This window comes from Lissotriton vulgaris, chromosome 6, assembly GCF_964263255.1.
Source record: "Lissotriton vulgaris chromosome 6, aLisVul1.2, whole genome shotgun sequence".
Classification (NCBI taxonomy): domain Eukaryota; kingdom Metazoa; phylum Chordata; class Amphibia; order Caudata; family Salamandridae; genus Lissotriton; species Lissotriton vulgaris.
The window spans coordinates 1,269,064,942-1,270,218,374 of NC_141694.1; the positions used below are offsets into that span (position 1 = coordinate 1,269,064,942).

The 1,153,433-nt window shown below is 45.6% G+C and overlaps 2 protein-coding genes and 1 pseudogene across 5 annotated transcripts in view; 1 reads left to right on the top strand and 2 right to left on the bottom strand.

Moving 5' to 3' along the window:
- The window catches only part of SLC22A3 (solute carrier family 22 member 3), an 821,636-nt gene extending 618,020 nt beyond the window's left edge, over nt 1-203,616 (top strand). The window contains exons 7-11 of the mRNA XM_086927388.1: nt 1-88; nt 133,856-133,964; nt 175,507-175,619; nt 180,643-180,742; nt 202,841-203,616. The exon at nt 1-88 is cut by the window's left edge and continues 127 nt beyond it. Coding sequence (XP_086783514.1) covers nt 1-88; nt 133,856-133,964; nt 175,507-175,619; nt 180,643-180,742; nt 202,841-202,895 — 465 coding nt within the window. The 3' untranslated portion in view covers nt 202,896-203,616. The remainder of the gene's footprint in view (nt 89-133,855; nt 133,965-175,506; nt 175,620-180,642; nt 180,743-202,840) is intronic.
- Nucleotides 203,617-260,935: 57,319 nt separating this feature from the next.
- On the bottom strand, nt 260,936-261,594 carry LOC147708750 (DCN1-like protein 4 pseudogene; annotated as a pseudogene).
- Nucleotides 261,595-363,839: 102,245 nt separating this feature from the next.
- On the bottom strand, nt 363,840-875,778 carry IPCEF1 (interaction protein for cytohesin exchange factors 1). 4 transcript variants are annotated; one of them, XM_086927393.1, is made up of 11 exons: nt 875,762-875,778; nt 739,611-739,652; nt 690,798-690,834; nt 689,205-689,377; nt 579,066-579,139; nt 512,461-512,532; nt 493,161-493,222; nt 466,356-466,432; nt 454,590-454,938; nt 382,650-382,843; nt 363,840-365,171 (listed from the first exon to the last, which is right to left on the bottom strand). In XM_086927393.1, the coding sequence occupies exons 2-11, from the start codon at nt 739,632-739,634 to the stop codon at nt 364,968-364,970; spliced, it is 1,266 nt and encodes a 421-aa protein (XP_086783519.1). In that variant the 5' UTR covers nt 739,635-739,652; nt 875,762-875,778; the 3' UTR covers nt 363,840-364,967. The 4 variants fall into 4 exon arrangements, with proteins under 4 accessions (XP_086783519.1, XP_086783517.1, XP_086783518.1 ...); XM_086927391.1 differs by lacking the exon at nt 875,762-875,778 and adding an exon at nt 875,263-875,507; XM_086927392.1 differs by lacking the exon at nt 875,762-875,778 and adding an exon at nt 776,468-776,611.
- Between the last annotated feature and the right edge of the window lie 277,655 nt (nt 875,779-1,153,433).

Below are 1,153,433 nucleotides of genomic sequence, written 5' to 3' on the forward strand. Positions count from 1 at the left end.
ATAGACCGCATTGGAAGGCGCCTTCCCTTCGCGCTGAGCAATCTAGTCGCAGCGGTGGCTTGCCTGGTCACAGCAGTCTTACCAGAAGGTAAGTGCATGCATTTGACTGCGGGTGCCCTAGCTAAAGTGGACCCCTGATATACGTGTATTGGGTGGTAGGGTAGACCAGGTCCATTGCACATCCGAATAAACTACACAATAACTGCAAGATTTTCATATCGAGGGTAAAGCTGTGGAGTTCGCAGGAAGAGAGAAATATGAAGAATACCGTAGGAGTGAACCATATTGGAGTGTTACCCACAAGTTCATAAATAGTCTAGCCTCAAGATTTTCCCATGTTTCAATTCACAGTGTTTGTTTAAATAATTTGTATTAGCTTCATTAAATTGACCTTAGTGCAATAGGGACAGGCATATAAGACAGATCATAAATGACGTGCACTACATATACAGTTATTTGCTTTAAAAAGGTACACAGATAATTATAATAAATAGATTCAAGTATAGGTTAAAAGGGAGAAATACCCAGATTACTATAGTTTACAGATTAAAAGTGATAATCAATATATCTCATATGACATGCATCCACAAGCATTCAAGCATATTCCAACTACTGTAAATTTCATAGATATCTTAGATCTACTAAAATTACTACAATACAACTATAACATCAATCCCTCCACCCAGAGTTACCCTTAATCAAGAAAAGCATTAATAAATAAAGTGTCAAATATTCCACAGTGTTGTTTGGCACTGAAATATTACAACAATTGGCCATACCATACCGCATCACCCCTCCCCATTTAACAGCCTCCACAACTTCCTACAAACACTTCTCATCCATATTTAATATCCACATTCCACTGGTATGTAACTTTATTATACAGTACGCATCAACACTTCAATTACACCAAAATGCATCACCTTACATCACTCCACACTCCCATACCACCATTTCCTCAAGCATTCAAAACCAAACGTACTGCATATCACCACTGATCATTCACACAATACCAAAAAGATATCCAGCAGGAAAACAACTGGCAAAACACTCTGTTATCAGCATCACTGATGATTTCAGGGTCCCCTGATCATTTTTCTGCAGCTGGCATCTTGCAAATCGATGTCAGATCAGTTTGCCCTGGTGAGGAAATCTACATCTCCAGACACAGGCCTGTATCATCCAGCTACTTGTTGACTGATAGCACAGAAGAACCTGATTTCAACCATGCAACCATCAAGGTATCCATGATGGGGTCTTTAATGGGCGCTAGGTGCTCGGATGTCACCAGCCCAGTTTGTAGACTCTCCTTCAGATTATTTGTCTTAGTCTAGGGAAACTGCAATTCCAGTATTTTAGCTGCTCGCCCAACCACCAACACAAATGAAATACTTTCTTCCATTGGTGGTCCAAGCACTGAGTCGAGCTCAGTTCCAGGGGATGTGCCAAGCACACCGTCAATTTGTAAGTCAAGATATACAGCATCAGCACTGTTCTGGTGCAGGATCAGAGCCAAATTTAGACTGGAGTCTCTGCTGCTGATAGTTGCATTACAGAAAAGACGTCCAGTTAGAATTAGGCAGCGTTACTAATTGCACTTTAGTAATGTTATAGCGCAGCATTGGACAAGCTCAAGTTTGTGGTCTGACATGGGTGCCATGGAGCCAGCATCGATGCGTCAGAAACCATCATGGACTTCGGGGCTGTCATGCAAGCTTGTTCCAGCGTTGGTACAGGCCTCGTAACAGGTCCCAGGGAAAAAAACTGTGTTTGGTGAGGATGTTGTCTCAAATGTAGGGCAATTGCAGTTCTAGTAACTCAGCTGCCTTTCGAACCACCATCGAAAATTAAGCTCTTCCCTCCATTGGTAGCACAAGTAGAGATGTTGCTACAGGTCCAATAACAGGTCCCAAGGGACTGTGTTGGGGGATAACTCACTAAGTGGTAACCCAACTAGAGGTCCCTGCAGCTCTGGGGGGCCCAAAGACACACCAGGGTGAGCCCAAAGTATATTAAAAAATTTGCAGCATAGCGTTCTTGAATGCCTTCACTGCTACAAGGTCGACAATGCCCCAGGAAACTGGGCATGTCACGTCTAGATGAGGAACCAGGTCTGAAGGCACAGAGTTGGAAGGAGTGCAGCTTAGCTCTTCAGACCCTCATGTCTTCTCTTTGAAACAAAAGTGGGAGGATGGGGTCAAGTCCCTCTTCACTGTCTTGTACTTGTGTTTTGACTGACGATTTTGAACAGGAAATGCAGCACTTGTGGTACAGCCTCCTGACCAAGAACTGGGCTAAAAGACCTTTAAGATATCTGTGACTACTACTTAAACTTATCTATGTACAGCTTGATCTCCTGGTCTTGAATCACTTTTGGGGGCATTAGAGCGCATTGGTCACACAACTGGAGCTTTGACCGGAGCCAAAGCCCAAAGACACACCTCTGTGTATGACTGACATCTGCTTGCGGCAGCCACGGCACAAGTTAAAGTCTGGTATCAGTGGGGGCAATGTACCCTAGCACAGTGTCTTGAGAATTTTGAAATGGTTAAAATACTGATAAAGTTGTGAGTAGAGCTCTGGATCCACATCAGAAGGAAAGGAACTGACATCAGTGTGCAGGGTTGGTGCTTATATGTGGCTTTACTGTATTAGTTCATCTGAGGTACAGAACCAACACACTACACTACTGCCCTGTGCACAGCAGCACTGGTGGAAACCTCTACTGCTCTAGTCTGGTGCCTGGGGATAGTCAAAAGGTGAGAAATCTGCAGTTACGAACATCCATCAGAAGACGCGTTTTGCATCCTCGCAACAGGCCACTTTAGCTCTTGCAGACAGCACTGTAATAAATATGGAGATGTTATTGCAGAAGAATCTTGCCTCCAAGTCGTCATGTGTAACAAAAATATATAATATTTGCACACAATAAAAAATGAGATTGAATCAGTGTTAAAGTGTAAAAATCATTGTAATGTACAAGTGGAAATGACATGTTACCAGCAAAAATTAATGGTGTGAGAAATTTGCACGATGTGTATTGCACAAAAAGTTCTAATAAATGACATGAAACTATGCTAAGTTGGAATCTGGCATGCAGCACTTTCGTTTTATGTGAATTGCTAAAATAAATATGTTTTAGTTTAACAGCACGCACTTTTTGGTCACTCAAAAAATGTTTGTTTTACGTCATGCACGTTATACACAGCATAATTGGCACAGTGAAAGATGTTTGTTGTACATTCATGTTATGGATTGCATGTTTCACATGGTTTAATGGAACACTTTAGGTTTCTGTTTTATGAGATTTTCTATGATCTTGATGGGCTTATATTTACATGTTAGTTACCCCTGAAGAAGGACACACTGTGAATTCTATTGTGCTATAAGATAAAACCTAGCTAGGCATATCATTAGAATTCAAAGGTTGGAATCACGTCGCCTCCATTGTGAATTTGAGAATTATTGAACGTTATGGAATGAACATGGAATATTTGGACTAAAATCCAGTCTGTGTTTGTTGACCTGTGAGACTTATACCTGTATTGCTGTGCAGCTTGAGATAGTTGCGTGCCGTTGCACCAGTCAGTTTTAGAATTTCATTTGTGCCACCGGGGCAGAACAAGCATCAAGTCTGCACACGGAACATTTGTCTTTGAGCACCCTTTAATCTGTTGACATTGAGGACATTTGGAGTGCATTCCATCATGTATCTGTGGGATATCCCCATCTTTTTGGCACATACAAAAATCAGGAGAAGCACCCCCTGTCCTTCACTGCCTCAATGCTTGTGCACAAAGGGCACTTGCTACTAACTAAAGGCACCAAACTGTGAGTCTCAATCAGATGAAGTCTGTACAAAGCAGGCGGGACAAGAGGGTGGTAGGGTTCAATGTGAAGGGGAGGGCATCACCTTGTTGAATGATCAACAGCAACCAGCTTGCCAGCCGGGCAGGAAAAAAAAATATTCTGCTCTCTACCAGTTGTACATACCATGGGAGAGATGAAAGGGCTCTGTTGCAGCTGTGTCAGGATAGGAGGAAGAAGAGGACTACTGTCCCTTGTGGTGCCCATGGCCACTGCCACCACAGCTACACCCTGTTGAGACACAAAAGGGTTGTGTTGGCTGTTGTAAGGAGTTTAAAGACCGCCTCTGGTGATAACGAGACACAAAGGGGCATATTCTCAAGAACATGTGATAACCATCGCAAAAGTAACTTAACGCAACTCTCAACATCACAGTCTATAACCGAAAAATTACACTATGTTGACAAAGCATTCTGAACATGGCGGTACCATCTGATAGTCTCCAGGTAATGCGCCAAATGTCCGCGTTAAAACCAATGCCACTCCGCAAAAATGCGAAATGCAAACACAAAAAAATCCTGCGATGAGGCCAATCGCGGTACAAAATGCAGCGAAAATCAGTGACAGGCCTGCAAATCCGACGCATCTGGTGGGAAGATGCACAATAATAACAACAGAAACAACACACCTGAAACAATCCAAAGCGCGTAGCAACATGGATGCAACCTGACCAAACCCCACAACCACCACAGACCACCAGCAAGGAGCTACGGGGACGTGGACGGTCAAGGAGAAGAGGGACAGGAAGACGGGGTGCAGTCTGCAGCAAAACCATATCAGCATCACGGAGGTAACAGAACACAACCATCAAGTAACCCACAAGCAGTCCACTGGGAACGCAGTCGGAGTGTCGAGGAGGCCTAGAGGCGCATGAATGAAGTGAATAACTAAACCAGACACAAACCCACTGCCAACAGGAAGGCATCAATGGCGACAGGAGGTGGGAGTCCTGCGCCACAGGAGGAGGGAGTCCTGTGCCACAGGAGGAGCTGGAGGAAATGGTGGCCACAGTCAACAGTGTGGAGACGGTGCAAGGAGTAGGGAGTATGGACACAGCTCGAGAGGACCTGACACAACATCAACAGAGTGAGTAATGACCAGGGACTGGGTTTACAAGGGCAGATGTGCACAATTACACACATGTACAATGATGTGTAGCACACTGCACACCCACAATGACCCTGGATCATGTCCCTGATCCCTATGGCACACTTCAGCACACACACATTGCAAGAACAGCACACCCGCATTGACAACAATGTGGTACAATGCACAATCCCGACACTGCAGAACAGAGGAAAAAACAGGCTCTGCACACGCACAGAATCAGGCTCACTACATCTGACAGATCTGGAAACTGTGAAATGGAAATGTACGCGTACAACCTCACATCCGCCATGTAGTCCAAATGTACACAGTCCCGCATCCAAATCCTGCAACTCCCAAACAGTCATATTGTACATTGTCAACATGCATCTCCCCTTCACATTGCAGAGGGACACACAACACCTCCAGCAGAGCACAGAAGACCACACATCAGTGATGCTGGAGAGGACCACCACACCTTTGGCACCGACGCCCTACAACAGCCCATGGAAATACCACGAAACCCACCAACAGGACCAGGGCAGCCAAGCTACTTAGAGGAGAACACAGACCCTGCATCAGATCACACAGCAGGAAGCACCCGCAAGCATGGCTCTCACAACACTTCACCGACCCACACATGGCACCCCAATGCCAGGTGTCAGAACGCCAAAAGTAGGTGGCCGAACAGGTGCGGGTGGGGTCCGAACCAATGGAAGACGAACTAGATCACATACGTGGGTGTCTAATACCCTTCAGGGACCACCTACCCCGCACAAAGGAGACCCACAATGCATGCCATAGAGACACATGCAGATACACATTCCCAGTACAGAACCACCCCCAGGGGCACGCAAATATCAGTCAAACACCCATGTTGGATCTGTGTACGACGGCCCAGGCCACTCCCCTTATGAATTGAGTGGGTGACGACAAAGCTACATGTCCAAGGTCTTACCCGCTGCCTGCGGTGACATGTCTGCACCCGCTGTACACTGCACGATGTAATGTCGTAGGTCCCAGGGCCCTCATGCATACAACAAGACCAAAGGGACACACACAGATATTATGTTGAACTGGCTACGGGCACGTGCGCCCGGCCCCTTTATTGGCAGGTGCACATGTACAGTGACACCTGTGCTGGATGTGTGTGGGGTGAGTGTAAGCCAGCACGCACAGAGTGCTTGGTGCTGGCTACAACTTGAACATCATTAAAATGGAAACTGAAAACATCAGCATAACAGAAACAACTCCTGAGCAATAGGGAGGGAGCCGGAGCAAGTACAGAGGGCACCCAACATGTAACAGAAGTGCCCTTCAGTTGCAGTGCACTGAGGTTAGGGCACTAGAGCTGAGCGCGCACATGTGATGAGAATGAACAGGATTGTGTCAATTCGGGAGATCCCTGATGCTGATGCAGTGGGGTGTGTAAGACCGGCATCATCTTCCTCATCCAAGTCCCAGGTCTCCCACACAGCCTGAGGTGACATTGCCGCACAACCTCTCCACAGCACAAAACTCAATCAGCAACAGTCCATGGGTTGTGGTAGCACTCAGTCAGTGGCACCTGGAGTGCTGAACAGGGGATCAGGCAGATGATGGCATCCATCTTGACAGGTGTGAGCAACTCCTTCTGCCAGTACCACCGTTTCGACTCTGGCAGATGGCGGTTGGAGGTGGTCCTGACGATGGTGGCATGTGCCTCCTGCAGTGATGCAATGTCCGGGCCGGTCTGGACTTGATTTGATGTGTGAGCCCTGGTGGGCCGCATTTGTGGCCGGAGGCAGCGGACAGCGCAGGGCCACAGACACATGGCGTTGATGACACCAAGACCATTGCCTCGGAGGCCATCCAATATCTCAGAAGAAGGGGTCCCGGACCTGACCAGCACAGAGTAAGTGGCCCCGGATGCACAGCGGCCGGCACAGGCACCATGGGATGGTGACTTGCGGTCCACTTAAGTAGGCTATGCGGACTGAGCGGGTACTCGTTGAGGTCCAAGGGGAATGTGGCGGTGGGTTGCGGGGCAGAGTGAAAGTTGTCCTCCAGGGCATGATGCAGAGGTCTGATCTTATCCGGAAACAGCAAATAGGGGAGAGTAAGGCAACAGCCTCATTGCCACCACCAATTCGGTGTCAGCTGCATGAGGATGAAAACTACCCCCTGGTCCATAGACTCAGACTCCACAAATGTTCGACCAGTGAGTGTCCATGAATTTCGGGTAACAGACTTAGTGGCACCGGGACTGAGAGGGGATGCAGTCTGTGAGGATGCCAGCCAGTACACTGATGTGAACTCCGCCATTGCTAAATCAGGACTCTGTGACCTACTGGACTGTAGTATAGGCCGGAGGCAGGGGTCAGCAGTGGCCCACAGCCACGTGTCATAGGTTCGAGATGCACAGAGTTAGTGACACCAGAACAGTTGTTGGTAGTGTTCGATTACCTCAGTAACGATGATCCTTTTTTCCTCCCAAATGCAACGCGTCATCCTCGTACTCTGCCTTTGAATAATAGAAGTCCAGTTCCAATTCTGCGCCCTACTCAAGTGCAATATAGCCTGCGGGCAGTAGTCCGCGTGGGCCCACAGAATCTTGCGGTTATGATGTACGACTAAGTCCTGGTGGTACCACGTTGAAGGGCGCATAGTGACATACACGCAGCCATAATTAATGTGCTCTGCCATGGTGTAAACAAGACTCAGTTCCAAATGTGTGACCTACTCCAGAGCAGCGTGGGCCGCTGCCAGTAGTCCGCATGGGCTCACATGCATGTGTGGTTGTGATGCTGAGCACAGACTTGGTGGCACCACATCGAAGGGAGTATAGTGATTTCAAGTAAGCCGTGAAAATCGTCCTCTGCCATAGTTTATTCAAGACTCAGTTCCAAATGTGTGACCTACTAGTCTGCTGTGTATGCCGGTGGAGTTCGTCAACAAGAATGGAGTTCTGTGCGCCTTGCTTTCGGAGGCCGTGAGGGTCATATCAGGTTGCCTGGGTCAAGGGCATTCGTCTTGGAGCGTGCACCGGCACGTGGTAGGCCCTCTTCGACCCACGCCAGTGTCGGCAGGTGGGCATTGAGGCCTGGGTGCGCAGGGGCGGGTGAGACAGGTTGGGGACTATCGTCCCAGGGTGCAGCAGGCACACAGGATCCAAAATGCATCCAAAATGACAAAGGACACCACCCTTCTTTATGAAAGAGGACCTAACAAAAAATTCTTGTAGACCTTCAAGACAATTGTGGGAAATCTGAAGGGCCTGTGTAGTTTGACAGAGGAACAAAAACAAAGAATGAAGGAATTTCATAGTGACATGAGATCAATGAACCAGAGACTTGAGACATGAAAGTGCAGGCAGAACTCAAGGGTTGCCACCGACCAAACACTCCATACGACACTGGCCTCACTGGAAATAAAAACTCAAGTACTGAAAGGTAAGTGCAAAACGGTTCACGGAGGGAGACCATTCGTTTTCGCCATTTGGGAGAAGAAACAGAATGCAAGGATGTCAGTTCCTATTCTGACTTCCCTGTTTTGCTCAATTTCACCATAAGCAGGACCACCAACTATACCAATAGACAGAGCTCACAGAGTTAGGCAAAAAACAGCAGGGGAAACTCAAGTCAGACCTAGAGAAAATGGTGCAAAAATGACAGACTAGACTATGGAGGATGCCATCATCACCCAGGCTCGAAAGACGAACCTCCACAAGAGTAGGCAAAATGGCACTGTACCTAGATCAGGCGCCAAGCATGCTGCAAAAGTAAAAATAATTTTAACAGTTGACGGAGCAGAAAATTACAAAGCTAATCACCCATGCCTGTTTGCTCCAAAGAGGCATACTGTTTCTGTGGAACTGCTACTAAAGAGCCCTAGAAAAGCTTAGGACAACTACAGGATGACTTCATGAGTGAACCGGGAGATAACGGCAGACCAAGGAACATAATCTGATTGCGACAAGCTGAGACTCTGTAGCCCAATACTGGCAAACCCCAAAGAGACAAATCGGCAAGTAAGGAATCATAAACCTGCAGGAAATGTAATTATGCATAAAATATGCAGAAGTAGTGAGTTCTGATGCCCTACTGAAATGAAGCCAAATGCGAGTTTAGGTAGATGCGGAGTTTAATGTGACCAGTCGTAGAAACTCCCCGGCAGCAACTGCTGATGTTTGAACAAACACTGTTCCACGCAGGGAACGTCATGCATGGCTAAGTCCCAACCAGTTCGCAACACACCTCCCTCTCTACACAATAAAGAAAAAGTTTCTTAGCCTCAACCATTCTTCTGGACATCCCCTCCTTATTAACCACATCCGCGCTCAGAGAATTCTCCTCCTGTGCTCAGATTTACAAAATCCCACGTTTCATGACGAGCTGGGCTCGGCATCAGCGTGCGAGGAGGCTACGCCATGAAAGGCCCAGCTCGTCATGAGCCTGGAAGGGGTTAAGTTTGGAACCCGCCACCCTTCCCCGAAGCAAAGTAAATGGGGCAACTCCAGTACTGATATGAGGAGTGGTTCCCACCACCCACAACATATCGCACACAGCCTTGCGCCAAAACACCCATTCACCAACGCAAGTTGCATGTGTTCTTTGACAACCCAGTTGAAACGTTCAACCAGACCGTTGCTACAGGGGTGGTAAAGGGACGTAAGAATATGTTTGATGTCAGCCTTCTTGAGAAAATTTTGCATTTGGGGGTAAGAGACAGGATGATATTCAACGCTCCTTGCTCATTCCATCCTCGTCGCCAGTGAAATGAAGCCAAATGCGAGTTTAGGTAGGAGCGGAGTTTAATGTGACCAGTCGTGGAAACTCCCCGGCAGCAACTGCCGATGTTTGAACAAACACTGTCCCACGCAGGGAACGTCATGCATGGCTAAGTTCCAACCAGTTCTCAACACCTACATTGTCCTTCACTCTAACCAATGCATAGCCATCGAGGATGAAAGGCATGACCTTGATTACTTTGAATATATCTGCAGCCTGGTTGTAGGTGAGGATGAATAACCAAGAAGCTTGAACCATGTCTTTGGTTGGAATGGCCTTTTCCAGCAATCCATATCCAGTTAAATACACTCATGACAGCTCAGGAGATGAGTTCCAATTTGTTAAATACAAGGAGAAAGTGGGGAAGAGAGTAGATCCAGGTGAAAGTAGTCCATAAATTGAATACCAAAAGATCCAACACACAGAGAATCGTAGTACAAACAAACAGTAAGGCAAACTTTCAACTCCATTAGCACATGTGATTGTTCAAGCTACCATCAATGAATTTTAAGGGCTTAATAATCAAGTCAAGTCAAATGATTTATATAGCGCGCTATATACCCAGAGGGTCTCAAGGCGCTTGAAAAAAGGTGGGGAATTACTTGTCGAATATCCAAGTTTTAAGTTGTTTTCTGAATGCTAGGTGGTGAAGTAGTGTGGCTCACTGGTTAGAGGCGGCAGACCCGAGAGCAGAGGACGGCCCGGGACCAGGGTTCGATTCCCGACGCGGCAGGTTTCTGGACCAGGGTGAGCGGACTCGATAATTCTCTCGCCTCGGTGCCCACTCTGATCAGCGATCACACTCGGCAACTCTGGGCACTAGCTTGCCTCATCTTCACTAACGGCCCCACCAGACCGCCGGGGATGCCTGGTCTCACCCTGGAGATACCCATTAAGGGACCATCTCTCAGGGAAGCCAGGAAGGGTTTCGCAGCGGTCGAAGTGCGGAGGTACCCCTTCGGGAGTGATTCCAGCGCTATATAAGCACACAATTAATTAATTTAAAAAAAGTTCTGAGTGAGGCGAAGGTGAGTGGGAAGTGAGTTTCAGGTTTTAGCTGCCAGGTAGGAGAAGGATCTACCTCCCATGGTGGTTTTGTTGATGCGAGGTACAGTAGCAAGGGCTTGGTTGGAGGATCATAGCTGGCGAGAGGGGGTGTAGAAGGAAAGTCGTGTGTTGAGGCATTCGGGTCCAAGTTCGTAAAGTGCTTTGTGCGCGTGGGTTAGGAGGCGGAAAGTAATCCTCTTATTGACGGGGAGCCAGTGGAGGTTTTTCAGGTGACCAGAGATGTGGTCTTTACGCGGGATGTCTAGTATGAGTCTGGCTGAAGCGTTCTGGATGCTTTGGAGTTTTTTCTGGAGTTTTGCGGTGGTACCGGCGTATAGGGTGTTTCCGTAGTCCAGGCGACTCGTGACCAGTGCGTGGGTGATCGTTTTTCTAGTTTCGGTGGGGATCCAGCGAAATGTTTTTTTGAGCATGCGAAGAATGTTGAAGCAAGATGATGAAACGGCGTTGACTTGTCTGTTCATAGAGAGTGAGGAGTCCAGGATGACGCCCAGGTTACGTGCGTGGTCCGTCGGGATGGGTGCTTTTCCAAGGGCCTCTGGCCACCAAGAGTCATCCCAGGCGGAGGGGGAGGTACCCAGGATAAGGACTTCTGTTTTGTCTGAGTTCAGTTTCAGACGGCTGTGCTTCATCCAATCGGCTACTTCTTTCATTCCTTCATGTTGGTTGGTTTTGGCAGTGTTAGGGTCTCTGGTGAGTGATAGGATCAGTTGAGTGTCATCAGCGTAGGAGATGATGTTGAGGTTATGTTGGCGTGCGATGACCGCGAGGGGGCTCATGTATACGTTGAAGAGGGTGGGGCTGAGTAAAGATCCTTGTGGCACGCCGCAGATGACTTCAGTGGCCTCTGACTTGAATGGTGGGAGGCGGACTCTCTGGGTTCTTCCGGTGAGGAACGATGTGATCCATTTCAGTGCTTTTCCTTGGATTCCGATGTTATTGAGGCGCTGTAATAGGGTGCTATGACAGACTGTGTCGAAGGCTGCGGAGAGGTTGAGGAGGATGAGGGCGACTGTGTCTCCATTGTCCAGTAGAGTTCGAATGTCGTCTGTTGCTGCGATGAGGGCGGTCTCAGTGCTGTGTTTGGCTCGGAAGCCGGACTGTGAGGAGTCAAGGGATTTGTTGGTTTCAAGGAAGGCGGCGAGCTGGTTGTTGATAGCTTTCTCGATGACTTTGGCCGGGAATGGAAGGAGCGAGATGGGGCAGTAGTTTTTGAGTTCGGTGGGGTCAGCTGTGGGTTTTTTCAGAAGGGCGCTGAGTTCTGCGTGTTTCCAGCTTTCCGGGAAGGTGGCGGAGTTGAGGGAGCAGTTGATGACGTCTCGGAGGTGTGGTGCTATGATGGAGTCTGCTTTGTTGAAGATGTGGTGAGGGCATGGGTCTGTGGGGGATCCTGAGTGGATGGAGTTCATCAGGCGGATGGTGTCCTCAGTGGAGATTGTATTCCAGTCATTAAGGATGTTCAAGGGGGGGTGAAGGTGTGGCAGAAGGATGGGTGGGTTGGTCTCCGGGTTGGTTGTCGAAGCTGTTATGGATGTCTGCGATTTTGTTGTGGAAGAATGAAGCTAGGGAGTCGCAGAGGGCTTGAGAGGGGGTGATGTCGTTGGAGTTTGCTGAGGGGTTGGTAAATTCTTTGACGATATTGAATAATTCCTTGCTGTTGTGGGCGTTGTTGTCTAGTCGGTCTTTGAATGCGGCTTTCTTGGCAGACCGGATAAGTTGGTGGTGTATGCGGGTGGCGTTTTTGAAGGCGTCCCTGGTGCTGGTGTTTGGGTCTTTTTTCCAGGCCTTCTCGAGGGAGCGACAGAGTTTCTTGGATTTCTTAAGATCATCGTTGAACCCGGGGGCGTTTTTGCTGCCTAGTTTGATTTGACGTTTTTTCAACGGTGCTAGGATGTCGGCGCTGTTGGATAGCCATTGGGTGAGGTTAATGGCTGCTTGGTCGGGGTTTGAGGAGTGGGCAGGGGGGTTTTGGAGAAGCGATGAGGAGATCTGGTCGATGGTGATTTTGTTCCAGTTTCTTCGCAGAGTAGGTTGAGGATGGTTGTGGGTTGTGGTCTTATTGTAGATAAAGTGAACGCAGCTGTGGTCCGTCCAATGGAGAGCTGTGGTGTGACTGAAGGAGACATGTTTGCTGGAGGTGAAGATAGGGTCGAGTGTGTGACCTGCAATGTGGGTGGGGGTAGTGACAAGTTGTTTGAGTCCGAGGTTAGCGAGATTGTCCAGAAGGGTGGCGGCGTTGCTGTCATTGCTCTTTTCCAGGTGAAAGTTGAGGTCTCCCAATAGAATGTATTCCTCGGAGGGGAGGGCGTGTGGGGTGATAAAATCAGTGATGTCGTCACTGAATTGTGCACGGGGTCCTGGAGGCCGGTAGAGGAGGGTGCCTCTGAGTAAAAGATGCAAAATATGACACTACATTATGCAGCATGATTCGGATGTCCTACTATTACAAGATATCCACCAGCTCACACCCCACCAGTTCAGGATGATTCACAAGTCAAACTCTAAACAATCCTGGGTTTCAGCTGACTCAAAAATGGCAGGGTTGGCAATCATTTCAAGCATAAATTCAGGGAAGATGATGTGGTTAAAGACAAAAAAGGACGATATTTCTGCATCCAGGCACGAATAAACTGAGTACTTTTAACACTTTTAGCATATACGCACCCAATATACAGCAGGATATATTCCTCATTATGTTAACAAGAAAGAGGGCCACATCCGGGAAAAGCAATTGTAGCTGGAGAGTTGAATGTGGTATAGGATCCATAGATGGACAGCAGCAAGTTCAACCTTATAGGAACGAATTGGGAGCATCTGGAAATCTGCAAACAAAGCCAGTTCTACATTAATCACTTTCCAGTGAGTGGCACAATCACCGACTATCTAGATTCAATGAAGTTGGGAACCAGATGGTATTCATCTACAAAGTAATGTCCATACCTCACATAGGGTGAAATTTAGACAGAAAACGGGATTGTCACTGGAACTTATTCTGAGGCATTGGAAGAAAAAGGATGTCATGATTGTCTCAGTAGTTTTACAATTAGGGCATTTCTAGTCCTAGAAAAACTGGCATTAGACAGGAATTAAAACTAAATTCAAATTAATTCGAATTAAAATTTTGAATTTGAATTTGGGATTACATTAAGTAAATGATTCATTATACATTATGAATAAAATTCATAACATACAATGACAGCTTCCGTAAAAAGTATGTCTTAAAATTCATTAGGCATTACTCCAAGACTCCAAACAAAAATGTTTAAATGTAAAAGTGTCATACAAAAGTATTAAAATATTACTTTTAGTAAAATACAGAAATTGTTTGGATGAAAGAAGACCTTGCATACTCTTTGAGATTTTGATCTACTCTTATTAAAAGTTCAGTGAATCGGCAGTTCAAGATCGTTTCCGGAGAGTTAAAGCAAGTGATGACAAAAGGTGTGCAAGATCAAATAACCCGATTATTAAAGGGAACTCTTAAGAGGGTTCTCCTTTCTCTCAGGAGTTTAGAGCAAATGCACAGTAAATGAACAATGTCCTCCACAGCCGACCTACATAGCCAACAGGAGATTGAGTCTTTCTTCCGAAGCCGAGGCAAGGTGTGCAAAAGAGCAGGAAAATTACCAAAACGAAACCGCATACATTTTTTTAATGTACAACGACCATCCTGTCTCCAGATAATACTGTAGTTTGAGGGTTTTGTTTTGTAATCATTTAGCAGCACTCAGCCATGAGATCTATTTGCCAGAGCCGCCTTGTCCTCTGCTGCCGTGAGTTTTTTCATTAAGTGTTTGGTTGATTTTTTTTAGTGAACCTTTAAGAGGCTATCAGGCACATGCATCATTGTAGTCATTTGCGATTTCTTAATTGCGATTTTTAAGGAATAGCAATTAAGCAATCGCAAATGCCTATGCATGTAGAAATCGCTGAAAAATGTGCGATTTCTAACCATTCCTTAATTGCGACTCGCAAATTGCGAGTGGCAATTAAGGAATCCCTCCCCATTCATTCCTATGGGCCTTTGATGCTTTTTTTTAAAAAATCGCAATTTACCATCACCTTACATGTGATGGTAAATTGTGATTCTTAATTGCAAAATCGCAAATCTTTTTACTTTCTTGCATTGCATTTAAGGAATCGCAAATTGCGATTCCTTAAATGCAATCGCAATTTAAGAAATCGCAAATTTTGCGATTTCTTAAATTGCGAGGGGCTACTTGTTTCATGCATTCCAAAAGCAATTTTTGCGATCGCAACGGACGATTTTTGCGATTTGCACTGTTTGCGATCGCAAAATGCTTTGATGCATGTGCCTGTAAGAGCTCCAGAAAGAAAGAAACAATGTTTTGAAAAAGGAGTCATTTTTACAAAGCTATCTAAAGAGGATTACATTTCTAAATTATGTGCCAACAAGACAACAAACACTCCATCTATTTGAAGATTAGAACCCAAAATCAAGACATATTATCTGGGACTATCCTGTATAAAAGATAGATAGTTTGATCAAAATTAATACAGCGTGCCTTGCAATGATTTTGCTTTAGTTTTTTTGGGTTGTCCATTAATGTGTGACAACAGACACTCAGGATGGCTGAGACGGAAATAGAGGATGTTTTATCATTATAATGAAGCCATGTTCTTCATAATTACTCCCAATGTACTGTACATACGTTTCTCCACTATTGAAAATTCAGTCAAAAGACAAAGGCTAAAAAAATCATGTTTAATGTTGACTGTTTTACAGTCTGCTAAACCAAAATTCAAAATGGCAAACCAAATCAGTTTAAAATGTAAAGTTTTACTTTTAAAAACAACCTTGCTGATGTGAACAGGTAAAAAGAGAAGAAGTTTAAAGACATTTCCTACTGGAAGCTAACAGAGAGTTCTTCTCGGATTTAGAGGAGGTGATTTCTCCCAGCACTAGAGAAGACTGACAGGGGTCACAAGGACTCTGGAATGTGGAGACTCATTGTCTGAGCAGATTTGAAGGGGTGGAGAGAAACCATTGTAACATTGTAAACTATGTACAATTCAATGCAAGAAGCTGAAGCTTCAATGTAAAACCCATTCAAACTAAGTGGTTTGTTCTTTCGCTGGTTAACAATCTCCAAATAATATGCACTGAGCATACTAAAATTAAGTACCTGCATATGCAAATCAGTAAGTGATGGTTAGAAACAGAATTTTATGTATATAAACATATAAACTGTGATTGTGCTGTGGTAAACTTGGGAACCAGGTTTGCCTGAGAACCATGACTTCATGCATGCAAATTAGCAATTGCTTTCAAATCAACCATAACACATACAAACAGGTACCTTACACAAATGAATCAATTTATTATGTTTATAAACCATAGAATTATGCATGTAAACCACTACAGAAAGCATGCACATCAATGTGGTATTCGTGCAAACCAGTAGCACGTACATGCAAACCAGTGTATCACACATGCAAACCAGCATGTAATGCTTTGACACTTGTGGGTTGTACATTACAACTAATATATTACATATACAAATCATTACATTACTAGAGTGAGCTAACATAGCATGTATTTGCACTAGTACATTAAACATCTGCACCCATGTATTCCTCTTGTAAACCATTACAATATGAATGTGTATTAATAGGCTGTGCATACAACCAGGATGCCACATTGCAGAGTACAAAAATGTGATGGATGGCAATCTCAGCCACTGGTAATTACTTAGGCTGGATCGCATTCCTCTGTTTTTTGTCCACCATTTCACTTTAGATTGGACCCATCCATATGCAAATCAGCCTTAGTCCTGCTCCAGTTGAAACAGTCAAGCCTGAACTGCCAAGGCTTGCCCTTTCTGAACCAAACACAGGCAACTTAAGACCGGTTTCGGCCTAATTGGGCTATTTCAGTCCGGTGCAGCTTGGTTCCAGTGGAACAGGGTCTATGGGACCCCATTCTGGGTATACTCACTTCACTTAGGGCATTACACTCAGGATGCAAAAAGGTAATGGATTAAATGCTTGATTTAATCTCAGCTCCTGGTAATTACTAGAGTGGATTCCAGTCCATTCCTACCCCCCCCCCCCCGCCCCCCCCCCATGCCACCTCAGAAAAGACCCAGTCATGTGCAAATAAACCTTGGTCTTGCTTCTAAAGTAACTGTCCAGTCAGAACTGCCAAGCCAGGTCCTCTCTGAGCCTGAATATAAGCAACCAAAGGCCGGTTTCGGCCAAATTTGACTTCTTCAGTTTTCATACTGTGAGGAAACTAATGCATGAAGCAAAGGCGTAAATGTAACACCCATTCAAACCAAGGTGATTGTTATTGTGCTAATCACACCAGTAAACAAACACCAAATAATATGCACTCAGCGTGTCAACATTATGTACCTGAACATTGTGTACACAAATTGGTAAGTGATGTTTATAAAACAGAATATTATCCATACAAATATATAATCAGTATTTGTAAACCAAAATGTTTTTCATGGGAACCATATAATTGTGAATGCCCACTAGTACTTTGTGCATGCAAATCATTGTGGCAAACAAAAACCAGCAGGCTATCCAAGAGAACCAGTGCACAAGGCAGGGAAATCCGCAAGTAATGCTTTCAAACCAATGAGTTATACATTCAAATTAATATATTACAAAAGCTAACCAGTGCATTAAAGGAATGAAGAAATGTATTCAATATAAGAACCATACAACTCTGCATGTTAACCAGTACAGTGTGAATGTAAATTCAATGTGGTATTCAAGCAAACCAATAGGAAATGCAGGTGAACCAGTGCATCACACATGCAAATCAGCATGTAATGGGTTATACACTACAACCAATCTATTACACATACGACCCAGTACATTAAAAGAGTGAACCATTACATTATGTAAAGGAACCTAGTAAATATGTATGTCTACTAGTACATTAAGAATGCAGACCAGCATATAATCAAACCAATAGGTTGCACATTTCAACCAATATATTAGGCAAACAAGCCAGTACATTACTAGAGTGAGCCAATATAATATACAAATGAACTAGTATACTAAACATCTGCAGCTATATGTTACTCTTGTTAATCAGTACAATACACACGTGAATCAGTGTGCTTTGCATACTACCAGTACATCGTGAGGACAAACCATTATATTATGCATCTCTTCTTATGCATGTTAGATGTTTGGACCAGTTTATTATGCATGCACAGCAGCAGGATATGCTTGAGAACCCTTATGTTATGCACATAAACCAATTCATTATGAGAGCAAAAAGATCACGTATGCCTACAAACCAATACACTGTGAAAGTATGTCATTGCTGTTCTACATACACCAGTATTTATTGTGCATACACCAATGCACTAAATAGACACAGCTGTTGTCTAGTGTATTGGAATATAAACTGGCATGTTGTGTTTAGAAATCGCACACTTTAAAATGAATGCTTACTTCATGTAAACCAGTGTACCGTATTGGTGATCCAGTAGTTTCGCTTTGCATTAACCAATGTATTATTATCTCAAATCAATATTATTCAAGGCAAGTCAAAGTGTTACTATATACGAGCTAGTATAGTGCAAGCAAACCAATACAACTAGTGTGAACCACTACATTCGGCACTAAGACACATCCAACATGTTTCATATTTAAAAGAATATAGTTGCTGTGTGAACCACTCCAATTGTTATTAAACCTACATGTGTCACATACACATTAGTTGAATGTTGGCCTTTTTGGCACGTCATATCCGAGTGTCCAGAGACCCAGTAGAAAGCAGACACCAACTGACAGCCTCTAAAACACAGTGTAGTGTAAAATTGAGTGTAAGAGCTGGTGTGATGTGGTTTGTTATCCCTCTTGTTCAGACAGAAACTCACCACTTTTTTTTCAATGCTTTGAAATTTACAACTGTTTTGGATACTGGACCAGTCTGAAAGTTATGAATCTCTTACTTTACAGAATAATTGGATGTGTCCCAAGCAAAAAATGAGAAATTCATGTGTTGTTTATTGCACAAGAAAATCACAGTTAACACCTCTATTATGCTGTTTGATTTTGCAGAAGGCAGACTTGGTGAGGGGTAAATCCCAGCTGTTTTCACAACTGCTGTAAACAACTATTTGATGATCTGTTTGATTTGGCTCACACTGGATACATTGGAAGCCAATCTATTGTGACACAGTGAATATTTACAAGTTGTGCAGCTGTTTGCCCACTAGGTTGTTCCTGCAAACCTCATGCTGATTTACAGCACTTGAGCTCATTCGCTCGTGTATAATTTGGAACGAAAATACTTGACATGGAAGTCAGAAATGCTACTGGAGAGTTTGGAGGCCACAATGAAAACCATTCTTAGCACCATTACAGAAGCAGGCAGAGATGGCAAGCCTTCACTGCGAAGGTTTGGAAAATTGCTTTAGGAGGATGTGCAATGCAAAATTCGAGGGCTACTCAATAGGCAGTCCAGAAAATGAAGAGAAGCATTTTGTTTATTCCATACACCTCAGCACACCTACTGCCAATTCCTGAGCATGCAGTCTCCTCACTCTACATTCTAGAACTTTGTGACTGCAGGGTTCCACTGTTCTAATCCATTTTAAAATGTTCTGGCATCATAGAAGATATTTTCCTAAGATTACTAAAAAGCATGGACACGCATAATAGTGAATATCACATTTGAAACAGACAACCAAAATATAAAGATAAGTTAAGAAAAGATATTTATTCAAGGCTTCACCGAGTTAAAATAAGACATGAGTATCGCATTACATTTCCAATGATAAGGGGAAGTTAGCAATGTAAAAACTTTCCCTGTATAACTTGACTAAGTAATCTTTTTTAAAAAGTCGGGGGCAAGTCACCCATCCATTTGATCTGAATCAAACCACAGTGTTTTCCTCCTTCTATGTCACAGGACATTCATTCTTATGTCCACTTTCTGACATTGCTTCACTGTTGTTGTCATGTACCTGCCCAGTGTGTCCAGGCAAGAAATGCTTCACCGCCCTACCTAGTTTGCATATTCTACTATCCTGTGTCTTGACCGCATTGTAAAAGAGTTTTATGACTGTCATAATGAAAGCAATGAGCTCATGAGAGTTGGGGTGTAGGCGGATCTGGTAATAGGCAGTTGTAAGGTCTAATGTTGAGAAGAGTTTTGCTCCAGCTACAGTTGTGACTATCTCTGGTATGTTTGGCAAAAGGAACTTGTCAACAACTACCTGTTTGTTGAGGGCCCTGAGGTCAGCACACAGGTGAATCTTGGCATCTGCTTTTCACGCCAATACAATGAGTGCCAACCATTAAGTTGTTTCCATAGGTTCTATTACATCCAGCTTGCACAATTTTTCTAACTCTTCTCCAACTGCATTCTATACTCTTTAGGGAAGAATGCATACTTTAGCTGACACCGGAACTGCTTTCTGTTTTAAATTTTAACTTTTGCACATATTGGTTGAGACATCCTAAACTTTTTGTGAATACTTCAACATATTCATTCTCTAAATCAGATCCCATGTCTATATCCTAGTTAACATTCTAAATCAGTATTTGAGGTTCAGCATTGTGATTCAGATAAACTTCTATGCCTTTTTGTGCTGGCCATCCTAAAATGTTATCTCCTTTGCATACTGTATATCTGCTTTTGTTCTCGACCTTTCCCACAAAGTATCCTATCATCTTTATTGGCTGGATACCATACCCTCTGGGTGTTTGTCCAATTTGTGTAGCTGTATCTGTTTCTTGAACAGTCTATTAAGTACCTTCTCTAACATTGTTGTTAATCTAGAGCATGAATCAAACATGATCTCAATATCGAGATCTTCTATCCTTATTACGTTTCCGGGGTTGATAGCGCCTCCCATCAGTCATCTGCAGTACAATTTCTTTGCACACCTCAGGCACACCTCGTTTCTCAGGTTTCTTTCTACCAGTGCTAATTCTACAGAATGCCATAAAATGTCCTTTCCTCCCACACTTATTACATATGACTTTCATTGCTAAGCATTCCTTATTGTTTGCGATATAGCCACCCCTCACACACCTGTAGCTGACACTCCTCCTGCCCTTTGTAACAGGAGTGCCATTTACTACTTGCCTCGCATTTTTCTCATCCTCAGCCATTTGTACATTTTCCTTACTATTTGTGTCTTTCTTAAATCCTTTCACAAATCTCAACATATGCTCTATACTCGTTTTGCCACAATCAACACATCCCCCACGGGAGAATCTCTTTTAGCCAAAGTTCCTCCCATATTCTTTCAATTTTGCAACTCAACAAAATTGTGTTCATGATGAGTTCATCATTTGTTCCTTCAAACATTTAGGCCCTGGATTCATCAGTATTCAGATCAGGTAGATGCTCTATGATCCTTTGTCCCCTGCTCCGAGAAAATGTTGCAATAGTGCAGTCTCCCTCTCTAGATCCAAAGTGAGCCCACAAACAATGGAATAATTGTGAAATACTTTTTTCCATTTGTTCCACATCATTGGTGGTTCCCTAGGTGCATTAAAAAGAATGGGGGAGAAGTAACACTCCTCATACTCATTTCTTATGTCTGATGTCACATAAAATACCCCTCACCCCACTTTCTTAAACCCCTATACCCTAATAACCAAGGATTGGATATGGTCTCGCAGTATATGGTAAAGCACAATGTATTGACACACAGAGTTACTGCTCTCTTTTTATCACTGTCAACATCAGTGTGGTGTCCCTCAACTGCCTCCAGGAGACGCTGACTCCATTTAGACAGAAGAGGGCTCTGAAGCCCCAAATCAATGAGCGAGTGTTCCTTGCAGACTTAGGACACAGACAGCAACCCCCGGGCAGTAGGTGGCATACCACAGAAAGTCTTCTTCAGACTCATTGCAGATTCTCCGGGCCAATTGCACCCAAGAAGGCAGAATTTAAGGAACGTGAGTGGTCGTACTGGAGTGAGACCCTACTTCGGGTTCTTGGGCACTGAATTCTCCTCATTGTGTTGTGATTGAAACGATTTAACAGCGGTGTACCTTTCACATATACATCAGTTCGTAGCCACTTGTGTGACTGATTCTCATGTTCAGCACAAACCTCCAACAAGTGAGGAATGTTAACGGTGGTGAGTTCTTGGGCTCAGAGAGCACCCCTCACACTCACAACAGTTTGTTGCTGTATGTACGCGGCATCAGACACACTCCCAAAAGTTAATAGCCACTTAAGTGCGGCGGTACAACAGGAGAGGATTCCTCATGTACAGTGAGCCCCCTCGTCAGAAAGCTGCAGGCCCCTTTACGCTGACATTGGGAGCAGAGAGAAAGGTCAGACACTTATCTCACTCACAAAATGTCAACACTCTCAACAGAGGTTAAAATCACCACATCTCTCTGGCACACAGTTTTCTCCCAAGTCAATACCTCAAGTGATGAACAGGGGTCACGACTGGATGACCGTTAAAATCATCACAGCGAGTGCCACCAGTAGCCACTTATTCACTGCTCAGGCTCACAGCCAGTTACCATTTGCAAATGTACTCACTGCATACCAGAATCCATTTGAGACAATGATCCTGGACTCAGTCGTGTAAACAGGGTACTTCCTTGAATACCCTTCAGTTCCTGAGAGTGGTCCCAATTAATTTTCCTGCTTCATCGAGTTTGTGTGGAGGTATACCTGGATGTATCCGTCCTCGTAGCCAGTGTCCAATGCAAGATAAGAAGCTTACTCATTAAGCAGACCAGAAAGTGATGAGAAGCAGGTTTATTCCATGCATCTCAGCCACAGCATGCCAACTGCCAATTCTTGAGGACGCAGGCTCCACAATCTGACACAAGTGATTGGTAAAAAGTAACAGTAGGCTTCCTCCCTTAAGATCTCATGCGAGCTGCCCTTCTATGAGTCATGAAATTATCTTTAATAGACAGTTTGGTGAGTGCAGTTACCAATGGGGGGTAAGACCTAATTGGCATCTTAAACAGACAGCTGAAGATGGAATTAATGTAGCCTAGTCAGGGAGTACACAATGCTTTAACCACGGTCAGGCAGTCTAAGATGATTGACTTGGCAAAAATAGTCTCGCCTTTGACCCAAATGGAGCGCCAGAGCAGCAAGGGGTAAAGTATGAATAAGTCTGCTAAATACTGTAACCATGCCTTCCTGTGTGTTATCTCTGTGGAGGCAGAAGCAGGTAAGCATAAAAAGCCCTTGAGGAAACAGTTTTCCTCAGTTTGAAGAGCTTTGCTGTTATAAAAACCCTACACAGAAAAAAAAAAACCAAAGGTGGTCATGGACGGAGCGTTGACAATACAAACACTCACCCCCAGTCAACTGGTCTGGGTTTAATCCATCACCGTTCTTTAGCTCACTCCGCCACCCCAGTTCAGACATGGCCATATGCAAATCAGTCTGACCCTGTGCCTCATGGGAACAGTCCAGCCCAAACTGCCAAGCCATGTCTTCCCTGGACCGGAATCAAGCTTCCCAGGACAGGTTTCTGATGAGGATTATGAATCCGAAACCAGTCCCAGGATGCTTGTTCAGGTCCAGGGAAGACATGGCTTGGCAGGTGAGGGTTTGATTTGCTCAAACGCTCCGCCCATCACCCCTTTTGTTTCGTTTTGTTCGCCCTAAGTTGGCAGGGTATGCTCAGACGTGAGTCCCTTGCTCACTTGGCCATTGGATTCAAGATAGCCTGGCTGATGAGGATTATGAATCTGAAACCGGTCCCTGAAGATCCTGTGGGCACTTCTTTTCATCTGGGCCCTAAGATTTGTGATTTTGTGTAACCATGACCCATTATCTGCTAAAGTAATACCCAAGTAACAGAAGGTGTCGACGGTAGCTACTGGGCTATTATCAGTATAAAAGTTCTACATTTCTTTGACTTGGCCCCACAAATCATTGCATAGGTTTTGGTTTTATTAACCTCCAATTTTCTTGCAGAAATAAAATCCCTAAAGGTGCTCATTAAATGCTATAAACCCTCTGGTGTCCTTGCCAGCAAAACAGCATCATCTGCATATAATAGCACAGGAATCCAGGCAGCTCATTGGTCATCTGTTTGAACCACTTGAAGAGCCTTGTCCACCCTTAATAAACAGGTTGAACAGTAGGGGGACAAGGTACCAGCCTTGACAATGCCTCTTTTCACATTGAAATTTGTAGTGCATTCGGCCAGGGGACCAATACATACTTTACTTGATAATTTGTCATACAACCTTGTGAGAAAGCAGATGATCGATCTAGGTGCCCCAAGGATAAGCAAGGATGGCCAGAGGATAGAGTGATCAACTAGATCAAAGGCACTACTCAGGTCTTCAAAGCAGAGATACAATCTACCTTCTTTAGCACAAGTATATTTACCTATTAGCAGATCCAAATTCACACATTGCTCTATGGTCCCTACTCCTTATCTAAAACCAAACTGTACCAGGGAAAGTAGTGAATATTCGCATGCTCACTCTTCTAATCTCTTTAGTAACACTTTACTCATCACTTTTGCCCAGGAGTTTAAAAGTGATAGTAGGTGGTTTGGATTTATTGCCATTTTTGTAAATGGGTATAATAATAAATGTCCCCCATGATGGAGGGATCACATTGGCCACAGCCAAATTAAACACTCTCGTTAAGATTGGGACCCACAGATCAACAACTGCTTAATAAACATCCACTGGTACCCCATCAGGTCCTGGGGCATTACCTCCTATGCTTTCTTTCATCTCAAACAGGATCTCTTCAATCATAATATTCAATGTTAGGAGAGGCCAGGGACGATGTTTCTCTCTTAATATACCCCCCCACCCGGGCAAATTAGAAGTTTCTGTAATATGGGCCACCCAGGCATCACACGTAACCTGCGATAATACCTCAGGGAAGGAGTCGCTCTTTAGAAATGGTGAACTAACTGTGTCCCAGAAAAGTTTATTATCTTATGTATCTGTAGCTCGAGACAATTTAGACCATGCTGCCTCTTGTAGCTCCTTTTTCCTGGCACAAAGGACCTCTTTAAAGTTAGATCGGAGTGTCCTAATCGGCGTGTTTTCTGTGGGTTAACAGTGAAGGGCGAGTTTCAGTTGTTGGGAGGCCATAATACATGCATGGTTAAACAATCCCATACGTTGACCTTGTCCTGGATTACAGGGGCGGATAAATAGATCATTAGTTATATTAGTGATGTGTATAAAACTGGAGAGTAACTGATTGGAAGTAACTTCATCCTCAAGACAACAACAAATATCTGTAAGGCTCCTAAAAATAATATCATGTAGAAACTTAAGAGGGTTGAATCCTTCCTGCTTAATGCGTACCCCGTTGGGTCTTATAGGGGCAATATTAGCAATAGTGCTTGACAGGACTTAGCTAATTCTACCCCAAAAAAGGACTGTCAGTATGATACAATTGTGATTGTCAAAGAAGGGGCAGCTCCTGCAGTTTATACATTAGTTCCTGCAATAACTTCTCCAAATTCACACGTCAATGTATTATTGGGCATATGGCCTCGGACCTTAGAGACACCCGCTTCTCTCATTTGACTCACAGGACCAGGAAGAATACACATTAAGACATATGCCTTGAGAAAGCCCATGGCGGGATAGCCAGATGGGCGAAACACACTTTGGCTGTTCATTTTCTATACTTTTTTACTCCTAATTCCCATAACCAATAAAATGATGAATCAGTAATACATTGATGTTAGAATTTGGAGAATGTATTCCAGGAACTAATGTATAAACTGCAGGAGCTGCCCCTTCTTTGACAATCATTCTCCATTTTGGTGGACTTTGTAGTGTGAGCACCGGACAGGCTTTTCTGCATTATGACTTATGGTCCTGTCTAGTTTGACGTAACACCCCTACAGCTGCAAACCCCTACTTTTCTAGTAGCATGGTACTATTTTGCTCGCTGAAAGTCATCTGGGCAACCCTGGGTGTATTACACCAATTGCTTGCATTGACTGAGATCAAAATATGGTCAAGAATGGTTGAGGCATTTCTTGCTATAACGGTTGGTATCGGATCTCCATAATTGTTGCAAGCACATTTTAGTAACTGTAAATCCGGCTTGCTGATCCTTGAATTCAATATATCCCCATAATCATGATTGGGAAAATGTAAATAACCATCCCCATCCTGATTATTTACCCCACAAACCGGCGTAGGGGATGAAGGACAAGGTTGAATATTAAAATCCCCTGCCCATATAAGTACTTAACTATTATTAATAGAACAAAGTAGTGTGTCCAAACCACCATTCAGTGTTGAAACCACATTGCTACGGGTAGAATCAAATACATTATTATAAAAATTAACCAGAACCATGTCCCATCCTCCTTTAAAAGTTAGCAATAATATTAGTGAGTGTGGACCAATTATAACTTTTTTCTTGATATTTACAGGGAGCTCATTCAATATAAGGATCATGAGCACCCCTTTGGCCCTACCAGCAGGGTTCAACCTCAAGCTAATGTGATGAAAAACTCTCGAAATAAATGAGAGCTTTAAACCATGTTTCTGAATACATATTATATTAGGATCACTTATGAAGTCAGACCTTCTTAGTAAGCCTTGTTTATTTGTTAATTCTCCTACATTCCATGATGCCATTTTGTATCCTCCCTCCAGACCAGGGCCAAGATTAATAGGTGATGACCTATTTTGCTGTGTCACTGAAGCAGGTGTTATCCACATTATTATTCCTTGGAGGCATCGGTATGATGATTAAAGTATTACCAAGCTGAGGTTCTTCTGTACGGTTGAAACATTGATAAACGTGCCAGTAACTGCTTTCCTATCACTCAAAGTAAAGACCTCATTCACAGCGGTGTGCCCCAAATCATGTAAAACGTTGTCCTGGAGGGCGATCAATACTTGGAACCTATTAGATACTATCAGAGGCAGTCTAGGTGGGAATTCTAAGCCTATGTTCTTGAGTATATTACAAACCTCCCTCTCTAGATATTCCGTAGGTGTCTATAAAAGAATCCCAGGGGCTGGAGTGGTATATTCAGCTACATCTGAAGTGGTGGTATTACCTTCACCAGAACTTCCCCTTTAAAGTGCTTCCTCAGGGGGCCAACCCAAATCTGTCTCCTATTATATAAAATGTGTTGTGTGCCCCCCAGTGGGAATTGGCCGTTCCTATCAAGCCAATCTACCACTCTGTTCTTCAGAGATTCATGGGGTTCTATTTGATCAGACCGTGGGGTAATTGACTAGAACTGCCATATATGGGCAACATTATGGAGGCCAATTACTCATAACATCGGCTCCTGTGCTATTTGCACAACTATCCCTCTCTAATTTTTGGATTGTGGGCTGCAACTCAGGGATAGCTATATCACTTTGAATCAGATGTATCTTATGGGGAACAGCCATGACAACGCGGGGATTACCCCGCAATGCCATTACAACGCAGGGATTACAACGAAAGTCGTTACAACGACTTTCGCTGGAGGGCGCTGTTGGATAGGGAATAGTTTAATTTCCTATCCAACACCTTCCCTACTGTCAACGAGGGCTGGAGTTGGAATAGAAAATTAAACTATTCCACTATCCAGCGCCCTCCAGCGAAAGTCGTTGTAACGACTTTCGTTGTAATCCCCGCGTTGTAATGGCATGCGGGGTAAAAGCCTGTGTTGTAATGCCATACAACCTTCCCTATTCGCAGTGGATTTCTGCAACATAGACCTCTTATAATCAGTATGAACAGATACTCGTTCATGGTCCCTATGGGTTGGCTCGGTAACAGTGCTGACCCCCTGTAACCTCTCAGAGTGGCATTTAGTTATCCAGGTATTGGACCCTCACAAGGTAGATGCTACAGTTAGTTGTGATCATTTGTCTCCCCCCCTCATATTCCCTGAGGAGTGATTATGACAAAGGGATCTGATCTTATCCACTTCCGCAATCAGATGTTCTTACCTTTCTCTGATGGGTGTTAACAGGTCCTCCTTCCTAGTTGTTATTCTAGCTACTAGTGATGCCCAGTGTGACTCAGCAAAGGAACTTGACATAATAACAGCCTCTGGGAGCATTTAGGTGGCAGGGGCGTGGGCATGTGATCCATCGGCTATCATTGGGACCTTCTTGCACTTTCTTTTTCTCTTAGGTGTGGGGGTGCAAGCAGTAGAGATAGGGTTTATGGCTGAAAAAACTAGTGCCGGCTCTGGGATGGGGTGAGTAACCCAGCCTTCTGCGGCACTAGGACTGTGGTGCTCCCTTGCTGCAACTTGCATGCTGAAGACAACATAACATCAACCATGGGCATCTCAGCCCTCCTCCTACTCCCAATGAAAGGTGTTGTTTTCCCATATCAATTTCTTTAAAGATGACAATACCTGCCCGCACTAAAAAAGAGTCAATTGTCATGCGGGGCGCATCTGATACTGGGGGAGCATTTGTGGCCTCACGCTTGCCCATGTTAGCTTATGGTAACCATGCTAACAAGTATGGAGTAATATGGCCCACTTTGGCAAAATTGTCAACTAGTCAAATAAACAACCCGACTCCCAATGCAATTCAGTTAAATCTGTTAATATTCAGAGCTGAGCGATCATATCAAGTAATGGCCTAAAAGTTCCTCTACACAATTCTGTGTAGGATCACGGCTCCTGTTTTAAAATGTATTCCACCCAAAGCTGAATCCAGCCCCTACTTATTAACAAGGAATATCAAAATCACATCTGATGGAAAACACAGTACCTTCCTCACAGAGATCCCGGTGGTAAATGTTCGGGAGGGGGCCCAGGCCCACCTCTTCCGGGCATTAAGGGCTAGGATGGCCTCGCCCTTAGCCCGGACTTCGCGTTCCATGCCGCAAGAGTGAAGGAGGTGCATTATAGTGCAAAGACGTCACCCAGGTGTGAATTGTTGCAGTCTCACCTCCTGGAGCCCTGAGAAAGCTCATAGTTTGAGTCCTATTCAAAACCGGCTGATTGGCGTCCTGCGCCGCTAGCGAGAAGGAGGCGCATCATAGCGCAACAACGCCATCCAGGTGTGAATTGTTGCAGGGCCACCTCCTGGCACCTGAGAATGCTGGGAATTTGAGTCCAGTTCAAAGCCAGCTGATTGTCATCCTGCAGGCATGTCATATATCAGGCATGATAGAAATAAAAAAAAGTTGCAATTTTGACCACTTTCAGGTAATTAAGTCCAACTTTGCAAAGAATCTCCCATCCACTTAGTCATATGTGCACTGGTCATTACATGCTGAAGTAACAGTGTATATTCATCAATGTTACCCATTAAAGACTTGCGTTCTGATTCATGGCCCCCAAATTCTTTGATACTTTTTTGGACACCCACATGCTTTATAAACTGCTGCTTTCTCTACTGCCACACAGCTATCCATGCCTCTTTCCTAAACACTCAGAGTGCAGGGGGGCAAGGGATACTGCTCTTCCAGTAGCTAGCTATATAACGCTTTGCCAGCAGAAAACCATTGTCTTCCAAGATCTGGAAACTAGTTGTGCCAAGCCAGTTGTCCCCAAGACTGCAATTTGTGGATCTAGTGCAACTTAATGACCAACTACAGTCATTATACCTCTGGGGAACCACTGCCAATAGCCAGAGATTATTGGGCAACTTCATGTTACATGTAAAAAGGGTACAAAAAACACAAGAGTGTCAAAGGGTCTAAGAAGGCTATGTGTGGTTCATTAAACTAACAAAGAACAGTGTCAGCTCATCTAACAATTGTAGAAAAGCATTGATGGATACCAGTGATCACTAGCAGGATACCCATCAGTCACCACTCGGAACCGCCCTTCATCATTTGGCATTCCTGTTGACCACAAGATCGGTACACTACTGGTTTAGATGGAAGGTCAGATGGGATAACCTCTTGAGAACCTAGTAGTGGCCAACAGTGGTAGAGTGTCACAAACTACCCATCAATAGAAAATATGGGTGACTGATTTGCAGTGCTGTGAAAAAGTGTGATTAGTGAGTGAAAAATAAAATTGGGTGAGGGAGCAGAAATAAGACTAACTTTATTCTGTTCTATGCTCGCTCCACCAACATTAAAAGAGCAGCATAAGTAGATTTACCAAATATCTACCTAGATGGAAAAATGGTCGACATGTTTCAGCAATTTACAAGGGACTGTAGAGTCCATTGCTTTCATCAGGACCGGAATATAACAAAATGCTACTGCAAACAGTGAAGTGAAAGGTTTAAAAAGTGACAACATATTAACATTGCTGCAACATGAAAAAAGATCACCTGATTTCGTAGGTGTGTTCTTTGTTTGCAGAAGTTTTGTATGTCACTATGAAACAAAGAAAAGACCCGGACTAATACAAGTAAAATGACCACATACATATAGATAAAACAACATGTGGTTAATCCACATTGAGCTATAAACCAATACTTTTGGTTTGATCACACATTGGTTCTATATTTTATCAACATGAAGATACGTGAATGTAATATTCTCATGTAACATATTATACTTCATCTTACCATTATAGTTGAAGCAAATAGCTCCACCCCGCCTGGCAACGGCTCAAGACACGAGGGAAGCACCGCTCTAGTAAAAAGAAGCAGAAAACATGGGTATGTCATCGCTTCCTGGTCAAACGAAAATAAAGCACATTGAAAAGTACCTGAGAAAATGACTCAAATGGAGTTTGTGTTGTTTGAAAAAGTACAGTATCGTTCAGGCCATTGATGTTTTTGTAGTGACTGATTCAGAGCAGAGATCTACGCTGACACGTCAGCTGACATGCCGAGTGTCTAGAACTCTTAAACAGTAGGAGTGTGTCACCATTTTATGCAGGACTTATTAGCAACCTATTCTTCTTCGTGGCTCAGTTATAACAAAATCACGGGGAAATAATACCGGCTATCAGCAAAGTCCGTCATCGTATCCTACAGATAACGACTGTTCAATCTACTCGATTAGATGCACAGAGAAATTATGCCAATACTCTCAATAGTCGGACAGTTTAAAAAAAACGAGCGAGAGAGTCGGTTTCGTGCTCAAACCAAAAGGGCACAGCTTGCTCGAAAAAGGTACACCTAGCGTGTAGCTCACCTCTCTGTCGGTACTCCTTCGCCACCATCTGAGACGGTTGGGGAGGTACCGACTCGAAGTAGAAACCTCGTAAAAAAGCAGTGCGTTGATTGGTTGAACCTAGGTCATGTGACCGGGTCCACCAATCAAAGTTGTTGTTGCAGCGCATTATTACATGGACCAGTCCAGTTTATTCATTGGCCCAGTGATGGTCATGTGATCGGACCCGGTCTTTGTTAGAAAATAGTTTATTGGTCACAAAGAGTGATAGTTTTAGTGGTTGCTTAGTCGGACAGTTTAAAAAAACGAGTGAGAGAGTTGGTTTCGCGCTCAAACCAAAAGGGCACAGCTTGCTCGAAAAAGGTACACCTAGCGTGTAGCTCACCTCTCCGTCGGTACTCCTTCGCCACCATCTGAGCCGGTTGGGGAGGTACCGACTCGAAGTGGAAACCTCGTAAAAAAGCCGTGCGTTGATTGGTTGAACCTAGGTCATGTGACCGGGTCCACCAATCAAAGTTGTTGTTGCAGCGCATTATTACATGGACCAGTCCAGTTTATTCATTGGCCCAGTGATGGTCATGTGATCGGACCCGGTCTTTGTTAGAAAATAGTTTATTGGTCACAAAGAGTGATAGTGTTAGTGGTTGCTTAGTCGGACAGTTTAAAAAAACGAGTGAGAGAGTTGGTTTCGCGCTCAAACCAAAAGGGCACAGCTTGCTCGAAAAAGGTACACCTAGCGTGTCGCTCACCTCTCCGTCGGTACTCCTTCGCCACCATCTGAGCCGGTTGGGGAGGTACCGACTCGAAGTGGAAACCTCGTAAAAAAGCTGTGCGTTGATTGGTCGAACCTAGGTCATGTGACCGGGTCCACCAATCAAAGTTGTTGTTGCAGCGCGATATTACATGGACCAGTCCAGTTTATTCATTGGCCCAGTGATGGTCATGTGATCGGACCCGGTCTTTGTTAGAAAATAGTTTATTGGTCACAAAGAGTGATAGTGTTAGTGGTTGCTTAGAAACCAAGACCGGAATCACAGAAAGAAAACACAGTTTCCGATGATTGCATAGAAACATTGCCTAACTATACTTTACGAGGTTTCCACTTCAAGTCGGTACCTCCCCAACCGGCTCAGATGGTGGCGAAGGAGTACCGACGGAGAGGTGAGCTACACGCTAGGTGTACCTTTTTGGAGCAAGCTGTGCCCTTTTGGTTTGAGTGCAAAACCGACTCTCTCACTCGTTTTTTTTAAACTGTCCGACTATTGAGAGTATTGGCATAATTTCTCTGTGCATCTAATCGAGTAGATTGAACAGTCGTTATCTGTAGGATACGATGACGGACTTTGCTGATAGCCGGTATTCTTTCCCCGTGATTTTGTTATAACTGAGCCACGAAGAAGAATAGGTTGCTAATAAGTCCTGCATAAAATGGTGACACACTCCTACTGTTTAAGAGTTCTAGACACTCGGCATGTCAGCTGACGTGTCAGCGTAGATCTCTGCTCTGAATCAGTCACTACAAAAACATCAATGGCCTGAACGATACTGTACTTTTTCAAACAACATGAACTCCATTTGAGTCATTTTCTCAGGGTACTTTTCAATGTGCTTTATTTTCGTTTGACCAGGAAGCGATGACATACCCCTGTTTTCTGCTTCTTTTTACTAGAGCGGTGCTTCCCTCGTGTCCTGAGCCGTTGCCAGGCGGGGTGGAGCTATTTGCTTCAACTATAATGGTAAAATGAAGTATAATATGTTACATGAGAATATTGCATTCACGTATCTTCATGTTGATAAAATATAGAACCAATGTGTGATCAAACCAAAGGTATTGGTTTATAGCTCAATGTGGATTAACCACATGTTGTTTTGTCTATATGTATGTGGTCATTTTACTTGTATTAGTCCATGTTTTTTCTTTGTTTCATAGTGACATACAAAACTTCTGCAAACAAAGAACACACCTACGAAATCAGGTGATCTTTTTTCATGTTGCCGCAATGTTAATATTTTGTCACTTTTTAAACCTTTCACTTCACTGTTTGCAGTAGCATTTTGTTACATTCCGGTCCTGATGAAAGCAATGGACTCTACAGTCCCTTGTAAATTGCTGAAACATGTCGACCATTTTTCCATCTAGGTAGATATTTGGTAAATCTACTTATGCTGCTCTTTTAATGTTGGTGGAGCGAGCATAGAACAGAATAAAGTAAGTCTTATTTCTGCTCCCTCACTCAATTTTATTTTTCACTCACTAATCACACTTTTTCACAGCACTGCAAATCAGTCACCCATATTTTCTATTGATGGGTAGTTTGTGACACTCTACCACCGTTAGCCACTACTAGGTTCTCAAGAGGTTATACCATCTGACCTTCCATCTGAACCAGTAGTGTACCAATCTTGTGGTCAACACAAATGCCAAATGATGAAGGGCGGTTCCGAGTGGTGACTGATGGGTATCCTGCTAGTGATCACTGGTATCCATCAATGCTTTTCTACAATTGTTAGATGAGCTGACACTGTTCTTTGTTAGTTTAATGAACCACACATAGACTTCTTAGACCCTTTGACAGTCTTGTGTTTTTTGTATTCAGTTAGGGAATGTGTCTCTGTCTGGTCTATAAACTCCCTTAGGCCCTCCCTCACCATATTGTTTCTTCCACATGTAAAAAGGGGCCACAGACTAGCCATATAAGGGAGGGTCCATACATGTGCACCTCAATGTAGTTGGATGATAGTGTACTCTCTGCAAGTATTTGAATTGCATGAGTCTTAGTCACCTCTGACCACTCCTCCTCATCATTAATCAGACCACATTTCTCATCTATATCTCTCTGAGTGCCAGAAAGGAATCGGGAGGTTGAGTAATAGGGACCCATATGCTCTGGAAATCCCTCCTTTACCCATATGCTCCACAATTACCTTAACTTCGAGTGGGTTGAATTCTGGGATCACTAACAATCTAGAAATGCAACATAGGTGAGGGTGGGGGTCCTACACTCTGTATAGAGGTGTGCACATTTTTATTCGGACCTGACGTGGTCCTGTTCTTCAATTCATCATTGTTCAATCAAAATCCATCAAAAACAATTCTTCTGAAACATCTTCCAATGCAATATCTTTTATTTAATATTTTCTCTCAATAAACTCATATTTCCAAAATATTATCAGATTTCATTATTTTCAGCATTTCACATCAACCCAATGCATTTCGGGTACTAACGGACCCTTCCTCGGGGGTCTCTATGGAAAAACACAAAGAAACAATTTTTGAGCCCACAGCTATGTTCTCTGATGTGTGAACAACTAAATAATTACCTGGTAACCCACATTGTACAATTTTAAATAAACAGTCTCAAGATTACTTCAGCGTGCAAATATATGCTAAACAAACGTGATTCTCTCACAATGATTACATAATCTCCGTGGTGGATTACAACTTGTTGCATACATTCGATACGAGGTATTAGGTGTCTTGCGCTAATCGTATATAGATAACGATCCCTGCCTGGCTTGGTCACTCTCACAAACAAACTTACATTTCCCAGATCTAAAAAACGTTTTAACCATTATTTTACGGCTTCTCCTGCATTTTAAAGCGGAACGACTCGCGTTCCGTGTCAATTACTTACTGAAATGCTCGCTCGCGTTCCGCTTCTTACTGCCACCAATGCCGGTTTAGCTTAGATATCGAACCCTGTTCTAAGCTCTTATTTACACTCTCATTGGCTAATGATGCGGTCACGTGACCGCAATTGTTCAAGATATATCAAAATAGTGCAAGCGAGATGGTAAACTTATCTAATTTTCACCAGCAGTAAATAACGTTAAACTTTTGCGAATGTAATTCGAGAAACCTTAAAAACATGACATATATAAACTTAGTGTGACCAATAGATATTCTCACAGTCAAAACGTACCGGCCATGTTGGAATGGGATATAACTCAGGTACACAATGCATATTATCATGATGTTTAACAAAATGTTCAGTGTACTAATCAAATGTAACCACAGGTCAACACTGTCAACCGAGGTCAATACAGGGTCAACAAAATACCTTTCTGTTAATTTATAAAAAAACATGCTAATTCCAATCTGTCATTGAGCCCAAACGGTTGGAGGCTCCCCATCTTTTTTATCCAAAAGTATTCCGCCCTTAGTCTCATTTTATGTGTGTCCATGTCTGGGCGTGCTTCAATCACCTCAAGTATGGTGAAGCGTAACTGGGAAATGTTGTGTCCTGTTTCTGCCCAGTGTGCTGCCACTGTAGATTTCAAATTTTTTAGCCGGATATTACTCTTATGTTCTGTTATCCTTATCTTGATTTTTCGTTCTGTTTGCCCAACGTATAATTTACCACAAGGGCATTTGATGCCATAAATCACTCCTTTGGTGTCACAAGTGCTTGAGTGTTTTAATGGAATTGTTTGCCCAGTTCTGGGATGTGTGAATGAAGATCCTGTTATTACGTTGTTACAATGTGTGCAGTTTTCACACTTTTGCATTCCTTTGTGGGTTGACCTGTTTTGATTCATTTCTTTCTTCTTTAGCAATTCTTTCAAATTTTTTGATCTGTTGTAGGCAAATGTTATACGTTCTGCGAACAGAGGTTGAAGATCAGGTTCTTGAGTGATAATCGGCCAATGCTTTCTCATGATGTTAGTGATTTGCGCTGACTGCATGGAATGTTTTAGAACACATACTATGAGTTTTTGGTCGGATTTGTGTTTTTTGGTCAGTAAAGATTCTCTTGTCATGGCCATGACTTTAGTTTTTGACTCTTGTAGTAGTTTATTTGGGTATCCTCGTTTTTCCAGTCTTTTGATCTGTCTGTCAATAGTGTCTGAAACCTCATTAGAATCCGATGTGATCCTTTTATAGCGGATAAATTGGGATGTAGGTAAATGTTTCTTGAGAGCAGGATGATGAAAGCTCAAGTAGTGTAATCCGCTATTGCCGTCCGTCTCTTTCCTGTGTACATTTGTACGTATTTGACCCTCTTGTATAGAAACTTTTACATCCAAGAAGGATAGTTGATGTTGATCAATTTCATGTGTGAACTTAATTCTTTCGTGTGTCAGATTCAATATTTCAATGTTTGCTTCCAGTTCTTCCTTCTTGCCTCTCCACATGATGAATATGTCATCTATAAAACGTTTATAGATTAATAGTCCTGACTTCCAATCTGGGTTATCCAGTATATGTTCACTCTCAAATTTGGACATAAAAATGTTCGCGTACGACGGTGCTCCAGCAAAGCCCATGCTGGTCCCACTACATTGTGCATAGTACTCTTGTTCCCATTCCAGGTAACTGTGGAAAAGTGCAAAGTGTAAGATTTCCATCAAAAAAAAAATTTTTGGACCCTCAATGTCATTCTGTAGCAAACACCACTCCATTGCTTCTAATCCCTCGTTATGAGGGATCGAGGTATACAATGCTGTTACATCTATTGAGCTAAGCCATACTTCTTCATTTTTTGGAACCTCAACGCTCTGTAAGAAGTTTAAGAATGCGGTAGTGTCTTTTATGTGGGTGCACCAATTCTGAACTAATGGTTGTAAAAACCAATCCAAATATTGTCCAATTGGTTCTGAAAGAGAACCGCAGGCTGATACAATGGGCCTAAATAGTGGTCATGGTGGGTGCTTATGCAGCTTGGGCAACATATAGAACTGTGGCCTCCTTGGATATTTTATATTGAGAAATTGATGAGCTTTTTTGGAGATCCATTTCATCTCTAAAGCTTTATCTAGTATCTCCTTGAGTGTAGCTGCAAAAATTTCTGTAGGGTCTTGTTCAAGTTTGTGGTAGATATTTGTATCCTGCAAATGCTGTTTGACACTCTCCTTGTAAAAAGTCGAATTCATTACCACTAGGGCTCCCCCTTTATCTGCTTTCTGAATAGTTATTTCAGTCATTTCTTTCAAAGATTTAAGTGTATTCCATTCTTTCTTTGAAAAATTGCTTTTGGTACCGCTTTTGTAGTTGATATTCTTAATTTCTGTGGTGATCACTCGTTCGTAAGCATCTATTGTTTTATGTGATATAGGGGCACAGAATGTGCTTTTCAGTTTAAATTCTTTACTTGTGCTGTCTATTTTTTCCGTAGGTGGAAGCGTGTTGAAGAAGTTTTTTAACCTCAATGTGCGTAGAAATTTAAATATGGCTATTTCAGTCTCTTCAGGGTTAGATTTATAAACAGGGACAAATGTGATGCCTTTGTTTAGTAAGTTCATTTGAGCCTTAGACAGAGATATATCTGAAATATTGATTACAAGTTCATTTTCTTTTTCTTGGATCTCAGTTCCTGTTCTGCTTCCGACTCCTTTACTTTTTCTTTTTCCCCTCCTGGTTTTGTAGGTTCGGAAATTGCGGATGTTGTAGGAACATTGTTGGCCGCAAGGCTTATCTCTATAAAAGCTTTGTCTAGTTGGGCTTTCTGTCCTGCTTGTGCATTCTTTTCCATTGGTTTTCTGTTTTGTGTTGTGTCTGACTCCGATACAACGCTCTCCTGAGAGGAACTGATGTTTGTAGTTGGTTTTTGCCATTTTCTTTGATTATAAACCTCTGCCCAACTGTACACTTCCTCCAATTTATAATCTACTGTGTCTCTTCTGTATTTCTTGATTTTTCTATCTTCTATTTCTTTTGCATACTTATCCAATGTTTTGTTGATATCTTCCAGTATTAGTGTTAAATCATCATATTTATTGAGCTCTCTTTTGATGCTTTCTAGTTCTTCTTCAACTTCTTTGAGTTCCTTTGATAGTTCCTCCACTATCAGCAAGATCAAATCTAAACTGCATTTGTTGAGTATTTGATACCATTTATTGAGAAAGGATTTGTTGTTTCTGCATAACATCGGCTTGAGTGCAATCCTTAAACCTCTCGGTATGCGCTTATTCCGATGATAATGTATTAGTGTGGTAGCATGTAACCGTTTACTAATTTCACGTTTGCTCATGTACTCTAGTTGTTTCCGTAATTGAGTTGCGGTGTTTAATTGTGGGCTGAAGGCTCTAGTTTCTTTGATTAGTCCATAGATTTGTTCTGCTTCTTCTGAAGTGTATGCTAAGGTCTCCGCCTTATTTGTAGTAATCTGAGCAATGTCCTCCAAATTCATCTTTGTTCGGGGTTGGTGCTAACTGAGGGGGGTAGACACTCACTGAATAAATCTTAATATGTCCATCAGTTGCACTCTTCTAATTTCACTCTTAACTAGTGTTTAGAAATCTTCTTAACGTTGTGCTACTCCCTCTTTAAGTGTTTTGTCTCAGAACACAATCTAGAAATGCAACATAGGTGAGGGTAGGGGTCATACACTCTGTATAGAGGTGTGCACATTTTTGTTCGGACCTGACGTGGTCCTGTTCTTCAATTCATCATTGTTCAATCAAAATCCATCAAAAACAATTCTTCTGAAACATCTTCCAATGCAATATCTTTTATTTGATATTTTCTCTCAATAAACTCATATTTCCAAAATATTATCAGATTTCATTATTTTCAGCATTTCACATCAACCCAATGCATTTCGGGTACTAACGGACCCTTCCTCGGGGGTCTCTATGGAAAAACACAAAGAAACAATTTTTGAGCCCACAGCTATGTTCTCTGATGTGTGAACAACTAAATAATTACCTGGTACCCCACATTGTACAATTTTAAATAAACAGTCTCAAGATTACTTCAGCGTGCAAATATATGCTAAACAAACGTGATTCTCTCACAATGATTACATAATCTCCGTGGTGGATTACAACTTGTTGCATACATTCGATACGAGGTATTAGGTGTCTTGTGGAAAGGGGCGACCATTCGGTCCCCCCGAACGTATGGCGGAGTACCACGATCCCCCCGGGAAGCCATCTTGGGCGGGAGGCGAGTCTCGGCTGGTATGCCCGAAGCGGTGTAGCCGGGGCGCGCCTTTTTCCCACCCTGGAGTGGGCTGGCCTAGACACTGACGCGGCCGGGCCACGCCCTCGGGGCAGGCCGGGGCGGGTTTACGCCCGCCCTGAAGACGGATAAAAGGAGCAACAAGCCAAGGAAGCATCCTCTTGTTCCTGTGCTCTGAAGCTGCACCACCTCGCTGCACGTGAGCTCGAGACGGAACGAAGAGCCAATTTTGAGCGTTGTAATCTTTCTTGTTTGTTTTGCAGATACTCTGTCGGAGAATGCCTAAGAAGGCGGGAAAGCGAATGACTACCGACCAGATGCTGCGTGTTCTCATGAAGGAGGTGACCGACCTAAAGAAGCGAATGGCGGAGAAAGACGAGGAAGGGGGGCCGAAACGTCCTCTGGCAGGAGCAGCTCCAGGAGGAAAAGGCAAGAGGCCCAGAAGGGGAGCAGCTGGGGGAGACGTCCCAGTTCCCTGTACCCCACTCGAAGCACCCACTCCTGTGCCGGAGGAAGGGAATCCGATTCCCGTAGTGGTCACCCCCGTGTCCGGGGAGGATATGCCGCCCGAGCTGGCAGCACAATTAGCAGCGTGGTTGGGTAAAGGTAGCAAGGGCGCCACGGCTGACGACGCGCAGGTGTTGATGAGGCAGCTGCGGGAAACAAGGGAAGCGACGAAGGCACCATCGCCATCAGTTCCAGTCGCAGATACAGCTTCCGGTTCAGGTAAGCGGCCATTGCCGATTGCGAGGGATGAGTCGGCACCCTCTCGAAGGGAGAAATTGGGTCAACATGTCCCTCTGGCTATCAAAGAGAAGATATGGGCAGGGGAATATATAAACATCTTCTCGTTGCTTACCGACCATTATGAAATGGAGCATGTTAAGAGCCAGAAGGAGCTCATGCATCCGAGTGTTTGGCGCGCAAAGATGGCCGCCTTTAAGGTAAATGAAAACATTGGTAATTGGGGCAAGGCATGGGGGGTTTTTACATCCATCTTGGGGGAACGTAGGCCCGAATTGCTGCCCGAATTGCCGATTTATCAGTCACGGATCATGGGGTATTCAGTATCTCACGAGGGCAATCATTGGTTTTGTTACGATAATATTTTCAGAAAAGCGAAAGAGCATGATAAGAACTTAACTTGGGATTGTTATGATTCTGTGTCCTGGTCCAAAATGGAGGACTCTGGTATGTTGAAGGTGCCATTGGTAGGGAGTAACGTTGGTGAATCCTCCCGCCAATATGCGGGGACGCCCTTTCGATCAGGTACGAGTAACGACAATCACTCGAGGCCAACCGGCAACACAGGTAAAAGGGGGGTCTGTTGGAACTTTAACAGGGGGAAATGTACTAGGCCCCAGGGGTCATGCAAATTTAGGCACGAATGTGGGGGGTGTGGGCAATCATCCCATCCTGAGTCCATGTGCAGAGCCAAAACGGGTGATAACGGGGGTAGAGGAGGCGCCAAACAGGTCTGACATAGTCCGAGGGGCGCCTTTACCTACCCCGATTGATACCATGGCAATGATTCCCTGGCTCAGCGAATACCCGGATCACGCTTCCGCTGGGGTGTTGCGGAACGGATTTTCATATGGTTTCCGCATCCCAGTGGGAGAGTTTCAGGGTATAGCAAAATGTAAAAACCAGATATCGGTCTTACAGCATACGACCGTGGTACAGGAAAAGATCGGGAAGGAGGTGGCTCGAGGTCGAGTCGCCGGTCCAGTTAATGTGCCACCAGTTGCTAACTTTGTTTGTTCCCCTTTAGGGGTGGTCCCCAAGAAGGACCCGGGGGAGTTTCGGCTGATACATCATTTATCTGCCCCACGTGGTCTTTCAGTAAACGATGCGATAGACCCGGAAGTGTGTTCGGTGCGGTACGCATCCTTCGATGAGGCCGTAGCCATATTGAATCGCCTGGGGCCCGGTGCGCTGATGGCAAAATCTGATATCGAGTCAGCGTTCCGGTTGCTCCCGGTACATCCAGACGATCAGCGTCTCCTTGGTTTCATGTTTCAGGGTCATTATTACATGGATAGGTGTATGCCGATGGGGTGCTCTATATCTTGTGCCTATTTCGAAAAGTTCAGTTGCTTCCTGCAATGGGTCTTCACGAGGAAAACGGGGTTTCAACATGTGATGCATTATCTCGATGACTTTTTGTTTCTGGGGGCAGCCGGGGATCCCGAATGTGGACAGGCTTTGACTGCATTTTGTGTTTTGATGAATCAGTTTGGCGTGCCATTGGCACCAGGTAAGACTGTGGGTCCCTCGACTTGCCTCGAGTTTCTGGGGATCGAGCTTGATTCCGAGGAAGGTTGTTTTCGTCTACCAGGTGACAAAGTGTTAAGATTCAGGGCATCCCTGCAAATGTGTATAAGTGAGTCTAAGGTTAGGCTACATCAATTACAGCAATTGGTGGGACAGTTGAATTTTGCCCTAAGAGTTATACCGATGGCCCGCCCCTTTTTCTCGCTCGATCGCTCAAGCCATGGTCGGCCTGAAGGAGGGTCATCATCGCACAAGGCTCTCGGCAGAGGTTCGCCAGGACATGCGCATTTGGTTGGCATTTCTGGCGGATTTCAATGGCCGAATTGTCTGGAACAAACCGGCCGTGTCCTCTGAGGAGCTGGGGCTGTGGACGGATTCGGCAGGGAGCATTGGTTTTGGTGCCATATTCGGCACTCAGTGGTCGGCACAAAAATGGCCGTCATGGTGGCATGAGAGTGGTCTGACAAGTAACATTGCTTTTCTAGAACTTTTTCCCATTCTGGTGGCCCTGAGAACTTGGCCCGAGGGGTTCAGAGATCACTCTGTGGTATTCTGGTCTGATAACATGACCGTTGTTGAGTGTATCAATAGCCAGGCAGCACGATGCAAGTGGATTCTGAGATTGCTCAAGGAAATTGTGTTATTGTGTATGCAATTGAATGTACTATTTAAGGCAAGACATGTCCCGGGGGTGATGAACCAGGCGGCTGATGCGCTTTCTCGTTTTCGTATGCAGGCCTTCTGGGGTTTTCTGCCCACAGCGGACCCGGTGGCAGCACCCTTTCCCGAAGCTCTCTGGTCTCTCGGTGCCCCGAACTACAGAACCTCGTGGGAGAGAGTTTAGCACCCAGGACGAGGAAGGCATATGAAGGGGCGTTCCGTTCCTATTGGGCCTTTTTGGGGGCAGCTAGAGGGGAGCTTTGGGGCCAGGAGGAGTTGGTAGTGAAATTCCTGCTGTCTTTACGTCAGGCAGGCAAATCAGTGGCTACGGCCCAGAGGCATCGGGCCGCCATTTCCTTTGTGGCTAGGGCTCATGGGATCCAGGACCCGACAGCGTCTTTCGTTGTGCAAAAAGCGCTACGTGGGTGGCAACGCCTTGAGGGTCGCAGAGTAGATGAAAGGCACCCGATAGGTCTGGATAGGTTGGCTTTGTTGTTATCTGTACTTCCTGCAACATGTTCATCCCAGTATGAAGCAGTGTTATTCCGAGCCGCTTTTGTGCTAGCATTCCATGGGGCTATGCGGGTAAGCGAACTAGTGGCAAGGAGCAAGCAGGATACCATGGGGGGACTGTGCCGAGAGCACGTCCAAGTCAGGGGGGAGACAATGACTGTCTCATTTGTCAAGTCTAAGACCGATCAGGGTTTGATGGGGGACTGCATAATGATACGAAGGATCCCCGGGTCCTCAATGTGCCCGGTGAGTTGTGTAGAGGAGTATTTAGCACAAAGGGTGGCATCATGGGGGGGGGCCTTGTTGAGACACGCTGACGCCACCCCACTGACGAGGTTTCAGTTTCAGCGGGTGCTTGCGATGTCGATTACTGCTGCGGGCTTGAACCCGGGCGAGTTTGGGACCCATTCCTTTCGGATAGGGGCTGCTACAGAGGCTACGGCCAGGGGTCTGAATGTTGAACAAATTAAACGTGTGGGGCGTTGGTCCTCCAATTGTTATAAGAGGTATGTGCGGTTGCACATGTTGTGAAGCCGTAACGATGTACTCACGCTTCTTGTTTTTTGTTTGGTTTCAGTTGCGCAAGCCTACGAGGCGGGGCGGACTATGCAGTCGACCCAACACCGGGCCAGCGGTCACACTTCACCGGCTGTGAAAAAGGAGGTGTGGGTCGTGGGCCACTCATACGTGAGGCGTGCCGCGGACGTATTCAAAGCAGGTGACATGAATCACGTGGCTGGGGAATACGGGTACAGTGTGTCCTTCTACGGAAAGGGCGGACTCTGTATTGACCAGTTTCAATCATTTTTTGAGGGTGTGCTAGGGCGGACGAGGTCACCGCCGTCTATAGTCATAGTACATCTTGGGGGCAATGATTTGGTCACCACTGGTAGACGACTTCTTCTTGAGGCGATGCTTTCCACTGTAAGTTGGTTGGCGAGGAGAGTTCCAGGGTGCACGATTGCATGGTCACATATGATCCCACGAAAAGTATGGCGGGGGGCTATTTCTGTTTCTGCTCTGAATCATTCAGTAAGAAAACTTAATAATAAAGTGAGTAGATTGTTCCGTTCCAATACACTGCATTCTATTTCGCATGGTTGTATTACTGGTGACAGTATGTATTTGGGGGATGGTGTTCATTTGTCCCGGGTGGGGAACGAGTTACTCATAGGAGACTGTATAGCTTGGCTAAAGACTTTAAGACATGACCTTTAGGTAGGAGTGTTGTGGGGGGTCCGGATAGCCGGTCAACTATCCGGCCTGTGGCGGTAAGGTCATGATCGGTGAGCACTAATTGGAAGATCCCTATGAGTGGGCGTCACCCATTACGGATGGGAGCGCTCGAAGGAGGTGGCCATTGGCCCCTCAACGGGGAAGGCGGTCCCTTCTAAGGATGGGACGCCGAAAGGAAAGGAAAGGCGGTCAAGGCCCCTTCCTGGGTAGGAGGGGCTACAGCCCCCTCCCGGAGAATTTCCCGGGGCCAGGACATCTGCGACGGCAGATGTGGTAAGTTGTGTGGGGTTTGGGGGGGGGGTCTACGCTACCTTCTAGATTCCTCACACGAGTCCTCGGACGACCTTTAAGTGGCGTCGAGTTTATTTGGGCCCCCGTCAAGTCAAGGGAAATTGGTAGTTGCACTCGAGGTACACCTCTGTGCGGTCGCCCCTCACAAGTGAGGGGGATATTTCTGGTTAGGGATCTTGACACCGGTTACGACCTTGCCGTTGGCCCTTAAACGTTAGGATGTACAATTTCAAAATTTCAAGTTAGATGTTTTGTAGGATGTTAGTTCGGCTAGGAGAACCTTTGTATTAGAGAATATGTTAAGGTTAGCCAAACATCGCAATGTGGTAATGAAATTGTACATAATATGAAACTGTTATTTTAATGTTTTAATTTTGTTTCATATTTTAATAAATACGGCCGGGAGGGTCACTCCCTCCCGTCTTCCAAAAGTTCAGAACTGTTTCCGGTTTCCCATCCTTGGGGATTGTGTTGAGAGGGGGTGGCGGGTATCTCAGCCATATGGAAAGGGGCGACCATTCGGTCCCCCCGAACGTATGGCGGAGTACCACGATCCCCCCGGGAAGCCATCTTGGGCGGGAGGCGAGTCTCGGCTGGTATGCCCGAAGCGGCGTAGCCGGGGCACGCCTTTTTCCCGCCCTGGAGTGGGCTGGCCTAGACACTGACGCGGCCGGGCCACGCCCTCGGGGCAGGCCGGGGCGGGTTTACGCCCGCCCTGAAGACGGATAAAAGGAGCAACAAGCCAAGGAAGCATCCTCTTGTTCCTGTGCTCTGAAGCTGCACCACCTCGCTGCACGTGAGCTCGAGACGGAACGAAGAGCCAATTTTGACCCACCCACCAGCCCCTGAGGACAGCAAGTAGTTTTGAATAAAGTTTGATGTGGTAACTCTTTCGTTTGCAGGTCCGGATTATTATCGTGATAACCTTGAATATGCAATAAAGAAATGGTCAATTTGTGGTATGTTTTGCAAATAAAGTAATCCTGCTCTAGTGTTGATCAGTAGCATGTTTTTAATAAAATTGTTGCTTTTAACTGTCTTTTAAGTAATTTAGTCATTTAGTTTAGAACTCATCTAGTTTAGAACTGTCGTATTTATTTTGGTCGGGCGGTAAGGTCATGATCGGTGAGCACTAATTGGAAGATCCCTATGAGTGGGCGTCACCCATTACGGATGGGAGCGCTCGAAGGAGGTGGCCATTGGCCCCTCAACGGGGAAGGCGGTCCCTTCTAAGGATGGGACGCCGAAAGGAAAGGAAAGGCGGTCAAGGCCCCTTCCTGGGTAGGAGGGGCTACAGCCCCCTCCCGGAGAATTTCCCGGGGCCAGGACATCTGCGACGGCAGATGTGGTAAGTTGTGTGGGGTTTGGGGGGGGTCTACGCTACCTTCTAGATTCCTCACACGAGTCCTCGGACGACCTTTAAGTGGCGTCGAGTTTATTGGGGCCCCCGTCAAGTCAAGGGAAATTGGTAGTTGCACTCGAGGTACACCTCTGTGCGGTCGCCCCTCACAAGTGAGGGGGATATTTCTGGTTAGGGATCTTGACACCGGTTACGACCTTGCCGTTGGCCCTTAAACGTTAGGATGTACAATTTCAAAATTTCAAGTTAGATGTTTTGTAGGATGTTAGTTCGGCTAGGAGAACCTTTGTATTAGAGAATATGTTAAGGTTAGCCAAACATCGCAATGTGGTAATGAAATTGTACATAATATGAAACTGTTATTTTAATGTTTTAATTTTGTTTCATATTTTAATAAATACGGCCGGGAGGGTCACTCCCTCCCGTCTTCCAAAAGTTCAGAACTGTTTCCGGTTTCCCATCCTTGGAGATTGTGTTGAGAGGGGGTGGCGGGTATCTCAGCCATACGCTAATCGTATATAGATAACGATCCCTGCCTGGCTTGGTCACTCTCACAAACAAACTTACATTTCCCAGATCTAAAAAACGTTTTAACCATTATTTTACGGCTTCTCCTGCATTTTAAAGCGGAACGACTCGCGTTCCGTGTCAATTACTTACTGAAATGCTCGCTCGCGTTCCGTTTCTTACTGCCACCAATGCCGGTTTAGCTTAGATATCGAACCCTGTTCTAAGCTCTTATTTACACTCTCATTGGCTAATGATGCGGTCACGTGACCGCAATTGTTCAAGATATATCAAAATAGTGCAAGCGAGATGGTAAACTTATCTAATTTTCACCAGCAGTAAATAACGTTAAACTTTTGCGAATGTAATTCGAGAAACCTTAAAAGCATGACATATATAAACTTAGTGTGACCAATAGATATTCTCACAGTCAAAACGTGCCGGCCATGTTGGAATGGGATATAACTCAGGTACACAATGCATATTATCATGATGTTTAACAAAATGTTCAGTGTACTAATCAAATCTAACCACAGGTCAACACTGTCAACCTAGGTCAATACAGGGTCAACAAAATACCTTTCTGTTAATTTATAAAAAACATGCTAATTCCAATCTGTCATTGAGCCCAAACGGTTGGAGGCTCCCCATCTTTTTTATCCAAATGTATTCCGCCCTTAGTCTCATTTTATGTGTGTCCATGTCTGGGCGTGCTTCAATCACCTCAAGTATGGTGAAGCGTAACTGGGAAATGTTGTGTCCTGTTTCTGCCCAGTGTGCTGCCACTGTAGATTTCAAATTTTTTAGCCGGATATTACTCTTATGTTCTGTTATCCTTATCTTGATTTTTCGTTCTGTTTGCCCAACGTATAATTTACCACAAGGGCATTTGATGCCATAAATCACTCCTTTGGTGTCACAAGTGCTTGAGTGTTTTAATGGAATTGTTTGCCCAGTTCTGGGATGTGTGAATGAAGATCCTGTTATTACGTTGTTACAATGTGTGCAGTTTTCACACTTTCGCATTCCTTTGTGGGTTGACCTGTTTTGATTCATTTCTTTCTTCTTTAGCAATTCTTTCAAATTTTTTGATCTGTTGTAGGCAAATGTTATACGTTCTGCGAACAGAGGTTGAAGATCAGGTTCTTGAGTGATAATCGGCCAATGCTTTCTCATGATGTTAGTGATTTGCGCTGACTGCATGGAATGTTTTAGAACACATACTGTGAGTTTTTGGTCGGATTTGTGTTTTTTGGTCAGTAAAGATTCTCTTGTCATGGCCATGACTTTAGTTTTTGACTCTTGTAGTAGTTTATTTGGGTATCCTCGTTTTTCCAGTCTTTTGATCTGTCTGTCGATAGTGTCTGAAACCTCATTAGAATCCGATGTGATCCTTTTATAGCGGATAAATTGGGATGTAGGTAAATGTTTCTTGAGAGCAGGATGATGAAAGCTCAAGTAGTGTAATCCGCTATTGCCGTCCGTCTCTTTCCTGTGTACATTTGTACGTATTTGACCCTCTTGTATAGAAACTTTTCCATCCAAGAAGGATAGTTGATGTTGATCAATTTCATGTGTGAACTTAATTCTTTCGTGTGTCAGATTCAATCTTTCAATGTTTGCTTCCAGTTCTTCCTTCTTGCCTCTCCACATGATGAATATGTCATCTATAAAACGTTTATAGATCAATAGTCCTGACTTCCCATCTGGGTTATCCAGTATATGTTCACTCTCAAATTTGGACATAAAAATGTTCGCGTACGACGGTGCTCCAGCAAAGCCCATGCTGGTCCCACTACATTGTGCATAGTACTCTTGTTCCCATTCCAGGTAACTGTGGAAAAGTGCAAAGTGTAAGATTTCCATCAAAAAAAAAATTTCTGGACCCTCAATGTCCTTCTGTAGCAAACACCACTCCATTGCTTCTAATCCCTCGTTATGAGGGATCGAGGTATACAATGCTGTTACATCTATTGAGCTAAGCCATACTTCTTCATTTTTTGGAACCTCAACGCTCTGTAAGATGTTTAAGAATGCGGTAGTGTCTTTTATGTGGGTGCACCAATTCTGAACTAATGGTTGTAAAAACCAATCCAAATATTGTCCAATTGGTTCTGAAAGAGAACCGCAGGCTGATACAATGGGCCTAAATAGTGGTCGTGTTGGGTGCTTATGCAGCTTGGGCAACATATAGAACTGTGGCCTCCTTGGATATTTTATATTGAGAAATTGATGAGTTTTTTGGGAGATCCATTTCATCTCTAAAGCTTTATCTAGTATCTCCTTGAGTGTAGCTGCAAACATTTCTGTAGGGTCTTGTTCAAGTTTGTGGTAGATATTTGTATCCTGTAAATGCTGTTTGACACTCTCCTTGTAAAAAGTCGAATTCATTACCACTAGGGCTCCCCCTTTATCTGCTTTCTGAATAGTTATTTCAGTCATTTCTTTCAAAGATTTAAGTGTATTCCATTCTTTCTTTGAAAAATTGCTTTTGGTACCGCTTTTGTAGTTGATATTCTTAATTTCTGTGGTGATCACTCGTTCGTAAGCATCTATTGTTTTATGTGATATAGGGGCACAGAATGTGCTTTTCAGTTTAAATTCTTTACTTGTGCTGTCTATTTTTTCCGTAGGTGGAAGCGTGTTGAAGAAGTTTTTTAACCTCAATGTGCGTAGAAATTTAAATATGGCTATTTCAGTCTCTTCAGGGTTAGATTTATAAACAGGGACAAATGTGATGCCTTTGTTTAGTAAGTTCATTTGAGCCTTAGACAGAGATATATCTGAAATATTGATTACAAGTTCATTTTCTTTTTCTTGGATCTCAGTTCCTGTTCTGCTTCCGACTCCTTTACTTTTTCTTTTTCCCCTCCTGGTTTTGTAGGTTCGGAAATTGCGGATGTTGTAGGAACATTGTTGGCCGCAAGGCTTATCTCTATAAAAGCTTTGTCTAGTTGGGCTTTCTGTCCTGCTTGTGCATTCTTTTCCATTGGTTTTCTGTTTTGTGTTGTGTCTGACTCCGATACAACGCTCTCCTGAGAGGAACTGATGTTTGTAGTTGGTTTTTGCCATTTTCTTTGATTATAAACCTCTGCCCAACTGTACACTTCCTCCAATTTATAATCTACTGTGTCTCTTCTGTATTTCTTGATTTTTCTATCTTCTATTTCTTTTGCATACTTATCCAATGTTTTGTTGATATCTTCCAGTATTAGTGTTAAATCATCATATTTATTGAGCTCTCTTTTGATGCTTTCTAGTTCTTCTTCAACTTCTTTGAGTTCCTTTGATAGTTCCTCCACTATCAGCAAGATCAAATCTAAACTGCATTTGTTGAGTATTTGATACCATTTATTGAGAAAGGATTTGTTGTTTCTGCATAACATCGGCTTGAGTGCAATCCTTAAACCTCTCGGTATGCGCTTATTCCGATGATAATGTATTAGTGTGGTAGCATGTAACCGTTTACTAATTTCACGTTTGCTCATGTACTCTAGTTGTTTCCGTAATTGATTTGCGGTGTTTAATTGTGGGCTGAAGGCTCTAGTTTCTTTGATTAGTCCATAGATTTGTTCTGCTTCTTCTGAAGTGTATGCTAAGGTCTCCGCCTTATTTGTAGTAATCTGAGCAATGTCCTCCAAATTCATCTTTGTTCGGGGTTGGTGCTAACTGAGGGGGGTAGACACTCACTGAATAAATCTTAATATGTCCATCAGTTGCACTCTTCTAATTTCACTCTTAACTAGTGTTTAGAAATCTTCTTAACGTTGCGCTGACTGCATGGAATGTTTTAGAACACATACTGTGAGTTTTTGGTCGGATTTGTCTTTTTTGGTCAGTAAAGATTCTCTTGTCATGGCCATGACTTTAGTTTTTGACTCTTGTAGTAGTTTATTTGGGTATCCTCGTTTTTCCAGTCTTTTGATCTGTCTGTGAATGATGAATTGAAGAACAGGACCACGTCAGGTCCGAATAAAAATGTGCACACCTCTATACAGAGTGTAGGACCCCTACCCTCACCTATGTTGCATTTCTAGATAGTGTTCAGAGACAAAACACTTAAAGAGGGAGTAGCACAACGTTAAGAAGATTTCTAAACACTAGTTAAGAGTGAAATTAGAAGAGTGCAACTGATGGACATATTAAGATTTATTCAGTGAGTGTCTACCCCCCTCAGTTAGCACCAACCCCGAACAAAGATGAATTTGGAGGACATTGCTCAGATTACTACAAATAAGGCGGAGACCTTAGCATACACTTCAGAAGAAGCAGAACAAACCTATGGACTAATCAAAGAAACTAGAGCCTTCAGCCCACAATTAAACACCGCAAATCAATTACTGAAACAACTAGAGTACATGAGCAAACGTGAAATTAGTAAACGGTTACATGCTACCACACTAATACATTATCATCGGAATAAGCGCATACCGAGAGGTTTAAGGATTGCACTCAAGCCGGTGTTATGCAGAAACAACAAATCCTTTCTCAATAAATGGTATCAAATACTCAACAAATGCAGTTTAGATTTGATCTTGCTGATAGTGGAGGAACTATCAAAGGAACTCAAAGAAGTTGAAGAAGAACTAGAAAGCATCAAAAGAGAGCTCAATAAATATGATGATTTAACACTAATACTGGAAGATATCAACAAAAAATTGGATAAGTATGCAAAAGAAATAGAAGATAGAAAAATCAAGAAATACAGAAGAGACACAGTAGATTATAAATTGGAGGAAGTGTACAGTTGGGCAGAGGTTTATAATCAAAGAAAATGGCAAAAACCAACTACAAACATCAGTTCCTCTCAGGAGAGCGTTGTATCGGAGTCAGACACAACACAAAACAGAAAACCAATGGAAAAGAATGCACAAGCAGGACAGAAAGCCCAACTAGACAAAGCTTTTTTAGAGATAAGCCTTGCGGCCAACAATGTTCCTACAACATCTGCAATTTCCGAACCTACAAAACCAGGAGGGGAAAAAGAAAAAGTAAAGGAGTCGGAAGCAGAACGGGAACTGAGATCCAAGAAAAAGAAAATGAACTTGTAATCAATATTTCAGATATATCTCTGTCTAAGGCTCAAATGAACTTACTAAACAAAGGCATCACATTTGTCCCTGTATATAAATATAACCCTGAAGAGACTGAAATAGCCATATTTAAATTTCTACGCACATTGAGGCTAAAAAACTTCTTCAACACGCTTCCACCTACGGAAAAAATAGACAGCACAAGTAAAGAATTTAAAGTGAAAAGCACATTCTGTGCCCCTATATCACATAAAACAATAGATGCTTACGAACGAGTGATCACCACAGAAATTAAGAATATCAACTACAAAAGCGGTACCAAAAGCAATTTTTCAAAGAAAGAATGGAATACACTTAAATCTTTGAAAGAAATGACTGAAATAACTATTCAGAAAGCAGATAAAGGGGGAGCCCTAGTGGTAATGAATTCGACTTTTTACAAGGAGAGTGTCAAACAGCATTTGCAGGATACAAATATCTACCACAAACTTGAACAAGACCCTACAGAAATTTTTGCAGCTACACTCAAGGAGATACTAGATAAAGCTTTAGAGATGAAATGGATCTCCAAAAAAGCTCATCAATTTCTCAATATAAAATATCCAAGGAGGCCACAGTTCTATATGTTGCCCAAGCTGCATAAGCACCCACCATGACCACTATTTAGGCCCATTGTATCAGCCTGCGGTTCTCTTTCAGAACCAATTGGACAATATTTGGATTGGTTTTTACAACCATTAGTTCAGAATTGGTGCACCCACATAAAAGACACTACCGCATTCTTAAACTTCTTACAGAGCGTTGAGGTTCCAAAAAATGAAGAAGTATGGCTTAGCTCAATAGATGTAACAGCATTGTATACCTCGATCCCTCATAACGAGGGATTAGAAGCAATGGAGTGGTGTTTGCTACAGAATGACATTGAGGGTCCAGAAAATTTTTTTTTGATGGAAATCTTACACTTTGCACTTTTCCACAGTTACCTGGAATGGGAACAAGAGTACTATGCACAATGTAGTGGGGCTAGCATGGGCTTTGCTGGAGCACCGTCGTACGCGAACATTTTTATGTCCAAATTTGAGAGTGAACATATACTCGATAACCCAGATTGGAAGTCAGGACTATTGATCTATAAACGTTTTATAGATGACATCTTCATCATGTGGAGAGGCAAGAAGGAAGAACTGGAAGCAAACATTGAAGGATTGAATCTGACACACGAAAGAATTAAGTTCACACATGAAATTGATCAACATCAACTATCCTTCTTGGATGTAAAAGTTTCCATACAAGAGGGTCAAATACGTACAAATGTACGCAGGAAAGAGACGGACCGCAATAGCGGATTACACTACTTGAGCTTTCATCATCCTGCACTCAAGAAACATTTACCTACATCCCAATTTATCCGCTATAAAAGGATCACATCGGATTCCAATGAGGTTTCAGACACTATCGACAGACAGATCAAAAGACTGGAAAAACGAGGATACCCAAATAAACTACTACAAGAGTCAAAAACTAAAGTCATGGCCATGACAAGAGAATCTTTACTGACCAAAAAAGACAAATCCGACCAAAAACTCACAGTATGTGTTCTAAAACATTCCATGCAGTCAGCGCAAATCGCTAACATCATGAGAAAGCATTGGCCGATTATCACTCAAGAACCTGATCTTCAACCTCTTTTCGCAGAACGTATAACATTTGCCTACAACAGATCAAAAAATTTGAAAGAATTGCTAAAGAAGAAAGAAATGAATCAAAACAGGTCAACCCACAAAGGAATGCGAAAGTGTGAAAACTGCACACATTGTAACAACGTAATAACAGGATCTTCATTCACACATCCCAGAACTGGGCAAACAATTCCATTAAAACACTCAAGCACTTGTGACACCAAAGGAGTGATTTATGGCATCAAATGCCCTTGTGGTAATTTATACGTTGGGCAAACAGAACGAAAAATCAAGATAAGGATAACAGAACATAAGAGTAATATCCGGCTAAAAAATTTGAAATCTACAGTGGCAGCACACTGGGCAGAAACAGGACACAACATTTCCCAGTTACGCTTCACCATACTTGAGGTGATTGAAGCACGCCCAGACATGGACACACATAAAATGAGACTAAGGGCGGAATACTTTTGGATAAAAAAGATGGGGAGCCTCCAACCGTTTGGGCTCAATGACAGATTGGAATTAGCATGTTTTTTTTATAAATTAACAGAAAGGTATTTTGTTGACCCTGTATTGACCTCGGTTGACAGTGTTGACCTGTGGTTACATTTGATTAGTACACTGAACATTTTGTTAAACATCATGATAATATGCATTGTGTACCTGAGTTATATCCTATTCCAACATGGCCGGCACGTTTTGACTGTGAGAATATCTATTGGTCACACTAAGTTTATATATGTCATGTTTTTAAGGTTTCTCGAATTACATTCGCAAAAGTTTAACGTTATTTACTGCTGGTGAAAATTAGATAAGTTTACCATCTCGCTTGCACTATTTTGATATATCTTGAACAATTGCGGTCACGTGACCGCATCATTAGCCAATGAGAGTGTAAATAAGAGCTTAGAACAGGGTTCGATATCTAAGCTAAACCGGCATTGGTGGCAGTAAGAAGCGGAACGCGAGCGAGCATTTCAGTAAGTAATTGACACGGAACGCGAGTCGTTCCGCTTTAAAATGCAGGAGAAGCCGTAAAATAATGGTTAAAACGTTTTTTAGATCTGGGAAATGTAAGTTTGTTTGTGAGAGTGACCAAGCCAGGCAGGGATCGTTATCTATATACGATTAGCGCAAGACACCTAATACCTCGTATCGAATGTATGCAACAAGTTGTAATCCACCACGGAGATTATGTAATCATTGTGAGAGAATCACGTTTGTTTAGCATATATTTGCACGCTGAAGTAATCTTGAGACTGTTTATTTAAAATTGTACAATGTGGGGTACCAGCTAATTATTTAGTTGTTCACACATCAGAGAACATAGCTGTGGGCTCAAAAATTGTTTCTTTGTGTTTTTCCATAGATCCCCCCGCGGAAGGGTCCGTTAGTACCCGAAATGCATTGGGTTGATGTGAAATGCTGAAAATAATGAAATCTGATAATATTTTGGAAATATGAGTTTATTGAGAGAAAATATCAAATAAAAGATATTGCATTGGAAGATGTTTCAGAAGAATTGTTTTTGATGGATTTTGATTGAACAATGATGAATTGAAGAACAGGACCACGTCAGGTCCGAATAAAAATGTGCACACCTCTATACAGAGTGTATGACCCCTACCCTCACCTATGTTGCATTTCTAGATAGTGTTCTGAGACAAAACACTTAAAGAGGGAGTAGCACAACGTTAAGAAGATTTCTAAACACTAGTTAAGAGTGAAATTAGAAGAGTGCAACTGATGGACATATTAAGATTTAATCACAAACAATCTGTCTTTATATGATTCCAGTGCATGCCTAAGTTGTATCCCTTTAGAAACAATTGTGTGGTATAAAGTGCAAATTCAGGAGTCAATTGTTCACACAATTCCATATGAGTGGTAGACAACACATTGAGTGTGAAGGCGTCTATGAAGCTCGAAGACTGGAAACCCTTTAGGACCTATGGAAGGCATGTTCCATGCCACAAGGGGTTTTCCATTTGAGTCCATTGTGTCATTTAACCCTTTCAGTGTGCCCGTCGGCCAACGGCCGTCGCGAGTACTACCTCGGTAGTGCTGCGCACGTCCATTGGCCGAAGTAGCCCTGCCCACTCAATGGAACGCCCCACACTTCAGCGGAAATGCTGCCGTGGTAAACAGGTTAATACTATGAGGCCCAGAACTACTTATTTATATCTGTATTCCCATTCCACCTTCAAGGACTTTGAATTGAGCAATTACTTTACGCTTTCAACCCCCAACCAATCAGTTGCTCATGCTGAAGTGGTGGATCAGTGTATAGCACCATTGGGTGTTGGAACTGTGGGGGACGTGGGGGACATATCCTGCCCAGATTTCGGAGTGGGGGGGACACGGGGGACAAGGGTGGGGGGGACGAGGGGACAAAAGAATTTCCCCTCTCCCTTCTGTTATGCACAGGGCCATTAGCGAGCAAAAGCGATACCTAATGGCCCTGTACTTAAAATGTGATTCACCTGCCTGCAGTCAAAAGAGGCCACCCGCCCTCTGCCCTTTGTTATTCTGCAGTAAGGCTTGGCCAGTCTGGGAAGGGCAGAGAAAGGAAAAAACTCTTGTCTCTTTTCCGTCATTCCCAGAGATGGCAAGGACAGTGTCTGCTTCTCCTGCTCAGCCTCTGGTAGCTTCCCTCCTCCCCTCTCTTTCTCTCCTTATTCCTCCATCTCTTTGTGTCGCTGTCTCGCTTATCTTTATGTGTGGATTTCAAAAGACAGCTGTTACATACTCTCTCTTGCCTCTCATTTTCTTTATTTGTTCCCCCGTGAAATGGATCCAAAAATGAGCAGAACACTTTAGTTGGAAATGTCCGAATTTTCTGACAGGGTTCTATTCCATAGTACAACCTCGGGACGGAGAGAACAAAGTATCAAAATAAGAAAAATTATTAAATAACCAAATAAAGTAATACAGAGTGGTCAGCATACAGGACAGATTGTTATTTACACCCATGCACCTTAGCGCTGCTTTACTGAGTTTTCCAGTGAAGCGCTACTTTCTTTTTATCTTCCTTCTTTGAACAACATTGTTTTCCCAGGGTGGGGAAGTGCACCATTCATAAAGGGACTGCAATACCTGGTTGAGGGGTGGATAAAGGAGGCAGGAGATGAAATCAGATAAACAGCCTTGGTATTCAACAACCCAGCTCCGTCACAGATTCACTCACTACCACCCTTTAATAGTGCTGCCCAAGTCTCCATACCTACTCTCTCAGAAGCATTCAATTAGTTATATAGCGCCACTCATACCAGTGCAGGGTGTCAACACTTTACATCATTCATACTACACAGAGGCAGTCAATCATAGGTATGTAAATCTGCGTATAGGAAATGTTAAATAAAAATACAGGGTGTAGGAGTCACATGTCATCCATACTTGTAGACAGTATTGTTTAAGAGTGCTTGGTCTGGATGTTGGAAAGTGGGTTAATAGTAGGGGCAAATGTATATCTGTCCCCGGCAATAAGGACACTATCTCAATATATAGCTCCATACCAGTCTTTGAAAATTATTCTCATGCTGGACCTGCTCAAAGTCAAAGTTTCAGGCCGACCACGATGAAGCCCTGCAGGGGCTACTCCTTGCGGTAGGTCTCGGTCAAAGTTTTTACCTTCTGACTTAGAAACTTTTCTGGAGCTTTTCTTCATGGGGTCCGTCGAAGCTCTCAGCCACCCCTGATTCTGTGAGGGTTCGCCAGCTTGTCTTGCAACAAACTCCTAGTCAAACTTAAGGAAGTTCCAACCTGCGGAGCTTTCCAGCGGTACGAGCTAGGGATGCAGGCTGGCACACAGTTGATTGTGGGTGGCTTGGCTCTCATGGTTGGCCCGGTCACCTTTTCTAAGTTCAGAATTAGAAATGTTTGCAGAGCTTTTTCTTGCAGGGTCCCTCAATGCTTTTCACTAGGCCGTATTCGGTGAGGGTTCGCCAGCTTGGGTTTATACCTATGCCCGATCAAACTCTGGAAGTCGGACACCTGGAGCTTTTCAGCCGGAAGAACCTGGGAGGCAGGCCAACTATGGTTGATGGTTGTCGGCTTGGCTGGCCAGAGTGAGTTGGTCCACTTATAGAGCTTTTTACCAAAGTTGCTCCAAACTTCTCCAAACCTCTGGAACTTCTTCCTAAAGTTTTCCAAAGGGTCTCAAAGTGTCCAAAACTTACTCCACGGGTCTGGAATCTCCAAGATGGTCCTTGAAATGGACTTCAGTTACCAAAATTCACTTGGACAAAACCCTTTCAAATTCACTGGTAGTTCTCCGGGCTGGGGATTCTTGGTGGGCCAGGTTAGCTCTGTTAACCTTCAGCTTGCAGGGAGTCCACTCTTTAGTCATTTTGAAGCAAGGTAGTCCATAGGACTGTAATTCCAGATTGTGTACCAGGCACAATCTTCAGTCCAGAGCCTGGTTGGTTCAAATCAAACCCCTCAGCAGGGACCCTTCTTCTCCCAAGTTTGAAGCAGCATCATCTGAGAGGCTTTGTCCCTTTCAGATACTTATTCCAAGTTCTCTGGGTCAAGAAGGAGGACACTCCTGCCCAATGAGGTGCAGGGCAATGCTCCAGGGTATGACCAGATCCTCTAAAGTGGGGCATTATTTTCCCAAAGAGAGCATCATTTCTCCAAAATTCATCATGGCTGATTTTCCAGCAGAGGGAGCAGAACTAACTCAACCAGCCTACAGGAGGCTTCATATACCTAGGTCCACTTCCCATACATCTGGTAATTCATCCTTAATCCCCCCATCCAGCTGTGGGAGAGGTGTAAATGAAAGGGATTTTTCCAGCGTGTCTCCTTCTCTTGAATAGCATTGTTTACTACCACTCCCCCTGGCTCTGGCGTTCCTATGCCCATCAACCTCTACTCTCAGACAGGCCACCTAACTCCAGGGTTCATTTATCACCTCTTGAAACAGCCAGTCCAATCCATTTACCTCTTACAAATCAAGGCAGGGCACTAAGGGCTGAATTGTGGCTTGCAGACAAGAAAATCTTATAACTTCTTGTCTGTACATTTTAAAATAAATTCAACAATACCACATTGTTGCATTTATCATTAACATTCTTCTGAGTCCTTTCATCCTAGTTGTATGGCTTTCCTTTCTCCAGTTATTAATTAATAACCTATTGCAATGTTAACCTATGGGCTGGGGATCTGCAATGGAAAAATTAACTGGCCAATTTCTCCAATACCAGGGCCTGTATAAGGATCCTCCTTATACCTACAGGACCCCCACCCCTAGAATACATAGGAAAGACTTTAGGGGTTCTGATTATATCAAAATATTGCAGATCCTCACTTCACAGTGCTCCTAGCACAAAAGCCGATTTTGGGAAGCACTATACTACAATATAGGCAGTGAAATGTGCAATTTCACTAAACCCAGGGCATATAACACTCATTTTATAAGGGCCCTCCTTGTAGATACCTGACCTCTAACCCCTAAGCCACCTAGGGGAACCCCTGGGGATACCTAATATGCCCCAACATTGTAGTTTATCAATTTGTAAGTGCCCTAAACCCAAAAGTCAAGATTGGGCACAATTTGCATTTTAAAAGCAGTCCTCCAACACGGGTCTGCTTTAAAACTGACCTAAGGCTTCAGCAGTGCACACATGCAAGAGCAGGAAGGGGTTCTGGTCTCTAAACCACTATGCCCTAATATATACTAGGGACTTAAAGGTAGTTTCAATCCCCATGCCCTATTATGTACTAGGGCCGTATAGGAGAGGTCATGTCAATCATGGAGGTACCCTAACCCATAGTGCACCCTAGTGTATGTAGGTGTTTTTACTGTATTTGTAAGTGTCTCTTTCAACATAGCACTGGCCCTGGGCCTGGTTAGTCAGAGACCAGGGTCAGTCAGAGTCAGGTACCACCAGTACCAGTCAGCAAAAAGTTGGGGAGTGCCCAGGGCACAGATGGCTTTGCAACACTAGAGAAGCACAAACCCAGAATTTAAAACATAACACCATGGTTGGGGGTTCTCTTTAATAATCGGAATTGATTTCCATCCTAATGAACCCATTTTCAAACTTTAGGATAATGAAAGACTGGGTAAAAATCATAACGTTCTAATCTATACCTTGCAGTTTTCATGCAGCTCTTTGATGACGGTTAATAGCTCACTGTTCAGTGTTAGGATTTGAACTTATAAACTGCAAATAGCAAAAGAATCTCTCAGACAAAAGCAGTAACTCACTGACCTATTTACATTATATGCATTTTGTGATCTGTGTGGTAAATGATCTTTGTAGTGGGCATATTACCCCACTGTGGCTAGCTTACCGTGAGTCAAAACTTCCAATACTCAGATCTCTGATCTCTCTTAATAAAGATCATTAATCACCGAAGTTATCTTCACATTTTTATTGTTGCCTGAAAATTTCTGGAGACCAGGGATGCAGCAGCAGGTACTTTTCAAGCCATAACGCACTTACAACCATGACGCCCTCACCCGAAGTCAGCATCCTTTTTTGCTTGGTGCATGAAGATGCAAGATTCATATACATTTTTTTTTAACATTTGGTCTGATTGCTATGTGAATGTAAACAACAATAAAGCATACATGCAAACTGTGACTACATGCCTGCTTTTCTCAATATTTCACTTCAAAACGATGCGAATGTATTTGTTTAACGGGTGGTGATTTGTATAGGGTCAATGGAAAATCCACAAGGTTGTCCCTGTCCCCCCCAGAATTTTTGTGTCTCCTACGCCCCTGTATAGCACTATCTCACATGCATGTGGTCCCTGACGTCCGCCCACCTTTGTAGCACCGGCGATGCACAGAGGTGCAGGGAAGAGCAGCGCAGCAGTTAGAGACACACCAGCTGTTTACAGCATCCCCTCAGGTGAGAGTGCGCGGCCAAAGACCCGAGACTGTACCGGCAGCCTCCGCTGGAGACATGCGACCTACAGGGCAAGGAAGGCTGATACTGCGAAAGAGTGGCTGCAGTACCACCTGGTGGCAGCTCTATGAATTACATCCAAATGAGAGGATGATTCGAATGTGCCCGATAGGAGATGAGCTGCACACATGAGCCCTTGTGATCTCGCCAGAGAGCACGCTGCTGCAACGTTTAACATGAGCCTAACTCTCGGCCACATGCCTCATGTGGACTGTTTGTCAGTCGAGGAGAAAGAGTGCTAAACCCCAGCCCCCCAGAAAAGCACCTAAAGACACTGCCAACAGTTGTAGAACCAAGGCAGAGCCACAGAGGAGGAGAAGGTGTTTGGCGGCCAAGACACAAAGAGCATAGAGAGAGGATGTGCCTGTGAGGAGCAGCACAACGCACAGCATACAGTGGGCCAAGACTGAATGCACAGACTGACCACCCCGAACGTGCAGCATTGACCAGAGAACCAGCAAGCAACTGTCTACCTCCCTGGAGGGGGAGGAGAGCTTTGTAAGCAGAGCATCGCAAGGCCCTAGTGACAAGAGACCACCACTGCAAGAAGAGCAACCAGACAGCAAAGTCTTGAAGTAGCAATCCCCACCTAAAGCACAACAAAGGTGATACAGAGCACCTAACCCCTAGTGGCTGTCTGACACCACCGCCAGCTAGAATAAGGGAACGCCAACTGTCAGAAGAGGGTGCCCACAAAGAGAACCTAGTGCACAAGGTCAGAGGTGCGCAGAAGGCTGTACCAGGGAAACTGACAGCACAGGCAGGCGCCTAGGAGAGTAAAATCTCTCCTCAGAAAAGAAGCAATGCTAAAGGCAACAGGCACCAGCTCCACATCTCCACTGTACCAGCAAAGCCGTGCAGTGAACCAAAGACAGCACAGAGTGTCATCCCTCACACTGCCTCAAGACGGAGTCACCAGTGGCCCAAGACAGGCAAGAGGAGAGCCGCACACACCCCGTGGCAAGTAGCCACCGCAACATGTGCTCCAAAGACATGCGACACGTGGCCAAGCTCCACATTGCACCGCAAGCAAGGGGCACATCACGCAAAGTGACCAACCCCACCAAGCATGCCTGAACACTCACAGGGGTAAGTGCCACAACGGCGCAGGCTCGAGACACAATCATGATGCCTGCAAGTAAAGAAGGTAACCAGCCGTCCTGGCAGAGGAGCACCGCAAAAATCCCTTAGGAGGGGATGGGGCCTACGAGAGATCCACAAGGAGTAGAAGCAAGTCCTACTGACAGGACAGACCGGCATCAGGTCCACAACAAAGATAAGACAAAGTCCTAAGAACAGGATGCGACCAGTGAGATGTCCAGGTGCCGCGAACATGAGACATGTGGCAGGACGCCACATCAGAGTGAGGAACCTGACGGGGCGTGGCTTGGACGCCGATCGGGATGGCGGCGTGAGCTTGCAGCTCCGCGCAGGGTCCCGCTAATTCTCCTGAAATCTGCACCCGGAGCGACCCCTGGTTGATGTGACTGGCCTACGAAGAGTTGGGGAGCCACTTGGGAGCGGCGGAAAGCACTTTGGGGTTCGCTGGCCCCGTGGAGACCTCGTAAGACGACGGCCGAGGTGTTGCCTGGAGTGTGAAGAAAATGGCGACGGCGCGGGTCGATGGCCTCGGAAACCGAAACTGAGCGGAATTGGCATCGACTGGCGGGGTGGCCCGCTTCTGCGAGATCGGAGTCGTGGGAGCTGTAGATGCGGTCCTGAAAGGCGGGGAGTTTGGTGCCCGGCATTGGATCGGGGTATTGGGGGCGACTGCTCGTCTCTACCCCTTCTCTCCCTCCCCCTCCCCCTGGATCTGGCGGCAGTGAGGTAGACGGTGCTGGTCTCTCTGATCCTTGGAGTTGCGGGCATTGTGGAGGCACTCTGTTGCGATCATTGCTGAGACGCACGTCCCACTGGACAGTGGTCGTTGGGACTTGGCGAGGCCCTCTGCCCGTGTAGAGGCGACGGAGACACCTAAGATGGCGGCTGCGGGAAGAGCGACCAACATGGAGCAGGGCCGGGAGGACGCGGCCGCACTATCCCAGGTTGGCGAGGCCTCCCCGCCGATGATGGACCAGGAGCAGAGGCTACATCGGAGGTTGGATGCCATACTGGATGCTATCACCTCGACCAAGGAGGCATTGCAGCAGGACATTGCGCAGGTCGCTACGGGGCTGGGGCTCCTGCGAGCGGATCATGCTAAGTTGGCGGATAAGGTGAAGGACCATGAGCAGCTCCTATTGGACCTGAAACCGGCGGTGGTGACCGCGGAACACAAGATAACGGACATCCTGACCCGGCTGGACATGTTGGAGCGGAGGATGCCGAAAGCCGCAACAGAAGGAACAACGTGCGGGTCGTAGGCCTGCCGGAACGAATTGAGGGGGAGGATGCGGTGGCCTACATGGAGGAATGGTTCCGGACTGTGGTGGCACCGGAGGGACTTACTTCCTTCTTTACGTTGGAGCGAGCTCACAGGGTGCCGGCTCGCCCGCCAGCGCTCGGCCAACCCCCCCAGACCGATGGTGGTGAGGCTCCTTCACTATAAGGACCGGGACCTCCTAATCCAGAGAGCTCGGGCTTCGGGCCCATATGAGGTGGAAAACAGCAGGGTCACGATCTTCCCGGACTACACGCAGGCGGTCCAGAAGAATAGGGCATCATTTCTGGCAGTGAAAAAGGAACTGAGAGAGGAGGGCATCCAGTACTCCTTGCTCTTCCCGGCCAAGCTGCGGGTAATCCTGGATGGGGCCACGCACTTTTTTCAGACACCGGATGAAGCATGGCCGTGGTTGGAATCGTACCGAGCTGGCACGGACAGGAATCACAAAAGTCGGCGAGATCGGCCTAAACCGCCTCAGGTCAGGCAGTCCCAAAGGATTCGCTCCCGCACTAGGCGCCAGCGAGAGAAACGGGAGGCCCAAATGGCTGCAGACAAGAGAGAGGCGCTTGCAGCGACGGCGGCCATTACGAGATCGCAGCCGGAGAGTGAACTGGCGGCGACGGACTCTGGCGACGACGGTGGCAGGACCGGAGAGGAACTTTCGGAGGCGGAGAGCTCGAAGGGGCCGGTGGTCACCCCCCAGACGTCTGATGAGATTTTTCATGGCTGATTCTTCATTGGGACTTGGACACGGTTCTTGGTAGGGTGGCATCCTGTTGGAGCTGGTTGGGTCGCCGGGCAGGGTGCCGCGTTGGCATGGCGGGATGGAGAGCGCGGGGCGCGGGCTCCGCTTGCCGGGGTCGGCGATAACTCACCCCCCCAGGGCCCTTAAGGCCTTCTGTGGTGGCGACCACAGGTTAGTCGGATGTGTGTTTGGTTTCAGGTTTGGATCAGGGCTGACACCAGGTTTGTTGGCTCTGTCCTGGGGAGTGGGGTTCGGGGAGTTTTCTTTTCTATAGTTTGTTTCGGGGGGGGGGGGCAACTGCTATGGTGTGGGTATTGACTGGCTGCATTTGAACTGGATCGCTCTATGCTGGTATGGGGACGTTACCTAACTTGAAATGCCTAACGTGGAATGTCCGAGGACTGCGAACTATGGTCAAACGCCACAAAGTGCATGCGTATTTGGTGAGGAGGGGGGTTCAGGTTGCCATGTTGCAGGAGACTCATTTAACGAAACAGGAATGCACCGCACTACAGAAGAAGTGGCGGGGTCAGGTTTTTGGCACCACTTACTCAGCGTTTGCTAGAGGGGTACTGATATGGGTGAGAGCGGGGATACCGTTTCAGGTGCTGAATCAATTGGTGGATCCCGAGGGCAGATATGTGGCAGTGGAGGGGAGGTTATATGGTCGGGATGTGGTTCTCAGCTGTGTATATGCTCCAAATGTTGATCAGGCCCGCTTTTTCGATGGTTTATCCGGATCCTTGGCCTCCTTCCTAGCGGGTCCTGTGATACTGGGGGGGGACTTTAATTCGATCACGGATGTGGCCTTAGACAGATCTCACCCTCCCCTTGTTGACTCCCCGGTACGTAAGCTGGCCATGCATAGGAAGGATTGGCAGGAAAGGTGGGGGCTGTTGGATGTATGGCGGGAACAACACAGGGAGGCTAGGGACTACTCCTTTTTCTCGGCACTCCATGCTCTACATGTTAGAATTGATTCGGTACTGTGTAGCGGGTCCCTGGTCCCATTGGTCTCTCACACGGAGTATCTGGCCAGAACCATCTCGGATCACAATCCTCTGCTGGTGCATGTCCAATGGCAGCGGGAGCGTTCCACGATTCCAACATGGCGGCTCCGGCCCGACACCCTGGAGGATTCGGTGTTCAGTGATGCAGTCCAACAGGGCATTGATCAGTATTTTAATGAGAATGAGGGTACAGCTACGTGTAGGTCCACTGAATGGGATGCGATGAAAGTGGCGGTGAGAGGTGTATGCTTGGGTAGGTTTTCGAATGCTCGATTGTCGGTGCTGAATGCGCTTGCCAGTGCGGAGGAGAAACTGAGGGAACTGGAGCGGCGTAGGCCGGACCGGCCGGAATTGCAGGCCCGGTTGCTGGAGGCAAAGGAGGTGGTGGCCACCGAAACGGAACGGTTACGGAGCTATGACTACAGACAATACGCCATTAGAGCGCATGCCGAAAGGGATAAGGTGGGTACCCTCCTGGCCAGGCTTGCTAATCCTGAACTTAGAGGCTGCCCGGTCCTAAGCATCAAAAATGCACTAGGAGAAACGGTGTATTCCCAATCGGCGGTGCTGGAGTGCTTTCGGGCCTATTATGCGGAGTTGTACGAGAGTCAGTTGGGAGTAGAGGCCTGCGACATCGCGGCGTATCTGGAATCAAGGCAGCTTCCGGTCCTTGACGATGACGATGCAAAAGACTTAGGTGGGCCTATCACGCTGGCCGAGATCAGGACGGCCATTAAGCACATGGCGAGGAATAAAACGCCCGGTGTGGATGGCCTACCGATAGAGTTCTACCAGAAGTACGTAGATAGTTTGGCACCCAGACTGCTGGAGGTGTATACGGAGGCTTACAGGTTGGGGGATCTGCCCGGATCAATGAGGGAAGCACTGATAGTGCCGTTGCTAAAACCTGGCAGGGAAGCGACTGATGTGAGGTCCTACAGGCCATTGTCCATGCTGACGGTAGACTACAAGATATTGAGCCGGATCTTGGCCACCAGGTTGGCCCCACACATGACTGGCCTGGTGCACAGGGACCAGGCGGGGTTTATCCCCACGAGGAGCACGGCGTTAAATATTCGTCGCCTGGTTGGGATACTGGATGGTACGGTGGATACGGACGGTGCCCAGGCGGTGTTGTCTGTAGACATTGAGAAGGCTTTTGATAGTTTGGAATGGGTCTATCTGGAGGAAGTGCTAGTGAGGTTTGGTATTGGTGAAGGGTTCCGCAGGTGGACGAAGGTGCTGTATTCATCGGCAATGGCGCGAGTACGCCTGGGCAGTCTGGTGTCAGCGGCTTATCCAGTTGGCAGGGGTACGAGACAGGGGTGCTCCCTTTCCCCTCTTTTGTTCGCACTAGCGATGGAACCCTTGGCGGTGCGTGCCAGGTCGGGAGACATGTATGCAGGGATTGCAAGTGAAGGGCAGCTGCACCACATCTCACTGTATGCGAATGATCTGCTGTTATATATGGAGGACATGGAACGGGCTCTGGAAGGGGCGATGGAAATGCTGTCTGAGTTTGGCCGGTTGTCGGGCCTCAGGGTTAACTGGGCGAAGACCTGTGTCTTTCCGCTTTGAGCGGATGCGCCCTGCCCTGCACGTGACATGGGGGTGGTCTGGGAGCCATCTTGCTTCACTTATTTGGGAGTCCGTATCTACCACGAGGCCGCTGACCTATTAGAGGGCAATATTGGACGGTGCGTACGGGCGCTGAGAGGTTGTATGTCCTTTTGGGCATCCCTTCCCCTGACGGTGCTAGGTAGGATTGCTCTGTTGAAAATGGTAGCGCTCCCACGGCTCTTGTATTATTTTCGAACGCTGCCCATTTGGATTCCACAGAGGATCTTTAGGGACTTGCGAACGATGGTTATTGACTTCCTATGGGGGCATGGCCGCCGTAGAGTGGCACTGAACACGTTGCTTCGCCCCAAGCTTGAGGGGGGGATGGCCGTCCCTGACTTTGAGTTGTATTACTTGGCAGCGCAGCTTCAGGTCCTTACGCAGCATGTGGCTAGGGTGTTCAGAGGGCCGGAGTGTGACCGAGAGTTGGGGGATACAACACCATGTCCTGGCCTATATCGTTATGCAGCAGAAACTGGAGTTGCGAGGCCTCACTATGGAGGAGCGGACGCTCAGGTTATGCTGGCAGAGGAGTCTGAGGAGGGCGAAGGCGACCCGACCGTATGCACCGGAGATACCGATAGGCATGCTGACAGCACTGCCGCATGGGGGCGATTGGTCCCCATTATTGGAATGGGAGGAGTTGGGACTGCAAGTGGTAGGGGACCTGTATATTGATGGGACCTTGGTGCCCTTCGGGGTACTACAGGAACAGTTTGGGCTGCCGGAGGGGAGCTTCCTCTTGCATGCGGCCGTGGTGGCGGCCATTCAGAAGCATTGGAGAGGGGGGCTCATTGAGCCGGACACGACTATGGCATGCCAGTACGTAGTGATGGCCGCCGGCACCTTTAAGGCGGTGACCTGCCTCCATAATAGGATGCTGCATGAGGGGCTGGAACCGCTCCTGGGGCTGAAAGCGAAATGGGAGGCGAGCATAGGTAGGCCCATTCCGGACACGGTGTGGGGCCATATTCTTAAGCGCACGTGGAAGGGCACGAGGAACGCGCGCTTCCAGCAGGTGCATTTCTTTGTATTACATAGGGCCTACTTGACTCCGGAGAAGATCAAACGGTACTTCCAGGTGCAGGAGGCGCGGTGTCCGCGGTGCTTGGCGTCGGAGGCGGATATGGATCACCTGTTCTGGGGCTATCCAAAATTAGAGGCTTACTGGGCGGAGGTAGGGGAACTTCTCAATGCAGTGACCGACAGGGAGGTGGAGTTTGATATGGCGGCGTGCTTGTTGCTCTGGTTCCCACACACCAAACACACTAAGGTGACAAGTAAGTTTATTGACCTAGGGCTGATACTGGCGCAGAGAGAGATTACCTGGCACTGGAAGTCCAGGGAGGGACCGTCTGTGAGGAGGTGGACGAATGACTTGCTAAGGTGGTCCGAGTGCGAGAGTGTGCTCCGTATGCGGCAGGCTGTCAAGCTTGATAATGAAAAGAACTTAGAATCAGCGCGTGCATGGGAATTGATAGTGCAGGCTTTGCGTGACTCATTGGTGGAGGATGAGGACTGAAGGGATAGGACTCGAGGACACTGCGAGGCTTACGAGTATGGAGGTATCAGCGGATCTGTAGCGGGACCCATGCAAGAGTCAGGAACATGGCACACACCATTAGCGGTTGCTGGGGTGGTGGGACTAGGGGTTGTTCTGGGGCTGTTGAGGGGTGGGCTAGGAGCCGGGAGGCAGATGGGATACGGCAGCGATTCCGGATTGGGACTGCTTACTGGGTCTGTGGAGCGTGAATGGATAGCGGAGAAGCGGCAGGGGCCCATGGGACGGACATGATGAGGCCCTAGCAGGGACCGGGGAACGGGATTGCAGCGTCTTCGTAGCATTGGAATGTTAGTCTAGGATGGCTGGTGTTGGGGACAGGTTAGGGGTTGGGGGGGTAAAATGCAGATACGTAAAGAGATTTCGACCACTGTCCCGCAGGGACGCTCACCATGATGTCTTGCTACTAACTGGGACGCTGTGCCGCCCCGCCTCCGGGATGCGGGCTGAATGGCTGTGTATGATCTACGCTCTTACTATTGATGCGGGGGGACACCATGAGTGTACTGGTTGAGCAATTGTATGCAATGGTTTCTAATTCTGCAATAAAAACAAATTTAAAAAAAAATAAAAAATCAGAGTGAGGAACCTGGTTGGAAGTAAGGAAGAGCGTGGCATAATGCCACATTGCGAAGGAGGAGAAGAGCATGGAAGAATGCCACATCATCATAGAGGAGAAGAGCGTGGCAGGAAGCCACATCGCGAAGGAGGAGAATAGAGCAGCATGATGCCACAGGGCAAACAACCACCACTGGTGCACAAGGGAAAAGGGAGAAGGGCGATAAGACAGAAGACTCGTGCCAGCACTGGAGAAGATGTTCATCAGCACAGGCCAGCCACCTGGGTACAGGAATGTCACTGGAAACAGCTTCGCGGGAGGACCAACCGTAAGCCACTAGCAAGCGCCATCTGTGTCCAGGCCCCACGCTTCACTGTGCGACCGCCCAGTCACCTGTCACAGGCTGCTTGGCATTCATGGCATCACGCCTGGCAAGTGCAACTGCCGGAAGATAACCATAAGTGGCCAAGAAGTACCTCCAGCCCTCCTCACTCCAAGATATCACCTCAAGCAAAATATTGCCACCTGTCGCCCAAGTGCAAGAAGTTTATCGTACTCCTTACCCAGGTGCATCACCAGAAACACCTAAGGAGCATCGTACCACCAGAGTGGATCCAAGTGCCTGAAACATCCAGAGACCAATGAGACATTCCTGGTGCCGTGGAAGGCTAGCCACCCAGAAACCTTCAGTTTACCCCCATGAAAATGAGGCTTACTGAAGAGATCATACTTGACCATTGGACTATCTACACTTGGGGTTGCACTAGTCTTGGCCGTGGGCCTGTTGGGACCCCTCAGCACGCCCCATGAAAGGCCCTGCACATCCTATGCAGTCATGTGGCAATCCCTGCGCAAGGGCCTCAAGGGAATTCCGGTGAGAGGAGAATCCCAATAAAAAGAGATGCGTCTGCAGCAGCTCCTCTGCAGGCACTTGGAAGCATGGAGGTCGCAGATGGGGACTGGGCACCCATAGACCATCGGATGAAGGCATGTGCACCTGAGGCCCGACGGCCCAAGCACACAGACCCTGAGACATCACCCTTGCAGTTGCAGGAGTGATTTGGCTATGGTCCTGTTGGCAGTTCCTCAGCGACACCTTTGAGCGGCATACTAGAGGCCCGGCACAGTCCACAAGATCCCATAGCAGCCCGGCAAAAAGGGCCTCAAGGAGACTCCATGAGAGGGGAGTCCAGGCAGGAGAGGAAAGTCTGAAGTTGCACTGCCAGCGGGCACTGGGAAGCATCAACGCTTCAAAGAAGGAAATCATCCACCAAGGTCACCTCCCCTCCTCCCCCCCAGTCTTTGCAGGTTTGCTGACCACCAGAGCCGGAGTGCCGTCAAGAAGATCTCCTTAGAGGACACCACCACCGCTCCAGGTGCACCCATGTTTGAACAGTGTAAATAGCCTCCAACACTGTGAGACTAGGCCGGTCTGAATTATATTGCTGAGGTGAACTAAAACCTCCTGACAGTGCGGTCCAGAGATCCACCACTGCCGGCAGATGGCCTGAAGAGACTCAATGTTGCTGTGTTTTGTTGTTTGTTTTTCCCATAGGTTGGACTTTTGTTTGTTTTCTTTCAAATACATTTTGGAGGGGATGTAGTGGCCTGCTGTACACGTTCTAGTGTTCAGCCTTGTGCTGCAACCCTTCTTTACACCAACCCATCACAGGCGTCACCGGTCAGGTGACCCTGCTAATAAAAGGGGCCGTGCGCACGTGACCTGGGCCAGTTACAGCTCCTTACTCAGTGTGTCTGTGCAGTCATTTATTCAGCATGTGGGCCTAGTGCCGAAGACACCACACAGATTAGTGCCAATAGAGGGCAGTAGAATCAAGAGCGGGTATCTGTCGAAAACATGGAAGGAAGGCATTTCAAACATACAGCCAGGGATGCTGACTTTGGACCTGGGGAACCGGGTTTGAGTCCAGGAGCCAGCTCAACAGCCTGTGATTCTGAGCAAATCATATAATAACCCTATGCATAAACATGCATCTGACCTTGTGTAATGTAGCCAGTGTTTGTGTGAAGCGGTACTCAAATGCCCATGGCCCTAAGTCCTGCTATTAAAAAAACTGCAAAAATAAACACTAGAATATACAGCATTACATAATCCATGAGAAGAAAGGGATTTTAAATACAGTTTTCTAATTTTGATTTACCATCACTGTGCTCGCACTCATGTCAGGAATGTCTTCCTTGCACTGGCGATTTCTGGAGCATTGTATCATTGGTGCTACCACACTAGCTGGTATTTGTGCGACAAAGGCTCTCAAACTGCAGACAGCACGGCTGGTGAAGTAACCAGCCACTGTACACATAAAAATACTCACCTAAAACTGGGGGCATGAATCTGAAGGCACTCCATACTGTGCCTCTACTCACCTAGGATAGACAAGCTTGAAAGGGAAGGAAGGTGGTTGACCTCCTGCACTCAAATCCAACCAATCCTGGAGCTGCTCTCATGCTGTTTCAGAGCAGGCTAACCTAGCACTCATAATGAGGCTAGGAGCCTGTATCCTGTTTTACAGCGCTAGGATTACTTCTGTAGACAGCTGGCGAATCCGACATGCGCACTAAGCACTGGAAGTGGTAGAAGATATCCTGAAATCCACAAGAATCTGCCCTGGCACGACACACAATATAATAAAACCGTAATGACAGTTTTATTAATCTGTGTTTACTGCTGCACTTGCAGCAGGCGGGACTACATTCCTCCGCTCTTTATGAGGAATCTCCACTGCCTCCAAATCATCTACTAATCCCAACAACCCACCTGCATTAACTCACATACCCCAATCCCGTCACCCATTAATAATCAAACCTCAATCCTGGTAAGTTAATTCACCACCGGAGTGATATCCTTGAGATCACAAGACTGATTAACCGCTAACCTTGGGTCCAGAGCAGAGTGCTGCCAGGGGTGAAGTACTTCAATGTCTCGTAAAGGGTAGTAAGCACTATATAAATGCAATTACAGTACAGTGGAATATATATTTTGTGTACATTTGACAAAGGTGGCCCCTGTGTAGCTCAGCCCACAGGAAGCTAGTAAGCATTGAGTAAAATAACCAGAAGAATTGTGTACTGAGTGTGCATGGGTAATTCTGCTCAATTTAGAGAATGTGAGTAAGTAATATCATCTTCAATAATGAGCCTTCGCCCTTTATAGATAGTGTGTGTGTGTGTGGGGGGGGGGTGGGGGGGGTGGGGGGGTCTTCTAGTTTGTCATGTCTCATGTCAATGGAGCCAAGCTAAGACCCCAACTTCTTGTTTCACTTTTTGCGATCATTGCACTAAGGTATCTGAATTGATCAATGGTTGCACAGAGACCAGTCTTTGTGATTCTTTTGTGGGATCTCACCAGTCGCTGGAAAATAGGTGGGTTTCCCAACTTTTCTTCAGAGCCCAGAGGAATCGCCAAATACCTGGAGCATGTGCATCATATGCAGAATGGACATGACCAGTCACTCAGTGTAAACTAAAAGATCATCTGCAAACTATGACACTGTCCTAAACACCATTTAGCCACTGAAAACCACTATCTGTGCCTCAGGCCACATCCACTCAGCCAAAGGATATATTACTATCGCGAAAGGTAGCAGTGACAATTAGCAACCTTGTCTCATGCCACAGGTAAGGGCTCTGACAGTACTCCATTTCACGTACTTGGGCCCACAGATCTGTGTACTATAGTGTCAGTTATCGTGGGAAGCGGTGGCCAAAAGCTCTTTTTGACTATGTTTGAAACATGAAGGGCCAATGAACCATGTGAAAAGCTTTTTCAGAGTTGATTTACACAAGTGCCACAGTATCCATATGTTTATGAGAATGTGCCAGAACCACCTGCAGCTACCGCAGGCAGCATCTAGTACCCATCCCTGGGATAAATCCATTCTAGTCCATGTGGATTATATTGGTATTATTTTGGCTAGCCGATAAGTGAGAATTTTGGCAAGGAGGTTTGTTTTGACAATAATAAATGATTGTTGGAAGGCGGGGACCCCAGGGGTCAAGATTGCTCTCTTAACCACCCGAGACCCTCCTCTCCCACAGTTCCTGCCGAGTCTTATCGAGGGGGAGTCCTCGCCAGGGAGGACTGATCGTACACACTGTCGACACACCACACTTACGAACGGACACCACACCGTGAATCTTTATCAAGTATGAACTTTAAAAGTAAAAGTAAGAAGCAATACACAGCGATCGAGGGATCGCAAAAGTCTCGTAACAAGGGAACGGGGAAGCGGGACAGTCTTAGAGGGCCGGTAGGCACGACAGGCACCCTGTGCACAGTTCTCAATCCTCGAACTGGGGGGTACGGGGGCTGGCGATGGTACTTGCTGTCCGACTCACCCCTAGTCAAGATTGTCGTGAGGGTAGCGTCGATGGTCCAGTCGGACCAGAGGGTTCTTTAAGCCGTGACGAGGTCAGCAGGACTTGATCAGGAGTACTCCGTAGTACTCGTAGGCAGGTGGAGCCGCAACAGCGTCCACAGGGCTCAGGATGGTAGCAAGAGTCTCTCGTTCTCAAGAGTGGGCCACGACGAGGTCAGCAGGGCTCCGATGGTTCAGGTCTTACTCTCTTGAGAGGGAGCCGCGACAGCGCCAGCAGGGCTCGGTGGTTCGGTTTCGTAGCTTCAAGGATGAGCCGCGACGACGTCAGCAGGGCTCGGCGGATCAGAGTCTGTTCTCCTCAAGGTCAGCCGCGATCAGATCAGCAGGGCTTTCTTGTCCAAGGTAAAACTGCCGGCTAGATGGGAGGCAGGCTGTCTTATAGTCCGGGAGCCCTTTGATGTCCGGACTCTCAGAGGCAGGAGGCCGGAGGTCCGAGGGCCAGGCGGTCGATTGTCTGGGCGGCTGAGTCTTTGATGCTTTTGGATCATGCGTCCAGGGGATCCCAGACGCCCATCAAGGCCTGGAGCCAGCTCACTAGGAGGCCAAGGGTGCGATCGAAACCAGCCCCCAGGGATGGTTCAGAGGTGTGAGGGAAACCAGTTCCTCGGGAGGGGGCCGGAGGTGTGATGGAAGTCTTGGTTTCGGGTACTTGGTGAGTCGTTCACCCCACGGGCGGCTGCAGCCAGGAGCGGCCGTAGGCTGCCGAAAGGGAAGAAGGCGACCGGCTGGCCGGGGTGGCCAACATGGAGTCTGAGGGTCACGTGCACGGGGGCAGGCACGCGGTCTGGAGGTCGTCTCAGGTCCGGTGTAGGAGTCTCATGTATAAGTCTGGGTGGACAGGAATCAGTTCCATCCGTCGTTCTGGGGTTATGGGGATCAGCGAGGGCCAAGCCACGAGGCCGGGTCCAACATGCATCCCCTCCAGCTGAAAGACGAGGAGAACTACCCATCCTTTAAGGGGTTCTCTTCGCTGAGGCGGAAGAAGCGGGACAGGCCGTCGGCGTTGGCGTGGTCGGCACCAGGCCTGTGTTCCACAGTAAAATCCATCCCTTGGAGAGAGATGGACCAGCGGAGCAGTTTAGGGTTCTCTCCTCTCATCTGCATGAGCCACCGGAGAGGACGGTGATCGGTCTGGACCCGGAAGTGGGTGCCGAACAGGTAGGGCAGCAGCTTCTTCAAGGCCCAGACTACTGCGAAGGCCTCTCGCTCGATGGTGCTCCATCTCTGCTCCCGGGGTAGTAGCCTCCGGCTGATAAAGGCTACTGGGTGATCACTCCCCTGGTCGTCCACCTGGGAGAGCACGGCTCCAATGCCATGTTCAGAGGCGTCGGTCTGGACCACGAACTCTCTGGAGTAATCAGGGGCCTGTAGTACTGGAGAGGTGCACATGGCCTTTTTCAGTTCCTTGAACGCCTTCTGACAGGCGAGGGTCCAACTAACCTTCTTGGGGTTTGCCTTGGCTGTTAACTCTGTGAGGGGGCCTACAATACTCCCGTAACCCTTGATGAATCTACGGTAGTACCCTGTGAGTCCTAGGAAGGCCCGCACCTCGGTCTGGGTCGTAGGGGTCTCCCAGGCATTGATAGCGTCTATCTTGGGTTGGAGGGGGGCTACGAGGCCGCTTCCGACCTGGTGCCCGAGGTATACCACAGAGCTTTGTCCTATCTGGCACTTGCTAGCCTTAATGGTGAGCCCTGCGCGGCGCAGGGCGTCCAACACCTCCCAGAGGTGGTGCAGGTGCTCGGGCCAGTTGGCACTGAACACGGCAATGTCGTCGAGATACGCCGCGCTGAAACCTTCCAACCCGGCCAGGATCTGGTTGACCAGTCGCTGGAAGGTGGCAGGGACGTTTTTCATGCCGAAGGGCATTACTCTGAAGTGGAAGTGGCCATCCTGAGTGGAGAAAGCAGACCTTTCTCGGGCCCTCTCCGTGAGGCCGATCTGCCACTAGCCACAGGTGAGATCGAAGGTACTGAGGTACTGAGCCAACCCTAGGCGGTCAATGAGTTCGTCGGCTCGGGGGATGGGGTGTGCGTCAGTTCGGGTGACTGCGTTGAGTCCGCGGTAGTCTACGCAGAACCTCAGCTCAGGAACGGTGCTGGGGGCGGCCGCCTTCGGAACCAGGACCACGGGGCTAGCCCATGGGCTGTCGGAGGCTTCTACCACTCCCAGGGCCAACATCTTGTCAACTTCGGCCTTGATGCAGGCTCGAACTTGGTCAGGGACTCGGTACGCTCTGTGCCGTACCGGAGGGCTGTCCCCGGTGTCCACGTCGTGGACGCACCAACTGGTGACGCTGTGGGTGAGGGAGAAGAGGTCTGAGAACTGTCCCAACAACCGGTGACATTCTTCACGCTGCACGGGGGTGAGGGAGGAGGAGAGACTCACTCCCTCTACGGAGCCATCGTGGTCCTTCGCACACAGGAGATCCGGTAGAGGGTCCGTTTCCTCTTCCTCTCCGTCGTCGGTGGCAAGGAGTAATCCCAAATCAGAACGCACAAAGTGGGGTTTGAGCCGGTTCACGTGTAGAACCTTCAGGGCATTCCTGGCCGATTTCGTATTGACGAGGGAGGTGACCTGGCTCTTGCGCTCTATCCTATCTAAACAACTCGTAAGAGAGGGTCCGAGGGAGGTGTTTAACGACCAAACAGGCTAATACCCCCTGTGTAACTACCTGAATAACAACAAAGCCTGTAAGTCGAGTGGTGCTGAGGTATAACAATTAACACTGGTATGTTTGCACACAAGTGAATCAAACAAAAGACTATCAACTGTAGCTGATTAAGTCCTATCAGCCCACCTGATGGCGGAGCCTCATCATGTAGGACTACCGAACCAAGGTAAGTGTGCAGTCGCCCGGTTGTAGTTTAGCGACGCATCACAAAACCATGGTATGGTCACCACAGTTGTTAGACCAAAAGGTGAGGCTGATATGTGCAGTGCAAGAAATTAAAATAAAGTGAAGTGTGTTAAAATGGCTATCAAAGCAAACAAAGACCTTTATTAGCGTTTGCCTGGACGTCAGATTAAAAAATAGTGAAATGACAGTGTGAAAAAATCACTGTCTAACTTGCTTGCTAGAAAACAAAAAAAGATATATAAAGGGCCAACATGTTTCTGCCTTACTGTGAAGAGTCACTGGCATTTGTCAGGGCCAAGCTAATATTTGCTACTGCAAGGGCACTATCATATGTGCTGAACCTAAGAAAATTAACATCAAAGTGAACATTACAGAACCATCCTACCACATCTTCTCAGTATTGTTCTGGTGATGCAATAGGTCTTTCCTGTATAAGAACAAGAAGAAGGAAAAGAACAATGTGGACATTGCATATATATAATGCTCAAAATTACATCTACACCAAACATTATGTAGTGGATGATATAACTGTGCAAACCCAGTGAAAATTCAAAATACTCTCAGACTGGACCATCACTTCTTAGTAATAGTCAGGAACAGAGTGCATTGTATTCCGTCACCCAATGGTTAATTAATATACAAAAGTTTAACACTTACCCAACAGTGTGTGGGAAGTGAACCTCACCTCACCCGGCAACTGCTCGGACGGATAAGGCACCGCTCTAAACATATAAAGACAATCTCTGTAAAAGATGCATGTCTAGAGGATACGGCCTCAGTGTATTGTTATAAAACCCACCTATTCTCTCATCTGTCTATCACATGTACCCCACTGGTGTCTATGGTGGCCACATCTAGCGACTACGGCATCTAACCCCCTTCAGTGTGTTCAAGGAGGTGCTCATCAATTGTACCAAGGCACCAACAGATGCCCATCTAAACAGCTGAGTGATGATGTTTAATGCTGTTCTAAAACTAGTGGAAAAATGTCCCCCTATTCTTGTCTATTCCTCAAGTGGAGGAGTGAAACCATAAACCTATTGACCTCTTCAGTCTACAACACCCGGTCCCATCTTACCTGTCCGTCGGTACCTTGCGGCAGAATAACGAGCCGAAGGGGAGGCACCGATCGGCAGGTCGGGCGTCTATTTATAGCGCCACTGCGTCTGTAATTGGGCTCAGCTGGGCCACTCTGTTAATGCGCTGCAGTTGCGCGATGCGGGACAACTATCCCCCGCGCATGCGCACACTCAAGCTGCCATCGGGCGCGCATGCGCGAGAGCGAGTACGCCTAGTAACGCGTACAGCGCATGTCCGTTGGAAATGCGCTTACTCGGCCTCTCTCGCCGAGTGGCGGGACGCTGTCTGCAGCTCCATCGCGCTTGCGTATTAAAGCCACAATACAGCACTGTTTATCGCGTATGGGTAAATAGTGAGGACGTGATTATTGGCCAAGCAGCGCCGCGACCTGATTGCTATAAAAACGGACAGGAGCCATTTTAAGGCAATCCCAGTTAGCGGCCTTATAAGTTGGTAGAACCCAATGGTTCATCACCAGACAAAAGGAGCGTAGATAAGCGCTATATGGCCAAAGCTGCAGTGACTCGATGTAAACTGAGGGAATAGACAAAATCCTGGAAAAAAAGCTTCCATGGAACCCTAAAACCCATCTATGGATATTGATTCATGGTAGTGGGTGTAGATCAATAATGAATATCTGATAAAGGTGCCTACTATAAAAGTGAAAGGTAGGCCAGTAGACTGCATTTTACTTTGGAACCTGAAAAAAGTTATGCAAAGAGCCTGGTGTGATCAGCGCCACAGTTATGTAGCGGACTCGGTCAGTAAATACAACTCGTTGTAATAACAAAGAGCACCCAATGGCAAGTGAACCACTCAGATAGATAACCAAGGGATATTATCATTCAATCCATTGACATCAGATTGCAATCTATAAATCCACCGTTGCTCCTTAACAAAGAGGAAGTGGGAGACATTGGTGATATGTGGCAGGATGTATGGCTGTTCCAGCACTACCCAGAACAAATCCTCAGCTTTGTGTTTCGCTTCCAGAAAGTGATTAGTGAGGCCTGTAGATTGCTTCCTACATCGGATTGTGCTTTTATGTTCACTGATGCGAGACTTGATCATCCGCGTTGTATGGCCCACATACTGTTTTTTGCAAGGGCAGGTGATCAAATAAATCAATTTTTCTGAATTGCAATTTGTGTGTCTTGTCAATCTCCAGGGTCTATTAGTGCCAATGTCTATTGTTAAGGTCTTACGTGTCTGTGGACAAGCAGCACAATTCCCACAAGGGTAATGGCCTTGAACTGGATTGCTGTTCCAGAGGGTATGAGTAATTTGTCTCATCTCGGTGCGAGGTCTGGTATGCACCAGATTATCCCGAATAGATGGTCCTCTTTTAAATGCAAACAAAGGGCGAGGTATTTTACCTGTTGCTGTATTTAGGATCTTCCAGTGCTTAAGTATTATTTTCTTCACTTGATTGGAAGATGTGGTAAAGGTTTGGACCATAGTCATCTGGTCTCTTGTAGTCTCTGGCCTCTTGTGTTGCAGAAGTGCCTCCCGATTGTTGTTGAAGGCTCTCTTCCGCGCTCGGCGTATTAGATGGTTAGGATAATGCCGATCTTTCAGGTTGAGCGCCAGTTCTTTAGCATGTTGTTCGTATAAGGTGTTGGACGAACAATTCCTTCTCACCCTCAGAAATTGACCAACGGGTAAATTCTTGCGAAGGGATTGAGGGTGAAAACTCTGGAATGACAAAAGCGAGTTGCGTGCCATCGGTTTCTTGAAAAGTTCACTTTGTATACCTCTTTCTGCTGGAAAGATCTGGAGATCCAGGTACGCCAATTTCTCTTTGCTGCTCTCCATGGTAAACTTAAGGAACTGATTCCTAGAGTTTAACCATGTGTGAAAGGACAATACCTCCGTTAACGTCCCTCTCCAAATCACCAGGATGTCGTCGATGTATCGTTTCCAAAGTACCACCTGATGGATAAAGGGGTTACTGTGGTTCAATACATGATCTTGTTCGAATTGGTGCATGTATAGATTTGCCAAGCTAGGCGCAAAGACACTACCCATTGAGGTCCCTGAGACCTGGAGGTAGAGATCGTTTTGGTACAGAATTTTTTTTTCCATCATGGCGATCCTCGCACACTCCATAATGAAAGCAACGGGTGTAATAGTGTCCATTTGTTTAGCCTCTAGGAGGCTCCTAATGCAGTCCAATGCTTTTTGTTGAGGGATTGATGTGTACAACGATTCAACGTCGAAGCTCACCAGTAGGTCTGTCTCAACGTTGAACTCCGCATCGGCCAAAAGTCTTAGCACATCACCAGTGTCTTGGAGGTACGTTGGTGTTTCCTTCACAATGGGTTTTAGGAAGAAATCTACAAAAGTAGATAGAGGCTCGAGTAACGAACCTATGCCCGAGATAATGGGCCTACCAGGAGGCGGTCTTTGGGCCTTATGTATTTTAGGAAGGCAGTAGAAGTAAGGAGTGACTGGATGTGTTGTGATTAGATATCTTGCTTCGTGGGAAGTAATCCAGCCTTCTGCCATTCCTTCTTCAATCAGACTCTTGATGTCATTCGAGATTCTAGGAGTTGGATCTTCATTGAGGAGACGGTACGATTTAGTGTCATTTAGTTGTCTTTGACATTCTTGTTGGTAAACTATAGTATCCTGTAGCACTATAGCTCCGCCCTTATCAGCCAGCTTGATAGTAAGAGATCTATCATTTGACAGAGTAGCAAGTGCTGATTTCTCCAGATTGGACATGTTGTGGAAAGTCTTTCGTCGTTGTTCGGTATTCATGACATCATGCGTCACTGCTTGTTCAAAGGCTAGGACATTTGCTGGTACTTGTTGGTTTAGAGGAGTAAATGTCGATTTAGGTCTAAGGCCGGTGTTCTGTTCACCTTGGTCGATCATGTTAGACTCGTTCATGTTGGAACTGGATGACTTGAAAAAGAAATGCAGGCGTATTTTCCTATAAAAGCTTTCAAGCTCGCACCTCAATTTAAACAAGTCACCTGTGTTGGTAGGGACAAAGCCCAGCCCTTTGTTGAGAACAATGTTTTCAGTTGGTGTAATGGTCCTCGAACTCAGGTTCACTACTAAGTCACAGCTCCAGTTGTTGGGCCTGTCTTGTTGGGCTGTGGAGCCCAATTCACAGTCTGTTGGCCTCTCCTCTTGCCGCAGTTCCTGCCTCGGCCCTGCCATAAAAAAGACTGGTCATAGTAGAATGACGGGTTTGGAGGATACATAGGCATTGGGTGACCCATCGGTGGGGGGCCCATTGCCCCAGGATGATAGTTCCATGGGCCTGGAGGCCACCACTGTCCCAGGTTGGGGTACTGTTGTCCACCCCGGCCTCTGTAGGGTCTGCCTTGGAAACCTCCGCCTCGTAACCCGGTATTAGGGCCTGTGTTGGAATTCCCTTGGTCACTAGAGCCCGAGTCCGAGCCCGAAGAAGAGTAATTTGACCCATATCTTCTCCCTTTAGAGTTGGTAGAAGGAGCTACATAGGAATCACTCAAATAGGGGTAAGCCAATTCCATGGAAAAGCGTGCCAAGTCTTTTTTAAACTTCTCCACTTTATTCAGCAAAATGTTGTCATAATATTCTTTGTTTGTTTTATTGGCATCTTCCAAGTTCTTTTTATAGATCAAGGGCCGCACAGCTGCATTGATTTGACCCTCCAGGACTTGGATCTCTACCAATAAGGCATCAGTTGTTTTTTTTAGCTGTTTTGATAATTAAAACCAGCCAGTCGCGGGTGCACCGCCATCCAATCAATGCCCAATTTTTCAGGAATTCTTTGTCTTTTAGAAAGAGTCTGGGCGCCGTAGTGACGATCAAGCCTGATGGTGCACACTTGCCATGTAAGTACTCATTCATAATCACACGGTGTAATGAAATACGAGAGTGATTCTTTTTCAGGTTCAAAAGTTTAACCCAATCATCCTCTGTCGTGAGAGTAGAGGTGGAGGGTAAATCATCTAATATACTGGGGTTGTTACTTAAGATGGTATTCAGATCCTCATCGTCAAATGCTAATCCACCAAAGTCCTCCATAGTGAGGAACTGCAACAGACAGACAGCTGAATAAATAAAGTGGGTGAGCTAAATTGCACTACGAACATTTGCTGTGTGGTGCTAAATAGAAAACCAAAGACCCGCAGCCTAGGCTGCTCTATACACTATCTAAACAACTCGTAAGAGAGGGTCCGAGGGATGTGTTTAACGACCAAACAGGCTAATACCCCCTGTGTAACTACCTGAATAACAACAAAGCCTGTAAGTCGAGTGGTGCTGAGGTATAACAATTAACACTGGTATGTTTGCACACAAGTGAATCAAACAAAAGACTATCAACTGTAGCTGATTAAGTCCTATCAGCCCACCTGATGGCGGAGCCTCATCATGTAGGACTACCGAACCAAGGTAAGTGTGCAGTCGCCCGGTTGTAGTTTAGCGACGCATCACAAAACCATGGTATGGTCACCACAGTTGTTAGACCAAAAGGTGAGGCTGATATGTGCAGTGCAAGAAATTAAAATAAAGTGAAGTGTGTTAAAATGGCTATCAAAGCAAACAAAGACATTTATTAGCGTTTGCCTGGATGTCAGATTAAAAAATAGTGAAATGACAGTGTGAAAAAATCACTGTCTAACTTGCTTGGTAGAAAACAAAAAAAGATATATAAAGGGCCAACATGTGTCTGCCTTACTGTGAAGAGTCACTGGCATTCGTCAGGGCCAAGCTAATATTTGCTACTGCAAGGGCACTATCATATGTGCTGAACCTAAGAAAATTAACATCAAAGTGAACATTACAGAACCATCCTACCACATCTTCTCAGTATTGTTCTGGTGATGCAATAGGTCTTTCCTGTATAAGAACAAGAAGAAGGAAAAGAACAATGTGGACATTGCATATATATAATGCTCAAAATTACATCTACACCAAACATTATGTAGTGGATGATATAACTGTGCAAACCCAGTGAAAATTCAAAATACTCTCAGACTGGACCATCACTTCTTAGTAATAGTCAGGAACAGAGTGCATTGTATTCCGTCACCCAATGGTTAATTAATATACAAAAGTTTAACACTTACCCAACAGTGTGTGGGAAGTGAACCTCACCTCACCCGGCAACTGCTCGGACGGATAAGGCACCGCTCTAAACATATAAAGACAATCTCTGTAAAAGATGCATGTCTAGAGGATACGGCCTCAGTGTATTGTTATAAAACCCACCTATTCTCTCATCTGTCTATCACATGTACCCCACTGGTGTCTATGGTGGCCACATCTAGCGACTACGGCATCTAACCCCCTTCAGTGTGTTCAAGGAGGTGCTCATCAATTGTACCAAGGCACCAACAGATGCCCATCTAAACAGCTGAGTGATGATGTTTAATGCTGTTCTAAAACTAGTGGAAAAATGTCCCCCTATTCTTGTCTATTCCTCAAGTGGAGGAGTGAAACCATAAACCTATTGACCTCTTCAGTCTACAACACCCGGTCCCATCTTACCTGTCCGTCGGTACCTTGCGGCAGAATAACGAGCCGAAGGGGAGGCACCGATCGGCAGGTCGGGCGTCTATTTATAGCGCCACTGCGTCTGTAATTGGGCTCAGCTGGGCCACTCTGTTAATGCGCTGCAGTTGCGCGATGCGGGACAACTATCCCCCGCGCATGCGCACACTCAAGCTGCCATCGGGCGCGCATGCGCGAGAGCGAGTACGCCTAGTAACGCGTACAGCGCATGTCCGTTGGAAATGCGCTTACTCGGCCTCTCTCGCCGAGTGGCGGGACGCTGTCTGCAGCTCCATCGCGCTTGCGTATTAAAGCCACAATACAGCACTGTTTATCGCGTATGGGTAAATAGTGAGGACGTGATTATTGGCCAAGCAGCGCCGCGACCTGATTGCTATAAAAACGGACAGGAGCCATTTTAAGGCAATCCCAGTTAGCGGCCTTATAAGTTGGTAGAACCCAATGGTTCATCACCAGACAAAAGGAGCGTAGATAAGCGCTATATGGCCAAAGCTGCAGTGACTCGATGTAAACTGAGGGAATAGACAAAATCTTGGAAAAAAAGCTTCCATGGAACCCTAAAACCCATCTATGGATATTGATTCATGGTAGTGGGTGTAGATCAATAATGAATATCTGATAAAGGTGCCTACTATAAAAGTGAAAGGTAGGCCAGTAGACTGCATTTTACTTTGGAACCTGAAAAAAGTTATGCAAAGAGCCTGGTGTGATCAGCGCCACAGTTATGTAGCGGACTCGGTCAGTAAATACAACTCGTTGTAATAACAAAGAGCACCCAATGGCAAGTGAACCACTCAGATAGATAACCAAGGGATATTATCATTCAATCCATTGACATCAGATTGCAATCTATAAATCCACCGTTGCTCCTTAACAAAGAGGAAGTGGGAGACATTGGTGATATGTGGCAGGATGTATGGCTGTTCCAGCACTACCCAGAACAAATCCTCAGCTTTGTGTTTCGCTTCCAGAAAGTGATTAGTGAGGCCTGTAGATTGCTTCCTACATCGGATTGTGCTTTTATGTTCACTGATGCGAGACTTGATCATCCGCGTTGTATGGCCCACATACTGTTTTTTGCAAGGGCAGGTGATCAAATAAATCAATTTTTCTGAATTGCAATTTGTGTGTCTTGTCAATCTCCAGGGTCTATTAGTGCCAATGTCTATTGTTAAGGTCTTACGTGTCTGTGGACAAGCAGCACAATTCCCACAAGGGTAATGGCCTTGAACTGGATTGCTGTTCCAGAGGGTATGAGTAATTTGTCTCATCTCGGTGCGAGGTCTGGTATGCACCAGATTATCCCGAATAGATGGTCCTCTTTTAAATGCAAACAAAGGGCGAGGTATTTTACCTGTTGCTGTATTTAGGATCTTCCAGTGCTTAAGTATTATTTTCTTCACTTGATTGGAAGATGTGGTAAAGGTTTGGACCATAGTCATCTGGTCTCTTGTAGTCTCTGGCCTCTTGTGTTGCAGAAGTGCCTCCCGATTGTTGTTGAAGGCTCTCTTCCGCGCTCGGCGTATTAGATGGTTAGGATAATGCCGATCTTTCAGGTTGAGCGCCAGTTCTTTAGCATGTTGTTCGTATAAGGTGTTGGACGAACAATTCCTTCTCACCCTCAGAAATTGACCAACGGGTAAATTCTTGCGAAGGGATTGAGGGTGAAAACTCTGGAATGACAAAAGCGAGTTGCGTGCCATCGGTTTCTTGAAAAGTTCACTTTGTATACCTCTTTCTGCTGGAAAGATCTGGAGATCCAGGTACGCCAATTTCTCTTTGCTGCTCTCCATGGTAAACTTAAGGAACTGATTCCTAGAGTTTAACCATGTGTGAAAGGACAATACCTCCGTTAACGTCCCTCTCCAAATCACCAGGATGTCGTCGATGTATCGTTTCCAAAGTACCACCTGATGGATAAAGGGGTTACTGTGGTTCAATACATGATCTTGTTCGAATTGGTGCATGTATAGATTTGCCAAGCTAGGCGCAAAGACACTACCCATTGAGGTCCCTGAGACCTGGAGGTAGAGATCGTTTTGGTACAGAATTTTTTTTTCCATCATGGCGATCCTCGCACACTCCATAATGAAAGCAACGGGTGTAATAGTGTCCATTTGTTTAGCCTCTAGGAGGCTCCTAATGCAGTCCAATGCTTTTTGTTGAGGGATTGATGTGTACAACGATTCAACGTCGAAGCTCACCAGTAGGTCTGTCTCAACGTTGAACTCCGCATCGGCCAAAAGTCTTAGCACATCACCAGTGTCTTGGAGGTACGTTGGTGTTTCCTTCAAAATGGGTTTTAGGAAGAAATCTACAAAAGTAGATAGAGGCTCGAGTAACGAACCTATGCCCGAGATAATGGGCCTACCAGGAGGCGGTCTTTGGGCCTTATGTATTTTAGGAAGGCAGTAGAAGTAAGGAGTGACTGGATGTGTTGTGATTAGATATCTTGCTTCGTGGGAAGTAATCCAGCCTTCTGCCATTCCTTCTTCAATCAGACTCTTGATGTCATTCGAGATTCTAGGAGTTGGATCTTCATTGAGGAGACGGTACGATTTAGTGTCATTTAGTTGTCTTTGACATTCTTGTTGGTAAACTATAGTATCCTGTAGCACTATAGCTCCGCCCTTATCAGCCAGCTTGATAGTAAGAGATCTATCATTTGACAGAGTAGCAAGTGCTGATTTCTCCAGATTGGACATGTTGTGGAAAGTCTTTCGTCGTTGTTCGGTATTCATGACATCATGCGTCACTGCTTGTTCAAAGGCTAGGACATTTGCTGGTACTTGTTGGTTTAGAGGAGTAAATGTCGATTTAGGTCTAAGGCCGGTGTTCTGTTCACCTTGGTCGATCATGTTAGACTCGTTCATGTTGGAACTGGATGACTTGAAAAAGAAATGCAGGCGTATTTTCCTATAAAAGCTTTCAAGCTCGCACCTCAATTTAAACAAGTCACCTGTGTTGGTAGGGACAAAGCCCAGCCCTTTGTTGAGAACAATGTTTTCAGTTGGTGTAATGGTCCTCGAACTCAGGTTCACTACTAAGTCACAGCTCCAGTTGTTGGGCCTGTCTTGTTGGGCTGTGGAGCCCAATTCACAGTCTGTTGGCCTCTCCTCTTGCCGCGGTTCCTGCCTCGGCCCTGCCATAAAAAAGACTGGTCATAGTAGAATGACGGGTTTGGAGGATACATAGGCATTGGGTGACCCATCGGTGGGGGGCCCATTGCCCCAGGATGATAGTTCCATGGGCCTGGAGGCCACCACTGTCCCGGGTTGGGGTACTGTTGTCCACCCCGGCCTCTGTAGGGTCTGCCTTGGAAACCTCCGCCTCGTAACCCGGTATTAGGGCCTGTGTTGGAATTCCCTTGGTCACTAGAGCCCGAGTCCGAGCCCGAAGAAGAGTAATTTGACCCATATCTTCTCCCTTTAGAGTTGGTAGAAGGAGCTACATAGGAATCACTCAAATAGGGGTAAGCCAATTCCATGGAAAAGCGTGCCAAGTCTTTTTTAAACTTCTCCACTTTATTCAGCAAAATGTTGTCATAATATTCTTTGTTTGTTTTATTGGCATCTTCCAAGTTCTTTTTATAGATCAAGGGCCGCACAGCTGCATTGATTTGACCCTCCAGGACTTGGATCTCTACCAATAAGGCATCAGTTGTTTTTTTTAGCTGTTTTGATAATTAAAACCAGCCAGTCGCGGGTGCACCGCCATCCAATCAATGCCCAATTTTTCAGGAATTCTTTGTCTTTTAGAAAGAGTCTGGGCGCCGTAGTGACGATCAAGCCTGATGGTGCACACTTGCCATGTAAGTACTCATTCATAATCACACGGTGTAATGAAATACGAGAGTGATTCTTTTTCAGGTTCAAAAGTTTAACCCAATCATCCTCTGTCGTGAGAGTAGAGGTGGAGGGTAAATCATCTAATATACTGGGGTTGTTACTTAAGATGGTATTCAGATCCTCATCGTCAAATGCTAATCCACCAAAGTCCTCCATAGTGAGGAACTGCAACAGACAGACAGCTGAATAAATAAAGTGGGTGAGCTAAATTGCACTACGAACATTTGCTGTGTGGTGCTAAATAGAAAACCAAAGACCCGCAGCCTAGGCTGCTCTATACACTATCTAAACAACTCGTAAGAGAGGGTCCGAGGGAGGTGTTTAACGACCAAACAGGCTAATACCCCCTGTGTAACTACCTGAATAACAACAAAGCCTGTAAGTCGAGTGGTGCTGAGGTATAACAATTAACACTGGTATGTTTGCACACAAGTGAATCAAACAAAAGACTATCAACTGTAGCTGATTAAGTCCTATCAGCCCACCTGATGGCGGAGCCTCATCATGTAGGACTACCGAACCAAGGTAAGTGTGCAGTCGCCCGGTTGTAGTTTAGCGACGCATCACAAAACCATGGTATGGTCACCACAGTTGTTAGACCAAAAGGTGAGGCTGATATGTGCAGTGCAAGAAATTAAAATAAAGTGAAGTGTGTTAAAATGGCTATCAAAGCAAACAAAGACATTTATTAGCGTTTGCCTGGATGTCAGATTAAAAAATAGTGAAATGACAGTGTGAAAAAATCACTGTCTAACTTGCTTGGTAGAAAACAAAAAAAGATATATAAAGGGCCAACATGTGTCTGCCTTACTGTGAAGAGTCACTGGCATTCGTCAGGGCCAAGCTAATATTTGCTACTGCAAGGGCACTATCATATGTGCTGAACCTAAGAAAATTAACATCAAAGTGAACATTACAGAACCATCCTACCACATCTTCTCAGTATTGTTCTGGTGATGCAATAGGTCTTTCCTGTATAAGAACAAGAAGAAGGAAAAGAACAATGTGGACATTGCATATATATAATGCTCAAAATTACATCTACACCAAACATTATGTAGTGGATGATATAACTGTGCAAACCCAGTGAAAATTCAAAATACTCTCAGACTGGACCATCACTTCTTAGTAATAGTCAGGAACAGAGTGCATTGTATTCCGTCACCCAATGGTTAATTAATATACAAAAGTTTAACACTTACCCAACAGTGTGTGGGAAGTGAACCTCACCTCACCCGGCAACTGCTCGGACGGATAAGGCACCGCTCTAAACATATAAAGACAATCTCTGTAAAAGATGCATGTCTAGAGGATACGGCCTCAGTGTATTGTTATAAAACCCACCTATTCTCTCATCTGTCTATCACATGTACCCCACTGGTGTCTATGGTGGCCACATCTAGCGACTACGGCATCTAACCCCCTTCAGTGTGTTCAAGGAGGTGCTCATCAATTGTACCAAGGCACCAACAGATGCCCATCTAAACAGCTGAGTGATGATGTTTAATGCTGTTCTAAAACTAGTGGAAAAATGTCCCCCTATTCTTGTCTATTCCTCAAGTGGAGGAGTCAAACCATAAACCTATTGACCTCTTCTGTCTACAACACCCGGTCCCATCTTACCTGTCCGTCGGTACCTTGCGGCAGAATAACGAGCCGAAGGGGAGGCACCGATCGGCAGGTGGGGCGTCTATTTATAGCGCCACTGCGTCTGTAATTGGGCTCAGCTGGGCCACTCTGTTAATGCGCTGCAGTTGCGCGATGCGGGACAACTATCCCCCGCGCATGCGCACACTCAAGCTGCCATCGGGCGCGCATGCGCGAGAGCGAGTACGCCTAGTAACGCGTACAGCGCATGTCCGTTGGAAATGCGCTTACTCGGCCTCTCTCGCCGAGTGGCGGGACGCTGTCTGCAGCTCCATCGCGCTTGCGTATTAAAGCCACAATGCAGCACTGTTTATCGCGTATGGGTAAATAGTGAGGACGTGATTATTGGCCAAGCAGCGCCGCAACCTGATTGCTATAAAAACGGACAGGAGCCATTTTAAGGCAATCCCAGTTAGCGGCCTTATAAGTTGGTAGAACCCAATGGTTGATCACCAGACAAAGGGAGCGTAGATAAGCGCTATATGGCCAAAACTGCAGTGACTCGATGTAAACTGAGGGAATAGACAAAATCCTGGAAAAAAAGCTTCCATGGAACCCTAAAACCCATCTATGGATATTGATTCATGGTAGTGGGTGTAGATCAATAATGAATATCTGATAAAGGTGCCTACTATAAAAGTGAAAGGTAGGCCAGTAGACTGCATTTTACTTTGGAACCTGAAAAAAGTTATGCAAAGAGCCTGGTGTGATCAGCGCCACAGTTATGTAGCGGACTCGGTCAGTAAATACAACTCGTTGTAATAACAAAGAGCACCCAATGGCAAGTGAACCACTCAGATAGATAACCAAGGGATATTATCATTCAATCCATTGACATCAGATTGCAATCTATAAATCCACCGTTGCTCCTTAACAAAGAGGAAGTGGGAGACATTGGTGATATGTGGCGGGATGTATGGCTGTTCCAGCACTACCCAGAACAAATCCTCAGCTTTGTGTTTCGCTTCCAGAAAGTGATTAGTGAGGCCTGTAGATTGCTTCCTACATCGGATTGTGCTTTTATGTTCACTGATGCGAGACTTGATCATCCGCGTTGTATGGTCCACATACTGTTTTTTGCAAGGGCAGGTGATCAAATAAATCAATTTTTCTGAATTGCAATTTGTGTGTCTTGTCAATCTCCAGGGTCTATTAGTGCCAATGTCTATTGTTAAGGTCATACGTGTCTGTGGACAAGCAGCACAATTCCCACAAGGGTAATGGCCTTGAACTGGATTGCTGTTCCAGAGGGTATTAGTAATTTGTCTCATCTCGGTGCGAGGTCTGGTATGCACCAGATTATCCCGAATAGATGGTCCTCTTTTAAATGCAAACAAAGGGCGAGGTATTTTACCTGTTGCTGTATTTAGGATCTTCCAGTGCTTAAGTATTATTTTCTTCACTTGATTGGAAGATGTGGTAAAGGTTTGGACCATAGTCATCTGGTCTCTTGTAGTCTCTGGCCTCTTGTGTTGCAGAAGTGCCTCCCGATTGTTGTTGAAGGCTCTCTTCCGCGCTCGGCGTATTAGATGGTTAGGATAATGCCGATCTTTCAGGTTGAGCGCCAGTTCTTTAGCATGTTGTTCGTATAAGGTGTTGGACGAACAATTCCTTCTCACCCTCAGAAATTGACCAACGGGTAAATTCTCGCGAAGGGATTGAGGGTGAAAACTCTGGAATGACAAAAGCGAGTTGCGTGCCATCGGTTTCTTGAAAAGTTCACTTTGTAGACCTCCTTCTGCCTGAAAGATCTGGAGATCCAGGTACGCCAATTTCTCTTTGCTGCTCTCCATGGTAAACTTAAGGAACTGATTCCTAGAGTTTAACCATGTGTGAAAGGACGATACCTCCGTTAACGTCCCTCTCCAAATCACCAGGATGTCGTCGATGTATCGTTTCCACAGTACCACCTGATGGATAAAGGGGTTACTGTGGTTCAATACATGATCTTGTTCGAATTGGTGCATGTATAGGTTTGCCAAGCTAGGCGCAAAGACACTACCCATTGAAGTCCCTGAGACCTGGAGGTAGAGATCGTTTTGGTACTGAAATTTTTTTTCCATCATGGCGATCATCGCACACTCCATAATGAAAGCAATGGGTGTAATAGTGTCCATTTGTTTAGCCTCTAGGAGGCTCCTAATGCAGTCCAATGTTTTTTGTTGAGGGATTGATGTGTACAACGATTCAACGTCGAAGCTCACCAGTAGGTCTGTCTCAACGTTGAACTCCGCATCGGCCAAAAGTCTTAGCACATCACCAGTGTCTTGGAGGTACGTTGGTGTTTCCTTCACAATGGGTTTTAGGAAGAAATCTACAAAAGTAGATAGAGGCTCGAGTAACGAACCTATGCCCGAGATAATGGGCCTACCAGGAGGCGGTCTTTGGGCCTTATGTATTTTAGGAAGGCAGTAGAAGTAAGGAGTGACTGGATGTGTTGTGATTAGATATCTTGCTTCGTGGGAAGTAATCCAGCCTTCTGCCATTCCTTCTTCAATCAGACTCTTGATGTCATTCGAGATTCTGGGAGTTGGATCTTCATTGAGGAGACGGTACGATTTAGTGTCATTTAGTTGTCTTTGACATTCTTGTTGGTAAACTATAGTATCCTGTAGCACTATAGCTCCGCCCTTATCAGCCAGCTTGATAGTAAGAGATCTATCATTTGACAGAGTAGCAAGTGCTGATTTCTCCAGATTGGACATGTTGTGGAAAGTCTTTTGTCGTTGTTCGGTATTCATGACATCATGCGTCACTGCTTGTTCAAAGGCTAGGACATTTGCTGGTACTTGTTGGTTCAGAGGAGTAAATGTCGATTTAGGTCTAAGGCCGGTGTTCTGTTCACCTTGGTCGATCATGTTAGACTCGTTCATGTTGGAACTGGATGACTTGAAAAAGAAATGCAGGCGTATTTTCCTATAAAAGCTTTCAAGCTCGCACCTCAATTTAAACAAGTCACCTGTGTTGGTAGGGACAAAGCCCAGCCCTTTGTTGAGAACAATGTTTTCAGTTGGTGTAATGGTCCTCGAACTCAGGTTCACTACTAAGTCGCAGCTCCTGTTGTTGGGCCTGTCTTGTTGGGCTGTGGAGCCCAATTCACAGTCTCTTGGCCTCTCCTCTTGCCGCGGTTCCTGCCTCGGCCCTGCCATAAAAAAGACTGGTCATAGTAGAATGACGGGTTTGAAGGATACATAGGCATTGGGTGACCCATCGGTGGGGGGCCCATTGCCCCAGGATGATAGTTCCATGGGCCTGGAGGCCACCACTGTCCCGGGTTGGGGTACTGTTGTCCACCCCGGCCTCTGTAGGGTCTGCCTTGGAAACCTCCGCCTCGTAACCCGGTATTAGGGCCTGTGTTGGAATTCCCTTGGTCACTAGAGCCCGAGTCCGAGCCCGAAGAAGAGTAATTTGACCCATATCTTCTCCCTTTAGAGTTGGTAGAAGGAGCTACATAGGAATCACTCAAATAGGGGTAAGCCAATTCCATGGAAAAGCGTGCCAAGTCTTTTTTAAACTTCTCCACTTTATTCAGCAAAATGTTGTCATAATATTCTTTGTTTGTTTTATTGGCATCTTCCAAGTTCTTTTTATAGATCAAGGGCCGCACAGCTGCATTGATTTGACCCTCCAGGACTTGGATCTCTACCAATAAGGCATCAGCTGTTTTTTTTAGCTGTTTTGATATTTAAAACCAGCCAGTCGCGGGTGCACCGCCATCCAATCAATGCCCAATTTTTCAGGAATTCTTTGTCTTTTAGAAAGAGTCTGGGCGCCGTAGTGACGATCAAGCCTGATGGTGCACACTTGCCATGTAAGTACTCATTCATAATCACACCGTGTAATGAAATACGAGAGTGATTCTTTTTCAGGTTCAAAAGTTTAACCCAATCATCCTCTGTCGTGAGAGTAGAGGTGGAGGGTAAATCATCTAATATACTGGGGTTGTTACTTAAGATGGTATTCAGATCCTCATCGTCAAATGCTAATCCACCAAAGTCCTCCATAGTGAGGAACTGCAACAGACAGACAGCTGAATAAATGAAGTGGGTGAGCTAAATTGCACTACGAACATTTGCTGTGTGGTGCTAAATAGAAAACCAAAGACCCGCAGCCTAGGCTGCTCTATACACTATCTAAACAACTCGTAAGAGAGGGTCCGAGGGAGGTGTTTAACGACCAAACAGGCTAATACCCCCTATGTAACTACCTGAATAACAACAAAGCCTGTAAGTCGAGTGGTGCTGAGGTATAACAATTAACACTGGTATGTTTGCACACAAGTGAATCAAACAAAAGACTATCAACTGTAGCTGATTAAGTCCTAACAGCCCACCTGATGGCGGAGCCTCATCATGTAGGACTACCGAACCAAGGTAAGTGTGCAGTCGCCCGGTTGTAGTTTAGCGACGCATCACAAAACCATGGTATGGTCACCACAGTTGTTAGACCAAAAGGTGAGGCTGATATGTGCAGTGCAAGAAATTAAAATAAAGTGAAGTGTGTTAAAATGGCTATCAAAGCAAACAAAGACATTTATTAGCGTTTGCCTGGACGTCAGATTAAAAAATAGTGAAATGACAGTGTGAAAAAATCACTGTCTAACTTGCTTGGTAGAAAACAAAAAAAGATATATAAAGGGCCAACATGTTTCTGCCTTACTGTGAAGAGTCACTGGCATTCGTCAGGGCCAAGCTAATATTTGCTACTGCAAGGGCACTATCATATGTGCAGCTGAACCTAAGAAAATTAACATCAAAGTGAACATTACAGAACCATCCTACCACATCTTCTCAGTATTGTTCTGGTGATGCAATAGGTCTTTCCTGTATAAGAACAAGAAGAAGGAAAAGAACAATGTGGACATTGCAAATATATAATGCTCAAAATTACATCTACACCAAACATTATGTAGTGGATGATATAACTGTGCAAACCCAGTGAAAATTCAAAATACTCTCAGACTGGACCATCACTTCTTAGTAATAGTCAGGAACAGAGTGCATTGTATTCCGTCACCCAATGGTTAATTAATATACAAAAGTTTAACACTTACCCAACAGTGTGTGGGAAGTGAACCTCACCTCACCCGGCAACTGCTCGGACGGATAAGGCACCGCTCTAAACATATAAAGACAATCTCTGTAAAAGATGCATGTCTAGAGGATACGGCCTCAGTGTATTGTTATAAAACCCACATATTCTCTCATCTGTCTATCACATGTACCCCACTGGTGTCTATGGTGGCCACATCTAGCGACTACGGCATCTAACCCCCTTCAGTGTGTTCAAGGAGGTGCTCATCAATTGTACCAAGGCACCAACAGATGCCCATCTAAACAGCTGAGTGATGATGTTTAATGCTGTTCTAAAACTAGTGGAAAAATGTCCCCCTATTCTTGTCTATTCCACAAGTGGAGGAGTCAAACCATAAACCTATTGACCTCTTCAGTCTACAACACCCGGTCCCATCTTACCTGTCCGTCAGTACCTTGCGGCAGAATAACAAGCCGAAGGGGAGGCACCGATCGGCAGGTCGGGCGTCTATTTATAGCGCCACTGCGTCTGTAATTGGGCTCAGCTGGGCCACTCTGTTAATGCGCTGCAGTTGCGCGATGCGGGACAACTATCCCCCGCGCATGCGCACACTCAAGCTGCCATCGGGCGCGCATGCGCGAGAGCGAGTACGCCTAGTAACGCGTACAGCGCATGTCCGTTGGAAATGCGCTTACTCGGCCTCTCTCGCCGAGTGGCGGGACGCTGTCTGCAGCTTCATCGCGCTTGCGTATTAAAGCCACAATACAGCACTGTTTATCGCGTATGGGTAAATAGTGAGGACGTGATTATTGGCCAAGCAGCGCCGTGACCTGATTGCTATAAAAACGGACAGGAGCCATTTTAAGGCAATCCCAGTTAGCGGCCTTATAAGTTGGTAGAACCCAATGGTTGATCACCAGACAAAGGGAGCGTAGATAAGCGCTATATGGCCAAAACTGCAGTGACTCGATGTAAACTGAGGGAATAGACAAAATCCTGGAAAAAAAGCTTCCATGGAACCCTAAAACGCATCTATGGATATTTATTCATGGTAGTGGGTGTAGATCAATAATGAATATCTGAAAAAGGTGCCTACTATAAAAGTGAAAGGTAGGCCAGTAGACTGCATTTTACTTTGGAACCTGAAAAAAGTTATGCAAAGAGCCTGGTGTGATCAGCGCCACAGTTATGTAGCGGACTCGGTCAGTAAATACAACTCGTTGTAATAACAAAGAGCACCCAATGGCAAGTGAACCACTCAGATAGATAACCAAGGGATATTATCATTCAATCCATTGACATCAGATTGCAATCTATAAATCCACCGTTGCTCCTTAACAAAGAGGAAGTGGGAGACATTGGTGATATGTGGCGGGATGTATGGCTGTTCCAGCACTACCCAGAACAAATCCTCAGCTTTGTGTTTCGCTTCCAGAAAGTGATTAGTGAGGCCTGTAGATTGCTTCCTACATCGGATTGTGCTTTTATGTTCACTGATGCGAGACTTGATCATCCGCGTTGTATGGTCCACATACTGTTTTTTGCAAGGGCAGGTGATCAAATAAATCAATTTTTCTGAATTGCAATTTGTGTGTCTTGTCAATCTCCAGGGTCTATTAGTGCCAATGTCTATTGTTAAGGTCTTACGTGTCTGTGGACAAGCAGCACAATTCCCACAAGGGTAATGGCCTTGAACTGGATTGCTGTTCCAGAGGGTATTAGTAATTTGTCTCATCTCGGTGCGAGGTCTGGTATGCACCAGATTATCCCGAATAGATGGTCCTCTTTTAAATGCAAACAAAGGGCAAGGTATTTTACCTGTTGCTGTATTTAGGATCTTCCAGTGCTTAAGTATTATTTTCTTCACTTGATTGGAAGATGTGGTAAAGGTTTGGACCATAGTCATCTGGTCTCTTGTAGTCTCTGGCCTCTTGTGTTGCAGAAGTGCCTCCCGATTGTTGTTGAAGGCTCTCTTCCGCGCTCGGCGTATTAGATGGTTAGGATAATTCCGATCTTTCAGGTTGAGCGCCAGTTCTTTAGCATGTTGTTCGTATAAGGTGTTGGACGAACAATTCCTTCTCACCCTCAGAAATTGACCAACGGGTAAATTCTCGCGAAGGGATTGAGGGTGAAAACTCTGGAATGACAAAAGCGAGTTGCGTGCCATCGGTTTCTTGAAAAGTTCACTTTGTAGACCTACTTCTGCCGGAAATATCTGGAGATCCAGGTACGCCAATTTCTCTTTGCTGCTCTCCATCGTAAACTTAAGGAACTGATTCCTAGAGTTTAACCATGTGTGAAAGGACGATACCTCCATTAACGTCCCTCTCCAAATCACCAGGATGTCGTCGATGTATCGTTTCCACAGTACCACCTGATGGATAAAGGGGTTACTGTGGTTCAATACATGATCTTGTTCGAATTGGTGCATGTATAGGTTTGCCAAGCTAGGCGCAAAGACACTACCCATTGAGGTCCCTGAGACCTGGAGGTAGAGATCGTTTTGGTACTGAATTTTTTTTTCCATCATGGCGATCCTCGCACACTCCATAATGAAAGCAACGGGTGTAATAGTGTCCATTTGTTTAGCCTCTAGGAGACTTCTAATGCAGTCCAATGTTTCTTGTTGAGGGATTGATGTGTACAACGATTCAACGTCGAAGCTCACCAGTAGGTCTGTCTCAACGTTGAACTCCGCATCGGCCAAAAGTCTTAGCACATCACCAGTGTCTTGGAGGTACGTTGGTGTTTCCTTCACAATGGGTTTTAGGAAGAAATCTACAAAAGTAGATAGAGGCTCGAGTAACGAACCTATGCCCGAGATAATGGGCCTACCAGGAGGCGGTCTTTGGGCCTTATGTATTTTAGGAAGGCAGTAGAAGTAAGGAGTGACTGGATGTGTTGTGATTAGATGTCTTGCTTCGTGGGAAGTAATCCAGCCTTCTGCCATTCCTTCTTCAATCAGACTCTTGATGTCATTCGAGATTCTGGGAGTTGGATCTTCATTGAGGAGACGGTACGATTTAGTGTCATTTAGTTGTCTTTGACATTCTTGTTGGTAAACTATAGTATCCTGTAGCACTATAGCTCCGCCCTTATCGGCCGGCTTGATAGTAAGAGATCTATCATTTGACAGAGTAGCAAGTGCTGATTTCTCCAGATTGGACATGTTGTGGAAAGTCTTTCGTCGTTGTTCGGTATTCATGACATCATGCGTCACTGCTTGTTCAAAGGCTAGGACATTTGCTGGTACTTGTTGGTTCAGAGGAGTAAATGTCGATTTAGGTCTAAGGCCGGTGTTCTGTTCACCTTGGTCGATCATGTTAGACTCGTTCATGTTGGAACTGGATGACTTGAAAAAGAAATGCAGGCGTATTTTCCTATAAAAGCTTTCAAGCTCGCACCTCAATTTAAACAAGTCACCTGTGTTGGTAGGGACAAAGCCCAGCCCTTTGTTGAGAACAATGTTTTCAGTTGGTGTAATGGTCCTCGAACTCAGGTTCACTACTAAGTCGCAGCTCCTGTTGTTGGGCCTGTCTTGTTGGGCTGTGGAGCCCAATTCACAGTCTGTTGGCCTCTCCTCTTGCCGCGGTTCCTGCCTCGGCCCTGCCATAAAAAAGACTGGTCATAGTAGAATGACGGGTTTGGAGGATACATAGGCATTGGGTGACCCATCGGTGGGGGGCCCATTGCCCCAGGATGATAGTTCCATGGGCCTGGAGGCCACCACTGTCCCGGGTTGGGGTACTGTTGTCCACCCCGGCCTCTGTAGGGTCTGCGTTGGAAACCTCCGCCTCGTAACCCGGTATTAGGGCCTGTGTTGGAATTCCCTTGGTCACTAGAGCCCGAGTCCGAGCCCGAAGAAGAGTAATTTGACCCATATCTTCTCCCTTTAGAGTTGGTAGAAGGAGCTACATAGGAATCACTCAAATAGGGGTAAGCCAATTCCATGGAAAAGCGTGCCAAGTCTTTTTTAAACTTCTCCACTTTATTCAGCAAAATGTTGTCATAATATTCTTTGTTTGTTTTATTGGCATCTTCCAAGTTCTTTTTATAGATCAAGGGCCGCACAGCTGCATTGATTTGACCCTCCAGGACTTGGATCTCTACCAATAAGGCATCAGCTGTTTTTTTTAGCTGTTTTGATAATTAAAACCAGCCAGTCGCGGGTGCACCGCCATCCAATCAATGCCCAATTTTTCAGGAATTATTTGTCTTTTAGAAAGAGTCTGGGCGCCGTAGTGACGACCAAGCCTGATGGTGCACACTTGCCATGTAAGTACTCATTCATAATCACACCGTGTAATGAAATACGAGAGTGATTCTTTTTCAGGTTCAAAAGTTTAACCCAATCATCCTCTGTCGTGAGAGTAGAGGTGGAGGGTAAATCATCTAATATACTGGGGTTGTTACTTAAGATGGTATTCAGATCCTCATCGTCAAATGCTAATCCACCAAAGTCCTCCATAGTGAGGAACCGCAACAGACAGACAGCTGAATAAATAAAGTGGGTGAGCTAAATTGCACTACGAACATTTGCTGTGTGGTGCTAAATAGAAAACCAAAGACCCGCAGCCTAGGCTGCTCTATACACTATCTAAACAACTCGTAAGAGAGGGTCCGAGGGAGGTGTTTAACGACCAAACAGGCTAATACCCCCTGTGTAACTACCTGAATAACAACAAAGCCTGTAAGTCGAGTGGTGCTGAGGTATAACAATTAACACTGGTATGTTTGCACACAAGTGAATCAAACAAAAGACTATCAACTGTAGCTGATTAAGTCCTATCAGCCCACCTGATGGCGGAGCCTCATCATGTAGGACTACCGAACCAAGGTAAGTGTGCAGTCGCCCGGTTGTAGTTTAGCGACGCATCACAAAACCATGGTATGGTCACCACAGTTGTTAGACCAAAAGGTGAGGCTGATATGTGCAGTGCAAGAAATTAAAATAAAGTGAAGTGTGTTAAAATGGCTATCAAAGCAAACAAAGACCTTTATTAGCGTTTGCCTGGACGTCAGATTAAAAAATAGTGAAATGACAGTGTGAAAAAGATCACTGTCTAACTTGCTTGGTAGAAAACAAAAAAAGATATATAAAGGGCCAACATGTTTCTGCCTTACTGTGAAGAGTCACTGGCATTCGTCAGGGCCAAGCTAATATTTGCTACTGCAAGGGCACTATCATATGTGCTGAACCTAAGAAAATTAACATCAAAGTGAACATTACAGAACCATCCTACCACATCTTCTCAGTATTGTTCTGGTGATGCAATAGGTCTTTCCTGTATAAGAACAAGAAGAAGGAAAAGAACAATGTGGACATTGCATATATATAATGCTCAAAATTACATCTACACCAAACATTATGTAGTGGATGATATAACTGTGCAAACCCAGTGAAAATTCAAAATACTCTCAGACTGGACCATCACTTCTTAGTAATAGTCAGGAACAGAGTGCATTGTATTCCGTCACCCAATGGTTAATTAATATACAAAAGTTTAACACTTACCCAATAGTGTGTGGGAAGTGAACCTCACCTCACCCGGCAACTGCTCGGACGGATAAGGCACCGCTCTAAACATATAAAGACAATCTCTGTAAAAGATGCATGTCTAGAGGATACGGCCTCAGTGTATTGTTATAAAACCCACCTATTCTCTCATCTGTCTATCACATGTACCCCACTGGTGTCTATGGTGGCCACATCTAGCGACTACGGCATCTAACCCCCTTCAGTGTGTTCAAGGAGGTGCTCATCAATTGTACCAAGGCACCAACAGATGCCCATCTAAACAGCTGAGTGATGATGTTTAATGCTGTTCTAAAACTAGTGGAAAAATGTCCCCCTATTCTTGTCTATTCCTCAAGTGGAGGAGTCAAACCATAAACCTATTGACCTCTTCAGTCTACAACACCCGGTCCCATCTTACCTGTCCGTCAGTACCTTGCGGCAGAATAACGAGCCGAAGGGGAGGCACCGATCGGCAGGTCGGGCGTCTATTTATAGCACCACTGCGTCTGTAATTGGGCTCAGCTGGGCCACTCTGTTAATGCGCTGCAGTTGCGCGATGCGGGACAACTATCCCCTGCGCATGCGCACACTCAAGCTGCCATCGGGCGCGCATGCGCGAGAGCGAGTACGCCTAGTAACGCGTACAGCGCATGTCCGTTGGAAATGCGCTTACTCGGCCTCTCTCGCCGAGTGGCGGGACGCTGTCTGCAGCTCCATCGCGCTTGCGTATTAAAGCCACAATACAGCACTGTTTATCGCGTATGGGTAAATAGTGAGGACGTGATTATTGGCCAAGCAGCGCCGTGACCTGATTGCTATAAAAACGGACAGGAGCCATTTTAAGGCAATCCCAGTTAGCGGCCTTATAAGTTGGTAGAACCCAATGGTTGATCACCAGACAAAGGGAGCGTAGATAAGCGCTATATGGCCAAAACTGCAGTGACTCGATGTAAACTGAGGGAATAGACAAAATCCTGGAAAAAAAGCTTCCATGGAACCCTAAAACCCATCTATGGATATTTATTCATGGTAGTGGGTGTAGATCAATAATGAATATCTGATAAAGGTGCCTACTATAAAAGTGAAAGGTAGGCCAGTAGACTGCATTTTACTTTGGAACCTGAAAAAAGTTATGCAAAGAGCCTGGTGTGATCAGCGCCACAGTTATGTAGCGGACTCAGTCAGTAAATACAACTCGTTGTAATAACAAAGAGCACCCAATGGCAAGTGAACCACTCAGATAGATAACCAAGGGATATTATCATTCAATCCATTGACATCAGATTGCAATCTATAAATCCACCGTTGCTCCTTAACAAAGAGGAAGTGGGAGACATTGGTGATATGTGGCGGGATGTATGGCTGTTCCAGCACTACCCAGAACAAATCCTCAGCTTTGTGTTTCGCTTCCAGAAAGTGATTAGTGAGGCCTGTAGATTGCTTCCTACATCGGATTGTGCTTTTATGTTCACTGATGCGAGACTTGATCATCCGCGTTGTATGGCCCACATACTGTTTTTTGCAAGGGCAGGTGATCAAATAAATCAATTTTTCTGAATTGCAATTTGTGTGTCTTGTCAATCTCCAGGGTCTATTAGTGCCAATGTCTATTGTTAAGGTCTTACGTGTCTGTGGACAAGCAGCACAATTCCCACAAGGGTAATGGCCTTGAACTGGATTGCTGTTCCAGAGGGTATTAGTAATTTGTCTCATCTCGGTGCGAGGTCTGGTATGCACCAGATTATCCTGAATAGATGGTCCTCTTTTAAATGCAAACAAAGGGCGAGGTATTTTACCTGTTGCTGTATTTAGGATCTTCCAGTGCTTAAGTATTATTTTCTTCACTTGATTGGAAGATGTGGTAAAGGTTTGGACCATAGTCATCTGGTCTCTTGTAGTCTCTGGCCTCTTGTGTTGCAGAAGTGCCTCCCGATTGTTGTTGAAGGCTCTCTTCCGCGCTCGGCGTATTAGATGGTTAGGATAATGCCGATCTTTCAGGTTGAGCGCCAGTTCTTTAGCATGTTGTTCGTATAAGGTGTTGGACGAACAATTCCTTCTCACCCTCAGAAATTGACCAACGGGTAAATTCGCGCGAAGGGATTGAGGGTGAAAACTCTGGAATGACAAAAGCGAGTTGCGTGCCATCGGTTTCTTGAAAAGTTCACTTTGTAGACCTCCTTCTGCCGGAAATATCTGGAGATCCAGGTACGCCAATTTCTCTTTGCTGCTCTCCATCGTAAACTTAAGGAACTGATTCCTAGAGTTTAACCATGTGTGAAAGGACGATACCTCCGTTAACGTCCCTCTCCAAATCACCAGGATGTCGTCGATGTATCGTTTCCACAGTACCACCTGATGGATAAAGGGGTTACTGTGGTTCAATACATGATCTTGTTCGAATTGGTGCATGTATAGGTTTGCCAAGCTAGGCGCAAAGACACTACCCATTGAGGTCCCTGAGACCTGGAGGTAGAGATCGTTTTGGTACTGAAATTTTTTTTCCATCATGGCGATCCTCGCACACTCCATAATGAAAGCAACGGGTGTAATAGTGTCCATTTGTTTAGCCTCTAGGAGACTCCTAATGCAGTCCAATGTTTCTTGTTGAGGGATTGATGTGTACAACGATTCAACGTCGAAGCTCACCAGTAGGTCTGTCTCAACGTTGAACTCCGCATCGGCCAAAAGTCTTAGCACATCACCAGTGTCTTGGAGGTACGTTGGTGTTTCCTTCACAATGGGTTTTAGGAAGAAATCTACAAAAGTAGATAGAGGCTCGAGTAACGAACCTATGCCCGAGATAATGGGCCTACCAGGAGGCGGTCTTTGGGCCTTATGTATTTTAGGAAGGCAGTAGAAGTAAGGAGTGACTGGATGTGTTGTGATTAGATATCTTGCTTCGTGGGAAGTAATCCAGCCTTCTGCCATTCCTTCTTCAATCAGACTCTTGATGTCATTCGAGATTCTGGGAGTTGGATCTTCATTGAGGAGACGGTACGATTTAGTGTCATTTAGTTGTCTTTGACATTCTTGTTGGTAAACTATAGTATCCTGTAGCACTATAGCTCCGCCCTTATCAGCCGGCTTGATAGTAAGAGATCTATCATTTGACAGAGTAGCAAGTGCTGATTTCTCCAGATTGGACATGTTGTGGAAAGTCTTTCGTCGTTGTTCGGTATTCATGACATCATGCGTCACTGCTTGTTCAAAGGCTAGGACATTTGCTGGTACTTGTTGGTTCAGAGGAGTAAATGTCGATTTAGGTCTAAGGCCGGTGTTCTGTTCACCTTGGTCGATCATGTTAGACTCGTCCATGTTGGAACTGGATGACTTGAAAAAGAAATGCAGGCGTATTTTCCTATAAAAGCTTTCAAGCTCGCACCTCAATTTAAACAAGTCACCTGTGTTGGTAGGGACAAAGCCCAGCCCTTTGTTGAGAACAATGTTTTCAGTTGGTGTAATGGTCCTCGAACTTAGGTTCACTACTAGGTCGCAGCTCCTGTTGTTGGGCCTGTCTTGTTGGGCTGTGGAGCCCAATTCACAGTCTGTTGGCCTCTCCTCTTGCCGCGGTTCCTGCCTCAGCCCTGCCATAAAAAAGACTGGTCATAGTAGAATGACGGGTTTGGAGGATACATAGGCATTGGGTGACCCATCGGTGGGGGGCCCATTGCCCCCGGATGATAGTTCCATGGGCCTGGAGGCCGCCACTGTCCCGGGTTGGGGTACTGTTGTCCACCCCGGCCTCTGTAGGGTCTGCGTTGGAAACCTCCGCCTCGTAACCCGGTATTATGGCCTATGTTGGAATTCCCTTGGTCACTAGAGCCCGAGTCCGAGCCCGAAGAAGAGTAATTTGACCCATATCTTCTCCCTTTAGAGTTGGTAGAAGGAGCTACATAGGAATCACTCAAATAGGGGTAAGTTAATTCCATGGAAAAGCGTGCCAAGTCTTTTTTAAACTTCTCCACTTTATTCAGCAAAATGTTGTCATAATATTCTTTGTTTGTTTTATTGGCATCTTCCAAGTTCTTTTTATAGATCAAGGGCCGCACAGCTGCATTGATTTGACCCTCCAGGACTTGGATCTCTACCAATAAGGCATCAGCTGTTTTTTTTAGCTGTTTTGATAATTAAAACCAGCCAGTCGCGGGTGCACCGCCATCCAATCAATGCCCAATTTTTCAGGAATTCTTTGTCTTTTAGAAAGAGTCTGGGCGCTGTAGTGACGACCAAGCCTGATGGTGCACACTTGCCATGTAAGTACTCATTCATAATCACACCGTGTAATGAAATACGAGAGTGATTCTTTTTCAGGTTCAAAAGTTTAACCCAATCATCCTCTGTCGTGAGAGTAGAGGTGGAAGGTAAATCATCTAATATACTGGGGTTGTTACTTAAGATGGTATTCAGATCCTCATCGTCAAATGCTAATCCACCAAAGTCCTCCATAGTGAGGAACTGCAACAGACAGACAGCTGAATGAATAAAGTGGGTGAGCTAAATTGCACTACGAACATTTGCTGTGTGGTGCTAAATAGAAAACCAAAGACCCGCAGCCTAGGCTGCTCTATACACTATCTAAACAACTCGTAAGAGAGGGTCCGAGGGAGGTGTTTAACGACCAAACAGGCTAATACCCCCTGTGTAACTACCTGAATAACAACAAAGCCTGTAAGTCGAGTGGTGCTGAGGTATAACAATTAACACTGGTATGTTTGCACACAAGTGAATCAAACAAAAGACTATCAACTGTAGCTGATTAAGTCCTATCAGCCCACCTGATGGCGGAGCCTCATCATGTAGGACTACCGAACCAAGGTAAGTGTGCAGTCGCCCGGTTGTAGTTTAGCGACGCATCACAAAACCATGGTATGGTCACCACAGTTGTTAGACCAAAAGGTGAGGCTGATATGTGCAGTGCAAGAAATTAAAATAAAGTGAAGTGTGTTAAAATGGCTATCAAAGCAAACAAAGACCTTTATTAGCGTTTGCCTGGACGTCAGATTAAAAAATAGTGAAATGACAGTGTGAAAAAATCACTGTCTAACTTGCTTGGTAGAAAACAAAAAAAAGATATATAAAGAGCCAACATGTTTCTGCCTTACTGTGAAGAGTCACTAGCATTCGTCAGGGCCAACCTAATATTTGCTACTGCAAGGGCACTATCATATGTGCTGAACCTAAGAAAATTAACATCAAAGTGAACATTACAGAACCATCCTACCACATCTTCTCAGTATTGTTCTGGTGATGCAATAGGTCTTTCCTGTATAAGAACAAGAAGAAGGAAAAGAACAATGTGGACATTGCATATATATAATGCTCAAAATTACATCTACACCAAACATTATGTAGTGGATGATATAACTGTGCAAACCCAGTGAAAATTCAAAATACTCTCAGACTGGACCATCACTTCTTAGTAATAGTCAGGAACAGAGTGCATTGTATTCCGTCACCCAATGGTTAATTAATATACAAAAGTTTAACACTTACCCAACAGTGTGTGGGAAGTGAACCTCACCTCACCCGGCAACTGCTCGGACGGATAAGGCACCGCTCTAAACATATAAAGACAATCTCTGTAAAAGATGCATGTCTAGAGGATACGGCCTCAGTGTATTGTTATAAAACCCACCTATTCTCTCATCTGTCTATCACATGTACCCCACTGGTGTCTATGGTGGCCACATCTAGCGACTACGGCATCTAACCCCCTTCAGTGTGTTCAAGGAGGTGCTCATCAATTGTACCAAGGCACCAACAGATGCCCATCTAAACAGCTGAGTGATGATGTTTAATGCTGTTCTAAAACTAGTGGAAAAATGTCCCCCTATTCTTGTCTATTCCTCAAGTGGAGGAGTCAAACCATAAATTTATTGACCTCTTCAGTCTACAACACCCGGTCCCATCTTACCTGTCCGTCAGTACCTTGCGGCAGAATAACGAGCCGAAGGGGAGGCACCGATCGGCAGGTCGGGCGTCTATTTATAGCGCCACTGCGTCTGTAATTGGGCTCAGCTGGGCCACTCTGTTAATGCGCTGCAGTTGCGCGATGCAGGACAACTATCCCCCGCGCATGCGCACACTCAAGCTGCCATCGGGCGCGCATGCGCGAGAGCGAGTACGCCTAGTAACGCGTACAGCGCATGTCCGTTGGAAATGCGCTTACTCGGCCTCTCTCGCCGAGTGGCGGGACGCTGTCTGCAGCTCCATCGTGCTTGCGGTGTAAAGCCACAATACAGCACTGTTTATCGCGTATGGGTAAATAGTGAGGACGTGATTATTGGCCAAGCAGCGCCGCGACCTGATTGCTATAAAAATGGACAGGAGCCATTTTAAGGCAATCCCAGTTAGCGGCCTTATAAGTTGGTAGAACCCAATGGTTGATCACCAGACAAAGGGAGCGTAGATAAGTGCTATATGGCCAAAACTGCAGTGACTCGATGTAAACTGAGGGAATAGACAAAATCCTGGAAAAAAAGCTTCCATGGAACCCTAAAACCCATCTATGGATATTGATTCATGGTAGTGGGTGTAGATCAATAATGAATATCTGATAAAGGTGCCTACTATAAAAGTGAAAGGTAGGCCAGTAGACTGCATTTTACTTTGGAACCTGAAAAAAGTTATGCAAAGAGCCTGGTGTGATCAGCGCCACAGTTATGTAGCGGACTCGGTCAGTAAATACAACTCGTTGTAATAACAAAGAGCACCCAATGGCAAGTGAACCACTCAGATAGATAACCAAGGGATATTATCATTCAATCCATTGACATCAGATTGCAATCTATAAATCCACCGTTGCTCCTTAACAAAGAGGAAGTGGGAGACATTGGTGATATGTGGCGGGATGTATGGCTGTTCCAGCACTACCCAGAACAAATCCTCAGCTTTGTGTTTCGCTTCCAGAAAGTGATTAGTGAGGCCTGTAGATTGCTTCCTACATCGGATTGTGCTTTTATGTTCACTGATGCGAGACTTGATCATCAGCGTTGTATGGCCCACATACTGTTTTTTGCAAGGGCAGGTGATCAAATAAATCAATTTTTCTGAATTGCAATTTGTGTGTCTTGTCAATCTCCAGGGTCTATTAGTGCCAGTGTCTATTGTTAAGGTCTTACGTGTCTGTGGACAAGCAGCACAATTCCCACAAGGGTAATGGCCTTGAACTGGATTGCTGTTCCAGAGGGTATTAGTAATTTGTCTCATCTCGGTGCGAGGTCTGGTATGCACCAGATTATCCCGAATAGATGGTCCTCTTGTAAATGCAAACAAAGGGCGAGGTATTTTACCTGTTGCTGTATTTAGGATCTTCCAGTGCTTAAGTATTATTTTCTTCACTTGATTGGAAGATGTGGTAAAGGTTTGGACCATAGTCATCTGGTCTCTTGTAGTCTCTGGCCTCTTGTGTTGCAGAAGTGCCTTAATCAGCTACAGTTGATAGTCTTTTGTTTGATTCACTTGTGTGCAAACATACCAGTGTTAATTGTTATACCTCAGCACCACTCGACTTACAGGCTTTGTTGTTATTCTGGTAGTTACACAGGGGGTATTAGCCTGTTTGGTCGTTAAACACCTCCCTCGGACCCTCTCTTACGATTTGTTTAGATAGTGTATAGAGCAGCCTAGGCTGCGGGTCTTTGGTTTTCTATTTAGCACCACACAGCAAATGTTCGTAGTGCAATTTAGCTCACCCACTTTATTTATTCAGCTGTCTGTCTGTTGCAGTTCCTCACTATGGAGGACTTTGGTGGATTAGCATTTGACGATGAGGATCTGAATACCATCTTAAGTAACAACCCCAGTATATTAGATGATTTACCCTCCACCTCTACTCTCAAGACAGAGGATGATTGGGTTAAACTTTTGAACCTGAAAAAGAATCACTCTCGTATTTCATTACACGGTGTGATTATGAATGAGTACTTACATGGCAAGTGTGCACCATCAGGCTTGATCGTCACTATGGCGCCCAGACTCTTTCTAAAAGACAAAGAATTCCTGAAAAATTGGGCATTGATTGGATGGCGGTGCACCCGCGACTGGCTGGTTTTAATTATCAAAACAGCTAAAAAACAGCTGATGCCTTATTGGTAGAGATCCAAGTCCTGGAGGGTCAAATCAATGCAGCTGTGCGGCCCTTGATCTATAAAAAGAACTTGGAAGATGCCAATAAAACAAACAAAGAATATTATGACAACATTTTGCTGAATAAAGTGGAGAAGTTTAAAAAAGACTTGGCACGCTTTTCCATGGAATTGGCTTACCCCTATTTGAGTGATTTCTATGTAGCTCCTTCTACCAACTCTAAAGGGAGAAGATATGGGTCAAATTACTCTTCTTCGGGCTCGGACTCGGGCTCTAGTGACCAAGGGAATTCCAACACAGGCCCTAATACCAGGTTACGAGGCGGAGGTTTCCAACGCAGACCCTACAGAGGCCGGGGTGGACAACAGTACCCCAACCCGGGACAGTGGTGGCCTCCAGGCCCATGGAACTATCATCCTGGGGCAATGGGCCCCCCACCGATGGGTCACCCAATGCCTATGTATCCTCCAAACCCGTCATTCTACTATGACCAGTCTTTTTTATGGCAGGGCCGAGGCAGGAACCGCGGCAAGAGGAGAGGCCAACAGACTGTGAATTGGGCTCCACAGCCCAATAAGACAGGCCCAACAACAGGAGCTGCGACTTAGTAGTGAACCTGAGTTCGAGGACCATTACACCAACTGAAAACATTGTTCTCAACAAAGGGCTGGGCTTTGTCCCTACCAACACAGGTGACTTGTTTAAATTGAGGTGCGAGCTTGAAAGCTTTTATAGGAAAATACGCCTGCATTTCTTTTTCAAGTCATCCAGTTCCAACATGAACGAATCTAACATGATCGACCAAGGTGAACAGAACACCGGCCTTAGACCTAAATTGACATTTACTCCTCTGAACCAACAAGTACCAGCAAATGTCCTAGCCTTTGAACAAGCAGTGACGCATGATGTCATGAATACCGAACAACGACGAAAGACTTTCCACAACATGTCCAATCTGGAGAAATCAGCACTTGCTACTCTGTCAAATGATAGATCTCTTACTATCAAGCCGGCTGATAAGGGCGGAGCTATAGTGCTACAGGATACTATAGTTTACCAACAAGAATGTCAAAGACAACTAAATGACACTAAATCGTACCGTCTCCTCAATGAAGATCCAACTCCCAGAATCTCGAATGACATCAAGAGTCTGATTGAAGGGGGGGGCGTGGCCGAGCGCGAAGCGAGATGGCCGCTTAGGCTGGGAGCTCCGCTCGCCACGGAATCAATCCTGAAATTCTCCTGCCTTCCCCCGCTCGCATTGGCTTGGTGCTGATCTTCTGCGGCGTCGGAAGATCCGGGGAGTTACTGGCCGAAATCCTGGGGCTTGAAGTGACCGGCATCCCCCTTTTCTGCTCCTTGCTGTTCGGGCCGCTGCGGAGACGGGCAGCTGGCCGAGGGTCCGGAGGTTGACGCCGGCTGCTGGAGGCACTAGAGACCGCGGCTGTGCAGGCCGGGACGTCCGGAGGTCCGTATTGCGGCGGGTGGCACTGGGGACGCACGGGTGAGCGTGGCGACCGGCGCAACCCCGAGAGCGGGCGCACATATTGCGAAGCCCGCCACACCGGCTTGTTGAGTTGTCCCTTTGTTCTCGGAGAGGCTGGTGGGGCGCCATTTTGGAGCGGACTATCCGGTGTGGACCTCATCTGTCGGAGTGAGCCCTGAGCTATAAGTGCCTGGACTTCAGTGGCTCGGGGATCGACCCTCCTGTGCTGTTTACCCTGTATATTGCGACCCCATACCGTGAATAGCGGATACCTCCGGGGAACCCCATGGACTGCTTGCTGACTAAAACTCCCTGCCCGCGGCCGTGGTCAGCGTGATGACTCGTACCCCACGAATGTGTGCTTTGCCGGCTCCCGTATGCTGATTCCATCAGGGGCTCTTGGCTGGGAGACACAGTGTCAACTTCCGACGCTGTCTTGCGAGGGCGTCTCTTTGTGGGGGCATTTGCTCGGACCGGCGTCGCAAGATGGAGCCCTCACTTCGACAAGTCCTGAATGCATTGGACTCTCTCCGTGTCGCCTGGGTGAGGGAAGCTGAAGACCTTGGCAAACGGCTGGATGCCATTATAGTTTCGCCGTTGGATGATAGCCCTGAGGATCGGGCGGAGAGTGGGGTCACGGACAGCTCTGTGCAAGAGGTGGGGGCACCGACTATGACTTCGCGGTTGACCCTGTGGGAGACCCGGACCAGTGATGGTGGTGGCTTTGGGCAGCCTGACTGTGTGAGTGTGGCCTTGGGACTTGCAGCAGCGCCGCAGGTGGATCTCGTTCACGACCCTGCTTCTGGGACCACCAACTTCGATTTGCCCTTATCGTGTTGTGACTTGGCAAGATGGCCTGGTACTTTGCTGCGATCCCTACATATCTGGATCGATCGTTTTCCTGGCCTCTGGGTGGCGAGATCGCTCGTGCGGTTGGTCCTGCCTTGCTTGCCCGACCACCCTGATTTTCTAATGTACTGCACTGCTACCTTTCAGCTACTGCGCCTCGATGGCAGGGACAAAACGGGCCAGGGGTGACCCCTCCATCGGTGTAACCAGGACTGCTCCCCGGATGACTAGTGTGAAGACCTTGATTATTGTTTTGTGTGGTGACGCCGCTGCTTTCTGTTCAAGAGCTGGCTTATTTAAGATCGACACTGAGCTAATTAGTGCGGGCGGGGGGGGGGGGGTTTACTTGTTGTGTCTTTCCCCCCCCGTTTTCTTTCCCTTTCTTTGGGACCATCTGGGGTGACGGGCACGCTAGTCGGGGGTGGGCCATAGCCTCGTTAGACGTGCAGGGTGGGGGGTTGGGGACCTGTGGGTTAGTTCTTCTTATGTTCTATGGCCCGTTTCTTGGCTAAGCCTTTCTTCTGTATTCCCTCTTGTGGGTTTTCTGGGGTACCAAGCATGCCTATGGGGGGGGGGGGTGGGCCGTGGCCTTCCGCTGCATGCAGGGTGGGGGGTTGGGGTATAACGTGTTTTTTGTGCTTCTTTGTCTCTATGGCCCTACGTTTCTTCTTTCTAGTCTTTTTCTTCTCTGTCTTCTTCTCCAGTGGGACTGGGTTTCGCGTAATCTGGGAGGGTGTCCACCGTGAGTCATTGCGGACTGGTGTATATGTTGCCACTTGTAGGTAGACCATTGTGTTTTAGAGTATTACTTGTGGTTCACTTGGCTTCCTGATTTGTGCCCTTCCCAGGACGATTCCTAACTGTGGCGGGTAGTGGTTCCGGCGACATACTGCATTGCATACTGTTTAATCCTGTTTACACGTACACGGACCGATGGTTTGTTCTTGATATCCTGATACCAATTTTCCTTCAGACTTTAAATTTGAAAATTAGACCTCAATGATCCTGTAATTGATCCTGACGGACCTGCCTTGTTGACCTGTATTGTATTTCAATGCCTTCGGGCTGCGCTCCTGGATGTATGTGTAATCCCTTCTTTTTTGTCAATAAAGGTCTTCCAAAAAAAAAAAAAAAAAAAAAAAGAGTCTGATTGAAGAAGGAATGGCAGAAGGCTGGATTACTTCCCATGAAGCAAGATATCTAATCACAACACATCCAGTCACTCCTTACTTCTACTGCCTTCCTAAAATACATAAGGCCCAAAGACCGCCTCCTGGTAGGCCCATTATCTCGGGAATAGGTTCGTTACTCGAGCCTCTATCTACTTTTGTAGATTTCTTCCTAAAACCCATTGTGAAGGAAACACCAACGTACCTCCAAGACACTGGTGATGTGCTAAGACTTTTGGCCGATGCGGAGTTCAACGTTGAGACAGACCTACTGGTGAGCTTCGACGTTGAATCGTTGTACACATCAATCCCTCAACAAGAAACATTGGACTGCATTAGGAGCCTCCTAGAGGCTAAACAAATGGACACTATTACACCCGTTGCTTTCATTATGGAGTGTGCGAGGATCGCCATGATGAAAAAAAAATTTCAGTACCAAAACGATCTCTACCTCCAGGTCTCAGGGACCTCAATGGGTAGTGTCTTTGCGCCTAGCTTGGCAAACCTATACATGCACCAATTCGAACAAGATCATGTATTGAACCACAGTAACCCCTTTATCCATCAGGTGGTACTGTGGAAACGATACATCGACGACATCCTGGTGATTTGGAGAGGGACGTTAACGGAGGTATCGTCCTTTCACACATGGTTAAACTCTAGGAATCAGTTCCTTAAGTTTACCATGGAGAGCAGCAAAGAGAAATTGGCGTATCTGAATCTCCAGATCTTTTCGGCAGAAGGAGGTTTACAAAGTGAGCTTTTCAAGAAACCGATGGCACGCAACTCGCTTTTGTCATTCCAGAGTTTTCACCCTCAATCCCTTCGCGAGAATTTACCCGTTGGTCAATTTCTGAGGGTGAGAAGGAATTGTTCGTCCAACACCTTATACGAACAACATGCTAAAGAACTGGCACTCAACCTGAAAGATCGGCATTATCCTAACCATCTAATACGCCGAGCGCGGAAGAGAGCCTTCAACAACAATCGGGAGGCACTTCTGCAACACAAGAGGCCAGAGACTACAAGAGACCAGATGACTATGGTCCAAACCTTTACCACATCTTCCAATCAAGTGAAGAAAATAATACTTAAGCACTGGAAGATCCTAAATACAGCAACAGGTAAAATACCTCGCCCTTTGTTTGCATTTAAAAGAGGACCATCTGTTTGGGATAATCTGGTGCATACCAGACCTCGCACCGAGATGAGACAAATTACTAATACCCTCTGGAACAGCAATCCAGTTCAAGTCCATTACCCTTGTGGGAATTGTGCTGCTTGTCCACAGACACGTAAGACCTTAACAATAGACATTGGTACTAATAGACCCTGGAGATTGACAAGACACACAAATTGCAATTCAGAAAAATTGATTTATTTGATCACCTGCCCTTGCAAAAAACAGTATGTGGGCCATACAACGCGGATGATCAAGTCTCGCATCAGTGAACATAAAAGCACAATCCGATGTAGGAAGCAATCTACAGGCCTCACTAATCACTTTCTGGAAGCGAAACACAAAGCTGAGGATTTGTTCTGGGTAGTGCTGGAACAGCCATACATCCCGCCACATATCACCAATGTCTCCCACTTCCTCTTTGTTAAGGAGCAACGGTGGATTTATTGATTGCAATCTGATGTCAATGGATTAAATGATAATATCCCTTGGTTATCTATCTGAGTGGTTCACTTGCCATTGGGTGCTCTTTGTTATTACAACGAGTTGTATTTACTGACCGAGTCCGCTACATAACTGTGGCGCTGATCACACCAGGCTCTTTGCATAACTTTTTTCAGGTTCCAAAGTAAAATGCAGTCTACTGGCCTACCTTTCACTTTTATAGTAGGCACCTTTATCAGATATTCATTATTGATCTACACCCACTACCATGAATCAATATCCATAGATGGGTTTTAGGGTTCCATGGAAGCTTTTTTTCCAGGATTTTGTCTATTCCCTCAGTTTACATCGAGTCACTGCAGTTTTGGCCATATAGCACTTATCTACGCTCCCTTTGTCTGGTGATCAACCATTGGGTTCTACCAACTTATAAGGCCGCTAACTGGGATTGCCTTAAAATGGCTCCTGTCCATTTTTATAGCAATCAGGTCACGGCGCTGCTTGGCCAATAATCACGTCCTCACTATTTACCCATACGCGATAAACAGTGCTGTATTGTGGCTTTAATACGCAAGCACGATGGAGCTGCAGACAGCGTCCCGCCACTCGGCGAGAGAGGCCGAGTAAGCGCATTTCCAACGGACATGCGCTGTACGCGTTACTAGGCGTACTCGCTCTCGCGCATGCGCGCCCGATGGCAGCTTCAGTGTGCGCATGCGCGGGGGATAGTTGTCCCGCATCGCGCAACTGCAGCGCATTAACAGAGTGGCCCAGCTGAGCCCAATTACAGACGCAGTGGCGCTATAAATAGACGCCCGACCTGCCAATCGGTGCCTCCCCTTCGGCTCGTTATTCTGCCGCAAGGTACCGACGGACAGGTAAGATGGGACCGGGTGTTGTAGACTGAAGAGGTCAATAAATTTATGGTTTGACTCCTCCACTTGAGGAATAGACAAGAATAGGGGGACATTTTTCCACTAGTTTTAGAACAGCATTAAACATCATCACTCAGCTGTTTAGATGGGCATCTGTTGGTGCCTTGGTACAATTGATGAGCACCTCCTTGAACACACTGAAGGGGGTTAGATGCCGTAGTCGCTAGATGTGGCCACCATAGACACCAGTGGGGTACATGTGATAGACAGATGAGAGAATAGGTGGGTTTTATAACAATACACTGAGGCCGTATCCTCTAGACATGCATCTTTTACAGAGATTGTCTTTATATGTTTAGAGCGGTGCCTTATCCGTCCGAGCAGTTGCCGGGTGAGGTGAGGTTCACTTCCCACACACTGTTGGGTAAGTGTTAAACTTTTGTATATTAATTAACCATTGGGTGACGGAATACAATGCACTCTGTTCCTGACTATTACTAAGAAGTGATGGTCCAGTCTGAGAGTATTTTGAATTTTCACTGGGTTTGCACAGTTATATCATCCACTACATAATGTTTGGTGTAGATGTAATTTTGAGCATTATATATATGCAATGTCCACATTGTTCTTTTCCTTCTTCTTGTTCTTATACAGGAAAGACCTATTGCATCACCAGAACAATACTGAGAAGATGTGGTAGGATGGTTCTGTAATGTTCACTTTGATGTTAATTTTCTTAGGTTCAGCACATATGATAGTGCCCTTGCAGTAGCAAATATTAGCTTGGCCCTGACGAATGCCAGTGACTCTTCACAGTAAGGCAGATACATGTTGGCCCTTTATATATCTTTTTTTGTTTTCTACCAAGCAAGTTAGACAGTGATTTTTTCACACTGTCATTTCACTATTTTTTAATCTGACGTCCAGGCAAACGCTAATAAAGGTCTTTGTTTGCTTTGATAGCCATTTTAACACACTTCACTTTATTTTAATTTCTTGCACTGCACATATCAGCCTCACCTTTTGGTCTAACAACTGTGGTGACCATACCATGGTTTTGTGATGCGTCGCTAAACTACAACCGGGCGACTGCACACTTACCTTGGTTCGGTAGTCCTACATGATGAGGCTCCGCCATCAGGTGGGCTGATAGGACTTAATCAGCTACAGTTGATAGTCTTTTGTTTGATTCACTTGTGTGCAAACATACCAGTGTTAATTGTTATACCTCAGCACCACTCGACTTACAGGCTTTGTTGTTATTCAGGTCTTGCGCTCTATCACCTTAAAGGGTCCAGTCCATTTGTCCTGAAGGGCACAAGGTTCTACTGGGGACATGACCGAAACCTGTTGGCCGGGCTGAAACTCGACCAGAGTGGCATTCTGGTCGTACCAGCGTTTCATCTCCTCCTGGCTGGCCTCCAGGTTGGCCTCGGCCAGCTTGCGAAATTACCGCGTCTGGTTCCGGAGCGCCAGGACGTAGGAGAACACATCGGGGGTGTGCTCGGGGGGGCTGTCTCCCAGCCTTCCTTGACCAGGCTGAGGGGACCCCGGACGGGGTGCCCATAGAGCAGCTCGAAAGGGCTGAACCCCAAGGATTTCTGGGGAACTTCTCGGTATGCGAACAGGAGGCAGGGCAGGAGGACGCCCCACTTGCGTCGCAAGAGCTCCTCGAGACCCATGATCATTCCTTTCAGGGTGCGGTTGAACCGCTCAACCAGGCCGTTACCCTGGGGATGGTATGAGGTGGTGAACCTGTACGACATCCCACACTGTTGCCAAAGAGACTTCATGTACCGGGAAATAAAGTTTGTGCCTCGGTCGCTTACCACTTCCCGCGGGAATCCCACCCGGGAGAAGATCCCCATGAGGGCCCGGCCCACGACCGGGGCTGTACTGTCCGGAGGGGGATGGTTTCGGGGTATCGGGTGGCGTGATCGACCAAGACAAGAATGAACCTGTGACCTAAGGAGGTCCGGGGGTCCAGAGGTCCGACAATGTCGATTCCCACCCTCTCAAAGGGGGTACTGACAACTGGAAAGGGTTGGAGGGGAGCCTTGCTCTTACCTCCGCTTTTGCCGCTAGCCTGACACGTGGGGCAGGACTTACAGTGGTGTTCCACATCGGCCCGCATGCGGGGCCAGTAGAAATGGGTCACTAGTCATTGGTAGGTTTTATCTTGGCCCAAGTGTCCCGCCAGGGGCACATCGTGGGCCAGGTTGAGGAGGAGGCCGCGGAAACGTAGGGGTACCACCAGCACTCGGGCTGACCCTAGTTCGGCGGTCTTCTGTTCGCTGTAAAGTAGGCCGTTTTCCCAGTAAAGGTAGTGGGAGCCGGACTGGTCTCCGGCGGCCTGGGCTGCGGCCTGTTACCGAAGCCCCTCAAGGGCAGGGCAGGAGGTCTGCTCCTGGCAGAACTCTTCTCGGGACGGTCCTCCTTCTAGGCGCCCCTGGGCCAACTCGGGGATATCTGTTAGGGTGGGGACCGGCTCGACGGCGGGTCCGAGGGGACCTTCGTCGGATTCGCTTCCTTCGTTGGAGGGCTGGTCGAGGACCGTGGGGCACTCGCCTCCCTCTGGGGCATCAGGGGCTGCACTGGGGAACTCGGACCCTTCGATCCCGGGGTTGGTCATTCTGGCGGTCATGGCTCGGGTGCTCACACAGGCCCAGTGGGGCTGATAAGCGTGGCTCAAATCCACCCGAGTGACTTACCACACTCACCTATAGTCACTATACAGGAAGTCAGCCGGACAGTGGAGAAGAATAAGCAAAAGTCTTTATTAGGCCAAATAACACTCATATGAGAGGGCCCTGTCCGACCTCACTCCTAGGAGTGCGAACGAGAGGACTGACTCTCCGCATTACAGCAATACATTATAATGCAGTACAGTTCCTTTAGGGTACGCCCCTTCTGGAAAATTACTGAAACCCAGACCAGTGAACAATGCCATCATACAGCAGGCATCTGCACCTGCAAAAGAAACATCGCTATCTTTACTCAAGGCCATGGAGCTAGGCTTCAGCGTCTCTGGGGCATGAGAACATTACTGATAACGAGACTTGTTAGTTTCGGCCACAGTAAGCCGAGAAACGAAAACTGCTGTCTTAGTGAAATTCTCTATTCCTGCGGGAGGGGTAGATGAGCGAGTGAGGCTTGCGGACACAGAGGAATACACAAAATGGCGGCACACAGGCTAAGCTAAGGAACTAATACATTCACACAAGCATTTGAATAATAAGGTAGCAAATAGAATAATTCAACATAGGTACATATACGAACTTCATTAGTTAGCCATATGATGCTTACTTACATATGAGAAAGGATGATTGGGGCATCGAGAAGTGAATTCTATCAGACCCTCCTTTTAGCATCATTGGCTAACTATGGCCACATTTATTTGCCAAAAGGTAGTGCCGGTATATCCAGTCTAGGGGCAGAACATTTCTTCTTGTCATTACCATTATCTTTTAGTCTAGAACATCCTCTGCAATAAACATCAACCAACTTGCATCAGCAGGAATTTCAGTAATCATAGAAGTAGTATATTGACCTGGTAACTTCTTTTTCTGACGTAAATTAGTAGCACACATTGAGCAACATGGAGGGAGGCAATATACACAAAGGCAGCAAGTCAGTATTACGCTCACTACTCCAACCAAACCCATCAATATTTTCCAACCCCAGGAAGAAAGGCACCCCAGAGCCATCCCTGTAAGGACCATGTTCCATTATCCTGATGCAGTTCAGTCGCTAATCTATGTAATTTCTGTACTGCCAAGTTAACAGTCGGAGCTGAGTCAGGAATATACACGCAACAAGATGTCCCGATGACGCGACAGGCCCCGCCCCTATCTGCCAGGATGACGTCAAGCACCATCCTATTTTGAATCGTAAATAATCTCATAGCCTGAATCTCAACGGACATGTTAGTTGAAATGTCAGCTTCAGTAAGAACTACCTTCTCCATTACCCTGGACAGTCGTCGGATGGCTCTACTATTAAATATCGGACCCCAGAAAGGTAACAAGCCCTTAGAAAAGTCAGTCCATTGCTGGTACGAGGTGTCTGTCTGGTCAACGTCATCTACCTGAAGCTCCCTCCTTTTGCGCTGCTCTTGTGGACTAGGGAATCGAAGATGAGTTTTGTGGTAATCAGAAGGAGCTACATACACAGGAGGAATCATGTAGGCTAGGTAACACACCCCACCCCAACCCTCGGGCAACCATAAGTATCCATTATCTCCACACACGAAATAGATGCTGGGCGGGGCAATCAAAGAGGGGCTGAGAGGCAAACGTATCGATGCAGTCACATTACAGGAGCTATTACCAACTTTGATGGGACCCCTTCCTTCTATACAGAAAAATGGAGGAGGACCTACCACAGCCAGGGGTATCAGAGACTTGGCACTGTTGTTACCCTTCGGGGGGTGTCTGTAAGACAGAGAAGCATTCAATTTCAGGAAACTGTCCCTAACTTTGTCAGTATCATTTGGTATCAAAAACCGGCCCAACTTTTTCTCACACGTCTCTATAAAGGTCTGGTCAAAACGTCCGTCAGTGTATATTCGTCCAAGGGAAGATGGAGGCAGAGGGCGTACTCGCATTGTCATTGTCCACCCCCTATTCTGCAGTCGAGGAGTCAGGAAATCTGGCTGCTGGAAATATTTAACAAGACCTATGAGAGTATACCACCCCACACAACTATTCACAGGCGTCAAAGGGAGTGCTAGAAATCTATCTTTCTTATAGGCAGCAGAAGGCAGAAGCCCACAAACCCAACAATCTGTCAAATTGGTGGTGGCATGTGCATGGTGCAAAGTCTTAATAAAAACATTTTCTTTGTAACTCTTTCTCAACATTCTTTCACCATAATCTACAGTAATCATATTATGTTCAGGAATGGCAGTGGGTGTGGGTGCAAACACATGAACGGGGTAAGCTTTATCCAGAAAAAACAATATTCCAAGAGTCACTATAAAAGCAATTAGGACAATGATGATGACCACTATTTTTCCCTTTCGGGGAAGGGCCAGCCAGGGGGAGTCAGGTACAGGTCTCGGAGGAGCCGCAAAGGGCTGCTCCTCATCAGGGATGGGACGGCCAAAGGGATACATTTTCAAGAGCGTCCAAAATATATCAAAAATGAAGAAAAGAAAAAAACACTTCTACTAAAAAATAGTCCCAGACAATCCTCAACCGGCCAGAGGGGTTCTTCAACCCTTTAAAAGGGATCTTCTCCCTGTGTCCTTCAAAGCCTCCCAGGCAGGCTTTTACCGTCCATACCTTATTCCAACGTCGCATTTAACAATTGAAAACAGAGGAGCACTTAATCCGGGCCCCGCACCACTCTATAGTCTCATAGAACGCAATCTTCGGCTAAACACCAGGGCTCTTACAAGTCCATCCCTATCACTAAATCTTCGTATTCAGAAAGTTCACTAAGCCCTTCTTCCAGTGTTTAGTCCATCATATTTGTTACTGTTACTTATTTTCTTCGGGGCCGCAAATTATATCGAGTGCTCCCTGGCACTTCGGGGTCAGTGAACAAAGCAGGTGTATCTGTGGCAAATGCTGGACTCTCTGGTGTCTCTTCACTAGTAGCAACAGGAGTAGTAAAGCTCACTGAATTCTCTATTCCGCTTCGCTCTTCTCCAATCAGTGAAGCATCCGAGAAGGGAACATATCTGGGTATGTTCTCATGTTCCTCGTCAGCAATGCCGTCCTTTACCCACTGGTCATAGGGCAATGGGAGCGGGACCCTCTTCACGTGTGAGGCGTGGGTCCACGCCTTCCTTCCTTCCACCCGAAGCGCCGTACACGTAGTGAGGAGCACCTGACGCGGCTCCGACCACCTTGGCTCCAGACAGGACTTCCGCTGATATCTTCGGACGACGACCCAGTCCCCTGGGTTGATGGAGTGTCCTGGCCCCTCCGGCAACGGCTTCAGAGTGTCTGCTACCTGCTGATGAATAGAACGAAGATCTTTAGTCAAAGCATACAGATAGTCTATCAACAAAGGGTATGGTACTTCTGAAAAACACTTGGGTCTGGGCACTCCCCAGATATTGGCCGGGCGGCCGAATACCACTTCATGGGGGGAGAGGCCCGTTTTCGAATTCACTGTTACTCTCGTTGAAAGCAAGGCTAAAGGAAGGGCATCTGGCCAACGGAGACCTGTACTCTCATGTATTTTGGCCATTTTCAATTTGAGCGTTCCGTTAAACCGCTCCACAAGTCCTGCTGCCTGAGGGTGTAAGGCCGAATGACATTTTTGGGAAATCTGTAAGCCTTTACATATTTGCTTGACTAGTTCTGCATTAAAGGACGTGCCATTATCACTCCAGATCACCCTAGGTAATCCGAAGCGAGAAAAATACTCCTTTATCAACATTTTTGCAGTAGAAATGGCCGTGCAATCTTTTGTTGGATACGCCTCCACCCACCTACTAAAGGCACATACAACTACAAGGACGTACTTTAAGTTGTTGACCCTTTCCATTTCGATGTATTCCATCACCTCAAAAGGGAAAGAAGGAGGTGCAAAGTTTCCAGCTGGGACAGGGGTACCCTTTCCAGGATTGTGCCTCAAACACACCATGCACTGTCGAACCAAGTGAGTCGCCACCTTAGAGATATTCTTATTGCTCCACAATGGGTCCAACAGTTTGCATATGCCTTTCGCGCTAACATGTGCGGGCCCATGAGCCATCGTCACTACTGGAAGAACATATGCATTTGGAAGTAACCATCGTCTCTTATCGGTCACATCTGTCCAACATTCATCCGCATCCAATCGCCCCTGCCCATCCTTCCATGCCCTCAATTCATCTTCAGTCACTTTGCCTTGTATATTTTTCACGCTCTGTACAGTATCCGAAAACATATTAATATCTGGGACCCATCTAGCTGGTCCTGCCACAAACATTCGTGGTAATTTTTCCCGAGCAGTCTCTTTTGCTGTTTCGTCGGCGAAGGCATTGCCTCGCCCTACATCATCCACTATTGTCTTATGTGCACTACACTTTATCACAGCCAATCTTTTGGGTAGTGTCAGTGCCGCTAGCAGTCGTAATATCAGTGGGCCATGTTGTATGCGTTGTCCATGAGAAGTCAGAAATCCCCGTTCTGCCTAAAATCGCCCATAATTATGAGCCACGCCAAAGGCGTATTGGCTGTCAGTATAAATGTTCACGTCTAGCCCCTCACTCAATTCACATGCTCTCAGTAAGGCTATAATCTCAGCAGCTTGGGCCGAATTGTAAGGTATCCTAGAGGTCTCTACTACCGTCTGTAATGTCGTTATTGCATATGCTGCTGTCGATGTACCATCTGGTAGTTTAAAACAGGACCCATCCACATACAACTCCCCGTCTGATTCGTCCAAGGGCCTGTCTGTCAGATCCACCCTCCCCTTTGTCTCCTCTTCTGTCCTAAACAGACAGTCATGTATGTCATCGTCCTTTGTATCTGTGGGGATAGGTAACAATGTGGCAGGATTCAATGTAGCACACCTTTTGATCGTAACATGGGGTGCAAAAAGAGTCATCTCATAACCCGTAAGACGAGCACTAGTTAAGTGCTGCGTCTGTGTTCTATTCAACAAGATGTCCACAGCATGCGGTACCATGACTGTGAGATCTGATCCCAATACGAGCCCTGCCGATTGTCTTATGGAGACCGCAGCAGCCGCCGTGGCTCTCAGACAACTCGGCAGCGCTCTTGCCACATTGTCGAGCATTGCAGAAAAATAAGCGCAGGGTCTCTGTTTCCCCCCGTAACACTGAGTTAAAACAGACAACGCGCAACCTTCCGCCTCATGTACGTAAAGAACAAAAGGCTTCTGGTAATCAGGTGTTCCAAGAACAGGCGCAGAACATAAAGCCGTTTTTAGTGACTCAAACGCTTCTTGACATGCGGGGGTCCAGGGTAGGGGTTCGCACACTTCTTTGGTAGTCAGATACAATAGGGGTTTTGTTAGTAACGCATAGTTAGGTATCCACTGGCGACAGTACGATGTTATGCCCAAAAATGCGCGCACCTCTCGCTGCGTGTTAGGTACCTTCATGTTATTGATAGCTTTTATGCGCTCTGGCGTCAATCTCCTCCCCACTTTCGAAAGGAGGTGACCGAGGTAGGTTACCTCCGTTCGACAATATTGAAACTTTGGAAGGGATACTTTATGCCCCCTTTTTGCCAAATGGTGCAGTAATTTCACAGTAGCATCCCGACAACCCTTCTCGTCGTCCGACGCTATCAGGATATCATCCACATACTGCAACATGACGTTGCCAGGTGGAAGTTCCAGTTCATCCAATTGTGCCTTTAGAGCCTGACTATATATGCTCGGACTTTCAGTGTATCCCTGGGGAATTCTCTTAATGCGGAAGCTTCGGCCAGCCAATGAGAATCCGAAGAGATAACGGCTTTCCTCATGTACTGGAATACTGAAGAAAGCATTTTTCAAATCCAGGACAGAGAAATATTTAGCAGAAGGGGGAATCATTGTCAATATTGTAGTGATGTCCGAGACCACCGGGTATTGTGGCTCCACTACTCTATTTACGTGGCGCAAATCAATCACAAACCTATAAACATCAGGAGTATTATCAGTAGCTTCAGGTGACCGTCTTTTAAGGATAGGTAAAATAGGGCTGTTACATATGTTCGAATCCGTCTCTTCCACTACACCAGACCGTATTAAATCTTGTATTATTTGTAACAGGGCCTTCTCTCCCTCCCTAGGAATCCTGTACTGTGGAACCCTGGGTAATTTTGCCCCCACCTTCACCCTTATGGTCACCGGGGCAATATCCATTTTACCTACATCTGTATCATTGACAGCCCACAAGCTGTCGGGTAAGCCTTGAAATTCAAGTGGTAATGGGTCATCTTTCGAAAAACACTGTAATGGGCGGGCGACATCCGGGCCCAAAGTAAGGTACACGCCATCTGGGGAACAACAGATGGTGGCGTGCAACCTTTTCAATAGATCTAAGCCCAGCAAATTTTCTCCACAATTCGATGTCAATAGAAACGGTGAATCAACAGTGAAAGGGCCAATCGTCAACGTGAGAGGTTTAGAAATGGGGCTAATCACCGGGGTACCTGCGAAACCCACAGAGATGTTATTCTTGCCAGACAGAGCCGCCCCTGGGACCCGAGAATGAGCCACTGAACTTTTCATTGCACCCGTATCCACTAGAAATTTTTGTTGAGACCCCAATAAGTCTGCCTCGACATAGGGTCCCCTCTGATCAACTTCCACAGGTACTGGTCCCATGCTCTGTCCTACGCTGTCCTAGTTGTGGGAGAACCCCGTCAGATCGTCCGCTGAGTAATCATCGTTATAGTACTGACCACCGCCCCTCTGCAACTGTTGTCTGTCTGCACCATTGTCAAAGTAATTTCCTCCCGGTCTCCCGCCTCCTTCCGACCGTGCAGCCTGTCTCCCAAAATCACCACTACCTCTTCCTCGTCCTCGCCCTGGACCAGCGTTCGACTGAAGCAGTGGGCAATCCCTCCACCAATGCCCCTCCTGCTTGCACCTCTCACACTGATTCGGTCCCAATCTTTCCCTACTCTCACCTCCTCCAAAACCGCCACCACGACCCGGCGCTGCACCTCTCCCTCTACCTCTAGCCACTTGCTGCAACAAAACTCTTGTCTTTAAATCCTTAGCCTTCTTTTCCTGCTTGTCCTTACTCTCATTTTCTCTGTGCTCATAATACTGCGCCATACTAAGGATACCGGAAGGAGAGGACATTGTCCACGTGCTCTCCGACGCTTGCAATCTCGCTGAAATTTCGGGCAATAAGTTCATGACAAACCTATTAACAAAAAGCCGCTGCCCTCCATCCTGTGACACATCTTGCCCACTAAAGTCAATGAACGTTTCCTCAAACCTCGTAAAGAAGTCAGAGACTGCCTTATCCTTTTTCTGCTTACATGCCGTCAACTTGTCCCAATCTACCTTTTTCGGGGGAATGAGAGAATGCATGTATTTTATTATGCGCCCCGGTAAAGCTAAAATCTCAGCCTTCGGCTTCTCCCCTGGCTTACGTTCCTTATCCCAGTCCTGCAACTCCTGCCACGTACCTCCTAACTCTTCCGCATGGTCAGTACCTTTCACTTGCCGCCACACATCAACTGGGACCAAGAGCCCGAAAAACAATTCAACATCAGCCAAAGTCATTACAGTGGAAGACGCAGCTTCTGTTAACTCTTTGTAGTAGGCAGTCGGGTTCTTTCTAGAATCTGGTAGCTGAGCCTTCAATGATAATATCTCACTTCTCTTCCATGGCGTATACACCCATTGCTCCTGGAAATGCGCATCTATCCTGTTCCTGGTGACAGCCCTCGTGACTCGATCTACCAACTCGGGGATCTCGGGATGAAAAATAGGGTGCACCTTGCGATTAGGATGTAGACCTGGAAAATGGGGTGTGCCTGCAGAGGGCAATTCATTTCTGTATTGTAATAGGGCACGTAAACTACTCATCACTTCTTTCACCCCGGTATTCGTTCTATAGGCTCCGGCCTGTATGTCTCGTAAAACCGCTGGAGCCACACCTCCATACCCCTGTTCCCATAGCGGTATCAGTACATTTGACATATGCCACAAAGCGTGCTGTTGCATCAAGGGCTCAAAATCCTTCATAGTGGACCAAATGTCCTCAAACGAATAAATATTGTTCCGAGCCCACTGACATGCCTGATTAGCCACCATACTCTTCTCATCTAAACCGACTGTAGAACGCGTAAGCAACTTCCGTACCTGTGAGAGCAATGCACTACCTGCGCCTCGACTCGGCGTTAACATCTCCTGACTTGGGGTAGTACTAGCTGAAACAGTAGGGAGTGCCAAGGAAAATTGGGAGGGTGTGGGTGAAGTGGTCTGGAGTAAAGAAACGAGGGGTGTCAAGGGCGGGGGTTGTTGGGGAGCACTCGCTGAAGGACCCGGAACTCCACTAATGGGGGCCGGAACTGGCAAGGAGGGGTACAAGGGCTGTGGGGCATAAGGGGGAGGGGGTCGGGTATTCAAAATGTCTTCCATCTCATCTGGGTCGTCCTCTCGCACTACATAACTTTTATTTTCTTTCAACCTACAAAGTCTATCTGAGCGCTCCATGCGTAGCGCATTCTCATTTCCAACCTGTTCTCTCGCCTTCTGCGCCATAGTCTGAGTGGACTTTTTATAAGCCTCTTTCTCGTCTCTCAACTTGCGTTTCCTGGCCTCTTTCTGCCACACTCGCAAAAAATCAAACATACTCTGACGGCTACGCCTAGCAAACAATTTGTCCTGTAAATAATCCAATTTAGCTTCATCGAAGGAACCCGTTAAAGGCCATTGTAAATCCACATTATCAGCAGTGTACCGGTGCCACAAAGTACCAAACAAAAGCGGGACCAATCCATGCTTGACATACATATCAAAACTTGGAGTGCCTTCAGGGGGTGCAGGTTGGCTCTCGGCCAGTCTAGTATCTGAGGGTCGACAACAACATCCAAAACATCGTAACTTACTAAAACACGGCATCTCTACTTCGGTGTGAAAGAAGCACTTCTCCACAGACTGCGTTACCTTGAGTCGCTAGCTCGAGCTCGTTTATACACACATATAGACATACATTAGGAAACCACACACGCACGTATACAATACCTCCAAACACGTATTACCAAATGGGACAAGGCCCGTCGACCAAGTCCTGGGGAACCTGGACTCTACCGCAGACCGAACAGTACACTAACTGTTCTGAGGATGGGGAAACAAATCCGCTCCCCGTGCGGCACTACGGATCACTGCGCACTTTACCACGGGAGACCCAGGACTCACCTCCACTGAACCGCCACTCTAGGAGTTCAGGGCAAGCACCGGAGTCCACCCGCGATGAGCCACGCCTTCTCCACAGTACCACCCGGTCGGATCGCTAATATTCCCCCAACCTCGTCAAGTCTGTCAGAGCGCTTACTCGCACTCTGAGTTCCCCGGAGCACACTAGCCCCAGGAGCACACCAGCTCCTCAAACCACTGGAGACACCCTAGTCTCCCGGAACACTCCGGTTCCTGAAACAATCACAGGTGGACCACTCACCTTCCGTAGGCGGCACCGACCTCTACCGTTCTCCACCTCCGGCTGCCAGGACCAACACGGTCAGCTTCGAGTTCCGCCTTCTGGACCCCGGCGTAAGATCCAAACCGGGACCTCTCCCGATCAGCAGGGTGGGGCAGCGCTGCGAGAACCAAGCTCGGCATCAGATGGGTACCCGGGCCCACCGTGCCGACCAGCGGGTCCCCGGTCTTCTGCTACCCACTTACGGGTGAGAAAGATCCTTATCGCGGGGTCCCTATTCGGGCGCCATCTGATAAGCGTGGCTCAAATCCACCCGAGTGACTTACCACACTCACCTATAGTCACTATACAGGAAGTCAGCCGGACAGTGGAGAAGAATAAGCAAAAGTCTTTATTAGGCCAAATAACACTCATATGAGAGGGCCCTGTCCGACCTCACTCCTAGGAGTGCGAACGAGAGGACTGACTCTCCGCATTACAGCAATACATTATAATGCAGTACAGTTCCTTTAGGGTACACCCCTTCTGGAAAATTACTGAAACCCAGACCAGTGAACAATGCCATCATACAGCAGGCATCTGCACCTGCAAAAGAAACATCGCTATCTTTACTCAAGGCCATGGAGCTAGGCTTCAGCGTCTCTGGGGCATGAGAACATTACTGATAACGAGACTTGTTAGTTTCGGCCACAGTAAGCCGAGAAACGAAAACTGCTGTCTTAGTGAAATTCTCTATTCCTGCGGGAGGGGTAGATGAGCGAGTGAGGCTCGCGGACACAGAGGAATACACAAAATGGCGGCACACAGGCTAAGCTAAGGAACTAATACATTCGCACAAGCATTTGAATAATAAGGTAGCAAATGGAATAATTCAACATAGGTACATATACGAACTTCATTAGTTAGCCATATGATGCTAACTTACATATGAGAAAGGATGATTGGGGCATCGAGAAGTGAATTCTATCAGGGCAGACCCAACATCTCTAGATGGGTCCTTTTTTCTACATCTTTCCACTTCGAACTCTCTAGGTCATTTCCCAGGAGGCAGTCTACAGGCATGTCCGTGTGGACGGCTACCCGTAGATCGCCCGAAACTCCCTCCCACTCAAACGGGACATGTGCTATCCTGCTGGTGCGGACGGAATTGTCAGCGGCTATCACTCTGCAAGAGGTGTGGGGGATGATCATGGACTCCGGGACTAGCGTGTATCTAACGGACGTGATGCTGGCTCCTGTGTCTCTAAGGGCTCCTATGCTGCACCCGTTAACCTTAAGTGTCTGACGATACTTTTCTGTGTTGTCGGGCAGGTAATCTCCCGGGACCATCTCGCTATTCCCCAGGGAGGCTAAGACCATGGCTGCAGGCTCCCACTCCCCCTGCTCTTCATTTTTCTTCCTCTTCTAGGGCTACCGAGGATATCTGTCTGGTGGAGGGGCCAATGGGAGTGGACTTCTGGAACATGGGGCATCGGGGATCACCGGGGGACAAGCGCTGCTGCCTCCACGGGCAGGGCCCGAGCACACTCCATCACTCCTTCACAGCAATCCCCGTCGGGGCTTAGTCGCACATCCCGCTGCCTCTCCGGGCGAGCACCCCAGAGTACCTTCTTTCTCTGGGCACTGGGTCGTCACTCTGGGGCCAGATTTTGTGGCCTCGAGAACTCCAGCCCACTTCCCAGATCACTGCCTCATGACTCTTGGCTCGTTTCCCTGGCATCACTGTTCTCCTATGAGGCGCAATTTTCCTTCGGTTTAACGCAGCTCCGTCGGTCGGCTGTACCCTAGGGATCTCGGTGCGTGTGTTGGATTACCAAATATCCGTCAGATTCAGGTCAGATGGCAGGATTTGTCACAGTAAAATGCGGAGCTCAGAAGAGCACAGCCATCTTTGCTCGCGGCCAAGCCACTCCCCCAAAAGTGCAAAATTTTCTAGGAAAACACATTTGCAAATCATGCCTTTAGCAGGTCCACACCGGAACTTCCAGTGGAAGTCATTCAACATGATATATATAGGGAACATGAAAAAAAAGTTTCATTCACAATACATTCTTTATAACAGCTCAAGGCATACTTGCTATGGTCTGTGGAAATTTTGAGGAGAGGTGGTTTGCAGTGGGTCTCTGGGAAGGGAATCTTGCAGGAGCAGGTTAATGAGAAAGCAGAAAACAACATTCATTTCTAATAAAATGGTGTTTCACTCAAAAAATATGATGTGTCTAAATTAGGCTTTAAAACACTTCTGAACCAACTTTATTTGCCACTTAAAGTGCAACATCATCAGTTCACTTGATACGACTACGTGCAACTTAAAAAATAGGAATTCACAAAAACTATTTGTCATGTAAAATATGCACATAAATTTTTTTTCACAACCTTAAATGAACCTCTGCTACTGGGACGAATGCATAGTCAATGCATGAGTGGGAATGATGCACGTTGGAATAATAAGTAAATTTTGTATATATGCCATGCTAGCATCTCCACGTGTCAACAAAAATCAGTGAATCGACCCACGGACTCCGAGTTAATGGCCCTTTGTGACAGCAGTGCTGTGAATATCTATAGTGGGGATCATCACTAAGTTGAAGTCTCTACCTATAAGCCTCATACCCGGTGGTACATCAAGTAGATGTTTAGTCAAAATCATCAAGGTACTTTCCTATAGATGTGGAAGGTAGAGTTCATATGCATCCCTCCAGCCCCCCCGCACTATGATGTATGTGTGCAATGAGCCCATCTGTGCGTCAGTTATTACAAGCGCAAATTTCTTAAGAAGGACAATAGCTACCCCTCAGCTGCGGACAAATCCCAAACAAAAAAACAAATGTGGAACCATGACTGCTAAACAGCTGCAGTTAGAGCCCAATAGATGTGTTTCTTGAAGCAAAAGGATATCCAAAGTATGTTTTTTTCATAATCCATTACTGACCCCAGAGGTGTAAAATAGGTCCCCGCAGTGCGGGGGACCAAGCTTCAAGGGGCCCCCTCAGCACAGTACTCTTGCCTGAGACCTCCTGGCTGACTCCGGAGTGGGCCCTGTCACATTTCATTACGCCACTGTCTGACCCCCACTTGAGTTTATCATGTAACCCAATTACATTCCAGGACAGGATGTGAATTAGCCATTAGGTGTGCCTAACACAATTATTGGTTAAAGTGAAAGTTTTAATTAAAAATACAACAAGCCAGAAATTGGTCAGCCCTGCTCCATAGTCCAGGGAGCTTGTTGGTGTGTCAAACACAGCTGGGTATCATCTTGAGATCATAGGGGCATATTTACAAGGGCTTTATCTCCACTTTTTTGGCTTAAAAAGCCAAAAAAGTAGAGATAAAACTATCGCCCTATTTACAAAAGGGTGCTAACATGCATAATCGCATGTTAGCACCCTTTTTCCCAGCGCCTCCCTTTGCATCTCTAATGAGATGCAAAGTGGGCGTCACTGGGCGTTCCCCGGATGGACTACCTTTCAAATTTTGCTGATGTTCACATCGCAATATTTACAAGACTGCCCCAGCATTTTAGTACACGTTAGTTTTTGGAGAAAAACGCTGTTTTCTCCAAAATCTAATGCCTGCTAAAATGCAGACTTACCTATCCCCTAACATTGGGGTGGATTATACTGATACGACCCTGTGGGTCTCATCAGTAAGGTTATCGCCGTTTTGCAGGGAACATCGCTGGAAAACCATGTTCCTTGCAAAACGGCGATAACCTCGCTATCTCTGGAATTTTTATCGCCCTGGAGAAACGCGTTGTTAATAATGTGCTACCAGTTCGATAAATTCCAGATATAGCCTGCGATAACAAAATTATCGCTAAGCACGGCCAGTGATAATTATCACTGGCCGTTGATAATATGCCCCTTAGTTAGTTCTTTCATAGAGTTAATCAGTTAAAGGTGTTCCTAGATTGCTTTTCTTTTTGCAAACATAACAGGCCTAACCCTATATGCTGCGATCATGGATTCAAGCAAACATTACATTCCAACGATGGCCATGAAGCGTAACTGTTAGAGAATGTTTTACTGATTCTGAATGGACCAGACCTGATCTCATTTTAATTTACTCAGTCTACACTATAGAGTAAATGTGCTATGGTAGGGATAGCCAAACGTGGCTGTATCCCTCACACATCATCCTGCTTCACCTCATTCTTGAATAGGCTACATGTCCCTTGCAGCAAGTTTGAAGCACACTTCCAATCCTCATGTATAATGTGAACATTCCTCCCACATACACCATTCTAAAAATAATTCTCTACCACACATGCACAAAGATTGTAGTAACCTCTTCAGCTACAACATGAAAGTCCTGTGAGATCCTGAAAGTGAGAGGAAACTGTAGACAAATGCTACAGTACAAATTGTGCATGGTTGTCTCATGAAATAAGAATATGGATTTTGTTGACAAGCAAAAAATAAATCAGATAAATTCCTTTAGCAAAAAAATCTCGTACGAAAAATCCAGGGCAAAATATGAGGAGAATCTGAATTACTGGAAATATTTAGGCCAAATGGAAACTGTAACCATTGATTAACTATTGTTCAAGTTTGCTAACTATTAAACTGTTTTTAAAAGTTTTGGAGAATTCATGATTTTTTACATCATATTATTATGATTGGGTGCACACATACATACGTGTATCATACATGTGCGTATCACCTTTATCTACTCTTTGTTTGGTAGGGTTATTCACAACACAAAGAATCAGCTTTAAAGACCTTTTGATGTCAGACATCTGATGTAGTTGCATGAATGACCGATTATGTGATATGTATTTAAAATACTGAAGAAGACTGTGAGGATCGCCTTCGAGAGCACTGTGGAGGAATAAGCTTCAGGATGCCTTCCTCTGCAACTGTCCAAGACCAACATGAAATGCTTCGTTATTTCAAAGAGATTGCCTTCTTAGAAATTACAAAAGCTTCTTAGAACTTTGTGGAACTAACAAACTCGCTAAAGCTGAGGAAAATTTTAAAATACAACATTTTGTGCAGAATTTTCATGTGGAAAGTTTTAATTTCTATATTTTTTGCCTGCAAAGTAATTGGCAACAGTGCACTAAACGGTATGTTTAAAAGGAAAATTGAAGGCCTACTAGAATTAATTAATATTTGAATACTTATGAATAAACTGTTCTCCAGAATATAAAGTTACTCTCAACCACGCTATTTTGTTTAGGATTACAAATATGCCCTCCTATTGTAAAATAAACTTTCAATGTATCTCCGTCCCTTGAATTTTCTTTTTGATTTTCTTTGTTCTGCCTCCTACTCATCTGCTTTTAACGTATTAACACTTCTCTGCTCCTAACCTCTCTCGATTTACATTCCTTCACCTTTTGTCTACCGTTTTCCTTTTTCACTCCACCGCCTTACTTATTTCCTTTTGCTTTTCTTCTCAAGCTTATTTTTTTCATTAGTATGTCTTTTTTCGCTCGCTCTTTCCTCAATTGGTTTCATTAGTGTTTCTTTCTTCTATTTTGTCCTGATCTTTTCCCCATCCCTTTTTCCCCTCTGTGTCTATTTGCTCTTCCTCCACTCATTACTTTATTGTTACTCAATTTGACTCTCCCATTTTCATTATTTTCCTTTCTCTTTGTCAGTATTTGATTAACTCTTTTGCCTCCACTCTGACCTCATCCTTCTTCCTCATCCTGCTATTATTACCTCTCGCAGTTTGACATTCTGGGCAGGTTAAAGTTAAGGGAGCCCATAGAAACATTTTAGGGGCTCATCATGATGGCAGACGGACTTATGTCCGTCCGCCATAGAAGCGGGGACTGGGACCGGCCGCCTGTAAGCCGGCGGTCCCGCACGTCCGATTACAATACGACCGCCACCGTGGTGGTTGCATCTTGCATGGTTACCATTGCGGCGGGTGCATCAGCCAGCAGCACCCGCCGCAATGCTAAAAATGCATGTTGCGTGTTTTCCTGCACTACGTGGCAGGCACCACATAGTGCCTGCATCTGGTGCATGGAAATGGTACCCTCCAGTGCACACCCATCTCCCCCTACACAAGGAGGGCTCACAACGGGTCCCCAAATGCAATCCCTGCCAGCCTTTCCATGGCGGTTTCACCGCCATGGAAAGGCTGGCGATCACATAGCATGGTAATTTGGCGGACGGTGCCTACTAGGCACCACCACCATTTTAGAGAGGCTTGGTGGGTCCGCCAGGCAATCATAACGATTGCCTGTGGTTGGACCCAAGGCAGTCGGACTTTGTGCCCACCAACACACCACCCGCCATCATAATATGGCGGCGGACAAGTCCTTCAAGATGGTGGTAAAACAGACAGCGGCAGGCTGCCAGTGGCGGTTTCACTGCCATCGTAATGATCCCCTTAGTGTCTGTATAAAGCAGAAGTGTTATATTTTGGGAAGAGTTGAATCTGTAGCACCAATTACCTCTGGCAGTATCCTCAACTACATGCCTAAAGGCCGAGGGTATTGTGCTTGCAGGATTGTTCTCATTTCCCTCTTTGCAGGTCCCTATCCTTGGGGACCACTTGGTCGGACCACTTCACTATCCCTTTTAACCTAAAACTCGCCACTACTGTGACCCCAGTCTGTAGGTTGGAGAGGACGGGTAGAAAGTGGTTTAAAGTAACGCTTGAGGAGCTTGAGCCTGCTTTAGCCAAGCTCAAATGGCAGCCCTCCGCGAATATAAATGAGGATGTTGCTAATCTAAATCAATACATCACTACGGCCATTGAAAACATTGCCCCCCTCACTACCCTTTCTTCAGCCAGAACCAAGCCGTCTGCTCCCTGGTTCTCCCAGTTGCTGCGGGAAGAAAAAAGTAAATGTAAAAAGCTAGAACGCCTCTGGCGTCGTACCTACAACCCAGCCGCCAAAATAAGGTACAGAGGGGCACTAAAAAATTTCCACAAACTCAAACAGACTGCCATGAGGGAATACTTCGCCAGTAAAATTAAATCTGCAGATAATAGTGCCAAGGCACTCTTCCAAGTAGTAAAAGATTTCACCAACCCTTCTGCCCTTCTGCACAAGACAGAGCCCTGTCAAGAACTCTGCGACAAATTATCCAATTTCTTTCATGAGAAAATTACTCTCATCTATGCCTCTTTTAATACAGTGCATAACCCTGATACAGATGACACACCTCTTATCGATCTCAGGCCCAAGGATAAGAGGCTCAGGACGTTCAAATCCATCACCTTAGACACTGCACTGAAAAAACTTCAACTATGTAAATCAGGCTCTCCCTTAGATCCGATGCCTGCTCAAGTTTTCTCCACAGTTGCTCCGGCGATTGTGCAACCTCTGCTATCAATATGGAACTCCTCTCTTATATCAGGACAGTTTCCGGAGACTTGGAAGCAGGCAATCCTCATCCCCCTTTTAAAGAAACCCGACGCGGACCCTGCTGTTCTCAGTAACTACCGCCCGATATCCCTGTTACCAAAACCTGCCAAAATTTTGGAAAAAATAGTACAGGAACAACTATCGGACTATATTGAAAGCCATGACCTGTTACATGACTCGCAATCCGGCTTTAGGACCGGCTATAGCACGGAGACTGCACTTCTAGAGGTGGTGGAGACCGTGCGGGAGACTGTGGACAGGGGAGAGGTTGCCATGCTTGTGCTCCTCGACCTGTCTGCGGCCTTCGATACGGTCTCCCATGCCATCCTCCTGAATAGACTCCGTGAGATGGGGATCTGCGGCACTCCTCTGGCCTGGATTACTTCCTTTCTTACAGACCGCACACAACAAGTCTGGTGCCGTCCTTTCTGGTCCAAAGACAGGAAGCCTCTTGGCTGCGGGGTGCCCCAAGGATCTGCTCTAAGCCCCCTCTTTTTAACATTTATGTTGCACCCCTAGCAAAGGTAATTGAGTCTCTGGGGGTAAGAGTGATATCGTATGCTGACGATACTCAGCTTATTTTTTCTCTTAAAGATCACTCGCCCTCTGGTTTTGACAATTTCAGAATCTGTCTTTCCAATATCGTGGCTTGGATGACTTCAAACACGTTAAAACTTAACACGGACAAGACTGAGGTGTTATTTTTTAATCTAACGATTCCCTTATCCCCCTCCGCCTGGTGGCCTGTGGAACTCAACCCACCACCTTCCCCGGTGACGGTGGCCCGCAATCTTGGAGTTCAATTTGATAATGATTTATCTTTTAAAACCCAGATTCAGAAAGTCACCTCAGCATGCTTTGGGAAACTTCATATGATAAGAAAAATCTCCCCTTCCTTCCCAAGGAAGCATTGAAGACAGTGACACATGCCCTAATCACGTCGCACTTAGATTACGCGAATAGTCTATATGTGGGACTACCTGCCTATCTGCTTCACAGACTGCAAATAGTGCAGAACGCCGCTGCCAGGCTAATCTGCAAAGTCCCCTATCGACACTCAATCTCCCCCCACTTGAAGAAATTGCACTGGTTACCGATCACGGCTCGTGTTAAATTCAAGGCCCTGGTACTAGCTTTTAGAGCTCTCAATGGAAAAGGCCCTAAATACCTGAGTCACAGACTAAAACCAGTCCACTCCGCTCTCAATCTCAGATCGAACCACCTTCACCTTCTGTCAACCCCTCGTTTTCGTTATGCGAGAAAGGGAGGCAGAGCTTTCACAGTGGCAGTATCCAAGCTGTGGAACTCTCTGCCCATCAGTCTTAGGACTATTGACACTGAAGCTCAGTTCAGGGGCAAATTGAAAACCTTCCTATTTTCAGGCCACTAAGTCCTGCCCCGTTGTTCCGCATTCCTCAGCGCCGGGACACCCCCGTTGGGGGTAGCTGTGCGCTCAATAAATGTCAATAATAAATAAATAAATAAATATCCCACATTTTTACCCAACAGACCTTCTGAGACCCAGGCATGGTACACCTACCCCATACAAAGCCTGCAACCAGACTGAGTGGAAAACCATCACACACTGGGGGAGGCCAGTGGCGGCCAGAACAGGTATGCACGGTGAGTCAGGAGCGGGGCAGGATGGGAGCGGGGGAAGTCAAACAGGCAACAGAATAGGTATAATTAAATAAATAAATAACAGTTATTCTGCCGTCCGTTGGCTTCCCCCCATGCTGCACCCTGCCCCACCCCACTGCGCTTACCTCTGCCGGCCGCCACAGCGGGAGCCATGCATTTCTTTCCCCTATTCCCTGCCCCACTAATCAAAACACCTGCCTGAGCCAGTGACCCCAAACAAGGAGCCTCATTATCATCTGCTTTCCTACCAACCATCCACATAGCCGTACAGTTTTTTGCAAACTGTAAACTATCCAATGGCACATTCTCAACATCAGAAAGCTCGAACTCTTGAGAGGGCAGGGACCATAAGTTCTGGACCTGTCCAAGAATCACAATCAGATGGTTCTTTTTAGCAGCATGAAAGCGTAGAGGGGAGAACGTTTTTATTAATGCCAATCAATTCAACAGGAATTTCTCTTAATACATAGTAACCAAAGACAACTACGTAGAATTAGTTAGTTCATTACAAAGCCAAAAATAACTGACCATAAAGACACCTCAAAATGAGAGTTTAAACATACATGGGAATCAGCATAAAGCCAAATCTGTGAATAAAATGGAGGTGATGCAACATGCACAAAACAATTAACTCAAGAAGCAGGATGCCAAGGATCAGAAAGCAGGAGTTCAAATTCCCCTGCATCGATGGTTGATGAAACTAAAGCATCTATCTATCCCTTCATTAACACTAACAGGACATCCCTACTTAAGCACTCTCAGGAAAAGGAATAAGAAGGTGTCTGCATGTGTAGTCTTCATATGAAGTCTCTCCATCATTGATGGATCGGATAGCATAAAGGTATCAAGACAAAGATTGTTCTAAGGTGCTCTCTATCCAAAGGCAGAGAAGAAACAGGCACTTTCCCTACTTTAGCATTACATTATTATAGGTATTTTTCCCAAGAGTCCTTGCAGGTCTCGCTATCTGCTCTGAACACGAGATCTCATAGGTAACTTTCCATGGGATAGCGGTGTTCCTGAACTGTAGCATGTTGACCTAGATTTCCAGGCCTTCTCCGGTGTTAAAACACAACAATTTCCCTTAATGGCTTAAGCTTACGATGTATCTCCTTCTCTCCTTGCCTGACCAATAAATTGAAGACATTATTCTATATAACAAGGGCTCTTCTTCCACCAGCAACACAAAACATGAGAAAGAACGAAATCCACAGCACACATGGAAATCAAACTGTTAATTCTAAAGCGAGAGCTTCCAGGGAAATTGTATTTCAGGCCTACAATATTTTGCTCACATAAGAAAATGGCATATGAGCTTTACAGAATTGCATAAGAGATTGAAACACGTTCAGTTACTACTCCTACTTACATGAAAAATGACACATAATACACTCATTCAATAAATGAAGGATTGTCAGTTGCACCACATGAGTTCTTCACGTTAATGTTTTCAGTTAATTACATTTACATTCTACGTTAATTCTTCAGGTTACTATTAAATGACCTAAATACATCACATTTCACGTTACGACATTTAAAAATTCTAACACTCCATGTTAACTCGGCAAATGATTATATGCGGGTGCGCTGTATATGTGTGATTATAATACACCCCTACAAATAAAAAGCAGTTTCCGCTACATCACTCTTATAACCCATTAAAGGTAAAGGCTTTGAAATTTAATCCACATCACTGTCAGGCATATGTGCACTTGGATTTCACTGTGTTCTAACATATTTCATGCATTGTTTCCTGACTGGACTTAATTTACTTTCTTACAGACATAATATGGTTAAAGATAACCATTGCTACGATAGGACGTTTGGGGATCACCATGGCATTTGAAATTGTGTATTTTGTAAATACTGAAATATATCCAACATCGTTAAGGTAATTCAATTTCTCCTCTATGCGACTTTAATTTGTATTGCATACTGACTGAGGTTTATCGCCTCCTTTCCAGCTGCAGTGCTGCCCGACATTTCTCAGCAATAATCTCACTTACTTTTACATCATTGGAAGATTTCATTATGTACACCTTGAAAAATTCTGGAATTTTATTTCCGTGCGCCAGGCCTCTCCAAGAAAGCCTGGGTGCAAACGGGTATTTTAGCACAATTTGTCTAAAAATTGGCTAAAATTCATATGTTTAATAGACATTTCAAGATAACAGTGTATGCAGTTACACAGGTCCTACTCCCATGCCCCAAAGAGAATCGGATTTATATGTTAAGACTTGCCATGAGAAAGGCATTTGGGTTCAATTTCGAGGAAGATGCTTGGGACACTAGACTTTTTGGTGAAAGGTGCACTAGAAAAAACCTCAGGTTACCCAGGGCAGGTCTGTGTCCTCTGGGTTTTTTTCCCCTCACAGTAAGTACACGTTCCCGCCCAATGCCATTGAAGAAAAGCCAGGGTTCCACAACTGATCAAGATTGCTGAAGGACTTCAGTAAACATGTTTGATTTGGCTCTGCCAATAGTAGAATCAAGTCCAAGGCTTCTGCTGCTTTTTGTACCACCATGATGAAGAAAGAGACTTCTTCTGAATAAGGGCCAGATGGGTAAGGGATAGAGGTGGTCTGGATAGGTCTTCACCAGGAGATATCCTGATTTAAGAAATACAAACCAGCATCAGTATTGTAAGGGTTAGAAGGAAGACTACTTCTGAATGGATGTAAACCCTTACCAGGAATGCCCAGGGCCTCAGAGTTGGGCGCTTCCTTCTTGTCTTTTTCCTTAACCACTTAGATGATTTCTTCCTACTTGGAGCTGGTGGTGCCTTAGGAGGCATTGATTTCTTCTTAGAAGCTGGAATATGAGGAGGCATCTGGGTTAGAGGCCTTAGGGGGTCAGAGCCATTGGGGATAGAGGCACTTATGTCCCCAAATCTGTAGAAGAGGCTTACCATAGTGGGGAGTGGCTCAAAGGGTACAGGAGACATCCTGAATACATGTAGCGTAGCCAGCTGGACTTGGGCTGCACAAAGACGGCGATGGAGAAGGGAACTCTGGCTTTATTGCTTCATCTTATTTAATGTCAGGAATTTCTCTGACAAAAAGAGGCAGCATCTTATATAAAGGCTCCTGCATTAGACTCTTCATCTGTTATGGCCTCTGCTTGCATCTGATGTGAATTTCACTGCAAACCAACTTCAGGTTCAGGTCTTTGCTGCAAGTCCTACATCAATTTTGGGTACTTTAGTTCCCTCTTAACACAGTGATTCTTGAACCACCGCTCTAATGAAGTGTCCATCAGTCCATTCATAAGCCAGCAGGCAAAAGTGCTCTTGGTTGCATAACTTTGTCAAATAAATGGCCAATGTGCCTGCCTTAGTTGAAAATATAAGACCTTCAGTCCAGTTCTCTGGTTCCATACCTGAATAGCTAAAGCTAAATGAAAACAAATGTTCTTACGATGCCTTTGGTGCCATCAGTAATGGGTAAGGCATTCTATTTCGTTTAGACTATTAAATACACCTATGTAAGTGTGTGAGCACCCTCTTATAAAGTCATAATCAGAGTAGTCAATGCTACATTAAAATTAGTCTCAACAAACCAATATTGGGTAGAAGCTTCATTGAGTATCCTTTCTATATTTCTAGATGCCTGTTGTTATTATGGAAAAGTAGTATGTGTTTCGGCCCTGTGCCTCTAAGGCTGGGGATTTTTCAATTCTGCAAATGTGCACAATCAAATAATAGGTCAAAAAATGTATGAACAAGTGTGGAAAATAAAATTAAAAAACAGATGGAGAATTCAGTGTTGCAGATACCTAACCTCACTTTCTTGCACTTGGTTTGCATTATGAGTGCCATGCCTCACAATTGTTATGCGCATTCAGAATTTGGACAACAATGTGCTTTCTTCTGAGTCAAACTACGTTAAGACATAATTGTATAAACATTAACATATGACAAGTTAGGTTAAGAGCCATTCTTCAAGAATCTCTGAGAGAATATATCATCATCTTAGGCCTGGCCTATTACTTGCGTAAGTACAAAGATGTTTCAGAGGAAGGCCAACATACTATTCATATCTTGTTTACAGAAGACATAAGACCAAGTGCAGCACTTGATAGCACATTTTAACCAGCAGAAAGAGATGGGGGGCCAGCTGTATCAAAGGCTTTTGCCCATTCTGTGTCTATGGGAAAATGTGTTCATACATAAGGCTAGGGAGTCCAATCTGGCACAGTAGCTTATGGTGCAGTCTGTATTAATGTCTCCTCACAGTCCTGAAGAAAGGTGCATCACGTTTGTGGAGCTGTACCGAAAGTAGCATCTGTTTCTGTTTAACCATAGAAATGTAGGTGTATAATCGAATTCCTTATCAGCATTGAACACATTTCAAGCACTAGAAAAGGCATTCAAAATAGAAACCGGCAAGTGGTGAGGAGCTACACCCTTGAAGAAAATATCCTGGGGGCAGACAGGATCGCAGGTCTGAGCATCTCTATCTTTCTACCTGGAGAAACAAGAGACTTGGCAAAAATTGAAAAATGGGAAACAAATCTACGCATAGCTTCAAAGAAACCCAACTGCTTATACATATTACAGCAGAGCAATTTGTGCTAGATTGTCCCATTCAATTAATACTGTTCAAAGCACTGAATACAACAACTTGAGGAGATTAGTATTTTTTTTCACAACTCAATTTTATTGTTGTAAGCCGATATAGATCCGACGTCATATTGAGCGCCATATTTTCCATAATAAAATATCTGTGTTGGTGTAAGAAACACATTACAGATAAAGGAGAAAATAAAATTTTAACAACAAACAATAGTGCCATAACAATATCGCTGGAGGCCTCCAATGATCCAAGGCATGTAGGTCGATGCAATTTAATACAAAAATATATTAGGTCAACATCCATAGCGTAGCAAAATATCATTAACTCAACAATTCTTTGATTGCAGACACCGAAGGAGGAGGATATAAGTCTAGTCCCCTGTAATCCGCCCACCCCTGCCATATCTTATAGTGTTTCTGGGGGCAACCTCCTGCTGCCATAAACGGGAATTCTAGACCCGTACAAAAGTCGGGTCCTTTCTTACAGGTCACAACCAACGGGGGAGACTCACACTTCCACACCCTAGTCAGATCGCGCTTGGCTAGCGTGAGGCCGAGAAACAGTAAGTGGAGCTTATATCTATTGGCACATATTCCCTCAGTTATATGGAGCCTGAGTAGTCGAGGTGTGGGTTGAATGTCCCAACCTAGGAACTCCATAAAGGCACGCAGCAACCCCCCCTCCAAAACCGCAACAAGGAAGTACACTGCCGTATTGTGTGGAAGAAGTTGCGCTCATCTAGGGGACGCAATCAGCCCCGCCCGCCACAGCTTTAATCTGGTGAAGTACACCCGATTCAGGTACTTGAATTGGATCAGCCGCAGACAGGCAGCTATCGCTGCGCCACGTGGGGATTCGAGCGCCTCCACCCAATCATCCTAGTCAAGGGGCCCTAGGTCTAGCTGCCAGGCCTCCCGTATTTTGTGTAGTGGGATGGGGGTATTATTTATAAGTGAGTGGTAGATCTTTGTGATTTTGTGATCCCCCAGATCACCCATGAAGACTTTGGCCTTGATGGGGTTAAATTCAGGTATAGTATATAGCTGTGCCATATATGGCGAGAGGGCATGTCTCACTTGTAAGTACTAGTAGATTTGTGTGTGGGGCATATTAAATCCTGTCTGTAGTTCTTGGAAAGATTTCAAGCAAGCTCCACGTATAACTGCCCCTACTGTATTAAGCACAATGGCCTCCCAACCACGAAAACCAGATAGCTGCATCACTTGGGATAGCTCACGATTGCGCCATAACGGGGTTTCCTTCAATAGTTTACCCCACCAGTCCATCGCACGCAGCGCTTGTTTCCAGACAGCAAATACTGTCTTGGTTGCTGGCGGTAATGCCTTAAGCTGCGAGTTGTAATACAGGTTCTGGTGTAGCGACGTGGCCCCCATTCGCCAAATCTCCTCTGCATATGCTGGGTCTCTACGATCTCCATACCACCAGTCATTAAGGACCAATATGTGTGAGGCTGAATAATAGGTCTGAACATCCGGAGTGGCAATACCACCACCGTAGGCAGATTGACAGCAGGTTCTCACAGGGCGGCGCGCCGCTCCTCCCTCCCAGAGAAAGCGAGCAAGGATCGCGTTTATCTGCCAGAACCAGGTCGGCTGTATGTAATAAGGGTGGTTCTGAAGCTGATAAAGTAGGCGGGCAGGGACACCATTTTGAATAGTAATAAGTAATGAGATCGGCAAATGAGACCACACTCAAAACGAGTCCACGGTTTCGCCCACAGGGGACCCAAAAATTCCTATCTCTTGAAATACATTGGAACGTGGATAAAAATACCCCCCAGATATTTAAAACTACCCCAAAATATGGTTACTGCTTGAGACCAGGTGCCCAGCTGATCTCCACCGTGCAACAGCCACAGATACGATTTGCTACTATTCATGTAAAGGCCAGAGGTCTCCCTGAATATCTGCATGACTCAAATAAGACACAGGCCGGTCACCTCCGGTCGGGTGAGGCAGAACAGAACTTCACCCTAGAATAACGCAATAAGGTCAGACACCTCTCTCGACCACTCAAAGCCCCAGATATGGGCATCGATCCTCACCCACGCCCCCAATGATTCCATGGCCAAGGCAAACAAATATGGAGATAGGGGGCAGATCTGACGCGTGCCAGTGCGATAGTAAAGGTGCCTGAGATGGAATCTGCGATCCTAACAGACGCCGATAAGTCAGTGTATAGCAATTGTATGACTTTTAGCAGGTGAGGGCCAATATTTAAGCGACTGAGCAGGGTGAAAAGATAGACCCAACTAAGCGAGTCAAAGGCTTTGTCTATATCAGCCAGAAGTAATGCCACAGGCTCCCCTAAGTCGTCCACTGCCACAATAGTATTCTGCGCTCTTGTATATTGTGGTGTGTAGCCCGGCCGGGCATGAATCCAGATTGATCAGGATGTATAAGATCTGAAACGTATGGAACAAGGCGATTTACAATTACCTTCGGCAATAGCTTGGCTACCACGTTTAGAATCGAGATCGGATGATAGGCTGAATGAAGTCCCGGTGGGCGACCTGGTTTGAGGAAGACTACTATTTCGGCATGCCTCCAGTCCTGCGGGAGGCAACCATCTTCGGCTGCTGCTTTAAGGGCTGCGAGGAATGGTACCATTAACTGTGACTGATTATATTTCAGAAATTTGCTGGGTAAAACCGTTAGGGCCCTGCGCCTTGCCTGAGTTCATGCTAGCTAAGGCTGTCTGTATCTCATCTATAGACAATGGGTCATCTAAGACGTCCTCTGCCGTGTCTGAGAGGGACCGTGGGGGAAGATCATCAATGAATTTATATATACTGTCAGCAGACAACATCTCCCGGGAAGCATATAGGGGGGTAAAATATGAAGCAAAACTAGTCGCTATTAGCTGTGGATCTGTAAGAGTCACTCCCTCATAGTCCTGTATCGTTGGGAGTGCCAGGGGCTGCACTGATCGCTGACACAAGGGATGTAACATAGCACTCGACTTATCTCCCCACTAGTATATCCGGCGACGCGTTGAAAGCCAATAAAGCTGTGCCTCGTCCAGGAGCTCACTAGCATATGTTTGTTGAGCACTGAGCAGCTGTCGTGCAGTACCCCCGAACCTCTGACTGCTACATTCCAGGTCTATCAGTATGGCCTCGGCCTGATTTAATGTATCCCGACATTGTCTACGTCTAGCTGTACAAAAGGCGATGTTTATCCCTCTATGTGTAGGCTTCATAGCCTCCCATAGTGTCATAGTGGAGGAAACCATCCCGGCATTGAGGGAAAGATAGTTGTTAATGGATGTGTGGATCTGCAGCATATACTGCTTATCCTGAAGGAGCCAGGGGGAGAGCCGCCATCGGAACGAGGATAGCCTCTGACCCAAGGTCAGTTTAATAGATACAGGTGAGTGATCCGATAGACCTTGTGGCAATATCTTGGCAGATTTTGGTCAAGGAACATGAATTTGTGACATAAACATTTAATCGATGCAAGAAAATGACTTGTGTACGCTGGAAAAATATGTGTATTCAAGTGCAGTCGAGTGCATAGCCCACCAGGTGTCCGTCCAGTCCATGCCCTGAATCATGGTCAGCAATTTAGATTCCTGTGTTGATGATTGCCTCCCACCGCTACGCCATCTATCCAGCACCGGACACATCACATCATTCCTATCACCTTCCACCACCGTGAATTCAGACGGATCTCGGATGCCAATCTCTCTATCAAAATCCATGCCAATGGGGGTGGGGGGGAGGCATACACGCTAACAAGGACCAGAGGTTCCCCATACAGCGATCCGGAGACCACTATGTACCGCCCCTGCAGATCAGATCATGACTTACTGTGGACAAAGGGAATGTTGTAATGAACAAGGATCGCTACACCTCGGGAGCCTCTGGTAAACCTGGAATTAAATTTCTGTACAAATACGAAGTGCGCTAGGCATGGCGTCTTGGTGCCCAATAGGCAGGTCTCCTGCAGTAGCAGGACATCACTCTGTATCGCTTTGCTTGTCGCAGCACCGCCCCCCCTTAATTTTGTCTTGGAGACCAAGGATATTCCAACTGATGATTTTGAGCTCCCGGCCCTCTGGCATCCCCTGAATACATGACAGGCCTGGCATGGGAATCCCACAGGAAAGTATGAGCTATAGATGTTGTTGACCTGTATAAGACTATGCAGAAGCGGATTGAAATGGCACGAACCCAAAGTAATCTCAACAAAAACTCCCAAAGAAAACCCAGACCCCTCCTCCCCCACCCCAATGCCTCATAAACATAGAGGTTTCTATCAGTAGATTAGTATTTTGAAGATTTTTCTGATAAAGTTATTCATTAATTCAAAGAGGCTATCATCAGATATAAATTCAGTTGATACTTCCTCAATTTCAGTTCTACCAGGCAGTACGGGCTCATACGTTCTTTAAAAAATATGAAAACATACTTAAAATTGCAAGCACTTGACCTGTTATCTTTCATCTCAGCCTCAGAACAGATTCGCTTAGAAATATTGCAAAAGAAGCTACCTCCTCTTGACTGGAAGTTTTTTTATTATCAAGATGTGAGAAGACACAGATTGAGATGATTTTTTGACAGGTGTATTTCTTGTTTTTCAGTTTTTTGTTTCTTAAGTGTTTGGGAGCAACAATCAGATGCTTCCATGAGGAACATTTCTTAATCAGTTGGTCTGTGGTGTGTCTCATTTCCCTGGTTAGTTGAATTCCACTTGAAATTATCAATATTGCTGTTTTATTATGCCCCACACACACTGGGATCTTGTGCAACCCAAAATAGGCTTATTAATTCAAAATAAAACTAAAGTTACGCTTATGCTTCCAAGACAAACAACCAAGAAGTGCTTCTGCATGTAGAATCACCACCATTGGAGCGATGACCTTGATGAAGACCTTTGGGAATGATTTCAAGCTCAAGGAGATAACAGTAAAATGGTAGTAAATATCTGCAACAGCAAACCTAAGGGAATTTTGATAGCATTTTCTGATGGCATTTGAAAGGAGACATCTTGCAGGTCTGTAGAGGTCATGAAGTCTACTGGCCGGGCTGATAGAATCAAGTCTTGGAGAGTCTCCATTTGATAATTTATAGTACTTACGTATGTCTTGACATTTCTCAAATCCATGGTGGATCAATAATCCCCTGAAAGTTTGGAGATAAAAGATAGGAATTACACAAAAACCCAGTCCTTTCTCCTTTAAAGAAACAGGACACAGAGGAAGGAGAGTTATATAAAGGTTAGGAAGAAGAGTTTCTCGAAAAACTCAATTGAGTAGTCTTTTTTAACCACCTCTAGTACTCATTTTTTCCCATATGCCTTTTTTCCCAGATTTTGTAGAACTCCTTTAAACATTCCCCACCTGATTCGGAAGAGGAACTGCTTAGGCAGAAAGTTGGACTTATTGGCGTAATTCAGCAGGACATCCCTTTGAATCAGACGCAGGATTTCTTCCTCTGACTGTTTAGCCTCTACCATCAGCGGATTGTAAATGGAATGTACTTTTGGGATGGTAGGAAGAAAATGATAGTCAATCAATCAATCAATCAATTCTTTCTTCATTCGACCATGCGAAGCAACGTCATGAAAGATACACATAATAACAAACAACATTAAAATCGAACTTATTGAGGAAATTGCAATCACATTGCCATTTAAAATAAGTAAAACCGCAGGCAAAGACAATGTAGCTAAAGTGGCAGTGCAGCTAAACTGAATCCATAAATAGAAGCAAGTATTAGCCAATAGCATTAGATAATATAATCAATCTTATAAAAGTAGTAAAAAGTTAGCAGCAACAATAAGCGTTTTAGCAACAATGCAAATACAATAAAAACAGGAGCTACTAAAGTGCATTGGTTGCTTCTCTTCGCTAAAGTGGCCTTCAAAACGTTTGCAAGTAAACATAACAGTCATTAAGTTGCAGGAGGAAATACAGAGTCACTTTGCACTTAGAGAATTTATATCTGAACAAAAGCAGTATTAACATTTTCCTAGTGTATGGGAGATAAAATTAGCAAAAGAAAACAAAGTGTAAAATGGTTTGGCTCGAATGTTCATCACAAGGGCAAACAGTAATAATTTCAGGCAAATACTGGCCCAAAGGGAAACATCAACCAGCGAAATGACCCCAACCTAAATCTAGTCAGCAAATTCCTTTTGTACACATTAGCTACGTATGAAAGATAAGGAGCAATTGAGGGAGGTGCTTGAATAAGGCAGTAATCTCTGACAGTGGCTTTGGATACTTCTGATAATTCCCTAAAGGATTCTTTATGTTTTCTAGGAAGAAAATGATAGTCAAAAATAAAAGGAAGATAATAACTTTGTGTCTTCGGAAACTTGTTTTACAACTTTTTCTAAGCAAGAAACAAAAGGTTGACCCTCAAAACATAAAGAGTTTTTAGTGTCTCTCTTCCACGACCTTAGCTAGTAATTTCCTCCTGCTGCTACCCGGGTAACTATACCTAGAGCAGAAGCCTTGATTAAGCACAGGAAAATGTTGAAAGCAGTTTTAGATCCTTCTCAATAGCGTAGCAGAATAGGAGCAATTTGATCCCTCTTCCAAGGCTGAAATTAGGCTTTGAAAATCTTTCAAAGAATGAACAAATAGGCTGAGTAAGATTGAGCTCTGAAAGTAAAACAAGAACAGCTTGTTGGCACTTCAATTCTAATTCAGTTTTCTTGTCAACATTACCTGAAAGCGCCGAACCCACAGGAGCTGCAAATGAACGACCCGGCAAGGCAAAGTTTAGAGAAAGTAGGCACTACTGGTAAAAAATCGAAGTGGCTAGATCATGGGTACTCACAAACTTTCTGTCAGGGGCCAAATTTACAGTGTGGTTTGTGGACGAGGGGTGGGGTCAGTGGGGGTGGGATCAGTGGAGGGCGGAGCTAGAGTAAAAAAAATCAACCTGTTTCAAAACATTAGACAATGTGACAATGCTGTATTTCAAAAAGAGATGTAACTACAAAGAGCACATTTTGATAATACATTTTTATTAGCAGACAATAGCAATCTTAGGAGGCATTCCATAGCTTCATACACACTTTGACCCCCAATTCCATCACAGTCTCTCTCTCTCTGTTATTCAGTCTCTCTCTCAGTTAGTCTCTCTCTCACTCAGTCAGTCTCTCTCTGTCAGTCATTCTGTCAGTCAGTCAGTCAGTCTCTCTTTGTCAGTCAGTTAGTCAGTCTCTCTGTCAACAAGTCTCTCTGTCAGTCTGTGTTTCTCTGTCAGTCTCGCAGTCAGTCTCTCTGTCAGTCAGTCACTCTCTCTCTCTGTCAGTCAGTCAGTCTATCTGTCTCTCTCTCTCTCTCGCTCTCTCTCTCTCTCTCAGTTAGTCTCTATTTATCAGTCTCTATCTTTCAGTCTGTTTCTCAGTCAGTCTCATTCTCTCTACTCTCTCTCTCTCTAATCTCTCTCTCCACTCTATCTCCACTGTCTTTCTCCACTCTCTCCCTCTCCACTCTCTCTCTCCACTTTCTATCTCTCACTGGGGGGCCATGGGTACATTACCTGCAAAGTCTGCGGGTCACCAAAGAAGGACTGCCTGCTGCTGGCGGCCCCCGGGCCGCACTATGAGTACCACTGGGTTAGAGTGTAGGCCAATACCAAGAAATTGAGGCCTTCCGAATATTACTGTAAGAATCTTCCATTATACCAATATAAACAAAGGATCAGAGACTCTGCAAGAAGCTATCTTGAGAAGACAGACTGCTGTGATGTTGAGGGCTCAGAAGCGTCAACAAAACACAGACTAGCCAGGAGGTGAATAATCATTTCCTCAATCACCTCCTTGTTAGGAAAGCATCCCATATAATCAATTTCTGGAGTATCATCACTGTCCTGAATGAGTTCCAGTATCTCATCCTTTGCCTCCCTTTGGCATGCCATAGAAGGATTATTAACCCCTTTGCCGCGCGGCAAATTCCACCACGGTGCGAGCTGGAGCGGAGCTGGGCGTGGTGCTCAGGTACCCAGGACGGCTCCCGGCCGTCATAAATCACGGTGGGCTGGTGCTCATGATGGCCGGGAGCCATCCAAACTGTGCCCACCAATTAATTCACCCGCACGGGTGGGGAATTAACCTGGCGTGGGCGGAGCGGCAACGGTCGGAAGGCTCCCGGCCGTCAGTGGGCACACGACTACCGTAACTCATGACTGCCGGAAGCCGTCCTGACCATCGATGAGGTTAAGTGAAGGCAAGGTTAGAAGACTCTTTTCCATAGCCGAAGCAACAGCTTCATCGATCATGGGTCTGAATATAGCCACATCTATGCCTGGTTCAGAAGCCTTTGAAGAAGTTGCGTCTGATGAACCTTTTTGGTCAGGGCTGCAGTGTTGCTTTTTTGAAGTGCATTTTTGAGAAACAAGTGCTCAGAGTCCAACATATTTGCAAAATAAAATTTACAAGATTACATACTTAACAAGTGTAGTCTTGCATGCTGTATTTGTAGATGTTTTTACTGAACTCCAAGTACGCGAAAAAGTGAAATAACCTCATTAACAAGGGCCACCCTAGCTCAAGCAATCCCATACAGATACAAAGCCATTGAATGCCATTGTCTTTCAGTAGGATTCTTCCTAAATGTACTCCTACAGAGGAGAGGCATGCATATCTTACATAATATCAAGGAGGAGGGAAGTTGAACAATCTTTAAGAATATAGGTTTGCTTTAAGAGCAAACTGTTGTAAAGGTTGAAAACTCTCAAGATTTAAGGATGGGAAAACCTATCCGCCAGACAAACGGATTAGTAAACAGGTTCATTCTCAAAGCTCTGGCACTATATCTAACCCCTGCACTTGGTGCACCTCAGTCACAGAGATCTCCTATTGTCTACTAGAAACACGGTGAACGTGCTTTGGTTAACCCTGGAGCCATGCATTTTGCTTACTATTTCACCAGTATACGTATGTAAGGACCTCACATAACCATGTTAATATTCATAATTTACATTGTTAAATTAGCTTAGAAACTATATGCAATCTGCTTTTAATGAATACTGATGTTTCTGTGAAATGGGCCCTGAAATATGAGCAAATTATCTGGGTTGTCCATTTTTAGAGCATGATTTTAGAGCGTGATTTTGTTCTATCTTTCTGAAAAATTATAATTCAAGCTTCTGCAACGGGGGTTACGTAGAGAGCTTCTGCCATGCTCAGTGGTGGAGACTGCTTCGAGGTGACCAGGGGCAAGATGGCATGTGCGTGAAGCTCATCGCACCACAGAACTGCTTCTCTGATACTACAATGACACAATAATGCCGAGGCATTAGGCATCACCAGGTTTCGTCATCCGTATAAAAAGCCCTTTGGACATATTCTCAGGTTGCCATGAATCTCACACTGACTCCGCGCCGAGTATAGTTCACGCCACCGCTTATCTTCAGTGTGGTACAACGCATTTCGGCATTTTTCTGATCCTGCTCCTGCCTTTGCCCCGATTGGCACTACAAGGGAAGCTGAAGACGGCAGAAGAGTGCAGGACCTTACAAGCAGCCATTGGTATCATGATGAGTAATGCTACAAGGGAAGACGAAGATGGCGGAAGAGTGCAGGACCTCATGAGCAGCCATTGGCATTGTGGTGAATCATGTATTAGTTGAAGTTGAAGTACGAAGCACAAGTCACAGTGTTTCACCAGGGGTCTGATTTCCACTCTGACAGATGGTGCAGGTCTAAAGTAACTAATGGTAGACTTTATGCTAAGCAGAAGTGGCAGCTGCATCGAGCGAAGCGGGGAGAGGCGGGGAAGGCACATAAGGTATCTAGGCCATCAAGGCACCAAGGAACCTTCAACCGATCTGTTCCGGAAGCTTGCAACTCAGCAAACTGCCCTGTGGCCTTTCACTATACGCTGGGTCCTAGAGTATTTTGTCTTTTTCTCTTTTTGGCGATACAATCTTAAAGAGTGACCTGTTAGGAGTCATTAGGAATCCTTTCAGGAAGCGCGGGTAACCCTGGTTGTGTTGTGTAGGATGTCAACACAGCAATGGATGCAGCTTGTGACCTCCAGGGGTACCCTTGTATACTCTTCAATCCTATCTCTCACATACTTGTTTCAATTGCACGAAGTCATCTCAAAATTTCTCTGAAATCTGCCAACAAGTGCACTACTCACTTTCCTGGCGCCAAAGAAGCATCTCTCTTGGACATTTCCATAAAAGCTTGTCCGCTGAGCTAAGCCGCATGGAGGCTAGGCTCCTCACCTGCACAATTTCTATCTCGATGCAGGGACCCAATAGTTTCGAAAATGAATGGCAGGTCATTTGCCTGAATAAATCGCTTAAAAAAGCAAGAGCCAAAGACCTATTGGGCGTGGGTCTCTCTTGGCTTCCGAGGCCAGACACAACGTAATCAGGCCAACTAGTCCATCAACGCCAGAACTGTCTCTGGATATTCTTGGCATGAAGGGGATACAAGTAAAGGACCCATCCAATAAGCTGTCTGCTGACTCATCGAAGTTCTCTGTAACAAGTTTTATAAATATTGTTCTTCATCATACTCTGGATCTGGTCCTTTTGACCTTGCCCACCCACTATGCCAAAAAAGCTACCAAGGTACCCTATGTTTACTGTCCTGGGTACCAAGGGAGCATTGAGGGTGTCACCTTGTGATTGCTTTGAATTTGATGTAGGATGTAGGTGGAGCTATGGAGAACCCCGTCGACTCATGCCCAAGACTAACTGCAACAGTCTTAGTAAACCTTTTGGAGGATGCAGCCCCTTAAGGCAGCAGAAACTCTACATGCCACTAGAGATAATTTAGCCTTGAACTTCAACTCCCTGCAGGCTTAGCCTACTGCCCCTGGCCAAATGCTTTCGCCACATCTGGCCCAATCCCCTTTAACAGAAACAATTTATCTGCAACTATTAGGCAAAATTAGAGAGATGTAAATCTCACAGGAAAAGGCAGATCAAGAGAAAACCGACCAACTAGGCCAGATTAACATCAACCCTCAGCTCCTCATCTCACAGGCCACACAGGTGGAATAAACACTGTCTGATCTAGAAGACTACAAGAACAACGAAGACCCTATAACTTTACAACTTCAATCAGAACTAACAGAATTACAGTTGAAAGATGTCGATCACAGGTCCCGCCATTCCAACTTGTAATTTGTTGGGATCCCAAGGGCCAAGAAAATGGCCAGACGGTTACTAAACTAGTCTCAGATCTAATCAACAAGTACGTGACACCAGGGACACCATGTTCCAGTGTTCCAGTCCCCCAACTCTAAGTATCCACAAACTATTCTAGTGAACTTTGGTGACTTTCATATGAAAGAACTGAACTTGGCCAACGTAATAAGGGATAAAACATATCAAACCTCAGACAGTTACTCGTTTTAAAACTTTTAGGATATGTCTTTTTCCACAGCACGGTGCCGCAAAGAGTTCAAATTAATGATACATAGTTTCAAGTGACAAGGGGTGCCAGCCGGGATTGTTTAACAATAATAATTGAAAGCCCTGTACAAGGGGAAATCTCAATTTTTCACTCTGTAGAACAGGCCACGGTGTTTTTACAATGTATTAAAAAGCCTGACATGGGAGGAGGGGGTGAGAATAAGTGATCCTAGCAGTGGTAAAGGTGCAACTCTTTTTTGAATGCCATTCTGGTATGTCATTAGGGTGATACAGTAGACAGGATTGCCTCCGATCGTCCGCAGTTTCAATCACCTGAGTTCCATGTCATGGCACTCATGTAGGGGAAGGATGATTAAGGAGAGGGGAGGTGGGCACCCATGGGTGGGTTGAGAACTGCTCCAGAGGGAGGCTGTGGCAGATGGGACTCCTGCGGTAGAGAGAATTGGCCGGGGAGAACCAGCGTCATTGCAGGTCACAAAAATGTAGGTGGAATAGTCCAAAAGTTTTTTTTTTCTCAACAAGATCACCTTCGAAGTGCTGATGTAGCCAGTTCTTTTTGCCATGTGGGGCCACTGGAGGGTGATAGGCCAAGCTTTAGATGAGTTCAGCAACTATGAACTCTAGGTTTTTGAGGATTGTATCTTGCAACGCTAATGGCATCAATAACCGGACCATATTGAGGTCCTTTAAGGCATGGCTCAAGATTTCTTCAAGAGACCCATCTCAAAGCCTCAGCAAAACACCCAAGTGTCCATGGATTAATCTCATGCGCTTATTATGCATCTACTAGCCCCATAGTCAGGAAGTTGGAAGTGGTGGTCTCACCAGATCTTTCGTGCGAGGTGCAAAAGGTGCACATTTATCCTAGGGCAAGGTGTATTGTGGTGAGCCTGAGGAGCCATGATCAGCTCATCCACCTTATTAGTTAGTATGGTCCCTTCGAAGATGATACTTTCTCTCAAAGCGAAGTTTACAATCTCATGCTATCACTTGAGGGTCTCGTAGTTTTAGAGGGGGTTTCATATGTCTTCCAGGATGTCAGACTGGACTGATCATGCACTAACAAGTAGCAAAATAAGATGACTCCACTACGTTTGTTCACTAAGCTATGCAGCAAGTTTTCTTTAATGGTTCTTTGGCGAGAGAATTTTCTTGTTTCTGAAACGCTATAACTCACCTCTAGAACTGATTTATTTTTGCTCTCCTATAAGTGGCACAGAATTAGCTCAGGCATATTATCGAATCTCTTTTCTGACCATTCAATTCGTTTTTTAGAGGTATCATTGAGGGAACAGAAGGACGCACTGGTAAATCGACAAATCATTACTAACATATGAAAGATGGGTTATGACTATGCGGTCATCTATAGATTAATTTTTTGAAAGACATATAGGCTTAGCTTTATCTATTCAGTATGGGGGGCTTTTAAAGCATTCATATGGGGAGAGACAATTTCTTTCAGGACACAAATTAAAATTTGGAGGGAGCCAGCTGTGGCATTACAGCACAAACTCGATCTGGTTACTCTCACACTCACACACTCCACAGCACATCCATAGACCACTAAACCAAGCTCTTACAAGCACGTCAAAACTGAAAGATGTTTATATGTCCAGCGAAATTGTCAATCAAAATATTTGATTTCAAAATTAGTATGAGGAGAGTGAGCATGCAGGGTGCTTTCTTGCATGGCCAGTGAAGAAAAGAAGAAACAACGAGGATGTCAAAGCAATTTCTGTTTTTCTTTTTAAATGTTTCTTTTGCATCATACAGCATGTACGGGTAAAGACTTTGTTAATTCAACACAAAACAAGGTGACAATCATGAGGCCACAGTAAGTATAGCATTTCACAATGTTTTAAAATATCACATTCACCTACCACGGAATCAACTTAAACTAAACAATCACATGCCCCACACTTTGCCCCTTGTAACCCCCTGCCCTCTCTGGTCTCCAAAATCCCCTAAACGCACTCCAAGCCCCACATATTTTTCCCATTTATTTGGGCATCCCCTTCCCTGGTACACCACCTTATCTGCTCTCTGACACCAGTCAATATCAGACATCCATTACTGTATGGTCGATTTACTCTTGCGTCAAACTAATCTTTGGCAAAGGGGAGAGCTAAATGGTAACCCAACCTGATTTGATAGGCAATGTTTTTCTTGACCACTATACAAAGCTATAGGCTCCAACTAATAGTGCTATTGATGAATTTTTGCGTTCCATTCAGCTATCAGCATTATCTGGTGAGCTGGAAGTAACTGCCACAGCTCCCATTTTATTGGCGGAAGCTCAAGATGCAATAAAATCTTCTCCCAATATTAAAGCTTGTGAGAGCGATGGCCTACCAGTCAAAACATATAAGGCATTCAAAGCCCAAGTGGCTACGTTTTTCAGTAATCCTCCTCAATGAGATTCTAGAAGGGGGGGATTTATCCGGTTCTTTCACGGAAGCAGTGTCTATTAGCTTCCTGAAAGAAAGATAAGCCTCCTGATCAACCAGCCTCTTATCACCCAATTAGCCTGCTGATCAGTGACTTCAAAATCTTTACCAAAATGATCATACCTATGTTAGCCCCTCTTCCACAAACTCTGGTCCATCCAGACCAAATAGTTTTTTTGCCTATTAGGTCGATTTTATCCAACACTAATGTCTTGCCCCAGACCATTGACTATTACGCAAGTAATACTACAAAGGCAGGCATTGTCAGCTCAAAGCTGAAAGGCACTTGACCTTGTACAATGGGAGGTTCGGTTCACCATATTAGTGAACTAGTTTTGACCTTTATTTGACTTTTAGACCCAATGGACCATAACCACAGTATTCCGACACATCAGATGATAAAACCTACGGGTCATTAAAACCTTGAGATCAGTCATTAGCCTCCGTTTTGGTAAAGAAGAAAGTCTAGCTAGACTGCGACTCTTACACCAAATGGCGGGATGACTACCTCTTGATTTTTTTAAAATTTGTTTTTATTGCAGAATTAGAAACCACAGAATACACAGCCATTCAGCCCGCATCCCGGAGGCCGGGCGGCATAGTACCTTAAATAGCAGGAAGGCATCACGGTGAGTGTCCCTTAGGGACCATGGTCGAAAGAACGTTTTTCGTATCTGCATTTTACCCCCCCCACCCGCAACAAATAACAGCGTCAGCCATCCCACGTGTGCAGGTCAATACTATTAGCCGCTTCTAGACCCGTCCCGCGCTCTGTGGGGCCTACCATGCCTGACCCGCTCCCCTCTGCCACCTCCCGCTCATCCCTACGCCCCACTGGCCCTACACAGCTCGAAGTCAAGATCGCGGTCAACCAATCCCCTGGCTTCCGACCCCCCCCTGAACTCCCCCTAACAACCCCCCAATGTCCCCTTCCCGGCAACTGCTAATGGTGTGTGTCCTGTATATTAGTGTAGTATGGATCTCCGCTACAGTGTCAATGACATCTCTGAGTTGGAATGCCTCACGGTGTCCACAGGTCCCATCCACTCAATCCTCGTCTTCCACTAACGAGTCACGCAAGGCTTGCACCACCAATTCCCACGCACGCGCTGCATCCAAGGCCTTCTCATTACCAAGCTTGACAGCCTGCTTCATTCTGAGCACACTCTCACAGTCAGACCACCGCAACAATTCATTCTTCCACCTCCTCACTGACGGCCCGCCCCTGGACTTCCAATGCCATGTGATCTCTCTTTGTGCCAGTATTAAACCCAGGTCAATAAATTTGCTCGTCACCTTAGTGTGTTTGGTGTGCGGGAACCAGAGCAACAGACACGCCGCCATGTCGAAGTCTACTTCCCTGTCGGTCACGTCGTTTAGGAGGTCCCCCACCTCTGCCCAATAGGCCTCCAAATGTGAACAACCCCAAAACAAATGGTCCATGTCCGCCTCCGGAGACGAACATCTCGGGCACCGCGCGTCCTGCACCTGGAAGTACCGCTGTATTTTTTCCGGGGTCAGATAGGCCCTATGTAGCACAAAGAAATGCACCTGTTGGAAACGCGCATTCCTCGTGCCTTTCCATGTGCGCCGTAAAATATGGCTCCATACCGTGTCTGGAATAGGCCTGCCCACACTCTCCCCCCATTTAACTTTGAGCCCCTGGAGCGGTTCCAGTCCCTCGTGCAACATCCTGTTATGGAGGCAGGTCACAGCCTTAAAGGTGCCCGCTGCCATCACCACGTATTGGCACGCCATTGTGGTGTCCGGTTCTATGAGCCCTCCCTTCCAGTGCTTCTGTATAGCCGCTACCACCGCCGCATGCAGGAGAAAGCCCCCATCAGACAGCCCGAACTGTTCCTGAAGGACTCCGAAGGGCACCAAAGTCCCATCGACATATAGGTCTCCCACCACCTGAAGTCCCGCCTCCTCCCATTCCAACAAAGGGGACCAATCGCCCCCGTGTGGAAGGGCCGTCAGCATGCCAATCGGTATTTCCGGCGCGTAAGGCCGAGTTGCCCTCGCCCTCCTAAGACTTCTCTGCTGAGCGTCCGTTCCTCCAGTGTGAGGCCCCGCAGCTCCAGCCTCTGCTGCATAACGATATAGGACAGCACATGGCGCTGTATCCCCAACTCCCGATCACACTCCGGTCCCCTAAACACCCGGGCCACATGTTGCGTGAGAACCTGGAGTTGCGCCGCCAAATAATATAGTTCAAAATCAGGAACAGCCATCCCCCCCTCAGTCTTGGGGCGTAGCAAAGTGCTCAGAGCCACTCTACGGCGGCCATGTCCCCATAGGAAACCAATTATCATCGTCCTCAGGTCCTTAAAGATCTTCTGAGGAATCCAAATGGGAAGCGTCCGGAAGTAGTACAGGAGTCAGGGGAGCGCCACCATTTTCAAAAGAGCAATTCTTCCCAGAACCGTCAGCGGGAGGGTCGACCAAAAGGACATGCTGCCCCTCAGCGCCCGCACGCACCGACCAATATTGCCTTCTAATAGGTCCGTGGCCACATGGTAGATACGGACTCCCAGATAAGTGAAACAAGATGGCTCCCAGACCACCCCCAAGTCACGCGCAGGGCAGGGTGACTCCGCTCTCAGCGGGAACACACAGGTCTTCGCCCAGTTAACCTTAAGGCCCGACAACTGGCCAAACTCCGACAACAGGTCCATCGCTCCCTCCAGGGCCCGCTCCGTATCGTCTAAATACAGCAGCAGGTCATCCGCATATAGCGAGATGTGATGTAGCCGCCCGCCGCTACGTATCCCCGCGTATCTGTCACCCGACCTAGCATGGACCGCCAAGGGTTCCATCGCCAGGGCGAACAGGAGGGGGGAAAGGAAGCACCCCTGTCTCATGCCCCTACCCACCGGGTACGCCGCATACACCAAACCACCCAAACGCACCCGCGCCGTCGCTGAGGAGTACAAGACCTTCGTCCACCGGCGGAACCCCTCGCCTATGCCAAACCTCTCCAGCACTCCATCCAGAAAGACCCACTCCAAACTATCGAATGCCTTCTCTATGTCCACTGATAAGACCGCTTGAGACCCATCCTCGTCCAGGACGGCGTCCATTATCCCAACCAGGCGACGGATATTCAACGCCGTGCTCCTCGTGGGGATAAACCCTGCCTGATCCCTGTGTACCAGGCCCGTCATGTGTGGAGCCAGCCTGGCGGCCAGAATCCGGCTCAGGATTTTGTAGTCCACCGTCAACATGGACAACGGGCGATAGGACCTCACATCCGTGGCATCCCTGCCGGTCTTTAGGAGCGGCACAATCAAAGCCTCCCTCATGGATCCAGGCAAACCCCCTAACTCATAAGCCTCCGTGTAGACCACCAGCAGTCTGGGCGCCAGGCAGTCTGCAAACTGCTGGTAGAATTCGATCGGCAGCCCGTCCACCCCGGGCGTTTTATTCCGAGCCATAGTTTTTAATGGCCGCCCGTATTTCAGTAAGCGTAATCGGACCGCCCAACTCTTTCGCGTCCTCCTCGTCAAGGACCGGAAGCTGCCTCGCCCCTAGGTACTCCGTAATTTCCTGGGCCTCCACTCCCAACTGGCTCTGGTATAATTCCTCGTAATACACACGAAAGCACTCCAATACCGCTGCCTGAGAGTATACCGTCTCTCCCAGTGCGTTGTTGATGCTAAGGACCGGGCAGCCCCTAAGTTCGGGGTTAGCGAGTCTGGCCAAGAGTGTACCCACCTTATCCCGTTCAGCATGCGCTCTGATGGCGTATTGCCTGTAGTCGTAGCATCGCAATCGCTCCGTCTCGGTGGCGACCACCTCCTTCGCTTCCAACAGCCGTGCCTGCAAGTCCGGCCTTGACGGCCTGCGCCGTTCCAAGTCCCTCAGACTCTCCTCCGCTTTCGCAAGTGCATTCAACACAGTCGTACGAGCATTCGAAAACCGACCCAGGCATACCCCTCTCACCACCACTTTCATTGCATCCCATTCAGTGGACCTACACGTGGCCGTACCCTCGTTCTCGCCAAAGTAATGATCGATGCCCTGCTGGACAGCCTCTCTAAACACTGAGTCCTCCAACGTGTCAGGCCGGAGCCGCCATGTTGGGATCGCCGAGCGCTCCCGTTGCCACTGGATATGTACCAATAGGGGATTATGGTCCGAAATGGTCCTAGCCAAGTATTCCGTGTGTGAGATCAATGGGGCCAGGGATCCGCCACAGAGCACTGAGTCTATCCTCACGTGTAGCGCATGGAGAGCCGAGTAAAAGGAATAGTCCCTGGTGTCCCTGTGCTGCTCCCGCCATACATCCAGCAACCCCCACCTGTCCTGCCAATCCTTCCTATGCATGGCCAACTTGCGCACCGGGGAATCAACAAGGGGGGGGTGAGATCTATCCAAGACCACATCCGTAATCGAGTTAAAATCCCCCCCAAGTACCACCGGACCCGCCAGGAAAGAGGCCAAGGACCCGGAAAGGCCATCGAAGAATCGGGCCTGATCAGTATTTGGCGCATACACACAACAGAGAACCACATCCCTACCGTACAGCCGCCCCTCCACCGCCACAAACCTGCCATCAGGGTCCACCACTTGGTTCAGCACCTGGAACGGTATCCCCGCCCTCACCCAAATCAACACCCCCCTGTGGAGTTCTGGACTTTTTGGTTCCGTCCAGAGGTGTCAGGGATAACACCCGAAGACCCCGGAGTTCCACCTGTCTCGGTGCACAAATAAACAGAAACACGGGCTTCTCGATGGTGGCGTCAAAGACCAAAGGTTTATTACTGCAGGGACACAGAAGTCACAGAAACTACACACGGGCAGAATCTAGGAGCCTGTTCGATTTGTACAAAAAGGTTTGCTCCTTATATACTAAAATTTGAGCTCGAGGCAAATTCTTTACATGCAATATATTCCCAAACCTTTGTGTCCTAAACAATAAATATTTGGCGTATGCACAGGAATCGTCGACAATATCTGATGTCCAAACTTTACAAACGAGGGGTTCCCACTTTTCCATCATAATCTCATGTCAACTTTTCATTCAAGACCCGGACCGCCTCATCATAAATTTCGTTACCTCCCCCTAATAAAGGCCCAGAAGGAAAGGAGCAGAGCCAGGTGCAGAAGATAGAAAAGCAGGATAAGGGATGTTTGTGGGTTGTAAATGGGCAAGGCTACCAGCTTCGGCCGCCTAATCATGATCAGGCCAACGAACACGAGAACCAGTATAGCAGGACTGGCCTCGGGCAGAGGAGGCAGCCTCTGTCGAGTCATGCAGCTACAGCATGTTCTGTTCTAAGGTGCACGTGTCACTAAAGAGGTGAATCGCCGGCTAAGCCTACGTGTCCTTAATCGAAATGAAGTAATCAGAGGTCATTGCGTATGTGAGGGCAAGAAACACAAAATGGCTGCCATGATCTAAGATGGATGCCATGGGTAGATTGGAAATGTGTTCGTAACAGGAGTACTCTTGCTCGTAGCATAGCGAAAACACCAGGATATGCTAAATGGATCATTTGCGGTTCGCTGATACCAATATTATGTATTTACGACAATGTTGAAAACACGGGTTCAAATCGTCACGGAACCTCAGACACTCCTTTTGCCCTTACATAGGCAATTACTCAGTCTATGTCAGAGTCTAACTCTATGCTCATCAGGTCAGTGACATGCTGTTGTATCATCATCCTTTCTCGTGCCTTTTCTCCAAACGCAGGTGGTTTTCTAAAACAGGTTGCAGCACAGAGACTACACAAAGCAGGACCACACTGGATAATCAGGCAGCATGAGAATAGGAATACTAAGATGACACCAATGACCATCAGAACCTTCCATCCCCACGCTGATATCAGAGTCCAAAACCACTCCATGAAGGACCAGTTTCCCTTGTCTACATGTATAGAGTCGGAAATCTTGTGTAGCTTAGAGATCGCCTCATAGACTGTTGGAGCATTATTGGGAATAAAGACACAGCAGCTCGATTGGATCATTCTGCATACCCCACCTCGATCTGCAAGTATTACGTCTAGAACCATACGGTTCTGCAACGTCATGAGTCTATCCGCCCGAAGCTCAGCTGTCAAGTTGCTAAGGGCACCAGCAGTTTCGGTAATAGTAGATTCAACTACCCGTGTTAGCTGACGTATGTTTCTACTATTGGCCATAGGCCCCCAGAACGGAAGGAAACCTTTGAAGAAGTCTCCAGCTTCCTGACCAGCGGTGTCTTCCTTGCTGAAAACACCTCTTGCTACTCTGGTCTTGTGATAGTTCGAAGAAGCTGTGTACGTTGGAGGCAACAATCGAGCAACATAACATGAACCTGCAAAGTCGGCAGGCAACCATGTATACGCTCTGTCTCGACAGATGAAGTAGGTACCCCTAGCAGTAAGGAAGGCAGGGGAAGAGTTAGACGGAAACACATAAGTCTCAACGCACTCACTCCTCCCCAGCTGGGCTCTCGGATTTCTCCCATTACCTTGCAAACAGACCTGACCTCGGTGAGGCACGACCCAGATTGGAGTGGAGCTTTTACGCTTGCTTTCTCCCAAACTAAGGCGATACTCTGAAGAATTCCAACTCAAATATACTCGTAATTCGTCTCTAGGGTAAGATGGAGTATTATTGACGTCCTTGATCATGTCAATAATTCCCTGGACTAAAGCTTTGTTGGCAGAGTTATATTTAGTGGAACGTGGTGGACGCGGAGGATAGGTTTCAAGAGCATAGGCAAAAATGGTCTGAAAGGCCTGAAATGATCCATTATAGCTAAAAGGCAAAACCAGATAGGGAATACCTGTATCCATAGTGTGGGGTATCAAGCCACACACCCAGCAGTCTGTAGTGTTGACCACCAGTTGGTGTTGGTGCAAGAGTTGTACGAAAGAGTTATTGATAAATTCTGAGCGTCGAGCTTGCTCATGTTCAGGAAACGAATGAAAAGAGTGCATAGAAGAAACAGTAGAGGTAGCAGGATCAAGGGGAGGTACTGTAGTTACTGGCACAAAAATTAATTTTATACCAAAAACGATTCCACCCACCAACGTTATCAAAACAATTAAAAATGTAATAGCACATTGCATCAGAAAACATTTGCTATGAAGAATTCTGTAAAGTCTGTTTCTGCGAACATAAATCACATTTTCTCGTTGCAGCACAGGAAGCTCCATCTTCTACAATCCGCTCGCGACCACTGATGATGTGTACGTAGATGAAAATGCCTCTATCAGCCCTGGGAGTTCCCAGAACCAACAGAAAGATCGACCTTGTGTCTGACCCCCGCAGATTCAACTAGGCACACAGCCACGACCCTACGGCTACCCAGACGGCAAGGCAATTTTAAAAACAAAAAAACAACAGCAAACTTCCTGGCTGGAGGCAAAGTGTTAAAATTTCAAATGTGTAAAGTAGGCAGTTTCCTGCTTTATTTGTCCAAATTGCGAGATCGTAAATTGTATCTCAGTTTTGCAGGAACTGTTTGATCAGGAAATAGTATGTTATCAGCAGAGGTTGCAATGTTCAAGTTCGCAGATGGCAAAGTTTCTTCTGATGCAGAAGGCAAATGTTCAGGAGTCAAAGAAGTAGTTCCAGGAGGAGAGTCAGTGTTCGAAGTGTCAGTTATCAGTTCGGCATCGCTGAAAGGGACAAACTTGGGTGTTCGCTCGAACTCAGAGGCACCAATTCCCTTCTTAATCCAGTTGTCATAAGGAAGTGGCAGGGGCACACGTTTGACATGTGTCGCATGGATCCAGTGCTTGCGTCCGGCCACACGAACAGCAGTTCTTGTTGCTAGCAGTACTTGGTAGGGGCCAACAAATCTGGGTTGAAGGTTCTTCGTCCTCGCAAAGTTGCGCACCACAACGTGGTCACCTGGTTTCAGCTGATGACCTGGACTCTCCGGTGGCTTTGGTAATGCATCGAAAACCTGTTGGTGAATAAGACTCAATTTAGCAGTCAAGTCGTAAAGGTAATCAATCAACATTGGATATTCCAGAGAACAAAATTCCTTTGGCCTTGGCACTCCCCAAATATTAGCGGGACGGCCAAAGACAATTTCATACGGACTAAGCCCTACTCTAGAATGTACAGTCGCTCTCGTGGATAATAAAGCCAATGGAAGAGCGTCTGGCCAGGATAAACCCGTGGATGCCTGTATTTTAGCGAGTTTTAGTTTGAGGGTGCCGTTGTAACCCTCAACTAAACCAGCAGACTGGGGATGGTTTGCACTGTGAAACTTTTGCTTTATACCTAAACCGACACACACACTCTGCATAACTTTCCCTATAAACTCACTTCCGTTATCTGACCATACAATCCGTGGCATTCCGTACCTAGGGAAATATTCTTTGAGAAGAATTTTAGCAGTTGATAGGGCAGTGTTGTCCTTTAGTGGATATGCTTCGATCCATCTGGAGAAAGCACAAACTACCACCAGGACGTACTTTAAGTTATTGCACCGATCCATGTGAATGAAGTCTAACTGAATCACTTCAAAGGGGCAAGAGGGAGGAGCGAAGTGACCAGCAGGAGTAGGGATTCCCTTGCCAGGATTATGCATCAGGCATACCATACAATTTTTCACCACTCTCTCTGCACATTTACTAATCCCATCATTCTTCCAGACTGGAGCCAACATCTTACAAATTCCTTTAGAACTTATATGCGCTACTCCATGTGCCATTGTCACCACTGCAAGCACATACGCATCAGGCAACATCCAACGCTGTTGTTCCGACAAATCAATCCAACACCCACTCGAGTCCAATTTACCCGTACTTTCTTTCCATGCACGCTTTTCCTCCTCAGTCGCCTCTTTCTGAATCTCTTTCACACTTTCCAATGTGTCTTCACACATTCCTGACTCAGAAATCCATCTCGCAGATGTAGCCACATACATTCCACTCATCATATTCCTGGCTGTCTGTTTAGCGGTCTCATCAGCAAACGCATTTCCACGACCAACATCATCCGTGATTGCTTTATGCGCACTGCATTTCACAATCGCAACCTCAGTCGGCAAGGTTAGAGATTCCAACAAGTCGTTAACTAACTGACCATGTTGAATCTTAGTCCCATGGGACGTAATGAAACCTCTTTCTTTCCACAAACGGCCAAAATTATGGGCCACTCCAAATGCGTACTGACTATCTGTGAACACATTCACTTTCTTTCCCTTTGCTAAAACACACGCTCTTGTTAGAGCGATTAATTCTGCAGCTTGGGCAGAATTCTGACTCACTCTTGCAGTCTCCACAATCGTCCTCAAAGTCGTTACTGCATAAGCAGCAGTCACATCACCATTCTCCAATTTAAAGCATGACCCATCAACATACAACGTGCCATCTGGATCTGACAAGGGAGTGTCTTTTAAATCAATTCGTCCTTTTGTTTCCTCCTCGGTTCTGAAACAACAATCAGGGGGTTCGGAATCACTCGACTCTTGATTAGTCGGCAACAGTGTTGCTGGATTCAATACATTGCATCTTTTGATCTGAATATGACTCGCTAGCAGTGTCAGCTCGTAGCCAGATAATCTAGCACTGGTAAGGTGTTGCGTCTTGGTTCTGTTCATGAGTGTATCCACAGCATGAGGAACCATGACCACTAGCATGTTATTCATCACCAAACCAGCAGATTGTCGAATGGAAGCCGCAGCTGCCGCTGTAGCTCTCAAACAACTAGGCAACGCTCTAGCTACCGGATCTAATGTTGATGAAAAGTACGCACAAGGGCGTTGTTTATCACCGAATCTCTGTGTCAGAACACTCAACGCGCAACCTTCTCTCTCGTGAACATAGAGCGTGAATGGCTTGCTGTAATCGGGTGTACCCAATACAGGAGCTGAACATAGTGCATTTCGTAACTCAGAAAAACTCTCCTGACATTCAGCAGACCATGGCACCGGACTCGGAACATTTTTCCCAGTTAAAGCTACCAATGGTTTTGCTAAAAGAGAAAAATTTGGGATCCACTGCCTACAGTAAGAGGAAATACCTAAAAAGGTACGTACTTCTCTCTGTGTGCGAGGAACACTCATCTGCGTAATTGCTTTTATTCTCTCTGGGGTCAACTTCCTTCCCTCCTTTGACAAGAGATGACCTAGGTAGGTCCCTTCTTGGCAGCAGTATTGCATTTTCGAAGGTGACACCTTGTGATTCAAATTAGACAAATGATGCAATAACGAAATCGTAGCTGCTTTGCAAGTTTCCTTGTCATCGGCAGCCACTAGAAGGTCATCTACATACTGCACTAGAGCAGAACCTGGAGGAAGTACAAAAGAATCTAACTGACTTTTTAATGCTTGGCTTTAAATGGATGGGCTCTCACAATAGCCTTGTGGGGCGCGTTTAAACCTGAAGCTTCGACCTCCTAGACAGAAGCCGAAAATATCTCTGCTTTCCTCGGCTATCGGAATGCTGAAAAAGGCATTCTTCAAGTCGATGACTGAGAACCATGTAGCTGTTGCAGGAATCAATGTTAACAATGCAGTAATATCTGGAACCACAGGAAACTGCGGAACTACAATTTTATTAACCTCTCTGAGATCGATAACAAATCTATATACTGGAGGCTTTGAAGGATCAGTACGTTTCAAAATTGGCAATACAGGACTATTACAGACATTTCCTCTAGTTTCTTCAATCACCCCTTTCTTAATCAAATCTTGCACAATCAATAAAAGTGCACGTTCACCTTCAGTAGAAATCTTGTATTGAGGAATTCGTGGAAATTTGATATTTGCTTTCAGAGTGACTACATATGGTGGTATTTCTAAAAGGCCTACATCGTTAGGACCAGTCGCCCAAAGAGTATCAGGGAGTGAACGCAGCTCTGGCGGGAGTGCATCCATTGACAAGTACATCGGAGAGGTGATCCGTTTACCCAACGTAAGCTGTGCTCCTTCCGGAGAACAGTACAATGTCGCATATAGGCGTTTTAACAAGTCTAAACTAAGCAGGTTTTCATTACAACCTGTCGTCAAAATCAAGGGTGCTTTCAATTGACGAGGTCCAACAGAAATAGCTAAAGGACCAGATACGGGGTTGTGAACAGGGGCGCCTGAAAAACCTACAGAAACATTTGTTAAGCCGGACAAAGGTGCGCCAGGGAGTTTCGCATAAATGATAGAACTTTTTGCGGCACCAGTATCCAACAGAAACGGTTCGACTACACCTGATGTTGCTACTGCGACATAAGGCCCACTCTGATCCACTGGAACTGATACTACTCCCTCTCTCTGTCCATGGCTGTCCTAGTACTCATTTTGTTGAAATCCCTCATTGTTTTCACAATAGTCTTCAACATGATACTGTTGCGACCTATTCTGTTGAGCAGACTGTCCATTTCGCTGATCAAAGTGATTGGAAGGGCGATCGTTCGTTTGTGGAGACATAGCACCTCGTCCTCGACCTCTAGAATTTTGTACGAATCCACCACGACCTCTCTGAGCTGCTGCACGTTATTTTGCGCTAGGACTGGACACTCGTTCTTATAATGACCTTCTTTCTTACAATATGCACATTGATTCCACTGGTATTGCGGTCTCTGGGAACCATAATCTGTCCTTTGATATGACCCTTGCTGTGTATTATTCTGATTCATGCGAGGAGGATATGCCTGTTGCAAAAGAACTTTAGTCTTTAAATCTTTCGTTTTCTTATCCGATTTCTCTTTCTCCTCTTTATCCCTATTTTCATAATACTGTGCAGTCGCAAGTATTTGCGCAGTTGTAGAGACAGCCCACGCACTCTCGGAATCTTTCAATTTATTACAGAGCTCGGGTAGTAGATTGTGTACGAATTTATCGACGAATAGTCTCTGTCCTCCTTCTGTGCTCATATCCTGACCACTGTGATCTACAAAAGTCTCTTCGAACCTTGTGAAAAAGTCGGAGACACTTTCGTCTTTCTTCTGCCTGCATGCGGACAACTTGTCCCAATTAACGCGCAATGCTGGCATCAGAGTTTTCATTAAGTCAATTATCCTACCTGGAAGATTAGCAATTAGAGGTTCGGGTTTGGAACCACCTATTTGCTGACCATCCGCTGCAATGATAGCTGCCCAATCACCACCTAGAGCAACTGGATGATTCTCTTTACGAGTTTTAGCCCAAATTGGTTGTGGAACTACATTCCCAAATAACATGTCAATGTCCGCTAGATTCATTACACAAGCCTCAACTGTCTGTGCTAACTCCTTATAGTATCCGGCAGGATTCTTACGCGGATCTGGCAAGGCCTGTTTCACTGCTAACACTTCAACTCGCTTCCACGGAATGTGTATCCACACTCTCTGGAATTGTGCCGGAGCGGCTGCAATACCATGGGCTACATCAGCTTGTATAGCTTCGCGCCAAATTGGAGGAACCTCCCTCATTGGATATTGGCGATTCTGCTTCGTACTACTTTTCTCTAAGTCCCTCAGTGAACGAAGTGATGGATCATTCCTATAACTTAAAATTAGTTCCATCGCTTCTTTTATATTTTGACCTACTATCATACCTGCAGCAAACTCTTTCTGAACCCTAATTAAGTCTTCTAAATTCGATTCAGAGTCATCTTCTTCTAGTTCCTCACGTAAAAGAGAGCACATCTCGTCGAATACATATCGTTGTGTTGGTTCATTCCATTGCATAAATGTATCTAATACATCTCTAGTACTATATCTTCTACTCTTCAAAATCCATCTGAGAGCCGTGGAATCTAATATTCCTCGTTCCTCAGTACTTGGGAGCTGACTACGTCTTTGTACAGAGTCAGAAGTAGGAGTCTTAATTAAAGATTTATAGAAAGGAGACAGAATGTTAGAGACAGAATCAGTGATTCTTCGACGAACAGAAAGCGGAGTCATAATACTAGCAGATGTAGAAAACACAGTAGCAGTTGGAACAGATAGTACAGGGACAGTAGGAGTATCAAGTAAGGTAGCTTGTGAAGAAGTAGGTGTAAGCAATATAGGTATAGGCAAAGAAGTCGGCAACCCAGGAAGAGGGGGTGCTGAAGGAACATTTACATTAACCACAGGGAGTACAGGAGCTTGATTCTGAGCGGCAGGAGCAGGAATACCAGGTTGTCCAGCAACCGACAATTGAATATTCGGTACAGGCGGAGCCGTAGCACCTTGTGCATACGGTGGGGGTGACTGTAACAAATAAGATAACAGAGGATCGTTTTCGGGGTCCTCTACTATCTTAGTTGTACTCGATGGCAAGGCAGGATAGCACTTGTCGATTGCTAAATTACGTTCTCTAATAGCCACCTCTATAGCCTTCTCAGACTCGTTGACTTGCAGCTGCTTAGCCGCCTGTTCTAAAGTTAACTCTTGCTCTTTCTGTTCTTTTTTCAACCTTTTAATTTCTCTCTGTTTAGATTCTTTTCGCCAATAACGGAAAGAATCAAACATTGCCGGCCGGGCTTTCTTCTTAAACAATTTCACTTCCAAATTATCAAGGATTTCAGGTTCAAAACTACCATGCAGTGGCCAACTAAGGACACCGTCTTTTTCAGTGTAGCGGACCCATACCTCATTATAAGATATAGGACCCACACCATGCTTACAGTAAAGATCATAAAGGGGAGTCCCAATCGGAGGAACCAGACATGAGTCCTCCAAGCGGGAATCACTGTTGCAACCGAAACACAACAACATACAATTTTTCCGACTTACCATTTTGTAATCCGGAACACAGAACAAACAAACACAAACAGGGATGTGCACTCGAACCAAGAACTTAGGCCTACCAAAAGCGAACTAATGTATCGATACCCAAAACTGAACCAATAGATTATCGTAACCAGAACAACCAGTGATAATCTTACGAAACCAAACCAAACCAAGAACCAAAAGGATTTTAACAACCCTTACGAAGTAACCAACTAGCAACCACTAAATACTTAACTGAGGCACTGAAGACGTCACCAAGGAGAAAACCCGTCACGTTTCGCCGTACTAAGGACTGCACCTCGGGTCCAAGACAGGGCGACGGTCAAGGCAACGGCCCACTGCAGCCGTCCTGAACGGGAACCCTCGTGGAAGAGAACGTCGGGCCACTTTTGCGATATGCCGGGATCGATGAAGTGGGGCGCCTCCCTCAGGAATCTTCACACGAAGCTTCTCGAACTCTTGAGGCTTTTGGACCGGTACCGAATGACGTCGCCCCACGTTGGGCGCCAATTGGAGTTCTGGACTTTTTGGTTCCGTCCAGAGGTGTCAGGGATAACACCCGAAGACCCCGGAGTTCCACCTGTCTCGGTGCACAAATAAACAGAAACACGGGCTTCTCGATGGTGGCGTCAAAGACCAAAGGTTTATTACTGCAGGGACACAGAAGTCACAGAAACTACACACGGGCAGAATCTAGGAGCCTGTTCGATTTGTACAAAAAGGTTTGCTCCTTATATACTAAAATTTGAGCTCGAGGCAAATTCTTTACATGCAATATATTCCCAAACCTTTGTGTCCTAAACAATAAATATTTGGCGTATGCACAGGAATCGTCGACAATATCTGATGTCCAAACTTTACAAACGAGGGGTTCCCACTTTTCCATCATAATCTCATGTCAACTTTTCATTCAAGACCCGGACCGCCTCATCATAAATTTCGTTACCTCCCCCTAATAAAGGCCCAGAAGGAAAGGAGCAGAGCCAGGTGCAGAAGATAGAAAAGCAGGATAAGGGATGTTTGTGGGTTGTAAATGGGCAAGGCTACCAGCTTCGCCGCCTAATCATGATCAGGCCAACGAACACGAGAACCAGTATAGCAGGACTGGCCTCGGGCAGAGGAGGCAGCCTCTGTCGAGTCATGCAGCTACAGCATGTTCTGTTCTAAGGTGCACGTGTCACTAAAGAGGTGAATCGCCGGCTAAGCCTACGTGTCCTTAATCAAAATGAAGTAATCAGAGGTCATTGCGTATGTGAGGGCAAGAAACACAAAATGGCTGCCATGATCTAAGATGGATGCCATGGGTAGATTGGAAATGTGTTCGTAACAGGAGTACTCTTGCTCGTAGCATAGCGAAAACACCAGGATATGCTAAATGGATCATTTGCGGTTCGCTGATACCAATATTATGTATTTACGACAATGTTGAAAACACGGGTTCAAATCGTCACGGAACCTCACCTGGCATAAGCTGAATAAGTGGTGCCGAACACCTGGCCCCACCATCTTTTCTGCAACGCAGCACATTCCTTTTTTGTCAGATAGGTCTCTTGTAGCATTGCAATCTGGATCCCCCTGCGCACCAGATATGCGTGCACCTTGTGGCGCTTGACCATGGTTCGTAGCCCCCGGACATTCCATGTTAGGCATTTTAAACTAGGTAACGTCCCCATACCAGCAGCAAACAGTCCAGGTCAAAGAGCGCCAGTTCACATCCCCACCAAAGCAGTTGCCCCCCCGGAAACAAACTCTAAAAAGAAAAACACCCCAAACCCCACTCCCCAGGACAGAGCCCACAAACCCAGTGTCAGCCCCGATCCAGACCTCAAACCAACCACACATTCTCCTAACCTGTGGTCTCCACCACAGAAGGCCTTAAGGGCCCTGGGGGGGTGAGTTATCGCCGACCCCAGCTAGCAGAGCCCGCGCCTCGCGCTCCCATCCCGTCCTGCCCCCGTGGCACCCTACCCGGCAACCCACCCATCTCCAACAGGATACCGCCCTACCATCAGATCTTGTCCAAGTCCCAACACAGCCTTAACCGTGAAATATCCCATCAGAAGTCTGGGGGGTCACCACCGGCCCCTTCGAGCTTTCCGCTTCCGAAAGGTCCTCTCCTGTCCTGCTGCCCTCGCCGCCAGAGTCCGTCTCCGCCAGTTCACTTTCCTGCTGCGACCCCGTAATGGCCGCCGTCGCTGCGAGCGCATCTCTCTTCTCCGCAGCCATTTGGGCCTCCCGTTTCTCCCGCTGGCGCCTATTGCGGGACCGAATGCGTTGCGATTGTCTGATCTGAGGCAGTTTAGGCCGATCTCGCCTACTTTTGTGCGACCTATCCGTCCCCGCTCTGTACGACTCAAGCCACTGCCAAGCCTCATCCGGAGTCTGAAAGAAGTGCGTGGTCTCATCCAGGATGACCCGCAGCTTGGCCGGGAAGAGCAAGGAGTATTGAATGCCCTCCTCTCGCAGCTCCTTCTTCACCGCCAGGAACGATGCTCTATTTCGTTGGACCGCATGGGTGTAGTCCGGGAAGATTGTGACCCTGCTGTTCTCCACCTCAAACGGGCCCGACGTCCGAGCCCTCTGGATGAGGAGGTCCCGGTCCTTGTAATGGAGGAGCCGCACCACCATCGGTCGGGGGGGGCGGCCAAGACCCGGCGGGCGAGCAGGCACTCTATGGGCTCGTTCCAGGGTAAAGAAAGGAGTAAGCCCCTCCGGCGCCACCACCGTCCAAAACCAGTCCTCCATGTAGGCCACCGCATCCTCCCCCTCAATTCGTTCCGGCAGGCCTACGACCCGCACGTTATTCCTCCTATTGCGGCCTTCAGCATCCTCCGCACGGCGCTCCAGCGAGTCCAGCCGGGCCAGGATGTCCGTGATTTTATGCTCCGCGGTCACCACCGACGGTTTCAGATCCAACAGCAGCTGATCATGGTCCTTGACCTTATCTGCCAGCTTCGCATGGTCCGCTCGCAAGAGCCCCAGCCCCGTGGCCACTTGCGCGATGCCCTGCTGCAACGCCTCCTTGGTCGAGGCGATCGCATCCAGTATGGCATCCAAGCGTCGATTCAGTCGCTGTTCTTGGTCCAGCTCCGGCGGGGGGGTTTCGCCCACCTGGGACAGCGCCGCCCGGTCCCCCTGTCCATGCTCCACGGCCACCGGCCCTCCCGTAGCCACCATCTTAGGGTACTGCGTCACAGGCCAGGAAACCCGTCCAGTCCTGGCCCTCGTGGGTCGGTGCCAACTTCCCAATATCGAGCAGGATCAGGCGCCACCGCCGATGTCCGCTGCTCCAAGGGCCTAGTGGGCGAGCACTGTCCGATCTGCCCCCTCGTGAACCTAGAGGAGGAAGGGAAGAGGGAGGGATAGCGGCCAGCAAGTGTCCACAAAAGTCCAAGCGGAGCCGGGTCCCCTGACCCCGATCCTCAGGACTGTCGCCCCAGTCCCTACCGCATCGATCTCTCGGCTGTAGGGCCCTCCACCAGTCAGCACCAAGGCCGCTCAGTTTCGACGTCCGGAGCCGCCCGACTGCTCCGCCGCCATTTTCTTCTCACTCTCGGCGATACCTCATCCGTCGCTCATCAGGGTCTCCTCGGGGCCAACAGTCCCCCAGCAACTTTCTGCCGACGCCCACTGGTCCCCCTATACTTCATAGGGCAGGAGTGTCGACCACGGGTCGCCCAGGGTGCAGAAATCAGGAGAATTAGCGGGATTCCGCGCGGAGCTGCGAGCTCACGCCGCCATCCCGATCGGCGTCCAAGCCACGCCCCCCGGGATGACTACCTCTTGATGTCACCATGTCTATAAAGGTACATATTCCTCTGCGGCTTCTTGTTAAAATTGCCACTTCCAATACCATCTCCACAGAAAGTACACAGCTTGATTGCCTTTCCTTGAAGCTGTTAGGAGCTGCAACCACATTCTGCAGGATACGCTGCCTGAACACAACAGACTTCTCTCCTCTGGTTCGGCCTGTTGCTTACCAGTGCGCAGTATTTACCATGATCCTATCTGTCTCCTTGCGATAACAGAATTGCTACTCTTCGTATCAAGTTTCTTGGGGATATGAGCCATCAAGAGCTCTACCTTTGAGTTGAACTCCACTCACCTGATTTTTTCTTACACAATAACTATTTCTCTCATTTCCCTCAACTACAACGTTCAATTAGGGCCATCCGCAACACACACTGGTACATTTTAATTTTCTTAGCTCCGCGGCCTATCTACATTTGCTCACTTTTAACAATGTTCACGCTAAACAAGATATGTATAGTATTTTTGCCCTCCATGGAAGTATCTTTGTATCTACAGTGATTACATACTGTAGACCGGGCATAAAATTAGGACATGGATGCATCATGTCAAAGATTGAAGTCTGAGATGCCCTTGGTTTGGGCAGAAGCACCCATGGCCCATGTACACAAATGCCAACTGGATGTGCCTTCTTGGCCAAAGCGCAACATGTATGAATAGATAGAGTGACCCTTGGAGAAACAGTCCACTATTACTGCTTTGTTGGTTTGCTAGGACCAAGAAGGGGAAACAGCTTGTTGTCCAGTCGATGTTATCTTGCCCAATTGACGTGATAGGAAACAGTTTGTCTCAGATTCAGCCTGCAGAACTCTATGACCTCCTTGGAAGCACGAGAAGGGGGTAAAAAAATGCATGAGTGATAGATTGGCCCATATGGAAGGGGGCAGCACTTCTGCAGCAGTGAGGGGCAAGTATGCAGGACTGGTGTGTCTGGGGAGAGCACCGTAAATGGTGGCAGGATCCACTGACAGGAAGAATTGAAAGTTGCAGGTTCTAAGTATTAACCAGCAGAAAGATCTGTGGGTCAAACAATGAACAGAACTGTGCATCGTTTCAAATGTCAATGCTCTGGAGGAAATCAGGATAACAAAAGGTTTCGGTTGATGAAAATATAAAAAACCTTTTTGGTTTTTTTAACTTCCTATGGTAATCTGCACATGGACAGCTAGTCAGGGAGACACCAGAAGGCTGACAATCCTACCAGACAGCCTTTCACGCTACACATAAACAAACTTAGTTGGGCAAGGGAAAGTGCACAGCATTTGCTAAGCCGTCTACAAAAGGGTTCAAGCTTTAATAAATGTCATCCATTTCGTTGAAGTACATTTCTTTTTCCCGGGTTTCCTGTACAAAAGAAATACCTTATTTTTGAATGGATATCAGACCTTTTTTCCACAAATGTAATCAGTATCAGGAAGTCAGTGGGAGTCTTATATTATTACCCTTTAAGCGGATTGCTCAAGCTATTGATTGCCAGGCAGGCTTTTGCAACTGAAGATGCATTGTCAAATAGAAATCGCTTTTCTTTTTCCATTATAAAAGACTGTAGCATTTTTGGTACCTTCAAGCCACATGTATCGATGGAACTTGATTCTTCCTGTGATAGTCTTTGACCTTTGGGATCTGGCACGTGTACTAAATTCTGTTTTCTTCTGACTGGTGGAGATTTGAATGCCAGGCATGGGATGGACCCTTAGTCGGAAGGGCTGAACCCCTTTGAGGAACTCTCACTTGGTGTCACTAAAATGATTGCTAGTGACATCAGAATTGATTGGCAATGAATGTATGTAATGCAGCTCCTAGTCTATCAGAATGGATATATGATGTTACAACGCGGACTTTTACTCCGCATACCGTTACAACGCGGTTTTTACAACGCGGATACTGTAACAACGCATGTATTTACAACGCATTTTTTTACAACGCAGGTACCTTTACAACGCATACCATTACAACGTAAGTATTGGTAAGTATATGTTAATATTAATAATATAATAGTAACTTAATTTTAAAAATATAATTTAATGTAATTTTAAATAATTTAATTTCCGTTTATTATTTTAAATTTAAATTAATATTACTTTATTTTTACCATGTACCCCTGTACCCCAGAAACTGAAAACTGACCCTAAACCCCAAAAATAAATTAAAGTAATGTTATGAAATATAATTTAAATTAATTATTGAAAATTAAAACAAATATAACATTATTTTTACCCTGTACCCCTGTACCCCAAAAACTCAAAACTGACCCTCAACCCCAAAAATAATGCAATGTAATTTAATTTAATTTATTTACTATTAAATAATTTAATTTAAAATTAAATTTAATTTATTTTTACCCTGTACCCCAAAAACTGAAAACTGACCCTGAACCCTAAAAATACCCCTTTACCCAAAAACTAAAAACTGACCCTGAACCCTAAAAATACCCCTTTACCCAAAAAATGAAAACTGACCCTGAACCCTAAAAATACCCCTTTACCCAAAAACTGAAAACTGACCCTGAACCCTAAAAATACCCCTTTACCCAAAAACTAAAAACTGACCCTGAACCCTAAAAATACCCCTTTACCCAAAAACTAAAAACTGACCCTGAACCCTAAAAATACCCCTTTACCCAAAAACTGAAAACTGACCCTGAACCCTAAAAATACCCCTTTACCCAAAAACTGAAAACTGACCCTGAACCCTAAAAATACCCCTTTACCCAAAAACTGAAAACTGACCCTGAACCCTAAAAATACCCCTTTACCCAAAAACTGAAAACTGACCCTGAACCCTAAAAATGCCCCTTTACCCAAAAACTGAAAACTGACCCTGAACCCTAAAAATACCCCTTTACCCACAAACTGAAAACTGACCCTGAACCCTAAAAATACCCCTTTACCCAAAAACCCTAAACTGACCCTAACCCCTAAAAATACCCCTTTACCCCAAACATATAACATTTAAAAAATAACTATATACTTACCAATACTTACGTTGTAATGGTATGCGTTGTAAAGGTACCTGCGTTGTAAAAAAATGCGTTGTAAAAACATGAGTTGTAACAGTATCCGCGTTGTAATGGATGCGTTGTAACAGTAGTGCGTTGTAAAAAATGCGTTGTAACAGGTGCACACCATCAGAATGTATGAGCCCACATCAGAGCCTGCTTCCCATAGGTTAACTTACACCTGTCTAAGTTTACAGTTTTTGGGGATTCCCAAAGAGTTTATTTTTACTAATATTAAATTCAGGACTGTGGAAATTCTGCAATCATTGCGGAGAACTCGGCATATAATAAGATAGGACAGGCTTATCTTTTTATTAGTGCCGTAACCGCCAGGAGTGCGAGGTCTTCACAGTCATAAAATTACTTTTGGTAAAATTAAACTCGCAGTTTTTGAATACCAAAATACCAAAAAAATAGTAAACTTATACAATTGTAAGTTTTCTTTTGTGAAGCAGGCCCTCCATGTTCCCATAAGGAGCAGGGTCAGGACTGTTTTGCATATGGCTGGGGTTTAAACTGGGGTGGCATGATGAGCAAATGAAAGTTGGATTTAACCCAAATCTCTTGATTGGGGGTGAATGTTTGATTTGTTCAGCATTCCGTCCATCATTTGTTTGTACAGCGATCTTCTAAATTGGACCATGGATTGGATGTGGGGACGCTCTAGAGTCATCTAACTCCCCACACTTCAGTGAAAAACCATGGTCTGCTTCATGGAGCAGAGATCCTTGGTTTTCTTTAAAGCAATCTTACCAAAAATACCAGCGTTTCTAAAGCATGCAGCTACCTTAGGCGAGGAGTCCCAGTGCTGAGGGCCGTCGGGAAGATTAAGCGAGCTATTGCCCAGAGTAACAAGGTGCTGGGCTAACCTGCTGCTGGCGATCAAACCGTGAGCCCCCGTGTTCCGGAGTCAGCTGCCCTGGCCGCTGCACCGCATCTCTTCCCACATACTTTACATCATTATGTTTACATGTGTGTTTAAATCTTAACAAAACATTCCCCCTTTTTCTTACACTCCCTCCTGTGTGGAAAGTTCAGTGGTTGAGAAGTAACAGAAGCATTTTCATAGCAATGAATTTCTCGTACATTATGGTACAGCAACAATCAATTGTCTTATTTCAGCTACGACATTTCACCGACCCCTTCATAGTTATATGGAATGAAAATGTATGTGTCAATTTATCCTAATCAGGTGTATGCTCTTAGACAGATGTGTTTTCCTGGTCTTTTATGTCCAATAACATCTGCCTCCAATCTCTCAGATCATCTTCTAATTTTTCATCTCTTCTGACATGTTTCATTCTAACTTCTTCAGCAGTGGCCCATTCCATCATATCCTGTAACCATTCCCCATGACTTAGTGGGACTGAATTTAAACATTTAATGACAATATGGGGCTTAGCCAGTACTAGTCCTAAACTCATGAACTTACGACTACGTTTTTATTGGCTAAGGGCGGAAGTAGGCTCAATAGTATCTCGTGAAGAGTACCCTCATTTTCCCATTCGGTTGCTTGCTTGAGTAGTTTAAGTACCTCTTTCCAGTACCATTTTATACATGCACAACCCCATATCACATGCAATAAGTCTACCTCAGTAGCCCTGCACTGTGTGCATTCATCTAATCTGGTAGAGTAGATGTTATGTAGAGTTTTGGGGTTAAGGTATAGTTGATGAACAACACTGAATTGATTTAATTTAAATCGGACAATTGAATTATTTTAAATCGGGCGTTTGAGCTAACTGTGCGTGTCTCCTCGTGAATTTTCTGTCAGGCTCGCGGAGTGATGTTCTCCCCAGGATATTACTCCCATCTGGAGTGTGCCTTTGGAGTAATCCCTGGAGCATCCTTCTGTATAGCCCTGTATGGATGGGTAATACGTTTCCGATCCCCTGTCATATCTAGTAGCCTAGTTAATGTCTGAGAAGGAGTGGGCTCTTCTGGGAAGTTTAGCCAAAGTTTGCGTACTGTGGCTGACATTTTATTGTATCGTAGGTATTGCCCTGTGCCCAGAGTAAATGAGTCGATAGCGTCATGGAGCAGAGATACTTGTATATCAATACTTTAATAAAGTCATCAAACGGGACTCTCCTCTGGTTGTTTGGACCATTCATAGTGAACTTGAAGTGTAAGAAAGGAGCTAAGATTAGTAATACATTTCAATTACAGTGAAACCAGTGTGGTTCCACAGAAACAACAGAAAGGATATTGTCCAAACCTTAAGGTTTTTTTTAAACAAATTAATCAACATTACAAGTTTTAATCAATTAGCAAACTTGTATGCAGTTTATTGTCAGAGCATATATATTATAATGATCATGCAAACTTAATTTGTATAATATGAGGAAAAAGATTCTAGATATGACTACGTAGATCAGGCAAACTATCGGATACACAGGTTCCAAAAAGTCACTTCCCTATTCTAAATAAACCATCATCAGTAGCAAGGGGATTTCAGCTCTGAAGGTGTCAGCATCAGATGAGCCAAATTTACGGTTTAGGGGAAAAGTATAGGAGTTCAAGCATAAAGCCCAACACTTTGGCTGGGGAAATCAGCAGAGTTGAGCAAAGGTCTTCTCTCATGGGGGAACAGCCACTACAAAGCGGCTGTTTACACGCTTAACTTAACCACGCATGCATTACAACGCATTCGTGGTTAAAATGACAGCCTTTACCACACAAACTTTTACTACGAAATAGGTAGTAAAGGCATGCGTGGTAAAGGCTACAAACAAAAAAGGGGAGTTTGGGGGGTTTCCCCCCCAAAAAATAAAACGTGAAAAAAACAGGGGGCTTGGGGGTCCCCCCCCCCAAAAAAATCGCACCTTTTGCAATTTCTATGTGGAGGCAGTCCATGTCGTTAGAGGCACTGTTTCTTCTTAACAATGTGCGACGTAAACAGGAAGAAGAATGAGAAGAGCCGAGAACAAGATGTAAAGGGAATATGAGATTAAAGAAAGAAAAAAAAATGGGTCCGAATTAAGGGTTAAGGGGAGGGGAGGGGTATTAGTAAGAAGGGTTTAGGGGTGGGAGCATAACCTTTACCAAAAGTATGCCCTTACTATGCATGAATTTACAACGAAAATCGTTGTAAAAGTATGCGTGGTAAAGGAATATTCGTGGGAAAGGTTATACGTGGGAAAGGCATTCTGTTGTAATGCATGCGTGGAAAAGGCATGCGTTGCAACGGAATGCGTTGTAAAAAAAAAATGTAAAAATTGATACTTGTATAGCGCACTACTCACCCGTAAGGGTCTGAAGGCGCTTGTACGAATACCGCTGTGGAACCCATCCTGGCTTTCCCTGTGAGGCATCCACTCCTGGGCACCCCCAAGGTGGAGGCCAGGCATCCTTAGCGTTGTGGGGGCCGTTGTGGAGATTAAGCAAGCTATTGCCCAGAGTTGCAGAGTGGGACTCCATGATTGGAATAGGCACCGAGGCGAGAATTATCAGGTTAATGGAATTTTACAGTTAATACAAGAAAGAAATTGCTAGAAGCCTCTTCATATCAGTCCTTACCAAATGATCCAATCATGAAAAACCATGCTCTGGGAGCAGCTAAACCCCCAAATTTCCTAACGCTGTATAAAGGGATACACATCTGTGCGACTTTGGATGTGTCATTGGTCCTGTCTGCCTGGTACAGAAGACTCTCTCGCACCATCACTATCTTCATGTCCGCAGTTAAATTCGAATTACGTTCAACTACGTATCAGTTTGGTACAATAACAATAGGCCTATGCTACCTAAGGAGTATGTAGATAAGGCATCACCAGAGAAGAGAAAAGAACAAGAAACTTGCAAACATTTATAAACATGAAAGTCATGTTACTCGCGCCTGGTTGCAAGTTAGGCTAACTTTAAATCAATATGGCTTCCAAGCCAATACAATTAGTATGAGTAAAGGGAATTGGTTACATTTCAGGAACGTTATTCTCTTTAATATAAATACAATTATTATAATCAGCGTATTATATGGGTAGCTCTCATTAAAGTAAATGTAGCCATTTACTGCATCTGGGTAATATGTTCACATGGGTTAAAATGTTAAATACACATTGTATAATTTGCATTTAAATGTATGGAGCACTAAATGATGCTGCTCCATTCTTTAGCCTTTCGTTTGCACTAATGCAACACTATATAGATTTGGAGTTTTATTAAATCCTTTGTGTGATGCAGGCATAAAAATACAAAAGGGCAAACTTGGGGGTGTTTTACACCCATCCCCCCCTTTTTGAACAGTCCTAAATGAGTATGCAAAACTGGAACTCAGACCAATCAATTTGATTTGAAAGCATTCCAATCAAAACGGTGGGAGGCACTAATTAACTAAGGGAAAATAACTGGGCCCAACCAGGTTAGGAATAATTCCTGGGCTCCAGAGTGTCCCTTCTAGTCTTGAGCACAATGGACTGGATGGATGGCTCATTATTGTATCCTGTATTCAGAAAGATAGAGTAATGCACCGTAATGAACATAAACAGCAAGTATCTCAATTTGTGAAAAATAATGCTGACTGAATGTCCAGTACTAATATACCTTAATCAAACTAACAACAGAACTTTCATTTTCCCTTGCAGAAACTTTGGTGTTTCAATGTGCTCAGGTATGTGCGATTTAGGAGGAATCATAGCACCGTTCCTGCTTTATCGACTTGCAGCAATATGGTTAGAACTACCGCTTATTATATTTGGTAAGGATTTGTTTTGCTCTGTATTTTTCTTTAAATTGTGGGTAATGCATCTAACAATGAAAAAGTGTTTTCAGGAAAAGATACATATCTTCTATATAGTCAAATGTCTGAGATGTCAAGAAATGTATGTTAGTAGGATAACCTGAATTCAAAAAAATTGAAGTGATAGTTGATGCTGGAAGAGATGGAACAAATGATTAGTTGGAAAAAAACTCATAGAGAAGCCAGTAAAAGCAACATTATTCCACTCTACAGCACTCCACTCTGTGCCACTTCAAAGTACACCACTACACCAGTGTAGGTCACTCCATTCTACACTAGTCCAGCCTATGCCACTCAACTCCACCCATTCCAGTGTACGTGATTCAACTGTATTCCACTCCACAGTACCTCACTCCACACTACACCAGTCCATTCTACCCCACTAAACTCTACGCCATTCCACTCTATGCCATTCCACTCCAAGCTGTTCCACTACATGCCGGTCCTTCTACCACACTCCACTCTTCGCCATTGCACTATACATTCCACAGTACCCTATTCCACTGTATGCCGCTCCACTGTATGACACTCTAGTCTACACCACTACACTGTACGCAACTGCACTCTATGCCATTCCACTGTTCATAACTCCACTGTACAACATTTCACTCTATGCCATCCAACTCCATTTCACTCCACTGTACGCCACCCCCCCCTGTACGCCACTCTACTCTACAACGCTCGACTATATGTTATTTCATTGTACACCAAACCACTGTTCGTCAACCCACTCTACACCTATCTCCTGTGCCCCACTTCACTGAACTATATAGTACTCCACTGTATGCAACTACACTCTACGCCACTCAACACTACCCTATTTGACTCTATGCAGTCCACTCTACCCCACTTCATTGTCTGCCACTCCACTACACTACTCCACCGTGCCCTACTGGACTCTATACCACTCCACTGAACGCTATTCCAATCTATGCCACTTCAGTGTACAACACTCACCTGTATGCTTTTCAGTGTATGGGAGTCTACTGTACACTAATTCACTGTAAACCACACCCTCCTACCCCACTCCCATGTTGGCCCTACACTTTACAACCCTCCACTCTACACCACTCCACAGTATGCTATTATACTGTAAACCAATACAGTCTACCCCACTTAACTCTACCCCGCTCCACTCTAAGGTATTCCACTCTACAATACTCCACTATGCACCTCCACTGTACATCACTCCATTCTAAGCTATTCCACTGTATGCCACTACACTGAAGCTCAACTCACTCCACTTTATGGTAGTCTACTCCATTTTATGCATTTTATGCAAATCAACTCGAAGCCACTCCACTCCACTCCACCCCATTCCAGTGTCCAGTATTCCACTGTATGCCACTCCACTGTACGTTATTAAACTTTATGCCACTGCACTCTATGCTATTCCACTGTACGCCACTACACTGTACCTCACTCCACTCTGCACCACTACCCTCAACACCTCTACACTATTTCACTGTATGCCAGTCCATTCTACAGTGCTCCACTCTACGCCACTGCATTGTACACCACTTAACTCTATGCTATTCCACTATATGCCCCTCCACTCTATGATATAAAGTCTACACCACTAAATTATATGCCAATCAACTCTACACTGTTCCTCTGCACGGAAATCTACTGTATGACACTGCACTCTATGCTATCTCACTGTACGCCACTCCACTGTACGCCACTCCACTGTACGCCACTCCACTTTACACCACTCCACTGTATTGAACTATAATCTATGCCACTCAGCCCTATCCTAATTGACTTTATGCAACTCCACTATACCCCACTCCACTGTTTTCCGCTCCACTGTATGGTATTATACTTTATGCTGCTCTTCTGTACCACACCACATTCTGTGCCACTCCACTGTACGCTATTCCAATCTACGACACTCCAGTGTACGCCACTCCACTTTATGCCCTCAACTGTATGCTATTTCAGTGCATGGTAGTCTACCATCGACTAGTCCACTGTATGCAATTCTACTGTGTACCACTCCCCTACACACCACTCCAGTGTACGCTATTCCACTATATGCCACTCCACTCTACTCTATGTAACTCCACTCTGCGCCGCTTTTGTTATTCCAGTGTTCGCCACTCTACGCCACTCCACAAGACCTTAATTCACTGTACAACACTTCAGTCTATGAACCTCAACGTTACCCTACTCCAAACCAATCTGCTCTAAGCTATTCTACTCTATGCAACTTCACTCTGCGCCACTCCACTCTATGCTATTTCACTCTAACCTCCTTTCTTGTACGCCACTCCAATGTATGCCGCCGTAATCTAGCCACTTGACTGTTTGTTACTCCACTCTACAGCAGTACACTGTAAGCCACTCCAATATATGCTATTCCATTGTATTTCACTCCACTCTATGCCATTGCACGTTATTGGACTCAACTGTACGCTAGTCCACTCTACTCCACTCTAAACTATTTCACTCTACCCCACTCCACTGTATGGCAATATACTCAATGAAACTCGACTATACACAACTACACTGTATGCTACTCCTCTGTGTGCCACTCCAGCATATGCCACTCCACTCTAAGCCACTCCACTCCACTCTACACTATTCCAATGCTCTCCACTTTTACACTTCACTCTATAGTGTTTCACTCTATGCCGCACCACTGTATGCCGCACCACTCAACTGCACTGTATACCACTATAGTCTACAACACTATATGCCACTCCACTGTAGCACACTGTACCACAATCTAGTCTGCTCTACCTCACTCCACTGTACAACACTGTACTCCACTCTATGCCACTACATTGTACTCCACTCTATGACATCTTCACACACGCTACAATATGGCATACAACTCCACTGTACAATGCACCACTCCACTCTTTAACACTTTACTCTACTGCATGATACGCCACTACAGTGCACTACACTTCACAGCACTGTCCAATACGAGAGGCAACTCCATTATATGTCACTTTAGGCCACTCTACACTATGCCACTCCATTCGACTACACTGTACGACAGTTTAGCCCACTGCACTCTACTGTATGTATGCCGTTCCACTCTACAACACTGTACTGTACTCTATAAAACTACGCTCCATGCCAGTGAATGGTTCTCTATTACACTGTGTGCCACTACACAGTACTGTATTCTACTCCAATGTATGCCATTCCATGACACTACTCAAATCTATCCCACTCGACATCACTCAACTCCAGTCCACGACACTCAACTTCATGATGCTACAGTTGACGATACTCCACTGTACGACACTCAGCTGTACTGTACGACACGCCACTTCACTGTACAACACGCCTCTACACTCTACAATACCCCACTCCACTATACAATAAACCACACCACTCCACTATATAATTCTTTACTCCACTATGCGCCTTCATTTAAACACAATGCTATCTATTTAAGCTTTTGACTTTTTTAGTTCATATCTGTGCAGGTACATTCTTTTGACTTTTCTGTCCTTAACATCTTCCAAAATGTTCTTTTGCTAAAGCAATGTAATAAAAAATGCTCCAGTTAGTGCAGAGTATCATTTAAATGTATTTCCAATATAAGGCTTACAAAGGGTCCTGTTAAACATGGAATAAGAAAGGCCAATTACACCATTCTAAGGACATAAATTAACTAACAATAGACTTTTGTGTAACCATGATTACAATATGGCATTGATAACTACATCAAAGTAGTAACATTTTGCTTAGTGCCAAAATAATAAAAGAACACAGTGGTGTTACACTCGCACTCTAGGTTCCTTATGTTTATAAAGTTGTTGCATGCTCCAGGGTGTACCCTCCGTAGAATACTTAATATTGACAAACATACGCGTACCCCTAATTGGGGAACGTCCCCTGGTCACAGCGTATTTCCCTCCTGGGGTTGTAGGTTTCCAAAGTTGAACTTATCACCAATCCCTATAACTTACATTCCTATCTCGGTGTTGTTAGCACACACGAGGAAGAGCAGAGCATATCGGACGCTGATCGTTTTTCCAGTAAGTTCCACTATGCGCTTGCTTTTAATACCTTATTTTGAGATAAGAATAGTTTAAATCGAGTATTTCATGCGGAACTACATGGGGGTAGCCCCGTTAAATATTACGGAGTGGTATAAACGTAACTCCGTTTAATTTTGCGAAGTGGCGAAACTCGGCTTTAATATGGCGGAGTTTATTATTGTTCAACTGATGTTTACACCTAACAATAGCCACATTATTTAAACTCTTATCAAAAACGAGCAGGCGCTCATTAAATGACTCTTGTTTTAAGTCGAATAAGCACATTATGAATATCTCAATGAATGCGATTTTCGTTGTATCTCCGCATAGTTTGTTGTTGTTTACAACATCAAGTAGTAACAACTCATCTGAACACCATAACTTAAAACGTTAAAAGCACAAAAAAGTATTATTATATACATGTTTATAGCACATGTGACAATTTTCTGTATTGGTATTTAGTATATTTAGGTCATTAGTATTTCGTTTGTTTATCATTACATACCGTATTATGAATTTTTGCATGTCCTCAGTATCTAAATACATGATTTAATTTTCAGACCTCAGTTATCCCTGATGAAGGCTGCCAGTTTAGCCGAAATGCATTGTAATAATGACTGGAAATAATGGTTGGAAAACTGTGATTATCAAATTAATTATTACAGTGAAATATTGAAATAATGAAGAAATAATAATGAATGAAATAAAGAACAATTCTGAATAAGATAGTTTTGTTTTAAGTTCAACTTTGGAAACCTACAACCCCAGGAGGGAAATACCCTGTGACCGGGGGACATTCCCCAATTAGGGGTACGGGTATGTTTGTCAAAATAATAAAAGAGACATCTACCGGTTTAGCAATTTATTAACATGGCTACCAAGTATTATCTATGAGAAACCTGTGCAATCTCACACCACCTTGTGTATAATTTAGTGAAATCTTCCTATCTTTCTCAATGAACTTTGTGTTTCCATAGGTGTACTTGCCTTGGTATGTGGGTGTCTCGTCTTTCTGTTACCGGAGACCATGGGAATTCCTTTACCAGAAACAATCCAGGATGTTGAAAACCTTTCACGGTATTGTCTATAATACAGTCCTTTAATTTCTTTTATGGAATTTATGGAATATTGACAAAGTCAAATAGTTTTGTCATACCAAGAATGAAAGTGACAAAATCTGAGTATTGTTGGTGCCATACAGCATGCTGGTGTCATGTCAAAGGTGCTTTAGCTGAGCCTAATCGAAGAGTGCAGAGAGGAAAGAAGAAAGCATCAACAACAGCAGCATTCACTGCCAATGATATGTTTGGTAATTACCCAAGGAGGCTGCCCCCACAGCCCAATCAGAGCAATACTTTCCTGGGAGGTGTGCTTGGGCAGTAACATTCATAAGATGAGGTCTGGGAGACAATGGATCCATCAGAAATAAAAGATCATTACAGAAGGTAAGTACACTTCTTGCGGATACATAATTTTCCTGTATATTCCACACATCCTCTCCCCTCCCTTAAAGCATTAGTGCCATGATTAATAAGAACCCAAGGTATGCAAAGTATCAGTCACAGCGTGCTTGTGTTGTGAGGTAGGAATGCTTAGCAAAGAGCCAAAGATGGCCACTTGATTGCCCGGCTGAAGTCAACCATCAGAACGCCTCTAGTGAGGACAGCGCAGAAATAGCCATGGTCCAAGGGCAGTGAGCTGGAATGGCCTCTGGAGGATCTTTTTTGGCTAACGCATAGCAGATTACAAGGAGGATGAAACAATGTAAAATTGTGTATTTTTTCACTCCTGTAGATTTCTTCAGCTCCAGCAAAGCTATAAAGATTTTAGGAAGACAAGACTGTTTAATGGTGCAAGTTAGAAGCCATGGACCCTTGTCAAACTTGTTCCAGTGGCCCACATAAATGGAAGCCTGGAAACCTGCTTCAAAAACCAGGATGACATCCATAGCTTTAGCAGGAAGACATATGCACATTACCTGGCACTGCTCAATAACCACACATGCTGATGAAGCATTTGAGGGTTGGGCTGAGGACCAGATATGCTGCTGCGAGAACATGTCCTGTGCAGGAGAGGAATAGTGACGGAATGCTGAGTGCCAACAGATCCTTCTACCCCAGTTTGGGGTAATTGTTGGACAGGCCCCATGAAGGGCTCGCTCCCTCCCCGCATTACAGGGCCCGGACACCGGCTCTCCAGGTGCTATCCACAGAAGCAACCCGCAACCCGTCCCCTACGGGACGCCTGCTCCCGGATATCTCTGTATCACTGGCCCGGGCCACCGTCAGCACCATTGCCCGGCCCAGCCGCCATCTTGGACACTGCACCACGAGGCCGCGTGGCCTCAGCTCGACCCCAACCCTGGGCCTGGCCAGGCCCCGACATCCCGGCACCACCATCCACCCAGGAGGTGAACGGACCACTTGGCAGGTCAATGGGAGAAAGAAGTGTCGATGGCTCTCCCCCGCCAGGTGCCGATCGCCCCCAGCCTCCCCGGGCGCTGGCTCCACCCCCCTGCTGGGTGTCTGGACTCCCTCATCCCAGACCTCCCGACCTCCAAGTGCGAGGGTCCGGACATCAAAGGGCGCCAGACCTATAACTGACGCAGCTCCAGAGCAGGAAGGCAGTTGTATCCTGGAGTCGAGAGACCCGTGAAGAACTCATCCTTGACGGACTGCTGGCGCTGCAGCAGCCCTGCATTGTGAACTGTCGTCCTGCCTGCTGGTGCTGCCGCGGCCTTCTGCAACCTTCATCCTCGTGGGACCTGCTGGCGCTGCCGCGGCCCTTTGCAACCTTCATCCTCGTGGGGACCTGCTGGCGCTGCCGCGGCCTCTTGCAACCACCATCTTCGTCGGGACCTGCTGGCGCTGCCGCGGCCCGTTGCTACCTACGACCTCCTCGGGACCTGCTGGCGCTGCCGCAGCCCGACCTTCCCGAACGCCGAGCTCGAGGATTGTGAGCTACCCATCGTTTCATCTCAATACCAGATTGGTAACAAGACTGTCCCGCTACCCCCTTTCCCTTCCAGAGACTAGAATTGAGAGGATCCTCGTGTCCTGATCTCATTGTACCGTACTACCTTACTTCAAGAACTGCATATAAAGAGCGTTAACCTTATCTTTGTGTGGTGTCCATCTGTGGGGGGGAAGTTACTTGTCTGTACGATCGCTGGAGACGGCCCTCACCGGAGGCCTCTCCCCTTGTCCTCGGCCGACCCTCCAGGTCCCCGTCTAACATTGGTGGCCAGCGGCGCGATCCGAACCAACGCGTAATCGTACAGAGAGTAACTCACCCCACGACTAAACCACAATGACGACCAAAGAGAGCGGATCTACAGAGAAATTCCAGATGGAAAAACTAGAAGAGTACAGCCATCGAGAGCTAAAACAATTTTGTATAGAACTAGGCATTGCTACCACCGGTCTGAGCACGAAAGATGACTTCAAACACGCCCTCGAATCTTGGGCAGAAACAAATGCCGCCGGACCCCGGGACCAAAACATCGAAGCACCAGAGACAAACACCACTCTGACGGAAGAAAGGAGAGCGGGTCTCTCCCGGGAAGAGATCCAAGAACAAGAAAAAAGCAGACACACGAATTAGAGTTGGCACGGCTCAAGTTGGACGGAGAGCTGAAACTGGCGGAACAAAAGATAAACTTAGAACACTTACGGCTCCGAGAAGAGCGGGAAGAAAAGCAAAGACAGAGAGAACTCGAAGAAAAAAGACTGGCATACGAACACGAGCGCAAGCTAGCAGAGATAGAAATGCGGAAACAGAACAAAGACCTAGGGGTGCCCGAGCAAGCGCGCACCCCAGGCGCTACCGAACAAAAGGTCCACATCCCCAAAGATGTGGTCTGTGAATATTATCGGAACGACGACATACAGCAGTGGTTCAAGGCCTACGAGATCGCCATGACCTCCCACCGGATCGATCGAAGTGACTGGGGAGCCGGTCTATGGGGGAGGTTCGTCAATGAAGGCCGCGATGCCCTGCTACAGCTCCCGGACCATCAAATGACGTCCTATGACCACATGAAGGCCGCCCTCCTCACTCGATATGGGCTTACGCCCGAAATGTACCGCCAGAGGTTCCGCGACTGCACCCGGATCCCGGGTACAACTTGGGTTGAATATGTGAACTATTTCAGCCGAGCCTTCGAGGGATGGATCAAGGGTAGCCACGTAACAACCTACGAGCAGCTCTTCAACCTAATTGTGTGGGAGCACCTCTCCAACAACTGCTTCGTCGAGCTCAGGCAGCACCTCCTCGACAGTAAATTGACTGAACCACGGCAGCTCGCCGCTGAGGCTGACCGATGGGAAAGCACCCGAGTGGCCCGGAGTGGGCCAAACGAGCAGAACAGAACCAACCAAGGTCATCATCGTCCCCGAGGAGGAGGAGGAGGCCAGGGCCGGGGCAGAGACGCCGTCCCGGCCGCTCCCGCTAACAACACCCCGCCCCCGGCCAGCCGGGGCAACCCCCCGATGCGCCCAGGGTTCCGAGCCAATGTTACTTGTCACCGATGCCAGCGAGTCGGCCACTATGCCAGTGACCCGAACTGCCCAAAGAACCAGACTCTCGGGCCCCGCCAGGTAGCTGCCGCCGCCCTAGGAGAAGAGCAAATCTCCGAAGAGCATGAAGAGTACGAGCAGGAGCAGCCCGAGTGGGAACCTGCCGCCATCGTCCTGGCTTGCCTAGGGGGAAGAGACATGATCCCGCGGGCTCCCCTACCCGCCAACACCAGGAAATACAGCCAGTGGGTGAACATAAATGGGCGCAAGGCCGAAGCCCTGCGTGACACGGGGGCCAGTGTGACAGCCGTCCGCTGTCACCTGGTGACCCCAGAACAAATCCTGCCAAACGTTCTTTGCCCCGTCCGATCGGCCGACAATTCTGAGAGCCTGTGTCGGATGGCCTGCGTCCCCTTCGAATGGGGAGGAGTGTCCGGTATGCTAAAAGTGACTGTCCGCGATGATGCCCCCGTGGACTGCCTCCTGGGAAACGATCTCGAGAGTTCCCCGTGGGCGGCCGTTGAAAGAAGAGAGCACCTGGGGATGTTTGGCCTCCCGGACTGGGCATGCGTGACAACCCGGTCCATGGCCGCCCGCACCATCCCCAGACCTGAAGAACCCGAATGGCCAGCACCTCCTCCCCCGATCGCTCCAGAGGAAGACACCGTCCATACCGACCCCACGGAACAAACCCAAGAAGGGCCCGCTCAGCCCCAAGACCTTCCAGACCTGGCTCAGTGGCGTCAAGAAGGGGGACCCACCCAGGAGCAATTCCGGCAAGAGCAAAAGACCTGTCCCTCCCTCGAGGGACTGCAACAGCAAGCACTCGCCCAGAGCGCGGGAGACACCGCAGGGGCCCACTGGATCTATTGGGACAATGACCTACTGTACAGCGAACAAAGAATCGCGGAGTTGGGGGCCAGTCGAGTGCTGGTGGTGCCCCTCCGCTACAGAGACTTCCTTTTGAACTTGGCACATGATGTCCCCCTGGCTGGACACTTGGGGCAAGACAAAACATACAACCGCCTAGTAACCCACTTTTACTGGCCAAAAATGAGAAATGACGTCTCCAACCACTGCCGGTCCTGCCCCACCTGCCAGGCCAGCGGGAAGAACGGCCGCAAACTCAAGGCACCCCTGCAACCATTCCCCGTTGTTACCACCCCGTTCGAAAGGGTGGGAATAGACATTGTGGGGCCCCTGGACCCCCGAACAGCACAAGGGCATCGATTCATCCTGGTCCTGGTGGACCACGCCACCCGCTATCCCGAGGCCGTTCCCCTTCGAACTGTAACAGCACCAGTGGTAGGCCGAGCCTTAATGGGGATCTTCTCTCGAGTGGGCTTCCCCCGGGAGGTCGTCAGCGACAGGGGCACGAACTTTATTTCAAAGTATATGAAATCCCTCTGGCAGCAGTGCGGAGTCACCTACCGATTCACAACCCCCTATCACCCGCAAGGAAACGGACTGGTCGAGCGGTTCAACCGCACTCTCAAGGGGATGATCATGGGGCTGGAAGAACCCCTACGCCGCCAGTGGGACGTGCTACTCACGTGCCTCCTCTTCGCCTACCGAGAAGTCCCCCAGCAGTCCCTCGGCTTCAGCCCCTTCGAACTACTGTACGGACACCCCGTTCGAGGGCCCCTCAGCCTAGTTAAAGAAGAATGGGAAATGGCCCCCCTGAAGACCCCTCCAGACGTCTACAAGTACCTCCTGACCCTCCGCAATCAGACCAGGCGATTCAGAGAGATCGCCAAAGCCAATCTTGAGGCCAGTCAGGAGGACATGAAGAAATGGTACGATCAACATGCCTCCTCCATCGAGTTCGAGCCTGGTCAGCAGGTATGGGTGATGTCCCCCATCGAACCTTGTGCCTTGCAGGACAAATGGACGGGGCCCTTCAAGGTGGTCGAGCGCAAGAGGCCCGTCACCTATCTCATCGACATGGAATCCCCCCGGAACCCCTTCCGGGTCCTCCACGCCAACAGACTCAAACCACACTTCGTGCGCTCGGAGCTCAGCCTGCTGATGGCTACAGACAGTGGAGCGGAAGAGGACTCCGAGCCCCTCCCTGACCTACTGAGGACCCGTGAAAAAGATGGTTCGGTGGACGGGGTCCGACTCTCCGATGCCCTGACCCCGGAGCAGCGCCAAGACTGTCGGGCCCTCCTGCTGCAATTTGCAAACCTATTTTCCCTCACCCCCGGGGTCACCCCCTGGTGCCTGCACGACGTGGACACTGGGGACAGTCCCCCATCCGACACCGGGCGTACCGAGTACCAGATCGGGTGCGCGCCTGCATCCAAGAAGAAGTCTCCAAAATGCTTGCACTCGGAGTCATCGAACCCTCTGACAGCCCCTGGGCCAGCCCAGTCGTACTGGTCCCCAAAGCTGCTGCCCCGGGCACCACCCCCGAGCTCCGATTCTGCGTCGACTATCGGGGTCTGAACGCTGTCACCCGAACCGACGCTCACCCCATCCCCCGAGCAGATGAACTGGTCGACCGCATGGGGGCTGCCCGCTACCTAAGCATCTTCGACCTGACAGCGGGCTACTGGCAGATCAGCCTCACCCCCAGGGCCCAAGAACGATCCACTTTCTCCACCCCGGATGGACACTACCATTTCAAAGTGATGCCATTCGGCATGAAAAACGCTCCAGCCACTTTTCAACGACTTGTGAACCAGGTATTGGCGGGCCTCGAAGAGTTCAGCGCCGCCTACCTGGACGATATCGCGGTATACAGTCGCCACTGGTCAGACCACCTCCGCCACCTCCGAGAGGTCCTGCAGGCCCTCCAACAGGCCGGCCTCACAATCAAGGCCAGCAAGTGCCAAATTGGCCAGGGGTCCGTGACCTACCTCGGACACCAAGTGGGGAGCGGTCTGGTGGCCCCCCTCCAGCTCAAGATCGCTGCCATCCAGTCCTGGCAGCCCCCCGTAACCCAAACCGAGGTCCGAGCCTTCTTGGGGCTCACCGGATACTACCGGCGGTTTGTGAAGGACTATGGCAGCATTGTGGGGCCCCTCACGGAACTCACATCCAAGAAACACCCAAAAACAGTCAACTGGACTCCAGACTGTCAAGCGGCCTTCGAGAAGCTGAAGGCCGCCATGTGCACCGCCCCTGTGCTCCAGGCCCCCGACTACAGCCGTGAGTTCATCGTCCAGACTGATGCCTCAGACCATGGCATTGGGGCCGTCCTCTCCCAACTGAACCCCGAGGGAGTCGACCAACCAGTGGCCTTCATCAGCAGATGCCTGCTGGCCCGAGAACAGCGCTGGAGCACCATCGCAGTAGTGTGGGCCCTTAAGAAGCTCCGGCCCTACCTCTTCGGTACCCACTTTCGGGTGCAAACAGATCATCGCCTCCTGCAATGGTTAATGCAGATGCGGGGGGAGAATCTCAAACTATTGCGATGGTCCATCTCCCTGCAGGGGATGGACTTCACTGTGGAGCATCGCCCTGGCCAGGACCACGCCAACGCGGATGGCCTGTCACGCTTTTTCCGCCTCGACGAGGAGAGTCCCCAAGAGGATGGGTGACTCTCCCCGCCTTCAGCTGGGGGGGAAGCATGTTGGACAGGCCCCATGAAGGGCTCGCTCCCTCCCCGCATGACAGGGCCCGGACACCGGCTCTCCAGGTGCTACCCACAGAAGCAACCCGCAACCCGTCCCCTACGGGACGCCTGCTCCCGGATATCTCTGTATCACTGGCCCGGGCCACCGTCAGCACCATTGCCCGGCCCAGCCGCCATCTTGGACACTGCACCACGAGGCCGCGTGGCCTCAGCTCGACCCCAACCCTGGGCCTGGCCAGGCTCCGACATCCGGGCACCACCATCCACCCAGGAGGTGAACGGACCACTTGGCAGGTCAATGGGAGAAAGAAGTGTCGATGGCTCTCCCCCGCCAGGTGCCGATCGCCCCCAGCCTCCCCGGGCGCTGGCTCCACCCCCCTGCTGGGTGTCTGGACTCCCTCATCCCAGACCTCCCGACCTCCAAGTGCGAGGGTCCGGACATCAAAGGGCGCCAAACCTATAACTGAGGCAGCTCCGGAGCAGGAAGGCAGTTGTATCCTGGAGTCGAGAGAACCGTGAAGAACTCATCGTTGACGGACTGCTGGCGCTGCCGCAGCCCTGCCTTGTGAACTGTCGTCCTGCCTGCTGGCGCTGCCGCGGCCTTCTGCAACCTTCATCCTCGTGGGACCTGCTGGCGCTGCCGCGGCCCTTTGCAACCTTCATCCTCGTGGGGACCTGCTGGCGCTGCCGCGGCCTCTTGCAACCACCATCTTCGTCGGGACCTGCTGGCGCTGCCGCGGCCCGTTGCTACCTACGACCTCCTCAGGACCTGCTGGCGCTGCCGCGGCCCGACCTTCCCGAACGCCGAGCTCGAGGATTGTGAGCTACCCATTGTTTCATCTCAATACCAGATTGGTAACAAGACTGTCCCGCTACCCCCTTTCCCTTCCAGAGACTAGAATTGAGAGGATCCTCGTGTCCTGATCTCATTGTACCGTACTACCTTACTTCAAGAACTGCATATAAAGAGCGTTAACCTTATCTTTGTGTGGTGTCCATCTGTGGGGGGGAAGTTACTTGTCTGTACGATCGCTGGAGACGACCCTCACTGGAGGCCTCTCCCCTTGTCCTCGGCCGACCCTCCAGGTCCCCGTCTAACAGTAATCATCATCAGTTGCACTAGATCCTCCTTAAGCACCATAAATATACGTGGAATTGGTAGAAATGTGTATAGCAAGTCCCAAGTCCTAATGAAATTGAAGGTTCACCCTTCCATGTCAGAGAGAAGTGTATGGCACAAAACTGAGGACACTTCTTGTTCTATGACATAGCAAAGAGATGTATACAAAGCACCCATGTTTAGAGAAGCTGACCTCCACCACTTTTGGGTGTAGTTCCCACTTGTGTGTCTAAAGCGATAAGTGATTTAGAACATCCACAATTACATTGAGAAAGCCTGCAAGGTGAGTCTGTCTCTGCAGGGAAGATTCCCAGTCACTGTCCCCACTACCAGAGGTGAATCCCCACCCAACACAGGGCTATGTGGGGTCATGGACCCTGTGATTATATAATGAATGGTGAGGGTATTGTTGGACAGAATGAATGGTGGTCCCTGAGATAGAGAGGAAGAAGGTTTTAAAGGCAAGGTAGACCACCTGCAGCTCCAGCAGGTTTATCTGCTCCACTAAGGACCACTGTCATGACGCCCAGATTGGCAACCTAGCACTGAGGCATCCATAACCCCAGTACTGTGTGCCTAAGGAGGACTGAATGAAAAACCCAACCAAAATTTGGATGGGTCCAACCAATAATGCAGATACGGATGAACTGACTCCAGATGCTGTCACAGCAAATCTAAACTGGCCAATGGGAATTGGTTCCCCTCTGTGTTTCTCCAGGATGTCCATTTCTACCTACCAACCCTACCCACCGATTGGGAACTACCTGAGATTCACAGTGGAGTTCCAGTTCCATCAGAAAACACTCCTACACTAGGCATTTTATTTATTTTCTTTTTAGGCATAAGTGCTGTCAGTTGTAGCAGCTTTAGTATGATGGGCAGGAGCTCATGTTTTTCCAAAGTTTGATAATTATCTGGTGAATGGGTTGAAGCACACCTTCAGCAAAAAGTGAATCTCCTCCACCACTAGGGCTTTCCAATTAACATACAGAAATCACCTCTAAATCCCTTGCAGAGGCTAATATTCCTAAGGGCTGTGTCAAGCACTGCTCCTATGAAGGTGTTTCCTCCTCCTAAGTGGAGAGATATTTTAGGCGTTTATAACTCCAACACTCTCTGTTCTGAACTTCTAATGCCTTCTCATCCTAATTGATTTGATCTGCCATGTGGAACCTACAGGATGCATGCAGGCCCTCAGTGGGGCCTGAAAAAACAGTGGTTCACAAATCAAGGGAGGCTATCAGCTCGGGTACTTAATGGAACTAGTCCTGCCACATGGACACCTTAGAGAGCCAAAGGTTGAGGATGGTTATCAGACCAGTCTCCTTTTTGGTGGCCGAAAGTAAGGGGAATAAAATCCTCTTTCTTCCAGATGAAATAAAAAAAGCAATGGACAGGGCTGCAGCCTGAGTAATTACAGGTAGCTGAGATTAATTTGAGCATTCCTTTCATAACATTGTTTATCTCTCTTCCAAAGGCACTACCTCTTTAGCCCCTTTGTTCAATAGGATAATGACCTTTCCCTCTAAAATCTTATTGTGTGCAGGAGAGCATGCCCTAATGGAGACAACAATCCAGAAAGGAGGAAAGAAAGGATAGGTCAAGGCCCTTGCACGTTAGCTGGGTGACCCAGGGGTTGTTTGTGATAGTCTCTGAATTGGTGTAAAAATGGGTAGCACAACATAATCGTCCAGTTGGGAGTGGTAGAGGGGTGGACAGGTTGAGACAGCGGAACCAGCAAAGGACTGAATCAACTGCTCTAGTTGAAAGCACCCGTGGTCCAGGGAGGACAAATCAGGTGGTCTGAGACTGCTTAAGAAATTAAATAATATTAACAGATGAAAAATATATAAATAAAAGAGCAAAATGTTAAACCGAATATTGTATAATATTCTGCAAATGTGAAATTAAAGGATATAACTTAAGGTGGTATCCTCAGATTGATTCGTGGAATTGTGCAAGTGCATCAACCAGACAATAGTATGGACAATGGGTGACCTCATTGAATTTGCATAGGCTGGGGTCCCTAGATTTCAATAGTTACTCAGTGGGGGGTCCCCAGATTACAATAATGATTTAGTGTGGGTCCCTGGATTCCAGTAAGAATTAAATGGGGTCCACAGAAGTCAAAAGAATAAGAACCACTGACCTATATGCACCAATCCCAAAAGAAGTTCATCTTTTGAGGTGTTTTGTAAGGTTGACACTGCTGTGAGACTGTGATCTGTGGCAGCTTCAAAAACATCTGTATTGTGATGGAACTGCCTCACTGGTGAGGCTAGGCCTAGAGAGTGAGCTGTAGCTCTGATGTTTGTAAGTCATTTCAAGAAGGCGTTGGTCTTTTCTCAGAACGGCTGCTTGCCATAGAACTGCATGTTTATGGGGCTTGCTTCAACATCTCCAAAGATAGTGGAACTCATCCAAGCATGGCAGTATTTCATGCTTTGGAACACATTGTTTTTGGAATCTAGGCCACCCTTCAGGATCAGTATGGACGCTCCAAAACCATTTCTGATCAAGTCATAAATGTTTTTTTTGTGTGGTCTGGAAGCAGATAAGTTTTGCCAATTCACACAGGTCATGCAAATAGCAGCCCAGAGGGCATGTGGCATTCCCCTCTGGCAGACTTGCCCTTTCTATGGTGATATCACATTTGTGCCTAGGCTGAACCCTAGACTCCGCACCTCCATTAGATTAATGGAAAGAAGTTGCATAATTACTTCAGTTCAGCACATCGTTACATGCCATACCATATCACAGGCAGAGCTGTTGGATCAACGCAGTCTCTTTCGAGTTTCCACATCTACAATAGTCCAGGGGGGTCTCAGGCATGCAGCGGTTGGCATGAGGTGCAGGTGTCATGACTCAAAGATATGGCATTGTACGCAGAATATCAAAGTTTGCTTCTTTGTGGTAACAACCCTGATTAGTTCCCAGTTGTGGTAGAATTTGGCTTTAAAAACTGACAAATTCTATATGATGGTCACTCTACTGGAAGCTATGGAAACTTCCCAATCCAAGTTGCAGCCAAGTCTATTCCTAAGAGATCAGTTCCCGCTCAGGAACATGCAAGGCAATGTTAGTAGGGGGCATTCAGTCCATGTTTATTAAGCTGGCTTTTTGTCCTTTTTGCCATACATTTATCCCCTATATTTTGCTATGCAGAGTGGATCATTATCAGAGAAAAAGTACAACAAAACTAGCACACTTTCCAAAGCAGATTTACATCCACACATGTTCATAATTTGTTTGTGGATTTCCACGATCCGCGGCGTAGCGGAATTTTTTCCTTGTTAGCGCTTTCAAAATGCATGTTCGCACGCGTGGAAGCGACTTACCGGGATCCCTGTGTTCGCCAACGAGTTTTCCTATCCATTCGCATGCGCCACGAGAATTTGGTAGCCAGTCGCGCGATCCCACGAGAGTGTGCGATCGCGAACACATTATTCAGACGCACCATCGGACATCCGCAGTCGCAAACAGGAAACACGCATTGCGAGCGGGCGGGACAAGTGAAACAAGGTGGCCACGCCAATTGGCAACCGCATGGGCAAGTTCACCAGATATTTCCCCCCGAACACGCAAACAGCATCCCCCTACACAAAAAATGCATCGCGAACGGCCGGAATAAGCAATTCCACATGCTCGCAGAATTCTACATAGCTCGCAGAGATTTTTTACTGTTTCACGGAACTTTGCATAACGCGAGTACACAATTTCCACCCACCTCTACCTTAGTGTCAGCGTCTACAGATATCCCAGTAGTCTGATCAATTGAATTTTAGTTTTCAGTGGATCCAGTTAGGCTTTAATATGTTTTAGATTCTCTTATGGTACATTTTGCTTTGTGCCCTGGACAGTTTAACCCAAAATCATACCAAGGTGGATGATTTGATTAACTGCCTTCTGGTCCTGCCTTGTCTTGCACATATCCATGAGTAACCAAGAACTGATGTCTATTTGCAGTCTTATGATGGTTTTCTGCCTTTTTTCGGATGATGTTTGAATATCCCGTCCTCGAGTATTCCATTGAGGTGTGTGCTATTCGTTAAGGAAGAATTAATGTTTGAACATATGTGACTCGTTTTCACCAATTGGCTCCTAAAACAAACAGTTGAAAGAACTCAGATGACTGTTTTGCTGCGGGATAAGAGATGAGATACAGAACAAGTTAATTTTGATCCAAGCATCCAACTTCTTTCCATTTGACTTTGTGGGCTGAAAATCCATTACAAGAATGTTAAATCAGTGTTAAGTCAATGAAATAACATTTTGAGTATGTTACTTAAAAGTGCTATTGAGATTTCAGATTTTCCAGGTGACAAAGAAGGTGTAGCTTGGTCAGTAAGATTAGGGGGGGTGAGCTTCAGGTTTTCCAACAACCATGCTAGCATATCATGTCAAAATACGTTACAATAGAAGCAGTGCAAAAGGGGAGTTTAAGTGATGGTGGAAATGGAAGCGGAGTGTAGACTGTAAAGGGCACTTAAAATACAATATTCTTTCAAATAAGTAATCCTTTTAAGACCTATAAAACATAGACGAGAAACAGTGAATGTGTGCAAGTATTTTTGTATGTGTTTGTATATAAAATTAATGGGTGAAATCCGACAGACTCCCCACCATGTCTGACTGAAAAAACCTTTAGCCAACTATTTTACTGGAGAATACAATTATTAGGGGTGGGATAGCACCCCAAACACCTCCCCTGAAGCTACTCCCCATTACACAAAGCCTTTGGAAAATGCTGCCTTGTAAATCGCCTACACAAGTATGGTCTGTGAGCCACCCTGTAGGAAGGTTCAACTTCACCATGGAATACTATCACAAACTCCAAAGATGGTCCTTGGATTCACACTAATAAATTCTTAGCTCAGTCCTGATAGAGTGGCAAAGAGCAGTCAGGCTTTAGTAGAGAAACATATGTTAAGCATTTCAGAGTACCAACATGGACAATAAGTAATTGACACAACTCAATAGAAATCCGTCACCAATTTCTAAAACTAAAGTGTTATTTTACCTTAATTTAGACACCTAAATGAACAAAACAGCATACATATAACCGGAGCTATGGATTTTAGAAGAAACAATAAATAACAGCAATTCAATACTGCAGAACTTTTGCATTCTGTCAATGAGAAAAAGTGGTAGTGACTATCAGTCACTTGCGGGTAGAGTTGCGTGGAACCCACTGGAGGTAAAGGTGATGCAGACCAGGCCATGACAGTCACTTTAATTTTACCTGGCCCGTAGTCCCTGGGTGCACAGTTGTCCTGGCTGTCCTTGGTGCTGAACTGGTGCCGCAGGGGTGTTGCTTTTACCTCTTACATGGTGCAGGGGGGAAACGGATGCAAAATCTTGACAACAGAGGTAAGTTGAAAGTGTTGCGGAGTTCCCTCTTGATGCAGAGTCAAGTGCAGGGGTCTGTTGCTGTACTGGCAACCAACAAGCCTTGGCAGTGGTAAACAGAGTAGATGGATACTTCAACGTCTAGTTGTCCTAGGGAAACACGGTAGCGACCTGAAACGTCATGGAAGGCAGGACCACAGTTCCCACAATCCACTAAATCATCTGAATTTGGGCGATCCCTCTGAGGGCCTGATGGTCAGTGATTTTTCTGATGCAAAGCTTTGTTTGACTTGCAAGTTGCAGGGACTAGTACCACTAGTCCAGGTGAGGCTGAGGGTGCTTCAGGCTCTCACAGGCGTTCCTCTGTTTTGGGGAACTGAGAGTTAGCCTAAGAAGAGACTTGAACAAGCAGTTCAAGGAGTATTGCCACAGAGACAGAGTATTCCTCTTTTGGTTTGTGCAAGTCCTGGTGTCGCAGGCACAGGTCTCTTCTTTGTCCTCTTCGATGCAAGTTGATTCAGAACTGAGGCTCTGGTGTTGTGGGTGGCCCTTAAATCCTAGATTTAGGGGCATTAGGGATGTGGGTGCAAGAAGCCAATAGGCCTCTTACCCCAGTGCATAATCTGTCCCTAAATTGAACTCATCCGGGGTGTAGGTCACCTTTTCTACCAAGAATCCACTATTTCAATGATTTTTTAAAATGGCAGAAATCTTCTTTAGCTGTACAGACCATGCAGCCCACCCTAAAGGCGTGGCTAGCCTTTTGGGAGCACACACGTCCTGCATACCAATTTTCTTGCATGTTGGGAGCAAATGTGCCTGGGGCAGAGGGAGGACTGTTTCCACCTGGGGGAGACAACCTTGATGTATATCAGAGGCGTTCAGTCATTGAAGCTCACTGCCTTAGTCTGTCACTTCACTAGCCATCCTGAGAGGTAGGAGGTGTGACCTCCTTCCTTCTCAGGCTTTTGTTACTGGCTCCTGGGACTGATCACACTGCCTGCAGGAGGTCAAAATCCTGTCTTGATGGCAGCAAGTGTAGGCCGTCAGTCAGAGCACAGAGAATCTGGGGCAACCGGGTGGGCAACCTCTAAAATAGCCACCTGGTTGCATGCTACATCGTCCTCAACACCAGATTTGTGTCAGAGGTGATGAGGCACGTTGTTTGACACCAAACTCAAGATATGTAGGTGGTACCGTAATGGAGATAGTGACCTGGGTCTGTCTGGCTGCTAGCCCATGTTATCCTATAGACCACCTATCACTTATAATGTACTTTAATAGTAACAGCCACTAGAGGGATATATAAGCTTGTACTCACGTGCCCACATCTTTAATATAAGGCATCCGGCCTTGTGGGCTCATGAGGCCTTCCTTAGGCATGTTTGACATATATCAAGAGTAGTCCATTGGCTTTGCCCCACATGGTGGGGGCAAAGTCGAAATGGAGCAGTTTACACTGTTCCTGCAATCCGCAATGACAGGCCTGTTCTCATTAATTTACTTGGGTCACTCAGGGTGGCACAACCAGTGCAGGAAGCCCTGGGGACCCCTTTCCTACCCATGCCCTGGGTAACACTGGTACCATATACTAGGGGCTTATGAGGGGGATAAAGCACTTGTCCATTGGGGTTGTAGAGTTACATATCAGTCAGTCAGTCAGAACAAGCTTTATTCGATTGCATTTAAAATCATAAAAGCAACAGGACAGCATAAATTTAAAAATTGATTACAATGTAACAAAGTTCATAAAGTTAAAAGACATTCGAAGGTCCAAATCTGTGACGATGTCCAATGTACATAGATATAAAAGTTCACACCAATATAATTCATATACAGTATAAAAAGGTTAAAAATAGTTAAAAAACAATAGCAGCAAATACAAGATAGTGGGGTCACCCTTCCAGTTGCCTCGGGGATAGCATCCTGGTCCTCGTACGCATGGCTGCGACCAGGAAGCTAGCAACCCCGAGGATTGTCCTGGTACTACCTAATAACTGCAGATAAAGTAGAGCAGGGCGTACCTGGACAAAACCTGCGTCTCTTAAAATGGGTGCCAAAAACCTCATTCTACTCTCTTTGTAGTGGCTACAAAACATGACAAAATGCATGAGGGTCTGCTCAGAAAAGTTATCGCAGCTACACGGGGTAGACTCATCATGAACACCCCACACAGGGAAATCTCCCAGGGAATATTGGATTATATTGAACCTAAATCTAATGAGCAAATGACAATGGAATGGTCTGCTCACGATTTTTAGATAAGGTTCAATCTGGGGCGTAGTCAGAAGGAGGAAGTTGGCTCTAGCTCTGGGTTTAATTAGTTCTTTCTCCTCCCGTGTTTGGGTTGCCCTCCTCATAAAGTTTTCTTTAATCCATTTCAGGTCTTCCCTGAGTATAGTGTTTGGGTGACTAAAAAGGTCAGGCCTGCCAAGTCTGCCCATCTCATCTAACAGTGTTAGGGAGACAGTATTGGCACTGTGGTGGGTTAGCTGGCTTCGGTGTACTGTTAGAGTCGAAAACCAGCATCTAGTAGTCCAAATGGGGCTCAAATTGGGGTACGGACATCCACAAAGACCCTTATTTGAAAAGGAAAATGAGCACACGCCAAAGGCTGATTTATGCTCATGGTTTTAGAGGGCACCAGTTAACTGCCTGTCTAAAAAGATCTTTGAAGAACCTTCTCGATGCCTGGGTAGAAAAGGACCTAGACTTGCTGCATGAGGGCCAAGTTCTTTGCCTAATTTAAATAGCTGAAATGAAGATGGGAGAGTATTGGCTTCCTTTTCAATGAAAAGTACAGATGATAATCAGCTCTTTTTACCAATCATGATAAGAACAGAAAGAAGTAGGGTAATTAATACATCTGCCTTGTGGGCTAGTGGGACAACTGGACTGTGCAAGTTCTTTAGAATGTCTTTCCTCAAGGCCCGATTTCGAACAATAAAGAAGAATTCTGAAGTGATTTGAACTGTTGAAGGTTCATCTTTGTTGTCTTGACCAATATGTGAATATGCTTAGTTTTTACAAGAGTCATTTGAAGACCATAATAAGGTGTATTGATTTGATGGCTTCTGCCAATTATTCTGTGAATTTTGTAATCACTTGAATGAGGATACATAATCTTTATGCCAATTAGTTGTTGCCTGTCAAGAGTCAACTGTGGGAGGAGAGAGGGCCATTTAAAGGTCTCTTTATAGGCCAGAGCCAACAATAACTGTGCCTCCAATCATCCAAAGGCCATTGAGGAATGGGAAGCTTAGTAGTCTTACATCTGCTGACCTTGATCAGGCCTGTGACACACCATTCATATGTAATGGGGCATCAGACATAGACGTCTGTTTGCAATCACATTAACAAAAGGAACACCTATTCCTAAAAATCTGATATTTGGATGAATCTACTGAACAAAGCTTATTAGAATTTTAAAGAATTTGGTGAACACAGTAGATGAGCTTTAGACAAGCATCCATATGGTTCAGAAAAACAGTAACACCATCATGCCAGGCAACACATTATAGAGTCAAGTGTCATGCCTAACTGAGAGGGTGAAGTTCTGTGGCATCACCTAGTGACCCTGGAGTGATATTGTAGTGTAGTTCCTATATTCCCAATAGGCTCTGCGCATTGGAATAATATATTCAGCAGTGTAGACGTAGGACTGAGGTTGACTAGGTCTCTACTGACTATATTAGACTTAAGGTTTGCCAGCTAGCTCGGAGGTCACTAGAAACTTTCTCGAATAACGAGGAGGAGTTTAACCTCCCTGGATAGACAAGAAGGGATTAGCTTCCGACAACCATATAACATGACAACTTTGCTCCCTCAGAATAAGAGTGTATCTCTAGAGTCGTGTGAAAACAATAGACCGCTATTTCACTCAGTCAAATGTGCGTACTTAGTTTCACCAGAGTGCGGAGAAAAGAGAGACGGGCGTTTTCAATAAAAAGTGTAATTTATTGAGCAGTCTTCTTTCTCATGCAAGAGAAATGAATTGCCATAATTGCAATACTTAATGTAAAGTAAAGTGCGTACAGTAAAAAGAGTATTATGAAATAATACTGTAAAAGCATTGCTATGGTTTCTTAGTCATAAGATACTTTAAAATGGATAAAATATATACATACATATATACATTGACTAACGTACTCAACTGGTGCTTCTAAATACGCCTACTCCGGTGTACCTGACCTAAGCCTAATACGTGGGAAGGAGTAAGTAAGTAGCAGTTTAAGTTAAGTTGGTTTTGCCAAGAATCCTACTCAAGAATTCTCTTTAAGGATTTAGTCAGCTCCGTACCTTGGTAATAGAATGGCCGGAGGTCTGGTATCTCTCTTTCAGGACTCGATATCCCAGCAGCCCGCGAAGGCGTCTGAGCACACCGGAGCTGGATTTCTCGGCAGGAGAAAATATAGCGTCTCTCTCAGTGCGTCAAAGAGGAGGGGCCGCGTCCGTGGGCTCTCGCATCAGCTGGGCTCTCGGGAAAGTAGATAGCTGCTCGGCTCCAAAACCACCACTGTGTGTTTGCTTAAGGCAACGTTGGTATATTTATACCTGAAAGGTGCTGAGTTTGACGTAAGGTTTGGATATAAGACGTCAATAAAGATGTCACTAAGAACTGACTTTTCCTTTAGTGTTTGCAGGAGTTTAACACCTTAGCTGCTTTGCAAATATCCCTCCCCAGTGCTGCGCTGTCCATTGGAACTAGTGCTGAATGGACGTCCAATGGTCGTGCGCAGAACTGGGGAGGTAGCGCTCGTGACGACCGTTGGCCGTCAGCAGCGCTTAAGAGGTTAATGACAAATCAAAACAAAAGCAAATGGGGATTTCCCAGGTTGCTGGAGGTTTGGTGTGTCGAAAGAACTCGTTGTGCTTTCTAGGAATCCAAGGAAGTAGCTTCTGCCGTGCTTTGGACTGCAAGGGCTCTTTACTTAAATATGGATCTGATTCTTATGCCATTATAGGGATATTATTGATTATAGTCGTACAAGGGCATAAAATAGCAATATTGATTCAGGTTCCTAGATAAAAACACAACAATATTGCCAGAAAACGTTTCCTTGTCCAGTCTGGTGCCTGGCTGTATTCATAAAATGAGGAATCTGCAGGAATAAGTATGTATCAGAAAATGGCTCAGTCTTCAAAAATTAGCTTAGGTTTGTAACCGACTTGTTCTATGTACCATGAATTCTAAACCTTACCAGTCACCTCAGCTGTAGCCCGTAAGAAGTCCCTATTGCTAGCCCCACTAGGTTTCAACCCTCCAACTGTACACCATAGACGGTGTATTGCTTAGTTTCCTCCAAGCCTTAAAACTAACTAGCACTAAGTGCCAATTATAGCCTATGGAAGCAGTAGTCCGTGACCTAAGCACGACGTCAGGCTGAGCATGATGGAGCATGGGTTCGATACACCAAGCAGGTTTGTCTCGTTCAAAGATTTTACCTTCTGACTTAGACTTATAGAGCTCAAAATCCTCCAGCGGGGCAAGCCTGCTGCTGTTTTTGAGGAAGATACATTGAAATTCGGCACCTTTCCTGCAAAGTTCCCCTGAATAACACTGGAAGTTTAGAAAGTCCAAAAATGTTCTATGTCCACAGTTTCTAGACGTAGCTCCTATAGGGCACTTCTAAGGATTCCAGGGTCAGCACTTAAGGCAGAGGACCCACTCCATTTGAGGCTACCAGCAATGTTCAGTACAGGTCCAGTTAATAATGATCAAACCAGTCAGTTCAGGAAAAATGCCTCTTGCAACTTGTTGTGTCCCTGTATCCACATGGGATGTCAGCCAACTGTCCATGTCTTTGTCCTGGTTACAAGAGGGAGCTGGTACAGTCCTTCGCTATTAGCTCACAGGCAGAAAGTACTATCCTCTTCTAATTTTCCACAGGTCCAGAAAGTATCCTGAGGAAGGTTCCTTGGGGTGTCACATCTATGGTTGGCACTAGTCAGTGCAGGGGTGACTCCTGGACACTCGCTAACCAATGGGAGAAAGGTTTCAAGGGCAACCTTACCCGCTTTGCCGAGCTTTTGTGTACACCCTTAGGCATGGCCAGGAAAATGAGCAGTCCCTCTCCCATGTCCACTCATAAGCAGTTGTGGGAGTAACTTCCCTCTTACTGAGTTTGGTGCCAGCCTGACTACTATGGGCTTAAATGACAAAAGTTTTCCCTTCTTCAGGTCTCATCTTAAACTAAACTATAGATGGGTAGGCTAAACCTCAGTCCCTTTCAAGTTACAAAAAAATCCCTGGGCCACTGAGCTGTACCACCTGACCTGATAGGGATCAAATGGCCCAAACCCAGTCCATACTGTTACCAGGCCTAAGCAATTGTTACCCTTTGGAGCAGTTTCACACCTCATTAAGGTCAAACACTGGCTGTGCATGTGCTAACAGAGAAATTAGTCTGGAAGCTTCAGGGAGGGAAAAGGTAACTTTCTAAAAGCTGTTATCCCTAAATATTTTTTTTAAATTACAACTTCACCAATGATTTGGACTTTTCATAAATATGAAAAATATTAATTGAATTACAGTTTTAGCAATTTCGTGTTAAAAGCTTCAGATTCAAGTTTATCTGTACTTTGATATTTTCTAGGATCCTGTTATCGCCCTGACAGTGAAAGTAGCTTTTGTTGTTGAGTCATTGGAGGCCAAGGTCAACTTGGATTTTACACATTTTCCACTTTTAAATATCAGGCAAGCCACCTAGTAGGTATCAAGGTGTGCTTTGAGGTGACTTCATATTCAAAAGAAGGATTTCCCACCTGTAAAAAGGGTTATCATGACAGGCTTGACTGCAGATTTTTAGACTGCTGCACTCAGGCTAAACATGATAGAACGGAAGCCATAGTTTACAGTCCAACCTTGGCGCTGGCAAAATGGGTTCTGCAGTCTACAGGTAGCATTTACTTCCAGGCCCTGAGTGCATTTCCTACACATATACTTAGGGCTTATTGGCAAGGTAAATATGTCAATCAGGGGTAGGCCAATTTACCCATGTTTATAGGGGGAGCACAGGTACTTCACTCCTATTTAGCAGGGGTAAAGTGCACAGAGTTACAAAAACCTCAAAAATAGGGTTTGAACGATGGTAAAAACAAATCTGGGGTGGCCATGCAGAAAAGGAAGATTTGCTTCATAGATAAGTTACACTAAATCTCTGCCAATCAAAATAGTCAGCTTGAAACATGAAAAACCAACAAGTGATGATGGACATTTGGACTACTAGTAATTACTGTGGGCAGTATTCTTCACTTGCATTTTGTTTGGCAGTACTGTTATATAGGAGGACTAACCATAGTCAAATCAGCCTTGACCCAACACAACTGGAGCAGCCTACCCTGAAATGCCAGATCACGCCCTCTGCACAGGAATACAAGTACCCTAAATGGGTTTCATCTTTCGACTGTGCCAGACCGTTGAGCTCCACTGTGTACTTTCTAACAGAAAGCATGTTGCAGTGTCAGGGAATATCTATAACACATGGGGCTTACTTTTCCCTTCAGGTGGACTGCTACTTTTGGGCCAGGGCAAGACTGATTTGAACCAATCTGAACAATACATTTAGAAATATTCCATGCTAGTGTATCTGTTCCATTTCATTACAGATGGGTACCAAATAGTATCATTGCACATGAGGATAATGGGTCTGGCTTATAAGTGCAGCAAGGGTACAATGCGATCAAACGGTATGACCTTCTCACTGTCAGAAACTAGCATTCAAGGACAGCATTATGTCACGGATGTAGTGAATTGTCGAGTGCATATATTACCCCCACCACGACATTATGCGTACCTCACTGAATAACATAGAGGTCCTTCTTACTATGAGGCCCGGAAAGCCTCTGACCGCAGGTCGGAGGCTTTTCCAAGCCTCATCGCAGTTTCCGTTCCGACCGCCTAAATACAATCTAGATGGTTGGAATTGAAACCAGCTGGTCATTCCGGCTGGATTCCGACATGCTCAAGGAGCCCGACGGCCAGTCAGAGACCACCCGTAATCCCGATGGACGGCGTTTCTGCCATTGGGATTGCGATGTTCAGTTTCGGAAAGGCTTTTCATGTAAAGCCTGTCAGAAAGCGAGTGTGGGGGCCCCTATCAAGGCCCTCTTCTCCTTGCTGCCTCCTTGAGGTGCCTGCCATGCGGTCCAGGAATGAACAGAACCTCCCATTTCTCCATGGGTGTGGCAAGTTTACAACCGCAGCACAAGCTCCCATGGAGAAATGGGAGTATACCACGGCAACACGTGTGGTCGTATTGTAATTGTGGTGTCGGGACCGTCGACCAGAAGTCAGTAGATCCCGAGACCGCGGTGGTGTCGGTTGGAGGCAACTCCGACTGACATCGTAATTGAGTCCAGAGTCTTAACTGCTCTGAGTAACACAGAACCTTAACTGCAAAGCAAGCCACCATGATTCTGATGCTAGGCTCCTAGCAAGGTATACATTAGAGTAAAATGGAAAATGGATGCTCTTAGGCTGACTTCTCTTCTTGTCTTCCATTAATATTTGTGTATTTAAGCTCGTATTTGTAAAAAACTGATGAACATTATGGAACACAAATCTTATGAAAAAAGAACATATGACTAACAATTTTTTCTTGTTTCAGACCACTGAATTGGCAACATCTGAAGAAGACAAAAGCAGTTTCCACAGGCCCTTGATTTCTTAGACAGAAAACTAAAGAGGGACATTCAGTTGCTGTCTATCCGGGGCTCCACTAGGCGCATTGTGTTGCCACTGAAAGAGCCATTGAAACATTCACACAATTAAGAAAAAAACATGTTAATGGAAGAATATGTCACAAAGACCCACATAAAGACAGCAAAAACATTTTGGACTTTTTAACATTATATGGGGAACATGGAACATCATTCAGATATAAAAATATTGTAACAAATATGTTTTATGGCAAGAATGAGTGAGGGATAGAGTAGCCTGGTAACTGTGCTGCACCAGTGGAAGTCATCTTGGCTGACATTGTATTAGATTGAAAGAAAAAAACTGCTTTGGCATTTGTAGAGTGAAAAAGTTTTCACCAACACTACTACCATACAGAGAAGGTACAGTAAGCAGCACAGACAGCATGCAAACGGGTACAGCACAGTCAGAAGCAGGTGCAATGTAGAAACACACAGAGCCGGAACAGGTCAAAGAAATGAAATATTCCTTTGCGGCAATATGTGTTCCTCCCAAAGAATGGGTCTAATCTAAAAAGAAGGCATTCCGGTTCCCTGCACTGCCACTACGTAGGCTGGACTTACTTTGTACAGTAAAAAATGCATTTTAAGACATGCTATGGGTGAACAAAAAAAACGGTAATCTTTATGCATATTTTGCTTCAAAATATATATGTAAAAATAAATGTAAGGTATTATGCATGTCCTCCTGCTCAATGTATTTTCTTTAAAACGTTTAAAGTCACGTGGTGCATGCACATTGCTAGCGCAACGCCTGCGTTTTTTTTCAGTCTTCTGTGGTCGAAAATTAGGTGAAAAAGCTTAAGCAAAATTCAAGATGTGAAATGTGCGAAACCCAATAGTTGACAGTTGTTGAAGATCACACTTCCGTATTTCGCTCCTGCACAGTGCGCAGAACAGCGCGATGCTGCCTTGCGCAAAATACATGCGCAGCATCGGTGTTTTTCCCTCTAAAACAAAGTTCACTGCCTGCCTCAGCATCAATGCAAGTGTCCTTCACACAAAACGCAGGTACTGTGTTCACAACACCAGGAAAAGCGTTCCTCGAAAACATCATAGACAGCAACCTACCAGCGCATAGGCTGCTGCCTCCTCTTTTCCTTATGCTCCCCTGAAACCATCCCAGCAGCTTCATGGCAACCTACCTACATGCTGCTGCCGAACCCCTGCGTTGGGCACCGACACACTGCTCTGCACTCACCCCTCATCCCTGTGCCTTCTACCTGCTCCGCCCATTGACGAGCTCCAGCTGTGTTGCACCTGACAGCTGTACTCACCCCTCATCCCTGTGCCTTCTACCTGCTCCGCCCATTGACGAGCTCCAGCTGTGTTGCACCTGACAGCTGTACTCACCCCTCATCCCTGTGCCTTCTACCTGCTCCGCCCATTGACGAGCTCCAGCTGTGTTGCACCTGACAGCTGTACTCACCCCTCATCCCTGTGCCTTCTACCTGCTCCGCCCATTGACGAGCTCCAGCTGTGTTGCACCTGACAGCTGTACTCACCCCTCATCCCTGTGCCTTCTACCTGCTGCCCACACTGACGAGCTCCAGCTGTGTTGTACCTGACAGCAGCTGGTGCTTTCCTCGTGTTACTGCAGTTTGACCTAGAATGGAGGACCACACATTGACACTGACACACTGAGCAATACCACCTTCTGTGGATACAGGGTTAACAAATATGCAGCTTGGGTAGGCTGACCAGACGTCCCGGATTTCCCCGGACAATCCCGGTTTTCTAAGGACTGTCCCTGTGTCACGATGCTTTTCCTAATTTTAAGCTTATGTCCCATTTAGTGGTTCACAGATCGTCATCCTGAAAGGAGAACTGAAAGGTGGGCTCTCATTAAGTAAATTGTTTCTTTCAGGCAGCGCAGTAGGTCAGCTGCCTGTAGCACATGGGGAGATGGAGTGGGGATGGAAGGCGGGGAAGGGGGGGCAGGGGATTCAGGGTATAGGTTGTGGCATAGCTAATGTTATATATGTGTTTATATATGCAGGGCGCATGTCCTATTAAAAAGAAGTGGGGGGACTGACCAAGGAAGACAATATGCAAATGATCTCATGACGTCACGACGTAGCACTATAAAAGAAATAAAATAGTGCTATTTTAATTATTTGTGTAAATACTGGAACAGACTAACCCATCTTACAGTCTTACAGTGTCTGCCTTTATATACAGGGACAGAACAATGGCACAAGCTGCCTCTCTTAAGTACCTGTGAAGAGAAGGCAAGCTGTGTGCCTTTGTTTCCCTCTGTGGCATTTACATTTAAATGTGAGGTTCCAGGCGGCCCCCAGTCAGCATGTACAAACAAAAGGAGGCCGGATGGCCCCTTAACTTCGGCCCAGCTGGAGGTGAAAAAAGGCTCCCTCCTGCCTGCACATTGCTGCTGGGAATGGAAAGCAGGCAATGTGCAGGTGCTGCTGAACGTGTCACTGTGTCTGAAAATGACACCGGGACAAGTTCAGCATATTTCTGTGAGGCCCAACGTCTTGGCAGGGAGGACGGCATCCACCCTGTGGAAAGATCTGGGGGATGCCGTGTACCTGCGTGTACCCCCAACTCGAGCCCTGTATATATGTATGTGTCTACATTTGCAAAATCGAGACAGGCTAGACATAAAAGTAAGGCGTAAGGCTTTAGTCCTTCTTTTATGTCTGGCCTGTCCCAGTTTAGTCAGTTACTACAATCTTGCACTTGTGCTCATGCGGCACAAAGCTGTACAAAATTGAAAAAGTTGCTCGAGCGTCTGTGGAACTCTAGCATATCTCGGCCCGGATGGCTTCTTAAACCAATATGTACTACAATTTATCTTCAAATTTTTATTAGTAAATTTGATTATTGAGAGAGAGAGAAATCAGCGATCAAAGTTGTTTCGTCCTTAATCATTTCAGCATTTGATGTTTGACCTAATGGCAAGGGCTAGGGTCAGACGCAAGGTTAGGCTTAAATTTAAGGTTACAATTTGATGAAGTTTAGTTAACAGTTAATGGTGTGGTTAGGTTTAGAGACTGGATTAAGATTATACTTTCGGCTAGAGAGAGAGAGTTTAAATAAATGTTATGTTTAAAATTGGGGTTCATTTTACTGTAAAGTATTTGGTCAGAATGGGTAAATGATAGGGTTTGGCAAAGGGTTAGTGTTAAGCAAAGAGTTAAGGTGGCATGAGGGTTATGCTTAGCGTTAAGTTTATTGTTATGGTTGGGGTTGGTGCTAGGGATAAAATTAGGGTGATATCTAGATTGGGTATTGTTTAGGAATAAGGAGCGCACTGACTATATGGGTAGAAGAAAATGAGAATAATGCTCATAATTACGGAACTTCTCGAAGTATTAAACAGTACCTTAGAGATTTGCGAAATGATTAAAGTGTGTCGGATAGTGTAGAAAGGTTTGCAAATGAACATTTTAATCTCTTCATTGAGCACAGGTGTCTATTTCCCTATTGTTTTGACATTTATGCCCAGTAATTTAGAAGCGGTACAGTGGAAATTGAAACAAATTACCTTATTATGAAAATTAATTTGAAAGATAAAAAAGGATACATTTAATGAATTCAAAGTAGTTACTATTGATGATTCCCTTTGTTGTGTTATGTTAACCCCTTAACTACTGAGGCTTTTCCATTCCAGTGCTTAGCCTGTTTCTGGCTATTTGAGGGTACTTGGCATGTACTACTCCACAACTTTTTTTCACATAATGTATACATGCACAATTTGCATCCCTTTTTTCCCCAACATTATGGGGATTCTAATGGTTCCCAGAGTTTATGATATCCCCTGGAAGGGACCAAGGAAAAAGTCAAAATATAGCACATTTATTATTATTTTTTGTGTGCAAAAAATGAGGAAAAAGTGCAGCTCAAAAAGTATTTTTTTCTCCTAAAAATAACATAAAAGAAAGGTTTGCTGTGCGTGGACCCTCAACTTTCCAGCTTTCAGAAACAAACATGGTTGTATCAAAACCCTTCTTTTAGCCAAAGTTATCCTACTTGCACCTTGTGGTGGAAACAGACGCAAAACCCATGGGTGATCCCAGAGAGAAATACATTTGTTTTTTAAAAAGAGGAAATTCTGAAGTCAACAAAAAGTCAAAATATAGCAAATTTATTATTATTTTTTGTGTGCAAAAAATGGGGAAAAAGTACTGCTCAAAAAGTATTTTTTTCTCCTAAAAATAACATAAAAGAAAGGTTTGCTGTGCGTGGACCCTCAACTTTCCAGCTTTCAGAAAGAAACATGGTTGTATCAAAAAACTTCTTTTAACCATAGTTATCCTACTTGCACCTTGTGGTGGAAACAGACGCAAAACCCATGGGTGATCCCAGAGAGAAATACATATGTTTTTTAAAAAGAGGAAATTCTGAAGTCAACAAGAGATCATTTGTGTAGATACCTCAAGGTTTTCCCACATAAACTGTTGAATTAAAAAAAAAATGAAAATAAGCATAAAAAATCAGCCATTTATGTCAACCTTTTCATCTGTATCTTCCTGTAAAGATGACAGATTTTCAATAGCAATATGCAATTACATCTAAAAAACCATTCGGTTTGCAGAGATATAAAGGATTTTTAGGTTTTCCAAAAAGTTTCCATACCCAGAACCAACAACGGAACTGAACCTGACAATGACATTTCATTCTGTTCCAACTATAGAGCAACTCATTTGGTAAAATGTAAAGAATGAAAATGAGTATGAAGGAAACCTACGTATTTATGAAATGTACACAAGTTACTGATTTTTGGAACAGTGGTTATTTCTACACCTCTGAATTTGTGGTTGCCCATACTGTCATGGGATTCAAAGGACATTTTACAAAGTGTCTTCTTTCTTGCAAACTTGCTTTTATTAGGAAGGCACACATTCAGAGAAATTGAATTAGTAATAGCAAATGTTCTACTATTCTGTGCTCCTACATGTTCCCCCAGAAAAATGGTAATCCTGCTTGTGTGGATGGGTGTTAGAAATTAAGCTACTGGTTGACTAGGTTTTGAGCCCTGGTCAAGCAGCAATCACAATCCTAGTCAGGGTAAGGCAGAAAGCAAACCCCAAATGAACATCTGCTCAACCCTCTAGTAGCTTGGCACAGAGAAGTCAGGCTCAAATTTAGGCCAAGTGTAAAGTATTTGTACAACCATTTAAACAGTAAAACAGTGAAAACACCAGACAAAAAATCTTACACCCAGTTAAAAAGATAGGGCTTAATTCAATAAATAAAACAAGATCAAAACAACATAAATCCAATTAGTAGAAGAGAAGATATTGAATTTTAACGTTTTCAGATGAAACAGCGCCAAAAAGCACAAAGCTCCAACTGTGGATATCTGGTCATGCCAGACCGGGACAAAGTCACAAGTTCAGAATGACCTCTGGTCTGTCCAGGGCCTACCCTAGGGGTGACTTCTGTGTATTAAAAAGGAAGGTTTGGGCCTGGCAAAAGGTTTAATTCACGATAAGGTAATTCACCTGCAGGTTTACTAGACCCATGAACACACAACTGTGTGCCCTAGGGCTTCAAAATAAAACAATGCTTATTCACATTTTAACAATATTCAAAAACTTCTAAACAAAGTATTGATGGTGCTGTTTTTCACAGATTATTCAAAATAAGTTGACTTGAAACTTTCAATGCAGATACAAATGTTGCTCCACAAGAAGGTTAGGGGGGTATCATGGTCGAAGATTGTAGATTAACATGTTTGGTAAAGAGTCCCAATGCACTTTCAGGTAAGCAGCAGTATTCAACGAGAACTTCAGTAGATGGTGAAAAAGAAGAAAAAGCAGAAAGAGAAAACGAAAAACAAGAAAGTTAATGCAAAAGTGGTGCTCAAAATCGCAACCTTTGAAAGTGAACTGTGTCAATATATAGCCAAAAAGCAAGTCAGTAACACGGGTACCCATATAAAATATCACCAGTGAAGCACACAATGGTCCTTGTTGGACATGCCCTTTTTCCAGGTTTATCCCCAATTTACCTTTTGCTTCCTATTTGTCTGACCCTCTTTTTGTTGGTTTTAGGACTCTGGGCACTTTACCACTGCCGATCAGTGCTAAAGTGAAATTGTGATTCTGATTGGTTATCCATGATTGGCATATTTGATTTACTGGTAAGTCCCTAGTAAGGTGCACCATGTGTGCCCTGGGGCTGTAAATCAAATGCTACTAGTGGGTCTGTAGCACTGATTGTGCCACCCACATGAGTAGCCCTGTAAACGTGTATCAGGCCTATCATTGCAGTGCCTGTGAGTGCAGTAAACTGCCATGTCGATCTGTCAAGTGCACTTACTTGCCAGGCCCAAATCTTCCCTTTTACTACATTTAAGGCACCCCTAAGGTAGGCCCAAGGTGCCCCCCTTGTGGTTCCGTAGTTCGAGGGTCCGTGGTTCATAGGTTCCGAACCCGTTCAATAAAGGTCGTCGGATATAGACGATTTTGGTATCAGCGGACCGCGAATCACGAGTGTGGTGTGTACGAGTGTTTTCGTCTTAATCGACCAATGAGAACACTATGTATTCAGGGATTTCGTTTGAACCCTCGGGTTCCATTTTGTGTACGGCAGCCATTTTGTGTGGTTGCCCTCACATAGGCCGATGACTATGGCCGAGCGAGTCCTTGGGACACGTACACCCTAGCTGACTCCTGAGTGCCCTGGCCGAACTGACTCCCTTGCCCGAGGCTGACCTTGCTGAGCCAGTTCCTTGGTAAGCAGCTGGTCAGATAAAGATCAAAGAGCAGGACATTGCTGAGTTTACAGTACACTGCACCCACCCTTCTATCTTGCTTTTCATCTGTTTCTGCTCCTTCCTTTACGACATAATCACTGATTTGGGTTGAGGTTTTATGATGGGTTTGTCCAGCCTGATCAAACAGGATATTGGAATGTGCTTGGTCATTTCTGGTGGGCTGGACAACGGAAAGTGGGATTGTCGTCATGCGCTACTTTTAAAATGTCACCCTGTGATTGGTTCGTTTGTATGTAATCGATGCTAGCCTGGAATGTGATTTTTGGCATAAAAGAGCATGCTCCGCTCATTGAATTTGTGCAGTCTCTAGCGAACCACCTGTGTTGTGCTTCGTAGACCTCTGTTCCTGGTTGCAGCCAATAAACTTTGGTCTTTGACGTCATCAAGAAGTGTCCTGTGTCTCTGTTTGCCGAGGCAGGGGAATCCGAAGACTTAGAGTGTTATCCCTGGCGCTGCTGGGTTCTTAAACCCGGTTCTTCAGTTGGCGCCCTCGTGGGGCGACTTTAGCGGTACCGGTCCAAGCCCGAAGATCGTGAGGAGCTTCGTGTGGAAATTCTGGAGGAAGGCCTGCCACTTCATCGACCCCTGTATGTCGTCGTGGTTCGAAAGTCTTTGCTGCGAGGTTCCCCGCTTTCCGACGGCTACGAAGGACTGCTGCCCTGACTGTTGCCCTGTCTCGGAGCCATAGACGATTTGTAGAGCGAGACGATAGACGGGTGGTAGACGGGAAACCTGAGGGTCGGCCGAGCAAGGGGGAGAGACCTCCTGGCGAGGGTCCTCTCCTCAGATCGTACGGACGAGCAACTACCCCCCCCCACAAAATGGACGCCACACAAAGATAGGTTCTCAACCCTTTTATCAGTATTCTTAGGCAGGTTATCGTAACGATACAGAAGGAACAGGATACTGGGATCCCTTCAATTCTAGTCTCTGTGGGAAGGGGTTAGCGGGACAGTCTTGGTACCGGTCCGGTACAGGGGTATCGGGCGGACAGCTCTCAATCCTCGAGCTGGAGAGTTCTCTGGTAGGGGCCGTGGCAGCGCCAGCAGGCCTTCGAGGGTGGTTCACGAAGATGAGCCGCGGCAGCGCCAGCAGGCCTTCAAGGATAGTTCACGAAGATGAGCCGCGGCAGCGCCAGCAGGCCTTCAAGGATAGTTCACGGAGATGAGCCGTGGCAGCGCCAGCAGGCCTTCAAGGATAGTTCACGAAGATGATCCGCGGCAGCGCCAGCAGGCCTTCAAGGATGGTTCACGAAGATGAGCCACGGCAGCGCCAGCAGGCCTTCAAGGATGGTTCACGAAGATGAGCCGCATGTTGGACAGGCCTCGTGAAAGGGCCGCTCCCTCCCCGCATGATAAGGCCCGAACGCCGGCTCTCCCTGTGTCCCCAGAAGAACCATCCCGGCAACCCACTGAAGCAACCCGCAAACCGTCCCCAACGGGACGCCTGCTCCCGAACATCCCAGCATCGGCTGTCCCGGGCCCCCGTCAGCACCATTGCCCCGGCTCAGCCGCCATCTTGGACACTGCACCACGAGGCCGCGTGGCCTCAGCTCGACCCCAACCCTGGGCCTGGCCAGGCCCCGACATCGAGGCACCACCATCCACCCAGGAGGTGAAGAGACCACTTGGCAGGTCAATGGGAGAGAGGAGTGTCGATGGCTCTCCCCCGCCAGGTGCCGATCGCCCCCGGTCTCCCCGGGCGCTGGCTCCACCCCCCTGCTGGGTGTCTGGACTCCCTCATCCCGGACCTCCCGACCTCCAAGCGCGAGGGTCCGGACATCAAAGGAGACCCGACCTATAACTGGGGCAGCTCCAGAGCAGGAAGGAGTTGTATCCTGGAGTCGAGAGACACCTTGAAGAACTCATCCCTGACCGACTGCTGGCGCTGCCGCAGCCTTGCCTTGTGAACTATCTCTGAAGCCTGCTGGCGCTGCCACGGCCCTCTGCAACGTGCATCTTCGTCTGGACCTGCTGGCGCTGCCGCGGCCCCTCTGCAAAGAAGTCATCATCGTAGCCTGCTGGCGCTGCCGTGGCCCTCCGTACCGAGAACGATCATCCTAGCCTGCTGGCGCTGCCGCGGCCCTCCTTGCCGAGAACATCATCCTAGCCTGCTGGCACTGCCGCGGCCCAACCTTTCAGACCTCCGAGCTCGAGGATTGTGAGCTCCTTCTGGCCGCCCTGGTACCGGACCGGTACACAAGACTGTCCCGCTACCCCTTACCCTACAGAGACTAGAATTGGGAGGATCCTCGTGTCCTGCCCCCACTGTATCGTTGATAACCTTGCCTCAAGAATCCTATATAAAGTGTGCAGATCGTATCCTTGTGTGGTGTCCATTTGTGGGGGGGGGAGTTACTTGTCTGTACGATCGCTGGAGACGGTCCTCACCGGAGGCCTCTCCCCCTGTGCTCGGCCGACCCTCCAGGTCCCCGTCTAACACCGCGGCAGCGCCAGCAGGCCTTCAAGGATGGTTCACGAAAAGGAGCCGCTGCAGGGCCAGCAGGCCTCCAAGGATGAGTTTGTCTCGGGGTCTCTCGACTCCAGGATACAACTCCCCTCCTGCTCTGGAGTTGCCCCAGTTATAGGTCTGGCGCCCTTTGATGTCCGGACCCTCGCACTTGGAGGTCGGGGGGTCCGGGATGAGTGAGCCCAGACACCCAGCAGGGGGGTGGAGCCAGCGCCCAGGGAGGCCGGGGGCGATCGAAAGCAGGCGGATGAGGGGCCATCGAAACTCCTTCTCCCATTGCCTCGCCAAGTGGTCTCTTTACCCCCTGGGGGGATGGTGGTGCCTCGATGTCGGGGCTTGGCTGGGCCTGAGGCTGAGGTCGACCCAATGCCACGAGGCCTGGTCGTGGAGGGTCCAAAATGGCGGCTGGGCCGGGGACGGTGGTCCGGGAAAGGGGTCCGGGCCAGCCGAGAAGGTTGCGGATATGAGTTTGAGTTCCGTCGGGGAAGAGCTGGGGGCGGCCCAGAGGGGCGGAAGGTGCGGCTCTTGTCCGGGGAACAGGGGTAACGGTAGTCCAGGACCCGTCATGCGGGAGGGGTCGGGCCACGCCACGAGGCCGGGTCCAACATGCGTCCCCCCCAGCTGAAGGCAGGGAGAGTCACCCATCTTCTTGGGTATTCTCCTCGCCGAGGCGGAAGAAGCGGGACAGGCCGTCTGCGTTGGCGTGGTCGTTGCCTGGGTGATGCTCCACAGTGAAGTTCATTCCCTGCAGGGAGATGGACCAACGCAACAGCTTCGGATTCTCTCCTCGCATCTGCATCAGCCATTGCAGAGGTCGGTGGTCCGTTTGCACCCGGAAGTGGGTACCGAAGAGATAGGGTCGGAGCTTCTTGAGGGCCGACACCACGGTGAAAGCCTCTCGCTCTATGATGCTCCAGCGCTGTTCTCGGGCCAGCAGACGTCGGCTGATGAAGGCTACTGGCTGGTCAACTCCCTCTGCATTGATCTGGGAGAGAACGGCTCCAACGCCGTGATCGGAGGCATCGGTCTGTACTATGAATTCCCGGCTGTAGTCGGGGGCTTGGAGCACGGGTGCGGTGCACATGGCTGTCTTGAGGGTCTCAAAGGCGGCCTGACACTCAGGGGTCCAGCGTACCTTCGGTGGGTGTTTCTTTGACGTGAGTTCTGTGAGGGGGCCCACAATACTGCCATAGTCTTTCACGAAGCGCCGGTAGTATCCGGTGAGTTCCAGGAAGGCTCGGACCTCTGTTTGAGTGACCGGAGGTTCCCAGGCCCGGATGGCGGCGATCTTGGGTTGAAGGGGGGCCACCTGGCCACTTCCCACCTGGTGCCCCAGGTAGGTCACGGACCCTTGGGCGATTTGGCACTTGCTGGCCTTGATTGTTAGTCCTGCCAGCCGGAGGGCGGCCAAGACCTCCCGGAGGTGTTGGAGGTGTTCGGCCCAGTGGAGACTGTACACGGCAATATCGTCCAGATAGGTGGCGCTGAATTCCTCGAGCCCCACCAGTACCTTGTTCACGAGTCTCTGGAACGTGGCGGGGGCGTTTTTCATCCCGAAAGGCATCACCGTGAAGTGGTAGTGGCCATCCGGGGTGGAGAAGGCGGATCGCTCCTGGGCGCCTGGGGTGAGGCCGATCTGCCAGTAGCCCGCAGTCAGGTCAAAGGTGCTCAGGTAGCGGGCGGCCCCCAGGCGGTCGATCAGCTCATCAGCCCGAGGGATGGGGTGAGCGTCTGTTCGGGTGACGGCGTTCAAGCCCCGGTAGTCCACACAAAATCTGAGTGCGGGGGCGACGCCAGGGTCGGCGGCCTTGGGGACCAGCACGACCGGGCTGGCCCAGGGGCCGTCGGAGGGCTCAATCACTCCTAGAGCCAGCATTTTGGACACTTCCGACTGGATGCAGGCGCGTACCCGATCAGGAACTCGGTAGGCCCTGTGCCGGATAGGGGGGCTATCCCCGGTGTCGACATCGTGGAGGCACCAGGGAGTGACCCCGGGGGTGAGGGAGAATAGATCGGCAAATTGCTGTAACAAGTCTTGTGCTGGGGTCAGGGCGGAAGAGAGGATGACTCCTTCCACGGAGCCGTCTTTTTCTAGGGTCTTCAGGAGGTCGGGTAGGGGCTCGGAGTCCTCTTCGGCTCCACTGTCGGTAGCCATCAGGAGGCTAAGTTCTGAGCGCACAAAGTGAGGCTTAAGTCTGTGTGCATGGAGGACCCGGAGGGGGTTCCTGGGGGACTCCAGGTCCACCAGGTAGGTGACGGGGCCCTTGCGCTCCACCACCTTGAAGGGTCCTGTCCATTTGTCCTGGAGGGCGCAAGGTTCGACCGGGGACATGACCCAGACCTGTTGTCCCGGCTCGAACTCAATGGATGAGGCGTTTTGATCGTACCGACGCTTCATGTCCTCTTGGCTGGCTTCGAGGTTGGCTTTGGCAAGTTCCCTGAACCGCCGAGTCTGGTTCCGGAGGGTCAAGAGGTACCGGTACACATCAGGAGGAGCACTCTGGGGGGTCACCTCCCATCCCTCTTTGACCAGACTTAGGGGACCCCGGACGGGTTGCCCATACAATATTTCGAAGGGGCTGAATCCCAGGGACTTCTGTGGGACCTCCCGGTAGGCAAATAGGAGGCAGGGCAGCAATATGTCCCATTGGCGTCGTAAGGGCTCCTCCAGGTCCATGATCATACCCTTGAGGGTGCGATTGAAGCGTTCCACTAGTCCGTTCCCTTGCGGGTGGTAGGGGGTCGTAAATTTGTAGGTGACCCCGCACTGTTGCCATAGGGACTTCATGTATCGGGAGATGAAGTTCGTGCACCGATCACTGACGACTTCTCGGGGGAAGCCCACCCACGAGAAGATCCCCATCAGGGCTCGGCCCACCACGGGCGCTGTCACGAGAGGTATGGCTTCAGGATAGCGGGTGGCATGGTCCACCAGGACGAGTATGAACCGGTGACCTTGCGATGTCTGGGGCTCCAGGGGCCCCACAATGTCAATCCCCACCCGTTCAAAAGGAGTGTTGACGATTGGAAAGGGTTGCAGGGGGACCTTTAGTTTCTGGCCGCTCTTCCCGCTGGCCTGGCAGGTGGGGCAGGCTCGGCAGTGGTTGATCACATCGTTCCTCATTTTGGGCCAGTAGAAATGGGTCACCAGGGGGCTGTAAGTTTTGTCCTGCCCCAGGTGCCCGGCGAGAGGTACATCATGAGCTAGGTTCAGGAGGAAGTCTCTGAATCGGAGGGGGACTACCAGCACCCGGCTGGCCCCTAGTTCGGCAATCTTCTGTTCACTGTAGAGGAGCTCATTGTCCCAATAGACCCAGTGGGCCCCCGAGGCATCCCCTGCGCTCTGGGCTGCGGCTTGCTGTCGGATCCCCTCGAGGGAGGGACACGTTTTCTGTTCATGGCGGAACTGTTCTTGAGTGGGGCCACCCTCCTGTCGCTACTGGGCCAGCTCCGGGAGGTCGCGGAGTGGCTCCGATGCTTCGTCGCTGGGCCCCGGTGGACCGGCCTCGGGGGTGGTGTCTTCAGTGCTGATGGGCGGTGGAGGTTCAGGCCACTCGGGTTCTTCAGTGGAGGGGATGGCGCGGGCGGCCATGGATCGGGTCGTCGCACAGACCCATTCAGGAAGGCCAAGCATCCCCAGGTGCTCCCTTCGTTCAACGGCCACCCAGGGGGAGCTCTCCAGGTCGATCCCCAGGAGGCAGTCTATGGGGGCATCGTCTCGGACGGTCACTTTCAGCATGCCCGACACTCCCCCCCACTCGAAGGGGACGTGGGCCATCTGGCACAGGCTCTCAGAGTTGTCCGCAGACCGTACGGGGCATAGTACGTTGGGCAAGATCTGATCTGGGGTCACCAGATGGCAACGGACGGCTGTCACACTGGCTCCCGTGTCGCGGAGGGCTTCGGCCCGGTGTCCATTAATGGTGACCCACTGGCCATACTTCTGCGTGTTGGCCGGGATGGGGGCCCGTGGGACCATGTCTCTTTCGCCTAGACACACCAGGGACATGGCTGCGGGTTCCCACTCGGTCTGGTATTGTTCACCGTCTGTGGCTTCTTCTTCGCCTTGTTCCTTCCCTAGGGCGACGGCGGTGAACTGGTGGTTTAGCGGACCCGTGGCATGGGAGGGTTGGTTTTTTGAACAGTTGGGGTCATTGGCGTAATGACCGGGTTGCTGGCATTTGTGGCAGGTAACGTTGGAGCGGAATCCCGGCCGTGTCGGAGGGCTTCCTCTTCCGGCCGGGGACGGGGGAGTGCTGGTGGGGGGCACCGTGGCGGTGTCCCTGCCCCGACCCTGGCCTCCTCCTCCTCCTCGCGGACGGTGGGACCCCTGGGAGGCTCGGCCTTGGTCGCCCGCCCAGTTCCGGGGGACCCGGGTGCTTTCCCATCGATCTGCTTCACTGGCGAGTTTCCGGGGCTCGGTCAGTTTGCTGTCGAGGAGATGCTGCCTTAGTTCAACGAAACAGTTATTGGAGAGGTGTTCCCACACGATGAGATTGACCAGTTGTTCGAAGGTGGTGACCTGGCTGCCTTTGATCCACCCCTCTAAGGCTCTGCTAAAAAAGTTCACATATTCCACCCAGGTGGTACCGGGGATCCTTTTGCAGTCTCGGAATCGCTGCAGGTACATCTCGGGGGTGAGCCCATAGCGAGTGAGGAGGGCAGCTTTCATATGCTCGTAGGAGGTCATCTCAGCGTCGGGGAGCTGTAGCAGGGCATCTCTTCCTTCGTTGACGAATCTCCCCCACAACCCGGCCCCCCAGTCTTTTCGCGGGACACAGTGGGAGGTCATGGCTACCTCGTAAGCCTTAAACCATTGCTGGATGTCGTCATTCCGGTAGTACTCTCGAACGACATCTTTGGGAATGTGGACCTTGGTGTCCGTAGAGGGAGTGGAGCTCTGGTTCTTGGAGACGCCGAAGTCCCGGTTTTGTTTTCTAATTTCTAGTTCTTTTAAACCGCGTTCGTGTTCGTAAGCGAGCTTATTCTCCTCCAACTCTCTCTGTTTTTTTTTCTCTTCCCGTTCTCCCTGCAATCGTAAGTGTTCAAGGGCTATCTTTTTTTCCGCTAGTTTCAGTTCCCCATCTAAGCGGAGTCTAGCCAGTTCCAACTCGTGGAGCCGGCTCCTTTCTCGTTCTCGGGCCTCCTCGGGAGAGAGGCCCGCGCTTCTCTCCTCCTCGGGGTTGCAAGGGTTTCTGTGGTCGCGATGTTTTCGTTTTGGGGTGGTGATGCTCCCGTCTCCACCCAAGTCTGCAACGCGTGCTTGAGATCGTCTTTGGTACTTAGTCCCGTGGTAGCGATACCCAAGTCTATGCAGAATTGCTTCAATTCCTTGTGACTGTACTCTTCCAGCCGTTCCATCTGGAATTTTGTGGTTGTTCTGGTTTCTTTTGTTGACATGGTCGCTGTGTGTTTTTCGTTTGTAGTGGGGCGAGTTACTCTCCGTACGATTTGCGTCGGCTCGAATCCCACCGCTGCCACCAATGTTAGACGGGAAACCTGAGGGTCGGCCGAGCAAGGGGGAGAGACCTCCTGGCGAGGGTCCTCTCCTCAGATCGTACGGATGAGCAACTACCCCCCCCCCCACAAATGGACGCCACACAAAGATAGGTTCTCAACCCTTTTATCAGTATTCTTAGGCAGGTTATCGTAACGATACAGAAGGAACAGGATACTGGGATCCCTTCAATTCTAGTCTCTGTGGGAAGGGGGTAGCGGAACAGTCTTGGTACCGGTCTGGTACAGGGGTATCGGGTGGACAGCTCTCAATCCTCGAGCTGGAGGGTTCTCTGGTAGGGGCCGCGGCAGCGCCAGCAGGCCTTCGAGGGTGGTTCACGAAGATGAGCCGCGGCAGCGCCAGCAGGCCTTCAAGGATAGTTCACGAAGATGAGCCGCGGCAGCACCAGCAGGCCTTCAAGGATAGTTCACGAAGATGAGCCGCGGCAGTGCCAGAAGGCCTTCAAGGATAGTTCACGAAGATGAGCCGCAGCAGCGCCAGCAGGCCTTCAAGGATGGTTCACGAAGATGAGCCGCGGCAGCGCCAGCAGGCCTTCAAGGATGGTTCATGAAGATGAGCCGCGGCAGCGCCAGCAGGCCTTCAAGGATGGTTCATGAAGAGGAGCCGTGGCAGCGCCAGCAGGCCTCCAAGGATGAGTTCGTCTCGGGGTCTCTCAACTCCCCTCCTGCTCTGGATCTGCCCCAGTTATAGGTCTGGTGCCCTTTGATGTCCGGACCCTCGCACTTGGAGGTCGGGGGGTCCGGGATGAGTGAGTCCAGACACCCAGCAGGGGGGTGGAGCCAGCGCCCAGGGAGACCGGGGGCGATCGAAACCAGGCGGATGAGGGGCCATCGAAACTCCTTCTCCCATTGACTCGCCAAGTGGTCTCTTTACCCCCTGGGGGGATGGTGGTGCCTCGATGTCGGGGCTTGGCTGGGCCTGAGGCTGAGGTCGACCCAATGCCACGAGGCCTGATCAGAGATGTGGGCACCAAGATGTTTTATCTCCACCACTTGCTGACCTAGGTGTTCAGCAATCAAAAAAAAGTCTAATTTAGATTTATGCCGTAATTTCTTATTGTGGAAAGTAAATTCTCTTTTTGTGCCATTTTTTGTCGCCAGATATCTTTCCATCCAAACTGGATAATCGCATTAGATAGGACAGCTCTAGTTTTGGAATTATGTGTGAACCTTACAGTGGTAGATTTATCTAGCTGTGGATCAAGTACTAGGTTAAAATCTCCTGCAAGAACCACCGGATCCTCATAATCCAAAAGTTCAACAAAGAGGTCTTTAAGAGGAAGGGTTTCATCCAGATTAGGACCGTAGTATCCCGCGATCGTAAACTTAAACGCTTGTTGCTTTATTTTTGCTATAACCCACCTTCCCTTTTTATCAGACTTGGATTGTAACAAGGTTATCTCTGAATTAGATTTAATCAGTATAGCCACCCCTTTGGTAGCAGTTGGTTGCGAGGTGGTTATCACCTGCTGAATCAATTTTTTTCCCTTAAAAATATCTCTTAATTCTTGTTCGGTAGAGTGGGTCTCTTGTAAAATAAACATTTTTTCAGGTGCATCCTTTAAGTACTGAAGAATTCTCTCTCTTCTATGCTTGACCCGTAACCCATTAACGTTCCATGAAAGAATCTTAAGGTATGATGAATGAGTTACCCTATCCTGTATTATTTCTCCTAACGAATGTGTTTAAAATCAAACTTTGAATATGGCGATTTGGACATTTTTTTTGTTTTTTTTCCCCAGATGCTCCCCACCCAGTGCCTTCCCCTCCTTTCCCCCCCACCCTAGCCCTCCCGTGCTCCCCTGGAGAACCCCCCTCCTTTTTCCTGGCCTGCTTGGGCCATTGAGACTCTTCCTCCCGGGTGTCTACTCTATATACATTGAGAGCATTGAAAATATATAGCTGAATTTTAATGATAATTGATGCATGAGGTAAAATTCTCAGTACCTTGACTGTTTGTTGTCTTGCTTCCTTAGATTGTCGTCTGTGAGTAATTGCAGGCATTCTTCTGCCTCATCCAACCTTTTTAGGACTTTCATTTTATTTTTATACATCACTTTCAGTGATGCCGGAAATTTGAGCTGGGCGGTAGCGCCAAGTTGTTTAAAGGGTTCTAGCAGCTTACCAAGCTCCCACTGTCTAGATGCTGTAATGGAAGACACATCTGATCTGATCTGATAAGAGAAGCCGTCTATCAAAAGCTCGCTGGTTCTTAATGCCCTATTGAGGATCTCTTCTTTTAGAGTGTAGGTCAGAAAATGTACTAGGATCTTCCTAGGCCTGCTCTTGTTTGGGTTCTGCCTCAATGGGTCCCTGTGAACTCGTTGAATATCTTGTATTATTTCTTCTTCAGATATCTCTAGTTCTATTGTTTGTTTAATCAATCTGGCCACAAAAGCTTTGATATTTCCCCCTTCTGCCCCTTCTGGAACTTTTAACAGGCGCAAGTTATTTCGCCTTTGTGCGTTTTCTAAGGACTCCATTTTTTCTTGGAGTCCTTGCTCCTTCAATCTGAGATCCTCAAGCTTTTTAGTATGCTGAGTAGCAAACTTTTTTTTAGCTCTGCTACTGAGGATTCTAAATCAGTAGTTCTAGCAGCTAAAGCATCAAATTTCTCTTTAATCTCCTGCTGATTAATTAGTGTTGCTTCAAAACCACTTTTAACCTCATGGCTCAGGGCTTTTAGCATTACTATCACCGACTGATCCATTTCTGAAATATTTGTGGGGGCTGCAGATAAACTGTCATCGCTGTTAGAATTCATTTTATGTGTTAGAACTTCTTCTCCAGATTCAAAATCCTTATCCTCAGAACTGTGTATAGTGTTTTGTTTCGAGGTTTCTGCAGGGTCAGAGGCTTCCTCGAGCTCCAAGTCCATCTCTAGCCCCTCCAAAACTTGGTATTTATTAGTAGTTTCCAAACTGCTTATAGCTACCCCACCTAAAGCCTCTTCTGACAATTTAAGTTCTAATACTGAAGGCACGGCTTTAAAATATGCCTTCAAGGAAGGAGGTGGTTTCGTCTTTTCGGCTATTTTCGGAGCTTTAGCACCTTTTTTCCCAGCTTTCTTTAGAGATTTTATCTTGGATTTAGATATAGCAGTAGGAGGAGTGTCTAGAGGGGCATTTAGATTGAGTTGCTTACCCCCCTTGCTCCTAAGGGTATATCCCGAAGCCTGGGAGCCTTGAGTCTCTCTTTCTGACATATGCAAGTTTGGGGTTAATAGGGCTAGATCCTTCAAAGTCTCACTTAGCCCGTTGCATTGTGGATTTGGTGGTTTTAAATTCCATTTTATAGTTTCAATTTTTCCCCCTGGGTAATAAAAACTATATCTGTATCCAGCTCTTCTCCCCTTCTTAAGCTCGTATGCAGCCTTGAACCATCGTATTAACCCCTGTTTTGAGGCATCATATGTTCCTACCTCTAAAATGCAGGTAGCAGAACGTGGCAGAAGAGGAGTCACGGCCCCTGCCGTGTCAGTATGAGTGAGCCTCTCCAGACTGTTTGTTTTTAAAGCTCTGACACGAAGAAAACACGAAGAAAACAATGAAAACGGAAAAAAACCACCAAATATCACCAAATCCGTTCCCCTTCTGTGACCGGCTCTGTCTTTTCAAGCCGCTCCCGCTGCCACCGCCATTCAGTGCTCAAAAAGCTCAAAAAAGCCGGTGCAAGCACCCTGTGCCCCGGGCTCCGCTTTCCGCCAGCCAGCCAGCCTGAGTCGTTTTGTTTGTTTAATTTTGTTTTGGCGGCTGCTCGAAAAGCCGATGAAGACGGAGAAAACGCCAAAGCTCTGACGCAAAGGAAACTGCTCCCGCTGTCAACGCCGTTCAACGCCGTTCAGCGGCCGAAAAGCTCGAAGCCGATGCAAGCACCCTGTGGCTCGGGCTACGGCTCCGCCCGCTCACCTCCGCTCTCCGCCAGCCAGCCAGCCTGGGTTGTTGTTTGTTTTAGTTCTAGTTTGGCGGCTGCTGTATTGCTGTTGCAGTTACCGCTTGCGGCGAGGATACCAAGAAGAGAAAGCACGTCTTGTCCACAAGGAAAGTTTAGAGCGGCATTTTACCGTTCGCTGCCCCGCTCATACTCCGCACTGCACAGACACCTGAGGCTCCAGAGTCTCCCGACTAGCCACGCCTGCTAGCCGCCATGTTCTCCCTGATTTGGCTATTGTTGTATTGAATTATTGAATGAAGCAAGTGGTGGAGATAAAACATCTTGGTGCCCACATCTCTGATCACTCAGCGGTCACTCTAACTCTAAAATTGTCAGGTCCACAGTTGGTTAAGAGATGCACAATAGACAGAAGTATTCTCTTGGAAGATGAAATAATAGATAAGCTACTTAAGGAATCTAACGAGTTCTTTACTTTTAATTTAGGTACAGCTACACTCTCGGTTGTCTGGGACACATATAAAGCCTTTTTGAGAGAGCGCCTATTAGCAGTTCAGATTGCAAAACATTCAGCATACAAGGCACAAATTTCACAGATTGAAGCAAGGATTAAAGCTCTTGAACAGGATGCACTAGATCCCAGCCTGACAGATCAAGAGAATAATAAGAAAGATTTGCTAACATGTAAATTACAGTTGGAACAGTTATTAGATGGAAGGCTGAGGAAACGTTGGCAGGCTAGCTCATTAGCACATTTTGAATATGGTGAGGCCAGCGGAAAACTTTTGGCTTGGAAAACAAAAAAAAGATATCAAGAAGAACTCTATTAAGGAAGTACAGATATCAAATACGGATGTGGACCACAGATGAGCGGGGAGGAGCCAAGATGGCGACCTGAGCGGACGTGCAGCCTTCGGCTCCGCCGGCCCCGGAATCCCGCACCACGATCCTGCTAGCCCGGCTACCCAGTTTTTGCTCAGAAAGGTGCGGGTGACGGAGCTGCTGCTGCCGGTGTTCCGCCGGCCTCTCCATCCGCCCGGGTTCCGACGCTGCGGACAGACGCGCCCTGGCCCGAGACCCAGCTGGCTCCGTAGCGCCCCGATGCCCTCGCGCCCCCTCCCGTAGTTGGACTGCAGCGGGAGTGGTGCTACTTGACGGCGCTTCCTTGGTGGACCTCGACCAACGCACTGCCTGCCGACGGGGTCCGCTGCATACTCCCTGGACTGCCTGGTGACGGGCGGCTGTGGCGCCTTGCCAGCGGGTCCTTTGTTATTGGCCGCCATACTGTTGCTCCGTTCCTCGAGACCCGCTGGCTTGCGACGGCGCACCCTGCCCGGATCTGTGTGCTCCCTCCTACGCTTGTCGGCCCTCGGGATACCCATTGAGGCGGATAGATCATTGCTAGCCTGGGGGTCGTGGATAGCCGCCCGATCGAGACTCGCTGCCTTCTTCCTGTTTATCGTGCTGGTCAGAAGTCGAGATGGTGGGGCAGTCGGCTTGCCACTAAAGGACATTCTACGCAGCCCTCCTACAAAGCAGCAAGCTCCCCAGCGCGAAAGGGATCGGAGCACCTCCTCCCCACGGGACTGCGAAAATGGGGTCTCTATCGCCTGCATTCACCCTTGCAGACGTGGTGGTAGCCCTGAGGGAGTTACAACGGGAGATGAGGAGCAGCTGTAGTGCGCTGGGGGCACGACTCGATGCCTGTGCCCAAGCCTCCAGCTTGGAGCAGGGGCATTGCCTTCTACGAAAATCCGGACGGGAGGTGGTACAGCCTAACACCGCAACATTGTCTCGAGGGGACGCAGTGGATGACACTGTAACTATCGTTGGGGCTGGTAGAGGACTGTTGCCACTTATTGAAACAATCACCGAAACAGTGTTTCCCCCTTGCTCCATGCTAGACTGTGTGCAGTTACTCAAGAGGTCGTGGATCTGGCTACCAGTGTTTTGCTATCCTGCTTCATCACCAGCATGCTCGCCTTGGATTTGGGTTGCTCCGATTTGGGACTTCAACGGCTGGACCATGCCAGAGAGGACCGAGACCGAGGTGGATTCCTTTCCTGGGACCGGACGCCATTCTTCCCTCGGCAGTGCACCTCCCCCCTCCCCCGAGCGGCCATTTTCCTTTGTCTTCCTGCACTACACCGGACTACCGAGCGGAGGGGGTGTGAGACTGACTCCCAGGTCTGGCCAGGGATAGGGGACTTTCTTTGTTTTACACCCGGGCGGGTGGGTGGAGGTAGGATGGACTTCGAACTTGGCTTGTTTAATCGCTGATTGTGCATAGACTCTCTCCCCAACTGCTTGCTTACTGTTGCTTTCTCGGATGTCACTGTTGGGGTGGGGAATGATTACTGGGCCGGCGGAGTTCGTGCATATGTTTAACTGACCCTCCTCCCGGACCTTTTCTTAGGGGCGTTCAGGGACGGGTTCTCTGTTCTTATTCCCTATGTCATTGGATTATATTCTTTATTTTACTTTCACTTTCGCTTTCTCTTCTTCCTTTCTTCTCTTCTCTTACTATATTTCGGGTTTATGGGGCGACAGACACTCTGCTAGGGGGGGGGGGCAGGCCATAGCCTCTGCATGTGTGTAGGGTGGGGGGTTAAATATTAGTTCGGGTTTTTTTCTATGGTGCCTTTTTTTTTTTTGCTCTTTTATGATTTTTCCCTTTTTCTTAGGCCCTTGTTAGGTATGCTGGGGGATGGGTGGCGGCGCAAATGCAGGTGGTTGTTGAGACAGCTTCTTGTGGATTGACTATTATGTGGCCATCCTCTGGTCGGGACTTGTATGTTGTGTATTGCTCAGCCAGAAATTGATGTCTCTTGTCAAGTCCCCCCCTACAAGGACCTTGCTTGTTTCCTTTTTCGTTGTTCAAGTACGGAGTAGCATGACCTGACTTTAATATTCGCACAAAGAAAAATTTTGAAAATTAACCTACACTGCTCCTGTGCCTGGGTATGGCGGCGTTCCCCAGTCTGTTCTTGCACCGTATCATTGCCGTGCCGAATCACCTAGGCGCTGTATTGCATGCACTTGTGCTACATGAGAGATCGTGGCCGGCCGGATGGTTGTAGGCCCGTATTTGTATTGTCTTTGTGCACAATAAAGGTTTTCAAAAATTTAAAAAAAAAAAAAAAATACGGATGTGATCTCAGATAAAAGTACAGATATTGCTCAGGCTTTCTACCATCATTTTGATGAAGTATATAGAGAAGACCTCCTACCACAACAGCAATTAATACAGTCATGGCTAGATCAATATCAGGTTAAAACTCTAGATGATCAGGCTTCTAACAATCTTAACAGAGAAATTAGCTCCACTGAAATAGCTTCGGCAATAGATTCCGCTAAAAAAAGTAAGGCTCCAGGCCCTGATGGGCTACCGTCCGAGATCTATAAAGTGCTAGCACCTGTAATAATACCAGTTTTGAAATTGCTTTTAACCTCTATATATGAGGAAGGAGGTAAAATTCCTGTCTCTTGGAATGATGCCATAGTGGTCCTTATTTTAAAACCAATGAAGAGACCATTCCAGTGTGATTCATATAGGCCGATTTCCCTCCTTAATACGGACTATAAGCTTATGGCAAAAATATTAGCAGAGAGACTAAACGGGGTAGCAGGTCAACTATTACATCTAGACCAAAAGGGCTTTGTCAGAGGCCGCTCTATACAAGATCTTACACAAGCTTTGGTGGGTGCAATAGATGTTGCCTCTCAATTTAAAGTCCCACTAGCGGTTATCACATTAGACGCCGCCAAGGCTTTCGACCGCGTTAATTGGGTATTCTTGGCTAAAGTATTAGAAAAAGTTAATTTAGGCAGAAATTTTTGTGGGGCAATAGCAGCATTCTACCAGGATCCGACAGCGAGATTACTAATAAATGGAAGCTTATCCTCTCCTATAAAAATTCAGAGAGGAACGAGACAGGGGTGTCCGCTTTCCCCCCTGCTTTTTGACCTATATATGGAATCGTTCGCAGAAAAGATTAGACAAGATCAAGATATTATACCCTTTGAATATAACAACTGGGTGAAAAAAGTCGCTTTATATGCGGACGATCTCATGTTGTACACTATTGACCCTATCAAATCAATTCCTTATATATATAAAGCAGCAGAGAACTTTGGTCAAGTTTCTGGATACCTGATTAATCAATCCAAATCAGAATGTATGTGTTGGAATATAGCCTATGCTAACTCCATTCCAATTTTGAAACATCAAATCAGATATCTGGGAATTCAAATTTCACAGGACATAAATCAACTTGCAGAAAAAAATCTTTTTAAAATTCAGAAAGAAATCGAGGAATCCTTAAAAAGCTGGTCACTCCTTCCTCTGACCCTAATTGGAAGAATCAATGTAGTAAAAATTATGCTGCTACCTAAATTAATATACATATTCCAGAACATTCCACTTGCCTTCAATGAAGCCAAACTAAGCAAGATTCAAGCCAAATGGAACTCCTTTATTTGGGCCTCTAAAGGCATAAGGATTTCATGGAAAAAGCTTCGCAGAAAGAAAAGCAAGGGTGGATTATGCGCACCGGATCTGAGAGTATATGCTTGGACCCTATTATTGAAAGCAGGAATAAGGTTATTTGACACCCTAGGGGAGACAGAAACAGACTTTATGTTTCAAAACATGTTATCCGAGATCCAGGGAGGATCTAATGCATTTTTGTTTAAGTTTGGAGACATGCGGTACTTTAAAAAAGTGCGACTAAAGGTTTTTAGAGACATGGCATATGTGTGGGCCAGAGCTAGAAGAGCGCTGAATATTCCATATTACTCCGCCCTCGCCCCAATATGGGACTCTCCTGGCTCTCCTGAATGGACTAAAGATTTATTATCTATCGCTTTGCAGAATGCAAATATCAGAACATGGGGCCAGTTATTGCCTGGAGGGAACCTTTTGAGTTGGGAAGACATTTCTGTTCTTACAGATAAGAATCTATCCAAATTCAAGTATTTTCAAATTAAAAGCTGGACCCAGGCTGTTACAGGGGATAAAGGTGTCAAGACTGTTTTTGATGAGCTCCTAATGAAGAAACCTAGAACACTTAAAACATCAGTCCTTTATTGGACAATACTCGAGGAAGAAGATGGAGAATTCGCCCTCCCAGATCAGCTATGGAGGGATCAAGTACTGGACGCCGACTTGCAGAATTTATGGCAAGTATCCTTTGATTTATTACATCTCACGGTTTCACCTGCCAATTTAAAGCGGAACCACTGTTTTCTCTCCATAGAGTATATTGGTCTCCAGCTAGGCTTGCCAAATTTTCGAAGGGGCCTACTCCCTGTTGTCCAAAGTGCAATCTGGAAAAAGCAGATGACCTGCATATGTGCATGACCTCCCGCACTTAGAGAATTTTGGTTTGAAATACAAGAAGGTATGAAAGCTCTTTTTGGGTATGAAATACAGGTTAGTACGCAACAAGTTTTTTTTTGGAATTCCTTCTAATCATGAGAATGTATCAAGAGATAATAATAAGTTATTTTTTTATCTAATTGTCTTAGCCCGCAGGGAAATATGTAAACTGTGGGTGAGCACCATTGTTCCGACATATGTAAATTGGATTAGGGCAATCAGGCATACTCTCAGTTTGGATAGTATGGTATGGAAGAGAAGGAAGCATGTTTGGACTCCCTGCATTATTTGGCTCGATAGTTTATAACAACTTTGTCCAATGATTAGCCCTTTTTGCAGAATGATCCACCCGAAGATCAGTCTAAGGGTCTGGTAAAGTGAGAGACTGAGCTGACTGTCCACATGGTGGCACTGTGAGATTTTTACTGGGTGTCTGCACAAAGAGCTCCCATAAAGATTCTTGGCACAATCAATACTGAAAATATCTTTATTGGCGTATGAGGACAAAAAAAAAAATGCCACGAGGCCTGGTCGTGGAGGGTCCAAAATGGCGGCTGGGCCGGGGACGGTGGTCCGGGAAAGGGGTCCGGGCCAGCCGAGAAGGTTGCGGATATGAGTTTGAGTTCCGTCGGGGAAGAGCTGGGGGCGGCCCGGAGGGGCGGAAGGTGCGGCTCTTGTCCGGGGAACAGGGGTAACGGTAGTCCGGGACCCGTCATACGGGAGGGGTCGGACCACGCCACGAGGCTGGGTCCAACAACGGGTCTTCTGGTGACGCCATCGACATTTCAGTTAAGTATGAGTGGAGCGTCTTCCAGTCCTTTGTTTGTTTTGGTATCCCTTCGAGGATCGCTTTGATTTGGTACCTGCAGGCCCCAAAGCCGAGGGACTCGTGTATTCACAAGACTATCGTTTTGAGATTTCCCTTGAAGTTTGAAGCTAGACTAGTGAGCGAAGATGCCTGGTCTTAGCAGACTTGGAAAGATATTTGGTTTTGGTTGTTCTAGGGATTCCCGATTGGAGGATTCGTGTCCGGTTCCTCCGATTGGAACTCCGACCTATGAGCTCTATGTAAAACATGGTGTGGGCCCCATCGGATATAATGACATCTGGGTTAAATACACAAGAAAAGACGGTGTCCTACAGTGGCCCCGTTATGGTAGCTTTGAAACAGAGATTTTAGACAATCTCGAAGTTAAACTGTTCAAGAAGAAAGCCCGGCCGGCAATGTTTGACTCTTTCCGCATATGGCGAAAAGAAGCCAAACAGAAAGAAATTAAGTTAGCGAAGAAGAATAAACGAGAACGAGGTTTGTCAATGGTGCAAGCTGCTATACAGTTTAGGGATAATGAGGAAGAGCAAGAGAGCAAACAAATGCTTAGGATCCGGAAGTTAGCGGTAGATAAGTGCTACCCAGCTTTGCCACCTAAAGAGCAGGAAGAGAAGAAAAATCTTGTGAAAGATCCTTTAATGTCGCATCTATTGAGTTGGCCACCCCTTTATGCACAGAATGCTACGGCACCACCGCCACCAGTTGTAGTTGCGCAACCTCCGGTTGCTTTGCCACCTGCGATTCCTTCACAGCCAGCTCCTCTTCCGTTGGCTACTATTCCTTTGGTGCAGCCTTCTAAAGGGCCGCTGACTTTGCTACCTCCTTCGTCTGCTACTCCTACGCCTGTCTTGTATACTCCTTCTGCTCCGACTTTGGCTTCCTCTAATGTTGTTCCGTCTTCTCTTATTTTGTCACCTTCTCCTTCTGCTAGACAAAGAATGACTGCTGCAGTTACTAGTATCTTTTCTCCTCTGTTGGGATCATTGGGTATGTCTCCTGTTGAGGAGCGTAGACAATCGCGTAGTCAGTTGCCTGATGCTAATGAACGGACAGTATTGGATCACATGGCGCGTAAATGGGTTACATATTCTACGCAGTATGATCTTGAGGGTTTTATGGATGTTTTCCATCAATGGGAAGCACCAAAGCAACGGTAAGTCTTTGATATGATGTGTGCGTTCCTTTTTGAACAATGGGTAGAAGAAGTAGGACAAGCTCCGTCTGAGTTGTACCGAATACGTTCCGAGTTTATGAAAGGGACCGTTGTGGGTCTCGAGATTGAAAAAGCAGTTGCGACGTTGTTGTCATTCCGGAGTGCAATTCCTTCTGAGCGACTGTTTGAGCCTGATTCGTCAGTAGGGAGAAAAGCGCGTCAGTATCCGATGCGTGGGGTTCCTCCAGTTTGGAGACCCGCTGATGCAACTGTTAATCCGCCTATTCCTGCACACTTTCAGCGTGTTTGGGTACATGTTCCTTGGAAGCATCCTGAAGTCTTAGCGCTTAAGCAGACTTTGCCTGATCCGCGCAAAAATCCGGCAGGATACTATAAGGAGCTGACTCAGACTGTAGGTTTGTGTATCATGAATTTGGCAGATATAGATATGTTGTTTGGGAATGTTGTTCCACAGCCTATTTGGAGTAAGATTCGTCATACGGATCATGCGGAGGAATTAGGTGAGACATGGGTTAATCTTAGAGATGCCGATAATAGACAAGTAGGTGGTGCTAAGCCTGAGGATTTGATTACTGAACTTCCTGGTAAAATTATTGCTTATATGAAGACTTTGATGCCTGAAGTGTTTGTCAATTGGGACAAGTTGTCTGCGTGCAAGCAGAAGAAAGATGAAACTATGTCCGACTTTTTCACGCGGTTTGAAGAGACCTTGGTAGACCACAGTGTTCAGGACATGGCTACCGAAGGTGGTCAGAGATTGTTCGTCGACAAATTCGTTCATAATTTGCTTCCCGAATTGTGCAATAGACTGGAGGATTCTGAGAGTGCTTTGGGCCGTTTCCACGTCAGCGCAGATTTTAGCTACTGCCCAGTACTATGAAAATAGGAACAAAGATGAGGTAGAGAAAGCGGATAAGAAGACTAAGGAATTGAAGACTAAAGTTCTTCTACAACAAGCTTATCCACCCCGTACTAATATTCAACGCGATTATCAGCAGAATCAGCAAAATTCGAGAAACTCGCAAAGGAACGAGTCTTCTCAACAACGTTTTCCGTATGGGCCTAATCAGTGTGCGTATTGAAAAGAAGAGGGCCATTTCAAGAGTAGTTGTCCGGTTTTGTTACAGCGCACAAATGGTGCATCTGGTGTGAGTGGTCGAGGTGCTCAACAAGCACCTAGAGGTAGAGGTCGTGGTCAGAACGCGCGTTCTTTGCCTCCACAGAATTCTATGAATAGTTTTGATCAACAACAGGGTGCGTCTGGTAGGACAGCTCAGTACTATACGGACGATTACTACGTTGAAGGTAAGGAAGTGGATGGTAATGATTGCTAGGACAGCCATAGACAAAGAGTGAGAGTTGTTTCAGTTCCAGTAGATCAGAGTGGACCCTATGTTGAAGTGAGTGCATCAGGTGTGTCAGAGCCTTTTCTGTTGGATACTGGTGCTGCGAAGAGTTCTATTATGCACTCTAAACTCCCTGGCGCACCTTTGTCTGGCTTAAAGAATGTTTCAGTAGGTTTTTCTGGCGGTCGGGTTACGAATCCGATTTCTAGTCCGTTGTCTCTTTCTGTTGGACCTCGTAAATTTGAAGCACCCCTCATTTTGATGACCGGTTGTGGTGAGAACTTGTTGGGATTGGACTTTTTAAAAAGATTGTATGCGACGCTATATTGTTCTCCGTCAGGAGTACATCTTACATTGGGTGAGAGAGTGATCTCTCCGATGGATATATATCTAAAGATCGACTTCCACCTGAATTGTCTTCTCTCCCTGATTCTCTTTGGGCTACTGGTCCGAATGATGTAGGCCTCTTGGAGATTCCGCCATATGTTGTGACATTGAAAGCGAATGCTAGGTTACCGCGTATTCCACAGTATCGTATCTCGAGTGATGGTAAGCGAGCACTTTTAGCTATCATCTATGATCTGATTGAAAAGGGTGTGATCGAGGAAACGAGAGGTAATGTGTGAAATAGTCCGTTTTTCCCTGTTCTGAAGAGGACAGATTCTTCACAGCCTCCTGTATATAGGTTTGTGATCGATCTTCGCGAGGTGAATAAGATCGTTGCCCCGCAATTTCCTGTTGTACCTGATATCACCGCTTTGTTAACTTTGATCCCGGCTACAGCCACGGGGTTTTCGGTGATTGACTTGAAGAATGCTTTCTTCAGCATCCCGATTGCCGTGGAGAGTAGAGATATTTTTGGATTCTCTTTAGGAGAACAAAGTTTCCGCTTCAAGCGCGCTCCTCAAGGCTACTGTGAGAGTCCATCGATCTATAGCCAAGCTTTGAAAACGCAACTTGATCTGTTGGTTTTACCTGATGGTGCTGCTCTTATTCAATATGTGGACGATTTGTTAGTTGCTGCTGGCAATGAAGAGATTTGTAGAGAGGCTACTTTGTCATTGTTACACCACTTGTCTGATTTTCATCACAAAGTTTCTCTTTCGAAGTTGCAATATTGTCGACAAGAAGTTACCTATTTAGGTCACCTCTTATCGAAGGAGGGAAGGAAACTGACCCCAGAAAGAATTCAAGCTATTGCGAAAATGAGTGACCCTACGACACAGAGAGAAGTACGTGCGTTTTTGGGTATTACGTCGTACTGTAGACAGTGGATCCCTAATTTCTCGTTGTTAGCGAAGCCTTTGATAGCTCTTACTGTTAAGGATACTCCAAATCCTATTCCTTGGACTGACGAATGTCAGAAGAGCTTTTCAGAATTACGCAATGCATTGTGTTCGGCTCCTGTGTTGGGTACCCCCGACTACAGTAAGCCTTTCACATTGTATGTCCACGAGTGAGAGGGATGTGCATTGTCAGTGTTGACTCAACAGTTTGGCGATAAGCAGCATCCATGTGCTTATTTTTCGTCAACCTTAGATCCGGTAGCTAGAGCGTTGCCGAGTTGTTTGAGAGCTACAGCAGCAGCGGCTGTTTCGATTCGACAGTCTGCTGGTTTTGGTTATGGACAATACACTGATTATGATGGTTCAACATGCAGTGGATACCTTTTGAATCGTACCAAGACACAGTACTTAACTAGTGCTCGGTTGTCAGGTTACGAATTGACCTTGTTAGCGAGTCATGTGCACATTAAAAGATGCAACACGTTGAATCCAGCCACGTTGTTGCCGATTTCAGCTGAGACAGATAATGTTGAAGAACAGCATGATTGTTTCCTTAGAACTGAGGAAGAAACGAAAGGGAGGATAGACCTTAGGGATACTCCTCTTCCAGAATGTGATGGTACTTTGTGGGTTGATGGTTCGTGCTTCAAGCTTCCGAATGGTGATACGACTGAGGCATATGCTGTTACGACTTTGCATACGATTGTTGAAGCTGCACGTATCCCACATAATTCAGCGCAAGCAGCAGAATTGATTGCATTAACGAGAGCGTGTGTGTTGGCGAAAGGAAAACGAGTGAATGTGTACACTGACAGCCAGTATGCGTTTGGTGTTGCTCATAGTTTTGGACGTTTGTGGCGAGAGCGTGGGTTCCTGACTTCGCATGGGACGAAAATCCAGCATGGCCAGTTGGTGAATGAACTCCTTGAATCACTTACCTTGCCATTGCAAGTAGCAATTGTGAAATGCAGTGTGCATAAGAAAGTTACGGATGATATTGGTTGCGGAAATGCGTTTGCAGATGAGGAGAAATATGATGAACCGAATGTATGTTGCAGGTCCGCGAGATGGGTTCCAGATAGAAGCATGTGTGAAGATACGATTGAGAGTGTGAAATCCATCCAAGCTGAAGCTACAGAGAAAGAGTTGAATGAATGGAGAGAGAGTAAGGGTAGATTGGATTCGAATGATTGATTTGTCTGAGCATCAAAGATGGTTGTTACCTGATGCGTATGTGCTTCCAGTTGTTACAATGGCTCATGGAATGGCACGTATCAGCGTGAAAGGGATTTGCAAGTTGTTGGCCCCAGTTTGGCAGAATGCAGGAATTCCCAAATGTGCAGAGAATTTGGTTAAGAACTGTATGGTGTGTTTGATGTACAATCCTGGTAAGGCAACTCCAACTCCAGCTGGTCATTTTGCTCCTCCAACGTATCCGTTTGAGGCTTTGCAGCTAGATTTCATCCACATGGAGAGGTGCAACAACATGAAATATCTGTTAGTGGTTGTTTGCTCTTTTTCTAGATGGGTGGAAGCTTACCCTTTGAAGGACAATACTGCCTTGTCCACAGCGAAAGCCCTTATCAAAGAGTTCTTCCCTAGATTTGGATTGCCGAGAATGATCTGGAGTGACAATGGGAGTGAATTTGTGGGTCAAGTGATGAAGAGAGTATGTGAGGGATTAGGAATAAGGCAGAAATTCCACACTGCAAATCACGCCCAATCAGCTGGTTTAGTCGAGTGCTATAATGGCACCTTGAAATTAAAATTAGCCAAAATTCAAGCAAGCTCTGGTTTGCAATGGCCAGATGCTTTGCCCCTAGCCCTTCTGTCCACGAGAATGACTGTGCATTCGCGAATGGGTTTGAGTCCGTATGAGGTCGTGTTTGGCCGCCCTGGGAATATTTGGGGCATGCCAAGACAGACGAAGTTTAGTGAGATTGAACATCCTGTGTTACTTGATTATTTGTACGAACTGACGGCTAAACTGCGTGTCTTACACCAACAGGTTCATGACAGTTTACCACAGCTTTCTGAAGATTCCAGGTCACGCCATTGAACCCGGCTCCTGGGTGTTTGTCAAGAACTTTCAGCGGAGCAAGAACGAGCAGCCCCGCTGGACAGGACCCCACTTTGTTTTATTATCTACACGTTCCGCAGTTCGAGTGCACGGGAAGAAGAATTGGATCCACGGCGTACACTGCAAACGGGCTCCGTTGCCCTTGCTGTACGACCGGTGGGTCCAGAAGGGACTTCCAGACTTTGAGACTGAGACCGTGCCTCGTTTTCTGCCATTCAGAGATGCCCGTTTGATTGGAACAAACACTGAGAAAGAAAGTGACGATCTTCTTCAAGAAGCTGTGCCTCCTTTGAATCGTTTGAACACTACTGAGCCTGAACTCCTGTTCCGCGAACAAACATTGCCTAACAAAGACCGTTATAATTTGCGACCGAGAGTCGCTGGACAAATAAACAAATAAAGTTTTTATGATTTTTCTGTTTGCAGGTTAACTCTCCTCCGAGGAACTACTTTGATTTTTGTTTTTCGAACCGCCATCCGGGTTCAGCTGTAGGGTCGCGGTTGACAAGTCTTTGGAGTGCAAGCCTGAGACAATAGGTTGACGGTTCTGGTTGGCCTAAGGGAGTTGCCCTGGGCTGAAAGAGGCATTCCTTAGCATAGAACACCCTACCACCGCGAGCAGCATATTTAGTGAGGATGGAGTTCTTCGAGTTCGAGAGACCTGTTGGGACAATAAGCTTTAAGAGCAAAATTTACAAACTAATGACACGAAAAAGATTTTTAATATTGTGTTTACTCATGTTACTGAGCTTAATGATATTTTTAATTGGTTATGTGACATTTTCTTTTAAAGTGATGTTTATGCCCACTGTGCAACCTACACCTCCTCCTACCATTTCTTCTCATTCTTTTCACCCTCTGCCCAAACATGAAGTAGTTAGAAGATTGGAATTTGCCAACAATTCCTTTATTCAACTTTTGCACCAACACCAGCTAGTTATGAACACGACAAATTGTTGGATTTGTGGCCTAATGCCCCATACGACCGGTAAAGGTATTCCGTACTTGGTTTTGCCTTTCAGCCTAAATGGTTCTATTTGGGCATAAAGAACGATGTTCATTTATGCTCATAGTGTCTATCCCCAACGTTCACCGAAAGATAATCCGAAGAATAGTGCTCTGGCTAGAGGTATAGTCCACATGGTGAAAGGGACTAATGCGGTTGAGACTATTCCGAAAGATGAGAAACAACCATATAGTGGTTGGGACGTTACTGGATATGGAGTTAGTCTGAGTGTTAACCAGGGAGCAAAAAGTTCTCCACCGATTTGGATAGTGCCCCATCAGGGTCGCTATTGTCTGCTGGGTAATGGCAAGAATCCGAAAGCTCAGTTAGGGAAGAGTGTCTGCACTGAGACTTATGTATTTACGTCTCAGACTTCCCCAGCGTTTCTAGCAGCTAAGGGTACCAATTTCATCTGCTACGACAAAGCGTATACATGGTTGCCCCCTGACTTTTCGGGCACATGTTTTGTTTCTTTCCTGTTGCCTCCCACTTTTACAGCTGCGGCAGATTACCACAAGACGAGAGTTGCTAGAGGTGTCTTCAGTAAGGAAGATACCGCAGGGCAAGAGTTGGGAGATTTCTTTAAGGGTTTTCTGCCGTTCTGGGGACCGATGGCTAACAGCAGGAACATTCGCCAGTTGACAAGAGTGGTTGAGTCCACCATAGTCGAAACTGCCGGTGCCCTTAGTAACTTGACTGCTGAGCTCCAGTCAGATCGACTTATGACACTTCAGAATAGAGTTGCTCTTGATGTCATACTTGCAGACCGAGGTGGAGTGTGTAAACTGATTCAATCGAGCTGCTGCGTTTTCATTCCAGACAACGCTACGTCAGTCTTCCAGGCCATTTCCAGACTACATAAGATCTCCGACTCTGTACATATAGATAAGGGAGATTGGTCGTTGATGGGATGGTTTTGGGGATTGATATCCACGTGGGGATGGAAGATTCTGATGGTCATTGGGATGATCTTAGCTATCCTTTTCCTGTTCTGTCTCTGTGTACAGTGTGCTCCTGCTATTTGTGGCCTCTGTGTTACTTCGTGTGCGAGGAGACCTGTCCAGAGAGAGGTACTAAGTACTAGGATGATGCTACAGCAACATATCGATGATCTGATAAATATAGACCTAGATTCAGCATGACATGGGTTTGGGTTTATTTCCTATGTAAGGGCAAAAGGAGTGTCTGTGGTTCCGTAGTTTGAGGGTCTGTGGTTCATAGGTTCCGAACCCGTTCAATAAAGGTCGTCGATATAGATGATTTTGGTATCAGCGGACCGCAAATCACGAGTGCGGTGTGTACGAGTGTTTTCGTCTTAATCGATCAATGAGAACACTATGTATTCAGGGATTTCGTTTGAACCCTCGAGTTCCATTTTGTGTACGGCAGACATTTAGTGTGGTTGCCCTCACATAGGCCGATGACTATGGCCGAGCGAGTCCTTGGGACACGTACACCTTAGCTGACTCCTGAGTGACCTGGCCGAACTGACTCCCTTACCCGAGGCTGACCTCGCTGAGCCAGTTCCTTGTTAAGCAGCTGGTCAGATAAAGATCAAAGAGCAGGACATTGCTGAGTTTACAGTACACTGCACCCACCCTTCTATCTTGCTTTTCATCTGTTTCTGCTCCTTCCTTTACGACATAATCACTAATTTGGGTTGAGGTTTTATGATGGGTTTGTCCGGCCTGATCAAACAGGATATTGGAATGTGCTTGGTCATTTCTGGTGGGCTGGACAACGGAAAGTGGGATTGTCGTCATGCGCTACTTTTAAAATGTCACCCTGTGATTGGTTAGTTTGTATGTAATCGATGCTAGCCTGGAATGTGATTTTTGGCATAAAAGACCATGTTCTGCTCATTGAATTTGTGCAGTCTCTAGCGAACCACCTGTGCTGTGCTTCGTAGACCTCTGTTCCTGGTTGCAGCCGATAAACTTTGGTCTTTGACGTCATCAAGAAGTGTCCCGTGTCTCTGTTTACCGAGGCAGGGTAATCCGAAGACTTCGAGCGTTATCCCTGGCGCTGCTGGGTTCTAAAACCCGGTTCTTCACCCTGGGCAGGGTGCAGTGTATGTGAAAGCTAGGACATGTACTGGTGTGTTCACATGTCCTGATAGTGAAATGCTGCCAATTTTGTGTTTCACTATTGCAAGGACTATCTGTCCCATCACTGGAGCTGCCTTGTAACATCTTACAAGTGTAACTTCCAATTGGAAAGAAATAGAGATTTTGAGTTTGGGCTCCCTGAGCTCAGTATTTAAAAATACATCTTTTAGTGAAGTTGTTTTGTAAATCCTGTGTTTGAAAATGCAGCTTTTAGAAAGTGGACGTTTTCTTGCTTTAACCCTTCTGAGTCTCTGCCAGCCTGTTGAATCAACATCTGGTTTAGACTGACAGCGGCTGATTTGTGCATTCACTCGGGACATTCATACAAAGGGAGCATAGGTGTGCCCTGCATATCCGGAATGCACATCACCAGGCTGATGGGTATTCCTGAGCTACAGTGGTGGGCGGAGTTGTCACTGGCACCTGAATAGGGATGTGCCTGTCCTCTCACAATACTGTCTCCACTCTCTTGGATTGTGCCTGGAGACAAGGTAGGGCAAGGCAGGATCTTGCAGACAACAAAGACGTTCCTTTGAAGTCTGCCTACTTCAAAGGTGAAAGGGGTTTAAGTATTGGACCTGTAACCCCACATCTTGAGAACACATCTGGATTAAGAGGAGACTCTGCCAAGGAGAAGAGCAGAAGAGCTGTGAGGAGTAATATGGCCCCTTTGCTGTGTGTGGCTTTGCTGAGTTGGCCTGAAGTTTCCCCTTCCGCCTTGGAGAGAAAAAGGCCTGGACTTTGCTGTGTATCCCACTTGTGAAGTTTCCCCAAGGGCTTGTGTGTGCTTACCTCCTGTTAAGAAGTATTAGGGCCATCAAAGATTTAATCTGCAGCATCCCTGAACTCCACTGTTGGGAGTTCTGCCCAGCCTTGTGGTGTCAATTCCAGTTCTAGGCCACTCAGGTGTTTGCTGGGCTGCAAACCTCAAGAGAAAGATTCACAACAGCTGCCTGCACCAACACTATTGGCCCCACTCGTGGAGCACACAGAACATCGCCATGATGCCTGGTTCATGCCAGTGCCACCCACGCACTTTCACGGAGTTGACAACCGAACGTGGGTGACTTCCAGAAATCATCAACGCCGAACCGTTGTATGGAGCCAACGCTTCACCACCGATGCCACACCACCAATGCCACCTCAACCCCCCTGCACTGTGAGCACTCAATGCCTTGCCTCCCTTGTGGTAATAGGGACTCGACACCACGCCTCCCCTGTGGCAGTAAGGAGCCAATTTGATGAAAAGGGGTGAATTGTGGCTACTGGCACTCCTTGTTAGTTTTTCTCATAAACTTCTTTATGTCAAGCTTTGTTCAAGTTTTCCTACTTCGGCGTGCTGTTTGGTATCAAAGGGCTGCCTGTCCTTAGGTTAATAATAGTCTTATAAGCATGTGGTTAGTGATGATATATCACAACCCAACCGAGCGCACAGTGCTCGGTTGGGTTGTGATATATCATCACTAACCACATGCTTATAAGTAAGGAACCAATGCCACCTCGGCCCATCAACGCCTCACCTCCCTGACGCTGTGCAAAGCCTGTTGATTTTAGCTTTTTTCCAAAGTACTGTTTGTCTGGGGGTCTGTGTAGCTTTGTGGCCGGCTGTTGAACTTTGTGGTCAGCTGCGTACTATTGGATTTGTACTTGTCACGACGTCGAGATAGCCTCAGTTGGAGCTATTGTTTTCGGGGAACTGCGGGGCATATTATCAAGAATTAGCGATATTTATCGCTAAATAGGCTTAGCGACATTCTTTTTATCTCAGAGCATCACCGGATTTAACATGCTATTAGCAACGTTTATCTCTGAAGCGATAAAATTTCCGGCGATAGCGGCAAAATGTGTGAATATCGCTGTAAATCCAGCGATATTCAGGCATTATAGCTAGCAGGGACTTAGCCTGAATATCCACCTCCCATTGGATATACAGGCTAAGAACTGGTCTGAGCAGGCGTTAGATTTTGGAGATATTCACGCTTAGTGCGAATATTTCCATCGCTATGCCTGCGTTGATAATAGGTGATAGCGATGTTAGCGACTGCTTTCAGTCGCTAACAAGTTGGGTACGCCCACTTTGCATGTCATTAGCGATAAATATTGCTGACATGCAAAGCGGGTCCCAAACCGCTCTCTATCGCCTACAAGCTGTCGCTAACTGCTGTCAGCGACAGCTTGCTAATAGGGCGATAGAATTATCGCCGCTGCCGCTAAAGCGGCGATAATCTATTATCGCCCGCCTTGATAATATGCCCCCATATTTTTGGAAAGAAACCTTCTAAAGTGATATTTTAAGTAGTGTGTGATGTGTTTTTGTCGTTTTGGTCTTGTTTGTTTTAGATAATACTTTATTTTCCCAAACTGATGTGGTGTCCGTTTTGAGTATTTTCACTGTATTCCTGTGTCTATTATGTACAATGCCTTTACACATTGCCTCTGAGATAAGCTGGACTGCTCATGGCAAACTACCAAGGGGGTAAACAGGGGTGATCTGGGTGAGTAACTCCCTTACCCTGACTCGAAGGGAGGGTCCCTTCTTGGACAGGGTTCATACCACTGCCAACTAGAGACCCCCAATTCTAACAGTCCTTACATTATAATGCCTACGAATTGTACCTTTTACACCAAACGTGCAAGCATTGAGATGCCACACACAATGTGAAACAAGGGGTTTACAGCGAGGGCATCTCAATGAAGCTAAGTATCTGACAGTGGTCATACTATCAACACCTAAACTAGGATCATGACCTCCTTCAATGCAGAGTGCCATAGTTAAACTCGGGCCACGGGCCTGAAATAATAAGATAGTGCCTTACAAAACTAGGTGATACTCGTGATGCCATAAAACTTCAAGTCTGGCAGGTAGGCATGAGAACCGGTACCTCTAGGAGCGACTCGTAGCATGTTATACACTACACCCAGATCTGTGTGACAGTGGAGACTAGGACACTACTAGGAACAATAGACCAGCTTGCAAATCGCTCAATGCTGACTACAAAAAACAAACACAAAGTCAATGCTTAACCTCTTAAGTGCTGCGTCGGGGCGTTGGCCGACGGCAGCACTACCTTCCCAGTGCTGCGCACGTCCATTGGACGTCCATTCAGCACTAGTTCCAATGGACGGCGCAGCACTGGGGAGGGATATTTGCGCCGCTTCTAAGGTGTTAATTATGCCCGGTGTGCGGAACACTGCCTCCAGATTAGAACCCAAGTGTACATGCTGCATGTTACCTGGAAAAAGAAGTCAAGGGTATAACCTTGTTCTACCTCATAATGCAATGAAGTGGAAAACAGTGTGTAGACCCAACCGGAAATAAATAGACTCAAGCATGCATGTCGTGTTTACACGTGACAATAGAAATGAAAAAAAAAGAAAAACAGTCTATACCATTGAAAACTTACAACAGACGACTAGTGACCACAAGTACATCTTCACATTTAACATGAAATTATGGGTAAAAATTGCCGACAAATATACGAAGATGGACGATTGAACATTTGATGGGAATTCGTTAACAGTGGTATTTAAAATGTACATGTAATGCACCTGCAAACATAACAACATAGTCATACAATAGTTGTACCATACTGTTACAATGATACTTTATTGAGTTGATATCATGTTGCAAAAATTGCGGTAATTATAACAGCATTGGAAAATAAAAAAACAATATGTGCTTTGTTAGGAAACATGGGTATGTATTACACCTGCAACCTTGCTTGGGTGTTTTTACATATAGTACACCTGTAAACATAGCAACATGATAGTATAATGAATATGCAGCACCAGGTTAATAGCCCTTTATTGGATTAGTGTCTTGTTACAGAAGGTTGCTATAATCATGTCAGCATTAAACAAGGTAAAAATCTTCTAGCATGTACATTGCTGAGAGAAATGTGAATATAATGCACATAGAATCATACGTAGGTGATACAATAATTGTGCTAAACTTAAACAATCCTTCATTATTAAATGTGATGTGACAAAAATTCCAGTAATCATACAGTAAATGGGAAAATACACCATAATGTACGTGTCATGAGACTTCAAGAGAAGAATAACAAGAAACACTGCAGACTCCATAAAAAAACGCCATTGTTAGTTTATCATTGAGACTGTTAGGTAGAAGACTGTCAAAATGTCTTATCCAGAATGTCTCCTTTTGGGACAAAACTTTTTGTGTGTTAATTTTAGGGTTCACCATGATAGTTTCCAAAATTTTTAAATGTAGCTACAATTACTTTATCCATATCATTTGGATTATTTTGTCAAATTTCAGATAATAGAGAGCATTATAACAATAATTTCAAAAGGTTTACTTTGCCAGGGCGAAATGGCAGTTTAAAATGGCACACATTGGATCTACAATGGCAGACCTGAGACATATTTAACAGGCATTGGCAAAGCCAACAGGTCTCGCTTTTTTGAAAGTTACAGCTATTGGCATTGTAAATAACAATGTCTTTTACCCATATGCTTTGGAGTGTAGTTGATTTATGTGGTGCGGGTTGGAATTATGTGGGTTGGATTGGAAGTGCTAGTTGTGCAATAGTGTGGTGTGGAGTGGATTTGTGTAGTGAGAGTATGTGGCATGGTGTGCAGTGGAAATATGTGGATAGTAAGTATGTGGTATTGGGTGTACTGGAAATATGTGAAATGGAATTGTGTGTCATGGAGAGTATTATGTGGAATGGTGTTTTTTGCTATGACGTGTTATATAGTGGAGTTTAATTATGTGGTGTGCTGTTGAATTTTGTGGTATGATGTGGAATTCTGTGGTGTGGATTGGATGTATGTGGGGTGTTGTGTAATTTTGTTGTGTTGAATTATGTGGTTTGGTCTTGAATTATGTGGTGTGGAACAGAAATTTATGAAGTTAAATTGTGTGGCATGGAACTGAGTGGTGTTGAGTGAAATTATGTTGGCAGGAATTATGTGGCATGGTGTGGAGTGTATTTCTGTGGATTGCTACTATGTGGCATAGAGTGATTTTATGTGGGGTGTATATAGATGATATTTAGTAAAAAAGTGTAATTATGTGGTGTTGAACCATGTTGCACTGAGTGGTTATTATGTGGAGTGTAATCATGTTTGGCAGTGTTCAATTGAGTGGCAATGAATTGTGAGGTGTGGTATTTTGTTGTGTGGTATTATCCAGGTATGCTACACAGAATTGAAAGCTCAGGATCAACCTACGGAAAAATAGATAATAAGCAATCACAGAGAATTACAAAAATAAAATAAAGATCTGGCTGTTCCCTAAAACAAACATGTTGATGGGCCTTAGCTGAAAATAATGAATGATCTGTTTATATAGACAGCTGGCCCGTCTCCCACACTCTTTTGAGCCTCCCCTCATGCAATAAGCGCTGCTACATGCCTGTGGTAACTTGAACGGCGCACTCATCCAAAACTCATACTGCCTAACGTGGCAACTTATAGTTCACACCTCACACAACATTCTTCCAATCATGCATGACATGGTAGCTATTTACTTGTCGAATCGGAAAGCGCTTAGGTGCTTAGAAGAGGTATGAAAGCGCAGTATAAATGTCAATCCAATACTGCTTGCACTCCAGTGCTGACCCATCAGTGTGTGCCTCTAAGCATTGCCTTGCTATAAATACTTGGCCACCATCTGTGCGTGGGGCCCGCCAAACACAAAAAATCTTATGACAACATTTAGACAGGTTAAAAATAAACTGTAAAATGTTGCCTTAGCGATGCACATCCAAAGCTTTAATCTCTTTTAAACACCAAGGGCCATATGTAGGTAGCCCACTTGCGATCGCAAATGCAGAAATTCGCAGAATTTCAGCGTTTGCGATCGCAATTTGGACAGTGTGCTATGTAGCACATAAAAAGCCACACGCATAATAAGGAATCGCAAAATTTGCGATTCCTTATTTTGCAATTGCATTTAAGGAATTGCAAGTTGCGATTCCTTAAATGCAATGTAGGAAGCATCCAAGTTGTGCTAATTGTGGCTTAAGGCATCGCAAAATACCACCAACTTCAGGTTGGTGGTAAATTGCGATTTCTGTGAAAAATGCACTTTGTGGCATTTTTCAAGTGCTACGTGGGTCACATACATGCCCTTAGGGCATGTATGTGGGCCACATGTGCACACGTTAATTTCAGGGGTGCAATAGGGTGTCCTATTGACACCCTTGTAACCCTGAAATTGCATTCTCAATTTGCGATTCTCTAATTGAGAATCGCAAATTGAAAATGTCTTCCAATTCATTCCTATGGGCCTTCCAGCGCATAGGAATGAATGAGAAGGTATTCCTTATTTGCGAATCTCAATTTGAGATTCGCGAATAAGGAATAATTGGGATTTGCAAAAAAAATTGCTAATCCTACCTACATTGCGTGTTGCGACTCTCTAATTGCGATTCCCAACAAATCGCAATTTGAGAGTTGCAAAACAAAAATTACCTACTTATGGCCCCAAAACATTTAATGGTTATTCACAATTTTAAAGCTGTCATTTATCAATGATGTTTCAAATATTGACATTTGTTTGAGATTTTCCCTTTAAGTAACCAACTGTGCAAAAGTCACCGTAAACTGTGAAATTACCTTAACCGGGGACACTAAATGAAATGTAATAAGGAGGCAACCCATGCAGGTGAAAGTCAAAATTAAAGATCAGGAAAGATGTTGGAATAGGATATGATTGATAATAACAACTTAATTGGAAAGCTTTTGGTATTAAAGATTTAGATCGTTTTCAAGAAGATAATGCAATGGAAGGTGTTAACCCTGATAAAAGTTATATTCTTATTTTGCACAAGCGGTGCAAGTTATAGTTTGGCAAGTGAGGGCTGAACGCAGCCGCTCGAGAATCCAAAACAACCTCTCCCTGGGTGGTGTATGCTATCCCAGACCTACATATCTCATAATGCTGGGACAAGTGACATCATCAACCACATCACATGTAGTAAGCTGAAGGAGCCATGGTTAATTCAATTTACCTGTACAATACACTTTTTCTGTTTAGCAATCTAAATGTTGCAGACAAAAAGCGAGATGCATGAGTTGCGAACTACTATGCCAAATGGAAATGCTTCATTAGCGACACTCTTATTATACTGAGTGACTCTGTTGACATCATGGCGCTAGCACAAAGATCAAGTGGTTCGTGTTATCTGGAGAATCATGAGATGGGCGTTTGACCTGTGAATCAGTATAGTCCATGGCATAAGAGCTTACCCCACAAAGTCAAGCCTGCCAGGGACAAGGTGTGCTAGGCAAGCATTCTCAGCTGAGGGGTTGCGGTGACAATTATTTAACGGAGGTGACAAGCAGCAATGATGGAGGGGGTTGGGGCATGGAACAGGCACATGGTGAAAACAGCATCTGACATTTGATCTTGGTCTTTGAATGCTCAGCAAATGTGATGAGATAAGAACATGTTTAACAGCCATGTTTACAACTGTGCTGTAGCAAATAAAAACACAAGCACTCCTAACGAGAAACCCACCAAAAAAGGAAGCTTTGCCAAACACGAGCAGGAAATAAAGAAAAAAATTGTGCAGTAACCGAACAGAGAAGCACCAAAGTGTAATGATACCAATAATTGGGCCATGCTCAATGGGAGGGAACAAAACACAAAAAAGTGAGACAACACGCAAAGATTAACCACTAGCAAGCAAGCCTTTTTAATGGACAATCAAATGAATGAATAAAAAGGCAATGGGCGAGCTGTAAGCCCAAAAAGTGTATACAAAACGTCTTGAAGAGATAGTGCAAGTGCTGCTAGGTTTGTCCTAAAAAGGGCAACTTGAGTGGGTGACACAACCAGTGTTGCAGGCCCACTAGCAGCATGTAATTTACAGGCCCTGGGCACATGTTTGCACTTTACTAGGGACTTATAAGTAAATTAAATATGCTTATTGGGTATATAAGCCAATTCTACCATGTTTAATGGAGGAAGCACAAGCACTTTAGCACTGGTTAGCAGTGGTAAAATGCACAGCATCCTAAGGCCAACAAAAACAGATGTCAGCAAAAAAGTGTATGGTGAAGGAAAAAAGTTTGGGGATGACCCAGCAGAAACAGCCATGTCAAGCATTTGGTCTACCATCAGTGAGAAAAAGCCCTCAAACGCTACCTGAAACAATCATAGTTCACCCAACAAAAACCATTTAACAAAAAGGTGGGTAGCTGCAGATTTAGGGCCTTAACTCTGTGCCAGCCAGGAAAACCTGCCATTCACAGACATTTTTTAAAATAGACACCCAGGGGTGTCCAGGGTCGTGCAACTTGTAATGTTCTAACTAGGCCTTCTTACCCAGAAGCCCTTGCAAGCCTCAAACTTTGGCTGAAAGCATCCATTTTTTCACATTTCTCCCTATTAAAATGGTACCTCACTTTAATGGATGGACTTAAAGCCCTCGACAAAAAATGGCCCAAAATGCAACATGGACAGGTCTAATTTTTCCACTCAAAACTGACCCTTATTTTGCAATTTGGGTAGCTGTGGATTATGGACCCTAGCTTAGCCAGAACAAGAACAACCTACCAAACCCACAAATTCTGAAAACTAGACACCTGAAAGAGTCCAGGATGGCATGACTTGTGTGAGTCTCACGAGGTGTTGTTACGCAGAAGCCTTTGGAAACCTCAACCTTTGGCTAAAAAAACACATTTTCCTCACATATCTGTGATGGAAAGTTCTGGAATCTGCGGGGAGCCACAATTGTCCTACCACTCAGCATTCCCACAAGTCTCCAAATAAAAATGTTATCTCGCTTTTGTGGGTGGCCCTAGTGCCCACAACAGGAAACTACCATAAAGGCAACATGGACAGGTCAATTTTCCGCTCAAAACCATCCCTTTTTTTGTAATATGGGTAACTGTGTATTTTGGGCCATAGCTCAGCCGGTACCCAGGGAACCCTGCCAAAACCACAAATGTCTGATAACTAGAAACCCAGGAGAGTCCAGGGTGGTGTGACTTTTGTGGCTCTTACGAGGTGTTGTTATCCAGAACCCCTTGCAAACTTTGGCTAAAAAAACTAATTTCCCTCATATTTCTATTAGGGAAAGTTTAGAAATTTTAAGGAGCCACAAATTTCATATCACCCAGAATGCATCTATGTCTCCTGATAAAAGTTGCACCCCACTAGTGTGGGCGGGCCCAGTGCCCGCAACAGAATGAAGCCAAAAAGCAACATGGACAGGTCAGATTTTTCCACACAAAACGATCCCTTTTTTGCAATTTGGGTAACTGAATTTTGGTCCCTAGCTCAGTCGGTGCCAAGGAAAACCTACCAAACGTATGCATTTCTGAAAACTAGACACCCGGGAGAGTCCATAGTGGCATGACTTGTGTGGCTTTCACGAGCTGTTGGTACCCAGAAACCCTTGCAAACCGCAAACATTGGCTAAAAAACATATTTTCCTCACATTTCTTTAAGGGAAAGTACTAGAAACTGCAGATACCACAATTTTGGTTCTACCCAGAATGCCCCCACTGCTGAGTCCCGATAAAAATGGTACTTCACTTTTGTGGCTGGTGCCTAGTGCCCGTGACAGGGATGGATCTACCCAGGGTCAATGGGAGTCTCCTTGAGAGAACTCTTATTGACCCTGGATTGAGAGCCATTTCTGTTGCAGGCGCTAGGCCCAGCCACATAAGTGGGGTAGCTTTTTTAACTGGGCAAGTAGGGGAATGCTGGATAGTAGCAATTTTTGTGGTTGCCTGCCAATTCCGAAAGTATACATCACATAATTGCAAGGAAAATGCACAATTTTCTGCATAGTTTAAAGTTTGCAGGGCATTGTGGGTAAGAAAGCATTGTGGTATCCACACAAGACAACCCTCCGGGAATCTAGTTTTCAGAATTGCCCCTGTGTGGTAAGTTTGCCTAGGTGGCCACCAAACCCAGGCCCAAATACCACAGCTACCCCTATTGCTGATTTCTCCATGTTGTATTTCAGAATCTTTTGTGTTGTGAGTACAAGGTCCACCCATACCAATCGGGTGGCATTTTCATTGGGCCGAGAGGAGACACACTGGGTGATTTGAATATTGCAGATCCATATGGATTCCAGAGGTTTACGTCACAGATATTAAAGGAAACAGTTGTGAGATCCATGCAAGGGACACCACCCTGGACTCTCCTCAGTGTCTAGTTTTGAGAAATGTCTAGGTTTGGTAGGTTTTCATAGGTGGCTGCCAACCCGAGCCCGAAAGGTGCAGACATACACCTTGGAAAGTGGGACGATATTGGGATCTGCCTGCTCTCTGCTGGCCCATATGTAAAACTGTGCCCAAAGAAATATCATATTGTCCCTTCTCTTGCTTTAGAGATGGGGATGCTTTAGTCCCCAGAGCAACAGAAATACTGTTGAGGCTTTGAGGCTTCAGAACTGCAGTGGGACTTAATGTCAGGATCAGCCAGAACTCGTCCATTATTTTATAAAAAATATTCCCGGTGAGATTTCTTCCTCCATGACCCCTGTTGGGATAAACCATATTTCTTCCCCCAGGAGAGAGGAATGAGGGCAGAAAAGACTGGTTTGTCCTGCATGGAGTGGGTTAAGGCCCAATCCACAGCGGAACACCTGCCATCTTTTGGTTTGTCCAAATGTTAACTCCCTGTTGCACAGTACGCTTTGAAGGCCCCCCGGGTGGCACATTACAGGCAACTTCCCTAATGGAACAACCTCCCCGTGGAGAAATAGACTTTTCTGCCCCTTCTGCTGTAGGGATATGGCTCGATGCCAAGGTAGGCCTCACCAATCCTTTTGTTTGTTTTGACACCATGTTGAAATCCCTGGTGCCTAGAGCCCTTTCTGTAGCCCGCGGGCAGATTATGGGTAACCACCCAACTCCACCCCCGCGAGGCAGAAAGACTGATGCATCCTTTCTGGGGTGGAGGCAGAGCGCAATGACTGGGTGACTTGCCCCACTACCATTTTTGTTGGGTCAAATTTTCCCTTTGTGACTATTGGCCTTCTGTCCATCGGGTCAGATTTAGAGTAAATACCCCCAATTCATCCAGGGTGGCATATCGGGTGTAAACACCTCCCATCGGTTCCACAGGTGTGGGGGGCAGTAAGTCTACTGCACCCGGGAGGAGGATGAGTACTAGTCCATTGACTTGGGGAGAGTGGCTCCACCACCCCTTTATCTGGCACATACATTTCCCTTGTGTCTAGTGGCCTTTGTGCTCAGACTGGAGGTAAAAAGAAGACCCATTGGACAGAACAAACTGGAGTTTGTTTTTGTGGGCTCAGCCAGATGCCTGGACAGGCAGCCCCCACCAATTTTTATAAGGAAAAGACCTACCCGGTGTCTTCTGGACTTTTTGTCTGCCGGTAGGCATATTGGAGGTAAAACTCTCCCATCTGCACCCCAGGTGTGCAAAAAGAGTGTTGAGGTGCTTGTTGGGGATGGGGGCTTGGCCCAATGTCTGGGTGGGCCATCCTCACCTCTTTTCTTGTAAGAAAAGGGGCATAAAGATTATTGGATGTTTTTTGGGGGTGGGGCTTAGCCAGAGGGTTTAGCGAGCTGCCCCTTGCCTTTTTTATTTTTTAAAACACATGCCTGGTGTCCAGTGGGCTTTCTGGCAATAAGCTCTTGTCTTCCCCCAGGGGAGGTGTGGCGTGCTAAGCCATTGCCATGGGGGCCATCACCCCATAAGTAATCCCTGATGCCTAGTGGGTGGATCTTTGCTTGGGAAACTTTCTCCAGGCATGATCCCCAAGCAGGGATTCACTACTGATACCGCTGGAAAGGGGAGATTCCCTCCTTTCCAACGGTTCTTCCCCCACGAAAATCAGCACCCAGAAGGGTAGGATATCCCCCAGAGCACCGATGCAATGAAAGTAACACCACTGTTAGCCCCTTTAGCATTTCTCTAGCAACCCAACTAAAGACTGCATAATAATCCATGAAAAATATTGTCTTAACCAGGATAAAATAGTCAATAAGCGTGCATGCTATGATATTGTTTAAGATTGCAGAGAAAGGGGAAACCCATGTGAATTCCTTTCTTTTTTATTTAGCACTCAGCTTTTTTTCGACAATGGTACAGACATAGAATTTTGCCTCGGCATCCCAAAAAAGTGGTCATATGATAATTGACTTGAAGGGATGGATGCCGTATTAAAAAGGGGGTAAAGTATTGAATCCATTTACTATGAACAAATTACCCTGGTTTGAATACACGACCTATATAAAATATCAGGTAACCAATTCAGAACCTCGTAGGCAGTACCCCTGGTCGAAACGATCTGAGCATTCTCACAGAGGAATATAAAAATCTTCAGATAGTTAGATCATGTTAACTTGAGTGTCTGCATTTGGGTTTACATATAAGGTGACAATAAGTCCCTCCAATTTTAAGCCATTCCAGTTGTTAATGAACTCCAAAAACAGTCAGCTTGCTTGCAAGTCACATATATTTAAGGAATGCACACAAAAGCATGTAGCTATTAGAATGACCTGTTACAAACCAAACACCTCATGTTGCAGGAGAAACGTGATTAACCTACAGGTGAAGGGCTTCACAAATCAACCACTTACCAGGGAAAGAGAATTGACTTTTATTATAAAACGTTTGAATGATTTTAAAATGCCAAGTTATATTAATTTTTAAATGCTTATCCTAGACTGCAGATAAGTATTTCATGAATAACTGACCATATAAAGTATATTTATGCAATTTAGGGCCAGATGTAGGAAGCCCATTTGCGATCGCAAACGCTGAAATTCACAGAATTTTGCGATTCCCTATTTTGCGATTGCATTTAAGGAATCGCAAATTGCGATTCCTTAAATGCAATGTAAGAAGCACAAAAGAAAGTACGATTACACCTTAAGGAATCGCAAATTACCACCAACTTCTAGTTGGTGGTAATTTGCGATTTCCTTAAAAAAAACGTTTTTGCTTTTTTAAAAGTTCCATGTGGCATACATTCATGCCTTTAGGGCATGTATGTGTGCCACATGTGCACACATGCACATTTCAGGGGTGCAACAGAGTGTCCCTCTGGAACCCTTCCACCCTTGAAATTGCGCACGCAATTTGTGAGTACCTATTGGGTACTCGCAAATTGCATGCGCAATTCCTTTTTATTCCTATGGGCCTCTAGGCCTATAGGAATGAATGGGAAGGTATTCCTTGATTGCGAATCGCAATTTGCAATTCGCAATTAAGGATATTAAGGAATCGGAAAAAATTGTGCGAGTCCTTAATAGCGATTATCTGAAAATCGCTATTAAGGGCTTGCAAAACTGCTCTTACCTACATCTGGCCTTTAGATTTCTAAATGTCCGTAATGACAAACTTCTTGAAGTGACTTTTCTGAGCGGTGATAATTATTGCCATTGATTTATATCACAGGCGTAGAATTATGTTCAAACCAGATCCTGCCATTCTGCAAAATACAAATTGGTAGCTTCAATTACCTTAAAATGAAAACGTCTGAATTTCACTCAGTCATGTCCTAGTGACACAGCCACTGCTTTTCCTTAGTTGAAGCATTCGGCTCTCTTATTGGAAGAACAATTTGTTTACCATCGGTATTGTTCTTTCTGTTGGCTACTATATTTAAATGCAGATTCCTCACCTTGGGAATATCCACATGTACCTGAATGGATCCAGAGATAATTTTTGCAATGCTCCAGCACAAAGATTGGTGGTGCCATGTGGCCGCATGGTGACTGTATTTCTCTCTAGAAGTTATTCTGCACAGAAGTGCAGTGCTGTCATCATTTGCCTAATATTTCTCCTTTTGCACCCTCATATGTGGTGGTGGAAGGACTGAGGAGGTGACTCAGACTAGGGAGTCTTGGAGAATCAAGGCGGCAAAATGACCCTCCCACCAAACCTGACTGTCACGGCAGTAGTGTTTTGGGAACGTGTACGCCATCATCAACGTAGCCGTTTGGTCGATGTTCAGATCTGCCCCCCCCTTGCCTATGCGTTTGTAGTGGCTTTGACTAGCCCATAGCAGATTTTGATGCAGAGGACTATCCATCTTGGCCAGGTCCTTTTCTGCACCACCTTCCCATTCTTCCCTCCAGATAACCTCCCAAAGTGCTAATCGTTCATACTATAGGCTATTGTGCAGTCAATGTAGAAACACAATGGCTGTTTAGGGTCCAGCTGATGGAGCGTCTCATCCTCTTCGAAGGATGTAGTTGCACAAAAACATTGGTAGGGTGTTAGATTGGCCAATGTGGAAAGGTGTCAAACCCTGGGTAAGAAAGCTGCCTGGCTCACAAATTTGTCCAAGAAGAAAGTGCTGTAGTGTGGTTGCACCACGAGTGCCTGCCGCACAGTAGTGCGCGGCAACAAGGTGATGGTAATCAGGAAAACTGTTACAAACCTCAGCGGTCTCAATGAGCAGCTGTGCATTGGCTCAAGAAGCATGCATGTAAAACATGTCGGCACTAATTTCAAAACCCATTGTGCCATGCCATACTCCTTCAGGAGAAAACATACAAGTCAGACCTTTCATAAAACTCATCGCAACAGGTGACTTAACAAAAAGGGTTGATCAGATTAACTCAAAAAGGTTGAAATTGGGGACATATACCCCTCAACTGTTCCCTCTGCAAGCACTTGCAGGGCCAAGAACAGAACAAACAGCAATACACCTGTACATTTGCCCTGCTGAAGGTCAGTGTGAAGAGAACCACACCAGGCAACAAATTTCTCCCATTGCCCAGTACAGACAAACTTTGTTGAATGGTGTCAGGTTGCAAGAATGACATGGACTACTGTAGGAGGCAAATCAGACACATTTAACCATCACAGCTTAATCTCCATGCATGGGGATGTAGGCTGAGGACACCCTGGTGCAGAACCTTTCTCTGTAGCTGAGGCAGGAGGTACCTTCTGAAGTGGTAGCTGGATTGGAGGACAAATCCGGATGTATGTCACTACCACGCACACTGTTACAACGCGTACCATTACAACGCGGTTGTAACAACGCAAGTCGTTACAACGACTTGCGTGGGGGGGGGGCGCAAATTTAAAAAATATAATTTACTATTCCAACACCAGTCCCCGTGGATAGTAGGGAAGGTGTTGGGATAGTAAATTAAATGATTTATTATCCTTTAGCGCCACCCAGCGCAATTCGTTGTAACAACTTTCGTTGTTATAACCGCGTGGTAATGGTACTTCGTTGTAACGCGCGCGTTGTAAACGTTGTATACCGACAAATCCTCATGCTCAGAAGCACAAGGAACTATACCTGTCTGGCTAGGTCTGGGGCAGTAAGATTATTCAATCCCAGTCTGTCCTGATGTCCCTCAGAAGAGGTAGTGGCAGGAACACGTACAGGAGATCCATTTCGCATTGCAGTAGGAAGGCATCTCCCAGTGACATTCCTGTAGAAGTCATCAGTGCACAGTAATTGGGAGACTGTGCTATCTGAGCCATAGTGAACACATCTAATCAAGGCATTCTCGACTGATTGAAGAGGTCTTTTGCCCCCCTGGGATGGAGATGCTGCTCAAGGTCCACCAACCAACATCTGCTCACATCATCTGCTCTGGCATTCGGAGAGCTCGCAAGAGGTTTGGCTACCAGAAAGACGTTCTGTTCGGCTGCCTCCAGAGATGTATGTCCTCCTGTCACAGGATCCAGGACTCTACTCTGCCATGTTTATTGCAGTACCACATGGACATTGTGTTGTCCTTGAGGACGCACACCAGCTGTGGCATTAATGGATGACAGGAAGGATTTACGAGCTAAATGACTCACCTTAACCCTTCAAAGACTGGTATCTGGCACAGTGCCAGCTCCATATTAGAGACCTCTCATCTTCACATCCACCAGATGATGCCTACTAACCCTGAAATTATGTATATGTCACAAAATTCACATTTGGGTGGGGGAGAGCAGCCTTCTGGAGGTCAGGTTGGCACTCGACTGCCACAGAAAATCCTCATCCGACTCCAGATCTGGATGGGGTCTTCGAGGAAGCACTGAAGCTGGGCACACTGAGGCTTGAGTTTCCACTGCACGGCCCACATGTCATCCAGTATTCAGGATTAAGGTCGTCCAAGATGCTTCAGAGCTGTTGCTACTGAGACCCAGGATTAAGCCTAAAACATCAGGCTCATATCCTGAATGTCTAAACTTGCAGTGGAAAAGGATAGGCCTTGAATACCACCGTGTCTATGACAGCCCTAGTGAAGGGAATACTCTGTGAGGGGCTAAGGTGGAACTTCAGTTCTTTGATAGAAAACCTGAGAGAAGTAACCATGAGTTCAACCATCTTCTGGAGGGGGTCTACGGCTGACTGCAGTGAGTCCACTTTGTGCTTCCAGTCATTAAGGTAAAGGGACACATTAATCCTCAACATCCAAAGATGGGCAGCAACCACCGCTTATAAACACCCGAGGGGCAGAGGGTAAGTTGAAGGGGAGCACGGCAAACTGGAAGTGCTCTGACCCCATCTTGAAACACAGATAGCCCCTGTGGGAAATAGTTAGAAGAGAGCTATCCCTGCTGGTGCGAACAACCTTGGTCACTGCCAGAACTATTTCAATATAGTCTTCTGGTATGTTTAGTGTAGATTGTAGATATTTATTCTTGTTTTTGTCAAATTTCAACTTATTGGCTTCATGAGGACTATGACAAATTGGGTTACTGGCTGTGGGGGGGTGAAATCTTCCTCAAGCAGCAACCACAATCTTTGGGTGAGGCACAAGCAGACCCCAAACTAACCTCTGCTCAACCCTCTGGTAGCTGGGCCCTGAGCAATAAGTTAGAGGCAACGAGTAAAGTATTTATGCAGCACTTCAAACTGTAATAAAGTGAAAACACAACACGAGTAAAATCCTACACCACTTTAGAAAAATAGAGCACAATGTAATAACTAAATCAAGAGCAAAATGTCATAATTCTAATCAGTAGAACCATAGATATCCAATTTTAAACATTTAAGTGAAAATAGCACCAAAAATGCCAAAGCACCAATCATAGCTATCTGGTTGTACAAGACCAGGAGAAAATCACAAGTTCAGGCCGACCGTGATGATGCACATGTTAAATCCCGGCGCTGGATTAGCATTATCAAATTCATTCATAACTGTGCTTAGTGATTCAAGTCATTAATACTGTGCAATTAACGCGCCATATTTTGTACGATAATTATGCTCTTCCTTTCAAAATGTCCGCTCTTGTATATGCTACAAAGTGAAGGGTACAGGGATCACACCTGTGCCCACACAGTATATTAAACTATCCTGTCAGTGCTCTGTACTACTGATCAGCATGCAATGCCAAACAGCACTACAAGTCCTCGGTGCATTGATTAAGCTTTAGCTACTCCAGTTCTATCATTACCGTCAGTGTTTGCAGCATGTGTGCATACTCAAGTTTTCCAAGCCACATTCACAGCGTTGCACTGAATGAAGTTTGCAACCTAAAAGTGACACAATCATATATGAAGTCAGTATGTGTCCCTACTTACTAAAGTAGATGCTTTTTGCATTGTAGAGCATGCTCTTCAGTTCAGAGTCTTAAAAAGTATTTGCCTAGTATAATTTGAAATGGACGAATATCTGTATGAACTAATAGTTTACACAAAAAAATGCCCATTACTAGTGAGTGAGCACACAACAGACAGTTGAAGGAGACTTTGTAAAATAAGGATCTGGTAGTAGTGTTTGTCAGTACTCGCTGCATCTCTCATTGGAATAATTATTAATCACAGCATTGGCAATATTAAAATGATTATAAAGCAACAGGTTGCATTATCAAGACCTGGGTCTAGTTCACGGAGGTCTGCAAAGTGCCAAAAAAACTCTGCTGCGCTCCGCGGAGTTCCACAAGCAACAGAGTGAGGTAAGTTGCGCTGTTCATGCTGATTTCTAGAGCCAGGAGTTTGTCCCGCGCTGGAAAATCTGCATGAACGGCACCACACACAATGCAAGAGGGCTCAGCTTCTTTCTGCCACTTGAGTAGATGTAGATACTCGAGCGGCAGCTTCATCAACGCGAGCAGCAGGTTTCTCAACGAGAGCGGTATCGACCAGCAGCGACCGTGCGTGTTGAGAAATCTCACTGGGAGTCTATCTAGTGTAAGATTTTCCTCTCCCGCTCTCACCAACTTAACGCTGGCAAGCCCAGAGAGAGAAAAACTTCACTCCATGCAGCTACGTGGAGTCTTTTGGAACTTCGCACTCTACGTGGAATGGGAAAAACTCCACAAACTCCGCAAGCAGAGCAGAATTTCAGCCCAGGCCTAGCATTATCATGGCAGTAGTGGTTAAAGGTAATGACTGTACATGACTCAGAGCACCCACTTAAACCAAGACAGAAAAACCCACACAAGCAAACACGTTTCACTAAGATAGGGTTGGCTCTCCTTTGGTAGCCCTGAGTAATAATGCACTCCCCAGAAAAACTGCAGTTTTTGTTTAACAAAACCAAATAACATGACAATTAAAGAAATGAAGTGCTTAAACGTATAAACCAAGTTTAATTAAAAATATAAAGTATGGATCATTTTTCTTCAAATATGTGAATTCTTTTGTGAAATATTTATCAGCATTTAGAATGACTTCCTATGCATCAAAGGAAAAAGACATTCTACTCTAGTCTAAAGAACAATCAAGAAATTGTGAAAAGTATGAATGTTCCTTTCTGGAAGTCGCATCAGAGGTGGAGACTTTTTGACACCAATGTATGATATTATGCAGGTGGATGATTGACCCTGATTGGAATTTTCCAGTTTGGAAAGAGAAGTGTTCTTGGAGTAAAAATGAATCCAGCAAAAGCAAAGGATTGGCCAATATGGCCTCCAAAGGCATTCATCAGGTGTTAAAAGCTCCTCCTTTACTCCAGCAAGTAGAGGAAAGGTGACATGGAGAATAAGCTTCCCATGCCTAATGGCAGCGGCCTACCATAAGAGGCCAGCAACTAACTACAAATGATTTTTATCCTGCCGCCTGCTAAGGCGATGCAGATGGTAATGACGGTGATGACGATATTGGTGGTGTTTAGGTTGAGGCTATGCAGCGCGCATGTGCTGTCTGCAAGACCTGTTGTTATCTCCTCTATCGGCTATTGGCATGCCCACGAATTGCAGGTTGTTAATTGTTGTGCCATTTAGAAATGTCCGGGATTTTATTGGTGTATTGGGTCTGATTCTCTCGCCTTTGCATGCTTGGGTCAGGCCCAGGCGATTTCACTTATTGTTTGCTTGCGTCGGCCATCCCAATTCGTCCGCTGTTCCTCCTGGTCATCCTGATCAGCCTTTTTATTTTGTAGCAGATCAACATTTTTGTTGGTTTTCAGGCCGTTTCACTGAGCAATGTTCTGTTTTGCACCTGCAAATTGTCAATTTCTGTCTGGAGCTGTTGCGCTATGCCAATAGCTCTAACTCAAAAAATGCGAGACCTATTGCATTTCTAATGCTTGTTATGATTGTAACAGTGGTCTATGAGTGGCTTCTTCTAATATGAGCATCAGTGGTACCGATCACTGACATGAGATGCCTTGCTATATCATTGTAACCATATACTGATGTAAAGCGCTCTGATACCCTCGGGTTCTGCTAGCGCAATATAAAACTCTTAAATAAATAAATGAGACTAGTGGTGGTTAGGATACTACTGATCCACCTACATCTGGTTGTGGCCACTTGGAGTGAGATAAATAACCACCATTTCTACTGGATATTTCTTAGCTGTAAATTGATGGTGCTATGCAGTAGGTACATGTGGCTGTTAAGGTTGGAAGTAGTGCTGCTAATGAAGTAAAAAGGACAGTGCCCAGGCTCTGATTGCCTCAGATCACTCTTTCGACCACTGGTTATTGGTAGCCGTGCAAACACGTCCATCACCTCCTGATTGTCCTTAACCCCTTCCATGCTCATGACGAGCTCAGCTCGTCATGAGGCACAGTGGAGCTGTGCTTATGATGAGCTGAACAATGGGGTTCGATGAGGATCAGCACAGGAGGGGAAAACCATTAGCAGCCAAGGTGTTAATGTAAAACTGAGGAACTTCTTGATACTGGGCTCTAAACGGGCTGTTTTTAGCCCTTCAGTCTCTAACTGAACAATCCTGCCATTTCCCTCGACTTAGAGATCCGAGATAAATTAAGCAGAGGCGGGAATCAGCGGACAAAATACAGATACTTAAAAAACAACGGGTCATATTTACAAAGAAAGTAGCAGAGCGTGTTGTTAAGCCTAGAAGGCTAACGCCACGCTCCATCACTTTAGAAACACAGGGCTGCACTATATTCACAAGAATATGGTGCAGCTCTGCATTTCCCCCTGCGCAGGCGCTAAGTTTAGCTGCCTAATGCCAATGCAGGCACCCTTGCACTAAGGTGCCAGCCTTGAGGGGAGTGATTGTTTATGTGCAGGAAGGTGTTGCTTCCTGCACATAAACAAACTTTAAATGGCGTTGCAAAACGTCATTTAAAAAAAAATTATTGTTTATGTGGAGGAAGGGACACCTTCCTGCACATTAACAATCATTGCACTTTTGCTGTTTCCATGTGTGCTGCACAACGCAGCACACATGAAAACAGCAAAAACAAGGAGAAATTAAACATTCCTCCTCGTTGCGTCAGGGTAAGACCAGGTTTTCCCTGTTCTTAATTTTGGTGCTGCCTCCTATTTTCGCCACCCTTGTAAATAGGGGGCAGCGTCAAAATCAATGGGTGTAGCGGTGGAACGCCCACTGCAAAACCCATTGCCCTTCCCTATCACGCTAAGTACAGCGTGAAAGGGTGCCTTATTTACAAGGCTGCGTTAAGCCACGTCAAGTGGCTTAACTCTGCCTTGTAAATAAGGCAAAGTCCCTATCGCCATCACAACGTCACTGAAAGTGATAGGGGCTTGTAAATATGCCCCAACGATTGAGCGATATATACAGAGGCCTGAAGACTAATAGGAAGAGCGGCTATGTCAGAACTTGGGCGAACTCAGCACACAAAGAAAGAGAACACATATCGCTCAGGTTTCCTAGGTCAATGTGCGAATGGCGTATCACATGTTGTTTACAGTAAATTCTGTGTAGTCCTGCTTATCCCATCCTTAAAACCAGATGACAGGTCTAATAATGTGAAGGAAACATTGTGATATGGAATAGATACTCACACAACACTAATGCTTTGGAAACCATTGCAGAGAAAAGCAAAAGAAAGCTTGAAGGAGAAAATTAACAACAAAACGGTCTAAGAGTAAAGGTTGAGGTAAGAAAATCAAAAAGAAAGAAAGACACAAACAAACAAACAAACAAAGCAGGAGATAGTGAAAGAAAAGGTTTGGCTTTTCTACTGTGGAATGCTTACAATTTTAATTTGCAGACAATAGATGGTTAAAGCATAGCATTAGTGCAAACTCTGCCTAGATTCACAGAACAGGTGTGTAACTGTGATCTGTGCTCCATATCTTTTGAGCCACCTGCCAGTTCTCTCTTCTGACGTAAAGCAAGTTGCATTTTGTGACTTAAAGTTTTTCTTTTCGCATTGAAAGCAAAGATTGCAAAATAAGCAACTTGCAAACTGCTGTTGACTAAAAAAGTTGTGACTGGTTGAAGTGTCACACATTTCATGAAGTTAACACCGCTAGTACTTCTATTATGGCACACCTTTTTTCATCCAAAACCTCTTTCATAAATATTGCTTCTTATGTTGTTGGCATGCACCTGTGAGATACTTTTAGCCAAAACCTCGTGTAAATTGTGCAAGCTAAATTTCTGGGGATTTCCAGGGAAAAACCTCAATGCACCACCCTGTAGCTCAATGGAAACCATTGTAAATGTGTTGTTCATTTTGAAAATTAAAATAAAAAAACACTAATCCTAAAATTGGCACCGGGCTGCTGATGTAATAGACTGCCTAAAGCACGAGTTGTTGGCAGCTAGTCTGGTGCCACCCATAGTTACAGCACAGGCAGCAGGAAGGCAAGCTTCCCTTGTCCTAGGAGATTTTGTGTTCCTCATAGGTGCTGCCTTGGACCTAACCCCATACTCACCTTAAATTCAGGAGATTAAACTCGTAAACTGCTGTACAGTGCCTGAATTCCGTACCTATTTTTCCTCCCATTGGATAACATTACAGCTTTCGAAAAATACACTGTCGACTTTTTAAATGCAAACGTATTTCTCTTGAAAAATCGTATTGATTCTGGTGCCTAAAGATATATAAAGATACGTGTTATTTTTATAAATTGGTGTGGATCTCCTTATTTGGTTTGTGCATTATTTATTGACTATTGTGTGTATTTGCAGATGTCTAACATCACTCTCTGATAGGGCTAAGGCTGCTCAACCACACTATCTCCCTAAAAGAGCACCTTAGGATTGTGAGAGCAAGCCCCTGTCCACTAGTCAGGGAATACCTGGACTCTTTGCATGGTATACTTCTTTTTGGTATGCCATAGATAGAACCGTCTTCCTACAGATGGTTAACGGGAGCACACAGATGGTGCAGAGGATTGGTGGAAGAGTTGACCTTTGTAGGAAAAGCAAGGTCAATGTTAGTTATTGTTGAAAGGTGGGAACAAAGCTTGGCTAGGCGGGAGGGATTGACTAAAAAGGATGTGAACGGGTATCGGATTTTGGTTTCTCAGTGTAATGAGAGTTTTTTGGGGACCGCTGTTTTCAATGCTCTTCAATAAAAGGATGATCTGAGATGGACTGATAGTTGGACGTGATGGTTCTATCAGATGGCATGTATTGTCTTAAGTGATGATGTGTTTGAGACTGCGCTGCGCATCATTAAAGTAAAGGAAGGTATCTGTAAATTTGGTGATGATGGGGCCAACTTCTAGCACGTGAAGTCATGCATTGCTGCAGCTCCTCGTTATGGCCTTAATGCTGCAATGGAATTAGCCAATGGGCATCTGACTGTACCACCGTTGGATGTGCAGTCTGGATGCTGGCTGTAAGTTGTTCTCCTGCTTCTGTTTTAGGCTTTGGTGGAAGTGGAGGACATATGCTGCAGCTCTGACTATATGTGGCCATTTTGCAAAGGTCAAGTATGGGTGGCTAGGAGGTGGAATGGACAGCTGTCAGACACCATTGGGACATAAATTGAAGTCAGGGATCGATGGCCTGGGACGCTGGACTTGGTGAGAGTCAAGCTGCGACACCTAAACCTCGGAAGCCCTGGCACAGTCACCCTACATTGGAGCTGCAGAATACTGGGGGCGCACTGCTGTAAGAGACCCACCACCTACTGAGGTGGACAGCTGAGTCTGGCCTCCACCTGGCACAGTCACTCGACATTGGAGCTGCAGAATATTGCAGATTGCCTTGGTGAGGTGATGGGATGCAAACTAGGATATTGGCGGTTCTGGAGCATGCTGAAGAAGTGCTATTGTGTGGCCAGGCTCGTGGTCTGTGCCCCTCATATGTTGCTTCTAGGGTGAGCAGTGGCACCCGTCACGGATCCGGGGTGGCAGGGGACGTGGGGGGAAGCAGGTGTAAATAAAAAAAGCAAAAATAAATGTACTTTCTCACCGTTTCCTCAAACCGTCTCTCCTCCCTAGTCTTTCGTTCCATGCCAGAACAGGAAGCACACCTAGGATCTCCATAGCCGCTGCAATGCAGTGTAGTGATTGGTCTGAGGGTTGTGGGTCGGTGCTCAGACAGGCATGTTCTCCACCCAGGCTCAATACAGCGTGGGTGGAAAACATGCAAAGTGTGCATGAATGTTTGGCCGGCCCAAGATGGCCCGGCAAATATTCATGCGCACTTACAAAGTGTGCTCACGACTCCCCATGCTCCTGTCGTCAGATCAGCCCGGCCCGCCCCGCAAAGCTGCTGCAGCAGGACAAAATAATATGATCATAACGTTGAGTTATTATAATTTTATTTTTCCTTTATTTCACTGCTAAAAAGCAGTGGGGCGACACTCCTCGGCCTTAGCGGAGGCGCCGCCAATAAGGATGATCACAGAAACATAGAATAGTGGAGTCCGTTGAACTGTATTGTACGGTTATAAGATGAGGTACACTACATCCACTATACTTGGAAAAAGGGCCAATAATTTTGGACTACCTTTTATCCTTGCTTTTTAAAGAACGAGGAGAAGGGAAACAACTGTAGTAAAAAGAGTATGTTTGTCATATAGTATCTTATTCATATATTTAAAACATGATATCATGATGTACATGGTAATCAACTAATTTATGAATACTATATTTGAAAAAACACATTCATCTTCTATTGATGTCTATCTAGGCTGCATTGGTACTTTTCTTGTGCAAAGTCAAATGTATATCTATAAATAAGTTTGAAATTTGCAGGCTCGTTCACTAAAGCTCTGAGGTAATGCAGTGACTCTCTTAGTTTCTCTGTTGAGTGAAACTGTAGTGAAGCCATTCCTCTCAACCACTCTTGCAACGTAAATATATTTTGTGCATCTGATTTTCAGGCTAGGACAAGGATTACTATATTTTCAGTAGCAACTTCAGTATACTCCCAAACTTTCTCCATTGCACCGGGTTCCACCACATTTTCTGTACCTGTATATTCTTCCAACCAATCTAAGTATCTTTTTGTTTGAAGATATTCTTCTTTCGATTTAAGTCTACTGGAGTCATACTTTCGATATAATAAATCTTGTCTACTTTTCTTAGCCAGATTATCTGTTGGTATTTTTTTCCTTGGTGGCATAGCTTTGCTACAGTACCCTGTGGAAGTGCAAGAGTGCACACCTGGTTGGTGATTGTCTTGGCCAATGTCTTCAGTCAAATTCATTCTGTTGAGAGTGCGTAGATTTTGGGAATATTTACCAGTGTTGATAGATGAGAGTTCAACTCAAAATTGATGGCAGCATCCGAGTGCATCTTCCCTACGTAGATGTCCCAGAATCTGTCCTCAATCTCATCTTCTTGTAAATATAAACATTTAAGGCCATCAAAAAATGTTGTCAGGACAAATGATTCTGGTTGCACAGTGCAGAGGTGAGTGTTATGAGTCAAAACGGCGAGCGCTGAAAGTGTCAATAAAGTGCCCAAGCCTAATCTAAACTGAGAATATTGAGAATATTTGTCAGTCTTCTTAGCCTCCTGCTAGGAATATCCATATGTATTCAGTCAGGTGGGGTAATTATTGTTGACGTTTGCCAATTGTGACTCTCAGACCTTTGATCTCACTAGGACAAGACATGGAGGGAGAAACTCAGATTAGATCCATCAGGTCAAAAAATCATGCGGCTAGGATCTGGGCTAGGATGAGATGAGAATAATTATGTTATCTTTCCAGGAGAGCCAAGTAATCGTACTAGTGCGCCTCAGCGGAGGTGACAGAGGTCCTCATGGGCAGTAATGTCTGCTTTGTTTCTGTATTGATAATCCAAATGGGAACCTGGGCTTAAATGGTATCTATTTTAGGTCTTATCTAGACAGTGCTGCCTGTCTCTTCAAGTCCTTTTGTTTTCTATCAGTGTCCTTAGAGACCGTGCATTGCTTACCATTTGTTGGTTTCACTGTCACTTTCATTTGCTTTGCTTCTCATTGGTCAGCTGATGCGGACTCCCTTCCCCTTCCTGGGTTTATCCCTCCCCTGTAGTATGGATGCATTACTTGTGCCTTCCACCACTCATTTTTGTAGGCGCTACTTTTCTTTGTGTTTTAGCATTCTAGCAGCCTGTGTCTCTTTCAGCTGGCTCACGCGTGTCCCTCTACTTCCCCTTCATCCCTCAGTTGTTGTCCATGTTGCTTGACCCCACCTGCTGCCCTTCACTTCGTTGTTGTCCATGTTGCTTGCCCCCGATTGCTGCCCATGTTATTTGCCCCCACCTGCACTTCCTCCCTTGTTGTTTGTGTTGCTGGACCCTACCCGCCCTCTCATCTTCTGTGGTTGCCCTTGTTGCTTGCCCTCACCTACCCCAGCCCCTCCTTCTGTTGTTGCCTGTGTTGCTTGCCTCCACCCACACGCTCCTTCCGTAGTGTCGCTTGTTGCTTGCACCTACCTGCCCTCCTTCCCTCCGTTGTTGTCAGTGCTGCTTGCCTATCCCACCTGTCTGACCTCCCTCTGTTGTCCATGATGCCCCCTCACCCACTGTAGCAAAAAAAAAGGATAGGACGCAGACACCATTGGCCCTTATTAGCCATTTTATTATTTATTTTCTGACCTGCCACACAGAAACCTAAAACATTGACAAAGGCATAACATCACATCGTCGAGACTTATTGGCTTTGCCAATGCTTGTTCATATGCTTCTAGATTGAGGGCAGACAGAACTTGTGCACAGGAGGTCATCTTATGAGATGCCCTCTCGCTTAAGGTAATACATGCTGGAATGGGGAACCTCCCTCCCTCCCCCCCATTTTCTAATGACTGCTGGATTGCCCTGGAGCAGTTGAACATTGTCTGCAGGAGGTACCACTCAGCTCTGCACCTGTGGTGCGTTCGTCCCCCTGACCAAATGCTGGGACATGATTCAGTGAAAAAGGGACACAACAAAGACTTGTTAAAGAAAATCTATCCACAGGCAAATGTAAAGCCTGAAAATGTTAATTTAAAAAAAAATAGAAAAATATAACTCTAGCTCATTGAAAGGAGCGAAAGTGGATATCCCACCATCACCGTTGACCATCTGGGGCACCTCCTCCATAATGGCAGAGGAGTGTCGCCCCACAGCCCAGCGCCAGCAGACGATAAATAAAATGATACTAACACAATGTTATTATCATTTTGTTTCTGTTGTCAGAGCCGCACAAAGTGAATTGGACGGGGCCAGGCATGGCAGGGAGGAGGAGTAGTGTGCACTTATAAGTGAGCATGTCGGTTTGGTGGGCTATTTTAGGCTGACCAAACAGACATGCACACTTATGGTTCTTCAACCCAGATGTGGGACTGCCAGATTGGAGAAATGCATCAGGCTCCAATGCACTGTCTGAGTGGCAAAAAAGAATGCTCAGACTAACTCTGGCACCTCTCTCATGGCATGAGAGCAGCATCTGGATTGGGTGGTTAGCCTGTGCTTTGAGGGCCCCAGCATGACAAGAGGAGCAGCGAGGCAGCATCAGCAGGAGTGGAGTGGCAGGTAAGTCTTTTTTATTTTTATATTATTTCTCCCCCCAACACCTCCGCCCCCTCCCACACAGTCGACCTACCACTTTAGGTAGGCGGTAGGCGGCCGCTGCCACTGATGACCATACGCTGCACAATTAAGGCACAAGGATTTCCGATACAGGTTTCCCATGGGTGATGAGGCTGAAACAGAGGAGATATACAGATGCATGTTCTTGAAGTCACGAGAAATAACATGAACGAAATTCAAATCGATACAGAAATGTAAACTCATGCCGCTAAGCAAGCTAATAAAAAATGTCTTTGATTTAAGAGCCTGGCGTTATGTGTCATACACAGCTACAACTTTAAGGTCCAGTTGCATTGAGCAAAAAGATGGCTGCAGCACTTACAGTTTCACTAAGGTAAAAAATGTTAATATCTCATTCCCTCCCTTTTTAGGTCGAACATTCGAGAACTCTTGTACATACTTTAGTATATGCTTATATGTGTCTGTATTTTGTGGGCTCTGGAGATCAGCCCCAGGACTTGTCTGCTTCCGCTTAGGGACTTTTTTTTCTGTTCAACTGCCTCTATTTTACGGTCTTGATAAAAAACGACCAGTAGAGGTCAGTAAAATACCAGAATTGCTTTCTGCTGAGGGACTTTCTGTTTTTAATTTTTCTGGCAACTGCCTCTATTTAACTTTCTTGATAGAAATCGACCAGCAGAGGTCAGTAAAATACCAGAAATACCTTTAGCATTCTCTAGATTCCAGTCCATAGAAATTGTCTTCCACGAGCACCTGTAGACAATAATATTTTTTTCAAATCTTGTATTTTCTTTTTTAAGATTGTAACCTTGAAAGTAACACATGCCTACTGCTTTTCTGTTTTCTGTATTAAAATCAATAAAAATATATATTTTTTTAAAAATCTTGTATTTTCAGTGATATGACCACCGAAAGCCCTGATTTCATATTGAAAACAGAGCATTGGGCAATACCATTTCCCACTGAAAGGTAATACTTCTCCACATGTATTCCCATACCTGTCATGTCACACAGTTTGGTGCTTACTTTCCCTCCATGTTAGAGAACAGTAGATGTTTCAGCACCCAGACTAATGTGCTGCATAGCTAAATACATATAAGGTCCCAAAGGCGAGACCGATTGCATTGCAAATGCTTGTTTACTATTGTGCAGCTCTTAAAGCACACAAATTGTCATCAACAGATTCACCTCATGGGGAAATCTTCACTAACATACGTTGTTGATACATAATGATATTTTTAATCTAGGTCTAAGTCATCCTTAGGCTTGGGTATCTTGAAGGGAAAAGAAGAGGGATGGCCATTACAAGCAAGCCCACTACGTGTCGAGGACAAGACCATCATGCTGTTCTCTGACTACATGCACACTGTTCAGTGCCAGTGCTCCTTCTTCTTAGAGATCAAATGCTGCCTCCTCCAGTTGGGGATCAAGTACTCATTGCTATTCCCAGCCCGCCATAAGGTCATTTCGAATTGGACCTCAACAATCTTCACGGACCCTTAAGATGACTGGGACTTGGAAGGACCAACACAATGGAGACCTCCCACCAAAGCGAACCATGCTCCCCGGACCTGCCCAGGCAGTGCCATCGGCAGACACTGTTTTGCTGTAGCCTGCACTACATACCCTTGCATCATTGTTAGACATTTATACCAGTTTGTATGTCATGCCTAACAGGGTGTATGAGTCACCAACACAATCCCAGGTGCTTTCTGACTCCGACACAGCCGAATCCCCCCAGTGTTTTCCTCCACACCTGCAACACCCAGACATGACACGCTTATGTGGACCCACTGCTGAATCTACCCTTACTTACTCAAGCCACTCATAAAGCAGGGACCCGGGCGACCCCCTGGCCCCGCTGGGTCCAACATGCCTCAGTCCTTGATACACTGGGCACATTGGACAACACGCTACATCTTTGGATTAGGCCACACACCGATGTTAAACTACAGTTTGCCTTTTGATTATGCTCAGTTTGGGTGTACAACCGGTTGTGGTACGCTCCACATATTGCTCTCCCACATTTTGTTAAGTTTACTTGCCCCTCATCCCTCCCCCACGTTTAACTGCGATAGGCAGACCTTGCACACCTTGCATAGCTTGGGCTGGGTGACATGCGGGGCGGGTATCTCCCAAGTGATTTCCTACCACACGTCCTAGATGCAGCTTACTACAAATGGTATGGCCCCCCATATCTGCTATTCAATTCCTCACCCTGAATATGCGTGGAATGCACATGGCTAGGAAATGACACGCAGTCTACTCCTATGCCAAAAGCCAACAGGCACACATAGTCCTTCTACAGGAATCACATAGAGGATCGAGGAACTTGGGCTACTGTAAGCGATGGCGGGACACCATACATGCCCCCACCTACTCAGTCTATGCAGGAGACACCCTGTTATGGATCAGACCTGGTGTCCCCTTTTAGGAAACTGGTGGTGTCATAGAAAAAGATGACCTGAACGGCTGACCCATACACATAGGTAGCATCTATGTCCCCAACGTGAAGCAAGGTACCTTCTGGGATGTTCTCTCTACCGAACTGCCCCATAAAACCCAGTACTGTGGATCTTCAAGATGACTATAACTGTGTATTAGGGCCATATGTATCATCAAACTATTTTGCATTTCCTAAACAGCAAATTTTAAGGAATCGCTATTTAGGAAATGCAAAATGGTATGTATGAACAAAATCGCTTTTTATTTGCGATTCCTTAAGCTTCCTTATTTGCGAATTCACATTTTGCAATTAAGGAATAATTTCCAAAGCATTCCTATGGGCCAAGAGGCCCATAGGAATGAATGCAAAATAATTCTCAAATTGTGAATTCGCAATTAGCTAATCGCAATTTGAGAATTATTGCAAGGGTGGAGGGGTGTCTCAAAGACCCTGCTGCACCCCTGAAAAGAACATGTGTGTGCATATGGCGCACATACATGCCCTATGGGCATGTGTGTGCATCATATGCCACCTTTAAAAATGCCAATTTGTGCATTTCTGGAAGAATTCGCAAGTTACCATCAACTGAAAGTTGGTGGTAATTTGCGAATTCTTAAATAAAATTTGCAAGCTAAAATTGCTACATACATAGCATTTAAGGAATCGCTATGGTAAAATAAGGAATCGCACAAGTTTGCAATTCCTTATTTTGGGAATGTTTCATACATTCCAAAAAGTGCAAAACGGCCGTTTGCGAGTCGCTAAGGCCGAAATTCTGCGAATTTCGGCCTTTGCGATTCAAAAATGGCTTGATACATATGGCCCTTAGACCCAGACTTGGACAGGTCCCACCCCCATTGTCGCTCTCCCTGGCTGTGCACAGGCCAACAGTCTCCAGAACTAAGCACTCCATTCCCCATAATCTCTATGTCTTGATCGCTTCCTCTGCTCCATATGCTTGGCACTCCTCCTACGCCACTCAGACGATCTAGGATGCATCATCTCAGACCTTGAAGCACATGTGGTGGACATTAGATGGCTACCACCGCTGTCTCCGATGCCAGCATTGCAACTACACTGCGGCTGTCTGGAACATCCTGTCTTCAGTGCAATGCAGGAGACTCATATCCGGCAATATTTTGCCGAAAACCATAATACAGTCACCACCAGAACCCTGAAGTGGGACGCCTTCACGGTAATAATGAGGAGTACCTGTATACAGTAGATAGTAGGAGTCCATAGGACACTGGACAAGGAAATGTAATGATGATACTTGTAAAGCGCACTGTTACCCCATCTCGGGGTGTCCTGGCGCTGAAGACCGCTGGGGAACCCGTCCTGGCTTTACCTGTGAGATGGTCCCTTCTGGGTATCTCCAAGGTGAAACCAGGCATTCCCGGCGTCTGTGGGGGGCCGTTGTAGAGATGAGGCAAGCTTAATGCCCAGAGTTGCCGAGTGTGATCCCTGGTTAGAGTAGGCACTGAGGCGAGAATTATCGAGTCCGTTGACCCTAGGAAAGATGTCAGACCATGACCCAACAGTTGCCATGCCCTATATAGAAGCAAAAACGAACTATGCTGCCCTTCTCGAGAGGTTGCGGAGATTTAATTTTACTGCCCATGTGGCCAAAGTGCACAGAGAAAGGGATACATCCCGACAGCTTCTAGCCTGCCTAATCAGACAGGAAACCACTGCTAGCCCCATTACAAAAATTAACTTATGCTCAGGCACCATATTAGGCTCCCAGGGTGAGATACTGCAGGAATTCCACAACTTTTACTCCTCTATTTACTAATTCCCATCAGACGACTCAGCAGGAGCAAAGTGTGCCTTTTTGGAAGGTGTGACCCTCCGGTGCATCCCACCACCTGTAGAGCTACCTTGGAAGCCCCAATCACAACTCCCGAGATAGTGAAAGCAATCCATGATCTAGCTCATAACAAAACCCCCAGCCTAGATGAACTCCCATTGAAGTATTATGCCGCCACTCTCACATCCCTCTTAGCACCCTGTATACAGGAGATGTTTGAAGCAGCCCTCCATGTCAGCGAGCTTCCACAGCCTCTTCAGGAGTCCTTCCTGAGTGATTTCTATCCCCAAACCATACCTGGATTCCACACACCTAGGGTCCTACAGACTCATTGCCATTCTTGGGCTGACTATAAAATCCTGGGAAAGATCCTTGCCTTTAGATACTCCCAGGCCGTCCCGAAGTTAATACACATGTACAGGAACTGGTTTGTCCTGGGCTGGAGCACCTCTCAGAAGATACGGCGTCTCTTTCACATGCAAGGTTGGGTCTAAGGCTGTTTTCCAAATGCTGCCTCCCATACATTGGACTTGGAGAAGGCATTTAATGCACTGGCGAGGGATTATCTTTTTCTAGTACTCGCCCGTATGGGTTTTTGGAAGCGACTACTAGGCTATACCTGGTTACTCTACACAACCCCATCTTCTCGGATCCACCTGGGCTGTCTCATCTTCGTCCCCTTTCCAATGAGTCGGGGTACCCAAAAGGGATATGCACTCTCCCCCCTGCTCTTTCAATGGCAATAGAGCCCTTAACTATTCGACCACGCAAAGAGAGGCCGGGAATGGGGTACACCCCCCTAGGACAGAACGCATGCTGTTTCGTTTTATGTGGATGATCCACTCCTGTACCTCCAGGATGTAACATCTGACCTCTCCCAACTCCATGATTCCTTGTCTAACTTTTTCTGAGGCTACAGGAATGTGGGTCAACTGGACCAAATAGATCATTTACTCACTCTGTCCCAACTAATCACCGCAAACCATAAACCTTGGGGAAGTGATCCACTATCTGGGGATTCATCTATACCATACTCCTCTTGATATGTATGAAGGGAATTTCTACAAAGCCCTGGCGGACATTAGGTCACAGGTGTACTTCAGGGAGTTCTACCCCTAGCCTCAATTGGAAAGATTGCATTGGCAAAGATGGTCATATTGCCTCGGCTCCTGTAATATTTTGCTACCCTCCCTGTCATCCAGACGAAGTCATTCTTCACTGAACTCAACTCCCTCCTGCGCACACTTATTTGGGGTAACAAATGAATAGCACTCGTTTCTTAGCATGCATTTAGTATGCATATCATTACAACGCGGTCGTTAGTACGATCGCGTTGATAGTTCGCATACCTTTACTACGCAATTCGGAACAACGAATTGCATTAGGGGGCGCTGGATGTTGGAATAGTATAATTTAGTACTCCAACTCCAGTCTGTGCAGACACTAGGAAAGGTGTTGGATTTTAAATCCAACACCTTTTCTCCCCTAACGCAAGTCGTTGTTCCGACTTGCATAGTAAAGGTATGCGAACTAACAACGCGGTCGTTATAACGACCGTGTTGTAATGGCATGTGAAGTATCGCATGTGAACTAAACGCTGTTCACCTAACAAATGCCACCATGTAACCCTTGAAAACTACAACTCCTGGTGGGCAAGGGGAGACTCAGTGCCCCCTCCTTGGAAGAGTATTATCTGGCAGCACACTGCAATGGTTATCACGGTGGACTGCAGGATGATATATGGGTGAAAGAAGTGACGACGGAGGGATCATGCCGAAATCCACAGCACAGAATTTACTCCTCCCAAAGGTTCTGCCCTCGTCTCTTTGGCCCTCGCAGGTAGCAGTTGCCCGCACCTGTATGCTCTGCATACACCGCCTCAAATAGGGGATACCGGCATATGCCCCTCCTCTCCCCGTAGTCGGCCTCCCCCGCTTCCCTGGTTTCTTTGCACCGAAAGACATGAGAACCTGGACAACACGAGCACTGCACACAGTGGGTATTCTGTTCTCTGAGTGCCAACCCCTATCCTATGACCAGCTGGCCACAGGGCACACCCTCCTACCGGGTTAGTTTCTTATTCAATGGCAACTCCGCAACATCTATCATACCCTTTGGGGCGCACTGGAGGTGGAGGCCGCTACCCACCCGGTCCTCCAAGCTGTATTCGCAATGGATAAAGGTCGCTATCTTATCAAGTGGCTGTATAAGGACATACACAAACTCATTAATATTCCTCTCAGAACACTGAGGAGTAGATGGGATGATGACTTTGGGAGGGTACTTCATGACAAGGAATGGGAGCAGGTCTTAGAATCCCCCCAGCAGGTCTCCAGGAACTCCTGGTTCAAAAACAGTCAGGGGCATATTTACAAAGGAATTGCGGAGCGTGCGTTAAGCACAAAATGCTAACGCCGTGCTCCGCCATTCCCAAAATGCAGGGATGAGCCTTTACAAAGATATAGTACATCTCTGTGTTTCTGCTGGCTCTGATGCTAAATTAAGCTGCCTAGCACTAATGTAGGCACCTTTGCACCATAGTGCAAAGGTGCCTGCTTTGAAGGAATAATTTCTTATGTGCAGGAAGGTGTCCCTGCCTTCACATTGACAATCACAAGGACGATTTGAAACGTCTTTGTGTTCTGCTTTGTGCGGCATACATAGAAGTAGGAAATCGTCATTGTTTTAATGATTGTTTATGTGCAGGCAGGGACACCTTCCTACACATAAACAATCATTCATGGGGGTTTGCTGCTTCTGTGTGTGCCTTACAAGGCAGCACACGTAGAAACAGCAAAAACAAGGAGAAATAAAGCATTTCTCCTCGTTTCACCATGTGAAGACCATGTTTTCCATGAGTCTTAATCTTGGAGCTGCCTCCTATTCAACCCACCCTTGTAAATATAGATCAGCGTCAAAATGAATGCGTGTTGTGGCGGAACACTCACCGCAAAACCCATTGCCCATCCTTTTCACGCTAAGTATAGCGTGAAAGGGTGCCTTATTTACAAGGCAACGTTAACCCGCGTTAAGTGGCCTAAGGCCCCCTTGTAAATAAGGTGAAGCCCCTATCTCCACAGGAACGTCATTAAAAGTGACATTCCTGTGGCGATAGGGGCTTGTAAATTTGCCCCTCAGTACTTTATGTTGCACAAGGCATACCTTACACCCCCCAAATTGACCTTTATTACCCTGATGCACACATTTGTTGCCCCCACTATCACACCCCTGATGGACATGGGCGTCCGCAGGGGGGGCAAGGAGGGGCGCTTGCCCCCCCTGGAGCGACCCTCCATGACCCCCCTGCGGACGCCCATGAAAACCGTGACTCCAAGACGGGGTTTTCATTCTCTTTCCTCTTACTTACTTTTATTTGCTTCCCAGTGAAATGGATTCAAAAAAGAAAGATGCTTTTGCTGGAAATGTCATATTTTTCTAACATTTTAATTCTAAAGTGCAGCATTGGGAATAAAAAGCTAAAAATATGAAAAATAGATAAATAACTAAATAAAATAAGACAGAGTGGTAGCAAACTGGCCAAACTGATTTTATTCACACTGAAACACATTAGCGCCACTTTTACAGAGTTTGCCAGTGAAGCGCTATTTTTGGTTTTTTGTCTTTGTTTTCCTTGGACTTGGAACTAGTGCACCAATCCTGGAGGTACTGCAATGTGTGGATTGGAAAACAAAATGTGTGCTGCGGCTCTGCGTCCAGGGATGTGGTCTTTTTACCATACTTCTTACCTTTTGTAAGGGTATAAGCAATGGATATTGAAATGGGTCCATTCAGGGCCCTGTAGTCGTGTCCTTAACTTTTCAGGCAAAAGCACTCACTGATTTCTGAGTGTAAAAGCATTAAGGTAACCATGCTGTTCCTGCTTACATTTCCCATGGTTTGCTAAATTTTTCATTCCCTATAAGTTTTTGCTTTTTCCAGGATGTTGTAACTTTTTTTTTGTAGGCCGCATATTGCTCTTGTCTAGTGCGTAATTTAAATTGAGCCTCAATCCAGGTGTTTATAGCGGGCAACAATTGGGTTGTAGTTGAAGACAGTGGGAGTTTTTCTCAGTGGGGCAGTACGGTGTTCAGTGGGGGAGAGGATGTGGCACTATGGTCAGAGCTGCTGAAGTGGGAATTGGGAACCAGGTTCAGCCTTAATAATCAGTCCATCGGACCTGCTCCTGCGAGAGCACAATCACATGCTAGACATTAGAAGGCTTCGCAACACCTTAGAAGTCCTAGTGTCTTCGCACCAGCAGGTGGTCCCTAGCATGACAAGTGTAGGTTAACCTTCAAGGCTTGTCCACCACTAACCATACTGAAGTTCACCTACAGTCTTGCGGGCAGGCCTATGAAGCAGCACGCCCTAGAACAACAGTCACTGAGGTCACAGGACCCTTGAGAAGGGACAGCTCTAGGGCGGTGCAACCAGTGTGACCGCACCGGGTGCTGACTTTAGGTGGAGGCATCATGTTTGCAAGTATATTATGGGTTTAAAAACGCTTGCTGCCTCCTTCCTGGCCTCCAGCAATTTTCGGCAACAATAGAAATGTCATGATGACTCCGGTGATTAATGTTCTTCATAGAGAGAGATCAGAATTTTGTCTAGTGGAAGTTTTGACTCATGGAAAGGTAGCTCAGAGGGTTAATGTACCGGCTGCAAAGAGCATGCGCCATGCAGATCACAAAGTGCACATAATGTAAATAGGTCAGTGGGCTACTGCTTTTGTCAGAGAGATCCTTTTGTTACTTGCAGTTTATGAGTTAAAATCCTAGCTTACAACAGTGAGCTATTAACTGTCAACTAAGAGCTGCATACAAACTGCAAGGTATAAATTCGAGCGTATGTTCCACTCCCCCCTAGCCCCTCCCACCCCAGTGTTTGATTATCCTAATGTCCCAAAAAGTGTTCTTTTGGACAGAAATCAATTCTGATTATTAAGGAGAGCCCCCAACCATGGTATTACGTTTTAAATTCCGGGTATTGTGTTTCTCCAGACCAATCACTATAAAACTATACTGGCTACTAGTTTGGTTGTCATGTGACTCCTACACCTTGTAGTCCTTAGTCTTATGTAACATTTTCTATACAGTGATTTACACACATATTGATTGTCTCTGTGTAATGTGTGTGATGTAAAGTGCTCTGACACCCTACAATGGTATGAGTGGCGCTGTAAACCAAATTAAATGCCTCTGAGAGACAGTAGTTATGGAAACTTGGGGGCACAGTTAAAGGGTGGTAGTGAGCGAATCCATGGAAGAGGTGGTCATTTGGGGGCACTAACAAACATTAATGCACAGGACACTACCAGTGCTATGGCTGGCCCTGCCCTTGAGGCCAGTCTGCCTCACCCATAGGTACCTCCATTGGCCTTGTTTCAGCAGTAGTAGCTGCAACTCACCAGGGATTGGCAATGCAAGACTTGCACGCACACAAAACTAAGTTCGCAAACTTACAGTCACCCAGCTTCATTCACAAGCACTTTTAACATGTGTTGCTTGCTGTGGGGCCACTGGAATTAATTATGCAGCAAAGGATGACAACATTATGCCGTAGTATGACTAAATTATGCATTAAAAAAAGGCTGCAGCGTAATGCAGTATATTTTCAGAAATGTATTTATTTTGACGTGTGTACACATGCTAACAGTCTCTGGAAAGATTTTGCCTTATTAGTACTAGTGTAACATACAAACGCAGCAGTGAGAAAGGTGACCAGTCAACCTTTACAATAGGTCATCCATCCACTCCGCAGCAACACAAGTCACATTTTATATTAACTTTTGATATGTTTGAGTTGTCATGAATTCTAGCACCAAGAAGCCAATATTGGTAAATATGTGTGCTACAGATAATCCCTAACACACACTGTGCATACAGTATATTCAATCTGGTGCTTTAATCATAGGCTGTTTCAAAGTATTCTGCTAAAAATCGAATCATGCTGAAGACAGCCTTGATTGGTGTTGGATCGAGGACCCAGAAGTCTGCACACCTAGCAGACAGAGATAAAGCACCTTGTCAGAAAGTTTAGCGTTTTCCCTACAGGTGGTGTGTGGTGGCCTGTGGCAGGGTCAGTCACATGTCCTGGATTCCTGGCATTTAATTGAGTCTATCCCAGTTCTGCGCCCCAGTGTTTCTTGTGCCCCACCTGGCACACATCATGTCGGAGGATGGTGATGATGTTAACATTTTGCCCCCCCCCCCCCCCCCCCCGGAAAAATGTCTGCGGACGCCCATGCTGATGGATATCCCAAGCATATACTATGGTCTTGCAGAGCTTTATGTAGTTACTGGCAATAGGTGCATACCACCCTTCAAGATGTCTCAGAACTCTCTGACGTGCACACGTGGGAGGCATGTGCCTTGGGCTCCTTTATACGCAGGAAGAACTGCAAAGTACGAAACTGTCGTGCAGCCCTGGCCCTCCTCCTCGTCAGGTGCGCTCACATTCAATGGCGCTCACCGACAGCTCCGCCGGTTGCGGCTTGGCAAGGGTCGATTTTCCAATGGGGGAACGCAGAGAAAGAAGCCCTCCATTATGAGGAGCTACGACACCTCTGTGAGTGACCTATTTCCCCCTCAATGGGCCTTACCCCCCCTTATAGAATCCCTGCAGGTAATAAGCAAGGATGATCTCACTCCATGAGATAAGCCAACAGGCACGTGGGCCGCCATCTACCATGCTCAACGGAGTGGCCCCCTCACTTCTGCAACTTCACTGATAGGCTGCCTGCCGTACCCCCCCCCCCCCACACACTTATGAGGCATGAAAGATCACCCCTCTCTTTCCTAAGCAGGTCCCTTCACCCAACCCCTGCTCCAACGGCCTGCCTCCGCACAACTGGCACCCATAACTTATTATAACAACAAATTTACATACACAACTATCCAAGCCTTCGCACTTCACCCAATAGTCTCAACCTGCCCTATCACTTCGCTACTCCTCCCAGTTTATATTCTTCCCTCAGTTAGCGCCATTTTGAAAGGGCAGAGGCGGAATCCTTCAGCCTAGAGCATCTTATACCATATACTCTTTATGGAAGTCCTAGTACATTTTAAGGACCACTGTATGCTGATGTTATATCTATGATTGCCTACATAACGTGATTATCATACCTGAGAACAACATGCCCTATCACAACTGTTGTATATGTTATAAAACCTAATAAAAAAACATTTTAAAACAGGAGGGAGGGATGTTTATTTTGTCCGGGTAGTGCCCATCTGAGTACAAGTCTAGACATTGTTCCTCTTCACCAAAGAACTTCACATCAGTCATCAGTGGGCAATTAGGCAAAGCTCCAGCAAGAAGAAAGGTGAAGATTGTATCAATATTGTTCCAGAAAATGCACAAATGCATTTTCACTTTACAAAGATTGTCGCTCTAAAAGGTAGGTGGTAGGCAGGTTAGTCTTGATTTCTGGGAGCCTGCCATCCGGTCCTTCGAAGAAGAGCCACGTAGTGTGTCACAAAACAAGACATGCAGTAAAGACAAATGATGCCACTCATCAGGGAATAAGTTGTTTTGCAAAACTGAAGCGTGGCTTAATCATTCAAGTGCAAATGGAGCACTCACGGAAGCAATATTGTCCACCTCATCACTATTGTGCAAGCACTTAGCTTAGTCATTTGACTAGGAGTAGCTCAGATTAACCAAAGCGCAAAGTTTAGCACACCGGGCCGCTTGAACCCTGTTTCTGCGCATATTTTAGCTAATTTGTATTTCAAGGTAGAGTTGAAACACTTCACCTTTCTAAAGGACTTGGGGTGGTACATCCAGATGGAACTGTTGTTTAGTCACTAGGGGCCAGATGTAGGTAGGCAAATACCGGTCGGTAACGGCCAAAAATCGGTAATTTCGACCGTTACCGACAGGTATTTGGAAAATGAGATGTAGGTGGGTATTTTACTGATTCAGTAATTTACTGATCAGTAAATTACTGATTTTGCTATGTAGGGAGCACTCAAATGAGTGATTTTCCCCTTTTAGGATTCGTTATTTACCACCAACTACAAGTTGGTGGTAAATAATGAAAACCTTGGAAAAAGCATTTTTTTTGCTTTTCCAACAGTGCCATGGGGCCTCAATTTCCCGAGCGGTTGCCGGGCGAGGAGAGGCCGTCACTCACATAATGCTGGGTAGAAGAATTTTTACTGTCTCCAATGGACATTGGGGCTCCAACTTCCTGGTAGATATAACAGTATGCAAAAAGCAACTTCACTTATTTAATTTCCTTGTAGCTTTTGCACTTTCCAATTTGCAGTAGCATATTATTTTCTGTAGGTCCTGACGAAAGCCGGAGCAATGCTCTTCTCGGCTGAAACATGTTGACCATCTTCATATCGCCATAACGTTGTCCCACATTTTGATGACTAGGCAGGTTTTTATTTTTGACACCTAGACTTTCCTTACCAACCCCATTGATCTAGGCAACCCCATAGATCTAGGTAGCCAATTTTATTTAAGTATTATTATTTGAGCACTGCACTACATGAGCACTATTCTTTTGAGCACTACTTTGGCTAAGATAAGCGACATTCACCTCCGCACCGATACTGCTGGGTCTGGATGGTGTCTAAGTCGGGTACAACTCCCTTACAATTCCCACATGATGATATTCCGCCACAAGGGTGGTCAGATGGGAATTCCTATAGCCAGCAGTGACTCTTTCACACATGCTACTCTGAGCTTCTCAGTCATCATCACGACAGCACACCTCCCTTGACCTGGTCACCTTTTCTTGGTTTTTGTAAGCTTAATATTAGGGGCATAAGGTGACAGGTCGATAAATAACCCCTCTTGATCCTCTGTACACCATTTGTTGATTATTATTCCATCTAAGCCACCAGTGGCTCGAACCTTGCAGCCCTTGAAGTCACTTTCCATTGTGTTCTCTAAGAAAGTTACCACTGTCCGAATCCAGGTATCAAGCTATCCCTGGAACATCTTTCCCCCAAAAAGGCTTCATTCATCTCCAGATTTGTCTGTTTCTTAAAAGAAAGCAAAGTACAATCTCCTCCAGCAAAGAAATGCATATACTTTGTGGTGCTTGACTGGAGCATGTATGTCACTAATATTCAGGGCCATCAGGTCACAAATCAATGCTTCTGCCTGTTACCCATACGAAATGCACACTACCGACCGGATAAAAGTATCCTATAGTTTCAGACAAAGTCCTCACTGTCATTGGTATGACTGACCCTTCCAGGATCACACTCCATACAAACCTACTCTGAGGCTGAATTCTCCCCAGTCACTGAGGCATCCACACCTCTCTCTACGTAGGCTCACAGGGTGGCACCCTTGGAGGTTTGCCACTTATGTGATAGCTTCAGTCCTGCCTGTGAAAAGTGAGGCACCAACTGCCTTAGAAATAGGCTCCTGTATCTCAGTCACCATGACTTGTTTCTGTGTTTCAGTGCTTGTCAAAGCCATCAGCAGGATCCTTCCTTCCCTCAGCCAGGTTGACGACAGCATTGGCTTCAAGAAGAATTTAGCTTTATCATTATTTGGTATGTAACTGTTACCACGCATCTATTAGCACGAAATACTTTTACAACGAAACTATTACAACGCAGGACCCTTTACAACGAATACCTTTACAACGCATTACATTACAATGCAGATACTATTACAACGCATACCATTACAACGTAAGTATAGGTAAGTTTATCTTTTTTTTAAAACATTTATTAGGGGTATTGGGTTTGGGTTTGGGGGTACAGGGGTATTTTTAGGTTTCAGGGTTGGGTTTGGGTTTTAGGGTACAGGGGTATTTTTAAGTTTTAGGGTTGGGTTTGGGTTTTGGGGTACAGGGGTATTTTTAGGTTTCAGGGCTGGGTTTGGGTTTTGGGGTACAGGGGTATTTTAACGTTTTAGGGTTGGGTTTGGGTTTTGGGGTACAGGGGTATTTTTAGGTTTCAGGGCTGGGTTTGGGTTTTGGGGTACAGGGGTATTTTTAGGTTTCAGGGTTGGGTTTGGGTTTTGGGGTACAGGGGTATTTTTAGGTTTCAGGGCTGGGTTTGTGTTTTGGGGTACAGGGGTATTTTTAGGTTTCAGGGTTGGGTTTGTGATTTGGGGTACAGGGGTATTTTTAGGTTTCAGGGTTGGGTTTGGGTTTGGGGGTACAGAGGTATTTTTAAGTTTCGGGGCTGGGTTTGGATTTTGGGGTACAGGGGTATTTTTAGGTTTCAGGGTTGGGTTTGGGTTTTGGGGTACAGGGGTATTTTTAGGTTTCAGGGCTGGGATTGGATTTTGGGGTACAGGGGTATTTTTAGGTTTCAGGGTTGGGTTTGGGTTTTGGGGTACAGGGGTATTTTTAGGTTTCAGGGCTGGGTTTGGGTTTTGGGGTACAGGGGTATTTTTAGGTTTCAGGGTTGGGTTTGGGTTTTGGGGTACAGGGGTATTTTTAGGTTTCAGGGCTGGGTTTGGGTTTTGGGGTACAGGGGTAATTTTAGGTTGCAGGGTTGGGTTTGGGTTTTGGGGTACAGGGGTATTTTTAGGTTTCAGGGCTGGGTTTGGGTTTTGGGGTACAGGGGTATTTTTAAGTTTCAGGGTTGGGTTTGGGTTTTGGGGTACAGGGGTATTTTTATGTTTCAGGGTTGGGTTTGGGTTTTGGGGTACAGGGGTATTTTTAGGTTTCAGGGTTGGGTTTGGGTTTTGGGGTACAGGGGTATTTTTAGATTTCAATCAATCAATCAATCAGTGACACTTATAGAGCGCGCTACATACCCGTAGAGTCTCAAGGCGCTGGGGGGGGGTGGGGGGGGGGGGGGGGGGTGCCGCTACTGCTCGAACAGCCAGGTCTTCAGCTTCTTCCTGAAGGAGAGGTGGTCTTGGGTCAGGCGCAGGTCGGTCGGGAGGGAGTTCCAGGTCTTAGCGGCCAGGTAGGAGAAGGACCTTCCTCCTGTAGTCGCTCTTCGGATGCGGGGGACGGCGGCGAGGGCGTGGTTGGCTGATCGGAGGTGGCGTTTGGGAGCGTAGAAGTTGATCCGGCTGTTGAGGTAGCTCGGGCCTTGGTCGTGTAGGGCTTTGTGTGCGTGGGTGAGGAGGCGGAAGGTGATTCTTTTGTTGACGGGGAGCCAGTGAAGGTCTCTCAGATGTCCGGTGATGTGGCTGGTTCGTGGGATGTCGAGGATGAGTCTGGCTGAGGCGTTCTGGATCCGCTGGAGTCCCTTCTGGAGCTTGGCGGTGGTACCGGCGTAGAGGGCGTTGCTGTAGTCCAGTCGGCTGGTGACGAGGGCCTGGGTGACGGTCTTCCTGGTCTCGGTGGGGATCCACCGGAAGATCTTCCGTAGCATGCGTAGGATGTTGAAGCACGCCGAGGAGACGTTGTTGACTTGCCTGGTCATGGAGAGGGAGGAGTCCAGGATGAAGCCCAGGTTGCGTGCATGGTCTGTCGGTTTGGGTGCGGTGCCCAGGGCGGGAGGCCACCAGGAGTCGTCCCAGGCGGAGGGGGAAGAGCCCAGGATGAGGACCTCCGTCTTGGCAGAGTTCAGTTTCAGGCGGCTGGTCGTCATCCACTCGGCTACCTCTTTCATCCCTTCGTGCAGGTTGGCTCTGGCGGAGGCGGGGTCGTTGGTCAGGGAGAGGATCCGCTGGGTGTCGTCGGCGTAGGAGATTATGCTGAGGTTGTGTTTGCGTACGATGGCCGCGAGGGGGCTCATGTAGACGTTGAAGAGGGTGGGGCTCAGAGATGATCCTTGAGGGACGCCGCAGATGACTTCGGAGGCCTCTGATTTGTACGGTGGTAGGCGGACTCTCTGTGTTCTTCCGTCGAGGAAGGAGATGATCCATTCCAGCGCCTTGTCCTGGATTCCGATGTTGCTGAGGCGCTGTACTAGGGTGCGGTGGGAGGTCTAGGAGGATGAGGGCCGCTGTTTCTCCATTGTCCATCAGGGCTCGGATGTCATCGGTGGCGGCGATGAGGGCGGTCTCGGTGCTGTGATTGGCTCGGAAGCCGGACTGTGAGGGGTCGAGGGATCCGTTCGTCTCGAGGAAGGCGGCCATCTGCTTGTTGACGGTCTTCTCGATGACTTTGGCTGGAAACGGGAGGAGCGAGATGGGGCGGTAGTTCTTGAGTTCGGTGGGGTCCGCTGTTGGCTTCTTGAGTAGGGCGCTGAGTTCGGCGTGTTTCCAGCTCTCAGGGAAGGTGGCGGTGTCGAATGATGTGTTGATGATGTCTCGCAGGTGGGGTGCGATGACAGCGTCGGCCTTGTTGAAGATGTGGTGAGGGCAGGGGTCGGTCGGTGATCCGGAGTGGATGGAGTTCATCGTGCGGATGGTGTCTTCGGTGCTGATCGGGGTCCAGGCGTGGAGGGTGGTGGTGGGGGGTGATTGTTTGGTCATGGTGTGCGTTGGTTGGTTGTTGAAGCTGTTGTGTATGTCCGCGATCTTGTTGTGGAAGTATGAAGCGAGGGAGTTGCAGAGGTCTTGCGATGGGGTGATGTCGTTGTTTCCTGCGCTGGGGTTGGAAAGCTCTTTCACGATGTTGAAGAGTTCCTTGCAGTTGTGTGCGTTGTTGTCCAACCGTTCCTTGAATGCTGTTTTCTTGGCGGCGCGGATCAGCTGGTGGTGCTTCCGGGTGGCAAGCTTGAAGGAGGTCCTGTTGTCCGGTGTAGGTTCCCTTCTCCAGACTTTCTCGAGGGCTCGGCAGTTCTTCTTGGAGCTCTTGAGTTCGTCGGTGAACCACGGGGCTTTCTTGCTGCCGGGTCTGCTGGGCGGGGTCCTCAGCGGGGCGAGCTCGTCCGCGCAGATGCTGATCCACTTCGTGAGGTTGTCGGCGGCCTGGCTGGGGTTCGCTGAGCTGGCAGGAGGGTGCTGGCTCAGGGAGGTGGCGAGCCGGTCTGCTGTGATCTTGTTCCAGCTTCTGCGGGCGGCCTGTTGCTGGTGGTGGTGGGTCGTCGTTCTCTTGAAGGTGAAGTGGACGCAGCTGTAGTCCGTCCATTGAAGCTCTGTGGCGTGGCTGAAGTCGATGTCTGTGCTGGAGGAGAAGACTGCGTCGAGTGTGTGTCCGGCGAGGTGGGTGGGGGTGGACACCAGTTGCTTGAGTCCCAGGTTGGCGAGGTTGTCCAGCAGGGTGGTGGTGTTGCGGTCGTTGTTGTTCTCCAGGTGGAAGTTGAGGTCCCCCAGGAGGATGTAGTCAGAGGAGGGGAGGGCATGCGGGCTGACGAAGTCGGCGATGTCCTCGCTCAATTGTGTGCGTGGTCCAGGGGGTCGGTAGATCAGGGTGCCTCTGAGGGTGGTGTTCGGGTTGGTGTGGATCTGGAAATGCAGGTGTTCGGCGGTGGTCAGGGTGTTGTCGGTGCTGGTCGTGAGACGGATGGTGTTCTTGTGGATGATGGCGATGCCTCCTCCCATCTGGTTGGCGTTGCGGTCCCTCCGGACGATCTTGTAGCCCTCTGGGATAGCGATGGCGATGTCGGGAGCTGAAGAGGCGTTCATCCAGGTCTCCGTGAGGAAGGCAACGTCAGGGGCTGTGGCGTCTAGGAGGTTCCAGAGTTCGATGGCGTGTCTGTGGACGGAGCGGGTGTTGAGCAGGATGCACTTGAGGTGGGTGCTGCTGGTGTTCGACTTGGCGGGTGCTGGTGTGAGGCAGGTCCGGATGCAGGTGAATTTGCAGGCGTGGCAGCTGAAAGGTCCGTGGGTGCGTCGTGGTGTGGCTTGATGGCATTCTGGGAGTCGGCCGGAGTTGAGAGCGATGAGGGTGGCGGCGGAGTACGTCAGGCGGGTAGGTCGGGGTCTGCGTGGGCCAGGGATCCTGGCGCTGGTCGCGATCCGGTCGCGGACGGGCGCAGACGGGCTTACCTTTGGCGCGCCTTCGGCGCTCAATCGGCGCGCCCGCTGCGCGTGACCGCTGCGCGTTCGTACGGTTGCCATATAAAGGCCAAGTGCGCGGGTGGGCGGAGCAGCTGGGAGGCGGGAGCGGGGAGGGAACAGAAGGAAAAAAGGGGCGGGGTCTGCGGTGGTGGCGGGAAGCGGGGAGCGGGGAGGGAAGACGGAGGGCGGCGAGGTAGGCGGGCAAACAGGAAGGACACAAGCTGAAAAATACAGGCACTAATGGATTTCAGGGTTGGGTTTGGGTTTTGGGGTACAGGGGTATTTTTAGGTTTCAGGGTGGGGTTTGGGTTTTGGGGTACAGGGGTATTTTTAGGTTTCAGGGTTGGGTTTGGGTTTTGGGGTACAGGGGTATTTTTAGGGTTAAGGGCTGGGTTTGGGTTTTGGGGTAGAGGGGTATTTTTTACATACATATTTACAAATTCTTTAATTAAATTTAATTTAAATAATTCAATTATTTAAAAAAATTATTAATTACATTATTTTACAAAATTATATACTTACCTATACTTACGTTGTAATGGTATGCGTTGTAATAGTATCTGCGATGTAATGTCATGCGTTGTAAAGGTATGCGTTGTAAGGGATTTTGCGTTGTAAAAATTGCATGCTAATGGTATGCGTGGTAATAGTATGCGTGGTATCAACATATATCCTCATTATTTAGAAACTAACATTTTGTCCAGAAGAACAACATTTACTTGAGTTCCACAGTCCTCAGTTGCCTATGGGCCCGGATGCCCGCCACCCCTCCCAACACCAATTCCCTATGGGAGGAGACAGACGCAGATTTGAACTTTTGGAAGGCGGGGGGGCCTCACGACCCCCCCCGGCCGTATTTATTAAAATATGAAACAAAATTTAAAACTTTAAATTAAAACGTTTCATGAATCATGTACAAATTCAACTTCAATTACATCTTGATGAAGACAGGTGTTTCAGGCTAACCTTAACAAATCTCTAATACAAAGGTTTCCTAGCCGAGTCTAGCATCCTGATAAAAGCATTACATTTGAATTTGTACAACCTAACATTAAGGGCCAACGGCAAGGTCTTAACCGGTGTCAGATCCCTATCACCAACTTCCCGCCCTCACGGTGTGAGTGGCGCATGCGCAGAGAACATTACCCTTGCCGCCAATTGTAACTTCCCTTGTCGTGGGGGCCCCCTTTCACTCGACGCCATCTTAAGGTCGTCTGAGTTCGTGTGCGAGGTATCCATAAGAAGGACAGCGTGGACTCCCCCCCTTCCCCACACTCTCTTCCGCCGGAGCGGATATCCGGCCCCCGGGAAATTCTAGGAGGGGCATATAGCCGTCTCCTCCTGGGAGGGGCCTATGGCCGTCTCCCCCTGGGCGACCCATCCGTAGTGGGTGCCGCCCCCCCGTGGGAGGGGCCAATGGCTGCCTCCCCTCGGGCGCTCCCATCCATAATGGGTGGCGCCCCCCCTAGGGACCTTGAAATCACTGCTCACCGATCATGACCTTACCGACGGACCAAAATATAAATACAACAGTTGTTTTACCTACTAAGGAAAGAAAACTATGACTAAACTTGCAACAGCTCGATAAATTCACCGACTTTAACATTGCTACAAAGGAAAAAAGGTCCTAAAGCACAGCTCAATCTTTATTAAATCCATTCCTGTACATCTCTCCAAAGGAAAAAATGGCCTACAGGCAAGTATCTAATTATATGCATACCATCGTCATACATTTATGATGCACCGAAGATATCTCTTTATTTCAGAAACTCTGCAACAAGGGGCTGGTGGGTGGGTCAAAAAGTGCAGCTTGTTCCCTTGAGGGCTCACGAGCGATGAGTGGTGCAGCCTTCAGAGCACAGGAACAAGAAGAAGCTTCGTTGGATTCTCGCACTATTTATCCAGCTGTGGGAGGGCGGGGACCCGCCTCAAGCACGCCCATCAGTGCACGGACTTCCGGGAGGGTGTTTAGGACAACCTCTTCTTGGGCGGGAGGAGCGTGTTCCGGCCACGCCGCTTCGGGCACACCAGCCGGGACACGCCCCCCGCCCACAATGGTTTCCCGGGGGATCGGGGCACCCATCCATACGTTCGGGGGGACCGAGTGGTCTCCCCTTTCCATTTTTGCTTTCGGAAAAAGTTCAGTTTCTGCTGCACCGCCAAAGTATGGTCTGGTAGAATTAAGGCTGAAGTGGCTGAAGTGTCCTCAAACAGAATGGGACCAAAGTAGCGTGCACGTGGAAGGATATGATCCTAGTCTCTGTAATGCGTCACTTTCAGTATAGGTGAAAAGGGATGCACAAGTGGCACAAGGGGCTTGTAAATAAAACCCAAATGTTTAGTAGTGACCACAGAGGGTCTGGCCTTGTGTGTCCGTTCTGAGCAAAAAAGCTTAATGAAGACTTAGGAATCACATGCTCGATAAACCTCCTCACAAGCAAACCACTTTGATTGGGCCCCTGGCTTTCCAGGAAGACCTACAATAAGAATACTATTTTGCTTGGAGTGACCAGAGCATGCTTAGCTCTGTTCTCCAAATAATAGCATCTCTCTCCTTGAGATCCTCAACCTAGCAGGAGTGTAATCACTGTTACAGTGATTCATTCAGTTCACAGTGGGTTTCAATATACAACATCACTTCTTCTGAGGCATGAGGCAGCCATCTTTCTGCTTGGTGCTAACCATGCCTTCAAGTTGTGTCTAGCTATGATGTTTAATTCCTTCTTTCCATGACCGGCCCTAAAAGAGAGAAATGTCTGATTAGCTTCCTCCAGGAGAACAGACCGGAAAGAGCTGTTAGTCCCACCCTTACCTTCTCACACTTCTCCACCATGAACTCCATGGGATGAGCTATGGCACAAGGACAGCAGACACCCTCATATTGTCCTGGTCTTAGATGTTGGACTCCAAAGAAACCAATGAGAGACTGGAATACAAGATTATCCACTTGATGGTCATAGTTAGGACTTGTATCTCTACTGCTTTGCCTTCTCCATATCCATCTCCTCGAATTACACCAAATAAATCAGTCAGCAGAAGAAAAATAGGAAGCATAGTAGACTCTTGGAGTTTACCCATGCCAGCAGGTGATGCCTTGAGGGGTGGGGGTTAAACGTGAAAACAGCACTGACAGTATTTTAGGCAGTGCAGTGGAAGGGGCACCAGCAAATACTGTGCATTCATGTGCTGCAAGCCTAGCAAGCGCTTGCGCTGTACACAGAAAAGCAGGAGATAATAGTGCAGCACGTGCAAAACAAGAGCCTGACTCAACAACAACACACTCCTTCTCTGAAGCCTCTACTCACTCAACCCTTTACTGTTCTGAAGCTCAGCATCAAAGTGGTAGGGCACACCACCTGACTTTAACAGATAGTCTGAGGCATTCGGTTGGGCGATGAGCAGGAGAACTTGAAAGAACCCCCTGAAAGTTTATGTGCCCCTTCATCTAGTGATCTAGAAATTGACAATTCCCTAGATGCCACACTCACCCCTCCTCTCTGCTGCTCTGTGAGAATACTCAGGCCATGGGGCAGGGGGCTGTGTCACCATTCATATCCCTTGGTCCCCAGCTGACTTAGTGAAAATCAAACATAGTATGCAAACTGTATTTGAATGTTATAATCCATATTAAGCTGATATGAATCAATTAATCCATATTAAGCTGATATGAATCAATTAATCCATACTAAGCTGATATGAATCAATTAATCCATATTAAGCTGATATGAATCAATTAATCCATACTAAGCTGATATGAATCAATTAATCCATACTAAGCTGATATGAATCAATTAATCCATATTAAGCTGATATGAATCAATTAATCCATACTAAGCTGATATGAATCAATTAATCCATATTAAGCTGATATGAATCAATTAATCCATACTAAGCTGATATGAATCAATTAATCCATATTAGGCTGATATGAATCAATTATTGCATCTTATGGTGGCAAGTGAAGTCAAAGATCATGAGAGTACTTGGCCTCCAACAAACATTGCTGAGACCTTTTCACTGCTGTGAAGAAAGCTTCATTAAATACTGTTATGGGCGTGAGTCCAGCCCAGCTTGACTGGATCAAATGTATTATTTGGAAACAGACTAAGGGTGAATGCCCTGTTCATGACCTGCTCCTTTTTAAGAGGTGGTGGAACATTATTCTGGTATTGGCTGATTTGCTGATATGGCTCAGGAAGCTGTTGGTGCTGCCTGTGTTTAAGGTTTGCTGTCCAAGGTGCAAGGACACCTTTGTACCATTTGCACCCTGTGGCAAACCAGGGTTCTTTCTGACTTAAGGGCATATTTACACATATTTATTTGATGTAGGGCAATGCCACACGCCTTCTAGCGGCGCTGTACGCCGTCAAAAGAAGAGGCAGGAATGCACCATATTTACAAGATATGGTGCATTCCTGTCCTTTCTGCTGGCACACAAACTGCAGCCGTGCGCCAATGCCGGCAGTGTCTGTGTTGTTGGCATGATTGTTTTTGTGCAGGAAGGGCCACCTTCCTGCACAAAAACAATCAAAGGAGATGTTTTCCTCATTCTATGTGCGCTGCAGGATGCAGCGCAAGTGGAAAGAGGAAACAACAAGGAGAAATGTAAACATTTCTCCTCGTTACGGCTGCTTTGCAAAGGCGTTAGGTTTGGTGCTGCACCATATTTATGCTATGTTGTGAATCTGGGGCAGTGCCTTTGACCATGGTGTTGCACAGAAACACCCACAGCGACACTCATGGAACACCCATACTTCATATTTACAAAGCCATGAAAAGCCATGCATGGTGGCTTTGCATGGCCTTGTAAATATGGGCTGGCACACTGCGCCTCCGGAGCATCACAAAAGTGATGCAACAGTGGCGTGAAAGTGCTGCCGGGGCATTGTAAATATGCCCCTTCGTTTCTGTTGCTAATCACTATATTACTGTACAAGAAAGGACAAATGAAGCAAACAAACAAGGTTGATGCATCATTTACAAATGCAATTGTCTCAACAAACAGCCATAAGGAGGGGCCGGTGAGGGTTGGGAGACAGCATGGTCACGGTGGTTAGAGATTTTGGAGGTCTGCTAGAGTCAGGGAAGGGTTGTGGAGTCAGCCACACCTGGTGGTTCATTAGAAACAGGATAGTCCAAATTTACTCAAAAGAGCATACCACCAACCCGAGCAACCTGAATGTACCCAGTTTTTACCAAAACCGATAGCCTACGCTTTCGGGCAGCTCTAGGGGAGCTGACCGCTCTATAAACAGTTCAATCCCATTAGATCAAAACTGACTGTATGTATGATGTGTTATTAACAGAAAACCCACCTCATGCCTTATTGACAGTTTCTTTCCTTGCCCCCTCAGGATTGTCTCTTACTATGGTTGGCATTTCAAACACAGCTTCCCTAACTGCATCACTGATCCCTTATTCAAAACCCTCTGCCCCATTACAGAGCAGCAAGCCTTTTGTTAAGCTGCACATTTCTTGCCAACCTATTGAGACAGACCTATGTTTAAACCGAACTGTACGGAATACTATACTAATGATAGTGTGCATTGGAATGTACCAAATACATTGAAAATGAAGCTTGAGCTACACAATGTGGCACCGAAGAATGTACTGATGATGTTGACTGTAGAAAATGTAATGCTAAAATCTGTCTCTGATATATGCAAGTAGCTTCTACGTTCTGGTCTGAACATGCACATGAAGTGAATTGTGTCTTAGCTGCTGAATCGGAAGAGACCAAGGAAACTTCCTTGAATCCCATCAGTACCTGGTATGGCCTGAGGCGATGTAGGAATCCGGCCTGATATTAGTGCACTGGTAAAGCAAGGGATCCCTGAGTGCGTACAGCACCCTAATTTTGCATACCAAATCAGTATTTGCCATTGATTCCTATGAGCCTTGAAGCCCATAGGATTCAATAGCAAATACCGGTTCAGTAATGACCAAATCTGTAAAAATACAGAATTTCCAAGGGGGACAGGGTGTCACTTTGACACTCTGTTACACCCCTGTTTCTGGCTTGTGTGCCATGTGACACACATACATGCCCTTAGGGCATGTATGTGTGCCACATGGCACAGGTGTACATGCACAGATGTGCATGTACACAGAAATTCGTAATTTACCACCCAATAGTCAGCACGGTGCAGCAAGCCATTTTGCTGCGCCGTGCTGCGTTAGTTTGGAAAGCACAGAGATGCGCCATATTTACAAGAATATGTCGCATCTCTGTGCTTCCCCTGCGCTGGCGCACAAACTGCAGCCATGACCCGGCGCAGGCACCCTTGCACCATGGTGCAAGGATGCCTGCGTCGTGAGGAGATTGTTTTTGTGCAGGAAGGGGCACCTTCCTGCACAAAAACAATCACAAGAGTCTTTTTCCTCTTTCAATTCGTACTGTAGAATGCAGCACGCATTGAAAGAGGAAAAAACAAGGAGAAATGGAGACATTTCTCCTCGTTGCGCCTCGCTACGCCACCTCTAGGGTGGCGCAGCATTCCCATGCATCTCCAGATTTACGATTTCTCGTAAATCTGGAGATGTGTCTTGTTCCATGGGTGCTGCGAGGGAACATCCACAGCAACACCCATGGAACGCCCCTTCCACGAACAGTGCTGCGTGTGAAGGGGCCATATTTACGAAGAGAGGAAAAGTCACGCAGGGTGTCTTTTCCTCTCCCTGTAAATATGGAGGAGCCCCCTGCACCACCAGTACCTCCCTAAAAGTGACGTAGTGGTGGCGCAGGGGGCTTGTAAATCTGCCCCTAAGTGCATAAGCATCGACTTTCAGCCATGTGGTTGTGGGCTGTAAGGAGCAGCGAGATGGGGTATAGGACAGGCCATCGGACATGGGTGAAATGAGAGACGGACAGCAAAATATTTTTGTGCTGTGACAGCATTTCTTTGGATAGGTGTTGGCTTTCAGTAGTCAGCAACAAGGCAACTACAGGATGGGACAGGGCAACTGTAAAGGAGGAGCTAAGATCTATGGGGCATATTACCAAGATTAAGCTATAATTATCGCTTAACACGGTTAGCGGCAATATTATTATCGCTGCGCTCCGCCGATTTTTATTGCAGATAAACCTTGCTATTATCAAGGTTTATCTCAAAAGCTATAAAAATCGTCCGAAATGCATGAATATCGCTGAAAAGTCAGCAATATTCATGCATTACCGAGCTAATGCTCTTAGCCATGTTATCCACCTTCCATTGGACAACATGGCTAAGAACTGCTCTGGGCAGGCGTTAGCTTTTGGAGATATTCGCGCTTAGCGTGAATATTTCCAAAAGTACGCCATTGTAGGTGATAGGAGATAGCGATGTTAGCGACTGTTTACAGTCGCTAACATCTTGGCACATCCATTTTGCATGTCATTAGCGATAAATATCGCTGACATGCAAAGCGGGCCCCAAGATGATCGCTATCTCCTACTAGCTGTCGCTAACTGGTGTTAGCGACAGCTAGGTAATAGGGCGATAAAATTATCGCCGCTTTAGCGTGAAAAATTCCTGCTAAAGCGGCGATAAGGCCCTTGGTAATATGCCCCTATATTAGTTTAAGAGTCCATGAGGTGGGAAGCAGCTATCCTAGCTTCAAGACTGGCAGACGTCCTGCTGCTACAACTGCATCAAAGGCAAAAGAACAGCAGGCTCTGCTACCTTGCACCAACACAAGGGGTTTGGGGCGTCCTTCTTTACAAAACCTTAGACAGGTTGTAGAATGTTCTAATTAATAATTAATATCCACTGTCTGGAATAAACTGGCCTCCCCAATATTATGTGTACCTGTCAGAACACTAATAAATTGCGTGAAAACGATCTATAGAAAGGTGGGTCTCACCTTCTGAGATGGCATGCCCTAGATAAGTGAAGATTGAGATGACAGAATTGCAGTTTTTCTTAAAAAGCTCATGTACATTCTTCGAGAGCTCAGTGAAGAGATACAGGGAGTCAAGCTTACACTGGTTCAAAGAGTCAGAAACAGCCCCAGGTCATCTATATATTGAACTAAAGTTGGAATCACAAGGGTGTCCAGATCTTACTTGAGTGTTTGGAAGAAGGTGGAAGGTGATTCAGTCAAGACTTGGGGCAAATGGGACCACGTCAGCTGCCCCTTAAAATAAAAACATGAAGAGCTATTGACTATCTGGGTGTATAGGAACCCAGAAGAAAGCAGAACAAAGGTCAAACACCATGAACCATTTGCCTGTGAGTGGGATACAAGACAATATGGTCGCAGGGTTTGGAACAACTGGAAGACTAGCTAATACAGCAGCATTGATATTACATAAATCTTGCACAAACCTATACTTATCTTTACCTGGATTTTTGATTTGCAAAATTAGGGTGCTGTACGCACTCAGGGATCCCTTGCTTTACCAGTGCACTAATATCAGGCCGGATTCCTACATCGCCTCAGGCCATACCAGGTACTGATGGGATTCAAGGAAGCTACCTTGGTCTCTTCCGATTCAGCAGCTAAGACACAATTCACTTCATGTGCATGTTCAGACCAGAACGTAGAAGCTACTTGCATATATCAGAGACAGATTTTAGCATTACATTTTCTACAGTCAACATCATCAGTACATTCTTCGGTGCCACATTGTGTAGCTCAAGCTTCATTTTCAATGTATTTGGTACATTCCAATGCACACTATCATTAGTATAGTATTCCGTACAGTTCGGTTTAAACATAGGTCTGTCTCAATAGGTTGGCAAGAAATGTGCAGCTTAATAAAAGGCTTGCTGCTCTGTAATGGGGCAGAGGGTTTTGAATAAGGGATCAGTGATGCAGTTAGGGAAGCTGTGTTTGAAATGCCAACCATAGTAACAGACATACCTGAGGGAGGCAAGGAAAGAAACTGCCAATAAGGCACGAGGTGGGTTTTCTGTTAATAACACATCATACATACAGTCAGTTTTGATCTAATGGGATTGAACTGTTTATAGAGCAGTCAGCTCCCCTAGAGCTGCCCGAAAGCGTAGGCTATCGGTTTTGGTAAAAACTGGGGGGCATATTACCAAGCAATAGTGATAATTATCGCTATGCATAGTTAGCGGCTAAAATAATATCGCCGCGCCCCGACGATTTTTACCACTGAGATACCTTGATATTATCAAGGTTACTCTCAAAAGTGGTAAAAATCCTGCAAAATGCATGAATATCGCTAAAAAATCAGCAATATTCATGCATTACCGAGCTAATGCTCTTAGCCATGTTATCCACCTACCATTGGACAACATGGCTAAGAACTGCTCTGGCCAGGCGTTAGCTTTTAGAGATATTCGCGCTTAGCGCGAATATTTTCAAAAGTAAGGCTTTGATGATAATTGGAGATAGCGATATTAGCGACTGTTTCCAGGCGCTAACATCTTGGCACGCCCACTTTGCACGTCATTAGCGATAAATATCGCTGACATGCAAAGTGGGCCCCAAGATGATCGCTATCTCCTACTAGCTGTCGCTTACTGGTGTTAGCGACAGCTAGGTAATAGGGCGATAAAATTATCGCCGCTTTAGGGGGAAAAGTCCCGCTAAGGCGGCGATAATGGCCCTTAGTAATATGCCCCTGGGTACATTCAGATTGCTCGGGTTGGTGGTATGCTCTTATGAGTAAATTAGGACTATCCTGTTACTAATGGACCACCAGGTGTGGCTGACTCCACAACCCTTCCCTGACTCTAACAGACCTCCAAAATCTCTAACCACCGTGACCATGCTGTCTCCCAACCCTCACCGGCCCCTCCTTATGGCTGTTTATTGAGACAATTGCATTTGTAAATGATGCATCAATCTTGATTTGTTTGCTTCATTTTTCCTTTCTCGTACAGTAATACAGTGATTAGCAACCAAAACGAAGGGGCATATTTACAATGCCCCGGCAGCACTTTTACGCCACTGTTGCATCACTTTTGTGATGCTCCGAAGGCGCAGTGTGCCTGCCCATATTTACAAGGCCACGCAAAGCCACCATGCATGGCTTTTCATGGCTTTGTAAATATGAAGTATGGGTGTTCCATGGGTGTCGCTGTAGGTGTTCCTGTGCAGCACCCATGGTCAAAGGCACTGCACCAGATTTACAACATAGCGTAAATCTGGTGCAGCGCCAAAACTGACGCCTTCTTGTAAATATGGTGCATTCCTGCCCTCTTCTTTTGACGGTGTACAGCACTGCTAGAAGGCGTGTGGCATTGCCTTACATCAAAATATTGTAAATATGCCCTTAAGTCAGAAAGAACCCTGGTTTGCCACAGGATGCAAATGGTACAAAGGTGTCCCTGCACCTTGGACAGCAAACCTTAAACACAGGCAGCACCAACAGCTTCCTGAACCATATCAGCAAATCAGCCAATACCAGAATAGTGTTCCACCACCTCTTAAAAATGATCAGGCCATGAACAGGGCATTCACCCTTAGTCTGTTTCCAATTAATACATTTGATCTAGTCAAGCTGGGCTGGACTCACGCCCATAACAGTATTTAATGAAGCTTTCTTCACAGCAGTGAAAAGGTCTCAGCAATGTGTTTTTGGAGGCCAAGTACTCTCATGATCTTTGACTTCACTTGCCACCATAAGATGCAATAATTGATTCACATCAGCTTAATATGGATTATAACATTCAAATACAGTTTGCATACTATGTTTGATTTTCACTAAGTCAGCTGGGGACCAAGGGATATGAATGGTGACACAGCCCCCTGCCCCATGGCCTGAGTATTCTCACAGAGCAGCAGAGAGGAGGGGTGAGTGTGGCATTTAGGGAATTGTCAATTTCTAGATCACTAGATGAAGGGGCACATAAACTTTCAGGGGGTTCTTTCAAGTTCTCCTGTTCTTCGCCCAACCGAAAGCCTCAGACTATCTGTTAAAGTCAGGTGGTGTGCCCTACCACTTTGATGCTGACCTTCAGAACAGTAAAGGGTAGTAAGTGAGTACAGGCTTCAGAGAAGGAGTGTGTTGTTGTTGATTCAGCCTCTTGTTTTGCATGTGCTGCACTATTATCTCCTGCTTTTCTGTGTATAGCGCAAGCGCTTGCTAGGCTTGCAGCACATGCATGCACAGTATTTGCTGGTGCCCCTTCCACTGCACTGTCTAAATTACTGTCAGTGCAGTTTTCACGTGTAACCCCCACCCCTCAAGGCATCACCTGCTGGCATGGGTAAACTCCAAGCGTCTACTATGCCTTCCTACTTTTCTTCTGCTGACAGATTTATTTGGTGCAATTCTTACCTACAGCTATTCTGTGCTCAAAAAGTCTGTTAAACACTCTCTTGTTTTTCTTACCCCTTGTTTTTGTAAAGCGCTCTGAGATCTGCAAAGATCTTGTTCGCGCTATATAAAACTTTCAAAATAAATAAATAAAGAAATAAAGATATGGAGAAGGCAAAGCAGTAGAGATACAAGTCCTAACTATGACCTTCAAGTGGATAATCTTGTATTACAGTCTCTCATTGGTTTCTTTGGAGTCCAACATCTAAGACCAGGAAAATAAGAGGGTGTCTGCTGTCCTTAGCTCATCCCATGGAGTTCATGGTTGGAGAAGTATGAGAAGGTAAGGGTGGGACTAACAGCTCTTCCCGGTCTGTTCTCCTGGAGGAAGCTAGTCAGAAATGTCTCTCTTTTAGGGCCGGTCATGGAAAGAAGGAATTAAACATCATAGCTAGACACAACTTGAAGGCATGGTAAGCACCAAGCAGAAAGATGGCTGCCTCATGCCTCAGAAGAAGTGATGTTGTATATTGAAACCCACTGTGAACTGAATGAATCACTGTAACAGTGATTACACTCCTGCTAGGTTGAGGATCTCAAGGAGAGAGATGCTATTATTTGGAGAACAGAGCTAAGCATGCTCTGGTCACTCCAAGCAAACCAGTATTCTTATTGTAGGTCTTCCTGGAAAGCCAGGGCCCCAATCAAAGTGGTTTCCTTGTGAGGAGATTTATCGAGCATGTGATTCCTAAGTCTTCATTAAGCTTTTTTGCACAGAACGGACACACAAGGCCAGACCCTCTGCGGTCACTGCTAAACATTTGGGTTTTATTTACAAGCCCCTTGTGCCACTTGTGCGTCCCTTTTTCCCTATACTGAAAGTGACGCATTACAGAGACTAGGATCATATCCTTCCACGTGCACGCTACTTTGGTCCCATTCTGTTTGAGGAGACTTCAGCCTTAATTCTACCAGACCATACTTTAGCGGAGCAGCAGAAACTGAACTTTTTCCGAAAGCAAAAAGGGAACTGAGGACTGTGGAACTCAAGTAAATGTTGTTCTTCTGGACAAAACTTTAGTTTCTAAATAATGATAAAGCTAAGTTCTTCTTGAAGCCAATGCAGTCATCAACTGGGTTGAGGGAAGGAAGGATCCTGTTGATGGCTTTGACAAGCACTGAAACACAGAGACAAGTCATGGTGACTGAGATACAGGAGCCAATTTCTAAGGCAGTTGGTGCCTCAGTTTTCACAGGCAGGACTGAAGCTATCACATAAGTGGAAAACCTCAAGGTTGTCCCCCTTTGAGCCTGCGTAGAGAGAGATGTGGATGCCTCAGTGACTGGGGAGAACTCAGCCTCAGAGTAGGTTTGTATGGAGTGTGATGCTGGGAGGGTCAGTCACACCAATGACAGTGAGGACTTTGTCTGAAACTATAGGATGCTTGTATCCGGTCTGTAGTGTGCATTTCGTATGGGTAACAGGCAGAAGTATTGATTTGTGACCTGGTGGCCCTGAATATTAGTGCCATACATGCTCCAGTCAAGCACCACAAAGTATATGCATTTCTTTGCTGGAGGAGAATGTACTTTGCTTTCTTCTAAGAAACAGACAAATCTGGAGATGAATGAAGCCTTTTTGGGGGAAAGATGTTCCAGGGATACCTTGATACCTGGATTTGGACAGTGGTAACTTTCATGGAGAACACAATGCAAAGTGACTTTAAGGGCTGCAAGGTTCGAGCCACTGGTGGCTTAGATAGAATATCCTTGCGACTGGTGTGTATTACATTTCTTAGTGTTTTGCTTGTGCAGTTCCTAGATAAGTTGGTCACTACATTGTGGGTTGCGCAATCCATCCCCTCGATTTGGATTGGTGGATAGAACTGTACATCTGACATTACATTGGATAGGTTAGGCAGATCCTTTGGGGTGGCAGCCGCTAAATTATGGAACAGCCTGCCCGGGGATATCAGGGAACTGAGAGAGCTTCTTCCTTTTAGAAAAATGGTAAAGACCTGGCTGTTTCCTAGAACGCAGTAGGCGCCCCCTTGTTCCTTCAGAATTTTGCGCCCCCTGAGCCACGTTTTCCCAGCGCCAGGATGCCTGCTAGGTGATAGCGCGCTTTATAAGTTGAATAAATAAATAGGGAAAACTGAGAAGGCAAAGGGTACTTCTGAATGGATGAGCAGCTGGAATTTGTGTAACTTGTGGTGTGGTGTGGAGTGGGTTATACATTCTTTTGAGTGTCTTTTCATTTTACTCTCAGCCAATGACCGCCACACTAGACTGGATAGATTTAGTAGTTTACATCACCAGGAAGGATCCACTCAGCACACATCAGACCACAACCCGCTTCTACTGACCATCAACTGGTGTAAACCCATAACATGCAGTCCCATATGGCGGTTATGAATGGAAACCTCAAGAGACGCTGCCGGTCATGGCAAGGATAGGAAGCCATCTATGATTATTTCACTCACAGTGAGGGCTCAGTAGGTGGGGCGGGGACTTAAAGAAGGCTTTGAAAGTGGTGTTGAGGGTTTCTTGCATAAAGACTGCTAATAGGGCTGCTAAGCGGCTGTCCTATGAGACGTTGTACATTTATAACCTGAACTGCATAGTCTATATGGAAAGTTGATGGCAGACCCAAACAGTGGCTTGTATTGACATTACTGATGGCCAACAAAACCTAATATCATGGGGCATTAGGAAGGTTGCCTTGTCAGGACTAAGGTGTGGGGGGGGGGTACTCCCAGCAGGCAGAAGGTGATAAATCAGGCAGGCTGACACAACTTTTACAATGAGGTAGATATGATATATGACATAGATCACAGCCGATGATCACATTGTGAGGGGAAATTATATTGATTTGTAACAAACAATTGGAGAGCAATTAAATATTGGCTGAATACGCTCTTGCCAATATATGCGAGACCTAGAAGAATATGTGATAAAAACCATGGAGTTTCTGACAGATATGACACTTCTTTGCTCAACAGATGGACAAAGGCCCCTTTTAGGTGCTTCGCTCTGACCATAAGCAATCTGGGCTGCTATTGCTATGAGGGCCAAGAGTAAAATGCCAAGTTTTAAATCTATGACACATATCAGAACCGTTTACACCCTGACTCATATCACTATATAATGCTCCTAGCTTACCAAAGAAGCAGATTAACACCAGGCAGAAGAACCATACAAAGTAAGAAACCAGGCTGATAAAATAAGGAACTGTAAGGCTGGTATTGCATTTTCCAACAAATGATTGAGTGATTAATTGGTGCTACTCTACCTCTTCCTTCGTGTACTCTGTTTTGAGCCAGGACATTGCAGTTGACTCATGGGGAACAGCATTTATAACGCAACTTTTACAACGAAGTACCTTTACGATGCAACCATTACAACGCAAGTCATTACAACGACTTGCGCTGGGGGCGCTCTAGGATAGGGAATAGTTTTAATTTACTATCCAACACCTTCCCTACTATCCACGGGGACTGGAGTTGGAATAGTAAATTAAACTATTCACTATCCAGCGCCCTCCAATGCAAGTCGTTGTAACGACATGCGTTGTAAAAGTTGCGTCGTAAAGGCATGCGCTGTAAAAGCATGCGTTGTAACGACGTACATCCTGACTCATAAGACAGGATGTTTGGGATAGAGATGTCAGGGAACCATGTTTCTGCAATAGCCAGAAAGTAGAGTTTTCTATGATCAGGTCAAGGATGTTAGATGAATACTTTATGACAGACCTTGTACCCGGAGAGTAATCCTATAAAATATGCTTTATTTTCGTGCAACAAAACGCATCAACTAAATTTACTGTGCTGTGTTCCACAAGGTAGAAACCAGTGAGCAGAGCCTTCTCTACCAAGATTGGCCTGATCCTGCTGTCAACCCCTGTACTGCGTCTCTAACAAGCTTACCTTGCACAGCACAACACCTTGCACCATGCTGCAGCGGTGAGCATGTGCTGTCTAGCACAGGATTTCCACTGGAAGCATACCATCCCAATAGAATTGCTATGTCTAGACAGATTCAGACGAACCGACACATTGGATGCTTGTTTTGCTCTGCAATACACATGCAGGGGCATATTTATGAGCCCCTTGTGCCACCGGTGCATCACTTTTTGTGACACTACTGCAGCGCAAATTGCAAAATCCTATCTGTCAGATGACGCAAAGCGACTTTACGTGGCTTTGAATGGCCTCATAAATATGGCGTAAGGCAAGGCATTGCAAATCTGCTCTGGAGGTGTTCCATGAAGATGGCTGATAGCCAGAAACCGGTCCCAGGATGCTTGATTCCGGTCCAGGAAAGACATGGCTTGGCAGTTCGGCCTGGACTGTTCCCATGAGACACAGGGTCAAGGCTGATTTGCATATGGCCATGTCTGAACTGGGGTGGTGTGGAGTGCATGAAAACGATGGATTTAGGCCCAGATCTCTGTACTGGGGTGAATGTATGGCATTGTTCTGCATTCTGTCCATCAACTGTTGTTTTGCACTGGAGGTGTTCCATGGGCATTGCGGTGGGAGTTCTTAATCAAAACCCATGGAATTTGATGCTTCCACAGATTCACAAGACCATGTAAACCCGGAGAAGTGCAAAAACCTCACACTGCCCGAGGTGAGGCATAATAATAAGAAGTAACTTTATTTCTCCTCGTTTATTTCTTTGCGTCAAAAACTTTAGGTTTAGGTGTTTGCCTGAATCTTCGGCATGATGACAAAAAATGATGCAAAATAGAACAGTGTATTTTTTGCACTGTGAAAATGTCCGCTTTCCAGCACTTACACCTTTCGAACTGGACAGTACATTCCATATGCTGCTCTGCATCACTTTGCATTGGAACAAGGATTTAGTAATACTGGGCCAAAGCTGGCATTTGCTATAGTGCAGGCGCCGGGCGGTCGTGTGACACAACAAATAACATCATATTACCCACAATTTCGAAGACAGTGAACACAGAGCTAAATTGTGTTGTGTCACACAAGCACAATCTTTAGTAAATGTGGACCTAAATACTATGGGGTCTATTTCCCTGCCTGTCTGCGTCGTTATTGCATCATGCAACTAGTGCAAGCGGACACAAACCTTACATGTGATTTATGAAGCCACGCAAGGCCACTCTTTCCATGCCCGAGTGGCTCATCAAACCTGGAGTAAGGCAACGCAGCACAAATCACTACATTGCCTTACTCTGCCTTGAGCAGGCTTTCCACGCAACTCACAAGGTTTTTGATGCATTTTGTCAGTCAGTCAATTAGACTTTATTTCGGTTGAAAGCCATAAAAGCACAGCAAGGATAAAACAATTATCAAATACAGAGCTATAGTAATCTCGACAGGATATTTGCGGTAAAAAAAAAAACAATGTGACAGCTTCAAAAACTAAACAATCCTGGGCGGAAACAAGATAATTGGGCGGAGCAAAGGCTAACTCTTGTGTTTAGAAACAGACTAATATGCACGTATAAAATCGATATAAAAGTTCCAGTAAATAGATTAAAAGATCCATTTGAGAAAGGTTAAAAAAGAATTGATAAAATTAAAATAATGAATAATGGGTTAATACAGACAAGGAGAACAGTTTTGTCTCTATATAAGAGGAGCAGCATACACATTGTCTTAGCTCCTAGATGGTTACAGCTTTCTGGGTCTCAATGATGGCTCTGCGGATATGCCACATCCCTAGCAGAAATTTCGAGGTTACAAATACAGGCAGTTTACTAGTGTCGTATTTCAGTACCCTGTAAACCTCAGTATAATCTCTTATTCCCGTGTTTTTACAGAACTGGAGTACCCACTTGGCCCTAGGTCTGCTGTAGGCTGGGCAGAAAAGTAGGACATGTAAGTCCGTTTCCTCGCTTAGCCCACACCCTGGACAGGCCAACTTAGTGATTTGAGATTTGAGATTTACCAGAACAGCTAGATACGGGAATGCGTCAAAAAGGTAATCCTTCTCAAGTGAGGAGAAACGAGGAGATATATCTTTATTTCTCCTTGTTACTTCCTTCTTCAATGTCTGCTGCATGCTGCAGCACACATAGAAAGATGTATATGCCTCTAAGGATTGTTTTGGTGCAGGAAGGTGTCCCTTTCTGCCCAAAAACAATACTCCATGAAACAGAGGCACCCTTGCACCATTGTGCAAGGGTGCATGCATTGGCGCTAGGCTGCAAAAAGGGCACCAGCACAGGTGAAAAGGCAAGAATGTTTTGTATTGCCTTAAATACAACACATTCCTGCACATTTCCTGTCCTGCAGTGCAGCGCAGCGCAGCCCAGGGCAGTGACTTGCTATGCTGCACTGCATGCCATTCTTGTAAATAGGCCTTTATGACTGTAAGAACCAGTGACGTTCAGCTGGAAATGTTGGTCCTCATTTACAAGAGGCCATCGGAGCATCACTTTTGTGGCAATCCGGTGGCTCAGGCCTCTCTATCATATCTATGACACAATGCAAAGTCATCCTGCATGGCTTTGCATGGCTTTATAGATATGGAGTAAGACAAGCAGCACAAAGCACTGCCTTGCCTTAACCCCTTAGCTGCGGCGGCTATTCCGCCGCAGTGCTAAGGGGGAGGGGGGCCGCGCGGCGCTCCCGTACTCGTGACGTAACCGCTCCGTCACGAGCCTCGGGTGGGCTGTGCTTGTGACGGAACGGTTCCGTCACGGCCCGCCCGTTCAATAGAACGCTCAGCGCTGGCGCAGAATTCTTCTCGCCGCGCAGGCGCAGCGAGCGGGCCGTGACGGAACCGTTCCGTCACCAGCACAGCCCACCCGAGGCTCGTGTTGGAACGGTTCCGTCACGAGCACGCAAGGGGTTAATCTACATCAAGCAGGCGTTCCATAGGCGTTGCTTTGGGTGTTCCCACTCAACACCACATAGGGCATATTTGCAAGGGGATAGCGCCACCAGAACGTCACTAAAGTGTCGTTCTGGTGGTGATATGCCCTTCTCCATATTTACAATGCGGTGTGAAGCCAGTTTTTGTGGCTTAACGCCGCCTTGTAAACAAGGCCCTTCTACACGCATCACTTAGCGTGAAAGGGGAGTGCGATGGGTGTTGCTGTTGGCATTCCACTGCAACATTCATTGCTTTTGACGCTGCTCCAGATTTACAAGGAGATGTAAATCTGAGGCAGCGCCAAAAACGAATGCAATGAAAGAGCAGGCGTTAGAATGGTGAAACCGGGAAAAATGCTTTTATTTCTCCTCGTTTTTGCTTTTTCCTTGTGTGCTGCAGGACGAAAGAGCAAAATGCCATTAGTGATTATTTTTTTAATTAATTTTATTGATTTTCCTAGAACATACAACTACGATACTCAGCGTTGCAGTATCACATTACACTTTGCACTCATATTCAGCATGTGACAATTAGCATCAATTGATGACAATACAAGTGACCAATAGACACCTTTAAAAATATAACTTCCCCACTCGTGTTCGTCCATTTTGGATGGCTTGCTGGGGATCCAGCGTGTTGGGTTTATTACTAGCAGAAAACAGAGAATAGTCTGAACAACAAAGTGACCCTCTGTCGTGAGTACTCTAACTTTGTGTTTGGATGGGTGAATCGTTAATACCACTAGCAGAGATGAGCTGGTAAATCTATACTACTATTATAAAGGAAGAACTTTGAGGCTTTGAGGCGGGTAAACTCGGGAACCACAGCACCAATCCACACACCCGATACATCGTTGGAATCCTCAGGGTGTGCAGATGGACATAGGCTATATAAATTTAAAAAATACGTTATATTTAAAAAATGTACATTTAAAAAAAAAGTAGTCCCCTCGAAGTAGCGCCGGCCGCGACCTGCGTGCTGACGTCATCCAGGAGCGCGAGGAGGAGCGGCGTCCAGGAACGCGAGGAGGAGCGGCAGACATGGCGTGGGGGAGGAGCACTGATGAGCGGCACACAGGCGGTGAGCAGCAGCAGACCGGCGGAGTGGCGAGGAGCACTGAACTGAGGAGCGGCGGCTGAGCGGCAGACATGGCGCGGGGGAGGAGCCCTGACGAGCGGCACACAGGCAATGAGCAGCAGCGGACCGGCGGAGCGGCGAGGAGCACTGAACTGAGAAGTGGCGGCTGAGGTAAGGCTCCGGGGGACAATGTCGGGGCAGGTGGGGGTCAGGGCACGCGGGGGACGGGGAGTTACAACAAAAAAGCTCCGGGGGACAATGTCGGGAGAAGCGGGGGTCGGGACAGGCGGGGGACCCTCTGGCATAATTGTGCTCAAGCTCCCGACTCCCGCCGGCCGCTCCATACTCTGTGAACTCCTACTCTTATCCCTGCAACCTCTGCTCATCCTCGCCTCCCTGCAAACAGAGCGCCAGAGCCCCACTTACCCAGTAAGCTCCCCAGTGCCTCAGGCACTGCTGCTGGCCACCACTGCAACACTGGGCCTCTGGCATAATTGTTTGAGGTAAGCCTCCGGAGGACAATGTCAGGGCAGGCGGGGGTCGGGGCAGCCGGGGGACGGGGCGGACGGGGCCCCGGGCTGCTGGCCAATGTCGGGGCAGGCGGGGGTCGGGGAAGCCTGATTGCTCCCGGACAAGGTCGGGACAGGCTGCTAGTATTATATAATTCCCTGAAGTTTTTAGGCCTATTACGTGGGGGGAGAAGCTCACTGAAAATCTCTGTCTGCGTACTGCAGAATGTCATGTCATTCTTCCATTGGGTGAGCGTAGAGAGTGGACCATTAGTGATTGTTTATGTGCAGGAAGGTGCCCCTTCCTGCACATAAACAATCATTCACTGCAACACAGGCACCCTTGCACTATCATGCAAGGGTGCCTGCATTAGGGCCAGGCAGCTAAATTTAGTGCCAGAGCAAGGGAAAATACATTGTGAATATGGCACATTCCAGCACTTTGAAAACTGTCAGAGCGCGGCGTCGCCAAATTTGGTGCAGCTCCACGCTCTGAACTTTTCTTGTAAATATGCCCCATAGAATGAGGAAAGCTCCTCGTGAGATGTGGTAACTCCATTCTTGGGTGAAATGGATGTAGACCTTGTTGCTGCAAGCGCTGGAAAGTCAACTTGCTATAAAATGTGGTTTCTGGATTTGCAACGCGTTCCTCGGAAGGTATGTCGTGATTTTTATTAGTTTAGATTTTTCTTTTTTGCTAATAATACCACGAGTACAATATACTTGTTTACATATGTACTTTTCATTAAGATAGTTCGGGAATCGGCCATCGAGATGTACCCGAATCCTGAATGCACTTTCATTGAAAAGAAAATTACTGCAATATTTAAAAAGTAAATAAAAAAATAATTGAATGAAACAATTGGCAAATGATATTGATGGTGAATGATCAAAAGGGTATGGAACACAACACATTTCCGAAGTTCAAATAATTGTCCACTTGATGGCAGTATAACATCACAGAAAGCTGGGGCAGAACGTTGACGAGCTACAACTCCAGATAAAGTTTGGAAAGATTAAACATATCTTGGTTCACTTCAGGATAAAGTCATGGCACACTAGAAGAATGTAGAGTGGCTTGCTTTTTATTCTTTGAAGCCGCAAACTTGCACTTCTACCTGAGATCGCTCACGCTCAGCACTTTCGTTCTTTTGTATCCCCTCCAAACAGCCGAGTTATTTCACGTGGAAGGACTCCAGTGCAGATAAGCACAGCCAGCTATTTCAACTATTTGTATGTACAAGTTCTGTACTTGACAAGCACATGAGCCAGTGGCGTGGCTATAAGTGATTTTTAAAGAGGCATACAATGGGCCACAGATAAAACAGGTGTGCCCACTTGTATAGATCAATCAGGAAGAATGTGTGTGTGTGTCTGCACGTGTGTGAGTGTATGTGTATGTTTGCTCGAAATTTTTAAATCAAACACTGTGGGGTATATTTACAACAAAATGTCGGAGCGCGGTGTTGTTCCAAAATTGGTAACACATGCTCCAACTGTTTTAAACCATCGACGCTTATGGTTTCCCCCCCTGTGCTGAAAATCTGGAATTCCTACTAATCATGACGAGCTCAGCTCGGCATCAGTGTAAGAGATGTGTACCTCATGACGAGCTGAGCTCGTCATGAGCGTCGAAGGTGTTAACCCTTTCGGTGCTCATGACGGAGCGGTTCCGTCATGAACGCCGGTTGGGCTGTGCTAATGACGGAACCGCTCCGTCATGGCCCAGCCTGCTCAATAGAACCTTCAGCGCAGCACAAACATTTGCGCCGCGCTGAAGGGGTTAAAACGCAGGGATACACCATATTTACAAAAATACGGCACACTCCTGTGTTTCCCCTAGCTCTGGTGCTTAAAAAGCTGCCTAGCGCTAGCGCAGGCACTTTTGCGCCATGTTCCAAGGGTGCCTGCGTGGCAGGGGTAATTGTTTATGTGCAGGAAGGGAGACTTTCCTGAACATAAGCAATATTGAAAGGCGATATGCTCTTTCCATGTGTGCATTCTGCCGCAAACATGGAAAGAGCAAAAAACTAGGTTTCTCCTAGCATCGCCACTCTAACATCAGGTATTCCCTATTCTTAGTTTTTGACACTGCCCAGGCCTTGTAAATAGGGGGCAGTGTCAACAAGCAATGGGTGTTGCGGAGGAACGCCCACTGCAAAAAACATTGCAGGCACCTTTCACGCTGAGCGAAGTGTGAAAAGGGGCCTTGTTTACAAGGTGGCATTAAGATTAAGCCATGTTAAGCGGTTTAACGCTGCTTTGTAAATAGCGAGAAGGGGATATCGCCACCAGAACATCACTAACCACTAAAATATGCCCCTGTAAGTATGTATGTGTCTTTATATAGGTATATATAGTTATATATTTATAAACACATGCATGGAAAACACTGCCTCTTATAGAGAGAGAGGTATGATAACATAAATATGGTATGAAGGGTTCTGTGGGTGAGCCAGAGTGAAAAAGCTTAAAAGTATGACTTTGTAGTACTTAACATTAGAAACCCCAGGTGTTGGAGAAGATATTGTTCAACTTGAATGGCCCCAGGATGGATCCTAGTCACTATGATTTTGAAATAAGCCTCAGGATTATGTTTGTGTTCCTAATTTAACCACTGTATCCACATTTGTCACCTTGCTGGCTATAACATTGAAAGATCTAAGGATTTTCTTCCACAAGGCACCACAAGACATATAGAATGACTTGTTCCCAAATGTGTTGTTTCCCAGGAACTATCTCTAGAAATCCCTGAGGTTGGCTACCCCTCAGTCTCCGTAACTCTAATTCTACACTCTTTAGAGATGCTCAAACAGGGGATTGTTCTAACTGTTCAAAGGCTGTATATTCCCCTAAGTTCTCTGGGGCCTCCAAGCAGAGGACAGTATGAACAGTAATAAGGTTGTGCACCCACATTGGGAAACAACACTTACAATGCAACTTTTACAACTCACTACCTTTACAACAAAACTTTTACAATGCAACATCCATTACAACGCATGCCATTACAACACAACCATTACAACGCATGTCACTACAACGCATACCACTACAACGCATGTCATTACAACGCAGTCATTACAACGCATACCATTACTACGCATACCTACACTATCCAACACTTACCCTACTGTTGCACCCTCTGGAGTTAGAATAGTAATTTTTACCCCTACACTATCCAATACTTACCATACATGCAATGTAATGGTATGCGTTGTAATGGTATGTGTTGTAAATGTAGTATGCGTTGTAGTGGAATGCGTTGTAAAGGTAGTTCAAAGAATTCGTTGTAATGGCATGCGTTGTAATGGATGTTGCGGTGTGAAAAATAAGTTGTAACGGTATGCGTTGTAAAAGTATGTGTTGTAACGACATACATCCCCCACATTTAATCAGGCCTGGACTGTTTTTAAATAATATCACCTGTAACTAGCCAGTTTAAGAGGGAAATGAATATTCAGGAATGGTTAACCTTTGGAAATGGAATTGTTATTCTTGGTTTTCAGGAAACCTGGGTTACTGATGTCCTATATATTAATGGTTATATCACTTATGACACACCTGCAGTCCTGTCTAGGGCAGGAAGAGCCAAAGGAGATCTTTTCACATTTATTTCAAATCTGATCCCCGTTAAATTTAGTGTTAAGTGTTTAAATTACCCTTTTTATCAGATATTAGGCCAAAGTGATTTTTTTTAATGATTGTTACCTTCTGTAGTAATGTCTTTGATTCAAGAAGATAAGACATAATTTATTCGTTAGACAAGTACCTAGACTCAATATGCCAGAAGCGGGGTTCAGGGCCTTATATCTTCTGGGTAGGGAATTTTAATGACCATTTGGGTCTACTTTCATGCACGGTTGTTCGTGGCATTGTTGACTTGGAGGATAACAGTCAAGGATCACTGACAATATATCGATGTATGCTATGTAGAAATACAAATGTATCAGAAAATAAATATTTTTAACAAGACTAATGCCTTCCTAAACGTAACTAATAAAACCACAAATATTGTTGCTTGGAAATATCAACTTTTACTTAGAATAAAAACACCAAAATCTGAAACAAACATATTTTTACTTTTAAAAAACATTTAATATCTCAAAATATTGCCTCTCAATATATCGACTACAATATTCTAAACAAAATATTCACATTGTCATCAATACACATTTAAAAAACTAAAACTATGTTTACATTAAACAAGTAATTACACTAAACATTACATAACATATACAAAAGTTTGAATTGAAAAAAATTATATTACATCACCAAAATAATTATAATTCACGCCCCAAAAATATATAACTAAATACATAACAATATAAGCAAAAAGGTAGTTATATTTAGTACCTGGTTTCGATAGGATGACTGTTTCTTTTTTTGCCAATAACTTTAGCCCCACTTGACAAAACCTCTCCAAATTTTCAAAACTAGTTTGACACTCACTTTAGTTGCTCTCTTTAAAGTGTCATGGTGAACTGTCCAGTGGGGGGGTCCCAAGACGCATTTTCCCCATGTTAGTTCCCACAGGAACTTTAGACACGGTTACAGCCCCAACTGCTGAACGGAATAACACCAAATTTGACAGAAAGGTAGTCATTGGTCGAGGAAAGTGTCTTATTTTATTTGGTGTAAATCCATTGAGTAGTTGCAGATTTATTAAAATAAATTCAAATTTGTATATATACTGATGCGGATCCTCCGAGGATCCAGAAGTCGACGTGCTCAAACCTGATTGGCTGCCAGCCCTTCCACCCAGAACATGTTGGCAGCCATCTTGATACTCAGCTTCAGGTGAGTCCCCAAAAAAATGTTAAAAAAAGAGAAGGGGGCAAGGTAAGATTGCCCGGACCACTTGGCTTCTTGGGGGGTCCCAGCGAGACCCTGCCAAGGAAAAAACATGTTTATTAAATAATACATTTCAGCGGGTGCCACACTAGAGCCATGGCTTCAGCTGAAAAATAATATTTAATATATATAATAATATCCACGCTCCCCAATTATTAAGCCCTTGGGTGGGCCAGGTCCCAGGTGCATGAGACTATGAATATTTAAAATTAATGGGGGTGTCTCAATGACCCCCATGTGCCCTGGAGACCAACAACTTCCTTGGGCAATTGCAATGTAAATCGGGGGGCCTTGTTGACCTCCCCATGGCCAGGGACCAGCAACTCCCTGGGGCTATTTAATGTGGAATAGGGGGCCTCATGGATTGCGGTGGGCCTCAGGGACCACCAGCTCCCTGGGGCCAAATGTTATTTTTTTAAATGGGGACCGACAGCTCCCCGGGGCAGGCCCTACTACAACAAAGTAGGGGGGCTGCATCCCTCAAGGAGCCATGGAGGGGCCTTGGGACGGCCAACCCTCAGTGATGGCTCCTGCTATATCCTGAGGTGCCAACCCCAGGGACATAGCTGTTTACTTGGGCTTGGCAGGAGCTTTAACCACTGCTGCCAAACCCCAAAAAACACTAGACTTCCAGCAAGCGGGAGCAGTGAAAATGCTCTCGCTTGCTGGAAGCCGAGCATTGGTCTGCATCTCTGCCCGCTGTCAAGTGAGCAGGAGAACAGACAAATTGCTTTCAGACACAGGGAGCTGCATGTTTAGCAGCTCTTAGTTTCTAAAAGCAATGCCGGGTCCCGCAGGAGGAGGGGAGCTGGCAGGGACCACAGGGGCCTTGAGGCTCCCACCGGGGTACAAAATGGCTAGGCCCCGGGGAATGGGATCACTGGAGCCAAAATCAGCACGGGAAGGAAGGCCGCACACCCCCTCCCCCTTTCCAAATGGCCGGGTCCTGGGGTTGGGGTCACTGGGGCTGGAATCGGCCTGGGAGGGGAGCAGCATGGTCCCTCCCATATTATAAATATATTTTTTAAAAGGTATACACCTGTTACAACGCCACTTTTACAACTACCTACTATTACAACGCAACTTTTACAACGCATACCATTACAACGCATTGCGCTGGGGGGCGCTCTAGGATAGGGAATAAGTATAATTTACTATCCAACACCTTCCCTAGTGTCCACGGGGACTGGAGTTAGAATAGTAAATTATACTTACCACTATCCAGCACCTCAAAGCGCTATGCGTTGTAATGGTATGCGTTGTAATGGTCGCGTTGTAATAGTAGGTAGTTGTAATGGTATGCGTTGTAACATGGTACATCCTTTTAAAAAAGGTCGGTCCTGGTGGATGAGATCCCCGGGGCTGAAATCGGCCGAGGGAGGGGGGCCGCATGCCCCCCTCATTCCTAAAAGGCTGGGTCCAAGGGAATGCTGAACCCAGGGGCCAAAATATACCTGGGCAGGGGGCGGTGCGGCCCTCCTCCCCTAATAATTGTTTTTTTTTTCTAAATAGCCAGCCCCGGGGGAAGCCTTCAGAGGCCCCTCCCTCTTTCTGGGCCACTCTGCAAAGGGGCCTCCTGGCGCAAAACCTGTTGGGGGTTGAAGTCCCCTTGGATGCTGAGGGTCCTTGGGGGCCAACAAACCCTCCTGTTACCTCCAGTAAGTCCCACACAGCAGGATTGCTGGGAGGTGTTTATATGCCCATGCCCTTTCTTGACCACTCTGCAAATGGGCCTCCTGGCGCACTACTGGTTGGATATGAAGTTCCCTTGGATCCTTGGGACCAAGAACCCCTCCTGTTGCCTCCAGTAAGTCCAATGCAGCAGGAATTCCTAGAGATCATCAGTGGCATGCCCCTTTTTAGACAGTCACCCCACTCATTATTAGATCTGGGTTAAATCCACTACTGTTCTTCTGCTCACTTCGCTACCCCAGTTCAGACCCAGCCATATGGAGATCAGTCTTGTGATTGCTTTGTGCACCCTAAGTGGACAGGGCATGCCCAAATTTGGGCCCCTTACTCACTTTGCCACTGGATTCAAGCTAGCCTGGCTGATGAGGGGTGTTAGCTCAAAACCGGTCACAGGATGCTTGTTTCTGGTCCAGGGACGGCCTGGCTTGGCAGTTTGGGCTAAGTTGTTCCCATGATGAACAGGGTCAAGACTGACCTGCATATGGCTGGGTCTGAACTGGGGTGGTGAAGTGAGCTACATAACGATGATGGATGATTCAACCCAGATCTAATAGTGACTGGGGGTGAGTGTCTGAAGCGTTTCAGTGCTCCGTTCATCATCTCCTCGTGTTTGCTTTGTTCGTCCTAAGTTGGCAGGATATGCCCAGACTTGGGTCCCTTGTTCACTTTCCCACAGGATTCATGCTAGCCTGGCTGATAAGCGGTGTTACCCAGAAACCAGCACTAGGATGCTTGTTTCCTAGAGAATGATGATGGATTCAACCCGCATCTAAAAGTGAGTGGGGTGAGTGTCTGAAACGTTTCAGCGCTCCGTCCATCATCTTCTTGTGTTTGCTTTGTTCACTCTAAGTTGGCAGGGTTTGCCCAGATTTGTGTCCCTTGCTCACTTTGCCACTGGATTCAAGCTATCCTGGCTAATGAGGGGTGTTACCCGGAACCCGGCACCAGGATGCTTGTTTCCTAAAGAATGATGATGGATTCAACCCAGATCTAACAGTGACTGGGGGTGAGTGTCTGAAAAGTTTCAGCTCTCTGCCCATCATCTCCTTGTGTTTGCTTTGTTTGCCCTAAGTTGGCAGGGTATTCCCAGACAGAGGTCCCTTGCTCACTTTTCCACTGGATTCAAGCTAGCCTGGCTGAAGAGGGGTGTTACTCTGAAATCGGTCCCAGGATGCTTGTTTACTGCCCAGGGAAGACATGGCTTGGCTGTTTAGGCTGGACTGTTTACATGAGGAACATGGTCAAGACTGATTTGCATATGGCTGGGTCTGAACTGGGGTGGTGAAGTGAGCTAAAGAACGATGATGGATTCAACCCCCCAGATCTAATAGTGACAGAGGGTGAGTGTCTGAAACGTTTCAGTGCTCCCTCCATCATCACCTTGTGTTTGCTTTGTTCGCCCTAAGTTGGCAGGGTATGCCCAGACTTGGGTCCCTTGCTCACTTTGTCATTGGATTCAAGCTACCGTGGCTGATGAGGGGTGTTACCCCGAAACCGGTCCCAGGATGCTTGTTTCCGGTCCAGGAAAGACCTGGCTTGGCAGTTCGGCTTGACTGTTCCCATGAGGAACAGTGTCAAGACAGATTTGCATATGTCTGGGTCTCAACTGGGGTGGCGAAGTGAGCTAAAGAACGATAATGGATTCAACCCAGATCTAACAGGGACGGGTGGTAAGTGAAACGTTTCAGCGCTCTGTCCATCATCTCTTGTGTTCAGTTTTAGAAAGTTGGCATTTACCTGCCTTAGCCATTTAGTGCCTGCAGCCTGTCTCTGGGTCACATGACTGGGTGCAGTTGGTAGTTGGGATTTGTGTATTTCCTCTAGAGTTTAGGTGTCTCTAGTTAGGCCATCACTGGCAGGAAGGGACGGGAGGAGCTAGGCACAGGACTACTTACACTTGAATTGGCTGTGTCCTGCCTCCACACAAATGGCTGCATACATCCTGTAGTTAGTCTGAATCCAGGGAGAGCAGGGAACTTGTGCTCTTCAAAGGAATGCCTCTAGAAGCTTCTCCCCACTTTAAAGGCACAACTGGGTATAAATACTGGACCTCAGACATCAACTCTTCAGTACACATCTGGACCTGAGGATACTGTGCCAGGAAGAAGGACTAATGTACTGCTGAAAGGACTTCCAGTCTGCTGGACTGCTGCTCTGAAGGACTGCTCCCCTGCCTTTTTTGACTTGTTGCCCTCTTGCATGAGTGCGAAGGGCTGGACCTGCAACTCTGAACCCAGGACCCCAGAATGAATCCAAGGGCTTGTTGGCTGGCCTCCAGATCAGAAGCCTTAGGGACCTCAGTGCCACCTCAGTACTGGACCCTTAGAGGCGGGCTGGAAGGTGCTCTACCAAGCCCAGCTGTGGTCCCCATGGGAACCAACGCGAAGCGAGACAAAGCCTCACACAGCCTTGCCACACAGCTACCAGCCTCATGGAATCATCGCAGAGTGATGCAAAGCCTCAGGACACAGCTGCCAGCTCATTGGATTCAACACAAAATGAGTCAAGCCCCGCCAAGCTCCACTGCACCACTCCCGGGAACTGACACAAAGGCCCACAAAGCCTCACCACATAGCTTCATCAGACCCGAAGCAGGACATTGCGAAGTCTCGCACTGCAATGCCATGCAGACCACGCACCACGATTTAAGGTACTGTGTTCAGCAAACCTAGGTGGGTCCTTGTAGCCGGACCATGCTCCATCACGGTCGGCCTGAACTTGTGACTTTGTTCCCGTTCAGCGTAACCAGATATTCACAGTTGCCACTTTATGCTTGTTGGTACTATTTTCACAAAAAACTTTACAATTGCATTTCTCCAGTTCTACTGATTGGGTTTTGTCATTTTAGTGTTGTTTTGTTTATTAAAATGCATTCATTTCTTCTAACTTGGAATGAGATTCTTTTTGTGCGGGGTTTTTCACGTTCTTACTGTTTGAAGAGTTGCACAAATACTGTGCACATTGCCTCTAGGTTAAACCTTACTGCTCTGTGCCAAGCTTCCAAAGGGTTAGGCACAGGTTAATTTTGGGTTGACTTGTGCCTCACCCTGACAAAGATTGTGATTACTGCCTAACCAGGACTCACACCCCAGTCAATCAACAACCCAATTTCTTACATTGGTGATCAGCGGTTAGGACTAGGACTTGTGTTTGTGCAATGCCATACAGTAATTTTGTGTACACTACCATCCCATATCTGACACCAATTTGGGTGTTAAATTCTCCCAGATTGGCCTTTTTGTTTTCCCAAATTCACCATGACCCTATCTGACTGTTCGTGTCTGTGGCTTCATTTGCAAAGATGGAAGTTGAGCTCCTCAACCTGGAGAGGGACACTCTGACAGCCCAAGGAGTTTTGGAAGGAAGGGGGCTACCGGCCAAAAGCAGCACCAAGAAAGCAGAGCTCCAAAAAGCTTGGAGAGCATGGGTAGAGGCCCATCAGTTGCCAGCCACTACAGGGGACCAGGATGGAGAAAGTGATGTGGAGGACCAAGAGATGCAGCAATCTGCTGAGAGAGATGTATTGACCCCCAAGTTGGAACTCCCTACAAGGGCAGAGAGCAGTGTGCCTTCGCAAGGCCTGTCTCCAGATGAGCCGGCGGACAGGAAGGCTGACAGGGTGTTCAGGCTACAGATGGCCCAGTTGAGAATGGAGGGAATGGAACTAGCCATGGAGGCAGAACATAAGTAGGCTGAGGCTGCGAGGGCTTGGCAAAGGGTCTGTCTCTGACATGAAGTAATGCAAAGCCACACTAAGCGTCGCCACATACTTGCCACTTCATCGGAATCGACACCGAGCAACACAAAGCTCCACAAAACCGCGCTGCAAAGCTGGCAGCTCATTGGAACCAACACAAAGTGACGCAAGGCCCCACCAAGCTACACTGCACTGCTTCCCAGAACTGAAGCGAGGCGACGCAAAGCCTCACTGCACATCTTCAATGGAACAGACGTATCACGATGCAAAGGCTCACAAAGGTACCCTGCGCAGAGAATGCACCAGGATTTAGGATACTGTGTTAAGTGGACATAGGTGGACACCTGTAACCGGCCCGTGCGCCATTACGGTCAGTCTGGACTTCTGACGTTGTCCCAGTCTGGCACGACAAGATATACACAGTTGGCACTTTGTGCTTTATGGCGCTATTTTATCTATAATATTTAAAACTGCATATCTCCGGTTTTACTGATTTGATTTTTTTCACTTTAGTCTTGTTTTATTTATTTTAAAAAAGACTCTATTTGTCTAACTTGGTCTGAGATCCTATTTGTGTGCGGTTTTCCACTTTATTAGTGTTTGAGGTTTTGCACAAATTCTTTACACATTGCCTCACTGCTCTGTGCTACGCTACCAGAGGGTTGGGCACAATTTAATTTAGGGTTGGCTTAAGGAATGTGGTTTCTGCTTGACCAGGACTCACACCGCACTCAACCGACAACTCAATTTCTTACAGCCCTGAACTATTGTGGGTGCCTCAGGAATAGGTATGACAGACTCTTGATAAACAGTCACCTTAAAAGAGAGGAGGAAACCAGGTCAGGAGACCACCAGAGAAGGACAGGGGGATATGTTTGGGCCCCTACAATTGGCCTACTGCCATGAAGGAGAAAGCAGCAGTGATAATAGCTGGTTGGTACAAAGTAGCTGGAATTCCACATCAAAAATAAATTCTAGATGGCAGGTGGTCCTAGAAGAATACCCCTGGTGGTATTCATGCATTGCTTTGTGAGTGCTTCTGCTCTTCTGTGGGAGGAGAGGAGCCAGGGAAGCCCTCAACTACAAGAAAGACCCCATCATGATGGCTAAAGACAACTGAGAAAGTCCAAGTGGAACTGGTTCCCTTTGGGGACTGAGACACAAGTCCAGGTTATTTTAACAACACCCCTTTTAGCTGTGAACCAAGGTTCATTCTTTGCTCTTGGGAAGCCTCCGAAGCTTGTGCAATGGCTCTCTGAGGAGAAAGCTTCACTGGTACAAGGAGCAACAACTGGGCTCTGTGCCAAGTGGTAGAAGGGCAGGGAAGCCAGAGGTAGCCTTCTCCGTCTGGCATCACATTGCGAACTGCAAGGCAGTAGGGGAAGCCACGAAACCACATGGCTTCGAGACAAGGACATAGTCCCAAAAGCTAAGTGTGTAAGCGCACAACTATAATACACTATAATAAAAAAGAAAACGCAAAGCTTTCCCATTCGCTGTGTATTTGCAGAGGGTGCAGTTACCAAAAGGTATTCTGGAAATCAGAAGAAGGACCGTAAAGACAATAACATAGAGCTAGTTAATTTGCAACTAGTCAAGTGGATTTCTAAATGCAACAGATTGGTTTTAGCTCTCAGTGGAAGAGAATTTTAGATTAAAGCTGACCGCAAAGGACCTGCCTACGTGACAAGATTTCTTCATTTTTGTAGTCTGCTGCAGATGATGAAGGAAGAACTGTAGTTGGCAATTACCAAGAAAAAAGATATGTCATGAAGTCTGGGCCACACCCATTTGAAAATGTAAAGCAAATGCAAAAGCTTTCAAGGATGGTGCATTTCTCAACATCAAGGCAGCGTAGAGAGCAGACGAGACAGGATACAAGAGTATATCATGGAAAGTAGAGGGTTAATCCAGCAGCACAACTTTCATGTCAAAGGCCTTGTAATTGATAGGTTAGGACCCCTAAACACAGGACATTTGTACAGTCCAACTGTGAACCTTTTCGGTTTGAGTCACAAAGAGTTGGGTTGAGTTTGACTATCCAACTCGAACCAGGATTTGCATTGGAAAGTTCCCCAAATTAACACAAAGTTGTGCTATGTACTACTTTGTTCTACTTTGCATTAACGGTGCGTCCAATGAGTGGTACATGGGCTTTCCCATGCACCCACCCATGGTTGATGCAAAGCCCTAGCTACTAATATTCACAGACAGGGATTTGCACTAAAACCATACGTCTCCTTGGGGCAGGCGTAACAAGGAGATATGTACCCATTTCTCCTTATTTTTCCAGCTTTGCAAGTGTGTTGAATGATACAGCACATATACAAAGTGGGAAAAGTCTTAAAGAATCGTTTTTGTAGTGGAAGGGCTCCCTTCTAGTATAAAACTTATTCTTTAGATAACCCAAACACCCATGGAGCAAGGGTGTGTACATTGGTGCATGGCAGCCAAAACTGTGCCTTTATTTAGGATAAGAAAAAATGCACTAATCTTAAAAGATATGGTTATTTTTTTCTCTCCCTTTGACGCAAGGCATTGCAACAGCTATGGTTGCTGCACTGCGTTGCTTCAAATATTAATCAACCTGGGCCTAACTACTCAACGAGAAGCAGGATTTGCATTGGAACAATTCCCAAAGTAATGCAAAGTTGCTCTACATGCTACTATATGCTACTTTGCGTCAAGGAGGTATTTCATGGGTGGTACATGGGTGCTCCTAAGCAACCCCCCCATGGGGTTTGTCACAAATTCCTAGCTTCTAGTAACACGGATTAGCACAGAAATTAAATGTTTTAATTTCTCCTTACATTTCCCACTTTGCATGTGTTGTGTTCTACAATGCACAGCACACATATAAAGTGGAAAGAATCTTAAAGGATAGTTTTTTTACTGGAAGGGTCACCTTTCATTACAAATCATAAGCTTTAGAGAGCCCACGCACCCTTGCACTATAGCGCAAGGGTGTGTGCATTGGCGCATGGCAGCCAAAGGTTTCATAAGCAGCTAGTCTGTTAAGAAGCAACAAATGACAAATACATTGTAACAGGGCCAGGGAGCAACCCATAAACCCTTGCCAGCAAAAATGTGCATACTTATGTTGTTGCTCATCAGGGGACAAGCGACACCCACATTGTTTCTGCAAGTCTTTACGCCCTCGGAAATAGGGAGAAAAAGTGCGTATCAAAGACCTAGAAGATGCTGAGTGCCTGATCTAACAACTCCTGGTAATGAGCTTTGTTAAAGATTCTGGGTATATTGAACCTTGTCTATTGAGGGACCTCGAAGGTTGCTAGGCAACCTGGTATTTGAAATGTTCATTTTGTGATTATGAAAAGGTGTGTCAAATCTAATAGGTTTGGGTGGGGCGTGGCCAGCAGCATGGCGGACTAGACGTGTCTGACCGGAGCTCCAATTGCCATAATTGATCCTGCTAAAATCCTTCTCTCAACGTGGTGATCCTGTCGTGCAACATACAGGATGAATGCGGGAAGACGGCGCCCATGACCTGATTGGTTTGCCTCGACGAACCTGGCAACTAATTGCTTGAAATGCGATGAGGAATGGCAACCCAACTAGAGGTAAGATAGCGGAGGCCTGAGTCCTGAGGGAAGAAGGAGGCATTGCCGTGGAGTTGAGGGCTGGCCTCAAGCCAGAGTGGCTGGGAGTGGTAGGGAGCGGACGCCGGTGCGGTCCTGTCAGTGGACCCTCCCCCACCTCCCTCCCACTCACCTTCTTTTGTATTTGTATTTAGGTATTAAGGTATTTTTTAGGCGTGTGTATCACCCGTAGGTCTCGCAGCGCCAGCAGATACTCAGAGGCCCATGGTAGGTGTCTCATCAGAACTGGTAGAGCAGGGTTTAAGAGTTTTGCGAAACCTCTTGTGATCTTGTACTGTTCGGAATATAGAGGTCGGGCATTCCAGGTTTCAGGGCCTATATTGTAGAAGGCTCTCCCTCCGTTCCTTATTGTATGCGCTTTAGGTACTGCTAGGAATTGTTTAGTGGTTGAGCGCAGAAGTCTGGTTGGTTGGTACTTTATTAGTTTTGTGGCCAGATATTTTAGTCCTTTGCCATTTAGGGTCTTGTGAACCAAGCAGCATATTTTGAAATTGATCCTCTTTTTTATGGGGAGCCAATGGAGGGTCTTCAGGCTGGGCGCAGAAGGGGTGCGGGGAGGGAGGTTTAAATCCAGTCTGGTCCCAGTGTTTTGTAGGGCTTGAAGTTTTGACAACTGCTCCTCATTAATGGAAGCCAGTAGCGCATTTCCGTAATCTAAACGGCTAATGATAAGTCCCTTACTAGGGGCATACGGGACGATAAGGGAACCCACTTAAAGATGTTTCTATGGATTCTCATTAGTCCGTAGCTGGTCTGTACCAAGTTGTTTATGTGGGCTGCCATGGAGAGTTTATCATCTAATATTATACCCAGATTTCGCGCTATGGATTTGGGTGGAGGGCAGGGTCCCAAGGACGGCGGACACCAGTTGTCTGTCCATATTTTCTGAGCGTTGCCAAAAAGCAGGATTTTAGTTTTGCTTGCGTTGAGTAATAAGTGGTTACTTGCCATCCATTCGTTATTGGACGACATGCACTGTTTGAATCTGGTTTTGGTGTCATTGAGATCTGATCAAGTGTGATCAATAACTACGTGTCATCTGCGTATGACACTGTGTCGAACCCATGTGCTCGAATTATCTTTACCAGTGGTGACACATACAAATTAAAGAGTGTGGGGCTCAATATAGAACCTTGGGGGACTCCTTTGTCAATTTTTTGCTTTTAGGAGGAGAAGACACCTATTTGAACCTTGAAGGACTTATCTGTCAGGTAGCTCTTGATTCAGCTTAAAGCTGGGTTCTCGACACCAAACTCCAATAGGCGCTCCAGAAGGATGTCATGAGAGATGGGATCGAAGGCCGCTGATAAATCAAGCAAGATCAAGATAGCAGATTGTCTTGCGTCGAGAGAGAGCCTGATGTTATCGACTATCTCGAGCAAGGAAGTTTTGGTGCTGTGAAACGCCCGGAAACCCGACTGAGGTGGGTCCAGCAGATGATTGTTTTACAGATATTTATATAGCTGGCCATTAATCTGTGATTCCATGACCTTGCCAAATAAGGGTGGGAGGGAGATTAGTGGATTATTGGCAAGTTGTTTGGGGTCGGCTATTGATTTATTCAGGATTGGTCGAATTATGGCTTCCTTCCAGTGTGAGGGAACGATGGATTGTGATAGTGGGATAAGAACTGGTGCAATTTTAGATAAGATCTGAGAGGATGCCAGGTCAGCTGGAGATCCAGATTTGATTTTGTTTAGGGTGATGGCTACTTCTTCCTCTGTAATAGTGCAGAATTGTTTGAAGGAGGGGGTATGTGAGGGTAAAACTGTATTGCACTCCTGTTTAGATGGGGTGTCTGTTGGAAATTGTCTGTAGATATCATCTATTTTATCTACAAAAAAAACTGAGAGGGAGTCAACCCACTCTTGGGAAGCAGTGAGCGGTTGTTGGCACGAGGAGCGACTGGTAAATTATTTTACTATTTTGTAAGAGTTCTTTATGAGAGTTGGAGGCCTGATTTATTCTGTCTCCTAAATATATTTTTTGGGCCGTAGCTATATGGTCCATATAGAGCCGATTTGTAGTTTTATAATGCTCCTTTCTACCTTAGCTGAGCCGGAGACTGTGGTTGTGCAGGGACAGGTCCCGAAATTGGACCCCGGGACGCACAGAGAGGGGATACGCAGGAGACCAGTGAGCTGTGAGGCACCCAGTGGCGAGGCGGCAGAAGAGGTGTCCTGGACGGCTGGTTATGTAAAGAGTGTGTTGTGAACGTATCTAGGACCCTAATTAAAAATTTCCGATTTATGCCCTTATGTGGTTATAACAAATCATATCCTTATAATGCATAAGAATTATATCCATATTTAGTCATAGCCAATGCAGTCCAAATACGGCAAGGCTACTTCCCTAAGACTCCTAGAAAGTACAACGCGTTCTTTAAACAAACCAAACCTCCAGCAGCCCGGGAATTCCCCCTGCTTTTGTTTTGATTTGTCCTAGAACTCCTGCGAGTCCTGAAAGAACTGGCAGTTCTTAGTGACAGTTCTTAGTGACGTCTTATGTCCAACCTTACGTCAAACTCGGCACCTTCCAGGTATAAATATACCAGCATTTGCCTTAAGCAACACACAGTGGTTTGGAGCAGAGCGACTATCTACTTACCCAAAGCCCAGCTGATGCGAGTGCCGAAGGAAGCCGACCCTCCCATTTGACGCACTGAGAGAGACGCTGTCTTTTCTCCCGTTGAGAAATCCAGCTCCAGTGTTTCCAGTCACCCTTGCGGGTTCCTGGGAGATCGAGTCCTGAGAACGAGATACAAGACCTCCTTCATTCCAAAACCAAGGTACGGAGCTGATTAGACCCTTAGAGAATTCTAGATTCAGATTCTTGGCAAAACTAACTTAACTTAAACTGCAGCTCACTTACTCCTTCCCACGTACTAGGCTTAGGTTAGGTACACCGGGGTAGGCGTATTTTAGAAGCACCAGTTGAGTACGTTTAGTCAACTTTTATCACTGTATGTACCTGTATATATTTTATCAGTTTTAAGTATCATATGGCTCAGAAACCATAGAAATGCTTTTACAGTATTATTTCATAATACTCCTTTTACTGTAAGCACTTTACTTTATGACAAGTATTGCACTTGTGGCAATTCATTTCTCTTACATGAGAAAGAAGACTGCTCAATAAATAACAACTTTTACTGAAAACGCCCGTCTCTCTATTTCTCTGCACTCTGGTGAAACTAAGCATGCACGATTGACTGAGTGAAATAGCTATCTATTGTTTTCACACGACTCTGGAGATATACTCCTTATTCTGGAGGGAGCAAAGTTGTCATGTTTATGCGGTTGTCAGAAACTAATCCCTTCTTGTCTAATCAGGAAAGTTAACTCCTTCCTGTTAATTCGAGAAAGTTTCTAGTGAACTCTGAGCTAGCTGGCATACCTAATTAAGTCTAACATATTAAGTAGAGACCTAGTCGACCTCAGTCCTACGTCTAAACTACCGTTTATGTTATTCCAATGCGCAGAGCCTATTGGGAATATAGGAACTACACTACAAGTGCACATCGCCCGAGGCCAGGGGGCCGGTCCGCACTGTGAAGAGGACCTCGATCTAAGTGATTGAAGTTGCCGGAAAAGACTGTGAAGAGGCGAGGCCCAGCAGTATACGGAATGCGAGAGACAGGCGGACCCAGATTTGGAGAGGTGACTTGCCAAGACCGGGTAAGGGGTTGAGTTGGTGGGAGAGGCCCGGGGGACTGAGCGGTGCTGTCTGAGCTGACTCCAGGGCTCTGTGAAACACGCCAGAGGCACCGAGCAGATCCGGACTCGTCTGTGCCCTCTCACTCCCCCCCTCCAGAACTTTGTTGGGACATATGCACTCAGGAGTGGGCCCGAGCAGTCTTGTGCCTGGTTAGGGACACTCAGAGAGGAGTTCACCAGCAGGAGGACTGGGGGGGTTCCACATTCAGTTTTGAGGAGAAAGATCTCACTGGCCTGGGCAAATGGACAAGCACCTAAATATGCACATACAGCATTAGATACTCTGCCTACTTCTAGCTGCCTTTCATAGGCCCACTAGGACGTGCCCCGGGGGTGCCCTCTTGATACTTGAATAATAATAATAATAATAATAATAAAAACATTTATTAAGCGCATGAATACACTAGAACAGTGCGTCTCCGCGCTAGGATGCATTCCCACTTAAAATAAGCATAGAGATCACCACCTACACTGGGGAAAGGAGACAAGGGGAGGGGGAACGCTAGGAAGATATTAGGCTACAGGGAACAGATGGGTCTTGAGTTTCTGTCGGAACCTCGTTTCCGACGCTTCCATACGGAGCTCACTGGAAGATCATTCCACTGCTTACTTGCCAAGAACCTGGAAGAGCGCCTACCCATCCGTGATTTGTATATGCGCGGGACTGAGAACTGCATGCTGCCCATAGATCTCAAAAGACGTTTCGGGCGGTATATGGTAAGTAGCCTATGAAGATGCATCGGGCCCTTGCCATGTGCAATCCGATGACTTATGCACATGGCCTTAAAGCGAATGCGTTCTCTCACAGGGAGCCAGTGCAAGGTCTGTAACGCACATTTCCCCGAGGACTTCCTAGGCAGCTTTAAAACCAACCTGGCCGCCGCGTTTTGCACATATTGTAGCTGGTTCAGGCCCTTATTGCTAAGGCCACACAGCAGGGAATTCTCGTAGTCAAGATGGGACGTGACCAAGGCATGCACTAATGTTTTCCTAGCTGTAATAGGTAGGAGATCCAAGATTTTGCGTAGGACCTTCAATATGCCATAACATTTCCCTGCTATCTTGGCAATATGTTGGGAGTATGAAAGATTGGTGTCCAGCAGAACACCCAAGTTCTTCACTGTGTTAGAGGGGGCAGGTGTCGGACCCAATTCCGTGGGCCACCATGCGGATGACCAAATGGATGGAGAAGAGCCAATCACCAGTAGTTCAGTCTTATTGCCATTAAGGCGAAGGCAATTGCTCTTCATCCAAGCTGCAAGAGATACCAGACATGCAGTAAAATTGTCCGCCGTCTCAACTGGGTTGTGAGATAAAGTAAGATACCAGTTGCGTATCATCCGCATAGGATACCATGTCCACCCCATAGGACTCCACCATCCTGGCCAGGGGTTCAATATAGAGATTAAACAGCGTAGGGCTCAAAATAGAGCCCTGCGGGACCCCTTGTTTTAGGGTACGGGAAGTGGACCTAAAGGGGGGACAGTGTATTTGGAATTTTCTGTCCACCAAAAAAGAGACCATCCATTCATAGGCTGGCCCCTCAACCCCCAGCTCGCTCAAACTGGTCAGAAGTTTAACGTGCGACACAGTATCAAATGCCGCACTTAAGTCCAGCAATATTAGAGCGGCAGTCTGTCCTTCATCCACTCTCTGACGAAGCATCTCTGTTGAGGAAAGGAGGGCAGTTTCAGTAGAATGCTTGGCCCTAAAACCAAACTGGGAAACATGTAGAAGATGATTGTCCTCCACAAATTTAACGAGCTGGTTATTCACCAATTTTTCCACCACCTTGGCACAGAAAGGAAGAAGAGAAATGGGCCGGAGGTTATCCAATTGGGAAATATTCAAGTTAGCCTTTTTTTTTAATGGGAACTACCTGTGCCAGTTTCCATTCCTCAGGCACATATCTTTCTTGAAACAAGAGGGTCGCCAAATTGCCTATATAGTTCCACAGGAGATGAACCTGCTCACTAAGAATTTTAGGCTGAGCCACATCTAAAGGGAATCCTGACTGGATACTCATGATAAGATTTATCAGTTCCTCCCTTGGGGGCACCATGAATTCCTTAAGATGGACTTTCTTAATAGGTGCAAGGCAGGTATCCCCCACAGAGTTTCCATCGCCTGGGTCCTGCTGAAAGGACATATAGATCTGTTCCACTTTATTCACAAAATGATCTGCGATAGATTCGCATATCTTTGTGGAATAGAGATCTTTAGTCTCTACCCTTGTAGGCATCGTGAGTTCTTTATAAATTAGAAAGAGCTCTTTGGAGGAATTTTCCAAGGAATCAATCCTCCCTTAGATAAATTCTCTCTTGGCCTTGTTAATCCCTCCATGGTACTCCTTCAGACTGATCCTATATGCCTCTTTCCGTGCTGTGTCATAATCCTTGCGCCACAGACGTTCCGATCTTTTACATCTGGCTTTAACCGCGCGCAATTCATCGGTATACCAAGAGGCCGACCTACTCTTACGTACTGGTGCTTTTAGGGTCCATGGGGCCACCTTGTCTAGCGCCTTCGATATCCATTGTTCATACTCCATCCGTGCCTTTTTGAGGGTATTACTAAGCAGGGGCTTATCCTGCAATAGCATATATTCAAATGCCGTCTGGGTAACATTTTTCCAGTTCCTGCGTTTAAAATGGGTAGGTATCTTACATGTTTCTCCTACAGACATATCTGTTATTATGAATGGAATAAGGTAATGATCAGACCACAAGATCTTTATGGGAGTTAACACCCTTACCACATTCCAATTAGCAAATATGGGATCTAAAAGATGACCCGCCTGGTGGGTTGGCAGCTCACCTAAGAGAGTAAGCATCAGTGATTTTAGTGAGACAGTCAAAAATTGTGCCTCAGCACAATTAACATCCTCAAAATGTATATTGAGGTCACCTAATATAAGGAATTTCTTGAAGCGCAGGGCTGGTTGAACAACTGATTCCAATAGGCTTTCCGCAAACAGCTTGATGCTCCCGGGGGGGGGCGGTATAGGAGATAACCCATGATTGTGCATTCGGGGGATACCTTGATGGAAAAGAAGCCGGCTTCACAATTACTAACTTTTACTTACTGTAGTGAGCACACAAGCTTAGTATTGTACACCATAGCAATGCCCCCCCCCCTCTTTGGGTGACCCTATCAATTCTCAGCAAGCTGTAAGCTGATGGAAGGGCTTCAAGAATCTCCAGCGCCGATGCCTCATCCAACCATGTCGCTGTAAGAAACAACAGGTCAGGCTGGAGATCAGTAAGGACATCAAAGCTAATGATGGATCGAAATGACATATTCTACATTTCTGCGCCACAACCTCAGGTAGCAAGCTGTGAGTGCATGCGATGTTAGCTGTAGGACGAAGGTTGATCAGTTGATCTCTTGTATATATTCTACTTACTACTGTCTCATTAGGAGCAGGAACAGGGCCCCTGGCCGCGTTCGGTCGCGGACGGGCGCTGACGGGCTTGCCTTGTGCGCCTTCGGCGTGCACTCGGCGCGCCCGCTGCGCGCGTCTGCTGCGCGGTTGCAGGCTTGCCGTCATGAAATAGGAAGCGAGAGGGAAGGCTAGAGCGCTAACCCGAGCGCAGAGGAGACAGGAAGTGGTGGACTCCTCACCCTCCGCGCAAACGCCCACAATGGACGCGGCGGACCGGGGCGGGACCAAGCAGGAAAGCACAAGAATCTTAAAAGAGCAAAACAAACGGTATTTTGTATTTTTAAAACAGGTTATACAATTTTGAGCCACAAAGTAGTAACAAGCAACTTATTCAGTTCATTAAAATTGGGGCCCAAGTAACAGCATGCACCTCCCCTTTGTGTCCCCACGCGACAATGATCTACAGGTAGTCAAGTGAAGGGTAACTGTCACTGCCACTGACAGTTTAGCATCCACGAGCGAGGGCTCCCTCCTTCCGCCCTAAATAACATTAAGGGTGGAGGCAGCGACATACGGGAGTGGAATAGCCTCCGGACAGACGTGCAATCTTGCACGGAGTATAACGCTCCGAGCGCAGGAACGAGGCATAATCACTTCAGTGCACGTCCACCCACCCCCTGTGGGGGAACGCCAATGGACAGATTGGTAGTCATACTAGTCTCATGTTAGCCCCAGTTACCATCTGCCTCATTTTACGCTCGATTGCACATACGACAACTCAAATTTATGCTGCGCAAAGGATACAATAGGGAAGTCAGATGGCAAGAGATAAAGATCCTAAAGGGCAGAGACAGGGGAGGCTGGACAAGTTTGCCAAAGTTATGACTGCCCCTGGGGCACAGGCTGAAAAGACTATGGAAGTGCCCGACAACACTGTCATACTCCAGGCTATCCAAGTATCGAGGAAAGCACTAGAGGGCAAAATTGATGAAATACGGACTGATGTAACTCCGTTGCGCCAGGATCTGCGTAACATCTCTGAAATGGTTACACAAGCTGAGCAAAGAATATCAGAGGGAGAGGACACCTCACAAACCCTCAGGAGGGAGGTCACGGCCATGACAGCGGCCATGAAGCAGGTGACATGGAGAGTCGATGACGCGGAAAATCACCCCTGAAGGAACAACCTGCTCTTTATCTGCTTTTTGGAGGTGATTGAGGGATCGGATGTCTGTGCCTCCCAGGGGCATGTTTCTCCCCCTGTTTCGTAATTGAAAGGGCTCACAGAAAACCGAGAGCAAGACCACCACCTGGGGCATCCCCGCGGCCTCTGATAGCTGGCTTCCTCAGCTATCAGGATAAAGATCTCATCCTTAGGGAAATGAGGAATAAGGGAGAAATAAAGATTGATTACACCAAAATCATGGTGTTCCCTGGTTACTCCAGAGACGTGCAGAAGTAACGTAAGACCTTTGACTCGGTCAAAGAAAAGTTGAGGAGCCTCCAGGTCCAGCATATGCTGCTCTTTCTGGCCAAACTAAAAGTGATCTATAGAGACAAAACGCTTTTTTTCCATTCTCCGAATGACACCTGGCAATGTATAGAAGAATGTCCCCCAAAGAAAGTGATGGGAAACCCAGAATTACCCACCAGGAGAGGTCGTACTCTGAGAAGTAAACTCAAATCGCAGAGGTTGAAACAGAAGGGCAGGGCCAATCCATTGGCGACCAGGTCAGAGCGATGCCCTACAGAACCAGGAGAACTACTAAAGTGGTGTCCAAGGCCTCAGACTCTGAGAGTGCATTCCCAGACGGCAAACCAATGGAAGACACTTTGAACATAGAGGCGGAACAGCAACATTTCTCTGATCATACGGAACATGAACTTTCTTCAGGCTCTGATAGCGTTCACACCCTTCTGCAGAACATAACCCGCCTCGAAGAGCTAAATACAGACAATCAGGTGGCAGAGACATCGCCTCAGACCTGACAACCTGAAACTGAAGACCAATGAGTGGTAGTGTGCCATTCCGGTGCCGATGGGACAGTGAGTTTACAAGGAACTTTCTCCTCTCTCTCCCCCGTGCCTTTTTCACACAGCTGTTTTCTTTGTCTTTTTGTTGCATGTTTATTTGTTTGGGTTTGTAAGGCCACATTAAGCGGGCAGTGGGTGGGTGGGCAACAGACCTCTACAACCCATTCACGACAAAGTTGGTCATGTTGACCCAGGAGGTGGTCATATGGGTGGTAGGGGAGTGTGGGGGGGACAGGAGGAGGTGGGTGTTGGGGAACAGGGGGTATATAGTTTTCATTAGAGTAGGATTCGGCAGCAGTCATTTTGGATATCAATCAGGGAAACAGGGACAGACCAAAGGGCATTTGCAGCAGTGACACTTTCCATCTACAACCACACCATGGCAATACATAACAATGAGATATACTCAGTCCTCTCCTGGATCGTTTGGGGACAAAGTATAAAGAGGCTTAGTCTCGGCGTACATTAAAAGGTTGAAGCCTGAGATAATTTTCCTTCAGGAAACTCATCTGAAAGGTACGCAGTGTAGATTTCTGGGTACAGGAGCTTACAAGACACTGGCGCATGCCAGTTTTTCCACCAGGGCAAGGGGGTTGACATCGTAATAAAGAAAACCCAGCCATTTAGAATTGAACGCACATGGACGGACCCAAACGGGACATAGGTGGCAGTAAAAGGTGTATGGAATAGGAGGGACATTACTTGATACTGACTTTCAAGAGTTTTTGTGCTGTGCTCTGTTAATTAATGTATTACTTCATATATATAGAGGTTTCCTCTATATGTAGATTAGCATTGTGGATGGCACAGTGTTAGACATTGAGCATGCTGGAGGACATTTGGTTGCCTTATACTCTTTTTGCAAACTGTACGGAGGTGCTGGCTGTTGTTGTTAACCACTGCCATCAATCTTTTCTTTAGCTTACGGACTTATGGCGAAGGCAGTACCTTGACACCAGGGCATATTCCTTTTACTCCGGAGCCCATAAAACCTTTTCAAGAATAGATTATATCCTGGCCCCGGCGGGAGAAGTGACGGAGATCCAAAAGGCAGAAAATTTATCAAGAGGCCTTTCAGACCACTCGCCTCTCTGGCCAACAGTGGGAAGAGATAGGAAACGCTCAGGCAACAAATGGAGGCGCAGTGCCTGAGAACTTAAGGATCCCAAGGTAGCTCTAGAAATCGGAGTGGATACGGAGCTCTACTTCGGGGAAAATGTGGGTTCTGTAGAATCGGCTGTAACACTCTGGGAAACCTATAAGACGATCCTAAGAAATAGGGTCTAAAATATAATAGCCCAAAAAAAGGTCAGGCACTGAAAGATATTGCTGAGATCGAAACTAGGCTCCTCCATTTTGAAACGCAGGCCCTCACAAGCGAACATCCCTTATTGCTACGGAAAATGAGGACTCCGGTAGGAATACCTGGCAATAGCCAGGAACGATGTGCAACAGGAGATACAGGCCATGCGTCAGCGTCTTTACGATGTGGGAGATAAGGCAGGTAGGCCACTGGCATGGCTCAGCAGGAACGAATAATACAGCAGGTGGGTGACCCAGATAGATATTTATGATGGCCAGAGGCACGTCACCCCCAGTGAGATAGCCAATGCCTTTGTTCATTATTACGAGGCTTTCTACACCAAGCTTCCCCTTACGGGACAGTCACAGATTGAAAGATATTTAGATGCGATAGAGGTCCCCAGACTAGACAAAGAGGACGCTCGAGCTTTGGAAGAAGAGATATCACTTGAGGAAGTAGGAGCAGCTATCAAATACCTGAAGTCCGGGAAAGCCCCGGGTCCCAACGGACTACGACCAGAACTCTTTAAACAAAATGCTGCATTATTGAGCCCCCATCTTCTGAACTCATACCTAGAGGCACAAACAGTGGGCAGCCTACCGAAAGACCTCTGAACTGCCACAATAGTGGTAATACATAAGAAAGATAGACCACCACAGAAGTGCAGCTCGTATCGCCCCATTTCCTTCTGAATATAGAAACAAAGATACTGGTGCGTATTCTCACTGGCAGGCTCACAACAGTTATATCTAGCCTAATTCACCATGAACAATCTGGCTTTATGCCAAGGAGGTCCACGAGATTAAACCTGCAGAGAGTACATAATTGGCTCGAGGTAGCTAACAATAGGACAGACTCACATTTTATACTATCACTTTATGCAGGAAAAGCATTCAATGCTGTTCACTGGCCCTATCTCATGTCTACATTGGAAAAGTTTGGTTTTGGTCCCAAATTTAGGCAATAGATAACTCTTTCATACAAGAAGGCAATGTCCACGGTACGGGTGAATGGAGCGATCCCTTGTGAATTTTCAATAGAGCGTGGGACAAGACAAGGATGTGCCCTGTCCCCCCGCCTTTTTGCTCTCATACTGGAGCTCCTTGTGTGCGTTATTAGAGCGCATCCGGATATGACTGGTTTTTAGTGTAATAAAACTGAGACCATGGATAAACGAATATCATGAGATGAGATTCTTCTCTATGTCATGAACCCCGGTACAACACTCCCACACATATAGGATAGTTTCAACTGCTACAGTAGACATGCCAGATATAAAATTAACTGGGAGAAATCCTGTCTATATTCAGTGAATCGGGATGGGGACACCTCCAATGTGTGAGCCTGGCCAGGTGGAAAAAAATGGGATGCGATATTTGGGCATTTATGTTACTACTGACCGACAGGAGGCCCTAAATTGTAATCTCCACAGAGTCCTTAGAGAATTCAAAATAGAAATTGAGAGGTGAAAAACATTGCCTCTGACACTCCTGAGCAGGGCTGCACTATATAAAATGGTATTACTGGCCAAATTCCTTTACATCCTGAAGGACTGGGTTCTTTGGACCCAGCGGTGCCAGGGCACAACACCTGAAACCTTCGTGGGTAACCTGCTCCGGCGTACAAGTCACAGAGACACGGGACACTTCCTTCGGCGTCAAAGAGTCAAGGTTTATTTACTGCAGGGAACACAGAAGTCACAGGAAGTACATCGAGTGTAGTTCGGGGAGACTGCTTCAAATTGTATTTGTGGATCGCTCCTTTTATACAGTTTTTACCCATAGGATAACATGATACACAATAGTTTACAACCTGGTTCCCACAAGTCGCTCTCAGAGGGGTCGCTTAGATCACTTTGAAACACACAAGATCCGGAACATAAGTGCGGAAACATTTGGCGGTTCCCAACTGTAAAAACCCATCTTCCCACCATTAGCAAATTCCAATCAGCAGTAAAGTAGATCGAAATAGGAACGAAGACAGGTGCAGAGGAAGACGGAGACAGTAGGGAGATCGGAAAGGGTGTAAAAGGGGAGTGTCGAGAAGCACGAGATACAGGCATCAAAGGGACGTGCCTAATGAGATGCACGACTGAGACAATAAGCCCGTGCGGCAAGATGAGCCTCGAGCGGCGCCATCTGCCTTACAGTAGCATCCCCCTCGTCATAAAGACACTTACAAAGAACATGCGTCTTCCGCCATATCTTGGGAGTCCCAGGGTCGCGAAGCGGACAGCGTCCGTTCGCTGGCTACTTGAGGGCAAGAGACAAAATGGATGCCGTATCTAAGATGGAACCCGTGGGTACAGATGACAAACCCACGTAACAAACGAACGGTTTAAGTTAGCACAGCGAAACTGCACACACTTACAAAACTCGTCATTTGCGGTTCATAGATACTAGACTCGACCATATTCGTGCGAGTTAAAAACACCACTTACAATTGTCACGGAACCTCAGACGCTCCTTTTGCCCTCATGTAGGCAAGCACTAGTCGGAATCATACTCGATATTCATCAGACCATCAAGATGTCGTTGTAGCATAGCTCTGTCCGATCGAGTCCCCTTGGTAACAGATGGTTGTCTCATACACGTTGTAGCACAGAGGCCACATAAGGCAGGACCACACTGCACACAAAGGCAACACGTGAACAGGAACACTACCACAACCCCGATGATCATCAGAATCTTCCAACCCCAAGTTGACATCAGGCCCCAAAACCAACCAAGTAGCGTCCAATCCCCTACATCCACGTGTATGGATTCGGAGATCTTGTGCAACTTCGAGATGGCTTGATAGACAGTAGGAGCATTATCTGGAATGAAAATGCAACAGCTCGAATGGATCACTTTACATACCCCACCGCGATCTGCTAAGACAACATCTAAAACCATACGGTTTTGTAATGTCATAAGTCTCTCCGCCTGAAGTTCTGTGGTGATATTACCAAGGGCACTGGCAGTAATGTTAGCTGTCGATTCTACCACTCGAGTCAAATGTCTCAGGTTCCTACTATTAACCATAGGTCCCCAAAACGGGAGGAAACCCTTGAAAAAGTCTCCTGCCTCTTGACCGGCAGTATCCTCTTCGCTAATTACGCCTCGTACAACTCTAGTCTTATGATAATCGGCATCTACAGTAAACGTCGGAGGCAACAGATTTGCAACAAAACATGAGCCCATGAAGTCTGCGGGCAACCATGTGTATGCACGATCATGACAGATAAAGTATGTACCCTTGGCAGCCAGAAACACAGGGGACGGGGACATTGGCAAAACGTAACTTTCAGTGCAAGCACTTACTCCAAGTGAGGCTTGCGAGCCACGACCCACAAGACAAAGATTACCAGTGTGGGGTACGACCCATATTGGAGACGAGCTTTTAAGCTGCTTTTCATTAGCGAACATACTATATTCCCCTCTACTTAGGACCCTATAGGCTTGTACCTCTTCTTTAGGGATGAGAAAAGCATCATGGATCTCATCTTCCATGTCCGCTATTGCCATCGATAGCACCCACTGATACGAGGTAGGACCAGCGTTGGGGGAACGTTGTTCTGGAGTGGGGTGGAAACCCAGTGCGCTTCGAAGCATTGTTTGGAATGCTCGAGCTGACCCTTGGGAACTATACGGTAGCACCAGATATGGAATTCCCTTACCCGTAGTATGTGGCATCAACCCACACACCCAACAATTAGTAGTGTTAACCACTAACTGATGCTGATGGAGGAGCTGGATAAAGGAATTGTTGCGGAATTCTACACGTCTAGCCTGTTCGTGTTCTGGTAACATATGAAAGGAATGAGGAGAAGCAGTAGAAGTAATGTTAGGGTAAGGAGTAGGAGTAGGGGTAGGAAGTAAGAAGTAAGACATAGTGTAATACACCCCACCCGCCAAAAATGCAGAAGCAGTTAAAAACAAAACAAACAACTGGGATACAAAACATTTCGTACGACTAAGTTTCTGCAGCTTGACTCTATATGCCTGAGCTCCTTCCAAATCATTCAGCTTCGAAAATGCCATTTCCCTACGACCGTCCGCAACGTTTCTTGACGCACTTCGTTCTGTGCAGCAATAGTCAATCCCCAGGAGTTCCTAGGAACCGACGGTCTTTAACCTAGTGTCAAGACCTACTGTCCAGAAGGAAGTACGCGCGCGGCCCTACGGCCCTCAATACACAATATGTATATATTAGCACAATATTTCTCAGCTGTGGACAAGGAAGAAGCTTGATATATATATATATACAAAACAATTTTCAATGATACGAATGTTCAAAGTTGATCATGGGAAACGAAGATATTGCAGTTATCAATTTCAGCAAAGCAAGCAAATTTTTATTTGTCCTTAGTGTGAGATCGCAAAGAATATCGATGTTTCCCGGGACGTGTCTGCACGTCGAACAAAGGATCTGTCGAAGAGACAGCGTCCTGCTGATCAGTTCGTTGGTCTGGTCTTGAGTCTCTTGCTGACAAATGTTCAACAGTGGCTTTCTGCTGCGCTGAGGGTTCTCCAACAAGCTGTGCGTCGCTAAAGGGTACAAACGCCGGCAATGTTTCTGTTTCTGTTGACGCAATGCCTTTCCTTACCCACGGGTCTGCCGACAAAGGAATAGGGACTCGCTTACAATGGGTAGCATGTACCCAATTTTTCCGCCCCTCAAGACGAACGGCAGTCCTCGTGGCCAGGAGCACCTGGTAAGGTCCGGTGAAGCGAGGGTCCAGATTGTTTTTTCGTGAAAAATTTCGGGTAACCACCCAATCTCCGGGCTGGAGCTGGTGGCCTGGACCCTCCGTCTGCGTCGGCAAGGCGTCGTAAACCTGTTGATGAATTAACCTCAGTTTAGCAGTCAAGTCATGTAAGTAATCAATCAACATCGGGAACTCAAGATCAGAGAATATTCCTGGCCTAGGAACCCCCCACACATTCGCAGGACGGCCGAACACTATTTCATAGGGACTGAGCCCTATTCGGGAGTGTACAGTCGCCCTAGTTGACAGTAATGCTAGAGGCAAAGCATCAGGCCACGAAAGTCCAGTCGTAGCTTGAATCTTCGCTAATTTTAGTTTAAGGGTGCCATTGTACCCTTCAACCAATCCAGCTGACTGGGGATGATTGGCGCTATGGAATTTCTGATTTATTCCAAGGCCCTTACACACACTCTTCATCACACTTCCAACAAACTCACTTCCGTTATCTGACCACACGACTCTAGGCATTCCATACCGAGGAAAGTATTCCTTCAGTAGGATTTTCGCAGTAGACAACGCAGTATTATCTTTGAGGGGATAGGCCTCGATCCATCGGGAGAATGCGCAAACCACAACCAAAACGTATTTCATGTTATTGCATCGCTCCATATGGATGAAGTCCAATTGGATCACCTCAAAGGGATACAAAGGAGGAGCAAAACTGCCAGGGGGAGTTGGGGTTCCTTTGCCAGGATTGTACATTATACACACCATACAATTCTTCACCAAACGTTCAGCACACTTAGTAATTCCATCATTCTTCCACACATCAGCCAACAACTTGCAAATACCTTTCGCGCTAATATGTGCTAACCCATGTGCCATTTGCACAACGGCCAGTACATACGCATCAGGCAACATCCATCTTTTCTGATCTGACAAATCAATCCAGCAACCATTCACATCCAACCTTCCCGTACTTTCTTTCCACTTCATCTTTTCAGTGTCGGTGGCCTCATTCTGAATTGCTTTCACACTCTCTATAGTATTCTCACACATACTTGATTCTGTAGGCCACCTAACCGAATTCGTCACATACATTCGAGTGCTAAGGTTCCGGGCAGTCTCCTTAGCAATCTCATCTGCAAACGCATTACCACGACCAACATCATCCGTCACTTTACGATGCGCACTACATTTAACAATTGCAACTTGAGCAGGCAAAGTCAATGCATCCAAAAGATCGTTCACAAGCTGGCCATGCTGTATTTTCGTGCCATGTGACGTCAAGAAACCACGTTCTCGCCACAATCGTCCGAAACTATGCGCTACACCGAAAGCATACTGACTATCGGTGTACACATTCACACGTTTACCTTTTGCTAATACACATGCTCTAGTAAGAGCGATCAGCTCTGCAGCTTGGGCAGAATTCTGATTCAATCTCGCAGTCTCAACAACAGTATTCAATGTCACCACAGCATAAGCAGTAGTCACATCACCATTCGGCAATTTAAAACATGACCCATCCACATACAGGATGCCATCCGGGTCTTCCAATGGGGTGTTTTTAAGGTCCACACGACCTTTTGTTTCCTCCTCTGTCCGCAAGTAACAGTCATGTTCTGTTACTGCATCTGACTCTGCACTAATTGGTAACAAAGTTGCCGGATTTAGGACATTACAACGTTTTATCTGAATGTGGCTTGCCAAGAGCGTCAATTCGTACCCAGATAACCTCGCACTCGTCAAGTGCTGAGTTTTCGTACGGTTCAAAAGAGTATCGACTGCATGCGGAACCATCACCGTAAGCATATTATCCATGACCAATCCTGCTGATTGTCGGATGGAGACCGCAGCTGCCGCAGTTGCTCTCAAACAACTCGGCAATGCTCTAGCTACTGGGTCTAAGGTCGAGGAAAAATATGCACATGGACGTTGCTTACCACCAAAAGGTTGCGTTAAGACGCTTAAAGCACAACCTTCCCTCTCGTGAACATATAACGTGAACGGTTTACTGTAATCAGGGGTACCTAACACAGGAGCCGAACACAATGAATCACGTAATTCAAAAAAACTTTTCTGACATTCTTCCGTCCATGGTAAAGGAGTCGAAACATCCTTGCACGTAAGAGCCACCAATGGTTTCGCTAGCAATGAAAAATTAGGAATCCACTGCCTGCAGTACGATGTGATACCTAGAAAGGCACGCACATCTCTTTGGGTTTGTGGCACAGCCATGCGCGCAATCGCTGCAATTCTCTCTGGGGTCAATCTCCTTCCCTCCTTTGACAATAAGTGACCTAGGTAGGTTACTTCTTGACAACAATATTGGAGTTTAGAAGGTGACACCTTGTGATTTAACTCACAGAGATGTTGCAGCAACGACACTGTAGCAATTTTGCAAATGTCCTGAGTATCAGCAGCCACCAATAAGTCGTCGACGTATTGGATTAAAGCCGCACCAACCGGCAACCGAAACGCATCTAGTTGACCCTTCAAAGCTTGACTGTAAATCGATGGACTTTCACAGTAGCCCTGAGGAGCGCGTTTGAACCGGAAGCTACGTCCACCAAGAGAGAAACCGAAAAGGTCCCTGCTCTCTTCGGCAATCGGGATGCTGAAAAACGCATTTTTCAAATCAATCACCGAAAACCATGAAGCTGTAGCTGGAATCAGAGTCAGTAGCGCCGTAATGTCAGGCACAACAGGGAATTGAGGAACCACAATTTTATTCACCTCCCGTAAATCGATAACAAAACGATAAACAGGCGGTTTGGTAGGATCAGTACGTTTAAGAATGGGCAGTACAGGACTATTGCACACGTTTCCCCGAGTCTCTTCAATGACATCTTTCTCGATCAAATCATAGATGATCGCTAACAAAGCTCGTTCACCATCAAGGGAGATACGATATTGGGGAATACGTGGCAATCGCACATTCGATTTCAACTGAACAACATAAGGGGAGATATCAAGTAGGCCCACGTCATTTGGACCCGTCGCCCACAAAGATGCAGGAAGAGAACTCAATTCCGGTGGAAGCTTATCGAGGGACAAGTACATGGGAGAGACTACCCTCTCTCCTAACGTAAGCTTTACACCCGCAGGAGAACAATACAAAGTCGCATACAAGCGTTTAAGCAAATCCAGACCCAAAAGATTTTCGCCACAACCAGTAGACAAAATCAATGGAGCTTCGAGTTCACGTGGCCCAATTTTAAGGGGCAAAGGGCGCGAAACTGGATTGCTAACGGGGGCGCCAGAGAATCCAACGGAAACATTTGTTAAGCCAGACAAAGGTGCGCCAGGGAGTTTCGAATGCATGATAGAACTTTTCGCTGCACCAGTGTCCAACAGAAAAGGCTCAACGACGCCCGATGTAGCAACTGCGACGTAAGGCCCTCTCTGATCAACCGGAACTGATACCACTCCCTCTCCTTGTCTTTGGCTGTCCTAGTAATTACTATCGTCAGGTCCCTGATCGACGTAATAATCGTCTACATTGTACTGCGCAGATCGTCCTTGCGATGATCCACGTTGGTCGAAACAATTATTAGAATTTGACGAGTTATCAGAACGGTCGTTCTGAGCACCACGACCTCTACCACGTGATGCATTCTGTGAACCACCACGGCCTCCTCTAGACGAATTACCACTATTACGATCATTTAAAGCAGGACAATCAAATTTAATGTGTCCCTCCTGTCTACAATAAGCACATTGATTGTACCCCAACGAAGATCTGTTGAAAGATGAATCATTACGCGGCTGCGATCGATTCGATTGCGACTGCGATCTATTCTGCTGAGGCGCATTCTGATTAGAACGCGGCGGATATGCTTGTTGTAACAACACTTTAGTTTTCAGCTCTTTCGTCTTTTTATCGGCACGGTCATTTTCCTCTTTTTCTCTATTTTCGTAATATTGTGCCGTAGCCAATATCTGAGCTGAGGTAGAAACGGCCCATGAACTTTCTGAATTTTTCAATTTATGGCTCAAGTCGGGCAATAAGTTCGATACGAATTTATCCACAAACAACCTCTGTCCACCCTCAGTACCCATATCCTGCCCACTATGATCGACGAATGTTTCCTCGAACCTCGTAAAGAAGTCTGAAACACTCTCATCTTTCTTCTGCTTACAGGCTGACAACTTGTCCCAATTTACCCTCATAGCTGGCATAAGCGTTTTCATTAATGTAATGATTCGCTGGGGAAGAAGTTCAATCAACTGATCGGGTTTAGTAGCAGCCACTTGTCCAGCGTCTGCCGCTGTAATGGCAGCCCAATCACCACCTAATTCATTCGCGTGATCTTGGTGACGAATCTTGGCCCATACCGGTTGCGGTACGACATTGCCAAACAACATGTCGATATCGGCCAGATTCATTATCGTAGCGTCTACGAGCTGCGATAATTCTTTGTAATACCCCGCAGGATTTTTGCGAGGATCAGGCAAAGTTTGTTTCACCTGAAGCACTTCCGATCGTTTCCAAGGGAGGTGTATCCACACTCTCTGGAAATGTGCTGGTATTGGAGCATTAGCATTAGTATTATCAGCGGGTACCCAAACTGGCGGAACTTCACGCATAGGATATTGGCCAGACCCATCTCGTTGTTCAATGTCCTCAACGAACAATGCATGAGGAATAGGAGCGGGACGAAGAGATAGCAACCGCTCAATAGCGCGTCGGACATTAGTGTCGACTATCAGTCCAGTTGCGAACTGAAGCCGGAGTTCAGACAGGGCGGTCAGCACCTCGTCAGGCGCATTGGCCGCTATCTGATCATGTAAGAACTTGCACATTTCATCAAACACATATCTCTGAGTAGGTATGTTGAATTGATCAAACGTTTCGAGGACAACACGAGGTGGATTTCTAACAGGGTTTATCATCCAACCCATCGCCATATTGTATAGCGCAACACGTTCTCTATTACCAGGAAGCTGGCTACGTCTCTGTGGACCATCAGAACCTGCAGACCCAAAAACAGGTCCGAGCGACTGAAAGAAGTTTGTCGCAAGGGGAGAATCACGATTACGAGTAGAGGGAGAAGAGTAAGACACAGGACTAACAAGAGAAGGAGTAGAGACGTTAGCAGCAACAGGGGTTAACAACACAGGAGCAGTAGCGTGAGCAGTAGCGGGAACAGGAGTATGTGGAAGCGGAGGAGCAGTAGGAATAGAAATAGGCAAAGGAGCAGGAACAGTCGGAAGAGCAGGTGCAGGTTGAGGAACTGGTGGAGGAATAACAGGTGGAAGAACGGGTACGGCAGGGACCACAGGAGCTGCGGTACCCTGTACGTACGGAGGTGGCGACTTCATAAGATAGGACATTAAAGAATCCTCAACTGCCTCTTCCTTCTTATCCGACTCCGTAGGCAAAACAGGATAGCATTTGTCTATGGACATACGCTGTAATCTCTCAAACACTTCCTTATCCTTATCCTCCTTATCACGCTGAAACTGCTCAGCTTTCTTCACTATAGTAGCAACAGTATCTCGCTGACTACGTTTATTTTGTCTGATCTCTTTCTGTCGGGCTTCTTTGCGCCAGAACCGAAAGGCATCAAACATGGCCGGCCTTGATTTACGTTCGAACAACTTTATTTCCAAATTATCTAAGATCGACGCTTCGAAGCTACCGTGAGGTGGCCAACGAAGATCGCCGTCTTTCTTTGTATATTTGATCCAATAATCGTTAAAAGCAATCGGGCCTAGCCCATGTTTGCTATATAAGTCATATGTAGGAGTTCCAACCGGAGGTATCGGACACGAGTCCTCCAGCAGGGAATCCGCACCACAAGGTCTAAAGCAACTGAACAAAGTACTGCGACCAGGCATCTTGCACACTAGCCGAGTTTCACAAACTTCAAGGGTTACGGGATTTCGGGATTTACCAAGTCCCAGCAAAGAACTAAACCCTCGGTCTTTGGCGGCTGCAGTCGTCAAACAAATACAACAACAACAAAGTACGCTAGCAAAGTGTCACCGACAAAAACACTCACACAGCGTGTACAACAAAGACACCCGCTAAAGTGTCTACAACAAAAACACTCGCTAAAGTGTTTACAACAAAGACACTCGCTAAAGTGTCTACAACCAAGAACTCTGGGAGCGACCCACAAATACTTAACTCAAAGATCAATGGCGTCCTCAGGAAGGCCCGTCAATCGTCTCGCTATACCAAGGTCTACGCCAGGCGCCAAAACAGGTCTACAGTCAGGGCAGCAGTCCGTCGCAGCCGTTAGGAGGCGGGAATCTTCGCGGGAAAAGTCTTCGGGCCACTTATTTCGACAACAGGATCGATGAAGCGGGGTGCACCTTCCCTCGGAGATTTCACACGAAGTTCCTCACGATCGTCGGGCTTGGACCGGTACCACTGATGCAGCCCCACGTTGGGCGCCAACTGAAGGACTGGGTTCTTTGGACCCAGCGGTGCCAGGGCACAACACCTGAAACCTTCGTGGGTAACCTGCTCCGGCGTACAAGTCACAGAGACACGGGACACTTCCTTCGGCGTCAAAGAGTCAAGGTTTATTTACTGCAGGGAACACAGAAGTCACAGGAAGTACATCGAGTGTAGTTCGGGGAGACTGCTTCAAATTGTATTTGTGGATCGCTCCTTTTATACAGTTTTTACCCATAGGATAACATGATACACAATAGTTTACAACCTGGTTCCCACAAGTCGCTCTCAGAGGGGTCGCTTAGATCACTTTGAAACACACAAGATCCGGAACATAAGTGCGGAAACATTTGGCGGTTCCCAACTGTAAAAACCCATCTTCCCACCATTAGCAAATTCCAATCAGCAGTAAAGTAGATCGAAATAGGAACGAAGACAGGTGCAGAGGAAGACGGAGACAGTAGGGAGATCGGAAAGGGTGTAAAAGGGGAGTGTCGAGAAGCACGAGATACAGGCATCAAAGGGACGTGCCTAATGAGATGCACGACTGAGACAATAAGCCCGTGCGGCAAGATGAGCCTCGAGCGGCGCCATCTGCCTTACAGTAGCATCCCCCTCGTCATAAAGACACTTACAAAGAACATGCGTCTTCCGCCATATCTTGGGAGTCCCAGGGTCGCGAAGCGGACAGCGTCCGTTCGCTGGCTACTTGAGGGCAAGAGACAAAATGGATGCCGTATCTAAGATGGAACCCGTGGGTACAGATGACAAACCCACGTAACAAACGAACGGTTTAAGTTAGCACAGCGAAACTGCACACACTTACAAAACTCGTCATTTGCGGTTCATAGATACTAGACTCGACCATATTCGTGCGAGTTAAAAACACCACTTACAATTGTCACGGAACCTCAATCCTCCAGAATACATATTATCCAATACCAGAGGACGTTTTTGTTAAAATAGACGATGCTTTACGTACATTCCTCTGGGAGGGAAGGCCTCCCAGAGTGGCCTTAGCCACGCTACAACGTAATCAGTACAATTGTGGAATATCGCTACCAGACATTAGAGCCTATTATTGGGCATCCCATCTGATAGTGATTAACAAAGGGGAACATTTGCCCGGTGATCATCCTACGTATGCGTTGGAGCGCACGCAATTTCAAAAACATCTACACACCCACTACTTTTATGGAGGGCAGGGAGTTGCGAAATTATTAGTAGCTTCACAGGTAGTGATTGCCGCCTGGAAAAAAGCTGAAAGACAAATTAAATGAACCAATATAATTAACAGAGAAACCCCTCTATGTGTGGGAGGGAGACTCAAATAATTCACAAAATTGACTGGTTGTAAAAAAATGGGATCTGCTGGCTATTTCCCAAATCAAAGACATACTAGACCACAACGAACTTGCTACCTTTCCGGTCCTCCAGAAGGAACATGAACTTCATCAGACACAACACTATAAATACCTGCAGTTGGCCCATGCGTGGGAGGCGCAACGTATAGACATGGAGAATCTCCCTGACTATACTGTTAGGGGGCAGGCTCCTCATGGTTGAAATTGCAGAAAAAGCAGTTTCCTGGATGTATCGGACAATTATAAATAATCAGCCAGACACACTCCTGAAACTTAGAGCTAAATGAGAAACTGAGCTGGGGGTCCTTGAATATGTAGACAGGGAGACTTTGCTGATGCATCCACGGGAAGTGGCTATCAAATCCCGGCTTAGACTTATTCAATTCAAATACCTGCACAGGGCTGATTATGACAGATCGCGTTTACATAGAATAGGGAGGGCAGAAACCCCTACTTGCCTCAGATGTAAAGAGGATTCTGGGACCTATTTTCATACAATATGGGAGTGTCGGGAAATGCGGGATTATTGGGAGAACATACTGACTGAGATTGAGGCTGTGTTGGGCGATACGATACCTAGAGACCCCAAATTTGTTCTACTGGGTATACATACAGACGTAGACCTCCAGAAGCCAAAGTTATTATTAACCAACCTTGGCCTGGCGATTGTCTAGAGAGATTTTGCTCGTAAATGGGGGTCGAAGCAGGGACCCGCATTGGTTGAATGGAAGAGGGGGATGGATATGTATATGACGGCGACCAGGGGATGCCCAAAAAAGTTCCAGAAAATATGGAGTCCGTGGATGCAATATTATGGCCTTGAGATGGAAATTTCGCAAGTGGTCACCCACACCGTAGAATAGAAGGTTTCCAGGGGTGGGGGGTTGGGAACTGAGACGAGGGGGATTTGAGAAGTATAAAACTCTGACGCATGGATCTCTGCTGCAATTATCAATGGCTCTAGATGAAAATGCTATCAAGAATTTGCTTTCATTGCTTGCAAATGTCAATTGTATTAATGTTGAATGAAAGAAAAAGCCAATAAAGAAATGCATTTAAAAAAGAAAAAGCTAATAGGTTTGGTTTTTTAACATTGTGTACATCAGTAGTTCTGGCTTTTTAATTGTGTATACCCTTGTACATTTTATAATGGGAACTTGGTATTACTGTTTTGGAGGATAGGACTTGCTGGTGTACAAATACTTAAAAGTTCTTCAAATCTAACAGCTCTAGTCTAGATTTAGGGGGTTAGTTGCATAGCTGCACACTGAGACCTTTCCTTAGGAAACTTAATTTACTCCCTGATTAGTTTGCAAGGTCTCTTTTGGAGAGGCTCCCGTTGGTATTGATTGGGAGCTATTTTATATATTGCTGATGTATAGTTTTTTAGCCCACAACACCTCCTCAAGTCAGCGTAGACTGCTCTGCCTCTCTACCCTGAGAGTCGAGTGCTAAAAAAGGAGCTTGGTCCTCAGTTTGAAGGTATATGGTGTGAAGGCCTCAGGGCATTAGCGTTGAAAGATGCCATTTGATACAATTGAGGCCCAGCAATTTCTTATTGCTTGGAAACTCCTGAATCGGATTTCCCATGGAGCAGATTGCTTAGGAAGCTATGGTTGAGAGAGTACTTACTGTAATCTACTACAGAAGCTTCACAAACTCCAAACCATGACGACTAACCCTTTTACGTCAGGTCAACTCTGGACCACCAACATCTTTGACTAACACAGCTTGTTAATGGTATCACAAGTAAAAGTATTTTCTAGCATTCACTTTGGGTTACCCTCTGCTTCTGACTTTGGCTCTCATAGAACACAAAATAATGGATCAATGCCTCTTGCTCCACTTCCTTGCAATCCCAGTTTGACCCTTTCCCTGATTCCTTAGTCACAGGCTAGTGTATCACTATCATGACAAAATCAGAGCGGGGGGGCGAGGAGCTACATAAAGGTCCATTGACCCGTGCTCCTGAAAAGTACTCTATATCCCACGAGAGTCAATGTTCCTATAAGAGATATGCAGAAAAAGAAACAATGGTCGTTCTAATACTGTTCTTGGTGCTCTCACACACCCCGAATTATGTAATGCTTTATCATTGGGCTATTGCTCCTCGTCGGGCCGGCACTGCAATGCCCTACGGGTCCCCTGAAGGGTCACTTTGTTGGAGATCCTTTCAGGATAAAGCAGTAAGAGCGCATGGGGGTGAGTGGCCGTGGTGTCCTAACATGTAGTTAAAAAATGACTGGAAGGGTGCCTAGAGAATTTATTGAGAAAAAGAGTCCCTCTGTCATTAGTAAAAACCAAAAAGGTGGTGCTGCTGTGAGGGAGATAATGGCCCTCTGTAGCTAGGTTTACAACACATCCTTAGTGGGTATGTCTTTTTAGGTCATGTCACTCTCATGGTCAGTGGACCAGAAGAAAGGCTGTGGCGGGTACCATTCACCCCTAAGTAAGTGCACAATGATTGTGGCAGAGGACATACAACTTACTGAGAAACATGTTGAGGCAAAATAATTGGTGAGTGTTGCTGGATCCCAAAGAGGCCTATGTCATTGCTCCTATGTGGGAGCCTTATTGTCAATTTATACATTTTCATTAAGGCCTATGTCATTGCTCCTATGTGGGAGCCTTATTGTTAATTTATACATTTTCATTAGGACCAGTCTAAAGTGGGGGCTTACCACTCTGCCATACAGACTCTCTTTATCCATCTAGTGCTTACAAAGGTATTAAAGTAAGTGACCACCTTCCTGCAGTCCAGGGGGATTAATGTAATACTGTATCTCAACAACTTGATTTTCAGGATCCAAAAGAAAAGATTAATCATTCAGCCGGTCAATATGGTTGTGACATTGATGCAAGATTTAGGATTTCCCATTAGTTGGAACATGTCTGTTCTGACTCCAGTGTAAACAATCAAAATCGTAGGTTTCACAGTGGACTCAGTGGTGGTAATGTTGAGGCTCCCCACACAGAGGAACATAAAAAGTAAATTCAGAGATTCTTAAAAAAGTCAAATATATGCTTGAGAAATTTGGTCAGAAGAATTGGGCAGCAGGAGGTCCATTTTTAGCACAACACCATATATAGTGATTGAATGCAACAACAGTCAGTTGATTTGGGGAGCTTATTAAAGAAACATTGCAACCAAAGAAGCAGGAGAAGTTAGCAGCGCAGGAGAAGTGAGCAGCGCAGGAGAAGTGAGCAGCGCACGGCAAGTCAGAGCTATTCGGGAGCAAGATGGCCGCTACACGGTCGTGGTGAGCAGTCGCATCTACTCCCTCTCCTGACCGGGATGTGGATAATCGAATAATGCTGGAATGCTGTGGCTAATGCAAGGGCAAGCTACTGTGGCCATACCCACTGAATGGCGGATACAGGCGGTATTAGCAGCAGGTCTGAAATTTCTCAAAACAAAGCTGAGGGACCTGCATAGACACTTAAGCGGACGCAAGCCACCCATCACGATGTCGCAGCGAACCAGGCAAGAAAAGGTGAAGACCCTACCTGATCCTGTCAGCGCGACGAAAGGGGTGGCCGGCCTGAAGAGCACCCCACCAACGTGGCCCACCCAGAGAGTACCTGGCATAGGCAAGAGACCAGCCCCCGCTGCCATCGTAGTGTCAAAATCCCAGCAGCGGAAGGTCTAGAAGGAGAAGAAACTGGAGGCAAAATCTAAGTCCACTGATATGAACGCGGTGGGGGACGCGCATGGATTGATAGAGCAAAGAGCACAGCGTGTTACCAAGGGAAACATAATCACAAAAGATAGCTCAATCAGTCAGCCTACCTTGACACAAGTTTTAGCGTGAAACCCCTGGACCCCTCCGCAGCAGCAGCGGCAGTACCCAAACCTCGCTCACACAAGGAACTGAAGGAGCACGTCGACCCGGGGACGCTAACAACGCGGTTGCCAGGCAACAGCTGGGATCCGAGGCAGCCTCAGTGTACGAAGCAGCCGTGCAGCCGGTGAATGGAAGGCAGAGTGAGAAGGCGCAAGAGGTGAGCCGGGGAGTAGTGCTGGAGGAAATTGTGGAAGGGGGCAATGGGAGGCAGAATAATTCAGACATGTTGGAAGCCCTCCTGCAAGTAGAGGCAGGGCTGTGCAATCCCCAGTCTGGGACAGGGAAATGGGGCAGTATGGCAAGCTTGGACTCACAAGCAGATTCCAGAGTGCCCGGCCCTCAGGATAAAGGAGACGGAGGCTCCCCGGACGGGGATCGTTTCTTCTCAGTAAACGAGGAAGAGGAGACAGACTCCATGGTCTCCAGTGAAGCTGAAGGCTTCATAGGGGACAGTTCAGAGACTGACCTAACTTCTAGTGGCTCAGAGGACAAAAGTACCCAAAAGAAAAGGAAATCTAGGGCAAAAAGACATGTGGTAGGCTCCCCCTCTAGCACGAATAAAAAGCTACTTTGGGACTATTCTGCCACTTCCAAAGTATACCAGGAAAGTAACTCAATGGCAGCAGGAATGGCGGGAAGTGCCTGGGAGGTACCCACTCAGCACAACACAATGGATTTGATGTTCAATACACTAAAGCAAATGCAGGGGGAAGCGAGAGTGGAAAGCCGGAGAGCCAGGCAGGCCACTAAAAAGATCCAAGCATCACTAAGGAAGATGAATAAATTGTATGAAGAAGTGGCGGGTGGGTAACGCACGTGGAGGAGAGAACCGGCAGGCTTGAGGATGATATGGTGGATTGGCAGGTCTTCAAATCGGATCAAGAGAAAGCGGTAGAAGACCTCCAATGGAAGAATGAGGATTTTGAAAACCGCCAAAGGCGGAATAATGTTAGACTTCTTGGACTTGCAGTGGGGTTGGAAGGGCAGGACCCGAGAGGGTATGTGACTAAGCTATTAAAAGGAGCACTCCCTGAGTCACAGTGGCAATGGGAAACCTAGAACCAGAGGGCGCATAGGTTTCCACTCATGCAAAAAAAACAGAAGGGATGGCACTCAAGATAGTCTTCCAAGGGCTATGCTGGTTTTTGTGGGGAATTTCTTGGCAAGACAGGAAATTATGGATAAGGCCAGACCAGACTCCAAAAAAACACAATGGCGTCACCTTTTTTACGAGAACTGATTTTTGTCATGTCACGGTGGAAAGGTGGAAACTCAGGTAATTAATTGCTCCCTTCCAAGGTCAAGGTTCAGAAGCATACCTTATGTTTCCTGCAAGGCTGAAAGTTGTTACTAGAGGACAAGTAAGGATGTTCTTTTCAGAAATCAAGGCAAGGCTGTTCCTAGAGGAACTAAAAGAGCAGGCAGGGGTGCAGCCGAACAGAGGAAAAGGGCCACCAGCAGTGAGAGAGAGAATATAGGGAAGCCACAGCAAATTTGTATAGGATAAAGGAAGGAGAGGGACGCGACAACTACGACCCATAGCAGTCACACATAGGTCATGCTTGACCTATTTGCTCGTAGTAGGGGTGGAGGGGTGCTAGAGGGAGGGTGAGGGTGCAGGGGGGTAGTAGGGCGGGGGAGGAGGGGGGGTGACAGCACAGTAGGTACAGCACAAATCAACAGGTCACTACATCACACTTTGGTACTAGGCACATTAGGAAGGTCAAAGGGACACCGAGGTTTAAGGAGGGAACCATTTAGCAAATACAGATGGCGTTAAAGATTGCCTCTATTAATATTTGTGGCCTTAACAATGGAGGGAAAAGGCAGACGGTTGCTACCATGCTGAGAATGCTTAAACTAGACATATTATGTCTCCAGGAAACTCACATTGAGGGAAACAACAAATACTTGCTGGAGCAGCTAGGCTTTGAGGTACTCGCACACACGAGGCAGGGGACTAAAACAAAGAGGGGTGGCCACACTAGCCAGGAAAGGGGGGGTTAAGGTGAAAAGAAAAAAAGAAGGCCAATGGGGTAGGTGGGCAATGGTGGAGTGGGAGACGATGGGTGGGATCTGAATAATTGTTTCTGTATATGGCTCCACGGTTGATGAGCCAGATATTTTTGAATTTCTAGATACTGAGCTACCACTAGGGCCGGAACCTGTGATCTTCTGCGGGTATTTTAATATTAATGGGTTGGTGGGCTTAGGCACAATGGTAGGGAGACCATATGGGGGACGGAAGAAAAGGACATGCCAGGCTATATGTAACCTAGCGAGGCATAATGCATTGGTGGATATGTGTGCTCAAGCTAACCCGGTAGGCTTGGGCAGCACCTACTACTCAGCCCCACATAGACGGTAGTCAGGTTGGATTATTTCTTTATATCTAGCTCTCTGGTGGGTAGTGGCCAGTTGGAAAGACTACCAAGGATCCTGTCAGATCATAGCCCGTTAGTTTTAACACTATCACTGGGAGATAGAAGGAGGAAGGAGAGGACCTGGACTTTTGAAAGAGGTCTTCTAAGGGACGAGGAATATGTCAAGCATATGCACTGATGGATAGCCTCTTTCTGGGAGACTAATAAGGGAACAGCTCCCCCAGGCATTATTTGGGATGCTTTTAAGGCAGGAATTAGGGGGGAAACCCTGAGCTACACGTTGTATAAAAATAAGCAGGAAAGGCTTAAGATCGAAGGAATGATTAAGGAAATGGTAGCATTAGAAGAACTTTTGATTACGGCTATAGCCAGGCAAGACCCCCCTGTGCGACATACTACTTAAAATCGAAATTACTAAAGCACAGACGGGCGAGAGCATAGCCAGGAAAGCGGCTAGTAATTATCTGATTAAAAAAGAAAAATGCTATGAGTATAGTGAGCGGGTAGGTCACTTTCTGGCAATCCGTACAAGACAAAATCTCGCAGCAGGAGACATAAAGGAAATCACCAATAGCTTGGGAGGGGTAGTGAACAACTTAAAAGATGTGAGGGAGGTTTTTAGGGGGTTCTATGCAACGCTGTATGATCAGACCCTTCTGAATCTGGATTTAGAGACGACGGAATATCTTGAGGGAATACCACACCCAAAATTAGAAGAGGAAGAGAAAGAGGAGCTAGATCTTCCCTTTACTCTGCAAGAAATAGGATTGGCTTTGAACAAACTACCTTCGGGGAAAGCTGCAGGCCCAGACCAAATTCCTGTGGAATTTTATAAAACCTTTTGGACTACACTGGGCAAGGATCTACATGAGACACTAAGACAAGCACAACTAGGATTCTCGGGTCCTCATTCATGGGCGGGGGCCGACATTATAGTTATTCTAAAGAAGGATAAACCTCCCCTAGAACCAGGTTCTTATAGGCCAATTACGTTAATGAACGCAGATGCAAAACATTTTTCAAAGGCACTGGTGCATAGATTAGGCAGAGTTATTGAGAGCCTGGTTAGCCATATACAGCATGGGTTTATCCCAGGGAAAGGGACTTTGCAGCATACGAGGCAAATGATAACCCTTTTGGATGCGGCAGAGGCTTCAGGAGACCCTGTCGCGGCTGTATTCTTGGATGCAGAAAAGGCTTTTGACAGGGTCTCCTGGAGATATCTGTGGCAGCTCATGAAATGGTTTGGCATTGGAAAGGGTTTTATTAGAGCAATCCAAGTCCTATATACCGAGCCCACTGCAAGGTTTAAAATTAACCAAGGATACACGGACACAGTGGAGATTAGGAGGGGGACGAGGCAGGGCTGCCTCGCTTCACCTTTGTTGTTTGCTCTGTATCTAGATCCATTATTAAGAAAGCTGGCCAGCAATAATAACATCCTCCCAGGTAAGATGCATAATAGGGAATATAAACTGTTCGCTTACACAGACAATGTTGCTATCATCACTCCTGACCCAGGCAGAGCCATTGTGGAAATCTAAAGAGAGGCAAAGGAATTTGGCGCAATCTCGGGATATTCAATTAACAGGGGGAAGACGCAAATTGTACAAAACAATTTCACAGTGCATCAGGATCCGAGGGTGGTTTCGGAGGCAGTGTACTTAGGGATTAGAGTAACGTCAGACCTGGATAGATTGGTAGAGGTAAATATGGGGCCACTGCTAACAAAAGTTAAGAAGAACACAGAAAGGATACATAATTTGCATCTAACTCTTGTGGGGCGTATAAATGTCATCAAAATGATTACCTTGCCTAAGTTTCTGTACATCTTTAGAGCCATCCCACTATTATTTGAACATGCATGGTTAATAAACTTGAAAGGATAATCAATAGGCTAATCTGGGCACAAGGGAAAACCAGGAAGGTGTACCGGCATATCACCCTCCCCAGAGAAAAAGGTGGTTGGGGGGCCCCAGACTTTAGGCTTTATTATTGGGCAGCAGCCTTACAGTATTTCCAGGGACTGATAGGGGGCGGAGACAATGAGCACGTAGCAGATAGACATTCACGTACAAATGTATATAAGGCACTGTTGGGTGGGGATGCACAGGATTGCTTTTTTAAATGCAATTGATTTCAGTTATTTTAAACACACAAGATTAAAGACGTTAAAAGCTGCATATACTATCTGGAAGGCATCCACGAAAAAATTGGGGATAGGGAGATACAACAGGTATACCCGATTGTCTACAAATATCTCATTGCCAGGGGATATTTTTAGGGATCCTGTTATGTTGGAATGGGGAAACGAAGGTATTAAGAAAGTAGGAGATCTGTGCGATCAGGAGGGCTTATTACAGTTTCAAGAGCTTGTAACAAAATGTAACCTAAGTAGTAGGAGTTTCTTTAAGTATCTACAGTTAAGAAGCTTCTTTGCTAAGAAACAAGTGGGGCCATTGGGATTTGGCCAATGTCAAATACTGGAATACGTAGAGAGCAGCGGGAATTGTACAATTCGACGTCTATACGCGGAATTGTGTGCACTTAAAACTGATGATAGGGGAAAGTACGCCACAAAGTGGGTGGTGAAAATAGGTGCAGATCAGGAGGGATTCCAGGTTTACCTGGACTTGGCTCGCACTGTCTTATGCTCAGCGACTTTGCAAGCACAACATTACAAAACAGTGTTCTCTGTGTATTAAACGCCCGCTAGAATCGCGCAATGGGGGGCACTTCGGGCATAACCTGCTCACGTTGTGACTCAAAAGAGGCAGATATTGTTCATGTTTTTGCAGGATGCCCACAACTGTACTCCTTGATCACGGCAATTGAGAAATTCTTGGATGTCTCGCTGGGGGTTAGAGTGACACTATCACCGGAATTAATAATACTGGGGGTGTCGGGAGGGGCTGCGGGGGATCATAAAGAGTTTCGCTTGATGGCTATGGCAGTATACCGCATTCGCATAGCAAAGGCATGGTTAGTCAAAGCTCCCCCGACCTTTCAAACATGGATTGCCAGGCTGCTCTCTTCGTATAACCTAGAGAAAGCGATATATGAAGGGCGTAGAGCTAAAGCCTTGGGCGGGATAATCTGGAACCCCATAGCTCAATGGAAAAGAGGGTTGAACCCTGGTATCCTGCCCGTATCTTTTTCTACATAAGTGGGATAATTTTATCGCAATAGTCCTTTAATAACTCTTTATTATAGTTAAGCACCTAAGACTACTGATGTACTTTTATGTTTAAGATTTCTTTGTTTTTGCTTTTTGTTTTCTCTTTTCCTGCCCTCTTGTGCCAAAAGGTGGGTTTTTGGTTTTTGATGTAATGTAAATGTGGTAATTTGGTGGGTTTAAAGTGTGCTGTGACACTTTTTGGAATATGTGGAAAAATCTTTTAAATAAAAAATATTAAAATAAAAAAATAATTTTTTTTTAAAAAAGCAACCAAAGAAACAGTCATATCAAAAACTGCATCTTTACATCAGATGTTGAGAGTTGTTGAGGTTTAAATAATTTAGGAGGTTATCAGTACTATCAGATCAGGATGAAAAATATTGGCGTTTTTGCCTATCACGTGAGATCTCGATGATAGTGGAACCTGGTAAAGCCCCTTCCACAAAGAAACACAAGCAACACCAGGCAGGTTTTGTTCTATTTGGGACTTCTAGAAGAAAAAGTGTTTATAGTGAGGCACACTGATGGTTTCGAATTAGGTCTGTTAAACTGAAAATTTGAACTCCTTGGGTGCTAACGGGGTATCTCCCTCTGCCCAGTGGGGAGTAAATTCACAATGTATGTAGCATTGAGTGAAAGTACTTAGTGCCCCCCTGTTGCCCTCCCTTGAATGGTCCAGGTGGACCTTAAACAGACTCCACAATCAAATTTCTCTTTATTTTTCCAAAAATCATCCGGATTTATTAATCATTATAATTCATCCTCATGATACATCTCATTGATGAATGAACATGTTCAACTTAACAAAGCATTTCCAATTTCAGCATTTTGTTGATTTATCCCTTCAATAGTCCCAATGCATTAGGATTCGTGAGACTCTTCATCAGGGGATAATTTACCTACAAATGCAATAAGCATAATCAAGATGTAGGCAAGGAGCCTTCAGGCCAGAACAGCGTTTAAACATAACATGTTTTAAAAATACAGAATAAGGGGTTTCATGCACTTAAGACTGTAGTGTGAATCGTGTTTAAATAAACAAACCAGTGCACGTTGGTACAGCGAGTTTAGAACGGCTGTGAAAATAGCAAGAATAAAGACCAATGCGTGCCGTTTGAAAAGTGAAGCTGGGGATTTAGTGGGAGGTGCCGGGAAAAGTTCTGCAGAGTGTGAACGGTGTTGGACGGTACAGACTAATAAAACGAGTATACGAGCAAAGTTGAATATGTGAACGTTCAACGGCCTAGAGCGGTGAAAAAAGTGCCGGAGATAGATGAACTCGCAAGGCTCTTACCTCAAGTAGACAACGTAAAAATAAACGCGTTCAGGGAAAATCAACACAGTGGCAGTTCTATAATAAAAGATAAAGTATGCAAATAAACAAATGATGCGGGTTAAAAGAACACGTAAAATGAAAGTTAACGTGAAGCGCTCCATAAGTGCCTACCTGTACTCGAGTGACATGGCCTCAAATGTGAAATGACCAGCAGGAGACAATGGTGAACTACGATGCCGAACGCCGGTGATATAAACATGTTGAGTGTAAGTGAACAGCGCAAACGGCTGTGTAAAACTTGTTTTACAACTGGTGTAGGTCATTGCTAATTGATGAGACACTCGAAATAACTGTCTGTATGTTTACTATATATCTGCAATAAAAATACAGTTTACAAAAAAAAAAAAGTGAACAGCGCAAACGGACTAAAGAAAGCGCTGTGTGCTTATAGAGACTTTGAAAGAGGACTGCGAGGAGTGCCATAAATTCCAAAGAAAAAGGGGGTGCGTAGACCTGAAAAATAACCAGCTGTATTATGTCAGTGAACTCCGAGACCGTATCTGCTAAACAGTAAAAGAACCTGAAGGAGAGCGGGGGTGCGTCCTCAATAAATGTTCTTTGGACTTAATATTACACATTTTTGACGAATTAGCTAAAGTTCTGGAGGAACTAGACAAAGAAATTCAACAACTAAAAAGGGACCTCAGCTCAAAAATGACGACCGATGAGCTAGACACCATGTTAAACGACATCAACAAACAACTAGATAACTAGGCAAAGGAAATTAATGAGAGGAAGATCAGGAAATATAAATGTGACAACTGATTATAAGCTTGGGGAGGTATATAACTGGGCGGAGATACACGCCCAACGAAGACAACAGCGTTCCTTTTCTAACAGATCAACCAATGGAGATAGTTCTACATCCAATGAATCTATGGAAAGAGCCAGACCAAGTAAAAGCTACCCTACCAAAGATACTCACAAACACACAGAAACTGACACGACTCCAACAACCAGCACATCTTCCAACCAGCCTTTTTTAGAGGTAGGCCAACAGCCGAACGCAGACCCAGGAGGGGTAAATGCAAAGTCAAAGGATCTCCCTGTAGCGAAGTCAACCAGGAGTCATCGTTGATTATTAACATTTCCAGCACCACGTTGTCGAAACATTAAACAAACACACTTCAAAAGGGGACATCATTCATATCTACCTATCACTCCAATGAACTGGAAACTGAAGTTGCGGTATTTAAGTTTATGAGAACTTTCCGCCTTAAACACTTTTTTACCAACGTCGTTCCTTACCAACCTGCATCCATCCAGGATACTACCACGGGTTTGAAGCAACATAGCACGTTCATGGCTCCCACCAGCCTTAAAATTCTTGATTCATATGAAATATTAGTTCTGAAGGAACTCAAAAATGTACATATCAAAATTAACCAAAGAACATCTAACTTAACCATCAAAGAAAGACAAACCATACCAAACTTAGCTAACAATCTAGACATAATGTTTTGTAAAGTGGATAAAGGGGGAGCCCTTGTCGTCTTGGACACTTCTTTCTATTACCAGAAAGTCACTGAACATGTATCAGACGAGTCCATATACATGAAACTACCACAGGACCCTACCTGCGCTTTCCAAGAAGGTCTCACAGTTATTGTCGGAAACGCAAGAGATCAAGGAATCATCACCGTCAAAGATTCTAAATACCTCTTGGTACAATATCCCAGTAGCCCAACACTGCATATGCTACCTAAAGTGCATAAAGACTTAAAAAATCCTTCTTTCAGACCAATTGTCTCTACCATTAACACCATCCATGAACCGACTGGAAAATACATTGACCATACAACCTGTTGTCCAAAGTATGACCACTTACATACATGACACCACCGATTTTCTCAATAAAATCAGCACTGTGGAACTGGAAGAAAATGATTCAATCACGTTATGCACCATCTACGTGTGTGCACTGTACACCTCCATCCCACATCTTGAAGGAATAGAGGCCATTGAGTCTTTCTTGATTAACCATCCGATTGAAGATAACCTAAAGGTGTTTTTACTTGAACTACTGCAGTTTACCTTACACTATAGTTACTTCCGATGGAACAACACATTTTTTCAACAACTATCGGGTACTTCAATGGGTAACTGTGCAGCACCTTGTTATGCTAATCTCTATATGCACAAACTTGAATGCGACCATATTCTATCAAAATATTCCACAAAAAGTGCACAGATCAAAAAAGTTATGTTAAAATATTGGCCTATGATTCAAAACGAAAGTGATTTTAACGGTATCTCCAAATCTCAACCTCTGTTTGCGTACTCACGCTCAAGAAATTTGAAAGAATTATTATCACGACCACAGAACATCAAACAATACAATTACAGAGGAACACTTCCCTGCACAAATTGCAGGCAATGTAATAATATCATCAAAGGCTCAAGCATCCCCCACCCCACTAAAGGAACACCTATTTGTCTGCACACCACTGCTACCTGTGATTCAAAAAATGTGGTATATCTACTTAAATGTCCTGGTGGACTAACTTATGTTGGAAAAACTGAACGAAAACTGAAAGTGCGATTAACAGAACACAGGAGTAACATCAGGAGACACAACATCAGTCAGTTACAATTTCTGGTACTGGAGGTCGTCAACATGACGGAAGGAGTGGACAACAAAAAAAGACTGCTACAGAAAGAACTGTTCTGGATAAAAAAACTGGACTGCTGCCAACCTAAAGGTCTCAATGACCATTTAGAATACAGTTGTTTTTTGTAATCTATGTATCTCGGTACTGTCACTATTTTTTGACCCATGCTTAACAGTTGCTGCTATGCTTTTCCTTGTACATGTATGTTTTCTTTTGCACACATCATGTTACTTCTTTGATAATTCTCAGGGTATCCCCATTATATTCAGGGCTTCTACCAGCAATTTCGAGGAGTTTCTTTCCACCTTTACCCGACGGTCGCACCCCCGCTCTCCTTCAGGTTCTTTTACTGTTTAGCACATACGGTCTCAGAGTTCACCAATATAATACGGCGGGTTATTTTTCAGGTCTACGCGCCCCCTTTTTCTTTGGAATTTATGGCGCTCCTCGCAGTCCTCTTTCAATGTCTCAAAAAGCACACAGCGCTTTCCTTAGTCCATTTGCGCTGTTCACTTACACTCAACATGTTTATATTCCCGGCATTCGGCAACGTAGTTCCCCATCGTTTCCTGCTGGTCATTTCACAGTTGAGGCAATGCCACTCGAGTATTGGAAGGTACTTATAGAGCGCTTCATGTTAACTTACTTTTACGTGTTCTTTTAACCCGCAGCATTTGTTTATTTGCATACTTTATCTTTTATTCTACTTGAGGTAAGAGCCTCCCGAGTTCATCTATCTCCGGCACTTTTTCCACCGCTCTAGTCCGTTGAACGTTCACATATTCACCTAAACATTGCTCGTATACTCGTTTTATTGGTCTGTACCGTCCAACACTGTACACACTCTACAGAACTTACCCGGCACCTCCCACTAAATCCCTAGCTTCACTTTTCATTCTTAGCATTCTTGCTATTTTCACAGCCGTTTTAAACTGGCTGTACCAACGTGCACTGGTTTGTTTATTTAAACACGATTCACACTACAGTCGTACGTGCATGAAAACCCTTATTCTGCTATATTTTGAAAACATGTTATGTTTAAACGCTGTTCTAGCCTGAAGGCTCCTTGCCTATATCTTGATTATGTTTATTGCATTTGTAGGTAAATTATCCCCTGATGAAGAGTCTTACGACTCGAAATGCATTGGGACTATTGAAGGGATAAATCAACAAAATGCTGAAATTGGAAATGCTTGGTTAAGATGAACATGTTCATTCATTTATGAGATGTATCATGAGAATAAATTATAATGATTAATAAATCCGGTTGATTTTTTGAAAAATAAAGAGAAATTTGAGTGTGGAATCTGTTTAAGGTCCGCCTGGACCATTCAAGGGAGTGCAACAGTGGGACACCAAGTACTTTCTCTTCTAGAAGAAGCCATGCCTGGCAGTTCAGAATAGGCAGATTCCTTGAGGAGCAGACACAGTACTGATTTGCATAAGAAACTGTACGTCACATATTCCTTGATTCAGCAAAATCACTAGGATTAACACTAGACAACAATCTCTCCATGCTTAATCACATCAGCTCCCCAACCAAAAGGGCCAATTTCCATCTCCACGTCTTAAGAAAACTAAAGCCCTTCCTGCCCAATGCAGATAGCAAGATGGCAGTTCAGGCTCTCGTGATCTCCAGACTTGACTATGGGAATGTTACCTTCGTTGGCCTACCGAAAATAAAACTAGCTCCACTGAGGGCTACCTTCAATGCGGCTGCACGGCTCATCACAGGCATTAAAAAAAATGATTACATCACCCCACCCCTCCACTCTCTAAACGGCTACCCTTTGAATCTAGGATCCACCTACTAATAGCATTCAGTACGTACAAAGCCATCCACCACAACACTCCTTGCTACATGGTGCAGAAACTAGTTTGATTTGGAAGGAATAGAGCTTGTCGTAGTACATGCTCCCTACTGCTGAAACCCCAAAAATTTCACAAAAAGAAAACCTATAAGAAAACTTCCACTAGAATTGCCCAAAGAGTTTGGAACTCTCTTCCCCCAGAGATCAGGACAATCCCTTAATTAGGTATTTTGAAAAACGAATAAAAAATGAGACTACTGAATAATCTCCTTCCTATCTGAGGCGACTATCCATGCCAATTTGATTTCATTGCTGGTGTTTTCACTATGTCTCTGTGTATTATCTTTTCATGCTGTATATTCCATACTTTGCCCCTTGTATATTTGATTATATTTGTTAGGTTGTACAGTGCTCTGACACCAAAATGTTGGTCTTGTTTACGCTTTATAAAACTTCATAAATAAAATTAATAAAGACTGGCCTCTGTCTAGAGTGGCATGGAGAGCTAATAATGATGTCCAAAATAACCTCTGATCAATTGCCAGTGACTGAGATTAAATAAAACATTCCATTCATCACTTTCTGTTTGTTGAAGTTAGACAGACAGCACACTTCTCCCCAGCAGTGATATTCATCCCTTTCAGATAATAATGAAGTATTTCAGCAATTTTGGAAATGCCTGACAATGGCTGTACATTAAAGTGTTGTCTAGAAGTATATCATTTTGTCTAATATCCTGTTTTAGGGTTTCTGATGTCTGAGCCCTGGACGTGGATGAGTGATCACTTTCTGCAGAGGGTGTTGGCAATACCATTTATAAGAGAACTGAGATTCACACCAGGACAGCTTTACATTCTTGTATTTGCAACCAAAGTTCTGTGTGATCAGATGTCTTAAGAAATATGAGAAAAGGGCTGTGAGCCCAACAGACTTATAGTGACAATGACAAAACCTGCCTTTCAGGCAGTAGCCTCTGCCACCTTGGTGCAATGGGTAACGCAACATTTAAACGTAGAGGAAATTCTATTACAGGAGCTATAGCATCTAAAGCATTTGAATTATGTGGGCCCTTGGGTAATACTATGTAAGCCTCTCATTGGTCGTGGGATTCTGTGCTCTTTGAAAGGAATGGCCTTGCAAGTATTGTCAAAACTTTGAAATAGCATATTAGGAGCTTCCTGGTTTTGGTTCTTGTTATAGAATACAAACTCATCTTAGTATTAAAGTGGAAGCACAGATGTGAGCCACTAGAGTTTCATTTTTAAACAAATACTCACAATCGAAAACACTAATGCACTCCCTTGTTTGAATAATGGAAGTATGCTTAAAATGAAGCTGGTGTAAATCTTTTTATGAAAGAGTCAGGCTACAGTCAAAAGATCCAAAAATTAATAAGGCAAAGGGCAGATGGGATATTTTCTAGGATTCTGAGGAGCACAGAGAGATAGTGTAGGAGCACTCCTTTTGAGCAGCCAGTCATACGTCAACATTATAGGCTGGCCCGTGAATACTTGTGTGAGCTCCAGTATGAACAAGTGATTAAACCTGCAATAAAGTATTCCTGGAAACTACCACAAAAAATACTGCAATACTAAAGACATAAGTCAAAAGATGACATAGGATTAGTTTATTGACGCACATGTAGGACTTTGTATCCATCATGTGGTCTTCTGAATATACACAGGAAATTACACTCTGTGACTGAATAGCAATTAAATGCAGTTAGTGAGATGCTGAATGGCTATTGTATTGTGTCACTGATTATATTTCTCATACTGCCATGTTCATAAAAAGTGGTGATAATCTGCACTTCTTACACACTGAATGGTCTTGTCCTAATTAAGCTTGATTCTATTTGCAGGTTTTTCCAATACAATATAAGGTGATTGAGCTGTAGATCTTGGGCCTACACAGGCCCAGTTCAGCATTGTTGATGATATGGAGTTGACCTTATAAACTAAAAAACAACTTGTCAATGTGTTGGTTGTCACATAGTATATATTGAACAGCATTGGATGGCCTGGAATCGAGCAACCCTAACACAGTTTATTTGTGGGATTGACACAAATATGATATTCCAAAAAAGCTGTTTACAGCTAGGAGTACCTTCAGAAGATAGTGACAATACACAGCCAATAAATAGTGCAAGCACTTAAAAGCTTGAAATTCCGCAGATGGAACTTTTGGTGTGTAGTATATATGATGGCACGCATGTGATATTTGTATGGTGCAAACCTAGCCAAAGGCAGAGGAGCTCTGTACAGGACAAAGGCAAGGATACAGTCAACAAATGATTTGAGAGGTAGCTGGTTTGTGGCTGTTGCTGTGTTATGCTGTTGTGTTCTTTAAAGAAGTGTGCCTTCAGCTCCTTCCAAAATTATTGCTACATTAGGTGGTCCTGGTGGATATGGAGGTGTCATTCAAGATCCTTGGTGGAGATAGATAAGGCCTTTTGCCTTCTTTTTTTCTTTTTTCTTCCTTAGTTCCAGGCTGATGGCGTTCTAGTTACATTTTTGCCCAGAACCAGCAGAGATGGTGAGCTTGTCGGACAGATAAGTGGGGGTGATGGTTGTGATGGCTTTGTAAATGATGCTCTTGGGTCTGAAAGATGGTGCAGGCTGGCAAGATGAGCCAGTGGAGGTCCATCAGGATGGGGGTTTATGTGATCCTATTTCTTCAGGCCATGATTTTTTTTTTGTAACATCGTTTTTATTGCAGTACCAAAATAATTGCATAGACAACATATTGATGAATAGCAGAGCAACATAGCAGTAAGGCACATAATCATTCCACCCCCCCCTAACATGCTATTCACGTCTCCAGGTAGAAGACTGAGCAACAAATATAATGAGTCCATTTCCTGCTTCATTGTCCAATGTCCATAGCCATAAACACAGGAAGACGTGGACTGCTTTTAAATTTTCGCCCCTCCCCCACCCCCTATTGACCACCCCCCCCCAACTCCCCACACTCCCGAACACCCCCCCCCCCCTCCCGTGGCGGCGCTATAGTAGAATCCTAGAGAAAAATAAGGTCTGGTGTGTGCAAGGAGGAGTTAAACATTCGCTAAAGGTGTGCTCCTAGGTGCGCTAATGGGGTCGGCCGCTTCAGAGTCCGCATCCTCGCCTTCCTCCTCATCATTATCATCCCGGAGTGCCTGTACCATCACTTCCCATGCTGTTGCCCTCTCCATGGCTTTCTCATCATCGGTCCTCCTAGCCATCTGGTATCGTAAAGTGCTTTCACAGGCTGCCCACCTCAGACATTCACCATACCAGCGCTTGTATGTGGGCCCCACTTTCGATTTCCCTCTTCGCCAATATCAGCCCCATATCTATGAATCTGCTGGTTGTCTTATTTTTGGGTGTGTGTGGAAACCAGTGCAGCACCCCCACTGCTTTGGTGTACTGTATCTCCCTATCCGTGGCGTTATTTAAAGCCCTCCCAACCTCCTGCCAGTATTCTCCCAAGGTAGGGCAATCCCACAGCATGTGTCCCAGATCCGCCCCTAGTGTGTTGCACCTAGGACAGGCCGCCTGTTCCACTCCAAAGTACTGCCGTAGTTTCCCTGGCGTGAGGTATGCCCGGTGAATAATATAGAAATGCATGAGTTGGAATCTAGCGTTCCTCGTGCTCTTCCGCGCTCTCCGCAATAGCTGACCCCAAGTGGCGTCAGGAATCTCCATTTGGAGGTCCAGTTCCCACTTAGCTTTTAGAGCTGTGAGCGGCTGCAAGGCCTCCCGCAACATTCTGGAATACAGACAGGTTACCGCTCTAAAGGTTCCAGCCGCCATCATCGCATATTGGCACGCCATGGAGGTCGCAGGTTCCTGCAATCCCTCTCCTCAATGGTCTTGCATGGCGCCTGTTATCGCCGCATGCAACAAATAATCGCCTCGTGGAAGGTCGAACCGCTCCTGTAGCTCTTGAAACGGAAGCAATGCACCGTCTTCATACAAATCGCCCAGCATCTGAACCCCAGCTTCTTCCCAACCTAGCAGTCGCGACCAGTCTCCACCATGAGGCAGGGCTGTGACCATTCCCAGCGGGATCTCCGGAGCATACATGCGGCAGATTCCCGCTCGTTTGCGCGCCCGGTTCCAGCAAAGTCGGAACGTCTGCTCTTCCACTGTCTGATCTTTGAGCAATAACTTCTGATGCAGCGTGATATACGCCAGCACATGCCGCGGAGTGCCCTCATCTCTAGAATGCTCCGGACCTCGATACACCCTCGCGACCTCCTGCGTGAAAGTCTGCAGTTGAGCCGCCAGGTAATAGCATTCGAAATCAGGCACCGCCATGCCTCCCTCATCTTTGGGTCGCAAGAGGGTATCCAGTGCTATTCGCCGCCGACCCGTGCCCCATAAAAACGCTATGATCAGCGATCTCAGGCGCCGAAAGACTGAGCCCGGCACCCATATCGGGAGAGTTCTAAAATAATATAGTAGCCTAGGCAGTGCCACCATCTTAAGCAAGGAGACCCGACCCGCCAGTGAGAGCGGGAGAGTAGCCCAGAAATCCATACATCCTTTCAAGGCATTAATACAACGAGTGATATTACCATCCAGCATATCTGCTGGAGTCTGGTATACATAAACGCCGAGGTAGAGCAGGCAATGAGGTTCCCAACGGAGTTCCTGCGCCGTGAGGGGGCACGGCTCTCCCCGTCTCAGCGGGTACAGACAAGATTTGGGCCAATTGACCTTCAGGCCCGACATCCGCCCGAATAGTTCCAGCAATCGTCTCGCTCCCAGCAACTCCTCCTCCGCATCGGCCAAGAACATCAACAAGTCGTCCGCATACAACGAGATGACATGCGGCCTGGCCCTGTAGACCAACCCCTTATAGTAGCGGCCGGACCTGGCCTCCGCCGCAAAAGGCTCCATTGCCAACGCGAACAAAAGGGGGGAAAGGGAGCACCCCTGCCTAGTGCCGCGTCGTACCGGATAGTGATTCGAGATCAGTGAACCCACTCTAACTCTAGCCGTGGCTGCCGTATAAAGGACTTTGGTCCAGTTAATATAGCCCTCCCCTAGTCCGAAACGCCTCATCACTTCATATAGATATTCCCACTCAAGACTATCGAAGGCTTTCTCGATGTCTATGGAGAGCACGAATGGAGTAGTCCCCTCCGATAACCGAGCCCCCAACAGCCTAGTCAGCCTGCGAATATTGTGGGTAGTATTTCGCGTTGGGATGAAGTTGCACTGATCTTTATGAATCAGGCCCGTCATGTGAGTCAACAATCTATTCGCCAGGATTTTGCTCAGTATCTTGTAATCCGTCGTGAGCATAGATATTGGACGGTAAGATGAGAGGGCATCACTCGCTCTACCAGGTTTTAGCAACGGGATCATAAGGGCCTCGCACATTGATCGCGGGAGTCTACCTCGTGACTGCGCCTCGTTGTAGACCAGTTGCAGTTGCGGGCCAGGTACTCCAAGTATTTGCTATAAAACTCTATCGGCAGACCGTCAAGCCCTGGGGTTTTATTCCTGGCCATCTGTTTTACCGCACTCCCTATCTCTCCGACCGTTATAGGCCGACCCAGCTCCTCTGCTTCCGATTTCTCTAGCTGTGGTAGCTGCAACCCTCCAAGGAAGGTTTCCAATTCTTCCGCCCCGCCCGTCAGCCCGCTCTCATACAGACCCTCATAATATGCTCTGAACCTATCCAGGATCCCGGTTTGGGTGTGGCAAAGCCCGCCCCCCTCCTCCTGAACCGCCATGATTGGAGCACCCCGCCTGATCGGGTTGGCAAGCCAAGCCAGCATCGACCCTGCTTTATCACCCTCCGCATGCGCTCTCGTCAGATATATCTTGTGGTCGAAGCTACGCAACAGCTCTAACTCCACCACCAGCGCTTCTCTGGCGTCACTAACCCCCTCTTGGAGCTCAGGATGATTCGGGCGCTCTCTCTCCTTCTCCCTCAACCGCCGCTCCGCTCTTTCAAGATCATCCAACAAAGTCTTACGAGCACCTGCAGCGCTCCCGATACAGTGACCCCTGATCACCACCTTAAACGCATCCCACTCCACAGCCCTAGTGGAGGCAGAACCACTATTCTCCTCAAAATAACGTGTCACTCGCTCCCCCAGGGCCTCCCTAAAAAGCAAATCATCCAATGTATCAGGTTGCAGCCGCCATGTTGGGACACAGTTGACTTCCACCATCCAATTCAGGGACAACAACAGAGGGTTGTTGTCCGACAACGTGCGGGCCAAATATTCCGCGCTTCCCACTGCTGAGAGCATATGCGAAGAGCACAGAAACACATCCAACCTAACATGTAGGTCATGTAAAGTAGAATGAAAGGAGTAGTCCCTCGTGTTTGGGTGTAGTGCCCTCCAGGCGTCCCCCAGGTCCCAGCTCTCCTGCCAATCTAGTCGGCGTTTCGCTACCCTGTGTACTGGGGAGGCGTGCAATGGGGGATGGGATCTATCCAAATCAGTATCCACCACCGAATTGAAATCTCCTCCCATGACCATCGGCCCTGCCAAATAACTCGCCAGTTTGCCCGAAAGCGATGTCAGGAAAGCGGGCAAATCTACATTCGGAGCATACACACTACAAAGAGACACTATCCGGCCCCTAAGTCTTCCCTCCACAGCCACAAATCTACCCTCTGGATCTACTACTTTTTTAGTGACCTGGAAGGGAACCCCTGCCCGTATCCAAATCAATGCCCCCCTCGCAAAGGCCGAATACGTTGTGTTGAATAGCTGCCCCCTCCACCGCCTCTGTAACGCTATTCCCTCCTGCTTGGTGAGGTGCGTCTCTTGAAGAAAAGCTATATGCACACCCCTACGTTTCAGATATGCATGGACCTTGTGTCTACCATGGAGACCCCGCACATTCCAGGTCACACATTTCAAAGCCCCCGTATTAGCCATACCCCCCTGCTCCCGCAGACAGAACAATAACAGCCATCGACCATGCGCTTGCGCCAACATAATGCTGCCCCCCTCCCACTCCAAACAAATGAACCCCACAACCCCCCGAAACCAACCTGAGCGTCCCCAACTACTCTCGGTTCCCACCCCCCAGGACAGGCCCCCCCGCAATTGGAAGTGAACCCATCCAAACTGTCACAACTAAATATCCCCTCAAAGAAAGGCACTAATACTCGCAGTCTCCACTGCGATGACCGTAAGGGCCAGTGGGGCGCGGGCCGATGCCGAAGGAGTTCGTCAAAGCAAATCAGTCCTGCATATCCCGCCCCAAGATCCCCCCATGATAGACTCACGAAGTCCCATAACGTGGTAAACTGCGCACACGGGCACAACGCCCCAGTGTCTGACCATCAGGTCGCTCCTCAAGTCCAGCGTTTCATGCCTCGAGTATCTCCCCAGATGTTTGAGGCGTGACGATGGGGCCCTTGGCACCTCCGAATTCCGAAAGTTCCATCTCCGATCCCGTGCCCTGCTCCTCCGAGCCTGTGCCCTTCCCGGACTGGCTCCTTGCCGTGCCAAAGAGCTCCACCACCGCCTGTAGGGCTGCCTTCCTCTCTGTCTCCGTCTGTGACACCGATGGTTTCCCAGTTCTCCGCCGATTTTTGCGAATACGTTGCGACTTCCTGATCGGCTGTTTCTCTCTAGCCTCCTCCACCCTGGCCCTAGCTCCGTCCGTACAAGCCTTGTACGTGTCCCACCAGGCCAAAACGTTCGCCGAGGTAGTAAAGAAAAGCGACTTGTCGTCCACCACTACTCTCAACTTTGCTGGAAAGAGAAGGGAGTATTTTATGCCCTCCCCACGGAGCTCACGCTTGAGCGACAGGAAATTGGCCCTGAGTCTTTGGGTCTCAAAGGTGTAGTCCGGGAACAGGGTGACTCTGTTATTGTCAACTTAAAAGGGTCCTGCTTCCCTCGCCCTCTGTAGTAGCCAGTCTCGATCTCTGTAGTGAAGTAGCTTAATCACCACCGGGCGAAGCGGCAGGCCCGGGGCCGGAGGTCGGGCTGGAACCCTGTGGGCCCGCTCCAAGGAAAAGAAAGAAGATAGTCCCTCTGGCGCCACTTCGGTGCGTAGCCAATTATCGAGGTAGCCCACCATGTCATCGCCCTCAATTTTTTCCGGAAGGCCCACGAGGCGAACATTGTTGCGCCTACTCCTATTTTCCACATCCTCGGCCCTCCTCTCCAACACCTTCAGCCTGTCCAAAGCATCCGCCATCTGTGCTTTCACCGCTGCGTGGTCCGGGGCCAAGTCCTGAATAGATATCTCCATATTCTTGACTCTGTCTTTAAGCTTGTCATGGTCCGCTTTCAGGAGACCTAAGCCCGTCGCCACCTGGGCGATGTCCTGTTGCAGGGCGTCTTTCGTGGTCGTGATGGCCTCTAGTATACGGTCCTGCATGCGCTGGAGAGCAGAGTGGTCTCGATCCGCTCCATCCATTGTTTCCGATTCAGCCGCTCCGTCCCCCTTCCCTTTTGGTTTCACCATCCTGGCTGCGGTAGGCACTGGCTCCCAGGACCCCTTTTGTTCTCCTCGTCGTCTCCGCACAGCAGGACCTCGCCCCCGGATAGCCCCCCGGGCGATAGGATCAGGGATCTATGACACCTGTAGGGCACTGGGCGCTGCTATGATCGCACCCGTGGGGTCAGGTCCCGGAAGTCCTCTGCCACAACGGGGTCTCGAGGTGCCAGTCTATGCGCAGAGAGTCGGGGACGTCGTCACAAAGCCGCCGCCATTTTGGGGTCTCCTCAAAGAATAAGCTTGCGGTCGTGTGTCCCCGTAACTCGCCACCAGAGCGAGGAGAGGTCACCTGTGACTGCCGATAAGGTTAGGGGAGGCCCTCCGGTCTGGTAATCACCGCTAGTATCGGATCAACAGGAGAATCAGGCCTCAAGCCACCTCCGCCGACTGCGACAATTGTCCAGGCCTCAGGACGCCATCTTAGATCGATGGCTATCACACCCGATGCATTTATCCGAGGTCGATTTTCAGGACGAGGAACAGCTCCAGGTCGTCTACTCTGAACGCCGCTGCCTCCGTGATGTCTTTAAATCACGGATTTTCCAATTTCTACTGGAAATCGCGTGGATAATCAGGATGATATCTGGGATCGGGCGCGGAGCTCCGGGCTCATGCAGCCTACCTCCTCGGCATCCAAGCCACGCCCCCCTTTCTTCAGGCCATGATGACACATGCTGTGGCATTTATGATGCTCTTAAGGGGAGCCAGTGTGGAACTTGGGACTTCAGGGAGCAGGGTGTTTCCAACAACCTGCTGTGAGATCATCAGGGCTTGAGCAACAGTTATTAAGCCTCTCTCTAGGAGAACGGTTTAACTTTCTTTGGGACAAAGAACTGATACAAGGCCATATTTGTGTTTTTTGGCAATGTGTTCCTTGGGAATGGTGTCCAGGGTGAATCCAAATAACTTGGCATTGAGTGACCTTGGAGTTTGAAGCCATCAAGATTCATGTAATTGAGCCAGCTTTGTACTGGCTCTACCTTGTTGTTCTTTACTAGTAACAATAGACATGTCATGCTGGTGTTGAGCCACAGGTAGGTGCAGGACACCCAGGCCAGAGGGGACCTTCAAGCAAAATTGTGTATCTGCATACTAATAAATATGTACAGTACAGTATTGGCCCCTAGGGGACTCCACAAGTCAATTGATCAATTATAAAGTTGAATTTGCGAAAGCCATACTTGATGATGGTACTAGGGAAGTGGCATAGCTAGGCCTTAGGCAGCCAGGACGGCCCCTGCATTCGCCGCCAGCAGCGACCGAATCTAAGAGAGGGGGGTTGCTGGCAATTCCTCCACTCGCCACCCCGGCCACAGGTTAGTGCATGGAGGGGGCTGCCACCCTCAAAACGCATATCTTCTGGGGCGGACCACCACCCCTGCCCCCTTGCTATGCCACTGTAGTAGGGTGCTATGAAGGCAGTCATAAGGAGCAGTGTTGTCTTTAATGCAAAAGTTGATGCATCTTAAAAAACTCCATACTTACGAGTAGAGAATTTATCAGGAGTGATCATTATTGCCTATTACAAATTTACTCTCCTACTGCACCAAAATCTGAATGTCCAGGTATTTAACAGGCATTTTTCCCTCTTTAAGTTCCAGATGATTTGAGCTGCTGAAATTTAATGGGGGTTGGGAGGGAAGCGATCAGTATAGGTCTTTGGGATAAAGATTGCAACACTTGTATCTCTTGCAATGAGGGTCTAATTGCTGAAATTCTGTACCATACCTAAGCATAAGAAAAAAAACAATGACTTTTCCACTGCCCTGTAACCAATGACTCAAAAAGAGAGATATATTAAGGAGGGTTGTCTAAGGAAAAATAACACACAATACTATAGTGATACCAATGGAACAAGCAATGATATTAACACACACATTCTGAATGAATATGATAAACAAGAGAAAACAAGATCACACATTTGAGGAATTTAATGATGACCAATCAATGAGGAGCATTTTTGATGGTAACCTTCAGAAGACACTCTTCTGCTGTAAAAGCACAACGGAAAGCTACAAGCTTAATATAAAATAAAAATATTAATACATGAAGTGAGGGGTAGAATAATTAGTGTGGCTATTACAAGTTGAGTTCTTTTTGCTCTTGGCGATGCTGCTGCCTCTTATAAACTCTAGCCAGCCAACCCCATATTACTAGGCACAGCATTACAACCTATAAAAAATGTAGATGACTCCAATGTTGGCAATCCGCATGTTGTTAGCAAAAAGAAATAGACGGTTAAAGCATAAATATTGGGGCCAGCACAACTTTCCAGTGTCTGCGAGCCTGGTTTGGTGGAAAGCCCCGACTCCTGCTCTTTTGACCATCCAAAAAGAAGGACTAACTAAAATCTGTTCTCTGACCTAGATTCACATAAAAAGATGTTAAAGAAACTCCTTGATAGCGATACTGTCTCTGGACTAAGCCTTGTTCTCTGCTGCTTTATATTATTGAGTACCCCAAACCGACCTGTAACAAGGTCTAGAAGAACATCTCCCATAGAGAGATTGTGTGATGAAATCACTAGTTTCAAAGAAGATTCCTATTAAAATTGAGCCACACCGATCCAGCATGCCAATGTTTTCTGACAAAGGTCTGTGATAAAGTGTTATCTTATTATATAAGTTATTTCAACCTTACAATTACAAATGCAAATGTTCTGCATAACCCTGAGCAACAGGTCCTTCAAGTTCTCTAAGATGTGTGAGAATTACATCCCTTTTGGTTTAAATCCACATTATGGAGTGCCTTCGTCAAATGTGGATCATCGCTTGAATGTTCATTCTGCAAAGACACCACCAATTGGTTACACATCAATGAAAGTTCCACTAGTTTCACAAGTGTTGTGCTTCAGCAAGCAGATCATTGCAGATTTACGGTAGATCCAATGGTGTCATCTCAACAACTTGTCATTGGTATCAGGGAGACTGAAGGTCGGAAAAGTAGCACACAACACGGTTGAATCCCAGCTGAAGCAACGCTTCCCTCAAGGCTTGGGCATGCTACCATACAGGAACATTCAGTAAAGTACCAAGTTCTGGTTGTTATGTATTAATTTCTGTCTGATGATGTGGCCTTGTTTTACTTGGCGCCATGCTACTCCCCTCACAACAGTCCTGGGGATTTTGTGGCTGGTGGATATCCTGAAACAGCATTATATTTGTATCTTTCCAGTCTCTGTACTTCTTTGCCGTGAGCTTGTGGTCCTCCAGCAGCTGGTTAATCATTGCCAGATCATGTTCTTTGCACTGTTAAATCAACAACAAAAATACAATGAACATAATGTAAATTGCAGCTGACAATTTAGTTATGTTTCTACAAAAAGAAATCCAGACATTTATAATGTGAAAGATACATTGTTATATATGCTATAATGTGTGATTTAAAATGAGAGAATTCCATGTTTTTCCTCTAAGGAGAGAAATTATCTATTTGAAAAAGCCTACAAATAAAAAAAACAATAGGGCAAAAGACACAAAAATTAAGCCATCGGCAAGGTGCCAATTGCATTCTTTCTTCCATGTCACATTAAGAGACACAAAGCATTGATCCATCAAGTTCTAACATTGTTATTAAAACTTTGTGTATTGAAGGCCGAGTCCTTTTATGGTGCCGAAGCTCCTCTACGCGAAACAATGAAAAATGGCTCAGCGACCAACATAAGAGTAGCAAGGCAGAAGATGAACAGTGGTAGGGAGTGCTCTGGGAAATTTTAAGGAGAGATAAGGACACAGCACCAGTAGAAGACAACACATGGGTGTGGAGGAGACATGCACAAAAGCATAGCAAATAAAAGGGGACATGATGACAAAGCAGTGGAAGGAGGTGGATGGGAGAGGGGATGAAAGAGAGCCGGATGGGCTAAGTTGATTTTCTTGGTGAAATTTAGGATAAAAAATGAAAAAGGTCAAACAAAATTTCCAAAACAATGTTTATGATTAACAGATTGAGCCACATACCCATTTTAATATAAATTATGAGCATGTTTCTCTCCTTTGCCAAGCACATAGGCTATCGAAATATGCCCCCTTTTTAGTGGTTTCTGGTTGTCTTTTGCAAATGATCAGTTCTTATGGTAATTGTTGCATTTATGTATGTGAGGGGGAATTGTGGTATGAGGTGCCTGTCTATGCAGGTAGGTCTGGCTTGTTAATATTGAGAAATGCTTCGATCGGAGAGAGAGTATGAAGTATGGCATGCAGTGGAGCCTGTCAGAGGGTCAAGGGGCAGTCACTGATTAAGACACCATATTGTTGTGGGTAGAATTGTTTACCCCTAATGCCTCTTGACCTCTAGCACTGATGCTCTCCAGTTGCATAACCACATGCCTCCCTTTCTGCATTTGACTTTCCAATGGTAGCAAGGTCAGGCTACCTTTAGGATGTAGACTGGCACACAGATAAAACATGACAAGTGATAACATACAAGAAACTCAATGATCAGTCAATAAGAATCCTTTACAAAGGGGACTAGAGTCTGGTTATGTATGTAGTACATGCATCTAGCTATGATTAAGTATTTCTGTAACCGCTATTGGAATTCAGCCCCAGCCCCCGATAATCAGCGACAGTGGTCCTCTCACTCAAATTAAGCGCTGATGCTTCTCATATGAAGGATTAGTCATTGACCAGGGCAGGCTGATGTGGCTTAAGGTTTTGATCATTCAGTATCAGGATGTAAACATCTCCTTTACCGTCCCTGGTTAACCCATCCATCACTGGCTTGCGGCATTGTTTCCCCCCTTTATTGATGCATCTGTTTTACTACAACAACATGGAGGAAGTCGTCACCAGTGTGCCATATTAAGGTTGCTATGACAAAGCCACAGTCCGTTGCTAATAGCGGTCAGTCCACTTTTTCTATATAAAAACATCTTTAAAGTTATTTTAACTTTCCTTATTCACCTTAAATTATTTGTCCCACGGGCTTGTGCTCCTGGAAAGTCATTTAGCCACGCATAATCAGAATTGAAAGAGGTCTTATCTAGAGTTGTGTGTGTGTGTGTGTGTGTGTGTGTGGGTGTGTGTGTGTGTGTGTGTGTGTGTGTGTGTGTGTGTGTGTGAGTGAGTGCATGCGTGTCTGTGTGTGTATATATGAGAGAATGTGAGTATTTCTGTTGTGTGTTAATATGGTGTGTGTGTGTGTGTGTGTGTGTATGTGTGCGTGTGTGTGTGTAGCCTGTGCGTTCCTTGTAAGGTAGAATGAACAATCTTCTAGTGGAATGCATATTTTGACTGCTATTGTTCCAGTGTTGTTACTTAGGGCCATATGTTTGACCCGCTTTGTGCCGCTCTTGCACAACGCAATGTGATGCAAGAGAAACGTAGCCTTAAGTCAAATTTTTTAAGCTATGCAAAGCCACTTTGCGTGCCTTGAGTAGCTCCAAAAATCTGGAGTAACGCAACACATCGCAAATAGCTGTGTTGTATTTCTGTGCTCTGAGAAGGCATTCTATAGGCATTGTGTGGGCATTATGTGGGTGTGCCAATGCAACTCCCACGGTTTTTGTAACATTCCCAGATTTTAAAAATCTTGTAAACCTAGGAATGCTCCAAAAAGATACGCCTCACCTGGAGAGGCGTAATGAGGTGACATATATTTATTTATCTTCTTTTTTACTCTTTCTATGTCTGCTGCATTCTGCAACACACATAGAAAGAGGAAAACGCCTCTCAGGATTGTTTTTGTGCAGGAATGTGACCCTTCCTGCACAAAAACAATCCTGCCTACAATACAGGCAACTTTGCAACATGGTGCAAGGGTGCCTGCATTGGTACTAGGCTGCCAAATCAGCACCAGCGCAAAGGAAAAGGACAGGAATGCGCCATTTTGGATAAATATGGCGCATTCCTGCCCTTTCCCTGTGATGCAGGGCAGCGCAGCAAGGTGACTTGCTGCACTGCCCAGCGCCACAAAAAACATAAATAAGCCCCTCAGTGCATAAAGCGATTGATGTTAACCTGACAATGTCGGTTCAGGCACAGTTTTTAGACTTTTACTCACTGAAAGATGCATCAGTCGCATGCTTTGTGTGGGGGTCGTCCTTCCATAAATTACAAGGATAAAAGAAAGCTCCATATTTAACAATTTAGCATTTCTGACATAGTAGAAGGGATATAGCTTGGTCACTTTTAATTGTGAAATTTTGCTATATCTGCGCAACTAACATTGCAGTGATTCTGTAGACACAGAACTCAGATGAGGACAGTTTAACCAGACTTGAACCACAGTCTACAAGGAAGTGTCTTCAACTAAACACTGTGCATTATGCTGCATATGAAGATTATATTACTTCTAGTATTGTGGGGCAGCAAAGTACAAGTGATACATTACCTTTGTCTAGTCAGCAGTTGTTTAGTGTTTGCACAGGTGAGGTGAGAACAGGTACTGGAATACAATTATTTGACAATAAACAGTCACTGACATGTCCCATTGCACTTAATGATTGATTGAGACTAAACAAGCACACACTGTAAGCATTATACCACCATGAAGCTAATGGCCAGGTTCAAAGGTTCACCTGTATCTTAACATAATGTGTACCAGTGGGGTCAGTCTTCATTCTAGTGCTCAGAATTTAAAGGTAGTGTAAATCTCTTCATGTAAGGTAGGCATTAGTTCCCATTAGTTCTACCTACTAGTTAATTCTTATTTCCATTCAGGCCACTTTTATACTTTAACCTGGTCCAGGAAGTTGAAGATGTAATCTTTGATATAACTTCACAATACATGGAGAAGCATTTATCTCTACATTCGGATATGAACTGCAGATATTGTGGGGCAATTTGTGCCAGGAAGGAGAATGACATATTTAATTTACCCTGGTCAACACAGGACCCAGTATTAAGCCAGAACAAAGGAAACAAATGTGAAAGCTGTTTGAAAAATCTGAGATGCATCTTTGGAGGTCCTAAACAAATGTCGTGGGCAAGTGCCCAGTTGAATCTTCTTTCTTAGATTACTCTTTCATGATTGGAGAATATTGTGGGAGAGCCACGGCATTCCCCATCATACAAAAGCTGTAAAGTGACAATGAGGTAATCTAAAGATGGAGTGTCATATGGTTACTGCGTTTCTATATATTGTGTTAAGTTAGCATGAGTTTATTAAATGTTTAAACAACATATTTTCCTTCGGCTTCAGTTTGCACACGACACCTAATTGTTATTGTAGCTTTCAACCTAAATGTGATTTATTTGAGAATAATACGTTATTGCTCTGATATCAGTCGTGCTTGGTACAACCGTCTGCACACTGAGAACTGCACCCTCTAAGAATAACCTAACACAAGGTTGCTGAAAGCCTGATCCTCGCACTACATTAGGCATAACACAAATAATGTTGCTGCCAACATTGGGCTCTACGCGGGTTTAAGATAGAGTTACAGGGAATGAATCAACAAACTTGATGCTTCGCATGCAGAGAGCTGGTAGCTGTTGATGTGATCTACTCCTACTGAGAATTAGAGGTATGGGCCCGCCCTGCTAGAACCCAAATGAGACCTTCTTAGATATAATATAATATGCTAAATAGGGTCGCGAAATATAGGTGATACAGATTTCTATAGATTTTGCATTATAATATGCTATCACCGTTCGCTTATTAAGGACTAGTGACTATGCTGCTAACTCTGGTTTTTATAATATGTATGTTGATATTATATAAGATACTGCGTTTGAGAACTTTGCATTGAAAAATAAACATTTCAAACTTGCACGTGTGTTCTTTGCCTCCCAGTTTCGGTTTGTAATGATTATATAACAAAAGAGTGTTCATGTGTTCCACGATACCTGAGGTACCCTATGTTCATGTTCTGCATTGTCTAAGTCATTGGGAAGTTATTACTACCGATGAGACACTGTAGCTAGCTTGGTAAGGGGATTTCTGAAACTAAGGTGAGTTTTGGATCACCCTAACTCACCCAGGTTCTAGATCTCTGTGCACAGTTCTGTGGGAGAACGGAAACCCTGCTACATGGCGTCCATACGTTGTTGGCCTTATATCATGACACTCGAGTAGTATAACATTCAAACCTTAACACCTTCATTCCCGTTACCGGAAAACGGTGGTGTTGGACAAACCTACCTATTTTTGAAATAGGTCTTTTCAAGCTTGAATCTTACTGTAACGGTTTCTTTGAATTACTACCCAGTTGTGCTACAAAGTAGTCTTTGTTTTTTTTCATCTTCCGGTGCTATCATGGCACAAGCCGTGGACATCCCGCAGCATAGTCGCATTGCGGTGTGAGACCACTTGCGGGCTTATAATGTCCCTGTGGATGGCTTGGCTGTTGTTCTGGTGGTGAGTGCGGAACATGCTTACCCGTACGAACTGTTTTATTCGTGGGTGACATTTCCGGCGGTGGACGCTAATTCTGGAGTGTTCCATTCATACACTGCTTCAGCTGTACCGGTTGCGTATGCTCCGTAAAGGGCACTGGAAGTTCCTATTGATGCTTGGCAGCATGGAGTTTGGTTTGGTGGCGCCCTACCACACGCTTTAACCGCTCCGAGGTTAGGTCCTTTGTCCATTCCGGGCACACCTTGGCCCGCTTTGGCTGGATTCACTCCTCACCCTAATCGCGCCACTTGTAACGTGGCCGATCTGCGGCGGCTTCATGAAGTTGCAGTGGAAGTGATTAGAGCGCTTGTTCAATACACTAGCCGTAATGTTCAAGACGTAGCCCCTAGGGGTGCACAGCTTCGTGCAGAACAGGCTGGTTTGAAAATCAATCCTGTCATGGTGAATTCCGTCATGGGCAAAAAGCCCCAGGACAAGGATGATTTTCCATTCTGGCTTGCTGAGAAATTCGGCCAGCTGGAAGCTGTGTTTCCCAACACGAGTCCTGGTGATAAGCACAGGATTCTTACACTAAGTTTACCGAAAGATTTAGCACCTGAACTTGTTGACTGTGAGACCTGGGGTAAGACTTTTGCAGCGGTCTATTCGAGGTGTTATGGTACCACGTCTGTGACCAATCTGGGTGCGGTCCTTAAACGTGTTCAGGACGAACACGGACCGGAGTCGGCGGGCGAATTGGGTATGCGCCTGTGTGGCACCTTTGATGTAGTTTGCGATCTGATCCTTGCGAATGTCAAGGGGGATGCAGTGAACTTTCAGGTTGCTAACGCATTGGCGTTGGTTTCCGAGGCCGAGAGACCCCGTCGGTTGGCAAGGATTATTGTGGCTGCTTATAAAACGGTTGGCCGCAATGCGAAGGGGCTTAAGGTTTTTCCTGATAAGGAGAAAAAGCCCCAGGGTCAATCTTCGGATACTAGTGGTCAGCCAAAGTTTAAGAAACAAAATTGGCCTAAAAAGCAGAATCAGGGTAAGCAACAACAACAACAAACACAGGTTTCTGCTCCTGCGTCTCCGTTGCCTGCGCAGTCAGATCGGGTTTATGATTTGCGCGATCGTGCGATGATTAAGTCACCTGAAAGATTTCAGGCTTCTGACCAACGCTCTCCTCGTTCCTTTCAGGACTCATCGGCTCCGTCAACCGGTGATGGAGGGGGCGGCAGGGGCCGGGGTGGCCAGCAAGGACGTGGTCAGCCCCGCCCGCGTGCCGGTGGAGATCAGCAGGAAGGCGCTACGCCCAAGAGACCACAGTTTGCCACGAAGAAAGTCGCCGCCCTGACAGCGCATCGTTATGCCCCAGATAGTGAGAACGCGGCTTCGGAATCTGACGTGGGCTCTGACCTTGCTGGACAGCGCATCAGAGATTACCATAGTGAGAGAGGCCCTCCGTCCACTGTTGAAGGTGACAGCGACTGACACTTATGTTGTGATTGAGACTGCTGATACGCATGTTGCTCCCCCTGAACGTCTTTTTGAAATTGTCCTGTTAATAGAAGGTGACATGCAGCGAACTGTAAAAGGGGTATTTTGGGAAAATCTCTCGTCTACGTATGACATTTTGCTTTCGGAGGCTGACTGGCCCCCACCTTTTGTTCTCGCAGCTCCGCGAGGGGAGGAGGTGATCCTCCCCAGTTTCGCGCACACTGTATCGAGAGTGGAAGCGCTGCATTTTGCAGAAAAGTGGGCTCTGGTGCTTGCGCCGGCTGTGTACCGCAATCAGTGTGGCTGGGATAAATTGTCTCCAAGCCACGAGATTCGGTTACGGTCTCAGCCGCAGCCTCAACCTCAATATCCCATACGGCGTGAAGCCAAAGCTTCAGTCGCGGCTGTCCTTGAACAATTGGAATATCAAGGTGTAATTGAAACGTGTGTGTCACTGATGAATAACCCCCTTTTTACTGTAAACAAGCCGGACGGCTCATATCGTTTGGTTTTGGATTATAGGCATTTAAACTCGCATTGCCGTAACTGCGCAGTACAGAATACTCATGGCTCTGCTTTAGTGAATAGTCTTGAGCGTAAACGGTTCAAAACCACGCTTGACATTTCCAATGGTTTTTATGCCCACAGATTAGACTGTCTAAGTTCCCAATGGACCAGCTTCACATGCGGCGGTGTGCAAAAAATGTTTCGGCGTCTCCCAATGGGCTATAAGAATAGTCCTGGAGTATTCTCCGCACTCATAGTCTCTCTTTTGGAGGGCTTCGACCCAGTTGCTTGTTCGTATGTGGATGACATTTATCTCACAGACGACAATCTTTGGGAGCACCTGTGTCGAGTGAATAGCATAATTTGTAACCTTGCAGACATTGGTTACAAGTTTAACTTTGCAAAGTCGCACATTGCAGAGTACACGGTGTTGTTTCTCGGCTACGAGCTAAACAACGAGGGAAAGTGGTTAGCACCTCACTTCCTAGAGAAATGCGCACAGCTGCGCTCTCCGACAACACTGAAAAAATTACAATCTTTACTGGGCTTTTTGAATTTCGGGAGGACTTACATTCCGGAATATGCCCAGCGTATCAAGCCTTTGTATGCTTTGATACAACCATCTTTCTCCAAATCATGCTGGCTGCCTGAGCATTCAGCCATTCTGCAGTCTTTGCAGGCTGATTTGCTCGCTTCTGAATATTTACAGACTCGTGATAACCAGACCAACCTGGTGATAAGAATTATCCCTGGGGAGGTGGGTTTCACGTACCTGACTTTTAATGAGGGAGATACAGTACCTATTGCTTACAAGTCACACTTGTACACTTCGGCTGAATTGCGTTTTTCCACTGTGGAGAAAGTTTTAACTGCTGTACAGATGGCAATTCTTAAAGAACGTGCCCTGTCACAAGGAAAACGCATGTTGGTTGTTACCCCGTGTCCTGCCTTAGAGGCAGTTACGAAAGCCAGTGTACCCATTTCCAAAGTTTGGCACCTTCGGTGGATTCAATGGGCTGCATCCTTGTCATCCCAGGATGTCACGTTTATTTTTGACGCCACTTTACGGTCTCAGGAGTATTTACAGTATGAATTTGTTCATCCTGCTCCTTTAGCAATGCGGCCGTTGGAGGATTTCCATTGCATCATTTACACTGATGGTTCGGCGCAGGTTACGCATGGCTCTAAACATGCCTACGTTTCCACATGCGCCATTGTGGTCGGTGCCATGGTGAACGATGAGTTCAAGTCCAGTGTCGTGCACACGCAGACGTTTGGGGACTGCACCGCACAATTAGCAGAGGTTCCTTATGTGAAAATTCCTGATGTTGGCGAACGTCTAGTTCCCAACTCGGATCGCAGGGCTACTTTGATTACAGCGGCTCATGAAGGTGTGGCGTCTGCGCATGCGGGTGTCTCAGCCACTGTAACTCAGCTACAACAGAGGTTCTGGTGGCGGGGACTGTACAAACAGACGCGCGATTATGTCCTTCAATGTGACATTTGCCAGCAGATTAAACCTTCAACTGCTGCGCATCCGCCTCCGACACAGTTGTACATCTCTAATAAACCGCTTGGTTGCGTTTATTTGGATCACTGTGGTCCTTTTTCTTCTGATACTGCATACAAGTACATCTTAGTAGCAGTTGATTCATGCACACGCTTTGTGTGGGTATGGCCACATCGGAGCGCTGATTCACGGACTGTCATCAAAGATTTGCGTGTCTTTATAGGGATTTTTGCCTGTGGTACCTTCCATTCGGATCAGGGTCCGGCTTTCGCCTCTAAGGCGTATAAGGATGCTATGGTTTCGTTGGGGGTCCAAGTCAAGTTTTCAAATCCGTACAGACCCGAGGGTAATAGTGTAGTGGAACGAATGAACCGTGACTTAAAGCAATCTTTGACAGCCCGAGTTATAGGCACTGGCAGAAACTGGTTAGCCCACCTCAATGGTGTGCAGCGTGCGCTTAATAATCTCCCTAGAAGGTCTCTGGGTGGACGGACCCCGTACGAAATGCTCTTTGGTATCAAGATGTACGTCCCTGACCTCGATGGTTTAGACTGCAAGGCCCAGGCCTCGGCCTTTGACGTAGATGAACATTGCAATGTTTTACAGGATCTACAAAAGACCAGAGACAGTCTAGCAAAGGAACATTTGCCCTCCACATCGGATGATGCGTTGCAGATCCCGGTAGTTGGCTGGCTACCCCAAGTTGGAGAACTGGTTCGAGAGAAGATCGACAACAAGAAAGAGTTTGGTCCCTCATATCGAGCACCGGTTCGAGTTCTTGGAGTGAAGGGCACAAGAACAGTCATATTACCACCACTTCCAGGTCGTAAGGAAAACAGATTTATTTCTATTGACAATGTCAAGTCAAGTCAAGTCAAGTCAAGTCAGAAAATTTATATAGCGCACTACATACCCGGAGGGTTTCAAGGCGCTTAGGAAGGGGAGGAGGATTACTTGTCGAATATCCATGTTTTGAGTTGCTTTCTGAATGCTAGGTGGTTCTGGGTAAGGCGAAGGTCAGCGGGGAGTGAGTTCCATGTTTTGGCAGCCAGGTATGAGAAGGATCTGCCTCCCATGGTGGTCTTATTGATGCGAGGTACAGTGGCGAGGGCTTGGCTGGAAGAGCGTAGTTGGCGGGGGGGGGGTGTAGAAGGACAGTCGTGAGTTGAGGCATTCTGGTCCGATGTCGTAGAGTGATTTGTGTGCGTGGGTAAGCAGTCGGAAAGTGATTCTCTTATTGACGGGTAGCCAGTGGAGGTCTTTCAGGTGACCAGAGATATGTTCGTTGCGCGGGATGTCTAATATGATCCTGGCTGAGGCGTTTTGGATCCGTTGGAGTTTTTTCTGGAGTTTAGCGGTAGTACCTGCGTGGAGGGTGTTTCCATAGTCCAGTCGGCTCGTGACCAGGGCGTGGGTGACTGTTTTTCTGGTTTCGGTGGGGATCCAGCGAAATGTTTTTTTGAGCATGCGAAGAACGTTGAAGCAGGATGAGGAGACGGCGTTGACTTGTCTGTTCATTGAGAGTGAAGAGTCCAGGATGACGCCTAGGTTCCGTGCGTGGTCTGTCGGGATGGGTGCTTTTCCAAGGGCTTCCGGCCACCAAGAGTCGTCCCATGCAGAGGGGGGATGTACCTAAGATGAGGACTTCTGTTTTGTCTGAGTTCAGTTTCAGACGGCTTTGTTTCATCCATTCGGCAACTTCTTTCATTCCTTCGTGTAGGTTAGTTTTGGCGGTGCTGGGGTCATTGGTGAGGGAAAAGATTAGTTGAGTGTCATCCGCGTAAGATATGATGTTGAGGTTGTGTTGGCGGGCAATGGCCGCGAGGGGGCTCATGTATACGTTGAAGAGGGTGGGGCTGAGTGAGGATCCTTGTGGAACTCCACAAATGACTTCAGTGGCCTCGGACTTGAATGGTGGAAGGCGGACTCTCTGGGTTCTTCCGGTAAGGAACGAGGTGATCCATTCAAGTGCTTTTCCTTGTATTCCGATGTTATTGAGGCGTTGTAAAAGGGTGCTGTGGCAGACTGTGTCGAAAGCTGCCGAGAGGTCGAGGAGGATGAGGGCGACTGTGTCTCCATTGTCCAGTAGAGTTCGAATGTCGTCTGTTGCTGCGATGAGGGCGGTCTCAGTGCTGTGTTTTGCTCGGAAGCCAGATTGTGAGGAGTCGAGTGATTTGTTGGCTTCGATGAAAGCGGCGAGTTGGTTGTTGACAGCTTTCTCGATGACTTTGGCCGGGAATGGAAGGAGTGAAATGGGGCGGTAATTTTTGAGTTCGGTGGGGTCCGCTGTGGTTTTTTTTAGAAGGGCGGTGAGTTCGGCGTGTTTCCAGTCTTCCGGGAAGGTGGCGGAGTTGAAGGAGCAGTTGATGACGTCTCGGAGGTGCGGTGCTATGACGGAGTCTGCTTTGTTGAAGATGTGGTGAGGACATGGGTCTGTGGGGGATCCTGAGTGGATGGAATTCATCAGGCGGATTGTGTCCTCAGTGGAGATTGGGTTCCAGTCGTTGAGGGTGTTCACGGGGGGAGAATGTTCAGCAAATGGTTGGGTGGGTTGGTCTCCGGGTTGGTTGTCGAAGCTGTTGTGGATGTCTGCAATCTTGTTGTGGAAGAAAGAGGCTAGGGAGTCGCAGAGGGCTTGAGAGGGGGTGATGTCGTTGGAGTTGGCCGAGGGATTGGAAAATTCCTTGACGATGTTGAAAAGTTCCTTGCTGTTGTGGGCGTTGTTGTCAAGTCGATCCTTGAATGCTGCTTTCTTGGCCTTTCGGATTAGTTGGTGGTGTATGCGGGTGGCGTTTTTGAAGGCGTCCTTGGTGCTGGTGGTTGGGTCTTTTTTCCAGGCCTTTTCAAGGGAGCGGCAGAGTTTCTTGGACTTCTTAAGATCCTCGTTGAACCATGAGGCCTTCTTGCTGCCCGGTTTGCTTTGACGTATTTTCAGTGGTGCTAAGGTGTCGGCGGTGTTGGATAACCATCGGGTGAGGTTGGCGGCGGCTTGGTTTGGGTTAGAAGACTGAGCTGGGGTGTTGAGAAGGAGCGATGAGGAGATCTGGTCGATGGTGATTTTGTTCCAGTATCTTTGCAGAGTTGGTTGGAGGTGGTTGGTGGGTTTCGGCTTGTTGTAGGTGAAGTGAACGCAGCTGTGGTCAGTCCAGAGGAGATTCGTAGTGTGGCTGAAGGAGACATGATTGCTGGAGGTGAAGATGGGGTCGAGTGTGTGACCTGCGATGTGGGTGGGGGAAGTGACTAGTTGTTTAAGTCCGAGGTTGGCGAGGTTGTCCAAGAGGGTGGTGGTGTTGCGGTCGTTGATCTTTTCAAGGTGGAAGTTGAGGTCTCCCAGAAGGATGTAGTCTTTGGAGGGGAGCGCGTGTGGAGTGATGAAGTCCGTGATGTCCTCACTGAATTTTGCGCGGGGACCTGGTGGTCTGTAGAGGAGGGTGCCTCTGAGTGTGGTCTTGGGGTCGATGTGGATTTGGAAGTGGAGGTGTTCGGAGTTGGCGAGGTTGGCGTCAGAACTGGTTGAGATGCGGATTGATTTCTTATGGACACACAGGGTGGCCGATTCTTCATAGCATGACACCGGCTGTATCCTGTCCTTCCATGGTGAGGCACTCTGTGCTAGCAATAACATCTGGTGCAGAACAAGATGTGTCCCTTGAGATGCCTGCCATATCCAGTCCTTTATTAAATACTATTCCTGTTACTAACATTGATGAGCTGAACTACACCTATCCTGCTGATTTATCGATGCCTGATTTACAGACCCGTTTGGCCGACCAGTCCAGATTCTCTTCTGACTCTGTTTCGGAACTTTCAAAGAAACCCTCAACTATTGCAAAATATGCCACGTTGTTTAAAAAACATTTTTTAATTCCCCCTTGGACATACATTTGGTTGATCCTATTTTCATTTTACCTTTTTATGTCAATTGGTTTTGTGTTTTATTTTTTCCGCCTGATCGATGGTCACTATGTTAAAGAAAGAACAGGAATTCGGTACCTAAATGGAACATTGGCCCCTCTTTCCTCTTCACATTCAGCGCACAGACTGAAACGAAACTTGAATACAGTCAACATTACTGCTTGGCCTGTCCTTGATGGGATTGTGTGGGATGCGGTTAGATTTCAAATACATGGGCCCACTGAAGTGATTAATGTTCTGAATGTGCTTAGAGTAAACATGGGAGATGTGATTAAACAAAATATACGTTCTGATGATTGGGATATTCAGGCCGTAGAAGCATTGTTCTCTGATTTGAAATACTATGCTGCCTTCGATGCTGAGGATCTGTATTTAGATTCTATTAATTATGGTGATTTGTTTTGTTTTCAGCATTATGGTAATCATTTTTTGCATAAGACAAATTCCAGGAGGGCTGCTGTAAATTATACACAATGGGAACATTGCCCTGCTCCATTAGGAGGCAGCTCCAATACGTTTCTGAAAAAATACACTTATTTCACAGATTTTAATCAATCAAATCCTGAGTCATTTTATTTTAAAATGACACAAAAGTCCATGTCCAAAGTTAGACTTACCGATACAAAATTGCTGTATTCGAAGTCCTTTCTAGACAGGTTGGCTGTAGATGGCTACGAGTTTTGGAAAGGAACAATTGACCTTAAATCGGTTTGGGGTACCAAAGATTGGCAGTACAAGGCACTGAGGCTTTGCACCGTGCATGTCTCATACCGAATCACATGTTGTTTCTAAATTCATCCATTTTCCAAACAACATGCTTTGGATTGGCTACTTCAAAAAAATTAAATACACCAACCATCCCAGATTTAGAGGAATATTCAGGTTGGGGTAATTATACGGAATTGTCCATTCATGAGTTGCAAGCTCTATTGCACAATTCATCCTTTAACGTTTCCAGTTTGGATTCCAAGGGTTGGCTGATGTGGCATAGGAGTGCTGATTCTTGCCAACGTCGTTTTCTGGGTTTGGCTGAAGGGTTCACAGAATTCAGACCTGTTCCCCGTTTTGAAGAAGATTATACTGTCACAACTTATTCTGTGGGGAAGCTGTGTCAGAATTGGTTACAACATTTTATTAACTGCAGTTAAACTACATCTGTCTCAATTAACTGATAATGTGGATTTGAACGATTTTATAAAAGGCCCAGTTAAAGGTAGATCTAAACGGTGGATTTATGCGATTTACAATGAAATTTGGAAAGTTTTTCAAATTGAGGCTGCTAAGCGCCTGAGAGCAATTGATCAAGCAAATTTAGATAAAATGCTTGCAGTTGTCGATAACAGTATTAACACGCTTTCTTCCCGAATTTACACGTTGAACAATATTGTGTCTTCTGTTGTTGACATTGTACATGATGAAGTGTCCGTGTTATATCATGGTCAAAATCAATTGCGTTCTGTAATGCAGTTTGCTTGGACACTACAGACTCTGAAGGCTGGTCGAGTGCCTTGGAGTTATATGAACGTCTCATCACTATTTGCCGCATTTAATTTGACTGAAAAACAGCGCATGCTTTCCATGCGAGATGCATCATTTTCTATGTTACACATTGAAAAATTAGAATCCTTGCCCTTTTCTGTGGCTGAGGTAACTGCTGCTACATGGCTTATCCATGGTATTATTACCTTACCTTTTGCTCTGTATAAATTTACAAATTGTATGAGATATATTGCTATAGGGCGATATGAACCATTGGGTAGTGCTTTTCTCCATGAGACATGGTCTTTACCATACACATACAGATGTCTAAAGGAGGGGAATGAAGTGAATCTGAATGGTGAAGAATGTACACAGTCGCCTGACCGCTCACTAATATGCAGACACATCCAGTTGCATGGTTCTTGCAATCAGGGCAAGCCTAATTTAGCCTGTGTTTTGAAAGGGACACCGGTTCCTGCAATAGTTCCCACTTTCACTTTATTGTCTAACGGTAGTTATTTACTTTTGAATAACGAAATGTGTTGTGGGTTAATGGTCGGTATCGCCTATGTGGTTACTGTATCAGAACGTGTGGTGTGTTGCAAAAATGTGTTATATCCACCCACGCATGGGAATTCAGATGTTTCCATTTGGCCACGAATACCAACCTTGAGAGCCGAGTTCAATGGTTTGAGCCGAATAAGAGCCCTATTGTCTCAGAAAGAAGTGGCCCTGAGCTCGGCCCGCGAAACTTATGTCCTTCACATAGCTAACACACGCACAGAGGTGCAGGCACTTTTAAATACTGATTTGCCGTTTCATTTCTGCGAGCTGGTTCATCAAATCTTCAATGCCTCCTCCACAACCGGCCTAGCACATTTTTTTAAATTGGTTAGCAGTGGTCTCGTAACTACGTTTGAAAAAGTATTTGGTATTATACCTGCATTCTTTCATTCTATATTCGCAAGCTTGTTTGGCGGATTCCCTGTTTTGCTGGCTTTGGCTGCAGGCGTTCTGGTGATATTTTGCTTTATAAAACATGGATGCCCATCCTGCGCAAAGAAACGCTCAGCCCCTACTGATGCAGTTTCGCAACCGGATGCTTGATTACTATGGCTCCTTGCCGCTTGGATTATCGTTCCGATTTTCCTATTTCACATGTGTCCAGCCTGTGTTTCATTGCCTGAGCTGTGATTTCGACTGGGCCATGGATTTGTGTCTCTGCTTACCGACTTCTCCTGATGTCGATTTTGATCAGCTAATGAGCCCCGTAGTTGCTCACGAGTTGGTTTGTTCTGGCGAAAGGGTTATGGCCGTGGCAGCGATGCATGGACTAATGGGTCAGTGGGACATATCCGCAGCAGCGCATGACTTTCTGGCGCATAGTATTCGCGAGAACCCACTGAGTTGTCCTCTGATGTTGCTAGAGGATTCAGTGCTGGAGGAGCACGTATGTTCTTTCCCATTGCTTAATTGGATGGCTGAACTGTTTTCGGATGATGACAGTGATTTCATGTTGGAAGCTGTAGCTACCTATTTTGCATATTCATTCAACCCATGAGTGACTTTGAAGACTTTCATTATTATGGCACGTGACTTTTTAGTAATTCTGAATGGTGCCTTTTCTATTACGAACATTCGACTTTCATTTGTTCTAGGCCTGTGTACTGGTAGTTGGCCTTAAGTTCGAATTTTTATATTTTTGTGTGGCCACTATAGGCATTCATAAAAAATTTTATTCTTGAAAACATATATACATTTACATACATTTAGCTTGGCTCAATATTGTTGAACTCTGCTTTCATGTTTTGCCTCTCATATAGTATTGGCTTATATTTTCTTCCTTTTTTAACCGTCCTCGGATCATTGGGGGGGTGTCATATGGTTACTGCGTTTCTATATATTGTGTTAAGTTAGCATAAGTTTATTAAATGTTTAAACGACATATTTTCCTTCGGCTTCAGTTTGCACACGACACCTAATTGTTATTGTAGCTTTCAACCTAGACGAAAGATGTGATTTATTTGAGAATAATATGTTATTGCTCTGATATCAGTCGTGCTTGGTACAACTGTCTGCACACTGAGAACTGCACCCTCTAAGAATAACCTAACACAAGGTTGCTGAAAGCCTGATCCTCGCACTACATTAGACATAACACAAATAATGTTGCTGCCAACATTGGGCTCTACGCGGGTTTAAGATAGAGTTACAGGGAATGAATCAACACACTTGATGCTTCGCATGCAGAGAGCTGGTAGCTGTTGATGTGATCTACTCCTACTGAGAATTAGAGGTATGGGCCCGCCCTGCTAGAACCCAAATGAGACCTTCTTAGATATAATATAATATGCTAAATAGGGTGCGCGAAATATAGGTGATACAGATTTCGATAGATTTTGCATTATAATATGCTATCACCGTTCGCTTATTATGGACTAGTGACTATGCTGCTAACTCTGGTTTTTATAATATGTATGTTGATATCATATAAGATACTGCGTTTGAGAACTTTGCATTGAAAAATAAACATTTCAAACTTGCACGTGTGTTCTTTGCCTCCAAGTTTCGGTTTGTAATGATTATATAACGAAAGAGTGTTCATGTGTTCCACGATACCTGAGGTACCCTAAGTTCATGTTCTGGATTGTCTAAGTCATTGGGAAGTTATTACTACCGATGAGACACTGTAGCTAGCTTGGTAAGGGAATTTCTGAAACTAAGGTGAGTTTTGGGTCACCCTAACTCACCCAGGTTCTAGATCTCTGTGCACAGTTCTGTGGGAGAACGGAAACCCTGCTAGAGGAGAGATCAGATCATGGCCTGCACTACCCTCAAGGACGGTCCACCAAGGTATAAATGTTGCCATAAACTTGACAGCCCAGGCTGAAAGAAAATAACCCACGCTTTGTAGTTTGCTAAAAACATAATCAGCGCAGGTAAGTGTGGTGGGGCGAGAAAGGGGGAAGTCGACACATGACAGAATAGGGAAAATTAAATAAATAAGTCCATTATGTCATCTGTCAACATCCGCCCGCCCCACCGCGCTTACCTGCACTGACCACCGCTGCCCATAATATGAGACAGGAACAGGTATTTGTATTTTTGTACATTATCTTGGAAAGAAAATGGGTTATTTACTAATGTACATTCTCATGCTCTATCTTTCCTCGTAACTGGACTTTGGTGCTGGGTACAGAAGGGAGGTGGTTTCTTTCGCCAAAAGCAGTGGGTGGCAATAGTGAAAGAATTAGGCGGTGGAAGTGGGAATCGGCAGAAGTGGGAGGAGCCTCTCAAAACCTTCAGGGCCTTTATCAGAAATTAAGTAATGTCAAAGGCATAAAATAATGAAAAGGTGAACAAGTACATAACACAAGAAATTCAACTTGTTGTGTGGCCAAAGTTCACTACTTCAGTGCTAAAATATGAATTGTTCAGTTAGCTTTTCTTCCACATTATGATACATCAGGATTATTTCCCAATTTTATTGTACATCCATTGTTTTTTTATACCTCACACAGAATCACACTCTTACCTTCAACGTGCTGTTGAGCGTTCTTATTTTATGTAACTTATCATTTATTGAGGGGTTTTTGCTGCGTTTGATGAATGATTTTCTCAGCTCCCGCTTTGTGGATGGCCTTCGGTCGCCAATGGGGGATAGACTTGCTTGTTCCAGAGACTTGAAAAGTCTCTGCATCTCATCGTTCTCTGGGCCCATACTTTGTGCTTGAAAAGAAAAACAAAAGCATTAAATATGGATCAAAGCAGGTACAGAACAGTAGACATTTAAGTTTCCCCTCCTTCGGTTCTCAATCCGATGTAACAAGAGTTCAATGTGAAAATCACCTTTTGCAGAATCTTGGGGGGGTTATTTACATGCCCCTTGCACCGCCAGTGCGTCACTTTTAATTTGGGGGAAAAGTGAAATACCGGTGGCGCAAGGGGATTATAAATAAGCCTCTTAAATTCCAAAACATAAACTGCCAAAATTCTCGTGTTTGCATTAAAATCTCCCTACAAAAAAAACCAACCTATTTTTAATTCCTAAATCCAGCCAAAGCCACTTTCCATATATTTCAGACTCAGCCGCGGCCCGTGCAGGTAGAAGCGGTGAGGTGGTGGGGCGGTGGGGCCGGGTGAGGGAGGATTTTGACAGACGATGACCAGTCACAATTAAATAAATAATTAATTTGCCCTGGTCATCGTCTGTCGGAATCCCCCCTCACAGGGCCCTACCGCTCTTCCCTGAACGGGCCGCGGCTGTTTAGACTGATTTAATGTATTATTGTAACTGCTGTCCTAGAATATATGCCAGCCGAAATGTTTACTAATTATGTAATGTCGGGGGTTTTGTAGTCTAGGTTTTGGAACATTTGCTTTTAAGAAAATATGTTTTTTAAAGTTTATGTTTCAACGTACTATTGCTAAAATGATTCACATTGGATTATTACAAAGCCGTCTGCCTCATTTATAGTAGGGTTACGGGCCATTTGTGGTCTTCACATTACCCTCGAGTAACGCAGTAACATGCCTTACAATGCAGTAATACAGTATTATTGCGCGGGATAACATATAGCAGATCACCACCAACCACAGCATTAGCTGGACATGAATATAAAACCTGCACTAAAGTTATTATCACAAGTTTTGTGGTTGAAGTACAAAGGGTGAAAATTAATAGATGCCTATTTATTTAATGCTCAACATTATAAATATATTATTCAAATAAGAGGCATTGAGATGCCAAGGAAAAAAAGATTCATATAGTCACTCGAGATCAAAAACATTTAAATAAAGCCAATAATATAACATTTTAAGATACTTTCTCAAAAGGTTACATTTCATAATAATAAATTATGAAGGCCATCATTTGACATTTATGTTTCCCAATATCATCTTGCATCCATTGATCTACAGTAGGTGGCTGAATTTCTGACCCCTCCCTACTCTGGGCACTAAAAGAAGTGTAGGATAGTGTAAGATAGAGGGCTGATGAGGTGTCAAGTGAAATCCAGACCAGGTAGCCTTGCTTTTGAGAAACTCGGCATTCAGCCATGCCTACAGCAGGCTCCTCCGAAAAACTTACGCCCGCTACACTTTGTTAAGTTCTGTGTGATTCCACTCATCATAGCCCAAAAGAATTAGGAGCAGATTTACAATAACTGGCACAGCAGTGATGCACTATTTATTTTACCTGATGTTAGGAACGCCTTGCGCCACCATGTGCGGCGCACCGTGGTGCAAGAAGAGACAGATGCGTGACCCATCTGTCAGAGTATAGGTGACGAGGTGCTGGAGACGTGTCGCAAGCACAACGGAACTCCAGCACTGCTCAGGGGCATCCTATACTTGCAATGCTGCGTCACTCCTTACGCCTGCTACAAGAAGGCGTATGGTATTGACGCAGCATAGACGTAAAAGTGACTCAGTGAAATCTTGTAGAATTCACTGCGTCACTTTTATGGGGCTTCCTTGCGACAGAACGCCCACCCTGCATACATTATACCTGGTGCAGGTATAATGTATTGCAGGGCTTTACAACTTGACGTATCTCACTAGATGTGTCACGTTGTAAATTTGTCACATAGTAGCGCATGGTTTACGATGCCGCTGCATCACAGAAGTGATGCAACAGTGTCGTAAAGATTACACAAGGGGCTTGTATATCTGCCGCTAAGTCTAGAGAAGGAAAGCAGGGACAGTAGATCCAAACTTTTAATCTTTTCAAAACTATTGTTACAGAACCAATGCACCTTGCAAATATGTGAATTGGGTCTGACTTGAGGGGTGTACTTGTATTTCCTTGGATTCTGGTCATTTGCCAAAAACTGGGAGATGTCAAGACCTTTTGTCTTCTATGACTGGGCTTAGAGACCGCCCATTGCTTACTATTGGTTGGCTTCCTTGTTACTCTCATTTACTTGCCTTTTATTGGTCAGCTGCTCTAGGCTTCCTTCCACTTTGTGTGCTTGTCCCTCTGCTGAAGAATAGACGTCATACTCATGTCCTCCCTGTGCTTATTTCTTTAGGCGCTGCTTTTTTCTTTGTGTTTAAGCACTTTACCACAGGGCATTTTTCAGCTGGATTGTGGTGTGACCTTGTATTATAAGGAATAAAATACCCTCTGATGTACATTAAAAGGATATTGAAAGTCACCTCATTGATTTATGCCCTTCTGCCTTGTTAACCTATATATTCCTGGAACTCCTTGGTTATTTGTAATATCCTTATATTGTACGCAAGCTGTACTTTAACATGCAGCTCCCTTTGTCCAAAAGCAATCTGCTTCACTTCATGGAAGCGGGAGCAGGTTTTCTGCTCTCGCTTCCATGAAGCAAAGCATAGTTTGAAATGACAGGGCGGGAGCCGTGCTCCCGTCCTGCCATTGCAAACTGAAATGTCCTGGGGGTGGGCACCCTGGGACATTGTCGGAGCGAGCCCTGGGGGTGGCGGTCCCCAGGGCCATAGAGGGTTCCGCGTGGCCCCCCCTCCATTCGTGATAATAGCCCCGGGGAGGTGATGGTCCCCTGGGCTGAGGGTCCGTAACGGACCCCCGTATTTCAATACTAAGGGCCCCAGGGAGGTGGTGGTCCCCGGGGCAGTGTGGAGGACTCAAGCCCCCCCACACAATTTTTTACAGTAGCCCCGGGGAGGTGGCGGTCCACGGGGCCTGGGGAGCCCGTGAGGACCCCCACCCCATTTAAATTGAAGCCCCAGAGAGGTGGTACTCCCAAGGGCTGTGGGGGGGCCGCGTTCCCCCAAACATTATTTATAAAGCCCTGGGGAGGTGGAAATGGTCCTTGGAGCTGCAGATTGCCCCCGGGACCTTGCCCACCAGGGGGCTTAAAACAAAAAAAGTGCATGAGACCACGATTTTTGCTGATTTCTTTTATTTAAATGCTTTTTTGGGGACCCCCTGAGCAGGCCTAGGGGGTCAGGGTGTTTCTACCCTGCCCCCTTCTCTTGTTTTTATTCTTTTTTGTTACTGTTTTCTTGTGACTCGGCTGCCAACACTTTTTGGTTTTGAGTGTTGGCAGCCAATCAAAATGACGCTCATGCTCGGGAGGGTTCGTAAATCCACTGTGGTCAACGGATATCGATATTTTTTACTTTTAAATTTCCCAGGAACTACTGAATGGATTTACATCATTTACAGCACAGAGTGCACTCTGGACCAAGAGCTACCTCTCTGCCAAATTTGGTGTAATTCCGTTCAGCAGTTCGGACTGTTTGCCACGACAAAAGTTCCTACGGAAACTAACATTGAGAAAACATGTTTTGGGACCCCCTTTTTTTTCGGCCTCTGCTTGAAGAATCACCCTGAAACTTTCAAGACAGGAGCTGACCTGAGCAGGCCCTTCATTTTGAAAAATTCATGAAGATTCATCAAACGGCGCCATAGATATTGGCAAATCAAAAAACGCTTTGCCTATGGAAACTAGGTCCTAACTGTAACTACCTACTGGTGACTGCAAGTAGGTTATATATATATATATATATTTTCACTGAAAAAAAACAAAGGGTACAGAGACGTTATAGTCAGGCTCAGGTTTCAGCCTGGCCCCCCCACCTCAGACCGATATTGCCCTGGGGATCCCATCCCCCGGGCATGGCCAACTTGTTGTGGAACACAGGGAGAGCCTGAAGGTCCCTGTGGTTCCTGACGGCTCGCTGCCTCCTGCAGGAGCCACAGTGCTGTTGGACAGAGGGACCTGCAAACATGCAGTTCCCTCTGTCCAAAAGCAATTCTGCTATGCTTCGTAGAAGCTAGAGCATTTTTAATGGTTTCGCTTCCACAAATCGGAGCAGAGAATGCGTCACAGAGCTTTCTCCGGCTCTGACCTGAAGATCTAGAACTCTCTCCCATTGGAAGTACACAGAATCTCCTCCACGGTTGCTTTCAAATTATAAGTAAAAAGATTCATTATGAACAAGTTCTTACCTGAAATGGGTTTGGATTGTCTGCTTTAAGATATTGGACCTACACCTTTCAGTTCGCTATTTATTAACTATTGTGATGTTCTTTGTTGCACCCTTTTGTAACTGTTTCGTTTGATATGGTTATTTTACTCCTGTACTTCCATGATTAACTTCCCTCCCGCCAAATGTGAAGCACTCTGATATTCTTCGGGATCATGTTTGCGTAATATAAAACTTTATAAATAAATAAAATACAATTAAAATAAATGGCATGGCGGGAGCGGTGTCAAACCATAGCAAACTTCAATGTCGCAGGGGTGGGCACCCCGGGGAATTGCTGGAGCTGGCCCTGGGGGATGTTGCATCACAATATTATTTCTTCATTTTCCGTAAATTCAAACTTCAATTCCCATTTTCTTCAGCGATTCTCCTTTCCCTTCACCTGTGGGTTAAGGTTCTTAAATTAGCTTTCCCACATTAGTCCAGTGGCATTCTTCTTTCAGATTAAATTTACATCAGCCCATACTTAATTTGCAGATTATCCCCAGATGAAGGCTTCATAGCCGACATGCAGTTGGATTCATGAAGTATACATACCAATTACATTGCATTCCGGGAATTGAAGTTTGAATTTACGGAAAATGAAGAAATAATATTGTGATCCAACAATATCAATAAACATTGAAATCTATGGACATTGAATGGTGTTTTTATGAATAAGGCAACTAAAAATGTAAACCTTTTCGAAGGACCTTTCAACCAGTGCCCGGGGGACATACCCCACTTGCATGGAGATGCAACTCTATTGATATTCACCATACTCCGGATCAGAGAGTGATACCCTGTAGCACCGTGCACCTTTGCAACCACAAGCTGAATTTAAGGCAGTGCACATACTGATGTCTTATATCAAAGACATCTCAAATTACATCACTGATGACATCATCCAGTGAATGTGTGTTTCTTTAAAGTTTGAATATATATATATATATATATATATATATATATATATATATATATATATATATATATATATATATATATATATATATATATATATATATATATATATATATATATATATATCAAACACTCAGAGTCACCTCACAGATGGAGCCCACACGGGTGAAACTTTCTGCATGATTTACTGGAGACTTTGCACAATGGAATGCTCCGCCAATGTTGGGACCGTCAATTGGGACGAGGTGCTGCTTATGGTGACTGTTTACGTGCACACAGGAAGTGCACCGTGCAGTGAGCGACCCACTGGGGTTTTACCGTGTTTTTACGAACTTCACTGACGCCACCTCACATGAGGAACACTTCAATCGCACCACCAGTACCAGAAGCCTGCGGGAGCAGCCACGCCCACTGGGGCCAGTACTTATTGAATCAGGTGCGTTTGGTTGGTGTTAGTGCAAGTTTACAAGTCAGCCTGGGACGAAGGGCAGGAGCCCGAAACGCGTCGGCGTTTGACTTTTGACATACCTTTGCTGCTGGCGGAGCATTCCATTGTGCAAAGTCTCCATTAAATCATGCAGAAAGTTTCACCCGTGTGAGCTCCATCTGTGAGGTGACTGAGTGTTTGATATACATACATATATATATATATATAAATATATATATATATATATATATATATATATATATATATATATATATACCAAGGTGTATTGAAGAATGAGTGGGTGTATAAGTGTCTGAATGGATGATTTAGTATGTGCGTGACTGATTGTATAAGTGATGGATTAAGCGTATCTTACTGAAAGCATGGGTTAGTGAGTAAACTGTGTCAGTCTGTCAGTTGGTGTATAAGCGGATGCATGGGTTGGTGAGTACCTACATGACTGTCTATATGGGTTATTGATTGGTTGTCTGAGTATCTGTATGGGTGCCTGAGTGTCTGTGTGAGTGAGTGGGGGGTGGGTGGGTGGGTGGGTGACTGTGCATGGATTTGTTAGTGGGTGATTCCCTGGGTATATGGGTTCAAGAGTACATCTGTGAAGGGCTGTATGGGTGGGTGAGTGTGTGTATGGGTGTGTTGGTGAGTGAATGGATGTCTCAGTGGTATATGTGTGAGTAACTACATATGTTAAAGGCAGTATATGTGAGTGTTGGGGTATATAAATGACTATGGGCCAGATGTAGGTAGCTAAATACTGGTCGGTAACGGCCGAAAATCGCTGATTTTCCCGTTACCGACCGGTATATAGCCCTTTCTAATGTAGGAGGCTGGTTTTAAGGATTCGGTAATTTACCGATTCCTTATTTTAAGAAATCGGTAAAATAACAATTCCTTATTTTAAGGAATCTGTAAATTACCGAATCCTTAAAACCTATGTAGGTAGCACTCAAGTGAGTGCATTTTTGCTTTAAGGATTCGTTATTTACCACCAACTACAAGTTGTTGGTAAATACCGAATACCTTTAAAAAAGCAATAATTTGCTTTTTTCAAGGTGCCATGTGGCAGACATATTTATGTGCGCCACATGTGCACACATGCAATGCACGATTCAGGGGTGCAACAGGGGGTCAATGTGACACCCTGCCGCCCTTGAATATGCTCCTGCTATTACCGATTCGGTAAATACCGAATCGGTAATAGTGAATAGCTTCCTATTCATTCCTATGGGCCTCCAGGCCCATAGGAATGAATGGGAAGGTATTTCCTATTACCGAATCGGTATTACTGAATCGGTAATAAGAAATATTACAGAATCTGTACATTTAACCGATTTATTAACTACATCATATTTACCGATTCCTAAATACCGAATCGGTAAAATTCGGTATTTAGGAATCGGTAAAATGAGATTACCTACATCTGGCCCTATATGCGAGAGTGGGTGATTGTGAGAGTGGCTGTATGGATGAGTGTGTGCTTGTATCAGTTGTTGTATAAGAGAGCAAGTATGTGTTAGTATTTGGATAAATAAGTGAAGTGGTCTGTGTATAACTGTATAGGTGAGTAAATGGGTGTGATTGATTCTTTGCATGACTGAGTAGGTGTGCAAGTCTATGGATGAGTGGCAGTGTGTGAGTGTATGTATAGGTGTATGAGTGTATATGATAGTGCTGTATTGATGAGTGACTGCATGTATAAGTTACTGTATGAGTGAATGAGTGGATGTGTGTGTGTGTAGACCTAGGAATCACGGAGCGGGTATGTACTAACTGCTATTGGTCTGTCTATGGTTTCGACATTGGTAGTTTGGATTTCAGAGTGGGTGTATAAAAGGTTTTATTAGGGTGCATTAGATTATCACATGGATGATGTCATGAGTGATGTCATCAGTATTGTCTTTTGCGATGTCATGAGTGATGTCATCAGTGATGTCACTGACCGTGCCATGAGTGATGTAATATGTGACTGTGACGTCATCAGCAGTGCATTGCGAGTTATAGTTATCTCTACTAACTATAATGGCCGAATTTCTCTGGTTTTGTACGAGTGAAATGTCCAACTAACTATAACGTCCCTGAAACCTTTGGTTTTTTCAGTGAATTTCTAAGGTTTTTTAAATGCTAATTTCTAACTATAATGTCCCTGAAACCTATGTTATTTTCAGTGAATTTCTAAGGTTTTTTAAATGCTAATTTCTAACTATAACGTCCTCAAAACCTATAGTTTTTCCAGTGAATTTCTAAGGTTTTTTTAAATGCTAATTTCGAACTATAAAGTCCCTATTAAGTTCCCTTGAATCCTGAGGGTCCCTGGGGGCCAATTAGCCCACCAGGTACCGCCAGTAAGCAACACAGAGCTGCTTTGTAGAGAGGTGTTCCGAGGCCACTTCCCTTTTTGCACCACGCTGCACCTTCCGGTGCACTGCTTCTCGGGGGATTAAGTCCACTTGTGTCCTGAGGTCCTCATGGCCTCACCAGCAGTGCCCCAGAAGCCGCATTTGCAGAGTGGTGTGAAAAGGGGCGTGGCCTCCGACTATCTCTCTGCAACACAGCTCTGTGGTGCTTACTGGAGGTACTTGGTGGGTTAGTTGGCCCCCAGGGACCCTCGGGATTGAAGGGGACTTAATCCCCCAATTTACCACATGCCAGGGGGCGGTTTGCACACTTGTTATATCAGGCCCCGCCCCCTCCCTGCACCACTGTGCAAACGTGCCCCCTGGCATGTTGTAACTTGGGGGATTAAGTCCCTTTCAATCCTCAGGGTCCCTGGGGGTCAGCTAGCCCACCAGGTACTTTCAGTAAGTACCACAGAGCTGCGTTGCAGAGAGGTGTTTCGAGGCCACCCCCTTTTTTACACCACACTGCAAATGCGCCTTCTGGCGCACTGCTGCTCAGGGGATGAAGTCCATACGTGTCCTGAGGTCCTCAGCTGACTGAATAAAGTAATTTTGGTCAGAACACGGCGTCAATCAATCAATCAATCAATCAATCACAGACATTTATAGAGCGCATTACTTACCCGGAGGGTCTCAAGGCGCTTGGGGGGGGGGGGGTGCTGCTACTGCTCGAATAGCCAGGTCTTGAGCTTCTTCCTGAAGGAGAGGTGGTCTTGGGTCAGGCGCAGGTCGGGAGGGAGGGAGTTCCAGGTCTTGGCGGCCAGGTAGGAGAAGGACCTTCCTCCTGTTGTCGTTCTTCGGATGCGGAGGACGGCGGCGAGGGCGTGGCTGGCTGATCGGAGATGACGTTTGGGAGCGTAGAAGTTGATGCGGTTGTTGAGGTAGCTCGGGGCTTGATCGTGTAGGGCTTTGTGTGCGTGGGTGAGGAGACGGAAGGTGATTCTTTTGTTGACGGGGAGCCAATGCAGGTCTTTCAGATGTCCGGAGATGTGGCTGTGTCGTGGGATGTCGAGGATGAGTCTGGCTGAGGCGTTCTGGATCAGCTGGAGTCTCTTCTGGAGCTTGGCGGTGGTTCCGGCGTAGAGGGCGTTGCCGTAGTCCAGTCGGCTGGTGACGAGGGCCTGGGTGACGGTCTTCCTGGTCTCGGTGGGGATCCACCGGAAGATCTTCCGTAGCATGCGCAGGATGTTGAAGCATGACGAGGAGACGGCGTTGACTTGTCTGGTCATGGTGAGGGAGGAGTCCAAGATGAAGCTCAGGTTGCGTGCGTGGTCTGTCGGTTTGGGTGCGGTGCCCAGGGCGGGGGGCCACCAGGAGTCGTCCCAGGTGGAGGGCGAGGAACCCAGGATGAGGACTTCCGTCTTGTCTGAGTTCAGTTTCAGGCGGCTGGTCGTCATCCACTCGGCTACGTCTTTCATCCCTTCGTGAAGGTTGGCTCTGGCGGCGGCAGGGTCGTTGGTCAGGGAGAGGATCAGCTGGGTGTCGTCAGCGTAGGAGATGATGTTGAGGTTGTGTTGCCGTGCGATGGCCGCGAGGGGGCTCATGTAGACGTTGAAGAGGGTGGGGCTCAGCGAGGATCCTTGAGGGACGCCGCAGATGACTTCGGTGGCCTCTGACTTGTACGGTGGTAGACGGACTCTCTGTGTTCTTCCGTCGAGGAAGGAGATGATTCATTCCAGTGCCTTCTCCTGGATTCCGACGTTGCTGAGGCGCTGCACTAGGGTGCGGTGGCAAACAGTGTTGAATGCCGCGGAGAGGTCTAGGAGGATCAGGGCAGCTGTTTCTCCGTTGTCCATCAGGGCTCGGATGTCATCGGTGGCAGTGATGAGGGCGGTCTCGGTGCTGTGGTTGGCTCGGAAGCCAGACTGTGAGGGGTCGAGGGATCCATTCGTCTCGAGGAAGGCGGTCAGCTGTTTGTTGACGGTCTTCTCGATGACTTTGGCTGGGAACGGGAGGAGCGAGATGGGGCGGTAATTCTTGAGTTCGGTGGGGTCCGCTGTAGGTTTCTTGAGTAGGGCGTCGTCATTCCTTGCTTTGCAAGGTTTTTGCAGATCACTGATGAAATCACTGATAACATCATCCAGTGAATTTGGTTTGGTTTGTTTTTTAAATATGTATTATATATATATATACCAATCTGCATTGAATAATCAGTGGATATATAAATATCTGGATGGAGAATTTAGTAGCAGTGTGATTGACTGTTTACTTGACTAATTTATAGTGTCTCACTAAATATATTGGATAGTGACTAAATAGTGTGAATGTCTGTATTACTGCTGCACCAGTTGCTTACTAGCTAAGTGAAAGTCTATATTAGTTATTGATTAGTTAACTGACTATTTGTATGGGAGAGTGAATGTGTGTGTGGTTCGGTGGGGGATCTGTGACTGCCCAAAGATATGTGAATAGTTAATTCAGTAGGTATATGACGTTAATATTACATGTTATAATAGTTGTTTAGGTGAATAAATATCTTTATGGGTGTGGTGATGAGCAAATATATTTCTCAATGGTATATGTCCAACAAAGTAGAAAAAATAAAAAGCAGTGTATGTGACAGTTGATGTATATAAATAACTATACATAAAACTCATTCATTGCATGAGTGACTATATAGATAACGGTATACTTGTAATAGTGATTTCATAACACACTAAGTATGAGTAAGTATCTATATGAATAAATAAAGTGCTATTTATATAAGTGTGTAGCTAAGTAAATGTAAATATAATACATTGTTTGAAAAAGTGAGTAGGATGACTGCATAAGCGAATAGGATGTGTGCTGGTGTGTAATGACAATATAGGTGTATAAGTATATTTGATAGTGTTCTGTTGATCATTGACAACATGTATGAGTACATCTATGGGTAATTGATCAGATGTGTGTGTAGATCTAGGAATCATCGAGTGGGTTTTTAGATACTTGTATTGCTGTGTCAATGGATTCAAATATGGCACTCTGTATTTTACAGTGAGTGATAAAAGGTGATAGTACTGTATGATGAGGTGTATCTGATTGTCAGGTGGAAGATGTCATCAGTGATGTCATTTGAGATGTCATCACTGAAGTCATCAGTGATGTCACTGACCATGTCATGAATATGTGACATCATCACCAGAGGATTGCGGGCGCAAGAGTTACAGTTAGTACAACTAATTATAACGGAGGAATTTCAATGGTTTTGTATGAGTGAAATGTCCAGCTAACTATAACACCCCTGAAACCTATGGTTTTTCAATGAATTTCTAAGGTTTTTTAAATGCTAATTCCTAACTATAACCTGCCTGTAACCTGTGGTTTTTTAGGGAATTTCAAAAGTTTTTTTAAATGATAATTCTTAATTATAATGTTCATTAAGCATATGTTTTTTTTCTATCTTTTTTAATTATCATCCCAATCTCAACCTAGTAAAAACTGCAAATATCACCACTCTTCAATTGATTCCTTCCACCAACAAAATCACCACAAACCACTAAAAAAACAGGCGATAGCTCCACTTACCAGTAACAAATTATCATCAACATATACTGGTGTAAGGAGGTCGACTATCTACTGGGTAAATTACACCCAACTCACACCCATATTTAAAGATGAATATGTGATAGAGGTACTAATCATGCACATCTGACAATCAACAAAATCACAACACCCAGCGCCACCACCACTACAACGACCCCCTCCGGATCCCTCCCCCTACTACCTCAGACGCAGCACAAAACAGGACAATAGACGTTCCCAAGATACCATATCCTCTCAAACGTACAATAGCTGAATGTTCAGAAATGTGGCAACCAACTATGTGTAAGGCAATAAATTTGCACATCAACAATAATTTACAGAATCCTAAGTATACCGGTGATATGCTATACACAACTCACTATCAAAACAGAAAACTTTTCCATGTGAAAATATAGTATTGATACCTGTGGTGTACTGCACAGTGGACGCAGCCATATTATCTCAGACTCTGGAGAATATCTCGGTCATGTAGCTGTGTTGTCTCCCCACGCCCCTTAAAGCAGAAGCGGAGTGGGCTGGTCCAACATACACAACTCCAGCGTAAGAGTATAAATAATTAGCCTACGCTTTGGGCATGGTTCACTTCTGCAAAGAGAAAAGACTCTGCCACAGTGAAGGTCCTCACCCTGCCACGTGACTGCCACCATGACCACGTGCCTCCTCGATACAGGCCCATTCCGAAATCAGCGCCACAGCACCGCAGACTTATGTCTGTATCAACTACTACCTTCGATATACATTGCAGACAGCAGGGTTCACAACTTGAATTCAGCTTTGGATCTACACTACGCACAGCATTGAAGTTATCCTTGATTTATGTAAGGCAGAGACAATTCTATTGTATGTCCTCAGACTTTGTTAAAATAAGTGATAAAAATTCTGCGTCGATATTTGTGCTGACTACTGCCTTCGATCTACAGTGCGGCCAGTAGAGTTTACAACTTGATACCAGTGGCGCATCAGCACTACAGACAACATTGAATTTAGTCTGGATTTATTTAAGGCAGAGACAATTGTACTGTGTCCTCAGATTTTGTTAAAGTATGTGACAAAAAAAGCATTCCTCGATGTCTATGTCAACTACTGCCTTCGATCTACACTGCGGACAGCAGGGTTCACAACTTGAATTCAGCTTTGCATCTACACTACGGACAGCATTGAAGTTAGCCTTGATTTATGTAAGGCAGAGACAATTTTGTTAAATGATGCGGCAAAAAACATTCCTCAATCTCTATACTGATTACCGCCATCAAATGTACACTGCGATCAACAGAGTTCACCACTTGATACCAGTTCATGCAATCCCGTATGCAACAGTCAATCTATGGAGTACATTACAGATAATGCAGTGCAGCCTATGATCTACACTGCGGACAGCAGGGCTCACAACTTTAATTCAGCTTTGCATGTACACTACAGACAGTAAGGAATTCAACCTTGATTTATTTAATGCAGAGACAATTGTACTGTATGTGTTCTGATTTTGTTAAAATAAGTGTCAAAAATCATTTGTCGATATCTTTGCTGACTACTGCCTTTGATCTACAGTGCGGCCAGCAGGGTTCACAACTTCAATTCAGCTTTGAATCTTTACTCTAGCCATATTGACTCAAATGTCTTATTTAAAGAAAAACATATCATAGTTTTTGGAGATCTACTGCACCTTAGTCCCGTAAATGGACAAAAAGTCTTTATAAGAAAACTTGATTTTATTAACATTGTTGCTTCAGGTGCCACTAACTCTGTGTACCACTTATCGTTGCTGGTTGCACAAATGCAAAATTACCAATACTGTATAGCTCTACTTAACGCCAAGTGGCCGTGGGCTCTTGCTAACCGCTGCCTCCTGCCTACACTGCGGTCATCAGAACTCACAATTAGAAAGACTATTGATTCATTATTTGCAGAGTACAATACCAAACTAAGCATAAGACCTATCAAACCTATACAATATCCCTTTAGTATGCATCCTTTAAAAACTTCTTTTATATCAGTTATAGATTTAGTTGAATAATAAATTCACGCTGCAAGTGCAAAGGCACACTTAATGGCAATCTACACTGCTGACAGCACAGATCACAATTTGAACCTCACTTTTTCTTCATTGGAAACCCGAATTTCTTTTTTGGGGACAAAAACAGCTACCCCACTGGAAGAATCATCTGATTCTGACCATTTTGTTGCTGAAGAATTGATAATCATCGATGGTACTTTTTTTTCCCCTTCAAAGTACATGCAGTCCAGTATGCAACAGTCAAAGCTTTGAGTGCAGCCCGTTCAGACCACCCATCATCGCAGGGTGAGTACATGCTAAACAGCAGACGTACCACTATCTCATTACACCATAAATAATCACCACAAGGCTTTATTAAGGCAAAATTCAGGAGTCAAAAAACATTACCCCCAGTGCGGCCTGCCCGGACCACGCATCATCACAGGTTATGTACACGCTCAGTCCCAAAGGTACTACTAACTCAGTGCACCATATTTCATCGCCACATGACATTCAAGCAGAATTCAACTGACTCTTCATTCATTATTTATAGAGTGCAGTACCAAAGAAGGTATAACGTCCCTCAGACCTACACAATATCCCTCTAGTAGCCATCCTTCAAAAACTTCTTTTATATCAGTCCTAGGTGTAGTTGAAAAACAAAATTCACGCTGCAAGTACAAAGACACACTCAATGGTAGTCTACACTGTGCACACCACAGGTCACAGCTTGAACTATAATGTCCCTGAAACATAATTATTTCGACAATGTATTCCATACATGTTTCATCTTTTATTTTAATCGTAATTACAAATGATGCAGTTCAGTAGGCAACACACTGAGCACCATACGTACCACTAACTCAGTGCACCATAAATAATCGCCACGTAGCCTTATTAAGGCAAAATTGTGTTGCCAAAAGACATTCTTACCAGTGTACTCAGCCTGAACCACGCATCATCGCAGGCTCCACACAAACCGCCCCTACCTCAATGTACCACAACTCATGAACCCTTTACAATAGAATCTTCTGTGCATAATTTCACATATAGTGCTCCTACCTTTGTACAGCAGAAGTCATAAACCATTTATGATTGAATGAATATCTGTGTATGATATCATGATTACTATTCTACTTGTTATTAACAGTAAAGTAATAAAATGGAGTCGAGCACACGTGCCCGTACCCACTTCAACTATCTATCTGTGTCTGTGTACTAATTGTGTTCGTAAAATGCTGCTCCTGCACCCTACCGCATTATATTGTGCTGTAAATAGCATAAGCAACCATCTTACCTCTGCCAAAAACACAAACTTTGATTATATAACTTTCTTTTGCTCATTCTACAAATATGAACGTACAAAGTGGATCATTACAATACTGCAAAGAAACTGTATAGGCAATTTATAAATGTGTACTATTTCTTTTTTTTTTAGCATATTTATATAGCGCGAAGTCGACCTAAAACTATATCAACAATTTACATGACCACTTTATTTACAGTACATTTTCAGGCACACGTTGATTACGTCATTACTCTACAATAACAGGATGTGAACGCGACTCTGAGCCTTGAACAATGATTTCCAGCACCAAGTTCAACAGTACACCTGAATGACCACATACGTATATAAATTATCTGTCCTTCATGTGCCAAAAACTGCAACCTAAACCTTTCACAGCCCTGTATTACTACAGCTACAACACTCCACTGAATGTACAACAAATATTCATATTCGCAGAAATGCGTCATGTCCACCATCTTTTATGTGTGCATCTATGGATGAATATAGGGTCAGTGATACCCAGTACCTTCCATGTTAACCATATTGTGGGACTTTACAGACATAATGACATATTTGCGTGTAAGACCCGGGTGACGGCAGCACTACAACACGGACACCGAAATCAGTAGATTTTTCATATAGCTCACGACGGAACCAGGCCCATAGCTTCGGAGTCATCGCTCACAGCCGCGCGCAGCACTGGCATACGTCAGTCCAGCCTACTCCGCTTACGCTTCCAGGAAAACACAACAACGGTACGTACATGGCCCAGATTTCCTTTGTAGTGATTTCTTACTTCCTGGTCTAGTTGTCAGAACAGCACACACACACTACCTCATGGCTGGTATACACCCACACCACACCCATCCAGCACATACAACACTAAACATGTGACCCTACCAATAAAAAAGACGGGCGCACGTGCTCTACGGCATTTTAGAGTTGCTCCCAACGCAAGCGCTGTGATAGCCCGTCCTAGTGGTTCGAACACCTCAAAGTTAGGTTTCTTGTTATTTATTATATTGTTATCTTAAAGTTACGTTTCTAGTTATTTATTGTTGTTTTAATAAAAGTTAATTTTAAAAGTATATACGTCTTCTTTTTCTGACAACATTTCACTATTATTTAGTGTGATAATCATATGCTTAGAAAACATTAAACAATTTTTACCAGAGTCTGTAGCTGCGATTAACGGTTCCTATGGAAAATTTTAAAAACTCCAGCACAGTAACTGTTCGGATTAGCAACATTGTGTGGTGAACTTGTAACCTGTGTGCTCACTTAAGTGTTCCATGAACTGTTACTATGGTAACAGGCAGTAAGCAGTTTGGGGGTAGGGTTGAAAGGTACTTGCTGTACAGAAACCGTTATATTTACCCAGGATCTTCTACATGACAGATAGGAAAGCAAACTAAGATAGAACACTGTGTAGAAGATTTACAAGCCCCTTGCACCACTTTCGCGTCACTTTTCCCATGTTAAAAGTAATGCAATAGTGACGCGAGGGACTTGTAAATCTGCCCCTTTGTACATTACGAGCAAAAGAAGTACACAACTCTTCAAATTCTTTATTGATCACAATTAGACAGTGTTGCTTCACGATTCACAGTGCACTTCACTAAATACTTCGTGCCTATTTAAATGGGAGACAGGATTGTCAACATTACAAAACTTAGGGGCATATTTACAAGGACAGCGTTAAAATTGTCGCGGCTCTAACGGCAGCAAAATACAACTAAAACGGCGATAATGGACTTCAAAATCCTTTGTTATCTTACCGGCAGATTTTTTCAACATTAGTGTTTGCTATGCAAGCATGAGAGCCGAGGCTCTCGCCCTGCCATAGCAAACTTGGGGGCATATTATCAAGGACAGTGTTAACATGTTCTGGTGTAAACCTGGGCTTCTATTGGAATTCTCACAAATTCTCAAAAGCCTATTATTAAGCCATTATGTGCGCTTTAACAACACTTTCCTAAGTCTAAAGCGACAATAATTTTAACGCTGTAAGTAGGCCCCAATATCGCGAGGAATACAACGATAATTTATGTTCGCAAGTGAAAAGCTTATTAATTTAAGACTGTGGCCTCAACATATCAATCCACCTCACATATTAAACATGCTTAAGTCTACTTCAGAACAGATGTTAGGATCTGACATAAACCGCAATTAGCGAGAGTTTTCCTATCGGTCCTCAAATCCAAGGCCGCCTTGTAAATACAACGCTATTGTCATACCTCCCTCTTCCTTTTTATATTCTCATAGAAACACCTACCTTGCCACTGACAACACCTACATTGCAACTCATTGAAGATACGAGGTGAGCCATTAGCAAACCGGCGGCTAACATGCATTATTGCATCTTAGCGTCACCTAGTAAATAGGGCGATATAATTTTCACAGCATTTTTGGCTTTTTTTTTAAATTAAGGCGAATTGGCTCTTGTTAATATGCCCTCAAGTTTGCTATGACACAACGGGAACCTCGACTCCCGCCCTGCCAAACCAAACAGTAGTATCCCGGGGGTAGACACCCCGAGACACAGCAGGAGTCTCTCTTGGGGGGTGGTGTTCCCCAAGGCTTTTGATTGCTCCAGAATGGAGACCACGCGGCTCCCCTCTCAAAACATAAAAAGCCCCAGAAGGTGGTAATCCTCGGGGCTCAGACGAACCTTTGAGCTCCCTCACCCATTTATTTTGTAGCACGGGGAATGGCAATCCCCGGCCTACAGGGCCCCTTGGAGCCCCCATCAAATGTAATATTTTAGACCCCGGGATTTGGCCCTCCTAGGTAGCTAATTTTTAAACAAGCAGAGGAGCCCCGCTTAGTTTTTATTTTTATTACGGCAGATCCATGCACCCACCGCACATTTCTCAGTTTCCCCCCCCCCAAAAAAAAATTGGGGGGACCCTTGGGGGTCCTTGTGGGACTCCCTAAGCAGGTCTAGATGATCAAAATATTTCTCACTTGCCCCCTTTATACGTTTTCAACACTTGTCCTACTATTTTCTAGATCCTCGCTTCTACCGAGGCACAAAATGGCTGCCAACAATTCCTGGTTTCGAAAGTTAACAACCACTTGACAGCCAATTAGCATTCAGCGTGTGATTCGGACAGTGCGCTTAGAGTGCGTGCAAGATGCGCAGATCCACCGAGGTCATAGATATATATGTATTTTTAATTGTAATTTTCTCAGGATCTACTGAACAGATTTACACCATTTAAGCAAAAGGCATGAGTCTGAACCAAGGACTACCACTTTGCCAAATTTGGTGTAATTCCGTTCAGCGGTTCGGGCTGTAGCAGTGATGAACAGTTCCTATGGAAAATTGCATGGGGAAAACATGTTTGGGACCCCCCCTTTTTTCTCGGCCCCTGCTACAAATGCAATATTTTAGAACCCGGGATTCCTCCTTCCCACGTAGCTAATTTTTTAACAAGCACAGGTGCCCGCGCTTCGTTTGTAATTCTTTTTACAGCAGATCCAGGCACCCAGCACACATTTCTCAGTTTCTCAAAAAAATCTAATTATTTTTTGGGCCCTAAGCAGGTCTAGAGGGTTAAAATATTTCTTACCTGCCTCCTTTATACGTTTTAAACACTTGTTTTACTAATTTCTAGATCCTCGCTTATACTGAGGCACAAAATGGCTGCCAACACTTCCTGGTTTCGAATGTTGATAACCACTTCACAGCCTATCAGCTTTCTGCGCGTGATCGGGACGGTGTGCTTATAATCCGAGCCAGATGCGCGGATCCACCGAGGCCATAGATATATATGTACTTTTAATTGTAATTTTCTCAGGAAATAATAAACAGATTTATCTATACTACTATTATAAAGGAAGAACTTTGAACCTTTGAGGTGAGTAAACTCGGGAACCACAGCGCCAATCCACACACCCGATACATCGTTGTAATTGTCAGGGTGTGCAGATGGACATAGGCTATATAAATACAAAAAATATAAGTTATTTAAAAAATTTCCGAGAAAAAAAAAAGTAGTCCCATGGAAGTAGCGCCGGCCGTGACGTGCGTGCTGACATCAGGAGCACAGGGAGGAGCGGCGTCCAGGAGCGCGAGGAGGAGCGGCAGACATGAGCGCTGTGGTAAATAAAATTACCTGGTCAGTTTTTCCGTATAATTATCATTACAAGACAGCTCATACAAATGAGAGGCAGAGTCCGTGGTACCTGAGTTTTACGGGGTTTATTAGAAAAACCTCGAGGTTGGAGATCATGTTCCGTCACCACTAGGGTTCGGGAAGGGACAGTCAACGTTTTATTAACATTTCACATTATATATAGTAAAGTAACATAATTGAATCCAATACAGTAGGCGTAACAGGTGAAAAAGAGCGAGATAAGAACACATGTGCGTAATAGGAGGCGTGAAAATAGGCGTACACGAAGGTGTGCACTGTACATGTCAGAGGGACGTCACAAGAATCGTCACATGTGGGTGGGTGCATAGAGAAAGTTGCAGAATCAGCAGTAAGTGCGGATGCGCGCGCAGCTAGCATGACGTGACATAGATGTGGTAACTGGGGAGAACTTTAACACTAGTAGAGGAGACAGAAGTCTGGGATGTCAGAACGACCTGGACCTATAACATATCTGGTATCTTATGTTTGGAGGATGTATTATCTGGAGTAAGAGGTCTCTCGGGCAGAGGCTATTCTATACTGAATGCTAGTGCGTGCATATGTGTCTACGTGCAGGGCCATGGGCCTACTATGGCAACGGGAACTGTGAATTACTTGCATGGAGGCAGGAAGGCTTGCTCTTTGCTCTGCAGCCGGGGAGGTGTTTACCTAAATCACTAGACAGGAATGTATTTTCGAGGAGGCTGAACAGATAACTTGAAGGCAAAATACGATTTTGGCAGGCAGGCCAGGTTGAGCCAGGCACCGCTTCGCTTGGCAGGAAGTAAGGCAGGGGTCAGGGATACGTGTCCATGCTGCAGCTTTCAGAGGCAGAAGGCAGAAAGGGCTCGGAGACAGAAATCAGGGCCTAGCTCGGCAGAGCCAGGAAAAACGTAAAAGTGTACCATGTAAAGACGTTGGCATGGTATGATTAGGAACTGAATTATCGATCCATTCATGGAGGATCTGAAAGAGGACATGTTAACGTTGGACGCAAATGTATTTGCGTCTTCATATTCGGTCATGGAGGGAAATTACATGTACTTTAAGCACGTACATGGAGACATTGGGGTACACGATAGGGGACATACTTGACCATAAAAATTTCAATTACCTCATTCCCTCCTTGTCCCCTACGGACCCTTCAGGATATATCTATTTTCATGAGTCCATCTATCTGTTCATATAACATCATTTGCTCATCTTTTTTCATTTGAGCACGAGAACGTGAACTTGGACGGGGAATACATGATGTGGCGCACAAGCCGCAAATCGCTGGCCCACATTGGAGACATAGACAACAACTGAATATTATGAGTAGGGCTATTCCAAGGAAGGATAGGACTTTCCATCCCCAGGCGGACAACACGCTCCAGAGCCAACCGGACCAGGTCCAGGTGCCTGGATTCTGGTGTATCTGACTAGCAATCTTGTGGAGCCGAGTTATGGCTCTGTATACTGACGGTGCATTATTTGGAATGAAAACACAACAACTGGATCCGATGACTCTACAAGCCCCGCCCCTATCTGCCAGGATGACGTCAAGGACGAGACGATTTTGAAGAACGACAAGTCTCATAGCAGACTGCTCTTCTGTTAAGTTACCTAGGGCAAAAGTAGTTTCATTCACTACAGCTTCAAGGGTTCTGGTCAATCTACGTATCAGTTTACTGTTTTGAGACAGTTCCTAAATAGGGAAAGAATCCTTTATTGAAATCTGTGTATTGTTCCCATGTTGTTTCAGTATAATCGACAATTGGGAGATCTCTCTCGGGTCTAACATGAATGAGATGGGAATTTCTATGGTAATCAGGTGGGGCTAGAAAAATAGGTGGCAATAGGAATGCAATATAACAAGTACCATCCCAGTCTGGAGGTAAACGTATGTAAGCTGTATGGCCACAAATGAAATAGGAATGTCGGGAAGCTTTGAATGTAGACTTGCCTTTATCACTGAATTCAATAACTGTGTTACAATCGCTGTGTCCTAAATGTACTGAACCATTCTTTCTAACGCATAGGTCACCTTTCACTGGCAAGACTGTAATTGAAGGTGAGTTCGAACTAGTTTCTGACTGGACATTCAAAATCATGAGGTTAAGTGTAAAATTACCTAATCCATATACTTCGTTTTCTAGATCAGTACCTGTCATTTGGGGAAGACCCTCCTTGTCAGGGAAACATGCCTTATTCATAACTGTGTTCAGGTCTCCCCATATCCAATTACCTTGGGAAACATCTGACTTACTGTCTAACGAGGACATTAATATAAACCACGCACCACATGAACCATTATGTGTAAACGGATAAGGAAAAAGAGGCAAGGCTCCCGTCATTTTCTGGTAGGGAGGGAGTCGGCCACATATCCAGCAATTAGTAGCATTGCTGGTCTGGTGAGAATGATGTAACATATGGATGAAAGAATTGTTACGCAGTGCAAGTCGGTAAGAAAGTTCGTGCGGGGGCAGATCACTAAAGGTGTGGTCTGCAGTGTCATTGAAAGAAGAGTGTGCTTGTATAGGAAAATATACATGTAACATATAGCTTAGGCATATAATCGTAAGACTCAGAAAGAACATGATAAGTAAAGTAATGATACATCTGCTTCGCAGATTCTTGCAATATTTCTGTTTCTTGATCTCCTGTCTATCTCTCTCATTATGGGGGTCTAGCTTGTACATGTCAGGAACCCGTCTAACCGCTTCACCCAGGGGGGACTTAAACAATTAAACTGTCTGACTTACTAGACCTCAACTTTAATTTGTACTCCTGGGACGGAGTTTTCTCTACCAGGGGGAGTTTAGTATCAGTCTCTGGAATGTGAAAGTCCTGGGAATCAGTTTTTGGCGGAAGTCCATAACACTTCTTGACGTGGCTCGAGTGGAGCCAATTTTTTCTTCCTTCTAGTTTTACAGCAGTCCTCGTTGTCATCAGAACGATCTTGGGCTCCTTCCAACGGGGCTCCAGGGGGCTTGATCTTTCAAAATTACGGACGTACACGAAGTCACCAGGGACGATCTTGTGTGGCTTCACCTCGGTGTTGTCTGGAAAGGCTGCTGCGACCTGTGAACGACATGATTGTAGTGCAGACATCAAGGAAGCAAGGTAATCTGTCAGCATATTACTGTCAACATTGGTTAATTTACGAGGCAGAGGCGTCCCCCACATATTCGGTGGCCGGCCAAAAACCACCTCATACGGGGATAGCCCTGTTCTAGAATGGGCTACCATTCGCATATAGAAGAGGGCAACTGGAAGGGCTACTATCCAGTCTACTCCTTTTTCTGAGCAGACCTTGGCAAGACGCGTTTTAAGAGTCTGATTGTGTCTCTCAACTAATCCAGCTGCTTCGGGATGCCGAACACAGTGGAACTTCCACTGGTATCCTAACAAAAGGGAAACTTGCTTCATGAGCTCGGACGAGAATGGCTGTCCGTTATCTGAATACACGACACGAGGCAAACCAAACCTCGGGAAAAATTCGCGAACCAACTGCTTGGCAGTGGTCACAGCAGTGTAATCTGGGACTGGATATGCTTCTGTCCATCGGGAAAGTGCACATACAACTACGAGGACATATTTGAATCCTCGACAACGGTCCATCTGGATATAATCCATCTGAAGGACTTCAAAAGGGTGATCAGGAGGATGAAATCCACCTTGCTCTACGGGAATGCCTTTACCTGGGTTGAACTGACAACAGATCATGCAGGTACGCACTTTCTGTTTTGCTGCTGCTCGTAAATGCTTATTGAACCAAAGGGTTTGAATACTGTCTAACATAGCTTTTTCTCCTAAATGTGCAGGACTATGTGCTGTGTTAATGATAACTTGAACCATAGAGTCGGGGAGAAACCAAGTGGATTTTCCCTTCGTCATCCATCCCTGTTCTGTCTGGATCCCTCCTAGTTCTGTCCATTTCTTGATTTCGTCTGGGGTAGCATGTGTCTGTATGTCAATTACATCTAGGGCGGGATCCCTAACTGTCATACAATATGTTGGAACTACTGTCTTTGTCATATCAGCCGTACGAGTATGAGTCTGTGCTGTATGTTTGGCTGTTCGATCTGCCAGGTCATTACCCTGGGAAATGGTATCTGTGACTTTCGTATGTGCCTTTCACTTCATGATGACTATGGCTGTAGGCAAATGTATTGCTTCTAACAGAGCTTGAATGAGGGGACCGTGCTGTATCTTGGCACCGTGGGAAGTTAAAAAACCTCTCTCTTGCCAAAGGACTCCGAAGTCGTGTACAACTCCGAATGCATAACGGGAATCTGTGTATATGTTAACTTTCTTGTTCTTGGCTCGAATACAGGCTTGGGTCAGAGCGATGAGCTCTGCTGCTTGGGCAGACAGGGTGTCAATACGATGTGTTTCTATGACTTCGGTTTCAGTGGTCACTGCATATGCGGCCACTAACTCTCCTGTACTGGTTCTCATACATGAACCATCCACATAAAGTGTCAGGTCCGGATCTGGTAATGCGATATCTGTCAGATCTTGTCTGGGTTTCGTCATAGTGTTAATGACTTCCACACAGTCATGTGCCAAAGGGTCTATTGTGCTTACCGGTAAAAGTGTAGCAGGATTCAGTGTGTTGCAGCGTCTGATTTCTATGTGTGGCTGGAATAACGTCAATTCATAACCTGTCAGTCGTGCTATAGTCAAGTGCTTAGTCTGTGTTCGGTTTAAAAGATCTTCCACGGAATGTGGAACCTGTACTGTCAATTTGGTGTCCCAATACTATGGAATCACTTTGTCTGATTGCTAGAGCTGTTGCTGCTACAGATTTCAAGCATGCAGGCAGAGCCTGGGCTACTGGGTCTAATGTACTAGAAAAATAAGCACATGGCTTGTGTGAACCTGCTTGATCTTGGGTGAGTACTGACAATGCAGTACCTTCGCGCTCTGTGACAAAAAGTGTAAAAGGCTTGCTGTAACATGGTGTCGCTAGAACAGGTGCTTGACATAGGGCTTTCTTCAAGTCGTCAAAAGCTTGTGTATGTTCCTGAGTCCAAGGGAGGACAGTCGATGTCGCTGCCTCCTGGTTTGTCAACTGTATAAGTGGCTTGGCTAGATATGCGTACTGAGAGATCCATTGTCTACAGTAAGAGGTGAGGCATATGAAGGCCCGTACCTCCTTCTGTGTCTTGGGTTGTGGCATATGTACAATTAACTGGATGCGGTCAGGTGTAAGCTGTCTCCCCCTCTTGGACAGCAAGTGGCCAAGGTACACAACTTGCTGAACACAGAATTGCAGCTTCGAAGGAGACACTTTGTGTCCCTTGTCGGCCAGGAAAAATAGGACGGTCAGAGATGCTTGTTCACATTCTTGTTCACTTCGAGCGGTGATCAATAGATCATCGACATACTGAAGTAGGGCAGTGTTAGCAGGCATGTGGATACTGTCAAGTTGTCTTTTCAGTGCTTGGCTATAGATACTCAGACTTTCCGTGAACCCTTGAGGTGCACGTGCAAATTTAAAGCTACGGCCATTTAAACTGAATCCGAAAAGGTACTGGCTTTCCGGATCAATGGGAACACTAAAGAAGGCATTCTTAAGATCAATTACAGTGAAGAACACCGCTTCGGGATCAATAGCAGTCAGTAGGGATGAAATATCTGGGACCACTGGGAACTGAGGTATGATACATTTGTTAAGCTCTCTAAGGTCAATCACTAGACGATATACAGAAGGTTCATTTGGATCAGTACGTTAGAGAATCGGAATGATTGGAGAATTACAGATATTGGAGTCAGTTTCTACAACTACTCCGTGAGCAATGAGCTCGTCAATGATTTTCAATAAGGCTGCTACAGCCTCGGGTGGCAATTTGTATTGTCGAATTCTGGGCAGAACAACTCCTGGCTTGAGTGTGACACGATATGGTGTGATATGCACCATACAACCTACATCAGTCGGACCTTGTGCCCATAAATGCTGTGGTACATTCTGTAATCGGGGATCAAAATCTCTCAACACATAGTGACCCTTGAAGTCACGTAAAAACAATCTCACTCCTTCCGGAGAACAACATATTACAGCTCCTAGAGCTTTCAGTGTTTTAATACCTAACAAGTTTTCTGGACATGACTTCGTAAGCAATAAACCTGTAGTACGGGACAATGGACCAACTGCAAGGGGAACTGGTTTTGATACTTCATTAACAATAGGCTTTCCTGAAAATCCAAGGGAAACATTCTGTGAGCCTGAGAGGGGTGCCCCTGGAACCTCGTCATGACTAATGGTAGTTCTGCTTGCCCCTGTGTCAATCAAAAACTTTCTGTCTTTTCCTAATACCTGACTATGTACATAAGGACCGTCTTGATCTACAGGAATCTCGATGAGAGTCAAACCCACTTCCCTCTCTAGGCTGTTTCATGAATACTGTTGGTAATCTGGATACTCTGACTGTGCATACTGGTACATCTGCTGTGTAACGTGTTGTGTTGCGGCAATGGGCTGGGGCTGTGGTACCGCTACGGTCTGTTGCTCAACATGCTGTGGAGCAGGTTGCGGATTCTGTTGAATATTCTGTTGAACATGTTCTGGCCTAGGTTGGCGTGGTCTTTCTTTCGTTTTGCCTGTAGCAATATTATGTTTCAGAACGGCACAATCACTAATAAAATGACCTGGCTGTTTGCAATAATTGCAATTTCCTTTAACGGGACCTGTAGGGTGACTAGTCTGTGTGTTCTGCATGTTACCCCTCTTCTGACCATCTGCTGGAACAGACTGGGTGACTAATACTTTCATTTTAGTGTCTTTCATACGCCTTTGTTCATGATCGTGTTCCTCTCTGATTCTATTCTGGTGGTACTGTAACATTTGTAACATTTGGGAAGGCGTATTTGCTTGCCATGTACTTTTGACTTTCAATACTCTGTTCTTAACCTGGGGTAAGGAATTCTCAACTAATTTGGTTACGAAAAGATGTGGGAATGACTCGCTACTTGTTTTTAGGCCACTGTTAATAATAAAACATTTCTCGAATCTAGAATAAAAATCACTAGTATCTTCGTCTGGTTTCTGTTTGCAGGCTGAAATTGCATCCCAAACTTCCTTCTTAACTGTCAATAATCTAGGCAAAACCTGTACTAACAATCCTGGTAATGCTTTGGTTTTATCCCCAAGACCTAAACCTGGGGTACGTCCTTTATCTTCATCTTCTAATTCGGTCCAATTAATCTTTTTATCTCCCACCTCCCAATCCTTCTCTTTCAGTTTTCCGTAAATCCCTGCTGGCAATAATACTTTTAACATCTTAAGGATGTCTGAATATGTGTAATCGCCCATAAGTAACATATCTTTCAATTCACGGTGGAATCCTGCAGGGTCTTTATCGTGACAAGGTACTATTTTCTTCATTTCCAGTAATTCCATTTTAGTCAAAGGAGTGTATACAAATACACGTTCAAGCGTATTATCTGGCTTACGAATTGGATGTACTTCTCGTAAAGGATTCTGTCTTTCTAGGTGATATGGCTGTCTAACTGGGGGTGGAACTGAAACAAGACGTGGAGTCAGGAACGTACTGTATTTGTGACGTTGTTCTAAAATGATATCAATTAAATCGGTACCTAGGCCTCTCCACCTTCTCAGGAGTAAGTCTTGTAATAGATTATACAGGGGACCTGGATCAGACTGTTGGTTTTCATACTGGGTGATGAGATGTTGAGTCATGTATATACCAGCTAATCGCTGTTCTTCTGGAGTAAGGCTTAAAAACGTTTGCGCTACTAGTTCATCTTTATATACATTGTCATCCCCGGCCCATTGAACTGCTGACCGGGCTAGTTCCTGATCACGTAAGGTAGTGAGTTCATGATAACCTACTCTTTCTTTCAGGATTTTGTCAGTAACTTGGAATATATGTTCAAGAGAACATTGCTCTGGTATCGGGGAAAGGTATCGTTTCTTGTTTTCTAGACGAATGGGTCTGTCAAAAGGATTACCTAAAGGGTACTGTTTAGGAGGTTTCGCTCTACCTACATACGCTACCACATCTTGAGTTACTGTAGTATTCTCTGGTTCTTCCTCCTCTGAGGATTCTTTATCGTCTGACTCGGCTGTCCTTTCGGCATTTTGTCGGATATGTATAGCTTCTATTGCTTTACGGATTTTCCTGGACATGGCCTCTATACATTTCTCTCTGTCATGTTTGCAATCTGCAATATTCTGACTCCATTTAGTCAATACATTCATCTCTTCTTGATCAAAACCTGGTCTATCTCGTTCTCTTATCAAACAATTAATCAAGAACCGTAATATTAAAGCTTGTGTATCAACTTTCTGATATGCCATGGCTTCACGAACACATTCAGGGCCTTCTCCTGTTTGAATAAAATGATATATCCTATCTAATTGTTCGGGCATTCCTGGTAGTGTAACCAAAAAATCTGCAACACGTCTTAAACGTAACGAGGCTAACATCATGGGTCCTGTCTTGCCAGGTACTGAATCATATCTACAATCTGTGAGATATTGTTTAAGCGTTTCGGCTGGGGTCGCTTTCGGGGTACGCAGTGTAGCTAATTCTCTCATTGTCAGTCGCTGTATTTGCGGCGGGGTATGATAGGGACCTCCTGTGGCACCTCCTGAGGCGGAGGCATGGGCATAACCTGGCTGTAGCGGGGTTGAACCTTGGGCTGCATCTGTCGAAAAAGGATTAGGAGGGGGAACAGTAGGGGAAGTGATACCAGGTGCGGGAAAATGCTGACGTGGTGGGGTCGTGGCTTGTGGTAATTGATCAGCAGGAATAAGCTGTGGCGGATTGTTATTAGCAGGTTGTACGGGTACGTTGGTATATGCGGGAGCTACATCATCTAGATAGGAAGAAAGGAAAATATCTGCTGCAGTCTTATGGTGACGTGCTTTAGTCGGAATCAATGGTGGTGGCAAGTTACTGGATACTTGCGCGTGGGCCTTAGGCAGGCCCTCGGCAACAACTGGATACATGCCTGTAATGAGTGCATTTCTTTTACGGTCTAATTGTTCTGATCTGACCTGTTCTCCTTCTTCTATTAACTCTTTTTCCTTGGTTTTCTCGGATTCTTCTCTACTTCTCTCTGTTTTTCTGAATTATTTTTCTGTTCTTCTATGCGATTCTTTACGCTACAACTCTATGGCATCTTTTTGAGATTGTCTGGCTTTCTTTTTCCATAATGCTTCTTCTACTCTCATGATGCACTCGGCATCCCATGTCCCTGAGACAGGCCATCTAAACTGCTCTTCTAAATGCTTGGTGTAGTCCACCCACAAATCTAAATACAACACAGCGTCTAAGCCGTGCTTGTGGTACATAAAATATCCTGGAGTGTCCCTAGGCGGGACAGGCACTGCTTCTTCTAGTATCCCTTTCCTAGTTCCTATCTGACGTAATTTCGAAAATAACGGCATCTTTACTTTGACTCGAACACAGTAAACACGGCAATGAAAAGCAAACAGTCATTCATACCACGACATGAAACACATTAAAACATTCCGAATATATACTGTCTAGTACATAAAACACAATACTTAGAATCACGTGAGAATAATGCTAGAAGGCTTGAATACTTGAATCACTGAATTACTGAATTACTAGATGCACTGCTAAACAGTACAGACCGGTCCCATAAAGAGACACGTCATACCGCGCTCACCTAAGTGAACACGTACGGACCAGGACTGTGTACCCAGACCTGTCTTGACCGGACACAAACTAATGCACCCGTCTAGATGCGTCCCTAGCAACGGTACTCACCGGGAGCAATACTTGAACTTGAACTTGAAGGCCTCGGACTGGACTGGACGTCTACTGGTACTGCTACTACGCATGCGCCTTGTCACATCGGAACAGGTGGGCCTCTGGGTACCTCGGACACTGCTACTCTCGGCTGGGCTCTGGTCGGGATCCTCCGCACTCCTCACCGCCTCGTCTGGATGTCGACCGCAGTCTCAGTCACCTCCGTAGGCCTGAGGGAGATACAGGAAAAGCTGCAGATGCGCATAGGTGTCCGTCACGGCTGTGGCAGGGGGCAAAGCCTGCGACGCATCACCGGCGCGTGGGGTGGGGGAGGGGTCCCTTTTCGGTCGCCAAATTATGTGGTAAATAAAATTACCTGGTCAGTTTCTCCGTATAATTATCATTACAAGACAGCTCATACAAATGAGAGGCAGAGTCCGTGGTACCTGAGTTTTACAGGGTTTATTAGAAAAACCTCGAGGTTGGAGATCATGTTCCGTCACCACTAGGGTTCGGGAAGGGACAGTCAACGTTTTATTAACATTTCACATTATATATAGTAAAGTAACATAATTGAATCCAATACAGTAGGCGTAACAGGTGAAAAAGAGCGAGATAAGAACACATGTGCGTATTAGGAGGCGTGAAAATAGGCGTACACGAAGGCGTGCACTGTACATGTCAGAGGGACGTCACAAGAATCGTCACATGTGGGTGGGTGCATAGAGAAAGTTGCAGAATCAGCAGTAAGTGCGGATGCGCGCGCAGCTAGCATGACGTGACATAGATGTGGTAACTGGGGAGAACTTTAACACTAGTGGAGGAGACAGAAGTCTGGGATGTCAGAACGACCTGGACCTATAACATATCTGGTATCTTATGTTTGGAGGATGTATTATCTGGAGTAAGAGGTCTCTCGGGCAGAGGCTATTCTATACTGAATGCTAGTGCGTGCATATGTGTCTACGTGTCTACGTGCAGGGCCATGGGCCTACTATGGCAACGGGAACTGTGAATTACTTGCATGGAGGCAGGAAGGCTTGCTCTTTGCTCTGCAGCCGGGGAGGTGTTTACCTAAATCACTAGACAGGAATGTATTTTCGAGGAGGCTGAACAGATAACTTGAAGGCAAAATACGGTTTTGGCAGGCAGGCCAGGTTGAGCCAGGCACCGCTTCGCTTGGCAGGAAGTAAGGCAGGGGTCAGGGATACGTGTCCATGCTGCAGCTTTCAGAGGCCGAAGGCAGAGAGGGCTCGGAGACAGAAATCAGGGCCTAGCTCGTCAGAGCCAGGAAAAACGTAAAAGTGTACCATGTAAAGACGTTGGCATGGTATGATTAGGAACTGAATTATCGATCCATTCATGGAGGATCTGAAAGAGGACATGTTAACGTTGGACGCAAATGTATTTGCGTCTTCATATTCGGTCATGGAGGGAAATTACATGTACTTTAAGCACGTACATGGAGACGTTGGGGTACACGATAGGGGACATACTTGACCATAAAAATTTCAATTACCTCAGCGCGGGGAGAAGCGGCGGACAGGCTGGGAGGAGCGGCGGACCGGTGAACTCAGGAGCGCGGGGAGGTGCGGCGGATGAGGTATGGCTCCGGGGGACCCACGGACAATGTCGAGGCGGGCGGGGGCCCTGAAGTCAAGGTCGGGACGGGCTGCTACTCTTGGGGACCCACGGACAATGTAGGGGCAGGCGGGGGCCCTGAAGCCTGATTGCTCCCGGACAAGGTCGGGACGGGCTGCTAGTACCATATAAGCAAAAGGCACGAGTCTAAATAGAGGACTACAACTTTGTCAAAATTGTGTAATTCCGTTCAGCCGTTCGGGCTGTACCTATGGAAAATTGCATGGGGAAAACACGTTTTGGGACCCCCCTTTTTTCTCAGCCCCCGCTTCACGAATCACCCCAAGACTTTCAGGATAGGAGTGTACCAGAGCGCCCCATCAGTTTTGAAAATTTCGCGAAGATTCGTCGACCGGCGCTAAAGTTATTTCAAATAGAATGTTGCGGATTTCCTAACTATAACTACCTAGGCGACCGTATGTATGGATGTATATATATATATATATATATATATATATATATATGTATATTTATACAAATACACCTCATACAATCCATGACATGTGTGACATTCTCTCCCTGTTCAGGCTTTTAGCCAACAGTGCTTTGCATGTTGGAATATTTGTTAAGAGCGAAGACACTCCCAGAAGGCAATGTGCTCTTGTCTCAAAGTCAAGGCAAAATTGAAGGTGCCAGAGGTAACATACAGGGCCATTAGGTGCCTCTCTTTTGGTAATGTACCACAAAACACACAGCACATTTGGTGCTTTCACAAGCTTGAAACTAAACACTCAACATTGTGGTCCTGATTGACAAAGGTCCTCCGCACTTGTAGCAGAGATCCCACAGTTGTGGGCGAGTCTCTGCAGTCGGGGTAGAATCTCCGCAATGAGAGTTCTCATTGCGGAGATAAAGCCCCAAGGGCCAGATGTAGGTAGCGGGGAGAAGCGGCGGACAGGCTGGGAGGAGCGGCGGACCGGTGAACTCAGGAGCGCGGGGAGGTGCGGCGGATGAGGTATGGCTCCGGGGGACCCACGGACAATGTCGGGGAGGGCGGGGGCCCTGAAGTCAAGGTCGGGACGGGCTGCTACTCTTGGGGACCCACGGACAATGTAGGGGCAGGCGGGGGCCCTGAAGCCTGATTGCTCCCGGACAAGGTCGGGACGGGCTGCTAGTACCATATAAGCAAAAGGCACGAGTCTAAATAGAGGACTACAACTTTGTCAAAATTGTGTAATTCCGTTCAGCCGTTCGGGCTGTACCTATGGAAAATTGCATGGGGAAAACACGTTTTGGGACCCCCCTTTTTTCTCAGCCCCCGCTTCACGAATCACCCCAAGACTTTCAGGATAGGAGTGTACCAGAGCGCCCCATCAGTTTAGAAAATTTCGCGAAGATTCGTCGACCGGCGCTAAAGTTATTTCAAATAGAATGTTGCGGATTTCCTAACTATAACTACCTAGGCGACCGTATGTATGGATGTATATATATATATATATATATATATATATATATATATATATATATATATATATATATATATATATATTACCTACTGGCGGTCGCCAGTAGGTATATATAGTTAGGATTTTTTCTCTATGGGATTTTTGAAAATTCTATGTCTAATAACTTTGGCGTTTGTGGACGGAATTGGCTGAAATTTTCAGGAAAATGGAACATTTTGTTTCTGAGCAGCCCCTGACAATTTGGGGGGGTTTCATCAAGGGGGGGCCGAGAAAAAAGGGGGGTCCCAAAACGCATTTTTCCCATGTTAATTTCCATAGGGCGGTTGGCCTCACTTTTAGCTCGAACGGCTGAATGGATTTGCACGAAACTTGGCAAAATTGTAGGGACTGTTAGCCTGATGTGCCTTTGCTAGGTCTCAATATATGTGCTCCAGTGGATTTTGAGTAATTTAGGTTCAAAAGAATATATATATCTGGGCGGAGCCTAACCACACATCTGATCTGATTGGCTGTCAGCACTTCATCCAAGAAGTGTTGGCAGCCATCTTGGGACCAATATACATGATAGCACCTCATTAAAAAGCATTGTAGTTAATAGAGGGTTTTAGGACTTTAGTTACATAATAAATCATTTGTTGATGGTACCATACTCGTTTTAGGAATTGTGGTGGGTTCTAAGGTGATTTTACCATGTGAAAAAACCTTCTGCTGTGATATCATGAATATTGTTTGAAAGAAAACTAATATCTCATGATTTTCCCACAGTGGTTTGGAAGGGGATCTATAAGCTAAACTGAAAGCATATTTTCTGTAAATTCACATTATCTTTCTCAGTCATGTGAAAATGAAGTCTGACATTCTCAGTAAAACATGTACATCCAACAAGGACAGAGACTGTCAGTTGATTCCTTTGTGTTCTACTGCAGCCTCCTAGAGTGTTCTAAAGAACAACTAGAGCGCTAACAGTCCTACTTATTACAGAGGTATGGCACACCTGAAGCCATCTTGATTGGAATAAAGTGGTAACTCTTAAAACATTTAATTTAAAAAGAAACAACATGAGGGGGTATATTTTTGCCATAGAAAGTATGATTAGTGCTGCAGAATGAAAAATTAGGGCACATTTTGAGTGACTTCTCAAATCCTTTTCTATTTCATTAAAACATTCTGACATGCAGTCTCCCAAAATGGCCACCAGAGACAAAAGAGCCCAAATGTAGCCCAAATATCACCCAGATGTAGCCCAAGTATAGCCCAATGACAGAATGTCCCAGAGTGTTCTAAAGAACAACTAGAGCGCTAACAGTCCTACTTATTACAAAGGTATGGCACACCTGAAGCCATCTTGATTGGAATAAAGTGGTAACTCTTAAAACATTTAATTTAAAAAGAAACAACATGAGGGGGTATATTTTGCCATAGAAAGTATGATTAGTGCTGCAGAATGAAAAATTAGGGCACATTTTGAGTGACTTCTCAAATCCTTTTCTATTTCATTAAAACATTCTGACATGCAGTCTCCCAAAATGGCCACCAGAGACAAAAGAGCCCAAATGTAGCCCAAATATCACCCAGATGTAGCCCAAGTATAGCCCAATGACAGAATGTCCCAGAGTGTTCTAAAGAACAACTAGAGCGCTAACAGTCCTACTTATTACAAAGGTATAGCACACCTGGAGCCATCGTGATGGGAATAAAGTGGTAACTCTTAAGACATTTAATTTAAAAAGGAACAAAATGAGGGGGTATATTATGCAATAGAAGGTATTATTAGTGCTGCAGAAAGAAAAATTAGGGCACATTTTGAGTGACTTTTCAAATCCTCTTCTATTTCATTAAAAAATTCTGACATGCAGTCTCCCAAAATGGCCACCAGAGACAAAAGAGCCCAAATGTAGCCCAAATATCACCCAGATGTAGCCCAAGTATAGCCCAATGACAGAATGTCCCAGAGTGTTCTAAAGAACAACTAGAGCGCTAACAGTCCTACTTATTACAAAGGTATGGCACACCTGAAGCCATCTTGATTGGAATAAAGTGGTAACTCTTAAAACATTTAATTTAAAAAGGAACAAAATGAGGGGGTATATTTTGCCATATGAATTATGATTAGTGCTGCAGAAAGAAAAATTAGGGCACATTTTGAGTGACTTCTCAAACCCTCTTCAATTTCATTAAAAAACTTCTGACATAGTCTCGCAAGATGGCCACCAGAGACAAAAGAGCCTAAATGTAGCCCAAATATCACCCAGATGTACCCCAAGTATAGCCCAATGACAGAATGTCCCAGAGTGTTCTAAAGAACAACTAGAGCGCTAACAGTCTTACTTATGACAAAAGTATGGCACACCAGAAGCCATCTTGATTGGAATGAAGTGGTAAGTCTGAAAACACTCAATTTAAAAAGGAACAACATGAGGGGGTTAATTTTGCCATAGAAAGTATGATTAGTGCTTCAGAAAGAAAAATTAGGGATCATTTTGAGTGACTTCTCAAATCCTCTTCTATTTCATTAAAAAAATTCTGACATGCAGACTGAAACATGCACTTTGAATACCAGCAGCAGACGTCCCTGGTGAGCAGTAGCTTTACTACAGTGATCTAATGTGCAACTAGAGTGCTAACATTCAGAATTTATGGCAAATGTGTGACACATCTGAATGCCTTCTTGATGGAACCAAAGTAAACAAGCATTGAAAATGCAATAGATCTCGCCCTCGTTTAAGTTAAAGCCATTCTGTTTGTAATGAGGTGGCTTTTTAGCTTTGCTTTTATTAGTGTTTTTTCAACTTTCATGTAAATAACGCACCGTTTTCACCAAATCGACTTTGCCCAAGCACACCCTTCCCTTCGGCCAACAAATCCCAAAAATTCGGCACACCTGCCGATCGACTCTCCCTACAGCTCACCCAAGCCCCGTCCCTCTAGCGCAACTGGAACACCCCAAATTCACCTTCTCCATGCGCACCAAAAACTCCCATTGAATAACATGACAATTCGCTACTCCGCACAAAAATTGCTCTTTAAAGCACTTCCACTGCTCCGATCCGCTTCAAACTTGGCTGGACACTAGGTCCAGCGATTCCCTAACATCTCACCAAAATTCAGCCCAATCCATCCACTGGAACGGGGACGAATTTCAACCCGAATACGCGCCCCCGCAAACACAAAAAAAAGCCATATAACGGCCAAATCTCGACCAAAAACCGCCAAAATCCCTCAAAACCTTGCCAACACCAATACGCACGAAACTGAACCGGCCCCTCAGCCCTAGGCTCCGGGAACCCTACTTAATTGACCCAAAAGCCCTAAAAAAGCAACATAATACACACGAAAACGCCCTAACAACCCTAAAATGCATATAAGTATATGTATGCATGCATTTATGTTTGTATTTATATAGATATACAGATGATATATGTTTATATATGTATGTATATATATATATTCACTGAAAAAACCATAGGCTATAGACCATATATAGTTAGGAATTAGCATTTACAAAACCTTGAAAATTCACTGAAAAAACCATAGGTTATAGACCATATATAGTTAGGAATTAGCATTTACAAAACCTTGAAAATTCACTGAAAAAACCATAGGTTATAGACCATATATAGTTAGGAATTCGCATTTACAAAACCTTATTTTACTCACACAAAACCATTGAAATTCCATATATAGTTAGTTGCACTAACTATATATCGCGCACCCGCAATCCACTGCTGATGATGTCACATATTACATCATTCATGACATGGTCAGTGACATCACTGATGACATCACTGATGACATCTCAAATGACATCACTGATGACATCACTGATGACAACATCCAGTGACTGTATGTTTCTGTAAAGTTAAAATATGTCTTACATATTGAAGAATGAGTGGATGTATAAGTGTCTGGATGAAGGATTTAGTAGGTGCATGACTGACTGTATGAGTGAGTGATTAAATGTGTCTCACTGAGTGCATGGGTTAGTGACTAAACTGTCTTAATTTGTGCATCATTATGTCTGTTGTTCTGTAAACTGTTGCATGTGTTGATAAGTAGCTATATGAGTAACTATATGGGTTATTGATTGGTTGCCCAAGTATTTGTATGGGAGACTGAGTGTGTGTGTGGGTGGCTTGGAGGTGTATGACTCTGTGCATAGATGTGTGAGCAGTTGATTCACTAGATGTATGGTTTCAAAAGTGCATGTGGAAACAGCTGTATGGGCGGTTGACTGTGTGCATGAGTGTATTGGTGAGTGAATGGATATCTCAGTGCTACATGTCAAAGTAAGTACATATGTAAAACACAGTACATGTGAGAGTTGACATATATAAATAACTGTGCATAAGAGCCAGTGAATGTGTGAGTGGCTGTATGGATCATTGTGAACTTGTATCAGGGATTGTATAAGAGAGTTAATATGTGTTAGTATATGTTTGAATAAGTAAAGTTTGTATAACTGTATAGTTGAGGAAATGGAAGTGTGATTGATTCTTTGATTGACTGACTAGGTGTGTGAGTAACTCCATGGATGAGTGACAGTCTGTGAGTGTCTGTTTACACTGATTGTATCTAAGGTTATATTAGAGTCTGAAGAGGTTCATCGTATTATCACATGAATGATATCATCAGTGATGTGATCAGTAATGTCAAATGAGATGTCATCAGTGATGTCATCAGTGATGTCATTTGAGATGTCATCAGTGATGTCATTTGAGATGTCATCAGTGATGTCATCAGTGATGTCACTGACCATGTCATGAATGATGTAATATGTGACATCATCAGCAGTGGATTGCGGGTGCGCGATATATAGTTAGTGCAACTAACTATATATGGAATTTCAATGGTTTTGTGTGAGTAAAATAAGGTTTTGTAAATGCGAATTCCTAACTATATATGGTCTATAACCTATGGTTTTTTCAGTGAATATATATATATATATATATATATATATATATATATATATATATATATATATATATATATATGTATATATATACAAATACACCTCATACAATCCATGACATGTGTGACATTCTCTCCCTGTTCAGGCTTTTAGCCAACAGTGCTTTGCATGTTGGAATATTTGTTAAAAGCGAAGACACTCCCAGAAGGCAATGTGCTCTTGTCTCAAAGTCAAGGCAAAATTGAAGGTGCCAGAGGTAACATACAGGGCCATTAGGTGCCTCTCTTTTGGTAATGTACCACAAAACACACAGCACATTTGGTGCTTTCACAAGCTTGAAACTAAACACTCAACATTGTGGTCCTGATTGACAAAGGTCCTCCGCACTTGTAGCAGAGATCCCACAGTTGTGGGCGAGTCTCTGCAGTCGGGGTAGAATCTCCGCAATGAGAGTTCTCATTGCGGAGATAAAGCCCCAAGGGCCAGATGTAGGTAATCTCGATTGACCTACTCTTAAATACCGAATCATACAGATTCGGTATTAAAGAGTAGGTAAACGGGATATAGGTAATTTCACTTTTGAAAATACCGAATCGGAATGATTCGGTAATTACCGAATCGGTATTTACCGATTTGGTAATTGCCATTGATTCCTATAGGCCTTAGCGATCCGGTAAATACCGATTCGGTAAAATTACCGAATTTGCAAGGGGGACAGGGTGTCACTTTGACACCCTGTTGCACCCCGCAATTGTGCATGGGTGCACATGTTGCTGACATACATGCCCTTAGGGCATGTATGTCTGCAACATGGCACGTTTTTTAAGGCAACAAAAATGCTTTTTGAAGGGTTTTCATTATTTACCACCAACTTCTAGTTGGTGGTAAATAACGAATTCTTAAACCCTTTTAGCACTGATTACAGTGCTACCTACATGTTGAATTACAGAATCAGTAATTTTACCAATTCAGTATTTTACCGAATCGGAAAAATTACAAATTCGGTAAAATTACCGATTCTGTAATTTAACATGCCCCTACATCTCAATATCCAAATACCGGTCGGAAATGGCCAAAAATCTGTATTTTCGGCCGTTTCCGACCTGTATTTGGATACCTACATCTGGCCACAAGTGTGGAGACTCCGCCATGAGTGCGGAGGACCTTTGTGAATCAGCCCTTAGTGATTTTATCACAGACCAGCACTTAACAACAGCTCTGTTTCTGACTAACAGAAAGGGTAGAGGTGTACACTGCTAGTGTGGAAACTTTGACGGAAATGTGCGTTGTAATTGTTTTAAAGAGCACAGACACAGCAGCTTCTATCACCTTAATGAGGTCTATAATTAGGAGGTTGAACTCTGAACAGGAAACAGGAAAATAACAAGGCACTGCTGTTTGCTGTTTAAAAGAATCTAGTCATGTGTGCTAATTTCCTGTCAGCTGAATGGTCCATCACAAAGTATCTCTTAAAGCCACGATCAGTCTTTGGTTAGCGCCTGACTACTATTTTCTGAATTTTTAAGCAAAGGGGAAAGTAACATGTTATTTCTACATTATAATTTTCCTATTTTTTGTGGTTGTGGAGCTATTTAGATCAGTGGAATGTCTTAACAGACTTCTCCAACGAGTAGCTCGCTTTTGCTTGATTAATATACGTATGCCAAAATTGAAAAGTGTGTATTTGAGACAAAATTGTGTGTATTTTCAGAACTCATGAGCTGATGCTTGGGGAAACCTATTACTAATATTACCTTGGTGCCAGGGGGAGCTGTAGGCCAATGTTCCAGACTACAAGCGTTCAGAGGCAGTGATAGATAGTGTAGGTAAGGTAGGCGAGTAAAAATAGCATTGGCAAAGCTAATAGCTATGGTATTGGCCTTCAGCCTTTTGACTGTTAATGCCGGTTTTGTTTTGGTATTCTTTTTACAAAACGTGTCAATATAAAACAAGTGACTAAGAGCAAAAACGTTTTATCAGTTTCAAAATGCATATATTGAAATAGTAGTCCCAGGCACTGAAAGGACCTAATTTGTTTGCCGGTGTGCATCTTATGAAAGGGTAACATAATGTCACTCTAGTGATGTTAGCCAATGGCTGAAATAGGTTGAGCCTTTGTTCCAGGCAGTATGCTGTAGTGTGAGCTGGAAAAATGTGAGTGATACAATAACAGACTAGTGAATGAAGAGGGCTGGCTGAAAGCTTCTATATGTAAGTCTACTATACCTATACTTTTAGCAGCATCTAAATGTATTGGCTAACTCCAGACTTAAAAAGAATCTGTTACTGTGAGGTGGGCCAGGTTTTATTTTGTGTTTGTGTGCATGTTTGTCTATATGCGTTTGCACATATCATGCGTGTGTGCATATGTGTATACTGGGTGTATATATGAATTCATGTATGTGCCAGTTAGTGCCAGAGAGTACATCCATATCTGTGTGACTGTTTCTTGTTGCCCTTAGCCTGGCAGCCTTTTTTATGAGCTACCTACGGCATCTTGAGCCCGGCCCCTAAGTTGGGTCATCTCTAGCTGGATGCGGGTCCCCTTGGTATAAGGGCATCCTGGGCATACATTTGGTATTCATTCCTGGAGTTATTAAGTATGAGGATACCCAACTCTGACCTTTGCAATATGGTGGTAATTCTTGGTTTATTGTGAGCACCAATTGCACGATGGTGCTCATCTCGAGAATAATGATGAGCTTTACCTAATGGTGTTAATTATTGACATTGTGCATTCACTGTATCATAGTGCCCAACCCTGGCTTTGGCCTAATGGTTTTAATTCTTGTCACATTTAGGCATGGATATTTCTGTTTAATCATGACTTGTGCGTCTGTGTTTCATCATCTCTTTGGTTGAAGATTTTTACGACGCAAGTACTACTAAGTGAAAAGCAATCACCATTTTTAGGAAATTTAAATCCACAGTTCTCAACGTGTTGAAGTGTAACAAATTGTCCACATTCCATGTGTTAAGATTGCATAAATTCTATATTTCCTAATATCACAATAATCCATGTTCATAGGAGAGGGAATACTGTGTTCTCAAAACTAAAGGTCCACCTGTCCTGTTTAGGGATCAACAGCCCCTATGTGGCACAATGGAGTAGGGGACGTTCAGAGAAAAGCCACTTATTTAAAGTGTACGGTCTGTTGGGGGGGGGGGAGGGGGGGGGGCGTGTAAAAATAATGACCCCATTCCAGACCCAGGGAGAAAATTACCTGAGTGTGAGGTCATTTTAAGTTTTTCTTTTGCAGGGGGGGGGATTATAGCAAACTCCTACGTTGGAAAAAACAAAAAAGCTTAGTGAGACCTGAGAATTCAAGTAAGGTGTAAGCTTGCTACCATCTGAAACTAAAATCATCTTCTCTATGAACCTATAAAATATGCCCACTTCAGAAGTCTAATGCATGAGATTGTACATTTTATGTAACTTTCACATGTTCTACTATGCCCCTTCTCAGTCATAAAATGTGACTTAGAATGTACTTGAAGGGGCAGGATGGAAAAAGTAAGGTGGAACATCTAAGTGAAGAAAGATATTATATACATTTCACAAACTGACAGGCTAAGTGAAATTTCATACTTGTGTACCATAAACTGCCTTCAATATCTATGACTTTATTGCAAATTTTGGGGAAATTTTGCTGAAAAAATGCTCCATTTTGCATCAGTTCCCTGATATTTATTTTAGTTTGATTGAAGCATGGACGCCTTGTATCCCTTGATACGAAGTGTCACATTGATTTTACACTATACCAGTGTCATCTTCAGAATTTTAGTGGCCCTGGGCAATACATATTTTCGAGTCCCTATTCAGATGAACATTGAATTGTATTAAAATGTTTCTAGTAATTCAAAATGCATGATGCAAACCATAATTGGATTATATGCCAAAGGATGACATAGAGAAATAGAATCAGTAGAGAGAAAAAATCAATTTCACAGTGACCCCTTAGAGAGTAGGGACCCTGGGCAATTGCCCACTATGTCATCTGTCTTCCTCCAGACCAAAGTTTTTAATCAATTTATGTGAAAATTGGACTGTAAAATGTGTCCTATTTTTTCAAAACGTTATCAAAGGTTGGGACCACTTTGTCCTTGCTTTAAAAAGATTGTGATTCCTTGATTAGTTTGCCTACTCACAGCAAGTATTCACAACCATGACTCGCACGGTTACAACACTGTTGACCTCCTGCTTGGAACCTCTGAATCAAAAATGGAGATGCTCTCCACTTTGATCCTGCATACCTACACCTTCTACCTATGCCAAGCACCTCCATCTGGAGGAAGTACTTTGTGAAAAGACTAAATGAGACTGTGTGGTGTGTTAATATTCATGCAAAATGATTTTTTTTCTCTTGAAGCATTCTAAAGTAATCTGTTTAGTTCTGGCTACAGAAAAATTTAGCTATTTCGTAAGCTATCATGTCAGTCAGTCAGTCAATTCACTTTATTCGATACTTATAAGAACACAAAAGTACAGATACGCACAGTAAATATTCAAAACGTTAAAAATCAATAAAAAATACATCCATTAAAAGAATTCAATACAATCATGATTACAAAAGCGGTCAGTAAAACCCAACTGATAAAACAAAATTACAGTTCATTCCTGGGTGTTATACAATCACCTGGTCTTCCATGATAGAATTAAAAAAGACGCCACAGAGTAACAAACTAGAAGATTGGGTAATGATTGTAAAAACTACATTCCTACACGGCCTTGTTTAAAATGTTATTTACGCATCAGTGGCAATATAAATCTTTTGCGGTGTTCCAAACAAAATTTGCAAAAGAAAAAGATGTGCAAATTTGATTGTGCAGAGACACCGTCACAAGGACAGAACGGTAAATCATGTATAGAAACAATTCCCGCTGGTTGGGCCAGCATACAAGGAATAAAATTCAATTGACATTTCATTAAAAAGAATTTGTGAAGTGAATTTGTCACAGTGGAAAGGCATGAGGATATACCTTCCTGTACCATCGGACCGTCTAAATAAGATTTAACTGATACTTTTGTGTAAATGATTTTCAATCTTTCGTTTGCGCTTTGATTAAGGAAACAGGATTTCATCTCCCGCTTTTAGATATTAGAGCAATTACTGCGGGAAACGAATAGATACTCTAAACCAAGAAAAAGAGAGTGTTTTTAATATAGGTAATCCATGGGATCCTATGAGCATGTTCCAGAGATAGACAATATTTAATTAGCTTTTGGGTGACGTGAATGGGTTCCCCTTCTCCAGATAGAATGCCACAGAATTATCTGAGTCAGGCTAATTATATAAGTAAGGTATTGAACATATTTTTCTGCATGGCAAGTAAAATTGGAGCAACTTACAGGGAGGCCTACTAATTTTTTCCAGAAAGTGTCGTCTATGGTCTGGAGAGCTGAGGAGTTGGAATAATCCCAGATACCTGCCCCATAAGTTGCTACCGAGACAGATTTGGCAGTGTAAACTTTTTTAAGCATATTGATCGGTTTTGCAACCTGTATTTTAATAAAAGAGTGTAGAGCAATAATGCTTTTTTCTAGTAGTAAGCCCCTTTTGGTAATCATATTAGACCATGTTAGTTGCCTGTCAAAAGTCACACTTAGGTAGGAAAAGGCATCAGTGTGGGTATTTTCTGGCCAGCTATGTAAGAGTTTGCGACCTTCCTATCTTTACGACCAGTAATTAAGATGAAGGACTTTGCCTCATTAGTTTTAGCTCTAATTTATGCCTGTAATTCACATAAATATCTAGTAACTTTTGCAGGGCTAGGCCTGTGAGGGCAATTAACACCACATCATCTGCATACAGGAGGATTGGAGTATGAACATTATTAATCTTAGTGATGTCTGGTGTTGAGTCCGACAGGGGAGCTTCCACCCCATTGGTATCGATGAAATAAAGAAATGGGGCAAGTATGCAGCTCTGTTGGACACCCTTGTTGATTGGAAATGCCCTGGTGCACTGCCCCTGCCTCCCATTTCGGACACTGGCCAAGGCAGAGGAATAAAGCTACCTGTTGAAAACTATAATTGCCTCATCAACACCCATTTCTTTCATTATCCTCCAAAGGTGTTTGTGTGCAATGCAGTCAAATGCTGCTGATAGGTCCATTAATGGCAAGTATATCTTACCAGGCTTTGCTTGGGTATACTTGGCAATTAGGCAACTTAAATTAAGGCACTGATCCTGGGTGCCCATTCTCTTTTTGAAGCCATATTGGACCGGGATCAAAACGTTGTTAAAAGCAGCCCACGCCTCTAGTATGTTCAGTAAGTCCCTGCTCATGAGCTTAGCTGTGCTACCCAGCAATGAGAATGGCCTATAGTTTTTGGCCTCTGATTTGTCTGCTTTCTTAGGTATCGGGATTAAAATAGATTTCTTCCATGAAACTGGTGGACCCACCTTGAGGACTACATTAAAAACGTTTGTCAGCTCCGGTCCCCATAAATCCAGCTGGTCAGTGAAAACATCTATGGGAGTGCCATCCAGGCCAGGGGCTTTATTGCTGGAGCACTGCTTAAGAGCCTTTCTGGTCTCATGGAGATTGAAAATCAGAAGGGTTTTAGTGGGAGGGGATATTGGTGCCTGTTGTGTTGTCACCCCCTCAGCTTTTGGATCAAATATTTAGGAGAAGTATATAATCCATAATTCCTCATCTACATAACAATCCAAACTTGGGACTGTTATTGGTTTGAGGAAAGGGGCATTATGGTACTCCAAAAGTCCCTAGCATTTTTTTGAGATGGCGGCTAGATACAGTTGTTCTCATGCTTCTTCCTTTAGGGCCAGATGTACGGCTCCTCTCACAGGCTTCTCTTCCCTGCCTGAGGAATGCGGTGATGTTGATTCAGCTACCATGTCAGCACAGGAACCACACCACACCAAACGTATAACATTCAGAAAGTGGGTTCGGGTCAGCCTTCTTCAGTCATTGCCTTATTTAGGTAGGCCCTCTTCAGGCTTTGGTTTGCTAGGCTGGTGTTATGTTTTTGGATGTACACATTTTCTTTTGTTCTTGTAGCTTGAATTGTTGATGATGAATTGTAGCCCTTCAACCATTGGAGATTGATGTGTAGGGGTGCAGGGTCCTCAAATTAAACACTGTCAGGGCTTGATTTATCCCCTGGCAGGCGAGCACCCTCTGTCAGGGTGGCGGAGGACTTAATGTCTGCCACCCTGATGGTCGGTAGTCCATCCTATTTAGAGATGGCCGCGGGCCCAGTGGTCATCTTTGTACATTGAAAGGAAACCACTCTCGTGACACTCCCCTTCAAGACACAAAAAGTTTAGCGGATGGTCGCCATTGATTTTGACAGCTGTCCATCAAACTGTTAACATTTTATGTTTTTCCCAAAGTGGGAGTTTGTTATTAAAAACAAAAACAATGAATGACCTTCACACCCTAGGAGTTTTCTTCCATAGTCTAGGGGTGGGATCAATATTTTTGTATGTCCCTCGGTGATGGACAGAAAAAAAAGGCATCCAACCGTATACTTTAAATAGATGGCTTTACTCTGACTAGCCCCTACTCCATTGGGACACTTGGGTACTGACGGTCCCTAAACAGGACAGGTTTAGACAGTTTTGAGAACACAGTATTCCATCTCGTATATCATTTACACAGGAAAATGGCTTATTGTACTATTAGCAAATATAGAGTTTTTGCTATCTTAAGACATGGAATGTGGATAATTTGTTACACTTCAACATGTTGAGAACTGTGGGTTTCCATCTCCTAAAAATGGTGATTGCTTGCTGTGTAAACACAGCTGATGTTTCACGCACGTTTGCCTTTTAAAAGGCACACATCTGGCAAAGAAAAGCTGTTTCTGCAGTTGAAATTAGCCTAATTAACCAAAAAATTAAAATTATTTTTGGTAAATCAATATCATGTGCAGCGCCATTCAAACTGTTTCGCTTTCAAAATGCAATTGCTTTAAGGCTCTATAGTAGTTGGTCCTGCACCATTGCTCTGTCTGTCACATACTGGAAGCATTATATGCATGCAATATATGGCCATCCCTCGCACACCAGTTGCAAATGAAAATCTTGTCACAACAAATTAGTTGCGAAACCATGCTGCTTCCTCTAAAGTGCATATGAAAATGTGTGCTTTGGAGCAGTATAAGAGAGAAAATCATTGTGCTAGCCTTAAGGCAAGGGTGTGTACACTGAATGCCTCTGGGTCAGAAGGAACCATCTTTTTTTGCGAAACCAGTAACAAGCAGGGCTCAGCATGCTTGCTGGCATCTGAACAATGCAAACGTCCAAAAAAGTACCTTCCCCTGAGCCAATGGGCCAGTGCTACTAAAGGCGGGTTGGAGAGCGGCAGAAGAAGCGGGGCTTTGGGGCATTACAAACCTCAGGAAAGTGGAAACTGGCCCGGCTGTGGTGTGCTCATACGGGGCAATTGTGAAAGCAGGCATATCCGTACTGCTTTACAAAAGCAGGCAGCAAAGACACATGATATGCTATTGGTGTTTTACATTGGCATAATAAGGAAACTGGCATATGCACTGTGCATTAGATGGTGGGGAAATGTGGGCACAGGCATACCTGTAGCACATGTACCAAGTAGGATAGTCCTACTGTTTTATGGCTGTGTCGAGAAGATCAGTAAATTGAGTGGAATGAGTAAACTACACCATCTGTAGCAACCCAAGCAACAGACCCGACACTTTGGGCAGACTGCTGGCACAGTGAGCAGCACCCTGGCACAATGTGCCTCGACTTGACGGTCATTACCATTAGGGCTCCCAGTTTTATGGTATTTATTTATTTAACATTTCCTTTTGTATTGATCCATCTTTATTTTTTGGGCATCTTATTGGTATTTATCCATGTTTTTTATTTTAGAACAAATAGAGTTGTAAAGTGATGTATTTCCACATTTATTTAACTCTTGGACGTGCACTCATACATGGATGCCTGTCGAGTTTGCGCAAATTAAGCTGCCACAAATAACAAAACACTACACCCACAGGTACATATTAGCATTGTACTACAACTATATGTTAACTAATGCCTGTATTTAAAGATATCTCATCCTGTTTTTAAACTCCCCATGCTGTCTATCTGCTCAGCTTTGGCCTGTAATTTATGAAAGGCAGAATGGACAGTCTCTCACAAGAAGCACCATTTTCAGTATTTTTCCGCCTTCAAAAATTGATACCGGCAGCAAGCACATCGTTTTCTGTCTGAATTTATCTGTAAAACATCTGTAAAAACTGGAAATTGGGAGCCTTAATTACCATTGACAGGCTACCTTACTGAGCACACTGGCTAGTTGGGGCAGCAATTCTGGTGGGCGGCACCCTGAGAATTACATTAACAGCACCACCCTAGAAAGCTTTAGCACCAGCCCAAACAAATGGGACGCAGCCTGTCCATCATATGCCTGGGTATTTCCCATAAAAACCCGATTATTACTTAATTATTCCTGACACAATTTTACGGTGAAGATTACCAATCTACATTTTTCACCCAGCGCTTTAAGCATGCAGTGGGTGGTAGATTACTTATTATATGATAAGGATGGATCTAGAAGTCCCAGCATGATTAGGGGTAAAGTGACTAAAGTTTGTCCAGGTGCTCAGGTGGCGCATCATTATTTTGCTCTGCACTTGCGGCCATTTTTAATGTAGAATGAATAGGTGCTGATTGTGGGTCCCCTTGCACCACACAAACGCAAGAGCAAATCTTTAGTGAAACTACCTCTTAGTGCTTTTAGCTGAAAGATCATCGGTAGCTGAAAGTCACCCTATACTATGGAACCAGCTGACAGCTGTGGCCTACTCAGGATGCATACTGCACTTCTGTAGGTGCCTTCTTACTGCCTAGGTTACTATTTGGTCTATGTATATGTGGGTTTACCCTTTCAAAGATAACTCAAGCGGACAATATGCAATATAGTTGGTAAATATACCACGAACAAGCAGAGCACTGAAAATACTCCAATGGGCTAATGTATCAAACGGCAGGTCACACACGCCACATTCAATAGGCTGAGCGAGGGCCTGCTTTACAGTTTGGTGGTTAAGGGAAGTCCACCAGAAAGCAGTGCTTAATTTGAGCCAGGTGGTTTCCAGGACTCGGCACTGGCACCTAATGGTCAACACCAGCACTTGTGACAGTCTGCCACAAGGTGACGCTGCCTGGCTAATTTAGAGAAATCACAGCAACAGTTAATCATTAGTTTAATTTACATTAAAAATGACTATTATCTGCCGACCAAGCCATTCTTACAGCTTTGGGTGCCTGATATAGGCCGAATTGTCACACTTGGAGGAGTGTGATGGTTAGAAGCTGTGTTGTTACTATCATTGGCAGCGCTGGCAGGGACAATGGATGGCGCAAACTGCTGTGGACTCCTGACGAGCGCCCTGGCACTTATGTTTTCACAAGTTAAGCACTGCCAAAAAGAGGTGACGTCCTATCGATCCTATCTAGCGCATATACGTCTATACACTCTAAATAGGGCGGTCCAAACATCCGCCCTTTTTGGCGAATGTCGCATATCCGCCACACTCTAATTGAGCCCCTTAATCTTGCAATAATAATTGAAAACGATTTGGTTAATACTGCAACCTGTAAGTCACAGAATTAAGACAGATGAAAGCAACAAGTATGGGAAAAAAGCTATTATCACTGGAACTTTTAAACTGTGAATTACAAAATTCTTATTAAATGCAAACGGTGATTCTACTCCCAGGAAGAAACCATACGCAGCTTCAAGCTCCCCTCTCGCTTCCTGAAAATGCTGTGGGCATTACGCCGACGAACCGTCCATACAGCAATGCCCTTACCTCAACCATGTAGTTCCTCTTTATCCTTACTTTCCCTTCTAGGAGGTATCTTCTTTAAGACTACTACAATTTCTATAACATTACAATTTTTCTATAAAGCTGCAGGGACCCACAACAATGAACGGGAAGTTGTGGGTATGAGCAGTGAAATCTAGTGATTTGTACGAACTTATTTTGGATAGCTTTACCCTTTGTCCCTAAACATTGAGACGTTCAGTAGGCTTGTTATTAGCCCTTTAAAGACCTGCCTACATTGACTATTTGCTAATCGCACGCTTCCTGTGACAGTTTCCAGCCGCCCCCTTTCAGACACCCGCGCCCTCGTTTTTCGTCACAATTCTCCTTTGCCCAAGACTTATCTGGGTCCCTATCAAAAACGGAGCTAGCTAACCGCGTCACCCGCTGGGTTACACCATCTGTTCCTTTTAAAGACGGAAGAGGATCAGTTCTCAAGAGCAAGCTATCGGCCTGCAGGGCTCTACCACAAACACGGGCATATTTTTATCCTGATGTTCAAGCATGTTTTTATTTCAACCAAACACAGTTCCGAAGGTCATAAAATCATGTATTTCCGTCTCTTTACAGGAGTGTATGTCAGAGAGTGAGGAGGGTCCCAAATAATTCTTGCTGGGGACAAGTGACATCCTTCCTAGAACAAGTGATAAAGCGGTGGGAGTTAACCTGGAAGTGCTCGAGAGTGCTCGCCAACAGGTCCCAAACATTTGCGCCTCACCACTTTCAAATGTCACCAGCCGCCACTGCTCGAGTGGCAGTTTGTCTTTGGAGTGATTTTTGAATGGTCTGTGTAAATGTTTGAAATGTCTGTCTGCCTGTGGATGATTTGTTGTTGATGATGAGGTACAACAGGCACCACAGGGTGAACAGCGTTGCGGGTTCTCAATAAATACATGCTAATGCTCATGCATGTCTAAAAGGTGAACAGAGCTTCACTAGGCATGCTCTGAGATGCCCTGATTGGTCTATCTGGCCCTACAAAGGATTTTCTGAGGAGGCGATGAGAAGTTGTAGAGTCTAGTGTTGTATTCACATTGATGAGCAAGTAGGAACCACCAAGGGCAAAGTGATTCTATGGCTCCCGGGCCGTCATGAGTCACAGTAGGCGTGTGCTCATGATGGCCAGGAGCCTTCCGAACGTTGCTGCTCCGCCCACGTGGTATTAATTCCCCGCCTGTGCGAGGGGATTAGTCACTGGGCGGAGTTCGGACGGCTCCCGACCGTCATGAGCACACGCCCACCGTGATTTATGATGGCCGGGGCCGTCCTCAGTACAGTAGCACCACTGCCTACCCCCACCCCACCCTGCACCACCGCGGAATTTGCCCAGCAGCGAAGGGGTTAAGTGTGACAAGTATGCCCAGACGATGGTCCTCTAAACACTGCCACTGGACTCAAGCTGCACCTCATTGATAAAGCCCAAATGGCTGAACAAGACTGTGTTTGTTTGTGTTCCCATCTGGCGTGAACCAGACTGGCAGTTTGGGCTGGACAGTTCCTGATTTATGAATATATATGATATGAAAATATTATATTGAACATCAGGGTAATTAGTTGTACCTTGTATGCAAATAAATGTTGAATTAATCCCTTTGTACTACTTTTTGTTTATACACATCGTTTGATGTCCCTTGCTCATGTATAGGAGGGTGATTTGGGCATAACCCCTGTTTTTTCCAGAGGACAGTTCCTATTGGAGATGGACCAAGACTGATTTATATATGACTGGTCTCTGTCCAGTGTCATAGTGAGCAAAAGCAATGGCTTGGAATGCAACACCAAATAATTACCAGTGGCTAAGATTAATTCCAGTAATCCATCCATCACTTTTTTGTCAGGGCAAGCCGGGCTTTTGTAGTGGTTCTTAGATTTGGACCAGGGCTGGACCGGGAACCGAAAGCATCCCTGCCAAATTTTCTCAGACCAGCCCCCATACAGTGCATAGCGAGCAGGCGTACCGAGCGAGCCTGACCACTAAAAGGGGGGTTAGGATGCTCCCGCCCCAATAAAAAAGCAAAAATTATGCATTCTACAACACATTTTTCATTAGATATTGAATTGTATTCGTTTTTAAAGCATAGTAAATGCTGACCTTATAGTACACCAAGATACAATAATCTTTGTTGGGTGTCTTCAATAGTTCCCTCACTTTCACCCTCCAACGGTGCCCGTCATCTCTCAAAAGCCTTTCTCTCACATGTATTTTATACGTTTTATAGGGCCTCTCATACCAGTTTAGGGAATCAGAGCATTTTAAATTGCATACACATAAAGACAATGAATCATACGTGTAGGATTCACATGTCATCCATACTGATAGTATTGCCTAATTTGAGCTGGTGGTTTCTGGTGCTTAGCACCAGCACTTAATTGTCAACACCAGAGGTTATGACAGTCTGCCACATGGTGGCGCTGCCTGTCTAATTCACAGATTAGCACAAAAACAGTTGTTTATTAATTTAATATCGTTATAAATGGCTAATACCTATTGCCCAAGCCATTCATATAACTTTAGGTGCCTGGAAAAGTCTGAATTTGCTCACTTTTAGGAGTGTGACCTTTACGAGTTGTTTTGGTACAGTCATTACCAGTGCTGGCAGGGGCAATGGGTGGTGCAAGCTGCAGAGGGCTCCTGATTAGGGCCCTGGCACTTATATTTTTACAAACTAAGCACTGACTGATAGGCATTTTATAAGAGTGCTTTCTTCTGGGGAAGCACAAACTCAGGATTCAGAATGTAACAGTGGTTAGAGTTTACTTCAATAATAACATTTATTTCTACTCAAACAAACCCTTTTTTATCAAAATTAAGATTGGGAAAAAAACATAACTTTCTAACCTAGATTACGATTGTAATTTATGAACTACACAATAACAAAAGGATCTCTGTGACAAAAGCAGTAACCCACTGAGCTATGCACATAAAATACTGTCCTGTGATCTGCATAGTGCACACTATTTCCGGAAGACATATTAACCCTCTGCGCTACCTTAGATAAGTCAAAACTGCCACTAGAGGGGGGCGGAGCCAGACCGGCGGCCAAGATGGTCGCCCGGGCTCCCGGCTCCGCCGGCTCTCCTCTCCCGCCGTCTGATTCCATCGCCCACCCCGCACAGCTCCGGTGCTCCAGTGTGTCGGAAGGGGCGCTAAGCAGATGCGTCCGACTCCGAGGGATTTCCGTGCCCTGAAAGCGAAGCTACGGACCTCCGTGATTTTGGCCTGCACGAGCCCTAAAGCCGGGACCCCGCGTGATCTTACAGCCGCCTGAGAGTGCAACAACAACGGCCGCACGGCCCCAGAAGGTACCGGTGAACCGCAATGCAGGTCAGCCCGCCCCCGAGATCTTGGCTTTAGCGCTGCCCCGTGGAACGTGAGGGCAAGACACATGCTGTCCTTCAGCGCTGGTTTGGTGTCCCCCCCCTTTCCTCCCCCCGATGGAACCGGTCGTTTACCAACTGCTTTTTGCTACTCTGCTGGAACTTTGCTTGGCCCGCAATGTGCTGCCTACACTCCGCATCACAGTTAATTGGAGCTGGTTGCGGTGCTTCACCACTGTTGCACCATCCTGACTGCGGGGGGCCGTATGTGCTCGCACGCCACAAAATGGGGGCGATGCCTCTATTGTGTACCAACGTTGGGGAACTGTTGACACCATCCCCCTTTCTTCAAACCTAGGGCGGGCGGCCCTGACACTGGTCGATGCGGCGTTTTGTTGGGGGTCCCTCCTGTGAGTAGTGTTGTAATGTGGTGTGTCCGCAAATGGCGTTGGCAGCGCGCACAATAGATCGAGGGGAGAGGGATCATATGCCTCCCGTGCGCTGGAAGGGCGGAATTGGATCTGGATTGCTACAGGGGTGAGCCCGGTATCACTGGAATGGGGAAAACAACCTGCCGCCGGTATCCTTGTTGCGAGACATTGTTTATGGGGCTCCTGCTCGGCCTTGTTGTGCAGGCACTGTGGTTAGACCTTGCTTTGACTCTATCGGCGGCGAGAGGGGTGGTTCGCTCATAGAAGACTCCCTGTTTGTTTTTAATTGATTGCTTCATGGACATCCGATTCCAGGGGTACATCGTCTAATTGGAGCGACCACCGGCTATGTTTTATTATTCTCCCTCTCGCGCGCATCTCCTGGTGACGAGTCTTGCTGTGGGTGCCGGACACTACAAAATGGCTGTCCTTGTTGTGCTACACATTGTTCTCCGGATCGTGGACGGCTACAATGGTGGCGGATGAACTTTGACGGCGCAGTTACCTGGAACATTGCAAGGCTTCCTATTCTTTTCTGATCTGGCCTGCCCGTTCAATGCGATATTCTACTTGCCTTATCCCGCTTCCTAATATATGCGGCATACTTCTGCTTAGGGCTACATGAGTCATGTGCATCAATGACACTCTGTTCCTTTGTATCAGCATGGGGAGATTTCCATCTTGCTCGGGTAGCTTGAGGGGCTGGGCTGCAATTGTGATTCTGAACCTGTTGCTCCTTGACGCTTTATTATCCATTCTGGTATCATTGTAACGACATGGGGCGGCGGGGGAGGGGGGGGCCGGGGGCCTGTACTGGGGACCCTCCATGTTTTCATCTTCCCCTATCGTGGGGTTTTAGTTCATTTTCCCTTTTTTTTTTTTTCCTTTCCTTCTCTTACCTTCGTGTGGAATATTGTCTCTTTCTCTCTTCTTTATCTCTCTTCTCTATATTTCGGGTTTAGACACGGGGCGACAGGCACGCTGCTAGGGGGTAGGCCGTAGCCGTATGCAGGGGTGCAGGGTGGGGGGATGGGGGTGGGGTATTTTTGTTTTTCATTTTTCCCTTCTGTTCTATGGCCTTATTTTTCTTCTTAAACTTTTGCTTTCCTTCCTTTCTTCTTTTTCTTCTTCTTTGTGGGTCTGACTAGAGGTGATTCTCAGTGCGTTTTACTGGTTCAGATAAAGGGTGTATGTTTTTAATGCTTTATTACACGGCGGGCGGACACTGTCTCGGTGGGGACATGTAATTTTATTGAATATTCTGTTTCTACGTCCTGACATGAATATCCTGCCTACGGTGGTCCTGCTGTGAATATCCTATTTCATGTGTAACCCTGGCTTTGGTAAGGTCTAATTGTGCGGCGTCAGATCCTGCTCTTCTTTAATTTAAAAAACAAACCTTCCCTAATCCTGTGGCCATATTGGTACTAAGTTCTCCTGAGTTACAGAATAGATTTGTGAGGTGTACCTTTGCATTGCTCCTGTTTTACATTGTTTGTTTACTCTACCTCTATACCTATGTTCAACCGTGACGGTTGGTAGACTCTGAATGTAACCGATTAATGCTAATAAAGGTTTACCAAAAAAAAAAAAAAAAAAAAAAAACTGCCACTAGACAAAACTCCTATCAGCAGGTACATTAATCGCCAGTGTTAACTTGGTACTTTTATTGTTGCCCGAAAAGTGTTGGATATACAAGGAAATCTGCAGTGCTTTTATAAAATTGCTGCACTGCTACAAAACTGGCCCACAGTAACAAAAGTGGCCCCCACCCTTCCAGCCTTCCAGGGAAATGCCTGGTGCCCAGTATGGTGAGCCTAACTGTAATTAGGACTACAAGATGGCAGCCAGACACTCTGGGTAAAAAAGTCCAATCCAATTTAGAATTTATGCAGCATTTAAAAAGGGAGTGACTAAGGAGAAATATCTACATATAAAAGTATTAAAGTCTTTTTGAAAGACAGAATGTGTTGGATGTCCTTGAGATCTTTTGCTAAAGAATTTAACAGTGGGCTGGCTGTAGTGAAAAAAGACCTTCCTCCTCCTTTTTTCTTCCATTCTTACGGGGCACTAGAAGATGTTTAGCTGCTGACATAAGAAATCCTTTGAGGCAGTAGAATGTAAGAACTTGCTATAAGTAGGTCAGAGCAGTGCCAAAGAGTATTTTACAGGGCAATGTTTGGATCTTAAATTGTATGCGAACAGCAACTGGAAACCAGTGTATATTCCTTCATTCCTCAGTTTCAGTCAAATTGTGGACTTTCCTGACTTCAGAATGTATTTTGCCAAGCTTGATTTCATTTGCAATTTGCTTTGCATGAATGTAATTTGTATATTCTTTCATAAACTCCGTAAAAAACGTTATAAACTGAACTGAACACCTGTTACTCCATATCATTAATGTAATTTTCAAGTAAAATCAAAAGATACATCTTTGTGATGCTGTGATACCAAATGAATAAAAGTCACTGGACAGGAGGAGAGCAATTATCTACATAAACTTACTTTTAAATGGACCTTCACTACACAACCAGAAACCATTCCAAAATCTCCAAACTTAGCGTCAAAGTTCACTTTCACACAATAAGACTTTGTATAGTCTAGTCTTGGCAAGCCCAAAGTACATAATGTTCTTTTATGGAGTTCTTAATTCTTCCATAAGTATCCAAACGGTCTTGATAGATTTCAGTTGCCAACACGTGTTTCGTTGTTGTGGTTACAATCACCACCCACTTCCTCAGAGCTACAAATAAACAGAAAAGACCACCTATGATCAAGTCATTGCATGATAATGTGGACACCCTTCACCATATCCTTGGTGTTAGAGCAGTGACACCGTGCCGTTTTCATACATCGCTGAATGCCCAAACGGCAGGAGGAGCCTGTGACAAAAGAAAACAATCATGCAAACCAAAATCGAGTTTCTATAAATGTGGCCATTGCAGCACGTGCAGGTTGACGATAGATGGTACAACCAAGTTTAGCTTCTACAACTCATGTGATAGCATTATTCAAATGCATATTGACTGAGAAAATACATGTAGGGAGTACGATTAGGCCCTTATAGTAAAGAATTAGTGAACACTTCAGAGCATTCAAGCAACAAGATGTCAGCTACCCCATAGCATTGCATGCAAAAGATTGTAAGGCTCAGTACGCAAAACTTAGCTTCAGATTTCATAGAATTGATGCTGTTCAGAGTGATGCTAGGGGGGCAACCGTGAACTAAAATTACAGCAATGTGAAGCAAGATGGATTATGCATTTACATTCTGTAGAAATGGGACTCAATATAGACAATGAGAGGCAATATTTCCTTGGTACTTGATGCCTTAAAATGCTGGCCGAATGTTCCCTTACTGTCATTTACATATTGAGTATCTTTATGTTTTTTCTTTTCCTTTTCATCTATTTTCATTACTCACGGGTGACCTCACTATATATATTCTGACCGAAATGGCGTGGCAAACGTGAGAAATATTAGGGAGTAGAATCACCTAAACGACACTAGGGATTTCCAGTAAGAAACTGTGATACACACATATATTATATGTCGGACATATAATCAGTGTTTGTGATCTTTGGTAGAGTGTGCTTTTTTGATAGCAGAGCAGATGAATTCAGAAGTAGTATTAGGATCATGAAGTAGATGTGTATATGATTGGACCATGAAGGGACTATAACTTAGATTGATGGGAACACAGGCCATTGATTGATTGAGTTTAGCATTAAAAAAATAATGTCATGCTTTACATTGTCATGCCTCCTCGAAAGCCCATGGTTCAAAATAGCCACCATGTTTGCATCAGGACTCTAATTAAGTGCTTAGCATGTGGGGTTTGAGTTGGACAGTACACAATTGAAAAATAAGAGTTTTTTTCGACTAACTAATTTGGGGTGGTTTACAGGACTGAGCGAATGTCCCAAGATTAATGTATATGGCTTTTCTGGTGGTATTATGTCAAGGGTTTACTGTTTGAACTTTCCAAGATGGCCGCTACGATCATGGCTTCAGTGACTGGAGTGGTTACTATGCACAATATGATCTGGAAACTGAGGGGTTGTGAAATAAGGCTCTTTAAATAAAATTATACTGGTGACATGTACTTAATCAGTGAGCAACTAAAATGTTCCCACTACTTTGGTAACAACAAAGATGTGTACCTTTACTGTTTGTCAGCTTACGAATATTTGTGGCACTGAAAATCAGTGTCATTCACATGTATCTTTTAAGATGGCTGCAACATCTTACACATAACCAGTCACAATGCCCCCAACTTACCTGAGATGAACTAGATTGGTCAGTTGACTGGTAGCTTAGTTGAATACAGGGGGTATATATAGAGCATTCAGCATGGTGATTGTGTTAGGTGATGTTAAACACATGTGCAGGTTGGAGTACTCTACTTTTAAACTTATTAACAGTGAGGAAGTCCTGGACTTTTATCAATAGATAATAACGACGGAGGCTTTGATTGTGCAATTTTGTTGAATTTTGCAATATACGATACTGCAGATAAGTTTGGACAACTGGGAGGGGTTTGATTTAGGTTATTGTGTTGATTATTTTATTTCTTGTGTGGCACAGAGGGCAATATCTTGCCAGCAGGTATACTGCTGACATTTCCATAGTATTCAAGATGGAATATTGGATGAGGTTTACACAGACTATGCACTGGACTTTCGCTACAACAGGCGGAGCGGAGTTGCCACATGCAAACGTGCCCCAAATATTTTGGTGCGAACCTTGGTCTACACCTACCCTTCTGTCTCTGCTTTCCCCTGTATTGGGGCCCATCTCAGGTCAACTCCGCGCCACCTGATGTAGCAAAAGCAATTTAGCTCTAGGTTGGACCTTGAACCGCACAGACAGTAGGTTGCACTTTAGGGGCACCATTATCTGGGGGGAAGTTTTTCATTATAGATACCTTTGTCCTGACGAATCACAATGGATCGTTCAGGCCTATAGCATAGGCACGAAACATGTCGATGAATCACTGAGTGAGAGACCAACATGAGGCCTCTACCTCACGACTATAGGGTACTTCCCTCACATAGTTGCCATACACTGGCTACCTGGGATCCTTTTAAATCCCTAGGGTAGCATTGGTCTTTTATAAGATATTTATCTCTGACAGGGCGTTCTATTCATAAAAAGATAGTTTGTGGCCTCCCCTATCAGTTTTAACCCACTACCACGTTTCACTACTCCACCACACTAGTAACCTCACCTCACCTGCACACATCATACAGCATTTCTTAAAACGATCTCTGCCAAAGTGACCTTTCGGTGGACCCGTAGGGCATTGCAGCGCGGGCCCAACGAGGAGCACCATCCTATGATGAAGCATGACATCCCCTTGGGGATGTGTGAGGGCAACATGAGACAGTCATGATGACTATCCTCATGATATAAGTCCAGTTACACCTGTTAGTAACACTTATTCTTCTCCTGTAGGAACAGAGGCCCCCTTTTTGATTCTTTGATCTACCCATAGGAGCACGGGCTCTGGACCTTCTAAACTAGCTCCAATTAACCCCTTCCCCTTTGTCTGACATAGGAGAAAGTTATTGAAACTGAATTTGGAATTATGGCCGTATGAAATAAAGTTGTTTTATGTGGGATTGAATAAGTCATCTGTTAAAGTACACCAGAAATTAATAAGGATCTGTTCACGCCCACAAATAGGGCTATCAGTGTGCTGTCCACCATGGCACCCTGCCCAGAACTAGTCAGTGCACACTGACATCGGCATGATCACTCCGAGGCTGAAAGGAGAACAAGTGTCTGCATGCCTTCAAAATGTTTATGTGTGTAAATGTAGAGTTTATCAGACGCTTGCAACATTGGATCCCATTTATAGACTGTTGGCGCAGGGCCACGTCTGATTTGCAATATGGCTGGTATCTAGAGTGGCGCAGTGGGCAAGAAAAGTATTATGGACCAAAATGTGATCTGAGTGATTACTAGTGGTTGAGATTATAGAAGTATTTAACAATTCACTTTTTTGTATTAAAAAAATGGGAATAGCACATGTAATATTATTTGCACTCATACTGTGTGCATTTTTTGCATTTTTTTGCCTTCAGTGTATGCTCAGTTTAGAACCTGGCCAAAGCTGGTGTCAACAGTGAGTGCAAAACTAGAGCATGAAGCACTCGCCACAAACCTAAAATGGCACTAATGCAAAAACATGTTTTTTAATTAGCACTATGGTCTATTTAAGGCCCTGGCAGACCTTAGCATGTGCTGTTTAACCCCATTTGTCCTTGTCGATCCATGATTTATTTGCAGAATTTCCATAGCACCAAAGCGCTTTATAAAACCTATACAAGGTGGCACAATAATTTTATGAACAAGTGAAAAAGGAATACAAATAACAGAAGAAGGTAAATAAGGCGAAACGATGAAAAGAATTCAGCACGTAACATTTATAACATGAAGCGGTCACTATCTTTAACCCTTTCGATGCTGATGACGAGCTCAGCTCGTCATCACCCACGGGTGTCGTGTGCTGATGACGAGCTGAGCTCGTCATGGAAACAGCAAAATGGCAATTACATATTCATGTCTCATTCTCTCCCTCCTCGAAGAAATTAAGAGGGTAGATTAGTCCACAGCTCAGAAGCAAGGAATAACATAAACAACATCAGCCATCCAAGCTATTAAGGGAGTGTTGTTAAGGGTGCTCAGACATGTCTGCAGTAAAGTTGTTTAGAGTTGCCAGGGCGAGGATGATCCAGGCTAGGGAGTCCAGGTAGTAGACACACAGTCAAGTCCCTCAAAGCCTTCGCCCCAAGCTAACAAATGACCCATGACCTGGGTATGAGACCAAGCCACATGCTTAATCTTAAAACAAAACGTGGAGGTGACACCAATGAGATGCAACCTGTAGCGGCCTTACCATCAACACATGAGTCCTAGCAGCCATTCGGATCCCGGTACTACGACCCAAAGCAAACTCATGAGATCCAGCAACTCCACTCGCCATAAGGCTACAAAATACTCATCTGGTCCACAGACTGGCACAGACTCGAGGCCTGTGGGGTGATGAAACTTCCTGAAGGCAAGTACGCCAGGGACCGTAAGTTCATCAACTCGAATTGCACCCTGCCATCCACCAATACATAGGGTTAGGACTGCATTGCTGAGTATTTGCCAAAAGCACAGAAGGAGCAGCATGCCACCCGCAGCAGCACACCACACGCCCACTCATGCAAGGCGAGGCAACGCATAGCTGAGCAAACGCTGGCGAAGCCAACCAATCTGGCATAGACTACAGAACTACTGGATTTGCTATTACTTATTTTCTTTGGTCTAATTTAGTATAACTGTATCTTTCCAAGAATAATGACACATTTGGAAACAACTTATTGGCCAACATGATATGCAGTAAACAATGATAAAAAATGTCAAAAGCATTTCTAGGTGGTGAACTGAAGGTGGGCATGCAAGTGCAAGCATGCTTACTGAAGGGTGGCTATCTGGGAAGGCTTTATTATAAAGTAGAATAAAAACCTTCAAGATGGCTGCTTGTGCAGCTGTATGCATGGTCATGCAGGCTCACATGCGGGAATTAGCTTTGAATAGTTTGTGTAATACTTCAGCTAATAATATAGAATAGAGAACCACATTTTAAGGTTATCAGCATATTAAAAATCTTGTGCGATACAGGGCAGCACTGCCCATTTCAGAGAGTGGTCTGGTTGCAGTGTGTGATTAGCTGCATGAACCTGGCCAAAGGTTAAAAACAATTTTTTATAAATGTAATAAAATGTTTATTGGACTGGGATGACCAATTGTCCACTTTTGTTTGCTGTGATGTGTGGGACCTAAACGTGAATGACTCTATAAAATACCAATGGATGAAGAAGGTTCACTTAAAGCTTTCGATGTAAATATGTGTGTACGCGTGTGCCTATGTAGGGGGGGTGTACGTGCATGTATGTTTGTGTGTGTGTGTTTTTAAACAAAAGGTCTTGGCTAACGGCAGATCTTAAAAGAAGATGGGAGCAGGTTCTTCAACACCCTGGTACAAGGGTGAAGCAAAAGCCAGGAACTACACCAGAAAAACACACACAGAGGTAGAATCAGAAACCACCCAACACCACACTAGCCATGGACAGAAATCTTGCCCAAGGACTGTCTTCACTCCTGATGTTCTCCTTGGAGCTCACCCACATCAGTACCACCAGGTCTCACGGCCAACATCCTCCATCACAGTTATCGCAGACACAGCAACATTACTGTGGCGTACCCCTAACCTAAAGGACATCTTGAGATACATTGTGTTCCACCATTAGGGTTAACAATGTAATGCCGATAGCTTTGCGTTACACAATGGCCAAAAAATATATGCGTCCTCACAGGGCGGACAGTGTGGCCTCAATTTACTTTAGCAGAGCGCTGGCTGGCGCTTGCACGACTCAAAAGCTATAGTGGTTGGTGCTCAAGGCCGTTCCATCACCTCAGCAGGGGAAAAGGTGGGGGGATTTAATCTTGAGTTTCCATACCGGGAGGCGGACGCAAAGGGAACTGGAAAACTTGAGTCACTGGGGTCATAGTAGCTTGACTAAGGGATGAGAAAGTTTACATCTGCACTGAAGTGTCCAAGTTTCACAGCCCTGTGCTGCACTGTGATAGGCTTTTTACTGCCTACTCTTTAAACAAATTTGGAAAGTTTAAATGCCAATGTCTGCTCCCCCACACAGAAGAAGTCTACGTATAATTATGAACCCAAAAAATGTAGGTGGTAGCTATTTATAGCTAATTATCCAGTGGATGGATATTAAACTTACTCTGTTTACCCCACCACCGGCTCAATACCAGAGATGATGTACAATTGGGCTAGCAGACAAGAAAATAGCAAAGAAACGTCACTATTTACCTGGCTGCGTGCACAGTTTATGTAGATAGTATTGCGCCAGCGACGGACATGCACAATTGTCATTCATCAAGAATACCAGGCACAGGAGCCTAGAGGGTCTGCTTCAATTTACATTAAAGCTACTGAAATTATGCAGTTTTGCAGCTGTGGCGTTGTATGCACAATTATGGATTTGCCACATTTGCCACATAATAATCTGCTGCATCATTTTCAGATTAAGAAATATATATTGCTTCACATTCAAAGAAATTGAAAGTTACTTAAAATTCAATGACACATGTTTGCCTTGCAAAGATTGACTGGTCACCTTCCAATTGCTTATTGCTGTATTTGGAAGGTAAAGTGGCACGGATGGGGTGAACATTTTGTCCATACAGTGTTAACGTGTAAAAATGACAAAATAATTAACTAATACTATCTGTGATGCATCATGCCACATAATTTGGCCTTCCTTGCTGCATAATTTAACCAACTCTGCCACATAATTTGGTCGTGTTCGCCACATTATTCCAGTGACCCTGACTGCTCTTTTAATTTTCACTTCCGTGTTTACTGCTCATGACGTGTCCCGGACAGTCCTTTTCGATTAAGCCTATTGGGACCATAAGAGTGGGATTGGACAGGGGGGGGGGAGCTGGTGTTCCCACAACATGGAACAGGTTAACGGTCAGTGACAGAAATTCGACACGAAGAAAGAGTTATTATGGGGTTTGTTTCTTGTTCCCATGTCAGACAACATTTTGGCAGCGCTTAAATATCTTTCCGCACTTGACCCTTTAAAGCAGACACAGCTGCTTAGCTTCGGGTCGTATAAACATCCATGGAATGTCCCCAGGGTTTCTGAAAACCACTAATACGATTTTCTGGCACCGACTACCAAAATGCCTCCTTCACGCTTGTGGCCGAACCCTATTGCGCGCATATTTCTCATCGAACAAAAACAATACGGGTGCAGGCTTCCAGGGAAAAGCGTTCTCTTTCTAATGCACGGTACTCTGAGAGACTTGGAAAAAAACGAAGACTGGAGCTGAAAAAAAGTCAATAGAAAAACCTCTAACTCGCAGGCAAATCAGAGGGAAACGAAAAAAAAGAAGGGAAAGAAAAAAAAGAAGGGAAAGACGGGTGTTGAAAATATAATGGCGAACTCCTTTTGTGCACAGTAAGCCATGATAAATAAGGGACAAATATTTGCTTCCCTTTTGCTCTTATAACGGATCTGGAGATACATTTCCTCTCCTCCTCTGATGTGACGTCACGTTTCAGTGGTGGAAAGCAACATGGAGGACAGAATAGGACAGCTGTTCCTAAACCGGTTCAACGTATCACTGCTCCTCTATAATCCACCCAGTTACTGTGTGAATCCCCCTCTTCCAGCTAAAGTGGGTTGTGACGCTACGCAATGGGTGAGGGCTGCCCCGGGTGTCATCATTGACGGGGGTGACAAAATGGAAAAATATGTGTTTTAAACACATATTTTTGCCATTTTGTCAAGCCGGAGGGGACAAGAAATTTTCCGCACCAGGTACCACCTGACCTTGCAACGCCACTGATGAAGAGAGGTTAAAAGGAAGAGGGTGAGAGGAAGCTGGGTAAGTAAGTAAACTGAGCTTGTAAAGCGCCTGGTTACACTGACCAGTGTGTCCCCACGCTAAAGTATCGGCCCTCAGTCTCCTACGCCATCATACCCTACCACACCCATATCCTCTCTAAACCTGTCCCCTGGGAAATAAATGGGTTTTCAGCTCTTTGCGAAAAACCACCTTCAAGGTTTCCAAACGGAGCCTCAGGGGTAGGCTATTCCACAGTCGGGCTGCCAGAAACCGGAACGACCGCCCTCCCATTCTTGCTCTTCTGATTTTGGTATCCTGCACTAGACCCGCCCCACTAGTTCTAAGTTGTCAAGTCGGAATATGGGGTGTTAGAAGATTGAGAAGAAAGCGGGGTCCTTTCCCCTGTGTAATCCGATGACTAACACAGAGGGCTTTAAACTGCACCCGCTCTGTGACTGGCAGCCAATGTAGCATCTCCAACGCTGTTTTTGAAGGAGCTCTCTTAGGCAGCATCAGCACCTGCCGGACTGTAGCATTCTGAATACGCTGCAGCCTCTGGAGGCATCTCACGTTGGCTCCCAGATAGAGGGCATTACCAAAGTCCAGTCTTGAGGTAACCAAGGCATGGACTAATGATTTCCTAGCTGTTATAGGAAGTAGGTCCAAAGTCTTTCTGTGGTCGCGCAGAATGCCAAAACAGGTGCCCACAACACGTCTAGTATGATAGTCATATGAGATTTTGGAATCAATCCAGATCCCAGGTTCCTAACTTGTTCACTGGGTGTGGGAAGTGGCCCAAGCGTCTGAGGCCACCATGCTGAGGTCCAGACTGATGGCGCCTTTCCCACAATCAGCACCTCAGTTTTATCGCCGTTTAATCTGAGGCAATTACTGGCCATCCAGACCGCGAGATCTTGTAAGTAGGAGGTCAAATTACTGGCTGCACTCTCAGTTGGCTGCGCTAAGGCCACAACCAGCTGAGTGTCATCAGCATATGTCACAACTTCCACCCCATATTTCTCAGTTATCGCAGCCGCAGGCGCCACATACAGGTTGAAAATGGTCGGGCTGAGGCTAGACCCTTGAGGGACCCCTCGTTTCAGGCTTATGGCTTCAGACCTATAGGGTCCCTGTGCTACTTGGAAGCTGCGGTCTTGGAGAAATGATTCCAGCCATTCCCACGCCGTACCTACCACTCCTCCCATACTTAGACACTGCAGCAGAGTGTGATGCGCCACAGTGTCAAAGGCGGCACTTAAATCGAGAAGAATCAGTGCCGCAGTATGACCTTCATCCACGTGTCTGCGAAGAGTCTCCGTAGAGAAAAGCAGAGCTGACGCCCTAGAATGAAGTGCGCGGAAGCCAGATTGCGAGGGATGAAGCAACTTATGGGTTTCAATGTGGACAGTCAGTTGTTGATGGACCACCTTCTCAGCAATCTTGGCAAAGTAGGGAAGGAGTGAAATGGGACGCAGGTTGTTTAACTGCTCCATGCTTATATTCTGCTTTTTTTTCAGAGGGAGCACTACTGCCTTCTTCCAGATTTTCGGCACCCTACCTGAACTAAAGGAGAGTTCTAGCAGATGTCTAATGAATGGCTCCAGAGTCACACTGTTCCCTCTCAAGATTTTAGCAGGCGCAGGATCTTTGGGTGAGCCGGACTTGATGCTGATAGCTATCTTACTCCGCATATCTCCGGCTGGGACCCTAAACGTAGTCAGGCAGTCGGTCTCGATTAGCCCACTACTAGGCACCGCCTCTCTCCCAGGCCTATCCCTAGCTTCCACAGGAAAGATAGAGAAAATCGTCTCCACCTTATTGGCAAAAACGCTGCTACCTGATTACAGGATGCCACAGATCCTGCCACAGGTGCCTCTATTGCCGAGAGCGAGGAAATCTCTTTGTAAACCCGGAACAGCTCCTTAACTGAGCTGCTCGCCTTTTCTATCCTCTCTGTATAAAAGGATGTTCGTACTTTCCTAATCAGGGCGTGATAACCTTTAAGGCTGGATTTATATTCCATTCCATGAATTGTCTGGTAGCCTCTTCTCCAGCATCTCTCAAGGCGCTTACATGCTGTCTTTGCTTCCCTCAGCTCAGCATTAAACCAAGGGGCAGATTTCATTAGTCTCTCAGATCCTTTACTAGACTATGGCGCCGTGCTATCAAGGGCCTCCAGGATGCGCCTATCCAGAGCCTCACAGGCTGAGTCTATCTCCAGCCCCCCGGAGGTCCTCCATGCACCAGGGCCATGTGGAATTTCTAGGGGAGAAACCCGCCCATTTCCTTTGTCTCCTCTTTGCTCCCACCTTCACCCGTATTTTATCAACTGTGCCAGTTACCCGAAAGGGGATCAAAAAATGTTCAGTCCAGATAACAGGTACCGGGAGATCAATTTCGAGTGTTTCCCAGTTGCCAAAGATTGAGTCCAATAAACGTCCCAACTGGTGCCAGGGAGCTCAGATTTTAGTGATAGCTGTAAAGTTATCAGCTCTTGTCAGAGCTCCTGGGCTACATGTTGGAGGTGTCGTCCAAATGCAAATTGAATGGTGGAATGAAAGAAAGAACTGTAGAAGGTCAAGTAAAAGTAAAGAACGATGGATGAATGGATGGAAAGGTGAAGATGGATAGATGGGTGAAAGCAAGGACAGATGGGCAAAAGGATGCATGGCTCAAAGGACAGGAGAGTTAAAGAATCTCTTATAGGCAGGAGAAAGTTCTAGGCAGTGATATTAGTGGTATGGTTGTAAGTGGGACAGTTGTTTTCATTTCCTTTCTCCTCCCTTGTTTCAAACTCCTTGTCACTAAGTCAGTGCTTAATTTGAGCCTGTGGTTTCCTATGTGCAGCACCAGAACTTACCCATGACAGTCTGACACAAGGTGGCGCTGGTTGTTAAATTTGCTTTGTTATAATGTCAAAACATCCATAATACGTGAATGCGCAAGATGCGAATTCAGAACAAATTTCCTGATGTAAGCATAGAAGGTGTGTTCAATTAAATATGTATACAAATCAGGCAAGAAAAAATGAAAATCAAAGTCCTTAAGAACAGCATAGGAGTGTCAAGATACCTCGACTTCAACATAGTGTATAAACATCACAAACTCCTTGATTTCTTCATTCTCGGCTCCACCCCATCCGCATGGTATGACACCTGGCGGCCCCCGCCCCTGGAACCCCCCCACCTGACACCCGACAGACCATGCAAAGAACCTCTGCATGATACTTGACTCATCGCTCATGATGAACCACCAGATCAACACCGCATCCTCAGCCTGCTTCAACACCCTCCGCATACTCCGGAAAACGTTCGGATGGATCCCACCAAATCCAGAAAAACAATTACACATACCCTCATCACTAGCAGATAAGACTACGGCAACGCCTCCTAAGCTGGAATCAACAAGGAACTCCTCTGCAAATTCCAGACCATCCAGAACACCGCAGCAAGACTGATCCTAGACATCCCCCATCACAACCACATCACCCAACACCTCCGCGATCTCCACTGGCTCCCCATGGAGAGAATAATCTTCAAGCTCCTCATCCACGCAAACAAGGCCCTCCACAATATCAGACCAGTATATCTAAACAACCCCCTCTCGTTCCATGCACTCAAGAGACACAGCCGATCAGCTGACCTCTCTCAGGCCACCATCCCACGCATCTACAAGGCCAGAACAGGAGGAAAGTCCTTCTCCTACCTCGCAGCCAAGGCCTGGATAGACCTCCACCTCCACCCCAGTGTGTGCCTACACTACCCCAGTTTAGGAAGGACCTCAAGACCAGGCTCTTTGGATGATCCCATCACTCAACGGTGTCAAACATTGGAAGCCAAAAGGGGTGATTCAGCTTACAGCATGCCCCATATGAGAAAATCCTTGTGCTCAATGGGTTTTGTAGGGCACACAAAAAAGAAGTCTCCTTCAGCAAGTGGTAATTTACTTTTAGCCAAATGCTTCAGATTGATCATCCAAGTTAATTTTTATTGGAAAATATTTATACAATGAGTAAAATGCAATTTATGACTATTTTTGAGAGATTGGAGGTGCAGCATGACCTACCCGAGGCTTAAATACATACATTACATGATTATCTGCTTTAATTTCACGGTGGTAGAAAACGCATAATTCACAGGACCCCAAACATATAGAAAATATTTCACAGGTCCCCCAAAACGATGGTTTTCATTATCATGATCACATCCTCCAAACTAATTTGCAGAGTGTTAACACCTTCTGGGTCACTAGGATTATATAGCATTGGAGAACCAAATTATGCAGCAGGGTCATCCAAATTATGCAGAACAAAAAATGCAAACAATTAGCCATTCCATTACGTGGACATTCTCTGGCAAGATTATTTTGAGCTACATGAGCGAGGAACACGGTTTTTGTTTAAATCAGCAAATTAGGTCTCAAATTAAGGGGCAAGGAATATATAAACAATCCTTCAAATCAAATCAAAATCACTTTATTCAGTTTCATGTGATAAAACCATAAAAGCACAAGTAGAAAATAATGCATAGAATCCAGACGGGAACATACCCAGTTTAAGCATAGTATATACAATGTAAAAACAATATATACAGTTTAAAAATATATAATTACCAAATCTCCACAAACACACATAAAATACCTGCTAAACAATACTCTAAATGGTGCAGTAAGATCTTGCACTTCATAAATTGTTAGTTGAACAGCTAGTGGAGCAAGGTAAAGTGCATAGTGCCCGGGATAGTGACAAGGGTCAGGCGAGTTAATCACAGCTCGCCCTAAGCCTAATCGCGGATTTTAAAAAGTTAAGCCCATAATAAACAGTATTACCCATCAACGTTTGTAGAAATATAAATGCGGGCCGTACTTGTCTAAAATTGGCATGTTTCAGAAAAGGAATTGAAAAGGATTTTCTGGGCTTATCATAAAATGGGAAAAACATCGTGAAATAAACCATGTCCCACGGAGATGTTCCATTGCAGCCGCAGGACAAAAGAGCATGCACTTTATTATGACCCCTGGGATTGGCAAGAAGAAGATGGAAAAGATCAAACCGAAAACTGGTCAGAAGAAAACAGTTGTATGAGTTTGTGAACCACAACCAGTACGGCTCCACCAATCCTTCAATATTTAATGAGGACCACTCAGACCACCAAAATATACCACAAAATATGATCTAGTGGCTCCTCTGAAGTGTTCATACTTAATGCCTTGTTCACTTGATCGTGAACAAGGCATAACAAGGACTTCGCACCCCAGCCAGCAGTGCGCCAGGAGGCGTGTTTGCAGAGTGGTGGAAAAAGGGGGCGTGGTCTCTGAAGACCTCTCAGCAGTCCCGCTGTGTGGGCCTTACTGGAGGTAAAAGTAGGGGTTGTTGGCCTCCAAGGACCCTCTGGAGCAGAGAGGACTTCATTCCTCAACAATCAGTGCTCCAGAAGGTGAGTTTGCAGAGTGGTGGAGAAAGGGGGGAACCTGAGTGCCCAGAGGACCAGTGAAATGCAACATTTATAGTTAGCTGAGCTAACTATAACTTGCGCCCCCCGCAATGCCCTGCTTTTGACCTCACATACTATTTCACTCATGAGATGGTCGGTGAATTCACTCATGACATCACTGATGACATCACCGGGCCATATCCGACCCCGGAAACCCACCTTCCAAGAGCCAGCCCATGAAAAATAAATGAAGGAGAAGGGCTGTGCGGCCACCCTCCTGGAGCAAATTATGGATTTGGCGACCGCCACCCCCCAGGGCTGAGTCCTGCTATGTCCAGGGTGCCCACCCCGGGACCTAGCAGTTTGCTTTTGCTTGATGGGAGCTGACAGCTACTGCCAAGTGAAAGCAGCTCCCTACATGTGGGATAGCAGCTCCCAACATGTGGGACCAATGCTGGCTTTCACAAGAGGAAGGGAGCCCTCAGGGATCCCTGGGTCACTCAGGCTCCCCTGTGGTCCCCAACAGTGCAGACTGTGTGCGTGGGTGGGCACCAGAATGACAAGGCTGGGCCCTGGGAGATGGGGTCGCCGGGGCCAAAATCGGCTCAGGTGGGTGGCCACATTTCGACGTGGTGCATTACACAGCTATAGTGTAGAATACACATTGAACATTTACCCAATGATGTAGCACTGACTAAGTAACCAGTAGAAAGTACTCCAATTGGGTAGACATTTTGTGCAAAATGTGAAGTCTTGATGGGTAAACTGGCAGGTGAGCTTCTGTTCTGGCCATGATGCTTATTTCACAGAAATTAAACCTCGACAGGAAGCACTTACAAACATAAACATAGCAGGTGCCCGAGTTGAGGCTCCACTTCGGTAATGGACTAATGATCCTAATTTAGGCTTGGTGAAGCCAATGCAAGTGTGTTTTCGCTGCAATTTTACATTGAATAACGATGTGAAATCCTTTGTGGCGGTAAATGCATTGTTGATCTATAGGAGCGCAATCTGTATGTGTCTTTGACAAGTGGGATCTTTCTTGTCCTCTCCTGGTGAGAGCAGAGTCCACGGCTCTCCCTTTATAATTAGGAGTGTGCAAAGGTCTTCCCACCTTTTGCCAGGATGATGGACAGCCTACTAAGAGGCCACTCCTGTATGTTTCCTCTGATTTTGGTGGCACGCTCCTAATGCAGAGGAATATGAGGCCATATCCACCAGAGAAAGAAGAACTTCACATAGTTAAGAAGAAGGTCCCTTGTTTGGTGGAGACTTACTTCTTTTTTTTGTTGTTGTCTACTCTATAGGAAGATACATACTAACACAAATTTCTGGATGAAGAAGCATGAGGAAAAATCCCATTGCCAAAACACACACAAGGTCACTTGTGACATTTTGTCATGCTCCCTTACGCAGCTGTGGTGTAGAACACGTAATGGGCATTTACCCAAAGAGGTAGTACTTAGTAAGTAACTAGTAAAAAGTACTCCACTAGATATTTTGTGATAAACAATTGACTGTTTTTGGATAAAGGGGCAGGCACGGTTTGTTCTGGTTCAGTCAGTGACACAGCTTCTGAAACACCCACACAGACACTCACAACCTCAGGCACTCACAACACCCTCTCACAGACCTACTCAGACACTCACACACCCACTCACAAACCCACTCATAAAACTACTCTGTCACTCTCACATGCACTCATAGACCCACTCAAACACTCATGCACCCACTCAGAGATACACTCAGACACTCTCAGGCCCTCTCACAAATTAACTCAGGCACTCTTGCACCCATACACAGAACCATTCAGGCACTCTCACAGCCACTCAAATACGAATTCACATACTTTTACACCCACTCACAGACCTACTCCGACAGATACACCCGCTCACAAACCCACTCAAATACTCATGTGTCCTGCTTACAGACCACTCACACTTTCTCACACCCGCTTACAGACCTACTCAGAGACCCACACACTGACTCACAGACCCACTCAGAGACTCACACACCCACTCACAGACTCATTCCCCCACTCACAGACCCACTGGGATACTCATGCATTCACAGACTGACACAGGCTCATGGAGGCACTCAGAAACCTACTCAGACACTATCACACTCACTCACAGACCCATTCAGACCCTTACACACCCACTCACACACCCAGTGACTCTGATGCAGCCACTCCCAGTCCCACACAAACCCTCAAACCCCCACTCACACACCTATTGAGAAACTCATGCACTTACTCACACACCCACTGAGACACTCATGCACTCACTCACACAGTCACTCTCAAAGGTTACAGGTTACAATTAGGAAATAAAATGAACGCCTTAACTGCAGACATTATTTCGGCGCAGTGCAGGCGTTCTAAAATGTGGGCGGGGCCGCGTCAGCCGTTGGCCGACGGCAGTACGCAACGGGTTAAAGAAACCTTAGAAATTCACTTAAAAAAACAAAGATTATAGGGACATTATAGTTAGGAAAAAGAATTAAAAGAACCTTAGAAATTCACTGAAAAAAAACAAAGGTTATAGGAACGTTATAGTTAGGCTCAGATTTCACTCATACCAAACCAGTGAAATTCAGCAGTTATAGTTACCTGAGCTAACTATAACCTATACCTCCGCAATGTACTGTTTATGACCTCACATATTACTTCACTCATGACATGGTCAGTGATATCACTCATGACAACACCGATGACATCATCCAGTGAATGTAAGTATTTTGTAGGAGTTTATGATTGTTAAACATATTCACTAAGCTACGACAAAAGTTAAATTAGTATACTAGGTTTCCTACTAATGAGTGATGCTCAGAGGTGCCGCTTAATTCAGCGCCTCCGCAGTCACAATACTATATACACATATGTTTATGGCATTAAGGAAGAAGTCAATGTACTTTGATTTGTTCTCAAAGTTGCTTTCATGAGCTGCTCTGATTTGGCACCCAGGACTTATGCACTTTTGGAATAAAGTAAAATGTAACCTGGGGTGTTTGTGTCTTAGAAAATTGATTTCATCCCAATTCAAAAGTTCTTTTTCATGACAATTTTTCAGTAGATCTGCCCAATCCTTATTTACCTTTTGGGATTCTAGAGTAGTGATCATGCGGTAACATGATGTATCATTGAGATGTTTATAAGCTTCTCTGAAATATAGATATCTATCCCACAACATTACATTGCCACCTTTATCAGAAGGTTTTACAATTACATTAGTCATAGCCTGAAGTTTTACCACTGTTTGTCGTATTTCCATATTCCATATATACATACATCTAATCTCCTAATATGAACAGGAAAGTGATACTCCAGGCTGAGTTCTCAAGTGATTATATATATATATATACCTGGGTTTGCCTCGTCTTCCCCTGTGGAATGAATATATATATATATATATATATATATATATATATATATATATATTCCACGTTTCCTGCCTGCCCTCCAGGGCACAGAAAAAGGTCGGGACACTCCGAGATATTGAAGGTGTTTATTTACCACAAAGGTTCAACAAAGCCGACGCGTTTCGCCGTTAGGCTTGCTCACGGTCCGTGAGCAAGCCTAACGGCGAAACGCGTCGGCTTTGTTGAACCTTTGTGGTAAATAAACACCTTCAATATCTCGGAGTGTCCCGACCTTTTTCTGTGCCCTGGAGGGCAGGCAGGAAACGTGGAATATTTTCTCAAAAACGCCGGTTTTGAGGAAGGGACCGCTGTGCAGTTTGAGCCCAGGATTACCGGCAACTTTGTGCAAAAAAAAAAAAAAAAAATATATATATATATATATATATATATATATATATATATATATATATATATATACATACGTCTCATCTCCCCATATAAACTCGAAAGTGCTACTCCAGGCTGAGTTTTCAAGGGATCAGTTTATTTCAAGGCACAAGAAAAACCTACGTGCTTTGGTTGCCAGCTCAACCTTGGTCACGATCACACGCCATATTGTTTTTACAACATAAAAAGTCATACCCAGAATGCATTGTGTGGGCATCACAAAGTTTCATATATTTGGCCCATCACATGGGCGCCATCTTATAAAAATGCAAATAGTTACATGTAAACACACATTCTCTGCGTAATATAACATGCTAAAAATTGTATGTAAACAATACTATATAATTTCTTTTCCTTTGAAATTACCAATTTGTGTCAACAAAATTTGTGTCATCAAAATATTCATTTTTACATCTTAAGTCATAAACGGTTTGAAATAAAATTTAAAAAAACTACAGAGTATGGGAAATATGATAATACGACAAACAGTGTAGAACTTCAGGCTATGATTAATGTAATAGTAAACCTTCTGATAAAGGTGGCAATGTAGAAAAAACGTGTTTATTTGCACAAGTTACACTGGACGCGTTTTGGCTGACGCCTTTTTCAACGATTAGCCGACATGCGCCATTCAATTCATTATAATCATAGCTGATTAGTGAAAGTAAAACCAATTTTCTAGAATTAGAACACAAACCCCCTTTTGTTATAAGTAGAAATCATCAAATTATGGTATCTTGATTACTAACAGCTGAGCTAAAGATGTAAATGTGGCAAGTCTGTTACCTATATAACAGCATAAGTGAAAAAGTAGACTATAGACCTCTCATAGACAATTGTGAACTATGTGAATCAAGACCTCTTACCTTGTGCTTCTTCTGATGCTGGCTCTTCAGTAGTGTTCAGCGTATCCATGCCGCCACTGCGTGCTGCTGCGACTGTACTGTATACCGTGTTCTGGGCTTTGCAGTCTGAATTCACCAACCTACTTTCTATTACTGTCTCACTATTCTGCATTGAAAGTTCTTTACTGGATATTGAAGACCCAACCATATCTTTGGCAGAAGAACAGCTCACAGTGTCAATTGAATGTTTTTTGTCCAGGTCAACCAGCCTGGATAACGAATTGGAACTCCCAATCACCAGACTGTCCAAGGAAGAGGAAGAACACGATGCTTGGCTTGAAATAGTTAGGGAGGATGTTAATTGGTGTTCCTGTGGTGCAGAACAAAATAAGGAAAGCAAATCACTCACAAACATTTGCTAGATTGAGGTATCATCAGAGATATTCTTTGAGGAGCACCAGTTCATGTCATGACACATTCCATGCGTGGTCTTCTCTTGGCTTTACAGCTATGCAAAACTAGCACTAAAACAACAACCAGCAACACTCTTGAACGACAGACGTGACAAGGGCATTAGATACCTTATTATCTCTAATTGGATATTTGCCAGTTTTTGGACAGTAACAGAAATACCAAATTTGCTTAACAATTACTAAACTGGTAATGGCATACATTATCTATCAAATTTTTTGCTCTGTGGGTGGTTATTGTCACCAAATATTTACTTCAAATTATTTTTCAATTATCTCTTGATGTACCTGAAAAAACATTTGGGGCCCTATTTACAAGGAAGTAACGCAACTTGATGCCACAAGTCATTTGGCTGTGCCGCGTTGCATTATTTCCGAAGCAAAGGAATGCGTCGTATTTACAACAATATGACGTAACTCTGAGCTCTCCCCTGCGCAGGAGCACAATTGGCTGCAATGCGCTATGGTGCAAGGGTACCTGCTTTGCGGGGATGATTGTTTCTGAGGAGGAAGGGACACCTTCCCGCACAAAAACAATCATGAGAGGTGTTTTCCTCGTTCTATGAGTGCTGCAGAAGGCAGCACACTTAGAAAGAGGAGAACTAAAATTATTTTTCCTTGTTGCGCCTCCTTACGCCACCTCTGAGGAGGCATAGGTTTCTGACGCATTCCCAGGTTTACGAAACGTTGTAAATTTGAGGATGCGGCAGAATCCATGGGTGTTGCGTGTAACCACCCACAGCAACACTCATGTAAAGTTGCGTGAAAAAAGGCCATATTTACAAGGACACGAAAAGCCAGGCAAGGTGGCTTTACGTGTCTTTGCAAATATGGAGTTCCACACTGTGCCGCTGGTGCGTCACAAAAAGTGGAGCACCGTCAGCTCAAGGCGCTTGTAGTTATGCCCCTTAATTCTGCAGGTTTAAAAAGGATGCCTTAACAGCTTGCTAGGCAGAGGCAGCAATTTAAATGTTATTGTTTTGTAACTTCATTACCGCTGCATGTTTTAAGCACTGTAGGCACTTCATAAGCAGATGGTCTGTTTTAGATTAGCCCCATCAAAATAGATGCCCATGATTTGCAGCTCCACGTTCTTAAGATTGATACTTTACCCAACCTATAGATTTTGTAACCTTCCACCACACCTCATCAAACTCCTCCTCCAATAGCGTTTGAAAATGCCTCATGCAGCAGAAACACAATGAATAAATACTTTAACTATTTTGGAGAAATATTTACTAATGAAATGTTAATGATAATGTTTGAGGAAAGGATTGCAATGTATGATCTTACCACATCATTAAAAATAAGTTGTTTTAGTCCGGTTACAAAACTTTGAATATCAAAAGAGATGGGCGATATTCCTACCTCTGTCTGTGTCTACCTGTCTTTGCCTAATAGTTTTTCCTATCTTTTTCTGAGTGTGTGTTTGTCTTTATATAGCAGTGTGTCTAAGTTTGTGTTTGAGTTTGTGTCAGTCTTTGATTCTGTTCTTTGGCACTCTCCACTTATCTCCATCTCACTCTAAAATAGAACTGTTGGAAAGTTGTTATTTTAAGGACTTGTCTGCTCCTGTTCTTGCTATAGATTACTGCAAATGGGCCATCACTGAGTATGTTTTATAACATTGTCCATACTATCTGAGCAAATACAGGATTTGGACTAGTGGTGAAAACATTTAAAATAATTAAAGGACTGAAAAGCCCCTCTTGGGAGTAGCTGTTGTGTATTATAAATCACTTATCATATCATATCAAAAGTGTAATTAAATAAAATAGCGAAAATGTAAACGCATAATCCTTACAGTTACTACTAAATTTGGAAAATCATCCTGGAAATAAATTTTTCAGAAAATCATTCTTCAATTTACAGCCCGATTCCGATCCCATTTGGAAAGCATTTGGACCGAATCGTATCTGGAATGCTTTCCAGACGACTCGGATTGAAGGAGTCCAACAGGACAAGTATGATGCATTTGAATACTTCTGGATTGGGTCAGACTCCCATTGACTTCAATGGGAGCCTGTTTACTGAACGCGTACACAGGCTCGCATTGTCAAACGGGGTGGTTGGTGATACTTGTGCACCTTGTGACGGACACCCCATGGTGCCTCCCTCAGCGTGCATGGCTCGGAAGAGGGGATCCATTGGTACCCCCGCAGGCCTGATTCGGAGGGCACCAAACGAAGGGGGACCTGCTACGGGTCCCCAAAGACCGATTCCGGCAGCTTTTTTGATCCGGGCAAACCGAATCGGAAAGGCTGTCCGAAACGTTCATCGTACTTGCTCGCTCGGAAAACCTAGTCCATAGAGCTGCATGATTCGGCTCCGGAAGGCTCTATCTCTCTGAATGCCTTTCAGAACTGATTCAGTCTGCGCTAAGGCTTTCAAGGCATCGTACTTGGTCGTTCAGAACTGTGAACGATTCGGTCCGAAACAAGGGCTCCAGATCGGTTTAGGTAATTCCAAATCCGATTCGGAGCCCTTTCCAACAAGATCGGAATTGGCCCCTAAGTCGTTTATTGAATTAGATTTTAACTTGGGTATGTATTTATTTAACATCTGGTACAGTATTATTGCTTTGTCGCCCTAAGTGGGTATGGTATGCCCAGATGTGGGTCCCGTGCTCAATATGCCACTGGGACTGTTCCCTAAGGAAGCTGGGTCAGGACTGATTTGCATATGGCTGGGTCCGAACTGGAGCGGTGTGGTGAGCTCAAAAACAACAAATTTAACCCAGATATGTGATTGGGAGTGAATGTTTGCTTTGTTCTGCATTCCGTCCATCATTTGTATTTTTTTGCTTTGTCACCCTAAATGGGAAGGTTCTGCCCAGAAGTGGGTCCTGTGCTCACTATGTTATATGTTATAAATGTTATAAATTGTTTTATAACACGCTCTGTTACTGACTAGTATCCTGGCGCGAGGGAGGGATGTGCAGTGAGCAGAAGTGGAGAGGGGGAAACAAGCAGATTTAAGAAGTCACATTGAATAAATGGGTTTTTAGACCTTTCTTGAAGCAGGTAATAGACTGGGCTGCACGAAGGTGGAAAGGAAGTGCATTCCAGGCTCTGGCCACCCTCACAGAGATATGCCACTGGATTCAAGCTATCCTAGCTGATATGGGGTGGTACCCCAAAACCGGTCCCAGGCTTCTTTTTTTCCGGTCAAGGGTGGTCCTGGCCTGTCAGTTCTGGCTGGACCATTCCCATTGGGAGCAGAGTCAAGACTGATTTGGCTTTGTCCAAATTGGGGTAGTGAGGTGAGCAAAGAAACAATGGATTTAACTTAGATCTGTGACTTGGATGAATGTTTGATTTTTCTGCATTCTGTCCATTATTTGTGTGTTTTTTACAGTATTATTAGAGTCAAGGTCAATCAAGTCAAATGCCTGAATTGGTTCTAAAACTGTAGTTATTTTGAGGTAAAAACTAGATTTCTATGGAATAGCTGAACTTTCAGACACAAATTCTGTTTACTATTCAATAAATTTCCTTTTGCAAGGTGTTCGCATATCCTTTTGAATTACTTATTGTGAGGATCAATTTTTCCCCAACAAAATCTCTTTTGCAAAACGCTTATGCAACATAAACATGGATATGGTACTCTGTTTATTGAACACCTAACTGGTTTCAAGTTTCAAACTTGCTTATGCATGCATGGCTGTGTTTTATTAAGTAGCTTGAAGTTAAACTTGGGAAATGCTTCTTACACAGCTTTTCAAGGCCTGTTTCATCTCTTAATTAGACACAACATATATCTTGTCGTACTCATGATCTAGGAGAAATTCCTCATCCGATTAGAAAAACTCCTGCTCATTTTTAATTTCTCCAGCGTCTCAGTTAGTAAATTGGTGTGACCATGTTTTCATTCCATTTATATTGAATCGTCACATTGCTCATAAGAAGGATGAACCCTAGATACTAAAGATCCGGAAATACCGGCACTTACTCCTAGATGCTAAAGATCGCTAAAATGCTAATACGTACTCCTATAATTCTAGCTCCTGGCCTAGCAAACTTTGATTTTGATCAGCTACCCTATACTAAGTGACCAATAGATTGTTTCTTTCAATTATATTATGAATCATTATCTGTTGTAAATTACCTTGCTTCTCTATAGTTAAACTGGCCATATTTATAGCGTTCTCTTTTCTCATATAATTATTCTCTAAGGTCTTTGAAGCAAGAGGTCCAGAGATTTGAATGAGCCTGGATCTCTTGTGACAATTACATTAATCTACTTAGAGTTAAAACACACTGCAAATAGTAAGCATCGAATCCCCTTCAAGGTAAGCCCAATATGTATCTCGACAGCTAAAGTGAGTTGGTAATTGTCCACAAGCTATTTTCTCTCTGCTGCATCCTTGAAAAATCCCATGGCCACTTCTCCTGTTAGTGCATCCGCCCAGAGATATATCAAAGTTGCACACTGTATGCTGTGGTGCAAAGTATGTTAGGGTGTTTTGGGGAGTATTTTTTGCAAAGTTTAACCATTTTTATGGTGTGGTGTTAGTGCAAATGGTGCTGTGAGTAGTGAAGAAGTGTGCAATGAGTGATGTTTCAGTTTGTGCTGCGCAGGGTGGGGACTTGCCATTTGTGGTAATGTACTGTGGTGGAGGGGGCTTATTGTTGAAAGTGTGTTTTAGTGCAAACAGTGAGTGATATGCATAAGGTTAAATTGTCTGATGTTCTACACTGGAAACAGAGGATGAAACAGACCAATCACAACACAGCAAAGTGGTCATTTTAGAGCATTGATAGGCTCTCTGTCCAGAAAGATGCTTCACAAATATCTTCAACTAAAGAACAGTGTCCATTTCTGTGTAAGCAATATAAAACCACAGCACATGCATGCAATTGTTTTAGCGGCAGGAAAAACACTTTGAAAAACACAGTCTTGAACATATACGCGCCAAAATAAATTTCAACTACTAAAGACTTTAGCAGAGCAAAATACAATAACCTTACAAATGATAATATTTTGCAATGAAAACAAGGTATTCGGGGTCAATTTAAAAATATAACACAACCATGATTATTTATGGCAGCATGGGTGTGGGAAAATGGAGTAGGGGAGTCAGGGTTGCAACAAGGACTAAAATGCAATACTTGTAACACTGGTGCAGTTTAGCCAGTCATTACACAGCATCATGGTCATTTTAGAAAACTGCATTTCTCAGTCCAGAAAGGTTCATTCCCGAGGAACAATGCTTACTTTGTGCAGGTGTTTGTTGGTGCTCATCACTGGGACATATTTCTTAACACCATCACTTATGACTCTGACTCTAACTAAAGCTGCTTTTCCCTCCTGAGGCGGAAGCCGGGAGGTCTCCCTCTTTACTTTATGCTAATTGCATCTTTTTAGACTTCTGCTATTACGTTCTGCAGACTTGATTTTAATAAGTGTGTGGGACTTCCTTAGCGCTCCCTGGCGCTCTGTGTTCATTCCCCCCCCTCCCTTCGCCTTCCACCAGCTCTCCGCTGAGTAATGATGCCGAGGGCTGTGTTCTTCGGTTTTGGCCGCCATATTGGGTGTGGGTCGGGCTGGTGACGCGCTCTAGCAGCACTTTAAAAGGGACTGTCAGGTTACAGCGAGTGATACTCTGACTAAAGCTGCTTTTCCCTCCTGAGGCGGAAGCCGGGAGGTCTCCCTCTTTACTTTATGCTAATTGCATCTTTTTAGACTTCTGCTATTACGTTCTGCAGACTTGATTTTAATAAGTTTGTGGGACTTCCTTAGCGCTCCCTGGCGCTCTGTGTTCATTCCCCCCCCTCCCTTCGCCTTCCACCAGCTCTCGGCTGAGTATTGACGCCGAGGGCTGTGTTCTTCGGTTTTGGCCGCCATATTGGGTGTGGGTAGGGCTGGTGATGTGCTCTAGCAGCGCTTTAAAAACAGACATCGATGTCTCCGTGCAGCGGACGCGTACAGCGGATGCGCCGGGCCTGCGCCGGAGTCGGGCCAGAGTCCTGCCCATCTGCGCCCGTCCGCGTCACGGCAGCGGACGGCGCGGCAGGGGGCGCTGGCTCTAGGCTCACATATACCGCAGCTGAACTACTGTCTCACAGGAAAAGTGTAGACAATTGTCGGTGTGTCTTTCCAGGGCGTTACAAAGGTAAATGTTGTTGTCCCAGCTGTGGGTGGTACCCAAATATTTTCCAGGTACCCGAAGTATCTCGCCCTCTCCCCGCTGACAACTATAAGTGCCTGTTACTTAATACCCGCTCTTTGTGTAGACATGCTCTGGACATCTTCGAGTTGTTGGCAACGGAAAAACCATTATGTTTAATACTCACCGAAACTTGGCTAAGTGAGTCCTCCAACCCGGATATTGCCACAGCTATCCCGCCGGATTATGTACTCTATAGACAGGACAGATCTATAGGTAGAAGTGGAGGGGTTGCAATTTTGGTCCAAAGATCTGCCACCTGTGTGATCGTACCATCGATGTCCATTTCAGGTTGTGAATCCCTTGTTTTTTTCCATTGTTTTGTCCCCCCATCAATCTTTCTCAGGGCTCTTGATTTACAGACCTCCCGGCCTACGTGGTCCCTTTTTTGATGAGTTACAGTCAGTAATTACAACACTTTGCTTGAAGGTAGAACACTGCATAGTGCTAGGGGATTTCAATATACATATGGACACTGTGATGGACGGTGATGCAATCAAAATCAATGACAACACCGCCCCTCTAGGTCTTACTCCCTATCTGTCGGGCGCGACTCATGATAGGGGCCACACTCTTGATCAAGTGTTTTCCACCATTCCTCTTGTCATGAGCTGTCCCATACCTGTTCTTTGGTCGGACCATTTTTTGATCTGTTTTCAAATTCAGGGTACGAGTAAATCATCTTGTATAAACTCTAACCATCTCAGGCACCCCAGTAGGCCATACCATCGGGTCACTCCTGAAAGTTTGGCCCAAGCCTGTCTGGAACACCCCTGCATTCTATCAGGTGATTTAGATAGCGACCTCGACACGCTACAGAAATGGCAGACTGAGCGGCTAGATGAACTTGCTCCACTCTCCACGCCCCGTTCATCTATCAAGCGGAGCTCGGCGCCATGGTTTTCGAAGTCTTTGGCTCTGTCCCGGCGTAACTGTAAGTTAGCCGAGAGACTATGGCGCAAGCAATATGATGCGGAAGCCAAGGCCGCTTACAAGGCCTCTATTAAGCTATATCATGCTGATATTCTGTCTGCAAAAAAGAGTTATTTCTCCACCAGAATTGAGTCAGCGTCCAACTCCTGTAGGGAAATTTTCACTATTGTCAAGGAGTTTGTCTCTCCCAAGGCTAGTGCAGTTCAGCACGAGTTCTCTGAGCCATGGGTCTCCTCGCTGGCAAACTTCTTCACAACAAAAATCAAACAGATCCAAGACTCCTTTCCCCCCTCTGGCCTCAGCACAGTTTCCAACTTTAGTAACCCATCAACTTTATCTATTGAGTCCAGTCCTGTTCTCTCGGATTTTCCAGCTATGTCTGCTTCCACCTCTCTGGATCTCCTTCTCAAGATCAAGTCAGGCTCCCCTTTGGACCCTTGTCCTGCTACCCTTTTGGCCAGTACCGCCAAGATTTTGAACCCTCTGATCAATCCTGTTCTCAATCTATCGGTGGCGTGTGGCACTGTCCCTCTGGCCTGGAAACAGGCAATGGTTGTCCCACTTCTTAAGAAGCCTTGCCTTGATCCTGAGAATCATGAAAATTATAGGCCGATATCTCTTTTACCGGGTTTGGCAAAGATTGTGGAAAAGCATGTCCACTCTGTGCTCTCCACTTTTCTTGAAAGTCATGATCTGCTTCACCCCACCCAGTCAGGCTTTCGCTCCAGTCTGAGCACTGAGACCGCTCTCCTGGAGGTAAATGAAGCCATCAAGGAAGTACTTGACTCAGGTGGAAGAGCTATACTGGAGATGTTAGATCTGTCGGCGGCTTTTGACACCGTCCCTCATGAAGGTCTCCTCAGCAGACTCTATGAGATCGGTCTAAGAGGGACGGTGTTGAGCTGGCTCAGATCTTATCTAGCGGGTCGTCAACAGGTGGTCTGGGCCCCCCCGTACTCTGCCGAAGTACTGCCTTTGGAGGTCGGAGTTCCTCAAGTGTCGGTGCTTAGCTCGACCCTTTTTAACATCTTTATGACTCCCTTGGCGGTGCTGGCAGAGTCTTTTGGAGCCCAGATCATATCATACGCTGATGACACCCAGCTTCTCTTCACCTGTAAAAAGGGTGCTGAGTTCGACGGAGAGAGCATCCGTGGCTTTCTTGTGGCTGTTTTCGACTGGTTTCAGCAAAACAGCCTCAAGTGCAACCCTGATAAATCAGAGGAGCTTTTCTTTGGGTGTCAGGCAGACCCGCCATGGCAGGATTGGTGGCCGGTGAATATGTTTCCTCCCTCATCTTCCTCCTCGGTGGGTGCGGAGTTAGACGGAGAGAGCATCCGTGGCTGTCTTGGGGCTGTTTTCGACTGGTTTCAGCTAAACAGCCTCAAGTGCAACCCTGATAAATCAGAGGAGCTTTTCTTTGGGTGTCAGGCAGACCCCGCCTTGGCAGGATTGGTGGCCGGTGAATATGTTTCCTCCCTCATCTTCCTCCTCGGTGGCTAAAAACCTTGGGGTTAAAATTGATAATAATTTATCATTGAAGTCCCAGATCATAGGCCTCACTGGCACCTGTTTTGGTCTCCTGAAAATGTTACATAAGTTATTTTATTTATTTATTTAAAACACTTGTAAAGCGCAGCTGTCACCTGGCAGGCATCCTGGCGCTGGGAGGCTTACTCCTGAATTGGAAGCTGTGGGAGTTGATTTAAGGAAGTAGAAGTGGAAGGGGGATCTAGGGGAAAAGCCAAGTCTTTATTAGTTTCCGAAAAGGCAAGAGCCGTGAGGTATGATGAATGTCAGCGGGCAGACTGTTCCAGAGCTTTGCAGCCGCCACTCGGAACGATCTTCCCCCGATCCTGGCTCTCTTGAATCTGGGTACTATTACAAGTCGGGCAGTCGCGGATCGCAAAGCTCCGGTTGGTGTATACCAAGTAAACATCCGTTGTAGAGGTCTAGGTCCTAACCCGTGTAATGCCTTGAAGACCAGGCAGAGAGACTTAAAGGCAATACGTTGCTTCAAGGGAAGCCAGTGTAGCTCGGCTAAGGCAGCCGTGGTTGAGGATCTCCTGGTCCATCCAAGGGCCAGTTTGGCTGCTGCTGACTGGACACGTTGGAGTCTGTCCAGCAGTACCAAGGGGGAGTCGAGCAGGAGGGCATTGCAATAGTCAAGGCGACTAAGAATAGTGCACCTGACTATCTGTGCTCTTGCGGGTGGTGGAAGTAGTGGCAGGATTTTACGTAGTGAGCGCATAAGGGCCGAGCAGGTGGCGACTGTTCTTGAAACCTGTGTTTCCATGCTCAGTTTGTTATTCAGCATGACGCCCAAGTTGCGAACACTGGCCACCGGTTGCGGATTATCTGAATTTTCCGGGGGCCAGAACTCAGCAGGTAGAAGGCGAGGTATGCGGCTTGCTGGACAGAACAGAACCTCGGTTTTAGAGGAATTGAATTGGAGGGAGTTATGGTGTAACCAGCCAGCAGTATCTCTCAGGCAGTTGTGGAAGGCTTCTAAGGTAATAGAGTCTTCACCCTCCCAGGAAAAAATAAGCTGGGTATCGTCCGCGTAGTTTACTGTAGTCATCTTGTGGGATTTGATAAGAGTGACCAGTTCCTCCCTTTGCTTCCTCTGGTCCATAGGAAGTTGACGGTTCAGGCCTTAATTTGTTCCAGGCTCAACTACTCTAACGTTTTATATTTGGGTCTTCCGGACTACCTATTGCAAAAACTTCAAGTGGTCCAAAACTCTGCTGCGAGGGCCATTTTTGGCCTTCCCCGCCATGCCAGTGCCTCGGATCTGTTACTCTCCCTTCACTGGCTTCCTGCCAGAAAGTGGATTATTTTTAAGGCACTTACATTGGCCCACAAGGCACTTCATGCTGTTGGGGCTAATTACATCCAGAAACGTCTTACCTTTTATAAGCCCACAAGATCCCTCAGATCAGAATCCCTTGGTCTGGCAACTGTCCCCATTATCAAGAAAGCTAGGATAGGGGGACGTTCTTTTAGACATCTTGCTCCCAAGCTGTGGAACACCCTCCCCCTGGCACTCCGTTGTACTCCAAACCTGCTGGCCTTTAGAAAAGGTTTGAAAACGTGGCTCTATAGTCAATGATAGGTCTGCTTCCTTTTCCTCTTCTTTTTCTGTTTTCAGCTATGGGTCAGAAAGCGCCGGGACACTCCCAGGAGTAGCCGAGCGCTATATAAGACACCCATAACATTAACATTAACATTAATTTATTTCTGACACACCTGTAGGCTCTTTCTATCCATGAGAGCATATCAGCAACAGAGTGTGGAAATGTAATACACTTTAAAAAAAACATAAGAATACCAGCTCACCTAGGCCATTCAAACAACTTTGGGTGACATGGAATTGTCCAAATTGTCACATTTGTTAGTGTGGTGGCTAGTAGGTATCATTAGCACTGGTTTGGCACCGATGGCTGGGGCAGCGGGTGGTCAAGCTGAAGTGGTCACAAGTTAAACAATTGGGTCCTGGCACTTTTTGTTTTATTTCAACTTAAGTCCTGCCACAGAACATGTCCTAAATAACCATGGCTACCTCTGTGCAAGCAAGTGAAAACACATGCAAGGAAAGGTTTTAGCAACAGAGAAAACACTTTATACAACACAATCTGAATTGTTTGTGTCTCTAAATATTGATGTGATCAGTACCACTTGTGAAATGGCGTAGTTACAAAGACCGTTTCAGCAATATTTTGTTAAAATACGTAGAAAATGTAAAACTGAGCATCTGGAACTATGAAAGAAGAAAATGTAGTACTGAGTATCTGGAACAATAAAAAAAGAACCTGCGATTATAAGTAACATCCCTTTGGGTTAGAGTTATAACAATTAAATGAAAACCTTTCTGCAAGGATTGACCTTTGACTGTACTCGCTCTTGACTTTGATTCTAACCAATTCAGCTTTACATTTTATGATCGTATTTGTACAATTTGTGTCTGTATAATTTCTAGGATCTAATCTCTAATTGCCAGCTTCTGAAAATGATGTTCTTCGTTTGTTCACATTTTTTAAATGTGTGCTCGATTTAAATTACACCATTTGTACATTGCATGAATACACAAGTTGACACCGCTTTGAAACCAGAAGCAATGACACTACCAAGAAAGAGGAAAAGTAACTGGGACATCAGTCCTTTCCATAAAAAGAACGCGTGGCAGCCGTTGAACGGGATAATTACTATAATACCAACCAGCTGATAGAGGTTGGAAAGGGGCGGACCCTCCGCGGATATTTCTGGCTCGTCCTGTTCACTCTCACTCCAGCATTCTGTGGGAGAAAGGCGGGGCCACAATTAGTCCAGCAATTAAGCACAGGCCGGGGGTTGCATCTCAACTATCGTGTTTGATAACAATTACAGATATTCCGCAATAAATGTTTTCAAGCCAAGCCAGTGGAAATAAACGTGGCTAATAAAGCATGATACATAGGACAACTGTACAAAATAACAGGCCTTTCACTCATGTATTGCTACAGTGCACAGGTCAAATACAATGTTATTTACTACAGAAAAGCTTAACTCCATACAGCACTGGAAGATACATGTTACAATTGCTTTACAGGGAATAACAGTCATCTGGGCGCACTTTGGGGAAAACTGGATTTGCTTATAAAGAAATATATACCACCACCAGATTCCCGGTTGGACTGGGAACAGAAACCAGTCCTGGCAATTCCGCTCGACCGGCCCGGTGGGGTGCTAGTGTCAAGCGCTGCGGCCACTTTTGTTACAGGGGTCGATATTGTAGCACTGCTGCAAAACCGGCCCCCTGTAACAAAACTACCCCCCACAGGCCAAACACGGCCCCCTCCCTTCCAATCCACCGGGAAAATTCCCGGTGTCCACTACAGCCAGTCCGGCTATGACAAGATTAAATATATACCTCATTTACTCATTTGATCATCCAATCTATAATCCCATTGCCTGTTGGTAGTAGAATTTTTCTGGAATGCACCTTGAGTATCGAATCCAGAATATCGAGGCATGCAAATATTGAGGACAAAATATCGAATCCAAATATATATTTCAATACCTCTCCACATACATGTGCCTTGGTGATATCTATATCTTCAAGGCACGTAGATGTGGACTCAGGAATAGTAAACCTATGATTCCCTATATGTACTTACCTTTGTATATTATGCCCCTTGATATTCTGTCTACAATATTCTTGTATGTTGATTTTCTCTGGCTCGATATTCAGTAATACAACTGAACTTACTCACTCATACATACTCATACATACCTCCTATTCATGCCAGCAATATTGTCAGTGTTTAATTTATAATAGCATCAGTGCTGGCACCCAAAGCTCTGCTCAGAAACCTCCTGCTGGTGCTTTTAAATGTTGGAGTACCGAGTACTGTGAGAAAATGGTTTTCTGTTGCAGTACCCCCACACACTTTTTGCCTGGCTTATGAAGCAAATTTATGTACTAGGCCCCTGTGTCCAGGTTCCCTTTACCAGTGTTCTTTCCCTTAAACAGATCTTCTGGCCCCCTATAAGTCCCTGGTAAAAGGTACATGGGTACCTTGGGCATTGAGACTGAAGAGGGTCCCCAAGGGACCTCTCACCAAGGTCATGCAGACTGCCACTGCAGCATGCATGGCCTGGTGCAGACAAAACAACAAAGTCGATAGGGCACATTGCCTGTGTGCCATGCCAACTAGCACTGCCAAAGATGTAGGTAAGCCATAGCAGGCCCTACCAGATCTAAGGCAGGGTGCACTATATCAAAGGTGTGGGTATATCTGCATGAGCAGATATGCCCATACAGTATTAGGGTATATTCCCTAATATTGTAAGTGCCAGGGAAGCCATAGAGAGTACATGGGATGGGAACTTGAAAACTTGAGTTCCACAGCACTATGATGGCTTCACTAAACCCAGGAGTGTTGATACCAAATTACTCCTTTAAAAAAACACACTGATGCCAGTGTGGGATTAATTAAACCATGTACCCTGATGGCCCCTCAGAGGTACACCCTGGAGACCCACTGACCGTGGTGTGGTCACTGACTGGCTTTAGGCAGCCTGCCACTAAAAAAAACATATTTCTGGACACCTGGGTGGAAAGCCTCTTCTATCTGGGACCAGAAACAATGCAAATCCTGGGTGGATGTGTCACACCTCCTCCCCCAGGATGGGTCCAGTGCTGAAGGGGAAGCTTCAAAGGCCTGTTGCCTTAGTAATGCACCCCCCCCAGCCTCGGCTGCTAGCAGCAGATGGAAGCCCCAGGTTTACACCCCCACTTTGGGTAGGGAAACTTAGGGAGACTAGGAGATGTTCCCACCTTTGCCAACTCCACTCCCCAGGTGGAGGAGGGAAAGTCAAGCACACTATTCAGTCCCCTCCATCTTGAAGATGAGTGGATCGTCAAATCAGGGCTAGGACTATGCCCACTCCCACAGGAGGGTGACATATTAAAGGGTGTAGTCACCCCATGTGAGGTGTCCATTGGCCCTACCTGTTACTCCCTTAAACTGCACCCTAAATCTAGTTTTATAAGGCTCCCTGAGACTTGAGGTACGTTACCTATGACCTAAGAAGAAGGATTAAGAAGACACCGTGCAGTGAAGCCTGAAGACGACTACTGACTTGGCTCCAGCTCAACTGGTCTGTATCCAGTTTCCAAGACCCTGCGAGAAGAAGATGCCTATCCTGCAGCCAGCAACTTCCAGAAACCAGAGGAAGACTGCCTGAACTTTGAAAAAGACCTGAACTCCAGAGGACAGTTGTTCTGTCCCCAAGAACCCAACACGCAGGGGGTCCACGAGTACTGGCTACTCTGAACCAGACACCTTCGACCCATGTCCAGGTAGACCACCGACCCAGAACAGGTTCCCCAGCTATCCAGACCTCAGTTCCAGTGTTGGCAGACCCCTCCTGGACTCCACGATGATGCCTGCAGCCTGAATCCAGAGGTTTCCCCTGACTGCGACCGGCTCCAGTAAGAAGATTCAAATGTCTAAAGGCACCCCTTTACTCAAAGCCCTTGAACCTCAGTGAGCTCAACCGATGGTGCCCCTGCGACCCCCTGCATCTCTACTTACCGCTGCTGTCTTTGATATTCCTCCTACAACCTCCGGTTCAACGCATGCTGCCTGTTTGTTCAAAGCAAAGTCTCCATTGAAAAGCAAAGGACGATCAATGCTGAAATTGCACCCTGCACCCGGCCGCCCCTGTGCTGCTGGTGGTGTATGTTTGGTGCTGCTTTATGCAGCCCCCCTGTTCCTGTCCTAACCCCCAAAGCTTGGCCACTGCAACCAGTTTACCTACCAGCAAACAGTGTGGCTTCGAGCACCCCCAGTCTCCATTGAAACGCATTGGGCTAAACTTTGATCTTAACCTCTGCAACCAGCCGTCCGATGGCCACTGATGGAGCAGTTTTGGTATTCACCTGGCCCTTGCTGACTTTTGGTCCTGCAGATTGTAAATTTAAGGTGCGCACTTACCTGTATAACCACATTATTGTTTTTCTCCATAAGATAACACTGAACTGATCAGAAATTGCACTGACGACTTTTGAAAGTGAAAAGTATTTTTATTTAAAAGCATATTTACCTTATTATGAAGATCTTGGTCTTAAAATAAAACATAAGCAAAGCTTATTTTTATAAAATTGGTGTGGATCTTCTTTTTGAGTCATGTGTCAATTATTGGTCTTGTTTGTGCAATAAATGTCTTACACTTCGCTGTGCTAGGCCTAAGACTGCTCGACAACACTGCCACTAATAGAGAATCTTGGGGTCTGCATTGAGCCCTGTACACTTTTGGGGAATCTCTGGTCTCTGTGCATAGTATAACCACCTAGCGGCATACCCTATACAGAGCCAAATACCAAGGCTGCGGTGTCTTGAATCCAACTCATGCCTTTTTAATAGACTATTGGACACTACCTGCCACTTTATCTCACTCATCCAGACCCCTGCTTTCTCCCTTTGTGCTCATTTTTCTGCCTCTCTATGTTCACGTCTTTCCCTTTTCTGTGTTTTTCTCTCTCTTGCATTCCCCAAAATTGAGTGTGGTGGCCCCCACCAGCAACCACCGGCTCTATTAAGCACAGAATTGCATCTTTCTGTATAGTTCTTTTGTTATTAAGACTTTCTTTGCTTTTTCTGTGGCTTTTTATTTATTTATTTATGTTTTGATCACAACTCATAGTATTGAGATATAATCGTGCATTGTACCATTGCTATATGCTAAAGGTGCATACTTTGCGACAAACTCCGCGTGTCCAAGTTACTATACGACTATGAGGTTTGTGCACCTATAGTGTCTTTTGTTAATTAATCTCTCTCACTCTCTCTCTCCCCTCCCACACTGCTGTAAGAATGAGTACCAAAGTAGGAGGATACTGGAAAATGAAAGGATGGTCTGATTTCTGTATGTCCTCCACTATGACAACCCTAAATTCTTTGTGTGCATGCTGTGCCCTCTTTCCAGGCCAAGCAAGCATGCAAAGGCAATCCAGGAGCCCTGAAATTCACCATCATTGAGAAGCAGAAAATGTGTGATTTATAGCATTGCATGCTATGGTTTTTATGATGGTGGAGCCAAAAGCAGCACTGGTTTTGAACACACAGTCACAGCAGACCAGGCACCGGTAGAAGTGCCTTCAGGGAGCTGCCCAATTTATCACGCTCTTTCTGTTGGCATTCCTGGGGGTGTTTTTTTATGTATGAGCCCACCATCTAAATAAAGGTGTCATTGAAGAAGACCATAATGTCCTCCCTGCACTGGGATACAAATCTAAGCACAGGCCAGGGAACATTAGTTATGTCATGTCGGGGGTCAGGGGTAATCTTTACTTTTGTGGTTTATCTTAAGGGAAAATAGAAGCGATACAGGACTACTATACCACGTGCCATGGCAGATGTGTTGCCACTATTTTTCTCCCACAAAGCAGTTCTTCCCCAGGATGTATGAGCCATTTGAGGGGAAAATGTCCGTCCACAAGGTGGACAAGTCTAAAATAGACTGGCCAGATGTGTCCTGTGTTGTGGAGTTGCCTGCCTCCCCAAACTCTAATAATGCAGCAGCCCCATCAAAGTTTCAATGTCCCTATTATTTTACTGACACATAGATGATGCTGTGTCAGGTTAGTTTTGGAATAGGGACCTTTCCTATTTGGAGGGCCGAGCACTAATTTCTGCTAAAACATTGGGCATTTTCCTTCCCTGGGAATCTACGTTCAAATTGGCCAAGGATTTCAATGTCAGAGAATACTTGCTAAAACTTTGAACAGTTTTAAAAAATGTCCAGAGGCAGGGACGGCTCCTCTATTAGGGTGGAGGACCATCGCCCCACTGCTTTCTCGCAGTGCGAGAAGCAGAAACATAAAAATGGTATTTTACATACCATTTTATGTGTCCGCTTATCGTGCTGCAAGAAGGCAGAAGGCAGGGTATGGTATGCCTGGTAGGGGGTGGGCGGGAGGGGATGCCTGGTTGGGAGCGGGTGAGTCGGGGAGGAATTGCTTGCCCACTGTTGTGGGCCCTGACTGTTTGGTCGCCCCTCTGAGGCCGACCAAACCAGTCATATGCACTCTTAATTTTCTGGATGTAGGCTGCATGCACCCTACATAGAGAAAATGGCCTCCCTACAGGCGCCCGGCTGGGCGCTGTCCGCACCAATCACATTGCTGGCATTCCAGCGTTGTGATTGGCTTAGGGGAGAGGAGGGAGGATGCATGCTTCCTCTTCCAGGAAAACACGGGCGCCGGACCCGGCCAGGAGCGGAGACAGCGCCAGACCTGGTAAGGTAAGTTTTTCCTTAATTTTTTAACCCCCCTGCACGAACTCTCACACAACCCCCCGCCAACCCTCCCACCCTCAAGTCATGCGAGCCACGAGCCAAAGAGTAATGTGGAGTGTGCTGCTTTGTCCTTAATCCGAGATGTAAAAAAGAAATTCAAATGGTTATTGTTTCCTTTACAAATTCTATTCAAGAAAGTGAAATAAAATGAAGATACAAGCTGTCCAGTGTTCCACGCCTCACTCCAAAATCCATTCTCTACACATTGTTGCTATTTTGGGAAATTCTAACATTTTTGAAGTTTGGGGTTAGTATCAGAATTAAACTAAAAGACCTACGGAGCCAGACTGAGTTGTTTTATACATACTTAATTCGTGGGAGTTCTTCCAAACTCTAAAGGAATTATTGAAGAATCAATCTGTGCTACTGGTTACAAAAAGTAGTCACAAATTGTGCACCAACTTTTTGCGACGAGTAAATTATTTTTCGACCCAACCTATGCACTAATAGGCTGGTTTGAAAAATACCTTTTCGAGGGGGGGGTTCCAAGATGACCTTCCTAATGAATATTCATGAGGGAGATAGTAAACTGTGACTTCCTCCACTGGCTACCATAACAGGGACAGTTTCCTGCAAGGGACAGCATGCCACCATCCCTTTGAATGTGTTTCAAATGGAAGTATTTTTTTAAGCATGCCTCAGGAAATGGGACTGCTTTAAAAAAGATTTTCTATTTCAGTGAGAGAGTTGGCAGTTGTCCTCTGGAACACTGCCTAGTCCCCTAGAAGCAGCCCTCATCATTCACAAAGTGGAGGGGTCAAAAGGGAAAGCCCTTAAACTCTGGAAAGTAGTTACAACCCTCAATTGCTGTCTGGAACTTTTCAGTGCTTTGCAACTCGAATTACAGTCGCAAACCATTGATACATAGGGTATCGATTTGCAATTTCGAAGGGAAGCTGATAACATGCATCCATTTTTAATCCGACACAACTATTCAGAAAAACGTTTTCCGAATTTTTAAATGGGTTTGGTATATTCCAAAAACGTTTTTAGCAGTCAAAGACTATGTTTTAATGAATAAGAAGTTTTGCCACTGTTAAAAATATTAGTACTTTTGTCCCTTGATCACTACCAGTGCCAGTTTGCACTGTGCAATAGCTCAGTTGCCAATAGTCCCACTGTACTACCGTACAGGCAATTTGCACCGCTATAATGAAAATATAAACAACTGTCACCATCAACGTCATCACAGTTCGTAAGTCATAACACTGAGTTGTACCACTGGGGGGGGGGGTGAGGATAGTGGAATGAGCCAGGCATGGAATGTTATTTTATACTTCCTCCTACATTTTGGTTTCATGGACTGCCATTTCTCTCTCAAATGAACTCTCACAGGCATGTCACCCATTCACTCATTTACTTATGCCGAAAATGAATGCTTTGTTTCTCCTAAATGTCCCCTCTGCTGTAAACAGGGTGAGTATTCCTCACTCACTCACTCACTCATTCACTTACTCACACAATCACTCATTCACTCACTGGCTCGCCCACTCACACTGCTGTCCTATTTTAACACTACAGTAATGTCTAAAGGAGCTCCAATCTAGCCATAGAAGACACCACATCTTCAGTGATGTTGCTGATCCCTAAATGTGTGCACAAGGATGCTAAAAGCTGCCCTCATGCTCAGAGCTTTGCACTCAAGGCACTGAAAGTCTGCAGTCACTCTTTTAGGAGTGTCGCTATTTCCATCGAGCAAACATCTGCACACAACATGGGCCTTAGCAAGGTGTTTGGGGTTCAGGTGCTTTAAGGATGGGGTGTAAATCACGCCTTTTTTGCCCATGGCCAAAGCCCCAGTTCACCTTCTTTGTCCCAAGGCAAAGAAGACTTGAATCAGGATTTGGCAAGGAAAGGTATGCATTGTATGCATACAAATCTCTCCCCTAATTGCTCCACACATGCACATTCATTCTCCCATATGCACATCTCTCTACTTCAGTCACATATATAATCACCTTTGTTGTAATATACCTGCCTCTTCTTGTTCCTTATCTATGCACCTAACTCACTGCTTCCCTGGACAACTCTTTCCTTCCCTGTCCTATGCATACAAACCTCTCTATTGAACCTCACAGCCCCTAATGTATCTACAAATGGAATGTTTCTCCTCCCCTCACTCCCTGCCTTATCTGCCCCACCCAATACCTCCCTCCTTAGAAGATACCTTCAGCATCTACCTCAGTCTTGCCTCCTGAGGCTCAGGACTCTCTGGTCAGTGGAAGCATGATGCAAAAGGGGTGCCATCCTGTGCTCCTTTACCTGGGCCAAGGCCAAGAAGAAATTAAAACAAGTAAAATATTTGTTAGAGCTGAAGTCTTTTTTCACTTTCATTGCACAAATGCACTTTTAGCACGCCCTTTGTCCTCACGCTTTTACGTGCCCACGCTGTTTCACATCGCGGCTCACTAACACCGACTTCGACGCATTCCGGTTTGTTGATTACACTAGGGTGAGTTGAGATAACTGCTGTCACTGTGACATATTTTTAATTACTAATGCTCGGCGTTTCACTCATTCTGATGTTATTTCTTCTGGCAGATACACAGTTTGCGGCCACTCTGATTTCTAGATTTTCCCGCACAGTGAGACAGTTTCTCCGGTATAGCAGGTTTGTCGATTGGAGGTGAGAGAGCGCAAAACAGAGATACAATTGTAGGGGTGCATCATATTCACGAGTAGTCAGCACCCACATATATAGAGGACTTACTAATCATGTTCAAATGTAATGTAGGGTTGAGAACTAATGTAGTTGATATTAGAAATACACAGAGCTAATGTAAAGTGCTTCAAAAATCAATAATGCTGTTTTAACATAGAGATGCCGTTTGATGTGAAGTATTTCACTAATAAGAGGTGTGTTTAATAAATCACCATTGTGTCTTTAGATCTGCTTTATTAAAACTCACAGTTGTACCTTTTAACGTGATTGAATGGCTTAGGTAGAGAATTGTATTTTGCATTAAAGATTGATGTTAAAGAACAAAAATGTATTGCTTATGTTAGGATGTTGGCGCACATAAACGTGCAGAGGCCCATTTCATGGAAATCGTGTAGGCCTGATTGAAATGCCTTGCTTAGCATTAAATCGTAAAAACGTTTTTGGAGAAAGCTGCTTCAGCTAAAGTCAATTGCAACATTTAGAAATTGTGAGCCGATTCACATGCGTTCCTTTGCAGGTGCAGGACCAAGTAGATAGTGGAGTAGAAGGGCCCATTGTGTATGAGAGTTAGGATACTAGGCTCAGACGTGGAGGAGTAGCCGAGGAATTCAAGGAAGCAACTTGAAGCGAAGGGGAGCCTGGGACCCAAGGACGTTTTAACGGACGAGGATGGAGAGGTGCCATAATGGAAAAATCTGAAAACCAACACCTTCTAGAGGTGCGTACCTGAAGGCGTGTCTTCCGCATTGTGGGGTTTTGTATTAGGGACAGCACCCCGAGGGTGGAGGTAGAGCAGATGGGCTGAGGAGTCGGAGAGAGCGGTTGGTCAGGCAGAGAGCTTAGCTATGACTGAGTAGTCTGAAGATTGAGATCGAAGGAAAGTGAGTGAACTCCTTTGAGAGTCACCACTGCTGACACCTTTTCAGGAATGGGCTATTGTTGACTAGGGATGTCATTTAGAATAGTGTAGGGACAGAGTAACCTGAATTTTATTCCTTTTATAAATGCATACTAAAACTCAGGTTATAGCAATTCTTGTTAGCCTGATGATTCTTGAATTGATTCTCGTATTATTTCTGAGTCGTCTGAGATTCTTCCGTAGGATTATGTTTGTATTAGTGCCTGTTTATCTTTTGAACCTTTTGCTGAGATGTTTATACATCCAGTTGTTTTTGGCTTTGTAATAAAACTTTGAACTTAGTTCCTAGTCAGTGGTTCTTTAGGGGTACAAGTGGAATTGGTTGAAATTGTCTAATCATTGTTTAAATAGATTTCCTAATTCACTCTATGACAGGTAAAAAGGTCTAGTCAACCTGAGTCTGGGATTCTGGAGAATGGTAGACCGACTCTAGAGGTAAAATCCCGCCCTTTCAGAGGTATTACTAGTTTTACAGTTTCTTGGAAATCGGGTCAGCTGCACAACTTTCACACAATTGTCGTGGCATGTTTTCATTACTCGTGTTTTTTCATTTCACCTTTTCTGGTGCAGTCATTCGCAACACGCTTTGTTTAATCTTGTTATATTCTATAGTCTTGTGCTGAATTTCCTGCTCCTGGTTATTGTTCCTACTATCACCTCTCACTGGATCAATTAGGGACTTTGTCGTGCACTGTCAGAATCACTTTTCTGCATTTGTACTTTATGGGCATGTTCCCTTTGGTGGTTGGTGTGTTACAAATAACCTGCCCACTTGAAGGCTGTCCATTTGTTCAGATTAGTTAACATGTTAAGTTGGTAATATATTTATTGGTTATGTTTTGAATTGGAGATCCCCTGATGAAGGGCAACAATGTCAGCCCAAAATGCATTGGCATTAGCCACACAGCCAGTTACTTATGTGTTGAAGTCAATCTGTTTTCATATGGAACATCTCGAGACTCTTGTCATAGCAAAATAAATCGACTTGAGCAAGATGAAGCCCTCAAGCCATTTCATTGATTGATGGACAAGGTCACAAAATGTATTTTGTATATGCACTGTTAAATTGCTGCTTGAACTGTCACAAGTATCTACACTGTTACGTTTAAAATTGTTTCCACTCTTGTAGTGGAGCCCTGTAGTGCAAACTGTGTCTAGAGCGTGAGCTCTTGTTATTGTTTTTAAATTTGTAAAAGTGGTATTTTCAAAATTGTAATTTAAAACCCAACTTCACCATAAATTAGGTTTTTTAATACAATTCCAAAGACACCAAACATGAATAAGTTACCTGTTCCCAATTTGAAATTACAGCTTATTAAATGTAATTGGCGAGAGGTAGACCTTGCAGTAATGAAAAATGAATTTAAGAGTTGTCCAATACCAGGACTTAGAGAACTAAAAAATGCATATCTTGATTTTTAAATACATTGCATCCAGCCATCTGAGCTGTTCCCAGCCTACCCTAGGGATGACTCTTCTGTAGTGAAAAGATATCATTCTGAACCAGCAAGTAATCCAACACCTAAAAAGTCATTCCAAGGTACAACACAAGAGAAAAACACCCTGCCTTCTCCCTTTGTGAAAATCATTCCTATCCAAGCCTATATAATTCTGGTATTATGCACTTGCGATATCAAGTGGATCCAACATATGTCCCTGGGTGAAGATGAAAGAATAGAAATATCAGACTTTGTAATCATTAATGATAAAGAGCACATAGATCTTTTTTATGGCCAAATAGAGGAAATGTGAAGTATCCCCACAATCCACCACTGTTCCATGTGGGTCTACCATTGGTATGAAAATCACTGAATACACAGTTTTGTAATGTTTTAGTATAGCCAAAGGACATAACTATGGTGAAGAGAGGGTAGATATATACCTGAATGTATGTTTGAAAATTATTTGTTTTCTAAAATAAACATTTATTCATGTTTATATATAAACATGTTCTCTCATGCCTCAATGCACGTGGGATACCAACCATTATTTAACCCCTCCCCTGCTGATGACGGAACCGCTCCGTCATCAGCTACGGTTGGGCTGTGCTGATGACGGAGCGGTTCCGTCATGGCCCAGCCGCGGCGCCTGCGCGGCGCTGATTTCGCGCCTGCTCGGCCGTTGTATTGAGCGGGGCGGGTCACGATGGAACCGCTCCGTCACCAGCACAGCTCAACCGCGGCTGGTGACGGAGCGGTTCTGACACCAGCATGCGGCCACCGCGCGGCCCCCCCCCCGCCCCGTTAGCGCTGCGGCGGAATAGCCGCCGCAGCAAAAGGGTTAAACAAGTCTAGTATCATTATCTAGTCTTTTCACCCTCAATGACATATGTCTGTGGGAGAGATGCAGAATACGGTTGACAATTATTATCTAAATAAAATAGAAAAACAAGCTTGATATGTATCAGGCCCTTCAGGAAAGTAGAAGCCTCGTACCCACTTTCTTTTGCCTGCACATTCAGAAGACATTTTGTTAGGTCCGGGTTTGAACAGCACAGCTTTCAAACATACCTGTTGTTAACAATATAAATAGAGGGAGCCTTCAGTCTGTGTGTTTCAACCATTGGCTGCCTTCAACTATTAGTGTGCAACTTTGTCTTGGATCAGCCCAGTTCAGTATTCATATCTCACCTAATAATATTGGATGTTTGACTGTATCCTTCCACCTTTACTAGGCTTCATTAAAATGCACGAAGGACTATAGCCCTCTCTGTCACTTCTTTCTGGCTCCCTCCCATGTATCTTGTTTTAATATTCTAAAACTGCAAGCGTTAGCACATTAAACCATGACCTATTGGCTTTGCCAATGCTTGCTTTAGAACGTCACCCACTTCAGGTTTTTATTTCTGTCAATTATCGAAGAATGCATTACACTGGTACCTCTGCAATAATCTTCCTACTAGGCCACAGTATTTCAGATGAAGTTGACAACGCCGGTTTTCCGAGTGAGATTTGCAGTTTAGGAACCCTCCCAAATATCCTGTTGCTTTGGGTAGAAAGCTATTGTACTGCAGAATGTAATGTGCTGTCATACATATATCATGCATTGGAATACACCAGAATGAGGCAAGAGACTATTAATTCTTTTAAGTCAAATGGCTTTATTTTAACTGGCATATTACTAAAATTGCCTCCACTTCAATGCAAATCAATGGGAAAATAAGTGCCCTCAATTTATTTTCAAAATCTCTCTATTTCTGTTTACAAATGTGGACATCTAGAGTATCTTCAGAGATGAGCCATACTCAGTTCACCTTCACAATGGCCAATCTCTCTTTAAAGTCATCCAATCTAACAAGGGATTCACACACCTCGAAGGCACTGACCTCAATCATAGTTCCGAGGTTCCCCAAACGTTGGGTCTTACCAACTTTAAAGGGAGATTAACCATTTACATTACGAAAAGGACCCGCTCTTTACATTTGAAAGGTGGGGGTGTGTGGTTGCCCTATTGATTGTTAAGGGTGAATTTGAACTGTTTTGGAGATATGACTAAAGTTTCCTTCTCATACTCATAGTGGATCCCATGTAAGTCTTGTGTTTGTTCAGATGAATCAAAGCAAGTAAATGTACGGTAAACTATTTTGACAGTTTCTACTTGAAATATAAAATAGACTTTTTAGTGACTACATGCAGATACACCAACGATAAAGGTTTTTGTGTGTAGGAGTTCTGACATTTTTTTAACATGAGGCTATTTCTTTCACCATCATCATAAACTTTATTTGCATCACTTAAAATGTATACAGGTACATATATGTTAAAAAAGCTCTTAAAATCATCTCTTGCTTTACATAATGGGTCATGATAATCAAAATTGCTATTATCCACAGACAATTATCCACACAATAATACAATCTCCCAAAAATCCAAATCTTTAGGCTTAAAAATACATTATGCAATTCATATCAAGACTCTTCTTTATCAGTTAATCACGTATTATCTAAAACTCTAAAATTCCTGCTCACAGTTAGCTTATTTATATTATAAAACCTATCTTAAAACTAACCGTGAAGACTCTTGATTCTTTACAACTGCCCATAAAAATGATGCAATCACATAACATACATACAGGGTTTCCAATTGTTGGATAAATGATAAAGGCTACAAGATGATGTTTCAAATAGAATTTGCGCAATAGCGGAACAATAAAATGTTTTCGCCCGGGCATAAAAAGAACAAAAAAATAAAAAGTGCAAAGTTGTCTGTGTGAGCTGTTTGACGCATGGGCATGAGGGGAGATGAGTAATTGAACAGAATTTTGCGGGATGGCCCAACATAAGTGGAATGTAATTTTATCGAAACCTTGTGAGAATAAAACGATGTTGCAGGTTCTCAACAAATCACAAATAAGACATGGATCCATACATCACAGGGGCATTTCCAGGTATGCCGTTAAGGTGCTTTTCCCTTTGTTTCTCTCCCTCCTTTCACTTGTACTTTTTGGCCAAAAAACTCTTTGAGCTTTTATTTTGAGAAGCTACCACATAAGCTTGGGGTGTCATAGAATTTACCTAAACATAGGGAGATTAGGGTCGAGCTTACATCCTGCACCCATGGGGTTCTAAATGCATGCTCTAATTTCATTATGTCTTTAACCACTAATTGATTTAGTTCAACTGAATTTCTTTTCCATATTGAGAACCACAGCAACAGGGAGTCCAGTTTGATAGTTTGACTAATATAAGGCAGTCCCAATTCTGTATGAAAAACAGAATTAGAGCAAGCACGTGACACAGAAATGTACTTTTACAAATTGCATCATCCACACGTAGCTATACAGCAACGTCTGCCATACCCCAAATCGCTGCCCCATAGGTTGCAATCGATGTAGCTTTTGCTAGATAGATTTTTACCATTTCTTGGACTCGTTTAGAGCCTAGTTTTTTTTGAAAAACTAAATATAGCAGCTATACTTTTCTCCATAAGATTTACTATATTTAGTACCATATCCTTCCAATTTCATCTAGAATCGAAGAGCACTCCTAAATACATAAACTTTTCTATCATTTCTATTCTTTTTTCCCCTATTGAGAATTTCACCCACTTCTTTGAATCATCCCCTACGACCACTACAAAGGTTTTTGCTTTGTTTACATGTAAATCCGGTTCAGCCATCAATGAGGTAAAATTCCCTATGAGAGTCTGCAAATCCATTGATGTTCTCTTTCAGTAGAGGGATCCAGTGGGCACCTCACTAGTCGTAATGATGACCTTATGTAGGGTCCAGAATATAAGGCTATGGCACCTCCCGGCACTGGTTAGGTAGGCCAGAGCTAGGAGTTAGGGTGGATGAAAGATAAAAAACATGGGTAGTCATAAGGATTGATTTTACCAGTTCCAGTTGATGCTACTTCTGAGAAGCGTACTATATATTTTTTGTTTTCAGTGCCCTGTGTTGGTTTTGTTAGTAGTTTAAAAGTGTAGATTGAGTCAAGTTTGAAACACTTATATATTTAGGTAACGTTTTATGTATGGATCGCACATTGTTGTCCACTTTAGATTTTTTTTGGTGAATTTGTTTGTAGATTCAAAGGACAACAAGGAATAAAATGTATCCAGTTAATTTGTAAAAATTACTTCTAACATGTTAAGTTTAATTTAGTACCTACCAGACCACAAACTCTATTCAAACATACACAGATCTGGTGTTATCAGAAACAGTAGGCCCGGACAATATAACTGTGGACTACTTCCAAGGATTTATGTTTGCTTGTGTGAGAAACCCAACACAACATTGGACAATTTTCTAAATAGAGATGAAAAAGAATTCACATTTAGAGAATGTTTCATAGTGCAACAGGATATATATTTGGGGGGTGCAGCAATACAACCCATGGCTGTGCTAAATATTCTTTAATAGCACAGTCTGAGTTTACAACAAGACACAGAATTAGTATGCCTGAACAACAATTTGGCCCTGAAGTATTGACACTCAGGCACTGAAGGGACTAACGAACTAACAAAATCCATCATTTTGCCCATAAGACTGGTTACATTCAGTAGTGTTTTTTAAGAATTGAAGATTTTTCCCTGCTCCTGTTGCTATTTTAGGGGTCTATGTACTATGTGGTAATACAGGCAACTTCAATATGCCAGTTTTGATGCCCAGTGGAAATATTATAACAAGAGTGATCCATTCGGTGCTTAATTATTCAGGGGAGGTATGAGGAGGTGGCGTTACCTCTAATGTATCATTTTACATTTCACCTCTAAAGTTAGAGGATTTTAGCATTGCTTTCCCATCATGCTACATCTTGTTATAGAAGGTGAACAAAAAGACCCTCAAACATATTCTAGTATCAGCACATATTTTTCAGACTTCCTTTTTAGTACATATGCATTATCAACATAAACTCTAAATGTATTATATTCAACACTGTGCTTTTAATCAAAGAATAAATACAAAAGATACAAAATATAATAAACGTTTGTGGGAACTATTTCAGGATTAAACACAAGGAGATGATGGACGGAGAGCTGAAACTTTTCAGACACTCACCCCCAGTCACAGATCTGGGTTGAATCCGGTCCCAGGATGCTTGTTTCTGATCTAGAGTAGACCTGGCTTGGCAGTACCGACTGGACTGTTCCCATAAGGAACAGGGACAAGACTGATTTGCATATGACTGGGGTGGCGAAGTGAGCTAAATAACGATGATGGATTCAACCCAGATCTGTGACTGGGGGTGAGCGTCTGAAAAGTTTCAGCGCTCCGTTCATCCTCTCCTTCTGTTTACTATTTTGGGATTCCCAGGGCAGGCAGGAGTTACTGGGTGATGGACACTGCTGTCTTTTACTTGCATGTTCCTCACTCTAATGTGCTAATTCAGCATGCGGTAGCACGTTAGACCCAGACTTGTTGGTTTTGCCACTGCTTGTTTTTGTAATGTCCTTCCTTTTGGCACCTAAACAGATTACTACCTTGGGCATGGAGTAGTTCTGCTTCCATCCCTTCTCTTTGTGGTTCGCACAATGAACCGAGTTTCTGTTTTGCTTCTGTTCCAACCGGAGCCAACGTGAACCCTTTTGAACCGTCCCTTCTGGTTTTGAACTATTCTGCTAGAGCTCTATTGCCCTTTAGGTTTATAACCATGTTGATTCAGCCCCTTGTTCACCAGGTTAGCTAACCAATTGTCACCCAACTCATCAATTTTTTCTGGATCTCTACCTCACATATCAGACAACTACAGTCTGAGTTGGGTGAAGCACTTCACCTCGAGTCGCTCTGCCACCATCAACTGAAGAGGGACTAACAGTTCTTGAATTCCATCCCGCTCACCCACTCAGTTTAATCACACACTCTATCATGGAACCAGTTCTCAAATGAAACCGGATCTGTCCTCTTGTTCTCCCATGACCTCTGTAAGTACTGGAATGGCATCAGGCCAAACCATCTAATTATAGCTTCCTTCCTGCACTCAACTATTCGATTGTCATTCTCAGGCATCCTTCCAATGATCTCAGTCACTAACAAGGGATTTACCATCGAAACACTGTGTCTTACATGCAATCTCAGATATGGACTTATTAATTATTATTTGTATTTACTGGAACTGAAATGTAGTGCTCCATCATGACTTGTCACCAATTTATGGTAACTATTCAGGAGAACGTTCAACATTGCGCCATTTTAATAAAATAGATACAAAATGTAACAAGCTGTAGCAGCATTACTGGTGTCACCTTTTGTAAGAGCTTTTTCAGGATTCCCAGGGCGAACAGGGACTTCTGGGCCTAAATTCCAACAATCAGAGCCTTTTACCACTGTTGTCCTGAGTTTTACCATACTTATGAGTCCACAACTGAGCACCGAGTAGATCCCTTCAGCAATTGTCTACCAGGTTATCAAGTTGAGCAGTCGAAGGCTTACTCAGGAGGGCAGTGCAGGGTAGACACTCAGACTCAATGATATAGTCAAGAACAACTAGTAAACAAGGATCCAGTCAGCACTTTCCTTATGACACACAACACAATACTGTACATAATCATCTTATCATTCAATTGTCACACAGTTATCAGGTAACAATTACTTGTGGTTTGGGAGAAGCCCTGGTCTGCTGTTTGAGGACAAGTATCCAGTGGTAGTGAAATGCAAGAGAAGCAGTTGCAATCCTGGGGTAAATTACTGGGTGATGTTCAGCGGTTGTCCCTCTGCTTTATGCAGACCCCTCTCCAGAGATGTAATTAAATCAGCCTCAATGCATGTTTCCTCCACCATTCCTCCCCATTTACCCTTGCAGATTCCCTGTCTGTCCTGGGTTATATCTGATAGCAGGCCAGACCTTTGAGTGTTGGTTGGGGTGGAGTAGCTTCACTCCAGGTGGAGTGTGTCCTCACACAGTCCACCGAACTAGATCACACAAGAACCTGCACTGGTCTAGCCAACATTGCAGTAGTTGTTACCTGATGCGCATGCACACATGCTTATTAGTTGACCATGAGTAGCTTCAGTACCAATCGTGAAGAGGCTCGGCTCATGTTGAGATGTTCATGGTCCTGTGAGTCTTCCCTGGTGAATGTTCCTCATGCTCAAACACAAGCTCACCATCCAAACACAACAAAGAGCCCACCACTGGCCATAGCAGTGATGTAGAGTTGTTTGTTGATGCCCCTGTTCACTATGGGGAGTGATTCCCTGCATGATGCAACACCTCTCAGGTGAGACCGCTGAATGTGGTCAAGGTCTTTCAGAGGCAAGTAGCCATGCGCAATATGACTTTGTTGGCAGGAAACCCACAAGGTATGTTTCTGGTTTCTGCATACATGCCTTGGTCCCAGGCACTTCCTCTTCTGAGTATTCTATAGAGACATTCAGGTCTCACTGCCTCAGCCTAAGGTCTGGCTAAACCAAGGGTTTGGAGGTCCAGGTACTCTGTTGCATTTGCGATGGAGTACTCTGTGCACTAAACTCTAAATTAGCCCCGAAGTTCACAAAAAGAGGTGTGATTCCAAAAGTCTTTGTCTTGAGGTGGGGGTCTTCTGACCCACAACAAACCAAAGTCACAAAAGGGAGAGGCTTTCCACCTAATTGCCACTTATACTGGTGTGGGTAACACTTTTAGGAAAAAAATATGCAGGAAATATATGTTCCCTATACTACAAAGGAACCCTCTGTATGCAACACTTCACACCTTTATATCTGGCTTATATCGAAACACCAAAAAACAAGAGGAGAGAAAGGGTATGACGGAACTACTCGTAGTCCCCTTGAGATTAACACAGTTTACAATGAAGGAGTGATACCAGATGGATCCCTGCTTGGAAGGGAGAAACAAAAGGAAAAAGATTCCCTTTTTAAGAAGAACCCTCATTCACGAACCTAGTTAGTGGCATGCTTCATCATTGGGTTCCCACCCAAGAGGCTGAAAGCCTCCCGGGTGTGCTTCGCGCCTGAATTACAGTGGAGCAGGTTTTTTTCGTGGACAGTGCAAAGTGAGTGACAAGTGAGAATGATTAAAATTGCCTCTATGCCACCTAGAAATGTATTGGTGGGGTCATCGGGCAAGGTTTAAAAGCACGGGGATGTTCTCTGTGACTTAATTGGTCATAAACATCCGTGGTAAGGTTGTGATTTGGTCTACATGTTTCAGCCTCTAGTTGCTTAATAGCTAGGCTTTCTTCAGGAGCAGTGAGAAAATAAGTGCGCTCGCTAAGGTGCACTCATTCGGTGAGAAGTGAACCGCAAACTTACGGTTCTGCTACCAATGACTTATTTTGTAAGAAAAAACACATGAGGTTTATAATCCTTCATTCAATAAAATCATGTATCCCAAAGCAGTAATGTGCACATTAGGTTCACCAGGTGCAATAACTCATAATCCACATGCCTGGTTCTTCACTAGTATTCTACCACCCGTGACCCAATGCAAGGGATGTATGTCATTACAACGCATGCTTTTTCCATGCATGCCTTTACAACGCAGGTTTTACAACGCAAGTCATTACAACGACTTGCGTTGGGGGGCGCTGGATAGTGAATAGTTTAATTTACTATTCCAACTCCAGTCCCCGTGGATAGTAGGGAAGGTTTTGGATAGTAAATTAAACTATTCCCTATCCTACAGCGCCCTCCAGCGCAAATCGTTGTAACGACTTGCGTTGTAAATCCTGCGTTGTAAAGGTACTGCGTGGAAAAAGTTTCGTTGTAAAGGATGTTTCCCAATGCAAGTAGTGGACACAAATGTGTCTAAGTGGCAACCAATGTTTTCCATCATACGCATGCTTTCAAACACACTTGTGACGCTAGTGATGTGATCCATTTATAAGGAAATTCTTGTGCCAATTGCCGAAATTGTTTATGTAAGATTGAACACTGGGGTGAGAGTGCTGTAATTTTGCCAATGCGAGAAAAGCCCACACCCTTAGTACTCCTTTTATCACCTTCTGCCTCCTTCAGCGTTGTAATAAACAACTGAGTTACACAATTGGCTGTTGCCAGCCTGGCACCAGGACAAGGTGAGCTCAGCTCTCTTCACTCAGTGCATTTCACCCAGGGGAATGATTATCCCACTGTACACTTGAGGACACGAGGTACTCGTGTAAAATTGTTCTGAAGAGTTGACAGGAATAAAAAGGACTTATTTCATGTAATAATGTACTGTTTAGTTTGTCACAATTCTCAAGGATCTTTGATTTGTAAGTCCTTGGGTGGTGTGTGACCCTGAGAATAACATAACAAGGTGATTTAAAGCTAGGCAGACATCCTCCATGCTCGCCCTATTATAAGATCCCTGCCTGTAAGGGATTCATTGCATTTGAAGCAACCCACTGTGTAATGATACCACTCTGAAGGCAGAAAAAGTTGCTGAATGAACGCCTTGTTCTTTGGCTCCGCACAGCAAACGTTTTTGTTTTTCAAATACTAGCTCTAAAAACAGTAGTCTGTTTTTGAAAAACAAAAAAGCAATGGCCCTGGCGCAGCAGAGGATTCTTCCTCCTGCATGTTGAGGTCATTATTTATTTCCCATCCCTAGGACACTATGTAGGCCACTCTGGTGGTGGTCACATGCCACCCTATAGTGGATGAGGGTTCAACACTACTATTCTGTATTTCTTTCTATATATGCAACCAGTTGGTCTCTTTTAGCTTTGTACTTTACCCAGGTCCTCATTACAAGTGGAACGGTAAATTGTCATATGTGCTGTAATTGCGGTTACCCAGCCAAAGTAATGGAGAAATGCACAAACAAGCAACTCGCCCACCAGCCTCGACCCACCAACTCCTAGATACCATTCACTCAGGCTTCAGACCCAAACACAGCACCGAAACTGCCCTCAGTGAAGTCATTTACAACATAAGAATGATCCTCGACAAAGGAGAAACAGCAGCCCTCATCCTGCTCGACCTCTCAGCAGGCTTTGAAGCAGCCTCTCACTCCACCCTAATCAAAAGACTTCACGAAGTGGACATCGAAGTACTGATCTTTAACTGGATCTCCTCATTCCTTACAAGAATAACACAAAGTCAGCATGTCACCCTACGCATCAGAAGCAAATAACCTCATCTGTGCAGTCCCCCAAGGATTATTGCTCAGACCAACCCTGTTTAACATCTACATGACCCAACTGGCCGGCCTCATCAGATCACACAGCATTAACAATCTTTCTTATGCAGACTACACTCAACTGATACTCTCCATAGCAGACTAAACTCCAGCCCCAAAATTCAACTTCGTCACCTGTATGACTGCAGTAGCCACCTGGATGAGATCCAATGCCTTAAAGCTCAACTCAGACAAGAGTGAAGTGTGATCTTTGAAAGGAACACCTCTACGTGGGACTCCATCTGGTAGCCAGCTGACATCAGTCCGACACCAGCCCTCAGCCCACGCCAGAAACCTAGGAATTCAATTCAATTCAATTCAGTGATTTATATAGCGCACTACATACCCAGAGGGTCTCAAGGCGCTTGGAGAAGGGTGGGGAGCTACTTGTCGAATATCCAGGTTTTAAGTTGCTTTCTGAATGCTAGGTGGTTCTGAGTGAGGCGAAGGTGAGTGGGGAGTGAGTTCCAGGTTTTAGCCGCCAGGTAGGAGAAGGATCTTCCTCCCATGGTGGTTTTGTTGATGCGAGGTACAGCAGCAAGGGCTTGGTGGGAGGAGCGTAGCTGGCGGGAGGGGGTGTAGAAGGAAAGTCGTGTGTTGAGGCATTCGGGTCCAAGTTCGTAAAGTGCTTTGTGTGCGTGGGTTAGAAGGCGGAATGTTATCCTCTTCTTGATGGGGAGCCAGTGGAGGTTTTTCAGGTGACCAGAAATGTGATCTTTACGTGGAATGTCTAGAATGAGTCTGGCTGATGCGTTCTGGATGCGTTGGAGTTTTTTCTGAAGTTTTGCGGTGGTACCGGCGTATAGGGTGTTTCGGTAGTCCAGGCGGCTTGTAACCAGTGCGTGGGTGACCGTTTTTCTAGTTTCAGTGGGGATCCAGCGAAATGTTTTTTTGAGCATGCGAAGAATGTTGAAGCAAGATGATGAAACTGCGTTGACTTGTCTGGTCATCGAGAGTGAGGAGTCCAGAATGACGCCCAGGTTTTGTGCGTGGTCTGTTGGGATGGGTGCTTTTCCAAGGGATTCTGGCCACCACGAGTCGTCCCAGGCGGAGCGGGAGGTACCTAAGATAAGGACTTCTGTTTTGTCAGAATTCAGTTTCAGACGGCTGTGCTTCATCCATTCGGCTACTTCTCTCATTCCTTTATGTAGGTTGGTTTTGGCGGTGTTAGGGTCTTTGGTGAGTGAGAGGATCAGTTGAGTGTCATCAGCGTAGGAGATGATGTTGAGGTTGTGTTGACGTGCGATGGCCGCGAGGGGGCTCATGTATACGTTGAAGAGGGTGGGGCTGAGTGAAGATCCTTGTGGCGCTGCAAATGACTTCAGTGGCTTCTGATATGAATGGTGGGAGGCGGACTCTCTGAGTTCTTCCAGCAAGGAACGAGGTGATCCACTCTAGTGCTTTTCCTTGAATTCCGATGTTACTGAGGCGTTGTAACAGGGTGCTATGACAGACTGTGTCGAAGGCTGCGGAGAGGTCGAGGAGGATGAGGGCGACGGTGTCACCATTGTCCAGTAGAGTTCGAATGTCGTCTGTTGCTGCGATGAGTGCAGTCTCAGTGCTGTGTTTGGCTCGGAAGCCGGACTGTGAGGAGTCGAGGGATTTGTTGGTTTCGAGGAAGGCCGCGAGCTGGTTGTTAACAGCTTTCTCGATGACTTTGGCCAGGAATGGAAGGAGTGATATGGGGCGGTAGTTTTTGAGTTCGGTGGGGTCAGCTGTGGGTTTTTTCTCAGAAGGGCGCTGAGTTCGGCGTGTTTCCAGCTATCTGGGAAGGTGGCGGAGGTGAGGGAGCAGTTGATGACATCTCGGAGGTGGGGTGCGATGATGGAATCTGCTTTGTTGAAGATGTGGTGAGGGCATGGGTCAGAGGGGGATCCTGAGTGGATGGAGTTCATCAAGCGGATGGTATCATCCGTGGAGATTGGGTTCCAGTCATGAAGGATGTTCAAAGGGGGTGAAGGTGTGGCAGAAGGTTGGGTGGGTTGGTCTCCGGGTTGGTTGTCGAAGCTGTTGTGGATGTCTGCGATTTTGTCGTGGAAGAACAAAGCTAGGGAGTTGCAGAGGTCTTGAGAGGGAGTGTTGTCGTTGGAGTTGGCAGTGGGGTTGGTGAATTCTTTGACGATGTTGAATAATTCCTTGCTGTTGTGGACTTTGTTGTCAAGTCGGTCTTTGAAAGCGGCTTTCTTGGCAGTTCGGATCAGTTGGTGGTGTATGCGGGTGGCGTTTTTGAAGGCGTCTCTGGTGCTGGTGTTTGGGTCTTTTTTCCAGGCCTTCTCAAGGGAGCGACAAAGTTTCTTGGATTTCTTAAGATCATCGTTGAACCAGGGGGCGTTTTTGTTGCCTTGTTTGATTTGACGTTTTTTCAGGGGTGCTAGGTTGTCGGCGCTGTTGGTTAGCCATTGAGTGAGGTTAGTGGCTGCTTGGTTGGCGTTCGATGAGTGGGCAGGGGGTTTTGAAGAAGCGATGAGGAGATGTGGTCGATGGTGATTTTGTTCCAGTTTCTTCGCAGAGTAGGTTGAGGATGGTTGTGGGTTGTGGTCTTTTTGTAGATAAAGTGAACGCAGCTGTGGTCCGTCCAATGGAGAGCTGTGGTGTGACTGAAGGAGATATGTTTGCTGGAGGTGAAGATAGGGTCGAGTGTGTGACCTGCGAGGTGAGTGGGGGTATTAACAAGTTGTTTGAGTCCGAGGTTGGTGAGATTTTCCAGAAGGGCGGTGGTGTTGCTGTCGTTAATTTTTTCCAGATGAAAATTGAGGTCTCCCAATAGGATGTAGTCCTCGGAGGGGAGGGCGTGTGGGGTGATAAAGTCAGTGATGTCTTCACTGAATTGTGCCCGAGGTCCTGGTGGCCTGTAGAGGAGGGTGCCTCTGAGTGTGGTCTTGGGGTCGGTGTGGATCTGGAAGTGAAGGTGTTCGGCGCTAGCGAGGTTGACGTCTGAGCTGGTTGAGATTCGGATGGAATTCTTGTGGACGATAGCGATGCCTCCTCCTGTTTGCTTGTTGCGGTCTTTTCGGATGATCTTGTAGCCTTCCGGGATGGCAATGGTGATGTCTGGGGCTGAGGAGGCGTTCATCCATGTTTCAGTTAGGAAGGCGACGTCCGGAGAGATGGTGTCTAGTAGATTCCAGAGGTCGATGGCGTGTTTGTGGACCGAGCGGGTGTTGAGCAGGATGCATTTTAGGTGGTTGGTGTCAGGTCTCTGTTTGGTGTTAGTGGATATGGAGTTGGTCTTGGTGCCGTCAAACTTGCAGGAGTTGCACGTGAAGGGTCCATGGGTGTGTCCGGGGGCGGCTTGAGCGCAGTCGGAGAGTCGGCCGGGGTTAAGGGCTAGGAGGGTGGAGGCGGCGTAAGTAATGCGGGAGGGGTGGGTTGGACGAGGATCAGGGGGTCTGGCGCTGGGCGCGGTCCAGGCGCGGACGGGCGTAGACGGGCTTACCTTTGGCACACCTTCGGCGCGGATGGGTCACGACCGCTGCGCGTGGATGCTGCGCGTCAGAAGCTCTACCATAAGTAGTTAGTGGAGGGGGCGGGGCGAGGGGTGGTCAGCTGGGAGGCGGGATGCGGGGTGGAGCTGCAGGCTGGGACAATAACAACAACAACAAGATGGCAGCCAAAGCGGAAGCAAGGACGACGGGGTTGGGGTGGGCAGAGTCGCCGGTTCAGTCAGGCAGAAGTGATCTGGTCTAAATACACACAAGGCAGCAAATATGCAACTGGCGTAACGTTTGTCAATGCAAGCGCACCAAACGAGGATACGATACTAGCGCACAAACAATAGTACAAATCAAGTGCATGCACAACAGCGCTAGCATTAGGCTGGATAGCAAAGTGCAGGCAAGCGTAGGTACAAGCGTAGGCACAAGCTACGATACCGCAGGAGGCTTGGTGAAAAGCGATGGAGCGTGGTGGGAGCGATCTCTGCAGATGAAGGCAGGACGGTCACAGCGCTTCCTAGGGGGATACGATCCTATACTCTGTTGTGGGAGGGGTGGTCAGCTGGGAGGTGGGATGCGGGGTGGAGCTGCAGGCTGGGACAATAACAACAACAACAAGATGGCAGCCAAAGCGGAAGCAAGGACGACTGGGTTGGGGTGGGCAGAGTCGCCGGTTCAGTCAGGCAGAAGTGATCTGGTCTAAATACACACAAGGCAGCAAATATGCAACTGGCGTGACGTTTGTCAATGCAAGCGCACCAAACGAGGATACGATACTAGCGCACAAACAATAGTACAAATCAAGCGCAGGCCCAATAGCGCTAGCGTTAGCGTTAGGCTGGATAGCAAAGTGCAGGCAAGCGTAGGCACAAGCGTAGGCAGAAGCTACGATACCGCAGGAGGCTTGGTGAAAAGCGATGGAGCGTGGTGGGAGCGTGGTGGGAGCGTGGTGGGAGCGACCTCTGCAGAGGTGTCAGTCCAGGTAAACGCTGTGACCTCCAACTGTTACCACATCCTGACGACGCAGCGAAAAATCTTCAAGTGTCTATCAGTGAACACCGGGAAGACCAGTCACAAATGCCCTGATAACCAGCAGACTCTACTACGGCAACGCAATCTACGCAGGAATCACCGAAAACCTCCTGAACAGGTTTGAACAGTACAAAAAGCTGCAGCCAACTCATCCTCCACCTATCTTGTCACATCCTCACCACTCCACACCTAGCAGAACTTCACTCGCTCCCCATACACACGCACAATTAATTCGAGCTACTCACACACACACATACAAAGCATTACACAACGTAGACCCAGCCGACCTCAATAGCCACAGACTTCCACCATCCTCTAGACACCTCTGATCAGCCAAACACTCATTTCAACATATACCCCGCATATATCTACAGCAGGACTGGATGTCCCGCCTTCTCTCACACCTCCCTCAAGGCCTAGAGCGGCCTACCACAGAGGCTCCTCTTGCTTCTCGAGGTCCACAAGAAGCGAAGCGCTAGCTCTTCAAGTAATCTCACCTTAGGAGTCCTCAGCCTACCTACCTGTGAAATGCCCTGATACCCTCACGGGTGATGAGTGTACTATACAAATAGGCATAACATCACATACCGCAAATAAGAGTTTTGTAATAAATATCGTCAGGTCAAACCTACCGATATTTATTGGTGACAAAATGCCCAGTCAAGAACATGCACATTTTGCAGTAGGCACCAAAATCCGCATATTAGTCCACAGAAACATATAATGTTGTGTTATTTATGACACTCGACATATTCCAATTCAGCGGAGTTGATCAGATGCGATAAATATCACACCAATTACTTGGCCACACGTAATAAGGATATTAGTTTGGATTTCTGTTTCCATGGGTACATTTTGATGGTCTTCAGGGAGGGTGTACTGTAGGATGCTATTTCCGCTCTCCTCTTGTGTGTTTTTCACAATCGCCACTCATACAGCTTAAGATTTAGACATAAGACAAAGAGGCGATATTAGTAGTTAAGAGTGTGAAATATCACGTCATTTCGTTTGCAGTTGGAAACGAAGGGCGTTTTATGCATCTGTACACAGGCGGGTAACTACTGCCAAATTTCAGGGGGGGGGGGTAGCTGAAGAAAGATTTGGGGGCGCTAATTCTTCCAGACGTAACCAGAGCGGCTGTAAAAAGGGATGAAAACACAACAAAAGTCTCAATCACAAGTACACGGTCTTTTAAAGACCTGTGAAGTACTCGGGTGCGGCTGCAATTTGACGTCCCCAGTCCTCGAAGCTGTGTCTGCCCGGGCCGACACAAACGACCGTTGTGGGGGGGTTCGGGCTGAAGCCCGGTGAGCCCAATGGGCGTTGAGCGCCTGTGTGTACATGTATGCGTACTTGTAAAGCATGCTCACATCTGGAGCCCCTGTGAGCTCTGCACGTGGACGTGGCTTGTGGCGGGATTCAGGGTCGTTTACACCGAGGCAGGATGTTCGTGGGCGGTGAGAGTTGCGTTGTGGAGAGGGCTGCTTGAAGGGCCTTCACATTTGTCGAGTTGGGATCCCACTGATTCCCACCGCCCACGTGCAAAAGGCGCTTCATGCAAATGAGCAAGGATGCTTTAATCACATACCGTCTTCGTTCTTTCCAAGCGAGGGGCGAGTGATGACGGCGATCCCCAGTTTATTCAGCCACCTGTAAGTTGTATGAAAAAGATGATTAGGTCTATCTCGTTTAAGAAGCAGGAGGGCACAATACTTTGTCACGCCACGTTGAAGGTGACATGTCATCAGTCACCCAGGCAATCAAGGCGAATGTATTGTAGGAAAGTTGGAACGTGGGTCATTTTTTTCTGTACTACAAAAAGCATTCAAAACACAGGCCAATGTTTTAACATTTGAAATAGAAAAATTGTGTTTTTGGATCACAGCTAATGACTTTCATGTTCGTCTCTTTTCGAATCTCCTAGGATGAACTGTGTGCTTACACTTTACAATTACATATATATGTACACCAACATTTTCTTGGATTTCTACACAAGAGTGACATGTGGCAAGGTGAATTCTAGTGAACAATGCATTAAAAGACAGATTTTTGTAAACAATCGCTTTACCATATCAGGAAGCATAGTCTATCGTATCTCTTTTTTTACCTGCGATATTTTTAAGCCGTTTTACAATATCGTAAAGCGATTTTTTTAGATGGCATGCCATATTACATAGTATATCGGTATGTTCCTATGTGAACATCATTCACTTGCTAGGAGAGCTCAGTGACTTATGACAGTGCTTAGTTTGTGTTCGAGACTGCAGTTGGTGGGCACCAGCTCTAATTTTTGGAGACCAGAGCTTTTTTTTCATCATAAGACTGACCAAGTGCAAGACCAAGTAAGGCAAAACAGGCAGGAAGATTGAGGAAGATAAAGATAGGAAACCAGTGACAATATAGACATCAAAGATCAAAAATAAACGATCAGAGTTAGATAAGGAGAAACGAAATGCAGTGTGAGGGAATAAAGAGGCAAGAGAAGGCATCAAGATTAGACACTCTAGATATTAGGCAACCCTGGCATTCAGCAGTGCTGGCTGCGGGTTCCAAAGAGCAATTTTGCACCCAGGAATTAAGTACCATTCATTAGTGTCTAGCAGTAAATGATTGCTACTTGCATATGAAAGGGTGTTGAATGACAATATTCAAGTAAAAAAACAGTAAGCCAAGGTCAGGGGGTTTAGCTTTAAGAGAAAAAGGAGGTATCAGGATATTGTCAATGCCCAACCACGACCAGGCAATGATAAAAAGACACAGTACATACTGGAAGAGATGACTCTTAAGAACCTTATCATTCCCTTCAGCACCTTTGGATTTTGACCTCTGCTAGGACCCAAGGCCTACTAAGCAGGTCTCACGTGACATATGCATGGGCGCTGTGCTAAATTTGAACAAATAATAAGTGCCAAGGCCCTCGAGAGGACGTCACTGCCGCTTGCACAGCCCATTGGTGCTCCTAAAAGTGTAACAATTCCCATTATTGCAAGTCCCCAAATTTATAAGAATGGTTTTGGCGGCTGGTATTAGTCCTTTTTAATGCTTATTGAACTAATAAACAGTTTTTGTGTTCCCCTCTAAATTGGACAAACAGCACCACCATGTGACAGACTGTCATAAGTGCCGGTGCTGACAATTAAGTGCCGGGGCCAAGCAGCGGAAATCATCAGCTCAAATTAAGCACTGTGTATGAGTGCATGGTATTGCAAAAACTAGTTCTTCAAACTTTGTAATCTTTCCAACTTTTGCAAACACTGCATAGTTTACTTTTCAGAAACAGGCTTTGCACAATCATACCTTTAAAAGGAGAAATCACATGCGAAGAGGTTTTGCAAGTAAATTGTTCTGCTGTGTCCTCCTTTTTCTTCAAGAATTTCACCACCAAGCAAATTTTGCAGTTTACACAACTTTGAAACCTTCGCACAAAGTTCCAAAGGTTCTTAAAACCCTAGTCACATGGTTATTTAAAATGGTTTTCCCCTTCCCCCCAATGCAGCTCGAGATAAAACTGGTCTGTCCCTAAGCTGGAAGTGGACAATGTTAATTATTAATAACCTGAGCACAGTAAATCAAATTTTCCTGTTAGGGCTCACCCATATCTGGTTATTACTACACTTGTATTTTCAGCCATGGGGCACAGCTGAAAACTGTCTTGAAGCACCAATAGCTCTCTTCAAATATTCTAACTTTTGAAATTTGGCAACTACAGATATAGTTTTTGGAAGCAATGTGGATTTTGGAATACACTTCCATAATGTGAAATCTGAATCAAATTAACTTAAAAACAAATATACATTTAATCTCATCTTATTAAACTAAATCAGTGCCTCAATGGGTTCCACAGGACTCTTTCTTTTGCCGACTTTGTTTAATATCTATATCATTCCCCTGGCCCACCATAGCAAGCCATATGGTTTTACCTTTATTATTTATGTAGCTGACACACAATTGATCATGCACCTACACGATAAGGCAGGAAAGGGTAAAAAACAATTTCAAATTTGTCTTTCAACTCTGGCTTAACAGATGAAAAACAGTGCCTTAAAACTAACCCTGAGAGGAGTTCGCACAGTTGCACTACACGAAACGCCGCAAAGTGGAAAAAAACCTCTGACGTGCTACGTGGAGCTCCGCAAGTGGCGGAGTGCAATAGAAAAATGCTGTTCGGGTTGATTTTCAGTGCCGGATGCTTCTCCGCACTGTGCAATTATCGCTAATGGCACCATGCACAGCGCAAGCGGGTGCTGCTTTCCTTTCAGCCGCTTGAGCAGATTTTTACTCAAGCGGTAGCTTACTCAACGCAAACAGGCAGTTTCTCAACGCGAGCGGTCAAGAGCATATGTGACCGCTTGCAATGAGAACCCTGACCCCCCCTGCATTGAGAAATCTCGCAGGGAGGTTTATTTTCTACACTCGCGCTCGCCAATTTGATGTTGATGATCACGAACAAGGAAAAATCTCGCCGGGAGGTGGATTTTCCTCACTCACACTCTCCAACTTGACATTGAAGAACGTGAACGAGGAAAAAAACTCTGCTCCACTATGCGGAGCGGAGTTTTTTTGGAACAACACAAGCTCTGCAGAAAACTCCACCAGTAGAGCGGAGTTCAGCGCCTAGGCTACTTAAAACTCAGTACAGGTAAGACTGAGGTCCAGATCTTGAGGGGCCCTAATGAGATCTGGTCAGATTCTTTGTTAGACTTGCTATCTTTGGCATGGTTTCCCCTGACTTTTTGCCTCTACCTCCTGTATTTTTGATGCTGTGCTGGATTTCATTTTTGGTCTGGTAAGGCCCTATTAAAGTGCACTGGGTGTGCCAGGGCCTGAAAATCAAATGCTACTAATGAGCCTGCAGCACTGATTGTGCCACCCACATGAGTAGCCCTGAAAAGGTATCTCCGACCTGCCACTGCAGTGTCTGTGTGTAGTTTTAAACTGCCATGTTGACTTGGCATGGGCAACCACTTGCCAGGCCCTAACCTTTCCTTTTCTTACATGTAACACACCCCTCAGGTGGCTCCAAGGTACCTCAATGGACAGGGTGCAGTGAATGTGAAAGGTAGGACATGTATTGGTGTGTGTGACATGTCCTGATAGTGAAATACTGCCAATTACGTTTTACTCTATTGAAAAGCCATCTGTCCCATAGGATAGTATGGGAGATACTTTGTAACATCTTACACGTATAACTTCCCATGGGGACAAGATAGAGGAATAACATTTAGGCTCTTTGAACTCAGAATTTGCTAACACATCTTTAAGCAAAGATGGTTTTTAAATTGTGTGTTTGAAAATGCCACTTTTAGAAATTAAGTTTCAAGAATGGTGAATGTACTCCTTCCCGTCCATATTTTAATGATGTCGCTGTGACTGCCAAAATGAATGAGTGCAAGCAGCGCTGTGATACATCCCCTCACAGCATGTCAAAAGACACTGAAAAAAGTGATGCTGGTTGCGACCCTAGCTGTTGCACTGCTACAAAGGAAAAAAGTCTTCCATGTATTCCAATTTTTTTTATATTTAAACCAGGTAATCCATAATAAACCAATCAAATTTAACCTGTTGTACTCATCATTATCTTGATACATATGTAAAGTCAATTCGGAGACAGTTAAAATTCACTTGATGTTTTATTTATGCATTTTCAGACGTTTTCTGCAGCTCATCCAAGCTTTTACATAAACGTGTGCAGTTTGACAACATTCCATATGACCCAATGCATTTCGAACCAGTTAGGTTCTTCGTCAGGGGTTGCTGTAAAAAGATTAATAGCATGCACCTTAGCCATCCACTCCAACGTAACAGACTTAGTGATTTCAAAAAACAGAAATTGTCATTCCTTTAAAACTACGAAAATCCCCACCCTTTGCCACCCTCACAGTGTCCCAGTGTAAAAACAACAATGTTATGTTAACCCTTTGTTGAAGCGCAAACAGCTGCCCCAGCAACGGAGAGTCCCGGCGCTGACCTAACCAGAACCTGAGGAGTGGGAGGGATAGCCAACAGAAGACTAGATGACAGAAAAGAGATGGGTTTTGAGTTCCTTTCGGAAGGCAGTCAGATTGGTTAGGGTGCGGATGTGTAGAGGCAGGGAGTTCCAGAGTTTTGCCCCTAAGACTTTGAAGGAACGTCCACCCGTTCTACAGAGCTTAGTTCGGGGGACCATCACGAGGTGTTGTCCCAGTGAGCGCAAGGTACACTGGGGAGTGTAGGGTACCAGGAGCGGGCGTAGGAGTTCGGGACAGTCAGAGTTGAGAATTTTGAATGCCATGGTAAGGGTTTTGAAATGAATGCGGGATTCAATTGGAAGCCAGTGCAAGTTACGGATGGTGGCTCTGGCAGAGCACCTGCGTGGGAGGCCAACCACAGCTCTGGCGGCCGAGTTTTGAATACGTTGCAGCCTTGCCAGTTCTGCTTTGTTTGCCCCCAAGAATAAAACATTGGCATAGTCCAGCCGGGCGAGGATCATAGATTGAATAATAAGTTGGCGGGTTCTGGAGTCAAAGAAGCCGAGAATCGGGCTAAGGCTCCTCATTAGACCCACACACGTAGCTGCCACTTTCTTTGTGTGGGACTGAAAGTTAAGTGAGGAGTCGAGCCAGACACCTAGGTTCTTGACAACATTTTTTGGCACGGGGGTGGGGCCAAGCACAGAGGGCCACCAATGATCGCTCCAATGGCTGGGGTTTTTGCCAAGGAGAAGCACCTCCGTTTTCCCGGCATTTAGCTGCAATAAAAACAATAAAACTCTGCAAAGTCTCCTCTCGTAAATAAAACGAATACTTGATTTATCAAATGTGCCCTCTAAAGTACCCCCATTATGTTCACACATAACATGCAGAAAATGAACTAAAGATGACCTATCCCATTACATAAAACAGATTATCCCAAATTAGCTAGTGAAAGACAAATACGGCATTCTGATCACTTCATGCCTTCCTTCATTCTCAACGGAATCAATGACATTACTTGCTCCTTCCTGAGTTGCTCTTTTAACCGCTCACACCGGTGAGCTTGATAAAAACACATGATTATCCCGTTCCACTAAAGACGTGATACTTACTACTTCAAGTCCCATAATGCATTGCCCCGCTCTACATACCCAAAAACAAAAACCTGTACCTAATGTTCCATTAATGAAAACCTAATTGTGCCACAATACATAAAACAAACAAACCGTGATGACTGAACAAAATATTGCCTCATAATTATATTGCCTAAGAATTACATTAAACATAGACCTAACTAACACAGTCCTTAAAGTATGTGACGTGGGTAGAGTGATTGAATCCACTATGCTTCCATTCTGTGGAATTTGCTGTTCGTTCAATTAGTCCTGGTGAATTTTAATCAAAGTTCACTGTCTCCAGAGTGACGCTCACTTAATTATAAATCATGTATTCTTCTCCTTAAACCGGTGGGGTGCAAACACGTTTTCGGACAACAATATATTTGCAAAGCAAGATTCAAGAATGGTGAATGCACTCCTTCCCGTCAATATTTTAATGATGTCGCTGTGACTGCCAAAATGAATGTGTGCAAGCAGCGCTGTGATACGTCATCTCACAGCATGTCAAAAGACTCTGAAAAAAGTGACGCTGGTTGCGACCCTAGCTGTTGCACGGCTACAAAGGAAAAAAAGTCTCCCACGTTATCCAATTTTTCTTATTTAAAGCAGGTAATCCACAGTAAAACAATCAAATTTAACCAGTTGTACTCATCATCATCTTGATACATATGTAAAGTCAATCCGGAGACAGTTAAAATTCACTTGGGGGCATATGTAGGTAATTCACATTTTGCGAATCTCAAATAGCGATTTTTAAGGAATCGCTATTTGAGAATTGCAAAATGGAATGTAGGTAAAAATACGCAATTTTTTTGCGAATATCAAAAATTCCTTAAATGTCTGTGCGCCACATGGCACTTTGAATAAAAAATAAAAAAAAACATTTTGAAAGGAAATCGCAAAATACCATCTACTTGGAGTAGGTGGTATTTTGCGATTTCTTAAGCCCAAATCGCTATTTTAAAGGCACCCCTACATAGCATTTAAGGAATCGCAAAATTGCGATTCCTTAAATGCTTGAGCAAAATAAGGAATCACAATTTTTGCAATTCCTCATTTTGCTCTTTGGCACCTTCATACCAAATCGCTGTTTGCGATTCGCAAACGCCTACCTACATATGCCCCTTGATGTTTTATTTATGCATTTTCAGATGTTTTCTGCGGCTCATCCAAGCTTTTACATAAACATGTGCAGTTTGACAACATTCCATATGACCCAAAGCAATTCACTGTACTGGATTCAACACGTCGCAAACTTGCAGACACGATGCATAGCCTATTGTGGCAGCCAGGGAGCCGACCTTGATCTCGGCACCGACGCCTCAACTCTACGACGTCGTACATAACCATAGACTTTCTTTTCCAAGGTACTGTTTATTTGGGAGTCAGTGTGACTCCGTGCCCAATGCAGCACACCTTGTGGTCGGCATCATACGTGAGATTTATTGCTGTCACGACATCGTAAAAATTGTAAATTGATACTTGTATATCGCACTACTCACCCGCAAGGGTCTCAAGGCGCTTGTACGAATACCCCTGTGGAACCCATCCTGGCTTTCCCTGTGAGAAGTCCACTCCTGGGCACCCCCAAGGTGGAGGCCAGGCATCCTTAGCGTTGTGGGGGCCGTTGTGGAGATTAAGCAAGCTATTGCCCAGAGTTGCAGAGTGGGACTCCATGATTGGAAAAGGCACCGAGGCGAGAATTATCAGGCCCGTGGAATTTTGAGCCCAAGACCCGCCGAGGCGGGGAATTGAACCCTGGTCCTGGGCTAGACCTCTGCATCAGGGTCTGCCGCTCTAATCATTGAGCCACACTTCTCCAGGTGGAGCTATTTGCTTTCTACAAGCTTTATTTTGGAAATAACTGTTTTGAAGTGCTATTTTACTACATGTATGCTGGATTTGTGTTGTTTTGGTCTTGTTAAGTTTAGATAAAAATACTTTATTTTTTTAAACTGGTGTGGTGTCCATTTGTGGTGTTATCACTGTATTACTGTGTGTTTTGTGTACAAAGACTTTACACATTGCCTTTGGGATAAGCCTGTCTGCTGGTGCCAAGCTACCAAGAGGGTGAGCAGGGGTTATCTAAAGTATGTATCCCCCCTTACCCTGACTAGAAGCAAGAGTACCTACTTGGACAAAGGTGCATACATCTGGCATTTGGAGACCCCCAGTTCTAACGTTGGTGGTCAGTGGTAGGATTGAACTTGTATTTGTACTTGACCCACAGTGATTGGTGTATATCAGTAGTTTAGTGCAGACCACTACGCAACTACATACTGTGTTTTTGGTTCTATTTTTTATCTGACCCTTGAAGTATCCATGCACCATGTCTCTAATTGGTAAACCAGCTGAGGACGCAGAATTGGAGTTTAGTACTGAAATGTTGCATACCTACAAAGTAGATCAGCTGAAGCAATTTTGCAAAAACGTTAGATCCCTCATTAAAAGCACCTCTAGGAAAGAGGAGCTGCAGAAGGCCTTGAATGCCTGGTTGGAGGCCAAAGAAGCTGTGGAGGCAGATGATGCAGATGTGGATGGGGGTGTACCAGAGGGCGGCTTCATATTTCAGGATTTGCCTGTTGGGAGTGCAGTCTCTGTGGCTGGCAGCAATAATTCTTCCAAGAATTCTTCCTCCATTTCATCTTCCAGATGAAATGGAGGAAATGCATAGGGCCAGGGATCATGAGCTGGAGGTCATGAGGCTCCAGGCAAATGTAGAGAAGAGCAAGAACACTCGTACCTTGGAAAATAAGAAATTGCTTTTGGCACATAAATTAAGTATGAGAGAACTGGACATCAAGGCCAAAAAGGCATAGTCCAGTACAAATGATAACAGCGTAAAGCCAGTGCAAGGGGGAAGGTATACATTCTCATAGACCTAGTGCAGAATTTGCAGAAGCGGTAGGATATTTATGCTAGGTTTGCATCCTATGATGCAGCACTGTATATGAATAAGGTCTCCTAAGATCATTGGAAGGGGCCTGTGAAAACACTTGAAGGCCAATAGGAGGAACACCTGGACACCTTTCGAGGAGGCGGATGCTCTGACCTACCCCAATATGAAGGAGGCTTTATGCCTTAGGTATGGGCTCACACCTGAGTAGTAGAGGGAAAAGTTGGGGTCTTTTAAAAAGCTTGACTCAAATACATGGGGGAAATGTGTGAATATTTATTGCAGAGCACTGGATGGTTGGATACAGGGCAGCAGGATAACTGATTACCAGGGGTTGTACAATCTGATCATAGTGGTCACTAGCTTCTCTTTAGAGCTTAGCTGTTTTAATTATACCTTGCTAGCCTTCTACTTTGCACCTGCATTGTTTTGTACGGTTTATTTATTTTATGCCCTCATTTTTAATTTAATACTTTTAACTTACTAGACAAATTGCGGTGTCGCTCTCCAGTCCACCACAGCTTATTGTTTGAAGTAGAGAGAACGTCACTCCCATTCTCACTTCCGTGTCTTGACTTCCGGATAGGCGGAGCGGGTTAGCAGGCTAGTGGCATGATACCACTATTTAATCCGATGCTTGCACGGGCCCGCAGCCTAGACCGGGCTTGCGGTCACATCTCTTTAGGGCTTAGCTTTTTTTATTATTCCTTGATAGCCTTCTACTTTGCACCTCCATTGTTTTGTATAGTTATTTATTTATTTTATAGTTTATTTATTTTATGCCCTCATTTTTAATTTAATATTTTGAACTTTCTGGACAAACTGTGGCATCGCGTGTTGCCATTTGAAGTGAAGAGAGCGTCGCTCCCATTCTCACTTCCAGGCTTGACTCATGGATAGACGGAGGGAGCTAGCAGGCTCGTGGCGTGATACCACTATTTAATCCAATGCTGGGACGGATGCGCAGCAGACGTGCTGCTGACGCGCCAAAGAATCACCAAAGGCAAGCCCATCTGAGCTTTCCACGCCTGGACCAGGCCCAGGTCCAGTCCCCATGGTCAGCAAAATAGGGATTTGGGGAGCTGGAAGCCTTACTCTAGAGAGGATCTTATAATTCTAAACACTCTCAGTAATTCTGATATTTTGTCTTGAATGTGCATCACTATTACCGGACCTTTTAAAGGTGAAATGTTGCAAGTGTGAGAGATTTTCTATCTTTGGTGATGATATGGGGGGTTTTGGTGCCTGCACCTGTAGGTTCTGGTCAGGTGGCCACTCTCTCGGATTTAGGCCCTAAGGATAAATCTGCCTTAATTAATACCAGATCTGTAGTTAGGCATCATCTGGAATTGGCCGCATGATTGATACCCATCAGCTGGACTTAGTTAGTTTTTGTAACGGAAACCTGGGCAGATCAGTCCTCTGGACCGGACATAAATGCATTAGGCTTGCCCAATTACGGGATACATAGACAGGATAGGAAAGAAAGTGTTACATTCCATATAGGTACCCTATATAGGCGCAGGTAACACTGCAACCCTTCACCTATAGCCTTGCCTACATTTCATACATAACGGTTCATAGGGACTGACCTTTTACCTAGATACAACACTACATTCAGAATGCTGGCTTTTCCCTGGTTCGATACTCATACATTATGCATGAGGCTTCTTGGTAGCACAGCAGGACTCACAGCAGGATGAACATCTCCTGTATAATATCTATGTTAAATTTCAAGCCCGACATCATCCTTTAGGCCGACACAGTAGTAAGAAACTAGAATCTCGAGATTCTAGTCTCTTAAAAGATAGCTGGTTTAACTTGAGCTGTCGCATCTGATAGCAGAGGCATTCTCATATCGTGTAACACGCTTAGAAAATCCATGGAGTAGGAGCTATTACCGACTTGGGTGAAAAGTATTTTTGTGAACCTTCTTATGTATGTGTAGATTTGAACTAGTAATCTCTTGTTTTGCCGCTTCGCATTTGTTAGCGATATGGACATTGGATCCAACGTCTGCCTTTTAAGAAAAGCGATGTTTTGTTGCTGCTTTTAGAATTAGATGGGCCGGGTAACCTTTCCTTTAACATACGGAAGGAGTAACATAGATAATAGTGCACAGTACAGCATGCCAGCGGGTCCTAGGTAATAGTATGCATTGACAGAATGCCCCATTTTCACTCTCTCCTTTAATCACGATGTTATGCTTAGAACACATTTATGGGTGGTAGTAATGAGAAGTCTCTGCCCATCTTGTGTTCTCAGTTTCTGCTCCCTTTATTATGCTAAAAGTTGCCTATTTAGGATGAAATGAGGAGATACTAGAATGTTAGTAGATAAGGTTATCATTAAACATGATATAGGGATTAGATCTAATTTTGAGAATCAATTATAAAATAAATGAGTTCTCTCTTTGGTTTGAACGTATTCTCGTGATATATAAATAAAGTGAATAACTATTATATAAGAGGCTTATCTTGTTTCATTATTTTTTTTCTGTATAGCTTATCAGGGAATAAGGACAGTTGATTTGGACTGATCCACTAGGGCTAAAAATTCTTCAATCATATTATTAATATATATTGAAAAAAACATCCTTCAAGGAATTGATAATTAAATATGGATCGATTTGAAAATCATCTATTTTTATATATTTTTATATTCTCTGTACATATTGTAAATAAAATCCGCATTTAAAATTTTCTTATATTAGATATATTTGAGTCATATCAAGTCCTACTAAGGAGACACTATATGAAAATATTGTACAGACCACAAGAAAATGTGTTATCTGGTAAGAAATGCTAACTTTCTTTTGAGGTTATCTTTTGAGGAACCTTATTAATTCACTTATGTGCTAGCCCACCTGAATCTTAAATTGATAAAGAACTGACTAAGCAAAAAGTCCTAACGTTGGACTAATAGATCTCATGGGTTAAGTAGACTAAATAAACACATACAAGATAGTATCAGAGGAAAGGTAAAAAAAGTATTATGAAACTTAATTTGTCCCTATAAAGGAGAAAGGGGGCCACAATTCAGTGCTGTGTAATGTTGAATGTTTTATACATATTGTACAGATTTTGTGAAATGTAATAAGATCTAATGCAAATCACTGTTATGTATTGTAAAGTTTAGATTGTTTGTATGGTTTGTGTAATAATTTTTGTATATATATGTTACTTGTAGCCCTGAAGAAGTCCGAGAGGACGAAACGCGTTGGCTATGGTCTTTTACTCTACTGGAAGAAAATTTATGAATAAAGAATATACTTCAAACAACTCCACTGAACTACCATTATTTTCATGAAACAAGTTCTGCAAACGTTAATGTAAAAATGTGTTATTTTTATTGTGAATTACAACTGCAATCAGAGTGCTGGACCATTGTATGTTGCCTTTGAAAGTGAGACAATTGTGTCTTAGGAGATTTAGGGGCTTGGAATCTCTGGTCTATAGCACCTAACTGTTTAGATAAAGGATTTACTGAGGATAGGTGCAATTGTGCTTGGCTCCAGACCCCGTTCCCCTTGCATTGCAAACTCGAATAGCAACTGTTCAATAAATCTTTATTGAAATGCCCAGACTGTTTATTCTGTGCATCTCTGAGACAAACTAGTTAGTATACTGTTTCCACGATCCTGGGGGATCAGGGTTGTCATGTTCTGAGGTTGGCAGAAACTATTCTCTCCCCGATAAGAAGAGATTCTAGTGGCACTGTGAGCTAGCCAAAACAAACAGGTTACATATCCGGTGGGGGTGTTCGGAACCATTCTGCCACCAAACCCACAGTTTATGTTATCCAAACGCGCAGATCCTGTAAAAGGTATATAGGAGCTACACGACAAAAGGAAGGGTGGGGGTTTGCTGCAATTCATCGTGATTGGTTTCAAGCAACTTTCTCCCTCATTCACAATTCACAGTTTGAAGGTCTGATTTTTAATGTAGAACTCTCAAAGACTCAGTCATTTAACGGGCTTCTGCTATATCGACCTGCAGGTGCTAAATATAATTTTTTTGATGCTATTGGTCAGCCATTAGAATCCTCTTTATTTATTTGGATGCCATTTCTCTGTTAGACGTTATGTCTGGTTTCAGCCTAGAGTAATGGGTGGTGGGGCCAAAACCTTAGCGCTGTCCATACCCTAGACGGTATCTTTTCTAATTGTAGCAATCTGGTGAATTTGGCGATATTACCAGTCATGTGGTTCAATCACTGTACAGTGACCTGGGATATTCTTTGGCCCATAGGACTGTTCAGGAAAAGGCTTTTAATAAGTTAATTAATTTTTGGACCTGGACTAAGATTTTATGGCAAGATCTGAAGTTAATTCTATCTAATTCTCAACCTGCTTTGTCTGATGATCCAGACAAAATTGAATCTAATTATTCTGCTTGGTTGGCAGGAGCAGTGAAAAGGTTGGCTCCAGTCAAACATATGGTTCCTAGAAGAAGCACACCTACAGCTCCATGGTTTGGGAAATCAGTGATGGCTGCCAAAATAGGTGTTGTAAACAAGAACAAAGGTGGGGGGGGGAAGTATGATAATACAGAAAGAGGTAATTATAAATCCTTACTAGTGGAATAAAAAAAGCTCATTTTGAAGGAAAAATCTCTATATTTTATTAATTCTATAGAAAACACTAGTTTTACCAACAAAGTCCTTTTTTAAGCTGTCTCCAAACTTTCATCTTCGTCAGTTACAAACACGGATAATATTAACAAGGAATTTTGTGACGCGCTAGCCTCATTCTTTCTGAATAAAGTAGAGTTGATTTTTGACAAGTTTTCTTCAAATATAATAGCTCCTCCCAGTAGGGGTGAAATTCATCTTAGGGACCGGGAGAAGGTCTCCTTTGCTGAGTTTAACTCTATTTCAGTAGATCAAGTTAGACAGATGATTGTTTCCACTAAATCAGGCTCACCTTATGATCCCTGCTCTCCCAGAATCGTACAGCTTACTCTGACCAGGTTGCTGTCAATCTAACCCCGATTTTTAATGCTGCCCTCAGCACTGGTCTCTTTCCTAACGTTTGAAAATTTGCCTTAATTCTCCCGCTGCTTAAAAAAGCAAACCTGAACATGCTCAAACCCAATAGTTACAGACCTATCTCCAGCCTGACCTTTCCAGCAAAAATACTGGAGAAAGAAATTAATCGTCAATTATCTGCCCTTTTGGACTGCAATCAGCTTTCGGACAATTCCCAATTTGGGTTCCGTAAGGAGCATTCAGCTGAATCTGCCCTTATTGCAGTAACAGAGATGGTTAGGGCCACTGTGGATGATGGGGCCAAGCTGGTCTTATTCTTCTTGACCTCACTGCGACGTTTGACACAGTGAACCATAATCTTTTGCTGAAGCAGCTAAAGAAATTGTCACAGAAGGGGCAGTGTTAGCTCTTTTTAGATCATTCCTCACAGAGCGTGGTCAGGCTGTGTCCATAGGTGATTTTACATCTAAACCTTTTTCTCTGCCCTGTGGAGTCCCTCAGGGTTCCTCAGCGAGTCCTACTCTTTTTAATAATTATGTTACACCGCTGGCCAACCTGGTTAAATCATTTGATGTGTTCATCATCTTGTATGCAGATGATCCTCAAATTGTGGTTTCCCTTATAGGGAAGGGTCCCACCATAAATGAATCATTCCAGAATTTTATTCGGGAGGTCGGAGTATGGATGAATTCAAATGGTCTTAAATTAAATTCTACCAAAACAGAGATCATTTTATTCGGGAAGAACACCTCCTTCTGGTATCCCTCATGGTGGTTGGTTGAATTGGGGCTCGCTACCAGTAACAGTGACTAAGGTGAAAAATCTGGGGATCATGATTTACGAAAAATAAACATATAATGAAAAAGTCAATAAGGTTACCTCACAGCCTTCCTTATGGTATAGAGCAACAGAAAGAATGCACCCTTTCTCCCCCAAACTTGTTGAAAACAGTGGTCCTTTGCCTTGTAATGTCCAAATTGGGCTACTGCAACGGACTATATGTTAGTTTACTCAAAGCTTCTTTAAAAAAGCTGCAGACTCAACAAAATACAGCGGCAAGGTTCCTGCTGAAAATTCCTGGGTCTTTGTCAGCCTCTCTTGCTTTGGGGAACCTTCATTGGCTTCCTGTGCACCAAAGGATTAAGTTCAAAACGCTTTGCCTTGCATACAAGGCATTACTGGGACAAGGCCCTTCTTTCTTTATAGAAAAATTCAGATGGTACGTCCCTAACTGAATGCTTAGGTCCTGCTTAGCCAGGAATCGGACAGTACCATCTTACAAGCTCTGCTCTTGGGGAGGTAGAAGCTTCATGCCCTGTACTACTAATGACTGGAATTGCCTTCCCGTAGAGGTAAAATCTGCACCATCTTTTTTGTGCTTTTGTTAGCTATTAAAAACGTGCCTTTTTTCTGAAGCTTAAATCAGTTCTACTTGCCTGGCTCTTCTTTTCAGCTCTCAGATGCCTCAGGGTATTTGTTTGCACTATATAAATTCAATTCAAATCAAAATCAAAACAAATTGGTTGGGAGCACTTGAGTAGTCTTTGTGTTCCCGAGCTGTTCCAGCATTTGATGGATAGTAATCTGACTGACCCAGGAAGCTTGCTCATGAGGCGGACCGCTGGACAAGTACCAGGGTCTACCAAGGCGCATATGGGAACCCAGCCAAGGATGGCAGGGTCCCCAGCAGAAGAGTGGAGGGGACATGGGTAACCAAAAGGTGTTCTCTAAAGGGCCCAAAATTGGTCCCAGGGTTAATATTCCCAGCCCCACAGTGGTAAAAAGCCATGGCCGCCAAGGGGTTCGGCCAGACAACCGAGGTCCCTGCAAGTGTTATGCATGTGGTCAGGAGGGTCAGATGCAGAATGAGCCCAAGTTCCCCATGGCACCACTAGCACCCACTGGTACACCGTCCATGGGGTTAGTTAGTAAAGTGCTGAGGGAGGAGTTGGTTCCTAGTGAGGCTGCCTTGCCGAATAACACTAAAAAGTGCCTGCAGTGGGTGACCATCAATGGGAGGAGAGTGGAAGCTCTGAGAGACAAAGGAGCCTGCCCCCCCTGCCCCAGCCTACTCTTGTTTGTGCTGTAAAGAACCTCTGTTTTGGCTGGGACAACTCTTTAACACTATGTTCCCAGATCAGCAAAGTCTCTTCAATTAGTATTCTCCAACTAAAATGCTGTAGAAGACATGTTCTTTTATATCTCTGGCATGCTGGAACATTGTGGCCCACGCAATGATCATTTCCAGATTAGAATACCGCAATGCCCTGTTTGTCAGCTCTTTTAAGTGCCTGACTGCTGAAATATGGCTACCTCAGAACTGGGTCTTTCAGATTATTTTAGGTCTCAGAGACAAACTCATATCTATTTGTCCAGAATTCAGATTCACTTGTTACCCATGGAAAGACAGGTTTTGTTCAAGGTACTTTTTATCTATGACCCAGTACACGCTATAGAAATCTCATATACATACATATATCCATACATTTGCAATTTTCTTTGCAGGTTCTCCAAGATTCGTTCTAGGCCCTTTAAAAATAGAGTCCAGCATCACTACCTACCTAGACTACCTCACAATGCATTCCCTGCCAAGCCCACTGTTTCCAGATATAAAAGGGGCATGCTCGCACTCGTCTGAGTTTTAGGACAACACTCCTCTTTCAACAGATCTCTTTTTTTTGGTCAGGCATCTTTTTCATCTGATTTCTCAGTACCTTAGCACCAGTACACCCTTTGGGTAAGAATTGTGTTCACTAAAACACACATAACATAACATGGCATAGCACAACATAACATAAAATAACATTTTAAGAGTGTTTTTATATTTTTTATTGAGTTAGTGATTAAATACATAAAATACAAAACAATATCTGGTGGGAAAATGAAATTATAGGAATGCAAATCATCATGTGTGGGTTGGCATCTGTCCTCCTGCCGAAAGTAGCCTCCCCATCATGGGGGAAATATTTAAAGGCAGGGACACTATGGTCAGGCTGAACGACACATCGGGGAAGCGTGATACCTCCTTATGCTTCCAGATTTGTGTTTCTGAGGGCATGCTAAACTCACTGGCAGCCAAATATGTGGGACGTGATGACTGCTGGGAAGACCTTTGGTGTGCCAGAGGTGGAAAAGCCAACAAAGAGCTTTAGTCTCTCACAACTTGAAGTGGGCGGACATAGCCAGAGACAGTTAAAATCCCTGTGACCTAAATTCAACATTCATAGGCCTTTATTGACTAAAAATATATTGAAATGGTGTGTAAGTCATCTTTTGGGGAAGCATATGATTGGTTTATGGATGTACACCATTAGGAAGAAGAAGGGAGGAAGATTACTCCTCACTTTTGAAGAACACAGGATATTAGTTTTGTCTAGTTTGTGAATCCATGTTAGTCGTGACTTGCTAACAGGGTTATTCTAGTTATTTTCATGAGTTGACTTCTATGTTAATTGAATCCTTAGCCTGCATCCTAATAGTTGTGGACTGAGTACTTCAAGCCTGGAAGTACCTATATAAAGTACATAGACTTAAATTGCGCCAACTAAACATTATACAAAAGGATCTATACCAGGAGTAAGGCACCATCCAAGTGTGTGATCAATGTCAAGTTCATCTGGTTTTGACAATGATGTTCCCTTCCCAAGTAAGTTGAACGTGGCCTCTTCACCCCCTTTGAAGTTTCTCATCCTCACATACAGGTTCTGATCTAAAGCACAAAATTATGTTTATTTTGGGGCCTATTTATGCACAATTTACAGCGTTGTAACAATATCATAATTCATCTGCCATTCATAAAAGACCCTTTGCATTAGAGAAAACTGCGAACAATATACTACGCCAATCAGTCAACAGAAGTTTCAGATTATGTCCAATATACCAAATCATTGGAAATACTTCACACATTTTTGTATCTTCCCACGCTGTCATTAAACAGTTCCAAAGATCAAATATGATATAAACAAGAGGCACTTGTATGCAATTATGCAAGGTCACTTCGTACCAACTAATATCCACATCTCTGACAAGGAGGACAACATACTACTTTCAACATTGATGGTAGGTTTGCCAGAGGAAAAGGAAGTGGGCTTCTTCCTCCTCAGCAGGAATAATATTATACAAAGTGCCTCAGGATACAACAGGCTTATGCACACACTTTTTGAGCCCCGCCTTTAAAGCACTTTGTTATTACAGAAGGTGCTGCAGATGCTTCTACGGACCCTTATGTGAAGTAGATCATGGCAGCACTGGACGTGCAGTGATGAGATCTAAAGGGTGTATTCTTACTTCTGCATGGTGGCTTGGTTCCCTGCAAATGAGGGTATCTTTTGCATTTGTACCTACACCATACTACAGACGCTGACATAGAGGCTAAGAGCAGGTGCACTGAGTTAATATTAGAAAATTCTGTACAACGTATTTGGGCAATATAGTGGTAGTCGACAATGAGGATTCGATCCTTTTGATAGTCGAGATTTCGATTGTGATATTTTGATATACACCCATCAAAAAGCTTTAGTAGTTTTCCTATTAACTCCCCGCCCGACATATAGTAGCCAATGCTGCCTTCATGGAAACTGACTGTAAAAGATAATCCCTCACTGAGAACCTCAAGCACCCCCAGAATTTCCCACTGTGCCATGCTGGAGACAAAAGTTACATTCAGGCTCATGAACTCAAAACAAAAGGGCGCTTGTATGTTAAATATTTTGAATGCCAGCCAATAGTATCTAAACATGTGGTCAATAATTCTATTTTTTTTCCAAAAGCCAAACTGTGGCAATGGACATATGTTTGCTTTTTTTCTTTACCTAAAGAACTGATCGACTCTATACCATCTTCCTGAGGAGCCTCTGTGGCTATTAGCCTATTGTTTATAGGATGGTTGCTGCAGCCTTTGATAATACATTAGGAGTATCTCTGCTCCAAGTCAGCTTTTTTGCAGAATAATTCTTTATTAGGCGTTTTCAACACATAGGTGTGTTTCCATCAACATCAGATCCGATAGTCTAAAAGCAGATTGCTCGATTCAACATGCTACTGCTAGTAATGATGGCATTAGTGACAATCACAAAATAAACAAGAAATGATTAACACTGAAACGAGGATTTATGGCAGAAAATCAATTACAGAAACATTGGGAGGGAAAGGATGGTAATGAGGGTGTTATCATGTGTCCAGTATCCTGAATGTGATAATGGAGGGAGTTGAAATGGAGCAAGGAAGTGATGAGATCCTTCTAAGGATATTCCAATCAGAAGGGGTTGAATCATGTGTAGAACCCCAGGGATGTTGCATATGCTTGGAATTATGGTATTCAGTTTGCATGGATTTTGCCTCTATGAGGTATTGTGCTAACCACACAGAGCATATAGGGGACCCGATCTGTACATGCGTTGCAACCAACAATGGTGACTTCCTATTGGCAAACACATTCATGATTGTCAAAGGATTGTTTGTGCAGCAAATGAGGTGCAACCTAGAATTTAAAAAAGGATTTGCACAAATACAGGTATTGAACTATTGATTTAAGAGCATACCCTAAGGTTAGGTGTGTCAATGGGACAACCACAGTAGTGACTAAATCCACAAAATAGATGAACAGATGCAACCAGCGAGAGAGTGAGTGAGTGCGTTTATGTGTGAAGGAGTGAATGATTATGTGTGAGTTGACGACTGTACGTACTTGCAACATATTCAAGCGGATAATCAAGATCATCTTCTAAGTATGAGAAGACAATACAAATATGATGCAATTCTTGAGTGACCGGGCAGCCAGGGCTGGTTTTAAGATTTGAAGGAAAACGCTATGCTCATATTAGCCCAGAGGACGCCTGGCCTGGCATGTGAGAGTCCCGAGCTGGGCAATGATCATTCACTTGCTTCTGACATGCTTCACCCAAACCATGGGACAGTAATGAACGAAGGGCTTACTTGTTCATTTCCTCTGGGTTCTCCGCTGCAAAGTAAAACGTCTTCCTCTGGGGGTGACTGATCTTGAGGGCACTGCAACAGAAAAGCATGGCACAGAAACACTTTAGAAGTAGACCAGGAAAGCACACAGTGCTTGAACTACTGAACTGAGGCAGATCACAGACATAAAAGATGAACTTCTGTAAGCTCTATAGTTGGTTTCTCTACACATCAGGCATGGCAGTGAGATGCATGGCCATGAAATGTACCACGGTTGCAGTGGTCATTCCTGCTGGTGGACCACGTGTGGGTGGTAAGAGTTGATTTCACCACATCGTTCGTCCTTGATCCATATTTAAAGAAAACATGATTTACAAGCATCCAGAATGCATTCAACAAAACTATTTTGATACCTGAAAGAATTCAGTATAAGCCTCCAACCCAAAACGGATTTAACTTCACTCTGTAGACCTTATGATCCTCAGATTTATTGGCCTAGTTTGGCATCTTCTTGGTCGAGGTCCTAAATACCTGCAACCCTTCTGAAATAGGGTATTATCCAACCACTGTTGAGTCGAAAGGAGGATTTCTTTGTTTCTCTGCTTGGTAAAACAGAATGTAATGTATAACAGGTCCATTCTGTATTTCTCCAGTAACGGGGGTGGAGTATTTTTTAGGTACCTTCTCCCTTTTTTTTCATTTTTTATTTAGAGTGAATTTTGTGGACGAGACGAGACAATGAGGAGGTGATAAGTTGTACTGACATAAACAAAATTCCCTGGGTTTTTAAAGCTTGCAACAGCAGGTTTACTATAGCCCAAACCACAGTCCATCATATATACATTTGCTAATTCTATCATGCCATACATTAGTTTTGGACTCTCTAGGTTTCTTACAACAGGGGTACAAGTGAGAGACATTTTGAAATGGCTGAAATCTGTTTCAACTGTTTTAGAATGCCTCTTGTCATACTGTTATATTTTTCTGGTAAATTTTGAAAGGTCAAGCCTGATGGAATTTAATGGGGGAACATTCAAGATAATAAACAGGCAGTGGATTTTAGTACAGAAAACAGCAAAATGTGCAAGTTGTTCCTCTTTTTTAGGGGAAACCTTGAAATAGATGTTATTATTCGCACGTAGCAAATTCTGATAAATATCGAATACACTGTGGGGCACTCATAAAAGAGATCAAGTGATGTATTAATTAAATTGTGTCTAATGAACTACTAGAGCTAATATCTAAAAAGAAACAAAAAGTTAATGGCTGTTTAAGAAATGCGTGTTTTCGTTCAGAGAAAACAAACTCCCGTGTTGGGAGTTTGTTTTATCTCTGCAAAAATTAGCTGAGGCAGGCGCAATAATAATAGTTCCTATTCGGAGAACCTTCAGTGCTGTAAAGGGAGCAGCCATGGCAACTGCTTCGTTTAAAACACAGATATTCCCACCAGGCAGGCAGGGATTTCTAAAAGGCAGAGAGACTCCTTTGCCACAGTGGCGAAGGTCATGACCCCTGTCACCTTGCACATCTCAACTCTTCCTCCAGGGTCTAAATAAGACCCTTTGGGGATATGTACAATGAAGTGGCGGAGGGTGTCGTTAGCCTCCTTGGCTTAATTGAACGCTCCGCCACTTCGGAAACACAAGGCTGCACCATATTTACAAGAATGCACCCGTTGGCACCAAGTTTAACAACTTGGAGCCAACTCAGGCACCCTTGCACCTGAGTGCAATGGTGTCTGTGTGCAGGGAAGGATTGTTTAATGTGTAGGAAGGTGTCCCTTCCTGCACATAAACAATCCTAAAATGCCATTTTGTAACTTTCATGTGTGCTGCTTCGTGCAAAATATTTACAACAAGGGGTGGTGAGGGACAGAGTCTCTGAATTAAGCAGAAAGCTCTCACCCAGTCAAGAGATCAGGGCTAGATCCAACACCGTTTTTTAGCTCACTGCACCATCCCAGTTTCAGAACCTGGCTGTATGCAAATTAGTCTGTTCCTGTCCCAGTGCATGATGGGAACAGGGCAAACCAAACTACAAAAGCCAATTCTTACACTGGGAAGGAAACAAGCTCCCGGGGACCGGTTTCTGGCATTACAGCCGTCTTCGGCCCGGTTTGCTTGAATCCTGATGGTGCAATGAGCAAGGGTCTCACATCTGAGAATACCCTTCCACGCTTAGGGTGGACAAAAATATTTACAACAAGGGGTGGTGAGGGACAGAGTCTCTGAATTAAGCAGAAAGCTCTCACCCAGTCAAGAGATCAGGGCTAGATCCAACACCGTTTTTTAGCTCACTGCACCATCCCAGTTTCAGAACCTGGCTGTATGCAAATTAGTCTGTTCCTGTCCCAGTGCATGATGGGAACAGGGCAAACCAAACTACAAAAGCCAATTCTTACACTGGGAAGGAAACAAGCTCCCGGGGACCGGTTTCTGGCATTACAGCCGTCTTCGGCCCGGTTTGCTTGAATCCTGATGGTGCAATGAGCAAGGGTCTCACATCTGAGAATACCCTTCCACGCTTAGGGTGGACAAAAATATTTACAACAAGGGGTGGTGAGGGACAGAGTCTCTGAATTAAGCAGAAAGCTCTCACCCAGTCAAGAGATCAGGGCTAGATCCAACACCGTTTTTTAGCTCACTGCACCATCCCAGTTTCAGAACCTGGCTGTATGCAAATTAGTCTGTTCCTGTCCCAGTGCATGATGGGAACAGGGCAAACCAAACTACAAAAGCCAATTCTTACACTGGGAAGGAAACAAGCTCCCGGGGACCGGTTTCTGGCATTACAGCCGTCTTCGGCCCGGTTTGCTTGAATCCTGATGGTGCAATGAGCAAGGGTCTCACATCTGAGAATACCCTTCCACGCTTAGGGTGGACAAAAATATTTACAACAAGGGGTGGTGAGGGACAGAGTCTCTGAATTAAGCAGAAAGCTCTCACCCAGTCAAGAGATCAGGGCTAGATCCAACACCGTTTTTTAGCTCACTGCACCATCCCAGTTTCAGAACCTGGCTGTATGCAAATTAGTCTGTTCCTGTCCCAGTGCATGATGGGAACAGGGCAAACCAAACTACAAAAGCCAATTCTTACACTGGGAAGGAAACAAGCTCCCGGGGTAGTTTAGTCTGCCCTGTTCCCATGATGCACTGGGCCAGGGACAGACTGATTTGCATATAGCCAGGTTCTGAGCTGGGATGGGGCAGTGAGATAAATAACGGTGATGGATCAAGCCCTGATCTTTGGACTGGGTAAGAGTGGTCTGCTCAATTCAGACACTCTGTTCATCACCACCCCCTTTTGTAAATCGATTTTGGCCACTATAGGTGTGGCAGGGTATACTCAGACATGAGTCCCTTTCTCACTGCTCCATCAGGATTCAAGCAAGCCGGGCCGAAGAGGCTGAAATGCCAGAAACCGGTCCCCGGTAGCTTGTCTCCTTTCTGGTAAAGAATTGGCTTGGTAGTTTAGTCTGCCCTGTTCCCATGATGCACTGGGCCAGGGGCAGACTGATTTGCATATAGCCAGGTTCTGAGCTGGGATGGGGCAGTGAGATAAATAACGGTGATGGATCAAGCCCTGATCTTTGGACTGGGTAAGAGTGGTCTGCTCAATTCAGACACTCTGTTCATCACCACCCCCTTTTGTAAATCGATTTTGGCCACTATAGGTGTGGCAGGGTATACTCAGACATGAGTCCCTTTCTCACTGCTCCATCAGGATTCAAGCAAGCCGGGCCGAAGAGGCTGAAATGCCAGAAACCGGTCCCCGGTAGCTTGTCTCCTTTCTGGTAAAGAATTGGCTTGGTAGTTTAGTCTGCCCTGTTCCCATGATGCACTGGGCCAGGGACAGACTGATTTGCATATAGCCAGGTTCTGAGCTGGGATGGGGCAGTGAGATAAATAACGGTGATGGATCAAGCCCTGATCTTTGGACTGGGTAAGAGTGGTCTGCTCAATTCAGACACTCTGTTCATCACCACCCCCTTTTGTAAATCGATTTTGGCCACTATAGGTGTGGCAGGGTATACTCAGACATGAGTCCCTTTCTCACTGCTCCATCAGGATTCAAGCAAGCCGGGCCGAAGAGGCTGAAATGCCAGAAACCGGTCCCCGGTAGCTTGTCTCCTTTCTGGTAAAGAATTGGCTTGGTAGTTTAGTCTGCCCTGTTCCCATGATGCACTGGGCCAGGGACAGACTGATTTGCATATAGCCAGGTTCTGAGCTGGGATGGGGCAGTGAGATAAATAACGGTGATGGATCAAGCCCTGATCTTTGGACTGGGTAAGAGTGGTCTGCTCAATTCAGACACTCTGTTCATCACCACCCCCTTTTGTAAATCGATTTTGGCCACTATAGGTGTGGCAGGGTATACTCAGACATGAGTCCCTTTCTCACTGCTCCATCAGGATTCAAGCAAGCCGGGCCGAAGAGGCTGAAATGCCAGAAACCGGTCCCCGGTAGCTTGTCTCCTTTCTGGTAAAGAATTGGCTTGGTAGTTTAGTCTGCCCTGTTCCCATGATGCACTGGGCCAGGGACAGACTGATTTGCATATAGCCAGGTTCTGAGCTGGGATGGGGCAGTGAGATAAATAACGGTGATGGATCAAGCCCTGATCTTTGGACTGGGTAAGAGTGGTCTGCTCAATTCAGACACTCTGTTCATCACCACCCCCTTTTGTAAATCGATTTTGGCCACTATAGGTGTGGCAGGGTATACTCAGACATGAGTCCCTTTCTCACTGCTCCATCAGGATTCAAGCAAGCCGGGCCGAAGAGGCTGAAATGCCAGAAACCGGTCCCCGGTAGCTTGTCTCCTTTCTGGTAAAGAATTGGCTTGGTAGTTTAGTCTGCCCTGTTCCCATGATGCACTGGGCCAGGGACAGACTGATTTGCATATAGCCAGGTTCTGAGCTGGGATGGGGCAGTGAGATAAATAACGGTGATGGATCAAGCCCTGATCTTTGGACTGGGTAAGAGTGGTCTGCTCAATTCAGACACTCTGTTCATCACCACCCCCTTTTGTAAATCGATTTTGGCCACTATAGGTGTGGCAGGGTATACTCAGACATGAGTCCCTTTCTCACTGCTCCATCAGGATTCAAGCAAGCCGGGCCGAAGAGGCTGAAATGCCAGAAACCGGTCCCCGGTAGCTTGTCTCCTTTCTGGTAAAGAATTGGCTTGGTAGTTTAGTCTGCCCTGTTCCCATGATGCACTGGGCCAGGGACAGACTGATTTGCATATAGCCAGGTTCTGAGCTGGGATGGGGCAGTGAGATAAATAACGGTGATGGATCAAGCCCTGATCTTTGGACTGGGTAAGAGTGGTCTGCTCAATTCAGACACTCTGTTCATCACCACCCCCTTTTGTAAATCGATTTTGGCCACTATAGGTGTGGCAGGGTATACTCAGACATGAGTCCCTTTCTCACTGCTCCATCAGGATTCAAGCAAGCCGGGCCGAAGAGGCTGAAATGCCAGAAACCGGTCCCCGGTAGCTTGTCTCCTTTCTGGTAAAGAATTGGCTTGGTAGTTTAGTCTGCCCTGTTCCCATGATGCACTGGGCCAGGGACAGACTGATTTGCATATAGCCAGGTTCTGAGCTGGGATGGGGCAGTGAGATAAATAACGGTGATGGATCAAGCCCTGATCTTTGGACTGGGTAAGAGTGGTCTGCTCAATTCAGACACTCTGTTCATCACCACCCCCTTTTGTAAATCGATTTTGGCCACTATAGGTGTGGCAGGGTATACTCAGACATGAGTCCCTTTCTCACTGCTCCATCAGGATTCAAGCAAGCCGGGCCGAAGAGGCTGAAATGCCAGAAACCGGTCCCCGGTAGCTTGTCTCCTTTCTGGTAAAGAATTGGCTTGGTAGTTTAGTCTGCCCTGTTCCCATGATGCACTGGGCCAGGGACAGACTGATTTGCATATAGCCAGGTTCTGAGCTGGGATGGGGCAGTGAGATAAATAACGGTGAAGGATCAAGCCCTGATCTTTGGACTGGGTAAGAGTGGTCTGCTCAATTCAGACACTCTGTTCATCACCACCCCCTTTTGTAAATCGATTTTGGCCACTATAGGTGTGGCAGGGTATACTCAGACATGAGTCCCTTTCTCACTGCTCCATCAGGATTCAAGCAAGCCGGGCCGAAGAGGCTGAAATGCCAGAAACCGGTCCCCGGTAGCTTGTCTCCTTTCTGGTAAAGAATTGGCTTGGTAGTTTAGTCTGCCCTGTTCCCATGATGCACTGGGCCAGGGACAGACTGATTTGCATATAGCCAGGTTCTGAGCTGGGATGGGGCAGTGAGATAAATAACGGTGATGGATCAAGCCCTGATCTTTGGACTGGGTAAGAGTGGTCTGCTCAATTCAGACACTCTGTTCATCACCACCCCCTTTTGTAAATCGATTTTGGCCACTATAGGTGTGGCAGGGTATACTCAGACATGAGTCCCTTTCTCACTGCTCCATCAGGATTCAAGCAAGCCGGGCCGAAGAGGCTGAAATGCCAGAAACCGGTCCCCGGTAGCTTGTCTCCTTTCTGGTAAAGAATTGGCTTGGTAGTTTAGTCTGCCCTGTTCCCATGATGCACTGGGCCAGGGACAGACTGATTTGCATATAGCCAGGTTCTGAGCTGGGATGGGGCAGTGAGATAAATAACGGTGATGGATCAAGCCCTGATCTTTGGACTGGGTAAGAGTGGTCTGCTCAATTCAGACACTCTGTTCATCACCACCCCCTTTTGTAAATCGATTTTGGCCACTATAGGTGTGGCAGGGTATACTCAGACATGAGTCCCTTTCTCACTGCTCCATCAGGATTCAAGCAAGCCGGGCCGAAGAGGCTGAAATGCCAGAAACCGGTCCCCGGTAGCTTGTCTCCTTTCTGGTAAAGAATTGGCTTGGTAGTTTAGTCTGCCCTGTTCCCATGATGCACTGGGCCAGGGACAGACTGATTTGCATATAGCCAGGTTCTGAGCTGGGATGGGGCAGTGAGATAAATAACGGTGATGGATCAAGCCCTGATCTTTGGACTGGGTAAGAGTGGTCTGCTCAATTCAGACACTCTGTTCATCACCACCCCCTTTTGTAAATCGGCTTCGTGCAAAATGGCATTTTTTATAGGTTTGTTCAGGTACAGGAAGGGACACCTTCCTGTACATAAACAAACAATGGCATTTTGCTTTTTCCATGTGTGCACAAGGCAGCACACATGGAAAAAGCAAACAATGAGAAATATTTAATTTCTCCACGTTTCGCCAACTTAAGACCAGGATTTTCCTGGTATTACTTTTGGCACTGCCTCCTATGTACGCCATCCTTGTACATAGGGGGCAGCGTCAAATACAATGGGTGTTGCTGTGGAACGCCCACCACAACACCCACTGCATGCCCCTTTCAGGCTAAGTTAGCCTGAAAGGGTGCCTTATGTACAAGGCAGCGTTAAGCCACATTAAGTGGCTTAACGCTGACTTGTACATATGGCAAGGCCGTATCACCACGGGAAAGTCACAAAAAGTGATGTTCCCGTGGCGATTATAGGGGCTTGTACATCTGCCCCTTAGTTTTCTGTGATGTCTTCATGGGGTGCTACCAACACTTGTTTGGCCGATTAACAGCCCAGTCACCAACCTGTTTCCCATATTGTATCTCCGTGAAATTGGCTCTGGGCTTATACTCTCGTTTGAAACGTCACTTTGGTAACAGTCCAAAGTAGTTGCCATCTCCCCAGTTGCCCAGTTTGAGCTGCTAAGACATCCCTTATCACTTGCATTCTGATGACTTTGTGATAAAACGCTGGAAGCAATTGAATTGTTATTATTTTCTGTGTGGTCCTTATATTTTGCACTATTTAAGTAAACCAATGAATTGGAAGGTGTTAACGTCTTGCTGTTATTTGCAGTTACTGTAATTAAATCATACTAGTCAATCAGGTCACACATCCAAACAGCAAAAACATTAAGTTAAAAGATCATGCAGTCTGTGACAGTCGTAGAATGCATGAGTTTAAATGTCACTGCAAACTGATTTCCATAGGCAAATCAGAACTCAAGATTACAAAGTTTTGTGAAAAATATTACCCACAATGAAACATTAAATTATCCATACCTGTCCATTTCAAGGAGGAGACACAGCATATCAACCACATTAAATTCTCAAACACCATACAGTAGGAGAAATCAGAAAACTATTTTAATGGAAAAGGCGCGGAATAAAACTCCATATTTTACATACTAAAGCGTTAAATAAGAGGTTTGAAGCAGCTTGTTTTTTTTTAACTATAGGAGTAAGTACAACTTTATCTACAACTTTATTTAAAGTGCTATGAGGAAGAAGAACAGAATTCAAAATAAACACCCTTCTCCTTCATTCCTCCTTAGATGGAAGAGCGAGAATAGTGCTGATATAACTGCTGAGTATGGCTCTTTAAATGCTCAATGAAGTAAGCAGACTTATGTTAATTGATTTAATATAAGATTTGCACAAAAAGATTACGCAAAAGTAAGGGTCTATGGGCCAGATGTATCAAAGGGTTTTATCCATTCTGTGCCTATGGGAAAAGATGTTCATACATATGGTCCTTTGAGAGTATTTCTTGTTTGCCTTAGTGCTCCTGTGACCATCACAGCCCTCTTCTGTGCTGATGTTAAATATAGTAGCAAACATTGTTGCATCTGATGTATGAAGCCGCATTTTAACGCTTGGCAATTTTATAAAAAAAATCTCATGTTGCTTGCTCAGCACCAAAAATTGTACACATTTTTAACATTTGTTAATTCGAATGTGCTCTGTTTCACTATCTTTTCATTCTTCCACATCTGCAATACCCTCTTGGGTCAGTTTCTTCCTCATGATCTCATTAGAATATATGCTCAATGGGTACAGAGTGGGCCTCTTGTCTCTATGTTTCACAGACTTTATTTTGTCTTCTTATAAAGTTAATGGGACTTCAAGTAAGCATGTGAGCAGATTTTCTAACACAAGACGAATGACATGGACAAATATACTACCAAGGTAACTTTTCACATTGTTCGCATAGTGGATGGGTGGCCTCAATGAGGGATTCTCAGTCCAAATGTTACTTCACCATTCATGGAAAAATCATAACAAACGCAATTGATATAGGCGACTTTGGAAATATCATGTCCCAGGATCACATCACTTCTTCAATCTAACACCAATCCTCACCATAACCCAAATGAGTATTTATACTCGAATTAAACCATTGCATGTTCACTCCTGACATCCAACATGAGGAACACTATGCTTGTCCAAGCACCTTTGTCATGAAATGTGGAAAGGGGTCATGGCACAGTTGTCACTGAGATGAGCACCATCAACTCATTCAATTTTTATTTTGGATCCAGTACTCTGAACTGGATGACATGCAGGAGGAATTGTGGGATCCATTAGAAAATGTCAGTTACAAAAGTGAAATCCATTACAAACAACATTGACAACACAGTTCAGCCACTCACAGTAGGAACACTATTCCCTGGATCACTCCAACTTTCATTGCACAGTAATTCAGACGAATCCGAGAAGGGCACATCTATGGAAACGTGTGTCTGCTCCACAAAAAAAATATTAATATCTCCACCTTACACCGATTGTGAATGACCTGATTACTGAGATTACTCTATGCTGGATCTAGAATCTGAATACATCACCAGCTACTCAGTGCACTTCAACATAAGGTGCAATGAATATCTCAACATTGGCATGTATAAATCAAAATGGGGGGGGACTAGGAGCAAGTTGAGGTCTGGTACCCTTGCTCCACGTAGTAGTATAGAACCAAACTGGTGGGTCACTCTTCCAATATGGACACTCTTGTTGTCCACAGAGAGAGAGAAGAGACTAGGTCTAAACCTCACATGATAGAGAAAATGACAGATCTTGTCTCTTGTTGCCCTCATACATCCCAAGGGATGTCATGCTTCATCATTGGGCATTGTTCCTCATCAGGCCGGCGCTGCAATGCCCTAAGGTTCCCCTGAAGGGTTGCTTTGGCAGAGATCTTTTAGTACCGCAGTATGATGAGTGAGGGAGTGAGTTTTTCAGTGAGAAAGAGGGTTCGTGAGAGAGAGTGAATGAGTGAGTGAATGACTAAAACTGGCTAGGGGATACCAAAAAAGGCTTTTCAATGTGTGAGTTCCCCTGACAATTGAAAAACCAGTAGGTTTTTTGTTAGGTGATAATGTGCCTTAGTAACTCTTCGGTCGACATGTTTCACGCCCCTCAGTGGTCATAATGATCCCGGACGCTTCCTCAGGGCCATTAAAGTTGATTGTAAAAAAGTGCGAAATGTGAATAAGTGAAGAACCCTAATGTAGAAAGATGAGCAGTCCCCCTTGTGAAAACAACAAGGTGGAGTTGGCTCAAATAGTGACCGCTCTTGTTGAAACCTATTTATAAATTTGTGATTGCTCCATAGGCTATTTACAAATAGGTCGCAGCCGTACTGTTAGCAGCCTTCATTCTTCTCTATCTGAGTTATCATAGTTTTCCATCTGGTTTAGATTAGATAATATGTTCATAATGGAAACCACCTGTTGTGATCACCCAATGTTGTCAGCCAATTCTCAAATCCCAAAACTTTTTTGCAGGAACCTACAGACAGGTCCAGATAAGCTTGTGCAGATCTATACTTAGGCACAGAGGGCCAGACACCACAATGTTTACACTTTGCACCCAGCCCAAGTAAAATGCACATACCAGTTTGTTTTATGTGCCTAGGAGTTGTGTGGGCATTTTGTCTATTGGAGGTGAGTGCTGTGTGCTTTGTGAATCAGGGCCAAACTGTATTTGTACATGTAGCTCTACAGAAAAAAAGTTTTTAAAATCTGGATAATAATTTATGTTATATGGAGTTTTGTTGTGTTGTATTATGTTTTATCTTATACTAGCTTACCCATCGCGCGTTGCTGCGATCTCAGAAGAAAGGAAATTTAAGGAAACTTGTTATGATAACATTCAATTTACATTGTGTCATTTTTATTGAAACATATTCATTTTAATATGGAAAACATTTTAAAGTGTTGTTTTAATTCTGTTTATTTATTCGAGTGCTTGTGGATATACTGTATTTCTTGTTTTTCCATCTGGTGCGTACATGAATAAATCAGAAGGTTTTCCGACGCGTGAGCTGGCCACATACAGTTGTTCATGTGAGAAGCACGGATTCTCCAAATCTAGTCCACACACTTGCAGCGATTGTCCTTGTGCTTTGTTGATGGTCATTGCAAAAGCGAGTCACACCGTAAACTGTAAACGTTCAGTATTGGAAAGATTATGAGGGCCCAGGTGGGCCGGGGGGGGGGCGATATTTAACAAATTATTTATTTTTGGGGGTTTTTTTTTGCCAGAAACCTTTGCGGGAATGTACTTAACAACTTTTAACAAATGGTTTTTTTTGGGTTTTTTTTGCCAGAAACCTTCGCGGGAGTGTACTCAACAACTTTCCAAAGTTTCATGGCGTTCGGATGAATGGTGTAGTAATGCATAAAGGACAAACAGACATACTTTCGTTTTTATATATATAGATTATGTTGTTACAAAGTCGCACTGACCTAGACTGTGAATGGGAATTAGATGTTGGAAAACCAGTACCTCAATTTGTACACATTTTACACGTACGGTTACCACCAGCAAACCTGTAACTAAACTCTGTGATCACTTGAGGTAATACCACAATTCTTATCTAAAATCATCTTACAGTCCAAATAAGTGTGTCACTGTTTAGTTTTAAAGCTTGTGAGTGTTGCAAGCTGTACATAGAGCCATGTAAACAGTTTCCATATTTTACAATGAACAGGACATAATTGTCTGGAAGCTTGCTCTTTAGGTCTTTCCTAAGGCAGTGTTGCGCAGCGCCTGCAAGGCATTTTATTAGCTTACAGGGGGTTTAGAGCCTACCCATTGTGTATCACTGATTGGCTTCATCATCACTCTCTTTTCCTTGCTTCTCTTTGGTCAGTGCGTGCTGGCTCCATTTTGTTTGTGTGTTTTTTTGTGTTATTGCTTGTCCCATTACACCGTCCCATCTTGTTCTGTGTAATTTCTTGACGCTCCTACCCTCCCATCCCACTCAGTGTCACCCTTTCCATGTGGATGTATGACGTTACAACGCATGCTTTTACCACGCATGCTGTTACAACGCCAGTTTTAACGCAAACCTTTACAACGCATAGTGCTTTGGGGTGCTGGATAGTGAATAGTTTAATTTACTATTCCAACTCCAGTCCCCATGGACACTAGGGAAGGTGTTGGATAGTAAATTAAATCTATTCCCTATCCTAAAGCGCCCCACAGCGCAATGCGTTGTAATGGTTTTCGTTGTAAAACCTGCGTTGCATTAGCACTGCGTTGTAAAAGTTTTGTTGTAAAGGACGTTTCCCTTTCTATGTTATTGCTTGCCCCTTCCCACCCTTCCCCGCTGTTGCTTGCCCTCTCCCGCATTGTTCCTTGCCACCTCCCAACCTCCTGTTGCAGCAGTAAAAACAAGCATTTGTAAAGCCAATCAGTCTGGCTGAAGTGAGAGCTATTGGCTTTTATCAGCAATCTTTTGTTTAGTCATGCTGTACAGCAGCCACTCTGCTGTAGAACAAAGCTTAAAACATCGACAGGTGAGACTAATTGGCTTTGCCAATGCTTGTTTTGCATACGTTTAGGCAAATTGAGCTAGCACCACCTCTGCAAAGTAAGTGAATGCAATTACTAATGCAACTTGGAACACTTTTATTACCTCAGGAACCACAGTACTTAACAACGGAAACAGAAAATGGAAAGCTTTTAAACAATTAGGCTTCTTAAAATGCAGGTGCGGGCATATTTATATTGAAAGATTAAAATAAACACACTTAGGGTGAAATAGCAATTCAGCTTCCTTTCAGCTGTAAGACTCTTCCTTCTGAAATTGCTTTTTTCAATGAATGTATAATTAGCAATTTGGCATGCGTAATCTGACTCAGCTGCATAAATTCAGTGCACAGTGCAGAAGTCTTTCCCATATTCAAGCTCTCCTATTACAGTTGTGAAGGTGTTACTTTCCAGCTAACTGGTTTTACTTGTGGTGTCCATGAGACTATTGGTTCTAACCATTGTGAATCCACAAGTTCTTCTTTGCTTTTTGACCTCTTAAATTGGGCATCTGCTGTGGTGTGGGCCCCATAATGAAGTTTAATCCACTGTAAACTCTATGGTAAAGTAATATTGAACGGTAACTTCCAGCATCCGGCTTTTAAAATAAGGTCAGCGGTGCAGCTGGAGTCAGGGCCGTCTTAAAAGCATTATCGTTACCTGGGCAAAGCAGTGCACTGGGTCCTGCCTACACAACCACTCACAGGCTGGTGATCGGAAAATGAGTGTTTCTAGTTTGTGCATAGATTAGCATAGGGCCCCTATGCTTGTAGGACCCCTATGCTTGTGGAGCCCGCAGGCAACTGGCTAGCGTGCCCATGCGTGAAGAAGGCACTGGCTGGGGTAAAAGAATCTACCCAGCTTGCATGTAAACATGCACTCATTTTACTAAAGAAATATGATTGTATGTGTTATACCCTACACTAGAGGCCTCATGTACAAAGTGTTTAATGGTAAGTAACACACCCTTTGTGACCGCTAAAACACACTTTTAAATGTACTTAACCCCCTTAACGATTTGGAAAAGGTGTTCAAATTTTTAAATGGGTTTAGGAAACATTAAGAAAGCACAATTTGGAAGGGGCCTATAAGGGTGTTCCTTTGAAATACTGATTCATCATGGTATGTATTAAACCTTTGTGACGGAATACCTGTCACAAAACATTAATATTTTACCATCAACTGTAAGGAGGGGGTAACCCATTTGTAAACATTTTCATTTTCACTTTTTTTTTTTAATGCATCCTGTTTTCGTTTAAAGAAAACCGGTTGCATTAAAAAAAAGATAATAGCCTTATTTAAAAGCGCTCACAGACATGGTGGTCGGCTAACCTCAGCAGGCCACCATGCCTGTGATTAATATTTATGAAGTAGGTTAAATTATTTTGCGACTCACTAACTATTAATACATAGTTCGGTTCGCAAAAATACGAACGCCTTCAGTAAAAGTCAGTGAAAGTCAATTTGCGACACAAATACGAAGTCTGCTTAGATATTTCTGGGTCCCTTCATACCTTAAATAATTTTGAATATTTTTCTTAGCCAGCTTTAAAGAAATGTGTACATTAGCTGGAAGTTTTAATTGCTCTGCTGCCGAGGCTGGCAGATCGAAGGCCCATGAAAGTATTACGCCCATCCTAGGCAGCATATTCTTCTCTTGATACAGGAGTATAATCTCTACAGCTGCAGCAGCACCTCCCTGTCAATTGGCTAGGAGGAGAACAGACAGACCTCTATCCAGTTAACAAAATGGTTCACTTGGCCTTACAGCTACTATGATGAGGGACACAAAGGTATCAAGTTTTGAATTAAGAGCTCATTCGGATCCCATGTATCTTTGGAATTATCTTGTGAAGGATAAATGATCAAATTGACTGTACGGCACTTAAAACACTTCCCAACAAAATGAATGTCATATTTTTCGAATCTATTTTGAATACATTGAGTGATACCATTTCTACTAGATTAAATTTGTCAAAATTCCTTCTATTCTTAGATCCAATAAATATACTATGCTTGAACAACAACTCATTAAAAACAACCAAGAGGTAAAGTTTTGGTTGGACCTTCAATTAGCTGTCGCTCAACATCATATGCACACATTCTAGCTTCTGATAACAAAAAAGGTAGGTAAGGATACTGAATAAACATCCATTATGGAAGATGAAGGTTCTTGGTGTTCCTGTTTCATTAAGCTGTGTGTGCCAACTACCACCAACCTTCTAGACCCGAGACTACTGTTCTCAATCGGAAGTTCTTGCCATCCTGAGTTTACACAGGAGGAAATTGCTAATGTTATTTTAGAACTTAACAATAGTCGAGCCTAGGGGCCTGATATTCCTGCATGGCTTGACTAAGCTGATCCCTTTTCATGGTCTGGAACCCTGAAGCCATTATTTGGTTATTGCTTGAAAGTAGATGAAATTCCCCAGTTTTGGCAAGGTAGTAATATCAGCCCCCTTTATAAAAAAAAGGGGATTGTAATCTACTGAAAAGTTATCGTCTAATCGCATTATTAGATGTCAGGGGGAAGATTTTCTCGAAAACGTCTATTAAAACATTTAACCTCTTAGGTGGATGATGTCCAGCTCCTGTCCATCGAACAGTCCGGTCTTTGTGAGGCTTGTTCCACGATAGATAATATTGATAAAAGAAATGTTTGCCTGATGCAGCTGCAAACACATACAAAAAGACCCAGGTAAAGGAGAACCCCTAAAGCCCTTGGCAATAATATTTAAATATGATGATGAGAGCTCCTAGAAGGACGGCTACACCTACAAAGTGTTGAGAATTGTTCTGTGGCCGCCTGAATTTGGAGTAAGCCACCAGAAGCTCCTGTGCAGCAAGGAAAAAAAGTGCTACCCCCACTCTCCCAGGAGCAAGAAATAGTGACCCTATCAGGAGTGGGCCCATTGTCAATCTATTCCTATAGCTGTATATTTTGTTATGCTCTTGGGCTACTGGATACCGGTTTGATATGCGTTTTGAGTGGTTGTTTGCCAACCTGGTGTATAACTGGAAATGTGCATTTTTTTAATAGCTCATAATAGTGTTATGTAAATATATAGAGAGCTCCCCCTGTCATGCAATTTTCATCTCTGTGGATTCTTAGTGTTCATTAGTTAGGCCTGTTCTGTTTGTTAGATGTTGCATATCTTTCAACAGTCTTGCTTGTCTTTATATGGTTTTCTGTAGGCAAAAACTAGAAGCATGGCTATTTTACTATTAGGGGTTGCTGGTACATAAATGGTCCATGGTGCCTCAAAACTATAAGATTTTGGATTTATAGGGTCATGGGTCAGATGTACAAAGCAGCTTTGTTTTTGCAAATGGCCCAATTCACAGAATCACGGCATCTGTGATCACAAAAATGCTTTTTCTGATGTTCAAATCTCACATTACAGTGTATTTAAAGAATGCAATTTGACCTTTGATCTGCAATCTTATATTAATTAATAATGCTATATTCTTTAAATATATGCATGCAACTGGAGTTTGCTTTATTAGTTTCCGCAATGCATTAGGTTTGGAAGTATTAAAGTTATGCCTTTGTTTCTAAATCTTTGTAAGGTGTCTCTTAAGGAAATATTTGGTGCAATCGTGTATCCAGGTACCTGCCCATATAGGTTTATATTGAATGTTAACTGTATAAAAAGCACATTTCTTTGGTTATAACCTGTGTCTTGTTTACAAATGTCCATTGCTTCTATTACTGACAGTATTTCACCAATAAAATGATGGTTAAGGGATTGTTAACAACACTCCTGGCACAAAGCAAACAAACTTGACTCTGCTACCACAATGGGGGGGTGGAGGGGGCTCTAAGTGGACCAGGTTTCTACCAGATCCTCCGAGTAGTAATGAAAAGTGTATATTGAAACACGGTCCTATCGGGTCCTATATTCATGTCCTTAACCCTACTGGCATAAACACAGATTGAATAATGAATATTAAAAAAGTTAAGGTACTCCATGTCAGCGATTTAGTTCCTGTGTGTATTTTGAGGTTTTGTAATTCTCGAGTCTGACTCAATTTTTTTCTGTGCCACCATTTTGTGTTGCCCTCACGTAGGCCTGTGAAGGCAGCCTGGCGAACAAAGTGGCCTGGCCTTCTTAGTTCATGTATACATTACCTAGGTTTCTTCTTGACTCTGAAATGAACTGTAAGAAACTGACCTCTTCACCTGAAACTGACCTCGCAAAGCCAATTTCCCTGATCGATCTTTGTCTGAGATTGCCAATCAATGTTCAGGACATCGTTAACTTTAGTTTCCTTGCACAGGCCTTATCTTGTTCAGCATCTGTTACTGTTTCTTTTTTCATGTTTCTTCATTACATGGGTTATGCTTCCAATTACAGGTTTGTCCGGCTTGTGGAGATTGAATTTGGGACATTCCTAATAATTAACTTTTGGGTTGGGATACTGTAAATTGAGTTTTTGTTATGTGATACTTTGTTTGAAAATGTACCTTATTGGCTAGAATTTTGTGCAGTGGGTGTACATTTATAATGTGAATATTGGGTATAAAAGGAGACGTCTCGCCTTAGCAAAATGAGCATGTCTAGGATCACTGTTACTAGCTGCAGCTAATAAACTTGGTCTCTGATGCCATCCAGAAGTATTCCGTGTCTCTGTATACCAAGACAGGTGAACTCGAAGATCTTAGGCGTGCCCCTGACGCCGCTGGGTTAAACCCCGGTTCTTCAACTGGCGCCCAACGTGGGCTGTACTGGTCCAAGCCCGAAGATTGTGAGGAGCCCCGTGTGGAAATTCTGGAGGACGGCCGCTACTTCATCGACCCCTGCATGTCGACGTGGACCGAAGGTTTTTTTCTGCAAGGCTTCCCCTTTCCGACGGCTGCGAAGGACTGCTGCCCTGACTGTCGCCCTGTCTTGGACCCTCTTGTGATGATTTGTAAGGCGAGATGTTAGACGGTCTTCTGGTGGCGTGACAGACATTTTGGTTAAGTATAAGTGGGTCGCTCCCATAACTTTGTTTTGTTTCTTGGTTTTGATTCGGCCATTGCAATAGTCGAAGCCGAGGGGTTCGTATATTTGCGAGTGTATAATTTTTGATAACCCCTTGAAGTTTGAAGCAAGTCTAGTGAGCTAGAAGATGCCTGGTTTTAGCAAATTTAGGAAATGGTTTTGTTGTAGTTGTAATAGGGATTCCCGATTGGAGGACTCGTGTCCGATACCTCCGGTTGGAACTCCAACTTATGAGCTCTATTCAAAGCATGGTGTAGGTCCCATTACCTTTAATTAAGTATGGGTCCGTTATACAAGGAAAGATGGTGTTTTACGATGGCCCCAACATGGTAGTTTTGAATCAGATGTTTTAGATAACCTAGAAGTTGCGCTATTTAAGAAGAAAGCCCGGCCGGCGATGTTTGACTCTTTCCGCCTTTCGCGTAAGGAAGCCAAACAGCGAGAAATTAAGCAAGCTAAGAGAGATAGGAAGGAAAGGAATATATCGGTAATGCAAGCTGCTAGGCAGTTTAAGGAAGATGAAGAAGATCGTACGATTGAAGTGTCAGATAGACAACATTGCATGGCCATTGACAAATGTTACCCGGCTTTGCCACCCCCCCTTTCAAATGTGACTGAAGACCCTGAAGAGGATCCTTTGATGTCATATTTACTGAGATTACCACCCCCTAATGTGCAGGGTGCTACTGCACCTCCGTTACCTCCAGTTGCTGCACCCCTTGTTGTTGTTCAACCCCCTGTTGTTGTTCAGCCACCCGTTGCTTCACAGGTGGTTCTTCCTCCCCCGCGCAGCCCCCTCCAGGGCCACCAGCCTTGCCTCAAACTCCTTTGCCTTACACTCCTTTATCTTCAACTTCTCTTATTTCTGTCCCTACGTCTCTGTCGCCTCAAAACACTTTGTCTCCTGTACTTATGTCAACTTCTTCTCCTTCTGCTCGGCAACGAATGACTGAGACTGTCACTAGTCTTTTGTCTCCTTTCTTTGGGTAACTGAATATGACCCCTGTTTCTGAACGTAAGCAGAGAGGTAGTCAGCTCCCTGGTCCTGAAGAGCGGGCAGTGTTAGATCTCCTTGCTCGTAGATGGGTTTCGAATACCTCCAAGTACAGTCCTCAAGTGGTTATGGATATCTTCCTACAGTGGGAGGCACCAAAACAAAGGTATGTTTTTGATGTCATGTGTACCTTCCTTCGTCAGGAGTGGGAAGATAATGAGTTGGGTTCAATTCCACTGGAATTGCTTAATGTTCAGTCTGAATTTGCTAAAGGGACGATAGTGGGTTCCGATGTTGAGGAAGCGGTAGAGACACTACTCACTTTTAGGTCTAGACTTCCACCTCAGTCATTGTTCGTACCTGACTCTTCTGTTAGGAGAAAAGTGAAGCAGTATCCTGTGAGAGAGGTTCCCCCTGTATGGAGAGAGGCAGTTGTGGCTGATTCCGCTCATGGTATTGCGGCTGCACCGGCTGATTTTCAGCGAGTGTGGGTGCATGTCCCTTGGAAGAGAGCTGAGGTCCTGGCTCTTAAGCAGACCTTGCCTGACCCCCGTAAAAATCCTGCTGGTTATTACAAGGAGTTGTCTCAGACAGTTGATGCATGTGTTATGAATTTAGCTGACATAGATATGTTGATGGGTAATGTAGTTCTTCAACCCTTGTGGGCGAAGATCCGTCACGAGGATCACGCGCCAGAGTTAGGAGATACGTGGCTTAATATTACTGCTGCAGATGGTCGGCAGGTAGGAGGTGCCAAACCTGAACCCTTAGTTGCAGAACTACCTGGTAGAATTATTAATTTAATGAAAACTATGATGCCTCCTCTGCGGGTGAATTGGGACAAGTTAGCAGCATGCAAACAAAAGAAAGACGAGAGTGTGTCTGTTTTCTTCACAAGGTTTGAGGAAACATTCATTGATCATAGTGGTCAGGACATGAGTACAGAAGGTGGTCAGAGGTTGTTTGTAGATAAGTTTGTTTTTAATTTACTTCCTAAACTTTCTAATAAGTTAAAGGACTCTGAGAGTTCATGGGCTGTTTCTTCTTCGGCCCAGATATTGGCTACTGCACAATACTATGAGAATAGAGATAAAGATGAGAAGGATAAAGTAGAGAAGAAGACTAGAGAATTAAAAACGAAAGTTCTTCTGCAGCAGGCTTATCCGCCTCGCCCTAATCAGCGTCAGTTTCAGCAACCTTCCCAGTTTCAGCAACCCCCACAGTTTCAGAAACTGTTGCAGAAGTCTGAGTCTTTTGCTTCGCGACTCCCGCTAGGCCCTAATCAGTGTGCTTATTGTAAAGAAGAAGGTCACTTCAAGAATAGTTGCCCGATCTTGCTACAGCGTGCAAATGGTATGTCTGGTCGTAGAGGTCGTGGTGGTTTCCAACAAGTACCTAGGGGTAAGGGACGTGGTACGTTTCCCCAGAATGAACGTTCCTTTTCCCCTCAGAATTCTATGAATTATTTTGACCAACAGAATGTTCCGACCGTCCAGTCTGCTCAGTACTACACTGATGATTATTATGTTGGAAGTGAGAGTGCTGGTTTTAATGATAGTTAGGACAGCCATGGACAAAGGGAGGGAGTAGTGTCACTTCCAGTAGACCAGAGTGTACCTTATGTTGAAGTGATTACATAAGGTGTTGCAGAACCTTTTCTTTTGGATACTGGTGCAGCAAAGAGTTCTATCATGCACTCTAAACTCTCTGGCGCACCTTTGTCTGGCTTGACCAATGTTTCAGTAGGATTTTCTGGCGCCCCAGTTCGTAACCCGGTTTTTTGTCCTTTTCCCCTTTCTATTGGTCCCTGTGATTTGGAGGCTCCCCTTATTCTAACGACTGGCTGTGGCAAGAATCTGTTGGGTTTGGACTTGTTGAAAAGATTGCATGCGACATTGCATTGTTCTCCTTCTGGAGTACATCTTACGGTGGGTAAGAAAGTGATTTCCCCGATGTATCTGTCTAAGGATCGCCTTTCACTGGAACTGCGTTCTCTCCCTGATACACTTTGGGCTACAGGTCCCAATGATCTTGGTCTCTTGCAGAATCCACCCTACGTTGTTACCCTTAAGTCGAATGCTAAATTACCTCGCATTCCTCAGTACAAAATTTCCAGTGATGGCGAAAGAGCTCTTTTAGCGATTATCTATGATTTGGTTGAGAAAGGTGTGGTTGAAGAAACGAGAGGTAATGTGTGTAACAGTCCTGTTCTGCCTGTCCTTAAGGGTACTGACACTTCTCAGCCACCTGTGTATCGGTTTGTGATCGACCTTCGAGAGGTCAATAAGATCGTTGTGCCACAGTTTCCTGTTGTCCCGGACATTACTGCTTTATTGACTATGATCCCTGCCTCAGCTGCTTGGTTTTCTGTTATTGATCTGAAGAACGCTTTCTTCAGTATTCCGATTGCTGAGGAAAGTAGGGATATTTTTGGCTTCTCTTTAGGAGGCCGCAGTTTCCGGTTTAAGCGCGCTCCTCAAGGTTATTGTGAGAGTCCCTCCATTTATAGTCAGGCTTTGAAAACTCAGCTTGATACTCTTGCATTGCCTTCTGGTGCTACTCTTATCCAGTATGTTGATGATCTGTTGGTTGCTGCTGATGATGAAGAGATTTGTAAAGAAGTTACTCTTTCTTTGTTGCGACACCTGTCTGACCTTCATCATAAAGTGTCACCTTCGAAGTTGCAGTATTGCCGCCAAGAAGTGACCTACTTAGGTCATCTCTTGTCGAAGGAGGGAAGACGATTTACCTCAGAGCATATTCAAGCAATTGCCCAAATGACTGTGCCATGCACAGAGAGAGAGGTGCGTGCCTTCTTAGGTATCATCTCGTATTGTAGACAGTGGATTCCGAATTTTTCTTTGCTAGCGAAACCTTTCTTGGCACTTACTCTTAAGGACACACCACACCCTCTTCCTTGGTCTGACGAATGTCAGAAGAGTTTTTCTGAATTGAGTGATGCATTGTGTTCTGCTCCGGTGTTGAGTACCCCGACTACAGAAACCTTTTACACTTTATGTACACGAGAGAGAAGGCTGTGCATTGTCAGTGTTGACGCAACAATTTAAAGACAAGCAGCGCCCATGTGCGTATTTTTCAGCTACTTTAGATCCGGTAGCTAGGGCGTTGCCTAGTTGTCCAAGAGCTACAGCGGCAGCGGCTGTTTCTATCCGACAGTCTGCTGGTTTGGTATTGGATAATACATTGATTGTGATGGTCCCACATGCAGTGGATACCCTATTGAATAGAACGAAGACTCAACATCTTACCCGTGCGCGTTTGTCAGGTTATGAGTTGACGCTTTTGGCTAGCCATGTGCACATCAAGCAGTGCAACACATTGAATCCAGCTATATTGTTGCCGATTTTTGTAGAGATAGATGCTCAGGAACAGCATGACTGTTTTCTCCGGACAGAGGAGGAAACGAAGGGTAGAGTTGATCTGAAAGACACTCCTCTTTCGATTCCTGATGGTACCCTATGGGTAGATGGTTCATGCTTTAAGCTTCCGAATGGAGAGACGACTGCAGCATATGCTGTCACAACTTTGCACACGATTGTTGAAACAGCACGTATTGCACAGAATTCAGCGCAAGTAGCGGAGTTGATAGCATTGACTAGAGCGTGTGTGTTGTCAAAAGGAAAGAGAGTGAATGTTTATACTGATAGCCAATACGCATTTGGCGTGGCTCACAGTTTTGGTCGCTTGTGGAAAGAGAGAGGATTTCTTACTTCCCATGGTACGAAAATTCAGCATGGACAATTAGTGAGTGAACTTCTTGAATCACTTACTTTGCCGACCCAAATTGCGATAGTGAAGTGTAGTGCGCATAAGAAGGTTACGGATGATGTGGGTCGAGGGAATGCGTTTGCAGATGAAGTAGCGAGAGAAACGGCGAAAGATGTGACGAGTCAGATGTATGTTGCAGGTCCTGCCAGATGGGTTGTGGAAGGAGGAATGTGTGACGATACAACAGAAAGTGTGAAGATGATTCAGGCAGAAGCTACTGAGAAAGAATTGAGTATGTGGAGAGAGAGTACGGGAATGTTGGATTTAACAGGCTGTTGGGTTGAGTTGTCAGAGCACCAGCGATGGTTGTTGCCGGATGCATATGTGCTTCCGGTGGTTACTATGGCTCATGGGTTGGCTCACATTATTTCAAAAGGGATATGCAAGTTGTTGGCTCTGGTATGGCAGAATGGTGGAATTCCTAGGTGTGCTGAGAATTTGGTTAAACACTGCATGATTTGCTTGATGCATAATCCTGGAAAGGGAACCCCAACTCCAGCGGGTCATTTTGCTCCTCCAACGTATCCGTTCAAGGTGCTGCAGATAGACTACATTCATATGGAAAGATGCAATAACTTGAAGTATGTCCTTGTGGTTGTTTGTGCCTTTTCCAGATGGATAGAGGCCTACCCCCTAAAGGAAAGTACTGCCTTGTCTACAGCCAAGGTTTTGCTCAAAGAATTCTTTCCCAGATATGGCTTGCCGTGGATGGAATGGAATGATAATTGAAGTGAATTTGTGGGTCAGATTATGAAGAAAGTATGTGCGGGTCTGGGTATTAAACAGAAATTTCACGCTGCGAATCACCCCCAGTCAGCAGGCCTGGTCGAGTGATATAATGGCACTCTGAAGCTGAAGTTGGCCAAGGTGCAAGCGAGCTCTGGTCTTACATGGCCCGATGCCTTACCATTGGCACTTTTGTCAACGAGAACGACAGTACATTCTCGCGTGGGACTTAGCCCATACAAGATTGTTTTTGGACGTCCGGCAAATGTCCGGGGTGTGCCGAGGCCTAAGAAATACAGTGATATCGAGTACCCTATGTTGGTTGACTACTTACATGATTTGACTGCTAAATTGCGTGTTCTTCACTAACACGTCCATGACACTTTGCCTTCAGTTTCTGTAGACGCAGGCCACACGATTCAACCTGGCGACTGGATTCTAACCAGGAATTTCCAGAGGTCAAAGAACTTGGAACCAAGATGGACCGGTCCATACCAAGTCCTGTTATCAACTTGGACTGCTATTAAGGTGTTCGGCAAGAAAAACTGGGTACATGGTACCCATTGAAGAAGATACCTTTGCCCTTGCCATACGATAAGTGGGTCCGGGAAGGTGTTGCCGATTCCGAGAGTGAAAGGGTTCCGATATTTGTACCTTTTAGCGATGCACATCTGGAATGGACTCAGTCAGAACGTGCGGAGGATGAAGTCTTGCAAGAAGCTGTGCCGCCGTGTTTGAGACTTGATACTACGCACCCAGTGACACTCTTTCAGGATCAAACTGTGCCTGGTAAAGAACGCTACAACTTAAGGTCTAAAAAGGACAAATAAAATCTGAATTTTTTTGTGAATTACACTCTTTCAGACAAGAGACTATTTTTCTTTTTCTTTTTCGAACCACCATCAGGGTTCAGCTGCAGGGTCGCGGTATAAGACTTAAGGGGTGGCCCGCGTATTGACAAAAGGTCTGTGGTTTTAGGGACGTCTAGGACGCCTGGACGCACACTTGAGTGAAGAAGGAAAATTGCCGCGAGCAGCACGTTAGAGGATGGAGTCTGTTGTAACTGTAAGAGATGTTGAGAGAATAGATCTTAAGACAAGATTTTGTACATTGATACATAGCAAATGTTTTATAATATTGTGCTTTTTGACGTTTTTAAGTATCACGTTAGCTTGTGTGGGTTGGACTGTCTATGCTACACAACAGACATCTGCACCCACCTCCCAACCTATGCTTTCTTTCACTACTATTTCTTTGCCCCAGTTTTATACGTTGCCTGAACATAAACAGACAAGGAGATCAGAATTTGTCAACAACTCGTTCATACAGTTGTTGCATCAGCATCAGTCAGTAGTAAATACCACTAATTGTTGGGCTTGTGGTCTTATGCCTCATACAACAGATAAAGGTATGCCATATTTGGTTTTGCCTTTTTCTTTTAATGGGTCTGTGTGGGCTTTTCAGACCATGTTTATCTATGCAAATGAGGTACACCCCTTACGTTCCCTTAAAGATAACTCGAGCAATAGTGCCTTGATAAGGGGAATAGTAGCTATGATCCGAGATATTGATGCATATAATCCTATCACTAAGGATGAGGTGCAGGCTTACATTGGTTGGAACGTGACTGGATATAGTACCAGCTTGACAGAGAAGGAGAGACGAAAAAGGTCTCCCCCTATTTGGATTGTACCCCACCGAGGCCATTTTTGTTTGCAAGGTAATTGTCGGAATCCAAAAGCTCAGCTAGGTAAGAGTGTGTGTGCTCAAACCTATGTCTATTTATCTCGGACTTCTCCACCGTTTGTGCCAGCTAAAGGCACATATTTTGTTTGTCATGACAGAGCCTACACATGGTTGCCACCTAATTTTTCAGGAACGTGTTATGTGGCTTTTCTGCTTCCCCCTACATACACTACTGCTTCAGACTATCATAGAACGAGATATGGTAGAGGTGTCTTCAATCAGGAAGATACTGCAGCACACGAAGTAGGAAATTTCTTCAAGGGCTTCCTGCCCTTTTGGGGTCCTATGATCAATAGTAGGCATATTCGACAGCTTGTCCGCGTTGTTGAAGCTACTATTAATGAGACAGCAGGTGCTCTTAGTAATGTTACAGCTGAGCTTCAAGCGGACCGCCTTATGACTTTGCAGAACCATATGGTATTAGATATCATACTTGCAGATCGAGGAGGAGTATGTAAATTGATTGGATCCAGTTGCTGTGTTTACATACCAGATAATTCCCCTACAGTGTTGTGGTAAATAAAATAATTACCCTGTCGGAATTTCTATACATTAACAAGGATCATGCATATAATGAGAGGCAGAGTCCGTGGTGTCCGATTCAAAAGGGCTTTAATTCAGTAACTCGAGTTAAGGGAGAATCGGGTCCCATCACCACTAGGGATCAGGAAGGATCGTCATCTGAACTTTATTCACAGAGTTCATTATTTATAGTTAAAACATACATTAACTTGCATAGAGAAGGCGGAGCGCTCCAGGCGGAGCAAGTGAAGGAGAGAGATAAGAGCGCATGGGAGTGAGAAGGGCGTACACGTGGGTGTTCCCTTGATGATTCATAGGTGTGTCATAGGTGGGTGGATACATGGAGGGGGTCTGTATGGTCAGCAGGAGCCTTTACCCTGCTTGTGCGCGCAATTTGGTCATGACGTGGAATTGACGTGTAACTGGGGGAAGCTGGGGGGAGCTGACTTTCGTGCTAGTAGAGAAACCTTGTATGTCAGGACGACCTGTACTTCTGGTATTATCTGATATCTTGAGTTTGGAGGATGTATTGTCTGAATTAAAGGTCGCTCGAGCAAAGGCTGCTCATCACTAAATGCTAGTGTGTGCATATATTTCTCCGTGCATTGCGTGGGGCCATGAGCCTTCTATGGATGCGAGTTCTGTAAATCACTTGAATGGAGACAAAAAGGCTAGGCCCTATCTTCTGCAGGCGGAATATGTTTACCTTTTTCATTAAGCAGGAATGTGTTTCAGTGGAGCAGGGCAGATAACTGTAAGCAAAATACTGTCTTGGCAGGCCAAGCGGGGCACCTCTCGGCTGAGCAGGAAGTATGTGAGAGGTCAGGGATACATAGCTAAAACATAACTAAACTGCAGTTTTCAGAGTGTCAGGAGGCATGGAGCCTGAATTCGGGTCCTAGCTCGGCGGAGCCACAAAACGGGTTCATCTCGACTTTTAAACGTGCACCATGTAAATGCATTGGCAACATAGGCCTCAGTGCGAAATTAACGTTTCTTTCATGGAGGGCCTGGTAACTGACATGTTAACATTGAACGGAAATGCAGAGGCATTATTATTACAGACATGTGAAAGGAATTGCATGGTGGCATGTACATACATAGGGTACATGTAGGGGACACATTGGCCATATAAAATTTCTATTTCCTCATTTCCTCCTTGTCCCCTACTGTGCCCTTCAGGACACATCTATATTCATGATACCATATATCTGATCATATAGCATCATTTGTTCGTCTTTTTTCTGTTGTATACGTGGATGGGGAATACAGGCAGTGGCACACAAGCCACAAATCGCTGGGCCACATTGCAGACAGAGACAGCAACTGAATATAACAAGCAGTATTATTCCTAGGAACGCTAATACTGTCCAGCCCCATCCTAATATTACACTCCAGAGCCAACCGGACCAAGTCCATGGGTCTTGATGCATCTCATGAGCTATCTTGTGGAGCCTTGTTATTGCTGCATACACGGATGGCGCGTTATTAGGAATAAACACGCAACAACTGGAGCCGATCACTCTACAAGCCCCGCCCCTATCTGCCAGGATGACGTCAAGAACAAGACGATTCTGAAGAACAACAAGTCTCATAGTTGACTGCTCCTCCGTCAAATTCCCTAAAGCAGAAGTAGTCTCATTCACTACTGCTTCCAAAGCTCTTGTTAACCTGCGTATGAGTTTACTGTTTTGGACGGGACCTATGAACCAGAAGTATCCTTTAATGAAATCTGTATATTGCTCCCAAGCTGTCTCAGTCTGATCAACAACTGGGGAATCGGTCTCCCTCTTGTGTCTAATATGTACTAGTCGTGAATCTCGATGATAATGGGATGGGGCTGGAAAAACGGGTGGTAGTAGGAACGCTATATAACACGTTCCACCCCAGTCTAAGGGCAGACGTACATAGGCTGTCTGACCACAAATGAAATAAGAATCGCGAGAAACTTTGAAAGTAGACTTTCCTTTATCATTGAACTCAACTACAGTATTACAATCACTGTGTCCTAGATGCACGGACCCTTTCTTTCTAACGCATAATTCACCTTTTACCGGTAAGACTGATATGAACGGTAGACCTGTATTTTTCTCGGACTGGACATTCAGAATCATAAGGTTAAGGGAAGCATTTCCTTGTTCGTACACTTCATTTTCTAGATCAGTTCCTTTCCTCTGGGGAAAACCTTCTTTGTCTGGAAAATATGCCTTATTCATTACTATATTCAAATCTCCCCAGATCCAACCACTCTGGGAATCTATAACCTTTCTGTCTTGTGATGACATTAAAGCAAACCATGCTCCGCACGAACCATTGTGCGAGAACGGGAAAGGAAAGAGGGGCAGAACTCCCTTCGTTTTCTGATAAGGTGGGAGTCGGCCACATACCCAGCAATTCGTTACATTGCTGGTCTGATGAGAATGGTGCAACATTCGAATAAATGTATTGTTGCGCAGTGCTAGTCGATATGACAGTTCATGGGGTGGCAGATCACTGAATGTGTGCTCTATAGTGTCGTTAAAGGAAGAGTGTATATGTGAAGCAATAGGAGGAAAGAAAACATGTAGCGTCAAGCTGATACATATAATCGATATACTTAAAAGAAACATAATAATCAGAGTTACTATACATCTACTGCGTAAAGTCTTACAGTATTTCTCTTTCTTATCTCTCTGTCTACTATTCTGGTCAACGATCTTATACATGTCAGGAACCTGTCTAACCGATTCACCACAGAGTGGACTTAAACAATTAAACGCTGTCTGACTTACTAGACCGTAATTTGGACCTATACTCCTGTTGCGGAGTCTTTTCTAGTAAAGGGGGCTTTGAGTCATTAAGTTTGGGGCAGTCTTTAGTTTTGATCACAGTTCCGGTATCTCCATGGAATTTCTTGATGTGTTGGGCATGGATCCAGCCTTTTCTTCCCTCGACCTTGACGGCAGTCCTCGTGGTAAGCAGTACTAATTTCGGTGTTCGCCAGCGGGGCTCGAGAGGACTTGAACGATCAAAATTCCGGACTAGCACTACATCTCCTGGAACGATGGTGTGTTCTTTTACTTGGGTGTTGTCGGGGAAAGCGGCTGCAACCTGTGAACGACAAGAGAGGAGTGCAGACATCAAGGAAGCCAGGTAATCTGTCAGCATATTACTGTCAACATCGGTAATTTTCTTCGGCATAGGCGTACCCCACATATTCGGTGGTCTACCAAAAACCACCTCGTAAGGGGACAGTCCTGTTCTGGAATGAGCTACCATACGCATGTAAAAGAGGGCAACCGGCAAGGCTACCATCCAATCCACGCCTTTTTCTGCACAAACTTTCGCTAATTTGGTCTTAAGTGTCTGATTATGTCGCTCTACAAGTCCGGCTGCCTCTGGGTGTCGTACACAATGGAACTTCCACTGATACCCTAACAGAAGAGATACTTGTTTCATTAATTCAGAGGAGAATGGCTGACCGTTATCTGAATACACGACACGGGGCAATCCGTAACGTGGAAAAAACTCTCGTACCAATTGCCTGGCGGTGGTCACAGCAGTATAATCTGGGACTGGGTATGCTTCTGTCCATCTAGATAGTGCACATACAACTACTAAGACATATTTGTATCCTCTACATCTGTCCATCTGGATATAATCCATCTGGAGGACTTCAAAAGGGTGATCAGGAGGATGAAATCCACCTTGTTCCACTGGAATGCCTTTGCCTGGATTGAATTGGCAACATATCATGCAGGTGCGTACTTTCTGTTTTGCTGCGGCACGCAGGTGCTTGTTGAACCAAATATTCTGTAAACTGTCTAGCATAGCCTTTTCTCCTAAGTGTGCTGGACTATGTGCTGTGTTTATGACGACTTGTACCATAGAGTCTGGAAGAAACCATGTAGCTTTGCCTTTTGTCATCCAACCCTGGTCAGTCTGGACCCCTCCTTGTTCAGTCCGTTTCTTTATTTTCTCTCGAGTGGCATGTGTCTGTATGTTGAGTTCATCTTGTGTGGTGATAAGCGTGGCTCAAATCCACTGGAGTGACTTACAGCACTCACCTATAATTACCTTATAGGAAGTCAGCCGGACAGTGGAGAAGTATAACAAAAGTCTTTATTAGGCCAAACAACACTCATATGAGAGGGCCCTGTCCGACCTCACTCCTAGGAGTGCGAACGAGAGGACTGACTCTCTGCATCACAGCAATACATTATAATGCAATACAGTGAATAGGGTACGCCCCTTGTGGAAAACTACTGAGCCCCAGACCAGTGAACAATGCTCTCGTTCAGCAGGCATCTGCACCTGCGAGGGATACATTATTATCTCTGCTCAAGGCCATGGAGTTAGGCTTCGACGCCTCAGAGCATGAGAACATTGCAGATAGCGGAACTGGTAACTTTCGGCCACAGTAAGCCGAGAAACGAAACTGCTGTCTTAGTATATTTCTGTATTCCTGCGGGAGGGGCATGAGTGAGCAGAACCCGCAGGCACAGAGAGTTACACAAAATGGTGGCACACAGGCTAAGCTAAGAAACTAATATGGTCACGCATACATTTGAATATAAGCAATAAGTAAAAATATGAATTCAGCATAAGTGCGTTTACGTAAATGCATTAGTTAGTCATATGATGCTAACGCACACGTCATCATAGGGTAATTAGAGCATCGAAAAGTGAATTCTATCAGACCCTCCTTTTAGCATCATTGGCTAACTATAGCCTCATTTATTTGCCAAAGGTAGTGCCGACATCCATTCTAGGGGCAGGACTTTACTACTTCAGTCCAAAACATCTTCTGCAATAAACATTAACCAACTTGCATCAGCAGGAATTTCAGTAATCATAGAAGTCGTATATTGACCTGGCAACTTCTTTTTCGGACGAATATTTGCAGCACACATTGAACAACATGGAGGAAGGCAATATATGCAAAGGCAGCATGACAGTATTACACTAACCACTCCAACCAAACCCATCAGTATTTTCCAGCCCCAGGAAGAAAAGGCACCCCAGAGCCACCCTTGGAGAGACCAAGTGCCATTATCTTGGTGCAGTTCAGTCGCTAATCTATGCAATTTTTGCACTGCCAAGTTAACAGTCGGGGCGGAGTCAGGGATATAAACGCAGCAAGAGGTCCCGATGACGCGGCAGGCCCCGCCCCTATCAGCTAGTATGACGTCAAGGACCATCCTATTCTGGATCGTAAATAATCTCATAGCCTGAACCTCAACAGAGATGTTAGTCGTAATGTCAGCCTCAACCAGAACCACCTTTTCCATTACCCTAGAGAGTCGTCTGATAGCTCTACTATTGAATATAGGACCCCAGAAAGGAAGCAGACCCTTAGAAAAATCAGTCCACTGCTGATACGAGGTATCTGTCTGATCAACGTCCTCTACCTGAAGGTCCCTCCTTTTACGCTGCCCCTGCGGCTGCTCTGGAGTATTGGGGAATCGTCGATGAGTTCTGTGGTAATCAGAGGGAGCCACATACACGGGGGGAATCAGATAAGCCAGGTAGCACACCCCACCCCAACCCTCGGGCAACCATAAGTACCCATTTTCACCGCAAACAAAATAGACACTGGGTGGGGCAATCAAGGAAGGGCTAACGGGCAGGCGTATTGAGGCAGTCACATTACAAGAGCTATTTCCAACCTTGATGGGACCCCTTCCCTCTATACAGAAAAATGGAGGAGGACCTACCACAGCCAGGGGTATCAAACTTTTGGAGCTGTCGTTACTCCTAGGGGGATGCCTATAAGACAAAGTGGCGTTCAATTTCATGAAACTATCCCTTAGTCGATCAGTATCATTAGGTGTCAAGAAGCGACCCAACTTTTTCTCACATGTCTGTATAAAAGTCTGGTCAAAACGTCCGTCAGTGTACATTCGTCCAAGGGAAGCTGAAGGCAAGGGCCGCACTAGCATTGTCATTGTCCACCCCCTATTCTGTAGGAGTGGAGTCAAGGAATCTGGCTGCTGGAAATATTTAACAAGACCTATAAGAGTATACCACCCCACACAGCTATTCACTGGCGTTAAAGGGAGAGCGAGGAATCTATCTTTTTTATAGGCAGCAGAAGGCAAAAGCCCACATACCCAGCAATCTGTCATGTTGGTAGTGGCATGTGCGTGATGCAGAGTTTTAATAAAAACATTATCCCTATAATTCTTACGTATCATCCTCTCACCATATTCAACAGTGAGCATTTTATGTTCTGGAACAGCAGTAGGTGTGGGTGCAAATGCATGAACGGGATAATGTTTATCTACGAAAAACAATATTCCAAGAGTCACCAGAAAGGCAATTAAAACAATTATTATTACTACAATCTTTCCCTTTCGGGGAAGGGCCAACCAGGGGGAATCGGGCTCACGTCTAGGGGGAGCTGCAAAAGGCTGTTCCTCATCAGGAATTGGCCGCCCAAAGGGATACATTTTTAATAATCGTTCAAAATATCAAAAATCAAAAGGAAAAAATAAAAATCACACTGTTACTAAGAAAAATAGTCCCAGACAATCCTCCACCGGCCAGAGGGGTTCTTCAACCCTTAAAAAGGGATCTTCTCCCTGTGTCCTTCAAAGCCTCACAGGCAGGCTTTTACCGTCCATACCTACTCCCAAAATCACCGCCACCTCTTCCTCGTCCGCGCCCCACACCAGCGCTTGCCTGCAGCAGCGGACAATCCCTCCACCAGTGCCCCTCCTGCTTGCACTTCGCGCACTGATTCGGTCCCAGCCTGTCCCTGCTCTCACCTCTTCCAAATCCACCTCCGCGGCTCAGCCCCGCACCCCTTCCTCTGCCTCTTGCCACCTGCTGCAACAAAACCCTCGTCTTCAAATCTTTAGCCTTCTTTTCCTGTTTGTCCTTATTTTCATTTTCCCTGTGCTCGTAATATTGCGCCATACTTAGTATTCCCGAAGGAGAGGACGTTGTCCACGTGCTCTCCGATGCTTGCAGTCTGGCCGATATCTCAGGCAATAAGTTTGTGACAAACCTGTTGACGAAGAGCCGTAACCCTCCATCCTGTGACACATCCTGTCCACTAAAATCCATATACGTTTCCTCAAACCTCGTAAAGAAATCAGAGACCGCTTCATCCTTTTTCTGCTTGCAAGCCGTCAATTTGTCCCAATCTACCTTTTTCGGGGGGATGAGGGAATGCATATATTTTATAATACGCCCTGGCAAAGCCAATATCTCAGCCTTCGGCTTCTCCCCTGGCTTACGCTCCTTGTCCCAATCCTGCAACTCCTGCCATGTACCACCCAGTTCCTCCGTATGATCCGTACCTTTCACTTGTCGCCACACATCAACCGGGACCAAAAGTCCGAAAAACAATTCGACGTCAGCCAACGTCATCACAGTAGAAGACGCCGCTTCCGTAAGCTCTTTGTAATAGGCTGTCGGATTCTTTCTAGAATCCGGCAGTTGAGCCTTCAATGACAACACCTCACTTCTCTTCCATGGCGTATACACCCATTGCTCCTGAAAATGCGCATCAATTCTGTTCCTTGTAACAGCCTTCGTGACTGGATCTAACAACTCGGGGATCTCAGGATGAAAAATAGGGTGTACTTCTCGCATTGGGTGGAGACCTGGGAAATGGGGTGTACCTGCAGAGGGCAACTCATTCCTGTATTGCAAAAGTGCGCGCAAACTACTCATCACTTCCTTCACCCCTGTGTTCGTTCTGTACGCTCCAGCCTGTATATCCCGCAAAACTGCCGGAGCCACACCTCCATAGCCCTGCTCCCATAACGGTATCAATACACTAGCCATGTGCCACAAAGCGTGCTGCTGCATTAATGGCTCAAAATCTTTCATGGTGGACCAGATATCATCAAACGAATAAATATTATTCCTGGCCCATTGACATGCCTGGTTAGCCACCAAACTTTTTTCATCCAAACCAACAGTAGAACGCGTAAGCAGCTTCCGTACCTGTGAGAACAATCCGCTACCTGCGCCGCGACTCGGTGTTAGCATCTCCTGACTTGGGGTGGTGCTAGCTGAGACAGTAGGGAGTGCTAGAGAAAATGGCGAGGGGGCGGGTGAAGTGGGCTGAAGTAGAGAAACGAGGGGTGTCGAGGGCAGGGATTGTTGGGGGGCACTCGCTGAAGGACCTGGAATGGCGCTACTAGGGGCCGAAAGTGGCAATGAGGGGTACAATGGCTGCGGGGCATAAGGGGGAGGGGGTCGGGCATTCAAAATGTCCTCCATCTCATCTGGGTCGTCCTCTCTCACTACGTAACTTTTATTTTCTTTCAATCTACAAAGTCTATCAGCGCGCTCCATGCGTAATGCATTCTCATTCCCCACCTGTTCTCTCGCTTTCTGCGCCATAGTCTGGGTGGACTTTTTATACTCCTCTTTCTCCTCTCGCATCTTACGTTTCCTGACCTCTTTCTGCCATATTCGCAAAGAGTCAAACATACTCTGACGGCTACGCCTAGCAAACAGTTTATCTTGCAAATAATCCAATTTAGCTTCATCAAAAGAACCCGTCAGAGGCCATTGTAAATCCACATTATCAGCAGTGTATCGATGCCACAAAGTGCCAAACATGATCGGGACCAGTCCATGTTTAACATACATATCAAAACTCGGTGTCCCTTCAGGGGGTGCGGGTTGGCTCTCGGCCAGTCTGGTATCTGAGGGTCGACAACAGCATCCAAAACATCGCAACTTGCTAAAACACGGCATCTTTGCTTTATCTCGAATCACAGCTCAAGTTCATTCACACATAAACATATAGACGAACCACGTACACATATACAATATCTCCAGAACACGTGTTACCAAATGGGACAAGGCCCGTCGACCAAGTCCTGGGGAACCTGGACTCTACCGCAGACCGAACAGTACACTAACTGTTCTGAGGAAGGGGAACGAATCCGCCACCCGTGCGGCACTGCGGATCACTGCGCACTTTACCGCGGGAAACCCGGATCACACCTCCACTGAATCACCACACTAGGAGTTCAGGGTAAGCGCACCAGAGTCCACCCACAATGAGCCACGCCTTCACCACAGTACCATCCGGTCGGATCACTACAAACAATTACCTCGAAATACGTCCCCAACCCCATCAAGTCTGTCAGAGCACCGACTCGTACTCTGAGTTCCCCGGAGCACACTAGCCCCAGGAGCACACCGGCTCCTCAAACCATCGGAGACACTCTAGTCTCCCGGAACACTCCTGTTCCTGCAGCAATCACAGGTGGACCACTCACCTTCCGTTGGCGGCACCGACCTCTACCGTTCTCCACCTCCGGCTGCCAGGACCAACACGGTCAGCTTCAAGTTCCGCCTTCTGGACCCCGGCGTAAGATCCGAACCGGGACCTCTCCCGATCAGCAGGGTGGGGCAGCGCTGCGAGAACCAAGCTCGGCATCAAATGGGATCCCGGGCCCACCGTGCCGACCAGCGGGTCCCCGGTCTTCTGCTACCCACTTACGGGTGAGAAAGATCCTTATCGCGGGGTCCCTATTCGGGCGCCATCTGATAAGCGTGGCTCAAATCCACTGGAGTGACTTACAGCACTCACCTATAATTACCTTATAGGAAGTCAGCCGGACAGTGGAGAAGTATAACAAAAGTCTTTATTAGGCCAAACAACACTCATATGAGAGGGCCCTGTCCGACCTCACTCCTAGGAGTGCGAACGAGAGGACTGACTCTCTGCATCACAGCAATACATTATAATGCAATACAGTGAATAGGGTACGCCCCTTGTGGAAAACTACTGAGCCCCAGACCAGTGAACAATGCTCTCGTTCAGCAGGCATCTGCACCTGCGAGGGATACATTATTATCTCTGCTCAAGGCCATGGAGTTAGGCTTCGACGCCTCAGAGCATGAGAACATTGCAGATAGCGGAACTGGTAACTTTCGGCCACAGTAAGCCGAGAAACGAAACTGCTGTCTTAGTATATTTCTGTATTCCTGCGGGAGGGGCATGAGTGAGCAGAACCCGCAGGCACAGAGAGTTACACAAAATGGTGGCACACAGGCTAAGCTAAGAAACTAATATGGTCACGCATACATTTGAATATAAGCAATAAGTAAAAATATGAATTCAGCATAAGTGCGTTTACGTAAATGCATTAGTTAGTCATATGATGCTAACGCACACGTCATCATAGGGTAATTAGAGCATCGAAAAGTGAATTCTATCAGTGGGATCCCTGACTGTCATGCTGTTTGTCAGTGATGGTACTTCTGTCTTTGTCGTGTCTGTTGGAGTCTGGGCTGTAACTTTATCTGTTCGATCTGCCAGGTCGTTACCCTGGGAAATGGTGTCTGTAACTTTTGTGTGTGCCTTGCATTTCATGACGGCTATGGCTGTAGGCAAATGTATTGCTTCTAACAGAGCCTGAATAAGGGGACCATGCTGAATTTTGGCCCCATGAGAGGTCAGGAAACCTCTCTCCTGCCATAACACTCCGAAGTCATGAACGACCCCGAAAGCGTACTGTGAATCTGTATATACGCTTACTTTCATGTTCTTGGCTCGTATGCAGGCTTGTGTCAGAGCGATGAGCTCTGCTGCTTGTGCGGACAGTGTATCTATTTGTTGTGTCTCTATGACTTCAGTATCAGTGGTCACGGCATATGCAGCCACTAACTCTCCTGTACTTGTTCTCATGCATGAACCATCCACATAAAGTGTCAGGTCAGGGTCTGGCAATGCAATGTCTGTCAAGTCTTGTCTTGGTTTCGTCACTGTATTAATTACTTCCACACAGTCATGTGGTGCAGTGTCCTCTGTGCTTGAGGGCAAAAGTGTAGCAGGGTTCAGAATGTTGCATCGTCTGATCTCTATGTGTGGCTGAAATAATGTCAGTTCATATCCTGTCAGTCTTGCTACAGTCAGATGTTGTGTCTGTGTTCTGTTCAAGAGAACTTCCACTGAATGTGGAACCTGTACTGTCAGGGGGTGTCCTAACACTATGGAATCACTCTGTCTTATTGCTAGGGCTGTTGCTGCAACTGATTTCAGGCACGCAGGCAGAGCCTGGGCCACTGGATCCAATGTACTAGAAAAATAAGCACAAGGCTTGTGTTTTCCTGCTTGGTCTTGTGTAAGGACAGATAATGCTGTTCCATCTCGTTCAGTGACAAAAAGCGTAAAAGGCTTGCTGTAACAGGGAGTCGCTAAAACTGGTGCTTGACATAAGGCTTTTTTCAATTCTTCAAATGCAAGGGTATGTTCTTGTGTCCAAGGGAGGACAGTCGAAGACGCTGCCTCCTGTGTTGTTAACTGTATGAGTGGTTTGGCTAGATATGCATACTGGGGAATCCATTGTCTGCAGTAAGAAGTGAGGCCAATAAAGGCCCGTACTTCCTTTTGTGTCTTGGGCTGTGAAAGATTGGCAATTAACTGAATACGGTCTTGTGTCAGCTGTCTACCCCTCTTGGACAGCAAGTGTCCAAGGTACACCACTTGCTGTGCACAGAATTACAACTTCGAAGGGGACACTTTGTGCCCCTTGTCTGCCAGAAAATATAAGACTGTCAGTGATGCATGTTCGCAGTCTAGTTCTGTTCGTGCTGTGATAAGTATATCGTCTACATATTGGAGCAGTGCGGTGTTGGCAGGCATGTGAATACTGTCTAGTTGTCTTTTCAATGCTTGGCTGTAAATACTAGGACTTTCTGTGAAACCTTGAGGAGCTCTCGTAAATTTAAAGCTGCGTCCATTTAAACAGAATCCGAAAAGGTATTGGCTCTCTGGATGTATTGGGACACTGAAGAAGGCGTTCTTTAGGTCAATTACAGTGAAGAACGTTGCCTCGGAATCAATTGCAGTCAGTAATGAAGAAATGTCTGGGACCACTGGGTACTGGGGAATTATGCATTTATTCAGTTCTCGAAGGTCAATCACTAGTCTGTAGACTGGTGGTGCATTAGGGTCTGTTCGTTTAAGAATAGGGATGACAGGCGAATTACATACATTTGAGTCTGTTTCTACTACCACTCCTTGTGCAATGAGTTCGTCAACAATTTTCAGTAAGGCTACTACGGCATCAGGTGGTAACTTGTATTGTCGGATGCGTGGCAGTACTACTCCTGGTTTGAGAGTGACACGATATGGCGTAATGTGCATGTAACCTACGTCAGTCGGACCTTGTGCCCATAAATGCTGTGGTACATTCTGGAGTCTGGGAACAAAATCTCTCAACACATAATGTCCTTTAAAATCACGTAAAAACAATTGCACTCCTTCCGGAGAACAACATATAACAGCTCCTAGTTCTTTCAATGTCTTTATACCAAGCAAATTTTCTGGACATGACTTAGTAAGTAACAAGTCTGTGGTACGGGACAATGGACCGACTCCTAGGGAAACTGACTTTGACACTTCGTTAACAATAGGCTGTCCTGAAAATCCCAGGGAAATATTCTGTGAGCCAGAGAGGGGTGCCCCTGGAACCTCGTCATGACTGATGGTAGTTCTGCTCGCCCCCGTGTCAATCAGAAATTTTCTGTCTTTTCCCAATACACGACTATGTACATAGGGACCTTCTTGATCTACAGGAATCTCAATAAGGGGCACGCCAACCTCCCTCTCTACGCTATTTCATGAGAACTGTTGGAATTCTGGATAGTCTGACTGTGCGTACTGGTACATTTGTTGCATGTCTTGTTGTGTGGCAGCTGCTGGTGGGGGTGGAAAATTCGCTACTGTCTGTTGCGCGTTCTGTGGGGTGCTATTCTGTCTAGGAGGATGCGGTCTTTCTTTTGTCTTGCCTGTAGCTATATTGTGTTTCAGGACGGCACATTCATTTACATAGTGACCTGGTTGCTTGCAATAATTACAGTTCCCTTTAACAGGTGCTGTGCCCTTTTTATTCCCATTAGCTGGTATCGATTGTGCAACTAGCACTTTCATTTTCGTATCTTTCATACGTCTCTTTTCAGATTCCTGTTCCTCTCTAATTCTGTTCTGGTGATATTGTAACATTTGCAACATTTGGGAAGGGCTATTTGCTTGCCAGGTACTCTCAACCTTCAGTACTCTATTCTTGATCGGGGGTAAGGAATTTTCCACTAGTTTGCTTACAAAAAGATGTGGATATGATTCACTACTTGGCTTAAGGCCACTATTAATAGAAAAACATTTCTCGAATCTGGAATAAAAATCACTAGTGTCTTCGTCTGGTTTCTGTTTACAGGCTGAAATAGCATCCCAATCTTCCTTTTTAGTAATCAATAATCTCGGCAGGACCTGTATCAAGAGTTCAGGTAGTGCTTTAGCTTTTTCCCTAAGACAAACACCAGGGAGCCGTCCTTTATCCTCTGTTTCCAATTCTGCCCAACTTATCTTTTTGTCTCCCACCTCCCAGTCTTTCTCTTTAAGTTTTTCGTAAATACCAGCAGGTAACAGTACTTTCAATAGTTTAATGATGTCAGCGTACGTGTAATCCCCTATGCGGAGAATGTCCTTTAATTCACGGTGGAACCCCCCCGGGTCTTTATCATGGCAGGGCAACATCCTTTTCATTTCCAGTATTTCTATTTTCGTCAAGGGTGTATAAACGTATACTCGCTGAAGCTCACCCGCTGTATTTTTAACGGGATGAACCTCTCTTAGGGGGTTCTGTCTGTCTATGTGTAAACCCTTTCTGTCGTGGTGTGGGGCAGGAATCATGTGCGTGGTCAGGAAAGTCAAGTACTTATGTCGTTGGTCCAGAATGACATTAATTAAATCGGTGCCTAGGCCTATCCATCTATCTAGTAATATATCATCCAGTAATTTATACAAGGGAACGGGATCAGAATACTGACTCTCGTACAACGTTATCAAATGTTGAACCATGTAGATACCAGCCAAACGCTGTTCGTTCAGAGGAAGGCTCAAAAAGGTCTGAGCCACTACGTCACCGTTATATATGTTGGCATTAGACACCCATTGAACGGCTGACCGGGCTAATTCCTGTTCATGTACCGTGTGGGGTCTATCGCACTCTACTCGTCTTTTCAGCGCGTTCTCAGTAGCTTGGAATAGATTTTCAAGGGAATATATTTCTTTTATGGGAGGTCCCTGTTTGCGGTAGTCGAGGCACTTGGGCCTGTCAAACTGTCGTGCTTTGCCTACATAATTCATTTTATCCACTTCCTCTGTTTCATGCTCAGCACCTTCTGATGCTGAATCCTCTTTCTCGTCAGACTCTTTCCTGTGTAAGTTTAGAATCTCTTTTCGTATTTTCCTGTACATGCATTCTGTCTTTCCCACTGTATCATGTTTACCGGCAGCTATGTTGTCACTCCAATCAGTCATACCTCTAGTTACTCCTTTGTCTGGCTGGTCTTGTTCCCTGATCAGACAGTTAATCAAAAAACGCAAAATTATGGTTTTAACCTCCACCTTTCTTTGTTCCATGGCTTCTTCTATACTCTCGGGTCCCTCCCCTGTTCTAATGAAATGGTATATTTTGTCTAAATCTTCCTTCATGCCTGGTAATGTGATCAGATACTCTACAGCGCGTCTTAGTCGTAGTGAGAACACGAGCATTGCACCCACACCTGGTACGGGATCGTATATACAATGTGAAATCGTTACATTATGCTTATAGGGTGATGCTGTCATTTGTGGCGTTCGTTGTAGCCCTAACTCTTGCAGTGCTCGGGTTGCGGGCGGTGTTTGTGGCGTATTTGGTAGCCCCCCTCCCATTGCCCCTTGTCCTACGTCATCTTTCACGGCCTGCGGAGGCCGCTGTTGTGTAAGCAGATCTTGTGCTGGAGGCGGAGGGAGAAAAGGATTGTTGACAGAAGGGACAGGAGGAGGGAAATCTGCGTTAACATAATCCGGAGCGGGCTCTTAAAGATAGGAGGAAATAAAAGCCTCAGCTTCTGTCTGTTTATGCCTACGTACTTTAGTCGGTATCAGTGGTGGCGGCAAATTACCAGGTACTTCTGAGGATGTCACTTTAGCTAGTCCTCTTGCGAGGACGGGATACATGCCTGTAATGAGGGCATTTCTTTCTCGATCTACTTGTTCCGCCTTGACCCGTTCCCCTTCTTCCTTTAGCTCTTTTTCTCTGGCTTTTTCTGCTCCTTCTTTACTTCTCTCTGCTTTGTGGAATTCTTTCTCTGCTCTCCTATGCGCTTCTTTACGCCATAACTCAATGGCATCTTTCTGGGACGGTCTAACTTTCTTTTTCCATAGAGCCTCCTCTACTCTCATAATGCATTCAGCATCCCATGTTCCTGAAACAGGCCATCTATACGTTTCTTCTAGATCCTTCGTGTACTCTACCCATAAGTCTAAGAACAGTATGGCATCTAGCCCATGCTTTTGATACATAAAATCACCAGGAGTGTCTCTAGGCGGGACGGGAACTGACTCTTCGAGTATCCCTTTCCTGGTCCCTATCTGACGTAGTTTCGAAAACAGTGGCATGTTGGGACTAACTTAACGAATACACAATATACACAAATAATAGACTGAAAACAACCATTCACACTACAACACTAAAACATTGAAAACAGATACATCCTAACTAGTACATAGGAGAAAATATAATCCTGAAAAACTGTTTACTTTATGTACTGCAAAACAGTACAACCATACCGGTCTCATAAAGAGACACGTTTTTACCGTGCCCACTGAAGGGGACACGTCTTTACCGTGCCTGTGTACCCAGACACGTCTTTACCGGGCTCAAATAAATGAACCCGTCCCTATGCGTTCCCAATAACGGTACTCACCGGGAAGCAGAACTTGAAGGCCTCGGAAACTCGATACCGCGTGACTGCTACTGCTGATGCCCCTCGGAACAGGTGGGCCTCGGGATACCTCGGACCTTGCTCTCTCGGCTTGGGCTCTGGTTGGGATGGTCCGCAATCCTCACCGCCTTGTGTGGATGCCTGGTCGCAGTCTCCGTCTCCTCCGTGGGCCTGAGGGAGTAGGCAGGAAGTCCCGCTGTCGTGTACACTTGAAGTCCGTCACGGCTGTAGAGGGGGGCAGGGGCTGGACCTACATCACCGGCGCGTGGGGAAGGGGACTAGTCCCTATTCGGGCGCCAGATTATGTGGTAAATAAAATAATTACCCTGTCGGAATTTCTATACATTAACAAGGATCATGCATATAATGAGAGGCAGAGTCCGTGGTGTCCGATTCAAAAGGGCTTTAATTCAGTAACTCGAGTTAAGGGAGAATCGGGTTCCATCACCACTAGGGATCAGGAAGGATCGTCATCTGAACTTTATTCACAGAGTTCATTATTTATAGTTAAAACATACATTAACTTGCATAGAGAAGGTGGAGCGCTCCAGGCGGAGCAAGTGAAGAAGAGAGATAAGAGCACATGGGCGTGAGAAGGGCGTACACGTGGGTGTTCCCTTGATGATTCATAGGTGTGTCATAGGTGGGTGGATACATGGAGGGGGTCTGTATGGTCAGCAGGAGCCTTTACCCTACTTGTGCGCGCAATTTGGTCATGACGTGGAATTGACGTGTAACTGGGGGAAGCTGGGGGGAGCTGACTTTCGTGCTAGTAGAGAAACCTTGTATGTCAGGACGACCTGTACTTCAGGTATTATCTGATATCTTGAGTTTGGAGGATGTATTGTCTGAATTAAAGGTCGCTCGAGCAAAGGCTGCTCATCACTAAATGCTAGTGTGTGCATATATTTCTCCGTGCATTGCGTGGGGCCATGAGCCTTCTATGGATGCGAGTTCTGTAAATCACTTGAATGGAGACAAAAAGGCTAGGCCCTATCTTCAGCAGGCGGAATATGTTTACCTTTTTCATTAAGCAGGAATGTGTTTCAGTGGAGCAGGGCAGATAACTGTAAGCAAAATACTGTCTTGGCAGGCCAAGCGGGGCACCTCTCGGCTGAGCAGGAAGTATGTGAGAGGTCAGGGATACATAGCTAAAACATAACTAAACTGCAGTTTTCAGAGTGTCAGGAGGTATGGAGCCTGAATTCGGGTCCTAGCTCGGCGGAGCCACAAAACGGGTTCATCTCGACTTTTAAACGTGCACCATGTAAATGCATTGGCAACATAGGCCTCAGTGCGAAATTAACGTTTCTTTCATGGAGGGCCTGGTAACTGACATGTTAACATTGAACGGAAATGCAGAGGCATTATTATTACAGACATGTGAAAGGAATTGCATGGTGGCATGTACATACATAGGGTACATGTAGGGGACACATTGGCCATATAAAATTTCTATTTCCTCAGTGTACCAAGCCATCTCTAGGTTTTATAAAATCTCTAAGTCTATCCATGTAGACGAAGGAGACTGGTCATTGACGGGATGGTTTTGGGAACTGCTGTCCAAATGGGGATGAAAGACTCTGACATTCCTTGGTATGGTTTTAACCATCCTTTTCTTTAGTTGTCTTTGCATCCAGTGTGGTCCCGCCATTTGTAGTCTTTGTGCTACTATGTGTGTTCGGAGACCTGTCCCAAGAGAAGTCGAGAATAATAAGATGATGCTACAGCAACACCTTGATGACCTAATGAATATCGATATAGACCTAGATTCAGATTAACATGAGTCTTAGGTTATTGCCTACGTAATGGCAAAAGGGGGGTCTGAGGTTTTGTAATTCTCGAGTCTGACTCCATTTTGTTCTGTGCCACCATTTTGTGTTGCCCTCACGTAGGCCTGTGAAGGTAGCCTGGCGAACAAAGTGGCCTGGCCTTCTTAGTTCATGTATACATTACCTAGGTTTCTTCTTGACTCTGAAATGAACTGTAAGAAACTGACCTCTTCACCTGACACTGACCTTGCAAAGCCAATTTCCCTGATCGATCTTTGTCTGAGATTGCCAATCACTCTTCAGGACATCGTTAACTTTAGTTTCCTTGCACCTGCCTTATCTTGTTCAGCATCTGTTACTGTTTCTTTTTTCATGTTTCTTCATTACATGGGTTATGCTTTCAATTATAGGTTTGTCCGGCTTGAGGAGATTGAATTTGGGACATTCCTAATAATTAACTTTTGGGTTGGTATACTGTAAATTGAGTTTTTGTTATGTGATACTTTGTTTGAAAATGTACCTTATTGGCTAGAATTTTGTGCAGTGGGTGTACATTTATAATGTGAATATTGGGTATAAAAGGAGACGTCTCGCCTTAGTAAAATGAGCAGTCTCCTGAGAATTCACACCGTGATGTATTTCTAGGATCACTGTTACTAGCTGCAGCTAATAATCTTGGTCTCTGATGCCATCCAGAAGCATTCCGTGTCTCTGTATACCAATACAGGTGAACTCGAAGATCTTAGGCGTGCCCCTGACGCCGCTCGGTTAAACCCTGGTTCTTCAATTTCGTATCTTACTTAATCTTGATGTCCCTAAGAGTGCTAGCTATTTTCAGGATGCTGTGTTTCTGTATACTCTTGTATAGTGCCGGCCTTGAACTGAATCATCTTTGAGTGGTTATAACTTGTCACATTTGAGAGCTCTTGAGTTGAGGGTGAAGCGGTGAAAGTTTCTCACAGTGCCTGCCCGTGAGTCAAAAAGGTGTTCAAAATACATGGTAATCCAACTTCTGGCCTTCTTAAAGTGAAATGGTCACATATTGCAGTTGCAATTGTGCTTATGAGCAAATTGGGATGAAGGAGGTACACGGTTGTCAAAATATTGACAAGGCAAAACTAAAAAGAAAATGCAGTGGTCACAGGTGAGTGGGTAAGTTGTGTTTAGGGGTGCAGTAGTGAAGGAGATGCAAGGAAATGAATCGTGGAAAGGCAAAAGATGATGCTGCAAAGGAAAGAGATGAGGTTTAAGATATGTAGATGAACGAGATGTGGAGAGAAAAAGGATGTGCTTATCTAACATACGTAGAACATAATGGAATTGATAGAGACACTGTAAAGACTGTTACCCCGTCCACAGGCCTCAGTAAAGTTTAATTCACAATCTTACAATTTCAGAATTGGAACCAGCGGTGGCTGGCTCAGGTAAGTGAAGTGGGGGGGGGGGCGCGACAGGGGATTGAAGTCGACAGACGATGGAATAGGCTTTTATTTATTTAATTATACCTATTTTATTGCCTGTCGACTTCCCCCCCCTCCCACCCCGCTCCGCCCCCGCACCACTGTGCTTACCTTTGCTGACCACCACTGATTGGAATCATTGCTGTTATTCATTTATCTTAAACAGCTAAACACCACTGACAAAAACCAATAGTCTTGGCTGAGTTTAGGTGTTTGTCAGCTGTTGTGTTATATGTATGGATGCAATAACAGAAAGCTCAGAGAGGCACCGAAATACCTCTGAGGTGGCACATTATGGGAATCACAGAAATGTAGCTTTCGTGTTTTAAACCATGCCCTTAATTATAAAGGCCATGCCCCTTTTAAAGAACCCTTTCATGTTTTTCACTGCACTTAGAGCACTGATTAGGGATTAACCCTGGAAAGGGAAAGATTTTTCTGAATGATTTTGGGGGGATGTTTTATCGCCAAATAACCTGAACAAACTGGTCCACACAATGCATTTTTGCACTCATGTTTCCATACATGTTGACTAGTTTCTTAATTGTGTTTATCTACAATCTAATACATTCTTCTAATTGCAGGATAATCATTTGTGTAAAATTTCTGGTATCACAATGCAATGAATTTCACAATCTAATTAATGTACCTTTGTTGAGGAACTATACCTACAATTAATAATAATGGAAATAACATAATAATGTTGATACATTTTGGTCATAGATCTTATTTTATCACTTGTAACTGATTATGTAATTGAAATTACAGAACAAACTATGCCTTAACTGTTCATGAAAAAAAAATCTCCACACATGCCAGTGCTTCTTCCTTTGCCTAGAATACCAGAAATTACTTCAATATAACCTATCGTACATATATCCAAAGTTAATCAATCAATCAATTCTAACTTTATTCGGTTATTAAAACAAAACAACCATAAAAGTTCAGATAAAATCACAACTTAAAAACAATTCATATCAAATTGATCCAGTGTACCAAAGTCAATTCATCACATTTCAGGATATAATTGAATCCCGTAATTTAAAAACATTTTTAAAAATGAGGAGATCGATACAACAGTTAAAATATTGTCAAGTTTCTGTACAACTAAAAACGCAGGGCGACAGTGATTTATTTCCATGGTCTTCAGTAAGGGAACAATCCAACTTCGTCTAGGAATTGAATAAAATTTACAGAAAAAGAGGATGTGTATATCTGATTGTTCTGACAAATCATCACATGGACATTTATTTAGATGTTTCGACCAATCATGCATGTTGGGGAAGCTAAGTGACCTGAATAATAAATTCAATCTAAAACAGGTTAATGAAAACCTCTCATAGTCACTCATTTGTAGTTTAACATATGGCTGCATTTTACTTCTAGTCCAAAGTCATCTTAGGGCCTTAGATCGCTGTACAAGTACAGCGATCCATAGGACCACTGTAATCGAGATGGTGGTCCAACCACTGCCACACTGCGCCTACCATCAGTTTTACAAGTGGGACGGTTGGACTGCCACAGGACCGCTGTGCCCGCCGGGGATCCAGGATACCGAGGTGGTCGTGCAGCGGTCAGGAGCAGGAATACGCTGGCGGTGCCGCTGCGGCACCAGCAAGCATATTCTGAGTTTCCGGTCCACTACCAATTTAATTGCCATAAGCCTACCATGAAAAGGGTTGCAGGGAGGCAACTAAGGAAGGCATAACAGGGCCCCCGTGCAGCTCCTGGGCCTCGGGTGCATGCAGTGTGGCACATGTTGCGCCCTCCTGGAATTGCACCCCTGTTCCTGTATGGTGATGCATGCATACCACACCGTGCAGGATAATGCTGCAGGCGCTGTCACGGCAACGGGCTGCATGTCAGATTCTTCTATGAGCCTAACAGCCCTCCTCCGTGACACCACCTGCCTGACTAGAATTAAACTCCTAATCCTGTGGGCAGGCCCACCATAGCTTCGGCGGTCCTTCAGCAGATGACGCAGCAGCGCTGGAGGACCACTAAAGTTGTAATAAGGTCCTTAGTCTTTCTTGCAATTTTATTACAAATATCTCTTGAGACTTATTTTTCATTAAACCAAAAACTAATCACTGTAAAAAAGTATCCACAAGCTTCCCGTTGTTCTAGTCTTCGTGTGTTGCCACCATGGGGCGGTAATGGTACTGACTCACACATTGAAACTTGCTTGCTTAAAGTGGCGCTTCATTTTGCATCTGATTTGGGTCATTCATACATACTTTAATTGTATTTCTTTTCACCCACGTAGACCTTTGTGCATAGGCATTTTACAGTTGATTACCAGATGGTTTCACAAATGGCTTCACAGTTTGACTTTCGTCCCTCTGAAAGTGTAGTCATTCAGATCTTTTTTGCATAGTTGCAGCAACAGCAATTTAAAATGGTTACGTCCCTTGTTGTATATTTAGTGATGGATCCATTTTAGATTTGGGTCCATTATTAGCATTTACTACAATATCTTTAGAATTCTGTTAATGTAAGAAATACAATCAATTTACAGCAGCTTAGTTCAAAATAATACAAAAATGTATCACACTTATTTGTCATGAATTAACGCTATCAGTTTTGACCTGTCACTGACATCACATATTTTTTTTTACTTTCAGTGCTGCCAATCTGCTTTTTTTCTCCAAACGATGTTTAATTCATTATGCTCATATGCACGGTCAATGCATAATTAAAGAATGTGGGAGAACATTGGGCACAAGTAAAATGCCGCTCTTATATGTTGTTTTTGTGAAAATATCTGTTGGAAGTGTATTTCCTTTTTTTGTGATCTTTACATGAAGAATTGATGGATATCCAGTTCACATTTCCACAGTGAATCTTCTCCTCTGGTGAAATCCTCAAAACTATTTCTCTCAGTTCCCTCGCATGGTAATTAGCAGAGGGAGAGTGTATTCCTCTAACGGCCCAGTTCAAGCAGTCATAAAAGGAAGCATAATCAACAATACAGGCTGTGCTACAATAACTAATACCATGTCAGTACAGTTTTATTTGATTGCATAGAAACACATTTTCATGGAATACCATTACTGAGAAACCATTTCACCTAAGCTGTTTGATGGAAAGTTGCAGGATGAATGGCATTTACCATTTAATTGAAACCAATTAATAGATGCCTCTTTTTTCGAACTTGGCTTTAGCACCCCTATTTTCTAAGGTGTAAATGTAAATTAAGGTGTAGTTGCAGGTTTTATTTCAGAAACATTTTTGCCAGAGAAATTTACTTCAGGTCTTTAATTCAGGAAACATTATTTCGAATTTTAGTACACTGTCAATGAATTATTTTGGATGCTTTTTAGCAGCTGAATAGTCAACACTCCTAAGCACCATCCCATCCATAAGCCTCTCACAACCACAGGACACCATCCACCCTCACCCCCTAAAATCTACTTACCACGCCTACACTCCACCCATCCATAAACAATAAAAGTCTGTTGTATCCATAAACCCTACCTATGTCCAAACCCTAAAAAAAACTTCACACATTCCAATACTTAAACTCCACCTATCCCTGAACCCTAAACACCCATTCTACTTGTAAATGTCATTGATCCCTGAAACCGTTGACTACCCCTAAACCCCATTCATTCCTGAACCCTGAGAAACCCTTCATACACCTAAACCTCACTATTCCCAGACCCCTTAAAACCCCTCATCACCAACACCTATAAACATTACTCATCCCCCAGCCATAAAAGAATCTTCACCACCTCTAAATTCCACCCATTCCTGTCCCTAAAAAACCCTCACCACATCTAAGCTTTATCCATCCCTGAGCCCTAAAAACACTTGACATCTAAACTCCAGCTGTACCTGAACTGTCAAAACCCGTCTCCACCCTAAACTCTGCCCATTCCAGAACCCTAAACCTCTTACAATCCATAAACGTCACCCATCCCCTTCCCCTAAAACTCTTCACCACCCCTAAATCCCACGCATTCCTGAACTCTAAAAACCCTTCACCACCCCTAAAGTCTGATGTCCATCAGAGCACCTCAATAATGATCACCAGCCCTAAACTTTGCCCTCCTGTGAATCCTAAAACTCTCTCAACACGGACACTTCACTGTCCTTGAACCCTAAAACCCAATCCTCTCCCCTAAACTCCACTCATCCATTATTCCTAAAAAGAAAACTCATTGTTAGAGCTAGCATCATTGGTGTGTTTTCCCCTTACTTTTTACCTTCAGACCTCCTGTTTTGCTGACTCCATCTTTCCGGGCCTTAGGATTCTGCTCACTTTAACACTGCTAACTAGTGCTAAAGGGCTTGTGCACTTTCCTTAAAATGCAGTTACATTCGCTTAGCCCCAATTGTCACATTTAATTTACATATAAGTTTCTAGTAAAGTGCACTACAAGCGCCCAGGGCCTGTAAATTAAATGCTACTAGTGGGCCTGCAGCAATGATTGTACCATCAACTTATGTAGCTATTTAAACATGTCCCCAGCCTGACATTGCAGAGCCTCTGTGTGTAGTTTTAAACTACCATGTTAACCTGGAAACACCCAAACCTTCTTTTTTAATACATATAAGTCACCCCTAGGGTAGGCCTTGGACAGCCTAGAGGGCAGGATACATGGACTTAAAAAGCTCGACATGTACGTTTAAGTTTTACATGTCCTGGTAGAGAAAACCTCTTACATTAATTTTTAACAACTGCAAGGCCTATATCTACCATAAGATAACAGTGGAATTGCCTAATGACATTTTATAAGCGCAATTTCCAAATGGAAAGATATAACTGGTTCATGCTTGTGGTCTCTGGAATCCTAATTTAAAACCCTAACTGATGATGAAGTCGGATTTTAATTCACAATTCTGAAAATGCCACTTTTAGAAAGTTAGAAACAAATTAGGCTACAAGAACAACCTTTAGACCCATGAGAACTTGAGTATACAATAATATCAAGCAACTGTGGTTCACATAGGAATAATTTATTAAAGGGTGCTGGTAATCAAATAGGCAAGAAAGTCTTCTAAATATCAACAAAATCTAACAAAACACTATTTGCTGTGTTTTTGTTTTACTTTAATGTAACAGAACCATTTGATTTTGTTGATATTTATATGACCTTCTTCTCTATTTGATTACCAGCACTCTTTCATATATGATACTTATGTGAACCACTGTTGCATGATATTGCTTTTAGAAAGTTGTCCTTTTCTTTTCCCAACCATTTTGTGCCTGGATCCTGCCTCTTGTCACATGACTGGGTGTAGTTTGCAGCCGGGTTTTGTGGTGCATTCCTCTTAGGGTGCCACACACAATGGGAGCTTAGGTGTGACTGAGGGGGCTATAACAGACAGGATGGGAAGGAGGACCTGAGACCAGCCTCACTTACACCTGAATAGCCTGTGTCCTGTCCCCACACAAAGGGCTGCACACCCACTGTATTTAATCTGAAGCCACGGCTGGCAGGGGAAGGCATATGTGCACTTCAAAGGCATGCCTTTAGAAGCTTCTCCCCATATAAAAGGTACAAATGTCTATAAAAGAAGGACCTCTGATACCACCACTTCAGTACACTTCTGGATCTGTGGGTACTCTGTCAGGAAGAAGGGCTGCTGTACTGCTGAAAGGACTGCTACTCTGCTGGAATTGTACTCTGCTGGACTTCTAATTTACTCTGATGACCGGCTGCCCTCTTGCTTGGGTGAGAAGGACTGGGCCTGTATCTCTTGAACCCAGAGCGCCTCCAAGGGCTAATTGGCTGGCATCCTGATATGAAGCCTCAGGGACATAACAGGCTTCCAACAACCTTGTCCCTGCACCTGGACTCTGCCATCTGTGATTACGCTGCCAAGTGGTGCAGTGGCGTAACGAAACTTGAGGGGGGCCCCTGCAAAGCACAATGAGGGGCCCCCCAGCGGCCCGGCCCACCACCTACCACCGTCCACCAATTAGTTATCACTAATATGCATCTCACATGGGAGTCACGGAGGGTCACGAAAAGGGTGCCCGGAGCATTTTTACGGGGTATTTATGGCCATACAAATGAGCTGTGCCCCCCCCCCCCACCCGACAGAATGTGCATGGCATGTTAAATGTAACCCTCTTACAAACAGAGATGGTAAAAAAATTAAAATAAAACTCGCTCCTTAAACACAACTAGTGTCTTGTGCGTTAGTGCTTGTCAAAATAAGTGCAGGGAGGTTTGTTTACACAATCCTCGGCAGACGTGATCATAATGAGTGATTACATGTGTCTGGCCATGCAGGTTATACGACGAACATACAGGATCCCCATCAGCTAATTCGGACGCTAATCGTCGCTTCTCATGTTTAAACCGCTGTATCGGCACTATTAATCCCAGCGCAAACGGTACAGAGTAACCGCGTCATCTTGGGATTGTTTCACTTGGGGCGCACCACACGTGTTGTTTTACAAGGTTATCCAGCTTGCACGCTCTCATGGTGCATATGTAGGACCCCTGAACGGTTGTGTTGGGTGGGGTGTGGGGGCTCTACACAGTGTAAGAGGGCAGGTGCCGACGCGCCATAGGAGGCACCTGATGCAACAGGTGCTTGGCTGACACAAGTACTGTAAATGCAGCAGTGAAAACTGCTCTAAGTGCCACTGCTGCAAGTGGAGATTGCCCCAAGCTTCCCGATGAAGTGTGCTGCGAAGTACTGACTGGTAGGGCATCTTGTGCTACAAGTTGTGTAAGTGCCTGGAGCAGCGCCCTTGTGCCCACTCTTGCAAGCACAGGCAAGTTCTTATGCTGCAAGTTGGTGTGAGCCCTCCTCCTGCAAGAACCTTGACACTTAAAGAAACAGGGGAGGTTGCTGTGAGTGCTGGAGGCAGGCTTTCTCTGGGATTTTGGGGGCGCTCCTTGGTGCTTTTAGGGCCACACCCCTCACTGTGCAAGACATAGAGGAAGTGCAGCTGCTGAAAGTGACTGAGGCAGGTGACTTGCTGCAAAATCGCCAATAATGCAGGTTGCCTTTGTGCTAAATTGTGGAACTGTAAGCCCCGCTGGTCCTTGCAGTGTAGTTTGCCTTAATTGCTGCATCTGCATCCCGCGAAGGCTACTACTTTACCCTCTCCACCCTTCGGTGGCACCAAAGCGCCCAGACACCATAATTGCCCTCACTGTGTTTTGTGTTTCAACAAAGTGCCTACTGCAGTAAGTGCCATTGAGAACGTGGTGTAGACAAAGCATCACAGCAGTTTGTTACAAATATATCTATGTCATCTGCTTTTCTAATGTTTACTTTGTTACTTGCCATGGTACCAGACACTCCATTGTTAGTGTTTCCTATGCGCCTTGATCTTTGGGTCGCTCCCTTCCCATCCAAACTCTATTATACTCCCTCCTCCCCCGGGTCCCGTCTTCCGCACCACCTTGTATGAAGCACTCAGAAGTAGCAGCCGTGTGCAGTGCACTTTAATTACAACTGTGAAAGGAAAGGGACCTCTGAAGCCTCGGGACAGAGATCTGGCTTTTGGTCAGCTTGAGGACCTCTGAATCTCAATGCAAACTTTTTATGTGGTTTCTGTTGCTGCACTACTTGCCTTAGTTACCATTTTCTTGAAAATACCTTAATTCACTATGCCTCCTTTTCCTCGACCAGGCCAGACCCAAGAAAAGCCAGCAAAGACACAGGAGGAAGTCATTATGCTGGCGTCTAGCGGTGTGACGTCAAGAGAATACAAAACAACGGCGGACGGTCACACCAGTGATTTTTCAGAAAGAGATTGTGCATTTCCTGATAGCCGGTCCTTAATTTGTACCGGCGGTTACAGGTGTGGCACCATCCATAGCTGCCAAGGTTTTAGATTGCTATGTGCGACAGTTTCCTAATTTCAATGTAAATATGAGTGACATTTCAACGACTATGAGTGACACTTTCTCGCAAGCAACGTCAAGCCATGAAGACGAGGGAAACGCATTAATATCAGAAATTACACCAATTTGAGCAAGGAGAAACTAAGTTAACTGCTTTAAAGCATAAGACATAATTGTTTAACGGCTTTCATGTATCAGACTCTAGCCAAAATTGCAGAAAATAGATAAAGCGGTATGGAAGATATTAATAATTTATTTCTAATCAGCTGAGTGACTCTCAGACTCACTCAACTGCTGCTGACGACATGAGCACTAAGCACGCCAGCATTGGAAAATTGAGAGCGAGAGGGACTCATTTAGGTCACAGCTATCAATCAATCAATCAGGAGTTTGTTAAAGCACGACTACTCACCCGTAAGGGTCTCAAGGCGCTAGGGGTGGGGGGGTGCAGGTTCCATTCCATCAAGGAGGGGGTCTGTCAAACAGCCAGGTTTTGAGGTTTCTTGCGAAGATGGGGAGCGATGTTGTCTGTCTGAGGTGGAGCGGAAGGACGTTCCATGCTTTGGCCGCGAGGAAGGAGAAGGAGCGGCCTCCCGATCTGGTCTTTCTGGTGCGGGGGACCACGGCGTAGGAAAGCTGGGCTGATCGTAGGGTCCTTTGGGGTGCGTGGAATTTGAGTCGGCTGTTCAGGTATGCTAGTCCGGTGCCGTGGAGGGCCTTGTGTGCGTGGGTGAGCATCTTAAAGGCTTAAGGCACATTTTATTTTTCAACTTAAATTAACAGTCTCCAGTGGCTCACTGTCTGACACTGAACAGAGAAAAGCGTGTAAATGTGTGCACCACAACAACTAGCTAGCCCCAATGCCATGTCCAAGCAAAGTGCAATCCCTACACCTAGCTGGGGCTGGTGGCTCCGTGCACTAATGCAGCCACTATTCAGTGATTCATCTCATGGTCAAAAGTTTAAAGATTGGCAGGTTCGCTCAGTATTTCTTTGCTCGGGGTCGGGGGTCATACGTACCCTTGAGATGAGTATAACATCTATCATTAAAGGCATTGGGATGAACATTTGCATTACAAATATACATGTTATGGTGTGTTATAGTGCATTACATATGTAAGGCAAGACACTGCTAATCATTTGACGGAATGGGCTGCTACTTTGAGCAATATTTTTTTTTATTTACTTGTTTGTTCAGAAAGCACATGCTTAATAAAAGAGATTTGTAAACAAGCCGCTCGTGGGAGTAAGGAATGTTTAGCCTCATTGCTCCCTAGTTAAACTGTCACCGTGATTTAATTTACATATGAGAAGGGACAGCAAGTTATATACTTGATGGTTCTGCTTTCATGTCACAAGAAGTAACTAATTTGCGCAATGCCATCACCTAAATAAACTGGTACCACCATGTAAACATATATGGAGTCAACAAACATGCTGCAAGATTAGAACCACCACAGTGAAAGCACAGCAGGAGGGGTGGGGGGGGGGGGCTATTCACAAGGACCTGCAGACTTTGATTTATGCTGGAGCCAGCCTGGGAGGGCACAGCTGTGGCGTGCAGAGGCTGGTGCCTCCGTGACATTTGTGGCAAGGTGCTCGGGAAGGTGACAGTGCACTTAGGAGGCCCCTGGAGCTCTGGGGCCCCCCGCACCGCGGGGGCTGCGGGGGCCTTTGTTACACCCATGAAGTGGTGCCAGCCCAGTCCTGGACACTTAAAAGTGAGCCTGAAGTGCTCTGTCAGCCCATCCGTGGATTAAGCAGAACTATTAAATCTTTACGGCCCATCTCCCGCAGAACTGGTGCATCACTTTTGCTACTCGACGCATCGCCCTCGGAACTGACGCATCGCCTCCGCTGGGCAGACTTCCCTTACTCAAGGACTTCACATCACCATCACAGCCCAACAGAGCCGATGCATCGCCACGCAAGGACATCGCCTAGCCCAAAGCAGCCTTCGGAACCACTGCTGCACAACGCATCCCCCGGGTCAAACATTGCATCACACTCAGCAGCTTTCTAGAATCGCTCCCTCTCCACGCCCGGACCTCCCATTGCCTCTGTAGTGCTGCACATCCTCAACACGGGACGTCACATCTTGTTGCACTCACGATTAAGGTACTGTGTTTAACAGGTCTAACTGGGTCTCTGTACCTAGCAATTTCATAAATTAATGTTTCAAAATGATTTTTCACTACCAGGCCAAATAAAACTGAAAAGTACATGTCCTACACACTTCACTCTGCCCTCTGGGCTGTTCAGATTCTCACCTAGAGGTGTCATATGTATTAAAAGTTCTCAGCGTGGGCATCTTTTATGGATTGATCTGCCCGAAGCACTGCTCGATGTCAGGCTGAAAGCACCTCAACACAGCAACTAACATTGAAAACAAATGGACCACCACTACATAAAGAGTTTCGCCATCCAATCACGTGGGGCTACTGGAAAATAAGGTAAGCTGTCTCCAGTCACCCACAGCATTAGGCTCTCACTTTCTGTACCTCACAAGCACATATGCTGGTTAGGGTTCGTCCAGTAGGATTTTGAACAAGGACATAGAAGTTGTTTGTTCCACATGCCTACCACAATATCTGAATTCTCTTTCTCTCTTTGCTTATCCTGACTTCTCCCTAGCCTGACATTCAGCAGAACAAGAGTGTGTGTTCGCCTGATAGCCCAGATCAAGCAGGCACCCGGAAAGGGAAGTTGCCTCAGCACTGCAGGCCTCGCGATACAGCGGCCGGGAGGTGGGACTGGTGAGAGCTGAAGCTGCCAGCAGGTTTTCTGGGGACACCTTTCTTTCCATGCCCACTTGCAGGGAGTATTTTTCCAAGTGTCTCCCTTCCTGAAAACAGCTGGAACAGGATGGGCGCTCACCGGGGGTCACAAAAGGGCTGACCAGAGCTGCTGCCATCGCTGCATGCTATTAAGAATATCTCGAAGAGCGAAGAAAATGATACACAAAAGAAAACCGTGAGACACATGGCAGAACTAGAAGCAAAACAGAAATATTATTTTTATTTTTGTTTTATTAGTTAGAGAAGTGTGCAAGAACATGCATGTGCGAGTGCTATCAATTAGGCCTGATTGTGAACGAATTATGGCTGAATCCTGAACTCTTGTTTTAATTTTAATTTCAAACGATGAGTAATGCAATCATTACCACATGATGTTTTGATTCCAGGAGCCCTGATTATGCTTGGGCAGTTTATCGCACCTGATAAATTCCAACTTCCTAGGGTTTGGAATGTATTTAGCATGTTCAATAAATAGCACCTATTCTGAGTTTTTGGTGAGTAACTTTCAGATGTTGGTGCTAGATGCACTAAAATTCGAATGTCACTGTAAATGCCATATTGTTATCCCCCGTTTGATTCCGTCAGGTTTGGCCTGCCAAATGTTCACAAAGGATGAGGAATTTACCACACAATGCAATTACTGTGTGCAGTAATTGCAGCACAACTCAGAATTCTGACCCCCTCCTAAATCAGGGGTTTGGGCAGGGGTTGGAAAACACCGACCCACTCATAATCAGAGACAGAGTGAGGTGTTTGACTCATACAGTACTTACCACATCTGTATGTTATCTTTCGTTTCTGGAGTTATAACTTGTAATATGAGGTATTTAGTGCATCAGGTAAATACCAGACCCTAGGCATCAGTATTTACCATGAGTGGTAAAACCCTCATCCCATTCTAGACCATTTATCCTCAGGGCCCTAAAGTAATATTTTGTCCCAGTTAATTACTGCCCAGTTTCTATTAGATACAGGGGCCTCTTCCATGCATAGGCTTTGATTTTCAGCTGCACTGATAAGAAATGGTCCACATTTACTCCTCTCTGCCATTAACGCCCTTTGCTCGAAATGCATAAGGAGAGATGACAAGATGTGAGGAATAATGTAGAGTATACTGCACCCACAAAATACCATTATCCTGGAGAAAGATAATGATCTCCTATTCCTTCTCTTCAACTTCAAATAAGTTACATCATGCAGAATTGGTATTTAACACACTGACAGCCACATGCATCAAGAGGAAAACCGGTCACAAACGGGCAGATTCTCAGAATCTGCCCCTTTGCGACCGGTATTTTTGCATTTAGGATGCAACATCCCAAATGCAAAAATCGCAATTTAAGTAATCTCTAAATTGCGATGACTTAAATTGCGATCGCATTTAAGGAATCGCAAATTGAGATTCCTTAAATGCAATGCATTAAAATAAAAAAAGCAGCGATTTTGCTAATAGGGGGAACAAATTACTATGAAGTTGAACTTCATGGTAATTTGCAAAAACTTTGAAAAATGCACTTTTGTGCATTTTTCAAAGTTTCATGTTGCGCACACACATGCCCTTTGGGCATGTGTGTGCGCAACATATGTTCACAGATTAATTTCAGGGGTGCAACAGGGTACCCTTTTGACACCCTGGCATCCTTGAAATTGCATTCTCAATTTGCGATTTTCTAATTGAGAATCGCAAATTGAGAATGTCTTCCCATTCATTCCTATGGGCCTATAGGCCCCTAGGAATGAATGGGGAGGTATTCCTTAATTGCGACTCACAATTTGCGAGTCACAATTAAGGAATGTTTAGAAATCGCTATTCTTTAAGCGATTTCTACATGCTTTCAGACAGTTTCATGAAGGTAAAATCGGCTCGCAAAGGGCCAGATTCTGCGAATCTGGCCTTTTGCGAGCGCTTTTATTGCATTTGGGATTCATCATCCCAAATGCAATATTCGCAAAATCTGAAATCGCTAAATTGCGAAGAATTGCATTTAAGGAATCTCTATTTGAGATTCCTTAAATGCAATTCATGAACCATTTTAGAATTGCGAATTCGCAATTTTTGTCCGCTATTTACCGCGAAGTCTGACTTCGAGGTAAATAGCGAAAACTTAGAAAAATGCACTTTAGTGCATTTTTCTAATTTGGATGTTACACACACACATGTCCTTTGGACATGTGTGTGCGCAACACCAGTGTAAATCACCATTTCAGGGGTGCTACAGGGTGTCATTTGGACACCCTGGCACCCTTGAAATCGCTTCCTTATTTGCGGTTCGCTAATTGCTAATTTAACAATTAGCGAATCGCAAATAAGGAAGATGTAGAAATCGCTATAAATTTTGCGATTTCTACATGCATCCCGTTTTGCGAGTCTTTAATTGCTATTCCTTAAAAATCGCAATTAAGAAATCGCAAAAGCCAACATTGATGCATGTGCTTGTCAATTCTGCATGCCTTGCATTTTTTCCGTCCTTTTCCTCTGATAAATGTAGGCAGTTTTGTCTTGCGGAGATCTGGTAGGGGAAAGCAGCCAGTGTGTGAGAATTATCACACAACTCGGAATTCTGATTCATGTGCATTTGCACAGGGATTGGTAGAATTTGTAATCTTTGCCTTTTAGCCACATTACCAGTGCCTCTGAGAAGTATTTGGAATTTGTTGCACCTGATAAAATCCAGTACCCCTGAGTTCGGCATTTATTGGGTGGAATAACTTTCTCCTGTCATACATTTTTCCCTGACTATAGTATTTAACATGCAGACTGTGGTGCTTAATGCACAAAAAACACCTATCTCATCATTTATTGGGGACTTTTAACCACTACATTCAGGCCCGGTTTGAGAAGCCAAAATTTAACAAGTGGTGCGAACTTTATTACATCTGGTATTTATCGTTTGCGATAAATATCACACCAATGATAATTGTGACCCCTGTACAAACAATTGTTTTTTGCAGGGATGATAATTTAATGGGCGCTTGTAATCACACACATAGGGCCTGATTTAGATGCGGCAGACAGAGGGCATTCCATCGGCATGGCGAAACACGTTACGACCTCCTTGCCGAGGGTACTCCGCCCGCTGTATTTAGAGATGTCCGCCAGCCCAGCAGATATCGCTTACATTGAAAGACTGCTGTGTGGCTTTGTCGAAGGACAGAGCGATACGGCACACGTTCGATATCTTTTTTATGACCCCCCCCCTCACCATTGGAATTTCCTCCATGACGTGGAGGTCATTACAGTGTTAAATAGGGTAGGTGGACAAACTTCTGAGAATTCTTACTCCAGCAGTCCATCAGAGGTGCATGTCAGCAGCAGAGAGGGAATAGTCTCACACTGAAGGTCCGCCTGGTGCTAAATGATACGGGTTGACTTTCAGTATGCCAGAAAGTATACGCAATCGCCATTGTGATGGGAGTAACCTTTCCACGGCAATCTAAAACAAGTCCTTAGTGTTTGAGATTTAGAGCTTTGAGTCATGGAAGGTACTTTAAACAGTGTGTAGTATCCTGCATTTGTAATGAAATGTATTTTACACCTCCTGCTCAGCCAGAGCTTATGAAGCTCAGTGGTGGTGGCATTTGTGTTGGGCTGTTGAACTGAATCAGTGACAGGGCAGTGTGCACAGGAGCTCTCATTTATCAATTTGAGGTCTTTTGGCGGTCAGTGTGTGGAGTAGGGAGATTAAAGCTGTTTTTCCAAGTCTCTCAGAGGATGCTGGGTAAAGCTCAGTCCATGAATGCTAAATAGTCCATGACATTTTGATCCAATTGTTCAGCCAGTCACAATTAGAACAGCGTGTGCTCGTAAGTGTGGATCGAAATGGACAGACGTTTGTACCTCATGACCTGGAATAGTTTCCAGCTAAGAAAACTCAAAAGTGCTGTAAATCACTGATCACCGTAGTCCATGTAAATGAACCAGATCATTACATTGTGTCACTAAGCAGTACGGATACTGTTAATCTTTTTAAATGTGTTTATTGGTACTACACAGTAAGACATGCATACAACAATGCTGTAATGACAAGAAGCGCACATCGTGCTAGAATGCGTCAGTAGTAATATCATCTGCAGGTAAAAACATCAGAGCCATGTAGCGAAGAGTTGAAAACCTGAAAAAAATTGTGGCGAACAGGGAAGGGTACCTCAGAATGAGGAAGGGTAAGGGGATTCTTGAAAACCCGAGAGATATCTGCATAATTGTATATGTTGCCTGGGTGCTGGGAGTATGAGCCTGATGGCACATTAGGACTAGGGGTGTGACAGGTGAGAAGCCAACAAAAAGTGAAGCGATATGCCCGGAAGACTTATGGCACCTGACAGGGGTAGAAAGGAGTCTAAGGCGCCAACATCTTGGACGACACAGTGCAAGGTGAAGCGAAGGAGAGAATCTTGCCTCAGGGGAGAGGCTACCCTTAGGATGTTTGGCCAGATTCATAAGAAAGAGGCACTTGTGGGTTGAGTCTCCCCAAATTCAGTGTGTGGGCTATCAGATGCTGTTGCATGCCCTTAGCCTCCTCCCTGTGGAGTGCCACTGATTCTCCCCTGGCCTAGTCGGTTAGGGACAGCGCCAGGCCACCATGTAAGAAGTCATGAACAGTAAAGATCACAGCTATTGAGACCTATAATACATATCCCTATACTCAAGAGCGGACAAGACCCAACTTCATTAATCCAAATCAGGCATTCATACAAGACAATATTCTTGCTGTTCAGCAGTCTTTATTCAAGCTGTATACAATGTTTCTTTAAAATGTTCCCAGCACACGGTAGCCAACACGTGTTTCGTCTTATACGAAGACTTTTTCAAGGCATGAACATCCAAGTCAATCCAGCCGTATCTGAAAACTGGTGCATAGAGGATCCTGTACCCAATTACGTCAAGGGACCCGTATCCAGAGTCAAGTACACCAGCCCTCTCAAAATGTTAGGAAACCGTAGTCACCAGGATCCCAATTATCAGAAGTGGTTTTGGCAGGTTAAAAAATGTAAATCCTAAGACTGTACAAGGTGGTTTGCGAGCCCAGATTCTTGAAACACAGTCATCCTGAGGATCCCCTCGTACAGGCGAAATCTGGCAGCTTACAAGACGATGCTAAATGCTTCCAATATATCAGTCATGGGCCCCAAGAATTAATTCACAGCTGTGCCGCACAAAATAAGACAACACAGGGAATACCATTAGCGGGCCAACAAGTTTTCTACTTCAATCTGTCCTTCCTAGTCTTGTAACATGTAGCATAACATCTATACATTGTGGAACTTCCATGTACAATCTATCACCTAGCACACACCCAGTTTATCACACTCTTCCCAGCACTTCATGTATCGCGCCTGTCGCGAGTGCAACCAAAATACGCTGCACCCCTCCAAGTCACGGTGTGTCCGTCGGTATGTGTCTCCAAACTGCCAATCGGAGAGTCAGTCTTGTGATTAACTGGGTGTGTGCTAGGTGATAGACCTCGAATCTGGGGAACTGGGTTCGAGACTCTGCAATGACGCTGAACATCCTGTGATTCTGGGCAAATCACTTAATCTCCCCGTGCCTAACAAAAAAAATGAACGTGTCCTCATGTAACGCAACTGGTGCTATATAAAGCGCTCTTATACCCGTAACCTTCGGGTCAAGTTCGCGCTATATAAAACTCTGTAAAAATAAAAAAATAAAAAACAATGGTTGAGCTCTGCTGCACAGAAGGTGGGCCTCCACCATTCCAGCTCTCTGAGGTGACCACGAGGTCATTGGCCCACACATTGCTTCAGCGTCTTGGAAATGCAAGACTCTTTGATTGCGAGAAGATTGGAGCTAACGGAAAAGGGGTGCAATAGCCTCAAGGGTTTGATGTCGCCAGTGGGGTATTCGCCACGTCGGAAGCCATTTCTGCAGGTCAACCCTTGTTGCAGCGACCCCTTTCCACATGGGAATGCATTAGGCATTGCTTGAACTGTTCCAAAGGTGAAGACCTTTGTTCGTCGCTCTTCTCCCCCATAATATGCGGGCCATTGCATTGTGGATTTGCGAAAGGGTCAATGCAGGATGTTTGGACTTGTCTACACAACACCCTGTGCTTGTCTGTCCATGGGAGTTCATGGCAGCAGATCTAGAGTAGATGTGCGATTCACACTCAAGGGTGAGTGCATGGCTCAGCTGCAAACTATCTCCTGAGGAGGACTCGCTTGTCTGTCTGTACTTGCCCCCACCATATGTGGACTGAGACAGTACCAGGAAATACTCCATTCAAAGAGTAATACCCACCGCCGAGTGGCAGGTTGTGAGAAAGTGGAATTCTATCAACACTGATACTCTATTATCCACATTAGAGAAACCCTCCCACCTTAACAGACTACCAGAGGATGACGTTGAGAGGGCCAGCCTCAAACTGTCACTAAAACTGGAAAATGCCATCGAGGCAGTGGCACCTGCACGAAGGGTAAAAATTAGGGACAAAGGAAAGGGGGCCCCCTGGTTCAATGATGTCCCGAGACTCCTGAAACGCTCCTTGCGCCAGAGCGAGAGAGCCTGGTGAAAGGGGTATGATCCTAATTCCCAAGCCTTGTATGTTAAAGAGCTCACCACTTACAAACAAGCTATTAGGGCCAGGAAAGGTGAGTTTTACGAAAGCAGAATTGCGACAGCACCCAATCCACAGAAAGAAATTTTCAAAGTTCTTACAGAACTGAGGAAAAAGAAGGAACAGCCCCCCTCCTTCACGCAAGAAGACTGCCATAAATTCCAGTCATACTTCACCACAAAGATATCTGACCTCCTGACAGAAATCGAGACCACCCCCAGACTGGACTGCCCGGAAATCACTCAAAAACCTACCCCCACAGTCACCCAGCCCCTAACTTCATTACCCTTACTCACTAAAGAAACTCTGAAAAGAGTGATGGGTCAAGTCAAATCAGGCTCACCGGCAGACCCATGCCCGCCGAGGATCTACAAACAAGCCTGGCCAGGACTGGAGGATGATATACTATCGCTCCTAAACAGCTCACTCACATCCGGACATGTCCCTTCCAACCTTAAGGAATCCTGATTGATTCCGCTCTTGAAAAAGGCAGGGGCTGATAACAAGATCTTGAAAAACTATAGACCCATCTCACAACTCCCTTTTTTAGCCAAAATAATGGAGCAGCATGTACTGCCCAGCCTCTCTCATCATCTCGAGAACAATTCCTTGCTGGAACCCAACCAGGCCAGATTCAGGGCCCACAATAGCACGGAATTGGTCATGCTTTCCGTGCTAGACGACCTGCGACTTAAAGCAGATAAAAAAGATCCCTGTGCCCTGGTGCTGCTTGACCTCTCCGCGGCATTTGATACGGTCAATCATGACCTACTACTGTCGCGGATGTGGGACTTCGGTATCCAGGGCACGGCCCATGCCTGGCTGACCTCGTTCCTCGGTGAACGGGTTCAGAGAGTACAGCTGGATGATCTGGTTTCAGAGGCAGCAAGGATCACATGTGGAGTCCCACAGGGCTCGGCCCTGTCACCCTTGATGTTTAATGCATATCTGCAACCCCTTATCTCATCATTAAATCAGATGGACTGCAGTATATACAACTACGCTGATGACACACAGATCATCATTCAAATTGGTAACACTCCAACAGCAGATCAGAAATTGCAAAACATCCTAAAATTTACCGTAAATTGGATGACGGCAAATTCATTAAAGATTAATCCTGATAAGACTGAGGTGCTGGCAATTACGACAACATCTAGCCCTTGGAGTGACCTCTTATGGCCCACTGAATTAGGAAACCCCCCAGTACCTGCAGAAGCAGTCAAAAGCCTAGGCATAGTTTTAGATGCTAACCTCACTATGTCAGCCCAGGTCTCAGCTGAAGTGGGCACTTGCGAGGGCCTAATGAGACAACTGCGAAAATTGTCCCAAATTTTGACGGTGGACACTCTCAGGAGAGCAGTATCAGCATTAATCCTGGCACGGCTGGACTACGGCAATGTTATGTATGTCGGTACTCCACAAAAGCTGATGAACAGACTCCAGATTGTCATGAACGACGCGGTCAGACTCATTTTTAATAAACCAAGAAGGTCCCATGCCACCTCCTTCTCCGCAAACTTCATTGGCTGCCAGTGAAACAGCGGGCCAAGTTCAAGGGCCTATGCATTACGCATAAAGCCTTATACGGGCAAGCCCCCAAATACATCAAGGAACGTCTTGTCCCGTATGCCCCTAGCAGGAATTTACGATCAGTAGAGGCCGCACTGTTGGTCTGCCCACGGTTCAAACTGTCCTCTCTAGGAGGGCGCACTTTCTCCTACACAATTCCCAGTGCATGGAATAAACTGCCAGAGAACCTGCACAAAGAAACAAGTCTGCTGCCCTTCAGGAAAAAGCTAAAAACCGTGCTGTTTCAGGAGGCATGGGGTACCATCTAGCTTGCTCCCCTTACAACTCTGTCTCCACTCTCCGCTAAGCGCTTAGAGACCCCTGGGTGATAAGGCGCTCTACAAAACCAAAATACAAATACAAATACAAAATTCCTCAATAAGGGCCTATCCAAAATGTGAATGACACTTCCAATAAGCAATGGCTAAAGGGAGCTGAGACCCAGGCCCTCTGTGTATATTATACTTTTTTTTATTTTTAATCATGCTATTAGCTCTGTCAAACCTAAAATACTCTTGCAATTATGTATTCATTTAATTTGCACTTTTCTGATACAATGCAACTGCTCCGCATTAAAGGTTGTTCTGCTCTTGAATTAAGGCTTGGTAATTGGAAATGCCTTTGAAAACCGAATATGCCAAAGATAATTAGCAAAAACGAGCAAGGAACATGATGACAATACAACTCATCCGAAAGTGCTGAAAGGCAGTGTACAAAGAAGCACATTTGGCCCCACTCACTGTTTGTCTTTAATGTTTATTTAAATCTCAGCCAAATGACTGTTTCTGAAGCATAGTTGTTAAACCACTATGGGCCTTTCCAGCTTGTAAGCATGATACAGAAGCTAGTAATTAAACACCAGACAGAACAGATTTGGGGAATGTTGGGTAAAAAGAACTATTTGAGTTGAGTTTCCAGTCAAATCTCTGTTAACAATAAACTTGGAGGCTAAACCTCCATTTTGTGTTGGAATCTGGGACGAGGTGAAAACAAGGAAGTGAGAGGAGGGTTACATCATGCAGGCTATGGGGATCTTCTAGGTCCTTTAAGGAATTGCAGTCAAGCCTCGAGCCTGACAGCCTAAATGACCTCGAATTCCAGCACAGTCAGTACAAAACAGCCTTTCCTGGCAGCCTGATTGAGACCAGCCCTGGATTACAGGCCACATTCAGCATTACCACAGAGCTTGAACAGCCTGTCATTTTGATTGTTAGCACATGAGGATTTTGTGTGAAGGGTGAAAGATGCACATGCTTTGTGTTGTTTTAATTTTAAATATCTCCAAAATGATTCTGTTAAGGATGAATGTTTGTGAATCGAAGGAAAGGTCACATGCTCTATAGAGGTAGGTAGTGCTTTGTGAAGAGCAGAAGGCAGTGTGATGTGCAGAGGATCAGACTGTGCACCATGCAGGGCCAGGCAAGAAGCTGTGAATTCCAAGGTGCTGTATTCAGGGGGAGCCTGCATACAAATTTAGGCAGCGTGTACCAGAGACAAAATAAAAGAATGAATGAATGAATGTTTTATTTATGTGGTTACTTAAAACCATTACAAAATACAACGTTAAAAATGTATTGCAAGAAAAAAAAAATAAAGCGCAGCACATTGTTAACCCGTTAACCGCGGCGGGCGTTTCCTTGCGCGGGCGGGGCCGCGTTGGCCGTTGTATGTGCGCAGCACTACGAAGGTATGGCTCGCGACAGCCAACTGCCGACGGCAGCACGCAAAGGGGCTAAAATCTGTTTTTTTCTTTTTTTTTTTAAGAGAATTCATACGGATGATGTAGTCATTTTCATTTTTTTTTTCTTTAAAACATAAAACTTCAAGATGGGATTAAGGCTTGAAGAGTCCAGTGATGAATCACCTGTTCAGCAGTGGCCGACCTCAGGGGCGGTGACCCTGATGTTGAGGGGCTCACAAGCTGCTTGTTGCACTCTTCCTGTGAAGACTTGGCCTTCAATAATGTGCGAGAATGATACCAGAGACAAGGCCAGTGGAATTATGTGATTCTGCTGCTTTTTTTGCACAATTACAGATTTGCAGAATTTGCCACGTCTGCTGCCTAACTGCAAATTTTAACAAAACATTCTTGTTTCTAGCTCAAATTGATCAAAAATTACTAAAAATGTGGCAACATGTTCGCACGCAGTGCAAAGCCCTTCGCAAGGGTTAGCTGGTTATCTGTCAGTTGCTTATTTATGCATTTGGTTGCTAAACTGGTTCTAATGAGGTGACATATTTGCCTGGACAGTATTACTATTTGTAGAAATTATAAATAATGACATTTAAAAAAAGTGCTGCATTATGCTGCATAATTTGCCTTTTCTTGCTGCATAATTTAGTGAACCCTGATGCATAATTTGACACTCCCCTGCTGTGTAATTGCAGTGTCCCTGACCATACTGCAGAGGTCTTCAAACTGTGGGTTGCACCCCCCTGGGGGCGGGGGGGGGGGGGGGGGCAGGTTCCCAGGAGCCTGCAAATACCTCCTTGAGAACTTGGGAATGAAAATGGCCTGGAAGCGCAGATTTGTTTATTTACCACGTTTCCAGGCTGTGTTCATTTACAAGCAGCAGCTGAAGTACATGGCAGAGTCAAAGACATGATTAAAAAGAACAAAATATTCTGTAACTTTTTTTGTCCTTTTGGGATCTGCATATAAAATAACTCATCCCTTAGATGAAAAAAAAAATTCAACTTAATACTTCTGAGTCCTCAGTTGGTTAACGCAATCACTGCAGATGTCTATGTGAGAAGCCAAAGAGTTACAGAATTTAAACTGCAGTGGGTGCAGTGGGAAAAGGGGCTTGTGTATATATAGTGCTACAATCCCCCAGCCTGTAACAGAAAGCACTGTAAATGTGAATATGTAAATCCTTATTTTAAAACTGTATAAGATTGGCTGCTGTAGAATGGATTAGTCAGAACCACTGGAATTATGTGGCAGGGGAGAGCCACATTATTCAGCAGAGTTGACGAAATTATGCAAGAAGAAAAGACAAATTATGTGGAATAATGTGGACTATTGTGTAACAGTATTACGTCATTATTTTGCCCTTTTTAGGTCGAGTTTACTCGAACCTATTGTTACACAAGGTAATACTATTTGGGCAAATATTTGACCTGTAGGACCAGTTTATCAACAAAATACAGAAATTAGCAAATGAAGGGTAAGCAGTTTATGTTTGTGAAGGGCCTGCCACTGCATGGGAAACACATTTAGCCAAATTGTGTGCTAGTCTCTGGAGGAAGTGTTGGGAAGCAGGAAGGAGTTCCTCTGGCAAACTAAACCAGGAAACAGGCCTCTGCCCCCAGCTTTAAGACGGGTTCCATTCTTTTCCGCGACCAGGCCAGTCCGGCTGACGACATACCCCCTCAGTCACCGGTTGTTGGAAATCCTTCCTTGCATAGACCCTTGAAAGGGCTGTCACTCAGCAAGTTTTCCAAGGATTTGTATGTGCATGTCACAAATTGTAACTTTTCAACAAATGGCCACTTACTGTTTTTTCTTGCATTCTAGTGCTCGGTCCACAGTGAATTCTGGTAAATTGATGAAGCCTTCGGCCTTCTCAGCCTGCAAAGAGGAAGCCACAGAAAGAACAGGGTGTGAGGTCATGAGTGAAAAAAGAGAAATGCGTCATCTAGAATACAGACATTCAAGGCACTGAGAAGTTAGAACAGGAAACCAAGATCAAGGCTCTGATTAAAATCGGCCCAGTCCTGTGCAGTTACGAGTTGGACCCCCTGGGATGCAGTATTACCATGTCAGACTGATTATTTCAGTGCTAACACCACATAAAATTCACCAGAATTGTACTGAATATATGTACCACCTCCTCTGTGCAGGTGGTAAATGTGTGCAGGCCTGTGGGTGCTGTGAGGGTTGGTTGGAGGGAGTTGTTGGGTTTCTATGGGAGGGAAATTGAAGATTTTTTCTAGGACTGAAAGGACTGTATACGTCCATCAAATGTGGAATGAGGATTGGCTGCTACAGCAGCCAAATTCGCACACAGTTTTCCCATATGGAATTATTGTCTGGAAAAATCTGGTCAGGTTGTGGGTTTGGAAAAACCTAAGAAGTCATAATCTGGCACAGCAAAATTAATCCATTAAAACATGCATTCATTTTACACCACCTATCTTGTAATAAAGGCCCTAGGTGGATATTTACAACAAATTGTCGGAGTGTGGTGTTACACCAAAATTGATAACGCGTCGCTCTGACATTTTTAAAACGCAGGAATGCACTGTATTTACAAAAATACGGTGCACCCCTGGGTTTTCCTTAGCACTGGTGCTAATAAAGCTGCCTAGCGACAGCGCAGGCCCCCTTGTGGCATATTGCAAGGGTGCCTGCACTACAGGGGCGATTGTTTATGTACAGGAAGGGACAAGGTCCTGCACATAAACAATCTTGACAGGTGAATTGCCCTTTTTATGTGTGCTGTATTCTGCAGCACAAACAGAAAGAGCAAAAAACTAGGAGAAATTAATCATTTTTCCTCGTATTGTCTGTCTAAGAACAGGTATTCCCTGGTCTTAGTTTTTGGTGCTGCCCTAGCCTTGTAAATATGGGGCAGCATAAAAAACAATGAGTGTTGCAGTGGAACGCCCACAGCAACACCCATTGCACGCCCCTGTCACGCTAAGTGAAGCATGAAAAGGGGCCTAATGTACAATGCTTAACATGGCTTAACTCTGCTCCGTAAATAAGGAGAAAGAGATTTCGCCAACAAGGAGAAGGAGATATCGCCAATAGAACATCCCTAAAAGTGACATTCTGGTGGTGATATCCCCTTGTAAATATTCCCCCCCAGTGTCTTTAAAACTTGTGTATCCGGTATAATTACTTATTGCGTTTTTACAGTGCCGGGTGTCCTGTGAAGTTGCAGGAAACCAATTGATTTATGGCCACTAATATATTTTGGAGCTTGACTATCAAAAAGACTATTTGCAGAACCCAGCACTGGATGTGTGCAAGTGGTTGCAGGTGGTTGGCAACAACCCTCATTTTTGGGCTCCAGGACATATTTCACATGATAAGACTTTGACCCAGAGAATGAAAGAGAAGAACAGAAAGAAGGAGGAAGAGAAAGGCAGCACAACCGTGACAAAAAACAGACAGCAGGAATAAAAGAAAACCTGCAAGAGTGAGGTAGAAAGTTTAGGGTGAGTGGAAGAAAGAGGCGTGTGATGGAATAAAAAATTGGTAACCTTGTTATTCAGTACTGTGGCATTCATTGGTCGAGGGCTCCTAAGAAAAACTTTGGACCCCTGCACATTTTATTTTTTTCAAATTAAGAAGTGTTTCAAGTTTATTTAATTTGTATAGTTGCTCACATTGTACAACGAACAAACTTATAAAAACAACAATTTAAAATAAAACCTCTTAAAATATAGGGCCAGATGTATCAAGATACACTTTTGCGATTCTCAAATAGCGATTTATAAGGAATCGCTATTTGAGAATTGCAAAATGGTATGTATGTAGAAAATCGCTATTTTTTAGCAATTTCTTAAAATTCCTAATCGCAATTAAGGAATAATTTCCCATTAATTTCTATGGGCCAGGATGCCCATAGGAATGAATGTGCTATTTGCAAATCGCAAATTGAGAAAAATTTCAAGGGTGCAAGGGTGTCCAAAGGACACCCTGTTATACCCTTGAAATAAGCATGGGTGCACATGTGGTGCACATACATGCCCTAAGGGCATGTATGTGCATCACATGGCACATGCAAAAATGGGCATTTTTCAAGAAATTCGCAAATTACCACTAACTTGAAGTTGGTGGTAATTTGCGATTCCTTGGGGACAATTAGCAATTTTTTTTTGCATCATACATTGCATTTAAGGAATCGCAAATTTTGCGATTCCTTACATGCAATCGCAAAATAAGGAATTGCAAATTTGCGATTCCTTATTTTGCCCTGAAATTTGCTACATACATACTTTTTTGCTCAAATGAGTTCGGCGTTTGCAAACCCATTTGAGCTTCATACATCTGGCACATAATCCGATATCTTCACATTTTATTGCAAAAAACTCATGGACCTCGTAAATTTGCAGTTGTCTAAAATGTGGCAATAAGAAGCATTGACAAGTAAGCCTTGGTTGAACCGAAGTGAAAAGAAGGGGGAGGGGAGGTTCTCAGAGGAAAGGCTCGAGTGTGGTAAATTTGAGAAACGGAAGGAAGCTGTTCTTCCTCCTTCCACTGAAGATAGGCGACGCTTGTCTCCGAATGAACATGCCATGCTCTGCATTCTAAGACCCTACTCTGCTCTGAAAATAGAGCTGCCGCAAATGCTTATTGTCCACAAAAATCTGCTCAGTTGACCATAGCGTGGACTTGGAAGTTTAAAATAAGGCTATCAGAGACCTTACAGCGGAGATGAGGTGTGGTGCCACTTCGAGGCTCGTGAACCGAGAAGACCTTGGCCGGCTGTCATCGCTGCTTTTCTAGGTGACCAAGAATAGAAGGATCCTGGGAAAATCCTTGTATTGCGCTATGCAATAGCTCCACCCCTGTAAAATAATTTGATGACGAAGAAACAGGCTCAATACCATGAGTGTTGGAGGAAAACAACTAGGCCTCAGGACAATGCAGCTAAGTTCACATGGGCAGGGCTGCCATGTTATGTACGAGGAAGGAGCAAACAGGACTATTTGTTATTTCTTAAGTTTTGGTATGAAGCCATTAAAAAACAGACGTGTTCCGCTGCAATATTCATTCCACATTGTACTTGTAAACAAAGTGGATCACCCTTGATTGCATTATGAACCTTTGAATCACAACATACAGCAGAACAGTACATAGTTTTATCACATTGATTAGAAAGTCCATGTTAACTCTACTTGCCTCTTTAAAACTGGGCTTATAAATTATCCTTTCAAATGGTCCTGTTCGAAGTTCTCTCAGAAGAGCAAGCACCAGGGTGATTGATGGTTAGCTGCTGAAGCTGGTAACTAGCTAAATATTATTATTATGATTTTTTTAAATGTATTACATTTTAATGTCCGACTTGTTGATTTTAAAAGATGTTCATAAAAATATTTCGGAGCGCAAAACAAAATATATCAGCAAAAAAGCATTAACCAAGAAGGGAAAACTGGTTCTTCCATGCACATTCAAATGACTCACAGCCTTGCAAACAGGGTAAGCATATTTGCTTTGCATTGAGGCAAAAGGCAATCAATTCCCTTTCGTGTGTATACCATTATTTTCCCATATTTTACAAAAATGATCATGAAATATGTTATGTGTATTTCTTTGGCGCATAACCCACCCGGGAGGATATTCTGGCGCTAAAGGCAACATAGAAAATCCTCCAGTGAGAACTGTGCCTATTACACTGATTTATTTATAAGTATCGACACAGATCTTCAAAAGCTTATCTGTAGTTTCACCCATGTTGAAGTGAACTTTTTTGTGGCAGCTTTATTTAACGAATAACCAGATGTTATATATCCCAAACATTAAAAAAACCAGAGGGGAGGCAGAACAAGCCAGCATTTTTCTTTAAGAGCTGTCGACTAATTTTCCCATGTGCCCCATCATTGCGCAATAATAATAATATCGGAAGTTATTAATGGGACTCTTAAGTATTTCACAGGTCTCCTCGACCTCACATAGCCCACACGAAGTGGCCACTTATGGAATCAATGTTGCTAAACCAAGACATCCACAACATAAGTGGTTAACTCAGATCTGTGTTTTATCAGAGTGCAATGGACACCCTGGAATCTCCCCAAAAATGTTTGCCTCCTTGTCAATTGTTTGAACTGATTCGTCTTTTCATGTTGTAATTACCGCAAAGTTGTCTCCGTAAGCCAATACGTTTGTAACATTCTCCATATAGTCTACCGGTTATATACTGTTCATATTTAGCATTTTTTAACCGCATCGCTGTTGCGGTGATTTTTGCGCTGTGCGGCATTTTTCAAAATACCGCGTTACATGACGAACTCAGCTCGTCATCAGCACACGCCACCCGTGGCTGATGACGAGCTCAGCTCGTCATCAGCATCGAAGGGGTTAAATGTACAGCTGCATATATAAGACAAGTAATGATGTGGAACGCGGATACCCCTGTCTTGTGCCACCATTAATTAAAACAAATCTTGACTCTTTAACCATAAGTTATATTTTGGATTCAGGGTTCTAATATACCTTATAAATTGGAACCTGAGTTTCAGCATCATCAGCAGAATCTAGATATAGGCGCATGTAACTCATTCAAAGGTCTTGCCTGCGTTGAGCAGGATCATCGCCATAGGGCTGATTGTTGCATCCGATACATCAGAGCTATTGCTTAACTATTGTGATCCATTGTCCCTCATTCTGGGATGAAGTCGTGTTGTCATTGTGAAATCATTTTGGCTATGACCCTGCCCAGTCTTGTTGCCATAATTTTCTAATATATTTTTTAATCATGATTCACTATCTATTAAATATGTCAGTCTATAAGAGTTTGGATTTTCAGGAGTTGTATATGTTTTAAAAACACGATAATATTGGTAAGATTTCAATTGCGGGAGAAAGTATCCTTGCTGAGCACCCTGGCTGGAAAAAAAATTATGGTATAATTAGAAAGTAAACTGAACTTTTTTATATATCTCAAGTGGTATTAGGTCTAGTCTGACAGGTTCTCCAGAGGAAAGTGAATTGATGGCATCCTGTATTTCAGCGAAAGTAATTGATTTTCCCAGCATTTCCCTATCTTCTTCAGATAAGACATCCAGCTTTACACATTCTAGGGTCTCAGATATTAGTTCTATTCTAGGAGTACAATCTTCTTTACATAAATCTTGATAATTAAATACCCATGTTGTATCATGAGGTATTCTATAAATTCTCCTTTCTTATTCCGTATTGCACCAATTTTATTTTTTGTCCTTTTTTCTCTTTTTTAGTTTTAACTGCCAAAACTTTACCAATAACCTCACTGTATTTGCAGGACTGTCCTATATTTGATGCATCTTTTCTGGGCAGTTCTTCGTGATCATTGTTCCGCACACCAGTCCTCACTGTGACTATTTGCTCTTGAAAACTATCTGCACTTGAATCTCCAAAAACTATGGGCGAGAAATGCTCAGCTTTAGGTGCCACTAATTTTGCACAATCTATAATTATTTGTTCATGTATCTTTTTCTGTTTTCTTATAGACTAGGTAAGAGTAGCCTCTCAAATTCCTGCTCTAATTGCATCCCAAATTATATGAAGAGCCCCCCCCCGTCTGGTACCCCTGGTACATAATTTCAATATAATTTGGATCCTTAAGTAGGAATCTTTCAGCGGTCCATGTGAAAATTAATTTCTCTACCAGTGCAAGAGAACAAGGGTACAATATAACGATGGTTTAGTTTTATATTATTACTTTATACATTGTAGCTACACTGGCTAAGAAAGAAGTCTATGTGTATATATTTTCTTATGTGGATGACAGGAGAGCCAAGGTCAGGAGATCCAGATTCTGGCCAACAGTCAACCAAACCATGGATTTCGAACCATCAGATACATAAGTATAAACTTTTAGACACAGTCAGTTTTTTCCTTTCTCTGCTTTCCCTGCCTCCAAGTGTGCATATTAAGAACCCTGCATATTATTTATGGAGCTGCCCAATGTGATAATTCTGTGGTTAAAAAACTAAATCTATTGTTTCACTTTGTTGAATGTTTATGATGGAAAAAATGAAAATAAACACTATCTCGTCCATTAAATAAAAGGCACATGCATGCACGCAAGTTGATAAATAGGTGGAAAAATGTAATCAAAAAATATGTTGAGTGGAGTGTTGTTGAAATATCAGGGATTTGATTGGCAAACACTCCAAAAATGGTATGTTAGGGCTAAGAGTAATTCATAGTTATAAATGAGTCATTAAACCAAAACTTAGATTAATTATAAGCAATATTTATTTCCATTCAAACTTATGCTCATGGTCGCATGCATTATGTTATATACAACTTAAATGATGGGTAATGCCACCCCAGAGTTATAAATAATGGGAGAACTATTAATTCCATGGGTGGGATAAAGGGCAATAACACATGGGATCCTCTATTATATTAGGAATTACCAGAGGAATCTGTATTTCCCATCAGATTCTATAGGTTATCTCTAATTTCGCCCCAAATGAGCAAAGTGTTTTCTAAAATTAAGTGGGCCTAAGATTGATCAGACGCAGACCCTTATTTCCTTGAATCTAGACCACTCACTAATCAAAGTGAATGGTCCTCTTAGATCATGTGCCCGCCTCAATTCAGAAAGAAAGCTAATACTGCACTCTATCCTTCTTTTTCACTCACAGGACCTCCACACCATCATTGGGGCCCCTCTTCACCTATGTTTGCAAGCAATGAGCTTTCATATGAAACTACTGTAGCGTTCTGCCAGCCCAAGCACTCAACAATAAGTATGTCACACATGGAAAGTAAGTTTACACATCTTTATTTTGCTGTGTCTAAGTCAGAACTTAACATTCTAAGCCTACCTTCAACCCATCCCGCTAACGCTTATGTCACAGGCCTACAGTATACAGTGGCAACCAAAGGAGTTTGAGCATTCTTTTATTACAAGACACTACAACTACCTCTTAAATGCCTAGCCTCCAGAGGTCGCCTGGTTGTCTGGATTTCTTTTCTAAGGTAATGTACCCATTTTTCTCTTGCCTCATAGCTGCTTGTCCAGGCAGACCCAACACAGGTGCCTCAACCAAGGGCCAAAGTTGCAAACAACCTCTGGCTACCCCATGCTTCATCCAGGAAAGAGATATGGTCCAGAAACCTTTCACCTGCCTGCAAGGTAAGCTAGTGTCTGATTTGCTACCTTATTACCCTTCACAACCCTTCTCTACACAAAACCAACTACCCACACCTGTCCTATTCACAACACCTAAAACATTCACTCTTTTACACTCAGTTGTGTCCAGTCTGCACAAAATAGCACCTTTGACACTGACATTTGTGACCTTATATCTCACAATAACATTGATGTAGTCTATTACTGGAAACTGGCTCATCGCACATCTTCTACTGTCTACTATCGGGTCCTTCCATATTGTGTCAGTATCATCCACCTACCACACCTACACAAAACAGAAAATGGTCTCACCATCAAGTACAAAACCACATTCTCTATCCCCCCTTTCTGCCCTTTGCACCCTTGCTGTTGAACGCCCCTCAGAGGAGTTAACCCTCTTGCCCACTAATTCCTTTACATTTCATCTCCTTTACATCCCCTGACTATGATAAAAACGTTCTCCAAGATTTTCCAACATCATCACAGCAAACCTCATCTCTAATACTTACAAAATACACCAGGTTGAAGTTCATGCTACCTGAGAATCGCCACACAGCAAATCTAGGAGAGATTTAGTAGTGAATGTCTCCATACAAGTTTATACCATCTCAGTTATAACTACTACACCCACAATCTTAGAAACATCCTTCACCTCATCCTCTTTGTTTGCTCCCGCGCTTGTCAGTTGACAACTTTTCACAAGAGACTGAACCTTCCACTCTGAATTAACCTTTTATTTTATGCCAGCCAACCTAATTCAGAAATAGCCAAATTTGAGACAATTATCTCCAAGAATTGTAAACATCTTGCCTACCCACACCATTCAAAAGATCTTGACCAATCTACCCCAAACATTAACAATGGTGACATATTTCTTGACAATTTTGGCTCTACCTCCTATTCTGCATCAATTCACCTATTCTGTGTCAAGAAGGTGAAAGCAACATCTTCCATACACATTTCTCAATGCCAGAAAAGCATAAATCAGGATCTTCCTGTTGCTGATAATGGTGAATTAGCTAGTCATCATTATTCAAAGCAACCTCATACAATGCCATAATCCTGTCTTCCTGTCTCAAACTCCTCCTCCCTTCCAGACCTCATTAAAACTGGCCAAATACTTCTCATAATACAAAATTTCACTTGAGTCCTGATGACCTCTGTTTGACCTGTCATCCGTAGGGTGGTTTCCCCCTAACTTTCTGCCTTCCTCATCATTTTTTATGACATTGTTTTTGTGGCCCTAGAATTACCCAGTGCTACAGTGCATGTACTCTCCCCTATAAACATGGTATTATTGGCTCATATTCAATTAGCATAATTCATTTACTTATAAGTCCCTAGTAGTGTGCACTACATGGGCCCAGTGCCTTTAAATTAACTGCTTTTTGTGGGCCTTCAGCACTGATTGTGCCACCCGCTTAAGTAGCCATTTAATCATGACTCAGGCCTGCCATTGCAAAGCCTGTGTGTGCAGTTTCAAACTGCCATTTTGACGTGGCAAAATAAACTTTTTGCCAGGCTCAAACCTTCCTTTTTAATGCATATAAGTCACTCCTAGTGTAAGCCCTGGACAGCCCAGGGGCAGAGTGCAATTTGTTTAAAAAGCAGGACTTGTGCTTTTAAGTTTCACATGTCTTTGTAATGAAAAACTCTTAAACTTATTTTTCACTATTGCAAGGCCTATACCTCCAGTAGAAAAACACAGAAATTTCCTTATTACATTTTATAAGCATAATTTCCAAATGGGAAGCTATAACTGCTTCAATTATAGTGTTGCTGGAAACCTGATTTGAAATCCTAACGTATGATGCCCTCGGGTCACCATGCGCTGTACAAATCGTTAAAATAAAATAAATAAATAAAAATGGTGAAGTGAGGTTTTAAATTACTATTCTGAAAATGGCACTTTTTAGAAAGTTGCCATTTTCTTGCCTTAGCCATTTGGTGCCTGTAGCCTGTCTCTAATCAACTGACTGGGTGTAGTTGACAGTTGGCTTTTACGTATTCCTCCTAGACAGCCACACATAATGGGAGCTTAGGTGTGGGTGTGTGGGCCATTACTAACCGGATGGGAGGGAGGAGCTCAGCCCAGCTTCACATACACCTAAATAGGCTATGTCCTGTCCCCACACAAACTGCTGCATACCCCCTGTAGTTGGTCTGGAGCAACAGCAAGGTATCTGTGCACTTCTGAGGCATGCCTCTAGAACCATCTGGCCACTTGAAAGGCAGAAAAGTGTATAAAAGAAGGATCTCAGACACCACCACTTCAGGTGCATTCCCAAGTAAAATGGCCACATTGCCTCTGCTGCATTGATTGGACCAGTCGCAAAAGACTTGTATCGCAGTCCTGCAAGTCCTCAGAACTGACTCATCGCCCAGACGGTGTGGCGTAGCGCATTCACAGCCCAGATCCTGGCATCCATCATCAATAGCAGCAGCCTTGAGAACGACGCTGGACTCCGCATCGCAAACTCACACCACCTTGGAACTGACGCATCAATAGCTGTGTGCAGCATTCCATTAGGTCGAACTACACCTCGCAAGCCCTGCTGATGGTACTCCCGACGACGACCCAACAGGGCCTCACATCGCTGCCTTGCTGCATCTCGCAGAAACACAGTTTCGGCATCTTCGACATAGATCCAAGAACACTCCGCAGCTAGAATTTAAGGTACTTTGTTCAGCTGGCCTAATCGGGTCCCTGTAACCGTCCCACACTTCATTGAAGTCGGTTTTAACTTGTGACGTCATCCCAGTCAACACAACCAGATATCCCCAATAGCGCTTTGTGTTTCTTGGCGCTATTTTCACAATAAATTTTGAAATTCAATATCTCCTGTTCTGCTAATTTGATGTTTGTTGTTTTGGTCTAGTTTTATTTATTAAAACATAGTCCATTTTTCTTACCCTGTTGTGGGTTCCTTTATCATAAAGTGACACAAGAAGGAAGCACGCAACCTCCTCTGCTCCAGGTCAAATAACCAGGCCCTTATCAAGGAGGCCCACGCTGTTTACACAGTCACCGACGGAGGTCTTATTACATCACTTCACACCTTGGTTTTGGACTAATTTGTTCGCCATTCGGTCTACTTTAAACCAGATTTAGCAGCAATTAAGATTTGCCCATCACTTTATTTGCCCTGACGAAGTTCAATCTTTTGAACGAAACGTGTTGGATGAGGCTCCGCACAATTTGATGGATTTTGAAAAAAAAGAACAACTTTTTCACAAAGCAATCAACCAGTCTTGATTACTGAAACATACATATCTGGAAGTGCACCGGTCCATTGTTCACAAAGTCCTTTTGTGGGATGTCTTCATTGTTTTACAATTTGAAGTGTTGCACAAAAACGTTATATATTGCCTCTACGTTAAGCCTGACTGCTTGGTGCCAAGCTACCAAGGGGGTTAGCACAGGATATGTTGGGGTTTGCTTGTGCTTTACCCTGACAAGGATAGTGGTTGCTGCTTGACCACAAGTCAACCAACAATCCAACTTATTTTAACCTTTCTAACTAGTGAGGAAGTCTGTGCCCCATTTCTAGGAGCTCATTTTCTTGTCACATAAATGAAGTATTGGCAAAGACAATAGAGATCACTTGTGATACTAGGGCACAGAGCTATAGGCTGTGCCATTGCTTCTTTTCCAATTATTCATATCAAAAACTATTTTAAGATGACCGGTCATGCATATGCAGAAAGAAAAACATTCAAATATGTATGATGTGACAGCATGTGCACACGTATACATAATGGCCATCTTAGAATGCTATTTATTTGGAACAGTAGGAATGATCATATTCCTATTCATTTCAAACTTTCTGCTTTTTTTAACAGGCTCAGTTTGTCAACATAAATATCTGTCTACTGTTTTATTGTTATTCTAAAATAATTATAGACAGGTTAAGCAAACATTGGAGCAAAGCTACAACAATTGGAATCAAATTAGTATTCGAATAACATCTGGTCTGCATCGCCTTAGTGGAGAAAAAACAGAGGGAGCCAAAGTAAGATGATTGTTCTATTATTCTATTCTATTAAAATTATTTATAACGCGCACTATCACCATCGGTTTCTTGGCGCTCATTGACATCTAGCGTTGATCCAGAGTGAGAGGGTTAGTCATAAGCGGCTTGAAAGAGCAGGGTTTTTAAAAGTCTGCGGAAACAGTTGTACTTTGGGCAGAGACGGAGAGAAGTAGGTAGGGAGTTCCAGGTGGAGGGGGCCAGGACAGAAAAGCTCAGGCCACTGTGCTTTTTTCTTTTGAATCTAGGGACCTCGAGGAGGTTTAGTGATGCTGAGCGAAGAGCTCTCGAAGGGATGTGACGGGACAAGGCCGAAGAGATGAACATGGGGGCTGCATCCGAAAGGGCCTTGAAGGTAGTGCATGCCAGTTTGAAAGTGCAGCGTTTGGAAACAGGGAGCCAATGTAGACTGCGGAGGCGGGGAGTGACGTGCTGATGTTTGGGCTGGCGGAAAATCAGGCGAGCAGCCTGATTCTGCACCAGCTGAAGTCGGTGGAGGTGGCATGCAGGAATTCCAGCGTACAGAATGTTGGCATAGTCGAGCCTGGAGGTGATGAGCGCGATGACAACTTGGGTCAGGGCTTCTTTGGTAAGAAACCTGCTGATCTTGCGGATCCGCCTGAGGTGGAAGAAGCAGGCAGAGGTGACCGCGTTGATATGCGGTCTCATTGATAGATCTTCGGAAATGATCACCCCCAGGCTTTTGACTGAGCTCACAGGAGTGGGTGCTGTCCCCAGAGATGTAGGCCAGAAGGTGGCATTCCATGGGTGATTGGGGCCTCCTACCAGAACGAGCTCAGTTTTGGTAGGGTTCAGCTTTAAGTGGCTGTGGTACATCCACTCCGCAATGGTCAGCATGGTGGACTGGAAGTTGATACGGGAGGAAGGGAGGGAGTCTATGGGAAAAATTAACTGGAGGTCGTCCGCGTAGTTGAAAATTGTGACCGGGGAGTTGCGGAGGGAGGCTAAAAGTGGTTGGAGATACAAATTAAAAAGGAGAAGGGATAGTGCAGAGCCCTGTGGGACACCGCAGGGGAGGGAAGTGTAGGGTGCGGAAAAAGTAGAGAGGTGAACGGACTGTGAACGCTGGTGAAGGAAAGATCTGAGCCAGTCAAGGGCCACTCCCTGAATACCGGCGTTGTGGACACGGTCGATCAAGATGGTGTGATCGACCGTGTCAAATGCCGCCGAGAGATCTAATAGGACAAGGGCTTGAGAGGTGTTTTTGTCAGCACCTTTCCTGAGGGTGTCCATGACTGCTACTATGACCGCCTCGGTGGAGTGGAGGGGTCTGAATCCCGCTTGTTGAGGGTCTAAAAAGGAGGATTTCTCTATGAAAGAGCTCAGACAGCGGGTAACGTAGGTCTCCAGGATCTTTCCTAGGTAGGGGAGGAGGGAAATGGGTCTGTAGTTACTGAGTATTGTGGGATCTGCATTGGGTTTCTTTAAGATAGGTAAGACTGCAGCTTGCTTGAAAGAGGATGGGACCTCCCCGGTAGCAAGGGAGTTGTTAAGTAATGCTAGAGGGGGGCCTGGGCATGCAAGAAAGGCTTCTTTCAGGACCTGCGGGGGACAGCAATCATTGGGGGATCCCAAGCTGACTTTATGAAGGAGGGAGGCAAACTCTTGAAGAGATATAGGTGGGAACTCAGTCAAGGTACTGGTGTTTGTAGGGGGAAGAGGAGGAGGAGTAGGAGATGCCGGGGTCGGGATATTATTTTTTATTGTTGTTATTTTTTCTATGAAGTAAGAGTTGAGCGAATCACAGAGGGTTTGGGTCGGCTGAGGTTGGGGGGTGGCTCTATCTGGTAGGGAGAGCTCATTTACGATTGAGAAGATATCTTTCGTTTTGTTATTTGAGTTCAAGATTTTTTGTGAAAAATATGCCGTCTTGGCTGCCAAGATTGATTGTTTGTAAGATTTTAAGGTCTCAGTGTAAGCAAGTTTGAGCTGAGGATCGTAATGGCGACGCCAGCGGCGTTCAGTTTGCCACAGGGCAAGTTTGTCCGCTTTAAGTTGGTCCGTAAACCAACGTTGTGCGTCGTGGGGGCGCTTAGCTTTAATTCTTTTGAGAGGGGCAGCTTTGTCGCTAGCCTGACGCAGCCATTCATCAAGTTTGTCAGCCTGATTCTCTAGTGAGGTCAGCGACGTGGGTGCAGTAGAAGCCAGTGAGTCGTGAAAATCAGGCAGATTGACCCTTTTCCAATTAAGAGCCATAATATTCTTAGTACGGGGGGGAGGACACAAAGTGTGCAGATGTAAGTGAAAGGAGATGAAATAGTGGTCAGACCAGGAGCAAGGGAAAACTGAAGGAGGTGAAATGTCGAGGTTTGATGTCCAGACTTGGTCGAGGATATGACCTTTCAGATGGGTGGGGGTGTGAATATGTTGGGAGAGATTCATGCCTTTTAGAAGGTCTGTGAATTCCACCGACGATTGAGAGAACATAGCAGTCTGTGAAGGTAACCTACTATAAAGCCATGCAGGAAATTCAGCCAGGCATCAACTGAAGTGGATGTGGTTAAAAGAAAGATTATAGCAGAGCATAGGCGTGTGCCTTGCAGTAGAGGATGGGTGGGCTCTAATTAGGGCAATTGTGTTTCCCTCCAAGCTAGCATGCTGTCAAGAGAAGAACTCCTTTGAAAAACGCAAGCATGCTTTTGGGCAGACCACCAAAGACAGCATTTTATCAATCTAGCTGTGACAGGACTAGGGTTTGATCAGCCTTCAGAAATTAAAAAGTGGAATGGATGACCACTAAATGAATGTGGTGCTGCTTCTTTAACTATTGTCAATAGAGAAACCTTAGGCTAGAATTGATTGGTGTCATTTTAAACTGTTTGTATTTTTTCAAACCCCAGGTGTAGCAACAGGCAAGAGATTTAGCTGTGCTTTAATTTCAAGGAAAACACTGTTAAGTTGTAACAATGAACTGTACAATTTGTGGAGCGTCGTCTTGGGTTAAGTACTGATTCAAACTGATGTAATATTGGACCGATTCAAAAATAGAGTCTGTGATTGTCATTCGGGGTGACCTCTCTAGTATGCCTAGGTACAGGTGTTTATTTTAAATCACACATTCTCCTCTTATATTGGAAGCAATTCCAGTGTTTCAATAATTCCAATAGTTTTTCATCATGTTTAGACATTGATAAAACCAAAGCCTTGGCCTTCACAAGTTTTGCATGGGCTGATAATTTGTCCTGAGGCTTTTCCAAAGCTAGAACCATACTGAAGACAAGCAATACAAACATGTGAGACTAAAAGGAAAGTCTTTATAACATGAGAGTATGATGGACATTTTGGAAAAATACTCTGTGCCTGTGAGGTATGCATAGCAAACCCCAAAGTGGTACACCGCAAACATCAGGAATGGCAATATCACATTCTGAGAATATTCTTGTGGATATCAAACAGAGTATATTAGAAGCAAACCATAATTCATGAACATCACACATGATGTCATACAGGAACATGTACTTATGATCATTATCTTGATTCTTTAGATAAAGTAGAACATAAACTCAATATTGAGGAATATGACATGCTAGAGTTGCTTAATATTAGGAAGAGTAGTAATGAAATATTAATTATACATCTTGTCTGGTTAGCTTTAATCCCACCTGTACTAGTTTCAGACACATGTATGTGTTTTATACTGTGATGTAAATATTCAAGAGATTTCAAGGGGGAACATCCTTTACAATGAAACCCTTACAACGCTGTTCCATTACAACACAGGTTTAACCCCTTCTACGCTGATGACGAGCTGGGCTCGTCATGGCGTAGCCTCCTCGCACGCTGATGACGAGCCCAGCTCGTCACGTAACATGCGATTTACGAAAACTCAGCGCAGGAGCGGAATTCCACTAGCGCGCATGGAGTTAACAACGAAAGTCGTTACAACGACTTTCGCTGGAGGGCGCTCTAGGAGAGGGAATAGTTTAATTTACTATCCAACACCTTCCCTACTATCCACGGGGACTGGAGTTGGAATAGTAAATTAAACTATTCACTATCCAGCGCCCCCCAACGCAAGTCATTGTAATGACTTGCGTTGTAAATACCACGCGTTGTACCCTCATACATCCAATAACAATACAGTCAATATGGGGAAAATGCAAATATTGATATGAACAACTTAGGGATTTAAAACAGAGGTTGCATACTGTAGAATTAAGAAGCTGAGGTATGGAGTTGTTCCTCCTGCTGTAACTCAACTTCAACATTTTCCTTGTCATCCGAAAGAATGGCCGAAATTTCACAATTGTGTATTAATGCCATAAAAAGTCGTCAAAATAAAAAAAGCCATGTTGATGCAGGTTGGACCATAAGTGGCTCTGTCATGAATCATGTTGTTATTCTACACTCTTGTATATGGATAGAACTGCCAATAGGCAATGGATGAAATGTTACCACTATTTTGGAAGCGCTGAGCTTTAATCTTTTATAAAAGGAACTGAAAACTAAAATTTGCGTTGGAGATTTGTGTAACTAATTATCATTGCTAGGAGGACAGGAGGCATGAAATTCGAAGAGGTACTCCCTCTGGTTGAGTCAAAGCCACTTCTCACTGACTCTAAATTTAGATAGATACCAACCTTCTGGAACCATTCCCTTACATTCATCCTGACTCCTCTTGTAAGTGCTGTAGCACTAGCTGAGTGTGGGATCGCTCACCAGGATCAGGAGACCAAATGCTGCTCTTCCTCCTGAGACTTCAGAGAAGATCAGAATCAAGGAAACCACTAGAAGATGAGTCATTGAATGGAGAAGAATATATTGTATTGTGAAGAAGATTGAACCTCTTCCATTTGGCATTGTAGGAACCTGAGACAATTGTTTCTGAGCTCAGATCAATGCTCTGGTTTTCCTTTGTCTAGGACTGGTCAAGAAGAAGTCAACATGGTTAAAATTAAAATTAAAATCAAGTGGGCTCCTCCAACCCTACAACGCTCCTAAAACTAGTAAAACTGTTTATCTGAGAAAAAGGCACCTAAATATATTAGCACCCTTCGGTGGCAAAAGTAGGATCCTACCATATAGTCCTGGACTTCTTAACAGACTAAACCTTGCTGGAGGCCAATTGGAGGCCCAACCAGCCCTCTGATCTCTTCAAAAGGCCATAGCATAATTCACAATTCTGTGATTAGAGAGGCTATTCAGTTTCACCATTGCTATTCGTCAATCTCTTTCTAGTTTGTAATCGGTCCCCAGTACACATTTAGGTGGTGGGTATTACATTATAGCATAGTTGCAGTATTACCATAGGATCCCTGAGGTATTTTCTGTGAACACAGGACTGTAGTAGAACTTGGACAAAGGCCGGGTGATTTGCAGCCATTGAAGATAGATTTTAGAATTGTGTTTGGCACATATACAGTCTACACTTTGGGAATCAGAGTTCTATGACATCTGACAAGCTACAAGGTCTATACAGAGTCATTGACATTAAGGTTTACAATTGTATGTCAGAATATCATATACATATGTATCATCTGACAGAAATGTCATTCGCAAAAAATGTATTGCATTGAGAGTTGCTTTCGAATTCTGAACTCCAATGGGTCAATATCTTTCTGAATGATATTTAGGACTTATGATATCCAGATAACAATATTTTGGTACCACTAGTTATTTTAGGACATCACCCACCCTATTTCTGTGATGTTTTTTTTCTGTTTGTCACCAAAAGGAAAAACTTGGCAGTGAGGGCCGGGAAAAAAAACGATAACGAGAAAACGTCCAGGTAATGGAGGAGGTGAGGGGAACCTTTGTTTTTTTTCTCAAAAACAAAGTTTGCTTTTGAAGTTTGTTTTTGAAAAAAATTAAAGAAAATTAAATGTTTGGTGGATGGCCGTCAAAACTGATGGTGGGCGTCACCCCAACCCTTAAATACACTGAAAGAAACCACTGTAATGGTGTTCCCTACAATGTACAGAGATGACCACTGCGCCGGTGGCCAGCCCAACATCTGGCAGGCAGTAGACCATCAGAGTGGTAAAGGTAATGTTCCCCATCACCCTGTCTGACTTTACTCTGCCCGCCAAACTTTAAATAAGGCCCTTTGTTACCAATTATAGTGCTTTAACCCCTTGCCTGCGGGGCTAACTCCCCCGCTGTGCTGGGAGGTCGGGGGGGAGGGGCGCGCACAGCATCCCGGTTCTCATGATGAGCTGGCCGTATGCTCATGACAAGCTGAGCTCGTCACGGCCACACCCGTTTCTTTAGAACGCTCAGCACAGCGGGGGAATTAGTTCCGCGTGCGAGCGTTGCGGCGGTTATGACGAGCTCAGCTCGGCATGAGCACACGGCCACCGTGGCTCATGACGAGCTGAGCTTGTCATGAGCATGGGAGGGGTTAACATGCAAGCATAATAGAAGCATATGGTATCTTGTCCCACCTACGACATTCTTGTTTCTTTTGGTGGTCCATTACTAACTCCCTACTAATCGTATGTGTAAATAAATACCTTTTTTTTGTAACTGTGATGGAACACTGTTTGTTCTTTGTTTCTACAGTGTTATTCTGTACCTGATTTCCAAACCCTAAACTCAGCTTCTAGAATACTCCTGCCTGCTCAATTAAGCTACCTGTAGACAATGTATTATACAAAGGGAATCTGGGCTATGCAATATGAGTGCATTAGTAAATGTAAACTCACGGTCAATGTGGCAAGTGACAATTTTCACAAATCTACTACTAGCAATAACTGAGGGCTCACAGAGCAGAAAGAAGGCCTCCCAATGTTTATCATCTGTAAATCAAAATCATTAATAAAAAATGAGTAGGTTTTAATTTTGTAATAGTTCTAAAATGAGGCTGTAAGAAAATTGAGTATGCTAGTTCAACATTAGTGACACCTGCACCAATAATATTACAAATGGTCATACATGCAACAGGTTGAATAGAAGAGAACATATGTTACTGTATGGTGTTAATGGCTCGGTGTTGAAAGGAATTTTACCAGAAGTGGCATAGGCTGTACCTTATTTGGTTGTTTTTGTGAGGATCAGTGAGCCCCTCTCTCTGGTAGCAGTGACCCCTTACCCCAAACGGACGGCCGTACCAAATTGGACAGGTTTTTTCTTACAAGTTACAAGAATATAGTTATGATTTTTTATTGAAAACTGTACAATATCACAAAGTTTTAAAGTTTTACACTTTAACCAAATTTTTGGGAAAACCGGAGTAATGTATGTGACAAAAGGTCAATTTACAGAGACAATTCAGTTAAAACTGGTCAATGCCTATGGTAGCACAGGCCTCCTTTTTCCTGGGGTACATCATTTTAATAACTATATTATCTTAACTTAAGCAAGCAAGTCACTATTGTGGACACACTGGTATATGCTTGCTGTTTTTATTCACAGATACAAATATTAATATATATATTGAGTTTTATATACTGATTTTGAAAGTTTCGTATACAAATGAATTTTTTAGGTCTGCCTTTCTTTTTAAGATGTATTGTAAATGGTTTTAAGTAACTATGCAATATAAAATAGAAAATCACTCACTTATATAAAAAAATATATATATATATATATAATATACACCCAGTTAGATTTCGGATATAGCCATTCTTTTGTGGGAAAAGTATAAATGGACAAATATCTCACTCTCTACACATGTGGAGTAAAGACATTTGGATGACAACAGAGCTGCAAATTCTTGAGCATATGTGCATGAGAATCACAAAAATGAAACTCAACCCCAGCTGTGTCCATAGCTCGAGCTACTATTCACATATAACGTTTCATACCATCCTCTTTAACAATATCTCCTGAAATTAGTTTAGACATATTCAAAAGCACCTCTTTTTTCATGGGATTCAGATTACACCAACCTTCACAAACCTTTTTATAGTTTGAATAAAGAATTCACAACAGCTGTAAAATGTTTACAGAACAAGAAGTGGAAAGGTGGCAGCAATTCCTGGCTCGAGAGACAGGATAAAAGAATGTTTGCTTTATGGGACTCGTAAAGTAACTGTTGCAATATCCATGAAGTCAGACTACATACAAGATACTATTTTGAGCAGACACAAAATGATCCTTTCAACAGCTCTGTTGCAGTATCACGCCTTGTCACACGCCGAATGTAAGCCTTTCACCAGGCACCTTGACCCACTGAGCTATTGTACTGTAAATGGAATCTAAAACATGCAGACAGCACTTGGAGCATAACATTTTCTTAAATCAAGTATGAATAGCTCATCTTGGCCTGTTCTTTCATTGTATTTTGGTACTGTAATACTTTGTGTGTAATGGAAAAAACAAAATTTCTTGTTTCAGTTTGCAAAGAAAGCTGTGGATCTCAGTGGTCTGCTCACACATGATATGGGACATCTTAAGACCTTTTACTAGGATTAGAACCAGAGACTGCCATTTTGCATCAGATTTCTCAAGATGGTCACTTTGCTATTTATCCATGCCTTTAAATAGGGGCGGGCTTACGGCACCAAATAGTATGTTGTATCATTGGGCAGCTTTCCTAAAACATTTAAAACCAATGGATTTAGAGCCATCTCTTGCTACTGGAATAGATACCACCCCAATCCCCTCAATATATGAGCTTGTACTAGGCCAAGAAGCCATCGGCCTATTACTAAGAAAGACTGAAGTTAGTCATTATAAGAAAAACAAGGGTGAATTCTTAAAAAGTACTTGGATAATTTGGAATAAGGTACTAAAGCATATGCAGATAGGTAAAATCACCCGGTATACACCTTTGCTTCAATCCACTATTACATCTGGTCTTGACCTCGACTACACAGCAAAGAAATGGCAAAGGTTGGGTATTAAAACAGTTAAAGATGTCTGGATAAATGGTTCACACACTGTTTTTCATGATGTAAAAACAAAATTTGGTCTTTCTGAAGGGGATTTTCTTAAATTTGCTCAACTGCACGCCAAACTAAAAGCAAAAAGTGACTATCAGTCTCTCAAAGATTGACTTAATTGAAGCATTTACCACCTCAAAAACTAGGATATGAACATTCTATGATATACTTTTAACTAACATAAATGACGAAATTGAGCAAATAGAAAGTAAATGGGCGGTGAAACTCAACAACCCTGATGTTGATATAGATAGAGTCCTCGACATGAGTAATAATTTGTTCATGGCCAGCAATTTAAAGGCTCAGCTGTTTAAAACAATATTCGATCTTTACTTTACCCCGGCCAAACTCTACGCGTGGGGTAAAAGAGAGACCGATCAATGCCCACGTTGCTCACAGGGTCCAGCGACCCTGATTCATATGTTTAGCAACTGTTCTGAACTTCTAGTCATAAAAAGCATGATTGCCTCATTTTGGGAGAAAATCTTCTTCTGCAAACTCCCAGAGTCCGACACCCTATTTGTTCTAGGCTTTGATGACTCTGAAATTATCTAAAACTGAACAAAGATTAATATTTATTGGTACAGCTGTACTGCGATTAATTTTGTCTGCCCGTTGGAAGGAAGATTCATCTCCTAGTTTTCAAATGTGGATAGCTCGCTTTCTTGCGGTTTATAGTTATGAATCGGCAATTTTTGCCACTAGAGGAATTAAAGCAAAGCTGCGAGGCGAAGAGTTATGGCGCCCAGTCTCTACTTGGAAAGCAGGTTTAATTCCTAGTGGAATTGGCTGAGACTAATGAAATTCTTTGATTGACTTTATTGTTGTCAATTTTCTCCACAATTTTATAATGTATTTATAAGACATCTTAATCATTTTGGTGTTAACTGGCTTTTATTGTCTTTCACCTTATCTTTTGTTATCCACCTTTTATATTATTGCTTCTAAGTTTCTTTCATCATATCATTTGTTCCCCTTGTACATACCTTACTCAATGTTTCAAATTTAATTGGATTGTCTTATGCTGATACTGGTTCTTTAATAAAAAAAATTAAAAAAAAAAAGATTTCTCAAGATGGTCTATATAAGTAGAAGGTGTGAGTAGCTCATTTTCTTTTTGTGTTTTTACAATGCATTCTGGGGCTTGTAGTCTATCATCAGAGATAGGGAAAATCAGAGAGCCCTGGTTAAACCCGATTTCAGCTACTGGCTACTTAACCAACCAGGATAGACTAGGATCTGCCATGTAAAAGTCATCCAAAAGTTCCTTGGCAGGAACAGTAACCTAAAGGGCTGCCTTACTGCAACATATATAGTACTGTGTTATTCTATCTGTCGCCTAGTCTCCAATTTTCCTCTCCCTTCCCACAAGCACTGCCTCTCACACTCAGCAGATTTTAATTTTTAAATGACAATGCATGCTCATTCCCATAATCTCATGAAATTAGAGCTTCTTCCAACATCTCCGTTTTTAAACAAAAGGTACAAATTGTCCCTGGCACAAACCTGAACCAGGAGCTTCCTTTAATGTAAATTAATCATGGAAAGAAAGTTGCTGGCCCTGGTTTGAGAACTTGCAGCTAGCTCAGGTAGATGCAATTTTTTTAGTCTGGAATGCTGACTTATTCTTGTTACAGTGAGGGATGGTGTATTCTGGGCCTTGTTTTTACTTTGAACTTTATAATAACCAGACAGCTGTCCAGTAAACAAAACAGTATTGATTATCACAACAATTGGAATCACCACTTGGTAATGGAGAGGTATATCCTTATTATGAAATGGGAATAATTTTATTTTGGGGAAGCATTTCTTTTTAAAATGAAGTGTAGTGGATATAAAGCGCAGTGCCAGCCCAAGTTAAAATTGTAGTGTCAATTTAATTAGGCAGTGTTTCTCACTGTTTTTTTATTTTGGGGAAGCATTTTATTTTCTAACATATCATTATTAGTTGATACTTTTGCAGTTTTTTTATATCGAAAAGTCTTGGAGCACTTCACATGTGCACCAAATGCATTCCACTATGACATATTGACTTTTTAGGCATTTACCCAGAATTACAGTATGTTGAGACAACGCCGAGACTCAAAGCCAGTTCCCCATTTCCAAAGACGGAAGCTTAGACCATAACAGCACATCCTCTCCAATTGAGAAGTTGATTGATACTTGGGCTTAAAACCTTACCCTTCAGCTGAGTGTCCAGGACCTCAATAGTACAGCCATCAGTGATTGACTAGAGCTGCTGAACTGTAATTACAGGAGTGCATACGAGTATAATCACCCACAATGCACAAGGTTTGCCTGTGAAGCCTGTCCATAGCGCTCACAAACAGCCCACTGACTCCCCACGGCTTGCGAAAGGCTGCGCACCCTCAGCCGGTTTCAAGTTCATGGCCCTGATTACACCTTATTGAAATGAAAAAAATGCCTGGAGGGAGCAGCATTAGTAGTTGCTCCCTCTGGGTGGGAGCACTGCCGGCTTTGGCTAAATGCGAGGAGCCAACAGGGCTCTGGGGATGGGGTCCCCAGGGCTAAGCCCTGTGACCATCTAACTGACAGGCACTGCCAAAGGCTGTGTGCAATGTGAGGATGGATTTCTTTGGGGGGGTTAGCCACAGGGACTGTCCGCAGGCCAGCCCTTGTGGCCAACCCTCCACCTTGCAAGGCCAAAGGTAGTGCGCAGTGTGGGGTTCGCTGAATGCAGGGTTTGGCTGCAAAACCTCGCCACAGGCCAGGCCCTGTTGCCATCCCCTGTACTGCACGCCTAAGGCCCTGTGCAGTCTGACTTTGGCTGCCTTTTCAGGGTTTGGCCACAGGGCATGGCTGCAGACCAGGCATTGTGACCAACCCATCACTGTGCAGAGCCAAATGACGTGCACGAATTCGGGGTTGGCTGCATGCTGAGGGTTGCCACAGGGTCTGGCCGCAGGGTAGTTGGATTTATGTTTGGTATTTGAATATAACTTTACGTTAACAAAATAACTAAAAATGCACAGAAAAAACGAAAGGCGAAATTAACGTTATAGTTGGTGATATGTAACAACATAACTTTTGAACTCTAAAACCACATGAATTCACCAGTTATGGTTAGCTCAAGTAACAATTACTCCTGCCCTATGCTAACTATAACTGATGCCCTCGCCATGCACTGCTTATTACCCCACATATGACATCACTCATGACATCTTCTATGACATCATTGATAATATCACTACAACATCTGCAGTGAAATTATTGATGAGAAAACTGTGCATGGCGGGCATGAATCATAGTTTCTTTACAGCTTTGAATTTATAAAATACCATTCACAACAATCTGGAATAATTAAAAGCAACCCCTGACATGTTTCACTCTATTTAGAGCCCTTCAGAGAGGTATTGCTTTGTCCAGACACAAGGCAGAATTCAGAATTAGTCAAAACAATATCCTTTCAGGCTTAGAGTTCCACATGAATGATACAAAATAGGAAGCAAGGAATTGTAGGTTGTTCCCAAGTTTAAGAGGAGAGCAACTCTTAAAATGAAGCACCCTTTAACACCACTGACACTGAATCTGCTCACCTCAAATGGCTGTTTCTCCAGCAGAGTTTTAAGGACACACACACAGTAGCAGCTCAACAGAACACTCATAGTAGACAGGAGGTACAGTGACTGGTTCATGGAACAGGGTGGGCAAAAAGGAGAGACCAAGGGCATGCACACAGACATCGGAGGGTAGAGGGAAGGAGAGTAGGGGCAGCAAACTAAGCACAAAGTTTAAGCAGAAGTGCAATGATGGGACATATAATTGTGCTACAGAGGGCAGGAGGAGTGGGCAGGGACATCAAGTTAAATTGAGTGCAGTGGCATCATATCGGACCATGCAGGGCAGGAGGGAAGGGGCTGGTGCGTGGACTTGGCCAACAGAAGGTATGGAGCAGTGGGATGGGGCAGCAAGCTAACAGTTCAAGGCAGCAAGAAGGGCAGTGGAAAAGCAATGGCCACACAGGGTTGTAATGAGGGAGCAGGGGCCTGGACTTGGGCAATGGATGGCAAGGAGGAGGGAGGGCAGGAGCAGCATCCAGCCCCCCCACCCTGTGATGGGCATCTTATTTAAAAATACAATTAAACTAGATATTCACTGAAAAAACAAACGTTACAACAACATTATAGTAAGGAGATAGAATTAAAAAAACGTAGAAATTCAGTGAAAAAACAAAAGTTACAGGGACATTATAATTAGGCTCAGCTTTCACTCGTACAAAACCAATGAAATTCATCAGTTATAGTAACCTGAGGAAACTATAACTTACGCCCTAGCAATGTACTGCTCATGACCTCACGAATTACAACATTCATGACATGGTCAGTGATATCACTGATGACGTCTCAAATAACATCACTGATGACATCATCCAGTGATGATGAGTGTTTTCTAAATGTTTATGACTGTTAAACTTATATACTAAGGTACTATAAAAGTTTAATTACCCTACTTTGTGTACTACTGAGTGATACTATTTCTAGCATATATTATGTGAGTGGCTGAGTGACTGCGTGTATCCATGTGTGAGTGGATGTATGAGTCACTGTATAGGTGAGTGAGTGGGCGTGTGAGTGGCTGTATGGGTGAATAAGTGGGTGTGTGAGTTCCGGTATGGGTAATTAAGTTGGTGTGTGAGTAACTGTATTGGTGTGAGAGTGGCTGTGTGGCTGGCTGTATTGATGAGTGAGTGGCTGTATGGGTGAGAGAGTGGTTGTGTGATTGGCTCCATGGATGAGTGAATTAGTGTATAAGGGTATTGGTGAGTGAGTGGATGTATGAGATGCTGTATGGGTGTGTGAGTGGCTGTATGGGTCTGTGAGTGAAAATGAGAGTGGCTATATCAGTGACTGAGTGGCTGTGTGAGTGGCTGTATGAGTGAGTGACTGTGTGTCAGTGGTTGTATGAGTGACTGAGTGGCTGTATTGAGAGTGAGTCTATGTGAGTGGATGTATGGGTAAGTAAGTACACGTGTGAGTGCTTGTATGGATGAGTGAGTGGGAGTCTGAGTGGTTGTATGGGTGATTGGCTCTGATGAAAGGCTGTCCGGGTGTGTGACTGGGTGTGTAAGTGGTTGTATGGGCAAATATTTGGGCATGTGGCTAACTGTATGGGTGAGTGAGTGGCTAAATGAGTGACTGTATGGGTAAGGGAGTAGCTGTGTGAGTAGGTATATGGGAAGTGAGTGGATGTGCAAGTGGCTGTATGGGTGAGTGAGTGTGTGTGTGAGTGTGTCTATTGAGCAGTGAGTGGGTATGCGAGTAGTTATATGGGTGTGTGAGTGGGTGTATGAGTTGTTGAGTTGGTATTAATGGATGTGTCAGTGGCTCTGTGGATTTTGTCATCCATTATGTCATCAGTGATGTAATTTGAGATGTGATCAGTGATGTTCCAGCTATGCAATAATTTATCAGAGAATTAAACTTTGAAAGCAAATGTAGACGAACATAAAAATTAATACACATGTATTTATCGAATATGTAAAGCAAACAGATAAACAAGGGGTTAGGGCAAGATGATACTGCATCTACCACCATAGTGAAACTATTGAAACACAATTCCAAGGTGCACAGAACCAGAGGTTCAAGCCCCTTTTAACTTCTAGAGGAGAAAACTCCACACATATGCAAAAAATTAATGGTTCAGCACCCTTATTATTTGTATTCTCTACAGTTCAGCACACTTCTTTTTAACAATTTATGCACTAAATACATGTAATTCAAAGTTTTCAATAAGTATTCAGGCAATAGTTCTTTTGTTCATATTCTTCCTTTTTTTAATTAATTTCTTAAAACAGTAGCCGTGGCCAATGCATTTCGCCCTCATGGACTTCCTCAAGACTACAGAAAGCATACAAATACAACAAACTTCATTTAACATATATATAAATGTCACTGATCTTAAAACATGCATGAAAAGTTTTGTCTGTTGAAGCACCACACATTAGATTTGCTTGTGTTAGTATCCATTTAAAAATGGCGTCTGTGCACCTGTCTTGGGTCCTGATGGCCCAACCCAGGACACTGTGCAATTAGATTTGATGTTTAATTCATCTATAAGGTTTACATGACTAACAAGTGCCAAGAATGACCCTGTGGCAACAAACTCAAAAATAATGTCACAGGCCATAATTCCTATTACTAAGTATCTGCAAGAAGAGATCTCCCATACTGACATATTGATCGCCTTTTTGGAAATTACTACAGTGATACAAAAAACCCTGACCCGTCCCTGCAGGGAGCAAAGAAATTAGAAAAACGGTTGGTTCAACGCCATGTGTACCAAGGCATATTCCCTGTTAAAGTCTGCACTGCATAAAACTGTGAGGGATTATGAGGAAATCAGAATGCTTAGGAAGGCCTATAATCTTGCAAGGTATAGGCACAAGAAAGAAATAAAAGATCAGGCCTGGAACAATCTCTACGAGGCATCCCTTCATAGGGATTGTTCCTACTTCTGGCAGGCATTAAAGGCCCCGTTTTTCTCAAATAACGAGGGAGCATGAAATGAGGTTGCGATTAGCGAAAATTCCTGGGTTGATTTCTTTTCCACGGTTTATGGCAATGGGGGCAATAACATCACTAAAGGCAATGAACCAGTATTTTTAGGCGAGTATGCTCATTTCACACCTATAAATATTCACTTTACACATGATGAAGTATTGGTGGCCATAAACGAGAGTAAAAGTGGAAAGGCCCCAGGCCCCGATGGGACCCAGATAGATCGGTACAAATGCACGGCTTAGCTCTGGTCCCCACTTTTAACTTGAGTCCTTGAAGCCAGCTGTGCAAAGGGTTTTAATAAATCCTGGTCGGAGTCCATAATTATGCCCATTTTTAAAAAAGGGGATCAGGAAAAACCCGCTTGTTATCAACCTTATTCCCTCCTAGATTCTTTTATGAAAATTGCAGGCAGGGTTATTTTGAACAGATTACAACAGTGGGCAGAAGATAATAAAATCTTAAGTCCCGTTCAATATGGTTTTAGGGAGGGGAGGGGCACCGTTGAGCATGTTTTAAACTTTTCTATATTACATGGGAAATACACCCAGGCCAAGCAAGGACATTTATTTGCGGTATTCGTAGATCTTACCGCTGCCTTTGACTGCGTTAACCATAGTCGGTTATGGTAGATATTAGAGGGACTTAAGTTTGAGCAGTCATTAGTGTTATTTTTGAAACAACTAAATGTGGGGGCAACAGCCAAGGTGAGGTATGGTTTAAAGGGGGAGTGTACTAGGCCTTCCAGCGTGGAGAGGGGTGTGAGTCAGGGCTGCGTGCTGGCCCCTTTCCTCTTCTCGTTATACACCAATGCGTTGGAGGAGGAACTGGGGACCAGCATGAGTGACTCTCCACAAGTTAACAACAAGCAGATTGTCTCCCTCCTCTATGCGGACGATGCAGTCTTAATGGCCAGAACCCAGCTCAGCCTCCAGAGGGCTCACACTACATACATTGACTTCATGTACAATAGGGGACTGAGGCTCAACGTTAAGAAAACATTGGTTATGTCCAGTGGTAAGGGCAGGAACAAACGTTGTACTCTCGTAACTGGAAATGACAAAATTGTACCGACCAAAACATTCTCTTACCTTGGCATTTTGTTAGAGGACACAGGCTCTTGGGGTACTGCGGTTAAGAGCAGGGCCCTTTTATTCAAAAGGTCGACGGCAGCTCTGATGATATTTTTGAAAAAGATGGGCAGAAGACCGCCAGAGATCCTATTGAAAATTTATCAGGCTAAGTGTCTGAGTATTGCCACATTCGTGGCAGAGGTTTGGAGATTTTATGATGTTATACCAATACAGGTGGTAGAAAATGCTTTTTTAAGATTTAAACTAGCTGTTCCACAGAGTGCATCTGTTTTTAACTGTCACAGTGAACTGGGGATCCATCACATCACTGATGTGATCAAAATGCAACCTGTGCTACTTTGGCATAGAGCCTGGACCGCACCCAATCTTGGGTTAAACCGAGACATTATTAGAGATTCAATGGGTCTGGATAAGGCCAGAAAAATTCCTTGGTTGAATTACATCAGTAAATTATCTAATGATTTGGGGAGACCTGAATTGTATGTCAACCCTGATTCCTTACACTCAATATCTGGAAAATAGCTTAAAGCTGTATGTCTGAACCATTTTGAGTCTTTAACCACATCGCTGCTGCACATTTTCCCCTCCGGTGCTGAAGACTTCAGATTTACATCACTTCATGACGAGCTCAGCTCGTCATCAGCACAGCTCCACTGTGCCTCATGACGAGCTGAGCTCGTCATGAGCATGGAAAGGGTTAAGAATGGGGTGGGAGTTTAACAAAAAAACTGTGATCCAGCATCAACTTACCCTGGTCTGTACCTCAATTCAACCCTATTTAGTATGGTGTTTAGGGGGCTATGAAAGATATATTTTGACCAGGTTTAGGTTCGATTGTTTTCATCGACTGGTTTCATTCCCAACAACCAATGATTGGTCCAGACAGCTTTGTCTCTGTCCGTACGACAATTTATCAATTCAAATAACTCTGCACGTGATTTTCTTTTGTAAATTTTATGCAGATGAAAGGGCCAAATGGATTATCCCCTTCTTCAAGCAGGGTACATGGCGGCAATGCCGTCCGGCCTTTTTATTTTTACAACTATTGAGTAATGTGTATTATGTTGGTATCATGTCTGTTTTTTAAAAAAGTATACTGAGGAAAAGGGAAAGTATAAACTGTTAGCTTATTTCATAGTTTAATATATTTTTAACTGTATATATGTGATGGACTGAGACTTTGCATTTTTCTCTGCTTTTATAATTTTATCAATTTCTGAAATCTAATAAAGCATTTTCTGACTCTGACTAACAAGTAGAATATTAAAATGGGAATGTGGATCTCACTAGGAAGATGATAAGATGCGATATATAGCATGATATCAAGATATTCCTCGGCAATTATTGGAGAACCCTGTCCAATAATGTCCAAATAAAGATGGTGCTTATTTATCACTGCTCTTCTGCGTTGTTCAACTAATAAGATCAGGTGTTAAGACTCAAGCGGGATATTTAAATCCCGGGACTACTTTCCCTCAGCTTGGATCTTTAGGACGTTACGCTGAGCAGATGCTGGACTGGTGCACACAAACTCTGTAAGTAGTCATTTGGAGGACTTGTCACTGTTCGCCAACAAATGTAGGATTCAATGTTAAACGCTAAGGATAGTACATCTTTTTTTACAGACATGGATTATCATGTAGTCCTGATCAGTTTATATTCCCTAAATGATAAAATCGTATATAATTTAAAAGAATGGCATTTTTTTATCTGCTGCCATCAAATTTATGCCCCACACGCAAATGTTCGGCAGCATGGCTGCGCAACTTAGAGCCATGCTATTCTTATGAAAGATACGTATCTTTGTAGAGAGATCCCACCCTGTATGTTTATAAGTGAAACTAAATCACCCCTTTCCTTTGAATAGGACCAATGTTGTGTAAAAGTATAAAAAAAGTAGGAAAAAAAGATAATAATGAGTCTGTAACTATCTAATTTTTTAATCACTATCTAATGCTTGACAAATTGAGATTTCTCATGAAGGGTGTTGTGGATCTTCGAGTACATAAACGACTAGCATTGAAAAGCCTGGCTTGATAACCGGGACGGTTTCAATCAAAGCAAATCACCAATTATCGAAGCGCAAACTGACCTGACAGCAATGTTTATTTTTATAAAAGGGTTCATGAAAATTGGCTAATGCAATTAGAACAACCAGACACTAGGAGCTATAGGGTGATAAAATGGTCAGGCTGCCCCCCCACTCAACGCATTACAAACCAACAATGGACCTGATCATTCAGAGTTATACCCAAATCTGCGTTTCCAACACTTGAGGGGTCACCTAAAATTCTTTTAACTCCCTCATAGACTTATCTAAGTCACTGTGTTGTAGTGTATCTTAATTAAATCTACCATCATAGAACCACCCATGTACAAAAGAAAAAGTGTGGATCAGAGAGAAAGCACCTCATAGTAGCGACATCAATGGGACCGCTGGCTGGTACTCGTCAGCAGGTCCACTTATCATTGGTTACCTTATCTCTGAGAAAGAAAGAAATGTGTGTGTGTATTATAAACAAAATCTCAAACCCATGAAATCCACAAAAAATATAGAAACCTAAATGTGAATTCACTATCTATGCATGCTATTGCAGTGCATGGCCTTTAGACCAGGTCCTATCACCGCTACCGGTCACGTCCGGTGGCCCAATCAATCAGCACCAATTAGAAAACATCATCTCATTTACAACAAAGACAGAGTATACTGTACAGTAAATTACAGCAAGAAATATGTCTACCTGGACTCACTGCTAAAGGTATGCGGATATTGAAAAGATTTTTAAACGTAATCTTTTACAGTGTTTATTAGTCCTTTTGCTGAAATATGGCTTTTTATAAATTTTTCAGTATTCTAAGTATAAACTTTGACGGAAAGAACCAATAGCATTGACAATAAACATATCAGTGTAGACATAACGCGGAGAAGAATTGAAAATAGAGGTATGCGAACATCAACAAGTAATATCTGTCCAATAGGTTCATCCTATAAATACAGACAAGTCCATCATAAAGAAAAAGATACTAAGAGATTTGATAATCTAAATTTAGGACTGAAATTGATTGTTATTTTAGTTGACATGTCGAGACATTAAAACAATGACTGAAAAAAAAATTCTGTGAAGCATATGTTTCATTTCAGAGCCAATAGAAATTGGCAAATGAGGCTGTTTAGGTGAATATTGTATATAAATGTTTTATTATATGACTTTTGTCACACAGACAAAAATGTTTGTGCATATTTACTGAATATGTACTTAGATGGATCATTCTTTAGTTTATATAGAAGAATTGTTTTTAGTGTTAACCAGCACTAATTGTAAGTTACATAATGAATGAAACTGTTTATAAAGAGATTAATCACTAAGGAACCTGCTCAAGTACTTCAACTAAAGAATCATTTTATAAAGTTGTATATGGCATGTGAGTCCTGAAGGCATTAGAGCACTTTACAAGAGAACCAGATTACATTACACACAGTACAGGGCTTTTAAGTGATTTGCTCGGGGCCACAGGATGCTTAGCCGGTGTGTGACTGTTACCTGATTTCCCAGTTCCATGGGCCTCATCCCCTACCTAAGCTCTTAAATGGTAATGTTTAAATGTTATTACAATACAGGAGACTCATATTATGCAGTATCCTTTCCTGCTGTTTATTTGCATAGCACTTTTAAAGTACACTACATTTCCCACAAACCTGCACTCATGGGCAGGAAGTACCAACATAGAAGAAATACACTAAACACTATAAATATGGGCAGTCCATACACCACAGGCTCTTTTCTTGCTGCTTAAGTCAAGTACTTGTCAAGCCTTGTACTGAACTGCTGTGAATGAGAGCGCTTTAGGCATCTTGTTTATTATAATTGCATGTTGGCATGTGCTACTGCTTGTCAGGTGGTGTTGAGACAAGCATGAGGCTCAGGCATTACTATTTCTTTATTGCAAGTTCAATAGCTTTCTGTTTGATGGCGGCCTGTTGCCTGAGCCCTGGCTGTGACTGTAACTGATACGGTGTTGCTTTTGTTCAACAGAGGCGTTTGGCAGCAGAATGGCTCGTGCAGTTCAACATTGTTTCCTCAAGTACTCATTGTTGTCGGCGCTCGTCGCGAGCTTTGTTGTCAGCTCCCACTCAAGTTGGACGGCAGTTATTTTCATACGCGTGCTTGTAATTAGAAAGTTACATGTGAACTAATGGTTCAAGTCTTTAGACTTCTACTTTGAAAGCTAAGGGTTTAAGTCCTGGTGGCACCATGTGCACATGCCTGTTCTAAAATTGTTTAATTACAATGTATAACGTGGGTTTCTTTTGCAAGCTCATGTTTGCCTTGTATTTTTTTGTGTGCATTGACATAGCTCTGAATTACACCGTGGCAAAAAAAGGCAATGTTGATTGTGAAGGTTTTGTACTGGTTGTGAACTGGAGCACGTTTAGTTGTGTTTTTCGATTTTGCAAAGGACTGTTGTGTCTTTTAAAACATATAGGGGGTAATTATGATGTCAGGCGGAATCACTTCCGGCAGACACCGGATCGGTCATGGGACTGACCGACACCCGGTCGGCGGTCCCGACTGCCCGGTTAGGATGCGACTAAACACTGTGCTTCTATATTAAAATGGGAGGTGCAGTTCATCCCTGCACCCCGTGGCAGGCATCATGGGGTACAGGGATCAACAGGAGGGCACCCTAGGTTCCCCCTTGGCCTCCAACCGGAGGCCGTGCACCCAAGGAGGCCCTGCTGGGGGCCCTGAAAGTGAAGTTGCAAAAGCCTTTCCGTGTCAGAAAGGACAGCACAGAAAGGCTGCCGAAACCTGACATGGTAATCTCAAGGGCCAGCCATTGAGTTCACCAGATGGATTCCGACTGGCCGACGGGCTCTCGTGCCCATCGGAAGCCAGCCAGAATGACCAGCAGGTTTACTTTATGACCACCTCCATGGTAATGAGGTAGTCATAAAGTAAATCGAACGGCTCATTACAATGTGGCCGCAAAGGCACAGACTGAGGGTCGGAGCCTTTTACGTCCACATCGTAATCAGCTCCATAGTCTGTCGGGGTTTAATCCCCTGTGGGAAATATTGGCATCATGAGTAATAATCATAATAATAATGGAAACCGTAATATTGATAACAAAGAAACAGAGGAAGATAAAACATTTAAAATAAACCTGTGTGATTTTATGGATGCTTCTGTGTCCAATTCAATTCAAAAGGAGGACTCTTCCTCTATTAAAAACGTGATTACCAAAATAGTTAACTCAGTAGCAACTGTTATATCAAGTATTTTTTCTACTGCACGGGGCAAACAATGCATGAATAATAAACATTTTGTACTCATTAAAAATTCTCCGGGGAATTAACCTAATATGAATTGTGGTGGTTAAATACTGCAATGTGATAAGGACTTAAAGTCCTTGTGGCAGGATCTAAATATGTGTGCAGTTGACCCAAACAAAAGGCCATTTAATGATTTGTATGATCAGTACTCAGATGATTTGTAAGCAAATTTTATGCATTTTAAGCTGATGAAAATGCCACTAATGGTTTTAAGAAATTGGAATTGGATGTAAAGTCGCAAATGGTAACTTTGGATGCTAAAGGCAAGCCCATTTTTGACCAGGGTTTGTTGCAAAACCAAAACTCTGCTGAGTGGTGTCCTCCACCTTTAGAGGACGATTATATAAAATCTATGATCTGAAATCCTATCAACAGGGCAATTGAGTTTAAAATGGGGGCAGAATACCAACATATTACAGATAAAGCAGATTTAACCCCGGTTCAGGACACAAAAATTGTCACTCTTTAAATAGAGGGCGTAAGGACCCTAGAAGGGGTGTTTGATAATGCCTGGGCATTATGCCAGGACATGATCCTGGACACCCAAGTTCTACTTACAGGGGTATTATGCCTGGCTGAGCAAGCACAGAGTACAGGTGAAACTCATGATCAGGAGGTGGTCTCTAGATGGGCCCAGATAATTGTATGTTTTTTTGCAGAATGTTAACGCAGGACTGTCATATGAAAGGAATAAAACTCTTCCACTGAGGTAAGGTTCAAAACTTGTGGATCTCGCTTGTTCTAAGGCTGGACTGAACAGTCAGGCATGCCTATTTGGTGATGACTTCATAAGAGAGATCGAACGTTATGAGCAAGCTTTAGCTTCCCTGAACAAGGCTCACTCCTCGTTGATGAAGGTGTTTGGTCGGGTCGCTCCCAGGGCTGGAGGACAGTGGTCACTTTGCTGCCCATGCAGCTTACATCAGACCCTACTTCAACCACCAGCAGTACAAATAATCCCAGAAAATGTTTTTCCCACAAAGAAGGGGAGGATGCTTTGGCATTGTTGGAGGAGAGGTAAGGAGGGGAGTTTAAGGTAAGAATTCTCTCCTCTCCCCTTGTGAAAGCGGGGGGCAGGTTAGCCATTTATGCCAAAGAATGGGAATTGATGTTGATCGACCCTTGTGTTCCTCAAACAGTACTGGGGTTTCAAATAGATTTTTATGCAGCACCAGTACAGACCAATTTTCCTACTTCAATCCGGGTTTTTAAGGAAGGGGTAGATTTGATTTCACTTGAGGCGTACAATTTGCTCTTCAAGGTGGCAACAGAACCTTGCCCAGAAAATTGGCAAGCAATATGTTTTGGTTAAAAAAAATAACAAAAAGTTGTAGCCAGTGATACATTTAAAGGAGCTGAACCAGTTTTTTCTCTATTGTCATTTCAAAATGGAGACATTAATCAGTCTGAATGATGCTCTTCTTCCAGGGGACTGAATAATGCATCTGAATTTAAACTAATGGTGGCAATCTTTCACAGTCACAAATAATATTAGCAGTCCTTCTAGCAAGGGCAGCCGAACAGAGTGAAGTATCTACCATTTGATCTAGCCTTCGCTCCATGGTGTTTCACCAAGCTGTTTAAACTGTTAGCGACAACTCTAAGCTCCTAGCGACTAAGGATGGTGGTATACTTAGACAACATGTTATTTTTAGACGAAAAAAGAAGGGTTTTTTTCAGTCTGGGAGTTGTTGTGCAATCAGAGAAGAGAGATGGAAATGGGTTTACTTCCAAATTCCAAATTAAAGGTGATAAAAAAAAAAGAATTGAGGATGACCTTAACACAGCAGCAGATTTCTCTTCAGCTGGTGGGTCTTCTTTCATCTTCCATTCAAATAGTTTTACCAGGACCCCTTTATTACAGGGTTGTCAAGTTTCTGAAGGTAAGGCACTTGCAAAGGGGATCGTGAAACTCAGTTATGGTTCCCTTAGATCTGGAGGCAATGAAAGAAAAAGGTTGGTAGTTAAGTCACGTAGATGCCTAGAATGGGTGGGTCGTTTCTAACATGCGCCCAGATCCAGAATTAGAATCAGATCTCTGTCTCTGGGATTGCGGGGACCAATGGTGGCACAGACTTGATTGTGGAAAGATGGTCCAAGAAGGAGCTATCAATGCACTTAAATTGTTTAGAGCTTCCTGCAGGATTCTTTGCATATCAAAGCTGGTAAAAAAAACAGGTTTAGATGCACCGTCCTTTTATGCATGGTCTATCTAATGGCACCCAGTTATATAAAGCCCCTAGAGGTATTGCCAGGGTTCTGTAGGAGTTCTGTCTCCACCAGGGGATATCGCTAATGGAGGAGTATCTTCCAGGACCATCCAACATGGTGATGGATTGGCATTCAAGGAATCTGTTCGACAGCAGCGAATGACATCCGGATGGTCAGGCTTTCAAGACCCTGAACGACGATTGGTGTCCATTTGACATGGACCTGTTTGCTTCCCAATTGGCAGCTCAGTTACGGAGGCACTTCATCTGGAGACCAGATTCAGAAGCTTTAGAGACAATGCTTTTTCTTCAGTATTAGTCTGAGGGAAATCGTTATACTTTTTCGCCTTTCCTCATGATACCCTGGTGTGTAGTGTGGATTCTCAGACAATTGGTGAATAGGTCTTGATAGCAATACTTTGAAGGTTGCAGTTTTGGTAACCCTCTCTTCGGAGCTCCTTGTTGACTGTATAATCCACCTGCCAGTCTTCCCGCAAATATTGAGGGGCCCTTACATCTATCACGCTCTTGTCCTAGAGGGCAATCTGCCCTTGGTGTCATGGAGCCTCTGAGGTTATTTATAGACAAGCCAGGACTTTCGGAGTCTGCTTCAGGTGATATAACAGAGCCTCTTGGGCACAGGGCACAGTTAGGCCTGGAAGGCACAGAGTGGCTGGTGTATGGAATGGGGTTTGGGTCCCATTTCATTAAATGAGAGGTTCTGAATTGCGTAGCCTCCCTAAAGGCTTCCCCATAGTCATATAGTACTAATAATGGGTAATTGCAGCAATATTAGTGGAACATCAGAAGGCTAATGGGTAGCCAATTAGAGAACATGCTTTAGTTTGCAGATTACTGAAGGGAATCAGATATGCGAATCCTCCTAAATCCTAAATCCTCCAAATACTCTACTTTGTGGGATGTTATCTTTTTTTACCAGTTGTTTCAATCATGGGAGTACAATGACAAACTTTCTTTTAAGTAACTCTCCACCTAGTTAGTTATGTTTTTATGTTTAGTGTCCTTTAGAAGAATGTTTTGTCAGATCTCTAGACATTTCTGTGATGCATTTCTCCCCATTAGGGGCCCTTTTTATTATCAGAAGGCATACCAAGAATGCTTCCACCTCTATGGAGTTCCTATCATTTCATTCACATGCTAACTTGTTTGTAGTAAGGCGCCTTAAGCCTTATGTACAAGTGACGGATAATATCCATCCTACAATTATTGATCTCATTGGTTAAGCTATTTACTCTGGTAACCTCAACTACCCTGAATAGATGGGTTAAAGGGGTAATGACCCTAGTGGGGATGGACACTGGGTATTTTGGGGCTCATTTCATGTAAATGGATTTAGCAGGCAAAAGTGACAGTTGTGGATATGTTTTAAACTAACATATCATGAGCCTCCTATCTTGTAATAAAATTGCAGCTTCTCCAACCCAGTTGCTGAAGGAGAGTCCTAATTTTGTTAAAGACAAAGGAGGCAAATATTATCCTTCCGCTGATATGGACGCCCTTCCTCGTAATAATTGGTAACACATTTCTCGTGATTATTGCTAGTGTCAATCGCAACTAACCAGACGATGGTCTGGGGCTCCAGTAGGCGAAGTGTTTATGGGAAGAATTCTTCTTGGATGGGGAAAGTTTTCCTTGCGGAGGTTCATCAAGAAAAAGAGGACGTTTTTGGTTGCCTCTTGGCTTTCTGCTGCTTTTTAGGTTGAGCCTAACGCAGCGTGCAAGCGTTGCTTAGGAGGACCTCTTGGAATCACTCAGTACTTTTTCGGAAACTTGTGCATGTACTGCATTGTTTCCAATGAGCACTCGTGCATGTATGGCTTTACCTTGCGGGAGCAAGCAGCGGTGCCATCTGTTTGCAATTATCGTGCACTCACTTGTCTAATTAGCTTTCACTGTCGTGCTTACTGGAGCAGCGGCGCGTGCAGGGGCCATCTGTTTTCAAAGGCGACAATTTGTGAGGTTTTCTCCACAAAACACTTTCAAAGGTGCGGTAAAGCCCACATTTTTAGGCTGTCACTTGATCACCTCTGCTGTTTTGCCTCTGGTGGAAAAGCAAAAATAAAATGAAATCCTCGGCTCCTCGCAGTCAGATAACTTGCTCACAAAACGCTTGCAAAGGAAGTGCAGCAGCCAACAGAGCTCTTTGATTTTCTAGAGTACATTGCATAAGCTTATTCTCAAGGGGTCGGGGATCCAATACGAATGACTGCTTGAAAATAGCCCGCCCCCTCCCTCCTTGGCGGTGTATCGTCAAGTGTTTCCTTTCCGAGTGAGTCGGACCAATGCATGAGTGCCCCCACTTTTGCCCGCCCCAGCATACTGCACAGCTGCAGTGCAGTGCTGTGCTAGTTAATCAACTCTAGATCAAGCAGCATGCCGCGCAGCAGCAGGCCTGTAAAAAAACGAAAGACAGCGAGGCCGCCAGTAAATGATTTCATTTTGGTAGTAGTGCATGCACTAGTTTGAAGCAAGTATGCTTACTGTTTAATGTTTGAGGTATGCCACATGCCTGAAAAGTGCAACCTCAAAAGTAGCGTATTGTAGTTACCAAAGAAGTTGTTTCCCCAGCAGCAGTAACCACATTAAAATGGTCCCCCAACTATTCTCTTAGCTCATTCCCCAGTTCTGAATTTTGGAAAGGTGGGCAGCTGGGTTGATCACAGAAATCTGATGGAATGAGCCTGCATCCTTGTCTCCTGCTGGTCGGTGCGTATTTCGCGCCCAGATGCAGAGAGCTTCAAGAAATGGCGCTGCGATGAGTTCATTCAGCACAGCTGGCGCCACAGCACCCACCACCTTCAACTCTCCCCAGACTAGAGGAGCTCAGAGGGGCTGGGCACATGCTGGCCAACTCAACTCCAAGCCGTTGCACCCTGACTACCGGTACAGGAATTTCCATTTCACCTGTGGTGTGTTGTGGAGCTACATAGGAAACAACACTTACAACGCAACTTTTACAACGCACTACCTTTACAACGAAACTTTTACAACGCAACATCCATTACAACGCATGCCATTACAACGCAATCATTACAAAGCATTTCACTACAACGCATACCACTACAATGCATGTCATTACAACGCAGTCATTACAATGCATACCATTACAACGCATACCTACACTATCCAACACTTACCCTACTGTTGCACCCCCTGGAGTTAGAATAGTAATTTTTATCCCTACACTATCCAACACTTACCCTACTGTTGCACCCCCTGGAGTTAGAATAGTAATTTTTACCCCTACACTATCCAACACTTACCCTACTGTTGCACCCCCCTGGAGCGGGAATAGTAATTTTTACCCCTACACTATCCAAAACTTACCATACATGCAATGTAATGGTATGCGTTGTAAATATAGTATGTGTTGTAGTGGAATGCGTTGTAAAGGTAGTTTCAAAGAATTCGTTGTAATGGCATGCTTTGTAATGGAATGCGTTGTAATGGATGTTGCGGTGTAAAAAATGCGTTGTAAAGGTATGCGTTGTAAAAGTATGCGTTGTAACGACATACATCCAGCTACATTGATGCGTGTGAGACAGCAAGAGGTCTCTGGGGTGATAGCAGCCACATCCTGAGACACCCTAGAAACAACTATATAACCAAAGAGCAGGCAGAATACATCATCCATGAAGAAAGAGGAAAAGCCTCATTTTCTTCGCCATGATCCCTGTTTATATCGACTTTTTCAGCAACCAATAACTAGACACAGTGTCCCTGCAAAGCCGCTTTTCTCCTTTCTTTTCATACTGTGTGTTCCACTGTGTCCGATAAACTTACAAGAATCGACACCAAACTTCTCATTTGAGGCAGGTGTGAAGTTCACGCCGACCCTGAGGACAGGTGACTTCTCAAACGATGCCTACCACCAACGGTGCTCAGAGGACTGAGGCATTCAACAGTTCCATGTTTAGGAGATTTGGATGACTTCTTGTAACTTGAGACAGGACTCTCACGTTGGATTTTCTTTAACATTCCAGTGCTTTACGGAATCTGTAGTCTTGGCTGCCTTAAATTGTACCCAGTGCAGTAAACCGAGATTGCACAGTTTACTAAAATGAAAGCACATGACTGGATTAGCCTTTCCCTACTGACGTAGAGCCAACAAGTAAATACACAACTGCATCCCTTTAGATTGATTTTTAGCAACACCAGTAAAGTACCAAGCCATCAACTTTTACTCCATGCAAAACCAGAGTGCACTATGTCATGAGCATCATTGTTTACTTTCAACCAGCATTCTACCGGAGCAAAGAGGGCATCAACATTCTTTACAAAAATGTTGTTATTGGCAATACAATAAATAGTTTTCGGCCTCCATTCCTTTGTTTCAGAATCTTCTTTACTTTGCCTGTCCATGCACTCTTATTTAATGTCTTTCTTTGCCTGCTCAACTTTTCCCACAGATGTAATCCATTTCCCTCTTTTTAGATCCTTATCCTCTCTCCCATATGTCTCTATCCCTCTACTTTTGCTTGCACCCTTCATAGCACTCGCTTTCTCTTCATAATTTTCATTACCTCGAATTCTTTCTCTTCTTCATGACTGTGTCTCTCTTTCAGGTTGTCTTCTCTCTTGTTCTCCATCTCTATTCGCATTGTATGCTTCACCTCATTCGCCTCCACTCATTATACTTTTTTTCATTCCATCCTTTCTGGCTCCCTTTAATTCAGTTTCCCTCCCCCCATTTGACTTCAAGTTTTGCTCTTTGTTTGCAGCACACATCTGTGTATCCTCTTACATTAGTTGTACTTTCAGATACCATTTCTGGTGCACGTGCTGATGATAATCTTTCATCAGCACTACACCTACAGAAACCACAGGCCTACCCAGCAGCACAGACCTTTTAAGGCATGGGGAAAGTGGGATCAGCCTCTGGCCCATGGCCCAAGCCTTTCAGGGGGGACCCTTATAAAGGAAGCTATGTTCTGCAAAGAGTCTTGCCCAGATTACCTTGACTAATTCTTGAACAGTTTTTTTTTAAATTAATGTTTTCCTTTTTAATGTGGGTGATATCCTAGAGTCTATTATGGACATTTTGCAGAGACGTGTTGCGCATTTATGTTTTATGTAACACCGATAAAGTTCATTTTCGATCAAAACAGCACAGCGCAAATAAGAAATGGGTGGGTGTCACAAAGACTATTTGCAGCAAAATTAGTGCATGCTGCTGTGTTACAGTATTGAAAAAACAGGTCCCTATTTCTAAATTTTAGATTAGTAAACTCATTTAGAATTTTGATAAGTGTGCCTTGGTCACATGATGTGCATTTGCTTGAAGTCTGCACTACTGGACACTCATTGTCCACAAAATTATGCATTTGCCAAAGGTTTGAAACACTGGGCAAATATCAGCTGCCCTGTGATGTGCATATACCAGAGGCTTTCACAGCATGACATATGTATTAGGTTAACCAAACAGAAGCCTTCATAGGTGGACATTTCTGACTGTGGTATGTGAAAATTGCAGACCTCCATTATTTGCGCGGTAATTCCTAAATTGGCTTTAAATGCACTGTTGATTTCATCTTTTTCAAAATGTTCACGGGGTGGGGAAAACCTCACATCAAAACCTTACTTGAGGAAGGCACCCTTGCTGAAATTCAGATTGGGTATTACATCTGTCTCTCAGCAATGCCAATGGAGGAAGTGGGTGGAGTCAATAGAGGTAGTGGGTGGAGCTGGGGCAGTGGGTGTGGCTTCCTGCAAAAATTTCCGCACCTGGACTTAATATTTTACAAATTAAGCACTGCAAATACGCATGTGCTGAAAAGGCGCAGGTGTAAATCGCCCTCAAGTCACAGTCCAGCTTGGTAACGTCATGATGGTAGGCATGACCATTTTAGGCCTGGCTTCATAAATGCTCGCCCTGAGGCGTCGGCTGATGTGGCCCAGGGCGGGGTTAGTAAGCAGAGTGACAGGTGGGTTGTAAAGGCTAGGCAAGGCAGGCTGATGTAGGCGGTGGCCAAAGCAGGCACAAGGAAGGAGCAGGCTCCACCTACCATGGGGTTTATTTGCTGAGTGAGCCTGCTGGGGGACGAGTCCTGTTACTACTTCTGTGCGCATGTGTGGTATGTTGTTTTCTGTTGGTTGGAGCACTCGAGCAGCCTATGTGTGCACTCTTCTCCGGTTCTGTCTGCACCTTTATGCATTTTTTATTTATACTGAGTGACAGGCCTAAGAAGTGCTGAACTCTGCTGGTGAACGGGGCACCTGGATATAAGCCATCTAAGGTTGATAGTGTCAGTCTTGCCCTCTCTATCTTGCACCTGATGAGCAAACTGTGAGAGAACCACATGAATCTTATCTCACTTCTAGGAGCATTTTTCTAACCCCCAGCCCCTGGTGACTTACTGTGTTCTCACCAGCCGTGTTTTACTGGAACTGCAGCAGCTTGGACTCCAGAGAGGTGCGTGTGATGTCAGGTGAAAAATTCCAATTTCACTTTGTGACACAAATAGAACACCTTATGCAACTTGTGGTTGACAAAACCCACATTATTTACTGTAGGAGCATATATTAAGGTTCTAAATTGTATTTTCAATAGCTAGCTGCCTATCTTTGTCCAGTGTTAGATGTTACTAGAATAACTGAACACAGAAATGAAAACTGTCCTCATGATGCCTGCAGTGCCTTATCTATTGCAAGCTGCTTAGCCTTTTAACTTTGCATGTCTGAGTTTGGTATTTCAATTTTGTTATATGGCTGGTGGTCAATAAAGAACTCTGCACTGAGCCACGAAGGAACAGGCATTTTGCACACCAAGCTATTTAGTGTTGTGCCAGTGGTATCTTTTGGCATGTTTCTAATAACATGTCTTGAATTTTGGGCTGTAATAGATCCAATTTGAACTCCCTTTTTTCAAAAGCTTTCGCATCACATTTTTTAAAAATGTATGCTGTATGCATCATTTGAACCTATGTTTATTTTTTTTTAACTTGCTGGGGGTGACTCAACCCCCTCAACACTCCTCTTTCATTTTGGACTGCTTGCTGTACACACTTGCTCCTTCAAATTGGATGGCAAATTTTCGCCCAGCACTTTCAGGATCCACCAGCCGCCATTGGTTCTCCTTCACCAACTGACTAGGAGAATCTGTAATTTTTGGAAAATACATTGCCCGAAATTAAAACATTGCTTTGTAAGAAACACCACAATGCCGAACATTGGCAAATGTATGGTAGCTGAATGCTACAGAAGTGGAAGGTTGTGGAGAATCCTTTCCTTTATTTTTACAAGAAGAACTATGATTATTTACAGAAGGTCTATGCACTTAAACATATCTCTTGAGTTATTTCCTTCCACCTAAAGGCCAGTGGAAGACAACATGGTAGATGAGTGACAGAGCGAAAAGTTGTTGAATGACAAATGTGGACACCTAAGAAGTCGCATTTAGCTGAGACTAGGTCTGGAAAGAATTTGCAATTTCTATTTAGTGCACCCTAAGCGAAAAAATGTGAGATATTGGAAATTGTACAATCCATGAAAATGTCCATACAACAGAAAACACAGTTTTTTATTTTGCTTTACAAAAAAAAACCATAGTTGTTGGCAAAATTTATGCATTCTTGGTTGTATATCAGAATATTAAGGTTATACATTTTGACCTACATAAATACTGACAGCTGAATACCAACTATTAACATATGATCAAGGTAAGCATAAATAAGTAAGTATAGGTCAGGCTTATCCAATGAGTAGCTCGTGAGCTACTGGTAGCTCTTCAGCCGTCTAAAAGTAGGTCTCCTGGGTCCAATTCAGCCTACTAAATTAGACTCTTATGCTTGACCAATTTATTATATGTGTACCAAAATTGAAAAATGTGTTTTCAAATGAGAACCTGTGTATTTTCAGAACTGATAAGCTGAGGGTTGAATTTTCAAAATATATTTAAAGCTGATATTTGAGTGGTAAATAATGTGGCATTGGGGAGGTTTATTGCTAATGTTATATCCTTGGTGCCAGGTATGGAATGGAAGCCCAGCCCAGTCTCTGCCCATATATGTCATTGGCTTGCGTTTTTGTCCTTCGTAAATGTTGGCTTCTGATTCATAAATAGGCTTGTTAGTCCCTATTAAGTACAGCCTTGTCTTCATTTGTGACCTTCCATGGCTACTGGCCCCTTTACTTTGGTTATTACACGGTATGTGTTACTTAGTCTTGTAAGCACTATTTTCTTTATTGAGTTTCTCCTAAAGTGCTCCATGCACGCTTTCACTTTCCAACAGCCCATCTCCGCCCTCGTTCTCATTAATTTGCATTGGAATTCGGGACGTTCTAGAATGTCTGAAGCTTGCTCTTATTTTTTAAATATCAGGTTTGATATGGGTACACTTCAAAACAATCACATAAATTATTGTGCTTGACCTGTGTACATAAGCAGCGCATTCCTCATTAGTACGCTCTGCTATCTACAGTGCTGGTCTGCAACAAGTTCACGTTGGTACGTTTGTTTTTTGGGCTTGCGCTCGGAGTCGGTAGTCAGTCTGTGCTTGTGTCACGTAAAGTATTTGCTTGTTTTGGAAATCCAACTTCTTGTGGTAGAGTCAGTAATGTGATGTCTGGGAAGAAGCCGCTTGACCATCAGGTACTGGCAGTCGCAAAGGTACCACAGCAGAGCTGTACTGCTCATTCTTCGTCCTTACAGCAGGGCGGATTGGCAAGGCGGGCATTCGGGAATGGGCCGAAGGGCCAGTGCCTCAGTGCCCTCTGTGGGCCGTTTTTTTTCCTCCCCTGTCCCAGTCCACAGAGAGTGGACTAGGAAAGGGGAGAAAAAAAAACAGCCCACAGAGTGCACGGAGACAGAGACTGAGAAAATGAAAGCAGCCTCGCTGTGCAGCCGGACAGCGATTGTCAGCTGTGGCCTCTCATTCACCCCTACCCTGCCAAGCAATCAAGCTGAGGCTGGGCTGGGGAGGGGAGATTGTTTGCAATAATCGGCCTCCCTGGGGGCCAGGTGTTTCTCAGGCCTTTGAGCCATTTGCACCTCGGCCCCCTGGCGCCCATGCAGCCCAGAAACGGTGTTAGTCTTAACACCTCGCCCACAGCCCTTCACATTCAGGGCATAGTGGGCGAGGAAGAATGGGTCTTGCTGTGGGGGCCTGGTGATGTTTGGAATTTTTTTGTTTTATTTATTTATTTATGCGATTTTATATAGCGCGGACTTTACCCGAAGGTGTCAGAGCGCTTCACACTAGGAACAGCAATAATACATGAGGAGAAAATTATAAGTGGACAAATTACAAAAGCAAACGTTAAGCTACATGAAACAAAAGTGACAATAGTGAGCAACCAAAGTACAAGAGGAGCAAACGATACATTACAGGAGGAAAAAGAGATATGTGTGCAGGTTACAAAAGCGTACAAAATACAAGTAGAGGTATAATACTGTAATTAATGGCAGACACTCCAGCACAAGAACAAACGTTACGTAAGCAATGGTGGCAATTGTGCAAGTATCTAAAGCAAACAAAAGTGAGAGGTAGCAAACAGTGTGTTACAAGAGGAAAGTGACGTGTGCGAGTTACAAAAGGGTACCATGCACAGGTACAAGGGTAATACTACAGTAAATGGTAAACACTCAAACTGCCAGAACACACTGGGAAGGCACTTCCCATGCACCAGCTTCACCTCAGCCTCCCCCCTGGCTACCTGGCAACCTGGCTACCTTGGATGACCCAGAAAGCTGTGTTGTGTGCTCCCCTGCCAGGACATTTTCCCAAGGCCTGGAGGGTTGATCAATTTACTAATTGCAGGGGCCTTACCTGTTCATGTGCTCCTGAGCTGAAGGTCTGGGGAGGGCTGAGTAGGTTAGTAATAGCAGGGGCTTTGCTGCTTTTCAGGTGCTCCTGTGCTGGAGGGCTGGAATAATTTTGTGACAAAAAGGGGCCTTGCTATTTTTTTTAGTTGCTCAGCATGTAGGCCATTGTCACCTTGGCCCTGTGTCGTGTGCAAGAACAGTATCCTCCCACTTTCATTCCTTGTCTGTGCAAATGGTGTTTCATGAAAGGGCACGCCCCTTGAATATGGGCCACGCCCCTTAAATATGGGCCACGCCTCTTGAATGTGGGCCACTTTTTTCGTCAGTGCCCGGGCCGAATTGTGATCCCAATCCGATCCTGCCTGTAATTCATTCTCCCCTGCTAAGTTAAAACAAAATTGCAAGTGTGCCTGCTTATGGAGGTGCGAGGAGCCTCAGTAAAAGGGAGGAGGTGATAACATTAGTTTACAGTTTAATGGGAGTTGTATCCTTAAAAATGACATTGTTTTGAAATCCTGAGAACGTATTTTAAATGATAGGCTACAAAAGGAGTATTCTGTTGTACGGGTGTCATTTGTAAATGTTGCATTTTTTGGGGACTGTCCAGTAGTGACCTTCCGGTTAAGATACAAGATGAACTAGACATACTGGGTGTGAATGGCCAAGGTTATACATCTCCTGCAGCAACAGAGCAGACAGCGGTGACAAGAAGCCGCCATACGCTTCCCCGGTGCTGCCGCAGCGCTGCATTTTGGGCCTATACTGTAGCCTTCTCCCCGGCGGACCAACAGTATGAAAAGGCCATAGAGACAGGTGCCCGCGCCCCGGCTGCGCCGCCCTAGGCCACACGCTGCCCCTGGTGATTTGCTCTCTTGGCTCAGTTTGCGGAGCCCATTCCTTACTGCTCATCCACGCACCTCCGCCTCCGAGCGCCGTCCTTGCCTCCTACAATCATATTCCACATACCTGGGAGCTGCGACAGGTGCAGATCAGTGGATGGGAGCCGGGAAGAGAGACGAGGTTCTGCCCATGCCCGGCCTCTGTAGTTATAAGCCTAGAGACCACAAGTGTAGCAGCATTACAGTCACGATTCAAAGACGGTGACTGTGCATTCAAGTGGCTGGTGAATGAATGCATAGACAGCAGTGTGAGCATTCCCACATCAGAGATGGTGCACCATCACACATGCATTAGGGTCTTTTTTTATTTCTGCGATTCACTGAACATAAGCAGTTTAATTACACGATACTGTCCATCAGTTTAGGACACAGTCCATAACATGTCCACTGCAAAAGGCCAGTGTGTAAATTGCAACTGACAAGGCTGGTCACCAATACTGTTGCTCTGTAGGCTAAAGTCTTAGGCTGCGTTTAATCTGCAGGTTGCTAGCCCCAACCCCACTAATTTTCATTTTAAAGATTTCTCAGTGGTGTAATGCTCAAGCAGCAACGCTCTTTGTGTAATTTGTAGAGACGCATACTTCCGGTGTGATCAGTGGAGAAGTGTGCGTGGAAAACTGTCGGCCACCACCAGTTCTAATCACAGGTAACCTACGACGTAATTGGTTAATACACCCATTGCTTAGTGCTTTACATAATCTACGGGTCGAACTAGAAACAAGTGGCAGTGGTAATAAGGGAATTGTCAGCACCTCTGTTGTGTTTGCAATTGTTTGATTTTTAAATGTAAAGGTGTGCTCAATGAAAACACTGTGCCACCCAAACAGTGTTACCCTGTATAGGAAAATAAAGTCAAAAGATTTTATTTGTGTAGGTACTCAACCGAGGACCACAAATATAACATAAAATAAAAAGAGAATTTAACAAAAGATAAGTACATCACAAATTAATATAAAGCTAACATGGATTTAAAAAATTTGTACAAATTATAACATACAAATTCGTTCGGAGGATTTATGCCCGCTGTTAATATTTCTTTTTCCTTTGTTAGCCGACAGGATCTGTATATCGGCGAAATATAATGAGCGCGAGCTGCTACCACTTTAGAGTTGGGGCAAATAAACAGTAAGTGCTCCACAGTCTGCTCACCCCCTTGACATAACAAACATAGATGGGAGAGTTCTCCAGGTAACCATTTTGCTTTATAAGTTTGTACAGGTAAAATCCCAGCTCGACACATGAAAATTACCCTCCTTGCGTTATGAGAAAGACAAAAAGAGATATATGGCTGTATATGTTTATACTCTATAAGTGTAGTGAATGGCTTGAATATTTTTAGCCTATAACTGTGAGCATAGTCCAAATCATAACTCAACCTAGGAGTAAAACATTTGAGAAAGAGTTTTAGTTGTGACACGGACCAAGTCTGCAAGATTTCTGTAGAAATTTCAGCCATTTGGAACGCCGCAGACATGTTCCCTAAGAAAGTTTGCTTAACTACATCTGTGCCAAAAGTCTCTTTTTGTAACAGAAATCTAAGAGTTCCCTCCGTTGCATGAAGGAGATGGTAGGCCCATCTAATTATGTTTGCCACGGCAGTGGCAAAAGCACTAGTAATTCCGAATTCCAGCCGTAGGACCTGAACTGGTGTAGCAATTGGGACCTTCATTATTTTTTTCAAGATTTTTCCCTCTTGACGGTCCATGAAGCCCCATTGTTGAATGGGAATATATTCTGTGGCATAAGACAGGACCGCTGGTATTTTAACTTTATATATTTTTATTAATGAGGAAAAATGCCTGCTCCCCGTGGCGTTATATAGTCTTGATAGTGCTCCTGCATGTAAATCAGATTTTTTCGTTAGCTTCTCGATATGCTTTGTATTTGTTAGATTCTTAGAAAGAATCCTGCCGAGGTAAATATATTCTTTTTCTTCATCGACCTTTTCATCTCCTAGCCTCCAATTATATTTGACACTTTTCTTCCTCCCAGAGAAGGCTACAACTTTGGTTTTTCTTACGTTCGGGACTAAAATATTGTCATTTGAATATTTGAACAGAATATCTAAAGATTTTTGCAGACCAAATGGTGTAAGATCGAACAAGACTATATCGTCCGCATAAAGCAACAAATGAACTCTTTGTTGGTTAATTTTTGGGGGCAGGCTTAAGCCCTTTTGTAGTTGATTTGGCAAATCATTTAGATATAGCGAGAACAACATGGGAGCTAGTAGACAACCCTGTTTAAGGCCATTTTCGGTATATATTACTTTCGTTAATCCTTTTTCGCCCCCCATTTGGACTCGACACCATGTAGTTGTATGGAGGCTTATTATTACCTGTAGCAAATGATCATTGATTCCCAAACTCCTCAATTGTTTCCACAATGTGGGACGATCCACTCGATCGAATGCGGTCGAGTAATCTATAAAAGCCATATAGACCGTCTGTTTTCTTCGTGTGACGTATTTGTCCAGAAAAAACTGAATAATTGCTATGTTATCCGTAACAGAATGTTTGGGTCTGAAGCCTGCCTGGAACATGGGTATCAGACCCATCGAAAAGGCCCAATTTTTTAATTGCAATAGTACCTCTGCTGCGAAGATTTTCCCGGTAGCGTCCATCAGGGCTATTTGGCGATAGTTTCCTGCTACCGTTTTGCAACCTTTTTTGTGAATAGGGATAATAGTGCTCCCTTGCCATGACTTGGGAACTTGACCAGTGGAGAAAATATAGTTGAAAAGTGGGGTTAGTAAAAGGCTCCATTCATTAGAATTTGTCTGCAGGGCCTTTATAGGAATTTGGTCGGGGCCAAAGGCTCCTGTGCTTCTTGCCCTCCGAATGTGTGTTTCAACCATTATAGTTGTTGTTTTCGGGATTACTTTTTCCACAACTTTTTCCTTTACTTTATCTGTGCTGTTTGCTTGTGATTTGTCCACATTTTTTTTGTAAAGTTCTGCCAAGTAGATTTCCCACTCTTTCGGAGGAACAGGTACTGCTTGTAATTTCTTTTTTGTCCCTGATATTTTGGCTATTATGGACCAATAGGTTCTCTGGTTTGGTTCTTTGGCAGCAATTTGTAAATCAACCCAGTTACGGTCTTGAAAGGTTTTTCTCTCACTTGTTTTTTCTCTTCTGAATTGATTTTTCAATTTGTTTATTTCCTTCTTTTTAGTAGGTGAGGGGTGTAAGTATTGAGCACGTATCAGTTTGTTTAGGGTTTTCTTTATCAGTGAGTTCCCTGTTTTGTTATTATTTTTTCTTTTTGAGTTAGTATTAGTTTTTCGAAAATTCATTTCAATTAATACCTCCTTAAGTTCGATGAGCATGGTCTCAAAATTTTCTATAGGATCTTCAGAATATAGATTCCTTAAGAATTGTTGGTGCTCAACCAGATTTGTCATTTTACTCAAAGAGGTAGGATTCCAAAAGATACGTCTCTGATCGCTGTTTACCAGAGTTTCCTTTCTGTCGAGGGTCATCAGACCTTCTTCTGCGGACGGAACCGACCAACTGGTTCTAAGTTGCATGACGGCATGATCGCTCTCTATAGTAAAATTGGAGCAGAGATGGGACATGGTTTCAAACTGGTCTTTGCCACAGATGATATAATCTATTATAGATGGTCTCCCGTTTCCCTGTCTTGTATACGATGCCGGGATATCGCCTTCCACATTCCCATTAAGAATTGTTCCATTTATGGAAAGCAGTACTGTTAACAGTGTTTTCCCTCTTTTATTAGATCGAATATCATTGGGGAATTGAGGGATTAAAGGTTCCAGGCTTTCTTCTTCCAGAATTTTTCCCCACTTTTTTATTTCTGTATTGGAAATTTTCCCGTTGAAATCTCCCATGATTATATAGGGTGGAAACGTATGGGCTTCAATTATTTGTATAATAATTTGCATGGTATCGTCATATAAGGTGTCGTGCTTTTTTCCTGGAGGGGCGTATACATTGAAAAGCAACATTATTCTAATTGAGGTCAAATTGTAGGCTTTCAGAGACAGTTTAATACATTGCACATTCTCACTATTGGTTTCCACTATCTCTTGTGCCCACAGATGGTCCTCTCTCATTAAAATAGCCAATCCCCCTTTGGCATGGCCCCGGTTTGAGGCTTTTGCACATATGTTATACACATAGTAACCTTTTTGTAAAAAGGGCTCAGTTGCCCAGGTTTCTTGTAGGGTCAATATGTCGGGCTGGTTACTAAGGACTTCCTTCATTTTTTTCATTGTTCTACCAGCGATATTCCACGTTGTAACCTTTAGACCTTGGTTAAACAGGGTACTTTAGTTGATTAGAACCTTTGTTATAGTTTAACATCCCTGGAAGCCCGGTCCATGAATTCTCCATTTTATTTTCAACAACATTTTTTGCCTTCGATTCCATATGCCACACTTCCCTTTCCCCTTTTTTTACTCAAATTTTCAGTATCTCTTCTCCCTGTTCTATATCTCTGATTTGAATACCCTCTGGATATCTTAAAGTCCCCGAGGATCTTAGTCCCTCGTTCGAGTGCAGTGTAGATAAAAGTTGCGTATTGTTATTGAAAGTTGGGTATTTTTTGTTTCCTTTGAGCTCAGCTTTCACAATGACATCATAACCAAATCGATATATTATCTCTTTTTCCTTCAAAATAATACTTGGTATTACTGGAGACCAAAACGAGACTATTGCGATTTTGTTCTGACCTCGCTTTGGGAATGATACTAGATCGATGTCACTGCTTGTCATAGATTGAAGAGTCTTTATATTTTGTAAAAGGTGAAGGATCCTGCTTCTATTAAGAGGGATATTGTCAGTGGGAAATAGTTCTTCAAATTGAAGTACCTTTGATTGTGTGTCAATCCAGCAGTCATTTTCCTTCTCAGAAATAGTTTTATCAGTATTTTCATATCTTGTCGTTATAGCTGTGTTTAATGGGAGATATACATCCGCCTTAGGGTTCAAGGATTTCTTTCTATCAATACTTGTTCCTTTGGGGGATTCTCCTTTTTTACTCCTACATGGCGTACTTTTCTCGTCATTTTCCTCCTGTAGTTCTTTTTGTGGTATTTTAATTTTTTGAAATTTCAATTTACGTGCTTGCTTTTTATGAATCCTTCTCATAGGTTTTTTCTTCCTTTTGTTTTTTCCTTTTAGCGTAACATCCTTAGTTGAATTTGGTGTTGTTTCTCCTGAAGATGTTTCAGATTTAATTTCTGCTTTTGATTCCTCGACTTCTTTTACCGAGTCTTTGTAGAATCTTTCCTTTCTCATTTTTTTGTTGAAAATCGGGAATTGTTTTTGCTTTTTTGGGGGGTTTTCTCTAAACAAACGTTTCAAGGAGTATAGAGTGGATTCATTAAAAGATTCCTTTTTTTTCCTATTGTCAGTTGATTTAAGATCATCATTTGATGTCTGAGTAGAAGAGTGACAGTTGCTTTGTTTGTAATCATTTTCTTTTCGTAGTTTGGTATCCTCTAGTTTTCCTTCTATGTTTTTTGAGGACTCCTTTTTCCTTTTCTCTTCTACTAGAAACTTCAGAATACCAATTTGGACATCCAAAGTTTGATCAGAATTTTCAAGGATGTTACCTAAAAAGGAGAGAACTGATTCGAGAATTTCTTGTAGTGTGAAGAAAGCCTTGGATAAGGGAATAGAAGATTTTTCAAGATTATTGTTTTCTATTAAAAAGGGATCCAAAAAGAAATCTTGTTCATGTATAGAAAGTTTTTTTGTGTCTGTATTTGTTGACTTTAGCTCTAGACTGTTTTCTCCTGCTTTTTGGTTGGATATACATAGGTCTTTTAATGTTTGAGGGCTCCCATTGCCCTTTGTCAAGAGTAAATCGGAGTTCAAACTTTTTTGTTCTGGTGTAAAATTAAGAATACTCAGGTCTTCTATTTTGTGTACACCCTCGTGGTTTTTTATAGGCGTTGATGATTTCACCGTACTAGAATTGGAGTTTTCAGGTTGTTGTTCTCTTGTTGTATAAATAGACTTGTTGGTAAACACAATATCACTGACATTATGAGACAGATGGGGGGATGCCGATAAACATGATCGGTCGTCCAGACTCCCTGATATTTTATTTTCAATGACAGACATTGTTTTTTCCGGTTTCTTTTTTGCTGGTAAAGACGAGAAGTATTCACTGATTGCTGGGGTCAGGCTGTTACGGCCAGCTTTTATTCCTTTATCAGTGGATTTTCTAACAGCTTCCTCGGTTCCCATTCGTTTCATGAAGATTGTTCGTGAGCGTAATTTCTTTAGACCCATTAGTGAGAAGACTCGTGCCACTTATATCGCAAGAGAGGGAAAGAAGGGAGATTGTTACCTTTCTTCGATGTTTTGACTCTGCGTTGGTCACTATATGTTTTTAGAGCGTAGATGTTAATGGGTTGGCCCGTCCCGTCCTCGGTCGTCCCCGGACGGCCACAGACGGCCCGCCCTTTGCCCGGGCTTCGCCCCGAGCTTTGCCCCGCGCGCGTCCCGCTTGGCGCGTAACTGGGCTTGCTTTTGTAGTGATGATGTGACACCCTATTGGACAAGGGAGGGGGCGTGGCTCACGCGGGAAGAGGACCAGCTGCGAGTTGTTGATTGCTGGTCCTCGCAGTCCCGGGGCCGGCGCCTCTCTCTCCACTGCGGTCACAAGGTACTGGAATATCCTCCCACGACGAGTCACGATAAAAACAGCAGCTCCTCCGTCTCCAATAAGGCTCAAGCAGGGCTCTCCAACACTCGATCACAGGGCAAACAGTTCTGCTTCTCGAGCGGCACCCGCGAAGCGGGGGCCGCGAGAAGTTATCTGGTTTGGAGGGGGTGTGGCTCTGGGAGGGGGCGCGGCTCACGCGGGAAGAGGACCAGCTGCGAGTTGTTGATTGCTGGTCCTCGCAGTCCCGGGGCCGGCGCCTCTCTCTCCACTGCGGTCACAAGGTACTGGAATATCCTCCCACGACGAGTCACGATAAAAACAGCAGCTCCTCCGTCTCCAATAAGGCTCAAGCAGGGCTCTCCAACACTCGATCACAGGGCAAACAGTTCTGCTTCTCGAGCGGCACCCGCGAAGCGGGGGCCGCGAGAAGTTATCTGGTTTGGAGGGGGTGTGGCTCTGGGAGGGGGCGCGGCTCACGCGGGAAGAGGACCAGCTGCGAGTTGTTGATTGCTGGTCCTCGCAGTCCCGGGGCCGGCGCCTCTCTCTCCACTGCGGTCACAAGGTACTGGAATATCCTCCCACGACGAGTCACGATAAAAACAGCAGCTCCTCCGTCTCCAATAAGGCTCAAGCAGGGCTCTCCAACACTCGATCACAGGGCAAACAGTTCTGCTTCTCGAGCTTCTCGATAGGAAAATAAGATTTTCCATATACTCGCATAATCAAAAATTATAATTCAGAGCACATCAAGGTAATTTGAACTGACCCTGTCGTCAGTTAGATTTAATTACAACACCAAGGAAAACAAGATGGACACGATGATATAGTCCAAATGTAAATGTAAATTCTTGATATTGTTGACACGTGGTTGTAGCACTGGATGCAGACAGTCTACACGTGTTTGTCATGTAGATGACTTTCTCAAGGCTGTTGGTTGTAATGTACAATACACCACTAAAGATTATGGCATTTTTGGAAAATGGCTAATTTTCCCAGTGTCAACCACTTCATGCAGGTGTTTTTACATACAATTAGAATATTGAAAGTGATTCAGAAAAGTTGAAAACAAAAAAGTGCTCGATAGAGACATAGTCAAACCTTGAACATGTTGCAAGATATAAAGGCAAATACCCAAATGAATAAAGAACACGCATTTACAATGCAATGGTCTCGGCATTCTTAAAGCTAGAGCTATTGGCATTGCTCAGGACATTAGTTTTTTTTTTTTTCAAAACATAAATAAATGGCATTGTCATTTACAATGCCAATAGCAGGGCAGGAGAGCAAGCACAATGAACGAGGGGGCAGGACAGCAAGCACAAGCAACGAGGGGGCAGGACAGCAAGCAAAAGCAACGAGGGGAAGCAGGAGAGCAAGCACAAGCAACGAGGGGGGGGGAGAGCAAGCACAAGCAACGAGGGAGCAGGACAGCAAGCACAAGCAACGAGGGGGGGGCAGGAGAGCAAGGACAACCAGCGAGGGGGGGCAAGAGAGCAAGCACAACCAACGAGGGGGCAGGGGAGCAACCACAAGCAACGAGGGGGCAGGACAGCAAGCACAAGCAACGAGGGGGCAGGACAGCAAGCACAAGCAACCAGGGGGCAGGACAGCAAGCACAAGGGGGCAGGACAGCAAGCACAAGGGGGCAGGACAGCAAGCACAAACAACGAGGGGGGGCAGGAGAGCAAGCACAACCAGCGGGGGGGGGGCAGGAGAGCAAGCACAACCAACAAGGGGGCAGGGGAGCAAGCACAAGCAACAAGGGGGCAGGGGAGTAAGCACAAGCAACGAGGGGGCAGGAGAGCAAGCACAAGCAACGAGGGGGCAGGAGAGCAAGCACAAGCAACGAGGAAGCAGGAGAGCAAGCACAAGCAACAAGGGGGCAGGGGAGTAAGCACAAGCAACGAGGGGGCAGGAGAGCAAGCACAAGCAACGAGGGGGCAGGAGAGCAAGCACAAGCAACGAGGAAGCAGGAGAGCAAGCACAAGCAACGAGGGGGCAGGAGAGCAAGCACAAGCAAAGAGGGGGCAGGACAGCAAGCACGAGCAACGAGGGGGCAGGAGAGCAAGCACAAGCAACAAGGGGGGGCAGGACAGCAAGCATGAGCAACGGGGGGCAGGACAGCCAGCACAAGCAACGAGGGGGGCAGGTCAGCAAGCACAAGCAACAAGGGGGCAGGACAGCAAGCACAAGCAACGAGGGGGCAAGACAGCAAGCACAAGCAAAAAGGGGGGGGCAGGAGAGCAAGGACAACCAGCGAGGGGGGGGGGCAGGAGAGCAAGCACAAGCAACGAGGGGGAAGGGGAGCAAGCACAAGCAACAAGGGGGCAGGACAGCAAGCACAAGCAACGAGGGGGCAGGACAGCAAGCACAAGCAACGAGGGGGCAGGACAGCAAGCACAAGCAATGAGGTGGGGCAAGAGAGTAGGCACAACCAGCGAGGGGGGGCAGGAGAGCAAGCACGAGCAAAGAGGGGGCATGGGAGCAAGCACAAGCAACGAGGGGGCAGGAGAGCAAGCACAAGCAACGCGGGGGCAGGAGAGCAAGCACAAGCAACGAGGGGGCAGGACAGCAAGCACGAGCAAAGAGGGGGCAGGACAGCAAGCACGAGCAAAGAGGGGGCAGGAGAGCAAGCACGAGCAACGAGGGGGGCAGGACAGCAAGCACGAGCAACGAGGGGGGGCAGGGCAGCAAGGACAACCAGCGAGGGGGGGCAAGAGAGCAAGCACAACCAACGAGGGGGCAGGGGAGCAACCACAAGCAACGAGGGGGCAGGACAGCAAGCACAAGCAATGAGGGGGCAGGACAGCAAGCACAAGCAACCAGGGGGCAGGACAGCAAGCACAAGCAACCAGGGGGCAGGACAGCAAGCACAAGCAATGAGGGGGCAGGACAGCAAGCACAAGCAACCAGGGGGCAGGACAGCAAGCACAAGCAACCAGGGGGCAGGACAGCAAGCACGAGGGGGCAGGACAGCAAGCACAAGGGGGCAGCACAGCAAGCACAAGGGGGCAGGACAGCAAGCACAAACAACGAGGGGGGGCAGGAGAGCAAGCACAACCAGCGAGGGGGGGAAGGAGAGCGAGCACAACCAACGAGGGGGCAGGGGAGCAAGCACAAGCAACAAGGGGGCAGGGGAGTAAGCACAAGCAACGAGGGGGCAGGGGAGCAAGCACAAGCAACGAGGGGGCAGGAGAGCAAGCACAAGCAACGAAGAAGCAGGAGAGCAAGCACAAGCAACGAGTGGGCAGGAGAGCAAGCACAAGCAACGCGGGGGCAGGACAGCAAGCACGAGGGGGCAGGACAGCAAGCACAAAGGGGCAGCACAGCAAGCACAAGGGGGCAGGACAGCAAGCACAAACAACGAGGGGGGGCAGGAGAGCAAGCACAACCAGCGAGGGGGGGGAAGGAGAGCGAGCACAACCAACGAGGGGGCAGGGGAGCAAGCACAAGCAACAAGGGGGCAGGGGAGTAAGCACAAGCAACGAGGGGGCAGGACAGCAAGTACAAGCAACGAGGGGGCAGGAGAGCAAGCACAAGCAACAAGGGGGGGGGCAGGACAGCAAGCATGAGCAACAGGGGGAAGGACAGACAGTACAAGCAACGAGGGGGGCAGGTCAGCAAGCACAAGCAACAAGGGGGCAGGACAGCAAGCACAAGCAACGAGGGGGCAAGACAGCAAGCACAAGCAAAAAGGGGGGCAGGAGAGCAAGGACAACCAGCGAGAGGGGGGGGGGTAGGAGAGCAAGCACAAGCAACGAGGGGGCAGGGGAGCAAGCACAAGAAACAAGGGGGCAGGACAGCAAGCACAAGCAACGAGGGGGCAGGACAGCAAGCAGGAGGGGGCAGGACAGCAAGCAACGAGGTGGGGCAAGAGAGTAAGCACAACCAGCGAGGGGGGGCAGGAGAGGAAGCACGAGCAAAGAGGGGGCAGGGGAGCAAGCACAAGCAACGAGGGGGCAGGAGAGCAAGCACAAGCAACGCGGGGGCAGGAGAGCAAGCACAAGCAACGAGGGGGCAGGACGGCAAGCACGAGCAAAGAGGGGACAGGACAGCAAGCACGAGCAAAGAGGGGGCAGGAGAGCAAGCACGAGCAACAAGGGGGGCAGGACAGCAAGCACGAGCAACGAGGGGGGGCAGGACAGCAAGCACAAGCAACGAGGGGTGCAGAAAAGCAAGCACAAGCAACGAGGGGGGCAGGACAGCAAGCCCAAGCAACGAGGGGGCAAGACAGCAAGCACAAGCAACAAGGGGGGGCAGGACATCAAGCACGAGCAATGAGGGGGGGCAGGACAGCAAGCATGAGCAATGAGGGGGCAGGCAGAGGCACAGAGAACAGAGGCCAAGCAGGGAACAGAGGCACAAGCAGGGAACTGAGGCATGAAAACCGGGATGCTCCTCATAGGTCCACTTGTGGTGCCCCTGCGCCCCCCGGGGGGGGGGAGTGCGATTGTCCGGGCATGGGTGTGCCGGGGGTGCGCGGGGCCCCCTGGGGAGAGTCCAGAGGCTGGGCCCTGGGAGGCGGCAGTTACCGGGGCGGCGTGGGCTCCTCGGCCCCGGGTTCCTCTTCCTCGTCGTCGTAGTCCTCCTCTTGCTCGGGGGCCGGGGAGGCCTGCCAGGCGGGCGGCGGCGGCTGCACGATGAGGCCAGGCCTGCGGGGAAGCAAAAAAACATGCCCGAATCCAAAAAGGACAGGGCTTGAACGGAGTGAAGCTCCTCTCCTCCAATGGCTGGCCTCCGTTTAGGAAGCCAGCCAATGGAGAAGAGGGGTGGGTTCAAGCCCCCATACTAAGAAACAATAAATCTCGGAGCGAGACTGCGCAAGCGCAGCCTACGGTCCTTGATCTAAAAAGAGGAAAGAACCAAAGAAAGAGTAGTATAGTCCTTAGATACAAAAAACTGTGTTTCGAAATACTTGGAGTACTTCACATAACCCATTGCAATTGTCCCAGGAATGGAATAGATAAAGAAGTTGAAACCACTAAACACTCGTAGAGTAGAAGAGGAGCATGCAATCTAAATTGAATGGTAGTTGTAGGTACCTCAAACTTTGACTGTTATGTATGTGACTGTTTATACACAGATATGGTTCAGACTACCCTTGTTATGTTGGGGAGTTGAGACAAAAGAAACGTAAAAATGATCCCAAATGTAGTGGATAGAATCCCAAATTCAAACGTCGTCTCTTGGATACAAGAGTAGCACTATGATATAAAAAAATAAGCTTAACACACAGCGTCATGAATCTTTAAAAAATCCTGAGAAGGATCTTTATATTGCAAATATTCATGAGCGCAGTCCGCCCTCACCAATCATAAAAAAGTCTTAATCTACGGGTCACAGGTTGTGTAAATTACAGATCATAAATAGGCTTATATTAAATTGAATGGTATTATTTTTAGATAACAAAGGTTTGTTTTTCTGTGTTTTAAAATTTTTACTTCACCAATAGTATGCTTTCCCCAGTCAGCATGGCCTATGTTTTCAGTCTGACGTGAATAAATGCGCAACTGGGACGAGAGGCTATCGATTAGGTGGTTGAGTCTAATTTGTAAACACTGACCCTGGGGCAAGGAAACACAATTATTGCATATTGTCAGATTAGGATCACTCGCACGACATTAACACTGTGCCAACTGACGGCAACATAACCTCCTTAATATTATGAATACAACGGGGGCCATGGGGCTGGGAAGGAGGATGGGAGGAGGAGTTGCATAGGAAAATAAAGTGCACTTTTAAAGAGTACCTACATACAAAAGTATTAACTCTGAAAAGCATACAATTGTTTTGAAAGTAAGGCTCGTTCCCTCTTTGCACAAATTAGGTCACAACTCCTAATGCGCTCAAAATATAACCCTAACATGAATGACCGGTCACAGATTGTAAATAATGACATTTATTCTTTGCATTGAGCGGTTATTACTAGAGCAGACCATAGAAACCTGTCTTCCACGAGCACAAGTAGACAATAATATTTTTTTAAATGTTGTATTTTCAGTGATCTGACCACCGAAGGCCCCAATTTTATAATAAAAACAGAGCTTTGGCCTATACCATTTCCCGCTCAAAGGCAATATTTCTCTCAATGTGTTCCCATACCCAGTGTGTGCTGCAGTTTGGTGCTTTCTTTCCCTCCATGTTAAAGGACAGTAGATGTTTCAGCACCCAGGCTAATGTGCTGCATAGCTAAATACACATAAGGTCCCAAAGGCGAGACTGATGCATTGCAAATGCTTGTTTACATTGCTGCTCGCTACCCTGCCTGATGCAGCGGTGATCGCTGAGTTAATTTTACACAGGGTGGCCACTGACAATCTTTTCCGATGTAAGCACTATTACAATACAAATGATATTAGTAGCTCGGGACGATTTTTATTGAGCTCTCACAACAGAGAAGATTGGAGACCCCTGGTATAGATTCGCTATCTGAACTCCAGATCTACATTTTCGTGAAGGCATATATGTAGACATCATCAAGGAATGTAGATCTGAAGTTCAGAATGAGCTATAGAATGAGAATTTGTGAAATTTTGATTTTTCAAATGACATCTGATAAAGATGGAATTCATCCACTCTGATGGAATGTTTGCAAGAGGAAGCAGCTTTTACAACGAGGTTTTTACCTCGTTGTGCCTTTAACACTAATTTTTTAGCATGCATATTTTTACAGCGAATATGCATTTAAAACGCATGCCAAAACTATGCATTTAAGGTAAGTTGGGGGGTGGGGAGGTCTCCCCCCACAAATACATTGTTTTTAAATCTAATAAAAATGTGTGGTATAGGCATGCATTGTAAACGCATATTCGCAGTAAAAACACGCGTGCTAACAAATGCGTGGCAAAGGCATACAATGCATTTACCTGCATCGTACCATCTTACAACGGTCTGCAAGCACCCAGTTGCGGTGAGGTGCAGGTTTGTGGGTGTTTCTGGGTGCTGCTACCTGCAGATATAAGGTGAACATCCACAAACACTTAAGTCTCCGGGCACTCATGCCTTTAGCAGGTGGTTTTCCACCGTGAAACAAGTACAGATTTACTTCTGTTAAGGGAAGGGCATTCTTTTTGAGAGTGGGGGTTTGAGCACACCTGTTTTAACTGGTGTGGAGATAATACAACTTCACATAGAGAAACAACAAAGTTAAACATGTTGATGCACATTTGCAGTACATCTCCCAAGCAATAGATTACGTGGGCCTGATTCACACGGATAAATGGACATGTTTGTGTAAATCTGTGGGGTTTTTATGTTATTCACAAAACACAAGATAATAGTAAGTTTATGACCAGGGCCGGACTGGGAACCAAAACCGGCCCTGGCAAAGTTATCGGCCCGCTTTTTGGAAATGGTGGGGTGCTGCTAAATTTGCCACAGCTCCGCCCTCCTTGTAAACATGTCGCTTGGGGGGTTGTGGGTGCCGCCGAGCTCTTTTCCAGGGCCGGTTTTCGGCCGATTTTGTTACAGGGCCGAAACGGCCCTGTAACAAAAATGGCCCCCAGGGGCTCCAAACTGGCCCCCCACCCGTGTGGCGCACGGGTGATTGCCCAGTGCCCGCTACGGCCAGTCCGGCCCTGTTTATGACTGTGGAGACTGCACTCGGGGCACAAAACACCTCACTTAAAATAAAACGACAGGTCTATCTTTCTATGTGTGGAGTTCTCCCCGGCTGAGCAGCCTCCGCAGTCGTAAACATACTATTAATTGGTTTGTGAATAGCAAAAAAAAGACATTTACACAAACTGTAAGATTACCTTTGTGACTCAGGACAATATATGTTTGAATAAATGTTATGTACATGAGCACTCCTAAAAATCTACAACTTGTGTATACTCATGGAGAACTTTCTGAAATCCTGGCATTGGTAAATGTGCACACCTGCAAGGTTGTAAACATGCAGGTGTGGATTTATAACTATTGTTGGGACTCAAGCTCACAGTCACCAAAAGTCTCAGAAATCAAGAACCCCGATGCACCCACATCTCTGTGTCCAGTAGTTCCAATACGCAGAATAAACCTGCAGCAGTTCTTTACCCATGAACAATGTGTCCAGTGTAATCATTGTAAGGGGAATGTGCATGAAGTTGGGAGGTGGAGTGGATGACGGTGTGGGCACGATGCCGCTGCTCGCGTCCCACGCAGGGGGACATTGGCAGTGCAGCCTCCTTAATGGCCACTAGTCTGAGCCCCCTCCCCCCTGGTCCAGGGGTTTCAAGGGGAGGCTCGGCGAGCCTCGCTTGCCCCTCCCCGGGGTCACCATGACGCGCGGCCAGGGGAGGGCTTCCCGGGGGGGGCGTGCCGGGTACTTAAGCCCCGGCTGCCCCTGGCTCTGCCTCTGTTCCTGCCCCTGTTCCGCCCGCCTGAGCGCTGTACCCACCCTATCCTCGTACCCAGCGACTGTACAGGCGGTGCGGATATGTTGAATGTTTTAATGTTTCTTCTTGTGTTGCATGCGGAGTTACAGGGTGATCTGGGTACAGTAAGGGTACCTCTGCGGCAGACTGGTACAGTAAGGGTACCTCTGCCTGGCACAGTAAGGGTGCCAGAGCCAAAGACCTGGAGCCGCAGGAGGTCCCGGGAAACTGCGAAGGCTCCCCGTTAGTCCTTCAGGCGGTTGGGGGGCCTGAACCAACCGGGGGTGTGCCACACCGCTCCGCCCTGATAGGGGCTGGAGTGTAAGATAAGGATCTACAAGGTGCTGCACTGTCCGGGCGTCGACTCACCGTGCTGGCTGGCTCATTAGGCGGGTGGGCAGTGAGGGGTTGCCCGCCCTGGATCACCCGTAAAATAACCCAATAACGGCATACTCCTGTTGAATGAAAATAAACCTGCAGCAGTTCTTTACCCATGAACAATGTGTCCAGTGTAATCATTGTAAGGGGAATGTGCATGAAGTTGGGAGGGGAAGCGGATGACGGTGTGGGCACTATGTGTCCAGTAGTTCCAATACGCAGAGATGTAGGTGGTCATCAAACTCGCCCTCCCTGTTTTAGTGTTGTTGAGAGTGCAGTGGGTGCTGGCCCTACTTAGTTCCAGGAAGTGGAGTAACAATGTTGTTTTAAACATTCTTGTATTTGCAGTTTACATTATTACTTCCGTAAAAACCATACAGTGTTACTTTCACACCGACGTCATCAAAGAAGGTTGTAAGTTCAATATATAAGGAAGTATGACGTGTCTATGTCAGGTAACAATAATTTTTATAAAGTGCATCATACCACACTTTTCTCATAAGTGCTGCAAATTATGAGTGTTACTATTACCTAATTTATGGTACTCAATGTACAGAACTTGCTGGGATGGAAGGCTTTGCTTATAGAGCACCACATTTGTCAGCGGGGAGTGTTCAGCTTACTGAGTCGTCTGTTCGGTGCAACCAAACTACCAGGAGAACAAAATGTAGCACCTTTAAAACTATCATTGAAACATGAACTAAAAAACACTAGAAGCCCTGAAATCGAAAGGATCAATTTAAAAGAGCCCTGTTACTTTGCATATCTTTTAAACTTATAGTTATGTATTCTCACGTGATACGTCAGAAGCTCCACTCTTGACAGTACAAAAGGTACTACAGTTGCCCTTTTGCTTGCTAGACATTGTTTCCAACAGAGTCATAGCTGTACCCGAAAACCCAACACAGCAGCGCCTCAGCTTTCAAAACAGGAGCTTGTTCCATGACTATTTGCATACTCCTACCCAGAATGCTTTTACCTCACACCAAAGTTCTGGAAAAAACCGCCTGCTGTGTAGGTAGGAGAATGAACACCAAAAACATGGGGCTTGGATCAGCGCTTTTATGTACGATAAAGTTAGTTTTCAGACCACAACTTACAGGCCTCCACTTACTATCATTCATGCAAAACTGCACTGTGTGAAAAACTGCTCTGCTGTACTGCACTGCATTATCAACAGAAAAAGTGGTAAAGCCATATTTACAAAGTGTCACCAATCAATGACATCATCAATGGCACAAGTAGAAAATCAGTCTGTTTTGGGTGATGCTCAGGCTTGAGCTATGGCACGAAGGCAAGCCAGTGATGTCTAGTGAGGGATTTGTACGCAATTTATATCTACCAGTACAAATCCCAGTGCCCGGATGCCCGTACAATGGTAAGCTAAGATGTGCAATTTTGCATAAAGCAATATGGGGGCATATTTGCAAGAGGAATGTGTCACTTTTTTTGACGTTCTGGTGGCACAATGCCCTGCACCATAATTACAAAGTGGAGCTAAGCCACTTTTTGTGGTAGAACGCAGCTTTGTAAATATGGTGCCCTTTCACACAGGTATCTGCATGAAAGGGGCGCGTGCAATGGGTGTTGCTGTTGGCGGTCCTCCAAAATACCCATTGCTTTTTGCCGCTGCCCTAGATTTGAAAGCAAAAGCAGGCGTTAGAATGGAGCAACAACGAGAAATACTTTCATTTCTCCTCATTTTTGCTTTTTCTATGTGTACATTTCCTATGTGACACCTTCCTGTACATAAACAATCATTCCCTACAACGCAGGCGCCTTTGCACTATGGCACATTGGTGTCTGCGTTGGCGCTAGGCAACTATTTTTAGTGCTTGGGAAAACACAGGAATGCGCCGTATTATAGTAGATATGGTGCCTCCCTGCATTTTCTAAATGGCGGAGCGTGGCGCTGTAAAATTTGGTGCAGTTCCGCACTCTCATTCATTTCCTTGTAAATATGTTGCTTAGTATGCAAAAGTATATCCCGTGAAATACTGTTTGCTCCCCTTGCAGCAGCTGTTTTCACTTGCCATTAGGATTTGACGCAAAACCAAGCCCGGTTGAAATAGTTGATCTAGCTATGCAGCAAATAAAAGAGGTGCTTGAGACTGCTCTGCCCAAAACATGTCCAGTTTCAGGGTTGGTTTTACTGTTAGTAGCGCCCGGTGCAAAAAAAATGTGTTGGCCATCCCAATGACCTCTTTCTTTACGGATTCCTCACTACCACCCTTCAATGGTGCCCCCCATATCTCCTTCAATCTTCTCTAACTTTTTTTTTATTAGCTATTCATCCAGATGTCAGAGCTCTTTACATCATAAAAATTGTACGGAGACAATGAATCATACAAGTGTGTAAATCAACTTATAGGAAATGTCACTTAAGACAAAAACGACTACATGTCATCCATACGGATAGGTATTATAAGTTAAGAGAAATTGGCCTGGTGAAACAAAAGAGTAGATTGACTAAGTTTGTATGATGCTGTGACGAGTGAAAAGGAGAGGGCAAAACAGCACCATATCTAATAGGATATGCTGCTGTTGCTCTCTCCTCTAGTGCTGGTGTGTCTTGGACTGACTTGCACCAATGCACACACCCTTTCACCATAGTGCAAGGGTGTTTGCCCGATGTCAAGCATAGGTTTTGTTCTTGAAAGGTACCCTTCCAACACAAAATTCTACTCTGCGACTAGGGGCGATATGTACCAAGCAGATTTGCACTCGAAAATGCTGAAATTCGCAGAATTTCAGCGTTTGCGATCGCCATTTTGCCAAATGGTATGTATGAGGCAAATCTGCATGCAAAATAAGGAATCGCAAAATTTGCGATTCCTTATTTTGCAATTGCATTTAAGGACTCGCAAATTTTGCGATTCCTCAAATGCAATGTAAAAAGCACCAAAAAAGTGCAATTTGGCCTTAAGGAATCGCAAATTACCATCAACTTCAAGTTGGTGGTAATTTGCGATTTCTTTGAAAAATGCACTTTTTTGCATTTTTCAAAGTGCTATGTGAAGCACATACATGCCCTTAGGGCATGTATGTGCGCCACATGTGCACCCATGCTTATTTCAGGGGTGCAACAGGGTGTCCTTTTGACACCCCTGCACCCTTGAAATTGCATTCTCAATTTGCGATTCGCTAATTGCTATTCGCAAATTGAGAATGTCTTCCCATTCATTCCTATGGGCCTCTAGGCCCATAGGAATGAATGGGGAGGTATTCCTTAATTGCGAATCTCAATTTGAGATTCGCAATTTAGGAATATGTAGGATTCGCAAAATGTATTGCAAATCCTACATGAATAGCATTTTGAGATTCTCAAAAAGCGATTCGCAAAAAAATCGCTATTTGAGAATCACAAAATGACTTTTTGATACACATGGCCCTAAGTTTAACGCTTTTCTTTATGGTTTAAATCCCTTTCTATCAAAGTCAGTAGATGTCAGTATGGGGGGGGGGGGTAGAGGTGAGCTTCAGATTTTCCAACAATAACACTGTCATGAAATGTTTCAATTCATTATAGGACAAACAGGGTGCATGTGAGGGACTTAAGGGGCAGTGGAAAGAGAGAGGAATGCAGAGTGGTAAGAGTACTAAGTGAGGGAGAACACAATATTTTGTAAAATAACTAACATTTTTGAAGATTTTCAAAATGGTGAGTGGGAGAAAGTGTGAGTGCATTTTTGTCCGTGTCTATGTAAAAATACAAGGTGGAATCCGACAAACACCTCACCATACCCAACTGATAGCACCTGTACCCAACTATTTATCAGAAAATACATTTATTAGGGGGCTGTAACACCCCAAGCACCCCCTGAAGCTACGCCCCTGTAGATAGTGTTTACTGTCAAAAACCACACGTAGAAGCCTGGGATCATCCATGGTGCGCCTTCTTGACGTAAAGTAGCTGGTAATGCTACTCTGGATAGCAAATTTAAACTTCACAATGGACCATAAACATTCAAAACATTAGATATGTTAAATGTAATACACATTGCAGAATTTCAAGCACAGTTTGTGAGCTATCTCTACTATAGCCTGACCCAATGCGAGGAACGTGACTTACATAGGGTGACCAGGCGTCCCGGATTTGCCAGGACGGTCCCGGTTTTTCACCAGCAGATTTCAAGAAATGTATCATGTCCCTGTTTTTAGAGAGGATCGGCTGAAAACGGTAGGAGGTATCTTTTTATGTTTTGCAAAGCAGGGATCGTTGCAGATGTTTCAAGAAATCAATTTATTTAACAGGCAAGATACTGTTTTTAAAAATGGCATTTTATGTATGTTCCTACTGCCTGTTCTGTAATTATCTGCTGAGCAGCGCTGTCATTCTGTGCACTCGCTTGAAGTAAAATGTTAGTCCTTCTTCTATTTTCGTGAAATGTCCCGGTTTTTGGCTCTAAAATTCTGGTCACCCTAGACTAGCCGGTTCTTGTGTTCTAGCCAGAAGCATTAAGCATGCTGAGATCTGCAGATATCTGATATATTTTCCAATACGTGATTCTTAGGCAGGTCTCAATGTGTGTACTGTTTTAGGCTGAAAACCTAGAACTGTCCGAAAGTCACCCTCATGACTGTACAGTTTACAAGTAATAAATAAATTGGAGGGATGCTTAAAAAAAAAGGTCTTTCCCTTATACGTGGGCTGGAATCATGAAGCCGAGTGAACTACCACCACACCAGCAGATAAGGATGATGCGTGGGTTCAGGTGGGACATACTATGAAACAACAGATGGGACAGGGGCAGACAGTGAACTGGAACAAGGATGTGGGAAGTCTGCCGCCCCCGGGTACCTTAATGTCGCGGACCTGTCTCACCCACACACTGTTCTATGACTGCACTCTCCTTTCTTGGCAGAAGTGAGAACAGCAGTGGGATGTGAAAGTGCTAAAAACAATGTAAGTTTTGTGTCTGTGGGCATATTTCCTCCAGTATGACAATAGGACCCTTAGGGCAGCAATATCAAACTAAGAGGAGCATGAGGAAGTTAGTTGAAGAACTTTCAGAGAGGTGTAGGAGTGATCCATGTCTAGTAGACAGTAAGTGCAGAGAGCAGCCCCATCCTTACACCAACTAGACACAACAATACCAGGCTGGAGTGACTATGTCTGAGACAATGTCTATGAAATGGACATACTCTGGCCAGATAAAAGAGTTTTACAGCCATATAAAGGATTGAATGCTGTGCAAATGCTTTTACAAGCTGAATCGAGCTCCAGTCTGCGGTGGGTACCCTTGCACCACATAGCAAGGAGAGACAGGGAGAGATATAGAGCAAGAGAAAGGGAGATGTTGCGTGAGAGAACTAGAAAGCTAGAGTTTGGAGAGATAAAGAAAGACAGAGAGAGTCCTCCCGGTCCGGCACGCTAGGCTGGCAATACATACTCAGCTCCATGGAGCTTCTGGCATGACACTTCTGACTCTGCAACTCAGTGCACCATCTCTCAACTCATCTACAGACCTCCCGCCCAGAACAAGGAAACTACATGGAAAAATTCTTAGACCTCCTCACCACCTCATCCATCCAACTGTCCACATCAGCATCCTGGTTGACTTCAAATTCTCAGACATGAAACGACAAGAGACATCCTCATGAACCCATTCAAGATACTAAGGGGCAGATTTACCATTCGTTCACGCAACTCAACGCAGCAAGGAAACTTGCTGTGCTGCATTGCGTGAAAAGGGGAGGGCAGAAATGCTCCATATGTACAAAGATATGGAGCATTTCTGCTCTCTCTCTGCACTGGTGCACTGTGTGCTGCCTAGTGCCAACAAAGGCATCCTGGCACTATAGTGCAATGGTGCCTACATTATGGGTAGGTTTGTTTTTGTGCAGGAAGAGACACCTTCGAACACAAAACTAATCCTTGAGGCACATTCCTCTTGTTATGTGCACCACTGCAGAATTTGGGGCCAGATGTAGGTAAATGGCATTTACCGATTCGTAAATACCGAATATTACTGATTCGGTATTTACAAATCGGTAAATGCCATGTAGGTAAATTTTCGGTAACAATTACCGAATCGTTAAGATTCGGTAATTACTGAATCGGTATTTACCGATTCGGTAATTGTCATTGATTCCTGTGGGCCTTGAGGCCCATAGGAATCAATGGCAATTTCCGAATCGGTAAATACTGATTCGGTAAAATTACCGAATAGTCAAGGGTGGCAGGTTGTCACTTTGACACCCTGTTGCACCCCTGATTCAGGCTTGTGTGCCATGTGACACACATACATGCCCTTAGGGCATGTATGTGTGCCACATGACACAGGTGTACATGCACAGATTTGCATATACATAGGTATTCGTTATTTACCACCAACTAGTAGTTGGTGGTAAATAACGAATCCTTAAGGCCCTGTGGCACTGTTTTCAGTGCCACCTACATCTCAAATTACCGATCCGGTAAATTTACCGAATTGGTAATTTACAGAATCGGTAAATTTACCGAATCGGTAATTTTTAAGGCCCCCTACATCTAAAACTCCAAATACCGGTCGGTAACGGCCGAAATCGGCCGTTACTGACCGGTATTTGGCAACCTACATCTGGCCCAGTCTCCAAATTACCTCTTTGGGTGATCTAAATTTAATGTCATTTCTCACTAAGCACAGCACTATTTAACTGTTGATATTTTGCCTGTTTGATGTGATTTATTGTCGACTTTCTGTAGCACACTCTATGAAGTGTGTCTCTTGGCAGTAGCGTGACAGATCGATTCGAGTTTTGTGTTAGTTCATTAGCTCAGTTGCCAATTACTATGTTCAGTGCAGTGTTTGCCATTGAGTTACGTTTCAGGTAATGGTCCGCTTGTCTGACCTTAGATGGCAGGGTGTCTCAAAGTCTTGGAGCCAGGAAAGAGAAACTTCGACTTCCAGTTTCAGATGCTGACACTTGTTTGTGGCTAAAATATTTTTACATCCCCTGATTAAAGAGTAGTTGTGATATTGTTGTTCTTTGCGGAACCCACCAAATTAACATCTGGTACCTCATATTCCAGATATTCAAAGCTTGCCATTAAATCACCACTTCGAATTGATTCAATGCTTAATTTGTAAAAGAATTAGTGCCGGGGCCAAAACTTTGCTCAGAAGAATGTGTGTTTTTTCTGTCTGTGGCACTGGATGAAAGTATGTTGCGTAATACTTGACGGTCCCCAAAAATAGGTTCTGGTGGGCATGGGCTTCACCTGCAACCACCGGCTCAAATTAAGTACCAGCAACACAGTCTGTTGCCTTCTGCCAGGACTCCAATTAGGTTTTGGGTTATCACTTTGAGGGAGGCGGCAGTGGATGAGTTCTGGTCTCGGAGTTCAACCTCTTTATTATGGTAGAACGGTTGACACCAGCCACGATCCAGCTCACCAGCTGCACAGGGTTCAGGGCAAAACAGAAAAACAGTTCACAGGGGTAGAATATTTTAGGGCTCCCAATCCAAACTGCAATTATTATTTTTTATTTACCCATGATTTATATTGCAGGGCAAATATGTGAATATATTTTCTATGCACATTTTTTTCTAAGAAAAGAAACATATATGCTTTTTAAAATTAAATGAATATAGTGAACCACATTCTGCCTGCAAAACTATTAAAGACAGTCTCAGATTTACTACAACTTTGTTTAAATAAAAACTGTCCTGCGTTTTCATTTTTTTGTTGTTTTGGGATTGAAACCTGAAATGCTAAAAGGTTCCGATTTAAATATATTTTTCCTTTCGGACACAAACTGCTTAGTGTCTGTTATGATGTGCCCTTTACGAAAATACAGAATACATTGGTCTTCTTTTTTTTGCTATTTCAGCTTGAATATTTATCATCTCAGCAGGGGGCTTTGTGTGTATATAAATATTTATAACACAGGTTAGAATAAACAAATCCCCTATCATGGCGTTAGCCAGACAAACTGCGCCGTAAATGTGAAAATGTGCGCTCTGTGTGTTGGGGGGGCGTGGGGGGGGGGGGGGGGGGGAATCTGTGGTCTTGTTGTCCTTCGTGAAGTTTGTTTTGTTCTGCTGGGGTTTATGGTTGTCTATTGCTTGGATTCTGGGGGCAGATTTACAAGAAAGTGACGCATCTGCAGAGATGCTTCACTTTCTGACGCATCTGTTGATGGAAAAGTCACGCATTTCTGGAGTTGTGTCGCAAGCACGACACAACTCCAGCAATACGTATTGCAGCCTACTCCCAATACACTGCGTCACTCCTTACGCCTGCTTCAAGCAGGCGTAAGGCTTTGAAGCGGTTGTGTCCTAAAAGTCACAAAGTGAAATCTTGTAGATTTCACTGCATCACTTTTTTACGAGGCATTCCTGTGGTGGAACGCCAACCCTGCATACATTATACCTGACGCAGGTATAATGTCATGCAGGGCTTCACAACATAACGCATCTCCCTAGATACGTCACGTTGTAAATGGGCCACAACTTTTACGACGCCTCTGCATCACAAAAGTGACACAACAACAGTGCAAAAGTGACGCAAAGGGCTTGTAAATCTGCCCCCGGGTTTGTGTCATGTTTGAAGGCAAAGACTTGACGTTGTTTCTGCTCAGTAGGTCTCGTGATTCATTACAAATTATTCATCAGCGAGTTGTTGACACTGGTTTTATTATTTTTGTATTAATGGAAAAATTAAACAAAAAATAATAATTTCACAAAAAATAGAATCCAATTTGTGAGGAAGGGTATGTAATTGAGGATGCACCACTCAAGAACAGCATAAAGTACAGTGCCTGTCCACGAGTAATCAACAATTCCTTCCATTAAAAGTGCAATTTTATATTTTAATAAAAACATTTTTGGAATACATTTTTTTTTTTTTTAAAGTGCAGGTGCCCTATTTTTTTCTCAGGAGTCACCTCCTGGTGCTGCCAGACGGCAGATTTACTGAATACCAAGGGTATATAGTTTTGAATCCACCACATGCCTCTTTTTTTCTATCACCGTCCACTACCTGTCTGTTTAATCACAGTTTTTTTATCCATGCTTTCTTACTTTTTTAGCTGTTTTCCTTCGTCTTCCTCTTTCTTTCTCCAATCCTCACTCCGTTGATTAAAAATAAGTTGTGGTCAACCAAAGCGTTTGCTGGTGCCTGCCCCCTGCATCGACGAGTGATCTACTATCATAGCAGTCAGTGCATTGTCTTTGTGCAGCTGATGGTCCACATTTTAAATTGCTTTAACTGCCACTTATTTATAGGCAATTTTTATTTTCTCTCTCGAAATTCATGATTTAATCAGTCCCGGTGTTGGACTGGACAGTTGCTGATTCTTTGGCTGTCTGTGGGCAGGTTTTGTGGTCTGTTGGGGTGGTTTTTACTGTTTATTTCTCTGATATTAAACCAAACATTATCTGGAGCAAGCTCAAATCCAGGTAGTCTCATACCTTGCAAAACCACATATACAGCGTGTCTTTACAAGTTCAAAACTGCTCTAATTTGTAAACAAGAGTTGCTTTTTTAGCTATCTTATTCACTAATGTGGGCCACTTTTACTCTGGTCCCTGTGCCTATTTTCTGTCTCACTCCGACCCTAACCAGTTCAGAAAACAAAACTGGTGGCGAATCAATCAGACAAGTACGCTATTACCAATATGGAATGATAAACATTTTTTGAGATAGTTATGCTGGAGATGCCATTAATAATTCGAAAGGCAAACATGTTGGTCAGTCATGCACTAATATGACAACCGTAAGAACAAAAAAGTACTCTTCTTTAGTAAATATTACAAAATTCAAGAGTTCTTTCTTTAGTAAATGGTATCAAATAAAAAAACATGAAACTACTTCTCACTGCACTTATTTCTGTATATTTGACGCTGTAACCTAAAACAGAACAGGGAGAAAATCAAGAAACACATCCTCTTTAAAAGCAGAAATATGGCACGTACCACAATGTTCTCACCTAACTTGAGGCTCTGTTTGAGGAAGGGCTTCTAGCATGAGTCTTCAGTTTTTTCAACATCAAGTGTCCCTGTATAGTTCTGGTGACCGTGTTGCAAGTTTAAGAAAAATATTGGATTGAATTTCTCAACTTCTGTAGCACTTTCCCACCTCTTGTAGTGGCGGACATGCTCTCCAAATACGGGAGTTAGTAGTTGCTTTCTCTTATATTGCCCGAATGAGGAAAAGATATTACTTGCGATGTCATCTAGAGTCACCTTTTGGTATTTTGAACATTTGTGTATTCATGTAGGGGTGGATTTACAAGCCTCTTGCGCTGCCAGTACGTCACTTTTTGTGACGCACTGGCAGCGCATTTCCCTGCCCCATATTTACACGCAGCACTTAGCGTGAAAGAGGCGTTCCATGGGTGTTGTTGTGGGTGTTCCCTCGCAACACATGTGGAATGAGATACATTTCTAGATTTAAGAGGGATCATAAATCTTGAAATTCGTCAGTATGCTACGCCACCCTAGAGGTGGCGTAGCGAGGCACAACGAGGAGAAATGTTTTCATTTCTCCACGTTTTTTTCCTCTTTCAATGCGTGCTACATTCTACAGCACGCATTGAAAGAGGAAAATGCCTTTAGTGATTGTTTTTGTGCAGGAAGGGACCCCTTCCTTCACAAAAGCAATCTACCCATGGTGCAGGCATCCTTGCACCATGGTGCAAGGGTGCCAGCGCCGGCGCTTGGCAGCTGTTTGTGCGCCAGCGCAGGGGAGAGCACAGGAATGCAACATATCCTTGTAAATATGTTGCATTCCTGTGCTTTGAAAGTGCCACCGTGTGGCGCAGCCAGAGGGCTTGAGGTGCCGCGCTGTGGCGCTTTCTTGTAGATCTGCCCCAAAGTGTCTTAAACAGGAGTGGCTTGTGCAGGTAAGAGCAGTGAGGTGGAGCGGAAGACAACAGACGTCAGCGAGGGAAAATTGAATTAAAAAAAGAAAACCACTTTACTTGCCAGCTTAGCGATGCAGCGAGCGCAACTAAAGTGGTTTTCTTTTTTGAAAAATGTCCCTCGTTGTCGTCAGTCAACTTCCCTTCCCCCCACCCTGCCCCACCGGTCTTACCTGCACCGGCCACTCCATGTCTTCAACATCAAGATTAAAACCACTGCACTGAATGTATTTACTAGTGATAATGTGCTATACATGTTGCATCTCATCTGCTAGCGTGTGGGCTCCTTGGAGCCAATATGTGTTGTATAAGTAACCATATGCTAGTTCTGGAATCAATTGATATCAGTTCCACAATGTCCAGCGGTTTCGGGTTGGTGTGCAGTAGCCATGGGCCAGCCCTGTCAAATGGGACGATGAATGGTGCAAGCAGGTAGAGGGTCAATGGTGATGGGCCTGATTTGGTGGTTTGAAACAAATTTTACATTATGCCCTGTTATTGGCTTTCCTCTGGCTTGTAGAGCTTCCTGATTTTCTTTCACCGATGCTGAACATAGATATTCTTTTGCAAGTATTAACTGGTTTACAAACTAGTGCCTGATTATAAGTCTAGTGGTCCACAGAAAGCTAGACTCGCGGGGAGCGGCGGCGGAAGTCTACCGACAGCCCTATTACAATTACGGTGGTTGGACCGCCATTGCCCTGTCACAGCCGTCAGGGATCCACCATTCCCTGTTGGTGGTGCAGCAGTGTAGAGGCAGTAATATGCTTGGCGGGACCACCGCAGTCTCGCCAAGCATATTACAAGTTTCCTCTCTGCCGCGGTTTTCATAGCGGTTCCACCGTCATGAAAACCGTGGCAGAAATAAAACAAAGCGGACCCTACAGGGCCCCCTGGCCCCTCACACCATAGGATGCACACAGGGGGCACAACATGTGCCCCCCTGTGTGCATGCCCACCAGTTCCTGCAAAGCATGGACTTTGCAGTCCATGTAGTGTAAGAACTGTTTTTGGCGTCCATTGGGGTGCCCATTTTCTGAAGCACCTCAATGGGAACATCGAAAAAAAGCCAACCAGACACGAGAAACACTCGATCAGGCAGGCGGCCCGATCAGGGGTTTGGGGGTGCAGCTGCAGTGCAGACCCAGCGCCACACCGCCAAACTCGTAATCAGGCCCTAAATGTCTTTTTCTCAGGAGTACTGTGAAGCTTTGCTTTGAATGGAGGGGTATACCTTCTGTGGCTTTTCCTCCTGTGTATCTATATTTATCCTATACTCATGAGCAAAAGGTACATCACACGAGTCCAAAAGCACTTCTAGTGCTGTGAACCCAGGTCATTCTAGCAATTCACTAGTGTTTTGTACACTAGAGTATGCCTTGCATAGCTTTTCCTTGTAAGGGACTAAACACTCACAAGTAAAAGGTACTTCAAATAACAGTTGCAGAGAAACCACCATGAAAGCCTAAATTTTTGCCTCTCCTTCACCAGTACTAAGTTTGTAAAAGAATAAGAGCCGGGAACCAAAGGTTTTCTCTGAAGACTGCCACCTGCACTGCTGAATGTCAGGGTTGGCGGTTACAAATGCTGTTTAGTCTTGTTTCCACCTCATATCCCTCTTATTCACCTTCATACACTCCCTGCCTCTTTACTGCTCTCTGTGGGATTCTTTTTATCCCTGCCTTCTCCCTTTGTCACTGTTTTCCTGACTTTCTCATCTTTCTTTCCCCCTTTTCTGCCTTTCTCTCTCTTGCTTTTGGTCAAAGCCTGATTATGAAAAATGAGTCTTGGTGCCCAAGAATGAATGCTGGTGGGCCCCACCTGCAAACACCGGCTCAAATTAAGCTCTGACTTTAAATTGGTGAGTCATTAGGTAACAAAGTGGCAGGGAGAAGAAATCAATCTACATATTTTCCATTGAAGTCTGATCCTTAGTTTAAGACTAAGAGCTTGGCAGGACATCTGTAAAACTGTATGGCTGACATCTTGGTACCCCCACCTTGTTAGAGGTGGATGGCACCACTGAGTTTCCAACCGCAAATCTGCAGCTGGCTCTACTATTGGAGGAATCCTCAAGGCAGGCCAGCCACTCCTTGTGAGGCAGGCACGACTCGACAAGGTCTGCCTTAAATAGAACTGGCCACTGTGTTATACTTACCCAGGACCACCATTCAAAGCATGGTGCCCCAGATAGAAAAAAATATCCATAGTCCCAATACACTGAAATAGAACTCTTACTATGACAGGGCATTGTGGTGTTGTCTTTAAAAAATAAACATACCAGCCTACCCATCATGCTCCCATAGCATAACAGTCTGACTAACATTGCACAGTTTTGCCACAAGTGACCCTATGTCTGTGGATTGATTAATATGGTATGTGGCCCACCGATCAAGGCCTTAATGAGCCCCCCAGGTCCTTACACTTGAGGAATTTCCTCCACCATCCACTCACCAGAGAGGAGGTCAATATTTTGCTGGTTTCCCCTCCATATTTAGCACTCCCTCTGGAAATCACGGTATTTCCCATTACTACCCAATTCTTAATCTTTCCCACGCCCTTTTTTACATCTTGTTATGTGAAAGAATTCCACATTGGAAAGTTCGCGGTATCGAGCAGATGGTGATAGGACCGAGAGGGGAGCAGGGAGGCCGACAACAATTTAAAAGGTAAACGCGAGCCTCCGTATTCCACATATGCCGACTTCTGTACTTCGAACTGCGGCAGCTGCACCCTTTGTCCTTAGTCAAAAAATGCTCGGCAACAGACTAACTATTGTTAGCCTGCCTTTTTCTTAAACACTGTAAAACATGGCTTAACAACCAAAACGCTTTTAAATAATTGTAAAAAAAAGCTTAAATGCCTGGTAGAAATATATTCCTCTACTAAATCATGGTGCATATTATATGTTCCACGTAGGTTGAATTTTAAACAACCAGTTTGGGCATTTCCAACGCTGAGGATATAATTGAAGACATCCAGTGGCGTGCTTTTAACTTAAGAAGAAAGGACCATTGATAATTCCTTATACTGGTGAGTTATATATCCTGAAACCAACCCCAGCTTAATGAACAGAACACTAGATATGGCCCTACAACTGACAATATGGCCCCTTTTTTCTGTCTTATTCATACAGTGGTCCCCCCATTCAAAATCGGTGGCCCCCCTCCGGTAACCTCTACATCATAGAGTTTCGAATCCCAACAGGTAAAGAGGCCATGCAGCAACTACTACCTGGTATGAATGTTTATTAAATAGAAAGGGTGGATAAGCATTGAGTACTTATGTTCCCCATCTTTTAGAAAGGGATAACTTCTTGCAAGTCAAGCAACAGGAAGCGATACCCTCTTAGAAAGGGATAACTTCTTGCAAGCAAAGCAACAGGAAGCGATACCCTCCAGACTTACGCACGAGAAATTTCCTCTAAATTGACTAGAAGAGGAATCTGAAGAAATCACACACAGGTATGCTTCATACCCATTCCCGTCTAGAAGCTGCCTCAAAATGTGATTTTTAGCCAGCAATACTATGGAACCCATACATATAGTCACGTATACCAAAATGCACCTATGTAATACACCGCCCAGAACCTAGTTGTATAGTAATTTCTTATCAAGCGTAATGTTTTTTTAATTTAAATTTGCTGTCTTAGTAGACATAGGGTTAAAAAAAAGTCAAGCATACTGTTTGAAGCAAAAAAAGAGTAACAGCTGCTTTACATGCACAAAAAGGATGTCTTCTAATTGTAATGTTTCCTTATAGAATTTGTTTTGTCCTGAGGAAGGTGTGATCAAAGATTCACCGAAACGCAGCGTCGACAACGAAAACAAACTGTGACTCCTTAAACTCACTGTTTTTAATCAAATTGTGGCATTTTATAAATGTTTTTTATTTGTGTATAATTATGTTTTTAACCCTTGTAAAACTGTAATAAACTGTATACTTTTTAAGAAAAAAACAACACTTTAGGTTCTTATTTTTCTATTCTGATTTCATAAATTGTACAAATTATGGTGTAACCACGAATTCTAATTTTGAGATTGGGTGATGTTTTTTGGTACATGCGAGCTATATTAGGGGTCCATAGCGAGTGCACAACCCAGGGACTTTCCTTGTGTTTTTTACCTTGTTCTCCTTGTCCCCTATTACCACAAAAAGGAGGCCTCCCTTCCTTTTTTACATTAATATACAGTTCTGCCTTACCCCACGCATGGACTTACAACTGGGGACTACATCTTCCCTCCCTGGTGACCCTGACCATAGCAAACAAATCCTGATGAAGGGAAGCCATGAACCTGACTAAAGCCCCATCTATCCCAATCCTCAACAGTGTGACCCACAACTTGGACCTATTCACCAGGTCGAAGGCTGAGGAGAGGTCCATAAACGCCAGGAATAAAGACCCCTCCTTAGCCACCGTGTACTTGGCGATCAGAAGGTGCAAATTTGAGCACTGCTCCATTGTTCCCCCCTTCTCCCTAAACCCATATTGGATATTGGTCAACCCACCGCAGTTCCAAATGCTCTCCATCAATTTGACTAATAGGACTCTGCCTAGGATCTTAATGGCAGAGTCCAGGAGAGATATGGGCCTATAGCACCCTGGGTCGTCCCGGTGGCCCTTCTTAAAGATTGGGACGATGATGGAAGTTGCCCAGGTGGTTGGAAAAGAGTTACCGTTAGCGGCATTGAATACATTTGTCAGGACTCCCGCCCAGAGGCTTGGTGAGTGTTTATAAAAATCTGCCGGCTCCACTTCGGGGCCCAGCGATTTGTTCTTTGTGGTGTCATGAATAACTTTTTCCACCTCGCTCTTGTTAAAACACACAGGGGGCGCCTCAGGGACTGCAGATGGACTCAAAGTGCAGTCCGAGGGTACACCTCCATATACTGCACTAAAGTGGGTAGTCCATTTGTCATCCGAAATGACACAATCCATATCTGAATTAGTCAATTCGGAGAAAAAGGGCTGATTAATTATGGCCCAAAATTGTCTACTGTCCCTCAAGACGTCCAAGCTGAGTAAATTCTCCCAGGCTGTATTCTTAATTTCCTCTTTCCTGGTTTTAAGGGCGGACTTGTATTTCTTCCTTGGGGAGGCTATGTTCTTCTTATCCCTCGGTTTATGCTTGAGTGCCAGCACCAAGGATCTGTGTGCTTTAGAGCAATTTGAGTCAAACCAGCGGCGGGGATTAGTAACTCCCCGCCTCGTACTGGCCGTTAGGTCGGCCGAGATTTGGCTACATATTGCTTCAAAAGCCCACATTATTTTATGGTCCGGGCCGTATTATTTTGACAGACCTATATGTATCTATCGCTTTTGGATAAAATTTCCACATAAAACGTGTCAGGCACCACATTCGACCACTTAAGCCTTCTCCCCTCATCCACCGGACGTAATGTGGGCCTTCCCTCCAGGGGGCACGGCTTAGGCCCCATATACTGCCCCCAGGCCACCTCAAGTACTACGGGGTTATGATCACTATGGACAGAGACCATTGTTATGTTATGTTATGTTATGTTATAAAGCATTTTATTGCGCGCTCTGCTACTACAAAGTATCCTGGCGCGATATGTGAGCACTAAACTAACCCAGTCCAAGAACAGAAAGAAACAGGGAACTAAATACTGAGATTAAAAAGATGGGTTTTTAAGCCTTTCTTAAATCCTGCCAATGTAGTTGAAGATCTCAGAAAGAACGGCAAGGCATTCCAGGCCCGTGCTGTTTGGACAGAAATTGACTGACCACCCAGTCTCGCATATCTGACTTTAGGCATAGACATCAGACGGAGATTGGCCGATCGAAGAGCACGAAGAGGGGTGTACAAGGAAAACCTTTTGTGCAAGTATTGTGGACCTTGCTGATGCACGGCCCGAAAGGCCAGAACCAATGATTTGAACATAATGCGATGTGCCACAGGGAGCCAGTGGAGCTCTCGAAGATGGGCACGTGCACTAGTTCTTCGTGGAAGATGGAACAGAAGTCGCACGGCCGCGTTCTGAATAATCTGCAGCCGCTTTATAAGGTATTTAGGGAGACCACTGTAGAGAGCATTGGCATAATCGAGCCTTGATAGGATCAAAGCACGCAAAACAGTCTCCTTAGCCTCCCTGTGGAGAAGGGGAAGGAATCTCTTGAGTGACTTGAGGGTCGCGAAACAGGTCGCAGTAAGTTTTTTTAGATGAGCTTCAAACTTAAGATCCTGTCCAAACCAGACCCCCAAATTTTTGGCCGGGCCTCCGTGATAGCTAGGACATGCAGAATCGGTCGGCCAAATAAGCTCTCTAAAATTGGCTGGAAAATTGCCATAAAATAGGAGCTCTGACTTGTCCTCATTGCATTTAAGCTGGGCTGAGACAAGCCATCGGAAAACATGGGTCAAACAGGAACAGACAGCCTGAGCGTCTAAGCAGTCCTTAGGCCAGGTGAACAACAGCTGCGTGTCATCAGCGTAAGACATTATTTTGGCTCCCCACTGCTCAGCCAGATAGATCAGCGGGGTCATATAAACGTTGAACAGCAGTGGGCTTAGTGTTGAGCCCTGTGGTACCCCGGTAGTGAGCTTCTTAGGTGATGAGGCAAATGGGGGTAGCCAAACTTGCTGCGTCCGTTCGGACAGAAACGAAGACAGCCAGGCCAGAACCGCGCCCGACAATCCCACCTCTGCCAGCCTAGACAACAGCTGGGCATGGGGTACCGTGTCGAAGGCGGCAGATAAGTCCAGCAAAACCAGGACCGCTCTGCCGCCTCCGTCGAGACACTCCCTAATGGCCTCTGAAACTTCCACCAGAGCCGTTTCAGTGCTAAACGCAGCCCTGAACCCCGATTGAGCCGGGTGCAGGGCCTGAGAAGACTCAATGAAACTATTCAGTTGCCTAAAAACGACTTTTTCAGTCACTTTCGCTAGTGCCGGGAGCAATGATATCGGACGATAGCTGGAGGTAGCCTGGGGGTCCAGGTTGGGCTTCTTCAGCAACGGAAGAAGCTTCGCCTGTTTCCAACAGAGAGGAACGGAGGCGGAAGCCAAAGACATATTAACAACCTGGGTGACCTCCTGATACACCAGGCCAGCCACTCCCCCCAAAACCCTAGCAGGGCACGGGTCAGAGGGTGAACCAGACTTTAGCGACTCCAAAATGGCCAGCACATCAGCTTGCTGAGCTGGCTCAAAGGTGGAAAATTGGCTACCATGTTGCTTCGCATCCGTATCAATGATAGGTGGTGAAAGCAGAAAGGGAACACCGGAGTTTAGGAGCTCCTCCTGAATTTTTTTGATCTTATTATCAAAGAAACATGACAGTTCCTCACACCACAGATCAGAAGCCGGGAGAGCAGGGGAGGCAGCACATGGAGAGAGGAAGCTCTGAACAATGGCAAAGACTTCTCTGCCATTGTTGTCTGCCTTCTCAATCCTTCCAGAGAAGTAGCTACTTTTAGCAGCCTTGATTTCAGCATAATATACCTTCTGCGCCCTCCGCAGCTTGCTCTTAAGTTCAGGGCAGAACTCTAGGCGCCAGGCTCGTTCTAGTTTTTTGCACCCTAGTTTGAGTTCTCTAAGAGCATGGGTGAACCAGGGTTTGGAGGGAGACGACCTCGTCCGCCTGCTACCACTCTTATTGGTGTGTAGAACGGCGCTTTGTTCAACCCAGGCGTTGAATGATTCCACTGCAGAATCAAGATTTAGCGGCAGAGTCGGCCGGTTAGACATAAGAGAGTCCGAAAAGGTAGACAGATTTATTCGCTGGGCATGAACGCTGGGCTTGTTCTGTACGAAATTACCCTGTTCAGGATCCCTGGAGTCATAAATATATAATCGATGATGGACCCCGGGATGGAGCCTTTGTAAGTAATAGTTCTGGGTTTTCCTTCAGGGGAGTTTGGTTCGTAAAAATTGTAATTGGCCAGCAGATCTTCTAACTCTTCTCCAAGAATGGAGTGCTCAAAGTGTGGGCCCTTCTAACCCTGCACACCCCTCGCACAGTTATACCTTTAAAATCAATGCTGCAATGGACGCGCGCAGCGGGCGCGCTGCTGGCGCGCCTAAGGGAAGCCCGTCTGTGCCCGTCCGCGTCCGTCCGTGGCCAGAGGCCAGGACCCTAGGCCCTAAATTGGTCTATACCAGAGGTCTTCAATCTGTGGGGCGCGACCCCCAGGGGGGTCGTGGAGTCCTGGGAAGGGGGTCCCAGATTCTGTTAGAGCGTGCAGTTCCTTTGCTTAGTGGCGTCGGGCTAATTGAGGGTGCTCACGCGGAGGCCTAATTCACACCGAGGTGTGAAAAAACATCCAAGCCTCATTAACAAGTAATGTGAAGTACTCCGACGTGGGCTTTGGTGTGTCTCTGAAGCTGTTTCAGCCAGCCTCACATACACAAGGGGGGGGGGGCGAGGTGGGGTGGCTGGGGGAGTCACACAATTCGCATATTGGCCCCAGATAGACAGAGTGACGCAGGGCGGCATCTCTGTTTTTCTTTTCAGCGCCGCCATATGCAGACTTTCTGTGCCGTCTGACCCGACCCTTAGAGTGTTGAATGGGGGAGGGTGGTCATGGTCAAGGGTGTTGGTATGCCTTCCTAAAACCCCACAGATTACTTACCTCCGATTGCTGTAAAAAAAAAAAAAAAGCTTTGCAGCTCTTGCCTTCCGATCCCATAAGTTTCAGGAACAAGGGCACAATGTCCATTCTACCGATCCCGGGCTTTTTACGGTCAGCAGAACGCTTCTTGTGACGTTTACTGTGGAACCCGGGAGACGACCCAACCCTGCGACAGGATGTTACCAGCCAGCAGCAACAATTTGGTAGGGAGGAGTGATAAATGTGCAGCTGGCAGACCGCAGCTAAGTTTTTCAGAGATCGAAAAACTCCTGTCATTAATTTAGGTAATGCATATTCATTGCAAAACTGAAATACCAAACGTGTGTAACATTTTTTTTTTTACAACAAAATTCATTTCTAATTTACAGAACAAAAGGGTATATACAGGCTGACACTGAGATAAGACAGCTGTTTTTTGGTATAGATGACCATCTGAATCGTATTCAATATGAAAGGAGTGGATTGATGAAGGGTGGATGGATGAAGGATGGATGTATGGATGAAAGAGTGGACGGATGAAGGATGGATGGAAGGATGAAAGGGTGGATGGATGTATGGATGGATAAAAGGTTGCATGAATGATGCATGGATGGATGTGTGAAAAGGTGGGGAGATGAATGATAGGTGGGTGGATGGATGAAAGGGTGGGTGGATAGATGAAAGGGTGGGTGGATGAAGGATGGATGTATGGATGAAAGGGTGGACGGATGAAGGATGGATGGAAGGATGAAAGGGTGGATGGATGTATGGATGGATAATAGGTTGCATGAATGATGCATGGATGGATGTGTGAAAAGGTGGGGAGATGAATGATAGGTGGGTGGATGGATGAAAGGGTGGGTGGATAGATGAAAGGGTGGGTGGATGAAGGATGGATGTATGGATGAAAGGGTGGATGGATGCATGGATGGAAGGATGAAAGGGTGGATGGATGAAGGATGGATGTATGGATGGAAGGATGAAAGGGTGGACGGATGAAGGATGGATGGATAGAAGGATGGATGGATAGAAGGATGAAAGGGTGGATGGATGTATGGATGGATGGATAAAAGGTTGCATGGATGAATGATGCATGGATGGATGTGTGGAAAGGTGGGGGATGAATGATGGGTGGATGGATAAAAGGGTGGATGGATGTATGATGGATGTATGGATGGAAGGATGAAAGGGTGGATGGATGAAGGATGGATGTATGGATAAAAGGTTGCATGGATGAATGATGGATGGATGTGTGGAATGGTGGGGGAATAATGATGGGTGGATGTGTGGATGGATGGATGAAAGGGTGGGTGGATGAAGAATGGATGTATGGATGGATAAAAGGTTGCATGAATGATGCATGGATGGATGTGTGAAAAGGTGGGGAGATGAATGATAGGTGGATAGATGGATAAAAGGGTGGGTGGATGAAGGATGGATGTATGTATGGATGAAAGGGTGGATGGATGTATGGATGGAAGGATGAAAGGGTGGACGGATGAAGGCTGGATGTATGGATGCAAGGATGAAAGGGTGGATGGATGAAGGATGGATGGATGAAAGGGTGGATGGATGAAAGGGTGGATAAAAGGTTGCATGGATGAATGATGGATGGATGTGTGGAAAGGTGGGGGATGAATGATGGGTGGATGGATGGATGAAAGGGTGGGTTGATGATGTATGGATGAAAGTGTGGATGGATGAAGTATGGATGGAAGGATGAAAGGGTAGATGGATGAAGGATAGATGGATGGATGTGTGAAAGTGTGGGTTGATGAATGATGATGGATGGATGTGATGGGGTCTAACAGGTGCATTTATGGTTGTCAAAAGTTGATGATGAGGAGTACCAGTTTCTAGAAACTTTTTTTGGAAAGGGGTCCTTATGCCTATAAAGGTTTAACAAGGGGGTCTCGGCATCAAAAAGTTTGAAGACCTCTGGTCTATACTAAGGAAAAACTTAGCATGATTAAGTGTGTATCCCACATGTCGCCCCTCCCGGATTCTGTTGCAGACCAGCTTTGGTTAGAAAATCTGCAAGTAGGGAGTAGGAATTCTCCGAGGACCTGTGTGCCAGCTCCGATGCCTAGAGGCACAGGTCCAGAGACACCCTCTAGCTTAAAGATTGCTCTGCTAAATACCTGGTCCCTCACTAAGCACAGTCTTGAAGTATTTACGCTACTTCAGGGGGGGAGTTTGATTTCCTCGCTTTATCAGAGACATGGCTAGAGGATACTTCGGGGCCTGATATAGTGGCTTCTCTTCCTCCTGAGTACAGTGCTCTGGCCTCTGTTCGGCAGTAAAATAAAAGGGGAGGTGGAGTTTCCATTATCAGACGCAGGATATTTGCTGCTGTGAAAATAGTAGAGTAGAGTCTGGATGGGGCTGAGGTTCTGGGGATGAAGCTGGGCCTCGCATCCTCATCTCTGATAGTGGTAGTGGTATACCAACTAGGTTCCCCCCCCTGGCTAACTCTGCTGTTTAATGATCTGTTTATGAAGTTATGAGTGTCTGTGCTCTAGATACCAACAGATCCTGGTTCTTGGGGATTTTAATTATCACTGTGATTGGACACCAAGAGACTGCACGTCCAACAGGTTCGATGAAGCCATGACTATGCTGGGGTTGCACCAAATTGTAGGGCTCCCCACACATGAAAAGGGACATATTTTGGACCTTATCTGGACTACGTCATCAGCCATCCTACATACTGATTGCAGAACATGTAGTTGGTCTGATCACTCATTGATCAGTCTTATACTCCCTATAGACAGCCCCCCAAACACGTAGCGGCAGGATGGAGGGTAGAACAGAACTGGCGTAAGATTGAATACACCAAGTTGAGGGAGATATTAAACCAGACAATACGCCCTGGGTCTCAGTCTTGGGATTCAGACTTCAAGGATGAGGAATTGTTGCATCAGCTGAGGTCAGTCTTTGACAAGATTGCCCCCACCCGTATGGTAAGAATAATGAATAGCACAAAGGGGGCCCAATGGTACACGCAAGAACTGAGAGGGGAAAAACAAGCTCTCAGTCAGTGTGAGGGACTCTGGTGGAAATGTTCCGATCGTGAATCGAAGGACGTGTACAAAGAAAAATTGTAAGGTGTTTAATTATGTTGATGACACCTAGCTAATTGTGAGTATTGACAATGCTCCCGTAGCTCAAGGTAACGTCCATAATATCCTCCGGTTCACTATTAACTGGATGACCTCTAATTCCCTGAAGGTAAATCCAGACAAAACAGAAGTACTGGCTGTGACCACAGGGGTCTCGCCCTTGTCCAGTCTTTAAAGGCCTCAAGATCTAGGCACCACTCCAACCCCGGTGCCAGCAGTAAAGAGCCTAGGCATAAAGCTGGACACTGGATTATCCCTAAAAAAACAGGTATCTGCTGTCTTAGGGAGTTGTATCGGAGTAATGCGACAACTCTGGAAATTGGTGACCTTGTTGTCTTTCTCCACTATGCAGACTGTCGTGACGGCACTAATCTTGTCACGCTTAAACTACGTCAATGCAGTCTACTTTGGGCTTCCAGATATACTTCTATATACTTCTGAGGAAGCTACAAGTGGTCATGAATGATGCGGCAAGCTTGATTTTTAAGTTGCCAAGAAGAGCCCATGCTGTCTCCTTGCTGCAGCAGCTATACTGGTTCCCTATCAAGCAAAGGGTTAAATTCAAGGGGCTGTGCATTGCTCATAAGTCCCAGTTTGGAGAGGCACCCAAATACATCAAGGATCGCCTTAGGCCCTATGTGCCCGGTCGCACTCTACGGACATCAGATTCCTGCCTGCTAACCTGTCCAAGTTTTAACAGAACAACCCTAGAGGGCCGGGAAGTCTCTGTCACGCTACCCCAGATTTGGAATGAATTACCTGACGGTATGCACAAGGAAAGCAGGTTACTGTCTGTGTCATTTGATCTTTATTTCTATTTCTATTTCAGCCAATCTCTGTTGCTCTCTTCCCTTCTCGCTCTTCACTCACCCTCTTCTTTACCCTCTCTGATCTCATTGTAATTGTTTGCATTAAGATCCCTCACAATACTGGAGCGAGTGGTTGATCTCCATTTTTCAACTGATGTTCACCCACATAATTTAGGTACATTAGCTAATAAGATCTTCCTTTGCTAATTGTTACGGTGATTTGGATTCGCTAACCAGCAGAGCCCGTAAGAATCTTTCCTTTAAGTGCCAAATCACAGAGGGCTTTCTGTCTATAACTCTTCCATTATCAAGCAAAGTGGACACCATCTGTACAAACAGAAAAAAAGATCTGAATGAATGATTATATGATTGTAATCCCTGGCTCCAGTTAATTCGCAGGAGATTGGAATGAACAATCTTCTAGGAAAGAAGAGTAATGGCACTTACTTCACTTTCCTCATTCTTGCAAATTTTGTGCCTTTGTATATTTTTACACAAATGAAAGATCGAGGGAATGCTCCACAATTTGTGAAAAATTCACTCTGTAAAATGATGTACATTATGACTATTCTTGTGAACAGGTAGCATAATCTTTGTCTACCTAACAATGCAACCGATCGCACGCTTTTCTTTCACATTATAAAAGTCATCAATACGATTCAATAATGTTCTTGAAATCATTCTTTACATGCCACAAATCGTATTTACACTTACATTTTGTCAAATGTTACAATAAAAACCCAAATGGCAGTCTCAATGAATTTCAGAGCTTGAATGAGCTAATTCATCAGGAGATTTTATCCCCATTTTTCACATTTATTGTATGAGGCATATGGAGTAGACAAAGGTATCTAGCCTTTTTCACTATCCCTATTCAGCTTAATTATATGTAAACGTGTATCAAATATCTCCTACCTCTCCAATTGTTAGCATGTAACATTACCTGCCCAACAGGTAAGCTGGATCCAAGTAAGTCCTGATAACTCTGTCCTTTTGGAGTAACTGATACTGTGGGTGCCACTAACTCAGAGAGGTAAAAGTACTGAGAGATACAAGTGACACCCACAAGGTCCCCTTTAAAATGAATATTTAGGGGGGGGCACGCAATTGTGGGATCCACTCCCCTGATCATTTCTTGCCTTGCTTATGACAGAATATCAAAATATAAAAAGAATATTAAACATAAAAAATTCTTTAAAAAATATTGAGAACTTTAACACTGCATTTCCCTATATTGAACATGAAAGACAAAAATATTGCCTACAAAACATTGCATAAAATTATAAAAGTACAGATAATTTAGAAAACAAAAACAAAGAAATGTACAATAAGCCACTCAATCCTCAAAATATAATCAGTAAATGTACTGTGCTTCGGGTCGAGCTGGGCGCAGAATGCTGACTCCCTAGATGCAGTTGAATGGGTTAACAGTTGTTTTTATATAAAATGCATCATTTATCAATTACCCATACTTGAATAAAGAGCTGTCAATAAAGTGAAGTTTTGAGGTGAAAAGGGATCAAGTGACATTTCGTGCTCAGTGATACAGTTGAGTGCGTAATATGTACAATGTGATTAAAATATGTACAAGGGAAGGGAAGGCTAGACTGCGAACAGTGACTGCTGCTAATCCAAATTTAATTTCTTGTGCAGAGCCTTGAACTGGACCGAGAGGTAGTTCAAGCAGCAGAGTCATTGTTCTCAGTCTGGCCTTCCCTTCCCTTCCCTTGTATTTTAATCACATTGTATTTTGCGCATCCCTCGTGCAGACACCAATTGATGCATGCTTCATTATTACACCAGTGTTCTCTAAGCTATTGAGCATTCCATTGCAAATCACAAGTGCATCTAGCCCCAATTTAGCCTTTGCTTTACAAGGGGTGTCATCTTGGAAACTGATTTGCAATTATTTGTTATCACCATTCTACTATTCGAAATCTGTTGAATGTGAGCAACTGCCATGTTGGAACCGTGCCTGTGCAAACAAGCACTGTAAAAGCCAATGGTCAGTTGCGGCCGGTGGTGGGAGTGCTGCGGGGCGGTGAGGCGGGGCGGGGGAGGAGCAGGGTGGGTGGTTGTTATCTACAGCATATGGCCAAACAGAGGTAAGTAAACAAATAAATAAATAAATACAACAGATTTTATTGGGCGCACTGCATTGCCAAATGCGATGCAGCGCGCCCGCAACAAAATTCGTTTTATTTATTTATTTGTTTACTTACCTCCGTTGAGACGTGTTCTATAGCTTACAACCCCCTACCCTGCTTCACTCCTGCCCCACCACTCAGCAGCACTTCCACCACCGGCCGCTACTGCCAATCGTCCAGTACTCACCTTCTAAAGGCAAGACGTATTGGCTTTGCCATTGCTTGTTTTTAAGGGCAGTGATGTTACACTGGTTAACTGATTTACAATACTGCACCTTAAAATGTGTAATGTAAAGTGATGCTGCAGGATAGAAGGATAGAACAGATAGATGCCCCTTCCATTCCTTAACCACCCACCCCTTTCCAACTTTCTAGACCTTCGAGCATGAGGATTCAAACAAAGCAAATATTCCATCGTGGTTTGGGTATAACCCAAAAACAACAATTGATGGACGGAATGTTGCACAATGGCAAAACATTCATCCCCATTAGGGTATGTCTGAACTGGGGTGGCGTGGTGAGCAAAATAACGATGGATTAAACCGAGATCTGTGACTGGGGGTGAATGTTTAAAAATGTTCAACATTCCGTCCATCATCTTTTTGTGTTGCATTTTCACCCTACATGGGAAGGGTATGCCCAGACGTGGGTCCCTTGCTCACTACGCCACTGGAGTCAAGCTATCCTGGCAGATGAGGGCTGAAAGCCTGAAACCGGTACTAGGATGCTTGATTCCTGTCCAGGGAACATGGCCTGACAGTTCGGTCTGGACTATTCCCAGGAGGCACAGGGTCAAGACTGATTTGCATATGGCTATGTCTGAACTGGGGTGGCGTGGTGAGCAAAATAACGAAGGATTAAACTCAGATCTGTGACTGGGAGTGAATGTTTGACAATGTTCAACATTCCGTCCATCATCTTTTTGGGTTGCATTTTCACCCTACGTGGGAAGGGTATGCCCAGACGTGGATCCCTTGCTCACTACGCCACTGGAGTCAAGCTATCCTGGCTGATGAGGGCTGAAAGCCCAAAACCAGTCCTAGGATGCTTGATTTCTGTCCAGGGAAAACATGGCCTGGCTGTTCGGTCTGGACTGTTCCCATGAGGCACAGGGTCAAGACTGATTTGCATATGGCTATGTCTGAACTGTGGTCGCGTGGTGAGCAAAATAACGATGGATTAAACCCAGATCTGTGACTGGGGGTGAATGTTTGACAATGTTCAACATTCCGTCCATCGTCTTTTTAAGTTGCATTGGTAGAATCCTAACATACGCTTTCATTTGACAGGCTGCAGAAATCCAGATTTGAGCACAGGGGCTTACACCTAAATCGCATTGTGCACAAATAGTGTAGTGAACTTTTTGTTTCGTGCACAAATCTCAGTAGGAAAAACGTAGACACATTTTTGTTAAACAAATTGATAGTACCGCAAATATCCGCTATTCCGAACTGCAAAACTTCAAAAGATGTTGTAATTTTGGGCCTCTGAAAATCTAAGTCTTGTATTATTAATAGCCCTAGTGCTATCATCACATCATTTTGCCATGGCACATACACTGAGGACCTGAATGTTGGCATCCACAGTCCTTGGCAAGCTGCTTGCTAGTATTGGGAACCAACAGATTAGCGGTGAAGAATCTACCCTCTTCCTGCTCCATTGGGCTGGACACCATCAATAACTAAAAAAAGATTACGTCCTCCAAACCTAGTGCCCTATACATCAAAACGTTCAGCCTCTGCATAGTTCAACCAAAGAGATGTATTCTTGAGCAAAGTGTTGGTTTGTGCACTGGAAAGTAGCCCTTAAGCAATGCAAAGTAGTGCTATATACTACTTTTCCTGATTGGGCCTCCCATGGGTGGTGGGTGCATGGGTATTCCTATGCAAGCACCTGTGGTTTTTGATGCAAAGCTCTATCTACTAACATTTGTTTACCACCTTTGTGCCAAAAAAAAACAACAAACAAAAGGCGTAAAGATGTGGAAACGTTTTCCAATCTCCAAACGTTTCTTACTTTGCTTGTTTGTGGTGCTGTAAAGCACAGAAGCAAAGAAAGAAAGGCTTTAAACTATGTATTATTCTGTATTCTGTATTAGCTAAAGGACCTTCCAGTACGAAATCTATGCTAGACTCATGCACACACCTTTGCAAAGGTGTTGTGGTAAGCAGGCAGAATGCATGCCAGCCCTGGGGAATAGAGCAGACGTGCCTTATCTTAGTAGATATGAAGCTGTCCTGCTCGCTCCCTTTCACATAATGCAGCACAGAAATGTTGATTGCTGAACTGTATTGTGTGAAAAAATAGTACATTTGGCGGTGAGTCATGAAGGAATGTCATGATCAAAACCATATGGGGCTTTCCTTCAGTCAGCATACGAGGCTTTGATGGCACTAAAGTAAGCAATGTGACTTGCTGGAACTATTTGATTAAGAAATATTAAATGCTTCTCTTTGATTTTACTGGAGTGACAGGCGTGCAGCAAGAGGCAATACTATTATTTGCTTTTCCACATTGAATTAGTCCAGGCTGCCAAATGGTCGTCAAAAGTGTTTGCAGCGTATAGTTAATGGCAGGCAGCATGCACAGTGAATCGACCAATTAGGTGACAGATTGAGAGCACTCAAGCCCACTAAAGAGTAAATTTGTGGAATGGATGACCACATTGCACTGCCACCTGCTTTCTTTAAATAAATAGAAACATCAGTTTTTCTTGTTCTCTGTCCTCTGGAAAATGTTGCCAGAAAAGTATACTAGGCAAACAGAAGGGGTCAATTGGTCTGTTTATCTATCTATCTGTCTGTCTGTCTGTCTGTCTGTCTGTCTGTCTATAAGGCGCACATTCACTCTCAAACATTCCCAAAAAATGTTGGAGCTCGGAGCTGCGCCAAATTTGGCAACACCGCGCTTTGACATTTTCAAAATACAGGGATGCGCCGTACTCACAAGATAATGGTGCATCCCTGTGTTTCCCCTAGTGCTGGTTCAAAAAAAGCTGCCTAGCGCCAGCCCAGGTACCCTTCTGCTATGTTGCAATGGTGCCTATGATGCAGGGATGATTGTTTATGTACAGGAAGGGACACCTTCCTGCACATAAACAATCAATAATGGTGATTTGTACGTTCTACTGCAGCACACATGGAAAGAGCATAAAACTCTGAAAAATTAATAATTCCTCCTCGCTGCACCATTCCAATGCCTGGTATTCCATGGTCGAGGACGCCCAGGGTGAGGGAGAACCCGGGACGAAGCGGCAGTTGCAACAACGGCCACACAACAAGCTGCACGCATCTGCAATCCCAATCCGCTAGGACCCTGAAGAGAAGGACTGACCCATAGCTGGCCTGATTTGGAAGTTGGGCCCGGCGAGTAGGCCCTCCATGGACAGAGGAGGATGGTGGTGGCATCTTGAGCTCTCCGTCCCCCCATACACAGTAGGGATACATAGGGTCAAGAGGCCCCTTGCTTGACAGACCGGAAGAGAGTGAAGCATACATGGCCAAGAGGCACTGGGCTGGAAGGGCCGTTTCGTTCCAGACTAAACAAGAGTGAGGTTGGCCAGGAGAACCTTGATGTTGTGGCGTTGGTCTTGAAACCCATACAGACAAAGGCCCTGAAGGGGGGGGTTGAAGCTATCAGGGAGGCAGCACAGCTGTGTAGACTGTCTCAACCATAGGGACTAGTGGGTGCCCCCTGCGGAGCCGAGGCGCCAGCTGAGGCATTCTGAGTGCTATCTCCCTCACGGGGTTCCTTTCACTACATTGCGGCACTTACCTGGAGAGGCTTTTCTCCTTTGGAACTGGCCACAAATGTGAGGACTGATGTAGAGCATTGATGTAGCAACATTGAAACCTTAACATTGAAGGCCCAGGAAGGCTGTGCAGATGTGGCTGAGGCCACGGAGCACAGGGACACACCCTTACTACCAACGACAGGCAGCATTCTGGTGATTACCCCAGGGGGGGCAGGAGCCTGGTCACCCCTAATGAGCGGTAAGCCCTAAAAGGTACCACAGGTTTTTGGCCATGACTTCCCTCCTACTGGGACTGCTTTCCCCCTGCCTAGCAGATATACCTTTGTGGGTCTCTTCTTCGCCCTCCCCTCCCTTCATGTCCTCAGCCAATGGGAGACCGAACTGTAGGTCTGTTTGGGCTGCATTTAGGAGGGCTGAACATTTGTGGTGAATGTCGAGCAGCTCTATGGGCTGGACTGGGCCCCTCCTTGGGGTTTCACATTAATCCAACCGCTCATGCCCCCATCCTTATGATGTGATGGAACTGGAGGGGTGACGTGAGTCCCAGGCTCTCCACACCACTGGAGTCAAGCTATCCAGGCTGAATGAAGGCTGATAGCCAGAAACCGGTCCTTGGATGCTTGATTCCGGTCTGGGAAAGACATGGCTTGGTAGTACGGACTGGACTGTTCCCATGAGGCACAGGGTCAGAGCTGATTTGCATATAGCCAGTGTCTAACCCAGGGTGGTGTGGAGTGCAAAAAAACGATGGATTTAGGCCCAGATCCTTGTACTGGGGTGAATGTGTGACATTGATCTACATTCTGTCCATCAACTGTGTTTTTTGTCATTAACTCTGAAGGCATAAGCGCCCAGTTCAATGCAATTATTGCAGAACCTGCCCAGAGAATCGCAATCTGAAAGTTCACCAGTATTGGCATGGAAAGCTATGTCAGGGGCCAGAGTTAGCAAATTGTGTACTGGCTGTTTTGGCATTGCTCATCTCAAGTGTCAATGTTGAGAGGGCCTTTTCCCAGAAAAAGGTTTACATGGGAAGGAAAGAGCGAGCACACATGACCAAAGACTCACTAAAAAGAAGTGGTGTACTACAATAAGTTTGAGTTGCAAAAATGTATTTGTCTTAATATACACTGTACGTACACGGTCTACATACCAGTGCAGAAAGCAAGCAATATTAAAAGCAAACGTTCCAAAAACACCCTAAAAAAACGGTTTCTGTTGGCATAATGTATAACCACTGTTAACCACCGTTTTTAGGTCTCGCCTGTCGATGCGCATGCGCATCGAGCAAGCGAGACTATGGGGGCTTATCCACTCTTTATCCACTGCAAGGAATCGTGGCGATTCCTTGCAGTGCCCGTGACTTTTAAGCTCAATGAGCATGCGCATTGAGCTTAAAAGCGCGTGCACGTCCGTCTTGTTTTACCCGCTCCGCCCCCTCCCCTTCCCGCCGTGTCGCATTTCTCCTCCCCCCTCCCCTCTCTTCCCTCCGTCTTGTTTATTTTACCCGCTCCGCCCCCTCCCCTTCCCGCCGTGTCGCATTTCTCCTCCCCCCTCTTCCCTCCGTCTTGTTTATTTTACCCGCTCCGCCCCCTCCCCTTCCCGCCGTGTCGCATTTCTCCAAACAGGGTGTTTGTTCGTCAGCGTCTGCTTGATCTGGGCATCTTTTTCCAGCCGAGTACTTTCCCCCCTTTTTTCTCCACTTTATTGTCCTCGCCCTGTTGATAATCCAAGCACGGGCAGCGAGGATCTAAGCCTGCTTTATTAGAAACTGGCAAATTCTCCTCCACTTCTTCTGTGCTCCGGTTCCTGTATGTGCGTTGCGGGGAGACTGGCCTTCAGAGCACCGTGGACAGCAGAGAGGGCAGAGGAAGTTCATTGTAAAAGGACTCCTAAAAAGCATCCCTCCTACAACTCAAGTTAGAGGCTGGCTTTGACTGACGAGTAGGCTTCCCACTTGGCCAGCTTCCGCCACACATCACCAGTAATGTTGGAGCTGTTAAAAATAGGTAAATCACCTACAGCTAATATTTTTCCCATCAGTTCATACTTGAAACACGAATAACCCTTTTAAAAAGTGTTCTACCGTTGCCCATACGATCCCCGACTGATAAAGTAAACAGACAGAAAAGCGATGCTAAAAAAACAAGCATTGGCTATGCTGATCTGTCTGGAATTGGCTAGCAGTCTTTTAGCTTTGCCACTGCCCATTTTGCTTTGCCATGGTTTTTATGAAACATTGTGAGACCAGCCAAGACCTGGCTGATATTAAAAACGAATAATAAATAAAAACATATTTGTGGTTCTCAAAGAGAACTGTGCGGTGCTACAGTCGTTCCTGGCACTGCAGCAAACTAGTTTTCTTGTGTTGTGATGTGCTCCTTGTAGAAGAGCAGAATGCTACCAAAGCACTTATTTTCGCAATTTTAAAAAAAAAACACATCCTCACCCTCAAACGTGCACCCTCAACTCCTCACTCACCCTCACTCTCACTCACCCTCACTCAGCCTCAACTACTCCCCCTCACCCTCACTCACCCTCAACAACTCACCCTAACTCACCCTCACCCTCATTCACCCTCAACACCTCACTCGCCCTCACCCTCACTCACCCTCAACACCTCACCCTCAACACCTCACCCTCACCCTCACTCACCCTCACCCTCACTCACCCTCACCCTCACTCTCACTCACCCTCAACCCCTCACCCTCACTCACCCTCACTCAACACCTCACCCTCACTCACCCTCACCCACCCTCACCCTCACTCACCCTCAACACCTCACCCTCACACAGTGCAATAAGTCTCAGACCATTTCAGTTAGAGCTTTTAGAAATGTTTATGGCTTTTTTTATTTGTAATTCATTTGCATTGGCTACAGGAAACAAAAATGCTAAACATTTACAAAAAAAAACCATAAACAATTCTAAAAGCACTAACTCTAATGGTGCGAGACCTATTGCATTTCCAATGCTTGTTAAAGTAATGAAATCACTTGAAAACGATGGAAAAATAAACACCAGAATTTACCAAAAATGGAAACTGAAAACAGGAAAGCCTAGGTGTATTATTATAGCTCTCCACCCCCCCCCCCCCCACCTCCCCCAAAACAGATTACACCATGATTTAATTGCGCTTCATGACATGGAATGTACAAAGCTTGGGGGCAGCGTGTAAAAGACACGCAGTTCTGCAGTACAATAGGAGACGGGATACCTAGACTGTATTTCTTCAGGATACCCATATAGCTAAGGCAGTGAGATTACTGAAGCGTTGGCATAGTCAGTGTTTCAGCACTGCATACTCTGGCTTTGCCAGAGGGGTCCATATATGGGTGAGGCCTTCTGTACCCTTTTGCTGTGTGGCCACGGACATAGACCCCGAGGAGCGCAATGTCCTAATGGACAGCCACTTGGATGGCCAACCCCTCCAGCTTGGGAGCATATATGCAGTCCTCCCTGGCATGTCTCTCTGTTCTCCTGATGTGCTGGGCATGGATTTGAACTGCGTTTTGCATCCGCATATGCACCTCTCCCCTTGCCGACCTCACCATGGTGACTACAGCCGCCTGCCTGTCTCCATGGCTCACACATTGGTCACTGTTAGATGGCTGGTGCATATTGCATTCGACTGCTAGGGAGTACTCTTATTATTTGCTAACAAATTATTTACATGTCCATCTCGACCGCATCCTTTACCATCACACCAAACAACTGTAAGCGGTGAGTGCCGAATATCTAAAGAAAGCACTACCCGATCATAACACTTACCAGTTGCACATTAACTGGGGGGTGACGTGCCTATTGGTCCCTACTTGGCATCTGCAGCCTACTATATTAGAAGACCAGGTACTTAGGCATTCCACGGGCACCATGCTTTCTAACTACCTAAAGGAAAACTGGGGCACTGCTAGATCTCGGTCAGTAGAGTGGGAGGCCATGAAGGTGGTCCTTGCATACACGCAAGGGTGGGTGTGAGAGATGAAGAGCAATGGGCTCTCCTCTGGGGGTAAACTACACTCGGAGCCCTGGATGCTGTGGTGCAAGCTTCTCTGGCTGGGGGTTTTCCTTTACAAGCAGTGCAAGAGAACCATGCTCAACTGCTTGAACAGCGGCAGTGTATGGACTTTCGAGCATATCAGGCCAAAATGATTTCAGATGCCGACAAATCATGCCAGTTGCTAGCATGGCTACTGCGAAGTGCTGTTCTAACTGCCCATCCTCATGATCCAAACGCCTACAACTGCCTGGTCACCACTCAGGAGGACATTCTTAGGGCGTTTACTTAACATTTTTAAGCCCTTTATGACACTCCTCCGTCGATCATCAGGCCCAAATCCTAGAGTTACCTTACATGTCATTGGGCCAGCAGATAGGGAAGAACTGAACACCCCCATTACCGAGCAGGAGATCCATGGAGCTATTAGAAGTGCAGCCACCTGCAACACCCCAGGTTTGGATTGGCTGCCCGTTGAGTTTTAAAAGGCATACAAAGGCTTCCTGGTCCCTAAGCTGCTGAAATTGTACAAGGCTGCCTTGGTGGAGGGTAGGCTTCCGCCAATGCTTTAGGAGGCATTGTTGGTCTCCTGGTAGAGACCTGCTGGGGCTATCATCCTACCACCCGATGTCCAGGCTTGGGTTGGATTACAAAATTATTAGTAAAATCGTGGCGGTGGGACTACTGGAACATCTCCCCGCTTGGTCCAACTGGATTAAAACGGATTCATCCTGGGTAGATCTATCACCCTTAATGTTTGAATGCTCCACAGAGTGTTAGAGTTGGCCCTGCGCATGACCCTAAGCAGTCTGTGGGGTGTTGGACTTGGAAAAAGCACTCAACACCACTGATTGGAACCAGATGTTATCGACACTAGCTTCCATGGGCATTGATAGCAGATTGCAGCGATCAGGCTCTTTCACCCAGCCCCAATGGCCCAGGTAAGATAGGGCAGTGTGTCTCAGCTCGTTTCTTGTTGACCAGGGCACATGCCAGGGGTGTCTTCTCCCCGCTCCTTTTTGCTGTGGCAATGGAGCCCCTGGCACAAAAGCTTCGACAGTGGGGCCAGAAGTGGGGCATACCACTGGATGGAGTGAAGCATGTTGTCTCTCTGTATGCAGATTATATCCTGTTTTTATGTTTGCGATATCTGGGAGGGTATAACAGAGATAACTGGTATGCTATCAGAATTCCAGGACGCCTCAGGACAAGGAGTGAATTGGTCCAAAACCTGCCTGTTTCCGGTACATCCGGACTGCCCGCTGCAGCAATTTATAGTAGACACACACCCACTTCGTTGGGAGCCACATACCTTTAGGTACTTAGGGATTAACATTTATCATAGCCCTCAAGATCTTGTTGAGACAATCTCAAAAGAACCACTGCCTCTCTCCAGCCCCAGTTGACATTGTGGTGTGCCCTTCCACTCACAGTGCAGGGCAGGGTGTCGCTATCTAAGATGGTGATGCTCCTGTTTTTTATATTTTTTCCATAACCTTGCATTGAGCATACCTCAGAGCACATTTTGCACCTTACACCCCATGTTAGGGGGTTTCCTCTGGAACAAGGGTAGACGCCCTCTATTTTGAACACTATTATCTAGCAGCACAGCTACAGGGGCCTGCTCGCTGGTTGGCAGGAACACTAGTGATGGAGCTGAGTGCGCCTGCAAGGGATCAAGCACAGCGTATGGTGAGAGGCCGTTTTGCCGCTGAAGGACGTTTACCGAGGGCCAACGATTTTTGCAGGTGGTGCATACCAGCTTCCTAAGAGGCCAAAACACTATTCCCCAGTACATGCCTGAGATACGGCTAGGCTCCGTCCGGCACTTTAGAGATCTGATTGGGAGGGATGACTAGGAAATGTGGGAGGAGGCTGGTGTTGGGACTTTGGATGCCTGGTTCTGGGATGGAGCACTCATCCCCTTCGAACAACTGCAACTTGACAATGTTCTCTGGGTAGGTCACTTTCTAGCTTAAAGCTGATTAGTGGCTGAACTCAACCACCTGGGGAGTAGCACTGATACTGAACCCATGCAACACCCCCTGCTGCACAAGTTGCATACCAGAGGTGGCGGTCGCTGCTGATCAGGTCGCTCACGCGAATATTGTCACATACATCACAGGGCCCCCTGCTGCCCCTTCACAGGACCTGGGAGGGACATATAGTGAGTACGGGTGCTTTATTACCCCCGCAAACTTTCTTGTAATGCTAAATTCCAATATATCCAACATAGCATATTACACAGAGCTTATCCCACCTCATCCAGATTTCACACAATTTTTGGCTCTTCCTCCAACTTTCAGAGCAGTTGGGCCACAGACGCTGACAAGGCACATATGTTCTGGCTTTGCCCCGTAGTGATAAAATTATGGCATGAGGTAAGGTAACACAAGTATTAGCTGACTACAGGGTGAACGGACCTTAACTCCAGGGCAAGTGGTCTATTGGGGCTGTTTAGGAGTAGGAATGCGGGGAGCACTTCAAATCGCTTCTTGGACTTGGTGATGTTAATGGTGCGTGGGTTAATCGCCATGAACTGGAAGGCAGCCTTTCTGCCCACCTTGGAGCATTGGTGTGCGGCAACACTTAAATGGGGTAGGGCTGAGGCAGTGGTGCTGCGTTGTGAGGAGGCACAGGGATTTTGTAGGACCAATTGCAGCGAACTGGGAGGGCTTGTTGGATAAGCTACAAATAGCCTGAGAGGGCTCCTTTGATCGCGAGTGACACGTTCAATTGGCTATTTACAGGGTGGAGCCCTGTGTGATGTTGTTCATCTTCCCCTATCCCGGGGATTACAGGCCAGACAGTGAGGATAGGTAGGCATGGGGGCGATGCTCGTTGTGAGACAGATCTCCATTCAGGTACAGATCTATGAGTATAGGGCAGGGGCCTAATGCTGCGGATGGTTGAAATGGGAAGGGCTATTGTTTTTGTGGCGCCCCATTAGACTTCAGATGTAGTAGGTATGGCTTGCTGTTAGCTCATTTTGCTTCTTTTCCTAATGAGCCAATGACCCCGGCTAATCCTGATGTCACAAGGTGCCCATATAGGGCCTATTGCGGTGCCGGAACGTCACTTTTTTGATGCTTCAGTGGCGCAATGTGCCACTGGCATATTTCTAAGGCCACGTAGAGCCACGTTACATGATTTTTCATAGCTTTATAAATATGTGCCCCTTTCACACAGGAAACTGCATTGGTCTGTTCTTGCAAAGGGGCGTTCCATGGGTGCTGCTGGGGGCATTCCCAGCAACATCCATTGCCTTTTGACACTGCCCCGGATTTGCGAGAAATCGTAAGTCAGAGGCAGCGCCAAAAACGTATAACTTCCCTGGAGGGGAATGAAGGCTCAACAATAAGAAATATCTTTATTTCTCCTCGTAAACAACCTTTAGACAAAAATCACCTTGACTATTAAAGTGGTTTTGTGTATTTATTACACTTTTGTAAGTTGATCAATTTTTTAAACATGAACATTCAATATTTTAAATCAGACACGACATTATGGACGGAGAATTCACCTTAGCCGAAGAATTGTGGGGAGATCACTTGCCACGAGAGAAGCTGCAAAATATCTGGCAAGTATCTATGCACACACTTTACCAAATTGCTAAACCTGCGTTTTTAAGAAGAAACCACCTTTTACACTCCACAAGGTGAACATATCACCGGAGAAGTTATCAAAGATGGGGAAAGGAAGTTGATCCAGCTGTGCCAAATGTGGGCTTAAAGATGCCTCTGATGTACATATGTTTTATCAATGTCCCCCAATTGGTGATTTCTGGGGTAGAGTGTTAACGACAATATGAGGTATATTGGGTCGACATATAAAGGTAAGCCTCTTCCTGGTTATTTTATGTGTTGCGGATGAATACACGAGCAGTATTAGAGACATGTTGTTTTATGCAATGCTCTTAGCCAGGAGAGAGATATGCCGAAAGTGGGTGAGCAATGTACCACCTCAACATGCAGAATGGTTAGAGTCTCTTGTATATATGTCCAGGATGGATCTATCTGGAAAAAAGTAAAAAAAAAGAAAGCATTCTGGAAGTTATTACAGCTGGTTGGAGCCCATAGAAGGGTTGCTATAAGTATTTTCCTAATACCCTAAGCTATGTAAATAAGATCTGAAATAATATCCAATGATTACACCAGCAAATAAACTCTTTGACTGGTATGGGGTCTGGTCACACTTTTAAAATGTAATGCAGTTCTGGTGTTTACACAGTGCGAGAGAGAAAGCTGTAGAAGGGCGGGTGCCTATCATAGTAGTCCAGTTAATGGTCAGTATCCTCTCTTGAAAATAAGGGCAGAAACAATGGACTCCTTGCGTTATCTTCCTTTCTGAGGTGAATGAGGACAAAAAAAATATTTTAAATCAAAACTAAGAAGAACGACAATTTAGAACAATCCATATAACATAAATAACAAATGAAAAAACACAAAGTATTACAAACAAAATACACAATATTACAAACAATTTGAGGTAACCAGTCCTTAGATTGTACAAGAAATGTGGAGGCAAAAACAACTTTCAATTTCAAGGACTAAAGCCTGCCAACAACAGCTAGTCATATGAGCCTGTCGCAACAGGCAAATTACCCTGTTTGCTTACTATATGATTGAGTGACTGAGATTTAAAGTTATGACGAGCTGAAATGGGGTCATCGCGTTTCAGAACACAGAATTTCTTTGGGGTTCTTCCTCAGGACCAGGACTGGGTCAAACACCTTTAAAATATGGTTTAAGCACCAGGTGTAGTTGTGTCTTCTTTTTACAGGTTTCTCCAACTCTTAAGCTCACTGATTGAGTGCAGTTAATAGCGAGAAAAGTTGCAGGAAGATTTCACAACCTGGTGACCTTCGTGTTCGAAGGCCTCACTGGGGAACACATGTCGTATCGAGTCCATCAATTCAGTCGATTCCTGAATTTGGAAGCATCAGCTACTATCACTTTTCTCCGGCAGGTCCGAGTCAGAAAGGCTTCTCAGGAAAAGAGAAGCCTTTCGGGAAGCGACTGGATTGATTGACTCGATTCGACATGTGTTTGTAATATTGTGTATTTTGTTTGTAATAATTTCTGTTTTTTCATTTGGTATTTATGTTATATGGTTTGTTCTAAATTGTCGTTCTTCTTGGGTTTGATTTAAATTATTGAATGTTCATGTTTGAAAATGTATCAACTTACAAAACTGTAATAAATACACAAAACCACTTTAATAGTAAAGGTGTTTTTTGTCTAAATGTTGTTTATGTAAAGCACACACACCCACAACTTGCTGCTTATAATTATTGATGAGGCCTAGTGTGGGTGTGGTTTAGGGCCCAGCCCCCTTTTTTGTTAAAAAGTATCTAATAAATACGGCACATTCCGGCCCTTTTCTTTTGCCGTAGGGCAGTGCAGCCGCTAGCAGGGCCAGACTGGGAACCGAAACTGGCCCTGGCAAACTGCTCGGCCAGCCCCCGGGGAAGGCAGGGTTGAGGGTTGATGGGGAGTGGGGGCGAGCTTTATCCTAGGGCTAGTTTTGGCCGATTTTGCTATAGTCGGCCGATATTGCCAGCCCCCGGTAACAAAAACAGGCCCAAACATGGGAAACGCCCGGTACCCACTATGGCCAGTCCGGCCCTAGCAACAAGGCCTGCTGCGCTACCCTACGGCAAAATAAACATAAATGAGGCCCTCAATGTCTGTATTGGGATTGAATTCCAGGGATATGTATTAACTGTACGCATACACTTGTGCTCTGCTGTAATAAAATGGTTCAAATGTGCCCCTGCAGACATGGGTGCAAGAAGAGGTTGGCTGCAGACTTAATTTACAGAAGCCGCTTCTATTTCAATGGGATGAGCTATCTCCAAAAGGTGGGCTACCAGAATATTGCTTTCAGAATATCGCTTGACGTTACCATCGTTAATAACAGAAAACGATATTAATCTCATTATATTTATGTCAGATAGTATTTCTGTATATGATATTCCGGTATACATCCATAGATAGATTGTTTTGGCCATACATTCTGTACAAGTCTCGTCTGCTGCACTGCAACATAATATTTAAATAATTTGGTCATCCTAACATACGGGCTCATTAGGATGGCGGGCGGACTTTGCCCGCCCGCCACCCTCACGGAAAACAGGACCGTCCGCGAGCTGAGTGGTGGTCCCGCACTGCATATTAGGATGCGCCCGCCACAGTGGCGGGCGCATCATGCATTTTTAACATTGTGGCGGGCGGTGCTCGCAGAACCGCCCTCCACAATGCTAAAAATGCTTGCATGCATTTGCATACACAAAACGGCAGACACCATGCGGTGCCTGCCGCATTGTGTATGCAAATGCAGGGGGGTACCACAGGTACCCCCCATGTGCACCCCCACCCCCCCTTCACCATGGGGGCCCGCAGGGGGGCCCCGAAGGGAAGACCGCATGCCTTTCCGTGGCATCTGTTTAAGCTGCCACCATATTAAACTTTTTCCGCCCCGGTCGCAAGGCAGCTGTGGTGGAAAAGCAGCAGATGGTCTTTTCGTCCGCCAGCCCCCCCCCCCCCCCCCCCCCCCATGCTAATATGGTGGAGGGGAAATGGGTGGCGGTCGGACCTGGATGTCGGGCGGATCACCACCGCCCGCATGGCGGTGGCGTTCCGCCCGACATCCTAATGGGCCCCATAGTTTTGATGCGAGAGAACAAGACCTAGGCAGCGCCCTGAATGTCTTTCACAATGTCTCACATAGCACTTCTATATTACCAAGTCTGGGTGTCTGGTCAGATCCTCAACCAAACTGGTGGTCCTGGGCAGTATTCTGGTCAATCTCCTGCATGCCGGCATTTGCATATTGACATGTTAAAGCATTCGGCATCCATTTTGCATGCCCATGGTATACTAAAGTGCTTCAGTTCTCATCTCTGATGTATAGCGCCTCATTTCCATGGCTGGCACTACAAAGCAAGAATTCTTAATTAAGCCAGCTCAGCATCTGAGATCAACACTATTGTCTCATTTCTCAAGATCCTTTTTCTTTCTTTTCATGATACACCCAGGCACCAGTTAGTCCCATTATGGAGAGTTTCAGTTTCTGTCACATGATTCCTCTATCAATGGCCTGAGTAAAGAAAACCAAGTTGGTGGAAATTGGTGGATGTTAGTATTAGGTATGCTATTGCTTGGTGAGGTCAAGCTAGGTCTCCAGGGGGCATCTCTAAGATGCCCTCTGAGTGCATTTTTCATTAAATCCCACACTGGCATCAGTGTGGGTTTAATGTGCTGAGAGGTTTGATACCAACCTGATACATGGATAGACCTCTGGCCATTGACTAGTTTCTGTGCCAAAGTTAAGCATGGAATCCTGGGGTCAGTTATTCCCCATTTCTATCACTGCTTATTACTAGCATAGGTATAGCCATGCACAGCATACATTCCAGGTTTCTGCTAGTCCCTTCTCTCACCTCTTAGTAAGGGGTGATCTCACACCAGGTTATAGTGGTCTTGGGGCTCTCTCCTATTACGCCTTCCTTTCAGAGCAGTCTCGAGAGTGCCTGCGTGGAAGTGGGCACTCAACCAAACATCCCCACTGAGATAGCTGTATGTCTTTAAAATTTGAAAAACTGCTATCATTCCCCACGATTTTCCCTGGAAAAAACACATTGTGGAAAAAAAGCATGGATAGCACATGGAGTGAGTGATTATGGGATGTCTGGGGTCTGACAGCTTTTTCCAGCTACACCCAGATAACATGGCAGCGCCCTTGGCACAGCAGAACAGTCTAAGGTTTAGCCTCTTTACAAAAAAATTGAAAAAATACCTAAGGCCCACCAGCCAAGGGCAAAACACAGCAAGAAAAAGCTTTTACACATGTAAAGGCTTTTAATCAGAATAAAGTGGCAACACAGTCTCTGAAGAACAAACGAAAACGTCTAGGCTTCTCCCTGATAAGCACCAAGCATTCAGGAAGTGGCACAGAGATGGCAAAACAAAGATGTTGTCAAAAGCACAGATATTTTAAAAACTATCTTTTGTTCGTTGGGAAGGTGGTTTAAGCCACTGAGACAAGTCATCACATTTCCTGTCGACAAACTGCACCGTCAAGCTCAAAACACAGGGGGTCTCCAGGGGGTCTAACACAAAATGACTAACACCTTGAAGCGGCAGAGTAGCACTACACTGAACAAATACATTATTAAATGCCTGGAATCTTGAAAGTGTAAACTACAAAGATTGTGCATGCTTTAGTGGTTATGTGGTGTGCTTTTGGTTGCTAACCATGGGTTGCGAATGATATGAAAGGGTGTAAGCCTCCTTTCGATACAAGATCATCGAAGTATTGTATCTCCTTTCACTCCATATCGACCAGTCAACCTCATTCTCATCACTTAGTATTTATTTTCCTGTTGCACCTTATGAGCACTTTTGGGTGTAACTCTGCGATTGCGCCCTGTTCCATGCAGCATAGGACTGTTGTTAATTTTGGCGGTGGCGTGGTCAGTGTAAAGCGCCATCAAGCCTCCTGTCCAGTTCAGAATATGCTCTTCTATGTGAACCCATGCAGGGGTGTCTCTGTGCATTTTTAGCATGCACATGGCTGCTGCTAACTGATGAACTAACCAATAAGATTCCATGGCTGGGAGGAACCAGTAATTGGCTCTTGCATCAGCCTGTAGCTTAGAATTTGTCATGTTCAGGGGCGTGGCTTGCTCAGTAACAGGGTCGGCCCCTCCGCAATGGTGGAGGAGCGTCGCCCCACTGGCTCAGAGCCAGCAGCAAAGAAAATAAAATTACATTTCATTATGGTTTTATATTTAAGCTGCTGGCTCAGCCAGAGTGTACAGGAAGGGGCAGGGCCGAGGCATGGGAGGGGGAGGAGGAGTGCTAGGTGCACTCCCTAAGTGCTCCTGTGTGTTTGGCCGGCCGTCTCAGGCTGACCAAAACACACATGCGTACTTAGGTTTTTCCAACCCGGCTGTATCGAACAACCGGGTTAGAAAAACCCCACAGACTCCATGAGCAGAGCGTCTTTCCAGCCCGCTCAGGCCAATCCCTGCACTGCTATGCAGCAAGAGGATTGGAGAGGGAGTCTGTGAACTAGTCACAGTGTGTCTGCGTGGACAAGGAAGTCACAGCACTGAGTCGCAATGCAGTAGGAGGCCGGCAGCAGGTAATCTTAACTTTTTTTGTTTGTTTTAAATATTTTTATTGATAACAGTGATGCGACATTTATATCTTACAATCAATTATATCTTTTCTGGTTTGACGTAATTTTACATACAGAGATCAGTTACACATTTCAATACTTTGCATTCCTGTTTTACATTATTTACGGTGTACCTAAAACAGAAGAAGAGGGGACAACTGGTGGGACACAGATATTACCGCAATAGTCATTCCACTTACCCCATATTTGTGACCATTTTTTCGGGCAGCCTCTTGCAATATAAACAGTTTCCTTCCTCATTATGCATCAGTGCATGTCAGCTTTTCCAGCCTTCACTGTAGGAGCTACACTTGCACCCCACATTATGGCCGCGTTTCTTTTAGCTACCATCAGGCCCCGTGGCGCCCATGTTTTATCCTTACTATTCAGGTATGTGGGTTCCCAGATATTTAGTAGGCATCTTTTGGCATCAGTTGCCATTCCACCCATAATCTTAACTTTTTATTTTATTTTTTATAATTATTGTAAACACTCTATCGTCCTCCTGGGACCCCTCCCACGCTCCCCCACCTGTTCTTCCTCCCCATGTGCCCCCGCCCCTCCTCTTTTAGTATGTGGTGATGCCACTGGTCAGTAAGACTGAGGGGGTGTAAGCTTCAGATTTTCCAAAAAAGATGTTGACATACAGCAAGCAGGGTGCATGACAGGGGCTAAAGGGGCTATGGAAAGGGAGAACAATGCTGATTGGTAGGGGTACTAACAGGCATATTTACAAGGGCATTGCACCACAGGAACGGTGTTTCTGAGGCGCAAAGCCATGCTCCATATTTACAAAGTGGCGTTCAGCCACTTTTTGTGGCTTAATGCTCCTTTCCAACTATGGTACCCTTTCATGCAGGTATTTCCGTGAAAGGGGCGTGCCAGGGGTGTTGTTGAATCGTTCCACCGCAACACCCATTGCTTTTTGATGCTGTCCCAGATTTACATAGGGGTATAAATCTATGCATCCCCAAAAACTAACGCCATGCAAGAGTAGGCGTTAGAATGGTGCATGAGAAGAAATGCTTTTATTTCTTCTCATTTTTGCTTTGCTTTTTCTATGTCATTCTGCAGCACACGTAGAAAGAGCAACCATTCATGATTGTTTATACGCAGGAAGGTGTCTCTTTCTGCATATAAACAATAATTAAATAATGACACTTTGCTACTTCTATTTGTGCTGCATCCTGCAGCTCACATGGAAGTAACATATAGCTATAATGGAATGTTATTGTAAAGGAAGGGACACCTTCCTGCACATAAACAATCATTCCCTGCAACACAGGGACCATTGCACTATGGTGCAAGAGTGCATGCGTTGGTGCTAGGCAACTTATTTTAGCACCAGCTCTAGGGAACACACAGGCAACACATCGCAGTAAATATGGCGCATCCCTGCATTTGGAAAATGTCAGAGCGCAGCACTGCCAAATTTGGCAAAGCTCCGTGCGTCAACATTTTTTTGTACATATGCCCCAAACTGAGAGAAAACTCCTGATTTTGTAAAATAACCAACATTGCTTAAGACTTTCAAAACAGAGAGGGATAAGTATGTGTGTGTTTTTGTCTGTGTATGTAAACATTCCTGTTGATATCCGATATACACCTCATCATACCTGACTAAGAGAGCACCAGCACCCAACTATTTAGCAGAAAATACATTTATGGGGGTGTGTAGCATCCCAAACACCCCAGCCCCACACACACACTCGAAGCTTCTAGGACTATTCCCACCTACTCCTATATGAACGTTTTGGTCTATTTCTCAAATACATTTAATAATCCCTCTGACAATTTCAATAGTAATAGACCAAACATAGACTTGAGCCTGTGGGTGACGTTCATTTTTATGTTATGATTTGCCTCTTGCCCCACGGAGATACCTGCAATTTAGACTATTTTAAAAATTCCGTTTTCATTCTTTTGAACAATAGTTTTATACTCTCATGTACTGTATTCTCCAGTCCCCTGTTAATATAGATCCTTAAGTCAGTGGCGGCTCGCAGAGAGAGTGCTGCTGGGCGGGGTGAGGCGGGGGAGGGTCAGGGTGGGGGGGTAGTTGGAGTCATACGACGGCAAGGAGTAAAGAAACTAAATAAATAAATAAGACTATTAAGCTTGCGCTCGCTGCATCGGCGATTTGGCGATGCAGCGAGCCAGGGTAAACCGTTTTATTTATTTATTTACTTACTTACTATACTCCTTGCCGTCGTATGTCTGACTCCACTAACCCCTCACCTTGCCCCTCCCATATCCCGCCCCACTGTCCCGCCCCGCAGTACTCCTTCTGCGAGCCGCCACTGCCCTAAGTACTTCAGATCGGATTGAGGCCATCTGAAGGGCTGATTCCCCTGGGACGCAATCCCAAAATCATAGGAACTTGAAGTAACCCGCTGTATTAAAGCAATATTGGGGAAGCACAATGTACCCTACTGACATCCCCATATTCTATTATTTGATGATATGGAAAGAATTTAGGGGAATCATCTCTGGTCTATATTCATCTCCAATAGGAATAATGTTTTCTGGTAACTTTTGTGTTAATATTTATAGGTGATGGAAAATATTGCTTATATATTATGGAAAGGTACATCCCTAGAAAGAATTTGGGAATCCATATGGAAAGCAATGATTTCAGAACTAAATGTCAAAATATGCTGACTGCCAGAATGGTGATGCTGTACAATGTTATAGACCACCTGACAGTATTGCAACGCGCTAAGAGATGGGTGGCCACTGCTTTGTCTGTAACTAAAACAGGGACCCTACACCCTGGAAATCACTCTCAGCACCATCACATAATGACAGGCTAGATGAAATATATAAAATAGCATCTGTGAGAATAAAGGTGAAGGGCAAATTGTCACAAGTGTGGAGAAGTGTGGCTCAATTGTTAGAGCGGCAGACCCTGATGCAAAGGTCTAGCCCGGGACCAGGGTTCAATTCCCCGCCTCGGCGGATCTTGGGCTCAAAATTCCACTGACCTGATAATTCTCACCTCGGTGCCTATTCCAATCATGGAGTCCCACTCTGCAACTCTGGGCAATAGCTTGCTTAATCTCCACAACGGCCCCCACAACGCTAAGGAAGCCTGGCCTCCACCTTGGGGGTGCCCAGGAGTGGACGCCTCACAGGGAAAGCCAGGATGGGTTCCACAGTGGTATTCGTACAAGCGCCTTGAGACCCTTGCGGGTGAGTAGTGCGCTATACAAGTATCAAATTACATTACATTTACATGTACATTACAAGTTGAAGAAGGCTGGGGTGCATTCACCAAGAGGGGGACATGGACAATGATTGTACACCACTCTGGGCCAAGGCTCAATCCTGGATCCCCTGGAGTAATAACTGAGTGTTTCAGATATCACAAGAGAGCTGGTGCATTAAGGGTTATTTCCTGGGGCGGGGGGGGGGGGGGGGGGTAAAGGTATTAAGAGGCTGGGAAAGAGAGAAACACCATAGAGCATAAGGTGGTGTTTCACAATGGCATACATAACAGTAAAACAGAACGTGTGAACGGTTTTATATCGAGCAATCATTCTGGTGGATAATGAGGAACATCTAAAAAGGAGACGATGCTTATTAAACAGAAAGGTAAGTATTCATAACTCTATAGAGATAACTTTTCTTACATAAAGGTAGGTTTAGGGGTTGTATGTGACAAGGAGAGGAAGGAGGGGAAATGTTAATGGTAATGCAAATAAAGACATCATTATGTTATGTTTAGTTGATGTACTCCTCGAATATCGAATTAGGAATCTTGATGGCGCTAAATATCATGGGCACGATATTGAAGGACAAAATATCCTATGGTAATGAAGGATAGATTTTCCACACTTAACTCCACATACATGTACCTTGACAATATATATATATATATATATATATATATATATATATATATATATATATATATTCACAGCATGTATATTTGGCATTAGGAATAGTAAATCTATGCTTCCTTTATATCCACTTAACTTTTGATATTTTGTCCTTCAATATTCTAGCCCTGATATTAATATATCACTATATACCTAGCTTCGATATTCCGTTGAACAATCATAGAATTTGACAAATTGCTTGTAGTGATGTGGTATGCATAGAATGTTATAGTCACAGAAAAGGACAACTATTAAATGTGTGATATACCTTACTTCTATTGTTCTCAGTAGTAAAAAATTGAAATGCAACAAAAGAAATAGTGAACCCACTTTAACCGGGGCAGCTTGTATGGGGTAAAAGCAGTGTCAATAACGTACATGAAGGATAGAGGTTGGGATTGAATCAAATGTTGTAGGATGGAGATTTCTAAGGTTTTACAAACCCTTTGACAATGGCGTAGACGTTGAGTATGCCTTAGGAGGGGATGGAGTTTAGTTTCTGGTTTGACAGCTGTGGACGCGGACAAACTGATCCAAAAGTCAAATCCTGGCTTCTGCACTTTTATGATGCAAGATTCCAGGAAAATCACAGTACCACCCTGTGGCTTACATCCCTTATATGAAAAAATGTGTGGTGCTTTCTAGCTCCCAGTTTAATTGCTTTGAAAAAACACGAGCCCATCACATTCCTATTTTCTATGTGTTTATGTGTCCTTATTTGAATCTTCAATTAGACAGTAAGACTTTAGTCACTGCAGGTGACTGCGGGTAACGTGTAAACTCCTCCATTACCCAGGATAAGTCTATACAGCATGTGGTAGGAAAGCCTACCTGCATTTACATTCGTGCAGAGTCATTTTGCAATGAAATTTAATAATAATAATAATCCATATTTGTAAAGTGTGAACATATCACCCCTTATTTATTTGTTTATTTATTTGAAAAGTTTTATACAGCGCTGGCTAGACCCGGAGGTATCAGAGAGCTTTACATGAGGATCAGCGAGTTACAGGTTACATCAGTTAAATCAAAGACTTATGGAGGGAGGAGGAGGGGGAGGGAAGGAAACACAACAGGGAAACAGGAAAAACAATGTCAGATGATCGTCGGGTAGGTGACGGCCGATGGGGTGAAACCAGGACCAGACTCCTCTATAGCTGCATATGACAGCTCCACGGGCCATCGGCCAAGGTTGCTCGTGCACCGAGGTAAGTACAAACAGTTTTGGTATCCACCCAGAGTGACAGGTTACATACGCGCCCTGCAAAATCAGCATTTGCAATGATTGATGAGCACAAAAAACACACCTTTTGCACCTCTTGATCAGTCCATTTGTTGTTTCTACCTGGTTCAGTTGGTGCAAATTCGTGAAATCAGGTGAGTGTGAAGGTTGATTCTCTTTACCATCGCTCGCCAAAGTCAAAACCCTCCCTGACATTCAACACAATGCAATACAATGCTACTCTATTTGAATGAGCAAAAGTGTTACCGAAACTCTTGCAGTGTCAAATATGCTCATTAAATCTGCAGTACCCAAAATGCAACTGGCCACGTTGCCAACATGGTGACTTTAAGGGTAACAGTCTTATTGGTATTTCACACCAGCTGAGATAAGTAGATTTTTTTATGGTCATTTGGCCATTCTAAACAAACCACAGCCAGAACAGGAGCTGGCCCATAATCGCGTGACCACGTCACATTCTGAACCACTTCTGCAGGGACCATGGGGTATTTAGGAGGGCTTGAACCTCAGTCCCCCCTCTTTTTTCCCGCAGCTGCAAAAAAAAAAAAAATGTCATGACGCTGCACACCTGAGTAGCCCAGCCTGTGAATTAGGGCCACTTGAATTATACGATTATGTGGCGGCAGCATTTTCTGCATGATTATGTATTCGCCAAGTTTGCCACATAATCCATCATCTGATGCATAATCTGCAGATCTTAACAACAAAAAATTTTTACTGGCTCAAACAGATCAAAAGTTACTAAGCACATGGTGACAAACGTTCCTGAGCAGTGGAAGCGCCTTCACAAATGTTGGCTAGTCATCTTTCAGTTGCATGCTGCTTTGTATGGTCATTACATTAGAAATAATAAGGTAACATCTCTGCCCAGACATTGTTACCATGTGTACCAATTACAAAACAATGAAGCAATACTATCCCAAAATCTCTCGCTTTACACCGCATAATTTGGCCTTTCTTGCCACATAAATTAATCAACCATACAGCATCCTTTGATTTTCTCCTGCCGCACAATTCCAGTGCCCCTGTTGTAAGTTATTCTAACTGATGTGTCACTTCGATTAATAAACGTATGACAAGTTTGCCCAACCACACGGCTGTGTGGTCTGCTTTCATGATGCATGGCATGTAACATTAGTGATGGAGGCTTTGGGGTGGGGGTGCCAGTTTCACGGGGACTCACCATCTGGCTGGTGTACCAGTAGAGCGCAGACTCCTTCAGCACAGACCAGAACTTCTTCCATTTGTTGCCCAGGAAGGCCCCCTTCTCCTTCTTCTTGTAGAGCCAGCCCTGGCAGTCGGTGTGCCCCAGGTCCTTGCACGAGATCCTTCTTCGGCTCATGGAGAAAATGCTGCCTGCGGGGGCCAAGAGATGGGGTCAGAAGGGATAACTGCCCCTACACATACTGAGCATCCCTGCACCCCGAAAATGGCTGTGTTAGCCTCCTCGGTATAATGTTCCCTAGTGCAACGAAGGACACGGAAAATGGTGTTCACTAGGCTTCTGGCCCCGGTGCCGCTGCACCTACTGCACACATGAAAGCTACACCCCAAGGACCCCCTGCACACCTTCTTCTGGAAGCTAGCTCTCCTCTCCTAGCTGTTCGTGTACCAGGTGAGCCTGAGCTCCAATCCCGGCGTCCCCATTTTCCCTTACTGTGTAATCTTGTGCACATCATTTTATCTTTCTGTGCCTCGGTTGCGCTATCTGCAATATTGACAGCCCGTCGTAGAACACTAACACCCTCAGTAGGAACTGTGTGGTAGCGGTGGATAGAGGCATTCACCGCAAGTCATCAAGTATTAAAGGTAAACACATTCCCCTCTCAACAAACAACACACAATCACCCGGACACGCAGCGTCTCACCTGAATTGTTTCAGCGAGAATGCACTGTGTCCGTCACAGGCGAGTGCGTGTCTAAAAGTGAGAAAACGCTCTCTGTTCCCTGATGTGCATTATTCCAGTCGTCTCCTCTCTTCGTCTACCACGTCCCATATTTGTCGGACTCTCAGTTTAACACAACATCTCACTTATTTCTTCGCTTTTTTCCCCACTCGTCGTCATTATTATTCTGTTTCTAAAGCTCCGTGCCGCCCTTCCCCTCTGCCACCTGTCTCCCCACGCCCCGGTACTGTTCCACGCCGCTCTCAACCTGCTTGCTTCTCTTTCTCTCTGACTCTACCTCAGCTCTTGCCTCACACGCTTTCTCTCTCAATCTCTTTCTTTCTTTCGCACTCTTTATCTATCAGTCGCTCTCTCTGTGCCTCGCTTTGTTTCAATTTTTGCCACACGCACTCTGTCTCTTTCAATCTGGCCTCTTGCGCTCCCTTTAACACAATTTCTCTATGAATCCGGTCTCTTTCGCACTCTTTCTCGGTCAGTCTCTTCCCTTCTTCTCTATTTCTTACGCACTTTTGTTCTATCAGTCTCTGCCCCGTTTCATTCTCTCTCACTCATCCTCGCTCGCTCTCTCTAGTTTGTCATTCGTGCTGTCCTCCTGCACCCTCGCACGTTCCCTCGCATCCTCTCACTCTTTCATTCCCCCTCTTTATCTCTCTCCCTCTTCTCACTCGCAGTCCTCTCCCCCCTTTCTCAACCCCGCTGCCTTTCCCCCCAACATACCCACTAGGATTCCGCCCCGTTAGAACAGCTGCCAAGCCGATGCCACTCTGTGCCCAGCACACAGAACTAAACTGCCGCAAGCAGGCTGTGCCCCTCCCCTCCCCCCCCCAACCCGCAGGCACGAGAAACAATAGTTAAAAAATGCCATTTACCTCGGGATTTCTTGGTCGGCTTCTGACGCAATGAAACCTGCAGGAAGGAAAGAAGGAAATGTCCGATTGTGCCGTAACATTTGTCAAGAAAGGAAGGAGGGTGCTGCTCAAGGGGGGAGTGGCGGGGAGGGTCTGAGAGAGGGTTAGCAGGAAGGGCACATTCTAGCAAAGGCGCTCAGTGCTGAACGTGAGCACTGGACGAAGCGCGCGTGTAGGCGCTGTAGTAGAAGCACGCAAAGCTGTGGGGGAAGCTGCAGCGACTCCCCGAGGCCAGCCCTTGTCACACCATCAGCAACCACTGGCATTTCCTAAAGTTGTGCTTGGGCTGCGCGAGAGATGAAGGTGGGTGCTCAGTGAAACACTGTGCTGCATGGTGCAGAAATCTAGACAGTAAAGACACAAAGACAAGAACTCAAAACCAGACCCAGATGAACTGTTTCACGACCACCCTTTCCACATGGACAGCACCAATTCAGCTTCACAGCAGTTTTATGAAGCGCTAACTCGACCTGAAGGTATCAGAGCGCTTTACATGAGCTCCAGTTGCATTATGGAGTGACGCATTCATTTTTTTAGGCATGGGGAGATGAAGTAATTTGCCCAGGTTCACAGGATGTGCGAGCCTCCCACCAGGCTTGAACCGGGTTCCCCAGCTTCAAGGTTGGCCACTCTACCCCATAAAATGTAAATTGATACTTGTATAGCGCACTACTCACCTGCAAGGGTCTCAAGGCGCTTGTACGAATACCGCTGTGGAACCCATCCTGGCTTTCCCTGTGAGGCGTCCACTCCTGGGCACCCCCAAGGTGGAGGCCAGGCATCCTTAGCGTTGTGGGGGCCGTTGTGGAGATTAAGCAAGCTATTGCCCAGAGTTGCAGAGTGGGACTCCATGATTGGAATAGGCACCGAGGCGAGAATTATCAGGTCCGTGGAATTTTGAGCCCAAGACCCGCCGAGGCGGGAATTGAACCCTGGTCCCGGGCCAGACCTCTGCATCAGGGTCTGCCGCTCCAACCATTGAGCACACTTCTCCATAAGCCACATCCCCGCCCCCCAGTTGTAATAATGGATGAAGGAAACTAAGTGTCCCCCCTGTTACGCCATTCAGCTGCAGTCCACGCTGCTGTGACCATGCCGCCCGGCCCTTCCTGTAGAAATATCCCCCCTGTAATAGTTACAATGAGCAACTCGTAGTCGGCACAGCATCTGAATATATTTATTCAGTATACTGGTGCTCTTCCTTTCAGCACTCTCACTAACTGAACTGTGTACATTCTATTTCCCTTCAACTTTCCAACACAAACATTCTATTTCATTATACTTTGGAGCCATATGTATCAAAATGTTCTTTTGCGATTCTCAAATAGCGATGTTTTGCGAATCGCTATTTGAGAATTGCAAAACGCTATGTATGTAGGATATGCAAATAATATTGCAAATCCTACATATTCCTTAATTGCAAATCACAAACTGCGATTCGCAATTAAGGAATACCTCCCCATTCATTCCTATGGGCCTAGGAATGAATAGGAAGACTTTGTCAATTTGCGATTCTCAATTAGAGAATCGCAAATTGAGAATGCAATTTCACGGGTGTCAGGGTGTCAAAAGGACACCCTGTTGCACCCCTTAAATGTGCACATATGTGCGCCACATGGCACTTTGAAAAATGCAAAAAAGTGCATTTTTCCAAGAAATCGCAAATTAGCACCAACTTGAAGTTGGTAGTAATTTGCGATTTCTTGATTTCAGTAATTTTTTATTGAAAATTAAGAGCATATTTACATGGTACTGGGTGGAACACATGGGGAAAAGAAAGAGAGAAGACCAAATTGAACTTTTTCTGTGCATCTTACATTGCATTTAAGGAATCGCAATTTGCGATTCCTTAAATGCAATCGCAAAATAGGGAATCGCACATTTTGCAAATCCTTATTTTGCGAAGTTGTTTTTCATTCCTACATACCACTAAGCCCAATTGCAATTGCAAACGCCTTTGCAATCGCAATTTGGAATAATATATATGGCCCCATATCATTACATTGCTCCCCCCTTTATTCACAAACTGAACAGTGTACATTCTATTTCCCTTCAACTTTCCAACACAGGCATTCTAATATATGATACTATATCATTACATTGCTCCCCCTTTATTTTAATAGAGAAGTGTTGGAAAAGCCTTTTCTTTGGGTGCTTTCCCTTAACTTTTTGCTTTTGTCACTCCCAGTTTTCCACTGATCTATGTACTAGCCTTAGGTCTTTGAGCTTTTTTGACACTGCCATTCCATGCCAAAGCACTGCTTGTCATATACATGGGGATTTGTGTATACATGATTGGCTGATTTGAGTTAGCTTTAAGTCCCTGTCAAGGGGTAAGACATATACCTTAGGCATGTAACTCAAATGCTCCTCCGTGGGCCTGCAGCACTGGTTGTGCCACCCAAGGAGGTAGCTCTTCAAACGTGCCACAGTTTGCCACAACTGAGTCTGTGTGTGCAGTTTACTGTTACTCGGCTTGGTATTTAAAAAGCAACTTGCAAATGTTCTGCATGTCTCTTGCTAGATCAGAGTGTTTCCTGGGGACACAATGTGGTGTTTGGAAGAGGTAGGGTATGTGCGTGTGTGCGCTACATGCCCTAGTAGTGAATGGTACTGGATGGTGTGTTCAGTACAGTAGGGCCTGCTTCTCGCATTGGATTAGCATGAGGGAATTGTGGGAAGGCTATTTAACTGTTTTCCTATGGGCAGAAGAGTGGCAATATGGTGTTTGATATAGATGAGTTGGTAATGGCAAATCCTCTCTGGTAGTGAGATTGGATTCAATATTACTAACATGGAAATACCACTTTGGGAAAGTGGACTTTTCTGCGCTCGTTGCCTCTGTGTGCCTGTCACCCTTTCTCCAATCCACATCTGGATGCTGGGGGGGCAGCTACATCTGTAAATTCCTGATGAGACAGCCATAAACTAGGGATCAAGGGAAACTGAAGACCTCTGACTCTGAGAGGCCTTCCTGGGACAGATAGGTGGGGGTGGAATTGGCACCTGCATTCTAAGGGGTAGGGTCTTGGCCCCACTAAAGATACTGATCAAGCCTCCTGGGTAGGATGGCAGACAGGACAGAATTTAGAGAGGGCCAGTGCATTTCAAAGGTAGGCTTTTGAACTGATCTCATCTTCAAAGGCCATTGTGGGTATAACTACTGGGGATCTGGCCTAAGGCGTTAGATACACTTTGGGGATTGGAACCATACTACGCTGGTTGGATGCTGGGACATCAACAAGAGGAACTATTGAGGGAGGAGGAACTGCAACTAAACTGCAACTGGATATCCCCAGACTTGTGGTGGCCTGGGGCTTGTCGTGCTCTAGGAAGCGGACTATCACTTGGTGGATTTTGCCTGGATGGATGTTGTTGGCCTGCAGCTAATTGCCAGCCGTCCCTAAGCACTACTCAAGGGCCAGTTCACTGGCATCCTGTCCACGAGATCCCAGGTTCAGAAATGTCCTTCCCATTTCCATGAGATCATAAGGACATCTCAGGGTGAAGCAGAAAAAGGTGGAAGTGATTGTCAGTTGGGACAAGGACTATCCAGACGTACGCCATAATCACACTGTGCTGAGGAGTGTGCTCGTAAAGACCAGCGGCCTACCTGGGGTGCCGGAACGGGAGGAGTTCGAAGAGTGTGGGGGAAGTTTGCTGAGCTTGAGGGTCACTTGCTTACAACCGGAAACCTGTGCTCACTTGCACCGTGTAGCGTGTAGTGTCCAATGGGTGTTCGAGGAAATTGGACAAGTACATGGGACTTAAGCTGGCAGCCTAGACTGTCTCTGACCTCCAGATCAGGAGGATAACAGTGCCAATGTGGCCTCAGACCGAGGTCACTGGCTCTCTCTTCCTGAACCCACGCTACAATTGGCTCTGTTGTGGAGAATATCATGACTGGACCTGAGAGGTCTGATTGTGCTTTGTGGGCACCCATGGCTGGTTGCCTGGAGCCACTGCAGCTTGCACCTCCGCCGCAGAGGAAACAATTCTCCAATTGGGAAGTGCACCAGATTCCAGTGTCACAGTCTTTTGCCTACGGGAGGGATAGTGATCCAACACTTGTGAAGGTGCTGCTAGGTGCCTGAAGGCCTAATGTGGAGGGACAAAATCCAGCAACTGTTTCCTTCTGCTTTTGGTGATCCCGATAATCAAATAAAGTGTCACCGGAAGGGGCAAGGTGTATTGTTGGTTGGTGCCTTTTGAGTGACTGAGGGGCTGCGTCACGAGGCATAGTTGAAACATGTGATTTCTTGACCATTGAAACTGTATGTGGTTTGCCAAATTTGGGAATGTTGGGTTTTATGAACACCTCTGGATAGTGCATATATGTTGATGACATTCTGCTGCTTATGGGAGAGTTCTACAATTGCATATAACTGTAAAATATATATCCAATGTGTATGTCGTGTTGAATTCAATGAGTATGTAATAGAAAGACCAGTGGGTTTAACAAGAAGAAAGAAGGGAGACAAAGGAAAAGAATAAGAAACAAAACAACAGAAAACCAAAGAGTTTCCTGACCAATATCACATATTAATATTCAACAATGTTCTATTGGCTGATCTGGTTTCAGTGAAACTCTCTCATATTTCCTACGTATTTCTCCATGTGTTGCACATTTACTTGTTTCATTAGCTCAGATTAAATTTTGTTGAAAAAAAGTCTTATTTCTTGTTATCATTCTGCTATCACTTTTTGCCATACCTGCAGTCCCATAAACTTTTTTCACTTTCAAAAGAGCAAGATGAAATCTACTTTGTGACTTTCTTACTTGTTGTTGCTTTACAAGCACCAAACCTCCTACATTGTAATCTTTGTCTCGAATGCTCTTTTTGTTGTCATCATAGTGCTTAATTTTTTCTTTAGCTTCTCTATCCATTATCACAGCATGCTTTTTTGGTGGAACAGATGGAAGATGCGGCAATTGTGTTTGCCTCGACTAAACAAACATCAACTCAGAAGGGCATTTTCCTGTAGATCCATGAAGAGTATTTCTATGATCTCACAAAACCTGACGTAATGCCCGATTTATTGAAATTTGAAATAGCCTTGCTCTTTGTACAGCTTTTTTAATGGTAGCATTAACCTTCCCACCATTCCATTGACTTGAGCCACATTGGTATAACTCTTCCATGAGTTATTCCTAAGTAATTTATGAACTTTTAAAAGTTATTTGCACTGAAATGTGGTCCATTATCTGTTTTCAACACAACTGGTATTCAGCAGGTAGAAAAAATGTCATCAAGAATAAGAAGCACAGCTGACGTTGACATCGACAATGCTACTTTTACAGAAAACAAGGTATTCATCAGTTAATGCCAGTAAATATTGTCCAGAATCCAGTGGTCCATAAAAATCTGCCGCCACACTAGATCATACAGCATCAGGTAATCTGGACATGTGTAGTTCTTCCATTACTCTTTCTTTTGTAGTGCATTGACATAAATGACAGGATCATGCAATTTCCTCTACTTGCTATCCAGTCTTGGAAGCCACATTGTCTCTCTCAATATGTTCTTTGTTGCCGAGACACCTCTATGGCTTTCATGTGCCAGATCAACCACGCATATTTGTAAACTTGTTGGAATTAATAGTTTATTCCTCCTTAGAAGCACTCCAGAGGATGCTATTGATAACTCTGAGTGTATGGTCCAGAATAGCAAAATTTCACTTTTTCTTATGTTTGCTTGAAATTGTGTTGCATCATCGACCTCCACTTGTTTTCAAGTATATATTTTTTTACTTCCTTGATCCTTTCATCCTCATCACTAGTTATTTTTCTGATATAATGCCCGGCATTGCAGACTTGATGATAAAACATATGTTCTTCTGCTTTCGATTGTTGTTTTATCTCCATTTTCGTAGGGCGTCTAGACAAATAACCTGCTGGATTAAACTCCTTTTCTGGTTTCTGAATGATATGAAAATCATAATCCATCAGTCTCATTCCCCATCTTTCAATGCGTGGTGGCATTTTAATTTTAAGTTTCCAAAAATTGCAACAATAGTGCTTGATGGTCTGTTCTTATAACAAATGGCTTTACATATATGAAATCATGATAATGCTCACAAGCCCAGACTACAGCAAGACTTTCTTTTTCTGGCTGAGAGTATCTCCGTTCAACATCAGACAAACATTTACTAGCATGTGCAATCACATGCTGCGGAGTTTCTCTGCCAGGCTTATGTTGCACCAACATTGCACCAAGTCTCACAGGATTAGCATCCACCACTGGTTCAGTGCACATTTCCTTCATATTCTCTCTCAATATGTTCTTTGTCGCTGAGACACCTCTATGGCTTTCACGTGCCAGATCAACCACGCGTCTTTGTAAACTTGTAGGAATGAATAGTTTATTCCTCCTTAGAAGCACTCCAGAGGATGCTATTGATAACTCTGAGTGTATGTTCCAGAATAGCAAAATTTCACTTTTTCTTGTATTTGCTTGAAATTGTGTTGTGCCATTTATCAACCTCCATTTGTTTTCAAGTATAACCTTTTTTACTTTCTGGGTCCTTTCATCCTCATCACTAGTTATTTTTTTGATATAATGCCTGGCATTGCAGACCTGATGATAAAACATATGTTCTCCTGCTTCCGTTGTTTTATCTCCACTTTAGTTGGGTATCTAGACAAATAACCTGCTGGATTTAACTCTTTTTCTGGTTTATGAATGATCTGGAAATCATAATCCATCAGTCTCATTCCCCCACCTTTCAATGCGCATTGGGGTATTTTAATTTCTGGGTTTCCAAAAATTGCAACTAGTGCTTGATGGTCTGTTATTATAACAAATTGCTTTCCATATATGAAATCATGATAATGCTCACAAGCCCATACTAAAGCTACACTTTCTTTTCTGGCTGAGTGTATCTCCGTTCAACATCAAACAAACATGTACATCACATGCTGCGGAGTTTCTCTGCCAGGCTTATGTTGCACCAACATTGCAACAAGTCTCACAACACTAGCATCCACCAATACTTCAGTGCACAGTTGTGGAACAAAATATTTTAAATTGGCTGCTGATAATATGTAGTCTTTTATCTGTTTAAAAGCATGCTCGAAGTCCATTTCCCAAACAAACGTTCGCCCTTTCTTTGTAAATTCTCTAAGAGGTGTACTTATAGTGCAATATTTCTTTATGAGACAGGAACAGTAACTGGCCATTCCTAAGAATGAACACAGCTCAGACATGTATTTTGAGGTAACTATTGAATTTAAAGACAACACTTTTATTCAGTTAAGTCTCATTTCTTCTTGAGAAAAAATATGGCCAAAGAATTTTTACTCAGAGGGATATATTTTTACATTTTCCTAGGTTTAGCGATAAACCTGCTTTTACAAGTTGTTGACACACTTCATTTAATGCTTGATCATGTTCTTTCTGTGTCTTTCCAAATAACACATATTCATCACTGTTGTTCATATCATTCCTTACTGGCCTTATTATATTCTTTATAGTTTCCTAAAATATTTCAGTAACTGAGTATATATCTAAATTCAATGCTTTCTACCTAAATAATCCTAAATGCGTAAAAAATGTTGTTATATATCGAGTCCGATCATCAATTTCCAATTGATGATGTCCATTAAATAGATCTAATTTTGAAAAGGTAGTCACACCACTAATACTACTAATCATGTCATTTAAATACAAATCTGGATGCCCCTCTCTTTCAATCGCTGTATTGGGCACTTGCGTATCCACACACATTCTTATATCCTCTGTATCTTTTTTCAGAAGTACCAAAAATTTAGATATCCATTGTGTTGGACCAGAAACTGGTTAAATAATACCTTGTTGAAGAAGTGAATTTATCTCTTTTTCTACTTTCATCTGCAAACGTATTGGAACTCTTCTGTAAACTTGTGCCACAGGTTTCACAGCTTAATTAATATGCAAAGTAATTGTCTTTTCTTTCAGCTTTCCTAGTCCTGTAAATGATTTTGGATACTGCCTCAGCACAGGATAATCTGTCATGACATTAAAAGGCAATGCTAATAGACCTCTAATAGCTATGACGCTGCTTAACAAGGGTCAGGAACTTCACCTTCCAATACATGCATTTCCTCTTTGCTGGATATCTCTCCACACTGCAGACCTTCCTCAACTTTTCCTAAACATAAAACTGGATGTTTTTCTCAACACTGGCAAAGACTGACATGTGATGGACTTAGAGACAGCCGTTTTCCATTTTCTGATATTCAGTAACACACATGATACTGCACGTCTCTCCACTAAAACGCACAAAAGGAACTTTCTGAGAGCCAACTAGGATATCCACAGATGTTGTCTTTTTTATATCTCCTCTACTGATACTGTTAACCTGTTAAAATTCACTTTCTTCACAGGTCATGTATAATCTCTCAGATTGTTCAGCTTCTTCGTCATCATAGTCATGTTCAACTCTTTGCATCTGCCTTATATATTTCTCATTCCCTACTTTCTTTTTAGTCTCAGGTATACTTTGTTTGTTCCAACTCTCCTTCTTATTCGAGGTTTCTTTTTTATCTCTTTTGTACCTGCACATTTATTACATCTTCCACATTTTCTACACTGTTGTCCTAGCACGGGACAAACATTTAAATGCAGCAATCCAATCAATAGCATAATTTATTTTATTAATTTTGCCCATTTGCCTTTTCTCTACTATTATCCTTTTTTTGACATTTTTCACCAGTTGTGTAGCTTCATGGGGGGTGCTTGGGATGTTACTCCACCCTAATATAGGTATTTTCTGATAAATAGTTGGGTGCAGGGGCTTTCAGTGGGGTATGGTGAGGTGTCAGTCAGATTTCAGCAGGAATTTTTACATACACACAGTCAAAAATGCACACCCATTCACTCTTATTTGAAGATACTCAAAAATGTTGGTTATTGTACAAAATATTGTGTTTTATTTTAGTACTCCTACCAATCCACATTCTTCTCCCTTTCCACTGCCTCCTATGCCCCTCTCATGCAATTTGGTTGTTGTATAAGCATGATTGTTGGAAAATCTGAAGCAAACCCCCCCAATCTTACTGAACAAGCTACTCCCCTATTAGTTGCACTTGTTCTACAGTTTTCACTCTGCCTTGTTCCATATTGGTAGCATGTTTTTTGTGTTTATGTTTTTGTTCTAGCCATCCGTAAGATTATTTGTAAGTCATATGTTTTTTCTAATAGCTATATCCTGAATGTTACCGAACAGCATCCTTGAATTATCCTTAACCGTATAACGTATTCATTGTTAAACTTCTCAAATTCACCAAAAGTAACCAACTTCCTTAATTTTGTTACATTTTCATCCATGGACTCCTTCTCTTTTTGAAAAGCTGCACTAAAATGATACTTTTCAAAATCCAAATTCCTTTGCAGATCAAACCTGTCATTCAAAACATTTAATGAGACCTCTTTACATAGTCTTTTCTTGTTCAGGAAATGTCACTATCAAATACTCCACATCATCACCTACAAGGTTAAGCAATATGTCTTTTGCTTGTTCATTTGTGTGAATTTTTACCACGTAGCCTTTAAAAAATGCTCAAATCTCCTTCTACATTTTCCAACCTTTGTGAAGAATTTTGTTGATCAGATATGTCAAATGGAAAAAGTCTTCGAAAAATTATGCTTTAAACATTTTCTTCATTGTTGTATGTCTCTGTATCTGTGTTTATTGTTGCCTCCCTGCTTGTTCCTTTACTTGACATTTTATTTGAGGAGAAGAAAAGAGAAAGGAAGAAATAAAATTAATGAAAAATGTTCACGTTAAAATGTTATGGTTGACTTTAAAATTACATTTTACTGCTTGACCCAGATTCAAATAAGGTATGCCTGACTTCAGAATGGAGTTCCATTGTGTGATTCAGGCTGAAATCAGAAGTACCTGACATCAAAATGGAGCTTTATAACATTATTCAGACTCAAATCATGTGTGCCTGACTTCAAAATGGCCACAAGATTTAATTTCTTCAATTCAGTAGTACTCCTCAAAGGCATTCACTTTTTGTGATCTGCCCAATAGCTTGTTTATAATTTTACTGGATCTTTTTCCTGAAATTACGCATGTGTGATTAGCTACATATCGTGCATGACTAATGTCCTTTAACATATCGCACATGTGCATCATCAGTGAATAGCACACTCAAATGAATCTTAAGGATGGGGTCACACCTCAGTCAGCGCCCTGCTTTTAAACTTCAAGCTTCTGACTTCAAACTTTCTGCACTATCTTGAGAGCGTAATGTTCTTTTCTAGGCAATTACTCACTTCAGGATGTTCACAGACAAAACTACATCACCGCATGCCGGTTCCAGATTTTCAACACTTCGCGCGCTTACCGGTGAGTGCAGCCACCATTATTCTCTTAATACATGCTGCATGGATGTTTACCTTTCGACGCCCGTGTAATAGCTGTAATTAACAACTCAGAGTCTGCACGGCCTGTGTATGTATTCATTCTGGACACAGGATACTGGTGCGCTTCCCTTTAGCACTCTCACCTACCGTACTGTCTATATTCTATTTCTCTTCAACCTTCCAACTCAAACATCCTATTACATCACAGTACATCATTACAGTCCCATTGGGTGTGGACATGATTCTATTATTAACTGCAGTAGAGTGATATTATGGCAAACTATATGTACAATGCTATATTGCAGTTGGTATCCTGACTGCAATTTCCTAGAACCATACCCTCCCCCAGTCACCACCCCTCCCCTTTCCATCACTTGTGGACAGCCGGAGTTCTGATAGCAACCCAGGAAAATGCAATCCACTGAAACTCTCTACACACAGCTGTATCTCAAGGGGTTGAGGGCTTAAGGCATTGAGCGGTCTCACCCTGTTCAAAAGGGATGTGAGCTAATTATACCATGGTTCCCAAGCAAAATGGAATCAAGGGTGCAACACCTATAAAATACTTTACCCTCGAGATATGTCAAAAAGCTCATAAAAACCTAAAAAGGAGCACTCTCTCATCCAAACCTGAAAAACTATTTTCTCGCAACCTTATAACCAATGTACCTCAATGAATAAAACTCCTTCCCCTGTCAACCAATACCTTAACTCAAACATTCCACTCTTGCTCTCCCTCACTAATTGTGGAACCTATTCGTAACTCTATACCTACTGTCCTCTCTTATCTACTCTTACACTGATGCAGATAAAGACCCTTAAGTACCAACTGATCTTCTGAATAACAACACAATGGATGTATTTTCTTCGACCACTCTTATTCCTCACTAATTTGCTTCCTTGCTCCAAATATTCTCTCTACTTCAAACTCTTTCCCACCACCAGTCAACACCGTGATTCTACTACACTGCCCTACCCCCACCGCCCACTCACTGAGAGTCCAGTTATACATAGAATGTCTACTATCCTTTTTGCCCCTTTTAACCCCTCCACTATGAAGACACATGAAGATCCCTTGGTTCTGAACTATCTCTCTCTCGCCACACACACCTTCACAAACCTACAGCCCATATTTTTGCTCTCTTGCCACACAAGTATTATCACCTGTCCTGTTAAACTCCAACTCATCAGAGCACACCTTCCCATTATTGATCATTTAGCCACCCCTCTGCCAGAATTCCTAATAACTCCATTACCTCTAACACTTAATAGAAGAACTTCCTCTTAATATTCTCTTTTCTGACTCCACTCCTCTTGCTAAACATCCTATCACTTTACAGCTTGTGGAGGAAAAGTTCAATTTTATTACTAATGTTTGTGATTCCCTAAATCCAAAGCCCTCCACCACCATTCATACCACTCTTCCTCCACTAGCCCACTCCACACCACAATGATTCAACGAGACAACATCTCATTACAGGCATTCTCTAACATTGGTGGCTGTTGGACTTGGCCCTTTTTGCAGGGTCAGCCCTGAACTTTTTGCCTTCCTCCTGTATTTTTCTGACATGTTGTTGGCTGTTTTATGACTCTGAGCACTTTACCACTGCTGATCAGTGCTAAAGTGCATATGCTCTCCCTATTGTAAATTGATGTATGGATTAGTGACTCCATCATTGGCTGGTTTGGTTTACTTCTCAGACCATAGTACAGTGCACGTGTGCCCAGGGCTTGTAAATCAAATGCTGCTGGTGGGCTTGCAGCACTGGTTGTGCAGCCTGTAAAGTGTGTCTCAGGGCTGCCATTGCAGAGCCTGTGTGCAGTCTGGTACTGCCATGTTGACTGGTCAAGTGCACCCACTCGCCAGTCCCTAAACCTTCTCTTTTCTGCATATTAGTCACCCCAATGGTAGGCCCAAGGGCAGGGTGCATTGTAGGTCAAAGGTAGGACATGCCCTGGTGTGTGGCATGTCCTAATAGTGAATTACAGCCATTTTCGTTTTTCACCATTGCAAGGCTACCTTTTCCCCATAGGCCAGAATGGGCAGTTTAGTATGCCTGAACTCAGAATGGTAAAATACATCTTTTAGTGAAGTTGGTTTTAACATTTTGTGTTTGAAAATACCACTTTTAGAAATTGGTCTTTTTCTTGCCTAACTATCCAAGCCTGCCTCTGCAAGGTTGTGTATTCCTTGTCTGGAGTTTTGAGTAACAGGGGCTGTGGGATTTCCAGGAGCACTGGGCTGAATAGATCCATCTGCTTGTAAAGTGGTGGGAGGGAAGCACCTGGGACCTAAATAGGGCTGTGCCTGCCTTCCACAATGCTGGCTCCACCTCCTGTGGTCTGATGTCCCTGGCCCACACTGTCAAAGGAAAGGAGTTGTCTTGTCAACAGAGTGCTCCAGGACAGCACAGAACTGGTTTGGACTGGGTACAGGACCCTCTGCCTTCAGAGGACAAAGGGTTTGCTAGTATAAATATTGGGACCCAGACCCAAGAACTTTAGATCACTTTTGGGAAACAAGAAGAACCTTTGCTGAGGAGAGGAACCAAAGAAACTGAGGAGGAGACTATCTCTAAACTGAGTGCTGTTTGGGGGATTGGCCTGCAGTGGTTGCCTGACTGCCAAAAAAAGGAGAAAGGACTTTGTGCTACTTTCAAATCAACTTGTAAAGGATCTCCAAGGGCTTGAGATAAAGCTTGCCTCTTGCTGAAGTCTCAGGGACAACAGACTTCCCCAACCAGCTCCCCTGCCTTCCCTTGCTGGGAATTGAAGTGCCTGCTGTTGAGCTGGGCCTTCTGAGAGACTGTGTGTCACTGGGAGCTGGAAGCGCGACTCAAGATGAAGAAGCATGTCGACGGTGCAGCCGTTGTCGTCGCATCACCAGAGAAGAGTGTCTCCGTCGCAGCACATGCCGTTGCATCACCGAAGAAGAGTGCCGCCGCTGCCGCCATCGCATCATCCAAAGCGCCTCGCATCACCTGAGAAGAGTGTCGCCGTTGCAGCAGACGCCATCACATCACCGGAGAAGCGCATCGCAGGGCCTGTCGTGTCTCAGAAGAATCATTGAGTCGCCGCACGGCCGTCTGGCGTGCACACATTCTTGTTGCATCAAGAAGAAGACTCCATTTTGTTTCATTGCACCAGATCTTCATCGCATCACGACGCTGCTGGTCGCATCGCCACGGAAACGCAGTAAGAAACTGACGCATCACCTCCCCACACGGAGTAGAACCAACGCATCCCCTACGCAGTAGTAGGGACCCGATGCATCACCGTTCTTGCATGTAAGGAACTGATGCATCACCTTCCCTACAACACTTTCGTTGTATAGCGTTACCCATCCAAAGGTACATTGAACTTAGTGTTGCATTTACCATCTAAAGAGAACTAAGCTATTTCTACAATTTTTAAAGTACAGTATTGTGGATGTTTATCATTTGTGGTCTTGAGTTAAGTCTATATAAAAATACTTATTTTTATACTACAACTTGTGTGGTGTCCATCTGTAGTTTTGTCACTGGGTTACTGTATGTGTTCACAAATGCTTCACACACTGCCTCTGAGAAAAGCCTGTCTGCTTGTGCCATGCTATCAAGGGAGTGAGCAGGGGTTATTTTGGGAGTGTATTCCCTTACCCTGACTACACGCAAGGGTCCCTATTTGGTCAAAGGTACCTACCTCTGCCAACTAGAGACCCCCAAATCTAACAGTGGCACTTTTAAAAACTCATCAACAACCTCTTTGGTCTCGAGCCCTTACTACATCTCCCCTCGCTCTCAGTGTAGTATCGCCACTCTCATTTAGGCTTTCTGTAGCCCTGCAATTAACCAGTCATTAAAACTCCACACCTCCAGAAGACAACCAAGCCATTCAAATTCTGTGTAGACAGAGGCTTCCTTCAGTCACTCCTCCACAGACCCGACTAAGTCTCCCACTTTACGATGCTCTCTTCTTCATTATCCCTTCAGCTTCAACAACAGTTCAGCTACCATATGAGCTAGGAAACCAGGCATTCTTTTCATAACTGAGACCAACATAAACCACTAATTATACTGAATTTTAGACATTCTTGTTCCTCCTAATTCCTCCATCATTGGTAAATCTGGAGGGGGTGCCATTATACACAAAAAGGAAGTCTGTTATGCCCATTCCCGCTTTACCTCTTTTACTCTTGGATCATTTCCAAGCTGAGATCAACCTACACAACGATGAGCAAAAGGAGACTCCCTATCATCTGTAACGCTCAAGTAGAAGTTCTGTATTCATCACTGAACTTATTGATCTCTCAACCTCATGCGTCCCTCTCCCGTTTGACATTAGGAGACCTCAACATTTGGTAAAACAAGAACTCAGATTTGGCAGCTTTCCTTGCAATCAACAATCTCAAACACCACCGTTTAAAATCCAAAATTGGCAAAGGTTTTATCATTAACCTCATTATTGTGAAGCAATGCTTTATTTAATAAGAGCCGTCTCACCCTGTTCAAAAGCATAGACTCTCTTGACTTAGAATGGACTGACTATTTCCTGATTCCATTCTCAACATCTAATCAAACCACTAACCCTTAAGTTCAATAGAAATCATAATATATCTGTGATAAAGACTAAAATAAACTTGGAAAAGAATATTTGACAGCCTGATCTCCACCACTCTCAACCAACGTTTGGACACCACAGGAAAGGGCGTGGATATCAGTGGAGCAACTGGTTAATTGACACCAGGGCCCCCAGGCCCGAGGAAAATACTGAACCATGGTTATTTCTGTATTTTACTACTCAACCAGCAGTAAATATATTGGAAGAAAGCCCCCTATTTCTCCTTGCCTGAAAATGGTCCCATGGAACTCTTGCTACTCCACCTTCTACAGGCATCAATGCCCCCCTAAACAATTATAACTCACTGCTCAAAGACATCATTGATAAGGGCGGGCCCCTTAAAGATACAAGACAGAATATCGTGGTATGGAAAAATAGAGGACAAAATGTCAAAACCAAAATATTGAAATGCAAGTATACATTTTCTATGCTTACCTCCACATACATATATGTTGATGATATAAATATGTAAATGTGGAGGTAGGAATAGGAAATCAATATTTCCTCTATATGCACCTACTTTTGATTTTTTGGACGTACCTTTTGATATTGTTTCCTAAATGTTTTACCAGCAACATTCTCATATCAGGATATTTCTGTTTGATATTCAGAAGGACAATCTCACAATTGCACCCCTCTATTTAGAAAGACTGTAACCAATATATTGTAAACCATAAGTCTAAGCCTAAAAAAAAAAAAACTTGAGTTGTAAATCTGAGAGAATTGGGAGACTCCACTTTACGGATACAAGCTAAAACCTGAATGGGAAACATACAATTTGGCTATCGTCTCTGCTAGTGCCTCCTCTCTAAACTTTAAATTCAAGTCAGCTAAAATAGACACAAAAAAACTCTTTGAAACCATCAACTCACAAACCAACCCCACCTTTGGATGCAATGCCTTTGCTTCCCTTTTCTCCACCAAATTCACCTACATTTGAGAAGCTCTGCAGAACACAAGCACAATTAGTAACAATTTTAGTCTATACAACTTCAGAGGCTACTGTAGCCAATATTCACTCTAAAGAGTGCACTGCATGAACTTCACTGTCTGCAAGTTCTGAAGAAGACTTTCTCTTGGCTGTGTGTGACACTAAGGGCCTCATTATAATGCCAGTCGGACGAGATTCAGACTGGTATCGTATGGGAAATGGGACCACCTGACAAGGAGTTGGAGGTCCCGCTTCCCTGATAATGATGCAACCATCTTCACAGCGGTCAGAAAGTGAATATTTCCTATTGCAGCTTGTGCTGTGAGCTGCAGCGCAAGCCACAATAGGAAATATGGACTTTTTAAACATCCCTGCATTGTGTGGCAGACACCATGCACAGATGTTTGGGGGGCACCTGCCATAGTGGAGTGCCCCCAGAGCCCATAGCAGAGTCCCAGGGGGAACAGGTGCCTTACTAGGGGTCCCCCAAGTCCCTTTTCATCTACTTTTATATGGCAGTCAGACCACCATAGACAGGCAGGTGGAAAAGGGCATTGTAATCCATAAGGGTGTGCCTGAGCAGGCACTGCAGCTATTGTAGGGATTACTGTCCATCCGACAGTTCGACGGGCTCCTTGAGTCCGTCGGAAAGTGTTGGATGGTCCCTCTGCCTGCTGCCGCCTCCTACCACGCGCTTTGTAATGAGGTGGTCGGACCACAGCAGCAGATGTGGGGCAACCCGTCACTGACGAGCTGTCGGATGGCCTTCCGTCTCACATCGGAATAAGGGCCTAAGTCTTCTTTGTACTCCAAGGACCACGTCCACCTACTATTGACAGAGAACTAGCCCAGACTTTGATCCCATACTGGCTCGTTATTACTTACTTTTCACTTCAAAATTGTGCTTTTCCACAATATCTCAATGGTAAACCCCTCATTAAAAAACAGAACTTGGACCTTCTTCTGGCAGTGAGCCCTGGTGGCCAAGCTGCGGGTATGTGAACCTCAAATAAGGTTTACATCGATAGAAGTGATGGAGCACCCCTATTTGTATTCTATGGTGAAGGAGCAATTTGAGCAAGCTTTACACAATACTGCGCTCCTCAGCAGCTCGAAAGGAGGCATGGCAACATTTAACTTACACAGGCATAATACGTGTAATTTAGGGTATTTTGCGTTATGGTTGTCACCTGAAATTCCTGAAATTACACGGTTTCACCACCACACATAGTTATGCACCATTTGGTTTAAAACTGTATTGCAAAACGTGCCATTCGTTGTAAAATTTCACACAGGAACCACAGAACACGAGTGTCTGTTGTTCCCTTTTGTTAAATACGTTTTGTGGATTTGCACTTTGCTTAATAACACGTAATTTCACCAAAAGTTCATGTAATTACGCGAATGCAAATTACAAGCGTTTGACACAACCTACTTGACAGCAACACAATGAAACCACGAAAAACAACACAGGTCTAATGCTGTTGTTACTATTTTCCATAAGCAGAACCCCCGGGGGAGGGGTTGAAATCTCCATAATCTAATTAGCTGGATCTCCCTTGCAGACATTGGCAGATTGTTTCCACAGAGTACAAAGGGAGGACAGGCAGACCACTGGCTTCAGTTACCATTGTTAGTTTCTTTAAAGTCTTGGAGGGAATAAATCAATCATGAGTGGGTGGATTCTGGCTCAGAAGTTAGGCTAAGTGTCTCTTAAAGCTGTTATTACAGTTCTTCCCAGAATGTTGTGCAGGGGGTTGGACAGTCAGGGAGCTGCTGCCAGTTAGCAGTGGAGGGGTGAAGTGGCATCTCTGGGTTGGGTAGGGACTCCACCCTTTACAACTTCCCAACTCTATTTTGGAGCAGTTTAAAAGAAGAGAGGCAACAAGAGCAGAAGGACATACACATACAGTGGACGAACCCCTTTCAAGTGGAAAGACCCACTTTGGACTTCTTTCTGAAATATTTGTTGGTCCCCTTGGACATCTGAATGCCAGTGCCTACAAGTGGGCACCACTGGCCGCTACTGCACACATCGGAAGCCTGCAAACGGATGTAGCCCTTGGGTCCTTGGGAGTGCAGGAAAGATGAGTGATATTCCTTGAGAACTGAGGGGTGTTGCTGCAGAAAGAATGCAGGTCAGGAGACTTCGAGGCTAGACAGGAGGGTATGTCCAAGCTCTTACAGAAAGCTGCTACAGAGTAAGAGGAAAGTGTCAAGGGCAGAAAAACAAGCACCTGAAACACCAAGAAATGAAAGTAAAAACTTGTAAGCCTCTACAAGGTCTCTCATAATGACTACAGCATCCTCCCAACAGGAGCAAAACACACCAAACCATTAAAGAAAAGTCCCATCGAGGCCAGAGGTATGCTGATTCAAAGGAGGCACTCAATGCAGCCCTTACGCTGTCCCGACACAATGCCTGAGACACCCAAGAAAAACATAAATATGACCAGCAATTTCTGAAATATCTGCAGGGGGTCCCAGAGCTCTTAGGTCTTACCAGTAGATCCAAAGAGCAGGTGTACATTTTGTTCCTGTATAAAAGGCGTGTGACAGTCTTGATGGAGTAGCCTGTGAGGGGAGAGGCTGTCTCAGACAAAGAACTCACCACTAGGCTTCCTCTGGCCTCACTCCAACCCTGGAAAACAGCGGTATGGAGGGTAGCAGAGGAAGGAAGGAGGAATAGGTGTGATCCATTTCCACACTACCAGCTGCATCAAGAAATTGCCGGGCGAGCACGAAGACAACCTTGACCACATGGAATTAAGGCTCTTGCACGGTCGCAGATAACCTACTGTGTTGGTGCCCCTTGAGGGCTGGGGCACCTACATGTGATTGTGAGACACCAAGGCATGCACATCGAGCAGTTCAAAGGAAACACCAAAGTAAATATATCAAGGTCAAAGTAGCTGACACATGACACACATCAAAGAATCGCCCTGGGCTGGCATAGCCCCCAGAAGTCCCTGTTTGCAAACTTGCTGCTGCTCTGGTACCTCCAGAAGAACAAGGAGTGTTCTAGGGACACCCTAGTGCAGTGGCGTAACAAGGGGGAGCAGGTCAGTGGCGGCCTCAGCCAATCCCCCCGCACTTACCTGCGGCCGTCACGGGGCGGCCGTCGCAGGAATCACCAGAATCCCCCTTCTTACAAGCAGCAACCACAGGTGGCAAACGCAGGGACCGCCACAGGCGGCACAAGGTCTAGCTACCCCACGCCATAGGGCTCCCAAGGTATTGAATTAGTGACCCTAAATTCGGCTGATTTTGAGGGTTTCAAAGGCTGACATTTAGAATTTTTAAGTTGCCCCAATGAATGGAAGGGACACACTGAGTTATGGGTTCTGAGACGATGTTAAGCAATTGAGTTTACCAATAATAAAATGGTTTTCACTTCAAATGGTCACTTTTTTGCAACTTTATTATTTTGTGTCACATCCAATAGGCAGTGAAATATGGAATATGCTCATATTCGAAGTAATGTGCCTCTCGCCTGTATGGTTTATGCTGCATGTTGGGGATTAGGTGACTTTTGTGAACATCCCCTGTAATTTGCAAAGCCCCTTAGAGGGTGTTACCATTGGCTTTTCCACCTACCATTTTTTATCAAATTGTACGTTTGAGTGTAGTAGATCGTTTATTATTGTGTGTTAATATACTTTTCCTTTAAAAAACATAAAAAGCACTGATCGGAAGTTGATTTATTCAGTGCTATCTGTAGTGATGCTAAGTTCTGAGTTTCTAGCCCACAGCCCCTCCCTCAGTTAGCCTGGAACAGCTTTTTTACACTGAGAGTCAAGTGCTAAAAGGGGTTAGTTTCTAGTAGGCCTGGGAGTAATTTTAATTAACAGGAGTAATTGGAGTAATTTCTGGAATTTCGCATTGTTATTTTTTGACGGATTATTACCAATAATAGCGAGATTTTGCCTTTTCGCATGATTAGAAGTAATTTGGAGGAACAAATCCTACCATGAGAGCACAGTTAGCAATTGGCTGCTCGATCTGCTGTTCATGTTCTGTTGCATTTAGAGCTAATATGACAAAAAGGGGGGGGGGGGGGGGGGGGGAGGAAGAAAGGATCGGTTATGATCCAGAAGGGCTGAGATTACCCTTCAAGGAGGATGAGTGGAAGGTCCAGCCGCAGTCGCAGCCCTAAGAATAATGGACAACAAAAAGGAGGCTTGGCCGTTCCTAAAAGAAGAAAGGGACGGTCACTGAGGTGTAAGGGGTAGTGCTCGTTGGCGAGCTAACCCTGGGTATCCATTGTGTTGGATATAATGGCCTCACACACCCTTGCGAGTGTCATGGTCCATCATAGGCAATGCTCCTCGTTGGGTAGGCGGTGCAACACCCAAAAGGCACACCTCAAAGAGGGGCTCTTTATCGGAGATCTTTTTATCCAACTTTTTTTTGAGTGAAGTGTGGGTGAAGGGCCAGAACAAAGTAGACAGTGTGGGTGGGGATAAAATGAGGCACAAGGTACCGGAAAACAATTTTATTCTGGTGGTCCTCTGCCGCAATTGAAATAAGAGTTAGTCTGTACTCGCTGGAACGACTGATAGGCGACTGATGGCCCATGATGGGATCATGCCCGAAGCTTGTAGCATCGAAGAGAAGGTTGCTCATTACAGCAGATTACGAATAAATCACCAGATTTATCCGGATTCTACAATTATTTTGTTGGGTTCCTCTCATCGTCTATTTTATATGGATAGTTAAAGAAGGCAGCTAGTATTTGTGGCAATGTTAGTAGCTCAATTTTTAGGTTTTTAAAGAAGGACGACTTCACAAGTACCATTTGTGCAAGAATGGGTTATCAAAATGAATCAAACCGAATGAAGCAGAAATAGTAGTTATATGCACTAAGGGGGAATTACCATAAGAAATTTATCAAGTATTGGATTTTTTTCCCATCTTTGAAATATTTATTTATTTATAAAGTTTGATATAGCACAAACAAGATCCCGAAGGGTATCAGAGCGCTTTACAATTGGATGCAGGGAAGGTAATAAATACAATAACGGCATTAGATAAGAATACCAAACAGAACAATTACAAGACAAAGGGGTCAAAGGAGAGTAATACAATAAGTAGTACATAAGAGTAGCATCCAATGAAGGTCTTAAGGTTGTAGGATCATTGACTTAAAGCAGATGATCCTAACCCGTTAAGGTAAGAACTTGTTCATAATCGTATTTATTATATATTCTTCTTTAGTCAATGGCGAATATTCTTAACTATCTATTTATACAATTGATTATTGTTCAGCATAATTTTTTCCCAATAAGAAAATTATCTTTTCCTCTTTCTATAGCTATACAAAGGCATAGACGAGTGAAACAACATGTCAATATAGCCTGCCACCATGGGGTTTTGTGAAGTCATCTTTCTTCCCTTGCACGGTAATATCACAGCACCTCATCTTTCTGTAGGAGAAGCACTGGCCGCTGCACTGAGTATGCAGGGTTAAATGTAGGCTTAAAGATTTGAATGTGTACATATCATGCTGTACATAGCATACTGGGTTAACTTGAATGTATTCATAGGGCTATCGCTGAGCATTTTGCTGACACCCAATCGCGTGAGACTGACGTCAGCAGATGAGCTTCAGCATGACCATTTGGAGATGATGACACTCTAGACAGAGACAAGACATGTGCAAATTAGACAACTTGGCCCGCTCACTCAGACACAGTCCATCCTGAACCGCCAGGAGTGTGTAACATGTGAAGGTCTCATCCCATCCCAAATAGGTGTAGAACCTATTTTCAACAATTAATTCACAACAGCATAGTAATTAATATATATGTTTCAAAAATGAGTCATAATATCTACACTTTAAAACAATATTTTGAGGTGGAAATTGTTAACCCCTTCGATGCTCATGACGGAACGGTTCCGTCATGAGCGTCGGTTGACCTGTGCTCATGATGGAACCGTTCCGTCATGGTTCCATAAGCCCAATGGAACGTTCTGCACAGCGCACGAATTTGCACCGCGCTGATGAGATTAAACAAGTTGCTATTTTTAAGCATTGCTGCCAGAAGGTCAGTCTAATCAGCTACAGTGCTTGCCAGTGATGTAAGCAATCTCACCCATTTTACTATGAGCTGCATTTCTTGATATGAACCTCTGTCTATCACAACTTCCTCTTCCCTCCATGTGGACTCCTTACTTGTGCTGGGTTAACCCTCTAACCAGTCTCTTTATTGACTAGCAATGATCATACTAATGTCTTCTCTCTGGGGAAACATGGGACCACCTTCCCTCCAATAAATTTCTTGGAGGTATGCATTTTCAACAGAAACCGACTTGCTTGGTGTATGAGGCTATTCTCTTTCCTTAACCCCTGACCCCCTACCTGACTCCAAAACGGACATTTCCCCAGAGCTTCACTCAAAGCATAGTTCTCCACGTCAAGCAGGCAGGAATCTTTAAATAGGGCAGATGGTCCAACTCTAGGGTGGTAAAGGCCATGGCCTCCTTCTCATTGCAGACCGACTGATGGGCTTAAAGTGTCTAAATAATACCCAGAACCTCTAATGTGATTGAGAAGTAAACCCAGTGATGGAGGAGGTCCTCTGTGCTGAGTGAAACAACTTTCTGTGGTTCTGCAACCCTCCCAGTTGCTTCATTCCCTACTTTGCCAGGATAAACGGAACACCACCCAAACAAATATAGAGGTACTCTCCAACAAAGAAGAAGAAACATCACAAAGTTTGTCAATCAACCCCCCAAAGGAAAAATGGAAGGGGTTTCAAAGCTCCAGGCAAAATAGCCTTCCGTCATTTACAGAACTCGATGGTCTCTTATGAAAATAACGCAATGGTCCTGATTCGCAGAAGGCCTCCTCACTCGTGGTGGAGGTCTCAAACTTATGGGGGAGTCTCTGCACTCGGGTGGAATCTCCACAATGAGAATTCTCATTGGGTTGCTTAAGCAATTGGGTTATGATGTACTTGTTTGTACAGACTTAAATGCTTCAATACGAAGAGTAGCTATTCTTAAACAAAAGCAACTTAGAGTAGAAACTGGTAAAACTTCAGTAGATAAGGCGGGGAGATGGGCTATAGCTCAGCTGGTACTTGAAGGCTGCAAATACACCTTCTGTGTCATATATGGCTCAAATATAGATGAACCATCAATGTTTGATCAAGTTAATATGGGGCTGCTGGGTTGGGAGGGAGAGCACATAATAATGGGTGATTTCAATTGTATTATGAGCTATGATATCGACACTACTAGACGAGGAACGTTTCAGAGAACGAGAAGGACACGTGCTGCTATCACGGACCTGGGTCGAATACATGCTATAAAGGATGCAGGGCGGGTATTATACCCAAAAGTAGCCGGGTATACCTATTATTCTGCTGCACTTAAACTATGCTCACGCATAGACATGGCCTGGGTATCGGATAAGATCTTAGAATCCAGTACTATGGAAATCTGCCCAAGAGTGACCTCTGATCACAACCCTATTCTCCTTTCTTTTAACATCACAGCAGAGAAGCCAGGTCCTAGATCTTTCTCGTTCCCTGGATATTTATTTTTAAATATAGATTTCTTAAGACAATTAAAGGAACATTTGAAATAATTTATTAATATAAATATTGATTCGACCTCACTAATTGTTGTATGGGATGCCTGTAAGGCTAGCATAAGGGGTTTTACACAACAAAGAAAAATAAAAGAAAGAGAATTCTCATTAAGTGGCAGCTCCCCTACGACTATGAGGCCTCCACCACGAGGGCCACGGCCCTCTGTGAATCAGGTCCTGTATTTTATAGTTTGTCTTGTCATTTGGAACCGCCCATTGATGAGCCCATTAAGCTGCTGCCTTACGCAAACACCAATGCTGAAAGGTTGGCAGCTGTGGCAATGCTTTCCTGCTTGCTATCATTTGTACTGTTAGCAAGTCCTACCCTCTTGCATGTTTTAGGAACCTACTGAACGCAAGTGCTTTAGGAAAGAAATTAAAGAGGACATATCTGTTGCCTGTGACAGCCATTGACAGTGAAGATTCGAAAAGCTTGATATTGATTTCCTTGCTTTGAGCGGATGGAACCAAGAACTGATAAAAATGCATATTCAACGCTCAGTTTATAGTGAGGAATGACAACAGCCCTCTCTTTTATATGAAGACTACACCCATCTACACTTACAGGTCCCAGCGTCCACTCAGTGCTGGGATTAGGAATATAGAATGACCATGGTGCACTCTTCAAACACCCACATCACAATTATCCCATAAACCAGGTCGGAACAATCAGGCACAGAAGTGGATGCCCTCTACAAATCCATTAACGCACAGCACATCAATTCAGTAACTCATCAGCTCAGAGTTTTGAAGAGTCTGGATCCCATGAAGAGGTCCTCCAATCAGCATACTGAAGCTATGACAAACTAGTCCTGGCATCTCTGCCTCTCTCTGCAGAGAGAAGAAAGCACAGTGACTCTGCAAGGAACCGCATCCCAATGGTCTTCAATGTAAAGAAGATAGACAAAGTAGGAACATCAGAGACTAGCATCATTCTCCATGAATGGGACTATTTGATTGTCCAGGGAGGAATCCCAGAGTCTGCACCTTTTCCAGGTCAAGGATGCGTGCGCATAGGGTGACAACCCACCAAGGACCAGGCTCCCAACTGCCAGCTAAGTTCAGGAAGCCTTACATCCTGTGCCATCTGGGCCTGGACAAACAAGGAGGGAGGACTGGGCATTCCATCACTACTGAGAACCTCCAAAGCTACTGTGCTAAGTTGGGAGGCTGGGGCTGGCATCTACTACATTTCTTGTGTATAAGTGGGTGCTGGCCTTGCACCATTATGCATCTCCCCAGATTGGGACATGCTCAATAGAGTTCACCATAGCTCTAATGGAGCATAACCTCCTCCCCTTAGGGGATGCATTCTGAAACCTGCCATGGTGGTCGTTCCTTGGACAGGCTGCCACACTAATTTGGAAATACCTTCGATCACAATAGGCCACATTAGGTTCACATGATGCTATACCCAGATTAGCTTTTCATGTCAGGTGATGCCGTGATATCAAGTTGATATACCTACCAGAAGGTCATATTAGTATCCATAGGTGTTTTCCTTCCTCCTCAGAAACTGACTGTCAGTTAGGGACATTCTTGTTAGGGAGGGGCTACTGGTAGGCCTTAAGTCTATGTCTTCTCTAAGTCTGTTGTAAGAATGTTACCTTTTTTCTTAATCTGTGCTACAGAGAACCATACAGAAGCCAGTGATCACCCCTTGTAGGTGCATCAACAGTAGGGGTGGAGGTGACAGGAGACTCAGTAACCAGCAACTCAGTCAAACTGTTACTTAATAGTGCTCATCCTGACACGCAAGCCGTAAAGTCTGTTTTGTTGATCTGATTGATGCCTAGAAAAGAGATGGCCATTGGGATTCCTAGCTACATCTCATATCAGCACCACCATTTTGTCAATATTTGACATCCACCAATACAGTGAGACCCGCAGCTCATCGATATTCTTTACTCCCTAATGGCCTAAGGTTTAGGATTACCTAATGATTTCTAGTTGCCAATTTAGGTAATTTCCATTTTTGGGCTTTTATTGAAACACTATTGCATTCTGGAATCTGCAGCTTTGTTTAACCCAGTCGATCCAAAAGCACGAACAGAACTAAAAAAAAGTCCCAGTGGCAGAAAATAATTTGGGAACACTTCTCGAGACTTACTTCCCCACAACATCTACACATACCCAGAAGTTATAGCCCAAAGTGTTGAATTCCCATTATCAGTCTGGATTACCAGTGCGCATCAACGAGTAATGATTTTAGTAGGTAGTGCTTCTTGAAAAGTATTGGTGAAAGCACTGTTTTCTGTTGCCCCATTATGGGACCATAAAGTGTTGCTTAGTGTAAGTAACACCTTTTGTTCTAAATAAATGAAATACAGTTTTGTTAGAATTCCCTGCATTTTTGGAACAATGACTAAATGTTTATTGTTAGTTATTTGTGCGAGGAACATATTTTGTTTATCTCCTTTCAGGTGTCCTCTTGAGTCTTAGCCCATGGTGTTCACACAGCAGCTGAGGGGGCACTCATCAACCTTTGAACACATCAAGGCTGGGAACCTTATACAAATTTCCCTGGTGGCATATACGTTCTGTGTTTAGCCATCTCAAAGTGAGCTCAGCTCACGTAACTATTGTCACATGACAGTTTGGGACACATTTTAATGTCAGGTCACGCAAGCAGTGTCCACCAACCACTCCGTTTGTTTAATTATATGTTGAGTTATTGTGTTGTGTAAGCTCCTTTTTCAGGGTACACCCATTTACAGTTCCCTAGCTGTCAGAGTTTTGGCTTGGGCGTAGCTTCAAGGGGATATTTGGGTTGTCACACCGCTTAATAAATGTATTATTTCATAAATAGTTGGCTACAGTAGCTTTCAGTCGGGTATGATAATGTGTCTGTCGGATTTCATCTGGGATTTTTAAATTCTCACTCAGACAAAAACACACACACACACACTATCGGCTGTTTTGAAGATCTTAAAACATGGTTATTTTACAAAATACTGTGTTTTAAGTACCCCTCACACTCTGCATCCTTTTCTTTTCCACTGGCCCTTCAGTCCCCCTCCTGCGCTGCTCCTCATATAATGATTGACATGATATGCCAGCGTGATTGTTAGAAAATCTTGTGCACAATTGGCTGCCATACGCCAGCGCAGACACCCTTGCGTCATGTTGCAAGGGTGCCTGCATTGCTTGGATGATTGTTTTTGTGGAGGAATGGAAACCATTTTTGGCATTTTCCTCTTTCTATGCATGCTGCGGCATACAACATGCATAGAAGGAGGAAAAATGAGGAGAAGTAAAAGTATTTCTCCTTATTGCACCAATCTTATGCCGCCCCCTAGGGAGGTTTAGGATTCTGACTTATTCCCAGCTTTACCAAACTCCCCCGTGAGGGTCTCAAGGTGCTCAGGGTTGAAGCTGCTGATCCATCTGGGTGTGGAGGTTCAGTCGAAGAGCCAGATCTTTAAGGCCTTCCCGAATTGGGTCAATGACACAGATTGCCTGAGGTGGAGGGGCAGGGTGTTCCAGTTCCTGGTGGTGAGGTAAGAGAAGGATTTTCCTCCGGTTCTGGTCTTATGGATCCGTGGGACCTAGGCCATGGCGTGTTGGGTGGAGCGGAGTTGTTTGGCAGGCGTGTGGAATGCGAAGCAGTGATTCAGATGTTATGGTCCTGTGTCCTTAAGAGCTTTGTAGGCATGTGTGACGAGCTTGAAGGTGATTCTCTTGTTGATTGAGAGCCAGTGCATTCTCTTGTTGATTGGGAGCCAATGGTGTTGTCGGAGGTATTGTGTTATTTGGCTGCGGTGGGGGTTGTCGAGGACCAGTCTGGCTGTGGCGTTTTGGATGTTCTGTAGTTTCCTGAGCTGTTTCGGTATGATGACGGCATAGAGTGGGTTGCCGTGGTCAAATCTTCTGGTGATGAGTGTGTGGGTGACCATCTCTTTGGATTCCTTGGGGATCCCTCTAAATGCTTTAGAAGCAGGCAGAGCGTGTGGAAGCAGGATGAGGATACTGCATTGATTTTGCGGTTCATTGTGAGCAAGGAGTCCAGTATGATGCCAAGGTTGAGTGCGTGGTTCTTCAGGGTAGGAGGGGTTCCTAGTGCAACGGACTACGATGAGTCATCCCAGGTTGAGGAGGTGGGTCACAGGATGAGTACTTCGGTCCGATCCAGGTGGCAACGGTCCTCATTCCCCGGTGAAAGTTGATTCTGGTGGCTGTGGGTTCATTGGTGAGGGAGAGGATCAGCTAGGTGTCATCGGCGTGGTAGACAATGTTGAGTCTGTGGCTTCTGATGATGGCTGTGAGGTGGGCCATGTAGACATTGAAGAGGGTGGAGTCCAGGGAGGAGCCCTGGGGCACTCTGTAGATGATCTCCATAGGTTCAGAGAGGAACTGGGGAAGTCTGACTTGCTGTGTTCGGCTGGTAAGGAAGGAGAGGGTCCAGTCCAATCCTCTTCTCAGATGCCAACATCATGAATTCTCGTGTTTAGGGTGCGGTGGGAGACGGTGTCGAAGGCAACCGAGAGGTCCAGTAGGATGAGGGCTGCGGTTTTGCCACCGTCGAGTGAGGAGGGTGGTCTTGGTGCTCTGGTTGCTTTGGGAGCCCTAGCAGTAGAGCAGTAACGATGTGCCACTAAACCACCAGGGATGAGGCGCAGGCGCGAGCTCGCCGGTGGAGGAGGGCTTCGAACTTCTGACCGGTGGGTCAGCAGCAGCAATGGGGGCCACAGCAGCTACCAAGCAGAGCTGCGCCATGAAGGGAGCAGGTCCACTAAACACCCACAGCAACACCCATGAAATGCCCCTTTCACGCAGAGTAATGCGTGAAAGGTGGCCATCTTTACAAGGTCATGAAAAGTCAGGCAGGATGACTTTAGGTGCTTTGTAAATATAGGCAAGCACACTGGGCTGTCAGTGCGTTAAAAAAAGTGACGACTGACTTATTCAGACCTGGCACCAAACCTCTTCCTCCCTTTGGGTTTTAAAACGTATGTTTGGCAGCCCAAAGCAAAATCAATCAGTGGGTCACAAACAGCTGTTTTTCTGATGTTCGTTATTTATATGTTGTATATTTGTGTATCCTCTGTGATTCAATGAATAAAGAAAGAATCATTTAAAAAAAAAGTGACAAACAGGTGGCTCAATGGCTTTGTAAATGATGCCTTAGTATTGAGGAACTATACTCTGCTTTACTGATAGTCATGTATCATGTGACATAATGCATGAAACCCTCCCCTGGGGAACGAAAACCATAGCACAATTCAACCTTGTTATGTTTTATCTTCTATTACATTAAGCTCATTTATAAGTCTCAAATCTGAACGAAGCACAGTATACTTCAAATGCTTTCCAGATGATCAAACTGAATGTTGAAGTTAGATCCATAAAATAAGGCACATCTTGCAGCTATTATACTGTAGGGTAAGAATTTAGTTGTAAAAACATTTTCATTTAAAATATGTAGATGTGGGGACCTCCCTACGGTCATCATTAAATCATCATGCAGGCCGTCACACGTCTTCTGATGCAATATATCTGTCCAGGTTCCACTTTACCACAGGGTGTGGAAATGTCTGAGTGCAGGATTATAGCATGAGTATGAGATGGCCTTTTTGGAAAAGGGAATTACTTTGGAAGTCTATGTTTCCACTTTGAATTTCCGGGGATGATGGTGGACGCGTGAGCAGAGAGCTCCGCTGCAGCCTCGCTGTTATCCTGCTTAAATCGGTGTCTGGGATCGCCCAATATGCTATTGGTGTCCCCCACGGGGCTGCACCTGCGAGGAGGGGACCTGGAGAGCTGCTGATAGCCGTCTGCGCTGTCTAGTGGCTGAGGCTGCAAACTTGACCCGGGAGATCGAGAACCCTCAAAATGGCAGCGGGAGCGCAGAGCTCCGCTTTGAAGGTCGGGAGCGCCTTGTGGTGTCAGATTGAGGCTGAGCTGCTGACTCTTCTATCCTGCGGCACCGACCTGGAGGGGGAGATGGCGGATGGCGGCCCGGCAGCATGAGGAGGCCTTGACGATGAAACAGGCTGTGCCCTCACTCGCTGGCCTGAAAGCAAGGAGAAATCCTACCCGACGACGAGGATGAGCCGCCGGAGTGAGTTCCAGCATTGCTGCGGAGGCTTGCGGGGGCGGGTACCTCGATTCGCATGACGGTGATCAGAAGGCCCCTGGAACACTGGGAGCAGAACAGTGAGTGGAGGCTGCTGTGAGGTGTGAGTCGCTTGCCCTGGAGAAATTAGGCATGCAGGCGGCTCCTGTGGGGCTTGCGGTGCGGGACTGGCTGGGAGATTGTACTGCGGCCCCCTGACCCTGGCTAGGAATACTGCCCTGGATGAAGGATTGGGCGGAGTAGAGTACCACCCGGCGTTGGCCCGGAGCAACGGCTTGAGGGAGCGGACCAGCACACCGACGGGAGGAGGTGGCCTCCAGAAGACCCGGGACTGGCACAGCAGTCAGGGTTCGCCTGAACGGGCATGGCTCCTTGATCAGTGGAGAGCTGTGAGGGGGTGGATCCCGAGAGCAGTGTGGTGCTTATTTGCTTCACATAGGGCCAGACTTTTGAGGAGGCCAGCGGCCGAGGGGGTCAGAGAACCAGGCGGTGGCCCCCTTGGGAAGAACTTTGGGGCAACTGACGACTCTGTTGGGTGCCACGCCCCGCGGCGATGAAGTACACAACAGCGGCCAGTAAGACAGGGGCCGCAAAGAATATGGTGACGATGTTGTGCCCCCATGTAAGCTGTGGCAGGCATTGGAGAGCTCCTTGCTAGTGATTCAGTGGCCTGTGGGCCCCTGATGGGAGGACCTGAGGAGAGTAGAGTGGAGCCCCGATACCTCTGGCGGAGGCGGCGACTGAAGGGCAAATCTGAGTGGAGCTGACGAAGAGCAGGTGACCCCCATCTGCAGTCACGGAGGTTGGGAGATTGGGATGCAGGAGACAGGCCTGGGCCTTGCATACAAACCTAGCACTGACCCGGACCGGTGCTGAGAACGACGCTTCACTAGTGACCCCCATCATTGGAAGGAGCTGACACTGTGCAGTGCGCCAGACTTAGGTCGCCCCTGGAGACTGCACGCCACTAGATGGAGCACTGGTGAGGCAGGCCTGCACCACCATGGGTAAACCCAGGGGTCGCCCGACTGGGGCCCCCCAGGATCAAGAAGAAGGTGTTCAAGATCAGCTGCAGACTGCCCAGGAAATCCCGGTGCAGCACTAGTTTCAACAAATATTAGAGTCCATAGTGGACACAAAGGCGGCCCTCCACCAGGTTATTAGTGCTGTCGTAGTGGGGCATGGGCTACTGCGAGAGGAGCACAGAAAGCTCTTGGAGAGGGTCAAGCAAACCGAAACCAGTGTTGCAGAGCTGGCACCGGCGCAGCAGAATATGGCACGGCAGCTGGGAGCCCTGACCGACAGGGTGCACGATTTGGAGCAAAGGACCGAGTATGCAGAAGGTCGTAATCGGAGAAACAACGTCAGGGGGGTGGGGCTGCCAGAAGGAGCAGAAGGAGGCGATATGGTGGCTTTCCTGGAAAAGTGGTTCAGGAGCGTGGTGGCCCCGGGAGGACTCACTACTTTCTACACTCTGGAGAGGGCTCACAGGGTGCCGGTTAGGCCCCTGGCTCCAGGAAGGCTTCCGAGATCGGTGGTAGCCAGCCTGCTCCATTTTCGTGACAGGGACTTACTCCTGCAAAGAGCAAGGACGGAGGGTCCTTTCACTGTGGACAACGCTAGGGTTACGCTGTTCCCAGAATATACTTTGGAGGGGCAGAGGAAGCGGGCCTCCTTAGTGGCAGTTAAGAAAGCGCTGCGGGACGAGGGCCTTCAGTATTCCCAGATGTTCCCGGCCCGCTTGTGTATTATTCTAGATGGGACTACGCACTATGTTTACTCTCCTAAGGATGCATGGGATTGGCTAGAAATGTACAAAGAAGAGACACCGTGAGGAGAGAACCCTGGCGAAGCTCAGGGGCGAGCCACAAACCGACAATCACGCCCAAACCGTTGTCCCTGTAACAGAACCCAGAAGAAACCCACGCTATCTCAGACTGCACAGGAGCGGGCGGAGGCTCTGCAAGCTGTGGTAGCACTGGCGCAGGATCGAGCTGCAGTATCGGAAGAAGCAGCTGGCTCTACCAGAGACTCAGTGGGCAATGACTCCGACACGTCTCATGGTAGCGGCGAACGGATGGCCGAGGTGACACCACGGATGGCAGATGGCATTATTTGAACGAGGGTGGTAATCCAGAGTGGGCTGAGTATCCAGAAGAACATTTTTGCTTTTAAAGACTGGTGAATGCCCCGGACTGTCCTGTTCATGATGAGGCTGATGTGTACTGGTTAGAGAAGCCCCGAGCCAGCCGCTGTCCCCAGAGCCTCTGTAGTAGATGGAGGCCTTAGTGTGGATTTTCATATGGTTTGGATGGGTACTAGTTTAAAGGTAGCAGTCCTGGGGAGGGGGGCTGGGGTTGTTTGTTAGGCTCAGGGTTGGTTAGGGCCAGGCATGTCACTAGGGCAGTTTTCATCGCAGATTTCCCAACACTGTTAGGATGGGTACCACCAACGACTTGAAGTGTATATCATGGAATGTACGGGGAATGCACTCTATGTGGCGTTGACACAAAATACATGCATACTTAGTCCGCAGGGGGGTTCAGATTGCGCTTTTGCAAGAAACCCACCTAAAGGCGCAGGAAAGAGCAGCGTTACAATGGCACTGGCGTGGCCAGGTGTTTTACACTGCCTATTCTGCATTTTCTCTGGGAGGATTGGTTTAGGTGCGGGCGGGGGTGCCCTTTCAGTGCAGAGAGAGTCTTATAGATCCAGAGGGCAGATACGTAGTGGTTCTTGGAAAACTAGACGGTCACAACATAGCCTTGGGGAGCATATATGCTCCCAATACTGAAAACCTGCCTTCTTCTCACAGCTGTCAGGGAAATTAGCACCCTATATCACTGGGTCAGTATTGCTTGGTGGGGACTTTAATTGTACATCAGATGTGAACTTGGACCGCTATCACCCGCCTCTTCCTACTGCGCCCATCCACACCATAGCAGAGGCGAAGTGGCATTGGTAGGGCCACTGGGGGCTAGTGGACACTTGGAGGGCTCAACATCCTGGGGAGCGGGATAACTCATAAGACTCCAGGTACGGATGGTCTCCGGATAGAATTTTATCTAACCTATGCTGAGCAGCTAGCACATTGATTGGTAGCGCTATATAACAATGCAAAGCATATAGGCCTGCTCCCACTGTCAATAAGAGAGGCAGTTATCATCCCTCTCCTTAAACCTGGTAAGCCAGCATGGGACCGGTCTGCATACCGCTCGTTATCCATGGTTAATACAGACTATAAAATACTGAGTCATATATTGGCCACTCGACTCCTGCCTTACATGTCAACCATCATACATCCGGATCAGGCTGAATTTATTCCCTCTAGGAATACATTCCCTAAATATTAGGCACCTAATGCAGATCTTAGAAGCAGACTCTTATCCTAAAGACGCAGCCACTGTGTTTGCTGTCGATATAGAAAAAGCCCCTGACAGCCTGGAATTGCCTTATTTGTTCCACGTCATGGTGAAATTTGGACTGGGTGACTAACTTATAGAATGCTCTGCTTAACTTTACAAATGCTCTATGGCAAGGGTTAGGACGGGTAGATCGATATCTGATGCCTGTGATGTGAATCGGGGCACGAGACAGGGTTGCCCGCTGTCCCCGCTCCTGTTTGTCTGGCCATGGACCCACTGGCGGCTAAGGCCAGGACAGGGCGATATTACGCCATATTCACAACATATCCCTATATGCTGACGACTTGCTAATGTTTTCAGTAGACACGGGGCAAGCACTCTTAGGGGCGAAGGCATGATTGCATGGCTGGACTCAGAGTAAAATGGGCAAAGTTTTGTTTATTCCCCACTGTCGAAGAGGGACCGCCCTCTCCTCGTTATCATGCCGGGAGCCGCCGAGTTCTGAGCGTGCACAGCGGAAGCTGAATCGAGTGCACCTTGCAAGTTATATATAATTTTTTTCTGGACTCGAAACTCATCCCTGGACTAATTTGTGTGCCAGGGGCGAGCTGCCACTTGATATCTTGTTATTGGCAGGGGAAACCCAATAGACCCTTGTAGGCTTGGGCAATGTGCAATTCAAAACAAAGGATGCTACAAGGGATTTGTTTTAGAATTTTTCGGTCTGAGTTCTGAGTTGTACCACAGTAACACACTCAATAGTATCCACAGGATAACGATCTTATTGTATACAAATAAATTAATTAATGGAAGGTCAAAAAGTAAAACAGAGCAAAGGTATTTATATTTGAAAGAAATCTTTACTGAAAACAAGTTTTGGGAGATAAATATACAAATTAATCTTAGCAAAAAAATCATGAACAAAGATTGGCAAAATGTTATCTATAGTTCATGACCTAACACATCAGCTCCTAGTTAGTGAAAAAAGACAACCCAAATTGATCAATAAAGTGTGGTTGTGAATTCGTGTTGTAAAACAACATTAAAGGAGTTGATGGAATGTCGACGTTTCGGTCTTGGTTGCTGATCTCAAGAAGACCATCATCAGGACGATGTCAATTTAATTGCTGAAGGAAAGACTCCCTTAGGGTTCGAAAATTTAGACCTCCTTTGTAGGCCTGCAAAAAACCGGATAGCTTCGATTGAATTCTTGACAATAAAGAGATGCAAACCGTCTCAGTTGGTTGCGCAAGGTGAGTTGAAACACCATGAGTTTGGGACGCCGTTCGAATATGTATGTTTAGTAAAAGAGGGTCGGTCGGCAAAGCAGTGTAGCGTGACTCGATCACCCGTCGGGAACCAACTGAGACGGTTTGCATCTCTTTATTGTCAAGAATTCAATCGAAGCTATCCAGTTTTTTGCAGGCCTACAAAGGAGGTCTAAATTTTCGAACCCTAAGAGAGTCTTTCCTTCAGCAATTAAATTGACATCGTCCTGATGATGGTCTTCTTGACATCAGCAACCAAGACCGAAACGTCGACATTCCATCAACTCCTTTAATGTTGTTTTACAACACGAATTCACAACCACACTTTATTGATCAATTTGGGTTGTCTTTTTTCACTAACTAGGAGCTGATGTGTTAGGTCATGAACTATAGATAAAATTTTGCCAATCTTTGTTCATGATTTTTTTGCTAAGATTAATTTGTATATTTATCTCCCAAAACTTGTTTTCAGTAAAGATTTCTTTCAAATATAAATACCTTTGCTCTGTTTTACTTTTTGACCTTCCATTAATTAATTTATTTGTATACAATAAGATCGTTATCCTGTGGATACTATTGAGTGTGTTACTGTGGTACAACTCAGAACTCAGACCGAAAAATTCTAAAACAAATCCCTTGTAGCATCCTTTGTTTTGAATTGCCACTTGATATCTGGCATTTGGTACCGACTTGGGAATCATATTTCAGCAAGTTGATCAACTAATATACGTGGAGCAATACCTACTTATCCTGGCGCCTACTACTCAACAGGAGCTGACCAGTATCGTCTGTTCACTTAGTAACATTGCCGTTCCATTGGTCCCTTTGAATACTTTTCTATTTTTTCCCTGACGAAGTTCTGCCACGGAACGAAACGCGTTGGCTGTGTAACTTGTTTGGTAGAATTACCATAATAAATTAATGAACTTCTTGGACTAAAGAAGATTCCTTGGTTGCAATTCATGAGTGCGCCTTCCACCATTTGATGAAACCTCAGAGGGGGGATGGGCAGTTCCTGATTTTGAAACCTATTACATAGCAGCTCAGCTGCAATGGCTCATGCAAAGTGTGGCAGCGCGGCTGCGTGGGTCAGAAGAGAGGAGAGATGGAGCCCCTGCATTGAGATTACTTTCTCAAATGGTACTGCACCTTCCTGTCTGTGCTGGCGCCCTTCCAGGGCACCTTAAAACTGCAAGGCAGTGCTAGAAACTGAGTCTGAAATGGCCAAGAATTGCGGTGCCATATGCCCATGATATACCACTCTCTATGTGTGAGGCACTGCCCCACAGGGGTACATGGCGGGCATTAGTAGACTGGGGTGAGAAAGGGTTGACTACCATGGGGGTGCTTTATGAAGATGGTAACATGCTGCCTTTTCATGACTTACAGGAGCATTTTGACTTACGAGGGGGGGGGCCTTTTGCTACATGCGGTGCTTACCGCGGCTATCCGTGGACACTGGAAGGAGGGTCTAACTGAACGACAACCTCATTGGGATGCCAGTATATAGTAACAGCTGCTGGAAAGTTTAAGGCGGTCACATGCCTATACAGGTGCATGACGCAGGGGAAGCTGTTATCCCTGGCTGTTCTAAAGCGTAAATGGGAGGACGATGTGGGGGGCGAGATACTGGACAAGGCCTGGGCTGAGGTAGTTGAGAGAGCATGGAAGAGCACCAGGAACACCCGTTTTCAATTGGTACACTTTTTTATATTGCACAGAGCTTATCTCACTCCAGCGAAAATTAAAATCTACTTTAGCACTGCTTTGGATGACTGTCCGCGCTGCTAGGTGGGAGGGAGCAGACTTCCATCACATATTCAGGGGATATTCATAATTAGACAATTATTGGACTGAGGTAGTGGCCTTGCTGAATGCCATACCGGATAGAGAGCTGGAACCAGCGCTGGGGCCATGTATGCTGCATTGGTTTCCACATACAGCTAAAAACAAGATCGCTAGCAAACTCCTAGAGATGGGTCTATTGCTGGCTAAAAGGGAAATCACGATGCATTGGAAAGCGGTGGGGTGCCCCAACATAGCTAGATGGAAGAAGGAATTCATCAAATGGGCGGAATGCGATGGGATAGCGAGGTTGCATTTGGCGAAGAGAACGAGTAGCGAAAAGGCATTGGAAGCGGCTAAAGCATGGGAAGCGTTAGTGGGACTAATAAAGAACCCAGACACTGATAGCGATGAGGACAGTGAGATTGCTGTACCAGCATTAGGAAATTAAGATGCTAGCACCCAAGCACAGCAGAACTGATACCCCTGGCACTAGCAGACTACATGAGTGCACAGTAGAGGCGCACATCCAACTTCACTGTTTATCCTAGTAAGTTGGTAAACCCATGTATCACACATGAATACTGAATACATTATGCAGAGTTGGAAGTGACATGCTTGGGGGAGAGATGGGTGGGGGGAGGCGAGGGAGTTGAATTAGAGTAGTAAAGATTTGAAGCTGTATTGAAACTGTCACCCTGAGAAGGTACTAGCTAGCGGGGACCATTCTTATTATTTCTTCACTTTTAACTTGAGCAGTGAGAGGGTGGGCTACCTATATGTAGTGCAGACTAAAATTTATAGGGTCCTACAATGTTTGATTGTGATATCTACCCGGATGGGAAGTATTATGTAAAGAACTTTGATGCAATGCAAGTTTGTCCTGATACGGAAAACTCAATAAAATTTGTTTAAAAAAAAAAAGACAGAATATTGATTTGGGCATCAGGTCCAGAGATTCTTACAAGGAGACCCTAAATGAGTTAACAGGCCTCAGGGACGACTCAAGTACTGGTGGCAACCGGTGCTACAATCATTTTTGGGACGTCCCCAATGACCTCCTCCTTGAATTCCCCATACGGCAAAAGTGTCCTTCATCGCTCCATAGCTGTTGTCTAACATACATTTTATGTGTTTTAAAGCACTGGTAAAGTCTGGCTTTACTAATCCACTCAGCTATCCACATAACATATATATCTGTTCTTTGCAGGAGGCATAATAACCAGTTGCACTACTTTGAGCAAAACTGCATTAGACAAAACTCTGTTCTCTCTCTCTCTCTCTCTCTCTCTCTCTCTCTCTCTCTCTCTCTAGCAGAAACATTAATTACAAGGGTTATCTTGACATTTGTATTGCTGCCTAAAAGCTGTACCACAAGGAACTCTGCAGCAGGGGCTTTAAAATCTTTTAAAAAGTTATTGCTAAATACGGCGCACCCTAAGGTTAGTGCCCACCACTTCAGGTCAGCATCCAGTGCAGCTGCACTGGTCGCACCGCCCTAAAGCCGATCCTGATAGGACTCTTATAATACTAAATGTGAAACTCATAGATGGGCTAGTAAAACTTGTGCTTCTGAAAAACGCCAAGCTAAAAATGAAAATACTACACAGAACACAGAATAGTTCAATTTCCAATAGGGACTGTAGTGGAGGCCAAAGCATGTGCCACAAGGGAGTGGCTACAGTAGAGATGACTGACCTCTCAAAGTAGTAGCTAACTGTTAGGGTAGAGTTTGAATACACATTCTCAGGACTTAAGGCAGTGCTGGAACCCCCATAATGCTGCAAATGGACAAATAATGTATGACATCACGCAGAACACATCTCTACTAAAACTAGCAAACGCTAAAGGCATACTTACTTTTACAAGATCAGAAGCCAATTAGGTTGAACAGGAGTGGAGGCTAAACATTCTAAATAGGTTGGAAGTAGCAATAAAGGGCCATCATCTGGTACCACAAAACACCCTAAAATATTCCCCTGGCACATTGATCAATCAACCAGGTTTGAAAGTAAAACTGGTCAGATTCCTGTGAAGCACATAAAACTACAACATATTCCTCAAAGACTAACATCCAGTTATGATATCTCCATACATGATGCCTGTACTAAAAAGTTTCAGAGTCAACTTAAAAAATGCACTGTAATAGGACTCTTGAAGCTGACTCACTCCACGTAAACTTTAGTGGCAGAAAGCGGTGAGATGTCCCAGAAGTGATCCGTCCTAGTTTAATGGGTCATTTTAGAGACGATCCAGATGTCCAAATGGGAAACCCCTAATCCATTAAAACAAAATACATAGATTGTGAGAAGGACAGAACTAGATAGTTAGATCATCTTGTTTGTTGCATTTCCCAAATGAATATAAAAATCCAAGGTAACCAAGGGGTTTTTACTCTTACTCCAAATCACACTGCGTAAAAATATTTGATCGAGAACAACGGATCTTGTCTTTCACCAACAGGATGCCAGCAACAATTTCCAATGTATTTTTGATATTTTGAAGAATTGGATACAAGCTAAAGAATATTATAAAAGGAATAACCATATATAAGGTCATTGAGTGCCCCTTCTCAAATCAGAGGATATCATCATTAGATACTACAAAATATATTTGAACAATTGACAGATGTATGAGCTTTACATGTCTATTTAAGAAGGAATTCCATGAGAGCCCTGAAGAAGTCCAAGAGGACGAAACTCGTACGATTCGATTTTAATTGAGTAACATATCAAATTATTTCCTAGAGAGGGGAGGTGGAGTACTAGGAACTGGATGAGAGACCCAGTGCCCGTGCTCCTTGGTTTATGTCTCAAACAAAAATTAGTGCTACTGTTCCTAAAGATAAAGAGGAGATAGCAACAGGTTGTGCAGGACTTGGGCATATGCACAGTGGCAGGACTGTTTCATGTTGCCCTCACACATCCCAAAGGGATGTCATGCTTCATCTTAGGGCTATTACTCCTTGTGGCCCGGCGCTGCATTGCCTAACAAACCCCCCGAAGGGTCACTTTGGCGGAGATCTTTTATTGGTATGCTGTGTGATGAATGCAAGGTAGAGTCTATGTGGGGTGGTATCTCATGTGTGATGATGTGGGTTAAAACTGATCAAGGAGGCCACCAATTACTTTTAATAACTGGACCGCCCTATCAGATTAAAAACCTTTCTAGGTAAATGCTACCAAACTGGTCATAAAGTAGCCCGGTAGTCTGATGTGAGTTCCCTCTTTAGGGTCCAACTCTAGTCAATCAACATGTCTCGCGCCCCTAGTGATCAGGAGGTTCCACGGCGCTTGCTCAGGACAGGAATAGTGAGTGAATCTCCCTCATTCTGGGGAAGCAAAGGAAGAGGATAGGTGCGATGACCACATTGCACTCAGAAACATTTAGTATGACTTAGCGCAGCACCCCTGCCACACCCTAGGGAGTACTTTTATCTCGAGATGGAGGTTGGAAAGCCAACATTAAAAAGTAGGTACCACTGAAAGGGCACCACTTTTGACACATTTGTGGGGTAGGAAGAATCACTCAGTATTCCTGTCCTGACGAAGCGCCACGGATCCTCCTGACCACTAGGGGCACTAAACATGTTGACTGACTAGAGTTGGACCCTAAAGAGGGAACTCACATCAGACTACCAGGGTACTGTATGACCCCAATGGTAGCATTTACCGATAAAGATTTTTAATCTGATAGGGCAGTCCAGCTATTAAAAGTAATTGGTGGCCTCCTTGATCAGTTTTAACCCACATCAACACACATGAGATACCATCCCACCTAGGCTCTGCCTTGCATTCATCATACAGCATACCAATAAAAGATCTCTGCCAAAGTGACCCTTCAGGGGAGCCATTGGGCATTGCGGCGCCGTCCCAATGAGGAGCAATAGCCCTATGATGAAGCATGACATCCCTTTGGGATATGTGAGGGCAACATGAAACAGTCCTGCTGATTGCCACCGTGCATATGCCCGAGTCCTGCACAACCTGTCGATATCTCCATTAATTGAGTAACAACAGAAGAAAATGAATAGGGAATTGATAACAAAATACATCTGAATGATACTGTGTAGAGTAATGAATATGCCTTATAAACAGTCATAGCCTGTAAGAATTTTGTTGAACCCTTACCTAATACATGAGATACACTTGGTTAATTTAGGGTGCTCAACTGTTAAAGATTGAGGGTTTATTTTTTTTAAATTGTTTTTAATCGTAATCCAAGAGAATTAAACTAGGAAAAACAGCCAACTCGTGTTTTGCCCCCTCTTGACGCGCAGGCCTGGGGCTTTTTCAGGGTGCTAGAAATAGTTGTATCTAGGTGTGGAGTTGGACATGAACCGTCTCAAATTCTGAATAAAATCAAGCACATCAAATGCGGGGCAGTGTATTCACTATGCAGTCTTGCTCACTGAACCTTCATTGGCCTGCAACATTGCGGAACCTTCAGTGGCCCTCACGAGCTATGTATCTTAAATATGTCAAGAAGAAGTCACTACAGGTCACAGGTTCTCTCATCTATAAAGTCAATGTGGTTTGTTTGAACCTGTGACCAGTTTTGAATTATTCTCGACATAATTAAGATACATATCTCGTGGGGGACACTAAAGGTTCCGCGAGCAAGACGGCACAGTGGATACCCTGCCCGAACTTCTAAGTGCTTGATTTTATTCTGAATTTGAGATTGTTTATATCTGTCTCCATACCCAAGACAAAACTATGTCTAGCCCCTTGCGAAAGCCCTAAGCCTGTGTGCTGAGAGAGGGTGAAACGTGTTGGCTGTCACACCATGTAAAGCTAAGTTGCCTGCAGCAGACCACCTACGCTAATCAGAAGTTCCTAACAATAACCTCACTGTAATCCTGATAATTCTGGTAACCAACCACTTTCTTTCTATTGAATCACTGGTAGCCTTCAAGGAGTTAAATCACACCACCTTGGCTATTTGGGCAAAAATAAGCTGCTCACACACTGTAAAATGAGAGCAAACGTTCTTCAGACATTCTGAAATTTAGCTATAATTTAGTTGTCCTCTGGTCACTTCACCAGGCCTGGAACTTACTTTGTTTTGGACTCTCCACAGGTCAATGATTTGCCCCCTTAATGAAATAACTTAAAGGAGCCATCCACCTTAGAATACAGAACAAATTCATCTCCCTAGCTTGCATCTTTAACAAACACCATCAATACACGTTTTTAGAATGTTACTTATGTTCTTTACGCCACATGGGGATTTGCGATGTTCTGTGAAATTATTTGCCAGAACGCCCCTTTAACACCTTGGCTGTAGCTGGAATTCCGCCCCGGTGCTGGACATTCCGATGCCGGGCGTGGTCATGACGGCTCCCAGCCGTCATCAGCACACGCCCACCGTGACTCATGACGACTGGGAGCCGTCATCAGCACCGAAAGGATTACACCACAGCTGTTTAGAAAATATCTGACCAACACTATTAATAGCGAAGCTGTATTACTGTGTCCTGAGTCAATTTTGGGTGAATCTTCATTTAGAGATGCAAATTAAAAATTTAAACATGTACATATGATTAGTCATGCCTTTTTCAAAATTTTAATTGAGATAAATATTGCAATAGTCTTTAATAGTAATATTTTAGATATATGTGCTGTTGAGTCTTTTTGTTCGAATACAATAGTTTTACCCAAAAAAACATTTGCAGACAGTTCAGGCTACCAGATTCCTTTAAATCTTACTCAGTTGCAGAAAAGCTGATGCTTGTCAGCAGCTATATGAATCCCAAAAACTATGGGCATCATTATGATGCTGGTCGGTCTCTCGTCTGACCGTCACCGTAGCGGAAAAGAGTCCACCTGGCAAGGAGCAAGTGGTTTCCTTGCCCTAATTACAATGCCACAGCCTTAACGGCGGTCACAAAGTGTATATTTTCTATTGTGGCTTGTGCTGCGGCTGGCAGCACATGCCACAATAGAATATATACACTTTCGAAACATCCCTGCACCGTGTGGCAGGCACCATGCGGTGCTTGCCACACAGTGCAGGATGTTTAGGGGGCAGGCCCCATAGCGGAGGGCCAGGAGTGTAATGCGGCCCACAAGGGTTCCCCAAAGTCACTTTCCACCTGCCTTTTCATGGCAAGCAAAACACAATGAAAGGGCAGACGGAAAGGGACATTGTAATCCCTACGGCGGTGCCTGAGAAGGCTCCGCCCCTATTGTAGGTAATATTGACCCTCCGACGGTCCGACTGGCTCAAGGAACCCTAGGGAAGCTACAGACTGTCCCTCCACCTGCAGACTCAGACAGCCCGCATTGTAATGCGTTGGTCTGACCGCATCAGCAGATGGCGGTTGGACCATATCCAATGAGCCATTGGATGCGGTCCGACCGCCATTAAAATAACCCCCTATGTTCCTATTCAGAGGTGTGGTATCTGAATATCATTGTCAGAGTATCATCTGACAAAGATTGTGTCCTAAATATTGTATAGAATACTATCACCCTATTAGAGGTTATAGAAAATCAACAAACAACCAGGAGATACTCGTATAAAGGATACTTAGGACATAATATTTATGTCAAACAATATTTTTGCATACAGCATGTTGACATCCTACCCGCTCAGAATCTATGTAGGGGCTTGTGTTGCACCCTTGTAGATGATCATAACACAAATCTTGTCGACCAAGAGCTACATTAACAATGGCTTGTCTTGTTTTGTAGTTAAAATATTGGCCTCTCCTCATGTGGTCGACTAGATTGCTGGAGGCTACATTTTCTCCCGGTTGTTTGCTGGGAGCTGACCGAGGCGTGAATCACTCTTTGTGTACAAAGCTTAGCTGAGCCGCAGCATGTCAAGCTGGCTTTTAATGCAGACTGGTTGAACGGGTTCCTCCTGGTCGAGGAGAAACTGTTTGTATTGGTCTCTTTTGCCAAGAAATTGTGTTATGATTCCATACTTGGCAGAATGCAGAAACTTGCCCAGCCAGTTGAATGAAACACATATTAGGTTGTTCATTCTACTCTCTAGGTGTCATGGAGGAATCTGGTGTGTGGCTGGGTGCTCTACAGAGGAGTTATTTGTTATTATGGCTAGCGTTAGTGCACCCCAAAGTCCACGGTCTACCCCAATATAAGGCTGGAAAACAGCCCAGTGGGCAAAAGCACCAATAATGAAATTATCAGCAAGCAGCCGTCTGTAAATATGGCACTGCACATTTATTTACCCTTTGCGCAACGCAGCACTGATGATTTTTATCTTATTTTATTTTATTTAATGTGATTTTATATAGCGCAAACTTTACCCGAAGGTGTCAGAGCGCTTTACATAAGAACCAGTTGCAAAACATAAGGACTAAGGATTACATGCGTTACATAAAAGATACAAACAGAAAATATTGCAAATGTACAAGGTATAAAATTACACAAAGTAGAGATATAAACAGAAAGAAAAATTGCAAATGTACAAATAGTAAAGTCACTCAAGGAAGAGATATGAATGGATATACTCTAAGAGTCACACAGGAATGGTAGAAAGTACAAAGGTCTTCTGCATATACTAGTGATTACTCGTGGAGAGGTGTGGCTCACTGGTTAGAGGCGGCAGACCCGAGTGCAGAGAACGGCCCGGGACCAGGGTTCGATTCCCGACGCGGCAGGGTCTTGGACCAGGATCAGCGGACTGATAATTCTCGCATCGGTGCCTACTCCGACCAGGGAGCACACTCGGCAACTCTGGGCATTAGCTTGCCTCATCTCCACAACGGCCCCACACAAACGCTGGGGATGCCTGGTTTCACCTTGGAGACCCCCAGGAGGGACTATCTCACAGGGAAAGCCAGGACGGGTTCCCCAGCGGTCTATAGCGCTACGAGGCCTCCGGGTAGCAGTGCGCTTTACAAGACACAACAATTAATTAATTAATTAGAGTTATCTCTATATATATAGGGAAGGGATACAAATGGATATACTCTAAGAGTCACATAGGAATGGTAGAGAGTACAAAGGTCTACTGCATATACTAGTAATAAGAGTTCTCTATATACATAAGGAAGGGATACGAATGGATATACTCTAAGAGTCACATAGGAATGGTAGAGAGTACAAAGGTCTACTTCATATACTACTGATTAGAGTTATCTCTATATACAGAAAAGCAGAGTTCCATTAGGTGGGGTCGGGGTGGGAGTAATACTGGGGTATGGAAAAGAGGCAAATCAGAAACAATTGAGGATCGTCAAGGGCGAAACGAGGGAGGAGGGTAAAGGCAGAGGGAACGGACTAGATGGTGGGCCAGGGTCAGGTAGTGCTTGAAGAATATTACTAAATTACGGCCTACGTGTTTTTATTTTTCTGTTTTTTCCTTCCAGCGCCTTTCATTTAACCCTGCCTCCTCCAGTGCTTAGTGAGACATCATAAAGAAACAAATGGTAGCAGATTAGTCTAATAATGTTGTTTATTGTGTCATGAACCAGAGAGGTCTTTCTGTAATAGGTCTGTTAGAATGGGATTTAAATGTATTACCTCACCTATTTGTACTGTAATATGGATTGTAAACGCTTGTAGTTGTGGTGCGATACTGTCATACCCACCCCCCACGAACGTTCTTAAATTATTTAGCTATCAAGAGCCTGCTAAACATTAAATTAAGCTCCCTCTTTTTGCTGTCCTAAACCATTAACCTATGCAAATGCCGAGAAAATGGGGCATGTCCACATGCATACATTCACTAAATTCCAAACCAAAACACATAGGTAAAAGACATTGCATTTAACAGCGCCAGTAGCTCTAACTTTTGCAGATGCAAGACCTATTTTGATTGCAAAATCCTTGTTTATACTTCTTTGCGGAGATATCGTCTTTAACGTTTTCCATGTTACCTTAAGTGGTTTGACCCTTTTGCCAAACCTTCACCAAATCTGGCATGCTAAAAGGCAGATAGATGTTTGAAACCTGTTTGCCTCAAATTTGAAGCAAATCAGTCATTGGAAGACAAAGTTATGAATGGTGCAGAATGGCATTTCCTCTGGAGTAACATGTGGAGTAACATGTGAGCGTAAAACACAAAATACAAAATTGCCAACATGTTTCTCTAATTAGCTCATATGTACCTGGATGTTTGGAACATAAGGTAAACTACTGGAAAGTTGAAATAAGGAAGATAAATGTGCCCAAGCCCAGCCTAGGGACGCATCCGTCAAGCGCATCCCATTGCAAAACAATGGCGCGCCCCATGGGCGTGCCTGACAGTATACCTCTCTCTGTTAAGCACTAGGCTTGTCTGGGAGGGAACAAACAAATCTACAAATCAGTCAAGGTGCATCAACTGCAGCAGCTCCCAAGTTGATCACTGATAGGGTAACCCTTGCAAAGAATCAAAAAGGGCAATTTCCCATGCACAATACAAGAATCGGAAATATCAGAGACTTCAAATTCAGGAACTCCATGGACAAGGAGTGAAGGGGTAAAACCCACACATTGGAAATTATCTAGAATAAAAGGTTTCAACTGAGAGACATGTAACGCTGGGTGTACCCTCCATAAAGGAGGAAGTTGAAGACGAACAGCAAGCAAAGGAACAAAGGAAACGAGAGCAGATTTAGGATGTCAACCATGCAGAGGCAGACACCGAGAGGAAAGCCACACCTTATGCCCCACTAAGTCAGGCTGGACATTTGCATTTATCTGCTTGCTATTTCATCCAGTTACTGGCTACAGCCAAACTGTGTTTAATAGTGTCCCTTACTGACAATACATGTTGCAGAAACTCTGCAGTAGCAGGTACTAGGGAATTGGTAGGTGTTGGAACTGGCCCTTCTTGCAGGGTCATCCCTAAACTTTTGACTTCTTCCTCCCTTATTTTTCCTGACCTGTGGCTGTTGGCAATAGGACTCTGCGCACTTTACCACTGCTGATCAGTGCTAAAGTGCATATGCTCTCTGTGTAAATTGTTATTACGATTGGATATACATGATTGCCATATTTGTATCACCAAGAAGTCCCTAGTAAAGTGCACTGGGTGTGCCAGGGCTGGTGATGACAAATGCTACTAGTGGGCCTGCAGCACTGATTGTGCCACCCACATGAGTAGCCCTAAAATGGTGTCTCAGGCCTGCCACCGCAGAGCCTGTATGCAGTCTGTGAACTGCCATGTCCTCCTGGTCAGTGTCCCCACTGACCAGGCCTAACCCTTCCCTTTTTGTGCACATTGGTCACCCATATGGAAGGCCCAAGGTACCCCCTTGGGCAGGGTGCAGTGTATGTGAAAGGTAGAGCATGTACTTGTGCAGGTGACATGCTCTGGTAGTGAATTACAGCCATTTTCGTTTTTCACTGCTGCAAGGCTATCTTGCTCCATAGGCTATCATGGGGGATGCTGGCTACAGTGGCTACCAGCAGATCTTCCCATAGGAACAAGATAGGGCATAAAAGTCTAGCCGCACTAGTGATATCGCGACTAGACTACGCAACCGCTCTCTACCATGGTATCCCCGCGTACGCAAACGCTCTCTACCATGGTATCCCCGCGTACAGCTTGCGTAGACTCCAGATTATCCAGAACCAGGCAGCCCGGCTGGTGTATGGCCTTCCTCGTTATCACCATTCCACCCCCTTCTCAGGGAGCTTCACTGGCTCCCTGTAAAAGAACGCTCCCTTTTTAAGATCGGCTGCATGGCCTTCCAGGCCCGTCAAGGCACTGCCCCCGCTTTTATCTCTTCATTAATCAATCCGTATGTACCTGCAAGAGAACTTCGGTCTTCCTTCAAGTCCCTTCTTCAGACCCCTCGTTTCACACGCAAAAAGTGGGGCGGGGCCAGCTTTTCCACCCTGGCCCCAACTTTCTGGAACTCACTCCCTGACCATCTCCGCTCTGCCACTCAGTACCTCCCCTTTCGTAGAGATCTGAAAACGTTCCTCTTCAGCCAGGCCTTCCCCTCTTAAACTCTTTTAATATCTCCTCTTACCTTTTCTCCTGGTCTCTCTCCCTCAGTTGCCAATCCCCCTAGCGCCAACAAACTGCAAGGTGTACGCTGCGCTCTAGAAATATTTTAAATTAGAAATTAGAAGTCTGGTATCCCTGAAAACAGCAAAGCTCTCGCACACATAAGCAAGGTATTACTAAGGAAATGATGTAACAGTCAATAATATTAACATATAGCCAGTAAAATGACAGATGCAATTTCTTGCGTCGTTTCTTAAGGATGAGTAGTTTTAATGAGTCCACAACCAGCCTGGTTATGGACTCATTAAAACTACTCATCCTTAAGAAACTACGCAAGAAATTGCATCTGTCATTTTACTGGCTATACTGGCTATATGTTAATATTATTGACTGTTACATCATTTCTTTAGTAATACCTTGCTTATGTGTGCGAGAGCTTTGCTGTTTTCATTGTTGTGAAGGTCTGTTACAGATTTTCTGTTCAACGGTTAAGGGGTCTTTTCCGCTCGCTCTTACGCACCATACCAATACCCAGCCACTAAGACACACAAGCGTTCACACCAGGCAGAGCGCCTTCATCTCTGAGTACTCTAAAAAAAACACCAGCTGTATCTAGTATCCCTGAACTCAGAATTTAATAACACATCTTTTAGGAAAGGTTGTTTTTAAATCCTGTGTTTGAGAACAGCACTTTTAGAAAGTTGCTGTTCTCTTGTCTGACCTTTCTGTGAGCTTTGGCCTGTTTGTGTATTGAGTGTCTGGTTTGAGAGTGATAGGGGCTGGGGATTCCGGAGGAGGCTGGCTGTGTCAGCCCTAGGCTGAATGACTGCATTTGCAACTTGAGTGGTGGGAGGAGATAGCACCTGGGCCTGAATAGGGCTGTGCCTGCCTTCCACAATGCTGGCTTCACCTCATGCTGGGCTGCCGACGACCCTGCCCCTCACTCTGAAAGGAAAGGAGAAGCAAGAAAAACAAAGTACTTAAGGAACACCCAGAACTGGTTCAGACCGGGCTCAGGGCCCACTTGCACAAAGAGAACAAAGACTTTTAGGGGTATAAGTACAGGACCCCTGACAACAGAAAATTAGATCTTGGAATCAAGAAGGAACCTCTGTCAAGGAGAAAGCTGAAACTGAAGAAGGAAGATTGTCCAGCAGTTGCTCTGCTGGATTGCCCTGCTGTTGCTTTGCTGCCAAGGAGAGGGGAAGGACTGTGCTTTGTGCTGTGTACCCCTGCTTGAAGGAATCTCCAAGGGCCTGAGAAGAGCTGGCTCCCTGTTTTGAAGTCCCAGGAACAAAAGGACTTCACCCCCAGCTTCCCTGAACTCTACTTAGAGAGTTCTGTCCTTCCTGGAGTGTGTGTCCCATGTGTGGTGCCTCTGGAAGTTGTACCTGTGTTGGGAAGCTGGAAACCAAGACTTTAAAGAACTTTGCTACAGAAAATTAATCGCTAACCCGGCAGAGCGAGCAAATTCCCGCCGCTACGGAGGCCGAGATCGTTGCATCCTTCGTTAGCGGGAAGATTTCCGCCGCTGAGAACATAAGGTCAGCCAAGGAGGGAAGGCAGCATTCCCAACCCTCCTGGGACCCCAAGGCTTCACTGTCGGAGAGTTGCAGTGAAGGTAAGTTTTATGTGTTTTTTATGTTTGGAGTGCGTGCGTGTATGTATGAATGTAAGTGTATTTGTGAGTGAGTGTTGTGAATGTGCATGTGTGCGTGTGCACGTGTGAATGCATACGTGTGAGTGTGTGTATGCATGTGTGCCACCCTTCCTGGTAACATGATCGGCTGCCACTGGAAGAGGATTTGACTTACAATAAACATTTTACAAAACACAGAGTAAATCTGTTGCTGTGTCTACCAAAATGTAAACGATACTTACAGCATCACTGCCATCCGCAGCCATGGGGGACACAACTTGAATCTATGAACAGAAAAAGGGAGAAACAATATTATGAATGCAAGTTTATGTCACTATTGTGCGCATGTTTTTGTTATTTTTGGAATCAAACATTTTATTATGCGGCCAGTTAGCATCATACACAGCCCAGCTGCCTACATCGACTCGTCGGCAGGGCATAAGCAAGCAGTGATTAAACACAGCATTTGGACCTACAACCCGGAGGGCGGTCCTGCGTAGTAAAAACCATAGGCACTCCCCACCGGCATAGCGGGGTCCGCAATTTTTATAGAAGAGAAAACCAGCAAAAACCGAGAAAGAAAATAGAGGAAACATCCCCCTCCCCCCCTCCATCCATCCCCAATAGTCAATCCCCCCCCATTCCCCCCCACCCTCCCTCCCCACTCCGCATCATCCAACAGCCCAGGTAAGTGCATCACATCGACCATACTGATCCAGACAGATCCGTCCCTAGAACCTAGGGCCCTGGCACAGCACCCATCGGATCCAGGGGGATAAGCTGTAGGACTTGTAGGTACTTTGGACATGTGACTTCTCTAAACTCCCTAGACAGAAGCCGCAAAAACGGGGCCCACAGGGTAGCATATTCGGACCCTCTGCCATCCATATTCAAGGAGAGACGTTCCATCGCCAAGGCATGCCACAAGCGCATCAACCAGTCATGCACATCCGGGACGTCTGAGGAGCCCCAGCAGAACCTGTTCTGCAGTCAGCAGTCCTAGTGCAATTTGTCGCCCTAGCGGCGTGAGCAGAGGGAAACAAGCAGGGTGTGGGAGGCCTAGCAGTGTATGCTCGGGGAGCTTAGGCAATGTGATCTAGAACGCAGCGTCTAGTTCATCAAGAACGTTTTCCAATATCGTTCTAGTTTAGGGCAGTGCCATAACAGATGCAGGAGATTGCCCGACATACCGCACCCTCTCCAGCAAAGACTGGATTTATCCCTGTCCCAGGATGCTACGGGCGGTGGTGTATAGTACCAGTACGTCGCTAGCTTGTAGGCCGACTCCGTACCCGCAGTGTTAGCTGTAGTGTGATGTGCGCGATAGAATACCTGCTCCCACCCTTTCTGCGCGAGTGGACGCCCCAGCTCCACCTCCCAACGCACCTGCGCCTTTGTACGCTGCCGCCGCGGGTCACGCAAAATCATAGCATACAGTTCAGGGATAAGGCTCCGATCATTCTTCTTGCGCAGGAGCCATTGTTCGAAAGTCATGAAAGAGCACGACATTAATGCCACGTTGGCCGGGTGTGTCACCCAGTGTGCCACCTGCGCATAGGCAAAAACATCTGAGAACTCCAGTAGGGAATGTTCAGATCGAAGCACCGAGAAGGGGACGAGCCCCTCAAGATCAAAAAGCATACCCACCCTCTTACAATCCTTCTCTCGCCAGCGGTGGAAGACCGGCGACGCAAGGCGAGGGGGGAAGGCGGGATTGTCCACAATCGGCGTCATGGGCGAGGGGAAGGTCGTCCAACCTTTATGAAGTGCCAATTGATCCCATGCCTTGTGTGTCGGTGACGTCACTGGCGAGGAGTATAGCCCCCATGCCCTATCTTTGCGAGGCAACCAGAGTTCCCGCCAAATTTTGCAACCCGCCACAGTCTGGTCCATGAATAACCAATGTTTGCTTGATTCCGGCCTATTCCATTCAACCACGAAGCGTAAGATGGCTTAAAAATAGGCCGTGAGATGAGGGAAACCCAACCCGCCTGCCGCCTTCGGGAGTGTGTTCGTCGCAAACGCCGCCCGGGGGTGCTTGTTGTCCCAGAAAAATCTATTCAGCAGGCCCTGGAGTTTCTTCAGAGCCCCCCTCGGTGGTGTGAGGGGGAGCATCTGAAAGACGTAAAGTATTCTGGGCAGAAGGGTCATTTTTATAGCCGCTAACGTGCCGAACTACAACAGGTTGAGGCGCGACCATGCGGAGATAGATTTGGTATTCTGCACTATCAGTTTGTAGTTCAAGGAGAGCGTCTGGGGCACAGTCGGCGCAAGGCCGATGCCCAGATACGTGATGTCAGATTGCGTCCAGCGAAAGTCAAAATCCCGCTGCAATTCAGCCACCTCCTCCGGCGAAACAGAAATGTTTAGGATTTCAGATTTAGTAAAGTTAACCTTAAAGCCAGCTGCGCCATGGAAAGCCCGAATCTCCACAGAGAGGCAGCGCAAAGAGGCAGCGGGGTTCTGCAGAGCCAGAATAACATCATCCGCGTACAGACTTATTTTATGCTCGTCAGCTCCAAATCAAATGCCCACAATGTCGGGGTGGGATCTTACACGCTGGGCAAAGGGCTCCATATAAAACGCAAACCGGAGCGGCGAGAGAGGGCACCTCTGCCGCGTCCCCCTAGTAATAGAGAATGGAGCCGATCTACAGCCATTGACCCGCACGACCGCTTTCGGAGACGCATATAGGGCCTGAATCCAGCGCAAGAAATTACCCCTCAGTCCAAAAGCCTGTAGTACTCGAAAAAGGAACTCCCACTCGACCCTGTCAAAGGCCTTCTCCGCATCGATGGATAGGAGGAAGGCCTGAGTCTTTGCGCGGTGGACTCCATCCAGCAGGTGCAGCAATCTCTTAGTATTGTCACTGCCCTGGCGGGTAGGAACGAAGCCCGATTGGTCCGGTTCAACCACGCCATCCAGAAGGGGGCTAAGCCGCGCCGCAAGAATGCCCGCGAAGAGCTTGGCATCGATGTTAAGGAGGGAGATTGGTCGATAGGAACTACAATCAGCGGGGTCCTTGCCAGGCTTGAGTATGACCGTTATGGCGGCATCAGACATAGACGGCGTGACCGAGCCCGTATCCAGGAACGAATTAAAGAGGCGGGTCACAAACGGAGCCAGTTCCCGGCAAAAGGTTTTATAAAAAAGTGCTGAGAAACCATCAGGCCCGGGGGATTTAGCTAACTTTAGTCGAGCAATGGCGGAGATAACCTCTTCCACGCGGATCTCCATGTTCAGGTCTTCGACAGCATTCTCCAACAAGGGGGTAATGCCAGCCGCCTCAAATGTACCGATCACAATCTGCGGGCGATGTACCCTCCTTTGTGTACAAGGTCTGGTAAAAACGGCGAAAGGCCGCTACGATCTCGGAGTCAGTAGTATGCGACACAGACTGGTGATCACGGATGTCAGTGATGGCATGTGATTGGGCTTGGGGACGCAAGCGATGTGCCAACATTTTACCCCCCTTGTCCCCACTCAGGTAGAACTTGTGATGCAAGCGCAGCAACGCATATTCCGCCTTATCGAGATCCAAATGCTTCAGCATGCTTCTCTTGGTTTCGAGCTCTCTCCGAACCCTGCGAGCCCCAGTACGTTTGTGGATAGACTCCAAGCCTCGCACCTCTCACTCCAGCTCCTCTTTCTTATCTCTTCGAAGCTTGGAGTATGTGGCTGCTAAAGCAATAAAGTCCCCCCTAACCACCAGCTTCAGCGCCTCCAAATAGATGCTATTGCCGCTTCTCTGACGGGGTTCTCGGCGAAGTAATGTGTGATGGTGTCCCTAATCTTCTCCTCTACAGAGTCAGTGCGAAGCATGGAGTCGCGCAGCCGCTATATAGAGTAAGCGTGACCGTCAGGGGCGCATGATCCGAGAGGGAACGGGGGGCAATATCCGCATCGTGGAGGTGGGGCAACAGGGCAGAAGAAGCCAGAAAGTGGTCAAGGCGCGCGTATGTCTGGTGTGCGGCCGAGTAATATGTGTAGTCGCGCTCCTGGGGGTGTTGTAGCCGCCACACATCATGCAAACCACCATCTGACAATCACTGCTTGCCTTCTGTTGACCAGGTCCCCGAGGTGTGCAGCCTATTCGCCGATCTATCAAGACTCATCCATTACAAGATTAAAGTCCCCCCCACCAAGAGGAAAGCATCAGGAGAGGCAAGAACCTGGGCCAGAGCTGCGCGCAGAAAGGGCTCCAGCTGTGTGTTCGGTGCGTACATGGACCCAATGGTAAAAATCGTGTCCCCCCCACTGGACCCGTACCGCCAGAAACCTCCCCCGTATATCCACCAGATGAGTCAAAACCTTACATTGCATCCGGGAGCTGAAGAGGAGAGCAACTCCGTTCTTCTTAACCAGACCCGATGACCACAGCTGAAGGGGGAATGTCCTATCTCGCATTCAGCGCTCGTCCTTGTGCAGGAGTTGCGTCTCCTGCAAGAGGCGTACATCACCCCCAGATTGCTCAAGGAGGGACAGGACCGCAGAGCGTTTCACTGGGTTGTTTAACCCCCTGACATTGAGGCTTACCACTTTCAGCTCCCTAGCCATCCCAATCTAACTAGATCAGCATCGTACGCGCCCCAGAGCAAATCCAGGGCCAAGCATAACCAGCCCTCATGTCCAGCGCACACACCAATCGGCATGAAGGGAAGGAGCAGAAATGCACATACACACACACAAGCGGCAGAGATCTGATGCAGAGTCCCCCCCTACCCACTCCCCCTCCCCCAACACACACACTGAACCCCCCACAACAGAACCAAACAAAAGTGGAAAAAGACAAAGTGAAGTACGAAAGTTTGTAATACAGGCCACAAAGGCAAGGGGAATAGGTACCAGTCCACAGTCTTCCAATTCCCGAAACGGGACTCACTCATCCAGCAGGACATACTAGAGTACCTTCAGGGGATGCCCCCCTCCGACGCCAGCAGTGTACCCTCCCGGGCCTCACGCCACCTCCACGACATCATCTGGAGCCGCCTCCATAACCAGAGCCACGGAGAACACAGCTGCGCCCCTCTCCTGGAGACATACTGAGGAATCAGGCCCTTTCTTGGACGCAGGGCGGCCCACTTTCTGCCAATCCGTCGAGCGTCGTCGACGCCTGAAGGTATCGCTACCGCCCACAGGCTCCGCCTCTGTGTGCTCTATGCCAAGGAGGTCCATGGCAGCTGAGAGCGAACGCGCCTGTACCAGTTTGTTTTGCCAGTGGAAAAAAAGTCGGAACGGGTGACCCCACATGTATGCGATGTTGCGATCTCGCAGGTACGACGTGACCGGTTTGAAGTCCCTGCGTTTCTGCAGTGTTGATGCAGCCAAATCCTGGTAGAGCACTGGGTTATGTCCACGGAACTGCAGAGGGACGACCTCCTGCGCCATCTTGAGGATACGTTCCTTCAATTGAAAATCATGCACGCAGACGAGAATGTCCGGCGGCGGTGCTTTCGTACCCTTGGGTAGACCCACACGATGCACTCTGTCCATACGAATGTCCGAGACCTCCTCGTCTTGCAGGATTTGCTTAAAGAGGGCTTCGACATACTCCCGCAGATCCGCTCCCTCACTCTTCCACAGCACCGCTCTGATCCGAATATTGTTGCGGCGGGACCGGTTCTCCAAATCCTCCGCATGTGCCTGAAGGTCGAGGTTCTGCTCGGTGAGCCTGCTAACGTCCTGCTGAAGCTGATGGATGTCGCCTCCCGTCCCAAGGTCGTGCTCTTCCAGCGTGGCTACCCGCTCTCTTATGTCATCCACGTCCCTTCGGACCTCCCTCAAGTCCGCGGCCAGCTTAGCGTGCAGGCCTGCAATGTTCTCCTCGATTGCTGCAAAAAGTTGCAACATAAAGGCCTTGGTCGCAGGTTCCTCTGCCTGGCTCCGACCCGGAGACTTGTCTGCCACTGGGGACACGGCCTGCACCGCACTCTTCGGTACTCCGTCCTTGCCCGACTTGTCTTTCTTCATCCTAGCCGCCGCCATGGCCGAGTGCGGTGGGTCCCTCCTCCGCAAGACGCTCCCGAGGCAGGTAAGGCCGCTGCACCGCTCTCACAATCGGGCCAGGCGCCCACGTGTTCAATCAGGCCTCACACCGGCAACATGTGTCTCACTTCACTTCGAGACCCTCAAACTCGGTCCCATAGGGGAGGGGGGCCGGCACTGTCAGCCCTTCGCTGGAAAGGGGGCACTCCGCGAAACCAGCCGCCACCCGGTCAGTCTTCAGGCAGGGCCCAAGCGCAGGGCGAAACAGTGCGGGATGAAGTTACAGAGCGCCTCAGCCAGGACCCACCAGCACACGTGGAGGAGGCCTCCGTAAGCCCCAAAGGTCCGGTCCCCTGATAGGAAATTCAGCGCCTCTGTGCGCAGGCCTGTATAGCCGGGGGACACCCCTCGTGCACCTCGACAAGCGGTCTCCAGTCAGCTCTCTGGGGTAGGGCCACCCCTAAAGGCAGGCAGCAGTGGGCGCTAATGACTCTCAAGCCCCAGTCCAGGGGAGCGGGGCAGCAGGCTCCCCGACCACCACACACCAGTGCAATCCACACACCCCCGGGGCACAGGGCTCAGTGACTCACCCCGGCAGGCAGGCCGCAAGATCGCCGTCTCATGTAGGGCCCCATGCCGCATCCGCCACCACGCGACCATGCAGCACAGTCTTGGGGGGGGGGGTCCGGGCAGCAAGAATCAGCACATCGCGGGTTCTCCAGATGGCAGGCAGCTTTCAACAGGCTCCCGACTCCCAGGTAGGCCTCAAAGTCAGGCAGGCCTCAGAGTCTCAGGGAAATCCGTTCCCGGGCCAGATAGCAAAGGCCCCAGAGCGACTCCAGAACCCTGCCTGGATTCAGGGCCCCAGAGAGCGATCCAGCGCCCCAGGGCGGGTCTTCACAGCCGGCGGGGCAGCGGCGGACAAAGCCAGCAAGGAGCCAAACCGCACTCAGCCCCGCCTCTTTCCGCTCTGGATAGGCCTCAAAGCCCCGGCTTCCCGTAGCTCACCACTCCGCACCCGCTCAGCCGCCGGATCGGTGGTCACTCCTCCCGCAGGCAGCCTCCTCACATCTGCCACAATTCTGGTGTCCGCTCCCTCCTAGCCCCAGCCGGGGTCCGTACGGGCACAGCAGCGGGTGCGGGCATAGGCTCCACCTTCCCCAGTGCTCGCCCAGGGTTCGACTCGGCTGCCGGCCTGCGGGAAGGCTGTGTCTCCAACCTCCGCTTCCCAGGCACCGGGAGCAAAACCAAGGCCACCGGCAGGACGTCCGTGGCAGCCTGACGCAGGTGACACTACCGCGCGTGGAAACGGTGCCCCGAGAGGGTGCTACTCAATGCTGAGACTAGCGTGGCGCAGGAGGGACACTAGCACACGTCCTACTCCGTCACCATCTAGGACACACCCCCTGTTTTTGTTATTTTTAAGGTCACTTAGTTACATTTTGTTTTCAGAATATCAAAAACGAGAAATGTCTCATTATGACAGAGCCAGACCTGTTCTCTTCCTAACAAAACGTGTGTGTTTCCGCATTGGTTGCATTTGAAAACAGATTCTTCGTGGTCACTACCTGCGCCTGACTTCTCTTTACATTTATTACAAAAGGACACTGTGAGCAAAACTGTTACTTATTACTCAGGAGTCCAAGTGGTCTTCTGAAGTTGCATTTGTCCTTCCTTTTCAGTTGAATATATCCTTTTATCTGTATTTTTCTCAATCTGTGCATTTGCTGCTCGATGCTTAGCACCAAGGAGAAAGCACCGAAAATTCAGTAAACTCCTTTTTGCATGCATTACTTTGTTCACAGGGGGCATATTTACAAGCCCCTATCACCACCACAATGTCACTTTTCACAACATTGTTGTGGCGATAGGGGCTTTGCCTTATTTACAATGCAACGTTAAACCACTTAACGTGGCTTAACGCTGCCTTGTAAATAAGGTACCCTTTCACGCTATACCTAGCGTGAAAGGTGAGGGCAATGGGTGTTGCGTTGGGCGTTCCGCAGCAACACCCATTGATTTTGACACTTTCCCATATTTACAAGGGTGGCGTAAATATGGGGCAGCGCCAAAATTAAGACCAGGGTAACCTGGTCTTACCCTAGTGCAACGAGGAGAAAGGTTTAATTTCTCCTCGTTCTTGCTGTTACCATGTGAGCTGCAGTGGCGTAACACAGAACCCCGCAGTCCCTACGGTGCGGGGGGGGGGGGTGCAACTCCAGGGCGCCCCCTCAGCATAATACTCTGGCTGGTGCGCTCCTGTTTGAGTCCGTAGGGGGACCCTCCACGTATTTTGCAGGGGGCCCTCTCAAGTTTCGTTACGCTAGTGGTGGGCTGTATTGCGCAGCACACATGGAAACAGCAAAGCTCCATTGATTTATGTGCAGGAAGGTGTCCCTTTCTGCACATAAATAATCATTAAAAAATGACGTTTTGCAATTTGTATCTGTGCTGCATTAAGCAGCACACATAGAAGTTACAAAACACCATTTTCGGATTGTTTATGTGAAGGAAGGGACACCTTCCTGCACATAAACAATCTTCCCCTGCAACTCAGACACCCTTGCACTATGGTGCAAGGGTGCCTGCGTTGGCACTAGGCAGCTACATTTAGCGCCAGCACTGGGGGAAACGCAGGGCTGCACCATATTGTTGTAAATATGGTGCAGCCTTGCGTTTCAGAAGTGGCAGAGCGCTGCGTTAAGCCGAGAAGGCTAGTGCCGCGCACCGTCACTTCTATTGTAAATATGCCCCACTGTTCGATAAGGCAGAACCTTTTTCAAGGCTGATCCCGATAAAGGAGACAGAAATAGCATAATCAACTTTAAAAAACACCCTACGTGCGACAAACAGCACTGAACAGACTCGCTCATTCAAAAAAAAAGTCTCCAAGTGATAAAGGCAGAAAATCGATGAAGATAGTAAAATAGCAGTGAAATAAGAAATGTGACATCATAACAGTAGAGGTGGCAGTAGGATAACCGATGCAGACATCTGGCCAATAATGTATTAAAAGTTGTCTAGGTAGAAAAATGGCTTTAGGATTTAGAACAATCTTCGGTTCTATTGTTCTAGGATTTTGAACAATAGCAGTAAGTATTGTGGCTGTAGGATAACAGATTCGGGCAGCAGAAAAATAAACGTATAAAAAGATGTCTATGTAGAATAAATGGTTTAGGAATGAGAACAATAGAAGGGAGTACTAAAAACGCCCTGCTGTGACAAAAGGGTGACAGATGCAGAATTGAAAAAATAAACAATGCATGTTTGCAGTACAATAAATGTGTGAATTAAAACGCGATGTATGTCACAATTACAATAATACACATGGGCGGCAGATCAATAGATGTTGGAAATAGAACAGTAGTATTTGAATGATTACCAGAGTAATAGATATCAGAACTAAATAAATGATTTAGGAAATAAAACAACAGATGTCAGAATCTGAGTGGTAGAATTGAGAATCAGAAAATGAGATATAAGCCGGAGAACAATGGATGAGAAAAAACAACAGTAGATGTGATAAGTAGAAAAGTAGTAATCCATTTATCAGATAGCCATGCTATTAATCTTTTTACAAAATAGTGTCCAAAATCAATATTTAAAACCGCTATTTTTTGCTATATTCTCATGTACACTATTTCTCATCTAAATGCTTTTTGTCTGCTGCTCCATAAATACATAAAAATATTTCAATTATAGATTAGGGCAGTAGAAAAGTAGATTTGGGGATGTTAATGCAAAATGTATAAAACAGAATAAAATCTGCATGGATGAAAATAATAGATCTGGGTAACAGAACAAAGGGTGCCAGAACTCGAACAATGTGTTCCTCCCGCTTTCTTACTTTCTCTTTTTCCCACTTTCCTTTCCCCGTCACCTGGGGGTACATACACAGGCCGCTGATAATGCCACACACCGAGTATACGAATGTAGCACGCATGCTCTCACAAAAGGCCGTATGTAACCCAACCGGCATATAATGTTGTCAAGCTTTTTCCCCCCTCGGGCGACCTATACTGTACTCATGTTTTCATGTACCTTGTATATAAAACTCTTTCTCAATAAAATTCACTTGAAAAAAAAAAAAGAACACCAGATGTGGAGATTTGAATTGAGTATTCTTGAATAAAAATAATAGATTTAGGCATAGATGTGGAAGTTAGAACAATAGATGTCTCTGTCTGAATCGAAACAATAGTGTGTTAATTGGAAAACTTTACATTGAAATAAATACAATATAAGTGAGCAACAACAATATAGAACGTTAGACATGGACATTAGAACAGTGGATGTTGGAATTATAAAAACAGATGTTTGATTTGCAACAACAGACGTGGCCAGTAGACCAATAAATATGAAAACTGAAACTTCAGACGTGTAATAAGAACAATTTATTCCTGCATTCCAACAATTGATGAAGACATCAGAACAAGTGACAAGGTCAATTAAATATTAAATGTGAGAACTGAAACAATACATGTAGTAATTAAAATAATAGTAGTCTAAGCTGTAACATCAATTAATGCATTCAGTAAAATTGATACTTGAATTAGGATTTGGGAATATGGAGCTAAGGTGTCTGAAACAGACATATATATTTCAAAATCAGAATACAGATTTAGGAAGTAGAGCAGTAGGTGGTAGTTGCAAGAGATGGAGGAATTAATACATTACATAGTTGACAAGAAAAGACTAGATGTTTACACTGGTGTGTTCCATTTGGGAATGTGGACAATGTTTGTGAATTAAGAAAGCTGTATTTCGAATTGGTAACAATAGATGGGGAAATTGGAGTACATATGTGAATTAGAACAATTCATTTTGGGACTAGGCCATTAGGTGTCTGAATTAGTACTATAAAAGAGGTCATCAGAACAGGAGATGTGGCAAGTTGAACAATAGGCACGCGTAAGAACAACAAATGTCATAATTAGACCAATACATTTGGTTATTCGACTAGATTTCTGGATAAGAACTATAAATATGGATATTAGAAACAAAGATCCGTATAGCAGAATAATACAATTAGAACACATATAGGAACAAGGACAGGCGTGTGCATTAGCAATATAGGTGTGTGAACTAGAAGAAAGTATTTGTATTACAACAGCAAATGCCTGAATCAGAATACCAGATGTTGTCATTAGAAAGAGAAATGTGTGACGTGGAACTATAGATATCTGAATGAGGACAACAAATATGGGAGGCTGAATAAAATATGAATAATAGATATGTGAATTAGAGCAAACAGCATATGCATTAACATAATTAACCTTGGACAGCGAACAGATCTGGGCTGTAGAAAGGTGACGTGAAAAGACTGTCTTTCATGCTTATGGATGTCCAGCACCGACAAAGCGCACACATGCACGTTCACTGATGCTGTTGCATGGAGTTGTTTTATATGCACTGGTCAGTCAGTATGTAGAAAGTTAATGCTTTATGCATGTGTTCTTTTGCAGTGTACCATGCACAGTTTCTATTGCAATGTTGCTGGTTTCAGGGTGTGGTGCAGAGAATATGTTTGTAGTTGTATGGAGTTGAGTAAGGGTGAACCCAAGGACTCCCCCATGGCCACCATGTGGGATCTGATATGTGAGAGAGTCAGAATATGTGCTAGCCAGCATTCAAGAACAAAGCATTAGCGGCGTGTATGGGTGCTACGTGATGGTGCCTATCTTCTTATACCTTTCCACTCCAAATGACTCTGCCAGCAATGGCGTAGCCCTTTACTGCGTTTGAAATTGGGCCAGAGTGCCTGGCACTCTCGTAAACTGCATTAACTTGTTTTTAAACAAAATATATTCAAAGCCCAGTCCAATGAGAGAATCAGAGAATAAGATAGAAGTGAGATGTTGAGCATCAGGAATACCACTCCTGATAAGTCTACTGTCCACCTTCCCCTAACAGGTGATTCACCATACAACCTTCTGATGTTGTCAAGATAAATTACATCATTATTACCCTTCAGTGACAGAATGGAAAGCATTTTTCCGAAGGCCGAAGACTGCCCTGCAGGTGCACAGCCTGCTAGCTAGACAACTACTAATTTTTTATCAATTTAAACCAGCAATATCTCTCTCTTCTCAATTTAAGCAACCCAGAGGTGCAGATCCAACTTCTGTCAACCACAGAAGTTGCGAATGACCAAGACCACGAATGCCCAGATCTTAGGCACTGAGCAATCAGCACCAAGAAAGTAGTCAATGTGGTGAGCAATCACCAGACATGAAGAAGGCAGACCACACAGCTAAACGCAGGACACTGGGATGGAAATCCATAGCACTCAACACACCGGACCAGATGGAGACCACAATGGCATGGTCGTTCATAGGCACACAGCTTAAAAAAGCCCCACAACACACACCAAGTGAAAGTGACCATGTTACAACGACATATGCAGACTGAAGGCTGGGACAGGCAATGGTGAGAAGAATAAGTGTCTTATGCACACACTTTGAGGTTGCAGTACTTGGGGAAAATACCATCACTGTGGCAAAATGACTAGAAATGGAGCTAACAGATCTGGAATTCTAGAAGGCAGCAGGGAGATAACACTCTGTCTGATCAGAAGTGCACTGGTGTTCCCGCACCTGGATTTAGAGGGAACAAGAACACCAAGCCCAATTTTCTCATCAAAAAAAGTCAGCTGGTGAAATCAAATGTGGATTCGACAGGGACTGCTGGAACATGTGTGGCCAATCCCTGCCTGATTCCCTTATATGGTACAGGAAAGCAGCGCTTTCTTCTGCCTGCCCAGAAAAGACTCAGCAATTCTTGATTGCCACGTTTCTCCATGTTTCGGGGGACAAAATGTCATAATTGCACAGTTCAGAGGTGAAATTACTGTCTGGAATCAGTGACTCATAACCGGAAATTCCAGTGCCCCTGCACTGTGCAACTCTTAATCAGGGCCCTAGTCGGTGATAAGCAGGGCTCGAGTCGGGGGAACACGCAGGTACACGGCATCCCTCCACTCTTTTCACAGGGTGGACGCTGTCCCCCCTGCGAGAAGTTGGGCCTCACAGAAATATGCTGCACTTGTCCCGGTGTCATTTTCAGGCACCGGGACATGTTCAGCAGCACCTGCACATTGCCTGCTTTCCATTCCCAGCAGAAATGTGAAGGCAGGAGGGAGCCCTTTTTCACCTCCAGCTGGGCCGAAGTTAAGAGGCCATCCGGCCTCCTTTTGTTTGTACATGCTGACTAGGGGCCGCCTGGAACCTCACATTTAAATGTATATGCTTTGGAGGGAAACAAAGGCACACCGCTTGCCTTCTCTTCACAGGTACTTAAGAGAGGCAGCTTTTGCCTTTGTTCTGCCCCTGTATATAAACGCAGACCCTGTAAGACTGTCAGATGGGTTAGTGTATCCCAATATTTACACAAATAATTTAAAAAGCACTATTTTATTTATTTAATAGCGCTACGTCGTGACGTCATGAGGTTATTTGCATATTGTATTACTTGGTCAGTCCCCCCACTTCCTTTTATAGGACTTCTGCCCTGGTGCTAAGGGTTTTAAGTCCCTGCAGTGCTCGATTATTTAGAAAATCTGTGCAGAGTGGCTGGTGAATGCCTTATTTGCCCTTTTACTATTTCTTCCATTTCATGTTAATTTAATCTAAATGAAAGGGATGGTGCATCATGCAGCAAATAAAATATTTTTATTATGTCATTTTAGTATTCTTATGTGGTGCAGTAGACCAACATTATCAGCACTCTCTACAATGAAATAACTAATGCAGGCCATTTTACAAGAAACAGTTGAAATACCTAACCATATCATAACTGATTGGGTCATTCTTGGGATATTATGAATCAAGGGCACATGATAGAGTTACCATCCAGTGAGAGGATGGAGAGAGAATCAAATGAGAGAAATACTAAATCAGAGTGAGAGGTTTGAGAGAAATTGAAGTATATCTTAAAGGGATGGTAAGGAGAAAAGATGGCGTGTAATGAGTGTAATGTAAATTGTAAATTGATACTTGTATAGCACACTACTCACCCGCAAGGGTCTCAAGGCGCTGTACGAATACCGCTGTGGAACCCATCCTGGCTTTCCCTGTGAGGCGTCCACTCCTGGGCACCCCCAAGGTGGAGGCCAGGCATCCTTAGCGTTGTGGGGGCCGTTGTGGAGATTAAGCAAGCTATTGCCCAGAGTTGCAGAGTGGGACTCCATGATTGGAATAGGCACCGAGGCGAGAATTATCAGGTCCGTGGAATTTTTGAGCCCAAAACCCGCAGAGGCGGGGAATTGAATCCTGGTCCCGGGCCAGACCTCTGCATCAGGGTCTGCCGCTCTAACCATTGCGCCACACTTAGTACGTCAAGGATTTGTTACTCCGAGTTGTAGGTAAGGCTTACAGCAGAACTACAATAATGATTTGGCATATCTTAGTGGGACTGGGAGAGAGTACCATATTAGTAATTATGAAGGAACTACAGAAAGTGAGAGAATGGAAATAATGATTAAATTGGAGTAGAGCTACATCGGAGTGAGAACTTGAGAAGACCAATTGAGGAAAATCTTAGAGGGAGGGATGGAAGAAAAAGAAGGCTAGGCCAAAAAGTCCCAAAACAAAAAAGGAAGCGTAGAGGTACTGATAGAATCACCCTCCTAGCAGAACTATATAAACAAAGAGATTCTATCAAAGTGAAAAAGTGATAATTTTTATGTTTTATTTTCTGAGGTGATACTAGGCTCTCTCTTAGGTTTAGAAAGATGAGAGCACAATGTGCTTGATAAAATACCCCTCACACACTAAAAAGTCCTTTAGTGTCATGCTTCATCATAGGGGTCTTCCCGTCCCTATAACGGGACGGGGCAAGCTACAACCAAACGAACTAAGCGGGAGCACTTAAGTTGTGACAGAGGCTATGTGTGGGTGTAGGGATGTCAGTGAAAGTGTAGGGACCTAACAAGTGAGTGTGAAAAAATTACAAAAGATTAAAAATACCCTGGCTTAGTAGAAAAAATTATTTATTCACTTCTCTAGCTGGGAACATTAAGAAGGGGATTGTGAGGTAGAGCAATAGCTTGCTACCTAGTCGACATGTTTCGTAAGCAGTCCCCTACTGCTTACTCATCAGGACCGTATAGTGATCCCTACTACTAATAACTCAGTCCTACAGAAATATGCCTACTGTCCTACAAACAATACAGCAAAAATAAGCTGATTGTTTGGGCTTCAGGGCATGAGCTGGCCCAGGTGAAGCAAGGTAATTTCAATGAGTACCAAAAATATTGACCTATTGCGGTCTCTGTAAAAGAAAGAGAGAAAAAGAGAGGGAAACCAACATAAATGCGTGGTAAATACATCAATTTGACTGGTGACACAAAGTATTCAAGTGGTCGTATAGCGCCTTGTTCATCAAAGGCGGTTATTTTGCCAGTATGTAATAGAATAGGCAAAAAAGTGCACCTCTCATAACTGGCTAACTATCGCCAGATGTGTATTGTAGAACCCTCATTATAATGTGATCCACTAATGTCTCATCATACATACAAACAATAGCGACTCCATACACTCAGGACAAACAAACGGAAATGACAAGCTCAGTTCATCATGAGCACAGCTCCACTGTGCCTCATGACGAGCTCAGCTCGTTATGAGCGTCCAACGGGTTAATTCAATATACATTAAAAGGGTCTTACACCTGCTGCCCTAGCTATTTTTATTCTGTTGGACACCTGGAATAGTCAGAAACGTCACACTTGAGGAAGTGTGATTGTCAGTAGCTGTACGGATATTGTAATTAGCAGCGCAGGCATGAAAACCGGTAGTGCAGGCTACAGTGGCCTCCTGACGATGGCCCTGGCACTTATTGTATTGCAAATTAAGCAATGGGCGCATGCCAGATCAGCCGCAAGAGAGTTCCATAATGCTTGAGACACACCTGAGAATGCTTTTTAGAGCGGAATCATTGTTTCTAGGGTTTGTAAATTGCATATCAAGAACTCAAATGAGCATATATAAATATCCAAATTTTCCTTCAAGCAGGGTCTTTTATTTTAATTTCCACATTTCTTAAGATAACTTAACAATTGTATGAAAAGTTCTGGGAAGGCAGTTTCAGGAACTACGTCCATCCCACAAAGTTAGCAAAGTTTTAAGTAAAAAATGGGGAAAAAAATCCAGCAAAAAGCAGCTTTGTGGGAATAAAACCCAGAAGAATGTTAACAAACTGTTGTAATTTAGTATATCATGCGAAAACCCACATAAAGTTGAACCACAATTTCTGCTCTTTTTATCATTTACCCTTGAATTTAGGTTTTGAAATAAAAAAGATAGCTTGATGTAGTTAAAATGCAACAAATGACTGAAAATTAAACAACCGTTAATGAAATGAAAATCGGTACTTATAAAGCGCACGGCTACTCCATGCAGTGTCCCGGCGCTAAAGGACCACCAGATAACAGGCAACCAGAGCCCAAAGGCCAACCCGCCCAAGGAGGATTATTGCTGGAACAACCAGGGTTTTAGCTGGCTCCTAAAAGAGAGCAGGTCCTGGACATGCTAGGATGAAGAGGCTGACAGTTCCATGCGGGGGCAGCCAGTACTTGTAAGGAGCGAGCGCCTGCCCGGGAGCGGGCACATTTTGGAATAAGCATCAGAGACTGCCCCGAGGACCGCATGACACGTTTTGGCTCGTAGTGCTGGACCCTTCTCCTGAGATATACAGCACCAGTGCAATGAAAGGCCCGAAAAGCCAGAACCAGAGTCTTAAATTGGATCCTCTTCCCTACGGGTAGCCAGTGTAAGACATTCAGGTGGATTGTCATTCGTGCTTTGGGTCCCACCAAGAGAATGGCTCTGGCTGCCGCATTCTGGACCACCTGCAGACGGTTCAGTAAATACTCAGGTAGGCTTAGATACAAAACATTGACGTAATCCAACCTGGATGTAATTAAGGCTAGTACTACTGTCTTTCGGTACTCAACCGGTAGCAGGGGAAGGACGTTTTTTTGTGTGTTTTTAACATTCCAAAACAGGTGCCAGCGAAAGTTTGAATTTGAGCCTTCATTGTTAGAGTGGCATCCAACTTGACCCCCAAGTTACTCACCGTACTAACTGGAGCAGTGGGAGGGGACCTGTCAAGAGGCCACCATTGGTGCCATGATTCGCATGGTGGGTAACCAAATAAGATAATCTCTGACTTTTCAGGGTTACACTTTAATTGGTTATGCTGTAACCAAGAGAAAACCTCAGGCAGAAAGATGTTAATCTCGTTGTCTCTAAAATCAGTGCCTTTGTCGTTCGTAAACAACAGTAGAGTATCATCGGCATAAGATACTATCTTTGCGCCGTATGACTCAACTAATAGTGCGAGTGGGGGCCATATAAATATTAAAAAGTGACGGGCTCAAAATAGATCCCTGAGGAACCCCCCGCCTTCATAGGCGGAATGGGGGCTGAGTAGGGGGGGGGCACTAGCTTTCCTGCTGAAGTTACATGGATGGTGCTTGCACCTGTATGACGAGTGAAATAGATCCTTAGGGATTTGACAACCTAATAGAAAATGATCAGACGACACCAGCGGACGCGGTGTCTGTTTTTATTATAACATTAGAAAATATCTGGTCTAAGATATGTCCCTTTTCATGGGTGGGAAGATGAACATAGGGGGTCAGATAAAAAATCTCCAAGGATTCCCTCAACCTCATTGACTCAGGCTCTGCGGGGTTATCCATGTGGATCTTAAATTCTCCTAACACCAAGCAGTGCTTGTATTTGGTAGCTACCGGAGCAATAGCATGGCTAAGTGACTCAGTAAACTTTCCTGCGGTGCCAGGACGCCTGTAAATAGGAGCGGCTGCTATAGTCTGGTAAGCAGATGCAGTGAAAAGCAAACCAATAACTTCCGTACTGATGATATCCTCAGTAGGATAAATAGAGCACAAGAAGGTTTTAAAAAAAAATAATGGCAATTCCACCTCCTCTGCCCACTGGTCGGTCCTTCTTCATAATCAAGTAGCCTGGCAATCATGGGGTTAGAGCCCTCGTTGAACAATGTCTCTGTTACAAACATTAGATCGGGTTGGTGTCAAGTAGAAGGGCATATAGTTGTAACTCATGTTTTTCAATAGACCAAGTGTTGAGAAGCAGAGCCTTAAGATGGCCACCCTCCCAAGAACACAAGTCCAGAGGTGTACCACCGGTCTGCCTAGTAACACTTCCCCCATTGAGCTTTCTAATGTATGGGCCGGCTGCCCAGTTACAAAGGGTACATACAAGTGATTTCTCTGCAGGGTTAATGGCTTTTGGAGAACAACAGCTCACCCGTCTACCAAGGTCGAGCAATTCAGTCCTACTATAGTACACATTACTACCGGAAAAACCAGCAGCATGTCCGGGGCCGGACGCCTCCGGGATGTTGACAAGAGCAGACAGGCTTGCCTTAGGCCGCTACACGCCCGCTTCCTCATGGGTTAAGTAGTGTGTGTGCTGGGAACACTAAACCGCTCCACCAGCACCACTGTGGCCAGAAGTAGGGAAGATGGAAATGATGTTAAACAAGCAGAGGGTACTTCGCAACGCCCTCCGTGCAAATGGCACCAGCCACTGCAGAACAGGGCGAGAGTACCCTCCGGCAAGATCGTGCCCCAGCTAACACGCAAACAGAGTCACAGTGAGTATCCCCCCTCTTCCCAACAACTTTTCCAAACAATTCCCTTAGTTCGAAAGCAGCGATGTTAAAACTGTTGACAGAGTAAGATTTTTTTTAAACACTAGCCCTTTTCTGGTGGTAGTTATGTCAGCTAAAATGGACAACAGATGTGCGGTACAGCAGCAAGGTATTCAATGCTTTCTCCAGGAGTAGGCTAAAAGCAAAGGTAAAATATTGAATATCTCTGGATTTACCACAGAAGACCACTAAACCAATTCAGGCTTGGCGGGTGGTGGAGATAATTTTCCCTGCCAGCCCCAAGGACTGCTGCCTGCAAAATTAAGAGATCGCTGCCAGCCCTATGGTGATCTCTGTGCCTTTACGGGACCGCTGCCATGGCAGCTCCTGTGAAGATACACATAGTTTGGTGTGCAACCATCATGTTTTTGAGGGCTGTACACCAAACTTTTTTAGATTTTCATTAACAAAGTGGGAGTTTATTTCTGAAAAAAAAGTATAAAAAATGATGGTCCCCGCACCCTGCGCAGCGGTGATTTTTTTTCTGTTCATGACCAGTAGGTTTTAACTGGTTGTGATGGAAAGAAGAAAGGACATCAGACCGTTCTAAATAGGATGGACAGTCTGAAGCTGTTTCTCCTAAAGACCTTATTCTGTTGATTCGTCAGGGTAGGTTTTCCAACAAAATAGCCAGCGGGGGCACTGGATAAGAAAACTGATGGTCTGCCCGACTCATAATTGTGCAGGCATATCAACAGTCTCCATAAGGTTTGTGACAGAGTACCCTGCCTGCAAAACTCTAAATCAAGCCCTATATCCCTTACTAAACTCCCTTCTCAAAATCCGAAAAATCTGTGACTACCCCCCATTCGACTAATTCATGTTGAGAACGAATGAGCCGGTAAACACAGTACATTTTTCCCTTCAATTATCCTAAAGTAAAACAAAAGGAAAGGCAATGGTGAAACAAGGATATTACATTTGCCAATGGCGTATTAACTGGCATGGTTCAGCTTTCAGTTGGTAAATGCGTGCCAAGCCACGATGAATAATATTTGCTCACCTAAACCGCGGTTTCCTCTTGAAAGCGTTGCATGTTTCATAGGGCAGTGGCAACATCCTGTGCAGCACTGAGGTGGCTAACAAATACAGTTCATAAGTTACATAATCACTAGGATCAGTCAGCTGAGGTGATGAGGAATCCATGATTTTTAGGAAACATGCTTCCAATAATGCACAAGTTGTCCAAGAGAATAGTTAATGCATTGTGTTGTGACCAGCCTCTCCTTTTGCAGAATGCTGAATGCTCAAAAACCTCACATAGCAAAGGTCTTTTTTGGGGAAAATGGCAATCTGCCCAGCTCTTGAGTTTTATCAATGCAGGAATTGGTTTGTGATTCACTGACGAAATAAGTTAAAGCTGGGACGTACTGCATTGGACAGCATGCCTCAATCCCAGCATTCACACTTGCATAATGCCTGCTTTGCGACTTCTGTCTCTTTTTGTTGGCTTTAGGATTCTAAGCACTTTGTCACTGCTAACCAGTGCTAAAGCGCATGTGCTTCTTCCCTAAACATGGTGACTTTGGTGTGTACATGATTGGCATATTTAGTTTCATTGTAAGTCACTTCTAAAGTGGTATACCCTATACCCAGGGTCTTTATCTAAAGGCTACTAGTGGGCATGCAGCACTGATTGTGCCACCCACACAAGTAGCTTTTCAAACTTGTCTCACACCTGCTATTGCAAGGCCTGTGTGTGCACTTTACTGCCACTTCGACATATCATTTAAAACCACTTGCAAAACCTTAAACTACCCTTTTATTATACATAAGTCACCCCTAAGGTAGTGCCTAGGTAGCCCTAAGGGCAGGGTGTTGCCAAAGGGCTGGTTACCCTCCCCAGATATTCTGACAGATAAGACTGGGATGTACGGGGACATGTGCACTTCAAGGGCCTGCTTTAAAGTCACCACCACTTCAAAGGCACAACCGGGTATACACACTGGGGCTCTGACCGTTCCAACACAGTACACAACAGGGCTTGTGAAGAACTCTGCCAGGAGTAAAGACTGCAGTGCCACAATTGCCACTGTGCCTGACTGCTGCTCTGAATGAACTAATTTCTGCATCTCTGAGCTGCCCTGCTGCCTGCTGATCTCCTCCCTGCTGAGTACAAGGACTGGACCCATCTCACTTGAACCTATAGTGACTCCATGAACTTGCTGACTTGCCCCCTGTCTTAGAGCCATCAAAGACTTACTTCATCCCTGCAACATCACCTGCACACTGCCATCTGTGGGTCATGCCCTTCCAAGTGGTGCCAATCTAGTCCTGGGCTCTTGAAAGGGGCTTTCCAGAATGATCAAAATCGACGCAGTGACAACTTAGCGCTGATCAGAAACGACAAATTGGCCGCCGATGCTGATGCAGGAACAGATCAATGACATTGCTTCGACGGATTGCGCAGCTCGACAATGACGGACAGTGCAGCTCAGTGACAATGAAGTGGTTTGACGCCGAAGCCTTTATCAACTGTGCGAGTCAGTGCCGACGCTTCACCTCGATCCACAGGATCAAAGCAACAATGACAGAGCGCCTCCTCAGCTCCTCGCATCGAGTCTTCAACTTAACGCTTGCTCCATTCAATGTACTTTGTCAGCGGGACCTGCGTGAATGCTATATCTGGCCTGCCCTTCATCGTGGTTGGCCTGAACTTTGGACTTACGCCAGTCTAGCGGGACCTCAAGTAACCCCTTAGCACTTTTGACTTCTAAGCACTGTTGGTTTGTTCTTTAAAAATACACAACTCTGGTTCTACTTATTGGATTTTGGTCTTGTTTTATTCATAAAAGTATTCTCTATGTTTATACATTTGTGTGGAGTATTGTGGGATTTTCATCTTGTGTCTGTGTGTGTGTTGCATAAATATTTTACACATTACCTCTTGAGATAAGCCTGACTGCTTTGTGCCAAGCTACCAGAGGGCAAGCCAGGTTCATTTAAAGGGTGCATCTAGCTTCCCCTGACTAGGATTGTGGTCCCTACTTGAACCAGATGCAAACCTCTGCCAATTAGAGACCCATTTCCAACAAATCCTTTTTATTTGATTTTCACGGCAGCACGATTTGTTTGGGTGTTACTTTTGTCGTCAGTGCTAGCGAATAAACATCATACCTATTGGCTTTGCCAATGCATGGTGTATGAATGCACTATGATTTTGCATTGTGTCACTCTGCTCACAATTGCATGTATGCTGTTCTTTAGCTGATGTTTCTTAATAGAGACCTGCTTGTTTCCTCAGCTGTTTTACTCTTCAAGGAAGGCACATATCTTTAGCAAATTGTGCAACCTTTTAGTAGCTGAATACATATATTTCTACATGTCAAGCCTTCCGCTTTTTTTAGCATTTCATTCTATAAATGTTATGCTTTTCCTCCTGGTTTATGGCAGGTACAAATAAAAAAAATAGCAACTATGATGGGAAATGCAATAGATTTTAGTTACAACTGTGTGCTGTGCAGGGCAGGAGAGTTGCTCGATTCCGCTGATAAACGCTGGTGTGAATTGAGGTTCCTATTTTGCCCGTTCAAACATTCACACTGTGCTGAGGTGAGATATTGAGCACAGTGTCTCTTATTTTCGCCTACCACGTTTCCTCATCTAAAACCGCTGATGGTCAGTGACACCATATGCTAGCGTGATAGCTCAGTATTTTGAGTGAGTGGATGTAGCATCAGTAACCTATCATGACTGAATCCGGGTATTACTGGCAGCAGATCTCTGGACGAGTCAAGTTACTTCTCAAAACCAGAGTTCTGGCTCAGTCTGGGTACAACCAGGAGCAGAGCTCTGAGTGAGCCTGTCTCTCTCAGCGCTTTGATGCATACCAAGGGTGGTCTAATTGCTAAACAAAAACAAAACTGATATGACAAGCATGAATCTGGACATTATCTGTAGAACAATAGTGAGGGGGTCTGGTCAGCTTTTTGTGACTGTACCCCTGTATACTGCACCTTGTATATACAAAACTTTTCTTTTCAATAAAAAATTACTGAAATAAAAAAAGAAAAAAAGAGCTCTAAATGAATGGGCAATATCAAAGCAGAGGACTGAGTCCCCCTCCCCAAAGTGTTTTGAAGCATCCTTGAGGTCGTCTAGCCATTATAAAAAACACGCATTGTCAAAGTCAATAGGTCTGACTTATATTTGATCACGCTTCTTCATTTACTTGCAAAGTTGTGTGTGGATGGCAACGTGTGTGTGGGGGGGAGGCATGCGCATGAGGATGGGCGAGTGGGTGAACTGAAGAATCATTCAATGGGTGAAAAAAATGACTGGTTGAGCACTGAATAATGAATGAGTGCATTGATTTGTGAATTAGTAAGCAAGTGTTTTAGTGAATGCGTGAAGTGATTAATACTTAGCTAGGCATCAAACAAGTGAGATTTAAGAGGCCTCTAGCCCTCAGCCAATCAAATACTGTATCAATCTGCCACCCAAAGCTTTACTAGCAGGAAATGGTTAGTCCAAATGGATTATCACACTATGAAGTGTATTGCCACATTGATGCCAGCACCGGTATTATGTCAGTGGTGGTCACCATCATGTTAATGTTAATTGCATTTGTAAAGCGCAAACTGTTACCCGAAGGTGTCCTGGTGCTATGTGAAGACCTGCTGGGGCCTCAAGTAGTGTGGGTATTGACCAACTTAGTTTATGAAAAGCCAAGTTTTCAATGCCTTCCTAAAGGCCAGTAGATTGGTCATGCATCTCAGGGGTATTGGGAGCCTTAGCCTTAGCCGCATTGGCTATGAAACTTCTGCCACCCAAGTTGACTTTTTTTACAAAGGGCACTATTAACAATTTAGCATCTGATGACCGCAGTGCTCTTTTAGGTATATACCAGCTGGAACGTTGTTTTAAAAAGTCTGGGCCGGCTCCCTGAAGAGCTTTAAAGACCAAACATATAGCATTAAACTGAGTGTGCTTCCTGACCGGCAGCCAGTGTAGTTTTTTTATCTCAGCTGCGACCGATGCAGACTTAGGTGTGCCAGTAAGGAGTCTGGCCGCTGCATTCTGCAGGATCTGTAATTTATTCATCGATCCTTCCTGAAGCTTGAGGTAAAGACTGTTACAATTGTCCAGTCTAGACATTATTAACGCAGTGACAACCGTTTGTAGTGCATCTTTAGGCAGTAGTGGCATTATTTTTTTTGCAGGATCTGAGGATATACGATGTTGATGACGCCACGGTGTTCACCTGGTCCCTGAAGCTAAGTGTATCATCAATCCATACTCCTACGTTCTTCACCTTCCTAGTAGGAGTGGGGAGCGGACCTAATGCATCGGCCAACAGTCAGGGGTCCAGCAATTGGGGTTGTTACCGAACAGCGCAACCTCTGTTTTGCCGGAGTTGAGTTTTAGGCAATTTTGGGCCATACATACCCCCACAGCATTCATACAGTCCTGCAACCTGGATGCAGTATCCTGGAATACATCTGGCCGTATTGCCACAACGATTTGGGTGTCATCCGCGTAGGGCGTCAGACTAAAGCCAAAAGATTCAATTAGGGGCGCCAGTGAGGACACATAAATGTTAAAGAGTGTCAGACTCAAGGAAGACCCCAGTGGGACTCCACAAGGCAGAGAGAATGCTTTTGCCTCAAATTTGTCCGGGATAACCATTTGAGTTCTGTCAGATAGGAGGGATTTAAGTAGTTTCCAGGCCATGCCCTTGATTCCTATCTCTTCCAATCGGTCCATCAGCAGGGCATGATGGACCGTATCAAATCCAACATGATCAATGCAGCCCTACCTCCCTGGTCAAGAATGGTCCTAATCTCTACTGTGGACTTGAGGAGCGCGGTTTCTGTGCTGTGACCCTCTCCGAAACCATACTGAGTTGGGTACATGCCTGAGATTGTTGCAGAAACTGGTTGAGTTGGGCATTCATGTTTCCCTCTATAATTCTCGCCAAGAGAGGTAGTCTGGAAATAGGTCTGAAATTATTCAGATCTTTGGCTTCTAAACTGGGTTTTTCAGCAGGGGCAGAATGGAAGCCTGTTTCCAGTCTCTAGGGAAATATCCTTCCAAATACTTATTTATAATGGGGGTTAGTTTACGTGACACTGGCTCTGCAGCTAGTTTTACTATGGCTATCAGGCATGGGTCGTACGGGGAGCCTGACTTCATATTCGCAAGAAGGTTGGAGGTTTCCGATTCCGTTAATGGAACGAGACTATCTAGTCTAGGGGTATCTTTTTGTCTCCCTTCGAGACAGTTATTCGGTTGCTGGTCATTCTGTTTGAAGAATCAGAAAAAGTTATCATGCCAAGGCTGGCCATAATATGTTAAGAATTTCCCCATGATCGGAGGGTTACTATCAGCCACATTATGGTAAACATGAATCTGCCAGGGTGAACACAATCGTGCCATGCCTTGACATGAGAACAACCCCCATTGCTGAGAGCTGCTGATCTATTATAAATGTTGCACTTGTGGGTGTTTTGAAATATTCTCTGTGAAACGCAGATATAGCCATGGCCTTTTATTGTTGCCTGCAACGTGGTTTGTCACCTTTAGATGAGAGTGTGATAGCTTGTTTGTTTACTATTTGTACTGTGTAAACAAAAATGCCAGATATATTAGTCTCAAATGACATTAAAGAAAAAACCTAAACACAAATAAACCTAACAATTCCACAAGTCCTGCAAAGCCAGCACCCACCTCCAAGCTAATTCGAGTATGAATCAGTGCAGTACATAGTGTACTAACAAGGAATAATATAAATAACACAGGCAAATACCTTCAAACTGCTTTAATAATGCATCTGTTATTATTAAGTCCTATTCATAGGATCCTCCTAGCAAGCAGCAAGATAACCAGACTGAGGGAACCAACCTACCTACCTATTACTAAAGGCTCATGTGGCAGTAACTTATCATACATGCTACCACCTATTTAAAATGTTAGTACCATGTTTTGCCCAAGATCACACCTTTCAAGTCTGCCTGTCTCACAGTCTTCATATAGTCGCCTTGAAAATATGTCCAAAGTGGTACATTTTGTGGTTTATTACTCCAGCCAATAATTGATCAAATTAACTATTTTGAAGACGCTATCATGTTCAGAGAGGGACAATTTGAATACCTTCTTACCTAAATGAAGATATCTCTACACATCTAACAGAGTGCAGTATTGCATAATATGTTATTAGAACATTGGAATGTTGGGAGCTCCATCGTTGACAATGGAGTGCTTCATGCTTATACGGGCCGTTAAAGGCCGGCAAAGCAACATTCCAATGTTTTACAAAGGCCTCCATGAGCTCGAGGTGATTTAAATGCCCTCGGGCTTCGAGAGGCCTTTGTTTTATTTGTTTGAACATTCTGCCCTCTAGTGGCAGAATGTTCTAATAGCCTTATAGCCCTTCGTAGCAGGGTTATACCAGCTATTAAAGTTTCGGTCCCTTGTTAAAGTCCCTGCCTTTGGCTTGAGCCTTTAACGCAGGAGCGGGCCTTTAATAGCTGGTATAGCTCGCTACGGCGGGCTATAAGGCTATAGCATTGCATAATATCTTATGTATTGCACATCACCAGTGATAAAATGTTCTCTTTGACCAGGTCTGTATATCATTTACTTTGTTAACTAGCTTCCAAAACTGCACTGGTCCCTCCTCATGTACCAAATGTTAACTGCCTAAAAAAGGGACCATTGCTGTCCTGAAAGCTAGCAACCCAAAGCGTGTGCCAGGCCAACAAAGGTGTCATTCTTGATCCGAATCCTGTTCAACAGATTGCTTCTATAGGCCAACACACATTAAGACATTTTTCCTAAAGTAATTCAATTTTTGACTTCATTCCAACTTCAAGATTATTACTAAATATTTATATAATATCAAACCCTTTGAGCCAGAGGAAATTACATGAATATGTTCTTCATTTCTACTACAACCTATAACATTAGGAGATGGGCTAAGATAGAACTCTAATGTTATATTTAGCTACGACTCATTTATTTTTTCATAGGAATTTGGAACATTTATTTAAATTTGAAGGCCAGGAAAGGAAACAAAAGTGTAATCTTTCCAAAATGTATGTGACCAAATCAGACCGTAATCCTCGAAGGCCTTCCAAAAATAGATTCCTTGCGTAATTTAATAAATAAATATAGTGTGACAAATGGATTATTTAAATAACTCATCCCATTGCAGAGAATCAGAAAAAGATGTTTTACCAGCGTCCTTGCGCTTTTAAAGATTGGAAGTGATAAATGAGTAGGTCTCTTTGTAAAGGATTACATTCTTGGTTTCACATAAAGGGCAAAAAGGGTTGTCATCATCTAGCATCTCAGCCAACTGTCTTCTGCAAAAAGAATTATGTTATATGTAAACATTGTGACAATGTACTCCACCTTCTTGTTTCACTAGTCTTAATTTGGACAATATATCTGTGATTTTTTCTTCTCCATAACAAGGAATTCAAAATGAAGTCTATTTTTTTTAGAATAGGAAATTAAGGTATTTACAGCTGTCATGGATAAGTAGCAATTCGAACAAATGTAATTTTAATTGAGTCTACTAAGATCCACTGAGATCAAAATAAGGTACTCTATCTTAGTTTAGTGAATCTATGTAAAATGTCATTAAAGTTAATTTAGCTGGTCACATTTCAATCTAAACATTTTATTTTTGTTACATTCCAAGTAAATCCAAAAGATTCAAACATTTGCTTTGCACAATATTTATTTATGTCAAGATTTCAGAGCCTTTCAAATTTACTTTATAATCTGTTAAGGCAGAAAAGAATGTAACCACTCCAGAAAAGGACAGCAAAGATAGTTCAAGATTATATATATATATATATAAAAGAGAATTTCATCTGCAAAGAGATATTTTAAGTTGATTTTCGTCTTGCACAAAACCTCTATACCAGGAGTTTGCCTAATTCTATATAGGGAAAGTTTCACTGACCAAATAAATAAAAATGGCTAAAGGGAAAGTCTAGTCTCACATCTCAAAGGAGGGGAATGAAACGTAGGGAAATACTATTCACAAAAATAAACACTTTGAGTGACTCATAGAAGTGAAATATTAGATCAATTATTACCGATCCAGAACTATGCTACTCTAGTGTTTTAAACATAAAACTCAAAAGTATTTTTGGTGTTTAGTCTTATGAGAGCTTCTGGACGTTTACATTTAAACAATGTATTTAAATTATTAAAAAATGACCTGGCAGTATCAGAGATTATACTACCTTTTATAAAGCCAAATTCTTCATGCCTGACAAGACCAGGTAAGAAGAGGTCTAGACATAAAGCGAGAATTGTTGCTAACTGGCAGTTCGAGCTGGATTGTTCCCATTGGAGCAAGACTGGTTTGCAAATGGTTGGGTGAATGCTGAGGTGGCATGGTGGGCAAAAGATCGATGGGTTTGGAATGCATTCCAGAGTGATTGCTAGTGGTCTGACTTATTGCAATCATCCCTTCCATCACTTTTTGTGTGTATGATTCAACACCCTAAGTGGCAAGGGTATGGCAAGACCTGGGTCTCTAGCTCGCTGTGCTGCTGGAACCAAGCTACACAAGACTGAAGGTTCTCTATCAGGGTGAAACTGGTAGTGTGTTACTTGTGTTCAGTTTTAGGGAGGACCTGGCTTGGCAGTTCGGGCTGGACTGTTCTTATTGGAGCAGGGTCAAGATTGATTAGCAGACGGCTGAGTCCAACTTGAGGTAGCAGAGTGGGCAAAAGAACAATGGGGTTGAATGCTACTGTGAGTGATTGCCAGTGGTTAGTCTTATTGCAAGTATTCTTCCCATCACATTTTGTGTGGTTGATCTAGTGCCCTAAATGGCAAGGGTATGCCAGATGTGGGTTGCTTCCTCACTGTGCCACTGGAACAAAGCTACACTCGACTGGACAGCCCCAATCAGAGTGAAACTGGTCTTGGGTTGCTTGTGTTCCATTTAAGGGAAGACCTGGCTTGCAAGTTTGGTCTGAACTGTTCCTATGGGAGTGGTGTCAAGACTGATCTGCATATGGCTGTGTCCAAACAGAGGTGGCATTGTGAGCAAAAGAACAGTGGTTTGGAAAGCTACACCAGATGATTGCCAGTGGTGAGACTTATTGCAAGCATTCCTCCCATCATCTTTTAGTTTGTGTGTGCTAATGAACCATTTCCATGTGGTCTGACATAGATCAATGAAGGTATGTAAGAAAACAAATATATTGTTCTCAACACAGACTTATCACATACCAAATCCCAAAATACATTAAACATTATATCATATCATACGAATACACTCTTAACTACACACATTTTTCCTAATTCATCGAGCATTCATTAAAACAAGTACAAGCAAATCCTGATTTTATAAAAAAAAACATATTAACTGTTTAACCACATTGTACAAAATCATAACAATATAAAACCATGCATTTATAAATTTGCCATGTAATACTTGGTGTATTTATTAACAACATAGAAAAGCGTACAAAGATAGTAAACCTCGGTGTGCACCAAAATGCATTGTGCTGCATACATACAAAGAGGAAAATGCCTTTCAGGATTGTTTCAGTGCAGAAAGGTGCCCCTACCTGCACAAAAACAATCCACCCCTTAATGTAGGAACCCTTGCAGCATGACATAAGGGTGCCTGCATTGGATCTAGACAGCGCACAGTGCACCAGCGCAAGGAGGGAGCAGAAGTGCACCATATCTTAGTAGATATGGTGCATTTCTGCTCTCTCCAATTCACGCAACGTAGCACAGCTGGTTGCCTAGCTATGTTTTGTGCATGAAACCTTAGTGAATCTGCCCCTATGTCAGAGTACAAGGTAACATAAACACCTGCAGTTGCATAATTTAATTTGGCAGGTTTTTTGAAAATTTCAATGTCACACAAAAAAGCCATTTGAATCATAATTTATTATTTTATAGCATATTATTATTTCATAATTACCAGTCTGTTCCTAAACACACAAAAAGAGTTTGACAGGATGTCCTCACACACATACCAGGTGTCATGCTTCATCATAGGATATCCCCACGTTCTCCATAAACTTTGGTTTGATGAAGAGAAGGTCTATGCCCTGAGATCAGGGGGCGCTTATTCTGGCCTAGCATATGTGAGATAAGGGCCTCTTCCCTGCATCGAAACCATGACCAGCGCCCAGCTGCTGGCCCTGCCCTGAGCGTGGACCGGTGGGTTAGCGGACCACGGGAAGGGACACATGAGAAGTTAGCCCGTGGCCCGGGGATTGCTACCGGCCCACAGCGGCCTCCAGGGTGAGCGTCATGGCACCTCGGTCGAGGCCTGGACCCTCACCATGGTAGCGATAGGCTCATCGGCATCTGCAATTGTCTGCGCCATACGACGGAGGAGGGGGAACCCCCTTGTGTTCACGTTCCCAGGGACAAGAGACAAGGTGAGGAGCTCCGGCCGGGAGCTCCCTGGTTAGGGATTGCCTGTATGGCCCTAATCTCCTTGAATCCACCCCCTCCTCTGACCTTTATACTCACCTGGGGTTCTTATTAACTGCGGTGCTTCTACTCTCCTACTCCCGCGTTTGATCTCCAAACCTCAGAAGAACCGTGAATTTTTTTTACCGACCACAAAGCCCTAGTAACATGGCCGATGCCCGGTGGAGCTGCCTAGTCAGCTATAGAGGAGATTGGCTGTGGATCACGTCCTCGACCGTCACCTACCCAGCCGGACATTGGGCAAAGTTTCTTCATCTCTCCCCTGTGTCTCCTTCCTCCCCCACCTTTCCGACAAATTCTCAGATGATCTGCCAATGGCGGTGCAAGATGATGACCCGGTTCCACCATCTTAGCGGCTTAGACCAATTCTCTTGCTGCTGCACTGCTCCCTGTGTCGCCTGACTGTCCTTTACCTCTAGTCGACGCCCCCTTGTCTCTTCCACCCCTCTCATCTTGTACAGTCACCGCGACACTGGATGTGGTGATTGCTGGTCCCCAGCTGCTTTGTTTGACTCTCCTTGACTTGTGGTTCCTCTGAAGTTCTTTCCCCTTACCGGTCTACCTGACCCCATCAGCATTTTAACCCCTTTTTACTTTTCCCCCTCTACCTTCTATTCCCCATAGGATGTGTGTCTACTTTATGCTATGCTCTAGAAACTCATGATGTAATCTTTGTAACTCGCTAATCCTCATGTAAAGCGCTCTGATACCTCTGGGTCTATCCAGCGCTATATAAAACTCTGTAAATAAATGAATAAATTAAAAACCAATGTGGAAACCCAGTATGGTCTTTTCTTCGTAGGGTACCACTTGGTATTGAAACTTTGGAGTAGAGAATCGGGGAAAGAGTGCCCCAACCCCAATATGATGCCAACATGTTTCTGCCTAGTGGTTCAACAGAGTCCATGGCATTCATCAGGACAGATATCTGATCCACTTAAGTATATACCCTTAGTATACCCTAAAGAAATATTGGCATATTACTTGCCACCATCTACAGTTCATAGGTTACCTAGTTAACTGGAAAACATTAATAAAATATGTGTGTTATAAATATATACTTATTCAGACTGATAAAACTGGACCTAAAGTCCCTCAATCTCATTTATGAACAGCGTGGGTATATCCTATGATGGAGCATGGCACCTGGTAGGTGTGCAAGGACATCCCATCAAACTATTTTGTGTGTGTTTAGGATCAAACTGGTAAAACCAGGCACCCAAAGTACAGTGGAAAGATGAACAACCAGCTCAGATGATCACGAGTAGCAAGGGGTAAGAACCCACTCCATCAACAAGCAGAGACACAACATCATAGTGAATTTGAGTAGAACCAACATCACAGTTGAAGAACAAGGAGTCCAGTGGTGGCTCCTCCGCTAAGGAAGAGGAGTGTTTCCCTACTGCTTTTAAGCAGTATAAATAAAGGTAAAATAAAATGATAATAACTAAGTTATTATCATTTTACTTTTTTCCTTGTTGTGACAGCTTTGCTGGGCGGGGCTGCTCTGCTGACAGAGCAGCAGAGGGTAAGAGGGGTTTGTACTCCTTAAGTACGCATGAATGTTTGGCCAGCCGTCTAAGGCCGTCCAAACAGCCATGCACACTTTGCAGATTCTCCATGAAGGCTGCATTACAGCCTGTGCGGAGAACATGCCCAGGCTCCCAGGGCCCGTCTGAGCACCAAACCATGGAGCTCAGACCATAGTACAACGCTGCATTGCCACGTTGTGATTGGCTATGGGGAGCCTGGGTGCTTCCTGGGTGCTCTGTGTTCCTGTTCCAGAGACAATGGGGGGAGGAGAGGTAAGATGGTAAATTATTTTCCTCTTTACCCCTTCTCCCCCCCTACTCTCCACCGTCCCACCCCGATCTGTACCAGCCGCCACTGAGGGAGTCCTGTCTAAAGGACTACGATTTGTCCCTACCCCTAAAACTCTACACTGAACTTTAGCCATATAAAATTGCAAGCATTCTCTGGTGAATGCGAATCAAACCCAGAGGGTGACTCCAATACAGACTTGAGGAAGTAGTCCACTTTCCAACCTATGACACAATCACTACCATGCGAGGTTCTGGCCTTTGAGCAGGTGGTACTAAGGGAAATTAAGGGTATTGACCACAAGGAAAATAACACCTTCCATAATCTAACAAAAAAGGAATCACATGCATTGATGACCCAGAGTAACAACAACTTTCTGATAAAAACCATCGCGAATGGAGGGGCCATTGTAGTTATGGACAAATGCATGTATGATGTGGAATGTCACCGCCTCTTAGATGACAGGGGGAATTATGAAATTCTGCGAGAGGTTCCCACCCCGAGGCTGAGTAATAAAATCAGAATATTGGTGGAAATAGCAAGTGCACATGAATGGATAACAAAACATGATCCAGTACTCCTAATAGCAGAGAAACCTGGAACCCCAGATTCTACACCTTATCTAAGATACACAAACAGAGGAAACCCCCCCTGAGTGGCCTATTGTCCCAGGAATTGGGCCTCTACTTGAACCCCTATCAAAGTTTTGTAACTGGTTCTTAAAACCTATAGTCCAAAAATCCACATCAAACTTAAGTGACACAAAAAATGTTTTATGTTTACTGAATGACCTGGAGATCAATGTGGGAGATTATCACCATGAATATAGAGGCCCTTTACACCAGCATGACATCTGGTGCTGATGCGTAAAAGTGTTTTCATTCACAAAGCCATTGCAAAAGGCAGTGGCACAAAATAACCAACATTAATTTTGTACAGAAATATCTCCCTCCCCCTATTGTTTGCACAGATGATATTAACATTGCTCTTTCAAATTGGGATCTTGCAGTTAATGCTGCAGTACAACAAATTGCCCCGATAAAGACTTTTAAAACTAGCCTTGCCAGGAAACAAGAGGTCTGGTATTCAGAGGAACTGCGTAGTCTCAAACGTCTGGCTAGAAAGTCTGAAAAAACATGGAGAAAATCCTCCTTGGAGGAAGATAAAATCAATTACAAAAAGAATCTTAACATCTATCATAAAGCCATACGATCAGCACGGAAAAACCACGTTACTGCTCAGTTAGAAGCAGCTGGCAATGATTCAAAAGTTCTATATCAGATTGTCAACACATTTCTGAAACCAACAGCTTGTGAAAGTGCAGACATGGCTTCACAACATCTCTGTGATAGTATTTCCTGTTTCTTCTCTGAAAAAATTGATGCCATCTATAACAAAATAGAGGCACTTAGCCCTGACATAAGTAGCCAGGATAACTATACTTTGATACAGACAGCACCCATCAACACCTACTCTTTTAACGATTTTCCTGAAATATCGCTAATAGAGGTCCAGAAACTGTTCACTGACATTAAAAGTGGAAGCCCGGCGGACCTGCTCCCAGCCAGACTTATGGGTCCGCTAGGGAGTACACTAGGCCCTGATGTTCAGAGACTGGTGAATCTATCACTTACATCTGGAGTTGTCCCACAGTGCTGGAAAAAAGCCCTAGTTAGAACCATTAGGAAGAATACATATATTCCTTGGACCAACATGTCTAACCTGAGGCCCATCTCCCTTTTGCCATTTCTAGGGAAAATCATCGAAAAGCACACCAACAAGCATCTATCCACCTACCTAGAACAATCTGGTAGCCTCGATCCATCACAGTCAGGTTTTAGGCCAAAATTCAGCACTGAAACGGCCTTGCTGTCGATAACAGATGACCTGCGGCTGTACCAGGACAAGGGCTACTCTGTTGTCCTGGTGCTGCTAGACTTATCGGCAGCGTTCGATACGATTTCCCATACCATCCTGATCGAACGACTGTCTGTGAGTGGAATCGGCGGTAGAGCACTGGACTGGATCAAAAGCTTCCTCTCCAACCGCACCCAATCTGTCACCATGGGTGAGTTTAGGTCGGAAGAGGTTAACATTACCAAGGGGGTCACGCAGGGTTCTTGTTTGAGCCCGACCTTATTTAACACCTATGTGGCTCCCTTGGCAGATGTTACTAGAGCTTTTGGATTCTGCCCAGTGTCCTACGCTGATGATATGCAGCTGCTCTTCCCTTTTAAACAACTTACCCCGGAAATTATGCAATCCTTTTCCGATGGGATGAAGGCAGTTGCAAGGTGGATGTCTTCCAACTTTCTTCAATGTAATGTTGGAAAGACAGAGGTGATGCTCTTCGGGGAAGCCAGGGTCCAATGGTCCCCCGATTGGTGGCCTTCTGATTTGGGCCCAGTTCCTGAGCCCAAAACAATAATCAAGAACTTGGGAGTTAGATTGGAGCCGGAGCTGACCATGAAGCAAAATGTCAATACTACTGTGGGATCCTGCTTCCATGTGATTGGTCTCCTCCGTAGAATTTTTCCTTTCCTCCCTGACTCCCATAGGAAAACCTTAGTTCAGGCTTTGGTTATCAGCCGCCTTGATTATTGTAACGGTCTTCTGGCAGGTGCAAACGAGGTTTTGGATCGTCTGCAGGTGGTGCAAAATACAGAAGCTAGGTTGGTGCTAAACGCACCCCCCAGATCCTCCTCCAAACCGTTACTTCACAAACTTCACTGGTTACCAATACGTCAACGAGTGAAGTTCAAGACCTGCTGCATCATTCATAAGGGCCTCAATCAATTGGGACCAGAGTATTTGGCCAGCAAATTTGTTCCTTATGTCCCTACCCGTGCCCTTAGATCCAGTGACCAGTTGTTACTGAGTGTTCCTAAGATAACTAAATCTAGGCTAGGTGGCAGGGCTCTGTCCGTAGTAGGTCCCAACCTCTGGAACTCACTCCCGCTCTCATTGAGGCAATGCCATAACCACCTTCAATTCAGAAAATACCTGAAAACCTTTCTGTTTAGTTCATTCTAACTAGCACCTTTGTTGGTTTATAGGAGCTTCACAGCACTTTTTAACTTCATTGCTTCCTTTATCAGTTTCCTTACCGGTTGTCATCAGCGCGGAGATACTCCTACGGGAGTTTATTCACAGCGCTATATAAACACGCAAATAAATAAACTGCATTAGTGAAGGCAAAGTACCACTTTGAAGGGTGGGTTCGGGGTCCCTTGCAATTTTGCACCCCAAAAATGTACCTCAATAGAATGCCCATGGACTGATGAATCAGAGATGGTGTTAAATCTCAATTTCATGAGGCAACGCGTCCCCGATATCTCAGCACATTAAAATTTCTGAAATATTGTCAATTAGGTAAAGGACCTACTATATAACTGAGTTCCAGATAAGCAGGATACATTTAAGGGTTTAAATATAAAATTCAAAAGATGAAGTACAGAATAAACAACACAAAGGCGATCAGCAAATAGAATATGACAGATAAGTGTGAAATGGAAAATAGTTCCAAGTGGGCCGCAAAATCAATAAAGAAACGCACAGCATCACTAGTAGAATCGTAAGGTCTTCGGGCTCACCCCCAAAATCAAGGGTTTGTATAGGAAATCTTCCTATAGAACCGAATAGAATGTGCACATTCATTATAGTGTGAGCAAATGTATCATCTTATTAGCAAATCAAAACACATTTTTATTACATAGCATATTACTTTAGTACCTAAGCAATATTTTACTACATGAATATTGATTCCGCCCACTTTATGCTAATGTCATCCAGAGATGGTAGAATAAAGTAGCTACATAAACAACAGTAAACTAATCTGAATTAACAGGGTACAGTGAGCTCAAGGAAAGAACTTGAACATAGTTACCATTTTGTGACCATGCTGGGAAGATGTATGGGGTACAACAAGAACATGACTCTGCTTTACTGTGTGCTGCAAAAATATCAACTGTGAAATGTGCAGGGGGGAAACATTAATTTTGGAAGACATGGCTACTAGGCCTAAATTGAGGCCTGGTTAACAAGGGTCTGAAAAAACACTTCTACATGTCATAGGATTTCTTTTTCAAAGATAATAGCACAATATCCGTGTATACACTTGTAATCAAGAGTAAATCTACATACTGCAGCTGTTGATGCACAAAATATAAATGCACAAAAATCTTCAATGGCTACACACAAGCTATATGGTGATATACAATTTCCATTGTGATTCTCAGTGCACATGTTGTGAACCTTTGTGAGTCCTAAAAGGAAGGGAGTTGAAATGGGACGTTCCTCCCTCTTGTAACTCTCAAGGTTTGCACTAACACGAAGCACTGAAGGAGCAAGGGTAAGCAAAGAATGCCAAGAGTTCTCTTAGGGAGGCAGCCACTATTTCAAGTACCTGGAAGTGCCCACGAGCATAAACACTTACGCATTTGGAGTTGTACTGTACAGTTTTGGAAGAGTAAACAGGCAATGCAACAATGCATTTGTACTTTTTAACCTTTTTGTAAATATCTGAAAATATGTTTCTGCCTTGAGAAATCTGTCCTCTAAAAAACATCACTTTTACTGCTCTTTTCTCCCTTTTCTCACTCTGATAACCGATTTACTCCTGAACTTGACATAAGTAAATTTAGAACCTGTTTTATGACGAAAAATACCTGTAAATAGTTTATAAATAGTCACAAAGGTGTGTGCTTCGGGTGGTTCCCCATCACTTTCAGGTATATGCACACTGAAATTCCTACATCTGGGCATACTATCACCTGTCAGGGAGACACACCCGGTCCCAGAGAGCAAAAAGTGATAAATGAAAACGTTCGAATTAAAATAAATCGCCGATGATTCCGTGAGTACATTCCATCCCACAGATTTTAACTTGTCTATGCCGTTACGGAAAGACATAGGTAACTGAGAAGGTGAGTGACACAAAACCAAGATAGAAATAATGGAATGTACTGCTCCATGAATGATCGAATTATGATGGTCTTCAGCTGTGTCTGACAGATTGCTGTTTGGGTATCTTGCCCAAAAATCCCTTAAAAGCATTTTACACGGAAATTCCTTACATTTGCCAAGATCCATTCCATCCTCTGACCCTTTGAATTGACACAGTGGCCTTCGGCTTTCTAAACACTTGTTTAACTATTGCCGGCTTTCTTACCATTGCCTTCCTTGAAAATCACTATTAGCTGCCTTTAGAAGTGCGTTCATCTTGCACCTTATACATATTTTAATTGTTATAAGTCTCCAATGACGCTTGCACTGAAGAATGGCTCAGTAAACAAACAACACACCTTTTGACTCTAGTTCCGGGCATTTACTTAAATTACGATTTATTGGCTGGGTATTTTCTTATATTACGTTCTATTGGCTAGGTATTTTCTTATATCACGATCTATTGGTTGGGTAGTTTCGTATATTACGATCTATTGGCTAGATGTTTTCTTCCGTTGTGGTCTACTGGCACGGTCGTTTCCTACATTAAGTACTATTGGACTAGGTATTTACGTGGCCTGTTTTCACTGGTCTTACGTGTCACCGTCATGTTTTTTACATGCAGAAAGCCCTAATCACGCAGGATGGGTAGAGGTCAGAGATTTAGAGATACTTGGATACTAAGAATATCTTTAAAGGTGATATGCGTATACACGGGTATCAATGGAATACTACAACTCTTATCTCTGACATTAAGTGGTTTTATTACTATTGTATATACTCCAATTGACTATTTATTCTCTAATATCCTCATGCAAACTGCCAAATACCGGCCAGGAGTACTTATTGGGTGGAACCAACGAGGCTGGGGCAGTTAACTCTTCACGTAGTTTGAATTTTGAGCATATTTATTGTGTGCTAAAGTACATGATTTTATTATGATGTTTTTCCCGGGGTCATATGTTTGTTCCCTGACTAGAGTCGGTATTCTGTCCTTGACCCTGGCTCATGTGACAGACAAAGATGAACTTCTTCTTTCTGCCTCTTTCTCACAATTTAGAGGAACTTAACTAGTCTCATCTCCCAGGCAAGTATATTTCCTTCCATATCCCTCCAGCTAAGAAGTAAGGGGCAGATTTACAAGCCCCTTGTGACACTTTTACGCCGCCGTTACGTCACTTTTGTGACGCAGTGGCGGCGTAAACAATGCGCCACATCGCGACTTATTTACAACGTGACGCATCTAGGCAGATGTGTCACGTTGTAAAGCCCTGCGCCACAGGAAACCTGCGTCAGGTTTCATGTGGGCTTTCCGTTGCAGGGTGGGCGTTCCCTCGCAGGAAAGCCCCGTAAAACTGACGCAGTGACATCTACAAGATTTCACTGAGTCAGTTTTACGATGCTGCTGCGTCAAATCCTTACGCCTGCCTGAAGCAGGCGTAAGGAGTGACGCACCACGTTGAGTATGGGTGGCCCCTGTGCATTGCAGGAGTTGCGTCGCGCTTGCGACGCGACTCCAGCAATGCGACCCCCATAAGCCACAAGATGCGTCACGCATCTTCCCTTCCTTGCACCATGGTGCGCCGCATTGTAAATGCGGCACATCTGTGATGGCGGAAGGAGAGGATTGCATGACGCATCTGTTCTGGCGCATCCCTGCTGATTTGCAGAGATGCGTCAGAACATATAAATGTGCCCCTAAGTTTTGCCCGTTTGCTCCTCGTGAGCACAGCATGATCTTTCTATCATTGACTTGCTCTACAGCAACCCTGCAGCAGCATCTCCTCCCCAATGGCGGAGGAGCGTCGCCCACTGCCTGGCTCAGAGCCAGCAAATGAAAAATAAAATTATGTCCTAGCATTGTTTTATTTTTCATTTGACGTCTCTGAGCGAACGCTGTTGGGAGGGGTGGGGCCGAGGCATGGAAGGGGGATGAGGAGTGCTATGTGCACTCTGTTTGTGTGCATATGTGTCTGGCGGTCCAACATACATGCGCACTTAGGTTTCTCTAACCCAGCTGCATTGAACAGCTGGGCTGGCGAAACCACACAGACTCTTTGGTCTGAGTTCATCCTCTTTCCAGCCCGCTCAGGCCAATCCCTGTGCTGTTCTGCAGCACCGGGATTGGATGGGAGTCTGTCCCAGGGTCTGCTGGGACCAGGAAGAGGACAGGAGGTGCCACGCGGGTGGAGACTGGTGGCTTCAGGTAAGTTCTCTTTTTTTATATATATTATCACTAACACCCCCGCGTGACCTCCTCCACGCTTAAATAAACATTCAATCGTACATTGCATTGTGACAATTTTGGTTGTACTAGTGAATATTGAGCCTAAGAATATTAAGATACAAGAATATCGCTGCCAGAATGTCGAAGGACAAAATATCGAAAGGTAAGTGCATATAGAGAAAGTATAGATTTACTATTCCTAAATCACATCTTTGTACCTTGAGAATTTATATGTATATTGTCAAACTACATAGATGTGTAGTTAGGTATAGAAAATATATTCTTATTTACCTATTGATATTTTGGCTTCGATAACTTGTCCTAAATATTTGTACGCCTCTATATCCTGGTTGCGATATTCAAGTAGCACACTCACCATTTCCTTATAGTTGATAGATATTAATGTGGGCTTAGCGTGCAAACAGTAATCAAAATTGTACCACTTACACACTAGGTCAGTGTCATTGTCAGAAATTGTATCAAATTCAATTCCACACACGGTGACACTCTTCATATAAACGTGAAAACTTAATAATCTCAGACATAACTGGATGTAGTAAGCTACAGAGGGACACAGGGGCATATTTACAAGGAGGCATTAGGCCATGCTAAGTAGCTTAGCGCCACCTTGTAAATATTGAAAATGGTGCTATGCCACCTGAGTGTCAAAAAAAGTGACCCTCCAGTGACAATAGGGGCTTGTAAATATGCCCCCCAGTCTTAAAAAACAGAGTCAGTCACGGTCTATCTTTACATAGTGGTTGATCCAGCTCAGTGGCATAGCTAGAGCTTTGGATACCCGGGGTGATCCCTCAGTCTGTAGCCAATGCTGGTAAAAGCAGGGTGCGTGGTTTTTATTTACTTAATTTAATTAATGCGATTTTATATAGCGCGAACATTACCCGAAGGTGTCGGAGCGTTTTACAAAAGAACCTGTTGCGTTACATAAGGACTTTGGATTACATCAGTTACATAAGAGATATAAACAGGAAAAAAATTGCAAATGTACAAGTGGAGCGAAAGGAAGGAAAAATTGCAAATGTACAAGTTGTAAAGTCACTCAAGGAAGCGATATCAACAGATAAACTCTAAAATCACATAAGAATGGTAGAAAGTACAAAGGCCTACTACATATACTAGTGGTTGGAGTTACATATACAAGTTGAGTGAAAGGAGGGAAAATTGCAAATGTACAAGCTATAAAGTCACTCAAGGAAGAGATATAAACAGATAAACTCTAAAATCGCATAGGAATGGTAGTGAGTACAAAGGTCTGTGCGGACGACAGATGAGAACAATCGGGAGGGGGCGCTTAGCAACGCCGACGAGAATAAAGAAAAAAAAAACTTACCTTGCGCTCGCAAGGTAATTTTTGTTTTTTCTTTATTCCCCACCGCCCCCAAATAGTGACGCCCGTGCCAGACTGCACCCCTAGCTACGCCACTGATCTAGCTTCATGCTGCTCTTAGATGACTCACACCACTCTCTCACAAGAACAGCCAGATACATCTCCTGTTGACACAAACAACCTCGCAGCCTCTGACTTACACATTTTGGAGGTAAAAAGTGCCTGTGTTAAGGACACAACCAACATGGCGTTTTAGCAAAGTGATTTCTAAAGTCAACTAAAGAGCCAGTGAAATCTAAAACACACTTCTCAGAATGTGGAAAGTGGAAGGCGAGGGTAATCAAAAAACAATATGTAAAACAGGAGGCAGCATGGCAATGTGGAGTTGCAGGACCTTCCTCTACAGATACTCGGGAAGACCAACAAATTGTAGCTTGGGTGGTAAGTATGCTGCCTCAATATAGAATTCAACCATGACGTGTAAGTCACAACTGGTTCCTGAAATTTGTGTCTTAAATTAATGCATTGCAACTTTTTCTTCGCTATTCTTTTTTCACTATTTTTTTCGCAATTTTTTTTTACGATTCTTGCTTTTTTCACGATTATTTTTTAAAAGAAGTTCTGTAAAAATCAATCATGTTCCAACTGTGGTAAGCCAATAAAGTCAATCGGTAAAAGTTGTTGTAAGAACTATTAGTTTAGACTTAAGCGTCTTACAACAGCGGGCTGCACACAACTCACAGAGCTTGCCATGATCGAAAGGACAGATGTCTGGCAAGAGATATGACACATCAGAAAAATATGATTTGTCACACTCAGAGCCGTGTAATCAGTTAGATACAGGGGAGCGGCATTATTGCACCATGCATTTGTTAATGTCACCATGAGAAATTATTTTGAGGTCCCTGTAAAATTGAAACATATATTATGCATGCGTAAACAAACAAAAAGTTCTAAAGACTTGTTAGGCTATAGATGGAAGTATATATTATATTCGACACAAATGAGATTGAGTTCTGTCCCCGCAAAAAAGCCTGGTGTTGAAATTAATTTCCAGTGCTTGTTTGATTCCATATCATTGGTGATAGGTCTGCTTGAGCCATTCAAGGGTTTTTTATTTGCAACAATCCAACAGCTTCAGTACCATTTGTATGGTTCGTTGATGATTGGTGTAACAGCTTGGGAGACATACTGTTCGTGCTTTAAAAAAAGTATATATTAAAATATATATTAAAAGCCTTTACCATCCTTCAGCTATTGGCTCTTTATTAGTTTTCGTGGCTTAATGTGGGTTCGATGGGCTGGCCTTCAATCCCCAATATATTTCATGATAGGTTATATTGTCCCATTCCAGTGCTTTTGTGGTAAGCAGGGCTTCAAGTAGTTTTAATTCCCTGATTCTACCTACCTTGCTTGCTTCCTCTCACCCCATCATCTTTGCACCTGTTGCTCCCCATCTTCACTTCCATCACCCGTCAGCCACTTTCAGACCGATCACCTTGTGTTCCTTTTCGCTCTCCCAGTCATACCTGCCGCCCTCCCTCTCAGTCACCTTATTCTTTGACGTCATCCTGCTCGCCACCTCTAGGTGCCTCTCTCTTCCGCCCTCCCACATCACGAATGCCTCACGTCTACTCCATCATCCCCACTCAGCTTTCTTTTCACAAGTATCTCCCGTTCAGAAATTCCAAGAAACAGGTAAAAAAAAAAGCTGCCCTTTTGTAGCTGATAGGTAGATATTTTGGTGACTTCTTCCAAAACAGACAGAGGATGCTCCCAGAACCAGCATCATGATATTTATTTTTTATTTACGAAAGTAAGCAAAATTATCGTGAATATGCAAATTAATATGGCAATGCCAATCCTCTGCAATCTGCTGTGCTCAAACTCCCTTCCTCCCTCTATCTTTGTTCCCCACCACCTTCTGTGTGTTTGAAATACAGCCCTAGTGGCCAAGAGTATGTCCAAATGTGAGTCGTTTGTTCATTGAGCCAGAAGGTCCAAGCTATACCTCGCTGATGAGGCCTAACAAGACTGAAACCCGCATGGGGTTGCGCGGAGAGCAGGAGCCTCATCTGGCAGTTTGGGATGCACTGTTCCCTTGAGGATCAAGGTCCTCAGAGGTGGGTCTCTGTCTGAACAGTCACTGTGGGTTAAAAACAATGGTTGGCATGCTAGCCAGAGTGGTTGCCAGTGGTTTAGACTATTTAGAAGCATTCCTCTCATCACCTGCTGCGTGTTTACATTATTAAGGTGCTAGTGTGCCCACTGGACCAGAAACTACTGTCCAAGTCCTTAGGGATCAAAACATTATATTACTACAATTTCAGAACGGATTTTGATGCAATTTGCAGATCCTTAACCAGTGCCCTCGAAACTCCGAGAACCCCAGGCCAAAGGAGAGCGATTTATAAAGCGCAAACTCGACCCGAAGGTATTGGAGTGCTTTACATGAGCACCAGTTATATCACACATGGACACATTCATTTTTTGGTAGGCACTGGGAGATTAAGTGATTTGCCCAGTATCACAGGAAGCTGAGCCGACGCCAAGGCTCAAACCTGGTTCCCCAGCTCCAAAGTCGCAGCTCTGGCCGTAAGGCCACAACCTCTCCCCTAAATTAGACTTATCACCAACAATGGAGGCTCTGGATGATGGTGACAGATGACGTAGCTGCTCCTCCTGCAAAGCAGCTAGGTGACCTCATGTCCTAGAGTGGTGCAGGCCTCACAATGGATGGCTCCCGCAAGTACTCACAGGCAGACGGACTTTTGGGCTCCTTCCTCTAAACGTGCTCTACTCTGTCCTCAGACCAGCATCCTCTTCCACAGCAGGCAGTGACCTTGTCCTCAAGAGGCAGTTGAGTAGCTTCTCCAGCTGGATTATTAGAAGAGATGTGGTCCTAGTCTGAAAGGGGGCAGCTCTTATGAGCGGTTCAAATTCAGGAGTTCCTCAAATCAAATATTACATGACCCTGACAAGATCAGTGCAAGTGAGGTCCATGGTCCTCAGAGGCATCTGCTTGGCTGATTCCAACTGTCCTTTTTTAGATGTTTATTAGGCCCAGAGAGACAGATCTCCATTATTTGTTGGTGTGGACCAGACAGGAAAATGTGGCGAGTGCAATGACATGGGCAGTGAGGAAATCTTGATGGGAAAGTGGCAAAATATTTCTCTCAATAGCAACCTCTAAAGACCCACAATGCATTGGCGCTGAGGGAAAGGTGGACCTCCTGAATGGGTACAAAGCTGTCTACCATACCGGGATGCTACACACACACAAGGAAGCCTAATGTACACTAACAAACACACACAGGTCCCAGACTCCATCTATAGCACACACAAAATGTGATATCCCAATTATAGGAAAGGGAAAGATCTGGTGAAAGAAGGCTGGAAAAACCTTTCACACAGGATAAAAAGACCGGTCCATTAGCGATAGATCATGCTGCCAACACTGTCAGACTCAGAAAGTCCAGTTACAAAACACAGGAGTGACTGGTTTATTCAGAGAAGCTCTCTGGGAGCCAGGTAGAGGACTTTCCCTCCCAACACATGGATACAGAAACCAGGTGATTTATAGACAGAGGAGTTTCCAGCTTCTCCCATAAACTATTTGCCCCACTCCTTACAATACTCCTATTCTCCACACTGCTCATTTTAGCAGTGATTTTCAGTATGAGCTCAGTATGGATAGACTATTGGCAATGCCTCAATGCAGTTTTCCTGCTCTCATCATCACAGCCAGTAGTCAGGTGTGCCTCAAATGTTTGTCTCCTACGTTAGCAATGAACAGTATTGTGAGGATGTGTTAGATCAAATAATTCAATTTTGAGTCAGTGTTTAATTTGAAGTAAAGTAAGTGACACAGCCCAAGGTGGGGAAAAGCGTTTACAACGCAACTTTTACCACGCAGTACCTTTACCACGCAACTTTTACAACGCAAGTCGTTACAATGACTTGCGCTGGGGGGCGCTGTAGGATAGGGAATAGTTTAATTTACTATCCAAAACCTTCCCTACTATCCACGGGGACTGGAGTTGGAATAGTAAATTAAACTATTCACTATCCAGCGCCCCCCAACGCAAGTCGCTGTAACGACTTGCGTTGTAAAACCTGCGTGGTAAAGGCATGCGTTCTAAAAGCATGCGTAGTAACGACATACATCCGCCCAAGGTAGTTCTTGGAAAGCGACTATGGTTAGCGCTACCCTCTGTCCCTGCCAGCACTGCCAAATGCAATTCCTGGTCACCTTCCGCAAAATAGATGGCCTGGACCCACATCTTTTATGTTTTTTTAAGGTATATTGAATACCTTGTTGATGAGGTGTACTCAAAAATATACTGACGGCACCACCACATGGCAGACTGTCATAAACAATGGCAGGTGTTTACAAATAAGCAAGTGCTAAGCACCAGCAAACACCAGCAGAAATTAAGCACTGCTCTGGGTACGGAAACATGGATGTTGGGTTTGCAAACTGGTCATCTGCATCCGCCAACACAAATTCTTGCAGTAGCGTAGCAAGAGTGCCATGAGTGCTAATGCAAGATGACATAATATGCCCCTAAACCACAGGCTGTGCGGTTAGACAACCCTGATTAAGGTGTAGAGGGACCCTCACACCATTGGGGGACATTGCCACTGCGCCTGCCATGCTAATGATTGGTGCACTCTATTTATTTATTTTATTTATTTTATATTCTTATAAAGCGCCAGACTAGACCCCCGAAGGGGTATCTCCGCGCTATTGCTGCAACAAAGAGTGTTCTGATTATAATTGTGTGTCCAAACAGAAGATAAAAAGCTACAGGGTATTATTTACTAGGATACAGATAGGTTTTTAAAATTTTCCGGAAAGTCAGGTGACTAGAGAGAGATCTTAGTTCTGGGGGCAAAGAATTCCAGAGTATTGGTCCGGCATAGGCTAGTGCACGGCCGCCTTGTCTGGTCTTTTTTACTCTGGGTACCTGCAGTAGCTGCTGATGACTAGAGCGCAAAAGGCGCCCTGGAGTGTAGGGCTGGAAGATTTTGGTCATGTATTTTGGGCCCTCCCCTATGACAATGAATGCTAGGCTTGTAAGTCTAGGTTTTAAGTTAGGATAGACAGAGCTTGGACTTGCCAACTCAGAGCTCAAATTTGTGATTCCACAATCCAGTTTTGCAACCACAGAACTCAAAAGCATGTGCTCAACTGCTAAAGGACCAGGATGCTAGATTCTCATTCGCCTAAAATATGCTCAAATATTAAAATCCTGTCCAAGCAGTTAATGATAAACAGATGCTATATACAACAAATAAAATGTGTGTTTAAGAGAAATATCCCTTGCAGGACTTTGATGGCTTTTGATAAGGTTCTCATTTGCAACTTGGGAGAGACGGTGGAGAGTGGGCCACGGCCGTCAGGGGTGCTCTGGCAAATTAAAACCAGACATTGAACTAGGACCCTGCGAGCCCTCTATTTCTCTCCATGGTGGCGAATGATTTGGAAATGCCATACAAATATGAAATAATGATAAGTCACATATACCCTTACATAGCCAAGTGCAGCCCCTGTATCCCTAATTACAGTCATGATGTGCCCGCTAAAGCCTCAAATATCTAGACACAGACCTGTTGACCTGGTTCAAAACCATAGGCGGCCTGGAATGTTAAGTAGAACCTTCTATGCCCCATGCCATGGTCAATGACCAAGGGAAGACTTCACATCTCGAATCCTGCTTCATATAGGTTGGAATCAGGAGCGTAACTTTCATTGGTGCAGCAGGTGCAGTGGTACAGAGGCCCAGAAGCTTGAGGGGTTCACAAAATCCTGTTATTGCTGTATTTTAGAATTTTAACAGCAGCTAGAGGGCCCATTTCTTTCCTTACACTAGGGCCCATGACACATTGTCTACCCTACTGGTAGGAATGCCCTAAATTGCACAAATGGGCCATCCAATGCCCAGACACAATATGCTAAGTTCAAAGCAAGCATGAGTTCATAGTTCCCAGGTCCCTTTCCGGGTGTGCATTGAAGAAGGCCATTATGTAAAGGTAAAATGCTCTTTACAAAACGGATGCTTTAAGGGAAGGACTTGTTTTGAAGGAGGCAGGTATATTTAAGGGGCAGGGTGCACTGTACAAGAATGCTGTTTTGAATGAGAAATGTTATTATAGTGCTTTAGAGAGGAGACAGCCTTTACATGACTGGCAGAGTTGCTTTAAATGAAACCAGTCATGTAAAACATAGGTACTCATATTTCACACACCTGAAAAAGAAACCTTAACCTCAAGATGGTAGCAATGCTAACATATAGTTGACATGTTATATTCTTCCTTTTCCTTTCCCCCAGCCTTATCGTGTAGAGATCACATATGTAAAAATGCAAATAATTGTATGTAGCAAATGCATTAACGTGCAGGACAGACATGTACCTGGATGCTTCTGTGCTGCTGCATTAATGCATGATGCAATTCAAGATTGGATTGCTCTACATAGTTTGCTGCTGGGATTGCAGGGTGGATTGCAAATCTGATTACACGTGTACTGTGAGAGCTCTAATGACAACAAGTAACTTGCTACAAATGTATACCTAATCCCTTTAACATGTGGGCCACAGTAGAGGTGCAAGAAATCATTAAATGCAAGTATTTGTAGACCAGGGCTCAATGCAAACCTGGATGAGTGCCTTGCAATAGTTCTGTAGATGGAGGTGCATTATGAGAACTCTCCTGATTTCTCAATAGTAGAGAAGGTGAAATAGTTTTGCATTATTGCACCTCTATGAATGTCTGAATACTCTGAATGCAATGCATGGTGGAAGCCCGAATGATTGTGTCTGGTCATATGACATATATGCCTGAGTACTCGAGGCGTTTCTCGCCATTTTATGCATTGTCTCTGCATTTGGAGATTGTAAGTGTGTAACCACGAACGCCTCAGAATGCAACTGGGCGTATAATAGTTAAACCCAGAAATCTGAGCTTTCACTTGGGTATCCCAGATTCTAACGGGGCATTTAAGTTTCTGCTTGGGCATATGGTCACTTTCTATAATTGTGCAGCTGTGACTGGCCAGGTTATTGCTGTACTTCTACTATATCTTTGTTCCACCCTATGTAATTGTCAAGCTGGAGCTAAATTACTGTCTTGTCTGTCGTAGTAACTTATCATTTTTGGACTTATTTTAGGTTTTTGTCATAAATGTCACTTCTGTGGTGCAATCAGAGACAAACAGGATCACATGAAGTAATGATTGTGAAAGCAAGAGGTAGAAGGCTGTGTGATGTCACATCCTGTGATGTCATTGGTCAAATGGCATGTGATGTCACTTCTGCAACCCAGGCATTTTGCAAAATTGGCATTTATGCGTATAATACAATGGATGCTGAGTTCTCTCTGGTACACCAGGCACAACTTGATATGCTCCGAAAGACAACGCTTGGCTTGGTTCAGATTGATCTTCTCAGTAGAGCCTTATATGCACATCTACATGTTCATATGCCGAGTGCTGCCTTATATGTGTCGATCAGACATCGTGCCCAGTGCATCCTTTTTTGCCTGGTACAGCCTCATATGTTCAGCTGTAGCATAAGATGCATTATATGCCCAATATAGCTTCATATATCTAGTGCATCATCATATGCCCAGGGCAACCTAGTATTGCCAGTTCGGCCTTCTGTGTCCAGTACCTGCTCTTATGCACAGGACAAATAGGACTGTAACTGGACATAAGACCCAGTTCTGGGCAAAGAGGTTACCAATGAACATATGTGGCCAAAGTCTACATACGGGGTTATACTGAGCATAGGAGCAAGTCTGTAGCAGCCTTATATACCCAGCACAAACTGGCATGTCCAGTGCAAACTCGTATGCCCAGGTATAGCCTCATATGGCCAGACATGGCTTCATGTGCCAAGTTCAACAAGCTCCTCGCCCAACCGGGAGATGCTTTTTACCTTATAAGAATCAACTGCAGTTTATAGAGAAGATCAGAGTAGTGGGGTTCTTGGAGGTAGGGTCTGTGACTCAGGTGAAAGCATATATGGTCTTCAGAGCAGTGTAGACTCCCCCCTTCATAAAAAGGCTCACTCCTGCTCACTAATCTCCAGGGCTCGAGTGGGGGTACCTCGATTACCGGACAAAATGGAGCCCCACATTCACTCTTTGGCGTCACTGGGGCGAGATCTCGCCCCAGAGAGGCCAAAGAGTGAATATGTGGCTCCATTTGCCAAGGGGTGTGCGAGGGGCGGCAATGAGTCTGATGGTGCAAGCCACCTTTCGTGACATCACTTCCTGTCATGACGTCAGCGTCCCCCCACTTCTTTTTCTAGGACTTGTGCCCTGCTAATCTCCAACTCCAGGACTGAGGGTGGGAGAGCAGAGAGCCCTTTGGACTATGGGCAGAAGAGGCCTCGACAATAGGGCGTCCTTTCTTCAGGGGTAGCAACTAACAGCACTTGTGCAACTTGCCTCATCTCAGAAAAGGTAGCAGTGGCATGGCAGGAATGCGTGAAAGCTGAGAAGTCCACGCATGGTCCTTTTTTGTGTCTCCTTATAGGGAGGGGAATGTTTTTTAGTCTCTCACTTCACCAGGATGTAGGACAGGGTGAAAAGCACTCCAATTAGGATTCTCACTCCCTGCCCCAGCCAAAACCACTCTACAGAAAATAGGAGTCTATTGAGTTACTAGCAAAGCAAAAAGGTAGTCGTTGACACCCTTGGTCCTGCCCTGCTTGAGTTCTGTCCCTGGAAGACATATGACCTAGCAGCTAACCTAAGAACCGGGGGTACAAATCCTGTATCCGAACAAGACTGAAATCATTCATTTTGAGCAAACTACTTAATCTATCCCATATCTGAATTTGCGAAGTGCAGTTGTGAAATGTAAGATAACTATGTAATTTAAAGATATGTCAATTGGAGATTTACATTACTTCCATTCACCCTTCGTCCCATAATGTATAGCGCTCCGTTGGTCCCTAGCCAGGTTTTTCTCTATATAAATATCAATACAGACTGCATTCCATGCTGCTTCTGGGATCCCTAAATGAGATGCACCAAAGAGTTTGCAGCGGTGCGACTGTGGACTTTTAATATCGAGTAAGTGTCGCACTATCGTTGCCACATGAGTGGATCCTTGCCTTTTGTCATGGACACAGGCTTAAGTGTATCCATTTGTATCAGTGAGCGACTCAAAATACCCTTGAGGGCTTGGGTATATATATAGAAAGGTAAGGAGTGCCTTCAAGGGAATTTGTTTTGACAAATGATTTAGTACTAATTTAAGAAAAATTATAAGGACAATTCAATGGTCCTATAGTTGAATCGATCCCAGATATAAATTTATAGCAATTACATATAAAGTACACACTTTTACATAACATAAAACAAATACAAAGAGAAAACACTAAAACAGGTGTATAGTGAAATATTGAATTTATTGTACAATTAAAAAGGTAATCAATTTGAAATACAAATATATATTCACAAGCCTACAAGTATACTGATCATAAACACATATATAACTCTGTAGGTCCAGGTGACACCTTTCCTAATTCTTAATTTGATGAACAAATAGGAAAAGGTGTTGGTCGGCGTTTCGGTCTCCTAAGTATTAATCTGTGAGACCATTTTTAGGACTGTTGAACTTTATATTTGTAATAACCTAATGTAATCTCTATCATTGATTGAGAATACTTCGGATAGACACACAGTTGTGTTATAAATCTTGATAAGCGAGATGAATTTTACTTGCGGATGCTGCTAAATAGTAGATGGCGTTGATTTAAAGATGTTTGGATAGCAGGAAACGTAACCACAGGGATGTTTTGCTTGCCTAGTGGGATTATGATTATCTGGGTTTCTATTAGACGAAAATAGCCATGTGAGCGCTAAGAGCAACTTATGCAGTACCGTCTTTAAAATGACTATGACGACACCATGTGTCAACCACTGCGGCGTTTGTGTTCGTTTATATCATCCGAGGGCGAGCGGATCTTGGTGTATTAAAAAAAAAGGGCACAAAAACCTTATTATAGTTGTAACTCAAAGATTCGAGGAGTTCTGAGAAATAGGCTTCCTACTTCTCAGAGCTCCTGCTGATGCGGCGTTGATCCGATCAGGGCATATAGAAGACTGCAACTAATCTGTGGACCTCTCACCCAAGTCGAATCTTTGAGTCACAACTATAATAAGGTTGTTGTGCCTTTTTTTTTTTTTTTTAAATACACCAAGATCCGCTTGCCCTCGGATGATGTAAACGAACGCTTAACGCCGCCTTGTAAATAAGGCACCCTTTCATGCTATACTTAGGGGCCGATTACGATGTCGGATGGACCCGAGCCTATCCGACATTGTTCTGGAACAGGAACCAAACGACCTCCAGTCGTCTGTTCCAGCCCCGGAATTAGGATGCGACCAAACCCTGTTTGGTCGCAATGCTATCATTTGCTGAGAGAGCATGCATTACGAATGGAATGCATGCTCTCATAGCAAAGAGCAAAGAGCAGGGGTGGATCTCATTCCTGCACCCCACGGCAGTCACCCCAAGCACCTTTGGGGGCCCTGCTGGGGTCCCCCAAAGCTGTTTCCCACTGCATTTTTGTGCCGGAAAGGCCAGCATAAAAAGGCAGTGGGAAACTGCCATCCATATTCCCTCTGCTGGGGATTTACTGTGGGCCTTCCGAATGGCGGACAGGCTCTCCGAGCCCGACGTAAGCCATTCGGAAGACTGATCCAGGTTCCCTTCTGACCGAGCCCATCGAAATGGTTTGGTTGGACGGGAATCCGAATCAGTGATTACGATGCAGGCAGGAGGGCTCCAACCAACGTCTAGAGCCCTTCCTGCCCGCATCGTAATCGGGCCCTTAGTGGGAAAGGGGTGAGCAATGGGTGTTGCGATGTGCGTTCCACTGCAACACCTATTGATTTTGACACTGTCCCATATTTACAAGAGGGGCGGTGCCAAAATTAAGACCAGGGAAAACCTGGTCTTAACATAGTGAAGCAAGGAGGAATGGTTTATTTTTCCTAGTTTTTGCTGTTTCTCTGTGTGCTGCATTTTGCAGCAGAAACAGAAAAATGTCATTTGTGATTATTTATGTGCAGGAAAGTTCACCTTCCTGCACATAAAAAATCATACCCCCAACGCATAGTGCAAGGAGATTGCGTTTGCGCTTTGCAGCTCAATTTAGCGGCAGTGCTATGGGAAACGCAGGGGTGCACTGTATCTTTATCAATACAATGCATCCCTGTGTTTTCAGAATGGTGGAGCGTGGCATTAGCAAGTTTTGCTTAACGCCACGCTTCGTCATTCTGTTGTACATATGCCCCTCAGTGCTCCCCCCAGAAATCTGAAAACATTCTTCAACATCTCCCAACTCTAAATTAGGCATTGAGAGGCATATTTATAAGCCCAGTGTGCCACCAGGAGGTCACTTTTTGTGATGTTGTGGCTGCGCCCTGGGCCTACCCATATCTATGAGGCCATGTTAAATCACGCAGCACAAGTCACTGCGTTGCCTCACACTGTGATGGGGAGGTGTGCCATGGGCGTTATGGTTATCCCATGTAACACCCATGGCATTTGACACATTCCCAGACATGCTGTAAACCTGGGAATGCGTCAGAAGCCTACACCTCCCCAGGGGCTGCGTAAGGGTTGCTGTTGTAAAGAAAGGTGTTCATTCGCCCCACAAAAACAGCCTGATTTCAACGCAAAACGATAGGGTAAATGTACCTTCAAGGGATTTAGTCTAGAATCAATTTGAATTATTTTTACAAAAAAATTTCAGGCCAAATGAATTATTGCCTCTTCTCATTAGTAGCTTTCAATAACTGGTATCACAACATAATTACTCCATACATTGAGCCCAAATCACAATGACCAACATTAATTATCATGCAGAACAAAGGTCTACAGAAAAATTAGAACAGAAACGGGTGTATAGAAAAACTATTCGCTTTATGTGTTATCAAATCAGAAAAGATACTAAAAAATACGGACAATGTGACAAGAAGGTAACAATACAGATTGAAACACCTTCACTGCGACAATTGTTAAACACTTTTCTTCTCAGTTAAAGTTAGAACAAAATAATAGAAGAAAAAGCGTAGGTCGACGTTTCGGTCTCTACTTTTTCATAGACGAGACTATCAGTATAGTCATAGACAGGACTGAACAGTATTACAATGGTTGACCCCTTATTTAGACCAGAGAAACAAGTATTCGATGTTTCCTGTATATCAACGAGATATGAAAATGACGTAAGTGGTCATGCGGATTCAAACAGATCGTGAATCTGATTATCGACGTGAAGCCGGGTCAGCGATTTAGAGCCTATCAATGTTCCTGTTCTTAGGCAGCGCGTTTGAACTTGCGATCTTAGGGCCTCATTTATGAAGGCCTTGCGCCACAGATGCGTCACTTTTTCACATGTTAAAAGTGACGCACCGGCGGCGCAAGGCCTTCATAAATAAGGCCCTTAGTATCGAAGTAGGAATAGGTATAGCTCTTCTTAGGTAGCGAGTTTAAACTTCCAATCTCAAAGGTACTCCGACTTTTGTGGACTAAAGCAGCATTCAATTTTGCAAAGATTTCAACGCAGACACTCTTGCACCATAGTACAAGGGTGCCTGTGTTGGCGAATGGCAGCCAAGTGTGCGCCAGCACTGTGAAAGAGGATAGGAATCACTGGATCTCATAGACACAGCACATTTCTGCCCTTTTCTTTTGACGCAGGGCAGCGCAGCAGGAGGGCTTGCAGCACTGCCCAACGCCAAAATATTGCAAATGAGGGACTCATTCTCTAGACTTTACTTTTCCCCTGTGGTCAAATGAAACAATAGATCATTGTGTATTTATAAACGAGGAAACTAAACAACAATAAAAGATGCCACTCAGCTGTAATTTTGAGACATGAGCTCTATTTATTAAACATTAAATGATATGCTACTGATGTTTTAATAAGGGTTGATAGCGCCTGGAGATAAAAAGAGAGGGAACATCCTAGATTGCAGATAAGATAAGTGTATTATATAATTTTCTCCTTTCTCTGAATTCTATTTGTACAAATATAGTCAGCCACAGTTTCAATTAATACATAGAACAAGCTTCTTTGAACTCTCAACAGCTTACATTATTATCAAGCGCCACCAAGTGGAATTGAATGGCATAGCAGCTTCTCGTCCCGCATCTCACGTTTGCCTTTTGTTTCTCAAAAATGGTAGCACATTTAATTGAGCTTTAATTGCCAGAAATTGATGCTCAGGAGACGTATAATTAGATATCCAACACGATAATAGTGTATATCACGAAAGCTTCACAGCTTCTGCCCACTGCTGAAAACTTAGGGGAATATTTATCAAATATTCACCCAATGCAGAAAGCCACCTTGCTGTGCTGCATTGCGTGAAAGGGAGAGGGCAGGAATGCACCATATTTAACATTATACCGCGCAGTCCCACTTTCTGCTTGCTCTGGAGCACAAACTGCAGGCTAGCGCCAACACAGGCATCCTTGCACCCTGGTGCAAGGATGCCGATGTTGTAGGCAGGATTAATTTTCTGCAGGAAAGTGTACCTTCCTGCACACACCAATCCTCAGAAGCATTTTGATCTTTCTAATTGTGCTGCAGAATGTAGCGCAGGTAGAAAGAGGAAAACACAAGGAGAAATAAATATATTTCTCCTGGTTCCGCCTCTGGTAAAGAGACATACAATTCTGACTCATTCCCAGGTCCAACAGTGTTGGTCAGAATCCATGGGTGAATGCGTGGGAACACCCGCGATCTACCCATGGCACGCCTACCTGTCCCACAGTATCGCAAGGCAGCAATTTGTGCTGCCTTGCATTACTCTAAATTTGTCAAGCCATGCAGGGCCACGGAAGGTGGCCTATCGTGGCTTGATAAATCTCAGTTAGGCTTTGCATCGCCCTTACTTCCCCTTGCATGGCGCAAGAGCAATGAAAAACCTTGGGAAATATGAGACCAAGGGGGAGATTTACCAAGATTTACCAGCGCTAAACTTGTTTACCACTAAAAATAACATGAAAGTAATACAAAGCAGCGCATTGAGCTGTTTTGCATTACTTTGCACCATGGGGGCCTACCAAAAGTGGTGCGTGGGCATTCCCATGCAACCACCAAGGTTTCTCACGCTAAACCAATTTACTAAAAACAGTAGATTGTGTTTAATGTGAGAAAACGGCGCCCTTTTTAACCAGGCGCAAAGAGGGACAAATGCTTTCATTTCGCCTTCCTTTTCCGACTTTGCATGAGTGTTACACTGTGCAACACGTATGCAAAGTGGGAAAAGCTTTGCATCGTGCCTAGCATTATATTTTGTACAGGAAAGGTTCCCTTCCTGTACAAAACTTATGCTACACTCATGCACACACCGTAGCGCTACGGCGCTAAGGTGTGTGCATGGTGCACGGCAGCTGAAATCAGCTCCGGCACAAGGAAAAGGGGAGGAGAGAACCACATTTTTTAAAATAGGTGCTCTCCTGCTTCCTCCCTGTTGCGCAACACAGGGGGCTGTGCTGCGTTGCATGGAGATTTTGTAAATTTCCCCCAAAGTTTTTCCCTGATCATCTTCTGCCTTTTCATAATTGTCACAATGTGTTAGATTACAAAAACTGTCCTGGCAGTGCTGATTTTGACCGAGAAGCTATTTAGCACCAAATTATACATTTTCAGTGTTTGTTATTTCATTTTATTTCAATTTGTTTCCTTTTTTAATAATTTTGTCTGAGGCTTGTGGTGGTCTGGGGGCAGCAACGTCCAGGTTCATATTTTTTCTTAGAGAAAGAGTAGTAGTATGCTATGTCAATATTTTTTTCAGTCCACGATAAACCAATGTGAATTCTGGTGCAACTCTGCCCTGTTTTTGAGTATTTGCTTATGCTTGCTAAGGACTGAAGAGAAACTGACACAAACAATGGGCCAGATTCACAGAATTAACTTAAGACAAAATCCTAAACTTACTACTTTTGGTATTCACAGAATGCACTTACTACTTTTGGTATTCACAGAATGCACTTACTACTTTTGGTATTCACATAATGGATTTACGACTACTAACTTTACGTCCGCACTCGGGCTGGAAATTCCGGCCCGGAGGCGGAGTTTCCGGCATGGAGGCAGAGCTTGCGGCCCGGAGGCGGAGCTTCCGGCTCGGAGGTGGGGATTTAGCCATGGCTGAAATCTCCACCTCTGGGCCGGAAGCTCAGCCTCCAAGCTGGAAGCTCCGCCTCCGGGCCGGAATTTCCGGCCCGAGTGCAGACGTAAAGTTAGTAGTCGTAAATCTATTCTGTGAATACCAAAAGTAGTAAGTGCATTCTGTGAATACCAAAAGTAGTAAGTGCATTCTGTGAATACCAAAAGTAGTAAGTTTAGGATTTTGTCTTAAGTTAGTTCTGTGAATCGGGCCCACTATGTTTCCCTAGAGTCCATGAGCCACTAAGAGATTACGGTTCTGCATTCAAACTGTGATTGGTTGGCATGGAGTCTAAACTGAAAAGGTCCCTGCTTAAGGGCAATATTCATTGAGTGCCAAAAACCAATCAGAATTTAAGTGGTTAACAAATGCAGGTGCACAACCAATCAATCAGTGTTCTTATAGAGCGCAACTACTCACCTGTGAGGGTCTCAAGGAGCTGGGGGGGGCTGCGGTTCAGTCGAAGAGCTTGGTCTTGATGTCCTTCCTGAATTGCGCAGCTATAGTGATTGCCTGAGGTATAGAGGCAGGGAGTTACAGGTCTTCGCAGCGAGGACGGGGGAAGGATCTTCCTCCAGCCACGGTATTGCAGATCTGTGGGATGGTGGCCAGAGCCAGTTGGGCGTAGTAGAGATGTCTGGTGGGAGGGTGTAAGGAGAGGCGGTGGTTGAGTTATGTAGGTCCGCGTGAGAAGCTTGAAGGTGATTCTTTGTTGATGGGAAGCCAGTGAAGGTCTTTCAGGTGGCCAGTGGTGTGGTTAAGGTGTGGGATGTTCAGGATCAGTCTGGCAGAGGCGTTCTGAGTGGTATACAGTTTTTTTAGAGGTTTCTGGGTGGTGCCCGTTTAGATGTGTCACTGCAGTTGAGTCTGCTGCTGATGAACTCATGAGTGACCGTTTTCCTGGACTCTTACGAAGGAGGCGGAGCATGTGGAAGCAGGAGGAGGAAGCCCTGTTGATTTGGTGGCTCATTGAGAGTGAGGAGTCCAGGATAGTGCTGAGGTTTCATGCGTGGTCTGTGGGTGTGAAGGAGATTCTGAGAGCTGAGGGCCCCCAACAGTCATCCCAGGCAGAGGGGGAGGAGCCCAGAATGAGGACTTCGGTCTTGTTTGAGTTAGGCATGAGGCAGCTGTCCTTTATCCAGGCGGTGACTGTCTTCATCTCATCGTGGAAGTTGCTTCTGGTGGGTGTGGGTTCATCAGTGAGAGGGAGTATCAGGTGGGTGTCATCCACATAGGAGACGATGTTGAGTCCATGGCGTCTGACAATGGCTGCAAGCGGGGCCATGTAGATGTTGAAAAGGGTGGGGCTCAGGGAGGATCCCTGAGGCACTTCACAGCTGATCTCTGAGGGTTCTGAGTTGAACTGCGGAAGTCTGACTCTCTGCGTTCAGCCAATAAGGAAGGAGTGGATCCATTCTAGGGCTATGTCGCGAATGTCTTGTACAGAGGGTGTGGTGGCAGAAGATGTCGAAGGCAACTGAGAGGTGCAAGAGGATTAGGGCTGCAGTCTCGCCTCGGTCGAGGAGGGTTGTCATCCGTAGCGGTGAGGAGAGTGGTCTCAGGGCTGTGGTTGCTTGTGATTCCCAATTGGGAGAGGTCCAGGATGTTGTTTGTTTTGATGAACTCGGAGAGTTGGGCGTTGATGGCTTTCTCAATGACTTTGGCTAGAAAGGGAAGCAGAGAGGTGGGTCTAAAGTTCTTAAGGCCCATCAGGTCGTCAGAAGGTTTCTTCAGCAGGGGGTTGATCTCTGTGTGCTTCCCGTCTTCCGGGTAGGTTGCAGACTCGATGGAACAGTTGATGTTGCAACTGAGTTTGAGTGCGATGGAGGTGCTGGCTCTGTTGAAGATGTGGTGAGGGCAGGGATACAAATGGATGCTCTTCATGATCCTAAGGGTGTCATCCGAGGTGAGGGTAGTCCAGTTGATCAAGGTCTGCTGGGGGCTGGAGCCATTAAGTACGGTGGTTGCTGGTGGGGCAGATGAATCTTGGGTTGCGAAGCTGCCGTAGATCTCCTTGATCTTGTAGTGGAAGAAGGTGACAAATCTGTTGCAGAGGTCTTGAGACGGCGGGGATGTCTGCTGTCTCTGTGCTGGGTTTCGCAAATTCTTTGACCATGGTGAAGCGTTGTTTGCTGTTGTGTGCATTGGTGTTGATGTGTTCGTTGATGGCTGCTTTCATTGTTGTTCTGATGAAGTGGTGGTTTGTGGTGATGGTAGATTTGAAGGCTGCGTGGTCTGCCCTGATCTTGCTATTCATCCATCTTTTCTCGAGCAGTCTGCAGGTGCATCTGGAATCTTGGAGGGCGGGGGAGAACTAGTTGGCTTTCTTGGAGGGCTGCTTGCCTGAGGGTTTCCTGATGGGGGCAGTGTGTTGGCGCAGTCAGAGATCCTTCGGTGGAGGTTTCTTGCTGAGGTGTTGGGGTCGGTGGATGACTGTGGTGGGTTCTGGCTAAGGGAGGTGGTGAGCTGGTCTTTGATGACCTTGTTCTAACTTCTGCAAGGATTGGGGTGGGCGTTGTTGTGTTATGTTATGTTATGTTAACAGTATTTTTTAAAGCGCACGCACACCCAGGGGCTTCTTGTCGCTGACTACCAGAGTATCCTGATGGAAGAGGGAAAATGCCTAAGCCGATGAAAAGAGCCAGGTCTTAAGCTGTTTCCTAAATGCCAGGAGGTCGGTGCAGGAACGCATCCCCAAAGGAAAGGAATTCCAAGGTCCATATGCAAGAGTAGCGAACCTGCATCCGCGCTGGCGTTGCTGTTTGAATGTTGGCGTTACCAGAAGATGAAGATTAGAAGACCGAAGGTTGCGGGAAAGGATATGCCTGGGCAGGAGGATATTATGCCTGGGCAGGAGGATGTTAATAAATTGAGGGCTACGGACATGGAGGGATTTGAAGACCATACAGGCTGCTTTAAATTTTACTCGCTGAGCGAGAGGGAGCCAGTGGAGTTGTTTTAGCAGGGGCCAGGCTGACTGCCAGCGGGACTGCAGGTGAATCAGTCTGGCAGCCTGATTCTGAGCCAGTTGGAGACGTTGTCTCAGATAAAGAGGGAGGCCCAGATAGATGGCATTGGCATAATCCAGGTGGGACAGTACAAGTGCTATCACCACCTGGATCAGGGCCGGCTGGGTCAGCATCTGGCTGATTTTCCTTATTCTGTGGAGTTGGTAAAATCAGGAAGATACCACCGAACTCACCTGGGCCTTCAATGACAATTCACTGTCAATGATTACTCCCAGGCTTTTAACCGATCCTTAGGGAGTAGGCGGGAGACCTAATTCAAGGGGCCAGTAGTGTGGGCCCCTGAATATTTGGCTTTTATCATTAAGAATGATTTCTGTCTTGCCCGGATTCAGTTTTAAATGATTCAAGTCCATCCAGCAACATATATGTAACATGGTTTCCTGAAATTCCCTGACAGAATCGGGAGAGCTATCCACAGTGAAGATAAGCTGTAGATCGTCCGCATAGTTAAATGTAGCGACCTTAAATTTCCTCAAGGATTGGATCAGAGGGACTAGATAAAGAATAAACAAAAGAGGGGACAGAGAGGAACCCTGAGGAACCCCACAGGTAATCGAGAGTTTAGGGGCAATAAAAGAGGCCAAGCGGACCGCTTGAGTGCGGTCGCTGAGGAAAGAGCTAATCCAGCTGTACGCTGAACCCCGGATGCCAGCTTGTGCGACACGGTCGAGCAGGATGGTATGGTCGACCGTGTCGAACGCGGCAGACAAATCTAATAAGGCCAGAGCCTGAGGTATTGCTTTGTCTGCATTGGCACGGAGAGAGTCCATAATGGCAGCTATGACAGTCTCAGTGGAATGAGCAGGCCGGAACCCAGCCTGATGGGGATCCAGATGGTTAGATTGTTCAATGAAGTTGGAGAGGTGGCTAGTGACATGAGCTTCAAGTATTTTAGCCAAATAAGGAAGAAGAGAAATTGGCCTGTAATTAGAAAGGGTTGCGGGGTCTGCACCTGTTTTTTTTAGAAGGGGTACGACCACTGCTTCTTTGAAGGCTTTAGGGACCACACCCTGTGGGAGGGAGGCATGGAGAAGGGTCAGGAAGGGTGCAGGAATGGCCAAAAGGATTTCTTTTTGAATTTACGGGGGGCAGCAATCCCTAGGGGAACCAGATTTTACCCTTGTTGATAATGTACGTAAGGAGTCAACATTGAGGTGTGGAAAGTGATCAAAAATGTGAACATTAGAGCTCGAAGAGATAGTATTCAATTTAGGGCCAGTAGCTAGGATGCTGGCCTTTATTGCAGAAACGTTATCCCGAAAAAATAAATTAAGGGAGTTGCATAAATCTTGGGTCGCAGTAGGTTTTGGGAGAGCTCTCTCCATATTAGATAGTTTGTTAACAATGAAGAAGATGTCTTTGGACTTATTTCCAGAATGGGTTATTATGTCGGAAAAATAAGATGCCTTGGATTGAGTAATAGCTAGCTTGTAAGCAGTGCGGGCAGCTATGTAAATAATTTTTGCATGAGGATCATAATTGCTCCTCCATTTACGTTCTTTTTGGCGGGTGTCAAGTTTTTTTGCCCTCAAGTCCTCAGAGAACCATTTCTGGGAGTCCGGATGGCGGCTAATTTTAAATTTCTTCAATGGGGCGTGTGAGTTGCTTGCTGCTAACAGCCAGTGAGAGGTGTTCATTTCAACCTGCTCAAGGTCTAAATTATCGGCTGGGATCGTGCTCGCCAAGCTGTCTAAAAAGGCTGGTTTATTAAGGGTGCTCCATTTCCGAATGAGACCTCCTGCCATAGCACAGGGTTTACTATCTGTTACAATAGAGATGGTAAATTTTATCAAAAAGTGGTCTGACTATACGCAGGGGCTTATGGTGGGAGTAGAGATGGTAAGATTGTTGCGTGGTGCTGTACGGTGGGTTTGGTTAAGAGTGGATATAGTGGTGGTCATTACAGTGTGGCTCAGAGGTGTGGCTCATGGAGATGTTGTTGCCTGCAGAGAATATGGGGTCGAGCAGGGGTTCTGCTGAGTGAGTTGGCATTGTAATCAGTTGTTTGAGTCCGATGGTGGTGAGGTTCTCCAGTAGGGATTAGGTGATATGGTAGTCTAGGTGAAAATTTAGGCTGCCGAGGAGGATGTAGTCTTTTGAGGTGAGAGTGTGGTGAGTGATGAAGTCGGTTATGGCTTTACTGAAGTGCTCAAGATCCTTTACATCATTGCCTAAATCAAACATTTAATGAAAATGTGTGCCAGAAAATCAGCATGTAATTCGAGCCCACTTTAATCTTTGAGCGATATCACATATTGATCAAGCCTCCGATTTGAATTTTTGATCCAGCCATTGAATTAATATGAATGAAGGAAGTTATTATAATACTTCAGCTTTCAGGTAACTGAAGGTCTCGGATTCATCCTCAAAGGTCTTGGATGTTGATCTGAACTTCCATTTTGAAGATAGAGGTTGTGCATGCAATTAACCCGAGCTCCTATCATCATAAAATTAGGACCTTTTGTTCAACCAAAAACATACAACAAAGAAACTGAATATAATAACCACTGGTATGAAAAACCTGAAGAAGGCTTTGCTGAAAGGAGTTGGTAGTTAACAACAGTAACCAGTGTTTTCAGAAAGCGGTAGTCAACAACTATATCCAGTGTTTTCCGAAAGAGGCATACATGTTGTGTCTTGTTTGACAGAGATCAGACAGATCTTTGCAGATTTGTTTTGATTATTCTGTTTATACCAACTGGAGATACATATGCTTTTCAGGTTATATCATACATTGTTACAATCTGTGGTTCAAATTTGTATAAGAGCATCTAGAATGAATGTCCTATGAGAAGAATAACCTATCATGAAATATATGTATTTATAAATGTTTTCCTATTTAAAAATTTGAATGAAAAAACGAAGTAAAATAAAAAGCAAATATATTTTTTTATATATCAGTTGTATTGTTTGCATATGTTGGTTTGTGGGTCTAAGGTTTAATTGCTTTATTCAACATTACCTAGCACTGTGCCCGGTGCAAGATATTTTCCCAAAATGCAGGTGGAGTGGCGCAGGTGTTGATGGTGTGCAGGGTGCTGGCGTCGTAGCGGTGGATGATCTGAGGACCAGGGCCCATGGCACTGGGTGCGGTCCAGGTGCGTACAGGCACAGACGGGCTTGCCTTCAGTGTGTGCCAATGGCGCTGCCGTGCAGTTACCACCATTAAGTAGTGTGAGGGGGAGGGGTGGACAGCTGGGAGGTGGGAAGCCTGAAAGCAGCGCTGGAGGGGAGCGGGGCCATGGGGGACGAGCAGCGGTGGGGACATGGAGATAAAATGGCACAAAAAGTGCAGAAAGAGAAAGAAAGGCTCTAAGGAGATTGGCTCCCTATTGATGGCAATGACCTCCTTGGCCTAAATTAAGCCTACTTGCTTTTGTGCCAAGCTACAAGTTGTTTAAGCACCAGTTGGTTGTGTGACTTTTATAGTTTACACTGACAAGGATTGTGGTTGTTGCTTGAGTAGGATTTTACCCCCCTCAACCAATAACCTGATTTATTCCACCTCTCCTCTTCTATACTGATTCTGTGATGTAGCAGTTAGGGCGAGGTAGTTATTGTGATATTTGTGTCATTTACTATATCACATGCAATATAGTGACCTGGTACTGTTTGAAGTGTGTGTCTCACAGAGACTATTGCCTGGTGCCATAGTGTAACCCTAGTTGGTCTCCAAGGTACAAAGAAAAACATTACCCCAGGAGTATGATGTAAACCAGCACTATGATACATGTAAACGAGATATGTTATGTGACATGCTTATAAGGTGTACTTTTGTTGGCCCAAGTGTGTTTCACAGATGTTGCCAAAGTGTGAGATGTTTCCATGGGGTCCCAGCTCATTTCATTCCAAGATGGAAGGCATTCGGTGAGCACTCACACCATATGTAGGCATGCCACTGATCCGGCTAGGTGACCTTAATTGTGTCCTCAAAGGAGACATATACCAGACGCCCCCAAATCCTGTGTACAAACACAAGATGTCTGCATCCCTTTAGCAGGTGATGGAGGATATGAATTTGATAGATGTCTGGTGACAAGGCAATCCACAGTTGCGGGAGTTCACACACTTACTTCAGATAGGGTTACACATTAGTACATACGAGAGAAGCGCACTACGCCCAAGTAGCACACATGTGAAAAGTAATCTCTGACCACTCCCCGGTGTGCACAACATACTGAGTGCCCCATATCATAGACACATCTACATGGAGGCTGCCGGTGCCATCTCTGGATGATCCCTAGTTCAGGCAAATCCTGCGCGCTACCATTACATACTATTTTACTTTGAAAGACAGCACAGCCAGCACCAGAGCTATAGAATGGGATGGGGCTTAAGGTGGTCGTGCATGGCTTGCCAGTTCCCGGGTAACATCAATAATTAAAACCCTAGAAAAAAAACTTCTAGGCAGGGAGATGGACCTCATGCACTGACGAAACACTACTGGGAGTGACCCACGGGCTGAATCCAGGATAAACACCCTATGTACAGATATAATTAAGAAAACGATGGAGAAAGAACTGCTACAAAACCGTGTCTTTAGGCAGGTTCTCCACCGAGATGGAGATAAAGCAGGCAGGTAACTGTCCTGGCTCCTAAAGCAGGAATGGGATACCCACACATTGTAACTATTAGAGATGCAGGCGGCGTGCTAGTCGATATTCAAGAAGGATGAATAATATCGTGTATGCATACTATAGGCAATTATATAAAAATGTGGTCCCTGTAGACAAGACAACCACATACCCAATACTAGCAGTACAGAGCCTGCTCAGATAGTCCGACTGACACAGAAACAAAAGGCACAACTAGAGGAATAACTCACTCACCAAAGAATACAGAGAGGCTATGACAGACCACAACGCTATGGGCTGCCAGGAGTGCTAGATGTGGGCTCACTCCCATGCCTGGTGCGAAAAGCAGTGATATTGGTTATTCCAAAACCCGGGAGGGACCCACTGGATTGCAAGGCCTATCAACTGATCTCACTCCTAAACACTAACAACAAATCCTGGCTAAGGCCCGGGTCCGATGAATCCAACCCATAATAGACACCCTGGTTGATAATGACCAGAGTGGTTTCATATGAAACAGATGCAAGTCGCTTAGTCTTCGGAGATTAAGACACTTCCTTGGTGAAACAAGAGCGCGGATGAACATATGACTCAGAAGTCAACACACTGTCTGGGCACTATATGTTGGAGACGCAAAGGTTCATGACTTTTGGTCCGGCATTTTTGGCACTGACTATGCTCCTATATACCAACCCTATTGCAAGAGTAAAAACAAATGGGTTCATATTGGCAGAATGGGAATTGGAACATGGCACATGTCAGGGCTGCCCCCTGTCACCTTTGCTCCATGTACAGACCGCTAAGCCATTGGCCTGTCAGCTTAGATTCTCACTGACAGACTGGGCCATTGAGGTGGGGTCCATGAAACACCTCCTGTCCCTTTATGCTGATGACATGCTTGTGTACTTCCACAGGCCTGTAGAAGTGTTACTGTACCTTCTTACTTTACTGGATGACTTAGGTCGACAGTTCGGGCTGTGAATGTGTGTGCAGAAGTCATTCTTATATCGCAAAGCAGGCATCTCAATGGTGCAGTGGGCACTGCTCCCCCACTGATGATTCAATGGGAGACAAGGTTGCTCCGGTACCAAGGAAAAATGGCAACAACCTCGGAACGTACTTCACATGAATTGAACACCAATATCCAAAATGATAGTGTTACTGCGCTGTCTGTATGTCTTTCAGTGTTGCCCATATCCAATACCCCAGAAATATATTAAGAGGCTCTGGTCCCTTATAAACATGCTCATATGTGGGGGAGAGAAGCAAAGTAAAGATGGACACTCTGATCCGCTTATACACAGAGGGCAGCAAAATGTACAAATGATGGACGGAATGCTGAACAAATCAAGCATTCACCCCCAGTTAGAGATCTAGGTTTAATCCATTGTTTTTTGCTCACCACACCACTCCAGTTTGGACCCAGCCATATGCAAATCACTCTTGACCATGATGCCCATGGGAACAGTCCAACCCGAACTACCAGGCTAGGTCCTGCCTGGACTGAAAACAAGCATCCTAAGACTGGTGTCGGGGTATCAGCCCTCATCAGCCAGCTTAGCTTGTATCCATTGGCACAGTGAGCACTGGACCCACATCTGGGCATACCCTTCCCAATTAGGGCAACAAAAGCAAAAAGAACAAATAATGGACGGAATGCTGAACAAATCAAACATTCATCTCTAGTCACAGATGTGGCTTAAATCCATCGTTTTTTTGCTCACCACGCCACCCTAGTTTGGCCCCATCCATATGCAAATCAGTTTTGACCCTGCTCCCCATGAGACCAGTCTAGCTCGAACTGCCAGGCCAGGTCCCCGCTGAACCGGAAATAAGCATCCTGGAACCGATTTCAAGGTATTACCCCTCTCAGGCAGGCTAGCTTGAATAGAGTGGCACAGTGAACACGGGCCCCTATCTGGACATACCCTTTCCACTTAGAGCAACAAAAGCAAAAAGAACAAATGATGGTCGGAATTCTGAACAAATCAAACATTAATCTCCAGTCACAGATGTGGATTTAATCCATTGTTTTTTTGCACACCACGCCACCCAACCTTATGCAAGGAAGTCTTGGCCCTCTTTTCCCATGAAAACAGTCCAGCCCAGACTGCCAGGCCAGGTCCTCCCTAGTCCGGAAACAAGCATCATGGGACCGGTTTTGGGGAATCAACCCTCAACAGCTTGACTAGCTTGAATCCAGTGGAACAGTGAGCACAGGACCCAAGTCTGAGCATGCCTTTCCACTTTTTTGTAAACTATTTTTTATAGATTTTGTCACAGTACAAGACACCATGCAATACAGTAATTCAAAATGCATTCCAGCTATCATTTGTGACTAGCAATATATTGGCAGGAGTAGATGGTTCAGTACATCATAAACAGTCTTTTACAAACATTGGCTAACTTCATATCACAACCGAAGAATCATCTTTTATGTATTCTCGCATTCATTTTCTCATCCCCCCTCTTCTTGATGTTCCCCCCTTTCTCAGTGCGAACACCTTCCCTCTTAGGGTGACAAAAGCAAAAAGAACAAATGATTGATGGAATGCTAAACAAATCAAACATTCACCCCCAGTCACAGATCTAGGTTTAATCCATAAATGTTTTTGCTCACCATGCTACCCCAGTTTGGACCCAGCCATATGCAAATATGTCTTGACCCTGCTCCCCATAGAACGGCCCATCCCGAACTGCCAGGCCAGGCCCACTTGGAGGGAGGCATACAAGTGCCAGACATGGATGCATACTACTTGGCAGTGCAGTTGCAGTTCATACCCGGAAGTTTTTATTTACTGATGGCAGTAGGGACAGAGGGCTGCTGCACGGATTCTTCAGGCAGGGGCCACTTACCCAGTCAACTCTTCCAATCACCTCGATCATTAACGGAGATACCGCGAGTTGTGGGGTGGTATATGCCATGCTCCGCAGAACTATCATTGTGGTGTATGCCGTAATTTTCGCAACAACAATGCACTATGGACATGTAAGACTGGAAAAGGGGGGCTGCTGCACACTAGCAACATCTGGGAGATGGGGGTAATTTCTTCTTTTGAAGCAGCCCAAGCACAGTGTCAGTTCCCTCACGATCAATGCCTGCCATGCTATTAAGGAATTAATGCGCAAACTCTCTGGAGACATCCAGACTGCTGTAGGAAATGTATAAATGCCCATTACATTCACAGGCAAAATGGGAGGCAGAATGTGACCGAGCCTTCTCAAATGCACAATGAAAATGGGCATTAACACTATTAAAAAAGGTCTCACGCAATGCTAGGGGTGGTTTACTCCACTTAAATTTTGTACACCATACATACATGACCCCCATGCAATGCTACATCACTTAAACCCTATCACCTCAAGTCACTGTTGTAAGTGTGGTGCTCAGGATGCTACTTACTATCATCTGGTGTGGTATTGCCCCAAATGTGCAATGTAGTGGGTGGAGGTGGTGGGTAGATACATGGAACATATGTCATTAATTGTGCCTTTGACTTATTCCATGTGCACACTGGGAATTGACGTAATTAGAAGCAAATATAGAATCAAAAGAGAATTGTGAAGCTCACGCTCCTACTGACAAAGCACCGTATGGTGATACGTTGGCTAAGCACAAAAATCTGAGAGATTCGTAGCTGAATACAGGATGTATCAGAATGGAAAATTATGGAGGCCATTAGAATGACACTAGTCAGAACAGATGAAAAGGCACAGGCTGATCTTGACCTGTGGAAAGCATTATTGCATTCACTAATTTACCCCTAGGACAAGCATCCTGCATGAAACTCTCTATTCCCGTGTGAGAAATTGGGCTATAGGTTGACTGGGATAAGAGCGGTGGTCAAGCAGCAACCACCATCCCTTGCACTGTGAATCACAAGTCACTAAATTAACCTGTACTGAACCCTGGGTAGCTTGCCACAAAAAGCAGTCAGGCTTAACTTTAGGTGCTATGTGTAAAGTATTTATGCAGCACACAAACAGTAATAAAGTGAAAACACACCACAAGAAAAATCTCAGACCAATAAAAAAATATAGAACACATTTTAATAAATTATTTGCCAAAAAAACGACAGAAGTCCAATCAGTAGGAACGGAGTTATGAACTTTTGAAGTTTAAGCGCCTAAAAGATCAAAGCGCCAGCAGGGGACATCTAGTCATGTGAGACTGTGACAAAGTCGAAAGTTAGGGCCGACCACAATGGAGCGCGGTTTCTGATACAGAAAGTAGATTGGGCCCAGCCAGAACTTACCCTCAAAATTAGAAACATTTCTGAAGAAAAGTGCCTTGCCTGAGATGGTAAAGTTCAGCAGGGCCAGGCTGCAGGAGGTATCAGAGGAGGGAACGTCATCGTCAGATGGCCTTGGGTCGAAGCCACAGATTTCTACATTCGAACTTAATCACCGAAATGGAAGTTAAAAAACTCCAGTGGGCTGAGGCAGAAAGCTATAGCAGAAGACAGTTCTACAAGGTCGGATATCCCTTTGGCGAAGGACCGCTGAAACATATTTGCTGCTGCAGAGAAGAATGTAGTGGGAGATGCCGCGGAGTCAATACGACAAGCGGTGCACCTTGGGCAAATAGGTGAGCAGGTTGGTCCCAGTCTCTCCCAGTTCTCAGAGCACTTTTTATCCAAATTTTGTAGAAGTCCTCAGTTTTGTGAAATTGCCTTTTGGGTACCTTTAGCACCACAGCCAAGGGGGGTCCAGTGCTGGTGGGATACCTCATGGGGGGGGGGGTAAAGACTCACTCAGCTGGGTCCAGGTGCAGACTCAAGGTGGTGGGAGCCTGTAATGTCCCTGTGCCCTGTGACTCTGAACAGGAGGGCAGCAAACTAGCCCTTGTAGTCACTTCTGGTAGTCCTGGGTGCGGGTGCAGGTGTAGATGTAAGGCAGGGCTGACTTATGAGAGTTCAAAGCAGGTTCCAGGTAGCAAATCAGCCCTTCTGGGTACAGCAGCAATGTTGTAGAGTGCACAGATGGTCACAGCAGCAGGAGGTCTTCTCAGAATCCTTCCACAAGTCCAGTTTTTGTACCCTGGTGCCATTCTTCTTGAAGGTGGGAGAAACTTCTTGAAAGTCAAGTCAAGTCAAGTCAACAGATTTATATAGCGCGCTACATACCCATAGGGTCTCAAGGCGCTAGAGGAAGGGTGGGGAATTACTTGTCGAATATCCAAGTTTTAAGTTGCTTTCTGAATGCTAGGTGGTTCTGAGTAAGGCGAAGGTGAGTGGGAAGTGAGTTCCAGGTTTTAGCTGCCAGGTAGGAGAAGGATCTACCTCCCATGGTGGTTTTGTGGATGTGAGGTACAGTGGCAAGGGCTTGGTTGGAGGATCGAAGCTGACGGGAGGGGGTGTAGAAGGACAGTCGCGTGTTGAGGCATTCGGGTCCAAGTTTGTAAAGTGCTTTGTGTGCGTGGGTTAGGAGGCGGAAAGTAATCCTCTTATTTACGGGGAGCCAGTGAAGGTTTTTCAGGTGACCAGAGATGTGTACTTTGCGCGGGATGTCTAGTATGAGCCTGGCTGAAGCGTTCTGGATGCGTTGGAGTTTTTTCTGGAGTTTAGCGGTGGTACCGGCGTATAGGGTGTTTCCGTAGTCCAGGCGGCTCGTGACCAGTGCGTGGGTGACCGTTTTTCTAGTTTCGGTGGGGATCCAGCGAAATGTTTTTTTGAGCATGCGAAGAATGTTGAAGCAGGATGATGAAACGGCGTTGACTTGTCTGGTCATCGAGAGTGAGGAGTCCAGGATGACGCCCAGGTTTCGTGCGTGGTCCGTCGGGATGGATGCTTTTCCAAGGGCCTCTGGCCACCAAGAGTCATCCCAGGCGGAGGGGGAGGTGCCTAAGATGAGGACTTCTGTTTTGTCTGAGTTCAGTTTCAGACGGCTGTGCTTCATCCACTCGGCTACTTCTTTCATTCCTTCGTGTAAGTTGGTTTTGGCGGTGTTAGGGTCTTTAGTGAGTGAGAGGATCAGTTGAGTGTCGTCAGCATAGGAGATGATGTTGAGATTGTGTTGGCGAGCGATGGCCGCAAGGGGGCTCATGTAAACGTTGAAGAGGGTGGGGCTGAGTGACGATCCTTTTGGCACGCCGCAGATGACTTCAGAGGCCTCTGACTTGAATGGTGGGAGGCGGACTCTCTGGGTTCTTCCGGTGAGGAACGAGGTGATCCATTCCAATGCTTTTCCTTGGATTCCGACTTTTCTGAGGCACTGTAGAAGGGTGCTATGACAGACTGTGTCGAAGGCAGCGGAGAGGTCGAGGAGGATGAGGGCGACTGTGTCTCCATTGTCCAGTAGAGTTCGAATGTCGTCTGTTGCTGCGATAAGTACGGTCTCAGTGCTGTGTTTGGCTCGGAAGCCGGACTGTGAGGAGTCGAGGGATTTGTTGGTTTCGAGGAAGGTGGCGAGCTGGTTGTTGACAGCTTTCTCGATGACTTTGGCCGGGAATGGAAGAAGCGAGATGGGGCAGTAGTTTTTGAGTTCGGTGGGGTCAGCTGTGGGTTTTTTCAGAAGGGCGCTGAGTTCAGCGTGTTTCCAGCTTTCCGGGAAGGTGGCGGAGTTGAGGGAGCAGTTGATGACATCTCGGAGGTGTGGTGCTATGATGGAGTCTGCTTTGTTGAAGATGTGGTGAGGGCATGGGTCAGTTGGGGATCCTGAGTGGATGAAGTTCATCAGGCGGATGGTGTCCTCAGTGGAGATTGGGTTCCAGTTGTTAAGGATGTTCAAGGGGGGTGAAGGTCCTGCAGCAGGTTGGGTGGGTTGGTCTCCGGGTCGGTTGTCGAAGCTGTTGTGGATGTCTGCGATTTTGTTGTGAAAGAAGGAAGCTAGGGAGTCGCAGAGGGCTTGGGAGGGGGTGATGTCGTTGGAGTTGGCTGATGGGTTGGTAAATTCTTTGACGATGTTGAATAATTCCTTGCTGTTGTGGGCGTTGTTATCTAGTCGGTCTTTGAATGCGGCTTTCTTGGCAGACCGGATTAGTTGGTGGTGTATGCGGGTGGCGTTTTTGAAGGCGTCCCTGGTGCTGGTGTTTGGGTCTTTTTTCCAGGCCTTCTCGAGGGAGCGACAGAGTTTCTTTGATTTCTTAAGATCATCGTTGAACCAGGAGGCGTTTTTGCTGCCTAGTTTGATTTCACGTTTTTTCAACGGCGCTAGGATGTCGGCGCTGTTGGATAGCCATTGGGTGAGGTTAATGGCTGCTTGGTCGGGGTTTGAGGAGTGGGCGGGGGGGTTAAGAAGAAGCGATGAGGAGATCTGGTCGATGGTGATTTTGTTCCAGTTTCTTCGCAGGGTGGGTTGAGGATGGTTGTGGATTGTGGTCTTATTGTAGATAAAGTGAACGCAGCTGTGGTCCGTCCAATGAAGAGCTGTGGTGTGACTGAATGAGACATGTTTGCTGGGGGTGAAGATGGGGTCGAGTGTGTGGCCTGCAATGTGGGTGGGGGTAGTGACAAGTTGTTTGAGTCCGAGGTTGGCGAGATTGTCCAGAAGGGTGGTGGCGCTGCAGTCATTGCTCTTTTCCAGGTGAAAATTGAGGTCTCCCAATAGAATGTAGTCCTCGGAGGGGAGGGCGTGTGGGGTGATAAATTCAGTGATGTTGTCACTGAATTGTGCACGGGGTCCTGGAGGCCGGTAGAGGAGGGTGCCCCTGAGTGTGGTCTTGGGGTCGGTGTGGATCTGGAAGTGGAGGTGTTCGGCGCTGGCAAGGTTGACGTCTGAGCTGGTAGAGATGCGGATGGAGTTCTTATGGACGATAGCGATGCCTCCTCCTGTTTGCTTGATGCGGTCCTTACGGATGATCTCGTATCCTTCCGGGATGGCAATGGTGATGTCTGGGGCTGAAGAGGCATTCATCCAAGTTTCTGTTAGGAAGGCGACGTCCGGTGAGATGGTGTCTAGTAAATTCCAGAGGTCGATGGCGTGTCTGTGGACCGAGCGGGTGTTGAGCAGGATGCATTTTAGGTGGTTGGTGTCAGGTCTCTGTTTGGTGTTGGTGGATGAGGAGTTTGTTTTGGTGCCGTCGAACTTGCAGGAGTTGCAAGAGAAGGGTCCATGGGTGTGTCCAGGAGTGGCTTGGACGCAGTTGGGGGAACGGCCGGGGTTAAGGGCTAGGAGGGTGGTGGCATCGTAAGTGATGCGAGTGGGCTGGGCATTACGGGAACCAGGGGGTCTGGCGCTGGGAGCGGTCCAGGCGCGGACGGGCGTAGACAGGCTTACCTTTGGCGCACCTTCGGCGCAGCCGTAGCGCGTGGACGCTGCGCGTTGGCTCATCAGTCTTAAATGGATAGTGGAGGGGGCGGAGCGTGGGAGGGGGAGGTGGGAGGCGGGAGCGTAGGGGGAGGGACGGGCTGCAGGCACAACAAAATGGAAGGGGAGATAAACAACAGGACCGGGAAGTGCGAGCTGGCGCTGGAACACGGGCACAATAACAGATTTAATTAAGTGAGAGCGATGCACACCTTTCCTAAATGCTATAAGCAAATCTGGCTAAACAATGCGTAAAATCACAGTTCACATGGAAAACACACTACAAGCAGAGTAATGCTGAGCGCTACGCAGATAGAGCGAGTGCAGATCCAATTAGTTAAATAACAATGATGCCAGAGGTTTGGGAGCAGCGCTACGATACCACAAGCAGCGCTATGGATCCAGGAGGGAGGGTGGAGCGGCCGCCTCACACGGAGTCAGGCAAGTCACAAAGGTTCAACAGCTGAGACGTCCCTGGTATCTCGTGGGTGGGAGGGGGAGGTGGGAGGCGGGAGCGTAGGGGGAGGGACGGGCTGCAGGCACAACAAAATGGAAGGGGAGATAAACAACAGGACCGGGAAGTGCGAGCTGGCGCTGGAACACTGGCACAATAACAGATTTAATTAAGTGAGAGCGATGCACACCTTTCCTAAATGCTATAAGCAAATCTGGCTAAACAATGCGTAAAATCACAGTTCACATGGAAAACACACTACAAGCAGAGTAATGCTGAGCGCTACGCAGATAGAGCGAGTGCAGATCCAATTAGTTAAATAACAATGATGCCAGAGGTTTGGGAGCAGCGCTACGATACCACAAGCAGCGCTATGGATCCAGGAGGAAGGGTGGAACGGCCGCCTCACACGGAATCAGGCAAGTCACAAAGGTTCAACAGCTGAGACGTCCCTGGTATCTCGTGGGTGGGAGGCGGGAGCGTAGGGGGAGGGACGGGCTGCAGGCACAACAAAATGGAAGGGGAGATAAACAACAGGACCGGGAAGTGCGAGCTGGCGCTGGAACACGGGCACAATAACAGATTAAATTAAGTGAGAGCGATGCACACCTTTCCTAAATGCTATAAGCAAATCTGGCTAAACAATGCGTAAAATCACAGTTCACATGGAAAACACACTACAAGCAGAGTAATGCTGAGCGCTACGCAGATAGAGCGAGTGCAGATCCAATTAGTCAAATAACAATGATGCCAGAGGTTTGGGAGCAGCGCTACGATACCACAAGCAGCGCTATGGATCCAGGAGGGAGGGTGGAGCGGCCGCCTCACACGGAGTCAGGCAAGTCACAAAGGTTCAACAGCTGAGACGTCCCTGGTATCTCGTGGGTGGGAGGGGGAGGTGGGAGGCGGGAGCGTAGGGGGAGGGACGGGCTGCAGGCACAACAAAATGGAAGGGGAGATAAACAACAGGACCGGGAAGTGCGAGCTGGCGCTGGAACACGGGCACAATAACAGATTTAATTAAGTGAGAGCGATGCACACCTTTCCTAAATGCTATAAGCAAATCTGGCTAAAGAATACGTAAAATCACAGTTCACATGGAAAACACACTACAAGCAGAGTAATGCTGAGCGCTACGCAGATAGAGCGAGTGCAGATCCAATTAGTTAAATAACAATGATGCCAGAGGTTTGGGAGCAGCGCTACAATACGTTTTTTTTCAGTGAATGGGCTTTCTGCCTCCCCTGCCCTGGCTCCAAGCTGACTGCAGTGACAATGTAGGGTTGTTAGGTCCTTTGTGTGAAGGTTGAGGACAGGCTATTCAGGTGTAAGTGGGGTTGTGCTCTGTTCCTCCCCATCCTGCCAGCAGATGGCCCATTCAGGCACACCTAGTCCCCCTATTGCGTGATGTCTCTGAGGAATTCTCACAGTCTAACTGTCAGTTACACTTAGTCATGCACCCAGGCCAGGCTACAAGCAAAAGAGGGATATGTGCAGGAAAATGCAAACCTTCTAAAATTGCCATTTTCAAAATTGTAATGAAAAATGTGACTTTACCATTAAAGAGGGTTTATCATTACAATTTCATGAGTACCAAACATAACATATCTACCTCTTCTCAATTCGGAATTACAGCTTATTAGAGGTAATATGGAATCCCCAATGTTATCCTATGGGAGGGTTAGGCCTCACAGCAGTGAAAACCCAAATTTGGGGATTTTGCACTAACAGGACATGTAAAACTTAAAAGTACATGTTCAACCTTTTATTTACGCAGCACTATGCCCTAAGGGCTACCTATGGCCTACATTAGGGGTGACTTATCTGTAATAAAAGGGGAGTTTAAGGCTTGGCAAGAGAGTTTATATGCCAAGTGGACACACCAGTGTAACACTGCATTAAGGCTGCAATGGCAGGCCTGGGAGATGTTTTGGAGGGATACTTAAGTGGTTGGCATAATACGTGCTGCATGCTCACTGGTAGCCTTTACTTTACAGGATATATAGTATACAATTCTACAAGGGACTTATGAGTAAATTAAATATGCCACTTAGGTATATGCCAATCAATCCATGTTTAGGGGAGTGAGCACTAGCACATGAGTACTGGTTAGCAGTGGTAAAGTGCACAGAATCCTAAGTCCAACAAAAGCAATAATCCAGCAAAAATGGGAAGTAAGTAGGCATAATGTTTGGGGGAAGATCACCCAAAGGGTGACAAGTCAAACATCCCTATATTATCGTCCCTCTCTGCAATTGAGAATGCTTTTTACCGATTGTGATTGTACATTGTGATGTGCTCATACATATTGTCTCATGGGGAGCTGTGTCATCTGCATAATTAATAATCTATGCTATGGTATTTTGTGTAACTGACATCAATAAGATGTGTGTAGGTCATGTGTTAAAACCCAATAACAAGAGTTTAAAAAATAAAAAGATGCAAGGCATCGTAGTTCCCATGAATCTATACTGAGCTTTCTCTCAGACTCCTTGAAGTGCCTAATGGCATTCTCATAAAACAGATAGGAATTGGCTTGTCATCTTCCAACAAAGCTGGTGCCTCCTACAGCACAGTCTAGAATACTGGGGACTCTACTCCCACCTTCCTTGGAACCAGGAAGAAGTGTGTTGGCTCCTATGAAATAGCTCTAGATTTTGGATTGGTATGTAGGTTTTGTAGAATAACACCCCATGCAAGTGTTGACACTTAGAATGCAACATGATGCTGGAAATCCAAATGCCATGCAGATAATTGCCCTACTACAGCATTAAAGGAGCTCCTTGTCTTCGCCTCAACATCACGTGGTTTACGAATTACCCTCAATTCCTCCTTTGAACTTGAAATGTCTCTTCATGCAATGAAAGCCGTTCACATCAAGCCACTACGGAAGAAATATTCTCTTCCTCACAAGTATCCGGGCAATCACATGTAATTCAATAAATACATCAACACTTTGATTTCGGCATCGGGCAGAAGGTTCAGTTGCATTCCATCACACTGTGGTACAGTAGTCAATTATAGACCCCTAGAATGATCTCTCGGCTCATGGAAATTTGAATAAAGCGGTTCCCATCATACCATTTGGCATTTTAGCTGCCAGTTTTACGATTTGCCACTCACCTACATTTCCCTGACTTTGGAATCCAAGAAAAAGACTTGGGCCACATCTAGTCTTTCTTCTCAGATCACCTACAATCATCTTCTCACTTCTAGTATCCCATGGTGCTCCATCAACACTATCATATATTTCAATGTCTACCACAGTCCCATCCCTTACTCGATTGGTTATCAGGTTTAATCAAATGTTTCATTATACTGTATTTCAAATTTGAGAATGAGGCATTCAATCAGATGTTGACCTCACAATGGTTGGATCCTGGCTCATCGCTCCCCAAGATTGCATGAACAAACACCAGCGAAAGTTTAACATTGATCTCTGTCACACACAGATGTACTGGGCCCACCCAAGGGCCTTCAGGCAAAAGCATTGGAGGTGTCTATGATGTAGATCTAATCCTGGAATCTTGAGACAAAAATGGTTTGGTTTCACAAAATTTAAATGTGATGGTTGCAGACAAAATGAGTAAATTTACTAAAAACAAAAGCCGGGTATTTCGGAGAAAGTGTATTTTCAGTATGGCACGCTGAGGTCTTAGGACAAAGGCAGCAATTTACTAAGAGAAACAAGCTGATGGTTGGGGACGGAATCAGTGCACTTAAAGAACACACTGAAGGCTGTATGTGTGTCACATGGCACACAAGCCAGAATCAGGGGTGCAACAGTGTGTCAAAGTGACACCCTGTTCCCCTTGCAAATTCGGTATTTTTACCGAATCAGTATTTACCGATTCGGTAATTAACATTGATTCCTATGGGCCTCAAGGTCCATAGGAATCAATGACAATTACCGAATCGGTAAATACCGATTCAGTAATTACTGAATCCTACAGAATCGGTAAAAAATACAGAATTTTTAACTACATTTCATTTACCGAATCTAGAATACCGAATCGGTAAAATTCGGTATTCTAGAGTAGGGAAATGAGAATTACCTACATCTAGCCCTGGGACTCCCATGAGCAGTAGTTCTGCTCAAACAGCAACACCCCTTGTGCGAGCCAGGAACCGCAAATCCAGCACACTCTGCATCCGCCGAGCCCGGCCTGTGCATGAGTGAACAAAGACCACGAGGATGCCCCCCCGGTGATTGTGACCACAAATCCAGTGCCCAAGGACCCTCCTCGACAAACCTGACGACGCCTGCAGCCTCACAACAGGGGACCCCTCCAACCGCGACCAGCTGAGGGTAAGAATTTCCAACGTCAAAAGACACCCCTGCACCCGGTGTCCCACGGCCCCCTGTGCCCAACTCCTGGGTGCCTACCTATCCTCCAAGATCCCAACTTACCTCTTGAAGTGGTGGTCGCAACTGAAGAATCTCTGTCCCAGAGTCTGCAGCCTTTGTTCAACTTCCAGCTTTCTCATTGAATAGCATTGAGCGCCCGATGGCTCAAAAGCACCCTGCACCCAGCCACCCGAGTGCCCCTGGGAGTGCAACCTCTGTCCTAATCCACTTCCTCACTTGCCCTGAGCAAGTGACCAGGAGCCCAGCTCCCACAGCTGCGTGGCCTGCTTGCCAACAGCCACCAACCAAAGGCCCCCTGCCTTCCATAGGATAACATCGAGCCTACTGTCTCTGCACCCGGCTGCCCCTGTGCCACTGAGGGTGTAACAACTGTACCTACCTGACCCTGGGAGACCCCTGACTCTATGCCCAGAACCGTAACTCTGTCAGTCGAGGACTTACCCAATAGCTGATAAGTCACTTTTCTTCCATAGGGTAACATTGACTGGTTTCACTTGGAAATTCTTCTAAGTGTGGAGTTTTGAAACTTTAAAATATTCATCTAAAATCAGCTAAATCACAAAAACGAAAATACTCACCTGTTATCAGGAGAGATCCCAGTGCTGGATCTTGGTGCCCAGCACTGACCCTGAAAAGTCATTATAACTGGTAACTTGAATTTCCTTCCATAGGATAACATTGCCTGGTTTTTGCTGAAAATGTTTTGAAGTGTCGATTTTTTGAAACGTACAAATATTAGTTAAAAATCGCCTGTATGACATAACCGCATTCTTTCAATTGTTTACAGGAGATGCACCAGTGCTGGATCCAGGATCCAACATTGTGTAAGAAAAAGTAACACTAACATTATTTACCTGCTAAGTGAATTTCCTCCCATAGGATAACATTGGTGATTCTATGTGAAAAAGTTTCTTTCTCAACTTCTAAACTACAATAATATTCCTTAAAAATCACAACTGCAACCAAAACGCTTTTACTCAACTGTTTACAGGTGATGTCCCAGGACTGAATTTATGATCCAGTCCTGTGGCTAGAAAAGTAATCCATAAAGTAATTAATTGCATTTAATTAGAAATTCCCATTGAGCTCAATGTCACATTGTGTTTTAAATTGTGTTGCCTATTGCAAAAACTGTAACTATTGTACTCAAAGGTCTATTGCCTATTTGAAAAGTATTTAACTAAAGTAACTCATCTGAGAAAGTATATTTTGATACCTATTGTTGGTTCTTAAATAAAACAACCATATATTTTTGTATACAAACCATTGGCCTAGAGTTCAGTTCTAGAGTGTGTGAGACCATTTGCTGACTGAGTGTGTACAACAAATGCTTTACACTGTCCTCTGATACTGCCTTACTGCTTGACCAAGCTATTACTTTACAGAGTAAGGTTATGTTTAACTTTAGCCTCTGCCATACCTCTGGGGACTGTGGACTTTGTGCACACTGTACCTTACTTTGGTCCAGTATATACAGAGCCACTTTCTTACACAAGACAAATATTATGAAGCCTATTTCTTTATGCATTCAAGTGTCAGAAATATATTTATGTATGAGCCCAAATAGGTAATAATATTAATGAATGCACAAAGCAGAAAACATGGGGAGATTCAAGAACTATGTTCCTTCCTATTACAGGAGGTCAGTGCCCCTAGACAGACTAAGGAATGAAGAAGAAAAACTGTGTTGCTCGGAGGCTTGAAGGGTAAGATTTGGAGGATTTGGTGCTGAGAACAAGGATATTTCTGTTAGCTTTCAACTCATCAAATCCTCACATATCAAGTGTCCTTCTAAATTGAATATGCCCCCAAAATAATGTTTGTGTCTATCTTTAATATAAGTTTATAAGCTGAGATGTTAAATACGGTGTGTCCTGGAAATATGCTCTTTTTACTTACTGCATCCTCCTCCCTTTTATAGTTTCTGTCCTACACTAACCTCCTTTTTACCGCCACAGGTTCCCCGTACAGGACTGATATCCCAAAACCAAGCCAATAACCACAATTGATCCTCTCTGAACATTAGTCCAGCTGCCACATAATTCACTATGGGCCCCTCTTCACTTCCTAATACATTCCCATCACCAAACAAAACTGTTGACCCACTTTTTCTATCTTTCACCTCAAGAATGAAAGCACTTTACTTTTTTTGGGGAGTGTAAATTCATTGGGTTGAGATGATTGTAAAAGAATGATAACTTCAAAAGGTTTGATCCTATGTGACCTGCCCAGTCCCAGATTCGCACCAATAGCCAAATCATCCAACACCCACGTTGATTGAAGTTGTCAATAATACAGTCACCCTTGTAGCTCTTGGGGTGAGGGCCTACCCACCCGGGCCCGCCCACCCGAGCAGCTCTTAATACCAGGATAATATCCTTGTAAACATCAAGGTTAGATTCCTGCTAAACCAATGAGTGTCCATATTTGTGAGCTGCTCTGAAGTCTCAACTGATTCAGAGATCAGGAACATCAGCTAAATGACAACATATGGGCAGGAGACTGGGGTAGATGTACACTTCACACACAGGTGCATTGTGAACACTACCTCCCCCAACACACCCACTTTCTACAGCCGTGAATGTCTGTCCTACTCAGTTATTAACCATGTTTGATGGAATCTCACACTGGCATGGCCACTTTTTGATTGGGAGAATGGTCTCAACAGTGGAATCACCAGCTAGTCTCCCGGGCAGTCATATGGGCTGACCCGCTAGCCAGCTCAACTTCGATCCCAATCAGTTTTTAGGTTTCGCCTGGCGTTCACTGTGCAGCAGTGTCGTGCAGGCGAAATCTTTTGATCTCCAGTATGGGGCTTTAACCCGCCTCTCTCTTCCATTGGCTAGCTCCATAAATGGAGGCTAGCCATTGGAAGAGAGATGTGGCAATCCTTCTCAGAGCAGATTCGTGGGCTTTCCTGTCTTTTTAAGCCCGCCCCTTTTTTCCGTCATGAAGTTTTACTTTTTTTATTTTTTTTTACACCGATGTTTTTCTTCATTGTTAACCTCGTCCCTGTCCCACATGGTTGTATCCTGACCACCTTCCCGCTGTCCGTCCCCCCTCTCGCTGTACTTGTCTTTGTTCCCGCCCCCCCCTCGCAGATCACTACAGTTGCCGCTTGGGCAAGAGGTGTCTTTGTTCCCGCCCCCCCTCGTTCCCGCCCCCCCCCCCCCTCGTGGATCACCACAGTCGCCGCTTCGGGGCCCTGCATACAAAGAATCTGCATACAATTCAGTAAATGTTTATCCCATCCACCTCCAACTGTTTTGATTAAATGTCATGTACTTGGTTAAAGTATAGGTGCTTTTTGGAGATTTAATTTATAGCGCGAACATGACCCGAGGGTAGAAGATCGCTTTACAGGGGCACCAGTTGCGTTACAGACAGACACGCTCCTTTTAGTTAGGTGCGGGGAAATTACGTGATTTGCCCAGAATCACAAGACGTTAAGCGTCTCTGCCGGACTCGAACCTGTTTTCCCCTCGCTCTAGCCGTTAGGCCACATGTGATCGATCCAAATGGTTCCTAATACCAGTGCTTTCTTTGTAAAATAATAAGTGCTTGTGCCCAAAACTCTACTCACAGATCCGTTGTCGGCGTTATAAAATGTGCCAGTGACGAATAGCAAAGCTGCGAAGTCCGGAATCCACCTCCGCATTTTTTCCGTTGCCAGACACTCCCAGCCCATTACCTCACTCTTGCAGGTTGATGCCAGCTGTCTCATTTGGCGACTGTTTTTCTGTTTTGCTCTTCCTGTTTATTTCTCCTTTGTATACTGTTCGCTCTGTTACTCCAGGGAAATATCTGAATACTCCAGGAAAATAGCTGACACAGAGAAATAAGTGCTGGTCCCCAAAATTAAGCACTGCCCATTTTTTAAGCCTAATATGGATTTTAATTCTTTGATACGTAAGTAGAGCATTGAACAGGTTTACACTAAGCTTGGTATGAAGTTAGAAATTTGCTATGAACAGATCTTTTTTTGTTTGCTGATAATCCGCTCTATAGTTTTTGAGACGATTACAGGAAAAGGTGTCAGTTGGGATTCAAAGAGTAAATCGTGGGTGTGGGTATTTGTACCTCTTAATTCCGGAAACAGTCATCTTTTAGTAAAGCACACGCAAACGCGTTGATTTGTTTTCCACTACATAAGCGAACATTTGATGTTTTTGAAATTCGATGCATTTCTATATACTTTAAACACACTTAAAAGTAACTTATTAGTAAGGGGAAACATTTACTCCATAGTTACATTATTGGTAAAACAATACATTTTTGTATCAATAAGTAAAAACTCAATAAATTACTCAATCGAGAAAAACATAGATTCTGAATCGGTTGCTGTTGTATTACAGATGTTGGTCACTAGCTGATTAATGTCTTATTTTCAAGATGGCCGCCTACGAAACATTTTTCACCCGTAGCGCTGCGTTGCGCGTTGGACCTTAGTCCTTTCTCTGCCTCGATAGTCTGGCAGGGGTGCTGCTGCTGGTAAGATGGCGGCGGTGTCAGAGAGCAGAGTACTGGGGTACACCGTACACCGCTGGAGCTTATTCTCCTCCACATATCTTCCTGAGTAAGTGACCTAAGTATAGGCTCTGGTGCGTCATGGAAGGCTGAAGGCAAAAGTATAAACTTCTGGGGTTGAATGGGGAATTTGTGAGCAGACATTGGATTGTGCAGAGGCCTGGTTGGAAACTGTGCAGGAACTAGTTAGTGCTGGGGGTGTTGAAGCATTGCAGCCTGGAGTTGAATTGTGTTGGCCAGTGTTCTGCTCGACGACCGTAGCAGATCTTTGTAGATCTAGAGTACGGAGGTCCATGCAGAGGAGTTGTGGAGACCACAGGGTTGGAGGGCCCGAGAACATGAAAGAAAGATTGCCAGATCTCTTAAATACTAATGTCTTGAGGGGTGCTGTGGAGATCTTTCGCATCCAAGTTCCTGGAAAGGAACTTTGCAAAACCATATTTTATAGGACACAGGAACCTGAAATGGGTTTGTTTGAACATGGACATTGTTTACATCCTGTGTTTGTTGTTTCCCACAGAGGAATGAAGAGCATTACCATGTTGAAACGCCTTATACTGCAAAACAGCAGTGTAGATAGCGTGAATGCATAATGCTTTGAATTTACTTTTATTGGTGTGATGGAGTAGTCTCAGTGTGTGTGTGTGTGTGTGGGGGGGGCTCTCTGTGTGTGTGTGAGGCTCTGTGTGTGTGTGTGTGGGTCTCTGTGTGTGTGTGGGGCTCTGTGTGTGTGTGTGTGTGGGGGGGGCTCTGTGTGTGTGTGTGTTTGTGGCTCTGTGTGTGTGTGGGGGGGCTCTGTGTGTGGGGGGGCTCTGTGTATGTGTGGGGGGGCTCTGTGTGTGTGTGGGGGGCTATGTGTGTGGGGGGCTCTGTGTGTGTGTGTGGCTCTGTGTGGGGGGCTGTGTGTGTGTGTGTGAGTCTGTGTGTGTGGGTCTATGTGTGTGTGAGTCTCTGTGTGTGGGTGCAAATGCAATAGGTCTCGCATTTGCGAGAGATTAAGCTATTGGCATTGTAAATGACAATGCCATTTATTTATCTGTTTTCAAAACCAACACATAAATAAAAATGTTGTCATTTACAATGCCAATAGCTCTAACTTTGGCAAAAGTGAAGCCGTTGCATTGTAAAGGCTTGTTTCAATTTAAATTCAATAGTCTTGAGTCTGACCGTGAATGGTTTAATACGTTTACTGAAAAGAAGTGAACTGAACTTGGCACAAAGGGTCTCAGTCCCATCTGCTGCAGTGTGTGATTCCATTCCCAAGGATGCACTCGTGTGTACTGAGACACAGGCCCAAGTGGCACACCTCTTAGTCTCTTCCTGTGCTTAGTGAGAGGACTAGCCCAAGGAGATGGCACCTCATCGTGGGCAGAACCATTAACAGGTGGTATTTCTTCACAAGGAGACGGAGTGACACCAATGGTTCTGGGGAGTCATCAAGATCATCCACATCTGTGGCATGCTGGGAAGAGACATGGTGGCCCGTGCATTGGTACAGTAATGTCTCCGGATCAGGAGAGACTCCTCTGACCCAGCTCTATTTCCTTCTACAAAACCCCTACCGCTCGACCCAGGAAACCGTCAATAGTAGAGCTCCTTGGGGCAGGAGTCTGGGTAGATGCGGTCTTGCATTTCCCCGTTAGAAATCTTATAGGTCACCTCCTCATCAGCCCCATCTTCTTGGTAGTGGCAGTTGGGACTTCCACCCCCCAACAAAAGCGTCCCACACAGCAGAGAAGGAGCAGGCTATTTGTAGCACTGGAGCATCTTGGGCCCTCCTCTTGAGCCCCCGCTCCTTGGTAGCGACAGCTGGGACTTGCAGTCTGCAACAACAGTGTCCTCTGACATATATTATCAGAAGTACAAGGCCTCAAGAGAGATTTTGGCTTTATATTCCAAGCAGGAAGATCTTGAATACAGATCCTGCCACTGCCATCCATGACTTGTGAGAATTCCTGAGATAAGAGAGCATCAAGGGAAAGGCGGAGGACTAATTTCAAGTGGTGGACCAATTTATTAAAGACTATGGGACTGATGTACAAATGTATTTTGCGGTCGCAAAGCCTGTGATTCACAAAATCACTAGGTTTGCAACAGCAAAATATATTTTATTATATACAAAAGTGTAGAAAGGATTTTGCTACCTTGTAGGAATCTCAAGTAGGAGGGGGTGTGCAAGTGGTATTCCCCTTCTTTTCTGCACCTCAAAGAGGTTGCAAACTGTTGAAGAGATACCAACACATCAAAGGGGGTGGTATCTGATTTCCAAAGTAGACAATGTACCCATGGAACTGCTTTCTATTTGGGAATCATAACCGTGCCCATGTGCGGGAACAAGCAGTGGTCGAAAGGACCATTGCCTACTCTCATCAATACTTTTATAAATGAGATTTTTTTTTTAAAGTAGCACCGGTCACTTTAATGGATGCTGGCTGCTTTTTAAAAAAAAATCCCGTTTGGGATGGAAACGCAGGGTTGGAAGTCTGCTGTTCTTTGCAGGCCACATCCCTGCATTTGCAGACAATCACAGGAGTCTAAATAATTTTCATTAGACAGGTCATTTTGCGACCCCCCTGCGTGACCCCCTGCGTTTATCCAATCTGGAATGTGACCTTTTAGTAGATACGTCACATCGCAAGTTGACTTCTCTTTCGCAAACCAGGTGGGGTGTAAATTGCACATCCCTGGTTTGCAACTAAGAATAGTACATCAAACCCCATGTCCTCCCCAGTATCTAAGGGGGCGTGTATATTTGTCAGACTCACCATGCACCCGCCTCTCCTCCAAAATGCAATACAAAGCTTTGAACTGTCCCCGTCAGTTTTTGCATCAATAAATTAAAGAAAGAATTTTGGATAAGGCATAGAAGGTAACACGTTTCGAACTGTTTCTTATAGTGCAAACTTGACCCAAAGGTATCAGAGCACTTTATAAGAGCACCTGTTTCATTACAGATGAACACATTCATTTTTCTGAGGAACAGGGAGATGAAGTGATTTGCCCAGAATCACAAGATGTTAAGAGTCATTGCTGAGACTTGAATCCTGTTCTCCAGCTTCAAGGTCAACTGCTCTAGCCGTAAGGATACATCCTCTCTGGGTTTATGTTGAGGATTTATTCTGACGTGAGTTTTGAGAAAAAAAACACCACGTCGTTGGGAACTGATACCGCTGATTTAGCACCAGTTCAATTGCCGAGTGATGTGGGCTTAGATGGGGGGTGGCAGGCGGTGCTTGTAAATGTGTTGGTGCACCACTGAGACACCTCCTTGCCACACACTTGTTGTGGGCCCCTGTTACATGTACTCTAGATTCTTTTTTAATTCTCTTTTTTAATTTTCTTCCATTTCTTTACTCTGCCTAAGTAGACAGACTAGATTACTTTATTCGGTATCCATGAAAACCATAAAAAGTATACAGCAAACATGTTAAAAAACACCGGAGATAAAAAAAACACAAGGTACTACAATAAAAATAAGATACAGAGCTACTAACACATACTACTAAAAGTAGACTGACAATTATAATTAATGCTATACCTAAAGGGCATTCTGATCAATAGAAAAGGGTATTAAGATAGAATATCGACGGGAAAATATCGACTAGCATTAATATCGTGGTAAGAATATCGAAAGAAAAAAATATCGTCTTAGTAAATATCGTTGTAAAAAATATCGTTTTGTTAGAATGACATAAATATCGTCAAACAAAAATATCGATGAATAGAATATCGTTGACTAAAAAATCGTTGTATATAATATCGACAAAAAAATATAATGTTTTAAAAAAAAAAAAATTATTATTATTTTTAATAAAAATTTAGAAAAATACTTTTAGTAATAATAATTATAAAAAAATATTTTTTACAAAAGATTTGTTAAAATTTTAGTAGCGGGTTATTGGTATTATAGGGGATAAGGGTGGGTAGTAATTTAAAATTAAATATAAAAAATGAACAAATTAGGAATTTAATCAGAATTCGAAATTTAAAATTTCTAAATAGATTTTTTCACGAAATTTTATTTGTAATCATTAATTAATAAATAATATTTAAATTTTAGTAGTTGTTCATTGGTATTTTAGGGGCTAAGGGTGGGTATTAATTTGAAAATTAATAAAAAATAAAGATAAAAAATAAAAATATCGAAAATAAATCAGAAATAGAAATTTAACAATAAAAATTAGAAATTTTAACGAAATTATTTTTGTAATGATAGTGAAAATGTTCATAATAATATTTTAGTAGCGGGTTATTGGTATAATAGGGGATAAGGGTGGGTAGTAAATTAGATAATATGTATTAAAATAATCGAAAATTAAGAACAAATTAGAAATTTAATCAGAATTCGAAATTTACAAATCAAAATTTGAAATTGTCACGAAATTTTATTTGTAATATGTATATTGTTTACTATCCTGCACTTTCCCTGAGTTATGTTTGATTGGAGTTAGAATAGTAAATTATTATGGTTTACTATCCAGCACTTTCCCTGACTTATGTTGGATTGGAGTTAGAATAGTAAATTATTATGGTTTATTATCCAGCACTTTCCCTGACTTATGTTGGATTGGAGTTAGAATAGTAAATTATTATGGTTTATTATCCAGCACTTTCCCTGACTTATGTTGGATTGGAGTTAGAATAGTAATTTATTATGGTTTACTATCCAGCACTTTCCCTGATTTATGTAGGATTGGAGTTAGAATAGTAAATTATTATACTTTATTATCCAGCACTTTCCCTGACTTATGTTGGATTGGAGTTAGAATAGTAATTTATTATGGTTTACTATCCAGCACTTTCCCTGACTTATGTTGGATTGGAGTTAGAATAGTAAATTATTATGGTTTACTATCCAGAATAATAGAAAGAAATACTTTAGTGTAATAGGTGTATCATTTTACTTTCTGAATTGTTATAGATAGACTGACTATACTCACTTGATGTAGTAGAGGATGTTGGTAGTGTAGTTGTAGATAGGCAAATAATTTTGTAGAGTCTGTGGAAAAAAATTATCATTGTGTTACTTGTAGTATTTGGATGATAATAGTTGGATACATATTATTTACATTGTACATTTACTTAGCAAGTTTAAATAATTTTTATCAGCTATCTAAATAGACATGGATAAGGTAGTTTATAAATGTTTTTACATCTAACTGTATTGTCGTTGTTGATAAGTTCAACATGTTTAGTTTTCACTCTAAAGATCAACAGTTTTAAAAATAGGGACTTTATCTACTTATAGTAACTTCGAAGAAAAAATTGTATTTAACTTACTTGAAGTGTAGTGTGATGTATTGTAGTTGTAGTCGTTGGTTTGTATTCTCTTCTCTCAGCAAGGTAACCGTTTTTCTCCAAGGTTGGGCCAAAAATGGTAAATTACGTTAAGTGTGTCATTGTATTTATATTAGTGAGTTAATTAATGGTACTTTTTGATTGGTTCAATTAGTGAAAAATCAAATTCATTGGTTGAGAACGTTATTTTGAATGGGAAAACCGTTATTTTCTATGTTGTTTCACTGTTTGTTTGTAAAAGAATATTTTAAAATGTGTTATAAGTTACATTTTTGTGTAATATTTAAATCGTTTATATGTAGAAAATAAAGAAATGTTTATCATATTTAGGCCATCGGAGTGTAATATAGTATCAGTAAACGAAAAAAAAAAATCACTATATTAATATTTTATGTTACACATAAGTAATAGGAAAACAAATAAATAATATGTGTTCATAGTTGTGTAAAAAAATATCCAAAAAAATGAGTAAAATCAAGAATAGTGCATTTCGAGTTATAAACAAAACAACGATATTTTTTGTATATTTTTAGAGCATATAGGTCGTCGATGTTAGTGTAGTCGATATATATGTCAAAGGTAATGTTATTTAAAATAAAGTCGATAATGTAGTAGTCGATATTTAAGTAGTCGATATTAGTGTGAACGATATTAGGGTTGTCGATAAAAAAATATCGATATTTGTGTGAATTGTAGTTTAAGTATAGGAAGACGATATTTATGTAAACGATGTTTTAGTGACGATATTTTTATCAGACGATATTTATGTTAACGATATTTGAACATGGAACCATAGAAAAGATGTCTATAGCAGAGGGCTTGGTGCCGGCTTGGCGGGACAGAGAATTACCCCCAAACAGGACACCTTAAAAACGTCTGGGTTTAAAAAAGTCCATTCAAGAACCTCATACGGGATAGCCCTGGGGGGAAGAAATAACAGTCACATGATAAGAGTCAACATCCAGAGTCTATGGTTTTCCTCAGTCTTGCGGCATCCTAAAAAAATTACTGTACAAAAGAGTGTAAAGGCCTCAGCAGACAGTTTCAGAAATAGTAGCGCCACCCTTTCTTGTTTGAACCTAGCAGACTTTAAAATTCTTTTTAAAAACAACCTCCTGGGTGGGCATAAAGAGGGCCCAATAAAACAAAATGGAGCGTGTCCTGCGGAGACTTAAAGTCGCAGCCGCAGGGGCCCCTTAACTCAGTCGTTGGAAAAAACCCCTCTGGGCACCCCAAGATGTGGTGAAGTTGGTTCAACCTAAATCTCGTCATCAGAAATCTGTCCTGGGCATTATAGAAGTAGGCCAAGTATGGTTCCATTCCAGGACTAGATTTAGCAAGTAGGTGGGCTCTTACAGATGGTTTGATCAACTCAGTGTCGTCCCTGGCGGAGGCCCTCTGCTTTAAAAATGCCATCTTGACAGCCTTCTTAGCCTGTGCCGCCAGCGAATTCCGGTTTTCATAATAGTCAGCATAGCCCAAACCAGCCAGAGTTTCCTTTACGTATTTCAGCTAGGGGATGTTATGCCCTTGGTCCCTTTTGATGCAATCAGATATAATCTGTCTTCCTAGAGTCGCTTCGGGGTTGGACCATGTATTTATCCTGCAAAAGAGGGGTTTTAATTGGATCTCATCTCTGATATAAGAGAGACCTAGCTCTTCGTGAATGGAGTTAGATGGTGTACTCTGTGGGACTCAGTAACCTAAGCAGGAATTTATTTTTTTCAACCTGTATCTTTGTAGGGTCGGTGAACCCCCATACCTCACTTCCATACAGAATTTTTGCCTTGCAAACGACCCTGTACAGGTTTGTAATTTGTTCTGGGGCCCAACGTCCCAGCCTTTGTTCAAATTTCATGATTGCCCCCGTAGAACTAGAGAGGGAGCTGCATTTCCTCTCCAGCAGTTTGTTGAACCTAGTCCGGGGGTCAAACACGATACCTAAATAAGAAAATGCCTGTACTTTTTCTAGAGAGTGGGAGCCAATCTTGAAGTTGAAATTTCTACCTGGTCTTTTTCCCATCACCATGATATAGGATTTGGAAAGATTTGCGGACAATTCCAGATTCTCCATAAAGTTAACAAAACCATCAATCAAAAGCTCAAAGCCCCGCGCGGTGTGAGACAACAGCACCGCGTCATCCGTGTACAACAGGACCGGTATTTCTCTATTGCCTATCCTCGGGCAATCTGCCCCTAATTCCCCCAGAGCCTTATCTAAACCATACTCTGCCTAAGTAAGTTAATTTACTTGTTTTCTAAGGGTTGTGTTAATTTTCTTTCAACTAGTGTGGGGCAAAATTGCCTGTCAGTGCAACCTCACAACTCAGGGTAGGGAAGGGGTGATCATCCAGTATTGGATCGGGTAGGTTGGTGAGGCATTGGGGGTGAACTGTAGAAGTAGGGTCTTGGGAAAATGTCAAAAACCTCTTAGATGCATAGTTCTTTCATTTTCTGATGAAGTCTATCAAGGCAACAGTTCTTTCCCATACTGGGTTGACTAAAGAAGGAATTGTTAAACCCTATTACCATACAATTGAATGGTTTACTAAGTTGCCATAAACACAAAGGGCCTAATTACGACTTTGATGGTCCTCCTGTGGCATCGACCGCTCCGTCTGCTGGAGGACATCCAAGGCTGTGGTGCTCCTGCCCACTAGATTCAAAGTTGAATGCAGGGCGGGCATTGCTGTGGCGGTCCCACAGTGATGGGCTGTTAGGCTTATAAGAGAGCCTAACATACAGCCCGCTGCCATGACAGCGCATGCATGTCTCACCGTGTAGGAACAAGGGTGCAATTACAGGGGGCGCAACGTCAGTCGTCGTCCCCGGCCCCCAATCCCCGCTTGTACCCCGAGGCCTAGATCCTAGCTGCCTCTCCGCCACCCTTTTCATGGCAGGCTCAGAAAAATAAATTCGTAATATGCTCGGCGGTGCTGCTGGCCCAACGGGATTCTTGATCCCAGCAAAGCCAGCGGTCTTGTGGTGGTCTGACCACCGCACACAGAATACTGAGGGCGGACCCGCAGTGTGGCTGTGGTTGGACCGCCACCACGAGTAAGGCAGTCCTGAGGACCGCAGTATTCGTAATAAGGCCCAAAGTCTTTATAACCCTTAGCCATCAAGAAATCCATTTACAGAAAACACATTTCCAGAAGTGTGAGGAGGAAAATTCTTGTGGATCTTGTTTCACAGTCACAGTCAAATATGATGGTGAAAGTCTGCGAATAATCCCCAGATGTTAAGCGGAACAAGAAATCTCCAGCTTACAGGCTAGTATTATGCAGCCATTAGAGGTCTGCAGCTTTATACGAACTTGCAGAGCAGCTGTTTAGAAGCCTAACAAAAATTGTTGTTGAATGAATTTTAATTTCCTCCAAAATTTAAATTTAGGTAGCTTAAATAAATGTAAAGTACAGAATGCGTTTAACACAGCACAAGCTTTGTGATTTTTGGGGATTTGGAACTTGTGATATTTGGAACTGTGATATTTCATTTGCATGATGCATTGAATGAATAGTAGATAATTTCTTGAAAAATGTGTCATGAATTTTGCATATGTAGATAGTGATAGGATATTTTATTTATAGTGTGTAAACTGAGATGATTGTAACATGTCTTTATGTCATTTTTATTGTTTTATTCATCCATCAATAAAACTATTTTAAGAATCTTATCGGGGCACACTGAGACAGGACGTTGAAGTATGCATGGCCCGGAACAGAAATTAGGCCAACCCACAATTCTTTTCAGACCCAACCTCTGATTGTCGGGCAGGAGTGCAGGAAATGATTTATAGTGAGAGGGAGGCTTCCAACTTCCGCTTTTTGCCGAACACGTGACCTGTTTTATGACGCAGCTGCTTCTGTTCTCTAGTTTGTTTGGGTGGTGGCTGTGCACCACAGTTTCACCACACGCGCCTCAAAGAACACTGTGTTAATAATATGCTCAGGAAGAAAGTACTCACTCACTGTTGAGCAATCGCACCAGTCAGCAGTTTGAAAGTGAGCAAATGTATGAATGAGCATCGGAGCGGAGGGCGTGGCTTCCATTGGTGCAGCAGGTGCATGGAACCGGGGCCCCAGAGCCAAGGGGTGGCACTGAATCCTGGTTAGTGCTGTATTTTATCATTCAAACCACAGCCAGGGGGCATTTCCTTTCTTACCTGTGGCCCATGGCACGCTGGCTGCGCTATGGATCAGAACCATATCACTAGAGTGTTTATCCTGAAGCTAGATGCTTTTCTGCAGGATTATTGGTGTTATCTTTAAACTACACTACAGGTGTTTATTTTTTATTTGGATTATTGACCAGTTGTGTGCGTGCGTCGGCCAACAGCCGTTGCAAGCACTACCTCAGTAGTGCTGCGCACGTCCGTTGGCCGACTCGGCCCGCCCACTCAATAGAACTCCCGCACCGTGGCGAAATGTGCTCTTCAGTTAAGTTAAAAATAAGTACCTTCATTGAAAGAGGTTGTTAAAAATAGCCTAAGCTGGCAATGTACATAGCTTTAAACAAGGGAGAGGACTATGCTCATATCTTGCGTCAAATCAATTTCAACGTAATTGTAGAATAAGTTCATAGGCATTTTCATATCTCCAAGTAAATCGCCATGACAGTATCATGGTAGGTTTGCTGTGTGACCACTTCACTTTCATTCAACTACCAGGACCGGACTGGGAACAGAAACCGGCCCTGACAAATTGCTCAGCTGCCCCCCCTGGGGTGCGGGGGAGTGCAGCCGAGCAGTTTGCGAGTGCCGGTTAGAGCCGATTTTGTTACCGGGGGCCGATATTGCTGAACCCCGGTAACAAAGGCCCCCCAGGGGGCCAAAACCGGCCCCACCCTAGCGGCCTACCAGGGAAACGCCCTGTCAACTACACCCCCTTACAAATTTGACACTTTTCAGGGAGCATGACCTAAGTGGCTAAGATGGCGGACACTTTATATAAGAGCTCCTGCTCGGTGCTGAGTGGCCCTGCTGAATCTTGTGTTCCCACTAACTCGTCTGGACTCATGTCACAACCAGTGGTTAATTTGTATAAGAATAAGTACTTGGGCTGTCGTCAGGAGGCAGCTTGCCCTTGTCTCCTGTTAGCGCCGCCTAAAACAGATCCAACTACTACCCATGAAAGTCATGAGACGATGTGGCTCAATGGCCAGAGCTGGGGAACCAGGTTGAAGTCTCTGCGTCAGCTCAGCATCCTGTAATTCTAGGCAAATCGCTTAGTCACTTAATTTCCCCATAAAGGAATGTATCCTTAACTGGTGCTAATGCAAAGCGCCGCTGTTGATGATTAGGTGCCGGAGCACCGAAACCGCTGGTTCAAATTAAGCGCTGGTCACGAGATGACCAGCCCTGCAGGGTAGTGAAACCTACTATGCCTTCTGCTTCAGTAGGGGATGATGCCTTGGATAGACATGATCGAAGTGGAGCCCAGTTAGATCCTCTCCACCAACAGTCAAGTACCTCCTAGAGAATTGCGCCTGACAGAGACAATAGTTAGGCTGGCCGCTTGCGCTCTTCCCCCCCAATCTAAGAAGCAGCAGCTGTGAAGGGTGGTAGCGGGCAAGACAACTTTTAGTACCACCTGTGTATGTGAGTTGACCCTTTTGGAACCATGTATTGTAAGTTGTGGGACACAGTGGCGTAAGATAGGCCCCCGCAGCCCCTGCAGTGGTGGGGCCCCAAGCTCCATGGAACCCCTCAGCACAGTACCATGACCTGAGAGCTCCTGATTGAGTCTGGAGGGGGCCACTCCATGTACCTTGCAGGGGGGCCCCCTCAAGTTTTGTTACGTCTTTGGTAGGACAGTTTCCTTTGCGGGCAGGCGGGTAGGCAGGGTAACTCTGCTCTCGGAGCATGGGCGGAGTGTTTTGCCCACCCCTAAGTGCGCAATGACTGTTTGGTCGGCCCTCTCGAGCCGCCGAAACCAGTCATGCACACTTTACCTGTTCTCCATGCAGGCTGCATTACAGTCTGTGCTGAAACAATGCCCAGGCCCCCATTCCCTGGTTGAGCCTTGAACCCGGATGCTAGAAATCAATCACAATACTGCACTACAGTGTTGTGGTTGGTCAGAGGAGCCTGGGTGCTTACCAATTGGCCAGCGGAGACTGGCTGTTCTTCCTGGTTTCCTGTTCCTCGAGTCCCACGAGGAGAGCAGGAGCAGAGAAGCAGGACCCGGCGGCAAGGTAATCATATTTTTTTTTAGAGCTCACCCCGCATCCCCAACCCCCTGCACCAGCCCTGCCACCCATAAATCATGCCAGCCGCCACTGGCCGGAAGACACTGCTCTTGGTGAGGCGCTAGCTCCTGGGTGAGAGTTGAGGCTGAAGACTGGCCTAGAGGTGTAAACCTGGGTAGTAGAATCCCATCGGAGTGTCTGAACTGATTTGCATGAGGTTAGGTGGTAAGAAAGGCGAGGTCACACTCAAAAACCACATAAATGTTGAACCAGCTGCTTATGTTCCCATTCCTATTGCCACGTGGTGGTTGGTTTGAAGGTGGGGGAGAAAGCAGGCTGATAAAAACACAGACAAGACATATTCTACAATTGAATTGTTGGTGCTGTAGTGCACCAGGCGTCAACCAGATGGAAGATCCACCCAGGAACAGATGCTGTGGCTGGTGCCCACATGCCCCACCTTGGGCCCAGCTGTGGCTCTCTCAGCGTATGTGGCACATGAGTAACATTAAACGTGGGCTGGCTGCTGGTGTTCTTCTCCTCTACCCCACTTCGGGTGGTTTTCTGGCCATCAAACAAATAACCTACGTTGAAGCCGGGGGTCCCTTAAGTAGGCCACCACATGCCAGTAGTGACTGAACAGAAACCGGAGACCACAATCACTTATCTTCATTTGACCAACCCGGCCAGAGACCGGGGCCCAATTCATATGATAGACCTATATATCTGTTTCATGACGTAAAGATGGGCAAAGATGAAGTAGGCACTATCCCCAACCAACGAAAGATGGATACATTGAAAAAACAACCCTACACATAAAATCAGACCCCAGGGAGGGGACTGCTTCCAGGCAAACACCTCATCATCCACTGCAACAATTCTGAGGGTGAACCAATAATTGTGATCTGCACTGGAAAGGAAATGCAAACAATTGGTCAACAGCATTCAGGGGCATAAAAAAATACGATGGAAGATGTAGAGCCTGCACAACCACCTCCAGGTCACTTTCTTCCGAGAGGGAGCAGACTACAGGCTTCCTAAAAGATTCCTGGAAAAGAGGAGAAGGAGCTTGTTCTAGCAGAGAAAATATTCCTCCTTTTTCAAGGTGGGCATTCGCACACAGCCTTTACAAAAAAACCTCCCCTTGGATTGTTTTCCCAGGCCTAAGATAGGCAATATTTCCCAAGTGCAAAAATAAATACGAAATCCTTTGAACTGCCTGCAAAATTGAGAGTGTTAAGTTTGGATCCAAATGCTTCATGATATTTCCTAACCACTCAAAACATGTGCGGAAATTGCTTGGGGGCGGTCAAACAAAAACTACATGCAATACACCTGCACTGTATGCTCCTCTATTCTGCAAAGGTCAAGGTCCTAGTCCAATCAAATACTTTTTGCTTGAAATACTAGGGGGCATATTATCAAGGGCTTTATCTCTGCTTTTTTGGCTTCAAAAGCCAGGAAAGCGGAGATAAAATTATCTCCCTATTACCTAGCTGTCGCTAACACCAGTTAGCGACAGCTAGTAGGAGATAGCGACCATCTTGGGCCCCGCTTTGCATGTCAGAAAAATTTATCACTAATGACATGCAAAGTGGGCGTGCCAAGATGTCAGCGACTGGAAACAGTCGCTAACATCGCTATCTCCTATTACCAACTGTTGGAGATATTCGCGCTAAGCGCGAATATCTCCAAAAGCTAACACCTGCCCAGGAGCAGCTCGGCAATAATTTTTTCTCACTAACCAAGCAATAGCGATAATTATCGCTATTGCGTAGGATTGAACGGAGGAACAACCTATCCTGGGAACACAATCACCTACTGTACAAAAATACACGTCAACATACCGTAGCTATGATGATGCATCAGATGGTTTGAGGCAGAAGAAGTGAGAGAAGGCACTTCTCATGGATGATCTCTGGCACCCCAAAATTCTCTAGAGGGGCACCAATCGAGATGGATCCTCAAAGGGACCTCGCTCAGCCTGATACGTGTGCACTCCAAGAGACGTTCCTGAAGCAACACCCAGATGAAGAGCAAGAGAATGGGAACCAGGTTCACGTTACGGCAGGGATGCTCAGCATCCTGTGATTCTGGGCAAATCACGTAATGAATTTGCCCATCTATAACGCGACTGGTGCTTGTGAAAAGCGGTCTGATACCTTTGGGTCTAGTTTGCGCTATATAAAACAACACCCCCATCAAAAAAGGGAACCTACTGAGGTGGTCAGCTAACAATTATGTGATGGAGGACAAACGACCAGGCAATCAGCCCAGTACTAGCTAATGACTAATGTCCAATACATAACTCCTGATGTCTGATGCCCTGCTGATCTGCAGAGGCCTAGTGTGGTGGATCAGTAGATTGATGACTTTCTTAAAATTTTTGCATGTGATAATCTTGATAATTGTGGAAGGTAAGATATTGGACTCAGTGGCAAGACTCTGCCCATTGTTAATTAGGGGCAGAGGATGTAGCCTTACAGCTAGAGCGGTCGACCTCGAAGCTAGGGAACAGGGTTCGAGTCTCGGCAACGACGCTAAACATCCTGTGATTCTGGGCAAATCACTTAATCTCCCCGTGCCTAACAAAAAATGAATTTGTCCTTCTGTAACAAAACTGGTGCTCATGTAAGGTGCTCTGATACCCAATGTCTCGGGTCTAGTTTGCGCTATATAAAACTAAAACTAAAAATATTACAAAATGAGGTTATTGTTATGCTACTTTTAGGGATTGTGGGCAGTCTATTAAGGTTGATGCCTTGATGCATCCAAATGTCCATGAGCGACAGATGCTTCTGGGATGAAAGAATGGGTTGGGGGGCATGGGGAAGTTTGTGGAAAAGATTTTTGTTGAGTGGTGATTTGGAGTATGACATTAGAGGTTTGATACCGACTTTATGCTGGTATTATGGGGAGTCACATAGATTTTGTGTGTTGACATGTAATTTCAATGATTTAACAAGAGAAAATCAAGCAAAGGACACGGCTGCAATTTATAAAAAATAATGGAATGGAATGCTGCCTGTGTAATTGCCACATGCTGAGATGAAATCAAGCATTCCACCGATCACCTTTTTGTATGTCTTCAGTGCAATTACCTAAGTGTTGCAGGTATGTCCATGCTCGAGTCCTGTGCTCACTGTGCCTCTGGAGCCACATTTCACCCTACTAAAGAGGCCAACTAGGCCAAAACCGGCCTGGATCTGATTGTGTACTGGTTCAGAATGGGCCTGGCCGTTCTGGCCCGACTGCCCCGATTGGAGCATGACAAAGATTAATTTGTATGTAGCTGGGTCCTGTCTGAGGTGGACAAAAATAAGAAGAACTGGAATGCCACCTAAGTAATTCAGACACAGGTAAGAGCAGTGGGCGGGGTGGGGGGAAGTCAACAGATGACGAGATAGGTAAAATTAAATAAAACAAATAATAAAACCACTTACCTTGCCCTCGCCACATAGTGGCGATGCAGCGAGCACAAGGTAAGTGGTTGTCGTTCTTTTTTTATTTAATTTTTCCTATGCTGTCGTCTGTCGACTTCACCTGCCACAGCCCACCGCTCTTACCTGTGCCGGCCATGCCTGAAGTAATTAAAGGTGGCTGAGTTTAATTCAAGCATTCCACCCATCACTCTCTTGTATTTTCCAGTGCAATTTATAAAGAGGCTGGACCCTGAAGTGATTCTCTTAGAGGAGACACACTTCCTGGGGTCTAACTATGGTTTCCTGGCAAGACACAGTTACATCAGTGTTGTACTCATGGCCTTCAGCAGAAGTTCAAGGGGTATGGCCATTCTTCTAAAAAAATGATTCCCTTTTTGTTGACCCCATAGACAAGCAAGAGAGATATTTTGTAGTTTCAGGGGCCCTTCAGAGAACCCATGGAAACTGAATTAAAGTGTTTACTCCCTCCCACACACTGGTAAAGAAAGATGACACTACCATCACAGTGTAAGCTGCACATTAAAACACTGCCCAGAGATGCACTATTATCTGATGCCTTTAATGCTATTATATACAGTGATATGAATTTTATAATATTAGCAGTTTATATCATGATAGTGAATGAATGGCCATGCAGCCATAGGAACAGCCCAACCTTCCATCTGGAGCATAACTTGTTTGCATAGCAGACCTAGCAGGGGACTTTCTTCAGACATAAACCGCACAAACACTCCCTTAGCCACACGGGCAATGCTTTGCTGGTGACTCGGAGGGCTGAAAATAATAGGTAAAGTGATTAAATAAATGCATTGCTGGGAGCCAACATGTTGGCCCAAGTGGTCGTACTGCTTGCTGGCCTTCCATACTTGGAATCTGGGAGGTATCTCTAGCCCATGAGATGTATGAGAAAGCAATCCCATGCACTAATTTGAGGATCCTGCATCTAAATTGAACCTCCACAAGCCACAATTCTATAAGTATAAAATATTGATTATCACCATCAACTATAGAGTATCACAAGGGTTGGAAGTATTCCTGATGTCTACATGGACCCCCTTGTGACCGGCTCAAAAGCTTCAATATGTTTTCCCAAACGTTTGTGATGTACTTTTTGTTTTCAAAATGAGCAGAGATCAAATTCTAGATTTAATGGCCGTAAATAGCCACATCTCACTTTGAGTAAAAAAATATGGATTCCAGAGGAAGAGGTGTGGCCCCGCGGCTAGGGCGACTGACTCCGGAATTTGGGGATCACGGTTCGATCCCCGGCACTGGCGGCAGATTAGCCCAGCACCATGTGACTCTGACATCTTCCCGACGGCCCCCAGCGCCTAGAGACTTTTGCAGGTGATTGTGCGCTTTACTTATTATAAATAGTTCAGCCTCAAAGGTTACATGACCGGGTGCCGTGGGATATCCCACTGCACTGCTCGGTTACTAAGGAGAGTAACTACTTCATCTGGTCACTGAATTCTGAATGCAAGAAAACATTGTAGCCATAGGAGTAAATTATGACACTAAACCAACCGACTGATGCCTCCCTCCCTAAAATAAACCTGGTTACAAATGCAAAGTCTAAATGGGAAACCCCATGTGCCATTTTCATGCAGCAAAACACCACCTATTCAAGGTATGCAATAATTAAAACTGGCTGAATGTCCACAGAATAACCAGAACCAAGCAGGTCTGTACCCTCAAAACTGATTATTAGTGTGTGTAGTCCATCCATTTTAGGTTGGCAACAGAATGTAATACACACAACAGGGAGGCAGTTCTCAGTTATAGAAAGCCTTACACCTAAACCTCAAGAATGAAAGAGACATCAGCCTTCCCACCAAACCTCCAAACTGAAAGAGACAGCCTACATTTCAGAAAACATTCAAATCTGTCATTCACCGACCACCATACATACCAGATCCCTAGGTACACAACCTGCTCATTGGAATCAAAACTATGGGAAGTACTTGAAAAAGATTGTGCGCAAAAATATAAAAAGAAATATATCAGAGACGTTTTAAGCCATGGGCGAATTTGTCAAATGCCCCAGTGCGCCCACCTTCCAAGGGGCCCCTAGGAAAGTAAACTTTTTCTCTATTTTACATTTCTCTATTTCTCTAGCTCAGCCTTCCACATATGATTACATTTTGTTTGCCATCATGGAGCTTGTTGGGAAAACATGGGGATACAAATGCTAGGAGACCTATATGAGAGCGAAACCCTGTTGACATTTCAGGCCTTAGAGCAGAAATATGACCTCCCGTGTGGGGATTATGTTCTGCATTCAGCGCTTACCTCAGCAGTACAGCGCTATTGGGGGGTGGGTCTGTCGGAACCGCTGACTTCAACGGTATGCCAGTATGTGGTAATGGCAGCGGGAACTGTTAAAGCTATTACGTGCCTTTACAGACGCATGATGACGGAGGCTCTGGAGCCATTGAGTGCGTTGCGAGGGAGGTGGGAAATGGACCTTGACAGGGGAATCCCAGAAAAAACGTGGGCTCAATTGGTCAGAAGGGCTTGGAAGAGCACGAGGAATGCTAGATTTCAATTGGTACAGTTATATGTCCTGCACAGGGCGTAGCTGACACCGGCCAAGCTTAATCAATATTTCAATGCAGCGTCCGCTCAATGCCCGAGATGTAGACTGGAGGGAGCTGACTTCCAACATATGATGTGGGGATTATGACTTTGGATACATACTGGAAAGAGTTGCTGGAACTACTGTGCAATATAACTGATCGTAAGATAGATCTGGACCAGGGCGCTTGTTTGTTGCATTGGTTCCCTCATACAGCTAAAACGAAAGTGACAAGTAAATGTATAGATCTGGGTCTTGTATTAGCTAAGAGGGAAATCACTATGCATTGGAAGTCAGCGAGAGGGCAGGGTGTGGACAAATATAGGGCAGAACTGCTTAGAAGGCTCAGAGCAAAGGTACACTTAGGCTACAGCAGGCCCTACGTGCTAATAACGACAAGGCACACGAGACAGCAAGGGCGTGGGAGGCCTTAGTTGCAATATTACAGGCTCCAGAGCCGGGTTCAGAGGAGGGATCGGATTTGGAGGACCGACAGGAACCAGTTGGCACTCTAGCACAGGGAGAAGGACCCAGTGTGCGATCAATGGGATAAATGGTGATCTTTCAGGTATATATCAGCCCTGTACTGTACTACTGTTGTTCATGATTACTATTGTATTGGATTCTGATGCACCCTAATTGTTTAGCGACCATTCTCTTGAGGTGCACCGGTGGAGGGAGCAGGGAGGTGAGTGGGGGGACACTGCGAGAAGCGAATTGTAATTTAGCAACTGTCACTTACCTGCTTGTTACTGTAATGATTCTCGAAGATATTGGGAGTTTGAAAATCAATAAAACATATTAAAAACAAGCATTGGAAATGCAATAGGGCACGCATTAGGAAAGCTTGAGCTATTGGTCTTATAAATTAATTTTTTTTTATTTATGTGTTATTTTTTAAAATAGCTAAATTAATAGCTTTGTCATTTACAATGCCAATAGTTATAACTTTCGCAAATGTCACACCTATAGCATTTGTAATGGAACATGTTTTGTATTTACGTGACTTAGATGTATTGATATTACAAATAACAATGGCTTTTAATTTTTTAAAATAATTAATACTTAAATAATTTATTTAATTTGTAATGGCAATACCATAAACTTTTGTAAATACATTTTGTGAAGATTATGTTCAGTGTTTTTTTATCGTGACGAAAATCCAAGAACAGAAGTGAAATATTAACATCTTTTTGTGATTTGTAATAAAGCGTGAAAGCTTGCAAACAGCTTGAAACATTGAAAGAACATATTTGAACCAGTGATGCTGTGATTGCGCTGAGTGATGCTGTGGTTGCGCTGAGTGATGCTGTGGTTGCGCTGAGTGATGCTGTGGTTGCGCTGAGTGATGCTGTGGTTGTTCTGTGTGATGCTGTGGTTGCGCTGAGTGATGCTGTGGTGGTGCTGAGTGGTGCTGTGGTGGTGCTGAGTGATGCTGTGGTGGTGCTGAGTGATACTGGGGTGGTGCTGAGTGATGCTGGGGTGGTGCTGAATGATGCTGGGGTGGTGCTGAGTGGTGCTGTGGTGGTGCTGAGTGATGATGTGGTGGTGCTGAGTGATGCTGTGGTAGTGCTGAGTGATGCTGTGGTTGCGCTGAGTGATGCTGTTGTTGCGCTGAGTGATGCTGTGGTTGCGCTGAGTGATGCTGTGCTTGCGCTGTGTGATGCTGTGGTTGCGCTGAGTGATGCTGTGGTGGTGCTGAGTGGTGCTGTGGTGGTGCTGAGTGGTGCTGTGGTGGTGCTGAGTGATGCTGTGGTGGTGCTGAGTGATACTGGGGTGGTGCTGAGTGATGCTGGGGTGGTGCTGAGTGATGCTGGGGTGGTGCTGTGGTGGTGCTGAGTGATGATGTGGTGGTGCTGAGTGATGCTGTGGTTGCGCTGAGTGATGCTGTGGTTGCGCTGAGTGATGCTGTGGTTGCGCTGAGTGATGCTGTGGTTGCGCTGAGTGATGCTGTTGTGGCGCTGAGTGATGCTGGAGTGGCGCTGAGTGATGCTGGGGTGGTGCTGAGTGGTGCTGTGGTGGTGCTGAGTGATGATGTGGTGGTGCTGAGTGATAATGTGGTGTTGCTGAGTGATGCTGGGGTAGCGCTGAGTGATGATGTGGTGATGATGAGTGGTGCTGTGGTGGTGCTGAGTGATGCTGGGGTGATGCTGAGTGATGATGTGGTGATGGTGAGTGGTGCTGAGTGATGCTGGGGTGGTGCTGAGTGATGCTGTGGCGACGATGACTAATGCTGTGGCGTTCAGTGATGCTGTAGTGGCGCATAGTGATGTTGTGGTGCCCCTGAGTGATGCTGTGGTGGTGCTGAGAGGAGCGGGACGAGAGGAGAGAGGTAAGAGGGTAGAGAGTAGATAGGAGAAGAGAGGTGAGAGAGAATAAGAGAGGGGAGAGAGGAGAGTAAGGAGAGGGGAGAGTGAGGAGAGGGTTGAGTGAGGACAGGGTTGAGTGAGGAGAGGAGAGAGTGAGGAGAGGGGAGATGGAGAGGAGAGAGGGGAGGGCGGAGAAAGGGGAGTGAAGAGATTGGGTAGTGAGGAGAGAGGGGAGTGGGGAGAGAGGGGAAAGAGAGGGAGGGGAGAGAGGGGTTGGAGAGTGAGGAGAGGGGAGAGTGAGGAGCGGGGAGAGGGAGGGGAGAGGGGAGTGAGGGGGAGAGAGAGGAGAGTGGTGAGAGGGAATAGTGGTGAGAGGAGAGTGGTGAGAGGGGAGAGTGGGGATAGCGAGGATAGTGAGGAGAGGGGAGATTGAGGTGAGAGGGAGGTGAGAGAGGGAGGGGAGAGTGGTGAGAGTAAGGCGAGCGGAGAGATAAGAGGGGCCACTCATCCCTCATTTCAGTTCTTCTGTTGTGGGCAGTGGAGTATCTTTACTCAATATTGTTTGGTGAGAATATTAGAAGCGTTTCTGCACAGAAGATTTTACGCCTCAGGAAGTAAGATATCGGATAAACACGTCCTGTTTGTTTTCAGCGTTTCTAAAAAGTGAAAACAAGCGGCAGCTACAGTAAACAGTGCAGTCTGGTGAGGAGGCGGCCTGCTGGGGACAGGGTGTCAGCCTCCTCCCCTCGAATTAGAGGCACAGCGTGCTCATGAGTCATGGCGAGTGTAAAGAGCAGGCGATGGCAGAGGGAGTCTAGAATTCAGTAAATGGAGCCTGATTTAACTGGTGCTCATCGAAATCACTCCAAGTCCTTCCAGTGGACTCTGCGCTATATAAAACAAGCTATGATTGAGGGAGGCAATTAGCAATGGTGTGGGGAAGGGGCATGCAGTGACAGGATCTAGGTAGTGAGAGACAGGCCAGCAGCGAAGGGGAAGAAGCATGCAGCGACAGGCGTGAGGTCGTGGTAGGGACAGGCAAGCAACAAAATAGAATGTGGACGTTGGACAGTAAAAAAAAAAACATGGATATTACAAGTGCAAGGCCAGTGGAAGGACACTGGATGCCGAAAACATTACTTGAGCCAGGCGCCACAGCAAGAACAAAGACTTGAAGCCATGCAGGAAGCTGGAGGGAGGAGACACTGACCAACAGGAAGAAAGGAAACACGAGTACCATGGGAAACAACTAGTAGTAAGTAAAGGTAAGTAATGCCAGGGCTCTAACCCCTTTAAGATTGTTTTTTCTCGTAACAGTGAGATTTTGCAATCGCCGTCTAGGCTTAACTGACACTTCTAACGCACAAAGTCGAATCACACATTAAAGCTATACTATTTGTGCAGGCATTGGGAAAAGGTCAAAATCCACCTAGGACAAGGAGAAATACGTAAAACTTTTACAGTCAGAAGGAACTACACATGCATATTAAGCCAAACAAAATCTATAAACACAGCCCGATAACAAGACTGAGCTATTCAAGACTTATGTAAGCACATCCGTCCGTAGGCTAAGCAAAATCCACGACAACGGAGAATCTCCATGTGTATGGAGCCAAACAACTACACAAAGCAATGCTAAATCTATAGACAGCTAAGTCAACACTGTACAAATGTAAAATAGGATGTGCAACCAAAGCCAACAAGTGAAACAAGCCCTTGGCATCGCTGTGGTGGGGAGGGGGGACGGGGAGAGGCAAGAAGGGAAGAATAGGGGAGAGTAAGGGTGACGAGATGCACAGGGAGCAGCAGCCTTTGATGTGCCGGCCTGCCGTGGGCAGTGAATAATTAAGGGAGGAGAAATGCCAGAGCGCACGCTGGGGGAAGCTTGTGGGAGGGAGGCTGGTGGCTTTGATGCATGCATGCGCTTTTTTCAAGGGCACAGCATCAAATCGCCCGTTTGGTTAAGCTCTCGTAAAGCCCCAATATGTCTCGACATCTGCAATGCGCAAGCGCATTGGCAGAGGTCGAGCCCTAAAAAAATGGAGCTTGAATTAGCAGAAAATGGTAATAAAATTCAAAGTTATTCTAAATAGGGACCCCAAAATATTTTTGCCCGGGGCCCCCAAAATACTTAAGACAACAGTGAAATATATATATAAACATCCTGTGATTCTGGTCAAATCACTTAGGGCCTAATTAGGATGTTGGCCGGAAAGCCTCCAATCGCAGGTCGGAGGCTTTCCGACCAACATCCTTGGTTTGAAATTTCGTCCACCGTATTACGATTACAGTGGTCAAAATTCAAATCAGCCAGTAATTCCGACTGGCTTCTGACAGGCTCAAGGAGCCCGTTGGACCATTCGGAACAGCCACCATAATCCTATCCAGACGGCAATTCCGCCGTCGGGTGTATGATATCGGTCTCCGACAGGCTTTTTTTTTGGGGCATTGGACATTGAAAGCCTGTCGGAAAGGGACTTTTGGGGCCCTAGCACGGCCCCCCTTTCTCAGCGGCTTCCAGTTGGAGACCGAGGAAAATACCTATGGTGCACCCCTGTAAATCCCTGCACCATGTGTCAGGCAACGTGAGATGCCTGCCACACAGTGCAGGGATTTACAGTGACTCTCATTTCTCCTTGTGTGGCCAGTTTATGTCTGCTGCGTAAGCTCCCATTGGGAAATGGGAGTCTGCGACAGCACCATGTGCAGCCGCATCGTAATTGCGGTTTTGGACCGCCGACCCGAGATCGGTCAGTCTTGAAACCAAAGAAATGTCAGTCGGGAAAACTCTGACCAACATCCTAATCATCCCCTTAATATCCTGGTGGCTTAAAAAAAAATGATGTGTCCATCTGTAATGCAACTGGAGTATGAGCTATATAAAACTGCAAAACAAAAGCAGTCTGGCTAATTTCTCTTCAATACCAGGGAAACACAACAACACATACGGTAACAGCGCCATTAGGAAGGAAACTGCTGATGCTGAGCTGATCACACCACTTAATAGTAAAAACCCATCAGGTTTTCCATGACAACTGCATACATTTGCATTGGATTTTGATATTCGGAGGGGAGATTCATCCAGCCATACTTTTCACAAAAGACAGTATTGGGGTGTGAAAAAAGTGATGTTAATCTCAGGGCTTTAAGTGGGCCGGGTCCTGCCGGTGCTCAGCACCAGCAGTTCTATAAAGCAGGTGCTGAGACGGGTCCCTGTCAGGCTCTGCATTTTTGCCCTCACCTCTTTTTTTTTTTTTTTTTTTTTAAGGGTCTTTATTAATTTTATTAACCAAGAGTATACAGCATATAAAGACGTAAGAATGCATCATATTCCCACCCGCTTTCTCCCAAGAATCATCCAACCCCCCCATCCTGGCTGGTCCTTGAAAGGCAAGAAAGAAAGAAAGAGAGAGAGAAGAAAAAAGAAAAACAAAAGATATATATTCGTGTACTGGCATGGAGAAAGAGGAAAAAAAAGAAAAGAAACAGAGAAGAGAAAATTAAAGGAAGAGGCGCTATCCAGAAATAAAACGTAGCTTTGCCCATATTAACAAACAAGCTGGGCCATACACAATATACATATACTTTATCACCCAATCCCCTCCGCTTTGCTGTTTTCAGACCATCTAATCAAAGGGGCCCAAATGTCCATCCCCTTGGCTCTAGCTCTCTGCCCCCTTCTCGCATATACTGTTGTCCTGTAGGAGGAACAGCATCAAGCCAATAGGTGGCTAAGCAGAGTTGAAATACTATCACTGCAATAAAGAGAATGGTCTGTACCCGAGCTGGTAGTTGAGAACTGCAAACTCCCAATACTATCAACTGTGATGTCATTTATATATGCTGTCCCAGATGGGATTCAAGAATGGTTCCAACCTCCATTTTAATTAAATCTAAATTGGGGCAGGATGCAAACATATGTACGATGTCTGCTGCTGTAAACCTACAGCGTTGGACATGTCCATTTGGAAATCTTCTCCGGTGTTATATAAATATTGAACCAGGTCTTGAAACATTACAGTTGGAGGTTAGTAGCAATACAAGAAGTTTGGGTCATATTGAGTGAGTCTTCAACCTCTCCCGCTTCAATCTGTAACTGCTCTTGCCAAAGTTCACAGTGTTTGTGTAAATCATCAATCATCATCTCATTTAGTTTTTTATAGATCCCACCTAGTGTAACTGATCCTTTAAGCAGCATCTCGACCAACATCACCCGGGCAAAACCACTGCTCCCCCCAGATTTTCTCCCTAAAAAATCTCTTATCTGGAGATATTTAAAGAATTGACTATTGCTGACCCCAAAGGTTTCCTTGATCCTGATAAAGAAGATCACCCCAGTATCGTCTATAATGTTCCCAACCATCCTAACACTTTTACCATGCCAAATTTTCATAAGGCCATCATTAAAAATACTAGGGAACGATTTGTTTACCATACAATGGGGTGTAAGCATGGATGAGGCCCAGACCAAGCTTTTTTCGAGCTGCAAATCAAATTTTGAAAGCACACATTAGCGTCTTGAGCTTCACTCTTTTGTAATACTTAAAATCAGTCTAATGCAGAAGACACCCCCTAACCCCTGACTCCAACAGTAAATCATAAATTGATGTGGGAGCCACCTCCTGCCCTTGATCAGGTTCATCCCTAATTAGACTTCCTGTTTTTAACAATATGGCCACCCAGTGGTATAACTGAAGATTAGGGACGGCCTATCCTCCTCTGTCCCTATTTAGCGTCAAAAACGTTAGCGCTCTCCGGGGGCGGTGATTGGCCCAAGAAATTTAGTATACAACTGGTTCATAGCTTTAAACCAAGTATTATCAATGGCCAGCGGAATTGCCCGAAAAAAATATAATTTTTTGGGCAGAAACAACATCTTCATAACATTACACCTCCCCACAAAGCTTAACTTAAGATTGTCTATGCGATTTAACTCTGTTCTGAATTTTGGAAGTAGTGGTTCTAAATTAGTTTCTACAATCTTAGACACATCTGCCATTACCACGACCCCAAGATATGTTGCCTTTCGTACAACCCATGGGTCATTAAACTGGAGTCCCTTGCCGACTACCACAAGAGTTTTGTTGGAATTGAGTCGATATCCCGAGATATGTCCGAAAGTCTCTGCCCCCTTTTCAATTTCGGCTAGTGCACCAAAAGGGTTGGGGGTAGTGATAGCTACATCGTCAGCGTATGCCAGGATTTTGAAGCTCCCCCCATTACTATGTATAGCTAAAATCTGATCATTATCTATAATTTTTCGGACCAGAGAGTCGATATACAGGGCAAATAACAGAGGGGAGCATGGGCAGCCCTGACGTGTACCCCTTCTAACCGACACAGGATCTGACAGTTCCCCCATTATAGCAATTCTAGCCACCGGGTTTTTATACATTATTGAGATAGCCTTTATGAAACCAGTACTAAAACCTCTGCTCTCAAGAGTGGCCCATAAAAACGGCCAGGAGACCCTATCAAAGGCTTTCTTTGCATCTAGCAGGATTAGCCCTATAGGGTCTCCAGTGATCTCTGCCGCATTAAAGAGAGCAATCGCTCTCTGAATATGATCGATTGTGCTCCTAACCGGAACAAACCCATGTTGGGTTGGGGAACCCAATTTTTGGATCACTGTGGCTAACCGATTTGCCAGAATCTTGGCATAAACCTTTTCATCGCTATTAATTTGTGTTATAGGCCGATAAGACCCGAGCTCCTTGACCGACTTCTTTTTTTTGGGGAAAACCACAATGTTGGCCGATCCCCATGACTCAGGCGCCCTCTGACCAGACTGGGCTTTTAAAAAAACTTGAACCATAATTTCCAGTAAGCAGGGAGCACATTTGTTTTAGAATTCCCCTGGGATAAAATCAGTGCCCACTGCCTTCACGTTAGCTAAGGAGCTGATGACATCGGCTACCTCTTCAGCCGTAATGGGTACCTCTAAGGTTTCTCTTTGCTCCCTAGTTAGCCTTTCTCCTGGAAGCTCTGCTAGATAATCCCAAATTTCCTCCTTACTTCCCATAGTTTCCTCAGTATAGAGTAGTTGGTAAAAATGCTGGAAAGCAGCCCTAATGTCTTTGGCCTCAGAGACTAGCCCAGCTTGAGGGTCGTTGATTGCGAGGATTGCTCCCTGTGTCAACCTTTGTCTAGTACATACCGCAAGCAAATGCCCCACTTTCTCACAGCATTCATACATTTTGGATCTCCATGCTGCGTATTTCCCTGCCGCTTTTTTTGTTGAGACTTCAAGGATTTGGCTAATGCGACCTGAGTTTTTTACCTGGCCCACATCACCCCCGTTCATAATAGCTTCAGCCAATTGCGTCTCTGCATCGCCTAATTTATCATAGAGTTCCTGTCTGTAGATTTTACCCGCTTTCTGAGACCGCCAGCCGTACCTTGAAGTTTCCCCCTTATCCCAACTTTCAGAGCATCCCATGCAATATCCACCCGGGTGCTACCCCTGTTCTCGGATATAAATCTAGGAATCCATGCTATCATATGTGTTAAGTACTCTTGGTCATAGAGGAATGCTCTATCAAAAGTCCACCGCAGTACCTCCCTGAGACACAAAGAAATAATCCAGCCTTGCATGTGTCTGATGTGGTGCTAAAAAAAAGGTAAAGGCATAATCATTGGGCTCTTGTGAGGCCCAAGCATCAATTAGTCCATGAGTCAAGCATAAATTCAGCAAAGCTTTAAAGACTTTAGGTTTCCGGCCCCTATATAAGCTAGTCCCGAGCTTCATTGTATTAGCTCTCAGATTTAAATTACAGTCGCCACAGATAATTAAAGGCAATGGCCACCCAACAAGTTCCATATTAAACCAGTTAAAAAGAGCTGGATCATCGAGCACTGACCCATAAATAGAGCAGAGCGTAAAAGAGTGATTATCCGCATTACATAGAGTAAGGACCCATCTGCCCAGGTGATCTGCCTTAGAGTGTAAGAAATTAAACCTTTTTCTGCGAGCTGTATTGGCTACCCCTTTTGTGCGTGTGCCTTGAGTTGTGAAGGAAACTAGCTGATACCCTGCTTATTCTGCCACCTTTTGTCTCCCTGCTTCAATATGTGTCTCTTGTAGAATACTATATCAGCATTCAAATGCTGGATATCTTCATTGACCCTGTGTTATTTTTGCGGACAGTTCAACCCACATATGTTAACCGATGCAATTCTTAGCTTACCCCTTGTCATTTTCTACAGTCTCACTTGTCCTAGATGAAAATGTGCTCATAATTCCATATAATCTCCATGCCTATACATATACTTCAACCCAATGGACCAGCCGTACCCCCAGAGGAGTCCCTACCCCTAACCCTCCCCCACCCTACCTAGCGGCAAAAAAGGTCCGAAGACCCTTGTGATGCCTCCAGCATGATGCTACTTTCCACCACCACCCATCAAGCTCCCCTATATACACAATGTAGGAGAGTAGGGTCTGCTATCCTATGGTCACCCCATTTTTTTGCTTTTTGCTTCACTGGTTTTCGACTTACTGAGGCTGTGGGCCTGCTAATCAGACCCCCAGCCTGCTGTTCTCTCTCTAAATTCATAATGCATGTGCTATAGGTACATACCACAATTGGAAATTGACTCCTTGTCAGCCCCTGTACCATGCACTATAGGTGCTCAGGGCATAGGTGCCACCAAGGCCTACCAGGGGCTGCAGTATATCTTTTGCCACCCCTGGCTGGTTCTTAAATTGACACAACTGGCTGATCACTCAGCTGGGGCAAGTTGGTGTAATTACCCCTTGCTTAGATATAGTATACCTATATCTAAACCTATATCTGGACACATATAAACCTGTGAGCCACTCCTATGGAAGGCCTTATCAATCCTGGAGGCAGAGTGCGTGGTTTAATGTGAGATGGAGCTCTGGCATGAGCTGAGCCTGTCTGCAGCTGTCGGGAACAACTCCCTAAGCTGATCCGGGATAATGCCATACCATATACTATTAAGTGCCTTATAATCCTCGCTGTTATATAGCAACTTTGGTTTGGCTTTATCAAAACATGTCGTGTAAGGTGTCATACGAATTGGAATACTACCCCCTCGCAAGTTCTGGCGACTGGGGTAGCATTCCACCACTCTAGAGGGAGAAGACATGTTACTTTACTTAAACACGGTTGATTTTAAAAGAGCCTCAGATCCACAAAATGGATGCCTCTGCCACAGACACGGGTCTGGCCTCCTGCTGCTGACCAAAACTCAGCAGATGGTGGCCTGGACAAAGGGTTTCCTGTCGCAGGGCGGTGTCACACCACCCCAGACAGGAGATAGTGGATTGTAGCAGGGAGGTTTCAAAGAAACCAGACACTACTTGGGGAGCACAAGGCTGCCCCTTGCATAATCCGGCCAAACCGGTTCTGGGGCACACCAGCCCTTGTCCCAGCGCGGCCAGGATCAAAGGAAAGGGGTGTATCCACCCCCTTCCCGGGTCCCACCCATAGGAGGGGACCTAGCAGGTAATCCAGCCCACCAGATACGAATAAGAGTGGGAGCAGTGCCAATGCAACTGAGATTATCCTGAAGAAACATAAGAAATGAAACTCTGGACCCTTCGACATCCTACTCAACGTAGAAGACTGAAGAATCTCCCTTGTGGTCAAAGAGTGACCACCCTGTGCAAACAGGCACCATCCAGCACCTCGACCCTTGCTTTGTTGCAGTTCCCGCCAGAACTCGAGCAACAGAGATCAACGAGATTAAGCTTGCCTACCTTCCTCCAGCCCGATCCACGGTCCCTGCAGAGCTGAGATCCGTGGAGGTGACCGGAAGCGTGGGGCACGCCATCTTGAAAAGACCACGAGACGCTGACTGCGCAGCCCATGAGTGACCCTCGAAGCTGTGCACCGGGGTTTGAAAAGCCCCAACCCTGAGCTACTCTTGCACCGAAGCTCACCTTTCCACACTCGATGAGTGCTGCGTGGGGCCCTTCTGCTTGTGTTGGCTCGACGCGTTGGCCCGGTCACTTGCCAGTTGGCTTGTGGCCCCTGTGCTGACGAAAACCTTAAACCGACTTGCTTTTCTGGTTGCTCCAGATTTGCACCAGCTCCTGTGAAAAGGAGCACCCGCTCTGACCCTCCTGGTCTGAGTGAGAAGCAATCTCCCGGTTCCGCGTGGATTGCTTTTGCCAAGTCTTGTTTACTCCAATCTTGAAGCCGACGGCGCTGACAGCGAGAGCCTGCGTGGGACAGATCGTGACCTGCTCCTGGACGTCGCAGATGCCCCAGAGCCTACGTGACAGCGGAGAGAAGCTCCTCAACAACCATCTGATTTCGCCCGACATTGCCTGGTTCCGTCCTGGTTCCACCCTGGTCACTGCTGAGTGACCCAGACTCTGTCCCCTCTGCTTTCAGATACTTTTCGACTTCGATCCACCCTTGGATCACACCGGACACTTCTGCTTCCCATCGCCTGCAGCATCTTCAGCTCCAAGCACCAAGAGCCTGCGTGTCAAAACCCGACGCCACTTCGACCCTGTGCACCCGCTTCCTGTGGGTGAGGTAACATTGCAACGCCGGTGTTCCTACCCTGGTACACTTCTCTAGGGTCTGTGTCTTAAGTTTTGTTCCTCTAGGTTCAGCGGAAGTATCCTTAAACTAACTTTGTGTAACTTTTACGCACCATTGACTTTGCATTGGTGCAAGCCGCACTTTACGTGCTGCACCCGAATCCCGCGGGCTTTTCCCGACTTCAGCATTGCTAGTCCAGACTGCTCCCAGCGATTCCCTAGGCCCTAGGCCTAACCACTGTTCGATTGGTATCTCGTAAAGTGCGGCTTGCACCAATGCAAAGTCAATGGTGCGTAAAAGTTACACAAAGTTAGTTTAAGGATACTTCCGCTGAACCTAGAGGAACAAAACTTAAGACACAGACCCTAGAGAAGTGTACCAGGGTAGGAACACCGGCGTTGCAATGTTACCTCACCCACAGGAAGCGGGTGCACAGGGTCGAAGTGGCGTCGGGTTTTGACACGCAGGCTCTTGGTGCTTGGAGCTGAAGATGCTGCAGGCGATGGGAAGCAGAAGTGTCCGGTGTGATCCAAGGGTGGATCGAAGTCGAAAAGTATCTGAAAGCAGAGGGGACAGAGTCTGGGTCACTCAGCAGTGACCAGGGTGGAACCAGGACGGAACCAGGCAATGTCGGGCGAAATCAGATGGTTGTTGAGGAGCTTCTCTCCGCTGTCACGTAGGCTCTGGGGCATCTGCGACGTCCAGGAGCAGGTCACGATCTGTCCCACGCAGGCTCTCGCTGTCAGCGCCGTCGGCTTCAAGATTGGAGTAAACAAGACTTGGCAAAAGCAATCCACGCGGAACCGGGAGATTGCTTCTCACTCAGACCAGGAGGGTCAGAGCGGGTGCTCCTTTTCACAGGAGCTGGTGCAAATCTGGAGCAACCAGAAAAGCAAGTCGGTTTAAGGTTTTCGTCAGCACAGGGGCCACAAGCCAACTGGCAAGTGACCGGGCCAACGCGTCGAGCCAACACAAGCAGAAGGGCCCCACGCAGCACTCATCGAGTGTGGAAAGGTGAGCTTCGGTGCAAGAGTAGCTCAGGGTTGGGGCTTTTCAAACCCCGGTGCACAGCTTCGAGGGTCACTCATGGGCTGCGCAGTCAGCGTCTCGTGGTCTTTTCAAGATGGCGTGCCCCACGCTTCCGGTCACCTCCACGGATCTCAGCTCTGCAGGGACCGTGGATCGGGCTGGAGGAAGGTAGGCAAGCTTAATCTCGTTGATCTCTGTTGCTCGAGTTCTGGCGGGAACTGCAACAAAGCAAGGGTCGAGGTGCTGGATGGTGCCTGTTTGCACAGGGTGGTCACTCTTTGACCACAAGGGAGATTCTTCAGTCTTCTACGTTGAGTAGGATGTCGAAGGGTCCAGAGTTTCATTTCTTATGTTTCTTCAGGATAATCTCAGTTGCATTGGCACTGCTCCCACTCTTATTCGTATCTGGTGGGCTGGATTACCTGCTAGGTCCCCTCCTATGGGTGGGACCCGGGAAGGGGGTGGATACACCCCTTTCCTTTGATCCTGGCCGCGCTGGGACAAGGGCTGGTGTGCCCCAGAACCGGTTTGGCCGGATTATGCAAGGGGCAGCCTTGTGCTCCCCAAGTAGTGTCTGGTTTCTTTGAAACCTCCCTGCTACAATCCACTATCTCCTGTCTGGGGTGGTGTGACACCGCCCTGCGACAGGAAACCCTTTGTCCAGGCCACCATCTGCTGAGTTTTGGTCAGCAGCAGGAGGCCAGACCCGTGTCTGTGGCAGAGGCATCCATTTTGTGGATCTGAGGCTCTTTTAAAATCAACCGTGTTTAAGTAAAGTAACATGTCTTCTCCCTCTAGAGTGGTGGAATGCTACCCCAGTCGCCAGAACTTGCGAGGGGGTAGTATTCCAATTCGTATGACACCTTACACGACATGTTTTGATAAAGCCAAACCAAAGTTGCTATATAACAGCGAGGATTATAAGGCACTTAATAGTATATGGTATGGCATTATCCCGGATCAGCTTAGGGAGTTGTTCCCGACAGCTGCAGACAGGCTCAGCTCATGCCAGAGCTCCATCTCACATTAAACCACGCACTCTGCCTCCAGGATTGATAAGGCCTTCCATAGGAGTGGCTCACAGGTTTATATGTGTCCAGATATAGGTTTAGATATAGGTATACTATATCTAAGCAAGGGGTAATTACACCAACTTGCCCCAGCTGAGTGATCAGCCAGTTGTGTCAATTTAAGAACCAGCCAGGGGTGGCAAAAGATATACTGCAGCCCCTGGTAGGCCTTGGTGGCACCTATGCCCTGAGCACCTATAGTGCATGGTACAGGGGCTGACAAGGAGTCAATTTCCAATTGTGGTATGTACCTATAGCACATGCATTATGAATTTAGAGAGAGAACAGCAGGCTGGGGGTCTGATTAGCAGGCCCACAGCCTCAGTAAGTCGAAAACCAGTGAAGCAAAAAGCAAAAAAATGGGGTGACCATAGGATAGCAGACCCTACTCTCCTACATTGTGTATATAGGGGAGCTTGATGGGTGGTGGTGGAAAGTAGCATCATGCTGGAGGCATCACAAGGGTCTTCGGACCTTTTTTGCCGCTAGGTAGGGTGGGGGAGGGTTAGGGGTAGGGACTCCTCTGGGGGTACGGCTGGTCCATTGGGTTGAAGTATATGTATAGGCATGGAGATTATATGGAATTATGAGCACATTTTCATCTAGGACAAGTGAGACTGTAGAAAATGACAAGGGGTAAGCTAAGAATTGCATCGGTTAACATATGTGGGTTGAACTGTCCGCAAAAATAACACAGGGTCAATGAAGATATCCAGCATTTGAATGCTGATATAGTATTCTACAAGAGACACATATTGAAGCAGGGAGACAAAAGGTGGCAGAATAAGCAGGGTATCAGCTAGTTTCCTTCACAACTCAAGGCACACGCACAAAAGGGGTAGCCAATACAGCTCGCAGAAAAAGGTTTAATTTCTTACACTCTAAGGCAGATCACCTGGGCAGATGGGTCCTTACTCTATGTAATGCGGATAATCACTCTTTTACGCTCTGCTCTATTTATGGGTCAGTGCTCGATGATCCAGCTCTTTTTAACTGGTTTAATATGGAACTTGTTGGGTGGCCATTGCCTTTAATTATCTGTGGCGACTGTAATTTAAATCTGAGAGCTAATACAATGAAGCTCGGGACTAGCTTATATAGGGGCCGGAAACCTAAAGTCTTTAAAGCTTTGCTGAATTTATGCTTGACTCATGGACTAATTGATGCTTGGGCCTCACAAGAGCCCAATGATTATGCCTTTACCTTTTTTTTAGCACCACATCAGACACATGCAAGGCTGGATTATTTCTTTGTGTCTCAGGGAGGTACTGCGGTGGACTTTTGATAGAGCATTCCTCTATGCCTTCTGCTACTGCACCAATCATTTTGCTCTTGCAGTGCAACCTCACTACTGTTAGGCCAACCCTGTTGCTTTTACAGTTGAAGCCCAGGGTAGGGAGACAAGAGTGTGGTAGAACCAGGGACACTCTATAAACATAAAGGTAGGACTACCATTTTGCATCAACCATGAGGTACGAAATGATTTAACTAAATGCGCTGACCAACAAAGAGAAAACAGACATTATGGCATGAAGGAGGACTATCCTGCAAATCCGGGATGCCTGGTCACCCCAACTATATTAACCGTACTTACTGTAATGGCAGTGCTACAATGTAACATCCCACAAACCTATGAGGCAGAGTATGTATTAGAAAGGCAAACAAGATCAGTGTTTTAGAGTTTGCGGCCTTGGTTCTATTTCAGGAAGCCGAGCCAAAGGAAGACATTACAGAGCAGGGCCCTCTTAACAGCATTATAGGTCCTTGAGCAAAGCATTTCACTGGGCCCTGCCCAGGGGCGTAACACAGGCCCCCGCAGCCCACGCGGTGAGAGGGGGCCCCAAGCTCCAAGGGGCTCCCTCAGCACTGCCCTCTGGCCAGAGAGCTCATGATTGAGCCCAGAGGTGAGGTTCCGTGAATTCTGAACCCGTTTCATAAAGGTCATGGTTTCGTTACGAATTTGATAGTAGCTGACCGTAACTAGTAAGTGCGGCAAGTACGAGTGATTTCGCCATGTTAGACCGATGGATTCACTACATATTTAAGGATTTCGTTCTGAACCCTTAGGTTTCATTTTGTATACGGCAGCCATTTTGTGGTTGCCCTCACATAGGCCGATGACTGCGGCCGAACGAGTCTTTGGTACACGTACACTTTAGCTGACTCCTAGGTGACCTAAGCGAACTGAACCCGTTGCCTGAAGCTAACCTTGCTAAGCCAGTTCCTTGTCCGGTAGTTGATCGAGATTAGGATCAAAGAACAGGACATTGTTGAGTTTATTGCACACGCACACACCCCTTATCTTACTTCTCATCTGTTTCTGTTCATTCTTTTATGGTCTGTTTATGGTTTGGGTTGTGGTCTTTTATTATGGGTTTGTCCGGCCTGTCTGAGCAAGAATGTTGGGTTTTCCCGTGTAATTGATGGTGGGCTGGACAACTGAAAAGTGGGTTTGTCTTCATGCGATACCTTTTGCAATGTTACCTATGATTGGACAGTTCGTAAATAATGGGTGTTTGTCAGGAATGTGATTTTTAGCATAAAAGACGATGTCTCGCAATACGAAAATTGGTTGCAGCCAATAAATTTGATCTTTGACGTCACCGAGAAGTATCCCATGTCTCTATATTCTAAGACAGGTGAACTCGAAGACTTTGGGCGTGCCCCTGGTGCCGCTGGGTTCTAAAACCCGGTTCTTCAGAGGGGGCCCCTCTACGTACCGTGCAGGGAGGCCACCTCAGTTTTCGTTACGCCAGTGGCCCTGCCTACACAACAACTTACAGGAGTTAAAATGTTTAATGGAAAATTTGTGTTAAATTCTGGTCTGCCTGGAGCCCCCAGGCTTGTGGGACTGCCGGGCAACTGCCCAGCGTGCCCATGCATTATGATGGCACTGTTAAAGAGGTCTTGGGTCGCCCCATGCTCCTTCCCCTTCTCTCCCTCAAGATGTGCTGTAGTGAAAAAGGATAGGGCTCATGAGTTTGGGGGTCTGCGGAGGGTCTCAGAAGACGCTGATTGCATGCCGCTGTGATGCCGCCGTACAGTAGAGTAGTCAACAGGAGTCTTTTAAATAAGGTTTAAAAATGTACTTCAGTCCTGCAGTGATAAAACAGGCAAAGGCTGGAGGAAATGTGAGCATGCACTCTATTTAAAATCAAATGTGCATGCACCCCAACTCGCTCCCCAAAACCGGGACACGTATTGGTTCAATTTAAAATTGTCGTGATGACGGACAGACGAATGAAAACCAGGACTGTCCATAGAAATCTGGAAAATTTGGTCACTCTAGACCAGGTTTTTAGACCAAATTTGTTAATCGATCAGTAGAAGCTCTCAGCTTTAAACAACTTGAGTTTTTTGAAGCTGTAAATTAAAAAATGTAGTAAGTAAGTTCATCAATTGTTTTGTAATGCAGCAGCTTCATATCTGTTACCAAAGGGAACCTTAACGTATACAAATGGCCGTTGGAATTATGCAATTCTACAGCTATGTGTTTTCTGCATAGTTATGATTTGTCGCCCATGCCTCATAATCCATCATCTGCTGCATAATTTGCAAATTTTAACAAAAACAATTTTTTCTAATGTAAATGGATCAAACGCGTCTAAATAAAGCAGCAACATGTGAGTCAAATACCTTTCTCAGAGGTTGACCATTCACCAGTTTATTGCTGTATTTGGGTGTTAAAGTGGTATTAATTAGACGTTAAGACAGTGTTAACATGGGTAAAAATGGCAAAATAATGAGGTAATACTATCAAAACATGTGCCAGATAACCCCATATAATTAGCATTTTCTTTCCACATTATTTGGTCCTCCCCTGTCATATAATTCTAGTGGGCCTGTGGATAGGAACCATCAAGAGGTCTTAACCTGTGCAAGCTAGGAAAGCAATATAGGGGCATATTATCAAGGGGTTTATCTCTGCTATTTTGGCTTTAAAAGCCAAGAAAGCGGAGATAAAATTATCTCCCTATTACCTAGCTGTCGCTAACACCAGTTAGCGACAGCTAGTAGGAGATAGCGACCATCTTGGGCCCCGCTTTGCATGTCAGTGATATTTATCACTAATGACATGCAAAGTGGGCGTGCCAAGATGTTAGCGGCTGGAAACAGTCGCTAACATCGCTATCGCCTATTACCAACTTTTAGAGATATTCGTGCTAAGCGTGAATATCTCCAAAAGCTAACACCTGCCCCTGAGCAGTTCTTAGCCATGTTATCCAATGGTAGGTGGATAACATGGCTAAGAGCATTAGCTCGGTAATGCATGAATATCGCTGACTTTTCAGCGATATTCATGCATTGCGGCCGATTTTTATCGCTTAGGAGATATACCTTGATAATAGCAAGGTTCCTAAGCGATAAAAATCGCCGCAGCATTGCGATGCAAATATCGCCGCTAAACCAACATAGCGATAATTATCACTAGTTGTTGGTAATATGCCCCTCAGTGATTAGGAGTTCGCTCAGCCACTTTGGGTTTTCGGTTGGTGGTGTTGATGGGGGGCCTGCAGGAGATCCTGTGAAAAAGGTTGTTAGCTCTGCTAAAGAGCAGTCTATAGCTGGGTCTGGTGGCTCAGTGGACTAATGTTTCCACTGCAGGGGCCTGTGTTCGACCTCATCGTCACGAGTTTAAATCCCAGCGGGTCCACTCAGCCTTTCATCCATCTGGAGTCGATAAAATGATTAGGTATGGTTGGGTTCTTTATTCTTTTCTTTTCCTTCTAATTCCTTTCCTTCTTGTCTTCTTACTTATTCACTGGTAGTTTGCTTCACTATAAATGTAAATGTTCGTAAATTGTAGAACTTGGCTTTTCAGAGATGCTCACGGGGGAAATCCGACCCTTGTTACAAAACTGTACCGATACTATAGCTTACTTCTGCATGGATTTTGCACCCATGAAAAATGACTGAACATACTATGATCTTTGCAAAATGTTTGTAACCCATGGACACATTTCAATAAACAGATTTTGACCCCCCCACCAAAAAATGCCAAAACAATGAAGTAGTAATACCCAAAATGTGCTGCATTATGCTTCTTAATTTGCCTTTTCCTGCCACATACCTTAGTCTACCCTGCTACGCAATTTGGTCCTCCCCTGCAGTATGTGTACAGTGGCCTTGGGTGCAGTCTATACAAACTGTGGGGCATATTATCAAAGGTGTTTATCTCTGCTTTTTTGGCTTTAAAAGCCAAGAAAGCGGAGATAAAATTATCTCCCTATTACCTAGCTGTCGCTAACACCAGTTAGCGACAGCTAGTAGGAGATAGCGACCATCTTGGCCCCCACTTTGCATGTCAGTGATATTTATCGCTAATGACATGCAAAGTGGGCGTGCCAAGATGTTAGCGACTGGAAACAGTCGCTAACATCGCTATCTCCTATTACCAACCTTTGGAGATATTCGCGGTAAGCGCGAATATCTCCAAAAGCTAACATCTGCCCTGAGCAGTTCTTAGCCATGTTATCCAATGGGAGGTGGATAACATTGCTAAGAGCATTAGCTCGGTAATGCATGAATATCGCTGACTTTTCAGCGATATTCATGCATTGCGGCCGATTTTTATCGCATTTGCGATAAACCTTGGTAATACCAAGGTTTATCTGCGATAAAAATTGTCGCAGCTCAGCAGTAAATTTTTGTCTCTAACCAAGCAATAGCGATAATTATCGCTATTGCTTGGTAATATGCCCCTGTGTTCCTTTTACTCCTTCTTAATTTCTGTATGAGGCAAAATTGCGCCACTCCAGAGGAGTAAAGATGGATGCGAACTATGTGGCATATTACCAAGCGGCAGCGATAATTATTGCTGGCCGCCCCCAGTGTGGAAATATTTATAGCCGGCTATCTCTGATAATGATCGCCATGCTAGCGATGTATTAACAACTCATATCGCAATGGCGATAATAATACCAGTGATAGCAATATTTTCAATGGAACATCGCTGGTTTTCCAGCGATGTTCCATGGAAAACGGCGATAACCTTGCTGATACGACCCTGTGGTCATATCAGCATAACCCACCCACAATGATGAGTATAGCTAAGTCTGCATTTTAGCAGACCTTAGTTTTTGACAAAAACAGCGGTTTTCTCCAAAACTAACCTCTGCTGAAATGCATGGGCAGCCTTGTATAAATCACGATGTGCACAAGGTTTTACTGCCCAGTGACGCCCACTTTGCATATCATTAGAGATGCAAAGGGAGGCATCGGGTAAAAGGGTGTTAACATGCACTAATGCATGTTATCACCCGCTTGTAAATAGGGAGATATTTTTATCTCCGTTTTTTTGGCTTTAAAAGCCAAAAAAGTGGAGATATGGGCCTTGTTAATATGCCCCAATGAGTTTACACAGAATTTGTTCACCTCAATATGCTAACAAGTGGCCTCGATTAATCAGGAATAAAATGATATGTTCCAAGAACATCCATTACAGCTGGAATAGCCTCAATTGTTGTTATGGGTGAAAGATTCCCAGCCTATTAATACCATGAAAGTCCTTTAAATTAACTCACCTCATCCTGGAACAGCCAAAGGTAAACTTCCAAACAAGAGCACTGGGAGGGAAGTTTATGTACATCTTGCCCACTGATTTGCTCTTGATTAGACGTGGAGATACCCAGAGCCCCCTACAGCACCCCAGTGACCAAATGTGCAACTGTCCCATTTGTTTTGTGTATTCAGGAAAGGCAAGCGGTCTTCAAAATGTCCACATTTAAGATTTTGAGCAGAATCCTATCAGGGTATGCCGACACTCAAGTGTGCAGACTGCCTGCTATAGCATTGTGGCACACAACACACAACATGATGGTGCTGTAGGCATGGTTTGGGCCTAGGGACACACATACACATCCCTCTTTCTCAAAGGGATGCGCTGTCACGGCAGGGATATCCTGGCTGATGGCTTTCATGTGTGCTAAGTCCCACTTGTTACAACAGAAATTATAAACAGGCCGGATATTGACCCCTTTGTGTTGTGATGAAGCTGCATTTGTAAGTGGGGTCGCACACTATATATTTGTTTATTATTTAATAGTTGTAATTTTAGGGGTACAATAATTTCCAACCTGAAAACAAATGTTGCTTAAATGAGCATGGGCGTCCGCAGAAATTTTTTCAGGGAGGGGGGCATAATTTTTTATCTGTACCCCGCTTAAATTCATTGTTTTCAACAGTGTGGACACTTCCTCCATGTATGCAACCCCAGGTGTACAATATCTCCTACCAAATCTATATTGCAGGCCTTTCTTCCTTTGAATTAAATTTTCCCTAGCCGCCCCTGATTGTATGAAAGTTCCCAATGTAAGACATTATGCTGCAGGTGTAAGGTGCTAGTCTCATTGTTCCGTGCCCTTTCCCCAGTATTTCACAGACTCTACCCAAAGGTGCATGCCAGTCCCCTCCACTCGCCTCCCATACCCAGCAGCATGGGCACCCAATCCCAACCCCTGCTACTGTCTTCAAGGCCCTACTGCTACCCCATTCCGTATCACATCACACAGCCAGGTGTATGGGAATGGCTGGTTCTCAGTATTTACTGTCACTTGGTTTCTGCTCTCTGGTGGGTGGGGAAGGCGGGCTCTGTGTCTTAACTGCAGTTCAGCAGAACTTCGCACTGTTAGTGGCAAGGCAGCTGCTTGTTCTCCTATCCCACGAGAGGACCTGTACAATATCCTACTGGGAGGTGGCAATGTCCATCTGACCCTTGGGGAGTGGGTTTCGTCCTCTTGTTCCCGGGGGTGTGGAAGGTGTGGAGGATTATGCTTCCTACTTCCCCTGCCTAGAGCCCCCTCCACTCTCAGTACGTCTAAGTCCGGTGGTCGCAGGCAGTGCTGGTCCCAGAGAGGGGCATATCCCCCTCCCCACGGCCGGCCCCTGTCATAAGTCCTGAACTGCCCCACTAGACACATGTCCAGCTGTCTGGGATGTGACTAGCGCCATTTTTAGGTCTCGCCTGCGCAGCACGCATGCGCTGAATATGAGGAGACCTTTAGGAATCGATTCGCTTTTTCGCCCAAAAACATGCCCGCTTTGCATTGCTTTGTACTTATTTCATGAGACATTACGTTTTTTCCACCTAACTTGGATTCTGGTACAGTTTTTTTTCCCTGAAAGATAATAAAAAGGACTAAGCAGAAGCTGGTTTGGAAAACATAAGTCAGGTGGAAACATAACCATCATGGCACAGTAGGTGGAAGCTGGGCATTTCACAGTGTAGGTTACAGGGCCACGGCCCTATTAACAAGATTTGAACTGACCTGTGCAGTACATGATTGTTGTTTGTACTGGAAGTATTACTCGTCTAAAATGATCTCAAAGAATCAATTTTTTCCCAAATACATTTATGCAAATATTTTGCACAGCTTGCATATTGAAGCTTATAAAGTTCCTAACACATCTTAAATACATCAGATTTCAGTAACATTTGTTTTGGTGTGGAAAAACGCTTTTCACCAGGAAATGTTTTAGAATTTCCGAGGTAACATCGGGACATTAGAAACAATAAACCAAGAACGCCTGAACCAAATGAGGAAAAAATACAGCTTGCCGCTGAAAAACCCCTACAGAGCATAGACAGGGTGTGGGGTTAATTTATAATAAGCAAGTTAAGCAACATTTTCAACCCACGAAAGAGCATTGAGAAAGGGCGTCAGTGTGCTTAGATTTAAGATCCGGTCTGCTGAGTCTAAGGCATCTATACTATCCGAGAGCGCTTTGCTTGCAAACATTGTTAACACGCATTGCTGTTGGAGGGCTTATCTCAGAGACCAAAAATAAAATTGCATAACCAAAGTTCCAAAATCGACTTTCCTTATTAAATTACAAATACAGCTGTGCCCATCAACCTTACTCATATTAGAAAACTCAGCCTTTCTCAGGGAATGTTTAACTGAACTCTGAGCTCCAAGATATTTTGCCTGTGCAAACTGGCTTTCCCAGTTTCTGCAAAGAGGAGGACAGCACTGTAGAATTCTTATTTGCAAGTAAAAGAAAAACGTGGAAGGAAAGAACATATAAAATATCGAAAATATAATTGGAGGTTTAAAACAATTAATACAAGGCGGGTTACCACCTTTGCTTAACACACAAAATTGAGCTTCAAACCTTTCTCATTTGAAGGGACCATGCACGTACTTCAATTAGAATAGAAGTGCCATGAACCTAAAACAGAATAGAAACAAGCACTGGCATAGCCAATAGGTCTCGCCTTTTGGACCTTATAAGTTTTTAGTTATGCAGCACAATATCCTTGGTGCAACAACATCAACTGTTGCATGGCTAAACACTTATAAGGTCCCAAAGACAAGACCTACTGGCTACGCCAATGCTTGATCATGACTGTCGCCTCCCCCTTGCACAACCTCCCGCCGCTCTCAGTCTCTCTCACTGTCCGCACATACCCCGCACTCCAAACCCAAGTGCGTGCCCAGGCTGTCACTTACTACCTGAAGCAGCCCTCTGGGCAAGCGTCAAAGCTCGACGGCGCGAGCATATTCATTATTCAGGAGAGGCAGAGTTGTGATGGGCAGGGCCAGGCGACTTAGTATCTTCATGTTGTTTTTAATATAAAGGAGGGGTCAGGGCTATGATTGAGTAGGCGCGGCTCCTCGCAAGTGAATGAAACACTGACGAACTGGAAGTGAGGATGCAGCATGGCATTAAGGGAGATATCGCAGTCTGACAAGGAGGACTTGTCTTTGGCGCTCTCTCCTATTCTGCGCTCGATCAATCAGTTGAGTATCTTTTGGATAATCCTCGAATTGTAGTGATAAAATGTCACTATTATTGGGCAAGTGAAAAACCCAGGGGGGACAAGCGCCCCCCCTTGCCTCCTCTTGCGGACGCCCATGTAAATTAGCACGATAGGCTTGTTTAGGACGGTATGGCTGAATCTGCACTCTACCCTCTCAATGATGGAAGATTATCTCCAGAAGGCCACTGTTTCCGTGCCACGCAGATCACCAACTATGAATGAGCTGGCTACTTTTTACTTATTCATTAGGGGGGCCATGATAGCCTGTGCACTCACCTGCCTCGCAATGTGCAGGTTCTCTTTGTGGAGTTGTGGGCCTGCACATTGCACACAACTTGTGATGGCTTCATGAAATTTGATCCAACAGTACAGCAGATCAACAGTCTCACGTCACTGTCCTGATGAAGACCCACCTATCCTTCATTGTTGAAACATTGCAAAAATCACATCTGTGCCCTACAAATGATTTATTCATTTTCTGCAATCCACAAAATGTTCTACTACCTTACAAGAACCATACAAGGTCATATGTTTTGTTCTCCCCTTTTTTCACACATATTGATATCAATAATTTCACATGTAAATCACCTGTCAGCTCCAAGCACTTTACTGCATTTTTCACTAATCGCCATTAAATAATTTTTGTAATAAACGTATTTATGTCGTTCAGCATGCTGTACCTATGAAATTAATTGTGAATTTTTCCATAATTTTACGGTATCTTCTCCTGGATAATTTCTGAAAGTTAATATCAAATTTTTACTTAGTAATGACTTCTTGTGCCTTAACAGGAACCATTGTTGTCTCTATATAGTTACTGCCATATTTTCTTGATTCTCTCCTTGGGCTCAACCTTGTTTTTAATACAATGCTAAAACCAGGGGCATCCAAAACAGACCCCATTGTCCCAATACTCAGGCTCAAACCATATGCAGAGTCCAACTGCCATACATGTATGGCACGTTCCCTACAAAGTCATTGTTAGACCTGTCAGCTTTAGGGTGGTCTCCCCTACATTTTTGCCCTTTTTGCCTCCCATTTTGACCTTACATTTTGTTGGACTTAGGACTCTGGGCGCCTCACCACTGCTAAACAGTGCTGAGGTGCGGGTGCTCTCCCCTAAAAACCTTGTGAGGCTGGCATATCTGCCACAAGCCACTGCTACTGCAGTAAGGCTAATCCTCAATAGGCTAACATTGAGAACCTCTCCTTATGGGATAACTTCTGACAGGGACCTAACAAGTCTGTCATGTTTGGTCTTGTTGGACTCGGGGCGGGGAACCCTTTCCAATGATATATAGGGTTTGGGCATTACTACGCTAGGGATCCCTTTTTTATAAAGTGGACCTTTTCCTGCCTACACTTAGATTAGGCTGCAGACTCCCCCCTCCCCTCTGCATACTGATAGCCTGCCTGGGTTGGGAGGTGGGAGTGGTGATTCACACCTTCTTCCCTGGGATGAGCTGTGATGGGCTGCCCACTGTAGCCTTAACGGCCTGTCTCTCGTCACTGTGACAGCTAGGTCAGGGAAGGCAGGGAACATACCAGAACTCCCTGGACTCTTCCAGAAACCCCTGCCCCCAGACCCTTCCAGAGACTTCTACCACTTTCTAGCCCTTAGACTGAAAGATATATAAGGGAGGGTCCTGGCCTCACTTCTTTGTTACACCCTGGACTAAGAAGAAACTCTGCTGGAGTACAGACTGCTGCGCTGAGAGGATTGCCACTCTGCTGAGCTGACTGTTCCTAGGAACTGCTGCCCTGTGGTGCTTGAGCTGCCCTCCTGCCTGCTGATCTGGCCCTGCCAAGAGGAGACTGGAAATAACATCCCAGGAGTGTCTCCACAACATCCAGACGGACTCCCTCTGCACTTCTGAACAACCTCTGCACCCTGAACCCTGTCTCTGCAGCACTCGGTGTGGGAGACCACCTCTTACACCCCTAAACCATTGCAGCTGTTGGAAGACACTGACTGTGTTGCATAGCGCTGTGGGGACTTGAAGCGCTATGCCCCTGTGATTATCATTGCCGCCTGGGGCTCTTGAGGAACTACAGAAGCGCTGTGTGCCTGTCATCTGCACGTGGTTGGAAGCAGCGCTGTTTATGCCAACTCGCCGCCGGCGGCCGGAACTGAGGGAATCCTGTGAAGCTGCTCTACAAATCACCCGCCCCCTGGAGCCGTGTGCGCGGGTGCATCGCTGACTGGACCGCCGCAGCTCTGGGACCTGATTGTGCTGGGAGGGCCTCATTTGTACTGAGTAGCGCTGTGGCCAAGAGCACTGTGTGGCCGTGACCCGGGTGCCGTCGAAGGAGGCTCTGTCTTGGTGCTGACCGGGATTGCGGGGATATTTAAATTTGCCTCCTGAAATCACCGCCGTGGCCCGGGAGCTTCGGTAGCCCTGGGCGCGTCATCCCCAGCATCAGGAGACGCCGCGCTGGGATTGGGTACCCCCGGGGCGTTGCCCAGCAACGAGGGAGCGTCCCCAGCGAGAGCCGTGCTGTGATTGGTTCCCGTGGCCCAGGAGTCCCGTGGCGTCATCGGTGTACCGCGCGCCTATTGGTCCTGCTCCAAGGGCTTCCCCACGCAGCGGCCGGGGCAGGAAGAAGGAGCCTTCCTCGGAGATCGAGTGAGAAGGGCCTGTGCCGCGACCGCCCTCGCAGGTAACACTTCAGGGCTTAGTTACTGCGAGTGAGCGGGTTGTGGGAGGCTGGTTATCCTCAATTGCGGGCCATCTCTTTAGGCAGGACTGGGATACACTACGTGAGGACGCCGCACTGCCGTGTTTAAGAACGGACTGACTCAACCTATTCACGGGAGCATTCTATTCGTGCCAGTCATCTGGGGAGATTGCGGGTTGGCACGAGACTGAGTGGGGGCCCTTTCATCGGTTTCTTTTTAATGACTGTTGGCCCACACAAAGACCTGCCCGAGAGTGCCATATTGTTCCCCACACTGAGGACACTGGGAGAAAGACAGTACCAGTAGGAGCACTTGGCACACATGAGCTTTTGGGTGCATTTGGATTAGTGATTGACCTTGCCGGGGAACAGGAATCGTGATTCTTAATGATTGATCTTGCCTGGGAAGTGGATTTGTTTCTATTAATTATTGACTTTGCCCGGAAGTGGGATTTATTTGATGCTTGGCATGCTTTATATGCATCTGGAGTCCCCACATTATTGAGTGTGTCATTCTTGGATCTTGCATAATTCTTAGATAAAGATCTTTATATTTTTTATATACAAATTGGTGTAGTGTCTTTTTCTTTTGTGCGTGTTTTACTGGGAACTGTTGGTGTGTTACACAAGTGCTTTACACATTGCCTCTGGAGTTACGCCTTCGCTGCTCTGCGCCAAGCTACCGGGTCGGAAGCGGTGGTCCCTACTTGGACTAGGGTGCATACCCCTGCCAACTAGAGACCCCGGTTCTAACATTGGTGATCGAGCGGTGGGATAGGACTTGTGCTTGTGTAACACCACGCAGCGACGCAGTGTACACCACAACCCTACACCTAACTCTACTGAATTTTTGTCTACCCTCTCCAATTGGCATTTTTAATTTTTGTTTAAATTCTCCCTGACTGGCTGCTCTTTTTAAAAGTCCTTTTGCCTAAGTCCCATTTGGTTTTCTCTACAAACGTCTGAGGCCCTACCTAGCAAGATGGAATTCGAGCTGGCCAACCTGGAAACTTACACGGCAACGCAGCTCAAGGAATTCTGCGGAAAGAAAAGGGTGCCCTTTAAGCGAGGCGCTAAGAAGACAGAGCTTCAGAAAGCCTTGAGGGCATGGGTAACGGCCCACCCAGAAGGAGATGGAGAAGGGGACGGGCAGGGAGTGGAGCAAGGGGCCACAGGAGAACTTGACCTACTGCCCTTGGTGGAAAATGGCAACTTGTTACCAGGTACAAGGGTACCTTCCAGGGCAGGCAGTAGTGTGTCAGTAAGGACCCTGTCCTCAGAGGAATTGGAGGACAGGAGAGAGGAGAGACAGTTTAAATTGGAACTCGCCAAATTGGAAAGGGAGCGGGAGAAAGAAAGGTGGGCCATGGAGGAGAGGAAACTTACCCATGAGTTCAACATGAAGGAACTGGAAGTTCGAGCCCTACAAGCAGGGACGAACAGCATCAAGAGTGGTGGCAGCATACCTACGGAAGCTTCACGTGAGTCCAGGGTCTTTATGCCTAAAGATGTGATGGCCAGTTTTAAGGTGGGGGATAATATTGATAAGTGGTTAGCTGCCTATGAGGTGTCACTAAGAGCCCATGGGGTCCCAGAGAGTCACTGGGGGGGTGGTCTGTACAAGTACATACCTCCGGAAGTTAGGGACACACTCCTTAGCCTAGAAAAGGAAGACCAGACCAACTATTCTGTTATGAAAGAAGCATTGCTTAAGAGGTTCGGTCTTACCCCTGAGAGGTATAGGCAGAGGTTTAGGAATAGCCACAAACTTCCCACACAGAACTGGGTAGATTTCCTGGACTACGCTAGTAAAGCTTTAGAGGGCTGGGTGCGGGGCAGCAATGTGCATGACTATGAAGGATTGTATAACTTGTTTTTAAGAGAGCACCTTCTAGAGAAATGTTTTCCAGAGCTGCGCCAACACCTGGTTGACCGCAAGTTGACCAATCCTAGGAAGCTTGCGGAGGAGGCGGACACCTGGGTCAGTACCAGAGTGTCCAACAAGGGTTCTGGGGGGGACTCCCAAAGGGGTGGTCAGGGTTCCCACCAGAAGAAAGAGGGGGGAGACAAAAATAAAGAGTTCTCCAAAGGCCCCCAAAATAATTCACAAGGGAAAGGGTCTGGGTCCCAGCCCCAATCTGGCCACCAGAAGCCCACTTATCCTGACAAAGGTCAGCAGCCCAGAACTGTCCGGTGCTATGAGTGTGGTGAACTTGGACACTACAAGGGGGATCCCAAGTGTCGCAAGAGAGCACCACAGGCCACTGGAGGTAAAAACTCCGGGGTGGCTAGTGCAGCGCTTGGGGAGGAGCTGTCCCTAGATGATGGGAGTGAGGGGGCAGGGCTTGTCCTAGTGTCTCTGGGAGACAGTGAGATGGTCCCTAAGGTCCACGTGCCCTCAAATACTACCAAGTATAGGCAGTGGGTCACCCTCAATGGTCGGGGGGTGGAGGCCCTGAGGGACACAGGTGCCAGCATGACTATGGTAAGGAGTCAGCTGGTGTCCCCTGAGCAAATAATTCCCGAGGCGTTCCACCCAGTTGTGATGGCTGACAACAGGGGGGGTCACTATCCCATAGCGCAGGTTCCATTTGAGTGGGGAGGGGTTTCAGGCCTTTTAAGAGTTGCTGTGAGCCCTGCCATGCCAGTGGACTGTCTGTTAGGGAATGACCTGGAGCATACTGCCTGGAAGGAGGTAGAGCTCAAGGCGCATGTGGAGATGCTGGGGTTACCAGAGTGGATTTGTGCTACCACACGGTCTATGGCTGCCCGGAAAGGGAGTCAACCAGGGCTGGAGCCTGGGAAAATGGCCCAGTCAGCTGCTAGGAAGGGAGGAACCCGAGGGCGAGGGAAGCCCGCCCCGGGGCAGTCACCCCGTGAGATGGATGGGGCACCTGAGGAGGTTGCGCCGGAGTCCACGGAGGGAGACGTTGCTCCCTTGGGGGACTTACCTACCCCTGCAGAGTGGCAGGTGGAAGGAGGGCCCACCAGGGAGGAGTTTTGTCAGGCACAGAAGGAGTGTCCTACCCTTGAGGGCATGAGGCGACAGGCCGAGGCCCAAGCAGCAGGCAATGCCTCCGCAAAGTATCATATTTACTGGGAGGATGGGCTCCTTTACAGTGAGCCCAAGGCTCCTGTGCATGGGTCATCAAGGGCCTTAGTGGTCCCCCAGTGCTACAGGGCCTTTCTTTTGGAATTGGCTCATGAGATCCCATTAGCGGGACACTTGGGCCAAGACAAGACCTTTGCTAGGCTTGTCCCACATTTTTATTGGCCGCAGATGAGGATCTCCTCAGATACATTCTGCAGGACCTGTCTGACCTGCCAAGCTAGTGGGAAAACAGGGGGTAAGCTGAAGGCTCCCCTGGAACCACTACCTGTCGTTAGCACCCCCTTTGAGAGGGTGGGTATCGACATTGTTGGGCCTATGGATCCACCGACTTCTTCTGGTCACAGGTTTATCCTGGTCCTGGTGGACCATGCCACCCGGTACCCAGAGGCTATTCCTCTGAGAACCATCACTGCACCTGCAGTGGCACGGGCCCTGATGAGGATTTTTACCAGAGTGGGTTTCCCCAAAGAGGTGGTGTCCGACAGGGGTACAAATTTTATGTCTGCCTACATGAAAGCCATGTGGAAGGAGTGTGGGGTTACTTATAAGTTCTCCACCCCTTACCACCCACAGACCAATGGTCTCGTGGAGAGATTTAACAAGACCCTAAAGGGCATGATCAGGAGTCTGCCTGAGGGCCTGAGGAAAAAGTGGGACATCCTCTTGCCCTGTTTGTTGTTTTCCTACAGGGAGGTACCGCAAAAGGGAGTGGGCTTCAGCCCCTTTGAGCTTTTGTATGGTCACCCTGTTAGGGGACCTCTCAGTTTAGTGAAGGATGGGTGGGAGAAGACTCCCAGGAGGCTTCCCCAAGATGTAGTGAGCTACATGCTGGCCTTCCGCAGCCAAATGGCTAAGTTGTGGAAGCAAGCTTCTGACAACTTAGAGGCCAGCCAGGCGGTGATGAAGGAATGGTACGACCAGAATTCTCACCCCGTGGAGCTAGAACCTGGACAGAAGGTGTGGGTCATGGAGCCTGGAGAGCTTAGTGCCCTCCAGGATCGCTGGACTGGCCCTTATGAGGTAGTGAAAAGAAGGGTAAGGCCACTTACCTAGTGGACCTTAAGACCCCCAGGCAGCCCCACAGGGTGCTACACGCCAACCGCCTCAAACCCCACCATGAGAGGTCTGAGCTCACCTTACTGATGGTGACTGATGGGGCCGAGGAAGAGGAAAGTGAACCTCTCCCGGACCTCTTCGCTTCCAAAGAGAAGGATGGATCGGTGGAGGGAGTGGTCCTCTCCCCATCCTTGACTCCTGAGCAACAGAGGGACTGTCGCCAGGTCCTGGGGCAGTTCGCCTCAGTGTTTTCCCTTATCCCTGGGATCACCCACCTGTGTACCCATGATGTGGACACAGGAGACAGCCCCCCTGTCAAGTCCAAGTCTTACAGGCTGTCAGATAAGGTAAAGGCCAGCATCCAGAGTGAGGTCACTAAGATGCTGGAGTTGGGAGTGATAGAGCCCTCCATCAGCCCTTGGTCCAGTCCGGTGGTTCTGGTACCAAAAGCTGCCCCACCGGGCACCACACCAGAACTTAGGTTCTGTGTGGATTACAGGGGTCTGAACTCTGTGACCAAGACTGACGCTCATCCTATCCCGAGGGCGGATGAGCTCATTGACCGGCTGGGGGCTGCCCGATACCTGAGTACCTTTGACCTCACGTCAGGGTACTGGCAGATCGCCCTAACAGATGAAGCTAAAGAAAGGTCCGCCTTTTCCACCCCAGAGGGCCACTACCAGTTTAGAGTGATGCCCTTTGGACTGAAAAACGCTCCTGCCACCTTCCAGCGGCTGAGGAACCGGGTCCTCTCTGGTTTAGAGGCCTTCTCTGCTGCCTACCTGGACGACATAGCTGTCTTCAGCAGCAGCTGGGAGGACCATTTGGGTCACCTCCAGGAAGTGCTTCAGGCTCTGCAGCAGGCAGGCCTGACTATCAAAGCTAGCAAATGCCAGATAGGGCAGGGGTCGGTAGTCTACCTAGGACACTTGGTAGGCGGGGGCAAGGTGCAGCCCCTACAGGCCAAGATAGAAACTATCCTGGCCTGGGAGCCTCCCAAAACACAGACTGAGGTCAGGGCATTCCTGGGCCTCACAGGTTACTACCGCAGGTTTGTCAAGGGCTATGGCACCATTGTGGCCCCTTTGACGGAGCTAACTTCTAAGAAACAACCTAGAAAAGTGATCTGGACAGAGGCTTGCCAAAAAGCCTTTGACTCTCTAAAGCAGCCCATGTGCACCGCTCCTGTGCTCAGGGCCCCTGACTTCTCCAAAGAGTTCATTGTCCAAACGGACGCCTCAGAGCATGGCATAGGGGCAGTACTTTTGCAACTCAATGAGGAGGGACGGGACCAACCAGTAGCCTTCATCTCCAGGAGGCTGCTCCCCGAGAACAGAGGTGGAGCGCGATAGAGAGGGAAGCCTTTGCAGTGGTCTGGGCTGTAAAGAAGCTGAGGCCATATTTGTTTGGCTCCCACTTCCTGATTCAGACTGACCACCGGCCCCTCAGGTGGCTCATGCAAATGAGGGGCGAGAATCCCAAATTGTTGAGGTGGTCCATTTCCCTACAGGGGATGGACTTCAGGGTGGAACACAGACCCGGAGTAGACCACGCCAATGCTGACGGTCTCTCTCGGTTTTTCCGCCTTAGTGATGAGAACTCCCTGGAGGTTGGGTAGTTCTCCCCACTTTCAGCTGGGGGGGACACGTGTTAGACCTGTCAGCCTTAGGGTGGTCTCCCCTACATTTTTGCCCTTTTTGCCTCCCATTTTGACCTTACATTTTGTTGGACTTAGGACTCTGGGAGCCTCACCACTGCTAAACAGTGCTGAGGTGCGGGTGCTCTCCCCTAAAAACCTTGTGAGGCTGGCATATCTGCCACAAGCCACTGCTACTGCAGTAAGGCTAATCCTCCATAGGCTAACATTGGGAACCTCTCCTTATGGGATAACTTCTGACAGGGACCTAATAAGTCTGTCATGTTTGGTCTTGTTGGACTCGGGGCGGGGAACCCTTTCCAATGATATATAGGGTTTGGGCATTACTACGCTAGGGATCCCTTTTTTATAAAGTGGACCTTTTCCTGCCTACACTTAGATTAGGCTGCAGACTCCCCCCTCCCCTCTGCATACTGATAGCCTACCTGGGTTGGGAGGTGGGAGTGGTGATTCACACCTTCTTCCCTGGGATGAGCTGTGATGGGCTGCCCACTGTAGCCTTAACGGCCTGTCTCTCGTCACTGTGACAGCTAGGTCAGGGAAGGCAGGGAAGGGAACATACCAGAACTCCCTGGACTCTTCCAGAAACCCCTGCCCCCAGACCCTTCCAGAGACTTCTACCACTTTCTAGCCCTTAGACTGAAAGATATATAAGGGAGGGTCCTGGCCTCACTTCTTTGTTACACCCTGGACTAAGAAGAAACTCTGCTGGAGTACAGACTGCTGCGCTGAGAGGATTGCCACTCTGCTGAGCTGACTGTTCCTAGGAACTGCTGCCCTGTGGTGCTTGAGCTGCCCTCCTGCCTGCTGATCTGGCCCTGCCAAGAAGAGACTGGAAATAACATCCCAGGACTGTCTCCACAACATCCAGACGGACTCCCTCTGCACTTCTGAACAACCTCTGCACCCTGAACCCTGTCTCTGCAGCACTCGGTGTGGGAGACCACCTCTTACACCCCTAAACCATTGCAGCTGTTGGAAGACACTGACTGTGTTGCATAGCGCTGTGGGGACTTGAAGCGCTATGCCCCTGTGATTATCATTGCCGCCTGGGGCTCTTGAGGAACTACAGAAGCGCTGTGTGCCTGTCATCTGCACGTGGTTGGAAGCAGCGCTGTTTATGCCAACTCGCCGCCGGCGGCCGGAACTGAGGGAATCCTGTGAAGCTGCTCTTCAAATCACCCGCCCCCTGGAGCCGTGTGCGCGGGTGCATCGCTGACTGGACCGCCGCAGCTCTGGGACCTGATTGTGCTGGGAGGGCCTCATTTGTACTGAGTAGCGCTGTGGCCAAGAGCACTGTGTGGCCGTGACCCGGGTGCCGTCGAAGGAGGCTCTGTCTTGGTGCTGACCGGGATTGCGGGGATGTTTAAATTTGCCTCCTGAAATCACCGCCGTGGCCCGGGAGCTTCGGTAGCCCTGGGCGCGTCATCCCCAGCATCAGGAGACGCCGCGCTGGGATTGGGTACCCCCGGGGCGTTGCCCAGCAACGAGGGAGCGTCCCCAGCGAGAGCCGTGCTGTGATTGGTTCCCGCGGCCCAGGAGTCCCGTGGCGTCATCGGTGTACCGCGCGCCTATTGGTCCTGCTCCAAGGGCTTCCCCACGCAGCGGCCGGGGCAGGAAGAAGGAGCCTTCCTCGGAGATCGAGTGAGAAGGGCCTGTGCCGCGACCGCCCTCGCAGGTAACACTTCAGGGCTTAGTTACTGCGAGTGAGCGGGTTGTGGGAGGCTGGTTATCCTCAATTGCGGGCCATCTCTTTAGGCAGGACTGGGATACACTACGTGAGGACGCCGCACTGCCGTGTTTAAGAACGGACTGCCTCAACCTATTCACGGGAGCATTCTATTCGTGCCAGTCATCTGGGGAGATTGCGGGTTGGCACGAGACTGAGTGGGGGCCCTTTCATCGGTTTCTTTTTAATGACTGTTGGCCCACACAAAGACCTGCCCGAGAGTGCCATATTGTTCCCCACACTGAGGACACTGGGAGAAAGACAGTACCAGTAGGAGCACTTGGCACACATGAGCTTTTGGGTGCATTTGGATTAGTGATTGACCTTGCCGGGGAACAGGAATCGTGATTCTTAATGATTGATCTTGCCTGGGAAGTGGATTTGTTTCTATTAATTATTGACTTTGCCCGGAAGTGGGATTTATTTGATGCTTGACATGCTTTATATGCATCTGGAGTCCCCACATTATTGAGTGTGTCATTCTTGGATCTTGCATAATTCTTAGATAAAGATCTTTATATTTTTTATATACAAATTGGTGTAGTGTCTTTTTCTTTTGTGCGTGTTTTACTGGGAACTGTTGGTGTGTTACACAAGTGCTTTACACATTGCCTCTGGAGTTACGCCTTTGCTGCTCTGCGCCAAGCTACCAGGTCGGAAGCGGTGGTCCCTACTTGGACTAGGGTGCATACCCTTGCCAACTAGAGACCCCGGGTCTAACAGTCTTGCACAGCACTTTAATGCTTTTCTCCACTTTTAAAGTATGGAGAAATTAAAACATTTCTTCTCCATTATGCCTGTTCCCGAGGAGGCGTAATGTTTTGCATAAATCTCTGCCTACAATAGTTAGTAGATAGAGATTTGCCTGAACACCCATTGGTGGTGGTGGCTGCATGGTAACACCCATGTACCACTCATGGAATGCTCCCTTGAAGCAAAGTAGCAAATAGTAGCACAAACAAGGCGATACTTTGTGTTACTTTGACCAACTTTCCAAATGTCCTGAAAAGTCAATGCCACCACAACACTATGTGCTGGCTTTATGTTACAAAATTAGCACTAACCAGGTGTAACATCTCAGTCAATCTGGGTGGAGACACCAGCGCAAGGTTTTGGGGTTCACATAACAGTTTAACTTTACATGGGAAGGGTCAGTACGCCTTGCTCCCTCTGAAACAGAGAAAAAGGTCTGGTCACACTACAAATTCACAAAACATGGTAAGCTGCCACCACCCCTTAATTTGTCTGACCCAAGGCATGAACAGTAGCCCTGTGTCCACTCTGAGGGCACGCTTGGTGCACCCCTCTAGGTAACAGAACAGGTTCTGGAGCTCACATTATCAGGGACAGTCCAAAGCAGTGCTTAATTTTTTGAGCACTTATTTTTGGAGACTGGCATCCATTTTTCCTCACCAGATTTTGACCCATAGCAAGATAGAAACCACAAAAGGGGAAAAGAAGGAGTAAGTGAAAGGCGGAGAAACAGTGAGAATAAACAATGCAAGGAGAGATAAAGGGGACTGTGGATGAAAGAGGCATGAGATGGAATCAAGAGTACACAGCCTTGGTATTTGGTACCCACGACTTGGAATGCATCGACTACAGGCTTCTGAGAAAAATGCTGGGCCTGGCACTTATTTTTTCACAGATTAAGCACTGACCTAGGCCTCGGTGCACACACTGGAACAACGTGTCATTAGGGCCACACAAAACGTCAGAATTCCAATTTTAAATGCAATCGGGCCCTCATGGCAACGGTATACTATTGTTTACTATGCAGGGAACAGTCTCATCCCAATAACAAGGCTTCTTCATTTTTCCAAACTCTAACTCTTCTCTTTTTAGCTCAACCTCTCTCTTCTCTTTTTCCCATGCACACTTTCTGTGGCCACATCTCTTCTGCACACAACTTCAAGATGAAAACTCCATCCTTTAGCTCAGTCTCTTTAAACTTGGATATATAACCTCCATTAACCCTATACATGCTGATGACGGAACCGCTCCGTCATCAGCCGCGGTGACGCTGTGCTGATGATGGAGCGGTTCCGTTAAGGCCCGGCCGCCGCGCCTGCGCGGCGCTGATTTTGCGGCGCTGATTTCACGCCTGCGCGGCGCGTTCTATTGAGCGGGCGGGGTCATGACGGAACCGCTCCGTCATGAGCACAGCTCAACCGCGGCTGGTGAACGGAGCGGTTCCGTCACCAGCCTGCCGCGCGGCCGCCCCGCCCCCTTAGCACTGCGGCGGAATAGCTGCCGCAGTGAAGGGGTTAATATGTTTGCCCTATCTCATTGTTATTTTGTGCACATACTCATTTTTCAACACCAATCTCATTGTTTATACTGTATTTAGTTAAATTCTATTTATGTCGCTCACTACACATTGGTCCTCTTTATGCATCATTTGCTTTTTTTCTTACACTTTATACTTATAATACTGTGCCTTTCATTTAAAGCACTGTGTTTGTCTACGGGGTCTTTAATGTGTGATATAAACTTCATAACTAACTAAACAAACATTGTCAAAGTCAATAGGCCTGGCATTGGCAACCAACGTTTGTCTTTGACAATGTTTGGGAAGGTTTTCTGTGAAAAATTTACAAGTAAACGACTTTTACTGTGTAAGTGCACTCCATGCAGGAGCAGAACACCATCAATCGCAGAGACTTAAGCCAATGGCTGAAGTGGACTAACCATGGGTTCCATGCTGCACGCTGTGGTTGCCAGAACAAAAATGTGACAGATCAATGGATGGAGAGAGCTGATGGAAAGCCCATATAGGTAAGTATATTATGCATAAAATATTAATAAAATCAAAAGGTCTTGGCAAATGCAAGACTTATTTTTAAAAACTTGCACTGAAGAATACCTGGAGACGCCTAAAGCATTCTTGTGATTCCTGCTAAATCTTTATAATGCACTTTAGTTAATCAGTGAATACATTTTGCACACCAGCATCTCTAAGGCGTATCAGGTGAACTGCAAATCTTACTGAACAGGACAAAGGACTCCTGGCATTCGTGTCATATGCTCTTGGAAACTCCTTGTTTAGTACGTCTGACCCTTTTCCCACTCCCTCCCTCCTGTCCCACCCACATTTACTTTTAAAACATATACTTAAGTGTGCAGAGAACTTTGAGAAAGATCTGTGAACATCTACAAAATGCACATCTCCAGCAAAACAGCACTCAAAACCAGGCCTTCTGAGCCTAAAACAAAACCCAGCCTTTCTTCCTCAAATCATTCTCTAACCAGAAAAACACTTTATTTCTCTCGAACACACTCAGATGTCATCATTTTACAACACCCCCCGATTTTCTACTTTTTCATTTTCTTTCTTTTCTGTGTCTCGCTTCCACATTTTCTGTTTTGTTGTATTCGTTATTTTTCACTTCGCTTCTTACTCTCACGTAATTCCTTCCTGTCGTTTATCTTTCATATATTCTTTCTTCCTTTCCATTCAAATTTTGTTTTGACTTGTCCTCTCACTAAAACTCATTTTCGTTCTTTCTCTTTCGTTCTTTCTTCACCTTTTTCTGCATCTTTATTTCTCCCTTCCTCCTTTATTTTACTGTCGAAAAACACACTGACATTTCTTCCTCGTGCACTTACCGGTCTTTTCAGTTGTGCAGCCGGGCAGTCGTATGTTTACATTCGTTTCCTCTGACGCAGATGAGCTGGTGATTGGCTACCTCAACGGTTCTCCGTTGCCCACCCTCACGGTTGTCTCCATTCTGCCGCATCAGGACCGCGCAGTTACCATTGTTATAATCTCACACATGCTGGAGCTAACAGGCAAGCCTATTCCGGAGATAAAGATAGACCATAATGGAATCTTTGCTAATCTCCTCCCCCCTGCCCCCACCACCCAAGAATCTACATAAGCTCTCACAAAAAGGAAGTAGAACATGTCCCTTTCAAAACCGCTGCTCAAAAAAACCCTTCCAAACACGAGCTCACGTGAGCAACTTCCTTTCTTGTCGGAGCCTACCCCGGGCGCAGCGTGCAATTTGAGATAAATTGAACGCGGGGAGCAAGAAAGCCTGTAATCAGAAAGTGTCAGTGGTACAAGAGAGCGTAATTGAGGTTGAAAGGTGCAGAAATGACATACCCTCAAGAGCCAGGAGGGATCCAGCAGGGCCGGCTCTAGGCATGTGCAAGCTGTGCACCTGCACAGGGCCACCAAACCCCAGGGGCCACCACGCCAATATATATCCTTAATATATTAATCCTCTGAGGATGGATACATATTTGTGTGGTGGCCCCTGGCAGGGATTTGGCGGCCTCCGGCTCTGTTCCACTTCCAAACACCCTGACCCCCTCCCCTCTTTACTGGCCTGCGCGCTCCGCCCCGCCCGGACCCCCTCTTCCGGGCCCCCTACCTACGCTCCCTGCCCAGGGCCACCATGAGCCTAGAGCCGGCCCTGGATCCAGGGCACCCAGGCTGTACAGCCACCACCCGCGCGCGTGCCGCCGTGACAGGAAACTCGCAAGCCACTGCGTCGTCGTAACCCCAGGATTGCTTAAGAGGAAGGCAACAAGTCACTGAGGAGACTGCTGGTAAACCTAAAAGTGGCACTGGTCACGTCATGCCCCACACGTTTCAGCATGGGGCAGGGGGGAGGGCGGGCTCGTAGTGGGTGGTGGCAAAAGTCAGCTGGGGTGGGTAACTTTTCAAAGAGAGCAGCCATATTCCTGTTGTGTCAAACGCAAAATTGTATTTTACGACCGCTTCACTCCTCCAGCCAGCCAGTGCTTGGTTTGTATTAGTGGATGGGCCCAAAGTTTTTCTCAGGAGCCCCCCACCAAGGGTGCCATATACCAGGATTGCCAAATTCCAAGGTTGCCTAGTCTTGATTTCATCCCATGCCTCTTTCTTTCTCCACCGTGTGCTCCTTTCATTGACCTATTTGGTGAGTCAGGCCTCAAACTATTTGAGACCCTTAAAAGGAATGCAGCCTGCCTGAAATAGAGAAAAAACATGAACATCAGCAATGTCACATGCCTGTGCACTTAACAGTTAAACTTTTAGACGTAACGAATTTGACCACACTTGAGAAATGGCTCCTTACAAAAGATGGATAAAGGAAATGTACTGTGGCATACATGCTGCTTGACCTTGCAGGAGACTCCCATCTCTAAAATACCTTGGGGTCCTGGAAAGCATCTTTTCAGATCTTTCACAGCAGCCCCAGACTTGGAGAGCATTCTATGTGAGTGTTAGAAGTCATGGGGTGCACTATATAACAATGCTGCGTTTAGGGAATGAGGCTGGATGAAATGCGATTCCTGATGAAGCTTCAGAAAGAGGGAGAGGTATGTGATAAATGGTCTAGATGTATTTGTTTTATTTACAGCTCGTGCAGTGGCTGTAGGGGAGGATATGTCTTTGATAAAACTCTAATATAGTTTGACCCATACATATTTACTGCCTCCTTTGCAGTTTTAAATGTCACAGACCAGCTTGATGGGTCTCAGAGTGCTTTATGTAGGAACATTAGTGTACATAACACCAGTTATGGTTCATTACATAGGAACACATTTGTTTGGATGCATTATGAATGGGCTCAGTTACATGATACAAATATGCTAATTATGTTTCAATTTACCACCAGAAATCATGAGTTCTGCTCAATTCCCAATGGAATCTGGACTGTTGAGGGTATCTAAATATATAGTCTGCCCTGGCTATGCAGAGCAAATTACAACCCAGAGGGCATCCGGGCTGCAGTATCTGTTGGACTAGCAAAGATGTGGCCCATATTGATGCCACAGTGTAATAGGAAGACTCTACATTGTTACCACCACATTTGTGGCTCCAAATGGTCACCTGAGCAGTTTATGTGCACTAGGAGGTGGAGTTGCATCCCCCAGCTACAGAGCTTCAGACATATTGTAGAGCTTTTCACCAGAAGGCAGGCTTGGAGTATAGGAGCATTTCCATCTTATGTCATTACATTCATCTCAAATGATAAGACATGTAAAAGGCTTATGCACTGGTGAGTTATGCAGGACCATGTAGCCCCTGTGCGCAGTGGGGAGAACAGCGTTTACAACTCAACTTTTACTACGCAGTACCTTTACCACGCAACTTTTACAACACAAGTCGTTACAACGACTTGCACTGGGGGGCGCTGTAGGATAGGGAATAGTTTAATTTACTATCCAAAACCTTCGCTACTTATCACGGGGACTGGAGTTGGAATAGTAAATTAAACTATTCACTATCCAGCACCCCCCAACGCAAGTCGTTGTAACGACTTGTGTTGTAAAACCTGCGTGGTAAAGGCATGCGTTGTAAAAGCATACGTAGTAACGACATACATCCGCGCAGTGGGGCCCAAAATCCTTCAAGGAGCCACCAAATCCTCAGGGGCCCCCATTTAGCCAATTAAGCAGAGAAAGATCCCTGGAGGTAGCCCCCCATTTAGCGCAAGACCAATATTTATGTGTGAGATATGGGAAACTCAGTACCCCCAATACATTTCGCAGGGTGGCCTTGTCATTTTGTGTTACACCGCTGCTCACGTGAATATGTTGAGATGTGAATTTGCATGGTATTACAATCTAAACAACACAAACACTCACACGTCAATATAAACATTCAACTTAAATTCATAGTATGGTAGTATTCTCAAAAGTACAAAGATATTGGTTCAACAGAGTTCATGGTGAAATTGAATCTGCCTATTTTCAACAGTTTCTGGTTTAGAGAATTGCTCAGGATTCTCACTTTTATTTTCCTCATCCATTATGGTGACTCCATATTTTAATTTCCAAGCATGGAGGGTAGCTGTCTATTGCAAAATTGCCTCTTTGAGATAAACACAACTGCCCTGTGTAGATGTAAAACGTGGTGTATAGCATTATGAAGGCGAGAACTCCGCATATCCCTGAAGAAAGGATGACGGCCCAAGGCATTTCCTGATGACGTAGCACACCCAACGCCCCTTCACGTAGGAGATATACATTCATCACATGCCCTCATTGTATCCCAGGAGCCCTTGCAATAAAGGCCCAGATTAACAAGCATTTTGCCCTGGGTTTGCATCACAAAAGTGACACAAACCTGCACAAAATGATTTTTTAATTTACTTTCCAGTGCAAAACTTGTTTTGCGCTGGAAAGTTCCCTCAAAGTAATCGCAAAGCAGTGCAGCTTTGTGTTACTTTTCATAAAGGGGGTGTTCTGTGGGTGGTACTTGGGCGTTCCCATGCAATCATCCATGGTTTTTGACGCAAAGCCCTATCTACTAGCATTAATAATAGAAGACAGGGTTTTGAAGCAAATGTTAAAAAGGAGAAATGCTTTTATTTCTCCTAACTTTTTCCCACTTCACATGTGTGACGCACTGTACAGCACACATCTGAAGAAGGACAAGTTTTAAAGTTAGTTTAAGCATAGTGTTTTGTACTGGATGGGATATTTTCCAGTACAAAACCTATGCTAGACTCCACTTTATGAAAAGATGAAAAGTGCCTGCTTTCATCACATCCAGATCCTACCTAGGATTCAAACTGACTCTCTAAAATCTGTACGCACTGGAACCTACCATAGGTGTTCAATGAAAGCTCGATGTGACTACACATACCAGCATGCTGTATGAAGAAATCAAATACGTAGTTGAACCCATGAGGGGGTTTTCAACCAATCAGTATGTAGTATAAAGAGCGCTCCAATGCGTACAGGAGAAATGCCTCTGATGAAGTGGTACGTTGGCCACAGAAATGCGTCAGGCCATACAACAAACTTGGATGGCAGGGGCGGGCTGAACCGTGATGCCGAATGGCAGATGCACTGTCGAGTGCATCTTGAGAAGCTTCGGCGTTTGTTGGATTAAAAAAAATAAAAAATATATATATGTACATTTTTATATCATTTTAAAATTATACAATAAATTAAGATTAATAGTTTATGAATTGTCTCAAAGTAAATATATATATACATATCTAAGGTCATGTGATCAAGGGCTCCAGGGCCCAAAACGCGTCATGGCGGACAAGAGGGTGCACAAAAATAAATAAGCGCTGAAATCTACCTGACTGGGTCCGTTTCGTTATTCTGGTTCCTGTTTCCTTGGGGCTGACAACGAAGTTCTGGGCATATATTAATTATTATGTATGTGTGTTAAACTTTTTTTTAATGTCCTTTGTTTGTTATATTTGTTACAATGTATATTAAATCTAATTTATTTTGTTAAAATTTGTTTAATTATTGAATAGTTTTAAATATTTATCATTTTATCATATAGATATATAAAAATGGATATTGTGTACTGCTATGTTATTTCCATCTATAGTTTTGTATTTATCTGTTTAAATACAGGGAGTAGATATTTTTGTAATCTATATTTTTACATCAATATTTTTTAGGTCAACGTTGTGTCAGTAAACCATTCTCGATATCTAATAGCCTCTCATATTTAGAGGCTAGTAAGGGTGGTGGGGATCCAAAGTTATTCCTAACTCATGTTGCTGGGGACACCCGATCAACTATCCTCCTTTTTTGGCAACATATATGTTGTTGTACAGCATTTGATGAGCCAAATACCGGATTTCTGCTTCAAAGTAACCAATTACACCTATTGTTTTCCTTCCATAAGCCATTAGCTTGATGTCTGATTATTTTCAAGTTTTCACCTTAGTATACCTGTACCGTGTCCTCCCCAATTACTGTGTATCATGTGCCAAAATCAATGTAACCCTAACAGCCGGACCAATCTGTGTGTCTTCTTCAGATATAAGACCATGATGATCACCATACACAACAATGCATCGGTCAATCATCATACTTCGCTAGGCGTGGATACACAAGCATACTACCATTGTGGTGATCAGGCTTTATATTATCAATTCCTAGAAAAAATTGCCAAACTCTACAAGCTACACGTCTTCTCATTTGGTAGCCGGCTGAATGCACACACTATAGCAGGGTTTTTGGACCCTGAAAAGAAACTTTTTTCACTGATCAGGCTTTATATTATCAATTTTGCCACTTTCAATTGTAAAAGGGAGTAGTTAAATAGCGGGCTATTGTATTGCTAATGTTTCACAGCCACAGTTTGTTTATACCATGTCTCCAAATCCTGTTGCCAAACTCCACCCCCTTATTTTTAGCATGCAGTGGACTTTCATATTAACTATGTTCCTACATTCTGTTTCTGTCCTATGCTTTTTGCTGTATTGCCCTTCACCTCTCATTCCTTTCTTGTTATCCAAAATTCCTGCCCAGGAATCCTTTGGTTTGAAAGCACTCTTCAACAGGAGGAGAGTGACTGGAATGAGGAGGAACAATAAGCAGCAGGACCACAATTGGAACAAAATCATGCACAGATGTCTGATCCTCTGCAGTTCATATAACAGGAGGTGTGGCCTGTGCCATCTGTCGAGAGCAGGGGTGAAGCAGGCGCTTATGGAAAATGATGTCACTCATGGGCTTAATTGCATAGACCCTTCTGTAATTAGTACATACATGCACTAGTATAGTGGGATTGTATATAAAAGTGTGTAGTTCAACAATGAAATGACAGTGTGAGAAGATAAAAACGTAGAATTTGAATCCCAGTGAGAATTTGACATTTTAAAAGAGCGTGTCAAGTGGGAAAAAATAAAGCCTCTGTTAATTTCTTTATTTTCAAATTGCCACAGAGTCCTGGCAACACAGCTGTTATTTGAAGGCTGTGCCCTTATGCGAAAGAAAGACCACAATATTAATATTAATATTTCTTAAAGCAGAAACTTTAAACAGCTTTTAGATTTTGTTCCACTAATACACATTTAAACGCTCTGGTTAATTTAAAGGCTGAATATTTTCCAATTTCTGTCCTAAAAGTAAAATTTTGCATTTGCTTACAATATAATTCAGAAATATAGAACATTAAAACATGTGAGTATCTAATACATTCATGACACAATGCATAAGCTTTGTAAACCACGTTGGTGACTTTTTCACATGGAAGTGGATCAATGATCAAAAGGGTAAAATTGGCTTACGTGGATATTTATATTCAAGAAGAAAGGGTATGATCATTTACCCATTCGGGTGCTGCCAGGTGGAAAGTACACACAATTGGCTTTTTAAATGCAAAGAACCATGGGAAGAGGCAGGAGCGGCCCTTGCAGGTAGGAGGAGCGGGGGGAGTGGGTTGGGGGGGGGGGGGGGTAACTCGACAGACAACACTAAGGGAAAATTAAATAAATAAATATTTTTACCTCATAGCCGTCTGTCGAGTCCTCCCTCCCAACCCCATTACACCACTCTTACCTGCACAGCCGCTCCTGGTAAGAGGAAGGAGTTGTGGGCCTAAGGCTCAGAAAGATGCTTGACACCTTTTGCTTTTTTTCTTAGTCTGACGAAAAATGCTGGCTCCTAGCTGTTGAGCAGACACACAGCTGCTTCTCATACAATGTTTCTCTCTCAATGAGAACCATTGGTTGGAGAAATGCCTTTACCTCTGGAACAGATGTGTAGTGTTAGACGGGACCTGGAGGGTCGGCCGAGGACAAGGGGAGAGGTCTCCGGGGAGAGCCGTCTCCAGCGATCGTACAGACAAGTAACTTCCCCCCCACAGATAGACACCACACAAAGATAAGATTCAACGTTCTTTATAAGCAATCTTGAGGTACGGTAGGATGGTACAAGGAGGTCTGGACTCAGGGGTCCCCTCGATTCTAGTCTCTTGGATGGGTAAGGGGGTAGCGGGACAGTCTTATTACCAATCTGGTAGTTGTGTTGAGATGATGGGTAGCTCACAATCCTCGAGCTCGGCGTTCTTGAAGGACGGGCCGCGGCGGCGCCAGCAGGTCCCGAGATGATCGTAGGTAGCGACGGTCCGCGGCAGCGCCAGCAGGTCCCGATGAAGGTGGTGGTTACAACGGTCCGCGGCAGCGCCAGCAGGTCCCGACGAGGTTGAAGGATGCAGAAGGTTGCGGCAGCGCCAGCAGGCAGGACGATAGTTCACAAGGCAGGGCTGCGGCAGCGCCAGCAGTCCGTCAAGGATGAGTTCTTCACGGTGTCTCTCGACTCCAGGATACAACTGCCTTCCTGCTCTGGAGCTGCCCCAGTTATAGGTCTGGCGGTCTTTGATGTCCGGACCCTCGCACTTGGAGGTTGGAAGGTCCGGGATGAGGGAGTCCAGACACCCAGCAGGGGGGTGGAGCCAGCGCCCTGGGAGGCTGGGGGCGATCGGCACCTGGCGGGGGAGAGCCATCGACACTTCTTTCTCCCATTGACCTGCCAAGTGGTCCGTTCACCTCCTGGGTGGATGGTGGTGCCGGGATGTCGGGGCCTGGCCAGGCCCAGGGTTGGGGTCGAGCTGAGGTCTTGCGGCCGCGTGGTGCAGTGTCCAAGATGGCGGCCGGGCTGGGCCATGGTGCTGATGGTGGCCCGGGCCCGTGATACAGAGATGTCCGGGAGTAGGAGTCCCGTAGGGGACGGAGTGTGGGTTGCTTCTGTGGGTAGTACCTGGAGAGCCGATGTCCGGGCTCTGTCATGCGGGGAGGGAGCGAGCCCTTCATGTGGCCTGTCCAACATGTAGATTATTTTTTCCAGTTTTTAGCTGTGGCCCATGAACACACCTGTGTGTATATGTCCTAGCAAGGAGCCAGGCTCTGTTTGGAGTGTTTGTTTGTCTAAAAAAACACCCAAACAACTTTTGGCTCCACGATGGGGCACACAGCCCTTTCCTCCCACAAAGTTCCACTTTCAGTGAGAAGCGATATGAGAGGGAAGATCTGTATGCCTGTGGCAAGCAAGGAACCATTTTTTAGTTTTAAACATACAAACAGGATCATTGAGACCCTGGTGGGAAGCCTGCCACCCCGGCAGTGAAAGTTTCCTTGATGGAGGTCTGATCACTCTATTTAGAGATTTACACCTGCCCAACTAACCCCTTCTTACACCTTCCAGTGTGGTAGTTGCACTGAAGGCAAATAAGTTTGCTGAGTGAATATATATATGGCAGGTGGGAACCAGTGATTTACAGCAGCTCACCCAATCCACTAAACCCGAACTAGCCCACAGTATTTACAATTTTTGAGCTCTATATTTATTCACAATTTGTAGAGAAAGTAGTTGTGAAAACCATGGGCGATCACGGAATGTATGCTCTTCTGTAAAGCAGAAAAATTCTGAATTAAGCAAGGGCTCATTTGTGTAGATTGCTCAATTATTTCGTAAAGAAACTAATCTTTACAGTCAACTATTAGTGAGAGAAAACAGAAAAGAGAATTACATAACTAGGTTTTCATCTGCAACTGTTTGCGCAGAAATGTGATCCAAAAAATAGAATACTTGTCAGGTAGTCAGTTTAGATGAGGACAAAACTAACGAGCATGGACAGTCCAACCCGAGTAAAGACAGGGTAATTCTGGAGGAGGGGTTAACATTCACAAGTCAGACACCTGAACATTGGAAAGGGAAAAGACACGAAGGGGCATATGTACAAGCTCCTATCGCCACCACAATGTCACTTTTTATGACGATGTGGTGGCGATAGAGGCATTGCCTTGTTTACAAGGCAGCGTTAAGCCACTTAACTTGACCTAATGCCGCCTTGTAAATAAGGGCCCCTTTCACGCTAAGCTTAGCGTGAAAGGGGTGGGCAGTGGGTGTTGTGGTGGGCTTTCCACTGCAACACCCAATGATTTTGACTCTGCCAGCTATTTACAGGGGCGGCGTAAGTAGTAGGCAGAGCCAAAATTAAGACCAGGAAAAACCTGGTCTTAAGTTGGCGAAACGAGGAGAAATGCATTATTTCTCTTCCTTTTTGCTCTTTCCATGTGTGCTGCCTTGTGCAGTACACAGGGAAAACGCAAAATGCCTTGGACTTTTTATGTACAGGAAGTTCTCCCTTCCTCTACATAAACAATCTTTAAAAAAAAGAAATGTTGTGACTTCCACGTGTGCTGCATTAAACAGCACACATAGAAGTGACATAATGGCATTTCAGTATTGTTTATGTGCAGGAAGGGACAACTTCATACACATAAATAATCCTCCCCTGCACGCAGACACCCTTGCAATATGGAGCAAGGCTGCACCACATGCTTGTAAATATGGTGCAGTCTTGCGTTTCTGAAGTGACGAAGGGAAGCATTAACCCATGACAGCGAACGCCTCACTCTGCCACTTCCTTGTACATATGCCCCACAGTATGCAGATAGGACCAGGTGGGAATCGGGCCGTGGAACTGAATAACCTTAACGGTTTCAAAGGTGAAACTATACAGACAAGGTATATAAAGAACAATAAACAATGTGAGGGCAAGATGGCAGTAGAGTGCAAACAGAAACACGATAGTAAACTATCTTAAATGATAGTTTGCCAGCTTCTTTGGAAGTGATCTCTCCATGAGAAGAAAAGATCCTACACCGGGGCAGCTATTCTCACAGACCCTCAGAATACACCCAGAAGCTCTTCCTGCAAAAGAGTGCTGGGCGGGTCTCTGTGCAAGAGGAACTAAGCCTCACACTATCCTTGGCACCATGTGTAATAATAATAAAGACCAACACAACCACAAGATTGGGCACATGGGTGCACTACAAAGAACACTGAAAACAGGAACTGAGCTCAGGTAATAGCAGGACCGGATTCATGAACAAGGAGAGGACTTCATGGTCTGTGGAAATATGAATACTAACAGCCAAGAAAAGGAAGCAACAAACCGGGGCAGAGGCACAAGGAACACATGATAAGAAGCGAGAAACCAAGCCAGAGATTCTGCACACCAACTAGGGCAACATGACTGAAACAAGCATTTACAATGCAATGGTTTCGTCTTTGGAAAAGTTAGAGCTATTGGCATTGTAAATGACAAAATTTGTATTTATGTGTTAGTTTTGAAAACAGATAAATAAATGGCATTGTCATTTACATTGCCATTAGCTTAATCTCTGCAGTCACTCTGCAGTCACTCTGCACTCCCTAGTCACTCTGCACTCCCTAGCATTCTGCAGTCACTCTGCACTCCCTAAAAGTCACTCTGCAGTCACTATGCAGCCCCTAGCACTCCCTAGCACTCTGCAGTCACTCTGCACTCTCTAGCACTCCCTAGCACTCCCTAGTCACTCTGCACTCTCTAGCACTCCCTAGTCACTCTGCACTCTCTAGTACTCCCTAGTCACTCTGCACTCCCTAGTCACTCTGCACTCCCTAGCACTCCCTAGCACTCTGCACTCCCTAGTACTCCCTAGTCACTCTGCACTCCATAGCACTCCCTAGCACTCTGAAATCCCTAGCACTCCCTAGCACTCTGCATTCCCTAGTCACTCTGCACTCCCCAGTCACTCTGCACTCTGCACTCACTACTCTGCACTCACCACTCTCTACTCTGCACTCTCTACTCTGCACTCTCACTTTGCACTCTGCACTCACACTCTGCACTCTGCACTCTGCACTCACCACTCTCTACTCTGCACTCTCTACTCTGCACTCTCTACTCTGCACTCTCTACTCCGCACTCTCGCTTTGCACTCTGCACTCACACTCTGCACTCACTAGTCTGCACACTCACTACTGTGAACTCCCTACTCTGCACGCTCACTACTCTGCACTCTGCACTCACTACTCTGCACTCTACACACTCACTCTGCACTCTGCACAAAGATCTGTTACAATTAAAATAAAATAAAACAAGGTGTAAAAAATGATATGAAGTAATCTTCCTCGAGTTTTTCTAGCACCCGATTCTCTCCCTTCCTTCCCCCTTCTAGCTCCCCACCTCACCTTCTGCCCACACTTTTTCAGATTATGCTGTGAATGGGTGCAAGTATTTATTTTACTTAATGCAGTTTTATATAGCGTAAACTTTTCTAGCACCCGATTCTCTCCCTTCCTTCGCCCTTCTAGCTCCCCACCTCACCTTCTGCCCACACTTTTTCAGATTATGCTGTGAATGGGGGATGGCGGGCAAAAAGAGATGGGGTGAAGCAGGGATGAGGGGGTAGTAGGGAGGGGGGTGGGGCGCCAAGGACGGATGGTGGCCGTGGTATACAAGGACGAGGGAGGGATAGAGTTATTGGGTGTTGGGATAGGGAGGGTCGTAAGAAGTGGGTATGAAGGGAAGGGGCCGAATGGAAGGGGTGAGACGAGGGAGGAGATGAAGAGAAGAAACGTCAGGAGAGCTGAAGGAAGGGGGCCGGACAAGCTGGCTGCAGAGGGAAGAATGGCTGAGTGAAACCGGGTAGTGGCGAGAAGGAGGGACGAAGTGAAGGAGATGTGAGAAGGATAGGATGAGAGGGTTGGAAGGGAGCCCGGCTGAGGCTCGGCAGGGGCTGGAGCTGAATAACAGGAGGGATGCAGCGGGGGTCTGTGTGGAGTGATGGAGGGGTAGGTGAGGCGAAGGGTCGTGAACTGATGGCGGGAAGAAGGGGCACCGGAGGAGAAGACAGACTCAGGAGACACAGGCAGGGAGAAGGAAATGAAGGGGAGGTGGACTGAGAGATTGGGGTAACTGGAAGGCGTCTTGGAATGAAGGTTTGGCAAGTATAGAGCCAAGACAAGAGTGAAGGGATGGGTGAAAGGGGCTTAGGGGGTCGTGGTAGATGACACTTGGCGGGGGTGGTGTTCGAGGTGATGTAGAAATGACCACACATCATTGATAGGCTGGTGCAGACGAAAGAGGCATATCTATGTTTGAGCAAAATGCATACATAGCAAACCTGCCGGACATGTCATCATGGACATCCACAAAAGCGGTGAGCAGGGTTGTACTATGCACACGAGTACACATTGTGATTATTTTGCCGTTTTATATAGCGCAAACTCGACCCGAAAGTATCAGTGCGCTGTACGCGAGCACCAGTTGCATTACGGACGGACACATTCATTATTAGGCAGGGGTAGATAAAGTGATTTGTCCAGAAACACAGGATGTCGAGGCTGCCAAGACTCGAACGCGGATCCCCAGCTTCAGACTCGGCCGTTCCAGCCCTTAAGTCACGAGAATGGCTGCGCTGCGTCTCAAGTATCAAAGCCCCTGCTTTCCCGGAGTCCCCAGTCAACCCGGCGGATTCACAGCTCCCCAGTTCCCCACTTCCATGCATGAGTACGTCATCCACTCCACGGTCTTGCTTCTTCAATCTGGGATTTGAAGGACTACAAATCCAACAATACAAAGACATAACAAAGGGGCCAGAGACACCGCGGGAGGGTGGGGGGGCGGGAACGGACAGCGGGAGGGGGGGGGCAGGAAGGCAAGAAAATTAAACAAAGCACTCACCTGGACTTCTTCCGGTGGCGGTCGGCCACAGAATGACCAAAACCTGGACGACAAAAAAAAAAAATCATGCTGGGATTTTCTATTGTGGACCATCCAATGCCTAAAAAAGCATGTTTTGTGTAGAACTTCCCCTGTAAGGAGGTGTTTTGCAAACCTACTTGTCAGGAAGTTGCAGGCTGCACCTATCCTGTGTAAATACGAGTGTTTGAGAAGCCCGGCTGCAGTAGGCAGATGCTTCCAGGCAGCTGTTACCCCCCTGGCAGAATGTGCCCCCTACACTTTGACAACGTGTCCAGTTAAAACGTCTACTTTTAGATCTGGCGTTTGCTGCTCTTCCCCAGTGAAAACACAGATGTCCGCGTTGACAGATGTCACGCTGCCCTCCAAGTGTTCCGGCAATAAGGTGCTCAGATGGTTAATGGACACTGCCCGCTCGCCAAAGTTTCTAAAGTGCAGCTGAAAGCGCCGGTCGGGGCCCCTACAAAGAAGGGGGTCGAGGCATCAGCCCCGAGACCTGAGAAAGGTTCCGTCTGATCGCAGAATACGGGCACCAGTCCCCTCTGTTGGCCCGCATGTTGCAGACAGATATTTAGGAATGTGTTGCACTAGGAAACCACCAGCAGAAATGTCCTTCGTGGTGATGACGCTGATTAGGTTCCAATTAAAAAACAAGCATTTACAAGTGGGAGGGGGGCGGGAACGGCACACGGTCAGCGGGAGGGGGGGGGCGGGAACGGCACACGGTCAGCGGGAGGGGGGGCGGGAACGGCACACGTTCAGCGGGAGGGGAGAGGGGGGCGGGAACGGCACACGGACTGCATGTTCCCTTGAGTATTGATGGGACATCATACAAAATCCGAGTCATTCAGTGTTTACATTGACTTCCAGTTTTTCCAACTTTTAACACTTAGCAGCCGCCATGATTCTCCCTCCTTCATTTCAAGTGGTAGAGAGCCATGTGATACATTGTACCTCTGTGTTGCACTCCTGAAATTGAACCTATGTAAGTTAGCAACCTAATACTTGCCGCTCATTCTCTTGAAATAAGCAAGGTATTAGAAAAAAATGGAGGAAGGTAGTGGCTGTCAAGGGTTACGTTTCAGATACCAAAGTTGGAACAAGCACTGTTTAACAAGAAGCATGGGCACACGGACAGCGGGAGGGGGCGGGTTAACGGGCACACGGACAGCGGGAGGGGGGGAACGGGCACACGGACAGCAGGAGGGGGGGCGAAAACGGGATAAAAAAAAATATTAAAATATGCCGCTTACCTGCAAGGAAAGAAATCGCGCAGCCCACCGCATCCTGGCAACTTCAATCTCGCAGCCCACTCCTGCAAAGGGCACTTTAAAACTGACCAAAACAGGACGAGAAAAAAAAAACACACGCCCACAGCCGCATGACTTGAGAAAAGGGGCAGGATGAGAAAAACATCGCCGGAACGCCCACGAATCGCCTCGAACCATAACAGACAGATCTCACTTCCAATGGCTAGCCTCCATTTATGGAGCTAGCCAATGGAAGTGAGAGGCGGTGACCAAGCCACATACTCTTCTCAAAAGTTGCGCAGCTGTTCGCCAGGCGAAACCTAAAAAGGAACACAGAGGAAGGGACAAGGATGCAAAACTCAGAATCTGCTTACCAACAAAGGCAGGACAGATAAAAAAAGAGCCACAGGTAAGGAAGGAGAGAGAGGTAGCAACTTCAAGGAACAGAACAAGGGAAGGCACAGAAACAAGGCAGGGGATAGGAAGCAAGAGAATAAAGGAAAACCAAGATACACAGAAATCGAGGAATACATCTGGAATAAAAGCAGCAAGAGATAATTGGAACAAATCGAGCTGAAGGAAATACATAGTTGCAAGCAACTGCACACCAAGCCTACAGGTATTAAGCAGTTGGAGGCACAGGGATAAGCACAAATGCAGAAAGTGAGGTAGGTGTGAGCTATAATGGAGGTGCAGGGAATCAAAAAACTATCAAAGAAAGGAAAACTACACAGAAACTGGGAGAAGGGAAGATTGTGGAAGCCAGTTGGTACAAGGAGGTGAACAGGAAAACCAGAAATAGAACGCAAAATGGAGTAGAGAGTGTGACAAGTGAAGGAAGCAATACTGAATATGTCAGTGTAACTATAGCAATGTACAAATATAGGTGTTCCCCTGACAATGAATGAAGTTCCTAAGTCAGGGACAAAAGAGCAATTGTCTTAAAAAATACTTCGGCAACTATAGGTGTGAATGTACTAATAAACAAGGGGGACCTCAAACCTTTAATGACCAGAGACGACCCAAATACTAAAATTAATTGAGTTTGTTTATTGTATCAAAAAATAATAAATACATATTCATCACCCTATCTTTAGTGTATAATGCATGTGATTTAAAAGTATCCTATCATTGCTAATAATCAGTCAAACCCATTCATACATCCTCATTCATACTACATTCTCATATATACAATATATATTCTCATATATACAATAACTCATTGTGTAGTATTACAATATTATATCCACATTATAGAATGCTATTCCTTCATTATTATGTTAGCATTTAAACATTTTTGTCATTTATTAGATAAAAAGGAAAACAATGTAATAAAAACTGGTAACAGTCCAAACTAAAACCTGGGTAGATAACATACCTCCAAAAAAGCAGCAATACCCCACACAGACAGGCTGTGGAGAAAACTGATGTACAAATATAGGGGTTCCCCTGACAGTTAATTAAGTTCCTAAGTCAGGGACAGAAGAGCTATTGTCTTAAAAAATACTTAGGCAACTATAGGTGTGAATGTACTAATAAACAAGGGGGACCTCAAACCTTTAATGACCAGAGACGACCCAAATACTAAAATAAATGTTGTATGTTTGTCACAACATTTTTGTCATTTATTAGAAAAATAGGAAAAAAGGAAAAAAAAATAAGAACTGGTAACTGTCCAAACTAAAACTAGGGTATATAATCTACCTACAAAAAAGCATCAATACACCGCACAGGCTGTGGAGAAATCCAATGTACATATATAGGGCTTCCCCTGACAATGATTTAATTGAAACGAATGACAAATTATATTTTTTTCCTTTTTTGTAATAAATGATTAAAATGTTTAAATGCTAACTAATGAAGGAATAGCATGTTATAATGATGATATAATATTGTAATACTACACAATGAATTATTCAATACTACACAATGAATTATTCAATGTAGTATGAATGAGGATGTATGAATGGATTTGACTGGTTATTAGCAACGATAAGATACTTTTAAATCACATACATTATACACTAGAGATAGTGATAAATATGTATTTTGTTTTTTTATATACAATAAACATACCAAATTAATTTTAGTATTTGGGTCGTCTCTGGTCGTTAAAGGTTTGAAGTGCCCCTTGTTTATTAGTACATTTAAACGTATAGTTGCCTAAGTATCTTTTAAGACAAGTGTAACTATAGCAGCCGGAAATAAAGATGCTAGACAGAACACCACCTTTGGGATAAGAGCTAGATCAAGCTTGACAAAAGAAGGGACTGTGTGCTCCACAATGAACCAGGATGACAAGATGAAAACCAGGACTGGAACATAATGTGGAGCAAGGTGTGATGTGTGCTGGAGAGCATACTGTCATAAGTAGGTCTAAGGCAGGAACTCATAGGGCTTACATGAGTGTCACCTAGTGGCCGTATGACGTAATCTTCAGAATCCTGACAAATCTATTATGTCCATCAGACTCTACCAATCAAAGCGTGTATATATATATATTATAGTATTTAGTGGTGTTTAGTATATTTAAGGCTAATAAACATGTCCTCATTTACATTGTTTTTCCAATGTGTACCTACCATGCATCAATTGATAATGAATAATCTAATTATCATTAACTGAGGGTTAATGAAAGCTAAGCATTTTTAAAATGCGCCCAAGATTCCCAAATTCTGAATTACCCATAATGCTACATAATTCTGAGGAAGTATTTTTCAAAAAGTGTTTTTAAGAACACTGACTTACAATTGTAAGCTACATATATAGACATCCCCTTACAGGTGGGTGCAGTCATTGTGTGAACATTGTTTATGCAGACTCACTACAGACAGCTACAGCTCTCTAACAGACAGCATTGCATACAAACTACATAGGGGGGAATTTGGTTCAGTCGCTTTTACTTATTGCATGACTTTGCTGCATATCTTTGTTCCCTCCTCTTTATTTTATGACTTTCCTACTTATTCCTCTGATTTTCTTACTCATGAAGAATGTCTTCTTTTCTTCTTCATGTTTGACTGTTTCATTGTACCTTTCCACTGCTGATGTTATGAAACTATTTTTTCTTTTGGTTTCACTTCTCATTTGAAACTCCTCAAGAGTTTACGTTATGCTCCTTTCGCTCTCTGCTTATAGAGCACAATTACCCTCTTTCCCTTGCTCCCCACTGCCCTCTTCTCTCCATCTTTCCAACTATATGTCCCACTTCTTCCTCCCTGTGTTTTTTTAAGCCCGGGCGGGTAACTACGCTCCACCAGTGGAGTTTACGTACTTTTGCATACTCTGGGTTCCGTTGCAAATGCAGAGTTTAGGCAAAACTATGACTCTGTGGCAGAGCGTAGTTAGCCGGCCTCTCCACCCTCCCAAACTAATGTAAAGTAAGAAAAAAGGCACTTATCTGCGGTGGCTGCCTCCTCCTTGCCATGGCCGCTTTCCTTCCTCGTCCTCACCGTCCTTCTTCGTTGCTTACCCCTACATGTACGTCTTGCGAGTGTGCATGTGCAAGATGTACAAAGTACAACGTAGGGGTTAGCAAAGAAGGACGGCGAGGACGAGGAAGAAGAGCAGCTATGGCGAGGAGGAGGCAGCCACGGCAGATCAGTGCCTTTTTTCATACTTTATATTACTTTGGGAGAGGGGAGTGAGTGGAGCGGAGTTCCACCGAGTTTTTTTACAACTCTGCATAGAGGCACTATGCCTGCTCCACCCGGAGTTAGTTTTTTTCTTATTCTTTTTCTTGTTTTGGGCATGCATAAGCATGCCCAAAACAAGTGGAGAAGTGTGGCTCAATGATTAGAGCGGCAGACCCTGGTGCAGAGGTCTAGCCCGGGACCAGGGTTCAATTCCCCGGTCTTGGGCTCAAAATTCCACTGACCTGATAATTCTCTCCTCGGTGCCTATTCCAATCATGGAGTCCCACTCTGCAACTCTCTGCAATAGCTTGCTTAATCTCCTCAACGGCCCCCACAACGCTAAGGATGCCTGGTCTCCACCATGGGGGTGCCCAGGAGTGGATGCCTCACAGGGAAAGCCAGGATGGGTTCCACAGCGGTATTCGCACAAGCGCCTTGAGACCCTTGCGGGTGAGTTGTGCGCTATACAAGTATCAATTTACATTTACATTTACATGTTTACCCTCAGTCCCAAACCCCATCTTTCTTTGCTTTCCCACACCATGGTAAAGTTTTTCCCGTCGTCAACACAGAGCACGGTTTTAGCTCACTGTCAGACACTCTGTCACGTCCTTCACTTCTCTCCCCGTATTTCTGTCTCCCCATCCTGCCTTTCTTCCCCCTACCGATCTCCTTTGCCCCTCACCCGCCACTTGCCACTCACCCCCAACTGCCCTTCACTTTTGCCTTTGCCATTCCTGGATCCTTTCCAAATTGCGATGGCATTACAAAACCCAAATGCTTCACACAACCATCTTCAAACATGGAGCAACATGACAGCCATCTTAATAGCATAGAAATCACATTTTGTAAATTTTCAGGTTGGCCACCATGTTGCATGATGTAACGCTACACACCATAGCAGCCATCTTGAAAGTATAAAAAATAGACTTTCAAAATGGCAGGCTGGTATTTTGTCCCCAATTTTTTACTGCCTGCAATTTAAATCTTAAGTCGAGCCTTCTTAAAGGCTCGACTTAAGATCGGTCCACATGAAAAGCATTCTGTGTTGGCATAGCAAGACCAAATTGCATTGCCAATGCTTATTACCTCTGGTTTCAGGTCACCCAAAATGAATGTATATTTTTTGTGTTGGCTACTGTTTATTATCAGGGATACAATAGTCAAAACAATACAATTCTACACAATTATAGAAACTAAATGAAGATACAACATGACATTTCAAAACAACAGATATCCCTTAATTGAAACATTAGGATAAGTTAAGCAATACTGGAAAAGGTAATAATGTAACTGCATGTCATATGCTATGCAAATCTGAATAGGCTTATTTACAAGCCCATTGAGCCGCTGGTGCGTCACTTCTTTTAACGTCCCAGCGGTGCAGTGTGTCTGCCTATATACACAAGGCCACGAAAAGCCACCCTGCGTAGCTTTTCATGGCCTTGTAAGTATGGCCCCCTTTTACGCATTACTCTGCATGAAAGGGCCTTCCATCGGTTTCACTGTGGGTGTTACCACATAACATCTATGGAACCTGACGCATTCCCAGATTTACAAGGTTTTGTAAACCTGTTAATGCGTCAGATTCCTACATCCTCCCCAGGGGAGGTGTAAGGAAGAGCCAAACAAAGAGAAATGCCTTTATTTCTCCTCATTTTTTTTCGTTTTTCCATTTTCCATGTGTGATGCATTCTGAAGCACACATGGAAAGAGGAAAACACCTCTCATGATTGTTTTTGTTAAGGAAGTTGCTTCTTCTTGCACAAAAACATTCACCCATACAATGCAGACACCTTGGCGTTTTGCCGACTATTGCTGGAGTACGAGTGGCGATTTATTTGTGCACAATTTAGCCGGAGTAGATTGAGATTCGTTGTGAACTGCCTCGGAGCCTGTTGCTTCCCTCCCGCCCATTTAAGGACTAGCGTCATTGCTTTTGATCTGTTGTCCATGGTGCAACCTATGTCCTGATGAGGGTCTCGCTATATTGTATTGTATGAGACCGAAAGGTCGACTCAACGACACTCTTTTGTAAATAGCATCAACATTGATTGAGTTATAATTTTGTACATATAATTTGTGCAAAATTATTCTATATATGGAAGATATGTAAATACTGTCCATATTCTTTACAAAAGTGTCTTATGGTACTGTATATTTTGAAAAAACTGAGTAAACAGTACACTACTGTGTTGCCGAAAGTGGATTGTAATGATGTACATACATATTCTTATGATTTAAGATGAATATGATTGAATAAAAACAAATTATATACTATTTGTATGTTCTCTTGAAAAAACATAACTGATGCTCACTATCGTGACAAGTCCTTAACTGAGAAGTTAAGTTGAAATAATTTGCCTAAGGAACATTGTTTTTCTGTTATTGAATATACCCAGTTCCTTGGGAATATTGGGTCGCCCTATTGAATTTTGACACCTTGCACCATGGCACAAGGTTGCCTGTGTTGCCGTATGACAGCCCAATGGGCACCAGCGCAGGGGAGAATGACAGGAATGTGCTGTATCTTATAGATATGTCACACTCCTGCCCTTTTCCTGTGACGCAAGGCAGCACAGCAGGAAGGCTTGCGGCGCTGCTTTGCATCAAAATATTGTAAATGAGGCCCATAATATTTAAAGGCTGAGGCATAACAAAACATGCGGTGAAATACTGAACCTATTTTACCGCATGTTTCTTCAGATTTTGTAACTCTGTCAGACTACAGAAAAGGCAGTTGCAAAACTTTCATATATCAGGTGGGAAATGGTTTAAGTAATCCAAACGTTAAAATGACTGTCTTAAGCTTCAAAAGGCGCCAAAACCTTTGTAAATAAGGCCCATCCTTGCTGACTTAAGTCCGTCTCGGGGCTGGCTTAAGAAAGTCGAGAATGTCTTAAATTTGAACAATCCCTTAGAAATGTTGACCCATTGGGCTTTAGTATCTAGATACAATGCCTGTGTGAAATGCACTTCCGCTTAAAAATTCTGCTGAGAGTTAAGGAACATGCGCCTAGACTGGTTACTAAACAGAGAAACAAATTTAATAAAAAAAGCATAAACTTCTGCGTTCTCAGCAGGAAATGAGGAAAATTAAGAGCTAAAAGTCGATCTAGCTGTTTTTTTAATAAAAAGCAGACAAGCAAAACTGACTCCATGACTCATAACTATTGCTTGGGAAGGGCTGAGAGCACGCATTTGCACAGCCCCTTTCCATAGTGTTTCACAGCCTAATGCTTACTACAAACATCTTCAAGCCTTGCCTTTGTCAGCAGTGCATAGACAGGCAGAACTCCTATGGAGCATAGAACAAATGTTGTTATCAGTGACCATTATATTTTCGTTCCCTGTTTTTGAAAGTACCACTTCCCCACGGGTTTTGTGTAGATTCTTTCGCAGCAGAGACATTGCCATCTGGGCATTTTGCACAGTTGTTGAGGATTTATGTGTATGTATATTTTTGTCTATTATTAACAACAAGCAAAATGTCGTTTTACTCTCAATTACACTTGCACAACTAATATTATGCAATTAATTTTCAAACACATTTTCTTTGACATGCAGAGAGCTGTGTTTTCCTGATTCTTGGTAACTTTAGGCCTTCATTTAGGCCTGCCAACCATTTTTTCTAACATGGAGGTCTTTCTCTCTTTCCCCCAGCACATTTTTTACAGTTTATTTCAGCAGCACACAGTCGAGCAGAGTCATGTTTGTTTGATTCCACTGGCATTGTACCTGTTGTTCTTTAAGCACTCTTCCTAGCTTGGTCTCAAAACTGTAACTTATGTCGAGGTCCGTCTGTTAGCTCACTGTGCCTTATTCATTCATAATAGCTTGTTGTTGATCACGTGTCTAGTTTGTTCTACTATCTGCAGATGGTATTAGCATAGAGTGGGCAGTATCAATATTTATGTACTCGGATAGTGCTTGGGTGCTAAGGCAAGATGACTCTTAATAAATCTGCGTTCTGATTTGGTAATAAGATGATACATTTCCTCACACCATGATGAATTTGTATTTTCTATTCAGTTCTATGAGCCAAAACGTGCTCAAAGACTTTCCAGTTCTTCAATGGATGCAGTCCTTTTCTCTAATGATTTTGCTGCTCCCTTGGGACTTAGAATAGTTTTTGATTTTTCACTTCTCTATAATATTCTATTTGCTGAGAGCCTTCATTGCGGTTATTCTGTACCCCAACTTTTGAATTTTGTAACAAAACCCTTCAAGTCATTTCGTTGATCTAGAACTCAGTTATTGAGTTGGCCCTTTTATTTAATTATATTTCTGAAATTTGATGCATTGGGAGGTGCGTTACTCGAGGACACATGCCTCATAAAATTGAGGTTTAGCACTGTCTCCAAATCATCAATCCGTGGGTGTTCTGTTGAGGTAAATGTTTGGAGTGCAAGAATTGTGGAGGACCGCGCCCACACATAGCCGTCAGAGGTGGAGGGCAGGAAAGTGCGACAAAGCCCCAGGAACTGCATTTTATGAAGGCCCCACCCAGCTGCTTTGAAAATTAATGTCTATTCCTTTAACCCCTTTGCTGCGGCGGGAATTCCGCCGCAGCGCTAAGGGGGCGGGGGGGGCGGGGGGGCCGAGCGGCGCTCGCATGCTCGTGACGGAGCCGCTCCGTCACGAGCCGCGGTTGAGCTGTGCTCATGACGGAGCGGTTCCGTCATGGCCCCACCCGCTCAATGGAACGTCCAGCGCAGGCGTGAAATTCGCGCCGCGCAGGCGCGCCGAGCAGGCCATGACGGAACCGCTCCGTCATGAGCACAGCTCAACCGATGCTCATGACGGAGCGGCTCCGTCATGAGCATAGAACGGGTTAAATAAGCTTACCTGTTTATTAATAAAGAGACAGCTAAACATGTCCACACCACTAGATGGCACCAAATGCTAGCAAGGCTTTATTTTCTCTTTTCCCAGGAGCAGACTTTTGATATATATTTAGAAGCAAGGTGCCATCACTGCTTAATTTGAGCCGGTAGTTGCAGGTGGCACCCACTGGCACGTATTTTTGGGCACCTGCACTTATTTTTACTCATCAGACTCAGATCCAGAGCCAGAAACAAAAATGCAAAAAAGAGAAAGGGAGACAGAGGCAGAAAAATAGGTATAAAGGGAGAAAACAGAGATGAAGAAGGACTTGCAATATCTAGATAAAGGGGCAGAGAGTGTCTGGCGGTGATTAAAGAGGCATGAGGTGGAATCAATACTACACAGCCTTGCTGTTCGGGATCCCCTCCTTTGGGCAGCACTAGTTGTAGACCTCAGAGCAAAACCTTGGGCCCTGCCACTTATTATTGAACAAATTAGGCACTGGGCCCCTAAAGCTTTTAACATGCCTCCACTCTATGCACCTAGCTCAAGGGGATTTTTCATGCGCCTACTGCCCATTTAGGCTCTGCCCGGCTTTGGAAACGCAGCCAGATGTACATGCCCCTCCCACTTATAAAATGTTCTCTCTGAAATTTAGGTATTTGTCTAAACACTCGGTTGAATTAAATGTATTTTTAGCAGATAAACAACCAGATGTATTATTTTTAACATAAACCTGGCTTTACAAGGACTCTGCACCTGGTGTGGTTTAAACTCTTCCTCTTGGGTATAATATCCAGCGCAAAGATCACGAGGGGAAGAAAGGGGGTGGCTTTGCAATAATCTCAAAATACTCCTTTAAATGTCGGATTGAGCCCAATTCTGTTTCCGACTATAAAAGCTTATTCTTTTCTACCTCACTCTCCGCAATGCTTACTTTCTCGGGGGGGGGGGGGGGGGGGTGGACAATTTTTCAACTCTCTTCCGGAAGTGGAAGCCTCATTGACAAGCTCATTCACAAACTTCATGCTTTTAGGAGATTTTAATTTACACTTTGATGACCTAAGTAAAATAGATGCCTTTGAGCTCACCCATTGCTTATCAGCAATTCAATCAACACAAAAAGTCATAGGCCCCACACACATTAAAGGCCATACCTTAGACCCTGTGTTTACCAAGAACAATGAGCGGTCGGTGGGGGCACACATCCCCCTGCCTTGGTGGGATCACTGACTGATCCCTATTTTCTTACAATCACTGATTCAACGTAATCCCACAGAACCTAACACCAGGAAAGTCCGCCCTTGGCCCAAACTCTCCATTGAGTCCTGGTCTACTGTGCTCAATAACTCAAAACCTACTCTAGACTCCAGTCCTGTTTTATCATCTGAAAAACTCACACACTGGTTAGAGTCTTCACTGGACACAGTTTTTCCTGCTAAAGCTAGCCACAGTAGGATAAGAGAGATAATCTCTCCGTGGTACTCGTCCAAGATTAGGCTGCTTAAACTGGTCTGTAAACGGATGGAGAGGAAATGGAGGAAGGACTATAGCGAGACCAGTAAAATGAAATACAGAGTGCATAAAATGCTATGAAGCTGAAATTAAAAAAGCTCAGGTGCTTTATTACGAAGTAAAAATTAACTCAGCAGCTAATGCTCCAAGAGAAATCTTCCACATTGCGAAGACCCTCTTAGAGCTCCCTTCCCCCGATACTGCCACTGCAATATCCCCCAATCGCTGCAATGAACTTGCACAATATTTCCAGGGAAACATTCTGAATATATATAACACGTTCCCAGACTCTCCATGTCCCAGTAACCTCCATGTCCCAGTAAACAGTGACCTCCTTATCATGAACAGGCCTCCAGATCACATTAAGCACACTCTGGAGGAATTTCCTCTCCTGGACCTGGACACCCTATCAGAAGTCTTTGGACAAATAAAGTAGGGTTCCCCTCTTGACCCGGTCCTTCAAAACCTTTTGTGCAAGGTTAATGAGGTGGTGCTACCGGTTATACTGGACGTAATAGATCTCTCTATCACCAATGGCCATGTTCCACCTTCTTGGAAGCACGTCAAGGTGAAAGCTCTATTGAAAAAGCAAACTTTAACCCTGGCATCCTTAGTAACTATCGTCCCATATCTCTGCTGCTCATGGTGGGTAAGGTCCTGGAAAAGCTTGTCGATTCAATTCTCTTCGACTTTTTAGAAACTCATGATCTTTTAACCACTCTCAAACCGGCTTTCGTCCCCATCATGGAACTGAACCCGCACTTATTGCCGTTGTCGAAGAATCAAAATAGATAATCGATCAGGGAGGAGCAGTAGCCATTATCCTCCTTGAGCTGAACGCCGCTTTTGACATGGTTAATTTCAACAGTCTCCTTAACAGGCTTAGGAGTGCCGGGATGTCAGGGGGAGCCATATCCTGGATCCAATCCTGCCTGAATGGTAAAACAAACAAGGTCTTCGCGGGGGAACTCTACCTCAAGGTGTCTACCTCTCAGCTTGAGTACCTCAGGGATCATCTCTGAGTCCTACGCTGTTCAATGTGTACATGAGGCCGCTGGCTGATATTATCCTGCCATATGGGATCAAAATTGTCACATATGCGGATAATGCTCAGCTTGTAGTATCTCTAAACCACCCGCACAATGCTTCATCCAACCTGGAATCCTGCTTGGAAAAGGTGGCAACCTGGATGCAACAATCTTGTCTCAGACTCAATGCAGAAAAAAACGAAATAATGTATCTAGGTAATATACCCAATGCAGATCTCAAACTGCCATGGCCAACCTGTCTGGGACCCACCCCAATTCAAAAGTCCAAGATTAGAAGATTGGGCGTCTGGCTTGACAGTCACTCAAATTTGACCAACAAGCAGTGGAAGTGAAAGGTGCCTGTTATGGTATCCTTAGAATGCTGCGTAAAGTTCTCCCCCTCCTCCCTATGGGGGCTAGGAGAACTATGGTCCAGGCCCCGGTACTTTCGTGCCTGGACTACAGTAACTCCTTGTATCTGGGAGCACCTAAATCCACTACAAGGAAACTTCAAGTTGTCCAGAACTGTGCCGCTCGGTTGATGCTTTGCACACCTAGAACTCAATCGGCCAAGCCTTGCTTGAAGACCCTACTCTGGCTGTCCATCCTGGAGAGGATTATATTTAAATCCCTCTGCATAGCCTATAAGACCCTTATGGGAAGAGGCCCTTCCATTAACAGGTCCCTATCACCTTCTATCGCCCCAGGAAACTCCTCCGTTCGGCGAGCCTGAGTTTAGCCGCCATCCCTAAAATCCAAAGGACGCAAAGTGGGGGTTGTTCCTTCTCTTATATCACAGATAGGCTTGGAACACCTTTACATTGCACCTGCGCTCAGAGACTCACCATCTCACCTTCCTAAAGTGTTTTAAAACCTGGCTGTTCCAGAACACTGACTTGTGAGCTTCTTTCCCTCCCCTGTCCTGCCGCTATCGCTGGGATGCCTTAGGGTAGCTATGCGCTTAAGAAATGCTAATTATTAATAATAATATCATGCCTGCTTTTGCAGTAATTTGCCATCCTAGTAGTAGTGCCTTTGGGCTGGGGTCAGATGGGGCCAGTGCTCCATTTGGATATCTTCTGCCCCAACATCCCCCATTTCGCACCACATCTCCATGGCAGTCAGTATTCCCAGGCAGACTGCTGAGGGTACCCAAGCTGTAGAGGGGCGCTTTATGAAAGAAAACAGACATTCACGGAATTCAGACATCTCGTTGTAATGCCGTGTGTGACACAGAAACAGTCTGAGATGTCTGACGTGTTACACAGTCTTTAATGGAAGTGTGACGCAAACATTATTCATACATACTTTGTATCTTCGGTTCAAGTGGCAGCGGTCAACATGGGTCAGTCATACTTTGCCACCTGGCTGCTGCTTCTGACAACTAATTGGGGGAAAATATTAAGTGAAAATGAAAAAGTAAAACAATTGTGATTATGTTGCCGAGCTGCAGGGGCCCTAATGAAAAAGAGGAAATCGGGCCCTGCTATCCTCGAGTTTGGTAGTTAATACAGTCTCTAATTACTGTGCCCCTCACACCTGTAGGTCTGGTTGCCACTTCATCTGCTGCACCATTGAAAACAACAACCCTGTAAGGTAGTCATTCACAATGCAAATGCCAGCTAAGTCTCCCTCTCACCTTTAAAGGAGATTCACAGTGGTCATCTACAAGTGGTCATTTCCCTAGCGTAGTACTAAGAATTCCCGAGGCATATTTACAAGTCCCTTGCACTGCTGGTTCATCACTTTTTGTGAAGCACCGTCAGTGTAGTTTGGTGCTCCATATTTACAAGGACAAGTAAAGCCACTCTGCGTAGCTTTTCGTGTCCTTGTAAATACGGCCCCTTTACATGCAGCACTTTGCGTGAAAGGGGTATTCCATGGGCGTTGCCGTGGATGAACCCACACAATACCCCTGGATTCTGCTGCATTCCCAGGTTTACTCTGCCGCATTTTCAGATTTATGTTTCGTAAACCTGGGAATGTGTCAGAATCCTATGGACTAAGGAAGCGCAACAAGGATAAATAATTTTATTTCTCCTCATTTTTCTCTCTTTACTTCTTGTAAACATGGCCCTCTGTTTCCAGTGTAAAGTCCAACCATAGCTTTCCCCTTCATTCATAGAATTTTCTATTTTTTAGAAAGTGATATTGGGTTGTGATCACGTTATTTCTCCTGGCTCCAAAAATGGAGGAAACAAAATCACATACAGGAACATTTTAAGAGTACCTGTCAAGAATTCCCTTTTACATCTATGTTTTTTATCCAATTTCCTGAGCAAATATACAATAAAAAGTAAAACATTTTTATCTATTTTTTTAACATTTCCAATGAGCACAGACTACCCAAACCACTCCCGTGAAGACTTGATCTCACTTGCTTTACTCGTTCTCTTGTTATAATTGATCATAGGAAATTAAACCTCACCGCTGCTAAATCTCACCAGCCAGCAACAATTTTATGGGGGTTTAAATTTGAGGGCCTGAAGGAAGTGACCCGATCAGGGTCACCCAGGTCACTCGCAACCACCTCTCAGCCTTCAATACAAATAAAGAGTTGGTCAGACAGTAGAGAATACAAACCAAATACATTTTATTTCAGGTACACTTGAGTGGAGTCTGGTCTGACCAGACTCCTTGGATTGCTGCAGAGAGACTGACTTCAACAGGCATGGCGATACATAATTTACATTTCAGAACCAATAAAGACCCGCCCTCACTGGAAATTTCCAGTTGGTAGCTAGTGAACAAAGGAGATACAGAAGGATGGGTACATGCTATCTCAGCACCAAGGTCACTCTGCCTGTGCCGGCTGTCCTAAGGGTGGGAGCAGGACTATCTAAGGGGAAAGGTATGTACTGACAAGAACAGTGTATTAATTAGCACAGAGAAGCCCAACCTTGGAGAAGCAAAAACTATTGCAGCTGCTTTTAGATGGGGCAGAGAGAGAGAGAGAGTGAAACAGAAGTTAGTTTCGATCATGGCTCAAGATGGCAGCTGAATATAAAATGATGCCGCAAATGCTAACTTAAGACATACAATGCATGGAGAACTCAGCTAAAACGTTTTAATTCCTTCAGACCCTTCTTTTAGGAGGTGCTAAACCATTTTATTACTACCAAGAAACAAATAACATTTTACAGAACATAAGGGCTACCACTACAAGCTGATATGTGCATTGTCAATATTCAAAGATGCCTTCATCAAAACAAGATAAGGTCATTAATATATTTCATCATCATGATCGTGGCATTACTGTCATGGACTGATATCTTTGACTTAAGCGCCAGAATATTTACATATTAGGCACAACATGCAGGGAGGCAGTGTATGCAAAGACAACATGTAAAGAAAATACAAGCAATTGCAACCAGAAAGATAAGAATCTTCCAAGCCCAGGACATGAACGTACCCCAAAACCATTCAGTGAGAGTCCAAGTACCATTTTCTTAGTGTATGTTAGGTGAAAGCCTATGCAACTTCTGTATGGCAGCATATATATTGGGGTGTGGTCTGGGATGTACACACAGCAGCTACTGCCAATAATACTACAGGCCCCTGGCTGATCAGCAAGAATGACATCTAACACCAGCCTGGTTTGTAAGGTGATGAGCCTCGTAGCATGGAGCTCAGCAGTGATAGTGGTCAGTATCCCTGCTGTTGTATTAATAACCCCTTCAACAATTCTTGTGAGCTGACAAATGTTAAGGCTTTTGGACATGGGGCCCCAAAAGGGTACAATACCTTTCATGGCATCTTCAAACTATTGCAAAGTGGTATTTGTCTGATCTGTATCTTCTGTGTCAATAACCCTTCTAACTCCGGTCAAATTTACACTCCAACGCGCAGACGATGGTCTTTGTGGTAATTCGATGGAGCTATATAATACACAGGGGGAAGGAGAAAAGAGAGATAACACCCGCCCGACCCATCCCTCCGTGAGTCAGACATAACCTTGGGATCCACAAACAAAATAGACATTAAGGGGTGATATTAAGGGTGGACTATCAGCCGTTCTTAACCTATATGTGGAATTGCATCTACTCTCCCCCACTTTTATATTCCCAGTCCCCTGGACACAGAAACTAGCTGTTGTGTTGACCCCTGACACCGGTATTGGCTTATGCTCAGTACCATTACAAGCCTGGGGTGTTGCCGTATTTAGTACTTCATCATTTTCAGCATTCGTTTTGGTCCACGTGAGCTTGGCATCAGAAAAAGGGACGAACCGTGGAACTGTCTTACACTCTGAGTCCCCGATACCATCCCTCACCCACTAGTCGTAGGGTAAAGGCAGGGGTACTCTGCTGCAATGATGCGTATGAATTCAGTGCCTTCGGGCCAACGGCCTTTATGGCTGTGCGACTGGTGAGGAGGACCTGGATAGGTCCCTTCCAGCAGTGCTCCAAACTCTTTTTGCGCTGGAAATTCTTTACCAGGACATAATCACCAGGCCGAATATCATGTCCGGGACCCCGGGTACAGCTGGGAAACACTCATATATCTGTTGGTGAATAGAACGCAGTCTTTTAGTTAACTCACATAGGTAATCGGTCAACAAAGGATACTCAATTACTGAAAATGTTCGCGGTTGCAGGACTCCCCAGACATTCGCCGGGCATCTAAACACGACCTTCATGGTGACAATCCTGTCTTAGAATGTGCTGTTGTTCTTGTGGACAAAAGGACTAATAGTAAAGTATCTGGCCACTGCAAACCTGTGGTCTCCTGAATGTTTGCCAATTTTGTATCATTGTACTTCTCAAACAAATCTGCTGACTGGGGGTGATTCACAGCATGGAACATCTGTCTGATGTGTTGTCCCTCGCAAACTAGCTGGATAACCTTGGCATTGAAATTACTTCCGTTATCACTCCAGATCAAACGGGGCAAGCCGAAGCGAGGAAAGAACTCCTTCAGGAGTATCTGTGCAGTCGCAATGATTGTATTTTCCTTAGTAGGGTTGGCCTCAACCCATTTACTGAATGCACAGATGATCACCAACACATACTTCAAATGAATTGACCCTGTCCATGTCGTTAAAATCCATCTGGAGGACCTCAAATGGGAAAGTGGGGGGTGCAAATTACCAGGTGGTGTAGGGGTACCCTTGCCAGGATTGTGCATCATGCACACCAAGCAGTATTTTACCAAATGGGCAGCTGTCTTGGAGATATTGTCATTCTGCCAAACAACTTGCAAATACCCTTAGCACTGATGTGAGCTGGGCCATGAGCCATAGTCACTACAGGAAGAACATATGCATCTGGCAACATCCATCGCTGCTTGCTTGACTTATCAATCCAACATCCCTCATCATTCAAATTTTCTGTACTCTCTTGCACAGCGCTAATTACTCCATCATGGCCTCACTCTGGATTTCTTTAACATTCGTGAGTGTATCCTCAAACATGGAGAACTCTGGCACCCACTTAGCTGGACCTGCTTCAAACATTCTTTTCATTTTAGTTCGGGCTGTCTCCTTAGCTGTCTGATCTGAAAAAGCATTCCCCTCACCCACCTTGTCAGTAACTTTCTTATGAGCGCTGCACTTCACAATCGCCAATTTTTTAGGGAGTGTCAGAGCGGATAGAAGCCTATATATGAGAAGACAAAGCTGAATGCATGTCCCATGGGAAGTAAGGAACCCTCACTGCCCAGAGCCACCTGCAATTATGGGCGACCCCGAAGGCGTACTGTCTGTCAGTATAAATATTAACAACCAGTCCCTCGCTTAACTCACATGCTCGAAAAAGGGGGACTAGCTCAGCTGCTTGGGCGGACTGATAGGGAACTTGTGAGGTCTCAACTACAGTGTGCAGAAAAGTAATTGTGTATGCTGCAGTGGTGGTTCCCTCTGGAAATTTGAAACAAGAGCCAAAGACATATGTTTTCCCTTGGGGTTCAGATAAGGAAATATCAGTCAGCTCTACCTGTCCCTTTGTCGCTTCCTCTGTCCAAAAAATGCCATCAAGTATATCTATCTACTCATTCTCAGACTGTAGGGGTATTAACATGGCAGGATTCAGAGTGGCACTGCGTTTGATCGTAATGTGCTTTTGAAAGCGCGTCAGCTCATAACCAGTCAGATGTGCACTGGTGAGGTACTGAGTCTTTGTCTTATTTAAAAGTGTATCCACAGCATGGGGTACCGTAACTATGAGGTCAGTATCAAGTACGAGTCCAGCCGATTGTCTTATTGAGGAGGCCACCGCCGCAATTGCTCTTAGACAGCTCAGGAGGGATTGGGCGACAGGGTCAAGCACAGCAGAGAAATAAGCACACTGTTGTTGCTTATCCCCAACCACCCAGCTCATGGACATACAGCACAAAGCATTTCGAATAGTTTGGGGTACCAAGCACTGGAGCCGAGCAAAGCGCAGTTTTCAATTGCTCAAAAGACTGCTGACACTCTGGCATCCAAGGCAGGTGCTCATGCACATCTTTAGTGTTAGGGCAAGCAAGGACTTAATAAGCAGTGAGTAGCCAGGTATCCACTGCCTGCAATAGGAAGTAATACCTATGAAAGTGTGCCATCTTTCTGAGTTTGCGGTACAGACATTTTAACAATGGTACTGACGGCCTCAGGGGTCAATCTCCTACCCTCCTTCAACAGTAGGTGACCTAAGTAGGTGACCTCCAGTTGACAATACTGAAATTTAGAAAGGGATACCTTATGACCATGGTCAGCTAAGTGGAGCAACAATTTAACCGTACTTCTCTGCAACCCCATTCTGTGTCTGAGGCAATGAGCAGGTCGTCAACATATTGGAGTGAAACATTACCTGTGGGAAGCAACAAAGAATCCAACTGACTTTTCAAGGCCTGACTATAGATACTCGGACTTTCCGTATAGCTTTGAGGAGCGCGACAGAATCTAAAGCTCCTACCAGCTAGGGTGAACCCGAACAGATACCTGCTGTCAGGATGAATTGGGATGCTGAAAAAGGCATTTTTCAGTCAATGACAGAATTATTTTTAGCAGAAGAAGGAATCATCGTCAATAGAGTCGTAATGTCAGGGACCACTGGAATCTGGGGGATCACTATTTTGTTAACTTCACGCAAATCAATCACAAAGTGATAAACATCTTTGTGATACTCAGAGGGACCCAAAATCATCCGTTTGACGATTGGAAGAATAGGGCTATTACAAACATTAGCAGACGTCTCTTCAACCACTCCTTTCTCAATTGAATTGTGCACAATGTGAATCAAAGCTCGTTCACCTCCCTGCGGTATCTTATACTGAGGAATACAGGGTAAAATAGCACCTTCCTTTACACAATTGGAAACAGGCGATATCTGCAACAAACCCACATCTGTGTCGCCCGTTGCCCACAGTGTGGATGGCATATCCTTAAATTCAGCAGGTGCATCTTTGGACAGGCACTGCGTAGCACACACAACATTCAGACCCACTGTCATGTAGTCACCCTCCGGAGAGCAAATAATTGTGGCATGCAGTTTCTTCAAGAGATCCAAACCCATCAAATTCTCTCCACAATTGGACGTCAGCAAGAATGGCGAATCCAGAGTGAAAGGACCAAGAGTCAACACAAGAGGTTTGGAAATGGGGCTCACAGCCGGTACACCAGAAAAACCTACTGAAACATTATTATGGCCAGACAGAGCCGCACCAGGGACCAAGGAAAAGGAAATAGAGATGTTTGTTGCACCTGTATCCACCAAAAACTCCTTAGTTGAACCATGCACATCCGCACTAACGTTCGGACCAAGGTGATCCACAGGTATCAGAACTAGTCCCTAACTCTGTCCCTGGCTGCCCTAACTGTAAGACATCCCTTTCACCCAATCCGTTTCATCATCATCATGATAATTCTGTTTGCCCCCGGGGTCATCAAAGTAAATTTGCTCAGTTTGGCCCTTCGATGTCTCTGCTGTCTGAGTTCTGTCATGGCCACCATACCCACGACCCCATCTACGAGACCCCATCCTCTTGGGCCCGCCACCTTCTGCAAAAGCACAGGACACTCGTTGTGCCAGTGTCCCTCCTCCATACAGTACGCACACTGGTTCTGTCCTACAGGCGTAGTATTCCTGCCACCTTCTGCAAAAGCACAGGACACTTGCTGCACCAGTGTCCCTCCTCCGCACAGTACACACACAAGTTTGGTCCTACAGGCGTAGTATTCCTGCCAGTATGAGGACGCTGCTGGGCCATACCACCATGTAATCTACCATTCCCTCGAGGAGCGTGCTGCAACAACACCTTCGTCTTCAATTCTTTATGTTTTTCTCCACCTTCTCCTCATTTTCCCTGTGCTCCTAATACTGTGCCATAATCAAGAAAACAGAAGGAGAAGATGTGGACAAAGTGCTCTTAAAAGCCTGTAATCGTGTTGCAATCTCGTTGAGCAAATTAGAAACAAATCTACTAACAAACAAATGGACACCACCTTCAAATGACAAGTCCTGTACACTATAATCAGGAAACGCACTTTCAAACCGAGTGAAAAAATTAGACACACTCTCATCTTTCTTCTGGTGAAAAGCCAATAAATTGTCCCAATCAATATTTCGGGCGGGATAAGGGAATGCATATACGTGATTATTCGGCCAGGCAAAGCTACTATCTCTGCATTAGGCTTCTCACCAAGCTTCCTCTCCTGGTTCCATTCTTTAATCTGGTCCCAGGTACCACCCGCTTCCATGATCTGGTCCTGTGCGTGCACCTGTTTCCAAATATCAATGGGCACCAACAAACCAAAGAATATTTCGCTATCCCAAGCGTCATCACTGTCGATGAAGCGGCCTCAGTCAATTCTTTATAATGTGCAGTAGTATTTTAACTAGGGTCCGGTAACTGAGTCTTAAGGGACAAAACCTCACACCTTTCCCATGGGGTATAAACCCACTGTTCTGTTTTTGGAAACGGGCCGCTACCCCTGGTCTAGGAACAACATTGTGTTGACCCCGGAGCTCTGGTATTTCAGGGTGATATATGGGGTGGACCTCCCTCATCGGAAACTGAGACACCATCTTCGGGCTCTTCTCAAGCAGCCTACTTCGCGACATTAAACAAAAACCTGACCAGGCGCAATATCAGCTACAGGTACATGATCCTTAATATCATAGATAACCTGTGGTGCTGCCCCATTGATACACTGCTCCCAAGCCCAATCAAAGCAGCGAATATGTATTTAAAGGCATGCTGCTGCACAAAAGGCTTATAATCTTTCATGCGAGAATCAAGAGGGAGAGAGAGGACCAGATAGCTAGTCCAGATCCCCGGATTATATGTAAGCAAATCAAAAGGAGACTAGCTAGAAAAAGGGGGTTAGTCTGACATTATTTTGTTATTGTCATAGCGACTCAGTGTTGTTGGCGGTGGCACCTGTTGGGTATCTTTTGAAAGCCCTCACCCACCAACCTAGTTGGTGGCATGCTTCATCATCGGGCCCACCCAGTGACACCTAGCGTGTCCCGGGTGTGCTACGACGCCTGATTACAGCGGAGCAGGTATGTCACTGTGTGTGCGGTGTGAGATGTACAGAGAAGTGAGGTTAAAACGGCTTGGCGGATGGTCCCTGGGGTGAGAAGACTTTATTAAAAGGGCCTCCGTCAGCGGTTAAAAATAAGGCTGAGGGACGTTAGAGGCGGGTTACGACCTCCTACGTCCTAGATGTGTCAACATGTTTCAGCCAGTGCCTTATATTAATCTGGCTTTCTTCAGGACAATAAAAATATGTGTAGGTTAAAATTAGGGTAAGTGTAGTGTAGTCTATGTGTCTACACGCCCTAAAGTGTATATAACTGTGAGAGGGGGGATTCCCTTCTCAAGATCACGCTTTTTTAGGCTTGCTTGTACTCCAAGGCTATTGAAGTGGCAAGGGGTGGCCAGGATTTCTGGTCAGCTCCAGCGTGGGACCTGTTGTGCCTCCTTCGCATAACCGGTCATTTTTAACCGCTGACGGAGGCCCTTTTAATAAAGTCTTCTCACCCCAGGGACCATCTGCCAAGCCGTTTTTAGGTTCACCCTAATCGACCCTTGAATTTTGTCCAGTCTCTATCTTCAGGGCCACATGCTGGTGTCCCAATACTCTGCAATGTCAGGGAATGGAGGAAAATAGTGGGAGTGATAACAGAGGAAGTAGGCATTAATGTCGCTGCTTCCTGGGTCGTAGGTGTGAGAGCTGGGGAAACGGATGCCGAAGCAGTAGGTGTTGCCAGAATGCTGACAGCGTAGTTGCCAAAGACTGCGAAGACAGAGAAAGGACAAGAAGTGCAGTGGCCAAGGTAGACTGAGAAACAGCAGCAGAGACAGAGACATCTGAGGTAGAAGAACCGGGCAGCTGGGTCTGTGGGGGAAGAATGGGATATACCCTCTGCGGGCATATGAAGGTGGTGGTCGAGCATCTGGCCATTCTTCGACAAAGCATTATTTTCCTCTCGAGCTACATAATATTAATCAATGTTCAGTCGAAGCCTCCTACCTTCACTTTCAATTCTTATCTCCTGCTTCTCTCTATCATGTGCTACAGCTTTCTGAGTCAATGTCTGCATTCTCCCTTTCGGAGTCTCTTTCTCAGCTTTAATTCGCCTCGGTTTAGCCTCCTTTTGCCATGTTCTAAGGGAGTCAAACATCGACTGCCTACTCCTTTCCGCAAACAATTTCTCGTGTAAAAAAATTAATTTTCTGTTCATCAAAAGTGTCCATCAACGGCCACAGCAACTCAACATTGTCCCTCGTATACCATAACGTACTAAACATAATAGGGCCAAGGCTATGTTTTATATACATATCAAAATTTGGAGTGCCTTCCGGAGGCGCTGGCTGACTTTCTTCCAGTGGAGCATCAGCAGAGCAACAACGACAACAAGAAACCAAGAAGCGACTTAAGCAAGGAATTTTCAAAAGTAGGCCAAATTCATTATGTTGCCTAACGAAATGTTCAGAAACACTATGTATCCAAAGTGGTCTTCAGACCGTACCAAAGACAATACAAAATCGGTCCTCAGATCGTACCAAATACAAACCAAAATGTACCATATCCACAAAGAACCAAAGCAAACTCACCTGGTGCACAAAGGTCAAGCAAATTTATTCTCCACTGCCGACTCTTCGGACCAAAAGGTCAGATTCAAGGGTTTTGCCGTTCAGGACCCCAGTCGGGATGATCGCTGGGCAAGGCACAACCGGTCAGACAGACGGGGCAGCTGCGAGTTCAAGACTCTCTCGTGCAGGAATCCCTGGTCCGCCCGTCAGACCCGACGCGGCTCCGACCTCCCCACCCATCCGCGGGCAAAGATGGGTCACCCAATGGGGTCCCTGTTTGATGCTAACTGAAAGAAGTGACCCGATTAGGGTCACCCGGGTCACTCACGACCATCTCTCAGCCTTCCACAGAATTGAAGATTCGGTCAGACAGTAGAGAATACAAACCAAATACATTTTATTTCAGGTAAACTCGAGTGGAGTCCGGTCTGCCCTGCCTCCTTAGAATGCTGAAGAGGAACTGACTTCAGCAAGCATGGCGATACATAATGTACAATTTAGAACCAATAAAGACACGCCCTCATTGCAAATTTCCAGTTGGTATCTGGTGAACAAAGAATATATAGAAGGAGGGGCTTAGATCATGAGAACAGGTACATGCTATCTTAACGCCATGGTCACTATGCCTGTGCCCACCGCTCTAAGGGTGGGAGAATGTCTATCTAAGGGGAAAGGTATGTACTGACAAGAACAGTGTATTCATTAGCACAGAAAAGCCCAACGTTGGAGAAGCAAAAACAACTGCAGCTGCTTTCAGCTGCGGCAGAGCGAGAGAGTGAGACAGAAGTTAGTTTCGATCATGGCTCAAGATGGTGGCTGAATATAAAATGGTGCCGCAAATGCTAACTTAAGACATACAATGCATGGGGAACTCAGCTAAAACATTTTTATTCCAACAGGCCAGGAGGTGGTGTCCTGTTAACTCCCCACTATCCCCAACCTCACTATGACACCTCTCCTTAATTTCCGGCCTGCACACTCTCTAAAGAAACCTGCTTTGTTGTTCATGGGATCATTTATTAGCATTTGTAGGCATTCTAGTTACACTACAGGCTGGCAGCTTTAAAGCACCAGAAGCAAAAAAATAGGTAAACACTAAGGCCCTCATTAGGAGTTAGGTTCTGGTGGGGTGGAACTTCTCCACCCATAATTACCGGTACCGTGCAGTCATATCCCACCGGTACTATACAATTACTAGTTAAACCCCATGGAATGGGAAATAACTGTACAGACCTGGTATTACCAGGTGTAAAATCACATTAAAATCCCTGTTCCATGGCGCTTTATGTTCATATTTACAACCTGCTTTTAGCGGATGGTAAATATGAGCCAGAGTGGGAGGTGCTGGACAATGATAGAGGGAGAGGTGTTGAGAGGGGAAGGCGAGGGGGCAAGTAGGTACCTGGGTGGGGAGAAGGTTCATGTAGGTCTCCATCTTGAAGAAAAAGAAACTCAGCAGAGATGGGGACAGAGGCTTAGTCAAAGCCAAGAGGGTGATAGCAGAAGTCAACCTTCAGGGAATTATTGCAGGTAAAGCAGCCTTATTGATAACTTCTGCTGTTTACACCTAGGCACCTGTAGTACCTTCAGCTCATCATACAGATGACTCAGCATCTCTTCAAGCTCTTCTTCTCTCTTTCATTTTTCCCCAGTTCTCTTTTTCACCGATTCTCCTCCTGTATCGGGAATTACGTTCTCCTACAGAACTGTGCATAGTGATTTGGAACCTCAGTGAATTAGGATGGCCCAAAACTCACCTCAGTACCCAAAATCCCCTTACCGAGCTAGCTACAGTGTCTCATTGGTCATAACAAACTCCCAATGTTTAGACAAACCAGAACATGAACTTAGAATACCTCAGGTATCGTGGAACACATGAACACTCTTTCGCTATATAATCATTTCAAACCAGAACGTGGAGTAAATGAGGACACGTGCATATTTGAAACATTTATTTACCAATGCAGGGTTCTCAAACGCAGCATCTTATATAATACAAGCAAACATATTATAAGAAACAAAGTTATCAGCTTAGTTACAAGTCCATAGAAAGCGAACGGTGACAGCATACTCAATGGTTAGAGCGGCAGACCCTGATGCAGAGGTCTAGCCCGGGACCAGGGTTCAATTCCCCGCCTCTGCGGGTCTTGGGCTCAAAATTTCACAGACCTGATAATTCTCGCCTTGGTGCCTATTCCAATCATAGAGTCCCACTCTGCAACTCTGGGCAATAGCTTGCTTCATCTCCACAATGGCCCCCACAACGCGAAGGATGCCTGGCCGTCACCCTCGGGGTGCCCAGGAGTGGACGCCTCACAGGAGAAGCCAGGACGGGTTCCACAGCGGTATTCGTACAAGCGCCTTGAGACCCTTGCGGGTGAGTAGTGCGCTATACAAGTATCAATTTACATTTACATTTACATTTAAGATGCTGAAATGAATAGGAATTAACAACACCTATTTCTCACCCTCCCTAATTAGCATAGTATATTATATCTATGAAGGCCTCTCTTGGGTTTTAGCAGGGCGGGCCCATACCTCAAAATCTCAGTGGCAGAGGATCACATCCTCTTCCACCAGCTCTCTGCATTCGAAGCACCATCAAGTGTGTTACGTGTGTTTTCAGCAAAGCAATATAAAACCCACTCAGAGCCAAATTTTGGCAGCAGCTGCATTTGTGTTATGTCTAGGAAGGTGCGAAGATCAGACCTCACAACAACACTGTGTCGAGTTATCCTTGGAGGCTTCTGGACTCACTGTGCAGACAGTGTACCAAGCAAAGCTGATATCAGAGCAATAACATATTATTTCTCAAGTAAATCACAACGCTCTTCTAGGTTGAAAGCTAAAATAACAATTTTGTGTCGTGTGCAAAATGAAGCAAAAGGAAAAATGGCATTTAAACATTTAATAAGCTCATGCTAACTTAACACAGTATATAGAAAAGAAGTAGCTATATGACACCCCCTCAATGATCCGAGCACGGTCAAAAATAAGTAAGGTAAGACCAGAATAGGGGCATAACATGAAAGCAGAGTTCAATAATAATGAGCTAAGGTAATTTTCAAAAGGAGATGCGATGGCCTTACAGTGGCCAAAGTGAAAAGTTCTAAACTTTTCAACTCAAGGCCCACTTTCATTCAAGTCAATAGGCCTGGGGTGTAGAAAACATTGTTTGTACGCAAAAAGCACCCTCTAAAAAAATGCAATCAGGAACGTGCCATTAGCAAAAGTTCTGAAGGCTTCTCAGGATAGGACTGAATATGCAAAATATGCAGCTACAGCCTCCAGCATGAAATCACTGTCATCATCCGAAAACAGTTCAGCCATGCAATTAAGTAGTGGGAAAGAACATACGTGCTCCTCTAGCACTGGGTCCTCTAGCATCATCAGAGGACAACTCGGTGGGTTCTCAAGAAAGCTCTGTGCTAAGAACTCATGCGCTGCTGCGAGTATGTCCCAATGACCCATTAGTCCATGCATCGCTGCCACGGCCATAATCCTTTCGCCAGAACAAATCAACTCGTGAGTAACTACGGGACTCATCAGATGATTAAAAGCAACGTCAGGAAACACCGTCTTGCAGAGACACAAATCAAGGGCCCAGTCGAAATCGCAGCTCAGACAATGTAACACAGGCTGCACACATGTGAAATAGGAAAAACGAAACGATAATCCAAATGCCGTGCTCAAAGTCGCAAGCGGCAGTGCACCATAGTAATCAAGCATCCGGTTGCGAAACAGTGGCAGGAGGGGCTGTGCGACTTCTAACGCAGGACGGGCATCCATGTTTAATAAAACAAAATATCACCAAAAGGCCTGCAGCTAAGCATGGGCGTAGGCGTGGGCGGAAAATCCGTTCCGCTCGCGGATTTTGCGGATTTTCGGGAAATCCGCAATCCGCGAGATTTGCGAATTTCCCGCAAAATCCGCAAATCCGCGAGCAGCGGATTTTGCTCGCACTGCTCGCACTGTTCGCGTGAGTTCGCGCCCCGCGAATAAGTGCAAAATTGCAGAAATACGATCTTAGCAAAACTGAAAGTAACTACTTACCAGGTTCAAAAGTTCAGGCTCATCATTAGTAGCCATTTCCTGGAGTGCTTCCTGAGGGGCCCCTCCAGAGTTCAGTTGCCAGTTGAAACTATTATGTGACCCTGCTCTGAACCTCAGAATAGTTACACATATGCCACAAAGGTCCTGAATTACAGCTAAGGGAGACAAGCAGGAGCCAGGCTGGAAGTTAAAATCCATTAATCAGCCCCTAATTCATTATTGTCAGTTGGGGCAGGGCAGGTGTTGTAACTAATTTTGCAACAATGAAAGCACTTAGCAAGTGCAAAAGATCACTAATCAGGGCGCACTAAGGAAGCAGGTGCCAGCTAAAAAAATATTCTGTGACACATGAATCAGCCCCAAATTAATTCAGGTCACTTGAGGCAGGGAAGGTGTGCTTTGCTTTGCCGAAAATAATGTACACTGGACAACCAGAGGGTGTGGTGATGAAACAGAGGGTGGCATGGGTGGGCCAGAGGGTGGCATGAGTAGTCAGAGAGTGGCAGTGGTGACAGAGAGTGGCAGTGATGAAGAAGAGTGTCCCAAACAGGCTGGACACGTAGAAACAACAAGTTCGCGAAACTTGCGACCCGACAGGTAAGTTCGCAATTTGCGAAAGTGTACAAAACCCTCGCGAACTGGCAGAAACACGGGCGAACACAAAAAAAAAAAATCTGCAAATTCGCGGGAATTCGCGGATTTTGCGGATTGCGAATCCGCAAATCCGCAAAATTCGCGAACGCGAGATCCGCAAAATTCGCTCATGCTAGTTTCGCTCGTGGATTTTGCGGATTTTCGGTAAATTCGCAATCCGCGAGATTCGCGAATCTCCCGCAAAATCCGCAAATCCGCGAGCAGCGGATTTTGCTCGCACTGCTCGCACTGTTCGCGTGAGTTCGCGGCTTCCCAGTACAACTTCGCGCCCCGCGAATAAGTGCAAAATTGCAGAAATACGATCTTAGCAAAACTGAAACTACTTACCAGGTTCAAAAGTTCAGGTTCATCATTAGTAGCCATTTCCTGTAGTGCTTCCTGAGGGGCCCCTCCAGAGTTCAGTTGCCAGTTGCAACTATTATGTGACCCTGCTCTGAACCTCAGAATAGTTACACATATGCCACAAAGGTCCTGAATTACAGCTAAGGGAGACAAGCAGGAGCCAGGCTGGCAGTTCAAATCCATTAATCAGCCCCTTATTCATTATTGTCAATTGGGGCAGGGCAGGTGTTGTAACTAATTTTGCAACAATGAAAGCACTTAGCAAGTGCAAAAGATCACTAATCAGGAAGCACTAAGGAAGCAGGTGCCAGCTAAAAAAATATTCTGTGACACATTAATCAGCCCCAAATTAATCCAGGTCACTTGAGGCAGGGAAGGTGTGCTTGCGTTGCCACAATAATGTACACTGACTGGACAACCAGAGGGTGCTGTGATGAAACAGAGGGTGGCATGGGTGGGCCAGAGGGTGGCATGAGTAGTCAGAGAGTGGCAGTGGTGACAGAGAGTGGCAGTGATGAAGAAGAGTGTCCCAAACAGGCTGGACACGTAGAAACAACAAGTTCGCGAAACTTGCGACCCGACAGGTAAGTTTGCAATTTGCGACATTGTACAAAACCCTCGCGAACTGGCAGAAACCCGCGCAAACACAAAAAAAAAAAATCCGCAAATTTGCGAGAATTCGCTGATTTTGCGGATTGCGAGTTCGCAAATCCGCAAAATTCGCGAACGCGAGATTCGCAAAATTCGCCCATGATTACCTGCAGCCAACGCTAGCAAAACAGGGAAGCCACCAAACAGGCTTGAAAATATAGAATGAAAAAAGGCAGTGATGACTCCAATATTTTCTCGAAGGAAGTCACGAGGCCACTGCTAACTATTTAAAAAAAGTGAGCGAGGCCAGAAGTGGAGGAGGCATTAAAGATTTGATGAACCAGCTCGCTGAAATGTAATGGCAAATCAGTATTTAAAAGCGCCTGCACCTCTGTGCGCGTGTTAGCTATGTGAAGGACAAATGTTTCTCGGGCCGAACTCAGGGCCACCTCTTTTTTAGACAAATGGGCTCCTATTCTACTCATACCATTGAACTCTGCCTTCAAGGTTGGGATGCGCGGCCAGATGGAAACATCTGAATTCCCATGTGTAGGAGGATACAGAACGTTTTTGCAACAGACCACGCGTTCTGATACTGTTACCACATAAGCGATACCTTTAATTAACCCACAACATTCTTCGTTATTCAACAGTAAATAACCACCGTTTGCCAGTAATGTGAAAGTTGGAACGATTGCGGGAACCGGAGAACCTTTCAAAACACAGGCTAAATTTGGCCGGTCCTGATTACAAGAACCGTGCAACAGGATGTGTCTGCATATCAATGAATAATCAGGTGTCTCTGTGCATTCCTCCCCCTTAAGATAAACTTCTTTCTCGTCTTTCAGGCACCTATAAGTGAATGGAAGCGACCATGCCTCATGGGGAAACGAGCTACCTAATGTTTCATATCTCCCTATCGCAATATATCGCATACAATTTGTAAATTTGTACAAGGCAAATGGTAATGTGATTAATCCATGGATAAGCCACGTTGCAGCAGTGGCCTCAGCTACAGAGAACGGTAAAGATTCCAACCTCTCAATGTGTAACATGGAAAAGGATGCATCACGCATTGAAAGTATGAGTTGCTTGTCTGTCAAATTAAAAGGGGCAAAGAGGGAGGACACGTTCATGTAATTCCAAGGCACCCTACCAGCCTTAAGCATCTGCAGGGTCCACGCACATTGCATAATGAAACGCAATTTATTTTGACCATGGTATAACACAGACACTTCATCATGTACAATATCAACAACAGAAGATACAATATTATTCAACGTGTAAATGCGTGAAGAAAGCATGTTAATACTATTATCTACAACAGCAAGCACCTTTTCTAAATTAGCTTGATCAATTGCTCTAAGGCGCTTAGCAGCCTCAACCTGTGAAGTTTTATAGATTTCATTGTAAATCGCATAAATCCATCTTTTAGATCTACCACTAGCCGGGCCTTTTATGAAATCATTTAAATACACAATATCAGTCAGCTTGGATAGATGTAATTTAACTGCAGCCAATTCTGACACAATTTGCCTACTGAGTAAGTGGTGACAGAATGGTCAGTATCAAAACGGGGATCAGGCCTGACTTGTGTAAATCCTTCAGTTAAACCCAGAAAGCGACGTTGGCAAGAATCAGAGCTTCTGTGCCACATCAGCCAACCCTTCGGATCCAAACTGGATACATTAAAGGATGAATTGTGCAAAAGTGTTTGCAATTCTCGAATGGAAAACTGTGTAAAATTATTCCAACCGGAATATTCTTCCAAATCAGGGATAGTAGGTGTATTTAATTTTTTAGAAGTAGCCAATCCAAAGCATGTTGTCTGGAAAATGGTAGAATTTAAAAACAACATATGATTTGGGATGAGACATACACGGTGCAAAGCCTCAACGCCTTGTACCTGCCAACTTTTAGAACCCCAAACTGATTTAAGGTCAATGGTTTCCTTCCATAGCTCGTAGCCCTCTACAGCTAATTTGTCTAGGAAGGACTTCGAATACAACAATTTAGTATCAGTAAGTCTAACTTTGGACATGGACTTATGTGTCATTTTAAAATAAAAGGACTCAGGACTTAATTGATTAAAGTCGGTAAAATGAGTGTACTTTTTCAAACATGTACTGGAGCTGCCTTGTAATGGTGTTGGGCAATGTTCCCACTGTGTGTAATTTACAGTACCCCTTCTGGAACTCGTTTTATGCAGATAATGGTTACCAAAATTTTGAAAGCAAAATAATTCACCATAATTAGCAGATTCTAAATATGAATCTTCAGCATCAAAGGCAGCATAATATTTCAAATCAGAGAATAATGACTCTACAGCCTGAATATCCCAATCATCAGAACGTATGTTTTGTTTCACCACATCCCCCATGTTCACTCTGAGCACATTAGGGACATTAACTACTTCAGTAGCGTCATGGATTTGAAATTTAACAGCATCCCACACAATCCCATCAAGAACAGGCCAAGCAGTGATGTTAACAAAACTCAAGTCTCTCTTCAGTCTGTGTGCTGAATGTGACGAGGAAAGGGGGGCCAAAGTTCCATTAAGATGCCGAATGCATGTTCTCTCCTCGACATAGTGTCCATTGATGAGACGGAAAAATGAAAACACAAAACCAATTGACATAAAAAGGTAAACTGAAAAAAGTACCAGCCAAATATATGTCCAAGGGGGGATCAAAAAATGTTTTTTAAATAAAGTGGCATAAACTGCAAACGTGAGGGATTTTTCGAATTCACTGAAACAGAGTCAAAGGAGAATCTGGATTCTGTGGCCAAACGTGTTTGCAAATCAGGCATCGATAAATCAGCTGGATAGGTGTAATCTAGGTCATCAATGTTATTAAAAGGAAAAGTACTTAATAAAGGATTGGAAACAGCAGGCATCTCGAGGGCCACTTCTGGCTCAGCATTAGAAATAGTGGCCAAAACAGAATTTCTCACAATCGAAGGACAGGAGACCGCCGGTGGCATACTATGAAGAATCGGCCACCCTGTGTATCTTGACATTGTCAATTGAGATAAACCTGTTTTCCTTACGACCTGGAAGTGGTGGTAAAATGACTGTTCTCGTGCCCTTCAGTCCAAGAACGCGAACCAGAGCTCGATAGGAAGGACCACATTTTTTCTTGTTATCGATCTTCTCTCGAACCAGTTCTCCAACTTGGGGTAGCCAGCCAACTACCGGGATCTGCAAAGCATCATCCGATGTGGAGGGCAAATGTTCCTTTGCAAGACTGTCTCTGGTCTTTTGTAGATCCTGTAAAATATTGCAATGTTCATCTACGTTAAAGGCCGTGGCTTGGGCCACGCAGTCTAGACCGTCGAGGTCAGGGAATTACCGGTACATCTTGATACCAAAGAGCATTTCGTACGGGGTCCGCCCACCCAGAGACCCTCTAGGGAGATTATTAAGAGCATGCTGCATGCCATTGAGATGGGCCAACCAGTTTCTGCCAGTGCCTATAGCTCGTGCTGTCAAAGATTGCTTTAAGTCACGGTTCATTCGTTCCACTACACTATTACCCTCAGGTCTGTATGGAGACGAAAACTTGACTTGGACCCCCAACAAAATCATAGCATCCTTATATGCCTTAGAGGCGAAAGCCGGACCCTGATCCGAATGGAAGGTACCACAGGCAAAAATCCCTTCGAAGACACGCAAATCTCTTATGACAGTCCGTGAATCATTGCTGCGATCGGGCCAGACCCACACAAAGCGTGTGCATGAATCAACTGCTACTAAGATGTACTTATACGCAGTATCAGAAGAAAAAGGACAGCAGTGATCTAAATAAACGCAACCCAGTGGTTTATTAGATATGTACAACTGTGTCTGTGGCGGACACGCGGTAGTGGAAGGCATAATCTGCTGGCAAATGTCACATTGAAGGACATAATCGCGCATCTGTTTGTACAGTCCCCGCCACCAGAAACGTTGTTGTAGCTGAGTTACAGTGGCCGAGACGCCCCCATGCGCAGACACCACACCTTCATGCGCTGCTGTAATCAACGTAGCCCTGCGATCCAAGTTGGGAATCAACCGTTCCCCAACTTCAGGAATTTTCACATAAGGAACCTTATCGGGACTTAAGTGGTATGTGTACTTCGAAGGGAATCCCGTAGGATATTTACCTCCCTTCTCAGTGGCAGTTACAGCCTCCAAGATGTCATCATCTATTTTACTTTTGGACCGCGTAACTGCTGCAACCAAATATTTTGATACTGCTGATTTCGCCGCTTCATCAGCAAACGAGTTACCGACAGCGTGAACTCCAACACGCTGATGGCCGAGAGTATGAATCACAAACACAAGTGGCAACTTCTCCTTAAGTTCAGCCACTCTGACCCAGATCATCTTATGTTTTATTGTGCTACCCTTGGAATCAAGAAAGTCATTCTGAATCCAAAAGAACAAGTTTTCATTGTAAGACTGGACACAGTAGTAAGAATCACTTACAATCAAAGTCGTCACACTAGGATCAGCGTACTCCAATGCAAGCATCAGAGCACGAAGTTCTGCTAATTGTGCGGTGCAGTCCCCTAGTGTCTGCATGTGCACGACACTGGACTTGAACTCATCGTTCACCATGGCACCGACCGCAATGGCGCATGCGGAAACATAGGCATGTTTAGAGCCGTGCGCAACCTGCGCCGAACCATCAGTGTAAATGATACAATGAAAATCTTCCAAAGGTCGCATTGCTAAAGGAGCCGGATGAACAAATTCATACTGTAAGTACTCCTGTGACCGTAATGAGGCGTCAAAAATAAACATGACATCCTGGGACGTCAAGGATGCAGCCCATTGAATCCACCGAGGGTGCAAAGCTTTGGAATTTGGTACACTGACTTTCGTAACTGCCTCGAAGGCAGGTCACGGGGTAACAACCAACATGCGTTTTCCCTGTGACAGGACACGTTCCTTGACAATTGCCATCTGCACAGCCGTTAAAACCTTCTCCACAGTGGAAAATCGCATTTCGGCCAAAGTGAACAAGTATGACTGTATCTCCCTCATTAAAAGTTAGGTACGTGAAACCCACCGTCCCAGGGATAATTCTTATCACCAGGTTGGTTTGGTTATCTCGAGTCTGTAAGAATTTAGAAGCGAGCAGATCAGCTTGCAAGGATTGCAGTATAGCCGAATGCTCAGGCAGCCAGCATGATTTGGAAAAAGTTGGTTGTATCAAAACATACAAAGGCTTGATACGCTGGGCATATTCCGGAATGTATGTCCTCCCGAAATTTAAGAAGCCCAGTAAATATTGTAATTTTTTCAGTGTCGTCGGAGCGTGCAGCTGTGCGCATTTCTCCAGGAAGTGAGGAGCCAAACCTTTACCTTCATTGTTGAGCTCGTAGCCCAGAAACAACACTGTGTACTCTGCAATGTGCGATTTTGCAAAGTTAAATTTGTAACCCATATTTGCAAAGGTACAAATTATTCCGTTGACTCGACACAGATGCTCCCAAAGTTCGTCGTCTGTGAGATATATGTCATCCACATACGAACATGCATCTGGGTCGATTCTCTCCAAAAGAGAGACTATGCGGGCAGTAAAAATCCCAGGACTATTCTTATAGCCCATAGGCAAACGCCAAAACTGTTTTTCTACACCGCCGCACGTGAAGGAGGTCCATTGGGAACTTAGACCATCCAATCTATAGGCATAAAAACCATTGGAAATGTCAAGCGTGGTTTTAAACCGCTTACGCACAAGACTATTCACTAGGGCAGAGCCGTGAGTATTCTGTACTGCACAGTTACGGCAATGCGAGTTTAAATGCTGGTAAACCAACACCAAACGATACGAACCGTCTGGCTTGTTTACAGTAAAAAGAGGTGTTGGACCTGGCCTCGTGGCGTGGTCCCACTCCTCCCTCATGGTGGATCCCAGACTACCTCGACCCCTGTTCCCCGGCTAAGAACGGCACCTTCCACCTGCCACGAGCGCCGCCCCTCCGGGCCGCCCCCAGTTCTCCCCCGACGGAACTCGACCTCATCTCCTCAACCCTCTCGGCTGGTCCGGACCCTTTCCCGGAACCTCATCTCCGGCCCAGCCGCCATCTTGGACCCTCCACGACCAGGCCTCGGCCCGACCCCAGCTGCAGGCCCAGCAAAACCCCGACATCGAGGCACCACAAGCCAACCAGGGGGTAAAGAGACCGTTTGACAAGTCAATGGGGGGAGACGTTTCGATGGACCTCCATCAGCCTGGTTTCGATCGCCCCCAGCCTCCCTGGGTGCTGGCTCCACCCCCCTGCTGGGTGTCTGGACTTGCCCATCCCGGACCCTCCGACCTCCAAGTGCGAGGGTCCGGACATCAAAGGGCCCCAGCCCTATAACTGGGGCAGCTCCAGAGCAGGAAGGCAGTTGTATCCTGGAGTCGAGAGACACCGAGACAAACTCATCTTCTTGCAACCATCCTTGGAGTCCTGCTGACGCTGCTGCGGCTCATCTTCATGAACCATCCTTGGAGTCCTGCTGGCGCTGCCGCGGCTCATCTTCGTGAACCCTCCTTGGAGTCCTGCTGGCGCTGCCGCGGCTCATCTTCATGAACCATCCTTGGAGTCCTGCTGGCGCTGCCGCGGCTCATCTTCATGAACCATCCTTGGAGTCCTGCTGGCGCTGCCGCGGCTCACCTTCGTGAACCATCCTTGGGGTCCTGCTGGCGCTGCCGCGGCCCTTACCAGAGAACCCTCCAGCTCGAGGATTGAGAGATGTGCGTCAGGCATCCCTGTACCAGACCGGTACTAAGACTGTCCCGCTACCCCCTTCCCACAGAGATTAAGCCTAAGAGGGATCCCCGTATCCCGTTCCTTCTGTATTACTGCCATAACCTGCTTAAGAATACCTATAAAAGTGCTAAGAACCTATTCTTGTGTGGCGTCTATCTGTAGGGGGGTGGTTGCTCATCCGTACGATCCGAGGAGAGTGCCCTCACCAGGAGGCCTCTTCCCCTTGCTCGGCCGACCCTCAGGTTTCCCGTCTAACATTGATGGCCAGCGGCGCGATTCGAGCCGACGCAAATCGTACGGAGAGTAGCTCGCCCTACTACAGACGAAAAAACACGCAGCAACCATGACAACAAAAGAAGCCGGAACAACCGCAAAATTCCAGATGGAACGGCTGGAAGATTACAGTCACAAGGAATTAAAGCAATTCTGCATAGACTTGGGCATCGCTACCACAGGACTAAGTACCAAAGACGACCTCAAACAGGCCCTGCAGACTTGGGTGGAGACGGGAGCGTCGCCTCCACAAAACGAAAACATTATAATCACCGAGAACCTTGCAACCCCCGAGGAAGAGAGGAACCCGGGCCTCTCTCACGAGGAGGCCCTAGAACATAGGTCTTCAATCTATGGGGCGCGACCCCCAGGGGGGGCGTGGAGTCATTGGAAGGGGGTCGCGCATTCACCTGCCTCACTGCTGCCTCGAATCCAAAACGTTTACGTTTCGTTTTGGATTCGAACAAATTACATCTCTGGAGCCTCTCTGATTGCAGGACAGGGAAAAATAAGCCAATCAAAATGTGGATACGTCACCAATACCTGTCCTCCAATCAGAAAGACTGCAGCATACACATTAGGAAATGCCCGCGAACTTTGTACATAAAGATGGACCAGCACCTTCGCAATGCAGGCTGTATTTCCACTGAGTTCTGCGCCGTCACTGCTGCCTTTCACTGGATCCAGTTGTCTTTCTTGACCCTGGCAGCTTTCACCTCGTGTTCTTTTTTTAAAACTCCTCTTCGTGGCTCATTGCTGCCTCCGGGCTGGTTTCCAAGGTAACCCGAAGCTTCCAGGAATAATATGATGCCTTTGTCCAACTACAGTTGCCACACTTTCCCAAAAAAAGCGATGATTATTTGTTTATGAGTAAAGCATCCATGATTGCACCTTTCTTGATGTGGTGGTTTTTGTAGTACCAAAAACGTTATCACGTTGAGGAATCATTTAAAAACTGTCTGGGAGAGTTCATCTGAGGACAACCTTTTTTTTTTTGGTCAAAAAGTTCTAAATAGTAAATATTCACAATATATAAGACTGGTGGCCTCAATAGCGTCTCATGTCTTTTTATTACATGTAGTAGTATTTTTTAAATAGGTAAAATAACGTTTATTAAATTCACTAGGAGGTGCAATGAAATATTAGTGCAGATGTTGCAGAGAAAAGAGAGAATTCTAAAGGCACGGGAAAAGGACGCAGTCCTTGAAATTAACTCTGCAATTTGGAATGAAGCTTGTAACCACACTCTTAAAATAGTGCGTGATGCAAATTGCAGAAACCTGCAGCCAATGACTGATCTATAATATCCTTGTATATCTTCATAAATGTAAACAAGAGATCACAAATTCATGTCCCTGATGTCAAGGCTATGTAGACTGGATCCACATTCTATGTACTTTCCCAGTTCTCATCTATTAGCAGCAGGTTCTTATATATACTGGGCCAACTGTCTAGGTTTCGATCTAACACCGGAGGCAGTCTCAATATTCATAGGGTGTTCCACTTATAGATTCCACCTAAAGGAGGGCATTGGTTGTGTTTATAACTTCGCTAATCACTAGATTGGTGAGTATGGGCTCATGGAAACCTTAATGGCCTTCTGAATTTCAGCTCTGGTTAGAAACAGATAATTATGTCCTGCAAAGAAATGTATTTTAAAGATATTGGTGCAATACACATTAGAAAAATTACGACATTTGTAATTACAAAATTACGTTTTATTCATGTGTTTTGCAAAGAAACAAGATTCAAAAACATGGAGTATTTTAAATTGTGTAGTTCAAATGCTTCTATAAATGACAAGCAATGGAAGTACTATTTGCGGTAATACAGCAAAACATAAAAATGTTAAAACATTTAGTCAACCATGTAGATACAACTACAGTTTCAAAGCATAAGTATCTTCTCATGAGTAAAATCATAGCATTAGTCACCAAACGTGGCAAAGCACTAACTCTAGAAATATCCATTTAGTTCATTCTTAACTTGTTCATACCTCTTTTACTATTCTGACCCCCCCAAAACAAGCCTTTCTAAACCCTTCCCTTTCCGTCTCCCTTTTACTTATCCCAAGCCTCCTACTACTGCTATGAGTTCCAAAACATCCCTCCACTACCCTTCTCAATCCAAATAACATAATACCATATCCACCACTCAAATTACTTTCCTTTTTCGCTATACTAATTCACCACTAATCCGTTAAGGGTTCTGGTGAAGCGTGCTACTCCCTGAAAAAGTGCTTCGACACTTCGTCGGTGGTAATAAGCACTATATAAATGCAATTACAATACAATACAACATCTTTGACACACTGCAGCAGTGAATGCTTTGTGGATCATCAGTTCATATAGAACACATCCGCCATTTTGTTTGCAATGAGATTTTGTGTCCTAAACTAAGTACATGTGACTGTTGTCATTGTGGTTTTGAATACCGATGTGTGCCAAAACTGTTCTCTCGTGGCATCATTTTCCATGACTGGCCTATAAGTTTGTCAGCAATAAATAGTCATAAATCACCCTGGTACCAGGGAAGGGAGAAGGAGGAGACCATGGCGTGCGGTAAACAGCTGTCTGTCTCATGTCAAGGCCATGCTCTGACAGATTCTCTGTGTGTGCTAATTTGGAGGCGATTCAGCTCCTCGCCGACTGCCTGTGTGATCTTGAATGATCTAGTTTACCTGTCTGTTAGATTACTGGACTCTGGGTACAATGAACTTCACCCACAAAAAAGAAACAACTGTTGTCTTTTGGCTTCCATCTCTAGACGAGTGTGTTTTGCTACCTTTCACAACCTCTCTTCTCACCCTCACCCTGTGAAGAACCACAGTCGCCCACAAACCTTTGATTTCCTAAACACTGTTTAATACTATTTCTCCACTGTAAAATGATTTGCTGTGGCAATTGGGGGCGCTTTTGGTTGTCGATGATGATGAGTACCAAGTTCTACAATTTTTTGTCGGAGGGGGTCCTTACGCCTAACATTTTTTGACAGGGGGGTCCCGGCATCAAAAAGTTTGAAGACCTCTGCCCTAGAACGAGAGAGGAGCCGGCTCCACGAGTTGGAACTGGCTAGACTACGCTTAGATGGGGAACTGAAACTAGTAGAAAAAAAGATAGCCCTGGAACACCTACGATTACAGGGAGAACGGGAAGAGAAAAAAGCCAGAGGGAGTTGGAGGAGAAGAAACTCGCGTACGAACACGAGCGCGGTTTGAAGGAACTAGAAATTAGGAAACAAAACAAGGACCTCGGCGTCTCCGAAAACCAAAGCTCCACTCCCTCTGCGGACACTAAGGTCCACATCCCCAAAGATGTCGTCCGAGAGTACTACAAGAACAACGACATCCAGCAATGGTTTAAGGCCTACGAAGTAGCTATGACCTCCCACCGGGTTCCGCGAAAAGACTGGGGGGCCGGGTTGTGGGGGAGATTCATCAATGAGGGGAGAGATGCCCTGCTACAGCTCCCCGACGCTGAGATGACCTTATACGAACATATGAAAGCCGCCCTCCTCACTCGCTATGGGCTCACCCCCGAGATGTACCGGCAGCGATTCAGAGACTGTAAAAGGATCCCCGGTACCACCTGGGTAGAGTACGTGAACTTTTTTAGCAGAGCCCTAGAAGCGTGGATCAAGGGCAGCCAGGTCACCACATACGAACAATTGTTCGATCTCATCGTATGGGAACACCTCTCCAATAACTGTTTCATCGAACTAAGGCAGCATCTCCTCGACAGCAAACTGACCGAGCCCCGGAAACTCGCCATTGAAGCGGATCGATGGGAGAGCACCCGGGTCCCCCGAAACTGGGCGGGAGATCAAGGCCGAGGATCACAGGGGTCCCACCGTCCACGAGGAGGAGGAGGCCAGGGCCGGGGACGAGACACCGCAACGGTGCCTCTCCCTAGCACTCCCCCATCCCTGGCCGGGAGAGGAAGTCCCCCAGTACGGCCGGGATCCCGCTCGAACGTTACCTGCCACAAATGCCAGCAACCCGGTCATTACACCAATGACCCCAACTGTCGGAGAAACCAATCATCCAACCCCACGGGTCCGCTAAACCGCCAGATCAACGCCGTCTCCCTAGGGGAGGAACAAGGCGAAGAAGAAGTCGAAGACTGTGAACAGTACCAGCCCGAATGGGAACCCGCAGCCATGTCCCTGGTATGTCTGGGCGAAAGAGACATGATCCCACGGGCCCCCATCCCGGCCAAGACGCAGAAGTACAGCCAGTGGGTCACCATTAATGGACACCGGGCCGAAGCCCTCTTCGACACGGGAGCCAGCGTAACGGCCGTCCGTTGCCATCTGGTGACCCCGGATCTAATCCTGCCCAATGTGCTATGCCCAGTACGATCTGCGGATAACTCCGAAAGCCTGTGCCAGATGGCCCGCGTCCCCTTTGAATGGGGGGGAGTGTCGGTCATGCTGAAGATGACCGTCCGAGACGATGCCCCCATGGACTGCCTCCTCGGGAACAACCTCGAGAGCTCCCCCTGGGCTGCCGTTGAGCGGAGGGAGTGCCTGGGAATGCTTGGCCTCCCTGAATGGGTCTGTGCGACGACCCGATCCATGGCCGCCCACGCCATCCCCGACACCGAAGAACCCGAGTGGCCCGAACCTCCACCACCCGTAACCACTGAAGACACCGACCCGGAACCCGGTCCACCGGGGCCCCACGACGAAGAACCTGACCCGCTCCGCGACCTCCCAGAGCTGGCCCAGTGGCGCCAAGAAGGTGGCCCCACTCAAGAACAGTTCCGCCAGGAACAAAAAACGTGTCCCTCCCTCGAGGGGATCCGACAGCAAGCCGCAGCCCAGAGCGCAGGAGATGCCTTGGGGCTCACTGGATCTAATGGGACAATGAGCTCCTCTACAGTGAGCAGAAGATTGCCAAGCTAGGGGCCAGCCAGGTGCTGGTAGTCCCCCTCCGATTCAGAGACTTCCCCCTGAACCTGGCTCATGATGTGCCTCTCGCCGGGCACCTGGGGCAGGACAAAACTTACAGCCGCCTGGTGACCCACTTCTACTGGCCCAAGATGAGGAACGATGTGATCAACCACTGCCGAGCCTGCCCAACCTGCCAGGCCAGCGGGAAGAGCGGCCGAAAACTGAAAGTCCCCCTGCAACCTTCCCGGTCATCAACACTCCCTTTGAGCGGGTAGGGATTGACATTGTGGGGCCCCTGGAGCCCCGGACATCACAAGGTCACCAGTTCATACTCGTCCTGGTGGACCATGCCACCCGCTATCCCAAAGCCATCCCTCTCCGGACCGTGACAGCGCCCGTGGTGGGCCGAGCCCTGATGGGGATCTTCTCGCGGGTGGGCTTCCCCCGAGAAGTCGTCAGTGATCGGGGTACCAACTTCATCTCCAGATACATGAAGTCCCTCTGGCAACAGTGCGGGGTCACATACAAGTTCACGACCCCCTACCACCCGCAAGGGAACGGACTGGTCGAACGCTTCAATCGAACCCTCAAGGGGATGATCGTGGGTCTGGAAGAGCCCTTACGACGACAATGGCACGTGTTGCTACCCTGCCTCCTATTTGCCTACCGGGAGGTCCCACAGAAGTCCCTGGGGTTCAGCCACTTCAAATTATTGTATGGGCACCCCGTCCGGGGTCCCCTAAGTCTGGTCAAAGAAGGATGGGAGGTGACCCCCCAGAGTGCTCCTCCTGATGTGTACCGGTACCTCCTGACCCTACGGAACCAGACTCGGCGGTTCAGGGAACTTGCCAAAGCCAACCTCGAAGCCAGCCAAGAAGACATGAAACGGTGGTATGATCAAAACGCCTCATCCATCGAGTTCGAGCCGGGACAACAGGTCTGGGTCATGTCCCCGGTCGAACCCTGCGCCCTCCAAGACAAATGGACGGGGCCCTTTAAAGTGGTGGAGCGCAAGGGCCCTGTCACCTACCTGGTGGACATGGAGTCCCCAAGGAACCCCCTTCGGGTCCTCCATGCCAATCGACTCAAGCCTCACTTTGTTCGCTCAGAACTTAGTCTCCTGATGGCTACCGACAGTGGGGCTGAAGAGGACTCTGAGTCCCTACCCGACCTCCTGAAGAACCCTAGAAAAAGACGGCTCCGTGGAAGGAGTCAACCTCTCCTCCACCCTGACCCTACCACAACGCCAAGGCTGCCAAGACTTATTACAGCAATTTGCCGATCTATTCTCTCTCACCCCCGGGGTCACCCCATGGTGTCTCCACGATGTCGACACCGGGTGCGTGCCTGCATCCATTCAGAAGTATCCAAGATGCTGGCTCTGGGAGTGATCGAGCCCTCCGACAGCCCCTGGGCCAGACCGGTCGTGCTGGTCCCCAAGGCCGCCGCCCCTGGCGTCGCCCCCGAACTCAGATTTTGTGTGGACTTGAACGCCGTCACTCGAACAGACGCTCACCCCATCCCTCGGGCTGATGAGCTGATCGACCGCCTGGGGGCCGCCCGCTACCTGAGCACCTTCGACCTAACTGCAGGCTACTGGCAGATCGGCCTCACCCCGGGCGCCCAGGAGCGATCCGCCTTCTCCACCCCGGATGGCCACTACCACTTCAAGGTGATGCCCTTCGGGATGAAAAACTCCCCCGCCACGTTCCAGAGACTAGTGAATAAGGTGCTGGCGGGGCCCGAGGAGTTCAGCGCTGCCTACCTAGACGATATTGCGGTGTACAGTCTCCACTGGGCCGAACACCTCCAACACCACCTCCATGAAGTCTTGGCCGCCCTCCGACGGGCAGGGCTAACAATAAATGCCAGCAAGTGCCAAATCGGCCAAGGGTCCGTGACCTACCTGGGGCACCAGGTGGGAAGTGGCCAGGTGGCCCCCCTCCAACCCAAGATCGCCGCCATCCGGGCCTGGGAACCCCCGGTCACCCAAACAGAGGTCCGAGCCTTCCTGGGGCTCACAGGATATTACCGGTGCTTCGTGAAAGACTACGGCAGCATTGTGGGGCCCCTCACAGAACTCACATCAAAGAAACACCCACCGAAGGTACACTGGACACCGGAGTGTCGGGCCGCCTTTGAGACCCTCAAGACAGCAATGTGCACCGCCCCGTGCTCTAAGCCCCCGACTACAGCCGGGAATTCATAGTACAGACCGATACCTCCGATCACGGCGTCCGGGCAGTCCTCTCCCAAATCAATGCGGAGGGAGTTGACCAGCCAGTGGCCTTCATTAGCCGACGTCTGCTGGCCCGAGAACAACGCTGGAGCACCATTGAGCGGGAGGCCTTCGCCGTGGTGTGGGCCCTCAAGAAGCTCCGGCCCTACCTCTTCGGCACCCACTTCCGGGTACAAACTGATCACCGACTGATCACCGACCTCTGCAATGGCTGATGCAGATGCGAGGAGAAAATCCGAAGCTGTTGCGTTGGTCCATCTCCCTGCAAGGGATGGACTTCACTGTGGAGCATCGCCCCGGCAACGACCACGCCAACGCAGACGGCCCGCTTCTTCCGCCTCGGCGAGGAGAATACCCAAGACGATGGGTGACTCTCCCTGCCCTCAGCTGGGGGGGACGCATGTTGGACCTGGCCTCGTGGCGTGGTCCCACTCCTCCCGCATGGTGGATCCCGGACTACCTCGACCCCTGTTCCCCGGCTTAGAACGGCACCTTCCACCTGCCACGAGTGCCGCCCCTCCGGGCCGCCCCCAGTTCTCCCCCGACGGAACTCGACCTCATCTCCTCAACCCTCTCGGCTGGTCCGGACCCTTTCCCGGAACCTCATCTCCGGCCCAGCCGCCATCTTGGACCCTCCACGACCAGGCCTCGTGGCCTCAGCACGACCCCAGCTGCAGGCCCAGCAAAACCCGACATCGAGGCACCACAAGCCAACCAGGGGGTAAAGAGACCGTTTGACAAGTCAATGGGGGGAGACGTTTCGATGGACCCCCATCAGCCTGGTTTTGATCGCCCCAAGCCTCCCTGGGCGCTGGCTCCACCCCCCTGCTGGGTGTCTGGACTCGCCCATCCCGGACCCTCCGACCTCCAAGTGCGAGGGTCCAGACATCAAAGGGCCCCAGCCCTATAACTGGGGCAGCTCCAGAGCAGGAAGGCAGTTGTATCCTGGAGTCGAGAGACACCGAGACAAACTCATCTTCTTGCAACCATCCTTGGAGTCCTGCTGGCGCTGCCGCGGCTCATCTTCATGAACAATCCTTGGAGTCCTGCTGGCGCTGCCGCGGCTCATCTTCGTGAACCCTCCTTGGAGTCCTGCTGGCGCTGCCGCGGCTCATCTTCGTGAACCATCCTTGGAGTCCTGCTGGCGCTGCCGCGGCTCATCTTCGTGAACCATCCTTGGAGTTTCTGCTGGTACTGCCGCAGCTCATCTTCGTGAACCATCCCTGGAGTCCTGCTGGCGCTGCCGCGGCTCACCTTCGTGAATCATCCTTGGGGTCCTGCTGGCGCTGCCGCGACCCATACCAGAGAACCCTCCAGCTCGAGGATTGAGAGCTGTGCGTCAGGCATCCCTGTACCAGACCGGTACTAAGACTGTCCCGCTACCCCCTTCCCACAGAGACTAAGCCTAAGAGGGATCCCTGTATCCCGTTCCTTCTGTATTACTGCCATAGCCTGCTTAAGAATACCTATAAAAGTGCTAAGAACCTATTCTTGTGTGGAGTCTATCTGTAGGGGGGTGGTTGCTCGTTCGTACGATCCGAGGAGAGGGCCCTCAACAGGAGGCCTCTTCCCCTTGCTCGGCCGCCCTCAGGTTTCCCGTCTAACAAGAGGGTTATTCATCGGTGACACACATGTTTCAATTACACCTTGATATTCCAATTGTTCAAGGATTGCCGCGACTGAAGCCTTAGCTTCACGTCGTATGGGATATAGAGGTTGAGGCTGCGGCTGAGACCGTAAAGGAATTTCATGGCTCGGGGACAATTTATCCCAACCACATTGATTTCAGTACACCGCCAGCGCTAGAGCCAGAGCCCACTCTTCTGCAAAATGCAGCGCATCCTCTTTCGAGACTGTGTTCACGAAACTGGGGGGGATTACCTCCTCCCCTCGCGGAGCTGCGCGAACAAAAGGTGGGGTCCAGTCAGCCTCAGAAAGCAAAATGTCATACGTAGACAAAAGGTTTTCCCAAAATTCCCCTTTTATGGTTCGCTGTATGTCACCTTCGATTAACAGGACAATTTCAAAAAGTCTATCAGGGGGAGCAACTCTATTTCAGCTGTTTCTATCACAACATAAATATCAGTCGCTGTCACCTTCAGTAGTGGATGCATGGCCTCTCTCACTATGGTAATCTCCGCCGCGCTGTCCAGCAAGGTAAGAGCCCAGGTCAGATTCCGAAGCTGCGTTCTCACTATCTGTGGCATATCGATGCGCTCTTAAAGCCGCGACTTTCTTCGGCGTCGAGCCTTCCTGCTTTCCTGCACCGTTTTTAGGGCGGGGCTGGTCACATCCTAGCTGGCCACCCCGACCCCTGCCGCCCCCTCCACCACCGGTCGTCGAGGCCTATGAGTCCTGAAAGGAGCGAGGAGAGCGTTGATCAGAAACCTGAAATCGATCAGGAGATTTAATCATCGCGTGATCGCGCAAGTCATAAACATGTTCCGATTGCGCAGGCAACGGAGACGCAGGGCGAGAAACCTCTGTTTGTTGTTGTTGCTTTCCCTGTTTCTGCCAATTCTGTTTCTTGGACTTGGGCTGAACTTCCGTTTCCGAAGCTTCTCCCTGGGGTTGCTTTTTCTCCTTAACAGAAAAAGGCTTAAGACCCTTACTATTGCGACCCACGGTTTTATAAGCCGCCACAATAATTTTCGCTAATTGTCGGGGTTTCTCGGCATCGGGAAGCGCCGCCAAAGCGTTTGCAACGTGAAAGTTCACTGCATCCCCCTTGACATTAGCAAGGATGAGATCGCAAACCACATCAAAGGTGCCACACAGGCACATACCCAACTCAACCGCAGACTCCGGTCCGTGATCATCCTGAACACGTTTAAGGACCGTAGACAGCACAGCCATAGACGGAGTGCCGTAGCACCTCGCATAGACCGCTGCAAAAGTCTTACCCCAGGTCTCACAGTCAACGAGTTCAGGGGCCAAATCTTTCGTCAAACTAAGCGTTAGAATCTTTTTTTTTCACCAGGAGTCGTATTAGGAAATACAGCTTCCAGCTGGTCAAATTTCTCTGCAAGCCAGAAAGGAAAATCATCCTTATCCTGGGGTTTCTTGCCCATTACAGCATTGACTATCACTGGACTGAGTTTCAAACTACCCTGTCCAGCCGGAAGGGCCGCACCCCCCGGGGGACCACCCGGAAGATTACGGCCAATGTAGTGCACTAAGGCTTTAATCACGGCAATAGAGGCTACATGTAGTCTACGAAGTTCAGCTAGGTTACAATTGCTGTGTAGAGGATGAGGAGTAAATCCAGCCAAAACAGGCCAACTCGCGCCTGGAATGGAGAAAGGACCTAACCTCGGGGTGGTCAAAGAATGGGGTAGGGCGCCACCAAACCAAACTCGATGCTGCCAAACGTCAATAGGAACTTCCTGTGCCCTGTACGGAGTATATTCATTTGGTACAGCAGAGGAAGTGTATGTGTGGAACACACCAGAATTAGCGTCCACAGCCGGAAATGTCGCCCACGAATAAAACAGTTTGTATGGGCAAGCAGCATCCGCACTCACCACCATTATCACAGCCAAGCCCTCCAAAGGTACATTGTAAATCCGCAAATGATCGCGCACCACAGTCCACCGGATTGGCCATGACTGCACAGGAACGTAGAAAAACAAAGGAAACTTTGTAGCACAACTGGGTAGTAATTCAAGGAAACCATTTTAGTAAGAATCAAGCTTGAAAAGACCTATTTCACAAATAGGTAGGTTTGTTCCGACACCACTGTTTTCCAGAAACAACAGTGAAGGGGTTAAGGATTGAATGATATACTACTCGAGTGTCATGATATAAGGCCAACAACGTATGGGCGCCATGTAGCGGGAATTCTGTTCTCCTACAGAACTGTGCATAGAGATTTGGAACCTCAGTGAATTAGGATGGCCCAAAACTCACCTCAGTACCCAAAATCCCCTTACCGAGCTAGCTACAGTGTCTCATTGGTCATAACAAACTCCCAATGTTTAGACAAACCAGAACATGAACTTAGAATACCTCAGGTATCGTGGAACACATGAACACTCTTTCGCTATATAATCATTTCAAACCAGAACGTGGAGTAAATGAGGACACGTGCATATTTAAAATATTTATTTACCAATGCAGGGTTCTCAAACTCAGTATCTTATATAATACAAGCAAACATATTATAAGAAACAAAGTTATCAGCATAGTTACTAGTCCATAGAAAGCGAACGGTGACAGCATACTAAGATGCTGAAATGAATAGGAATTAACAACACCTATTTCTCACCCTCCCTAATTAGCATAGTATATTATATCTATGAAGGTCTCTTTTGGGTTTTAGCAGGGCGGGCCCATACCTCAAAATCTCAGTGGCAGAGGATCACATCATCTTCCACCATCTCTCTGCATGCGAAGCACCATCAAGTGTGTTACGTGTGTTTTCAGCAAAGCAATATAAAACCCGCTTAGAGCCAGATTTTGGCAGCAGCTGCATTTGTGTTATGTCTAGGAAGGTGCGAAGATCAGACCTCACAACAACAATGTGTCAAGTTATCCTTGGAGGCTTCAGCACTCACTGTGCAGACAGTGTACCAAGCAAAGCTGATATCAGAGCAATAACATATTATTTCTCAAGTAAATCACAACGTTCTTCTAGGTTGAACGCTAACATAACAATTATGTGTTGTGTGCAAAATGAAGCAAAAGGAAAATTGGCGTTTAAATATTTAATAAGCTCATGCTAACTTAACACAGTATATAGAAAAGAAGTAGCTATATGACACTCCCTTACTATTTAATCGGCTCCTTCCATTCATCCCTCTAAATCCACTTCATATATAGCAATGAGCAGATAGCTAAGATAGCAAATATTAAAATGGGTGTCAAAACAGTCCTCATTATCCCACTCCCTATGCCACGAAGCCAGCTACTAACTACGGAAAACCCTTTCCCAACTCTCTCACAGATATGTGTTTCTTCCAACTCCTTCAGATCTTTCAAAACTCCAGTAATATTTTTAAGATACTTAATAATTTCTTCACTCTTGTCAGGCACTACTGAACTCATAATATGTGACAGACTCTGTCTTCTTTTGCGAGTAAAGTATCTACAGCAAGCCGGTTCTGTAAAACCATGGCTGTAACCCACATATTCTGTATGAATCGCGGAAAATGCACCAGCTGTATTGCTGGCAAAGCGGCCCACTAGTATAGACAGCTTTCTAACCATTAGTTCAATTGGGAAACATCTTTTACCCTGCAGTCACAACAACGACCTGTCTTAACAACTGAGAGGAATATTCACAAGGACTTATCTCCAATTTATCCCGACCTTAACGCATCAAAAGTGGAGATAGATTTAACACCACATTCACAAGCAGGTGCAAACTGCAGACATTGCCAGTATTCTCGCGATAACTGCCCCAAAATTTATCACCACAGTAGACACCACCAACTAACCCTAATGAGAAGCAGAGTAGGCATTCCTGTGCAATAACACATGAAAAAAACCACACCACCACTTTCACAACGAACTGCCAGATCTGGAAGCGCAACAAAAACAGACGATAAGCCGGGGTAGCATCAGGGATTTAGCAGCTGCCTTTGACTGGTGCTAAACAGGATGACTACCCACATCGTGAAAGGGAGCCTAGCCAAGAGCCACAGATGCCATGGAGACAATGATCATGCAGCTCCAATACCCATTAGGGCTAAAACATCCCCTGCCATCAACCCCAGCACCCCCCAACCATCCCCTGTACATACACATACTATGCACGACACAAGACCCACAAAAACGCATGACTCACATTGCCAAAATAAATACACACATGTGTTGCCAGAAAAACGAGAAACAGTCACACAGCACTGAAGTAACAACCAAAAATTTCATTTAAATACAACATAAAACACCAAAGCGGTAGACTCCTGTTGGGTCATCAGGGACAATCTCAACGTCACAGCCTGAAAAATAAAGCTCAAAATCAGTGTGTCAAGCGCACATCAAAGGAGCGAGACACAGAGAAACAGACAAGGAAAGTAAGCCAGAGAGGGAAGGAAGGGAAGGGAGAGAGAGAGAGAGAGAGAGAGAGAGAGAGAGAGAGGGAAGGGAGAGAGAGTGAGAAGGAAAGAAAGGGAGAGAGAGAGAGAGGGACACTTCCGCCCCTGCGCACATAGGCCCCATTGTTCACCTGCTGCCACTCGTGTGTCCACCTGTAGGCACACCACGTGTCCATGCAAGCTCCAGGCCCCGGTCCGCCACCATGGCATGGTCCACATCATGCGGGCCTGCCTGGCGGCCCAGCAGGTTCCACACAGGCCGGTGAGTCTTGAGTCATCAATCGCGGAGACCACATCAGTGCACAAGTCATCAACGCAGGCTGCACACCCGCTCAGCTATTTCGCTGCCACGAACTCTGTGCAACGCCAGTCAGCGCCACGTGGTGGTAGGCCTGTGATGGCCGCAAGGCTTCGGATGCCACTAACACTGTGTAAAGCCAGTCAGCACCACGTTGTGGTAGGCCCGTGATGGACGCAAGGCTTCAGGTGCCACTAGCCCTGTGCCCAACAACTCACTGACCCTTTGGATGATGGACGCTCCGCAGTTCTCAATCATAGACACCACCGGCAGAGGGGAATGTGACGTTGTCGGCCCCTTATATTTGCGGGGTCACATGGTCTGTGACGCCTGTGCCAGATGAGTGTGGTGTGTGTGCAAACCCGCCATCAAGGAGTGGCCGTGACATGCTGACAACTAGACCAGTGACCTGCACACCACCAGCGAGTACGCCTGTGACAGGTAGCTATGTGGGCTCCCCCTCGGAGCGTAATCACAGATCGTGTCCTAGCAGTAACAAGGTATCCTCTTGAGCGTTCGTTGCCTTTGAACGCTTGAGAGGATACATTGTTGCCGCTAGGACATGCCGCGATATAGGCACAGTAGCCATATATAATGAAACTATCAAGCGACTGCTGACATCTTTGGGATCTGTGAATAGTGGACACAGATATCGCCCTGACGAAGCTCTTTGTAAGAACGAAACGCGTTGGCTGCCCAATGAAATTATATGAATAAAGAAGATTAAAAGAAAATGTTAAAAACATATCAATATTGAATGGGCATTTCTTAACCCCTTCGCTGCGGCGGCTATTCCACCGCAGCGCTAAGGGGGGGGGGCGGTCGCGTGGCGGTCCTGCGCTTGTGACGGAACCGCTCCGTCACGGCTCGCGGGTGAGCTGTGCTTGTGACGGAACGGTTCCGTCACGAACCCGCCCGCCCATTAATTAGTCAGCGCAGGCGTGGAATTCGCGCCGCGCAGGCGCGGCGAGCGGGCCATGACGGAACCGTTCCGTCACAAGCCCAGCTCACCCGTGGCTTGTGATGGAGCCGTTCCGTCACAAGCATGCAACGGGTTAATCCATTTGTATTTTTGTTACTCATGCGAGGTGGTGCAATCCACAGTGGGTAGAAGATTAGATTTTGATCATTGATATCGCTCCTTGAGGACAACAGGAGCAGTGGAAATGCACACCATGGGAGCTAGGAGCTCATAGACCAAGTCTTACTTTGGGAGGGCGAGCATGTTGCCATATGAGAGGTGCGTCACACACAAATTGGTTGTGTGTATTGTTGTGTTGTTCCATTGTTGGGTTGCTCAAGTTGCTTCTCTGTGGTTACTTTTGACTCATTCACCACAGATTCTGCACTTGCCTCAGACTGACTTTGAGACACTTGAGCACACTCTTCCCCCCCTCTGGTAATTCAGAGTGTTCTGGGGTTTGACTCTGCAAATTAGGGACTGTAGTCATCACTTCTTCACCAGTTTCGCTCACTCTTTGGTTGTGAAAATAATTTACCCATTTCGGAAGGCCACCACACTTCACAGGAGTGTTTGTCACCAGGATAACTTGGAAAAGGCCACAGCAGCAGGGCTCTAGAAAACGTTTCATGCTGTGTTTCTTCACATGGATCCAGTCTCCTTCGCTTAAATCATGACACAGTTCTTGGCTCCCAAGGAGAGTCGCTGCCTCAACTTGATAGACAGAATGCATTAAGTCAGCCACTACTTTGCAGTAGTCAAAAAGCATATCATCTGTAATATTTACAAGCTTAGCTTTCCCCTTGAGAAGTTTGTGAAGGGACAGTCACGTCCTCTGGTCAGGGATTCTTATTAGGCTCATTAGCACCAAGGGAAGGGAGTCAGGCCACTTGAGAGACGTGGGCGTGCACACTTTGACTAGAAGGGACTGCAGTGTCCCGTTGATCTGCTCAATGATACCAGATGCATCTGGGTTTTAACTACAATGAAGTTTTTGGTCCGCTTGCTGGCTTACACACAGCATGCTCATAATCTCATTATTAAAATGAGACCCACAGTTTGACTTCCAATAGACTGGCAGGCCAAACCCAGATAACAACTCTCTCAGCAACAGCTTGGCCACAGTGAGACTGTCATTTCTCTTGGTCAGGAATTAATCCACCCAACCAGAAAAAATGCACATCACTACTAAGATATAGTGGAACCTGTTGCACATAGACATCTCAACAAAATCAAATTGCATGCGATTGAGTGGGATGGAGCAAGAATTTGCATATGGGCAACTTGCTGGATGAATCCTCTCCTTTAATCTTAATAAGGTATTAATAATTGTTCGTCATACTAATTAACACAAATTTCGTACACAATGTAGAAGTGGCGGAAGCTTGCCTATGTATCTACTAACAAGTAATTGAATGAGACTAAAATGGCCGCTGGAAAAACGTGGGAAACAAATTGCGCATGCGCCAATTGCATGATGTCATAACGCTTGGAGGGAAAGTTTGCTTCTGCTCACTAATGCACAAAATGGCTGCTTCGGAACTCACATTCTAAGCATCTGCTGCACTTAAAACTAAAGTACATCTTACACTAAGTGCTAATGCATAAAGAATTATTTTGATCAAATGGGATTAGAGTAGAGATAAATGGTATACAGTGAGACTATTTTATTTGAGTTTAACTTCTTGTTTTTCAGACTTCTCTGTTAGTTCGTTATTGGGCCTAAATCGAGAGACGAGACTTAAACCCACGTGGGTAACTTGCTCAGACTCTGTAGACAGAAACCCTGGAGTCATGATCTCAAGCCTTGGAACGTGGTCAAGGACGAAATTTTCTCAGGGGGAAAAATTACGAAACATCCTGAGGACTCAATAAACAAATGTATACATGTAATATAATGTTTTTAAATAATATGAGAAATGGGTGGGAGTAAAGCTTGGGAGACATAAATTAAATGGGCGGGAACATAAGACAATGCTCCATAGAAAAGTATTGATTTTAATATGGTGTGACGATCATCTCCCTTGGTTTGTCCCACCAGAATACACAATTTATACAAGATTGAAACATTTAGGGGTGGAACATGTCACCAGAAGGTATAATTGGGATAGGCAGCAAATTGAAATAAGCTGATTTCTGCCAGAACGCTGAGAGATAGACATGCTGTCCGATTACAGATCAATTATCTGAAGCAGACTTAGAATTTTCAAACAAAATTTAGGAACAAGATTGCGGAAAAGGACAGAAGATACGAGGGACTAGGAACGAGTTGCGGAAGAATTGTCAAGGAGGGAACTAATAACTGAGAGTGGTTTCACGCTGACGCTGAATCCAGAAGGGTGATCTGTCCTGTCTTAATCCTGTCCTGAGCAGATACCTGGTATTTCGTGGGGCCAAACTCTTGGCCAGAGGGGTCTGATCTCACACCATCCTAGGTAAATATAAATGTATTGTGTCAATGTGCTTTTCTCTCTATCCCATCTTCCTGGGGTATTCATCATAAAAATTGTATTAGACTAATTTAGGTATTTGAAACTTACTTTTCCAGAATGATGGGGTTAACACTGTAATTTGTATTTGATTCACTATAATATCTTTAGATAAAAAAAATTTAAATTAGAACTGAGTCTGTGTATTTATTGAAATAAAAAGGTTAATGATTTAAGGTCATTAATTACCATCTCTAACTAAACTAAAATCGATCCATGAGTATGTAAGGGCTTAGTAATGAAAGTAGGTTCAAAATTCCTTAGGCAAACGAACATATAGGAAAGCCCTAAAATTAATTCCCAGGGAGGTTTATCAACTAGATACTGTAAGTAAGTATGGTAAATGCGCCCGAAAATAAGCGATTTAGTGATACTTGTCCGCAGGTTGGTGTCATGCTGGATCAGTTTGCTACTAGCAGAGGCATCGTTTTTATTAATCAGTCTGGTAATTAGTCAATTTGTTATAGATTTAAGTATTAACACATTTTGTTTGTAAATTGTTTTATGTTGTTGGAAATTCCTGGGCAATGTATAGCGGGTGATGAATGGAAATCACACTGCAGAGAGGTTACTCGTTGATTTATAGAAATTATTCGAGAAACAGTGGGAGTAATTGATAGTGAACAGTTTGCTGTTGAAATGTTGATGTTATATCACCTAGAAAGGGTAACAGGGTAGCAAGTTCTTCTAAGCTTGTGTGAAGAGTAAACGGAAGAGTTTTGCTTGTAATGATTGAAGAGTAAGCAGAAGGTTTTACTCGTAGTGTAAGAAATTAGGTGTCAGATTTTCAAAATCAACAGAGCAGCAAATGTATTTATGTTGTCATCTAAAACTTTTGTAAAAATTAAAAGAAAATAGGTTTTCGTATTACCTTATAAAGGGAGGGTCAGTTGCCGGACGTCACAAAGTTGTGTGCTGGAATTGGTCAGCGGGTGTGGAAAAGACGACAGGGTATTGTAAAGTTGAAGTTACTTGTCGCACTGACCTCATCAGGTGCTGCACTGGGATTGGTCGAGACAGCAGGCGTGTGAATTACGAAAGATTTGTAAAGGAGGGGTCAGTAGCAAGGAGTGAATACTGACATTACACTAAAAGCAGCGCTAGCATTGGTTAAATGTTTTGTACATATAAACCTGATTGGAGTAAAAGAATAAAAGCTCTAACAAGATTGGAGGACGAAGTGTAAACAAAAGTATGAATTAATTAGAAAGAAAATAAGAATTTTATGAGGAAAAACGATCCAACCTTAAAAGGGAATCGCCAGGATAGGAGACATCTAGATTTTGTTAGACAAGCATTCATAAGAAGAAGAACTTATAATATGTACGGAGAAAAAAGAAAAATTTCCTTTATGCACAAAATGAAGAATTATTTCAATAAAGATAACCCTGTTAAAACTAGAGAAGGAATTCTTAATCCACCGCCCCAGACACCAGCTTCAATTATGATGATGGAGAAGGGGTATCATACGTGTGTATGATTAAAAAAATTGGATTGAATCTACAAAAGGTGATGGAATATCGGCTTTTCTAGAACATGGTACATTTAATGGCAGAATCCTCTATATTTTAAGAAATAGGATGAATGAACTAGAACCCAGACCTAGATTAACCCAATACGACGCACTAGAGGAATGGGAAATGGAGGCATTTGACCGAGACAGAACTAGGAGTACTAGGGAACATAGAGGGTCCTATCCCAAGACATTACACATAAAGCGCGAAGATCGGATGAAACAATTGAGACAGGCAATGGTTGCAGAAGGATTGTATCCTGTAATAATGTCAGATGAGCAATCAGGAAGCAAGTGTACAAGGAAACTAAACCATGACAGGTTGTGGTGAATCTGAAGATGAGTTTATGGAAGAGATTTTAACAAAGAATCCTTCGCCATACCAGGAAAGACCCAATAAAAGTATACCAAGTGCTCCAGTTTTAGAAATGCCTTTGGTTCCGCAAGTATTACGTGATTCATTAAATGAGAACATTTAACAGGAAAAGGAAAGGGAAGCTATAAATAGGAATACAGAAGAATTAATAGAGAAAATAACTCAATTGAGTGTAAAGGCATTAACTATACCAATGACTATAGGTACCGTTGTCCCATTATATGGGGATAAAAGAATTTGTCCTAATCCACCAGTTATGACCACTTCTGTTAAAGAGCCAAGAAAAGAAGGTATAATAATTGAAGATCAAGGAATTGAATATGAGTCAGTAATATCATTAATGGACTTACCAATCAGGGAAAAAGTAAATGAAACCCCAAAGAGAGTTACACCAAATTGTTCACAAGAAATACGGATGGAAAATTCCACGGGAACTAGGAGTGCTACCCTAGTGTCACCAGAAGAATTAGAAAGATGGGCACAGGGAGTGGATAAAACAGTATCATCACCTAAAATTCTGGACATTTATAGATTAAAAATAGAACTTGAAGAAATGATAGCTCGAAATGTGGGAATAGACAGGCTAAATACATATTGTGAGGAAGAATTATTATTTGTATGCTGAAGCATAACCAGAAAAGTAAAACTATTTCATGAGAAATTAACAGAACTTGCTTCCGAAATGGAAATTAAAATAGGAAAATCGAAGGTATTTCAAAAACCCTATAGAGCAGAGTTCACTGACAAAGATTTGGAGAATATGAACATGTCAGGAAGGAAATTACAGAACAAAGAACTGATGACTATTTTACAGAAATGGGGAGAATTAGACAGGTGGAAGGCAAGGTGGACTAAAAAGAAGGAGAAAGCTCAAGCAAATTAAACTGCATGAGAGTACGTAAAAAGCAGAAAGATTGTGTCCTATGAGAGAAGTACCCGGAGGGGGATATATATATGTTCCATGGACAAGGCAGGATACTTTATCATTTACAAATGATTTCCCAAAATTGAAGGAGAAGCCTATAGAATGGTATAGACAAGTCGAAAGGTTTGTAAAGTTTTCTAAGGTTTTGCTGAAGGATCTGGATGGTTTGTTTGACATAGCGGTACCTGTTGATCTATGGACAGAATGTAAAATTACAGTAGATTGTCCTAGTGAAGAATATCCAGGAGATGAGAAAACAAGTGCACCATCAGAAGAGGTAACGAAGAAATATAATCAAGTAATTACATTTTTGAAAGGGAAAATACCTCCAATGGAAACTTATTGGGTAAAAATAGATAGAACAACACAGGAAATTAATGAGACTGTGCATGCATATTATGAACGTTTACTGCAAGTGTTTAAACAGTATAGTGGTTTTTAAAAATATGGGTGATAAGAGTATGGGACATTTTGTATATCGATTAGTATCTGGACTGAGACCAGACATGTGTCAAATGATTCAGACGCACATGTTGTGTTGGCAAATTAAGCCTGTAGATGAGGTTTGAAAATATGCAAAATATTGTGGAGATGAAATAGACAATAAACAGAAAAAGTTAGAAGAAAAAGTGATGTGGGCACAAGTAAAACTGGCAGAACAACAGGAATTAAAAATAAATAATGAACAGAATAAAAGATTGGGACAGAATGAAAATAATGATGGTAAATCAGGAGGGGAAATGAGTAGAGAAGAAGCAAAGAAAAAATGTCCTTGTCATGGGTTCGGACAATTGGGGCATTGGAAAAACGAGTGTAAACATACACAAAATAATAATGGCCCACATCAAAATTTAAATCCACAGAAGCAGAATGAGGTGATATTGAGTAAACCACAGCTGGTTGTAACCCCACAGAATCAGTTTGTGGAGGTGTCATAGAATGTATGGGGATTCAACTCAAAAAGTTCTCTTGTTAGAGTTCTGTCAACGTCAGTTAGAGAGCACTTGAAGACTTGGATGTTGCTCTGTGCTGGAGATGCCATCAACAATAAACTACAACTAAGAAACCTTTGAAGGCTCTTCTTTTCATGGCAACGGGATTCCTGTGTAGGGGGCAGGTACCGGCATCTTCACCCCTGGAATATTTATGAGTGTTTCATGACAGACTTTCATCTACGTTCCTGTGAGTAAGCTTATTTTTTTCCTTTTGGATATTTGACCTGGGCATTTTATTGACTTAAATAGAAGGAGGAAAAGGTTCCGGTTGTTGGGAGTTCAGCGCTGTTGATTACATGGATGAATTTTATATTTTCATCAAGTAACGCTGTTTGGTACAGCGCGCGCCAGATTCTGCTTGTGCTACTCGAGTTTAATAGGTTGCCAAGCAATTTTTGTGTCTCGAGCTCTTGTGGGCGTTCGTTTTGTTGTCAAGAAATTAAGGGGCCCATTAGGATGGCGGGCGGATTGCCCCCACCAGGCCAGCGGTGGTCACCGCCACCCTGGCGGGGCAATCTGCCTGCCATCTGCTCCAGAATGACCCCGCCATATTAGTATGGCTGGGGGGTCCACGGCGGACGGAAGACCGTCCGCCGCATTTCCGCCCCGGTCGCCTTGCGACCGGTGCGGAAAAGGGTTTATATGGTGGCGGTGTCTATCAGACACCGCCAGCCATATTAGGATGGGCCTTTGAAGATGCTTTTTGGTGGCGGCAATGCCGCCACGGGAAAGCATGCGGTCTTTGCTATGGGGGAGAGGTGAGGGGTGCACATGGGGGGTACCTGTGGTACTCCCTTGCATTTGCATACACAATACGGCAGGCAACGCGCGGTGCCTGCCGCTTTGTGTATGCAAAAACATCACAAGCATTTTTAGCATTGTGGCGGGCGGTGCTGAGAGCACCACCCGCCACAATGTTAAACATACATGATTTATTTATTTTTTTTAAGTAATTTTTATTGTAGTCACACTTTACACAGGCCAATAGTTGCACATATTCAGCATCATTCACAGTGCTACAGTCAGGTTCATCAACTTCTCGTGTACACAGCCTGCAGGCCCACATCCCGGGGGCCGGGCGGCGGCAGTAATTTCGCACCCCCATGCCTGGTTGCTCTTCCTCAGGAGTATGGACTCGGATTTGTGTGTGTGCCTACTTTTCCGTCCTCGCCTAATGAAACCCCGAACTTCCCCCCCAACTTTCCCCCCAGTCCCGAAAAACCTTACCCCCCCCCCCCCCTGTTCCCTCCTCCCACCCCACCATCCGCACGGGAGCCTCCCGTTGTGTATCTCTAAACTCGGGCTTCAGGCTTTCACATCCATCGGTTCTCTTATCACCAGATTATTGTGCTGTGCTGACCCCTGCCACGTCTAGGTCCTCCCCGTCATCCACTATTCCACCATCCCTAAGGCCTTGTACCATTACCTCCCAGGCCGTTGCTTGTTCTAGCGCTCTCTCGTTAGCTGTTCTACGCGCCATCTGATACCTGTGCGTGCTATCGCAGGTCGCCCATTTCAGGAATTCGTTGTACCACCTCCTATGCGTCGGGCTCGCCCTTGCCTTCCAGTTTCTGGTTATCTCACGCTTGGCTACCATTAAACCCATATCTATGAACTTGCTCGAGAGCTTGTTTTTGGGGGTGTGTGGAAACCAATGCAGGATGCACGCAGCTGCATCAAAGTCAACAGTCCGGTCCGTCACTTCGTTCATGGATTCACCCACGGCTCGCCAATAGTCTGATAGGGCCGGGCATGACCAGAGCATATGCACCAGTTCGGCTCCATTTGCCGCGCAGTGGGGGCACCTCGCATCAGTCGCGCCAAAGTACCTCAGGATTCTCCCAGGGGTCATGTACGCCCTGTGTAGTATGTAATAATGGATAACTTGAAAACGAGCGTTCCTTGTGCTATTACGCGCCCTCCGCACCAGCTGTGCCCACGTCGTGTCCGGGATGGGCTTACCCAGGTCAGTTTCCCACTTGAGTTTCAGTGCATCGAGGGGCGGCAGGTGCTCGTAAAGCATTCTGTTGTATAAGCAAGATACCGCTTTCACCGTTCCCGCCGCCATCATGGTGTATTGGCACGCCATGGCCGTCTCCGGCTCCGCCAGTCCCAGTCCCCAGTGTTTCTGCATTGCTCTCGTCACAGCTGCATGAAGGAGATAGCCCCCGCGTGGGAGATCAAAGCGTTCCTGGAGGGCCGAGTACGGGAGGAGCTCCCCGTTTTCGAAAAGGTCCCCTACCACCTGTATTCCTACCTCCTCCCACTGCAGCAGGCGGGACCAATCGCCTCCATGGGGCAGTGCTGTCAACATGCCCAGTGGCATCTCCGGGGCGTAGGGGTGCTGAGTCCCTGCCCGCTTCTGTGCTCTGTTCCAGCAACGCCGAAATGTATCCTGTTCAAGGGACAGATCCCGGGCGGCGAGTTTCTGTCCTAGCGCGATGTAGGCTAGTATGTGTCGTGGCGTACCCCGCAGTCGTTCGTCTTCCGGGCCTCGGTAAACCCATGCCACTTCCTGCGTGAATATCTGCAACTGGGCAGCGAGATAATAGAGCTCGTAGTCTGGGAACGCCAAGCCGCCCTCATCTTTCGGGCGGGTGAGTGTCGCCAGCGCCACTCTACACCTGCCCGTCCCCCATAGGAAGGAAGTGAGCTGGGAGCGAAGTCGGCGGAAAAAGGAGCTGGGGATCCAGATCGGAAGCGTTCGGAAGTAATACAGCAGCCGCGGGAGGGCTACCATTTTTAGCAGTGCTATCCTACCAGCTATGGATAGCGGGAGCGTGGCCCAGAATGCCATGCTAACCTTCAGCCCCCTGACGCATCTCTCCACATTGCCCTCGAACAAAGCCGTCGCTGTGTGATAGACGTATACTCCAAGATAGTGGAGACAAGTCGGCTCCCAATGCAGCCGCGGTCTGTGTTCTGGGCGGGCCGCGTCCTCCTTCAGTGGAAAGAGGCTCGTCTTTGCCCAGTTAACTCTTAGGCCCGAGAGGTCGCCAAAACGTCCCAGCAACTCCTCCGCCCCCTCGAGCTCAGTCGCGTCGTTGTCCAGGAACAGCAGGAGATCATCGGCGTACAGCGAGATAAACTGTCGCCCGTCACCAGTTTGCACACCTGCGAAGTATCGCCCTCTGCGGGCTTCCACAGCCAGCGGTTCGATCGCTAAAGCGAACAGTAATGGAGACAGGGAGCAACCCTGCCGGGTGCCCCTCTCCACTGGGTACTGATGGGACACCAGGGATCCAACCCGCACCCTCGCTACGGCCGCCGTGTAAAGCACTTGCGTCCACCGGATATACCCTGCGCCCAGCCCGAAACGCGCCATGACTGCATATAGGTAATCCCACTCTAGACTATCGAACGCTTTTTCTATATCGACCGAGAGGGCAAGTGGAGTCCCACTCCCCTCCCGCAGTTCTTCCATGAGTCGGATAAGCCTTCTGATGTTCAACGTCGTGTTCCGGGTAGGAATAAAGCCGTTCTGGTCCTCGTGGACCAGGGTGGTCATGTGCGGTAGGAGTCTCGATGCTAGTATAGAGCTCAAGATTTTATAGTCGGCTGTGAGCATCGAGAGCGGCCTATAGGAGGCCGGGCTACTACCTTCTCTGCCAGGTTTCAGTAACGGGATGACTATCGCTTCCCGCATCGATGGGGGTAGGCGACCCGTGGTCCTCGCTTCTTTGTACACATCCAGAAGCCGCGGCGCTAAGGTGTCGACATATTTGCCATAAAATTCGATGGGCAGGCCATCTATACCCGGCGTCTTATTACGGGCCATGGACTTAATAGCTATTCGGATTTCCCCTAAGTCGATGTCCCTTCCCAAATCCGTCGCCTGCTCGTCTTCTAGGCGCGGTAGGGTGAGGTCATCCAGGAAAGCCTCCGCCTTCATTTACCGGTCGCCCGGGGTGCTACTATAAAGTGTCTCGTAGTATCCCTGAAAGCCGTCCACTATGGCCGACTGGGTGTAGGACAGATTACCCCCCTCCCCGGCAAGTTGCAAGATAGGGGAGCATCGTTTCGTGGGGTTGGAGAGCCATGCCAACAAAGTGCCCGACCGGTCGCCTTCTACGTGAGATCTCAGCATGTATGCCCGGTGATCGTAAGCCCGTAACCTTTCCACTTCAGCCGCCACCGCCTCCCTGGCCGAGCTAACCGCGCCCTGCAGCTCCGGCCTGCCTGGTCGGTCCCTCTCCGCTGCCCTCAGTTTGGAGTCTGCCTTCTCTAGGTCGGTCAGCAGCACCCGCCTCGTGGTATTCCGACCAGGCAACCTGCGTCAGCACGTCTCGTGTGCACAATATCGCATCCAGCCTAACGTGGAGTTTGTGTACCCCGGAGTAAAACGAGTAATCTCGGTCTGTTGAGTGCTGCGCCCACCATGCATCAGTTAACCCCCAGCTCTCTTGCCATTCTTGCCTACCCTTAGCTACGCGGTACACCGGGGAATCTCTCAGGGGCGGGTGGGACCTATCCAGTTGCACATCTGCCACGGAGTTAAAGTCCCCTCCCATGAGTATCGGACCCACCAGGAAGTGCGCCAGTGTCCCCGACAAGCTCGCATAAAAGGTTAATTGGTCTATATTCGGGGCATATACACTGCATAGGACTATAGCCTTACCCCGCAACCTGCCCTCCACTACTACAAATCTTCCCTCTGGATCTATCAGCTGTCTAGTCATTTGAAAAGGCGTCCCCGTCCTTACCCAGATCAGTGCGCCCCTTGCGTAGGCCGAGTAAGAGGTGTGGAAAACCTGCCCCCGCCATCTCCTCTGTAGTGCCACCCCTTCCTGCTTCGTGATGTGTGTCTCCTGTAAGAGCGCTATATGAATCTCTCTCCTCTGTAGGTAGGCGTGCACTTTATGCCTGCGCTGCATTGTGTGTAGACCCCTCACGTTCCAGGTCATGCATTTCAAAACATTCGAGTTAGCCATTGTCCCATAAGTCACGGTTCTTCCCCCCCTCCCTATTCACACTCCCGCGGATGATGGTCCCTCCCCGTCCCCAAACAGAACCTCCCCACTGGTCAACCCCTAAGAAAGTCAAAAACAGCGCCTGCAGAATCCCCCCACCACCAAACCCCAACTGTGGTGTTCCCCCTCCCCCCAGAACAGGCCCCAATACCAAGATACCAGACCCCATCCAAACTCCCTTAACTCAGAACCCCCAGGTAGTTAGTTCACAGCCGAAGCTGCAATCGCCTTAAGGGCGTGCGGAGCGAGGCCTCGCCCAAGAGGGGGCTGCATGACCCAGGCCCGCCGCTATCCCCCCACTACGGAGAACAGCGCATAGCCAGTCACCCAGCGCCCATGCCTGGAGCCAACTCTCCCGCTAAGCGGGTGGACCCCCCTTAAGGCCCATTCCCCTTACCCAACAGGTCCAAGTCAGATGTTCAGGATTTCTTCTGCTGTTTGCGGTGTTACCACCGGATCTTTGGCATCATGGACCCCCGATAGGTCCGACTCCGAGCCCGAGGCCGATATGATCATCTCTGTGTCCGTGCCTCGTGTGGATTGAGAGCCATCCCCTTTCCCAATGGTGATCACTGCTTGCAGCGCCGCTTTGCGCTCGGCTTCCGTTTGCGAAGCGGTCGGTTTCCCGGCTCCGCGACGTCGCTTGCGCAGTCTCTGCGACTGGCGCGGTCCCGCCGGCGCTCTTTCCCGTTCCCTTTCCTTCTCCTCCCGAACCTTGGCGCCATCCGTGCCCGCTTTGTAGGATTCCCACCAGTCCCAAGCGTCTGCGGCCAGGTTGAAGAACATTGTCTTGTCGTCCACCACAATTCGGAGTCTGGCAGGGAACAGCAATGAGTATTGGATGCCCTCTGTGCGCAGCTCTTTCTTGATCGACAGGAAGGAGGCCTGCTGCTTCTGCGTTTCGAACGTGAAGTCCGGGAACAGCGTGACCCTACTGTTCGCGATTTGGAACGGGCCATCATCTCGGGCCCTTTGTAGTAGCAGGTCCCTGTCCCTGTAGTGCAGCAGTTTAGCCACGATAGGTCTCGGTGGCAGGCCCGGTTTGGGTGGTCCGGACGGGACCCGATGAGCTCTCTCCAGGGTAAAGAAGGGCGACAAGCCCTCAGGTGCCACCAAAGTTCTTAGCCAGTTGTCGCAGTAGGCCAGTAGGTCCGTCCCCCCTTCGCTCTCCGGCACACCTACGATTCGCAAGTTGCTGCGGCGGCTTCTGTTTTCCGCATCCTCTGCTCGACGCTCTAATACCTGAATCCGGTCAAGAGCCTCCGTGAGTTTTCCCTCAAGAGTTTTGTGGGCCGGAGCCAGGACTTTCAGGGCCCCCTCAGTCTCCGTCACTCTATCTTTTAATTTGTCGTGGTCGGCTCGGAGCAGGCCGAGCCCCGACGCCACCTGCGCAATGTCGTTATGCAGCGCTTCTCTCGTTGCTGTTATGGCCTCCAGGATTCGATCCTGTAGCCTCTTCAGGTCTGGGGACTCCCCTACGTCTCCTTCCGCCGCTCCCGAAGCCGTCGCCTCCTCGTGCTTGCCTTTTGGCTTCCCCATAATGGCCTGCGCGTGGTCTCGGGGCTCGGTGCAGCACCCACTCGTCTCACTGCTCCGTCAACGCGGTTCGAACACTCACAGAGCAAGGCCACCCCTCCTGTTCAGGCATCCAGCGTTGGCTGTCAGTGTCGCCGGGTAGGGGACAGACACTAGTGGGTACGCGCGTGATGCCCCGGGCCGTGAGTGGTGGGGCTCCGATGTCCCAGCGCCGCCAAGGATAGGCGTACTCCCAGCAGTCGTCCGCCACTGTCCGGGGCCAAGGCTCACTAGCTCTCGTGGCCCTCCAGCAGGCAGTCCCAATCACCCCCTGGCGTGCTTGCCTCCCTCGCGGTCGATTCAGGGCCCTCCTGGTCGTTGGGGTCTCTCCCCCTCCCGGGTCTCTCTCGACCCCCCCTGCGTGTCGCTCTGCTCTGTGCTCTGTGGCTCACCGCATAGTTCAGGGGGGGGGGGGGAGCGTTCAGGAGTTCGCCGGCGCGCCGGGCCCCAGCCGCGTCTGTCGGGCCTCAGGGTGTCCGCTGCGCTCTCCCCGCAGCCTTCCCGGGCCGCCCGCTCGCGGCCGCTCCGCTGCTCCTCGGGTCCTCCGGGAGAGAACTCCTCAGGGCCCCCGGGGGGGGGGGAAGGGCGTCTCCTCACCGGTTTCGGTCCTCGGCGGGTCCCGGCCGTGTCCCCAGGCGTCGGCCCGCAGTTCAGACAGCCGGGCGTCTCGAGTCCGTCGCTGCGGCCGCCATTTTGGGCATTCCTCCGGCTCGGCTCCGGCGGCTCTGCAGTGCGGCGGAGGTTGGTCCTCTCAGCGGCCCCCTGATCGCTCCTCCATCGCTCCAGCAATGCCCACGCTCGGCCCGATGATTTCCAGGCACAGCGCCGGGCTCCCCGCAGCAGCAGGCAGGATTAGTGTGGGGAATAGGCGCGGAGCTCCGGGCTCACGCCGCCATCACCCTCAGCGTGCAAGCCACGCCCCCCCTGTTAAACATACATGATGCGCCCGCCACTGTGACGGGCGCATCCTCATACCCCCCCGGGGCCCCAGCCCTTATGTCGGGCGGTTCCTTCCCCCAATGGGATGGCGGGCGTACTAAGTCCGCCCATCATCCTAATGACCCCCTAAGTGTTTTGGGCTTCATCGCTCGCCTATCTCAAGCTTGTACACGAGATTGTTTTGAGACTATCTGCGTGAGCATCCTGAGCATGTGCATGAGATTACGTGTCCTTCACATTACACAAGAATCTACTTGCTCACATTGTCACGTCATATATATCTGAATTGTCTGCCCAGCAACCTTGTATTTCCTGCCTTTGTTTCGTTGCCCAGCAATTGTTTCAAGCTTCTGCGTCAGTCTTCCGTTTTCATGAAGGATTTGTCATTTTTTTTACCGATCGGATTAAAAGTTGATGCCTGCTGCAACCTTGTGGATGTAAATTAAATTGCCTCTGGTCAAAATTCATCTATATCTGGAACTGAAAATACAACTGAATACTTAAAAATATTATTGATACATGGAGTGAAATAATACTACTGCTACTACTGAGAACTACTACTGCTGCTACTGGAATATTAAGAACTACTAATACTGGAATATTAAGAACTACGACTATTAATATAAAAAGTATAAAAGAAGGATTACACAACAGCATTTTTATTTTAGATTTTATTTTAAATTGTTATTTTAAAATTGTATTTTTGTATATTTCTTTACAGGTATTATGTCTGACCAAAGTATGTCTTCTTCCCCTCCTATCTTAGCAACACCTGGTGATCTAACCATACCATGAAAACAGTGGAAGAAAATATGTATAACTTACAGGTGGAGACAAATATGGTCCAGTGAGATGACAAGCAATACTTCTCCACCATCTTGGTGTTGAGGGGAGGAGGGTGTATGAAGAATTACCGGAAATTTCTTTGGGAATGGATGATAGAGAGCCTAATAATACATATGATATGTCTATTCAAATGCTAGAATTACATTTTACTCCGAAAATAAATCTTCTGTTAGAACGTCATACATTTTTTAGTAGGAGCCAGGGAGTAGATGAAGATATTGCTTCGTATGTACCTTCATTGCGGAGTTTAGCATTGACATGCAATTTTTAGCAAGAATGATTCTTTAATCAGAGACCAGATAGTTAGATGCACCAGTAATAAAAAGATAAAGGAGAAATTGTTGATGAAAGAATATACCTTAGATGAGGCTGTTCGCTTAGCTCAGGGAATGGAACACACCGTGTTATGGATTAAGGAAATGGAAAATTCAACTATTACGAAAAGTGAAAAGTGGAAGTTGTCGAAAGGAAATCTGAGAATAAAAAAATAGATGTTAAAATTAACAATGATTCAAATGGGTCACAAATGGAAAAAATACATTTTCCAGTTAGAGATATAAAATGTTTTCGCTGTGGGTCTCCAGGACACATTGCATCAAGCTTAAGATGTATGGCTAGAAGTACATTGTGCAGAAACTGTGGTGAAAGAGGACATTTTGCAAAACTATGTCGTGCAAAAATGCCACAAAGAAATAGAATACAAGAAATTGATGATACATGTGAAAACGTGGATGAAATTGTGTCAACAATTGATGATCTTACAAAATGTTTTGAGAATAGTACTATAGAAATGGTGAAATTAGATTTTGAGGTAAAAATGGAGAGTGAAGACAAATTAAAGAAAACTCATTGTAATATCTCCTTTGAAGGGAAGGAGATAAAAGTATTAGCAGATTCTGGAAGTTTGTATACACTTATTTCGAATGCATCTTATATTCAAAATTGGTCTAATGGAGATAGTCCCCCCTTATGCAATTCAGATATTCGAACTGTAGGGTATGCCGGAAAGAGGATTGAGATCAGAGGGATGTGTTGGATGATCGTAAGGTTCAAGGGGGAAGCTGTCAAAGGTAGAGTTGACATTACTTATTTTGGTTCTGATCTTTTAGGATGGCGACATCAAAAAGACCTGAATATCATAATAGATCCTAACGCCAAAGAACCTGTAATGGTTTTAGAAAGAGCGGATGTGAGAGAAGTAGAAGATTGTGCTGAGTTAATGAGTAAATATCCTAAGGTTTTTAACTCTAAATTAGGTTTATTAAAAGGGTACTCACACAAAATAATTTTAAAAGAGAATGCAAAGGCCATGGTACATAAGACAAGGAATGTTCCAAATTTGATGCTGGCACCATTGCGCCAAGAAATTGAGAATTTGTTGAAACAAGACATCATTGAGCCAATCGATGCATCTGAATGGTTGGCCCCTATTGTAATTGCTCCAAAGGATGGTGGTAAAATTCGTCTTTGCAATAATTTGCGTGACTAAAACAGAAATATTTGGGTGGATGGCAACCTCTCCACAATATATCTGAGATGTTATTCACTATGGGTGGGGGTAATGTATTCAGTGTTCTTGATATGTCAGCTGCATAACATCAAATCAATTTTAATAAGGAATCAATGCATCTGACTTCATTTACAACTCCTTTAGGTACATTTAGATATAAGAGGATTCCTTTTGGGCTGGCATTGGCGTCAGCCGTTTTTCAAAAAGTAATGGAAATTTGGGGGGGAGATTTAGAAAAAGTTAAGTGTTTCCAAGATGACATTTTGATTGTGGGAAGTGATTTGTGTAGCCATGACAAAATGTTTGAAGAGGTAATGAATAGGTTGGAAAAAACATGGGTTGACGATAAAAATGGAAAAATGCCAAGTGAGAAGAGAATGAGTTATGAATTTGCTGCCAGTGGAATAAGGCCGAAAAAAGTATTATAAAAGCTGTAACTATGGCTACTGAACCGCTGGATAAAGACAAACTCGGGTAATTTCTAGGGTTAGCGGAATATTGTGCAAAGTACATTGACAATTTTACTGAACTGGTGGAACCTTTGAGAGTAATGATGAAAAAGAATGTGTCATTTGAATGGAATGAAAACTGTAAAAGAGCATTTGGATCTATTAAAAAAGCTATATCAGGTGCACAATTTTTGGGGCGGTTTGACATTACAGGAAAGACATATTTGACCACAGATGCTAGTGGTGTAGGAATTGGGGCAGTGTTGTCACAGATAGTAAATGGTGAGGAACGTATTATTGGCTTTGGATCCAGAAGGCTGCAAGGTGCTGAACGTTTGTATTCGGTCATCGAAAGGGAGGCTTTAAGCTTGTTGCTGGGCGATCAACCACTTTAAGTTTTATGTGTGGGGTTTGCCGTTTAAGATTCGGGTGGATCATAAGCCTCTGGCCTATATTTTCAAATGAGGAAGGGGGTTGGAGGGTGGTGTGACACCCTGCATATCTAGGTGGTTGTTGTCTGTTATGGAGTTCAATTTTGAAGTTGAGTATGTAAAGGGTACAAACAATGTGGTTGCAGATTGTTTATCGAGAATGCCATTGGAAGGAGAGTGCAATGGAATAATCAGTGAATCTATGGATGTGATTAATAGTGGAGAAATGGCTTTGTGTTTTGAAGAGTGGGAGGAAGCAAGAGAACAGGATTCGATGTTAATGAGAGTAGAAACTAATATTGTTCAAGGTTGGAGTATCGAAGATAGCAGGGATCATGAATTAAGTGTGTTCTTTAAGGTAAGAGATGAGTTAAGCATATGTGAGGGTAAAGTTAGAAGTTAGAAGAAGACCCCAGATTGTCCTCCCAGAAATATTCACAAGCGTGTTTTAGTTATTCTCCATGAAGGGCATCCTGGACGGAATATGTTCAAGCGAGGGTCAGAGAGTCATTCTGGTGGCCCAGAATGGATGGCGATGTGGAAAAGATAGTAAAAGATTATCACATATGTGCTAATAGTGACTAAAGTTGTAAGGTAACCTCCTCTGGTATGTACTGACTTTCCAGCTAGACCGTGGGAAGGATTGGCCATAGATTTTATTGGGCCTGTAGTAAGGTTGGATATAAGGATAGATATATTCTTGTGTTAATTATCATTCTAAGTGGTTTGTAGTGGAGACAATGAGTGAAGTTAATAGTGGAAGTGTGGTGAAATTCTTGGAGAAGGTTTTTCTAGAGGAAGGAATACCTGTGTCTTTGGTGTCTGACAATTGAATGCAATTTGTTTCCAGGGAAATAGAAGAGTTTTTGAAGAGAATGGGAATCAAACATGAGAGGGTAGCTCTTTTCAGACCACAAGCTAATGGTCTAGTGGAGAGAGTAAAGCGTCTTGTAATGGACAACATCCAGCTTTCTCTTGCAAATGGGTTGTCCTGGAGAGATGAATTAGGAAAAATTATGTGGAGCCATAGGATTAGTCCACATTCAGCAACTGGTGTACCTCCGTTCATATCTTTGAAAGGAAGAGAACCTGGAAAGAAAGAATGTGCAGTGTGGTTGAACAAGAAGGACAGGATTTGGGTTGATCGTGAGAAAGTCAAAGAGAGAGTTCAAAGGGGACAAGAAAGAATGGAAAGAGCATACAATTTTAAGAAAGGAGTGAAAAAAATGTGGTTTCAAACAAGGCATTGAGTAGTAGTTCTGAAGAATGAGTGGGTTCGGAAGGGAGAGAGTAAATATTTGGGACCATTCCAGGTTAAAGATATTAAAGGAAGTGTCGTGAAATTGGATGATGGAGCTACATGGAGTTTAGGTAATATATGCAAAGTATGTGAACCATAAGACTATATCTTTAGACGTTAATTTTAGACAGTGACATGTCATGTGATGTATTATAACTATGTATGAGGTTATATGTTAAATATTGCTTATATTCTGGTATTTGGATTTTTATATGCATTGTGTATGTTATGTTTGCTTTCTTTATTATTGAAATTGTATTGTAGTTTTGTAGTGGTATTTACTATCATTACTATTATTGTTATTTTATTGTGTAAAAAGGGAGATATGTGGAGATGTCATATGGGGATTCTAATAAAAAAAATTCTCTTGTTAGAGTTCCGTCAAAGCCAGTTAGAGAGCACTTGAAGGCTTGGATGTTGCTCTGTGCTGGAGATGCCACCAACAATAAACTACAACTAAGAAACCTTTGAAGGCTCTTCTTTTCACAGTCACCTCCTGCCCCTATGCCAAATTTTGTGAACAGAACAAATTACAGTTTGGACGCCGGATTTGAAGGAGAAAGTGGTAAGCCAAATTCTATAACTTCTCAATTTCTTTTACAGAATAGTAGTTCATCAGAAGATAAATTATGATGGTGTCTGAGGAGGGGGGAAGAAAAATGCGTACTTGGGGCATCTTTACCGGTAGATCAGTCAGGTCCATATATTGATGGGAAAGTAGAAGGGAAAGATATTACCTTTTTACTGGACACTAGTACTACCTGGTCTACTGTGAGAACTACGGACATCCCAAACCTGCCCCTCTCAGGAGAACCCATCCAAGTAGTTGGAATTACCAACATACAGATCAGAACCCCAGTTACAGAACCAATGGAAGTGTGCATTGGGAATTTCAAAGAAATGCACACGTTTGTGGTTTGTGATTCCAGTCATGTAAACTTGTTAAATAGGGATTTACTATGTGAAATGAACTGCACCATTTATTGTACACCGGAGGGTGTGTCTATCGAGACCCCTGATGAAGATAGTTGATGTAAGCAAAACAAGGAACAGAGATAGATTAAATGTACTCAAAGATGACAAAAGATGACCTACCAGAAGAACTAAAATCAGCAGTAAATCCAAAAGTATGGGATTTTACTGGAAAAGAAGTTGGATCAATGGCAGGTGTGAACCCATTGAAAGTGACTGTGAAGGAAGGTGCTACTTACCCAAATACAAGACAATATAAAATGAGTACAGAGGTAAAATCAGGTGTCATAGCAGAAATAGTACGAATGATGCAACAATGCATTTTGAAAGAAATATTGAGCAGCCCCTATAATTCACACATAATTGGCATTAAGAAACCCAATGGAAAATATAGGATAGTACAAGACCTTTAAAAAATAAACAAAATAGTAGTACCAAGTTGTCCTATCGTGCCAAATCCTGCAGTGCTTTTATATCAGACACCATGGAACCCAGGATGGTTCACAGCAATTGATTTATGTAATACATTTTTCTCTATCCCATTACATCCAGATAGTCAATACCTTTTTTCACTTAAATTTGAAAATTGAATTTATGTTGATAGAATTCACTTTTCGATGCCTCACCCATCTCTATTTTCATATGTGAGTTAGCATCATGTGACTAACTGATGAAGTGCGTATATATACACGTGTTTGCATTACTCTTGCTTGTTACATGATTATTCAATTATATGTGTGATGATATTAGTTTTCTTAGCTTAGCCCGTGTGCCTCCATTTTGTGTATCACCCTGAGCCTGCGAGTCGCACTCGCTCATCTGCCCCTCCCGTAGGAATAGAGAATTTCACTAAGACAGCAGTTTTCGTTTCTCAGCTAACTGTGGCCGAAACTAACAAGTCTCTTATCAGTAATGTTCTCATGCACCAGAGATGCTGAGGCTTAGCTCCGCGGCCTTGAGCAAAGATAGCGATGTATCCCTTGCAGGTGCAGATGCTTACTGTATGAGGACATTGTTCCTCTGTCTGGGTTTCAGTAATTTTCCAGAGGGGGCGTACCCTAATGTACTGTGTTGCATTATAATGTACTGCTATGATGAAGAGAGTCAGTCCTCTCGACGCACTCTTAGGGGTGAGGTCGGACAGGGCCCTCTCATATGGGAGTTTGTGGCCTAATAAAAATACTCTGTTTATTCTTCTCCACTGTCCGGCTGACTTTTTACAGAGTTACTATAGGTGAGTGCGGTAAGTCACTCAGGTGGATTTGAGCCACGCTTATCAGATGGCGCCCGAATAGGGACCCCGCGATAAAGATCTTTCTCACCCGTAGGTGGGTAGCAGAACACCGGGGACCCGCTGGTCGGCACGGTGGGCCCGGGTACCCATCTGATGCCGAGCTTGGTTCTCGCAGCGCTGCCCCACCCTGCTGATCGGGAGAGGTCCCGGTTCGGATCTTATGCCGGGGTCCAGAAGGCGGAACTCGGAGCTGACCGTGTTGATCCTGGCAGCCGGAAGTGGAGAACGGTAGAGGTCGGTACCGCCTACGGAAGGTGAGTGGTCCACCTGTGATTGTTTAAGGAGCTGGAGTGTTCCGGGAGACTAGGGTGTCTCCAGTGGTTTGAGGAGCCGGTGTGCTCCTGGGGCTAGTGTGCTCCGGGGAACTCAGAGTGCGAGCAGGCGCTCTGACAGACTTGACGAGGTTGGGAGAATATTTGGATATATTGTTTGTAGTAATCCGACCGGGTGGTACTGTGGTGAAGGCGTGGCTCATTACGGGTGGACCCCGGAACTTGCCCTGAACTCCTAGAGTGGTGGTTCAGTGGAGGTGAGTCCTGGGTCTCCTGTGATAAAGTGCGCAGTGACCCGTAGTGCCGCCCGGGGTGCGGATGTGTTCTCCATCCTCAGAATAGTTAGTGTACTGTTCGGTCTGCGGTAGAGTCCAGGTTCCCCAGGACTTGGTCGACGGGCCTTGTCCCATTTGGTAACACGTGTTTGGGAGGATTTATATGTGTAGGATGTGTATGTGTGTGTATGGTTCCTTAATGTATATTACATGTGTGTGAACGAGCTCGAGCTAGCGATTCAAGGTAACGAATTTTGTGAAGAAGTGTTTTATTTTACACCAAAGTAGAGATGCCGTGTTTCAGTAAGTTACGATGTTTTGGGTGTTGTTGTCGTGTATCAGACTCCAGGCTGGCTGAGAGCCAATCTACACCCCTTGAGGGCACTCCAAACTTTGATATGTATATCAAGCATGGATTGCCCCCGATCTTGTTTGGCACTTTATGGCACTGATATACCGCTGACAATGTGGATTTACAATGGCCCTTGACAGGTTCATTCGAGGCAGCTAAATTGGATTATTTGCAAGATAAATTGTTTGCTAAGCGTAGCCGTCAAAGCATGTTCGATTCTTTAAGAGTATGGCAGAAGGAAGTCAGGGAACGTAAGTTGAGAGAAGAGAAGGCAGCTCTTAAAAGGTCAGCACAGACAATGGCGCAGAAAGCAAGAGAACACACAAAGAATGAGAATGAGCAACGTTTGGAGCGCGCAGATAGGCTTTGCAGGTTGAAAGAAAATAAAAGTTACGTAGTACGAGAGGATGAACAGGATGAGATGGAAGACATTTTGAGTACTCGACCCCCTCCTCCTTATGCCCCGCAGTCATTGTATCCCACTCTACCAGCTCCTGCCTCTACTAGTGGGGTTCCGGGTTCACTGGCAAGTGACCCGCACCAACCTGGCGCAGCGATTTCTGCCTCCCCCTCCTCCTCGACACCCCTCGTTTCTTTACTCCCGGCCAGTTCACCCGCTCCCTCCCAATTTTCTCTAGCACTCCCTACTGTTTCCGCGAGCACCACCCCTAGTCAGGAGATGTCAACGCCGAGTCGAGGCGCAGGTAGCGGACTGCTCTCACAGGTACGGAAGTTGCTTACACGTTCTACGGTTGGTTTGGATGAGAAGAGTATAGTGGCCAACCAGGCGCGTCAGTGGGCTAGGAATAACATTTATTCGTTTGAAGACATTTGGTCCACGATGAAATATTTTGAGCCTTTGATGCAACAGCACGCTTTGTGGCACATGTCAAATGTACTAATATCGCTATGGGAACAGGGGTATGGAGGTGTGGCTCCGGCGACTTTACGAGATATACAAAGTGGAGCCTACAGAACAAACACTGGGGTGAAGGAGGTGATGCGCAGTCTACGTGCCTTATTGCAGTATAGAAATGAATTGCCCTCTGCAGGTGTGCCCCATTTTCCAGGTATACATCCAATGCGTGAAGTGCACCCTATCTTTCATCCCGAGATACCCGAGATGGTAGATCCGGTCACGAATGCTGTCACCAGGAACAGGGTAGATGCACATTTCCAGGAGCAATGGGTATATACACCATGGAAGAGAAGTGAGGTACTGGCCTTAAAGGCCCAGTTGCCAGATTCTAGAAAGAACCCGACTGGATTGTATAAAGAGCTGACGGAAGCCGCGTCTTCCACAGTAATGACTTTAGCTGATGTTGAACTGTTTTTTGGGCTTCTGGTCCCAGTCGATGTATGGCGGCAGGTGAAGGGTACAGATCATTCAGAGGAATTGGGTGGTACGTGGCAGGAGTTGCAGGATTGGGACAAGGAACGTAAGCCAGGGGAAAAGCCAAAAGCTGAGATTCTGGCGTTGCCGGGGCGAATAATAAAGTACATGCACACTCTCATTCCCCCGAAGAAGGTAGACTGGGACAAGTTGACTGCTTGTAAGCAGAAAAAGGATGAGGCAGTCTCGGATTTCTTTACGAGGTTTGAAGAGACGTTTATGGACTTTAGTGGGCAGGATGTGTCACAGGATGGAGGGTTGCGACTCTTTGTTAATAGGTTCGTCATGAACTTATTGCCTGAGATCTCAGCAAGGTTGCAAGCGTCGGAGAGTACGTGGACGACGTCCTCTCCCTCCAGTATTCTCAGTATGGCTCAGTATTACGAACACAGAGAAAATTAAAGTAAGGACAAGCAGGAAAAGAAGGCTAAGGATTTGAAGACGAGGGTTTTGTTACAGCAAGTGTCTAGGGGTCGAGGGAGAGGTGCCGCTCCGGGACGAGGAGGTGGCGGCTATGGCAGAGGCGACAGTAGAGAAAGACTGGGACCGAATCAGTGCGCGAAATGTAAGCAAGAGGGGCATTGGTGGAGGGATTGCCCTCTATTTCAGTCGAATGCCGGTTCAGGGCGGGGACGAGGAAGAGGTAGTGGTGATTCTGGGAGACAGACTGTACGGTCAGATGGAAGCGGTAGGCCAGGAGGAAACTATTTTGACAATGGTGCTGACAGGCAACACCTACAAAGGGGTGGTGGTCAGTATTACAATGACGATTATTCTATTGATGACTTGACAGGATTCTCCCATAACTAGGACAGCGTAGGACAGAGCGAGGGACCAGTGTCTGTGGAAGTTGATCAGAGGGGACCCTATGTCGAGGCGGACTTATTGGGGTCTCAGCAGAAATTTCTAGTGGATACGGGTGCGATGAAAAGTTCAGTGGCTCATTCTCGGGTCCCCGGGGCGTCTCTGTCTGGCAAGAACAATATCTCTGTGGGTTTTTCAGGTACCCCGGTGATTAGCCCCATTTCCAAACCTCTTACCCTTACGATTGGCCCTTTCACTGTTGATTCACCATTTTTATTGACCTCAAATTGTGGAGAAAATTTACTGGGTTTAGATTTGTTGAAGAGGTTGCATGCCACCATTTATTGTTCTCCGGACGGCGTGTACCTCACGCTGGGCCCGACTGTCGCTCGCCCACTGCAATGTTTCTCTAAAGATGACCCACTACCACCCGAATTCAAAGGAATACCCGACAATTTGTCGGCTACCAATGATGCAGATGTGGGTAAGATGGATATTGCCCCAGTAACAATTAAAGTTAAGGTGGGAGCGAAATTACCCAGGGTACCACAGTATAGAATACCTAGGGAGGGAGAGAAAGCCCTGTTACAAATAATACAAGATTTGATTCGGTCAGGAGTAGTGGAGGACACAGACTCGAACATATGTAACAGCCCCATACTGCCGATCCATAAAAGACGGTCGCCTGATGTTGCAGATAATACTCCTGATGTCTATAGGTTTGTGATTGATTTGCGCCATGTGAATAAAGTAGTGGAGCCTCAATATCCGGTGGTGTCGGACATCACTACGATATTGACAATGATTCCCCCATCTGCTAAGTATTTTTCTGTTCTGGATTTGAAGAATGCTTTCTTCAGTATTCCAGTACATGAAGACAGTCGTTATCTCTTCGGATTCTCATTGGCTGGCCGAAGCTTTAGGTTTAAGAGAATTCCCCAAGGTTACACAGAGAGCCCGAGTATATATAGTCAAGCACTGAAGGCACAATTGGACGAATTGGAACTTCCACCTGGCAACGTCATGTTGCAGTATGTGGATGATATTCTGATAGCATCGGACGAAGAGGAAGGTTGTCGGGATGCTACGATAAAATTGCTCCATCATTTGGCCAAAAGGGGGCATAAGGTGTCCCTTCCAAAATTCCAATATTGTCGAACGGAGGTTACCTACTTACGTCACCTCCTTTCGAAAGTGGGGAGGAGATTGACGCCAGAGCGCATAAAAGCGATAACTAACATGAAGGTACCTAACACGCAGCGAGAGGTGCGCGCATTCTTGGGCATAACATCGTATTGTCGCCAGTGGATACCTAACTATGCATTACTAACAAAACCCCTATTGTATCTGACTACCAAAGAAGTGCGCGAACCCCTACCCTGGACCCCTGCATGTCAGGAAGCGTTCGAGTCACTAAAAACTGCTTTATGTTCTGCACCCGTTCTGGGAACACCTGATTACCAGAAGCCTTTTGTACTTTATGTACACGAGGCGGAAGGTTGCGCGTTGTCTGTCTTAACACAATGTTTCGGAGGGAAGCAAAGACCCTGTGCTTACTTCTCTGCGATGCTCGACAATGTGGCAAGAGCGCTGCCGAGTTGTCTGAGGGCCACGGCGGCTGCTGCGGTCTCTATAAGACAATCGGCAGGGCTCGTATTGGGTTCAGACCTCACAGTAATGGTACCACATGCTGTGGACATTTTGCTAAACAGAACACAGACGCAGCATTTAACTAGTGCTCGTCTTACCGGCTATGAGATGACCCTCTTTGCACCTCATGTGACGATAAAAAGGTGTGCCACTCTGAACCCTGCCATGTTGTTACCTATCCCAACAGATACAAAGGATGATGACATGCATGACTGTTTGTTTCGGACAGAGGAGGAGACAAAAGGGAGGGTGGATCTGACGGACAAGCCCCTAGATGATCCGGATGGGGAACTGTATGTAGACAGGTCTTGTTTCAAACTTGCAGATGGTACATCGACAGCAGCATATGCGATAACGACATTACAGACAGTAGTGGAGACCTCTAGAATACCTTACAATTCGGCCCAGGCTGCAGAAATTATAGCTTTACTGAGAGCATGTGAACTGAGTGAGGGACTGGACGTGAACATTTATACTGACAGCCAATACGCCTTTGGCGTGGCTTATAATTATGGGCGACTGTGGGCAGAACGGGGATTTTTGACTTCACATGGACAACGCATACAGCATGGTCCGCTGATATTACGATTGTTAACAGCATTGACGTTACCCAAGCGACTGGCTGTGATAAAGTGCAGCGCACACAAGACAATAGTGGACGATGTGGGACGAGGCAATGCCTTTGCAGATCAAACGGCAAAAGAGACTGCTCGGACAAAACTACCACGGATGTTTGTGGCAGGCCCAGCTAGATGGGTACCAGATGTTAATATGTTTGCAGACACAGTACAGAGTGTAAAAAATATACAGGAAATGGTAACTGAGCAAGAGTTGAAGGCTTGGAAAGACGGCGAGGGGAGATTGGACTCTGATGGGTGCTGGACGGATGTGACTGACAAAAGACGATGGTTACTCCCGAATGCATACGTCCCCCCCGTAGTGACAATGGCACATGGTCCGGCACACATCAGTGCCAAAAGTATATGTAAACTGCTGGACCTGGTCTGGAGCAATAAAAATATCTCTAAGATGGCGACTCATCTGGTCCAGCAGTGCATGGTCTGTTTGAGACACAATCCAGGAAAGGGAACGCCAGTACCAGCAGGGAACTTCGCACCTCCCTCTTTCCCTTTTGAAGTGATACAGATGGATTACATAGAAATGGAACGTGTGAACAACTTAAAGTATGTCCTTGTAGTTGTATGCTCTTTTAGTAGATGGGTGGAAGCATATGCCATGAAGGACTGCACGGCCATTTCTACAGCGAAAATGTTGATAAAGGAGTATTTCTCGCGCTTCGGATTGCCTAGGGTGATCTGGAGTGATAACGGTACATCCTTTAATGCTGAACTTATCAAAAACATATGTAAGGGGTTGAATATTTCACAGAAGTTTCACGCGGCTTTACATCCCCAAGCCGCGGGCTTAGTGGAGAGATTTAATGGTACCCTTAAGTTAAAGATGGCCAAAATACAGGAGAGTACAGGACTCCGCTGGCCAGATGCCCTTCCTTTGGCTTTGCTTTCCACCAGAGTTACTGTTAATTCTAAAATGAAGATTTCGCCGTATGAGGTTGTTTTTGGCCGTCCGGCCAATGTCTGGGGGGTACCGCGACCGAAATGCTTCTCAGAAGTTGAACATCCATTGTTGATAGACTACTTGTATGCTTTGACTAAAGACCTTTGTTCTATTCATCAACAGGTAGCAGACACCCTGAAGCCGTTGCCGGAGGGGCCGGGCCACAGCATTCAACCGGGTGATTACGTCGTGATCAAGAAATATCAGCGGAAGAATTGCCTGGAGCCCCGCTGGTCGGAACCTCGCCTTGTACTGTTGACCACACGCACCGCACTTCGAGTGGAGGGCAGAAAAGCGTGGACGCATGCATCTCATGTCAAGAAGGTCCCGCTGCCGTTACCCTACGACAAATGGGTAAGAGAAGGAATTGCTGATGAGGAACATGAGCAATTACCCAGATACGTCCCCTTCTCGGATGCTTCACTGAGGGGAGAGGAGCAAGGTGAAAAGACAAACGCAAAGTCACATGCAGAGCAAAGTGCTCCAACAAGCTCCGTTACTCCCGTTGCTACTAGTGAAAAGGCATTAAAGGGTCCAGTTCATGCTACAGATACACCTGTTTTGTTCGCTGACCCTGAAGTGCGAGGGAGCACTCGCTATAATCTGCGGCCCCGAAAAAGGTGAAAGTGTACTGGACTGAACACTGGAAGAAGGGCTTAGTGGAGATTCTGTTATAAAAGAAGATTTAGTGGTAGGGATGGACTTGTAAGAGCCCTGGTGTTTAGCCGAAGATTCTGTTCTATGAGACTATAGAGTGGTGTGGGGCCCAGATTAAGTGCTCCTCTGTTACAATTGCTGTGTGTCAAGCGACGTGGGATTAAGGTATGGACGGTAAAAGCCTGCCTGTGAGGCTTTGAAGGACACAGGGAGAAGATCCCTTTTCAGGGTTGAAGAACCCCTCTGGCCGGTTTTAGGACTGTCTGGGACTATTTTTTTAGTGTATCTTTTCCATTTTTATATAATTTTTGCAATTTTTAATATGCACCCTTTTGGCCGCCCCATCCCTGATGAGGAGCAGCCCTTTGCGGCTCCTCGAAGACCTTTGCCTGCTTCCCCCTGGTTGGCCCTTTCCCGGAGGGGAAAAATCGTACTCCTTATAATAGTGCTCATTGCTTTTCTAGTGGCTCTTGGTATATTGTTTTTCTTGGATAAAGCTTATCCCGTACATGTGTTTGCACCCACACCTACTGCTGTTCCTGAACATAACATTATTACTGTGGATTATGGTGAACAAATGCTTAGACGAGGTTACAAAGAAAATGTTTTTATAAAGACTTTGCACCATGCTCATGCAACTACCAATATGACTGACTGTTGGGTTTGTGGGCTTCTGCCTTCTGCTGCTTACAAAAAGGATAGATTTTTAGCGCTTCCCTTGACACCTGTGAATAGTTGTGTGGGATGGTATACTCTAATAGGTCTTGTTAAATATTTTCAACAGCCAGATTTTCTGACTCCTCGACTGCAAGACAGGGGATCGACAATGACAATGCGAGTTCGCCCTATGCCCCCCTCTTCCCTTGGACGGCTATATACTGACGGACGTTTTGATCAGACATTTATAGAGACGTGTGAGAAAAAGGTGGGACGCTTCTTGACTCCAAATGATACCGACAAGGTTAGAGAAAGTTTTTTACGGTTGAATTCCTCTCTGTCCTACAGATATCCACCTAAAGGGAACGGCACTGTCACCATTGGCCGTGGTGGGTCCGTCCCCATTTTTTTGTATAGAAGGAAGGGGCCCTATTAAAGTTGGCGACAGTTCTTGTAATGTAACAGCCTCGATACGTTTACCTCTTAGTCCGTCTTTGGTTACTCCCCCCAGCATTTACTTTGTGTGTGGAGATAATGGGTACTTATGGTTGCCTGAAGGTTGGGGGGGGGTATGTTACCTAGCTTATATGATTCCGCCCGTATATGTGGCACCTTCCGACTATCACAAGACTCATCGTAGGTTTCCCACTACACCAGAACAGCGCAAAAGGAGGGAACTTCAGGTAGATGACGTTGACCAGACAGACACTTCTCTACAACAATGGACTGATTTCTCTAAGGGTCTTTTGCCTTTCTGGGGTCCGATATTTAATAGTAGGGCCATTCGACGACTGTCCAGGGTGATGGAGAAGGTAGTACTTACTGAAGCAGACATTGCGACTAACATGTCTGTTGAGATTCAGGCTATGAGATTATTCACGATTCAGAATAGGATGGTGCTTGACGTCATCCTGGCAGATAGGGGCGGGGCCTGTCGCGTCATCGGGACGTCTTGTTGCGTATATATTCCTGACTCAGCTCCGACTGTTAACTTGGCAGTACAGAAACTCCATAGATTAGCGACTGAACTCCATCAGGATAACGGGACATGGTCCTTAAAAGGGTGGCTCTGGGGTGTTTTCTCCTCCTGGGGTTGGAAAATATTGATGGGTTTGGTTGGTGTGGTGAGCGTACTACTGACATGTTGCCTCTGTGTATACTGCCTTCCCCCATGTTGCTCAATGTGTGCTACGAATTTGCGACCACAAAAGAAGGTGTCTGGTCAATATACTGCCTCCATTGTTACTGAACCTCCTGATACCCATTGGATGATGCTCATTGAAGATGATATTTTTGAATAAGTATGATGCCCTGTCCTTAGAATGGTTGTGAAGGCGCTACCTTTTAGCAAATAAATGCACCGCTGCAGTTAGCCAATGATGCTAAAAGGAGGGTCTGATAGAATTCACTTTTCGATGCCTCACCCATCTCTATTTTCATATGTGAGTTAGCATCATGTGACTAACTGATGAAGTGCGTATATATACACGTGTTTGCATTACTCTTGCTTGTTACATGATTATTCAATTATATGTGTGATGATATTAGTTTTCTTAGCTTAGCCCGTGTGCCTCCATTTTGTGTATCACCCTGAGCCTGCGAGTCGCACTCGCTCATCTGCCCCTCCCGTAGGAATAGAGAATTTCACTAAGACAGCAGTTTTCGTTTCTCAGCTAACTGTGGCCGAAACTAACAAGTCTCTTATCAGTAATGTTCTCATGCACCAGAGACGCTGAGGCTTAGCTCCGCGGCCTTGAGCAAAGATAGCGATGTATCCCTTGCAGGTGCAGATGCTTACTGTATGAGGACATTGTTCCTCTGTCTGGGTTTCAGTAATTTTCCAGAGGGGGCGTACCCTAATGTACTGTGTTGCATTATAATGTACTGCTATGATGAAGAGAGTCAGTCCTCTCGACGCATTCTTAGGGGTGAGGTCGGACAGGGCCCTCTCATATGGGAGTTTGTGGCCTAATAAAAATACTCTGTTTATCCTTCTCCACTGTCCGGCTGACTTTTTACAGAGTTACTATAGGTGAGTGCGGTAAGTCACTCAGGTGGATTTGAGCCACGCTTATCAATGTGTGGAATCGTGTTCCTCAAGGGTACACTGAAAGTCCTTCAATATTTAATCAAATTCTAAAAAAGTGCCTTGAATCATTGAAAATGCCCAGAAACTCAGTGCTGGTCCAGTATATTGACGATTTGTTAGTGGCCTCAAAAACACGAGAAGATTGTGTCTTGGATTCTATTGCATTGCTAAACCATCTAGCAGATGGAGGGCACAAAGTGTCAATAGAAAAATTGCAGTTTTGCCAAAACGTAAAATACTTGGGACATGAACTAGAAAGAGGAACAAGGAGAGTGACGCCTGAATGAATAAAAATAACAAAACAGATGCAGTTACCCCAGACTCAGAAAGAAGTTAGAATGTTTATTGGTGTTGTAGGATATTGTAGGCAGTGGATCACAGGGTTTTCTGTACTGGCCAAGCCTCTGATTCAGTTAATAAAGAAACTAGCAAAAATTCCCGTAGAGTGGGATGATGAAAGCATGAAAGCTTTTGTTAAACTAAGACAATGTCTATGTGAAGCTCCTGCTTTGGGAATGCCAGATTATACAAAAGAGTTTGCCTTGTTTTTTTGTAAACAAGATAATTGTGCATTGTCAGTTTTGACCCAAAGATTTGGTTTTATGAGACGTCCAGTGGCATATTTTTCTGCCACCTTGGATCCAGTGGCCGCTGCATTACCTGGTTGTTTGAAAGCAGTAGCTGCTACTTGCACAAGTCTTGAACAGAGTGAACCAATTGTGATGGGACGTCCTGTAAAAGTGTATGTTCCACATTCAGTTGTAATTCTTTTAACAAGAACTCGTACTCAGTATCTAACACCAAGTCGAATGACACAATATGAGAGAATTATTCTGGGAGCTGAAAATGTGACTGTGATACGATGCATAGTGTTAAATCCAGCTACCCTCTTACCTGATGTCTACGGAGAAGAAGTGAGAGATGATGTTGATCATGATTGTTTAGATGTACCAGAATAGTGCACAAAACCTCGCCCAGATATTCAAGAAGAACCATTGATCAATTGTGAAAATGAAATATTTGTAGATGGCTCATACATGAGGCATGAAGATGGAGGATTGAGTGCTGCTTATGCTATTTGTACATTGGCTGGAATAGTCGAAGCATCCTATTTACCTCGAGAGATGTCTGCACAAGTAGCTGAATTGACTGCGCTAATTAAAGCATGCCAAATTGGGAAAAATTGGAGAGTAACCATTTACAATGATAGTCAATATGGTTACGGGGTTGTGCATGACTTTGGATGCAAAGGGATTTCATGGCTTCTTCAGGAACCCCTATCAAAAATGGACAATATGTAAAAGAGCTTTTAGAAGTCATACAATTGCCAAAAGAAGTGGCTGTGGTCAAATGTACTGCACATCAGTCAGGAAATGACTATGTGACTGCAGGAAATCGTTATGCTGACCAAGTTGCTCAATATTGTTATAAAACAAAAATGGCAGTAAATAAGAAAATTGAAACTACAGGAATCAGATACTAACTTATGCTTATTTCAGCATTAGAAACATGGGATGAAGTGAGAAATTGACAAGATGAAGTAGATGTAAGTGAAAAAGTAGAATGGGAAATAGATGAATAGGATGTCAAAGAAGAGAGAATGATGGTGTATGGATTTATCCAGATGGCAGGCCAGTCATGCCAGATTGTTTACTTTCACAATTAGCAAGAATTTATCATGGAGACGCACACATAGGTAGAGATGCTATGATTAGACTTTTCAGACAAGATTGGTATAATATGAAGTTTAGGACTGTTGCAGGGAGCCTATGACAGAGATGTTTAATTTGTCAACAAAATGACCCAAGTAGGACGACAGTGGTCAGCTGGGAAAAGATTGGATAGTCAGAAGGACCATTTGTGAAATTGCAAATTGATTTTACTCAGTTACCACCATGTAGAGGATTAAAATACATTCTAGTCATAGTGTGCTTATTCTCATGATGGGTGGAAGCATACCCAACCAGAAAAAATTACAGTATAACAGATGCCAAATTATTATTGAGGGAGATCATACCACGTTTTGGTTTTCCATTAACTGTGGAATCAGACAGAGGATCTCACTTTAATAATGAAATAATTTGATTGATCTGTGAAGCATTCAAGATCGAACAAAAGTTGCACTGTGCCTATCGTCCAGAGGCTTCTGGGATAGTGGAACAGCTGAATGGTATAATAAAATCAAGGTTGGCAAAGGTGTGCGCATCCACATCACTGAATTTGCCAGATGCATTGCCTCTTGTTCTGGTGGGACTCAGAAATATCCCTGACAGAAATACTGGGTTGAGTCCCCATAAAATACTCATGGGAAGAACAATGAGATCAGCTTTCATACCTGGACACAGATTGGTAAGCATAACTGATGATCTGGTATTGGATTATTGTAAAAGATTGGCTGGCCTAGTGCGTTCTGTCTCTCGCCAGGTTGGAGAAGATGCAGAGGCCAGGTAGCCGGATCAAGCACATGATCTAAAACCAGGTGACTGGATGGTAGTGAAGAATCATGTACGTGAAACGTGTCTTGTCCCCAGGTGGAGTACACCAAAACAGGTCATATTGGTTAGAACAACCACAGTGAAATGTGCAGGTTTGCCTATTTGGATCCATGCCAGCCATACAAAGAAAGTACCAACCCCTAATGAAGAAAATCAACAACAAGAAATTACAGTTGAAGGTACAGAAGGTTGTGCAGCTGAAGAACCTGAAATAACAAATTCTGAAGTAGTTGATCAAGAACAACCAAGCACTAGTCAGGAGGATTGGATACCAGCAGTTGATTTGCATGATGCAGAAATAAGAACAAGGAGTAGAACAAAAGCGGAAAAGCTAGAAGTCGATGAAGATCAGATAGAAATTGGAGATCAAATTCAGAAATTAGAAAACAAAATTGAAGTCTTTGAACAAGAACAGATAAGAACAGAAAGGTACACGCAGACTGATTTGAGAGATAATACTGAAGAAGAAAAACGTGAAACAAGCTAAATAAAAATAGGCAATCAAAAACAGTGAGAAAAGCAGATTAGCAAAGAAACAGTACAGGGCCAGTTAAATAATGCAGAACATGTTCAGGTGAAGGGTAGTACTTTAAAAAGTCCTGAATGTGGGCAACTAGAATTGGATAGGATTCAGAAGACGAAGAGAATCAAATTGCGCCATAACCAAACACAAGTAAAAGAGTAATTGAAAGTGACGAAGAGAGTGAAAATACAGTGCAACCCAAGAGGTGATAATTGTCCCAGGTATGTCAAGAGATTGAGATACCACCTTAAAACTATTGATGAAGCACCTGAACAAGTAAATGAAGTCACTAGTCTATTGGGACAGAATAGTGAAAGACAAAAGAGAAGAAGCCAGAAACTAAGAATATTGAATAATAAATTTAAGGGACCTGAATGGACTTATATTATTTTTGAAGATCTTGAAAATTTAGATCTAAATGAAGAACGTGATGAAGAAATAATTGCATATCAAATTAACAAAGGAGAGGTGAAACCGCCTTGAAATCAAAACGAAATTTGTGAATTTCTGAAAGAGAAGAAGAAAATTCTTTTTAAATAATAGCTAAAAATAGAGTTACTGAAAGACCAAAATGAAACTGTTTACAGAAATGTTGTAGAATATGTATATGTAACATATTATTAGTGATTATAGTATGGTTGGGATTCACATAGCATTACCATATTTGATGAGTGTAGAAAAGGGAAATGTTACAGGTATAGATGGAAAAATAGCTAACATGAAAGGAAATAGAGAAGAATTAGAAGCATCAGATGAGATAGAAGTACATCACACAGTAACAGATAATAATAATACAGATCTTAATGTTTTAAAAAAATTATTATTTGAATATGTAGATACGATGGAGATTAGTGATTGTTATGTATGTATGAAATTACCAGCTTCAGTAGCGCAAGGAGTTACATATTACCGCATACCGTTAACATATGGCATATCATGTAGTATAATTACAAGTCTATTTGATAAAAACAGGAAAATGACAGTATTATTACTCAAATTTAGATGTGATATTTTCAGAAGTTCTTGTTAGAAAGAATTTGAATCCAGTACACACTAGTTTAGCTGGGCAGTTTATGGGAGAATATTTCTTAACACAGAATGTAATAGATATAGCAGCAGCTCATAAACATAATTTAACATGTTTACTAAAAGAAAAAGAAAAGATGTTTTTGAATTTAGTAGAAGACAGGAGACAAGATTTCCAGAAGAAAGCCAAAGAAAAGAAACCCAAAATTCCAACATGGGCGAAGACATTTTTATACACCTTGCAATGCTCTGGCAGCAATGGCACTAGACTTTGAAAAGAAGTGGAAGAATAGTCTCCACAGGTTGAAAACTGACTATAACAATAGATTTATTGGTTTCAGTGAATGTGAGCACAATCTCCTGATCATTGGGGTATAGGGACTAAAAGGAGGAACAGATGCAGTATTTCCTGGAATTTATTATATATGCAGGAACAAAGCTATTTTAAACTACCGGAAAGGTGGTATGGGAGTTGCTATTTTGGAATAGTATTTCCTAAAGTTTACCATGTAAAAAGAATCACTGTAATCAATTAAAACAATAATGAATTAATACGTAGTAAAAGAGCTAGTTTTGCAGAAATTGTAGGAGATATATTCAGTAAATTGATACCTTGTGGGACACCCCCGCGCCGCACGGCCACCAGCTGCTGCGTGTGCCCCATTGCCTGCCTAACTGCCTCGCCGCCGGCCTCGCTGCCGCCTTGGTCGCTCCCCATTTGTGTTCGCCATTTGTTTTGCCCTCCATTTGTGCTTGTATTTTTTTGTGCCGTGGTATCGTTTTCCTTCCTGTTTTCGCCATTTGTTTTGCCCTCCATTTGTGCTTATATTTTTTGTGCCGTGGTATCGTTTTCCTTCCTGTTGTCGCCATTTGTTTTGCCCTCCATTTGTGCCTGTTTCATTTATTGTATTCTCTGTGCCGTGTTTACAGTTTCCTTCCTGTTTGCCCGCCTACCTCGCCGCCCTCTGCTCTCCCTCCCCGCTTTCCGCCACCACCATTTGCCCCGCCCCTTTTCTCTTCTGTTCCCTCCCCGCTCCCGCCTCCCAGCTGCTCCGCCCACCCGCGCACTTGGCCTTATATGGCGACCGTGCGACACAGGTGAGTGTGACCCACTTGTGGGACACCCCCGCGCTGCACGGCCACCAGCTGCTGCGTGTGCCCCATTGCCTGCCTAACTGCCTCGCCGCCGGCCTCGCTGCCGCCTTGGTCGCTCCCCATTTGTGTTCGCCATTTGTTTTGCCCTCCATTTGTGCTTGTATTTTTTTGTGCCGTGGTATCGTTTTCCTTCCTGTTTTCGCCATTTGTTTTGCCCTCCATTTGTGCTTATATTTTTTGTGCCGTGGTATCGTTTTCCTTCCTGTTGTCGCCATTTGTTTTGCCCTCCATTTGTGCCTGTTTTATTTATTGTATTCTCTGTGCCGTGTTTACAGTTTCCTTCCTGTTTGCCCGCCTACCTCGCCGCCCTCCGCTCTCCCTCCCCGCTTCCCGCCACCGCCATTTGCCCCGCCCCTTTTCTCTTCTGTTCCCTCCCCGCTCCCGCCTCCCAGCTGCTCCGCCCACCCGCACACTTGGCCTTATATGGCGACCGTGCGACACAGGTGAGTGTGACCCACTTGTGGGACACCCCCGCGCTGCACGGCCACCAGCTGCTGCGTGTGCCCTATTGCCTGCCTAACTGCCTCGCCGCCGGCCTCGCTGCCGCCTTGGTCGCTCCCCATTTGTATTCGCCATTTGTTTTGCCCTCCATTTGTGCTTGTATTTTTTTGTGCCGTGGTATCGTTTTCCTTCCTGTTTTCGCCATTTGTTTTGCCCTCCATTTGTGCTTATATTTTTTGTGCCGTGGTATCGTTTTCCTTCCTGTTGTCGCCATTTGTTTTGCCCTCCATTTGTGCCTGTTTCATTTATTGTATTCTCTGTGCCGTGTTTACAGTTTCCTTCCTGTTTGCCCGCCTACCTCGCCGCCCTCCGCTCTCCCTCCCCGCTTCCCGCCACTGCCATTTGCCCCGCCCCTTTTCTCTTCTGTTCCCTCCCCGCTCCCGCCTCCCAGCTGCTCCGCCCACCCGCGCACTTGGCCTTATATGGCGACCGTGCGACACAGGTGAGTGTGACCCACTTGTGGGACACCCCCGCGCCGCACGGCCACCAGCTGCTGCGTGTGCCCCATTGCCTGCCTAACTGCCTCGCCGCCGGCCTCGCTGCCGCCTTGGTCGCTCCCCATTTGTGTTCGCCATTTGTTTTGCCCTCCATTTGTGCTTGTATTTTTTTGTGCCGTGGTATCGTTTTCCTTCCTGTTTACGCCATTTGTTTTGCCCTCCATTTGTGCTTATATTTTTTGTGCCGTGGTATTGTTTTCCTTCCTGTTGTCGCCATTTGTTTTGCCCTCCATTTGTGCCTGTTTCATTTATTGTATTCTCTGTGCCGTGTTTACAGTTTCCTTCCTGTTTGCCCGCCTACCTCGCCGCCCTCCGCTCTCCCTCCCCGCTTCCCGCCACCGCCATTTGCCCCGCCCCTTTTCTCTTCTGTTCCCTCCCCGCTCCCGCCTCCCAGCTGCTCCGCCCACCCGCGCACTTGGCCTTATATGGCGACCGTGCGACACAGGTGAGTGTGACCCACTTGTGGGACACCCCCGCGCCGCACGGCCACCAGCTGCTGCGTGTGCCCCATTGCCTGCCTAACTGCCTCGCCGCCGGCCTCGCTGCCGCCTTGGTCGCTCCCCATTTGTGTTCGCCATTTGTTTTGCCCTCCATTTGTGCTTGTATTTTTTTGTGCCGTGGTATCGTTTTCCTTCCTGTTTTCGCCATTTGTTTTGCCCTCCATTTGTGCTTATATTTTTTGTGCCGTGGTATCGTTTTCCTTCCTGTTGTCGCCATTTGTTTTGCCCTCCATTTGTGCCTGTTTCATTTATTGTATTCTCTGTGCCGTGTTTACAGTTTCCTTCCTGTTTGCCCGCCTACCTCGCCGCCCTCCGCTCTCCCTCCCCGCTTCCCGCCACCGCCATTTGCCCCGCCCCTTTTCTCTTCTGTTCCCTCCCCGCTCCCGCCTCCCAGCTGCTCCGCCCACCCGCGCACTTGGCCTTATATGGCGACCGTGCGACACAGGTGAGTGTGACCCACTTGTGGGACACCCCCGCGCCGCACGGCCACCAGCTGCTGCGTGTGCCCCATTGCCTGCCTAACTGCCTCGCCGCCGGCCTCGCTGCCGCCTTGGTCGCTCCCCATTTGTGTTCGCCATTTGTTTTGCCCTCCATTTGTGCTTGTATTTTTTTGTGCCGTGGTATCGTTTTCCTTCCTGTTTTCGCCATTTGTTTTGCCCTCCATTTGTGCTTATATTTTTTGTGCCGTGGTATCGTTTTCCTTCCTGTTGTCGCCATTTGTTTTGCCCTCCATTTGTGCCTGTTTCATTTATTGTATTCTCTGTGCCGTGTTTACAGTTTCCTTCCTGTTTGCCCGCCTACCTCGCCGCCCTCCGCACTCCCTCCCCGCTTCCCGCCACCGCCATTTACCCCGCCCCTTTTCTCTTCTGTTCCCTCCCCGCTCCCGCCTCCCAGCTGCTCCGCCCACCCACGCACTTCGCCTTATATGGCGACCGTGCGAACGCGCAGCGGGCGCGCCGTTTGTACGCCGAAGGCGCGCCAAAGGTAAGCCCGTCTGCGCCCGTCCGCGACCGGATCGCGACCAGCGCCAGGACCCCTGGCCCACGAAGACCCCGACCTACCCGCCTGACGTACTCCGCCGCCACCCTCATCGCACTCAACACCGGCCGACTCCCAGAATGCCACCAAGCCACACCACGACGCACCCACGGACTTTTCAGCTGCCACGCCTGCAAATTCACCTGCATCCGGACCTGCCTCGCACCAGCACCCGCCAAGTCGAACACCAGCAGCACCCACCTCAAGTGCATCCTGCTCAACACCCGCTCCGTCCACAGACACGCCATCGAACTCTGGAACCTCCTAGACGCCACAGCCCCTGACGTTGCCTTCCTCACGGAGACCTGGATGAACGCCTCTTCAGCTCCCGACATCGCCATCGCCATCCCAGAGGGCTACAAGATCGTCCGGAGGGACCGCAACGTCAACCAGATGGGAGGAGGCAACGCCATCATCCACAGGAACACCATCCGTCTCACGACCAGCACCGACAACACCTTGACCAGCGCCGAACACCTGCATTTCCAGATCCACACCAACCCGAACACCACCCTCAGAGGCACCCTGATCTACCGACCCCCGGGACCACGCACCCAATTCAGCGAGGACATCGCCGACTTCGTCAGCCCGCATGCCCTCCCCTCCGCTGACTACATCCTCTTGGGGGACCTCAACTTCCATCTGGAGAGCAACAACGACCGCAACACCAGCACCCTGCTCGACAACCTCGCCAATCTTGGACTCAAGCAGCTGGTGTCCACCCCCACCCACCTCGCCGGACACACACTCGACGCAGTCTTCTCCTCCAGCACAGACATCGACTTCAACCACGCCACAGAGCTTCAATGGACGGACCACAGCTGCGTCCACTTCACCTTCAAGAGAACGACGACCCACCACCACCAGCAACAGGCCGCCCGCAGAAGCTGGAACAAGATCACAGCAGACCAGCTCGCCACCTCCCTGAGCCAGCACCCTCCTGCCAGCTCAGCGAACCCCAGCCAGGCCGCCGACAACCTCACGAAGTGGATCAGCATCTGCGCGGACGAGCTCGCCCCGCTGAGGACCCCGCCCAGCAGACCCGGCAGCAAGAAAGCCCCGTGGTTCACCGACGAACTCAAGAGCTCCAAGAAGAACTGCCGAGCCCTCGAGAAAGTCTGGAGAAGGGAACCTACACCGGACAACAGGACCACCCTCAAGCTGGCCACTCGGAAGCACCACCAGCTGATCCGCGCCGCCAAGAAAACTGCATTCAAGGACCGGCTGGACAACAACGCACACAACAGCAAGGAACTCTTCAACATCGTGAAAGAGCTATCCAACCCCAGCGCAGGAAACAACGACATCACCCCATCGCAAGATCTCTGCAACTCCCTCGCTTCATACTTCCACAACAAGATCGCGGACATACACAACAGCTTCAACAACCAACCAACGCACACCATGACCGAACAACCACCCCCCACCACCACCCTCCACGCCTGGACCCCGATCAGCACCGAAGACGCCCATCCGCACGATGAACTCCATCCACTCCGGATCACCGACCGACCCCTGCCCTCACCACGTCTTCAACAAGGCCGACGCTGTCATCGCACCCCACCTGCGAGACATCATCAACACATCCTTCGACACCGCCACCTTCCCTGAGAGCTGGAAGCACGCCGAACTCAGCGCTCTACTCAAGAAACCAACAGCGGACCCCACCGAACTCAAGAACTACCGCCCCATCTCGCTCCTCCCGTTTCCAGCCAAAGTCATCGAGAAGACCGTCAACAAGCAGATGGCCGCCTTCCTCGAGACGAATGGATCCCTCGACCCCTCACAGTCCGGCTTCCGAGCCAATCACAGCACCGAGACCGCCCTCATCGCCGCCACCGATGACATCCGAGCCCTGATGGACAACGGAGAAACAGCGGCCCTCATCCTCCTAGACCTCTCCGCGGCATTCGACACTGTCTGCCACCGCACCCTAGTACAGCGCCTCAGCAACGTCGGAATCCAGGACAAGGCGCTGGAATGGATCATCTCCTTCCTCGACGGAAGAACACAGAGAGTCCGCCTACCACCGTACAAGTCAGAGGCCTCCGAAGTCATCTGCGGCGTCCCTCAAGGATCCTCTCTGAGCCCCACCCTCTTCAACGTCTACATGAGCCCCCTCGCGGCCATCGCACGCCAACACAACCTCAGCATAATCTCCTACGCCGACGACACCCAGCTGATCCTCTCCCTGACCAACGACCCCGCCACCGCCAGAGCCAACCTGCACGAAGGGATGAAAGAGGTAGCCGAGTGGATGACGACCAGCCGCCTGAAACTGAACTCTGACAAGACAGAGGTCCTCATCCTGGGCTCTTCACCCTCCGCCTGGGACGACTCCTGGTGGCCTCCCGCCCTGGGCACCGCACCCAAACCGACAGACCATGCACGCAACCTGGGCTTCATCCTGGACTCCTCCCTCTCCATGAGCAGGCAAGTCAACAACGTCTCCTCGGCGTGCTTCAACATCCTACGCATGCTACGGAAGATCTTCTGGTGGATCCCCACCGAGACCAGGAAGACCGTCACCCAGGCCCTCGTCACTAGCCGACTGGACTACGGCAACGCCCTCTATGCCGGTACCACCGCCAAGCTCCAGAAGAGACTCCAGCGGATCCAGAACGCCTCAGCCAGACTCATCCTCGACATCCCACGAACCAGCCACATCTCCGGACATCTGAGAGACCTTCACTGGCTCCCCGTCAACAAAAGAATCACCTTCTGCCTCCTCACCCACGCACACAAAGCCCTACACGACCAAGGCCCGAGCTACCTCAACAGCCGGATCAACTTCTACGCTCCCAAACGCCACCTCCGATCAGCCAACCACGCCCTCGCCGCCGTCCCCTGCATCCGAAGAGCGACTACAGGAGGAAGGTCCTTCTCCTAACTGGCCGCCAAGACCTGGAACTCCCTCCCGACCGACCTGCGCCTGACCCAAGACCACCTCTCCTTCAGGAAGAAGCTGAAGACCTGGCTGTTCGAGCAGTAGCGGCACCCCCCCTCCCCCAGCGCCTTGAGACCCTCCGGGTATGTAGCGCGCTCTACAAGTGTCATTGATTGATTGATTGATTGACCTTCAGTGGAAGTAATTCTGAATACACAAAGAATTTCTAAATTATCTACAGTAGTTGATCGCTTATCGACTGCCACTGCTGGAGAGTTTCTAATGATAAATACCGAAATGGTTGCAATCAGATCTATGGTTTTGCAAAATAGTCTTGCCCTTGATATATTACTAGAAAAAGAGGGTGGAGTCTGTAAAATGTTGAAAGCGCAACATTGTTGCACTTCCATTCCTGATAAAAGTATAGAAATTGGGAAGTATATTAAGAATATTACAAATTTTGGAAAATAATTAAAATCACTGGAAATAAATGATGTATGGAACAACAAATACTTTAACTTCAATAGGGTCTTGGTTTACTAGTTTAAGTAAAGGAGTAATAGCTCAAGTAATACAACCTATATTTGGAATACATCGACATGTCTTATAATAATGATTTGGTGCAAATGCAGCAAAAGAAGAAGAAAATATGAAAGAAGTAAAAAGGGAAAGAAAAGAACATATGAAGAAATTAGGCTGGAAAAATTGAAAGGTGAATAAAACAAGAAAATGAAGAATAGGGAATGGAAAGAAGAAAGATAAATGGATAAATTAGAGAAGGGAATGGAAATATGCTAAAGTTGGCACTTGATTTGGGTATGGGGAGTTGTTGATGGCATAAATGCCATCAGAGAAGGGATTAATGGAGCAAGGATATGCATATAGGCAACTTGCTGGAAGAATCCTCTCCTTTAATCATAAGGTATTAATAATTGTTAGTCATACTAATTTACACAAATTTCGTACACAATGAAGAAGTGGGGGAAGCTTGCCTATGTGTCTGCTAACAGGTAATTGAATGAGACTAAAGTGGCCGCTGAAAAAACACAGGAAACAAATTGCGCATGCGCCAATTGCATGATGTCATAACACTTGGAGGGAAATTTTGCTTCTGCACACTAATGTACAAAATGGCCGCTACAGAACTCACATGCTAAGCATCTGCTTTTCTTAAAACTAAACTACGTATTACACTAAGTGCTAATGCAGGGATAATTATTTTGATTAAATGGGATTAGAGTAGAGATAAGTGGTATACAGTGAGACTATTTTTTTTAGTCTTACTTCTTGTTTTTCTGACTTCTCTGTTAGTTCGTTATTGGGCCTAAATCGAGAGACAAGACTTAAACCCATGTGGGTAACTTGTGCAGACTCTGTAGACAGAAACCCTGGAGTCCTGATCTCAAGCCTTTGAACGTGGTCATGGACGAGGTTTTCTCAGAGGGAGAAATGATGAAACATCCTGAGGACTCAATGAACAAATGTATAAATGTAATACAATGTTTTTAAATAATATGAGAAATGGGTGGGACTAAAGCTTGGGAGACACAAATTAAATGGGTGGGAACTTAAGACAATGCTCCATAAAAAAGAATTGATTTTAATATGGTGTGACGATCATCTCCCTTGGTTTGTCCAATCAAAATACACAATTTATACAAGATTGAAACATTTAGGGGTGGAACATGCCACCAGAAGGTATAATTGGGATAGTTAGCAAATTGAAATAAGCTGATTTCTGCCAGAACGCTGAGAGATAGACATGCTGTCCAATTGCTGATCGATTATCTGAAGCAGACTTAGAATTTTCAAATAAAACTTAGGAACGAGAGTGTGGAAGAGGACAGAGGGGGCAAGGGACTAGCAACAAGGTGTGGAAGATTTGTCGAGGAGGGAACTAGTAACTGAGAGGGGTTTGACACTGGCGTTGAATCCAGAAGGGTGGTCTGTCCTCTCTTAACCCTGTCCTGAGCAGATACCTGGTAATTCGTGGGGTCTAAACTCTTGACCAGAGGGGTCTGATCTCACACCATCCTAGGTAAATATAAGTGTATTGTGTCAATGTGCCTTTTCTCTCTATCCTCTCTTCCTGAGGTATTCATCATAAAAATGTTATTAGACTAATTTAGGTAATTGAAACTTACTTTTCCAGAATGATGTTAACACTTTAATTTGTATTTGATTCACTATAATATTTTCAGATAAAAAAAATTATAAAACTGGAACTGAGTCCGTGGCTATCTATTGAAATAAATAGGTAAATGATTTAAGGTCATTAATTACCATCTCTATCTCAACTAAAATCGATCCATGAGTAAGTAAGGGCTTAGTAATGAAATTAGGTTCAAAATTCCTTAGGCAAACGGACATATGGGAAAGCCCTAAAATTGATTCCCAGCTAGGTTTATAAACTGGATACTGTAAGTAAGTGTGGTAAATGGGTCTGGGAGTGTGTGATTTAGTGATACTTGTTTGCAGGTTGGTGTCTCACTGGATCAAGTAAGCCACCTGATCTTACTATCTGGCTCATTGATACCACAGTCCTTCTGCCTGCATTCTGCTGACAGGTGACACAAACTCTCTTTCATCGCAAAGAAACGAGGATTGATCCAGTGTGACTTAAACAAGCACATGATTGCATTCTTCCCTATATGGGCTGGGCCATGAAAATGCCTAGCCATAGCTGACAACATGCTGTCTGGCAAGACAGGTCTCCCATCTGCTAAAACCCAGATCTGATCCTGATTCTTAACACACCCTGCTCAGACCTAACCTTCTTGTTCATGTTCTGTGACTTTCTCCTGCAAATTCTTGATCTCTTCCCAAGTATCAGCAGCAGTCAAGTGGCTTGTAACAATATCAGTTTCAAAATAATTTGAATGTTTTCTATTAAACGTACAAGACCCAAGAACATCATATAGCCATCTCATCTGCATAGCGGTCACAAAATCACATCCACTCTTGTGTGCTTCACATTTCATGACCACTTTTTCAGCAGGCAATTGTTGAGCGTCAAGTAGTTTCTGGACAACCCCAAACCCATATTGACTATCTTTGTAGATGGTAACTCTTAAATTGCTAGAGATACTCCAAGCTCGGTAAGAGAAATCAGTTATGCCACCTGTATAGAGGTTACATTGTGCAAACATGAGGCTTCCAATATACCTTGTAAGTTGCAGATGGCATAGGCTGCTTTCAAAATCTCCCATTTATCTCTTAAACAAGAGCTGTCCACAAACAACTTACAATCCGGCTCTTCAAATGTAAGTCTTGGATGTTGGGTCTTGTCTTGGTACACAATTCTGTAACATCCAACCAATCATGGTAAACCCCATTGTCATTCTCATCAGTAACAAGTAAAGGCAACAGGGTTGAGACAGGAACATCCGCTGCAGTGTGATGTTCTCCGCTTTGAGGATAACCTGCTCATAACGGTTCAAACTACTGTTTGTCATGTATTGTGTTTGAGTGCAGGTGAGCAAAATCATACAGAATGGGCAACCATAACTGCCAGCCACCACCTTTAGGCGACCCGACACTGCTGTGGCTACTGGGTCAAGAGTGGCGGAGTACTAGGTACAGGTCATTTAGAATGGCTATGGGTCTTAGTAAGCACTCATAGGGGGGGGCACCCATCCCTATGAATGCAGGGAAAAATGTAGGGCTTGATTTTGGTGGACTGGGATTTATATTTCAGCCTTATTTGATGTAAGATGAATCTCTTTTTTATATTTTTTTTGTCTATGCTTCATTGCTATTTGAAAAAAAATTTAACATGATTTGATGGTTGATTAACCAAATAAAGTGATTTTAACTGACTGACAGCTTACGGGATATCTGTCACCATTGTGACGGAGTAACCCGTCCGCCGAGATCTAAATCAGGGTCTGAGACTTTATTATAGTAAGGCATTTCAAGAACTGGGGCATGTCAGAGACTTTCTCCCAGCTCAAGGAAGGCACTCATGCAATTGTTGTCCTGAGGTTGTGGGATCAGAGACAGATTTGTGTGTTAGCCTCTGGAGAGGCCTTGGCATTAGGCAATAGTTCAGTTGGGAATCTACTGAAGACAATATGGTGTCCCAGATACAGAACTTCCTTTTGATATTATTGCCATTTGGTTGGGGACACTTGATGTCCATTTTCAGTTAGGGAATTCAACAGGGCAATAGTGACTTGTCTGCAAGGATCTTGTGTTGTTGACGCCACCAATCAGTCGTCAATGTCCTCAACCAGGACTGAATTGCATGACAACTGCAAGGTCTCCAGATTCTCTTTCAGGATCCAATTGAAGGTCAAAGGGACTATCTGTTTACATCTGAGGAACTCGGCAACATTCCAGAACTCTTTATTGGAATCAAAATGATAAGAGGAAGTGCCTGTCCGTGTGCAAAGGGATGGAAAAATGCTTGGTACAGGTTGATGACTGTGAACAACTCTGCATCACAGGGTATTTAAAAGAGTATCACAACTGGATTTGTTACCATATTATTAATCTTTTGCAGGTTCTGTCTGCACTATTCTCTTCTTTTTACTCTTCATTATAGGAAAATTGCAGGGACTCTCTACTATCTCCTTTAAGATTCCTTGCTCTAACATGGACTCAGTTACAGGGATCATTCCAGCTACTGCCTCTGGTGAGAGGTTGTATTGGGGAGTTTAAGGAGACTGCATTCTGTTTGATTGTTATTCTCACTGGTTCAGCATCTTTGATCATTCTAATATATTTAGTAGTATAATCCCAGACTTCCACCGTCAAGGAGTTCTTATGTCATGGGGTACGTTTTCCTTTGTCATGACCGGGAATACTCCAACATTTGACTTTTGTGTGCCCAGTTTAAACTCTGCAACCTCATCATGTGTCTGAAGCTCAACACCATCCAGTGTACAATATATCACACTATTTATCTTGCCAAATAGATTGACTGGACTTTAATCACATATCTCAAACTGATGATCCTCTTCAAGGCGACCTATCTTCATGAGGACTTTAGCTGAAACAGGATTCATAATCTGCTTATTAGAGATGCCTAGAGATTGGATTTGTCTTCCTAAGGGGGGTAGGTTTGTGACCTCTACATTTCGAATAGTAAAGCAGGTAGCTCCTGTTGCAATCAAATACAACATGAGGTAGCCATTGATCTATTGTCCACATATGAGCCATTTTGGTCTGCCACCAAGACTGTAGCAAGCAAGCAATATTCCTCCCCTCACAGGTACAGTCATTGTGATTGATCAGAATCTGGATCTCCAAAATTGTGGAAGACCAGGTACTGTTGAAAACTGTCAGGGCTTGTGAAAGTATTTTGTTGAACACTGTAGCTCAGATTGACATTAAAGCTCAGACCAATAACATTTGGCTGCATCAACAGGGCTTGGGGCATGTTAGCATTCTTAGGTCTTTGCGTTTGAGCATTTGGCATCAGCATTACACAAGTGTTTGACAGAAGCTGTTATCATTCTGCATTCGATTTGTATTCAGTCTACACTCCCATTTTTAGTGGCTGACTTTGTTACAATAATGACACTGAGTAGTCTTTTACAACATTGTTATATCCATCCACTGTCATTCCCCATCCCCTACAAAGTAGGACACCATTCACATTCTGTATCATCTGACTACCACCTTGATGGCCAACTCCCTGCATTTCTGCACCAACGCCAGAACCGGAATTTGCCACATATGGGCCATTCTGAAATCCTTTCTGTGCTAACTTTGTGCCAACATGAACTTGTCTTTAATCCTCTTCTGTGTCACCTCCAAATCATCACTACAATACTTTGCTTGGAGAAAAATTGAATCCAAATTCTTTGATTGTCAGAAATGCCTGCAGTAAATGCTCACAGTAAACATGGACAACCTCTTTAGACTCTTGGGTAGTTATGGCAATTTCCATTGACTCAATCTCTTTCTGCAGAATCTTGGTTTTCGAAAAGTTTCACTTGATTATATTTATCCATAACAGTAGGCAAAGGGGCCTTTGTTTGGGTCACTCTCAGCAACTCCTTGTCGGCCAATGCACCGACACTTTGAACTAAGCCCATGTTAGACCTGGCACCATTGGCGTGGGTTTCCCTTGTAGTTTTTTCCTTTGCCTCCTGTGTTTTTACTGTGTATTGGACTTCGTTCTGCTGGTCTAGATGCTTTGAGCACTTTGCCGCTGCTGTTCATTGCCAAAGTGCAAGTGCTTCCTTTGTAAATTGTTGTTATGAATTGGTGATTCCATGATTGGCCTTTTTGATTTACTAGTCAGTCCCTAGTACAGTTCACTGTGTGTGCCCAGGGCCTGTAAATCAAATGCTGTAAGTGGGCCTGCAGGACTGATTGTGCAACCCACATAAGCAGCCAGTAAATGGAACTCAGATCTGCCACTGCAGTGTCTGTGTGCAGTCTAGTACTGCCATGTCGACTTGGCAAGTGCACCCGCTTGCCAGGCTTTCCCCTTCCCTTTTCTCTCATGTGAGTCACCCCTAAGGTAGGCCCAAGGTACCCCTGTGGGCAGGGATGCAGTGTCTGTGAAAGGTAAGACATGTTGTGCTGTGTGTAACATGTCCTGATAGTGAATTACTGGCATTTTTTTCCCCACTATTGTAAGGCTAACTGGCCCCATTGGATAGAATAGAAGTTTGTTTATAAAACAATATAAACATAACTGCCCATGGGAACCAGATAGGAAAATAAAGCTTGATATGCCTGAACTCAGAATGTTAATATACATCTTTAAGGGGCATATGTATGAAAATCCCTGTTTGCGATTCTCAAATAGCGATTTTTTGAGAATCGCTATTTGAGGGTTGCAAAACGGGATGTATGTAAAAAAATCGATTTGTTTTGCGATTTCTTAGTATTACTTAATTGCGATTAGCAAATTGCGAAATCGCAATTAAGGAATACTTTCCCATTCATTTCTATGGGCTAGGAGGCCCATAGCAATGAATGGGAAGTCATTCTCAATTTGCGATTCGCAATTTAAGAATCGCAAATTGAGAATAATTTCAAGGGTGTCATAAGGACACCCTGATGCACCCCTGAATGAACATGTGTGCGCATATGGCGCGCATACATACCCTAAGGGCATGTATGTGCGCCACATGGCACCTTCACAAATGCCAAAAAGTGCATTTATGAAAGAAACCTCAAATTGCCACCAACTTGAGTTGGTGATAATTTGCGGTTTTTTTAAGGAGAAATCGCAAAACTTGAGTGCTTGTTGCATAGCTTTTAAGGAATTGCAATTTGCGATTCCTTAAATGCTTACGCAATATTATGGAATCACAAATGTTGCGATTCCTTAGTTTTGCGATGCGATTTTCCTAATACATCCCGTTTTCCGAAGTTTTAGTCGCAAACGCTGCTTTTTTGTGATTTGCTGCGTTTGCGACTAAAAATTCTGTTCATACAAATGCCCCTTAGTGAGTGTGATTCTGGACATTCTGGGTTTGAAAATACCACTTCTAGAAAGTGGGTATTTTCTTGCTTAGCCATCCAGTGTGCCTCTGCTATGGTTGCTATTGCATGTCTGGCTTTGGAATTACAGGGGCTGGGGATGAGCAGTGGCTCTAGAGAGTCTGGATGAGTCAGGGCTGAGCTGAATAGACCTGGTCTGCATTTAGAGTAGGGGTAGGAGATTTCCTTTCATCTGAATGGGCCTGGTCTGCCTCTGACAATCATCTCTCCACCTCTTGCCAGGAAGCTGCACCAGAGAGGACAGAACTGGTTCTGGCTGGGCAAAGACACTTTCTGCACTAAATAACAAAGGGATTTAGTGTATAAAAAGAGGTGTCCAGATCCCATATTTTCAGAACACTTCTGGGAATCAGGAGGAACCTTTGCCAAGGAGAAGAGCCGGAGAAACTGAGGAGGAATACTGCCCCTGGGCTGTTTGCTGTCTGGGGTTGGCCTGCAGTGGCTATTTCTGCCAAGGAAAGGACAAGGACTTTGCTGTGTGCTGTGTCCCCTGCTTGAGGAAGATCTCCAAAGGGTTGAAATAGAGCTTGCTTCCTGTTCAAAAGTCTCAGGGACACAAAGACTTCACCACCAGCTCCCCTGAACTTCCTTGGTGGGAGTTCTAACCTGCTAAAAGGTGCCAGCTGCTATTTGGACCTCTGGAGGCTGTTTGCGCTAGGAGCTCAAAAAGTAATGCAACTTCGAGTAGCACAAAGCATCCGTACCTGTTTCCGACGCAACCGATGTAAGCGCCTGCCCTCGGCACAAGAAATCGTTGCAGGCCGCATCGAGTGCACCGATCTACGAAGGCCGAGATCACTGCACCAATTCTGACACAGGCCTGGCTATGCTGCTGCAAGAACCAACGCATTGTTGGACCACGGCTGAAGAAACCAACGCAAGCGCCGCTGCTGACCCGCGTCGAGAACCGATGCATCCCCGATCCTCACGCTTCGCACCTGGGTGCCAGACTGGCAAGAACACCGGGGTTACAGTAATAAACCGATGCATCACCTCCCCGCGCATTAAGAAACCGACGCAACACCTCCCCTTTAGTAAGGAACGATGCATCACCGCCCCTGCGTGGCAGTAAGGCACCAACGCATCACCTCGTCTAAAGTAAGGAACCAAAGCATAACCTTCCCTGGGCATAGGGACCAGCGCATCACCTTCCCTGCAACAGTTTTGTTTGTGTGCATGACGCATCCAAGGTACTTCGTGTGAAAAGTGTTGCAACTGCAATTTGCTTTGAACTGAACTATTTTTACCCTTTAAAAGTCATATTTTGATAATTGTATTGTTGATTTTTGTTGTTTTAGTGTTCTTTGGTTTAGATAACGGTTACTTATTTTTCTACACTGGTGCGGTGTCCATTTGTAGTGTTTTCACTGTCTTACTGTATGTGTTCACAAATGCTTTACACATTGCCTCTGCGATAAGCGTGTCTGCTTGTGCCAAGCTACCAAGGGGGGTGAGCAGGGGTTATTTTAGAAGTGTATCCCCCTTACCCTGACTAGGAAGAAGGGTCCCTACTTGGACAAAGGTACCTATCTTTGCCAACTAGAGATCCCTTTTTCTAACAGCCCACAAATCATCAGGAATGGCAATCTCAAAGAAGGCATTTACATTTTCCCAATGCACCTTTGAAATCTTAACAAACCGGTCATTCGGAGCGTTCCAAAGATCAGGAAGTTTTCTCAGTTTTTAAAATTGATTTGTATTTGTGAAAAGATAACTGCGACTCCAAAGTATACGTATATATCCATCCATGCACCTCTCTCAATAGGTAGGCCGTGACTTCTGTATCACTTAGTACACCCTCCCCATCTAGTCCTCCAGTATCATTTTTCTTTCTCTTTTCTTTCTGAGCCCACTGATTTTTAATCTTTTGAACATCCCTCCACCTTTGGATGTTACCAACTAACTTCCTCAGGCATAACTTAATTCCAGCTATCTGCATATTCTTGAGAATCTCCTCGCATATGAACATCACACAATTTTTCCTAAATTATGACTATTAAACAAATTGACCCAAAATTCCATGGCTATTCATTTTAGAGTCTCATGAGTCAAACAAGCATGCCCAGTGGCTACTTTGAACAGTAATAAGAGTTCTTCCTTGTTGTACCCATCTACAAACCCCAACTCTAGATTTCATTTAATAATTTCCTCAAGGGAGAGGAGCTTCGCGCGCATCCGTGATGGCCGCGTGAGCACAGGGCTACCGAGACCCTCGCCGCCTCCCGCATATATCCTGAAAGGTATCCTGATTACGAAGACGGGTTATTGGAGATGAAACTCAGCTGATAGATTAGCTGCTTTCAAAAATGTATTCGGACTTCGGGAACCGCTACTACGACAATCTGAACTTTCGAGGCCCACCCCATGGCGACGCCTGGGGCTCGAGTCATTCAGACGCCCAGGCAGTAGTTGAACAACAACGGCCCGTGGGGCTCTGCTCATTGCCTTGGAGTTAACTTTCGGTTTCACTTTTGGGTCTTTGGCCTTATCCTATCTCAAGATCGATCTAGCTGCCCGAGGTCTAGCCGAACTCTGTGAATCCACTGTATGCCAACGGTCGCGAGTGTCTGTGTGCTGAGCTGCTGGCGCCTGCTTTTGAAGACTCCGATGGGTTGACCGCGAAGGGCCATTTTCACCAGGTCTCACAGGCCCCTTGGGGGCACATTGCCCAAAATGGCGGGCAGGCCCGACAACGAGAAGCGAAAAACCAAGACGCCTCTTCGGGGGGGAGCTATTCAAACAAATGTCATGGATCGATATACCCATCCCAAGGGGTCCCCCGGTGGTACGAATAGGACCCTGGAAGAGGCAAAGGAAGACCAGGCTGCATCGATCGAGTTGACTCTACAGGATGTCATGGGTGCCATTGCTGGTATTAAGACTTCCATTGGCCAGCAATATGAGGCTATCGTCCTTAAGCTCGACACCGTAGCCATTGACGTCAATTTGATTAGAGCGGACTTATCGAAGACTAATGAGAAGGTCAAATCCTTAGATCTGAAGACTTCCAGCCTCATGACCAACGTATCCGACTTACAGACGGAGGTCGGCAATCTGCGATCCTCCAATGATCTCATGGCTCGTCGACTGGAGGGTTTTTAAAATAGGGCCAGACGCAATAATGTACGTATTATTGGGGTCCCTGAAAAATCGGAAAATCCCGCTGCAGATCCCCTTGTGGAGGATCTCATCCTAAATTACCTCGCCCCCAAAGGCCTAAGTAAATTCTTTGCTGTGGAGCGTGTGCACCGAGTGCCCGGTGGGAAGCCGAAGCCGGGTGCCCCTCCGAGGCCGATTATCGCCAGAATTTTCAACTTTAGAGACAGAGACGCTATCCTGCAGGCATCGCGGGTGGGCAGCCCCGGGAAGTTTGAAAACACAACGGTGAGCTTCTACCCGGACTTTACCCAGTTCGTTCAGAGGCAGAGGATGGGGTTTCAGGGGGTGAAGCGACGGTTGAGAGACATGCACTTGAAATACGCGATGCTATTTCCAACCAGGCTCCGTGTCAAATATGAGAACCGGACGTTTTTCTTTGATCGTCCCGAGAGAGTGAGTGACTGGCTGGATACATTACCAATGCGGAGCGATCGAATGGAACACTCGGGTGGAGCGGAGGGTGGTGTGCCGGAGCAAGAATGACAATGACGACGTGGTTCCTGATCTCTGAACAATTAACATACCATACAGCTCGGTTTGATGTCTTTCATACTTATGTGATTTATGGTGGCATACCCAAGGGTGGCGGGGGGAGTGGGACTCTTTCCTCCTCTGGGTTTCTTTTTGTAGACTAGTTTAATGTTAGGGCGACAGGCACACTGCAAGTTGGGGTGGCTTTTGAGTCTAACGCAGGGGTGCAGGGTGGGGGGTATTGTAACGGGTCCATGTTGGGGGGTGGAGGGGGGAGTTTGGGTATGTTTAATTTTTTCTCAAGACAACGTATTGTTTTATTCTTGGATCTGGGTACTGTGTTCGCTATGGGGTGGATTCTGCATTCATTTCCGGGATGGGGGGTAGGGGGTTGAAACTACTGTGTTGGAATGTCAATGGGTTGGGGGATAGGATAAAGCGAGGAGTAGTGTTGCAACTGCTGAGATGCCTCTCCCCTGATGTTGTGTTGTTGCAGGAGACGCACTTGATTTGAAACACTTGTCACGCCATGAATCGGCGAGGATATCGTCTTGCTGTACACTCTGGGTTCACCACTGGTTCTAGGGGCGCGGGCATCCTAATCAAAAATTCTCTCCCCTTGGAAATAGACAACCTGATCCTTGATGACAGAAGCGCGCTACGCTGCTCTCACAGGTAGGTGGGAGGGGAGGACTGTCTCGCTGATTTCTGTATATGTCCCGCCTGGTCTACAGACCTCGACTTTTGCTGATCTTGGGCATGTGGTACTGGGGCTTCCGGATGGTATCCTGGTGATGGGCGGAGATTTCAACTTGGTTGTCTCCGGTAGTGTAGATCGCTACCCCCCCAGAGACCTCACTAGGTCACAGTCTTGGTTAAGTGGGTTTTTGGAGACACTGGGTTTGGTAGATTGTTGGAGGTTGATGCATCCGGGACAGGTACAATACACCTTTCACTCTGGGGCCCACGGTAGTCTCTCTAGACTTGACTATGGTTTGATGCCAGCGGTGCAGGCCTCCTCTGTCAGGGAGATTAGGCATCTGGCTCGGGGTATATCAGATCACTCCCCACTGTGGCTCCAGATCGGCACTAGTATGGGTGTCGAGGGACGGGTTGCCCCAATCAATCCCTGGTATCTTCGCAACCCCAAAACTCGTGCTGAGTTGATTAAGTCCCTGGATCAGTACTTTGCTGAGAACGAGGTGTCTGTGTCCTCTTCTGTGTCACTGTGGGAGGCATTTAAGACGGTCATCCGAGGACAGGCATTATTGTTAATCGCTGGTGCCAAGAAAAGTAAAAATGAGGAGGTGGTCCGTTTAGAGACTAAAATAACTGAGCTAGAAAGGGATTTGGAACTAGGTGTGACTCGTAACAAGCTTCATGCCCTTAGCCTCAAACAACTGGATTATAGGGCCCTGGTGACGGATGCCGCTAAAGTCATGAGTAGAGAGCAGCAGGGCAGACTGTATGATGTGGGAGATAAGGCAGGGAAACTGATTGTTTGGCTGGATAAAAAGGAGAGGGCGAGTCGTGTGGTTCCTGTGATTGAGAAACTTGATTGTGTGTGTGTGACTGACCCGACTGAGATTGTCGAGTGTTTCGCGGAACATTTCCGAAATGTGTATTCCCCAGTCTCCGATAGACCGGAGGAAGACTCCCACCTGTTGCTGCGTGACATTGCATTGCCTCGCCTGTCGGATTCAGATGGGGACCTAATGGACGCTGCATTCTCAGCTGACGAGGTGGCCCTCGCTATTCGCTCTGTGCGCTCAGGGAAAGCTATGGACCCTAATGGTCTTCCCATCGAACTCTACAAGTTGCGTCCTGACAAAATGGCGCCGTATCTCCGTGATATGTTTCTTGAGTCGCGAGACATCGGCTCCCTTCCTCGTGATCAGCGTCTTGCTACCATTGTGGTGATTCACAAGCAGGGGAAACCGCGGGATCGCTGTGCCTCCTACAGGCCCATTTCGCTCTTAAACGCCAAACCAAAGATTCTCGCTAAGTTGCTGGCAAACCGCTTGATAAAAGTAATTAGTGACTTGATTCACCCGGATCAGTCCGGTTTCATCCCACACGCAATACAGCACTTAACCTGAGGTGCTTGCACGGTGTTCTCGCGAGGGCGACGTCGCTGCGTGAGCCGTCCATTTTGGCTTCCTTGGACGCTACGATGGCCTTTGATACGGTGGAGTGGCCGTACCTCTGGGGTGCTCTTGCGAAATTTGGTTACGGTCCTGGTTTCATTGGCTGGGTGAAACTTTTGTATGAGGAGCCATTGGCGCAGGTGGTAGTGAATGGTCGAGTGTCTAAGCCTTTTGTTCTTGGGAGGGGTACGCGGCAGGGCTGTCCGTTGTCCCCCCTTCTTTTCGCCCTTGCCCTGTAGCCTCTGGCTGCCTGGCTGCGATGGGAGCCTTCGATGAAGGGTATTCAGTGGACCCCGGAATTCGAGGATCGCTTATCGCTCTATGCAGATGACATTTTGTTGTACCTCACGTCCCCTCGTAAGTCGTTGAATGTACTGTTTGATGTGCTCACCTCGTTTGGAAGGAACTCCAGCCTTGTAATCAATTGGACCAAGTCCTGTGTGTATGTGCTTTCGGGTGATACCCCCCTATACCGCGCGGATGTCCCATCCAGGTGTCGCAGACGGGATTTAAGTACTTGGGGATTTTCATAACTTTAGATCCTGTGGCTCGTTACGATCGTAATCTGCTCCCTCCTCTTCAGAGGTTAAAATCTGATGTTGCGGGCTGGCTCAGGCTACCGCTTTCACCACTTGGGCGCACAGCTCTTTTTAAAATGATTTCCTTACCCCGATTTCTATACGCGCTCCAGAATACGTTTGATGTTGTCCCGGCGAGTTATTTTCGGGAGGTGGAGAGTCTGCAGAGACGATTGATCTGGAATGGACGCTCGCGTATTGCCCTCGCCAAGCTCACACTTCCTTTTCTCAATTTAGTAGTAGTAAAGTTAGACTTTACTACTACTAAATTGAGAAAAATCCTAATTTTAAGACTTTCGGTATTCACAGAAGGCATTTAGGAGTCCTAAAGTTAGTAGTCCTAACTTTACTACTACTAAATTGAGAAAAATCATAATTTTAGGACTTTCGGTATTCACAGAAGGCATTTAGGAGTCCTAAAGTTAGGAGTCCTAACTTTACTACTACTAAATTGAGAAAAATCCTAATTTTAAGACTTTCGGTATTCACAGAAGGCATTTAGGAGTCCTAACTTCTGTGAATACCGAAATGAGTAAGTTCATTCTGTGAATACCAAAAGTAGTAAGTGCATTCTGTGAATGCCAAAAGTAGTAAGTTCATTCTGTGAATACCAAAAGTAGTAAGTGCAATCTGTGAATGCCAAAACAGTAGTAAGTTTAGGATTGAGTCTTAAGTTCATTCTGTGAATCGAGCCCACAGATCCTGTATATTTTCTATAGGAACTACACGACAGCAGAAGATGGGATTTGCACCATGCGGAATATTGGTGCAAACTCAAGTAAAAGCTGCACTTACGGTGATTAACCTTTCGTCCCAGGATGAGGTTTGATATCAACAAATCAATAATAATTCAATTACAGTGAAGCCGATTGGGCCCTACAAGGATGACAGAGAGTAGTACATTTGCAAACCAGGAACGTTTATTAGCAGATAAAAAAGTTACAAATTCAAATCATTCAAAATAGTCATAAATCTTCAGGAAAATGACAATGTTCGGTATAATTAAAAGTGAATTAAAATTTCTCATATGCAAATCAAGAACATTTCAGTTTCACCTGAAGGGAAAGTCCCTAATGCTAAGCTTAGAAATCCAAAGAATGGGGAAGTGGAGCAGAAGGTGTCAGCAAATAAAGCCTCTAAAACGCAGAATCAAGTGAAGATTCAGTCAAGTAAGAGAGACTAGATTTGCTTATGAGTCTAACCAGGGGCGTAGCTTCAAGGGGGTGTTTGGGGTGTGACACTCCCCCAAATAAATGCATTCTTAGCTTGAGAGTTGGGTCTGGGGGCCCTGAGTCAGCTCGTCTATGCCTTTGTTGTTTTTTCTCATTGTCTTCCTTTGAAATGGAGCAGCTACTTTCATGCAAGTGTGGAAGCAGCTCTGAATCTAACTAGGTAAGTAATACACGTTTAAAAACATACAATTCAGTACAGTGAAAGACAACTCCCTACAGTTCCATCAGAGAGAACCAATCAGAATCTAACATTTTGTGATAACACATTAGTAGACTTCTTGCCAGTCATCACACAATGGACAATTGCATCTTCAGGTTATATCTCACAACAAGGTGGTACAACACAGTCCATTCGACGGAAGCACACGTGTGGAAAATCACTATTCACTTTCTGTGAAGCACACCCTGATAATCTGTTCTCACAGCAATTAAATATTTTAAACAATTAATTGAAACTATGCAGCATCAATCAATCAATCAATCAATCACAGCATTTATATAGTGCACTACTCACCCGGAGGGTCTCAAGGCGCTAGGGGAGGGGGGGTCCGCTACTGCTCGAACAGCCAGGTCTTGAGCTGCTTCCTGAAGGCGAGGTGGTCCTGGGTCAGGCGGAGGTGGTTCGGGAGGGAGTTCCAAGTCTTGGCGGCCAGGTAGGAGAAGGACCTTCCTCCTGTGGTGGCTCTTCGGATGCGGGGGACGGCGGCGAGGGCGTGGCCGGTCGATCGAAGTTGGCGTGTGGGAGCGTAGAAGTTGAGGCGGCTGTTGAGGTATCCTGGGCCTTGGTTGTGTAGGGCCTTGTGTGCGTGGGTGAGGAGACAGAAGGTGATTCTCTTGTTGACCGGGAGCCAGTGCAGTTCTCTCAGGTGTCCGGAGATGTGGCTGTCACGGGGGATGTCCAGGATGAGTCGTGCTGAGGCGTTCTGGATCCGCTGGAGTCTCTTCTGGAGTTTGGCGGTGGTTCCGGCGTAGAGAGAGTTGCCGTAGTCCAGACGGCTGGTGACGAGGGCCTGGGTGACCGTCTTCCTGGTCTCGGTGGGGATCCACCGGAAGATCTTACGTAGCATGCGCAGGATGTTGAAGCACGACGAGGAGACGGCGTTGACTTGTCTGGTCATGGAGAGGGAGGAGTCCAGGATGAAGCCCAGGTTGCCTGCGTGGTCTGTTGGTTTGGGTGCGCTGCCCAGGGCGGGGGGCCACCAGGAGTCGTCCCAGGCGGAGGGTGAAGATCCCAGGATGAGGACTTCCGTCTTGTCCGAGTTCAGTTTCAGGCGGCTGCTCATCATCCACTTGGCTACGTCTGTCATCCCTTCGTGTAGGTTGGCTCTGGCGGTGGCGGGGTCATTGGTGAGGGAGAGGATCAGCTGGGTGTCGTCGGTGTAGGAGATGATGTTGAGGTTGTGTTGGCGTGCGATTGCTGCGAGGGGGCTCATGTAGACGTTGAAGAGGGTTGGGCTGAGCGAGGAGCCTTGAGGAACGCCGCAGATGACTTTGGTGGCTTCTGATCTGAACGGGGGGAGGCGGACTCTCTGTGTCCTTCCGGCGAGGAACGAGGTGATCCATTCCAGTGCCTTCTCCTGGATTCCGACGTTGCTGAGGCGCTGCACTAGGGTACGGTGGCAGACAGTGTCGAAGGCCGCGGAGAGGTCTAGGAGGATGAGGGCCGCTGTTTCTCCGTTGTCGAGCAGGGCTCGGATGTCATCGGTAGCTGCGATCAGGGCGGTCTCGGTGCTGTGGTTGGCCCAGAAGCCAGACTGCGAGAGGTCGAGGGATCCGTTCGTCTCGAGGAAGGCGGCCAGCTGCTTGTTGACGGTCTTCTCGATGACTTTTGCAGGAAACGGGAGCAGCGAAATGGGGCGGTAGTTCTTGAGGTCGGTGGGGTCGGCTGATGGCTTCTTTAGTAGAGCGCTGAGTTTGGCGTGCTTCCAGCTCTCCGGGAAGGTAGCGGTGTCGAAGGAGGAGTTGATGATGTCCCGCAGGTGGGGTGCGATGACAGCGTCGGCCTTGTTGAAGACGTGGTGAGGGCAGGGGTCGGTCGGAGATCCGGAGTGGATGGAGTTCATCGTGCGGATGGTGTCTTCGGTGCTGATCGGGGTCCAGGCGCGGAGGGTGGTGGTGGGGGGCGGTGGTTCAGTCGTGGCGTGCGTCGGTTGGGAGCTGAAGCTGTTGTGTATGTCCGCAATCTTGTTGTGGAAGTAGGAGGTGAGGGAGTTGCAGAGGTCTTGCGAAGGGGTGATGTCGTTGTTTCCGGCGTTGGGGTTGGAGAGCTCTTTAACGATGTTGAAGAGTTCCTTGCTGTTGTGGGCGTTGTTGTCCAGTCTTTCCTTGAATGCAGTTTTCTTGGTGGCGTGGATCAGTTGGTGGTGTTTTCGGGTGGCGAGCTTGAAGGCAGTCATGTTGTACGGTGTTGGGTCTCTGTGCCAGGCTTTCTCGAGGGCTCAGCAGTTCTTCTTGGAGCTCTTGAGTTCGTCGGTGAACCATGGGGCTTTCTTGCTGCCGAGTCTGCTAGGCGGGGTCTTCAGAGGGGCGAGGTCGTCTGCGCAGTTGCTGATCCACTTCGCGAGGTTGGTGGCCGCCTGGCTTGGGTTCGTTGCGCTGGTGGGAGGGTTCATGCTCAGGGAAGTCGCGAGCTGGTCAGCTGTGATCTTGTTCCAGCTTCTGCGTGCAACCTGTTGCTGGTGGTGGTGGATCGTGGTCCTTCTGAAGCTGAAGTGGACGCGCTGAGGTCCGTCCAGTGGAGTCCGGTGGCGTGGCTGAAGGCGATGTCCTTGCTGGATGAGAAGACGGGGTCGAGTGTGTGTCCGGCGTAGTGGGTGGGGGTGGTCACCAGCTGCTTGAGACCGAGGTTGGCGAGGTTGTCCAGCAGGGTGGTGGTGTTGCGGCCGTTGTTGTTCTCCAGGTGGAAGTTGAGGTCCCCGAGGAGGATGTAGTCAGAGGAGGGCTGATGAAGTCGGCGATGTCTTCGCTGAATTGTGTGCGTGGTCCCGGGGGTCTGTAGATGAGGGTGCCTCTGAGGGTGGTCTTGGGGTTGATGTGGATCTGGAAGTGCAGGTGTTCGGCGGGTGCGAGGGTGTCGTCGGTGTTGGTCGTGATGCGGATGGAGTTCCTGTGGATGATGGCGATGCCTCCTCCTGTCTGGTTGACGCGGTCCCTCCGGATGATCTTGTAGCCGTCCGGGATGGCGATGGCGATGTCGGGTGCTGAGGAGGCGTTCATCCAGGTTTCTGTGAGGAAGGCGACGTCTGGGGCTGTGGTGTCGAGCAGGTTCCAGAGCTCGATGGCGTGTCTGTGGATGGAGCGGGTGTTAAGCAGGATGCACTTGAGGTGGTTGCTGCTGGAGTTCGGCTTGGGCGGGGCTGGTGTGGTGCAGGTCCGGATGCAGGTGAACTTGCAGGAGTGGCAGCAGAAGGGTCCGTGGGTGCGTCTCGGGGCGGCTCGATAGCAGCCCGGGATTCTACCGGCGTTGAGTGCGATGAGTTTGGTGGCGTTGTAGGACAGTCGGGTCGTCTTCCGTCGGTGGGGGCCAGGGGTCCTGGCACTGGGCGCGGTCCAGGCGCGGACGGGCGCAGACGGGCTTACCTTTGGCGCACCTTCGGCGCTCAGTCGGCGCTCCCGCTGCACGCGTCCGCTGCGCGGTCGCTCTGGGGGCGTCATGAGAATGGAGCCGGGAGGGAGGGTCCGCTGGGAGGCGGGAGCGTGGTAGCCTATCGGCTGGCGGGGGGCGGGCCGCAGGCAGCGGCGGGAAAAAAGCGAGTGCGGGCTTGTCGGGCGGCCCTGCGGCGGCTGGGGCGCTGGAAGAGGGAGCAGGCGGCGTCGGCGATCAGGCAGGCACAGGCAGTAGGTGAGGCACAGGAGCAGGAGACACGAGGAGCGTGGGGGCGACCAGGCCGATTAAGGCGCAGTGGTCGCATGAAGCTTGGCTCTTGAAACGAGAGAAAAGGAAGGCAGAAAAACACCAGCCAAGAATATATTTTCAGTGTTAGCTGGAATGGTTAAACTGAGGCCTTCATTAACTATGGTTAACTTAACGTCAACACTCTCTAACTATAGCCGTTTATTACGTGTAAATCGCATTTTATATATGAGTATATGATGTGTATATAATGCACAAATTAGTATTTAGATCAAGCAATCCATAAAGAGTGACAGAGCGTCCCCAGCGGTGCCCTGGATGCCTTTTCATTCACCTGCAAACCCCAAACAACCTTTATTTTTCACACAGCTCACTACAAGGCCACGAACCCTAAAGCCCTGCTTACATATTTAATTGTCTTCGGTAGCACGTAGATTTCAGAAAAATCCTCAGAAGGGTAAAAACCTAAGATGAAAAAATTCAAACAGAATATTGTCGAATAGTGATAAGGGTAAGGTTAATGGTAAAGGGTAGAGTTAGAAGTAAAAGAGTTAGAAGTAAAAGGGGGAAGTGTTAGGGTAAAGGAAGAGTACCAGCAGAGGTCTCCCCAACATAGAACATTAGATTTGGTGAAACCATTAGGTATGGTTTCAATGTGCTATTGCATGCAAAAGCATGCTTGCACAAATACTGTTTTCATGGATTAGCACATTACTGAACACACATTCTTGAAGCATATATGCTAAGTCAGGCTCTCCCAGAGACCTTATCCCTGCCAAAATTGCTAAAAAACTTTCTGCTGAACTGGCCGAGCCTCTCTGCTCCATCCTAAACAGCTCAATTATACAAGGTAAACTTCCGAAAGAATGGAAAGATGCTCAGATCATGCCAATCAGAAAAAACCTCAAACTACCGCCCAATGTCATTACCAAATACCGTCCCATCTCACTGCTTCCCCTGTACGGTAAACTACTGGAAAAGCATATCAATACACATCTTTCAGCTTTTGTTGAGTCCTCCAACTGTCTGGATCACTCCCAGTCGGGTTTCCGTCCCCGGCACAGCACCGAACTAGCTCTGGTAATGTAGTGGACGACATTCGAATGCAGGTGGACGCCGGCCGAGCAGTAATTCTCATACTGCTCGACCTATCCGCTGCATTCGACACCATCTCACACCAGATTCTACTAGATAGACTGCACTCAATAGGCATTCAAGACACTGCATTAGAGTGGCTGAGAGACTTTCTCAAGGACAGGTCCCAAACAGTAAACCTTGTATCTTTCAAATCCAAAACCACCTCAGTTACTAAAGGAGTTCCCCAGGGTTCCTGTCTCAGTCCCACTCTTTTCAATATACACATTGCCCCCCTCGCCACGCTTCTTAGGAACATCGAGTTTAACCCGATTTCCTATGCAGATGATACACAATTGCTCCTGGCCCACCTAAACCGGTGGTCAGGAATTTAGGAGTCCTGATTGATAATAAGCTGAATCTGGATGACCACATAGCAGCAACCAAGCGTGCTTGCTTTCATGCCCTCAGCCTGCTGCGTAAAGTCTTCCACTTTCTCCCCTTGTCAACACGTAAGACCCTTATGCACGCACTGGTACTTAGCCGCTTGGATTTCAGCAATGCTTTGCTGATCTCCGCCAAAGATTCAGCCTTACAGACCTTACAAGAGGTGCAAAATACAGCGGCCCGTTTAGTAACCAGTGCCCCTTAACGCACACCTTCTCTTCCCATCCTGCATGAACTCCACTGGCTTCCAATCCGCAAAAGAATTCACTTCAAAATCTGTTGCATAGTTTTTAAAGGCCTAAACCAGTTAGGTCCTACCCACCTGGCCGACAAACTGATTAAACACACCCCTTCACGCAACCTCTGCTCAGAAGGGAAAGGCCTTCTTGTCATCCCCCGCATCAGACAAACCAGATGGGGAGGCAAATCATTTTCCTATCTTGCTCCCAAACTCTGGAACCAATTAACCCTGGATCTCCGCCTATCCAACAACTATTTAGGTTTCTGGAAAAAACTAAAAACTCTGCTGTTCTAGAAACACTGTCTTGCTTCCTCTTTTTGACGGCAGCGCGGAGATACCCCATCTGGGGTGATTCAGGCGCTCTACAAATGACACAAATAAAAAATAAAATAAATATGGGAGAGTTCACCATGACCTATGCTATGCAATTATGCAATTCAAGACGAGTTCAAACCAGAGAATTTGTCAGATTCAAAAAATATGCCATGCCATCGTTGGATAGCCCACAGAACTATATCAAGATATGCCAGACTTTGTCATAATCTGAAATTTCTGCTATGCAATATTAAAAGAAACATTTAACGGTTCCTGCTTGGAGTATGGCACTTGCCTATCATCTCATATCTCATAAAGGAGGAAGTCGTTCTTTTTGGATTTCTTGGACACAGTGGCAGATGGTCCAGATCGCGGGTGGCGGGTAGGGAGGTGAGGTGGGGGGGTTAAAGGGGTGGCAGGAGGGGGGGAGGAAATGTAAAAAAAATGTAAAACTCCCCTTTATGTCCGTCGCTTCTCTCCTCCGCGTCAGGACTCAGGAAGCAGCAAGGCTCCTCTGACCAATCGCAATACTGCAATGCAGAGTTGTGATTGGTAAGCACCTTGGCTCCCATGACCAATCACAATGCTGCAATGCATCGTTGTGATTATCTGAGCATCGTGGCTTGACGCTCAGCCAGGAAGAGGGAGCCTGGGCATGTTCTCCACTGAGGCTGTAATGCAGCCTTTGTGGAGAACAGAGAAAGTGCGCATGACTGTTTCGGGCGGCCCAAGTGGGCCGACCAAACAGTCATGTGCACTTAGGAGTGGGCAAACCACTCCTCTCCTGCCCTGCTCAGAGAGCCGAACAGCCCCCCGGCCGCAGAAAAAAACAAAAAGATAACAACATTCCGTTATTATCATTTTATGTTTCCTTTAGTTGCACTGCCTAAAAGCAGTGGGCAACTCTGCTCTGCCATAGCGTTGGAGCCGCCACTGCTTGGATGATTTCAGACTGGTGCAAAGCGTGCACATGCCACAGGCCTACAAGACATGGCTAGCTGTCCCTCTAGAGCTAAACTCAAATACTTGGAGATTATTTTACAAAGTTGCAGTATCACAAGTTGTTTCTAGATATCTGTCCTGAGTTAGAAACAAGTCCTTGAAAATTCTTTTTACAAAGGTTCAGTAATACGAGCTGTTACTAAATATCAATCCTAGGGGCTGATTTACTACTTCTGGGGCATCTCTGCTAATAAGAAGGGATGCATCGGAAGAGTTGCCATGCATCTGCCCACCCGTGCACCACCACTGATGCGCCGCATTTACAATGCGGCGCACCGTGGCGCACTGATGGGCAGATGCGTGTCGCATCCCCCGTCGGAAAGGTGGCGCATTGCTGGAGTTGCATCGCAAGTGCAACACAGCTCCAGCAAGGCTCGGGGCGCCCCATCCCTGACATGCTGCGTCAATCCTTACGCCTGCTTCAAGCAGGCGCATGGTTTTGACGCAGCATGGCCTTAAAAGTGACTGAGTGAAATCTTGTAGATTTCACTCAGTCACTTTTAGGAGGTGTTCCTGCGCCGGATTGCCCTCCTCCTGCGCCGGAACACCTACATGTGGCGCAGGGCTTTACAACGTGACGCATCTCCCAGATGCGTCACGTTGTAAATGACCTGCAGCATGGCGCTGGCTTTGCGCCACCGCTGTACCGTAAAAGTGACGCAAGGGCGACGTAAAACTGGCGCAAGGGGCTTGTAAATCTGCCCCCTAGTTTCTAACACAAGTCCATGTTGTACCATGCTGTAGTACTGTGGTTGGTTACTAGAAGTCCCATAGTCATCCACAGTAAATGCAAACGCTACTGCCCCTCATCTCTGAATACCAAGGCATTATGAACACAAGAAAACCCTTTGAACTTTTCCTTTTGTTGTTAGTGGAATGAAACGATGGAAAATACACTATACTGTGTTTTTGAGCAAGGACGCCCATGGAGATGGGGTAGCTTTAACATATAAATTTGCACATACACTTTTGCTAGTGTAATGATTTTTGTTCCTCTTTAATGGACTAAATAAGTATACCAATTCTAGAGTATAATAGTGCTAGTCATTTGTGAAGGTCGGAGTGCATGCCCTGTGTATTCCAGAAGAACTAGGAGAAGATACCCTAATATTTACAGGAATTGCCATGTATTTATTTCTTTAAATAAGTGCCTTTATTTTGTCCATCCAATTGATTTTTGTTTGTTGAAGATGTTGAGAGTTCAAAACTAAAATAACAATTGCATTATATTTTAATGAGACATCTACAATTGATTGAGAGATACTACATTGTGAAACAAAACGCCAATGCAGAATCTACTTGGAAAAAGATGTGAAGAATGTTTCACAAAGTGAGTGTGCTGCTATTACTCGATGTCCATCTTGAGGAAGACACAAGTTAGAGAATTTTCTGTATATTGCAGAAGCCGCACATGGACCATCCAATTGTTTTTAAAGGTTGTATTAGTCATTAGTACTTTGAAAGCATATCTGCTCTTAGCATTAAACATTTGAAGGTGCTGGGAGTTCAAACATTTAATTTGCTTAATTTTTTTTATGAAGATGCACTGTCCCTCTTACCGCTGCACTCATTTCTCTCCCTGTATTTGAAAGCACACTAATATTTTTAAATATTTCTAGTTATGTGTATGATGCATGTTTATATGAAGCTGCTCTCTGCATGTTAGGGACTTTGTATTTAATGTAGATGGATAGGAACATAATGATTCTAAAATGGTTACTTCAAATTCTTGTGAGATTATGGCTTCTTGGGAGCCATTTGGAGGTCAGGCTAACCCAATGTGCAAAACAAAAATCAATTATTGGTCTATCTTTGGATCTGGCTTGCTCTCAAGTGTTGGCCAATATATGACAAAACAGCATTTAAAGCATGGAAAGACAAATGGTATGCTTTAACCCACTGGGATGTTTTAATGGAGGTGTTGTAAATACATGCCAAAGAAAACCTAGGAGAATTATTGTGTTTTAGTGAATTGACTCCACATGCAACATGTCATGCTCACATATGGCATGCAAGACTCTTTAAGAAAGTATTGGGCCTGGGCGAAGTGACCAAAAAGCTCAAGCTGTGGAGTGCATTTGATCATGCAGTTTGCATTGATTTTCAGCTCTGGGTGCTTCTACTGTGCTGTAAAATATGCACAAACTGCACTATGAGCAGCGCAAGAGGGCGCTGCTTCTTTTCTTGCTGGTCGAGAAGATTTTCTACCCGAGCGGCTGCTTTCTCAATGTGAACCGAAGGTACTTCAAAGCGAGCAGTCGCGCCCATCTGCGTCCGCCTGCGTTGAAAAATCTCGCCGGGAGGTGGGTTTTCCTTGCTTCCTCAAATGAGGAAAAAACTCTGCTACTCATAGGGGAGATTTTCTGAACTCCACGTGCCCTGTGAAGTGGGGAAAACTCTGCAAAGTCTGCAAATGAAGTGGAGTTTGCCACCCAGGCCTAGAAAGTATGGGCCTCATTTATGAGAAATGACGCATCGCTGCGTGAAAGCAGCGATGCGTCACATCTCTGTGCGCAATACTTGCGACATTCCTGATGCGTCATATTTAATGTATGACGCATCATGTCGCAAGGAGTTACAGATACGTCAGTATTTCTGACGTATCTGTAAGCGCAAAAGTGACGCATTGCTGGAGTGTGTCACAAAAGTGGCGCAACTCCAGCAATGCGTTCTTTCACATGGGGCAAGCCCCACGAGAAAAGGCCTGCGTCAGTCTTACGCCTGCTGTGAGGCAGGCGCAAGATTTTTACGCAACAGCGTCCTAAAAGTGACGCAGTAAAATCTCATAGATTTCACTGCGTCACTTCTACGACCCTTCCTTGCGTCAATACGCCCCCCTTGCATACATTATACCTGGCGCAGGTATAATGTGGCGCAGGGGTTCACAAAGTGACGCATCTACCTAGATGCGTCACTTTCTAAATATGGCGCAACAAAGTGCATTTTTTACGCCACTGGTGCGTTACAAAAAGTGACGCACCGGTGGCGCAAAACTGACGCAAGGCCTCATAAATGAGGCCCTATATCTGGATGTGCTATACAATAACCCATCACTTATTGACACGGAAAAAGTCAACCATGTCCTTATGTATTAATAAATAAATGATACTTTAGGGTATTTGATGTCCTGTTTGCTTTTCATTTATATTTTTGGTAGTCTCTTGTTCAAATAATGTACTGGCTAATACAATAAAACGGCCATTTATATCGCCCCAAAAGGACAAGAATGAGTCAAATAATAGAGGAGATGCAGGGATCCCCCTTATGTGATGGATTTCTAGGTTTTCATGGATGGAGCCTGCATTTAGAGAGGAGGATGCATGCCCCCTCTCATTTCTAGTCTTCTCGGCATACTTGCTCTTTGTGTGGTGGTGTGCGGGTTCTTATGGGGCGCAGATGTGCCCGCCTCTCCGTCCCCCCTTCAGCCCCTTCCATGGGTAGCTGTCATCTGCCAGAGCCTGCTCCTGCCATGCCGTGAAGGCTCAGCCAGTTTATAGACCAGCTTTGAATGCTCCCACATGGCTACCTATTTAGAGGGAGGTCTTGGTGATACAGGAGTTGCTGGGGAGGTAAACTGCCATATTCTACTATGCGCGATTTCTCTCATTTCCGGACTCCTCCATAGCGTGATTACCTATCTGTATTTTTCACAGGCTATTCAGTTTTTAGTGTCTTATCAGGGTAGGATAGAATCACCCTTTATCGATGTCGCTTCTTAGGCATTTTGTGGAAAATGTTGTCTGATGGGACTGCTAGCTAGGACATCTCCAATGTAGAGATGCGCTGTAGGCCACAGTGGATAGCATGACAGCTGTTTTCTCTGCAGAGATGATGCGTACATTCTTGTTGTCAGGTGCCAAGTCAAGTCAAGTCAAGTTTAAATTTGTATAGCGCACTACTCACCCAGAGGGTCTCAAGGCGCTTGAGGGAGGGGGGGAGCTTTACTTATCAAATATCCAAGTTTTTAGTTGTTTTCTGAAGGAGAGGTGGTTCTGTGTAAGGCGGAGGTGGGTGGGGAGAGAATTCCAGGTCTTGGCCGCTAAGTAGGAGAAGGATCTTCCTCCCATGGTGGATCTTTGGATGCGTGGAATTGCGGCGAACGCTTGATTGGACGATCGAAGTTGGCTCTTTATTATCCTGTGTGGCCTCACTGAGCCAAGCAAACAACTCCAGATGTGGAGGGCGGGTTATGTCATTGCTGCAGAACACACCCCTCACAACAATGAACATAATCGTCCTCCCTTAGCATGGGTTCAATAAATAACTAACAATAACAAATTGCAGCAAAATCATTGACCAAAGCAGTCAAAGTGGACTCAAATCCCAAAGTCTCTATACTTCTGGCATAGATGGAGAAGCCACCTCATGCCCTTGCGTTAACACTAAAATCTCGAAGTGAGATCCGTGGTTGAAAGTTGCGACACCATCGACACTGCTTTCAGAAACAGGAATCTTCCAGAGTCAACATATACTGCAGGTTGGACATGCAGGGGTCCCTTTTCTGGTATTTTAAAGTGAGAGAAATTCCATGTTACTACGTCACTACTATGTTCTACAGTAACTAAAGTATATCATCATGACATTTATGGTCTATTTTTATAGATCGAATAAAGTTTAGTATGATGAACTAAAGTGTCTTTCCTGGAAGTCACCACCAATGGGCACCACTCAGATAAAGTCTTAAACTTGCTAGCAGAAAATCCATTTCATGGGAGAACTTGCTTTCCCTGTCTCTGTCTCTATTGCTGTCTCTTGGTGCTTACTTATATATTCTTCATTCAGTTGTGATATTAATAGCGGGTTTCTATATAGGCTGGATTTGTGTAGTATCTCTCACCTGTCGACCTGCCAACACTGATGTTTGAGTGTTCCTCTTGGATTTATGCACAGTGTTGTGATTCTCAAACAGGAACTGATATACAGCCCACCATATAAAATCATATTCCAGCTCAGCAATTTACAGGACTTTGTTGGGCTACCTTATGAAACATTCAACCTCCCCATTTGCCTGCGGACATCTAGGTGTTATCTTGCCATTGGTGATGTTCAGAGACGAAAAGTAAGAACCAAACACACTCCCTTGGAATGGTGGGCAATTGTTTCTGTGGATATCCTGCTGAAGGCCATGGTTTACAAAAAGGTGTTTTCCATTTTGGGTATTACTTTGGTGGCCAAAGTAGAGTGAACACGTTCACTCTCAGGGTACTTGCTGAAATCATCCACCTCTATAATAGGGTAGTGCCCATCTTGGACACTCGCTAAGACAGCATTGGTTGGTTCATGACAGTGACACAGGGTGATCTCTCAGCAATGCTGGACAGAGGCGAATTACTAAGGCCCAAGGCCGGAGTGCCCAGCCGGTCAAGCGAGCAATCCCCTGGGAGGCTCGAGCCCCAGGATGTCGGTTTTGACACTTGGAGGCCGGTTTGGCTTCCAGGAGTGGTGGTGCACGTTACGCAATCCCGGCAGCAACTTGAAAGAGTTGCCCTGGTTCCAGCACACATTAGCACGTCTGCACATGAGGGCTGGATTTATCTTTTTTGCCAGGGCTGTTTGAAGTCCCCAGTCTGGCCCTGCTAAGTCCAGTTCTTGGCATGGCAGACAACCAGCTACCATCTGTTGAAACACGCCCTTCGACATCAGGGACACACACCTTTTGCCTAATTCACATTATAGTCTATACAGTTCCTTGGTAATCAGCATGGGCTAGCCAGAGGACACATGTGATCAAGGAAGTAGGAACTCTGATGAGGCCACCTCATGTTTAGGGCGGTCATTATTTTATTTATTTATTTATTTATTGTCATTTTTAAAGCGCGGCGAATACCCGTAGGCGTCTCGGTGCTGGCTGAGGGCATAGGTCAACATCCAGGAGAACCAACGGAACCTTCCTAACTATTGATCAAACAACCAAGTCTTAAGTTGTTTACGAAATATTAGCAGGGATGGACTAGTCCTGATGTGAGAAGGTAGGGAATTCCAGAGTTTTGGGGCGGCAACCAAAAAGCGCCTATCGCCCAGGTGACTGTTCTAGTGCGTGGTACTACTAGATGATTGTGATGGGTGGAGCGGAGAGAACGAGTTGGTATGTAACGGACAAGATTATGTTTGAGAAAGTGGGGGCCTTGATTGTTGAGCGCCTTGTAGACAATACACAGCGATTTGAACTTAATTCGACTGCGTATCGGTAGCCAATGAAGTTTCCTGATGGTATTGGAAACAGGTGCAAACTTGGGAAGTCCCGAAAGCAGCCGGGCTGCTGCGTTTTGAATTGACTGCATCTTGTTTGTCACTCGAGTTTGGGCATGTAGGAAGAGGGCGTTACAATAATCCAAGGCAGACAACACCAATGAACTGATCAGAGTTTTCCTGGCTGAATCCGGTGGAAAAGGTAGAATTTTCCTTATCATTTTAAGTTTCATGCGAGCCGTGGCAGCAATTTTGTTAGCATGCGCCATGAAATTAAGACCCACATCGAAGGTGACGCCAAGATTCCTAACTTTAAGAGCTGGACTAGGAGGCGTTCCAAACGATGTTGGCCACCAAACTGATGACCAGCCAGGAGAAAGGTGACCGAAAATGACCACTTCGGTCTTTTCTGAATTAAGCTTAAGACAGTTTGTGGCCATCCAGTCACCTATGGCTACCATCCCTCTTGTGAAACGTGTGGCCACCTCCTCACCATCCCCTTTGATGGCCAATACCAATTGGGTGTCATCGGCATAGGAGGTTAGGCTCATGCCAAATGCTTTGATGACAATAGCAAGGTCCGACACATAGATATTAAACAGTGTCGGACTTAGGGATGAGCCTTGCGGAACCCCACAAGGCAGGGACACCTTAGAGGATCGGTATGGTCCTAGGGATACCGCCTGCGTTCTGTCAGCCAGAAACGACACAAGTAGGTCCAGCGCAGTTTTCTGGACCCCCATCCGTCCGACACGGTCGGCCAAGATCTTATGGTCGACCGTGTCGAAGGCCGCAGAGAGGTCCAGCATGACCAGAACTGCTGTCCCCCCCTGATCCCGTATGGCTCTGATGTCATCAGCCGCTTTTAGGAGGGCGGTTTCCGTGCCGTGGCATTTACGGAATCCAAACTGGGTGTTATCGAGCAGCTGATGTTGCTCTACAAAGTCCGACAGCTGCTGATTCATAGCTTTTTCTACGACTTTGGCCAAGAAGTCCTCTTTGTCTTTCATGTGTGGTGAGGTACTCCGTGATTTATCTGGTGCCGAGATTGTTCTCAAGTGCGTTTTTGGATATGCCCAGGCATTTGTCAACAATGATTGTTGCCACCATGAGCTCTAGTGGAAGGGGCAAGAGATGTTCACCACAATCCTTTATATACTTTAAGTGCCATTAGCATGTTCAGCTTTTATTGTGTGCACTTCATAGGTGATGTGAAAAGTAGTCTGTCGCATTGTCACTCAGGTTTGATCATCACCTCAAATAAGTATTATGTGATGCAGACAATGCCTGCCCTTCCATAATGGGGAGCATGACAGCAGCCTTAGAGTGTGAAACCACGAGCTGGTGCCAATTAAGAGGGAATGTCCAGAAAAACTGCCTTTTCAAGTCTCGTCTACTAGACAGCTTTTAGCTGTCTGGTTGCAAAAGACCTTTTGTAGGCTATACCATTTGCTGCTTTTTTTTCACCCATAAAGGGGATTTGATCCCCTTATTTTCTAAAGTGGTTAATTTTTGTATCCATAGATGCTGACATGGGCAGACCCAGGCTTTGAGATGGTTTGTTTCGGACTGACACATACCATCAGCAGGTGCACCATCACAGTGTTTGACTTACCTTACAGAAACCAGTAGCAAACATTAGGTTGGTGATTTTCTTCAACTCTTTTTAGATTCTACCACTTATTGTCTTAATGAAGACCCCAGGATAAAACTTTAGGGGTTAAACATCAACATTTTCGCTAGTGGGCTGACTTTCTTTGTAATGCCGAACTCATTTTATTCTAAATTTAAGTCATGGGGGAAAATGGTACCATTAACTAGTCCACAGGGTTGTTTGTTACTCAGGGGCGGTTCCTCCATGTGGGAGGAGGAACATTGTCCCACTGCTTTCTCACAGTGGGAGAAGCAGAAACATAAAATGGTATTATAAATACCATTTTATGTTTCTGCTTCTCGCACTGCGCGAAAGTAGAAGGGTTTGGGTGGGGGTTGTGCGATCCTGCTTTAGGGCAAGGGAGGCGTGGCTTGCACACTCTGAGGGCTCTGACTGTTTGGTCGAGTCATGCGCCCTCTCCCTTTTCTCCATGTAGGCTGCATGCAGCCTACAAGGAGAAAATGACCTTTCCATAGACGCCTGTGTGGGCGGCATCCCAGCCAATGACAATGCTGCCATTGCTGCATTGTGATTGGCTGAGGGGAGGGGAGGTAGGCTGCCTGCTTCCTGTGAGGAGCAGAGGTGACGCGGCCCTGGACTATTTTTTTACATTTAAAATTAACCCCTCCTCCCCCCGCGTGACCCCCCTCCCTGCAGGACCCCTGCCTGTGAGTCATGCTGGTCACGACTGTTGTTACGGCTTTGTATATGTGCACCTTTTTCTCACTTATGTCACAACTCACTTTCACTGCGCCATTTGTTGGAGCACCTAGAAGATACCTTGTTTTCCTGTTCTTATATTCCAATGGACCATACAGTAAACACAACTGTATTTCTACAATTCCTAAAATTTATAATTTGTCAAGCCATGGGAGTATAGGCTTAAAACTTCCTGAGAGGGAACCATTGTTGTTTCATATTATAAGTCGCCCAGGTTCCAAGGAATGGAGTGCTGCTCCTTAATATATCGATACCAATTGCTGCTGGGCTACTCTGCTTTATAAAAAAAGTGCTTTTGTACTGGTAAAACATTTTTTTTAAATTTTCCAAACGAAGTGGCATCCCTAATCTTGGATCGGTAAAGAAAAAAATAGTTCCCATTTCAAATTGTTGGTGAGTCCTCCTCGCTTGGGTCTTCTCTTCAGGCAAGCAGGCTCCAACGCGGAACCCAGGAAACTGTGGTAACCAATCCTGGTGCTGCTCTCATGCAGCATGAAAGAAGCACCAGGATTGGAGGAAGCTGCCTCGTTCGGCGCTCCCGAGGATACTGGAGCTTTATGCTGTCTCTAACCCAGCTGTCTAAGACAGCTGGGTTAGAGAGGTTTAAAATGCACATGTCTGGCTGGCCGCCGCACGATGGCTGGCCAAAAAGACTTCACACTTTAAACTTAAAGTGTCCTGCCTATCACTGCTTTCTTCTACTGCCTTAGCAGTTTCCGGTCCAGGGTAGACCTGGATTGGCAGTTTGGGCTGGGCTGTTCCTGTAAGGAACAGGGTCAAGACTGATTTGCATATGGCTGGGTCTTGTTAGACCCGGCCTCGTGGCGTGGTCCCACTCCTCCCGCATGGCGGGCCCTGGACTACCTCGATCCCTGTTCTCCGGCTGAGAGCAGCACCATCCACCCTACACGAGAGACGCCCCTCCGGGCAACCGCCAGCTCTCCCCCGTTGGAACTCGGCAACCCCTCCTCGACACCCTCGGCTGGTCCGAACCCTATCCCGGACCACCATCTCAAACCCAGACTCCATCTTGGGCCCTCCACGACCAGGCCTCGTGGCCTCGGCCCGACCCCGGCCGCAGACCCAGCTAAGCCCCGACATCGAGGCACCACGATCCGACCAGGTGGTAAAGAGGCCACTTGACGGATCAATAGGGGAAAGAGTTTCAATGGTCCTCTAACCGTCCCCCGACGCCTGGTTTCGATCGCCTCCGGCCTCCCTGGGCGCTGCCTCCACCCCCCTGCTGGGTGTCTGGACATGCTCATCCCGGCCCCTCCGACCCCCAGGTGCGAGGGTCCAGACATCAAAGGACGCCAGACCTATAACTGGTGCTGCAACCTGCCCCTATCTATCTGAACATGACATATGCCTATCCCACGGTATATGAACCCTTTGTTTGATTATGTGTTCCAATATAGGCACTAACTCCCTCTGTTCATCTGATATCACTACCATACAGGGTTGTTTTCTTGCAATTACTCTTGCCATGCCCCAATTACTGCGCATCCATCCCTGATCTGTATATTTATATATACATTATGCATGTAGAACCATTTTGATTCAACTGTGATTCTGATTGTTTATTTAAATAATTGTGTTTTCCCTTCGATGCTGGATTAATCATATCTTGATATAACAGTCCAATGAGTTGTCAGACATAGCCTTACAGCGTAGTCACCTCTTCTCTTTCCCTCTACCCTCCCTCTCTCCACGCCCCCTCCCAACACTTCTACGTTGTCAGACATAGCCTCCTGGCGTGGTCACCTCCTCTTTTCCCTCCTCCCTCCCTCCCTCCACGCCCCTTCTCAACACGTCATCCGCCCCCTTCGCGGTTACTTCCTGGTTTGATCCAGCAGCCGCGATCTACCTCTATCCTTCGTGAGAATCGGAACTCACAACACGGATTCATTCGGCTCCAGCGCGAGATTAAATCAGGCGCTGTACCTGCTCCAAACCTTGAGACCTGAACTCCCCCGGGAAGGATCTCTGCTTCACCCCCTGATCGCCCGCATCCATAGCTTCTGCACGACTGACTACCACTCAATGTCAGCGTTCTTTTTCTTCAGCACTCCTATCCATCATCAACCCTGTCCTGAAGAGGATCCCAAATCACCGAGGATCGAAACGCCGTCGACAATTACAGCGCAATTCCTTGGCGCATTACCTCTGGGCTCATAACTGTGTTCAATTTAAAACATTGGAATTATGTGTATTTATTGTGGAGCCTTTTACTGAATATTTCCAGTCACTTTGCGCCGACCACGCTGTTCACCACGTTCACTTGCGTCGTCACTTTCACCTTGTTATCACCTTGTCACCAAGTGCCATTTGGGTTGTTTCATGAATGCTTTCATGTACAGTGCTGCTTTTTAACTGTATCCCCCATTTGAAACAAGTTGGTGATTAATAAGCCTTTCACAAATGTATTGAGACTCCTTGTTGTTCTTTACCTGTAATGCTTGATGCATGCATCTTTGAAACTGCCTTATTTATTGATACCTATTGGGACATTGTACCCTATATAGACCTATAACTGGGGCAGCTCTGGAGCAGGTCGGCAGTTGTATCCTGGAGTCGAGAGACACCGAGACGAACTCATCCGCGTGGAACCCGTAACCACCTTTGGAGCCCTGCCCTGGCGCTGCCGTGGCTCATCTTCGCTGAAACCATCTCTGGAGCCCTGCTGGCGCTGCCGCGGCCCATCTTCGTTGAAACCATCTCTGGAGCCCTGCTGGCGCTGCCGCGGTCCATCTTCGTTAAAACCATCTCTGGAGCCCTGCTGGCGCTGCCGCTGCCCATCTTCGTTGAAACCATCTCTGGAGCCCTGCTGGCGCTGCTGCGGCCCATCTTCGTTTAAGCCATCCTTGGAGCCCTGCTGGCGCTGCCGCAGCCCACCTTCGTCGAATCCATTCTTGGAGCCCTGCTGGCGCTGCTGCGGCCCATCCCTGAGGAACCCCCCAGCTCGAGGATTGAGAGCTGAGCGTAGGGTATCCCTGTACCAGGCTGGTACCAAGACTGTCCCGCTACCCCCTTTCCTCAGAGACTAAACCTGAAAGGATCCCTGGATCCAGTTACACCTGTATCGCTACGATAACCTGCCTGAAAGTATTGATAAAAACGTTGAGAACCTATCTTTGTGTGGTGTCCATCTGTAGTGGGGTGATTGCTCATCTGTATGATCCTAGGAAAGGAACCTCGCCTGGAGGCCTCTCGACTTCACTCGGCCAACCCTAAGATCCCCTTTCCAACATTGGTGGGAGGCGGTGCGATCCGAGCCGACGCAGATCGTACAGAGAGTAACTCGCCCCACTACGAACAGAAACACACGACAACCATGACTACCAAAGAAACCGGACCGACCTCAGAGTTCCAGATGGAACAATTAGAAGATTATAGCCACAAAGAATTGAAGCAATTCTGCAAAGACTTGGGTATCGCTACCACAGGACTAAGCACCAAAGACGATCTCAAACTGGCTCTGCAGACCTGGGTGGAGACAGGAGTGACGCCACCCCAGAACGAAAGCATCACAGTCCCCGATCTGCACCCAGAGAACATCGCAACCCCAGCGGAGGAGAGAAACACGGGCCTCTCCCACGAGGATGCCCGAGAACGAGAAAGGAGCCGACTCCACGAATTAGAACTGGCTAGACTCCGCTTAGATGGGGAACTGCAACTGGCTGAAAAAAAGATAGCCCTTGAGCAACTACGGCTACAGGGAGACCTGGAAGAGAAAAGAAGGCAGAGGGATTTGGAGGAGAAGAAGCTTGCGTACGAGTACGAGCGCGGTTTAAAAGAACTGGAGATTAAAGCGAAAAACGGGGACACCGGCGTCTCCGGGAGCCGGAGCCCCCCTCCCTCTACAGACACCAAGGTCTACATCCCCAAAGATGTCGTCCGAGAGTACTATAAAAACGACGACATCCAGCAATGGTTTCAGGCCTACGGGGTAGCCATGACCTCACACCGAGTACCACAAAAAGACTGGGGTGCCGGGTTGTGGGGGAGGTTCGTCAATGAGGGGAGAGACGCCCTGCTACAGCTCCCCGACGCCGAGATGACCTCGTACGAACACATGAAAGCCGCCCTCCTCACTCGCTATAGGCTCACCCCCGAGATGTACCGGCAGCGATTCCGAGACTGCAAGAGGATCCCCGGTACCACCTGGGTGGAATATGTGAACTTCTATAGTAGAGCCTTAGAGGGGTGGATCAAGGGCAGCCAAGTCACCACCTACGAGCAGTTGTTCAACCTCATTGTATGGGAACACCTCTCCAACAACTGTTTCGTTGAACTCAGGCAGCATCTCCTCGACAGCAAACTGACCGAACCCCGTAAACTCGCCATCGAAGCCGATTGATGGGAGAGCACCCGGGTCCCCCGGAACTGGATGGGAGACCAAGGCCGAGCTCACCAGCGATCCCACCATCAGCGAGGCGGAAGAGGAGGAGGAGGCCAGGGCCGGGGCAGGGACACTGCCGCGGTGCCCCCCACTAACACTTCCCCTCCCCTGGCCGGAAGATGAGCCCCCCCTGCACGGCCGGGGCCCCGCTCGAACGTTATCTGCCACAAATGCCAGCGTCCCGGTCATTACGCCAATGACCTCAACTGTCCCAGAAACCAGCCATCCAACCCCATAGGTCCGCAAAACCGCCAGATCGCCGCCGCCTCCCTGGGGGAGGAGCAGGGTGAAGAAGAAGAACACTATGACCAAGACCAGACCGAGTGGGAGCCCGCAGCCATGTCCCTGGTATGTCTGGGCGAAAGAGACATGGTCCCCCGGGCCCCGATCCCGGCCAACACCCAGAAGTACAGCCAGTGGGTCACCATTAATGGACACCGAGCCGAAGCCCTCCGCGACACAGGGGCCAGTGTGACGGCCGTCCGTTGCCACCTGGTGACCCCGGATCAAATCTTGCCCAACGTACTGTGCCCAGTAGGGTCCGCGGATAATTCCGAGAGCCTGTGCCAGATGGCCTGCGTCCCCTTTGAGTGGGGAGGAGTGTCAGGCATGCTGAAAGTGACTGTCCGAGACGATGCCCCCGTAGACTGCCTCCTCGGGAACGACCTCGAGAGCTCCCCCTGGGCTGACGTTGAGCGGAGGGAGCATCTGGGGATGCTAGGCCTCCCTGAGTGGGTCTGTGGGACAACCCGATCCATGACCGCCCGAGCCATCACCTCCACTGAAGAACCAGAGTGGCCCGAGCCTCCACCGCCCGTCGTCGCCGAAGACACCGACCCTGAACCCGGTCCACCGGGGCCCAACTGTGAAGAAGTTGCCCCGCTCAGCGACCTCCCGGAACTGGCCCAGTGGCGCCAAGAAGGTGGCCCCACTCGAGAACAGTTCCGTCAAGAGCAAAAAACGTGTCCCTCCCTCGAGGGGATCCGACAGCAAGCCGCAGCCCAGAGCACAGGGGATGCCTCGGGGGCCCACTGGGTCTATTGGGCCAATGAGCTCCTCTACAGCGAGCAGAAGATTGCCGAGCTAGGAGCCAGACGGGTACTAGTGGTCCCCCTCCGATTCAGAGACTTCCTCCTGAACCTGGCACACGATGTGCCCCTCGCTGGGCACCTGGGGCAGGACAAAACTTACAGCCGCCTGGTGACCCACTTCTACTGGCCCAAGATGAGGAATGATGTGATCAACCACTGCCGGACTTGCCCCACCTGCCAAGCCAGCGGGAAGAGTGGCTGAAAACTAAAAGTCCCCCTGCAACCTTTTCCAGTCGTCAACACTCCCTTCGAGCGGGTGGGGATCGACATTGTGGGGCCCCTGGAGCCCCGGACATCCCAGGGTCACCGTTTCATCCTCGTCCTGGTGGACCATGCCACCTGCTATCCCGAAGCTATCCCTCTCCGGACCGTGACGGCTCCCGTGGTGGGCAAGGCCCTGATGGGGATCTTCTCCCGGATGGGCTTCCCCCGAGAAGTCGTCAGTGATCGGGGCACGAACTTCATTTCCCGCTACATGAAGTCCCTATGGCAGCAATGCGGGTTCACGTACAAATTTACGACCCCCTACCACCCCCAAGGGAACGGACTGGTGGAACGCTTCAATCGCACCCTCAAGGGGATGATCATGGGCCTGGAGGAGCCCTTACGACGCCAATGGGACGTGTTGCTGCCCTGCCTCCTCTTCGCCTATCGGGAGGTCCCCCAGAAGTCCCTGGGATTCAGCCCCTTCGAACTATTGTACGGGCACCCGGTCCGGGGTCCCCTAAGCTTGGTCAAAGAAGGATGGGAGGTGACCGCCCAAGATGCTCCCCCCGACGTATACCGGTACCTTCTGACCCTCCAGAACCAGACTCGGCGGTTCCGGGAACTTGCCAAGGCCTACCTCGAAGCCAGTCAAGAGGACATGAAACGTTGGTATGATCAAAACGCATCTTCTATTGAGTTTGAGCCGGGACAACAGGTCTGGGTCATGTCCCCGGTCGAACCATGTGCCCTCCTGGACAAGTGGACCGGGCCCTTCAAGGTGGTGGAACGCAAGAGCCCCGTCACCTACCTAGTGGACATGGAGTCCCCCAGGAACCCCCTCCGGGTCCTCCACGCCAACAGACTCAAGCCTCACTTTGTCCGCTCAGAACTTAGCCTCCTAATGGCTACCGACAGTGGGGCTGAAGATGACTCAGAGCCCCTACCAGACCTCCTGAACGCCCTCGAAAAAGACGGCTCCGTGGAGGGAGTCAACCTCTCCTCCACCCTGACCCCAGAGCAACACTGAGATTGCCAAAAGCTATTGGGACAATTTGCCGATTTATTTTCTCTTACCCCCGGGGTCACCCCGTGGTGCGTCCACGATGTCGACACCGGGGATAGCCCGCCTGTGCGACACCGGGCCTACCGAGTTCCCGATCGAGTGCAAGCCTGCATCCAGTCAGAAGTGTCCAAAATGCTGGCTCTTGGGGTGGTCGAGCCCTCCGACAGTCCATGGGCCAGTTCTGTTGTCCTGGTTCCCAAGGCCGCCACCCCTGGCGTCGCCCCCGAACTCAGGTTTTGTGTGGACTACCGGGGTCTGAACGCCGTCACCCGAACAGACGCTCACCCCATCCCCCGGGCTGATGAACTGATCGACCGCCTGGGGGCGGCCCGTTACCTGAGCACCTTCGACCTGACCGCGGGCTACTGGCAGATCGGACTCACTCCAGGCGCCCAGGAGCGATCCGCTTTTTCCACCCCCGATGGCCACTACCACTTCAAGGTGATGCCCTTCGGAATGAAAAACGCCCCCCGCCACGTTCCAGAGACTGGTGAATAAGGTGCTGGCGGGGCTCGAGGAGTTCAGCGCCGCCTACCTGGACGATATCGCGGTGTACAGCCTCCACTGGGCGGCGCACCTCCAACACCTCCGGGAGGTCTTGGCCGCCCTCCGCCGGGCTGGATTAACCATAAAAGCCAGCAAATGCCAGATCGGCCAAGGTTCCGTGACCTACCTGGGGCACCAAGTGGGAAGCGGCCAGGTGGCCCCCCTCCAACCCAAGATCGACGCCATCATGGCCTGGGAGCCCCCGATCACCCAGACAGAGGTCCAAGCCTTCCTGGGGCTCACTGGGTATTACCGGCGCTTCATAAAAGACTATGGCAGTATTGTGGGGCCCCTCACGGAACTCACTTCCAAAAGACAACCACAGAAGGTGCACTGGACACCCGAGTGTCAGACCGCCTTTGAGACCCTAAAGACAGCGATGTGCACCGCCCCCGTGCTCCAAGCCCCCGATTACAGCCGGGAATTCATAGTGCAAACGGATGCCTCCGATCACGGCGTCGGGCGGTTCTCTCACAAGTCAACACCGAGGGAATTGATCAGCCGGTGGCTTTCATTAGCCGACGTCTGCTGGCCCGAGAACAGCGCTGGAGCACCATTGAGCGGGAGGCCTTCGCCGTGGTGTGGGCCCTCAAGAAACTCCGGCCCTATCTCTTCAGCACCCACTTCCAGGTACAAACTGACCACCGAACTCTGCGGTGGCTGATGCAGATGCGAGGGGAGAATCCGAAGTTGCTGCGTTGGTCCATCTCCCTGCAAGGGATGGACTTCACTGTGGAGCATCGCCCAGGCAACGACCACGCCAACGCAGACGGCCTGTCCCGCTTCTTCCGCCTCGGCGAGGAGAATACCCAAGAAGATGGGTGACTCTCCCTGCCTGGGGGGATGTGTGTTGGACCCGGCCTCGTGGCGTGGTCCCACTCATCCCGCATGGCGGGCCCTGGACTACCTTGACCCCTGTTCTCCGGCCGAGAGCAGCACTATCCACCCTACACGAGAGCCGCCCCTCCGGGCAACCCCCAGCTCTCCCCCGTTGGAACACGGCAACCCCTCCTCGACACCCTCGGCTGGTCCGAACCCTATCCCGGACCACCATCTCAAACCCAGACTCCATCTTGGGCCCTCCACGACCAGGCCTCGTGGCCTCGGCCCGACCCCGGCCGCAGACCCAGCGAAGCCCCGACATCGAGGCACCACGATCCGACCAGGTGGTAAAGAGGCCACTTGACGGATCAATGGGGGAAAGAGTTTCGATGGTCCTCCAACTGTCCCCCGACGCCTGGTTTCAATCGCCTCCGGCCTCCCTGGGCGCTGGCTCCACCCCCCTGCTGGGTGTCTGGACACGCTCATCCCGGCCCCTCCGACCCCCAGGTGCGAGGGTCCGGACATCAAAGGACGCCAGACCTATAACTGGGGCAGCTCTGGAGCAGGTCGGCAGTTGTATCCTGGAGTCGAGAACACCGAGATAAACTCATCCGCGTGGACCCCGTAACCACCTTTGGAGCCCTGCTGGCGCTGCCGCGGCTCATCTTCGCTGAAACCATCTCTGGAGCCCTGCTGGCGCTGCCGCTGCCCATCTTCGCTGAAACCATCTCTGGAGCCCTGCTGGCGCTGCCGCGGCCAATCTTCGTTGAAACCATCTCTGGAGCCCTGCTGGCGCTGCCGCGGCCCTTCTTCGTTGAAACCATCTCTGGAGCCCTGCTGGCGCTGCCGCGGCCCATCTTCGTTTAAGCCATCCTTGGAGCCCTGCTGGCGCTGCCGCGGCCCACCTTCGTCGAATCCATCCTTGGAGCCCTGCTGGCGCTGCCGCGGCCTATCCCTGAGGAACCCCCCAGCTCGAGGATTGAGAGCTGAGCGTAGGGTATCCCTGTACCAGGCTGGTACCAAGACTGTCCCGCTACCCCCTTCCCTCAGAGACTAAACCTGAAAGAATCCCTGGATCCAGTTACACCTGTATCGCTACAATAACCTGCCTGAAAGTATTGATAAAAACGTTGAGAACCTATCTTTGTGTGGTGTCCATCTGTAGGGGGGTGATTGCTCGTCTGTATGATCCTAGTAGAGGAACCTGGCCAGGAGGCCTCTCGACTTCGCTCGGCCAACCCTAAGATCCCCTTTCCAACAGGTCTGAACTGGGGTGGGCAAGTGAGCTAAAGAACGAGGATGGATTCAACCCAGATCTGTGACTGGGGGTGAGTGTCTTAAAAGTTTCATCGCTCTGTCCATCATCTCATTGTGCTTGCACTGCCTGACTAGAAGCAGCAGAAATCAGAAAGCCCTGTTGCCCCACACCCACGCCCCTCTCACCCCTCGGTGCTGATGCTCAGCTCAGGTTGGGGGTGTGACAAATAAAATGTTAATAAATGAACTTTATTACAATTTTATTTTCCCATCTCTGGGGCAATTTTTTAGTGGAGCAACGCTCCTCCGCCTTAACGGAGGAGCCGCCCCTGTATCATTGCCACAGCCAATCGGTCCCAAACGTGAATCCTATTGGCTTTGCCAATTCTTGCTCCTCTTCTTAATGGATGGAAAAAGATGGTATTGGTAAAACGCTGCTTTGTTTGGAGGAGCAAGCAGTCTTGCACCAGTCATCATGACTGCTCAATTTGAGAGTCATTGATTATGTTCAAGACCACTGGAATTGTGCGATTCGGTGGATTTGCTGCAACCCATCATCTGCAGTGCAATTTATAGATTTTAACAAAACAATATCTTAAACAGACCAAAAGTGGTGACACATATAGCAGAGGAGCAGAAAGCCCAGTGCAATGGTTGACTGGTCACCATTTAGTGTTTATTACTGTATTTAGGTATTAAACTAACTCTTATGAGGTGAAATCTTTGCCAAGGCAGTATTAAAGTGAAACAAATACAAAATAATGGAATAATAATATTACAAGGTGTGCCACGGTATACTACTTGCCCACAATTTAGTCAACCCTGCCACATAATGTGGTCCTCTCTGGTGGCATAATTTCAGTGCCGCAGATGACCCTGCATTTTGCTATTGGGATTGGCGTGTTTGCTTGCCTCGTTGTCTACCTCTAAAGGAATGGAGTCCAGGTCACTTGAGGTCTCTGACCGGAGAATAAATCGGTGGCCCTACTTTGATCAGGTTCTATTTCCTCTGGGGATTTCAAATATATTTCTTGGTGCAATTTACTTTTACTAGTAATTCATACTACGGGGTCAGGAATGAACTGTTCCTTTACTTAATCTGACTAAGAAAATAAAACGCACGAGCTATATCCGTTTAACAGTCCTCGAAATGGCTCCCTGGTCACTGATTGAGATTGCAAAATCCGATTCAAATCGCAAGGCATTGAAGTAGGGATACCAGAGGAAAACAGCAGAGGGCAGTATTGCACCAAGATGCTGAAGCCTGAAACCCGGGGCTGTGGACAGCATTTAAACTGCAAAATCCATAAAGAAGCAATGCCGCTTGGCAGGCTAGAAATGTACTGGAAAGAGTTTTCTAGTTAAAGAAAAATAATTTTGTATATAAAATATTTTTGGGGGAGAGGATGTAGCCTTATGGTTAGTGCGGTCGACTTCGAACAGGGGGAACAGGGTTCGAGTCTCGGCAACTACATCCTGTGATTCTTGGCAAATCTCCCTGCGCCTAACAAAAATGAATGTGTCCATCATGTAAGGAAAATGGTGCTCATGTAAAGCGCTCTGATACCCGATGTCTTGGGTCTAGTTAGCACTATATAAAACACTATAAAAAAAAGATGTTTAATAAATACAATCACAAACGCATGAATTGGAAAGAAACAATTGTGAATTATTATATGCTGCTTTTCTTTCTGTTTTTCTTATGTTAGGCTCTAGCTGGGTCTATCTTTGCCTCTCCCAATACATTTTGGTCTTCTCTCAATTGATATATTCAAGTCTAAATAAATAGATTTGGATCGATTCATTAATACAGGGCTGTCAGACCTGGCACTATTGGCGTGGGTCTCCCTTCCATTTTTACTGTTGCCTCATATATTTTTGCTGGTATTAGATGCTTTGGGCACTGTGCCACTGCTATTCAGTGCCACAGTGCAAGTGCTCCCTATTGTAAATTGATGTATTGATTAGCGGTGGCTATTTGGTTTACTTGTCAGACCCTAGTCTAGTGCACTGAGGCGTGTAAATCCAAATGCTGCTGGTGGGCCTGCAGCACTGGTTGTGCCACCCACAGAAGCAGCCTTGTAAAATGTGTCTAAGGTCTGCCATTGCAGAGCCTGCATGCAGTCTGGTACGGTCATGCTGACTGGGCAAGTGCATCCACTTCCCAGTCCCTAAACCTTCCCTTTTCTTCATATCAGTCACCCCTATGGTAGGCCCAAGGGCAGGGTGTATTGTAAGTATAAGGTAGGACAAGTATAGCAAGCACGTAACCACATTCACAGAACTGTTAAACTCGTGAATGAAACCACTTTTGGTTTTTCTGAAGGCCCTCACTCACCAACCTGGTTGGTGACATGCTTCATCATCGGGCCCCACCAGGAGTGGCCGAATGCCACCCTAGTGGGCTACAACGCCAGTTTACTGCGGAGCTGGTTCAGTGAAGAGTGAAGAGTGATAAAAGTGAATTTAAAAATTCCCAATTGAGTCAAAAATGATGCTTTATTCGTTTTGCCAATTGAACATGAGTAAAAACAAGAGTGTAGGATAAAGGACCAAGTAAAAAGTCGATTTTTATCCCAATAGTTTTGGTCAACATGTTTCTGCCATAAAGGAACAGTTTGTCAGGCTTTCGTCAGGACCAGTGCAATGTGAAGAGTTATTAGTTATTACATTTTATAATCCTAACTGTCTCAGTAAACATGGTAGAAATTCGAGTTTAGTATGCCTGAACTCAGTATAATAAAATACATACTTTAGTAAAGTTTATTTTAATATTCTGTGTTTGCAAATACCACTTTTAGAAAGTAGGTATTTGCTTGTCTAACCATTCAAACCTGCCTCTGCTAGGTTGTGTATTCCTATGTCTGGTTTTGTGAGTGACAGGGCTGGGGAATTCCAGGAGACAGGCTGAGTCACTCAGTGGTGAATAGAGAGATCTGCATCGAGATGGGAGGGAGGAGTTGCACCTGAACCTTGAATAGGGCGGTGCCTGGCTTCCACAATGCTGGCTCCACCCCCTGGAGAGCGTCTGATGTGCATGCCCTACACTGTGAAAGGAAAGGAGAAGTCTGGTAAACAGAGTGCTTCAGAACTGGTTTGGACTGGGCAAAGGCCCCTCTCCCCTCAGAGAACAAAGGATTTTGGGGTATAAATATTGGGACCCTGATCCCATGAAATTAGATCACTTTGGACTACAAGAAGAAACCTTTACTGAGGAGAGGGACCTGAAGAAACTGAGGAGAGACTATTCCCAACCTGAAGTGCTGCTTGGGGGATTGGCCTGCAGTGGTTGCCTTACTGCCAAAGGAAGGAGAAAGGAACTTTGTGTACTTTGCTTTCAACTTGTGAGGGATCTCCAAGGGCTTGGAAAAGAGCTTGCCTCCTGCTGAAGTCTCAGGGACAACAGACTTCATCCCCCAGCTCCCCGGAGTTCTTTAGAAGTGCCTGCTGCTGTTTTGGGCCTTCTGAGGAACTGTGTGTCACAAGGAGCTGGAAGCGCGACTCAATGAGAAGAAGCGTGTCGCCGTCGCTGTGCCTGCCGTCGAAACTCCAAAGGAGGGTGTCGCCGCTGGTATGTCGCACTGCACCGCATCGGAGAGAAGCGTGCCGCAACAAAGAGGAAGCGTGTCGCGGTTGCTGCTGCTGCCGTCGCAAATCCGAAGGAGGGTGTCGCCGCTGTAGTTGTCGCACTGTACTGCATCAGGAGAAGAATCTCACATCAAGGTCGGAGCGTGTTGCCGTCGCTGTGCCTGCCGTCGCAACTCCGAAGGAGGGTGTCACTGCTGGAACTGTCGCATTGCACCGCATCGACCAAGATCACCTCGCATCCCTGAGAAGCGCACCGCTGTCGGAGCTGCTGCCGTCGCATCTTGGATGTCGCCGCTTTAGTTGTCACATCGTGCAGAAGCTTCACGCATCCTGGGAGAAGAGCGTCGCTGCTGGAGCTGTTGTCGTCGCATCGTAAGGGTGTCGCCGCTGCAGCCAACGCATCGAACCGAGGACTTCTCGCATCCCCGAGAAGCGTGCCGCATCTGGAAGATCTTCACATCTTTATTTCTTTGTATCTGAATTTTGCCACATTTCCCATTGCTGCGACATTGCTTGTCGTGGAAGCGCAACGCAACTTAAGGTACATTGACGCAGAGTGTCGCATCTAAGAACTGAACTGAACTAAACTAAAAATAAACCGTCATAGAGTAATCATAGTGTGTATTTTTGTCATTTATGGTCTTGTGCTAACTCTATATAAAGTCTACTTTTTTTTATATGAAACCTGTGTGGTGTTCATTTGCAGTGTTGTCACTGGGTTACTGTATGTGGTCATAACTGCTTAACTTACAACGCCTCTGAAGTAAAGCCCTTCTGCTCGTGCCAAGCTACCAAGGGGGTGAACAGGGGTTATTTTAGGAGTGTAATCCCCTTATCCTGACTAGAGGAGAGGGCCAACTAGAGACCCCCAAATCTAACAAGGGCCACTTGAATTATGTGGCTGGGGAGGACCAAATTGTGAGGTATGGTTGACTAAATTACGTGGCAGGACAATCTAAATTATGTATGCACCATATTGCGGCACTATTTGTGGCAGTATTACTTCACTATGTTGTCAGTTTTAAATAGGTTAACAATGTCTGGGCAAATGTTTCACCTCATTTGTTTGAGTTTAACAAACAAATACAACAGTAAGCAACAGGGCACCAATCAAGCTTTGCAAAGGGCCTTCCACTGCCCGGCAACACGTGTTGGCGAGTTTTTAGTAATTTGTGATCCACTTAAACTAGAAGAAAATGTTGCCTTGTTAAAATCTACATATTATGCAACAGATGATGGATTGTGTAGAAAAGGCCAAGTGACGGGGCCAGGCGCGTAACACAGGCCCCGCGGTGCGGGGCCCACCGAGCTGCAGGGGACCCCCTCAGCACAGTACTCAGGGCTGAGACCTTCTGATTAAATCCAGAGCGGGGGCCCCTCCGTGTACCTTGCAGGGGGGGGCCATCAACTTTCGTTACGCCACTAGCTTGATCACACCTTAACAGTGAAGAGCAGGAACCAGCATAAAAGTGAACGAAAGGGAAAGCATCTGACACCGACAGTATTCCGACTCTGTTTCTAAGGCTTCTTATGTGCAATTGGCATCTTCTTGCTTAGTCTTTTCAACTGTATGTTGATACTAACTTTAACTTTCTTAACCATATGTTTCGACAATATACATGTTGACTGTTAAAGAGAATATTCAGGTTTCAAACTAATTCTATTTTCTTCTTTCATTCTGCCGAATTTATTACTTTTCCGTGATAGACATTTTGCATTTACTGCATGGATTGTTGCACTTCACTACACCTTATGTGCTACTTATGCCATCATAAATGTCAATACTTATGCACATTGTAGATTGACGATATTTGTAATGCATATCCTTGTCACTCCTCAGGCATACCCGTCCTATTACTGCATGCTGCTGTAAATAACATATGCTATTCCTGACCAAATTGTTGGAACGCAGTTTTCTGATCTCAAAATGATGGAAGTCTCGGTGAGCCTTAGCATGATTCTAATTTGGAATCTATAAATCACCACAGATGGCAGCAGTGAGGGTTAACTTGGTTAGAAACTTTGCTACCATGGGAATGTAGTGCTTAGTTTTTTGGATATATTTAAACCCAGAAATAGTCAACAAATGGTCTACTGTACAAAACATTTTAGCAGTCACAAACCCTGTGATTTGCGAACTTTGGGCCTCATTATGATGGCAGTCGGACAAGCGTCTGACTGCCATCGTTTCGGGCTCAAGGTCGTCCGACAAGGAGTTGGCGGTCCCGACAGCCCAATTATGATGGGACCGCAGTGCAGGTGGTCGTAAACATCCCTTTTTTCACTACAGTAATGGAAAAAGAGATGTTTTTCCAACATCCATGCACAGTGGTCCAGGCACCCTGTAGTGCCTGGCTACCATGGCAATGTAGTGCTTAGTTTTGTGGATATATTTAAACCCAGAAATAGTCAACAAATGGTCTCCTGTACAAAACATTTTAGCAGTCACAAACCCTGTGATTTGCTAATTTTGGGCCTCATTATGATTGCAGTCGGACAAGCGTCTGACTGCCATCGTTTCGGGATCAAGGTTGTCCGACAAGGAGTTGACGGTCTCGACAGCCCAAATACGATGGGACCGCCATGCAGGTGGTCGTAAATATCCCTTTTTCCACTACGGTAATGGAAAAAGAGATGTTTTTTCAACATCCATGCACTGTGTGCCAGGCACCCTGTGCATGGATGTTTGGGGGGCACCACATGTGCCCACCAGGCCACATCCCAGACGTCTACAGGGGACAGGGGCCCTACTAGGGGCCCTCAAAGTCCATTTCCGTCAGCTTTTGCATGGCAGTGTGACCGACATAAAAAGGCTGTCGAAAGGGACATTGTAACCCCCAAACAGGTGCCTGTGCTGGCACTGACCCCATTGTAGGGATTATGATCGACTGATGTCCTGACGGGCTCCTTGAGCCTGTCAGAGGCGTCGCTCTGTCCCTTCGATCACTGCACTGAAAAATTGCCCCTGATATTATGTCATAAGCCCAACCCCTGCACTCAGCCCTAGGCCCTTTCTATAAAGCTTTGGTGGGGGGCCTGACTTCAAAAGATTTGGATTAGTCGGGTCTCAGAGCAAATATGTTTGAAGACCTCTGGTGTACACCAATCTTATAGGCTGAGGCATTAGCAAAATTGTTAATGTTATTAACATGCCCAGGATTTTATGCTGGTGCAAACATTACACCAGAGTTGGGCACCATTGTGTCAACAATGTATAAAGAATTTTCACCATTATGCTAAGAGATGGTGCCATCAAGCCATGGGTATCAACAACATGTCAAGAATTACAGCATAAGACATGGCCAGCATTGTGGTCAAGGTGGGCACAGGCATGCCATAGATTCCCACATTCTGCCAAGTTAAAATGCAGCGTGCACAATATGCTCAAATTTCAATCGAACGTCTAATAAGGCAATAAGTTATGCATAAAGAGCTGAATTTATAAACCCAGTGCCATGGGCACAGTGCTGGAAGTACTCTCACAACAATCCAGGCCTGCATAATCAGTCTGTATAATCACATTGCCAAACAGTGTACAAATGCTTTGCAATTGTTACTGTGGTTATCAAAAAATCAGGACCTATATTACTGTACTTACTCTTCGGAGAATCACACTGAAATGTTGCTCCAAGTATTTTGGGGATGTGCTTATATTATGAAATTTCTCCTGGTTAAACATGTATTTGTTCCAGTAATAATAACAGTATTGTATTTTTTGCAGCCTGTATTGGATGACAATAGGACACACGACTGCTGATTGTTGGAGTATTAATCCAGGACCAAACATGGTCAGAACCCAAGAGCGATTTATCTCACTGCCCGGATGAGCGGCACACGTTTTTAGGCAACTAATATGCCTTCTGTGGCCAACAGTGAGATACCGTTCATGCTTTCACATCTGATGGCTTTGATGGAGTCGCTGAGTTGTAGTTTTCACATCTGGTGAGGCATTGTAAGTCTCAAGTTGTGGTCTTCTCCCTGTTACAATTGATAAACAGTGATACTGCTGCAGCTTGCATCTGTTGGAAGATAGAACTGAGTTTCTCAAATATCATATAGAACGGCATTCATTTGTGCAGACATATGTTATGTTATGTTACAACGTTTTATATAGCGCACAGCTGCCCCGGCAAAGGGGCGTCCCAGCGCTTTAAGATTTCCCATGAAGCACTAGTCACCAGTCTTATTTATTGGGCTCAGCTATTTCCCTACTTTGTCACCATATTGATGGGGTTAGTGTTCCATTGGACCTAGGTCACCTGCTAGACACCACTTCACCGGACATCGCCTTCCTTACAGAAACCTGGATGAACGCCTCCTCAGCGCCCAACATCGCCATAGCCATCCCAGACGGCTACAAAATCATCCGAAAGGACTGCATCGACCAAACTGGAGGAGGCATCGCCATCGTCCATAAGAACACCATCCGCATCACGACCAGTTCCGACGACAACATCGTCACCGCCGAACACCTTCACTTCCAGATTCACATCGACCCTAAGACCAGACTCAGAGGCACCCTCATCTATAGACCACCAGGACCCAGCACACAATTTAGCGAAGACATCTCAGACTTCATCAGCCCACACGCCCTTCCCTCCAAGGACTACATTCTACTAGGAGACCTCAACTTCCACCTGGAGAAGAACAACAACAGCAACACCACCACCCTGCTGGACAATCTGGCCAATCTCGGACTCAAACAACTAGTAATCATCCCCACCCACCACGCCGGACACACGCTCGACCAAATCTTCTCCTCCAGCAAGCACATCTCCTTCAACCATGCCACAGGACTCCATTGGACAGACCACAGATGCGTCCACTTCAACTACCGAAAGACCCCGACTCACCACCACCCACAACAAATGCCCCGTAGAAACTGGAACAAAATTACCACCGACCAGCTCACCACATCGCTATACCAAAACCCTCCCACCAAATCATCGGACCCAAATCAAGCAGCCATCCACCTCACACAATGGATCACCCACAGCGCTGACGAATTAGCACCCTTGAAAAACCATCATAACAAGTCAGGTAGCAAAAAAGCCCCCTGGTTCAATGACAACCTTAAAAACTCCAAAAAGAACTGCCGCACCCTCGAGAAGGCCTGGCGAAAAAACCCAACCACAGACAACATGACCGCCCTCAAGGACGCCACCCGCAAACACCACCAGCTGATCAGATCCTCCAAGAAATCAACATTTAAGGATCGACTCGACAACAACAGCAAGGAACTGTTCAACATCGTCAAAGAGTTTACCAATCCCAGTACCGGCACCAACGACATCACTCCCTCTCAAGACCTCTGCGACTCTTTAGCCTTGTTCTTCCACAGCAAAATCGCTGACATACATAACAGCTTCGACGACCAGTCCACCCCCTTTTACCTCCGAAATGAAACCCCCACCACCATCCTTTGCGCCTGGAACCCAATCAGCACTGAAGACACCATCCGCTTGATGAACTCCATCCACTCCGGATCGCCAACTGACCCATGCCCCCACCACATCTTCAACAAAGCCAACTCCATCATCGCACCCCATCTCCGGGATATCATCAACTGCTCCCTCAACACCGCTACCTTCCCGGAAAGCTGGAAACATGCCGAACTCAGCGCCCTCCTGAAAAAACCGACAACAGACCCTACCGATCTTAAGAACTACCGCCCCATTTCGCTCCTCCCATTCCCTGCCAAAGTCATTGAGAAAACCGTCAACAATCAGCTCGCCGCCTTCCTCGAGTCCAACGGCTCCCTCGACCCTTCACAGTCCGGCTTCCAAGCCAAACACAGCACTGAGACAGCCCTCATCGCAGCCACAGACGACATTCGAACACTACTTGACAACGGAGAAACAGCTGCCCTCATCCTACTGGACCTCTCTGCAGCGTTCGACACGGTCTGTCATACCACCCTTATACAACGCCTCAGCAACGTCGGGATACAAGGAAAAGCATTGGACTGGATCATCTCGTTCCTTGCCGGAAGAACTCAGAGGGTCCGCCTCCCCCCTTTCAGATCAGAGGCCTCCGAAGTCATCTGCGGCGTACCACAAGGATCTTCGCTCAGCCCCACCCTCTTCAACGTCTACATGAGCCCCCTTGCATCCATCGCGCGCCAACACAACCTCAACATCATTTCCTACGCTGACGACACACAGCTGATCCTCTCCCTCACCAAAGACCCAAGCACCGCCAAAACCAACCTACACGAAGGGATGAAAGACGTAGCCGAGTGGATGAAGAACAGCCGTCTAAAACTGAATTCAGACAAGACGGAAGTCCTCATCCTAGGATCATCCCCCTCCGCTTGGGACGACTCATGGTGGCCACCAGCCCTAGGAAGCGCACCCAAACCAACGGACCACGCACGCAACTTGGGCTTCATCCTGGACTCCTCCCTCTCGATGTCCAGACAAGTCAACGCCATCTCATCATCATGCTTTAACATCCTACGTATGCTCAAAAAGATCTTCTGCTGGATCCCCACCGAAACAAGAAAGACAGTCACCCAAGCACTTGTCACTAGCCGATTGGACTACGGAAACACCCTTTACGCCGGTACCACAGCCAAACTACAGAAAAAACTCCAACGCATTCAGAACGCCTCCGCCAGACACATCCTAGACATTCCCCGCCACAATCACATATCCGGTCACCTGAGAGACCTTCACTGGCTCCCCGTCAACAAGAGAATAACGTTCCGTCTCCTCACCCACGCACACAAAGCTCTCTACGACCTAGGACCTAAATACCTCAACACGCGCATGACTTTTTACTCCCCCACACGCCAACTACGATCGTCCAATCAAGTCCTCGCCGCGATTCCATGCATCCAAAGATCCACCATGGGAGGAAGATCTTTCTCCTACTTAGCGGCCAAAACCTGGAATTCTCTGCCCACCCACCTCCGCCTCACACAGAACCACCTCTCCTTCAGAAAACAACTCAAAACTTGGCTATTTGATAAGTAACAAACAACTCCTCCCCCAAGCGCCTTGAGACCCTCGTGGTGAGTAGTGCGCTATATAAATCCTAACTTGACTTGACTTGACTTGGCCCAGATCCCCTGATCATTGAGATTAGGGCTCTCCTTGGATCCAGGACTCCCAATTACCAGGGTTGGTAGTCTGGCTAATACCGCGTTCCTGCCTACTTAAACAGAACCTTTTCGGAGTCCATCCTGGGCGTTCAGGTAAAGGGCGATCGGTTAAAGGTGCTGCGTGTTAGGGTCTGGAAATGCATAAGGCCAGGAACTGTGCCTCTCTAATATCAGATTACCAGGTAAACCATCTATTAACTATAATCAATACATATATGCCCACCTTGGCTGTGTATGGCTGTTCCTGAACACAGCTTAAATCTTTCTGCAGGGGCTCAGTCACATCAGTTACAACTTGGATGGGGACTTCTGCCTCTTAGAATGCCATGCGGATAAAACTAACCTCACTCCACATATAGAAATACTTACTCCTTAGCATAATTCTCAACTGCCTAGTAAGTTAATAAGCCACCTTTGATTTGGTCTATAGCCACAAATAGGGTAGGAATAATTGCTCCTGGGTGAACATTATAGCCAAACTAGTAGTTAGAATTGTTTTTCTAATCTAATACCGGTGACTGGTTACAGCTTGAAGAACACTTGGGAACTCATTGACAACATTTTGGCCCAGGACAGCACCACAAGGCTTCTTGCTGCACTGCCTTGCGTCAAAAGAAAAGGGCAGGAATGTGGCCTATCTATGAGATGCAGTGTATTCCAGTCCTCTTTCACTGCACTGGCACACAAATGGCTGCCTTGCACCAACGTAGGCACCCTTGTGGTGTAAAGGTGTCCGAGTTGTAGTAATAATTGTTTTTGTGCAGGAAAAGACACCTTCCGGCACAAAAACTATCAATGGAGTTGTTTTCCTCTATCTATATGTGCTGCAGAATGCAAACCATATAGAAAGTAAAAAAACGAGAAGAAAGAAAGTTATTTCTCCTCGTTGCGCCACCTGTGGGGAGGCATACAGTTGTGATGCATTCCCATATTTATGCTATATTGTAAATCTGGTAATCGGTCCAAATTCATTGGCGTAGCATGGTAACACCAACTGAAATGCCCATGGCACGCCTCCCTGGCTCAGTGTGAGGCAATGTATCTACTTGCTTTGCCTTACACCATATCTAGGGGCCATGAAAAAACACGCAAGGTGGCTTTCTGTGGCCTCGTAGATATGGGTCTGCAGTCTGCGCCACTAGAGCATCAAAACAAGTGATGCTCCTGCATAGCAAGGTGCTTGGAGTCTGTCCTAGTACTGCCATGTGATCTTCACTAACCAAATAGACATCAGGGTCAGTCCAAAGTTCAGAGTACAGAGTACCACATATTCTGCATGGAGCTAACAGATATGAAGACATCAGCTTTAAACGAGGCATGTTTTTGTGCATGTCATGTGCTGTACATTATTATTATTATCTAATTTTACATTTTTTAACCTAGTATATTTTATATTAATGTTAATATTATTATTATAATATCAACAAAAAAAACTAAGTAAAAATGAAACTAATATATGCTTCAAGTAATTATTTTTTTTTACAAAAAAAATAAATATTTATTTACAATAATACTTGAATATAAAAATAAGTATTAATATATGCATACAGAAAAAATAAGGTAAAAAATAAAAACACAAGAAATATACATACTTACCATAAAATGCGTTGTAATACCATGCGTTGCAAATGATCCTGATATGTAATAGCATGCGTTGCAATGGCATGCGTTGTAATTTATGTTGCGATATAAAAGTAGCGTGGAAAAGGCATTGCGATGGAATGTCTGCGTTGTAATGGGCATTTCCCGCTGTACACAAGGTGACACCATAGCATGGGACATACGGTGACAGAGAATAGAGGGGGGACAAAGTCTCATTGTATGCAATAGAATAATGGGGTCAGAGCAGGCAATATAATAGGGAAGTGGTGTACTGTGTGCTACCTGGACATACTAAAGTGGGCATTAGTATGGCCAGGTCATGAGACACTGATATCCACCCCCTACTGGTGGACGAAGAATAGAAGGCATGGTGTTGCTCCCCAAGTGTTGCGTGTGAAAAATAGGTCTACAGGAATCCGATACAGAGATCAAGGTTGTTTCATTTGTTATGTTTAATACACAGAGGTTATGGTTTAATATTATTCAAATAAACCTAGGAGAGAGAGAAGGTGACAAGATACACAGGGGAGAAATAGGGAGAGGAGAGACAGTAGAAACAGAGGACAGGCGAAAGTAGGGAATGCTGTGGCACCTGGCAGTACCACGGGAGTCTCTAGAAATATCAACACCATGCATCATTTGTAGGGGGTGATGGTCAACCCCTAGAGTTAGTGAAATAGCCGACGTGGTCTATGACTTTTTTCATGTTTCTTTTTATCTAGATGCTGTGGAGAGATGTGGTGCAGCGGCCAGGGCAGCTGACTTCGGAGCACAGGGTTCACGGTTTGATCCCAGGCTCCAGAGGCAGCTCAGCTCAGCACCATGTGACTCTGGGCAATATCTCACTTATTTTCCACAATGTCCCCCAGCGCCTTGAGAACCCGTAAGGATGAGTAGTTCGCGCTTTACAAATACGGATTTATTCTTGACTTCTTCAACAGTGTGCTCCGAGCAGCACCCACCATATCAGTGCGATAAAACCACATTGGTAACTTATCAGCAGCACAGACATCAGCAACACTTGGTTGAATAATTAATTCCTGGTTCGATTCATTTGGTAATTAAACAGCCAAAAGCGTCAGGGGAAACAAGATATGTAGACGGCGGTTCTGCAAACATAATAATTCCAATGGGCCCAGTAACCCATTTACAGGCTCATCAGAATTAGTAGGTCAGACTCTTCTAAAGAGTGAAGATTTCAAAATGTAATGAATTCACTGAGGTTTTTAGGAGTGCTCCTGCAATCTTGTGACAGTCTCAGGTTTCCACAAGAACTCCTAGAAAATATTTTTGAATTTCCACTTGTGGCCATGCTATTGGCTTACCACATGTTTAATTGTATGAAGTGTACAGTTGCACATGCAAAATGACTTTGCATCTGTGCAATTGCTCCCTCCACATGCCACAGGGAAAACATGTTTCCCTGTGGAAAAATCCTCTCCAAGATCCTCCAACAATGTTCCAAACTCATCCCCACACAGGAAAGGGATTGTCTGACTTCAATTCTCTATTGGCACTGTAGGGATTAATGAGGTGACAATGGATATGCGGACAAACCTTATGTTTTGCACGATGTGCAATGCAGAGTGCTTTAAATTGTATTCTTTTACTTATTGGCAGCCAGTGAAGTGTGGTGAGAGCCAGGCGAGCGGACTGAGTTTTGGGTATACCCAGCAGCATTCTGGCCGCAGCATTCTGGATTACTTGCTACTTCTTTTTGACAGATAGTGGGTGGTCTAGAAAAGGTAGCTGCCACAGCCTAGGCAAGATAAAATAAGACCTTAGACCACTGCTCTGTGAGCTTCCATCAGGAGCCATATGAGGGTCTTCCTCAGAGCTCTGAGAAGGTCTAAACACATTGCCGCAACTTTCTTTGCCTGGGAAGTCATGGTACGCTGGTTGTCGAATTTGAGTCCCAGACTTTTCGCTTCTAGTTTGGGAAGTAGGTGATTGCCTTGGGGTGGTGGGCAATAACGTTGACCCCACAGTGAGGAATTTTTTCCAGATACCATAACCTCCATTTTGTCTCAGTTTAATTTAAGGCAGCTGGTTGCCGTCCAGCTAGTCACGTTTTTCAGATATGGGGCCAATATTGGAACACAAAGAGACAATCTGGGTATCGTCCACATAGGACACCATGGTAAAGCCTAGGAAAGAAATGATGTCAGATAAAGGGCGGACATCCAGATTAAAGAGTGTGGGGCTCAAAGAAGAGCACTGCGGCACTCCACATTTTAGCTGTTGATTTAGACAAGAGAAAGAGCCTTTCGCTAACCTGAAATGTCCTACTGTTAAGGAAAGGTGACAGCCATTTTCAAAGTGCTACCTGCAATCCCTATTTCTTCCAGTCTACACAGTAAGATGGAGTGGAAGACTGTGTCAAATGTTGTGCTTAAATCAAGAAGAATAAGCGCGGCTGATCCACCCTTAACCCGTTCCTTTGTGAGGTCCTCTGATGCCACGAGGAGCACTGTGTCTGTACTGCAACCAAATCGAAAACTAGTTTGCTTGGGGTTCAGTATAATATTGGATTTCAGAAATTCTGAGAGGTGCATTTTTGAAAAGTAAATCTTGATCCATTTCCATGGTGGGAATGAATCAGCGAAATCCTGCAAGCTCTCATGTTTGTGGGTATTACCAAACCTTCTTGAGAATTCCCATCCTAAGAACCCCTTGTACTCGTGCAAAGTATAACAACATTGTGTGGTAATACTACTCAAAGTAATTTGATTTATAAGGGCAAACTCATCTTTTGTGAATTGCTTGCACTTGTATATCAAAGTATTTACTGTGAACTGCTTGTATATAGAGAGAGTTTCTAAAATAGCAAGGATGGGAAACATATTCAGTGATTAGGTCATAGGTATTGAAGTTGTATTTAGGGTCTGATCAGGTTTGAATGTATATTGAATTGTAGAATATCGCGTGTAGAGTGCTGATTTTCACCTCACCTAGGTTTCCTGAAGGGAGAGGATTACCGGGAGTGGTCAGGGTAATAGAGAAACATAAGCTCTAAGATACCATTTTTTAGTGCTTTACAGAAAAGCATGGTTAATCATTATCCTAAGAGATGGTGGAAGATAGTGTCAGGCTTTGGTGGTGAGAAAGAAAATGAAGGCTCTACCAACTTTTTACACCTTATATGTGAAACGACCATCAGGTTGAATGAGCAAGAACTCAACAAGTATAGTGGGTAGTGACACTGAAAGCAGGAACCAGGCCAACCAGAAACATTTGTGGAGTCTGGGCAAAACCTAGCTGCAAAAAACCTGGCCTGGCTTCCCAGCCTGACAATTGTGATCCAGGGCAATTACTTTCCTTCAGCTGTGTCTCCTTTTCTATGATTGTCCACGTTTGAGAGTACCGTGATATATTTCAGTTAAGGATACACACTAAACAAAAACCTCTCTTTTATATGGTTTAATATAGCCTTATAGCCTGCCGTAGAGGGCTATACCGGCTATTAAAGGCCCTCTCCAGCGTTATAGGCCCCGAGCCGAAGGCGAGGGCCTTTAACAAGGGAGAGGGACTTAACCTCTTGGCTGCTAGGCGTTTTCCCGCTGTGTGCTGGAAAATGCCATTTTAGTGGCACTATGACGAGCTCAGCTCGTCATCAGCACACGACACCCGTGGGTGATGACGAGCTGAGCTCGTCATCAGCATCGAAAGGGTTAATAGCGGTATAGCCCATCTACGAAGGGCTATAAGGCTATTAGAACATTCTGTCACCAGAGGGCAGAATGTTCTAACAAAAAAACAAAGCCTTTTGGAAGCGTGAGGGAATTGGATTCCCCTCAGGCTCCCTGAAGCCTTTGTTCACAGCCAGAGCTGTGAACAAAGAAACATTGGAATGTTGGAGCTCCAGGCTTATACCAGCCATTATAAGCCCAGAGCACTCCATTGTTTTCAATGGAGCTCCCAACATTCCAATGTTCTAATAGACCTTAATGTTGCTCCATCAATAACAATAGTAGGTAGAAGACAACTAACTAGCCTCTTTGGTCATTAACCTCTTCGCCGCTAATGACAAGGGTAACTCGTCATGGACTTTCCATTGATTTCAATGGAAATTACATAAAAGAAGTAAAATAGCCTTAGCAGTAAAGGGGTTAATAAAGTCATTGATAGAGCACAAGGGAGAAAGATGGAGGCATCCATCCAGTAACTGAATTTTGTCCAGTGCGTAACCAGGAAACCTGATATTGATAATGGTGTCACAACTTTACCAAATGGTGTGTTCCTGGCCAATTAGTGCCTCCTTTTCCATGATCATGACATTTGAGAGCATGTGTAATAATTCAGGTCATCCCTGTGCACTGTGCAAACATTTCTCTTTCATATGATTTAATAGATCATAATGTTGCTCCATTAATAGCAGTGAACATATATAAAGTAGGCACAAGACAAGACTTGCCTCTTTAGTCAGGAATAATATCGTCATCCGGGTAGAAGGAGGGTGGTTCAGCTTCAATTCTTCTAAAAAAAAAAAGTCAGCTCAGTGCAGTGATGTGATCTAATGTGTTAAAGTGAAGCAATCCAAATCCAAAATTTTAAAGAATACCATTTTTAATTGAAAATAAATGTACCACAGTCTCAATGGCTTCAGATCTGGAGTTCCAGGATGACCAAAGAGCAGAATTGTTTGCCTCCTCCGCCCGTGACGTTGCTCTTGCAGACAGGAATCCTATCACAGGATGGAGCAGAGATGGGACTGGTGTGAAGAATCCTCCTCCATCACTACCACTGCCCTATTGGCGCTGGTAGTGAGGCCGGAGGATAATGGGGTTTGGGGGTGTGGCGCACGGGCACAAGGCCTATGCATGTCACACCCAGTCAGCTGTTAGCGCTGGCTTGTCTGACTCTCACACCATGAGTGTGGCATGTTTCATAGCGCAGGCTAGGGTTACATTGATCCGCATGGTGAAGCATGCTCGCCTTCAACTTGCTTCCTGATCAAAGCCTTGCCGTTTGCGTGGTCCTCTTAAAGGGGCAGGGCCTATGGAACTGTGCCCCACCACACCCCCTCCTGTATTGGCTAAAACCAAAGCAACAGGCTTGATAGGGAATAGGTTCCTGTACTGAGGGGCAGTAAAGGGACTTGAGATGTCCTCAGGCAAGGCCTCAGCATGAGGGACTCAGGACCAGATCGGCTCTAAATTTTGAATGGACTTCACAGGTTGTTACAAATATTTGAGCATGGCTTCATAGACTGAATTGCCATAGTCAAGCCTAGCACATAAGTGATTATTTTTCAACAGGAAAAGGGAGCAGACATAGAATATTCCTCAGGAGGAAGTAAGTTTGGAATTTTTTGGTACAGAAAATAAAGGATTGCCAAAGACAATACACAAATTGCGAGTTTGGGAAACTAGAAGCAGTAATGTGCTCATACCGATTGGCCTTCTAAAATTCAGACTATGAAGGAAAGGATCATATTAAGAAATTACTTTTGCTTTATTAGTGTTTTACATAAGATGTAAAAGAGAGTGTTGCAAAGGCCTGCTTTTATGAAACTAGTAGTTTTGTGTGATACAACATCAACACTGGGGACTGACTTGACTTCCCTTGACTGACATTACATACCTACAGAAATGTTTGGGGGTCCTGTTGAATACTTGAGTCTTGGCATAGAATAACTGAAACATGATTAACTTTGTCCGAGAGTTTACCTTCTCTGAGGATGTCTCCCCTGGTCTTAGCCATCTCCTCAAGATAGCAGTGCTGAAAGGCTTTCAGATAATCATCCTTTAGCATGTCCGACTCCTAATTATCTGTGTCTCCTGCATGGTTGTTAGCTAGTTGGTACTATAGGATTTGTTTACTTTCACCCACAAGTAGACTGCATTTCAGAAAAGAGCTTAACTCTTCAATTGACCCGGCTGGTGGGAGCTCAGTATTGGATATGATGAAAAGTCAACATCCTAGATGTGGTAGACCATGTACTTACATCATCTTTAAAGTAATGTTGATCAAGTGGTTTGTTACAGCTTGTTACAGGACACAAAGGACTTAGGGTATTTGCCAGAGGGTTACTTGCCAGGGTTTGTGTCTTGCCTATTCTGCCTGTGTCATAATGTGATTTAACTGTTCTGTTAATTATGCCTTCTTTATCCTAACTCACAGTCCATATTTCCAACTATCTCCCATGTTCTTTTGTTTTGCTGTTTCTTTTTCACTCCCCTCCCTACCCAGTTTACAACCTCTTATTTCCATTGGAGTTAACATGCTATTATTTTCTCCTTTTCGGTGTTTTGAGTGTTGTTAAATTTAAGTGAAAGCCATTATGCCACACACAATTGATTATTGACATAAACTAGCATGTGGTGACCTTGATGTTTATACTGATCCCTGTTAGAAATGGGGTCTCTATTTAGCAGTGGTTTGCATCCTGCCCATGTAGGGCCCCTACTCTAGTTAGGGTAAGTAAGTTACACATCTAAGATAAACCCTGTTCACCCCCTTGGTAGCTTGCCACAAAGCAGTCAGGCTCCCCCCAGAGGCAATGTGTAAAGTATTTGTACACACACACACACACACAGTAGCACAGTGAAAATTTAGCGAGACATTTATCTGATTAAAACAAGACCTACACAAAAAAAATCCAACATACACAAGTCAAGTTATGAATTTTCAAAGATTAAATAAAGTTGTCATTCTTAAAAATCACTGGATGCGCTTGATCAGGACAAAGTACCTTAGATGCGTCAAAAATCAAAAACGATGCTAAGCTCTTTGTATCACCAGAACTCACTTCCAAGGGTCCAGGAACTGGATTTGGCACCTCTTGGGCTAGTAGGACTCACAGCAGCAGAGCCCAGGTGATTGCAGGTGATGGCTTTGATGGCCATGAGACTTCTTAATAGGAGGCAAGCTTAAATGAAGCCCTTGGTGTACTTAAGAAGGCCCATCAGCCTAGTGATGAGCCATGAGGGATATACAGGGCAAACCTCGGCTCCCTTTGTGTAACTGCCTAGAGTGAATGCATAAACAGTCCAACTGTCATTCTGACCCAGACGTGTATTCAGAGATCAGGCAGAGGCACAGAATGGTTATAGTAAGAAAAATGACAACTTTCTAAAAATGCCATTTTCAGACCTTCAACTTAGAAACTGCCTCCACAAAAAGATGTGTTTTTAAATTGTGAGTTCAGAGACACTAAACTCCACTTTTCTAACAGCTCCCAATTGGCAGATACACGTGTAAGATGTTGGAAGGCAGCCTCAATGCTAACCTATGGGAGAGATAGGCCTTGTTGTAGTGAAAACGAAATTTGCAGTATTTCACTACAAGCACATGTAAAACACAACAGTTCCTACCTTTTAAATACACTGCACTCTGCCCATGGGGCTACCTTTAGGTCTACCTTAGCGGTGCCTTACATGTAATAAAAGGAACGGTTTGGGCCTGGTAAATGGGTGCACTTGCCAGATTGAAACAGAAGTTTAAAACTGCACACACAGACACTGCAGTGACAGGCGTCGGACATATTTGCAGGGCTACTCATGTGGGTTGCACAATCAGTGCAGAAGGGCCACTAGTAGCATTTGATTTACAGGCCCTGGGCACATGTAGTGCACTTTACCAGGGACTTATTAGTAAATCAAATATGCCAGTCATGGGGAAACCAAACATACCATGTTTTAGAGGAGAGAGTACATGCACTTTAGCACTGGCAAGCAGTGGTAAAATGATCAGAGTCCTAAAACCAACAAAAAGAAGGTCAGAAAAATACAGGAGGAAGGCAAAATGTTTGGCGATAACCCTGCAAAAAGGGCCAGGGCCAACAATCACCCTATTAAACAACCACAAAATACATGAATAATCAAAGAATACAATGTATATAAATAAAACATTATGGGGCCTATTCACAAACTGCATTTAGTAGTATGTAAAGTACTACTACAGTAATACTACTTACCACAAAATACAATTCACAAACCATCAAGTTAAATGATCCACCTCTCCAATCTTTTCTATGGGGAGATCGCAGCATGGTAAAATCATGTGTAATTTTACTACTTAGTAGTAAAATTGGGAAGGGCCATGGGGAGTAGTGAGAAAATTGTGACTATCTACTACTGTGCATAATCTCCTGTAATGCTAGGCCCTCTCTGTGTACCAATTCCCACTCCTTCTAATGTTCTAAAAAGCTCTCTCCGCCATTTGATTTCTTTTGGTTCGCTCGATTACAGTTGCTGTTTTTTCCTTCTATCGCTGACATGTTGCGATTTTTGTACTGTACTGATTATTGTATATAACTCTAGCCTTTGTCCTATAGCAGTAAATGTATTTACGCCAATTTTGGTACTGTACTGATCATTGTATATAACTCTGGCCTTGTCCTATTGTAATCAATTCCCTTACCCCCATCCTTCGATTTTGCCTATGCCTAACCTTTACATTACGTGTTTATCCCTGTAAAGTGCTCTGATACCCTAACAGGTCATGTTTGCACTATATAAAATCTCAAATAAATAAATAAATACTATATGGGGAGAGATTAGAGAGGGCAAAATAAAGGTCATGGGGGGGACATGCTAATAAAAACATGCATCCACAAAAGAGTAAAGCACCCTTGCTATTCACAAATGACATCTCTAACTTCCTATCTACCCCATGCTTACTGTAACTTCAAAGGCCACCACAAACAGTCCTAAATGCACTTCAGCTCAGCCTAGGAGTAAGTCTAGGACCACACATGGTCAATTGCAGGTACTGCAACACACTCCCATTTAGAATAATGGAGGGTGGAACCTAAAATAACAGCACTTAGGAATTAATGTAAAATGATTACATTATTTTAACTTTTAAAATACTAATATTTATATTTTTGGTTGTGGTGTTAAAACATTTATTTTTGTTTATTAAATACTTAAATGTTAGTGAGGGTGGAATTGTCTAATTTTGTTTAAAAAAAATATTGATAAATTACATTAGTATTTTTTATTATTAACATGATTCATTAATATTTCTGATGTGTTAAGGTGCTTTAACATTTCATTTTATTAGTTCTAGGTTAATAACAATTATTTTAATGTCAGTTACATTTTGTACAGTTTTTTTTAAATAGTTAATAAAGTTTACTATTTTTCTATATACTTTAAGTTCAGGTGGGTTGTGGAGATCTCCGCCTAACTGTGAAAAGTTATTACACAGTAACTTTACTCTTGTAAATTCAATCTAATCTGCTTAGATGCTTCAACCCCCTAGTTTCAGGTGCTGGAGACCTGTTACTCTAAATGTTGGTGTACATTTATTCTTGGAAGTGGTGAAAAGCAAAAATGTGTAGGCTTACACCTAGATGCAAGAGTAAATGTACAGATGAGTAAATGTACACGTGTACCTTTACCTTTGTGAGGAGGAATTCTCAATTGAGGTGAGAGAGGCCTGGGGTAGCTAGGAATTGGAAATTATTCATTGAAGTGCAGTTTCTAAATATTACGAGGGTAGGCTACATTTCAAAGAGCCAGCAATGTATAAGTAGGAAAACTACTAAGCTAGTGCAAGTAAATACAGTTCTAAATATATATATTTTTAAAATAAATCAGAAAAACACCAGGAGAAACATACAAGGAAAAAAGCTAAGGAAACATAAACCGTAGGTGAATCATTGAGCCAACAGCTAACACTGGCTCCGTTTATCTTCTTACTTTCTGAAAGCAACCTTTTCTTCACTCTCCAACTTCCAAAGTACAGTATTTTAACTGTCTCTTTTTTGGTTGTGTTTTGTTAGGTGGCAAGATCCGTGGCTGCTAAATTTATTCCTGCTTCTATAACCTCTTTCAGAAATGTCTCAGTGACCTTTTCCTCTAGTTAAATATTTACAATATGTAGAACATATATTCATGTGCATGTGGAGAGGATAACAAGCTGTGTAAGCATTTTTTAAATTATTTTGCCAAGCAGCATATGTTTTTGATCATGACATCATGTGGAGAATATCTGCCTCTCAGGTTTTCTAAATATAGCTTGGCAGAACTTTATGTATCTGTTCAACAGTTTTGAAAAATCCCATTCATGTTTCAGTGTGTTAGAATTCAGCTACACAATTTTGAAGAAGGGTACAAAGTCATGCCTTGCTGCCTGCAAAGCCAGTACACAGGTTTACACTTCCGGTGACCCAGCGGTCAGATGCTGTACAATTTGCACAGACCAAGCACTTTGTTTTGACATCACAGCACATTCTCTATCAGGGCGCCCGGGTGTGAGGTTGTAAGAAGACTATCAATCAGTGACGGCTCCTTTGCTAAGGCGGTGAAGCATCGCCCATCTGAGTGTTAAAGGAAAAAGAAAATTATAATAACGCAACGTAAATAAAGTTACATTATTCTTGTTTTATTTTTCCATATGGAGCCCGAGCCAGGTTAGGGCAGGATGAGGCTGGGCTGTGTCAGAGGGAGATTAATGTGCACTTAAGTGCATATGATGGTTTGGCCGGCCATCTTGTGCCAGCCAAAACGTCATGCACACTTAGCGGTATACAACGTTTACAACAAAGTTTTTACCACGCACTACCACTACAACGCAGGCATTACCACGCATACCATTACAACGCATTGCGCTGGGGGGCGCTCTAGGATAGGGAATAAGTATAATTTTATATCCAACACCTTCCCTAGTGTCCACGGGGACTGGAGTTGGAATACAAAATTATACTTACCACTATCCAGCACCTCTAAGCGCTATGCGTTGTAACGGTATGCGTTGTAAATACCGCGTTGTAATGGTATGCGTGGTAAAAGTATGCGTTGTAACGTCATACATCCACACTTAGCATGTTCTCCACCCAGCTGTATTGCACAACCATGAGGAGACCATGCATGGGCTCTCACTCCCTGTCTGAGCACCGAACCATGCCGCTCAGACCAATCACGATGCTGCTGTCATGCTGATTACAGCAGCATCGTGATTGGGTTGGGGAGGCTGTGAGCCTCTGTGCTTCTGTGCTGCCAGGATGAGAAGAGGACGGAGGAGAGGCAACAGCCCTTCAGGTAAGTCACAAACATTATTTTTTTTTAATTGAGTCCCCTCTCACCCCACCCTACCACTACTTTTTAAAGAAGCCTCCAACCCGGAAGACTCATTGTTGGAGAGCTTCTGTTGGTTATTTTGTTGGTATTTAGTTGTGTGTTGAATGTAGAGAATTTGCTAAGTGTTAACTTTTGCAACAGTTTACTTGAGAAGACTCCAAAGCAAACTGCTCAATGGAATTTGAAAGCTTATGTACTGGAGGGTCAAAATAAAGCTCCTCACTTTCCACAAAACAATGGTATTTATTTTTTTTAAACTGAAGAAATGTAAACCTGCCTTAGTCTGTCCAGATCTAAAAAGAAGCTTTCTGCCTTATGTGCAATAAAACCTTTTTTCTATTCTATTCTATTCTGTAGCTGTAGTTGTTCATTACAAATCTATTTTCAACATTAACCATATGTTATGGCCAAAAATGGCTCCATTAGTCCTGTCAAGAATTCATACAAGGATTCCTGACGAAGATAAATAATTTGACTATATTAACAGATTTCTCTGCCATGAGTGAAGAGAAATGTGCAGTAGTAAACCCCATGAAAAAGATGGGGAGCGGGTGGATCAAGCGTGGTTTGTTTTGATAGTGTGTGACAGCCCACAAACCTGTGAGTTTGGTGGCAACTCCTAGCCAACCCATTCCCTCCCTAGAAATAGTTGCATTTTTACTACACCAAAGGGTTGATGTAATTCTCTTCCCCGGCTAGGGAGAAGAACCGATCACCTCCAAACTTGGAGTAGTTTTAGGGGAAGTGAGTTTCACACCCAGAAAAATGTTTTTCACGTCGAGTAAAAAGAAAAAAAGTGCAAATGCACATTTGGCTGCATTTTGCGAGTATGGGAATGTGTGTCATATACAATTCTGCGTTGCGGAAAAGGGAACGAGGGGAACATTTCACATGATGTTCCCAGCAGTGGCATAGCGTGGGCGGGGCCCCGGGCGCAACATTTTTAGAGGCGCACAAGAGCATTATTATTATTATTATTATTAATATTATTATTATTATTAGATTTTATAAAGCGCGTAGTCACCCGTAAGTATCCCAGCGCTAAGATCTATACATCTGAGGGTCAGTGGGGCGAAGGGGGAAGTCAGATCAGGGGAAAAGGTGCGTTTGCAGCCGCTTCCTGAATCGGAGATAATCTGGTTCCGTTCTAAGGTCGCGGGGGAGTGAATTCCAAAGATGGGCAGTGTTAACAGAGAAGCGCCGTCCACCCGTACGCACCTTCTTAACTCTGGGGATAGTAATAAGGTATTCTTAGGGGTGCAAATTTTAAAAGAAAAGTGGAAGGATACTTGCCTTGCCCTGGGCGCTGGCAACCCACGCTATGCCGCTGGTTCTCAGTGGTGCACTTGGAAAACTGTTCCTGGCGCAGTTTATACTCCCGGGAATGTTTGTGAATTCCAAAAAGTAGTAAATCTGCTCACTTTTGTTGGAATAATACAATTGTGTTTGTAAATCAGGCCTAATATTCTTCTATTTGGTGGGGAATAAATGTCTATATTGTGAAGCATTGCACTCATCAGTGATCGTGTGTCTCAGGTACAAAACAAGAAAATAATGAAAACCTTCATGCTTTGCCTAATGTACCAAATTATAAATGAGTGAAAATGTTCTATTATTGGCTTATCAAGAAAGGCAGGTGGCTATGGCCACATAAATACAGACATAGGTATTGACCTAAGAATACAAATGGACCATAAATCAAGATAAAGTGGTGCCAGGACAGATGCCCTGAATTCAGCCTATGCAAACAGGGGCTTATGCGCTTCTCAGAGTGAAAGCAGAAAATCTGTGATGTCAGGCCTTTCTGGAGAGCTGTCGGGACGTGTTAGGCCTGGGGTTGCTGATAAGGGTAGTCTTTCCTTTAATAACACTCGACTGACGCTGATGACGCAGTGCAATTACTGCATTCTTAACAGCCGGTAAAAATGTGTCTTCCAGAAAGACATACTTTGAGCCAATGGATGGTTGGGAAGCAGAACCGAAATCAGACACAAATGACATGTTGATGAAACAACAAAAGGAATAGAGTCGGACTGGGAACCAAAACCAGCCCTGGCAAAAATGTTCAAACCAGCCTTGCTGCTTTCGTCTCCTTGCACAATCTCTCTCTTTGCTTCCATCCTCTCTCTTTCCTTCTCTCTGCCCTCTCTTTTCCCTCTTTGGTTGCTTTCTCTCTACCTTCCCCCTCTCTCATGAAACCTCCCAAGCCTGCTACACAGCAGCAGCTACTACCTGTTAGCGGCAGTGGGGCGGGGGTGGGGGAGTAAATTGGTTAAAATAAAGTCACTTACCTCCTGACCAGCCAGCTGGCCGGCCGCTGTCTCTCCTAAGTCCTCTTCCTGGCTTCTTGGGGGAGACAGGAAGCACCAGGGCTCCCAGGCTCCCTGCAGCTAATCGTTCTGACACGGCGCGCTCAGCCAGGGGGTGGGCATGTTCTCCACGCAGGCTGCAATTCAGCCTGCATGGAGAACAAAGTATGTGTGCATGACTGTTTTTGAGCACTCATGCTCACATAGGCAGTGCAAACCACTCCTCCCACTGCTTTGAGAGAGGCCCCGCCCCATAAAGAGGCCGCGACGGGGAAAACTAAAATAATAATAACCTTGGTTTTTATCATTTTTGTTTTTCCTTTTTTTACACTGCAAAAAGCAGCGGGAAGATACTCCTCCACCTTAGTGGAGGAGCCGCCACTACTGCTGCAATTCAACTCCGGGAGTTGGGGATAGTGACAGTGGCACCAGGAGCAGCCCTGGGTGTTCAAAACCAGTTTCGAAGGCGCCCACCCACTGGGAAATGTCAGATGGAATAAAAGGCCTGTCACAGGAATATATGGTGCATCAAATGCGAGTCTATACAGGTGCATAGGTATTACTTAACTTGTACCTTGGTGGCAGGTTTTGTGCACCAGCACTCATTATTGGGGACTTCCAGGGTCGGCTCCTAGGCTAAGGTGAAGGAGTGTCACCCCACTAAGCACACAAAATAAAGAAAATGATGATAATGCAATGTGAAACATGGTATAATATTATCAATTTCTTCTTGGAACTAGCCAGGTTGGATCGGGACTGGGCTTGCCTGGGAAAGGGAGAAGGAGTGGTTCCAGCTGCACATAAGTGTGCATGAGGGTTTGGCCGGCCATCTCTGGCTGGCCAAAACCTCCTGCGCACTTTGTATGTTCTCCACCTGCTTTATAGCCTGGGTGGAGAACATGCCCAGCCTCCCAGTCTCCGCCTGAGTGCCGAACCACGGCGCTCAGACCAATCACAACGCTGCCTTATCAGCGCTGTGATTGGTAAGAGGATTCTGGGTGGCTGGGTGCTTCCTGTTCCGCCATCGGAGGAGGAGAGGAGCCTGAACTCCTGAAGGTGTACACTGCGGCCGCGGAAGATTCCTCTCTCCCTCCCACGCTTAATGAAGCCAACCTGATATCCATACTTAAACCTGGCAGGGATGGCACGCGAGTGGGCTCTTATCGCCCCCTGGCCCTCTTGAACACGGACTACAAAATACTCGCTTGTACCCTAGCCCAGCGACTGGCCCCCCTGGTCCCTCTCCTGGTACACCACGACCAGAACGGCTTTGTTCCAACACGCCACACCTCCTATAACATCCGCCGCCTGTTCCGAATACAAGAATAGGCCACTCGGCACTGGCCGCGAGCGGGGTGTCTAGTGCTGGACCTCGAGAAAGCGTTCGATTCTGTGGAGTGGCCGTACCTGAGGGCGGTAATGGAAAAATACAAACTAGGAGGCGGCTATGAGACCATGGTTGACCTGCTGTACCACGGCCCCACGGTCCGGGTCCGCACCGGCAGATTGCTCTCCGATGCCATTTGTGTACGGAGGGGTACCAGACAGGGCTGCCCCCTGTCCCCCCGGCTGTTCTCCTTGGCCATGGAACCCCTGGCCACGATCCTCCGGACACAAGGAGATGAGTGGGGAATCCCAATGGCTGATGGAATCCATGTGATCTCGCTATATGCGGATGACCTGCTATTATATGTCAGGGATTTTACCAATATCCCGAGGTCTCTCAATGACATTTTCCGAACCTTCGAGGATATGTCGGGATTGCGGGTCAACTGGTCTAAATCGGGGGCCTATTCCTTCAGCCCAGATACGCCTGAAAGCGACATCCGCCTCGGTGGCGAGCGGCTGCAGTGGTGCCCCACTACATTCCAATATCTGGGTATCCACATTTACCGGAACCCAACAGATGTCCTGGAGGGAATTCTGATGCGGGCGATTGCCTCCATTCATGCCCAGATAGGCTTTTGGAAGACCCTGCCCTTGAATGTGCCTAGCCATGTGGCGCTGGCTAAGATGATAGTCCTACCAAGGCTATTGTACTATTTCGCCAACATTCCGACGTATATCCCCAACAAAGTGTTTCGGGAGCTGGAGGTCCTGCTTAGAGGTCTCGTCTGGAACGCGGGCTGACCCCGTGTAGCGCTGACGAAACTATACATGCCCACTGAATCAGGAGGCCTGGCAGTTCCCAACATGGAGCTATATTACCTGGCGGCGCAGATGCAGTGGGTGTCGGGATGGCTCTGCGGTAAAAGCCTGGGCGGCACCGCCACAGATGCCACCTCTTGGACCCAGGCGCAGGTTTGCACATTGTTTCATCCTCTGACCCAGTTCCCCTGTCCTTCCCAATTGCATCTGGCAGTGGCGCGCAGGTGCTTCCTTCGATGTCTACGGCTCACCCGGGCAACGACGCCGAATGCCCCGATACTCCCTCTACTGGGCGCCCCCGGAGCAACTGGAGCACTGACAGAGGCCCTACTGGCCAGCTGGTCACGGGCGGGAGTGAAAACGCTGGGAGACCTCTACGCTGACGGTGCACTGCTTTCTATTGCGGACCTCACCGCGAGTACGGACCTCCCGGCCGGACAATTCCTATTACACGCGTCCCTCATTCGTACGCTGACTGCCGCCTGGGGCGATATGTCTGAGGAGTTGCTGATGCATCACTTCATACAATATTTGCATGTTATGGGCAACGGCTCCCACATAATACATTGGCTGGCGCAGGCCCTATTGACCCACACACAACCTTCCACCTTGCAGTTAAGGGAGAAGTGGGCGGCCGATAGAGGGAGGGACTGGACTGAAAAGGAGTGGGCGATGGTGCTGGTTGGACCGCCTAACATCCCACGCAACCCCCGCTTCAAAATCATCCAATTTTATATCTTGCACCGAGCCTATCTTACGCCCGACAAGATTAACAGATATTTCTCAGTCACAGACTCCACCTGTCAGCGCTGCTCTCTGGTAGGGGCAGATCTCCTGCATATGCTCTGGCAATGTCCTAACATCCAGACATACTGGGACGAGGTCACAACGCTACTTACACAATGCACCGACGAGCAAGTGCCGCGAACGTGGGAAGCCTGTGTCCTAGGGCTCTACAAACGCACAAAGCTGAACAAGGTACCGACGAGGTTCTGGGATATGGGATTGATCACAGCCAAACGCCTACTTACCAAACACTGGAAAGCCAGCACCCCCCCCCCACATATCTGACACTGGCACACGTCCCTTACTAATTGGGCACGGGCAGAAAGCACAGTACTCTTCCGGGAGGAAACGGCGGGCCTCCAGAAATTCCCCATTGCGCAGCTCTGGGATGATCTCCTTAAATCCTTTCAACAAGCCTGTCTGGAACAGGGGATTAAATGAGGTGACATGGACCAACAATACCACATTGACACAGGGCACTGCGTGGCGTCGCTGCACTTGCTGCCTCCCCCTCCACTAGTCAACACCTTACCCAAGCCGACGATGGCGCCCCTGATTCTCCACGACATCGTGCATGCTTGATCCACGTTGCGCCCGCAACCACCCTCTCATTCCTGATCGCCTATACCGCACGCTCCACCGCTTGCGGCAGACTGACTTCTCCTTTTAGCACTGTCACGTTTCCCACACGCCACGCCCTGGCCATGCCCCCGGAGTGTGGCCGCTGTCCTGGCTGCACTCTGGAGATATTATCCATGGACCCCTGCTTGGGCCCCCCACGCGCCCACACCGCTACCCCGCCGTATCCCATCCTTGGACTACTGACTCTTCACCAGGGCTGCAACACCCCCCCCCCCTAACGCACCAACGGGCGCTTTCGTTTTCTCCCCCTGCTATCCCCCTCCTGTTCTGGTTCCTGTATTTGTTCATTTATTGGTCATGTTCCCTGCAAGGTATGTCAGAGTACATGGAATGGAGCTTTGTGCTGGCAATGTTTGTTAATATCAGAGAAATAACAGTAAAAACAGGCCAAGTAGACCATAAAATAGGCCCACATATAGCTAAAAAAAATGGCCCACACACTGACCTGTCAGTCCAGCCTGACAGACACTGCCTGATTGTCCAACCCTGGATGTGCTCTCACTCTCTTTCACACAATGCCGCAGGTAGAAAATTCATTGGGAGAACTGAGGCAGAACCGAGGCAAGGGTCTAACTTGGTCCTAAGAGCCGAAACATTTGCAAGGCCATCAAAAGATCAATTCTTTCTGCTCAACATATTTTCACTAGCTTGTTCTGCAAAGCTTCTTAAAACTGCATGCACTGTGTATGTGAAATTATTGCATGTCGTACTTTATTCATGCTCATGCTGCATTACAGCAGCTTTCCTTCATTATCCAGGAAGTCAGTTGCTTTTTTTTTCTTTTACTTAGCTGCATAATAGAGGAGGAGAGAGGGCCCTGCTCTGGCTTGTCTATGGCTCTTCCTTCAGATGGGCCCCAGAGCCAAACTAGAGCCACATCAGTAGCCCATCTTAGGCTCAGGTCTGCCTTCACTCACCCATCTTCTACAGACAGGATAATAGATAATATAGTTCACATGGTTGTATGAGGTGATCCTGCATGCGTTTAGTATGCATGCCTTTACAATTCTGGTATTAGCACAAACTCGTTTATTTTGCTCGCAAGTCATTAAAACGACTTTCCTTAGGGGGGCTGGACTTTGGAATAGTACCATTTACAATTCCAACTCTAGTGTGCGCAATAGTAGGCAAAGCGTTGGCCTTAAAATCCAACACCACTCCACCAATGCACCCCTTAAAGCAAGTCGATGTAACGACTTGCGTGCTAATGCGTGGTAATGACACTCTTGTTCAATTGCCAGCATTGTAAAGGCACAGCGTGATTCAGCTTCGTAATAAAGATTGTTTCCCAGCTCAAATATGAGTTAACGCATATCCATATTTTCCCCCACATAACTTTTGGCAAGTCAAAGATGGCAAATTTCACTGATGGATAAAACAACAGACATGCTGATTTTCATGCAGGAAGCACCAATATTCATGGTGTTTTTTTGCAGGCGTTGGCTCGTAATAGGCAATAGTTATTGCAGTTATTAAATTTCAATTAAACCATGATTGCCCCCTATTCACAATATGAGATATAGCTGACTGGACGATTTTTTGATTTTAAAAAAACATGTATGATGCTATACTTTACTCAAAGATGAGCCATCATGTTCCAAATCATGTGTGAATAATCTATCATCTGATCTTGGTCCAAATTGCAATAATGGATGGCCATTAAACACCAATTTTTCAAGATGCAATTCATGAAAAACAGTTGAATAGTTCATGATCTGAGCCTGTATAAGTGTATGGGTATTGATACCAATTTTCAAAATATAGCTAATATCCACCAAAACACAGATGATACTGAGTAGGGTGGTTTATTTTCAATTTAACCACCTCTGGGTGGCAGAAAGCATGCTAGGCCCTAGAGAATTATGGTCTTGACAGGGGAGCGGCAATGGGAGCGGCGATGGTGGCATGGGTAAGTGCTCCTCATCATAGAAGCCCCACACAATCTGTCTGCCCCCCTCGGAGAAGTCTGCTTCAGTAGGGTGGAAAATACCTCTAGAATCCAGGGAAACTTAGTTTGTTTGAAATGGGTGGTGGGGATGGACCAACAAGCATCACGCTAACTCCCCACTCCGAGAGCAGACCCATTATTTTGGGGATGAGCTTATCCCTAAATCTGCCCTTCCTTAGTGGGTAGAAGGCCCACTAGACACGACAAAATGATTGGCTTGACCGGAGAGCGATCCCCAGCTTGATCAATTGCACCCCATCACACAGGCCACAGTCTTTCTACCTATCAGGGGGCAGATTGGGCTTTTATCCCCAATTTCTCCTCTTCCCCCTAAAAATGACAAAAATCTCACAAGGCCCCAGAAAGACATGATTTCCGTGAATGGAATAGAGGGCTTGCGCGTCCTGGAACAGGCTGCGCCGGTAAACATCCTTTAGAACGCATGCAGTACTCTGCATGCCTTTACCACGTATTTTTTATACCGCACAAACTTTTACAACGCAGGGCTTTACACCGCAAACTGTTACAACGCATTCCCCAAAGTAACACCCCCTGGAGTTAAAATAGTAATTGCGTTGTAATGGGGAATGCGTTGTAACAAACTGTGTTGTAAAGCCCTGCGTTGTAAAAGGTTTTGCGGTGTAAAAATGCGGGGTAATGGCATGCGGAGTAAAAGCATGCAGGGTAAAGTGTCCTATTGGGCTGCACCTCCAAACTCATGGAGCATATACAATTCTTATTGCCCCTCCCTTCAAACACCAAACCTATGTCTAAAAAACGTTCATCTCACTTTCCATAGAGAAGGATCTGATTGGGTGAACTGCCCTCCAATCATTAACATTATCTCTACAAAATACACATTTCCTCTCACAAACCATTGAGAATGACTGCAGTATTTGGCTCTGGGCCGTCCAACCCGGAGACTACCCCAACAACCCTGGCAAGATCTGAAAACCAGAGAGCAATGGAAAACCAGGGTGCTGCCGTTTACATGGATCCCTGCATGTGTTCTACCCAGAATGCTTTGCAAATGTTAAAGCGATAGCTAACAAACTAATTCCATCTCACTTTTCATGTGGGATGGCTGCAGTATTGAGGCAGAGGCCAGTTCACAACCAGAGAAGCCTACCATGCCCAGACATTTCTGAACACTAAAGACCCTGTGCAATCCAGAGTGGTGTGCTTATGTGACTTGTAGTTCTATCACCATGTGACCCTCAAGCACATTCCCTACATTCAGTAGTTGATTGTTCATGCATACTTTAGGAAACTGAAGGAAAATATATCATTTATAGAAGAGAATTATCGCAGATTAAAGAAGCCTTCATTCATTTGTGTCATTATCTGAAAGGATTCAGAAAAGGGGGTGGTGATGGACAGAGTATCTGAATTAAACAGAACACTCATACCCAGTCAACAGATCAGGGCTTGATCCATCACCGTTTTTTAGCTCACTGCACCATCCCAGCTCAGAACCTGGCTACATGCAAATTAGTCTGTCCCTGGCCCAGTGCATCATGGGAACAGGGCAGACCAAACTACCAAGCCAATTCTTTTACTGGGAAGGAAACAAGCTTCCGGGGACCGGTTTCGGCATTACAGCCGTCTTCGGCCCGGCTTGCTTGAATCCTGATGGTGCAATGAGCAAGGGACTCACATCTGAGTATACCCTTCCACGCTTATGGTGGACAAAACGATTCAGAAAAGGGGGTGGTGATGGACAGAGTATCTGAATTAAACAGAACACTCATACCCAGTCAACAGATCAGGGCTTGATCCATCACCGTTTTTTAGCTCACTGCACCATCCCAGCTCAGAACCTGGCTACATGCAAATTAGTCTGTCCCTGGCCCAGTGCATCATGGGAACAGGGCAGACCAAACTACCAAGCCAATTCTTTTACTGGGAAGGAAACAAGCTTCCGGGGACCGGTTCCTGGCATTACAGCCGTCTTCGGCCCGGCTTGCTTGAATCCTGATGGTGCAATGAGCAAGGGACTCACACCTGAGTATACCCTTCCACGCTTATGGTGGACAAAACGATTCAGAAAAGGGGGTGGTGATGGACAGAGTATCTGAATTAAACAGAACACTCATACCCAGTCAACAGATCAGGGCTTGATCCATCACCGTTTTTTAGCTCACTGCACCATGCCAGCTCAGAACCTGGCTACATGCAAATTAGTCTGTCCCTGGCCCAGTGCATCATGGGAACAGGGCAGACCAAACTACCAAGCCAATTCTTTTACTGGGAAGGAAACAAGCTTCCGGGGCTTAATTCAGACACTCTGTTCATCACCACCCCCTTTTCTGAATCATTTTTGGCCACTATAGGTGTGGCAGGGTATGCTCAGACATGAGTCCCTTGCTCACTGCACCATCAGATTTCAAGCAAGCCGGGCCGACGACGGCTGAAATGCCAGAAAGCGGTCCCTGGAAGCTTGTCTCCTTTCTGGTGAAGAATTGGCTTGGTAGTTTGGTCTGCCCTGTTCCCATGATGCACTGGGCCAGGGACAGACTAATTTGCATATAGCCAGGTTCTGAGCTGGGATGGTGCAGTGAGCTAAATAACGGTGATGGATCAAGCCCTGATCTTTGGACTGGGTAAGAGTGGTCTGCTTAATTCAGACACTCTGTTCATCACCACCCTCTTTTCTGAATCATTATCTGAAAGGAGCACACCATAACCATTTACTGTCTGGACTGATCATAAGAACTTGTTGAGTATTCTCTCTAAAGTGTGCCAATGCCAGAGACGTCCAATTGAACCTATCCTTTTCACAATGTACCTATCTAGTAACATTAAGACATGGCATGACGGATCCCAATTTACGACACACTCAAGAAACCAAAGTCCCATCCACACCAACATACCCTCTATCAGAGGCAATAAGAAAACAAGTGTTTTAGCATACTTGACAAAAAACTCAGCAAAATATTGATAATTACAGGAGGACACAGAAGGAGCCAGCCAAGAGGTCCTTATGGAATCAATTGTTGTATTTGGTAGGAAATGTATTAAAAAAATTGTGATGAAATGGTTTCATGATACTAATGCAGAAGGGCATCTAAGACAAAGAAAGGTGCAAGATATTATATCCCAGCACTGTTGATGGCCTCACCTAAAACAATCCATACAAGCCGACGTGGTTCATGCAAAAGTCTGCCACAGCTTACAGCTGGATATTTATACTATAACCAACCTTTACACAACCCTGAAATATGATATCAACAGACTTTGTCATAGAGTTACCAGCCTCTAATGCGGAAGCAACTTTGTTGGTGCTAACAGATTATTTCACCATGATGGGACATTTCATTTCTCTCGTGAGATTATCCACCGAAGTAGAGTTAGCAGCAATTTCTCACTTACATGGTCTCCACAGTTTTCAAAAAGAAAGAATTTATGAAAAGAGGGAGTACCAAACACTTTAAATCCAGTCCATTGAGAAATGTTTTTTTAATTAACTATCAGAATATTTGTCGCCCAATGGTACTTCCAGAGTATGCATACACTAATCCCTTGCACTCCTCATTGGATACACCTTACTCCTATTGCACCTAAGAGTTTCACACCCCAGATGTGGCCTCACAAGACCACACCTTCTGCATCACCATCTGCTGTGGATCACCTGCAATGGACTAAAACCATCCAAATACTTCTCATCACCACTTCTTACAGCTAAAGCGCATAATGCGCGCTTTGCAGATTGCCTTAGGAGCAAAGCACCATCATATCAGAAAGAAGACAGGGTTTTTAATCAACCAGTCTTCTAGCTATACCTGGTTCCTTTGCCTCGATTTTGTGGGTTCCTGTTTTGTAACAGGGAAGGTGAGAACACATCAGCATTTCATCATGTACTTCTTTCTTCTCTTGACTTTCCTTGAGTTTTAGTTGCCTCAGACAGAATGGGTTCTTCAAGTTTGAATAGATGCCTAGAGTGATTATTAAGTTGAGGCCTCTTATAACTCCAGCGAGCATAGAGGTCAGTTGCAATATTGGGTTGCCTGGAAGGGTTACAATATTTCAGAAAGGTCTTGTGGAACCTGCTGACTTTGACCATGCCCCTCATTTGGTTCAGAACTTCCTTAGATGCTTCCCTTTGAAGCCGGGTCTAGCCACTTGTTCCTTTGAGATGTGGTTTTTGGTGGTACAGTTAGGATTTTCACACAGCATAGACTCTGGATTGAGCATAGTGCTGAAAGTAATTAGAAACATTTGAGAATGAGGCAATGGAGACTGAAGGAACATAAATACTAATCTATATAACAAACAGCGTAGACTCTGGATTGAGCATAGTGCTGAAAGTAATTGGAAACATTTGAGAATGAGGCAATGGAGACTGAAGGAACATAAATACTAATCTATATAACAAACAGCGTAGACTCTGGATTGAGCATAGTGCTGAAAGTAATTGGAAACATTTGAGAATGAGGCAATGGAGACTGAAGGAACATAAATACTAATCTATATAACAAACAGCGTAGACTCTGGATTGAGCATAGTGCTGAAAGTAATTGGAAACATTTGAGAATGAGGCAATGGAGACTGAAGGAACATAAATACTAATCTATATAACAAACAGCGTAGACTCTGGATTGAGCATAGTGCTGAAAGTAATTGGAAACATTTGAGAATGAGGCAATGGAGACTGAAGGAACATAAATACTAATCTATATAACAAACAGCGTAGACTCTGGATTGAGCATAGTGCTGAAAGTAATTGGAAACATTTGAGAATGAGGCAATGGAGACTGAAGGAACATAAATACTAATCTATATAACAAACAGCGTAGACTCTGGATTGAGCATAGTGCTGAAAGTAATTGGAAACATTTGAGAATGAGGCAATGGAGACTGAAGGAACATAAATACTAATCTATATAACAAACAGCGTAGACTCTGGATTGAGCATAGTGCTGAAAGTAATTGGAAACATTTGAGAATGAGGCAATGGAGACTGAAGGAACATAAATACTAATCTATATAACAAACAGCGTAGACTCTGGATTGAGCATAGTGCTGAAAGTAATTGGAAACATTTGAGAATGAGGCAATGGAGACTGAAGGAACATAAATACTAATCTATATAACAAACAGCGTAGACTCTGGATTGAGCATAGTGCTGAAAGTAATTGGAAACATTTGAGAATGAGGCAATGGAGACTGAAGGAACATAAATACTAATCTATATAACAAACAGCGTAGACTCTGGATTGAGCATAGTGCTGAAAGTAATTGGAAACATTTGAGAATGAGGCAATGGAGACTGAAGGAACATAAATACTAATCTATATAACAAACAGCGTAGACTCTGGATTGAGCATAGTGCTGAAAGTAATTGGAAACATTTGAGAATGAGGCAATGGAGACTGAAGGAACATAAATACTAATCTATATAACAAACAGCGTAGACTCTGGATTGAGCATAGTGCTGAAAGTAATTGGAAACATTTGAGAATGAGGCAATGGAGACTGAAGGAACATAAATACTAATCTATATAACAAACAGCGTAGACTCTGGATTGAGCATAGTGCTGAAAGTAATTGGAAACATTTGAGAATGAGGCAATGGAGACTGAAGGAACATAAATACTAATCTATATAACAAACTAGTTGCTCGCTTGCATGTGGGTTACAGGGTATGGTGGGTTGAGTTAGTATGCAAGGCCAATACAAGATGGAAACAGCATCTGCCAATTTGTTTATAGTTGCCTCGTATTGATTTGCACACACTTGTTTTCTTCCTTTTTTTCTTCCCTCACAAATAGGTTCTCCTTGTTTTCTTCCCTCATAAATAGGTTATCCTTGTTTTCTTCCTTTTTTATTACCATCACAAATAGGTCATCCTCATTTACCCTCAATTGTTGCTATTGTTGTTTATGCATGATACATTTAACTATTCTGGTTCTGCTTCTCAGCTCTGACCCTGCAGATTTTGGTAATTTCCTGGGGTTCTCGTTTGGTATCCTGTTCTGCCAGACGTCCATCACATCAACTCTCACTACGAAAACTGCTAATCCTGATTCCACCAAAGTATTCTTACTCTAGGTAGTACTTTGTGTCACATGTGTTTTCACATTGACCCATATCTGGTCTGGTGACCTGTCAGTTCCTCTCAAATGAGACAAAACCAGTACTGCCTCAAGATTGAGAGCAATCCATCCTAAAGGCAAAATCCAGTCCAGTGTTTCATTCTCACTCCCTTAACTCAAGCTTTCCCTCAGCCCCTACTATAGGTGTGCTGTTACCTTAATACATCACTATAGGGGCTCAGGGATGGAATCAGCTTTTGACAAGTCTGCACTAGAAGAGACTGACAGAGTGGCAGTAGCACAATCCACAGAATGGTTCATTGGTAGTGCATCATGCATAATATTATACATCACCTCTCCCCATCACTTGCACTGTCTGTCTGTCTGTTACATACAGAGCAAAAGCAGTGTTGCAAAGTTTTTGAAGTGGTGGGAGATAGTTAAGCATGAGTAGGCACCTCAGGATGGCAGTGGTTTGTGAAGATGTTCCCAGAGCAGATGTGGAGAGCTGGACAGCAGGCACAAATTAGCCTTGAAAAGTTTCAAGATGGATTGGCTTTCAATTTTGTGGAACATCGATTACACAGAAATGATTATTCATACTTATGATTGGGATCAATGAACGCAGAAATATGTCCATTGACTGTCAAGGTCGTCTGAAGGGCTTGCATCCACAGCGACCCCTGATCCTCTCGCCCGGTCTACAGTTAGAGGTAAAACATGAATCCACGCTTCCAATGGACTTCCAGGTAGAAGGGGGAGGATCTGAGACACAGGAAGCAGTCATGATCATGATTTGTCGACAAACAGCTTGCCGCCTTCCTCGAGACGAACGGATCCCTCGACCCCTCGCAGTCCGGGTTTCGGGCCAACCACAGCACCGAGACTGCCCTGATCGCAGCCACCGATGGCATCAGAACCCTGATCGACAACGGGTAAACAGCGGCCCTCATCCTCCTGGACCTCTCTGCGGCATTCGACACCGTCTGCCACCGCACCCTAGTGAAGCGCCTCAGCAATATCGGAATCCGAGAGAAAGCGCTGGAGTGGATCATCTCGTTCCTCACCGGAAGAACTCAGAGAGTCCGCCTCCCTCCATTCAGATCCGAGGCCACCGAAGTCATCTGCGGCGTACCACAAGGATCTTCACTGAGCCCAACCCTCTTCAACGTCTACATGAGCCCCCTCGCAGCCATCGCACGCCAGCACAACCTCAACATCATCTACGCCGACGACACCCAGCTCATCCTCTCCCTCACCAACGACCCCACCACCGCCAGAGCCAACCTACACGAAGGGATGAAAGACGTCGCCGACTGGATGAGGAACAGCCGCCTTAAACTGAACTCAGACAAGACGGAAGTCCTCATCCTGGGATCATCACCCTCCGCCTGGGACGACTCCTGGTGGCCCCCGGCCCTGGCCACAGCTCCCAAACCAACGGACCACGCACGCAACTTGGGCTTCATCCTGGACTCCTCCCTATCAATGACCAGACAAGTCAACGCCGTCTCATCCTCGTGCTTCAACACCCTGCGCATGCTCCACAAGATCTTCAGGTGGATCCCCACCGACACCAGGAAGACCGTCACACAGGCACTCGTCACCAGCCGACTGGACTACGGGAACACCCTCTCCGCCGGAACCACAGCCAAACTTTAAAAAAAACTCCAACGCATCCAGAACGCCCCCGCACGACTCATCCTCGACATCCCCCGACACAGCCACATCACCGGACACCTGAGAGACCTAGACTGGCTCCCCGTCACCAAGAGAATCACGTTCAGACTCCTCACCCACGCACACAAGGCTGTCCACGACCTGGGCCCCAAGTACCTCACCGACCGCATGACCTTCTACACGCCCACCCGCCAGCTACGATCGACCAACCACGCACTCGCCACCGTACCACGCATCCGCAGAGCCACCGCCGAAGGAAGATCCTTCTCCTACCTGGCAGCCAAGACTTGGAACTCCCTCCCCACCCACCTTCAGCGAACCCAAGACCATCTCTCCTTCAGGAAACAGCTGAAGACCTGGCTCTTCGAGCAGTAACTTACCCCTCCCCCAGCGCCTTGAGACCCTTCCGGGTGAGTAGTGCGCTATACAAATGCTGTGATTGATTGATTGATTGATTGATTTGTTCAGTCACACGGGTCTTTGAAATCTGGGGTACCACGATGAGAGGTCACGGGATCTTCGGACACAGGGACTTCGAGTCTGAGGTGGCACAGTGAGAGACTACGAACAGAAACTGGTGTTGAAGATCTAAAATGTACAACAGACTGGTTGGATATACCTTTGATGAGCCCTTGCACCAGCTGAGAACTAGGGGAGAATCCCGGGGTCCCAAAGAGCCAGTTGCAACAGAGGGAATAACTGGCAAACATATATAGAGATAGTGAGAGAGAGACAATTTCACTAACTCATCAAACCAAGGGAACCAAAAGCAAGCAGAACAATAAAGCGAGGGGTGAAGAAGGTTCATTGACAAACTATGCAGCCAGTGTGGAAGGCATACACCCAACTAAATTGTTACTGGGCACCTGTCAACGGGGATGTGGGGTTTAAGTATTCATGCAGCCTCAGTCAACCCGAAAGAGCAAGCCCAACCGTGCAAGTGAGTTTCTCTAAACTTAGTTAGATGTTTAGCTTATCTTCCTTAGCCTCCACTGCCTGGTTCTGCAACGTCCCCAACTCCTTCCTTTGTGCTTGTGTGTGAATCAATAAGGGAAGGGTAACCCAGACTGCTTTCTCCCTTGTACTGCATTTTTCCTACACGGAGTCCTGACATAGACACTACACGCTGGTATTGTTTTGATTGTGAATTGTTGAAGGCTGTTAAGTGTACATTTTTGGGGCTTAGTTTTTTTTTGATGCACTGGGTTGGATTACAAAACATTTTTCAATGGGACTTTTACATGTCTTTGGCTGTATGTAAGGGAGTATTTGATGTAAACATCTTTTACCTAGGAGGGGGGTGATAAATTCAGGTCCGCCGGTGGAGTTCTCGTCCTATTGGCCTCTCAGCGTTATATGGAGTTCCAGCCAAACTTCTCCAACCTCTGCGTGGTGGAGTTTTTTCTCACGTGCGGCTCACCAACGGTAAGTTGGTGAGGGCGATTGAGAATTGGCATCCCCTAGCATGATTTTCGGGTGCTAGGAGGGAGTCTGGCAAGATTTTCTCAATGTAGGCGGGCACGACCCTTCACAGTAAGTAAGCTGCTACTCGAGAAGAAAATCTACTCAAGCGGCAGCGAATAATGCTCTCTGGTGTGCAGTGCGAGCAGCACAATGCGCTGATTTACACCGGTTCGCAGAACTTTATGGAGTCTAGTGGAGTTTTCATATAACTCCGCTGAATTCCGCGAAGTAAAACTCCATGAGTTCCACCCACCTCTACTTTTACCACTGTTTCATGAAAGCAGATTTATGAAGCTGGTAATATATGACAAGAATAATTGTGTATATTTGTTTTGTTGCATGTTGTGGCGGTGTTGGTTTTTTGTGCTGCATTATTGCATTATGTTGTTGTGTCGTATAGTGGCTGTTGTTTTGTGTTCTGTTTTAATCGTGTTGCTGTGCTTACCCTGTTCTGATTTTGTTGGGTTGTTCTTTTGGTTTGGGTTATGTTATTGTATTTTGTGCGCTATTGTGTTCTGGAATTACTTAAGCGATGCCGACAAAAACTGCTAAAATTCCAACCAAAAGCAGCATTTTAATGTACAGTTTCAGTGACAACCATCTAGCATTGTCCAAGGTGGAAAAACACCACTACTGCAGCTCTTCAACCAGTCAAAATGCCTGTGAGGCCAAAACTGTGGAATAGACCATGGCATAAAATCGCACAAGGGGTGCTCATCGTATGTGGTATGGCCCACTGTATCTGTATGAACCACTCTTTTTGAAGCACAACACTAACGGCGTCCCCCCACTTATTTTACCGGAAGCTCGATAACTAGAGCAAATGAAGCCACACATTCACTCCTTGGGGATGTATGACGCTACAACGCAGGCTATTACAACGCCTGCCTTTACAACGCGGTTTTTACATCATAATCCATTACAACGCATAGCGCTTTGAGGTGCTGGATAGTGAAAAGTTTAATTTACTATTCCAACACCAGTCCCCGTGGACACCAGGGAAGGTGTTGGATAGTAAATTAAACGTATTCCCTATTCTAGAGCGCCCCCCAGCGCAATGCGTTGTAATGGTTTGCGTTGTAATGACCGCGTTGTAATGGTAGTGCGTTGTAAAAGTTTCGTTGTAAAGGTTGTTCACCCTCTTTGGCCTCTCTGGGGCGGGATTGGAGCTTATTCAGAACGCTGTTCACGCGCTGGCTTCTCTGATGCAATCGCATCTAAGGGGTGAGCGAGGGGAGGCAATCAGTCTGATGGTGCAAGCCACCTTTTGTGACGTCACTTCCTGTCGTGACGTAAGCGTCCCCCCACTTCTTTTTTTTAGGACTTGTGCCCTGAACACTAAGCTTATCACAGGCCAATTACATGAACCGATTCTGGGAACAGTCTTTGATAATGTGCAAGTTAATTTTGAATTTTAAATGTTTCAATTTTAATAATAATTTCTCGGCTCTTATGCCCTAAGTCTTCTTTTAGTTTTAAAAAAGTGTTTGGATGTGTAGCCTGAACTGAACGATGGGCATTTATAAGTCTTTTCTTTTTTCAAATTAAGTTTTGTAAACTATCTAAAAAAGACAATAAGTTACACTTGGCATGAGTTGCATTATACAGTATGTTGGTTATTAATGGATTTGTGTATATGTATGGCCAAAATAATACGGTACAATTTTAATCACTACGTCATGAGCATGGTGAGATCATGTAATTGTGGGTCATGTAAAATGTAGGTGCTCTTTTTTTTTGTTGCAGATCTATATAGCGCAAACACGGGCCGAAGGTATTGAACGCTCTACATGAGCACCAGTTACACTCCAAAAGGACACATTCATTTTTGGTAGGCATGGAGAGATTAAGTGATTTGCCCTTGGATGGGGCATTTGCCTTGGAATGATTAAAGGGACATAAGTTTGGAAAACAACTCATTGGTCACTGGCATGTATGGAGGATGGTGTGGCGGGGGAAAAAAAATAAAAGTAAATAAAATAAGTAAAAAAATAACCACAACTACCTTCCTAGCAAGATGTCCTCTTCGCTCCGGTCTTCTCCAGGCAGGCAGGCTCCAGCAGGACCCAGGAAATTGCATTAACCAATTATGGTGCTGCTTTCATGCAGCATGAAAGCAGTGCCAGGATTGGAGGGAGCGACCTTTTTGGCGCTCCCGCGTACAATGGAGCCCTATGCTTTCTCTAACCCAGCTGTCTTAGACAGTTGACTTAGAGAGGTTTCAAATGCGCATGTCTGGCTGCCGTCGCAAGACATCTGGCCAAAGAGACATGTGCACTTTAAGCTTAAAGTGCCCTGCCCATCACTGCTCTCTGCTGCTGCCTGACTGTCAGCTGCAGAACCCAAAAAGTCCTGCCCCCTTAAACACCACCACCCCCCCCCCGTACTCACGCTCGACTCTGGTTTTGAAAAATAAAATGATAATAAATGTATTTTATTTTTCATCTCTGAGGGCAATTTGATTAGTGGGGCGACGCTCCTCCGCCCTAACGGAGGTGTTGCTCTGGTCACCTGCACCACGACTGGATGAGCTGCCTTTTCCCTGACCCCATCAGTGTCGCAAAGTAACATGTGGGTGGCCTCGAAGGAACATCTAGAATACACTTTGTGCTCTTGACCTTAACAAGTCTCAGAAATAACTAGTCAAGCTTTCTCTGAGAGCATAACAGCAAACCATATCTAATTTGTTTGCACTAATGCAGAGAGTTGATCTCTGGTGTCCTTATTCCTTACTGCCATGACTCTGGGCACACTCAATGTCACAATCATCAACTGTGTTTTCAAGATAGCACTGCAAAGAACATTCTGGGCATTGCAGGAATACTGGTCAGATCCCTCAATATAGACACCACAGTCTTGTTCCCCTCCCCCCTTCCAGACTGTTTCCCTGACCGCGGGCACCAGGCACTGTAGGTTGCCCTCCTCGATTCTTCATTTTGCCGTTTTTTTTTTTTTAAATATAGCCCAAACTCGACCCGAAGGTATTGGAGAGCTTTACATGAACACCAGTTACCTTACACAAGGAAATTTTAATTTTTGGTAGGCACGAGGAGATCTAGGGCCTGATTGAGTTCAGCGGAACCCTTGGTGGAGATGCTTTGGCAGTCAGGGACCGCTGCACCAGTAGTCTGACCGCCGTATTACAACTACGGCTGTTGGACCTTTATAGCACCACTGCAACTTGGATACCTGGCAGTGGTGCAGCGGTGTGAGGCCTCAATATGCTTGACAGGGGCGCAGCGGCCCCACCAAGCATATTATAAGTTTTCCTCACAGCCAATATTTCATGGCGGTGTTCACGCCATGAAATTCTGGTGGTGAGGAAACCCAGGGTGCCCTACAGGGCCCCCTGCTGCCTCTGGGTCCTTGGGTGCATGCAGGGGGCACATGGTGTGCGCCGCTGTGTGCATGCACTCCCTTTCTTGCACGGCATGGACTTAACACTCCATGCAGTGCAGGAAAGGGCTTTGGATTTCCAGTTACGGTACCTTTTACAAAGGCACCGCCATGGGAATGCCAAAGGACCATCCAACAGACCAGGAGAAAACTCCTAATCTGGCAGGCGGTCAAGTTTGGCTGAGGCAAACTCGTAATCAGGCCCCAGGGCTTTGCCCAGAATCACAGGATGCTGAGCGACCTGAGACTCGAACATGGTTATCCTGATACAAAGCCGGCAGCTCTGGCCGTTATGCCGCATCATTTTAGCAACAGTATAAATGGCAGGCATTAAGTCAGCACTTTGTCACGTGTTTGGTTTGGGGCCGGTGATGGAAAACCTCAGAGTGGGTGCTCCATAGCCTTTTCAAACCCTTACAAACTTGAAACTGTTGGCTGCCTTAACTGCAAGCTAACCACGGAGACATCAATGCCTTTGAAGAGTATGAACACGAATATTGGGAGGCCTAAGGGCCACATACATTGTATGTAGTGAAGTACTGAAATTGGAATCTGTGCTTTTAGGTGGTGCAGCTGTTCCTACAATCTCACTGCAATCCACCCCCATTAAAGTCATTGGGGAACATCACATCACCCAAATTGTGCTTTGACCATAGGTACTATGTTATCATTCTGGGTCCTACCTAGGGCCAGGAAAGAGCGAGAGGGATCTCCTTTGCTCATCATCCTTCTATGTGTAGTGTTCAGTTCTTAGTGTCTTAGATTGAATAATTGCCTGAATCAATGAATGGGGATTTCTAAAGCATAGTCTTTGACCTGGAAGTTTTGTTACACTAGATCTGACAGTAAACGGTAAAAGAGGCACTTAGCACAATACTGAAGTACTTTTTAACCCTTAAAGTAAAGCACTGAAGTACTGGCCTTATGAAGTTTTATTCTTTGTGTTTCTGATTTCTGAGAGCCTAAACTTCAGCAGCTCCATCAGTGAACCTTGGACTGCTTTGCCACACTATCCTAAAGAGGTGCACTTGGTAATCGGTTTGGCACAATAGTATTGCATTTGTAATTGCGTTTATACAGCGCTTACTACCCCTGACGAGGTATTGAAGTGCTTTTTGGCGAGTAGCACACTACTACGGAATCCAAGGTGGTTTAGTGGTGAGTTAGTAGAGGGAAATATAAGTTGCAAATTGGAGTGGTGGGCATGTGAGTCTGTTAGTTGGATTGATTGAATAGGATAAAGGAGGAATAGAGAAGAGAAGAGTCTAGAAAGGGCCATTCGGGAGACCAAAGTAGTAAAATTAGGTTCGGAATGAGTCAAAGAAGGGATAGAGGAGATAGTATGGTGGGCCAAGGACATCAGAGCTAAGCAACTTACATTGTTGTAATTGGAGCAGAGCAACCACAGAGTGCCCTTGAGCGACTCGAACCAGGGATGAGGTTTGCTCAAATCTAGTGCAACATGGCACAGCAGCGAAAATTGGTCGGCTGCTTTGTGCGAGGAGGAAAGCATGACAGTGCCCTATCTACTTGGATATGGCACTGATGCCCTCTTCCCTAGAGCTGGCACTCTTTTATGCTGCCTTGCACTATGCCCACACCTTTGCACCATAGCTAGCATAGTTTTTGCACTGGAAATTGGAAAGTAAATAACAAATCAACAGTTTGTACAAGCTTACATGACTTTTGGTGACTTTGCAAATATGCAAAGTATTGACAAATCTGCCCCAGGTCTAAATTGTCATTATACTCAAGGCTGCCTGAACCCTAGGGCTGGGTGTGGTCTTTTAGCAGTGTTTTGTCAGCTTCTAATTTGTGTGATATTGCATCCAATTTCCACATTTCTTCGACTTGAAATTAGACTGTGCAAATTCTAGCAACCAAATGCACAGACTCAGTGATTGTGGCTCGAATTTGATTTTCAGGTTACACGTTGACACCCACAAGTTTATCTTCAGAAGCTTCTAATGAAGCTGGGGCTTGTCCTCCAAAATCTCTCAACTTGCAGCTTCTTATGTTAAGTTATGTTAGTAAGACGTATTAAGTGCACAGATTCCCTGGGGTGTCTTTGCACTAAAGCTAAAAGCAAACACAACTGAATAAAGGCCTAACTTTGGAAAAGCCAGGTTTATAGACTCTTTCTAAAAGATGATATAGAGTTTGCAGATCTAATGTGCAACGGAAGAGAGTACCAAAGTTTTGCAGTTCCGTAACTAAGGCTTCGACCACCACAGTTGGAAGTACGGACCCTGGGTACACTGATGAACCTAGCTTCGGTAGACGGAAGCAGTCTACTGGAATTGTACCACTTGAAAACTAATTTATTTAAAAAATGGGTCTTGTGTTATTCAGTGCTTTATATGCTAAGCACAAGGTCTTAAACTTAATGCGACTTGCCACCAGAAGCCAATGCAGTTTCCGAACTTCTTTGTAGACAGATTGATATTTAGCAGATACAATAGGAGTCTTGCGGCTGCATTTTGTTTCATCTGCAACTTTTTTAGGAGTTGACTTTGGATATTTTGATACAGACCGTTGCAGTAATCCAATTTAGATAATACAAATGCAGTCACAACCATCCTCCTGGAATTGGTCGGCAGGTAAGGAAGGATTTTCTTTATTTTCTTAATTAAGAAAATAGAGGAAGATACAGTGGCATTTATATGATACGAGTAAGACAGTTTATTATCAAGAACAACTGCTAAGTTTTTGGCTTTTGAAACGGGGTTAGGAGATTCCCCTAGTTCCACTGGCCACCATGAGGCATCTCATGTTGGTTGAAGGCTGCCAAAGATCAATACCTCGGTCTTATCAGAGTTGAGTTTAAACAATTGTGTATCGTCAGCGTAAGATGTTAAAATAAACCCATATTGTAGAATCAGGGGAGCTAGTTCTGACACACAGATGTTAAAAAGGGACGGACAAAGAGAGGAACCCTGCAGAACCACACAAGGCAGCACAAAAAGGCTCCTGATTTAAAATGGTCAAGTGAAACTGATTGAGCTCTGTCCGTCAGAAAAGAAGATAGCAGGGAGAGTGCAGAATCCTTTATGCCCACTTTTTTTAGGCGCAGTTTCAGCAGGTTATGGTCTACAGTATCGAACTTTGCTGGCAAATCGAGGGAAACTAGAACAGCAGCCCCACCTTTGTCCATCACTACCCTAATCTTCTCTGTGGCCTTAACTAGTGCAGGGTCCGTGCTATGCTCAGGACGAAATACAAATTGAGAAGAATCAAGCAAGTCATTAACATGAATAAATCGGGCAAGCTGGAGGTTCATAATTTTCTCCGCTAATTGGGCCGGCAGAGGCAGCCTGGATAAAGGATCGCCCTGATCTCTTGACTGGGTAGGAGTATTCTGCATCATTCAGAAACTCTGTCCATCACCTTTTCCAAAATTGATTTTATCCACACTAAGTGTGGGAGGGTATACTCAGACGTGAGTCCCTAGCTCATTGCACCATCAGGATTCAAGCAAGCCGGGCCGATGACAGCTGAAATGCCAGAAACCGGTCCCCGGTAGCTTGTCTCCTTTCTGGTGAAGAATTGGCTTGGTAGTTTGGTCTGCCCTGTTCCCATCATGCACTGGGACAGGAACAGACTAATTTGCATGTAGCCAGGTTCTGAGCTGGGATGGTGCAGTGAGCTAAAAAACGGTGATGGATCAAGCCCTGATCTCTTGACTGGGTAGGAGTATTCTGCATCATTCAGAAACTCTGTCCATCACCTTTTCCAAAATTGATTTTATCCACACTAAGTGTGGGAGGGTATACTCAGACGTGAGTCCCTAGCTCATTGCACCATCAGGATTCAAGCAAGCCGGGCCGATGACAGCTGAAATGCCAGAAACCGGTCCCCGGTAGCTTGTCTCCTTTCTGGTGAAGAATTGGCTTGGTAGTTTGGTCTGCCCTGTTCCCATCATGCACTGGGACAGGAACAGACTAATTTGCATGTAGCCAGGTTCTGAGCTGGGATGGTGCAGTGAGCTAAAAAACGGTGATGGATCAAGCCCTGATCTCTTGACTGGGTAGGAGTATTCTGCATCATTCAGAAACTCTGTCCATCACCTTTTCCAAAATTAAAAGGGCAACAGTTGCCAGGATTGGAGGCATCCAAATTAGGTTTTCTTAGCAATGGGAGGATGGATGCATCCTTCTATAAAGTAGGAAAAACTCCGTATTTAAACATAATATTGAAACTTTCTGTGAGAATGGTACCTACTTTACTAGCTATGGTTCTAATTACAGAGGGGGGGGCATGGGTCTGATGGGGATCCTGATTTAGCTGTCTAAATGAGCTTTTCTACCTGAGCAAGAAAACATATTTTGTCCTAAGCTGATACTGGAAGATTCCTTACTTAGCTCGTTACAAGTGGTGGCCTCGAATTGTGCATTATGTTGTTAACTTTATCCCTAAAAGTGTTTGCGATATTGTCACAGAAATTTTTACTACTCACTTTAAGTCTTACAGCGCAAAGTGGCAAGATTATAATTACCTGAAACAGTTCTTTAGAAGAATTTTTGGATTTTTCTATTTGATTCGCATAGAACGCTCCTTTCTTATTTATTAGCAAGGTTTAATATTTCGATAAAGCTAATTTATAGTTTTCTTTTTCCAGATGGTCATATTGCACTCTCCAGCGTCTTTCTAGTTTCCTACAGTTTTGTTTTTCTAATCTCAAAGCCTCTGAGTAACAGGGCGCGGAAGGCGTTTTCCAGTTACCTGATCCCTTTGAAGTAGGTATTGTCTCATGGAAGGCAGAATTGAGCCACTCTTTATATTCTATAGCTGCCAGCTCTGGGTTTGAGCTGATGGTGGGTTGGAAATGCTAAGCTGCATCAGGAGATTCACCAACTCAATTTTATTCCATGCTCTGAAAGCTGTCTGATGTGACTTAGAAGTTACCAATGAGGACACTTCTGGGGTTGTCAACACAAACAGAATCACAGAGTGTTCTGTCCAAGCTAATGAGAGGACTTCTTCAACTATGAGGGTTGGGACAGATGAGAAAATTCCATCTAGGGAATGTCCTGCCTTGTGAGTAGGATTATGTACCATTTGTGCCAATCCTATAGTCTCCAGTGTGTCTAAATGGGCTTCTGTGTCGTTATCCAACCAGTCTTCTAAATAGAAGTTAAAATCTCCTACTATAGTAAAATGATTCATGCTTAATGCGGATTCTAAGAGTGAGCAAATGTTACTAGCGAAAATTCTTCTGGACCCCAGGGGACGATACAGTAAAAGGCCATTGAACGTTCTTTCGGGTTCATTTCTAGAGCGAAATGGAGCACTTCACAATAAGGGTTCAAGGCTGTGGTGAATTTAACTCTGTGCTTTTCTCGGTAGATGATGGAAAGCCCTCCCCCCTCTTAAGGGGTCTGTCAAGCCTAAAAGACAGAAAGCCTGAAGGTGCCGCTATCACAAAATCTGGCGGCATCGGCCCAAGTTTCCGTGAAAAATAATACATTCAGTTGGTGATTTAAAATGAGCTAAGGACCTAACGTTGATAAGACCACAGCCAAGGTCCGCCATCACTGTAGTTGCAAATATGCTGTCAGACAGCCTCACGTTCGAGGTCCAGCAGGCCCTTACCATCTGCTCTTCCAGCCGCTTAAAGCCGCACCCACATCTATGAAGTTGTTGCGGGTATATGTCACCTAGGTTAAAGTGGCAGCATTTGGGGCTAAAGGCCTTACTCTTAAGGTCAGAGATTTCCTTACCTGAATAACTTATAGCATCTCTCCCCTCAGAACCAGGGTACCTGGCATTAGGTGTGTTCCGACTGTGGACGCGCGTAGTTAGGCTTGCCTTTGGCGTGTGTTTTGTTGTTGTACAGTGGCATTGTTGAATTAGCAAATATGGGTCCCAAATTGTGGCAAGGCAAATAGACTTTAAGGGTGCAGTAAGTACCTGTAGTGTGCACAGTCAGCATGGGTGTCATGTCAGAGAACAGTCCCCAAGGGGCGCAATGGGCATTTGCACCTGTTTTTGTGCCTCTAGAGTTCTTCTGTATTACAGAGGTAGCTGCAGATGCTTGTGCAGCCAAATGGATCATAGGGCTTGCATTTTGAGCCCATGCGATCTCGATGGGACGTTCCCTTATTTACATCGGGATGGTACACTTGAAAATGAGAGCACACCTTTGGCCCTGAACGACATTGCAGAAACAGGGGTAAACAGGCTCCGGGAGGCATGCTGGCTGTGTGACACATTGGAAGTGGCACAGAGTTAATGTGGCAAGTGAGGATGCCTTTTGATATCTGAGGCACCGTGGGTGCCTCAGGCATCGCTCCACAAGCTGTAGACTGCAGGTGGATCTGCTTATACACTGGACCCACCTGCAGGGGATCCCTGACCTCACTTTTTAAAATCAGGCCATACATTTGCAGTGAAACGCAGAGCAGTGGTTTGTTATGTTATGTTAAACAATGTCTAAAGCACACGTTTGCCCTGGGGTGTCTTGGGGCTAGCATAACTTGACAACAACTGGAGGAGCTATTTGGTTTTATTGTTAAAAAGCTAAGTTTTCAGGAGCTTTCTGAAGGCAAGTAAAGAGGGAGTAGCCCTAATAAAAGAAGCCAGGGTTTTTTAAACTGGCTCTCCACCTTCCACGGCCGAACTGTCTTAAACACAAAGGCGACTTTGCACCTACACTGATTAAAGCATCCTTTTTTAATATGCCTAACATCCTATTGTGCACCAAGTACAACAAATGATAGTTCACCTGTTGCTGAATGAGACCATGCACCTTATTGATTTAATACTGCCATAGAGGTGCTGGTGATAATAAAAGCAACACTCTATGGGACTGGTTCGTCCAGTGCCTGTGCTAATTCTGCTTGTGCCAAACAGACATTAATTCCTGGATCAAACGCCATTTTTTTCTTGACAAAGTGTGTGTATCACTGGCGTGCCTGCATCTGTACCCGCTTTGTGCACCTCTGGGGTGGTCCGGTATTACAGAAGCTGGTGATAATACTTATACAGCCCCTTCAGTCATGCAGATACAAAAAAAATGCACCCACTTGATCTCAAAAGGCATGACCCAATGCAAATGAGGAAGTGCCTTTGACCCAGCAGATGAGCCTAATTACCTAAAAAAGTACAGGGACTAGAGGTTGGTCTGGAAGTCCATTACCTGTTCACCACCTAAGATGCAGCCATAGATAGCCCCGAGAGATGCCCAAGAGGTGAACACAATCACAAAGTTTGTGTGCATGTGGGGCCTGCCCACGCTTCAAACTCACTCAGTCTGCCACCTGCTTTGACTAAATCTGTGGCTTGAAACTGTTGTGCTACTATAGCCTTAGAGCCCGACGTAGTGGGCTCTACTGGCCATTAAAGGCTTGACAAGGGAGCGGGTATTTAATGGCCGGTAGAGCCCTCTACAGAGGGCTCTAAGGCTATTAGAACATACCACCGCTAGAGGGCAAAATGTTCTAAATTTATAATAACAAAGACCTCTTGGAGACCGAGGGGGTTGAAAATCCCCTCGGGCTCTGAGAGGCCTTTCTTCAGAGAAACAGCTGTGAAACGAAAAATAACGTTGAAATGTTGCCCTCCGGGCTTCTACCAGCCAGTAGAAGCCTGCAGCACTCCATTGTCTTTAATGGAGCGCTCAACCTTCCAATGTTCAAATATGAGTTCATGCCTGTGGGCACAGCAATTTTCTTCTCATAGTCCATTGTCATGGCCTGTCCCAGATACACATGTAGAAGCGAAACCCCAAAAGCCAAAATTCAGCACACCCCAAAATTCAAAACACCCAAAATTTTCCTTTGGCGGGTCTGTTCCGCAGTTGATTTTGCACTAAAAGGAAACCTCCCAAACATCAGACCTAACATTCATTTAGGTGAGTTGCAAACAATAACTTGGACCACTCAATAACTGAATTCTAGATCTTAAGAAAGTTAATGGGTTTTATTACAAAATTTCCATATGGGCTTGAATTAAAAGTTATGCAAAATAGTCATAAATCGGGGGGCATGGCTTGCTTGAATGCCCGAGTAGACACTTTTGCTGCAGTTCCTGGCAACAATTATATAATCCCGCTATTGATGTAATACTGATGTCTGATTTTTGTGTTTTAGTAATTTTATGCTTACCTTTTATGGCACTCTGAGGCCTTTAGAATTCTTAAGACTGACCTTTCAAAAGTAACAGTTTTTGCAATGGCCAAATTTCTTGAAGCAGCATGGCATAGGAGATTGCTTCTAATTCCTAGGGTACTTCATCCCTGACTCAGATTATGTATTAGATAGTGTGCAAATTTCTTGTATCAGGTCATTTTATGTAAAAAAAAATTGTCATATTGTTAAATCGTCTCCATTTTTAATCTTTAATTTCATAGATTGTTTGTAAATAACTAATTAGTAATGCTTTCTTTAAACTTTTTATATAGTCTAGGTTGATGTGTATTGGGGCATTCTCTCTTTTTATCCGTGTGCTATCCCGCTATTAATGTAATACTGATGTCTGATTTTTTTGTGTTGTAGTAATTTTATGCTTATCTTTTATGGCAAATTGCCGAAATAAAGATTAATGAGAATTATATAAACTAAAGAAAAATCCTTCAAAATCCTGAACCTTTCCCACAAAACTCTCTGGCAATAGTAAGGTACACTTGAGGAAGCTGTTAATGTGGAATTTTCTATGTCCCGACAAACACGGCGGCTCGAGAATCAACTGGAGTGACAGGACCAGCGCGGCCAGGCCTAAGCAGAGACAGAACCCCCCCGGAGGGCTCTGGCACTCTGACGCGCAGAAACTCTCGTTGGGAGGGAAGGGTAGGGGGGAGCAGACCACAAACTCAGGATTGTGTGTAAAAGGCTGCTTTATTGACACAGGTGCACATAACAATATAATTCCTCTGCAAATGCCTTATAAAACTAAACCTTACTAATCAACCAAATACCTGGCCCTTGAACCTGCCCCTAAAATTTCCTTGAACCCGCTACCACCCGTACATTACAGCATTACAAACAATACGAAGCAATGCATCAAAGTATAAACACATAAATTCAATGCATCCATTAAACAACCTCCCCTGCCTGCCTCTTTACAACTGTCAATCACTGAACATGTGTAACCGAACTAAAAATTAACCTGCCTAACCTTTCCCTGTCGATAACCCAACTCCAACAATAATCAAAAAACCTCTGCCAACCCTGGCAAACTTCCAATAACCCCGACACAGCACCTGTTCCAAGCGACAGTACATAGCCAAATCCTTGCTCACCTGTCCCAACAGAATCAGGAAAAAGGAAGACACTAAACCCCAAATACCATAAAAAAGAGTGAGGGAGGGCAAAAACTACGCTACGCCAAAGCTCCCAGCCACCAGGTCACCAAACCTAAAATGGTGGCCGGGAGTAGGAGCCCAACGAATTTATAATTGTGCTCCAATTGGGATATAAATAAACAATCCCAAAACAAAATGGCTGGCTTGAAGAACGCCCCTCCCAAACTGCCCGGGAGGGACCTCCCTTTGGTCGGCTATCCCCCTAAGCCCCCTTGGGAGGGAGGGGTGGGGAGCAGACCACAAATTCAGGATGGTGTGTAAAAGGCACTTTATTGAAACAGGTGCACTTAACAGTATAATTCTTCTGCAAACGCCTTACAAAACTAAACCTCACTAATCAACCATATACCTGACCCTTGAACCCGCCCCACCCGTACATTACAACATTACAAACAATATAAAGCAATGCATCAAAGTATAACCCCATAAATTCAACCTCTCCGTTAAACAACCTCCCCTGCCTGCCTCTTTACAATTGTCAATCACCGAACATGTGTAACCAAACAAAAAATTAACCTGCCTACCCTTTCCCTGTCGATAACCCAACTCCAACAATAACCAAAAAACCTCTGCCAATCCTGGCAAACTTCCCATAACCCCCGCCACCCAGAAAGAAGGGGGGTGAGGAAACTACCCCTACTTTCTGCCCCCCCCAATTAAGCTAGCTGCTGACCGCCTAAGTGGAATGCATCTGGACGTTCAAGCATTTCGACAACAACTCCCGAATCTCCAGTAAATAAAGGTCCATGCCAAGCCTAGATAGGTGTACTCCGCCATCTATGAAAAATCCCACTGCCTCAAAATCTATCTCCTTGTGTGTCATTCTTCCATAACCAAGACTGAGACAAAATCTGGACATTTTAGTGTTCACCTTTCTCCGCGCCCGATCAATGGCCCTAGGGTTCAAAGCGCCTCTCCAAACTCTGCGTGGAGCCAACTCAGTCCACAACACGTGACACCCAGACCATTGCTCCCTTAAACGTGACAAGTACCTCTTCATAGCCCTCATCAGGACCACATCCTTCACTCCGCACAAATCGTTTTCGCCAAGGTGAATCAACAAAACATCCTGGCACTGACCCCTATCATCAATTTATTAAGGCAAGGTATCAATTCTTTCCACAACATCCCTCCCTTGCCCTTCCAAACAATTTTAAACAGACATTCATTGAAACCCAACATTGCACCAAAATAACATCAGCATGCATGGACTTGCACCCATTTTAGAAACGAGTGCCCCACTATCCCTATGGTCAATTCCTTTGATTGGTGCCCAGCCACCGAACCTGTAACGAGAAAAATTAGAATGAGACTCACAAAAAAGAAGATGATGCATGCGCCTCCTCCGCATTCCTTCTTACATAGTGTTGAAAACAGTCTGAAGACCAGCGCCCCAGCCGCATTATGTCCCCCCGCATCCAGCCCGTTGTGTGCCTCTAGTGCTGCCACAATCCCGAAAGAATGCGTCCCGTAACTAGCCCCATCCATCCCAATACTGTGCAAAGCCTTCCGCAACACCATGTGCAGCTGGTAATCTGTCACCCTCCTCTCATTGTAATGCTTGAAAACCACCTCTTCCCCTGAACCTCCTGACAAAGCTTGCCGACGGCGGGCCCAATGAAGCGGGCACGTGGAAATTGGTACAGCTGCTTCCAACCTAACCCCTTTTCCTATTCCCCTCTGGTCCGTTTTGCAACTGGCCAACCAAATATGTATCCCCTTTCCTCGATGTACACATCTTTGTAAAGAACACCTTTTTAGGGCTCGCCTGCTGTGCGCATGCGCATAGCTGGCGAAGCTCTATAGGGGCTTAAATAAGCTTTACCTAGACTGGCGATTGACTGGCGATTTGATGCTGTGCCCGTGGGCTTTTAGGTCAATGCGCAAGCGCATTGACCTAAAATGCGCGTGCACATCATCAAATCGCCAGTCAATCGCCAGCAGCACTCCTCCCCTGCTGCTTCACACTCTCATGCCGCTCTCCCCGCTCCGCCCCTCCCTGCCCGCCGTGTCGCATTTCTCATCCCCCCTCCCCACAGCAATGCCCTCTGCCGGCCGTACTTTCACTTTGACGGCCGTGTTTCTCCTTGTCTCTCGTGTCACCAGGCTGTGTGTGCTGCCTCCGCGGGCACCATGATGTAACCCCACTCTCTTAAATGCCTGAGGTCTAAGTCACTTCCACCCCTCCCCGGGGAGGCTGCTTTCAAGTGCTCCGAGGCCTGCATTGTCTCCGCGCGCAGCTAGTGTGAACATTATAGGTGATTTTATGTCCCACTAAGACTCAGAATCCGCCCCCGCTGGGTCCTTATGCCATGAAACGCCCCTTTACAGTGCTTAATTTGAGCCGGAGCTCTACGTTGCTGATGCGTGCGGCCCTGTCCCCTCGGAGGTCCGTGCTGCGCGTCAGCTGGAGACGGCTCAGGCGGGGGCCACCCCCCAGGTCTGAGCCTCGATGCCAAGGAGGGCTTTGTTGTCTCAATGAGGTGATTATGCGAGGCTCTCTTCAGAGCTGACGATGCACCACAGGCCTCCTCCCCAAGGGGCCAGCATATTGGATGGGCAATTTAAGCCAGCATTTGTGCCCGATTCTGGAGGCGCCCATGCCATATGGTGCTGATGGCATTAAATACGGAAATGGGTTAAATATGGGAGCCATGCTAATTAGGGCATCCGCCACGGGGTACCTAAAACAGATTTACATGTCTTAGGTGTACCTGGGTTATATAGTGTCAAAGCCATCACACGTGCAAGAGGCACAAAGCGTAAATGATGAAATTATTTTTCAAGAACATTTAAAAAAACACCTGTTTATAGAACACTTAAACGTGATTTGCATATTCATTCCTACACCTCTAAAAAGTACAAGCCATGTAAAAATGAATTATCGGGACCTTACCACCAGCGCGTGACCTCACCTTTCTCGTTTGGGAATTGGAAGTCTCTGTGACCCCGCCGCCAGCCTCCAATGCAAAATACGTCACTGGGTCCATTTCAGGTCAAACGAGCAGTGGCCAATTTCACTAAAAGCGTACCTAGTTAATCGTCATTTTTTCTAGGCATTCTTTTTTAAGGTCGAACCACAGTAGTCTAAAGTGATCAAGGGGTGCAGTGGCCATATAAATACAATATTTGCATCAGGTGAAAGGTTGTTAGGATGGCATGTGTGCCAAGTGGCCGTGTATCGAATGGTATCTTCAGCGAGTCCCTGGTTTTGATCCAAATTAGCACTTTGCATGCTGGTGTTTTGAACCAACAGAAGTAGTGGTGAAAGCAAAACTACAAGTCTCAGAATGCAACGCCCGTTAACTAAAATTCCTTCCTGCTGCTTCACACTCTCATGCCGCTCTCCCCGCTCCGCCCCCTCCCTGCCCGCCGTGTCGCATTTCTCATCCCCCCTCCCCACAGCAATGCCCTCCGCCGGCCGTACTTTCACTTTGACGGCCGTGTTTCTCCTTGTCTCTCGTGTCACCAGGCTGTGTGTGCTGCCTCCGCGGGCACCATGATGTAACCCCACTCTCTTAAATGCCTACATTGTACCAGTCTTAAACATGATCAATAGCTTCAATCTGGGCTAACATATTTACGCTGATGATAATCATATTCACTTTAGGATATTCAGTTAACTATGTGCCCTTACTGTTGTGGCGGGCAGTTGGTCAGCCACGACACTCTCGGTGTATTTTATTGATAAGGTGTGGGCCAAACGTGCTCAACAATAATCACAGGAGCCTGCGCGCTGCTTAACTATCGGCATTACACTTACCACAGTGAGAAGAGTCAGTGTCAGACAAGGTAATATTTTCATGTTGCAAATTGGCTTTTGAAATAATCGAAGTTCATATGTCTGTTGTTCTAAACCACAAGTACTAGCTGTGTGACGGGTTGGAACGCCGCATCCACCACCACCACCACCGCATCCACCATCACCACATCCACCGCATCCACCACCACCGCATCCACTATCACCACCACATCCACCACCACATCCACCACCACATCCACCATCACCTCCACATCCACCATGACATCCACAGCCACATCCACCACCACATCCACCACCACCGCATCCACCACCACCGCATCCACCACCCCCACCACCCCATCCACCACCACCACCCCATCCACCACCACCACCCCATCCACCACCCCATCCACCACCACATCCACCACCTCCACCGCATCCACCACCATCACCACATCCACCGCATCCACCATCACCACATCCACCGCATCCACCACCACCGCATCCACCACCACATCCACCATCAACACCACATCCACCACCACCACCACCACATCCACCACATCCACAAACACATCCACCATCAGCTCCACATCCACCATGACATCCACCACCACATCCACCACCACCACATCCACCACCACCGCATCCACCACCACCACATCCACCACCACCGCATCCACCACCACCACCACACCCACCACCACCACCACACCCACCACCACTACATCCACCACCACATCCACTACAACCACCACCCCATCGACCACTACCACCACCACCACATCCACCAAAACCGCCGCATCCACCACATCCACCACATCCACCAACACCACACCCACCACCACATCCACTACAACCACCACCCCATCCACCACTACCACCACCACCGCATCCACCACCACCGCCGCATCCACCACATCCACCACCACCACATCCACCACCACATCCACCATCACCACCACATCCACCATCACATCCACCATCAAATCCACCACCACCACCACATCCACCACCACATCCACCATCACATCCACCATGACATCCAGCGCCACATCCACCACCACCACATCCACCACCACCACATCCACCACCACTTCACCACCACATCCACCACCACATCCACCGCATCCACCACCACTTCCACTGCATCCACCACCACATCCACCACTTCCACTGCATCCACCACCACCACATCCACCACCACCACATCCACCACCGCATCCACCACCACCGCATCCACCACCACCGCATCCACCACAGCATCCACCACCTCATCCACCACCTCATCCACCACCTCATCCACCACCTCATCCACCAACGCATCCACCACAACCACCACATCCACAACCACCACATCCACCACCACCACATCCACCACAACACCACCACATCCACCATCACCACCACATCCACCATCACATCCACCACCACATCCACCACCACATCCACCACATCCCCCATCACATCCATCACCTTCACATCCACCATGACATCCACCACCACATCCACCACTTCCACCGCATCCACCACCACCGCATTCACCACCACCACCACATCCACCACCACCACCACATCCACCACCACCACATCCATCACCGCATCCACCACCACCTCATCCACCACCTCATCCACCACCGCATCCACCACCACCGCATCCACCACACCCACCACCATCACTTCCACCACCACATCCACAACCACCGCATCCACCACCACATCCACCACATCCACAACCACCACATCCACCACATCAACACCACATCGACCACCTCCACCACCACCACCACATCCACCACCACCACCACATCCACATCCACCCCCACATCCACCACCACCACACCCACCACCACCCCCACATCCACCCCCACATCCACCACCATCACCACCACATCCACCACCACCACCACATCCACCACCACATCCACCACCACCACCACATCCACCACCACCATATCCCCCAGATCCACCACCACCACATCTACATGTGTGTGGCTCTGTGTGTGTAGGTGCAAATGCAATGTTCTTGGATTGTCGTCACAATAAAATACACTGAACATAATCTTCACAAAAGTTATTTACAAACGTTTAAGCTATTGCCATTATAAATTACAATAACTTTTATTTAAGTATTAATTATTTACAAAATTAAAAGCCATTGTTATTTGTAATATCAATACATCTAAGTCACGTAAATACAACACACATTGCATTACAAATGCTATAGGTGTCACATTTGCAAAAGTTAAAACTATTGACATTGTAACTGACAAAGCTATTAATTTTGCTACTTTCAAAACCAACACATAAATAAAAAAAGTGTCATTTACAATACCAATAGCTCAAACTTTCCTAATGCGAGACCTATTGCATTTCCAATGCTTGTTTTACCTTGCTGCCTTAGACCTAGGAAACTCTAAACCTCCCAAAAAACACCCAAACCATAAGGGTTGAGAACAAACACGACTCAAAACTGTCCCTACAGATTGCTGGTAAAGCCTCCAGTAACTGGGCCAGCGTCTGCCTATGAAATGGGGTTACACCCCGTACTCTCCCCCACTCCTGTCTTGACAGGCTTTTTGGCTCTATTTCGGAGTGATAAAGACTTTAAGCTTGCTCACATCTAGGATCTGTATTCTTAGATGTGTTGGCCCTTTTAAGCCATTTTTTCCAGACCTAGTGATGGAGCTGGGATTCGCATGTAAAGCGCCTTGCTCGTATGCAAAACCCTTGCCTAAATCGTATAATCATATTAACACTATTGTTCGTCCTTCATTAAGTGGTTTCCCAAACACGCGGGTGTCCCCAGGATGCTTGCTTGTATGTCTTTTGTCATACTAACGAAGCTTGCACTGAAATCGGCTGCTTCGCTGAAATTCAGTCTGCGCATGGGTCGGTCATACCCATGTGATGTGACGCACTCGCATTCTGGAGGGATTCTGTGCTCATGCGCACGGTAGCAAATATGGCCGCTTGTCTCTCACCATGCATTCTGCTTGCTACCGCTGCTTTTGCCTATCTGTCTTTTCGCACTAAACAATAATGCTATAGTCATTATAAAATAAGGGTTGGTTAGTATTTTATCATGGTATACAGTGTAATCATTTTATATGTGATATTAATTCGTTCTCGCTTACTTTTCATGTACCACGTCTTGTGGGCTGGGGCATACGTGAGCGGAGCCATACTTGAAGCTCTGCTGGGCACCGTCACATGACCGGAGAAAAACTTCACTGCGCAGAAGCTAAATCTAGCCAGCTGGCTCCTGAAGCACAATGCGCCTGAGAACCTCTCTGGGAAAGCAAAATCTTACCTTGGACGATGCAACTCTGTTGCTACCTATTGTGAACATTATTCTGCTGCTGTATTCTATGCATGGGAACGTGAACCCGGGGGGCGGGTATGCAAAATTGAATATTAAGTATGAGAAAGTTGAATTCTAGGAGGTGGTAATGACCGCACCACCTCTCCTGACCAATCACAATGTGGGAAACTGTCAATTGCAACATTAGTGGGTGGTCTGAGGGACCCCAAAACAGTATAACTGCCCTAGTTTAGCTTAGGAAAGTTGTCCGACTTGTCCGAATAGCAGACCTGTCACTGACCCTACGAACTCTATAGGTGCTCAATCTGAAGTGCTGCGGAGCACTCTGTCCATACTTTCCACAAACTCCTAAGGGGTGGAAATAATCCTAAGTGCTGGCGAAGCACTTTGCTGGGAAATTCGAAAACCCTATCGGGGTTACCGGCGGATTACTTGCAGAAAGGGGTAACGCTGGCGTTGCTTCTGAAGCTGTGGGTGTTGGTCGTACCTTGGTGAGCCCAGTCCTGATCCCAAATCCTGAGGGGTATCCTGTCCTTACTGTCCGTGAGCTGTACCTGCTCGCATTCCGGCATTCCTTCCTGAGGGTCCTTGTCCCCGTCCTTCCAACTGACCCGTGGCCAGGGTTAGTCTTCTCTCAGACCTAGGTAAATATTAACCTGTGGGTTTGCGTCTCTCTCTCTCTCTCGACTTCTCTCTTGTCCTTTCTTAAATAAAGCACTCTTGCTGTGATATTGCTCTATCACCTTGAGAACGAGTTATATGAAATTGTTCTAGAATTGTTCCACTTCTCTCCCCTCCCTTAGGAAATTACCTACTGTTATATTGTATTAGTATGTTCCAATTTTCCCCCTACCTTTAGCCTGATTGCGGTGAACTTAGTAAGAATAGTTTAAACACTTAGGTTAAGTACGTGTTCTAGGTCCCATCCACATCCTATGTTTTAGTATAAAATTGCAGTGACTAGTTTGTTCTAAGATTCCTACCTTTTAGTCTTCCCATGTACTCAAATGGTCTTAGCATTTATCTATAGTTATTTTATAGTGTTGATTTTGATGTTAGACGCATTATTCTGCCTATCACTTATTGCTTTGTCATTTTCTCTTTGAACGTTATATAAAGCTTTAAACATCCTCAGGTGTCTGTGGTCATTATACAGAAATTGTGGAAAGTATTTACTGATTATAAAGAGTATCTGATGTTAGGCCTGTCTACTATTTTCCCTTATAGCTCCAGGTCCGTCGTAAGAATTGTGCCTGTGGTAAGTCAGGTACATGGTAAGCAGAGGTAAAGCCAAACCTTAATTGCTCATAGCAGCGTGCAGGAGGAGAAATATAAAATCCTCTCCCGGTTCACCCAAATTATTAGTGTGGTGTTTGGAAAATTCGCACGCCAGGGCCCAGTGCGTGTAAAGAATTGGTAACACGGGTGACCCGGGGTAACTGCGCGCTCTATCAGTAATTTTCTGGCAGCCAGAGGATGGTTTGGACTAGTTAGATTAGGTAGACAGGATAGGTCATAAACAAACCGTGAAAATAAAATGTGCTGCTGATTTTTACTGTATTGGTTCAAATATTTTTGAAATGTTTTAAGGATTTATATGTAAATGTATATGATTTTTTTCATTGCTGCTATAAATGTTATATTAACACAAAATTGTTTGTGAATGTTCAGTGTAGTCCGAATCCCCGGGGAAGTATTTTAGCTAACGGTGAGCAGAATCCGGTTAGCTGTTGAAGTCACTAGGTTTGAGGAATTAGTGCAGGGTTAAGGATAACTGGAAGCACTAATTAGGACCTTTTTGTTTCTGGAGTGAATGATAGCTACGAGTCCTTTATAAAACTTTCATTGCGATATCACCTAGTAAGGGTCGCATACGGAAGGAGTAGTAGGGTCTCCGAGGCTTGTCTGGTAAGTAAAATAGTTCGCTGGTGAAATCCTGGCTCAGTACATATCCCCGACTAAGGTGGATGAGTCAGAAGAATAACGGGTTCTATGTTACTAGTGTGAAGGGACAGGCAAAGAAGTCTATCCAGAGTGAATGAAAAGTAGACAGAAGTGGTTTACTAGTAGCGAAAGAAAAGTCTTTTCTCTCTTTAGAACACTCAGACATAGTGGCAAACGTTGTGTGTTGTTGACTAAAACGTGCACTTGCACTTTGGAAAAAGTAAAAAGTTTCCGTTACCTTGTGAAGGAGGGAGTCAGTCGGAGAGCTGCTCTGACGTCACTCCGTGCCGCGCTGGCATTGGTCAAGACAGCGGGTGTGTAGTGGAGCTGAATTTGTAAAGGAGGGGTGAGTGCCGAAGCGTGAGACTCAGTCTTGCGAAAAAGCCGCGCACCCATTGGTTAACAGCATTTGTATTCTTTGACCTGATTGGGTAGTGCGTAATATAAGTCGCGCTAGCATTGGAAGCACAAAGGTAAACAAAATTAATCAAGCCGAGTTAGAAGCAAGTCTGGAGAGTTGTATGTGGTATCCAGATTTCATACCGAATCCAAAGCACCTAGGATTTCATAAGGATCAGCTTATACGAGGTAGACCGCACATGATGTATGGAATAAAGAGGAAACTGTCCTTCTCTGACAAAATAAAGAATTTTTTCAAAACTGACAAGCCCATTAGAACGAGGGAAGGCGTGCTCATTCCCCCGCCAAATACCCCTGCTTCTTTCATGTTGTTTGATAAAGGGTATCACACTTGTGTGTGGTTAGAAAATTGGGCAAAGTATACTGTAGATGACGGAATCCTAGCATTTCCTGTTGAAGGCACATTTAATGGTCGGATTCTGTTTAACCTAAGGACCCGTATGAATGAGTTACACCCTAGACCTAGGTTGACACAGTACGAAGCCCTGGAGGAATGGGAGATTGAGGCTGCAGAGCGAGATAAACCCCGGATGGATAAGGGAGTGAGTAAATGGTATCCGAGGCTCCCCGTGCAGACCAAAGAGCAGAAAATGAAACAGTGGAGGCAATCTATGTTGACTGAAGGGCTGTTCCCTATGATGGGGGTATCAGAAGAAAAGAGAGGAAAATGTAAAGAAAAAACCCATCACCTAGCACCTATGGGGGACGTAGAAGATGAACACCTGGAAGATTTGTTAATGAAAAGTCCACCTCCCTATGTTGCAGAATCCGAGCCTGTACATTCAAAAAATCCCTTTTCAAATTATCCCCGATGTAGGAGGGACAGTGATACAGATGGAACAGGTACAAACAGTAAAACCAGTGAAAGAGATGAGTTTTGCAGACCTAAATCCGCGGTCCCGAATTATCAGCCATTCGGAGAAAGTCCACCTCGATTGGTCATTCCCACTGCCCCAAGTATTTATCCGTCCTTAGTACCTCAAGTATTGCATGGCAATTCTGCAGAAAGGGGGTTGCAGGAAAAAGAGAAAGAAGCCTTGACTAAACAGCGAGAGGATTTAGTTCGAACCATTGCCCAGATGCATCCCCATCCTGATTCCCTGACTATTCCAGTAACTATTGGTCCAGCTATTCCACTGTATAGAAATGACCTGACTAGTCCCCATCCTCCTGTTATCACCCCAATACTGCCTACTCCTAGCATCCCGACCCCGAGGAAGGAAGTATTCATAGATGAGGATCAGGAAAGTGAGTGTGAATCTGTGGTTCTGATGGATCTGCCCATTAGAGAATCTGGGACTAGTATAGCAGGGACAAGAAGTCAGCCCAGACAAAAAGAGGTGTTGATTGAAGGTGCAACTGGGGCTAGGGGTGCCACTTTAGTTTCCCCAGAAGAATTGGACAGATGGACAAAGGAGCTAGAGAAGGAGACCACTCCCCAACCTAAAGCATTGGAAATATATAAATTAAGAATAGAAATAGAAGAAATGATGGCTGGAAACGTAGGAGTTGAGCGCCTAAGCTCGTACAATGAGGGAGAATTACTGTTTATCAGCAAAAGTCTTACCCGGAGTGCTAGGGTGCTCCATGAAAAGATAATGGATACAGCCACAGAAATGGGAATTGATGTTAGTCGCTCCAAAATTCTTCAGAAACCCTACAGAGTGGATTTTTCAGACAAGGATTTAGAAAGCCTGAATGTGATGGGAAAACAGATCCAAGTAAAAGAATTGTTAAAACTCCTGCAGAAATGGGGCGAAGTGGGGAAATGGAGAACCAGGTGGGCAAAGAAAAGGGAAAGCAGCAGGGCTGGGTCACTGACTTCAGAATTCGTGTTAAAGGAAGTAACACCAACAGAAAAATTGTGCCCCATGAGAGAGGTCCCGGGAGGGAAATACGTCCATGTCCCTTGGTCCAGACAGGATATTGTGTCATTTACAAACGACTTCCCGAAATTACGTGAGAAGCCAGTTGACTGGTACAGGCAGGTAGAACGCTTCATAAAAGTTCAGAAATGCCTCTTGAAAGACCTGGATGGGTTTTTCGACATTGTGGTCCCTGTAGATTTGTGGACCGACTGTAAAATTGAAATTGATTGGCCCAGTGAGGAATTCCCCAGAGATGAGAAAACAGGAGCTCCCGCACCTGAAGTAATGAGGAAGTATGAGCAAGTCATACAATACCTCAAGAAAAAGGTGCCAGCAAAGGAGACAGATTGGACCCGAATAGATAGAACCACCCAGGAACGTGATGAAACGGTGCACTCGTTTTATGAAAGGTTACTGCAGGTATTCAAAACTTACAGTGGTATCGATAACGTAGACATGAAAGACATGACCCATTTCAGTTACAGATTTGTGCTAGGATTGAGACCTGAAATCTCACAATGGATTCGAGATAATAAAATAAGTTGGCAGGGAAAGCCCATAGATGATGTCCTGAAATATGCAAAATACTGCGAAGATGAAATCGAAAATAAAAAGAAGGCCCTCAAGGAGAAAGTCATGTGGGCACAGGTGAAATTAGCTGAACAGCAAGAAAAACAGTTAAGTAAATTGACTTCTGATAATAATGTTCAGAATGCCACTACTGGGGGAGGGGGAAAGCCCAGACCTAAAATGAGTCGGGAAGAAGCCATGAAAAAGTTCCCGTGCCATGGGTGCGGCCAGATGGGGCATTGGCGAGACGAGTGTCCACACCTGCAGGCCGGTAATGCCCCTGTAAATGGTTTAAATCCACAGGTACCGAAAGAGGGGACGAGAAAGAACCAGCAACAGGTAAAATTACCTCCCGTACCTCGCGCTCCTAGACAGAATTTTAAGAATCAGGGTCAGCAGAATGAGAGGGCGGAAGTATGGGAAGTTGAGAGTGAAAGAAATGCAATCATTCCACAGTACTTGCTGAATGATACCTTCCTCTGTGAAGATCAAGATTGACGGGGCCTGAGAGGGGAGGATGAGGAGTGCGTGCTTGGCGCCTCCTTACCGGTAGACCAGACTGGACCATACATTGAAGGAAAGGTTGAGGGAAAAGACGTCACCTTTCTGTTGGACACTGGTGCTACCAGATCTACTGTAAGAACAGTGGATGTTCCTAACCTACCCCTCTCGGGAGAAGCAATCCAAGTAGTGGGCGTCTCAAATCAAATAATAAGTACTCCAGTAACTGAACCAATGGAGATTTCTATAGGAAATTTCAAAGAAATGCACAGATTTGTAGTCTGTGATTCTAGTCCTGTGAACCTGCTAGGACGTGATTTGTTGTGCAAAATGAATTGTACCATCTATTGCACACCAAAAGGCGTCGAAATTCAGACCCCCGATGAAGATGGTGTGTACAAGCTGATGTTAGTCAGACAAGATTCTGATATCAAAACTTTATCAGTTGAGGATTTACCCGAAGAGCTCCAGTTAAGAGTAGTTCCAGAAGTGTGGGATTTCACAGGAAAGGATGTAGGATTAATGGCAAATGTGGACCCAGTTAAAATAGCAATAAAAACTAATGCAATGTACCCGAAAACCAGACAGTACAAAATGAGTGCAGAAGTAAAGGCTGGAGTAGCGACTGAAATTACCCGGCTACTCGAAGCAGAGATAATAGAGGAAGTAATGAGCAGTCCCTGTAATTCGCCAATCATTGGGATCAAAAAGCCTAGTGGAAAGTACCGGGTGGTGCAAGATTTGCGCAAGGTAAACCAAATTGTTGTGCCTTGCTGTCCCATTGTGCCCAACCCTGCAGTGATACTGTATCAGATTCCCTGGAATGCAGAATGGTTCACTGTCATCGACCTGTGCCATGCATTCTTTTCCATCCCATTGCATCCAGAAAGCAAATTCCTTTTCAGTTTTGAATTTGACAGCCATATCTATGTCTGGAATCGTGTCCCCCAGGGGTACACCGAAAGTCCATCGATTTTCAACCAGATACTGAAAAAGTGCCTTGAAACCCTAGTATTGCCAAGAGAGTCTGTTTTGGTGCAGTACATAGATGACCTGTTAGTGGCATCTAAAACCCAGACTGACTGTGTCACTGACACCATTGCCTTGTTGAATCACCTAGGAAAGGGAGGACATAAAGTGTCACCTGACAAGTTACAATTCTGTAAAAATTCAGTGAAGTATCTGGGGCACCAGATCGAAAAAGGGATCAGGAAAGTCACTACCGAAAGGATCAAAATAATTAAAGCAATGGAACTGCCCAGAACTCAGAAAGAAGTGAGAATGTTCTTGGGAGTTGTGGGTTACTGCAGACAATGGATTGTAGGATTCGCAGCTCTAGCCAGACCTTTGGTAAATATGACAAAGAAAGGAGTAGAAGACCCCGTCCATTGGGACAGTGAAAGCATGAATGCTTGGGTAACTTTGAGAAACTGTCTATGTACCGCTCCTGCATTGGGTATGCCTGATTACACTAAGCCCTTTGAACTGTTCTTTGACACAAGAGAGAATTGTGCTCTTTCAGTCCTGACCCAGGAGCACGGACTAGTTAGAAGACCAGTGGCCTATTTTTCGGCCACCCTAGATCCGGTGGCTGCTGGATTACCTGGATGCTTGAAAGCAGTTGCTGCTACTTGCGTCAGTCTGGAACAGAGTGAGAACATTGTCATGGGACATCACGTCACTGTATATGTTCCTCATTCTGTTGTCATCCTTCTAACTAGAACTAAAACTCAGTACCTCACACCTAGTCGGCTGACTAAGTATGAAAGAATCTTGATTGGTGCTGAAAATGTAACTATTTCCCGGTGCAATGTCCTAAACCCTGCGACACTGTTACCTATCCCTCTGAGTGTAGAAGCTGAGGAGGAAGAGGAACATAATTGCATCGATCTAACTGAATTTAGCACGAAACCCCGCCCAGACATCCGTGAAATAGCACTACTTGATGGGGATAAAACAATGTTCGTGGATGGCTCGTGTTTGAGACATGAGAGTGGGAGTCTGAGTGCTGCCTATGCTGTGGTTACACTGACAGGAACTATAGAAGCATCTTACATGCGCGAGGTGAAGTCTGCACAAGTGGTGGAGCTCATCGCGCTAACCAGAGCATGTAAGAGGGGTAAGAACAAGAGAATAACTGTTTACACAGACAGCCAGTATTGTTTTGGGGTTGTTCATGACTTCGGCCAGTTGTGGCTGCAAAGAGAATTCATGACTTCCTCAGGCACACCTATCAGAAATGGGAAGGTGGTGCATGACTTACTGGAAGCTATTCAATTGCCCAAAGAATTGGCTGTGGTCAAGTGTGCGGCTCACAAATCTGGAAATGATGATGTGACTGCCGGTAATAGGTATGCTGACCAAATTGCACAGTTTTGTGCCCGACACCACATGTCCCTACAAATTGCGCTGTGGGATGGAACCAGCTGCCAACTTATGTTGTTTGAGAATGTGTCAACGTGGGAGGAATTAAAGGAATTGCAACAGGCAACAGACAGGACAGAAAAAGGAAGGTGGGCAGCAAATGGATGCAAACTGAGAGATGATGGTGTGGTGGTAAACACAACTGGGGTGCCTGTACTGCCTGATAGCTTGGTCGACCCCATGATCAGAATGATACATGAACCAACACATATGGGAAGAGACGCAATGTGTCGGGTGTTTGATAAAGTGTTCTGTAATTCAAAATTCAGGAACCAGGCGGAAAGGCTTTGCCAGAGGTGCCTAGTGTGTCAGCAATTCAATGCAGGAAAGAGGACTGTCGTGGAGCAGAGTACTATTGGAAAGGCAGTAGGTCCCTTTGTCAGGCTGCAGGCAGATTTCATAACCATGCCCAAATGCAAAGGATATAGATATATCTTAGTCATAGTTTGTCTATTCTCCAGGTGGGTGGAAGCATATCCCGCGAAGAAAAATGATGCTATCACCACAGCCAAGTTATTGCTCAGGGAGTTGATACCTAGGTACGGAATTCCCGAGACAATCGAAACGGACCAAGGTGGGCATTTTGCCAACGATGTCCTATTGGAACTCTGTAGAGCATTCAAAATGAAGCAAAGACTACACTGTGCCTACCATCCAGAGGCTTCTGGGGTAGTGGAACAAATAAATGGCACCCTGAAATCCAGATTGGCCAAAATGTGTGATTCCACAAAGATGAACTGGATAGAGGCTTTACCCCTTGTGCTGATGAGTTTGAGAAGTATCCCGAACAGAAACACTGGCCTGAGTCCCCATGAAGTGTTGATGGGAAGAGTGATGCGACAGGCATGGGTACCCGGACACAAACTGCTAAGCATTTCTGATGATATGGTATTAGAGTACTGCAGGCAGTTGGGTGACCAAGTGCGTTCTCTCTCTCAGCAGATTGGAGAGACAGAAGACGAATGGCCAAAGACTCCAGCACATAAACTGCAACCCGGAGACTGGGTGACGTTAAAGAAACACACCCGGAGCAGTTGCCTGAAGCCAAGGTGGGGAAAGCCACGACAAGTGATCCTCGTCACTACTACTGCTGTAAAGTGTGCTGGTGTACCGAAGTGGATCCACGCCAGCCACACAAAGCGGGTATCTGGAGAAAACGCGACTGGAGCTGAAGGCAGCTCAGCTGAAGAAGCTTCCGAGGAGGAGAGTCCGGAGCTAGCTGACATCGAACTGCCGAGCACAAGTCGAGACGTTGGATGGTACCCCGCCGACGACCAGGTTCATGATCCAATACGAACCCGGAAATATTCTTACTTAGACAGTGAGTGGGATAGTCCAGGTGAGTCAGAAATAGAAGAAGAAGGTCAGGTCAACGAAAGCCACAACACACCTGATCAGGACGTAGGCCAAGTAGGGTCAGAACAAGACATCGAAACTTCTCCTGAAACTCCAGAAGTGGGAAAGGGACAGTTAGAAATTAGAGCTGACCTTCATGCAGAAGAAAGCGAAGAGATCGAAGAGCATGAACAGGAACAGATAGAACTAGATCAAAGTGCTCAGACAACGGAAACAACAGTAACCAGAAATAAAAAGAAAGTGCGATTTGAATCTGAGCAGGGACAGATTAGGGACCAGGCAGAAAAAATAGATGAAAGACCTGGAACTAGTCAGACAGGCAGGGAAACAGAGGTGCCACATCAAAAAGTAAAAAGAGTGCACGAAGAAGGCCAAGTTTCCTCAACGACTGGGAGGCACGGAGGCAGAAGTGCACCCAGATACGTCAAGAGACTGAGGCTCAGACTAAAGACAGTCGAAGAAAATCAGAAAGACCGAAAAAGGGCTGAAAGTGAACGAAAGGCAGCCCAAGGCAAATCGCTAAGAAAGAGCGACAGAATAAAGAAACAGAACCGACTGTATCGGAGCCCTGAGTGGACGTACTTTGTGTTGGAGGAAATTGATGAGCCGCACCACAGTGGCAACAGTGACGACGAGTCCATTGCTGATCGGAGTTCGGACGAAGACCCTCCTTGAGAGAGCCCCGAAGTGAGCCTTTGGTGCAAAGAAACGAAGAGGGGTAGCAAAAGCCACCTGTAAGCTAAATATGTCTGATCCGAATGTCTCTGGAAGATCCCGGTGTGGGTGTCTTAAAACCTGTTGTAAAATATGCTTGTGTAGTATAGCCATGTTAATAGTAATGTGGATAGGACTAACAGTTTTTCTACCTTTTATGATAAGTAAAAATCCTAACTTGTCCCCTACTGAACCCGAAGCAGTAGACGTAGGGGTTGTACAGACTGCAGAAACACCACGAAGCCTAGAAAGACGCGACAAACGAGTAGGACTGACACACACACGACCTAATTTAGAAGCACCAGATGAGGATGGACTACATTTTCACAAAATGAGAAACAGGACGCATCTAAATGTTTTTGCTAACTTGTTAGTGCATTACGTAGAAGCTATGGAAATAGAGGACTGTTATGTCTGCATGAAGCTACCAACTTCAGTGGCTGAAGGTGTGACATACCACCATCTACCTTTGACCTATGGAATCTCCTGTAGTATATTAGCTAGCTTGTTTTATAGAAGCACTTTACAGTACTATTATTCAAATGATGACGTAGTATTTTCTGAACTTCCTGTTAGAGGACACTTGAACCGTGTACATACTACAAGTGACGTGACCCGTTATATGGGAGAATATTTCCTGACTATAGGTAACATAGATTTAGACAAAGCAAGAGAAGATAATCTGACCTGTTCTCTGCAAGAGCAGGAAAAGATGTTTATAAAGATGGCAGACAGAAGGAGAGAAAAGTTTCAGAAGAAGGCAAATGACGAGAAGGATAGAGTCCCTAGGTGGGCTGAGCACATGGATAACACCTCGGAAGGTGAAGCCAGTCCTGCCTTGTTGCTGGATTTTGAACGAAAGGGGAAACTTTGTATCCATAGGGAAAAGACAGAGTACTATAACAATGTATTCATCGGTTCCAGCGAGTGTGAACATAATTACAAGGTAATTGGAGGTTGGGGTTTCAAAAATGGGTCAGAACCTGTGTTTCCCGGAATATATTATATATGTGGAAACAAGGCTTATTTCAAATTGCCGGATTACTGGTATGGAAGCTGCTACTTTGGCATTGTTTTCCCGAAAATATACCATGTGAATAATGCAGCTGGAAGCGATGAAGAAACTAATGGCTTAGTGCGTAGTAGACGTGAAAGTGTAGGTGAAATTATAGGTGATATTTTTAGTGCACTGATACCTGGAATGGGGGTAGTTCTGAACACCCATAGAATCTGCAAATTGTCTACAGTAGTGGATCGGTTATCTACTGACACTGCTGCTGGATTCCTGCTGGTCAATACAGAAATGGTTGCGATCAGATCAATGGTTTTACAAAACCGTCTTGCCCTTGACACCCTATTAGCAAAAGAGGGCGGAGTCTGTAGAATGCTGAAAGCGCAACATTGTTGCACTTACATTCCTGATAAAAGTATCGAACTAAAGCAATATGTGAGAAACATAACTAATTTGGAAAAAGAACTCAAACCATTGGAGGTTGACAGTGCCTGGACGAGACTGACTGGAGGTCTCTCCTCTATAGGTAGTTGGTTTACTAACCTAGGTAGAAGTCTTTTGTGGAAAATACTGATGCCAATAATTGTAATAGGTGTAGTTGTATTGATAATTTTTATCTGCTGCAAATGCCAAAGGTGCAAAAAGAAATATACAGTAAACCAGAGGGGGGTGAAAAGAAACATTGATGAATTAGAATTAGAAGAGCTAAAGAGTGCAATTTACAAAAAGGCGAAAAATCACCACTCTCATAGAGAAGCTGCAAGAAAACTCAACGAAAAATTTGTTGAAATTAAGATGGATGATATGGATGAATGAGAAAAAGTTGGCATCTGTTTCCTTTTATGTGGTGATGATAGTAAATATCATCAAAGAGGGGATTGATGGAGCTGGGATTCGCATGTAAAGCGCTTTGCTCGTATGCAAAACCCTTGCCTAAATCGTATAATCATATTAACACTATTGTTCGTCCTTCATTAAGTGGTTTCCCAAACACGCGGGTGTCCCCAGGATGCTTGCTTGTATGTCTTTTGTCATACTAACGAAGCTTGCACTGAAATCGGCTGCTTCGCTGAAATTCAGTCTGCGCATGCGTCGGTCATACCCATGTGATGTGACGCACTCGCATTCTGGAGGGATTCTGTGCTCATGCGCACGGTAGCAAATATGGCCGCTTGTCTCTCACCATGCATTCTGCTTGCTACCGCTGCTTTTGCCTATCTGTCTTTTCGCACTAAACAATAATGCTATAGTCATTATAAAATAAGGGTTGGTTAGTATTTTATCATGGTATACAGTGTAATCATTTTATATGTGATATTAATTCGTTCTCGCTTACTTTTCATGTACCGCGTCTTGTGGGCTGGGGCATACGTGAGCGGAGCCATACTTGAAGCTCTGCTGGGCACCGTCACATGACCGGAGAAAAACTTCACTGCGCAGAAGCTAAATCTAGCCAGCTGGCTCCTGAAGCACAATGCGCCTGAGAACCTCTCTGGGAAAGCAAAATCTTACCTTGGACGATGCAACTCTGTTGCTACCTATTGTGAACATTATTCTGCTGCTGTATTCTATGCATGGGAACGTGAACCCGGGGGGCGGGTATGCAAAATTGAATATTAAGTATGAGAAAGTTGAATTCTAGGAGGTGGTAATGACCGCACCACCTCTCCTGACCAATCACAATGTGGGAAACTGTCAATTGCAACATTAGTGGGTGGTCTGAGGGACCCCAAAACAGTATAACTGCCCTAGTTTAGCTTAGGAAAGTTGTCCGACTTGTCCGAATAGCAGACCTGTCACTGACCCTACGAACTCTATAGGTGCTCAATCTGAAGTGCTGCGGAGCACTCTGTCCATACTTTCCACAAACTCCTAAGGGGTGGAAATAATCCTAAGTGCTGGCGAAGCACTTTGCTGGGAAATTCGAAAACCCTATCGGGGTTACCGGCGGATTACTTGCAGAAAGGGGAAACGCTGGCGTTGCTTCTGAAGCTGTGGGTGTTGGTCGTACCTTGGTGAGCCCAGTCCTGATCCCAAATCCTGAGGGGTATCCTGTCCTTACTGTCCGTGAGCTGTACCTGCTCGCATTCCGGCATTCCTTCCTGAGGGTCCTTGTCCCCGTCCTTCCAACTGACCCGTGGCCAGGGTTAGTCTTCTCTCAGACCTAGGTAAATATTAACCTGTGGGTTTGCGTCTCTCTCTCTCTCTCGACTTCTCTCTTGTCCTTTCTTAAATAAAGCACTCTTGCCGTGATATTGCTCTATCACCTTGAGAACGAGTTATATGAAATTGTTCTAGAATTGTTCCACTTCTCTCCCCTCCCTTAGGAAATTACCTACTGTTATATTGTATTAGTATGTTCCAATTTTCCCCCTACCTTTAGCCTGATTGCGGTGAACTTAGTAAGAATAGTTTAAACACTTAGGTTAAGTACGTGTTCTAGGTCCCATCCACATCCTATGTTTTAGTATAAAATTGCAGTGACTAGTTTGTTCTAAGATTCCTACCTTTTAGTCTTCCCATGTACTCAAATGGTCTTAGCATTTATCTATAGTTATTTTATAGTGTTGATTTTGATGTTAGACGCATTATTCTGCCTATCACTTATTGCTTTGTCATTTTCTCTTTGAACGTTATATAAAGCTTTAAACATCCTCAGGTGTCTGTGGTCATTATACAGAAATTGTGGAAAGTATTTACTGATTATAAAGAGTATCTGATGTTAGGCCTGTCTACTATTTTCCCTTATAGCTCCAGGTCCGTCGTAAGAATTGTGCCTGTGGTAAGTCAGGTACATGGTAAGCAGAGGTAAAGCCAAACCTTAATTGCTCATAGCAGCGTGCAGGAGGAGAAATATAAAATCCTCTCCCGGTTCACCCAAATTATTAGTGTGGTGTTTGGAAAATTTGCACGCCAGGGCCCAGTGCGTGTAAAGAATTGGTAACACGGGTGACCCGGGGTAACTGCGCGCTCTATCACTAGAATAGGATAGCTGCTTTATATGATGATAGATCCCTTTCTCTAATCCATCTATTGCCTATTGGCTTTGCCTTTATGGTTTGTGTAGGTACTCTGACAGAGCTAAGGGTTATTTCATCCTTCTCAGGCCTACAAGGCCCAGAACTAGAGAGACTCCATTTTGCTTTCTATCCCTGCAGAGCTGAGATGCTTCAAGGGGAAAGGTAATATTTTGGTTTTGAGCTGTTGTTCGCCCTAAGCGAACCGGAGAGAACCGGCCAGAGCTGAATCTAATCAAGAAGTGTCCCTGGGCTCAGGTCTCTAGACGAAACAAGCAGCTGATCACTGTGGGAGCGTCTCTAGCAAGGAGCCCGGTGCATGGACCTGGTGGGAGGAGGCTGCTGGCTGGAGCTTTCCACTAGAGGAGAGGAATCCATATTAGCGAATTGCAGGAGAGGAGGAGTGGTCAGTTTGGTTCTTGAAGAGTGGAGAGTAGGATGTCTGCTGGAGCTGCAGAATACAGTGCAGTTCTATTGGTTTTCTGGAATGGAGAAAGAAGGCAGATGATTGCTGAAGCTGGAGAGAAACTATCAGAATGCATTAAAGCAGATGGAGGAGTTGAGGCTGTCAGCTGAAGTAATTGAGCCAGAGGTGTGGAGCTGTGGTGACGGAGGGAGAGACAGAGAGAGCCCTGATCCCACCAGAGACAGAGAGAAATCTTCCTTCTAATAGGTGAGGTAGTCTAAACTAGTCCGCTTTACACTTACACCTTAATCTTGTCTTTATTCCCTAGGCTATTGTATGTCTAATCCCTTTTCTTTCAGCGGTGTGTTAAAGTTCCTGTTAGTCACAGAGACCCCGCAGATAACATTGTCCCTGTTATATTGTATGCCTAATCCTTTTCTTTCAGCGGTGTGTTAAAAGTTCCTGTTAGTCACAGAGACCCCGCAGATAACATTGTCCCTGTTATATTGTATGTCTAATCCTTTTCTTTCAGCGGTGTGTTAAAGTTCCTGTTAGTTATAGAGACCCCGCAGATTTGTGTATGTGTATTTTATGATTATTGTAATAAAGATACCCCAGTTCTTAGTGAACTAGTGTGCATGTGTTGTTCTTATGATAGAGAGCGTTTTTACTCCTGCCCATCCCATATTATTATTGTAGTAGCGAACCCTTAGTGAATAGTGAGAGAGACTTCCCAACATAGAGAGAGAGCTGAAGGTATTCATAGGAAAGTGGTCGTCATTGGTAAGTGGCGTTAGTGAGAGCACTGATTGTGGTCAGTGTGTATACCCACAGGATTGTGGCTTGTGTAAAAAGAACAGTCTTACGGGACTCTAAAGATAGAGAACAGTCTTACGGGACTCTAAAGATAGAGAACAGTCTTACGGGACTCTAAAGATAGAGAACAGTCTTACAGGACTCTAAAGATAGAGAACAGTCTTACGGGACTCTAAAGATAGAGAACAGTCTTACGGGACTCTAAAGATAGAGAACAGTCTTACGGGACTCTAAAGATAGAGAACAGTCTTACGGGACTCTAAAGATAGAGAACAGTCTTACGGGACTCTAAAGATAGATGGGCTTGAGTGAGCACTGAGGGTGATCAGTGTGTAATGGTAAATAATCAGAACTGCCCCAGGGTAGATTAGTCTGGACCCATGTGGTCGCGAGACTATGAGGTATGAGTGTGGTGTAGGGCATGGATGTCCTTAATAATCAGTGAGTATTCCTAGTAATCCCTATAGATTTAGTGGTGTTTCTGATGATATGAGCTTGTATATTGCAAAATCCCCATCCTTAGGTAGGTACCCAGGTGCCTGGATAGATGGTCCTGAGGAGGGAGGTGGTTACGTTTTGGCCAGGTTGGTGTTGCTCAGTGAGCTGGTTCTATGTGGTCTGAAAATCTGGTCATTACATCTGGCGTCGACGAACAGTTTACGAAGCCTGTGTGCGCTGTCTTGGTTTTTATCTTGATGGTTTGCACTTGGCACGAAAATTGGCCTATGGGCTTGAACAGTTGCAGTGTAAGGAGATTGCAGTACATCATGGCATTTGATTTATGCAGGGTGGAAGCAATGCTTTTCATCTTGGTGTTTGAACTGTCAGGCTTGAAGGGTGACATTACATGAGGGAGCCAATTGCATCGTTGTGATGATCCAATTGTACATATGTGTGTGAAAAATGCTTTTAAATTGCCCATTAAATTGCTTGCTGCGTTTGCTTACGCTGTGCAATGTGAAATGTGTTCAATGCAATATGACTTGTGGAGTTCCTTGTACATAGCTCCTTGTAAATATGGCTTGTGAATAGCGCCATATTAATGTGGCTTGTGAGGAGCATGTTCTCATTTTGACTTGCTGTGTTCCTTGTGAATTGCGCCTTGCATATATTCCTTGTGAAGAGCATGTCATTTTTTGAACTTGTTGACTTTCTTGTACATATGGCTTGTAAATAGTGCCATGTAATTATGGCTTGTGAGGTACATGTTCTCATTTTGACTTGCTGTGTTCCTTGTGAATTGCGCCTTGAATATATTCCTTGTGAAGAGCATGTCATTTTTTTGAACTTGTTGACTTTCTTGTAAATATGGCTTGTGAATAGCGCCATGTGGATATGGCTTGTACAGAGCATGTTATTGTTGCGTTAGGCAGGATAGAGCTGGATCTCTTTCAAATGCTTGGGGAAAATGTTTTGTAGATGTGCGCGCGTGTTATTTGAAAACGTGGAGTGATAAGTTCTTGAATTTCCCATGTACTGCAGACATTGGGGAATGATTGTGTTTGGGCTGCCAAAGGGTTGATATATTGAATTGTGACGGCAGTATTTATTTTAACATGCTGTTTAACATGCATGGTTATGTGAGCTGACACTAAAAGTCAGTGAGTGTTTAGATGAATGATGGTTTGATTTGACTTTCTTTGGTTGCTGGGTTCTGCCTATGTGCTTTGTCAGCTTGCTGACAGAATGGTAACATCTTGCGCAGAGAGGAAAGCTATGTTCATATAACATTCTTTTTGAAATGCGTCCACGAATTTGTGTGGGTTTGCCTTGGAACACATGAGTTAATGTGTCTGACTCAGAGGTCGGAAAGTTATAAATCAACCAGTCGGATTGAGATAACGGTTTGCTCAGAGGGTGCTTTAATTGATGCTTTCGCGGTTGTGAAGAACGAAAATATAAAAACAGACCCATCATAGAATGTGCTTTTAATTAGTGAAATGCAACCGTGTGCCTTTTCAAAAAAATATGTTCTAGAAAATATACATGATTATAGGTTGAATAGAATAGCTTGCACTCTAAATTATGAATTCTTACTTCTCATGTTATTTTCAAAATGGAAAATTAAATGTATTTGCTTCTAATATTTTTCCCTTTCAGCCAGTAGCTGTTTTTATACTAGTATTATTTTAAAATGCTAGCATGTGACATAGTTGCAAAAAATATGTCTGTATTAATTTGCTTTTTACATCGTTTCAATCTGCTTCACTTAGTTAGAAAATAATGTTCAGTGCTTTTGCCCTGGGAAAAGCTGTAATGTTTTCAGTTTCAAGGCATTTGTTTTTGACCTTGACTGATATGAGCCCTGCATCTGTTCACGCTCTGACTTTTTGAAAGGGTGGAAGATGGGTAACTTCTGAGAGCAGAGAGAGCCAGCTTGTTATTCTTGGCTATATTCCAATTTCTTTCCGCGGAGAAATGTTTATATAAGGGGGGGTCAAATCGCTCTTCATTGCTGTCGGCGCAGACAGCTTCATTGCCTTCAGATAAGGGATCCTTGCACATGCAGAATAATTGGCAGACGCTTGGCCCTTGGAGTTAGATAAATACAGTAGGCCTAAGTGAGCTTCCCTGACTAGAGATTAGAGATGCTTGGACAGAATGGTTGGCAGTAGCCTTGCTCCTGCAATGAGATCAGCATTTGGCAGTGATTCAAAATTACATCGCACTGTAGCTCGGCTCCTGCTTATTTTTTGGAGCGGATTCAAAACTCTGAGCGCGAACATCTTTCTGAAGGGAGGGGCTGTTTCTCAGAGGAGCTGGGAGTTGCTAGGCCCCAGCCCTTCTGGCTGTGTATGACAAAATTGGATTTTGCCCAAACAAATTTAATAGAATATGATTTAAATTATTCCTTGAATTTAGAATAATTTGTTTTTTATAAATTAGGAGGTTTCTTTCGACAATAAAAAGCACTTGGGGTGCTTTTTAAATGGAAAATTTATTTTTGCTAGATTAATGATACTTGTTTTTTCGTTTCAGGTTGTTGGGTTGTGGTGTTTGGTGTGTGTGTCGGCCCACCCCCCTCCCACTCCCTTTGTTATTTTACTTTTTTGTTTTCATTTTTTATGTTAGTTTGTTGTTTTTGGAAGATGGAACCAGACCAGACCGGATTGGTGGCGGATGAACGACGGAAGCTGGTGACTAATGACCAGATCGGAGGAAGTGCTTCCTTGGCACATGATACAGATGAAGATGGAGAATCTTAGTCTTTGCAAATAAACTGTTGTTCTGAGAAGAAACCAACGATGGATTCCTATTAAAGAAAACTTTTACATTTACTAAACTTCTGAAATTAGAATTACAATCTGCAGTTGGCTGACAAAGCCAATAGTCCTTTTTTTTAAAAAAAATTATTCTAATAGAACTCATTTTTATTTGGTTATGATAATGTTTCCCACAAAAGGAATCTGCAATGTTATTTCTTGGCCTGCATTCTTCTATTTCAGATGGACATTATGCCACTTTTGCAATTACCACAAACAGGCCCCAATTGAAAATTTCTCATGGTTTTGATGTTTATGCAGTGATATATTTTGCCTTTAGTATGCTATGCCATTTCATTATTGATACACTTGTTTATCTTTCATCTATTTCATAGTTTTCCTGTTTTCTGCAAAACAGTCTTGCCAATGAAAGAGTTAGAAAGGATGGTGCACATATGTGTTCCACAGTGTGATACAGTGAGGAACTAGGTGCTAAATGTTTTGTGATAGAGTGTCCTTTACCTATTGCCTTTGGCATGGTTCAAATTTATCTTTTAGATATGCACCACACTTAGATAATTTTCTTTGATTTATTGCTTGATATGCATAGTGCTACACCAGCTATTTTGTAGGAATGGGGTTATCCTTATTTTCCTGTTATTACACTTTCACTTTGATTCATTAACTCTTAATTAGAACAGTGGGATTAGTTCCAAGGGTGGTTACCCTAAACTTTAAGTTGTCCTGGGAGGTGTGTCTTTTAGTCAGGTTATGTCTTACATCTATTATTAATGTTTGCCCAGACCTTGAGGACCCTTTGTCATGTTTATTTGTTAGATTTCTCTAAATCCTTTCTTAAGTTGACCAACGTTGGTAGGCCTCATTTAGGCCCATTGTTATTTTCGTTCCACAAACATGGCCCTACACCAATGGATTTCATGAGTTATCATTAGAAGTTGAAGTACATTTAGTTCTTAAGTTGACCGAAGTAGGTAGGCCCCATTTAGGCCCCTTGCTGTTTTCATTCTACAAACATGTCCCTACATCAATAGATTTTATCAGTTATCACTAGAAGTTGAGGCACATTTAGTTCGAGGGTGCTTTGGTTGGTTTCTGTTGTTTTCAGATCAATCTTAGTTATGTTTCAGCATTCAGGTCAAGGGTGCTTTGATTTGTTTTCAGTTGGCTGTTAGATTTGTATTCCCTACATCAAGTTTTAGGTGGAATTTCCTTAAGTTGTCATTTATTTTAGAGAGCCTTTTGGTTTTTGGTTTTGTTGATAGATTATGTTGATGTTTGTTTACTTGGATGTTGTTGTTTATAGATGTTCGCAAGATAAAGTCTAAGAGTGGAATGTCTTGACAGGCTTTTTGGCTCTATTTCGGAGTGATAAAGACTTTAAGCTTGCTCACATCTAGAATCTGTATTCTTAGATGTGTTGGCCCTTTTAAGATATTTTTTCCAGACCTAGAAGAGGATAGCTGCTTTATATGATGATAGATCCCTTACTCTAATCCATCTATTGCCTATTGGCTTTGCCTTTATGGTTTATGTAGGTACTCTGACAGAGCTAAGGGTTATTTCATCCTTCTCAGGCCTACAAGGCCCAGAACTAGAGAGACTCCATTTTGCTTTCTATCCCTGCAGAGCTGAGATGCTTCAAGGGGAAAGGTAATATTTTGGTTTTGAGCTGTTGTTCGCCCTAAGCGAACCGGAGAGAACCGGCCAGAGCTGAATCTAATCAAGAAGTGTCCCTGGGCTCAGGTCTCTAGACGAAACAAGCAGCTGATCACTATGGGAGCGTCTGGAGCAAGGAGCCCGGTGCATGGACCTGGTGGGAGGAGGCTGCTGGCTGGAGCTTTCCACTAGAGGAGAGGAATCCATATTAGTGAATTGCAGGAGAGGAGGAATGGTCAGTTTGGTTCTTGAAGAGTGGAGAGTAGGATGTCTGCTGGAGCTGCAGAATACAGTGCAGTTCTATTGGTTTTCTGGAATGGAGAAAGAAGGCAGATGATTGCTGAAGCTGGAGAGAGACTATCAGAATGCATTAAAGCAGATGGAGGAGTTGAGGCTGTCAGCTGAAGTAATTGAGCCAGAGGCGTGGAGCTGTGGTGACGGAGGGAGAGACAGAGAGAGCGCTGATCCCACCAGAGACAGAGAGAAATCTTCCTTCTAATAGGTGAGGTAGTCTAAACTAGTCCGCTTTACACTTACACCTTAATCTTGTCTTTATTCCCTAGGCTATTGTATGTCTAATCCCTTTTCTTTCAGCGGTGTGTTAAAGTTCCTGTTAGTCACAGAGACCCTGCAGTTAACATTGTCCCTGTTATATTGTATGCCTAATCCTTTTCTTTCAGCGGTGTGTTAAAAGTTCCTGTTAGTCACAGAGACCCCGCAGATAACATTGTCCCTGTTATATTGTATGCCTAATCCTTTTCTTTCAGCGGTGTGTTAAAAGTTCCTGTTAGTCACAGAGACCCCGCAGATAACATTGTCCCTGTTATATTGTATGTCTAATTTAATTTAATTTAATTTAATTTGCGTGTTTATATAGCGCTAGAATCACTCCCGGGGGAGTATCTCCGCGCTTCGACCGCTGCAAAACCCTTCCTGGCTTCCCTGAGAGATGGTCCCTTAATGGGTATCTCCAGGGTGAGACCAGGCATCCCCGGCGGTCTGGTGGGGCCGTTAGTGAAGATGAGGCAAGCTAATGCCCAGAGTTGCCGAGTGTGATCGCTGATCAGAGCGGGCACCGAGGCGAGAGAATTATCGAGTCCGCTGACCCTGGTCCAGAAACCTGCCGCGCCGGGAATCGAACCCTGGTCCCGGGCCGTCCTCTGCTCTCGGGTCTGCCGCCTCTAACCAGTGAGCCACACTACCTCACTTCCTTTTCTTTCAGCGGTGTGTTAAAGTTCCTGTTAGTTATAGAGACTCCGCAGATTTGTGTATGTGTATTTTATGATTATTGTAATAAAGATACCCCAGTTCTTAGTGAACTAGTGTGCATGTGTTGTTCTTATGATAGAGAGCGTTTTTACTCCTGCCCATCCCATAATGGGCAGGAGTAAAAATTTCTGCCCAAATTTCTGGCCGGGCGACCCGCAGGAGGACCCCCTCTCGAAAGACTTTTCTGCTACTCTCTGTTGTCTCAACTTCTCATCCCACGTCTTGACCCCTACCCACATCCATGGTCATATTCTTGACCAGATCTGGTCTCTCCGTTGCAATCCCCTGGTGTCTTCTATCTCCCCCTGTGGTTGGTCTGATCATTTTTTGATCTCCTTTTCAATCCCCTTAGGTCAGCCTGAGAAAGCTACTTTGCCCAAGAACAGCTGGGCTCGGTGCTGGAATAAGGTTGATCTCAATGATCTTTCCTCCTCTCTCTCTCTATCGGCCCCCGCTCTGACCGACCTCCCTGTGGAAAATCAGGCGGATGCCATCCACACTTGGCTTTCCGCGGCTTGCGATCAGGCCGCTCCTCTTAAAAAGATACGATCGGCCCGTCTTCACGACGCCCACAGGTGGTTCTCCGATGACCTTAGATCCCTGAAGCTCGAGCTTAGACGGTCGGAACGTCGTTGGCGCCGCACCTATTGCCCCACTCTCCGCCTGAAATATAGGGCCCTTCTCAATAATTACAAATCTGCTATCCTAGCAACCAAATCCAAATACTTCTCGGACCGCGTTGCCCTTTCGGCTAACAAAACTCGTGAGATCTTTTCTCTGGTTCGTAGCCTTGCCACTTCTGACCGTGCTGGTCTTTCCCCTGCTCCTTCGCAATCCCTCTGCTACTCGTTGAACACCTATTTCATCAATAAAATAACCACCATTAAGGCCAACATCCCGCTTGTTCCTCCCCTTGATCTACCGGACCATCCCCCCCTCTCTTCCCCCGTTTTTGATCATTTCACACCCATCTCACCCGAGCTTTTTCTCAACCTCCTTGTTAAGGTCAAGTCCGGCTCCCCGGCGGATTGTGCACCTGCTCGTATCCTCAGAACTTTATTCACTAGTTGTCCCACCCCCCCCCTAACCTTTCTCAACTCCTGTCTGGCTCTGGGTTCTGTCCCTTCTTTCTTTAAGTCTGCCATCGTGCTTCCCATCTTGAAGAAAGCTGGCCAAGATCCCTCCCTTCCAGTGAACTTTAGGCCGATCTCCCTCCTCCCCTATCTAGGGAAGATTCTTGAGAGCCAAGTAACATCCTGTCTCTCTTCTTACATCGAGGGGAACAACATCTTGGCCTCCCACCAGGCCGGCTTTCGACCGGGCCACTCCACTGAGGGCGTGGTCCTGGCGGTCCTTGACGAACTGAAGGGCAAGGCCGATGGCAACCTTCCTCAGGCCTTAGTCCTTTTGGATTTGTCCGCTGCGTTTGACACGGTCGATCATACTATTCTTCTTGACCGTGTCAGCGCAGCGGGCATCCAGGGCGTTGCCCTCTCTTGGATCGCGTCCTTTTTGCAGGGACGCTCACAGGCAGTCCACCTCTCCTCCTTCTCGGCTCCTCCCCTCCCGGTCACGTGTGGGGTACCTCAAGGCTCCTCTCTCTTCCCCCTCCTCTTCAACCTCTATATCCGCCCCCTTATTTCCTCTCTTCTTGAGCTGGGGGTCTCAGTGTATAATTACGCTGATGACCTCCAGCTCGTCTTTGATCTATCCTCCCCCACTCACTCTCTTCCCAAGCTCAGGTCAACTCTTGTCTTTATTTCTCAGTGGATGAGCTTCAATCATTTGAAGCTCAACCCTGACAAGACAGAGCTTGTCCTCACCGGCGGCCCCTCTAACCCTTGGTCCTCTGTCCACTGGCCCCTTTCTTTTGGTCCTCCACCTTCCCCGGTTCCCTCTGTTCGGACTTTGGGCATCAAGGTCAGCAATGACCTCTCGATGCACGCACACATTAGTTCTGTTGTATCCTCTTGCTTTCTCTCCCTCCGCCTCATCCGCAAGATCTCCCGGTTTTTTTCTGTTGATGCCCTCAAAGTTATCATCACTGCCCTTATTACATCCCGCCTGGATTATGGTAATGGCCTGTATGTAGGCATCCCTGCCTACGAGACTCGTCGTCTCCAGGCCATCCAGAACCAGGCGGCCCGTCTTGTCCTTCGTTTACCTAAGTTCTCCCACATCACTCCCGCTCTAAAAACCCTTCACTGGCTCCCCGTTCAGTTCAGGTCCCAGTTCAAACTTGCCTGCCTGGCCTTTCGGGCACAGGCCCGGTCCGCTCCTCTCTTCATCAACTCTTTGATCTCTTCCTATGCCCCTCCCCGCTCCCTCCGATCTTCCTCCCTCTCTCTTCTTCACGTTCCCCGCTTCCGTAAGTCCCGCACAGGGGGCACCCGCTTCTCTGTGCGTGCTCCGCAAATCAGGAACTCTCTTCCCCTCTCTATCCGCTCCATTCCCATTTTTTCTCATTTTCGGAAAGCCCTCAAAACTTTTTTCTTTCTTCAGGCTTTCCCGGGCTAATCTCTCTCGCACCAGTTAGGCAGTTACCGATGTGTTCCTCAGCGCCAGGAAGCCGCTTGGCCACAGAGCGCTTTATAAATTTCTTTTTCATTTCATTTCATTTCATTTCATTTCATAATATTATTGTAGTAGCGAACCCTTAGTGAGTAGTGAGAGAGACTTCCCAACATAGAGAGAGAGCTGAAGGTATTCATAGGAAAGTGGTCGTCATTGGTAAGTGGTGTTAGTGAGAGCACTGATTGTGGTCAGTGTGTATACCCACAGGATTGTGGCTTGTGTAAAAAGAACAGTCTTACGGGACTCTAAAGATAGAGAACAGTCTTACGGGACTCTAAAGATAGAGAACAGTCTTACAGGACTCTAAAGATAGAGAACAGTCTTACGGGACTCTAAAGATAGAGAACAGTCTTACGGGACTCTAAAGATAGAGAACAGTCTTACGGGACTCTAAAGATAGAGAACAGTCTTACGGGACTCTAAAGATAGAGAACAGTCTTACGGGACTCTAAAGATAGAGAACAGTCTTACGGGACTCTAAAGATAGATGGGCTTGAGTGAGCACTGAGGGTGATCAGTGTGTAATGGTAAATAATCAGAACTGCCCCAGGGTAAATTAGTCTGGACCCATGTGGTCCCGAGACTATGAGGTATGAGTGTGGTGTAGGGCATGGATGTCCTTAGTAATCAGTGAGTATTCCTAGTAATCCCTATAGATTTAGTGGTGTTTCTGATGATATGAGCTTGTATATTGCGAAATCCCCATCCTTAGGTAGGTACCCAGGTGCCTAGATAGATGGTCCTGAGAAGGGAGGTGGTTACGTTTTGGCCAGGTTGGTGTTGCTCAGTGAGCTGGTTCTATCTGGTCTGAAAATCTGGTCATTACAGCTCCTTAGCCCAACCTTCTAACATCCTCCTTCCCACTTCCCCAGCTGACGGGGTGTAACCCCACAGAAGTTTCCCCATGAAAGCAATGCCCGCAAATATCCCGGTCGATGGTAACTTTAGAAAGGCTCCTCTCAATGAGGTCCAGAATAAACTGAATCACATCCTCAGACCGCCGCCAGACCTCAGATCGCTTACAGGCGCCAGAAGCCAAGAAATCCCTCCAGGCCAGATTATATGCTGCCCATGTAGACGCCGACAAAGAGCCTACCACCAGTTTTAGCACCCTACGTTGCCTACATAACAAAGATGATCCGGCATTGGGGTCGGTGTCCTGTCTGCCTCCTTGTCTAGCCCACGGAATCTCCCCCACTATGAACGGGACAAAGCATCAGCTATGTCATTGTCCACACCTGGTATATGCAATGCCCTGAAGGCAATGTCATGTCTGAGGCAACTTAGCACAAAAACCTGCAGCACCTTTGCTCATCTCTTGCGGACTGCCTATTGATGATCTCCACCACTGCCATGTTATCAACTCGAAACAAAACTCTCTTGTGTGCCAACTCTTCACCCCATAGCATTAGTGCCACCAGTAATGGGAAAAGCCCGAGAAAAGCTATGCTCCTCCCACCGCCCTTCCACTGTTGTGGCTACTGCTCAACATACCACCTGCCCTGCCAATATAGGCCGAAACGGTCGCTGCCCGCTGCATCAGAAAATATATGCATGTCCCACTGGACGTCCTCCTCCCTGGCCATTGGCACTGCATTAAAAGATTGTAGAAAAACTGACCACATGTACAAATCCTCTTTCACCCCTGCCGACAGGCGAACATGGTGGTGAGGTAAATGATGTCCTGCCAGTGCCCGTCCCAGCCACCTACAAAATGTCCTCCCTGCCCTGACCACTCTGCTCACAAAGTTGAGATGACCGAGGAGCACCTGTATGTCCTTTACTGTCACTTTCTGCTTTGACAGCATTCTGTCCAACACCTCCAACATTTTAACTTTTTTGTCGACTGGCAAGCGAGCACGCATTGCCACAGAATCAATTTCAAATCCCCAAAAAAGACCAAGTGGTACACGGTCCCATTGTTTTCTTCGGTGCCAACGGCACCCCTAGTTCATCCATGAGCTCATGGAAAGTGTCCGGAACTGTCTGGCATTCCGTGGAGCCCGGTGAACCGACATAGAAGAAATTGTCTAAGTAGTATGTCACTAATGTGTGACCTGTGTGCTGCGTGAAGTACAACTGCAAGAAGGTGCTAAAACATTCAAATAAAGCACACGACATAGAGCAACCCATCGTTAAGGCTTTGTCCACGTACCATTTCCTTCAAAATTGGCACCCAGAAGATTCCAATCGTCTGGATGGATGAGAAGCAATGGAAATGCCGACTTTATGTCACATTTAGCCATTGCTGCAGTTGTGCCCGCGGTCACTACTAGTGACATGGTCACGTCAACTGAGGAATATGAAACTGAGGCCGCCTCCTCATCAATAAAATCATTAACTGAAGACCCCTATGGTCATGAGAGATTCTGAATCAATGTGTATTGTCCCTCCTCTATTTTGGGCACAACTCCGGTTGGCGAGATAATCAAATTCTCCGTTGGCCAATCATCAAAGGGTCCTGCCATTTTCCCTTCATGCACCGCTTTGTTCAGTTTGTCTTGCACCACCTGTTTGTGTTCTGATGCCGATTTTAGATTATCCGCCCACCGCCTCTGATGTGGCCCCTGGTAACCCAGATGAAACCCTCTTTTGAACCCCTCCAGAAGCACCCGCCTTGCCCTCAGATCCCCATACCCCTGCAGGCCTTCTTCCAGCTTTACTACCCTAACTGGCCTAGGAGCCTTTGGGCCCACCACCCTGAGGTCCTTTGACGCCCCCTATGGTTCTGGTATTGCTGAGATTGTCCTGATGTGCCTGCACCTGGCTACTGCCATTGCTGACCTCCCAGTGCCTTGCCGCCCCAACAGTTAACAAGGGGATGGCGTCCACTACATTTTGAGCACTCATGCCTAAACCTGCAGTACTCTCTTGTGCACAGGCCCTTATTAAAGTCCCAGCATGCACCTCCTGTCCCAGTTTGTGTTGCGGCCGCGCCTCCCACCCCTCCCCGGTTGGGCTTCCCCATAAAGGGCCGGTACACCAAAGGCAAACCGCTAGATGTAAAGATGGTCTTACCGCCTTTCACAGCCCCATCGTGTGCTGCCACAAATCTGTGTTCAGTTCCCCTCACTTTGCTTCCGGGTCCCAAGCCATACAGGCCCGGAACTCCTTTTCATATTGTGCGCAAGCGTAGGCCCCACCCCCCCCCCGTGATCTATGCCTTTTGAATTATATCCATGTACTTAAAAATGGCTATGCAGCGCTCTGGAAACTTCTTGCAGTAAACGTTGGTGTAAATCAAAAATGCTGCTATTCAATTCTCTATCGTCAAGGGCACCTTAGACATCTTGGCCAATTTAAATTCCTCCTCCTAAGAGCCCTCCTTGGACCTTACTTACCTGTGTAGAAGCTTCAGCATTTCAACGTATTCCCCTTTCCAAATACGCTCCTTGGTTGCCAGCATTAAGTGAGCACCCAAGGTCTTAGTCACTCCCATATATGGCAGTTTGTTTTAATTTTCAACTCTTTACTCTCCAAAGGTCCCTGCTGCCTCTGTGTTCATCCCGCTCTCCACTTTGGCGCCCTGTGCTACTCCCCCATTCCCCATTCTTACCCCAGCATCCTTAAAATATTTTCCCTTGTGTAATCTCCCTTCAAACTCTCCACCGCCCCCTCCTCCCCCGTCCCCACAGACACCATCTTAGCTTTGGCCTGTGCTCTACTGGTCTCACCTGGCTCTAAGGAGGGTGCCCGGACAGACACCGACTGTCTTACCATTAGCTCTGTGTGATCCGCTGCCCGCGGAGCCCTCACCGAGGGGCCGTGCTCTCTCCATGGTTCCGACGCCGGTGCCCTTCTGTGCGGTGCCACTGCCGGTGCCTGCCAAATACTAGAAGACACATGAGAGGGCCCCTCCTCATCGTCCCGCAATTCTCCTTCCTCTGGACTGTCTTCATCATAATCCAACACAATAGGCTCCCCTACCTGAAGCTCAACATTAGAAAAATCAACATCACGGGCCCTACCAGACCCTGCATTCCCTCCACTGGCCCTACCGGACCCAGCATGCATTCCTTGTGGGGGAGCCGACTGTACACGCCAATACTCCCCCATGCATTGATCTCTCTACAAGTCATTCTTCGCTGGTGTGGCTCACCACCTTGACCTGCCTGTCTTTAGGGCCAGCGAGGTCGTAATGGACCTTCGTGTGCTGGCCACGACGGGATCCCCCACCGGTACGGAGTGCACAGCGCAAGACTCCACCCCCCCTTTTACCTTGGTGTAACTGGGCCGCTCCCCGCACTACCGAGTCAGCTACGCTGCGACGCTCTGTGGCCTATAAAGAAAACGTTTGGACTGATGTGTGCTACGCCAAAGCTCCCAGCCACCAGATCACCAAACCTAAAATGGTGGCCGGGAGCAGGAGCCCAAAGAATTTATAATTGGGCTCCAATTGGGCTATAAATAAAAGAGCCCAAAACAAAATGTCTGGCTTGAAGCCTGCCCCCCACCCCTCCCAAACTCCCTGCGGTCGGCTATCCCCCAAGCCTCCCCTGTGAAGAAGACAAAGGACTGCAATACCCTGCAGGTTGCTCTTCGGGCGGAATATTCAGGTACCGACCCGGACCATGTCCGAGAGTGATACTCAGAGAAAAGGACGACCGCACTTGCATCGGCCCACCGTCCTCCTATGTGGTCTGTCGAAGGAAATGACATCTGCAACCCAGCAGCAAGAAAACACCGGGCGGTGAAACGTGCCTGACTGCTGAAGATTGGAATGCCCAGAGGTGACAGGACCTCACCCAGGATTTAGCGACCCACTGCCTGCATGGGTCCATTGCAGATCGGAGGAAACCCCCCCCTTGCCTTCGGAGGAGTGCTCCCTTGGAGGATCCTGTGCCGGGATCAGAGGTTCACGGGAACTACCCTCAACGTTCCTGGGCTCTTTGGCCGGTCAGAAGGCATGCTGGCCCACTGGTTTCACAGCGAAGAAGTCAGAAGGCCAGTGTAACGTTGGTAGGTGTCGTAGGCGTAATAAGAGCGAGACGAGGAGACCCAGCCCGCCTCCCGGGCACATTGCTAAAGGGCTGGACCTGATTAATAGCTTGCCAACTCGCAGGGATTGGAAGCCACGCGGGAGGAGAGCAGTGGGGACCTGGTAGCGCAGACTAGGTAGCACCTCCACGTGAAGAGAGGACTGCAGTGCATAAAGTTGCGTACACCAGCAACAGACACTAAACACAAGTAAGTAAATACGATGACCCAGTGCCTCAGGGGGTGACACCATAATTGGGGATAACAATAATCACCAGGAGAAACTAATGAACCCCACAGGCGTGGGACTCTTACTTGTGTGAGACCGGCAGGAGGGGGCTTGTCACGGCAGAGCGGCGGCGACCAGTTTTGGATACATGAGATTACCTTTAGATCGCTGATATTCACACCTACGTCATAGTCATGGTAAAAAATAAGGGCCCCAAGTTGCAAGCAAATAAAATAGTTAATTACACCAGGCCCCTACCTCTGGCCCAAGAAAACGAGGCAGAGGGTGGATAGGAAGCTATAATGGAGATCATCAGAGCAACTGGGGATCCTCCTTCCTGAATGGACGCTTTACAAGCAATATGGTCTACACATGAAGATATGGTATACAGAATTGACATGGTGGCATAGATATTAATCTGTTAAGATGTGATCTGCAGAACGTAGCGGACAGGGTTACCACCCTTGAAGAAAATGTGTAAACGTCGGAAACCGAGATGCACTCCCTGAGAGATACTGTTATAGCGCTCCATAAAACAGTATTGAACTTAGAAGAAAGGGCAGGGGACTCAGAGGGGAGATCTAGAAGGAATAATCTAAGATTTGTGGGCTTTCTGGAACGAGCCATGGGCCTGTCTGTCGAACTCTCTCTTCCTGGAAGACTGGATCCAGAAGGAACTTGAACCAAAAAGACTGTCAACATTCTTCAATGTAGAGAGGGCACATAGATCCCCTCCGAGCCCAGGGGTGCCTCCTAGAACTATCATTGCCGGGTTCTTTACCCATCGGGACATGGATGTAATTTTGCAGACTACACACGTGAATGGACCTCCGCTCTTTGAGGGTCACCCCATAAAACGACGTCTGCAAGACTTCAACATAAAATATAGTCTACTGTTCCCTGCCAATCTGAGGGTGGAGACTGCTGACCGTGCCTTTTTTTTCCAATCTGCTGTGGAGGCTAGCGACTGGCTGGATGCTAGCGGAATACCCGGTGCTTGCCTGGTCACATCTATGGGCTCCTCCAGAGCAATCGCAGTAAGTGAAAAACCTCGAGAAAGACGGAGAGGACCATGACAGAAATCCTTGTCTCGTAGAGGAAGTCCGGGAAGAATCAGAGACCATCCAGACGGAACCTTACAGACGTCGGATACTGACACATCGATGGAGTCCGAAACTACGACTCAAGATACAAGACATGACGCCGGCGACACAGAGGACCCAGCAGAATAACTAGTAAGACCCCCTGTCTGTAAAGTGAACTTTTTTGCAGTTATAGGATAATACAGGAGAAAGAGAGAGACAACAAAATGCCTTAGTGTGGAAATGGTGAATCAGCACTATAATTGGACACACACTTAGACAGATTAACTGTCGTGGGGAGAGAAACAACCCTGCAGGCTCTTATCAGTGACCCGCTCCGCCAGAGAGTGCTGGAGGGTGTACCTCGCCTTCCCTGTGAGAGGAAGGGTGCTAGCAAAGCATGAACCTACAAGTTCATAGCCTAATTCACTGGGAGGAAAATGCTTAACATCAAACTTCCGGTCAAGATAAGTTAGAGTTTAAGTTTGGGGGAGGTGGTTTTGGGTGTGCTAGAAAACTGCTAAACAGTATTCATGAATGTAGGAGGGTGGACACCTGACTATGGTTACCCCAGATTTTGTGCCTTGTGTTTAGCTGGTTTTCGACTTAGTTGGCCTGGTTCCCTGCTAATCAGGGCCCCAGGCTATCTGCTCTCTCTGTAAAATGGACTCCATGCACCCTAGGTGCATAACCAATCTGGTACTGGACACCTTATCAGCCCCTGTACAGTGCACTATAGGTGCCCAGGGCATAGGTGCATCCAAGACCTACCAGGGGCTGCAGCACATCTTTTGCCACCCCTGGCTGGTCCTTAAATTGACACAACTGTCTGATCACTCAGCTGGGGCAAGGTGGTGTGATCACCCCTTGTTTAGATATAGTATACCTATATCTAAACCTATATCTGGACACATATATACCTATAAGTCACTCCTATGGCAGGCCTTATCAATCCTGGGACCCACTCCCTTAGCTGTTCCGGGATATTGCCATACCATATACTCTTAAGTGCATTATAATCCATCGCGGTTATGTGCTAACTTTGGTTTGGCTTTATCAAAACATGTCGTGTAAGGTGTCATACGATTTGAAATACTACCCCCTCGCCAGTCCTGGCAACGGGGGTAGCATTCCACCCCTCTAGGGAGAAGACATGTTACTTTGCTAAAACGCGGTTAATTCTAACCAAAGCCTCAGCATCACAAAATGGATGCTGCTGCCACCGACACAAGTCTGACCTCCTGCTGCTGACCGAAACTTGGCAGAGGAGGCCTGGACAAAGGGTTTCCTGTCGCAGGGAGGTGCTACACCTCCCCACTCAGGAGACAGTGTATTGGGGCAGGGTGGGTTGAATGAAACCAGACACTGCCTGGGGAGCACAAGGCTTCCCCTTGCATAATCCAGTCAAACCGGTTCTGGGGCCCTCCAGCCCCAGTCCCAGTGCGACCCTGGACAAAGGGAAAGGGGTGTAACCACCCCCTTCCTGGGTCCCACCCATAGGAGGGACCTAGCAGGTAATCCAGCCCACTAGTTTGGTATACGAGTGGGAGCAGTGCTAGTGCACACAGATTATCCTGACTGAAACTTACGAAATGAAACTCTGGATCCTTCAACATCCTACTCAACGTAGAAGACTGAAGAATCTCCCTTGTGGTCAAGGAGTGACCACCGTGTGCAAACAGGCACCATCCAGCGCCTCACCATTTGCTTTGTTGCAGTTCCCGCCGGAACTCGAGCAACAGAGATCAACAAGACCCAGCTATCCTGCCTTCCAACAGCCTGATCCACAGTCCCAGTGAATCTGAGACCCGTGGACACGACCCGAAGCGTGGGGCCAGCTATCTTGGAAAAACCACAAAATGCTGACCGTGCAGCTCCCGAGGCTCCCTCAATGCTGTGCATTGGGGGTTGAGAAGCCCCAGCCATGAGCAGCTTTTGCACCAAAGCTACCTCCTCCACACTCTCCGAGTGCTGCGTGGGGCCCTTCTGCATTTTGCTTCTCAATGCGTTGGTCCAGTCGCTTGCCCATTGGCTAGCGGCCCCAGTACTGACGAACCTTTGAATTTGCTCTGCCAGTCCAATTGCTCTGCACTGGCCCTCGCTCCCCTAAAAAGGAGCACCTGCTCTGACCTTCCTGGTCCGAGTAAGAAGCAATCTTCGAATCCTGCGTGGGTTGTGCTTGCCAAGGCTTGCTGGCTCCAATCCGGAAGCCGACACCGCCGACAGCGAGAGCCATAGTGGGACAGCTCGTGCTCCACTTCTGGACATCCTCGGTGCCCCAGAGTCCACATAGCAGCGGAGACAAGCTTCTCAACAACCACCTGATTGTGCCCGACATTGCCTGGTTCCTTCCTGGTTCCACCCTGGTCACTGCTGAGTGACCCAAACTCTGTCCCCTCTGCTTTCAGGTACCCTTCAGCTTCGATCCGCCCTTGGATCGCACCGGACGCTTCTCTTCTGGCCGCCTGCAGCATCTTCATCTACAGGCTCCATAGATCTACACGACGAAAGCCGACACGAATTTGCACCTGTGCACCCGCTTCCTGTGGGTGAGGTAACTCTTGAACGCCAGTGCTCCTGTATTGGTATACACCTCTAGTGTCTAAGTCTAAAGTTTTGTCATTCTAGGTCAGTCGGAAGACTCTTAAAACAGTAACTCGATAACTTTTACGCACCATTGACTTTGCATTGGTGCATGTGTGTGCTTTCACGCTGCACCCGATTCCCGCGGGCTTTTCCCGACTTCAGCATTGCTAGTCCCGATTGGTCCCAGCGATTCCCCAGGCCCTAGGCCTGACCACTGTTTGATTAGTGATACTTATACCACAATTTTAGTATATGGTTTGAATGGCCCCTGGGCCTCATCCATAATAGTGCAACTTTCATATGTTTTACTGTGCTTTTGTTTGAACGCTTGTGCTTCTAGACTCATAAAGAGTATAGAGGATTATTCTAGTAATAAATACATATATTTTTATATATATAACTTGTGTGATGTCCTTTGATTTGATATTACAGGATGGTGATTGGTAAAACAGCTGGCTTCACATGCCCTCTTGAGTTAAGCCATTAACCTCATAAGTGCTGCGCCTAGTCCAACGGCCGACGGCACCACTACCTCGGGAGTGCTGCCGTCGGCCGTTGGACATTCGAACCTCACCTGCGCAATGGAACGTTCAGCACTGGAGCTGGACGTTCCATAGCTGCTAAGGTGTTAAGGCTGCTTAGACCATGCTACCCTTAGGATAGCTTGTCTATAAGGTTGACTTACAACCATCACCATAAGGGATTGTTTGGACTGATACAATGTGCCACCAGAACTGGAGACATCATATATCAGGCCAACTTCTCACATTGGTGCGCAGCGGTGCGGATTTACGCTTGCTGTTGTTTTACCATTGCAATCTTTTTATCAAATTGAAAGATCACATCAAGTACCTTAGGTACATATAAACAAAGCTTAGCATATTTAAATTCTACTGAACTTAGTAGTTGTAGATCAAAGGGCTTAGCACACCCTGCCTACAACTCACTAGCAAGGTACAGTAGGAAAACACTTACAGCCTAATTCATGAAGCCTAAATCGGCTCGCAAAGGGCCCGATTCTGAGAATCTGGCCCTTTGCGAGTGCGATTTTTGCATTTGGGATTCAACATCCCAAATGCAAAAATCGCTATTTGCTAATTCGCATATTTGCGAGGAATTACATTTAAGGAATCTCTATTTGAGATTCCATAAATGTAATTCATCATCCATTTTACAATTGCGAAATCGCAATTTCGGCCCGCAATTTACCGCGAGGTCAAACCTCGTGGTAAATTGCGAAAACTCAGAAAAATGCATTTAAATGCATTTTTCTTAGTTGCATGTTACACACACACATGTCCTTTGGACATGTGTGTGTGCAACACCTGTGTTAATTTCCATTGCAGGGGTGCTACAGGGTGTCCTTTGGACACCCCTGGCACCCTTGTACTCGCAATCTCATTTGCGATTAGCTAATTGCTAATCGCAAATGAGGAATGACTCCCCATGCATTCCTATGGGCCTTTTGGCCCATAGGAATGCATGGGGAGTTATTCCTTATTTGCGATTAGCAATTAGCTAATCGCAAATAAGGAATCAGTGGGAATCGCAATTAATATTGCGATTCCTACATGAATACCGTTTTGCGAGTCTCAAATAGCGATTCCTTATGATTCACTATTTGAGCCTCGGAAAACAGCCTGTTCATGAATCAGGCTGTTAGTGTAGGTAAGTGCACCACTTACACCTCACTAGCAGTCATGTCTGGCACAGGTGAAGCATCTAGCTCTCTACCTGTGAGGGTTGACCTTACCAAGGCACCCTCCAGCTATGATAACCTCAGCCATAGAGACTTGAGTGCCTTGTGCACTTCAAGGGGGCTGAAAAGGGGTCACAACCCTACCATTCCCATCCTGATAGCCATCCTGGAGAAGGATGATCTTGAGAAAGCTAGTGTAACTCCCTTAGGGTCAGGAGATGGAGTGAATCCCCCAGAGAACCTCCAGCTTTAGGTAGCCAGAGGTTGAGCCTGAGAGCACAGTGCAACTCAGTCAATGAAAGAAAGGCACACATGGTGGAAGATAATTGGAGGAAGCTGAGCCCTACATTAGTGGAGCCTCACTTCAGTACTCCATATCAACACCAGCCTTTTACTTTGCAAAAACACACCCAAGGTAGTAATTCCCAATGGTGGAGACCCTCTGATACCCCTAGGGTGAAGGATTACTTGGTGGACCATGACACAGGGGGTAACCATGCCAGTACAGGTTCCTCCTTATATTGCCACTCGGGTAATATAGGCTTACCTGGTCGAGGATAGCCTCATCTCCTTTCGTTTGGGGGGGTTATGTAGGAGGGTGGACACCTGACTATGATTACCCCAGATTTTTTGCCTTGTGTTTAGCTGGTTTTCGACTTAGTTGGCCTGGTTCCCTGCTGATCAGGGCCCCATGCTATCTGCTCTCTCTTTAAAATGGACTCCATGCATCCTAGGTGCATAACCAATCTGGTACTGGACACCTTATCAGCCCCTGTACAGTGCACTATAGGTGCCCAGGGCATAGGTGCATCCAAGGCCTACCAGGGGCTGCAGCATATCTTTTGCCACCCCTGGCTGGTCCTTAAATTGACACAACTGGCTGATTACTCAGCTGGGGCAAGGTGGTGTAATCACCCCTTGCTTAGATATAGTATACCTATATCTAAACCTATATCTGGACACATATATACCTATAAGTCACTCCTATGGCAGGCCTTATCAATCCTGGAGGCAGAGTGCTTGGTTTTATGTGAGATGGTGCTCTAGCATGAGCTGAGCCTGTCTGCAGCTGTCGGGACCCACTCCCTTAGCTGTTCCGGGATATTGCCATACCATATACTCTTAAGTGCATTATAATCCATCCCGGTTATGTGCTAACTTTGGTTTGGCTTTATCAAAACATGTTGTTTAAGGTGTCATGCGATTTGGAATACTACCCCCTCGCCAGTCCTGGTGATGGGGGTAGCATTCCACCCCTCTAGAGGGAGAAGACATGTTACTTTGCTAAAACGCGGTTAATTCTAACCAGAGCCTCAGCAAAACAAAATGGATGCTGCTGCCACCGACACAAGTCTGACCTCCTGCTGCTGACCGAAACTTGGCAGGGGAGGCTTGGACAAAGGGTTTCCTGTCGCAGGGAGGTGCTACACCTCCCCAGACAGGAGACAGTGTATTGGGGCAGGGTGGGTTGAATGAAACCAGACACTGCCTGGGGAGCACAAGGCTTCCCCATGCATAATCCGGTCAAACCGGTTCTGGGGCCCTCCAGCCCCAGTCCCAGAGCGACCCTGGACAAAGGGAAAGGGGTGTAACAACCCCCTTCCTGGGTCCCACCCATAGAGGGACCTAGCAGGTAATCCAGCCCACTAGTTTGGTATACGAGTGGGAGCAGTGCTAGTGCACATATATTATCCTGACTGAAAATTATGAAACAAAACTCTGGACCCTTTGACATCCTACTCAACGTAGAAGACTGAAGAATCTCTCTTGTGGTCAAGGAGTGACCACCCTGTGCAAACAGGCACCATCCAGTGCCTCACCGTTCGCTTTGTTGCAGTTCCTGCCAGAACTCGAGCAACAGAGATCAACAAGACCCAGCTATCCTGCCTTCCAACAGCCCGATCCACAGTCCCAGTGAATCTGAGACCCATGGAGGTGACCTGAAGCGTGGGGCCGACCATCTTGGAAAAACCATAAAGTGCTGACCGTGCAGCTCCAGAGGCTCCCTCGATGCTGTGCATTGGGGTTTGAAAAGCCCCAGCCATGAGCAGCTTTTGCACCAAACCTACGCCCTCCACACTCTCCGAGAGCTGCGTGAGGCCCTTCTGCATTTTGCTGCTCAACGCGTTGGTCCGGTTGCTTGCCCATTGGCTAGCGGCCCCAGTACCAACGAACCTTTGAATTTGCTCTGGCAGTCCGGTTGCTCTGGACTGGCCCTCGCTCCCCTGAAAAGGAGCACTGGCTCTGACATTCCTGGTCCGAGTAAGAAGCGATCTTTGAATCCTGCCTGGATTGCGCTTGCCAAGGTTTGTTTGCTCCAATCCAGAAGCCGACACTGCCGACAGCAAGAGCCTTTGTTGGACAGCTCGTGGTCCACTCCTGGACATCCTCGGTGCCCCAGAGTCCACGTGGCAGCGGAGACAAGCTTCTCAACATCCCCCTGATTGCGCCTGACATTGCCTGGTTCCTTCCTGGTTCCACCCTGGTCACTGCTGAGTGACCCAGACTCTGTCCCCTCTGCTTTCAGGTACCCTTCAGCTTCGATCCGCCCTTGGATTGCACCGGACACTTCTCTTCTGGCTGCCTGCAGCATCTTCATCTACAGGCTCCATAGATCTACACGACGAAAGCCGACACGACTTTGCACCTGTGCACCCGCTTCCTGTGGGTGAGGTAACTCTTGAACGCTGGTGCTCCTGTATTGGTATACACCTCTAGTGTCTAAGTCTAAAGTTTTGCCCTTCTAGGTCAGTCTAGAGACTCTTAAAACAGTAACTCGATAACTTTTACGCACCATTGACTTTGCATTGGTGCATGTGTGTCCTTTCAGCGCTGCACCTGATTCCCACGGGTTTTTCCCGACTTCAGAATTGCTAGTCCCGATTGGTCCCAGCGATTCCCCAGGCCCTAGGCCTGACCACTGTTCGATTAGTGATACTTATACCACTATTTTAGTATATGGTTTGAGTGGCCCCTGGGCCTCATCCATAATTGTGCAACTTTCATATGTTTTACTGTGCTTTTGTTTAAACGCTTGTGCTTCTAGACTCATAAAGAGCATAGAGGATTATTCTAGTAATAAATACATATATTTTTATAATATATAACTTGTGTGGTGTCCTTTGATTTGATATTACAGGATTGTTATTGGTAAAACAGCTGGCTTCACATGCCCTCTTGAGTTAAGCCTTTAAGCCTGCTTAGTCCATGCTACCCTTAGGATAGCTTGTCTATAAGGTTGACTTACAACCATCACCATAAGGGATTGTTTGGACTAATACAAGGTGCCCCCAGAACTGGAGACATCATATATCATGCCAACTTCTCACATTGTACAACACACAATTGTTGATATGTGATCATACACGGAAACTGGAAAGGGAGGGAATTATGTTTGCTTAATGTTTATGCCCGCAATTCCGACAGCCTGGGCTTTTTCACCAAGGTACTTGAGGCAGCAACCCCATTTCTAGGAGCGGAAGTGATCCTATTAGGGGATTCTAACTGTGTAAATGATGCACACCTAGATAGTGACCCACCCAAGAAGAATACGAAGCCTTGCTCTAAAAAAGAGGTAATAGAGCTCATTAATGGACTACAGCTCACAGATGTATGGAGAATGAGTAATCCCCATAAATGGATTTTTTCCTGCCATACATGTGCAACACATACATTTAGCCGCCTGGACTATTGCTTCAGCTCAGTGGGTTTAGCCACAGGAGTGGGTGGCATTTCGTACTTACCCCGATACATATCGGATCACTCCCCCTCCTGATGAGCCTAACAGAGGGGCAGGGACGCCCAGCGATACCATTATGTCGCCTTATGGCGGAAGCACTGCCGGACCCCCTGTTCGTAGCTGCTAAGGCAGAAGCACTCATGCATTATTTCACAGATAATTGGGGATCAGCATCTGCCAGGACCATGGAGTGGGATGCCATGAAGGTGGCGGTTAGGGGGATTGCTATAAAAACGTCATATGGGGTCAGGCAACAATTAGAACAGGACATTCAAATACAGGAACAGGATTTAAGTGTCCTGGAGTCAACCCTTCATACAGACCCACAATCTTTAGAGAAATGGCATATGACACGCAAGGCACTCCTGACCTCTTGGAGCAGGCTTGAAAAACACAAATACATAACACATCGGCAACGCCTACATATGGAAGGTGATAAGTCAGGGGCTCTCTTAGCCCTACCGATTAAGTCAGAAACTACACCCCTCCCCATAATACAGATGCAAGACAAAAGTGGCCCAGCACCTGAAGAATATTTACAAATTCAAGACAAATGCATGTTCAGCAATGTTACAGACATACCGGGACAGTATACAATTTCCTCAACTAGACCCTGAAGTCACAGAAGCGCTAGAGGCTCCCATAACTAAAGAAGCGCATTAGCCACCATCAAAAGCCTTAAAAATGGTAAATGCCCCGGGAGTGATGGCCTCCCAGACAAATTTTATCAAAGATTTGCGCCACAGCTAACAGACAAACTATTAGAAGTATATAATGAAGCAAGAAAGGAGAATACAATGACTGCCTCCATCCAAGAAGCATTCATTTCTATGATCTTGAAACCAGACAGAAACCCTACCTTCCCAGGCGCTTATAGACTGATCTCCCTTTTGAATCTTGACCATAAATTGCTAAGTGGAATCCTGGCGCATAGACCGAGCCTGATCCACCCCGATCAGGCCGGATTTATCCCTAGGAGGACCACGACTTATAATCTGAGGTGTTTAGCACACGTATGGCATGCACTGATATTAACGACAGACGACTATGCTCTGGTGCCTCTAGACCTAGAACAGGCTTTTGATTCAGTAGAGTGGGAGTATGTCTTGGTTGTGCTCCGTAGAATGGGGATCTGGGAGGGCTTTCTCCAATGGGTATAGCTATTATATACAGAACCCACAGCTAGAGTGCGACTTAGAGGTATAGTGTCTAATAAATTCTGGCTGACCAGGGGAACAAGAAAGGGATGCCCCTTGTCCCCACTATTGTTTGTGGTGGCAATGGAACACTTGGCGATAATGCTCCGGGAGAACATGGTGAGGTGGGGAATTCCCTGGAGAGATACCACACATATTGTCTCTCTATATGCGAATGACATGTTAGTCTACTTAAAACATTTGGAGAACTCTCTGGGCTACGGATGAAACAGGGGAAATTGAACTTGATCCCAATAGGTAGATTGACTCAGAAGTTATTTGACAACTACCCGGAGGTGGATTACCAATTCAAGGTAGAAGGTAGAAGATAGAGATATTTCGGGGTACAGCTGTGGCACTCCCCCTCTTTATTTCTAGAGCATAACATAAAGAGAAATATGAATGGTATCCATGCTTCCATAGGATTGCAACTGGGAAAAAATACTACTGGCGGGATCCTACAGAGACATTACCTTCTCGGAATTACTCATGATGGGAGCAGTGGTCCCAGGAGGCTACCCATATTTAATACGACATTTGGTGAAAATATGGAAAAATGCAATTAAGAGAGTAGTCAAAAAGGCACCCTATACCCCCGATATGTCGTTATTGGTAATAATACCCTTTAAAAAGATAGCTGACAATATGTCAATCCAAAGGTGGAAAGATTGGGGATGCCAATTGGTGGGAGATCTATTCCAAAACTGTAGATTCCTGACCAGAAACAAAGCTATGGATGCATTTGATCTAGGACAGGGCCAATTTTTACAGTTTGGGAAGACAGCACCAGGGGCCCGGGAGGTATGGACCTCCTTCCCAGAGGAGCCCCCCTGTACGACAGTTCTGGCGACATTATTATCTGTGGCAGGAGGGAGACGCTTAATCTTATATATATATATATATATATATATATATATCAAAGCTCACTATCCGTCTGCTCTCCTTCACTCGCGGCCGGGTGCTTTCGATGGCGGGAGACGGTACCAAGCAAGTGACTACCAGACAAAGCTCAGATGCAAGAAGCACGCAGCTCTCACGGGGGACTGTTCCAATATAGTTTATTGGACAAACACTCTCACAAGACGCGTTTCAGCCACCGCCTTTCTCAATTAGAGAATATATATATATATATACATATACAGAGCGCCTAGAGAAGATTCCCTAACTACTAGACTCCCGGTTCAGATGAAATGGGAGGAGGAAACGGAGAAACTCGTAACGGAGCAAGATTGGGTACAAGTACATGCGGGGTGCGGGAAGCAAGCTCGAATGCTTGATTTAAATTAATTCAATATAACATAGTGCACTGAGTTTATATGACTCCATATAGACTAAATAAAGTGTACCCGGAATGTTCGGATGCCTGCCCACGATGTGGAAAAGTAGCTGCAGGTTTCATACACATGATCTAGACGTGCAAAAGCATCAACTCATATTGGGAAGGGGGTTCTGAAGAAAATACATATAGTCAAGGGGTGGTCCATCCGTAGGACAATACGATCGGTCATGCTACACCTAATACCCAGACCTAAACAGAAAAGACTTAGTTGAAGAGTTGCACTGTTAGGGCTGGTCCTAGCAAAAAGAAGAGTAGCAATGTCATGGCTTAGCCCAACCCCATTGTTAATTAATTGGCCAAAAGACCTTACCGAATGGGCAATAGCTGAGTTAATCTGTATGAAGAAAACTAGAAAAGACGAAAAACTTGATGACGATGCCCTGGCATAGTCGACAATGATAGGTGACCTAAAAGAGCGACAAAAAGGGGAGGAGGGGAGGGGAGATATTAACAAAATAGTGTAATCCCCCAAGAACTTCAACCTCAAAGAAGAAAAATAACAGACTCAAGACACTACAGGTTGGGGGGTGGGATGGGAGTTGTATTTGACTTGAAGAGGCATAGCAGATATGATACCTGTGTTACAAGTGAATTGGATATGAACAGAACGGAACGCAATTGCGTATCTATGTATGTGAATGAAATGATATGTGATATCTAAAATGCCAATAAAGATTGTTTAAAAAAAGTAGCCATAAATCAGAAATAGTCTAAATCCTAAATGAACAGCAAAATCAATAAAGAAACAGACATCATCCCTAGTAGAACAGGAAAATCTATGTCTCACTCCCAAAACCAAGGGGTTCTTATACATAATACTTTCATGCTAAATTAGAGAAAGTACAATCTTATGGTGGTGTGACTGAAAGGAACAAATCTTGAACAAATCAAAATATGCCTTGTTACTATTATATTTCTATCACTAGCTCACTTCTAATGAAACTTCAAGAAGCGTAGCAACACGTTGTCATCAGAGGTTCAACTGATAGTGCAACATGTATAAACAATGGGCTATAGACCAGTACAAAAGTGCTAACTCAGCATCGGAACTAGAGCGGAAGAAACCTTGCACAAGTCGCAACATTAACAATATGGGGAAGTTCAATAACAATACATACATGTTTAGAAAAAAAACGATTTAGTTAACTAATATGGTTTCTCTAAAAGTGTGGCACAACTAAATGACATTAATGAACACAGTTCTACATGTCAGATTAAACTTGTTTCAACTGCAATATCATTATTTCAACATATGCGGTTTGGATTCTCTGGCATCACGCTGCACGGACCTCTGACCTCCCTGGACCCGGACTCAGCCTGCTGTGAGCCGCCACGCCTCGCCTCCCCGGACCCGCTGTGCGGGTCCCGCTTCGCGGCTTCCAGCGGCTGACCATTGCAAGGTGCAACACCTGGTGATCGCAAGACCGGCAGGGCTGCGAGGGTAGAGCGGAGGACTCCACGGACCAGGAGTCCCCGCGCGCCCGATTACAGCTGGGCTCCTCTCCCTGCCGGCCCCGCCCCCAACACCGCAAGCCTTAAGGCGCTGTAAAACCTACCTTTGGCGGATTCCCTGGCATCACGCTGCACGGACCTCTGACCTCCCTGGACCCGGACTCAGCCTGCTGTGAGCCGCCACGCCTCGCCGGACCTGCTGCGCGGGTCCCGCTTCGCGGCTTCCAGCGGCTGACCATTGCAAGGGGCAACACCTGGTGAACGCAAGACCGGCAGGGCTGCGAGGGTAGAGCGGAGGACTCCACGGACCAGGAGTCCCCGCGCGCCCGATTACAGCTGGGCTCCTCTCCCTGCCGGCCCCGCCCCCAACACCGCAAGCCTTAAGGCGCTGTAAAACCTACCTTTGGCGGATTCTCTGGCATCACGCTGCACGGACCTCTGACCTCCCTGGACCCGGACTCAGCCTGCTGTGAGCCGCCACGCCTCGCTGGGCCCGCTGCGCGGGTCCCGCTTCGCGGCTTCCAGCGGCTGACCATTGCAAGGGGCAACACCTGGTGAACGCAAGACCGGCAGGGCTGCGAGGGTAGAGCGGAGGACTCCACGGACCAGGAGTCCCCGCGCGCCCGATTACAGCTGGGCTCCTCTCCCTGCCGGCCCCGCCCCCAACACCGCAAGCCTTAAGGCGCTGTAAAACTTACCTTTGGCGGATTCTCTGGCATCACGCTGCACGGACCTCTGACCTCCCTGGACCCGGACTCAGCCTGCTGTGAGCCGCCACGCCTCGCCGGACCCGCTGCGCGGGTCCCGCTTCGGGGCTTCCAGCGGCTGACCATTGCAAGGGGCAACACCTGGTGAACGCAAGACCGGCAGGGCTGCGAGGGTAGAGCGGAGGACTCCACGGACCAGGAGTCCCCGCGCGCCCGATTACAGCTGGGCTCCTCTCCCTGCCGGCCCCGCCCTCAACACCGCAAGCCTTAAGGCGCTGTAAAACCTACCTTTGGCGGATTCTCTGGCATCACGCTGCACGGACCTCTGACCTCCCTGGACCCGGACTCAGCCTGCTGTGAGCCGCCACGCCTCTCCGGACCCGCTGCGCGGGTCCCGCTTCGCTGCTTCCAGCGGCTGACCATTGCAAGGGGCAACACCTGGTGAACGCAAGACCGGCAGGGCTGCGAGGGTAGAGCGGAGGACTCCACGGACCAGGAGTCCCCGCGCGCCCGATTACAGCTGGGCTCCTCTCCCTGCCGGCCCCGCCCCCAACACCGCAAGCCTTAAGGCGCTGTAAAACCTACCTTTGGCGGATTCTCTGGCATCACGCTGCACGGACCTCTGACCTCCCTGGACCCGGACTCAGCCTGCTGTGAGCCACCACGCCTCGCCGGACCCGCTGCGCGGGTCCCGCTTCGCTGCTTCCAGCGGCTGACCATTGCAAGGGGCAACACCTGGTGAACGCAAGACCGGCAGGGCTGCAAAGGTAGAGCGGAGGACTCCACGGACCAGGAGTCCCCGCGCGCCCGATTACAGCTGGGCTCCTCTCCCTGCCGGCCCCGCCCCCACGGTGTACTCTGTAAATCCATAAAGAGGAGGCACTAGCCCCGCTGCGCGGGAGCGCGCCGGGAGAAGCCCGGGACAAGGGCGGGACCGTCTGTGGCCGTCCGGGGCCGAAGGAGGCCGGGCCGGGCCCATTCCCTTGATCCCACCTTCCAATACAAGTAAGGCAATGCCCTCGCCATCATCACGAGAAACCCCATCAAGGGATGGGGCCTCCAGTACAGGGACTTTGGACAATTATTTTAAATCTGCTAAGGTAGATGCGGGCAAGGAAAGCTCACTAGAGAAACGTAGGGCGGAGCGCAGGCGCTCCATTGAATCCATGAAAAACAGACCATTGAGTGATATCATCCCTTACCCCAGTTCCCAAGAGGAAGGCACGCCCCCCAGCAGCTTAAATAATCCGACACCCGAGGACTTCCCCCTTTTACTTAGGGAAACTTCCTCCACCCCAGGGAGAGTGCCCGGAAAAAACGCAGAGTCAGCCGCCCAAGAGTCATCTCTTACTCCTGTCAACCTGGTAACCCAAACTCCCCCCATGCAAATAGCGAAGAAGAGTAAGTCAAAACTAAATGTAATGGTGGAGTTGCATAGGCCTCCGCCTAGTAAACGCGCCAGGAAGTCAGTCGGGGGACGGGGGAAATCCAAAATATCACACCTTGACTTTGGCAAGAAACACACTAACAGCCTCCTACCGGGGAAGGCTATTGAGATAGTGCCTACCATTCCACTTCTTAAGCCTCCAAGCCCCACCATAGTTGTTACCACCAAAGAACCAGAGGTTAACACATCGAACATAACCCTTCCACTCACTGCCCCAGGGAGCATCGAATTCTTATTCCGCTCCCTCCTGCAGCCCATTAGCGATAGTCTGAAAAAAGTTGAGATTAGGCTCACTTTATTAGAAACATCCCTTACTACCCTGAACACCTTAGTAAGTAAGCAAACAAAGCTAGTGGGAACTTATCCTTCTGTTGGGGACCCTCTAAAAGTAGGAGCTGTAACAAATGTCAATAAAGCCCCCCCGCAGAATGCGCCATCTGCCCCCCCTTTGCAACCTCTTATGGCCATCCCACTCCAGGCGCAGCATAACAACCAAAGTAATAGACCTACACAATCAGCAGATCATGCCCCCCATAGATCTCAAACGGAGACTACTGGAATAGACCAAGAAGAGGTTAACGCCCCCCCACACTCTCCAGTCCGGCCAACCCCTAGACCACGGAGGCCAGACCTCCCGCCTGAAGCTAATAGACTAACGGTGGTTTTAGCAGGTGCCCCCCATTTAAGATCAGGGGAAAATGAGGATTACCAATCCCTCAAGAAAAAGGTCATTAAGTGGCTTAACTGGAACCGACCCCTACCATCCCATTTTAACAACGAGATCATTATGGTGAGAAGGGTCCCTTGGTTAGGGAAGACCAGAAAAACTATAATAGGGGACTGCATTCTAGTAACTTTTAAAGACCCGGGCACTGTTCTGCACATCTGTGGAGGAGTAAATAGATCGCTGGATTCTACTATACAGACCCTTCCAGTATCTTTCTTCTTCCCCCCCATTCGCAGGCACCAGGTTCCATTGCATGATGATTGGACAAGGGTGGAACATAGACGTAGACACAAAGGCTATGCACAACGCCCGCATTTTCAACCGCCGGACACACCCTTTTGCCATTTCAATCGCTTCAACTGTTTGAATGGCTTGGACGGGGTTGACTGACTTACTGTTTACAAGCCAGTGACCTGGGATAATGGCTCCTGCGGACTTTCTGAACCGCCCATTGTGGCCCCTGGCACAACCCCTGGCCCATCGAACGATCTAGCGGCTCCTGACTACGGCACATGCGAATCTGTCCACCTAATCGCTGATAGTGTAGCCGTAGACGAGGGGACAGCCAAGGTCCCTTTTCTTGCGGACAATGGTGCGCTTAGACTCTCTGTGCCATATACATCTCCTGCTGCCCTTGCCCCAGGCCCAGCAACAGAAGTGGGGCCCGGAATCATCTCCTCTAACCCTTATGGTATGGCAACTGCCACCCCCGAACACTTGAAGCTAATCTGCTGGAACATCGCGGGATTGGCCAACAAACTGGAAGAGCCGGACTGGGCAAACTATATAGAGACTGGCGACATATGTATGTTCCAAGAAACCTGGGCCAGAGAGGATTACGGACATCAAGGCTATTCATCATTCTCCATCCCAGCAAGGTGGGAAGGCAAAGGCCGCCCATCAGGGGGGCTCACGACGTGGGTCGCAGCTCATTTGGGATGTGTGGCCACACGGCAGCCACTTAACTCTGATGATATCCTGGTGGTCTCACTAACATGGCCAAATAAAGATAAACTTCTGCTGGTTAACATCTACTCCAGGCCGATGGGAATGGCAAAGTGTTGGACAGGCCACAGGAAGGGCCCGCTCCCCCTCTGCCCGACCAGGCCCGAGCCCGGTCCCTCAAGTGTTACACACCACCACTTCACGTTTTCCGTCCCCTCCGGGACCCCTGTATCTGAACATCTCGACCTCGTGGGCCCGATCCACTACTGGGCCACGCGCCCGACCTGGGCGCCATCTTGGACACTGCACCACGAGGCCGCGTGGCCTCCGATCAACCCTAACCCTGGGCCTGGCCAGGCCTCAGACATTCCGGCACCACCATCCACCCAGGAGGTGAGCGGACTACTTGGCAGGTCAATGGGAGAAAGAGGTGTCGATGGCTCTCCCCCGCCAGGTACCGCTCGCCCCCAGCCCCCCCGGGCGCTGGCTCCACCCCCCTGCTGGGTGTCTGGACTCCCCCATCCTGGACCCCCCGACCTCCAAGTGCGAGGGTCCGGACATCAAAGGGCAACAGCCCTATAACTGAGGCAGCTCCAGAGCAGGAAGGCAGTTGTATCCTGGAGTCGAGAGACGCAGAGAAGAACTCATCCTTGACGGACTACTGGCGCTGCCGTAGCCCTACCTTGTGAACTATCGTCCTGCCTGCTGGCGCTGCCGCAACCTCCGTAAACCTTCATCTTCATCGGGACCTGCTGGCTCCGCCGCGAACCGTCGCCACCTTCAACCATCTCAGGACCTGCTGGCTCCGCCGCGGCCCGATCATCTAGAACGCCGAGCTCAAGGATTGAGAGCTGTCCATCTACCCACTTGGTAACAAGACTGTCCCGCTACCCCCTTTCCCCACCAGAGACTCGAACCGAGGGGACCCCTGAGTCCAGACCTCCTTGTACCATTTGACCGTACTCGAAGAATTGCTGATAAAGTATCGTTTAACCTTATCCTTGTGTGGTGTCCGTCTGTGGGGGGGAAGTTACTTGTCTGTACGATCGCTGGAGACGGCTCTCCCTGGAGACCTCTCCCCTTATACTCGGCCGACCCTCCCGGTCCGTCTAACATTGGTGGCCAGCGGCGCGATCCGAATCACCGCATAATCGTACAGAGAGTAGCCCACCCCACGACGAAATCACGATGACTACCAAAGAAAGCGGATCCACCGAGAATTTTCAGATGGAGAAATTGGGAGAATACAGCCATCGTGAATTAAAACAATTCTGCATCGAACTAGGTATCGCTACCACCGGTCTAAGTACCAAAGATGATTTCAAACAGGCTCTGGAGTCCTGGGCAGAAACCGGGGCCGTCAGACCCCCGGACCAAAATATCGCAGCAGTAGAAAAAGACACCGCGGCTCCCGAGGAGCGAAGAACGGGTCTCTCGCAAGACGAGATCCAGGAACGAGAAAGAACAAGACTACATGAACTAGAAATGACCCGGCTCAAAATGGATGGTGAACTCAAGTTGGCCGAACAGAAACTGAACTTCGAACATCTGAGGCTCCGAGAGGAAAGAGAGGAAAAGCAGAGACAAAGAGAGCTCGAGGAGAAAAGACTGGCTTATGAACATGAGCGCAAATTAGCTGAGATAGACTTACGCAAGCAGAACAAGGAATCAGGGGCGACCGAGCAACCCCGCACCCCGGGAGCAGCAGATAAAAAGGTACACATCCCCAAGGATGTCGTCCGAGAATACTTCCGAGAGGACGGCATCCAACAATGGTTCAAGGCCTACGAAATAGCTATGACCTCCCACCGGATCGATCGAAGCGACTGGGGAGCCGGTCTATGGGGGAAGATTCCTCAATGAGGGCCGCGATGCCCTGCTACAGCTCCCGGACCATCTGATGACCTCCTATGACCACATGAAAGCGGCCCTCCTCACCCGCTATGGGTTCACACCCGAGATGTACCGCCAGAGGTTCAGAGACTGCACCCGCATCCCGGGTACAACTTGGGTGGAGTACGTTAACTATTTCAGCAGAGCCTTCGAGGGTTGGATCAAAGGAAGCAATGTCACCACTTTCGAACAGCTCTTCAATCTCATGGTGTGGGAGCATCTGTCCAACAATTGCTTCATCGAGCTCCGGCAGCACCTCCTCGATAGCAAATTGACTGATCCACGGCAGCTCGCAGCCGAAGCTGACCAGTGGGAAATCACCAGGGTGGGCCGAAATGGGTCCTATGAACAGAACCGAAACCACCACGGTCAGCACCGTCCCCGAGGAGGAGGAGGAGGGGGCCAAGGAAAAGGAAGAGACAGCACTCCGGCCGCCCCCGCTGCCAGCACCACTCCCCCGGCCAACCGGGGCAGCACCCCGGCACGACCGGGATATAGGGCCAATGTCACATGTCACCGATGCCAGCGAGTCAGCCACTACGCAAACGACCCAAATTGCCCACAGAACCAGAGCCCGAGACCCCGCCAGGTGGCTGCCGCTGCCCTGGGGGAAGAACAGATCTCCGAGGAACAAGAAGAATATGAGCAAGAACATCAAGAATGGGAGCCAGCCGCCATGGCTCTAGCCTGCTTAGGGGGGAAAGACATGGTCCCGCGGGTCCCCCTACCCGCTAACACCCGAAAGTACAGCCAATGGGTGAGCATCAATGGACGCCGGGCCGAAGCCCTCCGTGACACCGGGGCCAGTGTAACAGCCGTCCGCTGTCACCTGGTAACCCCAGAACAGTTCCTACCAAATATTCTCTGCCCTGTCCGTTCAGCCGATAACTCGGAGAGTCTGTGTCGGATGGCCTGCGTCCCTTTCGAATGGGGAGGGGTCTCCGGCATGTTGAAGGTGACGGTCCGAGACGATGCCCCCGTAGACTGCCTCCTGGGGAATGACCTTGAAAGCTCTCCGTAGGCAGCCGTAGAACGAAGAGAACACCTGGGGATGTTAGGCATCCCGGACTGGGCGTGCGTCACCACCCGGTCCATGGCCGCCCGTGCCAATCCCCGACCCGAGGAGCCTGAATGGCCGGCGCCTCCTCCCCCGGTCGCTCCAGTTGAAGACACCAACCGTGCCGTCCCCCAAGAACCAGCTCAACCTCCGGACCTCTCTGGCCTCGACCAGTGGCATCAAGAGGGGGGGCCCACACAGGAGCAGTTTCGCCAAGAGCAGAAGACCTGTCCCTCCCTCGAGGGACTCCGCCAACAAGCCCTCGCCCAGAGCGCAGGGGATACCTCCGGAACACATTGGGTCTATTGGGACAATGATTTGCTATACAGTGAACAAAAGATCGCGGAGTTGGGGGCCAGTCGAGTGCTAGTGGTGCCCCTCCGTTTTAGAGACTTCTTGCTGAATCTGGCCCACGATGTCCCCCTGGCTGGACACCTGGGTCAGGATAAAACTTACAGCCGCCTAGTGACCCACTTCTTCTGGCCTAAAATGAGGAATGATGTACTCCAGCATTGCCGATCTTGCCCCACGTGCCAAGCCAGTGGGAAGAGCGGCCGCAAACTAAAAGCCCCCCTGCAACCATTTCCAGTGGTCACCACCCCGTTCGAGAGGGTCGGGATAGACATTGTGGGGCCCCTGGACCCCCGCACAGCACAAGGACATCGGTTCATCCTGGTACTGGTGGACCACGCCACCCGCTACCCCGAGGCTGTTCCCCTGCGAACTGTGACAGCCCCGGTAGTCGGCCGGGCCCTGATGGGGATCTTCTCCCGTGTGGGCTTCCCCCGAGAAGTCGTCAGCGACAGAGGCACGAACTTTATTTCAAAATATATGAGGTCCCTCTGGCAACAGTGTGGGGTCACCTACCGATTCACGACCCCCTATCACCCTCAAGGAAACGGACTCGTTGAGCGGTTCAACCGCACGCTCAAAGGGATGATTGGGGGGTTGGAAGAGCCCCTCCGTCGCCAGTGGGACGTGCTACTGCCGTGCCTCCTCTTCGCATATCGAGAGGTCCCCCAGAAGTCCCTCGGCTTCAGCCCGTTTGAACTGTTGTATGGACACCCCGTACGGGGACCGCTCAGCCTAGTCAAGGAAGGCTGGGAAATGCCCCCTCTAAAGAACCCTCCAGATGTCTTCAAATACCTCCTAACCCTCCGCAACCAGACCCGGCGGTTCAGAGAGCTGGCAAAAGCAAACTTGGAGGCCAGTCAAGAGGACATGAAAAAGTGGTATGACCAAAATGCCTCCTCCATCGAATTTGAACCCGGCCAACAAGTATGGGTGATGTCCCCCACCGAACCATGCGCCCTACAAGACAAGTGGACGGGGCCCTTCAAAGTAGTCGAGCGCAAGGGCCCTGTCACCTATCTCATCGACCTGGAATCTTCACGGAACCCCCTCCGGGTCCTTCACGCTAATAGACTGAAACCCCATTTCGTGCGTTCAGAACTCAGCCTCCTGATGGCCACAGACAGTGGGGCCGAAGAAGACTCCGAACCCCTCCCTGACCTCCTACGGACTCGGGAGAAAGACGGCTCCGTGGACGGGGTCCGACTCTCGGAGGCCCTCACCCTGGAACAACGCCAAGAATGTCGAGACCTTCTGCTGCAGTTCGCCAACCTGTTCTCCCTCACCCCAGGTGTCACCTCCTGGTGTGTGCACGACGTGGACACGGGGGACAGCCCCCCTATCCGCCACCGGGCCTACCGCGTACCAGATCGGGTACGGGCCTGCATCCAAGAAGAAGTAACCAAGATGCTCACGCTCGGGGTCATTGAGCCCTCAGACAGCCCCTGGGCCAGCCCAGTAGTCCTGGTCCCCAAAGCAGCCACCCCCGGCACCACTCCAGAACTCCGGTTCTGCGTTGACTACCGGGGCTTGAATGCAGTTACCAGAACAGACGCACATCCTATCCCCCGGGCAGATGAACTAATCGACCGCATGGGAGCTGCCCGCTACCTCAGCATTTTTGACCTGACAGCGGGCTACTGGCAGATCGGCCTCACACCCCGGGCCCAAGAACGATCTGCGTTTTCCACTCCTGACGGCCATTATCATTTCAAGGTCATGCCCTTCGGCATGAAGAATGCCCCCGCAACGTTTCAGCGACTCGTTAATCAGGTCTTGGCCGGACTCGAAGGATTCAGTGCCGCCTACCTAGACGACATCGCTGTATACAGCCACCACTGGTCCGACCACCTCCACCACCTCCAAGAGGTGCTACAGGCCCTTCAGCAAGCTGGCCTCACGATCAAGGCCAGCAAATGCCAGATTGGTCAGGGGTCAGTGACCTACCTCGGACACCAGGTGGGAAGCGGCCTGGTGGCCCCTCTGCAGCTCAAGATCACTGCCATCCAGTCCTGGCAGCTCCCCATCACCCAGACCGAGGTACGCGCCTTTCTGGGACTCACGGGCTATTACCGACGGTTCGTGAAGGACTATGGTAGCATAGTGGGGCCCCTCACAGAACTCACGTCCAAAACCAACCAAAGAAAGTCAACTGGACCCCAGATTGTCAAACAGCCTTCGAACAACTGAAGGCCGCCATGTGCTCCGACCCTGTGCTCCAGGCCCCCGACTACAGCCGGGAATTCGTCGTCCAGACGGATGCCTCTGACCACGGCATTGGGGCGGTCCTGTCTCAAGTGAACCCCGAAGGCCTTGATCAGCCAGTGGCCTTCATCAGCAGGCGACTCCTGCCTCGAGAACAACGCTGGAGCACCATCGAGAGGGAGGCCTTCGCCGTGGTATGGGCCCTCAAAAAGCTCCGGCCCTATCTCTTTGGCACACACTTTCGGGTACAGACCGATCATCGACCCCTGCAGTGGCTGATGCAGATGCGGGGGGAGAACCCAAAACTACTACGTTGGTCCATCTCCCTACAGGGGATGGACTTCACTGTGGAACATCGACCTGGGCAAGACCACGCCAACGCGGATGGCCTTTCACGCTTTTTCCGCCTCGACGAGGAGAGTCCCCAAGAGGATGGGTAACTCTCCCCGCCTTCAGCTGGGGGGGACGCATGTTGGACAGGCCACAGGAAGGGCCCGCTCCCCCTCTGCCCGACCAGGCCCGAGCCCGGTCCCTCAAGTGTTACACACCACCACTTCACGTTTTCCGTCCCCTCCGGGACCCCTGTATCTGAACATCTCGACCTCGTGGGCCCGATCCACTACTGGGCCGCGCGCCCGACCTAGGCGCCATCTTGGACACTGCACCACGAGGCCGCGTGGCCTCCGATCAACCCTAACCCTGGGCCTGGCCAGGCCTCAGACATTCCGGCACCACCATCCACCCAGGAGGTGAGCGGACTACTTGGCAGATCAATGGGAGAAAGAGGTGTCGATGGCTCTCCCCCGCCAGGTACCGCTCGCCCCCAGCCCCCCCGGGCGCTGGCTCCACCCCCCTGCTGGGTGTCTGGACTCCCCCATCCTGGACCCCCCGACCTCCAAGTGCGAGGGTCCGGACATCAAAGGGCAACAGCCCTATAACTGAGGCAGCTCCAGAGCAGGAAGGCAGTTGTATCCTGGAGTCGAGAGACGCAGAGAAGAACTCATCCTTGACGGACTACTGGCGCTGCCGTAGCCCTACCTTGTGAACTATCGTCCTGCCTGCTGGCGCTGCCGCAACCTCCGTAAACCTTCATCGTCGTCGGGACCTGCTGGCGTGGCCGCGGACCATTTGTACCTCCATCTTCATCGGGACCTGCTGGCTCCGCCGCGGACCGTCGCCACCTTCAACCATCTCGGGACCTGCTGGCTACGCCGCGGCCCGATCATCTAGAACGCCGAGCTCAAGGATTGAGAGCTGTCCATCTACCCACTTGGTAACAAGACTGTCCCGCTACCCCCTTTTCCCACCAGAGACTCGAACCGAGGGGACCCCTGAGTCCAGACCTCCTTGTACCATTTGACCGTACTCGAAGAATTGCTGATAAAGTATCGTTTAACCTTATCCTTGTGTGGTGTCCGTCTGTGGGGGGGAAGTTACTTGTCTGTACGATCGCTGGAGACGGCTCTCCCTGGAGACCTCTCCCCTTATACTCGGCCGACCCTCCCGGTCCGTCTAACACAAAGGAATCACCAACCATTGATGAACTTTCGAACTTTTTATCCGAACTGTCGACTGATTCATATTATGTGGTGGGTGGGGACTTTAATTCTCATTTTGAGCCACTCCCCGGCCTTCTTGAAGGCTTCTCATCGGAAGAAGAGGCTAGGTGGGCAGTACCATTGGTGGAAGCTCCACCCCCGAAAGCCTGGACCCCACTAGCGCTGCAAATTACTGCCCTCACCCTAAGGTTCGGACTCAGAGCCTGTAATGGGCGAATGAAATCCGACATACCCAGTAAAAATACTTACAATAGACGGGGGAGAGAGTCCCATTTGGACTACGTCTTGGTCCAACTAGCGAGGTGGTCGACAATACAGGATTTCAGGGTGATGGATAGGACTGACAGTGATCATAACGCCCTTGAGCTTGACCTTGTCCACCCAGGCCCCCAAGCTCCAGTGTCTTATGAGGAAGGGAACAACCCCACGCTTCTCCTGGACAACAGCAGGAGAAGAATCAGGTGGGAGCATATGGTTACAATCCAGGATAAACTCCCTCTGCTTTATGCGGAGATTACTCCCATCTTGGAAATCGTGGGGAGCCTTGACATCGAGGCAAACAATAGAGACTCACAGAGCAAACTGTTTGAAGCCCATGAGGAACTTATAAAAGTTGCGGCACCTCATTTCACTTGCAGCTCACGAAAGCCAAGGGAGAGGCGCCAAGGCAAAACACAGTGGTACAATGTAGCATGTAGACGGGCCAAAACAGAACTTCTTCGAGTAATTAAGGAGGGCATAGGAGGGGAACGCCTTAAACAAAGCAGGCAAGCCTATAAGAAGCTTCTTGTCCAGGCTAAAGTAGAATGGGAGGAAAACCAGTGGGAAGAACTCACTAAGGCCCTAGCGATTCAAGATCAACGCTTGTTCTGGAGGACCGTGAATGGGGGATCAGGGAGTCTACATTCGGCATTAGAGCCCAATATAGCTCCTGGAGTGTGGCAGGCCCATTTTCAGTCCCTATACAGTTCTGAGCCGGGAGAACTCCCTGCTCCTATTGAAGTGGAGATGCCGGGCTCCCGAGGAGATCCAATAACACTAGGTGAGGTTACTGCTGCTATTTCAGGTCTGGCTTCGGGGAAGGCGCCGGGACTCGATGGGCTACCGGAGGACCTGTTTAAACAGGAGCCCACCGTCTGGGCGCCTTACCTTGCTGCTCTTTTTAACAGTGTCCTCGATGGGATGGAAATCCCTAGTACTTGGCTGGGGGCTGAGGTGGTCCCTATCTTCAAAAAGGGATCGCCCCTCCTCCCAGCCAACTACAGACCGATTAGTCTGATAGATGTAGCACAGAAGCTGTTCGGCAGGGTTTTGCTGAACAGGCTTCAGGATTGGATGGAGGAGGTGGGCGCCCTTAGTCCCTACCAGGCGGGATTTAGGAAGGGGGTATCCACAGTGGATCACGTTTTTAGACTGAATCTGATCTACTGGAGGACAGCGAAGTTCGAGGGCGGCAGTCTGTACACAATTTTCGTGGACCTACGGGCCGCCTTCGACCTGGTGCCCAGGGGGAAACTTTGGAGCGTCCTGGCAGAGATGGGTGTGCCCCCAGATATCCTACTGATCTTGCAGAGGCTGCACCACAATAATTACGCCCGTGTGAGGTGTGGGAGGTCGGGGGAACTGACTGACAGATTCCCCGTTGGCAGAGGGGTAAGACAGGGCTGTGTGCTGGCGCCGACCCTGTTTTGCCTCTTCGTCAACAGGGTAATCGCCCATCTCAATGCCACCGACTATACTGACGCCCCCAAACTAAACGGCAACAGGGTGCCCGCAGTTATGTTTGCGGACGACACACTGTTGCTATCTAAAACACCCATGGGCATACAAAGGATACTTGATTCCTTTGTGGCTTTCTGCATGGATAGAGGGCTAGAAATCAATGCCACAAAAACCAAATTCATGGTTTTGAACCCGAGCCTAAAACAACGCCCGAATCCACAACTGGGAGCTGTGCGGCTGGAAAAAGTTGCCACCTTTGAATATCTTGGTGCGACGCTCAACGAAACCATGACCTGGGGACCCCATCAGAGTAGGGCAAACCTTAAACTAATACAAACTACCGGGGGTATTTCCCGGATGATGACCGGCTCGTCCTACCGCCCATTGGGGGCTTTAATCCAGATATATAAGGCCCAGGCCAGGGGGGCGATTATGTACGGGGCTGAACTGTGGGGCCATACGCCATGCCGGAACCTGTCACTGACAGAAAATAAGTTCATAAGACAGAGAGCCGCACTTCCCCCTAGTACTCCGCTCCTCCCCTTGAGGCTTGACCTAGGGCTACGACCACTTGCTGACGAGATAAGCTTGAGACCCATTGCCTTTTGGCGTAGGCTATGGAGCAGCAACGATCTCGCCGACTATAGGGCGGAACTGGTCGAATTACTAAACCACCCCAAGGCGCTTAGCATTCCCTGGGTCAAAAACATCCAAGCTACTTGCACGGAACTGGGGCTCCCCGAATTGTGGACTGAGCCGGCAAACGTAGCACCAAGTATCTCCAAGAGATCCCTGGCGAATTTGTATCATGAACACAAAAGGGCAAGGGCCCAAGCTATCCAGACAGAGGGGTCCCTATCATCTGTGTTCCTGCAAAGCAAGGATCTCTATAGATTTGAGAAGGCATTGGACCCTATATATCCCACACTTGCTAGGAAGTTGTTCCTCCAATGGAGATACGGCACATTGCCCTTTCGGTCCTTCACAAGTTCCTGGTCACTGGCCCCCTCCACAAAGCACTGTCCTGTCTGTGATGATAAAGAGGAAAATGACTTGCATGTGGTCTTTTTCTGCCCAGCCTACAAGGCAGCCAGAAAATATTGGCTCCTTCCTTTGATCAAGAATTTGGGTGGCAGGGAATATGCACCTATGTATAGGATTTTAAAATCCGATGTTTCCGGCCCAACTGTTTTTGCACTTTCCAAATTCTTTACTAATGTTTGGTACACGCGTAATCGCTTTTTAAAAAATGCTGGGTAGGACCTAGAAATGCTTCTCTTCTCCTAAGTTGCTTTTATGTCTGTGCTTTTTAACTGATGTACTTATGTTTTATCTGTTTATGACAGAGTTCCATGTGATTTTATTTGTAATGTGTATCTTTTATGACCGAATGGTCGAAATAAAGATTGAAAATGGAAATGAATGGAAACTTCAAGAAGCGTAGCAACACTTTGTCATCAGAGGTTCAACTGATAGTGCAACATTTATAAACAATGGGCTATAGACCAGTACAAAAGTGCTAACTCAGCATCGGAACTAGAGCGGAAGAAACCTTGCACAAGTCACAACATTAACAATATGGGGAAGTTCAATAACAATACATACATGTTTAGAAAAAAAACGATTTAGTTAACTAATATGGTTTCTCTAAAAGTGTGGCACAACTACATGACATTAATGAACACAGTTCTACATGTCAGATTAAACTTGTTTCAACTGCAATATCATTATTTCAACATATGCGGTTTGGTGCAGTCTTAAAAATCATTATTGAGCAATTTACATTTTTACCCATAATGCTGCACTTAAAAAACCCTTCTACAAACTCGAGGAAGGTTGTGCGGACCGAAGAGCAGAACAGGCCAGAGAGCCCAGTTTCCAATGTGGGGCCATATTATCAATTAGGGGGCACTTTCCCTGTTTGCCCTTGACAGACCTTAGCACAGGTGTGCTTGGTGCAAACAGTGAAAGTGCACCCTATTACATAGAATGCGCTGCCCTCAGGGCAGCCGCAAACTCGATGCGCCCTGGGGGCCGCACATTTAAGTGAAATATGGAGCGGTATTGAAGCAGCCGCTCTGTGTTTCACAGTTTAGGCGGCAACCAGCCTGCACTTTGAAAGGGGATTAAAAATCCCCTTGCAGGCGGGTGCAGTCAGTGTCCATAGAACCCTGTTTACCCTCAGAAGAGGGCTCCTCTCAGGAGGCACACTGTCAATGCGCCTCCTGACAGCTTTTTTTGCCTCTGCACCTGTGTCTGTAATACGGCGTGGGCACAGAAACAAAGGGATCCCCTCATTTGCATGGCCCACGCCCCCATGCAAATAAGGGAGCAGCCCCTGCAGACAGCGCTGGCGTTTATGTGCACCAGCACCATCGATATTACTGAAGGTGTCGCACAAGCATCTGCGATCCTGTCTGTAATACCAAAGTGCCCCAGTGTTGCACAATGCAAGCGCAAACACCCTTTGCACCCCATGGGCACTCTGTAATAAGGTCCCAGGTCTCAGGACCGTGAACAAGGGAAAAAGCATAGTTTTTAAGAAACATGAAAATAACTTGGTATTACAAAACTTACCACTCCAGTGACAAAAGTGAGAAAATAGACTTCAGGCAGATATGTGCCAGCAAGGATTAGCAGGAATCACGTGCAGTTAGTTATTTAGTACATATTGGTTGTGTAGGTAGGAATGTGGACTGCGAACTCCTTTGTGAGCGCATTCCTACTTCAAGAAGGGCTGTGGCGACCGTTGTGAGGCACAGTTGTCACGCTATCGGCATTGTGTTTCACGCACCTGGCGGAGGAGTCGCCGCTCGCCAATAATGTTCCAGTCTGGACGAGGAGTCGCTGCTCGCGCCAGCTATGTTTCCAGTCTGGCTACATGTCTGGATTCTTCTCTAATGCGTTTCCCTTTCCTCCCTTTTTCCTCTCGACAGAACAAATTCGAGGAACCTTTTCCAAACTCTTGCACTGTGTAGTATGTGTTTTGTTCTTGGAAATTGATTTCCCAGACACGGGGATGTTGGAGCACGAATGTAGCTCTCCACAACAGAGCCTACTCTGCGTATTGCGGCAGCACTGTTCCCTTTCTCTTAGAAGATCATTTTCAATGTTATTACTCGCTCACATTTATTATGCAAAGAAAGCATGTTTCCTTGCTTCATTAAACTGTAATGAAGGTTTCAGATGTGCATTTATGAATTCAGGGCAATGATATTATGAAAAGGCAACAGCATTTCTTTTTTTCCTTTAATAGATACAAGTCAACAGCTGCACACTGTTGCAATGTATCAAAATGGAAGTATTCGTATTTGAAATTAAATGGAAGGAGGGAAACATAGAAGTACAACAAAGGTGTTTCATGCGCAGGGAACCTTATAACTTATCCTAGTTACTTATCAGTAATCCCCTTTACATCCAGACCTACTTATGGTCCTTGCCACTGTTCCCACTATCGTGCGCGGCTGGGCGCTCGCGCACCGATGTCTCTGTGAGCGCTCAGAGTATACTTGAAGCGCGCGCACTTGCAGCTGAGGACCGCTCGCGCCCACGCTTTAAAATGCGTGCTGCGCGAAAAACGGTCACTTCCTTCTGTAGTTGGTGGCGGTCGAGACCACCCGAAGTTTGTCCTCAAGTGGCTCCTGGTGCCTTTCTTTTGGTAAAAGGACACTTCTGCGAGGTAGATTGTGTGCCTTTTTGGAAGTAATCATGGTAATCGCAGCGCATGTGCGCGCTGAAATGAACGTGAATACTTTCACGAAGGGGGCACAATCGGCCCCGCAGCTGTGCCCTATTAACAAATGAAAGGCAGCAAGACTACAAGCTGACGTGTGCCTACAGGTGTTTCTGAAAGCACACATCTGCTTTTAGACTTGCTGCCCTTCTTTTGTTAATAGAGCGGGCAGATTGTGTGCCTGCTCTATTAACAAAAGAAATGCAACAAGTCTACAAGCTGAGGTGTGCTTTCAGAAACACCTGTAGGCACACGTCATCTTGTAGTCTTGCTGCCTTTTTATTTGTTAATATGGCACAGCTGCGGGGCAGATTGTGCGCCCCTTTGTGAAAGTTGTGTGCGCTGAGCAGCAAACACCAGGACGCCAGTGAAACCTCTGCTGGAGTTCCTGAGGGCAGCGGTGCACCTTCCTTCTGTAAAAGCATGTTGTTGTCAATATGCACGCAACAAAATCTCCCAAGTCCTAAAATCTCCATAAACTATTTCAAGACTGGGCTTCTCCTTCCCAATTACCCAATGTTTATAAAATGCAGAAAGTTTCGGAAAGTACAACTTTAATCCGTTTAAATAACAGCTACTGCTGTGCTTTAAATTTATTTTGAAATATTTAAATGCAAATATTTTTTTGGTACCAAAACCGTGACGTTTTATTCAATGCTTAAGATGTTAATGACATTTAAGGATAACAATGTTTTATATACAATATTTGTGTGGTAAGATATTATGATGAGTATTTTTTCACAAACTACTGTTAAAGAGGATTAGGGCATGGCTCTCTGTGAACATACCACCCTGACATGCTTGGATCAAGCTGCCTGAGAGGTCTCGCTCTGAACTATATTCTAATCTGGGAGTTATTACTGTGTTCTATGTGAGGACCTTTGGTTAAGATGGTCCATGTTAAAAGTTAGTTGGCAATTCCCTCCCTGAGGTAGTACTAGAACAAACTCCATCTTAAATGACTGCCTCAACATAATGTCCACGCTCTGCCTGCATATGGTCTACCTGCACAATAAGAAACAAAAAACTATTCCTTATTGCACTTTGCTTACTCCTACCTTCTCCCTGGTACGCCACTGTACATCGGAAACTATTTTTGTGGCGGAAAAGGTTCACACTACCCACTTTCTGGTTGAAGAGAGGGGGAAATATTGAAAATTAGTGCTTCATTCCTTTTGGTTAGAGATGTTACTTAAGGGGCATGAGTGTGTGGACGCACCGCTGGTGCGCCAAAGGCAAGCCGGTCTGCGCGCATCCAGATTGCGCCCAGCACCAGGACCCCTGGTTCTGCTGGCCCAGAAATACCCCATCCATGATATACTTTAGAGAACAGAAACTGAAACTACGATGGGAGGGTAAGCTAAATTCATGCACACCATTTGGCTTTGAAGAAATGTATGGCTCTAACTCTAGCATGTGCAGCACCTGTGGTTTTAAGGCATCTACCTTGCTCGCTAGCTCACCAGAGAACTCTCATAACACCATAAAAACATTCATGACATCTGAGGAAACTGGGAGGTCGAAGATTAATCAATACCTAATCCGTTCCTAATCAATGATAGGTCTATCTTACAACACAAAGTTGAATTGGGAGAATTTCTGTTGTCTCCCGACAATGACTTCATTACGGAATCCTGGGCCAGCGATGCTTCATCCCCGATTTAGTGGATGCTATTCACCTAGACCTTTTAATCCTCAGACTGAACAGAGTAATTTCGGCCAGGAGGAGGTCTCTCCTAGCATTCACTACCCACCCCCTTGGCACTCACCCTTCACCTCCATGGCACTCACCCTTCATCCCCCTGGCCTGGCAGCTACCCTTCACCCCTTTCACTCACCCTTCCCCTCCCTGGCACTCAACCTTGACCCTCGTGACTCTTACGTCTCATCTCCCTGACACTCACTCCTCACTTCTCTGGCACTCACCCTTCACCCCCATGGCCCGACAGTCACCCTTGTCACTCCTGGCATTCACTCCTCACTTTCTTGCCACTCACCCTTGACCCTCCTGGCACTAGCCCGGTTTCCCCCAAGAACAAAAAATAACAAGCATTGGCATAGCCAATAGGTCTTGCCTTTGAGACCTTATAAGTGTTTAGCGACGCAACAGTTGATGTTGTTGCACCAAGGATATTGTGCTGCATAACTAAATACTTAGAAGGTGCCAAAAGCGAGACCTATTGGCTATGCCAATGCTTGTGTGTTACTGTGAATTTGAGATTAATATTAGTGAACTACTGATGTGTTACAATCTGTAATCTGACACCAGTTACTGTTGACAAGTTAAGCATTGATGAGATGAGATAGGCATTTTCATGCCCTTGCCTGTAATTTGACACCACGTAATATTAAAATCTTATGTTGAAATGAAGGAGCTGTTTTCTGGCCTAATTTAACACCATCTAGTGCGGACATCTACGACGAGATGAAATATCCTTTTTGAGGTCTTTTCTTGTTATTTGACACCACTGAGTGCTGCCATCAAGATGAAAGATGAGATAACCGTTTTCAGATCTAGTAATTTAACGTGATCTAGTGCTGTCATCTTAAGGCAGCAGCCTTACCTCGTGCTATGATTGCTCCTACCTAAATGAGTTTATCACATTTGATATACTTACCTAAAAGTAGACATCAAACTAAAATTGCCTTATCTCTAACTTCACCATACTTTTGACAACATTCTTTCTGTTGTGTTATATCCCTGAACAAACTACACCTCCCACTCCTGTGGATAGGACATGCCTGAACCCTGCATAAAGGAATTCCATGACGACAAGCCTATTCCAGAGCTATAACCTCACAGCCACTCTGTGGTTCCTAAAACCTAAGATTAGGTAGGCTCTGAGCAATCCATGATTTTCACAAGCCAGTGAGTGGAGAGTAATGGAGAGTGATAAACCTTTTTAGAAAATTCAACTACAGCCATTGTTCTTTGGCAATGGTGTGGTTTGCATAGATTCAGTGGCTTCTTCGACCCTGAATGTAAACTGCTGTAGATGATCAGAGTTGTCTGATCGGTTCATGAATGGAGATTTTGTCTTGCTGGTAGACGGTAGTATGGAAGTTGCTGGTAGAAAGTTAAAATGGCTCTGAATATCTTGACTCATGTCTTCAGACAAATTCTCTTGTGAACTGAAATCTAGAGGTGCCGAGTGAGCCACTGGCTGGCCTGGCCCTTCCTTAGTCATTCCGGTTTGTTTCACATAGTGGAGTGAGTTGTCCTCTTTTTCATATTTATGGAGATTGGCTGAGAAAAGCAGAGTGAGGGATGTAATACATAAAGCAACACCTTATTCCAATTAGCTTTTCTTTACAAGGCTATTTAGCTCATCGGTGCGAGTAAAGAAAAATTTACAAATCAGCTGTGCACTCACTCCCAAAGGAACATTCTGACCTGAATTACTGTGCCATATTCACAACTACACAAGCTTCCTATCTAAGACCGTGTAATTTTTAAAGCCAACTTCATCATTCACCACTCAAATTAGTTTCATATTTCACTATACTGATTCACCACTAATCCTTTATGGGTTCCGGAGTTGAGTGCCACTCGCCAAAAAAGCGCTTTAACATCCCATCAGGGGTAACAAGCGCTATATAAATAAGACTCATCATGTGGCGCTGTATGTGTGCAAATGCACCGTCTTTTCACTTTTTAACCAAACCTTTGGAGTGATTTTTGCACTGATATTTCTTGCTGCACCCACACGAGCAATCTGGTTCTTGGCAAACAGTCATGGCTGCAGCGCACAGAGGGCCATATGTCTCAAGCAAAATTGCATTCGCAAACGCCAAAATTCGCAGAATTTCTGCGTTTGCGAATGCAATTTTGCCAAATGGTATGTATTAAGGTAAAATAAGGAATCCCAAAATTTGCGATTCCTTATTTTGCGATTGCATTTAAGGAATCACAAATTTTGTGATTCCTTAAATGCAATGTAAGAAGCACCAAATAGTGCAATTTGGGCTGAAGGAATCGCAAATTACCTCTAACTTCAAGTTGGAGGTAATTTGCGATTTATTTGAAAATGCCCTTTTTTGCATTTTTCAAAGTACAATGTGAAGCACATACATGCCCTTGGGGCATGTATCAATCAATCAATCAATCAGTGACACTTATAAAGCGCGCTACATACCCGTAGGGTCTCAAGGCGCTGGGGAGGGGGGGTGCCGCTACTGCTCGAACAGCCAGGTCTTCAGCTTCTTCCTGAAGGAGAGGTGGTCTTGGGTCAGGCGCAGGTCGGACGGGAGGGAGTTCCAGGTCTTGGCGGCCAGGTAGGAGAAGGACCTTCCTCCTGTAGTCGCTCTTCGGATGCGGGGGACGGCGGCGAGGGCGTGGTTGGCTGATCGGAGGTGGCGTTTGGGAGCGTAGAAGTTGACTCGGCTGTTGAGGTAGCTCGGGCCTTGGTCGTGTAGGGCTTTGTGTGCGTGGGTGAGGAGGCGGAAGGTTATTCTCTTGTTGATGGGGAGCCAGTGAAGGTCTCTCAGATGTCCGGAGATGTGGCTGGATCGTGGGATGTCGAGGATGAGTCTGGCTGAGGCGTTTTGGATCCGCTGGAGTCTCTTCTGGAGCTTGGCGGTGGTCCCGGCGTAGAGGGCGTTGCCGTAGTCCAGTCGGCTGGTGACGAGGGCCTGGGTGACGGTCTTCCTGGTCTCTGAGGGGATCCACCAGAAGATCTTCCGTAGCATGCGTAGGATGTTGAAGCACGCCGAGGAGACGCTGTTGACTTGCCTGGTCATGGAGAGGGAGGAGTCCAGGATGAAGCCCAGGTTTCGTGCATGGTCTGTCGGTTTGGGTGCGGTGCCCAGGGCGGGAGGCCACCAGGAGTCGTCCCAGGCGGAGGGTGAAGAGCCCAGGATGAGGACCTCCGTCTTGTCCGAGTTCAGTTTCAGGCGGCTGGTCGTCATCCACTCGGCTACCTCTTTCATCCCTTCGTGCAGGTTGGCTCTGGCGGCGGCGGGGTCGTTGGTCAGGGAGAGGATCAGCTGGGTGTCGTCGGCGTAGGAGATGATGCTGAGGTGGTGTTTGCGTACGATGGCCGCGAGGGGGCTCATGTAGACGTTGAAGAGGGTGGGGCTCAGTGATGATCCTTGGGGGACGCCGCAGATGACTTCCGAGGCCTCTGACTTGTACGGTGGTAGGCGGACTCGCTGTGTTCTTCCGTCGAGGAAGGAGATGATCCATTCCAGCGCCTTGTCCTGGATACCGATGTTGCTGAGGCGCCGTGTTAGGGTGCGGTGGCAGACCGTGTCGAATGCCGCGGAGAGGTCTAGGAGGATGAGGGCCGCTGTTTCTCCATTGTCCATCAGGGCTCGGATGTCATCGGTGGCGGCGATGAGGGCGGTCTCGGTGCTGTGTTTGGCTCGGAAGCCGGACTGTGAGGGGTCGAGGGATCCGTTCGTCTCGAGGAAGGCGGCCATCTGCTTGTTGACGGTCTTCTCGATGACTTTGGCTGGAAACGGGAGAAGCGAGATGGGGCGGTAATTCTTGAGGTCGGTGGGGTCTGCTGTTGGTTTCTTGAGAAGAGCGCATGTATGTGCGACATATGTGCACCCATGCTTATTTAAGGGGTGCAACAGGGTGTTCTTTTGACACCCCTGCACCCGTGAAATTATTCTCAATTTGCGATTCTCAAATTGCGAATCGCAAATTGAGAATAACTTCCCATTCATTCCTATGGGCCTCCTGGCCCATAGAAATGAATGAGAAAGTATTCCTTAAGTGCGATTTGAAATTTGCTAATCACAATTAAGGAATATTGAGAAATCTCTAAAAAATTGTGATTTTTTACATACAACCCTATTTGCGATTCTCAAATAGCGATTTCTAAAGAATCACTATTTGAGAATCGCAAATCAGGATGTGGATACATATGGCCCGGAGACCTTACACTGCCACACACAGAGGAAAAAAAGTAGAGGGAACATTGGTCTTTACTACAGGCTGTTTGGCCCTAACCCCAGAACTTTGTTTTCACAAATATTGTTATGACAGCTATTGTCAGTGGCATAACAAGGGTGCCATTGGGCCAAATTGAAATAAGAGAAACTGGTCCTCTCTCTTATATGGTAATAAAAAAAGGAGCTATACTAGGGGTGCAACGGGCCGCTTATACCCCCTGAGCCCTATTTCGGTATCCTATACTTGCAGAGCTATTGATAAAAACAGGGCTGTGTTTTTTGAATCAGTGATAGTAACTTTATAGTTAACCGCATGCGTGCTGGCGGGTTTTCCCGCTGCGCGCTAAAGATTCGAAAATCGCGGGTTACGTGACAAAGCCAGCTCGTCATGCGTGCAGCGCAGGTAACGCCCATGACGAGCTGGCTTTGTCATCCGCGTCGAAGGGGTTAAAAGAGCATCAGTTAGATTGCTAATATCTTTGGCCTAGTTTGAGGGATTGGCCATTCCTTTAAAACATTGTCTTTATTGGATCTTCAGATTAACAACAAACAAAAGGCATTTGCATATCATCCAAAAGGGGAAGAAAAAAAAAGACATGAGCTCATTGCCAAGGTGTGTTAGGTAAACATCATTGCTGTATCGATTAGTCATCACAGATATAAGCAATTGTCAGGCCCCTAAAAAATTCTAGAAACATTGCTGGATATGACCCATCACATACATAGATCGATGTACATAATAGAGGGGGCATCACTTTGTGGTATCTCGTTCAGTGGACTGGAGGTATGTGCGGAAAGGTAGCCAAATATCCTTCGGCGTGAGGTAAGGGGTTGAAGGCGGGCATAGTCTTCAACCAATTTTTTTTTTTTTACATCGGCTCATGCTCCTGAGCCAGTCCAAGGGAGTGGGAGGGCGGGCGGGTGCTTCCCCGGTGTAGTGCTATTTCCAGCGTACCCAACAGTAATGCCATGGAGATTAGGTCGACAGGTGAGGTGGGGTACATTCTGAGTGTAGCATAGTAGCGCAAATAGGGGATCGGGCGTTACCTCAGTGTCATTCATGGCAGAGATATGTTCAAACACTGCTAGCCAGTATGTGGTCACTACTGGCTTGTCCAGGTGAGATGTGAAAAGTCCGTCCCCGCGGCCTGACACTTAAAGAATCTATCAGATCTGTTGTGGTCAAATGTGGCAATGTCAAGCGGCGAGAGATAGCAGTGGTGTAGGAATTTAAAATTGAAAAGTTTATGCAGATGGCTAATAGATACATGCTGAGTTTGTGTACAACAATACGGCCATATCTTATCAGCAAATGCTATCCTCAGTTCTGTCCCCTAGGTCTCCTGCACCCATGTAGTATTGTCACGTTTCTAAGCCATACATGCTCAGTACAGTCTAGAGGTCATACGGTCTCCCCCTCAGTCCTCAATTGCCAGTGTTAAGGGAGAGAAATCATGGGGGGAAGTGTATAGGAAGGTATGAGTGATCTAAACGTGATTTGGAGTCACCAGAAATTAAAAAGGTCCATGTACAAGATGTCCCCAGCCCACGGGCCCTAAACCAGAGGTGTAATATGACCATCAGGGAACAGATACCTCATGGTGCAGAGATTATGTCATTGTAGTGTGTGCTGTACAAGCTTCTCCTGAGTGGGCAGGAGCCATGGGTTGTCATGTAACGGGAGGGCACTAGAGTAGAGAAGACCGCCACCCAGCAGTCGTCACAACTGGCACCATGCCCAACACATGGTGGACACCATCTGGATGTCTCTAGTGTCGAGTGGTATGCCCTTAGGTAGTATCTGTGAGTAGAGGAGCCCATCCAATAGAGCTCGATCCAGATGCAGCTATGGGATGCAGACATCTGGGTGATACCAGTGATGTGTTTAATGGCACTGGAATGCTAAATAGTAGAAGCAAAGATCGGGGACCACAAGACCTCCGCGCTCGCACGGAAGCGTGAGCCTGTCACACCGGATTCGGGCTGTGCTCCTGCTCAAACCAGCCGAATAAGGCCTCCGCAAAGTTCGGATGAAGGATTGTGGCAGGGGAATGTGGATGTTGGAAAAAGATACAATTGGGGTAACACGACCACCTTAAGGACGGCTGTGCGCCCCGCCATGGAGAGGGGTACCCGGATCCAGCGATCCACCTATGTGTTAAGATGTGCCATAGCTTGCCGTAGTTGCATAATAGGGCCTGGTCTTCGTCTCTGTGGAGATGGATACTGGAGGTATTTTGTCCCATCTACAGCCCATTTGAGGGGAAATTCCGCAGGTGGGTTATATCTGTTAGCAGAAAAAGGGAGCTGCTGTCTGGAAGGAGTTCTGTTCCTCACGTCACTAGGGTACTTGATTCAGCGCTTCTACGTCATCGCGCTGGTCATGACCCTGACGTGACACCAATTTGGAAAATGTTACTCTTTGTCAAATCCAGGCATCCGGATACACAGAACTTTGCCGGAGAGAAATCCATTACCCATTTAATTAAAGGGAGTGTATCGGAAGCGTTCTTGATCATTTTTAGAACTATTTCAACCGGAGAGTGAGTATTTTTCCTATTTATTCAGTTTTTTTTTAGTCCTTAGACATTTACAGTGACCACTCCACCGGCACCTTCACAAGGAGAGGTGGCTCCATGCAGTGAATATGCTCTACATTTATCTACTCCAAGAGAATTTTGTCATCTGCAGGTGAACCTACCATTCAGTGGAATGAATGGAAGGAATATTTTTTAAACTAGATTGACAATCTTGAAGATTGTAGTGGAACATATTCACCAGAAAGGAAGAAAAGGCTTTTAATGTACTGTCTGGGTCCAGAAGGTCTTCGTGTTTAAGGACAATTACAACAGAAAGAAAGATCAGGTGATATTGATGTACTTAAAGCTGCCTTATTGGATTTAGTTGACCATTATTCACCCACAATGTGTGTTGCTGCTATGTGCAGCGCTTTCTTTCAAAGAAAACAGGAAAAACATGAGTCTGTGAGGATTATGTATTTGCCTTACGTAAACTTTCTATCACATGTAAATTTGGTAACTTTAATGAGGAACTCATAAAAGACCAAATAGTTATGTATGCAAAGAATAAGGCTATTCAAGATAGATTGTGGGTAGAAGGTGATTGAAGTTTAAAAGAAATAATGTCTATTGTTAAAAAAAGCGGAATTATCTGACGCTGCGCAAAAGTCACACTCATCGGATAAAAAAGAAAGTAGTGACTCTGTTATCAACATTTTAGAAGGTTCTAACAAACCTTCCAAAACACATAATTTTTTTTGACAAGAACGACATAAAAAAATGACAATTCTTCTAGAAACAGGCAGCAGCAATATTCTTGTTACCACTGTGGTAGCACTTCTCATTCTGCGCAGTATTACAAGTGCTCAGCACGTACTGCCAAATGTTTAGAGTGCAGATTGGTTGGTCGTTTTGCCAAGACCTGTAGATGTAAAACATAAGAAAGTTGCTTGTGGGAGAGAGAGTGATTTTGAAGAATCGTCCTCAGACGATAGTTATGATGCCAAACTCAAATGTGATTAAAAAAAGAAAGTTGTTCTGAAGATATCAGGTGAAATGGGATATAGAAAGCCTTTGTGTTAGGTTTCCTTGGGAGGTCTTTCCCTACAGGTCACAGCAGATTCTGACTCGTCCTAGACGATTTTTGCTGAGAGTGTGTGGGTTCACCATTTTTGTTCCACCATTAGGAATCATCTAGAATCACCTGATATTAATCTGGAGAGCTATACGGGTGAGAAAATTGACATTATTGGCTTCAGACAGTTGATTTTCAGAATCAAAGGTAGATCTGCTTTATGCAAATTATATGTGGCCAAGGATGGACCATCTGTCCTTGGGTGGAAAGACCAGCGCAAATTAAACATTATTTTGAATCCCAATAGTCCTGAACAAATCTTAGTAGCTTGTGATTCTGCTGAGGATACTATGAATTGGGTGTTGTAAGAATTTCCTAATGTCTTCAACAACAAAGTAAGGAAGTTAAAAGGTTTTTCACATTTCATCAAGTTGAAACATAATGCTATCCCTAAAATTCACAAAACGCGGAATATTCATTTTATTTTGCGAGACGAAGTGAAACAAGAATTGGATAAACTTTTGAGTGCTCACATCATTGAACCTATATAATCATCCGAATGGATATCTCCGTTGGTCGTTGCGAGACGAGACAACTGCAAAATTTGATTATGTGTGGACTTAAATAATAATATTATAGTGGATCAGTTCCCGTTACCTCGCATTGATGAGATGTTATCCTTAACCAGGGATGCAAAGTGGTTTTCCACCCTAGATTTGTCATCGGCATATCATCAAATCATGTTGAACCCTGATTGCAAACACTTGACAGCGTTTTGTACCCCCTTCGGGTGTTTCCAATTCCGCCGAATGCCATTTGGATTGGCATCGGCGGCAGATGATTTTCAAAGGCTCATGTCACAGTTATTAGGTTACATCTAAGACGTGGTATTTTTTCAGGACTATATATTAATCATGGGAAAGTCAAAGAAACATGAACTGTAGAAAGTGGCTGTGCACTGCTTGGTTATCTGTTTGGTTTAAGGCGTACTTCGTGCTCCTAAGAGATTCCCCCCGCTCAGGAGTGTATATAATGTATGAAGACAGCACTGGCACAGAATGTGCAAGTGTCACCTATGGCACAGAAATCTGGGTGCTGTGAAATCCAGCTATTTTATTCTTCAAAATGGTTTTAGATGAAAGTTTTTCAAATAAAGTTTTCATGCACTTTTATATCTTCTTCAGTATTTTATTCATACTATTACTTTGTTCAATGTGATATCTTCTTCATATACATTGATTATCCATCCATTTAATCAACTTTCTTATTTTTGCAAATAAAAAAACACAATTTTTTCCAATGCATTTCGGCCCGAAAGGCCTTCATCAGGGAAATCTGTGAAACAAAACATGCATCGATCACTCTTTCTGTATAACACAAAATGTATACTTAACAAAACACACTACGATAATATAACATGCGAATTCATAACAAATAACAAAATAATATGTTCAGCATTTCATAATGTGACATACACTTTTAGTCAAAGGTGGTGGACCCTGGTTTAAACATTTAGTTAAACAAACAACCTTCCTTCAGAAGGTTCGCCGTGATGTAATGTATCGTGTAAGACACGTGTCATAGAACTAAAGTCAGGTTTTTTGGTTGTTAAACTAAGACAGAATTATTTGCCCACATGAGTCGGTAATTCTCACTGGCGTATTCATTATTCAAAATGTGCCCAAAGTTGAAACAATGTTACACACATTCAAACAGGAATATGGCCCGCATCTGTCAGTTTGTTAAATAAATGAACATCTCCGTTGTTAAATAGCCACTACGCGCGTGAAGTTACTACGTTTATCTATCGCTTACCGGGCTCTCACCGTAAAGACGTCCTAAGCCGCTGCACGGAAAGCTGTGTTCGGTTTGGAAAAGTTTGCGTGTGATGCGCGGGGTGTGGCTTAATGTATACAATTTTGCACGTTAACTTCAAGAGCTAGGAGCATAAGTTTAAAGGAACAGGGCGCAATATTGGCTTGTATGTGAAACTAAAGGAAAGATTTAAACAATCAATGATTCACAGCAAGCATCATTAGGGTACATATACATAAGGCTGCTACCAGAAATATCGTGTATTCGTCAGCACTATGTAAATATCAATGTAATTCAAAATAAAAATGAGTAAAATGAAATCGGTATTATGCTCAGAAAAAAAGGTAAACACATATTTACAGAGTTCATAGATAGCAGCTAAATTCTGTCCGTTCGTTTATCCCATTGGGGGTCAAGGTCTGCAAGTGGTATATCCAATAGTTCTCTCGTTTTAAAAGAGTTTTTTTATTGTCTCTTTCTTCTTGTCTTTCCACCACTTCCAATATGCAAGCTTTAATCTGATTCACTTGGTGGTTGTGTTCAGTGAAATGGGTTGCCACTGCTGATTTTAACACTTTAGTTCTGTTATTGCTTTTGTGCTATGTGAGCCTTATTTTAAGTTTCCGTTCTGTTTGCCCAACGTAGGCTTTACCGCAAGGACACTATCATGTATATGATATTTTTTGTATCGCAGGTTGCATTTACTCTTAACTTGATTTTATTCCCTCTCATAGGGTGCGAGATGGTGTTGCCTTCCATTATATTGTTGCAATTACTGCAATTTCTGCATGGGATTGTGCCTTTGAATTTTGTGTTGGTTTTAATGGTAGTTGGACTTTTGATGATTTCCCCTAAATTTCTTGCTCTGGTAAAAGCAAATATCGGTTCATCCGCAAAGATGTTGTTGAAGTCGGGTTCTGTTTGTAACATTCGCCAATGTTTTTTGATGGTTCTTTTGAACAGTGGGCTCACTGTTGAGTACTTGCTTACACATGTTATCTTAGGTTCTTTTTGGATATGGGGTGTAGATAGTAGTGGCCTTCTGTCTTTTAATTGGGCTCTTTCCAATGCTGAATTTAACACTGTCTCTGGATATCCTCTTTTGTTAAAACGTTGTAACATGATATGTGTTTGCGTCCTTGATTCCTCAGGGTCTGAGACAATTCTCTTAACTCGAAGGAGCTGTGAATACGGTAGGTGTTGTTTGAGTGGAGTTGGGTGGAAACTCTGATACATTAATAAATTATTGCGGTCTGTGGTTTTGATATGTAGGGTAGTTTCAATTTGATGACCTGTTTTTTTAATCGTTACATCCAGGTAGTTAATTTGGTTATCGTGGATTTCATAAGTAAATTTTATGCGTTGATCTATTTCGTTCAGTTGTTGGATGTTAAGAATCAGGTTATCCTCTGAACCCTTCCACAATATGAAAATGTCGTCAGGTTCTGAGCTGGGATGGTGCAGTGAGCTAAAAAACGGTGATGGATCAAGCCCTGATCTGTCGACTGGGTAGGAGTGTTCTGCTTAATTCAAATACTCTGTCCATCACCACCCCCTTTTCTGAATCGTTTTGTCCACCATAAGCGTGGAAGGGTATGCTCAGATGTGAGTCCCTTGCTCACTGCACCATCAGGATTCAAGCAAGCCGGGCCAAAGACGGCTGTAACGCCAGAAACCGGTCCCCGGAAGCTTGTTTCCTTTCCAGTAAAAGAATTGGCTTGGTAGTTTGGTCTGCCCTGTTCCCATGATGCACTAGGCCAGGGACAGACTAATTTGCATGTCGCCAGGTTCTGAGCTGGGATGGTGCAGTGAGCTAACAAACGGTGATGGATCAAGCCCTGATCTGTCGACTGGGTAGGAGTGTTCTGCTTAATTCAGATACTCTGTCCATCACCACCCCTTTTCTAAATAGCTGACTGGCAGTGGGCGTTGCCTCAGCAAAGGGACGTGGCCGTGGTTCGCGCCGGTAATGGCGGGAAATGAGTTTTGTTGCTTTCGTTCCCGCAGCAGCGTTACGATCCGCTGCGCGGGTGATGACAAGAGCGTGAGATGCAGGTAGGAGAAGTCTTAACGTTTTTTAAAATAACACACAGTAATAGTGACACTCAAAATTTAAAATGTGGTAGACAAGCTCCCAGCTTCCGCCTCAGGAGACAGTATCTTTTGCATTTGCTCTCAGTGTGTCCATTACCGCCAGAATAACTGACTCCGTCGAGTGAGCTGGCCGGAATCAGGTTTGATTAGGCTTCTTTCAATGAAATTAGAAAGGCACCTAGCCACATGGGCCTCCAAGATTTTCGCCAGGAAGGGAAGGAGGGGAAATAGGGCCGTAGTTAGAGGAATTCCAGGGATCTACCCCTGGTTTCTTTAGGAGAGGAACTAACGTAGCTTTTTAGAAAGCTCTAGGTACTTCTCCCTTGCTGAGGGATTCATTGAGGAAAGGGAGGATACGGTGTGGTAGGGCCAAAAAGGTATCCCTCAGGACAGAGGGAGGGCAGCAGTCCTTGGGAGAGCCGACTTGACATGGGACATTAGCTTAGATAGAATGTTAGGACATATAGCTATGAAATTGTTCATAGTGGAAGAGTTACTGGAAAGGTCATCTAGAGACTCCGAGTGGGCAGTGTAGGGGATGCTGGCCCTAATGATTTCGATTTTTTCCTCAAAGAATTTGTTCAAGGAGTTACACAGCTATTGGGTGGGGTGCCGGACTAGGTGAGATTCTATCATCGCTGCCAAGGTCATTTACAATCCTAAAAATTTCTCTAGGTTTGTTAGGGGCAGGGAGCATTCTCGCAGAGATATATGCAGCTTTAGCGGTCAATAAGGATTTCTTATTATCCCTGCGAGCTGAAAGATAGAGCTGTCTATCTTCACTGGCATAACAGTGCCTCCATTCCCTCTAATTGGCGGAGCATGAGTTGTTGGGCAGTGTTGTTAAGCCAAGGAGGTTAACGACACTTCGCCAGTTCCCAGTACATATCCCTCTTTCTTTATGTACAGGAAGGCACACCTTCATGTACATTTACAAACCATGGCATTTTGATTTTTCCATGTGTGCTGTACAAGGCAGCGCACTGCACACACGTCTACTCGTATAATTTTGAGTGGCTGGTTAGGATCGAATCTTATAAGCTTTCTTGAGCTTATGGTGGTTCTTCGACATACTGGAAGACCTTGAGGATTCGAGCAGGACCGGCTTCCTGAGGGAGAATAAGAGCTTTATTTTATTTTATTTTATATGCTTCTATAGCGCCTGAATAGATCCCCGAAGGGATATCTCCGCGCTCATGCTGGAAGGGAAGATAAGACCTGTACCTGAACACTACAGAGATGAGAATCATAAACTGAAATTAATTAGTGGTGAATAAATGGGTCTTAAGTGTTTTGCGAAAGGATAGGTGGTTGGTAATGAGTTTAAGTTTAAGGGGAAGGGAGTTCCAGAGAGCGGGACCTGTATGTGCAAGAGCACGACCACCCAGCTGCCAAAAGACCAAGTGGACCTTTGCTTCAACCACAACCTATTCTATGTTCAGCATAGTACAGATTTACCTCCTGTTCCCAAATCGCTTCTGGTGCATAAGGACCCATTTATCGCACAACATTGTGACTAGAATCCAAGCACCAAAAACACAAGTCATGCAGATACGTGACAAACATCTGCTTCCTGCAGTCATGGCTTCTTAAATCCTTTGGTTTTGGGGGAAGACATGATCCCTGGGAAACCAAGGTCAATTTTGGGAGTCATCGGAATAGCTGAGAAGTTGGGGATGGAACTCTGGATGTGCACTGAAGAGTACGAAAAAGTAAATGACATCAGCACACAAGGGTGGCACTTATTTGTGCCGCCAGTCTGCACTCGTGAGAAGGTACAGAGTCACAGTGGAGCACCTGGTGCCAGCTATCGGTATGCAGGAGCATTGCTCTATGATCAAGTCTGGCATCTTGGAATACATACTCTAAAGGTGAAGAATCTGCAGTTAGAAGTAACCAGCAGAAATTATTACACTGAATCAGAAGGAGATATGACGAGTATCGTGCACATGCAGATCTGTATGTGGCTAATGGGTAGACAAATTGTAACAAAAATGTTACCCTGTATGTTACCCACACTGAAGAGCAAACGAGACAGCAAAAAAAAAAAAAGGATAAAGAATGAGGCCCTAAGTTTGGACAAAAAAAGACATTGTCTACTGCCTATTTTCAGGGAAAGGTCAACTGTGCAGATGTTTTCAATCCACACAAATCCATGAACCTCAACATTTAGGTGTACCAGCTTACGAGAACATTTTTAAAGAACGCAAGCATAAGGCTTTAAACAGGGATTGACAGGGAACTCCTGCCTTTAATATTTGAATGCACCATCTTTGGGATAACTACCCACTCCTCATCTACTTCAAGTGTCTCAATAGAGGAATCTGCATGCTTATCAATTTAAGAATGAAGGTCTGGCATGTAAAATAAGACGAACAGGAACCATGGT

Excerpts from the sequence above, each read along its gene's own strand:
- IPCEF1 (XM_086927392.1), bottom strand. Across the intron at positions 493,223-512,460 it reads AACCCAGAGGAAATGAACAA|GTGGCTGAATAAACTGGGGA; the intron begins GTAAGCCCTTCG and ends TACAACTTACAG. Across the intron at positions 365,172-382,649 it reads CGCTCAACAGCACGTTGAAG|TGCAAAGAACATGATCTGGC; the intron begins GTAAGAGTGTGA and ends TTGATTTAACAG.